This window comes from Hemitrygon akajei, chromosome 8, assembly GCF_048418815.1.
Source record: "Hemitrygon akajei chromosome 8, sHemAka1.3, whole genome shotgun sequence".
NCBI classification, from domain to species: Eukaryota; Metazoa; Chordata; class Chondrichthyes; order Myliobatiformes; family Dasyatidae; genus Hemitrygon; species Hemitrygon akajei.
This window is the reverse complement of record NC_133131.1, coordinates 86,753,752-87,907,184: the sequence shown is the minus strand read 5'-3', so window position 1 is coordinate 87,907,184 and position 1,153,433 is coordinate 86,753,752. Positions and strand designations below refer to the sequence as shown.

Here is a 1,153,433-nt window from a genome sequence, read left to right as displayed (position 1 = left end):
CACTCTACATCATTCACATACCCAACTGAATCACTAAGTGGAATGAGGTTTCAGTATCGGGGAGTTTGGGCTTGGTGAGCATATCCTTTTGGAAAATTTGGAGCACTTTGTGAAGCCAATGTTGGTGGTGTCTCTCCAGTGCCTTTGGTTGACTGAGGGAAAAGGTGTTTGAAAATTGAACCCTCAGACCTAGCACAGTATTTACGGTCTACCAAATAGCCATATAAATCTCTGAGACTTGGAGCATCAAAAATTGGCTCCAAAGACTGCAGTGAACACTGGATTGTGAGTACACCACAATGGCATCAACTGAGTGAGATCTTTGATTTGAATGACAGTCCAGAAAGAGAATGCATGAGGCAGTATTTGAAGACACAGGAAGTCACTGGTTTCAACTAGAATTGCTTTTTGGAAATGTGACCTGCTTTGATAATACGTAACCTGCATTGGTGAAATATAAATTAGAGTGGACCTCTTCAAATTCTGGATAGATAAGAAATTCCAGCATGCATGCTTCTTGTCTCTCTCAACATGCTCTCCTATAATCTACAGTTCATTTGTAGTTTTTTCAGCAAGTGGACTGGTCATTCCAGGGAAATATCCATAGCAGGTGTTTCATCAAGCAGAAATTTAAGTGAATGTTCATTGATAGATAGATAGATAGATAGATAGATACTTTATTCATCCCCATGGGGAAATTCAACTTTTTTTCCAATGTCCCATACACTTGTTGTAGCAAAACTAATGAAGAATCTACAGCTCCCATAGTGGCCTCTTCAGCCACTAAAGAATTGACCAAACTGGAGTGGAGACAAGTAACCTTCAATTCTGAATGAATACCTAGGAAGAAGGGTATGTTAATATACAGGTAGAGACAACTATTTTAAATGGATGAATTCCATGTATTCTCAATACCCAATTTTAATCTACTGGTATATGTTGTAATATAATCTTACACATATGGTGTTGTACTGTTAGTGAATTTCTTACTTTAACTTATTGGCAAATTCTTTATTTGTTATAGTTTTGTTTGTGTAAAACAGGAAATTGGTAAGACCTGCTATAAACATCAGTATTTGAAACTGGAGTAAAGCTATATATGTCCAACTTCAAGGAAATATACTTTGGCTTCTGAAATATTCCATTTTCTGTAGATAGCACAATAAATATGCATGCCAGTTTCCAGTTTCATGAATGAACTCTTCATGATGTTTAACCTTTTTTTAAAGCCAGTTAAAGTTCATGGAAAAAGCTCCACAGGAACAGACAATTTAATACAAGTTAAATTTAGAAACTGGGGGTGGTTGGGGAACGACTGACAGAAATTAATTGAGACGGATATTAATATACTAAGGAGAGTATTCAAGAGTAACTCCTTTATCCAGAGAGTAGTTAGTTTGTTTTATATTCTATCAGAAGAATTAGTTGCGGCAAATAGCAAAATAGCACGAATTTAAAGGAATATACATACATACAAGAAAAATCTTAGAAGGCTGAGATGAAAGCTATGTAAGAGGAGCACCTGGTACATGCAGCCTTGGAGCAATACAGCACGGAAACAGGCCTTTCAGCTCACTGGTCCATGCTGACCGCAGAATCCTCCCTGCTAGTCCCAGTCGCCCGTGCTCAGCCCATAAATCTCCAAACCCTTCCCCACTCTCAACCCATCCAAATGTCTCTTATGTATTGAAATTGAACCTGTCTAGACCACTTCCTTTGGTAGATCATTTCAGATACTTAAACTGTCGAGTTTTAGATAGCATAAAAATACAACTAAGTACTTTATTAATAACACCTTTTCTGTGGAAAATTGTGGTAGACAATCATCACAAACAAGGCGCAAGTGAAGGTGAAGATGACCCGAGGTTTGAGGCATGTGGGTATGATACAAATCGGAGTGAGATCAAGGGGAAGTGGTCAGAGTGGATTGGGATAGAGTCAGAGTGAGTGGAGTGAAGGGGCAGAGGAGTTTCAGAGCCCGAGAACCGATAATGAGTTTGGATCGGTCTGAGTGCTGGGCGCAATTGGAAAGGTCCAGGTACAAAGCATATCAATGTGGCAGGACCCATGTTCTAACGCGGGGGACTATTACTGTGTTTGGGCAATTTAAATGTTGGGCCAGACGGACTGAAAAGGTAGGGTGTTAGACCGGTTCTGCTCGCTGCTCTACAATGTTTACTCCGCTCTCCTTGGCGCTGAGGCTGTGGCCTGCTCCGGCTGCTCCAGGCTTTTGTGTCTGTGAGCTTCACGATGATTTGCCCTGCTATGTTATGACCTGAGGCTGTGGGCCTATTCCGGGATTTGGGTCTATGGACTCACTTTCGTACTGAACGCTGTTGCTTGCTTTTATCGTTCACATAATTTGTGTTTTTTTTCTCTCTTGCTCTCTCTCTCTCTCTCTCTCTCTCTCTCTCTCTGTGCATTGGGTGTTGGTCTTTTTTTCATTGGGTTCCTTCAGGTTTCTTGTTTTGTGGCTGCCTGTAAGCAGACAAATCTCAAAATTGTATAATTTATACATACTTGGATGATAAATATACTTTGAACTTTTATCCTTCGTGTACTGTAAATAAGTTACCCCTATTTTAAATACCCACCCTCTTATTTGTATCTATGTCCTCTAGTTTGGGAGACCCAAACCCTGGGGAAAAGTCGATGACTATCCATACCCTCATGATTTTGAAATCCTCTATAAAGTCACCCCGCCTTTTCCTACCCTCCATGAAATAAGGTCCAGTGGGGTTAACCTCTTCTGCATTCTCTCCGGTTTAACAATTTATTTTCTATGACAGCATGACCAAAACTGAACACTGTACTCCAAATGTGGCATCACTAACAGCTTACATAATGTCCCTATTCCTAATCTCGATGCCTGATTGATGAAGCATGCTAAATTCCTTCTTCACCACTCTGTCTATTTGGACTCTAAGGTCTCTCTATTCCACAACACTCACCAGTGCTTGACCATCCACTGTATAAATTCTACCATGGTTTGATTGCCCAAAATGCATCACCTCACACTTATCTAAATTGAATTCCATTTGCCATTTTTCACCCTATCTCCTTATCTGATCAAGATGTCTTTACAATTCATTGTACCCTGCTTCACTGTCAGCACAATTCAGTATCATCAGCAAACTTGATTAGCAAGTTATTTACATTAATAATGAGCAACGCAGGTCCCAACACAAGCCCCTGGGGCAGCCCACTACCACAAGCCTCCAGTTGGAGAATTGACCTTCAAACATCACCCTGAGCTTCCTATCATTGAGCCAATCTACTTCCACCTTGATAGCTCCACCTGCATCCCATGAGACCGAAGTCGGGCTGAATGGCTTTTGAGATGTGCAATACATTCAACATACACACTTGTTTGTACCGCTATCGCAATAAAATAGTTTAAGGTTCACATTTCGGTAACCCAATCATTCTAGCAGTGACATTTCGTACCCCACACTTAGGCGAATAACTTCTCCATATTCTATATCATCAGCAAGGATTTGTATACAGTTAAGTGAAGTAATGAGAAATCATGAGAGTTCTGCATGTGGCTTTCTATTCACTGCTGTTAAACTGATTGAATTGCCTATGTCTTAAATCAAGTCAAGTCAAGTTTATTGTCATTTCGACCATAGGCTGCTGGTACAGTACACAGTCCTTTCTTCTCTCTTTAGCAAAGGATCCATTCAATTTTGAGTGGGCAACTTTTACCTTGGTACCGCTAAGTTTTATACATGTTGCATTTGACACTTTATTTTTATCCCATCCAACACTATTGTAACCACCTTCACTGTTACATGAGCAGCATCTTCTTTCCTGATAAAATCAACAAAGTATTCATTCATGCTCTCCACTTTCAAGAGGATCTCCTTTATTCACTACACTCCTTTGACTAACTAATGTTCATAAAAGACTTTTCTTTAATATAGACAACCAAATCCTTGAATGCAATGCATAAAAACTGCACTAGACTACAGACCCGCACAAGACCTGTTATGGGAAATTGTTATGGGAAACAGAGAAATGGCAGAAGAATTTAATGAGTACTTTAGATCTGTTTTCATTAAGGAAGACACAAGCAATCTCTCAGATGTATGGATGGGCCAAGGACATAGGGTAACAGAGGAAATGAAACAGATTGACATTAGGAAGGAAACGGTGATGAGAAGACTGATGGGACTGAAGGCTGACAAATCCCCAGGTCCGGATGGTCTGCATCCTAGGGTACTAAAGGAGGTGGCCCTGGAAATTGCGGATGCATTGGTAATCATTTTCCAATGTTCCTTAGATTCAGGATCAGTTCCTGAGGATTGGAGAATGGCTAATGTTATCCCACTTTTTAAGAAAGGAGGGAGGGAGAAAAAAGAGAACTATCGACCTGTCAGCCTGACATCGGTGGTGGGAAAGATGCTAGAGTCCATTATTAAGGATGAAATAGTGGCATATCTAGATAGCAGTGATAGGATTGGGCTGAGCCAGCATGGATTTACCAAGGGTAAATCATGCTTGACTAATCTGTTGGAGTTTTTCGAGGATGTAACCAGGAGGTTAGACGGGGGAGATCCAGTGGATGTAGTGTACCTCGATTTTCAGAAGGCATTTGATAAGGTCCCACATAGGAGATTGGTGGGTAAAATCAAAGCTCATGGCATTGGGGGGAAGACATTGACATGGATAGAAAACTGGTTGACAGATAGAAAGCAAAGGGTAGCGGTGAATGGGCGTTTCTCGGAATGGCAGGTGGTGACTAGTGGGGTGCCACAGGGCTCGGTATTGGGACCACAGCTGTTTACAATTTACGTCAACGATTTGGATGAAGGCATTGAAAATAACATCAGCAAATTTGCTGATGATACTAAGCTGGGTGGCAGTGTGACATGTGATGAGGATGTTAGGAGAATTCAGGGTGAGTTGGATAGGCTGGGTGAGTGGGCAGATACTTGGCAGATGGCGTTTAATGTGAATAAGTGTGAGGTTATCCACTTTGGGAGTAAGAACAGGAAGGCAGATTATTATCTGAACGGTGTAGAGTCAGGTAAGGGAGAAATACAAAGAGATCCAGGAGTCCTTGTTCATCGGTCACTAAAGGTGAATGAGCAAGTGCAGCAGGCAGTGAAGAAGGCTAATGGAATGTTGGCCTTTATTACAAAGGGAATTGAGTACAAGAGCAAGGAAATCCTCTTGCATTTGTACAGAGCCCTGGTGAGACCACACCTGGAGTATTGTGTACAGTTTTGGTCTCCAGGGTTAAGGAAGGACATCCTGGCTGTAGAGGAAGTGCAGCGTAGATTCACGAGGTTAATTCCTGGGATGTCTGGACTGTCTTACGCAGAGAGGTTAGAGAGACTGGGCTTGTACTCGCTGGAATTAAGGAGATTGAGAGGGGATCTGATTGAATCATGTAAGATTATTAAGGGATTGGACAAGATAGAGGCAGGAAATATGTTCCAGATGCTGGGAGAGTCCAGTACCAGAGGGCATGGTTAGAGAACAAGGGGTAGGTTATTTAGGACAGATTTAAGGAAAAACTTCTTCTCCCAGAAAGTTGTGGGGGTCTGGAATGCACTGCCTCGGAAGGTAGTGGAGGCCAATTCTCTGGATGCTTTCAAGAAGGAGCTAAATAGGTATCTTATGGATAGGGGAATCAAGGGATATGGGGACAAGGCAGGAACCGGGTATTGATAGTAGTTGATCAGCCATAATCTCAAAATGGCAGTGCAGGCTCGAAGGGCCGAATGGTCTACTTCTGTACCTATTGTCTATTGTCTATTGACTACATAAAGTGCACAAAACAGTGCAGGGCAGTACAATAATTAATAAAGAAGACAATAGGACATCTTTTGTAGTAAAGATCTTTCCTTGCTTTGCCAGCTCAGGTGCAGGGATTGTGAGTGTTGATGGCAGAGCCTTACCGAAGTCAGGAGAGAAAGTAATAAAGGAACAGATTCAGGCACAGCCAGTCTTTCCGGGTTGCACAGACGTGGTAAGTGTCAGCGCCAGAGGCCTACTGAAGTTTGGAGTTGAGTATATAAGTGCAGACTCCAGTAAAACCAGTCTTTTTTTGGCAGCTCAGGTGAGGGAAGTGAGAGTGTTGGTGTTAAAGGCCTATGGAAATCGGGATAGAAAATACAACAGGAGCAGATTTGGGCAAGGCTGGCCTTTCCGGTCTTCACAGGCATGGTAAGGCTCGGCATCAGAGGCCTAAACTCAGCTGCAAATAAAAGGAAGGGGAGGCTCAAGTGGAGCAGCCATCGTCTGAGTGAGCCAATCATAGAGTGAGAAGACTGTAGCATGAACAGACGGAGGTACAGATAAGAAGAGGTAAGCCTTTTTTTGAGTACAGAGTAGTCAGGATGGAATGCTCGTCCTGTCAGACGTGGGAATTCAGGATACCTGACAGTTTCCCCGATGGCTATGTCTACGGGAAGTGCACCCAGCTTCAGCTCCTGTCTGACCGGGTCAGGGAGTTAGAGGTGGAGCTGGATGTACTTAGGCTGAAGATATTATAGATGAGACTTTTGAAGAGGTGGTCACACCCAGAGTACAGGCTTCCGACAGTAGACTTGTGACCACCAGGAGGGGTTAGGGGATTAAGAAGTCAGTGTAGGATTACCCTGCAGCCATTCCCTTCAGCAATATGTATACCTCTTTAGATACTGCTGGGGGAATGACCCATTGGATCACGGCTGCAGCAGCTAGGCTGGTGGTACTGTGGCCGGCTCTGTGGCACAGCAGGGAACGGTAAAGTCAGGCAGAGCGGTAGTTATAGGAGATTCAGTAGTTAGAGAGACAAAAAGGAGATTCTATGGCCACAAAAGAGACACCCGGATATTGCATTGTCTCCCGGGTGTCTGGGTCCAAGATGTATCGAAGCGGCAGCAGGATATTTTCAAGGGGGAGGGAGAACAGCCAGAGGTTATGGTGCATATTGGCACCAATGACATGGGCAGAAAAGGGGCAGAGGCCGTACACAGTGAGTATATTGAGTTAGGAAAGAGGCTGAAGAGATGGACCTCCTGGTAGTCATCTCCAGGTTTCTCCCAATGCCACAGACTAGTGCAGGTAGGAAAGGGGTGATAGCATGGATGAATGAATGGCTGAGGAGATGATGTAGGGGAACAGGGTTTCAAGTTCTTGGATCACTGGAACCTTTTCTGGGGAAGGGGTGACCTGTACAAGAGGTATGGGTTGTACCTGAACTGGAGGGGAACCAATATCCAGGCCAGGAGTTTTCCTGATGCTATTTGGGAGAGTGTAAAAGAGTTTGCAGGATGCTGAGAACTGGAGCACCAGGTCAGTGAGGGAAGGATTACATCAGAAGATAAAGTCAGGAAAAAGTATTGAAAGACAAAATCAAAATACCAGGTATGATGGGTCAGATCATTTGAAGTGTGCATGTTTTAATGCTAGGGTGATAAACTTAGCGCATAGTACATGAACTATAATGTTGTTACTGAAACTTTGTTGAGAGAGGGGCAGGAATGGGCAATTAATGTTCCAGGTTTTTGATATTTTATGAAAGATAGAGGAGGAGTTAAAAGATGGGATGGAGAGGGAGCGAACCACTATTCAGGGATGATTTCACAGCTGCACTCAGGGGACACATATGGAGGGGTCAGACACTGAGTCCTTTTGGATAGAACTCGGGAATAGGATGGGTGCAATCACACTGGTGCACTTGTACCACAGACCCCCCAAAATATAGCCACTGGGACATTGAGGAACAAATATGTAATCAGATTAAGGAACTGTGTAAAGATAATGGGGTTGTTGTCATGAAGGACTTCAATTTCCGGAATATGAACTGGATCTTCTTAGTGCAAGGGGCTTAAATGGGGCAAAATTTGTTAAGTGTATCCAGTAAGGTTTCTGAAATCAATATGTGGACGCTCCAACAAAAGGAGAGGCCTTACTGGATGTGGTGTTGGGTAATGAGCCTGGCCAGGTGACTAACCTTTCAGTGGATAAATGGTTGGGGAACTGTGACCACAACTTCTTAACTTTCAGGATAGCTGTGGTGAACTAGATATATCTGTCTGGGCTGCTCCTGTGGCTCCTCCCACAGACCCCTGCTGACTGCTCCTGTGGCTCCTCCCACAGACCCCTGTATAAAGGCGACTGTGACCTGTTGCCCTGCCTCATTCCCCAGGATGTAGTGTTGTTCATTCTTCCAGTCAATAAAAGTCGATACCTCGCTTCCTACGTCTCAGCGTGAGTTATTGATGGTGCATCAATAGCTATTGATACGGATGGGTATAGTCTTTGGGGGAGAGTTTAAAATTGGAGTAGGACAAATTATGAGGGTTTAGGCAGAAACTAAGAAGTGTTAATTGGGAACACCTATTCTCTGGCAAGTCCACGTCAAACATGTGGAAGGTGTTTAAAGATAAATTGCACATAATACAGAAAAGTTAAGTTCCATTTTGAAGGAAGGATGGGGATGGAAAGATAAGAGGACCTTGGATATCTAAAGAGGTGATGAATTTAGTCAAGAAGAGAAATGAAAAGTATGTAAAGCTTTGGAATTTAGGATCAAATGAAGCATATGAGGAGTATAAATAAGACAGCAAAGAACTAAAGAAGGAAATTAGGAAAGCCTGGAGGGACCTTGACAAGTAGGATTCAGGTGAACCCCAACACATTCGACACATACATCAAGAGCAAGAGGATAACTCGGGAAAGGGTGGGACCACTCAAGGATAAAGGGGGAACATTTATTTAGATGCAGAGAATGTGATCGAGGCTCTTAATGAGTACTTTACTTCAATATTTACCAAGAGAGAGGATATGAAGAACCAGGAGATCAGTGCTGAGCGTATAAATATGATAAGGCATTTAGAGGGCAAAGAGGAGGAAGTATTGGGTCTCCTAATGAGTATTAAGGTGGATAAGTTCCCTGGACTTTATGGGATTTACCCCTGGTTATTGAAAGAGACAAGAAACGAGATTGCTGGGCCAGTGACCATATCTTCATGTCCTCTCTCGCCACAGGCAAGGTCCCAGAGGACTAGTGAGTGCCTAATGTTGTACCTCTATTCAAGAAGGGATCATGGGAAAATCCTGGGAACTATAGACCCGTGAGTCTCTCATCAGTTGTAGGGAAATTGCTGGAGAAAATTCTTAGGTATAAGATACAGTATATGAGTATTTGAAAACACACGACCTAATTAGGGAGAGCCAGCATGGCTTTGTGTGTGGCAGGACATGCCTAACCAACTTGATTGAGTTTTTTGACAAGGTGACGAGAGAGTGATAAGGGTAAGGCAGAAGATGTTGTCTACATTGATTATAGTAAGGGGTTTGACAAAGTCCCTCATGAAGGCTAATCCAGACGATTAAGATGCATGGGATCCATGGCAAATCGGTTGTTCAGATTCTGAAATGGCTTGTGCATTGAAGGTAGAACATAGTGGTTAAAGGGACTTAATTGAGCTGGAGGTCTGTAATTACTGATATTCCACAGGGATCTGGGACCTTTGCTGTTTCTGATGTATATAAATAAGCTAGGTGAAAATATAGATGGGTGGGTTAGTAAGTTTGTGGATTACACTAGGACTGGTGGATATCAAGTGAAGACTGACAAAAAAATACAGAATGATATAGATCAGTTGTGGAAATGGGCAAAGAAATGGTAAATGGAGTTAAACCCAGATAAATGTGAACTGTTGCAATTTGGCAGGACAAATGCAAGCAGACAGTACACTGCTGAGGGGAAGACCCTTCACACTGTTGCTGAGCATAAAGGTCTTGGGATCCAAGTTCATAGCTCCTTGTAAGTGGTTACACAGGTCGATAAGGTGGTTAAGAAGGCTTATGAACGCATTCTTTTATTAGTCGAGAAATTCAGTTCAAAGGTCAAGAGGTTGAATTGCAACTTCATAAAACTCTGGTTAGGTTACATCTGGAGTATTATATACCGTTCCAGTTGCCCCACTATAGGAAGGATGTCCAGGCATTGGAGAGGGTGCAGAAGACGTTTTCCAGGATGCTGCCTGGTTTAGAGGGCATGTGCTATCATGGGAGGCTAGATCAACTTGAGATGTTTTCTCTGGGGTGCCAGAGGCTAAGGGAAGACTGTTAGAGGTTTACAACAATGAGGGTCATAGATAGAGTAGATAGAGAGTATCTGTTTCCCAGAGTTGAAATGAATAACACCAGAGGGCTTATATTGAAGGTGAAAGGGGGATGTGAGGGGTAAGTTTTTTACTCAGAGAGTGGTGGATGCCTGGAATTCACTGCCTGGTATGGTGTTACAAGGAAGTACATCAGAACCTTTTAAAAGACATTTGGATTGGTAGATGGATTTAAGGAGGATGTCGATAGTAGGGATTAGTGTTGGGTGTATTGATTTGCTTTTTAACTGGTTCAGCACAACATTTTGGGCCAAATAGCCTGTTCCTGTGATGTGCTATTTATGTTCCATGTTCTGTCTCAGAAAGCCTCAACCAAGGGTAGTGTGCATGAAGAACTAACTTGAGCCAGTTCAAACACCAGTTTTGGCTTGAGTTCAACTGTGCTACAGTCCTACTGTCAAATCATGTTGTTATGAGTTAAATGCAATATATTATTTGTATCCCTCCAGCAGAGGAGAGATTATTGCATTTATCAGAATCTGAATCAAGTTTATTATCACCAGCATGTGTTGTGAAATTTGTTAACTTAGCAGCAGCAGTAAAATGCATCACATGATAACATAGAAAGAAAAAAATAAATCAGTTACAGTAAGTATGTATGTATATTAAATGCTGTGGTTGGATTAAAAATAGAGCAAAAACAGAAATAATGCTGTATATAAAAACAAGTGAGGTAGTGTTCATGGGTTCAATGTCCATTTAGGAATCCGATGGCAGAGGGGAAGAAGCTATTCCTGAATCACTAAGTGTGTGCCTTCGGGCTTCTGCATCTCCTTTTTGATGGTGATAATGAGAAGAGGACACGTCCTGGGTGATGGGGTTCCTAAATAATGGACACCAACTTTCTGAGGAACCAGTCCTTGAAGATGACTTGGATACTACAGAGGCTAATGGCCAAGATGGAGCAAGCTAATTTTACAACTCTCTGTAACTTTTTTTTGGTCCTGTGTTCTTTTCCATAGAGGCTGCCTGGTCTGCAGAGTTCCTTCAGCATTTTGTGTGTGTTGCTTGGATTTCCAGTATCTGCAGATTTTCTCTTGTTTAATGAGCAATAGGGAGTGGCTGAACTCAGAAGACAGATAAAAAGGACACAAATTCACAGCAAGCAATTCAATGTCCAGACTGCAGATTTGTTCTTTTACAGAAATGTGACCAGGATTACACCATCTGTTGTTCACAAGCACAGCAAGCCCACCTCCCTTCCTCTTACTGCACTGTAAATTAACTCTGTCTGCTTGTATCGTTGTAAACCCATTCACAGTAGCGTTGGAATCCAGGATTTGCTTGTGTAACCATGTGTCAGTGAAACACATAACACTACATTCCTGATATTCATTCTGTGTCCTCATGACTGTTGCTAGTTCCTCCATTTTAATTGCCAACGATCTTACATTCCCCATAATGATAGATGGGAGATATGGTTTATACCTCCATCTCCTGTTGCGCTGATTTTTACCCAATCTGCAGCCTCAGCATCTCTGTCTCAGCTCGTCTGGAATATTGAGCTTCCGCTGGGCAAACAAAGGCTGTTTCCCAACTGCTAGTAACTGCTCCCTCGTTTACACAATTTTGCCTCCACTACTATTATTAATTGTAATAGTAATGTTATAATTATTCCATTAATATTAATTATAATTATGATGTGCTTCAGTATTTTTATATGTTATTGTTAGGTCTTCTCCAGCTTACATTTATAAGAATCAGGTTTATTTCACCAGCATATGTCATGAAATTTGTTAACTTAGTGGCAGCAGTACATTGCAATACATGATAATATAGTGGAAAAAATAAGTAAGTAAATCAATTACACCAAGTATATATATGCATATTAGATAGTTAAATTTAAAATAGTGCAAAAACAGGAATAATAAAAGTGAGGTAGTGTTCATGGGTTCAATGTCAATGTAGGAATTGTATGGCAGAGGGGAAGAAGCAGTTCCTGAATCGCTGAGTGTGTGCCTTCAGGCTTCTGTACTTCGTTCCTGATGGTAACGATGAGCATATCCTGGGTGAAGGACACCACCTTTCTGAGAATCCGCATCTTGGATACTACGAAGGCTAGTAAAGATGGAGCTGATTAATTTTACAACTCTCTGTAGCTTCTTTTGATCTTGTGCATTAGGCTCCCATACAAGGCAGTGATACAGCCTGTCAGAATGATCTCCACAGTACATTTATCAGAATCAGGTTCTTTATCACCGGCATTGACATGAAATTTGTTAACTTAGCTGCAGCAGTTCAATGCAATACATAATCCAGCAGAGAGAGAGAGAGAGAAAACAATAATAATAATAAATAAACAAGTAAATGAATTATGTATATTGAATAGATTATTAAAAATGTGCAAAAACAGAAATACTGTGTATTAAAAAAAAGTGAGGTAGTGTCCAAATCTTCGATATCCATTTAGGAATCGGATGGCAGAGGGGAAGAAGCTGTTCCTGAATCACTGAGTGTGTGCCTTCAGGCTTCTGTATCTTCTACCTATTGGTAACAGTGAGAAAAGGGCACGCCCTGGGTGCTGGAGGTCTTTAATAATCGACGCTGCCTTTCTGAGACACTGCTCCCTGAAGATGTCCTGGGTACTTTGTATGCTAGTGCCCAAAATGGAGCTGACTAGATTTACAACCTTTTACAGCTTCTTGCGGTCCTGTGCAATAGCCCCTCCATATCAGACAGTGATGCAGCCTATCAGAATGCTCTCCACGGTACAACTATCGAGGTTTTTGAGTGTATTTGCTGACATGCCAAATCTCTTCAAACTCCTAATAAAGTATGGCCACTGTCTCGCCTTCTTTATAACTACATTGATATGTTGGGACCAGGTTAGATCCTCAGAGATCTTGACAATGAGGAACTTGAAGTTGATCACTCTCTCCACTTCTGATCCCTCTATGAGGATTGGTATGTACTCCTTCGTCTCACCCTTCCTGAAGTCCACAATCAGCTCTTCCATCTTACTGGCATTGAGTGCCAGGTTGTTGCTGCGGCACCATTCCACTAGTTGGCGTATCTCACTCCTGTACACCCTCTCGTTACTACCTGAGATTCTACCAACAATGGTTTTATTATCAGCAAGTTTATAGATGGCATTTGAGCTACGCCTAGCCACACAGTTACGTGTATACAGAGAGTAGAGCAGTGGGCTAAGCACACACTCCTGAGGTGTTCCAGTGTTGATCGTCAGTGAGGAGGAGATATTATCACCAATCCGCACAGATTGTGGTTTTCTGGTTAGGAAGTCTAGAATCCAATTGCAGAGGGAGGTACAAAGCCCCTGGTTCTGTAATTTATCTATCAGGACTATGGGAATGCTGGTGTCAAACGAACAACATCCTAACATAGGTTTCCCCGGTCACCTTGTGTTTCTCCCTCCCCTCCCTTCACCTTCTAACTCTGACTCCTCATCTTTTTTTTTCCAGTCCTGCTGAAAGGTCTCAGCCTGAAACAACAACTGTACTCTTTTCCATAGATGCTGCCTGACCTGCTGAGTTCCTCCAGCATTTTGAGTGTGTTGCTTGGATTTCCAGCATCGGCAGATTTTCTCTTGTCCCTGACATAGGTGCTTGTATTGTCCAGGTGATCTAAGGCTGTGTGAAAAGCCATTGAGATTGCGTCTGCCATAGACCTACTGTGGCGATAGGCAAATTGCAGTGGGTCCAGGTTCTTGCTGAGGCAGGAGTTGATTCTAGCTATGACCAACCTCTCAAAGCATTTCATCTCTGTAGATGTGAGTTCTACTGGACAATTGTCATTGAAGCAGCTCACCCTGCTCTTCTTGGGCACTGGTATAGTTGTTGCCTTTTTGAAGCAGGTGGGAACTTCTGACCATAGCAGTGAGATGTTGAAAGTGTCCTTGAATACACCCGTCTGTTGGCTGGCACAAGGTTTCAGAGCCTTACCGGGTAGTCCATCAGGGCCTGCCACCTTGTGCGAGTTCACCCTCCTAACAAACAGCCTGACATCATCCTCCGAGACAGAGATCACAGGGTCACCAGGTGCAGCAACATTATGCTTGGCAACATTACTGAACAATCTCCAGAATTGAAATGTGTCAAATTTTAAATAACATTCCATAAATATTTGATTTAATCATATGAAATTATCACAGACTAATTCTCACACAAAAAAAACATTCCAAATCTTTGCTTGTCTCTCAATAATCCCCTGGCACATACTTTATATTTTCAAAAATGCTTTCTCTTAGAAACAAATACAAAACTTCAGATCTGAATTCAACTGGGTACAGAGTTTCTCCAACGTGTGTAGCACGTTCAAACATAGCCATGTTTAAAGCACTCTGGAATACTTTACAATCAGCCTATCAGGAAGTGAGGCATCGCCATCATTTTATGTGAATTCCTTATCAAGTATTCAGCTAGTTTTAATTCTTCATTGATATACTTAAAGCCTAAGTAGCAGTAAGGCAAAAGCCAGTGTCTTTGCGGCAAATGTTCACGCCAATATTCACTACAGATGAAAGAAATGTAAGCTAGTATTTGAAGCTCAGAGACCTCCCTCACTATTTGGTTTGTACTCTGATAAAGAGATGCTATTGCCATATGAGAAAAATAATTTACTATTACAAGGCTCAAAGGGTATTCTCTCCAAATTGTTATATATCGTTTCGGAGACTTTGGTAAAGCTGATTTTTCTCAATGATCAATTTCTTTTTGAAGTTTTAGTTACTAAATCCATCACTTGTTTGGTGTTGTTAATAAAAATGTTGTTACTCTAAGTAAAGTACTTGTTTAAATATACATATTTAGCAAGTGCAACATGTCACAAAGTTGTTTTTCAAAAGGTTAAAAGAATCAGAAGAACTTTCAAAAGATTTGTTCTGGAACAGCCACCAAATCACCCCAGCTGAAAACTGCATTTCATAATTTGCTAAAGCAGCTACTGACAGTTTCCAGCACTCTTCAGACCAATGTTCTAATCTCATATCCAAAGATGTGGTAGATTGCAAATTTAGATAATCTTCAACTGCAGTTGACAAAGATGTTCCAAGACTGCTGTATTGTCAGGGAGCTATGGATGCCTAATGACAAGTTATTACCTTACAAAATGGTAGTGAACCAAATTATGCCAAATTCAATTGATTTTCACCACCATTTTAGGATTAAATCAGCAGGAAATGACAGTCAATGGCCACTTTATTGGGTACAGGAGGTCCCTAATAAAGTGGCCACTGAGTGTAATTTCAAATTGGAAATCAACTTTTGTGAATATCTGAATCCTATAGTTCTACCACTTTCCTTAAGAACATACATATGTAGCTTTAGGTTTTCATTTAAATGTTTATTGAGGCTGATGTAAAAGAGAGCAAGTCATCTTTTAGCAATCTTAAACAATGACATATCTCACTTCCAGTCATGATAACTTCAAGCAACATTGAATTACATTTACAGCCTTTACCCTCTCATATGGTGAACTAATTCTGCCTTTTAATTCTTTCCTGATTAAAATTCTAGATGCCTTTTATCATACCCATTTAAGTGAACATTGACCATACTGAAGAGCTAAACTTTATGCTGTGATCTGCTGGTCAATAAGTAGCTCCTAGTTCATGACTTCATGACTTTCCCTGATTCAATGTGAAAGGGTTAATCCATTCACTTAGCGGATGTTGGTTATTCTATTAGAGAAGTGGCAAATTGCACCAGGTTTTATCATGAGGGTATGTGCTTCGTGAGCTAAGTTAGGTGGTTGTTCTGAACACAACTGTTACATTTTGTAACTTCAAACTAACTTAATTCAAAGAAAGATATGGGAGTCCAGAAATGCAGGTGTAACTTCGTGTTTTCTTTAAGCAAGATGCACACTATCATGTGGTAGTGTGATGATGTAAGCAATTAACGTGCTTTTGCATATAACCTGTAATGAATTAATTAAATGAATAAGAATGCTTAATCAACCAATATATATATACAAAGTTATTAAAATATTATTGAAATATTAAATACACAACAATAACTGGGCTGAAAAGTCTATACTCCAATTGTATTAAGAAATTAATAGGTAAAATCTGTCCACTTCCATCAATAGCATGTTCACAAGTTGATAAATGAATGTCAAATTTATTACTAGTAGGCAGACATGTGAATAGGCAGGGAATGGAAGGATGCAGACCACATGCAGGTAGATATGCAGTGTAAATTGGCATCATACTCAGAACAGACACTATGGGCCAAACGGCCTGTTTTTCTTCTGTTATGTGTTCCACAGATGCTGCCTGATGTGCTGAGGTTTACTAGCATATTCTTTTTTTGGAACAGAAAGATAAGCCTAGTTATTTGCAAACAACACCCTCAAAAACAGGAGTGTGAAGATCTCTTTAGTTATTTCTGAAACTAAACTTCCAGACAGGGCAAGGGGATAGAACATTTGCTAATTCCATTTTTTTTTCCTGCCCACTTTGATGTGTCTAAGACTTCTATTTGCTTCTGTTCTATTTTTTTTTTTTGGTTTAATAGAGTTGAAAGCCAAGGAAGTCCATGGAATATGAGGAACTAATAAGGAGAGTGTGTTGATAGGCAATTGAACTTTGCTTCAAAGAATACAGAACAAAATACAAGTAGAATTTTTAGAGGACAGAATATTAGCAGAAGGGCTTCTGCCCTCATTTTATTCCTCAACCAAGCCCGTAGAGTAATAGATAATGTTTATGGTGGAAAATATATATAAATTCCTTCTAAAGGAAGATGAGCTCAGAATCAACTGGACTTATTGTTCATTTACAGAGTAAGCATGCTGAAATTGGAAACACATATTTAAAAGGCCCTAGTGGTTTTGTAGTTGAGACTAAAATTAAAACAGAAAAGATGAAAGACTAAACGTCTTCCATGATCTAATGACATGAGCATGCCAAACCTTGAACAATAAGATTCCAGATTATAAATAAAAGTTGTTAGCACATTCACAGCAATGCTTGGTGCTGTAAAACTTCACTAATCTACTGGCAATTGAAAACTCTGATGTTATTTTTTGACAACTTTCTTTGTTTTTGACTTTATTTGCTTGCACCATCTGTGTAAGCCATGGTTGCAGGGTAATTTGTTTGAAGATATACTTCCTTGGCTGCCGCGATGGGCTCTTTGGGGATAGATTCCATGTTTAATAGAACATTTATATTCTTTTGGTGCAGAATTAAACTTGCAGTATAGCAAGTGATTACCATGTCACAAAGCTCAGTTTAAGAGCAACAGAAAATAAAGGCCAGCATTTTAGCAATGACTTGACATGCCAATCCACCTGGCAATGACTCTGGGAGTTCCAAACCTCCGCAAATCCTGTTGCCAAACCGAGTCTCATGGGTTCTGGCACAATGCTTATTTAGCACAAAATGCACTCAGCACTGTAACTGTAATAAGATTGGGTCCTTGAAGACTGCTTACTTAGCAGCCATTAAAAAAATCCCATCATCTGCATCATTGCACTTCATTCAAAGAACATTGCTACCTCACTGGGAAACCCTTAGGTACTAGGCTTGATTCCTGAAACAGGCTCCAAAAATTCCTCAAAACTCTCCTCTAATGACTGCCTGGTAGTTTTGCTTCTATGTTTGGAAAAATTGGGTGCTATTATTTTTGAGGAGTTTATTCTTAATTTCTTAAATTCCATATAAATGTGATTAGAACAATTGTACTGGCATCATAACGCAGTTGCGCTGCTGCAAATGTTTCCATTCACAAATGGATTAATTACATCTTTTTAAACCCTAGGAAAAAGGTAGAAAACAGAGGTAATTATGTGTAAATACACTTGAAAATGATTAAAGCAAAGCAATTATGCATTCTACTTTATACTAGAAGTAAAAATATTTAAATATGTATCGCAATTGAAGGTAAAAATATTTTAGTCAGAGTACAATTGCAACAATGGATCAGGCCTCTTCTGATATTAAATTTTGTGATATTGTTGCATTTTTATATCCCTAAACATATTTCCTTGTTTTTGTGATGACTTGGCTCAAGTGTTCCCTCTGGGAATTAAGAGATAGGCCCTTGGCTGAGCTTGGGCTGGCTTGACTTTGGGAATCACTGGCTCAACTGCATCTCAAAGTAATGAATGGGCAAGAGGCAAAAGTAATATGAGGAAGGAAGCATAGTTGAAACAAACATTTGCTGCAGTGTTGTTTACAAGATGGATAAATGGCGTAGTTTAATTTAGAAAGCTGACTGCCAGGTATCACAGGCTGAGCACCAAGAACATTCCAAAACACCAACACTGTAGGTTAGTTCTTAATGACATTGGTTGATACAGCCATAGATCTGATGATGTTAATAAGTTTACTTAATACTCGGAACCACTATGTAGTGTAGTTTTAACTTATAAAAGGTTAAAAAATCTATTTAATTATAGAACACCACGTTTGATAATTACAGATTATTTTTCAATGTAAATAGGATAAGGGAGTGGAGGAAACATGTCTTGCCAATAATATGTGGTATTTAAAATAAATACTTCAATTATAGATTGGCACCAATCAAGTTTTCATCCATTTTATTTTTTTATCTTTAATACATTTTGCTAAACATTAGAAGCAAAAGATGCAAAATAATTTAAATATTATTCATTAATTTAATAAAAAAGCATTCTTCAATTGGACTCACTGTACTGCATAAAAAGTAATTAGAAAGTTTATTTTGTTGATGTTAAATACACACCACAGAGTCAATTTGCCATTGTAAGGGGCCCCCAATATGACAGTCCATTGAAGTTAATCAAATCCATATCTTCAAAGGCATCTAATACTGTTTATCAACCCTAATGTACAATAGGAATTTACACTGAATGGAAATTCTTTCAACCTCTCCATTTCAAGCATTTTTAAGATATTCTTTAGGCTATTTCTCTAACCCCTTATGTAGCTCTGTGCCATTTTCTTTGATAATTTCCCAATGAAGCATTAGGATAGATATTGTGCCAACCACAAGTTTGCATCATAGAGTCATTGAGTCATACATGGATGGAATGCAGTTTGAATTAATAGCTACCTATTTATAATGCAAGCCATTCATGTCAGTTTTCTCTCGAAGTTATGATGGATAACTTCAAGAAGCAACAAATAATCTGCTGCGTAAACTCAGTGGGTCAAGCAGCATCGATGAGGGGAAAAGAATTCTTGATGTTTCAGCTCAAAACCCTGTATCAGGACTTGATGTCACAGTGGCAATTGGAGGTGAAGAGGTTGAGAAAGGGTAATAGTCCTGGAGGAGGTGTCCAAGAAGAAGGGGATGTTTGGGTAACTTCTAGGACACACCTTGTCTGCAGGGATATTCTTTGCACTGTTAACTCAGTTGGAAATTAAAGATCAAATTACTGCTTTTTTCCAACAGTCTTCCCTCAAGCCTATTCATCATGGCAGTGTTCTGCACTCTGTGTGGAATGTGGACAGTCTGGGAGAGTGCCAGTCTCCCAGGTAAACACAGGAGCACTGCGTTGCACCTCCTGAGAGAACGTATTGATGGCCTCGAACTCATATGGGAAAATGAAAAGGTGATAGACAGGAGTACAGGGTTGCAGGAAACAAGTAACTGGATGACTGTTAGGAGAAGTAGGGGAAATGCACAGCCAGTTCAGAGTAGACCTGTATCCATTTCCCTCAATAATAAGTATACAATTTTAGATACTGCTGAGGGGGATGACCTACTAGGAGTGAGCCATGTTGGCCTGGTCTCTGGCACAGAGTCTAGTGCTGTGGCTCAGGAAAACAGAGAGGTGAAGAGGACTGCAGTATTGTTAGGAGATTCCTTAATCAGAGGAACAGAGACAAGGTTCTGTGGGTGCCATAGAAACACCCAGATGATATGTTGCCTCCGTGGTGTCAGGCTCAGGGCTGTCTCGAAAAGGGTGAATACAGGACTGAAGTACAGTAGTTATATTTAAATGTGCACAATACACAGAATAAGGTCGATGAACTTGTAGCACACTTACAGATTGGCATGTATGATGTTGTAGTCGTCACTGAATCGTGGCTGAAAGAAGACTATGGATGGGAGCTTATTGTCCAAGAATACACATTATATCGAAAGTACAGGCAGCAAGGCAGAGCGGCTGGTGTTGCTCTGTTGGCAAAAAATTAAATCTAATCACTAGAAAGAGGTGACATAGGGTCAGAAGCTGTGGAATCATTGAGGATAGAGCTAAGGAACAGCAAAGGTAAAAACACATTGATGGGAGTTATATACAGACCCCCAAACAGTTGCAAGGATGTAGTCTACAAATTACAACAGGAGATAGAAAATGCATGCCAAAAGGGCAATGTTACAATAGTCATGGGGGATTTCAATATGCAGGTAAATTGGCAAAATCAGGTTTGTGCTAGATTCCAAGAGGGGGGATTTCTACAATGCCAAAGAGATGCTGTTTTTGAGCAGCTCATGGTTGAGCCTATTAGCAGACTGGCTATTCTGGATTGGGTGTTGTGGAATGAAGCAGAATTGATTAGAGAGCTTAATGTAAAAGGAACCTGTGATCATTATACACCATGAATTTTGAGAAGGAAAGCTGAAGTTAGATGTATCAGTATTACAGTGGAGTAAAGGGAATTACAGAGCCATGAGAGAGGATTTGGCCACAATTTATTGGAAAAGAACACTGGCAGGGATGATGGCAGAACAGCAATGGCTGGTATTTCTGGAAGCAATATTGAAGGCACAGGATATATACACCTCCAAGAGGAAGAAGTATTCTAAAGGAAAGATTCCACAACCATGAGTAGCAGAGAAGTTGCAGGCAACATAAAAGAGAGGGCTTAAAATAGAGCAAAAGTTAGTGGGATGTTAGAAGGCTGGGGAAAAAAATCAAATACCAACAGAGTGCAACTAAAATAGTCATTAAGAAAGTAAAGAGGGAATACCAAAGTAAGCTAGTCAATAAGAATAGAGTATACCAGAAGTTTCTTCAGATACACAAAGTGTAAAAGAGAGGCTAGAGTGGATCTCAGACTGCTGGAAAATGATGCTGGAGAGGTAGTAAAGGGTGACAAGGAAATGACAGACGAACTGAATAAGTATTTTGCATCAGTCTTCACTGTGGAAGACACTAGCAGTATGGTGGAAATTCCAGGTGTCAGGGGACATGAAGTGTGTGAAGTTACCAACACTTGAGAGCAGGTTTTTGGGAACCTGAAATGTTAGAAGCTAGATAAGTCACCTAGACCAGATGGTGTACACCCCAGGGTTCTGAAAGAGATGTCTGAAAAGATTGTGGAGGCATTAGTAATGATCTTTGAAGAATCACTAGATTCTGGAATGGTTCTGGAACACTGGAAAATACCACTCTAAAAGAGAGACAGAAGAAAGGAAATTATAGTCCACTGAGGTTAGCCTGACCTCAGTGGCTGGGAAGATGTTGGAGTTGATTGTTAACAATGTGGTTTTGGGGTACTTGGAGGCACATGATAAAATAGGCCATAGTCAGCATAACTTTCTGAAGGAAAAGCCTTGCCTGGCAAACCTATTGGAATTCTTTGAAGAAATAACAGGCAGGATAGACAAAGGAGAATCGGAGGATGTTGTGTATTTGCATTTTCAGAAGGCCATTGACAAGGTTTCACACATAAGGCTGCTCACGTCTTAATAAGCTGGTAAGGAAGGCGGGCTCTGTCGTGGGCAAAGTACTGGAGAGTATAACATCGGTAGCAGAGCGAAGGGCGCTGAGTAGGCTACGGTCTATTATGGAAAACCCTGAACATCCTCTACATAGCACCATCCAGAGACAGAGAAGCAGTTTCAGCGACAGGTTGCTATCAATGCAATGCTCCTCAGACAGGATGAAGAGATCAATACTCCCCAATGCCATTCGGCTTTACAATTCAACCGCCAGGAGTAAGATATGTTAAAGTGCCGGGGTTAGGACTCAATGTATTTAAGTAAACTACTTAAGAACTTTTTAAAAGCTATTATTAATGCTTTTTGAGAGGGTGATTTTAGATGCATATCATATTTTTACTGAGTTAAGTATTGTATGTAATTAGTTTTGCTACAATAAGTGTATGGGACATTGGAAAAAATGTTGAATTTCCCCATGGGGATGAATAAAGTATCTATCTATCTATCTATCTATCTAACAAGCTATGAGTTTGTGGTACTACAGTGAAGATTCTAACATGGATAAAGCAGGGGCTGATAGGCAGGAGGCAAAGAGTGGGAATAAAGGGAGCCTTTTCTGTTTGGCTGCCTGTGGCTAGTAGTGTTCCATTGGGTCTGTGTTGGTACTGAATCTTTTAATGTTATATGTCGATGATTTGGATGATGATTTTGTTGCCAAGTTTGCAGATGATACGAAGATAGGTGGAAAGGCAGGTAGTTTTGAGGAAGTGGAGAGGTTACAGAAGGATTTAGACAGATTAGGAGAATGGGCAAAGAAATGGCGGATGGGATACAGTGTTGGGAAGTGTATGGTCATGCACATTGGTGGAAGAAATTAAAGGTTAGCTATTTTCTAAATGGAGAGAAAATACAAAAAGCTGAGGCACAAAGGGACTTGGGAGTGGATGTGCAGGGTTCCTTACAGATTAAATGGAGAGGAAGGCAAATGTGATGTTATCCTTTATTTCAAGAGGACTAGAATACAAAAGCAAGGATGTAATGTTGAGACTTTATAAAGCACTGGTGGGCCTCAGTTGGAGTATTGTGAGCAATTTTGAGCTCCTTATCTTAGAAAGGATGTGCTGAAACTGGAGAGGGTTTAAAGGAGGTTCATGAAAATAATTCCAGGTTTAAACAGCTTGTCATGTGAAGAGTGTTTGATGGCTCTGGGCCTATACTCACGGGAATTCAAAAGAATGAGGAGTAACCTCATTGAAACCTATTGAATGGAGAAAAGCCTTGATAGAGTGGGTGGTGAGAAGATGCTTTCAATGGCAGGAGGGTGTAAGACCAGAGGACACAGCCTCAGAAAAGAAGGCTTCCCTTTTAGAATGTAGATGATGAGGAATTTCTTTAGCTAGAGAGCAGTGAATCTATGGAATTCATTGTCACAGGCAACTTTAAATTTATGTAAATTTATGTATGTAAATTTAAAGTAGAGCTTGATAGCTTCTTTATTGGTCAGGGCATGAAAGAATACGGTGAGAAGACATGAGATTGGGGCTGAGAGGAAAATTGGATCAGCCATGATGAAATAGTGGAGCAGACTTGATGGGCCAAATGTGCTAATTCTGCTCCTAAATCTTATGATCCCATGGTTTTACGCTTTTAGCTTGTGGGTCATTTCTTATAATGTGAAACCTCTGCTTCCATTTGAATTAGCTGTTTCTGAGAGATGAAAGGCAATAAAAATATAGTTCTTGTGTAAAGGAAATATACCTTAAATTGGAAACACGTTTATTGAAACACTTTAAGCTGACAGTGGGTCTTTCTGCTGGGAAATATAGTAATGTACATGACCCAAAGCCGTTTGTGCCAGTGAGTTGACCTTGTATTCTGTAAGGACTTTTCAATGCAGAGTTTGCAAAATAAATTTTTGTAAGACTGAGTTGGGCTGTAATATGGGGGAGGGATCTGGGTTTGGATGGGGATATTGGTGGCAATTCTCAGAATAGGGCTAACTCAATGAGTGTAAGAAGTATGGGATCAAATGAGTAGATAGAAGGGACAGGGCCAGTGATGGATTTGAAGAACTGGTAGACTGTTGGCAGGAGAATCAAGATTAATATAGATTACTGAAGATAGTTTTGGTGAAGAAGCTGACAGTTGAGGGTGGTTGAACTAGGGAACCAATGTGGATATGGGGTTAGCTGACTGGTGCTTAAGTGTTAAAAAATGATTCGGGCATGAATAGCAGAATGGGGGCAAATGGATTAGCTTGAGGAAGACCTGGATATGTGCATTACTTATGGGAAAATTCTTAATAGAAAATTAAGTGGGACAAACATAATTAGATTCAATGGTATGAACTGCTTGGGCAACTCCCTTTAAGCTCTGTGAATGTATCGCTGTGCAGAGGTGCCCTACAGATGGCAAAGGGGATACGTGTTAGGATAGGAATCTATGGAAATGGAATTTATATGAGGACCCAACTGGAAAGTCCAGACTTAGTCCAATTCATAGTAAGTCCTTTTTTTTTTAACCCATTGTTTTTCTTTTCTTTGAAATTGAATCATGTAACAATCCAATTTCAGGGCAGCAGTTTTCTGTCTTCCAGATCTTAGACGGTATTCCAGTCGCTCCTAAAAATATCAGCTGGAGCAGCTCTAATTCTTTCCTCGAGAGTTCTAAGTTTTACAATAAACAGACTAATGAATGTGTTAAAATAGCACACAAAGGAATTCTAGACGCATATGGCAAAGTGTCTCAACTATTTTTGTAACCTGAAATGTAAACAATAATGACTCTGGTAAGCAGGATGGGGTATGATTTACAACTCTACCCAGCAGGGATTTTGAATTCTCTTCAGATAAAAATGAAACTCCACCTTACTTGGCCAACCAGCAACTACATCAGCATTTTAATAAAGATTATCCTCCAAGAAACAACAGAACATTGCAAACCTGTTCCATTTGGCAGGCCACAGAGGAAACCTTTATTCAATGCAATCATTCAATTTAGTCCACGGAATGCAGCCATTTGATTTGGTATACTTTAGGCCAATCCATCCTCACTATTTGTGAAGTACTGGTCTTCCAAATATTATGACTTAATTAGTATCACAAAATTTAATATTGTTTACACCAAATTTTCATGCACATGCTAGAAACACAAGAATGACACACAATTTACAGAATATGTTTAACCCTACCTTTCCCTTTTGAAAACTGATTAGGCTACTGATCTGCCCTGAAGTTGCTGGAAGCCAAGCAATAATGAGATTTTTGTTAAGTTTTAGAATAAATTGATAAATTTTAGTAGAAAAATGAGGGATATTATTAACTTAATGTTAAAAAAAAATTAACAAAGGAATACGACAGAGAGCTCAGCAAATAGGAACATAATTCTATGAGTGCATCACAAGAGGTTTAGGAAATTGTTATGGTTTTTGGAGTGGGGGACTTACAGATGGTATCAACATGTTGGGGGAGCTAAAAGGTTGAGAAGTGAAAAGTTCCTGATGGGAATAATAGGTTTTCTGTATTTTCTGCAATACATGATAAAGGGTAAATCATGTCTAACAAACTTATGAGAGCCAGGGTTGACAGAAGGGTACCAATAAATATAACAAATTCATAAAAGATATTCAGCAAGATGCTACCCAAAATGTTACTTAACAAGGTAGGAACTCGTGACTGGAAATAGTATATCAGGATGAAAAGACAGGATTTTCAAACTAATGGGCACTGGGGAATAGGAAAGAAAGAATAAGGGGGCAGCTATATAAGATTGAAATGAGGAAGAACTTACTCTCTCCAAATGGGAGTTTTTGAAATTCCTTGTATCAGAAAGCTATGGAAGCTTACTATATTTGAATCTCTACAAAGTTTAAATATGTCATTCTAAAGCTAAGCAAGCTTCTGCATGCAATGGAATAAGCAAACTTTCAAAATGATTTAAATTTTTATGACATATTCAATATCAATTACTGAAAAGGATGTCAATAAAGGCCAAGCAAAAGATAGACCTGTTATTCCTCATTCTGCTTTTTGAGTAAATTGAAATGATTTCCTGTGATACTGATCGTATTTCAAATTAGAACAAATAGTGGTTTAACAGAGTCAATGTACAGTCATTACAACCACTAAGGATAACGAAATTACAAGCAGACAATATGCTTGGGTATTACAGGAAGAGATGAACAAATTAATAGTATGTTGTCAAAATGGAAAATTTGTATTTTGTGCGTGGTATTGAAAGTATCATTTCACTACAGAATTCCCAACTTAATTTCAAACTTAAATTAAAGGAAGCTTTAACCTTGTAGCTACTAAAATTAACATCTGTACATTTCATCTTTAAAACTTAACATCTACAAAATATAATATATTTTTGATAATTTATTTGATTTAGCTAATTTTGCAGTGCAGTTGCCTTATGTATGTCTTTTAGTTCATCAAAATAAATGATTTTATGTCAATATAAATTCAATGAGAAGAAAGAGAAATTCAGAGATGATTGAATATATCCTGTTTTTCGTCTACTTTCAGAGATGAAATATTTTTGTATACTTGAAATGTTATCATATGAAATTATAACTGATTTCTCTTTCCATAGATACTTTACTGATGAGTATTTTCAGTACTTCTTGTGCTTTTTATTTCCAGCATCTGTGGGACTTAGTTTCATATTTCTGTTTAGTCTCTCAGAAACCAAATTTGGTCAGCTGTCTTAACAAATTGATGAAGCTTAAAGATTAGGCACAAAATAACATTTAGAATCTGCTTAAGAGTCAAGACAGGATTCTTTTAATTTCTACATTACATAAAGAGTATAATTAACTTTTGAGCCAAAAAAAATTCTTAATGTAATTCACCAAGCAGTTTACTTCTGGAATCATTAAGATATACTGTAGAGAAATGGGCACTATAGTCCACAACAGCTTTGCTAACTACCATGACTGTCGATACTAATTCCATTTGTCTGAATTAATTCAATATCCCTCTATGCCTTGTTCATTCAAGTACCTAACCAACGTCTTTTAAATGTTCTTAACTGTTCTTGCTTGCACCACCTGCTCTAGGAGCTCATTCCAGATACCAACTACCTACTCTTTGTGAGAAAAGAATTACTCTTTAGTTCTCTTTAAACCTCCTCCCATTCACTTTAAACCTATATCTTTTAGTTTTAAATAACGTTACCATGGGAAATAGATTCCAGATATCTACCATATCAATGCCTGTCATAATTTTGTATACTTTTATCATGTCACCTCTCAGTCTCCAGGGATAACAGATCCAGCCTATCCAGTCTCTCCTTATAATTCAGGCTCTCTAATCCTGGTGACATCCTTGTGACTCTTTTCATTGCTCTACTCAAGTTCAGTTTACTGTCATTCAACTCTAAACATGTATACCACCAAATGAAACAACATTCCCCTGAACCAAGGTGCACAACATAGTATGTATAACACACACACACATAATGCATTAAGTAATATTGTCACAAGTAAACTAACAAATAGTAAGGTGCATATATGATATAAGTTAAAAAGCAAACAGCATAACAGTATATTGTCACATGTACCAAGGTGTTGTGAAAATCTCAACAATCTCTAGCTTAAACATATATTTTGTGTGGAAGGCAATCAGATTTGCACACAACAGTCCAATTGCAACTGAACCAATGTTTAGCAGAACTGTAACATGATGTTCCAACACTTGTACTCAGTGCCTCAGCTTATGAAGGCAAGCATGTTATGTACCTTATTTATCATCCTGTCTACCTGTGTTCAAAGATTCAAAGTACATTTATTATCAACAAGTGTATAAGGAGTAGAACCTTGAGATTTGCTTCATTAACAGGCAGAAGCAAATCAGGGAACCTAAAAGAACCCAATTTAAAAAAGGACCAACCCCAGTACCCACAGAGAAAAAGAAAAAAATACAAATCATGCAAATATTCATTTTCCCATTTCCACTGACATGTTTACTTGACATAAGTTGTTGCTTTGATTCTTTCATATATGCCAGTCATTGGAATGTCAGCAAAGAGGTGCATATTTAGCTTGCTGGTTTGTTGAAGGCAATAACATTTTGTTTTTATTTCAGATTTTTAATATCTGCAGTATTTGGCTTGAGTGCTTATGATGTCACAGCCTCTCCTGAAAAGAAGTGAAGAGACAACTATTAGTACATGAGTTCAGATAGCAATCATTCCTCTCTGGTAACATTAAGGGAATATGGGCCTAAAAATCCAAGAATTTCAAGGAAGAGATGACTAAGGATGCGACCTATTAAATATTCTGCAAATTTCAGTGTATTTCACTGAGAAATTTGGCTTAATTTCACCCTTCCTTGCTAGTTATACCACTTCAGTAAATTCTGAACTATTGAATTATCCCATCAAAGTACTTCTTATTTGACTAATGTAAATGATAACTAGTAGGTATTATCAAAAGGTAATATTCAAAACAACTTGTGAAATGATTGCATTTTGCCTGTTTTCCTTCTACTCCTTGTTATTGTTGCTTTTCATTAGAGTAGCATACTTTGTTGCTGGATCCCTTTGTGAATTGGCATAGGTTATTACCGATGAAATCATTAAACTGAAACTTTGAATGATAACTATTGCATTCCTTTCACTGTCAAATTTTGCAAATTAAATTATATGAAAAAATAGTTAAGGAAGTTCTATTTAACTAAAGGCTAAATGTGCTAACATTGATAAATAGGATTATTGTTAATTGAAAATTACCCTGAAAGTTAATCTTCATCTTGCCTGCTGTTTACTTAGTAAAAATCATTACAATCATTTCAGGAAATGGAGACCAATAGCAACACTGAATTTTGAGACTACTTGTGACACTTTTAGAATCATAGAGTCATAGAAGTGCAGAGCACAGAAACAGGCCCTTCAGCCTATCTAGCCTGTGCTGAACCACTTAAACTGTCCTGTCCCGTTGATATGCACCAGGACCACAAACATCCGTACCCCTCCTATCCATGTACTTGTCCAAACTTCTCTTAAACATTGAAATCAAGCTTGTATACAGCATTTGTGCTGACAGCTCATTCCACACTCTTACAACCTTCTAAATGAAGATTTCCCTCATGTTCATCTTAAACATTTAACCTTTCACTCTTAACCCATGACCTCTAGTTGCAGTCTCACCCAAACTCAGTGGAAAAAAGTCTGTTTGCATTTACTCCATCTATACCCCACACAATTTTGAACACCTTGATCAAATCTCCCCTTAATCTTCTACATTCCAAGGAATAAAGTCCTAACCGATTCAACCTTTCCTTATACACACGTCCTCCAGTGCTGGCAACATCCTTGTAAATTTTCTCTGTACTCTTTCAATCTTATTTACATTATCCTACAGGCAGGTGAACAAATCTGCACACAATATTCAAAATTAGCCCAAATCAATGTCTTACACAACTTTAACATAGCATTCCGTCTCCTGTACTCAGTGCTTTGATTTATGATGACCAATGTGCCAAAACTTTTTTTTTGTTTTACGACCCTATTTACCTGTACCATCACTTCCAATGAATTATGGACCTGTATTCCCAGATCCCTTTGTTCTACCACACTCCTCAATACCCTACCCTTCAATGTGTAAGACCTACCTTGGCTGCTCCTGCCGAAGTGAACACCTCACACTTGGGCCGTGAGGTGGGCCGGCTCAAAATTGACCCGGACCATATTGTGAAGGTATAGAATATGAACAGAGTGCCTGGGTTAAATTCCATTTGTCATTTTTCCAGCTAATCAGATCCTGCTGCAAGGTGCAAGCTCTGATAGACTTTTTTGCTGTCCACAACAACCCCAATCATGGTGTCATCCGCAAATTTGCTACTCCAGTTAACCACATTATCATCCAGATCACTGATATAGTGACGAACATCAATTTTCCTGGTAACTTCCTCAAGGAACGCTCAAGGTTAGACACAATCTATCACACTCAAAGCCATGCTGACTATCCCTAATTAGTCACTGTCTATTCAAATATAACCATATAACCATATAACAATCACAGCACAGAAACAGGCCATTCCGGCCCTCCTAGTCCTTGCCGAACTCTTAATCTCACCTAGTCCCACCTACCTGCACTCAGCCCATAACCCTCCACTCCTTTCCTGTCCATATACCTATCCAATTTTACCTTAAATGACACAACTGAACTGGCCTCTACTACTTATACAGGAAGCTCATTCCACACAGCTATCACTCTCTGAGTAAAGAAATACCCCCTCGTGTTTCCCTTAAACTTTTGCCCCTTAACTCTCAAATCATGTCCTCTCGTTTGAATCTCCCCTACTCTCAATGGAAACAGCCTATTCACGTCAACTCTATCTATCCCTCTGAACATTTTAAATACCTCGATCAAATCCCCCCTCAACCTTCTACGCTCCAATGAATAGAGACCTAACTTGTTCAACCTTTCTCTGTAACTTAAGTGCTGAAACCCAGGTAACATCCTAGTAAATCGTCTCTGCACTCTCTCTAATTTATTGATATCTTTCCTATAATTCGGTGACCAGAACTGTACACAATATTCCAAATTTGGCCTTACCAATGCCTTGTACAATTTTAACATTACATCCCAACTTCTGTACTCAATGCTCTGATTTATAAAGGCCAGCGTTCCAAAAGCCTTCTTCACCACCCTATCTACATGAGACTCCACCTTCAGGGAACTATGCACTGTTATTCCTAGATCTCTCTGTTCCACTGCATTCCTCAATGCCCTACCATTTACACTGTATGTTCTATTTGGATTATTCCTGCCAAAATGTAGAACCTCACACTTCTCAGCATTAAACTCCATCTGCCAACGTTCAGCCCATTCTTCTAACCGGCATAAATCTCCCTGCAAGCTTTGAAAACCCACCTCATTATCCACAACACCTCCTACCTTAGTATCATCAGCATACTTACTAATCCAATTTACCACCCCATCATCCAGATCATTTATGTATATTACAAACAACATTGGGCCCAAAACAGATCCCTGAGGCACCCCGCTAGTCACCGGCCTCCATCCCGATAAACAATTATCCACCACTACTCTCTGGCATCTCCCATCTAGCCACTGATGAATCCAAATACTCTAACCCATAAGACCATAAGACATAGGAACAGAATTAGGCCATTCAGTCCATCAAGTATGCTCCGCCATTTCATCTTGACTGATCCTGGATCTCACTCAACCCCACACGCCTGCCTTCTCGCCATATCCTTTGCTGCCCTGATCGATCAGGAAATGATCAACTTCCACCTTAAATATGCCCATGGACTTGGCCTCCATCGCAGTCTGTGGCAGAGCATTCCACAGATTTACTACTCTCTGGCTAAAAAAAATTGCTCCTTACCTCTGTTCTAAAAGATCCCCCCTCAATTGTGAGGCTGTGCTTCAATTTTTGGATACCCTCACCAGAGGAAACATCCTCTCCACATCCACCCTATCTAGTCCTTTCAACATTCGGTAGGTTTCAATGAGATCCCCCTGCATTCTTCTAAATTCCAGAGAGTACAGGTCCAAAGCTGTCAAATGCTCCTTATATGTTAACAGCTGCATTCCCAGAATCATCCTCGTGAAACTGCTCTGGACACTCTCCAATAACAATACACCTTTTCTGAGATATGGGGCCCAAAACTGTGACAATACTCCAATAGTGGCCTGAATAATTTCTTATAATAGTTCAGCATTATCTACTTACTTTTATATTCTATCCCCCTTGAAATAAATGCCAACAGTGCATTTGACTTCTTTACCATAGACTCAACTTGTAAATTATCCTAGAAGGACTTGCACGAGGACTCCTAAATCCCTCTGCATCTTTGATGTTTGAACCTTCTCCCCATTTAGATAGTAGTCCACACTATTATTCCTTTTACCAAAATGCATTATTATACATTTATACATTTCCCAACACTGTATCCATCTGCCACTTTTTTGCCCATTCTTCCAACTTGTCTAAGTTCGGCTGCAATTACATTGCTTCCTCAGCACTGCCTATCCATCCACCTATCTTTGTATCATCCGCAAACTTTGCCACAAAGCCATCAATTCCATTATCCAAATCGTTGCAAAACAATGTGAAAAGTAGCAGACGAATATTGACCGCTGAGGAACACCACTAGTCACTGGTAGCCAACCAGAACAGGTCCCTTTTATTCCCACTTGCTGCCCCCTGCCTGTCAGCCATTCCACTATCCATGCCAGAATACCTTCGAATACCTTCCAATAACTTTCCCACTGCTGATGTCAGGCTCACTGGTCTATAATTTCCTGGTTATTTTTAGACTCTTTCTTAAACAGCAGAACAACATTAGCTATCCTCTGATCCTCCGATATCTCCGCTGTCACTAAAGATGATATAAATATCTCTACTAGGGCCCCTGCAATTTCTGCACACAGGGTCCGAAGGAACACCTTGTCAGGCACTGAGGATTTACCGAACCTAATTCGCCACAAGACAGCAAACACCTCCTCCTCTGTAGCCTGTATAAGGTCCATTACCTTGCTGCTGCTTTTCCTCACTTCTATAGACGCTGTGTCCATCTCCTGAGTAAATACCGATGCAAAAAATCCATTTAAGATCTCCCCATCTCTTTCAGCTCCATGCACGGATTACCACTTTGATCTTCCAGAAGACCAATTTTGTCCTTTACTCTCCTTTTGTACTTAACGTATCTGTAGAATCCATTCGGATTCTCCTTTGCCTTGCCTGGAAGGGTAGCCCTCCTGATTTCTCTCTTTAAGAGTTGCCTTGCATTTTATACACTGTAAGTACCTCATTTGTTCCTCCCTGCCTATACCTGCTATGCCCCTCCTTTTTTCCTTAACCAGCATCTTATTATCTCTTGAAAACCAAGGTTCACTAAAACTCAAACACGAGAAATTCTGCAGATGCATGAAATCCAAAGCAAGACACACAAAATACCTGAGGAAATCTGCAGGCCAAGCAGCATCTGTGGAAAAGAGTAAAGAGTCGACGTTTCAGGCTGAGACCCTTCAGGACTGGAAAGGAAGGGGAGAAGTCAGAGTAAGAAAGGGAGGGGAGGGGAGGGGAGGAAGCAGTTCAAGGTAGTAGCTGATAGGTGAAACTGGGAGGGGGAGGGGTGAATTAAAGAGCTGGAAGTTTGGTTGGTGAAAGAGAAGAGGCTGGAGGAGGGGGAATCTGACAGGAGAGGGTAGAAGATCATGGAAGAAAGAGAAGGGGAAGGAGCACCAGAGGGAGGTGATGAGCAGGTAAGGAGATAAGGTGAAAGAGGGAATCAGCAATGATGAATGGTGAAGTGGGGTGCTGTGCAATTACTGGAAGTTTGAGAAATCGACAATCGTGCTATCAGGTTGGAGGTGCCAAGCAGCTACACTCAATCCACCAGATCTCCCTGTAACCACTCATTTCACTCCTACTTCTCATTCCCATTTCATCACGTCAGTCCATGCCTTCTTCTTCTGCCATGGTGAGGCCGCACTCAGGTTGGAGGAACATCACCTTATATTCGGAATGGGTAGCATCCAACCTGATGGCACCCGTTATGTTCCATGCATTCTTTACCTTCCAAAATCTGTCTTGTGATAGTTTTCAATTTTTACCACTTAATATAATAATGAAACAGCACATTCCAAAATACAAATAATCATCCAGAGGCCTGTGCTTGACTCTATCTCTACTACCCATAATACTGCTGGTGTTTAGGGCAGCAATGAATTTTCTCCATCTCCGACAATGTTCAGGACTTCGTTCATCATGTCAGTAGTTTGGTTTTCACTGCTGTCAAGTTCTGGGTGGAGACTCAGGAATACTGTGGTACACAGATGTAGAAGAATTCTCCATTGCTGTTTCAATAACAATTTTGTTTTACAGGCAGGGTTGTTAGTCTTGAGTTGAACCCCCGGCCACTCTTTACCTGGCTTCTCCCCTTTGATCTGTTTGGTATGGGTGCCCCTACCAAGAGCCAAAGCATAAAGCCCCAATTCCTGCCAACATAGCTCTCTGGGTCATTGAGACACCCAAGCCTTCAAACCATGACAAGGTTGTGGTCCTGTTGGAGATGAGTTTGATAGACCTTTGGATGTTATCCTCACCTCTATTCCTTGTTTTTTTTCATTTTGAGTGAAATAAAATTAAATCAAATCAAGTTTAATTATTATTCAAGCCATACTTAGATACAGCTGAACAAGATAGCGTTCCACTGGTGTCAAGGTGCAAAACATTCAAAAATAGCAAGCAAGCATTCAAAAACAGCGAGTAACAAATTCAAAGAAGCATATTCACTCGATAAAAAAACTACACACACATATACTAGATATATATTTCTAGTTCAAGACCCTGAGTGACTATGTCCAGTAGCTGATGTTACAGTCTCCCAGCAGTATGAAGACGCATGCAATCTAGCTTGGCATTTCACCACTTGAACAAGAAGGCAGCACCAAAGGGTGAGGAGAGGCCCCGGCAGAGCTCAACCATGCTGTAGTGTTTCCGCATCTCTCACCTGGTTTGCAGCAGCAGGCAAGCCCAAGGCCTAAGGCCTAGTTTTCACTACAACTGAGGCTACATAGCTCCCATGTTGACTGTCCCTCCACCAGGCAGTCTAAGGTAACAGGCCTGCAGCAATTTACATTATCGTCATCCAACAAAGTCTTACCATCACAAGTAAAATGTCTGAGACAATTTCCTAGTTATACTGCACCAATTTTGATGCTTCCAAGTAACAGTTAGCAAAATGGTCTGCAGCCAGGTCAGCTCCTCCAAACCCAAACCGGCTCCACCCAACCGGCTCCTTCGACACCTCAGCTGGCTCCTTCCAGCCTCAGTCGGCCCCCTCAACGCCCCGGCCGGCTCCACTCCTGACACCAGTTCAGCTACGCCAATCAACGAGAAGCTCACTGATGGAGTAGCCCTGCAATATTCTTGTAGCAGAATTGTCTTTGATCCATAAAAACAAATTTTACAAAGGAAAAAGCACCTTTGATTGGCCCCTTCCAAGGGGCCGCTGCATTTGCACGCACTGCCATCTTATCTGAAACCCCTGAGCAGTATTCTAGCGTTTGTTGTGGAATATAATAAATTCATCATGAAAATTCCATAATAATACTTTGAATTAATCTATATGTAAAACAGTTTTCTTCTCATCTGTATAGTTTAATCCTCACCACAGAGCATTTTCTCAATACCACTCAAAAATAGCAGCCTATGTCAAATGCTTAAGGCTGTTGACAAGGCTTGAACTCGTGATCTTCTGCCTCAGAGAAATAGTTGGGTACTGATATTTTTGTTGATTTGATTTAGTAACACCCAGTGTCTGAGTTATTCGACAATTGAATGCATTTCATAATCAAAAGTGAGTTTTTTGCAGCTTTTACATGTCTTCAGGCACCTATCTCAGTTACACATGCTTATAACAAACATGCTATTTTCTGTTATTTGTCATAGCAGACACACATTCAACAATGTTGTTATCACCAAATAAAGAATATGCAAATATATCAGATTACATTTTGCCTGTGTCTGCATTAAAACTACCTTGATAGTGAATTTTGCTTAACAGCAGTAAGAGTTTAAGTGAAGTAGGTCTCATGACTTGCTGGTGAGTTTCATTTAACAGGACTACAAAAGAGGCATTTTTTTTCAAATTGTTAATTGATAGTTGATTGGCTAGTAAGTTAATTAACAGCAGCCACACAGAGTGGCCGTCTTGGAACTGCCATTGTAAGAGTGGGCGACTGTAAGAGTATCGAGTCAAGGTTTTGGTGCAGAGGCTTCTGGGTGAAGAAGTGGAGCTAATGGACTAGATGTGAGGAATGAGAGCAACTCTTTAAAAAAGGGGGTTCAGTGAGAAGACACAGGTCTGATTGGGTAAGATTTCACTTAGTTGTTCTCTTTCATCCTTAATTCAGTATAGGCAGGATGCTAGCTAGGGCAGACGAATGCTCCTACAAGATGTGGGAAGTCAAAGAACCTCACAATCTCCCTAATGATTACCTCTGTGCGAAGTTCACCCATGTGCTGTTCCTGACAGACCAGCTCAAGGAAGTGGCTTCGGATCTGGAGGTACATGCATCATCCAGGAAGCTAAGGGCTTCATAGATAAGATTATACAGAGGTGGTAGTAATAAGTCTGTGTGATGGAGGCTATGTTCTATGTGATGGTGTCCTTAGTTACGGATGCCATCTTTTGAAGATGTCCCCATTGGTGGGAAGGCCCATGGTGGAGCTAGCTGAGTTTACAATCCTCTGCAGCTTTTTCTGATCATATGCAGTTCCCGCTCTATACCAGACAGTGATGCAACTAGTTAGAATGCTCTCCACAGTTCATCTGTAGAAATTTGCTAGAGTATTTGGTTACATACCAACTCTCCTCAAATTCCTAACGAAATATAGCCACTGTTGTGCCTTCTTCATAACTACAGCAATACTATTATGATTGTGGCTCAGACTTAGTTTTTTTTTAAGTTTGTAAGGATGGTTTTGGGGACAAAGAGGGGAGTTAAGGGTCAGATTAGGGTTTTAGTGACAGGCATGTGGAGAAGTTAGAGGTCAAGCCTCCTCTCCGTGTTCAAAGGCCAGCGACATGGACAGGTTACAGAAGATATCCAGAGTTGAAGCCTCCATTCGGTCATTGAAGACCAGCAAAGTGGACGTGGGGATGAAGGATATGTGTGGTTGACAGGCTGTCACAGGTCTGTGCATGTCCATGCTAGCAGGAGATACGAGAGATCGTCAGTCAGCCCGCTCATATTTTGAGCTGCGGAGGACCCTCATTGTCACATTGATAAGGGTACTGATAAAGGCATATAGTATGCTTACTTTTGTTAGTTGACAAATTGAGTTCAAAAGTCGGGAAGTTATGTTGTTTCCTTACAGACCTCTAGTTAGGCCTCATCTGGACTGTTACATTCTCTTCTGATCGTAAGTTATAGGAACAATGTGGTGGATTTGCAGACGGTGCAGAAGAGTTTTACCAGGAATGCTGTAAGACGCAGGAGAGGAATTAGACCACTTGGCCCATTGAGCCTGCTCCTCAATTCCATCATGGCTGATTTATTATCCCTCTCAACCCCATTCTCCTACCTTCTCCCTGTAACCTTCGACACCCGGACAAACCAAGAGCCTGCCAACTTCTGCTTTAATAATCAGTCCTCCGTGGCAATGTATTCCACAGAACACCGCCCTCGAGCTAAAGAAATTCCTTTTCATCTCTGTTCTAAATGGACATTCCTCTATTCTGAGGCTATGCCCTCTGGTCCTGCACTCACCCAATACAGGATACATCCTCTCCACATCCACTCTGTCTAGGTCTTGCAATATTCAACAGGTTTCTATCAGAGCCCTCCTCATTCTTTTAAACTCCAGTGAGTACAGGCCGAGAGCCATCAATTGCTTCTCATACATGAACCCTTTCATTCCTGGAATCACTTGTGAACCTCCTCTGGATCCTTTCCTAGATAACTGATCACAATGCTCCGTGTGGTCTGTGCAATGCTGTATAAAGCCTCATCATTACATCTATGGTCTTCTATTCTAGTTCTCTTCAAAAAATGGTAACAATGCATTTTCCTGACTTACCAGCAACCCAACCTGCAAGTTAATGTTTAAGGAATCTGGCACAAGGACTCCTGTCCTGTTGCATCTCTTATTTTTGAATTTTCTCTCTGTTTAGAAAACAGACTATGCCTTTATTACTTCTTCCAAAGTGCATTTCCTTTCACCATATTCTATCTGCCACTTCTTTGCCCATTCTCTCAACTGAAGTCCTTCTACGGACTACCTGGTTCCTCAATTCTATCTGCCACTCCACTTATCTTTGTATCATCTGAAAAATTGGCCACAAAGCCATCAAATCCGTCAATCAAATTGTTGACATACAACGTGAAAAGAAGCATCCCAATACCAACCTGTGCAGAACACCACTAGTCACTGGAAGCCAGCCAGAATAGGCCCACTTCATTCCCAGTCTTTGCCTCCTGTCAATCAGCCAATCCTCTATCCATGCTAGCATCTTTCCTGTAATACCATAGGTGCTTATCTTGTTAAACAGTCTCATGTGTGGTACCTTGTCAAAGGCCACCTGAAAATCCAAATAAACAACATCCACTGATTCTCCTTTGTCTATCCTGCCTGTTGTTTCCTCAAAGAATTCCACCAGATTTGTCAGGCAAGATTTCCCCTGAGGGAAACCATGCTGACTTTGGCCTACTTTATCATGTGCTTCCAAATATCCCAAAACTTCATCATTAATAAAGGACTCCAACATCTTTCCAACCACTGAAGTCAGGCTAACTGCATTATAATTTCCTTTCTTCAGCCTCCCATCCTTCTTAAAGAGTAGCATGACATTTCCAGCCCTCCGGAATCATTCCAGAATCGAGAGATTCTTGAAAGATTATTAAAATTACCATTACAATCTCTTGAGCTACTTCTTTCAGAACTCTAGAGTGAAGTCTATTAGGTCCAAGTGACTTACTTACCTACAGACCTTTCAGCTTCCCAAGCAATTTCTCCTTAGATATTTCTGAGCCCAATACACTCGAATATCTAACATATTGCTAGTGCTTTCCATTGTGAAAACTGATGCAAAATACTTATTCAGTTTGTCTGCCATTTGCTTGTTCCCCATTACTATCTCTCCAGTGTCTTTTTCCATTGGTCCAATATCGAATCTCGCTTCTCTTTTACCCTTCATATATCTGAAAATCAATGATATACTCTTTTATATTATTGGCTAGCTCACCCTCATATTTCATCTTTTCTCTCTTTATGGTTTTTTTAGTTGCCTTCTGTTGGTTTTTAAAAAGTTTCCCAATCCTCTAACTTTACACTCTTTTATGCCCTCACTTTTGCTTTTATGCTGTCTTTGACTTCCCATGTCAGCTACAGTTGCCTTATCCTCCCTTTAGAATACTTCTTTATCTTTGGGATGTACCTGTTTGGGCCTTCCAAATTGCCTCAAGAAACACCAGCTATTGCTGTTCTGCCATCATTCCTGCGAGTGTCCCTTTCCAATCACTGTTGGTCAGTTCCTCTCTCTTGCTTCTGTAATCCTCTATAATTCTGATACATCTGACTTTATCTTCTCCCTCTCAAGCTACAGGGTGAATTCTATCATATATTATGATAACTCTCTCCTAAGGGCTCCTTTACCTTAAGCTTCCTAATCAAATCTGGTTCATTACACAGCATCAAAATTACCTTTCCTCAAGTGGGCCCAACCACAAGCTGCTTTAAAAAGCTATATTGTAGGCATTGTACAAATTCCCTTTCTTCAGATCCAGCACCAACCTGATCTTCCCAATATACCTGCATATTGAAATCCCCCATGACTATCATAACATTGACCTTATTTCCCATACTTACTATTTCCTGTTGAAATTGGTTTTTGGATTGGTGTCCATGTGACGTGAGACAAACTGGATTTTTTCTCTAGGGCAGTGGAGGCTGAGGGTAGACCAGATAGAGATTTATGAGATTAGGAGGTAAAGATAAAATAGACAGTCTGTATTTTTCCCCAAGGTTAAATATCTGATACAAGAGGGCATGCACTTAAGGTGAGAGAGGATAAGGTCAAAGGTGATGTGCAGTTCAGCTACTTTTATTACACAGTTGTGGGTTGATTGGACAGTGACAGTGATATGAACTAATTTAAGTAAATGCGAACACTATGAACGAGTTTTTGAATAAAAACAATGACACTTTATTATATTTAAAGTGCCATATCAATGGCTGTTGTTGCTGCCTGTAGCATTCTGTTGAATGCATTGAAAATCAAAATATGCAGAATGGTTCTACTTATGAGTGCATTGCAGACTATTTCTGAATTGTGAAAACATTAAATAAAAAGTGACTTCAAGCATATCTGTTTATATTAAACAAAATTATGTTAATGCTTAATGTAATTTATAATTTTTTCATGTACAAACTATTTTCACCCAGTTACAAAGATCTTAGTCAAGTCAAATTCCCATAAAATGTAATCAGGCAAGAAATGCTAAAATTATCTTGTCCATAATTTGTGCATTGTCATGTAAACTCACATTCACTGTTCTCATTAGGATGCTACAGTAGTTGTTAATTGAATTATTGTGTGAAAAGGGCTTTCATAGCTGTAAATCGAGTCTCCAACACTTCTAATCAGCTCTTCTAATCTGTCGATGTTAGGAGGATGAAAAGATTGATTTGCTGAAGCTTATGTTTGTGGAAGCATTGAGACAATGACACAACAGAGGTTGGCAACAACACATCGTGGAGAGCAGACATGTATCATATCCCATCATTCCATGGTAGTCTAAGCTCCAGTCTACTATATTACTTCAGACATGACCTCGGTAAAGTTAAGTTCTGTTGTGTTCGTGACACTTACATAACACAATACATAACTCGTACAAAAGAATGAAGGAATATAGGTTTAGTGCTGGAAAAGAGAGGCCAAGGAAAAAGACGATGCATGATTCTATTAAATAGTGGAGTAAGAAGAGTGGTCTTTTCCTGCTTCCAGTTCTGATGCTCTGAATCATCATTAACTTTAACATAAATATTAACCAGTATTTTATCTGAAATGCTCACATTGTGCTTCACCAATAACCTCCAAAAACAGTGTTATCCAATGTTTTATAAAATAGACTTTGTGTTTAAATAAGAGAAGTTAGAAATGCAAAATCTTGATCAGTTTTGCTGTAAAAACCTAGATTATATACTTGGTCTTTAAAATAATATACTATACTGAATTTCCATAAAGTTTTTAGCACAATTTCAGAACGTCTTTAAATTGTAAAATATTGTCGTATGATCTTGTAATATAAAGATTCCAAATTATCTCTTCAGATTTTCTTCAAACTATCGGGTGCTGTCTACACAAATAAGAACAGCTCTGTGAAACACACTTTTGTAGTAAATTGGCACAATATAGAGATTAACAAAAAAAACTTAATTACTAAGAATTTTATATGTCAGACTGCAGGGACTTGTATAGTTTTGCATGTTGAGTGTGCTGATAACACATTTACCACTTGATTTAGAGCTTGGATATAAAAATATAACTTGCTGTATTACCCTTGCATGCGCACACACACACACACACACACACACACACACACACACACACACACACACACACACACACACACACACACACACACACACACACACACACACACACACACACACACACACACACACACACACACACACACACACACACGAGTTCAGCCTGGTGTCAACAACTTTACAAGGTGCCCTCAACCATGATCATTTGAACTTTCACAAGGCATTCAAAGTAGTTATCTCAAAAGGATTATACAAAAGTAAGGCTTGTTAAATAATCTACTTTCTATTTCAAAGAGTCCAGGTTACAAACAGATTAGCATGTATCCTAGGAGTGTACCCTCAAAGCAAGTCAGACCATTAGTGTATGCTTAATGTTAAATTTTACTTGATAACAAGTCGCATCGGAAAAAAAAGAATTGGGGGTTTTAATTGCTTCATGTGCATCCTAATTGCAGGCAGGCTGCTTCACAAAAGATGCACTGCCAGGAAGAGTGTGACTGCACTTGGCCCTGTCTAATTAATCCTGTGATACAAACCTTCTGGCTTCAATTTTCACTTTTCTGTCTCTTTTTAAAGGTGATAATAAAACTGGAAATTTATGTTGGTTACTGTATGATTCTAACTGTGCCAGATGAACACAAATAAAACCATATGGATGAACAGGATTTCTCCTTGCTTTCTGGCTCTGCTCTCATGTGAGGTTTTGCAAAGGATTTCATACTTGTTGTGTTCTCTAGTAACAAGATGATAGTCAAACGATGTGGAAAAAGGAAGAAAAACTTGACGCTTTTCTGTAACAGCAAATTCCATATGGAGGAGAGCAGGGTGACAATATTGCACTTTGTCTCAAGTTTAGATAAGGTAGAACAGTGACAATGCAGCACTTGTGAAATTATTTAAATAAAATATACACATGCTCTCTAAAAATTGAACCAATGTATCTGTGAATTATGATAGCTTCAGGCTAGCGTCTGACTGAGAGTGCAGCTCTTGTATCCTCAAAGGCTTTGTTTTATAGTATTTCAGAAGAAAGAGCAAAAAGAGTTAAGTAATTAACTTTTCTCTGCTGCGCGTTTTGTGTTCCCATTGTCTTACAGTAAAAAACATGGTCAGTGCTAATGTTGTAAATTCTGAAGCTTCCTTCTGATCAGTTTTGCTCAGTTCAGCACAGGTCAGAGTTTATTGACCCCCTCCTCATCTCTCCTACCCTCCTCCTCTTCTTGGACCCCCCCCCCCCCCCCCCCCCAAGTCTGGTTTCCTGCCTGCTCTGGATCTTTCAATCTTGAATTGCTGATGAGACATCAATTGTCTTGACTTCAGCACTCCTCTCTCCCCCTCAAACCTTACCCCTTCGAAACACACTGCCCTCTACTCTTTCTACACCAATCCCAACCTTGCCATCAAAGGGGGTGCTGATGTAGTGTGGCAGATGGATCTCTACTTTACTGAGGCCAGTGGAAACTCATACATACCTCTTCACACCTACCCCTTGAAGAGGCTCCTTCTGGGAAAATAAAATCCCTCCTAGTCACCTGTCACCTCTCCTTCCTTTCCTTGTTCTGATCTCTTACCTCTTCTCACCTGCCTATCCCCTCTCCCTGGGTCCCCTCCTTCTTCCCTTTCTCCTATGATCCACTCTCCTCTCCTATCTGATTCCTTCCTCTCCAACCCTTTATCTTTCTTACCCACCTGGCTTCACCTATCATCTGTCCTCCTTCCTTGCCCCCACCCACCTTTGTATTCTGGTGTCTTCCCCCTATCTTTCCACAAAGTACACTGCAGATGCTGTGGTCAAATCAAGATGTACAAACAAGCTGGATGAATTCAGCAGGTCGGGCAGCATCCGTTGAAAGAAGCAGTCAACGTTTCCGGTCGAGACCCTTCCCTATCTTTCCAGTCCTGAAGAATTGTCTTGAAACATCAACTGCTTATTCATTTCCATAGATGCTGCCCGAGCTGCTGAGTCCTCCAGCTTTTTGTGTGCAATTCTTTGGATTTCCAGCATCTGGAGCTTTTCTCATGTTTTTGTTAAAATGCATTTCAACTCCAGAAATGTTATTGCTGATACTTCCAGGAAGGATGTGTGCGCAATAAGATAGTAGTGGGGGAATTTGTATGAAGCCCATGTACTACTGAGTGGAATTGATCTCTCACAGGATATGAGATGACTTTGGAAGTCACTTGGGGTGGTTAAGTACTGAGGATGAAATAAGTGGTGCTGCAGTAAACAGTGGTGGTGGAATTGAGGTCTTTAGTTAGAATGAATGCTTGTGGCAGTTCAGTTTTGAGGGTCCGGATGAATTGATCCAATTTCTCCACCACCTGATAGCTAAGCTCTATAAAGGCAAGTAACTGTGGATCTGTCTACTCCATCAATAGCTGGGAATCCCAAGCCCTCTAAAGCATGGCCTAATGCAATTAAACAAATATAACTGTGGCAAAACTGAGGTACAGTGTCCAATAAAGTTATCGGATAAGCTGGCTGTATTTTGAAAGTACTTTAGTCCTCCAGTCAAAAAGCTGGAGGACCTCAGCAAAAGCATCTATGGAGGGGAATAAATAGTCAACATTCAGGGCTGAGAAAGGATCTTGACCCAAAACGTTGACTATTTATTTCCCTCCAAAGATGCTGCCTGACTTGAGTTCCTCCAGAATTTTGTACGTGTTGAAGATTTCCAGCTTCTGCAGAATCTCTTGTGTTTACTCCCACAGTTGTCAATCTTCCTTTTTAAAACTGCAAGTGGTCATGTTAACAGTTGGTTAGAAGCTGGCGTAAAGGTTTTTGAACTTTGTAACAAACTAGTTAATCAAACTATTTCACTGGGTTAAAAACTTCCTCCCTTTCTTCTGTGCTCCAAGTTAAAGGACAATATTTTGTATAAGAGGGCAAATTATTTCTCCTCCTATATGGAACATGTATTACTTTCTTTCCAGCTCCTTGTTTTCTTTTCAAAGAGAAAATTAAATCTAGATAAAAAAATAAAAAACACTTAGTACATATATTTAACTTCGTTGCTGAATCCTGGCTTGATACTAAATTTCAGGATGTGATATACTTTGCATCATATAAAGAAAGTCCATCATCCAATTATCCCAGGCACTGAGTTCAAAGGTCAAGAGGCTATGTTGCAAGTTATGGAACCCTGGTTAGACCACATCTGGAGTGTTGCATACGGATCTGGTCATCCCACTATAGGAATGAGGTTGAGGCTTTGGAAAGGGTGTAGAGAGGTTTACCAGGATGCTGCCTGGATTAAAGGGCATGTGCTATCATGAGGGGCCAGACAAACTTGGGTTGTTTTCTTTGGAGTGGCAGAGACTGATGGCAGATCTTTTAGAGGTTTATAAGATAATGAGAGGAATAGATAGAGCAGACGGGGGTATCTTTTTCCCAGGGTAGAAATGTCTAATACCAGAGGGCATGTATTGAATGTGAGAGGGGGGAGGTTCAATGAGGATGTTAGGGGCAAGCTTTTTACTCAGAGTGGTGGACGGCTGGAATGTGCTGCCTGGTATGACAATTGAGGCAAATACAGTAGAGGCCTTTAAGAGATGTTTAGACAGGTACATGAAGACGGAGGGATTATGGACATTGTGTAGATACATATTGTGGGACAAAGGGCCTGTTCCTGTGCTGTACTGTTCTATGTTCTAATTGATTTTAACTATGTAACATACTATATTATGCATATTCTTGAATTGATATTAGTTGTGCTAAGCAACACCTTCAGCATATGTAGCAATCTTATCTAAAATAGAATTGTGAGCTTACTTCAGTTTATAATATTTATTTCAACCAAATTTTGTAGAAAATACCTTTAATAATTTATCTTAAGAGTAGATAATTTACAGAGCACTTATAAGAAACATAGAAACATAGAAAACCAATAGCACAATACAGGCCCTTCAGCTCACAAATGTTGCACCAAACATGTCCCTACCTTAGAAATTACTAAGCTTACATATAGCCCTCTATTTTACTAAGCTCCATGTACCTAAATAAAAGTTTCTTAAAAGACCCTATCATATCCACCTCCACCACCATTACTGGCAGCCCATTCCACGCACTCACCACTCTCTGAGTAAAAAACTTACCCCTGGCATCTCCTCTATACCTACTCCCCAGCACCTTAAACCTGTGTCCTCTTGTGGCAATCATTTCAGCTCTGGGGAAAAAACCTCTGACTATCCACACGATCAATGCCACTCATCATCTTATACACCTCTATCAGGTCACCTCTCATCTTCCGTCACTCCAAGGAGAAAAGGCCGAGTTCACTCAACCTATTCTCATAAGGCATGCTCCCCAATCCAGGCAACATACTTGTAAATCTCCTCTGCACCCTTTCTATGACTTCCACATCCTTCCTGTAGTGAGGCGACCAGAACTGAGCACAGTACTCCAAGTGGGGTCTGACCAGGGTCCTATATAGCTGCAACATTACCTCTTGGCCCCTAAATTCAATTCCATGATTGATGAAGGCCAATACACCATACACCTTCTTAACCACAGAGTCAATCTGCGCAGCTGCTTTGAACGTCCTATGGACTCAGACCCCAAAATCTTTCTGATCCTCCACACTGCCAAGAGTCTTACCATGAATACTATATGCTGCCATCATATTTGACCTATCAAAATAAACCACTTCACACTTATCTGGGTTGAACTCCATCTGCAACTTCTCAGCCCAGTTTTGCATCCTATCAAAGTCCTGCTGTAACCTCTGACAACCCTTCACACTATCCACAACACCTCCAACCTTTGTGTCATCAAACTTACTAACACATCCCTCCACTTCTTCATCCAGGTCATTTATAAAAATCACGAAGAGTAAGGGTCCCAGAACAAATCCCTGAGGCACACCAGTGGTCACCGACCTCCATGCAGAATATGATCCATCTACAACCACTCTGCCTTCGGTGGGCAAGCCAAATCTGGATCCACAAAGCAATGCCCCCTTGGATCCCATACCTCTTTACTTTCTCAATAAGCCTTGCATGGGGTATCTTATCAAATGCCTTGCTGAAATCTATATATACTACATTTACTGCCCTTCCTTCATCAATGTGTTTAGTCCCATCCTCAAAAAATTCAATCAGTCTCGTAAGGTACCAACTGCCCTTGACAAAGCCATGCTGACTATTCCTAATCATATTATACCTCTCCAAATATTCATAAATCCTGCCTCTGAGGATCTCCTCCATCAACTTACCAACCACTGAAGTAAGACTCACTGGTCTATAATTTCCTGGGCTATCTCTACTCCCTTTCTTGAATAAAGGAACAACATTCGCAACCCTCCAATCCTCTGGAACCTCTCCCATCCCCATTGATGATCCAAAGATCATCGCCAGAGGCTCAGCAATCTCCTCCCTCACCTCGCACGATAGCCTGGGGTACATCTCATCTGGTCCCGGCAACTTATCAAACTTGATGCTTTCCAAAAGCTCCAGCACATCTTCTTTCTTAATATCAACATGCTCAAGCTTTTCAGTCTGCTGAAAGTCATCACTACAATCACCAAGATCCTTTTCCATAATGAATACTGAAGTAAAGTATTCATTAAGTACCTCTGCTATTTCCTCCAGTTCCAAACACACTTTCTCACTGTCACATTTGCTAGGTCCTATTCTTTCACATTTTATCCTCTTTCTCTTCACATGCTTGTAGAATGCCTTGGGTTTTCCTTAATCCTGCCTGCCAAGGCCTTCTCATGGCCCCTTCTAGCTCTCCTAATTTTCTTCTTAAGCTCCTTCCTATTAGCCTTTAAATCTTCTAGATCTTTAACATTACCTAGCTCTCTGAACCTTTTGTGAGCTTTCCTTCTTGACTAGATTTATTACAGCCTTTGAATACCATGGTTCTTGTACTCTACCGTAACTTCCCTGTCTCATTGGAATGCGCCTATACAGAACTCCACACAATCATCCCCTGAATATTTGCCACATTTATTCTGTACTTTTCCCTGAGTACATCTGATTCCAATTTATGCCTCCAATTTCCTGCCTGATAACCTCATAATTCTCCTTACTCCAATTAATCTCTTTTCTAACTTGTCTGTTCCTATCTCTCTCCAATGTTATTGTAAAGGAGACAGAATTATGATCACTATCTCCAAGATGCTCTCCCACTGAAAGATCTGACACCTGACCAGGTTCATTTCCCAATACCAAATCAAGTACAGCCTCTCCTTTTGTAGGCTTATCTACATATTGTGTCAAGAAATCTTCCTGAACACACCTAACAAACTCCACCCCATCTAAACCCCTTGCTCTAGGAAGATGCCAATCGATATTTGGGAAATTAAAATCTTCCATCACGACAACTCTGTTATTATTATACCTTTCCAGGATCTGTTTCCCTATCTGCTCCTCGATATCCTTGTTACTAATGGGCGGCCTATAAAAAACACCCAGTAGAGTTATTGACCCCTTCCTGTTCCTAACCTCCATCCACACAGACTCTGTGGACAATCCCTCCATGACGTCCACCCTTTCTGCAGCTGTGACACTATCTCTGATCAACAGTGCCACACCTGCACCTCTTTTGCCTCCCTCCCTGTCCTTTCTGAAACATCTAAAACCCGGCACTTGAAGTAACCATTCCTGTCCCTGAGCCATCCAAGTCTCTGTAATGGCCACCACATCATATCTCCAAGTACTGATCCATGCTCTAAGCTCATCCGCTTTGTTCACAACACTCCTTGCGTTAAAATAGATACATCTCAAACCTTCGGTCTGAGCGTGTCCCTTCTCTATCCCCTGCCTGTCCTCCCTCTTGCACTATGCACTAAGAAATATGACAACTTTGCTTTATTATGGGAAACATGACAACCTGTGCACAGCAAAATCCTACAAACAGTAACATGATGTTCTGTTTAATGTATTCATTTAAGAAATTGGTAGCCTACTACATCTTTGAGCAATGCCGTGAAATCCCTTGTATCATTCTTGGATGATAAATGCAGCTTCTTTGAAAAGAAAAGTACCCTAAGAATGCCTCATTCCTGAAGTACTACATTAAATACCATCCTATAATATGTGCCCAACTCTGGACTTCTGCTTAAATATATCAATTTTGTACTCAAATGCACTAACAAATAAGATTTTGTTTGCAATGCCTTTTTTCAGTCACTCAGTGAACTAAAATCTGAAACTATTTCCATCTCCCTTCACTAAAACTGTCCATTACAGCATTGGTTAAAAATTCTATGTGGCAGTACAGGTTAAGTATCCCTTATTCGAAATGCCTGGGGCAGGAAGTGCTTTGGATTTTGGAATATACAGGATGCAGTAATAATATAGTTTAGGATCTCCAACTCTGAATTTATGTGCTAATAGGAAGCAGTCTTTGTTTTACACTTCTTCATCGCACATATGTACTTAGCGGTAAAAATTATTACATATCATTAATATAATGAAAATATAATGTCTGCAGGGTAATAACAGCAGCATCGGGAGAATACCTAAATCAGCTGTTGAACAACAACAAACAACGGCAGCCTTTTTGTCTCCACCTACAATGCTGGGTTTTGATTAAAATGTTACATTGCACTGTACTTGTATTTTACCTTTTCTTAGGATTTATGTAAGGTATAAAAACAACCAGGAATGTAGATGTGTTCTGGTGTTAGATTTTCATCAGTGACACTTTAAAAATGTAATGCCTTTCTGTAAAGTATAAGAACAATCAGCATTGTAGACTTTTTCTGCTGTTAGATTTTCATGATCAGCAGATGCTTAAAAAATTTAATGCTGTATCTTTTCTTAAACTTCTGCAACCAGCCTGCTGAATATTCACAATTACCTTCAATTTTCAGTTCGTCGTGATACATCTTTGCTTGCTTCATGATCAGCGAGCGCTAAGCAGCATATGTTTCCTCCGATGCTGACAATACACAATCGAGATATTAATTTTTCACTTTATGCATAGATATTTTCTGTTTTTTCATTAACTTTTGTTTATTGCGTATATATGGACACTTCTCAGAACTGTCTGAGTTGTGCAGATACCTGCATATTGCCTGGTTAGCTTCTCGGCACCTTGTGGAATTTTCCATTTGTGATGTCATGTTAGTGCTCAAAAAAATTTGGATTTCGGAGGACTTTGGAGTTTGGAATTCCTGATAAGGTGTATTCAGCCTGTATTGAAAAGCATCTTTCTAAGATGTTGAATATGGCATTATTTTTCAGTGAATGTTAGATATTTCCTTCAATTTACAAATTCCCTGTATACAAGAAATTGGCACATAACCCTGCCAAAGCATATCATGTACTTTCACTTAATAATGCATTTTAAAGGTTAAGAATGAGCTTCTGTCCCAGTTTGCTGAACAAAAAAATTGCAGAAATCAGCATGCTGTACAGTTTTCTTTCTTTGGTTATTTATTCTCACATTGTTCATTCCTTCCAAGGACCTGTTTTTCAATCCAAATTGATGTATTTATAAGATTAAACCATCAATTTCTGAGCCTTCATAATATTACTCAGCCAACAGGGTGGACAGCTAAGGTCCAAAAGCTCTTTGTTAAAAATGATTGGCAATAGTCAATCACAAAAGCCCAATTAAACTGACCTTGCATTGATCAATGCCATTTTGTAGCCTGTACTTCAATTTGTGCATTTATGATATCAAAAGAGCTTTATTTTTAACCACAGATTTCTTGTCAGTCTCCTTGTATCCTTTCTCTGAAAAACTGAGATAACGTCAACCACATTACCATCATTTCCAATTCTGTTACGTTCTCAAAGAATTTCAATAGATTTTTAGGCATGGCTCGTCTTTTATAAACCCATACTGGTGGTGAATTATTGCCTTTGTTTTTGTTAAATGATGTTGAATTGCTTCCTTTATAAAAGACTTCAATGCTTTTCTTGCTAAAGATGTCAAGTTAATAGCCTATAATTCTTCAATCATATTTTTGACATTTTCAAAATTTGGAACATCATCTGTTTTCCCATCTTCTGTAGTGCTGCTGTATTTAATGAGCTGTAAAAAATTTCAGCCACAGCTCCCCCTACTTCTACCCTCATTTCCTTAAGTACTCTTGGATGCTTTCCATCTGGTCCTGTTTTCTTATGAATATTCAAGTTCCCTATTATTCCATTACTAACCTCTACTTTCTCCATGAACTAGGATGCATCTCTTACAAATCCAACTACCAAGAAAGCATTCTACTTAGAAAGAAAATTGTCTCAAAATATTGATCAAAATTCCTTGCCTTTTAAATTTCATCTTATCATTCACTTTCTTTTTGTCTTAAAAGCACCTCCTTTTCAAAAGAGTTCTCTTTGGATTATTTTTTTCACTGTGTAAATCTAGTTTATTCTTCAGTTTAAATTGTATTCTTACATGAAAATCTACCTTTATTAAGTATTTAATTGGGATATTACAGTATAGTTTGCACCTTCTCTCTTTCTTAGCCCAAAGCTAAAAACAGCCACACCGAGGATTAAAATACCAACATACAAAGGAAATTGGTTAGATCTGGGATCACCGTTGGATTGCTGAGTTGGAGAGGGGGTGAGAGATTCACACAGAAGAGAGGCCCATGAATTTGGGCAAGTGGGAGGGTGGGGGCGAAGAGGCAGAGAAGAGCTGTAGATTTGTACAGAGATGAAATGGGAATCCTGTACTGTCAGTCAGAGTAGATTGGTAGTGGCATATGAGAGAACTGGGGGGCGGGGTGGAGTGTGGGATGGAAGAGGAAGAGGGACGTGTGTTATTGGGTGGACATGGCTGGTTGCAATTAAGTGAATGGTGGAAGAGGAATCATTCGTAAATGAGTTGGAATGACAGTTCAGCTGGCAATATATAGTAGAAGGAGCTTTTGCGCAAGGATGGGGCTTGGTTGACGGTGATTGCCAAATAAGGGTTGGAGATGGGTCATGCGACTGAATGCGAGAGAATTGCAAAGCAAAAGGAATGCTCGTGGGGGGAAGGATCAGAAATTACAGTGCAAGTAATTGATGACTGCCAGTCATGAGTGAATTTCAGCTTTGCTTAAACCTTCACATCCAGTAATAGCGAGGATCTCAGTGGTGAAGTTAAGTAATGGGCTGATTCCAGGATAATCTGACCGCATATCCTCTATTCTTTACCAGTTAAAGTTTTCTCTTGTGGGTCTTAAAAGCTAGGAGCTACTTTCACAATAATACATCTCAACTGGCTTAGTCTGAGCTTCTCTCACCTCTTAGGAAAAAGGAACAATGTGTTTAATTGGTTGTGAACTCAAGTTATTGTGCTGTAGGTGGACATGGTTAAAGACTGGTAGAGCCTTCACAATTAAGTAGAAAACAATCTCTCACAATAGTATTAACTTGAAGAAAATTTGATTTCCTGATTGAAGTGCAGAATTTAGCATTTGAAAGCAATCAGGTGAATAATTATATTTGTACTTGCAGCGTATTAGCTCAGTTCTTCTATACAAGCTCTTTTATTGTATCCATTAACACATTCACATAAGTTTCTATGAATGCTGTTTCAACAAAATATTTGCAGGTTAACGTCTGTGTTAAACTGGAGCAGACAGGAGTTTATGCCAACCAGTTAATGGTGTGCTTAAAAATAGCTCACAGAGGGAATTAAACCCATATGTGATTAAATATGAAAATATGAATCTTCAAACAAATTTCATCAAGATAAAGCCAACAAACCATATGACTTGTCTATGAACCCTCCCTCACAAAACAGATTAATCAAAACACAGACTTCTTTGTAATCTGCCTTGTCATAGTGTGTATCAAGTAACCGATTCATCGTAGTGCATAAATCTCCATGCAGCATACAAAAGGTTTTCCACATACATGCATCAAGTGTAGCCATATATTGGTGTAATTTGGATAAATTTGTTTCTTTCATATATAAGTAGTAAAATACACCAGTGCTCAATCTGGCAGGAGAACCTAGTTTGTGGTCCTGGGAAACTTTCTAACGGCTGATCGTGTTATCTCTGTCACAGAATAAGTCAATGAATTGTATGCACCTTTACATCAATACCACTGTGCCATTCTGTCCCCTGGACTTTGGAGGGAAAGTCATGCCTCAGTTTGCTAAATGCTATTCCATTGGCATACAGTTTATCTGGGGAGAGAACTGACACAAAAAGATAAGGAACATATGCGATTTATTCCGATCTACATAAATATAATTGACCTTAGCCAGGATAAAAAATGAACTTCCAATAATTGTGACAGGTTGTGAGAAAATGGGCAGGAACTCCACTCTTATAGAATCCCATACCTCTCCCTGGCAACCCCATAGGAGACATGTATATACTGTATAAACATCAGGTAGTCAAGTCTGTCTAGGACAATGGATTACCTTTTCTCATAGGCTGCTTTATTGTCCAGGTTCCTGCATGAAACATAGTTGTTTGGACAAATTGTTGAAATAGAGTCAGTATCTGTAAACTTGTAATCAGCCGATGACAAAAGCACAAAAGGAGAGAAGAGAACAGTAAATAAAAAATATGTGTACGTCATGAATTCTATGTATGCAATCACATTAAATGCAAACATATGAATTTTAAATAATATTTCACCTAGATAACGGCAGTAAGATATATGCCTCGTCTATGAATTCTTCTCACAAACAAAACCTCTATCAAGTGTTAGAACTATAGATACCAGTATTAATTCAATCAGCATAATCATACTGAGGGGATACATGATGGTACTATTGTGTTTCAATATTCGGATGCTGCTCCACAGATAGAGTGCCACATTAAACTGTAGCACAGATGAAATGTGGTTTGCAAGCTGAGCATTCAATGTGCATCAATTGAATACTGAGACAGAATTTTGGTGTTGAGCTACTGAGCACTTGTTACACAACATGGGTTTTGCTCCTGTTCTTCACAGACACAATGGTAGAGAGATGTCACCAAAGTAAAGTGAGAACAAAGGAGCTAGTAATGTAATAGGAGCAATTATGTTTTAATAGGATACTGCAATAATATTGTTTTCAAACAGAATGCATAACATTTACATTGTGTCATTAATGAATTCCAAATGTCATGCATAGATCATAACTAAAGAATATTAACATGTAGAAGGAAAATTGAAAACAAGATACCATAAGACTCAAATTGTGAAAGACAGCAGTGATGTAACAAGGAAACCAGGGATTTTGATAGTTCATGCATTGCCTCAATGTCATGTTGAAATAAAAATATGTAAATGCTTGGAAGAGGAGGGGTCAAAGTGGGTGCAAATGGTAGGTTAAAATGGTCTCTCCTCAATTTGGATATCACTGGAAAATCCAAAACTGTACTGTCATTCTTTTCCTCATTTGTGTTATTGAGTTTGGAAGCTCTCCATCAGTCTGAAGCCAAATGATATATCTGACGCTTCCTGATATCAGGAAAAGAACCATCTGCCTGCAAAGAATAATCTGAACTTTCAGCTTGTTTATATTCGTCTGTAACCAAAACATATGAAAAATGTCTATCCATCACAATCAAAGTGAAAAGGAATGTACTCAGTGCCATATACCACTACACACTTTACTTCGAGGCTAATGGAAGTGCACAAAATTTAGTTTACACTTAGAATAGATCAATACAATAGCAGACTATCAGTATGCGCTTTTCACTGTAGGCCAATCCTGGACATTAGAACTGAAAAGAGACTCATTCCTCCTCCCAGCTTGTAAATATAATTTTTCATTCATACTTCCTGTACATTTCATTGAAATCTACCAAATTATGTGATGGGGTTACACAATACAGAAAGCTATTTGCTCCACTGTGTCTAAGATGGCTCTTTGAGAACCCTATTAATTAGTCCCTATTTCTTTCTTTGTGGCTCTACAAATTCATCCTAACCTCATGTTTATTTAATTCCACTCTGCAAGTTATTATGTAGATTTCTTCTTCAATGCATTCTGGAATATAAGTTTATCTCATCGCCATTTGATTTTTAAAGAAAGGGCGACCAGGAAATGGATTTTGTTCCAGAGTGCATGAAGCAAGCAAGTATGCATGAGATGAAGAGACACTTTGCTAGAGACGTGTCAGTTTGCCAAGTGGCTAAATATTGTATTAATGCAAACCCTTGCAGTAGTACTAGCCTCTGAAGGGCTTCGCTTGCTTAGATATATAGAAGCAAAAACTGTCAAAGAGAAAACACAGCACAGAAAACTGTTGAACACGTCTGTTATGGATAACGTTTAGGTCACCATCTGCTGCAGTCAGTACAAAGCAGTTAATTAGAGACATCTTTCCATATGCACATTAGGCTGTAGCACTGTTAATGCTTGAGTACGAGTGTTACAGTTACTGACAGTCTGACCACACAGCCAAAAACTGACATATGTGGTGATTTTGGCTGTGCTTGGGTGTTGTATGTTAGCTTGTGTTAATATTTGTGCAACCAGAGATCATTAAGGTGCCTATCTAAACTTACATGTACAAATCTGAACACAGACTCCTAGCAGAATAAATCAGATAGCCCAAATAACAGAAACTGGGATCACACCAAATGTGTATGGTTGCTTTTCATAACATTACCAATGTGCAGCAAGTGCTGACCCCAGAGCTTATTGGCTTATACCATAGATGTTGAGCGAAGGTAATATCGGCTAATGTAATGGATTATCTGATTGCTGCAGTATAAACAATAGCTATCCAGTGTCTGAATGTTACCGTGGAAGTTCAGGAGTCTATTATGCAACCTCACAGTTCATGACTGTGAATGCTGGTGATCAAAGCAGCTTGCATGATGTCCCATCAATCTAAAAATCTAGTTTTTCACTACACCAACAGGTTAGCAGGGCTCCTGAGGCATATTTTGGAGGAGTATCTCCATGGAACTTGAGCACAGAATCCACATTTGGAATTATAAGGTTCATGATCCAAGCACTCTGACAATGCTTTTATTGTTGCCCATCAGCTGTCAATAGCAAACTGTTGTTTCTCACACAAAGAGGGAGCTTCAACTTATCTTGGCCTCGAGTTCCTCAAGATGAATCTCTGAGATCTTAAAATTCAGAAGAACAGAAAGGGGGAAAGAAGAGCTGGAGTAGGCCACTCTGCCCCTCAAAGAAGTCCTGCCATTCAAAACAATCAAGGCTGCTTTGCCCCAGGCTTCACCTTCCCTTTCCTCACAGTTCTGCATAGCCCTCGAATTCCCAGTCTTTCAAAAATATATTGACTGCCTCTTTAAATGCCTCCAGTGAACTGGCCTCCATAACCTGCCAATGTTCACCACCCTCTGTGAAAAGAAATGCCAAATCATCTCAGTCATGTGCCTCTCATCTTGCATCTAGACCTTTGATCAAGATTTTCCCAATAATGGAAGCAATTCAGTATTTATCCTGTAATACCTATTATGATTTCATAAATTTCAATAATTATTATTAGAAATACTTATACTTCAGATCTTTATCCATGCTGTCATTGCTGGGATAGAACAACAATAAATAAAACATTCAGAAAACCGGCTCCAAAGCAATCTACTGGCAGGATTTGTACATTTTTATGTGCAACTTGGTAAGTTTTATCTTTATTCACTTTGACTTGAAATGTTCATTTTGTGCTGCGTCCTGTTTTAGTTATATGGCAAAATGGGCAATGATATGGTCAGCAAAAGCAGGAAAATGAAAGTGAAACTCTTGTGAATAAGGAACCGAGGTTTAAAAGCAAACAAAAACTGAGGTCATAAGGTTGATGGCCTTTCATCAGAAATGGAAACATGAGAAAACAAGTATATTTAAAGTTTCAGAGAAGGTGAGTGATGGAGAGAAGTGAGGGTATATGATGGAGGCCAAGGTAGTCTGGATATGCTTTTGATGCTCTCTAAGAAAGACTGCTGAATGCATGTTAATTGTAGCTGAACTGTCTAGAGTAGTGTAAATAAATGGAGAGGCTGAAGAGAGCGAGAGAGAGCCAATAATATTAAAGAAGATGCCAAAAGTTTCTTCAGATACATGAAGTTTAAAAGCAAGGTGGGAGTGGATATTGAACTGCCAAAAGTTAATGTTGGTGAGGTAGTAATGGGGGACAATGAAACGGTGGATAAACTGAATAAAGTGTTCACTGTGGAAGACACTGGCAGTATGGTAGGAGTTTCAGATGTCAGGGGTCATGAAGTGTATGAAGTTACCATACCTAGAGAGAAAGTTCTTGAGAAACTGAAAGGTCTAAAAGTAGGTAAATTACCTGGACCAGGAGGTTTACACCCCAGATTTCTGAAAAAGGTGGCTAAAGAGATCGTGGAGGCAATAATAATGAGCTTTCAAGAATCACTAGATTCTGGAATAGTTCAGGAAGACTGGAAAATTATAAATGTCACTCCTTTGTACAAGAAGGGAGCGAGGCAGAAGAAAGGAAACTACAGGTCAGTAAGTCTGACTTAATAGTTGAGAAGATGTTGGAGTTGATTATTAAGGATGAGGTCTCAGGGTACTTGCACATGATAAAATAGGCTGTAGTCAGCATGGTTTCCTCAAGGGAAAATCTTCTCCGACATACCTGTTGGAATTCTTTGAAGAAGCAGCAAGCAGGATAGACATAGGAGAATTGGTTGATGTTGTGTACTTGGAGTTTCAGAGGTCTTTGACAAGTTGCTGCTTAACAAGCTATGAGCCCGTGGTATAACAGGAAAGATTCCAGCATGGATAAGGCAGTGGCTGATTGGCAGGAGGCAAAGAGTAGCAATAAAGGGCTGCTGGTGATTAGTGGTGATCCACAGGGGTCTGTTTTTCCATTATATGTCAATGATCTGGATAATGGAATTGATGGCTTTGTTACAACGTTTGCAGTTAAGAAGATAGACAGAGCGACAGGTAGATTTGAGGAAGTAGAGAGACTACAGAAGAATTTAGACAGATTAGGAGAATGGGCAAAGAAATGGCAGATGAAATACATTGCCAGGAAGTGTATGGTCATGCACTTTGGTAGTAGGATTGAAAGAGTTGACTATTTTCTAAATGGAGAGAAAATACATGAAATTGAAGTGCAAAAGGACTTGGGAGTCCTTGTGCAGGATTCCCTAAAGGTTAATTTGCAGGTTAAGTCTGTGGTGAGGAAGACATTCGATGTTAATATTCATTTCAAGAGGACTAGAATATAACAGCAAGTATGTAATATTGAAAATTTATAAAGGTCTGGTGAGGCCTCACTTGTGTTGTGAACAGGTTTGGGCCCCTTATCTTAGAAAGGATGTGCTGAAACTGGAGAGGCTTCAAAGGAGGTCCATGAAAATGATTTCAGGATTGAGTGGCTTGTCATATGAAGAGAGTTTTGATAGCTCTGGTCTTATATTCACTAGAATAGAGAAGAATGAGGTGTAACCTGATTGAAACCTCTCAAATGGTGAAAGGCCTTGATAAAGTGGATGTGAAGAGGACGTTTCCTATGGTGGGTGAGTCTAACACCAGAGGGCGCAGCCTCAGAATAGAGGGGTGTCCTTTTCAGAAAAGAGATGAGGATGAATTTCTTTAGACAGGTAATAGTGAATCTGTGGAATTTTTTGCCACAAGCAGCTGTGGAGGTCAAGTCTTTATGTATATTTAAAGCAGAGGTTGATAGCTTTTTCATTGGTCAGGACATGAAGGGATATGGGGAAAAGACAGGAGTTTGGGGCTGAGAGGAAAATTGGATCAGCTATGATGAAATGGAGGAGCAGACTCGATGGGCCAAATGGCCTAATTCTGCTCCTATATCTTGTGTCATCAGCAGATCAGCACTGGGATATGGAAATCATTTTCCTTTGCAGAACAGCCTGAGGTGTCAAAGATGACATTTTTTTTAGAACTATAGATCTTCAAAAATTCGCAGATGTTGGATAACTAAAATAAAAAAGAAAGCACTAAGAACATTCAGGAAGTGTTCAGTCCACAAGTTCAATCTTCTAGTTACTTGTCATTTTAATTCTCCATACTTAGCCTACCCTGACGTATATGGTCCCACACTCTGTTTCAATGAATCCCAACAGAAAATGGAGAAACCTAGATGGGCATTTGATGTTCAGTAGGACATGTTGAGCTGAAAACCTGCCCTTGACTGTTTGACTCCATAGCAGTACCTCCCTTTCTATCTGAGTACGTTGCTGTCTGTGGCACACGTTATTGAATACAATAATTTTATGAGTCCTTTTTCCTGTTTGGATCAGAACTGGCTTGGTCTGTTCCAAAGGTATCAATCTGTATAATATTAACGCAGGTTTTTCTTTCTTCATAGTTTTTAATTGCTCCTCACTAATCTATTAACTGAATGTCTCCATTACCATAGTGATCAGCAGGGCAAACTTGGCTTCACCCTTGCAGAGATATTTCCTTTATCTAATACATTTCTTCCCAACCCTCTCTGCAATTTAAAACTAAATTTCTTAATTCTGATGAATTATCTCTGATGTTAAAGATGAACAGATTTTCTCTAACCACAGCTTGCCTAGTGGTCCCAGCACTTTGTTCAAGGATTTCTGAACTTAGGAAATTGCTTTGAATTGGTCATTGGATTGACAATCAAATTAAATTGCTGTTACTTATAAAATTTGCTGATTGTTGGTAAGTTCTTGCTTAGCACTTTATTTGCTACCAATGATCATTCCTTTACATAAAAACATTACACACTAAATAAATAAATTTGAGTGATTGTAGAAAAGTAGCTCTTTTACATTTGGGTATTGATTGTCATTTCAATTGAGAAAAAAACACCAGGTCAAATGACTCAGCAGTAAATGTTAGAGATGAATAACCTTTCATCAATCCTTTCATTAATCTCAAACCTTCCACAGATGCTACTTGATATGGTAAGTGTTTCCAGTATTTATTCCTTTATTTCAAATTTCTAGTTTTGCTGTTAGGCCTTCTGACAATCCTTGTCCTGTCTGTTCTAAGACTGACCATTGAAAATCAATATTTAAGGAATACTTGTGTTCTTCCCCTCCTCCCTTTAGAGATGTAGTTGATCCAATAGAAGAACACTTTTCAATCATTCACCACTTCCTAGCAACAAACTAGCAGATACTCAGCAACAAGCTTAGTTTCTGATGCATTCAGTCTGTCAGCGCCAGCTGGTGTATAATCATAATGTAGATAAAAAGCAAACAATCTTGAGCCAATCAAGATTTGTAATATTTAATCTCTGTTCTCCTACAATTTAAGTAATTTTGGATTGAACACTACTAAATATCCTTTGGTTTTGTTCATAATACAGTTATAAAATAGGCTTATAAGCTCATATCGCAGCTAAGAGTCTGTCTTATCTTACAGAGACAAAATTAGAAATGTTAACAATGCATAGTGATGAAAGTACTACCATATGGGAAAGTATTGGCAGGAACTAGCTCAAGACTGTTAGTGCTTTAGGAAGTACAAATTTGGTCTTGCTTATAGAGCAATACAGCTGTTAAGTGTACCTGGGCATTTGTGTCCTCTGCATTTTGAACAGGGAAGTACAACATTAAGAAGAAAACTGGAACAGCAACTGTAGAACCTAAATTTACAAGTAAGCAGTCAGTTCAAGATAGTGGAGAATTGATATACACACAGGGATTAGAGTCATATATTCTTCCATGGCCTTTACTACTTGGGTGCTGGAGCTAGTATCAATATGGGAACCAATGTACACGTGCATATTTGTGGAGCTAATCACTCCATTCACCATCACATTGGTAAGGGCACTAATGTAAAAAAGCAAGTACCTTTCAAGAAAATTCAAACCATCAGTTCCGTGACCCACTTATTGACCCCTTTCAAAACTTACAGAGCAACAACAAAAAATGTCCTCTCAGAATTATTTAAGGGGATACTGTGCTTTAGACATTACTGGCTGTAAAGTGATTTGAGAGGAACATTTCAAATATTACTCTAGAGGCAAAACAAACACCTTTCTTATTTAGTCAATCCTCAGGCTTTGTGCTTTTGACATAAAATAATTTCTTTGCTATTCACTTGAGTAAAATACTGCAAATACTAAAAATCAGTAATAATAATTATTAATGATTGAAATAATTTTCGGATTAAGGTTCTGTTATCATATAGGTACTGATAATAGATTTGGATTTGGAATGAGCTGGCAGCCAGTCAAGCAACAATCCATGGCATTTTAAGAGAAAATTTTAAAGTGGAGTTAATGATGTTTGCATGAGTTAAGTTAAAAGTTAAAATACAAATTGAAGAGAAAACATTGAAATGGTGAGGAAACGTGATGAAAAGAAAATGCAGCAAATAAAAGAGTAGGTATTTTGGAAGTTAGAGCTGGTATAAAACAAAAGGTATTTAAAGCACTTTATAAACAATGGTAGCATAAGTACTGTCAGCATTCCTGAGCACTGGAACAAAAGAACATCTAGAAATTCTGCACTCAGCTGCTAAACAGAGTCTCCTAATAAAATTGTATATGAAAACTCAAAAGTTCTTTCTTTCCATGGTACCCATAATCCACTAATCTTCCCTATTAATACTCTTGGATGAAAACTTGCCATTCAAAGGGCAGTCATTATTGTGGAATTATACCTCAGTATATTTCAGGCTCTGAAGAAAGCCTAGTACAACATTGAAATTGTTTCTAATGGTACAATGTTTTCAATACGTAACCTAATCACTCCCTAACATTGACATTCACACCGATTTTTAATCATTCCATACAGCTATATCTTTATAAGTTGAAGGTTATAAAGTTCCTTAAACACAATGACTAACAGTATGAATGGAATGCAATGTACAGTATCTTGTAAACTCCAGAGCTACGAGAAAGTCAGTTATGATACTTCAGATCTGACCTGAATCAAGGGGAAAAAAATGTTTGATAAAGAACAATAACTTGTAAAAGTTCTCCATTGTAAATGAGGATTCCAGAACCAAGAGTATGTGTTTGAGAGGAAAAGAAAGGCAATTCCATGGAAAATACTAGGTTCTTCTCTGCATCAATGCAAGTTCAAGTTGAACATTTGCAAAGCTATCTAAAGACATTAAAATTATAAGTATAATGCTAAAACATACCTTTAGTCACAAAAAGAACAATGGCAATTGGTGGCAATCCAATTGAATTTGGACTACTGCGGATTAAGATTATTAATATACCATTGCTAATTATTTTAATGAAAACATTAAACTATTTAAAATAAGCATATTTTCCTCCATCATACACAGTTTTACCTGCCACTGTGCACATACCTGTGCTTTCAACATGACTGCACTAACCTTTTGAAGCTACGTGGATGGCAAAAACCTCAAAGCATTAATTCAGTAATGAGGCACTGGGCAAAATATCCTTGGGCCCAAGCCCCCTAACCACTCTGATGGTTTATGACAAACTTTCACCATTTTTGAATAACTCTTCATTTAAATTTTAAAAAATATATTTTATTTAAAAATACTCAGTTGCATCAGAAATGCGGAGAAAATTTATCACAACTTACTATTTTGATTAAGACAAATGCTTCCGTTAAAATAAAAGGAACTACAGTATGCTAGTTTTGTTAGCTAGGGCTTGAGTAGCTGGCTCCTCTGATCAGTAAGTTACAGTGGTGCCAGAGATCAGATCTGCCTTGCAGGGCATTGCATATTTTGATCCCAAAGCTCAATGACATATATGGACATAGCCATTGGCCTGTCCTCAGTATAATCAGGCCTGTTAAATCTTTCAGTTTTACTGCACAATGTACAGTAATTTTAACAATGAAAGGCTCTCCAGGATAATAAGCGGATAAGTGAACACAAAAGAAGCAGAAAATATAGGAGTAGACCACCAGGCCCTTCAGCCTTGCTCCACCATTTAGGTCATCATGGCTGATCTATGTTGACCTATTTTCCTCTTCTGCTCCAGTCTTCCACACCCCACTATTCTTCAATCTATCAAACATTTATCCATCTGCACTCTAAATACTTCAGGTGATCCAGTATCCAGTAATGAAGGTCAAAATGCAATTTGCAGCCTTAAAACTACCTTTGGATATACTTGCTAGTTTTTTTTGTGATTCATGCACTTGAACACCTAATTTTCTCTGTTCTTTGTTTACTTGTGACTTAATTACAGGATGCTTTGAAAAAATCAACGTAAACAAGCAAAGGGAGCATGGTTTTATGAGCATGAGTAACATCTTGTCAATTTATTGAAGTTCCCTGAAGAAGTAAGTTGTGCTGAGAAGAAAGAAACAACAGATCCACCATACTTGTATTTCCGGAAGGTGTTTTACATTGCACCAGCATGTAATACATTGGTGTAGTCTAAGTTTGGCTGGCTAACAGTAAATGGAATAGCATGCATAAATGGGTCAGCTTGCTACTGTTCACATTGCTGATGCATGACTGTACTGCTAGATCCAGCTCAAGCTGAGTCACTGATATCTCTAATGACATAGCGTTGGTTGGCCTCATCAGCAATGGCAGTGAGATGGCATACAGAGAGGAGCTTGTACAATGGCATGAGCACAACAACAAGAGGCTCAATGTGGACAACATTAAAGAGATGATTGTGGACTTTAGGAAGTTGCACCATGCACATGAACAGATCCTCCGTGGACAGAGTTGGGAGCACCAAGTTCGTAGAAATGCACGTAATGGACAGTCCCTCAACACCATCCTTTTTGTTAAGAAAGCACAGCAGCATTTTCACTTCCTGAGGAAATTGAGTTGAGCAAGGCTTCCCTCTCCCCAGCCCCCTTTCCAACCAATTTTTCAAGAAGCATCATTGAGTGTCCTGACCAGATGCATCACCATATGGTATGCGAATTGCAAGGCAGCTGACTGCAAGACCCTACAACGAATGCTGAGAGGGTTGTCAGGGTCTGTCTTTCACCCATCTGAGTGTTATCAGGAGTGCTGCATATGTAGGGCCCATAACATTGTCAAAGATCCCTCCTATCCATCCTCAATTCTTTGACCATCATCAGGAAGAGGTACTGTAGCATTAAAACAAGGGCCATTAGGATGGGAAACAGCTTTTTCCTGAACTCCACCACCCAGGTCTCAGCACTTATGAAGTGCCTGTAGTGTTATGTTGTTTACTTTTTAACATGTTGTAGATGCACCTTATGCTAAATGTCAGTCTTCTGGAATATATTCTATTATTTGTAATTTATTTGCAGTAGTATTATTTTGTATTTTGTGTGAATTATATATACTGTGTTGTGCACTTTGGTCTGGCACAAAGTTTTTCTTTTGTCATGAGCATATATATAGTTGAATGACAGCAAACTTGAACTTCTGGTTGGCAAATACAATGCATGAGACTTGGCCTCAACTTTGACTTCAAGGAAGGCACTGAAGATATGGTTACCAACTTTGCTCATAACATAGACAGGAAAGTAAATTTTGAAGGAGAGTATAAGTAGACTACAAAGGAAAATACATTTGTAGATACATACAATGGGCAGTCAAAGATCCAGTAAATAATGATATAGAAAATAGTTAACTTTTCCACTTTGACAGGAACAACAACAGGAGTGACAGCTGAGGAGAATTGAATACAAAACTGAGCACAATGCATGTTTTAACAAATTTCCTTCAATAAAGGGACCAATATATTAGAAGAAGAGAAAATCTACAAAGTTAGTACTTGGAATGGATGAGTTGCATTCTGAAGAAAGGTTGGATAGGCTAAGATTGTTTCTTTTGACTGAAGCATTAGAAAACTAGAGGTATTTTGAGAGGGTAGTTTTGGAGAGCTTATTTCTTCATAATTAAATGTTAAGGTTTGCTTACGCAGATGGAGATGAGGTGAATTATTCTTTTCTCTCAGGTTTTGGAATCATTTGAACTCTAGCAATAAAGTCTCTGAATATTTTTAAGGCAGAGGGTGATATATTCTTGATAAGCAAAGTGGTGAAAAGTTATTGCAATGCACAGAATTACAGAGTTAAAGTTACAATCGGATCAGCCATGAGCTTATTACATAGTGCAGTGAGCATGTGGGATCAGGTGGCCTACTAATGCAGCTAACTCATGTTTGTATTGTTATGTTTTGTAACTCCAAACATTAAACAAGTATATGGGAGCCCAAGAAATCTTATGTACTTCATTTTTTACTTTAAACAAGATGCACACATATCATGTGGTAGTGTCATGATGTAAACAATTCACATATTTTTACATATATCCTATATATCCTACTAAGTAATACAACTACTATACTGACATCCACAGCATATTATTTTTTTTAAATTTTCCCAGTCAGACCTAAATATTTAATTGCCGTGAAGGCTTTCATAACCTTGTGGATAATGTCTTTCCTGACAAGGGAGGTCACTCTGCTTGGTAGGTGAGACCTGTGGCTGTGAAAACAATCTCACTTTCTGGGACCTCCTCCATGGTGGTTGTAGCAATGGACTCTGGGATTGCAGAAAATGGCTCTGACAGCGTTGGGCATCTTCCTTCTCCTTCTTCAGACATTTATGCTCAAATGGACTCCTGTTCTTTTGGATTCTGCTTATGAAACCTAAAGTGTTCTGCAATCAACAATAGCTTTGGTACTAAATGTTCCTGCTGATATCAGCAAAGCTCATTTCGGCTGGTTTAGTGGGAACAGTCAAAATTCAAAACAAACTGAATGATTTTAAACCCAACATACTCAGCAAAATTGGTATTTGTTTCTCATTGGTTATTTCACTTGCTTTAAAATATTGCTCAATTAGCTCAGTATACATATTCAAGTTATCTGTTGTGTAATCAAATATGTCTATCATTCCAATATAGCCAGCCTTTTCCATTTCTTTTTTAATTTATGACTATTATCACCAAGTACTAATTGTTTATGAACCCATGAATTTTTCCATTTTCTGCCTTTATTTTTACAAAGAAACTGAACTACCCTGAAGAAAGAAAAATGTGCAATGCTTTTTTTTTAAAAAATTTGATTGTTTCTCCCTGTGTAAGTCTTGCTGTGCTTCAACAGGTAGATGTTCGTCTTGGCTTCATTTTAAAAATACCTCATCACCACTGTTACATTTTGGAACTCCAAAACATTAAACTAATTGAAAGCAAAAAGACAGGAGCCCAGGAAAACTTGAGTACTTCGTTTATCACTTTAAGTGAGATGTGCATCTATCATGTGAGGGCATCATGACATGCAATTCACAGATTTTTAAATATAGCCCTAATGAATTATTTAAACAAATAAAGCATGCTTAATCAGTAGCATATTTACAATATCACTTGTATTATTGAAACATCAAATACAAATGCTTCCGTTCAAATGAAAAAAACTATAGTATGCAGATTTCCCAACATTGTATTCCATCTGCCACTTTTTGCCATTCTTTTAATTTGTCTAAATCCTGCTCTTGTCAACATTACCTTCCCCTCAACCTATCTTCATATCATCTGCAAAATTTGCCACAAAGCCATCAATTCCTGTCAACCATTCTGCTATCCATGCCAGTATCTTCCCTGTAATGCCATGGGATTTTATCTTGTTAAGCAGACTCATTTGTGCCATCTTATCAAACGCCTTCTGAAAATCCAAGTAAATGATATCCACTGCCTCTCCTTTGTCTACCCTGCTTGTTACTTCCTCGAAGAACTCTAACAGATTAGTCAGGCAAGATTTCCCTTTACAGAAAACATGCTGATTTTGACTTACTTTATCATTAGTCTCCAAGTATGTTGAAACCTCATCCTAATAATAGATTCCAACACTTTCCCAACCACTGAGGGTAGGCTCAACTGGCCTATAATTTACGTTCTTTTGCCTTCCTCCCTTCTTAAAGAATGGAGTGACATTTGCAATGTTCCAGTCCTCTAGGACTATGTCAGAATTAAGTGATTCTTAAAAGATCATGACCAATGCATCCATTATTCGTCAGCAACCTCTCTCAGGACGCTGAGGATGTAGTCCATCTGGTCCAGGTGACTTATTCACCTTAAGACCTTTAAATTTGCCTAGCACCTTTTCCTTTCTAATAGCAATGGCACTCACTCTTGCTCCCTGAAACTCACTGACCTCTGACACACTGCTATTGTCTTCCACAGTGAAGACAGATGCAAAGTACCCATTAGGTTCATCCGCCATTTCTTTGTCCCCCATTACTACCTCACCAATATCATTTTCCAGTGGTCCAATATCAACTCTCACCTCCCGTTTACTCTTTATATAACTGAACAAAAAACTTCTGATATCCTACTTTGTATTATTGGCTAGCCTGCTCTCATATTTCATCTTTTCCCTTCGTATAGCCTTTTGTTAGATTTTAAAAGCTTCCCATTCACTTTTGCTACCTTATATGCCTTTTTCTTGGATTTTATGCAGTCCTTAACTTCCTTTGTCAGTCACGGTTGTCTACCCCTGCCATTTGAGAACTTCTTCCTTTGCTGGATATATCTAAACTGTGCCTTGTGAACTATTCCCAGAAACTTCACCAATCTCTGTTCTGTCATCATCCCCACTAGTATCCTCCTCCAATTATCTGGACAAGCTCCTCCCTCATGCTTCTGTGATTCCTTTTATTCCATTGTGATACTGATACATGTGACTTGTGCTTCTCCCCGTCAAATTGCAGTGTGAATTCAATCATCTTTGGATCACTGCCTCCTAAGTGTTCCTTTACGTTAAGCTTTCTAATGAGATCTGGGTTATTACACAATATCCAATCTAAAATAGCCTTTCCACGAGTAGGCTCAAGCACAAGTTGCATTAAAAAAACATCTCGTAGGTATTCAACAAATTTCCTGTCTTGCGGTCCAACACCAGACTGATTTTCCCAATCCCCTTGGATATTGAAGTTCCTCCACTACAATTGTATTACCCTTATTATGTGCTTTTTCTAGCTCCCTTTGCAATCTCAACCCCATATAGGCTACTATTTGGAGGCCTATATATGACTCCCATAATGGTTTTTTCACTCTTGCAATTTCTTAACTCCACTCACAAAGATTCAACATTCTTTGACCCTATGTTACCTCTTTCTAAAGATGTAATGCCATTGCTTATTAACAGAGTCACAGCGCTACCAATGCCTTCCAGCCTAACCTTTTGATACAAGGTATATCCTTTAATATCAAGCTCACAACTCAGACCCTCTTTCAGCCATGACTCAGTGATGTCCACAATCTCTACTCGCGCCACCTTATTGTGAATGATGCACACATTTAAATACAGCATCTGCAGTCCTACATTCTTCGCCCTTTTGAATTTTGCCTCTGTGGTACAACTTAACTCTGCTCTGTCTGCATTTGTACCCATTCATTGGCTTGTCCTTCCTGACATTCATGTTACACCCATCATCTACTTGTAAATCTGATGGCTCATCTTCAGCTCTATCATACTGATTCCCATCTCCCTGCTATTTTAGTTTAACTCACACTCAACAGCTCTAGTAAATCTGCCCACAAGAATATTGGTCCCCCTCGGATTCAAGTGCAACCCATTGCTTTTGTTCAGGTCCCACCTGCCCCAGAAGAGGTCCCAATTATCCAGAAATCTGAAACCCTGCCTCTTGCTCCAATTTTTTAGCCATGCATTTATCTACCCCCTCATTCTATTCCTATCCCCACTGTCATGTAGCATAGGCATCAATCCTGAGCATTTGAACATCTGAGGTCCTGCTTCTCCGCTTCCTTCCTAACTCCTTGGATTCTTTTTTCAGGACCTCTACCTTTTTCTACCTATGTCGTTGGTTCCAATACTTACCACAACTTCTCGCTGCTCACCCTCCTTTTCAGGATGCATTCAGAAACATCACAGACCCTGGCACTTGGGAGGCAAACTACCAACCACGTTTCCTTTTCGCATCCACAGAATCGCCTATTTGTCCCCCTGACTATAGAGTCCCCTATTATGCTGCCATCCTCTTCAGTTCCTTGCCCTAGTGAGCCACAGGGCCAGACTCTGTGCTGCTGCTGCTGCTTCCAGCCGGTATGTCATCCCCCCAGCAGTACTCGAAATGGAGTACTGATTGTTGAGGCGGATGGCCACAGGGGTGCTCTCCACTATCTGATGTTCTCCCTTCCCTTTCATTATGGTATGATACAATGGAGTGCCTTATTAGAGAATGTTTAGAGACTTCGTTATGATTAAACCACATTCACACTGGACTGGAATTTCATATAAGCAAGTTTGGGTCTCTGTCTCAGAAAGACGGTGTTGATCCAGATGTCTCTTTATTCCGGCACCTTCCTCCTTCCCCCATCTTTTCAGTCCTGAAGAAGGGCCTCTGCCTGAAACATCAACTGTTTAGTCATTTCCATAAATGCTACCTGAACTGCTGAGTTCCTCCAGCATTTTGTTTGTGTTGTTCTGGATTCCCAACATTTGCAGAATTTCTCATTTTTATGATCCCAAGGATTATTTGAATTATTCCATTAACTTCATAACTTTTTCTAGTTTATTTAATTTTAAATATTAAACATTGAAGTTCAAGCATAGAGTATATATTTTAACAGAACATATAGAATCTTACCACAAAGCACATGAAGTAGGTCCATACATTTCTATTTAAAATTTATTAATACATTAAATGTATTTTATTACTTATTTCACAACAGGCAAATCTAAATGTTTAATAATTGGTTTTACTAACTATGCCACTTATTTTAGATTCAGTTAGCCTAAGAAAGAGTAAATGGAAATAGAAGCCGTTGAAAAAAAATACAGATTTTAAATAAAGATTACTACAGGGGTCAGAGTATCTCTATAGCCCAAAGATGCATCAACCAGAGAATTTGTGATTATTCTGTTTATTTCAATTTTATTAATCTAGTGAAAGAAGACAGTCCTTTTAAGTGAATGAACTACTTAGATTATAGAGTAGCATCAGAAGCAATCTACCAAACGGACAGTTTTCTTTATGTTACTAACTTGATTCAGCTATGAAATAATGAACAGTCACTTCTGAAGATGCCAACATGACATGCAATGTGCTCTAGTGATCTACAAAATTAAAGATAATCATTTGATATCTAAAGCAGGTAAATAAAAATATAATAAAAGATAATAATGATATGTTTATAAAAATATTTGATTCACTGTTTAATCACAAAACATAAGCTTACAAATTGATTTAGTTGGCAAATTAAAATTCATTTATAAGCCTCCGTGATGAAAGAATATATTAATGTGGTAATGTCCCTTTTGTTACAAGTCATAATAATCTACTTCAGATACAATCAAACCATCATTATTACAAATAGGTTTACATAATTAGACCATTTACATTCCACAATTGCTTCATGTTGCCTCATTGAGCTTAGAATTATAAATAAATTGCTCTTCATTACACATAATTAACCTTTCTGTCAGATTTTTTTATAAATCTGTGGAACAGTCAAATCATTTGATTATATGGGATACTAGGGAGAAAGAGAGAGAGAGAGAGAGTACCTGAAGCAGGCGAATAACACATTAGAGTTTGGGATCAAATCTTAAACTATGAGTGAACTAAAACAGCTTATACTTTTTTAACCTCAAAATTTGACAGTTTGTAATTCTCTGAGGTGGATTTTAACACCCAAAAGTGGACGGTTTTGAGTTTTAGCTGTATCTAGCCAGCCATACTTGTCTCCAATAGCCAATTCTGGTTTTAAGTGCGGTCTATAAAAATGATTTAGGGATAGAGCAACAGTGAGGTTGAAATGTGTAGGGGTTAAGAATGCAGATAATCTGTTACATATCAGCTGGCTGGGCTGACCAGGCCTGAGGTAAAATGGAATCTAATAACGAATAAGCAGAGCTTTAGGTAGAAGGTAAGTTTCTTCAAAACACTGTAAAAGATTCACCAAAGGCAAGGGTTACATCACTAAAAGGAATGTCTAAAAGAGAACAAGGCATCAATTTCCCTTCAAGTAGTGTAGCACTCCTTCAGAATTGGATCATAATAACAACCATTTTTTTTAAATGTTTTAACACAGAATCTTTGACTCAGAGCCAAGAGTACTTCCTGTTGACCCATGACTGAGATCATGGCAAATTCCACTGAATTTTCATGTAACAAAGTTCTAATCTGGGGTGTCCTCCGGAGGGTTATTTTGTGTAATGGCTGAGCTTCTGTCAGACAGGTCCAACTAAACTAGACATGTGTTTCCATTGAAAATCTGTCACCTGTTTACTGTCAGTTCCCAACAGAAAAATACTGATAACTTAACATTAGTCTTCTCACAGTAAAGATTCTAAAGGGGAAAACAAGCAATACTGATGTATCATGACCATTAGTTGTAACACCCCTCAACTTCAAATTAACTTTGATGGACCCAAATGTTGAGAGGCTGGTACATTCAAAGCCTTTTATTTCCACATGCTTCTGAATCAGAGTCAGGTTTGTTAACACCAACATGTGACGTGAAATTTGTTAACTTAGCAGCAGCAGTTCTGTGGTGAACTACATATACCTGTCTGGACATGCCCCTCTGCTGACTGCTCCTGTGGCTCCTCCCACAGACCCCTGTATAAAGGCGATTGGAGGCACTGCTCCTCCCTCAGTCTCCAGGATGTCATGTGATGGTCTCTTGCTGCTGACGGTGCTTTCTCTTCCAGCTAATAAAAGCCTATCTTGACTCACGTCTCCGAGAGTTATTGATGGTGCATCAAGTTCAATGCAATACAGAATTTAAAAAAAAAACAAAATAAAATAATAATAATAATAATAAATAAATAAGCTTGTAACTACAGGTGATATTTCTTCTTGAGAATCTTCTGCTTCCTTTATAAGGAGTTAACTTTGGAATGCAGTGGAATTTGTCCTTCAGATGTTCTAATTTGCAAAAATATACAGAAGTGCAGGAAAGAATCACAAGAGAGAAAGCCATTCTATCCATCAAGTGTTTTACTTCAATAAATCATGGTAGTGTAATGGTTAGCACAACGCTTTACAATACCAGTGAGTGGGGTTTAATTCCTGCATGGCCTGTAAGGAACTGTGTGTTTTTCCTGTGACCGAGTGGATTTCCTCCAGGTGCTCTGGTTTCCTCCCACAGACCGAAGGTTGTTAGGTTAATTGGTCATTGTAAATTGTGCTGTAATTAGATTAGGATTAATTCTGGGGGGGGGGGGGGGAATAGCTGGGCAGCATGGTTTGAAGGGCTGGAAGGGCCTTTTCCGTGCTGTAGCTCAATAAATAAGAAACCAAATCAAATAAGTGAATAGTCATGTACAAATCACATCAATTAATTTGAGATTTATCGAGAAACATCAAAAATTCTGGTTCAAGCAGCGATACAGAACAACCGGTCGTTATACAGTAGAGCTGACAGCACTTTCACCACCTGAAGTGGTCACTCTTCAGTATAGTTGGATCTCTCCCTTAAAAAAATGCGTGCGTGCCAAAATAAATTAAGACACTGAGATGTGCTGGTGTTATCGAGTCCAGAAAGTGTCTACAAGAATGATCCTGGGAATGTAAGGGTTAACATACGAGGAGCATTTTTGGCTCTGAGCCTGTACTTACTAGAGTTCAGAAGAATGAGGGGAAATTTCATTGAAACCTATCGAATATTGAAAGGCCTAGATAGAGTGGATATGGAGAGGATGTTTCCATTAGTGGGAGAGTCTAGAACCAGGGGTATAGTTTCAAAATAGAAGGATGTCCCTTTGGATTAGAGATAAAGAGCAATTTCTTCAGTCAGAGGGTGAAGAATCGGTAGAATACATTGCCATAGATGGCTGTGGAGATCAGGTGACTGGTTATATTTAAAATGAAGGTTGATAGGTTCTTGATAAGTAAAGGGTTCAAAGGCCTAATTCTGCTCCTGTAGTTATGATCTTATTATTTTAAATACACATCTTACTTTTGCTGAGGTGCCCTGTTGTGAAACCAGTCAACCTAGCATCTCAACCATCAGATGAAAAACTGGCAGCAAGGTAGTAATGTGTGATGAGTGCCTTTAAGCAGTGCCGGCCCATTGCTCAGTCGCTGTTTTACTTCAGCTTGATGACTGACATCAATATTTTTATTTTATACTTTCTGTAAAACTAACCAATGAAAGATATCAGTTCCCAATCTTTGCCTCTCATAATTTAATATATGAGAGGCAAAGGTAGAGTGTCCTGAAGAAGAGCCTCGATCTGAAATGTTGACTGTTTATTCTTTTCCATAGATGCTGCTTGACCTGCTGAGTTCCTCAGTTCCTCCAGTGTTTTGTTTGTGTTGCTAAAGATAGAGAGCCAATATCTTTCTCCCAGGGTTGAAATATACCAGAGAGCATGCTTTTAAGGTGAGAGGAGGAAATTTCAAAGGAGATATGTGTGGCTAGATTTTTACAGAGTGGTGGGTGCCTGGAATTTACTGGTAGGGGTGGTGTTGGTGTCAAATATGATAGGGGCATTTAAGAGCATCTTAGGCTCATGAAAATGCAGTGAATGGAATGATATGGACTATGTGCAGGCAGAAAGGATAGGGCACCACTAGCTTAATTAGTTCAACACACCAGCATGGGTTGAAGGGCTTGTTCTTGTGCTTTCCAGTTCTATGTTCTAAATTGCCCTCCAAGAGGACTATAACCTTGTCATAGGCTTGGAGGCCTGCGTCCCTCAATAACCCGGAGAGCTCTGTTGGCTAGCTTCAGGGCCTTGTGCTTTTGGCTCTTGGTAGAGCCACTCATGCCAAACAAGTCAAAGGGTAGAAAGAAGCCAGATTCGGTGTGGTCCACCGGTCTTCAAGGTTCGGGGGTTCAACTAGCAACCTGACTGGTCAAAACACAATTGTTATGGAAACGGCAATGAAGGTTCCTTCTTTATCTGTGTGCAATGGTATGGACAGACAGAGATGGGGGACTTTCATTGCTACCCTAAACACCAGTGATGTAATGGACAGTAAGTAAATTCTAAGTTGCAAATCAGCCCTTTGAGTGTTTATGTTGGGGCTGCCTGTTTCCTTATTTTTCTTGAGCATGGAAGGAGGTCTTTCTCCCAGTAATTTTCCTTGTAACCAAATAGCCATTATCCATATCAGATTCTACCAGTTGTCTACATACTTGGGGCAATTTACAGTGGCTAGTTAACCTACTGAACCACATTTCTTTGGGATGTGAGAGGAAACTGGAGCCCCTGAGGTACCATTGTGAGTAACTGAGGAAACCCCTCACTGCAGGGGAGGAATATGAAAAATTCCACACAAACGGCAGTGCTCAGTCACTGAATGGTGAAATATTAACTGTACTAACTGTGCCACAATGGCTATTCATGTTTGGCTTCACCGGGGTTTTACCACAGTTATTGGTGGCTGTCCATTTTTTGGCTGGAGGATTATGGGATATGTGCATGAAGGCAGGTGAGAGTGGCAGGTGGGGGGAAAGTTGGCATTTGGAGTATAATGTGGGAAAAGATGAAGCTACTGTGCTTGAAAGGAGGAACAAAACAAAGATCATTATTAAAATAAAGGGGACATATAGAAGGCTGCAAAAAAAAAGAGATCTGAGAACCTTGCACACAAGACAAACACTGTCAGTGAACAAGCACTGCAACAAATCGGGAAAGCCTCATCTGCCCCTTCTTTCTTTTTTCTCTCCTCCTGATCCATGTGGCTCCCATCACCATGTCTCTTCTCCCTCCATCACTCTTTCCATTTGCTCATCCTCACACACTTCTCCCACTGAACCCCCTCCCCACATTTATTCTGTGCTCCATTTCTCCTGTGAGATTCCATCATCTTCAGCTACTTCTCCCTTCCACTTATCACCTCCTAGCTTCTGATGGTATTCCCGGTCTTCCCTCCCCCAAATGCCTACCATCCCTCACCTCACTTGAATCCACCTATCACATGACAGTTCTTGCTCCATCCTTATCCTCCACCTATTTATACCAGCTAGCTTTGCTCTTTCTTTCAGTCCAAACACCCTCAACAATGGCTATACAACAATCAAAGATGCTTATCGAGCCATCTCTCACGCATATGTCAGTAAGTCAGACCACCAGGCTGTGCTCCCACTCCTTCAAACAGGAGAATCTGGAACAGAGAATTGTTAGGTGCTGGTCTAAGGAAACAGGTGAGATTCTGTGAGACTGCTTTGAGTCAGTAGCCTGATCCATGTTCGAAGGCTCATCTGCCAGCCGAAATGACCATGTCACGACTATCACGGAATTTTATCAACAGGTGTGTTAAGGACCAAAGAAGACAATCTGAAACCAAGGAGGAACCGGGAGATCCACTCTCTCTGAAGTCTAGGTCTGCAGAATTCAAATCGGGTGACACTGACCCTTTGAAGAAATCAGGACATGACCTATATAAAGTGTTCAACGATGCCAAGAGACAATACAAGTCCCAAACCAAGTCTTGGTCCAATTATCAGCTGCACACTTTGACAGGTTACAAAATAAAGTTGGGTAGCATTGCTGACAATTACTTCCCGATGAGCTTAAAAAATTCTTTTTACATTTTGAATATAAGGGAATGGATATGTCACCACTCACCCTGACAGTCTCCAGTGCACCTGAATCTACAGCCACTGTTGCAGATGTAAGATCAGTCTTCAGGAGGGCAAGCATTGGACCTGGCTGCGTCCTTAGATTCCAAGCATTTAAGCTGGCACGGCTATTTGCAGATATTTTTGACCTCTTGCTACTTCAGACTGTCATTCTCTCTCCTTTAAGAAGACCACTATTATCCTCGTAGTCAAGAAGTACAAGATAGCATGGCCAGTGGCTCTAACATCCACCACCAAGAAAAGTAGTATTTTGAAAGGCTTCTCAATGCACACATCAACTCCAGCTTTTCGGGCAGCCCTGATCATCTGCAATTTGCCTGCTGCCAAAACAGATCTACAGTGGATGCTGTCTCTCTGGCTCTACATTCATGAGTTGGGATATCATTTCACAACAGTGCAGTACATTAGGTAGACCACATTTGCATTACTGTGTATGCTGTGGTAGTAATAGAGAGAGTGCAGAGTGATACACCAGGACGTTGCCTGGAAAGGAGAACTGTAGTGATAAGGAGAAATTGGATAGAGTGGGTTTACTCTCACTTGAATGCAGGGGCTGAGGGTTGGCCTTATAGAGGGACATAAAATTAAGAGGAGCAAAGAACGATAGATAGATTCTTTCTCCCATTGAAAGGAAGCTTAAAACTAGAGCACAGGCTTAAGTTGAGAAGAGTGACATTTAAAGAAGATTTGAGGTGGTTGGTTCTTCACACAGATGACACTTGTTTTATGGAGCAAGAAAGGAGAGGATGATAGAGGCAGATAAACTTAGCGTTAGGAAGATATCTAGAAAAATACTTAGACAGGAAAGGTATAGAGAATACAGATCTAATTCAGGCAAATGGGATTAGCATAGGTAGGCATGACTATCAGAAAGGATGAGGTCCAGTTCAATGCTGTGAGTCTCTGACCGGTTATTAAGGATATCAGTGTCTGATCATACCAGTCACAGTTCCGGGAGGAAATTTAAAGAAGGATAGCCCTGAGGCGATGGTTAGCTAACTCAGAAATGACATTAACAACACCACACGCTGCACCCACAAAGCTAACAGTATTGTGAAGAACCCCATGCACCCCTCACACAAACTTTTCTCCCCCTGCCATCTGGCAAAAGGTACCAAAGCATTCAGGCTCTCACAACCAGACTGTGCAACAGTTTCTTTCCCCAAGCCATCAGACTCCTCAATACCCAGAGCCTGGACTGACACCTTCATCATTTATTATTATGTTGTAATTTGTCCTCTACTGTGCCTATTGTCTTGTTTATTAATTATTGAACTGCCCTGCACTGTTTTGTGCACTTTATGTAGTCCTGTGTAGGTCTGCAGTCTAGTGCAGTTTTTACGTTGTTTTACATAGCCTAGTGTAGCCTAGTGCTGTCTCACATAGCCTAGTGTAGTTTTGTGTTGTTTCATGTAGCACCAGGGTCCTGGAGGAACATTGTTTTGTTTTTACTGTGTACTGTACAAGCAGTTTATGGTCAATATGATAATAAACCTGACTTGACTTCTTGGAGGCAAAACAGGGAGGTCTAATGATCCCCTCCCATCTGCCTGTCACAAACTGCAAACAACTGGATATTCTATCAGTTAACATCTGACTCTCCTCAGCCTTCGAGGTCAGAGAAATCAAGAGATTCACTAACCTTGGATGAGTCATTTAAATGACCGACTCTTATTCTGAGACTGTGATTCCTAATTATAGACACTTCAGAAGGGGGGAGGGGGTTATTCTCACTGCATCCAGTTTTTTGAGAATGTATACGCTTCAGAGAGCTTTCCTTGTAAGTTTCAATTATATCAAGTTTGCTCAATGTGATTGTCTATATTAAAGAAAAATCTTTTATGAACATCAGTTAGTCAAAGGAGTGTAGGTAATAAAGGAGATCATCTTGAAAGTGGAGAGCATGAATGAATACTTTGTTGATTTTATCAGGAAAGAAGATGCTGCTCATGTAACAGTGAAGGTGGTTACAATAGTGTTGGATGGGATAAAAATAAAGTGTTAAATGCGACATGTATAAAACTTAGCGGTATCAAAGTAAAAGTTGCCCACTCAAAATTGAATGGATCCTTTGCTGAAGAGAGAAGAAAGGACTGAAATTGCAAGGAGAGAGGAATAACCCAGAAATTCTAGCCCAGTCGATCGATTTGTCTTTGAAAGTAACAGGAACTAGTGACTAGAGGGGTACCACAAGGCTCAGCAGTGACTAGTCGGGTACCACAAGGCTCAGTGCTGGGACCCCAGTTGTTTACAATATATATTAATGATCTAGACAAGGGAATTAAATGCAGCATCTCCAAGTTTGCGGATGACATGAAGCTGGGCGGCGGTGTTAGCTGTGAGGAGGATGCTAAGAGGATGCAGGGTGACTTGGATCGGTTAGGTGAGTGGGAAAATTCATGGCAGATGCAATTTAATGTGGATAAATGTGAGGCTATCCACTTTGGTTGCAAGAACAGGAAAGCAGATTATTATCTGAACGGTGGCCATTTAGGAAAAGGGGAGACGCAACGAGACCTGGGTGTCATTGTACACCAGTCATTGAAGGTGGGCATGCAGGTACAGCAGGCTGTGAAAAAGGCAAATGGTATGTTGGCATTCATAGCAAAAGGATTTGAGTACAGGAGCAGGGAGGTTCTACTGCAGTTGTACAAGGCCTTGGTGAGACCACACCTAGAGTATTGTGTGCAGTTTTGGTCCCCTAATCTGAGGAAAGACATTCTTGCCATAGAGGGAGTACAAAGAAGGTTCACCAGATTGATTCCTGGGATGGTGGGACTTTCATATGAAGAAAGACTGGATCGACTGGGCTTATACTCACTGGAATTTAGAAGATTGAGGGGGGATCTCATTGAAACGTATAAAATTCTAAAGGGATTGGACAGGCTAGATGCAGGAAGATTGTTTCCGATGTTGGGGAAGTCCAGAACGAGGGGTCACAGTTTAAGGATAAAGGGGAAGCCTTTTAGGACCGAGATGAGGAAAAACTTCTTCACACAGAGAGTGGTGAATCTGTGGAACTCTCTGCCACAGGAAACAGTTGAGGTCGGTTCATTGGCTATATTTAAGAGGAAGTTAGATATGGCCCTTGTGGCTAAAGGGATCAGGGGGTATGGAGAGAAAGCATATACAGGGTTCTGAGTTGGATGATCAGCCATGATCATACTGAATGGCGGTGCAGGCTCGAAGAGCCAAATGGCCTACTCCTGCACCTATTTTCTATGTTTCTATGAAAAAGATTGCCTTTATGCATTAAAACTAATGCAAGTCGGCACAGATGATTTTACACATCTCTAGATAGTCCATTCCTGTAATCACAGCCCTAACAACCAGGAATAGTTTCCCTCCAGTTAGTCAGGATTAAAGCTAATCAAGACTTGAACACTATGAGTTGCAAACTGGAAGTTGAGGTGACTGGTCTATTTTGACTGTCCAAAGATATTCACTTCCTGTTTGCATTATTTTTATCCTATCCAATATTTCTGAACATCCTCCTCTACTGCAGTAGTGGCATTTTCTTTTTTTTAGAGTGAGAATGAAGCAAAGGAGCCCCTTAGTTCCTCATTCAGTTCTCAGCCTTCAAGAGGATCTCCTTTGTTCCTAATTGTCCTCACTGTCCCATTGACTATCTGTTTAATTTTACATGCTCAACGATTATTCTTTTAAAAGAAACACCAACGTAATGAAAGAAGTATCATTATAAAATGCTTCAAGGCTGATTCATAACTACCATAACAATCTGCACAGAATGATTTAAAATAGTCCTAGTAAATGATCATAATAGGTAAAAGTGATCAATCATAGATGTTATCATTCTGAGATATTAAGCTTAAAATCCTGACAGGCATAATATTAGGTTTAGTTATATACTAACATAATTAGAATGTGGATGTGTATCTAACAGCAGATGTTCAAATGGTGGGCACATTACAGAAAACAACTTTCAGGATTTTTAAGGTAATAAATATAGAAAAATCAAAAGGACAACCATATTTGTTGTCATTTTTCAGACCAATTCGTGATTGTTTTATCACCTGTAATTATTGTTCCTGTTGCAATGTTTCCACAGTAAGATGCTTAATGTTATTACCTATTCATGTCATCTTTGAAGTTGTATTAGCATGAGTCAATGGGATGTTTTCTTAACCTACATTGCCGAATGATTGGTATGCAAATAATGCATATTACATTGTAAAATGATCATACTTGTTGAAATGTTAAACATCAGAGCAGGCATATAATTAATGTATTTTTTAATAAACTAAAAAATGTAATTTGTCTCATTTAATGGCTGAGTGTGAAAATGTTTTAAGTGCTCAAAAAATTATCAAGCACAGTAGGGATATGAATATGAATGTATTGGAAAATTGTTGGAGCTGTTGCATTTTCGTAATCTCCAGGACTTTTTTTCAGGCCTGGTGACAGATGGTACGCCACCTGACTCCAATCAGGCTAATGTAAGATTCATTGTGCTTCACAGGAAGTCTAAAGATCAAGCGACACTGCAGAAGGTGAAGCAGCACCTTGACAGCCAGTATCACTGTGTGACACATCTAAGCAGCCAAGTCTTCGGAACCTCCAAAACAACATTGCAGATTAACCCTTTCAATTCCACTGCAACTAATTCACAGAATTTTTTTTTGAAAAATGTCAAAAGCATTAACTGTCTGTTTTTCATTTGGAATATGAAGCTAAAAATAGCAACATTGCACTTTGAATATTGGAGAGATAGAAATGGGTTTTGCTTCACTTCAGAAATCAAAATTCACAAATCTATATTAAAAAGGAAAAGCTTCTCATTTAACATTATATCCAGTTCCTACCTTTAATTTGAGGAAAAAATACAGCAACTTAGCCCAATAGATTAAAATGATTGTGAGATGCATTTTAAATCATTATTTTAATATATTCAAATGATTGTTAATGCATACTTTACAGATAAGTTTATGGTACATATCTGATGATGCAATTTAAAATTAATGAAGAAAAATAAGAAAAATTTAAGCACTTTGCTCAGCTTCTGAAAGGGAAAGGTAGAATATTCTTCAGTACTGCTCAGAAATTCCTTTTATTTTTGAATGATAGATTTGTGATATATTTCATTCTTTTATGATTTTATTTCATATTTCCAGCATCAATAGTTTTCCCATTATCTTGGCACCAAATTATGTAGCTTCAGTTATATCAAGTTATTCCAGGAAATGAAATTATTATATTTGGACATTTGAGAGGAATGTTCAATATTTCTGCAATCTGTAAAATCAACAATTCCTAGGTTTAGAAAGCATATTTTAGTACACAGATGTTATTTATCGTGTTCATCTGAAGTCCACATAATGTTTCCCTGGCTGTATCACTATTACATGCTGTCACATGTTACAATATGGATTGCTTAACTTTTCTACATTAACAATAAAACTACATTAAGCATTTTATGACATTGTCTTTACTGTGATGTATTTTTACAGAATTTCAAAGAAGTTTTATGAAGAAAATCAGTATTTCATTATCAACTATAAAACTGGCAGATAATTAAATGTTGATGTATTTCTATTGAATTGTCATGTAGTATTAAGGCAGTTGGTACCAGTGTCACATGCGGACAACTAATTTTTACGTATATTGGCATGAATATAGTGCACACAATTCTACCATCTAATCAAAAAAAGATAAAGTCTGCAAGGAAATCTTGGCCCTGTAAGCATGGCAAGTACTACACCTGTTCCTATATCGCTTCTCTCACCACCCTTCAAGGGCCCCAAATAGTCCTTCCAGGTGAGGTGAGGTCACTTGTGAGTCAGTCGGGGCATTGAGTGTATCCAGTAGTCTCAGTTTGGCATCCTCTATATCAGTGAGACCCAATGCAGATTGGGGAATTGCATCATCAAGCACCTTTTCTCCATCTGCCATAAAAAGTCGATTTCCTGGAGACCACCCATTTCAATTCAACTTTCTATTCCCATTCTGACATGTCAGTCCATGGCCTCCTCCACTGCCATGATACCACACTCCAGTTGGAGAAGCAGTACCTCATATTCCCTTCAGTTAACTTTGATTTCTCTAATTTCTAGCAGTTTCTCCCCCTCCCCCTCTGTCTTTTTCCATTCCATATTCTCTCATGCCTTCTCTTCTTCTCATCTTCCCATCACCTCACACTCATGCCTCTCTCCTTCCCTTACTTCTATGGTCCATGGTCCTCTTTTATTAGATTCCTCCTTCTCTCCTTTATCTCTTCCACCTGTCACCTCCCTACTGTGAAGCTAATAAAAATTAAAAATTCAGGTGCTGCTAATCTGAAATTAAAACATAAGTTGCTACACCACACTTTCTCAACTCAATATGTTAACACAAGAAGATCTCCAGAAGATAAGAGCAGGAGTAGGGCACCAGGCCCGACATGCCTCCATTGCCCTATAATATGATCATTAGCTGATCTATGCTGACCTCAAATCCTTTTGTGTCACTTGACTATATCTCAATATTTGATCTTTCAAGTAAGTGCTGCACAGATTGGTGCTGGATCTGTTGTTGTTATGCAGGGAACAAAGGGATCTGGGAATACAGGTCCATAATTTATTGAAAGTGGCATCCCTGGTAGACAGGGTGGTAAAGAAAGCTTTTGGCACATTGTCTTTCATAAACCAAAGTACTGAGTACAGGAGATGGGATGTTATGTTGAAGTTGTATAAGAAGTTGGTGAGGCCTAATTTGGAGTATTGTGTGCAGTTTTGGTCACCTACCTACAAAAAAGATGAAAATAAGGTTGAAAGAGTACAAAGAAATTTTACAAGGATGTTGCCTGGACTGGAGAACCTGAGTTATAAGGAAAGATTGAATAATTTAGGATTTTATTCCTTGGAATGTAGAGGATTAAGGGGAGATTTGATAGAGATATACAAAATTATGAATGGTATAGAAAGGGTAAATGCAAGTAGGATGGGGGAAGATGCCAGGTAAAGGGGTGGGGGAAGGAGGAGGAGATTAGCTAGAAGGTGATAGGTGAAGCCATTTGAGTAGGAAAGATAAAACACTGGAGAAGAAGGAATCTGATAGGAGAGGAGAATGAACCATAGGAGGAAGGGAAGGAGGAGTGGATCCAGGGGGAGGTGATAGGCAGGTGAGAAGAGGTAAGAGGCCACAGTCAGGAATAAAAGAAGAGGAGGGGGGGGGGAAGGGAATTTTTTTTATCAGAAGGAGAAATCAATATTCATGCCATTAGGTTGGAGGCTACCCAGATAGAATACAGGGTGTTCTCCTCCAGCCTCAGGGTGGCTTCACCGTGGCACAGGAGAAAACCGTAGACCAACGTGTCAGAAAGGGAATGGGAATCAGAATTAAAATGTTTGGCCACCAGGTATATCTGCTTTTGGTGGATGGTGCAGAGGTGCGGAACAAAGTGACCCCCTAATCTACAACAGGTTTCACCAATATAGAGGAGGCCACATCAGAAGCATTGGACATAATAGATGACCCCAGCAGATTCACCAGTGAAGTGTTGCCTCATCTGGAAGGACTGTTTGGGGTCTGGAATGGAGGTGAGGGAGGAGGTGAATTTGGCTGCTGGCAGGGATAAGTGCCGGGGGAGTGGGGGGGAGGTGGTGTGCAGATGTCGGAGATTAGTGGGGAAGAATGAATGGACAATGGAATCATGGAGGGACTGATCTGCAGAAAGTGGAGAGGAAGAGAGGTAAAGGTATGTTTCATGGTAGGATCCTTTGGCATTGGCGGAAGTTGCAGTGGATGTTGGATGCGGTGGCTCCTGGGGTAATAGATAAGGACATCAGTTTTAAATGAATGCCTCCTTCTTTTGTAGTTATATCCCTGTGTTTGACTCTCCTAAGAGTGAAATTATCTGAAAGTCAACTCTGCCAAACCCCATTAGGACATTTCAAATCTAAGTAATCTCACATTTCATTCTTCTAAATTCCAGCAAATACAGACCCTAACTCTCTATCTTCTAATTCTGTTTCATAGAAAATATCTGATCTGTTAAGTATTTTTAACATTTTCTGTGAAGCTGATGAAGGCAGTTGTTTGTCCTTTGCTGAAATATTATCTGAAGAATGTTCTCTATCTTTGTAATAACATCAGATTGAATTACTTCTTTATCATCTAAAAGGGATAAAATCTTTTCTCCTGCAGAATTTGCTATCACTGAAATTTGTTTTGTTTATACTCAACACAAGTGATCAATGTTCAAAGTTCAAAGTAATTTTAATATTAAAGTACAGATATGTCACCATATAACACTCTGATTCATTTTCTTGCAGTAATTCACAGTAAAACAAGGAAATACCATAGAATCAATGAAAAACTACCCACAAAGACTGACAAACAACCAATATTCTAAAGAAGATAAACTGTGCAATTAGAAAATAAACAAATAACAATAATAATAGGTAAACAAGTAAAATAATAATACAAAGAACACGTATTGTAGAGTCTTTGAAAGTGAGCCTATAGGTTGTATCAGTTCGGTGTTGAGATGAGTGAAGTTGTCCACATTGATTCAGGAGCCTGATAGTTGAAGGGTAATAACTGTTCCTGAGCCTCATGGTATGACACCTAATGCTCCTGTATCTCCTTCCTAATGGTAACAGCAGAAGTCCTTCACATCACATATCCACTTACCCTCCTCCCATGACACAGGTTGCCCTAATCAATGGGTCTTCACATTCTCCCAGTTATGAATGACTGAAAGTACCGTAGGCTCTGTATCAGATATCCACATGGAGACTGAAGGTGCCTGAAAGGAACATTATACATCTCGATATCCTAGGTTTACACATTTCCAAAATAAACATAATTTGCACTCAGTCTCTATAAAAAAATTCCAGTAATCGAAGAACTCTAAATAACTTAGTTATGAAGAGCTAGGTTTTCACCTGTTGATTTCCTCACTGGGAGACTACAGTCTGTGAGGATCAGAAATAACATCTCCTTGCTGAGAATCAACACTGGCACACCTCAAGGATGCGTGCTTAGCCCACCATTCTACTCTCTCTACACCTACGTTTGTGTGGCTAGACACAGCTCAAATGTCGTCTATAAATTAGCTGACTGTTGAAAGCATTTCAATTGGACACAGCAAGGCAAAGAGGAGTGAGTGGTGTCACAACAACAACCTTGCACTCACTCAAAGTCCAAGGAATTGATTGTAGATTTCAGGAAAGGGAAGCTGGGTAAACACACACTAGTCTTCATCAGTGGGTCAACAGTGGAAATGGTGTGCAGTTTCAAATTCCTGGGTGCCAACATTTCTGAAGATCTATCCTGGGCCTAACATATTGATGCAATTACAAAGAAGGCACAACGGTGGCTATATTTCATTTATTTTGAGGAAGACTGTTATGTCATAAAAGACACGTGCAAATTTCTACGGATGTACCAGGGAGAGCATTCTAACTGGTTGCATCAACATCTGGAATGGAGGGCCCACTTCACAGGATCTGTAAAAACTGCAGAAGGTTGTCAACTTAGCCGGTTCCATCATGGACACTCGCCTCTCCAGTATCAAGAACGCCTATAAAAGGTGATGCCTCAATATGCAGCACCCACCATTAAAATCATCCATTACCCAAGACATGCCTTCTTCCCATTGCTACCATCAAGGAGTTATAGGAACCTAAAGACACACACTCAATGTTTCAGGAGCAGCTTCTTCTCCTCCTCCATTAGATTTCTGAATAGACAATGAATCCATGAACACTACATCACTATTTTTCCCTCTACTTTTGCACTAGTTAAGTAATTTAAATATATATATATAATTTATATTAATTTAATTTAAACTATATGACTTAAATTATATTTATTTTGCAATGCACTGCTGCCACAAAACAAATTTCACAACATATACCAGTGATATATAACCTGAATTTGACTCTGATTCTGATTCATAAACCAATTTTTCAGCTGAGTAGACATGGCCTTAATTGGCAAGACTGGACTTGCATAAGGACTGATATCAACGAAAGTCCTTTCTGTAGATTTTTGGCGTGTACATGCAATAAGATTTGCAGGCTGTCTAGAATCATGTTGAAGAAAATGTGTGCTCAGAATCTGCATTGGATGTGGGAAGCATTTCACCAATCAATGCACCATGAAATAGTGTGCTAAGGAGCACTGTTTTCTTGTCTAACTATGGTAAGCCTAGTGCTACTTTCTTCCAATACTTGTGCTCACTATACTGGTAATTAAAGCTACTTTTTGAAATATGCTCATGTAATTAGCTCCTGACAAGTGGGCCTTAGTCAGCTAGTGGTAATACAATCTGCCAAATTCGTTAGGGTAATGAGCAGAAAGGCTTGATGGAAAGAAAGGGGTCCTTTGAGCCAAGGCACTAACAGAATATAAAAATTTCTTTAATGCAGTATTTTAATAGCTTAACAGACCGCTCCTGTTTCATAGCCGGGTTGCACGGAACAGAACCAGTTCAGACAGAATTAGCTCCAGTGCTCAGGCACATCCATTTGGATGTAAATTCCTGAACACCAGAAGCAATGCAAAAGTGGCAGCTGTTTAATTCCAATCCATCTCTGTGCTGCTATGTAAAGGACAAAGATGACAAGAAATAGCTTACGCTTACTATTTTTGCATTTTGGTTCATATGTAGTAGCAAAGCGTTTATAAAAGGTTTAAGGCTTACAAAGGCAAATTCAACCAATTTAAGGTTAAATTTGGAGATCTTATCAATGTAGATTTAAAGATCTATCTTATTTGCAAAGCATACATTACATATCAATGCAAAGTTAATGTCAGTTTTGGAAGTCTTTGAAAAGACTTGGAGCCTCAATTTAATATCAATTTTGTTTTCTGTAGTTAGAACTGCAATTTGTTTTTCTATTCTTGACTCTGAGTATCACTGAAGATCAGATCAATAAAAAATCCCCAAATATTTCTCATGCAGATTAAATAAGGGTAAGTTTAACTCTTTGCTCGAAGACAATTTCAGGGTACTTTCCCCTTTCCCCAATGCTTGGTACTACTGTCTATGTTCATGTGCAAGGAGGAATCATAATGTTAAACTGCATAATGGCTATTTATAATTGGAATCATTTCCCATAAGCTTACGCTAACCCATGCACCTACAATACAAAGGTGAAATGGACACAATTGTTTCAATCACTATTTGTTCAGTCATTTCTCCAAATGGTGGTAATTCTTAAGTTCTCTTCCAAGAACTTCAAAATTTTCATTTTTCCTCACTAGTTTTTCTTTATTCTCTTTCTGAGCTTAATTTTACTCTAATTAATCATATTTCTTTGTTGAACTCTTTTGTTTTCTGAACCAGTGATCTGGAATTGTTGATCCCATTGTCCAGAATGCTGCACCTTTCTCATTGCCCTCGTTGTGCCATTATTACCTCACACTTCCAATGAGATTTTTAAAAATGCCTCACAAAATGTTGATATGCACTGGGGTTATCGTGAGTCATAGATTAATGTACACTGAGGATTGACTCATAGATTGGTCATTTTCAGTTTGCCCACTGTAAACATTAGGGTACTGCAATGTTCATCAGTTTGGCTCAGCTATTTAAAATGTATCATTATTGATTTAAGAAGAAGGTTAAATGTGATGAACTCCAGTTAGTTGATCATCTAAAGCCAAGTGAGTATTTGGGCGTTGAAGAGTGTAAAATGGATAAATCAGTTGACAGGAGCATGGCACCTGGTATATAATGTGGAGAAATGTGATGCTATTGACTTGGAATAAAAATAGAAGGACAGGGTTTTTTTCCAGTACAACAACATTCAGACAGACCTAACTGTTGTGAAATATGAATCAATAAAATTAAACAAGCAGCTACAGCAAGCAATAAAGAAGAAATACAATTGGTTAGATAGAATCACAAATTGTAAGAGTGATGGAAGTTTGCCTTTGGCTTCATAAGAGCTGGAGTATCCATAGCATTAGGATCACCTGAGCTTACTACAACCTTTCTATGATCCTACAATAGCCAGTTCCATTGACTTTGCTGGTCTGTGTAAGTTTCTCAAGCTGCATGACAAGGTTCATTCTGATAGGATGTTTAACCTGTTTGGCAAGTCAAGATTCAAAATAAACACAATTTGCAACCAGGAGGTGTTGAATTTTTCACTCATGTTGAGAATCGTTTTTGAGTTCTCTCTTCCATGTGCTCAGTCATTGAGGCTAATCTAAGATACTGTAGATATTGATAGATTTTTGGAAAGTAAGGGTAGCATATAGGGGAAATGCGAAATGATTACTTTCAGTAAATGGTCTGGCTTGAAACAGATAAACTGCTGTGGTAGTTGAATTCACTTAACTGTAAATTGGTGCTCTGGTGTGAACACACGGTATTCTGAAGGCACAAACTTACAATGTTCCCTTCTTCAGTCAGAGTCAGGCAGTCACTTTCTTGATAATTTCTGCATTCTTTCTTTTCTGTAAACATTCCTTTGCTTAAAATATGTTGCTCATCTGCGAAATGTTGTTGCTACAAATAAAAAGTAAAGAATTCCAACTCACAATGGTAGTTTGAATATAAATATAGACTTAAGCTGGTGAAAGGGTTAATTTAAACATTGATTTTCAGCTCATGCAGATCTTTTGGGAAACAACATATCTTCCAAAATAATAAATCAATCAGGCTTGCTCAATTATCGGTCTCACATTGTGTGAATAAATTCATTTTCCCTTTTGCTGCCCAAGCACGATTCTATTACTGGAGCAGAACTATGTGCAAGTTCGGGCTTTGGCAAAAGTACCGAGGTTGTGAAGCTAAACAACACAAAAGCAGGCATATTGTAATGGTTTCTAAAACATCACAAATGTTTGTATACCCCATAGATGCAGTCTGGTATTATACATTATCAAGATGTGCCTGCAGCTACAATTATTTCTACAAGTCTTCAGCAAAGTATCTCATGCAGTGATTGTGTAATAATAGTTTTCATACTAATTAATGGCCGGGTGTTTGACTTATTGTAGAAAATTAAATGTGCAATTTATTTATTGAAGGCCAGTAGTAAACATGCCCCACACTTATAAAATCATAGAATGATTCAGCACAGGAGGAGTTAATCAGCTGAACATGTCTCTGTATGTTGTACAAAAATTTATTTAATTAGTCCACTCCCCGCTCATTTCTCACAGCCTTTTCATTTTGAGCATTTATCCAATTCCACCGTACATTGTATAGATCTTACTTCACTTACCATTCCATTACATTCAAGATGATTGTGTAAGTTATGGACAGCATAATTTTTACAGTTCGTTCTAGTTTCTTTTTCCCTAACCATTTTTGTTCTGTTCTGAAAAAGTGGAAGCATCAATTCAAACTCCCAAAAGAAGTTCTCACCGAGGGCCTTTTGGAAGGATTCTGTTCGCGTTCAGTGAATCTGTGATCCCCAGCAGAAATATCCCTGTGACAGATAATGCCTGCTGAAAAGAGTGCGGAGCCCACCTTCCTGCTGGGTATGATCAGGATGCAGAGGCAGCTCTCTCAGTGCCCTGCCCAACGAGCCATTCATCATGTTACCATTGTTACAGGCCAGATGATTAATTTGTGAGGAACAGGGTTGTTCAACTGATCGTAGTATGGTCTAATCTCACAAAGCAAAGCAGGGAAATCAGGATGATGTGCCGATTTCTTGCTTTCCAAGTGAACCTGAAAACATTGACACCAATGTAGCACTCCCACCATTCTCTTGCCTGAGGTCAGCCGAGCACCACATGATAACTGAAACCAAGGTTCTTTAAGTTAAAACAACTCAACTCCACATCACACAATCCATCTTCCAAAGAACAATACATTTCACACATATGATAAAAACAAAAGGATAGCTAGGTAGACGGTAGGACTACAGAGGGAATTTAAGCTTGGAGCAACAAGATGTGGTGAGGCACTAAATGAATACTTTGTGTCCAGATTTTCTAAGGAGAAGCACATGAGCATAGTGAGATTAGTATGGGATAAGCTAATACTTTAGGGCATGTTGAGACAAAAAAAGGAGGAGGTATTGCATCTCTTAGAAAATAGATTAAGGCGGGTAAGTCTCCAAGTCTTGATGTGTTTTATTCTAGGTTATTGAGAAGGGCAAGAGGGGAGATTGTTGGGGCCTTAACAGAAATCATTGTACTCTCTCTAGCCATATGTGAGTTTTTAGAGGACTGGAGAATAGCCAACGTTGTTTCTTTGTACAAAAAAGAAAAGGGAGAGAATCTGACAAATTATAGGATGTTGAGCCTTCCATAAGTGGTAGAGTAGTGATAAGAGAGGATTCTTAGGGATAGGATTTATTTGCATTTGGAGAAGCATGGAGTTATTAGGGGCTGTCAGCATGGCTTTGTGACGTACAGTTCATGTCTTATGAAAATGAGGGATTTTTTTTCCTGGAGGTGATGAAGATGATTAGTGAGAGCAGCCCAGTGGATGCTCTCTAAACGGATCTTAGTAAAGCACGAAAGAAGATCCCTCATGGTGGGCTGACCCGGGAAAAACAGGTACATGGAACTCAGAGTGACTTGGTAAATTTGATTCAACATTTACTTGACCACTGATGACAGAGTTCTCTTGGAGGGATGTTTCTCTGACATGAGGTCTATGACCAGTGGTGTTCCACAAGAAAGAGTGCTGGAACATCTATTGTTTGTAATGAATTAGACAAAAACATAGATATATTTATTGAGATACAGCTCAGGATAGATCCGTCTGCTCCTTTGATCTGTGCTACCCAGCAACCCCCAATTTAACCTGAGTCTAACCACAGCACAATTTACAATGACCAATTAGCCTACTAACCGGTATGTCTTTGGATTGTGGGAGAAAACTAGAGCACTTGGAGAAGAGCCACACACTCCACAGGGAAAGCACACAGACTCTTTACGGATGATGTTGGAACTGAACTCAGAACTCTGACACCCCAATTTGTAATAGCATTTGGTATACCGCTACGCAACCATTGTGCCCCAATAGGCTGACAAGTGACATGAAGATTAGTGGAGTTTTGGAAATAATGAAGGATGCATTGGAATATAGCTTGGAAATGTGGACAGAGAACTGGCAGATGGAGTCTAATTCAGACCTGAGTGAGACACTGCATTTTAGGAGGTCAAGTATTGGAAAAGACATACATTAAATTGCAGGACCTACAGTATAGGGGAATTGTTGTATAAGTCCATAGCTCCATGAAGGTGGCAACATAAATAGGCAGGGAGGTGAAGAAGTCACACAGTGACCAAATTCCTGTGAATGAGGGTATTGCATTTAATGGGGAGAAGTTCAGAATCTGCCCTTTCAAAATTTTAACTGCACTTCACTAGCCCATGGCCCAACTGAAATACCACTGGCCCACTTTATCTACTTTCAGGCACAGAGTCAGGCTTTTCCTGAGCTATGATGTCATCATAACATTCCCCTTTATTGTTCTCAGTGTTTGAATTTGGACGTAAAGAATAGGTGATCGACTGTGGCCATTAATCCATAAGGAAAATGGCAGAAGCCAATCAAATTAAAAAGATATGAAGACATTATAGAGTGGAGTATCTGAAATATGGATTAATACCAGCACAAAGCAACCAACAACAGCAAATGTTTTCTTTTTCAAAAGAGGTAATGAAAAAGTACAGGCTCCCTGAATATTTGAAGAGAATACACACTGACAAAGCAAACAAGAATTTGGCTTATTTTCAGTCACTTTGTGAAAACTTCCAGAAACAGAAAATACTTCAAAACATGTTTGCCGGCACTTCACACAAAAACAGTGATGGTTTGCATGCTTCGTACAGCACTTCATTGTTCTTTGCTAAATCTGAAAAGCCTCAGACAACTGAAAAAGAATGGATTCTGCCAGCAATAAGGAAGGTTCTGCATACAGTCTTGCGCAAGTCAGCAGACCAAATAACTAAAGTAATTCTGCTCAGTGACAACTTTGTTCAAAGATGAATATATGAGATGTTTGAGAATGTGGAACACACATGGTGCAACTTACTTAGAGCAACAGAATTTACTCTGCGGCTGGATGAGTCAACTTTGCCAGACAATGAATCTTTGTTTCTTGCCTATTTTCATTTCATAAAAGATGAAAGCATGGTTTAAGAGTTGCAAGGAGACTAGCAACATTTGCTGTGTTGTGAGAGTCAACAACTGTGTTGTTGAGCAACTTTTCAAAGAAAAGGACATTCCTTTCACCATTTTTGCTTTTGCAACAGATCGGCACCATCAATGAAAGGATGTCACTGTGGGATTATCATTTTCTTGAAAAAATTTGCACCCAATATATTTACAACTAAGTGTAATCCACAGACAGCACCTTGTTGTAAAAAAACGTAAGTGATCAACAGTGCAAATCATTAAGTACTGTTATCACAGCGGTAAATAAAATCAAGTCCCATGCTCTCAATTATTGACTATTTCAAGCATTTTGTATAGAGAATGATAACCTGTCGCACACAGAAGTCAGATGGCTTTCAGAAGGAAAATGTCTAAGATTCTTCTATGCGCTTTTTGAAACTCTGATAAAATTCTTTTAAATGCATTCAGTCATCGACTGAAAAATATTTGGCACAACACTACTTATTTGTCAGCTGCCAGTGCCTCAGGACATCAGAGGGTCTGTGAACACTGTGGGTTCCAGCTGCCAGGGTTGTCTACTATTCATTACGGACACCCTTTCAGGGCGAGGCTTCCTGTGTGCTCAAGTGAGAGTGCTGCTATCATCACCTATTGATCAAAAGGCAAAGGGTGACTGATCCTCATTGGAGGCCGCCAATGAAGCAGGATCCAGACTTACAGGACATGATGAGTGATGCTTTACTTCATTGGTCAATGTTACACATGGGACTTCATCCTGTCTAAACTGGCTAGACCTCTGCTCAGAGCTGATTTCCTGTGTGCCCAAGGACTGCTAGTTGATCTTAAGAACTGCCGGCTTGTGAATATCAAGGACTTTGGGTCGTTACCCTGCTCCCCCAGTAAGTTCCCCACAAGGACTCTGTGAAGTGCATGAACCACCGCGTATGAGTTTACTCGTCTGTTGGGGGAATTCCCAAACCTCACCAAGCTCACATTCTCCATTACAGTCACAAAGCATGAGGTCGAGCACTACATTTCTAAACTGCCCGCCGGTCCATGCCCATGTTCATAGAGAGGACCCAGAAACCTGGCAACCATTAAGTCTGAGTTGCCCAACATGGAAAGACTTGAAATTGTATGCCAGTTGAATAGCCCCTGGGCTTCACCCTCCATATGGTCGCTAAGTCCGATAGTGGTTGCTGCCTATGTGGTGAATACTGATACCTTAATAATTCAAGGTTTTTCTGCTCGTTTAACTGGATAATTAATTTTTATCAAAGTCGATCTAGTTAGAGGCTACCATCAAATGCCTGCGTGCTCGGACAACATTCCAAAAACAGCTGTGCTAAACCTGTTTGGCCTTTTTGAGTTTCTGCGCATGCCATTTGAGCTGCTAAATGCAGCACAGACTTCCCAATGGCTCATGGTCTCTGTATTAAAGAACCTAGATTTTCTTTTTGTTTACCTAGATGACATACTTTTCACCAGTGCGTCCAAATTCACACAAGTATCTCATTTCCGCAAACTTTCTGAGCACCTAAGCCAACACGGGTTTAATATTAATCCTGCTAAATGCCAGTTTGGGTTGTCAACCTTTGACTTCCTCAGCCATCACATCTCCGCAGAAGGTACAAGACCCCTTCCATCAAAAGTAATTGCTATTATGGATTTCCTAGCACACCATACTACAAAAAAACTTCAGGAGTTTTTAGGTTTGGTAAATTTCTATCACCGCTTCATTCCATGAGCTGCTGAGCTTATTCTCCCCCTGTACAGTGCGTTTAAAGGCAATACTGCTAATCAAGTGCTTGACACGACCAGGTAGTTGATGATACCAATTGAGTTCTTTACTGGCACACCCATAGACATTACTGCTTAAGCTTCAAACCCTGCTATGGGTGCTGTGTGCGAGCAGTTGGTTGGAGGTGTGCGACAGCCACTCGCCTTCTTCAGACATCAGCTCCATCCCCCCCGAAAGGAAGTACAGCACATTTGACTGTGAGCTTCTTGATCTCTATCTGGCTGTCCGTTGTTTTAATTTCCTTTTCAAGGCTTGCCATTTCACTGTATTCATTGACCAAAGACCCCTTGTGCATACAATGGCCAAAGTATCGGACCTTTGGTCTGCACAGCAGCAATGCCAACTGACGTACATATCCCAGTTCACAAATGATATACTTATCAAGGGGAAAAATAATGCTGTGGCTGATTGAGGCTGAATATATAGGGGTTGACCACACTGGTTCCTGACCCAGAGGACCAGGCTTACAGAACAGAAGTCACAGGCCTGCAGATGACTGATATTAAGTTCGGGGAACCTGGGGTTTCTCTCCTGTCGGGTCGCCCTCACCCTGTTGTGCCCACAAACTGGAGACAGGCTGTTTTCGACGCCATACCTGGCCTCTTGTGTCCCAGCTGGAAGGCCTCACAGAAGCTGGTTACACTAAACTTTGTTTGGTATGGCCTCAAAAAGGTGACTGGACTGCACCCTGTGTGGAGTGCCAGTGGGCAAAAAATAAACTGACTTGTTCAGGTGTCTTTAGCATCTTTTGAGGTCCCTGAGCGATGGTCTGACCATGTCAATGTGGACCTCATTTGCTCTCACCCCCCCCACCGCTCCGCGGTTTCACGCAACTCCTTACTATGGTGGACCATACCATCAGGTGGCCAGAGGTCGTCCCTCTGGTATCGATGGTGGCTGCAATTCCTGACTTGGATGTTCATCAGCACCTGGTCGGTTTGGCACCCCATCTGATATATCCTCTGACTGTGGTCCCCAATTCATTTCAGACCTCTGGGCTGCGGTGGACCTTGGCCTTAAGCTATATGGCACTGCAGTGTATCATCCACAGTCCAATGGCCTATGTGAGTGGTTTCACCGCTCCTTACAGGCTGCTCCGAGGGCTTCCCTTACAGAGAAGTGTTGTCTCGATCGTGTCCAGCGGATCCTGCTGGGGCTCAGAGCTTCTCCATCGTCCATGGCTGAGTTGGTATCCAGGCAGATGTTATGGGTGCCAGGTGATATCATTCCTGATGCTATGATGGCCTGGTCAGCTTTTCAACAGTGTTCCACACTCCTCTGTAAATTCAATTCCTTTTCACCTATCTCTATCTCCCATCATGGCGTACAGTACTCTTGGGTACCTGTTGACCTGCCTTCCACCTCATTTGTTTTCATCCGCCATGATGCACCCCTACATCCCCTTAGGCTCCATTGTGATTGTCCATTCAGTGCTTTGGAATGGGGAGAACAGACTTTTGTCATAGATAAGAGGGGCAAATCTGAACGTATTTCGGTAGATCGCTTTAAGTGACCCAGCAAGATTTGACGTATCCCACTGTCATGCCCCTGGCATTACAACATAACCATGAGTGTGTCGACCCACCACTGGATGAGCCAGAGGCACTTGCGGTTCCTCCACCTGGAACACAGGACCTGAGCCGGGTGGCTCGTCCGAGCTCCAGACAGGCTCACAATGCCAGTTATAATTAAATCTAGGGGGGCCTGTGTAGGGTAACATAATTGGGAGAAATGTACACGATGACAACCACTGACATTGAGTTGCGGTTTCACTTTAAGAGGGTGGTCTGACGTGCTGACTTTATTACGTTAAGAGTTTTAGCATGCTTTTGTGTGTAGGTTTTGGAGTTCAATAAAATGTGTTACAGTTTTCATTAAACAAAAAAAGCTTCACTTAGGTTTATTTGTGAAAATCTGCAAAGTAATTATATCAAAGTCAAATCTGTCATCCTCACATTTCTGACCAAGTTAGGCCTATTTAAATGCAACACTGCCATTGCAACTTTTTCCAATTTTTGAGTCTCTCCGAGTTGGAAGAGAAAGAAAATTACCAGATGATGATCTTTAAGTATCTTGTACCCACCTGAGAGAGCTGCATAAAGACATGTCAGAGAGATTTCAGGATCTTCAGTCAATCCAAATTCCAAATTGGGTAATAAATCTATTCCTGAACATTTGTAATGAAAGAATTAACAGGAAAGATGGAGGATGAACTAATCTCACTACAAAATGATTTTGAGCTGAAGCTGATTCAAAAATTCATAACAAGTCCTTTGGTTGCAGAAAGAAATCCCTGAATGCTGTCTTGCACTGTGGAAAAAGGACAAGATGTTCTTCATTGCCTTTACAACATCATATTTAGTGGAGTGTGCAGTCACTCAATTTCTTTCAAAGCAATAAAGCAAGCTGCAAGTACTAAATGTGGAGATTTGCATTGCTTTCTGAGTTGCATTCTCATGTTGAGAAGATTGTATCACTCAAAGTTTAAATTTCAAAGTCAAATTTATTTTCAGAGTACAAACATGTCATTGTATACAACCCTGAGTTTCTTTTTCTGTGGGCATACTTAGCAAATCTATAGAACAAAAATTGTAAACTGTAAACAAACTGTCCAAATGCAGATATAAATAAATAGCTATAAATATAGTATGAAATAACAAGATGACACAGTCCTTAAATGAGTGTAGCTGTTCCCTTTTGTTCAAGAGCCTGAAGGTTGAAGGGTATTAACTGTTCTTAAATCTGGTTGTGGGAGTGTTGAGACACCTATACCTTCTACCTGATGGCAGCTGTGGGTGGTGAGGATCTTTGATGATTGTAACGTTCTCGCTTGGGTGTAACGGAACCTGAGTTAAACGTCGAGATAAACCGTTGTCAATGAAGACAGAATCACAATAAGATTAACCGTTTACTGTTCACTCTTCCACATTAACGTATGGTGAAAACTGTTGATAAAACAATACAAGATTGGTACAATATTTGTTTCCTTCTAGGTATCACATTTACATCGTGAATACTTGCAAAGGTAAAACTACAATAACTACATTACATTGAAGTGCAGCATACAGTCAGAATCTACCTACACCATTGACTGCTTTAAATACACTTCAACACAAACTATCCCAACTCTTTAACTAATGAAAACATAAACCTTATCGACTGTCGTTACTTTTAATAGAATCAGTGTTAACATTTTAATTCAACATATCGATTATCTCATGACTTACAGCGTTGCTTTCACTGTGTTTCTGGTGCGTAGAGAGAAAACTGCTTGCGCTAAACTGGCACATGTCTGGCCCCCACCCTTGCGTTTATCCCAAACCGGTATTTTCCCACAAGACGCGGCGAAACCGGATGTGACTTCATCACATGCCACGATATATTACAGACAAATGAATTTACTTAAACAATCCTAACTTTAACTAAAAAATGCTAACAAACGAATTACTAAGCGAAAATATTATAAACTAAATAACTGCCATAAAGGCAGCACAATGATGGATGCTGCTTTTCTACAACAACATTTCATGTAGATGTGCTCAATGGTTGGGAGAGCTTTATCCATGACATACTGGGCTGAATCCATTACCTTTTGTAGGATTTTCAGTTCAAAGGCTTTGGTGTTCCCATACGAGGCCGTAATGCAGCCAGTCAGCCACTTTCCACCACACATCTATAGAAGTTTGCCAAGGTTTTCAATGACATGCGGAACCTCCTAAGCCAATCCATCTCATTGAAAGGTGAGAAACCAACAAAGTAGTGAATAGCCAAACTGCTAATATACACTCAAAAATTGTTGATGAAAATTGTTTTTACTGTAATTAAAGAAATATGCTTATTTGCACCTTTAAATAGATTTGAATAATCGTTGCCATTTTTTTGTCATTGTTTTGAATTTGCAGTTCCTAAAGGAAGAGAGGGGTGCTGGGGATGTGGTCTGGGAGCCAAGTGGGGAGTAACCCAAAAAAGTTTGAGAACCACTGCTGTAAACTTTTCCTATCCATTGACCTAATCAAGTACTGTACTTGCCTCAACCTCCCCTCTGGCATCTTGTTCCAAATACATACTGCCCTCTGCATGAATAAATTGCCCCTCAGTTATCTTTTACATATTTCCATCTCACTATAAACATCTGCCCTCTGGTTTTCTGTCTTTGGTTCTTTTTCCTTGAGAAAAAAAAACTGTATGCATCCATCATTCCACTGCCTTTCACAGCTCTGTAAAAGGTCATTCCTCAACGGCCTCCACTTCAGTGAACAAAGCCTCCAAAACTCAGGCCCACAAGTCCTGAAAACATTTTCATCAATGTTCTTGTTGCAGATAGATAAAACTTCGATTAGGACACATTTGGAATATTGTGTGCAGATCAGATCACTTCATGATAGAAGGGATGAGGAGGCTTTGGAGAGGGTACAGAAGAGATTCACCAGCATTTTTCCTGGATTAAAGGTTATTGGCTACAATAAAGATGAACAAATTGACTGTTCTCTCTGGAACATCGGATGCTGAGGAAAGACCTAACAGATGTTCATAAAATTATGAGATAGGGTAGACAGTCAGTCTTTCGTGGTGGAAAGGTCAAATAGCTGGGAGCATAATAGCATAGTGATTAGCATAACGCTTTATAGTACAACCTCCGGCGTTCAATTCTCGCCACTGCCTGCAAGGAGTTTGTACATTCTCCCTGTGACGTGTGGGTTTCCTCAGGGTGCTCCGGTTTCCTCCCACAACCCAAAGGCCCAAAGATTGGGAGATTAATTGGCCATTGTAAATTGTCCCATGATTATGCTAAGAATTTGTTTTTAAACGCGGAGAGTGGTAAGTGCATGGAACACACTGCTAGGGGTGGGAATCAGATACGACTGTGATTTCTGTTGCATTTAGACAGGCAAACAAACATGCAGAGGATGGAGGGGTATGGATCATGTGCACACAGATGTGATTACCGGTAGTTTAATTTGGCATCATGGCACAGACATTGTGGGCTGAAGGAATTGCTTCTTGCTGTACTGTTCAATGTTTTAAATTCTTTTTTTGTAATTTATTTTTTTATTGAAGTTCATCATCAAACAAACATTTCCATAAGATGTATTTCAGACATTGTACATATATATCATATAATCATATATATCACAAATCTCCACAAAGTATTTATCTGAGGTATATTAAACTTGGGATAATTTTACAGACTCAGAAAAAAATAGCTGAGTCATGGACTCCTGTCTAACTAGGGGTTATTCCCTAATAAATAACATTATTCTTAACAATTCACAGGAAACAGTGAATGCTGTAAATTGAATTGGGCTCAGTGAAGTAGAATGGAAAGAAAATCGTTTGCAGCAGCTGAATTGGCTGGCCTTAACTGTGATGGCCCCCACTGTTAAATGGGGCGCAAGTCTCAAAACTTGGAGGCTTCAGTGAGCTGATGTCCGACTCCATTTCACTGATTAAAGTTTCAATTGCTCGCCAATTAAAGTGATGAGAAGATTGAAACATTGAGACGAATGAGGAGGGCAAGCACCGACTGCCTGCCTTCTGATCGCTGGTGGGATCACTGCTGTTGGAAAGGAGAGCCTGTGTGGCCTATTGCTGTGCCCAGAGGGTAGGCCTCCTGGTCTCTCTCTTTCGAGATGTCGGAGGATGTTACCAAGGAATAAATTATGGATTTGGACTATGGACTATCTAGTTTTTTTTCAGTCTTATAGCTTTTATATTCTGTGTTTTTTCACCTGTTCTTGTTTTCCTTGTGCGTGAGAAGGGGGATTTGAGAATTGATGTTCCTGTGGTGTTGCATGTTTTTGTTAGTTTTTTTTGTGCGGGGAGAGAGGGGTTTGGGGGTCAATGTTTCTATCGTGTTTCATGCAGGGGAGGGGTGTTTTGGGGTCGATGTTCTTGTTATGTATCGTGGGGGAAGGGTTTGGGGGTTGATGATTGTGTTGCCATTCTTTTTTGTGCGGTGTGGGGGGGGGTTGCTCTTTCCCTCTGAACTGACTTCCATTGTTTTTATTTGTTTCATGGCTATCTGGGGAAGAAGAATCTCAGAGTTATATACTGCACACATACCTCGATAATAAATGATCCTTTTTAACCTTTTTCGGGGGAGAAATTAGCCTTTGGTCAAACACATAAAAGACATGATGTAACAATAAATAAACGTTGTGTTTGCTTCTCCAATGTTGAGTACAATGTATGTAGCATTTTCAAATCCACTGAAACTGAGCATCTAACTGGTGAAGGATTAATACTGCAATATAAACACACGCTCCCACTTTCAAGATGTGGTGTGAGAACAAATAGGGAAATCTGAAGCAAACAAATAACTCCAAGATAAGATCAATTATTTTAATCAACCAACTAAAATGGATTGGCGCAAGTATTTACACAAGATTGTGCTGATAGCATTAATGTGTGATTTTCTTGCTCGCAGTCCATACTAATATTTAAGCATTTAGTTGGTGTTGTGTGACTTACTGTTCGCCTCTGGTAGAGTTCTTAATGGTGAAGTGCAGACCCTTCTAGTTACCGAGGGAGTTTGCTGCTGTTGTGATTGTGATACACCTTCTGCTGTGCTAGTGCTTGGGAAGAACTGCAAGAGATCTGCAGCATCACTGATCTGCAGACCGCAGCACCGCGGTGATTTCTTTATTGTTGCTGGTGCCTTCAACCATGCTAACTTAAAAACAGTTCTGGTTAAATTTTATTAACATTTTGGCTTTGCTACCAGAGGTGAGAACATATCAGACTTGGTTTATAGCAACATCTATGGTGTATACAAAGTAGTTCCCTTCCCCCAACTCGGATACTCTGACCACTTATCTATTCTGCTAATTCCTGCATACAGGCCACTGATTGAATGAGTCAAACCAGTTCAAAGGGAGATAAAGACCTGGCCGGAAGGAGCAACCACAATGATACAAGACTGTTTTGAAAACATGGACTGGAGCATTTTCTGTGAGGCAGCTACCTATGACCATCGCATTAACATTGATGAATACACAAGATCTATGACTGGCTACATAGAGAAGCACACTGAGGACATCACCGTTATTGAACACATCAATGTGAGGGCAAATCAGAAGCCACGTCTGACAACAGATATCCGGGCCTGGCTGAGAGTGCGGGGTGCTGCTTTCAGATTGGGGGAATAAGGCAGCTCTCGGGTCAGCAAGAGCTGTGCCCTCCCATGCCATCAGGAAGGCAAAACAGGATTATTCACAGAGAATATACAGCCACCTCTGTGACACCAGAGGCACGAGGTGCATTTGGCAGGGGATCCAGACCATAAAGGGCTGCAAGTCAACCATGACAGTGATGCCTCTCTTCCTCATAGACTGTTCAAGAACAATTACTACCCCTCAACCATCAGGCTCTTGAACCAAAGGGGATAACTACACTCATCTGTCCATCCATTGAGATGTTCCCACAACCAATGATCTCACTTTAAGGAATCTTTATGTTGTTATCTTATGATCTCATTATTTATTACTATTTATTTATATTTTCATTTGCAATGTTTTTCTCTTCTGCACTCTGGTTGATCTTTGATTGATCCTCTCATGGCAATTATTCTCTAGATTTGCAGAGAATGCCCACAAGAAAATGCATCTCAGTGTTGTGTAAGGTGGCATATATGTACTTTGAACTTTGAACATCACATGCACAGAACAATATGTTGGCCCCTTTTCCCTGATGAGCAGACAATCTGCCCGGCCACAGCTGGTGTGAGGAAGATCCTAGCCAGGTAAAGCTTAGGGGCCTGATAACATACAACATACCTAGTCAGTGCTGAGGAACTATGCAGTCCAGTTAACAGAGGTTCTAACAGACATCTTCAACATCTCTCTGGAACAGAACACTGTCCCCATAGGCTTCAAGTGGCTTACATCATTCCAGTGCCCAGGAGGGCAACAGTAACCTGCTTAATGACTACTGTATAGTGGCACTGAAGTCAACCATAATGATGTGCTTTGAGCTGCTGGTTATGGATATATATATATATATATCATTATGGATCCATTTTCTATTTTCTAATTATGATTTATAATTTAATTTTTTATTATATTTACTTTGATTTGTACTTCAGGGAGCGCGAAGCGCAGAAACAAATATCACTGTGATGCTTGTACGCTCTAGTATCAATTGTTTGGTGACAATAAAGTATTTGTATTTGTATTAAATCTCATCTCCCTGCTACATTGGACCCTCTCCAGTTTGTTAATCACTCAAATTGGTCTACTGATGATGCCGCAGCCTCTGAACTCCACTCTATTTCGGCCTACCTGAAAAATGGTGCCGCATATGCCAGGATGTTGTTTATCGACTTCAGCTCTGCATTTAATAAGATCATCCCTCAGAAGCTGGTGAGTAAACCATCCTCATTAGGTCTCAACACCTCTCTTTGTAACTGGATCTTGGTTTTCTTGACAGAAGGGCCACCATTAATCCGTGCTGACAGAAACATCTCTAGCTCCATCGTGCTGAGCACCAGCACTCCTCTGGGCTGCATGCTCAGCCCACTGCCGTTCACACTGATGACGCACGACTGCTCTCCTAGATCCAGCTCAAACTGAATCATGATGCAACAGTGGATGGCATCATGTACAGAGAGCAGGTAGAGCAGATGGCAAAATGGTGTGAGCACAACAACTTGAGCCACATGTGGACAAGACCAAAGGGATGATTGTGGACTTGAGAAGGTTCAGGCTGACCACTTCTCACTGCACATACATGGCTCCTCCATGGAGAGAGTTAGGAGCACCAAGTTTCAGGGCGTGCATATAATGGATGATTTCACCTGGTCTCTCAACACTTCCTCTTTGGTCAAGAAAGCAAAGCAACATCTCCACATCCTGAGGATATTGAAGTGAGAAAAGCTCACACCCTCCCCCATTCTAACCAGTTTTTACAGGGGTTCCCACCTGGGGTCCACAGACCTCTTGCTTAATGGTAGTGGTCCATGGCAGAAAAAAGGTTTGACCCCTGCTACAAAGGATTGTGAGGACTGCTGAGAGGATCGTCAGGGGCTTTCTTCTACCTATCAGACATATTTATCTGGAGTGTTGCGTACAAAGGGCCCTCAACGTTAGCCATGGTCCCTCCAATCCAATGCACAATCTCTTTGTCCCTCAACCATTAGGTGGGAGGCACCATAACAGGACACGGACTGTTAGGATGGGAAACAGGTTTTACCTCCAGGCTGTAAGACTACTGAACTCCCCGCCACCACCCAGGTCTCATCATGGATTAAGTGCCAGTAGAATTATACTGCTTACTTGTTCACTTGTATCATAAGTACAATTTACTATTTGTTAATTTATTTGTGGTAATATTACTTTATGTGTTGCGTGTGTGAGTTGTATGTACCGTGCTGAGTACTTTGGTCCGGAGGAAGATTGTTTCGTTTGGCAGTATACATGTGTATGGTTGGATGACAATAAGTAAACTGAACCTGAACCTGAACCTATTAGTCCACTTTAAGTAAGAACAATTTCGCAGCACACCATCCTCTGCAAGTTCACATCACACCTATCAGGCACTGATTCCAATCAATGGTGGAAGCCCCTGTGCAGCTTTGGGACCTTTATCCCATCATCTCTTCTAATACAGAATATCCAGCTCAGACTTATTTCATTGTCATTGGCCTGAAGATCAGAGGGCTGGAGGGGAATTCTGCGGAGCTGAGAGACCCAGGAGACAACCACCCACCAAACATAGTGCAAGAAGTCAGTTTAATACATCACATGTGTTGAGGACCTGAAAAATCCCAGTTAATGCAAGGGTTTCACAAGCTCAGTTTTCTTTTTCATGATCAGTGGAAAAAGCAACAAATCACTCTATCAACAATTACAAGATTCCTCTGACTCATTTACCACTACTCCAAAACACACACCTACACCCTGAGCTCTTCAACTATGAACTATGTATCCTTCAGACAAGTGATAATACACTCATTAACACCCTTCTTTCTCTCTTGCAGGAAGTGCTATGTAGTTAAACAACTGCACCAAATGAGTGACAGGCAACTATGGTGTGTCCACTGGCTTTCGTCCAGTGGTATGTGTCATTACTGACTGCACACCGCTCAGCCCAGTCTCTGTAGTCAGCCTTATCCCTGCTCTAGGAGTTAACAGAGGATCAGTGACCATTGATGCGTGCTCATAATTGGTCCTCTTTTTATCACTCCTTCATCCCATTGTCTCTTCCACTTTATAATATCCAGATGCCTTAACTACACTCTTCTCATCTTATTATATAATAGCTTTTTGGGTATTTCATTGGACTAGTCATTATCAATCAATTTTCTGATAATCCCACTATGACAGCTAGTGTATATAAATAAATTGAATCTGGATTTTAAAACTTCCATTGGTAATGGTGATTATTCAAATATGGAATATATCACTAAAACATATTTGATTCACTAATGGCCCTTATTTTGGCCTTTATGTGACTTCAGACCCATCAATGTTACAGATGCCCAACAATTCTCTGAAACGAACAGGCAAGCAATTCAGGTCCAAGGTAATTAAAAATGGTGTTAAACACCAGCTTTACCTTTAGCATCTACAGTCCATGAAGGAATGAGTTTAAAAAACCTTCCTCTCTATACTCACCATGACCACACTCTCTACTCATCTCATTCAGATACACAAGCCAAAGCAAGACATACAAACAATTGTCGGAACCCAGCAGATCAGACAGCGCCTAAGGAAATGAAAAAAAAAATCGATGTTTCGGGCCAAGACCCTTCCTCAGGACCTCAATAGAAGTGGAAAGACTCCAGAATAAAAAGATGGGGGGAGGGAAAGAGGGATAGCTGGAAGGTGATAGGTGAAGCCAAGTGGGTGGGAAAGGAGAGAAAGGAATCTGATCTGATAGGAAAGTGGTGCATAGGAGAAAGGGAAGGAGGAGGAGAGCCAGGGGGAAGTGATAGGCAGGTGACAAGAAGTAAAAAGCCAAAGTGTGAAATAGAAGCGGGGGGTGGGGGGAGAATTTTTTTATCGGAAGGAGAAATGGATATTCACACCCAAACCAAATATAAGGTGTTGTTCCACCACCCTAAGGGTGCCCACAGCTTAACACAAATACTACAACTATGTTCCCCATACAGTTTGAAGAAAAAAGCACAATGGAGATGCATGTCTTGGTCTAGGTCAGAGAGTGAAGGGCTGGTTTGCAGCTGCAGGTACTTGTTTTGAGCATCTTCTGTGTATTTGGAACTGCACTCAAGAGGCAGGTGGAGGCCTTTTGTCAGTCCCTGGAGCTGCAGAGAACTTCTGTTGCAAGCCTGATTTGTGCCTTGTAATGGCAGAATTCTTTCATATTTTGTTGGTTATGATATGCTTGCGTAACATTTAGAGATGAGCCCTCTACAGCCTCAGATATATTTTTGAAGTTTCAGTAACCAAATGCCCAGTCAAGCTCAGTTTCTGATAAGTGATGTTCCCAATGAATGTGCAATGATTGTCGAATATCAAGTTTAACTGGGACATTTACTACTTGATGGAGGTTGACATTTCCAGGCACCGATGTGGTTAATGTTAAGCTGCTGCTTACAATACCAAATCAGCCATGTAGCAGAAGATTCAGAGAAGTATTCTCTTTGCTGTCACTGCTATAGTGTACTGAGCAAGGTCTGTGTCCTTACAGTGGCCAGACTGGGAAGTATTCCCCATTTTGGAGAATACTGCAGCACTGGACTGGAATGTAAACCCTTTCAATGTTTAGGATGGACAGCCAATTTCAATGATGAGTAGGTGCAGGTTAATATATGAAATCCAGAGTGTCACATGAGCATTGCTTATCACTCCCTAAAGGCTCAGCCAGTCATATTCTGGGCTTCTCCATGTACTTATGAGTGATCCAATATGAAGAGATAATATTCTTTTTCCATGATTAGGCAGCGTCTGTGATATTTCAGACTTGGCAGCATGCTGCCAATTGGGAGACGTGGCATTTGTCAACCCCTTCTGCTTGGAATGATTTAAGAGCTTAGATGTTCAGGGTGACGCTGACCTTCACCTCCCCAGGCAGAGTCGCCCAGGCACAGATGCATGTTGAAACACTGCCTGAAAAATGTGACAGACCTCTGCTATTTCTGCCTCAGACAATTCCCTTCAAGTACATTGCCCCTGATTATATCAAGGTGCGGACACATATCCCAAATAATTCTCTGTCAATGGCCTTCTTAACCCTCTTCCAGGATTTTCCATAAGGGCAGCTATTCCTATGTCCGTGGCCCTTTTCCTTCTATTTCTGCTTGCTCCAGAAGGCTAACTCACAACTAAGAGCCCATTGTTTGAAATTAATGACATTCCTCTCTTAAGTCTCTCAGATGTCTAGAGAGGCTGCAATTCTAAGCTCCACAGTGATGAAGCCCCATGATTTCTGTTCCCCAGAAGACCAGCTAGTAACTAATAATCATTTTGAATACAGAAGGTGCAGGTCTTCCCCTTGCTGTTCAGAGCAGATTTCCTGTTCATAGATTACACTTTGTGGTAATTATGAATCAATTTCACAGAGGATATCTCTATTGGGTATCACACGGGGATTGACATCACTGTGCATGTTCCACTCGCTTCAGGCACGTATGGAACCGTGCAATCAATCCTCTCATCGTACAGTATGTGCTCTATCAGGAACCAATCATATCTAGCAATTGGTTTAACTGCTATTCAATCCATATCCAAAACACTGAATGCACCATTGCATTTCAAGGCTTCAAATTCATAAGCATGATATCCAAAAATTTCTTTCAAAATGACTGCTGTGTGGCTGGACATTTCGTGAAGATATTCTCGACGTAAGTTCAACGGTCATCAGTGACTCATGTACAAACTCCTGTCTGAAAAGTTTAAATTGTAGGTTGTTCCTAATTCCTTTGATATAACTTGACAGACTTCAAATATCACACCATACTTATTGGCCATATGCACATGCAACTTTTTTTGTTGTCAAATCTGCACTAGGCCCTTACAGAGAAAAAGTCTGGCTAGACAATTTTCAACTACATATGACACCAGGAGAGTTTCTGCTTGGAGCTCAGTGGATTAACAAGGACAAAAAGATGCTTGTGAATTGTTCCCTTATCCTTCAGCTTCTGTGCAAACTCAGTAGCATTATTGAAAGATTTGACACAAACCAGAGGAACAGTAAATACTCTAAAGTATGTTTTAAAATTGCTTTTGGAAATAAACCTTTGTAGATATAAGGAAAGTGACAGTATAATTTAATTAACTACAGGTGAAAATTGGATTAGTTACAGCATACAAAGGCATAGTTTAATCATTTTTAAAAATTCTACTAAACCACATTATTATGTATCTTTATCATGGCCTGCTTTTTTTAACAGGAACTTGTACAAAGCCATTAAAAATTTGAAATTCTCGATGACACACCGTGGTTGTTTCTTTGATGCAGCTACTTGTCAAATTTTGTCAGTAAGGATCTACTTCCTGAACAATGTGTTTGAAACCTGTTCATAGAAATGGAACTTCTCTGAATGTAGTGCCCACAGGAAAAGCTAAAGTTGTTTGTGTTAATTTCACAAATCTTGAAAAAAGACAAAGAAATTAAGCAGAATCTCCAGGGATCTGCATTCAAAGAATAATTTCACTATATCTGAAGAATCAGAATAAGGTTTATTATAACAATATATGTCATGAAATCTGTTGTTTTGTGGCAGCAGTACAGTGCAATACATTATAAGCTACTGTTGTGTTTGCTTGCCTATAATTACAGATGAGCCACAAAGCCAGGCAATAGAACTTGCTGAAGTTCAAAATAACCCTTTATTCAGTAACACTATGCCAATCTCAAAACTCAACACAAATTCACACTTCCCAGTATGACTATATAAATGGTTTACCCCAGAACAATTGAGTCATTGATTGGGACGATGACCAATCAGTGACAGTCAGCCTGGGATTTGTTTCAGCTGACCACCAGGTGCTGATTGTTTTGGCTTGCTATAACTCCGCCCCCTTGAAAACGATTACCTAGAGGATTTGAGATGAGTGTTAATTTGGAATGGAACCAGTTTATCCTGACGATTAGTCCTTCTGAGTGGTTGCAGGTAATGACTTCAGAAGTTTCAAAGGTACATTTAATGTTAGAGAAATGTATATAATATACATCCTGAAGTTCTTTTTCTTTGCAACCATCCACGGAAACAGAGGTGTGGCCCCAAAGAATGAATGGCAGTTAACCAGCTCCCCCTCTCAAGCGTAAGGAGCAGCAAAGCAACGATCTCCCCTTCCCCACCAGCAATAAAAGCATCTGCACCCACAACCAAGTGCTCAAGTGTGCAGCAAAGACACAAACCTGCAGAACCTCAAAGACTACTCATTCATCCCAGTATTTGACATACCACAGGCTCTCTTTCTGTCTCTCCCTAATAAGGGAAAAAGAGGTGTCTCCATTTCACAGCGAGAAGGGAGACATGATGAACAACTCACTGGTTTACAATGTTAAATGTGGGTTGTGTCACTTTTTCTGAGCTCGATGCCCAAAGAACTCTGGGCACACAGCCAGCAGCCAGCTCGCTCTTCCGATCTTCCATCTCCCACAACACACCGGATTCCTGCAGAGACACCGACCTTCAGTCTGCCTGTCTCCAGAACCATGATATCCCGGAACTCCAACGTCGAGCTAATCTCTTAGGCTGCATCCTTGGCATACTGAATAACAGCAAGTCGAGAAACTCCGAGAGTGGATCCCATTCCCGCAAAGAACCAAAGTCAGAGTGTAACTCCAGGTCAGGGTCTTCAAAAGAACCCTGAAAGGGAGAAGTAGAGATATTAAAGCTAGAAATAGAGCTGTTTCTAAAGATGCAAGCAAAGGAGTCACCGTTAGGCGCCATTGTCCCCTAAGCTCCACCTACTTTTTTTGTCACGATGTAGCTTGCCTTTGTGCTGGCGCTGGTTGTTGTTCCGATTGTGGCCATTCAAACCCTTCCCGGAGGAGATGAAGGTCCAACTCTGTGCTTGAAGATCTACCCAACAAACTTGTTGATCCTTCAGGAGCATGTGGCCATAATTTGTTGATGTGGCAGTGCCAACGATGTCTGTCTACAATAACATCGTAGAGCACTTTCCCCATTCGTTTGACAATCTGACTTGATACCCAGGGGCAGTGCCCATTGTGATACTGCCTGGCCCACACTGTAGCTCCAGGTTTGAAGGATTTCACACATTGACCAAGGTTGATGTGGCTCTCTTTGTACACCTGAACATCTGCTGTCTCAAATGTTGGACACTGTGGCAGCATCGCACCGACACTGTGCACAATTTTCTTCCCAAAAGTGCTTCAGCGGGAGACATTCCCTAAGGGCCTGGATACGATGTAATTCAATAGGTTTGCAAGACTGTGTTGAGAACCTCAGACGATGCTCCTTCCCCTCTTGATTTCAAAGTGGCCGTTTGAAGGTATCCACAAATCTCTCTGCTTGTCTGTTGGACTGTAGATAGTATGGATAGTTCTACTGTACTGGCAGAATGCAGCAAACTGCTGTGGATTGAATTGAGTAACGTTGTCTAGAAGCAAGCATTTCTGAAATTCCAAAGCATCTGAAGATCTACAGCAGTTGTTGAATGCTAGCATCTGTCATTTGTGACTTCATAGGTAATACTTCTGGCTACTTGGAATAGGTGTCAGCCAGGACAAGGTAGGCACACCCATTGACTGGGAGGGCAAAGTCGATATGTACTCAACTCCAAGGTCTGGATCAGCTCTACTTGGATTCTTTTCTGCCATAGAGCACTGCTTTGCTTATAGATGTGATATCTCCATCTTTACCCAACCAGTACACATAGTTTCTTTCCAGTGCTTGATGCCTGGGTGACCATGGTGGAATTGTTTCAGTTCTTTTGGGTGAAGTATTCATGTAATTGTTATTCTTTCTTCAAACATTTGTCAGGAATCCACACTTGAGAGTGACGAATGATGTCGATAGAAGGGTACATCTTCCTCAACTTTGACTGGCCATCTGTCAATGAGTTATCTAGAGATATGCTGAAGAGGATCTGCAGCTCTTCCTGCTCTGATTTTGTTGACCCTGACTGGAAGACCTTCAGCAGCATCCAATACAACCCAGTGGACTTCACAATTAATTGAAATCACAGCCACAACCGCATCTTTGTTTTCTCTAACCTCTTGTTTCATATGTCTGGAGAGGGCACACACCTGACCAAGTCTGTGTGTTGTTGTGCATTTGATTTCAAAATCATAGGCTAATAACATCATTGCCTACCTTTACAGATGGTTGGCTGTATACACTGAGATAAATTTCCTAGACCTGAAGATGGATAACAATGGCTTGTGATCAGTAAGGAGAGAGAAGCATCTGCCATAAAGTATCTTGTGGAAATTCCTCACAGCAAAGATGATTCCAAAGGCTTCCTTCTCAATTTGTACGTAGTTCCTTTCTGCTGCAGTCACAACAGCTTCTTCAGGACCATCAGGAAAAATATGGGATATGACAGCTGCCACCACATGGTTGGCTGTATCTGTCACAATAAAAATTGGCAATTCTGGATTGAAATGAGTTAAGAGAAGGTCAGATGAAAGTATATTCTTCACCTGATCAAAAACTTCTTGGCATTGTTTAGCATTTGATAAGAAGGGTATTTGGTAGTTCTCTCAGCCGGTGCATTGCTGGGAGAAATGCTGAATAATGACTGATCATGCCCAAAAATGATTGTGATGTGCTGTCATCTGATGGTAGAGGCATTTTCAAAATACCAGTGACCTGACCAATCAAGAATCCATCAACCTCTCCCTTAAACATACATAAAGACATGGCCTCCATATCTGCCTGTGGTAAAGAATTCCACAGATTCATCACTCTCTGGCTAAAGAAATTCCTCCTCATTTCCATTCTGAAAGGACACCCCCTCTATTCTGAGGCTGTGTGCTCTGGTCTTAGTTTCTCCCACCATAGGAAACGAGGTCTCCACATCCACTATATCAAGGCCTTTCACCATTCGATAGGTTTCAATTAGTGAATACAGTCCAGAGCCATCAGACACCTTTCATGGGCCAAGCCATTCAATGCTGGAATCACTTTCATGAATTTCCTTTTAAGGAAACATTAAGCTGCATTTTTCTGCCAGAAGTCATAATCTAAAGTCTTGTAGTATGCTCAAAACTTGGTTCAGGCATTAGCGTAGTTCTGTCTGATCTGGGCTCATCACAATTATGTCATCAAAGTAAGTGACATCACTACCAATACCACACAGCATGGTGTCCATAAGCTGCTGGAGAATTAAAGGACCTGTCTTTACTCCAAAAGGCAGATTGAAGAAGGAAAACACCACCTTATGTGTTGTAATGGTGAGAAGTTCCTATGAATTTTCTGCTACTTTGCCCGGGGTGTAAACTTCAGCCTAGTCCATCTTTGCAAAGTAGCAAACACTATTCAATTTTGTGAAAAGATCTGGTGGTACTGTAATGGGTACAGGTGTACCTGCAGAGCAGCATTGAAACCAGTTGAGAGGTCTGCACACAACCTCACTATACCATTGGCTTTCTTGATAATGACTATAGGAGCTGCCCAATGTGAGCACAGCTTTGAACACACCAGTTTATTGCAGGTGATCTGGCTCTTGCTCCATGGTTGGTAAGGCTGCATATGGCAGCAACCTTTTGGAACAGAAGACTGGCTTTGTGTCTGGATGGAGATGGAGTTCTGCTTGCAGTTTGGTGCAGCAGATACTTACAGCACACCCTGTAAAGGGCAGGCCAAACTTCTAAGTTGGAGTGGATTTGTTTGATTGTAATGGGAAGAGTCATATTGTTGTAAAAGATTACTTTTTAAATTACCCAGAGGTTGCAACACTGCAATCAACATTCAACAAAGCAGTCAATACCTTCCTGAAATCTGTGTTTGTGAGGCATGAGGTAGTATCCGACAATGATCCACAATTTTTGAGCTGTGAATTTGAATCCTTTGCCAATTATAGGGGGTTTCACCACATAACTTCAAGCCCTCAACACCCAAAATCCAATGGCCTAGCAGAGAGTTTGATCAAAGTAGTGAAAAGCCTCATGAAGAAAGCACAATATTGTCAAGAGGATTTCCACAAAAGTCTAATAACTTATAGAGGTGTGCGACCGCAGAACAGCCTTTCACCAGCCCAAATGCATATGCACTAACCTTCCAGCGCATGACAACCTGTTGACACCTAAAGGAGTACACATTGGCTGAAGAGAAAGGGAAAGAAAAACAAAAACGGCATCACGACAAGACTGCGAAAATCATACCAGCCCTGAAGCCTGGAGATCAAGTGCGAAACTAAGATTCCAGCACATGGTCCATGCAAGGACATATACAAGAGGAAGTTGCTCCACATTCCTACTAGATCCAAATAGAGCAAGGAACGCTTCTGGGAAGGAACTGTGTGGATCTACGACCAGAAACTCCAAACCATAGATGTGATATATCACCTGTCAGTACATCTAAGGTGCCAGCAGAAGTGAAAAATAAACTCAGTGATCAGATGTCTTAGAAAGACACTAATATTAATGCAGCAAAGGAAAGCAATACATCTATGGAAACAAATAGCAGACCAAAAAGGATCATCAAACTCAGAGACTGATTGAGAATCTATAAGTGAATAAGGGACTGTATTTGCTTATCACAATTGAACCTAATGTAAATATCTTCATTGGAAAGTATTGTTGTTTCTTGCAGGATGATGAGGTCATGGTATTGTGTTTGTTTTTTTTAAAAGAGGGAAGATGTGTTACTATGTGTGTACATAATAAAGAATATCAGTTCCCAGTGTGTAATGTAGGCAGTTCACTGGAACTGGAAGTGATGTTGGTGAACTGGTCGCACGTGTCGAACTGAAGCTATTTTACTGTAAATAAACATGTGCCAGCATTTGTGTGTGTGTGTGTGTGTGTGTGTGTGTGTGTGTGTGTGTGTGTGTGTGTGTGTATGAGGCTATTGGACATAAAAGTAAATACCTGTAATAAAGTATTCTTCACAGTTGTTCTAATTTCCATGGGAATGATCATTTAAGGAAAACAATTCATTCTTTCAAATCCTTTAATTAAACTTTAGCTGAAATGATGAACAAACATAGTTCCAGGCTTTGAGCCAGTCATGATTCTAATCAAAAGAACACTACTTGAGAAATGGCAAATAACCAAACATACTGTCGGGGTCAAATAGTTCCATGTAAGTATAAATTCTTGTCCACAATGAGAGCACATCAGGACCTGGGCTACATTTCCAGAGATCTATATGTGGGAGATTAGGTAGCTATGATATTCATGATCGAACCAGCGAGTTACCTTGCTCATGCAAAAAAGCTTGAAATTAAACATCCTGGACTGTGGGTCACATTATTCAGTCATAGAATCACATAGCACGGAAACAAGCCCTTCAGCCAAAATTACCATTGCCAACCAAACTGTCTAAGTGAGCTGGCCTATCCGACTGTGCTTGACCCATATCCCTCTAACCCTGTTCTATCCATGTATTTGACCTTAAATGTCTTTTAAACATTGTACTTGTACCCACATCTACCACTTGCTCCTGCAGCTCATTCCACAGGATCTGCAGGAAGATCTTGCTCCTTGATTACCCTTTAATTTTTTTCCCTTTCACCTTAAACCAAATGCCCTCTAGTTCCATAAGACCATTACACGCAGGAGCAGAATTAGGCCTTCCAGCCTATCCAGTCTTCTCTGCCATTTCATTATGGCTGTTTGATTTCCTTCTAAACCCTATTCTCCTGCCTTCTCTCCATACCCTTTCATGCCCTGATTAACAAGAACCTATCAACATCCATTTTAAATGCACCTAATGACTTGGCTTAACAGCCAGCTGAGGCAATGAATTCCACAGATTCACCACCCGCTGGCTAAGAAATCCTAATCTCTGTTCTGAATAGATGTCCCTCTTGTCTGAGGCAGATGAGTTTGTGGCTGCCAAACTGGTGCAGGGGTCAAAGTTTCAAATTTCTGGATCATTGGGTTCCCTTCAGGGGAATGCACAACCTGTAAAAAATGGACTGTTTACGCCTGTATCGGGGGGGGGGGGGGAGGGGGCGGGGGGCAATATCCTCGGACCAGGTCTGCTGGAGCTTTTGGGGAGATTTTAAAATAATTTGGTAGGGGGATGGAAACAAGAATGATAGGGCTGAGGATAGAGCTGTTTACAAGCAGAGGCAGTGTGTAGTGAGTCTGTCAGGAAGGATGTACAGGGAGATGATAGGGCAATATTGCAGTCAGTGGATGAGTTGCGTGTAAAAGGCGACAAAATTAGAAAGGGTATTGAGTACAGGACTGAAGTTATTATATTTGAATGCATGCAGTGCCAGATGTTGTGGGCATCACTGAGTGATACTGAAAGAAGATTATAGTTGGGAGCTTAACATACAAAGATACATATTGTATCAAAAGGTCAGGTAAGTAAGCAAAGGGTGCGGTGTGGCTCTGTTGGTAAAAAATGAAATAAAATCCTTAGGAAGAAGTGATATAGGATTGGAAGATTTAGAATACTTGCGGGCAGAGCTAAGAAACTGCAAGGGTAAAAAGACCCTGATGCACATTATATGCAGGACTTTGAACAGTAGTTAGGATGTGGGCAACAAATTACAGTACAATGGGAGATAGAAAAGGCCCATCAAAAGGGCAATGTTATAAGAGAAATGGGGGAATTTCGATATGCAGGTAGACTGGGAAAATTAGGTTGATGGTGGATCCCAACAGATAGAGTTTGTAGAATACCTACAAGATGGCTTTTTAGAGCAATGTGGTTGAGCTCACTCAGGCATCAGCTACAGTATTTGGGATTTGGTGTCATAATGAACCAGATTTGATTAGTGAGCTTAAGGTAAAGGAACCCTTTGGAAACTGTGGTCTTAAAATAGAATTCACCCTGCAATTTGAGAGGGAGAAGCTAAAGTCAGATGTATCAATATTACAGTGGAATAAAGAGAACTGCTGAGGCATGAGAGGGAAGCTGACCAAAGTTGATTGGAAGGGGACACTAGCAGGGATGACTGCAGAGCAGCAGAGGCTGGAATTTCTGGGAGCAATTTGGAAGAAGCAGGTTACATACATCCCAAAGAAGAAGATGTACTCTAAAGGCAAGTGATACAATTGTGACTGACAAGAGAAGTCAAAGCCAACCTGAAAGCAAAAGAGAGGACATATATTAGAGCAATAATTAGAGGGCTGGAAAACTTAAAAACAACAGAAGGCAATTAAAAAGCCATGGTGGGGGAGGGGGGGAGATGAAATATGAGGGTAAGCGAGCAATGATATCAAAGAAGATACCAAAAATGTACAAGAGAGGTGAGAGAAGATAGCAAACTGCTGGAAATTGACACTGGAGTGGTATTAATGGGGGAATGGGGACAGAGAAATGGTGGATGAATTGAATAAGTATTTTGCATCTGTCTTCACATTAGCATTATAGACAAGGTTCGAGTGTGTCAGGTGGTATAGGTGAGTGCAGTTGCTATTTCTAGGGAGTAGGTGCTTGGGAAACTGAAAGGTCTGAAGGTAAGTAAGTCACCTGGCCAAGTGTTCTGGAAGAGGTAGCCACAGTGATTGTGGAGGCATTAGTAATGGTCTTTCAAGAATAATTTGATTCCGGAGGACTAGAAAATTGCAAATATCACCCCACTCTTCAAAAAGGGAGGAAGACAGAAGAAAGGAAATTCTAGGCCAGTAAGTCTGACCTTTGTGGTTGAGAAAATGTTGGAGTCGATTGTTAAGCAGGATAGACCAAGGAGAGTTGGTGGATATTGTGTACTTCGATTTGCAGGAGGCCATTAAATAAGGTGCCACATGAGGCTGCTTAGCAAGAAAAGTTTATAAGACTGTAAGACATCAGAGCAAAGTTAGGCCATTTAGTCCATCCAGTCTGCTCAGCTATTTCATAATGGCTGATGCATTTTCCCTCTCAACCCCATTCTCCCGAAGTCCCCCTGTAACATTTCACACCTTGACTAATCAAAAACCTATCAACCTCTTCCTTAAAGATACACAATGACCTGGCCAATGAATTTCACAGATTCACCACCCTCTGGCTAAAGAAATTCTTCCTCATCTCATTTCTTAATAGTCATCTCTCTATGCTGAGGCTGTTCCCTCGGGTCCTATACTCCTCTACCACAGGAATCATTCTCTGCACACAAAATATATCTAAGCCTTTCAATATTTGACAGGTGTCAATGTGATCTCCCCTCATTCTTCTGAATTCCAGGGAGTAATGACTCAATTGCTCCTCATACAATAAGCCTTTTATTTCCGTTATCATTCTCCTGAACCTCCTCGGAACCCTCTCCAACGTCAGCAGATCCTTTCTTAAAAAGGCACCCATAATTGCTCACAATACTCCAAGTGAGGCCTTACCATCGTCTTATAAAGCCTTAGCATTTCATCCTTGCTGTCGGGAATCCTGCACAAGGACTCCCAAGTCCACTTGCACCTCAGACTTTTGAATTTTCATCACATTTTAAAAAATAGCCTATGCATTTATTTGTTCTACCAAAGTGCATGATCATACACTTCCCAACACTACATTCTATTTCCACTTCTTTGACCATTCTCCTAATCTGTCTAGGTCCTTCTGTAACTTCCCTGCTTCCTCATCACTACCTGCACTTCCACCTATCTTTGTATTATCGGCAATCTTAGCCACAAAGCCATTAAATTCGTCAAAATATGCAATGTAAAAAGAAACGGTCCCAACTTCAAACCCTGCAGAACACTACTAGTCACTGTTACCTAATCAGAAATGGCTCCCTTTTTTCCCACTTTTTGCCTCCTGCTAATCAGCCAATGTTCTGTCCATGCTAATATCTTTCCTGTAATATCATAATCTCTTATCTTGTTAAGTAGGCTTATGTGTGGCATCTTATCAAATGCCTGAAAATCCAAGATCCACTGATTCAACTTTGTCTCTCCTGCTTGTTATCTCCTCAAGAAATTTTAAGATTGGTCATGTAAGATTTTCCCTTAAGAAAACTACGCTGACTTTGGCCTTTTACACCATGTGCCTCCAAGTAGCACATAACCACATCATTAACAATCAACTCCAACATCTTCCCAAGCACTTAAGTCAGGCAAACTGAGATATAATTTCCTATCTTCTGCCTCTTTACCTTCTTGAAGAGTGGAGTGACATTTGCAAGTTTCCAGTCTTCTGGAACCATGCCAGAGTCAATTGATTCTTGAAAGATTATTCCTAATGCCTCCAATCTATTCAACTATCACTTTTAGATGTTGGGGTGTGGTCTATCTGGTGCAGGTGATTTATCTACCTTCAGACCTTTCAGTTTCCCAAGCACCTTCTGCCCTGTAATTACAACTGCGCTCACTTCTGCCCCTTAAGGAAAATTGGATCAGCCACGATGAAATGGCAGAACAGACTCAATGGGCAAAATGGCCTAATTCTACACCTGTATCTTATGCTCATGGTCTAATGGTCTCGACACTTTTGAACCTCCTGCATGCTGTTAGTGTCTTTCACAGTGAAGGTTAATGCAAAATACTTATTTCGTTCATCCACCATTTCTTTATTCCCCATTACTACCTTTCCATTGGCATATTCCAGTGACCTGATATCCACTGTCACCCCTCTTTTACTCTTTATATATCTGAATATCTTTGCTATTATTAGCTAGCTTACCTTCATATTTCATCTTTTCCCCACTTATGGCTTTTTTAGTTGTCTTCCGCATGTTTTTTAAAAAGTTTCCCAATCATCTAACTTCCCAGTAATTTTTGTTCTCTAATATGCCCTTTCTTTTGCTTTTATGTCAGTTTGGACTTCCCATGTCAGCTGTGATTGCATCATTCTGGCTTTATAATACTTCTTCTTTGGGATGTATCTAGCCTACGGCATCTGATTTGCTCCCAAAGATTCCAATCATTACTGCTCTGCTGCTATCCCTGCTAGGGTCCCCTCCAATCAATTTTGGGCAGCTCCTCTCTCATGCCTCTGTATTTCTATTTACTCCACTGTGATACTGATATATCTAACTTTATCTTCTCCCTCTCAATATTATGATTACTGCATCCTTAGCTTTCCCTTTACCTTAACCTCCCAAAACAAATCCGGTTCATGACGCAACATCCAATCATGAATAGCTGATCAACTCTTGGACTCAACCACAAGCTATCCTGTAGACTGTCTACAAATTCTCTTTCTTGAAATCCAGCACCAACCTAATTTTCCCAATCTACCTGCTTACTGAAACCCCCCATTACTATTATAACATTGCCCTTTTGACGTACCATTTCTACCTCCCATTGTAAATTGTAGCTCACATCCTGGCTACTGTTCAGAGAACTACAGGCCCTTACAGTTTCTCAACTCTCTTCACAAGGATTCTACATCTTCTGGTCCTATATCACCTTTTTCTAAGGATTTGATTTCATTTTTTACCAACAAGGCCAAAGATATTAAGACAATAAGACCATAAGACATAGAAACATAGAAAACCTACAGCACAATACAGGCCCTTCGGCCCACAAAGCTGTGCCGAACATGTCCTTACTTTAGAAATTACCTGGAGTTACCCATAGCCCTCTATTTTTCTATGCTCCATGTATCTATTCAGGAGTCTCTTAAAGAACCCTATCGTATCCGCCTCCACCGTTGTAGCCGACAGCCCATTCCGCACACTCACCACTCTCTGCATAAAGAAACTTACCCCTGACATCTTCTCTGCACCTACTTCCAAGCACCTTAAAACTGTGCCCTCTCGTGCTAGCCATTTCAGCCCTGGGAAAAAGCCTCTGACTATGCACACAATCAATGCCTCTCATCATCCAGGAGGAGAATTAGGTCATTTGGCCAATGGAGTCTGCTCCACCATTCAGTCATGGCAGATCCTTATTTTTGCTCCTCAGCCCCAATACCTAGCTCTCTCCCCATAACCTTTGATGTCATGTCCAGTCAAGAACCTATCAAGCTCTGCTTTAAATATATCCAAAGACCTGGCCAGCACGGCTGCCTGTAGTAATAAATGGCACAAATTCACCACCCTTTGGCAAAAGAAATTCCTCTGCATCTCTGTTTTAAATGGATGCCCCTCTATCCTGAGGCTGGCCCCTTTTGTCCTAGACTTCCTCACCATGGGAAACATCCTTTCCACATCTACTCAGTCTAGGCCTTCCAAATTTGAAAGGTTTCAATGAGATCCCCCTCATCCTTCTAAATTCCAGTGAGTAGTGACCCAGGGCTATCAAACGTTCCTCATATGATAACTCTCTCATTCTCAAAATCATCCTTGTGAACCTCCTCTGATCCCTCTCCAATGCCAGCACATCTTTTCTTAGAAGGGGAGCCCAAAACTATTCATAACACTCAAGATGAAACCTTACCCGTGCCTTATAAAGCCTCAGCATCACATGCTAGCATTCCATACACCTTCCTCACCACCAACTCTACCTGCAGGTTAACTTTAGGGTGTTTGACACAAGGACTCCCAAGTTCCTTTGCATCTCCGATCTTTGGACTGTCTACCCATTTAGAAAATAGTCTACACATTAATTTTGTCTAACAAAGTGAATGACCATGCATTTTTCAACATTGTATTTCATTTGCTACTTTCTTGCCCACAACATCATACCTGCCAATCTCTAACTGTGCTACAAGATCACATCTGCTCTCATCTCATCCTCCCACCATCCCACCAGGGATAGAGTTCATCTTGTCCTCACCTAGCACCCCACCAGCCTCTTTGTCCAACACATAATTCTTCAGAAATTCCACCATCTCCAATGGGATCCCACCACCAAGCACATCTTTCCACCCCACCCCCCACCCAACTGTTTGCTTTCTGCAGTGATTGCTCTCTACGGAAGTCCCTTATCCATTCGTCCCTCCCCACTGATCTCCCACATTCCTCCTGGCACTTACCCTTGCAAGCGGAACAAGTGCTACACCTGTCCCTCACTATCATCCAGGGACCCAAACAGTCCTTCTAGGTGAGGTGATACTTCATCTGTGAGTCTGTTGGGGTTATATACGGTGTTCGGTGCTCCTGGTATGGCCTCCTGTATATGGGTGAGACCCGACATAGATTGGGGACCTTTTCGCTGTGCACCTAAGCTCTGTCTGCCAGAAGAAGCCAGATCTCTCAGTGGCCACTCATTTTAATTCTGATATGTCAATCCATGGCCTCCTCCACTGTTGCGACGAGGCCATGCTCAGGTTGGAGGAACAACATCTTATATTCGGTTTGGGTAGCCTCCAAACTGATGCCATGAACATTGATTTCTCAAACTTCCGGTAATGCCCCTCCTCTTCTTCACTATTCTCCATCCCCTTTTCCCGCTATCACCTTATCTCCTTGCCCGCCATCACCTTCCTCTGGCACTCCTTCCCTCTTTTCTTTCTTCCATGGCCTCTGTCCTCACCTTTTAGATTCCCCCTTTTCCAACCTGTATTTCTTGTACCAATCAACTTCCCAGCTCTTTACTTCACCCCTCCCCCTCACAGTTTCACATATCACTTTGTGTTTCTCCCTTCCCTGCCCCCACTTTTTAAACCTACTCCTCATCTTTTTATCTCCAGTTCTGCTGAAGGGTGTTGGTCCAAAACATCGACTGTACTCTTTTCCATATATGCTGCCTGGCCTACTCAGTTCCTGCAGCATTTTGTGTGTGTTGCTTGGATTTCCAGCATCTGCAAATTTTCTCCTGTCAGTAAATTTGCATTGCTGTTTTAGTCTTTGGAAATGATTTTGTTTGCACTTTGCCTCTGCCAACATGGTGACAAATGCTTCAAAAGGACAATGATAGTCAATTGTAGCCATTGCAAAGGAGATCAGGTCTGCTCTATTTTAAAAGAAGTTGTTATTTGGCTATGGAATGTACCTTTTTACATCGCTCCCCCTTGAAATTGAGCGTACAATGACTCAATTATATATAGGTTGTAGTCAGTGCTTTGCAGGCCCAGCCAGTTTCATGAGCAACAGATCAGAGGCATGTGACAGGGGCATTTGACTTTATGGCCATTTCAAATGGGTCTGTGAATTGATCAATGCACCTGTCCTTAACACCAACTTAACCCTATATGGCAAATGCCTGAGTTGTAATGTCGAGCTCCAATCCCACTCCAGTCCCATTGTCATAAGCTGATATGGCATGCTGGCAGCTTCTAAACAGCTTGAATGTGAATCATGCTCAGTGAAAAATAAGCTGGTGTACAATTAAAAATAAATGACTTGCTATAATAAACTTAATCTAGCCTCATTCCCACATTTCCAATTGATAGAAAAGGTACTTACGTAAACCAAGCATGACTGTCAAAAATGTAGGAAGATCAGAGTTTCCAAAGAACCCTATGGGATTTTAGTCGGGCAAGAATGGAGCTTTTCAACCAGACGTACAAACGAAGAAAATTATCAGGCTCTCCAACTAATTTGAAAATGCCTTCAACAAACTAAGAACAGCAGGACTGTCATACAAGATTTAGTGTTTTTTATTCCATCCTTTGCTTTCCCCTTCCCACAAGACCTGCCCTGGAGGTTGATAGATTACTTTAGGCCACCCATTTTCTCCCAAGTGATTTGCACTCTGACGGCCAATGGCTTTTAAATAAGACCCACTGATTAATATCCACATGACTTCTTGTGTCTGAAGACAGCAAATTAACTCATAAGCGTGGTTTCCCTTTGGAAACTCACTCCAGTTTACAGCTTCCCAAGTCTGCTTAAAATTAAAATGAACATCAGAAAGGTCAACAAAACCAATTGAATCCTATTTTTGGATCACCGGGTTTATGACATTTTGGCATAAATAGTATTTACTGACAAAATACACATCAACTCACAAATCATGTAGCTGACATGTGGGTTGTATTTTCTGTTGCTTACTCTCTTCAAATGAACCTTTTTGGAATAGTTTCCTGCCATGGGAAGGAAAAAGAGAGCTGGAACTGAAGCCATGGGTAAGAGGTACAAGTTCCTGCTCCAGAAACATATTTTCAGAAGTATCTACCATAATGTCAACAAACATGGAGCTAGGAAATTTCTTGGCAATAATCACCAATAATTAAGTTTCCAAAATGTAAAAATCTCTACAGAATGATGACAAAATACATAAGATAAGTAATAATGCCAAACAAAATAAAAAAGGGCTACCAATAGGATTATAATAACAAATATTGTAGCTTTGACATTTGAAGGTGTTCAAATTTGTCTTTTGTTTTGCAAGGGAGGTTACAATTTGCAATCTTATGAGTAGAAAGCTGGTCAAGCATTATTGCATCTTCATGATAGTGTTAATTTTGGAATGTAAATCTGGAAAATACATCTTAATTTATTTATTATTTACAAATTGTATAATAACTCTTGCATCTAAAATAAAGATGAAGGTAATGTAGCTTTATATTCTCCAGGTTATCTTTTTAAACAGTTGGTTCAATGCACTTTTGCAAATAGGTAATATGATTCTCTTGACCATGAATAACAGATGTACAACATTAAAATAACATGGACCCTTCATATGGAGAGTAGTTTATGACTGGTGCCAGGTTTTGACTGTTTCACTGTGCAGCCCACAACAGATAGTACGCTTCATTCTGATCTTCATGCACAAGAGATGCAGATTGTTTCTACAAGAGCAAAGCACCTGAAGGCTCCCTTGCAGCTCCTTAATTCAGAACTAGGAACATTATTGAACTGTGGCTTGGCCACACCTGGAGAATTGCATATAGTTCTGACCACCCCACTATAGGAAGGATGTTGAGACCTTGGAGAGGGTGCAGAAGAGGTTTACCAGGATGTTGCCTGATTTAGAGGGGATGTGCTCTCAAGAGAGGACAGACAAACTTGGGTTATTTTCTCTGGAGCCGCAAAGGCTGAGGGAAGATCTGGTAGAGGTTTATAAGATTATGCGAGGCATAGATGAAGTGGATAGGAAGTATCTTTTTCTCAGGGGAGAAATTTATGATACCAGAGGGCAAGCATTAAATGTGAGAGGGGGTAGGTTCAAAGGGGACGTGAGGAGTATGTATTTTACTCAGAGCGTGGTGGATGCCAGGAATGATAGTAGAGGCAAATGCATTAGAGATTTTTCAGAGATGCTAGATAGGCACATGAATATGAGGAAGATGAGGGATATGTACATTGTGTAGGTGGGAGGGATTAGTTTTTTTTAACTTACTTTTTAGCTGGTTTGGCACAGCATTGTGGGCTGAAGGGCCTGTCCTTTGCTCTACTCTTCTATGTTCTATGTTGGCCCGGTTCACATTCACGCTCTCTCTCATATGAGAGAATCCACGTGCCTGTAGAATTGCCACAAAGTACAGATATAGTTTCAGAAATTACATCAGTTTTCTCACTGCACATTAACCAGGAGTTAACATTAACTTGGAGTTAGCATTTCAGCATAGTGTCCCTTGAATTAAAAACAGAAAATGCTGATCACTGACAAAGGATCTCCAAACTTAAATATTAGCCCTGCTTCTCTTTTCACAAATGTGGCCTGACTTGCATTTTACATTTTGACTTTAGGTTTTCAAAATCTGCAGGTGTTTTCACTTCATCTAATGTTCCTTGAAAACACTTCATACACGGTAAGTCTTCACGAATACTGATCCCAAGGTTCCAAAGCCTGACCTACCTCCTGACGACCATGTGAGGCAGTGAGAGAAGTATTTTGGATCTGCTATCTTTGCAAGGATTTACAGGTTTGTTGCTACACTGGTATCAACACTCTCTGAGTGATACACATTATAGTTCTGGATAACAGAGTCAGAATGTGCTCTCCAGCTTTCTGTAGGATTTCTTGCAAAAATGCCTGGAACATCTTTGAACTTTACTCCTCTGTGGGCTGTAAACTATTATTCCTTAATTCCAAGCACCTCAAATTGATTATTATTCTTAAAATAAATGGATTTTTAAAGTTATAGGATAGGTACTAAATTTATTTGAAAGTAATTTTAGGAAATCAAGCACACTGAGCCTTGTTACCCTTCCTCCACCTCCCCCTGCACCACCTTTAACCTCCACCAGTAAAGTATACAAACATAACCACTTCCTTGCATTATGGCCATTTATCCCATTTCTATAGGTTTTGCAATGATGTAAATTCTCTAAGAACCTGAACGCAGCAATTCCCTTAATACTTTGTTTTGAACAGTTTTTTTTTAGTGTGGCCTTTTAGGTTTTGTTCGAGAGCAGGGAGGGGAGGGTGGGAATTGAATGATTTGCTTCAGAACTCACAGTTATATTAACCATTGGCAAGACAAATACATTACACAGGTTGTTGTTCATCTTATCTCTCTCTGAAAAGACATTGACAGCCATAATGGGGGAAAAAAGCAGGGAAATGACATTAGAATCGACAACTCTGATTGAAGAGATTAGCATTGTCACAGGGTACAATAACTTCAGCGGTACTCTTCAATGCTGTAACGCATACAGCATTAGAGTTTAGAGCACAGAAACAAGCAATTTTGTTCACTGCTATATGTCAGTGTTCATGCTTCATATGAACTTTCTTTCGATCGATTTTCCTAAACATAATAGAAAATGCATCTTTTACTTGGCTTTACTAAATCTGTTGAACTGTTTTAAATGTCTCTGGCTATCAGAGGCCATTGACCACAATGAGCAGTAAAAAGGCCTTCAGGGCAAACTGGAGATCATAGAGCCTGCTACTTGCGGCCCTCGCCCCATGGAATTCAAACCTCCATGTCAATCGGTTGATAAAGGGAAATGCTGCCATTGGGATGGAGTGGAGAGGTGTGTTGGATTGTATGCAGCTCGACATGATTCCTTACTTTACTAGATGTTATGTGGTCCTTTGCAATAATGGACCTATAAGAGTCAGAATTGATTTTGCCTAAGAACAGAGACATCAGATAAGGAAGGCAAATGTAAAGTTAGCATTCTTTTCAAGAGGACTAGAATATAGAACATAGAAATCTACGGTACATTACAGGCCCTTCGGCCCACACAATGTTGTGCCGACCATGTAACCTACTCTAGAAACTGCCTAGAATTTCCCTAGGGTTTAGCCCTCTATTTTTCTAAGCTTCATGTGCCTACCTAAGAGTCTCTTAAAATACCCTGTTCCACGTACCCACCACTCTCTGTGTGAAATCAAGGATGTAATGCTGAAGCTTTATAAGGCATTGGTCAGACCACACAATATTGAGAGCTGTTTTGGGCCTCTTATTCAAGAAAGGATGTGCTTACATTGGGTGAGGTCCAGAGGAAGTTTGTGAAAGTGATCCCATGAATGAAAGGGTTAATGTTTGAGGAGCATTTGATGGCACTGGGGCTGTACTTGTCAGAGTTTGAAAGAATGAGATCTCATTGAATACTGAAAGGCCAAGTTAGAGTGCACCTGGAAAGAATGTTCCCAATAGCAGGGGGATTCTAGGACCAGAAGATACAGCCTCAGAATAGAAGGACGTCCCTTTAGAACAGAGATGAGGAGCTATTTCTTTAGCCACAGGGTTGTGAATGTATGGAATTCATTGTCATGTAAGGCAGTGCAGGCCAAGTCATTGGGTATATTTAAAGTGGAAGTTGATAGGTTGTGGGGAGAAGGGAGAAAATTGGGGTTGAGAGGGGTAATAAATCAGCAATGATAGATTGACAGAGCAGACTCAATGAGATGAATGACCTAATTTTGTTTCTATGTCTTACATGGATGAATAACACAGATTACCGCTGTTTACAACCCTTCCTTGTCCTGCACCTATCATCCACACCCCCATATACCAAATCCTATCGTCCCAATCTTCACCTCCCCCAGCCCCCACCTTCAACCAACTCCCCAGTCATCATGGATTCACCGTCACCACTGAGCAGGTGAGAAGGGCTCTGGGGAAAATTAGACATGGCAAAGCATTGGGACCAGAAAGTGTGAACCCCATGGTCCTGAAGGAGTGTGCTGAGCAGCTGTGTGAACTTCTCCAGGATGTCTGGAAAGGATGCCGACTATGTGGAAAATATCATGTGTGGCCCCAGTACCCAAGAAGTGCCAACTGCAAGTCTTGAATGACTACCGTCCAGAGGCCCTAGCCTCTCACAGCATGAACACTGAGAGAGTCTGGTCCTGGCTCACCACCAATCTCTGGTCAGATCAGCTCTCGATCCCCTAAAGTTTGCCTACCAGGAGCATGTTAGAGATGACAATGCCGTCATCTGCCTGCTGAACAGAGCCTACTCACATTTGGATAAGCAGGGCAGCTCTGTGAAGATCACGATTTCTGATTTTGCAAGTGCCTTCAAACCATAAAGCCCTCATTGCTGGGGGTAAAGCTCCATTCAGTGCAGATTGGCACTTCCATTGTATCCTGCATAATGGACTACCTGACTAGTAGAGCACAGTTTGTGCAACTTTAGAGCTGTGTGTCAGACATGGCTATAGCCAGCACTGGAGCCCCACAGGGGACTGTATTGGCTCCTTCCTGTTTACCCTGTATACCTCGGACTTTAGTTACAATACGGAATCATGTCATCTGTAGAAATTCTCTGATGACTCAGCAATAGTTAAGTGTATAAAGGGAAGTCGGGAGAATGGATACAGGGACTTGATGGTGAACGTTGTCAAATGGTGCAGGCTGAATCGTCTGCAGCCTAACAGCAGTGAAAAAACGAGATGGTGATGGACTTTAGGAAAACTAAGCCTGCACTGCTCCCTGTAACTATTGATGGTGAGGACCTACAAGTACCTGGGGGTGCACCTGGATGACAGACTTGAGTGGAGCACCAACACTGAGGCTGTTTACAAGAAGGGCCAGTGTCACCTCTACTTCCTGAGGAGACTGAGGTCATTTGGAGTATGCAGGTCTTTCCACCACATGTTCTACCAGTTTGCTGCCACTAGTACAGTCTTCTAAATGGTATGTGTGTTGGGGCAATGGCATCAACATGTGTGATGCCAACAGGCTCAATAAGCTGATTAGAAGGGCTGACTCCGTTATAGGAGTTGGACTAGACACACTCATGGCTGTGGTAGAACAAAGGACCCTACATAATATCCTGGCAATTCTGGACAATGTTTCTCACCCTTTGCATGCAGTCTTGACTGAACAGAGGAGAAATTTCAGTAATAGACTAAGACAACTGAGTTGCTCCAAAGGTCACTATATGAGGTCATTCTTACCCTTGGCTCTATAATCAGTCAACCTATAACTGAGGAAGTGATGAGCCCCTCCTGTTAGATTGCTTGAGGTATTTTTTTTTACTATTTCTTACTTCTGTTCTAATATTGGTATATCTGTGCACTTGTAATGCTACTGAGAACTATAATTTTCTCTGGAATCAATAAAGTATCTATCTATTTTATGGTCTTATCTGATTGAAGTAAACATTTAGTTTCTTAATTGTTATTTAACAAATTAATTTGTATTTAATGATCATTTGTTTGATCCAAGTTGGTGTAACTCCCTGCAGAACAAGCACTGACTTTGACCTAAGGAGAGGTGAGGGAAGAATATTATTTATGTGCTGAATAAATATTAAGAAGTTTTTTTTCTGTTAGACTAAGAATCCCTGTGGTATCTGTAACCTCTGGAATTGGAATAGGTTGTTACCTTTGGCATGAGCCAAAATTTTCCATATGTCATTGAATTACAGATATCCGAATATCAGTACAAACATGTTCCCTAAGAACCTGACTGCAGGCTAATCTGCTGATCTCAATTTCAGGCATCGGATTTAAACATTCTGAGAATAACACTTGGTTGGATTTTGTGGATAATTTTGGGTACTTATTGGTATTATTGACTTTTCATAACTCACCCTCATTTGTGGCAAAATATTCATCAGTCTCTTATTTTACTGCAACTTTGTTTAACAAGTTGCACAAAGCTAGTATTTTAACTATTAATTGGCTATTCATATCATCCACTCAATTTCCAAAGATCTGACTTTTATTTTCTACTTTGTTCATTGCTAAAATGTTTCTTCAAATTTAACTTAATACTTAATGCCTTAGAAACTCTTATGTTCACTTTCCTAATCCTTTGCAACTGCTTTCATATGTCCTAGTTCTCACAACTTCTAGTACTGCCCATCTTACAAAATAGTGCTTATAATTTTTTAATGTTCTCAACCATTCTATTCTTTCTGCTATTTTTCTTCATGATCTTATGGAATTTATTTATTTTCAGTTCAATTAATGTAATGTTTCCTTCCAAAGATTTTACTATATTGTCATATTTTTTTTCTAGAATTCACAAGTCCAGTCATTTCCAGTGGATTACGGTTATTGGTTTTTTTTCTTCTGGCCCTTGTCATTTCCAAGAAAATGCTTATACTTTCAAATTCTTATTTTATATCAGAGATGTTGAAATTGACAGTTACATGATGACTTTCTGTTCTTGTTTACTGAAAGAAATCTTCTTGTCTGAATGGTAGTCAATTGTGGTTGACCTCCATGTTATTAACTTCTTCTATATTAATTTTGACTTAACAGTTATTATAATCTGAAGTCTATAAAGAATATGATGCCTGATTAACTCTATCCCATTGTTCATTCATTGTAATATTTTGCAGTACCAAAAGTTATAATTCATAATAATGTAATTCATATGTGATCTGTAACTACTATATTAAACCTACCTTTAATCTTCTGTTCAAGTTATTATAAATCTTGGCCTAAAGCAGGTCTCGAACTCTGGGCAACAAGAAGAGGGGAAGTGCTCTGAAGATCAACTAAAGTGGACTAGGAGCACTGAAAGGTGAGTCATTAGAGATGGGGAAGTGTTGTTCTATTATAACAACATCTATTTACATATCTACCTTTGTAAACACAAGTATAGATAAATAATTTGCAGAAGGATTAACATGGGGGGGGGGGGAACCTGGAGGAGCTAAGCTTTAAAAGATGTTCTACGGAATGAACAAAAGGCAGCTTTGTTTTAGAAGGAACTGCAGAACTCAGGGATTGACAGCTGAAGGTTCATTTGTGTGATTAAATTTAGTAATATTGAGGAGACTAGAAACGGAACATAGAATATTATGATTGGCCTCTCTTCTCACTGCTAAAGTGGGCAGGAGGTACAAAAGCCTGAAGTCCCATACCACCAGGTTCATGAACAGATACTTGCCTACAACCATGAGAATACTTGAACTGACTTGCACAACCCTAATCTTAATTGGCAACAGAACACCACAGACCACCTCTTGCACCACCATGGTTTTGTCTCTGATTGTGTTCTCTTTTGCACTAATAACCAGTTTTGCAATTATTTTTCTTCACTGTCTTCGATAGTTGATGCTTAATTAATTGATTTGCAACTTATGTTCTGTGTTTTGACTGAATCCACGTGCCTATGATGCTGCTCAAGCAAGTTTTGCATTTTACCTCCACCTCCCCATATTCGTGCATATGTTACTAAACTCTGCTTGACATGAGCTAGAATAACCTAGACATCATTAGGACTACTTATAAGATCTAAAATAATTTGAAAATGAATCCAAGAGAATGGGATCAGTTTGGAAAGAAGTCCACAGCAAAGAAAATCTAAAATAATCTCGCAAGCCAAAATTAGGCCTCAAAGCTGATTTCGTATAGTGAAAACTTCACCAAAGTGCTCTGAAATTCACAAAGTAACTCATAAGAAATTAATCATGAATTAAATATAAATAAGTTTAAACCTTTTTATAAAAATTTTAGTTACAACATGGCCACTGAAAAGTTTGCTTCGAAGCATTTCAACAGAAAATGCTGTTTAAGTTACCGAGAGTATAATTGAATAGCTCAGAACAGAAAAGAAAAAAAAGTTAAATGAATTTGAAGTTAAGTATTTCATCTAATTTGAAGCCTATTATAACAACATGAATCCAACAAAACTGGTGCTTGCTAGATGACATTACAAAATATAAATACTCAGAATGCAAGGATGTGATTGTTAATGTGATTCAACTATCTTGGGTAAAATAACCAGATAAAGCTTACATATTGTACAGACAAACTTTGAAACAAAGATTTATTGATGATAGGAAAATGATACAAAATACAATTGAATGGGTGCATTATTTTTTTATTATTAGACATTTCTAATGTTATAAATTTTATTTTGTTTGATAACCAATTTCACACAAAAGACATTTAATCCAAAAAATAAAATTATGGCTATGATTTTAAAAATACAGACATTATTAATGGTTAAATATTTCAATTATTTGATATAAAACCAAAAATAGAATATACCAGCTTAACTTAATTAACTGTCTGAAACTCATTTATGTAACTTTTCATACTGGAAAGTGGATTGACCAATAAATAAATCTATTAGTAAATATAAATGCAAATAAGTTATATTTTTAGGATGATAAAAAAGGGATTTACTTCAAATAGGTTGTACCAAAATTATGATATCATTTACAGCAGCTTCCACTTGTTGACTCAATCTTGTTCAGCTTTGTAAGATAGCGAAGGAGTGATGAATCATCTACATCCTGCCTTTTGAATGAGGCATTTGTCTAGAAATTCATCTCTTTTGATGTTAAATATATCCTGGTGACAATGCATTTTCCTGCAACTGAACTCAATGAAACCAAATTTTGAAATTGGAGGAGAAAGTACATATCTAATTCTCATTGGAGACCAAAAGTGAATTTCATCCCCAAACAAAGGTATCAGTTGTCTATTCAGCTGGATGTAAAAAATTCAGTGATACCAATTGCAAAATATATCTGAGTTTTTGATTTATTATTGTTTCCTCAATTACCACCACTAAAGGTAAAGTTAATTACCGGTAATTTTCCACCTCATTTAGAATGAGTGGGATCTTGCTATCAATATAGCAGTGGGCTCAGCTTTTCAAAGTGAATTTATTGGATGTGAGTTATAGTGAAGCACCTTGAGGATCTGCTAAGATGCTCCATAAATGGAAAACTTTCTTCAATTATACAGTCATAGATACAAAACTCTTGTTGAATTGTCAGGACTGTATGATGCGTACCTTGGATGGAATTTCTTGTGGCATAAGTTTGATGAAATTAGAAAGAATTCAAACCAGCAACTAGCATTTCTATTGTTTTGAAATTCCTCCCACGAGTTCATGAAAGTTATACAAAGTAAGCTTGGCCACCAAGCTTCTGAAAGAATACAGTGATGGAGTGCATTTGTTCCTACAATCAGACAGCACTGATTGTGGGGAATCTGTATTTATATGCACTTAAATGGAGATGTACAGCTCTGCTGGATGTTAGAAAGTGGTAGGTAATAAGCACGTTTTCAATTAGTGCTTAATGGTATTTAACTTTTTGATCTTTTGATTAATCTTTATTAGTTTCTGAGGGTTTCTCTATGTGATTGGCATTTTCTTGAATGGTTTGATTCCATTTACACAGATTGTGCCTCTGTTTTTGCAAGTATATTCTCATTAGAAGAACTATTCAAGTGTGGATGAGTGGCTAAGGTGCCCACCAAGAGTAAATTTGCTGGGTGTCTCTCGCAAATCCTGAGTTGTTATTTTCAGTTCATAAGTGCAATACACATGACTTTATCAGTGTTATTTGCTTTAATCCTTTTCCATACTGTAGCTAGCTCATGTTCATGCCTTTGTATTGACAATAGTACTTGAGACTAGACGAATCTATTCTTATGACATGCTGCTGGAGTTTCATTATTTTTCCATCTTGAGAGTACTTTCAATGTCCTGTCAAAGTAGTGCATTACTATAAATTAATTCACACCTCAGCCACCTGGGGTTTCATTGAGAATGCCAGTTATTTGCACATTGTCTAATAGAACTTTCATTTTGAGTTTGCCTTGAGAAATGGAAAATAGTCCAACAATGACAACCTGAAGTAATGGACCTGTTCAGTATCTAATTTCACAGCTTGCCTAACACATATTCTGTACTATTTGTTGCAATCATTATCACTATACCACCTTTGTCTTTTGTGTTATCATTTTATCCTTTTAAAGTTTTCTTCTGCACAAATTAAGAGAGATCATCTGTCATAAACTACAAGACATTCTTACTTAGAGATTCCTTTGCTCTAATTTTGGAGAATCAAATTTTGTTAAGAGGTAATCTTTCTGAAAAGTTCCAGACTTTGGTTGGTCATGGTTGTGCAGCAGCACTAGGGCCAAATTCTTCCTTGTATTGTAACCAGAACAGGTTCAGATGGTAGCACTGCAATTTTTAATCGGTTGTCAACAGTTTGTCATGCAGCAACAAGAGCAGTCCTTCATCCAGTGAAGACACAATCACCTTAGATGTAGATGGCAGAAACACCCAAAAGGTTGTATGAGGAGAGACTGCAAGGGAGATGAATAGAACACCTTTCATTGATTGAATCCAACACCACACTTCTAAAGCCAAACTCATAAAGAATATGCAAGAATAATTAGTATTCTTTAATATACCATCAATTGATTGAGGCTGTGTTAACTTACACTAATGCACTGGTTATTGATAACACACACAAGCTGGAGATTACTTTGAAGTACATATCTCAGAGTGAGTTGATAGAGCAGATGATTGTGAAGTTTCTTTTGATTATTGGAGGGGTTGGAACCAGTACTGGGGAGAAGGGAAGATCATAATCCCTGGATATCATTATCAGCTGTTCAGGATCAAGAAGAAAAAAAATGTCTTCACGATTACTTGTCATCATTGCAATGCTTGACTCCAGTCTGTCATTAAATCAATGGATGGATGGGTGGGGACCAAGGGGACAGAGGAATGTGTGGATCCACAGAAAAGCAGTGTATTTGTGGAAGCTCACTTGTGTTCATTCTGAATACTGGAGTAGACTGGATGTTTTTACTATCTACTCCTACCCCTGCTTCTTATGTTATATTTTTAGTCCTGAAACTTATGGGGTCTGAATTTATAGCATTAAAGAACTGTATAAACTTACAGCAGATAAGCAGTCAGTTCACGCCTTTGTCAGCTTTTGGCATGAGCACTGAAATATCCCACTGTTCTGCACTCTCCCCATTGTTCTGCACCTTGAAATGTTTATTCATTCATCTGTTAAACAATACTTTCCCTCAATTACTGATAGTAAAGATTGAAGTCTGAAAGTCAAAGTCTGAAGTCAGTGAGCCCAGAGTTGAGATCTGATGTTTGGAACCTGAAGGTGAAAATCCGAAGTTGGTGAGTCCAGAGTTGAGGCCTGATGTTTGTAACCTCTGGGTCTGCAGGTCCAGAAGTCAGAGGCCTGATACCTGTGAGTCTCTGAGTCCATTGGAGATTGAAGAGGTGACCGGTCCTGGGGTTGGAGCCCTGTCTTTGTATGTGAGTGGGTGGGAGAGAGGAAAAGAACTTGTTTTACTCTTCGATGTAGTTTTGTTGTTATTGTTGTTGCTTGTGTTGTTCTGCTGAACGTTGTGGGTATGCCCTGCTGGCACCAGTAGGTGTGGCGACACTTGCGGGCTGCTCTCAGCACATCCTTGGGTTGTGTTGGTTGTTCATGCAAATGACACATGTCACTGTATGTTTCGATGTGCATGTGATAAATAAATTAAACTAAAAAGCTGAATCTGAATCTATGATGAAAAATATCACGCAGAATTCTTGCTCTAAGAACTTTCTACACTTAATTGGTGACCACTTGTCAAAAGCATCTCAATCAAAAGAAAAGTAGAAAAGACCTGCTTTGGATTTTAGACAATAGACAATAGACAATAGGTGCAGAAGTAGACCATTCGGCCCTTCGAACCTGCACCGCCATTTTGAGATCATGGCTGATCAACTACTATCAATACCCGGTTCCTGCCTTGTCCCCATATCCCTTGATTCCCCTATCCATAAGATACCTATCTGGCTCCTTCTTGAAAGCATCCAGAGAATTGGCCTCCACTACCTTCCGAGGCAGTGCATTCCAGACCCCCACAACTCTCTGGGAGAAGAAGTTTCTCCTTAACTCTGTCCTAAATGACCTACCCCTTATTCTCAAACCATGCCCTCTGGTACTGGACTCTCCCAGCATCTGGAACATATTTCCTGCCTCTATCTTGTCCAATCCCTTAATAATCTTATATGTTGCAATCAGATCCCCTCTCAATCTCCTTAATTCCAGCGTGTACAAGCCCAGTCTCTCTAACCTCTCTGCGTAAGACAGTCCAGACATCCCAGGAATTAACCTTGTGAATCTACGCTGCACTTCCTCTACAGCCAGGATGTCCTTCCTTAACCCTGGAGACCAAAACTGTACACAATACTCCAGGTGTGGTCTCACCAGGGCTCTGTACAAATGCAAGAGGATTTCCTTGCTCTTGTACTCAATTCCCTTTGTAATAAAGACCAACATTCCATTAGCCTTCTTCACTGCCTGCTGCACTTGCTCATTCACCTTCAGTGACTGATGAACAAGGACTCCCAGATCTCTTTGTATTTCTATTTGTTTCATAATTCCTTACATTTTAGAAAGTGGCCATTTGGACCATTAAGTTCATGCTAATAGTCAAGAAGCTATCTTATTACCCCAGTTATTGGTATATAATCCACCCAATCACATTAATTCCCCTGCCTCCACCAATCTACACAATAGGAAATTTACAGAAGCCAATAATTTTAATAACCAAACATCTCATGTGGTCAGTATATGAAGATCCAAGTTTCCAAAAAATGTCATTAAATATCTGAATTGCAGAATTTATGTTCAGATCCAGAAGTTAACAGCATATTGGTTGAACATGCTCCATAGTTGAATCGCTGGCTTTTGTACAGTTCCATACTGTCATCATTTGCCCTGTAGCAATATTATTAAGTAATAAAAATTCACTGGCCTGTGACTGGCCAGCTTGGATATATAATTCATTGTGCCTGGCAAGGTGCAGCAAGAGATTATGGGCATCGTTTAAGCTGTGAGCTGAACGACATATCCAATCAAAGATATCTGTTCAGTAGCTTCTACATAATAGACAACAAATTTAAACCCCAGTGAGTGATGTATCCTTTTTGATGCACATATATCTTGAGTCAATCAACAGAAGACAGAGATTTCCACAAAGGCTGAGTGCCCTGAACAAGAAATATATATTAGTCTAGAGAAAGAAAATATTGGAAAACGTCACCAGGACAAGTCGCATCTGTGGAAAGAGAAACAAGGTTAACATTGCAGGTTAATAAAGGTTCTCAATTACAAAACATTAGCAAGGTTTTATGCACAAATGCTGAGTGATTTAAATGAGTATTTCCGGCATTTTCTGAATTGATTTCAGATTTCCAGAATCTGCAGTGTTTTACTTTTGAATATATACCAACAACTTTACAATACATACAGTCTCCATTTTGTCAATGAGAAAATGAAAATCACAAGAATTGTTTTAATGATGAGCATCCATTCAATCTCATTAACCTAAAGCTGCTGCCTCATTGGCTGCTAATTATAGGTCCTAATATTTCCACAACAGGAAAGCATAGCATTTTGTTACCTGTTCAAAAGCCCTGAAGATGCAGCACTGAAAATTCTGAAATAATTTTGTATGCTTCCACCTGGTATGGTGGCTCAGATTGGTAATTTTTTGACCCACAGGTGCAAATTCTGCCCTTGCTGACACAGTGGGAAAATCCTCCAATTCCCCTCCCTACTCCATTGCAGGCTGCCTTCACTAAACAGATGACAGTGGTTTCTGAACAAAAACCACTGTCACTTTTGGATTACAGAGGTTAGTCTTTCCAGCTGAGGAGCAAACCAGGAAGCAGACTATTTTGGATCTGGTATTGTGCACTGAAGACAGGGTTAACTACTCAGTTCACTGTAAAGGATCCTCTGTGCAAGCGTGATCATACATGGTTGGATTACAAATTCGGTTTGAGAGTTAGAAATGTGTGTCTAGTGTCCTAAATTTAAATAAAGGTAACATAAAAGCTGCTGGAGGAACTCAGCAGGTCAGGCAGCAACTATAGAGACAAAGTGATAGTTAATGTCTGGGGTCAAAAATTGCTTCAGGATGATGACCCCATACTTTGACTATCCCTTTGCCTCCTCAAATTTCTGCATGACCTGCTGACTTCCTCCAGCAGCATACATTTGTGCTCCAGGTTCCAGTATCTGCAGTCTCATGTGTCTCTGTGTAAGTAAAGACAATTACAATAGGATGGGACAGAGTCATAGAATTATAGAGTAATGGAGCAATCCAGCCTGGATACAGGTCATTTGGTCTGATGAGTGCATGTCAGCCATGGTGTCCATCCAGCAAGTCCCAGTTTCTTCTTTGGGTCCATACCCCTCTAATCCCTGTATTTACAGTATCCAAGTACTTCTTAAATGATACTATTATACCTGGTTCAAGCATTTCCACTGGCAGATCATTCAAATTAATCACTACCCTCTGCATGAGGATCTTGTTCATCAATTCACTTTTAAATCTTTCCCCTTTTGCCCTAAATTACTAGCCCCTAGTCTTCTTACCTCCTACCCTGGGGAAAAGACTGTTACTGTCCAATTTATCTAATCTTCTCATAATTTTAGACATTTCAATAAGGTCAGTCATCATTACTATACATTCCAAGGATTAAAGACCTAGTCTGGCCAACCTCTCATGATAGTGCAGGCAACATCCTAATAAATCTTCTGCAGCATCCTTGTAAATCTTCCCTGTGTTCTTTCTGGTTTAACCGCATCTTCCTGTAACAGAGGTGATCAAAACTCTACACAGTATTCCAAATGTGGCCTCATCAACAACTTGTACAACTGCAATGTAATTAATGTCTCAATCCCTATTCTGTGCTCTGACTGATGACAGCCAGAGTGCTAAACAGCTTTCTCACCACTCTGTCTACCTGTGACATTACTGTAAATACCTGCAAACACTAAGAAGAAATACTCATTGAAAATCCCACCCACCTCTTGTGGCTCGAAAAATTGGTGGCCTTACTGATCTCTAAGGGTACCTACTCTCTCCCTAGCCACCATTTCACTCTTAATTGCTATAGAAATGCTTGGGATTTTCTTTAATGTTACCTGACAGAGCTATCTTATAGCCTCTCTTTGTTCTCATATCTCCTATTTGATCTCCTGATTTCTCTCTTAAGAGAATTTCTAACCTTTTTATATCATTAAAAGATTCATTCAATCCCAACCACCTAAACCCAATGTATGCTTCCTTCTTTTTCTTGACCAGAGCCTCAATACCTTTCATCAGCCGAAGTTCCCTAACCTTGCCAGGTTTACCCTTCACTATGGTAGCTTATTGGTTAGTGCATTAGCTTTACAGTACCAGCGATCAGCAATTATGAGTTTGTATGTTCACCCCATAAGTGGTAGTCCAGTTTCATCCACATTCTGAAGAACTACGGTTAGGGTTAGTGAGTTGTTGGGCATGCTACGTTGGCGCTGGAGGTGTCGCTACATTTGCAGGCAATTGCAGCACAATTCTCAGACTGTGTTGATAGTTGATGCAAAATGGCGCATTTTTCGATGTACATGTAATAAATAAAGCTAATCTTTAACAGGAACATGCTGTTCTTGGACATTTGATGTCACACTCTTAAAAACCTCAAACTTGCCATTCATTTCTTTCCTTACAAACAGGTTTCGCTAATCGGCCTCTACTAGATCCTGTCTAATTCCCACAAATTACCCCTGTTCCGGTTTGGAACTTAACCTGTGGACCTGCTCTAACCTTTTCCATTGCTATCTTAAAACAAATAGAATTATTTTCACTAGAGCCAAAGTGTTTCTTGATATGACTAAAGTGAATTAGAAAACAGATTATAGTGCAAGAAGTGGGTCACCGGTGACAGGTAACTAAAGAAATATTTCATAACTCTGAGCAAAGGTAAATTCCAATGAGAAAGAAATGCCTGTGAGAGGATGTACAATCTGTTGCTTTCACATTGAAAGAAAAAGCATATGATATTGCAAAAGCTGTTGTAGAGGTCTGAGAGCCTTTAGATTAGACATCATTACCTTCCTTTCTCTTGCCTTCCTTACTCTGGGCAGTCACCTCCTTATGGAACAAGTGGCTATCCCAGATGGTAGTTTTTCCACCAGGTTTCCCCTCAGCAGTCAGTAAAGAATAAAGTAAGAGATGATCAGAGAATGGACTCCTCCAAGCACTGACTGAAATACAACAGACACTGAAATAATTTGGCTATAAGGAAATTCAAATACCTGAGAGAATAAGTATATATAAACATTATTTGTAAAAGCAAACTGGAGATAGTGTAGAGAAGATTCGCCAAGCTGGGGCTTGGATGGGAGGACTTTAGCTACAAGGAGAGATGGAGCAGACTAGGCTTGTTTTCTTGGGCTAAGGGGTGAGCTGATATATGTACATAAAATTATAGACTTTTGCTTTGTGATATGGGTTTGATAACAATATCAAAGACCAGTTGATATAGTTTTAATTTGAGAAAATAGTGGGTTAAAGGAGATCAGAAGAGTAAGATTTATACAAGAGTGGTTGATACCTGCAATGTAGAGGAAGTGGATGAATCAGACACATAAGTATCAAAATAGATGCCATTTACGAACCCCTAAGAGCCAAAGAAATGTGAGCCAATAGAATTCAAAGGTCAACTGAAGGGGTAGCCAATCAGGACCGAGGCAAGCACTCTAAGAGAGAAACAACAACAACTGCGCACTGAGGACTTCACCTCGGCTGGTCATGAAATGTCCGCAAGCCAACTACCGAGCTTGCCGAATGCTGCAACATCAAATGCCTCAACCAGAGCTACCTACATTCACCACTGTCCTATCCAATTACTTTGTCCAAGAGACCCTTAAATAGGCAAGGCATAGAAGGATGCAGTCCTAATGAAGGTAAATGGGATTACTGCCAAGGGGCAAGAACTTTGGCATGGACATGATGGGTTGAAGGTTTGGTGATATCTATCCATCGGTTCTCCTGCTAAAGCTGGTGTGGTTCAGGAGATACTTGGTGAAATTTGGTAATTTCTTCATTATTAAGATATTATTGAAAAGTTGATGACCATTCAATTATTAGATTGGAAACTGCCAGACAACCTCATTTCTTGGTGTACTCAGTGTACTTACTTGTTCATTATTAATGTTGTAATATAAAGATTTTGCCCATAACAATTAGTAAGTCTGAGAGAAGGTCACTTGGGTCACTTGTCTTGAATGACACCCACTCCCCTCCCAGTTTTAAAGCCTAGAATGTTGATAACTAAACACATAAATTTCAGTGTGAATTGATTAAATCTGGAAATACTTAAGGAGCCAGAAACTTCTGCTTTTTCTTGATATGCTTTAAAGAATTAAGAATATATCACTAAAACATAGTAGATTTTTTTTGTCTTTCCATCCAAGGTTCTAAGTCAGCTGATGAGGTATAGTTGGCAGAAACTTTTTATCTCTCACCCAGCCAGTTGGGCAATAAGGGCCAGTTGAAACCAGCTGGATTATATTACCAAATGCCAGGATAAATTTTTACAGATTTCCTGTTTAACACACTGAAGTGTTGGACTGTTTTGGCAATGTGTGAATACTAGTTTGAATTAAGTCCTTGTTCATTCAGTAGTGGAATTTTTAACTCCTCCGTGGCATGACTTTGACTGCATTAACAACCAGGAAAAATGTAATCATTCAAGCCAATCTTACAATATTATAACTGTAGGAACTATTTATACTGTAGAATCATGGATTTATACAGCACTGAAGAAAACCATTTGGTGTATTATTTCTCTGCCAAGTTTATGACACAACTACTCAGTTTAGACACACGTTCTAACATTTACCCCATAACTTACCAAGTGAACCCTCTTCAAAAGTAATACGCTCTACTCGCATGTTTCGAGCAGCAATAAGGAGGCCATGTTGTTTCAGTGGAATGCCGTCAAATAAACATTGACACCATGACATGTAAACAAAATATTAAGGCAGATGAGCAAATTTTGGACCCAGGTATAAGTCTTAAGGGTATCTTATAGGAAGAAAGAGAGAGGGAGGTGGAGAGGAAGGAATTCTATTCCTAGGGCCTTGGCAACTGAGCAAAGAATTTTCTAAATTTGAGGGTTTTCAGGCGGCCTGAATTGAAGGAGTCAATAATCTCAGAGAATTCTAATTCCAGTAGAAATTTCAGAGATAGTGATGGCCGAAGTCATGGAGGAATCAAACGATAGTTCCTGCAGAACAGACTCAATGGGCTGAATGGTCTAATTCTGCTCCTATGGCTTATGGTCTTTCTGAACCACTGAGTTAACTGTACAGGTGAGGGAGGAGAAACCATTGCCGGTGATTATGCATAAAGTTAGGACAAGTAAGAATGGAATCAGGCAACTTTGGTTCCATCCAAACAGGTGATAATTGCAGACTGAAATAGCATTGTTGACCAGATCGATGGCTGTGGAGAAATTGAGAAGACAGACTGGGGTAGATTATCTTTTATCACTAGCTCTCTACTTGGCTTTGGAGTATACGACAGTCTGGTATTTATTGAATACAGCTCTGTGCTCAACTCTGTAGGTTTTTACCAATAAAGAAGCAGAGATGTTTTACGTTTCAGAAAAGCCGTAGCAATTCATTTATTGAAAACCTAAAACTGAATCCAAAGCACATTAAAAAAAACCCTTTATGTAATTGCATTAACATGTCAGAGCAGCTTTTTAAAGTGAACCCCAACTCAATGTCAATGGTTGTGAATTATGTATATTTTCACCGAATACATTACCCATTTCGGCCTCCGGAGAATTCAGGAAAACTGGCATTATGAGCCTGTCTGGAATTTGGATGAGCTGTCCGGTTCGGCTCCTGTGGTGGAAGAACAGCAGGTGACTCTGGCTCATCCAGAGCTGTGTTGACAAGCTCATGGTCACGCAGTGACATCAGGGCCATTGTAGCGGAATCCCTAAAATCTTGGTGTACTGGTTTAAGGCAACCTACAGAAATCCATTCAGGTTCATCCCTCTTATCAATGATAAGAGTCTTTTCTTCCAAAATGTTGACCGGGCCATTGTAAGGGTTCCTAAGGGATGTATGTGAGCATCGAAAACAAACAAGGTAGAATGTAGGCCAACAGGAACTCAGGAGAGCTGTATGGCACGATGGGAGGCAGGAAGAGGTGAATAGGAATTGAATTTACTGAGGAGAGAGGAGCACTACTGAAATGCATATCAAGTGGTTCTGGTGTCAGGAATGCAATCATCTGGCACTCATAACACCTATCTGTATACCAGCACAGCCACAGACGACTGCAGGTTCTCTTTTGGAGTTGTTCTGAGCCTCAGCGGGACCCACGGGAGACGATCATGCCAATACTCATCGATCAGGGGAGCCCTCAGAGCAGCCTTTGAGGATCTGTTCACATAAGCCATTGGACTGTGGATAATACACTGTGGTGTGATGTAGCCTAACACTGAGGTTCTGGACTATCACAGTCCAGAGGACTGATACGCATTGGGGACCACGGTCAGTGAAAATCAGATGGTGTGCCAAACCAAGCAACCCGAAGCACGTCTGTGACCGTCCTCGATGCTAGCGGGACAACTTCTGGCCACTTGGTGGCACGGTCCACCATGGTAAGAAGGTATGTGAAACTGTAGGAGGGGGAGAAGAAGACTAACAAGATCCACATCAGCATGGTCAAACCATCGCTCAGGGACCTCAGAAGGTGCCAATGGCGCCTGAACATGACAGGTAATTTTTGCCTGCTGGCACTCCACACAAACTGCAGTCAAATCTTTTCAGCAACCACATCCTTTCAAAGCCCTTGTCACAGAATCTTTAGAGCAACCAGTTTCTGTGAAGCCTTCCAGCCCACATGCGAGAGGTCATGAATGGAGTCAAAAACAATCCATCACAATGGTGCAAGGGCGAATAGTTGTGAAATCACACAGGAAAGAAAGTTCTGGAACTTAATGTCAGCTATTTGCAGGCCCGTGACTGCTGTTTGGTAAGCCCTGACCTCTGGGTCAGTAACTTTGCTGGCTGCCATGTAAACCCCTCAATGGCTGGCCATGAGAGGCAGTCAGCCACGGCATTGTTTTCCCCATTGATATGTTGCATATCTGTTGTGAACTCTGAAATGTAGGCCAGTTGGTGTTGCTACCATGCAGCCCAAAGGTCTGATATTTTGGCCATCATGTACACAACAGGTTTGTTGTCAATGAACACTGCGAAATGGCAGCCCTCTAGAAGAAATTGAAAATGGCAGACAGCCAGATAGAGAAAGAGAAGCTTATAGTCAAACGTGCTGTACTTCCTTTCGGGAAGGCAGAGCTGGCGGTTAAAGAAGGCAAACAACTGCCACACACCTCCAACCAACTGTTTGTATACAGCACCCACAGCATAGTCTGAAGCATCAGTAGTAATGGCTATGAGTGCACTGGGGAGCGGCATTAGAAAGAGCTCATTTGGTATCATCAAATACCCTGGTCATGTCCACTGGCCAGATAAGCGCTTGATTAGCGATATTGCCTTTAAGTGCACAGGGGGAGCATAAGTTCAGCAGTTTTCAGAAGGAAGTAGTGATTGAAGTTCACCATGCCTAAAACTCCTGTAGCATTTTAGAAGTGCGGAGCACTGGGAAGTTCATAATAGCAGCTACTTTTAATGCCGAGATGTGATGGCTGAGAAAGTCAATGGTTGACAACCCAAACTGGAATTTAGCAGGGTCAACAATCAACCCGTGCAGGCTTAAGTATTCGGAAATTATGCAGAAATGAGATACATGTTCAGATTTGGATGTACTAGCGACAAGTATAACATCCAGTTGAACAAAAAGAAAATCTATGTCATTTAATACAGAGTCCATCAGTTGTTAGAAATTCTATGCTACATTTTTCAGCCCAAGTGGGATGCGCAGAAACTCAAGAAGGCCAAATGGAGTTATAACTGCTGTCTTGGGAATGTCCTCCAAGCACACAGGCACCTGATGGTAGACTTTAGAAGTTTTGGATGTGTAGGACTAGATAATGATCGAGAGTGGTAACATCATTAAGGCATTGGTAATCACTGCATTAGCAGCAACTACTATTGGAATTAGTGACCATGTTGTGGGCTGAAGCCCAGAGGCTATTCGACTGGTGTTTAATGCCAAGTCTTTCCATGTTAGTAAACTCAGCCTTTGTGGTTGTCGGCTTTTCTAGTCCAGTCCACACACACAGACATGGACTGGCGGGCCAGTTGTAGAAATGTGGTGCTTGACCCCATGTTTTGTGACTGTAGTGGAGAATGTGGCTTGGTGAGGTTTGGGAATTCACCCAGCAGTCGAGTAAACTCACATGCAGTGGTGCATGTACTTGACAGAGTCATTGAGGGGAACTTACCAGGGGAGCAGGGGACCAGGGTAACAGCGTAAAGCTTTTGACATCCACAAGCCTGCAGTTCTTAAGACTGACTAATACTCCTTAGGAACACTAGAATTCTGCACTGAGCAGAGGTCTAGCCACTTCAGCCACAACTAAGTCCCATGTGTAACATCGCCCAGTGAAACAGAGCGCCACCTGTCGTGTCTCGTAAATCTGGATCCTGCTTCCCCTGGCGGCCTCCAGTGAGTGTGGTGATATCACGTGCAATGACGTGCCAGTTCCTGATTGGAGAGCACTGAGCATGCGCAGGGTTTGCCAGAATGTATCAGCATGTGGCAGGGTTAAGATGGGTTTGTTTATTTCTGTAGATAAAGGTTCTCTAATTCTTCCAGAAGATGATCCGTTATTGTTAACTCATGGAATGCTTAAACAGATGTTACATAACATGGTGTCAGAAGTGCTTTTGGAAGAATAATTCAGGAGAATCGAGAGTTAAAGATAATCGGGAAAAAAGGAAGAAAAAAGTTTGAACTGTAATCGGTGAAATAGAAGGTTTACAACCCCCACAAAAGTTGCAGCTGACTGGGAATGTAGCTGAGAATCGGAGGATATTCAAGCAACAATTTGAACTGTACTTATCGGCAATCGATTATGAAGAGAAATTGGTAAAAAACCTTTACAGTTAATGAATGAATTAGATGAAGAAAAGAAAAATTGTATTTCATTACAAATGAAAGTGGAAGGAATTAGGAAAGATACAGTCCAAACAGAAGCAGGGAAGCAGATTGCTGAGGAGGATAGCGTGCACTGTTTACCTGAAATTCCAGATTCTAACCAGGAGACATATGAAGAAAAGTTTAAAACAGAAAAGAAGAAGAAAAAGAAGAAGCACCAGAAGTGTCATGGCTGAGATAGTGAAGAGCCAACTTCAGAGTTTCAGTTAGCTGATACAGATTTGTTTATTGGTTAATGTTGTTATTTGTTTTTCCTTTTAAGGAAAAGAAGATGTGGTTCTTCAGAGATTCAGTTAAAGGATGCAAGATGAGACAAACTATGTAAATAATAACAAGGAAACCCAATGAGAGACTGATAGGGACTTGTTGAATTATGTATTTGTTTTGATTAACGTTAATTGTTTTTCTTTTTAAGGAAGGGAAGATGTGGTGATATCACGTGCAATGACAATAGACAATAGACAATAGACAATAGGTGCAGGAGTAGGCCATTTGGCCCTTTGAGCCAGCACCGCCATTCAATGTGATCATGGCTGATCATCCACAATCAGTACCCCGTTCATGGCTTCTCCTCATATCCCTTGACTCCGCTATCTTCAAGAGCTCTATCTAACTCTTTCTTGAAAGCATCCAGAGAATTGGCATCCACTGCCTTGTGGGGCAGAACATTCCACATATCCACCACTCTCTGGGTGAAAAAGTTTTTCCTCAACTCCGTTCTAAATGGCCTACCCCTTATTCTTAAACAATGGCCTCTGGTTCTGGACTCCCCCAACATCAGGAAAATGTTTCCTGCCTCTAGCATGTCCAATCCCTTAATAATCTTATACGTTTCAATCAGATCCCCTCTCATCCTTCTAAATTCCAGTGTATACAAGCCCAGTTGCTCCAATCTTTCAACATGTGACAGTCCGGCCATCCCAGGAATTAACCTTGTGAACCTACACCACACTCCCTCAATAGCAAGAATGTCCTTCCTCTAATTTGGAGACCAAAACTGAGCACAATACTCCAGGTGTGGTCTCACCAGGGCCCTGTACAACTGCAGAAGGACCTCTTTGCTCCTATACTCAACTCTCCTTGTTATGAAGGCCAACATGCCATTAGCTTTCTTCACTGCCTGCTGTATCTGCATGCTTACTTCCAGTGACTGATGAACAAGGACACCTAGATCTCGTTGTACTTCCCCTTTTCCTAACTTGACATCATTCAGATAGTAATCTGCCTTCCTGTTCTTGCCACCAAAGTGGATAACCTGACATTTATGCACATTAAACTGCATCTGCCATGCAACTGCCCACTCACGCAACCTGTCCAAGTCACCCTCCATTCTCCTAATATCCTCCTCATATTTCACACTGCCACCCAGCTTTGTGTCATCTGCAAATTTGCTAATGTTACTTTTAATCGCTCCATCTAAATCATTAATGTATATTGTAAATAGCTGCGGTCCCAGCACCGAGCCTTGCGGTACCCCACTAGTCACTGCCTGCCATTCTGAAAAGGACCCGTTAATCCCTACTTTTTGTTTCCTGTCTGCAACCAATTTTCTATCCACATCAGTACCCTACCCCCAATACCATGTGCTCTAATTTTGCCCACTAATCTCCTATGTCAAATGCTTTCTGAAAGTCCAGGCACACTACATCCACTGGCTCTCCCTTGTCCATTTTCATAGTTACATTCTCAAAAAATTCCAGAAGATTAGTCAAGCATGATCTCCCCTTCATAAATCCATGCTGACTCGGACTGATCCTGTTACTGCTATTCAAATATGCCGCTATTTCATCTTTTATAATTGACTCCAGCATCTTCCCCACCACTGATGTCAGGCTAACTGGTCTATAATTCCCTGCTTCTCTCTCCCTCCTTTCTTAAAAAGTGGGATAACATTAGCTCCCCTCCAATCCTCAGGAACTGATCATGAATCTATAGAGCATTGGAAAATGATTACCAATGCATCCACAATTTCTAGAGCCACCTCCTTAAGTACTCTGGGATGCAGACCATCAGGCCCTGGGGATTTATCTGCCTTCAGTCCCATCAGTCTACCCAACTCCATTTTCTGCCTAATGTGAATTTCCTTCAGTTCCTCTGTTAACCTAGGTCCTCTGGCCACCATTACATCTGGGAGATTGTCTGTGTCGTCCCTAGTGAAGCCGGATCCAAAGTACCTGTTCAACTCATCTGCCATTTCTTTGTTCCCCATAATAAATTCACCCGTTTCTGCCTTCAAGGGCCCAACTTTGGTCTTAACTAACTTTTTCCTCTTCACATACCTAAAGAGGCTTTTACTATCCTCCTTTATATTCTTGGTGAGCTTACCTTCATACCTCATCTTTTCTCCCCATATTGCCTTTTTAGTTATCTTCTGTTGCTCTTTAAAAGTTTCCCAATCCTCAGGCTTCCTGCTCATCTTTGCTGTTATACTTCTTCTCTTTTATTTTTATACTGTCTTTGACTTCCCTTGTCAGCCACAGTCACCCCTACTCCCCTTAGAATTCCTCTTCCTCTTTAGAATGAACTGATCCTGCACCTTCTGTATTATTCCCAGAAATACCTGCCATTGTTGTTCCACCGTCATCCCTGCTAGGGTATCCTTCCAGTCAACTTCGGCTAGTTCCTCCCTCATGGCTCCATAGTCCCCTTTATTCAACTGTAATACTGACACTTCTGATTTTCCCTTCTCCCTCTCAAATTGTAGATTAAAACTTAATCATATTATGATCACTACCTCCCATGGCTCCTTTACCTCGAGTTCCCTTATCAAATCTGGTTTATTACACAACACTAGATCCAGAATTGCTTTCTTCCTGGTAGGCTCCAGTACAAGTTGTTCTAAGAATCCATCTTGGAGGCACTCCACAAACTCCCTTTCTTGGGGTCCAGTACCAACCTGATTTTCCCAGTCTACCTGCATGTTGAAATCCCCCATTACAACCGTAGCATTTCCTTTGCAACATGCTAATTTTAACTCTTGATTCAACTTGCACCCTATATCCAGGCTACTATTTGGGGGCCTGTAGATAACTCCCATTTGGGTCTTTTTGCCCTTACAGTTTCTCAGTTCTATCCATACTGACTCTACATCTCCTGATTCTATGTCACCCCTCGCAAGGGACTGAATTTCATTCCTCACCAACAGAGCAACCCCACCCTTTCTGCCCACCTGTCTGTCCTTTGGATAGGACATATACCCTTGAATATTCATTTCCCAACCCTGTCCTCTTGCAGCCAAGTCTCTGTTATTCCTACAACATCATATTTGCCAATTTCCAACTGAGGCTCAAGCTCATCCACTTTATTTCTTATACTTCATGCATTTATATATAATACTATTAATCCATTACTCCCCTCGCTTCTCACAAAAATCCCTATTGCACTTGGCCATACTCTCCGATCCCTTCCTGAGCTTCCTGCCCCTTTAATTCTGTTGTCTTTCTTAACTTTTCTTATTCTCTCTTTCCCTTTAACTCCATCCTTATATTTCCAGTTCATCTCCTCCCCGCCCCCCCACTTATTAGTTTAGACACACCCGGGTAGCAGTGGCAAACCTGCCTGCCAGAATGCTGGTCCCCCGCCTGTTAAGGTGCAACCCATCTCCTTTGTACAATTCATCCTTACCCCAAAACAGATCCCAGTGCCAGTTCCTGATTGGAAAGCACTGAGCATGCGCGGGGTTTGCCAGAATGTATCAGCATGTGGCAGGGTTAAGATGTGTTTGTTTATTTCTGTAAATAAAGGTTCTCTAATTCTTCCAGAAGATGATTCTTTATTGTTAACCCACGGAATGGTTAAACAGAAGTACCATGACAGTGAGGATTCGTCGCTCTTTGCCTTCTCGTCAATAGACGATGCTGGCAGCACGCTGATGTGAGCACCCATGTCACACAGGAAGCATCGCCCTGAAAGGGTGTTCGTAATGAACAGTGGACATCTCTGGCAGCCGGAACCCATGGTGTCCACGGACCTTTGATGTCCTGATGTGCTGGCACTGTCCACGCTGTAAGGCAGTTGACACTTCCTAGCATTCATACCAAAGGGAGCATGGTAAATGCACAGGTCTAGCTTTGTCTGTTTCGCAGCTGTGGGCGTCCTTACGTTGGGGACTTTGCTTATTCAGGTAGAGAATGGAGGAGGAACGGCTCACCACTACCTAGCTGAGCACAGACTGTCAGCCATTTTAGCAAGCTCCCTTTAGTCCTTCATGGTTGCATCAGCAAGGGATATGTGCATTCGTTCTGTGCATTTGCTGCATGAAGGGTTCTTTAAAAATTAAACAAAGTTGGTAATTTCCCAGGAGGGACAACATGTGGTCTATTAGCTCCAAGGGCTGACCTTCTCCGAGAGCGGGTAAGGAGAGTAACTGCTTGGCTTGCTCAGACTCCAATAGTCCAGAAGTCTCTAAAAGGTGAGCTTTCAATGATGGTTATTTATCGTGTTCAGGCGGGTGTTCAAGCAGACTCACCACTCTCGCAGCCGTGGAGTTACCACATTGTAGAATTTGGTGTTGGTGGTAGAGATTCCTCACAGTGCAAAATGGGCCTCAACTTATACAAATCAAGTGACAGCGTTTTGTGCCCAAAACTCTTGTATGGACAGGGCTGCAGCCTTTTCTGATCTTGGCCATTGGTGTTTCCATACAAGGCCATGATGCAACCAGTCACAATAATCTCCACCATGTACCTATAGAAATGTATCAAAGTTTTAGACGACTTGCCAAGTCTACCCAAAGTTGTAAGAAAGTAGGAGTGCTGTTGTGCCTTTTTTTGTTGTGACATTTATGTACTGATCCCACGAGGAGTTAATACCAAGGAATTTAAAGTTAAAGGAATTTAAAGACCCTCTCTACCTCTAATTTCCAAGCTCATGCTTCTCCAGATTCTTCCTCTTGTAGTCATCAAAAATCAGCTCTTTGGTTTCACAGAGTGAGAGGTTGTTGTTGTGGCACAACTCAACCAGGTTTTTCAATCTCCATCCTATACAACAATTAATCTCTGATTTGATTCGGTGAACATCAGTGGTGTCATCTGTAAACTTAAATACAGCATTGGAGCTGTACTTAGCCTCATAGTCATAGGTATAAAGTGAGTAAAGTGGAGGCCAAACATACAGCTTTGTGTTGCACTTGTGCTGATGGTGAGTGTGGAGGAGATGTTGTTGCTAATCCATACTAAGAGGGTTTTGTAAGTGAAGAAATCAATGATCCATTGGCACAGCGAAGCATTGATGCCCAGGACTTAGATTTTGGTAATAAGTTTTGAGGCGATGGTAGTGTTGAATATTCTGTTATGGCTATTATTCCATAGATTTATTGAGTATACCCACAAGAAAATGAACCTCAGGCTTGTATATGGTGACATATATGTACTTTCATAATAAAATTTACTTAGAACTTAGAACTTTGAATATTGAGCTGGTGAAGTATTTATGCATCTTCATTGTCCACATGTTCCAAAGCTGAGTGAAGATCCAATGATATGGCATCTGCTGTTGACCTGTTGTGATAGTAGGCAGATTGGAATGGACCAAGGTCACTTCACAAATCCGAGTCAATATGCTTCATGACCATACTCTCGGAGCAGCTCATCACAGAGGATGTAGATTTTGGTGTGCCATGAAGGACTAGCAAATTTCTACAGATGTATAGTGAAAAGCATTCTAACTAGTTGCATCACTGCCTGATAAGGAGCCTCCAGTGAGTAGGATTGAAAGAAGATGCAGAGGGTTGTAGACTCAGCCAGTTCTATCCCCATTATCGAGGACCTCATCGAAGGTTGATACCTCAAGAAGGTGGTACCCATCATAAAGGACCTTCACCATTTGGAACATGCCTCTTATCATTACTACCATCAGGGTGGTGGTATAGGAGCCTGAAGACCCACACTCAATGTTTTAGGAACAGTTTCTTCCCTTCTGCCATCAGATTTCTGAATGGTTCATGAACCTATAAACACTTCCTTTCTATTCACCTTTTGCACTGTTTATTTGTTTGTTTGTTTATTTATTTATTATTCATTCATTCATTTCTTTATTTGTGTACTGATTTATTGCACCAATTGAAAGATTATAACATAGTAATTCCTTTGTACTGCTGCCACAGAATGGCAAGTTTCATGACATGTTTATTAATTTTTTTTGCAGAAATACACAGGCCTTTCTGGCCCATGGAGCCGTGCCAGCAACGCAGCAATGTAACCCCAGCCTAATCATGGGACAATTTACAAAGACCAACTAACCTACTAACTGGTATATCTTTGGACTGTGGGAGGAAACCCACACATTCACAGAGACTCCTGACAGAGTACGCCGGAATTGAACTCTGAACTCCAACACCCTGAGCTGCAATAGCGTCGCGTATGCTAGTGACAATAAACCGGATTCTGATTCTGACATATGTTGTCATTTGTGTCCTTGACCGGAACTGCAGTGATACAGCAGCGGGTACATAACCCTGTTGGGAGGGATTGTAGAGAGTTCTGGGAAGAGTTTGAAATTGGGAGGTTATGAAATTTTCAGGCTATTATTCTTAAAGATATATCAAACTATATATAACAAATACACTTCCTTATTTTTGCACTTAATCCCCCATTTAAAAAAGCCAGATGCACCATATAGTTTGTTAACTACCGTGTCAGTTTGCATTTGTGAACGGGAACCCTTGGGCAAGAGCACATCAATGCATATGTGTTCTATACTAATAGGACCTCAAAAGTACGTCACTGATTGAAAATAAAAATGGCAGGTAACGGATAATTATGAGAATGGCGTTCCTAACACAGAGCTTGCATTACAGAAGTGGGAAAAAGGAGGGCAATGGCAAGACATTAGAGCTTATCAAAAAACAAAATGATGGGCTCTATAGAAAACATTGAAACTTCCCACACTAACCAGTAAGAATGAACTGTTTAACTATAAATTATATTTAGCTTCAGACCTTTGAGATACAGAAAAAAAGAGCTAGGAAAAATTAAAAATTTTGTCTGGGAAAAATATGAAAAAAGATTTGTAACTTACTAGCGAACATCGACAGATCATACTCCTCACTGTGACATTATATAGATTATATTGTCACCCCACATTATTCCTGCTAACATTCATCATTTCACAGTTTTTCCACGACAAGCAGCAACCATTATGAAATTAGTCATTTCTTTCATATTGGTAAGTCATTCTGAAAGCTGCCTTCTCCTATAATGTGCCACGTTTTGAATTGTGAAATATCTGGTGATTTATACTTTTAAAATTGCTCATAATTTTGATCCCTGGGCTCATTAAATACATCACTCCAGTTAGAAAAGGATCCATTGACTATCATTCTCTTCCCGCTGTTTTCTTAGATAATTAGACAGCAAAGTCAGTATTGTAAATTTAGTACAATACCCCAGTTTTTCCTCGTCCTTTGATTATAAAAGTAATTATAAAGGAACAATTGATTGAGAGACTTGATAGTAGAGAATCAAAAGGATTCATGCTGGTCTAGGTTAACAGAAATCTAAACTTTAATCTTTAACATTGCATAATATATTATAATGGTTTCAACAAGCAAAGGGACTATGGTAATTAAAGCCCACCAGCTTAAAACCAGGTAATAAACTGCATACAAATGAGTGGTTAGATTTCATGAGGTATCTTTATTCAATAGACTTTTGTGACTTCTCCTGTATCTCCATCCCTTTTACTTAATCCATACTTTTCCAACCTGTTGAACCCACATCCCTCCTACTTAGTTTAAAACCCTATCCACAGCCCTAGCTACATGTTTCACCAGGATCCTGGTCCCAGCACATTTCTGCTGCTGCCCATCCCACTGGAATAGCTCCCTGCTTCCCCAATACTTACAAATTCAAACCCACTTCTCCCACTCCAATCTTTGAGCCAATTTGCCTGTCTCAAGTAAAAATCCAGGCATTATTATCTTTTTGTTTCTGTGTTTTTAACTTAGTCTCTTTTTTAATTTAGGCACCCACATGGATGACAACAACTGGATCTTTCCTCTCCCACTCCAAATTCCTCTGCAGGTCAACGAGATGTTATGAATCCTGGCACCAGGCAGGCAACACAGCCTTCGGGACTCTCGTCCCCTGACAGAGAATTGTGTCTCTACCTTTCACTATACAGTTAGAAGTACATTTTTCTTTTCTCCCCTCCCCCACCATCAAATGGTTTCCTGAACCACAGTGGAATGGGTTGGTTGCTCATCCTTACAGGGAGCAACAATCTCAGACCTGCTGGGCAAGCTCAAGGACTGAGGTTCCTCCAGTACTTACTCTTGGACCCCCTACCTGCCTCACTGGCAGCCACACTCTTTTGTCCCTGGCAACAGATTGAATTTGAAATAGTTCATTTAATAGGTATGGCTGCCTCCTGGAACACAATGTGTAGATAACACTCCCCCTCCCAGATGCATCACAGTGTTTGAAGTTCAGATTTTAAAATCATCAACTTTGAGCCTCAGTTCCTCGAGGAACCAACACTTGCTGTAGATGTGGTCACCAGGAACCAAAATGGGGCCATCCAGCTCCCACATAATGCAGTTAAAACATGTCTCCTGCATCCCTATTTATTTAATTTGTTGTAATTTGGTATTTTTTTTGTTAACTACTATATAAAAACATGCTTACTTGTTCTTACCTGCTACTTACCTACTTCCTTGCCAATGCCTTAGATCTTGAATTGCTCCACTAGCCCAATCACACAATGGGCAACCCAAATGACCTCTGCCTCTTCTTGCCAAAACCTCTTGAGCCAAAGCCTCAGTTCAAAACTCTAATTCTGCCCACTCCAACAATGGCTTCTTCTGGAATGCCGCGCAGATTAAACCTCTCTTCTTTTTATTAGTCTAAATGACACTTGCTGTTTTCAATGGTTCTTGCTCTCACATGGACCACACTTCCACTACATTAAAAGAATAACATCCTGAGGTTGCTATTTGTTGCCATTTTGTCTTGCAAACTAATAAGTGTTCTTGATATTGTTTTGTTATACTTAATGCAAGCATTGTTTTATGGGTGTCTATTCTGACATCCGGTTCAGCCCACAGAAATTTGAAAATTTCATCTCTGTTTCTCAATGGTTCAGATAGAAAAAGGGAACAAGGACCATTTGATTTGGATCACGCCACCGTTATTTTGTTCCTCATCTTTAGGGGATTCAAAAGTCTGAAACAGTGTCTGGACTGTCATTGGTTTACATTCAGCAGAAGGCATATTAATGCATTTGGAGAAGTAATCCGATTACTTCTCCACATTCAAATCCCATAACCATTGATTGTATTTCAATGTGGTGAGATAATGTTAGATTGTAAGGCTTAAAAGACAGTGAACCAAACATGCACACCATTTAACTTTTGATTTCATGGATATGCAAAATTTTTCCAGCAGTGTGAAGATCTCATTTTCAGGTTATTAATGATATCCTGTCAAGCATTCGTCAATAATTCTGATTCTGTTTTCATTTTTTGTCATAGGGTCTTGAGGGGAGGTGAGTCTCCATCATTGGCTTTTATTGATCAAGTTAATAGTCTGAGACATCTGGAACAGTGGACTGCCAAACTGCACACACATTTACACTTTCAACATAATGTGCCTATCTAACAACATGATGAAAGGAGAAAAAGCACATCAGGATCTTATTGGTAGGCACTCTCAGATTGAGTAAAACTATTGCTGATCCCATGACCATTTTCCTGCATGCTGTTGCACTGGGGTCTGGTCATTCTGCAATCAATTAAGATAGTTTATTACAAAATTACCTTTAAACACTGAGGGATATTGTGACATGCCTGTTCGGCTAATAATTGGTGCGGAAAAATTCATCCCTATTGTCCCTGAATTGCATTTAGTTATTACTTTCATGTGGTCATATTGCTGGTGATAGGGATTGTTGCATTTGATGGTTCTAGAGAAGATGCGGTGACTCCAACAGGGAAGGGCTCTCTCATTCCGTGCAACCTAGTTGTCATAAAAAAACCTGAACAGCTGAATTTCTTGGCAGTATTTCAGTTGTTCAGCTCTTCCCTGTACAAATCCTGAAATAATCTCTTTAAATGTTCAACAGCCTTACACCAGTCATTTTTTAAAAGCATTCTAGAGGACATTAATGCAAGTCTTCATTTGCTTATTTTGTTCTGTAAGACTTGATTATCTCTAAAAGCAGCAATATCAGAGATAAACAGATAAATTTCTTCCTACAGACACTTGATATCAATCATTGAACTGTGCATCTAAGCCTTCAAAGTTACATTCATGAAACTAAAAGCTAAAATTGTAATTTAAAAGAATAAGGATATACAAATAGGCTTTCATCTTCTTCTGAAAGGTGAAAGGATAAGTACAATTTTTGATTTCATTGAGGGTTCTCTACGAAACATTGACTTATCTCTTCAGATATTGATGGATCTGCTTTATTCCATCATTGTTTACACATTTTAACTCTCTAAATCAGTGGAACAGAAAACTGGTGACTTAAGAGTTCTCAGTCAAGTTATAGATTGAGGTAATGTCTGTCATGCTTACATATGTGTTATTCATTCATCACAACGGGGTAAGAGAGTTAATATGCTCCATGTGCTGTTTTGTGTAAGTGTGATGTTTAAGAAAACTTCCTCATCCTGTACCTTTACTTAATTATGTGGAACTGACCTCATCTCATAATGTCAGTCATTAGACCATCAAAAAAAAAAGCAGCAGCAATATATTATTCTGATGCCATCCCACCCCACCCCCCCCCCAGGCTGTTCTGCCATTAAATAAAGTTCAAAGTACATTTATTATCAAAATTTGTATAAATTATACAACCTTGCAATTTGTCTCCTTACAGGCAGCCACAAAACAAGAAACCCAAAAGAACCCATGAAAAAATTACCAGCAAACTCCCAAAGTACAGAGAGAAAAAAACACAAATCATGCAAACAATAAAAGTAAGCAAACAGCATTCAGAATGAAAGTGAGTCCATAGACATGAGGCGTGGAACAGCCGAAGCAGGACCTCAGCCTCAGTTCATCACACAGCGAAGCAAAGTGGCTTTGAGATTGCAGACATGAAGCTCAGAGCAGCAGGCCCACAGTCTCAGCCTCAAGGTAGCAGAGGGTGGTATATACATTACGGAACAGCCAGCAGAACCAACCTGGCCCTCACCTCCGATCCCAGCACCCTGCCCTTTCAATCCATTTGGCTCGTCCACACACCAGGTTGTCTCTTACTTTAGGAACTTTGCCCTGTCACTTCAGTATGCTCTGGACCTGACTCCACCTGTATCCGACCTTTCCAAATCGGCCAGGCGCTTAAATTAATTCAACCTCACTTACGGTTTAGGCGGACAGGCTGTGAGATTCCTCTCCTCTGACTTTTCTCAGCTTCACATGCCCTGACTCCATCTCGGCTATGTCTCGACCACACTCCAACCACTTCTCCTCAAATAAGCCTCGACCTCACTCCAACTTTGCAGTCGAACATAGAACACAATGTTGTGCCGACCCTCAAACCCTGCCTCCCATATAACTCCCCACCTTAAATTCCTCCATACACCTGTCTAGTAGTCTCTTAAACTTCACTAGTGTATCTGCCTCCACACTGACTCAGGCAGTGCATTCCACGCACCAACCACTCTCTGAGTAAAAAACCTTCCTCTAATATCCCCCTTGAACTTCCCACCCCTTACCTTAAAGCCTTGTCCTCTTGTACTGAGCAGTGGCGCCCTGGGGAAGAGGCACTGGCTATCCACTCTATCTATTCCTCTTAATACACCTCTACACCTCTATCATGTCTCCTCTCATCCTCCTTCTCTCCAAAGAGTAAAGCCCTAGCTCCCTTAATCTCTGATCATAATCCATACTCTCTAAACCAGGCAGCATCCTGGTAAATCTCCTCTTTACCCTTTCCAATGCTTCCATTTCCTTCCTATAGTGAGGCAACCAGAACTGGACACAGTACTCCAACTGTGGCCTAACTAGAGTTTTATAGAGCTGCATCATTGCATCGTGTCTCTTAAACTCTATCCCTCAAGTTATGAAAGCTAACACCCCATAAGCTTTCTTAACTACCCTATCTACCTGTGAGGCAACTTTCAGGGATCTGTGGACATGCACCCCCAGATCCCTCTGCTCCTCCACACTACCAAGTATCCTGCCATTTACTTTGTACTCTGCCTTGGAGTTTGTCCTTCCAAAGTGTACCACCTCACACTTCTCCAGTTGAACTCCATCTGCCACTTACACCTCACACATTGCACCCTTACACCTCAGTCCTCAAATCAGCCTTGCCTTCGCTCACCTCTTCATTGTTTGCTGAGATCATCTACCACAATTTTCCATAGAAAAAGTGTTATTAATAAAGTATTCAGTCATATTTCTTGATTTTGAACCACCAGTAAGCTGTCACCTTTCTTCAGTAGCACCATGTTAAACCTGAAGTCATGTTAGGTTTCATTGACTTATGCACAAGGACAGCCAAACCCCTGGGCATATCAACATTTAAAGTGAGTGAAAATCTGACTTATTTGTTGGTTCTGATTTTAAAGGGTTTTCCCAATGAAAGGTGGAAAATGCCTCACCAGAAGCAAAATGACAAATAGCAACCTCCCAGGACATGGTATTAGAAGAAGGGTCATTGAAATGGTGGACCCTCTTCAAGTAAAGGTATATCACTACACAAATCTATGTACGCATTTATAGTTACTTAGAGATACAGCATGGAATCGGCCCTTCAGGATCTTCAAGCTATGCTGCTAGCAACCCCTGATTTAACTCTAACTTAACCAGAGATCAATTAACAATGACTAATTAACCTACTAACCGTCTTTGGACTGTGGAAGGAAACCAGAGCACCTGGAGGAATCCCTTACATTCCATGGGGAGGAAGATGCCAGGATTGAACTCCGAAGTCTGATTACCCGAGCTGTAATAGCATGTGCTAATTATTACGTTACCATGGCATTGCACATAAGTACATATAAAAGCTGCAGAAAGTATAGGTAGTCTTCCAATCTGGGAGAAAATCCTGTATTCAGGTGAAAATTACAACTACTGGCTTCACAGTTCCCAAGATTGAGTGGACAAAGTTATTAACAGAGTTGCTCTAGAACTTATTATGAAAATAATTCATATCCATATTACAGAAAAGAGAGAAAAAAAGAAGTAAACAGATCACTTTGGCAACTGTTCTCTGACATCTGGGAATTCTGTAACATCAGTAGAAATACTGAGAAAATTGCAGAACCAGAAATTCACACCATTTTTTTAAGGATTTCTGTTTTTTTTGCAGAATTTCTACCTTTAAAACATGGGCATTCCCACATTCTTGCACTTCACTGCATTTGACTATCGTTTAAATTATCCTCTAGCTCGAGAGAAGTAGCAGATTGAAACAACAAATATTTGACTAACACAGAGTTCCTGCATAAGTAGCCACTTATGTTAGTTCAGACTTGTAAATTTAAGCAGGGTTCCTCACTGTGCTTTTAGAGGCCCACCAGAAAGATGGGGACAGGAGGACACTAAGATGTCTAATTTTGATCACATGAATTTGTCCTCTGCTATTATGATTTATCAGGTTGACAATCGACCTGAATGAATGAAATTGTATGATACAATCTTTAACTCTTTGCCCATCATCAGTCCATTTCTATGAGCTATTGAGAGTGGTGTTTTCTATTTGAAATAATAACAAAAGAATACTTCCAAAAAGCACCAGGAATTTGGAATCCAGTTATCAGTTTTCAATGACAAATGTTATGGGCAGCACATTGCCAATATTCAGAATAACTGTAGAACAACAGCATCTTGTGAATGTTAATCCAACTCAAACAAATTCAAATCTCTACCTTTGGCTGCTATTACGATTTCTTTCCACAGATAGTTTACACACAATTCCGTAGAGAAATAAGCCTTATCAACTTTCATGGAATAAAAAAGGAGGACTGTCTGGCATACTTAGCATAATGGTGTAATCAAGCTGCTCACACAGTATTGCTCATCAAAAGCTGTCAACATTAGTTTAGGTAATACTTTAAACTTTGCTTGATTTATAGCAGAACCTTCTTTGTGAAATATCATGTGTAAATTTATGCTATCTCTATCCAGACAGAGTGCAATATCAAGCATGAATAATAAAAACCAAAAAAAAACTACCACGTCCTCAATCAGCATCAATGGGGAGAGTTTTCATCAGGATGATCATCTATCTAAAATGCTGAATTTGCTTCTTTCTCCTTCTCTTCAGTTTTTGCCTGAATTTCTGATTGCAAAATTTTCTGTTCTTTTATTATTTCTGATTTTGAGCATTGAAAGTATTTTGCTTTTAGGTAAATGGGGTGCAGACCTTCCATCACATTTTAATGTAAGGGTACCAGAACCTCTATCATGTTGCTTTATACAATCGCTTTAAAATCAGGACTAGACTGCTGGGAGTCATCAGCACTCTCTACCCTGAGATAAATTGTACTTCCATATACATAACACACTTTATCATTAAGGACCCAAGAAGGCATCAAGAAGATTTGATTGGCATCAGCAAAATTGTGACATAAATATTGGCTTGAGAAGTTATGCGGGCCTTAAATGCAGGAGCAACCGTTGCCACAGGATGATGGCCTATTCTGGCATATATTCAAGCGCCAGTGACCCACCCCAACCAAGCTTTTGATAGTCTTTCCTTTCTTTAGGGATTAGAGGCAAACAATACTGTATCTTCAGTGCCTTTTGGCATCATAGATCCATGATACACATTCCCATCATTTAGCTGGTCAAACCTGTCCCAAACAGGCCTCATAATTACAAGCAAGTATATAGAGTCATAGAGTCATAGAGCTATGCAGAGTGGAAGCAAAACCTTTGACTCAGTGTGATTGTACTGACCAAGATGCCTAACTGAGCTGGTCCCATTTGCCTGTCAGATCCTTTCTCCATCTTTTCCTCTCACTCTAAGTCTATGCCCTCTGAAAATGGAAACCCATGTACCTGAGGAAAGACTTTGCCTATTCTCTTTATCTGTGCCACTTATGATTTTATAAACTTCTGTAAGGTCACTCCTCAGCCTCCAACACTCTAGAGAAAGAAGGAATACAGAGACATATTTCTTATTTTATATATGGCTGGTTTTCAAACTGCAGGAGGCCAGAGAATCTTAATATTTCTGCTGACATAGACTTGCACCTAAGACATTCATTAACCCATGGATTTGATCTAGATTGGTGTAAGAGAAAGGCATTAATCCATCATAGAGCAAAAATTTCTCAGACAATATATTTCTAAGTCATTGAAAGTTCCAGCTACATCCTATGTAGATATACACTACAGCCACCCGGCACCATTGGTGGAAGGGCAGATAAAATAGCTAGCTGGGGATTAGGACAGGAAGGAACCTATGATATTGATTGTACATTAATTGTATGCTCCCATTGCACAGCTTAGACTCTTATACTTCAAGTGGAATTTGGGATGAATTTGGGTACCTTTTGGTACCAACTGGATGATTGAAGGGACATCACGTTCAATGACCCATGCCACTTCCTGTTTTTTAAAACAGATTTTCCTTGATAGCTCCTTCTAAGTCTAATGCTCTGAAATTCTGACTATTTATTGACCTGGTCAGCTCATCTAACCAGTTGCAGCTGGGCTGGGGCACAAAACTCACAGCAAACAACTGTACAGCAACCAAAAGTGTTTTATTAAAAAAAAAATAGCAAAAAAAACAGCAAAAAAATTCTGATAAAAGAAGGGCTTTTACTATTAAAAATTAAAGTGTGTTGTGTCGAGTAATGCATATATAAAGAGTAAATGAGAAATAATCAATCACCAATCTGCAATCATTTTATCTGAGGCTGTTCATTTGCTTGAGGTTTTCTTTCAGTTTTTCTAAATTTGTCTTCTTAAATTTGTATCCCAGATATGTGTCAGTTTACAAAACTTTACTTAAACTAAAAGATGCCATTTAAAAATAGTTGATAATTAGAAGACATTTTCAACACATGAATGTAGATTATAAAATGAACACTTGAATTAGTTATTACACAGTATAATGTCATAATCCTCATGGAGGGATCAGAAGTGGAGAGAGTGAGCAGTTCCAAGTTCCTGGGTGTCAAGATCTCTGAGGATCGAATCTGGTCCCAACATATCGATGCAGTTATAAAGAAGGCAAGACAGTGACTATAATTCATTAGGAGTTTGAGGAGATTTGGTATATCAACAAAAATGCTCAAAAATTCTATAGGTGTACTGTGGAGAGCATTCTGACAGGCTGCATAATTGTCTGATATGGGGGGGGGGGGGGCGGCAGTGGTGGGGAAGCTACTGCACAGGACTGAAGGAAGCTGCAAAGGGGCGTAAATTTAGTCGGCTCCATCTTTGGTACTAGCCTACAAAGTACCCAGAACATCTTCAAGGGCCGGTGTCTCAGAAAGGCAGCATCTATTATTAATGAACCCAGCACCCAGGGCTTTTCTCACTGTTACCATCAGATAGGGGGTACAGAAGTCAGAAGGCACACACTCAGCGATTCAGGAACAGCTTCTTCCCCTCTGCCATCCAATTCCTAAATGGACATTGAACCTGTGGACACTACCTCACAATTTCAATATATGTTATTTCTGTTTTTGCATGATTTTTAATCTATTCAATATACATATATGTAATTTATTTATTTATTATTTACTTATTCTTCTAGTTAATATATTGCATTGAACTGCTGCTGCTAAGTTAACAAATTTCACGTCACATGCCGGTGATAATAAACCTGATTCTGATTCTGATTCTGATTTTAGTTAGGATCAGGTTTATTATAACTCTCGTATGATAATGTGAAACTTGTTTTACAGCAGCAGTACATTGCAAAATATAATTAGAAAAAACTATTAATTACAATAAGATATATCTTTTAATTAAATCAAATAAATAGTGCAAAAAGAGTGAAAAAAGCAAACAAATATTGAGGTAGTGTACGTGGGTTCAATGTCCATTCAGAAATGTGATGGCAGAAGGGAAAAAGCTGTTCCTAAAATGTTGAGTGTGTGTCTTCAGGATCCTGTACCTCCTCCGAGGGCAGCTCGGAGGTGTCAGTGTTGCAGTTGAACAAGGGAAACTATGGAGCCATGAGGGAGGAGCTGGCCAAAGTTGACTGGACGGATATCCTAGCAGAAAAGACAGTGAAACAGCAATGGCAGGTATTCTTAGGAATAATGCACAAGGTGCAAAATCAGTTCATCCCCCGGAGAAGGAAGGATTCAAAAGGGGGAAAGGGGCCACAGTGGTTGACAAAGGAAGTCAGAGATTGCATAGCATTAAAAAAAAGGAAGTATGACAGAGCTAAGGTGAGTGGGAGGACAGATGATTGGGAAGTTTTTAAGGAACAACAGAACTTAACCAAAAAGGCAATACGGGGAGAAAAAAATGAGGTACGAACGCAAGCTAGCCAGGAATATAAAGGAGAATAGCAAAAGCTTTTTTAGGTATGTGAAGAGAAAGAAGATAGTTAAGAACAATGGTGGGCCCTTGAAGAATGAATTGGGTGAAATTGTTATGGGAAACAGAGAAATGGCAGAAGAATTTAATAAGTACTTTAGATCTGTCTTCACTAAGGAAGACACAAGCACTCTCCCAGATGTATGGATGGGCCAAGGACATAGGGTAACAGAGGAAATGAAACAGATTGACATTACGAAGGAAACGGTGATGAGTAGACTGATGGGACTGAAGGCTGACAAATCCCCAGGTCCAGATGGTTTGCATCCTAGGGTACTAAAAGAGGTGGCCCTGGAAATTGCGGATGCATTGGTAATCATTTTCCAATGTTCCTTAGACTCAGGATCAGTTCCTGAGGATTGGAGAATGGCTAATGTTATCCCACTTTTTTAAAAAGGAGGGAGGGAGAAAACAGAGAACTATCGACCTGTCAGCCTGACATCGGTGGTGGGGAAGATGCTAGAGCCCATTATTAAGGATGAAATAGTGGCATATCTAGATAGCAGTGATAGGATTGGGCCGAGCCAGCATGGATTTACCAAGGGTAAATCATGCTTGACTAATCTGTTGGAGTTTTTTGAGGATGTAACCAGGAAGTTAGACGGGATGTAGTGTACCTCGATTTTCAGAAGGCATTTGATAAGGTCCCACATAGGAGATTGGTGGGTAAAATCAGAGCTCATGGCATTGGGGGGAAGACATTGACATGGATAGAAAACTGGTTGGCAGATAGAAAGCAAAGGGTAGCGGTGAATGGGTGTTTCTCGGAATGGCAGGTGGTGACTAGTGGGGTGCCACAGGGCTCGGTATTGGGACCACAGCTGTTTACGATTTACATCAACAATTTAGATGAAGGCATTGAGAATAATATCAGCAAATTTGCTGATGATACTAAGCTGGGTGGCAGTGGGACATGTGATGAGGATGTTAGGAGAATTCAGGGTGACGTGGATCGGCTGGGTGAGTGGGCAGATACTTGGCAGATGACGTTTAATGTGAATAAGTGTGAGGTTATCCACTTTGGGAGTAAGAACAGGAAGGCAGATTATTATCTGAACGGTGTAGAGTTAGGTAAGGGAGGAATACAAAGAGATCTAGGAGTCCTTGTTCATCAGTCACTGAAGGTGAATGAGCAAGTGCAGTAGGCAGTGAAGAAGGCTAATGGAATGTTGGCCTTTATTACAAAGGGAATTGAGTACAAGAGCAAGGAAATCCTCTTGCATTTGTACAGAGCCCTGGTGAGACCACACCTGGAGTATTGTGTACAGTTTTGGTCTCCAGGGTTAAGGAAGGACATCCTGGTTGTAGAGGAAGTGCAGCGTAGATTCACGAGGTTAATTCCTGGGATGTCTGGACTGTCTTACGCAGAGAGGTTAGAGAGACTGGGCTTGTACACGCTGGAATTAAGGAGATTGAGAGGGGATCTGATTGAAACATATAAGATTATTAAGGGATTGGACAAGATAGAGGCAGGAAATATGTTCCAGATGCTGGGAGAGTCCAGTACCAGAGGGCATGGTTTGAGAATAAGGGGTAGGTCATTTAGGACAGAGTTAAGGAAAAACTTCTTCTCCCAGAGAGTTGTGTGGGTCTGGATTGCACTGCCTCAGAAGGTAGTGGAGGCCAATTCTCTGGATGCTTTCAAGAAGGAGCTAGATAGGTATCTTATGGATAGGGGAATCAAGGGATATGGGGACAAGGCAGGAACCGGGTATTGATAGTAGATGATCAGCCATGATCTCAAAATGGCAGTGCAGGCTCAAAGGGCCGAATGGTCTACTTCTGCACCTATTGTCTATTGTCTATTTTCTATAATGATAGATGCCACCTTTTTGAGGCATTGCCTTTTGAAGATGTCCTTGATGTTGATGAGGCTAGTGCCCATAATGGAACTGGCTGAATTTGCAACTTTCTTCAGCTTTTACTGATCTTTTGCCATCACCCCTGCATACCAGATAGTGATTCAACCAGTTAGAATGTTCCCCATGGGACACATAGAAATTTTGCATGTTTCTGGCGTTACACAAAATCTCCTCAAGCTCCTAATAAAACATAGCCACTGTCATGCCTTCTTGTAATTCCAACAATATGTTGGGCCCAGGACAGATCTTTAGAGATATTGATACCTAATGATGTTGAATGCAAGGATGTTGTGGCACTACTCATACAGCTGATCTATCACCATCTGAAATTCTGCCAGCAACAGACCATAAGAGCTTAAGACATAGGAACAGATTTGGGCCATTCAGCCCACTGAGTCTGCTCTACCATTCCAATATAGCTATTTATTATCCCTCTAAACACAATTCTCCTGCCTTCTTCTTGTAATATTTCATGCCTAAACTAATCAAGAACCTATAAACATTCATATTAAATATACCCAATGACTTGGTCTCCACAGACATCTGTGGCAATGAATTCCATAGATTCACTATCCTTTGGCTAAAGAAATTCCTTCTCATGTCCATTCTAAATGGACGTCCCTCTATTCTGAGCCTGTTACCTCTGGTCCTTAGACTCCCCAACTATAGGAAGCATCCTCTTCATATCCACTCTATCCAGGTCTTTCAATATTCAATGGGTTTCAATGAGATCCCCCCTCATTCTTCCAAATTCAAATGAGTACAGGTCCAGACCCATTAAATGATCTTCATACACTAATCCTATCATTCCTTAAATCATTCTTTTGAACCTCCTCTGGACCCTCTCCAATGCCAGTACAAATTTTCTTAAATAAGGGTCCCAAAACTGCTCATAATACAAGTGTAATCTGAGGAATGCCTCATAAAGCCTCAGCATTGCTTTTAGACCATAAGACATAGGAGCAGAATTAGGCCATTCAGTCCATCAAGTCTGTTCTGCCATTCCATTATGGCTGATCCTGGATCCCACTCAACCCTATATTCCAGTCCTTTTGAATTATAACATTGCATTAGCCTTCTTACCACTGACTCAGCCTGCAAGGTAACCTTTGGGAAATCCTGCACACAAACTCCCAAGTCCTTTTGCACCTCTAATTTTTCAATTTTCTCCCTGTTTAGAAAATAGCCTACACCTTTATTCCTTCTACCAAAGTGCACGCCCATACACTTCTCTACACTCTATTCCATCAATTCCATCATCTAAGTCATTGACATATAACATGAAAAAAGCAGTTCCAATACCCACCCCTGTGGAAAACCACTAGTCACCAGCAACCAACCAAAAATGGACCCCTTTAATTCGACTCTTTGCCTTCTGCCTGTCAGCCAATCTTCTGTCCATGCTGGTATCTTTCCTGCAATACCATGTGCTGCACCTTGGCAAATAGCTTCTGAAAATCCAAGTAAACAACATCCACTGACTTTTCTTTGTCTATCCTGCCTGTTATTTGCTCAAGGAATTCCAAATTATTTGTCAGGCAAGATTTCCCCTTAAGGAAATTATGTTGACATTTGCCTGCTTTATAATGCGCCTTCAAGTATCCCAAAACTTCATCCTAAAAAATAGACTCCAATATATTTCCAACCACTGAAGTCAGTCTAACTGATAATAAGCTGATAAGGAAGGCGGGCTCTGTCGTGGGCAAAGTACTGGAGAGTTTAACATCGGTAGCTGAGCGAAGGGCGCTGAGTAGGCTACGGTCAATTATGGAAAACCCTGAACATCCTCTACATAGCACCATCCAGAGACAGAGAAGCAGTTTCAGCGACAGGTTACTGTCGATGCAATGCTCCTCAGACAGGATGAAGAGGTCAATACTCCCCAATGCCATTAGGCTTTACAATTCAACTGCCAGGACTTAAGAACTTTTTTTTTTTTTAAAGCTATTATTAATGCTTTTTGAGTTAGTGATTTAGATGCATATCATATTATTACTGAGTTAAGTATTGTATGTAAGGGGTTTTTGCTACAACAAGTGTATGGGACATTGGAAAAAATGTTGAATTTCCCCATGGGGATGAATAAAGTATCTATCTATCTATCTATCTATCTATCTATCTAACTGGCCTTTTGCCTCTTCTTCTTAAAGAAGTCCTCCAGAATCATTTCAGAATCTAGTGATTCTTGATAGATTAATACTAATGCCTCCACAATCTCTTCAACACCCTGGCGTGTAGACCAGCTAGTACAGGTGAGATCTACCTTCATCTTCCTAAACACCTTCTCATTTGTAGTAGCAGCTACACTCATTTCAGCCCCCTGACACTCTTGAACTTCTGGCATACAGCTAATGTCTTCCACAGTGAAGACTGATACAAAATACTTATTAAGTTCATCTGCTATTTCTTTGCCTCTCAATGCTACCTCTCTGGTGTCATTTCCCAGTGGTCCGATATCCACTAACACACATTTTTTATTCTTAATATACCTGAAAATATTTTTGGTATCTTCTTTTCTATTGTTGGCCTTCATATTTACTCTTTTCTTTCCTTATGACTTTTTAAGTTCCCTGCTGTTGTTTTTTTTTAATGCTTCCCAATCCTTTAACTTCCCACTAATTTTTGCTATATTATGTGTCCTCTCTTTTGCTTTTATATTGTCGTTGACTTCTCTTGTCAGCTCATCCTCCCTTTAGAATAGTTCTGAATTTTTGAGATGTATCTATCTGTTGTGTATGTAATATTTCAGTAATATTTGAGTAATATTGTAAATATATTGTTTGATGATGTATTCTTTGATGTTTGTGTAATCATTGCAGATTATATATAAAAGTACATAAATGGCATACATCATCACATCACTAGGCAATATACGTGCCTAGCTTAAAAGTAAAAATGAACGTACTCAAGTTTATCTTCTAGACTCTCTATTTTTTTCCTTCTGATTAGTTCAATGATTTGAAGTTACAAATCATAACAGTGGTGATAAGATATTTTAAAAATGAACCCGATCCAACTATTTACCTTTGGAATTGCAGGGAGACATTCAAGTTTATAAAACAGCACAACATAGTGTGTGTGCCACTTCAAATAAGGGAGAAAGAAATAGGTTAATTTTTTTAAAAAACAGAAAAAGGAAGAACTCATGGGTTCATAAGCAATGAGTATCGGGTGATAATAATAATTTAAAAAAGAGCAAAAGTGGCTGGCTGCATGGGAAAGATTAACGCATTTGATAACACAAAAGATAACTCAAAAATGTCTATGGAACAGATTCAGCAGTATTTTAAATCAAATGGATTAGCCAATAAGAAACAAGTGTCAGTTTTGCTGAGTGCATTGGATTATAAAGGCATACGGTTTGCTTCAACCAAACCAGCAGAAATAAGCTTAGCTGATATCGTGAAAGTAATGCAGGAACATTTAGAACCAAAACTATTGTTGATTGCTGAATGCTTTAGGTTTCATAAGCAGAATCAAAAGGAAGAGAAGTCCATTTCAGTATACATGGCTGAATTGAAGAAGCTGTCTGAATTTTGCCAATTCAATGATGGGCCTAATACTGCATTGGGAAATTGGTTAATTTGTGGAATCTTTCAAGAAAGTGTTCAAAACTGGCACCTAACCTAAACGTATGCACAACTTACATGTAAAAGAGCACTTGAAATTGCTGTATAAATGGGAACAGCAGACTGAAATGCAATTAAATTGAAGTCAGAATGAAAGTGAGTGTGAACAAAATTGTAACATTTAAACAGAAGCTCTGCTACCATAGTGGCAGGGGTTCACATACACCAGAGTAATGCAAATTTAAAGGAGAATCTTGGAGAAAATGCAACAAAGTAGGATACATACAAAGGGCATGTTGGACAGACATTAGTAAATGGACAGCACAGGGCAGAGAAAAAGCTGAAAAGTCAAGTTGCAATTTCAAAAAGAGCACTAATATGCATGTTGATGATGAAAAACATGATGATGTTTTGTACAACCTGAACAAAACGGAACAATTACACCTGAACCCAAAGGGCTCCAATATTCTTGCAGGCAGGTGTAATAGAGCTGTTAGGGAGGGTTTAAACAAATTTGACAAGGGGATGGGAACTGGAGTGATAGGGCTGAGGAAGGGGAAAAGAAATAAATCAAAGATAACATGCAACGGAGATGATAGAAAGGACAGGCAGGAGATGAGGCACAATCACAGCCAGTGGGATGAGTTACAGGACAAAAAGGCATGGTGCAGTTAAAACAACAACAAATACTAGACTGAAAGTGTTATAAGCAACATAAGAAATAAAATGGACAATCTTGAAATTCAGCTACAGACTGGCAAGTACGACGTTATGGCTATCTCTGAAACTTGGCTAAAGGATGACTGTCATTGAGAGCCGAACGTCCAAGGATATACGGTGTATCAGAAACATACATTAGTAGGCAGAGGGGGTGGTGTGGCCCTGTGTATAAGAAATAATATTAAATCATTAAAAAGAGATGACATAGGATTGGAAGGTGTAGAGTCTTTATGGTTTGTGTTAAGAACTGGCACGGGTAAAATACCCTAATGGTAGTTGTATTCAGGCCTCCAGACAACAGCAGGATGTGGATTACAAATTACAGCAGGAGATAGAAAAGGCATGTCAGAAGGGCAATGCCATGATAATCGTTTGGGATTTTAACATGAAAGTGGATTGGGAAAACTAGGTCAGTACTGGACCTTGAGAGAGAGAATTTGTAGAATGTCTATATGATGGCTTTTTAGAACAGCTTGTTGTTGAGCCCAGTAGGGGATCGGTTGTGCTGGATTAGATGTTGTGCAATGATCCAGAAGTGATAGGAGAGCTTAAGGTTAAGGAATCCTTAGGGAACAGTGATCACAATATGATTGAATTCACTTTGAAATTTGAGAAGGAGAAACTAAATTCTAAAGTGTCAGTTTTTTAGTAGAATGAAGGAAATTACAATGGCATGAGAGGGGAAGTGGCCAAAGTTGACTGGAAAGGGACACTAGCAGGAAGGACAGCAGAGCAGCAATGGCTGGAGCTTCTTCAAAAAATGAAGGAAGTGCAAGACAGATATATTTCAAATAAGAAGAAATTTTCAAATGGACGAAAGACAGTACCGTGGCTGACAAGTGAAGTCAGAGCCAAAGTAAAAGCAAAAGATAGGGCATACAAGGAAGCCAAAGCTAGTGGGAAGATAGAAGATTGGGAAGCTTTTAAAAACTTGCAGAAAAAAACAAAGAAGGAAAAGATGAATGATGAAAGGAAGCTGCCGACTAATATCAAAGAAGATACTCGAAGCTTTTTAACGTATATAAAGGGTAAATGAGAGTTGAGGGTAGATAGGACCAATAGAAAATGATGCTGGAAATGTTGTCATGAGAGGCAGAGGAACTGAATGCATACTTAGATTCAGTCTTCATAGTGGAAGATGTCTGCAGTATACCAGACATTCAAGAGAGTCAGGGAAGTGAAGTATGTGCAGTGAAAATTACGACTGAGAAGGTGCTCAGGAAGCTTAAAGGTCTGAGGGTGAATAAATCTCCTGAACCTGATGGAATGCACCTTTGAGTTCTGAAGGAAGTAGCTGGAGAGACTGCAGAGACATTAACAATTATCCTTCAAGAATCGATATATTCTGGCATTGTATCTGATGACTAGAAAATTCCAAGTGTTACTCTGCTATCTAAGAAGGATGGGAGGCACCAGAAAGAAAACTATAGACCTATTAGTCTGACATCAGTGGTTGGGAAGTGTTGGAATCGATTGTTAGGGATGAGATTATGAAGTACCTGGAGGCACCTGACAAGATAGGCCAAAGCCAGTATGGTTTCCTGAAAGGAAAATCCTACCTTACTAACCTACTGCAATTTTTCGAGGACATTGCAAGCAGGGAAGACAATGGAGATGCAGTGGATGTGGTGAATTCGGATTTTCAGAAGGTTTTTGACAAGACGCCGCACATGAGGGTACTTAGGAAGATCAGAGCCCATGGAATTACAGGGAAGTTACTAGCATGGGTGGTGCATTGGCTATCAGCAGAAAACAGAGAATAGAAATAAAGGGATCCTATTCTGGCTGGCTACCAGTGGAATTCCACAGGGGTCGGTGTTGGGACCAATGCTTTTTCCGATGTATGTCAATGATTTGGACAATGGGATTAATGGATTTGTGGCTAAATTTGCCAATTATATAAAGATAGGTGTTGAGGAAACAGAGAGCCTTCAGAGAGACTTAGATAGTTAGGGGAATGGGCAAAGAAGTGACAAATTAAATACAATGTTATAAAGTGTATGGTCATGCACTTTGGTGGAAGAAATAAATGGCCATACTATTATTTAGATGAGGAGAGAATTCAAAATGCAGAGAAGCAAAGGGACTTGGGAGTCCTTGTGCAAGATACTCTAAAGGTTAACCTCCAGGTTGAGTTGGTTGTGAAGAAGGCAAATGTAATGTTGGCATTCATTTCTAGAGGTATAGAATATAAGGGCAGGGATGAGTTGTTGAAGCTCCATAAGGTAGTCATGAGACCACACTTGGAGTATTGTGTGAAGTTTTGGGCTCCTTATTTTAGAAAGGATATACTGACAGTGGAGAGGGTTCAGAGAAGATTCACGAGAATGATTCCAGGAATGAAAGGACCACCATATAGGGAATGACTAGCAGCTTTTGGGCTGTATTCCCCGAAGTTCAGGAGAATGAGGGAGGATCTCATAGAAACATTCTGAATGTTAAAAGGCCTGAACAGATTAGAAATGGCAAAGCTATTTGCCATGGTAGCGCTAGGACAAGAGGGAACAACTTCAGGATTGAAGGGCGTCCATTCAAAACAGAGATACGTAGAAATTACTTTAGTCAAAGGGTGTTAAATGTGTGGAATCTGTTGCCATGAGCAGCTGTGGAGGCCAAGTCACTGAGTGTATTAAGGCAGAGATAGATTGGTTCTTGATTGGCCAGGGCATCAAAGGGTATGGGGAGAAGGCAGGGGAGTGAGGATGACTGGAAGAACTGGATCAGCCCATGACAGAATGGTGGAGCAGACTCAATGGGCTGAATGGCCTACTTCTGTTCCTATACCTTATGGCCTTTTGGTGTTATGGTCTTAAAAATCTGATGAGAGTGATGCAAGACTATGTGGCCTTGAGAGTTACAATGTGAAAACTAACAACGCACAACCGATATGGCTTATACCAGAATTGAACAGCAAATTAATTAAAATGGACTTGGACATTGGCTCGACTGGTTCAGTCATTCCACAAAATGAGTTTTAATGTCATTTAAAAGATATTGAACTGAAGCCTGCAGATATCCAACTAAGAACTTCTACTGGAGAAAAGTTAACTCCTCTGGGAATGACATTTGTAACAGAGAAATACCATAAGCAACAAGCCACATTGGCCTTGCATGTGGTAAAAACATAATGACCAGCATTGTGGAGTCATGAGTGGCTGAGACAACTACAACTTGACTGGAGATCCATCCACTATTTGTATCCACTGTAATTGTGTCAACAGAAAGCAAATTAAGAAAGGTACTGGATGATGCCACAACGGTCTCCATGCTAAACACCGTGAACAATTGCCCAACACAGGGCAAACAGGTATTGGTGCCAACATCGGTGCTGCTGGTTGGAAAGCATATTCGACAAAGAATGGCCTATACTGTTCAGAGGAATATGAAAGTGACAAAAGCAGTGGCCCAACTCAAACAGTCAGCAACATATCTCACATACTAATCAGGCAGTTGCTTGCAAAGTTTGGCTTGGTTTGAGCTGGAAGAGAGTTCAAGGAGCTGCAGGAAAGTTGCAAGCATTCAGCTTTCGTGAGTAAAAAAGATTCAGAATCTATTCTGCCTGTGTTAAGGTTATTGCATTATCTTCAAGTGGGAGACAGAAAGCTGCTTGTAAAAGTAGACGCAAAGACCAAAGCCCAGCTCAATGAATGGTAGAAAAAAAAGAAAGGAATCGATTCAGATATGAAAACAGAAGATTCATCAGATGATTTTGTGGATGAGGAAACCAAGAGGAGAGATCAGATCATAAAGATCACATTAGAAGAATTAATAATACTCCGGTGAACTAAGTGCATCTTCCCAAGATCATGATGAACGTCCTTGAAAGAGAAAGATGACATAAGTGTTATGGAAATGGAAGAGGATAAACGAGACTTAATTTCTTGAGAAATTAGCTAATTCAGAGATACAATCAAGAAACTGGAAATATCTAAAGAAAGGCAAGAAAAAGAAAGGCAAAATGTTGAAAAGGAGAGAAGAGAGAAAGAGTGTGAGTGAGAAAGAGAAATGCGTGAAAGAGAGAAGGAACATGAGAAAGAAAAAGAGTGTGAACGAGAGTGTGAGCAGAATCAGGACCATGAGTGAGAACGTGATATGGATCAGGAGAGAAGCAAGGATTGAAATAGATCTAGAGAGAACAGCCAAGAAAAGGAGAAGGTGTTAAGAGTAGTCAGAACCACTTCATGCAGTCCCAGACTCAACTCCTACAACCCCCACAGGGGAGGACCCAGAAACTGAGATGGTTTTCACAGCCACAAGTCTCATCTGCAAAACAGAGTGACCTCTCTTGTCAGGAAAAATGTTATCCCCCAACAGTAAGAAAGCCTCCACTGTGATTAAAACTTTAGGCCTGAATGGGACAAATTAAAATTTGCTATGCTGTGTAAGTCTATATAGTATACAGTATATATAGGTTTAGATGCATTCAATATTGAGTTAGCTTATAGTTTAGCAGGGAGGGGTGTTATGTATTTAATATTTCAGTAATATTTGAGTAATATTATAAATACTGTATATTGTGTGATTAAGCATTCTTTGTTGTTCACATTATGCATTGCGGGTTATACGTAAAAATATGTCAATTGCATATATCATCACACCACTCACATGATATATGCCTGTGCCTTGACTGGAAGTAACAACAAACGTACACACATTTGCCTTCTGGACTCACTGTATTTTCCTTGCAATTAGTTCAATGTTTGGAGTTACAAAACAAAACACAATCCTGAACTTTCTGAAATACTCCCAGAAACTCCAACCATTTCTAGTCTGCTGCCATCCCTGCTAGTGTTTCTTCATCATCCCTGCTAGTGGACACATTGGCTAGAGTAACAATGGCTGGTGTTTCTGGGGGAAGTTTAGAAGGTGCATATGAAAGATACATCCCAAAGTTGCAGGGATATTCTGAAGGGAGTGTGAAACAACCATAGATGACAAAGGGTGTCAAAAACAGCATAAAAGCAAAAGGGAGGGCATATAATTTAGCAAAAATTAGTGACAAGGTAAAAGATTGGGAAGCTTGTAAAAACCAACGGAAGGCCACAAAATAACCCATAAAGAGAGAAAAGATCAAACATGGAGGTAAGCTAGCCAATAATATAAAAGAGGAAACAGAAAGTTTTTCAGATATAAAAAGTGAAATGAGAGTTGGTATTGGATCGCTGGAAAATAATGCTGGAGAGATAATAATGGGGGACAAAGAAATAGCAGAGAAACTTAACAAATATTTTGCATTAGTCTTCAGTGTGGAAAACACCAGCAGAAATGTGAGTGTGCCAGAGAACAAAGGGGAGTGTTGTTGTTATACCAAGGAGAATCTGCTTGAAAGCAGGAAAATCTGAAGCTATCACCTGGATCAGATGGACTGCACTCCAGGGTTCTGAAAGAGGTAGCTGAAGGTTGTGGAGGTATTAGTAATGATCTTACAAAAAACACTAGATTCTGGAATGTTTCTTGAGAACAAGAAATCCGCAAATGTCACTCCACTTTTTAAAAAGGGACAGAGGCAGAAAAAGATAATATGCCAGTTAACCTGACTTCAGTGTCTGGAATCCTTTATTTAGAGTTAGGTTTCAGGATACTCAGAGTTACATGATAAAGTAGGCCAAAGTCAGCTTGGTTTTCTAAAGGGGAAATCTTGCCTGACAAATCTTTTGGAATTATTTGAGGAAATAATAGTCTGGATAGGGGAGTCAGTGGATATTGTTTATTTAGATTTTCAGAAGGCCTTTGACAAGGTGCTGCATATGAGGTTACCTAACAAAATAAGAGCCCATGGCAGTGTGGGAAAGGTACTGGAATGGATAGAAGGTTGGCTGACTGGCAGAAGACAAAGAGTGGGAATAGAAGGGGCCAATTCTGGTTGGCTTTTGGTGATTGGTGGTGTGCTTAGGGATTGGTGTTGAAACCACTTCTTTCCATTTGTATGCCAATGATTTATTAAAGGAATTGATGGCTTTGTGGCCAGTTTGCAGACAAGATGAAGGTAAGTGTAAAGGCTTGTAATGTTGAGGAAGCAGAGTGTCTGCAGAAAGAGTTGCAGATATTGGGGAATGGGGAAAGAAGTGTCAAATGGCATATAATTTCAGGACGTGGCCAATCCTGCACTTTGGTAGAAGAAACAAAAGCATGGACTAGTTTGTAAATGGGGAGAAAATTAAGAAATCAGAGGTGCAGAGGGACTTCGGAGTCCTCATGTAGGATTTCCTTAGGCTGAATCGGTGATAATGAAAGGTTAGCATTCATTTTGAAACTATTAGAATACAAAAACAACTATGTGATACTGCAACTTTATAAGGCATTTGTCAGACCATACTTGAAGTATTGTGAGCAGTTTTGGGTCCTTTATCTAAGAAATGTTGTGCTGCGGTTGGAGAGGGTCCAGAAGAGGTTCATGAGAATGATCTCAGGAAAGAATAGGTAATTATATGAAGAACATTTGATGATTCTGGTCCTTTACCTGTTGGAGTTTAGAGAGTGAAGGGGAATGTCTTTGAAACTTATCAAATATTGAAAAGTCAGGATAGAGTGGATGTAGAGATGTTTCCTTTACTGAGGGAGTCTAGGACCAGAGGACATAGCCTCAGAATAGAGAGACATCCATTTAGGACAGAGATGAGGAAAAATTTATTTTGCCAAAGGGTGGTTAATCTATGAATTTCATTGCCACAGGCTGCTGTACAGACCAGTCATTGGGTATATTTACAGTGGAGGTTGGTAGGTTCTTAATTTATTAATATGTCAAAAGTCACAGGGCGAAGGCAGGATAATAGGGTTGAGAGGGAAAATAAATCAGTCATGATGTAATGGAAAAACAGATGGTGAGCCGAATGGCCTAATTTTGCTCCTAGGTCTTGTTGTCTTTTTATGGTCTTCCAATAAACTTTGACTGGCTCATGTCTCTGTAATTCTCTTTCCAACACTGTAATTCTGATATATCCAACTTTGCTTCTTCCACACAAACTGCAACATGAATTCTATCATATTTGATCACTGACTCTTAAGGGTTCTTTTATGTTAAGCTCCCTAATCAAATCTGGTGATTTACACAATACCTAATCAAGAATCGCCTTTACCTTAGTGGGCTCAACCATAAACTGCTATAAAAAGCTGCCTTTCAGGCATTCTACAAATTCCATCTCTTGGGATCCTGCACCAACCTATTTTCCCAAACTACTTCCATATTGGAATCCCTCTTGACTATTGTAACATTACTCTTCTTGCATGTTTTTCCTATCTCTCTTTGTAACTTGTACCCCACATCCTAGCTACTGTTTAGAGGCCTGTGTATAGACCCTACCAGGGTCATCTTAGCCTTGCAGTTTCTTAACTCTATCCACACAGATTCTACATCTTCCAATCCTATGTCACCTCCTTCTGAGAATTTGATTTCATTTTTTAAGCAACAGAGCCACCGCAGCCCCTCTGTTAATCTGCTTTAAATGTTGATAAAATGTGTATTCTTGGGTGCTAAGCTCCTAATTATGATCTTCTGTCAGCCATGACTCAGTGATGCCCACAATATAGAGTCAGTGAATCATAGAAAGCTCCAGCACAAAAACAGGTCCTTCATCCCATCTAGTCAATGCCAAACCATTTAAAATACCTATTCATCTGCACCCAGACCATAGCCCTCCATACCCCTACTATACATATACCTATCCAAACCTCTCTTAAATGTTGAAACCGAAATCACAACCACCACTTGTGCTGGCAGCTTGTTCCACTCTCTTACTACCCTCTGAGTGAATAAGTTTTCCCTCAGGTTTCCCTTAAACTTTTTACCTTTTACCCTTAACCCATGATCTCTAATTATAGTTTCACTCAACCTCAGTGGATAAAGCCTGCTTGCATTTACCCTATCTATACCCACCATATTTTGTATACATCTATCAAATCTCTCCTCAATCTTCTACAGTCTAAGAAATAAACTCTCAACCTATTCAATCTTTCCATATAACTCAGGGCCTCCAGTCCCAGCAATACCCTTGTAAATACTTCCTGTATTTTTTCAATCTTCTTTACATCTTTCTTGTAGGTAGGTGACTAAATCTGCACACAATACTCCAAATTAGTCCTTACTTTTGGCTCCACATATGGATTACCATTCTGATCTTCCAGAAGACCAATTTTGTCCTTTTGCTCTTAACATATCTGTAGAATCCTTTAGGATTCTCCTTCATCTTGTCTGCTAGGGCAACCTCATGCCTTCTTTTAGCCTTCCTGATTTTTTTCTTAAGTGTTCTCTTGCAATTCCTATGTTCTCATTTGTTTCTACCAGCCATGTAATTCCATTTTATCTTAACCGTGGCCTCAATATCTCTCAAAAACCATGGTTCCATAAAACTTTTATCCTTGTCTTTTATTCTGACAGGCATATACAAGCTTTGTACTCTCAAAATTTCACCTTTGAAGGCCTCCCACTTACCAAGTACACCTTTGCCAGAGAACGGCCTGTCCCAATCCACACTTGCCAGATCCTTTCTGAGGCCATCAAAATTGGCTTTTCTCCAATTTAGAATCTCAACTCAAGGAACAGACCTTTCCTTTCCAAAATTACCTTGAAACTAATGGCATTGTGATCACTAGATGCAAAGAGTTCCCTGCAAAATATTCTCTCACCTCACCTACCTTGTTTCCTTATAAGAGATCAAGTATTGCACATTCTCCCATATGCACTAATTAAGGAAACTTTCCTGACAACATTTGACAAACTCTATCCCATCTAGTCCTTTTATAGTATTGGAGACCCAGTCAATAGTAGGAAAGCTAAAAAATCCATATCACAACTTTATGTTTCTTGGAACAGTCTGTAGTGTCTCTACAAATTTGTTCCTCTAAATCAGGGGTTCCCAACCTACGGTCCACAGGCCCCTCAGTTAATGGTAGGGGTCTATGACATAAAAAATTAGGAACCCCTACTCTAAATCCTGCAGATCATGTTAGTAAGGCTATAATATAGCTCTATTCACATGGTCATACCTTTCTTGATCCTCAGTTCCACTCATAAAGCTTCACTAGACAAGTTCTCCAGTCTGTCCTGATTGAGCACTGCCTTGACATTTTCCCTGACTAGTAACCCCACCACTCCCCTCCCCCTTTAATCCCTTCAGCTCTATCAATAGACAATAGACAATAGGTGCAGAAGTAGACCATTCGGCCCCTCGAGCCTGCACCGCCATTTTGAGATCATGGCTGATCAATTACCATCAATACCCGGTTCCTGCCTTGTCCCCATATCCCTTGATTCCCCTATCCATAAGATACCTATCTAGCTCCTTCTTGAAAGCATCCAGAGAATTGGCCTCCACTACCTTCCGAGGCAGTGCATTCCACACCCCCACAACTCTCTGGGAGAAGAAGTTTTGCCTTAACTCTGTCCTAAATGACCTACTTCATATTTTCAAACGATGCCCTCTGGTACTGGACTCTCCCAGCATCTGGAACATATTTCCTGCCTCTATCTTGTCCAATCCCTTAATAATCTTATATGTTGCAATCAGATCCCCTCTCCATCTCCTTAATTCCAGCGTGTACAAGCCCAGTCTCTCTAACCTCTCTGAGTAAGACAGCCAGACATCCCAGGAATTAACCTCGTGAATCTACACTGCACTTCCTCTACAGCCAAGATGTCCTTCCTTAACCCTGGAGACCAAAACTGTACACAATACTCCAGGTGTGGTCTCACCAGGGCTCTGTACAAATGCAAGAGGATTTCCTTGCTCTTGTACTCAATTCCCTTTGTAATAAAGGCCAACATTCCATTAGCCTTCTTCACTGCCTGCTGCACTTGCTCATTCACCTTCAGTGACTGATGAACAAGGACTCCGAGATCTCTTTGTATTTCTCCCTTACCCAACCCTACACCGTTCAGATAGTAATCTGCCTTCTTGTTCTTACTCCCAAAGTGGATAACCTCACACTTATTCACATTAAACGCCATGTGCCAAGTATCTGCCCACTCACCCAGCCTATCCAAGTCACCCTGAATTCTCCTAACATCCTCATCACATGTCACACTGCCACCCAGCTTAGTATCATCAGCAAATTTGCTGATGTTATTCTCAATGCCTTCATCCAAATCGTTAACGTAAATGGTAAACAGCTGTGGTCCCAATACCGAGCCCTGTGGCACCCCACTAGTCACCACCTGCCATTCCGAGAAACACCCATTCACCGCTACCCTTTGCTTTCTATCTGCCAACCAGTTTTCTATCCATGTCAATGCCTTCCCCCTGATGCCCTGAGCTTTGATTTTACCCACCAATCTTCTATGTGGGACCTATCACATCAGAAACAATGGTAGCTCAGAATATTGAGCTACCTGTCCTGCCATTCCTGCTACCAAGTCTCTCTAATGGCTACAATATCATAACTCCATGTGTGATCCATGCCCTGAACTCATCTTTCTTTCCTACAACATGTCTGGCATTGAAATATATGAAGGTCAGAACATTAGCTGCACCATGCTCAACCTTTTGATTCCTGACTTTGTCTGAGCTCTTCAATATCCATCTCCACACCCACTCTACTTGACACTATTTGTTATAGCGCTCTGGTTCCCATCCCCCTGCTATCCTAGTTTAAAACTCAGCCCCCCCCCCCCACTTGCAGTACTAGCAAACCTTCCTGCTAGGATTCCATTTCAGGTGCAACCCATCTCTTCTGTACAGGTCCCACCCTCTCTGGAAGAGAGCCCAATGATCCAAAAATCTGAAGCCCTGCCTCCTTCACCACGTGCTAAAATGTATGACCTTCCTATTTCAAGCTTCACTAGTATGAGGCATGGGTAGCAATCCTGATATCACAACCTTCGAGGTCTTTTTCTTTAACTTAGCACTTAACTCGTTGAACTCACTTTGTGGAACCTCGTTACTCTTCCTACCTATGTCAACAGGACCTATATGGATCGTGACCTCTGGCTGCTCACCCTCCCACTTAAGAATGCTGAGCACTCAGTCTGAGATGTCCCTGACCCTGGCACCAAGGAGGCAACATACCATCTGGTAATCTTGTTCTCATCCACAGAGCTTCCTCTAACTAACTCACGAATTGCCAGTCACCGCAGCTCGCCTCTTCTCCCCCCTTCCCTTCTTAGGCACAGAGCCAAACTCAGTGCCAGAGACCTGACCACTGTGAATTTCCTCTGTTAGGTCAACCCCCCCTAACTGTATCCAATGTGATATACTTGTTGCTAAGGGGCATGTCCATAATGGTGCTCTGCACTGGCTGTTTAATCCCTTTCCTCTTCCTGACTGTCATCCACTCTCCTGTGTCCTGCGGCTTGGGTATAACTACCCTCTATATGTCTTATCTATCACCCCTTCATCCTCCCTTTCTGTCTTGCTGACATTGAATGCTATGCACTGATAGTGACCGATACTAAATTTCTGATCATGTATTGCCTATTTACTTTCTCAAGGCTGCGTGCCTAGACCCCTACTTTACTCTTCTCTTTATACAGTACACATATGATTGTGCAGCTACACAAACATGAGAACATCTGCAGGTACTGGAAATCCAAGCAACACGCACAAAATGCTGAAGGAACTCAGCAGGCCAGGCAGCATCTATGGAAAAGAGTAAACAATTGATGTTTCAGGCCAAGACCCTTCATCAGGACCAAAACATTGACCATTTACTCTTTTCCATAGTTGCTGCCTGGCCTCCTGAGTTCCTCCAGCATCTTCTGTGTATGACTGCGTAGTCGGCGCAGTTCCAATGCCATCTTCAAATTCGCTGATGACATTACATTTATTCGATGAATCACAGATGGCGATGAATCAGGTAACTGGAGCGAGATGGGTCACCTAGTTAAGTGGAGACTCAAAAGCAACTTCTCACTTAATTTCAGTAAAACTAAAGAGTTTCTTGAGGAGGAAAGATGGCGATCATGTGCATTATATTGGGGGGGTTGGCAGTGGATAGAGTCAGCAGCTTTAGAATTGTGGGCTTAATATATCAGATGATGTGACCTGGGCCCAGCACACAGATGCAATCATATGGAAAGTGCACCAGCATGTTTGCTTTCTTGGGAGGTTAAGGAGGTTCGGCTTATTATCGCTGCTGAACGTATTTAGTCTGGTTGCACCCTGGTCAGGTATGGCATTTCAAATGCGCAGGAGCATAAGAAGCTGCAGAGAGTGGGGGACTCTATCCAATTTATCACAGGCACATCCCTCCCACCCTTGGTAGCATCCATTGGAATTGCTGTCTCAAGAAGACAGCATCATCATCAAAGATCTCCACTGTCCAGGCCATGCCATCTCCTTGCAGCTACAGATACCATCAGACAGGGGGAACAGAACCTGAAGTTGCACATGACCAGGTTTCCATTCAACTGTTCACCTCTTGAACCAACCGACAAAATTCTAATCCTGGCTGTTTAGCAACACTATGATTATTTTGATCACTAAAATCAACTTTTTTCCCCCAGTAATATTCTTTCTTGTAAAAAATGTATATTATTTATATTAATGGTCTTATTGTGAGGTTTTCTTCTATGCTGCTATGTGCCTGTGATGCTGTTATAACAAGTTTTTCATCACACCTGTGTATATGTGTACTTGGTCATATGACAATAAACTCAAATTTGACTTTGAATTAGGTGTTTCTGTGCAGAGGGGAAGAGGCATCATGGTACATAAATAAGGAACTGCAGCAAGTTTCATTATGGATAATTTCAGTGAAAACAAGCAAAATGCGAACCTTATTACAACCCTCCTGATTTAAATTCCCATCAATGTTTACATTCTCATATAAAAGTCCCCATTCTGTTTAGAGATTATGAAGTTATATAATCTCTCTCTATATAATGTGTTAATATGTAAATATTTTAACATTAAGTGTTGATAGCAAACAAGTGTGACTCTTTATGTGATGTCTTAAGGCACTCTGTTGGTAGTTAGCCAATGACGCATTGTTTTAAAATAATAGGCAGTAATTCGAAAGCCTTGCACCAGCAATCTACTCCATAGCTGGCCTGTAGAATCAGGACTTCTTCAACGCTGGGTTCCAATCCAAAAAAACTTAAAAGGTTTTAATGTCTGTATTTTGCACTGTACACATTGGTTACTGGTTCATGAATTGTGGCTTCATGGAATCCAACCTTAAATGTGCTTATATGTATCGAGCAAAGAGAAGGTTATTCATCCAATTAAACTGCTGCTTGGCAAATCCCCTAATCATTAATCACAGCAATCATTTACACAAAGTTATAAAGATGAACTTCATACTGAGCTACATAAATCTTGCTGCATGGTAAAAACTCCAACTACTACAGCATTTATTAGTTGAATATGATTCATTTCTTTTTTTTTGCTTCTGACCCTAGACCCTAGCCAGCTCTCTGTGTACTGCCAAGTCTGTCTCTATTAAGGCAAGTAATAGTGGTCTTGAACTCTATCCATCATCTAGGGCTGGAGTGTTTCTGGCACCTTGGCAGCAACTGCATTTGCTTAAAGCTTATTTAGAGAAAAAACATTCCAAAAAGATGAGAGGGTAATGCTGAGCAGATGATGGTCATAATGTGCAGAAACAGGCCCTTATTCCCTCCAGGTCTGCACCAATAGAGTATAAGACATAAGAACAGAAATAGGCCATTCAGCCCATTGACTGCTCCACCATTCCATCAAACATCCATTTATACTAATTCTGTTTTATTCTTCCTACATGCCCATGAACTTCCTGCATATTCTATCGCTCAGCTACCCACCAGGAGCAATTTATAGTAACCAGCTAACCTAACAGACAACATAGCTTAGTGTTGTGGGAAGGATCCGGAACACCAGGATGAAAGCAATGCCATCACAGGAAGAATATACAAGTTCCACACAGGTATTCCCAAGGGTCATAGCGTCATAGAGCACATAAAAAAGACAGGACCTTTGGCCCTTCTGGTCCGTGGCAAACTTATCCTGCCTAGTCTCATTGATCTGTAGCGGTACCATAGCCCTCCAAGTTCCTCTCATCCATGTTCTTATCTAAACTTCTCTTAAATTTTGCAATTGAACCTTCATCCATCACTTCCACTGGCAACTTTCCTGGACAGGTTAGTATCGAGCTAAGAGGCAACAGTTCTGCTGGCTGTTTTATTGTTCCACTCCAGAGGGTGAGCCAAAATCCAAAGTAGGGAGAACTGTTTAGAAATGTATTCAAAAAGCTTACCAGATAATATGCTTAATAAAGTTCCAAAAGAAAAAGCAGGAATAACTCCTGTCAGAATGGGAGAGAGTCAAGCCAGGGTTTACTGATGGAGATAGTTTTTCAGTTGCAGCAAAACCAGTTTGAAAGCTAAGATGAAGATGGCAGAACCTGTCTGCCTGCCAATGGTCAAAGCCTCAGTCCCGCCCACTAGCTCAAGGATGATGACAGAAGGAGCTGTGGACAGACCTTCAAATTAGAAGCTTTATAATGAAATGCCTACATGGAAGGAAGTCATAAAATTAATTCTAGATTTTATTGAAGTGATGGAGAAGGGTTTCTGTTATGGAAGGAGGTAGGTGTGTGGGGTATGCATTGTTAAAAATAATACTTTGTAATTGGTATTAATAAAGTCAGACCTGGCTTAAACTATTATCATCTTTTGTTGTCATGTACACAATTTTGTCCTGATTACTATCAGTTTTTGGTCATATACTTGGTTTTAACAAATATACTGTACTTCCATTGCGTTGAACAAGGCTGTAATGTATTTTACTGGCAACTGAAGTAATATGTGAAGTACAATGCTAGATAATAGCACATAGTGCTGTTAACACTTGTGAAATTGTTATTATTGATTAGAAACCAAAACATACCCAGACTTCAAGCCAAACAATGAAATGACACTACAGATAGATCCCAGGAAAACTGTCCTCAATGCTAAAAGTAACAGATGAAAACTAAACCAAATATATGGATAGATAAATTGCCAGAATATTTTCTTTTGAATTACATATTTCACCATTCATTAGGAATTGAACAGAGTTTATTAAGCTATTACATTTTTTTCTTCAACACTCAAAAAAACCCCAAAAAAAGCAATACAAGAAGTCCATGAACCTTCAAATCACTCATGCCTTAGCTGAGGAAAATCAAATGACATTGTGATTTACATTAATTTTAATGCTACTTTGTGGCCGTATAAAGCCAAACATACATGATAAATACAAAATTACAAAAATTTAGAAAATTTTTCAGAAACAGAAAAAATACTGTCCATCATTTACAGATGTCCCTCAACATTGTCTTTTTTTTTGCTACATTAGATTTCCAGATGGCCATCTTCAGGCAGATGCGGTGTTTGCTTTTGTCTCCGGGCTCCTCAACACAATACGGGTTCACCTGTCACAAAGCTGGAGAAGCAGGGATTCAAGATGCTCTGTATAACATAGGGAGAACCTGCAAGGATAACGCTCTAAGATCTTAAAAGTTTTTTTTTTCTGTGTGAATGTCTTAAAATTTCATAATAAATATGCTTAACAGAAAAAGTGGACTAGGTAAGTTCACACAAGTCTTATTAAACTTTGTTTGTCAGACTGCTTTGGAATGTACATTATTGGTTGCAGGAATTTACATGAAGTTTGGGAAATTTTGGGTCTAATTGTATTTTACAATAATTGTTTACAATAATTCACAGAGCACTGAAATGTAATGTAAAAGGTGGCTATTCTTTTAACAAGTTTAGACATGTATACATATGGCAATTGTGCTTTGGAAATTAAATATATTAATTTATAACTAGGATTGTGAACCAAATCTCCACATATATGCAGGTTATGATTTTTTTTCTCTGACAGATTGTTAAGTGAATCATTTTAGCAGGTTATTTAATGAAGTAAATTGGAGATACAAAATGCCAACTCCCTTTCTAAGGCCCAAAACCTGCCTTGCATTGATTCTGTAAGATTTCTGTTGCAAATGACTACTTGATACTAATTTTGCATGTCCATATTCTTTCTAACTTGAGAAGTCATCACAACTAAGTTGTCCTCATCTTCATCTGCTGTCCATGCAATACCCAGGTCAAAGAGCTCATTGGTGTGCAAAACTGATGCAACAATACTGAGAATTAACCACTAAAAACTCAGCAGAATGGGATTAAAGCTGAGCAGAATAGGTTCAGATCTGCCATGTTCTTTCCTTTATGCACTAATCTAAAATTCTTGTCATTATTCATTTTCTCACTTGATAATGTGAGGAATACCAATGCTACGCATCCACTGAGTGTATCAAATAATCAGAGAAGTCACTACATTCTGTACATGCAAAATAATCTCCTTAATTCCAATCACAATACTTAATTCTATATTTAGAGATATGACTGCCATTTGGAGCTACATGTTATGCAAATACACAATACAATAAATCATGGATCTAGAGGTGCCAAACACTGCCTTGACCTTGCTGGAACAAAAATGAAGAGGGACCCTGTAAATATCAATGAAAAATAAGGGTACAACTTGATTATACGGTCCAAATCTGAACTCTATCAGCACTTGTTCCCTGTGAACCAGGCATGATTGCACTTGATGAGAATTAACAGGAATACAATTCAGAAATGAATTGGAAAGAGCAAAGCAACAGATTTGCCATTATATCAATATCCTGAAGTTACAATGTGGAAATATAGAAAAAGGTTGAAGATCACCCTGTTTATATTTATTTCATATACAAGAAGAGTGGTTGCAAAGTGGTCTGTCAACTACAACATTTAATTAGAGCCATTTCACTTCTGTTGCGTTTGTTGATTCTTGAAATAATTTATAATTACTCAATGCTTCAATGAGATTATAATTTGACCTCATTTTGAGTATGGAGTTTCTTTGGAGGGATGTGGTGGATAACAAGAAAGAAATGTGCTTCTCTTTACATACTTAGATCTATTTCAGCAATGCCAGGTTTATGTGGATGAACATTTGTTCTGCCTAAATTACCCAACCATAATTTTCATCTGGTTATTTCACAGGAGGAAGGGGGCAGGGCCATGGAACAGATGGGTGGGATTAATTGGATAATTCTTTCAAATAACTTTTCTCTGCAGTATAGTTCTATTACTCTTTTGAATATATCAGTAAAATAAATAACGGTAGCCGAGCAATGTTGTGATCAAGGAGTGCATTCTACATGAGTGTAGTCATACTGATCTGAGATAACAGATGAAAGGTTTTGACCATCACCGCGCTTTTTACTTCCCAGATACTGAACATTTTGCAATAGGTTATCAAATTACACATTAAGTTCTGTTGATATACAGAAATAGAAGGATATATGGGTTTTACAAGTAGGAAAACCCTGCAAACTGGGCCAAGTAGAACTGAACTAATGAAGTCCCAGTGCTCAGCAGCCCAGAGAACCGTATGAGATTGAGATTTAAAAACATTAGCAAAATAACAGAAAAATCATTGTCCACTGGTGATCAGAATAAAAACACAATTGAAGCATTAAAATTATTATATGTAATCTATATTTTCCTTTTTTATTTTATCCATGTGTAATCATTTCATCACTATTGGGAATTTTTAAGGATTTCTCTGCATCTTGTGATTGTCTTCCCCAGATTAATTTTCACATATTATGAGGGCTTGATAGTATTCGATTCCTGGACTGAATGACTTGATTGAAAGCAGGTTCTTAAGTATTTTTTAAAAAGCTTACAAAATAACCCAGAGTGCATTTTCAGATGACAGTAATGTTAAGAATATTAATGAAGTGTACACAAATTTTGTTAAAGTTTGTTATGACTTCTTTTGATATTGAAAGGAAATGCAACATAATCCAAAATAATGCCCACTCATTTATATAGATGGTGTAATTGCAAGCAGGCTTTCCCACTGTGTTTGGGTGAGACAAGAACTAGAGATCATGCGTTAAGAATGAAAGGTGAAATGTTTAAGGGGAACATGAGGGGGAACTTCCTCACTCAGAAGGTGGTGAGAGTGTAGAATGAGCTGCCAGCAGAACTGGCAGATGCAGGTTTGATTTCAACATTTAAGAGAAATTTGGATGAGGGTTAAAATCTGGATATAGGTCAAAGGGACTAGGCAGATTAATAGTTCAGCACAGACTAGATGGGCCAAAGGGCCTGTTTATGTGTTGTGGCATTCTATGACTCTATAGCACCTGAAGTATTTTTTAGTAGTGCAGAATAGTTAATTACATTATAGTGCGCATGTTACTTCAATAAACATTATTGACTGAAGAAAATATTTAAGCTTGAGGAAAGTGGGCAAACGTTACCAATTCAGTGAGTAAAACAGAAACTTAATCAGCGCTTTGCTTTTGTTACTCTGGGAACAATCATACGCAGTGCATACTTTGTCTTAATATGGATCACCCTTCACATACACAGCTTCTGCCATCTGAACACAGAAGAGCATGGCATGGCAGCCTCAATGTACATTAAACAAATAAAATCCAGTCACGTCCATTTGCTTTAATTGTGATTTGATGAACGAGCTTCAATTTCTGATGAACGAGCTTCAATTTCTGATGAAATATTGTGCTTAACAGGGTTACTAACAAAAGCAGTGAAATAAGGCTGAACAATATTTGAGTAGGAAAGATTAATTCATTCACATCCAAATCCAGTTAACCAGTTTAATATCAGTGCTGAGGCTACTCTTTGGGCTGCAGATATGAATATCTAAGGACTAAATACTGATACTGCTCAATGTAATGTCAAAGCTCATGCATCCTGGTAACCCACTTTAAAAATTATTAGCGAACTATAAAAATGTCTTATTCTCTATTGACATGGATATCACAATATGGTACTTGAATGTGCAGATCTGAAGACTGAAATGAGTGCAAATGAAATGTTGCCACTGACAGGCCACATTAGGTAACATTTCCCTTGATCTAGAAATCTTTAAGCTTAAAAAAAACCTTCAGCAAGTTGTAGGTGGGTAACCTTTTCCCAATTTCTAAAGCACACAGTTGCTCATGGTATAACTACAGCATAAGCTACATCATAGGCAGTAAATGTTTAAGTTGACTATTTGTCCTGAAATGCTACCTGTACAGCAATGCTTCAAATTGCTTTATTAGACCCTGCGTTTGAAAGAATTTACAGAAAAGGAGACTGCAGTACAAGCATATTCTAGTATTCATATATTTTAACAAATATGACACAGGAGTAAAATGTTTGACTGTATATTAATGTGTACCCTGACAAAAAGTACTATATATCTACTTAGATATAGATTTTTTTAAAGAGTGACAGCTGTGTTAACACAGCAATATTAGATATGCAGTTTCTTTTATTACTGATATCAGCAGAGTTTTTGAAAGTTTGACTTGGTAAGTTTTTATCTGATAGGAAAGCAAAATTCTTAAGACAGCATCAATCAAACCACTTAAATATCTGCAACTTCCAATCATCCCATTCCCCCCCTCTTTCCCGCCAAATAAAAGGCAAAAACAAAAAAAAACACTGCCCACCCTTTCCCACCCTGAAAAAAAAACAAGTAGAGCTCGAACGAGTCTTTTCATAAAGTGCACTGTCCCTGGTAATGGACCATGGGGTTAATGCGACAGAAACTGTGGACCCATTCCTTAACGTCAGAGATGCTGAAGAAACAAAGTAAATCCAGACTGGGTCACGGCTTACAGAGGAAAACAACAGAGAAAAAAGAAAAACGAAGTGACTGCCCCAAAAAGGTTGTGTCAGTACACATAGGCTTCATTGTATGGATGGGGATTGCAACAGCCACTATCTTGTATGTACGCCATGTTCTCATCAAAATGGGATAGAGGGACAGTATCCTCTTCATTGATGTGACGCTCCATGTCAGTTTTCAGTACAGGCCTCTGGTTGTCTGGGAAAGCCATGGAGAAAAGCGCTTCAGGGTCACAGACAAATTTGTACACATATCTTTCTCCAGCAACCTAAAAAGAACAAAGAAAACAATTCCCATAAAGTCCAGATCTTCAAAGCATTAACAGAATCTTTAAACTGAAATAACAAAATATGAAATTGCTGTCTGATTCCTGAGTGCTTTAATTTTGGAAATTTTATTATTTAAAAACTTACAATCATACTTTAAAAATGAGTTCTATAAAGTTATGGGAACTTATTTCAACATTTTCAACAGGACAGCTATGTTTTATCAACACCTCTATTAACCAATTTGTTTCTTGTTTAAAATTGTTTTGCTTGTTGAAGAATATCTATTCCAAATAAAAATCTTAGCCTGATCATCTATTAAAAAGTTGGGTCAAGAAGGGACGTTTATTGTTCATTTTTACTTTCATCAATGCTGCCTCATGGGGCACACCAGCTAATTCACTGTTTTTTTTTTAATGTAAGGAGGTCTCTAACTGCCTTTTCATCTCTGAGACAATCAATTCAGACTGATGAAATCTAATTTTTTTGTCACTGACTGCAAGATATTTTGAAATAATTCTAATCGATACAAATTCAGGGTGGAAATATAACCTCTGTAGGTAGATGCAAACAGGGAATTAACAGCTGGTATTCTCTGGAATATGATGGTGTTAAATGCCAACTCCTTTGCTTGCATCTGCAGAAACAGCTCTATTTCTATCTTTAATATCTCGATGTTTTTCCCTTTCAGGGTTCTTTTGAAGACCTTGACCTGGACTTACACGCTGACTTCGGTTCTTTTCAGGGAAGGGACCTGCTTTCGGGGATTCATGATTGGCCATTATTCAACATGCCAAGGATGTGGCCTATGAGCTTAGCTCACCTTCGGAGGTCCAAGATCTCGTGGCCCTGGAGATGGCCAGATCGAAGGTCAGTATCCCGGCAGGAAATTGGTGTGTCGAGGGAGTTGGAAGTTCTCTGGCTGTGTGCCCAAAGGTCTCAGATCTTTGGGCACAGAGCTTGGAAAAAGCAATACAACTTACTTTTAACATGGTTTATGAGTGAGTTGTTTGCTATGTCTCGCTGTGAAATGGACAACCCTCTTTTTCCCTTAACAGGAAGAGAGAGAGTGAGCCGGTGGTATGTCAAATACTAGGCGAATGAGTAGTCTTTGGGGTACTGCAAGTCTGTGTCTTTTCTGCACGCTTGAGTGCTCAGTGGTGGGTGCTGATGCTTTTTTTTGCTGGTGGAGGAGAGGAGTCGTTGCTTTTCTGCTGCTTATGCGTGGGGGGGAGGGGGACCTGGGGGGGCTTTGGGGTTCTAACATTTAACTGTCTTTCATTCTTTGGGGGCACTCCTCTATTTTTGTGGATGGTTGCAAAGAAAAAGCATTTCAGGATGTATATCATACACATTTCTCTGATATTAAGTGTACCTTTGAAACCTTTGGCATACCATAAGAGGTTGTGAAAAACAATGACATGTGGAGAAATTATTAATCATCGAACATAGAATAGTAGATCACAGGAAAAAGCCCTTCTGTTATGTTGACATAGATGCCAGTTTAAAGAATAAGCAAGCCTGCCTACACAATGTCCATACAGGTCTTTGTAACTTATACACTCTAATCCAGGCAACATCCTGGTGAGCCCCTTCTGCACTCTTTTGAAAGCTTCCGCAAGTTTCCTATAATGCAGTAACCACAAAACTACAAATGCAGCCAGAAATTCCTTCCTTTGTCCTTGAATTGTCCTACTCTGTTCCTTGTTGCCCTCTTGCTTTTTATGTATGTGAAAGTGCTTTTGAATTTTCCTTAATCTGGCTAGGCACAGATATAAGGAATCCTAGCCCTTTTTACCTCTCTTAATTTCCTCTTCCTTCCTGCTTCCCTTATATAGCTCAAGGGCTTGTCTGATTTCAGCTTCCAAAACCTTTAGATGCATCCTTTCCCTTTTTGACTCCGTTTGCAACTTCTCTTATCATTTAATGTTCCTGAACTTTGACTCGCTGGTCTTTAAACAACTCTGATACGTCATATATATGTTTATACCCAGTAACAGCAGTTGCCAGAATAATCTTCCTAGCTCTGAACTAGAGAAGTTGTAATTAGCTTTTCCCTAATTTACCATATTCCTCCCAAGGTCTAGACTCATCTTTATCCATAACATTCTGACAACTTATGGAATTATGATCATCCTTCCATCAATGCACTCCCATCAAAAATTAAACATTACTATAAGTTCATACTTGAGTGAGACATATTTTGTATTTACTTTAAGTCAGAAATATAAATGTTTATTTTTTGAATGCATTTGCAAAGCAACCCTGTTCTATTTTTCAGCAAAGACATCTCACTTAACAAGCAACGAAACAAATTATAGTAATAATGGAGCTATTCTTTGAAAAATCAATACTTCACTTACTGATTTCTATGGGGTCTCATTATGTTTTTTGGTCAATACGTCCAACCCACTTTTAGAAACAGCAAAGTTAATTGTTAGTCAATCTTCTAGAGTTAAACCAGCAATGTCATTCGAACTGGAGTGAAAGAACAACTTCCAGATCTGAAAATGGGAAACAGAAACAGAAAACGCTGGACCCACTCAGCAGGCCAAGCTGTATTGGTGGGGGGAGAAATGAAGCTGGCACTTCAGGCGAAGGACCCTTCACCATGAGTGGAAATCTGAGAAAGCAAGCATGAAAAGGAAAGGTACTGGAGAACAGAGGGAACATTTGAGATAGGATGCAAACCAACGCTAACAAGGTTACAATTATTTATAGTAAAAGCAGATGGAGTCAGAAAGAACAAAAAAAAAAGTCATGGAGAGAAACCCTTTAACCTGCCCCCAAAACAAAACAAGTATTAATGAAATTGCTAGTTTCAATACTGAGGATCAATAGTCCTTGTAAAATACTTACTCCCAAGGGGAATATTACAGTGAATACAAAAATGTATTTTCTAAATAAGTTAAATGAATTATTCTTCAATGTGCTTGTGGAATGTCTATTGTCATTTCATTCAAATCTATAAAAATCTTTTTGTGATATCTGTTCAGACAACATGACACTACTATAGGTGAACATTGTCAAAGAGTCACAGTGTCATAAAATTAACAGCACAGAAATGGGCCCTTTGGCCCATCACATTCATGCCAAATGTTTTGTCCACGTAAACTAATCCTATTTGTTTGTATGAGGTCCATATCTGTCTGAGCAACCCCTATTCAAGTACCTGTCTAAAAGTCTGTTAAATGCAGTAATTGCACTTGACTTTACTAAGTTCTCTGGCACCACGTTCAGGAAAGCAAACACCTTTGCGTGAAAAAAAATCCCAACAAATCCCATATAAAGTTTCTTCCTCTCGCTTTGTTTTTGATGCATATTTACACAGGGTCTAAATTAATGCTTCAATACCCAGGCTTACATTTTATTTGAAAATTCTGGATAGAAATTTACCTTCAGATTATTTTAATGAAGTTAGCTTTGCAAAAAATGGTTAGATTATTGAACAGATTATTAAACGATTGCTATTGACATTCCATGGGGCAGAACAGTAGCACAGCAGATAACACAATGGCTTTACAGTGCCAGCAATTGCTGATCAAGGTTCGATTCCCATCGCCGTCTATAAGGAGTTTGCACATTCTTTCTGTGACCGTGTGTGAGTTTCCTTCAGGCGCTCCAGTATCTTCCCACATTCTGAAGATGTACGGTTAGGGTTAGTGAGTTGTGGACATGTTATGTTGGCGTCAGAAGCGTAGCAACATATCACAAAATATGATGCAAATGATATGCAGTTCGCTGTATTGCAGTTGATGTACAGCTGACAAATAAAGCTAATCTTCCACAACCTCAACACGTTTAAATTGAACTGAATAAGAGGAGGTACAACATGGTACATGCAACTTAATGTATACTATATTGCTGCCATGGTGATTTATCCACCAGCAATATGACAAATCTTAAATTACAAACATAGAAGATATAATTGGATGATCAGCTCCAAAAATTAACCTGGTTATGCAATGATTAGGTACTATGGCAACAACTTCCTTTCTCTAAGAGTTTGCCAGATTGCTTAACTAAAATAGGCAAAACTTTCAAACTGCATATTCATTGGCCAAAGTGTTACACTACTCAAATTTTGGGACTTCATTGTTAAATTTCAGTGAATGATGGCATGCTTCATAAATGGAAAGGCACCATAGATCAACCTAATTCTGTCTTTGATTTCTAATATGCAGGTTTCCAACACTGATGGCTACAAAAAAGGAATGCAAGTCTGGCTTAGTTAATCAAACCTTCATCATTATTTCTGTCTGATCCAGCTAATGACCACCATGATTAACTGAACTATTAATGAATATAAGAGTATGAAAAGGTAATTCAAACTGAGATTACTGGCTACTATTTCACTGAGAACATTCCCAACTGAGAATATTTTTTCAGGCAAAAAAAAATAGACATCAAAGTAATTTGGGCTCCTGGGACTAGTTTTCTTCATTTAAAGAATGCTATATTTTACTTGCAAGTTAGATTTGGATGGTGTCTGAATAATGTTTGAAGAAATGACCAGAGAAATTACTCATGCTTCTTGCTTACTTTTTGCATGATGCCTTTTTCATAGTAGTAGCGCAGCGAACGGCTCAACTTGTCATAGTTCATAGCAGGTCGGTTCTTCTGGATTCCCCAACGCCGTGCCACCTAGGACAAAAAAGCATACCAGAGCACACGTTTCAATAACTGCAAAGTAATATTCCATGCCAATGACAGTGTCTCATGTTACTCAATATCCATTTCTCATTTAACTGAAGGAGCAAACAGAACCTTTCTGTTACCTTAGCATTAAATGTGAAAAGTAGTTATAAAGAGTGCAAGACAACAGCTATACTTTATTAGGAGTTTGATGAGATTTGGCATGGCAACAAATACATTTGAAAACTTCTACAGTTTTACTGTGGAGAGCATTCTGACAGGTTGCATCACTGTCTGGTATGGAGGTTGCACAAGGTTGTAAATCTAATCAGCTCCGTCTTGGGTATTAGCCTACAAAGTACCCAGGACATCTTCAGGGAGCGGTGTCTCAAAAGGGCGGTGTCCATTATTAAGGACCTCCAGCACCCAGGGCATGCCCTTTTCTCATTTTTACCATCAGGTAGGTGGTACAGAAGCCTGAAGGAACACACTCAGCAATTCAGGAACAGCTTCTTCCCCTCTGCCATCCGATTCTTAAATGGACAATGAATCTTTGGACATTACCTCACTTTTTAAAAAATATACAGTATTTCTGTTTTTGCATGTTTTAAAAAAAATCTATTCAATATACATAATTGATTTACTTGTTTTTTGTTATTACTATAGTTTTTATTTTTTTCATTATAATTTTTTCTCTCTGCTAGATTAAGTATTGCATTGAATTGCTGCTGCTAAATTTAAAAAAATATTCATGTCACATGCCGATGATAATAAACCAGATTCTGATTCTGATTCCAGAGGATACCTGTGTAAGCAATTGGACTGATGAATGTAAACAATGCACCAAAACTAATCATCTGCTACCTGGCCTGATGTAATCATTAAAGACAATGAGGAAAATAATCTAATTGTCCAAATGACCACCCATATATCAAAAGTACACAAATTTCACTTAAATTGTGAGAAATAAAATAAACTATACCTGCAATTATATTTAAGGTTTGAATCAAATTCACACATAATTCTTTAATTTATTTTGTTGAACTAATGAGTTATATTCAACAAAATTTGTTCCTCCATTAGCAGTATAGCTTCACCCAGTTCTAGCTTCTCCATAATCCTCCGTTTCTCCTCATCTGTGAAAATCCTTTTATGAAAATCCAACTCTTTGATTGCACTTTGCATCATGCCTCTGAATACCTCCTTTGGCTCTTTTCTCTGCCTTCACAATGAAGCCATTTGCATCACATTTCAACCAGAAGTGCCATCCAAATTCAAGTTGCTGCTACTATCATCTTTTATAATAAAGTAGAAGAAGCATCACTGACTCTGACTAACTCACCCTTTTCTCCATGGTATTGGATACAGAGGCAAAATATAACATTTTCAATGAAATTAAGATTTGAACAGACAATGATCGAACAGAAATTCCAGCCTTCTTTCCTTAGCGCTGATAAGCTTCAGACATAACACTGAGCACATCTACAAGGAGTGTTGACACAAGAAAGCAGCAAGCATCATCTTGGACCCCATCATCCAGCCCATGCTGTCCTCTCATTGCTGCCATTGGCAGGAGGTACAGGAGCCTTAGGTCCCACACAACTAGGTTCTGCAACAGTTATTGCCCTTTAACCATCAGCTCCTGAACCAGCATAGGTAATTTCACTCACCTCAACACTGAACTGATTTCACAACCTATGTTCTTAATTTCAAGGACTCAGTAACACATGTTCTCAATATTATTTATTACATAGTTATTTATTATTATTATTTTGGTATTTGCACAGTTTTTCCTTCTTGTGCACTTTGGTTGTTTATCTATCTTTGTGTGTAGTTTTTCATTAATTCTATTGCGCTTCTTTGTACCTACTATGAATGTCCATAAGAAAATGGATCTCATGGTAGCGTCTGATGACAAATGCATACAAGTTTACTTTGAACTTGAACTTTGAGCATTGAAGTTATAAGGAGAGATTCAACAGGCAAGGACATTACTCCTTGGAGTACAGGAGACAATGTGGTTGCTTTATAGAGGGGCATAGATGGGGTGAATGCACTCAGTCTTTTTGTTCCAGGGAAGGGAAACCAAAAACTAGGAGACATAGGTTTAAACCTTTTTGGGAAAATTTTAAACGGGATCTGATGGGCAACCTCCTCATGCAGTGAGTGCTATGTATATGGGACAAGCTGCCAGAGAAAGTAGTTGATGCAGATACATAAAAAAAAGCATTTGGACAGAGCATGGATAGGAGGGGATGAGAGGAATATGGGTCAAATGCGGGCAAATGGGACTAGCTTAGGTGGACATCTTGGTTGGCATGGATGAGCTGGGCCCAAAGGCCTGTCTCTGTGCTGTGTTACCTATGATTTATTACCAAGCACAGTGACATCCATCCTCTAATATGCTGTTGAGACATGTATTACTTTAAGCTGGCATCAGAACGCACTGGAGAAGTACATGGAAATTTTCTCTTCAAAATCTAAATGTACTTGAAGGTTAAACGAACAAGCGTTAGCTTCCCCTTCAAGTCAAAAAATCTCCCTAATTGAGTCTTTGATGACTCACAACCAACATTGGTAAGTGAACCACATTATCTGCATCGCAAGCCAAAAACCCACATTAATTATCCATACTATGAGTTTCATCAAAGGAAGAGATCCTTCAGAAGGCAAAGAAAATTGTGCTGAAAGCTTCAAGAATATTCTAAACTCACCTTCAGCACAATACAACATCTTTATCAACTGCTGAGAATCCAAAATCGATGATGGAAAAGAGCATCTGGGAAGTCAGTGGCCATCTTGAGTGTCCAAGAGGGAAGCACACAGAGGCCAAGCACACATGACAAAATATCTACTCAGCTCACACACCTTAAGCTTCACCTGCCCCTGCAGCAAAGCCTGCAGATTCCACAAAGGTCTATTCAGCCACCTACAGAACTGGAGTGCAAGTAAGTCATCCTTGACTCTGAGTTTACAACCCATTTTTCTGATGGTTAAGTCACTTAAGCTGCAATATAGAAGAAAAACTAACCAAAAATCCACAACACAGAAACGGACCACCTGGTCCAATAGGTCCCATCATCCTTCTTTTAACTAAATTAGTATATTCTATTTCTCTTTTCTCTCATGTACATGTCTAGCTTCCTCTGAACTACATCTGCACCATTTGTTGCAACTACTCCTTGCATTAGCCAGTTTTGCATTCGAACTATGTCAGGGTTTGAAAGTTTCTCTTAAACTACTTATTCAATTAATTGGAGACTGCCTTACATTTATAACACCTATTGATGCCCTGCTTCTACATCCAGGAAGCATAATTTCTACGTTTAACTTAGATGCAAGTTGAAAGGAAAACTCACAAGTAATAAAATTGAGTGTAGGCTATATTCAGACCACAAACTAGATCATAACGTTTCTATCGATGCAATGCTCCTCAGACAGGATGAAGAGGTCAATACTCCCCAATGCCATTAGGCTTTGCAATTCTACTGCCAGGACTTAAGCACTTTTTAAAAGCTATTATTAATGCTTTTTGAGATAGTGATTTAGATGCATATCATATTTTTTACTGAGTTAGTATTGTATGTAATTAGTTTTGCTACAACAAGTGTATGGGACATTGGAAAAAAGTTGAATTTCCCCATGGGGATGAATAAAGTATCTATCTATCTATCTAATACCCTGTTAATATCACATCTTAGTGAAATAACTAACACTGTATTTGTATGATGCTTTACTTGTATTTAAATTCTAAAAGTATGTGGAACTAACATGGCAATTTAAGCACTGTAGCTTTAAGATTAACTAAGAAGAGCTATGATAAATTAATATATTCATTATCTGTATATCATGCATTGTACAGTATGTCGCATACATACTTCAAATCAATTGACAGAAATGTAAATTTAAGGTGCCTCTCAGCCATTCTTTTGGTAAACAGGAAGAAAACTAGTTCATGAATATACATGATTTAAAAGTATCTACCTGCCAGATACTGGAATGCAGTAATATCATACAGTTGATGTTCCTAGGCAAAATAGTGTTCCTCTTCACATTTTATGAATTGATAGCTGTTAAGTAGAACTGCCACCTTTGATCTTGGCTGAAGTCATTAAGAATTCTTTGACAGTTCCCAACTGCCAGTGCAGATATTCTCCAAAACTGGCCAGGGAAGGAAGGGACAACCTTCCCAAGGGCTAGTCTGGGCATGTTCCCTGCGTGCTTATTTGCAAAAGAAAATTCTCATATTGCAGTAACATACCAACAACAATTCAGTTCAAAACAAGCTAAACCCACTCTGAAGGCATTTTGAATAACATCTTTGACTGGGATTAAAAACCAGGGAGAACCAGACTGCTTAGAACAACAAGGCGCGGAAAAGGGCATCCATATAAAATAATCTGTCTGACTACACACTTAAACTTAAGACACTCATATAGAAAGTGTTTCTTTTATTTCCTTTTAGTTTCTTCTGACTTCTATGGAATTATTCCAAAGATGTGAACATAGCATGTGAGTGAATGTTTCATTTATGAGAACAAAAGCACTACTTATCCCAAATGATGCAAGCAAATGAATGGAACGTTTTCACAAATCAAACATTGTTTTTTTAAAAAAAGGCCACTTGCTGCTCCATTTTAGCTGTAAAACTTTTAGGAATGCATTGTTTAGACAAGAATGAAATTACTTTATTGAAAAATCCACTGTTGCACTGACTTTTAGTCAAGCTACTCTTCTTTCACAAAAAAAAAAGCAGTAACCAGCCTTAAAGATTTATTGCTCAAATTGGAGCCTTCAAATGCTGTACCATTCTCTATCTGCTTCAATGGTTTCTCTTTTTATGTGGTTCCCTACGTTCACAATTATAACACTTCTGATGGTTGTACTGTGAAAGCCTTAGCAGGGTGGATGTGCTCGATAACATGTGAAACTTTTTGCATAAGCCTGATTATAATATAGAGAGGCATTTTGCAAATTCCAAATCAGATTCAATGCAAATTTTCACAGATGTCTTGTTTGAAGTGGGAAGGTGAAGCCATGATTCTGATTGAACTGAACAAAATTCAGAATTGGCCTGAATATTTACCTGAAATAATCTCTGACACAGTGCTGTTATGTTACAACAAGAGATTTTCGGATCCGGGTCAGATAAGTGTAAGGACACAACTCTAATTATCCACTTAGAACTACAAAACTTTATTTATTAGGACAGAATAGCAAATATTAAAACACTTATCTAGGTGTGTGCAAGCCCCTCTCACCTCCACTCTGCCTGATAGACAATAGACAATAGGTGCAGAAGTAGACCATTCAGCCCTTCGAGCCTCGATCATGGCTGATCATCTACTATCAATACCCGGTTCCTGCCTTGTCCCCATATCCCTTGATTCCCCTATCCATAAGATACCTATCTAGCTCCTTCTTGAAAGCATCCAGAGAATTGGCCTCCATTACCTTCCGAGGCAGTGCATTCCAGACCCCCACAACTCTCTGGGAGAAGAAGTTTTTCCTTAACTCTGTCCTAAATGACCTACCCCTTATTCTCAAACCATGCCCTCTGGTACTGGACTCTCCCAGCATCTGGAACATATTTCCTGCCTCTATCTTGTCCAATCCCTTAATAATCTTACATGTTTCAATCAGATCCCCTCTCAATCTCCTTAATTCAAGCGTGTACAAGCCCAGTCTCTCTAACCTCTCTGCGTAAGACAGTCCAGAAATCCCAGGAATTAACCTCGTGAATCTACGCTGCACTTCCTCTACAGCCAGGATGTCCTTCCTTAACCCCGGAGACCAAAACTGAACACAATACTCCAGGTGTGGTCTCACCAGGGCTCTGTACAGATGCAAATGGGGATCTGCAACATTGTTAATGAACAGCCTGTCGGTGAGACCCTGATAAACCACCCCCAAGACCCCCAACTGCTCTACATTGATACCTTTGATACCTTTCCCTCTGATATCAAATGCTGCACTAAGTGGACCAGATCATAGCACCAGCTCAAACCACCAAAACAGAAGCAATTCCTTGTCAACACTTTTCACGAATCCCACTCTCTGTTCACCTAACTTTCATGTTCCCATGGTTATATTCCCATACTAGTAATCAAAGCTCCTGCAGCCATTTCTGTTACATTTCTGCCATGTGCAGTAGTTCGCTGATGACACGGCCATAGTGGGGTGTGTCAGGAATGGACAGGAGGAAGAGTATAGGAAACTGATACAGGACTTAGTGATATGGTGCAACTCAAACTACCTGCGTCTCAATATCACCAAGACCAAGGAGATGGTGGTGGACTTTAGGAGATCTAGGCCTCATATGGAGCCAGTGATCATTAATGGAGAATGTGTGGAGCAGGTTAAGACCTACAAGTATCTGAGAGTACAGTTAGACGAGAAGCTAGACTGGACTGCCAACACAGATGCCTTGTGCAGGAAGGCACAGAGTTGACTGTACTTCCTTAGAAGGTTGGCGTCATTCAATGTTTGTAGTGAGATGCTGAAGATGTTCTATAGGTCAGTTGTGGAGAGCGCCCTCTTCTTTGTGGTGGCGTGTTGGGGAAGCAGCATTAAGAAGAGGGACGCCTCACGTCTTAATAAGCTGGTAAGGAAGGCGGGCTCTGTCGTGGGCAAAGTACTGGAGAGTATAACATTGGTAGCAGAGCGAAGGGGGCTGAGTAGGCTACGGTCAATTATGGAAAACCCTGAACATCCTCTACATAGCACCATCCAGAGACAGAGAAGCAGTTTCAGCGACAGGTTGCTATCGATGCAATGCTCCTCAGACAGGATGAAGAGATCAATACTCCCCAATGCCATTCGGCTTTACAATTCAACCGCCGGGAGTAAGATATGTTAAAGTGCCGGGGTTAGGACTCAATGTATTTAAGTAAACTACTTAAGAACTTTTTAAAAGCTATTATTAATGCTTTTTGAGAGGGTGATTTTAGATGCATATCATATTTTTACTGAGTTAAGTATTGTATGTAATTAGTTTTGCTACAATAAGTGTATGGGACATTGGAAAAAATGTTGAATTTCCCCATGGGGATGAATAAAGTATCTATCTATCTATCTATCTATCTATCTAAATCCACAGTGGTGAGACATTTGACAAGCACAAAGATTAACCCTTTACAAGTGTTAAACAATAAAATATCGATTAGAACCCTGAAGCCTTCTCCTCATCATATCCTTGCACCATCTGTGCTTGCTGGTCTTGTTAAAAATCAGAATAATAACACTAGATGAGACTAACTTTTCAAATCCATGATTTGCATGGAGAACTGTATCTGCAGGTAGAATGCACTGAAAATTTCAGGAGTTAATTTTCAGATTAATTTTAAATGGATAGTTAGAATAGCAAACACAATGTACAGCAAAATTCATAGGTGTGGAAATTTTCACAAGATTTTTGCAGGACAACAGCAGAATTTGGGTGATATGAAATAATGCAAAAAGTTTACAGAATTTTAAATACTCAATTACATTCATAAATGGTTTATGCTGGATGTTTTTGCAATGTTGCATACTGTTTTCTTTACTCATTCAGAGGATGTGGACTTTGCTGGCAAGTTTAACATTTACTGTCTATCCATAATGGTTCCTGGAGCGAGGAAGCAGCTAAGACAGGGTCTGGAATCATAAAAAGGTCAGACCCAGTATGAACAGCATATTTCCCTCTTTGAAGAATATTAATGAACCAGGTAGTTTCACAGTCATTATTATAGAGTAAAGCTCATTATTCCAGATATATTGATTTGTTCAAATTTAAATTCTCCAGCTGATTTGAATGATTCAGTCCTGGATCAATGATCTCTGATAGTAGTTTAGCAACTCAACCACTATGTTACTAGCTTTTGACAAAATTCCATCCTCCATAAGTAGTTGGGACCACAAAACCTCTCTGTGCCCTGTACAGTCTGCCACATCACTTAGTGTCAAGCAAACGAGCTAAATCATGATAGTTGACATCCATAATGAATGAATTATTTGATGAACTATCAAAATTTTGAGTTAATAATAAAGTTGCACAATTAGAGATCCAATACAGTTTCAATCCAAATATATTAATTACAAAAGAAAATGATCTAAAAGGCTTTAAATATGAATCACCTGTGGTTCACAAAAATCAACAAAAGACTATTAATTAACTTAGTTTTTAGGTTTTTCCATTCTGGTGCTTGCACTATAAGCTTTGGCCTTTTACTATAATTTCTCAATTAAAAATTTATAATTGGGATAAATCTGACAATGTTAATCTGCCCATTCTTAAACCAATCAGAACAGTTCTATTCTCATTCAGTTGCATCTCTAAAGCAACACAGAAAATGTCTTTGCCATCCTAACCAATCTGAGTGAATCCTGCCTGTTCTTTGGTTCACTCTTGGAAGACATTGCACTAGACATGTCCATGTCAACATACTCTGAAATCTCTTTTAAAAGCCGCCAATTCAACCCAATGAAGGCAATGATAATGATTAGTAAAAAAAAATGGAAAGAGGGACAGTGATTTAAATAGCTTTTACCCTTTGCCATCTACCATTAATCAACTTATATATTCCATGACAAAGGAGGACAGCATTTGGCAAATCCAATCCATACTATTCCCGTTACCTCATTCTATCTTGGTAACCAATTCACTCTTACAAACTGAAAACTAAAACTCCCCTTTGCTCAATCCTATTGCTTTTTACACAAGCTTCAGTGAGTTTCTGTTAACTGCTAAATTCACTCAACATATTAATGTAAAACAGGTTGAATTTTAAAAATGTCCAAAAGGAAGGCAAAGCTACGTGCTTGAAGAAAATATTATCACATGCTTCATCAATGCATTTCTCTCTACTATAACTCCGGGAGTGGAAATATTTGGTGAAGACGCAACGATTCCACAACATTTACAAGACCTCAAGTAAATCCAAGTTCTGACTCAGCAACAGGCAGATAGAATTCAACACTTAACAAATGAAAGCCAATGACTGCTTCAACAGAGAGAAAAATACTACTTTCTTATAAGTTTTAACAGTAGAGTCATTAGCACATCTTGTCATCAATAACTTATTCTGTTTAGGAAGTCACTATTCTTCAGCAGATTAAGTGGATCAGGCATATCATATTGATGAGCAAATTACAAACTACTCTGTTATGACAGACTCAGCCAATGATGCCACGATCCTTTGCCTTTTCACTCTCCATTCACATGCACGACTTCAGGAAGCTCAGTAATCTGGAGTTTGATGTAGCCTATCACATCAGGATGTTGCAGCCTATTATTAAGGGTTATTTTTACAATGCACAATAATAATTATTTATTATTCGGTATTGTCTATCAGTATAAAATAAAATGGCAGAAAATTCATGGTTACATCATCAACTAATTCACACCACCTTGACTCAGATGGGCACTGCTAATCTGGCATTGCAGCTGTGTTGCTGACATTCCTTACCCAGTTATACTGTGTAGCTGGTGCCCCATCACCACCGGCAGTGCCTAAACCACCCAGTCAGGCCAACATGGGAGGTTCAATAAATGTGGCCGTGGCAGAATCAACCACACTCTGAAAACAAATTTTAAAAAATTCTTCTGGAGCATAAAGTAAATCTGCCACAGGAGTGTTTGGGACCTGACCATAAAACAAATGTTCATCGTGTTGATTTACCAAATAAAAGAGGATTCGACAGCCAACTAAAAATATACAGTCGGTTGCAAGTTTTTCAGGAAATAATACTTGCTATTCTGTGGTTGAAAGTAGTGTGTGACTCAAAAAATAAATGTGCCTGTACTTATGTGCTGATTTTCACAAACTTAGGATATCCTACAGTGCCAGATTTATTTAAACTGCTACTGAGGTTGCTAGATAGGTGGATAGGGGTGGTAAAGACCATAAGACCATAAGACATAGGAGCAGAATCAGGCCATTTGTCCCATCGAGTCTTCTCCGCCATCCTTTTATTCCTTCCGCAGCTCACTCACCAGTCTTCTCCTCATAACCGTTGATGCCATGTCCAATCAAGAACCTATCAAGCTCTGCCTTAAATACAATGAATGACCAGCCCTCCACAGCTGCTTGTGGTAACACCCTCAGGCTAAAGAAATTTCTCTGTATCTCTGCTTTAAACGGAGGCTGTGCCCTCTTATCCTAGACTTCCCCCACCATGGGAAACATCCTTCCCACATTTACTCTGTCTAAGCCTTTCAACATTCAAAAATTTTCAGTGAGATCCCCCTTCATTTTTCTAAATTCTAGAAAGTATGAACCCAGAGCTATCAAACGTTTCTCATATGATAACCCTTCCATTCCCTGAATCATCCTTGTGAACCTCCTCTGAACCCTCTCCGATGCCAGCACATCTTTGCTTTGATGAGTAGCCCAAAACTGTTCACAATACTCAAGATGAGGCCTTACCAGTGCCTTATAAAGCCTCAGCATCACATCCCTGCTCTGTATTCTAGACCTCTTGAAATGAATGCTAAAATTGCATTTGTTTTCCTCTCCACCGACTCTACCTGCAAATTAACCTTTAGGCTGTTCTGCACAAGGACTCCAAAGTCCTTTTGCATTTCAGATTTTTGGATTCTCTCCCCATTTAGAAAATAGTCTGCATATTTATTTCTACTACCAAAGTGCATGACCATGCATTTTCCAACATTGTATTTCATTTGCCACTTGCTTGCCCATTCTCGAATCTAACTCCTACCTACATCCTACCTGTTCCCTCAACACTACCTGCCCCTCCACCAATCTTCGTATCATCTGCAAACTTGGCAAAAATTCATCTATTCCATCATCTAAATTATTGATATACAGCATAAAAAGAAACGGTCCCAACACCAATCCCTGTGGAACACCACTAGTCACTGGCAGAAAACCAGAAAAAAGATCCTTTTATTCCCATTCACTGCCTCCTACCAAACAGCCAATGGTCTAATCACATCAGTAAGTTTCTGGTAATACCATGGGCTCTTAAGTTGGTAAGCAGCCTCGTATGTGGCACATTGTCAGTCATTCTGAAAGTCCAAATATACAACATCCACCTTATCTTTCCTATATGTAATCTTGTGGCAACCCAATCACTAGCACACTCGAACCGGCTGACAATTAGCCAGAGCCAGAGACAAAGGTAGATAGCCTCAAGGAGTTTCAGTTACGTGCCTCTCGAAGTATCGAGTGGGGGAGACAGGCTTTAAAGCAAGACTGTGTTTTTGAAATAAACTTATTCTGTGGTTGCAGTTTATCGACTCCGTGTCGTAATTTCAGCGCTGCGCGTAGCACCCCGCTACATTGGTGACCCCGACGGTCCAAACGTTTTTTTTGGACCGGAGATGGCAGACGCTGCGTTTGTTAACGCGGTTTCCTTGAAGCTGCCAAGCTTCTGGACGCTACAACCTCACCTATGGTTTCAGCAAGCAGAAGCCCAATTCCATGTTCGGCAAATAACCTCAGAGGACACCCGTTACTACTACGTGGTGAGCTCCCTCGACCAGGACACAGCGGCCCAGGTAGCGGAGTTCGTACTGTCTCCCCCGGCAGACAGCAAGTACACGGCATTCAAAGCCCTGCTCATAGGGACTTTCGGGCTCTCCCGCCGCGAGCGAGCTGCCCGTTTACTGCACCTGGATGGCTTGGGAGACAGGCCTCCATCAGCTTTAATGAATGAGATGTTGTCTCTGGCCGACGGTCACACACCCTGCCTCATGTTTGAGCAGGCTTTCCTGGAGCAGCTGCCCGAGGACATACGCCTGCTGCTGTCCGACGCGGATTTCAGCGACCCCCGGAAGGTGGCGGCCCGGGCGGACTTGCTGTGGAACGCCAAGAAGGTGAGTGGGGCATCCATCGCACAGATCAACAGGCCACGCTCCCAGCAGCAAACCAGTCCAGGCCCGGCTGCAGAGCCCGCTAAACCCAGAGGCCGGGGTGTGGAGCCCAACGAGCACTGGTGTTTCTACCACCAGCGGTGGGGCACAGAAGCCCGCCGTTGCCACCCGCCCTGCCAGTTCCCGGACGCCCTGCCAGTTCCCGGGAAACGCCAGGGCCAGCCGTCGGGATAGCCTCCTGTATGTCTGGGACAAACAGTCGGGACGCCGGTTTTTGGTCGACACCGGTGCCGAGATCAGCGTCTGACCTCCGACGAGTTACGACACCCGCAGCAGGGCGCCGGGTCCCCCCCTACGAGCCGCGAATGGCAGCACTATAACGACTTATGGCACTCGTCCGGTGCAGTTACGGTTCGACTCCAGCCAGTTCACGTGGGACTTCACACTGGCCGCCGTAGCCCAACTGCTTCTGGGTGCGGATTTCTTGCGGGCTCACAGCCTACTGGTCGACCTGCCCAGGAAGAGACTGGTTCACGCCGAGACCTTTCAGACATTCCCCCTGGGTGCAGCCCAGTTGCCAGCCCCTCACCTCGGCTCCATCACGCTGTCTGACAACGACTTCACCAGGGTCCTGGCGGATTTCCCATCGGTTCTGGCACCGCAGTTCACGGCAGCCATGCCCCGACACGGTGTACAGCACCAGATCCTGACCCAGGGACCACCCCTCCATGCCCGCGCTCGGCGGCTTCCCCCGGACAAGCTCCGACTGGCGAAGGAGGAGTTCAAGCGGATGGAGGAATTGGGGATCATTCGGCGGTCCGACAGCCCATGGGCCTCTCCCCTGCACATGGTGCCCAAGGCGACAGGGGGCTGGAGACCGTGCAGCGACTACCGCAGGCTGAACGAGGCTACAACACCGGACCGCTACCCTGTGCCGCACATTCAGGACTTTGCAGCAAACCTGCACGGCGCGCGGATCTTCTCCAAGGTAGACCTCATCCGCGGATACCATCAAATCCCGATGCATCCGGACGATGTCCCCAAAACGGCTCTCATCACCCCGTTCAGCCTTTTTGAGTTCCTCCACATGCCGTTCGGCCTGAAGAATGCCGCACAGACGTTCCAGCGGTTGATGGACGCGGTGGGACGCGACCTGGACTTCGCATTCATCTACTTGGACGACATCCTCATAGCCAGCAGCAGTCGTCAGGAGCATCTGTCCCACCTCCAACAACTCTTTGCCCGGCTGAGTGACTACGGTCTAACGATCAACCTGGCCAAATGCCAGTTCGGGCTCAACACCATTGACTTCCTGGGCCACAGGATTACCACAGACGGGGCAACCCCTCTGCCCGTTAAGGTAGATGCGGTCCACCATTTCCCCCGACCCACCACGGTCAAAGGCCTCCAGGAATTCGTAGGTATGGTCAATTTCTACCACCGCTTCCTCCCTTCAGCTGCCCGGATCATGCGCCCCCTGTTCGCCTTGCTGTCCGGTCCGGGCAAGGATATTACCTGGGATGAGGTGTCCGCCGCCGCTTTCATTCAAACGAAGGAGGCCTTGGCGAATGCCACAATGCTAGTGCACCCCAGAATGGACGTCCCTACCGCCCTCACGGTGGACGCATCTAACACGGCAGTCGGTGGGGTACTGGAGCAGCTAATCGCGGGCCGCTGGCAACCCCTGGCGTTTTTCAGCAAACACCTGCGGCCACCCGAGCTCAAATACAGTGCTTTCGACCGGGAACTGTTGGCGCTATACCTGGCAATCCGGCATTTCAGGTACTTCTTAGAAGGTAGGCCCTTCACCGCGTTCACGGACCACAAACCGCTTACCTTTACATTCACAAAGGTGTCCAATCCCTGGTCGTCCCGCCAGCAGCGCCATCTGTCCTACATCTCTGAATACACGATGGACGTCCGGCACGTCTCGGGTAAGGACAATGTCGTGGCGGATGCGCTCTCTCGCCCTAACATTCACGCCCTTTCCCAAGGGGTAGACTTTGAGGCACTGGCTGAGGCACAGCTGGCAGATGAGGAGATCCCGTGTTACAGAACCGCAGTCTCCGGTTTGCAGCTCCAGGACCTCCCCGTAGGCCCAGGTGAGAGGACCCTACTCTGTGACGTCGCCACCGGCCAGCCCCGTCCCGTCGTCCCGGCACCTTGGCGACGACGCGTTTTCGACTCCATTCATAACTTGGCCCACCCCTCCATCCGCACTACCGTCCGGATGGTCTCCAGCAGGTTCGTTTGGCACGGACTCCGCAAGCAGGTCTGTGAATGGGCCAGAACGTGCATGCACTGCCAGACGGCCAAGGTGCAGCGACACACCAAGGCCCCGCCGCAGCAGTTCCACCCCACCCACCGGCGTTTCGACCACATTCATGTGGATATCGTGGGCCCCCTGCCAGTGTCGCGTGGGGCGCGGCACCTCCTCACTATCGTGGACAGGTTCACAAGATGGCCAGAGGCGGTCCCACTCACCGACACCACCTCCGAATCTTGCGCCCGGGCGCTGATCGCCACCTGGGTTTCCCGCTTTGGTGTCCCGGCCCACATTACCTCCGACAGAGGCGCCCAGTTCACCTCCAGCCTGTGGTCAGCGATGGCCAACCTGTTGGGGACTCAGCTGCACCACACCACTGCCTACCACCCACAGTCGAACGGACTGGTGGAGCGTTTCCACCGCCACCTGAAGTCGGCTCTCATGGCCCGCCTGCGAGGAGCTAACTGGGTGGACGAGCTTCCCTGGGTTCTACTCGGCGTCCGCACGGCGCCCAAAGACGATCTGCACGCTTCGTCGGCCGAGTTGGTGTACGGCGCGCCCCTGGTCGTTCCCGGGGAGTTCATACCAGCCCCAAGGGGGCGAGAGGAAGAACCCGCAGCGGTCCTGGGCAGACTACGCGAGAGACTCGGTGCCCTGGCCCCCATACCCACTTCGCAGCATGGGCAGCACCCGACCTGCGTACCCAAAGATCTGCGGAACTGTAAGTTTGTGTTTGTACGCCGGGGCGGGCATCGGCCACCGCTGCAACGGCCCTACGAGGGGCTGTTTACGGTGATCAGAAACGACGGGTCCACGTTCGTGCTGGACGTTGGGGGGAGAGAGGAGGTTTTCACGGTGGACCGACTCAAACCGGCCCATGTGGACTTGGCGCAACCGGTCGAGTTTCCGGCACCGCAGCGCAGAGGCCGACCTCCCAAACAGGGCCCGGCCCAGACTGTGGACATTGGGGGGTCTACCGCCGGTTCTGGGGGGGGGGGGGGGTTATGTAGCGACCCAATCACTAGCACACTCGAACCGGCTGACAATTAGCCAGAGCCAGAGACAAAGGTAGATAGCCTCAAGGAGTTTCAGTTACGTGCCTCTCGAAGTATCGAGTGGGGGAGACAGGCTTTAAAGCAAGACTGTGTTTTTGAAATAAACTTATTCTGTGGTTGCAATTTATCGACTCCGTGTCGTAATTTCAGCGCTGCGCGTAGCACCCCGCTACAATCTCTTCAAAGAATTTCAATAGGTTCATCTGGCAAGATTTTCCTTTAAGGAAACCATGCTGACTTTGTCTTGCCTTATCCTGTGTCACCAAGTACTCCATAATTTCATTCTTAACAACTGACTCCAAAATCTTCCCAACCACTGAGGTCAGGCTAACTGGTCTATAATTTCCTTTCTGCTGCCTTCCTCGTTTCTTAAAGAATGGAGTGACATTTGCAATTTTCCAGTCCTCTGGCATCATGCCAGCATCCAATAATTTTTGAAAGATCATTACTAATACCTCTACAATCTCTACCATCAGCTATTTAAGAATCTTAGGGTGCAGTTCATCTGGTCCGGATGACATGTACCTTTGGGTCTTTCAGCTTTTTGTGCACCTTCTCCCTTATAATAGTAACTGCACTCACTTCTCTTCCCTCACACCCTTAAACACCTGGCACACTGCTAGTATATTCCACAGTGAAGACTGATGCAAAATACTCATTTAATTCTTCTGCCATCTTCTTGTCTGCTGTTATTATTTCTCTGGCCTCATTTTCTAGCGGCCCTATATCCACTCTCATTTCTCCTTTATTTTTTACATATTTGAAGAAGCTTTTATTATCAACTTTGATATTGTTTGCTAGCTTGCTTTCAGATTTCATCTTTTCCCTCCTAATTATTCTTTTAATTGCTCTCTGTAGGGTTTTAAAAGCTTCCCAATTCTCTGACTTCCCACTAATTTTTGCTTTGTTGTATGCCCTCTTTTTTGCTTTTATCTTAGCTTTGACTTCGTTTGTCAAGACATGGCTGTAATATTTTGCCATTTGAGTATTTCTTTGTTTTTGCAATACATCTATCCTGCACCTTCCTTATTTTTCCTAGAAACTCATGGCTAAAGAAGCCATTCAAGATGCCTGCGTTTATTGGCTGGGACTTTGAGTAAAAAAGTTTATGTTGCAGAGATATAAAAGCTGGGTTCTGCACCTGGAGAATTGTGTGCAGCTTTGATCACCAGGCGGTAGGAAAGATATGGAGCCTTTGAAGAGGCTGCAGAAGAGGAAAACCAGGATGTTGCCTGGACGGAGTATAACAGAGTTTGGACAAACTTCGATTGTTTTCTGTGTAGTATCTGATGCTGAGGGGCGACTTGATACAAATATTTAAAATTATGAATGGAATAGGTAGCGTAGTAAGCTGGTGTCATTTTCCAGGATGGAAATGTCAAATATTAAAGGGTACAGCTTCAAAGTGAGAGTTTTAGGAGGTGGGAGAAGTTTAAAGGAAATTTGTGAGGCAGTGTTTTTGCATAGTTTGGTAACTACCTGGTTCATGCTGCCAGGGGAGGTGGTGGAAGCAGTTATGTGAGACATGTCGAACCAACATTTGGACACATGAACAGGCAGAGAATAGAAGAACAGTCAACATGTACAGGGAATTGGGATTATATCAATTTGGCATCATGGTTGTGCACCAAAGGCTCTGTTCCTGCATTGTACAGTTCTATATATTTACTTTTCTATGTTAGGTAAAGCACCTTTTCAATATACTGTATATGAAAAAATAGCATATAGCATTCTGTCCCCAACATCTCAAAGCATGCAAGTCAAAGTGCCCTGTCCTCCTGCTCCTTCCATATTCCAGGCTTCACTGGATGCTTCCCAACATTGCAGCCAGTCTGCACTGGAGAACAGAGAAAGGGTAAGCTATCATTTGCCACAAGCACCCTCAACATGTCATTTTCATTCAGCTAAGGCTTAAAGTCTCAGGCCTTTAGAGTTATACTGAAAAATGTATGTTCAAATGCAGAGTGAAACCAATTCCTAGATAAGTAGTCAGCCTTCTGGACAGTTGTATTGCTTGAACCAGAAAGGACCTTTTTTGAAGGGAGCCTCAAGCTGAATATTCAATTTTTACTTCATTCTCACCTCACCACCCCATCCCAGACCCTACTGCTGATGTCATTAGCAGGCATCCTGCTCCTTGTCACTCTTGTTGCAGATGGTATGTAAACTCACCTCCTCTGGCTCAATGAGTTTGAACTCCATGCCACGGCCTGTCCAGGCAATAAAGTGCGAGTTTGCTGGATCATCCAGCAGAGCCACTAGGAACTGCCAGAGCTGGAGGGAGCCTCTGCGCTGGTAAGTAGGTCCTTCCCGGTATATGCCTGGCTCCTGCTTGATGTCACCTGTAGAAGCAATAGCCACCATTGATACAACAATAACATGAAGCAGACAAAATTTATTTTGGTCAGAATTCAGGAAAGGCCAGCACATTGTCATTGCTCATAAACCCTTTTATTACCATGACATTTTCAACATTCTCTTGAGCAGGTTTCCGCATTACCTATATACCTGAATTCATCCACCTTCATCCTAACTTACTCCTTTATCCATGGATTTTGTACTTGCTGACTGACATTCACTCTGAGTTCTCAGCACAGGTTTCAAATCAGACCACGGTGTTTCACACTTACTTCTTGCTTATTTCATCCTCACATGTTACAACCTGTCAAGATTTCCCAACTCTTCTAATGTTTCCTTCTTAAGTACAAAATCATAAGAATAGGCCATTCAGACCGTCAAGTCAATGGAAGCTCTTAATAGTACAAATGATTCAAACCCATTCCGCAAAGAATTCTCCTTCAAATATGTAACCAAATCCCCTTAATTGGCCCTGATTGATTCTCTTTCCATTAAAGCTAAAATCAATGTTTTCAGATCATAAATACACAACATCAAAAAAAAAACTACAGATTCCTTTGTAACTTTTGATCAAAATTTTGAATCTGCATCTCCTGGATTTTAATCCATTGGTTGATGGGGCAGCTTCTTTCTATTCATTCTATCTAATCCAGTCATAATTTGGTACACCTCCATCACATCCTCTCAACCTTCTCTAATCCAAGGAGAACAATCCCAGTTTCTCCAGTCTAACTTTATTCATGTAATTTTACTAATAAATCAGTTATTTTATATAAAGGTTGGGCATAAGATCTGCAGAACAACACATGCTTGCTCTATGTGCTGCTCATTGGCAAGATAATGATATTCACTTTGCTCCCTTCGAATGGAAAGCAGATGTCATGGAGCCGAATTTTGTGGGCAAGAAATCTAGTGTCATCTAAAATGGACTTGTTCCAAGATCTGAAGTTACACTGTGAAACTGAAGTACAAATGCTTAATCACACACATTCACTTAAAACTTCCCTCTCTGCTACATGAGAAGATTAATCCTTATATAGGTTAGTGGAAGAAGTAATTTTGGATGAACGTACCAACTGTTTATAGATCCCATCCCATGATGCCTGGGAGTTTAAAGCAAACTTGCTACACTTAGAATTCAGCTGGAAGTTGCAAAATAGATCTCAATATCAAAGTTAAGATGCTGCCGTGTTCCCATCAGGTTCCACTTAGTTTGATTTTTAAAAAAATACTTTCACTTAGTACCTCATTGTCCAAGTTTAATGTTTTTTTTAATTTCACATCTTGTATTTGGAGCTCAATGAATAGCAATAGTGCAATGGTTTAAAAAGTTAATTTAACCCTATTGAATATATTGGCCATGAATATAAAAGTTTTGCTTTTATTGTTTTGTATGTATTTTTAAAATTATGAATAAAGTTTATTTTTGATATAAATAAAGAATAAACCAAAGAAGTCTGGTGAAGAGCAGGACACCTCCTGGTCACATCCATGAGGTGCACATCTACATCAGCTGCAAGATCAGAAATGGATGCACTTTGGGCTGCTTTAAACACACTAATTTTTCAGTGTGAGGTACTGCGAACAATTGAAACTGCAGCATAGTTCAGGACTATGAAACTTTGTGCAGCAGCCGCAAACCACTCCCTGAGAGAATCCACAATTTAAGGCCACCACTATGCTGCACACTGAAGACCTACATCAAATCCTGTCCAACCCATTGCTCTTTGAGTGCATGCAAAATTAAAAATGATCTCGTGCTGATATAATGGGAATCTTGTACATACGTGGAATTATATATACTGTATATAAAAAATATTATATAGCAATCTGTCCCCAAGAGCCCAAGGCATTGAAGCCAAAGTGCCCTGACTTTCCATGTTCCAGGCTTAACTGGACAGTTCCCAACATTGCAGTGTGTCCACATTGGAAAACAGAGAAGGTGCTTCATTTGTCACAAACACTGTCAACATGTCACATTTGTTCAACTAAGGCTTAAAGTCTCAGGCTATTAGTGATAGCCTCGCCGATAAAAGTATGTTCAAATGCAGAGAGAAACCAATTCCTAGTTAACTAGTCAGCTCTCCATTCTGGACAGCTGTATTGCCTGAATTAGGAAGGACCTTTTCAAAGGGAGCCACAACCTGAATGTTCCGTTTTCACCATTCCCGCCTCATCACCCCATCCCAGACCCTACTGCTGGAATTATTCAATTTGTACAGTGTATGGTGACATATGCATATATTATATCACATACAGATGAATCTTATGTTGTAACCATTTGGGTAAAGGAAATTCTCCTTTACAAAATTCACAAATCACTTCAGAAAATTTGCGAATAAAATTCACACTCGCAGAATTTATGAGAAAAGTAGTAAAGAAATAGAGGGGTCAACTGTATTGCCAGTTTTATAAATAAAAAAATAAAAGTATAACTTCTGAAAAGAAACAACAACTATCTTAAAAAGAAGAATGTTTCATGTGATAGAAAAGATGAGGTGATTCAGATATTCTTCTACTGACAGCTTTTGGAACTTCTGCATTGCCTGTACACTGAGGGAGTGCAGATGACATTGAAAGCCAGCAAAATGCTCAGCAGAGCCAGTGACATCGAGATCCTGCCAATGTTAACAGCAGGACCTCATTATCCTTTCTGTTCCATTTCCCACCTGGCAGCCAGCCAAATCAACAGCCCAGCTCGTGGTGTGGATGGATCTCCAGCTGTAGCAGGCTGTAACTGGGGACATCTGTAGATGATCCCCTGACAGAGGGAAAAGGTTGCTGTAGGAAAGAGGACAGTAGTTAATTGGTGGGGAGTCATCAATTTGCCTAGGACAGAGGAAGGGAAAGGATGAAGACTTTGTGCTTTATCTTGATCCATAAGGATTATTGTGAAATGATTTTCTCTAAGCACCCCCTTCCCATTGTTTTCTCAAGACTTAAATTACCTGACTGACCTCCACACTATTGAATGGCTTGGGACCCTTTGCTCTGTTAAAGGTAGAATTGTTACTGCCATTCTTCGCTATCTTAGAAAGGGGAATTGGGCACCTAATTCTTTTACAGTAATGATTCTATGTATTTAATCCAGTTCCCGACTCCCCTCCTTGCATGGATTTATTGTGTTTCTAAGAATACTTGATAATTTGATGAAAGGGTTACATACCAAACCACTTAGTGATCCTTTTCGATCAAAATACTGACTGACCTGATGTATACTCCCTCATTTCTTGCTTATATTTCTTTCATATCTAGGTAGAATTCTCCCATGCCTAATGTTACCTTAGAAGACCTATCATTTTTATCTCCTTAATATGTTATTTTCCATGAACTAGACTGTTAAATAGTAATATTGACAAGAAAATGTCTAAATGAACATGTCTACAGTTATGTGAAACTAGTTGAAGAAATTTTTTTTGGAGGGGGGCATAAATTGGGCAACAACAGACAGGTCAATCATTACCCATCAAGTACCAATTTGCCTTCTTGTGAAGGCTCATTCCATAATAGAAATGATTGTCATTTGAAAGTTGTTTGATCAAAACAGGATTCTAGTAAGTTAGTCACGAGGAGCATATAATATTTCAGAAATGATAGATGTTTGTAGAAGATATGAAATATTTTAGCTATAATGCTAAAGACCTTCTAATCACAATTGGAATTCCCATATGCTGAATCTTTATTTGCTCTTAACTAATAGTGTGGGCCTTTTCCTGGAGAATAAACATGTCATTCACAAAGACCAGCCACTGCATTTTGCATTTCTGCTGAAATTGTTTTTATTAGTGAGGGGAAAGGCAATGGGCCAAAATTGAATATTTGAAAACAAATATTCACTCTTAAATTATCTGATAATTTGCAAGTTTATATCAAGATTGCACAATAATTTCATTCTTGTTATAACTGTTAATATCACATTTCCTCCAAATAAATGTTTTAACCCTCTATCTCACCATTGCCTTGATTCCCTTCCTCCACATTGCTTTGATCTCTTACATCTAACACTAGTCTCTTCCACAGTTCTTCTTGAATCTTTCCAATAGGCTCTTGTATCTGCCTTAGCAATGAAATACATCGAAGCCAAATCTTACTTTTATGTATTATCTTCTCCAGTTGTTTTAACATAGTCAAGAACATCTTTTGTCAAGTAAGTTCATCTTGCCTAGTTCATCCTCTTTTTAAAAAAATCTAAATTTTGGATCAGCCTTTTACTGATTCCAACTTTCTTACTTTGGATTCATATTCAATTTTCCTTATGTCTCCCAGATGCATTTGGAAGATTTATTTCCTGTGAAAGTGCATAATGCATCAATGTAGTGCTACTGACAGATTAAAAACATCACGAGCAGCTATAGCTTCTCCTTCAGCAAGTATCAATGTCATTTCAAATCATGACTCAACAATCATGTGCCCTTTGATCAATTGGATCTCTAACAATAGAAGTTTGGAAACATGCTGCTGAAAGGATTAATTGTGTGTAGGTGAAAGCATTGGGATAGAAGGGCAACAACAGATGCAAAATGCAAAAGGAAATGAATAATTTCTCTCTCTTAAAATCACAAGATGTGTACGTAATATCATGTGAAATGTGCTTAGTTAGAATGATGCAAGACCATAAGACATAGGAACAGAATTAGGCATTCGGCCATCTAGTCTGTTTTCCCCATCTCACTGTGGTGATTTATTATCCCTCTCGACCCCATTTATTCTACTTAGTAATACAGTGCAGAATAGGACCTTTCAGTTCTTTGAGTCACACCAGCCAGCAACCCCCGACAACCCTGATTTAACCCTAACCTAATCATGGGACAATTTATAATGACCAATTAACCTATGCGGTATGTCTTTGCACAGTAGGAGAAAACTAGAGCACCTGGAAAAAACCCATACATTTGACCAGGAGGACATTAAGAGACTTCTTACAGAGAATGATGGGATTGAACTCCAAATTCCAATGCCTCAAGCTGTATTAACAACATACACTGTATACACTGGAGCTTAGAAAGATGAGAGGGGATCTGATTGAAACATATCAGATTATTAAGGGATTGGACATGCTAGAGGCAGGAAACATGTTCTTGATGTTGGGGGAGTCCAGAACCAGAGGCCACTGTTTAAGAATAAGGGGTAGAACATTTAGAATGGAGTTAAGGAAAAACTTTTCACCCAGAGAGTTGTGGATCTGTGGAATGCTCTGCCTCAGAAGGCAGTGGCGGCCAGTTCTCTGGATGTTTTCAAGAAAGAGTTAGATAGAGCTTTTAAAGATAGAGGAGTCAAGGGATATGAGGAGAAGGCAGGAACGGGATACTGATTGTGGATGATCAGCCATGATCACAGTGAATGGCGGTGCTGGCTCGAAGGGCTGAATGGCCTACTCTTGCACCTATTGTTTACTAACCACTAAGCATTCTCCTGCCTTCTCCCCATAACCTTTGAGGCTCTCACTAATCAAGAAACTATAAACCTCCACATTAAATATATCCACTGATTGGCCTCCATAGCTGTCTGCGGTAATGAATTCCAAACTCACCACCCTGTTTAAAGAAATTCCTCTTCTCTGTTCTCTAAAGGGACACGCTTGTATTCTGAGGCTGTGGCACTTTGCCCTAGAGTTCCCCAATATTGGAAACATCCTTTCCCAATCTATTCTATCTGGGTTTTTCAATATTCAATAGGTTTCAATTAGATTCCCCACCCCCACCCCCATTCTGCTAAACCCCAGTGAGTACAGGCCAGGAGCCATCAAACTCTCCTCATACATTAAACCTTTCATTCCTGGGATCAATCTCATGAACTTCCTCTGGGCACTCTCCAATGCCAGCACATTCTTTCTTAGATAATGGGCTCAAAAGTGTTCATAGTACTCCAAGTGTGGTCAGACCAATGCATTATGATGCCTTAGCATTACATCCTTCCTTTTATATTCAAGTTCTCTTGAAATGAATGCTAACATTGCATTTGCCTTCCCCTTCCTTACCAATGAATTAACCTGTAAGTTAAGCTTTAGTAAATCTTGCAAGAAACCTCCCAAGTCCCTTTGCACCTCTGATTTCTGAATTTGCCCCCCACTTAGAAAATAGTCTACACATTTAATCCTTCTGCAAAATTACATGACCATACACTTCCCAACACTATATTCCATCTGCTTTTCCTTAAATCCTTCTGCAGATTACCTGCTTCCTCAACACTACTGACCCTTTCACCTACCTTTGTATTGTCTGCAGTCTTGGCCACAAAGCATTCAATCAATTCAGTCATTCAAATAATTGACATATAATGTGAAAAGAAGTGATCACTATACCAACCCCTGCAGAATATCACTCTTTGCCTCGTGCCAGTCAGCCTATCTTCTATCCATGCTAATATCTTTCCAGTCATACCATGGGCTTTTATCTGTTTAGCAGCCTCATGTGTGGCATCTTGTCAAAGGCTTCTGAAAATCCAAGTAAACAATACCTATTGACTCTCCTTTGCCTATCCAACCTGTTATTTCTTCAAAGAAATACAACTGATTTGTGAAGCAAGATTTCCCCTTAAGGAAACCATGTAGACTTTGGTGCATTCTATCATGTGGCTCCAAGTACCCTGAAACCTCAACATATTACAACTTATGATGGATACCAAATTAAGGCATGATGTGCCTTTGAGCATCTTCACTTTGTCTGCTATAAAAGACAAGATCTCTCAGTGGCTACCTATTTCAATTCACATTTCATTCGTACTCTGACACGCCTGTCTGTGGCCTTTTCTAATGCCACCTTGAGGACAAACTTAGTTTGGAGGAGCAACACCACATATTAATCTGGGTAGCCTGCAATTTGATAGTATGAATATCAACTTCACTAACTAACTCCTAGTAATCATTCCCCTTTCCCTATTCTCTCTTCCATTCTCCATCATGGTTACCGTTACCCTCTCTTCCCTTCTCTTGTCCTCATCTGCCTGTCACCACCATCTCCTCCTTCTACGATCCACTGTCCTCTGCTATTAGATTCTTTCTTCAGTTCTTTACTTCTTCTACCTAAGACCTCCCATCTTCTTACTTCATCCCCACTCCCCTACCCATCTACCTCATTCATATGGTCTCACCTATCACCAGCCAGCTTCCCCACCGCCCACCCACCTTCTTATTCTGACTTCTCTCCTCTTCCTTTCCAGTCGTGATGAAGGACCTTGGCCTGAAATGTCAACTCTTTATTCCTCTCCATAGATGCTGCCTTGTTTGTTGAGCTCCTCCAGCATTTTATGTGTGTTGCTCCAGATTTCCAGCATCTGCAGAACCTTTTTGTATTTATAATTGCATGTTCAATTGCATGTGATGTCTACTAAATTTAAATTCTTGTACTTACATACGGCACTGATTCTTCAAATAAGGTGGTCAAATAACAATGAAAAGGCTATTTGTTACAGGAATTCCTTCAGTTTTACATCTGATTTGTTTTAGTTTCAAGTATCACATAACCAAATTCTTGCAAATGGACAACAAAGGATATAATTTTACCTATAAAAAGTAAGCATAGCATTCAGACTTCTGATACATAATTACATCTGGTAATCTGATCAACTGAATCTAAAAGGAAATCTTCCGTGTCCCCCCATTCAAGTGAACATCATCCACATTTCCTCAATTCAGTGAATGTTTTCATGAACTATTCCCTCTCAACAGCATTAGCAACTCAAAAATACCAACATCATACATATTGTACTCTCACAACACTGTAGCCTCATGCATACTGTATCACCATGTAAATAAATATTATTGCTGGGAAGTTCCTCAGATGGGCCTCCTGACTGACAACTGTAAATATAGTCAGGGGTTATTGGAGATAAGTTACTCTAGTGTCTCTCTGAACTTCCACTAATCTTTAGCTAAATCCAGGTGAGATTCATAGCACATTTTGGATTACATAAAGTAATTTTGGATAAAATGTCTTCCAGTTTTTAAACATAACTCAAATTTTCCTGGGATGTGGAAATTCATCCTAATACAAACACAAAGAAAGAAAGAAAGAATGCAGATGCTGGAATCTGGAGGAAAGAGTGAGCTACTGGAAAAATTCAGCAGATAATGCAAAGAAATGGACTATCGATGTTTCGGGTCGGGATCCTTCACATTGAGTTCCTCTACCAGCTTTTTCATTGCAATTTAAGCCCATTTTGGTTTGTAGAAATATCTGCCCACCCCAAACAATAAATCCTATTTTTCACATGGTAAAGTGTTAAAATTAAGGGTAGATTGACTTACTGTCAAACTTTTCAGGAACTACACAGGTGTCATCATAAAAGTGTCTAGGACCTTTTTCATACATGCAACCTGTGGGTATAAGGAAAGAGACAATTAACAAAAGCTCACATTAGGATTAGTCTCCTTTCTGAGCAATATCCCTTTGATTCACTATTTGAAACAAGACAGGTTAATTCTCCTGGGCAGCCCTCTTGTTATCCCAGCCTCTTATGAGAATTATGCATCATTTGCAATTAGAAATCCATTTTTAAAGGCATTCTGCCATTAGTTTTGGTGACATAGATGACAGTCGGCTAAATAACTGTAAAGTGATATCAATTTACAGGGATTGGGTGCAATGTGTAACCTGGAGAGTGCATTCTTCTATGTAGCTCCTCTTTCCATGAAGGCAAACATGATGGCATACTCCATGTTAAAAGCATTTTATTATCAAACACTCTCTGACAAGAGTAGAAATCATTAAATGCACAAGTTGATGGATATTCCCTTGCAAGTCCTTCACAGATTACAACCATGGCAGTCCAGTATTGTGTTTCTGAAGACATATAATAGAGCCAATTCTCCATGACTTCCCCCACTCCACTTCAAATGCACGCCCAGCAAAACCCAACTCAACAAGTTAGTGAGTGAATAAAACACTTGCGTAAAATGGCAATAACTTTATGTGATACTGAAAGTAGAATGTTACAAAACAATGAAAGAGACCAAACTCCTGCCATTACACTAACCCTCATCAAAAGGGCTGATCAGTACTCTGTTAAAGTAAACTGAAAATTGTTCTGTGCTATGTAGGAACATCAAGACTTCCTCTAAGTAAACAGGACATTTTAGAAAACGTTGAGATTGCAAAATATTTATTTTATTGCAATGTTTACATTCTTGAAGTACTTGCATGGCCCGCATTTAAAATATACATTTACCAGACATGCACAGAAAGAACAAATTTTTTTAAAAGAACAATCATTTAAGAACTAAAAATACACTATTATTTCCTTCTAGATGAAATATTGAGTTTCAGGGACAATGTTTTGACTTTAACTTTCCTGTTGACAACAGATTTCTTGACTCCATTGCAATCAAAGAAATAAACAATCCTGAAGGAGGCAATTTAAAGTTACAAAGTATTGTAAACTCACTTTAAGGATGCAAGTGATTAGGAATGCTTCATTTGAGTGGAAGACTGTATTTGTTGACTTCCGGGATAAATAACAATTCCATTATTTGTTGCAAATTTTGTCATGACAAATATACAAATTTTGAAAAAAAGGTCAACTTACTGTTAATGACACTAAAGTGACCATCACTACTTAAAGTATAATGTTAGATAGAGACAAATACACAAGCACAGAAATAGACTATGAGGCCCATCAAGCCTGTCCTGTCATTAAGTGGGATCATGATTGATCTGCCTCAGACCTCTTCTGTGTCACCGTGTGATCCTCAATTCCAAATTCCTTCAAAAGGTTAGCCACCTCCTCTTAAGATCCATTCTCCAAAACTTCAAAGATTTATCCATCTCTGAGAGAAGAAATTCCTACGCACCTCAGTTTGAGGCAACCACTTCCTGTCTTGCAATTCTGCCCCTTGTTTAAGACTCTCCCATTATTGGAATCATCATAATATATACCTTGTCATGCCCCCTTGGGAACTTTTCTGTATTAATAAGAATATGCCTTCTTTTCAGAACCCTAAAAAATATAGATCTAACATTGTTAGCCAATGGTCATTATCATTCCTCATCTCAATTACTAGCCAACTGAATTTCTTCTGGATTACCTCCATCGTGAGTAAGATCTTTCTTAAATAAGGAGAGCAAAGCTGTGCACAATGCTCAGATCACCAACACCTTGTATAGGGTAAATACCTATACAAACTCCAAGTTTATACAGGACAAATATTTCACAGTAATGTTATAAATAAAAGGGAGCATGAATTTTTAATTTAGCCCTAATATCAAATGCGGCTCAAAGAATTTAAAACCACAACTCTCCTTTTAGGTTGGGGCTATGTTCCACAGTCACTGTTCTTTGAGGGAATATGAGGTGACTGGATACTTTCCTGGTTGGAGTCCTGAAATGGGTGGTCACAGCCCTGAGTGGAAGCCTGAGGTGAGCGGTTCCTGTCTGCTGTGGATCTTTGGTTTGGACAGTCAACAATTGATAAATCTGCTGTTTTACAACAAGCATCAACGAATCATGCAGTAATCTGCATATGCAAAATTACTGATGGTACAAAGGACATCTGTAAGCATTGAGTATGAATACTTAAAAAGAACACTTAGATAGGCTTATTGGAATTAAACATGTGTTTCTGAGAATGGATGTTTTACAACATTGCGGGCATTTTAATAAAGTAGTCGCCTAAGTAGTGACATTCTTCCTCTCCGTGCCTTGTGGCGCATTGGGCGGCAAAGCCGTTTCTTTAGCCATCTTTGTCTGTGTTTTACGAGGCCAAGTTGTTAGTTCGACGCTCAACCCAGCACAGATGGAAAGCGTGCAAGGAGCCAACGGGATTCAAACCCAGGACCACTCACCTCGAAGTTCACTGTGGATGCCACTGCACCACTGGCTGGCAAATTGTGCCTTAAGGCCACCATGACTTGCAACCAATCATATCTGTAACAACCCACTAACAGATCAGCCTTAAGCCTACTTGATAGTAATCCAGAGTTGTTTCATTAATTGATTTTGCCCTCACACAGGAAGATGATCACCCCGAGATCAACAAATTTTCGGGGATGAAAATGTGACAAAAAGTCTCAAAGCCAAAATGAAAAGGCAAGAAAGCCTGGAAAGTAATGAGCAGGCTTAATTAAAGAAGACCTTCATAATTTAAAAGCATCTTAATTAAAGACAATTTAATTTTCTTCACCAAATCATAGCAATGAGTAATGTTCTAACCATACACTAGTATAAAGAATAAAACATCACTGCACATGCATAGCTGTAAACACAGAAATCCAAAAGCAGCTATCAGTGTTTTGCCTCAGTTACTATCATCTAATAGCACTTATATCCACTATACTGAAATGTTTTGAAAGGTTGGTGATGAAAAATATCAACTCCTGCCTGAGAAGTGATTCCGCTCCAACTTGCCTACCATCACTATAGGTCAACAACAGGTGCCATTTCATCGACTTTTCAGTCAACACTGGAACATCTGGAAGCGAAGATGATTACTTCAGGATGCTCTTTAATGACTACAGCTCACCATTCAATACTATCATCCTCTCAAAATTAATCAATAAGCTTCAAGACCTTGGCCTCAATGCTTCCTTGTGCAATTGGATCCTCAGTGTCCTCGCTTGCAGAACCCAGTCAGTTCAGATTGGCAAAAACATCTACTCCACAATCCCCATCAGCACAGGTACACCACAAGGCTGTCTGCTTAGCCTACTCTCCACTAGCTCTATACTTAAAACTAAGGCTAAGTACAGCTCCAATGCCATATTTAAGTTTGCAAACAATCCTACTGTGGTGGGCTGAATCAAAGGTGGTGATGGATTCGCACATAGGAGGGAGAATGAAAATCTAGCCACATCAATAAAAACCTCTCACTCAATGTCAGCAATACCAAGGAGCTGGTTATTCGGGTGGGAGAAACCGGAGGTCCATGAGCCAGACCTCATTGGGGGGATCAGAGGTGGAGAGGGTCAGCAACTTTAATTTTCTCAGTATTATCATTTCAGAGGATCTGCTAATAGTGCTTAAGAACAATTATGAAGGAAGCATAACAGCGCCTCTACTTCCTCAAAAGTTTATGAAGATCCGGCATGACATCTAAAACTCTGACATACTTCAAACTTATAGATGTGTGCTATAGAGTACATTGACCGGTTGCATCACGGCCTGGTATTGAAACACCAAAGCCCTTAGACAGGAAATCATACAAAGATAGTGGACACAGCCTAGTCCATCACAAGTAAAGCCCTCCTCACCATTGAGCGATTCTGCACAGAGTGCTGTCATAGGAAGGCAGCCTCCATCATCCAGTGCCTGCACCATCCAGGTCATGCTCTTTCTTCACTGCTGCCATCAGGAAGGTGGTACAGGAGTCTCAGGACTCCCACCACCAGGTTTGGAAACAGTTACTGCCCTTCTTTTGAACCAGAGTGGAAAACTTCACTCACCCCATCACTGAAATGCTCCTACAACCTATGGACTCACTTTCAAGGATTCTTCATTTCATATTATTGGGATTTATTGTTTATTTAGTGTTATTATTATTAATATTACTATTTTATTTTTGCTTTTGCATTTGTATAGTTTGTTGTCTTTTACATATTGGTTGTCTGTCCGTTGTGTTGGGTATGGTCTTTCATTGATTCAATTGTGTTTCTTGGACTTACTGTGTTTGCCTGCAAGAAAATGTATCTCAGAGTTGGATATGGTGACATGTATATACTTAGATAATAAATTTACTTTGAACTTTTCTGAACTTCCACAGGATGCACTTTTTATCTTCTTTGGCTTATTGACTAGAAATCAATTAACTGAAGAGAACTTCTATTATATACAAGATATTTTTACTGCAGTACTCTCAAAAACCTCCATGTTTTCTTAAAATATTTATGAAGGTCTAACCTTGTATGATTGTTTAACAATCTCCTTTGGGTGAGTAAAACTGACTTTCTTGCTGAGAAACCTCACTGCCAGTCATGCTGGTAAAAGGTTACTGCTGGAGTCTTGAAGCAGTGCTTGTTTCCTTTGTGATATCCACTGGTAACTGCACAGTGCATTATCTGAACAGTATGAAGCTTGCAATTTAAACTAGCATTTCTTATTTGCAGGAGGCTGCCTCCTACAAAATAAGTCTTAGCGTTTTTTTCTTATCTAATTGCAAACTTGGAAAAAGCAGGAAAGCCTTCCATTTTCTAAATAATCTCTCTTCTACCTTTTAATTAAACAGTAACGATGTGGACAAACAGCTTGTCCATCATAAACACACTCTTCAGGCAAGCTGACAAATACACAACAGCTTGGATGAACCTCAGGTCTAAACTTGGTCAACTTTATCAATAATCTCAGGTGGGACATTTGAGATTTCAAGCTCACTAGGACGACGCATGGTGCAGAGTGCCGGACTGATCGTCAACTGGTCAGATCTGTCCTCACACTACACATTGCTCCATTGTATCGCATGAAGCCAAAAGTCATTATGCAGTCTTTTAGCATTAGAAAACAAGCAAACTGAACATTGTCAGCAACTTGCAACCAGCCTCAATGACAAGCTAACATCCCATGGACCCTTCACTGAAAGCACAACACAAAAGTGGGACTTGTTTAAAATTGTGGTGCTGGAATCAACTTCATAACCCCGACACCTGGAATCTCCACATAATGCTAGTGTCTTCCACAGTGAAGAATATTGCAAAATACTTATTCAGCTTGTCCGCAACATTGATGATTTGGAAGAGGGGACTGAGTATAGCATAGCATAGCAACATTTGCTGATTTCACTAAACTGAGTGGAAAAGCAAATTGTACAGAGGATGTAGAGAATCTGCAGAGGGCTATAGATAGGTTGAGTGGGCCAACGTCTGGCATATGGAATACAATGTTGGTAACTGCGAGATCATCCACTTTGGAAAGAATAATAGAAGAGCAGATTATTATTTAAATGGTGAAAGACTGCAGCATGCTGTTGTGCAGAGGGACTTGGGAGTGCTTGTTCATGAATCGCAAAAAGTTGGCTTGCAGGTACAACAGGTTATTAAGAAGGCAAACGGAATGTTGACCTTCATTGCTGGAGGGATTGAATTCAAGAGCAGGGAGGTCATGCTGCAACTATACAGGGTACTGGTGAGGCCACACCTGGAGTACTGTGTGCAGTTCTGGTCTCCATACTTGAGGAAGGATATACTGGCTTTGGAGGCCCTCAGGACTATTGTAACATTGTCCTTTTGACATGCATGTTCTATCTCCTGTTGTAGTTTGTAGAACACTTCCTTACTACTATTTGAAGGTCTATATACAAATCCCATCAAGGTCCTTTCACCCTTGCAGTTCCTTAGTTCCTTAGTTCTATCCATAATGATTCAACATCTTCCAACTCTATGTCACCTCTTTCTAATGATTTGATTTCATTTTTTACCAGCAGAACAATGCCACCCCCTTTGCCTTCCTGCCTTTCCTTTTAATACAATGTGTATCTTTGGACGTTAAGCTCCCAGCTATAATCTTCATTCAGCCATGATTCCGTGATGCCCACAACATCACAGCTGCCAATCTGCAACTATGCTGCATGTTCATCTACATCATTCCGTATATTGCACACATTCAAATATAACACCTCCAGTCCTGAATTCACCCTTTCCGATTTTGTTTGCCTTTTGCATTGCAACTCATCCTGTCAACTGCATTTTCCCCTATCAACTGCCTCTCCTCACTACACATTGCCTGTTTTTAAACCAGCTATCTCATCTTCAACACTATCATCTCCCTTTACTACGATACTTCTTGCATTGAAATATAGGTAGCTCAGGACACTAGTCACACCATGCTCAACCTTTTGATTCTTAATTTTGTCTGAAGTCTTACCAACATCTCCCTCCACAATCTCTCCAATAACTGTTCCGGCACTCAGGTTCCCATCCCCCTGCAACTCCAGTTTAAACACCACCATGCAGTACTAACAGACCTTCCCGCTAGGATATTGATTCCCCTCCAGTTCAGGTGCAAAATGTCTCTTCTGTACAGGTCCCACCGTCCCTGGAAGAGTGCCCAATGAACCAAAACGTTAATGCTCTCCTTTCTAGACCAACTCCTTAGCCATGTATTAAACTGTGTAAGCTTTCTAGTTCTGGCCTCAAGTAGCAATCCTGAGATCACAACTCACGAAGTCCTGCCCTTTAACTTAGCACCTAACTCTTTGAATTCCCTATGCAGAACCTCATTACAGGACTGGTTCCTTAATATTGTTATAGCCAGGGGTGGTAATGGGGATAAGCTCCCACTACTTATTAAATGCTCCGAATTGTGTGCATCTCAAATAGCCTCTGACAACCAAGTCCAGCTCCTGGCCTCATGTATTGCTCAGCAGCTAAGTCCAGTGGAAGCTTTTCTACGAGTAGGAGAAGGGGCAAAGGCTGGTTACTGGAACCTTAAAACCCATTGCTTCAGGCAGATGGGACTCATCAGCCATGGTTGGCAGCTCATCTAGGAGAAGAAAAAATCTGATCTCAAACCTTCGTTACCTTGGGGCTATACCGAATCATGAGGAAGGCTTTGTGAGTAAACCCTGAGGAAAAATCCAGAGTTGAAGTCCCTGGTGAGACCACAAATGGAGTATTGTCTTCAGTTTTGGTCTCTAAATTTGAGGAAGGACATTCTTGCTATTGAGGGAGTGCAGTGTAGGTTCACGAGGTTGATTCCCGGGATGGCGGGACTATCATATGTTGAAAGATTGGAGTGACTGGGCTTGTATATACTGGAATTTAGAAGGATGAGAGAGGATCTGATTGAAACATATAAGATTATTAAGGGATTGGACACGCTAGAGGCAGGAAACATGTTCCCAATGTTGGGGGGAGTCCAGAACCAAAGGCCACAGTTTAATAATAAGGGGTAGGCCATTTAGAATGGAGTTCAGGAAAAACTTTTTCACCCAGAGAGTTGTGGATCTATGGAATGCTTTGCCTCAGAATGCAGTGGAGGCCAATTCTCTGGATGCTATCAAGAAAGAGTTAGACAGAGCTCTTAAAGATAGCGGAGTCAAGGGATATGGTGAGAAGGCAGGAACAGGGTACTGATTATGGAAGATCAGCCATGATAACATTGTATGGCGGTGCTGGCTCGAAGGGCCGAATGGCTTACTCCTGCACCTATTGTCTAAGGTTGAGTTCAACTCTGACTTGCAACCCTCACAATGCCGCTGGTGCCAAGCTGTATTGGTCTCTGCTGTTTCTTTGGATTCATCATTTGCATAGAGAGGGGGAGCTTGCTACACGAGCAACAGCTTGTTCTCTGTATGGCTTGCATGCTGGCTTGTGTATCATGTAGACAATTGGTAAACAACCTTCATGGTCAACCCCAAGCAATGGAGGGCCTCAATCACAGGACAATTTACAATGACCAATTAACCTACTAACTGGTATGTCTTTGGACTGTGGGAGGAAACCAGAGCACCTGGATGAAACCCACACGCACATGGAAAGGAACATACAAACTTGCTTACAGAAAACACTGAAATTGATCTCCGAATTCCTGATGCCCCAAGCTTTAATAGCATCGCACTAAAGGTTATGTGGACGGAATCCCCACCTAGATATTCAAGTCAGCAGGTCCAGTTGCAATCAAAATCTTCCACAGTATTCTTACGAGTATCTGGGAAGAAAACATGTCTAAAGACTTCAAGGATGCCAAGATCGTCCCACTCATCAAAAAACAAGGGAAACAAAGCTGACCGTGGCAACTACCAGGCAGGTCCTGGCCCAAATAATCCTCAACCAGCTAATCACAGTGTATCAGAAGAGAACCTCCGTGAGATGCTGTGTGGTTTTTGCTCAGTTGGCAGCACTATTGACATTGTTTTTGCTGTTTGTCCGGTTCAGGAAAAGTGCATTGAAGAAAATTTGAACTTCTATGCCATTTTCATAAATCTAAGCAAAGCATTTGATACGGTCAGTACAGAAGCCTTGTGGATGGCAGTGTCAAGCTGGGATTCTCTCGCAGGTTCATTAACCTCACTCGCCTTTTTCATGACAAGAAGACTGGCCTTGTCCTGTCAAACAGAGCCATTCAACATTTCAAACAGTATTAAACAAGGGTGTGTATTGGCCTCTGTGCTTTTTAACCTATTCATCACATTCATTCTGAACCATGCTGTCTGGGACCCTGAAGATTGTGTGTTTCTGAAGTACAGGCTTGATGGAATCACTCTTTGACCAGCATTGCCTGAATACCAAGATGAAGACGATAGAGAGGCTCATCCTTGAAGTGCTTTATATTGATGACTGCACCCAATGGCCCACACAGAACCTGATCTCCAATTCTTTGTCATCAGGTTTGCAAAGGCCTTTCATCTCTTTGGCCTCACCATCAGCCTGGGAAAGTCAGAAGTCCTATTTCACTCTGCTTCTGGATCTGCCAATGTCCCTCCTTCCATCACCATTGAGGGAACAAAACTGAATGTGGAGTTCAGATACCTTGGCATCATCATCTCTGATGTTGGCTCCCTGGACAAGGAAAATCAATGCCAGGATTTACAAAGTCAGCCAGAACCTTGGTCACCTGCACTCACATGTGTTGAACCAGCCCAATGTTCATCTATTCACAAAGCTCAAGGTGTACAATGCCATCTGTTACGAATGAGGAGCAACTCTGATGGGCAGAAGGGTGCAAAGTCGCCCCCCCCCCTTTTGAGAATCGCAAAATCGCTATTATTTCGGGTCTGATACCAAGGAAATGAGAGAGATAAACAGCTCATGTCAGTTAATGAGAGAGAGACAACACAGAGATACACAAAAGTGGAATGTCTCCTCCTAACAAAAGCGGAACGGAACCACTGATTACTGCTATTGTCTCTTGGAGAAGGAATTGTGTATTAAGTACTGTTCTATTCATTGAAACCCCTCAGGGGGCAACCAGAGCAGTCTGGTTGATGGGTTGCATCATCCCAACCTGATTGACACCGGAGACCCCGTGAGTGGGGATAAAAGTAAGGTCTGGGGAACACCCCTCAGACGCACCAGGAGAGACGCTACGAGACCGGTGGGGACTTGTGTGTGTGTCCACCCTTGCCTGGGTGACGAGTCCACCACGGAACGGTCTAGCTAAAGGACGGAGGGTTCATACATGAATGGCCACAACAACAACGCATCGACGAATCAAGATCGTAAAAGGAAAGTCAGCAAGTCAATAGCTGTTACTGCTTTCTCTCGCTCTCTCTCTCTCCAACAATTGCAACACCGTGATCAACAACTACCGCAGCCTGCATGAACTGAACTGAACTTTATATTTCCATTGACAATTCATTATCCCCTAGACAACGATAGAGCTTATTTCTTATTGATTATTATTATACCCGCACTTTTAGGTTTAGTATTGATGACGTATATTATCTGTATATTTGCATTGATATTATCTTTGTGTATTTTTACTAATAAATACCGTTAAAAATAGTATCATCAGACTTCAACGGATACTCCTATCTTTGCTGGTAAGACACCCAGTTACGGGGTTCATAACACATCACTGCTAGCAGTCCCCTTTACGGCTGTGAAACATGGACTATTTACAGAAGACAGCTCAGAGAAACAGAGCACTTCTACATTTTCACCCAGACGTTCATTGGCAGAAACAAGCCACAAATCTGGAAGTCCTCAAAAGATCAGAGACCACAGCATCGAGGGCATGGTGAGCAAGCTGGGCAAGAGGAAGCAAGGTAGGCTACGCAAAAGGTTCAAAGGTTGTGTGAAACCTAACTTCGCATATGCTGGACTTACTCCAAAGCAGCTGGAACATGCAATCAAGATGGGCTGGATGCGGTGCCTTGCTAAAACTTGCCCAGGACAACTTTGAGGAGAGGTGTCATGCAAACCCATTGACTGTCCAAGACCGATGAAAAGTTGCAGCAGCAATCGCTGCAGGTGACTCAGAACAGTGCCCCTGCCCTCTCAGCAAACAAGTTTACTGCTCAGGACTTGGAACCTACAGCCACCTTCAGGTCCATAACAGATGAGCTGCACAAGAACAACTGTCATCATCGGACATGATGAACGACCATCAATGACATAGACATGAGGCACCTCAACACACATGCTAGGAACCTCCCCCACTCTCTCCATTTCAGGGTCAGAGATTAATGGTAAGCTGAAGAAGACTCTAAAATTAAAAAAATAAGCATTTTTAAACCATTGAATCTTTGGACCACGGTACTTGAGCCAAAGACTTTTGAAGATAATAGCTAGCAAAGCAGCTCCCGTGGCCTGCAGGTGTCCTATTTCAAGATAGTAAAGAAGAGCTGGGTGGATATGAGCTGTACTAGCAACTCACACTGAGTATAAGCAGATTTGCTTCTGTTCAGCAACTTGTCAGGAAAAATCAGACTTGAAGATACTGAGGCAGAGCAAACTGAGTTCTCTCGCAAAGCTCCTGAGACTTGGTTTGAATTTTGACCTTCCTGTGCGGAGTTTGCACACTTCCCCCCGCAACAGCATTGGCTTCTTCAGGTTCTGTAGTTTCTTCCCAACAATGTGCAGGTTAGTAGTTTGATAGTCTACTGCAAATTGCCTCTTGTGTATGAGAGAATGGTAGAAGCTGGAGGGAGTTGATAAGAATGTGAGGAGAGTAAGAATGGTGTCAGTGTAGGGTTTGTGTAAGTGATTGTTGGATAGGTCAGTGAAAACTTGGTGCACCAAAGGGGCCTGTTCCCATGCTGTACGTCTCTGGCTGTATTAGCTTCATTTCTGTAAAGCTGGCATCAGAGTTTAATTAGCCAATTTCTGAGATCATATGCTTTTTTAAAAAACGAAATGTGCATTCGTAAGTTGCTAACCTATTCTCCGACTTGTAAGCCTGATCTGAAGGCTGCTGAGTGAAAGTGTGCAGGTAGCTATATCCAGGTCTGCATTACCACATGCCTGCTGACTGACGTCCTCAGGGGAGAGCTGGTAAAATTAATTTGAAATAGTACAGCAGTTTGCACCAGGAAACAGACTCGAGTCAAATTGAACAGAAAATGATTTTATAACTGAATTAGATGTTATCTATCATAGTCAGATCAATCCATCATACACAATCTACAGTAGAATGCTGGCAAGCTTGTCAAAGAGCTTGTCACCGGAGTACAGATTGCATGTGGAACTATGAGCAGCAAATCTCTTCTATCAGAATGAAATGACAATTCAAAGGTTAGCTCCTTGTCCTGCAGCTACCTTAAACCAATGTGCATTGTGCGGTCATTGCCTGAGCTGCGATGGCAGGGCAAAATGGAGGAAATTATCCTTCAGGTGGTTCCCAAAAACCAGCTAGTAATTTCAGCACCACCTGAGATGCAGATTGGGCATGAAATGGGAAGTTGGAGGAAGGGTGGGAGCTGGGTGTGCAGAGTCACGGTGTGGGGGTGATAGGGCAGTGGGACTGGTTTCTTCCCAACAACTCCTGCCTCTTTTCAATTTAAAAGGCACAACATGGAGGGGCAGAATAGTTACCTTTGCTTCTTAGAAAAATTTTGTGGCTAAAACACAGAGATAGACAGCAAAATATTTGAGGGAAAAGCAGTAAAAGACCACCAGGGAGGAAAGGGGCAGAAGATTTCCAACCTCACAACAGCAACAAGACAGTTAGAAGTGTCAGAGAAAGTGTAAGTTGCAGCACCTTACCTCCAGCTGAGGCCTAGGAATTTAGAGAAGAATAAATTAACGGAAAGCAGGAAGTGCTGAAAACATTCAGCAGATCCAAGTAAGATCTATGGAATTATAGTGTTAATGTTTCAGATCAATAACCCTTGCTCGGAGTAACTGTTAACTCTGTTTCACTATCCACTAATGCTGCCTAACTTGTTGAGTAGTTCCAGCACTTTTGTATCTTTTTTGTTCTGGATTTCCAAAATCTGCAGCTTTTTAAAAAATATTCTTTACTGAACTGGAATGGTGGGACTGGGAAGTCTGTGGGCCTCTTGATATGATAAGAGAAGATAAAATTATTTATAAAAATGTAAGAAGAATGTTTAATTCTTGCTGGTTTATTCTAAACATATCATTGCATCAGTTAGCACAGTGTTTCACTTCAGAAGCTCTCTAGTTTCAGTGGACATGGAGCACTATACACAGCCACTGCTACAATGTTTCCTAGCAAACTTAAGGCGGGATTAAATTCTGCCATGTTGTTTCTCTCAAGGTCGTCACATTGTTTATGAAGATATAACCCCAATTTATGTAGAGTTGAAGAGGACAGGGAGATTGTTGATAGGGGAGGGAACCCAGAAAAGCCAAGAGACATGGAGAGTACTGATGAATAAATCATCAGGTGATAGGACACCAGAACCAGGGACCACTGGGGCAAATGGAAAAAATTGCAGGGCAGAAGTGTCAAGTTGTACAAGAAATGGAGAGCAATGAAGGCCTGAAGATTGGGTATGGGTCAGCAAGATATTTATCTGCTGCAACCTTCAGATCCTGACTGCATTTTCCTGTTGGGTTTCTCAAGCCAAGATGGTCACAGTTAAATTTGAACCTAGCACCAGTCGGACATGAGGAATAGTTTTGTGCATCACAACAAGAAGCCCTGCCTTCTTTGGATGTAACAGATAAACCTTAAAATCTGCCATTTAGTAAATGACAAAAAATTCATATGTAAGTGACTGGGGACATATTCTGTGATTTTAATGCTTAACTCTCTTTTCCACTGACCATCTCTCATGGGATGCAGGAGTAACAGGGTCATGAGCTGGTACTGCTGGGAGAGTAACATTAACATTACCTTCACTCCAAATCTCCATTAATCAGGTCAAAATGTTTATGAGATCTTATATAGAAAAGGTGTGACATTTTTTAATCTTGGTTCAATTCAGTTTTGTTGTTTCTTTTTGCTGGTGTTAGTTGGAATTTTCAGTAAAGAGGAATTTCAGTCAAAAAGTGCAACTGTTATTAACTTCTCTAACATAATTAAACTGAAATTCAAAATAATGACAATACATTCATAATTGAAATAAAATTTAATCACTATGCATCATCAGTCCATCCCACAGACAGATGTTTAATGGTGTATATGCAAACTTTCAAACACATAGCTGGCAAAAAAAGATGGAAGTGAAAATTCTGCTTTGAAAGCCACAGTACTATACCCAGAAGGGGAAAAAAATCAAACAGACCTACAGAATTTTTTGAGGGAAAAATGCATGCCCCTAATGAGTTTAATGACCACAATTTAAACAACAGTCTGTTATGGTCTGACCTTTCTGTCCTTGGCTAAAGCATTCAGATACAAAGAGAAGCAGCTGAGTCCTGCCATTGTAAATCTATATCTAATGTACTTTTCCCCTATTGGAGAAGGCCATGGGTTGGTTCTTTGTACACAATTATATGCATAACTCTTAAACCACCAGTGTGCTTCAGGACCCACACCACCAGCTGCAGGAACAGTTATTACATCTCAGCCAACAGGTTTCCGAACCAGTGGGGATAGCTTCAGCTGCCCATCATTGAACTGATCCCACAACCTATGGACACTCTTTCAGGTACTCTTCATCTCATAATCTCAATATATATTGCTTAATATTATTAATATTATTTCCTTTGTTTTGCAGATTGATGTCCTTTGCACATCGGTTGCTTGCTCGTCCTGTTGTGTGTGATCTTTCATTGATACGATTGTGTTCTTGGAATTACTGAATTTGCCTGCACGAAAATGAATCTCAGGTGTGTATATGGTGACATATATGTACATTAATAATAAATTGACTTTGAACTTTGCTGTTGACAAGTTTGTCTATAGTCGTTGAATACAGTTGGTTTCTTGTGATATTTGCATGTCTGGTAATGAATGATATTATGCAACATCAGCTCATAAAACTCAAACTATTAATTCAAAGGTAAAATATGGCAGATAGTGGAAATCTGAAGAAAAACAGTAAACACTTGAGATTTAGGCTGGTCAAGCAACATCGGTACAAAGAGAACCAGATACTGATGCTTCTTCAAAACTAGGAAAAGTTGAAACTAAACATGCTTAATATTGATAAGGAGATTAATTAGGAAATGTTTTATATTGATTAGGACAACAGAGCGATGGTCACACGAGGCACAGGAGCAACTGCGGGATTGCTTCTAGTCAGTGGACTGGGCCATGTCCAAGGATTCACCGAGGAATCTGAATGAATATATCATGGTTGTAATGGACTTTATTCGAGTGTGTCTCTACAAACTCATTCAGTCTTCTCCAATCTGAAGCTGTGGATGAACCATGAGATCTGAAATCTGCTGAGAGCTTGATTGGAGGCATTCAAGTGTGCTGAACAAAAAAGTTAGAAGAAATCCAAGTACAATCTCCGGAAAGCCATCTTACAGGTGAAGTGGCAATTCTAGGCTAAACTTGAATTGGTGAAGGATGTTCCACAATTGTGGCAGGACCTGAATGCTATCACCTCTTATAAAGTTAAATCAAGTGACATAGGTTACAACAGAGCATCGCTTCCAGATGAGCTGAATGACTTCTATGCTCACTTTCACCAACAAAACAAACAAACTGTCACAAACTCTCATATCCCCCAATAATCCTATGATTTCAGTCTCTGAAGACAATGTGTGAGCAGCCTTCTGGAGGATGATCCGATGAAAAGCACTCGGCCCAGACTGGGAACCTGGCTGAATACTAAAGACCTGTGCTGATCAACTACTCAGTGGTTTACTGGGATCATTAACCTCTCACTTTGACAGTGTGTGGTACTCACCTGTTTCTATCAGACTTCTATTATACTGGTGCCAAAGAAGAACGTGGTGACCTACCTCAATAACTATTGCTCAGCCGCACTTACATCTACAGTAATGAAGTGTTTTGAGAGATTGGTAATGAAAGATATTAGCTTCTGCATGAGAATCAACTTAATGCCATCATCCCCTTAAAACTAATCAATAAGCTCCAAACCTTGGCCTCAATATCTCCTAGTGCAATGGGAACCTCAATTTCCTCACGCAGACCCCAGTCAGTTTCAATTGGCAAAAACATCTCCTTCGCAATCTCCATCTGCACAGGTGCACCACAAGGCTGTGTGCTTTCCCCCCACTCTACTCATTTTACACTTATGAATGTGTGGCTAAGCACAGCTCCAATGCTATATTCAAGTTTGCTGATGACACCACTATTGTAGGCAAATTAAAGGTGTGATAAATCAGCATATAGGAGGGAGATTGAAAATCTAGCTGAGTGGTTCTTATTCAATGTCAGCAAAACCAAGGAGGTGATTATAGACTTCCGGAGAAGGAAACCAGAGGTCCATAAGCCAGCCGTCACTGGACAATCAGAGATGGGGAGGGTCAGCAACTTTAAATTCATAGCTGCTATTATCTCAGAGGACCTGTCCTGGATCTAGCACACAAGTGCAATTACAAAGAATGCACAGCGGAGTTTCTACTTCCTGAGGATTGTGGAGATTTGGCATGCCATCTAAAACATTGTCAAACTTCTATAGATGTGTAGTATGAACACTAAATGCACCACAATAAGTGGGAAGAGATACAAGTGAGTTGCATCTTCATCTGGAAGGAACATTGGAGGCTCTGGACAACAGGGATGGAGGAGATAAAAGGTTAGGGGTTGCATTGCCTGTGATTTCATTTGGTGGTGCCATGAGAAAGGTGATGGATATTGGTGGAGCAGTGAATAGTAATCTTCAAGAGAGAAGTGAGATGTGATGTCTGGTGATAGCATGTTTGAAATTATGGAGGATGATTTGTGGAATATGGATGCTGGTGAGTAAACAATGAAGACAAAGGAACCTATGACTGAAAAATTGCAGGAAATGAAATCGATGTAGCTGGAAAACCCATCAATGATCATAGAGGCGAAAGCATGATTGAGGAAAAAAAAGACACATCAGAAGCATTGGCATAGAAGGTGGTGATACAAAAACTAAGAGAAGCATTGTGGGAGGGAGTGTAGACAAAACTAACAGTAGCAATCTATGGGCATGTAATGGCCACTGGTTACTGACATTCCTCATGACATGGAGTGAGAGGATTCAAGAAAGAAAAGTAGAGGTGTGGAGGAACTTGAGATGGACTATGGAAATTGGAGGCAAACTCTAACTCATTTATCTGGAATTATTCCTCTTTGCTGAAAAATAAGGCATTTAAAACTGGTTATTCCTTCTGCTCAAATACTTGAGAAAAACAAGTCATCTTATGCACACTGCACAGCACACTGGTATCTCACCATTTCAATTCAGGGATTTTTTTAATATAAAAGTCTATCTTCCTCCAATTTCAGAAATTTAAGGATACTAAAATACATTAAGTTCAATGAAATAAAGCATTGTTATATTATTTATGCTTTATTTATGACTAGCACAGAGACTGCAAGTACAATTAAATTTCAAAAACCATCTCCACAAATGATTATCCAATAAAAGAAATAACAAGGTTAATTTGGAACATCAATGTCATTCTGAACTTCATCGAAGTAATGGCCAACCTAATAACATTACTTCTAATTAAATTGCCAGCCTCTCCATTTTGACCAGATCTAATAAAAATCAAACAAATGCCACTTAACATTTACAGTAATAAATTACACTAACTGCTACACTCAGGGCACTTCAGTTTGCACAAAAGAGCATGCCAGTCCTTTCAGAATGACAATGGGGTAACATTTCAATTCAACCTCCATAGTACCCTCAGTGAACAGCTGCAGTTATCATTGCTCTCAGTACTAATGGGCACGAAACAGCCTTGATCTAACTTGGTAATGAGTTACTGTATTAGAACACCAAGTTCAAGATTTGTGATGAACCATGGGTTTTCAACTAATTCAAAACATTTGAACTACAATTGTACTAACCCCTTAACTTTGTACTATCAAATTCAGATGACAGCAACGCAGAAGCAACATGCCAAGTGATTTTATAATCTATGTTGACTGGCTTGGATGAGGGCCCAGAATGGCCATCTCATTTATCTTAATGTGTCCCTGTGCTGCATTGAGTTTTCAAAAAATATCCTCTGTGTATTCAAAGGTAGAGTGACTGACTAGGAACAAAACATAGAACAGTACAACACAGTACAGGCCCTTCAATACATGGTGTTGTGCCATCCTTTTAACCTACACCAAAAATCAATCTAACTCTTCTCTCCCACATGTACCTCTATCTTTCTTTCATCCACATTCCTTTTCATCTTGTGTACCTCTATCTAGTCACCTCTCACTCTCCTTTCACTTTATAAAGAAGTCTTAGATCGCTCAACTTTTCCTTGTAAGAATTTCTCTCTAAATCCAAGCAGTATCCTAGTGAATGTCCTCTACACACTCTTTAAAGCTTCCACATCCTTTCTACAAGGAGGGGACCAGAAATGAACACAATATTCCAAGTGTGGTCCATCTAGTTTTATAGAGCTTCAAAATTACCTCAATGCTCTTGAACCCAATCCCCAACTACACACCATACACCTTCTTAACCACTCTATCAATTTATGTGGCAATCTTAAGGAATCTATGGACATGAACTCCAAGAGCCAGCTGTTTCTTCACACTGCTAGAATCCTACCATTAAACTTATACTCTGTCCTTAAATTTGTCCTTCCAAAGTGTATTATTTCACTCCTTTCTGGATTGAACTCCATTTGCTACTTCTCAGCCCAGCTCTGCATTCTGTCAATCTCCCCAAGTTACCTAGAACAACCGAATAAATTATCTGCAACACCATCAGCCTGTGCCATCTGCATTGAAATTTTCAATATATATTTCTGCAGACATTAGAAAAAAGACATCGCTCAATTGTCGAAGATGCTTCACACGAATAAACAAATTAGGAACAGAAGTAAGCCACTTGGCATCTCGAACTTACTCTACCATTCAATGAGGCAATAGCTGATCTGATGACTAATGTTTGAACATCCTAGTAAGTGCTGAAGGACTGAATGTGCAGCATAGAAGAGAATTCGGTCATTGGTGAACTATTAAAAAGACTTAATCTGAAAATAATGCATGAGGATATGGCCTGATTTAATGCTTTATTTACAATGTTTCAGCTCCTGCTGTTCTACCCATCCCCACCCCGATAAACAATCATGGGTAATTGTCTCTCTTGACAGGGCCATATGTGAACCAGATCACACATCTCAGAATAGATCACTAGCTTGTGCTTAAATAATGAAGATTCACTTAAAATTTCATAATTGCAAAGTAGAAAAACAATCAGATTTTTGTGTCCTGATTTCCCTGCAAGAAATGAGGCTCTCTGCAAGCTGGCAATTGGTAGGAAGTTAGAAAGTGGTGGTGAGAGATTGAAAACAGTTTATTGAAACGAGTGACTTAATTCACAATAATCACACAAACATATTTGCGCCCATTTATAGAACAATGCAAGATTGCTCAGCCATTGAAAGGAGATAGAAAGAAAACTTTAGAGGAAGACAGAAAAAAAGATTATCTTTAATTTGTCAAGGCCAAGCAGAAAGAGAACACAGATGTAACAGGTTTCAGACCATTTTTGAAACGTTTGGTGTAAAACAGTGTTCTGATCTGAATATTATTACAACACAATACTCAGGTTTATATTTGGATTACAGGATTCAGAATCAGAATCAGGTTTAATATTGCAGTAATATTAAATATTACTGGCGTGAAATTTGTTGATTTGTGGTAGCAGTGCATTGCAAAACAAAATAAAAGCTAAAGAGTATTGATAGATACATACACACATGATACATATATATATATATACATACATACATACACACACACATACACTAGTGTTCATTGGCTCATTGTTCAGTCATAAATCTGATGTCAGAGGGGATGAAGCTATTCCTGAAATGCTGGGTGTCTTTAGGCTCCTGTGCCTTCTCCGATGAGAAGAGGACATGTCCTGCGTGATGGGGGTCCTTAATAATAGATGCCGCCTTGAAACTGTTCATCGTTTCCAATTCTGATCCCTCTTTGAAGACTGGTGTGTCTTCCCTTGACTTCCCTTTCTTAAGTCCACAATAAATTCCTTGACCTTACTGAAATTGAGTGCAAGATTGTTGTCGCGACACCAACCAACTGATCTTTCTAACTCCTGGTCATTTCCTAGCCACAATCTGAAATTTTGCCAGAAACAGTTGTCATCAGCAAATTTAATAGATGGCATTAGAACTGGGCCTAGCCACACAATTGTGGGTGTAGAAAGAGTAGAGCAGTGGGCTAAGCACGTATCCTTGAGGTGTACCAGTGTAGATTGTCGGCGAGAAGGAGATGTTATTTCTGATCCACACAGACTGTGGTTTCACAGTGAGGAAGTCAAGGATCCAATTGCAGATGGAGGCATAGAGGCCCAGATTTTGAAGCCTATTGATTAAAACTGAGGGTATGATTGTGTTGAACACTGACCTGTAATCAATAAATTGCAGCCTGGCATAGGTATCACTATTGTCCAGGTGATCCCAGACTGATAGTACAGCCAGTAAAATTGCATCCGCTGTAGACCTATTGTGGCAATAGACAAATGGCAGTGGGTCCTGATCTTTACTTAGGCGGGAGTTAGTTCTAGCCATGACCAACCTCTTAAAGCACTTCATCACAGTAGATGTGTGTACCACTGAGTGACAGTGGTTGAGACAGCTCACCCTGTTCTTCATGGGCAAAGGTACGATTGTCGCCCTTTTGAAGCAGATGAGAGATCGAAGATATCCTTGAATACTCCTGACAATTGGTTGGCACATGTTTTCAGAGCCTGACACCTTGCAAGTGTTCTCCCTCTTAAAAGATGTTCTTACTTTGGCCTCCAAGACAGAGATCACAGTGTCACCAGATCCTGCAGGGATTTGCACAGGTGTAGTTTAATTCTTTCTTTCAAAGTGTGTATAAAAAGCATTGAGCTCATCTGGGAATGAAGCATCACAGTGATTCATGGTTAGGTTTCGCTTATAGGGAAAAAATGTCCTGCAATCCCTGCCAGAGCTGAAAGGCATCCAATTCCATCTCTGAACTCAATCACAATGATGTTCTCACCCTTAAAATTATCTTGTGTAGATTGTACCTGAACTCCTTGTATAGTTCTGGATCACTGGTCTTGAATGCCACAGACCTGGCCCTCAGCAGATTACGATTCTCTTGATTCATCCACGGCTTTCGGTTTGTTCTCGAAGACACACTCATCTCAAAGATGAATCCCTAAGATGAGTCCAATACATATACTCAAAGCAGTCCTGTAAGCACTCCTCCAGCTCCCTTGACCACACCTCTTTAGTCCTCATCATTGGTGCTACAGTCTTTGCCTATGTGATGGGAGTAAAAGTACAGCTAGATAATCAGACTTTCCAAAGAGCGGGTGTGGGTGACACAGTAAACAATCTTGATGATTGTATAACAATGGTCATATGTGTTGGGCCCTCTGGGTCCACAGGTAATATGTTGGTGGTAGTTGTTCAGAGACTTCTTCAAGCTGGCCTGGATGAAATCTCCTGCAATGATGGGGAAGACATCAGCGTGTGTGGTTTTAACCCTGTTAATTACTGTACATTGCTCAGCTCCTCCAGTACCTGTCTGAGATTGGCCTGAAGTGGTATGTACAATGCTACAAGGATGATGATGGAAAACTCTCTCAGCAGATAGCATGGATGACATTTGGCCGCTAGATGTTCTATGTAGGTTGGGTGAGTTAGACTCATTACAGGAAAGAGCACCAATCAGAATTCCATTCTAACCCACGTAAATTGTCGCTGATGAAATGAGAGAATATGTGGCATGAGAGAACTGCGCCATTTGTACACCACAATGATTTAGTCATAAAACATACTCCACTTCCTCTTCCTTTAGAAGACTGAACTGTCCTGTCACTGTGGTGAATGATGAAGCCATCAAGCTGCAGCACTGAATCTGATATTGCTGGTGTGAGCCATGTTTTCGTAAAGCAGAATACACAACAGTCCCTGATGTCCACCTAGTACAGTAATCGGGCTCTAAGGTCTTCAGTTTTATTTTCCAGAGACTGTTAATTTGCCAGCAGGATAGTCAGGAGTGGAAGTCTAAAGTCCCTGTGTTTCAATCATATGTGTAAACTGGCGCAGTGTCTCTGCTTCCTTTTTCTTAAAGGCAAAATTCACTCATGACCTGAGTCTGCCATCCGAGGTTCATCAGTTCTGATGCTCCTTACTGAAGTAACTGTTGTTGTGACTGTGGATTTCAGCTGCCATAGTCCTAAATGGGAAAATTTGATTATTCCCATTGGAGCTGCATGCAAAAAGTCACCACTTAACAGAGCCATCTTACTGGAAATGTAACCAGATAAATGATTCATTTACATTTATCCAAGTATTGGTCAGGCAAAAGTAGACATCCATTACCAGATGTACACTCATTGACCTCAAAGAGCATTCAGTTCACAGTCTCTAATGCACAATGAATTATCATTCCAAATAATTGTGGTAGAAACCAAAATGGTTGTAAGTGAGAGAAAAGCTTCATGGTTTTGTGCTCCATCTCCAACTCAGTTAAGAGTAATCTTGGTTTTCAGTAGCTAATACACTTCCAGACCATCAAACAATTATTTTTGCCTCTCTGGTATAAATCATCATGATAACCTTGCTACTACCAGCACAGCCATTGGCCATGTTCCCTGCACTAACTTTACTTTGCGTCTCCATTTCCCACTGTGGGACAACCCATTACAGGAAAGAGCACCGATCAGCATTCCATTCTAACCCACGTAAATTGTCACTGATGAAATGAGGGAATATGTGGCAGCAGTTACTCGGCACAGACAGACAAGTATGATTTTGAAGTCTGAGTGGATTATTTTTTTCTTGGATACACAAGCCAATGACGTGAATGGGATGCCACATAATACCCGAAGTTCAAATGGCATATTGAAACCCAAAATGTTGATGAGTGTTCAAACCAGCTTTAAGTAATAAAGCATATTTATAATGCATTATTTCAGCTGTAATTCTGCAAATCCAAAGTTTTCATAGAGTCATAGAAAAGTACAGCACAGAAACAGACTCTTTGGCCCATCTAGTCCATGTCAAACCATTTAAACCGCTTACTCCCATCGACCTGTGAACCATAGCCCTCTCTACCCCTGCCATCCATGTACCTGTGCAATATTGAGCATGGGTCCCAGCACTTAATGTGAAAACTCATACTGCAGACATTGCTGAGCAGAATGTATGCTGGAAAGTTTCATCTCGATATCAAGTGTGCTCAGACCTCCTCTCCACACCCCTTCACGCCCCATTTCTGCGGGACTTCCATGCCGCCAGCAAGCAGCCATGTCTCAAGGGTTTTATTAGGGAAATAGTGCTTTCAGACAGAATGTGACTGCAGCTTAAAGGAGAGTAGTTTGCAAAAATTCCATAATCCTTTCATGCATTTCTAAGTTGGAAGACTACACTTACTTCTAAAGTTAATAGAAATCTATTGTGCAGCATTAAAGAAGTGCTCTGCATCCTTATTCACTGAGTAGAAGTGCACAGAGGATAGTGAGATCAGGGAGGGGTATGTCGATATTCTGAGGTATTTTGATATCAAAAAGGAGATGTTGAGGCTCTTGAAGAACTTTAAAGTGGTATATCACCAGAGTGTGATGGTATCTATCCCAGGTTGTTCTTTTATTTAAGAGAAGCAACAGAGACAAAACAAGATATTATAGACCAGTGTTAGCCCATAAGGAAATTATTGGAGAAGATTCTTAGGGATAGGATGTATTAGCATCAGCAAAAGCCAAGGCTTTTGATAGACATTCAGAATGACTTTGTGCAGAAGAGTCATGTCTTACAAACTTCACTGAGTTTTTAGAGGAGGTGACAAAAATTATTGGTAAGAGCAGGGCAGTGTATAGTGCAAACATAGACCTTGGTAAAGCTTTCATCAAGTCCTTTACAGTAACCTCATCCAGAAGATGAAAGAACATGGGATCTATGGACACTTGGTAGATTGAAATCAAGATTGGCTTGGCCATAGAAGACAGAAGGGTGAATTCTGAATGGTTTGTGAACCCATGAACCACGACCTCACTATTTTCCTCTTTTTTTAAACTATTTTTAAAATTTTCCTTATTGTAACTTACAGAAACTTTTTTTTGTATTGCACTGTACTGATGCTGCAAAACAACAGATTTCACCACAGATGTCAGTGAAATAAACCTGATTTTGATTCTGGCTGGAGATGTGTGGCCAGTGGTGTTCCATATGGGGAAAGGGCAGAAGAGGTTCACCAGGATGTTGCTTGGATTAAAGGTTATTAGTAACAAGGGAAGATTGGACAAACTAGGATTCTTTTCTCTGGAGTGTCAGAGGCTGAGGGAAGACCATAAGATATAGCAGAATTAGGCCATTTGGTTCACTGAATCGACTCCACCATTCCAACATAGCTGGTCCATTTCCCTCAGCCTCAATCTTATGCTTTCTCCCCGTATTCCTTCATGTCCTCACTAATCAGGAATTTATCAACCTCTGCCTTAAATATACCCAATGATTTGGCCTCCACAGTCGCTGTGGCAAAAAATACCACAGATTCTCCAATCCCTGGCAAAATAAATTCCTCTTCACCTTTGTTCTAAGTGGACATCCCTTTATTCTGAGGCTGTGTCCACTGGTCTTAGACTCCCCCACCATAGGAAACATCCTCTCCAAATCTATTCAATCAAAGCCATTCAACATTCGGTAGGTTGCGATAAAATCCTCTCTCATTCTTTTGAATTCCAGAGAGCCATCAAATTCTCCTCATATGATAAATCTTTCAATCCCTCAATGGTTTTCTTTAGCCTCCTTTGAACCCTCTCTAATGTAAGCACATCCTTCCTGATAGAAGATTATGAAATTATGAGAGTCATAGATGGGTAGAATCTGTCTTCCAGGGTAGAAACAGCAGAAAGCCAAGGACTTAGCTTTAAGGTGAGAGGGACTGGTTTAAAGGGATGTGTAGGGCAGTTTTTTTCTATTTACATAGGGAGAGGTATGCGCCTGGAATGCACTGTCAAGGGTGCTAGTGAAACTGTAGCAGTAGTGGCATTCAAGAGGCTTGCAGACAGGCACATGAATATTCAGGGCTGAAAGTATATGGATTACTTGCTGGCAGATGAAATGAGCAGAAGCACTCTGCTCCCGTGTTGTACTATGTGCTGCTCTGTGCAATGTTCTATGTTATTTCATTTCTGGTGATGGAAATATTTACATTTGTTTAACATACATTTAACCCTGACAATCAGGTAAGAGTTATATGAGGAAGCTTGCTATCAGTTCTGCAGTTCAATTTCCATTGATGCATTCTTGATCTGCCAATGTGACACAATCCATTGAAAATCTCACTGAAACAGCATAAATACTGCTTATGTACTGTATTCTTCCATGCTTTAAGCTGATTTCATGCAAAAGTTACAGATAATTAAAAGCACTCTTGCAGAACTTAACCTTGACATTCATAGAGAACACATGTGATTTTGTTTTGAATAACAAATCAAAGGTCATTTTGCTGATACTCATTTGTTAATGATCTGCAATTCAGGTTCATTTCCATGTTATAAATAACCAGAATCCAGGCCAATGCCACCTCTACCTTGGGATCTGAAGGGAGACAATGACAATATCGAGCCATTTTATCCTTCTGTGAACTTCAAGCCTCAGCCTCTCCCATTGGTTGTAACTCTTCACAGTTAGAAATCAAAGGCAAGCTGAAACCATATGTTAACAAACCATTTTCACAGAACCATATGTGTAATATCTGCTGATGCATGTTCTGATGTTGATTTTGCTTGAACAATATTTTTCTGACTTCAGTGAAAGTGGCAGAATTAACAGAATTAATATCTGAGAGGTTATGTCCCCAGTGCACCCTCCAGCACACTATTCAGAACTAACAGAAATTCACCCCGTTAGACAGGTAAATTGATATTTTATTCCATTTTGTAATTTGGGAACAGCAGTGCTACTAGCAGTACATAATTTATTTAATTTCTATGTACTAACTCTACCGATAATCATAGCCACACAGCCAAAATTGCTAAGATATTTATGTAAATGGAAATCAGATCAGTGAATGTTGCAAGTGTGTTGTTTATGTGTCACTCCTAGTGAAAAATTAGAATGTTCATTGAGTTTTTTTCCCAGAAAATAGTATCCAAAAGAGACCAATCTAAGTAAGAAGTTGCATTTAATAAATGCCATTCAGAGGCTGCAGGCCTACTTTGGAAGGTCAGTATTTGTTGTCCACGTTCAGCTGCCCTGAGGTGACGAGTTGTCTCACTTTGGTAAACCTTTGCTGCGTTCCTTGTGGTGCAAGTACATGGTTAGGTAGAAGACCAGATCTGACCACTGTGCTCCCTGAGACCATATATAATTGCAGATAAGAGAAGCAAGCAAAAAGGTAACGAGCAGAAGAGTAAGGTTTATTAGGTACCAAAGTGGCAATCTTTGCAAGGAGCTAGAAGATGTTGGTGAGGCTTTAAATGCATAGTTCTCATATGTATTTGTAATGGAGAAGGATGCTATAGCTGGAGAATTCAGGCAAGGGAACTGTGGAATTGAGAAAGAAGTGGCATTAGATGTCTTAGCAGGCTTGATAAATCCAGGGCCTTATGTGATGTATCCCAGGCTGCTGTAGGAGGCAGGAGAGGAAACTTCAAGGGCTCTAACAGAAATTATTAAATCTTCTTTGGTTACCTAAGATGTGCCAAATGACTTTGAGATAGCAAGACACCTTTATTCATTAAGTTCAGCAGGGTTAGAGCTAGGTAATTACAGGCCATGAAGTTAATTATCAGTGGAATTATTGAAAAAAAAGACCTGATTAACCCTCAGTTGGAAGGCAGAGATTGATCAGCGATAGTCAGCATGGGTTTGTTAGAGAGAGATCCTGTCTGAATAATTTGTTTGAATTTTTCCAAAGGGACTCGGTCTGTGGATGAGGCTAGAGCATTCACTGTAATCTAAATCGATTTCTTTAGGTTCTTTGGCAAGGTTCCACAATGGAGACTGGTTCTAAAGAGAGAGCCAGTGAAATGCTGGCAATTGGCAAATTGGATACACAATAGGTCAGGTAATTGGAGACAGATTTATGGTTAACTTCTGCTTCTGTTATTGGAATCTTTTAACCAATAACATCCCAGAGGGATCGATGCTGGGACCTTTGAAGGTTGTTATATCCATTTACAATCTGGTTGTAAATATAGGAGGTATGTTTAACAAGTCTGCAGATGACATGAAGATTGATGGTGTAATAGGCATAATAGTCTTTCAGCTACAAGGTGAAACTATTGAATTGGTAAAATGTGTTGAGAAATGTACATGGAATTTAATCTTGAAAAAAAATGCTATTTCAGGACCATATATATTATATGCACTGAATGATAGGACCTTAGGAAGTACCAAGTAACAGAAGAAGAGGGACCTTGACTCAGTGACCAATTTATTAGGTACCCCCGTTCATTAATGCAAATATCTATCAGCCGATGATGTGGCAGCAACTCAAGGCATGCAGACATGATCCAGAGGTTCAGCTGTTGTTCAGAGCAAACATCAGAATGGGGAAGAAATGTGATCTAAGTGACTTTGAACATGGAATAATTGTTTGTGCCAGATTGCTTTGAGTATCTCAGAAACTGCTGATCTCCTGAGATTATCATGCACAACAGTCTTTAGAGTTTACAGAGAATGGTGTGAAAAGCAACAAAAAAACAGTGAGCGGCAGTTCTGTGGGCAGAAGTGCTATGTTAATGAGGAAGGTCAGGAGAATGTCCAGACTGGTTCAAAATGACAGGAAAATGCCAAAGGCTCATAACCAAGTGGTGTACAGAAGAGCATCTCTAAATACACAGCACATCAAATATTGAAGTGGACGGGGTACAGCAGCAGAAGACCACTTTATGAGGCCACTCCTATGCAGCCACTGAGTACAGATGCCCAAGGATTCCTGAAGGGAAGAGCTCTGGTTGGTAAGTTGGATAAGAAAGAATATGAGCACAGAAGATAAGAGCTTTGAGAGGACACTGGATAGGCTGAGTTTGTTCCTTTTTGAGGAGGGAAAGCTGACGGTTGAACTGACTGAGGTATACAAAATCACAAACGTCATAGATAGGGGAGATGGTGGGAAACTTACCCCAATAGCAGTAGTATCTGTAACCAGCAGGCATGTGTTTAAAATAAAGGATGGGAGCCTTAGAGGGAAGTTGAGGAAGAATTTTTTGAATCTGGATAGTGGTTGAAACCTGGAGTATGTTGAATGACAGAGTAGGTGAGGGCAGGTACTCTCACAAGATGATTAGATGAGCATTTGGAATGTCATGGCATAGATGGCTACAGGCAAATAGGATACTTAGGGTCTGCAAAGTCAGAATGGGCTGAAGGACTACTGTTTCCTGGCTGTGAGTCTATGACTATCCTTACCCTTTTATTTGCATCCCTTTACAATAAAGGTAAATCTGCTATTTGCCTTTCTAAACTTGTTGTTCTACCTGCATGGTTACTTTCACTGTGTACACGTGCATGCATTTCCATGGACGTGTCTTTTTTAACTCACTTTCTTGTTTTTTTGCAGTCTATCTTCTCTCTCTCTCTCCACTGCTTAACATAATTCATATATTTTATATTGTGATGTGTTGTCTATACCTACGTGCCTGTGATTTTGCTGTAATCAAGTTTCCCATTGTACCATACCTTAGCATACTTGTGCGTATGATAATAAACTCAACTTTCAAATCTCTTACTATTGTTTCTTTCAGTTAGTCCTGATGAAGGGTCTCGGCCCAAAGCGTTGACTGTGCTTCTTCGTACAGATGCTGCCTGGCCTGCTGCGTTCCACCAGCATTTTGTGTGTGTTGCTTGAACTTCCAGCATCTGCAGATTTCCTTGTGTTTGCGAACTCAACTTGACTAACAGTTCCCATTAAATACCATTCTTCAATTCCTCACCATTAAAAAAAAATCTCTGCTTTTCTATTTCCTATACCAAAGTGTATAGTTTCATTTCTCCCACACAATATTCCAACTTCTTTGGTCTCGACCCAAAACACTGACTATCTATTCATTTCCATAAATGCTGCCTGACCTACTGAATTTCTCCAGCATTTTGTGTGTGTTGCATTGGATTTCTGGCATCTGAAGACTTTTGTGTTTGTGCTTGTCTTCAACCATTCACTTTGTCCTTTCATATCCCCTTGAAGGATCTCTGCATCTTCCTCACAAATCAGTTGTACATAATCAACAAACTTTAATACTTTATACCTACCCCTCTTCACCACTATTCCCCCCCCCCCCCCAAACCCTGTTCCATCAGAACCATTCACAAAGATTTCAAAAAGCTGGGCCAAACACCAGTCCTTATAGTACCCCACGGTCCTTGCCTCCTAACTCAACGATCACAAGATAACCAGAGTGCAGCAGAGAGAACGACAGCTCCTGTTCCAGTGACTCTGGTTCAATCCTGGCCTCCAGTGCTACCTGTATCGAATTTCCATGTTCTCCCTGTGATTATGTTGCCCATGGCTGCTCTGGTTTCCCATTTAACAACTTGTTGTTTGTGCATTAATTCTCTCTTGTTAATTCTCATAGGAGAATTAGAGTGGAGTTGAAGAGTATGTGAGAGAGAACAAATGACAGAAAGATGAGGCATGGGTCTGCATTCTGCCATAAACAATAAGCCAAATTACCTCCTCCATTATCATAAAAAAATACCATTATTGTTGATTTTATTCTCTACTCCACTATTCTTTATTTATTCTACCAGTTACAATTCAAGAATCTCTAACATACTTCTGGAATATGATTTCCCTTTCAAAGTTCTTATTATCTTGCCCATTGTTACAATTTTCCAGCTGCTCTGTTACCAATTTTTAAATAATAATAGTCCAACTTCCCTTCTATTGAAATTAAACTACCACACTGGTAGTTCTTTCATTTTGTCTCTTGTATTTTTTAAAAATTGAAGTTTTACATTTAAGACCTTCTAACCTCTGGGAACAATTCTAAGCTCTATAGAACTTTAGAAGGCATGAGCCAGTGTGTTCAATATCTCCATAGTGACCTCCTTGAAAACCTATTCAGGATGTTAGTTCTGGGAATTTATTAGCTTTCAAACCTATTACTATCATTTTACGAATGCCAACTTCTTTCAGATCCTCCATCTCTCTGGACCTGTTATGTTCCACTGTTGCTGTGAGGGCTTTTGTTTCTTCCCCCCCCCCCCCCCCCCACAATTTCCTTCTCTGAAGCCACAAATGGGTTTCTGTGCAAATGTCCTGTACGCAATGTAATTTCATTTGTCTCTGTCTGTAAGAGACCATATTAGCTTTTGCTAATTTTTCCTTTTTGCACAGTTCTGTATATTAGCTAAAACAGGAAAGTGGTTGGGGAACAAGTATGAGTGCTTAGCTTTGTACTAGCTCAGTAGTGTTAAGTGCACTTTGGTAACTGGTAAGGCACAATATACAGTACTGTGCAAAATTCTTAGGCATCCTAGCTATCTATATGTACCTAAGATTGCTGCACAGTATTGTGTCTAAGCTTTTTCCACTCTTAAGGTGGACTTCAATTCAACTTTTAAGCTCCTTTTCCAAAATCTGCCAGGTCTGAGTGATATCACATCATAATAAGTCTATACTTTGGAGACTGCCAGTGTTGTATCCAACTTGGGGGTAGGTTTGTTAAAGAAGGATTAGGGTATATAACAGTCAAACTTATGGCTGAAAGGGACTTTCTGCAAAATGCAGGCTCCTCAGCTTCCCGCCCAGCTCTGTGCATCAAGAAACCTTTGGCATGCACTATTCACATCTGATGCAGTACACATACATAAAATTATTTTCTACATTCACAAAATCAAAATAAGGAACTTCCACACTGATAGAGATATTTCTTGCTGAAACTGTACTTTCTTAGTGACTTACACTTTACAGATGATGTCAGAATTGAACTTCAAACTCCAACACCCCGAGCTGTAATAGCGTCGCACTAACCACTACACTACTGTGATGACCAATATTTCAATTACTTCATTGATTTGAACAAAGGAATAAAATAAAATTATTGAAGCAAATATATAGGAATAATATGATTGAAATAGTAGGTCATTGTAACTTCCCTCATATTGAGTAGTACTGCTAAGGGATAAGCTGGAGCAGAATTTGTTAAGTGGCCCACGATGGTTTGCCTAAGCAATATGTAGATGGACCTACGAGAGAAGGGGCAGCACTTGATCTCCTCTTAGGAAATGGGGCTGGTCAAGTGGCTGGTATGTCAGTGAAGGAACACTTTAGGATCAATAACCATAATCCTATTAGTTTTAAAATAGTATTGAAAAAGACAGGATACGACCTCCAAACGTAATAGAGGTATATATGTAAAAATTACAAGGGACTGGATTGCCACAGTGTTTTCCCAGGGTTAGGGAATCAAGGGAATGGTGCTGTAGGCAGTGAAAAAGGTTTTCAAGAAGTAGAGTGGGATCTTGATCAGATGGGAAAGCAGGCTGAGGAATGGCAGAGATTAATTTAGATAAGTACATCTTGAAGTGTTAAACCAGAGTAGAACTTGATGGTAAGACCCTGGAGAGTGTTGCAGCGCGGAGAGAATTAGGGGTACAATTTCATAATTCCCCCAAAGGTGGCATCACAGGTAGACAGCGTTGTGAAAAAAAGCTTTTGTTACCCTGGTATTCACCCATCAAATCACTGAGTATAGAAATTGAGATGCAATGTTGCAATTGTACAAGATATGAGTCAGGCTGCATTTGGAGGATTGTGTTTTAGTCACTCTCTTGTAGGAAAGATGTTACTAATCGGGGAAGTGTAGAAAGGACTGAAGTATATGTTGCCAGGACTTGAGGAACTGGTTTTAAAGGAAGAGTTTAGGCAGGCTAGAACTTTATTCCTTGGAGCATAGGAGATGAAAGGGTGATTGTATAGAAATGTAAAATATCATGAGGGGCATAGATAGGAAGAAAGTGCACAGCATTTTTCCCAGGGTTGGGAAATCAAGAACCAGTGGATATAGGTTTAAAGTGAGAGGGGAGAGATTTAATAGGAACCTGGGTGGCAACTTCTTCACAAAGATGGTGGTACGTATATGCAATGAGTTGTCAGAGGACGTGATTGGGGCAGGTAAGATAACAACATTTAAGAGGCATTTGTACAGGCACATGAACAGGAACAGTTTGAGGGATATGGGCCAAAGGTGGACAAAGGGGACTAGCTTAGATAGCTATATTGATTGCCATGGATGAGCTGGGCTGAAAGGCCTGTTTCAATGCTGTGAGACTCCGACATTTGAACAGGCATGAGAGTACAGAACAATTAGATGGATGTGTGTCAGACACAGTCAAATGGGAGTAGTTTAGATGGGCGTTTTGGTCAGGATGGACAACTGCTTCTGTTTTGTAAGATTCTATAGCATTGGCACAGGTACGTGCATAGAAAATATTTTAAGGGACCTAGGCCAAAAGTAGGCAAAAAGGAATAATTTAGGTGTGCATCACAGTCTGAATGGACTAGCTAGGCCAAAAGGCCTGTTTTATGTTGTATAATTCAGTGGCTAAAATGATATGTCAGAATTTAGTAATGATACTAAAACTGGTATAGTGGAGAACTGATGAAGAATGAAACAATCAGTGAAATGATACAGATAGGCAAGACCGTGGTCTACTGCAGAGAGAAACATGAAACAGTACTAGGGGGAAAACTAGTATCTTAGATGCATACAAATTTAGGGCAAGTTCAGATGGGCTAAACACAGAGCTCGTCATTCAGAGCACACCGATTCAAAAATAATGGACATTAGATTTAAAATCATGAGCACAATTAAAACACAACTAAAACTAAGTTGGATCGTGACACCAAATTAAATTCTAATGTTGATATGTAATCTGTGCATATATAATTTACACTTTCTTTAGTTGTACCTCAGAATGTCTGATTAGTCTGAATCAGCTCATTACTTTATCTTTTCCATTGGAATCAAGACTCTTACTTTTTGTTTTGGCCTCAATTTTATTTGAACTGTATTTGGAATGTATACAATTCAAACAAAATAAAAGCTTCCAAAATTTTGTGTTGAATAGAATTTTTATAGTTAGCTTCATTTTGTAGCAACATATCCAGTTGATTAACCAGCTGTGTGAATGAACCAGCTTAAATCCTTTGTTACACATCCTTCATCTCCTTTTCCTTCATCTATCTGGCCATCATAACATTATGACTTTTCTACATACATTTCTACTTTCTAGTTATACACCAGCAAAGATCACTACGCCCTAGCATACCATATCAGCTAATATATCCACTTAATCTATAAGCTTTCAGCCCATCAAGTCTCTCTGCACCGGCAAATATACACTGGCAATCAGCACAAAATTTCCTTCACTCCACTAATCACCTCAACCATTAGGATACCAGGAAGCTTCAATTCACCAATTTGTTTTACAGCTCATTTTATGAGAAAATTATTTTACAGGGTTCTTTACTGCAAATTTTTTCTGTTTATAAATGATTGATCATCTCTAAATTGCTATTCAATAATTTTGCAGTTGTTTAGAAATCATCGGTAAAAACGACAACTTTGACTTTTATGTTAGGTCTTACAAAATACAGTGAGGTTTTGTATTCCCCCACAGAAATGATAGGTAAGTAGGCCTGTCTAGCTGATGTATCTAAAATTCAGGACTTAGAAACTGCATTGTGACCTTGTAAATGAATTATCTGCATTACCATGTGAGGCTACGCGTGTTCCCTCCACATAACTTGCATCAGGAACTTGAAGCTTATCAACAATGATGTGAAGCTGGAAGTAGTATTTTGAATGGAATTCAGACCATCCAGTTTTTGTTATCTCTGCACAATGTGAATGGGACATCCTCATTCACTGGACTTCAACTGTGCACACAAGCAGAGTACTGGTGTCATTTTACTCTGGGCATGCCTGCCTCCGTAATGTCCGTATCAAGTAATCTGGCAAAGGAAGCAGCTGCTAAAATTGTACACCCTGCCCTGTCTAACTGGGAATTCTAGTCTTTCCTTTCCTCCATTTTCTGAATGAAACTTAATGCTCACTCGCTCCATTCATGCTCGAGCTTGGCTTATATGCTGAGGCCCCAAGGGGATAGATTGAATCAATCACTCCTGAGTAAAGATGATGGGATTGGTCTAATGTGGACTTCTGCCTTCCATTACTAGCTTAGGAAGACAGCCAAAACCCATTTGACCTCGTTATACTGTAATAGGAGAATAAATCCGGATTATACTGTTGACATAGCTGAACTCAGAATGCTGCTGAATGCAGCTGTAACTGTGACTTATAATCATTTAAACTGAAAATATATGTTTGTACTCATCAGTCTTAAGGGTAGACCACAGAAATAAATTATCTAATGTATTGAGTTATAAAGCCCTTCTCAGCACTGCAACATTGCATTCCTAAGGGGAAAAAAATAGTCCTTTCAGGAAACAAAATGTAAAATTAATTTATGTTTGAAGTCCAATTCGTGTTAAACATTGAGAACAAATACTGGGACCTATTCTTTTTCTCAATAGAACCCTGTGCATTTACAATATACATATACTGTACTCTGCTAAAGTGGGATCACTTCTAAATGTGACTGTGACTTCCTTGATTTGCACACAAAGATTTGATTTGCCACCACACCTAAAATAATTGCTGGCAACTCAAATTTAGAGTTCTTCGTGAATTTATTGCATACCGCAGTGGACTGACCAGCATTGTTTTAAAAACCGAGATTTTATTCAAGGATATGACCATTTTGTGGAAAGAATTAAATAGTGAGTGAGTGAGTGAGTGAGTGAATTTCATTAAGCTTGTCATTCTCCTGTCAGTGATGGGAAATGGAGAAGACTGGGGAAAGGCGAGGTCAGATGGCACACCAGGAAAGAGCCAAATGTGGGTGCGTCAGTATGTTATGCCCAGAGGAAATTTCCATTCAGGTTACTGAGGGGCTCCTAACAGTTCCAGTGAGCCCTAAATAGGAAAATACACATCTGGATAGAGGGTTGTCAAGACCCTTGGTTAACATAGGGAAACGAATGTAGGGGGAGCTATCAAGTTAAGAGAAGTGAAACTAAGTATGTAATTGCTGCAGGATGCCAGCTGCTGACTATAGGATCAATCATAGGCAGACTGCATTGGCAGGGAGTAGCAATCAATGAAAAATATTAGATCAATGACTGGAGATCATGAATCTCGTGGGTGAATCAAATTAAGCAAAGAACAAATTTCTATCAAATTGTGCATCTATGAGAAATCTTGAGCATTTAAAATATTCATTTATAAAGTACCTGTTTCTATACAAAACAGTGAGACTCAAGATTTCAACAAAATATTGATGTTCCAATCTATATTCTCGCTTGTCTTTAAACAATTATTTTGTACCAATGAAATGATAATGATAATGAAAACTTTGTGCACCAATGTCCAAAATTAATCATGTTCATATTAGTTCAGTAGAAGCACAGTCTTCTCTGAATCAGAAAAAAAAGGAGCCTTCTCTGTGGTAGGAGGTATGGGATTGAGGAAAATTTGGCTGTGTGAATTCAAAACTGACTTGCCCATTGAATCAGAATCAAGTTTAATATCACAGCATATGTCAAGTAATTTGTTATTTTCTGGCAGCAGTGCATTGCAATACAAAGGAATTAAAATTATAAATTACAATAAAAGTATATTAAAATAAATTAGATAAGTAGTGCAAAAAGAGAGGGAAAAAATTATGAGTTAGTGTTCATGGGCTCATTGACCATTCAGAACTCAGATGGCGGAGGGGAAGAAGCTGTTCCTGAAATGTTAAATGTATGCCCTCAGGCTCCTGTACCACCTCCTTGATTGTAGCAGTGAGAAGAGGGCATGTGCTGTGTGATGGGCATCCTTAAAGATGGATGCCACCCTCTTGAAGGTGTCCTGGATGCTGGGAAAGCTGGTGCTCATGATGGAGCTGACTGAGTTTACAAATTTCTGCAGCTTTTTCCCCAATACCTTGCAGTGGCCCTTCCATACCAGACAGTGATGCAACCAGTTAAAATGCTCTGTACCAACAAATCTGTAGAAATTTGTAAGTGTCTTTGGTGACGTACCAATTCTTGGCAAATTCCTAAAGAACTATAGCTGATATTGTGCTTTCTTTGAAATTACATTAATATGTTAGGGCCAGGATAGATCCAAAGAGATGTTGACACCCAGGAACCTGAAACTACTCACCCTTTCCATGGAAGGAAAATGATGGTTGCAGATGAGGCATATTCTACCTGGAGGTTTGTGACTAGTGGTGTTCCACAAAGGTCTGTTCTGGGACCCCTGCCCTTTGTGACTTTTATAAATGACTTGGATATGTAAGTGTAAAGGTGGGTTAATAAGATTGCAAATGATATAAAGGTTGATGGAGTTTGGGATAGTGTAGATGGCTGTCGTAGGTTAAAATGGGACATTGACAGGTTGCACAGCTTTGCTGAGAAGTGTCAGATGCAGTTTAACCCTAAAAAGTGTTAAGTGATTCACACTGGAAGGTTGAATTTGAGGCAGAATATAGGATTAATGGCATGACTCTTAACAGTGTGCAGGGACAGAGGGATCATCGGGGAACACGTCCATAGATCCTTCAAAGTTGCCACACAAGTTGATAGGGTGAAAGGCGTCTGATGCATTACTGTTCATTAATTAGGATATTGAGTTCAAGAGCCATGAGATAATGTTGTTCTATCAAACCCTGGTTAGATCACACTTGGAATATTGTGTTCAGTTCTGGTCGACTCATTATAGGAAGGATGTGGAAGCTTTAGAGAGTGCAGAGGAAACTTACCAGGACACTGTCTGGATTAGAGAGCATATCTAACGGAGATAGGCTGAGCAAGCTAGAGCAAAGGAAGATGAGAGGCAACCCAAAGGAAGTGTACAAAAGGATAAGAGGCATAGATCAATTGGATAGCAAGAGACAATTTCCCAGGGCAGAAATAGCTAATACCATGGGGCATAATTTTAAAGCAATTGGAGCGAGGTACAATGGGGTTGTCAGAAGGGAGTTCTTTACACAGAGAGTGGTCGGTGCATTGAAAAAAGTTTAACAGTGGTGGCAGAGGCAGATATATGAAGAACGTTTGCAAAACTCTTTGACGGGTAGATGAATGACAGAAAAATGGGGGCTATGTAAATGGGAAGGATTAAATTGACAACTCCTTTGCTTTCAACTTCGGAACCAGCTCTATTTCTATCTTTAATATCTCTTTGTTACTTTTCAGGGTTCTTTTGAAGACCCTGACCTGGGGTTACATGTTGACTTTGGTTCTTTGTGGGCCTCACGACCGACCACTTTTCAATATGCCAAGGACGCGGCCTGAAAGACTAGTGTGCTTTCAGGGTGCCAGATTTTCGTGGTTCCAGACACGGACAGACTCGAGGATGGTGTGTTGTGGGAGATGGAAGATCGTAAACAGCGAGCTGGCTGCTGCCTGTGTGCTCAGAGACCCAAGTTCTTTGGGCACAGAGCTCGGAAAAAGCAGCGCAACAGACTTTTAACACCATAAATCAGCGAGTAGTTTTGTTATGTCACCCTTCTCGCTGTGAAATGGGGACACCTCTTTTTCCCCTTTCAGGGAGACAGAGAGCCTGTGGTATGTTGAATTACTGGGTGAACGAGTAGTCTTTGGGGTAGTGCAAGTCTGTGTCTTTATTGATGCTTTGCTGCACGTTTGAGAGCTCGGTGCAGGGTGCCGATGCTTTTTTGCTGGTGGGGGGGGGGTCATTGCCTTGCTGCTGCTTATGCGTGGGAGGGGGGAGCTGGGGGGGGCTTTGGGGTTCTAACATTTAACTGTCATTCATTCTTTGGGACACTCCTCTGTTTCTGTGGATGTTTGTGAAGAAAAAGAATTTCAGGATGTATATTGTATACATTAAATGTACCTATTGTAATGTACACAAGATATTAAGAGGAAAAGACAGAGTGGACAGCCAGCGCCTCTTCCCCAGGGCACCACTGCTCAGTACAAGAGGACATGGCTTTAAGGTAAGGGGAGGGAAGTTCAAGGGGGATATTAGAAGTTTTTTTTACTCACAGAGTGATTGGTGCGTGGAATGCATTGCCCGAGTCAGTGGTGGAGGCAGATACACTAGTGAAATTTAAGAGACTACTAGACAGGTATATGGGGGAATTTAAGGTGGGGGGTTATATGGGAGGCAGGGTTTGAAGGTCAGCACAACATTGTGGGCCAAAGGGAGTGTACTGTGCTATAATGTTCGATGTTCTTCACTCCAAGGGCTTGAGCACATAACTTAAAGTAACATATCAGCAGAGTATTCAGGCAGTGTTGTATTGTCAGAGCCAATGTCAGCCAAAGGTCATTTACCATTTAAAGATGAAGTGCAATGCTGGAACCTATAAATATGGTTATAATTCATTCGTAACCAATGCAGATGTATGCACCTTGGTTACATTACCCTGCGCTATAAGTGACTGCACTTCTAAAACCTAAAAAGAACATAACAGACATAAGTGGGAATAGACCATTCAGCCTATTGTGCCCGCACTGTCTTTCAAATAGATCATAGCTGATCATTTGCCTCAGGACCAAACCCTTTCACTAACCCCCTATTTCTTACTTCTCTCAACAAAATATATTCAATTTATCTTGAATACACTCAGCAAATGAATCTCTACAGCCCTCCCGAGTATAGAATTCCAGGTTATTATCCACCGGGTGACACGTCTTCTGAACTCAGTCCTGAAAATATTTTGAAAGGAACCCCTGATTCTCAATACTCCAACCAAGGAAACATTGTTTCGATATATGCCCTGTTAAAATACTAAACATTCTATATCTTCCATAGTTCAGTGACAGTGAAGTACGTTTTTACAAGTCTTATAGTAACAAATGCAAATTAAACCTTAATGTTCACCTTTAAAACCAGAGTTTAACAGACAAAATGGGAGCAACTTGGGTTCACTTCCCACCATTGCCTGTAAGGAGTTTGTACGTTCTCCCCGTGACCGTGTACATTTTCTCCAGGTTCTCCGGTTTCCTCTCACAATCCAAGGATGTAATGGTTAGTAGGTTAATTGGTCATTGCAAATTATCCCATGATTAGGCCCAGATTAAATCAGGGGATTGCTGTGTGGCAAGGCTTTAAGGACCAGAAGGGCCTATTCTGTGCTGTAACTCAATAAATAAGTAAAAACTTCAAATCCACATAGCAGCAGTTTATTTTTATAAACTGCTGAGGCCTGTCAGCTTCCTATGACTAGTATTCTGTGTTAACAATAGAGAAGAACAACATGTTGTATGATTCAAGGATGTTGCAAGAGTTATGTGTCACTGTTCACTTTATTTCAGACCTTTAATATGTGATAAGCTGATCAATGGAAGGTTATTTACATACTGTACATTAATACCTCCAGGTTTCATTTAAAAATATAAGCTACAATGCCAAAAGGGCAAACTAAATCCTTTTTGGGGATCTTGTATCGTTCATTGCATTGAGGTGTTGTTCTTTAAGCAAATATTAACATAAAGATGAAGGATTGAGAGAAAGTAGCTCAGACTAAGACCTCCCTCTAACAGCACCACAACAATGGACAAAGCAAATAACCTTGGTAATGAATGGTTTTATCTTTAATAACCACAATTTCTCTGACCATTTTCACACAGGCAGAGGTGGAAATGTGAGCCCAAAGCACTTTTCTAATGCTAACACATCAGATAATGGATTCAGGCTGAGGCTCCACTGGGATTGAAAATGACTGGTAGCAGTCCCTTCAGTGTAATTGTAGAAGCCAGTTATTCAATAAACTCCAGCTGAAAACATCTCGCTTCATTGCTGCTGTTAGTTTGGATTCTGTTTTGTGCATTTGTACCTCAACCACACTAACCTGAATCATATGCATAATCCCGCGGCTCCTGCTTAATCATCATGGGCTGCGGAAAACTCTGGTTCGTTGGACCACTAATCATAGTGGCATGTTCGTAGACTGGATCATGGTATTCCTGTTTGAACCCCTGAGGGGGAAAGGGGATGTTGGGCTCAGACAACTGCCTCTGGTACATGGGACGACCTTCCCTGGGCAGTCCATGAGGAGGTGGGAATGAATGGCATGGCTCGGAGAGCTGACGCCGGAATCTGCAAGTGACATAAAACAGGAAAGATCAGTGAAAACTAAACTAAACTTTTATCATATTCCTCAGCAATCAAGCTTTCTTTACACTGTCAAAAATGAGCATTTGTATGAGTTACCCAGCATGTTAAACAACATTAGATGTAAGCTGGAAGTAAGATCAAGGGATAAAGTGATGAGACTCTTAAAGAAACAGAAGGGAATAATTAGATGTACTTTGACTGAAGCTGATTAGATGGACAAACAACCTTCTGCTCACAGAAATTTTGCTTCAATACTTAGTACACGAATACAATAAGCACTCAGAAGTGAACTGAAAGGCAACACAGTGTCATCACATATGGATGGGAAAAATACATACTTTGCAGAGTTCACATTGAGACAACTGCCTAGATGACAATAATCACAAGGAAACTGAAGCCATTAGGGAGTAGATAACCAAGAGTTTGCTCTCCCAGCAAGGAGTTTTTCACTGTAAGAGAGCTTAATGGGTATCTAGAAAAGCTACCTTTACAGTGTTAAGAACAGATACCATTGAATCATTCTAGGCTGTGATATATTTTTGCAGGTTGACCCAAGTTAAAACCAATAGCAGTTTTGCCTTGTAAAAACATAGCAGCATGTGAACTCTTTGGTTAGGTTAGTGTCTTGCAGACAGTTTCGCATATCCATTACCCATTTATATACAAGAGAATTAGTGCTAATAATAATGAACATAGAGCCATATATTTTAATAATGGAGACGAGGGAGTGAATTTGCTAATGATCTGAAAAGACTGATGAAAAGGCTTGGATCAGGATACAGCACAAATCAGGCAAGAATAAATTAGTTGTCCATTGCAAGACAAACTTGACTTCCATATCATTGAACTCAATGAAAAAGAAAATTCTAGTAGTGTAAAGCCATTATATTTGTCTGTGTTATATTACTGCCCAAGGCCTGTAGTTATTTCTGGCTGTATTCCCAACCAGTTTTGTATCCATGCACTGAGAACAACTTTCAGTGCAGAATGGAACCAATATATATATATATATATATATATATGATCAAACTTCTGCAAGAAGCCCAGTAATTAACATATAATTTTTGTTTGTTGCTAATTTAGGTTTTACCACGTTTTAGAGGGCAGTCATTGATAGAAAGAGGAAACTCTTTTGACAGCTAAGTAAACATACAAAAGGTCCAAGTGTACTTGCTAACCTAGGATCCATTGGGTAGGTGTTCTCTGGAATGGGCTGGGTGGCAGGAAGATGAGCTGGAAAACTTCTGTCCGGTTTGGGAGTAGCTGCAGGATTAGGTGACCCATGGTGCAAGGGGGACACTGGTGTGCTGGATGGGGTTGGCGGGTTAGAGGGTTTCAATCCAGCAGGCGGCTTCTGGTCGTAGGCACTGAAAGAAACAGAAGCAAGCCCACAAATGTAACAAGAGATAATTGGGCAAAATGCATTTCTCACTGCACTGTCAGCTAATAAATTTGATCTTGCTTTTGGCATTAGATTAGCTGTAGTGAAAAGGATCTAAATAATTTCCTTAAGAAACACACACAAAATGCTGGAGAAACTCAGCAAGTCAGGCAGCAGCTATGGAAATGGATAAACAGTCAACATTTCGGGCTGAGACCCTTCTTAAGGACTGGTGAAAATGAGGCAATCAGGGCCAGGGAATTGAAAGTTGCTGAGGAGTGGCAGAGTGGAGATACATCTTTACCAAAGGAGGGGGAAGGCTCTTCTTCCCTCCCCTACCCTGCAAGCCACCCTTGGGCAAAGTGTAGCACCTGCTTAGCCCCTGATCAGGGTCACATGAAGCCACGGGAGCAGGTGGTGCATATCACAAGTTCCGGCTATACGATCACTGATGCCAGACAGACAGTCTCTGAAGAGTATTGATAATGGCTGGGGCCACCTATTTTGTAAAGAGTCTGCTCAGAAGAAGGCAATGGCACTTCTGTAGAAAAATTTTGCCATCCCTTACTTCCAGCTTCTTTCGGTTAAGGTTTATATTTTTTTTAATGTGTAAGCATATTATAGTTCAGGTAGTTGGCAATGTACCTTATTTTTATAAATACAGCTCTGTGGTGATGAAAGTTCTGATTAACTTTTTTATATATCGTAAGGTTGGCTTGGAGTTGGGTAGTGACTAACTATATGATTCTACTATGGGTGCTTTTTCTTAATTGTTATGAACTATACTTTTCATACATTTGTTTTGCACTGTATAAACCTTTTCGTTTACTGTTTTTGCTTGTTTTGTCGCATTATAAAAACTCATAAAAAAATTAATTAAAAAAAGCGAAACATTTTGCTAAGAGCTATCATGGTCCCAGATACTTGTCACAAGGTGGAACAGTCCCTTGATTTTCATAAAATAACTAATAGTGAGAATAAAAGCTACAGATGCTGGAAATCAAAAGCATAAAGGGAATTCTGGAAGTGTTGAGCACGTCAGGCTGCAGCAGTGTATAGAGAAGCAGAAGACCATTCTGCGGTGGGGCCTGATGAGTGGTCTCCTGAAGAATCTTCAAACTGAAATGTTAATTCTCTTTCTCCTTCCAGAGCTGCTGCCTAACCTGCTGAATATTTCCAGCATTTGTATTTTTTTATTCCTGAGGGAGGACCTGCTGTTTCATTCACGTGCTGGTACATTTTAGGCACAAAAGATAAAAGCACAATAGTGTTCTCCTGGAGTAAAGGACTGGCATTATGGCTCTGCTTTGATGTATAAAGTGAGCATGCTGATGTTCTGAAATATCTTGATTTACGGAGACAATCAGGGAATTCTCTGTATCAATATTCATTCAAGAAAAGAAAGAAAGGCTATTTTTTTTTGCTGATACCAGTTTAAAACATTGAGATCTGTTCATTTTTGACTGTAATATCAGTGCTTTGCTGGGAATTTAACACCTAGATTTACTAAGGGCTTCCTGGTACAAGACAAGACAAAACCCACAACACCAATCCGGGGAAATTACTGCACTGGCCTGCATTATCTAAAAGAGTCAGGAATTCACTCGCAGCTACAATTCCTAAATTTCAACGTGAAATTCCAACTCTTATTTTTCTTTCCACTAATGCAGCCTGACCTGCCGAGTGTTTTCAGCATTATTTATTTCCAGGTTCTGCAGTTTCTTTAATTCTCAGGGATTTGTTCTTCCAACTTCAAATAAAGAATAATGCTCTTCTGTTAAAAAATGGGTTAACCTGGAGTGGAACAACTTTGTGCACAATTCTGGATGGGAGACAGGAAATTAGTTTTCAGAGGGATTTTCTTTCTCCTCAACTTCCTTTTTGTTACCAAATGGCCAACCTACCCAAGTGGCATTGTCAGTAGTACAACATGCAAAAGTCTTCCACAGTGAAATTTTCAACTGTGTTGATCTGTAAAATTACAGTTCTCACTCAAACTGCCGACAGGATTAACAAACATCTTGCAGTTTGTGACACACTGCGGCAATAGGGAGGGTCCAGACGCCATACTCAAATGAAAGGACATCAGCTTTTTTCCCTTCAGTCCACATATGTGGACAGAGCAGTCACTTGCCTGCATCACAGGGTCCCACATAGTTCGGGCATTCGTAGTTGAGCATATCATAGAACCATAAAAATCTACAGCACATTACAGGCCCTTCGGCCCACAATGTTGGGCTGACCATGTAACCTACTCCAGAAACTGTCTAAAATTAACCTACTGCATAGCCCTCTATTTTTCTAAACTCCATGTACCTAAGGGTCTCTTAGAAGACCTTATTGTGTCCACCTCTACCATCATTGCTGGCAGTACATTCCACAGACCAACCACTCTCTGCGTAAAATAGCTTACCTTTGACATCCCCCTTGTACCTATTTCTGAGCACTTTAAAACTATGCCCCCTTATGTTAGCCATTTCAGCCCTGGGAAAAAGCCTCTGGTTATCCATGCGATCAATGCCTCTCATTATCTTATATACTTCCATCAGGTCACCTCTAATCCTCTGTCACTCCAAGTTCACTCAAACTATTCTCATAAGGCATGCTCTCCAATCTAGGCAACATCCTTGTAAATCTCCTCTGCACTCTCTCTATAGTAACCACATCCTTCCTGTAGTGAAGCAACCAGAACTGAACACAGTACTCCAAGAGGGGTCTAACTAAGGTCTTATATAGCTGTAACATTACCTCACTGCTCTTGAACTCAGTCCCACAGTTGATGAAGGATAACACACCATATGCCTTCATAATAACAGTCACCTGCACAGCAGCTTTGAGTGTCCTATGGACACAAACCCCAAGATCTCACTGATTCTCCACACCTCCAAGCGTCTTACCACTAATATTATATTCCGTCTTCAAATTTGACCTACCGAGTTGAACCACTTCACACTTATCTTGGTTGAACACCATCTGCCACAAAGATCTGACTTTCTGGCAGAAAAAGATGATTGCAGGCTCAAAGGATTTTCAAAGAGCATCCTTCCTGCAGGCACCAATCTTCAACAACCTCTCCAAGTCCCTTCAGTCCAAAGGAAACACTTTCCAAATCACCTCTCATTATTTAGTTGCAACTCTCCCCTGTGGCTGGAAGAGGGCTGCTTATATGCTGTGGCATTTCTCTGCAGAGACAGCATCTGCTGGGCTACACACGGAGAAGTGAAAGAACACACAGCATATCAGTAAGGAAGATCACATTGAAGCCGACAATGTTAAATTTAATGCAGTGTTTTTCAGGGAAAGTTAACAGTGCTGTTCTGTGAGGAACACAAGTTCAGTCTCTTTAGGTGATTGTCACAAGCTGCAATGGGATAAATCGCAATGCCGTTGTAACATCTAAAAAAAATTCTCTTGGCCCTAATCTTTTACACCCAACCAAACAAATCAAGCAATACCCAGCCTAGCTACATTGCTTCCAAGCAGCATTCAAAATATTGAATATTAATTAAATATTAGAAATTGTAATCTTATGAGAGAAATAGGGATGGAATGAACTAAGAACTAAGAGCACAAATGTAAAGTGAATGTACTGTGCAGGACAAATAAAACTCGACTTAACCCATAAATGTGACAGGGAGGCAACAATTCACCTTTACTTCATCTACTTCAGATCGCTTTAACTAAACACATAGAAGCCAACCATGAAAGTGACTTTGTAACATATGAGGCAAAACTATAATCAGAGGTTGCATATCGTACTCCCGTTCCCCCCACAAATTCCACCCCACCCTTCCCCAGTCAAATACAGTGGTGAACACACTGGGTTAACAACGGAAGAAATGCAAGTGCAGTTTTAAAACAAGTCTGCGTTAAATGCATTGATATGAGCAATTTCTGCTGCTTAAAGCCTAGATATAAATAATCATGGAACATTTGAAAGAGGACATTCGGCCCACTCTACATGCTAACCAAATAAGAGCCATCCAGCCTGATGTGTTTTCGAGCACTCAATCTATAGCTTTGCAGGTTCTAATACCTCTAGTACATCTGCAAATTTTTAAGCGATGACAGTTTCTGCCTCTACCTCATTTTTAGGCTGTGAATTCCTAACCCCTACCACGCTCTGGGTAAAAACCTCTTCCTGTTCTCCCGTCTGACCTTTCTATGGATTACTTTCAAGCTGTACCCTTACATTATGCTCCTTCAGAAAGGAAGTAACAACTGGAGCATAGAACAATACAGGTAATTCAACCTACTTGTATTAATGTTTTAACCTACACTAAGATCAATCTAACCTTTCCCTCTTATATAATCTTCTATTTTTTTTAGTATCATTTGCCTATCTAAGACTCACTTACAATGACCCTCATGTTTCTGCCTTTACCACCACTTCCAGCAGCAGTTTCAGGCACTCATCACTCTCTGTAAAAACTTACCCATGACGTGCCTCCCTATTCTTTCCTTAATTTTATGACCCCCCCTCGTGTTAGCCATTTTTACGAAAGAAACATATTGGCCATTGGAAGAATAAGTCATATATTAATAACTGGGAATACCAGTGAACTCATCTTACCTGACATTATACAGGCACTTTTCCCCATAGCTGAACTTGAAAGGTTGCTCGTGGCTGCAGGCAGTGCTCAGCTCAGAACAGGGACTCTGTGGTTCCTTCTTGATTTTTAGAGAGAGGCCATGAAAAGCCACTGAAATGAAGTGGGAGAAACAGAATGAGAAAGAGCGTCTTGGCAGATCGATACAAAGAGATCCAAAAGAGTATCTTTGCTCTCTATCTTGCCATCACTCAGGCTTTGTGCTGGTTACTTTAAGGTGTTGTTGACAAACACTGTTTGATTCGTTTGGATCCCATTGAAGCCTTCAAATGGAGGCTTTTAACTAGGCACGATAAGCCAGTGGTGATATACAAGACAGTGATAGCTAAGTATAACAGCTCACTCATTGAGGATTACAAATTAGTGAACAACGAGACAAACAAATATTCACAAAGATGCAATGTTAAACAGTTAAGGTGCATAGCAAAATAGTTTATTTTTCCTGAGATTTATTTTTTTATACAAACAACTACTGCCAGAAGTCTCTTTGCAAAATATTTATAATAAATACTTAAATAGTCATAATTTTACAATCCTTATTGCACAACAAGTAAAGTGTGTATACTTGGAATGATAACAGACCAGTTAAATAAATGGTTTTGCTTCAGTGTGCCTTTTAACATTCATAGAATACTTAGATGCATGGAGAAGGGGAGCTTGCTACGTGGGCAACAGCCCGCTCTCCATATCGCACTGCATATTTGGACAACTAGGACATAATAACCATGGTCAACTCTGACCAATGGAGGCCTCAGGACTAAAAAAGCACTGTTGTTTGTAATTGATCTAATCTTACATATGCAACAATGTTATATAAAGATCTTGATGTATGTCAGAGTATGATGCAAATCTCTACATTTATAAATATGTGCATAAAACAATTCGGTATTGACTGAGGTCAGAGCTCTCAGATTCCATGTTGAGAAAGCACTAATATGGGCACTCACAAGAGAAGCCAAAAAAAGTGTTCATTTAAAATTGTAGCGCTAAATCTTCATCAGGGGTAACACTCTGTCCTCGAAACCAAACAAACAGCATCTTAAGATTTCCAACAATTTTTTCAGCAATTCAAACCCTCTGATGTAAACTATGATGTGGGGAGAGAAATGACTATACAATATTTGGAATAGTCAAAAACAGCATCCTTTTCTGTAGCATTTCAAAGGTAGAAAAATTATCGCAAGGCATTGCACTGCAGCATTTCAAACAAAACAAATTGGGAAAATGCCATAAATTTGGTTAAAAGAGCATGAGGAGGGAAGAGACATGGTGAGACGGAGAAATTTAACAAGTCTAGTACATACCGCAGTTGATTTTCTGGCTGCAACTAGGTTAATGAAAATGAAGGCAAGTACGTACAGCTTCACCCTACACTATGGTGATGGGAGATTGTGTGCTGCCATTGGATTTGCTGACTGCAACGTTCTAAACTCAAATTAAAACCTTAAACCCTATCAGGTACCCTCACTAAAGGGAGGTTATACAGCAACTACCCAATCTTCAAAAGCTCGTTCACTTCTGTTTATTCTCCACGGTGAGTCGTGAGCCAATACCCACAATCCCAGTAGTTAGTCCCTTCTCAAAACTAAGGAGAAGATACTTCCAGCTAACAAAGTAGTGTAAACAGTTCATTTATTTACAGTGATACACATTTAAATCTAAACAACATCTTTAAAACAGATTTAAAATTCAGATGATTTCTATCTAAAAGATTTCCAAATTACAAACCAACTTCTGGAACAAAGGATTTCCATAGCACAGTTACGATTCCTATGAGAAGTCATACCCACAAACTGTAGACGAACTAGTCATCCATTGCAGAAATCAAAGGCAGAGGAATGGATTATAATTCACCCTGTGTTTCTGTCATAATTCTTGTTGTTTGACCATTCGTAATAAGCCTGGGCTGCTCTCTGCATTTATACTGTTTCTCTGCCCTTGGTGACTTCACTACTGTGATATTTTTTCATATACCTTTTAACACAAGTGGTCTAAAAACTTCTGGAGGTAGAGACCCAGATAGCCACAATTAATGCTGTGAAGATGACTCCCTGAATACACAAACCTTCCAACTATTAACACACCAGCTATTTGATATACAAAGTGATAATATCGATCTGGTCTGTAAGATGGAACTAAATAATTTAGCTACGATGGTCATGTTTATAGTTTGAAACAAGCCAAATTAACAGATCCCATTGTCTTACACACACTTCTTGAACAGTTAGGCCAGGAGCTGTGGGACCAGCAATCCTGTGCTGGAGACAATGCTTGTTTGCAAAGCTACATTTTTTAACTTCAGACTGATTACTGCTTGCCAGTTTCATTAAGAACTGATGACTGGCTCCTGTTTACAAGTAGCTAAGCAAAGAATATTGGATAAATTTTAATTTATTTAAAACAACACCGATCTTTAGAAATGTCAGCTGCTGTATTTAGAAAACTGAGCTGGTCTAAAAAGATTAAAAATGGTTCCTGGCCCTGGACAATGAATATCCATCACAATTGGAAGATGATATTGCAGTTGGGAAGGCTGATCTAAGTCACAAAGATATAGGGTGACTTTCCTCTTAACATTTTCAGTCATTAAAGTGAATTTATATCATATCTGCTTCCACCATCAATCCTGACAGTCTGTTCCAGGGACCTGTCTGTGTAAAAAGACAAATGTGTAGAAGACAGCCCACACATCTCCTTTGAACTTTCCTCCTCCCATTTTAAAGCTATAAATATTTGCCATTTCTACCTAGGAGAAAAGCTTCTGCCCAGCTACCCAATCGATGCCTTTAATAATTTTATAGAACTCTATCAGATCTCCACTCTGCCTCTGATGTTGCAGAGAAAATAACCCAAGTTTGTCCAGCCTCACCTTCTAGCTAATATTCTCCTATCCTGGCAAACACCTCTGCACCCACTCCAAAGTCTTCATATCCTTCCTATAATGTGGCAAGCAGAACTCCACACAATATTCCAACAAATATGTTGTATTTGTTAATTGTAGTGATGACTTGTACTTGGTGATTGCAGTGATGACTTGCAGCCGACTGAAATGCTTGAGCATGCAGGTATTAAGAAAGAGGATGTGCTGGAGCTTTCAGAAAGCATCAAGTTGGATAAGTCACCAGGACTGGATGAAATGTATCCCAGGCTACTGTGGGAGGCGAGTGAGGAAATTGCCGAGCCTCTGGCGATGATCTTTGCATCATCAATGGGGATGGAAGAGGTTCCCAAGGATTGGAGGGTTGCAGATGTTGTTCCTTTATTCAAGAAAGGGAGTAGAGATAGCCCAGGAAATTATAGACCAGTGAACCTTATTTCAGTGGTTGGTAAGTTGATGGAGAAGATCCTGAGAGGCAGAGTTTATGGAAAATTGGAGAGGTATAATATGATTAGGAATAGTCAGCATGGCTTTGTCAAATGCAGGTCGTGCCTTACGAACCTGATTGAATTTTTCAGGATGTAACTAAACATATTGATGAAGGAAGAGCAGTAGATATAGTGTATATGAATTTCAGCAAGGTATTTGATAAGGTACCCCATGTAAGGCTTATTGAGAAAGTAAGGAGGCATGGGATCCAAGGGAACATTGCTTTGTGGATCCAGAACTGGCTAACCCACAGAAGGCAAAGAGTGGTTATAGACGGTCATATTCTGCATGGAGGTTGGTGACCAGTGGTGTGCCTCAGGGATCTGTTCTGGGACCTTTACTCTTCGTGATTTTTAAGGAAGTCCTGGATGAGGAAGTGGAAGTTTGGATTAGTAAGTTTGCTGATGACACAAAGGTTGGAGGTTTTGTGGATAGTGTGGAGAGCTGTCATAGGGTACAGCAGGACATTGATAGGATGGAAAGCTGGGCTGAGAAGTGGCAGATGGGGTTCAACCCAGATAAGTGTGAAGTGGTTCATTTTGGTAGGTCAAATATGATGGCAGAATATAGTATTAATGGTAAGATTCTTGGCAGTGTGGAGGATCAGAGGGATCTTAGGGTCCGAGTCCATAGGACGCTCAAAACAGCTGAGCAGGTTGACTCAGTGGTTAAGAAGGCATACGATGTATTGGCCTTCATCAATCGTGGAATTGAATTTCGGAGCCGAGAGGTAATTTTGGAGCTATATAGGACCCTGGTCAGACCACACTTGAAGTACTGAGCTCAGATCTAGTCGCATCACTGCTGGAAGGATGTGGAAACCATAGAAAGGGTGCAGAGGAGATTTACAAGGATGTTGCCTGGCTCGGCCTTTTCTCCTTGGAATGACGGAGGATGAGAGGTGACCTGATAGAGGTGTATAAGATTATGAGAGGCATTGATCGTGTGGATAGTCAGAGGCTTTTACCCAGGGCTGAAATGGTTGCCACAAGAGGACACAGGTTTAAGGTAACACACACAAAATGCTGGTGGAACGCAGCAGGCCAGACAGCATCTATAGGGAGAAGCGCTGTCGACGTCTCGGCCCGAAACGTCGACAGCACTTCTCCCTATAGATGCTGCCTGGCCTGCTGCGTTCCACCAGCATATTATGTGTGTTGATTGAATTTTCAGCATCTGCAGATTTCCTCATGTTTGCCTGACAGGTTTAAGGTGCTGGTGAGTAGGTACAGAGGAGGTGTCAAGGCTAAGTTTTTTTACGTAGAGAGTGGCGAGTGCGTGGAATGGGCTGCCGACAACTGTGGTGGAGGCGGATTCAATAGGGTCTTTTAAGAGACTTTTGAATATGTACGTGGAGCTTAGAAAAACAGAGGGCTATGGGTAAGCCTAGTAATTTCTAAGGGACATGTTCGGCACAACTTTGTGGGCTGTAGGTCCTGTATTGTGCTGAAGGTTTTCTATGTTTCTAAATATGGGACAAACATTATTTTTAAATTCAGCTGTGAATTGACATCCTAAGTTTTATACTCATCCTTCAACCCAAGCTATTAGCATCTGCTACTCAAATGATGCCATATCATTTGTTTTACCAAAGGTTCACCAATCCACACTCCTGTTCTGCATCTTCTGCAAAAGCCTTTTTAGAATTCTGTTGCTTTGATTTCATTCTTCACCAACTCCACTTGAACTGTATCCTAGCCTCTCATTTTTGTATTGGTCCTCAGTTCTTTACCATATTTGAATACCTCATCCTCAATGCAAGTTCCTTCAAGCCTCACCCATTGTAACCCCTTCTGGCCATTCAACACTCCCCCCTCCTCCCAACAACCAGCTGTACGCTTTGTGCATTTTGACCTTCTTTCACTATGACATTAGTGCAATTTTGAGGCATGCACTGGATCTCCTTAAACCCTCCTGCCCCTTTCTCATTCTTTAAGACTGCCAAAGTCCAGCCTTTGACCAAGCTTTGGCAATAATTGTGGAATATTTTCTTTTGCTCATAAAGCATTCTTTTCACATCATGTCACAATTAAGAAGTACAAGATAGGAACATTTTATAAACAAACACATGATGTTGTCTCTCCTCATACATTTCAGTTAGAAAACACAAGAATTCCCACAGTAAACCACAGAGCCATAGAATTTTTAAAAAAAGCTGTTTAGCAGTGACAGGTGGATAAATAGTTGACTCACTAGCACAGTCATCCCTAATGACAGAAACACTGCAGGTTACAGAGCATCACATCATGAAAACAAACACGTTTGTTGCACCATCCTTCAGGGGTTAAAATAAATGGCTGCTTCAAGGTTACATTATGTAGCATGATACAGGCAGGGATCTCTAAAGCATACCCACATGAATGCAGGATATTAATTTACATAATTTACTTTACCTTCCCACATATACTCAGTATAACAAGAGGCTGTTAAGTACTAAATTATTCCTGATCGAATTAAAATCATCTGAAGTCACGATCAACACTAATTAAGTTACTTCTTTTCTCAACACAGAAACATCCCATCATTTAGGACCAGATTTTTCTTCAGTTTGCATCCCATTGCTGCAAGTTAACAGGTAAGACAGAACTAAACTGAACAGGCAAAAATGACTGCATTATGGAGCTAGTAGCACCCACAGCCAAAAAGACGTGTGTTTTGAAAGTTCAATGTAGCTTGGATGAATAAATTATAACTAATAATTTTAGACAGATCACCTCGACAAAACAAATTACTAATCATGTGACTAGTTCAATCAATATCAAAAAGACTATAAACAATTAGGAATAGATAAACCACTTTTTCTTGTGTATCCACTGTAAAGCTGCCTTTATGTCAAGTTGGAGACATTTTGTTTTGTTTCTATTCACTGTAACAGATGTCCGCATCTTTGGTAAAATGAGGAAACAAGACAAAAAAAAAAGGCAGATTCAAAGTGATGAAACACGTTACATCGGTTAGTTAGTCAGATATGCATACAAAGTACATTGATAAAAAGACTTCAATTCAAATAAGAAATTAATAAAAGTGGGATCACTGAACATTCCTACATTTCATGGGAACTAGTATTCAGAAAAAGTCAGGAAGGTTAATTCATAAAATTACAGACTGGACAGGAAATAATTAACTCATTTACTAATTTTTACTACAGATTAGAGATGTTGGAATAACCTAATATGCTCAAATTCAAAGTGTTTCTCTTTCAACCTAAATTCCTATTTGAGCGCCACAAAATCTTATTTTCTATTTGTAAGCTTGAAACTTTAATATCCAACTTGACGAGGTAGCATTGGGTCCTTGAAAATAAGTGAGTCAACGATTCTGATAGAAAAGCTCACTTCTCCTCATTGAGTTGGGTTCTGGTTGATTCAGCAGCTGAGTCTTCTCCACTCTGAACAATACTTTGGGTTTTTAACTCTGCTTCTTGTCATTTTTTTTTGGTATTGCAAAGCTCAAAAGTTCCTTGCTCTTACATTCCTGCAGTAACAACTCTCCCACACAGGGAACGGTTTGGTCCTAGCTCCTGACCACATTGGTAAGATGCCTCACTTTGGTCCCATGAGATCTCCAGTGTAAGGAATCATCTTCTCCCCAGAAAGAAATAATCACAGAAGAAATACGTGAGAAAACAGGGAATGAAAAGTGAAAGGGAATTAAAGAAAATGAATGAGAGAATAAACGCTGAAAGCAAGAACAAATAGTAAAAAAAATGAGGTTATTTTTTCAGGTTTAAGAACAGGTATGCTACTTACAACAGAGGAAAAAGAGCAATGAGATTTGTAAATGAAGTTTCCAAAACCACAAACTCAGAATTATAAAGCATAAACTCATTCCATCTTGTCAGTACTAGCTCTTTAAAATCTTCACCAATGATATCCAGTGTTTAGTTCGTTGTCCCTTATTTCACCAAATTTGTCATCACACATGCTGATTTCTTTCCAAAATCTACCCAAAGGTTCAAAGTCAATTTATTATCAAAGTATGTCTATAGTATACAACCTTATGATTCATCCCCCCGCAAGCAACCACAAACAGAAAAGGAACAGCATGGAACCTGTTAAAAGAAAAAATCAAACATCCAATGCACAAAAAAAAAATCATGCAAACAGCAACCAAAAAACTCACAGAACATTAAACATTGGACTCCAGAGTCCCTGAAAATGATCCAGGAGTGACTGCCACCATGTCACATCAGTTTAGTGCTTGTCGATGACTGCAGGCCTCAGCCGCAGAACCAGATCTGCACCAAAGTGTCTTGATCAAATCAGAATAAGGTGTATTATCACTGGCGTGTGTTGTGAAATTTGTTAACTTAGCAGCAGCGGATCAATGTGATATATGATAATATAGAAAGAAAAAAGAAAAACAAATGTAAATCAATTACAGTAAATGCAATATATAAATACAAAATAAATTAAAATAGTCAAAAACAGAATAGATATTTGAAGAAGTGAACAAATAGCAAAAAAAAAAGAGTAGCCAGAAACACATGGAACATGAACCAAAGCGTTCTCCAGTCCTCCAAGAGTGAGTACCAGAGTGCGTTCAGCAATGAGGACGTTAAATATCTAAATGCAGATTCTCCCGTAAATGAGTCCAACAGCCACATACTGCGCTGCCAAAGCAATCGAAACCAAGACTCCTGCACCTCCCTATGACAGTAGTGAGAGGGAGACCGGTCAAATGCTGGTGGACAGTGCTGAACACCTGCTCTCAGCTTCATCAATTTCAATCTCGCTCAGCGTTTTAATTGGTGAATAATGGAGCTGGCCATGGGTTCGCGTTCTGCAATTAGGAAATGACGGCTGCACACTATGCTCTCAACCTCAGGAAGTTTCTCAGGAGATAGCAAAAGCGCAAAAGCACTCAGTCAGCCCAAAAATACATCATCAAAATGGAAATTACAGACTGCAATTGATTGCAGTTCAAGAAGCATAAAGGAAGAAGAAAAGGTAGTTTCTGTAGGATATTGCTGTTGGTCGCTAGCACCACATTCAGATATTAACAAACTCTGTAAAAAGTTAAAAAAGGACAAGATATATATACACACACACACACACACACCAAAGATCTCAAACTTGCTGTTAACAATAAGTTTAATGATAATTCTCCCTCCATATCCTTGCCACCACTGCTATTGCCATTTGAAAAAAATAACTCGTGTTATGAAAAAAAACTGTACAATTTATCCTCTATCATCATAATAATGATAGCAGAGTTCAATAGTATTGAGAGTAATTTTTGTGAAGCACAAATTCATTGGAACAAATTATGAAAAATCACTCATGGTTAATTTATAATACTCTTTCCCGCAGTTAAATTAAAATAACAGGTTAAAATACAATTTAATCCATCTGCATAATTTGTAATAATAATATGTGGAAGTCTTGACTTGCCCCACATGGCCCATCACTCCTGTACAGCACAGTAAATTTCCCTTGGAGTAAATTTCCGGAAGGACAAAAATATACAAGCCCGCATTATCAATGCTTTGACCTACAAGCTACCCTTGTGCTTACTTTGACACCACTAGAATTACTCTTCATCTAGCAACTATCTAGTTCTTTTTTAAATTAATAAAAATATTAAGAAAGTAGTGTTAGAAAATTGTGGACATATTGACAATAATATTTTGATGCACTTTGTAAATGGGGCAGGTGCCAGAGGACTGGAGAATGACAAATGCTACTCTATTGTTCAAGTAAGGGGGTAAGGATAGGCCTAGTATCTGTAGGCCAGTCTTCCCTTACTGGTCAGAAAATTTCAAAACATTGATTCATTGCAGGATTAATATTCACCATGAAAAGAGGATTAATTAAGGCAAGCCAGAATATATTTGTTAAAAGCAAATAATGATGTATAAATCTGATAGATTTTTGATGAGCCAATGGAATGGGATGATTTTGTGGTCATGGATTCCCAGAAGAGTTTTAATAAGGTGCCATGTATCAAGTTTATCAGCAAAGTTGAAACACCTAGTATAAAAGGGACATTAATAGCATGTACAGTATATGAAGTTGACTAAGTGATGGTCAACAAACTGTGTGATAATTGTGGGTTCTCAGACTAAAAGACAAGTTGTGGCAAAACAAATCCTGTTCTCAAATGCTGAGGAATACTTTGTTTCAATGTGATCCTCTCGTTCTTGTAAATCCTAGTGAATGTGGGCCTAGTTGATCCGGTCTCTCCCCACGTGATGGTACGACCATCCCATGAATCAATCTAGTGCACAATTGCTACGTTCCCTCTATGCAAAATGTATTGTTTTTTTGGTAAGGAGATGAAAACTGGACACACTATTCCATGCTTCATTTACCATTGCCCCGTTTATTGTTGTAAGACACCAATGTTCCTGTATTTAAAACCTCTTGCAACACAGACAGGACTTTCTTACCTCTAGTTCACCCTGCCTGAGTTGAGTTGCATTCATAAAAGTCAGTTCGGATCCACTGGAACACAAGGTTACATGGAAGCCCAAACTAGAATAATCTTTTGAAGTGAAACCCGGTGTATCAACAGGATCTGCTGTGCAGCAAGACCATACATGTATGGAGTCTGAACAGAATCTGTTCATGAAAAGGCTGACACGTCCATGTATCATGTTTTATTTTTAAAATAGCCATGTCCCACTTGACATTTTGAAACTATAGTTTCCCTGGAGCCAGCACAAGTGAAAGAATCCTGAAGATGGGGGTTAAGTTCAGTATGATTCTCATGTTCTGAAGGCAAATTTGTCTTCTCTTCTGGACATATAGAAAGGCACAAAACTGGGCAATTCAGCAGAAGCAATACTAAAGGAATTCAAAATTGATCCTATTGTCCAGTGGAATAGAATTGCACCTTTGTCTTCAGGCTGATATGACTACTGTATTTGTCCATCTATAAGGACAGGTGCTACTCCAAAATCACAACAGTAGGACAAGTCTTGTGTCACTGCAAGGAACTGGTATGGGATTGCCTCTGAATTATAGCTCAAGATAGAATATGCATACACCTCATTTCCCTTGGCATCATGAATTTGTGGTCTAGATTTGTTTTCTTCATTTCTTAATGGCTCCTTCCAATTTTTAATAAAATTATTATTTGTTAATAGGAGCAGAAGTCATAAATTTGCTAGGTATTTGCGAACCTTCTATTGCATCTCCTATTCAAATGTCTATTCATTGGCACACATACCATGGATTTCTTCTTCAATTAAGCCTGGATTATTTTAAAATGAAACGGGAACTATGAAAGATCAGCAAAGATTAAATAAGTATAATAAGAAAAACTGGAAATAGCAGGTGGAAAGAGTTCAAAAATTATGCAAAAGAATTGTGGTCGATAAGAAGTATCTCCTTAAACTAAAGCAAATGCAATGTTTCCGTAAATCATCTGTCCATTGTGTTCTATGTATAACATGTCAAATATTTGACTAGTATTCCATCTGTCCATGGCTGTAGAGAAATTTAATAGCTCTTAATTAACATCTTCCAATTCTTTATTTTCTATTTTGTAAAATATTAATGATAATTTACTGGGTTGAAGAAGCAAGGATTTTATGAACAATTTTTCACACCCTTGGGAGTTAAAACAGAAGAGTTTCATCTTCAAGCTGTGTGCTGCTGTTGTGGCACCATATGACTAGACTGAATGCCCAAAGAAAACTGTAGGCTTCATTTCATGGAGATGACCCAAAGAAACGTGCCAATATCTCAAATAAAAGTAAATATTTAATTTTACTGTTTGTGGCAGTGTAGGAACAGCAAATATGCCTGAAATAAAGCCACAGAGAAACATGAAATTCTAATACAAACTGAAAAGATTAATGCTTGGTGATAACTTAAAGGTCTTATAAAGGAAAAACAAACCTAAAATAATAATAACCATTGACATAGAAGATCGATGTCTGTACAAACAATTTGAAAGCCAAGATAATTCAGTAATAAAGAGTCAGTGTTCAGTCATCCTTTTCACACTCATGGATATAAATAATCTATTTCATCCACTGTCTGTAACATTGTCAGCATCATAAAAACATCCAAACAGTATTTATTTAAGAATAATCATTCAATCACTTTTTAGAATTTGTATTTCCTTTACAGGACATTAAAATAGGTGCTGAAGAGCCACTTCAAACTTCAAATTGTCTTGGCTCTTTACACATTATGGAAGGTGGTAATGGCTTAGAATTTCCATCACATTTGGTGCAATCAATCAGTTGCATTTAATTGTTAGTGTGGCACACTAGTACACTTTGGTCTGTCTATTTTCTTCAAGCATGTTATAATTTTGATTTACTATGTATAGTGCATACGAGAATGGCTCAATAAAACTTTTCTCTGTTCTTTTGATGTTTCAGAAAACTAATTCACATCATTTGGAACAATGTTGCTATTTTATAAATATTGGACAACTTGTAAACTGTGGAAGTGGATTTCTGTTGGAACGTCTGGAAACTAGTTTTAGGGTTATTTTTGATTATCTGTCAAAATTCAAAGTTCTGGTTACATTTCTTAGACCAACAATACAGATGAACATTTGAGAAAATTATTTTAATATGAAAATGGTAAATGGTAAACTGATTTATTATTCTCTGATGTACCAAAGTACAATGAAAAACGTACCCTGTATACTATCGATTGTGATAGTATTGCATTTGCTGACCACAATGCTCTGAACTCAAATGAAAACCTTACGCTGCATCTGATGATATAAATAGCCATGAGTACTCTCACTAAAAGGAGATTATACTATAACTGCTCAATCGTCAAAGAGTAGTTTAATTCCTTGTTTGTTCTCCATGGTGAGTTTAAGCACCAATGCCCATTATTTGTGTTGAGCCCCTCCCACAAAGGAGGAGATACTTCCAGCTAGCAAAGTTGTTTAAACACGGTTCATTTATTTTCAGTGATACACACTTAAATCCAACAACATTCTTGAAGCACATTTAAAACTCACAGGATTTCTGTCTCATAAAAGATTTCCAAATTACAAAACATTTCTAAAACGCAAAGCATCCTTAAAGCAAAAAGCACAAAGCATAAAGGATTTCTAAAATGGAAGTACAATTTCAATAAACTAATAAGTCATACCAAAGATGCAGACAAACAAATAATCTGCCGCAGGAATTGAAGCTAAAGGAGTGGATTCTAGTTCATCCTGCCATACTTCAAAGTGTCCTGGTGTTCCTTACTCCATTCCTAATAACCCTGAAATGTTCGCTACGTTTATATCTTTTTTTCTACTACTTGTGTGACTTCAGACGCATTAGAAAATTTCCTCAGAAACCCTTTTAATACAAACGGTCTAAAAGCATTTTTGGGGATACAGTGCTCAGCCACCTCCACTTAATACTGCAAAGTAAACTTCCTTTGAGTACATAAACCTTCCAACTATAAATACATCAGTTATTGATCTGCTAAATGTTTGTATCCATCTGATCAGCAAGCTTCCTTGAACTAAGCAATTTAAGAGTCAGACTGTCTGTTTGAAACAAGCCAAGTTAAACAACCCATTTTCTTGGACTGCATCTTGAGCAGTAATAAAGAAGGTGTAGTAACTTATTACAGACAGTGTTTGTGCTATAAATGGTGGTTGTTTGCTAAGCTATGATTTTAACTTCAAGCTGATTACTGCTTTCCATTTAGAAATTAAGAACTGAAGATTGACTCCCATTTATGACCAGAAGTTAAACAAACTCTTAGTTGGAAGGTTACTTACAACTGTTTGTGATCTTACAAGTGACAGTTGTTGTGTTTAAAAAGCTGAGATTAGCAAAACATGAGACCACTGTACCAGGAGAGTGGATACCCATAACACAATATAGATCAATTCTGCATTGAGGCAGGATAAGGTAAAACAGTAACTGATTGCAGGATAAAAAGTTACAGTACAGATAGACAGCAGGATGCAACATCAGAAAGAGGTAGATTGTGAAGTCAAGATTCCATCTTATCATACCAGGGAATCATTCAATAGTTCTATAACAGCGGGATAGAAGCTGTCCTTGAGCCTAGTGGTGCATACTTTCGGGCTTTTGCCTGGCGGGGGTGGTGGTGGTGGTAAAGAGAGAATATCTACGTTGAGTGGAAGCTTTGATTATGCTCCCTGCTTTACTGAAGCAGCAAGTAATAGTAGAGACTGAGGAGAGGAGGCTGGTTTCCGTGACGTACTGAGCTATGTTCACAGCTCTGTAGTTTCTTCCCATCATAGACGGAGCAGTTACCATATCAAGATAGAATGCTTTTTATGGTGCACTAATAAAAAATCAAAATTAGTGATGGTCACAGGAGACATGTCAAATTTCTTTAGATTCTTAAGAAACCTAACATACTCATGAGCTTCTTTGGCCATGGTATTCATACTATTAAACCAGGACAGACTATTAGTGATAACATTTATATAAAGAAGTCCGAGACAAAAATGTCATTTTTTGCAATGTGCAACTATTGTAAGGAAATAGCAAAAATATTCAAGAAGAAAAGAGGTATGTTTATAGACAAAGCACTAAAAAAACTCACACGTCCCTCTGTGTTTCATTTCTTTAGAGGAACTAAAGCTGTAGGAAGCCCTACATCAAGTCTCAGCTCTGCTTCATGAATACAAAGTTATTATCCTCATCTCCAAATGACTATCTAGTTTTGACTTTTCCTTTTGCAGTCTCCTAGCCTAAATGACTTTGTGCATCTCCATCTTTGGGTTCCTGTACAGTGAGATTTTTGGGATGAAGAATTATCTTCCTCAAACCAATTCCTGTCCATAAGACCCACCTTCACTCCATTTCTCCTTGAGCCTTCTAAAATCTGCTTAAAACCATTGATTTTTAGGGCTTCTAACCAAATTGTAGTGGCTTCAAAGCCACTCATGTTTGTTTCTAAATACAGCTCCTTGTCATTTTTCCTGATCACAGCATCATAAGCAAAGACTAATTCTTGCTGAAGAAATTGCTGTAATGTGTTTGTTGGTAATGAGAGAAACATACAATGCTGAATCCCACCAATACCACCAGTCATGAATAGATACATTAGCACATTACATGGGAAAGTTCAAAGCAACCAGATTTTTCAGTTCTTCGGGGAAAAGTGACAAAAACATAATCTACAAACTAGACTATGAACAAAACTCAGTACATGTTGAAAACTCTCACCCTGAGCTGCCAGGATGTATCTTTGACATGGCCAGCTTTCCCAAAATCAAAGTAAGTGGAAAAGGAAAGTACCGTGCAGTTCTGCCACATCATAGGATTATTCAAAGCAAGTGATGAAGTTGCCTAGCATCTGAACCATGCGTTCACAAACTTCAAGAACTCCCATTCCTTCTTTGGTTAAGTGGTCAGTGAAATTGACTGTGCAGCAGGCTAATTCTTGCTTCCAAGGAAGCGGCACAGTATCATTGTATTTAAGACAATCTCCTAAGGTTAATTAAAATGGAAGAAGCAAGCTTAAAGGATGGCTTCTCAGACACCAATCCTACCCTATTTTCTGGTGAATAATGATTCTTAGTAGCCACAGTCTAAAGTTGGATAAACACAATGCAAGTAACTCTCTACATTCTGGCAGTAGAAAGCTAGAGTTATTTAGAAGCTGATGGCTGAAAAACTAAATATGTCAATATTCTTTAGTTAAATTTCCTGCAACACTTGACTTTGGAAATTTAACCTCTGATTACATCTGATTTAATTTTTCAGGATGAATGGAAATTTGAGTCTACGAATATTATATATACCTCTAGCATTCATTCTGAAAGAACAATTAATGACTTTTATTCACATTATATTTGTGGAACAATTACAATTTTATTCTAACAATATTATTATAGTAGTAGAGCTGCCAATGTTTCATTCTTCTTTTGATGGATTTGGATTTGTAGACCACGATGTTCTAAACTCAAAGACCTTAAACCTATTGGACATAAAACAACATGAGCACTCTTGATAAATCAAGAATTCGCAACCCTTTGATGCCATGAGGCCCTACTAATAACTGAGGAGTCCATGAACCTTAGGTTGGGAATCCCTGCGGTGAAGGGAGATTATACAGAAACCACCCTATCTTCAAAGACCAGTTCACTATCCAGTTTTTTCTCCATGGTGAGTTTAGCTGCCAAAAGAAAGGTTCTATTTTATAAAACATTTCCAAATAATAAATCATTTCTAAACCAAAAAGGATTTCCAGAACGTAGGTATGACTCCTACAAACTAAAAGATATACCAATAGTGCAGACAAACAAGTCATCCTTTGCTGAAACCAAAGCCAGAGGAATGGATTCTAGTCTCCCCAACTTCCCATCATTCTTCTTGATGTTCTTCAACCACTCCAAATAAGCCTGAACTGCTCTTGACATTTACACTCTTTCTCTACCATTTGGGTGATTTCACACAGATGTAATATTTCCTCAGACACCCTTTTAACACAAATTGTCTATAAAAGCATTTTGGAGATAGAGATCACAGTTTAATGTTCATAAATCACAATTCATACCGTAAAACTAACTTCCTGGAATACATAAACGTTCCAACTATGAGCACATCAGTTATTTGATGTGCTAAACGATATAATCCATCTGGAATGCAGGATTCCCTGAACTAAGCAACTTAGAGTCAGCTTGTCTGTTTGAAATAAGCCAAGTGAAGCAACCCATTGTTTCATACTGACCACATCCGCGCAACAACAAACCAGGTGTAACAGACTAGATCTTACCTCTTGCATATCTACTATCTACAGAACTTGTTTGCAAAGCTGTTCTAGAGACAGAATTGCTTTAACTTCAAGCTGATTACTGTTTGCTATTTACATTTTAAGAACAGAAAACTTGCTCCCATTTATGTTCAGAAGTCAAACAACTGTTAATTAGAAATTAACTTACAATTGTTCGTGATCTTACAAGTGAAAGCTGTTGAGTTTAGAAACCAAGATTAGCAAACAACAAAGAGGCCTTCTGGCCCAAGGTGAATATTCATCACATACACTATCAAATGGAATTTCAGATTTTTTTTTCTAGACCTACAATTGACTTTTGACTCAATTTACAATGATATATTAGGTCCAGTGGGTGAGGTTTTGATTTCCTTTACTCATAATCCCATCAACCCTCTACTTTTGTTTCCAATTCTATGATTCTAAAAGAATTATAGAATTATCATAATGAAGAAAGAGCCCATTCTACCCATTAAGACAATGCTACCCCCAGCTGAGCATTCTCATTTGTGCCACAAGTGCACATTCTCTCTTGAACGCTACGATGAATTCTGTTTCTATCATCCTTACAGGCAGTGAGAGTCAACTCATAATAACCCCTTAAAAATAAGCTTTTTCCTCACCTGTAATATCCTTTGCCAAAGTTTTAAACTTAAGCCCTTGGATCTCTGAAACTTATCCTGTGTCTACGATCTCTATAAAATTTAGTTTCAATCTTCACAAAAAATGCTGGAGGCAATAGGCCAGGCAGCACCCATGTTAAAGAGCAAACATTTGATGTTTCAGGCCAAGACCCTTCATCAGGACTGAGAAAACAAAGGTGAGAATTCAGAATAAGAAGGTGGGCATAGTGGAGGAAGAAATACAAGGTGGTAGGTGATAGGTGAAACTGGGAGGGGGAGAAGAATGAAGTAAAGAGCTGGTAAGTTGATTGGTGAAAGAGATAAAAGGATGGAGAAGGGGAAACTGATAGGAGAGGACAGAAGACCATGGAAGAAAGGGGAGGGTTTTCTTTTCCATGGGTGCAGTCTGGCCTGCTGAGCTCCTCCAGCATTTTATGTGTGTTGCTTTGTTTCCGAGCATCTGCAGATTGTTTTGTTGTCAGTTTCACTCTTCTTTGTTTTAAAAAGAATCCTGGCTTCTTCATTCCAACCTTGTAGCTGGCATCACTCATTCCTGATGCGATTCAAGTAAATCTTTTAAAAAGTTCAAAGTAATTACATTTTGAAAGTAAGTATATATGTCTACTTTGAGATTCATTCTCTTGCAGGCATTTACAGGAAATCAAAGAAACAAAAACATTTATTAAAAAACTACACATATTCAAAGACGGTCAAGCAACCAATATGGAAAAGACAAATTGTGCAAATACTGACAATATAAATTTGTAAATAATTAATACTGAGTGCACAAGTTGTAGAGTATTTGAAAGTGAGTCTATAGGTTGCGGAGTCAGTTCAGAGTTGAGGTAAGTGAAGTTATCCACCCTAGTTCAGGAGCCTGATGGTTGTAGGTTATTAACTGTTCTTGAATCTGTGTGTGGGACCCAAGGCTCCGGTATTGTACCACCTTTCCCATGGTGGTAGCAAGAGAACCTGGCCTGGATGAAGGGGCTCAAAGGAAATTTGATGGATGGAGATCCTGGTCTTGATGATGGATGTGGCTTTCTTGTGGCATTGCTCCTTGTAGATGTGCTCATGGTGGGAAGTTCTTGGCTGTGATGCACTGGGCTGTATCCACCACTTTTTGGGGTTTCCCTATCAGGCTGTAAGGATAATCTCAAATGTGCATCTATAGAAGTTTGTCAGACTTTTAGATGACATGCCGGATCTACACAAATGTCGAAGAAAGTAGGGATGCTGTTGTGCCTTCTTTGTGATAGCACTTATATGCTGGTCCCAGAACAGATTCTCTGATATGAATTTAAACTTACTGACACTCTCAACACCTGAAGAGTTGTTCATGGACCTCTGGCTTCTTCTTCCTGTAGTCAATAATCAGCCCTTCAGTTTTGCTGACATTGGATGAGGTTTTGAGGTACCATTAAACAAGATATTCAATCTCCCCCCATATGCTGATTCTTCACCACCTTTGATTTGGCCAACAACAGTGCCTTTTTGGGGTGCCTTCACATCCTTTCTAAAATGTAGTAACCTGAACTGAATGCACTGCTTTAGTGGTGATCTAACTGATTTTTTTAAAAAAGATTCAACATAACTCTTTGCCTTATTTATGAATTCACAATCCCAGTCATATTAAACCTTCTCCCAAAATGCTTTAATTGCCTATTTCAAATATGTATGCATATGTATTACCAGGAGTATATGTTCATATTGGTGTTGATCAAAGGTCAGTATTTTCCTAAGTTATGCAGCTCATGTTTTTCACCTCCTAATCTCAGTTTGTCACACACACTTTACCAGATCGGCATAGGTTACCACAGAGAAGGGTTGTAATCCAAAAGTGTGCAGATCCACTGCAGACATCATACTTGACATTTTGCTATCTTGGCCAAACAGCAACTCATATCAGAGGAAGAAAGGCAACAACACACACAAAATGCTGGAGGAACTCAGCAGGCCAGGCAGCATCTATGGAAAAGAGTACAGTCAACATTTCGAGCTGAGACCCTTTGGCAGGAATTTTCCATAGATGCTACATGGCCTACTGAGTTTCTCCAGCATTGTGTGCATTTTGCTTGGATTTCCAGTATCTGCAGAAAGGCAACAAAATAGTTTCAAAATACAATTATTAGGGTACATCATTGTGAACAGTTTTCTTTAAGAAAAAAAAGATCACAATGTTAAAAACATTCATAATTCCTTACTTAACCCACTCCAGTACCCAATATAGAGTCTTTGCATCACAATAAAAAACTAGGCCCTAATTTGTTTCATATTTGCTTATTATATCATTGAGAATAACCTTGGATCTGGACTCTGGTTGGCAGGATGAAACCTGAATAGACTTACAGTTCATTATGAATATAACACTAGTGTTCTGGCCTCTGAAGTCGCAGTTTGTTTTTCTATGTAGCTCACTTCCTGTACACAAGCTGTTGTTTGTATCATTTCCTGTGCAGGTTTGTATTGATTCAATTTGAAACTCTTGGTGTCAAAACACACATCTCCATCCTCTTTATTTGCCCCTGACACAACAATATTTGTGAGCCTTAAATTTTTGCTAATAATGGTAAATATTTAGTGGATATATTTTGAAGAAAATATTATGTTTGTTGCTTATCGTTATTAGATATCATTGTGCCTCAAATTTACTTTCGTTTATGTGGCATTGTTATGGAATATTACACACAAGTATAACAATGGTTAACACTAATTGCGAGAATAATCAAGAGTATTAGTACATTCAGGTGTGTGGCAATTCTGCATTATATTTAATATGTATTTTACTTAACATTCTGCATTTTCACAAGTAAAAGATTTCATTAAAAATCTTGAAGAAAGCTTCCATCTCAGGTGATTTTTAAGAAGTTGCTTAAGTTACTGCATAACTTTGAAGATATGCCCAGCGAGGGCAGTAGGGTGAAAAGATAACTCTTCAGATGTATCGCCTACAGGCAGCAGATGAATCAAGAACATAGAAACATAGAAAACCTACAGCACAATACAAGCCCTTCGGCCCACAAAGCTGTGCCGAACACGTCCTTACCTTAGAACGACCTAGGCTTACCCATAGCCTTCTATTTTTCTAAGCTCCATGTACCTATCCTGGAGACTCTTAAAAGACCCTATCGTATCTGCCTCCACCACCGCCACCCCACTCAACCTATTCTCATAAGGCATGCTCCCTAATCCAGGCAACCACAGATCTGAAAACCATAGATGATAATGTTGGCTTCTGATCTGAGCAACGTTGGTCAGCAAGACCTGGAAGTCAGATCAGAATGCTGCTCATTTATTGCATCTTCATGATGCTCGAATGAAATGACAATTAGCACAGAGAATGCATGAGCTTGTTCCAAAGTGAAGCAGAAAGAATGGGAGCAGCATATGCTAAGCGCAAAGTTGAGATGCAAATAGAGAAAGAACGTATTGACAGAGAAAGCTTGTATAGACATGCAGAAATAAAGTATAGACATGGTGGGAGTGCATGTAGAGGTTACATTAAGTACGCTCAAAGAGGAGCATAAAGTTGAGGCTGCCCCAGCAGAGGCAATGGGGTATGAAGCAGTGTAGGACTTGGACAGTACTGAGTACATAACCAGAATTTGTCATGCTTTGCTGTCTGCAGCTTACTAAAGAATATGCCCAAATGCATTTTGGCTACAAGAAAATAGTCAGCACTCCAGCTCTACAAGGCGAAACGGTCCACTCCATACAGCCAACATGTTTTTCACATAGTCCAGGTATTGACAAAGAAGGTCTGCAGCAGCAAAGACCCACAACACCCACTTCTGCAGTTCTACCATGTCAAAGACCTCAGTCAAGAGTTGCTACTGATGCCAATCCCATCTGCACAGACATGGACATACTGAACATCCAACCATCCCAAGAAACACATTTGGCAAACAAGTTTCCACAACACTCTCATTCAGGAGCTGGAGGTATATTAGATTTGGCTTGGTATCTGGCTCGTCGAGACCTAATCACAGCAGGACTAAAAGTGTTTGACAACCAGTCTGCCATGCGTCTGTCCTGGAAGTCAAGCTTTTGGAAGGACCCTGTCTCAAACTTGCAAAGAACTATACCTTCTCTGTAAGTACCTATTTGGAAACCGTCCTTCATCAGCTGTGGCAATCTATGGCCTTAAGAGGATAGTTAGAGGGAGAGAAGGAATGTGGGACTGAAGCATGGAGGTACATAGAAAGACATTTCTACTTTGATGATGGTCTGAAATGCAGAAGAAGCAGTCAGCGTGCTGAAAGTAGTGCTAGACATGTGGGCACAGTCTAATCTTAGATTGCATTAGATCACATCCAACAGTGATGAGGTCATGCAATGCTTCCCATCTGAAAATCTGGCCAGCGTCTACAGACCTTGAACAGGACTCCCCTCCTGTGCAGTATAGTCTGGGCCTCGGATGGAGCCTCATTACCCTACTTTCCACGTCACCGATACTGAAAGACCCTTTATGCATCATGGTGTGCTATTGACTATCAACATCCTAGATGACCCTCTTGGATTTACTCCTTCAGTCAGCATCTGGGATGTTCATGTTAACAGAGTTAGTTGACCTTGGACACTTGCAGCTGGGATGTCCCACTCCCTAACAAAATCATGAGCACTGTGGCAGTAGTGTTCTTCCCTTCAGGATCTTAAAGGCTTGAAAATCCCAAGAACCTACACAACAAATCCGCTATCTGGAGCTCAAAAGAAAAGAGGGCTGAATCTTCTCTGATGCATCAACAAAGGTATTGCTGCTGTTGCATTTCTGAAGGTCCCAGACGCTGCTGGATATAGTGAAGTTTGATTCATCCTGAGCAAGGTAAAGCTTGCTTCCAAACCAGATCTCACCATTCCAAGGCTTAAGCTCGGTGCTGTTGTTCTAATATTTGAGATGGCAGAGATGATAACTGAAGAGCTGGACACAGAACCAGATGACATCAAGTTCTTTCCTGACAGCAAAGTTGTGTTCAATTACATACTTAGTTAAATAAGGAGATTCTGTGCTTATGTACATAATAGGATCTAAGGCATCAGGCATTCAACTCAGAAGAGCCAATGGAACTATGTACCTACTGATCTCAACCTGGCTGAAAATGATGCAAGAGGTCTCCAAGCTAATCAACTCACTCTCTCCTCATGGTTAGCTGGCTCAGCATTTCTTGCTGATCCCCAGTAGGAACATCACAAAAGCTGGCAATTTCAAAGCGTAGCAAGACAGTTTTTGAGACCAGTCTCTGAGACCGACCTTCTTTTGTCAGAAACTTAATGAAATGCTCATTTGATTTTTAGTTTCAGTAGTTAATTATGACATCCCGTGGATGTCAGGTGGGGAGTGTTCTGGTCTCTAGAGGCACAATGTCACAACCACGGATTCGGCAGCGCATCAGATTCGGCAATTGCGCTCGAGAATATGCACATGTCAGCTAATTATTGTTTCATTGTGATAGTATTTAACTCCATTCATTCCATTGCAGTTTTTGTCAAGACTTGGACATGGACATTTGGTCTGAGAAAATAGACTGTCGAGGCAACTGAATCTGAAGACTAGCGGTATTTGTTTTATGTTTAGTTGTTCTTTTCAGCCACAGAGTAGGGTTTGTTTTTCATTTGAGAGTTTTAGATATCGGCCCTGTTTTGCCCTAGTGTTTATTGTTCTGTTTCTTGTAACACCGTTTGTATTAATGTCTGTGAACTATCGACCCAGGTCAGTGTCTCTCACTCCGCTCTTGGGCCATGTCCGAGTGACACGCAGATCATTTTGTATGTACATCACTTCCTATACACAAGCTGCTTTTGTATCATTTCCTATGCGGGTCAGTTTTGATTTGATCTGAAGTACATGGTGGAAAGATGCACATCTCAATCCTCTCTTTTTTGCCCTTGAAACAGCAATATCTGTGAGTCTTAGATTTTTATTAGTTAATGTAAACATTTAGTAGATGTATTTTGAAGTGAGTATTATGTTTATCCTTTATCATTATTGAGATAACATTATGCCACATATTTACTCTTGTCTACTTGGCATTGTTATGGAGTATTGCATATGTGTATGACGTTGGTTAACACCAATTGCAAGACTCATCAACAGTATTAATATATTCAGGCATGCAGCAATTCTGTATTAAATTTCATACATATTTTACTTAGCATTCTTCAGTTCCACAAGTAAGAGATTTCATTAAAAATCCTGAAGAAAGCTTCTGTCTTTGTTTAACTTGCTGCATAGCTTTGTTACAGAATGCGAGGGTAGCGGACGAAGATCAAAATGGTCAATGCTGAGAAATGAGACAGCCGCTAAAATCAAACTTAAGTTCCTGAAAAGAATTGAGTAAATTTCAGGTTCTTGGAATCAGATTTCCCTGCCGAATAGAGCAGGGATTCAATCGTACCCATCTGCCGATCATAATTCACCTATCTGTGTGTGCGTTTTAACCCTCACTAACAATGATAGAATTCACTGCATTGATTCAGATTAGTCAATAAATAAATAGAAGAGAAAACAAATGCTGAGACTTAGATTTTTATCCAAGTCTTTAAATAGAACCTATCAGAAAATATTATTCAGAAAGATGAAGGGAAATATATATAAGTATTTATCCTGGCACAGAGATTAACACATCCTTTTCTTGCTATGGGTACAAATAAAAACAATTCCATCAGGAGGGAAGAAAATACTCGAGCTCATCAGTCAGTCAATGAATTTTCCTATGTAGAAATCTCCTCCTTTGTGCTAATTCCATGCAGCCCTGTATTTCCGAGGCTATCAAAATATTATCAATTTCCTCTTTATATACTCCCATTGATCTAGTCTCTGCAACCTTTAAGTGAATCCATCCAAACAAATCACACAGCTATGTCCCTTCATTTGCGATTTTCTCACAAAGGAAATATCTTGACAACTATAAAGTCACTACCTCACAATCCTATGCTACAATCAGATCACAGCTCATTCTTCTAAACCCCAAAGAAAATACATCTAATTTCTTTAGTTGCCTTCGACAGGACAGTCCTCTCGTCCTCCAGGAAAGTACTGGAGTGTAATTGTTAAGAGGGTTCCTGAATCAGGAGGGAGTTGCTGATTTACTCTTATCTAATGAATCTGTTCTGGACAATGTCCAATGCCAAGGCATCCTTTCTTATGGTGGCCCCACCAGTACTCTGTACAACTGTACTAACACTTTCCCTTTCTAAACTCTAACCTTTCTCCACTTAGATAATAGTCTGCTTTTTGATTCCTTTTACCAAAATGCATGATCTTGTGCACGTTAGATTATGTTTATCAATTGTTCACTTACTCAAACTATGTACATCCATGGGCAAATTCCTTTTATCCTTATTTCAGCATATCCTCCCACTTATTTTCATGCCATCCCTAAACCATACATACAAGCTGTAAATAGTTGAGGGCAAGAACTCACTCCTGGAGCCCGAAATAATTATTTCAATGGGTTTCAATAGCTGCATTTAATGTCTGAGAAATTTATATAATATACATCTTGAAATTCTTTTTCTTCACCGACATCCACAAAGACAGAGCAGTGCCCCAAAGAATGAATGGCAGTTAAAATTTTAGAATCCCAAAGCACCCCCCAACTCCCCCCTTCCATGCACAAGCAGCAGCAAGACAACGACCCCCCCTCCCCAACAGCAAAAAACATCAGCACCCTCCACCGAGCACTCAAGCATGCAGCAAAACATCACTTCAACTGACTTCTGAGCAATAATCAATTTTTAATCCATTGTAACCCAGGTTAATTAAACCCAAAGATGTCATGTTTGAAGCTCCACCTGTACAGGGATGAAAACGAGGTTTACCAACTTTCAAAAAAAAAAAGAACTTGGAAAAAAAAATCTATGCGGGAACAAGGCGTTGCTGACGCAGGCAGACAAGCGAGAGAAATGCAGCAAACTATCAGAAACTAAAGATATAAACTGTAAAAAGTGGAATTAGAAGTAAGTATCTCTCCCCTACTTACTTGAAAATCTCAGGGTGAAACCCTTGGAGGAGAGACGATAGCGATAAAAAGATCTATTGAAGTTACGGCTATAACAAGCAGCAGCTATAACGAGACAGTATCGGCAGAACGAGTGTCCAAAATCTCTACTGTGTAACTGGAAATTAGTTCTGTTAAATCATTCTAAGGGATTTGATCAGGTATTCTTTTTCGTATTACTTTGTGAATCGACTTTACGTGGATGATCAACTATTTCATTCAATGAACTAAGAAACAAATGGCGAGCCAACCAGTATCGAAGAACCAGCACGGGTACAAAATCTTTCATGATGTAGAGGATTTAATATGGTTGGATGTACAAGTTTATTTTCATTCGAAGGATCTAAATTTGATTTTTTTGAAAAAAAACTGATTATTTTTGCAAAGACTTTGATTGAGATTTACTTTGTTTAAAAGTTGTGATGTTGGAAATTTGTCATGAAAGGAGTTAAGCTGTATAGATATATTTTTGAAATTTGAATTCGAATTTGTAGATTTACTAAATGGAACTGAAACTTAAGCATAATACTTAAGAATAGGAACTCAATTAGTTTTTAATTAACAACGGATAAATAAAAAGGAAAGGTTAGTCTGTAAACCTTTAAATAGGGAATAACGCTAAATCTAATTAGTTGGAGAAATTGAAGTAACAAAGGTTATTCTAATGAATTTCACTGACTCCAACTGAAAAGGAGTTTGGTTTCCGTTTGATGTCTGAGATTTGGAACCTAAACGGAATGTTGGAATTTTGAATTGTTCTTACTCATGTAAATACTTTGTATATATTCTTATTTTTTTATAAACAAAACTTACCTCCTGAAGTGTGTGTTTTCTATTCACTGCCTCCTTTCAATACTTAGAGCTACCTAGACCTAATGTGGTGCTCATAAAGAGTGTGGCGACCAGTCACACAAGACCAGTGCTACACAGGTGTTACACCATGATAACATACTTCCCTCAATAACATGAGCTCTTATTGCCTTCTGAAGATGCAAGTACACCACATTCAGAGCTTCCCCCTTCACTGACTCGGGGAGAAGGCAGGAGAATGGGTTTGAGAGGTATATTCAATCAGCCATGGTGGAATGGTGGAGCAGACTCGATGACCCAGGTGTCCTAATTCTGCTCTGATGTCTTATGGTCTCATGGACTCTGCTTGTCATGGGAATGTACAGCACTGAAACAGTCTGGTCAGTCTAGTCCATGATGAACCATTTAAGCTTCCTACTCCCATCAGCTTACACCAGGCCCTCCATACCCATACCATCCATGTACCGATCCAAACTTCTCTTAAATGTTGAAATTGAGCTTGCATGCACCTCTCGTGCTAGCAGCTCATTCCACATGCTCATGACCTCAAAGAACTCTACTAAGTTTGACCAATATGATTTACCTTACATAAAACCAAGATGACTTGCCTTCATTAAACTTCTGGAAATGACTAGCTACTTCCTCCTTGATTAAAGATTCCAGCATCTTGCTCAGTAACGTATGTTAAGCTTATACACCTATAAATATTCACCTTTTGTCTTTCTCACTTGTGGGACAATGGAGTCACATTTGTGGTTTTTCATTTCTTGGTAACTTCTTTGAACTCACTTGAGTTTTTGATAATGGTTCCATTATCTCTACAACCTACTCCTTTAAAATGTGTGTTGCTGGGTTACTTGGCCACCAAAAATTGCTCCTAGTATGAGAGTTAGTGATGAGAATTTAAAAAGGGATTAATATAGCATTAGTGTAAATGGGTGGTCAACATTTCCGGCCGAAACCCTTCATCAGGATGGTTTACTCTTTTCCATCAATGCTGCCTGACCTGCTGAGCTCCTCCAGCACTGTGTGTTTTGCTTGCATTTCCAGCAATGCAGATTTTCTCTTGTTTGTGATTGGAATACTATTTATGCCATCAACTACCTTTTCGGGCTACAATGCTGCAATATGTACGTTCAGATAAAGCGCTTTTGCACTTTTTATTTATTTGGGTCTACTTTCTTCCACACATTTTTGCTTTTATTTGCTGCCCCTACTTGTCACACTTTGATTGTAATTTACCCCTGCATCACCACTCTCTTACTTCTCTTTGATTTATTAAATTTTCCGTGAACAGAAACCCTCATCCCCGACAGCACTAAACCCAACTGCACACAAGTGAGTCAGCATCTTCAAGGAGATGCAAAAGCTGGAAGTGGAGGGTGGCAGAGAGGGGAAGATAACAAATTCCCAGCTGCTGTTTGGGTTTCCAGTCAAGGATTCACTGATCTATCGGCAGGCTGGTGCCTATTTAAGATAGCGTGATAAGGAGAAATCTCAGGATTGAATCAGAAATATTGGAAAGGGAAGGATAAAAGAAAATTGGATACTTCATAGCACATGTTCTACATTTAACTTCCTAAAAGTGGTCTACACCTTTAAATACTTTTTTTAAAAACTTAATCATGGCACTGTTTATCTCAAACATTCTTTGATGAAGTCATCAGATAAACTTCATCTGGAATAAACACTTGATCTTTTGAGAAGTTTTATTTAGATAAAGAAATCAGACCATCAACAAGAGGTTAGAGCGCTGCCAGGGAATGTAAATTGCACTAGACACAAAGGTAAAATGAAACTGGAGAAAAGTAATAGAGAATAAAAGCAATTTACCGTAGATTCCGGACTACAGAGCGCACCTGATTAAAAGCCGCTGGCTCTAATTTTAGAAAGAAAATCCATTTTTTACTTGTACAGGCCGCACCGGATTTTCGGCCGCAGGTGTCCCACGTTGTAATATGAGATATTTACACAGAAAGATATTACACGTGAGGATTTTTTAACTTTTAATTAAATCCATATGGTAACATAAACAAATACATATTGCAAATGCTTTTTTTCGAACCGTGCCTGTAACGCGGCTACTTTTAAATATACGTTGCGTATACTTTTTTACTGAACAACATTCCAATATCTCCTAACGACTGGTAAAAAATATATATACTGCAGCCTACCAGGAAAAGTTATTGATCGCCTTTAACTTAAAAGCAGCGTTTGCTCAGATCTAATGCCGCTCCGCCGCTCGCCCCCCGCCGTCCCGTTTATCGCAAACGGCATTTTTCCCACAAGACGCGGCGAAACCGGGTGTGACGTCATAGCATCCCGCGATGTAGTACAGAAAACAAATATAGTTAAAACACTTCTAACTTTAACTAGAAAACGAATTACTAAGCGAAAATATTATAAACTAAATAACTGCCATAAAGGCAGCACAATGCTTTTCTTCGAGTGTTTTCCATGTTGATGAGGGTGAGTACAAATGACTGATTTACAATAATTTAATTGTGAAAGTGCGCTTGATTTATCGTACAATTTCATTAGACCTCTTGTGAACTACTCATCAATTTTATTGGTCTACTGTTACGAGGCAAAATGTTTTTGGCGGCATGAAAAAAAATCATGCATTAGCCGCTCCGTATTAAAGGCCGCAGTGTTCAAAGCTGTTCAAAATGTGGGAAAAAAGTAGCGGCTTATAATCCGACATCTACGGTAATTAATTTCAGTTGACATGATTGTTTTAATAAATTTGATAATCTCATTCAATCATAGTGCAGAAATATGCTCCTATCTATACTAATCCTCTTTACCAGCACACCACAAATCAAAGCTCAAAGTTCATTTATTATCACTGTATACTTTATACAACATTGATATTTGTCTCCTTACAGGCAGCCAGAAAACGAAGAAACCCAATAGAACCCATTTTTAAAAAAGAGCATTAAACACCTAATGTGCAAAGGGAGAACAAAAACGAATCAAGTAAACAATATAAGTTAGCAAATAGCATTGAAATGATTGTCCAGATACTTCGTAAATGTGGCAAGAGTACCTACCTCCACAAGTGCTATTGTGCTCTAGATAACAACCTCCATCAGGGTGAAAATAATTCTTCCTCACATCCCCTCTAAACCTTTTACTCCTCACCTTAAACTTCTGCCCACTGATTCAGACATCATGCCATGGGAAAATGTTACTTCCTACCTATTATTTTTGCGCCTCATATAATTAACTTATTTAGTGATACAGCGCCAAGTGGACTCTTTGACCTATGCCAAAAAATGCAATTAACCCTGACATATTCACAGGCCAATTTATAATGAATAATTAACCTACCTGGTACCTCATTGGACTGTGGGAGGAAACCAGAGCACTAGGGAAAACACATGCTTTCCACGAGGAGAAGGTGCAGAGACTCCTTACAGAATGACACTGGAATTGAACTCCAAACTCCAAAATTCCCTGAGCTGTAATATCATCATGCTAACTGCTATGCTACATTGACACCCCTGCTAAGGATATTTAATACACACTTAGCAGGTTCCCCTTCAGCATCTACTCAACAGCAAACAAAAACCAGTTCTATCCCCTATCTCCTCCTAAATGACATGTCCCATTTCAGACAACGTCCTGGTGAATCTCCTCTGCATGCTGTTCCTCTGATAGTCTGGTGGCCATTACTACATACAGTTCTAATCAATGTTTTATACTGTTGTACCAATAGCTTCTTGCTATTACATATTCCTTTAAGTGAGGGTAACAATCTAAGTGGGGAAATGGATGATCAACATTTAGGGTCAAGTAGCATAGCCTGCTCCATTGAGTTACTCCGTGTTGCTCCATTTTCCAGCATCTGCTGTCCCTCATTTCTCCATCTAATTGGCTGCTTTCACCACCCTATCTCTGTGAATTTCCACCCTCAAGGACCTGGGGACTTGTTCATGAGGTCCCTTTAATCACCAACACTCCCTCAGCTCTTTCAGTTATGGTGTAAATCCTATCCTTATTTGACACCCATAATTCATCACCGCCTTCTTGCCAAGATTAAGTTTCCATTTCCCATTGCTTTGCCCAATTTACCAGCTGATCAAGATCATAATGAAGCTTAAAGCTGCTTCTGACTATCATCAACACCACTAATTGCACCATTGTTCAAATTTCTATCCAGACTATCTTAAAATAGTCCACCACGATGGAGAAATGATGCTCATCTCCCAATATTCAGCTATTTAAACTTCAATAGTAGCAAATAAATACAAAGATGAATATGACTGGTAAAAATATTCTTACATGCAATTTATATGATCACCATGATGGTTTTCTCCAATATGTAATTTTTTTTTTACACTTTTCACAATTTATATGCTTTATTTTGACATGTTGCATGAAAAAAATCATAGGATACATGTTTGCACCTATAATCTTCTCTAAATTAAGAGAAAAGACAGGCACTATCAAAGCCAAGCTACCCATCTGTAAATAGAACCAGAAATCTGGGGACTTATGACCAAAATAATAACTGTCATGGATTGATATTTTTCTTAATTCAAAACAGAATAAAAGAGTTTGAAAATAAGAAGTCTAGTTTGGGGAAGGTTGTGGTGGATTACTGAGCATGTGCAGTGTGGGGGAAGAGGCTGGTGGTCAGTGGTGGAGCTTGCCACAAGTGTAAGTGAAAATATTCAAAAAGTGAGTCAACATATATGCAAAGCTTCTAATAGCATGTTCAAAAACATTAGGCCATTATGTTTGGGGAAAGGAGGGGAGAGAATATAAAGAGATACATTAAACAAGCTCCGAAATCACATGACAGTCCATTTGCTCACCAACAGCTATGGAAGGCAATGCAATGAGGGCACAACAAAAAATAATTGGTTTGAACCAGCCTTACATTTATTTGGACTAGCTCTGTGATAGAGATAATGCTGACATCCAAGTCTAGGACAATGTTTTGTTAAACTGGAAGCCTGCTAAGAATCTGCTTACACTGAATCAGGTTCCTAAATAGCACTAAGTGTACTGTGATAGCACTTATTGATTAATGATGTGTACAATCATTTCCTTCAGAATCCACAGACTAATGATGCAGATTTATAAAAGAAAAGGGACATTATGTTCCAGGTATTTACAATAGCTTCAACATAGTAGTAAAACATAGAAACATAGAAAATAGGTGCAGGAGTAGGCCATTCAGTATGATCATGGCTGATCATCCAACTCAGAACCCTCTACCTGTTTTCTCTCCATACCCCCTGATCCCTGTAGCCACAAGGGCCATATCTAACTTCCTCTTAAATATAGCCAATGAACCAGACTCAACTGTTTCCTGTGGCAGAGAGTTCCACAGATTCACCACTCTCTGTGTGAAGAAGTTTCTCCTCATCCCTGTCCTAAAAGGCTTCCCCTTTATTCTTAAACTGTGACTCCTCGTTCTGGACTTCCCCAACATCGGAAACAATCTTCCTGCATCTAGCCTGTCCAATCCCTTTAGAATTTTATACGTTTCAATAAGATCCCCCCTCAATCTTCTAAATTCCAGTGAGTATAAGCCTAGTCGATCTAGTCTTTCTTCATATGAAAATCCTGCCATCCTAGGAATCAATCTGGTCAACCTTCTCTGTACTCCCTCTATGGCAAGAATGTCTTTCAGATTAGGGGACCAAAACTGCACACAATATTCCAGGTGCGGTCTCACCAAGGCCTTGTACAACTGCAGTAGAACCTCCCTGCTCCTGTACTCAAATCCTTTTGCTATGAATGCCAACATAGCATTTGCTTTTTTCACCGCCTGCTGTACCTGTATGCCCACCTTCAATGACTGGTGTACAATGACACCCAGGTCTCGTTGCATCTCCCCTTTTCCTAATCGGCCACCGTTCAGATAATAATCTGTTTTCCTGTTCTTGCAACCAAAGTGTATAGCCTCACATTTAACCACATTAAATTGCATCTGCCATGAATTTGCCCACTCACCTAACCAATCCAAGTCACCCTGCATCTTCTTAGCATCCTCCTCACAGCTAACTCTGCCGCCCAGCTTCATGTCATCTGCAAACTTGGAGATGCTGCATTTAATTCCCTCATATAAATCATTAATATATATTGTAAACAACTGGGGTCCCAGCACTGAGCCTTGCTGTACCCCACTAGTCACTGCCTGCCATTCTGAAAAGGTCCCGTTTACTCCCACTCTTTGCTTCCTGTCTGCCAACCAATTCTCTATCCACATCAATACCATACCCCCAATACTGTGTGCTTTAAGTTTGCACACTAATCTCCCGTGTGGGACCTTTTAAAAGCCTTTTGAAAATCTAAATATACCACATCCACTGGTTCTCCCCTATCCACTCTACTAGTTACATCTTCAAAAAATTCAATAAGATTCTTCAGACATGATTTTCCTTTCACAAATCCATGCTGACTTTGTCCGATGATTTCACCTCTTTCCAAATGTGCTGTTATCACATCTTTGATAACCGACTCTAGCATTTTCCCCACCACCAATGTCAGACTAACCGGTCTATAATTCCCCGGTTTCTCTCTCCCTCCTTTTTTAAAAAGTGGGGTTACATTAGCCACCCTCCAATCCTCAGGAACTAATCCAGAATCTAAGGAGTTTTGAAAAATTATCACTAATGCATCCACTATTTCTTGGGCTACTTCCTTAAGCACTCTGGGATGCAGACCATCTGGCCCTGGGGATTTATCTGCCTTTAACCCCTTCAATTTACCTAACACCACTTCCCTACTAACATGTATTTCCCTCAGTTCCTCTATCTCACTAGACCCTCGGTCCCTTACTATTTCCGGAAGATTATTTATGTCCTCCTTAGTGAAGACAGAACCAAAGTAGTTATTCAATTGGTCTGCCATGTCTTTGTTCCCTATGATCAATTCACCTGTTTCTGACTGTAAAGGACCTACATTTGTCTTGACCAATCTTTTTCTTTTCACGTATCTATAAAAACTTTTACAGTCAGTTTTTATGTTCCCTACCAGCTTTCTCTCATAATCTTTTTTCCCTTTCCTAATTAAGCCCTTTGTCCTCCTCTGCTGGTCTTTGAATTTCTCCCAGTCCTCAGGTGTGCCACTTTTTTTTTGCTAATTTATATGTTTCTTCTTTGGACTTGATACTATCCCTAATTTCCCTTGTCAGCCACGGGTGCACTACCTGCCCTGGTTTATTCTTTTGCCAAATTGGGATGAACAATTGTTGTAGTTCATCCATGCGATCTTTAAATGCTTGCCATTGCATATCCACCGTCAACCCTTTAAGTATCATTTGCCAGTCTATCTTAGCTAATTCACGTCTCATACCTTCAAAGTTACCCTTCTTTAAGTTCAGAACCTTTGTTTCTGAATTAACTATGTCACTCTCCATCTTAATGAAGAATTCCACCATATAATGGTCACTCTTACCCAAGGGGCCTCGCACGACAAGATTGCTAACTAACCCTTCCTCATTGCTCAATACCCAATCTAGAATGGCCTGCTCTCTAGTTGGTTCCTCGACATGTTGGTTCAGAAAACCATCCTGCATACATTCCAAGAAATCCTCTTCCTCAGCACCCTTACCAATTTGGTTCACCCAATCTATATGTAGATTGAAGTCACCCATTATAACTACTGTTCCTTTATTGCACGCATTTCTAATTTTCTGTTTAATGCCATCCCCAATCTCACTACTACTGTTAGGTGGCCTGTACACAATTCCACCAGCGTTTTCTGCCCCTTAGTGTTTGCAGTTCTACCCATATCGATTCCACATCCTCCAGGCTAATGTCCTTCCTTTCTATTGCGTTAATCTCCTCTCTAACCAGCAATGCTACCCCACCTCCTTTTCTTTCCTGTCTATCCCTCCTGAATATTGAATATCCCTGGATGTTGAGCGCCCATCCTTGGTCACCCTGGATCTATGTCTCTGTGATCCCAACTATATCATATTCATTAATAACTATCTGCACATGCAATTCATCCACCTTGTTACGAATGCTCTTCGCATTGACACAAAAAACCTTCAGGCTTGTTTTTACAACACTCTTAGCCCTTATACAATTATGTTAAAAAGTGGCTCTTTTTGCTTTTTGCCCTGGATTTGCCTGCCTGCCACTTTTACTTTTCACCTTACTACTTTTTGCTTCTACCCTCATTTTACACCCCTCTGTCTCTCTGCACTTGTTCCCATCCCCCTGCCACATTAGTTTAAAGCCTCCTGAACAGCAGTAGCAAATGTTCCCCCTAGGACATTGGTTCCAGTCCAGCCCAGGTGCAGACCGTCCTGTTTATACCGGTCCCACCTCCCCAGAACTGGTTCCAATGCCCCAGAAATTTCAATCCCTCCCCCTTGCACCATTTTTCAAGCCACGTATTCATCTGAAATATCCTCCTATTTCTACTCTGACTAGCACGTGGCACTGGTAGTAATCCAGAGATTATTACCTTTGTGGTCCTACTTTTTAGTTTATCTCCTAACTCCCTAAATTCACCTTGTAGGACCTCATCCCGTTTTTTTACCTAAATCGTTGGTACCTATGTGCACCACGACCACTGGCTGTTCACCCTCCCATTCCAGAATGTCCTGCAACTGCTCAGAGACATCCTTGACCCTTGCACCAGGGAGGCAACATACCATCCTGGAGTCTCGTTTGTGGCTGCAGAAACGCCTATCTATTCCCCTTACAATCAAATCCCCCTATCACTATAGCTCTCCCACTCCTTTTCCTTCCCTCCTGTGCTGCAGAGCCACCCATGGTGCAATGAACTCAGCTGCTGCTGCCTTCCCCTGATGAGACATCTCCCCCAACAGTATCCAAAACAGTATAACTGCTTAGGAGGGAGATGACCTCAGGGGACTCCTGCACTACCTGCCTACTGCTACGCTGTCTAGTGGCCACCCCTTCCCTTTCTGCCTGTGTAGCCTTTACCTGCGGTGTGGCCAACTCACTGAACTTGCTATTCACGACTTTTTCAGCATCGCGGATGCTCCAGTATGAATCCAGTCGCAGCTCCAGACGCTCAATGCGCTCTGCCAGAAGCTGCAGTTGGACACACTTCCTGCACACATAGTCGTCAGGGACACTGGAAGTATCCCTGACTTCCCACATGCTGCAGGATGAACAAACCACGGGGCCGATCTCAGCTGCCATGACCTACCCAATACTTGCCTCAACTTTTGAAACTTTCTCCTTTGAAAGGAACTTACCCGGCCTTACCTCACTTGGAGTGAAGTTCGTCCTCAGCCTCTTCTCGTCAAAGCCTCAAATCTCCACTCCTTCACTGGCCCACTCACTCACTGGCTGCTTTCCACAGGCCGCTCCACTTGAGGTAACCCTCTATTTATTTGTTTGAGCTTTTCAAGCTGCCTGGTCACCTGACCTCAATTGCCCAATCAGCTGCTTTCTGCTGAGTCTGAGCTATTCAAATCTTGATTGTCTAATCAACGACTTTCTGCTGAGCTATTCAAATCTTGATTGACTTGATTGCACAGTCCAACTGCCAAAACTGCCAGAATCTCTTGAGTCAAAGCTCCACTCCTTCACTGGCCCACTCACTCACTGGCCGCTTTCCACAGTAGTGTTCCAAAATAGTGTTTAAAAATGGATATAATTTCATTCACTCTTTCATTTTGCACTCTGAAGTGTGAAAACTACTAGCAACTACATTTTAGTATGTTTACACCTTAATTTTTCAATTATTTAAAGGGTACACTGTTATACATAGAATTATGTTTTATACAAGATAAATATGCCAAAACAATTGCACAAATGCTTGATTTTGACAGCTGACAATAACACACCAGTCAAGAATCATCACTACTTGTCAATTTAGGGAAGCATAATTCAAGATGCATTAAATTTACATCTGTCATTGCAAATCATTTGTTAAGTTATTAAAACATATTCTAGAAAAATATAATATATGCAAATACATTTACATCTGTCATTAAAAATTTCATCTCTTTATAAAGACTAATTCACAAAATATGCCGCCTTTGAAAATCAAATCAATGTAAGGATTGTCACTAAAAGGATTGCACTCCTCATTTGCAACGCCTACTTCTGAAATGGTTTTCAAAGAACTCATTTGAACTTGTCCCTTTCCTTTTGGCAATGTTCACTAGTCCTAATAATCACCTTGCAAACCACAAGTGATGAATGAAATTACTGACTGGATGTTGGAGTTCTCGTGGATTTTCAATAGGCAATGCTTTGCTCTCGCTGTTTGGGCTTCAGTGTAAGGCTTAGAGTTGCTCTAAGACCCAAGGTAACCTGCAGGACTAGTCACCAAGCTTGCACCTGCAAAGTTATTTCTTCTGTTCAATGAATAATTGTAAATCAGAAATCCACCTTTCCTGTTTTCTTAGGAGTCCTCTACATCTAATTCAAAATAAGTGCCAGAAGCCGACGACAGGCCCATTCCAAGATTTAAAAAAATGTGCTCAGCCGCTTTACATATATTTTCTCGGATCAGTGCAGTAGTAAGCACTTGAGATACATCACAGGCTTTCAATAGCTCCTTTCCAGTACATTTACCCCAGCTAAGTACTCCCCAAAACCCATTACTAATAGGTCTAATCTCAGCTATCAGCTCAGCAGTCTTTTACAGAGCCATTAAGAAAACTCACTTGGTGAGTGGCTGAAAAAGCTATGACAGTACAGCAGAATCACTTAACTGCAATTAGCATGCCACCGAAATGAATTTAAGGACTATGTGTTTTACTTGCTCTCCTCATATGGTATTTGTTTTGAGTATTCTGTTACAAGCCATGAATGAAGAACAAATAAAATTTCCTTTATCCCCATTTTTTTTAAATCTTCTGTCATGCACCCAACAACAACCTGCAAAAGGTACTAACAATCCTCTAATGCCCCATCCTCTAATCCTGTAAAGGAGATTTTCATTGAATATTCAGCTCAGTGTGGCCTGGCCCCCCAACTGCAAATCCAGATTTGAATCACTGTTATTGCTGAGTCTAAATCAACAGTTTAGGTTGCCAACCTTAGCAGTATGGTGCACAGTTTGGACTGGTATACTGGTATCATCCAAAGACACAAGTTTGAATCCAACCAATGCAATCGAGGAGTTTAAAATCAGTTAATTAAACAAACCTAGAATACTGACCTAACATGAATTCTCCAGCTTCCAGAAGCAACCAACGTATTCAATCACCCATAACCTACGATACACCAAATTTCAAAGATGTACTATGAAGAGCATTCTGACATTGTCTGATATGGAGGCACCAATACACAGGATCAGAAAAAGCAACAGAGGGTGTAGACTCAGTCAGCTTCATCATGGACACTAGCTTCACCATCATCGAGGACATCTTCAAAAGGAGATGCCTCAAGAAGGCGGCATCCATCCTGGAGGACTCTCAGCATCCAGGACATGCCCTCTTCTCATAACTACCATCAGGGAGGAAGTACAGGAGCCTGAAGAAGCACACAAAACATTTTCTGAACAGTCTCTTCCCCTCTGCCATCAGATTTCTGAGCAGTCCATGAATCTATGAACTCTACCTCACCATTTTGCTTCACTTTGCACTACTTACTTATTTTATATATTCTTATTATGACTTAAGTGTTTTTCTTAAACATATTGCTCTTTACTGCTGCTACAAAACAACAGATTTCACAACTTGTGTCAGTGATAATGAACCTGATTCTGATTCCAACAGGATCAAGTAAGTTTTAATGTGAAAGAGAAAAGATTTAAAGGACATCCAGTCCTGAAGAAGGACCTCAGCCCGGACCATTGACCGTTTGTTCATTTCCATAGCAGCTGCCTGACCTGCTGTGTATGTTGCTTAAGATTTAAAGAGCAATAGGTAGTTGGAACAAGCTACCAGAGGAGGTGGCAGACACAGGTTCCAATGACAATATTTTAGAAATATTTGGATCGGAAAGGTTTAGAGGGTAATAGGTCATGTGCTGGTGGATGAAATTAGCATGGATAGGCATCTTAGATGGATGGCATGGATAAGTTGGGCCAAAGAACATGTTTTATGTTCTACAATTTTATTAATTTGTCTATCGATATAAATCTAAGAGCTATAGTACTTCCAAATCTGGATGTGGAGATTGTAAGGGAAATGTCTTGATCAATAATCAAACTCAGGTTGCTGGGTTAAAAGTCTGACACTTGACTATTGCATCACTGAGGATTGCGAGTGAACCCAAATGCAGAAACCAACTCAAAAATGCAGTAATCCAAGATCTTGATGCACAAATAAGATCCAAAAATTGCAGAGAGAGAGAGAGAGAGAGAGAGAGACACACACACACACACACACACACACACACACACACACACACACACACACACACACACACACACACACACACACACACACACACACACACACACTCCCCTCCCCTCCCCTCCCCTCCCCTCCCCTCAAAAAATACCAGAGGCTCTTGCTGCTTACAAGTTCACACTTTAAGACTGAGCAAAATAAAGTACAGGAAGTAGGGTTTAAATATACATATGATAATTGGGAACACATGCAGTCAATGATCAATAACAAGACAGTCCAATCAGTTCTGAAAAAACACCCTTAGGGAATTATATCTGCCCCTGCTGGCCAACCCCGGAATAGACCGGAGTCGTAACAGAAATAGACAACATCTGTAGTCTATTACATTAGACCTTACATTCTAAACTTAGCCATCGCTATCAGTTCCAACATAGATATAGAGTTGACTTTAACCCAACAAGTGAGAAATTTCCCAGGTACAATCTCCAAAAAAAGGTGGGATAAATCCGTTTTGCACATTATACCCATTTTAGTTCACATTCAGTCAACAAAATATGAGGAAGTATTTTTGTTAGTAGTCTTATCAAGTGGCACTTACCTGATCACCAGTGGTGAGTTTGAATTCCACCAGGGCAGAAAGACTGAATTTAAGATGAGGCAATTTCATTGAAGGTGACTCAGAGAACCATTGTTAACTTTAAGTCAAAAGGAACTGGGCAAAATTTTCCACAAGCTGGAGTCATACCCCACACAATGGCAGAGGGCAGCATTAAATATTTTGAGGGAAATACAAAATAATGTCTTTTCTTATTTGTAAGTTGCATATATTTAGGTAAACATCAAGAAACATAAGGAAGACATTAAAGAATTTAAAGGAGTCAATGTATATGAGGATATATGCAAAATATTAAGCTGAGTGTGATCTGTGGGGCAAACTTAAATAAACAGATGGCGTACTCTTCCTCCTAACCTTTCTGTTCTTTTATATTATTATAGCTGTTGCTGGCAGAGGCAAATCCCATCAGTTCCTGAACATTGCTGCAGGAGTTCATTTGGCCATTCTCCTGGGTCAAGCTTCCTTCAGTTGTTTCATCACAACCTTTCTTCCCTCATATGATCAAAAGTGGTAATGCCAATTCTTGAATTCACAGTGTTAGCGTCACTGGGAAAATCACATAGAAGAAAGTGTCCTATGTTTAATGCAGCAAGGTCTGGGTCACATTCAAATCAACTGGAAAATGAACAAATACTCTTTGCAGAGCACATTAAATAAGCAACTGCAACAAGAGAAGCTCTAATTGCCTACTGTTGATATTCAACAGCATTATCAGTCAATATTCTGGATGTCACCCATTAACCAATGATTTGAATACACAGATAGCCACAAGGGAAAACCAGAGACTAGATAACCTACAGCAAATGACTCCCTAAAGCATTTTTGTCCATATGACACACATGAGACTGGAAATCTTACAACTGACAACATGTATGCAACTCCAACTATCACCCAAAATGCCTGCTTAATTGACAGCCATTCCACATTCAATCTCTTCACCATGGCTCCAGTCTGCACCAGCTATTAAACAATCTGGCAATTTACCAAATCTGTTCAGCCAGCACTTTTCATACCCACAAGTTCTACCTCTTAGAAGAAGGACAAGAGAAGCGGGTACAGGGGAATATATCACACAACACCCTTATATTAATATATTCCTATTCTTTCATTATTATTGCATCTGAATTTGGCAACACTCTACCTAACAGAAATTTCACCATAAGATCCCAACAGTTTAGGAAGGCAGCCCACCATTACTTTCTCAAGAGCAAAAGGAAAACTGGCTTTTCATGAATGCCATGAATAAATGCCAGAAAGTGATCCTGAAAAATGGCCAAGAGTTTCATCTGAGAGTGCCATATTTTTTTGACCAGCATAGATAACCAACTTTGTACTAGAAATCTGAGCTCAGCTGCCAATCTGAAGTTACCAAGTTTGAAGAGGATCAGCATTCCAGCTTAACATGCTCTTCAATTTAAGATCATATCTTACATAACGCAACAAATGACTAATTACAGAATCTTGAAATTGAATGCAGAAGACTGACAATTCATCAAAATTTCCCCACTGATGAATCGCTTAACTCTAGTGATCGTCTGAGGTCACTTTAGGAATTCTATCCATTGTTTTCACTGAATCAGAATCAGGTTTAATATCACTGTTGTCTTTGCAGCAGCAGTACAATGTGATGTATAATAATAGAAAAAATTCTGAATTACAGTAAGTGCATATATACTAAATAGTTAAATTAAATATGCAGGTGCAAAAGTAAAAGTTTTAAAAAGTAGTGAGGTATTGTTCATGGGTTCAATGTCCATTCAGAAATTGGATGGCAGAGAGGAAGAAGCTGTTCCTTAATCGCTGAGCGTGTGCCTTCAGGGTTCTGTACCTCCTTTCCGATGGTAGCAAAGAGGACAATGAATGACCTGGGTCGTTAATAATGGACACCGCCTTTTTGAGGCATCGCTCCTTGAAGATATCCTGGATACACACGACTAAGTCGTCTTGCAAATCCTGAACCTTTCTATGCTTATTTAAACTATGTACAAAAAAATGTTGAAATATGCTCAATCCTGACCTCTGCTTCCGTCTGTGCAGGGGTTGCATATTTTTCCCTGTAATCACATGGATTTTCTCTGGATGCCCAATTTTAGTTCCATCCTCAATGTGGCATGGAACTAAAGCTGAAACTGAGGATATAATGAGATTAGCGTAAATGATTATTCATGGTTGATACATTCTCGATGGACCAAGGAGCCTGTTCTATGTACACTATGTCTCAAAGTATAGTTCATCACAAATTTAGTTAGCCAAACATGAATACAAAAGTTGGAATTATACTTCAAAATAAAGACCAGTTTTTCATCACCTTGATTATTCCTTATCACTGTTAGAAGTGACATTAGACACGACTACCTTGGATATAATTCTTATACATTTGTAGAATAATCAAACTTCATTAAGAAAGACTGAAAAACGCTATAGTTCTTCTCCAGTGTACATGACTAATAAACTCTTCTCGAGCTTCCAGCTGGGAACAGTCATTAATTATAACCGATATTTCAATGACAAACTCTGCTATCTTCATCAGAGAAGAAATACTGAGATAGGGCTCTGGCCTATCACTTGTGAAATCTGGGATTTATTCTAGTTGAATCTTCTTAAAAGGTAGTCCCCTTGCTCATTACACCACAACACATCAGGTACATAGCAGTTCAATATAAGAGTAATCCAACTAGTCCCAATCCTCTACTCTTTCCCCATAACCCAATAAATTCTCTGCTTTAGATGCTCGGCCCTCTAGATTCTGAATATCGCAAATGTATTTTTCTCTGTTAGTATCATTCCAAACCTTAACCAGTCACCATGTAAAGAATATTTTCTTCACATTGCTTTCGAACCTTTTGCCAATCATTTCTATTTATACTCCCTAGTTCTTAGCCTCCCTCAGCTTGAAAACAAATTCCTCGACCTACTGGCCATCAATTACCTATCAATATTAATCCCACTTCCTGACATTTGGTCCTCTGTGCCATGCTATTGTATGCATTCATCTAAATGCTTCTTAAACATCGCCAAGTAGTGCAGATTTCAATTACCCTCTGAGTGAAAAAAAACTCTTCCAATCCCTTCTAAATTTGTTTCCTCTTCCCTAAAATCTTTGTCCTCTAGTCATAAATATCTCTGTTAAGGGAAATTTTTTCTAGTGTATCTCTGCCCTCATTATCTTGTACAGCTCATTCAGATCCCGCTCACTTTCTTCATGCTGAGGAAAATAAATTCAGCCTATCCAGTTTCTCCCTATAGCTGATACTCTATCCCTAGCAACATCCTTGTGCATCTCTCGTCAATCACATGCAAGGTTCAAAATATGTTTATTATCAAGGTATGTATGCAGTATACAACTCTGAGATTCACCTTCTCCGGACAGCCACGTAACAAAAAAAAAACATGAAAGCTATTCAAAAAAAAACATCAACCCCCAATGCACAAAAAAACACGCAAAAGACAACAAGAAGAACATCAACCCCATGTGCAAAAAAATCATGCAAACACAACAAGAACTCCAAACACCCCCCATATATAAAAAACAAATCAGGCAAATGGCAACAATAACATCAAGCACCCCCCACGTGCAAAAATTAAACCGCACAAACAGCAAGAAGAATATCAATGCCCCCCCACGCCTGCAAAAAAGAACAAACAAATCTTCTTTAAGTGTGCTGAACAGAACTGTATATAGTACTCCACCTGTGCCCAAACATGGTCTATGTATTTTTTAACTATAATCTCCCTGCTCTGATTGGTTACACCTCAATTTAAGACATGTCTTTTGCATGTTTTAATAATCATCTACTTATGCTGTCACCTTTAGCCTTTCTTAGACATGTCCCCCTAAATCACTCTTTTCTTTATGAAGATGAAGGTCTGAGACGTAAGGTAATTCATGACTTAGAATGCACTTTCTTTCTTCTGGAAGGGGACATTTATCTGATTACCGTAACTGTGATCCCAAGGTCTGTTTCCTAAGCTGTATACACAATATATGTTCATCTGCATGAACGCAATACAGCTGGGTTCAGAACAGTCAAATTTTGCACAGTGGCACCCTTTTGTACCAAGAAACTCTACACCTTCAAAACTAAACAACTATAGCCAAGTGGCACTGATGCCAATCCATATGAGGTGCTTTGAACAGCTTTAAAATCTCCATTCCTGTCACACTGGAAACTCACCAACATTCTTACTGACAGAACCCCTCTACGACAGTTGCCATAGCACTTGCAATGCACCTGGCCCTGACACACCTAGAAAACTTAAGTCAAAATGCTGTTTCTGGATTTCAGGTCGGTATTGAACACTACTCTTCCACAGATCTCTGTGAGCAAACTCCTACTCCTCAGCCTAAATACACCACTGTACAACTGGGTGTTGGACTTCCTAACCAATAGACCACAGATAATCAGGATGTACAACCGCTCCTCCCTACTGATCATCCTCAACACGGGTGTCCCCCAGGGCTGTGTGCTGAGCCCACTGCTGTACACTCTGCTCACACGTCACTGCATGGCCAGACACCTGAGCAATCACATTTTCAAGTTAGCTGATGACCAGTAGTGGTGGAGCTCATCACCGTCAATGATGAGATGGCTTGGTGCCAGACAAATAACCTCTTCCCTAATGTCAACAAGGTCAACAAGACAAATGAGATGGTTGTTGAATTCAAGAGAACTCACACACCACTCAAGCTCCTCTATACTTTAGCAGCATAACAGTAGAAACTGCGAGCAGCTTCAAACTCCTGCGAATGAAAATCTCACAAAACATCTCATGGTCCTGGAATATATCCTGCACAATCAAGAAATCTCACCAACACCTCGACTTACTGAGAACGCTGACGTGATCTGGAGCATACACAACAATATTAACAACCTTCTACAAACACGTCGTAGAGAGGGTCCTAACATGTTGCATCACTGCACAGCACTAAAGGGAGGTGGCTACCTGAAATCATCATGTCAATATTGACGAATATGCAGAATCGGTGACAGGCTGCGTAGGATAATGTATTGAAGATATTACCATGATTAAACATTACACTGCCAGAGCAAACCAGCAAGCATAGCTGACTGCAGAGGTCTGTGCACTGCTTAGGGATTGGGATGCTGCCTTCAGATTGGAAGGAAGGATGACACTAAGGTCAGCAAGAGCTGCACTCTCACATGCCAAGGAAGGAGGGATAATTATATCTGAGGAAGAATGGACAACAATATGGAGATATCAATGGAAGTGTACCAATTCACAGAAATGGAGGGAGTTTGGATGGAAAAACTTGATAAGATATTTTATTACACCCTCTCAGAAATCCCATTATGATAGTAACCTCCCTGTTTGCTGGAGAAATTGTGGAAATCAAAATGCAAATCATCATCATATTTTTTGGGACTGCCCTGTTATCAAAAACTATTGGAGGGGGCTACACAATGCCCTGCAAGACATCTTTAAATGTGAAATACCCTTGGAGAGTAAGACCATATATTTTGGATATATACCTCAAGAATGGTTGAAAAGAGATAAATATTTAATGAATATACTGCTGGTGGCTGGTAAAAAGACTCTTACTAGGAAATGGTTATCACAGGAGAGCCCAACTTTAAATACATGGATGGAAATTACAATGGTTACAAAAGATAACAGCATCTGTTAATCATAAGCTGGAACAATTTGATTCATACCGGGAAAAATGGTTTAACTGCATGATGCCTCATAGGCCCGATTTTATTCTCACAAATCAATGAATCTGTTGTAAAAAAAAAATCACTCCCTACTTGTACATAATTCTTTCCTTTTGCTTGTTTTTTCTTTCCACTCTTTTCTATAAGTGTATACCCCAGATAAATACTTGGTGGAGATTTTGTGATATATATGATTATATGATATATATGTAGAATGTCTGAAATACATCTTATGGAAATGTTTGTTCGATGAACTTCAATAAAAAAATAAATTACAAAAAAAAAGAGAAAAAAAAGAAAGGCAAAGCACACAGAAAATCCACAGACACCTTTGTGACACCAGGGACATGCAGCACATGTGGCAGGGTATTCAAACCACAACCAATTGCAAGTCCAGCCTGCACATCAGCAACAACAACACTACTCTTCCTGGTAGCCTGAGTGCTTTCTGAATACGATTTGAGCAATTGAATGATGTGACATCAAAGAAAGCCCCCTCTTTTCCTGAGGAAAAGGGACCCTGTCTGACCACAGCCGAAGTGAGGAGGAGCCTAGCCAGGGTAAAACCACGCAAAGCTGCAGGGCTGGACAACATAACTGAGGATAGCAATTCTGAACTTTGTCCATTTACCTCTGCTGGAAGTTCACGTGTGTAGATGTTGGATAATCCAGCTGTACGAATTATATTAGACAGGTAGCTTGCTCATGGATAATGTTATGGCTCATACATTTTACATAAAACTGATTCTCCGAGGAACCCCTCCAGTACAGAGTAACTTCTTTTAGGAGAATTGCTGGATGGGGAGGTGGGTGTGGGTAAGGAAATCGGTGAGAAGTAGCATAAATTGTATTTACTGGCATTTCAAACTTTATAATTGCATTCTTTTAAGGCTTTCTCTATGTTGTAATGTTGAAAAGTATAAAAGTTTACAAATCAGACAACTTTAATTAGTCAAAAAACTGCAAATAGTTCTGGCTACAGTGTGGACTCAGCACTTTTTGCTTTGCTTCAGCACAGTAATTATAGGCAAAGATGGAACAAACAGTGTATTCATATTTCACAACTGACTTTAATATTTCCCACTTTCTAAAGAACGCAAGCTTACAGATACATGAAAATGTGGCAAATATAGTGGAAACTCACATTTACTATATTAATTTTATTTCATGCTGATTGAAAAGTAGTGGATCATTTACAAATGTTACACTATCACTGGATAAAGTAAGAGTTTAGCCACTGGGATTGACTGTTTCATTTGTAAGCTTGTTTTTGGTAATATAACCAAAGTGTACAAGTTACACATGACTTTAATCATGAGACACAGCTCGGCAGTAAGCCAGCTGCCACAACAGCAGGAGCCATCTCTGCTAAGAGATTAGTAATACTGGAGACTGAAAACTCTGATGTAATTTTTCTTTTGTAAGAGTCTTTAAGTATATTCCCGGTTTAAACTTTGGTAGAATGGGTTAACAAAAAAGAAGTATTTTCTATCATCAAAACTAGATGGAACCTTGTTGAATGAGAGACGAGGTTATGCGATGAGTTTCATCGGACCTAATTGCTCCAAGGTAGCTTTCCAACATCTTAGCAATCTGGTGATGTAGTTTAAAACAAAAGCAAACTCCAGAGCTACAATCACAGTGCTGAAGCATTTCAAAGTGCTTTTCAAAGAGGTTTAACTTAACATCACTCCATCTGCTTTTCACTGGAGAATGGGTGAACTTATTGATTAACTCCTTAACTTTCCAAGCCAGTATTATTAGCCTGTTGGTTGCAGCACAGCAGCACTAACTTACAGAAGTTTGTGTGCAAGCTAGCTGTGATTGGTGCGTCTAAAAAGGACAAATGAATGGATGAAATTCATGAAAAAGAGGTCATCAAAAAAAATAGTATTATACTGAAAGACTGTCAACACAGTAATTGACCATTATGCAGGCTGTCACAAACAGCTCTGCATTATAGCCATTCTGCTAATGTCAATGCACCATAAAGAATCTGCAGCACACACTTAGATTTGGAAAAATGGTCTGCATATTTGCAAAAGATTAATTCATAAGAAGGTAAAAAAAGGACCAATTACAAGCTTAAAAGTCTTTAGTGCCAATGTCTTATCCGCATAACCAATGTTCACTAATAAGAAAAAAAAACCCTTGATATTGGCCTAAAATAACTCCACATGTTGATGTTATTTATTTTAAAAGGCCATTTTATTTTCAAATATTTCTGATGTATATACAATAATCAGTTTTCAACACAATACTGAGGGAATAAACCAGAGTGTAATTCAGTGGATTCCGGGACACATCAGAACCAGTACATTTTGGCCCCATTAAGTGGCTGCCCCAGTTAGCCAAAGTTTTATGGAAATACTAAAAAAGTATAAAAAAGACAACCTACCATTTTCCAGAGTAAGAAATTATACACTTAAATGAAACACAGAGCAAATTAGAACACTACCTGTAATGGTTAATAATTCCAACACATAAAACTAATTGAAAGAAAAATAAGGGTGCCTGAGAAAAATGAGAAACACTGAGAAAAATGAAGCATGTAAGCTTCATTTTTACTTTGAGCAAGGAGCACACTGATGACTTGGTGGCATGATGATGTATACCATTCATGCACTTTTCCATATACCTATAATGAATTATTTAAACAAACAATGAATGCTTAATAAAACAATAAATATACAATATTTCTCAAATATTTCTGAAATATTAAAATCACAGGACTACCGTGTTATAATACTACACAATAAAATTGTGTATTAGTTCCTAATAGATAGCGACAAAGGAATTAATCCTGTGTATGTTGCCATATTCTTTTGATTGACTGTAAATGAACAAAATAAGCACAGACACCTAGTGCAGATAATGGACTGCCTTCATACAATGCTCTCAGTGATTGCATCCTCCAAGTCTTCATTCTCATCGTAATATTCAGAATGTTGCTGATAGCTTCAAATGTTTCATTGTTCCTAATTTGTTGAAGTAGTGAAATCATTTCATTTTCATTCCCGGCCATTTCTGACATCTCCAAGCCTCAATGCTTGAAACCACAGTGAGTAAAACAGTTCTGAATTGTTTTACTGCTTGTTCCTCACCAACTATCACTGACAAAAATCATTGCTTTTTGCACACAAACACACATAACTGACCCTATTTAAAAACTGTTTGCTCAAAGCACAAAGTAATATCTAGTGGCCACACAAGTGTGTGTATGCAACTGATGCTAGTTAGAAACTGTTTGGCAACCATCTTCTGTTCTGATTAAGCTGAATAGTGTCCCAATTAAATGAAGGGAATCCTGGCTATTTACTTGATTTGCTTTTCACTTTTAAGAGTTTTCTCAAATAAGTGGTTGCCCTGATTAACTGATGACCCAATCAATAGGAATCCACTGTATAATTATTCTTCTGAACCTCTAAAACCAACAATATAAAGCTATGCCTGTGTTATATCCACGTGGATAACTAAAGCAGAATTTTTGTCATGTATTCATATTTAAATTTATCATCAGTTTAAATTCACCTTTATATCAAGGCCAGCAACACAAGAATTTTTGTAATAATGTTTTTCCCAGATTTACGGATTTTTAAAAAAAACTCGGTAGTTTCATCTATCTAATCTAGGTTTAAAATACCCATTAGAACATATATTTTTATAATGTTACGAAAAATAAACATCATTCCTATTTTGAAAGGTCTTGAGACTTTTAGAAGGATTATATCGGAGGATTAATCAATTAGGTTTACAAGGCATACAAAGATGGTATTTTGTAAATGGGATGATTGGTGACTGCTTGGAGTTTCAGTAACTGTCTCCATCTCTATTATATGGAGGATTTATCAGAGCTTAATGGACTGGCTTCAGTTGAAGTTCCTGGGGTGGTTCAGTTTCATGTAACCGGCTCATGGCAAGCCAAAGACAGGTCTTAACAACTGAAACTGCTGTGTCACATTGAGAGTCCAAAAGGAAACTGGGCTTCATTCCAAGTTGTCTGCTTAGATTCTAAAGATATTTCTGATATTTTAATTCTTCATCAGTTCCAAACCCAAACTCAGCATGATTGTGGCAGCAACATTCAGACAGGAGAGGGGACAATTCACTCTGACAATCTTATTCATAAAGACTACAGAGGCTACAGTTAGATTATTAAATAAGTTTAGATTTACCATGCAATAAGCCTTTTGCGAATGATTAAATTATTTTTTCTCCCATTAATGAATCAAATTAGATTCTTTATCTCCTTTTAGAAACAAACGATCAAACGCCAACATGCAGAAATGGAATTTAAAAGGTTCACTACTCAACGAAAGAGTTTCTGTGCTTTTATCTTCTCCTTTTTTTCATACAATACACTGTTCCGCCAGAAACCTCAAAATAATAGGTACTGTATGCAAAGGCACCAAGCTCCAGGGACTGAGATACAAACCTGGCCTGGGGTACAATTTATGTGGCGTTTACACATTCTTTCTGCTGTCTGCTTTCCTTTGGGTGCTCTGCTTCTTCCCACGTTCCAAAGATATACAGGTGGGGGGAGGGGTTGGGATGGAATTAGCTACTTAATTCAACCCTTGCGGTAGATCAATATAGTGAATCAGCTGGGCATCTTAGTGAGAATAAGTTCCAGAACTACTGAGAAATAAAAAAGGAAGGAAAATGGGATCACTTGGCTGGGAGACAGCATGATCTTGATAGGCCTAATGGTCTCCTTCTATAGCATAATAAGCAAGTAAACACAGAAATAATTCTTCCTCAGTAAGTGCAATTCTCATATCTATTTTACTAGAAAACTTGGAGTTCAAACCTGGATCTTTGATCATACTTACTTTTCAGATTCTAATTTATAAAATATATGATTGTGTAGATACGCAGAAATCCTGTTTTAAAACTCTGTAGACAGTTCTGGTTCCCAAGCATTCTGGAAGTGATGAGGTAACTCCATGTAATTCACTTTTTTTAATGGAATCAAAGAGCTGCTCCAGCACAGGAGGAAGACATTCAGCCCATCAAATTCAATCCAATCAGTGTTCTGATGAAGGGTCGCGGCCCAAAATGTCAACTGTTCACTCCTTTCCATAGATGCTGCCTGGCCTGCTGAGTCTCTCGAGCATTGTGTATGTGTTGCTTGGATTTCCAGCATCTGCAAATGTTCTCTCGTTTGTGATTGAGCTCCACATCCTCAGCTTTTTGCCATAGTCTAGCAAAATATCCTATCTCAACTGCCCATCTGTGCCCTCTTGAAATCAAGACACAAGACAAATATTTTGCTGGAGGAACTCAGCAGGTCGAACAGCAATTGTGGAGGCAGAAGAGAGGTCGTGGTTTCAGTTTCCTCTAGCAGCCTTTTTTTCATTGGTTCCTTGTTGAATGCCTTAATTGATTTTTGTGCCACCCCAAGAGCATAACCACTCTCTGTAGAAAGCACTTTCTTCACAATCCTTAAACTAACTTCTTATTATAAGAACTGTGGATTTCTTAACTGCTAAAAAGAAGCATCGAAGATGTGGTACTCCGATCTTTCTATTCTTTCAAATAAAATATTCTCTTTTATAATATGTTATAAATAGCAAGCTATCACTAGGTAGCAAGAAAGACTTGCGATTTTACAGCTTCATGTCACAGCATAGTAGCCACAGCCCCTTAGAACAGACTGGTGACCATCTGGTAAAACAATGGGGCTTGACCCACTCATGTACTGCCTCATGTTTTCACAGTCATGTTTTGATATTAAATGACAAGTGAAATTGCTGAGTAATATTTAAAGCGAATAGATGAAAATAACTAATACCAAGAATTAGAGGCTATAGGGGTCTCTTATCTGTACTTTATGAAGCATTTTCCATTTTGTATCTAAAAAAAAGCAGTATTGGCTACATTTCTGATACAAAAAAGTCCACAGATTTATTTTAGTACAGTGTGTTATTTGTAAACCTGAATCCAGTAAATATTCAACCAGTGTAAGATGGTTTGCTGCATTGTCCAGTGGATGCAATCTCACAGCTCAATTACTTTTGAAGAAAATCTGACAGATCTGGATCTGTAATGATTTAACTAATGTGATCCAAGTTGCAGTGGGATGCTACAAATGGTCCCAGAAAGCCTTTGCTAGAAAGGAAATGCATCTGCTGAAATTGACTTTCTTCATCAATTTTCCAGGACCTTCAAAGCGCAGAGTGTGGCAAAATCTCAATCAGAGATGAGCCTGATTCCCTCCATTTTGAAACAGAAGAATGGACATCTGTCACTCGCTGCCTGCACTCACATGGAGAACAGTAGAGTGTGGTGAGTTGGGGAGTAAGAAGCCAAGAGACTTAACAAATGGTACAAGTAAACTGGATCTCTTCCTTAAACAACCTCAGCATTCTTTAAAAAGCTACAACAGCACTGAACTGTTAACAGGTTTACTGTCAGAGCGATTTGCCAAACTAGTTTTTCGACATCTGTCACTGCATTAGAAATCCACATTTCAATAGTGAAGGAAAGGCTGTTGTGAGAAAAAGCAGACGCTCTTTAAAACAAAACAATGACGAGATGAGGTTAGACATACATATTTATGAACAATTACAAAGATATCAGTAGACATGGGAGTTCATGTAGAAATTTGCACAATGTCTGAACTAGCCACCCCCTTTTGATCCCACAACTCTCCTGATCACAGTTCAGTGAAAAAGGTCACCTTGATTTGAACAAAGATTACTATATAGCAACACAGAACCATTGCACACAATGACAGTAGAATCAGTCTTGCAAATAAGATATTACAACAACTTCTAAAGGAAAACAATTTATCCTAAAATGTCTTCTATCACAAGCAGCTGATTTGGCAATTCCTGCAGGTGCTAACTTGCCCAAATTTACAATACAGAGCAGCTAAAGCAACATTTTCACTCTGTCCAGTGCAAAAGGCAGGGTATCCCAATGGTTACCATTTCAAATCTACTTCCTTTTCATTCTGTCATGTCTACCCATGGCCTCCTCTACTGCCACGGTGAGGCTACTCTCAGGCTGCAGGAGCAACACTCATATTCTATCTGGGTAGCCAACTTAATGGTATCGATATCTATTTCTGCAACTTCTGGTAATTACCTCCACTTTTCCTTCTTCTCTCTTTCTCCCTTTCCTTTTCAGTTACTATCATACCCCTTCTTTTCTATCTGCTCATCATCTCCCCCGGTTCCTCTCTTCCTTCTCCTTCTTCCATGGTCTACTGACCTCTCCTATCAGAAACCTTCTTCGTCCCTTCACCTCCCAGTTTCTACATTCCCCCCCTTCCCTGCCCACCCACCTACCCCTCACCTGGTTTCTCCTATTACCTGCCAGTTTGTAAGCCTTTCCATCCTCCCAGCTTCTTATTCTGGCTTCTGCCTCCTTCCTTTCCAGTTTTGATGAAGGGGCTCAGCCTGAAACATCAACTGTTTATTCCCCTCTGCAGATGCTGCCTGACTTGCTGAGTTCCTCCAGCATTTTGTCTGAGTTGCTCAAGATTTCCAGAACCTGCAGAATCTCTTGTGTTCAGGATACAGTACACATGAATCAGAGCAGCCTGCTTGCCATTGTTTGAAAGGAAATTGCGAAAATGACTTCAAAGCACAATACATATTAAAATCTTCTGTATAAACGTTCAGGGGAATTTTCTATTTAAGATTGGCATCAGCACCCTCAGAGTTAACCATGTACTAAATAAAAGAAAATCAAATGAATTCAATGGAACAAAACTGAAACGGGACATAGTCCAGCAAAGTTCTAATATATGTATGTATTTATTTACTTATTTAGAGATACAATGTGGTAACTGGCCCTTCCAGCTCAATTACCCCTATGTGACCAATTAATCTACTAACACATACGCTTTTGGACTGTGAAAGGAAACTGGAGCACCTGGAGAAAACCTATGCAGTCATGGAGAGAACGAGTTAATCCCTTTCAGGAAGTGGCAGAATTGAACCCAGGTCACTAGCTGTGCTAACTACTACACTATCGTGCCACCCCACAATATCTATCAATGGGGACCGGTTGCATCCTCTCAGTTAGCAGCATTAATGAAAACTAATTGTTCCACTGCTCGGAAAAGTTTGTGAGGGTCAAAACAAAACTAAACAACATAGCATTTATGTTGTTTCAACTTTCTTGGCTATATGAATTTAATGAATTACACCAACCAACATTTTGGGATATTTCTGATTTAAAATCTATGTAAATATAGAAGTTTTATTCTCAGAAATTAACTGCAGAGCTGCCCTAACCAGGCAATGTAGTTCTCTTTTATAAGATTCTAAATGTACAGGTGGCTCCCGTTTTTCGAACTTTCACTTTACACGGGCAGCTCGCTGTTACAAAAGACCTACATTAGTACCTGTTCTCACTAACCAAAGAGGATTTTCGCTTTTACGAGACAAGACGCCTGCTTTATACGTGTATTTACCCTGAAAAAGACTACCATGACCGTGGAGCCTTGTGTGGTCAGTTGTGTGCGCATGCGTGTACGTGCATATGCGTGTATGTGTGTACGCATGTACGTACATATGCGTGTACATCGTAGGCGTGTACATGCCAATTTCTTTTCTCCAAATCGATTTTGGCTTGCTGTCTCCCCGATTTTGATAAGTGAAACTACACCGTAATACAATATTTCTACTTTATATAGGCTGTATATTTATAATATCATTCCTGCTTTTACCGTATGTTCATGTTATTTTAGGTTTTATGTGTTATTTAGTACGATTTGGTAGGTTATGTTTTGGGTCTGGGAACGCTCAAAAAAATTTCACATATAAATTAATGATAATCGCTTCTTTGCTTTATGCCATTTTGGCTTACAAATGGTTTCATAGGAACGCTCTACCTTCGGATAGTGAGGGAAACCTTTAATAATCTTACTTATTTATTCATTGAGATACAGTGTGGAATAGGCTCTGTGGCCCTTCCAGCCACACTGCCCAGCAACCCCCCAATTTAATTCCTAAAAGTTACAATGACGAATTAACCTATGTCTTTGGACTGTGGGAGGAAACCAAAGCATTTGGAGGAAACCCACACAGTCATTGGGAGAACATGCAAAGTCCTTACAGGCAGTGGTGGGAATTGAACCCTTGTCCCCTGTACTGTAAAGTGTTGTGCTAACCACTATGCTACCGTTCCACCCTAGCTTAATTAAATTCTTATATCCCAATGTTCTTCAGTGAGAACATGAAATTTAACAACACTACTTTACCCCCCTGCTATCTCAAAGAAAGGGTCAGTGACAATGTTGACCCATTTTCTCCTTCCCTAGCTGAGATACCAAAAATGTATACATGAATGGTGTAACACAACAAGAAAGTTTGGAGTGGTTGCTTTCCTGACAATCCTGATTGAGGTTACTTGGTGGTTGGCTCTTCTTATTGCCAGAAAACAATATGCTGTTGAATACTTCATCAACAAGGAAGGAGGCATCCGTGATGCATTTATATGAGTATTGTATTAGTAAGTAGCTCCTTGGTGATTAGAGAAGGTCAAAACAGGACATTAGGCACCAGAAGACACCAACAGTGAATGAGTGGATAAGCAAGGTAACTGCAGACCAGTCAGCCTTATGTCGAGGATAGAGTAATAATCAGAACAAAATACTGAGGAATGGAATTTGAAACTGATTATGGTTTCAGCAGGTCAGCAGGTTTTGCGTGGCAGAAACCGGTCTTAATTACCTGATTGAGATGGTTAAGGAGGTAACAAAGGCAAATGATGAATGCAGTGGTGGTAATATGTTGTCAATATGGACCTTAGTGAAGAATTTGACAAGGTCCTACATTGTAGGTTATTCCACAAAGTTAAGGCACGCAGGATCTAATGCAAGTTGACTAATTCAGTTCAGAATTGGCTTAGTGAACGGAGACAGCTGAGAAGGCAGTGGCAGAAAAAATGTTTTATTTTTGTTTGCTTGGAAGTCAAAGACTAAATATTACTGCAGGCATCAGTGCAGGGAGTTATGCTGTTTCTGACATCGTTATCGACTTAGATGTGAATGTAGGAAGAATGACTTGTAAGGTTGCAGATGGCAGGAAAATGAGTGGATATCTGGATAGCCATAGAAGGCCGTCTAAGGATACAACAGGATATAGATCAGAGGGAAAATTGTTTAGATCACTGACAGATGTATTTTAGGGAGTCAAGTAGAGGTATAGCATGTAAAGTAATTGGAAAAACACTAAGAAAAGTTAACGAACAGGAAGACCTTGTCGTCGAAGTCCACAGTTCGCTGAAGTGGCAACACAGGTTGCTAGGATGGTGAAGAAGGCATATGATCTGCTTGCCTTCTGGGGCAGTTGGGGGAACTATGTTTGCAACTTTACATAACACTGGCCTGGCTACACTTGCATCATAATGCAGTACTGGCTGCTGCATGAGAAGAAGGATATGTTTGAGTGTTAAGAGTGCAGAGGAGTTTCAACAGGATGTGGCCTGGATTCAGGAAGAGATTAGATTACTGTTGTTTTGCAGGTAGGAGACTACGGGATGATTTGACAGAATTATATATATATTTGTATAATATAGGGCAGATAGAACTATGACTTCTTCCCATTAAGAAGAGAGGAAGAGTTTTAGTGGTAATTTTTAACACAAAGAGTAGTTGATGTCTAAACAAGAGGAGGGTACAATTACTATATTTAAGAACTATTTAGACAGATATGATAGGCAACAGGGGATATAGTCGTAATGTTGGCAAAATGTGATTAGTGTAGTTCGGTGTAAAGGTTGGTAAGTGTGTGATGAATCCATTTTTTTGTGCTGTATGACTCTGACACTAATGTCACTCATAGCATCAATGACACAAAAATAGAGCCAGCTCCTCAGTATCTCTGATGTGGTTTACTGTATTGTCAATACTAAAAGCCATGCAATTCACCATCAGCATGCTGGCTACCAGGGCAACGATGCCTGGTTTTACTTGTTATCAGAAGACCACTAATATTGGACCACTGCTCAGTACACAAAAAGCTTTAAATCCACAGAATTTTAACTTGACCAAGAAGAAATATGATTAAATGATGAGGTAGTGCTGTTAACCAGCAAAGAGAAATGTCACCTCAGTTTGCACACTCAGCCCTCACTTTGGTTTATGTGCATCAAGCGGCACATCTATTTCTTTAAACAATTCTTTCATGTCGATACTAACACATGAATGCAAATGAGTTTCAATGGCACACAACGTAACTAATACATTCCTTCCAGTAATATCAGCATGGCTAAATATTACACAACTAATCAAAGTGAGTAACTTATAGCACTTAACATTGATCCAATGGCAACAGGCCTAAAAAAGTTAATGGTATGAGCTTGCACTATTGCTAAGGTTTTTCACCAAGTCTCCAAATACCTGGTATACAGCATGTTCGGCAATATGCAGTGAACACAAGCACATAAAATACTCCATCTGCAGTTGGTCAGTAATTTTCAAATTACCCTGGATGTTTGGGAGGCCATCCCCTAACCCTTTTCGATTCCTGGCAAACTTCCAGATCCTCCATCCTAACTTCTGAAAGATGGTGTCAGCTACTTGAAGGAAACCATCAATCACTGCAGAAAAATCTGAAATCTGATGACTTTGTGGGTGCCAGTTTGAAAGCACACACTGAAAGTGATAATATGTGGATTGTTCATGTTAATCAACAGTAATGTCTTTCTATCGCCGTGAATGCCCAACCTTTTCAATAGAGCATGCAATGAATTCATGTTACTGTAACAAGAGTTGGCTCAAGCAGACGAAGCTGCATGCAATTGGTTCCCCATCTGTCTTCAGTCCAGAGAACATATGAATGACAGATCTCTCTCTGTCTAACACCTTGATCCAGTTGGTATTTCCTAAAGCTGCCTGCAGCCACAACAGCCTCATTCATAACATGGATCCTAGCTTTGTCCTAGCTTTGTTGATGTCACACAGACAGGGAAAGAACACTTCACTACACCAAACCACCCCACGTACCCCCACACAACACACACAAACGCGGCACCTCACCACAAAGCAGAACACTATTCAAATTAAAAAGAATCACTAAAAATTAAGTTGTATTCCACTTACAATTTTCAGACTGGAAATCTGGCACAAACTGTTCATCATTGTCAGGGACCTGAGCTGTTGGGGAAAAAAAAGAAAATCTGTGAAAATACTGAATGTGAACATATTTAAATGAAACGGCAGCTCAGAATAACCCAGTCTTGGCTTTTCAGTGATATGCAACACATTCAACATGGGGAAAGTAATCGCTGCAAAACGATAGCAATCCCAAAACTAAAAAACTACCAATAAACTAAATCAACCCAACCATTAACATTTCTATAGAAGATACAGGATTTTTACTTTGCTCTATTACCTTGAGTAGAGACTATTCTTTGCATGTTTAATAATCTTCAAACCACTGAGTTGGCAGGATACAGGGTTCCATGGTTGAGTTTCTGAAATGCACCAATCCACAACAGGAAAGCCTTTCACTGATATTTTCCACCACAACAAGTCTTTCCAATTGGGATTGTGTGAAGGACAATTTTGTTTTATTCCTGGATTTTCATTAACAAAAAGTCAATGAATAGCATTTTCAACCTTAAACAAATAGGACAGTGATGAAATGGAGAAAAAAAATAACCATTAATGAACCTCAAAGCTGTAACTCAGAGCTTTAATTTTCAATATCACGGTTCTAATGAAATATGAATACATAAGAATCTCTCCATTACCCCACTCCAACTTCAATCAGACACCTTTTGTTTTTTGCCCAATACCAAGTAACCACAATGTGGGATATAAAAGCCCTACTATACTCAAACCCTATTCCTGCCCTGCTGTTCAAGCATCAGTTTTATTTCAGGTTTTTTTGTACTACTGATTTTGAACTACTAATTTTAAAATGTATATTTGGTTTGTATGAAAACTAAAATCTTGCCCAAGAAATTTGGGAAAGAATAATTCACAATATGAAAATGGTGCAAAGTGCAAACATGCACACACACACACACACACACACACACACACACACACGCGCACACACACGCGCGCGCAGGTACACAGGAAAATTCATTTGGAGTACACTTGAAACAATTTTTTGACTAACGCGCAATTGATTTGATGTCCTGCTTAGTTTTCATGTGTAAATAACTAAGCACTCTATTATGAGTTTAACTGATCAGTCCTGTGAGTTCACCTATGCCATTCAGATTGGGAAAACCTCAGGAACAATTTATTGTCTTTGCAAGCTTAATGAAATCAGTTGATAAAATGGTCTGGGATCTCCAATTAGTTCAATACCATGAATTGAAGGAATAAAAACGGGTCAGGTTTCTGCTCTTCAACGTTATCCGGACTCATGCATGGATAGAGTTTTAACTGAAAAACACTGGAGTTGAATTGCCGATATATGCTCACTAGTAGACTTTACCAATGAGATAATCAGAGAATGACTGCTGTATTTGAATCCATAGCCTGGGAAAGAGTTTATAGCTTTGGTCATGAGATGTGAGGAGAAAATACTAATCAGAGAAGTAAATACATAAGAGTGAAATTTTGACCAACCAGGCAATTTACTATTTGTAACTAAAACTGCAGAAGCTGGAATTCTGAAATAAAGACTGTAAACCGTGGAAATACTAAGCAGCATGTCAGGAGTATAGCTAAGTGGAATGGCTGGCAGGGACAAGGCTGACAGGAGGACCTGTTTCTGTGCAGTATGACTATATGATTACTACTTAAGCTGCATTTTCTACAACTGCTCTGCAAGATGGGAAATCTGGCCGACTGTTAACTCATATCGGGAAACTGGGTGCGATCTGTGCTGATATCTTTGACCCTTTATATGAATAAGATTCTCCAACTCTGAAAAGAGGTCCTGATAGGCTAGCTTGCCTGGTGGCCACTGAAGTTGCAAAATTAACAATGCATAATTTTATAATTAACTGAGAAACTGAGAACCATTCTCTTCATTGTTTTGTTGCCTATTACTAAAAACAAATTCTTCCAAGAATAACAATTTTTGTATTTTTCTGAAGATCGAGCACAGCCTAATATTACAATAAATGTCAGGTATTAGAGAATCCCTCAAAATGAATGTTTGCTTTGGTGGATCAGTGATTTCCCACAAACATCACTGCTAACCGACGCTAGACATGTAAAAACTGCACAAAATATATTTCTGTCTTTGGGACCAGCAGAATCTCAACAACAAAGACAAAATTTAGATATGGTTTAAAATTAATTTTAGCTTTAAAGTGAGATTTGCTTTACTCTGATGTAAGGGACTATGAGGTTTTTTTCTCTCAAACACTTAAAATGACGGAGACTTTGAGGTGAAAAGAGGAAGTCAGCACACTCCACTACCAATCTTTCTCCACAATAATGAACCCAACTGACAGATTCACACAGGCATGAAAATATAAATGTAAAAATATTATGTCATAATGAAGGCATTAATTTCTGTGATTAAACACAGGGATCCAGTTCCTCATTTATAGTCACTGCACAACAAAACCAACAGCAACGAAACATCTGGAAGGACACCCTTCTCCCTAAACAGAAGTCTGAGATAAAATGAATGCCAAAATACATTTATACCTGTCGTAGTTAATGGTAACAAGCTCTCAGTGTCTTTCTATGTCAATAATAACAATGTTCAGGGTACAGCAAGGCTCTTTGTAAGCTGCTCTCTAAACATGCCTCAGCGCAAAACCAGAACACTGCTTCAGTTCCAAAATTGTGATATTTCCCTTTGGAACGAGCCACTCTGGCAGATTTTTCCACATGATGAACAATTTCACAAGTTTGTGAAAATTATGAGCATAATTTTCCTGAGGGTGTCAATTCCACAAAAACTCAATTGGTCTGTAACTTTTAGAAACATCACTAACTAAAACACTTGCTGTTTCTCTCTCCACAAGTGCTGCATGACCTACTGTGTACCTCAAGCATTTTGTGTTTTGAATTCAGAATTCCATCTGCTGCAGCACTTTGCTTGAAGACTGTCATTACTGCCATTTCGACTGTCGCTGTTTAGTTTCAGGAGATGCAACTAAAAAAACTAATACCAGAACAAATCCTAAAACGTGTCAATAAACTGAAACTTGCCTATAGCAATTAAGATTAGGCAGCTGATTAAACTGGGATTAGTGACACGGCACCAAACCTGGGTGACACGTATGGCAAAAGTAATCAGGATACAGATGCGCGTCATTTATAAAAGCGGGGTTCAACAAAAGATGGAAGCAGTGTGGAATATCGGGTTACACAATAAATAAACTTAATACAAATACACGCACGAAATGTTGGAGGAACTCAACGGGTCAGGCAGCATCTATGGAGAGGAGTAAACAGTCCACGGTTCGGGTTGAGAACCGTGATCAGGACAATGTGAATATACTGTTTTGACGTGAGCGAGCATTTCCTCATTCTCGCTCCTGTCGCAAACCAAACAACGCCAATAGATACTGTCAAAACGCACGACTCAGCTATGAAAACAAACTGCTCAACACAACACAAAGTGGTTCCTGTGTACCTAATAAATTAAATATAGCTACACGCGTTTTTTTTCTAAACTCAAAGCAGTATCCTTACATTACAAACTAATAATCCGTGCGCAACAGAAAGGAATCAACTGGGATACTTTTCAATAGAAAGTAGAGAGAAAAAAAATTTACTTTTTGGTCATTTCAATTTTAATGCTCTTCAAAATGCTTGACGGATGATGGGATACTCGAGCACACTTTGGTTACTCTCTATCTGTTTCCAGTTCGCCCAGTCCCCAATCATTCTCCCCATTCTGTTCATCAACTTCAACTGCAGCACAAACAATGCTTTGGCAAAGCGCGCTATCATTACAGATTGGAATGGCGATAATCCAGCTGTACAGTTATTTTGCAAATACGCTGAAGAGGTAGCTGAATAGTGAAATGTCCAATACTTTATAAATCAGTGATCGTTTAGATCAGATTTTCGAGACAAATCGTAACTAGCAAAAATATTGCCAAAGCAAACCGAACATTTGGCAGAGCTTTGATATGATAACAAAACCATTTTTGTCTCAAGAACCCGCACACTTTAATGTGCTCCACACAACTTAACAACTGGGCTTCTTGACTACTCTTTGCTTACATACAATAGATCGGTATCACCAGCGTTCACCTACACGGCGCACAAATCTAGAGCAAAAATAACTTTAGGGAAAAAACATATTCACTGTATTTCAGCAAAACAATGCACGCTATTAATTAATTTCATATCCACTTATGATGTTTAAAACGGAGTTGATGACACACTGAAATGCACTTTTCTGCTACAGTTCATATTCGCATATCATTGTTAATTAACTTACAAACATCTTGTGTTTTATACGATCATCACAGAAAATTACTTACTGCTAACACAAAACAGCTAAGTAAGTTTAAGAAGCCTTCCACCCAAGAGTCAATTTCTTTTCAGTGAAATTGCCATTTTAAGTATCTCGGAGACTTTTGAACACTTGGTCATCCCACACAGCCCAATGAAAATGCAGGGAATGTCTATTCCTCCTATCCTTTTGGCGCTCAGTCATTTCAATCAGCCGACTCAAATGCTATCGAACTTCTCAAAGGCTGCTCAGAATCTTTCAGTAAAAAAATTAAACTTTTTTAAAAAGTCATCATTGTCCTAAAGGTGCCAGGGAACTGTTATTCCCCATATAGTTTTGTAGAGACAGCAGTCTACATGTCCCAACAGGGGGAAATACAGAACTGTAACGCAGCAGGCTTGCAAATACTGGGTAATGGGTTAAGATATCTTTTCAACGAAAATCAATTACTACTCTTTAGTACTTTAACCTGTTCTCTTCTATTCACTACTGTGTTTGCTAATCTTCATTTGTGTTTACAAGAATGGTAACGACCTGCATTGCATTTAGTGCCCAGATTCGCAAATTACGATCAAACTTTAGTCATTTAAATGACACAACCAGGGTAATTAAGAAATTCAAACAGAACGAAGCACACTTGTGTAAACGTCTTCTGCACTGTAATTAAGTATCGAAATTGCTGACTAAAAATCATAATGACATAAAGGGTGATAAAGAGAACTGTATTTTATGACCTAAGTTCCTACAAATATTCTGGGGTCAACTATTTATTATAACGAACCTCTTTAACATTAGAAATAACCTCATACCTATTTCTAAATAAAACTGAAAATTATTCATAATGCAAACTGATACAATTTAAAACAAACAATAGTTATTTGAAATTAATTTTGGTGCTAAATTAAGGCTATTTTATATTAACAACAACATGTTTTAAGTATATATGCAATCTAAAGTTATAAGTATCGAAACCGTCCGAGTTTCGGATTTTTTCTTGTCTCCCAAATAAATATAACAGATCTAAAATATACTAGCTACAAACCTAAACTTTTGTGCTGTGAGCAAGCTGGATAAAAGACACTTGCACTCAGATCCTGAAGCATCCCGTCGCGATGAATCGAGGAATATAAACACTTTTTGCCATCAGAAAACAACACCTAAAGAACATCAAAGCTCGTTTTTGGCACCATCGGAGCTCAGATGCAGCTTAGTGTCTTAATAATTCACGCTTAAAAAAATCTCCGGCAGCAATGAAGATTGATCAAGTAAGATCATCGCCAGTCAAAACTAAATTGTGCTTTCAAACTTAAGTCTAGCTGTCTGGGCGGCTGCAGATCTTCTCCCAAAAGCAGATGTGATTGTATACTGGAAGCAATTTCTCCTGGTAATCTGTGATGACACTGGGAAGATCAGCCCTGTGTTCCCCAAGGCAGACTAATCACAGTCTATAATGTATGCATGACACATGAGGTGGCTCTTTTTGAGCTCAATTAATTGGGTTTCACGTTAGGAACGCAACTTTCAGGCGTCGCAATTGTATTTTCTACATTTTTATTCTATCTCGCAAGGATGAGACAGATTCTTACCTTCTGCGAGCCACGTTTCCTGCAGCTGGCTCAAATCCTGGAAGAGTTCTGCAGATACAGAAAGAATGAAAAATGTCAGGTCATTGTTAAAGATGTAATAGTCGATCTGAAATCAAGTCAACCGAAAACACGTGAAATGGATTTATTAATAACCTTGTGCTAACATTCAATACGATGGAACAGTATCTCCTTATAATGCTGTAAACTTGGATGAGAATCTTAAACAGCGATATTGATAAGATCTAAGTTTCATGCGTCGGATGTTAAACAGCTCTTGTTCACCACTGCCTAGATTTAGAAGTAAAATTTCACGCGACTGTCTTTTAAGTTGAAATTGGACCTATAATATTATGATCTGACCGCAACAACAGGAGGTTAAACGGCCAGAGAGGATGGCGCGATTTATTCAATTAGTTTTATCAGTAATGCGCGATCTCCATGGTTTAAAACAGTAACATTCCCAAGCACAACAAATAGTGCGAAGTTAACTGGGCAGACTGTAAAGACCGAAAAACTTGGTATAAAATATAAGTCTTCAGCGGAATTACAGTAATAACCTATCCCACAGGAGACTGAATATATAAACTGTGGTGCATTTGTTTGACAGTAAACGTGAGACGTGAATTTGTAAACTTATCCACAAATACTCGTGGTAGAGGAAATGTCAATTTATGTTTTGAGATATTTCTAACATAAATAACGGCTTGGGGCGCTATAAAGTAGATATTTAATTTTGAAAAAAAAAGTTACCTTCTGAATCTTGAGCTAAATCAGTGTCAATGAGTTTCCTTTTCCTTTCATTAGTTGTCCTTTCGCTACATTTTCCTCCATGCGGTTTCTTCAGAAAACAAAATGTTTGTTAAATCATAGAGCTACATTCTTACTGAACAAAGTATAGAACACACCTCGCAGATACTCAAGAGCTGAGATGCAAAACAAAATGTCACGAGCAGCCCGCTGGCTTTGACCAGTATCTGCACATTCGGGAGCGTAATGTAGAAACAAAACCAAAGGAAAACTTGATTCCAGACCACCACGTGGACATGTTTTCTTTTTCAACTATTTGTGGCAAACTATTCCGTCAATTCGTATTTAGCAGTCATGCCAATATTGTGTGGGATTTCAAAACAACTAACGATGTTATTAAAATATTCGGGGGGGGGGGGAGGCGGGATTGGTGTTTTGTGCGATAATGTTAGACAGCAATGGTGCTAAGGGAAATGTAGTTCTACGCTTGTCATGCACAGTCAATAAGCAGTGATTTCTCTGCTAGTACTTGCAACAGGATGGCCTGGTTTACAAACAGCGAACAACTGTTTTTTTTAACCACACTTCGCTGAAGCTTTTGCCTACTTCTGCGGTGTTCCTGATGTTTCATAATGATGACAATTTATGGCATGGTCCAGTTGAGGTACGACGTAGGGACTTGAGATATGCTTCCCCATATCTGGTGAAAGATAGGGAAGGGAGAGTGGGGAGGGAAGGCAATCTTGAAGATTTCTCCTATTTTAAGCGTGTTATTTTTTTTTATCCCCATTAGTGTTTTTGGCTGTTATAAACATTAAATGAGGTGCAACTGAGGTTACGTTCATAAAACTGTATTTTTAAAATCACGTACGTTTGTCAAGTTTTTACAAATCCACTTGTCAGTTCACTTACAGGAGTCACCATGTAAGGCACTTGCTGGTCGTAGTATCCGTCCATTCCGTGGCTCATCGCAAACTCTTAGCTGGCTTTATTCTTCAGCATTTAGATAGACTGTGTCTTGACGGACTCGATCAGCCTACAATGACAGACAAGATGGCCAAAGAAAAATCCTGAATGGACCGGCTGAACTTGCTTAACTAATTAGCCTGCAGCGCACCATTCACAAAAAAATCTCAGACTACCGCCCCAACCTGTTCCAGAGAGATAGCGATCGGCCTGAAAACATGGACAAACTGCACGGAATTTAGCGGCGTGGGGGGAGGTTTGGAAGACGACACAAATACGCGCACAAAACAGATAAACTGATCCCATCCCAGCACTTCGGAAATATCTGTAAATGTGCGTTCGCATCGATAGGGTTTTTAGACCAGGGTAATATACAGTAAACAGGTAATGGCGATAATCATGGGGTTCCAAAATGTGGTCTTTATATGCAGATAACGGGGCCAGATGGAGAGCGTTTTATTATTATTGTTATTTCTGCAAAGCTGTATCACGCAATGCTCTCGGCTTGCAAAAGTTGAACAGGGTCTCACCTGAATGGGTGTAGCGCGGTCGCCTATAAATATTCCCGTCAGATTTGGTAAATAGCATGAATTAGTTGATGTAAGTCCTTTCAAGACAGCCCAGACCTATGATTGTGCTCAATTCACTCGTTTTTCCTTTGCTTCTCCTCCAGGGGCCTCCAGTGTTTTCTCACGGATCTCTCTCATTGGTCGCCTGTCTATTTCATCGGCTCCAATTTCCAGCCGTCAATCACTCACTCCTCTACTTGATTAAAGATACAGGCTTACTTTCTCAAAGACTAACCTAGTTTTAACGCCTCTATAAATGGAGGAGGGGGTAAAGGGATTTAATTAGTTTGTACAAATCGCATACAATTTTAAACATGACTGCCTTGGAAAGAGAAGACGGAAATCTAAATCGTCATTTAAATCAAGTTGCTGAGTCCGAGATTGTAACCAATCACAGCTTCCTCTCAGCACAAAGTCCAGATTCAAATCAGTGCGAGAGAAATGTGCACTTGTTTTGTGGACACATAAAACTGACTACATAATTTCTGCCGAACAACATCCACCCTTTATTCAAGTTATCCTTGCCTGCCTTAAAGCGCCTCCGTGTTGACTGATATGATTCGCTACTTCTATACCACGAATCACTCTTTTTTAAAATTGCAAAAAAAGGAACTAAAGCTGAAGAATGCATCAACTGCATCATTTCTACCCTTGTCTAATCGTGTTTACTGCTTTAAAAAGTCATAAAACCTCAGGCAGTCGTGACGCATAGCTGCATAGTTGCAGATGTTTATTTTAAAACATATATCTTGTTTTTCTCTGAGAAACTAAAGAGTGTATGTTGAAACATTTCCTTTGAAAAGAGAGTCTTTGGTTCTAGAAATACAAAGTGAGTTAAAAGTTCTGTGGCTGAGCGTTTTAAACTTCATAAAATGCCCCAATCTCTTTCCCACTGTTTCTTTAATATAATCTGAGCAACAGTTTTCAAGCTATCTAATCAGGCAGGAAGAATGGTTCCCGCAGCAACGGGGGGTGGCGCTTTGTGCATGACCAGACAGATTTGCATGGCTTTGGCGAGTTAACCAATGGTGCGGGCTGCTTTTCAGCTGATTGATTTGTTTATTCATAGAGCAACAGTTACCCTCCAGGCGAAAGACTGGGAGAACGAAAGAGAGGGGGGGAGTAAAAAGAGTCCTTTCAAAGTAAGGGGGGGGGGGGGGGATAAAAAGTCAGCAAAACCAGACCGCAAGAAATGATGGGGGAGGGAAAGTTCATTCACGAAAAAAACAGGCACAGCCAACGACTGAGAGAAAGCGTGGGGGAGGGAAAGTTCATTCACAAAAAAGGTCAAATTCAGCGAGCCGCAAGAGACCAAGAGGAAGGAGTTCATTCACAAAAAAAAGAATCTGGAACTTTGATCGAGGGGGAGAGTTCATTCACAAAAGAAGTGGTGTATTGAACAAAGCAAGAGCGTATATCAGACAAAAGTTATCAAGAAGCTTGAGAATAAAATATCAAGAAGAAAATGATAAGGGAGAAAATATTTAAAATACGCGATTAGGAATTTTACTTTGGAATTAAACACAGTGAGAAAAACTTGAGAAGTGTTAAGACAGAATACCAATCACTTACACGGACATTATTGTCTACCAGTCATCTAAACACATCCTATCAAGTCATTATAATCACAAGTTCTGCAGCATTATTTAAAGCGCAAATGTTTCTTTTTGCTTCACTCCCAACCCCCCATTCCTATCGAAAGCGACCGGTTTCTGTCATCGAGGGTTCATTTTGAATGCGCGTGCACGAGCCAGAGATCCAGCGGAGTCCTGGCTCCGGACACTTTCTCCAGAATCCGCGGCGCTTTGCCACTCCCGCCCATGAGCCGTGTGCACGTGTACGGTGTGGGCTTCATGTTGGCAGATGGGGAGTCTGCAGAGTCGTAAATCAGCTAGCTTCTAGACTTTGTACCAAATAGGAGGTTGGTATCTTTGGATTGTCATCGGATGTCTAAAGAATCTGCTCGGCAGAGCCCCTTATTGCACAAAACCTGGTGACATCTCTGTCGGATTCAAATTAACGTGGCATGATATACAGCCTAATTGCACACTTCAGTGTCTTGGGACTTGAAATGTAAATCTATGTAATCATCAAAGAAGAGTTTAATCTGGACCAGTCACTAGCAGAAACAAAAGAAAATCAGGAGAACTTAACTGTGTCTTATTTTAGATGCAAATTGCTTTCTCATCCATTGCTTACTCATATTTCTTCATATTGTTGTTGGCATACTTCTGTTATTTTTCTCCCTGAGGGTGGGAAGAAATGGATTAGTGTCTGATGAAATGGACACACACACACACACACACACACACACACACACACACACACACACACACACACACACACACACACACACACACACACACACACACACACACACACACACACAACTATACAAGTCAACATTTCACTTTTGTTTTTGGAGAAGACTGGTTAATGAACCGGGCAGATTCACTATTTTGCTTTCTGTGTTTGCAATACCCCTACCCTGTTTCTGTTATTTTACAACTAAACCTTGCTTTGTAAATTAGATGTGGGGAAGGTGCAAGGGGAAGAGTTCAAACCAATCAAGTGGACCTCATTAAAGCAGGAGAAACAGATTTTAAGTTTGAAAATAAAAACTTGGGATTTCTGACACTGCTGTACCCAAAGTACAGAGAGATTGTACAGAGAGATGGTGAAAGAGAAAAGAATAAGACATCAAATGAAGAGAAACTGAGTTATAGTATCTTTGAAAGGGCTAGCTTTTATGGATGCAGATGTTTCAGCTGGAGATAGCAGTGTGATTGCTGAAAAATTTTAAGTTACTTAATGCTTTAATTTAAAATAAAATGGTATATTTATCCTCTAGTTCTCAAATGCCAGATTTGAGGGACGACATAGAAATCCAAGATTAAATAAGGTGTCAATTACAACTTATGTCAATATATATTTTTCTTATCGAGTGAAGTCGCTTTTTATTGTCATTTCGACCATAAACTGCTTGTACAGCACACAGTAAAAACAAAACAACGTTCCTCCAGAACCCTGGTGCTACATGAAACAACACAAAAGTACACTAGACTATGTGAGACAACTCAAGGCTACACTAGACTACATAAAACAACACAAAAACTACATTAGACTACAGACCTACACAGGACTACATAAAGTGCACAAAACAGTGCAGGGCAGTACAATAATTAATTAATTAATTAATAATAAACAAGGCAACAGGCACAGTAGAGGACAAATTTCAATATAATAATAAATTATGTAGATGTCAGTCTAGACTCTGGGTATTGAGGAGTCTGATGGCTTGGGAGAAGAAACTGTTACACAGTCTGATCGTGAGAGCCCGAATGCTTCGGTACCTTTTGCCAGATGGCAGGAGGGAGAAGAGTTTGAGGGGTGCGAGGGTCCTTCACAATGTTGTTAGCTTTGTGGATGTAGCGTGTGGTGTAAATGTCTGTAATGGCGGGAAGAGAGACCCCGATGATCTTCTCAGCTGAGCTCACTATCCGCTGCAGAGTCTTGCGATCCGAGATGGTGCAACTCCCAAACTAGGCAGTGATGCAGCTGCTCAGGATGCCCTCAATACATACTGATGCATCAAAGTATTTGATGAATGAGAGAATATTCATTTTTATATATGTTCTTTGTGTGTCCTCTCATTCTTTCTTCACTTTTCATTACTCACTTTCTTCACTTCACATTATTTGCCATCTAGTTCCATGAGTAGTTTTCAAGGGTCAAACCAAAGCGTCTCTGACACACACCTGTCTCACACCTGTGGACGCTAGTGAATCCCCAGCCCACAAATTGTGTTAAATGGGGAAGGGACATTTAGAATGGCACTGGGGGCAGACAGAAGCCCTGCATAAAGAGTTGACTGCATCACTGCCAGTGTGTTTATTAGGAGCATTTCCAGGTGCAGGTCAATGGGACTAGGCAGCATGGATGAGGTGGGCCAAAGGACCTGTTTTTGTGCTGTAGTATTCTGTGACTTTATGACTCTATTTCCACACCAGCCATGGTGGTCTGTAATTCCTACACTGACCTCAGAAGGCACCTTAAAGTTCACAAAAAAAAAGAGTAGAAGGTAGTTACCCCAATCTCCAGTAACCACTGAGAAGTTTTATTGCTTCTCAGGTGAATATTAATTAGGTCTTTCCTGTCTCATTTGCAATCACCTTCATTCCCTGTGTAAGAAAATTGTTGTTTGATATGGTGGAGAGAAAAGGTAATCATTCAATGCGGCAAAAACATGACCCTAGAGGTTCCGTTCTCACAATGGTTACTGTTATTGGTTACCTTCTCCTTCCATGTGTTGCCCAACCTCCATGTTTGGCTGTCATCAACTCTAAAAGAAAGCAAATTGAATGTTAGACTCCCTCTTTCTGCCTGCATCTTATTTATTTATTCATTCATTGAGATAGAGTGCAGAATAGGCCCTCAGGATCCTTTTGAGCCACTCCACCCAGCAACCCACCTATTTAAAGCTAGCCTAATCACAGAAGGGCCTATTAACCTACTAACTGGTATGTTTTTGGACTGTGTGAGGAAACTGGAGTACCCAGAGGAAATCCTTGTGGTCATGGGGAGAACGCACAAACTCCTTACAGATAACGGCGGGAATTGAATCCCGGTCGCTGGTACAGTAATGCATTATGCTAACCATGATGCTAGCATGCCACTTGCAGGAGTTAGACATTAAAATCTGTTTCACAGGTGTAGACAATTAATAATGACAATTTTTAATACCAAATAGGGTAGTTTATTGGCTTTTAAACTGTCACTACTTTTTCTTATGGAAAATTGAACATTAGCACAATCAAATATATGACCTTTTACTTTTTATCTGACTTCAGTCTCTCCTATCGCAAACTAATGGAGGGAGAATGATGGCTCTGAATAAAACTTCTATTATTGCACAAGCTGAGAGGTTTTTTTTTGCAATAATGCAGGTGATAACATTGAATGGAGCCTAAGAGCTGAAGGAGCACTTTTATTTCTGTGGGAAGGGTATTTGTGAATAGTGACTTCATTTGACCATTCCAGTAATTATTCCAGTCCATGAGTGGAGGAACCTGGTATCTCAGCTTGGTATCACAGGAATAAGAGCTAAAAATCTTGAGTGAAAGAAATTAGAAGATAGGAAGAGACATACTATCACACTGGATGGAGAAATGCTGTTTCTCAACTTTTAACTTTCCTAAAAATAAATTTAGAGCTGAATATTTTTCTCTTCTGTGGAGGAACGGCTGATTATACTGACAGGAACTAGATTTGGGGCTGTCAACATAACCAGATCATACTTTTGTTAATGAAATTGAAGTATCTTTATTGTCATTGCATAGTACAATTTGTCATGCAACAATACAGTGAAAATGAGTTTGCAACTCTCGTACTCAATGCTATAAAACAACAAATAAAATAAATAAACAATAAATAAAATCAAGTAACCAGCCAGTACAAGCAATGTCTCGCAGTACAAAAGCGCAACTCAGATACATGACAGCCATAAAACCAGTATTAAAAGTAGCAATATAACTAAATTATGGATGATGCTTGATTGATTGGTTCAGAGCAATTATAGCTCTGGGAAAAAAGCTATTTTTCAGTCTGGAAGTGTGGGCATAGAAAATATTATAACGTCTGCCAGATGGAAGAAGTTCAAACAGATGATTGCATGGGTGTGTATTGTCCTTACAGATGCTTGTAGCTTTCCTTAGGCAGCGTGAGCTGTAGGTGTCCTCCAGGGCAGGGAGCTGACCTTCTGTGCACTAGAGAAGACCCGCTGAAGTGCTTTCCTATCAGCTGATCAGCTGCCGTACAAGTGAGATACCACACAGAGATGTAGTGTGTTAAGATACTCTCTATGGTGCAGAAGGTCACCAGCATCTGTTCAGGTAGACCAGCCTTCTTCAGCGTCCTGAGGAAAAACAAGCGTTGCTGTGCTTTCTTAACTATTGTTGTGGTGTTAGTGGACCATGTAAGGTCTTCTGAGATGTGTATTCCCAGAAACCTAAAACTGGACACTCTCTCCACTACGTCTCCATTAATGTACTTGTCATCCCGTGACTTTCCAAAGTTGATAATTAGCTCCTTAGTCTTTGCTGTATTAAGAGACAGGTTATTCTTTGAGCACCAGCTCACTAAGTTCTGTATCTCTGCTCTGTACACTGATTCGTCTCTGTTGGAGATCAACGTGATCGCTGTTAAGTCGTCTGCGAATTTGATGATGGTATTGGTGTATGCAGGTACACAGTCATAAGTGAAGAGGAAGTAGAGTATGGGACTCAGTACACAACCTTGTGGTGTACCAGTGTTCAGGATAGTAGTGGAGGACAGGTGAGGGCCCAGTCTCACTGCCTGTGAATGCTCTGACAAGAAATTCAGGACCCAGTTGCAGAGTGATGAGCTGAGGCCTATCTGGTGGAGTTTGGAGATGAGCTTACTGGGGATGACAGTATTAAAAGCAGTGCTATAATCAACAAACAACATCCTCACACATGTGGCCTTTCCCTCCAGATGTGTCAGGACAGTGTGACGAGCTGATGAGATGGCATCCTGTGCGGACCTGTTTGCTTTATAGGCAAACTGGTGTGAGTCTATTGTAGCAGGGATAGTGACTTTAATGTGGGAGAGGACCAATCTCTCAAAGCACTTTATCCAACGTATAATCCTCCGTAACTTCCGCCACCTCCTACGTGATCCCACCACCAACCACATCTTCCCCTCTCCTCCCCACTCTCGGCTTTCCTCAGGGATCGCTCCCTATGCAACTCCCTTGTCCATTCATCCCCCCCATCCCTCCCCACGGACCTCCCTCCGGGCACTCATCCCTGCAAATGGAAGAAGTGCTCCACCTTCCCTCACCACCATCCCAGGCCCCAGACAGTCCTTTCAGGTGAGGCACCACTTCACCTGCGAGTCAACTGGGGTGATATCCTGTATCTGGTGCTCCTGATGTGGCCATTTATACATTGGGGAGACCCACCGCAGACTGGGAGACCGTTTCGCCGAACACTGGCGCTCAGTCCTCCAACAGTGGCAGGATCTCCCTGTGGCCACACACTTCAATTCCACAGACCACTCCCACTCCGACATGTCTGTCCATGGCCTCCTCTATCATCAAGATGAGGCCACACGCAGGTTGATGAAGCAATACCTTATCTCCCACCTAGGTAGCCTCCTTCCTGCCGGCATGAACATCCAACTCACTGACCTCCGTTGATACCCCTGCCCCCCACCCTTACCCCCATCCCTATCTACTATTTTAGTCTGGTTCTCTTTCTCTCTCTTTTCCCCCCTCACTATAATCTCTCCCCCCAGCCCTACCTTTCTTTCTCTTTTATTTCCCATAATTCTCCACCTTCCCCCTAGCCCATTTTCCTCCAGCCTATCACTTCCCAGCTCTCTACTTTATCCTTCCCCCCACTTCTTATCCCCCCCTCGACCATCCCATGTTACTTCACTCCTGATGAAGGGTTTTGGCCCGAAACGTTGTTATTACCTCCTCCCATAGATGCTGTCTAGCCTGCTGAGTTCTGCCAGCATTTTGTGTTTTTTGTTTCTCAAAGCACTTCATTATTTTTGGTGTGAGGGCAACCAGACAATAGTCATTCAAATTGTTGATGTTTGTTTTCTTCGGGACAGGCACTATGATGGCTTACTTCAGGCAGTTGGGGACCATTGCCTGAGATAGAGACAGATGGAAAATTCCCGTAAATACATCAGCCAGTTGTTCAGCACAGTCTTTAAGTACCCGTCCTGGAACTCCATCTGGGCCTGCAGCTTTTCGTGGATTGACCCTCTGCAGCGTGCACTGTACATCATGTGTGCACAGTGTAAGAGCCTGTTCATCCTCTATGGCCGGATTCTTGCACTCCTCACATTGTTGTTAATTTCAAACTGGACTAAGAAGCTGTTGAGTTCTTTGGCCAGTGTGACATCACTGTGGGGGCAGACAGGGTTACTCTTGTGGTCAGTAATAGCCCTGATGCCTTGCCACATGCTCCGATTGTTAGCACTGTTAAAGTGGCCCTCTACCCGTTGCCTGTGGATGTCTTTGGCCTTATTTTATGCCTTTTTTCAGGTTTGACCTGGTAACACTATATGCTGAGGCATCACCAGATTTAAAGGCATTATTGCATGCTGTTTAAAGATTTTGTACCTCTTTATTCATCCACGGTTTCTGGTTTGGGAATATCTTTATTTTCTTGTCTACTGGAGCTTACTTACATTGGTGCTGGCCTTTGGATCTCAACAGAACAGTACCTTGGCTTGAAAATATATTAATCAGAACATAATTTTAATGTTCAAACTGAAGGAGCTCCTTCCTTTTTTGTGGAACTGTTAAAGGCAGTCATTTGCAACACTTTGTAGTAAGTCTCCAATAGTGTGCAAAGCGCTGAGGAGAATGACAGTTCAGGAGACGATTGTATCGACACGAGGCAAACAATCCAACTCCTGGGATAATGCCAGGCATTTCCTTATTTTATGCCCTGCTGACCAACTTATGGCAATTTTTCCAGGTGCTTTGGGGTGGGGTGGGGTTTGCAGCCCCACAACACATAAAAAATAATAGTCTGCTAGTGTGTTTCAATGCCCTTGACTGAGTTCCCATAGGATCAGCAGTGGTGTAATGTGGTAGGTGCAGTCTAGGAGTAAGTACCAGATCGAATTTTTCCAAGCCACTGAAAGTAATAATCATACTTTCAGGTGATCCCAGTACATAATAAAAGCAGCACATCTCTTTGAATTATTCAAAAATAAATATGGAAACTTGAGTGTAAGTTCTGTAAGTAATGGGAGTGGCATATTCTTGTTACAATGTAATGGAAATCAGGAACAGTTATTACCCTATAACCTTTAGGCTCCTGAAACAGTGTAAATAACTTCACTCACCTCAACTCTGAACTGATACCGCAACCTCTGAACTCACTATCAAGGACTGTAAAACTTGTGGTATCAGTACTATTTATTTACTTACTTAATTTTTCATTTTTTGCACATTGGTTGTCTTTCGTTGACTCTGTTGTTCTTCTCTGATCTACTGTGAATGCCAGGGGTAATGAAAACAAAGTTGAGGTTAGATATTAGAAAGTATTTCGTACCACAGTCAGATCACTAGCCAGAAAGAAATTGTGTGGAAAGGTAGCTAATGCTGCGGTACTGTGAGAAAAATATTTTAAAATTCGTTCTTTGTTCTTTTCTGACTCTGCAGCAAAGATGTCCATGAAGGAGCACTGTACGTGTGTTAAAGTTTGTTAGAAATAATTTTATTAGAGTTATATAAGGAATAAAATACAGAAAGAATGAAAAATGGTTAATAAAGAAGAAGTGATAAAATAAAACTGATCAACCAGGCACTAAGTTACACAACACAATATACTGCCCCCTCTCTCTGTCCCTCTCTCACTCACTCTCTCTCTCTTTCTCACTCCCTCAACACTTGTAACAACCCTGCCCAAGAGAATATTTCCCCTTTGCAGAAAGAAAGCTGTAATTTTTATATTCTTCCAGACCCTTTACTCTAATACTTTCCCAGACAAACATGTTTTCCACCATTTTCTACTCTCAAGGATGCAGAGGGTAGTCACACTAAGTTCTCAAAACATTGCTATGGATTGGTTCCCTTGTACGTTTCACAGCAACACCATTTTGTCTTACAAACTTCCATTTTGTGTTACACATTTTAGCATATGCCAGGGAGATATCAATTTAACTCTTTCCTTATGGATACTGGACATTAAATAGTGTCAAGAAAAGGTAACATGATTGAAATTCTATGAGAAATAGATCAAATTTATCAAATCACATTCCATCTGGAGCCACAGTACCTTGTGGAAAATTGTGGGGTTTTCTATCAGCTGGAATTAAAGGCTTGAAAACTATGGCAGTGTGCCCAGGCTCTTATTATGCACTCTTAGTGGATGACATCCCTGCTGAGAGGATACATCTATAAAATGGACCAAACCTCAAACAGGTAAAGCAGCTTTTCTGTCTGAACCTATCTTGCAAATATTCCTTTTCGTCAGTACTTTTAAGCAGATTGAAAGGATTATTGTTCACAATTCTCAAGTGGCTTCGCGGTATAAAGTGAGGACACAATACTACAATTTCTTAAAATCTCACTTGGTGGTGTTCATTATGTACGTTACCCTCTACATGTTTCAGTGCCCTGTTAATTCTGGCAATCCCAACTGTAATCGCTGCACCTGCGGTGACAAATGCTTTAAGCTCTTAGACTGGAGAGTTGTGGAATTCCCTTTAAACTCTCAAATTCTTTTCTCCTCAAAACCTACCTCTCTCACTAAGATTTTTGCCACCTACATAGGTGGCTCCATGTCAAAGTAGACTTTGATAACAGTCCAACAAAGTACCATGGGATGTTTTGCCATGTTAACCATGTGATAGAAATGGAAGTTAGTTATGTTCCTGTTTTTCCTACATTATGAAAGTATGCATTTTTTGATGTTTCCAGCTGTTACATGGCACTACACAATTCTGACTGTTAGCATTGCGAGTGAGAAGATTAAAACATTCTGCTTGGTTTGTACATCACCAGCAGCTTAAAGGGGCATGTCGTTCTGTGACCCACATAACTTGTCACTTTCAGTCGTTCTTCTCGGTTTGGATACCCTGATTTGATGTTTGTTCCTGCTCCTTTTATCTGTTGTTGCTTGCCTCTGTATTAAGTGTCATCTACTTTCATTGGCGAGTGCCTAAACCACTCAGTATGATTGCTTTTTCCACGCTCTGCTTTTCAGTAAGATGCAGTAAATAGAAAGTGCTCACAGAATGTGCAGCTCATTCCTTATCTGAAAAGAGAAAAATTATTTCACTTTGTGTATTTAATCTCTAGTCCCAGTGCTTCACCTCATGCAATAGCAGTTTAATTTAACAGCATAAACTCTATTTTAGCCATGCCTGGACTCTGCAGATGACGTATAAGTAAGATCTCAGTCAGGGTCCTTATTCTGATGAGTGACAGATGTTACTTCAACGAATTTATTTATAATAACTTCTGTTTTAATGCAGGAGATTCCAGAGAAGAAGGCCCAAAGACAAAGAATACTAACAACACACAAGTTAGCAGAGTGTTGCTGCTTCTGCTGGGAAGATTCTGAGGTATAGGATCTACACTCGTCTGGAAAAAACAAGACTTATTAGGTAGAGTTAACATGTTTTATATTTTTCCAACTGTGGGGTGTGTCTTACAAACTTGATTTAACTTTTTGAGGAGGTGAAAAAGAAGATTCAGGGTGGAGCACTGGATGTACGTATATGTGGACTTTTGTAATCTTTTTGATAAAGTCCCACAGGGTTGTCTGATTCAGAAGATTGGTGTACATGGAATTCATAGAGACTTGGTAGATAGGGTCTACCACATCTTGGCCCACAGAAGACAAAGTGTAGTGGCAGAGGGGTGTTAATCTGACTGCAGGCCTGTGACCCTCAGTGTTCCACAATATATCACAAAAAAACAGAGGTCCCAGCACTGATTATTAGCCTACCTTGTTGTGCAAATCATATACATGACAACATAAAAAATGGCAAAATTGTGGATAGTGAGGAATGTGGGCAAAGAAACGGCAGATGGTATTACACTTTGGGAAGTCAAATGCAGGAGGAATGTACGCCGCAGATAGTAAGCCCCTTAGAAGCAATGATGTTCAGGGAGATCTTTGAGTGCAAGTCTGTATCTCCCTGAAAATGCAACACAAATGGATGGAATGGTAATTGTGCTATACTCAAACTTCCTTTCATTGGATGGGATGTTTTGTATAAAATTAGGGAAGTCATGTTGCAGCTGCATAAAAGGCCACATAAAAAGTGAGTATTGTTCATTTCTGGTTGCTGCATTTCAGGGAAAATGTGGAAGTAGTGGAAAGTGAGCAAAAGGCATTCATGAGAATATCACTTGGATTAGAGAGTATTAGCTACAAAGAGAGGTTAGACAAACAGATTGTTTTCTCTGCAGCATCAGAGGCTAAGTGATGGAAGTACATATAATCATAAGAAGTATGGACAGGGTTTGGAAGTTAGGATCAAAAGGAACACATAAGTGTTGTAAGGAAGGCAGAAAAGCACTAAAAAGGGGAATTAGGAAAGTAGGAGGGGGCTGTGAAAAGTCCTTGGCAAGTAGGACTAAGGTGAATCCCAAAGCATTCTATACAGACGTCATGACACAGAGGATAACTGGGGAGAGGGTGGGACCACTCAAGGATAAAGGGGGAACATTTGCTTGGATGTGGAGAATGTGAGTGAGGTGCTTAATGAGTATATTACTTCAGTATTTACTAAGGAAAATGATATGGAGGGTCAGGAGATCAGTACTGAGTGCATAAATACGTCAGGGCATCTAGAGGTCAAGGAAGAGGAAGTGTGGGTCTCTTAATGAGTATTAAGGTGGATAAGTCTCCAGGGTCTGATGGGATTTACCCCAGGTTATTGAGGGAGGCAAGAGACGAGATTGCTGGGCCCATGACCAGTATCTTCGTGTCCTCTCTAGCCACAGGCAAGGTCCCAGAGGATTGGCGAGTGGCTAATGTTGTACCTCTATTTAAGAGGGGAACAAGGGAAAAAGCAGCAAACTTATAGACTGGTGAGTCTCATGTCAGTTGCAGGGAAATGGTTGGACAAAATTCTTAGGGATAGGATCTTTAAGGATTTAGAAACCCATGGCCTAACTAAGGAGAACCAGCCTGGCTTTGTGTGTGGCAGGACTTGCTTTACCCAGCCTGATTGAGTTTTTTGGCAAGGAGAGAGAGATAGATGAAGGTATGTCAGTCGAAGTTGTCTATATGGATTTTAGTAAGGCATTTAACAACGTCCCTCATGGAAGGCTAATCCAGAAGATTAAGATGCATGGGGTCCACAGCAAGTTGGCTGTTTGGATTCAGAACTGGCTTGCTCATAGAAGATAAAGGGTACTGGTTGAAGGGAATTATTCGAGTTGGATGTCTGTAATTAGTGATGTTCTGCAGGGATCTGTGCTGGTACATCTGCAGTCTGTGATGTACATAAATGAGCTAAATCAAAATGTAGATAGGTGGATGATACCAAGATTGGTGGAATTATGGACAGTGTAGAAGACTGGCAAATAATACGGCATGATATAGATCAGTTGTTGCTATGGGCAGAGGAATGGCAGATGAAGTTTAACCCAGATAAATGTGAGGTGCTGCACCTTGGTAGGCAAATGCAAGGAGACAGCACACTGTTAAGGACAAGATCCTTAACAGTGTTGCTGAGCAGAGAGATCTTGGGGTCCAAGTTCATAGCTCCAAGAAAGTGGCTACACAGGTCGATAGGTGTGTAAGAAGGCTTATGGAATGCTTGCTTTTATTAGTCAAGGCATTGTTTTCAAAAGTCAAGAGGTTAAGTTGCAACTTTTTAAAACTCTGGTTTAGACCACATCTGGGGTATTGCATACAGTTCTGGGTGCCCAACTATAGGAAGGATATTGAGGCCTTGCAGAGGGTGCAGAAGAGGTTTACCAGGATACTGCCTGGTTTAAAGGACATGTGCTATCATGAGAGTCTGGAGAAAATTGGGTTGTTTTCTTTGGAGTGGAGGAGGCTAAGGGGAAATCTGAGAGGTTTCTGTGATTATGAGAGGCATAGCTTGGGTAGACAGGGAGTATCTTTTTTCCCAGGGTAGAAATGTCCAATACCAGAGGGCACGCATTGAAGGTGAGAGGGGGTAGGTTCAAAGGGGATGTGAGGGTTAAGTTTTTTACTCAGGAAGTGGTGGATGCCTGGAATGCGCTGCCTGGTATGATGGTAGAAGCAAGTACTGTTGAGGCTTTTAAGAGACGTGAATGTGAGGAGGATGGAGAGATATAGACATTTTGTAGGTAGGAGGGATTAAATTTTGGGGGGTTTTGATTTACTTTTTAGCTGGTTTGGCACAATATTGTGGACTGAACTATCTGTTCCTGTGTTGTACTGTTCTATGTTGTTAGTGTGATTTTTTTCCCCAGAATGAAAAAGTCAAATAGTAGAGGACGTAGCTTTAAGGTGAGAGAGGGAGAAAGTTTAAAGATTTTTGAAGTAAGTTTTTGGCACAGAAAGTGGGAGAAGTCTGGGACACACTGCGAGAAGGTAGTGGAAGGAGATACAATAGTAATGCTTAAGAGGCATTTGGACAGACAAAACAACAATAGAGGGTTACATAAATGTGCAGGCAGATAGGATAGTTAAATTAGCAGGTGGCACAAACATCTTTAGCCAAAGAGACATTCCTGGTTTGAGCTGTTTTGTGCTTTAAACTCCTGGTATTCCCTACCATGTAAGAACACAGGAGAAAAACCTTCCCAATGGAACTAAGAATAAAGAAGTATCATACATACCTGGACAATGATTTTTCTAAAATAAATAAAATCAATGCAATAGAAAAATCCCATCAAAATTCTGTTCATGCTCCAAATAGCTGTAGATTTTAAATACCAAAGCAAAGTATTTCTCCTGTGCACAAGAGATTCTGCAGATGCCAGAAATCCCGAGTAACACAAAATGCTGGAGGATCTCAACACGTCAAGCAACATCTATGGAGAAGAATAAATTGCTGATGTTTCAGTCTGGATGAAGGGTCTTGTCCCAAAATGGTGACTCTTTTTTCCTCTCCATGGATGCTGTTGAGTTCCTCCAGCGTGTTGTGTGTTTTTCTCCTGCGGTTTCTTCTTGTGCTTGTGATCAACGCAGCTTGACTCCGATTCCATGACTACAAGTGGTAAAATTCATTCCATTTAGAAGCGTTTCTCTGTCCTAAATGGCCCTGTTGACTTTCAGCCCTGATTTTAAAACAGATCTTCTACATGTGCAGAAATTCACCAATTCGCTGCTTAGTAAAGGCTACTGATTATGTTTCTTATTTGCCTAAAATATAATACTACTTCCTCCTTGTGCAATGCATCCCACTTATTTTCTTGAATAACAGATTATTAAGATTTGGAGACTTCTAGTGCCTGAGGGATCTGCTGGAATCTGACCAGTTAGTGTTGTAAAGTACAGTAGTATGCTTTCAGATATGTGTGCTGCCAGGACATTCCTGCTGATTAGAGAAATGGTTTACTGTATTATCCAGAGACAATTGAAAAGAATGAACTGGATCTGGTGGGTAAGGTTAGGGGAAATCTCAAGAGGTTCTATAGCTATGTTAAGAGGAAAAAGTTGGCGACAGAGAGAGTAGGTCACCTTAGAGATCAGCAGTGCCACTATGAGTTGAGCCATACGTGATGCATGGGACTTAAACAACTATTTCTCCTCTGTTAACTGAGGAGAACATTATTATTTCTCAAGAGCTGAGGGGAAACAAGTGAAGATGTTTTTGGGGACATTCTTAATACCAAAAATACGTGTTTGCAGCCTTACAGCTTCAGTAAGGTGGATAAATCCCCAGGGCCTGACCAAGTACATTCTCAAACCTTATGGGAGGCTAGGGAAGAAATTGCGGAGGCCCGCATGAAGAGATTTGTTTCATCATTAGCCACTGGCAAAATTCCCAAAATCTGGAAAGTGGCTGATGGTGTTCCATTGTTTCAGCTTGGCAAGGAGAAACCAGGGAACTACATATTGATCAGCCTGACACCATTGGTGGGGAAGTTACTAGAGGGAATTCTGAGGGGCAGGATATTCCAGCATTTGGATGGAGAGAGTCTGATCAGGAGGAGTCAGTATAGCTTTGTTTGTGGAAAGTTGTCAGTCACAAAATCTTTTGAAGAGTAACCAAAAATGTAGATGAGCGTAGGGCACTGAATGTTGTCCATTTGACTTAGTAAGGCCTTTGACAAGGTTCTGCATGTTAACCTGGTCTGAAAGGTTATGTCCCATGGACTCCAGGGAGAGCTTGTTAAGTGAATTCAAAATTGCCTTAGAGGTACGAAGCAGAGGGTGGTGGTTGATGGTTGTTTCTCAAATGGATGCCTGTGATCAGTGTTTGGACTCTCGTATATTACTATTATATAAATTATTTGGATGTGAATGCACAAGGCTTGATCAGTAAACTTACAGATGATGCAACATTGTTGATGTTGTTGATAGTGAAAGTTATTGTGGATTATAGGGAGATCTTGATCATTTAGGGAAATGACCTGAGTGGCAAATTTATTTCAATACAGTTAATGTGATGCATTCTGGAAAATCAAGGCAGCATAGAACTTGTACTATGAATGATGGGCCAGTAGGGAGTGTAATGTAACAGAGCAACTTATGAATATAGTGCATCACTTGTTGAAAGTGGCATCACAGGTAAGCAGAGTGGTGGACGCAGCATTTAGCACGCTGGCCTTCCACAGTCAATGAATCGATTTGTGAAATTATGTTGCAGTTGTATAAGTCATTAGGGAATCCGCACTAATGACTTAAGCAACTAAAATGTGGCATAGTTAAACTGCAGAGAACCAGCGTGGTGAACACCATGGTTAATGTGGACTTATTGAGCAAAGACTTGTATCTGTGCTGTACTGCTCTGTGGCTCTAATTACTGTCTCTGGTCCACATTTTAATTGGTTTCAATAATCTATTACATGCATTGGAGCTGTATAGCAATGTGGAGAACTGATTTTGAAGACAGTTGCAAGTTCATCAATGACAAATATAGGTTAAAACCCTGACTTACATAGAAACAGAAAAGCTACAGCACAATACAGGCCCTTCAGCCCACAAGGTTGTGCCGAACATGTCCCTACCCTAGAAATTACTAGGCTTACCTATAGCTCTCTATTTTTCTAAGCTCCATGTACCGATATGCCAGATGGTACAATTGAAAACCTTCAGAAGGAGCATGTTTGGCAATATTATTCAGACTAAGATATGTAGTGCAATGTCACTGTGCTTTTAAACACAAAGGAAATATATATTATGTCCTGTTGGTGACTGATACCTACGGTCTAGAATTTCAATGATTTTTTAAAAAGATGATATGCAACCCATTCCTACCCAGCAATATAAATACTGTTCTTGAATGCACAGAGGAAAGAGAAGGGGCTTTTGTTATGTTAAACTTGGACAGTGCATGCTGGACTTTAACTTCTGTTTTTTTAGCTCCTTGGCACTTGCGGACAAATTGATGAGCTAAATAAAATAAGATTCCAATAATCCAGCATCCAGTTGTGTGGAAAACTTTGCGTACCATGCAGTTAGTCTCAACATGAGCGGAAAGACAGATTCTGTGTAGGGTTTGCAGACGAGTCCAGAGCTGTTTACGGTGTAGGCTGTATATGTGGGTACAGCTCACTTCAGAGTCCAGAACATCAGAGGTCTGGAACATGTTTAAGCATGAGCTAAATTCTGGAGGGCTGGAATGTTTCTCGCTCCTTTTAAACTCACCAGATTCACCAGGAAATTTATTATACAATTGTGCAACGTGTCATTTTTTTTTAAGTGAAACAAAAATGTGCTAAAAAGAGTAACATTCAAATGAATGGAAAATTGGGCTCCTCCTAAGTCCCAAGGTTGCTGGATTATCAAAGTTTTTTTGCAACCAGTTACTTATTTATTATGGTTGCACAAATTGTAACCTATTAACCGGCATATTTATATTTCTTTAATGTCTTACAGTGTAACTAATTAGAGATGAATACACCTTAACTGCCAAAGATCTGCAGTGGTATGTTAAGATTTTCCCAAGATGAAATTTTCCATTCCTAATCATTTTAAGGATTTATAATAAAACATTAGCTAGCTCATTATTTTGGAAAATCATTGTCAAAAATGTGTAAAAAAATCAACTTTTTATTTGCAAGAATAAGTAATACTTACTAATTAGAAATTACTGTACAAAGGCAAGCAATCCCACAAGGATGCAGAACCGATGCAAGCAAATGGTATTGGTATTAGTATAGATAGAACAAAGTTTGGCTCAGACCATGATGGGCCAAAGGGCCTGTTTCTGAGCAATACAACTCTGACTCATGGTGAGACAACATTAAAATTCACAAGGCTGGGCATGGCAAAAAAAGTGACACTATGTTGTTTCTCTAAAAGCTATCTACCAGACTTTCTCATTTTGAAAAGTTGGAGACAAATACCCACCAGTTTATGGCGGATTGCAAATCGTGTTTTTCCAGTGGGCAAAGAGCCAATGCCGTCAGAGATTTTCATCCAGCTGCACAATATTTCTTATCAACATGCCTTACTACTTGCAAAACATCCCATGCTGTTTGTCATAGAAATGAAAAGGTAATTGATGTGTTTATTCATAAGTGCCTAGTTATGACTCCATTTTTCCTGCAGGCTAAACTGGGAATTCCATTCACAAAACTTCACCACAAAGTATAACTTGGATTAGACTGAGACAGGGTGGAGTCTTTTGCCTGCACTATAAACAATGAGGTAAACTTTCTGGTGTTCATTCATAAATGCCTTTCAATACTTAAAGGCAAAGTCTAACTTCAGGTAGTCAGGAAAGAATGTGATGTTCTGCAAAAGAGTGTGAGAAAGGCTTGCAACCTGGGAAATACAATTCTTAAAGTATTATTGAATAATCTTATGCATTGGAAGTCAAATTTATATAAACTTACAGTATGTCTACTGCTATATTACATGTGCTATGTGTGACTTGAGCTGTGTTTGGATATGACTGCTGGTACTGTGTTTTGTACCTTAGCCCTGGAGGAATGATGTTTTGTTTGACTGTATTCATTGGTATTCATGTATGATAATTAAACTTGAACTTATTGTTTTTAATTGAACCAAATACTGAAAAAAATCAAACAGTTTTAAATACTTTGATATTGCATTGCTGAATTAGTTTTCTGCAGATTTTATCTGTGTAATTCACAATTTGGAAAAAAAACAAATTTGTGATAATGATCTTCTAGTGGCAATTAATATTTAGGAGCCATTTTCCCACAAACTGTTTCAGACTTGAGGCATAGGTATGAAATATCAGGACAGAGGTTGTATTGGGTATAATGCTCAAATATATGTTCATATAAGCATAAATAATGGATTGCATGCAGTTTCAAAGCAATTGTCAGCAAATGGAATATAGTATGTGTTAATGGCATGAATAAATAATAGGCAATAACTTGCCAGACCAATGAAATCCAACAATACTTAACCTTGTTTCTTGTCCGTGCAATCTTACTGATGTTTTATATTGTTAGTTACTAGAAGTGGGAACTGATAATGTTATGTTGATATTAACTGAGAATTTGAGATTCAAATTAACAGGGCAGGTCAACTGTATATCTCCTTAACCAATAAGAGAGAATAAAAAATTATAATAAATGGCATGAAATACTGAGCAGGAAATGCAAATTCTCAGAAACTCAACAGGTATTTGCATATTTATTGTCTCAGCGATATTATTATTCCAATAGTATTGACTTTTGATAAATTTAACTGTGCGGTTACATAGAAAACATCAAGCCCAAAGTTTCTTCAGCAAGTTTAGCCATGTGAATTTCCATTAAAAGGTGGATGTAAAAAGATAATATTTTCTCAAAGTTCATAGAGGACCAGTGTTCTTGGGGTTGCAACTAGTAATTGGTTTATTATTTTGAAACACACTGATATAACATGAAAGCCTTTGTTTTGCTTGCTGCTCAGATAGATCATTTCACATTCAGGTATGTACATTGAGGTAGTACAAAGCAAAAAGTGATGACAGGATATAGTGTGACATTTACAGAGAAAGGGTATTGTGGGTAGACAGCTGAGATACAAGAATCAGGTAAGTGCAAAGTCATCCACTTTGGAAGTTAAAATGGAAGATCAGATTATTATTTAAATGGCAAAAGTAAAATTGTAGTATGCCGCTGTGCAGAGGGACTTGGGATTGCTTGTGCATTAATGGCAAAAGGTTGGTTTGCAGGTGCAGCAGGCTATCAAGGAGGCAAATGGAATGTTGGCTTTCATTGCTAGAGGGATTGAATTTAAGAGCAGGCAGGTCATGCCACAAATGTACAGGATACTGGTGAGGCCACATCTGGAGTACTGTGTGTGGTTCTGGTCTCTTTACTTAAGGAAGGATATACTGGCTTTGGAGGTGGTGCAGAGGAGGTTCACCATGTTGATTCCAAAGATGAGGGGGTTAGACTACGAGGTGAGATTGCGTCACCTGGAACTGTACTCACTGGAGTTCAGAAGGATGAGAGGAGATTTGATAGAAATATACAAGATTATGAAAAGGATAGATAAGCTAGAGACGGGAAATTTGCTTCCACTGGTAGATGTGACTAGAACTAGGGAACATAGATTTGGGTGAGTACATTTGAGATGAAGATAGGGAAGAACTGTTGATTCTGTGGAATTGTCTGCCCAATGCAGCAGTGGAGGCTACCTCAGTAAATATATTTGTCCTATTTGGATAGATTTTTGCATAGTAGGTGAATTTATGGTTATGGGGAACAGGCAGGTAGGTGGAAATGAGTTAATAGTTAGATTAGACATGATCTTATTGAATGGCGGAGCAGGCTTGACGGTCCAGATGAACTACTCCTGCTCCTATTCCTTATGTTCTGATGTTTAAGGGCCATGGCAAGATAGATTGTGAGGTCAACCTGACCAGATTTTGGAACTGCTTAATAGTTTTACAACAGCAGGAAAAAAGCAGTTTTTCTGCTTGGCGGTACATTTTTCAAGCTTTGTCATCTGCTGATCAATAGAAGGGGAGAGAAGAGAGAATGGCCAGGGTGGGAGGGATGTTTGATTATGTTTGGTGTTTGATCATGCTCACTATTTTCTTGTCGCAGCAGGAAGTTTAGACAGAGTCAGTAGAGGGGAGGCTGGTATTCATGATAGACTGGTTGTAACTTATTGTAACTTATTGTAACTTATTCACAACTTATTGTAACTTCTTATGGTCTTGGGCCAAGCAGCTGCCATACCAAGATGTGATGCATCCCAGTAGGATACTCTCTATTGTGCATTTATGAAAAAAATGGTGAGGGTCATTGTCACCATGTATATCCTCCTAAATTTCTTTTATCCATGTACCTATCTAGATGGTTCTTGAATTTTACTAATTTCCTGCTTCAACCACTATTTGTAGCTGCTAATTTCAAACTGCCCTTTGCTTGATGAAGCTGCCTCAGATGTCCTTCTTAAATCTCTCGCTTTCGATCTTAAACCTATGCTTGTTTTTTGCACTCCATCCTAGAGAAAAAGACTGTGTTTTCACCCTGCCTAACTCTCTCATGATCTTATATATCTCTCAGGTTACCTCTTGATATCCTACATTCTCGGGAATGAAATCCTAATCAATACTACCACTGCTTGTAATTCAGGCCACCCAAGTCTAGTGAAGTGGTTAACACAACTATTTACAGTACAGGAAACGTGGGTGGGTGAATTGGTCGTTGTTAATTGTCCTGTGATTAGGCTAGGATTAAATCAGGGGATTGTTTGGCAGTGTGGCTCAAAGGGGCAGAAGGCCGAGTTCCACACACTGTATCTCAATAAATAAATTCAAAAAGTAAAACATTCTGGTAAAAAAATGTCTGTACTCTTTCTAGTTGAACAACATCTTTCCTATATCTCAGTACCCTGATTGGCGAAGGCCAACATGCCAAACACGATCCTATCTACCTGTGATTCTGCTTTCCGTGAACTATTCACTTGCGATTTTAGATCCCTCTGTTCCATAACACTCCCTAGGGCCCTATCATTCACCACACAAATCCTAGCCTGGTTTATCTCCCAAAATGCAACATCTCACATATACCTGGATAGAAAGCTATTTTCCAGTCCTCAGACCATATATCGAGCTGACCAAGATCACCCTGTAATTTTTCATTGCTGTTTACATGATCTACAATGCCATCTATTTTGGAATCATCCACAAGCTAAGGAATCATACCTTGTATATTTAGCATAGCATAGCATTACACTGGTCATAGGCCTCCTGTCCAAGAAACAGCCCTCAAACATCTCCTTCTACTTCCTACCACTGAGTCCATTATGAATCCAATCCACCATCTCCTCCTGGATCCCACACAATCTAACCTTCCAGATTAGCCTGCCATGAGGCACCTTTTCAGCAGCATGCTAACATCCGTATGGATAACATCTACCGCACTGCCCTCGTCTACCCTCTCAGTTACTTCCTCAAAGAACTCTAAAAGATTTGTTAAACAATACTTCCCATACACAAAGCCATGGAGACAATCCCAAATCAGACCTTGTCTCTACAAATGTTGGTAGATCTTGTTCCATTGATGTCAGACACCTATAGTTTCCTCATTTGTTTTTGCTTCCATTTTTAAACAATTGAGTGACATTAGCTGCCCTCTGGAAATCACCTCTGCCCAGGGAAGAAACAAAAATCTATGAAAGGGCCTCCACAATTTTTTCTCTAGCTTGTCACAGGGTCTAAGAATGCACTACGTCAGGCCCTGGGGACTTATCCACCCTAGTACACTTTAAGGCCTCCAATACATTTTTTCCAATCATATGTGGTCCAGATCAGCACCATTCATTTCCCCCATTTCAATGTCTTCCGTCATTTTCTCCATAGTAAAAGCTGAAGAGAAATACTCATTAAACTATCACCGATTTCATTTATATTCACTCACAGATAACCATGCTAATCTTTGACCATAAGACCATAAGGTACAGGAGTAGTATTAGGCCATTTGGCCCATTGACTCTGCTCTGCTATTTCATCATGGCTGATCCATTTTTCCTCTCAGCCTCATCTCCTGCCATCTCCCTGTATCCCTTTATGCCTGACCAATCAAAAATCTGTCAACCCCTGCCATAAATATTCATCAAGACTTGGCTTCCAGTGCTGCTTGTGGCAAATAATTCCACAGACTCTCCACCCTCTGGCTAAAGAAATTCCTCTTCATCTCCATTCTGAAAGGATGCCCCTCCATCCTGAGGTTATGTCCTCTGGTCTTAGACTCTCCCACCATAGGAAACATCCTCTCCACACCCACTCCATCAAGGCCTTTCACCATTTGATAGGTTTTAATGAGGTCATCCCTCATTAAGGAGGGCCTATTCTCCCCCAACCACTCTTTTACTCTTAATATACCTATAGAATCTGGGATTTTGCCTCACTTGGTCTGCCAGATTCTTCTCACATCCTCTCTAAAGTTGGCAAGTGATGCTCTTGTTCTGAATTTTTCATGTACAGTGTACATCTTGCTTTTTTGTTAACCAAAGCCTCACTATCTCTCATCAACCAGGGTTCCTGAAACCTGCCAACATTGCCTTTTCCCCTAACAGGACCACATATGCCCTGAACGCTTGACATACACTTTTAAAGGCCTCTTACTTAACAGATGTGCTGGATCTGCTGATACTGATCCAGAGATTCTTCAAAAGTCAAGATAGAGGCATAAACCTTAGTGGTTATAGTCATTTTATTAAATATTACAAGAACAAAGAACAAACAAAGAAAAGTGAAACAAAGAAAAAGAAGGCACAGTTGTTTTTACGCTCAGACTAGGGAAAGCACATTCCAATGTTAATAATTAACCTATAAAATAGCTAACTTTAAGTAGAGTGACACCTGCTGCAGAAAAACTCAGAAGCTTCAAGCAAAATACAGGATCAATTGTCCCACTATCACTGAACAATCTGACGTATCTAGGTACTATATAAAGAAATATAGGAAAAGTAAACTCCAGGATAAGTACGAGAAAAATAACAATTCTACACCCTAATCCAACAGCCGCTGCTTTTTCTGCAAGCAATCTCACCCAATCAACTACTGCAAGATCCTCCCTAACGGCTCCAAAATTTGCTCTGCCTCATTTCAAGACCTTAGCCTTCTCCATAACTATTTTAAAATTAATAGAATTACAACCAAAGGTCTCACCAATAGACTCCTTGCCACTGGCTCTACCTCCCCAGTGGTGGGGGCCTGTGTTTCCATCTCTCTAGTAGTTTCCTCTATATATTGATCACGGAAGCTTTCTTGGAAACATTTCACTAATTTCAAACCATTCAAGGTGTTTACACTATGGCTGGCCTAGCCAATATTAGGGAAGTTGGAATCTCCCACTTATCCTACTCTATTATGTTTACAACTAGTTACAATCTTAACCTATCTGCTCTGTCATTGCAGCTGACTACTGGGGGGAGAGCGGGGTGTCTAGAATACCTCCTCATAAGATCATCCTTTTTTTCTTTAAGAACCTTAAAGGCAAGTTCTACCTGTAAGGTCATACTGGATGATCCTCCCAGAGTATCCTCTTTAATCACCATTGTTATGTCCTTCATTAAGAAGGCAACTTTTATAGTCTTTTAACATCTTTGGACTATTTTTATGTCCCATGGTCTGTTTTTTTTATTAATTATGCTATTGTTTGCACTGTTGTAACTATGTGGTTTTGTGCAGGTCTTGTAGCTTTAGTTTTTGGTCTTGTTTTGTCTGGTGGATTTGGAGCTCCTTTCCAGGGAACGCGCTAAGATGGTAGCGCGATATTAATATGTGGCAGCCTCTCCGGACTCTGGATTGGGGATTGCCAACCATTATGTGGATTTTCTGGTGTAGTCTGTTTTGTCATATGCTTTTGTGATATCATTCTGGAGGAACGTTGTCTCATTTTTTAACTGCATTACATTTGTGGTTTCTAAATGACAATAAACTGAATCTGAATCTGAACTCCCCCTCCTCTCTTACCTGCACCAGTATTATAGTTGTAGCATTTATGCATTGAACATTGAGCTACCAGTCCTGCCCTTCTCTCAGCTATGTTTCTGTTATCTCTGAATGAGGGGAGTTCTCATAGGATCAGCATGTGAATAACAATATTTTCACCATTACACTAACAACAAATTGTGGTCTAATATTTTAAATAATTTATTAGGAACATGTCTAGGCAGTGATATCTTACCCTCATGTGTAGGAGGAGAAATACTTCTATTTGCCTTTGGACAGACAAGGAGTATTCATTTTTGTTTTATTTCTGACATTCAAACTGAATAATGGTCAGGGTCATTAGTACAGCAATGTGGTATTGAATTTGGACTACTAAAATAAATAGTTGATACTTAAAGTTATGCAGTTACTAGCAAAGAAAGAAACTGAATCTAAATGCACACCATATGTCCTGAAAAGAGCAGATAGCAAAATACCCTATTGTGCATTTAGAGGAATTGCTTCTTTCAATTTGAGCCAATGTTATTAATTTCCAAAGGTCTAAACTGTTTAATTGCTGAAGAGCCAAGCTTTTAGATTTATTCTAGACCTTTCTATAAGTTTTTAATATAAATGCTCCTATCGATGGTAAATTTATTTCCTTAAAAGCCTACTCATGTTAATTCTGAAGGTTCGGTGCTGGGACCGCAGCTGTTTACAATATACATTAATGATTTAGATGAAGGGATTAAAAGTAACATTAGCAAATTTGCTGATGACACAAAGCTGGGTGGCAGTGTGAAATGTCAGGAGGATGTTATGAGAATGCAGGGTGACTTGGACAGGTTGGGTGAGTGGGCAAATGCATGGCAGATGCAGTTTAATGTGGATAAATGTGAGGTTATCCACTTTGGTGGCAAGAACAGGAAGGCAGATTACTATCTAAATGGAGTCAAGTTAGGAAAAGGGGAAGTACAACAAGATCTAGGTGTTCTTGTACATCAGTCAATGAAAGCAAGCATGCAGGTACAGCAGGCAGTGAAGAAAGCTAATGGCATGCTGGCTTTTATAACAAGAGGAATTGAGTATAGGAGTAAAGAGGTCCTTCTGCAGCTGTACAGGGCCCTGGTGAGACCACACCTGGAGTATTGTGTGCAGTTTTGGTCTCCAAATTTGAGGAAGGACATTCTTGCTATTGAGGGAGTGCAGCATAGGTTCACAAGGTTAATTCCCGGAATGGCGGGACTGTCATATGTTGAAAGACTGGAGCGACTGGGCTTGTATACACTGGAATTTAGAAGGATGAGAGGGGATCTGATTGAAACATATAAGATTATTAAGGGATTGGACACACTGGAGGCAGGAAGCATGTTCCCGCTGATGGGTGAGTCCAGAACTAGAGGCCACAGTTTAAGAATAAGGGGTAGGCCATTTAGAACAGAGATGCGGAAAAACTTTTTCACCCAGAGAGTGGTGGATATGTGGAATGCTCTGCCCCAGAAGGCAGTGGAGGCCAAGTCTCTGGATGCATTCAAGAGAGAGTTAGATAGAGCTCTTATAGATAGCGGGGTCAAGGGATATGGGGAGAGGGCAGGAACGGGGTACTGACTGTGTATGATCAGCCATGATCACAGTGAATGGCGGTGCTGGTTAGAAGGGCCGAATGGCCGACTACTGCACCTACTGTCTATTGTCTACTGTCTATTGAAGGGCATTGCAATCAGATAATGTTCTTCACTAGATAAACTTGCAGTATTAAATGAATAAACACAGCCCAGGATATTTTCGCATCACTAAAAGTCACATTTTGATTTCTAATGGCTCCTGTCTTTTGTCACTGCTGGTCTTCCTCCTTTTCCTCCTCCAACAATTATATGCTACTTTTGGTGACAGTATCTGAAATCATAGTATCAGCTCTCATATATATTGATTCCAAAGCTATTGCTTGATGACCCGGAAGTCACTCTGATGTTGGTTTGGATGAATGGCCCAGCTGAATGGAGATAAATTTAAGATCATCCTTCTCACTCAATCTGAGCTCCATTTTCCTGTCCCTTCAGTTTCATCAGTTGTGTTGCTTGTGACTTTGATCAAATTACAATTTCAGCCACATCTTGCATATCTTATTCAATTTTTAGTTATCTTTTCTTTCTCTTGCGCATTGAGTGCTGTTCTTTACATTTAATTTAATTCCTTTTTCTTCAATTGGTTTCTTTCAGGTTTCTTGCTTTATGGCTACCTGTGAGCAATCAGATCTCAAGGTTGTATAATTTATACATTCTCTGATAATAAATGAATCTTGAATCTTCAATTTAGCTCTGTGATTGAGATTTCTTTCTTCTAATGTAAATATTACTAAGTTGTGTCCATAATTTTGAATCTCTGATCTATCATTATCTTGTGCCTCAACTTGTTGAAAGCTCTCTTCTGAAGCCTCCCAAACCTTAATACATTGCAAATTGTGTATCTGCCTGCATCAATCTCCATAGCACCTCATACACATTAACTAATGCTCCATGACCGGTGTTGGTGGCTCACTGTGGCTCTTCAGTTTAGTTTTGATACCTTCATACTCTTCATTTTAAATCTAGTTTAATTCTAATAATATTTTTTCATCTTAAAATCAATGTTCATATCCTTTTGCTTCTCCAATGTAGCTGGAATTCATTCCTCTCTGCCTTCTGTGCTTTCCCATTCAATGTTGACTGCATTATATCCCTAACTACATTTGGCCCAGGGCTAGTAAACAGTTTGTCTCATTTTGCTCTTAACTCTCTTAATTAGCATTAACCTTTTAAGGCACAAGAAAATAACTTTTTTTTAGTCATCGGGAAGCTTTGCAGTGACTCTTGCGCCGGTAGGCTGCCTTCATACTCGGAAGTGTTAGAGGAAACTCTGACAGGTGCAGGAGCATTTATTACTCACTTGCCTATTAAATGCACTATGATCATAAGCCTTCACTTTCAGAATGTGTGTTGCAGTCCCAGATCCACAAGCTAAGGTCTCAACTTTGAATTAAACTAAAGCTGTAAACAATATGCTGGAAGAACTCAGGAGGTGGAGCAGCATCTGTGGAGTCCTGATGCAGGGTCTTGACCCAACACATCGACAGTTCCTTTCCTCCCATAGATATAGCTGGAACTATTAAGTCCCTCAGGGAAATTGCTTGGTGCATGTACAATCTCTTGTGTTTCCATCAGCTAGAACTTGCTAGATTTGAAGGGAGAGTAGGTTAAAATGGATTGAGAAATTAGATTAACGAGTATGGTGGTACATAAGCAGAAGCAAACACTTAAGAAACACTTCATAATTATCAGCAAAGGTACACATAATTGAGAAATAACAATCCACCCCTGACTAGCAAATAAGTTTGTGTTAAAATTAATGAAATGGCAGTAGGTCCGAGGATCAGGAGAAGTTGAGTGATGAATAAAGGTTAACTAAAAGGAATTAATATAAAGGTAATATTGGAGCATATTAGCAAGGAATATGGAAACAGATTCAGTAAAATTTTGTCCAGAAAGGAAGTGAGTAGCAAAAATAAATAGTTTATTTTATCAAGAGATCAAGGGAATGAAAAGGCAGTGGTAGAAATTCAGCATAGAAATAAGCCTTTTAGCCCACCAAGTCTGAACTGAACATCAAGTACCTATTTATCTGAAGCTTACCCAGCCTACCTTATTCTCCCCACAAACTCCCTCAGATTCAACCACTTACAACATACATGGGTCTATTTATAATGGACAACTGTCCTGTCACCACCCATTATTTTTTGGCATGTGGGAGGAAACTGGAGTGTTTAATACCCATTCCGTAGTATTTGGGAACATCCCAGTGGTTTGGAAAACTGCATGTATACTGCCAATATTCAAGAAAAAGGGGAAAGACAAAACAAAGCTACAAACCAATTAAATTAACAAAAGTCATTAGAAAAGTGTTGGAATTTATTATTAAGGACCTGGTAACATAACAGTTAGAGAATCATAATACAATTAGACAGAATCAAGATGATAATATTAAAAGGAAGCTATGTTTGATAAATGTAGTTGAGTTCTTTGAGAATATAGAACTAGGAGGGAACAAATGGATGGAGTATATTTGGATTTTCAAAGGCCATTCAGTACGGTGCCAGGTGGAATGTTACTGCACAAGAAAACAGCTCACAATATTGGGGTTAAGCAGGAAGTCATCACAGTGATTAGGCTATTGCAAAAGGAATTGGACATAGTAAATAGGCCACATTCAGGATGGCAAGCAGTAACTACTGGGTACTACTGGGATTGGTGCTGGGGCAAAGGAAAGGTATCAGGTGTATTGTGTAAAATATTTATTGTAATATAAGGACAGAAAGTCTGTAAAAGGATAAAAAGTGAGTGGGCAAAGTGAAGAGAGAGGAAATATAATGCAAGGAGTTGTGAGGTTATTCACGTCTGGCATTTGAGATAATATTATGCATATGTTCAGAGAAATTTTGGTGTCCTTGTATAAGAAGCAAAATGTTAGTATTCAGTATACTCTATATATTCAAGGTTGAGGTAGAATTTTAGAGTTATGAGTAATGAAAGTTTGCGTGAGGAGTTGTGATGGGGTTCAGGTTAATGATGATCTTGTTGAAAAGTAAAGATTTTGTTTCTTCAATGGATCTTTTACCAGTAACCTACTCCACAAAGCGGGCTCCAACTTTTTTCAGCAAGGCCTTGCACAGCAGATAGTCCTCTAAATGTCATCAGCTAGTAGAGCTAGCACTGTGATTTTATAAATTCACATTTTATGGCATCCACTACCAGGAATGCATGTTGCAAACTCATTTGGAAGAGAAATCCAATTAATGTATGGATTTAAAAAAATTTATGACCTTGCATTTTTCCATATTATATTCCATGTCCTATATTGTCACTCGTTCACTTAGCCTTATGTTCTAGCTCATTATTTATTCTGCAAGTTACAACCTTAAGAAACTAACACATTTTTGTTAAATCCAATCCCAAACAGGAGAAAATCTGCAGATGCTGGAAATCCAAGCAACACACAAAATGCTGGAGGAAATCAGAGTTCTAGCATTTTGTGTATGTGACATTTCTGTCAAGTATGATGTTCCTTTCATAAGTCCATGTCCAATTCTATTATTATTTCCCACATCCTTAAGAAAAGATTCCAGCAATTCCTCTACTACTGAGCTCAGGCTAATTGCTACATTGCTGTTCTCTCTCCATCCCTTTTTAAATAGCTGAGTTACATTTGCTTCTTTCCACTGACTGGAACTTGCAGAATTTTGGATAATATTAGTTTATTGTTACCACATGAAACAAGATACAGTGAAGAGCATTGTTTTATGTGCCGTACATAATTACACCGAGTTAGTAAAAAGAAAATAAGACATAGAATATAGTATTGTAGTTAAAGAGAAAGCATAGTGCAGGTAGCCCAGTGCAAGGACCATGATGAGATAGATTGGAAGAATGTGTCTTTAGTGAATAAAGTTCAGTAGATATTGTATGTATGATACCATCTGCGACACAATTCATCAGAAGTCGGGTCTTTATCTTTAAAGTACTTGCACTAAAATATCGCAATGGATTGTTTCTACATCTGCTGAACAGCCCTGTTCTTTTAACGAATAATGTCTATTTCTTTCAAAATCAAAGTGGTATAGCAGATTTTTCTTAAGAGGAGGTGGAAGATTGTCTGAAACATCAGGAAATTAAGGGTTCTGTGAAACAGGCACAGAAGAGGAACGTTTGATGGCTCTAGGCTTGTATTCACTGTAATTCAGAAGAATGAGGTGGATCTCATTGAAACCTGTCAAATGTTGAAAGGCATCAATAGAGTGGATGTGGAGAGGATGTTTCCTTTTGTGCAGGAGTCTAAGACCAGAGGACACAGCCTCAGAATAGAGGGATGTCATTTAGAACAGAGATAAGGAGGTATTTCTTTAGCCGAAGAGTGGTGAATCTGTGGAATTCGTTGTCACAGGTAGCTGTGAAGGCCAAGGCATTCAGTATATTTAAGACAGAAGTTGATAGATTCTTGATTAGTCAGGGCACGAAGAGATACAGGGAGAAGGCAGGAGATTGGGGATGAGAGGGAAATGGTCAGACACAATGAATTGGCAGAACAGACTCAATGGGCCAAATGGCCTAATTCTGCTCCTATATCTTATAGTCTTATGTTCTTAAAAGGTTGAGGACAGAGAGCGATCATACAAAGTGTTGAAGTAGATTTGAGGAGTCAGATAGCTTGCTTCTTCTGCTACTGTCTTGAATTCTTATGGGTGACTTTGAGGAACTAGAACTTTAAAAAGAAATAATTCCAGTAGTTTCGTCAGTGTAGTTACTGAGATTAACTTCTCTAAAATACAGATATACTTTAATTTATATTTTCTATCTGTACTTGTATCTCTGGTTAAATTGTCCAGGACCCTGGGCACCAGCCCAATAACTTAACCTTAGTTGCCTAAATGCAACTTAATGACAATAATCCACAAAACCATTGTAAGACAAGTTAGTTCTCAGCTGCATATCTTACTGCTTTTCCTCTTCTTGACTAAAAATGTAAAAACATTACGTTTCCTTAGGGCAAACACGAGGAAATCTGCAGATGCTGGAAATTCAAGCAACACACACAAAATGCTGGTGGAACACAGCAGGCCAGGCAGCATCTATAGGAAGAAGCACTGTCAACGTTTCGGACCGAGACCCTTCGTCAGGACTAACTGAAAGAAAAGGTAGTAAGAGAGTTGAAAGTAGGAGGGGGAGGGGTAAATCCAAAATGATAGGAGAAGACAGGAGGGGGTGGGGTGAAGCTAAGAGCTGGAAAGGTGATTGGCGAAAGTGATACAGAGCTGGAGAAGGGAAAGGATCATGGGACGGGAAACCTAGGGAGAAAGAAAGGGGGAGGGGGGAAGCACCAGAGGGAGATGGAGATCAGGCAAAGAGTGATGGGTAGAGAGAGAAAAAAAGGAGGGGGAAAATAAATAAATCAGGGATGGGTTAAGAAGAAGATTCCATGTCCCATTTCACACATTTTAATTCCACGTCCCATTCCCATTCTAATATGTCTATCCATGGCCTCCTCGACTGACAAGATGAAGCCACACTCAGGTTGGAGGAACAACACCTTATATTCCGTCTGGGTAGCCTCCAACCTGATGGTATGAACATTGACTTCTCTAACTTCTGTTAATGCCCCTCCTCCCCTTCTTACCCCATCCCTGATTTATATATTTTTCCCCCTCCTTTTTTTCTCTCTCTGCCCCTCTCACAATCACTGCTTGCCTGTTCTCCATCTCCCTCTGGTGCTCCCATCCCCCTTTCTTCCTCCCTAGGCCTCCCATCCCATGATCCTTTCCCTTCTCCAGCTCTGTATCCCTTTTGCCAATCACTTTTCCAGCTTTCGGATTTCCCCCTCCCCCTCCCCCTCCTACTTTCAAATCTCTTACTATCTTTTCTTTCAGGTAGTCCTGATGAAGGGTCTCGGCCTGAAACGTCGACAATGCTTCTTCCTATAAATGCTGCCTGGCCTACTGTGTTCCACCAGCATTTTGTGTTACGTTTCCTTAGGGGTTGCTTCTTTTTCTTCTCAGGCCTACTATTGATAATTCTGGTTAATATTTCTGTTGGTCCATCCCCAAGTTAGCATCAATATTGCCAGCTTGGCATTGTGGGTTTAGATTTTGCAGTTTGCATGATAACGTGCAGAAAATGCTGGAGGAACTCAGCAGGTCAAGCAGCATCTATAGAGAGGAATAAACAGTCAATGTTTCAGGCTGAGACACTTCCTCGGGACTGAAAAGGAAGGGGAAAGAAGCCAGAATATGGAGGTGGGGGAGGGGATAGACCCACAATACCAAGCTGACAATATTCATGCTAACTTGGGGATGGACCAACAGAAATATTAACCATAATTACCAATAGTGGGTGATAGTTGAAGCCAGGTGAGGGGAAGGTGGGTGGTGGAGGAGGGGGGATGAAGTATTAAGCTGGGTGGTGATAGTAGATATTCATTTCCTAGGGCCCAAGAGGCTTATTGCTAACCTCAGCTTTCTACTACAGCAACATAACCTTTACAAAGGGTTGCTTGCGACTAGGTTAAACTTCTAATACCGGTAGATATTCCTTGCTCAGCTTCTTGTTGTAAACAAGAATCAGTCTTCATTCTTAATGCAAATTGCAAGCAGTAACATGTTTGAAGTGAAAAGTTCACCTAGGCTGGCTGCTAAGAGATGTGGTTTGCAAAGTGATGTGACCATAAGACTTCTTGTCTGCATTAGACAAATGCAAGACAATTGGGCTATGTTCATTGGCCGACATTAAACTAGGCAACTACAGCTAATTGATTTGCACAGTTTTCCTTAGAAGCTTTTAGAATATTTGTGTAAATGACTTAGTCCCAGCAAAGTTAACTGGAAAACATCACATATAGATGATATTTTCTCATAGCAAAACAGTATATATAAATGAGAAAGCACAGAGAACTGTTAGGAATGAGAAGGAGAATGACAGAAAGACGGAGTGACAGAAAGAACAACTAGAATTCATTCCTCAGCCTTCAGTTTACAATAGATGACTCATTCATCTGTAAGTCATTGGTATGTTCTTCTAGTTCGTAAGAACTGTACCTGTGTTTGGAAATCCTTTGTAGTTTGTAAATATTTTGTAATTTGGAAATCTTTTATGTCAGAAATCCTCTGTGAGTTTTAAGTGTGTGTTAAGTATTTATTTAAATTTAAATGTTTATCATTAAAACCGAAATAAACTGAGTTCAAACTAGTTCACTAGCAGGAAGCATCTCCTCCTTGGTATGGAGGGGGCTGGGCCCCACAACTCCATCAGTGGGTATTGGCAGCTAGACCTCGCCACAAAGGCTAGACAGGGAAATAAACTAGTCCTTAAAGAGTGGGTGGATACAGTTTAACTCATAGATAGCCATATCAGATCGGGTTTAAATCTTCTTTTGAGTTTAGGTGTTTACAGATAGGGAACACAAAGCTTTCAGAGTAGAAAAGAAGAAATCTGATAGGGAAGGAGAGTGGACCATGGGAGAAAGGGAAGAAGGTGCAACACCAGAGGAGGTGATAGGCAGCTGAGGAGAAGGCAAAGGGTGAGAGAGAAGCCAGAACAGAGAGTGGAAAAGGAGGGAAGCTGGAGGGGGTAGAAATTACCAGAAGATAGAGACATTGATGGAGGGATAGCTTCAGATATATGTGCCAATGGGCTCTCTTCCAGGACATTTGGGGCTGATAGATATTAGTAAATTGGTTTATTGTTGTCACATGTACCGAAGTATTGTGAAAATCCTGTCCTGCATTATATTTTCATGGATCAATTCATAACAACAACGGATTGAAGTAGTACAAGGTAAAACCGTAACAGTGCAGAATAGTACTACAATTACAGAGAAAGTGCACTGTGGGTGGACAGGTGCAAAGTCATAGTGTGGCAAATTGAGGTCAAGAGTTTATCCTAAGATACTAGGGAAATGTTGAATAGTCTTATTATGACAGAATATAAGCTTTCTTGGTTGTATGCACTTTCAGGCTTTTGTATCTTCTGCACAGTGGGAGAGGTAAGAAAGAGAATGACTGGGGTGGACAGGTCTTGACTATGCTTGCTGCTTTACTGAGGCAGCAAGTGAAGGCTGTTTTCCATGATGTGATGTGCTATGTCCAGAATTCTCTGCAGTTTCTTGTTGTCATGGGCCAAGCAGTTGCCATTCCAAGGCATGATGCACCTGAATAGCATGCTTTCTAAGGTGCATTGATAAAAATAGGTGTGGTTGAACCGGGATGTGCTATTAGTAGTGCTCACTGTTCTGTTGACTTCAGCACTGCAAATATAAGCAGGAAATTCTGCACTTTCTACCCCACCACACTAACCCATCATTATTTGATATATGGCCCACTACAGTGGTATCATCTGCAAACGAGTAGATGGGGTTAGAGCAGAATCTGGGCATGCAGTCATAAGTGTGCAGGGTGTAGAGCTGGGGGCCAAAAATGCAGTCTTGTGGGACACCAGTGCTGAGGGTAATCATGACAGTGATATTTGCTGTATATCCTTTTTGATTACAGGCCTTTGGTCAGGAGTTCAAGGGTTCAATTGCAAAGGGAGGTGCTAGGTCCTAGATCTAAGAATTTGGAGATTAGTTTGCATTGAATTATAGTATTGATGGTGGGCTGTAGTCTAATGTTCATGCCTTTATTGTCCAGATACTCCAGAGATATGTGTAGGGCCAGGCAGGACAATGGCATCTGCCATAGACCTGTTTTAGCAGTAGGCGAATTGCAGCAGATTGAGATTGTCTAAAAAGCTAGAATTAATGTGTGTTATGACCAGCCTCCCGAAACACATAGTGATAGTGGATTTCAGGGCCATTGGACACATTACTTTGTTTTCCTTAGGTACTAGGGTGACAGTAGACTTCCTAAAGCTGGTGAGAACCTCAGAATGAAACGGAGTATTCGTAATGTCTGAAAATACCCCACCAGCTGACTTACACAACATTTGAAGACATGTCTAGGTCACTATCTGGGCCACATGCTTTCTACAGGTTCATGCTTTGGAAGAATGATTATACGTCCGTAATAATGATGGTGGGTTCAGGTGCCATTAGTGATTGTCAGGGTGGATGGCGAAATGACAAACCCCTTCAGTTTGAAACGTGCACAGAATGCATTAAGTTCATTGGGAAGGGATGGGATATTGTCTGTGATGCTGCCCCACTTCATTTCATAGACCCTGATGATATGTAAACCCTGCCATAACTGATAGCTGGTCTTATGTCCACAGTGGTGAACTGTGGGTTCAGGTGCATTGGATGCTTTTAGAGAGGGTGGTGATATTCCAATCCCCTTCTGTTCAAAGCATGCATATAATGGATTAGGCTCACTGGAAAAGCTATTGTCAACAATAGCTGCAAGGTCGCAGTCTGATTTTAGCTTCCAAATCTTGATTCCTTTTCCTTCCTGACTAAGTTTAGAACCACTTGGGTAACCGAAGGTTCCCTTACCTTACCACTGTTGTCTTTCCTCCTTATTGTATATGCCAATCCTGAATTCTCATCAGCTGGTTGTAATCAGATGTGGATTTGCCCAGCTGCAGTAGCTCCTAACCAGTTTCCCTATCTCTTGTCTTAACCTGCTCTAATTTAATACCTTCCTTCAAGGCCCAATTTTATCCTTCCTCATAACTACCGGTATCTTAAAACTTAATAAGCTGTGGTCACTCGACCCAAAATTATCACGATCACTGTCAGGTCCATCACCTGACCTGGCACCTTTTCCACGACCAGGTCCACAACCAAGTTCTCTTCTCAAGTTGGACATCCCACATACTGTTTCAAGAGCCCCTCTTGGATGCACTGAAGAAATCCTGCCCCATCTAAGTTTCTTGAGTTAAGAAGTTCCAAAAAAAAACTAGGGAAGTTAAAGATCTCACTATGACAACCCTGTTGTTTCTGCATCTTTCCATAATCTGCATGCCTGTTCCTCCACCTCTCAAGGGCTACTGGTGAGGCTATAGTATAATCCCATCAGAGTAACTGCATCATTCTTATTTCTGAGAACCACTCCAACTGTCTTGTAGATGAGCTCTCCAGTATATTATCTCTGAGTACAGTGGCGGCATTCTCCCTTATTAGTGGTGTAATCAATACCTCCACCTCTTTTACCTTCCCACTATTACATCTAAAACAACAAAATCCAAGAATGTTGAGCTGCTAGTCTTGTACCTCATGAAACCAGATCTCTAATGATGACAACGATAATCCAATACACTGATCCAGACTCGGACTTTATCCTCTTTACCGTGTAAAAATAAACACAGAGAGTGGTGGGTGCATGGAATGCACTGTCGGCAGCAGCGGACACAATAAGGTCTTTTAAGATCCTCTTAGATAGGTACATGGAGCTTAGAAATATAGAGGGCTATGAGCTAGGGAAATTCTAGGCAGTTTCTAGAGTAGGTTACATGGTCGGCTGAAGAGCCTGTAATGTGCTGTAGGTTTCTGTGTTCTATGTTCTAAACACATTTCAGTCGAACAGTCTCATCATGTTTATTAGCCTGACTTTGCTTTTCTTCCTTTCAGTCCTACAATTCGTATCATCATTCTTACCCTCAACCTGACACCTGTTGTTCTATTGTCATGTTTCCTTCTTCCTACCACTTCAGTTTAAACCCTCCTGTCTAATACTGCCAATCTCCTAGTGAAGATGTTGGTTCAACTCCAGTTTAGATGTTAACTGTCTTGTTTGTACAGGTGCCACTGACCTAATGACCCATAAATCTGAAGCCTTGCCTCCTGCACCAATTCCTTAGCCACATATTGAACTGCACTATGTATCTATTTCTCACCTCACTCACATGTGGTATGGGTAGTAATCCTGAGTTTACAACCTTCAAAGTCCTTTTTCACTTTCTATCAAGTTTCCAAAAACTAGCTCCCTAAATTGCTGGGGCCATGACTAGGTTTTTTGTATCTGTTCTAGCCATAGATGAGATTCTGGATATTAGCCAATGTTAGTCTTTTATTTAAGAAGGAAAATAGGGACAGTTCAGGAAATTAGCAGCTGGTCAGACTCACACAGTGGTCAGGAAGCTATGGGAGAATATTCTTAGGATTCTTGCATTCGGCTAATTAAGGACAGTTGGTATGGCATTTTGCAGGGCAGATCATGTCTTACAAGACTTGAGTTTTTTGAAGATGATTGAAATAGAGCAATACATTTTGTCTATGTGGACTTTGGCAAGGTGTTTGAGAAGGTCTCACATTGTTCCTCAAGAAGGTTAGGATGCACGGGATCCACGGTGAATTTAGAAACACTGGGAAGTCTGCAGATGCTGGAAATCCAAAGAGGATCTCAGCATCTCAGGAAAAGAGTAAACAGTTTGTTTTGGACCGAGACCACTCATCAGGTCCCTTCATTCTGAGTTAGGGACTCGGCCTGAAACATCGACTGTGACTGTGCCTTCTGGTCCTAGACTCTCACACTATTGGAAACAACCTCTCCATATCTGCTCTTTCATTTTTCTGGGAAGTCCTATCCAATAGCACTATGAGAGTACAGTCACCAGTAAGATGCAAGGTGGTTCTAACTACCTTCTTAAGGGCAATTAGGGTATCAGTCAGTCTTTACTTGTGTGAATATTGAAGGTGTTTGAGTGGAAGGTGACCTTGATTTTATCAATGTAAAAATTCCTGTGCTATTTTAAACTATGACACTGCACTGAAACTTACTTCAAATGGCATTTGATTAATTTCTTATGGATGTAAATAATTATATTACTCTCTAACGTTTTTTTAAAATCTGAGTTATTTTCTGCAAAACCAAATTTCCTCTTTTGTTACCAGTTTTCTCTAACTTCAGTAATTATTCCCTTTCTCCCTTCTCTCTTTTCCATTCTCCATTCTGATTACCCGCTCATCGCTTCTCTTCTCAACTGCCCATCAGCTCCCTCCAGTTCCCCTCCTCCCCTTTATTTTATGATCCACTGTCCTCTCCTATTAGATTCCTCCTTCTTTAGCCCTTCAGAACATAGAACTGCCTGCCTATATATTGTGTTGGGAATCCGTCCTAGGCACACCAAACAAATTCCCCCTCTTCTAAACCCTTTGCACTAAGGAGGTGCCAATCAATGTTAGGGAAGTTGAAGTCACTCATGACAACAGCATTGTAATTATGCATTTTTCCAAAATCTGCCTCCTGATATACACCTTAGTATCTCTATTGCTATATGGGGGGGGGGGGGGGGGGAGAGGGTTGGCAGACTACAAAATACTCCCCATAGAGTGATTGCTCCCTTCTGATTCTAACTTCCATCCACACTAATTCAGTAGACAAACCCTCCACGATAGTCTCCCTTTATGCATTTGAGATTCTATCCCTGATTATCAATGCCACTGCCCTCACCTCTTTTTCCTCCCTCCTTGTCCCTTTTGAAACATCTAAACCCTGGAACATCTAGACTTTCCCTCTTACACTTATCATCTCCCAGCTTCTTACTTCAATCCCTGTCCTCCCACCTCATTCTGGCTTCTACCTCCTTCTTTTCGAGTCCTGATGAAAGGTCTCAGCCCAGCATGTCAACTAATGGATGCCGTCTGACTTGCTGAGTTCCTCCAGCAGTTTCTGCGTGTTTCTTTGTTTACTATGACTATTGGCTCTTTTCAAAGAAAATTTCTACTTTTTCAGAAAATGGTAATTATTTATGGCAATAAGCATTGATTGGTTATTTGGTATTAGGGCTTCAGGGTGATTCTAGCTGAGACCAGCCCTGCTGTCTTTGATTTATTGACATGTACAGTTCTTTCAGGGATATTTGGAATTGTGTATGTGAACTCCAACCCTGATACAGATTCAAAGGCTAACCCTTAAAAATAATACCCCTCTCTTTATACCCCTGTGCCTCAAATGAGGATTCAAAATCAACCTAATGGGAAAAATGTTTTATTTGTTCAGCCTTTGCTTTTTTTCCAAAGTGACAGTACACCAATGTACTACAAAGCAGAGCTATTGAATTGTACAAATTAGAGCATACACAGATTCTTTATTTCAAAAGACAGTTGTTATCAGTAATAGACTGCATGCTGACAATACGGTACAGTGTTATGTCTTTGATCCTCACTGTCCACACTTTTTGCTGCAGGAAAACAAGTAGTGTTAAACCTAGATGCACCGTTGACTCTGAGATCACATTAGATGGATTTTTTACACGGCCTAGATACCCATTGTGCATTACATCAGTGCTGAGTCAGAAACCCTCGTCCGTGGGGGAGGTCTCTTGCCACGCACCTTGTAGACGGTCAAGTCATAGCAGATTGCCATTTTGTGGGACATCACAGCATGTGCAATAAATCCCATGTCACATCATTTCAAGAACCAAGGGAGTAGAGGGGCTGGGAGAGTTGCTCATCTTTGAACTTGTGAAAGTGATGCTCAGGGCTGTTCCTGGGCTGTTTTTGTCGAACTCTGGGCAATGTCTTCCTTAGGAAACAATTATTGTCATTCGTGGCATTGTTTCCTTTTTTTCTGTTGGTTCACAATGACAATTACATTGGGGTAAGATGTCAGCTAATTGATAAAGGTCCTGTAGCTATTAGATATCACTATCAAAGGCTGTAGTATTATGGATGAGGAGTGATGTCACCAGAAAACATTCATAACCATTGCTGCGAGTTTTGGTTTGCAAATCTTTCATGTTGATCTTCAAACTTTTCTTATTATTATGTATACACAATGAAGCAAAAAGGAATCATGTAGAACATGGGGATAATGATTTTGTAAATATTTTGATTTACATTTTTTTCTAAATTTGAATGATGAAAATAATGGGGAAAGGTAAGAGATATCTGAGCATTAAAAAAACAGTGAACGGTTATGCAATATTTATGTGTAAAGGATGTAAGCGGTCATAGTTCACAGAAAGGACAGCTCACAAATAGAGCTAAAGCGTTCATTCTATCTGTACCACCACCTTTCAATAAAACACACAAGTCTTGCATTATGTAATTAAAATAAAAGGCATCATCAAAATACTTCTAGGAAAATGGTTAGTTTTTCTTAATGATATTATGATTACACAAAACTGAGCTGCAATGCAGATACCTTGCAGAACAATTCCATTTGTATAAACACAAGAGAATCTGCAGGTGCCAGAAACCCAGAGTAACACACACAAAATGCCGGAGGAATACAGCAGGTCAGGCAGCATCCATGGAGATGAATAAACTGTCGACTTTCTGGGCTGAAACCACTCATCAGGGCTTGAAAGGAGTGGGAGAGAAGCCAAAATAAGGAAGCAGGGGGAGGGGAAGGAGTACAAGCTAGAAGGTGATAGGTAAAGCAGGTGGGTGGGGGAGGGATGGATAAAGAAAGAAGATGGAGGTGACGGTGGAAAAGGGAAAGGACTGGTGAAGAAGGAATCTGATAGGAGGGGAGAGTGGACCATGGGAAAAAAAGAGATGAGGGAGGAGCACTAGGGGAGAGCTGGTAGGCAGGTGAGAAGAAGAGAAGAGGTAACAGGGGCTAGGGTAGAGAAAATTGAAGAAGAGGAAAGGGGGAGGGGGAACTTACCAGAGGTTGGAGAAACCACTGTTCATGCTATCAAGTTGGAGGCTACCCAGGCAGAATAGGAAGCATTGCTCCTTCAACCTGAGTGTGGCCTTATCGTCGCTGTAGAGGACACCATGGACCAACATTTTGGAATGAAAATGGGGATTGGAATTAAAATGGCTGGCCAGTGGGAAATCCGGCTTTTTGCAGATGGAGTGAAGCTGTTCGACAATATGTTCCCCCAATCTACTACGGGTCACTCCAATGTAAAGGAGGCTGCATCATGGTTAGATTAGATAACCCCAATAGATTCGCAGGTAAAGTACTGCCTCACCTGAAGTACTGCTTGGGGCCCTGAATGGAGACGAGGAAGGATGTGAATGGGTAGGTGTAGCACTTCTTCCACTTGCAGGATTATAAGTGCTGGGAGGGAGATTAGTAGGGACAAACGAATAGATAAGGGAGAATCTTTAGTCAGGGAGTGGTGAATCTGTGGAATTCATTGCCACAAGCAGCTGTGGAGGCCAAGTCATTGAGTACATTTAAGGGAGAGGTTGATAGATTCTTGATTTGTCAGGGCATAAAGGGTTACAAGAAGACAGGAGATTGGGTCTGGAGGGAAATGGATCAGCCATGATAAAATGGCAGACCAGACCTGATGGACCAAATGGCCTAATTCTGCTCCTCTAGCTTATGGTCTTATGGAATTCTGGAGGGAATGATCTCTGCGGAAAGTGAAGAGCGATGGTGGGTGGTGGGGGGAGGGAGTAAAGAAATGTTTGGTGGTAGGATCCCGTTGAAGATGGTGTAAGTTGTGGAGAATGATGTGTTGGATGTGGAAGCTCATGAGTGGTAACTGAGGACAAGAGGAACTCGATCCTTGTTAAGGCAGCAGGAAGATGGGTGAGGGCAGATGTTCAGGAAATGGAGGAGGTGCAGGTGAGAGCAGCACCAATGGTGACGGAAGGGAAACCCCATTCTTTGAAGGAGGACAATAATGGAAAAGAAAGCCTCATGTTGGAAACAGATATGGTGAAAATGAAGAAACTAAGAAAAGGAAATGGCATTTTTACAGGAGACAGGATGGGAAAATTTATAGTCAAGATAACTGTGGAAACGTTAGGCTCATAAAGGATATCAGTAGACAATTTGTCTCCAGTGATGCAGACAGAGTAATTGTGAAAGTGAAGAGAGGTTGGCCTGGTTTCTGACACCACAAAAAAATGATCATCTTAAATAATATAGAATAACTTCTTACAGTTCAAATTTTTGTGTTTTGGTTGAAGGATATATCCAGGCATTGCTTATCTTCATTGTCTACCATCTTTGATATAGTAAAATAAGTTCTGAATAGAGCTTTACATAAATCTTTTTTTAACAAGGCATTGATCCAAACTACACAGCAATGTGATCTATTGCATTACTTGGTATTTAACCAAGGTGAAAGTGTTTGTTTCTCAAATGCAGTTCAACAGTATCCTTCAGAGTAAGAAAAAAATATTTCATCCAGCATTTTCGTTGGTATTAATTGCCCTCTATTTAACATTGAAACATTAATAGAAAGATGTCCTGTATGGGCTTTATGCGTTCTCTGCTTTTACTGTCCTGCATTGGTAACCTTAGTTGTAGGGTGTTGCTCAAATGTCAGATTTATTAAAATTGGCAATCATACCCACATTGTTGGGGAAATAGTTGCTTATGCCCTGCAGATAAAGGTGGACAGACATCAACACTGTGTTATAGAGAGATAACAATGGTTATAGTGCACTGAGGAAACTTTACTGCATGCTTAGTAAGTCTTTATTACTTTTTATTCCTGGCAGAGACTAGAAACAAATATCACATACAAAAGGGACATAAACGTATACAAATCAGTCGCACTGAACTTATAGCAATAAGTAAGTGCTTTGTGATGAAGCCCGTAACAGAAGAAAATATCAACTGAGTGGATTGGTTAGTATTGTCTTTTCACCTGGAACTTATTCTGGAATCCAATTCAAGCTGTTAACATAAAATAGGTGATTACTGATCAGGGGTCTCTAGCAAGGGACTCACTTGCAAAAAACATTAGTTGATAATCTCAAAGGTCTGCAACTCCTGATTTTTCATCCATCCAAACCAGTGGTGAAAAATTGAGGGCTAAGAACTTCTGATTCCCCATTGATACTCTCACCGGGAACTGCTTTTCATTTGAAATACCTGATCAAGTCTGTTCTTTTTGACAGCTGTTAGAAATAAAGCCACAGAATCCAATTTGTACATGATCATGTCCAGAAATGCTTTACTCGCAAAGAGGATGAAAACTTGGGATCATGTGTGCTCCCAAATAGTGCAATGATTTATTAACTGGGTTTGATTACATAATAGGAATTTGGAAATATTAAGACACCCTCTATTGCTTGAACTTCTATTGTTATAATGTCCTGGTTTGTGCTTGCATCTTTTTAACTGAGAACAAAACAACCTATGATAATTCAAATTTCCTGACTTCACATACCAGGTATTTCCAGTACCTAGTATAAGTTTAACTGTGCAATTATGTAGAAAAACCTTCACTGGATTATAGCTGTTTACATTTGATGAATATTTACAGTGGACAAAAAGAATGAGAGAGCGAGAGAAATCTTAATTGTTCAGCAGCCAATTAATAGAATGCTGTCAGAATATTATGGCTTCCTGCCTTCTATGTTAAGATGCAGTGGTCAGGCAATGGAGAGTGTATCTTGTTGCACCTTGGCCTTATCTCTCCACCCTTTCACCTTAGCAGATGGAATGTCAGGAGGCTTGGAAGCTGAACTGATGGAGTTGAAGGAAAGTGAATTTAGGGCAGTCTGGATTTTTCCTGACAATTAAGCTCATTTGCTTCACTTAATCCAACAAGCATAATACAGAGGATTCTGGTTAACTGGGATACATCGGGACCAGTACACCCAACTAAAGCTACTTTGAAACTGTTCGCTCTTAGCACGGTGTGTTTCTAACAAGTGTATGCGGCTGACACTAGTTAGAAACTTGTTGGCAACTGTCCCCTGTCCCAGTTAAGCAGCAGAGTGTCCCAAGAATCTGATCTATTTTCTCAATTAGTTTTTGTCCTTTAAGAGATGTCAAATAAGCGATTGCCCTGATTAACCGATGGCCCAATTAACCAGATTCCACTGTATATGAATCATTTTTGCTCATATTTGGCTGTATATTTTTTATGGCTGTACAAAGGTGATTTCTTTTTTGCTTTAGAGTACAATAACGATGAAACTTGACAAAGGGTCCAAATGCCAGGTAAATGTGCGCTCATCTCGATATAACTATTTGATTTTCTGTGTGAGAGAACAAGCAACAATCTTCTATAGCTAGGTATGTAAAAATAGTGATGATGTCTGATTTGAACTCAAATGCCAATTGTGTGCCAACTGTCTGTATAATACCTTAAATATCAAAACATTAAATTTGTATTAAATCATTTGTAACTGATCACATCTACAAAGACATATTTAAATATTTGCTTATCTTTTTTGTCCCAGTAAAACACTTTTGGCAGTAAATCCTATCATTGGCAACTGTACATTTTGTTTTAAGAATTTACTTTTCAAATGTTGGGCAAGAACAAATGCAAACACTCAATAATTTGTGGAAACATAATAGAAGCTGGCCAATGATGTGACTGGTTAATCTGGGATGAAATAACTGATATTGCTCACAGTATCATTATTGACATTATAAATTTAGTTACAGTTTATTGTAGGAATTGAATGTTGACCCATTTGCCTAAGATTTTAAAAAAACCTAAACACCTGAATTTTCCAAATTAAAACTTTCTGTATCAGTTTCATCTCTGTCATTGATTTGTAGGTAGAAATATAACCTTCCTATTCAACAAAATCTCCTCTTAAGTTACTAATTAATGGATCTTGAGTGAATAATTCGATTAATCATAATGTGATCATAAAGTTATTTCTATTTAGTTGAATATGGTTCAATTTTTCAGTTATATGTAAATCTGTTATATATTATATGTGTTCTATATTATATATTAGACAAAGTAAATATTCTAGGGATTCTGGGCCACAACACTAATAGTATATTCTATTTTAAAACAAAGTTGTTAATATATAGCTTGATAGTTTAAAGTATCTATTTAAATTGTTACACATGAAAACACTTGACTTGGGATTTTCCACTGGTTTTCAGGTTTTTTCCACATTTCAGTTCCAAATTATGACTAAACTGAATGTTTTGTGCCAAAACTGTGTGCTCTGGGGTGAAATGAAACTGAAATGCAGCTTTCCACTGCAGTTAACTGGCATCTGCAGAACTTCTGCATTGTGCTAGCAGATTCCTTTTGGATTTTAAAGGGGTAATGCACATTACATCAAATTTCCTATTAACCAGTGGGGAAGCATTCCTGGTATATTTCCAATGCAATAATATCCATAGATTTCTGATTAGAACATTTATTTAGATTACCTGAGTCAAATTATCTTCAATTGTTTTTAAGGAAGCATAAATTATTTTTGCTTTTAACTTTTAATAATGTTAAGGTTTTGCAACTTTTTTAATAGTGCATGTGTGTTTACTAATGTCATTCCCAATTTTAGTGCGAGCCTAGGAGTCAAGGCCCTACCAATTATCCAAAGTCATAGACATCAGTGAATCATTGTACTGACACTTGCCATTCTCCTGGCAGTGGTCACGTGCAGAAGGATGTACCTGTGTCTACACTAGACAAGGCAGTGAGGAGTTGCACCATTCAGTGGATAATTTGGGCCAATAAACTAGGATAAAAAGGTAATTCGTCTCTGAATTCCAACTGTTATTTGCAAATCATAGACTTTGCTCTCATCCCTGTTTTCTGTTTTTAACTTCTGTGCGTCAGCTAAATAAAACAAAGCAAGCAGAGCTTGCTCTAACCCCACAACCCTCAATCTGTCTTCACAACTGTACAAACAACACCAAAACATTGTGGAAATAGATGAACTAATGCTTAACCACAGCATCACACTTGCGTTGGTTGTCCCCTGTGATACTTCTCTGCTCCTTTGTTGAATGCTGTAATTCACACGGGATTACGGACTCTACAAGTGTTATAATTTCCTTTGTTTCATCTAAGTATCCACTCTTCCTGTGTGAATCTTGACAATTACTTGATGGACAGATAATGTTGATTTTCGCATCTCAGGCTCAATTTTGTGATCCATCTATTTATAGGTTGTGATCAATCAAAAGAATCAAAACACAGAAGATGTTGGTGGAACTCAGCAAGTCAGTAGTTAAGGAGGGGAATAAACAGTCAATATTTTAGGCCTAGACCCTTTATCTGGCCAGAATAAGAAGGTGGGTAGGGAAGGGAAAGGAGTACACACCGGAAGGTGATAGGTGAGACCAGGTGAGGGGGGAAGGTGGATGGGTGGAGGCGGTGGGATGAAGTAAGAAGGTGGGAGGTGATAGGAGGAAGAGGTAAGGGCTGAAAAGTTGGAATCTAATAGGAGTGGACAGCCGACCATGGAAGAAATGGAAGGAGGGGAAATGGAGGGAGGTGATGGGCAGATGACTAGAAGAGAAGGGGTGAGAGGGTAACCAGGATGGGGAATGGGAAAGAGAGAAGGGGTGGTAGGGAAAGAAATTTCTCTGGAGGTCAGAGAAATCTTAATTTTCATGCCATCAAGCTAGAGACTATCCAGACAAATTTGAAGTGTTGCTCTTCCAAACTGGGTTTGGGTTAGGGTTAGTAAAGGAGGCCATGGGCAGACATGTCAGACTGGGAATGAGAAGTTGAATTGAAATGAGTAGCTACAGGGAGATTTTGCTCTCACCTGCTGAACTATTCCCTCCCTTCCTCCACCTTATTCTGACTTCTGCCCCCTTCCATTCAGTCCTGAGGAAGGATTTTGGCCTGAAATGTTGACTGTTTATTCGCCTCTGTAAACGCTGCCTGACCTGCTGAGTTCCTCCAGCAATGTGCGTGTGTTGTTCAAGATTTCTAGCATCTGCAGAATTTTTTTCTGTTAGCAATCCCAAGTATAGTCTTTCCACTGTCACTTCAGCTGACATGATCTGTTTTGTATTCAGACTTCTATGCAGAAGACCATAAAACTATAAGATATAGGAGCAGAATTAGGCCATTTGGCCCATTGAGCCAGCTCTGCCATTCCATCATGCCTGATTTATTGTTCCTCTCAATGCTGTTCTTCTGTCTTCTCCCTGCAATCTTTGACATCTTGACTAACCAAGAACTTATCAATCTCTGCTTTAAATATACTCAATGGCTTATCCTCAAAAGCATCTGTGGCAATGATTTTCACAGATTCACCAACATTTGGCTAAAGAAGTTCCTTCTAATCTCTATTCTAAAAGGACATCCCTCTGTCCTGAGGCTGTGCCCTCGGGTCCTAAACTCACTCACTGGAGGAAACATACTCTCTTATATCTACTCTGTCTAGGCCCTTCAATATACGATAGCTTTCAATGAGATTCCCCCTCATGCTTCTAAACTCCAGTGAGTACAGGACCAGAGCCATGAAAAGCTCCTCATATGTTAACACTTTAATTCGCAGAATCATACTCATGAACCTCTGGAGTCTCTCCAAAGCCAGCATATCTTTTCTTAGATAAGGTGGCCAAAGCTGCTCACAATATTCCAATGCCTTTAAAGCCACAGCATCATATCCTTGCTCTGACGTTCTAGTCCTCTCAAAATTAATGCTAACATTTTGTTTGCCTTCCTTACCACCAGCTCAATCTACAAATTAACCTTTAGCGAATTCTGCACAAGGGCTCCCAAGACCTTTTGCACCTCTGATTTTTGAATTTTATCCCCATTTAGAAAAGAGTTGATGCTTTTATTCAAAGTTCAATATTCAAAGTAAATTTTATTATCTGTATATATATGTCACCACATATAACTGTGAGATTCATTTTTCTGTGGGAATACTCAGCAAATCTATATAGTAAATATAACGGGATCAATGACCTTCTACTAAAGTGCATGACCGTACACTTCCCCACACTTAATTCCATTTGCCACTTCTTTGCTCATTCTCCCAATCCATCCAAGTCCTTTTGCAGACTCCCTGCTTCTTTAACACTACCTGCCCATCCAGCTATCTTTGCCCATCCATTTTCAAACTTGGCCATAAATCCATCAATTCCGTTATCCAAATCATATTACATGAAAAAAAGTCCCAATACCGACCCCTGCAAAAACCACTTGTCACCATCATCCAACCAGAAAAGGCCTCTTTATTCTGATTCTTTGCCTCCTGCCAATCAGCAAATTTTCTATCCATACTCCTATCTTTCCTGTATTACAATGGGCTCTTGTTCATCAGCTTCATGCGCAGCAGCTTATAAAAGGCCTTTTGAAAATCTAACTAAACCATATCCACTAACATGCCTCTGTCTATCCTGATTTCCCTTTAAGGAAACTATACTGGCTTTGGCCTGCTTTATCAAGTGCCTCCACATATCCCGAAACCAAGAGAGAGGAACAAGCTGATGCTGACTGATTTAAGTGCCGGACTAGATTGAAAAGGTCAACGTATTGGAACTAGAGGCGAGAAATGGTCAATGTTCAGCTCCCTGCTCGGTGAGCTTTACTCGTCTCTGCGCTGAACTGTGAGGGTGTGGCTTGCAACTAAACGGGCTGTGATGTTGGCTGGCTTTATGGCTGTGAACTCACTTTCATGAACTTTTAGTTCTGAATATTATTTGCTTACTTTTCACTGTTTCCATGATGTGTTCTTATTTTTGCACATTGGGTGTTTGATGGTCTTTTTTAATGGGTTCTATTGGATTTCTTTGTTTAGTGGCTGCCTGTAAAGAGAGAAATCTCAAAGTTGTTTACTATATATATACTTTGCTAATAAGTGTACTTTGAACCTCATCCTTAATGATAGACTCCAACATCTTTTTAACCACTGAATTCAGGCTAACTAGCCTATAATGTCCTTTCTTCTGCATCCCTCCCTTCTTAAAATTTGGAATTTTCCAGTCCTCTGGAACCATTCCAGAATCTAGAGGTTCTTGAAATATTATCACTAATGCCTCTGCAATCTTTTCAGCCTCCTCTTTCAGAACTCTGGGGTGTAGTCCATCTGATTCAGGTGATTAAACTACCTTTAAACCTTTCAGCCTCCCAAGCACCTTCTCCTTAGTAATGGCAACTACACTCACTTCTGCCCCTGATACTCTCGAATTTCTGGCATACTTCTAGTGTCTTCTACAGTGAGGTCTGACACAAAATATTTATTAATTTCATCCATCATTTCTTTGTAGCCTGTTACTACCTCTCCAGTGAAATTTTCCAGTGGTTTAATATCCACTCATGCCTCTCTTTTACTCTTTATATACCTGAAAAGAAACTGTTGGTATCGACCTTGATATTTTTGGCTAGCTTACCTTCATTTTTCATCTTTTCTCTCTGTATGCTTTTTTAGTTGCCTTCTGTTAGTTTTTTAAAACCATCCTAATCCTTTAACTTACCACTAACTTTTGCTCTATTATTTGCACTCTCTTTTACTTCTATGTGGTCTTTGATTTCCCTTGTCAGCAGAGGTTGCTTCATCCTTACTTTAGAATATTTCTTCATCTTTGTGATTTATCTGTCCTGTACCTTCCGAAATGCCCCCCAAAACTCCAGCCATTGCTGTTCTGCTGTCATCCCTGCTAGTGTTCCCTTCCAATCAACTTTGGCCAGTTCCTCTCTCATGCCCCTTTAATTCCCTTTATTCCACTGTATTACTGATACATCTGACTTTAGCTTCTCCCTCTCAAACTGCAGTGTGAATTCTGTCATATTATGATCACTGTCACCCAAGGGTACCTTTACCTTAGGGTCTCTAATCGATTCTGGTTCATTGCACAACACGCAATCCAAAATAGTGGGCTCAAACACAAGCTGCTCTAAAAATTCATCTTGTAGACAAATTCCCTCTCTCAGGATTCCCCAATTTACCCGCATATTGAAATGTCTCATGACTGCTGTAACTTTGCCCTTATAACATGCCTTTTCTATTTCCTGTTGAAATTTATGCCCCATATCCTATTTACTGTTCAGGAGCTTGTATATAACACCCATCAGGGCTTTTTTACACTTGCAGTTTCTTAACTCCATCCATAAGGATTCTATATCTTCCAATCCTATGTCACCTCTTTCTAAGAGCCACCCTATCCCCTCTGCCTACTTGCCTGTCCTTTCAATACAAGTTGTATCCTTGGGTGTTAAACTCTCGACTTTGATCTTCTTTCAGCCATGAATCAGTGATGCCCACAACATCATACCTGACACTCTAAATAAGATCATCTATCTTATTCCATATAGAGCGTGCATTCAAATCTTCAGTCCTGTACTCATCACCCTTTTCGATTTTGCCCCCTTGTTACACTTCACCTCATCCCACTGACTGTAATTTTGCCCTATCATCTCCCTGTCTATCCTCACAGTCTCACTATACTGCATTGATTTGTATACCAACTGCCCCAGCCACAGCTCTATCACTCCAGTTCCCATTCCCCTGCCAACTTAGTTTAAACCCACCCGCAGCAAACCTGCCTGCAGAGATATTGGTCCCCCTCATTGGACTGAGTTTAACCACCTGATCATATTTCTCTTTACAATTTGATGAAAAATAATATGTGTTTGCAGTGTTGATTTCTACCAGGCATACAATCAAGTACTGACTTGCATCAGTTTGACTGCTTAGTGCGTAGTCTGGTATGCCCAACGCTAGTAATGTTCCATCTGTCATTTAAATGACTCTGTTCTTAAAAGAGGATCCACAGATGTCTGCAGATTAAGGTAAGATCTCCTGTACTGCCAGCACATTCAACAAACTGCCTCACGTTGAAGAAGCAGCCTTGTGACGAGGTAACTCCAAATCAAAATTTATCTTTTGGCCAACCAGAACAACTAAAGTGTGTTTCCTTTTAGAAAACAAGGGAACAAACATTATAAGCAAAGTGTTGAAATCCTCCAGTCTCTGGAATTGCTCTCAGCATTTTTGAAATATTATTTTCAAGATTCAAGAGTGTTTAATGTCATTTCCTGTAGACAAATGTAAGGAGAATGAAATAATTGTTACTCTGAATCCGATGCAGCACAAAAAATACACAAAAGGATAAAGAACACAATAATAACGCTAAAACAACACAATACTCATAAGTACATCAGATTGCAGATTTACATAGATTGATTGTATGTCCATAAAGTGACACTAGGCTGCACATAGGGAAACTGACGGAAAATAATAAAGTAGTGGTGGAGTTAGTGGATGGAGTTGTTGATCACTCTTACTGCTTGGGGAAAGTAACCATTTCTGAGTCTGATAGTCCTGGCATGGATGCTACATATCCTCCTCCCTGATGGGAACGGGGCAAACGGTCCATGAGCAGGATGTGTAGGATTCTTCTTGATGTTACTGGCCCTTTCCTGGCACCTTTCTAAATATATTGTATGTACTGTATTTGATGGCAGGTAGGCTGGTGCCAGTGATGCTTTGGGTAGTTATGACAACCCGTTGTAGAGCCTTCCTGGTTGCTGCAGTGTGGTTTCCGTACAAAGCAGTGATGCAGTTTGTTAAGGTGCCCTCTCCTGTGCATCTGTAGAATGATGAGAGAACGGATCTGCAACTTCCAACTCTCTTCACCCTCCGGAGAAAGTACAGGTTTTGGTGAGCTTCTTCACTGCGTAAGCTAACTTCATTATGGCACAAAATCACCTCATGGTTACGGTAAGCATCAAATTACCTGATAATCCTTGGGATGACAGAATGCCAACCTATTTATGTCCACACTAGCTTTAAAAACATATTTTTACACTACCACTGTCCAATATAGATCACAGAGATCTAAGCAAAAATTGAGATATTCTGAATTTCCCTCTGTGATACTGAAAAATGTGGATGTAAATAGCATTGTCTGTGACTGCATTGAAGGGAATCCCGCAGAACAGAAGGGCTGCTCCCACAGGCAGCTGAAGGACCAGATACCACAAAGATACAAGCACCAAATCAGCCGCTGTTGGTGCTTTGAGGATAATTGAATAAACCCCTCATTGTGTTGCTGGAAAGTCTAACCCATCAGCAATGTTGCAGCTGAAATGAATGGTGGAATGTTCTGATAAGAATATGCTGAGGTGTCAAATTGTGTAGGATGTTTTGTCTGGTTAATACCGGGCATGTAGAAGAAAAAGAATTTTGAAAATTGGCCATGGGCAGGATATTAAATGTGCAATTGTGCTGTTTCATTTAGCAAGCAAACATGCTGAGATTAAAATAAAGCATTTTAAAAACACCATATTGAATGTTAAAATATCACAATGTCACTATAACATACTTAGAATGGCAATTTGCATATAGTAACATGCAAAAAAATATATACAAAATCTTACAAGTCATTTTAAACTCTTCTGCTATCTTGGTTAAGACATTCCAATTGCAGCAGTGATCTTGCTATTTCCTTAGGAGATGATGTAATGAATCACAAAGTATTATAGGGCAGAATTAACCTATTCAATCTATAGTACTGATTTTTTGAACTAGTCTCCATCCCATTATAAATTTTGCCTTTGCAAGCATATGCAATATCAAATTTCCTTTTGAAAGTTATCTCTGAATCTGCTTTCATCACCCATATGGATGCTTGCCATATAGAAAGAAAACAAATTTATAAGTTCAAGTTCATTGTCATCTGATTGTACAGCCAAGCGAAACAATGTTCCTCCGGACCATGGTGCGCCCACACAAAATATATCACACACAGCACAGAAACCAAAATATTATCCAATAAGTTAATAAAATATAATTCAAAATGCAAGTGATAAAGCTGGTAAAAAGTACAGCAAGCAGCTCACTGCCCTAGTGACGAGACCTCGGTAGTGGCAGAGAATACACTAGTCTCCCAGCCTGAGGGAAGAAGCTGTTACCCAGTCTGACAGTCCTAGTGCTGATGCTTCAGCACCTCCATCCTGATGGTAATGGGTCAAGGACGTTGTGGGATGGGTGGTAGGGATCCTCAACAATGCTTTATGCCCTTTGTCTACAATGTTCTTGATAAATGTCACAAACAGGGGGAAGGTGATCCCAGTGATCCTCTCTGAAGTTTTTCCTGTTCTCTGTAGCGGTCTGATGCCCTGCAGCTTCCATACCACACCATGATGCAGCCAGACACAACACTTTCAATGGTGCTCTTGGAGAAAGTTGTTAGAGTGGGATCAGGGAGCCTTGCACACCTCAGTCTCCCCAGAAAGTATAGATACTGCTGTGCCTTCTTGACTAGTGAGGAAGTGTTGTGAGTCCAGGTTTGATCATGTGTTATGTGCACACCAAGGAACTTTGAGCAATTCACTCTCTTTATGACAAAGCCATTGATGTTCAATGGAGAGTGGTCGACCTGTGCTTTCCTGAAGTCTACAATCAACTCTTTTGTCTTGTCCATGTTGAGACTCAGGTTGTTGTTCTCACACCATTTGACATGCCCCTCTACCTCCTCTCTGTATGCTGACTCATCATTGTTGATGATGAGGCCAACTTATGTGCAGTAGTATCATCAGCGAACCTGATGATGCAGTTTGAGCTGAATCTGGCAGTGCAACCATGAGTCAGCAGTGGACTGAGCACACAACTCGGCGGGGGGGGGGGGGGCACTAATGCTCAGTGTGATAGAGCTTGAGATGTCACTGTGAACTTGGAATCACTGGGGTCTTTCTGTCAAGACGTCCATGATCCAGTAACAGAGAGGGGTGTTGAGTCCCAATGAGGGCAGTTTACCCATATCCATACCCATAATGTTAAAACGCCGAGCTGAAGCCAATGAACAACATCCTGGTGTATGAGGCATCATTTCCTAGGTGGGACAAGATAGAGTGGAGGGCCAAGGTAATGACATCATCAGTGCACCAGTTTGAGCAGTAGGTGAACTGGAAAGGTTCCAATATAGCTGGAAGGTGGGATGTTATATGCTCCATTACTAGCTACTCAAAACACTTCATTATTGTTGAGGCTAGTGCCACTGGGTAGTAATCATTTAGGCCAGTTTCCATCGCTCTCTTAGGCACTGGAATGATGGTCGCTGCCTTGAAGCCTGCAGGGACAGTGAACAGAGAGATATTAAAGATGTCTATTATGACCTCTGTCAGCTGGGCCACACAGTCCCTCAGGACATGACCTGCTATGCCTCCCTGAACATGCTGTAGTCCATGCTTTTGAAATATCCTGCAAAGCTGAGGTAGCACATTTCGACAGGTCCTGATATCCCTGGGAGCTAGTTTAACCAGTTGGCTCTATGCGGGATTAGCAAAATGGATACGTGGTCTGAGTATCCAAGGTGAGGATGAGGGTAGTCTTGTAGGCTCCACATACGTTGGTGTAAACCAGGTCCATAAGACATAGGAGCAGATTTAGACCATTTGGCCCATCAACACTGTTCCATCTTTTCATCATGGCTGATCCATTTCCCTCTCAGCACCATTTTTCTGCCAGTAACCTTTCATGCCCTGACTAATCAAGAACCATTGAGCCTCCATCTCAAATATACCCAATCCTGGTCTCCACAGCCACCTGTGGCAATAAATTCCACAGATTTTCCACCTTCAGGCTAAAAAAATTGCTCCTCATCTCCATTCTAAATGGATGTCCCTCTGTTCTGAGGCTGTGCTCTCTGATGCTTGATTCCTCCACCATCCTCTCCATATCCACTCTATCTAGGCCTTTCAACATTCAATAGGTTTCATTGAGATTCCGCCCACCCCCCCCCCCCCCCCATTCTTCTAAATTCCAGTGAGTACATTCCCAGAGCCATCAGTCATTCCTCATGCAATAAGATATTCTCTCCACTGATTGTAAAGTTGACGTGCTGGTAGATCTTCGGCAGGACTGTCCTTAAGTTGGCATTTTTGAAGTCAGCAGCATCAATGAAGACACCGTTGAAGTTGTTGGCGTTGAGGTTGCATATTACATTGTAGAGCTCCTACCTTGCTTCCCAGCACTTACACAGGGTGGGACGTAAGCAGCAAATAATCATGATGGCAGTGAACTCCCTCGGTATGTAGCAGGGTCTGCACTTCACTATTAAAAACTCTGTCTGCGTTGAGCTGTGCGCTACCTACTAAGGTATTCAGACGCCAGTTCTTATCGATGTAGACACACAGACGTCCTCCATGGGTCTTTCCAGAGGTCGCAGCAGTTCTGTCCACCTGACAGGAGATTGGGCCGTCCAGCTGGATGGTTGAGTGTGCAATGGTGTCCAGACAAAGCTGAATATTCCAATTATAATTTTAGCTAAGTAAATGTATGAGTACTAATCATAAGCTGCATTTTGTGTACCAAGATCATTCTCAATCAGTGCTGCTTTTATATGGAAATGGGGAGAACAGCACGCAGAGCAGACCTGACTATTTAGCATTTATTCTGTCATATTAGGCCTGCTTAATTTACCCATAACAGAAGTCATTGAGTGTTTCCCGACTGTTAGTCAAACATTTTTTTTTGTAAAAGACTGCTTTTGCATAAATCCATAAGCCACGTGTGCAAAAACGGGCACTTGCAGCAGCGGCAGTGCATGCTAGTGGGCACTGTTACGCCGGCACCGCGGATTACCCATGCCGCAGTAAATCTTCATGAGGGCCATGAAGACAGTTTCAATGGAATCTGCTTTATTTTGCTGCTGAAGTTGGGCATTTGAACAGGCTGTGGATACGGTGATCTTGAAGCAGAAAATCAAGCCTGATGTTGCATCTTTCTCTCAAGCTTTCATCTCTCAGTCCCTGCCCCAGCTTGTTTCCCACAGTATATCATTCTTGAATACCCACCTCAGTTGACTGTAACCTCATCTCAGCAGCTGATCCTTCAAACCCCATATTTTATTCCACCGAATCCTTTTTTTTTCTACACTTGCTCCACCATGCTAGAAAATAAAGTTTTATTTGGTGTCAGACATGAAAAACCCATACTACTCCATGTAATGCCAAATCAGAACTCTGTGGCTGCAGGCTGTATCAAACACACAGTCTGGCCTTCATGCATGACCTGTTTAATATGCTTTTCAGAGCAAAAGAGATTTTGGGGCCAAGGTTTCTGTCCCTAATCTGACTATCATTGTTGGTTTGGTAAATTGAATTGGTTTCTCAGCTGCTGTACTAAATCAAGGGACAACCAAAAGAATGTAGCCGAATGAAATGGTTTTCTACTCCTGAAGAATCACTTGGTCTAGCTCAGGGTACTTAACAAAAGTCTGGCAGGAAACTGGGGTTCCTTGTAAAGTTGGCCACTTGAAAAGATCTTATGGGCAATATTCTGAGTATGTCCTACAGCCCTGGAGTGTAAGACACTGCGAACATAACACAAAGATCCATTTATTACCTGAATTGCAGAATCTTACAGCCTCTTCACCCTTGACTTCTTGTGAACCCTTCTGCTGAATGGTATTTTGTGTGGGAAACATCAAGTACAGAATCACTAGCAGAGAATTTAGCTGCATTGCCAGATTTTTTATGTTGTGTAGACAATTTCAATCATTTGCAACAGCATTTGAGCAAATTGGTAGGAGAAATAAAGGAGAACCTACCACCCAAGTCTCCAGCCCCTCTGAAAGTTGCTTTTGAAGCAATTTGTCAGAACTCTCATGAAAAGCTGAGATCTGACAAACTGCTTCAAAAGAACTTCCCATCTTATTTTGTACATCTAATAATAGGATTGAAATACTGCTGCATTATACCAGTAATAGGTTTTCTGATACATTCTGTACAAAATTCTTGAGTTATTAAAGAAATTGTTAACATTTTAGTTTCAATAGAGGACAAGGAACTCCCTATAAATGTTTCTAATGTGACACAACCGCTCTTAAAATGGGTTTGTTCTGTATTAAAGTTTAATATATTTAATTGCTGTCACTTTAGCCTTCTGTCCTAATGACAGGAAAGCTTTTGCAAAGGAAATAACTCTGAGGCAAAAATCGTCTCCCCAACACTTGCCAAAAGGTTAAAGCTGGGAGGGTGAATCTGCTGTAGAAGATAAATGCTTGTCATCTGTATGCCACAGACCAACGGCACACATTCCAGCAAAAATTTCATGATTTAATTCTTACATTCAATCATATGAATGACAACTGTGCAAATAAATGACCTACAGTAATTTAGTTTGGGGAAGGGGGTTGTTTTGCCTTTGCATTAAGGGAAAACCTCACCTGCTAATGGTGCCTAATGCAATTTTGGTTATCTATTACCCGATTTTCTGAATATGATCGTAAGTGGCCAGGACGACTATGGATCAGGTAAAATCAGATTTTCAGTATGTGCTTTCATGGCAAGATTCCAGCAGAGAGAGAGGGCAACTTTTTCATAATTCCTTGTTCTCACTTGAAGAGAAAAATGCACGTAGTTTTTTTTTCTTTCTTGTATCTTTAACTCCTAGTCCTCTTGATGATTGAAGAAACAAAGCCACTCTTGGGAGGTGGAGCCCTCAGCATCGGGGCTTGGTTCTTGTGATTTATTGTAATCTGTGAAAAACAGAAATAGAGGGAGGAAGGAGATTGAATGAGTTTAAAATTAATATTGGAGCTGTTTTATAAAATCATCATAATAATAGATTGACTAGAATATATATTGGATTACTCAAATGATTCACCAATCAGAAAAATAGGATTCTTAATTGCAGTCTTTTTAGTTATGCCAAATGTTCTCTTCCTTATATGGGTTTTGGTAATTAATCAGGATTTTTGACTGCAATTGGCACTTTTGAATTACACAGTTAAGTAGTAGATTTTTGATAAAATATTGGAGAAATTATTGCATTGTATGCCATTTATAATTTTTTGTTATAATGCTACAGACTGCAAGTTACTTTGGGATTAATGCATTTACTCTAGTAGTTCTGCCCAATACAATCTGTGAAGGAGTGTCTTGCACAGTCAATATTGACACAATCAAAAAGAACAAAATATCTTTCATATTTTGTTCTTCTTGATTGTGTCAATATTTTAACCGAGAAAGGAATCAATCCCACTCACTCTGTTATTGTTTTTAAACAGATTTCAGTATTAATCACATGAATACATAGTTTTCAGAGCGTTAACTTTTAATCTATAAAACAGCTATACTTAGCAACCACAATGTGACTGGATGTTTTGCCAGCTGGGAAAATGGTTGATCTGTTTCTTCCAGATGTTCAGCTGGTCATTATTATAACAAGTTGGCCTGGAACTTTAGAAGACTAGCCACCTTTCAGACTAGCCTCTGAAAGGGACTAGAGTCATAGGAACATAGAGATCTACAGCACATTACAGGCCTTTCGGTCCACAATGTTGTGCTGACCATGTAACCTACTCTAGAAACTGTCTAAAAAGTGTCCCTTCACTTTTTCGTATTTCCATCTTATTACATATGAGCCCTTTTTTGGCCAGTTGTTAAAATATTGGTCTTCATTAACTATCTTGGAATAATGGTTGCAATTTGTTCCTTTTCATATTTTTTTCTTTCAAAGTACAGCTACTTCAGCTTATTATATAATAATTAGCCATTACGCTGGCAGGTCCACTGAATGTCAAATGGACTTCCTACCTTTTATTAAACTGGTAACATTTCTGTGGAACTGATACTCATTTCATTTTTAAAAATTTTAGTTAATGCAGATGGTGCTTTCTGGGGAAAAAATCTTAGATGATAACTTCCATTTATTTTCAAGGACAGTTGCATCAAAATGTACTAAATGTAATCGTATTATATCACTGCAATCAGAAGTAATGAACGTCAACTCTACTTGGAACATAGCAATTAAAGTATTCTTTCACAACGTTAGACTAGGGACATTATTGTGTCATTGCAATTCTATAACCTGCTATGAAAATGACAGAAATGCAAAATTAAAATAAATGATTAATGGTATTTTTCCATGTTTTGTACTAATAGGTATCCCTGAGCCTTGAAATTAATAGACCTGTCAAGCTTCAGGTTGTTATAGATGGAGTGCTGAACAAAAATGGAAATTAAATATTCTTCAGACACTGCGACACGACACTTCTGAATATTTTAAATTTAATTACTAGTTACTGAATTTTTATCTTTTATCACTAATTTAATTGATACAAATTAATTAGAATTTTGTCAGTTATTTCTCGTTTTGAAATGTGCTTATTTGTCCAGAGTGTTAAAGCACACAGTGTAAATTAGTTGTCAATAATTTTGTAAACAACTATTAAGAGAATTAATAGTAGAACTACCTTCCTCTCCTTTGGTGCTTTCGTTGGAATATGGAATTCCTTTAGGTGTTTTCATTGATTAGTGTAATCACTGTACTGTGTTATCTAAATGTTTATTTAAACTAGTGGTCATTTTAGAACAAATTCAAAATTTGAAGCAATGCACACCAAGTTGACTGGTTTATGTCAGGCTATGTATGTAACTCAATGACAGCTTCACTTACAACTTGACTGGGCATTCACCGGGTGGCTTCTTTTGAAGATTTTGGGAAACAGAAAATCATCAAGTTTTTGCCAGGCTGCTTATGTCCTCTTTACCACCTTTCACTGCAACCTTTCCACTTTTAAAGGGTCACAATCATCTTTAGGACTGATTAGCTAGCTGGTGATATGCTTCTATACTGCCAAAAATTCTCTCCAACTTGTAACCCAAGAATTTTAGATCAATGCAAGAATATAAAATTAATCAACTCTGACTAAATCCTTTGATAAATTAGTCATCTAAATTAGAATATCAAAATTTTGGACTGAAATCAATTAGCTTTATTTGAAAGGTCTAAGTTAGTGATCTCGGAATAAAATCACAGTTTCTCAAAGTTGATCTAAAAGCTAGTTACATACAAATATCTGCCTGTGCACAACATGCAGATTCACCCAAAAACAGTGCAGTACTAATCCTTGACAACAAGGTTTTGATTTATAGGCAGGCCAATCTTCCTCGGCTGTAATTTTTACAGTAGTTAGGAGATTTTAGATTTATACCACATACTAGTTCAAAAAGTTGTAGTTCTCTGAGATTGAAAATAAGCCTCTATCTTATCACATGAACAAGTAATACCTCTTGCATCTACATATCCTGTTACGTTTAGTTTCATATTCCAGACATGCTTGAGACACCACAGATGAAGTGTTAACAACTGAATGTTATGAAATTATGTTCTGACTGCTGATGGTCGTTCTAGGATGGTACGTTGAGAGGCATCACTAAAATTAAATTTCTATGGTCATTTTTTCTTTGCAGGATTTGCAAGAATAATGTGTTCAAGTGTCCACGTTAGTCATAATGAATTTGCAGCCACTATAATGTGAAATTTTCCTACTGAACTGTCAACACAGATGCATTTTTCACTATCTAAAGGGCTGTATAATGGGTTGTATTTAATTAAAGATAGACCTAAAATTGCACATTGTGTTTGTAGAGTTACAGAAATAAATCACAATTTTTGGAGGCTTTATTTTGAATGTTCTGCAAGGACCACTAACAAGGTGTTGTATTTGTAGGATATCCAGTTCATGCTGGGATGTGAATTTTGTGATCAATGATCTGAAATTGGAATCCTACGCAGCATTAGCATGGTTCCTCCATTGCTAATTTTAATTTCCTGACTAAGTTATTTTCATCTGCAAAACTGCTGGCAGTGTGTTGAATTCCTGCCCCATTATCTCTCAGTTCATTTATACTATAAAGATTTTTCCATCCCTAATGAGAGGTAGTTTATCTTTGCCCACAAGTAATCAGACATCATTTCATATTTAATCTGTAGCTTGGATTAGCTCACCCTCATCTTGCCATCATTGACTGCCTCATATTAAAGAATTGTGAAATGAAAGTAAGGGTTTATTTACAGTATATCTTGCACTGTCTTATCAAATCAATGAACCATACTGATGAAGAAATCTTAAATCTGAGCAATATTTGTGAAACAGTATAATGAGCTTCAGTGTACAAACAGAAAAGTGGACAAATTCATACAATAACAGTATAATAGATGGCCTTATTCAGATTGAATAGGAAGATAAAAGTTGAAAAATAAAACTCAAAGCCACAATGGAAATTGCAGATGATTGATAAGCTATTAAACTAACATAACTCCAAAAGAAAATGAATCAAGCTTTGCAGTTCCATGAAATAATAAGGAGAATGGATCAAGTTGGAAACATAAAAATGATACTACTTAGGGAGTTATTAACAGAAAAGGGAAACAGTACAAGGTTTCTGAATTCTAAAGGCTTGTGTAGAACCCCAACAGGTTTATGGGATAATAAAATCCATTAACAAGTAGATATACATGGTGTAAGAAGAACTATACATTTAGAAATCAAGAATTTAAGGTGAATAATATAAGCCAATCTTATATTCTGTAATTTCTTTCCCATCTGAGAAACATCATTTAACATCTTATTTCAGTAACTAAGTAAGTTATATGCTGATATTTTAAGATTTTTTCTTTCCTTGATTTCACATCAGGTTTTACCTGTTGAGCTTTTTTCACAACATGATCACAGCCAGAAAAGCCAGACAGCAATGAATATGGCAAAGGCTTTGCAATTAGTCAACGTGCCAGCAGCACCATGGAAGACACATTTTAGAACTCATTGCCCTAAGCTACTTGTTCCAGTATAGTTATAATACTGGCACCTAAGAACAATGCTCAGGGATCCCCTATACATAAAAGGCAGGACAAATGCAATCCAGTTCATTTCTAACTAATCAATCTACTTTCACAAGTTAATGGTGTGGTTAAAAAGCTGTATGGTGTGTTGACCTTGTGTTGGGGGACTGAGTTCAAGAGCTGTTGAGTAATATTGCAGCTCTAAAAAACTTGGTTAGACCACACTTGCAATTTTGTGTTCAGTTCTGGTTGCCTCATTAGATGAAAGATATGGAAGCTCTAGAGAGGGTGCAGAGGAGATTTACCAGGATGCTGCCTGGATTAGAGAGTGTGTCTTATGAGGATAGGTTGAGTGAGCTAGGGATTTTCTCTTTGGAGTGAAGGAAAATGAGTGGTAAATTGACAAAAGTATACAAGTTGATAAGAACAGATAGTTTAAGTGGACGGATAGAGACTTTTTCCCATGGCAGGAATGGCTGATATAATGAGGGCATAATTTGAAGGTGACTGGAGGAAAGTATATGGGGAGGTCTGAGGTAAGTTTGATTTAAATACACAGAGAGTGGCAGGTGTATGGAACATGTTGCCAGGAGTGGTGTTAGAGACAGATACATTAGGGACATTAAAGAAATTCTTAGATAGGCACATGGATGCTAGAAAAATAGAGAGCTTTGCAAGAGGGAAGGATTAGATTGATCTTAGAGTATACAGGTTTAATAAGGCAGCTCTGTGATGGTATAGGGTTTCCTGTTGGTAAAGCCGTAAACTCAAAAGAAGATTTTAAGCTACATCTGATATAGATGTCTACAGGTATCCTCACTAAAAGGAGGTTATACTGTATCCACCTACTCTGTCTAGTCTCTATGATGCCAATACCCACTGCACGAATGGTGGCTTCTCCCTCCCTACCAGGGAGGAGATACTTCTAGCTAACAAAGTAGTTATTTTATTTTTTAATTATACACATTTAAATTTAGACACCTAATTCTTAACACAGATTTAACACTCACAGTCAATATCAGATTTATAAAAGTTTTCCAAATTACAAAACATCTACAAACTACAAAGGATTTCCAAACACAGGTACAATTCTTACGAACTAAAGGAAAATACCAATGAGTTGCAGATGAATGAATCATCTGTCACAGAAACTGAAGGTTGAGGAATGAATTCTAGTTCTTTTTGCCATCTCGCTACCCTGTCATTCTTCTGTCATTTCTAAGAACCCCTAATGCTTTCTAATATTTATACAAGATGATATATTCTACATGTGATGTTTTCCAGATACGAATAAACTCTTCTCGGGCTTCCAACTGGGTACAGGTATCAATTCTAACTGACATTTCAATGACAAACTCTGCCATCTTCATCAGGGATGATGCCTTGGCATGTCTAGTCTGGTGATATTTATACCCCCATCATCCGTCCCTCCTGGTTGGCTAGTCCTCATCCAATCAGCTTTCTGCTCTCCCACCTTGTTTACAATCAAGTTCCAGTTCTTAATTAGACCTTTGTATTTGTTAAAATTCTTTTCCTCAAGTTTTATTTCAATGGCTTCCTTTACCAAGTGGTCCCAAAAGCCATCGGCACAGCACAGTAGATTCGTGCTGTTGAAATCAATCCCATGGCCATTGCAAATGCAGTGTTCTGCTACCGCCAGTTTCTCTGTGTATCCCAGACGGATACACCTCCTGTGCTCCTTGATGCAGGTTTCCACCGTGTGTCTCATCTGGCAGATATGTGCTGCTCTGCATTCACAGGGAATCCTGTAAATGCCAGTCATCCTGTGTCCCAGGTCATCTTAACCCGCATAAGCTGTGATTTGAACTTCTTTATAAGCTTGTGGATGGCATTAATCCAGTATGTCTTCAGAAACCTGGCAATCATTCCAGAAACTGTGGAAATATAGGAAAGACAGGCCGGAGTGATGGTTTCCTGGTTTTTCTATTGGGCCTTTAAAGGGCACAATTAATTTCCCTCAGCTTGTAGCTATTTTGTAGGAACATCAGGCATAATCATCTTATTTCCTTCTGGATGTTCTAATATGACAGCAACTGAACGATAGCCTCAGACATGCTGTCTATCAGAAACCCACATAGACTCATACAGCACCTCAACAAGAACAGCCACCATCATGCTTTCCAATGCACAGTGGTTCTTTCTACTTTGATTAACCGTGAGAAAACTATTTTGGACCTGGAGAGTCTCCATGAGGAAATGAGGTGTTTACAGGTTTCCCTGTGAATCTGGAGTAGTGAACATTGGCCAGACAGGATGCAAAGTGGAAACCCACACCAAGGAGCACAGAAGGTATATCTGTTTGGGTTACTCAGAGAAATTGACAGTAGCAGAACATTGCATTGCATAGGATTGACTTAGCACAAATCTACTGTGCCTTACTGATGGCCTTTGGGACTGCTCGGTGAGGGAAGCCATTAAAAGAAAACTAGAGGAAATGAACTCTAACAGAGATGAAGTTCTTGCTCTAAGTAAGAACTGGAGTTCAATTGTAAATAAGGTGGGACAGTGGAAGTATGATTGGATGAGGACTAACCAATCAGGAGGGATGGACAACAGGGGTATAAATACCACCAGACTAGATGTGCTCTGGCATCATCCCTGATAAAGATGGCAGAGTTTGTCATCAAAACTTCAGTTAAAATCAGTACCAGTACCGGGCTGGGAGCCCGAGAAGAGTTTATTCATCATAAATGCTTGGAAAGCACTAGATCCTATTTCCATATACCTTTGCTGTGACAAAGTAACTCATACAGATATTCTTAAAACCTTCTGGTGACATTGGTCCCAGACATCCACAATTAATGCTTTGAAGGCTGACCTTGGAGTATATAAACATCCTTATTTGTAACCATGTTTGATACGTTAAGTGACATAATGCTATTGTCTTGCGCTTAGCTGATGTAGAGAACTTCTTGGTCACAAACAAGAGAAAAATCTGCAGATGCTGGAAAACCAACCAACATACTCAAAATGCAGGAGGAACTCAGCAAACCAGGCAGCATCTATGGAAAAAGAGTACATAGTCAACGTTTCAAGCCGTGACCCCTCCCAATGAAGGGTCTCAGCTCGAAACATCGACTGTTCACTCATTTCCATAGATGCTTCTTTGGCTGCTGAGTTCCTCCAGCATTTTGTGTGAATTTCTTGGTTGCTTCATTTTGCAAAGCAGAATTCTCAGCAGGCAGGTGCCTGCTGTGGGCTATCAGCCTGTATTATGTAACACTGCTTGCAGAGCTGTCTAGCCAACTTCAAACTGATCGTTGCTTATAATGTACATTAAAAACTGGAGACTGGTTCTTGTTTATAACAAAAAGCTGAGAAAAGAACACTTGTTAAAAGTTCAACTTTGGAACCAACAACTCTGACCCTTTGGAAAGGCCATGCCACTGTGCAAGAAAGCTGAGGTTAGCAATAAACCTTTCAGATCCTGGAAGTGAATATCCATCACAGCACACCATCATGGGCAGAAGGGCCTGTACTGTGCTCTAATGTTCTATATTATAAAGGGAAAATTCAAATTCTTGTTCTCCCATGCTAGCTCATCATGGCCCTTGCACTTTGTCTCTCTGCACTGCACTTTTTATGCAAGTGTAAGGACTTAAGAACTTTTTAAAAGCTATTATTAATGCTTTTTGAGATAGTGATTTAGATGCATATCATATTTTTTTACTGAGTTAAGTATTGTATGTAATTAGTTTTGCTACAACAAGTGTATGGGACATTGGAAAAAAAGTTGAATTTCCCCATGGGGATGAATAAAGTATCTATCTATCTATCTATCTATCTATTCTGCATCTGTGTTTTTTCTAATCACCTCAGTGTAGTAGTATGGTATGCAGAACAACTATTTTGCTATCAAATTCTTTGAATCTTGCTACATGTAATGTTAGTAAAACAATAGCAATAAAGGATGGTAGTTTACCTCATGTCACACTTCAAATTACTCAGATACTACATCTAAAAATACAATTTCTGGAAACATATCTGCCTGACTTGCATTTGAACTACCTTGCACATAAAAGGAAGCTACATTAACATATGAATGAGAAATTAGTTGAAGGACTGCGGTGCAGGCTCGAAGGGCCGAATGGTCTACTTCTGCACCTATTGTCTATTGACTGGTAAATAGAGCTGGACACATAGTGTGAGAGGAGGCTCATATGGACATAAACACTAGAATCTGTAGTTGGGTCGAATGGCCCATTTTTGCAGCATTTATTTAATGAAATTCCATGCAATTAATTCTAAGCACTTGTAGAGTCTTCCCAACTAGCACTGAGCCTCCTTCCTTAGTGGTGTCAGCAAAGTGACATTCCTACATCACTCTGCTGGATAATTTGAGAAGTTTCTGCTGATCTGCCTGCTGCTAGTTATTCATAGGAATTATCGGGATTATCTTCAGCTGCAGATTTGATGTCACTTTCTGGCTGTGGTCGAGTTATTTGACAGCTCCTGGGCAGCTTTTATTTTTTCTTTATGGAGAACCCATAGTGAAAATGATAGTTTAAAGTTAACACAAAGTGTGTAGTTCTTCAGTTGTATAATTGATCTCCTTCATGTTTGGAAGTATGTACATTTAGTTGGTGGTTTTGTAATAGGCTTGTAACTGTACCTGGACATTTGTAATTTTTAAAATATAAACCAAGTTGGAGAGGGTTTGGGAGATACAAAACCTTCAGTTGCTTCTTCCTTTGATGGTCATAGCTGATGAATTTATACACATCTTGACAATTAATATCACCTTTTCCAAGCCAGTTTCATCAGTAAGTTTACTGTTGATTGCAGAAATCTATACAAACTTTTCTGCATGCTGGTATCAACTGTGGTACGTGTGGTACAGATACAGGTAAAAATCAGAATATCTTTGCCCAATCTGATTAGAGTCCTGAGCCACCAAAGCCAGCTGTGGCAACAATTATTTAAACTTTTTAGTCACATCCAGCAATATTAAAATGAGCTGATTCTGTGATATTTGGTTGAAGTCCTTAGGAGAATTCATGGTTTAAATTTGTAAGGTCAAAGCACATATAGGAAGATGGCTAAAGTATGCTAGGAGAAAATGAGCAAAAAATCTATATGAATGCACTTCATTGAAAAGTATTATTTTCTTCTATATTAAAAATAATATAATTGTGAAACAAAGTAATGAATGAGGTATCACTCAAGGTCATTAATCCATTCAGAAGTCAAATTAGGGATGGAAGTAGAAATAGGAATTAATTTATCTTGCTTAATTTTTCACATTATGGGATTGGTGAAAGAGTGGATAATTATTAGAAGTGGAAGTTAAAAGGAAGGCAATAGCCCACTTGCAAGAGACACAAGAATCTGTGCAGATGCTGGAAATCTTGAGCAGTACCCACTAAAAGCTGGAGGAACTCAGCAGGTCCGGAGGATAAACAGTTGACTTTTTGGGCTGAAACCCTTTATTACTGATGAAGGACTTGGCCCAAAACTTCAGTACTTCATTTCCCTCCATAGATGCTGCCTGGCCTGCTGAGTTTCCTCCAGCATTTTCTGTGTGCATCCTGTAAATTGTATGGAAACACAATTACTCAACCTTTTCCCATTGGTTTCCAAACTCTTGGAAAAGAAAAAAAAATTTCAAAAGGTCAAGGAAGCAGTAATCTGTTTAAAAGAATGAAATAGGAGTAAGCCAGGAAAGATAAGTGGCAGTGTTTTTTTTCCAATAAGTCACCAATGTTCCTAATTGGAGATGATATTTTCTCATTTCAAATAATTTTTGTGTTCTCGGTTATTTTCTGTTTCTTTCCTTGGGAGCGGCAGAGGCTGAGGGGAGATCTGACGGAGGTTTAAAGATTAGGAGACTCATAAATAAAGTAGACAGGGAGTATCTTTTTTCCTTGGGTAGAAATGTCTAACACCAGAGAGCATGCATTGAAGGTGAGAGAGGGTAGGCTCAAAGACGATGTGCGGGGTAAGTTTTTTTACTCAGAGAGTGGTGGATGCCTTGAATGTGCTGCCTATTATGGTGGTAGAAGCAAGTACTTTTGAGGCTTTTAAGAGATGTTTAAATAGGCACATGAATGCGAGGAAGATGGAGAGATACAGAAATTGTGTAGACAGGAGAAATTAGATTTTGTTTTTTTAAATTTACTTTTTAGCTAGTTTGGCACAACACTGTGGATCAGAGGCCCTGTTCCTGTGTTGTACCGCTCTGTTCTATTAACCTGGGTCAATCAGGATTTTGGCAAAACAACGTTATTTTCTGAAGAACTAACAGGAAATTCAGTTTGTGTAGATATTCAAAGTGAGACATATGACCAAGATATGAAGCTGTGATCAACACAAAGGAAATATAATGCCCTCTATTCACTGTGCTGAAATGTGTTATTATCAATGATAAGATTGTTTGAAGGCAGGTATCTGTGGAGATATCTCAGTGTAAGCAGCACAAAATTTTAAATCAGATTCAACAGACAAAATGAATGCTGAAGAAGAAAAGCCAGAGGACGTTTGTTGAGGAAAGCAGAATGGATCAAGGTGTAATTTGGAATGATAAGACCTGCAACCCCCTATGTTGGACCATTGACATTCATGACAGGGGTAACTATCATAATCCATCAGTTAGCTACTGTCAAGGCAAAGATGTCAATGAAGTCAACCACAGTAAGCTCATGGATGACAAGGGCTTCATTCTGAACTGGATGATGTTCTGGGGAGGAGGCTTTGCGAGCGATATAGCTTCAGTCCTGGCAGGGTTCATTTGGACAAGAAGGTGGTTGATAAGAACAGTACCTAGTAGGCAAGCTTGGTAGGGAGATAAGAATGATTATGAGATAGGGCAATCAGAAGATAGTAGTGACTGGTTCCTTGGGGCACATTTTGGAGGTTGCCAGAAGAGACAGAGTGAATCCCATTGCTTAATAGGAAGAACTTTGCATCTGGTGATCATAATGCCATTAGTTTCAAAGTAAATATGGAAAAAGATATGTCTGGTGCATGGGTTGAAATTCTAAATTGGAGAAAGGCCAATTTGATGGCATCAGAAAGAATCTGATAAGGAAAAATGGAAGATCAGATTATTTTTTAAATGGTAAAAGATTGCAACATGCTGCCGTGCAGAGGGATTTGGGAGTGCTTGTGCGTGAATCGCTAAAGGTTGGTTTGCAGGTGCAGCAGGCTATCAAGAAGGCAAATGGAATGTTAGCATTCATTGCTAGAGGGATTGAACTTAAGAGCAGGGAGCTTATACTGCAACTGTACAGGGTACTGGTGAGGCTGCATCTGGAGTACTATGTGCAGTTCTGGTCTCCATACTTGAGGAAGGATATACTGGCTTTGGAGGCAGTGCAGAGGGGGTTCACCGGGTTGATTCCAGGGATGAGGGGGTTAGACTATGAGGAGAGATAGAGTCGCCTGGAACTGTGCTCACTGGAATTCAGATGGATGAGAAGAGATCTTTCTGAAACATATAACATTATGAAAAGGAAAGATAAGATAGAGGCAGGAAAGTAGTTTCCACTGGTAGGTGAAACTACAACTAGGGGACATAGCCTCAAGATTTGATAGAGTAAATTTAAGATGCAGATAAGGAGGAACTGTTTTTCCCAAAGAATGATGATTCTCTGGAATTCTCTGCTCAATGAAGCAGGGGAAGCTACCTAAGGAAATATATGTAAGACCTAGTTGGATAGATTCTTGCATAGTAGGGGAATTAAGAGTTATGGGGGAAAGGCAGCAGGTAGGTGGGGATGAGTCCATGGTCAGATCAGCCATGATCTTATTGAATGGTAGAGCAGGCTCAATGGGCCAGATGGCCTACTCCTGCTCCTATTTCTTATGTAAGTATCCATGGGACAGGTTGATTTCTGGCAAAGGTGTACTTAGTAGTTGGGAGGTCTTCTAAAGTGAAATTTTGAGAGTACAAAACGTGTACAGTATGTGTCTTTTAGAATAAAACGTAAAGAGAACAGGTTTAGAGAACAACACGAGTGAATCTGCAGACGCTGGAAATAAATAAAAACACAAAATGCTGGCAGAACTCAGCAGGCCAGACAACATCTGTGGGAGGAGGGAGTGACGACGTGTCAGGCCGAAATCCTTCATCACCCTCCTGATGAAGGGTTTCGGCCCGAAACGTCGTCACTACCTCCTCCCATAGATGCTGTCTGGCCTGCTGAGTTCTGCCAGCATTTTGTGTTTTTAGGTTTAGAGAGCCTTGATTTTCAAGAAATATTGAGGCCCTGGTTAAGAACAAAAATGAGGTTCATTGGAGGCACAGGCAAGTAGGAAAAAACGAGGAACTTGAGGATTATAAGAATTGCAAAAAAAAAGAAATGCACTTAGGAAAGAAATCAGGAGGGCTAAAAGAAGGCATGAGGCTGCTCTAGCAAACAAGGTGAAGGAGAATATTAAGGGATTCTACAGAAATATTAAGAGCATAAGAATTGCAAGGGACATAATTGGTCATCTGGAAGATCAGAATGGTAATCTAGGCCAAAAAAAGATGGGGAGGATCTTTATTAGATTTTTGCATCAGTATTTACTCAAGAAATTGACACAGATTCTATAGAAATGAGGCAAAGCAGCATTGAGGTCACAGACCCTCTATAGATTACAGAGGAGGTGGTGTTTGCTGTCTTGAGGCATATTAGGGTGGATAAATCCCCAGAGCCTGACATGGTGTTCCCTCAATCTTTTGGGATGCAAGTACAGAAATTGCAGGGGCCCTGCAGAGATATTTAAATCATCCTTAGTGACAGGTAAGGTACAGGAAGACTGGAGGATAGCTAATGTTCCATTGTTTAAGAAAGGTTCTAAAAATAAATCAAGAACTTATTGGCCGGTGAGCCTGACAGCAGTAGTAGGAAAGATATTCTAAGGGACTGGATTTATGAGTATTTGGATAGACATGGACTGATTAGGGGGCTTTATATGTGGTAGGTTGTGTCTAACCAATCCTATGGAGTTTTTCGAGGAAGTTACCAGAAAGGTTGATGAAGACAAGGCAGTGGATGTTGTCTACAGGGACTTTAGCAAGGCATTTGACATGGTCCTGCTTGGGAGGCTGGTCAAGAAGGTTCAATGACTCAGCATTCAAGATGAGGTAGTCAATTAGATTAGGTATTGGCACTGTGGGTGAAGCCAGTTAGTAGTAGTAGATAGTTGCCTCTCTGTCTGGAGGAGGTATTAGTGAGGTGTAGCAGGGATCAGTGCTGAGTTTGTTGTTGTTTGTTATTTATGTCAATGATCTGGATGACAATGTGGCTAACTGGATAGGCAAATTTGCAGATGCCACCAAGACTGGGGATATAGTAGACAGTAAGGAAGATTGAATTCATTGAATGTGATGTCACAGATGTAAATAAGGTTGAAAAAGTACAAAGCAAGTTTACAAGGATGTTGCCAGCAATTGAGGAGCTTAGTCATAAGGATAGATTGAAGAGTTTGGGACTTCATTGCTTGGAATGTAGAAGAGTGAAGGGAGATTTGTTAGTTATTGAGGGTATAGGTAGGATAAATGCAAGCAGGATTTTTCCATTGAGGTTGGGTGGGACTATGACTCTCTTATGGGTTAATGGTGACAGGTGTAAAGTTTAAGGGGAACATGAGGGAAAATTTCTTCACTCAGAGGGTCGTGGGAGTGTGGAATGAGCTGCATGTGGAAGTGGTGCATGCAAGCTCAATTTGAACATTTAAGAGATGTTTGGATAAGTACATGGATGGTAGGGATATGGAGAACTATGGTCCAGGTGCAGGTTGATGGAAGTAGGCAGTGTAATGGCTTCTTTGTAATGCTTCACTGCTAAGGGAAATGTAATGGCTTCTCTGTAATGTTCACTGCTGAGGTAACGGTTTCTCTGTAGCAGAAATGTTTGGGTTATGGCTGGAGACAACAGGACTGTGGTATGCATGCTAGCCAATTGGAGATTGTTGCTTTGTCTTGTGTATCTAGAAGGATGTTTTTTCACGGTCTTTTGTTGAGGAGAGATAAAGAGGGAAGATGTGTGTGGAGCGAGCTGATAGACCACCGGACCGAGTGGACTGAGATCTGAGGGTCTGAATATCGGTGACGCTCGGAGGAGACCAATGGTGGAAGAATGACTACTGAGTGGGCTCCAATGTGAACTTACGACTTTTCCTTGAACTGGGCCCTTTTTAAAATTTTCATTACTAACCCTATATTCAGATTAAGATTCATAAAAGTTCAATCATTTAATTGCAAATGGTGTACTGTCTGATATTTTGCGTTGTGGCTTTGTAACTGGGCGATACATTACACAGCATCCACACAAACGTGATTTCTCAGCTTGGTGGGGCCAAAGGCTGTTTCCCTAGATGAACACGAGCTGGGCGAGTCTGAGGGTTACAGCAGTTTAAATGGCTGGGCAGGGACTAGATGGGCCTAAGGGCCTGCTTCTGTGTTGTGCTTTTCTATGATCAACAGTGACAATGAAATAGAAAGGCTGATGAATACTAAATGGTAGGAGTGACAAACTGAATTCCAAAGAATCTGAGAGAGCGTTTAAATGAAGACAAAAGGAGAGATGGGCCTGCAAGGGAAAATTAGTATAAAAAAATATAAAGCACTAGAAGTGGAAAGAGTAATGATATGGTGGGGTGTGCAGGCAGATGTACACAAGGAAAACCCATCATTTTGGTCTTGTAATGTATGCATTCTTAGGATGCATATGTAACTAGAGAATAAGGTAAGAGCTTGAAAAGGTAACAGGAATGGTCATTAAAGGTGACTAATAAGAAGGTGAGAAATAGTCATAGTCAGAGTGCCATACAGGATGAAAAAAGGCCCTTCAGCCCAACTGGTCCATGAGATCCAAGATACCCATCTAAGGTAGTCCTATTTGTCCACATTTGGCCTAGATTTCAAGCAGGCTATTTCCACTGAGTTTAACCAGAGGTCATGGGTTATGGTTGGAAGGTGAAAATTTTAAGGGGAACATGAGGGGAAACATCTTCACTCAGAGGGTGGTGAGTGTGTGGAATGAACTTCCCGCACAAGTTGTGCATGAAAACTCAATTTCAAAGTTTTAAGAGTGGTTTGGATAGGTACATAGATGGTAGGGCTATGGAGGGCTATGGTCGATGGAAGTAGACAGGTTAAATGTTTTGGCATGGACTAGATGGGCCACAGGGCCTGTTTCTGCGATGTATTTTTTTATGAATCACTCAATCTTTCCTATCCATGTACTTCTCTAAGTGCCTCTTTAATGTTGTTAATGTACTTGCCTCAACCACTTCATATGTAGATTACTATTTTTGGGGGTAAAAGTTGCCTCTCAGATTCCTATGAAATCTCTCTCCATCACCTTAAACTTATGTCGCTAGTTCTTGATTCCACAACATTGGAAAAAAAAACTGTGTCCATTCACACTATGTCCCTCATGATTTAATGCACCTCCATAAAATCACCCCTCATTCTCCTATGCTCCAACGAATGAAGCCCCGGTCATTATATAAGACAGTTCAACCAGTTTCATATTTGAGACATAGAATACATGGACAAAACACATGACAAAAAAAAAGCAGAAGAAGGCCCAGTAGATAAGATAGTGGCTGAACTGTTCTTTAGTTTCAATCTTGTAAGCTGATCCCCATAACCTTCAATTCCCCTTTCTTCAAAAAATACCTATCTCAGCCTTGAGAATGCATCACAGGTGCCTGTGGAAGAGAATTCTCGAGATTTACAACTCTCTGAAAGAAGAAATTCCTCCTTAACTGAATCTTATATGGAAACTTCTACTCCTGAAAAGAAGTGCTCTCTCCCACAATTCTATATTGCTCCACCAAGAAAATGTCCAACAAGTGCCCACTTCATCAAAATCATTTTTCATTTTTCCTCTTATTTTTCTCTAAATTCCTGACCTTCTCTGTGCCATTATACTCAATAATTTCTTGTAGAACAATACCCTCATCAGAGGAGTCAATCAAGTGAAGCTATGTTGCACTACGTTTACACAAGTATATCCTTCCTCAACAACACACACACACACACACACACACACACACACACACACACACACACACACACACACACACACACACACACACACACACACACACACACACACACACACACACACACACACACACACACACACACACACACACAATGCTGGAGGAACTTAGCAGGTCAGGCGACACTAGAATCTGAAGGATCCTGATGAAGGGCCTTGTCCAAAAATGTCGACTGTTCATTCATTCCCATAGATGTTACCTGACCTGCTGAGTTCCTGCAGCATTCCATGTGTATTGCTTTGGATTTCCACCATCTGCTGAATCTTTCGTGTTTAAGTATAGGGATCAAAAGTGCAGGCAATATTCGAGGAGGAACCTCAGCAAATCAGTTGGAGCAAGATTTCCATTCTCTTGTAGGGTTACGACTAAAGAAAGTTAGACCAGAAAATCATGACAAAACAGGCAAGAATTAACTTTGGCCACATCGGGAATATTGTAGATAACTTTATATCTTAGGAAAGATACAAATATTTTTTTAACAAATGATACAGATAAAGCCAAAAATAAGGGACTACTGTCATTGAGAGAATCTTGAGATATTAGAACTTTTTCTATTGGTGTTGAAGTATGGGGTGATCTGATAAGAGATCTTCAAAACAAGATAGCACAGCTGTGATAAGTTGTTTCCACTGCTTGTTAAAATAGTTACATCAGGGCACATTTTCAAAATACTTTCTTAAAGAATTCCAAGGAAGGCTAATAATAATCTATGAAAATGGGGGATTAAATAACGACTTCTCTCTGACAAAGTACTGAGGAAGAAGGGTCACTCAGAAATTTGCTTTGTAAGGAATTACCTGCTTTAAAAAGGCATTATTTAAAGGAATAAATGAAGAGGCAGAGTGAATTTAACTGGAGAGAAAAGAAAACAATTAGTTACAATTTGGGATCCAAGATACTGCCTTGTAAGCTGATATGTATCAACTCTGAATATTTGTTGCCTGAGTATTTTCCGGTCAGTTCCTGTTATGATGTTTTTTGTTTCCTATCTTTTCTCCCCCCTGACCTGCAGTGCCTTTTAATGTTTTGAGCTTGGTATTGCAGGAGAAATAGAAAGTGCACAGGGAGAGACAAAGGATCAAGACTTGGTGACTGGCTTCCTGCAACATAGCTGTCGATTGACAACTAGGGAATAGCCCAGAAGATGATCAGCATCAGTTGGTAAGTGGTCTCTCTCTTGGACAGCTGTCAAGTGATGCAGGAGAACTGAGGAGGACAGGATGAAAAGAAGCTGACAAGGGGCTAACAGGGTAGGAAAGGAGTGAAGGGGAATGAGCTAGCGGGAGAGTAACCGAGGAGGGAGAGGACTGACGAAAACAATTAAGGGAAGTAAAGTAAAGATAGGAAGACTAAAGAGAGAGACAATATCAGGTTAATGTTTGTGAGGAGGAGTTTTTAAGGAAAAATGTGTGGACAGCGTCCAGGTCATTATATGCATTTGTCATAGAGTCTTACACCATTAAAATTGTGTCTTTGGCCATAAATGCCAAGCATCAAACTTTCATTTACATAAATCTAATTCTTCCTCTTGCATTTCCACCAACACCCCATCCCTAATCCCACAACCTGACAACTCTGGGTACAATATATAGCAGCAAATTAACCTACCAATCTGCTTGACTTTGGCACATGGGAGGAAACTAGAACACACAAGGAAAATCCAAATGGTCACAGAAAGACCATGCAAATCGTACAGACAGCACACAGTATTAGAGTCAAACCTGAGACCATGGAGCCGCAAGGCAGCAACACCACCCACAGAGTCTACGTAATGTAGGTTAAGTCCTTGTAGTAGGGCCTACTCCTGAATTATCTTTCCCAGCATGTTAGTGCAGTTATAAGCATAACACTTTATAATGCTGGTAATTGGACGAACAGGGTTCAACTACCACCACTGCACTTTCATCCCCATAACTGTGTGGGTATCCTCCCATATTCCAAGGACATATGGGAGAAGGTTAGTAATTGTTGGCATTGGAAATATAGTGACACTTGTAGCTGCCCTAGCACCTCCTCAGATTGTCTTGGTTGTTGATGCAAATGATGCATTTCCCTGTACGTTTGATGTACACATGACAAGGAAAACTAATCTTTATCTTTAATAATGCTAATCCATTGGACAAAAACACATTCCATCAAGACTGTGAGGTAACCGGTGCACGATGGTGACTGCTTTGTGAAAAGAATTCATGTCCAGGCTTTTTGCACATTCCAAAAATAGAGTGAAAGCAACACATCTTCAGTGACAGGGGACTGCCAAAGAGAAGTGGTAGCTTCCCTAAGGGGGAATTTAGCAATATTGAAACCTTCACATTACTGTTGAAAAATTTCTGAATTTAGAAAGAGTTTCTGGGCTATTTCCAGAATTCCAATTTTGAGTCTTGCTCACTGGCAAACATATATCTATCCCAAGTAAGGTGGGTTTACTTTCCCTTTAAGTAATCTTCAAAAGCCTCAAGCTCTGCAATTGGAGCAAAAGGGCAGCTTCAGTGTCCCACCAGTCAGCTGAGGTCCTTCTGAGTAACGGTAGTAAACATGCTTACAGCCAAGATTTTTAAAAAATCAACTCTGTCATTCTACCTTATTATTGGACAAGAGCAATTATTCTGGGTGTTATTATCAAAAATACTTGCTATCCTGCTTCCTTAGGGACTGTGTTAAGGAACTGGAGCTGCACTTTGATGACCCTTGGCACATACAGGAAACTGAGGAGATGATAGACAAGAGCTACAGGAAACACAAAATGCTGGCAGAACTCAGCAGGCCAGACAGCATCTATGGGAGGAGGTAATAATGACTTTTTGGGCCGAAACCCTTCATCAGGAGTGAAGTAACATGGGATGGTCGAGGGGGGATAAAAAGTGGGGGGAGGGATAAAGTAGAGAGCTGGGAAGTGATAGGCTGGAGGGAAATGGGCTAGGGGGAAGGTGGAGAATTATGGGAAATAAAAGAGAAAGAAAGGTAGGGTTAGGGGGAGAGATTATAGTGAGGTGGGAAAAAGAGAGAGAAAGAGAACCAGACTAAAATAGTAGATAGGGATGGGGGTAAGAGTGGGGGGCAGGGGTATCAACGGTCAGTGAGTTGGATGTTCATGCCGGCAGGAAAGAGGCTACCTAGGCGGGAGATAAGGTATTTCTCCATCGACTTGCGTGTGGCCTCATCTTGATGGTAGAGGAGGCCATGGACAGACATATCGGAGTGGGAGTGGTCTGTGGAATTGAAGTGTGTGGCCACAGGGAAATCCCACCATTGCTGGAGGACCGAGTGCTGGTGTTCGGCGAAACGGTCTCCCAGTCTGCGGCGGGTCTCCCCAATGTATAAATGGCCACATCGGGAGCACCGGATACAGTATATCACCCCAGCTGACTCGCAGGTGAAGTGGTGCCTCACCTGAAAGGACTGTCTGGGGCCTGGGGTGGTGGTGAGGGAAGAAGTGTGGGGGCAGGTGTAGCACTTCTTCCGTTTGCAGGGATGAGTGCCCGGAGGGAGGCTGGTGGGGATGGATGGGGGGGGATGAATGGACAAGGGAGTCACGTAGGGAGCAATCCCTGCGGAAAGCTGAGAGTGGGGGGGAGGGGAAGATGTGGTTGGTGGTGGGATCATGTAGGAGGTGGCGGAAGTTACGGAGGTGGTCACCCCCTAAGTTGCAGGAGGCAGGCGCCTGGGTGACTGTCAGGGCAGGGAAAGAGAATTACAACCAGTGCAGAGAACCGCTGTGACCATTCACCTCAATAATGTCTACCACTTTGGATGCTGTTGTGGGAAACAATTACCGGGGCTGGGGGGGGGGGGGGGGTAGGGGACAGTGTTATAGCTTACCAATATACAGGAAGATTGGAACATTTTGGTTGGTGCAGAACTGCAAGAGAGGGAATTTGTAGAATGCTTCCAAGATGCTTTTTTTTTAGAACAGGTTGTGGTTGACTCCACTGGGGTAGTGACAATTCTGAATTGGGTGTTATATAATGACACAGATTTGATTAGGGTGCTTAAGGTAAATGAATCCTTAGAAGGCAGTGATTATAATGTGATGTAATTCACCCTGCAGTTTAAGAAGGAGAAGTTAAATCAGATGTATTAGTATTAGAATGGAGTAAAAGGAATTACAGAGGCATGAGAGAGGAGCTGGCCAAATTTGATTGCAAGGGGACACCAGAAGGGATAATGGTAGAACAGAAATAGCTGATATTTCTGGGGTAATAGTGAAAGAAGTATTCTAAAGGAAGAATGAGGCAACTGTGGCTGACAAAGGAAGTTAAAAACAACATAAACTTGAAAGGGGGGCATATAACAAAAATTCATAGCAGAATATTAAGCAACTTTTAAAAACCAACAGAAGGCACATAAAAAGCAAAACAGAGAGAAAAGATGAAATATAAAGGTAAGTCAGCCAATAATCCAAAAGAGAATACAGAAAGGTCTTCCAGATATCAGGGCAATGGGACTGAGAGGGATAATTAATCAGCCATGATGGAATGATGGCGCAGACTCGATGGGCCAAATGGCCTAATTCTGCTCCTATGTCTGATGGTGTTAAGGTCTTTATGATTTTGTGCAGTAGAGTTTAACATTTAGTATTCAACGGAGATTGGAATATAGGATATACTGTATGTGTGCGGTGGGGGGTGTGGTGGAGGGGTGCACAGCCCGGTAGCATAGCAATTAGCAAACTGCTAATACAGCACCAGCAGTAAGATTAGTGTTTGATTCCTGCCGCTGTCTGTAAGGATTTTGTATATTCACCTGTTACCATGTGGGTTTCCTCCAGGTGCTCTGATTTCCTCCCACATTCCAAGGATGTACGGTTAAGGTTAATGAGGTGTTGGCCCGTGAAACGTGGTGACCAGTGATCTTCACTGATTTAATGCAAAACAATGCATTTCACTTAGTATTGAAATATATGAGGAAAATAAAGCCAATTTTTATAAGTGGTTATCATTTTGCTTCTCATTTTAAAAAAATCATTTAATAATTCCACAGTAATGAAAACATTCCTAATTTTAAGGGACTCACAATATCTGATAATAAGATCTATATATTAAGTATCCATGGAATTGTCACACTGTTTTGAATCGCCTCTACAATCCTATACTTAGACAGTATTCTGGATACTGTAAGTATTTTGAAAATGAAGTTCAGAGTTAATAAGTTGAAATATTCCACAGAATATTAGAAGTTATACACTTTGCAATTAAAATGTTTTTCTTTCAGTGAATATTAAAACAAATATACTAATATGACCTAATTTAAATTTATTTGTCCACTGTGTACATTTTGTAGTAATTAAAACTATGTGTATGTTAATACTGTGTTTGAATTATACAGTGAAGAGACAGCTGGACAGTGACAGTAACCTATTTTGCAAACTGAGTGAAGCCTTTCCATTGAATTGTGGAGGCTACTCCAAAACATGGGCAGGTCCTTTGGAATATTTAATGGAATGGGATCATTACCCCAAAAAATCATTTATGAGGATGTCTTAAACTCCATACATGCAATTACCAAATTCCTGTGAATATCCATACTCTATTTCCCAGCGATAAATAATTGAGAATAAGTTTAAAATATTAATTTTCAGAATTTTGCAGAATTCGTTTTGTGTGTGGGTTAATGTGCATTCTCAGTCCCACTGTTCACACTTTGTTTACTTTCAGTTGATTCATCCGAGGTTTATTTTTCCTGTACAGATATATAATTTGTACACATCCCTTTCCTGGGTAAAATGTAAACACTGGAAATATACTGTACACAGTCTTTTAAAAACATCAGTTACAACCCTCGCTCTGCCCAAATATTGGTAATTACTAAGATGCAGTATTCATTGGCACTCCACCATTTTCTTTTTAAATTTGACTTTATAATGGTTTACATTAGTCAACTGCAATTTTTTTTCTGACAGGGAAGGTAAATTGTTAAATAAATCAGAAAATTTGAACTCTAAATTTCTCATAGCTTTTAACTTATGTCTATTTAATAAGGACATCATTTAGTTTAAATATGTGTCTATATTGCTGATGTTCCTTGTCCATTAAAGATTATAAGCTGCTGATAAATCAAATGGATTGAAAGCATAGATCAAAACAGTATAGACGGCAACAGGCAAAAACAGGTCAATTGGCCTGATGTGCCTCTTTTGGCTTTTTGGTGCAACAATCCCATTTCTTTAGCCTCCTCCACATCTGTACATGATTTCCTTTGATGTATTGTTCTTCTAAATTTAGAAAAACATTTCCTCATATCTCCTCTGGTTAGTTTGCCAATCTCTTTAAATCCTATCCCCTTAGTTATGGAATCAGCAGTTACTGGAAACAGTTTCATCTTATTTGCTCCTACCATTCATGAGTTCGAACATCATTACCAAGTCTCTTCTTAACCTTCTCTGTTGTAAGAACACCTGCAGCATCTCTAGAGGTATAACCTAAGCCCCTCATCAAGAACTACTTATTGCTGCTTTCATCAAGGAACGGTCAAATAAAAATATCTTTAAGTGGCAAATTATGATGTACACAGTGTGTCCCACCTGCACTCAAAGTCAGAAGTTTAAGAACATTAAGCTTACTCTGGATATAGGACAATAGATACATACCGTAGGTAGCAACAGAAACTGAATTCTAACTTCAAAGCAAATTTATTAAAGTACATACTGTATATGTCACCGTAAATTACTTGAGATTTTTTTATGGACATTCACAGTGGATACAAATAAACACAATAGAACCAATGAAAAACTATATACAAAGACTGACAACCAATGTGCAAAAAGACAAAATAATAATAATAATAATAATAATAAATAAATAAGCAAGAAATAATATGATGAATATGAGTTATAGTGAGTACATAGGTTGTGGAATTAGTTCAATCAGTTCAGTATTGGGGTGAGTAAAGTTATCCACTCTGGCTCAAGCGCTTGATTGGTGAGGGTGTGGGACTTAAGTCTCCTGCAGCTCCTTCCTGACAGCAGCAGTGAGAAAAAGCATGGCCTGGATGTTGGCAGTCCTTGAAGATGGATACCGCTTTCCTGTGACAGGGCTCCTTGTAGATATCCTCATTGGTGGGGAGGGCTTTACCTGTGATGGACTGGGCTGTATCCAGTAATATCTGCAGGCTTTTCTATTAAAGGGCATTGGTGTTCCCATACCAGGCTGTGATGCAACCAGTCAGTATACTCTCCACTGTGCATCTATAGAAGTTGCTCAAAGTTTTAGATGACAAAGGTTTAGTTTTAAACTCCTAAGAAAGTAGAAGCACTGCAATGCCTTCTTTTGAATGTGCTTGATTAGTTTATCAAAGGCCTTCTGGAAGTCCAAATATACAACATCCACAGCATCCCCTTTATCTATCCTACGTGTAATCTCATCAAAGAATTGCAAGAGGTGTGTCAGGCAGAATTTTCCCTGAAGGAAACCATGCTGACTTTGTACTATCTTGTCCTGCATCACCAAGTACTCCATTATCTCCTCCTTAACAATTGACTCTAACATCTTCCCAACCACTGAGGTCAGGCTGACTGGTCAATAATTTCCTTTCTGCTGCTTCCCTACTTTCTTAAAGTGTGGAGTGACATCTGCAATTTTTCAGTTTTCTGAAAGATCATTTTTGAAAGATCATTTCTAATGCCACCACAATCGCTAGTGCTACCTCTTTCAGAACCCTAGGGTGCAGTTTCTTCTGGTCCGGGTAACGTATGTACCTCTAGGTCTTTTAGCTTTTTGAACACCTTCTCTCTTGTAATAGTAACTGGACCCACTTCTCTTCCTTCACACACTACAACATCAAGCATACTGCTAGTGTCTTCCACCGTGAAGACTGATGCAAAATACTCATTTAGTTCATCAGCCATCACCTTGTCCCCCATTATTATTTCTCCTGCCTCTTTTTCTAGCGGTCCTATATCCACTCCCATATTTCTTTTATTTTTAACATACTTGAAAAAGCTTTTACTATCCACTTTGATATTATTTGCTAGCTTGCTTTCATATTTTGTCTTTTCCTTTCTAATGATTTTTTAGTTTCTCTCTGTAGGTTTTAAAAAACTTTGCAGTCCTCTATTTTCCCACTATTTTTTGCTTTGTTGTATGCACCTTCTTTTGCTTTTACAATACTTTTGACTTCCCTTGTTAGCCATGGTTGTACTATTTTACCATTTGAGTATTTCCTCATTTTTTGGAATACATATGCCCTGCATCTTCCTTATTTTTTTCCCCAGAAACTCACACCACTGCTGCTCTGCTGTCATCACTGCCAACAGCTCCTTCCAATTTACTTTGGCCAACTCCTCTCTCATACCACTGTGATTTCCCTTTCTCCACTGAAATACTGTTACATGAGACTTTACTTTCTCCCTATCAAATTTTAAGTTGAGCTCGGTCATATTGTGATCACTGGTTCCTAACGGTTCTTTTACCTTAAGCTCCCTAATTGCCTCCAGTTCATTACATAACATCCAATCCAGTATAGCTGATCCCCTAGTAGGTTCAACAAAAACTGCTTTAAAAAGCCATCTCTTAGGCATTCAACAAACCCAACCTCTTAAGATCCATTACCAACCTGATTTTCCCAATCGACCTGCATGTTAAAATCTCCCATGACTATCATAGCATTGCCCTTTTGACTCGCCTTTTCTTTTTCCCATTTTAATCTGTGGTCCACCTCCCAGCTACTGTTGAGAGGGCTGTATATAACTGCCATCAACGTCCTTTTACCCTTGCAGTTTAAATCAACCCACAAGGATACAACATCTTCTGATACTATGTCACATCTTTCTACTGATTTGATGCCATTCTTTACCAGTGGAGCCAGACTACCCCCTCTGCCTACCTTCCTATCCCTCCAACATAGTGGGTTACCTTGGACATTCAGCTCCCGACTATAACCATCCTTCTGCTATGATTCAGTGATGGCCACGACATCGTACCTGGCCATCTTCAATCGTGCAACAAGATCATTCACCTTGTTTCTTATACTGCACAAATTTAGATACAACACCTTGAGTACTGCATTTGTTATCCTTCCTGATTCTGTACCCCTAATGTTTTAATTCTCAGCCTGTTGGCTGCAGCTAAGTCTTATCACCTGCCTGCCTTTCCTGACAGTCTGACTGCATGCTATCTTTACTTTGTTACCATCTGCCCTATCCTGAGTCCCTTCACTCTAGTTCCCACCGCCCTCCCCCCCCCACCCCCGCCAAATTAGTTTAAACATCCGCAACAGCTCTAACAAACCTGCCAGTTAGAATATTGGTCCCTCTCAGTTTCATATGCAACCCCTCACTTTTGAACAGGTCATACCTCCCCCAGAAGAGATCCTAATGATCAAAGAACCCGAAGCCCTGCTCTGTGCACCAGCTTTTCATCCACACATTTATCTGCCAAAACATACTGTTTCCATGTACCAAGAAATCTAGCTGCTCCCCCTCTATCTCCAAAAGACATCAGACAAAGTCAGGAATCACAAGGTTTAGTACGATGGGACTAATTTTCTGAATTGCATATATTTCAATGCAAGAAGCATTGTAGGAAAGGCAGATAAGCTCAGGGCATGGATCAACACATGGAATTATGATATTGTAGCCATGAGTGGGACTTGGTTGCAGCAGGGCAAGGCTGGCAGCTCAATATTCTGGGGTCCCTTTGTTTTAGATGTGACAGAATGGAAGGGTTTAAATGGGGAGGTGTGGAAGTACATGTCAGGGAAAATGTCACAGCAGTGCTCAGTCAGGACAGACTGGAGAACTCATCTAATGAGGTGTTATGGATGGAACTGAGGAATAAAAGAAAGGTGTGATAATGCTAATAGGGCTATACTATATTCCACCCAAGAGTCTGCGGGATTTTTAAGAACAGATTGTAGAGAGGTATAAACTGTTGCAAGAAACTTAAGGTTGTCATAATTGGTGATTTTATCTTTCCACATATGACTGGGATTCCCATACTGTAAAAGGACTAAATGGGATAGAGTTTGTTGAATATGCTCAGGAAAGTTTCCTTAATCTTTCACTCCTATATGGGAATGAGAAAAGTCTGTGTAGAGGAACACTTTGCATCTAGTGATCATAATGTCATTAGTTTAAAGGGAATTGTGGAAAAAATTAGGTCTGGTCCTTGGGTTGAGATTTTAAATTGGAGAAAGGCCAATTTTGATGATCTCAGACAGGATCTGGCAAGTGTGGACTGGGATAGGCTGTTTTCTGGCAAAGTTGTACCTGATAAGTGGGAGGTTCTCAAAAGTGAAATTGTGAGAGTGCAAAACTTGTATGTACCTGTCAGAATAAAATAAAACAAGGATAAATAGATTAAAGAGCCTTAGTTTGTGAGAGATATTGTGGCCCTGGTTAAGAAAAGAAAGGAGGTGCATAGCAGGTGTAATGTCCTGATTAACATTACTGCTGCTATGTTGTAGTTATTTCATTTAAGCAGTTTTCTGCAAAATTAGTGAGTCCTGCTGGTAGAATGTTTTGGTTTCAGCTAAATATACAAAACCTTGTTGTTCAATTTAGGATTATTGTGTCAGCCAATCAGGATGGTGAGGTTTGGAGGAAGTTCCAGAGGGAGCAGGGCGGAGGGAGTTTTGTGACGGACAGCAGTATGGTTTGGGGACTTTTGGAGGAGCTGCAGAGTAGGACAGAAGGGAAGATGCCACAGAATGCCATTGGAAGGAGAGTCCGCAATGCAAGAAGTGCCTTGTGCTGATGAATGGCTCCAAGGAGGAAGGGTAGTACTCCTGAGAGAGTGAGCCAGTTTGCTCGACATGATCCTTGAGAGGAGTTCGAAAATGTGGCATGTGTTTTTCACACAGACCATGGGTTCAGCGTGTGAGTAAGAGATACACTCTAAAACACCCTGCTTTGGAAGAGATGAGCACCAATGGCTATGTATGCATTGGCCTGATTTAACCATAATGGGCCCTTTTCTTTTTCCTGTTAAATGTTCAATAAAGATGAAATTGGTAAGGATACTTTTTTTAAATAATTTTATGCAGTGTACAATCTGTTACTTTGTGTTGACTGACAATTCTGCATGGGCTGTATTTACACAACATTAGCTCAAACTGAGGATTCTTTAATTGGAACATCACACAATTCCTATTTGGTTGAACCCCAAATCATACTGATCCTGGACAAATATTGTTTATGAAAGGTCGCCCTCTCACCATTGAGTCACGTAGCTGTTAGCCAAGTTAGCAATCAAGCCAAGTTTGCATAGGCAGGTAGCAACAAACTAAGTACTTGAGGAGTATAAGAAATGCAAGAGGACACTTAATAAAGAAATCAAGAGGACTAAAAGTATGCACAAAGTTTTTCTCGCAGTTAAGGTAAAGGAATATATTAAGGGCTTCCACCGATAAATTAGGAGCAAAAGGATTGCAAGGAATACAATTGGCCCTCTGAAAGATTAGAATGGTAATCTACATATAGAGCCAAAAGAGATGGGGGAGATCTTAAATTGATTTTTTGCATCGGTATTTACTCGGGAGATGCACACAGAGTATATAGAAGTGAGTCAAAGTCATGACACATTTACAGATTCAAGAGGTAAAGGAATTTGCAGGCTTGAGTCTAATTAGGCTGTGCCTCAGGGATCTGTTCTGGGACCCCTTCTCTTCATGATGACCTGGATGAGGAAGTGGAGGGTTGTGTTAGTAAATTTGCTGATGACACAAAAGTTGGGGGTTTTGTGGATAGTGCGGAGGGCTGTCAAAGGTTACAGCGGGATATTGATAGGATGCAAAACTGGACTGAAGAGTGGCAGATGGAGTTTAACCCAGATAAGTCTGAGGTGGTTCATTTTGGTAGGGTAAATATGATGACAGAATATAGTATTAATGGTGAGACTCTTGGCAGTGTGGAGGACCAGAGGGATCTTGAGGTCCGAGTCCATAGGACACTCAAAGCAACTGCGCAGGTTGACTGTGTGGTTAAGAAGGCATACGGTGTATTGGCCTTCATCAGTCGTAGGATTGAGTTCAAGAGCTGAGAGGTAATGTTACAGCTGTATGGGACCCTAGTCAAACCCCACTTGGAGTACTGTGCTCAGTTCTGGTCGCATCACCACGGAAAAGATGTGAAAGCTATAGAAAGGGTGCAGAGGAGATTTACAAGGATGTTGCCTGGATTGGGGAGCATGCCTTATGGAATAGGTTGAGTGAACTCAGCCTTTTCTCCTTGGAGCGACAGAGGATGAGAAGTGACTTGATGGCGGTGTATAAAATGATGGGAAGCATTGATTGTGTGGATAGTCAGAGGCTTTTTCCCAGGGCTGAAATGGCTAACACAAGAAGGCACAGTTTTAAGGTGCTTGGAAGTAGGTACTGAGGAGATGTCAGGGGTAAGTTTTTTTACACAGAGAGTGGTGAGTGCTTGAAATGGGCTGCCGGTGACGATGGTGGAGGCGGATACAATAGGGTCTTTTAAGAGACTCTTGGATAGGTACATGGAGCTTAGAAAAATAGAGGGCCGTGGATAACCTTAGATAATTTCTAAAGTAAGTACATGTTCGGCACAGCATTGTGGGCTGAGGGGCCTGTACTGTGCTGTAAGTTTTCTATGTTTCTATGACAAATCCCTGACAAGGTGTTCCTTTGGACCCAGTGGGAGGAAAGTACAAAACTTGCTTGAGCCTTAGCAGACCGAGATATTTAAAGCATCAATAGCGATCCATGAGGATTGGACGATTGCTGATGTTGGTTGTTCCACTGTTTAAAAAAGGCTCTAAGAATAAATCAGGAAATTATAGGCTGCTGAGCCTGATGTCAGTAGTGGGAACGTTATTGGAAGGTATTCTAAGGGACCGGATATATTAGTATTTGAATAGGCAGGGAATGATTAGGGATGGTCAGCATAGCTTTGTGCATGGTAGCTCATGTCTATCTAGTCTTACAGAGTTTTTTGAGGAAGTTACCAGGAAAACTGATGAAAGCAAGGCAGTGGGTGTTGTCCATATTGACTTCAGCATGGCATTTGGCAAGGTCCTGCATGGGAGTTTGGTCAAGAAAGATTAATTGCTTGGCATTAAGATGAGGTGGTAAATTGGATTAGACATTGTCTTTGTGGGGGAAGTCAGTTGTAGATGGTTACCTCTCTGACTAGAGATCTGTGACTGGTGGAGTGCCACAAGGATCGGTACTGGGTCCACTGTTTTTGTCATTCGATAGCGAAGATCTAGATGATAATTTTGTTAACTGGATAAGCAAATTTGTGGATGACACAAAGTTTGGGTTTATAGTGGACAGTGAGGAAGACTATCAAAGCTTGCAGAGGTATTTGCATCAGCTGGAAAAATGGGCTGAAAAAATGGAGGATGAAATTTACTGCAGACTTGTGCAACGTTTTGCACTTTGGGAGGACCAACCAGGGTAGGTCTTACACAGTGAACTGAAGGGCACTGAGTAGTGTGATAGAACAAAGGGATTTGGAAATACAGGTACATACCATAGATGCCGGATTATAAGCCGCTACTTTTTTCCCACGCTTTGAACAGCTTTGAACACTGCTGCCTTTACTACAGTGCGGCTAATGCATGGTTTTTTTTCATGCCGCCAAAAACATTTTGCCTCGTAACAGTAGACCAATAAAATTGATGAGTAGTTCACAGAGGTCCAATGAAATTGTACGATAAATCAAGCGCACTTTCACAATTAAATTATTGTAAATCAGTCATTTGTACTCACCCTCATCAACATGGAAAACACTCGAAGAAAAGCATTGTGCTGCCTTTATGGTAGTTATTTAGTTTATAATATTTTCGCTTAGTAATTCATTTGTTAGTATTTTCTAGTTAAAGTTAGAAGTGTTTTAAGTATATTTGTTTTCTGTATTACATCCCGGGATGCTATGACGTCACATCCGGTTTCGCTGCATCTTGTGGGAAAATACCGGTTTGCGATAAACGGAAAGGTGGGGGCGAGCGCATTAGACCCGCGCGAGAATGCTGCTTTTAAGTTAAAGGCGATCAATAACTTTTCCTGGTAGGCTGCAGTATATATTTTTTTACCAGTCGTTAGGAGATATTGGAATGTTGTTCGTGCACTGTTCAGTAAAAAAGTATACGCAACGTAATTTGTGTGTTACCGATACGTATGTATATTTAAAAGTAGCCGTGTTACAGGCACGGTTCGAAAAAAAGCATTTGTAATATGTATTTGTTTATGTTACCATACGGATTTAATTAAAAGTTAAAAAATCCTCACGTGTAATATCTTTCTGTGTAAATATCTCATATTACAACGTGGGACACCTGCGGCTTAAAATCCGGTGCGGCTTGTACAAGTACAAAATTGATTTTCTTTCTAAAATTAGAGCCTGCGGCTTTTAATCAGGTGCCCTCTGTAGTACGGAATCTACGGTAATTTGTTGCAAGTGGCATCACAGGTAGATAGGGTCGTAACAAAAGCTATTGGCTCATTGGCCTTCATAGATCAAAGTATTGAATACAGGAGTTGGGATGTTATGTTACATTAGTGAGGCCTAACGCTGAGCAGTTTAGTCACCTACCTTCAGAAAAAATGTAAATAAATTGATAGACTATACAGAATTTAGAAGGACTTTGCTGGGACTGGAGGATCTGAGTTATTAGGAAAGATTGAATAGGTAATAACTTTATTCTCTAGAACATAGAAGATTGAGGGGAGATTTGATAGAGGTATACAAATTATGAAGGGTATCGATAGGGTGGTGTCAAAATGGTTGTTGTGATATGTCCAGGGTGGTAGCGTAGCGGGTAGTACTTGTCGGTCTTACTTTCAGCTGCCACCACTGGCTAGCAGTCTTGTGAAAAGGAGAGCTGAATGTGTAAGTCTCTCCCTGCCAGTACACAGCTTCTATGACAGCAAGCCTCATGTAGTGCCTCCATGTGGGAACTGAACTCCTTGCAGACTCAGGCTGAACTACAGAGGACAGGCAGGAGGTCTGGCCCCTGCACACATAGCAAGCAGGCCTGCCGGTGTGTGGACATGCTCTGGTGCTCATGAACCAGATCCCCAGCTATGGGTGTATAACTCCACTGCCTTGTGGGCAGCCTTGGGAGAGACAAAGCTACGGGAAGCCGTTCCAAGTGGAGGTCGGTATGTGCATGGCACCCATTCCCCTGAGGGTCAGAGTGTGAGAGCGGAATCTGTTCTGAGCGTGTGTGTGTGTGTGTGCAGCCCTTTCTAATGATAGTGAATGTCTATGGGACCCAATGCCAGTGAGGGAAGGTCAGTGTGTGTCAGTCTCGTTCACTGTGAGGGTCAATGTATCTGTATCGCAATGGAATAAAGGGAATTACAGAGGCATGAGAGGGGAGCTTGCCCAGGTGAATTAGAGAAGGTTCAAACATGAGGTGCAGAGGGACTTAAAGAGTCCTTGTGCAAGACTCCCAGAAAGTTAATTCACAGGTTGAGTCTGTGGTAAAGAAGGCAAATGCAATGTTGGCATTTATTGCAAGGGGAATAGAACATAAAAGCAAGGAGATAATGCTGAGCCTTTATAAACACTAGTCGTGCCACACTTAGAGTATTCTCAACAGTTCTGGGCCCTATATCTCAGAAAGGATGTTCTGCATTGGAGAGAGTCCAGAGGAGGTTTACAAGGATGATTCCGGGAATGAAAGAGTTAACAGTTGAGGAGCGCTTGGCAGCTTTGGGCCCGTACTCACTGGAATTTAGAACAATGTGGTGGGGGATCTCATTGAGACCTACCAAATGTTGAAAGAACTAGATAGGGTGAACGTGGAGTGGATGTTTCCTGTGGTGGGGGTATCCAGAACTAGAGGGCACAGCCTCAGAATTGAGGGGCGACCTTTTAGAACAGAGGTAAGAAGGATTTTTTTTAATCCAGAGAGTAGTAAATCTGTGGAATGCTCTGTCACAGACTGCAGTGGAGGCCAAGTCCATGGGTATACATAAGGTGGAAGTTGATCGTTCCCTGATCGGTCAGGGCTTCAAAGGATATGGCGAGAAGGCAGTTATATGGGATTGAGTAGGATCTGGTTTGAGCCATGATGGAATGGTGGAGCAGACTCGATAAGCTGCATAGCCTAATTCTGCTCTTATGTCTTCAAGTCTTACGGTCTAATGTTCAATTTCTAATATTTTGTGAAATTGCCCAGTCAGTGATTTGCTTGAAGTTACAATTCTTCAGTGCTTGTTGGGAGCACAAATGTAAAGTCACTTTGTTAAATGTATTTGCTTCATTTACATGATACAAATTTAGCTCGAGGATCCAATGAAGCCACCACAAAGCAAACAAAAAACACAGTATTTATAATGCATTTCACATTCTCAGGGCATACTAAATCACTTTCCAGCCAACGCATTACTATTGACATGTAGTCACTGTTGTTATGTAAACAAAAGCAAATGCCAATTTGCATACAGCAAGATGTTAAATAACTGATCTGTATGTGTTTGTGCAGACTAAAGGACAATTAATTGAGCAGGATACCCAGAAACAAAACCTTGCTCTTCTTAAAACATTGCTGTTGGATGGCAAGGAAATGGGTATTGGAAGGAGACTGTGGGGGTGTGAAGAAAGAACAAACAATCTGCCCTGTGTTGTGCTGCTTCATTTTGATTTGGAGATCAATGAATTTTAACAGGGAACAATGAGCTAATTCATTTATGGGGAGCCATTTTAAACATTGGTCACCGCAGAGTTTTATGTAGAACTGGAGTTTCTTTGGAATGTAAACACATACACAATGATCTTTTTGAGTACCAGGCATTCAGTATTTGGTACTTTAAATTGTTTTTATGGTAACTTTAGTAATGAAATCCATCAGATAAAGGTTAGATAAGTTATTACGTAGATTTTGCATCCAATTACAGGCAGATATGAGTATACTAGTAAGTATCCCTGTGATCAATAATTTCAGCCAAATAGACCTGATAAAACAAAAAGGTGAAGGTGACTTTACCCAGGATGAATAGATGTCAAATCTATAAATGTCAGCATGGTTTCTTTAAGGGGAAATCTTGTCTGACAAATCTGTAGGAATTCTTTGAGGAAATAATCATTAGGATTGACAATATAGAGTCTGTGCTGTTGTTCACTTGGATTTTTGGAAGGCCGTTGACAAGATGCTGCACATGAGGCTGCTAAACAAATTACGAGCCCATGGTATTACAGGAAAGATAGTAGCTTGGACAGACAATTAGCTGACTAGCAGAAAGCAAAGAGGGACCTTTCCTGTTTAGATGCCAGTGACTAGTGCTGTTCTGTAGGCGTTGGTGCTGTTTCCACTATTTTGCATGTTATATGCTAATGATGCGAAGATGGAATTGATGACCTTTTGGCCAGGTTTGTGGATGGTATAGATAGGTAGAGGGCTGGTAGTCTTGAGGAAGCAGGGAGTCTGCTAAAGGACTTGGACAGATTAAGAGGATGGGGAAAGAAGTGACAGATGATTACAAATGCGGAGACGTATATAGTCATGCATTTTGGTAGAAGGAATAAAAGCATAGACTATTTTCTAAATGGGAGTGCAGGGTGGGAAGTTCAAGGGGGATATTAGAGGAAGGTTTTTTAATCAGAGAGTGGTTGGTGTGTGGAATGCACTGCCTGAGTCTGTAGTGGAGGCAGATATACCAGTAAAATTTAAGAGACTACTAGACTGGTATATGGAGGAATTTAAGGTGGGGGGATATATGGGAGGCAGGGTTTAAGGGTCAGCACAACATTGTGGGTCGAAGGGCCAGCACTGAGCTGTACTATTCTATGTTTAATGTTCTATTCCCTATAAGTTAACTTGCTGGTTGAGTTGGTGGTAAGGAAAGCGAATTCAATGTTGGCATTCATTTCGAGAGGGCTGGAATATAAATGCAAGGATGTAATGCCAAGGATTTAAAAGGCATTAGTCAGGCTGCATTTGAAGTATTGTAAGCAGTTTCAGGCTTCATATGTGCTAGCACTGGAGAGGGTCCAGTGCAGGTCTATGAAAATAATCCCAGAAGTGAAAGGTTTAACATACGAGGAGTGTTTGATTGCTCTGGGCCTGTACATACTGGAGTTCCCCTGAAAACTACTTCTGCATTAAGTGCATTGAGCTGCAGCTCCTTAGAAACCATGTTAAGGAACTGGAGCAGTAGCTTGTTGTCCTTTGGCTCATATGGGAGAATGGGGAGGTGACAGATAGGAACTACATGGAGGTAGTCACCCCTAAATTGCAGGAGGCTGGTACCTGGGTCACTGTCAGGAGAAGAACAGGGAATAGGCAGCTAGTGGAGAGCATCCCTGTGGCTATTCCCCTCAATAATATGTATACTGTTGGAGATGGGGGGGGGGGGGGGAACAACTGCTAAGGAAAAGCTACAATGACCTCAACTCTGGCACTGAGTCTGGCTTTGTCATTGAGAAGGGAAGAGGGGAGAAAAGGAATACAGGAGTGATAGGGGATTCCATAATTAGAGGAGCAGACAGCAGATTCTGTGAGCATGAAAGAGACACCCGCATGGTATGTTGCCTCCCAGATGCCAGGTTCAGGAACGTCTCGAATCAGATCCACAGCATTCTAAAGGTGAACAGGTGGAAGTCATGGTAGATATTGATATGAATGATAGAATGTAAAGAAAAGAAATTTCTGAAGAGAGAATATAGGAAGTTAAGCAGAAAGATGAAAAGCAGTACCTTCAGGGTAGTAATGTATGGATTCCAGGTTGTGCCATGCACAAGTGAGGGTAAGAATAGGATGATATGGCAGATGAATGCTTGGCTGAAGAATTTATGCAGAGTGCGATGTTTCAGATCTTTGGGATCCCTCTGGGAAAGGTATGACCCGTACAAAAGGAGTGGGCTACACCTAAACCTGAAGGGGACCAATATCCTTGCAGGCAGGTTTGCTAGAGCTGTTGGGCAGGGGTTGGAGAACTGAAGTGATAGGGCTAAGGATGGGCCAGTTGGTATATAAATAGATGCAGTGTGTAGTCAGGCTGTGAGGAAGGACAGGCAGATGACAGGGCAAAACTGCAGTCAGTTGGATGAGTTAAAGTGTAATAGGGGGCCAAAATCAAAAGGGGTGAGGAAAATAGGACTGGAGGTGTTATATTTGGATGCACACAGTATACAGAATAAGGCAGATGATCGTGTAGCACAGAGATTGTGGGGTGTAGGTATCTCCAAGTCATGGCTGATAAAAGATAAAGTAGGGATCTGAACATCCAAGGATACATATTGTATCGAAAGGACAGGCAGATAGGCATTGTGGGTGGGTGACTCTAATGGAAAAAAAATGAAATCAAATCCTTAGGAAGAGGTGACATATGATTGGAAGATGTAGAGGCATTGTGGCTTCAGTTAAGAAACAGCAAGTGCAAAAGATCCTGATGGGAGTTATATACAGAACTCCGAACAGTAGTCAGGATATGGGCTACAAATTTCAATGGGAGACAGAAAAGGCATGTCAAAAGGGCAATGTTATGATAGAGTTGGGGGATGTCAATATGCAGACAGATTGGGAAATTCCAGTTTGTGCTGGATCATACGAGAGGGAATTTGTAGAATACATATCAGATAGCTTCTTAAAGCAGCTTGTGGCTTAACCCGATAAGGGAATGGTAGTTCTGGATTGGGTGTTATGTCATGACCCAGATTTGTTTAGGAAGCCTAACAGAAAGGAACCTTTAGGAGGCAGTGATCATAATAGGATAGAATTCACACTGCAGTTTGAGAGGAAGAAGATAAAGTCAGATGTATTAGTATTACAGTGGAGTAAAGAGAATTTTAGAGGCATGAGAGAGAAGTCGAAGTTGATTGGAAGGGGACACTAGCTGGGATGATGGTAGAACAGCAATGACAGGCATCTCTGGGAGACATTCAGATGGTACAGGAAAGATACATTTCAAAGAAAAATAAGTATTCTAAAGGGAGGACTAGGCAACTATGACTGACAAGGGAAGTCAAAGACAGCATAAAAGCAAACAAGAGTGAATATAATATAGCAAGAATTAGTGGTAAGGTAGAGGATTGGGTAGATTTTAAAAATTAACAGAAAGCAACTAAAAGCCACAAAGAGAGAAAAGATGAAATATGAAGGAAGCTAGCCAATAATATAAAAGGGAATAAAAAAGATTTTCCAGATATACAGTACAAAGAGTAAAAGAGACATGATAGTGGATATTGGACTGCTGGAAAATGACGCTGGACAGGTAGTCATGGGGTAAAAGGAAATGGCAGATGAGCTTAAGTGTTTTGCATCAGGTTTCACTGTGGAAGACACTAGCAGAATTCTAGAAATGTGAGAGTGTCAGGGGGCAGAAGTGAGTATTACTAAGAAGTCTGAAGGTAGATAAGTAACCTGGACCAGATGGACTACACCCTAGGGTTTTGAAAGAGGTGGCTGAAGAGATTGGGGAGGCATTTGTAATGATCTTTTGAGAATCATGACATTCTGAAATGGTTCCAGAAGACTGGAAAATTGCAAATGTCACTACATTCTTTAAGATGGGAGGCAGGCAGAAGAAAGGATATTAGAAGCTATTTAGCCTGACTTTAGTGGTTGTAAAAATGTCTATTATTAAGAATGAGGCTTTGGGGTGCTTGGGGGGACATGATAAAATACGCCAAATTCTGCATGTTTTTTTAAAAAGGGGAAATCTTGCCTGACAAATCTGTTGGAATTCTTTGAAGAAATAACAGGCAAGATAGACCAAGGAGAGTCAGTGGATGTTGTTCATTTGGGTTTTCAGAAGGACTTTGACAAGGTGCTGCACATGAAGCTACTTAACAAAATGAGAGCTCATGATATTATGGGAAAGGTAGTAGAATGGATAGGTGATTGGATGACTGTCAGGAGGCAAAAAATGGGAATAAAGGGGGCCTTTTCTGGTGGCTGCCAGTGACTAGTGGTGTGCGGCAGGGGTTGTATTTGGACCACTTTTTTGATGTTATAAGTCATTGAAATAGATGAAGGAATTGATGGCTTTGTGGCCAAGTTTGCAGATGATATGAAGATAGATGGAAGGGAAGGTAGTGTTGAGGAAGTAGGTTGTCTTTAGAAGCATTTAGACAGATTGGGGGAATAGGTAAGGAAGTGGCAGATGGAATACAATGTATGCATTGTCATGTATTTAGGCAGAAATATTAAAGGTGTAGACTATTTTGTAAATGAGGAGAAATTTTGAACTTCAGAGGTGCAGAGGGTCTTGGGAGGCCTTGTTCAGAATTCCGTAAAGATTAACTTGCAGATTTAATTGGTGGTAAGGAAGGCCAATACAATGTTGGCATTTATTTCCAGAGAACTAGAGCAAGAATGTGATACTGAGGCTTTATAAGACATCAGTCAGTATTGTGAGAAATTTTGGGTCCCTTATCTAAGAAAGGATGTCATGGCATTGGAGAAAGTTTAGAGCAGGCTCATTAGAATGATCTCAGGAAAGAAAGTGTTAATATTTGAGGAGTGTTTGAAAGCTCTGGACCTGTACTCACTTGAGTTTAAAAGAATGAAGGGCGATCTCATTGGAATGTGTCAAACATTGAAATTTTGGATAGTGTGGATGTGGATTCGAAATTTCTTGTATTTGGGGAATAGCCTCAGAATTGAGGGTCATCTGTTTAGAACAAAGATGACAAAAATTTTCTTTAACCAGTGGGTACAGCCTCAGAATTAAAGGATGTTCATTTGGACAGAGATAAGGAAAATTTTCTTTAGCCAGAGGGTGGTAAATCTGTGGAACTCTTTACCACACATAGCTGTGCAGGTCAGGTCAATGGGTATTTTTAAGGTGGAGGTTTATAGGTTCCTGATTAATCAGGGCATCAAAGGTTACATGGAGAGGACAAGACAATGGGGTTGAGAGGCATAATAAATCAGCGATGATGGAATGGCAGAGCAGATTCCATGCAACGAATGACCTAATTCTGCTCCTAGGTCTTAAGGCCTTAATGATAGATTCTTAATTAGTAAATGCTTCAAAGGTTATGGGGAGAAGACAAGAAAATGGGTTTGGAGGGAAAATAAATTAGCCACATTCGAATGGTGGGCCAATTTCAATGGGTCAAATGTTTATTTCTGCTCCTGTCTTGTGGTCTTATTGACTGTATCAACTTAAGTGTTATCTAATATTAGTAACTTAGTTTTCCCATTTCATCTTAATTTATATTAACCCAAGACTAGATACTTAAAACCAGCAAATAATTGATGCTGAATACTCCTTTGTAATTTATTATGCAATCTGTTTCCACCACAAGTACCACCTTTTAATTTCTCCTCTTTCTTTAGACTCATTTGCCAATAATCTGAAATACTTACTGTAATTCGTATTATATGCAATTTCTATTTTAAGCAGTTCAGAAATGAATGCAAATCAAAACCCAGAATATTATTGCATCATTTGTTAATATCCATCTCAGCTACAGCCAACACTAAGACCCATCAATTCGAGTTGTCAGGACGTACAACTGTTCTTATTGATCTTTTGGCCTAAATCCAAGCCCCAGGTTAGTAGATAATACATGGTAGTATTTAGCACAGATGTCTAATAGCTAATTTTGGATGAATACAAAGGATATTATTTTCTGCTTTGTCTTGTAAAGGATATAACTTACTCATTTCTGATTGGAAGAATATCTACCTCATGTTGATAAATTATTCTCAAACATGTCATGTTATTTTGCACATGCGCAAGTGTGTTCCAACTTTCAGTGGACCCTGGTGTGCTCCATGTGAATACCTTACATAATCTGGCAGCATGACTAAAGTCATCCTCATCAATATGCCATGCTCTCAGTAGTAAGTTACATATAATTAAGCCAACAAAAACAAGATTAAACAATATGCTCCAATATTTTAGAGATCTGAGGCTCACTGTATTTCATCAGTTAATTCATAAGCAAATTATAATCAGAGACCAAAGCAAATTTCAGACATCTTATTCAGTTTGGTTGATATGTTTATATTAGCTTTCCTTTGCAATTGTTACTTTGAACTATGAAAAACAACCCTGGTGTTAGCATATATTGGTGTTATTTTAATTTAGAATTTACAAGAATTATTATTCAAATAGAACACATTATTTACAAATCTATCAAGATGCAGCTGGTCTACCCAGGGAACAGTGCTTTGATGCTGAATAATTCCGCCGTATTACTTCAATGTATATTTCATCTTTTTAGTCTTAATTATATGCATAAGACAAAAGACTTAGGAGCACAATTAGGCCATTCGACCCATCGAGTCTGCTCCACCATTCCATCATTGATGAATTATTATTTGTCACAACCTTCTCCTACTTTTATTTCACACAGTATTTTTCCCTCAAATCTCTTAAAGAGTTTTTGATGTAGTAAAAGCAGAACAAAATAATTAAATAAATTAGGATACAAATGAAGTTTGCAACTCACTGGTTACAAATGTCTAATCTTTATCATGGATGTACAATCCCACTACTTTTAATCTCACTTTGAGAGTTTGGAAGCCCGCGTTACTCCTCGCCACCAACACGTTCATTTGCCTGACTGAACTTATTATCATGTACATCGCAGATCCTTCAGCACAGGATGTCTCTGCAGGTTTTGACACCAAATTAAACAAATTCCATCTGCTTGCGCATGATTCATATCACTCTACTCTGCATGCTCATATGCCTGCCGAAATGCCCCTTAAAAGTTGTGATCATATGAACTTGCACCACTACCCCAACAACCCATTCCAGGCATGTGTCACCCACCCTGTGTAAAAACATTTGCCTCACACATCTCCTTTACACTTTTCTCTCTCATCATACTGTATGTTCTCCAGTACTTGATTTTTCAATGGTGGGAGAATGGCTCTGACTATTCAGTCTATCTATGCTTCTCATTATTTTATATACTTCTATCAAGTCTGCACTTGGCTTCCAATACTCCAGAGAAAACATTGCAAGTTTGCCAAATCTCCTTATAGCTGATGTTCTCTAATCCAGGCACCATCCTGGTGAAACTCTACTGCACCTTCTCCAAAGCCTTCACACTCTTTTTATAACAGGGTAATCAGAATGGAATGCATACGCCAAATGTGGCCTCACCAAAGTTTTATACAGTTACGTCACGTCTTCTCAACTTTTATACTCAGTAGCCCAACTGATGAAGGCACACTTTGTGATGCAGTATACCTTTACCTCCCTATCTATTTGTTTTGCTACTTTCGAAAACCAATGGACTTGCACTCTAAAATCCTTCTGCACATCAATGCTCCTAAATATCCTGCTATTTACCGTAGGCTTCCCCCTCATATTTGACCTCCCAAAGTAGCACACCTCACACTCTGTCTAACATTTCTCTGTCCATATTTTCAGCTTTTCTTTACTTTTCTGTATGGTTTCCTAACCTCTTCTCTGTCCGCAGCTCCATAAATGTTTGTACTGGCTGCAAAACTACTAACCATCCACATTGTTTATCTAAATTATTTACGTATCTCACAAACAACAGTGGTCCCAGCACTGATCTCTGTAACACCATCGGTCATAGACCTCTAGTCAGAGAAACATTCCTGTTTCTAATTACAAACCCCATTTCCAGAAAAGTTGGGATATTTTCCAAAATGCAATAAAAACAAAAATCTGTGATATGTTAATTCACGTGAACCTTTATTTAACTGACAAAACTACAAAGAAAAGATTTTCAATAGTTTTACTGACCAACTTAATTGTATTTTGTAAATATACACAAATTTAGAATTTGATGGCTGCAACACACTCAACAAAAGTTGGGACAGAGTTAAAATAAGATTGAAAAGTGTGCAGAATATTCAAGTAACACCGGTTTGGAAGACTTCACATTAAGCAGGCTAATTGGTAGCAGGTGAGGTATCATGACTGGGTATAAAAGTAGCGTCCATCAAAGGCTCAGTCTTTGCAAGCAAGGATGGGTCGTGGCTCACCCCTTTGTGCCAAACTTTGTGAGAGAATTGTTAGTTCAAAAGGAACATTTCCCAACACAAGACTGCAGAGAATTTAGGTCTTTCAACATCTACAGTACATAATATTGTGAAAAGATTCAGAGAATTCAGAGACATCACAGTGCATAAAGGGCAAGGTCGGAAACCACTGTTGAATGCGCGTGATCTTCGAGCCCTCAGGCGGCACTGCCTAAGAAACCGTCATGCTACTGTGACAATTATAGCCACCTGGGCTCGGGAGTACTTCGGAAAACCATTGTCACTTAACACAGTCCGTTGCTGCATCCAGAAATGCAACTTGAAACTGTATTACGCAAGGAGGAAGCCATACATCAACTCTATGCAGAAACACCGGCGAGTTCTCTGGGCCCGAGCTCATCTCAGATAGTCCGAAAGACTGTGGAACCATGTGCTGTGGTCAGATGAGTCCACATTTCAGCTAGTTTTCGGAAAAAACGGGCGTCGAGTTCTCTGTGCCAAAGATGAAAACGACCATCCTGATTGTTATCAGCAAAAGGTGCAAAAGCCAGCATCTGTGATGGTATGGGGGTGCATCAGTGCCCGCGGCATGGGTGAGTTTCATGTATGTGAAGGTACCATTGACTCTGAGGTGTATATTAGGATTTTAGAGAGACATATGTTGCCATCAAGGCGACGTCTCTTCCCGGGACGTCCATGCTTATTTCAGCAGGACAATGCCAGACCACATTCTGCGCAGGCTACAACAGCGTGGCTTTGTAGACACAGAGTGCGTGTGCTTGACTGGCCTGCTGCCAGTCCAGATCTATCTCCTATTGAAAATGTATGGCGCATCATGAAGAGGAGAATCAGACAACGGAGACCACGGACTGTTGAGCAGCTGAAAGTCTTATATCAAGCAAGAATGGACAAAATTTCCAATTGCAAATCTACTACAATTAGTATCCTCAGTTCCAAAACGATTAAAAAGTGTTATTAAAAGGAAAGGTGCTGAAACACAATGGTAAACATGCCTCTGTCCCAACTTTATGAGTGTGTTGCAGCCATCAAATTCTAAATTTGTGTATATTTACAAAATACAATTAAGTTGGTCAGTAAAACTATTGAAAATCTTTTCTTTGTACTTTTGTCAATTAAATAAAGTTTCACGTGAATTAACATATCACAGATTTTTGTTTTTATTGCATTTTGGAAAATATCCCAACTTTTCTGGAAATGGGGTTTGTACTAATTTCTAAATGCTAAGTTGGAATCCATTTACCATGAATCACATGTTTCTTAATCATCTGGATATACCTACCATGAGAGATCTTGTTAAATGTCATACTAACGTCCATTTAGAAAACATCCACTGCTCTAGACCCATTAATCATCTGTTCTCTCCATAAAATATCCAATCAAGTTAGTAACGTATGATTTATCCTGCACGAAGCCATACGGATTATCCCTAATAAACCCATGCTTTTACAAATCTGAGTAATCCTCTCTTACAGCTTTTCTACAACGGATGTAAAGTTTACTAGATTATAATTTGCTAGATTATTCCTATTGCCCTTAAACAAAGGAACAACTTTAGTTATTCTCCTATCCTCTAGGACCTTGCCTCACCTTGAAGAATGCCTCCTTCAACTCCACTCACTTTCTATATATCTGAGATATATGGATCTCATATGGGCCCTTGTCCTTTTGTGGATTGCATAGAAAAGTCTTTAATTCAGTCCTTGGCTCCTTCTCTCAATTTTTTCTTCCAATTTGTTGACTGCTGTATTGGTGCTCCTTCATTACATTTCCTGAAAATTTCCACCTTGCTTTTACCTTCTATCTTTGATTCTTTCTGTTTCTGGATCTCAGGGACCAAGCTCGTGTTAAACATCAACCCAAAATGCCAGCAATTCCTTTCGCCATACAGATACTGCTTGACCTGTTAAGTTCCCCCAGCAGTATATCCATTACGAGTCTTCAGACTCCCATAGCTATTTCCACTATTCTACCAGTTTTTCCAACGCTGTTGTAGTTACTCCATTGACAAGGATTTCTCCAAAATGTCTTCCCTCTTCCTAAACCATGGCTCCTGTCTACCATAGTTTACAGAGTCCTTGACTACATCTCATCTAGTTCTCCACATCTCTGCTTTCATTTTTTCTCCTGAACACCTCCACCACCTTCCACCACAGTAGACTTTGTATTCAACAGATCATCCTCTACAATTTTCACTTTCTTCCACACATCCTTCACCAGACATACCTTCCCTTTTCCAGTTTAGCAATTTAAAGGAATTATTCCCTTCATGATTCTCTGGTGTACTCTTTCATTCCCTGTTGTCGCACCCATTCTTACAGTATTTTCCCATAGCACTGCAAACAACATCGGTCATTTTACCTCTTACATTCCAACTACATAGGGGCCCATCCTCTAAATCATGCTGACTATTGGGTGGTCTATAATATAATCACATTAACATGGTCATCCCTTTCTTATTCCTCAGTTCCACCCATATAGCCTTGGTAGACGAGCTCTCCAGTCTGTCCTGTCTCAATATTGCCAGGACTGGTGGGGGGGGGGGGGGGGTGGGTGAATGTGTGAATTCAATACCACAGATAGCTATGGAAGCCAAGTTACTGAGTATAATTAAAGCAAAGTGTGATAGATTCTTAATTAGTAAGGGTGTCAAAGGTTTTGAGGAGAAATAAGGAAAATGGTGTTGAGAGGGATAATAAATCAGCCATGATGGAATGGCAGAGCAGACTCGATGTGCCAGATGGACTAATTCAGCTGTTCAGTCTTATGGCCAAACAATCCTCCTGAGTGAGATGGGAATTAATTTGAATTTCCTTCAGTCTAGTCTACTGCATTTGGTATTTACAACGTGGTCTCCTCTACACTGAGGACATGAATTGGATGACCAATATGCAGAGCAACAACATTCAGTTCAAAGAGGCAACTTAAAACTTCATACCAAAGCTGCTAATTTTATATAATTTATTTGAGATTAGAACACAGTGCAATACAGCACAGTACTGATCCAACGGCCAATCCAAAGCTTTTTCCTACATAGCCCAGAATCCTGCATGTTTCTTGTATCCTTTTACCACCCCTGGTGGTGTAATCCAGGCATCTACCACTCTTTATGTAGAAATTTACCTCTGACATCTCCCTTATATGTTCCTCCACTTACCTTAAACAAATGTCCTCTGATATTGACCTCTGCCAGCCGGGAAGCAGAAAATGGCTGTTCTCTCTATCTAAGCCTCTCATCCTCCTTTACTCCTGTAGCCCTCTCATCGGGCTCGTATATGAACTTGGCTCATTAGCCGGCTCTGCTAACAACCTCTCATAAACAATATACGTTTAGGGTCAGTATGATTTGGGGTTCAACCACACAGGAACATCGTGATGTTCCGATTAAAGAAATCTCAATTTGGGAGAATTTTGTGTAAATGCTGCCCATGCACAATTATTGGTTGGCAAGAAATAACAGATCCTACATCACATAAAATTATAAAGGAAGTACATTTATAAATTTCACCTTTATCAAACAGTTAATAGAAAAAAAGAGAAAAAAAGGACCCATTACAGTTAAACCAGTCCAATGTGCACAGAATGGCGCTCATACTGGAGGCAGCTTTTACTCCCGCACTGGACCCACAGTCTGCATGAAAGCACACACCACGTTCTGAACATCCCTTGAAGTGCAACTTGCTTTCTCAGGAGTATTAGCCCTTCCTCCTTGGAGGCATTTATTTGCACAAAGCACTTCTTGCAACAAGGACTCTCCTTCCAATGGCATTCTGCAGCATTGTCACTTATGCCCCGCTCACCGCTCCTGGACCAGACTACTGTCCTTCAGAGAACTATTCTCCGCAGCTCTTTAGAACTTTCTCTCACATCGCATAAACCTGATTGGCCGACTCACATTTCTATGTTGGACAGTGTGTATCTTCATCTTCAGCCAAAGCCAAAACACACTTCCCAGCATGGCACACTGTTTTTACAGAAAGCTGCTAATATAAACTAACGCACAGCATTGCAGTAGAAATCTTAACCACGGTATTACACTCCAAAGAGAAAAGCCCTAGCTCACTTAACTTTTTATCATAGATTGGCACAAGTATACCAAAGTGTGGCTGGCAATACAAAATTAAGCAGCATTGCAAACTGAGTTGTGCAAATTACAACGGACAACAGTTACTCCTAGGCAAAGCATGATTAGATAAGAAACTAATTATGTAGTAGTGAGAAGGGAAGTGGAAGCAGGTCTCTACCTGGTATAAAGGGTTATTTGCCTTTTGTCTTTGCATGGGTGACTAAATTGAGGACACAAGAGGGAACAATAAAACAGATGTAATATCATTGTTCAGCTCTTGTGTAAGTGATCTCAAGATCTTGAGTATCTTTGATGGGGATGCCTTCTGAAGCAGTCTGCAAGATTGGAACAAAATACATTTCAAGAAGGAACATTGAAGAAATTGGAAACAGCAATGCAGAAATGACCACTGTAGAGCTCTGTGAGAATGACAAATTGTCAAAGTGAGCATCAGCATTTAAGTCCTTGAGCAGTATTTATGTTCAAGCTGTGAGTTAGTGTAATGAAAAACAAGCTAGAACAGTAAGTTAAATGTACAGTCATTAGTGATTAATTGAATGTCTCTACACTTGAAGTGATTTGAGTACTAAAACTGAGCAGTACTAGACTTCGTCTGAGTGCCTCTTGGTTTCCTGTTGAAACTGCAAAGAAGCAAAAAGGTCAAGGTGGCATGAAAGTCAGCAGTTGAAATATTCTTCTCCAGATTCTCTCCTAGATCAAGTTAAACATTACAATATAGAACAATCAACTCACAATTAAAACTTTTAGTTTTATCATCATTAGTTTAGTCTTATCATCAACTAGTCCCACTAATGTAATATCATGTCCTGGGATGCTTCACATGAATGAAAATAATAAAAATCCCTCTGAGACAAATAAGATGACATTTGAACAGAAAATTGCAGTACAGCTTTATGAAGGAGATTGGCTTTATGGATCAAACTAAACAAGGCAGGGAGAATGATATAGGATTAAGCTGGTCACATAATGGTCAGCTGAGATGGAGTGGGCTAGAGGGTCATTTTCTGAACTATGTGACTCCATGAAACTATGACAGGAGAAGAACATCAGCCAAATAAAATCAAAAAAGTGGAAAAAGCCAGAAATTGAGTTAGGTGATGGGCAGGGAGAGGGGTTTGTGTGAAAGCAGAGTCAATGGAAGAATTGGAACAGAAGAATGAAAGGTTTGATTTAAAGCTGGAATGCAGAGCCAGCAGTATCACTGCAGGGAGAAGCAGAGTTAACATATCAGGTGCGATCTCGCACACTGACAAGGCATTTTCACCCACAGAACTGCCACTCACTGGATGCTTTTAGTGTTTTTGCACCATTCTCTGTAAACTCCAGACACTGTTATGTGCAAAGATTCCAGTAGATTAGCAGTTTATGAGATACTCAAATCACCTTCCAAGCAGATGTGGTTAGCAGCTCACCTAGATGAAGGAAAACTCTAATCTCAAACTTCCACTGCCTTGCAGCAATACCCGCTCATGGGGAAGGGTTTGGGAGTAAACCCCTGAGGAAAAATCTGGAGTTGTAGTCCCTAATACAGTTCTACATTGAGGTCAATGCTTTCTGGCAACTCCTTCAATGCTATTGGTGCCAGATTGTATCGGTCTCTGCTGTTCCTTTGGATTTGTTAGTTGCGTGGAGAAGGGAAGGCCTATTGCATGGGAAACAACTTGATCTCCACATCATACTACCCTGGTTTGCTCACTGACTGACAATGCTGCATCAACGATGTAGACATCTGTAACGCAACATTCACATTTGACTCCGACCAACGAAAGGCTTCGAACCACCCTGTCTGGCATCAACAATCATTCCATGGTCAAAGTCATTTAGATCACATTTCTTCTTTATTCTGATGTTTGATTTGAACATCTGAACTTCTCGACAATGTCTGCACGACTTTATGCATTGAGTTGCTCTCTCAAAAATGTCTGATTAAATATTTGCATTAACGAGCAGGTGTACAGATGTACATAATAATGTGGCCACTGAGTGTATAATCCATAATATCATAAGCCTCTGTAATCAGAAGATCCTAAGTGAAACATGATCATGGCTATTTCAGACACATGGGTCATGTTGGTACATCAATATCACTTTTGTAATGGATGTATGATAAGAAATGTCATTCCTTTAACATTATAACATTAATCATTGCTAGAGAAACAGACTGATCAATTTGGTCACTTCTGGAATAACCATGTTTTACAGGAACTGTGATGAATACAAATTTCTGAAGTAAAGTTTGGTCTTATCTTTAATATTCGGGCTCCCATGTTATCAACCAACCTCCAACACCAATCCCATGATTTGTCCACTAGCCCAGCAGTCTGACCATATCTATTTTGACTACACAGTTCTCTCCCCAGTCCAGTGATTACTCTTCTTTAACAAGGTAAACTGCTGCCATTTTCCACAGCAGGGAATACACAGCAGCACTGTCCATAATGCATCTCTCCTTTTGGAATACCATAGTGCTCTTTGTCCTTGGAACACATCTGAAGCACAGAGCAAGGTTATTGCATAGAAAACTAGAGATCCAGCACTGGAAAATGGAGTCTGTATAGACAGGCACTTGATTGCTGGCACTAACACAAGGGGCCGAAAGGTCTGCTTTCAATCTCTACGACAAATGCAAAGGACCCTGCATCACCAATAACCCATGAATGTGTAAATAAATATATTAAATAAGTAAACATTTTTATAAATAATAAATACAATGCAAGTAAATAAATGTGAATGGTTTAAATATTTACCAGTGACTTGAAAAGATAAAGTAAAATCTCCAGAATTCTGAAAAGGTAAACATTGAATAACATTGGCAGAGCATGGAGCAAAGGTTGAAGAATGATTTGATGTAAAAGGTTACCAAAACATAAAGCAAATGATTCTAAATTTTATTTAGATAAATATTAGAACACAGTTTACAATTAAATTTCAGAAATACCAGAAAAACTATGAAAATATGGAGAAAGATTAGAAAATAGCATTAAAGAAGATAATTCAATTGCATTAAGATTTCAACTCAATAGAAACAGGTGACTCCTCTGTGTTGTAAAATCATTGAATCTGAACCGTGAGAAGATGTAGCTCACTTAGGTTCACCAACTGAATTTGCATCGATTTGCAGCAGTATGGTGTTTTATGCAGAGGCCAATCTAGGATCGGGATTGATTGGAAAGAACAAATTAAAATGAGGCAGCAATGAATGAAACTGCCTTTGTTGGAATGGAAAGAGTTAAAGTGGGAATTTTGAGGCTTTAGCTCTTCGAGGCTTCAGCAAAGAGCTTGAAGCCTAAGAGAGGAGAGACTTGAGCAAGAGAAGGAGAAAAAGCTGCAGGTAGTTTTTTTCCCCCTTTTTATTTATTGCTTTCCTTCTTTACATTTGCACAGTTAGAGCAGTGGGGATGCCAGGCAGGACAGTTGAATGCTTTTCTTGCAGGACGTGGGAAGGCAGGGAGTCATCAAGTGTCCCTGATGACTTCACCTGCAAGAAGCGCATCCAGCTGCAGTTTCTAACACTCTGGATGAACTCTGGATCACTCAGGAGGCCGAGGGGGTCATTAATGGGATATATAGAGAGGAAGTTACACCCAAGGCGCAGGCACCAGAGACTGGGTGACAGTCAGAAAGGGGAAAGGACTTAAACAGCCAGTGCATAGTACCCTTATGGCTATTCTCTTCAACAAAAGATTGGGGGGGGGGGGGGTGGATGGCCTAGCAGAGGAAAGCCACAGCAATGAGGTTTCTGGCACTGAGCCTGGCTCTGTGACTCCGAAGGGTAGGGGGGAGAAGACGCAAGCTATGGTGATAGGGGATTTGGTAGTTAGGGGAACAGAAAGGAGATTCTGTAGACGAGAACAAGATTCTTGGATGGCATGTTGCCTCCCAAGTGCCAGGATCCAAGATCTACAACGTGATTTCAGGGAGTTGGGTGCTAGGTTAAAGGGCAGGACATCCAGGGTTGTGATCTCAGGATTGCCACCCGCACCATGTGCTAGTCAGGCTAGATATAGGAAGATCATACAGTTTAACATGTAGCTTAGGAGTTGACATAGGAGGGAGGGCATCAAACTTCTGGATCACTGGGTTCTCTTCCAGGGAAGGTGGGACCTGTAGAGAAGAGTCGCTTTGCACCTGAACTGGAGTGGGACCAATATCTTAGTGGGAAAGTTTGCCAGTGCTGTACGGTAGGGTTTAAGCTAGAGTTGCACGGGGATGGGAACCAAAGTGCCAGAACAACAAATGGAGAGGTTATAGAGGCAGATGTTGTTAAGACCGCAGAGAAATTCAAGAATTAAAAAGGTTGAGCATGGTGTGACTAACGTCCTGAGCTGCATATATTACAATCCAAGAAGTATTGTAGGAAAGGCAGACGAGTTCAGGGCGTGGATCAACACATGGAATTATGATATTGTAGCCATGAGTGGGACTTGGTTGCAGGAGGGGCAGGACTGGCAGCTCAATATTCTGGGGTTCTGCTGTTTTGGACGCAACAGAGCAGGATGGGTTAAAGAGGAGGGGTGGCATTACTAGTCAGGAAAATGTCACAGCAGTGTTCATTCAGGACAGACTGGAGAACTTGTATAGTGAGGCTTTATAGGTTGAAAACCTATTTATTATAGACAACCCAACAGTCCGTGGGATTTAGATGAACAAATTTGCAGAGAGATTGCAGACTGTTGCAAGAAACATAAGGTTGTGATAGTAGGTGATTTTAGCTTTCCACATATTGGCTGGGTCTCCCATGCTGTAAGTGGACGGGATGGGAGAGAGTTTGTCAAATGTATTCAGGAAATTTTCCTTAAAGTACATAGAAATCCTAATGACAGAGAGTGCTACTATTAGGGAATGAGACAGGCCAGGTGACAAAAGTTTGTATAGGGGAACACCTTATATCTAGTGATTATAATGCCAACTAGTTTCAAGATAAATTTGAAAAAAGATATGTCTGGTCCCTAGGTTCAGATTCTAAATTGGAGAAAGCTAATTTTGATGATATCAGAAAGTATCTGGCAAATGTGAACTGGGACAGGATGTTTTCAGGCAAACATTATTCTTGGTAAGTGAGAAACCTTCAAAAATGAAATTTTGAGAGTACAAAGCTTGTATGTGCTTGTCAGAATAAAAGGTAAAGATAACAGGTGGAGCGAACCTTGGATTTCAAGAGATACTGAGGCCCTCATTAAGAAAAAAGAGGAAGTGCATAGCAGGTATAGGCAGGTAGGAACAAGTGAGGTATTTATGGAGTATAAGAAATACAAGAAAACACTTAAGAAAGAAATCAGGAGGGCTAAAAGAAGGCATGAGATTGCCCTAGCAGACAAAGTGAAGGAGCAAAAGGATTACAAGGAACAAAATTAGTCTTCTGGAAGACGAGAATGTTCTCTCCGACCCTATGGGAGGCAAGTGCAGAAATTGTAGGGGCCCTAGCAGCAATATTTAAATCATCCTTAGTGACAGCTGAGGTACTGGAGGATTGCAGGATCACTATTGTTGTTCTACTGTTTAAGAAATGCTCTAAAAATAAACCAGGAAATTATAGGCTGGTGAGCCTGACATCAGCCATGGGAAGTTAATGGAAGGTATTCTAAGGGACTGGATTTATAAGTATTTGGATATACATGGACTGATTAGTGACAGTCAGCATGGTTTTGTAAAAAATAGGTCATGTCTAACCAAACTTTTTTGATAAATTTACCAGGAAAGATGATGAAGGAAAGACATTGGATGTTTTCTACATGGGCTTTAGCGAGAGATTTGACAAGGTCCCGCATGGGGGGCGGGTTGGTCAAGAAGGTTCAGTCACTTGCCATTCAAGATGAGGTAGTAAATTGGATGAGGCATTGGCTTTGAGGGAGAAGCCAGAGAGTGGAAGTGGAGGGTTGCCTATTTGTGACTGGTGGAGTGCCACAGGGATCTGTGATGTGTCCATTGGTGTTCGTCATTTATAATAATGATCTGGATGATAATGAGGCTAACAGGATCAGCAAATTTGTGGATGACACCAAGTTAGGGTGAGTAGTGGACAGTGAGAAAGACTATCAGAACTTGAAGTGGGCTCCGGACCACCTGGAAAAATGGGTGAAAAATGGCAGGTGGAATTTAATGCAGCCAAGTGTGAGGTGTGGCACTTTGGGAGGACAAATCAGGGTAGAACTTAAACAGTGAATGGCAGGGCACTGAGGAGTGGGGGGAATAATGGGATCTTGGAATACTGGGCTATAATTAATTGAAAATGGCAGCACAGGTAGATAGGGTCGAAACAAAAGTTCTTGCACACTGGCCTTCATGTATTACAGTACTGTGTGGAGGAGATAGGATGTTAAGTTGAAGTTGTATAAGACATTGGTGAGGCCTAATCTGGAGGACGGTTTGCAGTGTGGGTCACCTACCTACAGGAAAGGTGTAAGAAAGATTGAAAACGTACAGAGAAAATGTACAAGGATGTTGCAGGGACAGGAGGATCTGAGTTAATAAGGAAAGATTGACTATGTTAGGACTTTATTCCTTGGAACATAGCAGATTGAGCGGAGATTTGATAGAGGTATAGAAAATGATGAGGTGTATAGATAGGGTAAATGCAAGCAGGCTTTTTCTACAGAGGTTGGGTAGGACTACACCTAGAAGTCATGGGTTAGGTGTGACAGGTGAAAGGTTTAAGGGGAATATGAGGGGAAACTTCTTCACTAAGATGGTCATGAGCATGTGGGATGGGCTGCCAGCATAAGTGATGCATACAAGTTCGATTTCAACACTTAAGAGAGGTTTGGATAAGTACATGGATTTTAGGAGTATGGAGGGCTAAGGTTTGGGTGCAGGTCAATGGGAGTAGACAGTTCATATGGTTTAGCAAGGACTGGATGGACCAAATGGCCTGCTTCTGTGCTGTATTTTTCTAAGACTTTATGATTCTATATAATAATCATTGTCATTTCCTCAGAGTCAATTTTTCTGACTTATGGTGAATGCAAGGACTGATAGAGAAATGCAGTCATGTATGAGTAAAATTAAAACATATTAAATAACTCTAAATGATTTAACTCTTATGCTTTAAAATTGTAGTCATCATTCTGAATTGCCTGAAATTACATCAAATTACATCTCTTTTATTTAAAAGAGACTTGGGTTGATAAAGCCATTTTCAATTCTGTGAAATCGCAACTTTATTCACAAAATACGTTTTGGCTTGAAGTCATTGGTTCTAAGTGATGCAGGAGACTCAATGGCTCCGAGCAAAGAAGTCACTGATAAAATAAGTCAGATGCTCCACTTGTCTGGTTCATTCAATTTTTCTCAAATTTCTGTTGTGTCAACAGAGAATGTAGTCAAAGAAATCCTGCTAACCCTTGGCTATTTCCACCACTCAAATTAAAGTTTTTAAAAGTGATCTGCTTACATGGGCTGAGAAATTTTAAAAGTGGATGATCACATGAGACTCATTAATGTTAATGGCTTGTTCAAACTGCAGCTGAGGGTCTGCAATACCTGTCCCTGGGAATTCACTAACCAAATAATTAAAGGATCCTAATAAAGAAATAGTGTGATTTATTTAACATTTATTAAAAAGGTAACAATTGGGTTGAGTGTTCCTATTGCAATATCAGATTAAAGTCAAAGCAAGATTATGAACTCTTTTATTAGAAATTACATCTACTGCTGTGAACAACAGCAGATCACTTGGGACCACACAGGATGAGATTTTGACTACTACATGAGTTGGACTGATTATCAGATTTTGATCTGAATAGAGGGGGGAATACAAATTTGATTTGTAGGAGATTCCCAGTCAGGACCCAAGGGAAGAGTCCTAATTTCCTAGGCTTTTTGGTCCAAATTCCTCTTTTCATCGTTATGGCTTGGTGAGGATGAGAATTGGATAGGAACTAGAAACATGTACAACAGCTTTTTGCATGTGACTTCGTACTGAAATTGCAGATAGGCGTCAATAATATCAGTGATTCCTAAACTGCAGAGTAAATAGTGTATCTTTCTAGTCAACCTCAGAACAGTAGATTAAGCTTGCAAACTGAAGCAAGTCGTCAGAGCTGGGAGCGTAAATTACACTAGCCATTTTCATATCTATATTCTAATTATTCTTTATTTCAACTCATAAGTTTAAAAATTAACCAAATGTTTTTACCCTTCTGTGCTTACTAACAAGGCTGGATGGACAAATCCCGTAAACTGAATTTCTTGCATTTAATATTAACAGCAAACTTTTCAAGCATCTACCATATATTCCCTAAATATGATTTCAAAAGTTAATAAACATTGCTGTGGAGTACAGAAAGGAAGATTGTTTTTCTGCAGATTGATAAAGACTCTTAAAATGAGAAAGATAGAATTCTCAGTAGTGGATTGACAAGAAAGGGGTGATGTTGTAAATTATATCAACAAATCTTTAGAATGACATAAGAAATATGGGCAGTAATGGACTCTACACTCATTTAAATATCAGGAACTGCAGATGCCGGAAATCTGAAATAAAGGCAGAAGATAATGGAAGCACTCAAAAGGTCAAGGGAAAGAGAAAACCTCAAGTTTGTTTTCAGTTGCAGAATAGGTGGGGGTGGGGTGTGATAGATCGAACCAAATAAATAATTTTGATATGGTGAATCCACATGGATCAATGGAACAGTAGTAAGCACATTATTCTTTTTTGTGCAATATTGTGAAAGTCAAAGTCGAGTTTATTGTCATATGCACAAGTGCATGTATGTGTATTAATAATGATGATTAATTTCCAATAATCCAGATTTGGATGAAACTACCTGCAAAGGGAAGATAAACAGATGATCTTGAAAGGGAAATGAATTACATAGTTGTAAGGAAAGGCAGGCTAGATGGAGTTATTGGGAGATACTTTCACAGGGTTGAGACAAGTACGATGGCTCAAATAGCTTCTTTCCGTGTTGTACCCTGGGATTATTCCATGGAAAAGGTGCCTCCTGTCATAGTGTCTGCTGGGGGCAGTGATCACCCCAAATTGTTTTCATGGGAGATCTATCCTAAACCACTGGTCAAATAGTGCTAATGTTGAAACAGTTTCATACACAGACTGTGTACTCAGTGAGTTGTTCTTCCTCTCCATCTACACTTCCCCCTCCCTCTCCCTCTTCCCCCTCTACTCTCTTTCCCCATCTCTCAATCTCTCCTCTCTCATTGGTGATTGAGAGATTGTTGCTGATTCTTGGGTCACAGAACGTGGAAAAAAAACTGCGCAACACATTTTTAATGTTGTAGATCGGCAAATTGTTTCTCACTGAGAAAGGGGACATCTCTTTTTCCATTTATTAGGGAGAGAGAGAGAGAGAGCCTGTAGCAGGTTGAATTGTTGGGTGAACGATTAGTTTTTGTTGCACTGCAGATCATGGTTTTTAATTGGCTTTCTATTGCCTGCTTGGTGGGTGGAGGGTGTTGATGCTTTTTTGTGGAAGCGGATGGGGTGGGGGATTGTGTTTACGCTGCTGTTGATTCTGTGTGGGAGGGGGAGTGGGGAAGGGCTTTGGGGTTCTAACATTTTGACTGTCACTCATTCTTTAAGGCTTTCTTTTGTTTTTATGGACGTCTGCAAAGAAAAAAAATTCACGATGTATATTGTAGACATTTCTCTGATATTAAATGGAACAGTTGAATAGAGTTGTATATAATTCATCACTACAGATAGAGAAAGAGTTTATGATGGATTTAATTCTTATTGAAGGTCAACAGAGAGGTAAGAATGATTGATCGATATTTAAGGTACTGATGCTCATCTTGCTGCATCAAAAATCACTCCTATACCTACAATTTACTTGCTTTTGAATTGCCACAGATTTTCTCTTTAAAAAAACTCTGTCAAAACCAATCTACATCTTCTGCTGTGCAGAGTACCCGGTAATTGAAATAAGGTCCTACAACCATATATGATTTCTAGCTAGGGCATTGGCAGTGTAGTGTCTGACTCATGTGAACAACAAGTGAAATTCACCCTGAAAATGTCATTTCATAACCTGAAAATCTGAGTCTATTTTCATTTTATAATTTACTTTGAGGACAAAATTGCAGGAAAAAAGTCATAAGAAATATATTAATAATTAAATTTTTCAACAGAGTAGATAAATTTTAAGTGTAGAAGAGCCAAGTATTGGAAGAATGAATTCAGGAAAACATGCTGAAATCTGATCATTCTAAAACTGACAGTAAATTGGAAACATTTTGACAAGGAATTCAGTCAGTCAAGGATGAAGGACAAGTTAAGAAACAAATTGAACAATTGTTTAAATATCAGGAGAAAATCTTTACTTAACCTTTGTAATGTTGCTTTAACCAGCTGCTTAGTTTCACTTTGACATGTTTTTTTCTGCAATAACAACTCTTCAGCTAGTCATTTCCAGGAGCATAAGAACAGGAATGAATCATTTAGTCTGGTCCATGTAACTTAACCAATAGCTTAATTCCCTTAATTCAATGAGTCCTATTGGATAGAAGTATATTATAAACTGCATTACTAAAATTTCCACTGAATTTTCACAAGTTGACAATCGGCTATATGGGTATGTAGGAGACATGTTGCCATGGAGCTGCAAGTTCAATCCTCCATCTATGCTACTTCTTATTGGGAACAGTTTCATATGTCCACATTTGGTCCATATCCCGCTAAACCTTTCCTATCCACGGAACCGTCCAAGTGTCTTTTAACATTTATAACTGTACCTGCCTCTACCACTTCCTATGGCACTTCATTCCACCACCCTCTATTTGGAAAAATGTGCTCCCTCAGGTCCCTTTTAAACCTCTCCCCTCTCACCTTAAACAAGTGTCCTATTAGTATTTGAAATTGTGCAGGGTGGCAATAATCACACCTCGCTATACAAAGACCATAGTTCAAAGTGAAATTTTAATTGCTTTTGGCATTGTACAGAGCACTTCTGCTTATATCTTGCATGAAGATGGGCAGAAAGATCTCCAAAAATGAAATGTTATTTTATCTGAAATACCATTGGTCCACTTAGGTACTAATGACATGAACATGACATGTGACAAAGTTATGTATAGCAAGTTCAGGGAGTTGGATGCTGTGTTAAAGGACAGGACCTCCAAGGTTGTGACCTCAGAATTGCTACCCATGCCATGTGTTTGTGAGGCTCAAACTAGGAAGATTATACAGTTTAATACGTGGCTAAGGTGTTGGTGAAGGATGGAGGGCATATAAGATTTTTGGATCATCGGGCTCTTTTCATCTGCAGCTTAATGTGAAAAGACTAAGGAGCTGGTGGTGGACCTGAGGAGGGCTAAGGCACCGGTGACCCCTGTTTCCATCCAAGGGGTCAGTGTGGACATGGTGGAGGATTACAAATACCTGTGGATACGAATTGACAATAAACTGGACTGGTCAAAGAACACTGAGGCTGTCTACAAGAAGGGTCAGAGCCATCTCTACTTCCTGAGGAGACTGAGGTCCTTTAACATCTGCCGGACGATGCTGAGGATGTTCTACAAGTCTGTGGTGGCCAGTGCTATCATGTTTGCAGTTATGTGCTGGGGCAGCAGGTTGAGGGTAGCAGACACCAATAGAATCAACAAACTCATTCGTAAGGCCAATGATGTTGTGGGGGTGGAACTGGACTTTCTGACGGTGGTGTCTGAAAAGAGGATGCTGTCCAAGTTGCATGCCATCTTGGACAATGTCTCCCATCCACTCCATAATGTACTGGTTAGGCACAGGAGTACATTCAGCCAGAGACTCATTCCACCGAGATGCAACACTGAGCGTCACAGAAAGTCATTCCTGCCTGTGGCCATCAAACTTTACAACTCCTCCCTCGAAGTGTAAGACACCCTGAGCCAATAGGCTGGCCCTGGACTAATTTCCACTTGGCATAATTTACCTATTATTGAATTATTTATGGTTTTATATTGCTGTATTTCTACATTGTTCTTGTTTGGTGCGACTGTAACAAAACCCAATTTCCCTCGGGATCAATAAAGTATGTCTGTCTGTTTTCCAGGGAAGGTGGAACCTATACAGAAGGGACGCTTTGCACCTGAACTGGAGGGGGACTAATAGCCTGGCAGGAAGGTTTGTTAATGCTGCATGATGGGGTTTAGAAAACTAGAGTTGCAGGGGGATGGGAACCAGAGTGCCAGGATAATTAGTGAAGAGCTTTTAGAGGAAGATGTTGGTGAGACCTCAGTCAAAGTTAGGACTCAAAAGGTTGGTCATGGTGCGACCAGTGTCCTGAGCTGCCTATATTTCAATGCAAAAAGTATCGTCGGAAAGGCGGATAATAGTGATGAAAATGAAGGTTTACAGAGGCAACGTGTAGTGAGGAGAGGCAGTTGATAGGGGAAAATTGCAGAGAACAGGATGAATTGCAACATAATTGCAACATAAAATCAAAAATGGTAAATACAGGACTGAATGTGTTGCATCTAAATGTGCGCAATATATGGAATAAGATAGATGGACTTGCAGCACCGTTGTAGATTGGAAGGTATGATGTTGCAGGCATCACAGAATCATGGCTGACAGGTAATGTCTGGGAGTTTTATGTCCAAGGATACACAGTGTATCGAAAGGACAGGCAGGAAGGCAGAGGAGGCAGTGTTGCTCCGTGGGTAAAAAATAAATCAAATCATTACAAAGAGGTAACATAAGGTCAGAAGGTGGTGAATAATTGCGGACAGAGCTAAGGAACTGCAAGGGTGAAAAGACCCCAACAGGAGTTGTACACAGAACACCAAACAGTAGTAAGGATGTGGTCTGCAAATTATAATGGGAGATAGGATGTGCATGCCAAAAGGGCAATGAAATAATAGTCATTGGGGACTTCAATATGCATGTAGATTGGGAAAATCAGGTTGATGCTGGATTACAGAAGGGGGGATTTCTTGAGTGCTTACGAGTTGGCTTTTTAGAGCAGCTTATGGTTGAATCCACTTGGGAGACCAGCAATTCTGGATTGGGTGTTGGGTAATGAACTAGAATTGATTAGAGAGCTTAAGGTAAAAGCACCTATAGGAGAAATGATCAAAAATGTGATTGAATTCACCCTGAAATTTGAAAAGGAGTAGCTAAAGTCAAATATGTCAGAATTACAGTGGATTAAAGGGAGTTATGGAGGGAGAAGTTGGCTAGAATTAATTGGAAAAGAACACTGGGAAGGATGATGCATAGCAGCAACTGCTGAAATTTCTGAATCAATTTGGAAGGCGCAGGATATATATATCCCAAAGAGGAAGGAACATTCTGAAGGAAAGTTGACACAACCATGGCTAACAAGAGGTCAAGGCCAACATAAAAACCAAAGAGAGGGCACATAATAGAGCAAAAATTAGAGGATTGAGAAGCTTTTAAAAACCAACAGAAGGCAACTAAAAAAGACACGAAGAAGATAAAGATGGAATACAAAAGTAAGCTAGCCAATAATATCAAAGAGGATACCAAAAGTTTCTTCAGATAGATAAGGTAAAAATGGGAGGTGAGAGTGAATATTCGACCACTGGAAAATGATGCTGGAGAGGGAGGAATGGGGAACAAAAAATGGCAGACAAACTAAATAAGCATTTTGCATCAGTCTTCACTGTGGAAGACACCAGCTGTATGGTGGATGTTCCAAGTGACAGGGGCATGAAATGTGTGAAGTTACAACAGCTAGAGAGAAAGTTCTTGGGAAACTGAAATGTCTGAAGGTGGATAAGTCACCTGGACTAGATGGTATACACCCCAGAGTTCTGAAAAAGGTAGCTGAAGAGGTTGTGGAAGCAGTAATGATCTTTCAAGAATTACTAGATTCTGGAATGGTTCTAGAAGACTGGAAAACTTCAAATTTCACTCCACTCTTCAAGAAGGGAATGGAGCAGAAGAAATGAAATTATAGGCCAGCTAGTATACGCCAGTGATTGGGAAGATGTTGGAGACGATTATTAAGGATGAGGTCTCAAGGTACTTGGAGGCACATGATAAAATAGGCTGTAGTCAGTATGGTTTCCTCAAGGGAAAATCTTGCTTGACAAATCTGTTGGAATTCTTTGAAAAAATAACAAGCAGGATAGACAAAGGAGAATCAGTTGATGTTATATACTTGGATTTTCAGAAGGCCTTTGACAAAGTGCCACACGAGGCTTCTTAACAAGCTGCAAGCCCATGATATTACAGGGAAAATTCTAACATGGATAAAGCAGTGGCTGATTAGTAGGAGGCAAAGAGTGATGATAAAGGGATCCTTTTCTGGCTGACTGCTAGTGACTAGTGGTGTTCCACAGGGATCTGTGTCAGTACTGATTCTTTTGATGTCAATGATTTTGATGATAGAATTCACTGCTTTGTTACAATGTTTGCAGACAATATGAAGATAGGGGCAGGTAGTTTTGAGGAAGTGGAAAGGCTACAAAGGACTCGGGTTAGGAGAATGGCAAATAAATGGCAGATGGAATATAGTGTTGGGAAGTGTATGGTCATTTACTTTGGTAGAAGAAATGAAAGCGTAGACTACTTTTGAATTGGAGAGAAAATATAAAAATTTGAGGTGCATAAGGACTTGGGGACCCTTGTACAAGATTCCCTAAAGGTTAATTTGCAGTTTGTGTCTGTGGTGAGGAAGGCAAATGCAATATTAGCATTCGTTTCAAGAGGACTAGGATATAAAAGCAAGGATGTAATATTGAGACTTTGTAAAGCATTGGTCAGGCTTCACTTGGAGTATTGTGAGCAGTTTTGGGCCCCTTATCTTAGAAAGGGTGTGTTGAAACTGCAGAGGGCTCAAAGTAGCTTCACAAAAATTGATTCCACAATTGATGGCTTGTCATATGAAGAGCATTTGATAGCTCTAGGCCTGTTATTCCCTGGAATTCAGAAGAATGAGGGGTGATTTCATTGAAAACCTCTTGAACAGTGAAAAGCCTTGAAAGAGTGGATGTGGAGAGAATGTTTTCTATGGTGGGAGAGTCCAAGACCAGAACACTCAGTCTCAGAATAAAGGGGCGTCCATTTAGAATGGAGATAAGGAGGAATTTCTTTAGCCAGAGAGCAGTGAATCTATGGAATTTGTTGCCACAGGCAGCTGTAAAGGCCAAATCTTCATGTATATATAAGGCAGAGTTTAGTAAGCTTCTTTTTGGTCAGGGCATGAAGGGATAGGGGGAGAAGGCAGAGGATGAGCTGTGAGGAAAATTCGATCAGCCATGATGAAGTGGCAGAGCAGACTCAATGGGCCAAATAGACTAATTCTGATCCCAGATCTTATGGTCTCAAATAACTCATGTCTTCTAGACCTGACAATATTTGTGAATCTTTTTCGTACCCTCTTATTACATCCTTCTTCTGCTATGGTGTTCAGAACTGCACATAATATTCCAGATGTGGTCTCACCACTATTGCTGGCAGAATCTTATATGGCAATGAGAAGACATACAGGAATGAGAAAGATCAGCTTGTTGAATTGTTTTGCAACAACCTCGCACTCAACATCAGCAAGACCAAGGAACTGACTGTGATCTTCAGGAATGGGAAGTCAGGAGAATACTGAGGTACCCATTATTGAAAGGATGAGCAGTTTCAATTTCCTGCATGTCAACAATCTTGGAGAACCTATCCAAGGCTGGATACATTGATGATATCCTGAAGAAGGCACACTAGTGCGGCTCTGCTTCAGTAGGAATTTGAGGAGATTCAGTATGTCATCAAAGACTCTAATAAATTTTTGCACTTATACAGTGGAGAGTGTTTTGGCTGATTGCTTTACTGCCTAGTATGGAGGGTGCAATGCACAGGATCTCAAAAGGCTGCAGAAGGTTATAGAGTCAGCCAACTCCATCATGGCACAATCCACCCCTACATCTTCAAGAGACAGTGACTCAAGAAGGTAGCATCAATCACTAAGACCCACACCATCTGGGACATGCCCTCTCCTTATTACTATTATCAGGGAGGAGGTACTTGAGACCTACTCAATGATTCAGGAAGAACTCCTGTGACTTTACAACTTTTATGGAACCAATCATTTACAGTAGGAAAGAGAAGAAAGGATTCTAGAGAAACAAAGTTTGAGATGTGGGTGTACATCAGCCATGAATTGTGAAACAGATACAAGGGAAGTCATGTTTGACAAATTTGTTGGAGTTCTTTGAGGACATAACATATAGGGTAGATAAAGGGGAACCAGTGGATGTGGTGTATTTGGACTTCCAAAAGGCATTTGACAAGGTGCCACACCAAAGATTATTACTTAAAGTAAAAAATCATGGGATTGGGGATAATATTCTGGCATGGGTGGAGGATTGGCTTTCTAACAGAAAACAGAGAGTTGGGATAAATGGTTTATTCTCACACTGGCAGTTGGTGACTAGTGGTGTTCCGCAGGGGTCGGTGTTGGGATCCCAACTCTTTACAATCTATATTAATGATTTGGAGAAAGGGACTAAGTGCAACATATCGAAGTTTGCTGATGACACAAAGATGGGAGGGAGTGTAATGAGTGCGGAGGACATTGAAACCCTGCAGGGGGACATAGATAGGCTGAGTGATTGGGCAGACATTTGGCAGATGAAACATAATACTGACAAGTGTGAGGTCTTGCACTTTGGCAGGAAAAATAATAGAGCAAGTTATTATCTAAATGGAGAGAAACTGGAAAGTGCTTATGTGCAAAGGGATCTGGGGTTCCTGGTGCAGGAAACACAAAAAGTTAGTATGCAAGTGCAGCAGGTGGTCAAGTAGGCCAATGGAATGCTGGCTTTTATTGCTAGGGGGATGGAGTATAAGAACAGGGAGGTCTTACTGCAGTTGTACCGGGTATTGGTGAGACCACACCTGGAGTACTGCGTGCAGTTCTGGTGTCCATATTTAAGAAAGAACATACTGGCTCTAGAGGCAGTGCAGAGAAGGTTCACTAGGTTAATTCCGGGGATGGGTGGGTTGATGTATGATGAGAGGTTGAGTAGATTGGGACTCTACTCATTGGAGTTCCGAAGAATGAGAGGCGATCTTATTGAAACATATAAGATTGTGAAGGGGCTTGATCGGGTGGATGCGGGGAGAATGGTCCCAATGATGGGTGAAACTAGGACTAGGGGGCATAATCTTAAAATAAGGGGATGCCGTTCCAGGACTGAGATGCAGAGAAATTTCTTCACTCAGAGGGTAGTGGGGCTGTGGAATTTACTGCCCCAGAGAGCTGTGGAAGCTACTACACTCAATAAATTCAAAACGGAGATAGACATTTTCCTGGATAAAAATGGCATTAGGGGATACGGTGAGCGAGCAGGTAAGTGGACATGAGGCTAGGTTTAGATCAGCCATGTGATCTCCTGGACCAGTTTTCGATAGCCTGGATGGGTCGGAGAGGAATTTTCCAGATTTTTTCTCCTCAATTGGCAACTCGTTTTTTTTTCCCCGGGTTATCACATGGGTTTGGGCGGGATGAATAATAAAATAAAATGGGTGGCATGGTGCCCTGTTGGTTGGCACTGTTGCCTTTGTGGGATTCGGTGAAAACTAGAGTTAAGATTGGATCAGCCATGATCTTGTTGAATGGCGGAGCAGGCTTGAGGGGCCGATTGGCCTACTCCTGCTCCTATCTCTCACGTTCTAAGAGTTAGAAAGACCAACTTCGTTTCCCATGCTATGAGATGAAAATGTCCTTATTGTCTTCCTGGTCTAATGAATGTCACTGCCAGGCCATAGGTGTTCATTTGGCTGTGAAGACTGCTGGTTTGTCTTTTCAAGATTGTTTCATCAATATTGCATTGCTGTTTGTAACACATTGAAGTTCCCAAATTGTCTGCCACACTTTTTACTTTACAGCAATCCCTTTAATTAATTGCAAGTGCTCTGGAGAAGCCTCAAATTATAAGAAGTCCAAAGAAGAGAGAAAAAAAACTGTGTAACACTGTGTTTTTCTACATGATAGGTCAATTGGGGATTATCCTTCCAAATTCTGTTTAGCTATTTTTAATAATTGCAATAGTTCAAGTATAACTAGGGACTGGTTTGATTCTCAAACTCTGTATGAAAGTACTATCTTTCCTTTGTTGTTTATTCATAGAAAACCAGTATTGAATAAAAAATACTTGCACATATGGAGCATCAAAACACTGAAATGTTTCAAAGCATTTTACATAATGAATTGCTTTGGGAGTGTTGTATTTGTGTTGACTGTTGTGTTCGTGATATGAATTAAAATAATTGAAATTAGAATTATTATTTATCAGTCATCCATATAGCCAAAAGCTATCACAATTTACCTGCTTGTCTCCAAGTCAAATACTTAAATGTTTAAAATCTTCTGCCCTTTCCAATAAACTTAACCTTTTTCTTATTCCACCATGTCATTTGACGGATAGTCAAGTGTGAAGCTTTCTCTGTAAATACGCAGAATTGCAACAGCTCTGTTTGTACTGCTAGGACTTGCAATACAAAAAACTCAAATTATGTCTAAGATTTAGACAGAATGTAGATTTTGCTACAGTCACATAAATTGAAAAATTCTGTAGTTATAGGGAAAACAACTGAAACCAGCATTTAAAAACAATTAATGCCCAAAAAGATTTGGAAGCTCAAACATTCTCTTCTGAAGAATTCTAGCTGTGAGCTGAAGTTTACCTCCTCATGGAGTCCAGTAAAGGAGAATGAATTTGCTACAATCCCCCAACACAATCCTTGCAGAGAACTTTAACTAAGGTAGTTAAAGTGAGTTCATTCATCTCAATGGAGACGAATGGCTCCAAGGGATATGGGTGTACGTGTTTGAAATTAATGGGTAATGATTTGAATTGTGTAAAATGTTTTGCAGTATAATAATTTAATTTTAATCTTTACAATGTTGCGAAGATTATTTTTATTTGTTTTATTACTTTTTGTATGGTTTTTGAATGCCTGGGCAGAACTATGTAAACTCATACTTCAACATCTTCATTTAAAAATAAATTTTTGCATTACTTTAGGTACTATTATTGAGAGCACAGCACAGAAACAGATGGTTTACTACATCCATGCCTACTCTTTTGACCATCTACCCTAATCCCATTTGTCTGTAATTGCTCTACATCCTTTTATGCCTTGCCTATTTAAGAGCCTGTCTGACATTTTTTCTTCTATGCATAAATTTTACGAACAACATGTCCTTACCGTGCAAGGTGTTTGCATCCAAGGTTCTCCATCAATTTGCATCGGTAGGAACTTGCTGGTTCTGAAAAACAAAGGAACAGATGTAAAACAACAGCAAAAATCTTTCAGTGTCTTTATATATTGCCTCTGATTTTACGTGATTACTATATTTATGCCATGGAGAGATTGTTCACAATGCATTGATACACTGTATTTGTCCAGTTTTGTGATTACTGCTCATTATTATTACCCATATAAGCTATAGATTTGCATTAGCAGATAGGTAGTAAGACCGTAAGACCATTACAGAAAGGAGCAAAATTAAGACATACAGCCCACCGCACCTGCTCTGCTACTTCCTTATAGCTGATCCATTTCTCTCTGAACTCCATTTTCTTCCTTCTCCCCGTAACCTTTTACACCCTGACTAGTCAAGAACCTATCAACCTCTGCCTTAAGTGCACCCAGTGAGTTGGCCTCCACTGCTGCCTGTGGCATTGAATTCCACAGATTCACCACCCTCTGGCTATTAAAAAAAAATCCTCCTCATTTATATTCTAAACTGATGTCCCTCTATTTTGAGGCTGTGACCTCTGGTCTGAGACTCCTCCACTGAAGGAAACATCCTCTTTGTATCCTCTCTCTCTCTAGGCCTTTTGATATTTGATAGTTTCAATGAGATTCCCCCTCATTCTTCTAAATTCCATTGAGTAAATGCCCAGAGCAATCTATCGCTCCTTATACAATAAGACTTTCATTCCTGGAATCATTCTTATGAACCACCTCTGAAACTCTCTCCAATGTCAGCAAATCCTTTCTTAAATAAGGGGCTTAAAACGACTCACAATTCTCCAAGTGAGGCCTCACCAGTGTCTTACTTTTATGTTCTAGAAATGAATGCTAACATTTCTTTCACCACTGATTCAACCTGCAAATTAACCTTTAGGGGATCCTGCATGAGGACTCCCAAATCCCGTTGTACCTTGGATTTTTAAATTTTCTCCCCATTCAGATCTATGCTTTTATTCCTTCTACAAAGTGCATGAACATAGACTTCCCTACATTGCCCATTCTCCTAATCTGTCTAAGTCCTTCTGCAGCCTCTCTGCTTCCTCAACACTTCCTGCCAATCCACCTATCTATGTATCATCTACAAACTGGGCTACAAAGCCATCAATTTCATCATCCAAATCATTGACATACAACATAAAAAGAAGCAGTACCCACACAAATCCCTACGGAACGCCACTAGTCATGATCAGCCAATCCAATCCAAAAAGGATTCCTTTATTTCCACCCTTCACCTCCTGCCAATCAGCCAATACTCTATCCATGCAGGTATCTTTCTGTATTACCCTAGGCTCTTATCATATACGGCATCTTGTCAAAAGCCTTATGAAAATCCAAGTACAGAACATCTGTCTTTGTCAATACTGATTGTTATTTCTTCAAATAATTTCAACAGATTCGTCAGGCAAGATTTTCTCTTAAGGAAACCATGCTGACTTTGGCTTATCTTGTCATGTGCCTCCAAGTATCCTGAAACTATATCCTTAAGAATCGACTCCAACATCTTTCCAACCATTGAGGTCAGGCTAACTGGCTTTTAATTTCCTTTCTTTTGCCTTCCTCTCTTCTTGAAGAGTGGAGGGACATTTGCAATTTTCCAGTCCTCTGGAACCATGCCAGAATCTACTTGTTCTTTAAAGATCATTTCCTCTGCCTCCACAATCCCTTCAGCTATCTCTTTCAGAACCTGGGGTGTAGCAGATCAGGTCCAGGTGACTTATGTACCTTCAGGCCTTTCAGTTTCCCAAGTACCATCGCCATAGTAATAGCAACTACACTCACTTTTGCCCCTCGACACGCTCGAACATCCAGCATACTGCAAGTGTCTTCTACAGCGAAGATTGATGCAAAATACTTATTCTGTTCATCCTTCATTTCCTTATCCACCATTACTATCTCTCCAGTGTAATTTTTCAGGAGTCCAATATCTACTCTCACCTCTCTTTTACTCTTTATATACCTGAAAATGCTTTAGGAATCATTTTTGATATCATTGGCTAGCTTACCTTCATATTTCATCTTGTCCCCCTTATGTTTTTTTTTCAGTTACCTTTGTTTTTTTTAAAAATCCCCAGACCTCTAACTTCCTACCATTTTTTGTTTTATTATATGCTTTTGTTTTTGCTTTTATATTGACTTTGGCTTCCCTTGTCAGCCAGAGTTGCATCATCTTACCTTTAGAATACTTGCTCTTCCTTGGGATGCACCTACCCTGAACCTTCCAAATTGCTCCCAGAAACTCCAGCCATTGCTCCTCTGCCATCATCCCTGCTAGTGTCCCCTTCCCGTCAACTCATGCCTCTGTAATTTCCTTTTCTCCTCAGTAACACAGACATATTTGACTTTAGCATCTCACTCTCAAATTGCAAGATGAATTCTATATGATTACTGTTTCCACAGGGTGATACCTTCCCCAGATGTGAAGCCAATGGTCCAGAAATCTGAAATCTGATCCTTGTACCAGTTCCTCAGCCACATTATCCTATTCTTGCCCTCACTGGTGTGTAGCACAGGCAGCTATCCAGAGGTTACTACTCTGGGGATCCTGCTTTTCAGTTTTTAATGTGAATATTTAGAAGGCAGTTTAAATTTGAAGAGGTAATCAGAATCAGAGCTTTATCTCACTGAAGAATATCCTATGGCCATTGCAAATGCAATGTTCTGCTATCGCCTGGCTTCTCTCTATTTCTGCAGTCTCTGGAAGGATTACCAGGATCCTGAAAAAATACCAGATTAATATCATCCACAAACCCATAAGGAAGCTCAAATAGCAGCTTAAGTCAGTCAAAGATGACCTGGGACTCAAGTCGTCTGGTGTTTTAAAGAGTCTCTGTGAATGTGGAGCAGGATATATTGGCCAGAAGGGGTGCACGGTGGAAACCCACATCAAGGAGCACAGGAGGTTTATCCATTTGGGTTACCTGGTGAAATTGGTGGTTGCAGAACATTGCATTTGCAATGCCCATAGGATTGACTTAGATGGCACAAAACTACTGTGCTATGCCATTGGGCTTTGGGACTGCCTGGTGAAGGAAGCTACTGAAATAAAACTAGAGGAAAAGAATTTTAACAAAGATGAAGGTCTCACTCTAAGTAAGAACTGGAATTCAAATGTAAACAAGGTGGGACAGCTGAAACCTGATTGGATGAGGACTAACCAATTAAGAGAGACAGATGACAGGGATATAAATACCTCTGGACCAGGCATGCCTAGGCATCATCACTGATGAAGGTGGCAGAGTCTGTCATTGAAAAGTCAGTAATAATCGATACCTGTACCTGGCTGGAAGCCCGAGAGGAGTTTATCCAACAGCTACTGTATATCTCTAGATACTCCAAAGTTTCTCTGCCATAAGCAAAGTATAGGTCAGTAGTGTAATGGAAAACCCTCTGCTGGCCTGAATGACAACAACTCATAAGAACCTCAACACTATCCAGAACAAAGCGGTTTGATTGTGGTACATTCGCCCCTCTAAACATTCATTCCCTCCACCATCAGCACACAGTGGAAATGGTAGGTACTATCTACAGAAGATACAGCATAAAAATACACAATAGACAATAGGTGCAGAAGTAGACCATTCGGCCTTTTGAGCCTGCACCGCCATTTTGAGATCATGGCTGATCAATTACTATCAATACCTGGTTCCTGCCTTGTCCCCATATCCCTTGATTCCCCTATCCATAAGATACCTATCTAGCTCCTTCTTGAAAGCATCCAGAGAATTGGCTTCCACTACCTTCCGAGGCAGTGCATTCCAGACCCCCACAACTCTCTGGGAGAAGAAGTTTTTCCTTAACTCTGTCCTAAATGACCTACCCCTTATTCTCAAACCATGCCCTCTGGTACTGGACTCTCTCAGCATCTGGAACACATTTCCTGCCTCTATCTTGTCCAATCCCTTAATAATCTTATATGTTTCAATCAGATCCCCTCTCAATCTCCTTAATTTCAGCGTGTACAAACCCAGTCTCTCTAACCTCTCTGCGTAAGACAGTCCAGACATCCCAGGAATTAGCCTCGTGAATCTACGCTGCACTTCCTCTACAGCCAGGATGTCCTTCCTTAACCCTGGAGACCAAAATTGTACACAATACTCCAGGTGTGGTCTCACCAGGGCTCTGTACAAATGCAAGAGGATTTCCTTGCTCTTGTACTCAATTCCCTTTGTAATAAAGGCCAACATTTCATTAGCCTTCCTCACTGCCTGCTGCACTTGCTCATTCACCTTCAGTGACTGATGAACAAGGCCTGATAACTGGCCTGCTATTCAGATAACTGAGGCAAGTAATGCAGTATCTTCTGTAGATTGTACATACCATTTCTACTGAATAACTTAATTACTGACAACAGAATAACTCAATAACTGGGCCGCACAGTAGCATGGTGCTTAGCACAACTCATTTCAGTACCAGTGACGTGGGTTCAATTCCTGTCACTGCCTGTAAGGAGTTTGAACGTTCTCCCCATGAGAGTGTGGGTTTCCTCTGGGTGCTCTGGTTTCCTCCCACAGTTTATAGATATACTGGTTGGTAGGTTAATTGGCCATTGTAAATTGTCCCATGATTAAGTTCGGATTAAATTGGGGGATTGTTGTGCAGCACTGCTTAAAGAACTGAAAGGGCCTATTCTGTGCTGTATCTCAATAAATAATTTTTAAAAACACCTCCAAGACCCTTGAGCTTTACCATAAAAAAGAACTAGGGAAACAGGAACCACCTGAAGATTTTACATAAATTCTCAATTCACATACCTTTGCTGACTCCGTTTTTCATCAGAGCTAGATCTAAATTCTGGAACAAGAAGGATTATAGCAGTCCAAGAAGGTGGCTCATTAAGAACAATGAAGGAAGTGCCAACTTGCCAGTGGTGCGCAGACTCACAAGAAAGTACAAGAAATCAATAAAGCTTGTTTTCTGGTTTTGCATTGTAATGCCCAGAGTCAGAAAATCTCCATGTAAAGATCCCTAATATGCAGCCAGTTATTAAATATAAATTAAACCTCTGAAGATGCTAAAAAGATCCAAATATTTGGATTAAAAATCTCTTCTAAATATTGCATTGAAAAAGTATTCCAAATACTTAAAAGACACATACACACAAATGAAAAGGCAATTTTAAAGTTATTTTACCCCAAAAGTTTCTAATATGGACCAAAGATCACAGATTTTTCATTTTAATATTTTTGCATTAATTCTGGGCTTTAATGAGCCTGAGGCAGGAATGGGAATAATAAGCAGTATAAAAAATTCAGAAGACTTCATAATTGTTGCCAGAAATAACTTGGCAAGGCTGGTTCTCTCAGTTGAACATACCCGCTGTCTGATGCATAGGATGACTAAATCAGCATTCATCAGGTAGCCACAGACTACAGCTTATCATTGCTGGATTTATAACTACAGATTTACTTGAAAAAAGTCTGATGCAATTTGATATGTCAGCATTTAATCTTAGTGCTGCATTATAACATCAAACCATTTGCCCTGCCATACCTTGTAGGACCTTTGAAATTGATTGAATCGTACCTGAGAGTTACCAAGGAGCACTGTGCCAGCCTTTTCCCTGCACTTTTCAACCCAGTGTAGATCTGTCCCATTTCCATGGCCCCCTCCAAGCCGATTACTTCAAGTAACTGGTCACTTATATCTGAAAAGTAAGTAGGAAATTGCATAATCCAGGAGTGAAATAGTAATTGTAATAGGTCATAATTCAATCCAGTCAAGTTTTTCTCCTGGTACCCACTCTATGTCCAATCCTCACTGCAAAAACATTTCACAGATTAATTGCACTTCAGTAATCCTTTTAGTTGTTTTAGCTATACAGTCATGGAACAATCAGCTCTTGTAACTGACAAATAGCTGGAATTAAATTCCAATTTTGCCATTAGACAGTACTTTTCAAGTTAAGAAATACAAAATTGTTTTGAGCCCAAATAAATCCTGAGACCATCAATTCAGTTAATTCAGAGATACACTCTGAAGTATTGCTTTGCCTTTTTTTCAGTCCAAATTCATAGAAGCTGATAACTTGCCATTGACTCTACTGGAAACACATAGCACATAACCTAATTGAAAATGTCTGGTTAGATTTTCAAAGTTTGGTTGTTTAATCTACAGTGTTTTTTTCTGCACCATAAAATACCAGTGGAAAACATTTCCCTACCTCTGATCTCAATTGTTATGGATGCTAAGAATCATCGTAAATGGTAAATGAGATCTAGAGCACATATTGAACATGTCCAGGAAAGGACATAGTTGACATGGTTAGTAAGTTTGTAAGTAATACCAAAACTGGTAGTAGAATGGACTGCTGTGGAAACTAGATCAAATGGGAAAGTCTGCCAAAGAATTGCAGATGGAATTGAACTTCGACAAGTGCAAGGTGTTGCACTTAGTAAGTTAAACATGAATTACACAGTAAATGATAGAACCTTGTAGAATATTCCAGAACATAGAGACCTAGCGATCCAGGTATATTGTATTCTAAAGCCAGGATGATGCAACCGCGTCTGACAAGGAGAGTCAAAGCCAACATAAAAGTGAAAGAGTGGGCACAAAATAGAGCAAATATTAGTGGGAAGATAGTGAGAAGCTTTTAAAACCAACAGAAGGCAACTAAAAAGCCATAAGGATGGAGAAGATGAAATGTGAAGGTAACCTAGCCAAAGAGGATACAAAAAGCTTTTTCAGACTTATAACGAGTAAGGAAGAGGTGAGAGTAGATACCAGATAGCTGAAAAATGATGTAGGGAGGTAGTAATGGGGGACAAGGAAATAGCAGATGAACTATTTTGCATCAGTCTTTACTGTGGAAGACACTAGCAGTGTGCTGGATGTTTCAGAGTGTCAGGGGCAGATTTAAGTGCAAATAAGATCATTAGGGAGAAGATGCTTGGGAAGCTGAAAGGTCTGAAGGTAGGTAAGTCACTTGGACCAGATGGACTACACCCGAGGGTTCTGAAAGAGGTAGCTGAAGAGGATGTGGAGGAATTAATAATGATCGTTCAGGAATCACTAGATTTTAACACAGTTCTAGAGGATTAGAAAATTGTAAATGTCACTCCACTCTTCAAGAAGGGAAGGAGGCAGTAGAAAGGAAACTATAGGCCAGTTAGCCTGACCTCTGTGGTAGGGAAGATGTTGAAGTCGATTGTTAAGGATGAGGTGTCAGGGTACTTGGAGGCTCATGATAAAATAGGCCAAAGTCAGCATGGTTTCCTTTGGGGAAAATCTTGCTTGATAAATCTGTGGGAATTTTTTGAGGAAAGAACAAGCAAGATAGACAAAGGAGATTTGATGGATAGTGTGTACTTGGCTTTTCAAAAGGCTTTTGACAAGGTGCTGCACATTAAGTTGCTTAACACGATGACAACCTATTGTATTACAAAAAAGATACTAGCATAGATAAGAGCATCTGCTGATTGGCATGATGCAAAGTGGGAATAAAGGGGTTCTTTTCTGGATGGCTACTGATGCTCCACAGGGGACGGTTTTGGATCCATTTCTTTTCACCTTGATTGTCAATGATTTGGATGATGTAGTGTTTTAAATGTACAAGTCACTGGAGAGACCACGGTGGAGTATTATATACAGTTAAGTCACTCATGTCCTAGGTAGGATGTTACTGGACTGGAGAGCCTGAGTTATGACTAGCAGCTGGATGGACTGGGACTTTGTTGCATGGATCATAAGAGGTTGGTAAATACCTCATAGAAGTACATAAATCAGGAGAACAGTTACAGTAGTATTCCCAGAGTAGAGAAATGTAAAGCCAAATGGCACAGATTGAAGGTGAGTGGAATGATTAGTTCCTCATTCAGTTTTCTGTCTTTAAGAGCATCTTCTCTTTTCCTGAGTAAGGAGATAGAGAGCTCAGATAGATCACAACCTGACCCGTAGAACTAAATAGTTGCCACTGGCTTATGGATGGAGAGAAGTGTACATGCTCCTGTTTACATTAACGACGCTGAGGTTGAGAGGGTTGACAGCTTTATGTTCCTCGGACTGAACCCCATCAATAGCCTGTCCTGGTCCTATCACCGATACACCATGGATAAGAAAATTCACCAACACCTCTACTTCCTCAGGAGGCTAAACAAACTTGGCAAGTCTAGACTGACAATCATCATTTTTTTTATTAATACTCCATGGAATGCATCCTATCTGGATGCAATACACTAGGTATGGCAACTGCTCAGCCTGTGATCATAAGAAACCGCAGGGAGTTATCCACACATCTCAGCACATCATGGAAACCAGCCTCCCCTCGACAGCCTCGAAGATTAATTCTCGCTGCCTCAGTAAAGCAGCCAGAATACGCAATGATCCCACCTACCCTGGACATTCTTCTCTTCTCCCCTTTTCCCTTGGGACGAAGATACAAAAGCCTGAAATCATGTACCACCAGGCTCAAGAACGGCTTCTGCCCATTGCTATAAATTATTAAGTAATTCCCTTGTATAAGATTAACAGTCTACCTTGTTATGATCTTGCACCATATTGTTTACCTGCATTCGTTACACTTTACTCTGTTTTCTGTTATTGTTTTATCTTGTGCTACCAGAATGCACTTTGTAATGAATTGATCTGTATGAACAGTATGCAAGCCAGGTTTTTCACTGTACCTTTGTACATGGGACATTAATAAACCAATTCCAATTCTAACTTGAAGAATGAGTTATTTATAGAATGGTGGGATACTTACAGAATCATCAAAAGTACAACCAGAAATGAATTTTGCTATAGCTAAGATGTTCAACATGTCTTTTGGATGCATGTATAGCTCAAGATTTTAGAATAAGCACCTTATTATTTATTATTTAGAATAAGCGCCCAGGATCCTCTTCAGTCTGCATATAAGGAGAAGGTGGGAGTGGAGGATGCTATCACGTATTTGCTGCACAAATCACTCTCTCACCTAGAGGGGGTCAGTTGTGCTGTGAGGATTACATTCCTTGACTTCTCTAGTGCCTTTAACACCATCCAGCCCAAGATCTTAAGGCACAAACTAACGGAGATGGGAGTAGACTCTCACATGGTGGATTGGATAGTGGACTACTTGACAGATAGACCTCAGTATGTGCGGTTGGGAAACTGTAGGTCTGACACGGTGGTCAGCAGCACAGGGGCGCCGCAGGGAACCGTACTCTCTCCGGTCCTGTTCACCCTGTACACATCAGACTTCCAATATAACTCAGAGTCCTGCCATGTGCAGAAGTTCGCTGATGACACGGCCATAGTGGGGTGTGTCAGGAATGGACAGGAGGAGGAGTATAGGAAACTGATACAGGACTTTGTGATATGGTGCAACTCAAACTACCTGCGTCTCAATATCACCAAGACCAAGGAGATGGTGGTGGACTTTAGGAGGTCTAGGCCTCATATGGAGCCAGTGATCATTAATGGAGAACGTGTGGAGCAGGTTAAGACCTACAAGTATCTGGGAGTACAGTTAGACGAGAAGCTTGACTGGACTGCCAACACAGATGCCTTGTGCAGGAAGGCACAGAGTCGAATGTACTTCCTAAGAAGGTTGGCGTCATTCAATGTCTGCAGTGAGATGCTGAAGATGTTCTATAGGTCAGTTGTGGAGAGCGCCTTCTTCTTTGTGGTGGCGTGTTGGGGAGGAAGCATTAAGAAGAGGGACGCCTCACGTCTTAATAAGCTGGTAAGGAAGGCGGGCTCTGTCGTGGGCAAAGGACTGGAGAGTTTAACATCGGTAGCTGAGCGAAGGGCGCTGAGTAGGCTACGGTCAATTATGGATAACTCTGAACATCCTCTACATAGCACCATCCAGAGACAGAGAAGCAGTTTCAGTGACAGGTTACTATCGATGCAATGCTCCTCAGACAGGATGAAGAGGTCAATACTCCCCAATGCCATTAGGCTTTACAATTCTACCTCCAGGACTTGAGAACTTTTTAAAAGCTATTAATGCTTTTTGAGACGGTGATTTAGATGCATATCATATTTTTTTTTACTGAGTTAAGTATTGTATGTAATTAGTTTTGCTACAGCAAGTGTATGGGACATTGGAAAAAAGTTGAATTTCCCCATGGGGATGAATAAAGTATTTATCTATCTATCTATCTATTGTCCTTTCAAATGAATAAGCAATAATTAGCAAAGTTGAAAACTATGGCATTTAATGGTAAAAGATTTTTTTAAATGATTTAATTTGTTTGTTTGTTTATTTATTTATTGGAATACAGAGTTGAATAGGCCCTTCCAGCCCTTTGAATCACACTGCTTAGCAAGCCCCAAATTAACGCTAGCCTCATCGCAGGACAATTTACAATGACCAATAAACCTACCAACTGGTACGTCGTCTTTGGACTGTGGGATGAAACCGGACCACCCGGATGAAACCCATACAGTCATGGGGTGAATATAAAAACTCCTTACAGACAGTAGCGGGAATTGAACCCAGGTCGCTGGTATTGTAAAGCATTGTGCTAACCATTACGTTACCATGCCGCCCAATTTTGTTGCATCTCCAATAAACATTGGACTCTTCAGACTATTTTAATTCCCTAATAACAAAGCTGGGATCAGTATCAGTTCAATATCTAAGTGAAAATGAATTTATTAAATATGTGCCTTTTGTCCTTATTTAATAAATTCATTATCTTAAATTGTACTTAAAAAGCACCAAAATATGTCATTGTGTTCTCTTAGAAGCTATTCTAAGCTTCTTTAATATTGGGTTAGTGCCATGCTAATGTGTCAGCTCTCAGCACACAGCTATCTCTAGATACACCAAGGCCAGCACATTTTAAAGTTTGCACTTTCATTTGGCTTGGTAAGTGTGTCAGTTCCCAAAGCAAAAGTTTAATACTGCAGGAACGATCCCAAAATAAACATCTATTTTGCTTTTCTTGACAGGTAAACAACTTATTTTACTTGCTGTGGGAAGCCTGTGACCCATAAAAGTGAATGTGGAAATATAGACAGTTAAATGTTCTAACTGGCTAGATTTCTACATGCTTTAATTCAGCCAGTTAAAAATAATCTGGTTTTGTCCGTGATCTAGAATGAAGCCTTATTCAGTATTCTGTTAGAATCACAATAGAAGAATCCTTGCTGAGAGCCTGTCAATAACATTTGCTCTCAATAATGAACAACTTAGCACAGCAACAGGAAGTATCAACGTTAGAAGGCTGGGAAACTGGAAATAAAATAAACCGTAAAACCTGATCTGCAAAACTAGCCAAGGTGGACATACAACTCATGTTATAAAATATAGAGCCTCCAGAAGACTCAAGAACAGACTTGAACTTGTGCCGACATATGGAAAGAAAACCTGCTGGAAAGTACTGTGGGACTGAACTGATGTTCATCAACAAAAGCTAACAAGTAGGCATTTCCAAACCAACAGGATCGATAGTTTATACTCTTTATCACTGTCTAGCAGTCCCAGGTGAAAAGGAACTCTTTTTTGTGTGTTACAACTTCTTATTGTGTTGCAAATACATGTATTACTCCACTTCTTTACTAATTTCCTTTTCTCCCCATTGATGAAATTCACATTCATTGTTATAATCTCTATTGTTTGCTTGTTTTTCACTTCATGTTTATTTAATTTCCCTTGTTTTTCTTGTTTTTTCTTTTTTCTGTTGGATCCAACCTTTGCAGGGTCTAAACAAATGCTAGCAGTGGTTGCAAATTCTCATGATCAACAGTGAAGGACAACTAGGCTAAAGGCATCTTGGGCAACAGTGCTAACCAGCACAAGACAATTTATAATCGATCTTACACCCCATACAGCTATTTTTTTCAATAAACCTAGATATGGAGCTGGAAATAAATAAATCCTGGTGAATCAAAAGAACAACTATTTTCAACTACTGGAAAGAATATTAGAATTATTCCAGCAACAATAGTCATGTAAAAATAAAGGCGAATCAGAACCAGGTTTAGTATCATTGGCATATGTGTGAAATTTGTTGTTTTGCAGTAAGCAGTACATTGTAATACATAATAATAAAAACTATAAGTTACAAAAAGAAAGATATTTTAAAAATTAATTTAAATAAGTAGTGCAAAAAGAGAGGGAAAAAAGGGAAACATGTAATGAGATCTTGCACATGGGTTCATTGCTTACTCAGAAATCTGATGGCGAAGAGGAATAAGCTGTTCTGAAAACGTTGAGTGTGTGTCATCACCTGTACCTCCTCCTTGATGGTAGTAATGAAAAGAGAGCATAGCCTGGATGATGGGGGTTCTTAATGATGGATGCCACCTTTTTGAGGCATTGCCTTTTGAAGATGTCCTTGATGCCGGGGAGGCTAGTGCCCATGATGGAGATGGCAGAGATTCCATGCTGTGCAGTGGCCCCTCCATACCAGATGGTGATGCACTCAGTTAGAAAGCTCTCCATGGCACATCTGTAGAAATTTGCTAGACTTTTGGGTGACATTCTGTCTCCTCAAATCCCTAACAAAATACAGCCATTGTCATGCCTTCTTTATAATTACATCAATATGTTGGGCCCAGGATAGACTTTCAGAGATGTTGATATCCAGGAACTTGAAACTGCTCAAAGTATTCACCGCTGATCAGGACTGGCACGTGTTCCTGAAGTCCGCAATCAACTTCTTGCTCTTGCTTATGCTGAGTGCAAATTGTTGCACCAAGAACCATGGACATCTGTATGTCATCATCTGCAGTGCATATCTGTACAAGTGTACATAGCTCATGGTTTGTTATGTTTTCTTGCTATAGAAATGAGCTATGGACCTCTGTAAAGCCTATATTTTAAATGGGTCTTTAATGTATTCCCAGGCAGCTTATTCCTCATTTCATTCCAGTCTTGATGAAGGGTCTCAGCTCCAAACAATAACTCTTTATTACTCTCCACAGGTGCTGCTTGACCTTCTGAGTTTCTCCAGTATTTTGTGTGTGTTACTCCAGATTTTCAGCAATTTACTTCTGCGCATAATTACAAATGTAGTTTTGTGAGATATTTGACAGACTGTGATCGAGTTGAGATTTTGCAAGAAAAGTGCAATTACTTTGCTTGTAAAATTTGCGGACAGTGGAGAATGGATGGGGATTTGTGTGAATAGAATTAAAATACCATTGAGAAGTGTGTTGTTTTCTATGACAATCCATGAGAAGTTATGCTATTCTTCATTGTGTTTTTTTTCATTTACACTGACGTTAAAAAATTGTATAAAAAGCTGCAATTGTATAAGAAGTGGCATAATAGGACGTACAGCAATCAATAGAACAAGCTTCCAATTTGCCATCATCATCTTACTATGTCATCAAAATTAAAATACCCAGTGTGAAAACAATAATGAGAAGAATATGGCATGGGCATGATAGGTTTGGTTGCATTTTAGAACCTGCAGCATTTGGAAAACCAATGTGAATATTGAACTGAGCATCTGTTTCCCGTGATATTTTTCATCCTCTTTCTATCCACCTCACTGATAGTTATAAAGGTAAGTAGATGTTCTAATTAACATTAATAAACACAGGTCATAATTGAAGCTCTCAAAATTCAAATAACATTCTAATTAAGAAACAATAGCAAACCATGAGCTATGAGCACTTGTACAGACATGCACAGCAGATGTTTACACTGTGCTTTCCATGAAATGTGTACCTCACATGTTGTGGTATTGAAGATTTGGGCAATTCTATTCTACAAACCCCATTTCCAGAAAAGTTGGAATATTTTCCAAAATGCAATAAGAACAAAAATCTGTGATATGTTAATTCAGGTGAACCTTTATTTAACTGACAAAAGTACAAAGAAAAGATTTTCAATAGTTTTACTGACCAATTTAATTGTATTTTGTAAATATACACAAATTTAGAATTTGATGGCTGCAACACACTCAACAAAAGATGGGACAGAGGCATGTTTACCATTGTGTTACATCACCTTTCCTTTTAATAACACTTTTTAATTGTTTTGGAACTGAGGATACAAATTATAGTAGATTTGCAATTGGAAATTTTGTCCATTCTTGCTTGATATAAGACTTTCAGCTGCTCAACAGTCCGTGGTCTCCGTTGTCTGATTCTCCTCTTCATGATGCGCCATACATTTTCAATAGGAGATAGATCTGGACTGGCAGCAGGCCAGTCAAGCACACGCACTCTGTGTCTACAAAGCCATGCTGTTGTAGCCCGTGCAGAATGTGGTCTGGCATTGTCCTGCTGAAATAAGCATGGACGTCCCGGGAAGAGACGTCGCCTTGATGGCAACATATGTCTCTCTAAAATCCTAATATACACCTCAGAGTCAATGGTACCTTCACATACATGCAACTCACCCATGCCGCGGGCACTGATGCACCCCCATACCATCACAGGTGCTGGCTTTTGCACTTTTCGCTGATAACAATCAGGATGGTTGTTTTCATCTTTGGCACGGAGAACTCGATGCACGTTTTTTCCGAAAACTAGCTGAAATGTGGACTCATCTGACCACAGCACACTGTTCCACAGTCTTTCTGTCCATCTGATATGAGCTCGGGCCCAGACAACTCACCGGCGTTTCTGCATAGAGTTGATGTATGGCTTCCTCCTTGCGTAATACAGTTTCAAGTTGCATTTCTGGATGCAGCGACGGACTGCGTTAAGTGACAATGGTTTTCCGAAGTACTCCCGAGCCCAGGTGGCTATAATTGTCACAGTAGCATGACTGTTTCTTAGGCAGTGCCGCCTGAGGGCTCGAAGATCATGCGCATTCAACAGTGGTTTCCGACCTTGCCCTTTACGCACTGAGATGTCTCTGAATCTTTTCACAATATTATGTACTGTAGTTGTTGAAAGACCTAAATTCTCTGCAATCTTGCGTTGGGAAATGTTCCTTTTGAACTGACTAACACTTCTCTCACAAAGTTTGGCACAAAGGGGTGAGCCACGACCCATCCTTGCTTGCAAAGACTGAGCCTTTGATGGATGCTACTTTTATACCCAGTCATGATACCTCACCTGCTACCAATTAGCCTGCTTAATGTGGAGTCTTCCAAACTGGTGTTACTTGAATATTCTGTGCACTTTTCAATCTTATTTTAACTCTGTCCCAACTTTTGTTGAGTGTGTTGCAGCCATCAAATTCTAAATTTGTGTATATTTACAAAATACAATTAAGTTGGTCAGTAAAACTATTGAAAATCTTTTCTTTGTACTTTTGTCAGTTAAATAAAGGTTCACGTGAATTAAGATATCACAGATTTTTGTTTTTATTGCATTTTGGAAAATATCCCTACTTTTCTGGAAATGGGGTTTGTAATACAATTATAACACTTGCACCAACTCAAAACTGTGGAAACTTGCCAGATACAGTCTGTCTGGAGAAAGCAGAATGGATCCTATCCAGCTAACTGCCATCTAAACATGAAATGATTGCATGAGATCCTCTGAGCACTATCCTAGGCCCAACTATCTTCAGCTGTTTCTTTAACAATTTTCATTTTATCATCAGTGAAGATATATCACTGATAATTGCACAGTATCCAAATTTCATTTGCAACTTCTCAGCAAATGCAACAGTGCCCATCTTGACCTGGACAGCATTCAGAGACAGACTAGGTAGGCGAGTAACATTTGTATTAGCAAGGTGTAAGACAATCACCATCTTCAATCACTCAGAGAGAGTCTAATCATCTTCCACTCAATCAGTGATATGAAATGCATTACCATCGTCGTCTTGTGGATCAACGTTAACTAGAAATACAGCTAGACCATCCACACAGATACATTTGCTGCAGGATCAGATCAGAAGCTAGTTATCCTGCTGAAAATGACTCACTTCCAATTTTTCCGAAGTTTTTCTGCTTTCTGTGAGGTACAGACCAACAGTATAATGGGATTCTTTCACTTGCCTCCACCAGTACTCAAGAAGATTGGCACCATCCAGGATGATGCAGCCCACCGTCCCAAATATTCAGTCACCCCATTGTTCAAAGTTCAAATTTCAAAGTTATTTTATCAAGCTATATGTATGTCACCATATTTTTACACACAAATATAATAAATACAGAAAAACACAATAGAATCAATGAAAATCTCTACACAAAGACAAATAACCAATGTGCAAAAGGCAGCAAATTGTGCAAAAGCAAAAGCAAAATAATAATTATAGATAAATAAGTAATAAAAATATTGAGAACAGGAGTTGTAGAGTCTTTGAAAGTGAGTCCATAGTTTGTGGAATCAGTTGGAATCCCAGTGTTGGGGTGAGTGATGATATCCACTCTGGTTCGGAAGCCTAATGGTTGTGGGGTAATAACTGTTCCTGAGACTGGAAGCTTGGGAACTGAGGCATCTGAACCTCCTTCCTGAAGGCAAATCATGGGCTGCGGTGTGTACCACCCATAAAACATGTCTCGTTGCTAGATTTCCAGAAAACTGTTTTGTTCTTACTCTTCATCATGGAGTGGAAACTTTTTTTTCCATCATACATGGCCTAAAAATATGTTGGACTATTGGAAAAACCCACCTGGTTCACTCATACTAGCCTTACCAACAATGCAAGGATCAAGAGAATGAATAATAAAAAGAAATTACAAGGTGAAATTCTTGGAATATGTACAACTTTCACGAATTTCACACATTGAAGCATGGTAAACAACCCAGTGCTGAGATGTATTTCACTTGCTGACACACAGGATGGCAAGATGTTGGCCAAATGCCTGTTACTGTACATCTGCTCCTCCAATGTGTAATGTATGAAGAATACTTCTGAGCTTATTTTACAAGATGAGGGTTACATTAGGGAAAACCTAAGGTAAAAGAGTGCTGAAGAATTAATTTTTCTTTTAAGAACTCCTTGGCCATTCTTGCATTTGATTTTAAAAGTTACAAAAAAATGAAACAAGGCCAATTCCCTTTGATCGAAAAACTGCCCTGCATTATTACTAGAGTTTATGGTGATGTGTGAGAATTCTTAGCTTACTACACACTGTTTTGATTTGAGATGTAGATTTTTCCAAATGTGAGCCTTGTAGATAGCGCTAAGTGCCACCAGCTCTTAAGAATCTTGCATGTTGGATTCTTACTTGTCTATAGCCAATGGAAATCAAGACTCATGAGAGGGATGGTCAGCTATCAGCTGATTTAGGGAGAAGTGTTAATTCTGTAGTCCACTTCTGAACAGCACGGATTTAAAACAAGACTTTTATTGAAGTCAACATCACTTCATGTGAATATCTCAAAAAATCACCCACATTCCTTTGTATTTCATGTGTATTTAGGTAAGAAAATTTAAATAACAGTAGCATAGGATGCTCATACTGTGATTATGCAAAAATCCAAATAACTATCTGAAATAGTCCGATCTCTGTGATTGGCAAGATTATAGAGTTGATAATCAAAGAGGAATTAACCAGTCAGTTAGGAAAGATGAACATAATTAAATCAAGTGTACATAGTTCTATGAAAAGGTAAAACATATTTGACAGATTTTCCTTAGGTATTTGACAATATTACAGGAAGAGTTGATAGAGGGGAATCTGTAGTCCATTTAGATATTCAAAAGGCATTTGACAAGATGCCACATAAGAGCTGGCAAATAAATTAAGTACAAGGAATTGGAGGAAGTGTGCTTGTATGGATTGCAAACTGGCTGTCACACAGAAAATCACGAGTTAGAATAAATAAATCCTTTTTAAGAAGGAGGGATGTAACTATTGCAAAAACTTCAGGACTCTTGCCCCTCAAATGTTGGAGTAACTAGTGGAGTTTCTCAAGGTTCTTGCCCCACAGCAAAGGGAACAAAATATAAAATTTCCAAGATCGTCAATGATATGAAAAGAGATGGAAATGCAGGTTGTCATGAGGACATTATCATTCTTCAACAGGAATTAGACAGATTGAGGAAATAAGCTCATTATGAGTCCTGCCGAAGGGTTTTGGCACAAAACGTCAAGATGCTGCCTGGCCTGCTGAGTTCCTCCAGCATTCTGTGTGTTGCTCTGGTTTCCAGCATCTGTAGATATTCTCTTGTTTGTGATTTATTCCATGGAGTTTAGAAGAATTAAAGGTGCCCTTACTCAGATCTTGACAAAGTAGATATTGAGATGTTTTCACTAGTGGGTGGGTCCCAACTAGGGTAAAAGCTACAAAACAAAGGTGTGTAGAGATTTATTCTCTCAGAAGGTAGTAAATCTCTGGAATTCTCTGCCATAAGGCATAGGAAGAGAATTAGGCCATTCAGCCCATCAAGTCTTCTCCTCCATTCCATTATGGCAGATTTATTATTCCTTTTAACTTCATTCTAAGTAATGTGAAGGATTAATTGACTTCTGCCATGCTGGACATCAACTGGCCTAGTAGAAGGATGCAGCAGCTTTTTCCCCATTGGTTTCCTTGTATGCCAGGGCACTGGCGTCCAGTTCCAGGTGCCTCAGGGGGTTGTAAGAATAGCAAGTACAAGAGACTGGCAGGCTTTCCTTTGTCTCCAGGAGCTCATCGTCATACTGAGGTCGTGACCAGTGCTGAAGAGCTATTGGGAAAGAATGCTGCAGATATAGGAAGGCCCACGTGCACACTTGGCTAAGTATCTGTTGAACACTAAATTTTGTAGTTGTGCAACTTGGGGAGACTTAATGAAGTACCTGTTAAGCTTGAAGTGTCACTGAATGTGTAGTGTAATTGTTTCTGAATTTTAAGGGGACTTTGATGCATGGTCAAATGTTTTACTGTTTGTAAATAAATGATTAATGTGCTGATTCATAATCAGTATCTCCTTTCTCACTTGTCAAACCTGTGAGCCTGTTTCCTCATAACACCTTTTCTCCCGTCTTCTCTCTGTAACCTTTGACAATGTTACTAATCAAGAACCTATTAAAGTCCACTTTCAATTTACCCAATGGCCTGGCATCCACTGCTATCTGCGGCAATGAACTCCACAGTTTCACCACTCAATGGCTAAAGAAATCCTCTTCATGTCTATTCTAAAGTAACATCACTCTGAGACTGTGCTCTCTGGGCCTTTAATCTCAGAATCAGGTTTATTATTACTGGCATGTGACGTGAAATTTGTTAACTCAGCAGCAGCAGTTCAATGCAATACGTAATCTGGGAGAGAGAAAAAATAAAAATAGTAATAATACATAAACAAGTAAATCAATTACTTATATTGAATAGATTAAAAAACATGCAAAAACAGAAATACTGTATATTTAAAAAAGTGAGGTAGTGTCCAAAGATTCAATATTCATTTAGGAATCGGATGGCAGAGTGGAAGAAGCTGTTCCTAAATCTCTGAGTGTCTGCCTTCAGGCCTCTGTACCTCCTACCTAATGGTAACAGTGAGAAAAGGGCACGCCCTGGGTGCTGGGGGTCCTTAATAAGGAACGCTGTCTTTCTGAGACACCACTCCCTAAATATGTCCTGGGAACTTTGCAGGCTAGTACCCAAGATGGAGCTGGCTAGATATACAAACTTCTGCAGCTTCTTTTGGTCCTGTGCAGCCATCAAATGCCTTATGCACTAACCCCAGTCCCTTTGCATCTCTCGTGTCTGAACATTCTCCCATTTACAAAAGTCTACGCCTTTATGCCTTCTATCAAATTGCATGACCATACAGTTCCCTACACTATATTCTTCCTGCCACCTCTTTGCCCAATCTCCTGCAGACTCTCTGCTTCCTCAAAACTAGTTGTCCCTCGACATAGCTTTGTATCATCTGCAACTTGGCCATAAATCCATTAATTTCATCATCCAAATCATTGACATATAACTTGAAAAGAAGCAGTCCCTATACTGACCCATGCAGAACATTACTAGCCCCCAGCAACCAACCAGAAAAGGCAACCTTTTATTCTTACTCTTTGCCTCCAGCCAGTCAGCCAATCTTTTATCTATGCTAGTTTCTTTCCTGCAAACTATGGGCTTTTAATTTGTTTAGAAGCCTCATGTGTGGCACCTTGTCAATGACCTTCTGAAAATTCAAGAAAACAACATCCACCAACTTTACTTTGTCTATCCTACATGTTATTTCCTCAAAAAATGCCAATAGATTTGTCTAGCAAGATTTCCTCTGAAGGCGACATTGGCCTATTTTATCACGTGCCTCCAAGTACACTGAAACCTCATCCTTAATAATGGACTCCAACATCTTACTAATCACTGTAGTCCGGCTAACTGGCCTATAATTTCATGTATTTTGCCTCCCTCCTTTCTGAAAGTGTGAAGTGACATTTGAAAATTTCCCATCCTCTGGAGCCATTCCAGAATCTGGTGATTCACTACTAATGCCTTCACAATCTGTTCAGCTACCTCTTTCAGAACCCTGGTGTAAAGTCCGGGTGACTTATCTACCCTCAGACCTTTCAGCTTCCCAAGTGCCATAATAGTAACCGCACCCACTTTTGCTCCTTGACATTACTGGATTTCTGGCGAACTACTGGCGTCTTCTATAATAAAGACCGATGCAAAATTCTCCACCGTTTCATTGTCCGCCTTTACTACCTCTCCAATGTCATTTTCCAGTAGTCCAATATCCACTCTTGCCTGTCTTTTACTCTTTATTTCTGTGACAAAACATTAAGCCTTTATATTATTGGCCAGATTACATTCATATTTCTTCTTTCCGCTTCTTGTTTTTTTCTAAATTGCCGTTTGATGGTTTTTAAAAGCTTTCCAATCTTTTATCTTCCCACTAATCCTTGCTATATTTTGCTTTCATGCTGCCTTTGACTTCCTTGTTCCTGGGGGGATCATGAGATATATTTAAGGTGCAGATAAATAAATATCAGAAAAATTACAGAGTTGAGAGACACATGAAACCAGCACAAAGTAAGTGTTGAGGGGGGCACAGATCCACCATAAACATACTGATGGCAAGGCAGGACAAGGTGGCCCGGAGGCCTATTCCTGCTGCTAATTTTTTTTTAACGTTCTTGCAATGCATAAATATTTCATTGTGGTCATGTAAGTTACAATTGCATTGAGCTTTTAACAACTTGCAGAATGAAACTCAGAAGGACATTGGAAGGAAAGGATGAATTATGAGAGGAAGCTGGCGACTAATATCAAAAAATAAAAGCTTTTAGGGTAAAAGAGAGTTGAGGGTAGATATATAACCAATAGAAAATGATGCTGCAGATATTGTAATGAGAGACGCAGAGATGGCAGAGGAAATGAATGTGTTTTTGCGTCAGTCTTCACAGTGGAAGACGTCTGCAGTATACCGGACATTCAAGAGTGTCAGGGAAGTGAGTTCGTGCAGTGAAAATTACGACTGAGAAGGTGCTCAGGAAGCTTAATGGTCTGAGGGTGGATAAATCTCCTGGACCTGATGGAAAGCACCCTCACGTTCTGAAGGAAGTAGCTGGAGAAATTGTGGAGGCATTAACGATGATCTTTCAAGAATCGATAGATCCTGGCATTGTACCGGATGACTGGAAAATTGCAAATGTTACTCTGCTATTTAAGAAGGGTGGGAGGCAGCAGAAAGGAAACTGTAGACCTGTTAGCCTGACATCAGTGGTTAGGAAATTGTTGGAATCGATTGTTAGGGATAAGATTACAGAGTACCTGGAGGCACCTGACAAGATAGGCCAAAGCCAGTATGGTTTCCTGAAAGGAAAATCCTGCCTGACAAACATATTGCAATTCTTTGAGGAAATTACAAGCAGGGTAGACAAAGGAGATGTAGTAGATGTGGTGTACTTGGATTTTCAGAAGGCCTTTGACAAAGTGCCGCACATGAGGAAGATAAGAACCCATGGAATTACAGGGAAGTTACTAGCATGGGTGTAATATTGGCTGATCTGCAGCAAACAGAGAGTGGGAACAAAAGGATCCTATTCTGGCTGTCTGCCAGTTACCAGCAGAGTTCCATAGGGGTCGGTGTTGGGGCCACTGCTTATTACAATGTACGTCAATGATTTGGGCTACGGTATTAATGGATTTGTGGCTAAATTTGCCAATGATACAAAGATAGGTGGAGGGGCAGGTAGTGTTGAGGAAACAGAGAGCCTGCAGAGGGACTTAGATGGTTCAGAGGGATGGGAAAAGAAGTGGCAAATGAAATACAGTGTTGGAAAGTGTACGGTCATGCACTTTGGTGGAAGAAATAAATGGGCAGACTATTATTTAGATGGGGAGAGAATTGAAAATGCAGAGATGCAAAGGGACTTGGGAGTCCTTGTGCAAGATACCCTAAAAGTTAACCTCCAGGTTGAGTCGGTGGTGAAGAAGGTGAATGAAATGTTGGCATTCATTTCTAGAGGTATTGAATATAAGAGGAGGGATGTGATGTTGAGGCTCCATAAGGCACTTGTGAGAGCACACTTGGAGTATTGTGTGCAGCTTTGGGCTCCTTATTTTAGAAAGGATATACTGACATTGGAGAGGGTTCAGAGAAGATTCATGAGAATGATTCCAGGAATGAAAGGGAATCTCATAGAAACATTCTGAATGTTAAAAGGCCTGAACAGATTAGATATGGCAAAGTTATTTCCCACGGTAGGGGATTCTAGGACAAGAGGGCACAACTTCAGGACTGAAGGGCATCTTTTACAACTGAGATGCGGAGAAATTACTTTAGTCAGAGGGTGGTAAATCTGTGGAATTTGTTGCCACCAGAGGCTGTGGAGGCCAAGTCATTGGGTGTATTTAAGGCAGAGATAGATAGGTTCTTGATTGGCCAGGGCATCAAGGGGTATTGGGAGAAGGCAGGGGAGTGGGGATGACTGAAAGAATTGGATCAGCCCATGATTGAATGGTGGAGCAGGTTGGATGGGCCGAATGGCCTACTTTTGTTCCTATGTCTTATGTTCTTATACTTAAGACTGTAACTGAATTGAAGGATGAATATCAAATAATTTGAATATGACAAACAAATTACAGAAATTAAATGACTCGCTATTATTTGGAGCAATTGCAAAGATCAGTGGAAGTGAAGGTCAGAGATCCTGGTACTGGCCAATAGGAAGACCAGAGATCCCAGGACAGGCTGAAAGAAGGACTCGATACTCTGGCAGTAGTAGTGCTGGTGACCTTCCAAAATGCAGTGCCCGCAATTGAGTTAATTTGGCCCTTTGCAGCACACTCCTAATATTGTAGATTCTGCAATATTACAATTCTAACTGGGCGTAGATCACACAAAATCCAAACAAGAATAAATATTGGTCCTTTTCACTTTGCCTTTTTAGACGCTTTAGTTTACATTCAGATATGGCTTATCTAAATTACGAGCTGCAGAGTCCTGTACTTCTCATGTTTCCTTATTAACAGAAATTTTGCTGCACTGCATGGAAGAAAAGCACAGGAGGTTGGAGGTTTCCTGAGAAGTGTTGCCATATGGCAAACATATTGGCTCTACCAAGGAAATCGACCTTCCCCATTGTCTCCTGGCAACATCCAAGGCATAGTATGTGTCGGACACTCTCTTTTGCATTGAATCCAGCTGGCCCCAGCACTTCTGATTATGAAGAAAATAAAAAGCAGAAAAAACAGTGATCCTAATTATGGTGGCTGAAATTACCATGAGGATCCAGTATTTTAACCTACATAACTTTGGTAAAATTCAACCCTCGGTTTTATTTCCCCATGTGGCAATACTTTCAAATGTTCACAAGGTCAATAGCTGCACACATTCCATTCATGGTTAATATTAAAATCAGATCTGAAAATAAACACTTATTTCACAAATATATTCTTACGACACAGTTTCATGCCTGAAAGTGGATACTAATAATTAGTTGAAGGAAATCTGCATTCCAAAATAAAAAGAATCTTTATATTATGCTCTCTGTATGTCTATTGAAAGGAAAAAAAGTCATCAGGACCTCAACAATTCTCAAAATAAGTTGAAAGAAACACAGAAAATAATACGAAATCTCCCTTCTCTGCATGTTCACAATGTGCCTGCTGTGTATCAGTAAGATAAGGCTTTGAAGGGTGGTTGTTTCTTTTTCCTCCCTCTGCTTATTTTCAATGTGAATTAGCTTGCAGACTGTGTGGGAATGTGTACATAGTACACAGCCACTCCTGCCTTTTCTATAAACCCTGCCACTTCACGTTTCTCTTCACATTACTGCAGGCTGTAAACAAGGCCTGACCTCATGAATGAGTGCTGATGTCAGCAAATTATGAATGGCACTCACTGAGCGGCTGACCTGTCATGCTCAGCCCTCATGATTGGATGCAATTACCAGGGAGACACCATGTTCATTTCCACTTTAAATTTAGAAAGCCTTTGCACAGGACTGCAATCAGTTCAGAAATCATTTTGGTGCAATAGGCATGATTGAACTTGTTTTGGCCTCTACGGATCTAGATGTTAAAGATCAGCATTGATTTTATTGGCTTCTTTAGTCTGAACCTGCTAGCTACATAATGTGCTCTTTCACAGATTCTTTCCCCTTTTATACTTGTTGCAAGATTCAAGTACACAAATAGTCAAACAAGATCAATTTCTCCTGCAAGCATCAAAAGATTTTCATGGAATTGCTTTCAAAAAAATTGTTCAGTCTTTGAGCTGAGGTAAAATATAATGGTGCAGAAATTATACTGTACATTGTGATGTAGTTCAATATAAAATCCTTTAACCTAAGATTTGCCTTCCGGGTCCTATGAACATCTGACGCACTAACATAGGGAAGTGCATCAAGATCCACAGAAATGTCCCAGGATGTGTATCAGCTGGATGCCACTCTGTGATTTCCGTGCACACATGTCTGACAGCAGATGATGTGAGTCATTCAGGTATCACAGTACCTGTGAGGCCTGTTTTTCTTTTAAGATAGAAAGACCTACTTAAGCATTGAATTTGGCACTGATAGCCCATATCAGATACTTCTCCATCTAGTTAAAATACCTACCCCTCACACACATCTTCATGATCCTTCAGCCCTAATTCATGCTAGACACAACCCCAATCCATTCTAATCCAAATACAACCTAATCCTACAGTCCCTCCCAAGTCCTAACTTCAAAGTTACTATCTACTCATGAAAACTCTCCATTTTTCTCATATCCCACTTATAATCTGAGACTTGCTCTCCTACACTCACTTCACAATGGTCCAATCTACAAAATACCTTGAACCTTTCTCAGAAGTTTGTGGCAGTAAGAGTTGTGTATTTAATATTTCAGTAATACTTGTGTAATATTGTAATATGTTGTTTAGTTAAGCATTTTTTGTTTTCACAATGTATTATGAGATATATGTACTGTAAAAGTATGTAAATTGCAAACATCATCATGCCACCACGCTTAAGGTAAAAGACAAAGTTAGACTTGCTTTTCCAGCTCTTTTGTTTTCTTTTCAATTAGCTTTTATGCTTTAGACTTACAACACATAGCAGAAGGCTCCTATTGGCAATCTTGCACCCATATTTATCATACCAAACAGACACTGAAGCAGTTCTAGACCAGGGAATTTAAGGTGAGAGAGGGAAAGTTAAAAGGAGGTGTGTGTATGGGAAGTTTTTCGTCCCCAACACATTGTGTAGCAGGTATTTGGAAGAGGCTGCCAAAAATTGTTCAGATACATAAGTAGCAATTAGATGCTTTTAGATAAACGCATAAGTATGCAAGAAATTAGGGAAATGTGTCATGGGCAGACAGAATACTTTTAGTTTAATTTAACATCATGTTCAGTATAGATGTTGTGGGCAAAGGGCTTGTTCCTGTGCTTCTCATAAAATTTTAAATCTCAACCTGAGGTTCACTCTCCCAACTTTTTAAAATAGCTTTTGTCATCTGGACAGTCTAATGATATTATCTCACAAAATGCACAGCGTTTTGAATTTTCTATTTACATTGCTGAGCAAACTTTACCATAAAAACCCATGTGCCCCTCTGATCTCTTGCTGGATGTAACTCTAAAATGGAAGGTGTTAACATTGTCAGAAAGTTAAAAAAAGATACTCTCAATTACTACTGAAGAAATATAAAGCATCTACTGACCCTTGGTCCAACTTTCAGCAATCATCTGAGATGCTTTCCTTCCTTCAAAATAGTTTCAACATTTACCTTGGCAAGCTAACAATTCTGTTAAGGATTGCTTGATAGCTTATACAAAAAGGTAGAGGTCATTACAAAAAGAGAAGTGTATATCAGCAAGTCTCAGGGCATACTGTATGATGGTCATTTGCAAACAGTGACTTCTATTATTTACTGGGATGATTAATCAGTCCTTTTTATCCAATGGTATGATTATTTATCATTCCTAATATAAAACAGATCCAGGTTATAAAAATCTCTGCTGAACATATGTAATAGGTAAAGCATACTGCTAAAAGTGGCACTTTTTTTTCGTTGCTGTATTAATTTCTACCTTTTTCTGAGGTGACTGATACACAGCATGATATAATTACTTTCTCAGTAATGGGACCTGAGCCTGGATGTTAATGCATCTCCTTCCTCCTCTTCTCTCACACCTGTTAAAATAATGCTTCCTGCCTATATTTGCATGTGGTCCACTCCTCTTCTTTTCTCTGCCTTCTCAATCACCATTGTAGGATATAATCTGGCAAGTAATATCGACTACAAATCCATGGGTTCCCACTGGTCCCTCAACTACAGTTTCTCTCACCAATTTGCTGTCAGGCCTCGACGCCCTTCTCTCGGTTTCTTCTACATCTGTATTGCATCTGTTCCAATGATGCCACCTTCCACACCAAAACTTTCAATTTATTTTCCTTTACTTTCAATTAACAGGCCTTCAATTATATCCATGTTATTCCTTGCATCTCCATTCTCTCCACACCTGCAATCACCATAGCAATTTAGCCCTCCAACTTTCACATTACCAGATTTCCAAAAGCACCTCAGCCAACACCCCTCTCTTCCCTTTTCTTCATTCTGAGGAGAATGTTCCGAGCAGGATATGCTGGTTCAATCCCTCCTTCAATCCCCAAATTTTCTGCATGTTAAGATATTGTTTATCTTTGACTATTCCCAGTTCTGCTTAAACGTCACTCACCTGAAACATTGAGTTTGTTTCTCTGTCCATAGATGCTACTTGACATGTTTGGCATTACTGTCCATTGTTTTGCTTTTACTTCACACTTCTGAAATCAACACTATTTTACATTTATATCTGCTCTGGACCATATGCATTCAGATACATGCAACTGGCAGTATTTGATTCAAGACACAGATCAAGAGCTGATTATTTACCGCACTAGGCCAGCTGCAGAGAATCAGAATCAGGTTTATTATCACCAGCATGTGACATGAAATTTGTTAACTTAGCAGCAGTAATTCAATGCAATACATAATCTAGCCGAGAGAGGGAAAAAATAAATGAAATAAAACATAATAAATAAACAAGTAAATCAATTACGTGTATTGAATAGATTTTTAGAAATGTGCAAAAGCAGAAATACTGTATATTAAAAAAAAGTGAGGTAGTGCCCAAAGCTTCAATGTCCATTTAGGAATTGGATGGCAGAGGGGAAGAAGCTGTTCCTGAATCACTGAGTATGTGCCTTCAGGCTTCTGTACCTCCTACCTCATGGTAACAATGAGAAAAGGGCATGCTGGATGTCCTTAATAATGGACGCTGCCTTTCTGAGACACTGCTCCCTAAAGATGTCCCTAAAGAAAGCAATGTGCCACTTTTCAATATAGCCACTAATCATTATTTTTATTTATTTTATTTTATTGAGATCCAACATGGAACAGGCTCTTCTGACACTTCAAGCCGTGCTGCCCAGCAACCATCAATTTAACCCTAGGGCAATTTACAACGACCAATTAGCCTTCTAACCGATATGTCTTTGGACTGTTGGAGGAAACCCACACCGTAACCAGGGGAGCATACAAACTCCTTACAGACAGCAGCAGGAATTGAACCTAGGTTGTTGGTACTGTAAAGTGTTGTGCTTATCACTATACCACTGTGCTACTCCACAAGGGCCTGCTCTAAGCTATAACTGAATGTCTCAGATTTTCCAACATTACTCTTGGGGAGGCAGCAGATGGAGGATGCACCTCTGAAAAAATAATGAATCAATCATTGTCCAGGTAATTTTCTCACTTTTAAGGTCATAGTAGTAAAAGATGTCCGTCTTGTGAGCCTATTAGTAATACTGATGCATGTTCCATGTGACTTTATGGCTCTTTCAAATAATGGTCAGAAAACTAAGGGCTGTTAAGTCTTATTTTGGAATGACAAAGATGTATTCTTAGCATATAAGTTTCTCTATCAGGAGCAAGCTTACCCTCTCTTATTACACTGGTCAACAATTATTTTTCAAAAGTATTGCTTCCTCAGAATTTTTTTTGTTTATGATAGACCAATGGAAGCTGAACACAAATATAATTTCTGATGACTTGTATCGCATAGGAATTTGGAGAAACAAAAAATTAACTTATTGAATATAAAGTGTTTAATTACATAATGGTGCTGATGCTTTGCAATAGTTCAACTAAGCTAAAAATGTTTTGACGATGATTTTCATTTGTACTCAGTGTCTGAGCCTTCTTACTTAAGTGTCCAACAATAATCAGCCTGCACTGATGGATTCCAGATGTTCTGGTACCGTTTCTGCATGACCACAATGTCCTGGTGAAACCTTTCACCCCTGACATGGCCAGGAACTGCAGGGAAGAGGTCTAAATGGGAATACAGAAAATTAATCTTTAGTGACATGTTGCACTTCATAGTTTTGTATGCTTGAAGCGTGTTGTCACCAGCTGCACGTGGTTTGCTGCTTTGTAGTTGCTAAGAAATTTTCAACAACATCCTTGAATGCCTTCCATGCGATTTTCTCCAGTCCAACTAGAAGTTCTTCAACTTGGCCATTAAATTGACCAGTTTGATTTATGGACCAGCAGAAATGCCCTCCTTAATCTTGGCATCAGTTAGTCTGGGAAATACCTGTCTCAAATATTGAAATCCATCAAGGAAATTTATAGCTTTTCTAAAACCTGTCCTGCCACGCAGTATCTGCCCTGCCTGAACATGCTCAGACATGCCTTGACAAGATAGAAAACTTTTCAGCTTACATTGTGTACTTTGTGAGTAATATTTTAATTGACTTGAATTATGAAATGAAATAACAAATATAGGTGATTAAAGAAAATTGTGTTAGGGAAATGTCATGGTGGTTTTCATGACCAGCAGCCCGAAATCCATAAGATATACTCAAAAGTATTGTAACCATATAAAAATCACAGCACGGAAACAGGCCATCTCGGCCCTTCTAGTCCATGCCAAACACTTACACTCACCTAATCCCACCGATCTGCACTCAGCCCATAACCCTCCATTCCTTTCCTGTCCATATACCTATCCAATTTTACTTTTCAATGACAATATTGAACCTGCCTCTACCACTTCTTCTGGAAGCTCGTTCCACACAGCTACCACTCTCTGAGTAAAGAAGCTCCCCCTCGTGTTACCCCTAAACTTTTGCCCCCAACTCTCAACTCATGTCCTCTTGTTTGAATCTCCCCCACTCTCAATGGAAAAAGCCTATCAAGGTCAACTCTATCTATCCCCCTCATAATTTTAAATACCTCTATCAAGTCCCCCCTCAACCTTCTACGCTCCAAAGAATAAAGACCTAACTTGTTCAACCTTTCTCTGTAACTTAGGTGCTGAAACCCAGATAACATCCTGGTAAATCTTCTCTGTACTCTCTCTATTTTGTTGACATCTTTCCTATAATTTGGTGATCAGAGCTGTACACGATACTCCAAATTCGGCCTTACCAATGCATTGTACAATTTTAACATTACATCCCAACTCTTATACTCAATGCTCTGATTTATAAAGGCCAACATACCAAAAATTTTCTTCACCACCCTATCCACATGAGATTCCACCTTCAGGGAACTATGTACCATTATTCCTAGATCAGGAAGCAAAATCTTTGTTGTCCAGTGTTACTTGTTTGTCTCTGCATGGGGTACCACTCTTCTTAGAGCTAGCTTTTAGTTTAGATGATATCTGAGACAAAGCAGGATGTTGCGATAGTGATGAAGAACTATTTCCACTATTTCTGCCATGGCAATTGACTTGAGTTTTCTGGTGAGACTTCCTGAAATAAAGGAATGTAAGTGGCTCATCCCTAGATACCACATCAATATTCACACAAGTGGAAAATAAACAGCTTAAAAATCAAATTTGAAATTAAAAGAAAATCGAGACCTGTTACAAGTTGAGAATCTGAATAGCACACATCAAATGAAGAAAACTGTATGCATAAGGTAATGTTAATTTCAGTCGCAACACCTGCAGCTTGGGAAACAAATGATCTAGTTTGTTTTCCATTTTAAGTCTTCAAAATAGAAATTGTTGTACATCGTTAATCTCTAATGTACTTTATTTTTGGTGACTATGCCAACCATTCCTTTTGAATCCCCCAAGTAAGGACACTGATTCTCTGAATGTCAAACCATTATTGTAATGGCATTTCTAGGTTTTCCTGTTTCTAATGAATGTCTTTTTTATTATTGCAGCTGCTCACATTGGAACACTAACCCAAATGTCTGCCTTTAGCACACCACTGGCCAGCATCCAGAACTCTAGCAGCGCGTGCATACTGCCCACATTGTATTTGTTTTGTACCACTGAAAACGTGCTGGGGGTATATGCACAGGGGTGACTGCAAGCTAACTGTAGTCCTGTATGCCAGGATATGGTGAATTTCAGTTCATTCATGATCAGCAGCTGATCCAAATGAAAGGGCTGTGCTATAAAGAGATCTTGTCATCATGGATTTCTGGCCCGCAAGGAAAGCTTTCTTTCCATGGAAGTACTATGCTTGAAAGTGTTCAAAAAGTGTCTTCATTGTAAAAGTTGCAGCAGATGCAAATTCCCTGCTCCATTTTAATTCTCTAGACTATTTGACTATTATTATGCCGACAATGCCCTTTTTAATTGGTGCAAAGTAACTTTGAGACTTGTTACACATTTGATTAAACTTTGGCTCTTTTTACCCTTATGAGGAATGAACATAGGTCAGGGTTTCAGATGTAGAATCTCTCTCTGCAGTGAAGAGTTTTCATTTTTATTAAGCAAAGGAATGGAATCCAAAGAAATTGCAAAGAAAAACTTAAATACGTCCCTTATTTTCACTGTATGTCCGCAGCAGTGAAATGAGGAAGAATTACACTATCAGTAAATAAAATGTGGTTTGGAGTTGATTCTCAAATTCGAATGAGAAATTAGTTATTGTGTATATATGCTTTTGTGCGTGGATAGATTTATCATGCATTCTGTAATGTTAATCACTAGATGAGAGGTTATACTGAACTGCCTGCACCATGCATTTGGTAACAAATTTCGAGGCATTTCAAATTGATGGCAGAGTGCTTTTAACATCAAATCATAGAAATGGTGCAAAGTAGTTTCATTCACTACCATTGTTAGGAAGTTGTTATGTAAATCTGGAGTAAAGTCCTGACCTACCTCTGGAAAAAGCGGTGATGATCGTTTAGAATGATAGAATCATAAACCAATACAGCACAAACGCAGGCCCTTTAGCCCAACTAATCCCTGCTGACCATGGTGTCCACACAGCCAGTCCCAATTTTCCGCATTTGGTCCATATTCCTCTGTCTCACCCCTCCATGTATCTATCCAAGTGCTTGCTATTTATTTAGTTTATATTATTTAGAGATAACCATAGCAACAGGCCCTTCCAGCCCAGTGAGCCCATGTCACTCAATTACACACATGGAATGCAGGAACACCCGGAGGACACCCACAAAGCCATGGAGTAAACGGAACATTTCCTTACAGGCTGAGGTGAGAGTTAAACCCAGCTTGCTGGTATTGTAATAGCTTTACACTAACCGCGCTGCCCACCAACTGATACTACTGTACTATGAAACGATGCTATTGTACCTCACTTGACCACTTCCTCTGGCAGTCCATTCCGTAACTCATTTCTCCAGCTACGGCATAAATGCAATCTGAAGCAGAGTTAGAAAAAGTGCATAGATCTGAAGAAATGTGTTAACTGTGATGAAAGGAGACAAGCTAATAAAAATCAAACATAAAGGTAATTGCAAAAGATTTAAAAAATCTATTTTTTGGAAATCCATGGAATAATAAAACAGAAATTCATACTAAATATATTTTTAAAATAGATAACTACAGAATGTGCTTGAAACTAAAATCAATCAAGTTTAACCAAAAGGCTGGGCAGACTAGATGAGCTGAATGGCCCAATTCTGCTCTTACGTCTTATGACCAGATTTTATACAAAATGTCAAACAATGGGTTCAAATGTGAGAGTTCTTTAAAGAGCCCAAATAAGCTCAATGGACAGTGTGCTGCATAATTCAATGATTAAAATTGTACACAAAATGGCTGTAAGTTTCATACATAATGTTAATATTAAATATGATACCATTTGGAGAAATCAAGTATGTTTCTCAGTCATGGATAAATCTCTTTCAATAGAAATACCTGCTACTCAAATATTCCAATATGGCTTCTTAATATACATTTCATTAGCGGTACAGTCGCAGTTGAATAGGCAGAGGAGGCCTCACGCAAGTCTGGGAGAGAGATTTCAAAAAAAGAGCTTTTTCGGGAGTTCAACTTTTTTGGCAGCTCAGTCACAGTTGAATCGATGGAAGAGGCCTCAGCAAGAACAGGCTTGTGTGAAGTATGTATCTGGTGAGTTTCTTATTCTTCTTTCCTCTTTTTCTTCATTCTTTGTGGGTGCATCGTTTGAACACTGCGAATGGCTCCAGGGGCTATGTCGTGTTCTTTGTGAGAGATGTGGGAACTCTGGGAGACACCCAGCCTCCCTGGTAACCACATCTGCACCAGGTGCACCGAGCTGCAGCTCCTCAGAGAATGTGTTCAGGAGCTGGAGTTGCAGCTTGATGACCTCCAGCTCATGTGGGAGATGATAGAGCTGCAGGGAGGTAGTCACCCATCAGTTACACGAGGCAGGTAAATGGGTGACTGTCAGGACAGGGAAGAGAAATGCACGGACAGTCCAGACTATCCATGTGGCTGTTCCCCTCAATAATAGGCATACCATTTTGCATACTGTTGGGGGGATGACTTCATGGGGTGGGGGCTCAGCAACCGGGTCTCTGGCACTGAGTCTGGTGATCTGGCTCAAAAGGGAAGGGGGGAAAGAAGGACTGCAGAATTGATAGGGAATTCCATAGTTCGAAGTCAATTTATTACCAACCTGTGCATATATGTCGCCATATACAACACTGAGATTCATTTTCTTGTGGGCATACTCAATAAATCCGTAATAGAATAATAACCATAATAGAATCCATGAAAAGCCACACCAACCTGGGTGGTCAACCAGTGTGCAAAAGACAACAAACTGTAAATACAAAAAGAAAGAAATAATAAGAAAACATAAATAAGCAACAAATATCCAAAACATGAGATGAAGAGTCCCTGAAAGTGAGTCCATTGGTTGTGGGAACATTTCAATGGCAATGAAGCCCCACTGTCATCTATGTCACATCATTTACCTTTATAAGAGGTGACTGTATTCAAGCCCTGCCACAATTGTTGAGCAGCTTCCGTAAGCAAACTTCCGTCACCTGCCCTGTCTTATTCCCTAAAGGCAGATCAAATATTGCACACTCTTCACTGGGACTTTGATGCACTGATTAAGGAAACTTTCGGGAACAGATCTGACAAACTCCTTTTACAGAACGAGATTCCCAGTCAATATGTGGGAAGTTAAAATCACCTACTATCACAACCTTCTGTTTCTTGCAGCAATCTGAAATCTCTCTACAAATTTGTCCCTCTATATCCCAGAGCCTGTTCAGTGGTCTGTAAGCTAGCCCCATTATCATGGTCATGCCTTCCTTAATCCTCAGTTCCACCCTTAAAGCCTCACTAGACAAGTTCTCCAATCTGTACTGACTGAGCACTGTAGTGACACTCTCCCTAATTAGTAACGCCACCTCTCCCCCTCTATCATGTCTAAAACAATGGAATTCCAGAATCCTGAGCTGCCAATCAAGACTCACTAATACCTACAATATCATAATTCCAAGTTTGATTCATGCTCTGAGCTTATCTCCCTTTCCTACAGTATTGAAATATATGCAACTCATAATAGTATTCACACCATGCCTGACTTTATCTGTGGTCTGAACAACATCTGTCTCCACAACCACTCCACTATCTGTTCTGGTACTTTGGTTCCCATCCCCTGCAACTCTAGCCTCCTCCTGTGCAGACTTCCCACTAGAATATTTGTTCCCTTTCAGTTCAATGAAAACTGTCTCATCTGTACAGGTCCCATCTTCCCTGCAAGTGAACCCACTGATCCAAAAATGTAAAGCCCTTCCTCCTGCACCAATTCATTAGGCATGTATTAAACAGTATAATTCTTCCTATTTCTGGCCTCACTAGCATGTGGCATGGGTAGCAATCCTGAGATCACAATCCAGGAGCTTCTGCCCTTTAACTTAGCACCTAACTTCCTGAACTCACTTTGCAGAACCTTGTCCCTCTTCTGACGCATGTCATTGGTACCAAAATGGTCCACGACTTCTGGCTGCTCGCCCTCCCACTTAAGAATGCTGAGGACTCGATCTGAGAATTGCTGGACCCTGGCACCCAGGAGGCAACATACTATCCGGGAATCTCATTCTTGTTCACAGAAACTTCTTTCTGTTCCCCTAACTAATGAATCACCCATCACCAAAAGTCACCTCTTCTCTGCCCTTCCCTTCTGAGTCACAGAGGCAAACTCAGTGCCAGTGACCTGACTGCTGTCACTTTCCTCTGCTAGGTCATCCCCTGAAGCAGTATCCAAACTGTTGAGGGGCTTGGCCTTAGAGGTACTCTGCACTGGCACCCAGTTTACTGTGTCCTGCACCTTGGTTGTAACTACCTCTCTATATGCCCTGTCTATCACCCCTTCATCCTCCCAAATGATCTGGAGTTCACCCAGTTCCAGTTCCAGCTCCAACTCCTTAACGTGGAGTGTTAGAAGTTGCAGCTGGATGCACTTCTTGCAGGTGAAGTCATCAGGGACACCTGAGGACACGCTGTATTTCTACATCCCATAAAGTGAGCAATGAACTATCTTGCCTGGCCTTTCTACTGCTCTAACTGTGCCACTATAAAGGAAACAATCTACTACAGATTTTCACTTTCTCTCAATCAACCCTCTCCTTACTAACTTATCAAACAGCCAAACCTAAAATCTCCAGATCCCCAGTCTAACACTGTCCACTCCTACAATAGTCACTCTGCTTGCCTCTGCCTTATTTTTATTTACCCTTGTTAGTGAATTTCTAACTCTGATTGGCCACTGTTCAAATGCTGAAACTCCTGCGAAGAGCTGAGCTTTAATCCACACTCAAGGCCTGTGTGAATCACTTCTTTGCTCGCCTCCGATCTCTGACTGGCCCCTGTTCAAATGGTAAAACTCCTGTGAAGCATTGCTCTTTAATGCACATTCGCTTACCTGTGTGAATCAGCTCTTGCTCCTGCTCTCTGACTGGCCTCTATTCAAATGCCAAAACTCTCACTAAGTGTTGCTTGTTAATGAACACTCGGCAACCTGTGAACATGGCCCAGTCCAACTACCTGAAGCAATCCCCGAGCCGCTCATCTGCCCCCCATGATCTAGCTCCGAGCCTCTGTCTGTACATAGATAGGAGAAAGACAGCCAAGTGATTAGATTTACTGAAATGCGGTTTAGGCACGGAACAGTAAATATTCCTTATCTTAGTGTAACAGTGGTCTACTGCGTCGGACTTCTGGTGCTGCTGGTTATATGATGATGGCAATTGGACAGGGTTTTCTTCAAGCAAGCCTGGTTGAAGTCACTGACTATGATTTGAAATGTGTCGGGACGGATGGCTTCTTGTTTGGAGTTGGCATCATACAGTATCTTAAGTGATTGAATACAGTCAGCCACTGGTGGTACGTAAATGGCACTCAGCATTATGGAGGAGAACTCCCTAGGTAAATAGAATGGATGGTATTTGACCGTTAGGTATTCAAGGACAGGGGACCATGAGCTGCAACCTCAGAGCACCACCGAGAGTTTATCAAGAAACACACATCTCCACCATTTGCCTTTTCCGAACCAGCAGTCCGGTCCACTCTGTGAATCAAAAAGCCTACAGGTCTGATCAGCGTATCTGGCATGCTAGGATTAAGCCATATCTCATTCAAACATAGAACACAACAATCAGCATATTAAATTAGAGGAGTATACCAGAAAATTCTATGGACGCGATAGAGGCTCCCGGATGGTATGTTGCTTCCCAGGTGCCAGAAACAGGGTTGTCTCATATTGGGTCCATAGTATTCTAAAGGGGGAGGGGAAGCAGTCAGATTTCTTGGTACATATTGGCATCAATGACACAGGTAGGAAAAGCAAAGAGGTCCTGAAGTGAGAATTTAAGGAGCTAGGTAAAAAGCTGAAAAGCAAGACCTCCAGGATTACTGCCTGTGCCACTCATCAGTGAGGGTAAGATTAGGATGACTTGGCAGATGAATGCATGGCTGATAAACTGGTGAGGAGGCGGGGTTTCAAATTACTAGCTCATTGAGCTCTCCCCTGGGGAAGTTACAACCTGTACAAAAGGGATGGGTTACACCGGAACTCAAGGAGGACCAGTATATTTGCAGGAAGGTTAGCTAGAGTTGTTTGTGAGGGTTTTAAATAATTTGGCAGGGGGTTAGGAACCAGAATGATAAGGCTGAGGATAGGGCCATTGGTTTACAAGCAGAGGCAATGTAGTGAGACTGTTAGGAAGGACAGGCGGATGAGAGGGCAAAATTGCCGTTAGTGGGTTGAACTGCAGTGTAAAAGCATGACAAAACTGAATAGAGGACTGAAGGTATGATATTTGAATGCCCGCAGTATAAAGAATAAGATAGATGATCTTGTAGCACAGCTAGACATTGGCAGGTATGATAATATGAGCAATACTGAGTCATAGATGAAAGAAGAATTTCATTGGAAGCTTAACATCCAAGGATGCACATTGTATCGAAAGGACAGTCAAGTAGGGAGAGGGGGAATTATGGCTCTGTTGGTAAAAGAAAATCAAATCCTTAGAAAGAGATGACATAGTATCAGAAGATACAGAGTCCTTGTGGGTAGAATTAAGAAACTGCAAGGTAAAAAGACTCTGATGGGAGATATTTACAGGCCTCCAAACAGTAGATTGGATGTGGCTACAAATTACAACAGGAGATAGAAGAAGCATGTCAATAGGGAAATGTTACAAAAGTCATGGGATATTTCAATATGCAGGTAGATTGGGAAAATTAGGTTGGTGTTGGATCTCAAGAGAGGTATCTTGTAGAATGCCTACGAGATTGCTTTTTAGAGTAGGTTGTAGCTAAAGCCACTAGGGGATCAGCTATTCTGGATTGGGTGCTGTGTAATGAATTGGATTTGATAAGGGAGCTTAAGGTAAAAGAACTCTTAGGTTAAAGTGATCAGAATATAATAGGATTCACCCTGAAATTTGAGAGGGAGAAGCTAAAGTCAGATCTATCAGTATCACAGTGAAATAAAGGGAATTCCAGAGGTATGAGTGAGGAGCTGGCCAAAGATGATTGGAAGGGGATGCTCGCATGGCGAAATAGCAGTGGCTGCAGTTTCTGCCGGCAATTGGGGAGGCACAGGATAGGTACACCCTAAAGGGGAAGTATTCTAAAGGTAGGAAGGCGTAACTGTGGCTGCAAAAGAAGTCAAATCAAACGTAAAAGAGAGGGCATATAACAGTGCAAAATTAGTGGGAAGGTAGAGGACTGGGAAACCAACAGAAGACAACTAAATAAAGCCGTAAGGGTGGGAAAAAATGAAATATGAAGTTAAGCTAATCAAAAATATCAAAGGTGATACGGAAAGTTTTTCACATATACAAAGAGTGAAGGGGAGCTGAGAGTAGATATTAGACTATTGAAAAATGACACTTAAGAGGTAGTAATGGGAGACAAGGAAATGCCAGACAAACTGAATAAGTATTTTGCATCATTCTCGCTGGAAGTTTGGAAATCTCAGGGGCCAGAAGTGAAGGCAGTTTCTACCACTAGGGAGAAGGTGCTTGGGAAGCTCTAAGGTCTGAAGGTAGATAAGTCAGCTGGACAAGATGGACTACACCCCAGGATTTTGAAAGAGGTGGTTGAAGAGATTATGGAGGCATTGATACTGATCTTTCAAAAATTAATAGATTCAGGCAGGGTTCTGGAGGACTGGAAAATTGCAAATATCACTCCATACTTCAAGAAGGGAGGGAGGCAGAGAAGTGACAGTATAGCCTGATCTCTGGTAGGGAAGATGTTGGAGTCAATTGTTACGGATGTGGTTTCAGGGTACTTGGAGCCATAGTCTGTGTGGTTTCTTTAAGAGGAAATCTTGTCTGACAAATCTGTTGTAATTATTTGAGGAAATAACAAGCAGGACAGATAAAGGAGAATTGGTAGATGTTGTGTACTGGATTTTCAGAAGGCCTTTCACAAGGTGCTGCACATGAGGCTGCTTAACAAGATAATAGCCCATGGTATTGAAGGGAAGATTTTAGCATGGCTAGAGGATTGGCTGATTAGCAGGAAGTTAAGAGTGGGAGTAAAGGGAGCTTTTCTGGTTGGCTGCTAGTGACTAGTGGTGTTCTGCAGGGGTCAGCGTTAGAACTGTTTTATGTTGTATGTCAATGATTTGGATAACAGAATTGATGGCTTTCAGGCCAAGTTTGCAGATGACACAAGATAGGTAGAGGGGTCAGGTAGAGTTCAGGAAGCAGAGAGACTATAGAAAGAGTTAGACAGATTAAGAGAATAGGCAAAGAAATAGTGGATGGAATACAGCATCGGGAAGTGCGTGGTCATGCACTTTGGTAGAAGGAATAAAAGTATATACTATTTCCTAAATGGGGAGAAAATTCAAAAATCTGAAGAGCAAAGGGACTTAGGAGTCCTCATTCAGGATTCCTTAAAGGTTAATTTGTAGGTTGAGTCAGTGGTGAGGAAGGTAAATGCAATGTTGACATCAGTTTCCAGAGGACTGGGCTATAAAAGCAAGGATGTAAAGCTGAAGCTTTAGAAGGTTCTGGTGAGGCCCTACTTGGAGTATCGTGAGCAGTTTTGGGCCTCTTATCTAAGAAAAGATGTGCTGACATTGGAGAGGGTACAGAGGAGTCTCACAGAGTGATTCAGGGAGTGAATGACTATTGTATGAGGAGTGATTGATGGCTCTGGGCCTGTATACTTGCTAGAATTTAGGAGAATCAGATGGGGGGATCTCACTGAAACCTGTCCAATGTTGAAAGGCCTAGATAGAGTGGATGTGGAGAGGATGCCTTATAGTGGGGGAGTCTGAGGTCACAGCCTCAGAATAGATGGATGTCCATTTAGAATTGAGATGTAAAGGAATTTGTTTAGCAGGAGGGTGGTGAATCTGTGGAATTTGTTGCCACAGACAGCTGTGGTGGTCAGTTCATTGGGTGTATTTAAGGCAGAGGCTGATAGGTTGCTGATTAGTCGGGGCATGAAAGGTTATAGGGAGAAGGCAGGGGAATGGGGTTGAGAGGAATAATAAATTACCCATGATGAAATGGTGGAACAGATTCGATGGGTAGAATGGCCTAATTCTGCTCCTATGTCTTATAGCCTTATAGTTATCTGAGTACACTTTATTAAACAATCTTAATGGCTGGCATTCCATAACCTGCTATGCCAATATAACATAACTGGCTATCTTTAACTCCATATTGAATTATTAGTGATTCGGTTTTAAAGATGTTTACATTTTAGAATTCTTGTTGAGTACTATCTAGATGCTAACTATTAATTTCACTCTCATAAGGAAATGAAGAAATGTAGTAAAAGATTGCAAAACATAACTTGTTCATGATGATTCATCAGTTTATTCCAGTTACACTACACTATGTGAAATTGCCAGCACGAGAGGATTACAACAACATCTGTGATTTTGTTAATCACAGTTCAGATAATATTCCAACAACCTGCAGGTTTTATTGAATAAAGTCTAAATGAGTACTTATTGGCTTACAAAGCCATAATTACTGCTTAGCAGGATCCCAAATCTTAAGAAAAAAAACTAATTTAAAGTACGTGAATATGAATTACCTAAGTTAGAACTTAGGGAATTCAGCAGAGAACTGCATTGATCAATTTTAATATTAAAGTATCATATTTTATTGTTAATATTTATTTATTATCTTTCTGATTTTACCTTAATTTAATGATGGTTATAACATTTATTTCAGGCTCTGTAATATTAGCTAAAAGAGTGATTTCTATCTTTTGAGTTGCTGATCTTGAAAATTACATAAATTGACTTGTCAAATAGCTGATGAAATTGTGGTACCCCACTAGTTAAACCCTTCAAACTAAAAAAAGTTTGATTTATTCCAACTCCTCGCTTTCTGTCTGATAAGTGGTTCTCAGTCCATGTCAAAACATTACTCTCAATTGCATGTGCTCTAATCTTGTTAAGCAACTTCCTGCACAAGGACCTTACAATACCTTTCAGAAAGCTCTCTGAAGGTCCAAAACCATCACACCCATTAGTTCCTGCTAACTGTGCTACAGATTCATACAGGGAATAAAAGCACCAAGCAGCATCTACTTAGACAAATCCTTTGTTCCTTTCTTCTCTTCACATTCCCATCAAAAGTCCTAAATTTGACCACCCATCTACACACTAGAAACATTTTACATTTAACAACTGAACAATGGCTCCTGGAACTGTGAGATAGCAGTTCTACACACTGCATTACTGTAACACCCCTTTTCTATTCTATTAATCACATCCTCAAAAAACTCCAGAAGTTTAGTCAGAAGATTTCCCTTTCATGGATCCATGGTGACTGCCCAGTTCCACTACTTTTCTCATGACGTTATGTAATTATTTCTTTCATTACAGGAAGTTAAAGCAGAATCATGGTATAAATATTATATCACAGCTCCAGCAACACAATCATAACCTTGGTTTCTATTTGCGTGGAGTCGGCACATTTTCTCGATGACCATACAAGTTTCTCCCAGATGCCTTGGCTTCCTCTACATCCCACGGACATGCTCGTTGGTAACACGATTGGCTATGATTTACTTAGAGTAGTCTGGGTGGCAGAAAACCAGGGCGGGAGGAAGTTAATGGAATTCAGAGATTATATATTACTTAATAAACAGCATGTTAATTAATATGTTATGGTGGTGTCTTAAGGTTGTGATAGCTGGGAATGGGGGGTAATAGGGTATTAGGGATAAGACCTATTAAATGCCCCCAAAAGCATGCATCTCAAATAGCCTTTGATAACCAAGTCCAGCTTCTGGCTTTTATATGTGGCTTAGCTACTAAGCAGTGACTACTGATAAGAGAAGGGGCAAAGGCGGTTGCTGGCACCTTAAAACCAGTCGCTTTGAGCAGATGGCGCTCAACAGTCATAGTGGGCAGCTCATTTAGGAGAACAAAAACTCTGATCTCAAGCCTCTGCTGCCTGGTGGCTACACCCACACATGGCGAAAGTTTTGGGAGTAAACCTCGTGATGAGAGACCTAGGTGAGGATGGTTAGGACCCAATTGCTGGAGTATCCAAGGCTTGAATCAAGACTGAAATGAAGACTGGGTTCTTAACTAGACACTAGATGAAAATCCAACTTAGAGCTGATGATTGAGCACCAAATCTCAGTTCAGATGCTCTTTAAATATTAAAATACTGGCACAAAAACATGGCTACCAATTAGTGAGCCGGGCCTGAAGCTTTAAGGGGGCCATGCCAGCTGTCAATATTCCAGAGAGTCGAAGCATCTAAACCCTGGAGGCTGGCACAGATGGGTGCACATTATAACAGGACCCGCTCCCCAGTGGCTGACTCCTGATGGCCTTGGCTGCTCAGAGAGACAATGACAGTAGTCCTCGGTGAGAGCTGCATCCAAGATTTCCCTCTCAGGAACACAGCACCGTTCCTGAGGTCCAAATCCTTCCCAGTCCACAAGGAACTCCCGCACACCACATTCAGTTTGTGAATTCATTTCATGGTGAAGAACTGTTCCTCATCGACAAAACTGGGTGACAGCAGGGGTGATGCTGTGGGTCTAAGGAGCTGGTGCTTACACGTTTTAATTTAGAGATGTGTAAAGTGGGATTGGTCTTCAGGCTCTTGGGGAGCTGCAAGGCGTAAGCCACCGGGTTTACTTCCTAGGGAACTTTGAAGGGTCCAAAGAACTTGGGTGCCAATTTCCTAGACTCCACCCGGAGAGACAAAACCTGAGTAGACAGCCAGATCTGTTGCGCAAGCTGCAAACCTGGTCACTGTCTTTTCCTGCAGTTCGTCTTGATTTCAGCCTTCTGGGTAGAGGCCAAAAAAATCTCCCTTGCCCTAATCTATTTCTCCTTGCAGCGTCGGACGAGATCCTCAGCTGCAGGGACCGTAACCTCAGCCTCCTGCTCATGGAGGAGTGTCAGAGAATACCACTCATCTGATTTTACGGATGCCAGGCATCTTAGGGTTCATTCCGTATCCTGATTCACCCGCTTCATCTGGCCTTTGGACTGCAGATGAAATGCAGAGGAAAGACTCACAGTTGCCCCAATCAGTGACAGAATGTACTCCGAAAATGTGATGTGAATTGAGGACTGCAATCTGACACAATGTCGACTGGAAATCCATGGATCCTGAAGACCTGGTGCAGGACAATTTTGTCTGTGTCCACTACAGAAGGTAGTTTATCCAAAGCTATTAATTTGCAGGACTTCAAAATATGATCTACTATTACCCTGATGACAACACTGCATCCATTCCAATGCCTGAGCTGTCAACCTCCACGATGAAGCAAAGGTTCTGGTTAGCTGCGACCACATGGGAGCTGTCATTAACCGCTGTTTAAGCCCTGCAAAGGTAACCTCTGCTTTGGTAATCCAAAAGAAAGGGCCTGTGGACCTCTTGGTTAGTGCTGTCAGCAGGGCCGCTACTGAGATGAAGTTCCCAGTGAAAGTTTGCAAATCCCAGGAATTGTTGGACTTGTTTCACATTTGATGGTTGTGGCCAATCTCTGAAACTTCAGATCACCATTAGAGATAATAAAACCCAAAAAATAAAATGGTGGTTTCGTGAAATTTTGAATCCTCTGGCTTGACATAAAATCTATGATCAAGAAGCCTCTTTAAGACATATCTGACATGGGTGGTGGGCTCCTCCTCGGATTTCAAAAAAATTAGGATGTTCAGTAGGCAAAGGTGTACTTATGGAGAGCACGTTGTTAATAAAGGCCTGGAAAACAGCTGGGCCGTTTCGCTAGGCCAAAGGGTATGAGCAGGTCCTCTCTGTGCCCTGTCAAAAGCAGAGTTCCACTCATCATTCTCCATTAGGTGAACCAGACTGTATGCAATACCCAAGTCTAGCTTTGAGAATACTCTTGCACCTTGGACAATCTCGATGGCAGAGTTCATGAGTGGAAGGGGGTATCGATTCATGGCTATTCAGCCTTATATAATCAATGCATGACTGTGGACATCCATCCTTTTGCTTATGAAGAAGAGGCCTAAGCCGGCTGGTGAGGTGAAGGGCCGAATGAATTCAATGGCAAGAGCCTCCATAGCGTTTTTCTCTGGACCTGAGAGCATGTATAACCGACCCTGTGGGGGACAGGTACACAGCCATAGGGTTGGAGCAGAGGAGAAGTTGAGGCCTTTCCCATGCTGAAGACCTCCTCCAAATCCTTGTAGACAGACGGGATTTCAACCAGCCTGGGTGTTGCAATTACCATCGAACCTTTCTCTGAGGATGACTCCTGAGGGTCCTTAGGTAGTGAGGGTGATTCGGCAGACCTCAGAGTCTTCTCCATAGTTTCACTAGTTGAAACAGAAGCCAAATCAGAGTCCAAATCTTCATCCTTATCCTCAGACATTGGCAGCAAGGTACTACAAATAGTCTTTGGACTGGGCTATGTAGGTATACATTTTGGAGCTTTTCCCTTAGACAGGACCTGACGATTGGATCCCTTAGGCTTGGCTGGAGCCAGTTCGTCTGCCCTTGGAGACAGGACTGGGTCTTTCCGAAGGCCCCAGGTTACTCCAAACAAAAATCTGCTTCCTCATAGTTTGCTGGTCTCAGGAGAGTGTGGGAGTTGGAGCACCAAGCCAAAAACATTCCTGTGCAACTACTGGATGAGGCAATGATCCTCCCTACCTTGCGGGTAACGGAAGGGTTATGCTGAGACAGCCAAGGGTGCCTGAGTATCAGGGTATGTGAGGATAATTGATACAGAAACAAATGTTCCCTGTATGTTCCTCTGTCTTCATCTGCAAACTCAAGAACAAGGAGCCAATTATTGACCTCCGGAGGGGGAAACCAGAGCTCCATGAGCCAGTTGTCATTGCGGGGATCAGACGTGAAGAGGGTCAACAACTTTAAATTCCTTTGTGCTCTCATTTCAGAGGATTTGTCCTGGGACCAGCACATAAGTTCCATTACGAAGAAAGCACAACAGCGCCTCTAATTTCTTAGAAGTTTGCAAACTTCTATAGATCTGTGGTGGAGACTATATTGACTGGCCGCAGCATGGCCTCATATGGGAACGCAGATGCCCTTGGACGGGAGAGCTTACTTAAAGAAATTATATGGTCCAGTAAAGTCCTCTCCACCATTGAGCACATTTACATGGACCTTTGTCACAGGAAAGCAGAATCCATTATCATTGACTGCCATCATTCAAGCCATGCTCTCTTCTTGCTGCTGTCCTTAGAGAGAAGGTACAGGAACCTCAGGACTGAAACCATCAGGTTCAGGAACAGTTGTTGCTCCTTAACCATCAGGCTCTTGAACCAGAGGGAATAACTTCACTCAACACACCACTGAACTGTTCCCACAACTATGAACTTATTTTCAAGGACTCTTCATCTCTTGTTCTCGATACTTATCGCTTATTTATTATTGTATCTCATTTTTTATTCTCTGCTGAAGCTGGTAAAATCTGAGGTACGGGCATTGGCAAGCATATTCATTTCTCAAATGCTCGGAGCTTCCAGATTATCCAAGTGATGTTTAATATTTTCGCTTTCTGGAGATCCACATAAATATTGTGTAGGCCTAATTGTTTAATGCTATTGTGTAGTGTCTTTGGGATGATACCAAAGATAGATATTACTATTGGGGCAATTACTATTGTTCATGTTCCAGAGTCTTCAATTCCCTCTATTAATTCTGCATATCTCTGGTGTTTTTCACTTATTGAATTCTGTATGCTGGGTGTGTTTGGGCTATATCTATTAAGTAAGTTGTTCTTACTTGCTTATCCTGTAATGTTATATCTGGATTGCCCCATCTGTAATAATGTATCGTAATATAATTTGTAGGACCCTGACTCTAAAAGTGGATCAGGCTTATATTTATAGTAAAGCATGGTGTCTTAAAGCCGGGTTTTGGAGAATGCTGTTTGCCACATAATTGGGTCTGCCTCAGTAATCAGATTGAGATAAACTGCTGCAGGATCCTGCAATGTGCTAGATTGTTTCTGGTTTCTCTTGGCATTTTCTGCATTTATTGCCTTGAATTTGATTATCCTTTATTGTACATTTTTGATAACTTTTTGTGTTAGCCACCTGGTCGTGTATTTCCTCTGTTTCTGGGAAGAGGTCTCCAGCTCTGAGCCAGGCATTTGGCGCTTCCTTGTCAACATCTAGTCTGGTTAGATCTTGGGGATTTCTTCAATGAAGGGCCATGCTTCTCCATTGGTTAAATTTTACTTCTGTAATGATAATTTCTTCATTTATATGGGTTATGCTTATTTGTTATTATTGTTTTTTTTCTTTTTGTATTTATACAGTTTTTTATCTTTTGCATAATGGATTGGGGAAGTCGGTCTTTGATTCTATTCGTTTTCTTGTATTTACTGTGAATACCCACAAGAAAATGTAATGATAGTCATGGGAGATTTTAACATTCAGGTACACTGGGAAAATCAGGTTGGTAATGGATCACAAGAGGATGAATTTGTTAAATGCCTATGAGATGACTTTTTAGAGCAGTTTGTCATTGAACCTACTAAGGGATCAGCCATACTGGATCATGTAATGAACTGGGGATGATTTTGGAGTTTAAGGTAAAGGAAACCTTTTTTGGAGACAGTGATCACAATATGATTAAGTTCAACTTGAAATTTGATAGAAAGAAAGTCTGACATATAAGTACTTCAGTGGAGTAAAGGAAATTACAGTGGTATGAGAGAGAAGTTGGCCAAAGTAAATTGGTAGAGGATACTGGCAGGGATGACAGCAGAGTAGCAATGGTGTGAGTTTCTAAGGGAAATGAGGAAGGTGGAGGATAAGTTTATTCCAAAAACAAAGAAATACTCAAATGGCAAAATAGTACAACTGTGGCTGACAAGGGAAGGCAAAGTGAATGTAAAAGCAAAAGAGAGGGTATACAACAAAGCAAAAATCAGTGGAAAGATAGAGCCTTGGGAAGCTTTAAAAGACCTGCAGAAAGGAATTAAAAGAATTAGTAGGAGGGAAAAGATGAAATATAAAAGAAAGCCAGCAAACAATATCAAGGCAGATAGAAAAAGCTTTTTAATGATATAAAAATAAAAGCGAGATGAGAGTAGATACAAGACCACTAGAAAATGAGGCTGGAGAAATAATAATGGGGGACAAGGAGATGGCAGATGAACTAAAAGAGTATTTTGCATCAGTCTTTACTGTGGAAGGCACTAGTAGAATGCCACGTGTTGAATGGTGTGAGGGAAGAGAAGTGAATGCAGTTACTATTACAAGGGAGAAGGAGCTCAAAAAGCTGAAAGACCTAAAGGTGCGTAAGTCACCCTGACCAGATGAACTGCATTCTAGAGTAGACGTTGTGAAAGCATTAGTAATTATCTTTCAAGAATCACTGGACTCTGACGTGGTTCTGGAGGACTGGGAAATTGCAAATGTCACTTCATTCTTTAAGAAGGGAGGGAGGCAGCAGTCTATAAGGAAATTATAGACTGGTTCCCCTGACCTCGGTGGATGGAAAGATGTTGAAGTCAATTGTTAAGGATGAGGCTATGGATATTTGTTGACACAGGACAAAGATAGGACAAAGTCAGCATGGTTTCCTTAAGGGAAAATCTTGCCTGACGAACCTGTTGGAATTGTTTGAGGAAATTATAAGTTAGATAGATAAAGGGGGTGCAGTGCATGTTGCTTATTTGGATTTTCAAAAGGGCTTTGACAAGGTGTCACACATGAGGCTACTTAACAAGTTAGAGCCCATGGTATTACAGAAAGGTTTCTGACATAGAGCATTAGCTGATTGGTAGAAGGCAGCACAGCAAGTGGGAATAATAGGATCCTTTTCTGGTTGGCTGCTAGTTAGTAGTATAATTCCGCAGGGGTCAGTGTTGGGACCACTTATTTTTATGCTATATGTCAATGATTTAGATGATGGAACAGATGGCTTTGTTGCCAGGTTTGCAATTGATATGAAGATTGGTGGAGAGGCAGGTAGTGTTGAGGAAACAGGAAGCCTACAGAAGGACTTAGACAGGTTAGGAGAATAGGCAGGAAAGTGGCAATTGAAATACAATGTTGGAAAATGCATGTTGTTGCACTTTGGTAGAAGAAATAAATGTACAGACTATTTTCTAAACAGGGAGAAAATCCAGAAATCTGAGATGTAAAGAGATTTGGGGGTCCTTGTGCAGAACACCATAAAGGTTAACTTGCAGGTAGAGTCAGTGGTGAGGAAGGCAAATGCAATGTTAGCATTCATTTCAAGAGGTCTAGAATATAAGAGCAGGGATCTGATGCTGAGGCTTTATAAGACACTGGTGATGCCTCACCTCGAGTACTGTGAACAGTCTTGGGCTCCTTATCAAAGAAAAGATGTGCTTCATTGGAGAGAATTCAGAGGAGGTTCACAAGGATGATTCCAGGAACGAAAGGGTCATCATATGAGGAACGTTTGATGGCTCTGGGTCTGTACTCACTGGAATTAAGAAGGATGAGGGGGGATCTCATTGAAACCTTTCGAATGTTGAAAGGCCTAGACAGAGTAGACATGGAAGGGATGTTTCCTATGGTAGGGAGTCAAGGACAAGAGAGCATAGAGAACAGAGTGGTGACCATTTAAAACAGAGATGCAGAGAAATTTCTTTAGCCAGAGGGTGGTGAATTTGTGGAATTTGTTACCATAGGCAGCTGTGGAGGCCAGATTGTTGGGTGTACTTAAGGCAGAGGTTGGTAGGTTATTGATTGGCCATGGCATCTAAGGTTATGGGCAGAAGGCTGGGGAGTGGGGCTGAGGAGGGAAAAAAAGGATCAGCCATGATTGAATGGTAGAGCAGACTCGATGGGCCAAATGCCCTAATTCTGCTCCTATGTCTTATGGTCTAAAATGAATCTCAGGGTTTTGTATTTTGTCATATAATTTACTTTGAACTTTGCTATGTTGTAAGAGATTTGAAAAATATGAGGAAGAGTGAATGGGCAGATCAAGTTTCCTGAACATATAATAACATGGAAAACTAGGCTGTACAAAGAACATTGAGCCTTTACCAGGTCAGGTGAATAGACAGTGTGGGAAAGTGGTGTATAATGTGTGAAAATGCGAGGATGTTCCTTTTAGCAGGAAGAATAGCAATTTCAATGTGAGAAGCACGAAGGAAAGTTGTAGTTTGGAAATCTTGACCTACAAAGACAAAAAATAATCATGAAGGCATAGCAAGCATATAAGCGGACAATCTCTGTGTTGGCATTTATTGGAAGGAAATCAAGCACAAGAAAGGGAATTCTTGACCAACTTGCATAACTTTGGTGAGTCTACACTCAGATTAATTTGAGTAGATGTGAAAACCAACTCCCTATCCCCTGCCCCAAGGAAAGGAGTATACTTGTCTGGAGCATGGAAGTACAGGATTAATTCTTCTGAATAGGGTGATTGTCCATATGGAGTGGTCATAAGACCATTCTCATTTGAGTTCAGAAAAATACATGAGTTTATTGGACAAACATGATTGAGAGAAATTGACGCAGCAAATACCGAGAGATTCTGACTTAACACAGATATTTCAACACACATCACAAAACAGTCCCTTTACTTACTGATCATCAAGCTCCCCCATGTAGAATCCTATACTAATTCCATTTTATTCTTCCCACCTTCCCATCTACTCCCCAGGTTCAACCAGCGATCAGTTAACATAGAATTTGGGATGTGATCACAGGAAAAAAGTTCACACAAGTAACACCAGAGATAATGATTGAACTGGATCTTGAGAGCTCTGAGGTAACAGCTCTACAAACATTGCTATTCTGCTGGCCAAGCTGTGCAACTGTACCACCTGCTATCAGCAAATTTTCATCCAGCGATAAAAGTTAAAATCATCCCAATTAAGCTTCAAAATTATGACAATTTGTTCCAGTATGAGGTCCCACTGGATCAGATGCAATATTTATTATGACTAATTTGTGGCATCCCCTATTTTCTGTCCATTGATTTTATCAATGAGCAAGTTGCTCAATACATGAATTTTGTGCATAAACCATTGAACCAATTCCTTGTCCTACATCCAGTTTCGCAAAACTTTTCAGCAGAATCAACATTTACACCTAAAACTGCAAAACAAGTTTTTCTCATATGAATGAACAATACTTTTAAGTAAAGTTGCTGGGAAGAACATTTCTGCTAACATAAATATGTATTTTGATTTCTGCTGACTTGTGCATCTGAGTTGGTCCTCACTGAAGTCCATTAAAAAAAAATCTATTCTAATTCTCACTCGTATTTTTAGTTTTTTTTTTAAATCACTTCCCAAGTAATGATTATGGCAACAATAATGATAATAGCTCAAGGCCATTATATATTACTTTTTATTTTTTTACACAAGCAATCATTAGTCAACTTGTCAAGACCGTTTTCCTTTTAAAAAATAGAGAACAGAATCTTTCAGGGGTCCATGGAAGAAATATTTGCTGTCATGAGGAAATTCAATGCATTGGCAGATATGTGAAAACTAGCAGCCACACTAGTTGTCAAATGAAATCAGCAAAGCCAGGTCTTTGCTGTATTTCTACAACTCCATCATTTTTACATCACACAATATGTCAATGGGGGTCCCCTGCCAAACACATTTGATCAAATGGCAGCAGCACTAACTCATGACTGTGTGTTACAGCAGAGGTATGAGGAATTCTTCAGCTCATTCTAAATTCATTTGTGGAACTTGTGTAGAGGTGCAGAGGGACTTAGGAGTCCTTGTGCCAGACCCCCATAAAGCTAATTTACAGGTTGAGTCTGTGGTAAAGTTGGCATTTATTGCAAGGAGAATAGAATATAAAAGCAAGGAGTTAATGCTGAGCCTTTATAAGACACTAGTCAGGCTGCACTTGGAGTATTGTCAACAGTTTTGGGCCCCATATCTCAGAAAGGATGTGCTGTCATTGGAGAGGGTCCAGAGGAGGTTCACAAGGATGATTCTGGGAATGAAAGGGTTAACATACGAGGAGCTTCTGGCAGCTTTGGGCCTGGAATAGCCGCAATTTAGAAGAATGTGTGGGGATCTCATTGAGACCTACCAAATATTGAAAGGACTTGGTCGGGTGGATTTAGAGGATATTTCCTATGGTGAGGGTATCCAGAACTAGATGGTACAGCCTCAAAATTGAGGGGTGACCTTTTTGAACAGAGATAAGGAGGAATTTTCTAGCCAGAGAGTAGAGAATCTGAGGAATGCTCTGCCACAGACTCCGGTGGAGGCCAAGTCCATGTGATTATTTAAGTTGATATTTTCCTGATCGGTCAAGACATCAATGGATATGGCGAGAAGGCAGGTGTATGGGGTTGAGTGAGATCCGGGATCAGCCATGATGGACTAATTCTGCTCCTATGTCTTATGATCTTCAGTCCTGTCTACTGAATTACCAGAGCATATTCTACAACTTCTGTTACATACATGATCAAAAAAATCAAGAAAAATGATTTTTTCTTGTTTCTTTCTGGTAAGGTTATTTAGCTTAGGAAATACTTACTCACTGATCCATGAGTCAGTGAAGAGGGCCTTTTCCACGTAATCTTAGTAGCCGAATATAACTACAACCCCACCTCACCAACCTCCTTGGGCAACAACACCCTGTAAATAAAAGTGCACTCCAGTGTGAGACACTCACACATACTTCCGTTTGGGATGGTGCATTTACTAATCACAAGAAGGTACTTTGAAGGTGTCTGAAATCTTCTGGAACAATTGTGTATTCTTCTTTTCATGTCCCTTATGCTGATTCCTCCCTTGATGCAGAGGGAATGGCCAAATTGTGTGAGGTTGGGATTGCCTTATGCTCCGTAACTCTGCACTGCTTTTTGTCAGCTTTTTGGTACTCATACAAAGAAAGCAAGCTGGTGGCATTTAAATGATGCAATTTAAACTTATTTATTTAGTGATATAGCATGGAACAGAGTCTTCCACCCCTATGAGTTGCAACACTCAGCTTCCCACCTATTTAACCCCAGACTAATCACGGGACAATTTACAATGACCAATTAACCTACCAAGCAGTACGTCTTTGGATGTTGGGAGGAAACTGGACACCTGGAGGAAACCCACACATACCCAGGACTTAAAATAACCAGGGCTTGCCTTTTTTCCAGCAGTGAGTATTGAACTGATCAAACTCAGTCATGAAAACCAATCTCCCTACAGACAGCATTAGCATCTCTGTCTCAATGCTTATAGTAAAGCATTCATAGAAACATAGAAAATAGGTGCAGGAGTAGGCCATTCAGCCCTTCGAGCCTGCACCACCATTCAGTATGATCATGGCTGATCATCCAACTCAGAACCTTGTACCAGCTTTCTCTCCATACCCCCTGATCCCTTTAGCCACAAGGGCCATATCTAATTTCCTCTTAAATATAGCCAATGAACCGGCCTCAACTGTTTCCTGTGGCAGAGAATTCCACAGATTCACCACTCTCTGTGTGAAGAAGTTTTTCCTCATCTCGGTCCTAAAAGGCTTCCCCTTTATCCTTAAACTGTGACCCCTCGTTCTGGACTTCCCCAACATCGGAAACAATCTTCCTGCATCTAGTCTGCCCAATCCCTTTAGAATTTTATACTTTTCAATAAGATCCCCCCTCAATCTTCTAAATTCCAGTGAGTATAAGGCCTAGTCGATCCAGTCTTTCTTCATATGAAAGTCCTGCCATCCCAGGAATCAATCTGGTGAACCTTCTCTGTACTCCCTCTATGGCAAGAATGTCTCTCCTCAGATTAGGGGACCAAAACTGCACACAATATTCTAGGTGCGATCTCACCAAGGCCTTGTAAAACTGCAGTAGAACCTCCCTGCTCCTGTACTCAAATCCTTTTGCTATGAATGCCAACATACCATTTGCCTTTTTCACCGCCTGCTGTACCTGCATGTCCACCTTCAATGACTGGTGTACAATGACACCCAGGTCTCGTTGCACCTCCCCTTTTCCTAATCAGCCACCATTCAGATAATAATCTGGTTTCCTGTTCTTGCAACCAAAGTGGATAACCTCATTTGTCCACATTAAATTGCATCTGCCATGAATTTGCCCACTCACCTAACCTATCCAAGTCACCCTGCATCCTCTTAGCATCCTCCTCGCATCCTCCTCACAGCTAACACCGCCACCCAGCTTTGTGTCATCCATATTTATCATCCATTCAGTTGTCCACCTTCATTCTTCTTGCTATAATCCCGAGTCAGCAATCACCTCTCAGATATTCAGTAAGCTTTGACAGTAAAGTTTCTCATGAATTTGAAATGCTGAATAAGTTGCCTCACTGACAAAAAATTCTAACACTGTTTCACTTGGCTGTATCCATGGGTATTCATGTATGGTAGCTTAAGTTTCGCTTGTTAACAGGTAGTGGGAATAATCTCCCACTACCTATTAAATGCTCTCAATGGCATACATCTGAAATAGCCTCTGACAACCAAATCCAACTCCTGGCCTTCATGTGTGGCTCAGCCACTAAGCCCAGAGGAACCGTTTCTACTGACAGGAGAAGTGGCAAAGGCAGGATACTGGCTCCTTAAAACCAGTTGCTCTGTGCAGATGGGGCTTATCAGCTCATTTAGGAGAAGGAAAACTCTGTTCGCAAACCTCCGCTGCATTGTGGCTATACCGATTCATGGGGAGGGCTTCAGGAGTAAACACCAAGGAAAAATCCAGAGCTTAAGCCCCTAAGGCAGTCCAATGTTGAGTTCAATGCTGACTAGCAACTCCTGCGATGCCATTGGTGCAAAACTGTATCAGACTCTGCCGGTCCTTTGGATTCATCAGCCGTGTAGAGAGCGTAAGCCCGCTACATGGGGAACAGCAGTACATATTGTACTGCTCTGGGTTTGGTATCACATAGACAGTTAGGATGAAATATCCGTGGTCAATCCTGACCAACAGAGGGCCTCATTTATGGTTGAGTGACAATGAAACTGGAACTGGAATTTGAAATGCTTTTTATAGGTCCATATGGAAGTATACACCAGTAATAGTCATGATCTTGAAGACAGGAATAGATGCATGGCGCTATGCAGAAACATTAACATTGTATCTTCTGTAGATCACGCTACAGAATCTGATCCATACCAGCAGTTCTGACATTCACAGGTGCAGATTAGCCTGCACTGACATTGCTATTTATACGGTTCATTTACTCTCCTCCCTCCATGCTGTCATCTATCAGCGCAACAAAACTTTCTAGCTCCACTATATCATTTCCACTGTCTGGTATTTAGCACCAGTTACAGCTCTTTACTGTCAGCAGATTTCAGATTTAAATCTTCTTAAAGAAGAGAATTGGAGTTTCCTTGAAAATTCGATTTTGTGAAAACAAGAACTTCTGAGAATATTTACGAGTCCTTTTCAAAAGCTGAAGGCAAAATGTTGGGTGATTTAGTCCAGTGTGAGTGATTAAGAAGTCAAGAATACACCAGCTAAACTAAAACTTGTTTTCACCCGTGATTTGATTTTCTCTTGTTACCCAAAGATTGCATGAAATGTTCACTGCTTTTATGTTTTCTATTTTGAACATGTTCTCAGACAACTGAAACTTTGCCAATTTCTGATGCATAACATTTGGAAATATCTGAAAAATCATCTTGTATGCAAACTACAAAATATGATTTTGCTTAAATATGCAATTTAAAAACATCAGCTACAACTTGCACTTTTGCCTCTCAATTTTTGGCTTCATTGATTACAATGGATCCAAACATGAATGCTACCTTATGAGTATTAACAACCCTAAGGCAAACTTCTATTCAATTCCTCAGTAACTGGAGGAATAAAAAGTATCATAGAAACATCGAAAACCTACAACCCTTCGGCCCACAAAGTTGTGCCAAACTCATCACTGTATCGTCATTGCAAAATATTTAAAGCCAAGAAAATTTCAGAATTCCAGAAATCTCACTCAGCATTTAAAAGAGAGAAAATGTGGATCATTTTTATTATATTTTGTTTTGCAGGGGATCTCTGGGAAATCTTTCCAGATGCTGAGAGACCTGGTTTATATTTCCTTTATTTTCACTGTTGAGTGTACGGTGAATAATTTGAAACAACACTTCACTATCAACACTGTCACACCTTCTGTTGTAGCAAAAGCAGTTTTCTGCTCAGGGACATCTAGGTGGAGAGCACAGCATGATGTCCAGACAGCATAATGGCGACCTTGATACACACTCACCCACTGTGTAGATGAGATTACTCTTTAATGGTTATGATTTGCTATAAAAGGAGTTGTGAAAAGATTTGGGTTGCACTTATCTGGTCTCCACAATTGATACTTTTATCCCTTTTCCTAGTATCATCAACTAGGACTAATGATTGATGGGATGGATCAAACATCTGGTCGTGCTCTCTCAATTCAATTGCGGTGGTTTCCCTAGCTACAAGAAGAACTCTTACAGAAGCCGAGCCAAATTGGTCATTTGCTTCTACAAACATTCAGGCACTGAGCTTGATAAGCTTACTGAATCTACAATACCTCTACTATCCTGCTTAGACTCTTTTACCAGATGAAGGGATGGAGAATCTTTTTTATTTGCTTATGCTAAACACAAAAAAGAGAACTGACTACAGTTTGCATTCAGTGACTGATGTTCAATCTTATTAAATTCCACAGAACCAAATACTGAGAGGTGAACAGAGCCAGGTATCAAGTTGCAGGTGCATGATACATTAGAGGCCAAAAATATGTTTCCTCCTGGAAGTTTAATTCAAACTTTGTGTCTTTCAGGTATGACAAAAGAATCTGCAACTGCCTAAGTGTTTAAAGGTTTGTCAGCTAAGAAAGCCTGCAAGCTACCATAATAATTTCAATTAGTCTCCCTGTTGGTCATTGCTATATTCAGATTCACATTCATGATTTATCACATGTACATCAAAATATACAGTGAAATGTGTTGTTTGCATTAACACCCAGCACATTAGTCCCCCTTTGGTCCAGGTGCAAACCATCCCTTCTGTACAGGTCCCACCTTCCTTGGAAGAATGCCCAATCATCCAAAAATTTTATGCCGTCCCTCCTTAGCCACATATTAAACTGTGTAATCTTCCTAGTTCACTAACATGTGGCATGGGTAGCAATCCTAAGATCATAATTGTAGAAGTTCTGCCCTTTAACTTAGCACCTAACTCCCTGAACTCCCCATGCAGAAACCCGTCACTCGTCCTAGCCACATCATTGGTACCTATATGGACCACGACTTCTGGCTTAATAATGCTGAGGATTTGATCTGAGATATCCTAGACCCCAGCACCTGGAGGCAGCATACCATCCGGGAATTTCGTACTCGCCCACAGAACCTCCTGTCCATTCCCCTAACTAACAAATCCCCTACCACCCCAGTATACCTTTTCTGCCACGCCCTCCCCTTCCTCTCTGAGTCACAGAGGCAGAGTCAGTGCCAGAGACCCAACCTCTTTGACTTTCCTCTGTTAGGTCATGCACCCCTCCAACAGTTTCCAAGTGATATACCTGTTGTTGAAGGAGATGGCCAGAGGGGTACTCTGCCCAGGCTCACTAACCTCCTTTCCCTTCCTGACTGTCACCCAGTTTCCTTTGTCCTGCACCTTAGGTGTAACTACCTCTCTATATGTTTTATCTATCATCCCTTCAGCCTCCTGAATGAGCCGGAGTATATCCAGTTCCAGCTCCAACTCCTTAACACATTTGGTTAGAAACTGCAGCTGGATGCACTTCTTGTAGTTATAGTTGTCAGGGACTCTGGAGGTCTCCCTACCTTCCCACATCCCGCAAGAGGAGCATCTCACTATCCTGCCTGTCATCCCTACTGAGCATATATAAAGAAGAGAAACAAAAACTTGAGCTTTTCTTCCTTTGCTTTCCCTGAGTAAAGCCTCTCTTTGCTGAAGCCTGAAGAGCTAAAGACCATCACTCTGTCTCTGTAACCTCAGACGACGGCCGCTGCGTTTATCCCTGTCTTCCTTTAATTTGCTTGTCTTTACTATTCAACCCCAAATGCCGATTGACCACCGGTCAAAGTTCTATTACGCTGGCACATACCGCTCCTGCCTTTTATCCTCAGACAGTAGACGTGATTGAAGTCCCCTTCTCTCCAAATAACCTGTACATCTGGAATGGCTGCTGGTCAAAGCTCTTTTCTGTTAAGTTGTTAACATTTGGGACATTCTGATAAGTTGTTATCATTTGGGACATTATTTGAATATTAATATTGCCACAGATTCTTCCAGGTTGAAGAAGAGGGCGGGGAACATCATAAAGGACTCCTCCCATCCTGCACACAGACTGTTTGATCTGCTTCCGTCTGGTAGGCGCTTCAGATCCCTCCAGACTAAGACTAATAGGCATTGGAGAAATTTTTTCCCTACTGCGGTCACTTTGCTGAACAGTTATCTGCCGGTTAACTGTCGGCTAACTATTACTTGGATTGCACTACCTGTATGTATAATCTATATTTTCATTTATATTTATCATTATTATTGTTATGAGTAGAGAGACAACATCTGCCGGAAGTAAATTCCTTGTATGTGCATAGGTACTTGGCGATTAAAGTCTGATTCTGATTCTGATATAATTGTCCTATTATGAAAATAGGCCGGCTGGTGGCGTAGTGGCCTCAGCAGTGAACTTCAGAGCGAGAGGGTTAGCAACTCGACCTCATTAAAAAAAACACCTGGAGAGGGATGGGCTCTGCCAGGTTTCAGATGCCCAAGACACGCCGAACGATGAGCAATCACCAAAAAGATCGGTGCAAAAAGCTTGTCATGACGGCACTCCGACAACTCCACCAGGAGTTAGTTAAGGGCGCGCGCACACACGCACACACACACACACATTATGAAAATACAACATAAGAACGGGATACAGGTGCTGTGTTAATCTCTTCCTGTGAACGATACATGACATTCAATAGAAACTTTGAAATCAGTATCTGGCATCTTCCAAGGCTCAAGGTGGTGTGGATGCACATATATGCAAACTTAGGCTTTGACTACATGTGTTAGTTTCGATGAATAAAAACAAGATCATGCTTTCACAAATCTTTATGTAACAAACTGAAATATCAAGAGCAGCAGAGAATACAGTATCAAAGCAACAGAAAGCTTAAACCTAATTTATAATCATGCATTTTACAACCATTAATAGAACTTAAATTACCTTCATAGAATAACAGGTTTGAAATCTAAGTGTGATCTGATGATCAGAGGAAATAGACAACAGGTTTCATTTGGTGCTTCAAATATGGAGATTTTGATCCACAAAAAAAAATACTAATATGTCAAAAACTCCAGAGAAGCACTTCAATTTTAAAAAAACTTACTGGATTGACTTTAGACTTTTGATATTGATTTTATGGCTTTCCATGTATTTTGTTTACAGAATACCTTTGGTATATCGAAGAAACAAAGCAAAAGGTCTGAAAATACATCAGAATTCATCCCGCATAAATACCTTCTTAAAGGATTAAATAGCAATTTTTTTGTGAATACTACCACTGAAAAATATCTTAGCATGTTGCATGAATAAGAAAATCTAATCTGTGGATCTATTTATATTCAGTATCTTATGTTGTCACAATTAACTTGATAAATTTCCTAGACAACTTCCTACCTTGAACACAGTATTTCAGCTCCTTGGCATCGATCACAGTTCGCTTTTCTGGCACCTTTTTGCTGGTTCGGTGATAACTGCGGCGTTTTTTGCTCTCTCCCCACAGGTTCGATCCACCATGAATGCTCGGTATATTCAAAACAGCTATGCCTTCTAGGGGCATATTGCTCAGGTCCAGTAGAATTCCATCACACTACAGGGAAGAATCACAACAAGAATAAGACAACTACTTTAGTTGAATCAAGAAAACTACCACATGCAATTTTAACTATTAATGTTAGTATAGTCCACTCAATAGTCATGTGCACAGGGATCAGTGAACATTGTAATCATCCATTTAATGTTGCATTAGATACCAAGGTTAGAAACTTGTGCTCTGTTGTATGTGACAGCTTGCAACATAAAAAGATATGTGCACATTGAACTCCACTTCTAAAATTTAACTGAAAAGGCCTAGAGCCAATCATTTTTGTAGCTGGCATCTGCATCTTGCAATATCCGGGTTCAAAGGTTGATTCTCAAAGTAGGGCACCTTCCTAGATCGAACAGTAGGTATCTTTCCAGACTGAAGCCAAAAACAAAATGGAGAAACTTCCATCTTCTAAGGAAAACTTTAGACATATCAACTCTCACCACCATCGCATGTGAAGGCTCCGAGGCTATTTTCAGAGGCCTACTGGGAATTTATAGGTGATAAGCCATCCCAAGTTTGATCCTGGAGGAGCAGGAGGTGTAAGATGCATTCATTTCATACCACATGCTGAAATTTAAATCAACATTTAGAAAGGAAATAATTCCTTTGGAATGGTTTTGGCGCAGAATTCCTGCTCCCTCAGGCAATCCATCAGAATGGTGCCATTCAAGAATCAGGGCTTCTGATCTCTTGAAGTGCGGTGAATTGCAATTGTTCCTGAATTAATTTGTTCATTTCTGAACCTCGATAACTATACTTAAAGGTAACACGCTGTGTTTAATCTGCGTGAAGGGTAATCCTTCTAAATAGAAGATCCACAGGGGTGCTTAAATTTCCCCTGGCTTTCTGCTGAGGAGCTGAGGGCAGCTGGAGCCAAGAAGGACAGGTGCAGACAGCAGCATTTCATCATCATCAAAATCACACTCAATACAGTGACCGAATGTTAAAGATTAAGAAAAAAAAAGGATTTCTGTGACATTCAATTGAGAGAAGATAAATTTGATAGTTTTAATTGCCTGGGAGTCAATCTTTGTCTGAAACAGGTTATCATTAAAATTTAATTGTTGCCTCAAAAGAACACATTTCTGTACGTATACATATAGGGCTCCTGAATTATGTAGGAAGCTTGAGGAATTTTTATCAAAAGTTAACATACTGAACTGCATTTTTGGCTTCTTCCGCTAGGAATTACTCAATAGAACAGAGTGTCCTTCTGCAACAATACGTATAAAAATATTTCATTTTGGTTTTCAAGAAATTAAAATCTATAAGGTTCTTTAACATTTGTGTAATTTACTCCACGAAAATTCTTCCCATGTAGTAAAACTATAAACTTCTCTTTTGTTTTTACCGTGCATTATGAGTGAAAATATATATTTGAAATTTTGAATAGATTTTGAAGACCTTGTTTGAAGAGCATATTGAATCATTCAAAATGAATCACAAATATAAAATGCATTAGAAACTTAGAAAACCTACAGCACAATACAGGTCCTTTGACCCACAAAGTCGTGCTGAACATGTCCCTACCATTGAAATTACTAGACTTCTCCATAGCCCTCTAATTTTCTAAGCTCCATGTACCTATCCAAAAGTCTCTTATAAGATCCTATTGTATCCGCCTCCACCACCATTGCCGGCAGCCCATTCCACACACTCATCACTCTCTGAGTAAAAAACTTACTTCTGACACCTCCTCAGTACCTACTCCCCAGCACCTTAAACCTGTGTCCTCTTGTGGCAGCCATTTAAACCCTGGGGAAAACAGCCTCTGACTATCTACATGATCAATGATTCTCATCATCTTATACACGTCTATCAGGTCACCTCTCATTCTTCGTTGCTCCAAGGAGAAAAGGCCGAGTTCACTCAACCTGTTCTCATAAGGCATGTTCCCCAATCCAGGTAACATCCTTGTAAATCTCCTCTGCACCCTTTCTACAGTTTCCATGTCCTTCCTGTAGTGAGGCGACCAGAACTGAACATAGTACTCCAAGTGGGATCTGACCAGGGTCCTATATAGCTGCAACATTACCTCTCGGTTCCTAAATTCAATTCCACGATTAATGAAGGCCAATACACCATATGCCTTCTTAACCACAGTGTCAACCTGAGCAGCTGCTTTGAGCGTCCTACGGACTCAGACCCCAAGATCCCTCTGATCCTCCACACTGCTAAGAGTCTTACCATTAATACTATATTCTGCCATCATATTTGACCTACCAAAATGAACAACTTCACAGTTACCTGGGTTGAACTCCATCTGCCACTTCTCAGCCCAGTTTTGCATCCTATCAATGTCCCGCTGTAACCTCTGACAGCCCTCCGCACTATCCACAACACCTCCAACCTTTGTGTCATCAGCAAACTTACTAACCCATCCCTCCACTTCCTCATCTAGGTCATTTATAAAAATCACGAAGATTAAGGGTCCCAGAACAGATCCCTGAGGCATACCACTGGTCACTGATTTCCGTGCAGAATAGAACCGTCTACAACCACTCTTTGCCTTCTGTGGGTCAGCCAATTCTGGATCCACAGAGGGTCCACTTGGATCCCATGCCTCCCTACTTTCTCAGTAAGCCTTGCATGGGGTACCTTATCAATTGCCTTGCTGAAGTCCATATTCACTACATCTACTGCTCTACCTTCATCAATGTGTTTAGTCACATCCTCAAAAAATTCAATCAGGCTCGTAAGGCACGACCTGCCCTTGACAAAGCCATGTTGACTATTCCTAATCATATTATACCTCTCCAAATATTCACAAATACTGCCTCTCAAGATCTTCTCCATCAACTTACCAACCACTGAAATTAGCCTCACTGGTCTATAATTTCCTGAGCTATCTCTACTCCCTTTCTTGAATAAAGGAACAACATCTGCAAACCTCCAATCCCCCGGAACCTCTCCCGTCCCTATTGATGATTCACAGATCATTGCCAGAGGCTCAGCAATCTCCTCCCTCGCCTCCCACAGTAGCCTGGGGTATATCTCATCCGGTCCTGGTGACTTATCTGACTTGATGCTTTTCAAAAGCTCCAGCACATCCTCTTTCTTAATATCTACATGCTCAAGCTTTTCAGTCTGCTGCAAATCATCACATCACCAAGATCCTCTTCCATAGAGAATACTGAAGAAAAGTATTCATTAAGTACCTCTGCTATTTCCTCCAGTTCCTTACACACTTTTCCACTGTTAAATCTGATAGGTCCAATTCTTTCACGTCTTATCCACCTGCTCTTCACATACTTTTAGAATGCCTTGGAGTTTTCCTTAATTCTGCCCGCCAAGGCCTTCTCATGGCCCCTACTGGCTCTCCTAATTTCCTTCTTAAGCTCCTTCCTGTTAGCCTTATAATCTTGTAGATCTGTAACATTACTTAGCTCTCTGAACCTTTTGTAAGCTTTTCTTTTATTCTTGACTAGATTTATTACAGCTTTTGTACACCACGGTTCCTATACCCTACCATAACTTTCCTGTCTCAGTGGAACGTACATATACAGAGCTCTACACAAATATCCCCTGAATATTTGCCACATTTTTTCTGTAATTTTCCTTGAGAACTTCTGTTTCCAATTTAATCCTCCAATTTCCTGCCTGGTAGCCTCATAATTCCCCTTACTCCAATTAAATGCTTTTCTAACTTGTCTGTTCCTATCTCTCTCCAATGTTATTGTAAAGGAGATCGAATTATGATCACTATCTCCAAAATGCTCTCCCACTGAGAGATCTGACACCTGACCAGGTTCATTTCCCAATACCAAATCAAGTACAGCCTCTCCTCTTGTAGGCTTACCTACATACTGTGTTAAGAAACCTTCCTGAACACACCTAACAAACTCCACCCCATCTAAACCCCTCGCTCTAGGGAGATGCCGATCAATATTTGGGAAATTAAAACCTCTCATCACGACAACTCTGTTATTATTACACCTTTCCAGGATCTGTTTCCCTATCTGCTCCTTGATATCCTTGGTACTATTAGGCGGCCTATAAAAAACACCCAGTAAAGTTTATTGACCCCTTCCTGTTCCTAACCTCCACCTACAGAGACTCTGTAGACAATACCTCTATGACGTCCACCTTTTCTGCAGCCGTATCTATCTCTAATCACAGTGCCACGCCCCCACCTCTTTTGCTTCCCTTCCCGTCCTTTCTGAAACATCTAAAACCTGGCACTTGAAGTAACCATTCCTGTCCCTGACCCATCCGAGTCTCTGTAATGGCCACCACATCATAGCTCTAAGTACTGATCCACACTCTAAGCTCATCCACTTTGTTCACAATACTCCTTGCGTTAAAATAGACACATCTCAAACCTTCGGTCTGAGTGCGTCCGTTCTCTATCACCTGCCTATCCTCCTTCACACACCGTCTCCAGGTTTTCTCTATTTGTGAACCAACCGCCTCTTCCCCAGTCTCTTCAGTTCGGTTCCCATCCCCCAACAATTCTAGTTTAAACTCTCCCCAGTAGCCTTAGCAAACCTCCCTGCCAGGATATTGGTCCCCCCTGGGATTCAAGTACCACCCATCCTTTTTGTACAGCTCACACTGCCCCAAAAGATGTCCCAATGATCCAGAAATCTGAATCCCTGGCCCCTGCTCTAATCCCTCAGCCACGTATTTATCCTCCACCTCATTCTATTCCTATTCTCAATGTCACATGGCACAGGCAGTAATCCAGAGGTTACTACCTTGGTGGTCCTGCTTCTCAACTTCCTTCCTAACTCTCTGTAGTCTTTTTTCAGGACCTTCTCCCTTTTCCTACCTATGTCATTGGTACCAATATGTACCACGACCTCTGGCTCTTCTCCCTCCCACTGCAGGATATCTTGGACGCGATCTGAAACATCCCGGACTCTGGCACCTGAGAGGCAAACTACCATCCGAGTTTCTTTCCTGCATCCACAGAATCGCCTAACTATAGAGTCCCCTATCACTGCTGCCATCCTCTTCCTTTCCCTACCCTTCTGAGCCTTCTTATTTGTAAAATAAAGCAAATGGAATGACCAGTATACAATTTATGAAACAAGTTCAGTTTAATATGCTGTTAAAGTTAATTTTTGGTGTAAAGAATGATTCACGTAGCATGACTTTGGTCTGATCCCTTGTTAGACTACAATAGATTTGAGGACACCTACTCCAAGCAGATTGGAAGATTCTGCTGAAGAACATGTCCCTACTCGTAGTGTTTTAGAGGACAGATAAGTGACATCAGCAGACAGTAACTCATTTAATTGAGGATCAAGGCTATGGCATTTAGGAGATCTTAGTGACAATAAAATGAATACTGATAATATGATCATGCCACAGTTTGTCACTTGAGGGATTCAACTATAAAAGTTGTAAGCAGTGTTGATAAGTACTCTGGCAGCCTCAAGATGATGGAGTTTATATAGAGCTGGCACAGGGTGGAAGAAATGGTGGGGGTTTAGAGTTAAGTGCTACTGAAGTGAAAATTGTAAGAGAATACCTTCAAAACTGATAGAAAATAGAGAAGGTGGAAGTAACCCTAATGTTGTTAATTTCCAGTCATGTAAAGGGGAATATAAAGGAGGCACAGATGTACTGCTCAGCTACTGAAGGAAGGGCTGTTGATACAGGTCACAGGAAGAAGCAACGGGGGACAACATTCTGGAATGAAAGTATATCATCAATGGCCATTGTCACATGAGTGAAATCAGCAAAATTGACCAGCTGGCAGGTAATCGTTCTCATGCATACAAAATATAGAAAATTTGGCAAAAAAAAAAGGCAAACTTCCACCTGCTTTGCTGTGGCTGCAGGGGTCCATCACGGACGAGTGGCAGAAGGAAGTTGAAGCACTATGATTTCAAACTGCCTTTGGCAAAGTCCCTGATTGTATCACACAGGCGTTACACCTACTCGACTTGTGGCAAGGCACATCGACCCTTTTACATTCAGCCTAGAAACATCTGGTTAAAATTAAATTGTCTGGAAGGAAAATGCAATGGTGCAAACATTATGGAAAGACCCTGTGTGCATTTTTTCTAATGTTTTATGTTTTAACTATCTTTATAAATATAAGATTTAGGTTTCCAATAGGAGTCACATTTTGTGAATTTCAATTCTGTAAGGTTTATTCACATGCAGCTCTATTTCTTTTTCTACTTTTTCTAATTATCATTTGCAAACTAAGCCCCTTCACCTTACTTTTGGACTACGAAGGTATAATCGTCTAGTTTAAGGAGTTATTCTAAGCATTAAATGATAAGAATAAAACAACGAAGAGATTAGTGAAGAACAATGCTAATTATCTTTCAGTCCACACCAGCACAAGTGGAACCAATCTATCATTTCTAATACCATAATTAATCTCCTTTTTCTGCCAAGGGTAAAGATTTTATCATAATGAATCAGGCTTAATGAAAAGCAAAAGCAAGCAATGGCTAGCAAAATGCATTATGCATGATGTGCAAAGCAGTGTTCAAAAATTACATCAAGTAATGATAATTGTGAGAGAGAGGTAATGGTCAATATACTAATCCTGGAGATTGTATATCATAGAATTGTTATACACTTTGGTATATCAGTTCGAGTTTGTAATTCTTTGCATCAGAAACAACACAATTTCATTCAAACAGAAGGAAACTATCAAGAAATACAGGGCCAGTCTCTACTTGGATGTAATAAGGGAAATGGATACTAAAGTCACAATGGTCAATTTTTTCCCATTAAACATTTCAGGATTAGCAGGTTAAAGACAAGATAAATAAAATCCAGGAAGGTTGAAAAAAGACTGATGATTCACTGACAGAAATTTACACCAATGCACAAAGACCGGATTTAGAACCTAACATCAAGAGTTTGTAGTATTACTTCATTTTTCATGTCCTCAGATTTTTGAAAATGTATAAAAGCCAAAACAATTATGCTCTTCTATTCTTCTAAACATATATCTGTGGGATGTGGACATCCCTGACAAGAGCTCAGACTGAATGAACTGTTTTCTTAGTGAAGGTACTCAGTGTTACTTTTGGGCTGGATGTTCTCAGCACAAATAAATGAAAAGTGATATACTTTCAAGTCAGGGTGCTGAGCAATTTAGAGAAATTCCTTCAGATGGTGTGAACTTACCTGTTATCTGCAGACCTTGTCCTTGTGGCTGGTAGCTGTTGTGATTTTCAGGAGAGCTAGCAAAGGTATTTTTATAGCTGTATCATTTAGCTAATTGCTGCATGCATTTTGAGGACAGTGTGTATGGAAGTCGCAGTATAGTAATGAATGATGCTAGGGCTGGTGTTTGGTGTTCAAATCAAGGCGCTTTCCTTTTTAACCTCTTTGATGTTGTACCTCCTGAGTGGTGTTTGAGCTGCACTCATTGAAGCAAGTGAATACCGGTAGTATTCTCTCACACTCCTGACCTGTGCTTTGCAGATAGTAGAAAGACAGTAGGACATCATGAGTTGAGTCACTCAACACCTGGCCACAGATCTGCTCTTAAAGCCTCATTCAGTCTTTTTACAGTTCTGTAAAATATTTATCACTCTCTCTCTCTCTGTTGGAACAACATTATCATTATCATAGAATTTTACAGTGCATGAGGGAGTCATTTAGCCTATGCTTAGGTATGCAGTGGCCTCTGGTAAATGAACTGTCTGAAATATATATATATATATATATGTACAATGTAACTTTACTATTAAGTAGCAGGAACAATAAAAGTCAATTGCCCATGGGGAATTCCCAGAAAGCAGCTGTAACATTATATAATTTACAGGCTGAATTAAAATAATTTGATCTTTTACTTGGAAGAAATGTCAAATAGTAGGGGGTCTATTGCAAAATATGATGCACACCACTTGAATTCCAACTAATTCATGTCAGTCACATCTTTATACATACTAAAGTGTGCTTCATACAAGATATGATAAATAAACAGTCTAGTACTCCCAATGGTTAATTTAAAAGGTATTTTCTAAATGAAGTAAGGTAACTTGAATAAAAAAGGGAGAGTTGTGTGAGATAGAAGTTGCTGGGGAGGGCTTCTATTAACACCCAATATCGAACTCAGCAGGTAATTTACTGCTGTAATTACTTGACTAAGCTCTGGCTTCTCACCGTCTACTTACTGGATTATAAAAAAAGCTAAAGTACATCACTACATTTTTAAAGTTCAAGAAGCAGAATTATTTGTATAACCTTTATTAAGAACATATTGGAAATATATAAATTCATTTCTGTCAAAGCCTGGATTGCCTTCCCTAGATTTCCCTTTGACCCCATCTATAGAATTTCTTGATGACAATTTGTTGTTGGTTGCTGCAGGCATTTTTCCTTCTACTGATAAGGAATAACACTGGATTATAGTTCTCGTTCCTTTCCTACTTCTGCCACTCTAAAGTGATAATAAATGTTGAAACGGTTTCATTTGTTGTGTGGTTCCATAAATCATATTTGAAATCTATTTAAAGTGTTGAACTCAGCAGTTTCTGATGGCACCTGAAAAGTAACTAAGCTAATCCTGTGAGGCTTTCCTCAGCAATCTAAAATAAAACACAACTTTGAAAAAGAAATTAATTCAAAAAGAATATACAGGAAAACAAATTCGGAATGAATTCTACCAAAGCTCTTCCTGATGGTGGTAGAGTAGATTTATTTCTTTGGGCTTGGAAATAAATTTGGCAGTACAGATAAAAATCGTGCCAAAAGGGTCAGCCTTTATACTAGAGGCTACTGACTTTTGGGCTAGTCACATTAATTTAGAAGAAAATTAGACATATGACCCTTCATACCTGACTTTCTTCATGTGCTTCATTGAGATAATTATATTGCACAAAGCATAAAATCTGCCATAGTGCAGTTATGGAAATATTTGGGATTAGGTGCATTTTTAAATGATTTTAAAATGCACAATATTCTATAAAATAAGTAAGTCTTTCTGGGACTAACAAGAATATTGTGCCAATATGTTGTTGAGTCCACTAATTTAAATAGTCAGAATGTGTCTTTGAGCTTTTAAATTAACTATTATTAACTCATTTCTCTTGTCATGATGCTGCTTGACCAGTTGATTATTTCAGCATTTTATTTGTTATATTGAATAAAATTCACAATAACTTTGGAATTGGACTAGAAGGGAGAAATAGAAAGGAGTTAAAGAAGCAACAATTTAACAACAGTTAAAGTCCAACAAATACTTTGTAAATATACAGAGATTTGGTGAGTCAATAAGCTATAAAACCCTATATGCGTGTAAGAAGAGCAGCCAAGTAAATTAACTGCAACTTTGACCTTTCCTGCAATTATTTTATCTATGTGTCATTCCTTCATCTATTAAGTGGAACCTGACAGTTGTACTGGTTTTAGTAGAAGAACACCAGATAATGTATTACATCTCAGACTGAACACCAAACCAGAAAATGCGAGAAATGGCAGGGGTCACAATAAAGTTCAATCTATCTTCAATATTTACATCCTCCTCTTGGTCTGAAGTCAAAAGAAATTTTGACATAAATGGTTTATTGGTAATAATTTGTGTAATGTTGGAATCACTTACAAGAAAAAGCTTAATACAAGTGAATGGTCAGATTTGGCACTTCTTTGGAAGGTGTAGAACCACAAAGAATCTACATTACAAAAGATCTCCTCTCAGCCAATCATGTTTGAGCTGATGAAGAAAGAGCGAAGCAAACATATATTCTCAACTTCCAGTACTTGGTGGGTAGTCTTGTATATCATAGTTCTGAAAGGACACGTTTTCATGCAGTCAGATTCTTTTTTTTTAATACATTTTTTTTGAATTTTCAAACAGGTTACAGAAAGAAAAAAAATTATCAACCCTTCCCCCAACCCCTCCCCCCTAGCATATCCCTATAGAAAAAAAAGAGAAGAAAAAAGAAAGAAAGAAAAAAGAAAGAAAGAAAAGAATGCCTGGATATCGGAAGATCCCCACATGCTCCATGGAGTTCATAATAGCTTTAATATGTATATTTATTTCTTTCCCCAGATAACCAATAATTTTATCTTCGGAGCACCTATATATTTAATCCTATCTTTTGTAAATAAGAGCGCCAAATTTTCAGAAATATTTCATATTTATCTCTTAAATTGTAAGTAATTTTTTCATGTGGAATGCAGCTAAAAATTTCATTCTTCCAACGATCTATACTTAAGTATGAATCTGATTTCCAAATAACTGCAATAGCCTTTTTGGCTACTGCCAATGCAATTTTTATGAATTCTTTCTGATATTTATTCAATTTAGATTTCGCTTTTATCCCTTCAATATCGCTTAGTAAAAATAATGTTGGATTATGTGAAAGTTGTATTCCAATAATTTGTTCCAGTAAAACTTTTAAATTTGTCCAAAAAGGTTGAATTTTAAAACAAGACCAAGTAGAGTGTAAAAAAGTACCAATTTCTTGATTACATCGGAAGCATTGATCAGATAAATTTGGGTTTAATTTATTTATTTTTTGTGGTGTAGTATATAATTGATGTAAAAAATTATATTGCACATTTGTTGTATTTGTCATACTGTCAAGACATAGTCTTGACCAATCTGTTTCTTCAATTTTAATATTCAAATCAGTTTCCCATTTTTGTCTTGACATGAATTCCTTGTTTAATTGCCTGCTTTTGAATCAAACTATACATACAAGAAATACATTTTTCAATTTTTCCTTTTTGAATTAAAGTTTCTATTTCATTAGGTTTCGGCAATAACATTGTTTGACCCAATTTATCTCTTAAATAAGCCCTTAATTGGAAATAACAAAAAAGACTGTTGTTTGATATTTTATATTTATTCTTTAATTGATCAAATGACATTAATATACCTCCTTCAAAACAATCTCCTATATATCTAATCCCTTTTTGAAACCAGTTGTGTGAAAGTTGGTTATCCATTGTAAAAGGAATAAGTTTATTTTGAATTAAAGGTCTCTTTGCTAATAGAGATTTCTTTATCTCATCATCAACATTTATCTTATTCCATAAATCAATCAAATGTTTTAATATAGGAGATTCTTTCTTTTCCCGTATCCATTTAGATTCCCACTTATAAATAAAATTTTCTGGTATATTTTCTCCTATTTTATCTAGTTCTATTCTAATCCATGTTTATCTTCATCAAAAAAAAGATGCAATAAATCTAAGTTGATTTGCTTTATAATAATTTTTAAAGTTTGGAAATTGTAACCCTCCTGGGTCAAATTTCCATGTCAATTTTTCCAACAATATTCTTGACATCTTACCTTTCCAAAGGAACTTCCTCACACATTTATTTAACTCTTGAAAAAACTTCTGCGATAATTGTATTGGTAGTGTTTGGAATAAATATTGTAATCTAGGGAATACATTCATTTTTACAGCATTTACTCTGCCTACTAATGTTATTGGTAATATCATCCATTTATCAAGGTCTTCTTGAATTTTAAATTGAAATTCTACCCCTTACTAAAGGAGATTATAGTCAATGTCAATTAATAACTCAATTTAGATGGCCCATAAATGGTATAAAATATTTAGGTATAAGAGTTGGTAATGATATAAAGAATTTATATAAATTAAATTATTTACCATTATTGGAAAAAAATGCAGTCAGATTCTGGTCCTTAACATCCTCTGAATGAAAAATATTTTTTTAAACTTTGTTTTAAACTGCCTCCCAACTACTTCAAATCAATAATGCTGGTTTTGATCTCTCAGGGAAGAAAATTTTTATTTCTTTGGCCCTCCTCATTGTCACCCTTTAAGTTTCCCTCAGTCTCTTCTGTTGCAAGACTTATTCAATGTTACCACATAGCTCTACTTTTCCAGTCCTGACAACACCTTTGCAGATCTCCTCTCTACTTTCCCTGGTGTAATTACCCCTTACTTCAATACAATGACTAGAATTGCAAATAATTATTTAGCTATGACCTAACCATTGCGACATAGCTTCCCTAATCTATGTTCTAATTAATAAATGAAAGCATTCTGTGACTTGTTAACCACAATACCTACCTGTTAAACTGTCCTTAAAGATCTGTGGATACACTGTCATTGTTTGTCTACACATTTCAGTATCCTCTTACTTATTGTTTATTCACTCACATTGCTGTAGCTTCACAAATGTTTTCTTGCATTTTACAGCATTTAAAAATTTACTGTCCAATTGACTGATCCATATACAGTATGTTTTTCTATAGGTCTTGAGCTTTCCATCTGACTGTCAGTCATATAGGCAGTTATTGTAACATCTGCGAATTTCCATAAAACCTGCACAATTCACATCAAACACAATGTCATTCTTAAGCTGCCTTGCTACCTCTTTAAAGAATTCATTCAGATTACCCAAACTAGACATTCCCTCCATAACTGGTTTCCCCTGATTAATCCATGCCTTTCTAAGTAGCTTGTAATGGATTCCCAGAACTTGCTCACAACCAAACGTAAATTAATTGGCTTCTAATTACCAAGTAAAATGAAATGCCGGAAGAACTCAGCCAGTCAAATAGCATCTGTTGAAAGAGGAAGTAGTCAACATTTTGGATCAATAACACTTCCTCTAGCCTCTAGTTATTTGGTTCAACTCGTCCTTGCTTTTTAACCAACTTGTTACTTGACCTATCTTACTTTGGTACCACAGTAACTAAATTGAAAAAAAATATAGATAAGGACTCTACGAATTCTTCCCTGATTCTTTTAATGAATTGGGATAAATGTAATCATGGGAACTGTTAAGTATGCATTAAGAACTTTTATTTATATCCATGAAGGCATATCCATCATGGGGAGAAGGCAAGAGAATGGGGTTGAGAGGGATAATAAATCAGCCATGATGGAAAGGTGGAGCAGACTCGATGGGGTGAATGATCTCGTTTTACTCCAAATTCTGATCGTCTTAGGGCCTAAATCCACTGTCTCCACACACAGGTTAACTTTCAGGTTCCTCAGACCTTAATGATTTCTAAGTTTTTTTCGCACTTTAAAGCAGCTTTGGATTATTTTTGATTTTCATACATTCATTTTGGTTGCCTAGTATCATTAGGCAATTTCAGTTTAGGCAGTTTCAATTTAGGCAGTTTCAATTTTACTCATACACTTTCTATGCTCCTCCAGGTGTTTTATTGTATAAATTTCCTGGTGCTTGCCACAGTCTTCTTTATTTGCGTTATTCTATCCTGTATGCCCTTGAAGAGGTGTATTTGGGAATCTCACTCTTTTTTTAATAGGAATAGATTACCATGAACTTCTTACATTTTTATCATCAAGCCCTTTGCATGCAAGTGTTGAAGTAATTGTCATGACTGACAATGAAATAAAATAAAATAACTGAAATAACTAAATTAACTGGGCCCAGGACACACACACTTATGACTCAAACACACTTGTTATTCACTTGTGTACAAGGAGAACAGCATGGGCCCCTGGCACCCACACTGTTCTGAAGTCTGAACAGAAAAGAGAATTTTATACAGATTTGGCTTATCATTTATGGATATTGATTATTCTAAATTGTATATGTTTGAATTCCTTACTTGCACAATCATTCGCCATTCACAATAGAGCTGTTAAAGTCAATTGAAAGTTCAAGTAGACAGCTGATGATATTTTGAAGTTAGTAAAGACAAGTTAATTGTTGGGTATGTTTCACATCCTTCTATTTCTCATCTGTCTCTGGCACCTCCTATTGTATAAAAGGATGCTATGTTTTATGAAAAATTTTCTGGAGAAGTCTCACTCATCTGGTTTGAGTAGATCCTGCCACCATCTATCTGGTTTGTTGTCATCAGAGTTGTCTTTGGCAGTCTCTCTTCAAAGGTCTTGCTTGACTACAACTGCTCTGGGCTATCTTTGCCTTACAGCAACTTCCACACTCTCTCCCTGTTGTCCTGTAGAGGACAACATAAATTTCAATAGCAAAGAGTCTCTGGAACTCTGTGACAGTTTCATCAGGGGTGATGGCTGCTGTATTATGATAGAGGCAGCTGTTCTGTGGGCTAACATCCCACAGAATAATCTCAGGCAAGAGACTATAAGGAATACGACAACTAACAAGAATACATTGCCCACTGTACAGTGGAATCACCCTAATCTTCAAACAAACTGTGACGTCAGCTGTAGGCTCCCCAAGGTGAGGATGAAGCTTGGGTAGCTCTTTCTCAGTCACCTTTACCTTATTGGCTTCTACCTGGATGTGCACAGCCAAATTGGTGATATTCTGAGACATAACAGAGATGTACATGCAACACTCTTGGCCAATGATAGCACAAGCACCTCCCCTTGTGGCCAACAAAATTCCAATGCTAATCAATTTTGAAAAGTTCAGATTGCCATTATTTCAGCAGTGGTGACATTGATGGCTCGTCTCGTATCATGTACAGTAATGCTAAGGCACCACTGTGCTCATCATATACATGTTTCACCAGCTGTCAGTTATGAAGTTAGCTGAGGCCCTCCATTGGTCAGGGTAGACCATGGAAGCTGTGTCCCACCTGTCTACGTGATATGCAATCTTATATGCAAACCAGGGCAGTAGGATATGGAGAGCAGGCTGAAGTTAGTGTTCTGAAAAAGTAAGTGTTGGTCCCCTATACCAGAAATGAATACCTTTATAACAAAAGCCAGGGAAAAATACAGCATCTGCAAATGATCTTGCTGTTGATTAGCAATTCTGCACTGACCGGAGATAGAATATTGTAAGTATTCTTTGTGCTTGCAAGATTACTTCCACCAAATGCATTACTAATTGAATGCATTTTATACAGGGCTTCTTGCCATGGATTAAGAATGAAATATGTATAAAAAAGACTGTATTCAGTTTAATTCTCTCAATCACCCCATATAATTGCTTTCTGATATTATCACATGATATAAATACCATTAATGTTAAGAAAATCCCTTAAATGTACCAGAAATATTGGCTGTATTTATGCAGGCTTTTTTTTTACCAAATATATCATACCAAGCTAATTCATCGCGAACCAGCAGCAGATTCCGTTTACCAGTGAATTTCCTGTAGCTTCTCTAAAGCCTGGTGCAATTCCAATGTAAATGGTGAAAAAAATTAAATAAATCCATATAAGATGAAAGAGAAGACTGCATCAGCCCCAAAATATGTTCAGTACAATCAGACCTCTGGATTCTGAATTAAAATGATTATTCACTGGAATTACACACCAAATAATACTGCATATTCCTCTAAGTAACTAATCACCTGTGGAAAGTGATGCACCATCAATAACTCTCCGAGACGTGAGGCGAGATATAGGCTTTTATTGGCTGGAAGAAAGAACAAGCAGCAATTGACCACCACACTACATCCTGGAGACTGAGGCTGGGCTCAGTCTCCAATCGCCTTTATACCAGGGTCTGTGGGAGGAGCCACAGGAGCAGGTATATGTAGTTCACCACAGAAAGGTTAGGGAGAGTTAGTCTCAAACCATTGCTACTAAATAGCTATTCATCTTACCTCTATCTCTACATATTCATGTAATCTCTTGCATGTAGCAGAGAATGTTTCAGATGTCCCAAATTCAAAATACCAGAATTTGTTCTTCATTCTACAAGGAAAGGATACAATATATCATTTCTCAAAACTATTTTTTAGGAAGTAATCATAGATCAGAAACAAATTGATAATTAGTCATTACACTCAGTAGCCACTTTATTAAGTACATCTGCTCATTAATGCAAATATCTAATAAACCAATCATGTGGCAGCATCAGAATGGACAAAAGTATGCAGACATAGTCAAGAGGTTCAGTTTTTGTTCAGACCAAATGTCAGAATGGGGAAGAAATATGATCCAAGTGACTTTGACCATGGAATGTTTGTTGATGCCGTATAGGTGGTTTGAGTATCTTAGAAACTGGGACTTTCACTCACATCAGTCTCTAGAGTTTACAGAGAATGGTGCATGAAAAAAAATCGGAGAGCAGCAGTTCCATGGGTGAAAATGCTTTGTTAATGAGAGAGAATGGCTAGACTGGTTCAGGCTGACAGGAAGGTGGCAGTAACTCGAATAACCATGGGTTACAACAGTGGTATGCAGAAGAGCATCTCTGAACATTGAACCTTGAAGTAGATGGGAAGAGCAGCAGAAGATAACAAACATACACTCAGTGGCCACCTTATTAGGTACAGGAGATAGATATCTATATGAGACGGTTATTTCGCCTTTTTCATCAATGTTGCTTCAGAAAGACCTATCAAACCTAATCCTACTTTCCAAGTTCTGCACTATAGCCTTGCAGTTACTTCATTTTAAATGGTTATGTAGGATAGCAAGCTACATCTGGAACAGCCAACCAGTCCACGCTGGTGATTATAATACTTTGTCCTTTTCTCCTCTAAATTTACCAGCATACCTTCTTTTCCCCTCCTCTCTCATTTGCTTAAACAAGCTCTCCCAAGTTGAACCAGGTCACTTCAATCATTCCCCATAGCAGTCAGTTCCTCAACATCACTGCTCTTTGGTAAAGAAGTTTCTTTTTGATCAGTATTTTTATTGGTGGGCTCTGATTATGTCCCCCATACCCCAAACAAATGCATTTTTTTTCTGTATCACTTCAATCAAAACCCTTCAGAATTTTAGGTCCCCCTTCAGCCTCAATTGGATACACATCAGATACATTTTAAACAGGATAAGAGATTCTGCTTCCATCATTCAAGAAGTTCTAAAGAAAAACTATAGTAAGCAAGCTTTGTAAGGGACCATGGATGCCACCTTTGTATTTTAAACATAACCACATATACAGGCTAAATGTATTTTAAATACCTTCTATAAATTACAAAATGTAACTTTCATATCTCTAACATATTTTTGTCCCACATATGTGTGTTTATGTACCTTTTTTGTAAATTGAGATACTTTCAAATCATCATCTTAATTGAAAACATTATATTAATTAACTCTTGACAGTGCTGAAAATTTACATCATACAAAATCTGCTAAGGAAGAGAGGGAAAATACAGATGAAAGTCAATAACAGAAGTAGCTGCTGATTTTTTAAAAGTTGTTTGGTAAACTTTGCAGCAGTATTCAGAGATTAACTTTTAAGTCCCCAGAAATCTCACAAGAAGCAAATGAGAAGTCTTTCCATTATTGTCTACTGTAACAGTTGGACAAAAGTTAACTTTCTGTCCAAGTGAAGCAATAGTTTGTTTACCTATCACTCTTTTAGATCCTCCTTTTCTTTTTCATACTGTATGTCCTATTATTAAACTAATATTTTCCCGTAACAGCTTTGTGCTACTGACTTTCAGGAGATCCAAACACATGCCAACATTTCCTTTCTAGGATCTTGCCAAAGTTTTCATATCACCCCATTTTCAGCTATTTAAATAATTAGTTTGTTGCTTTGTGTTGTCTAAAACTGTTACTGAAAACACTGGGTATTTTGTAAGTTCTTGCAGCAAACTGACCATATAGATTATCGCTATTTCTAGACAAATTTCTGGCTACATTTAGCTGGTAGGCATGGGTTGCTTTTAGCTCCTAGAGTTTTGTAGACTTGAAGGAGTAATAATAAGTTAGCAGATATGCTCAATTCACTGTTAAATGTTTGACTGATTGATATTGTACATTTTCAGCTCTTCATGTTACAGATTAGACTTGTCATCAGTCCAGTTTTATAGGGTGGTAGCATTCTATTTAACCTTTGAGTACTATTGTAGTGCGTGTTTCATTAACTGGGCAAACATTCAGTCACACTAAAATAGTTCAAGGAGAAACAAATTTGACAACGTTGATATTGTTGATTTGGAATAAATAGGATAGTTTAAGTTGTTTTTTTTTCACATTTTCACATTAAGTTAGCTGATCTTCAGGATTTTGTTTCCTGATGCATTTGTCTGGATAGAATCAGATTTGTCAGTCACCTCTCTTCAGAAGAATGGCTATTCTCTCCATTTGTATCAGAAATGTCCATTTCCGCCAAACATTCATCTATGATATGAACTCCACTTTTCCCTCTATTAATATAGGCCATCCTGCTGGGCATGTACCATAGCCATACCATTAGCAAAATATTACACGAAAAACCACACTGCCACATTAACTCATTTAGTCATACCTTCTCAGAGACATTCCCTTTACTGTTTCTATCCCTCCTTGTTCTCTCTGCTGCTTCAAACTAAACTGATTTTGTTTTTTCCCTAGTTCTGATGAAGGGTCTTAGACCTGAAATCTGAACTCTATTTCTCTTTCGTAGATGTTGCCTGAACTGTTGAGCGCTCCCAGCATTTTTCATTATTTAAGAAGCCCTTTATGTGACGAATTTGTTTTTTTACATCGTCTACTGTTCGTGCTCCTTGCAAAACCATCACAATTAAATACACAAGGGATTGTGAAAAAGCTGAAATCTTGATAAACACACACAAAATGCTGGAGGAACTCAGCAGGCTAAACAACACCTAGAGAAGGGAATAGACAGACCGAGACCCTTGATCCATTGTAATTTGTTTTTTTAGAGTTGATGCTAACCCATAATTTGCCTGGGGGGCCTCAATGTCCATCACAAAGAAAGGCTTAGTAGCATCACCACTAATCAAGTTGTCCTTAATCACTGGAATTCAGAAGAAGGAGGGGTGACCTCATTGAAACCTATCGAATGGTGAAAGGCCTTGATGGAGTGGATGTGGAGAAGTTGTTTCCTATGGTGGGAGAGTCTAAGACCAGAGGACACAGTCTCAGAATAGAAGGGTATCCTTTTAGCAGAGATCAGGAGAAGTTTCTTTAGCCAGAGGGTGGTGAATCTGTGGAATCTTTTGCCACAGGCAGCTGTGGAGTCCAAGTCTTTATGTATATTTAAGGCAGAGGTTGATAGATTTTTGATTGGTCAGGGCACGAAAGGATACAGGGGAAAGGCAAGGAGGTCAGGGCTGAGAGGACAATAGATCAGCCATGATGAAATGTCAGAGCCGACTTGATGGGCCAAATGGCCTAGTTCTGCTCCTATATCTTATGGTCTTCTGGGCTTATTCTAACTGGATGTAGCTGTCAGACGAAGGTTTTATAAGGAGGGATGTTAGAACTGATAAGCCTGAAACAACTCCACCCAATCTGTGACAGGTTTCTGTAGGAGAAACCAGACCTACAGAACTTAGTTCTTCTGCAGACAAGCAGTTTCCGTTGGATTATGCAGCACTACCACTTGTTACATGGGATGCATTTAGAATAGAGCTTAATTGAAAAGTTACAACTGAAAATCTGTAAGGAACTTAGAAGGAAATTTTTTGATCCAAAATGATAATTTTGTTTTTCTTTCCACAGTTGCTACCTGACCTGCTCAATATGTCCAACATTTTCTATAATTCCTTCCTGATGGTAATAATAAGAAGAGAGCATGTACTGGAAGGGTTGTGCCCATGATGGACCTGGCTGAGCCTACAGCATGCTGTAATACTGTGCACTGGAGCTTCAATGCCAATGCTCTCCACTGCACAGCAATAGAAATTTGCAAGATTCTTTGGTGACATACCAAACCTCCTCAAACTCTGTATGAAGCAGAATCACTGGTATTACGATCAGAGAAATCCACCAGGTTCAATGGAGAATAAAGGTCAGTATAATGTGTACCAAAATATGTAGTAACCCATGACACTATGTCATTAGACCAACACAAAATAAACAACGGGAGCAATATGCTACAGACAAAACTAAGTGATCCTACAACAAACAAATCAGGCTAAAGTTCTTTAATCACCCTATAGCCAGTTCTAAATTGAGATGAAGAATAAAACTTAATCTGGAAAGCGGGCTCCATCACTAATCTCAATGATGAAGTAGCCCTTCACAACCTCAATGATGAAGCAACTCTTCACTTAAGACTAAAAGTCAAAATGGAGGCAGTTAAAAATACCTCTGGCCTGAAGTGCTGGGTGCATAATCTATCAATGCTTCCTTCCAAAGTCACCACCATCGCAGAAGTCATCCTTTATGGAATTTGATTCATTTCACAAGAAATCGAGACGTAATTGAGAGTCCTTAATAGAGAAAGAACTAATAACATCCTATGTGCAGTGCTGACAGCTAATGTTCCAAAACCAGCAGGTCCTCTGTCAAAACAATTCCATAACAGCTACAATGTTAACATATCTCCATTAAAATAAAATCTTACCCATGTATGGAAAAACCTGTGCAAATCCAGTCCAAATAAGTATTGACACCTCAATCTGATCATCAGCATGGTGATGCAGGATATAATTGACAGTATTTATCTATAACCTGTTTAGCAATGTTCAATACGTGTTCTGCCAGGACCAGGTGATTTTATTTTAAAGGATATAATTCCATTGATGAGGGGCAGATCACTGCTTTTGACATCAGGAAAGTATTTAATCAAAGTGTAGCATCAAGGAGCCTGAGTAACACTGTAGATACCAGCAACTATGGGAAAACACTTGATTACCTCATCATTGGTATTCTGTAGAATTAAGAAACTACAAGGATAAAAAAGACCCTATTGGGAGTTATATAGAGTCCTCCAAACAGTACCAGGAAATGGTCTACAAATTACAACAGGAAATAGGAAAGGAATGTAAAAATCTGGTTGGTGCTGGCAGAATGCGTACAAGATGACTTTTTAGAGCAGCTTGTGTTTGAGCCTAGTAGGGGAATGGCAATTCTAGACTGGGTGTTATTTAATGACCTGGATTTGATTAGGATGCTGATGGTAAAGGAACCTTTAGGAGGCCGTGATCATAACATGATAGAATTCAACCTGCAGTTTGAGAACTAGAACCTAAAAAAGATATATCAGTATTACAGTGGCATGAAAAAGGAGCTGACCAAAGTTGATTGGAAGTGAACACAAGCAGGGGTGACAGCAGAACAGCAATTGTTGGCGTTTCAGGGGGAAATTCAGAAGGCACAGGAAAGGTACATCCCAATGGTTTAGAAGTATTATAAGTATTCTAAAGGAAAGATGAGGCAACCGTGGCTGACAAGGGGAGTCAAGGACAGTATAAAAGCAAAATAGAGAGCATATAATATAGCAAAGATTAGTGGTAAGGTTGAGGTTGGGGATGCTTTTAAAAATGAGAGGCAACTAAATCGGTCATGAGGAGAGAACTTAAGAATATAAGAACATAAGAAATTGGAGCAGGAGTAGGCCATCTGGCCCATTGAGCCTGCTCTGCCATTCTATAAGATCATGGCTGATCAGGTCATAGACTCATCTCCACCTACCTGCCTTTTCCCCATAACCCTTAATTCCCACACTATGCAAAACTCTATCCAACTTTGTCTTAAATATATTTACTGAGGTCGCCTCTACTACTTCATTGGGCAGAGAATTCCACAGATTCACCACTCTCTGGGAAAGCAGTTCTTCCTCATCTCCATCCTAAATCTACTCCCACGAACTGAGGCTATGTCCCCTAGTTCTAGTCCCACTTACCAGTGGAAACAACTTTCCTGCCTCTATCTTATCTATCCTTTTCATAATTTTATATGTTTCTATAAGATCTCCTCTCATTCTTCTGAATTCCAAAAAATACAGTTCTAGGCAATCCCTCTTCATAGTCTAACCCCCTCATCTCAGAAATCAACCTGGTGAACGTCGTCTGCAGCACCTCCAGAGCAAATATATCCTTCCTCAAGTAAGGAGACCAGAACTGCACGCAGTACTCCAGGTTTCTCTTCACCAGTACCCTATACAGTTACAGAATAACCTCCCTGCTCTTAACTTCAATCCCTCTAGCAATGAAGGTCAATAACCCATTTGCCTTCTTGATAGCCTGCTGCACCTGCAAACCAACCTTTTGCGATTCATGCACAAGCACTCCAAGTCCTTTTGTACAGCAGCATGTTGCAATTTTTTACCATTTAAATAATAATCTGCTTCCATCGTGGATGACCTCACATTTACCAACATTGAACTCCATCTGCCAGACCCTTGCCCACTCACTTAACCTATCTATATCTCTCTGTAGACTCTCTGTATCTTCTGCTCAAATTGCTATTCCACTCAATCTAGCATCATCAGCAAACTTAGTCTGTATAGTATTTTGTGTTAGTCTTCACTGTGGAAGACACAAGGAGAATGCCAGAATTATGAGAGTGTCAGGGGGCAGAAGTGAGTGCAGTTGCTATTACTAAGGAGAGGATGCTTAGGAAGCTGAAAAGTCCAAAGTTAGAAAAGTTACCTGGACCAGATGGACTACACCCCAGGGTTCTGAAGGAGATAGCTGAAGAAATTGTGTAGGTATTTGTATTGATCTTTCAAGAATCACTAGATTCTGGAATGTTTCTGGAGCAGTAGAAAATTGCAAATGTCAATCTACTCGTTAAGAAGGGAGGGAGGTGGAGGAAAGAAAATTATAGTCTAGTTAGCCTGACTTTAGTGGTTGGATAGATGTTAGAGTCTATTATTAACAATGACATTTCTGGATACTTCAGAATAAAGTCAGCATGGTTTTGAAAGGGGAAATCTTGCTTGACAAATCTGTCTGAATTCTTTGATGAGATAACAGGCAGGATAGACAAAGGAGAGCCAGTGGATGTTGTTTGTTCGGATTTGCAGAAGGCCTCGGACAAGGTGCTGCACATGAGGCTGCTTAACAAAATAAGAGCCCTTGGTATAATAAGAAAGGTATTAGCATGGATAGAAGATTGGCTGACTGGCAGGAGGCTAACAGTGGGAATAAAGGGGTCTTGTCTGGATGGCTGCCAATGACTAGTAGTGTGCTGCAGAATTTGCTGCTGAGACGGCTTCTTTTCACATGTCAATGATTTATATGAAGGAATTGAGGGCTTTGCAGCCAAACTTGTGTATGATATGAAGATAGGTGAAAGGGCAGGTAGGGTTGAATAAGCACAATGTGTGAAGGGAGACTTAGATAGATTGGGAAAATGGACAGAGAAGTGGCAGATGGAATATAATGTAAGGAAGAACATTGTCGTGCCCTTGGCAGAAAGAAAAAGTTGTGGACTATTTTGTAAATGGTAAGAAAAATGGCGTTAAGAAGGATAATAAATCAGTCATGATGGAATGGTGGAGCAGACTTGATCAGCAGAATGACCTAATTCTGCTTTTAAGTCTTATGCTCTGAAACTGTCGATGATACAGTATGTCAGGGGTAAGATTTTTACATAGAGAGTGGTGAGTGTGTGGAATGGGCTGCTGGCGATGGTGGTGGAGGCAGATATGATAGGATCTTTTAAGAGACCCCTGGACAAGTACATGGAGCTTAGAAAAATAGAGGTCTATGGGTAACCGTAGGTAATTTCTAAGGACATGTTCAGCACAGCTTTGTGGGTCTAAGGGGCTGTATTGTGCTGCAGGTTTTCTATGTTTCTATACCTTGCTCACTATGCTGACGACCAGTCTCAAATACCAATAACTGTTTGGATTGGATTTGCTCATCTTTCTCTGTATATCGGCAAGTTCAGTAACAAATGTGACCTCGTTATTTAAGATATTTGGGAGAGAATTAAACACATGGACAATGAATGCCTGTTAGAGGAAAATTCTAGTGTCAATAATGAAAGAAGTATGAACAGGATATCACAAAAATTTGGTGGATTTATTAAAGAAAAAATCACATTTGCCTAACCTGATGGAATTTTTGAGGATGTGACTAATATAATTGATAAGAGGGAACTGGTGGATATGACGTAATTAGAGTTTTGAAAGGTTGGATGGTCTACATGGAGAAGATTAATCAGTATGATTCTATCAGAAAGAATTAGGAATAATCAGTCATTCATTGAGAATTAGTTATTGGAGAGAAAACAAGAGTAGAAGTTAGATAGATAGATAGATAGATAGATACTTTATTCATCCCCATGGGGAAATTCAACTTTTTTCCAATGTCCCATACACTTGCTGTAGCAAAACTAATTACATACAATACTTAACTCAGTAAAAAAATATGATATGCATCTAAATCACCGTCTCAAAAAGCATTAATAGCTTTTAAAAAGTTCTTAAGTCCTGGAGGTAGAATTGTAAAGCCTAATGGCATTGGGGAGTATTGACCTCTTCATCCTGTCTGAGGAGCATTGCATTGATAGTAACCTGTCACTGAAACTGCTTCTCTGTCTCTGGATGGTGCTATGTAGAGGATGTTCAGAGTTATCCATAATTGACCGTAGCCTACTCAGCGCCCTTCGCTCAGCTACCGATGTTAAACTCTCCAGTCCTTTGCCCACGACAGAGCCCGCCTTCCTTACCAGCTTATTAAGACGTGAGGCGTCCCTCTTCTTAATGCTTCCTCCCCAACATGCCACCACAAAGAAGAGGGCGCTCTCCACAACTGACCTATAGTTAATACCTTTTGTTCTCTGGTTTACAGGCAGTGACTGATATTTCCTGCATGATCAATGCTTTGAGCCCACAAGAAGTTGCCTGAGGAGACCAAATATCACATTTCTAAGTTGGATGGTGAGACCAATCTACAGGAGGTGAGTGTGAAGTGAGTGTAAAGGGGGGTTCAAGGGTAGAGGGACAAGATAAATGAGTAGGAGAGGAAATATGAAATAGAAAAATATGAGGTCATCCAATCTGGTTTGCTGAACAGGAAAACCATAATATTTCTTTATTGGCAATAGATTGGGTAGTGTGATGTTCAAATGGACTTGAATGTCACTGGAAATTACCATACCAGTGTAACAAATGATTAGAATGGCAAATGATATGTTAGCCTTTATTATGAAAAGGTCTGAATGCAGGAGAAAAAGCAATCTAAATACAATTATATAGAGCTTCAGTGAGAACACATCTGGACTATTGTGTACTGTTTTGGTTCTTTACCTAAAAAAGTATGTACTTAGCATAGAGATAGGGCAGTGATGCTTCAGTAGACTGTTTCCAGGGATATATGAGGCAGGATTGAGTAGTTTGAGACAGTGTTTTCTCATTATCTCATTAAACCTACAAATTCTTGACAGACTAACGGCAGGAACATATTGTGGGCATCTAATAATTGAAGCACAGTGTCAGATTAAGAAGCAAACCAGTTAGAACAGAGACAAGGAGAAAATAATTCCTGACACAGTGTATGATAAGCATGTTATTGCGTGGAGGGGAGGAGAGGAGAGAGGATGGCTGGTATTGAGAAAATGAAAACAATAATATTTCATGCATTTTGAATTCTACCTTTAATTGTGTGATGCTTCTTTTGTAATATAGGTACTTGTAACATTGCAGAGGCTTACTGGTGTAATACGAAGTTTTACTTCCTTTAAGAGAAAAAGTGATATGGTGCTAAAGCCTAGATCTTTCGATGTTGTTGGTAGTCCGGGGTCATGCTGATGAACTGCTAATGAGATAAGTACTATGAGCACAAATTCATAGTATCTATGCCAAAACAGCAATTATTACAATTCGTATGAATGTATTGTAAACACTCTTCATAGAAGCATAGAACGTAGAACAGTACAGCACAGAAACAGGCCCTTTGGCCCATGATGTTGAGCTGAACCGATTAAAATAATTACACTTAATTAAACTAATCCCTTCTGCTTGTTCATGGTTCATATCCCTCCATTTACATTTTCTTGTACCTATCAAAGAACCTCTTAAATCTTATTAATATATCTACAGTACTTCCACTACCATCTCTGGCAGTACATTCCATGCCCCGTCACTCTGTGCAAGAGAACTGTCCTACACAACTACTTTGAACTGTCCCCCTCAAACCTTAAATTCCTGCCCTAGAGCAGAGGAACTTCAAGTCTAGGGAAAAGTTTACCTATGCGTCGCAATTTTATAATCTTCTAACCAGACTCTTCTTAGCCTTGACTGCTCCAAACTCTCTGTTAACATATGCCCTTTAATCCAGTCAGCATTCCGTAAACATTTTCTGCACCCTATCCAAATCCTCCACATCCTTCCTGTAATGGGGCAAACAGAAATGAATGCGATATTCCAGGTTTTGCAACATAACTTACTGCTTTTGAACACAGTGCCTCGACTAATACAGTCAAGCATAATATAGGTCTGCTTCACCACCCTATTAACTTCAGGGGAGCATAGTGGTGAAATTTGCAACACACACAAAACGCTGGAGGAACTCAGCAGGCCAGGCTCGATATGAGTTATCTGTCATTTCAGGCATATCCAATAACAAATTCAAATTTGAGATAAACAGATTTAAATTTCTGTATTTATATCTCAATAACTAGATTCTATTGAATAGTCTTTAACGAGAAAAGGTTTTCCAGGTAGAAAATTAGGCCTGAACAATAATGTAGCCATGTGAGTTCAGGAAGAATCTACCGCAGTCTGACTTGCACGTAGTGTCGAGGAGACCAAGTTACTTGGGGACTTATAAGAATCTCTTGTTAAAAAATGTTGCATGACAATGCATAATCACAAAATCAGTCTTCTACTGTACCCTCAACATCTTGAACTGAGATGAGGGAAAACCTCTTCAACCAAAGGTTTGTGAATTTTGTATTCTCAACTACTCAAAGCAGTGAATGCTCAGTCATGGAGTATGTTCAAACCTCAAATCAAGGTCCTTTAGAACAGTAGGAGATTATATTTCTGGCTGGATTGTTGCTGTACAACCTCCAAGAGGACCATAATCTTGTCGTGGTTTGGAGGCTTGCGTGCCTCTATGATCCAGAGTGCTATGTTGGCTGGAATCAAGGCTTTATGCTTTGGCTCTTGGCAGGGTCACCCATGCCAAACAGGTCAAAGGGTATAATCCATCGGTCTGCCAGATTCGGGGGCTCAATTCAGGATTAACCACCCTGATTGGTAAAACAAAATTGTTACAGAAACAGCAATGAAGAATCCTATATCTGAGGGTGACAGTATTCCACCTAGGGTTTGTATGACTGACAGTAGTGAAAACTGACTGGAAGCTACTGACATGATGAAGGAAGCCCTGAACACCACTGAGACGAAGGGCCTTCATTACTGCTCTGAACAGTAATGGCGCAACAGGCAGTAAGTAAGTAATGTTTCTGTACAAATTCAAACATGACAAATCAGTGAAGCAATCTGGTCAGGCTACTTGACCTATAACTATTTCTATTTTTTAATGAAACCTAGACTATGCGAAGTTCTGTACTTGGTTCACCCTTGCCTTTCTGGTAAGATGAGTTGAATTAGCACATCTTGTATGAAAAATTTAACTGATTACAAGCTGACCATTCAGGAGAAAGTTGAATTAATGTCGCTACAATACTGGAAAAGTGTTGCCAAGTTAAAACAGTGAGGATATTTTAAAAAGCAAAAGTACCTTACAACATCCCTCAAATACTATGGCCTTCTCTACACCAGAGACAGACTTCTGACAAGTTCTACACTAGCACAATGAGGATCTACGTGAGGAGGAAGCCGCAGTTCCTAGAGGTGGTGCAAACCACACTTCAACCAGACATCGTACTGTGGTCCACCAAAGACAGGAAAATCATTCTGGTGGAGCTCACAGTACCATGGGAGGAAGGATGCAAGGAGGCTCATGAGAGGAAGGCTCTGAAGCCACCAGTTCTTAGTCCAGGAGTGCAGGGACGGAGGATGGCAGGCGTGGCTATTCCCCGTGGAGATCGGTTGTAGAGGGTTCCCGTCAAGGTCGGCATGAAGATTGCTCTCTGTACAGGGCATTGATGAAAAGAGCAAGAACCAAGCAGCTTGCAGGATTGGGGAGGAAGCAGAAAGAGCCTCCTGCTGGATATGGAGCAGGCGAGAGGAGTTGATGGGCAGTGACTTGACCACCACTGCTGATCTGCCAACTGGAGAACATAGTGATTAAGGTCGAAACACTCTGTGAAGGTTGGGCACTACTTGATGACATCTGCTCCTGGCCAAAGGCAATGGTTACCTTATCAGGTGATTGTAGAGAGCACCCCAGTATATGATGCAAGCAACAACACAGAGGTGTCTCAGTGATATGAAACACATTTTGTCGAGTAGGTCCAAGCATTAATATTTATGCCAGCAACATCATAAGTGAAACATCTCATAAGACCATTTGAAGGAAGAACAGAGGAGTTTTTATTTATTTAAAGGTACAGCACAGTAACAGGCCCTTCTGGCCTAACTAGCCTGCACTACCCATGTGACTTATTAACTTACTAATCCAAATGTTTTTGGAAGGTGTGAGGAAACTGGAGCACCTGGAAAAATGCCAAGCAGTTAGATGGAGAATGTACAAACTCCTTACACACAGCAGCAGTATTGAATCCAGATTGCTGGCTCTGTAGCAGTATTACAATAAATGTTATCCCTGATATCTCGGGAAGTTGTATCCCCCTTACTTATCATCACAAAAAAATGGCCTGATTAATATTGGAACAACATTTAAAGAGATTTTCATCAACAGATTTGGAACTATGAATCCTACATTACAACAATGGCCATGGCCTCAAGAACGACTTCCTTGGTTATAAAAAGCTGCATATCATTCCTTATTCTTTGAAAGGGACTTTCACACAGGCCATATTTTTTCTCTCTGTGTCAGGGGACAACCAGTTTAAGCAAAAGCATCAAGTCAGCAAAATGTTCCAAGACTGCCACACTATACACTGCAACTTGAACCAAATCTTAGAGAATCCGATCAGCAACAAGAGGAAATCTACCAGCAATTAAATTGCAAATAATGGATTGTTTCTTAAAAGAAAAGAGATGTCCTTCTTTTAGTGGGTAGTGAATCTCTGAAATTCTCTGCCTTTGTGGTTGGTAAGGGGCAGATGGTTCGATATGTTTAAGCTGGGGATAAATAAGTATTTGAAAGATCAAGGAGCTGAGGATTAAGGGGAACTGGCGTAGAGGAAGAGTTGAGGCAAGGTTTGGTCAGCTGCAGTCATATAGAATGGTGCTACAGACTTGAAGGGCTTAAGGGTCGATTTCTCTTATACAGAATTCTTATGTTTCTTGTGTTCCTGCTACAGCATACAGTAGGTATTAAGCTGTGTAATAATTAAAGGGAAGTATTAGCGAGAACACTTAGTTCCAGAGTGTGGTTCAGCATCACCGGTGCCAAACTAATATTGCATATTAATTGGTTTCACAATTTGCTTTTTCTGTGTGGTTCTGATTGGGTTTCATTGCATGCACAATAACACAATACATTTGGATTTTCACAAGATAAGAGCTCATGTGCTATATTGAGGAATGGCTAACGAACTAACAGCAAGCAATGTGTAGAGTCATCTTTTAGATGGAAAACCTGTAATCAATGTCATGCATGTCACTTGCCTCAACACTGAACTAACTCCACAAACTACACACTCCCTTTCAAGAACTCTGCAATTTATGTTTTTAGTACTACTTAATTAGTTTTTTTTTTATTATTTGCACAATCTCTCTTCATTTGCACGTTGGTTGTTTGTCAGTCTTTGTTAATGTATAGTCTTTCATAAACTCTATCTATTCTTTAATTTTCCTGTAAACATCTGAAAGAAAATGAATTTCAAGGTAGTATATGGTGACATATATGTACTTTGATAATAAACTTATTTTACTTTGACTTTGAGGAATCAGTGATGGGACAAAGGCTGATTACAAATTATATTAACAATTCATAGGACGTAAACAAATGTATTGTAGGTACAATGGTGGATGATACAAAAGCAGGGAAGGCAACTGTGAGGAGAATGCAGACAGTTTATAGAGAAATATTGATAAATGATGCAAATGGGAAATAGTTTAAGTATATTAACATAGATTACTATTTAAATGGCAAAAGACTGCAGAAAATGGTATCATAAATGAATTTGGCTGTGTTTGAACATGATCATAGAAAGTTAGCATATGATGTCGAAGGTAAGGAAGATAACTGGAAATACAAGTGGAATGCTGCCTTTTACTTCAAAGTGATTTGAATATAAACATGGAGAAGTCTTACTATAGCAGTAGAACACACCAGTGGGATTACATGTAGAGGATACTCTTTCAGGTTTTAAGAAAATATTCAGTGGGTTCCAGTGAATTGGGACATATCAAGTCCAGTACATTTTGGCCCAATTAAGCAGCTGTAGTTTTTTGGAAATAGTTAAAAAGATATATAAAAAAAGACCAACTACTATTTAAGTGAGAAACACATTAAGTATTTAAATGAAATCTAGAACAAATTAGAACACTACCAATACAGTATTATAAAACTGTGTATTAGTTCCTAAAAGTTATTGATGGAAGAATTCACCCAGGTACACTGCTGTGTTCTTGTGATTGACTGTAATGAACAAAATCAGTGGAGATAACGGACTGCCTTTATACAGGGCATCCTCCAAATCTTCATTTTCATTGTAACATTCAAGGTGACTGTCAATACCCTCAAATTCTTTGTAGTTCCTAACTTGTTGAAATAGTGAAATCATTTCATTTTCATTTCCGGCTGTTTCTGGCATTTCCAAGCCTGAATGCTAGAAGCAGCAATGAGCAAATTAGTTCCGAATTGTCTTACTGATTATTTATTGCCAACTATAAGTAACAAAGATCACTGGTTTTTGAACACAAGCACACACAGCTAATGCTATTTAAAAACTGTTAAGCATGGTGTAGTGTCTAATGTCCATGCAATTGCACATCACTGATGCTAGTTAGAAACTGCTCAGTAAATCTCCTGTCCCAATTAAGCAGCACAGAGCCAAAATAAATGAAAGGAATCCCAGCTATTTTCTCAATTAGCTTTTGTTCTTTAAGATCTATCTCGTATAAGCAGCTGCTCCAATTAAGCAATGGCTGAATTAACCGGAATGACAGAATAGGCAAATTGTGATTAACTGGTATATTATGATCTACCCTGATAATGTTCTGAGAGGGAAGTTTGAACTGGTTGGGTAAAACTTATTAGGGGTTTGAAGAATGAGGGGTAATCTTATTGGAGCATAAAGTTCTTAGACGGTGTAACAGGATAAATGATGGAAGAATGTCTTGCCTCCTGCATGAGTCTAGGAGAAGACCCATTGGTCTCAGAATTAGGATGTATCCATTTAAGGCTGGGATTAGGGGGAATTTCTTCTTTCAAACAGATACATGCCATTGAAATTCCTTCCCTCTGAAAGTTACAGAGGTTAAGCCCTTTAATATGTTGAAATCTATGATGGAAAGACTTAGATTTGTAAGGGAGTCAAGATTGTGGGGTACATAGACAAAATGCTAGAGGTCAGGCAGCATCCATGGAAATGCTCTCAGGATGAGGCTTTTCATTGCGGAACTAAAGAATGGATATTTACCTGGACAATACCCCTTCCCACCCTGTCACTTGTAAAAATGCTGTCCCCTTCTCTCTCCGGATGCCTCTCAGGATGAGGCTTTTCACTCCAGAACTAATGACCACACAGCTACCTGGACTATACCCCTTCCCATCCCGTCACTTGTAAAAATGCCATCCGCTTCTCTCCATTCCTCCAGCTCCATCGCATCTGCTCTCAGGCTGAAGCTTTTCATTCCAGAACTAATGAGATGTCCTCCTTTTTCAAAGGGGCTTTTCTTCCTCCACCATCAATGCTGCCACCCCAACAGGGATAGTGAACCTCTTGTCCTCACCTACCACCCTATCAGCCACTTAATTCTCCATAACATCCGCCATCTCCAACGGGATCCCACCACCAAGCACATCTTTCCCTCTCCCCACCCCCCACTTGCCGCAGAGATCGCTCCTTACATGAATCCTTTGTCCGTGTGAGAAGACGCAAGATGCCAGAGTGGGGAATAAAAGAAGAGGGGTGGTGGAGGGAAATGTTGACTGTTTACTCTTTTCCATAGATGCTGCCTGGCCTTTTGAATTCCTCCAGCATTTTGTGCGTATTTCTAGCATCTGCGAATTTCTTGTTTCTTATCCATGGAAGTGAACAAACAGTTGGCACCTCAGGCCATGACCCTTCTTCAAGATTGGACAGGAAGACACCTGAATAAAAAGGTTGGGGGGGGGGGTGTGGAAGGAGGTTAGCGGGAAGGTGATAGGTGAAGCTGGATGGGTGGGAAAGGTAAAGGGCTGGAGAGGAAGGAGGGGCACCATGGGGAGGTGATAAGTAGGTGAGAAAAGGTAAGAGGCAAGAGTGGGTAATAGAGGAAGAGGGGAAGGGGAGATAATTTATTTTACTGGAAGGAGAAATCGACCGATGCTTCAGAACGGTAATGGGAATCGGAATTAAAATGATTGGGCACTGGGAAGCTCTGGTGATGGCAGGTGGAGCGGAGGTGCTCGGTGAAGTGGTCCCCTTACTTACAACATGTCTCACAAACATAGAGGAGGCTGCATTGGGAGCACCAGGCACAATAGACAAGCCCAGAAGACCCACAGGTGAAGTGTTGCCTAACCTGGAAGGCCTCTTTAGAGCCCTGAATAAGGGAGGAGGTGAATGGGCAGGTGTAGCAAGTTGGTTGTTTGCAGGGATAAGTGCCGGGAGGGAGAACACTGGAAAAGTAGACTGAAGGATGCTTTTGAACGGCAGGACAAATGGATGCTAAATATCCTAGTCCTGTTTCTGTTTCCGATGATTCACAGCTGGTGGCAATGTAGGTGACTGATAACTTTTGGGGACCCAAGCAGCAATCACAGTGCCCAAACAATTGACTCGACTGACCTGATCTTTAACTATCAACTTCAATTAAATACTTACTCTTTTTTATCCTCTTGTGACAGTTAAATCCATAAAAAATACCCATTGAAAAGAGATAAACACCTCAGATATTAATTGCTGGATATTCAATAATCTTTTCCAAGAGGAAAATTTGGATTAAGCTGTAGGAAGTCGGAACAAATATACTGCAATTGGCATTAGTTCAACTCACTCCAGCTGAAAAGAAAAATGTGATCTTTCATGTACCATTAGCCCTGCACTAATTATTGTCATTGGGCCATCAGAGCTTGCTTATGATGTCTGTGGTTGACAGAACACTGAGACACCCTGACAAGGCCAGCCCCTTGATGCTTTTTTTTTCATTATTGGCATCAGCTCATCTTCCAGTTACTTATGTATATTACAGGCTTCATTGCCTCAATGACCATATATGGAGCATTGCACAATTACTGCTGTCAGAGAAATTAATTTATTTCTGTTTGATTTCACAAACCAGCTGTTTCATAGCAAATATCTCATAATCAACAGAGTCAGTGAACTTCTGCTTGAACCTTCTGAGCGCTCACTACTGAAGCTATTTGAAAAAGTTACATCTGAAAACAAATAAATGGAAACATGTCAATATACCATGAAGAAATATTAAATATTTACAAGATATGTGCTGCTGAATTTGATACACCTAGTAATCTACTGGCCAACAAATTATTTTAATTATGATGAAATCAAAACTGGGCATCAGACAGACAGATAGACATACTTTATTGATCCCGAGGGAAATTGGGTTTCGTTACAGTTGCACCAACCAAGAATAGTGTAGAGATATAGCAATATAAAACCATAAATAATTAAATAATAATAATAATAGTAGTAAGTAAATTATGACAAGTGGAAGTAAGTCCAGGACCAGCCTATTGGCTCAGGGTGTCTGACACCCCGAGGGAGGAGTTGTAAAGTTTGATGGCCACAGGCAGGAATGACTTCCTATGACGCTCAGTGTTACATCTCGGTGGAATGAGACTCTGGCTGAACGTACTCCTGTGCCTAACCAGTACATTATGGAGTGGATGGGAGACATTTTCCAAGATGGCATGCAACTTGGACAGCATCCTCTTTTCAGTCTCCACTGTCAGAGAGTTCAGTTCCACCCCCACAACATCACTGGCCTTATGAATGAGTTTGTTAATTCTGTTGGTGTCTGCTACCCTCAGCCTGCCCAGCACACAACAGCACACATGATAGCACTGGCCACCACAGACTCGTAGAACATCCTCAGCATCGTCCAGCAGATGTTAAAGGACCTCAGTCTCCTCAGGAAGTGGAGACGGCTCTGACCCTTCTTGTAGACAGCCTCAGTGTTCTTTGACCAGTCCAGTTTATTGTCAATTCGTATCCCCAGGTATTTGTAAACTTCCACCATGTCTACACTGACCCCTTGGATGGAAACAGGGGTCACCGGTGCCTTAGCCCTCCTCAGGTCCACCACCAGCTCCTTAGACTTTTTCAGATTAAGCTGCAGATGATTCTGCTCACAACATGTGACAAAGTTTCCCACCGTAGCCCTGTACTCAGCCTCATCTCCCTTGCTGATGCATCCAACTATGGCAGAGTCATCAGAAAACTTCTGAAGATTCTGCTATAAAACTTCTGCTATACAGCTTGCTAAAAAATTTGGGTAGGTGTAAGCATACAGTGATCTGAAACTGCCAATTATTAAAGTCACCCTCAACAGTAAATCAATCTTTAGAATTATTTCTTTTTGGTTTATAGAAAGCATGGCAGCACCTCTACTTCTTTAGTAGCTTACAGAGATTTGACATGATACAGTATCTAAAACTTCGGCAAACTTCTATAGATTTGTAGTGGAGAGTATATTAACTGGCTGTATCACAGCCCAGTATAGAAACATCAATGCTCTTGAACAGAAAATCCTACAAGAAGTGGCGGATACTGCCAAGTCCATCACAGGTAATGTGAGCAACTAGAAAAAATCCCTGTTACTGATCCAAAAAGATTAAATCAACAAATCAAGAATATCACTGGTAAAAAGCTCCTCTGTTCTTCAGGTGGATGTTTGAAAGCAAAGGACGGAAAAAGATGAGATTATGAACAGGTGGACTGAGTATATTCAGGAATCATTTGAAGATGATCGAGGTGAAAAACCAGGAATTAAGAAGAACATTAAAGGTCCAAATATGTTAAAATCAGAAGTTCATAATGCAATAAATAAGATGAAGAAAGAAAAGGCAGCAGGTCCTGATGAATTAGTAACAGAACAAATTATCGCCCTTGAAGATTATGGAATTGAGCAAAATGTAAATTATTATTATATTTTTTGGGACTGCCCTGTTATCAAAACCTATTGGAGGGGGATACATAATGCCCTACAAGACATCTTTAAATATGAAATACCCTTGGAAAGTAAGACCATATATTTTGGATATATACCTCAAGAATGTTTAAAAAGAGATAAATATTTAATGAATATACTGTTGGTGGCTGGTAAAAAGACTCTTACTAGGAAATGGTTATCACAGGAGACCCCAACCTTAAATGCATGGATGGAAATTACAATGGACATTTACAAAATGGAGAAGATAACAGCATCTGTTAATCATAAGCTGGAACAATTTGATTCATACCGGGAAAAATGGTTTAACTACATAATGTCTCATCGGCCTGATTTTATTCTCACAAATCAATGAATCTGCTGTAAAAAAAATCATTCCCTACTTGTACATAGTTCTTTCCTTTTGCTTGTTTTTTCTTTCCACTCTTTTCTATAAGTGTATACCTCAGAGAAATACTTTGTGGAGATTTGTGATATATATGATTATATGATATATATGTAGAATGTCTGAAATACATCTTATGGAAATGTTTGTTTGAAAATGAACTTCAATAAAAAAATAAAATACAAAAAAAAAGAAAAACTTACTGATTTAATGACATTTATGAGACTGGAATAATACCAGAAGAGATGAAAAAATCAGTATTTATCACTCTTCCTAAGAAACCTGGAGCAATAGAACATGAATTACATGGGGCCATAAGTTTCATGAGTCATATCACCAAGATACTTCTACGAACTTTGATGACAAGAGCTAAAGGTAAGATACAAGCTGAAATAGGTAAAGAACAATGTGGTTTTGTGAAAGATAAAGGTACAAGAAACATGATATTGATATTAAGGATACTATCAGAACGAGCTAGTCAAGTGCAAAAAGATTTGTTTGTTTGTTTCATCAACTACACAAAAGCATTTGATAAAGTGAAGTACAATAAGTTATTTGAAATATTATGGGAAACTCTAGATCTAGATTCAAAAGACTTCCGCCTAATCAGATATCTGTACTGGGAACAAACTGCTACTCTAAGAATAGATGGAGAAGTGAGTCAGTTTATGAAAATCAAGAGAGGCGTTAGACAAGGTGTGTTTTCTCCCCTGATTTGTTTAATGTGTACAGTGAAACAATATTACAAAAAATAAGAGACATCTTGGGAATCAAAGTTGGTCATGAAAACATCAATAATTTCAGATATGTGGATGACACTGTGTTAATTGCAAGTATGGAGGAAGAACTACAAAACTGAATTGATACAGTATAGTTGTTGACAAAAGTGCAAAAATGGGTCTATCTATCACTTGCAAGAAGATAGAATGTATGGTGATATCCAAAAAGAAGGAGAATCCTATCTGCAGGCTGAGAATAAACGGGGAAGACATAAAACAAGTACAGAACTTTTGCTACTTAGGAAGCTGGGTGACATCAGATGGCAGGTGCGACATGGACATCAAAAGAAGAATAGGGATGGCAAAAGACACCTTTATGAGAATGAAGATTATACTGATCAACACTAAACTAGGCATGACAACCTGCCTCAGAGTACTGAAATGTTACGTTTATCCAGTTATGTTATATGCCTTCAGGATGCTCAGCAATGTATGGAGGTCCCAACAGTACAACATCAAGACCAAGCTAAAACTGTATCAGAGCTGTGTTCTTTCTACCCTCCTCTATGGATCAGGATGCTGAAGAATGACAGGAAGCAACCTCACTAAGTTGTCAGTCTTCCACACAAAGAACCTGAGAAGCATCTTAAGAATATTCTGGCTAAACATAATCTCAAATGACGAACTACTTGCTCAATGCCATCAAGAGAGCATTGAAACCATCCTCATGAGAAGGAACAACACACACAAAATGCTGGTGGAACACAGCAGGCCAGGCAGCATCTATAGGAGCACTGTCGACGTTTCGGGCCGAGACCCTTCGTCAGGACTAAGCGAAAGGAAAGATAGTAAGAGATTTGAAAGCAGTGGGGGGAGGGGGAAATGCTAAATGATAGGAGAAGACCGGAGGGGGTGGGATGAAGCTAAGAGCTGGAAAGGTGATTGGTGAAAGTGATACAGAGCTGGAGAAGGGAAAGGTTCATGGGATGGGAGGCCTCGGGAGAAAGAAAGGGGGGGGGGAGCACCAGAGGGAAATGGAGAACAGGCAAACAACTAAATATGTCAGGGATGGGGTAAGAAGGGGAGGAGGGACATTAACAGAAGTTAGAGAAGTCAATGTTCATGCCATCAGGTTGGAGGCTACCCAGCCGGTATGTAAGGTGTTGTTCCTCTAACCTGAGTTTGGATTCATTTTGACAGTAGAGGAGGCCATGGATAGACATATCAGAATGGGAATGGGATGTGGAATTAAAATGTGTGGCCACTGGGAGATCCTGCTTTTTCTGGCAGACCGAGCGTAGGTGTTCGGCGAAACGGTCTCCCAGTCTGCGTCGGGTCTCACCATTATATAAAAGGCCACACCGGGAGCACTGGATGCAGTATACCACACCAGCCGACTCACAGGTGAAGTGTCGCCTCACCTGGAAGGAATGGTGGTGAGGGAGGAAGTGTAAGGGCAGGTGTAGCACTTGTTCCGTTTACAAGGATAAGTGCCAGGAGGGAGATCGGTGGGAAGGGATGGGGGGGGGGGGGACGAGTGGAGAAGGGAGTCGCGTATGGAGCGATCCCTGCGTATAGCAGGTGGGGGGGGGAGGGAGGGAAAGATGTGCTTGGTAGTGGGATCCCGTTGGAGGTGGACCTTTATTGCTTCCCTACATGCCAGTAGGCATAACAGGCAGTAAGTAAGTATATGGTTCAGAATGTTGGATGATATCTAGTAACATGAGGAAACGAATTGAAGCAGCAGAGATGTGTTTTTTGAGGAAGATACAAAGAATATCATCAGTGAAACAAATATCTAATGAGGATGTCATGAACAGAGCAAGAACAAAAAGAGAAATAATGTGCGAGATCATGAAAAGGCAACGTGACTTCATTGGAAATGTGATTAGGAAAGAGGAGTTAGAACGCACAGTAATTATGGGAAAGATTGAAGGGAAGAAAGCGAGAGGAAGGCAAAGACAAATGATGATGGAGACAGCAGCCAAAGAACTGGAAATAAATACCAATGAATTGATCCACTTGACCCGAAACAGGAGTGTGTGGGCCATGGCAGTCAAAACTCAAACTGGGCATGGCACCTGATGATGATTATATGTACTGCACATTACCATCTTGATAGCACAATGTAATTATGAAAGAAAAAGACCAATAGGACTATTACAAATCATCCATTCTATTTGACCCAAAAGTCCCCCCACCATAGTTGAAAATATTTCTTTCCATTTACTCTTTGCTTCTTTTTATTGTTCTATTCAGATGCTCCCTGCATCTACTTAGTATGGAAAACTTTGTCATATTATCCCCGATTTGCTTTAATTTACTTTGAACCGATGCCATGAATCATATTTTTCAGTTTTCATGTACTAAAAACTCTCAAACACAAAATTTCAATTTTAAAGCTACAATCTTTCCTCACAATTCAAATCTTTGCCATTTTGTGACTGTTTTCTGTACAATTCCCAGTATTTAAATAACTCCTTTATATCTAGGCATGAGAAAAAGGACATTAAAGACATGCCTCGACTCCACACTGAACATTCTGATGGAGCTAGAGATGAAAACCACAGGAAAGAGGGATTATACAAATAACTTTAAGAACATCAAGCAAGAAATTGTAACATAAGAGCAACATACAATAAGGCTAATTGACGTTAAGTGAGTCACAAACAAAAACAAAATACTTGAGGTAAATGAAGTCTGTTATTGTGAAAGCAACTGTAATGAAAAGCAAATAAGGCTGAGTACACAGTCAAATAGCAATAAATACAACCAGTCCCCGTGCTAGAGTTTTAAAATTAGAATCTGTTATAATGCAAAATCATGCCATTCATCATATTGTACACATGGTGGGTTTTATTTAGCAAAATCCAATTTGCCCCATTTCTCATCTCTGTGTCCGCACCTTGAAAAAATATTACCTTAAAATCAAGAACCCTAGAATGGCACATGAGCCTTAAGCTAAATAAATGAAGGCTATCAGACAATATAGGTAAATCATAGACAAGGCTGTAAAAGAAGGGTTCCCAATCAGGGGTCCATGGATCCCTCAGTTAATGGTAGAAGCCTATGGCATTAAAAAGGTTGGGAACCCCTGCTGTAAAAGCTTCAAGTTTTACAGTGCAAATGCTGAGTTAGCACTGAATGCGAGGTTAAAAAGCACAGAAGATACAAAAATATCATTTATCTTTAAGAAATATTTGTAAACCCAGACTGAACAGGAATAACCACCAGAATATCCAGATTAGAAAAAAAGTATTTTGAATGCTGAACTCTTGCAGGATTTCAAGAGAACATAACATGTTACAGAGCAAGAGCAGGTGATCTGGAAAAGTAAATCCACTCCCAAAAGTGTTGACTGTAGAAATTCTGAATAAACACTACAAAAGGAGGAGGAATGGCTTGTTGTGACTGTTAGGTCATTCAGTACAATCTTGGCTGACCCAGTCTTGGCCTTAACGCCACTTGCCCACTCTCTCTCCTTACCCATACATCTGTTTACTTCCACCTTAAGCATGCTCAGAAAATGTTCCGCCTCAGATATCTGGGGTAAAGAACTCTGAAGTTTTAAAATCATCAGGCGAAGAAATCCCACGTCTCTAACTAAATTTGAGTTCCGACAGGACACCAACAAATATCACTCAACCTATTTAAAACAGAATAATATATTGTGATAGAAAGACAAGTGCATTAGAGGCATGAACCACTGCAGAAAAATTAGCTTTTCTCATCTTTACACTTAGCTTTCTTAATAAACTACAGAAACCCAGCCTTATTGAGGTGGTACCAGCTTGCTAGTCTTTGTAGTTACAAACTGTCTTTGATGCTGTCATGAAAAAGAAGACCATTGATCTTTTTCGACACTTAATGCATCCTTCAGCATGATTTACTGCCTTATTTCCACACTAATTTCTCCTCTATCATAGGTGATAAATATCACATACGTATAAATAGTTTTCTTTAAACATTATAGTTTACTGATTGGAATTTTGCATTGTGTCTATAATAGAATACATATAAACGATCAGTATAGTAGCAAATATTGCTAGTCATTGATATGGATTTCAATGCAATCTGCTAAGGCTACAGTTAGTTCAATAAGATGGGAGGTTTTCTTTCACAGTCATTCAGCAGGATGAAATTTTCCCCATCTTCAGAAATATGCTGCAAATGATTAAAGCACATCACTTCCTGGTTGCTATTAAATAAATGTGGTGAAATAAATTTCACTAGCTAAGGTTCTGATGTGAACACAGTCCAAATTTAATTTGCTTAGTAAACTTGTGCACCACTAAATTACTTATTATATAATAATGTTTTGATTCCTCAGTGCAAACGAGGAATGACACTGTTGTTCTAAAATCTGGCATTGGAAGGGCCTTTGCAACAGTAAGACAGGTACACTTGCAATGTTTGGTTTGGCTGATGTCACCAGTGAGAGGTGCTATTCACTTTCAAGTTGGGGGTCTCAGAACAGAATCTGTAAGCTGCCAACAGTGAAAATATATTTACAGAAATCTCAGCAGGATGGGCTTTCACTTAAGAGAAGTGAAAGACAGAAGCCGCAAAGAGCAAGAAGAACATTACAGAAGATTTTTTATTTTGCTCCACCAAGGCCCAATAAAAATCACACTCAATGCACAAAATCTTATTTAAAAAATGATTTCCACAGAAGTTCTTTTATGATTTGGCCATTCAATATCTGAGCACCATATGTTTTGGTTTCTGAACATACCTGAACAGCAAAATCTGTCCACATAGATGAACACCAAATCTATATTGAGCCCTGGGACCCCATCCAAATAGATTAATACAAGCCCTGCATGTTTTGAGTGGAAGGGTGTGCTGCTGTATTTGAAACATGCTTGAAAATTGAGCTGGTCAGATTCTGGGGAGCCAATGCAGAGCAGATCATTTGAAACTAAGCAGTAAATATTTCTTTAAGTGCTAAATGAGATTGGCAGGGTTGTCAACCCACAAACTTGAATAATAGTCTTAAGGATTAAATATTTTTTGTAAGAAGATCACCTACAGAGCAAGGTTCAACAGCAGGCTGGATGTTGCAGTTAGAACAACCTCTACCACAGTGTCCTCAAAACTGGAGAGCTGATTGTTGACTAGGAAGGGGAAGGAGGACAAATATGCACCAACCTAAACTGGGTGGATCAGAAATTCAGAGATTAAGCAGCCTTAAATTCCTGAGCAGACTTCCACATTCATATCAGACTTAGCCTGAGCTCAGCACATAGATGCAATCAGATGGAAAGCATGCCAGTGTATTTACTTTCTTTGGAGATTAAGACAGTTCAGCTTGTCACTGAACACCTCCTGTCAAGATGGCACCTGTGAACAATGTTCCTTCAGTTGACATCTTCTGGATAGATTCGGAAACCATATATTTCACTTCTTTTATGTTTAATTTTTGTTTTGGATGTGATTCTGGAACTGTTGGAGATCGTTTGTGTGTTCCAGCACTCTGCAGTCTCTGAGAGAATTCTGAAAGGCAGAAGCAGTGTGTGCGATCCTCATGGCGGGCAGGGCACTAGCCAATGTTTGACTCCATATTGCCGATTAAAGCTTCCATTGTTCGATGATTGTCATGACGAGGGAAACTGAAACATCGAGGCGAATGTGGAAGGTGAGGGCTGGCTGTCTGTTTTTCGATCGCTCTGCTACAAGAGAGGGAGGGCCTCCTGCTGTGCCTGGAGAACTTTACCCAGCTTTTCTGCATTTTGGATATGGATTTAAGACTATAGAATCTTTTCAGTCTTATAGTTGTTTTTACTTTGTGTTTTTTGCCCGATTTTTCTCTTTTTTTGTGCAGGGAGTGGGATTTGGGGGTGGGGGCCAATGTGCCTGCTAGTTTCTGTTCATTTTTTGTGCAGGGAGGGGAGATTTGTGGGTTGATGTACCTACTCCATTTTTGTTAGTATTTTTGTGCAGGGAGGGGAGATTTGGGGGTTGATGTAGCTGCTCCATTTTTGTTAGTATTTTTGTGCAGGGAGGGGGGATCTTGTGGGTTGATGATTGTTCTGCCTTTCTTTTCTTTCTTGGTTTCATGGATGCCTGGAGAAGAAGAATTTCAGAGTTGTATGCTTTGATAATAAATAAACCTTTCAACCTTTGAACTTCAAGAAACTTCTACAGAAGTAGTGTTGAAAGTGTCCTGAATGGTTGCATCATGGTCCACTATGGCAATTCAAATGGGCACGAATGTATAAAGCTACAGAGAGTAGTGACTCTGCCAAATACATGACAGCCACATCTCTCCCCATCACTGGTAATATCTATAGGAGGCACAGCCTCAAGACGACAATACTCATCATTAAAAGTCCCCGCTATTAAGGATCCTTGTAGCTACCATTGGGCAGAAGGTACAGAAGTCTGACATCCCACACCACCAGGTTCAAGGACAGTTACTTCCCTTCAACCATTCAGTTCTTGAATTGACCAGCACAACCCTAATCACTGGAGTTTAGCAACACAATGACCACTTTGATCACTTTGCACTAAGATGGACTTTGTTTATTTTTTGTCCTAATTGAGCGCTTTCTGGCAAACATTGTGTTTAATTTATGCTTTTCTTGCGAATGCTGCTTATATGATGCTACATACTTGTTATGCTGCTGTAAGTAAGTTTTACATTGCACCTGTGCATACGAAAATAAATTCAACATTTTGACATTTGTTTTTGAAAGCCATGGCAGGTGTATAACTTTGAACTACATTCCCGTATAGTTCAATAAATAAAGGTTCACTGAATGTAGTACTGACTACAGAACAGTGGGGAAAACACTAATGATTTACATTGTTTGGAATTATACAGGACATCGATGGCATTATTTTGCATGCTCTTAGAATAAATAAGTAAACTTGCATCAAGCTCCAATAAGCTTTTGAAGCCACTCTAGTCATAATCCTATTATGACTGCATTGCTGGTTGCATAATGATGAAGAGGATAGAATAAAACAAGAAATTTTAGCACAGGAAGAGATCATTTGTCTGTTCTTCATCAACACTGAATTTGGATCCTTCAACCATAGATTACAATTTTGTTTTTTCATTTTCTATCTGTTGCCCCATATGTGTCTTTATGAAATAATTATACAGAATCTATTTGTATATTATAATAATTTTATCATTACTCCTTGCTTTGGGTAAAGCATTTTACATTCCAATAATTCGTTATTTAATAAATCTTTATATTCAATCTTATATGTTGAGTTTACCTTGTGTTTAAGTTCTCTTACTCTCTCTTTAACTACCAATAGTAATTAAGTACTACTATTTGTCATAGTTCTAAGGTCTTCTAAGATCCTCAGTATATCCTCTATTGCTTTCTCAGTAACTTTCTTCTGCATTCTTGTGCAATACCCAAGGTATTCTGGCTCCATGACTGGGCCAGTCTGAATTCTAATGCCACTTAGCACCAACATTCTCACACCCAGCATCAAAATTGGAATTGTACACAGGCAGCCCAGAAATGATTCTACCGGTTAAGTATTATCTGATGTCTGCCAAGCTGTCTAAAGAAACATTTACAAAGCTTAGAAATTTTCAAAACTGTATTGAAGGCTTTGCATGCCATCAATATTATACAATTGTAAAATTATACAATTAAAAAAGTAATCTAATTTATTCAATTATTTTGGTATCTTGAATCAACTCTTAAATTTTCTCTGCACACTCACACACACCATGAAATGAATACAGACACACTCTCTCTGCTAGGACTAACCTAGCACAGAGAGATCCATAGATTTGCCAGTGGTGCGTGATCACTGAAATCCATGAGAAATGGAACATTGGAGCGCACTTGGGAAAACAGCACAGGGCTACTGATCACACATTTGGAACTTGACATTCATGCGGAAAATCTGAAGATGATCATGGCTGGATGGAGATCTGCACAGGCCATAGGGACTTACAATTCCCAACCACTTCCTTCTATTCCTTAATATTCTTAGTTCCCTTACTATTCAACTAAGAAGAGACAATAACAAAGTATATCTTGTTCAATGCTCCAATAAGTAGGTAATGGAAAAACTGTTCATTATTTCTACCATAAATTTCAACCTTGAGCATCTTAATGAACAAAAGATAATTTATGGCTATTTTCTGTTGGCTACAAAAAGTTGAAACATAGTTCTTGCATCTTTTATAATCATTTTGAAATTTCAGCTGAGAGTCTCAGATGCATGCTGGAGGCCAGGGATCACTGTTTCAGTAATCCATGAGTTTAGAGCTAAAGGCTGTGCTGTCACACTGAAGGTAAAGGTGTACTTCATCAGTGATACCTGCCTTTGTTAAGAAATGGCTCTGAAAACATAGAATCAGAATTTCAGAATCAGGTTCATTTTCATTGACGTATGTCATGAAATTTGTTGCTTTGTGACAGCAGTGCAGGGAAGGATAAATAAAAATATTATTATGTTATAATAAAGAAATTAAATAAATAGTAAAAGAGGAGAATAATGAGGTAGCGTTTATAAGTACATGGATCGTTCAGAAATTTGACGATGGATGGGAAGCAACTGTTCCTAAAATGTTGGTTGTACACCTTCAGGCTCCTGTACCTCTTCCCTGATGATAGTAATGAGAAGGCAGCATGTCCTGGATGGTGAAGGTACTTAATTACGGATTTTTCACTGCCTTTTGACTTGACTGGGATTGATTCACCAGTATTCCCATTTGTTAATGTCATGACTTGCACACCATCACAAATCTTCAGGCCTGACGAAGGGTCTCGGCCCGAAATGTCGACAGCGCTTCTCCCTATAGATGCTGCCTGGCCTGCTGCATTCCACCAGCATTTTGTGTGTGTTTCTTGAATTTCCAGCATCTGCAGATTTCCTCGTGTTTGCCCATCACAATCAAATGTAAGTTAAGGAGGTGAACATTTGACTGGTAGCTGAATTTAAAACTTCTGTGAAAAAGGCCTCATTTGGTGATTGGTGTTGCTTCCTGCACCTTTTTTAGAGTTGCAATAGACTTCAGTGGTAAAAGGACAGTCAACCTGAATCTTCACTACCATTACTAACAACTCCATCATGATATTTCCATTGTTGACGTCTTCTCATCTTTTTACAGCATACTGAAATGATTGTTTACCCACAACAATTTAGTTCACTTCCCAGTCATCATCTTTTCACCACCTCTTTCTACAGCAATTTCTTGCCTGACCACAGAAGATGAAATGGCATTTTAGAATATTCAGTTTCCTGCTCACCGTGCCATTTTTGCTATATTTCAATATTTTCAACAAAAATTTGAATGGGTAATTCTTCCCTTTCCATTTGGAATACCTGCTCCAGAACAACTTCTGTCTTACACATCACGTCCACAAGACCATAGGACATAGGAACAGAATTAAGTCATTCATCCCATCAAGTCAGCTCCACCATTCCATCAAGGCTGATTTATTATCCTCTCAAATTCATTCTCCTGCCTTCTCCTTTGATGCCCTTACTAATCAAGAAACTATCAACGTCCATTTTAAATGTACCCAATGACTTGGCCTCCACAGCCATCTGTGGCAATGAATTCCATAGATTCACCACCCTCTGGATAAACAAACTCCTCCTCATCTCTGTTCTAAAGGGATGTCCTTGTATTCTGAGGCTGTGGCCTCTGGTCATAGACTTCCCCAATATAGTAATGTCATCAATCATTTCATTTGTCCTACCTTCAGGATTTCTTGCATTTTCTTCCTATTCCCACCTCCCTCTCTGCACCTTTACTGCAAGATCAAGGACCAGGGACCCTGAAAGAAATGGTTCACTTTCTCATAGGAGTCAACCCTCTAAGCAGACATCATCAATGGAAGTCACTAGTACCTTCAGTGTCCCATAGAGTTGTAGTACAACATTTGGCGCAAAACACATGGTCTACTGCACAGCACAGATTCCTGCCTTCCAACATGCTTCTGAGGCACTTAATGTACGTATCATGATTACCAGTGCTATAAAAAATATTTTTCTGAACACTCATGCCATTGCGAATAACACGTGTGGTTAAACCTTCCAACCTTCTGATGTGGCAGATCTGCCCTTCACTTGTCATGAATGGAAACACTGACAGGTGTTGTGAAATATGGAAGCATTAGTCTACTTATTTGCAACTGCCCTGACACATAGATAAAGAATTTACATAATTTACATAAGAATTTACATGTGCAGGATAGTTTTTTGCAACAATACATAGAAGTACCGACTAGAGATGGGGCAGTGTTGGATCTCCTGTTAGGGAATGCGATAGGTCAGCTGACAGATGTATGTGTTGGGGAGCACTTCGGGTCCAGTGATCACAATAGCATTAGCTTCAATATAATTATGGAGAAGGACAGGACTGGACCTAGAGTTGAGATTTTTGATTGGAGAAAGGCTAACTTTGAGGAGATGCAAAGGGAATTAGAGAGAGTGGATTGGGTCAAGTTGTTTTATGGGAAGGATGTAATAGAGAAATGGAGGTCATTTAAGGGTGAAATCATGAGGGTACAGAATCTTTATGTTGCTGTTAGGTTGAAAGGAAAGGTTAAAGGTTTGAAAGTGCCATGGTTTTCAAGGGATATTAGAAACTTGGTTCAGAAAAAGAGGGATGTCTACAATAGATATAGGCAGCATGGAGTAAAGGAATTGCTCGAGGAATATAAAGAATGTAAAAGGAATCTTAAGAAAGAGATTAGAAAAGTTAAAAGAAGATACGAGTTTGGTTTGGCAAATAAGGTGGAAGTAAATCCGAAAGGTTTCTACAGTTATATTAAAAGCAAGAGGATAGTGAGGGATAAAATTGGTCCCTTAGAGAATCAGGGTGGTCAGCTATGTGTGGAGCCGAGGGAGATGGGAGAGATTTTGAACGATTTCTTCTCTTCGGTATTCACTAAGGAGAAGGTGTAAGGTGTGGGAAACAAGTAAAGAAGTTATGGAACCTATGACAATTAAAGAGGTGGAAGTACTGGCGCTTTTAAGAAATTTAAAAGTGGATAAATCTCCGGGTCCTGACAGGATATTCCCCAGGACCTTAAGGGAAGTTTGTGTAGAGATAGCAGGAGCTCTGACGGCGATCTTTCAGATGTCATTAGAAACGGGGATTGTGCTGGAGGATTGGCGTATTGCTCATGTGGTTCCATTGTTTAAAAAGGGTTCTAGAAGTAAGCCTAGCAATTATAGACCTGTCAGTTTGACATCAGTGGTGGGTAAATTAATGGAAAGTATTCTTAGAGATAGTATTTATAATTATCTGGATAGACAGGATCTGATTAGGAGTAGCCAGCATGGATTTGTGCGTGGAAGGTCATGTTTGACAAACCTTATTGAATTTTTTGAAGAAGTTACGAGGAATGTTGACGAGGGTAAGGCAGTGGATGTAGTCTATATGGACTTCAGCAAGGCCTTTGACAAAGTTTCACATGGAAGGTTAGTTAAGAAGGTTCAGTCGTTAGGTATTAATGCTGGAGTAATAAAATGGATTCAACAGTGGCTAGATGGGAGATGCCAGAGAGTAGTGGTGGATAATTGTTTATCGGGATGGAGGCCGGTGACTAGTGGGGTGCCTCAGGGATCTGTTTTGGGCCCAATGTTGTTTGTAATATACATAAATGATCTGGATGATGGGGTGGTAAATGATAATGATGATGGGTTGTGGATAATGAGGTGGGTTTTCAAAGCTTGCAGGGAGATTTATGCCGGTTAGAAGAATGGGCTGAACGTTGGCAGATGGAGTTTAATGCTGAGAAGTGTGAGGTTCTACATTTTGGCAGGAATAATCCAAATAGAACATACAGGGTGAATGGTAGGGCATTGAGGAATGCAGTGGAACAGAGAGATCTAGGAATAACAGTGCATAGTTCCCTGAAGGTGGAGTCTCATGTAGATAGGGTGGTGAAAAAGGCTTTTGGAATGCTGGCCTTTATAAATCAGAGCATTGAGTACAGAAGTTGGGATGTAATGTTAAAATTGTACAAGGCATTGGTAAGGCCAAATTTGGAATATTGTGTACAGTTCTGGTCACCGAATTATAGGAAAGATATCAATAAATTAGAGAGAGTGCAGAGACGATTTACTAGGATGTTACCTGGGTTTCAGCACTTAAGTTACAGAGAAAGGTTGAACAAGTTAGGTCTCTATTCATTGGAGCGTAGAAGGTTGAGGGGGGATTTGATCGAGGTATTTAAAATTTTGAGAGGGATAGATAGAGTTGACGTGAATAGGCTGTTTCCATTGAGAGTAGGGGAGATTCAAACGAGAGGACATGATTTGAGAGTTAGGGGGCAAAAGTTTAAGGGAAACACGAGGGGGTATTTCTTTACTCAGAGAGTGATAGCTGTGTGGAATGAGCTTCCTGTAGAAGTAGTAGAGGCCAGTTCAGTTGTGTCATTTAAGGTAAAATTGGATAGGTATATGGACAGAAAAGGAGTGGAGGGTTATGGGCTGAGTACGGGTAGGTGGGACTAGGTGAGATTAAGAGTTCGGCATGGACTAGGAGGGCCGAAATGGCCTGTTTCCGTGCTGTGATCGTTATACGATTATATGATTATAAACGCAAATATGGTGGTCATAAACAAACCAGTTATTCTCTGGAATTAACACCATCACCATTATTGAGTCACTTCAGCCCGCAAAGAATTTTAAAAAGATCTCCAGAACATTTACACCAAAATTGTTCAAAGTTCATTCTAGGTACAGTATCTGCAACAGCTGACCTTTTTCACAGGGGGTCACTCTAGATTACATACAACAGATTTTCTCCATTGAATCATTGCTAAGAAGAGCAAACATTGCAGAATGTACTGATAATATTCTCTTTTAAATGGATGATTCAATTAGTACAGCAATTAATTTTACTGTCTGTATGTAGTAAACATTAGCCCCTCTTACTCATGATTATAAATTAAATTTAGAGTTTGAGGCCTGGTAGTGTAGAGGTTAACACAACGCTTTACAGTACCAATGACCCGGGGTGATCTCCCGCCGCTGTCTGTAAGGAGATTGTACATTCTCCCTGTGACCGCATGCGTTTCCTCTGGGTGCTTTGGTTCCCTCCCGCAGTCCAAAAACATACCAGTTGGTAGATTAATTGGTTATTGTAAATGGCCTTGTGATTAGACCAGGGTTAAATCCGGGGTTGCTGGGTGGCATGGCTCAAAGGACCGGAAGAATCTATTCCATGGGGTATCACAATAAATAAATAAATGAATAAATAAGATCCTTCAACCAAGCAACTAAAGAATCAAGCCAACATTTGCTTCAAATTTGATTTTAGTAAGTAAGTCATTTCTGATTTACTTTTTCCCTTCTAATCTTTACTTTACTTTCTCCTTCTACTCAAGAAAAAGCCCAGCTATTCTACAAAAGCAGCTTCCAATGCAAATTTCAGGAGCTGCACAAAGTAGGATGTCTTTAGACATACTATGTCTCTCTAAGGGCTCACTCAATTTCCTGCCATGGCCTCCGATTTGAGTCCCCTGATGCTCCACGTGTGACCCTGGACGCCATGTGTTTATTAAAGAGTCAGCTGTGGAACGTTGCTCGGCTTCATCCGAATCCACAGAAAGCCTGTTTCTGGCAATGGTGAGCGGGACCTCAGGCAGTTACCCAGACAATCTGCTTTCCTTAACCAATCTCGTAGATACCAAATACAGCTGCAAGATTTCTCATAGAAATGTAATTGGTTTGTGCCCACTTCTAAGTAAGTTCCTGAGGAGTTGTTCCTGTCCTAGATTTATTCCTCCATATCCTGGATTATTTTGTACATTGGAACAGATTATCCAAAACATCTGTGAATGAGCAAGTGACAAACTTTAGTTAAAATGGCATTACTGATTTGTGACTTTCATTGCAAGGCACCAAGCAAATGCAAGGAACATTTCTATGTTTTAGTTCTTCATAAGCTAAGAACTTAGCCGAGCCACAGTCAAAATGATATTGTAAATAGCATCAGTGCTGATACCACTTATTATCATTACAGCCAATATCATTGCCTACAAGGACATTGTGATGGATTATTGCCATGCAAATGATTGGTAAAGATAGTCAGATCTTTAAATGTCCCTTTTGCTAGCAACCACAAAGTGGCTGCATAGAATGTTTTCCCTTATGATATGTGGCAGAGCACTGAAGTGACAGAGAATGAGGATCTTCTGTGTACTTACCACATTATCATCTGACCTGACAGAGTGCCACTCTACAAATGTCCCTGCATGACTGCACTTACTGAATAATCAGCGAGGAATTGAAGGCAGCACGTTGAACTGAGACGATAAAATAAAAAGACTGTAAACATTGATAGACCAAACAATAGCTATTTTGCAAACATCTTGAGCAAAGCAAAATTAGGCTGGCAGATGTTGTGTGCTATACATCAATGTCAGAACAGAGCCCCTTTAATTCACGGCTCATTGACAAACATCAAATGGCTTTGATCTTTTTTTTATAGCAACTGTCATGTAATAGACATTTTCTCAATAAAGGAGTTCAATTGCAGCTGGTAAGGGTTAAAGTTGGAAATGCCAAACTCACAATATGCTCAGGGTAAAATTAATTTTTCAATGGTTGTTGATTGACCGAATTTTGATGCAAAAGAAATTGATTCCTGAATAAATTGTTTTGGAAAAGTTATTTCCTAATGGAACTGTACTTTTCTGCCGTGGTCCAGTATGAATGCCAGTAAGTATTCCAATAAACCGGACAATAAGAATGGGATCCACTGAAGGATCTGCAATGCAAGAGCATTGCATTTCTTGGTTTTGTTTGTTCTCCCCATAACATCTCATTTCTGACAACTGGACATTTTAATTTGCCCAATGCCTTTGAAGGATCAAAAGTGAAACAGGTTTTTCTTTTCTTCTAAATGAACAACATTATGTTGAATACATATTTTGATATTAATCCTAATGATGTACCCATGCAACAGGGCCCGGGTCCTTGAGTGAGGAATGACCAGACTTTTGGACGATTTATGCAGGGTCAGATGGATTGAAAAGTCAGGGTGCCTTGAACAGAGGTGAGTGTTGAGCCGGTTCTGCTCTGTGACGTTAGCTTCACTCTTAGTTGCACTGAGGCAGAGGCTGTGGGTCTGATTCAGCTGCTCGGAGCTTCGAGTCTATGGAGTCACTTGTTCTGAATGCTGTTTGCTTGCTTTTATTGTTTGCACAATTTGTTTTTTTTTAATCTCTCTCTGCACATTGGGTGTTTGTTGGTCTTTTTTATTGAGCACTTTTGGGTTTCTTGTTTTGTGGCTGCCTGCAAGGAGACGAATCTCAAGGTTGTATAATGTATACATAGTTTGATAATGAATGTACTTTGAACTTTGAACAAATATGTTAGCCGCTGCAAGACCAACTTGCGACACAATCTCTCGGATATTCTTGCAACACTGCAATGGTCCTGGGTAATACTTAACTTCTGTTGAAATTGTTTCCACAAAATGACTGCACACTTACCCAATATCTACAAATTGTTTTTGTTGAGTCATTTCTGGAATAATTTAAACTGTAAGGTGTTACTATATGGAACAAAAACTGTTTCACAAAAGGTATTTATATTTAAATCCCTATTGAAGGCCCACATGCATCAACTTAGGATGTAAAGAAAGGTAGACATGTACATTCAAAATAGTCAGTTAGAAAAATGCTTGATTTCAGATAGTTCTCATAGAATGTACGGTAAGTGATCACAAATGAGATAACCAACCTCAGACAGCAATAAAATCCATTTTAGCTTAGTCAAAATAATTTACTTCAAATTATCTGACAATTTAAATGTTCTTTTTTGCACTAAATCCTCATATTTCTTTGTCATTTGAATTGCACATTCCAATTATTTGATAATTTAAATTTTGATTTTATGTAAGTATAAAGCTGAAGCAGGATTTCTCTCCATATTTTTCATTAGGTAGATTTTTCAAGTCAAAATATTTTGGCATGTATTTAAAAATACACATATATGAGAGATAGACAGAAGCATGGAGAGGGAGAGGGGGAGAGAGAATGAGGAGAGAGAGAGAGGCAGACACATAAAGGAGACTGAGCGGTAGAGACAAAGACAAGGGAGAGTATAAATGCAAATTATGATATTAAGAAGTGAGACCATTTTGTCTTTTCCCGGATTCACTTGCTGATATTCTTGGAATGTATACAAATAACAATTAATGATTTACAATAAACATAAGAATTATTGAGCTTACTTAATGATGGTATTGACTTGCTTCAGTATTTTTTATACCATCTGGAGGCAGAACAGGTTTTAGAAATGTTTGAAAGACTTGGTTTCAAATATTTCCTGGCCTCTGGCAATGAAAACAATTATTAGAGCAGACCCTTAGGTTCACTTCAAAATGGTGATCCATCTGAACCAGCCATAGTAGAGGGAGTTTGTACCCATCCAGTCACCACCTACAGAATAAATGCAGGAAGGAGGTAAGTGTAGTGGCCCAGAACCCAGAATCGATAGATGATAGCAGCCCCTCACCTCACAAAAACTATAAAAAGAAATGCATCTTTTACAGAGATGTCAGCAGTGATCCTCTTAAGCATATGAAATGCCATCCAATCAAACCCAACTCTGCCATTTCTATTTGAAAGTTTCAAATGTGAATAAATAGTTGGTGTGGGCCATGAATTTGATATTTTACCCCAGAGGCATTGAACATTGGTTTAGAGCCTTTGCTTGAAGCTAAATGAGATGGGCAAATGGGTACACAATTCCCAGCTGAGATCTTTGAGATTTTGATTATGTGACAGCCCATCACAGGGCACCCAATCAGTTGATATATGCCAACTTTGAACAAACAATGCAGCATTTGGTGCACAAGGGCAGATAAAGCTTGAAATCTGTATCATTAGCTGTCAGTTTGGGATAACTACTGTCAACTGAATTTCTCTGAGAGTTTGGAAGTCGCCTTTGAATAGATGGAAGGAAGTGTTTCAGTGTGACATATGATCATATGGACATGCTTGGTATTCAAGCTTGTGTGTTGGCACAACCCACATCTGCAAAATAACCTGCTTCCGGATTTTCTGCAATAATACCCATGTGACCTTTGTTCATGGAGATCCTTGGACAAGCATGACAATTGACAACTCATTCTTAGACAGACTGTCAATTACTCTCCACCTGCTTTTCACAACACACACACACACACACACACACCTTTTACAAAGTTAAATTGATAATTTTATTTCAAATAAAGAGAGCTCAATTTGCAACTCAGACTGTCAGCACTTTAAATCTAGTGTGAGTTTATAATTGTTCAGTTCTAGAAAATTTAATGCAATCTATTTTTGTTTTTGTTTGAAATTTAAACTCATAAAAATCCCCATTGGAATGGTGAACTATGCAAAGTAATTGCCCAGGAGAGTGTGATATCAAAATGCAAAAATGCCATTACACATGCATTTATCAAATGCAATGTAGTGGCATTGTGAAATCTTGTTTGAGCGTATTTTATTTTTTCACAAAATATAGGATGAATTCAAAACAGGTACCATCCAAAGTTCCACAAACTATCCACACTGTGATCGGCAAAGAAATGGAAGGTCCACTTGAAAGTGTCATCAAGCAACCCTTATAAATAAACTGCTCATTGATACCTATTGTGGAGTCTACAAGGACCACTCCACTCCAACATCATCACAACTTCAGCCTCAACACGGGCCAAGAAGCTGGATTGCAAAGGCGATATGAAAACGACTCCCCATGGTGTCAAAGTTAGAACTGGACTGAGTGTGGCATCAGTCAAGGTGTCCTTTGCTGTCAATCATCTCCCAGGCATCTAGCATCTCCAACACTAAAGGACCTACATACTCACTAGTTACATCACCACCAGGAAGCTCCCTAGGGGCGGCATGGCAGTGTAGAGGTTAGCACAGTGCCTTCCAGTTCCAGCAGCCTGGGTTCAATTCCTGACGCTGCCAGTAACGAGTTTTTATGTTCTCCCTGTGACCACATAGGTTTCCTCCAGGTGCACCAGTTTCTTCCCACAATCCAAAGATGTACTGGTTAGGAGGTTAATTGGTTATTGTAAATTGTCCTGTGATTAGGCTAGGGTTAAAACGCCGGTTGCTGGGTTGTGTGGTTTGAAAAGCTGGAAGGGTCTATTCCACACTGTATCTCAATAGGTAACAACTTCCAAGAAACCAGAAAGCACTACCAATCAGTCACAAACAAAAACATGGTGGCATGTACCGTGGTTCCTGTTATAGACAAGATATTCGTTGACAAGTGACCATTGAAAGGCAAATGTTAGGAGCAGGGTGAAATACCCTTCATTTGCCTGCAACTGTGCAGCCCTAACAGATCACAAGAAGCTCAACACTACCCAGGGCCATGTAAGCATGCACCAGGCAGAATGCAACATCTGTAAAACACATTGAATTACTTGCCGAGGCTACTCTAACAGCACCTCCCCAACCACAACCTGGGCAAAGGGTGTTAAACACAAGGAAATGCTCTTCTTCAACATCCTGCCTTGTAAATAAATCTCTGTTCTTCATTGTCGCTGCAACCAAATCCAGGGAACTTTATTCCCAACCATACAGTAGGAGTATTATCTGCAGAAGGGCAAAAGTCATTCCAAAGACCACTATCATTTCTAGGACAATAAATGCTGGCCTTGCCATTGCTGCACAGATACCCAGGTGTAATAAATTAAAAAATGATGATGTTGGATTCACTCAAAGAGAATTCAGTAACCTGTTGCTTCTGAAAAAGAATTTTTTACTTGATTGATGATCATTTTTTAAAGATTGTTTTGTTAAGTCTACTAATGTTTCATTAACTGCCTAATATCTAGTAAAACTTCATTAAGCAGATTACATCTATAGAAATTTAAAATGATCGTAGAACTAAGGCAAAAATATGCAAGTGAAGCGACAATCCAATCCGACATAGGTGACTTAGTGTAGACTTGAGTGAAGAGGGATCACTGCATTAGAAAAAGGGAAAAAGTATTAAATATTCACCAGACATTGCTGATAATGTAATACACCTTAGCGTAAAAAGACCAATGCATTAAAAGCTTGGTTTAAAAAAAAAGGGTACAAAACCGTGCATTAAATTGAGATCCTGCTGTGGCAGAGGCTGGGCCACAGGTGATATTTCAATGAATTACACTCATAAGTGGCCATGAATTATAGATGACAGCTTAGTTAGAGAAATTATTTTATCTCAAATTAGGACCAAGCAATTAGGCAACTAGAGGCGTTGTATCCCGCAGCAGTGTGAAAGCTAGTGCGGCAGGCTGGGTTGGGTCATATGACATGTCCTTTGAAGAAGCAGATAATTAAGCTAAGTATCTCTTAATGTTCTGGTTTCCCTCTGTCTTTTTGAAAGGTTAAAACAGTATATTTTAAAGAATGGGAGTTAGCAAAAAAAGTAATAGCATACCAGGTTTTGAGACTGAATAAATGTAGCCTGTCTGCATGAATTTTCATTTCCAGCTAATTGCAATTTTTGCCAAATTCATAAAATGTGATTTTATTCAGATGTGTTTTTAATAAGACAGCACAAAGGTGTTGGAGAATTGAGCCTGAACATTCCTATCAATTTTGTCAATGTTCAAAAAGCAGGCAAGGCAAGTAAAAAGACTCTCTGCATGTACCAATGATTTAGTATACTTTCTCAGTGATACCAGTTTCAGTACCAAACTGCTACCAGCTGAAACTCACATGGAACTGACAGATTAGAATTATTCTGCCCAGTCCTCATTAGGCTTGGCCCCTGTAAAACTGCATCCTTTTTGCTCTCTTGGATATTTTATTAACCAAGAAAGATCTGTTCTACCTGGACACTTCATTCTATAATATTTTGAGCTGTAGTTACCAAAGAAATAGAAGCCTAATCCTCAACACTTGTTTAAATGGAATTTGCATGACTTCACATTCATTAACATAAAGCCGAGTCCATCTTTCAAACCATCTGGAAATCTGTTACTACTGAACAAGTCGCACTTATTTTGCTGACTGATTTATATTATCAACAGATCTAGTACCCTTCAAGGAAAGTCTGCAATGCATGAACTGTGTACATGCATCTCCTTTACAAACAACAAATGTTTATTATAGGCCTGGGATCTGTCACTATGGTGTTTCAGTATGGAGTGACATAAAAAGCCTTCACTTTCAGCAAGAAATGGTCTGAATCAAATCAGTAACTGTGTACATTACCAGGAGCTTTGATAGTCTTTCAAAACTGATCTCTTTTTTTCAGATTCCAAAATCCAATCGTCTCTTTTGCATAATATTGGTTGGATGCTTTGGAACAGCAGCAATTAAAACTAACCATGTTCCCTATCACAATCCACAAACAACAGCTTTGTGATTTTACTTAAATTTGTGAAGGTCTGAATATTCTTTAAAGTTTTAACAGTATTCTAATCCTTTAGAATGATTTCTGGCCAAGTTAATAGGCAAATATTAAATTTGTTGACAATTTTATGGATGAGCTACTCGTGTCAATCCCATACAATACTCCAAGTTTGCCAAGAATTCCCTGCAATTTCTCATTGGGAGGTTTGCTAGATGAAGGGTTAAACATATATATTCCCCAAAAAACAGCCACGACTGTAAGCTTATCACTGACTAAGAAATCCAGATCATTGTGGACTTCAAAGTTCCTCGTCCTGCTTGGTCTTGGTAGTGTAAACCCTTGTCAATGACTTTTACTGTGATTTCATTAAATCAAATCATCTTTGCAAAACATCAGATCTTAGCAAAAGGACACCACTGAGCAAATGCAAATGTAACACATACTGTATCAAGGGAAGGATACAAGCCTCAGAACTACTGTTCAGAAATTAATATTAATCTACAAATGTTCAATATGTCTGTCCAAATTCCTGTCACTATTGGTTTACAAGTTATTTTAAACAGTTTAATGAGATTGTAAAAATAGCAAAAGGAAGCATGCTGTAATATAATCTTAAGCATGGATATCTCATTCTCTTTGCATCTCTGATTGTGATTGTGATTACCCAGGGTAATCATGCAGTGTTCCTATTTCTCAGCAATCTCACATTGCCACAGTCTGACTGCTAGTTGAGAGATTCAGCAAATACATAGATTTATTTGATAACTTATAAATAACCCACAACTGTAGCTTCATGCAATTGTGAAATCATTGCAAATTTGTGTTGAGGATAGTAGGTTTGCTTTGGGATTGGTGAGGATATGGACGGCTTGTTTGGCAAATTTTGGGTTAGTTTGTAGCACCAAAATTCATTCCTTGCAAATTTTTCCATGGAATCTCACTGGTCTAAGGCTCTGTGTTTATTAAGCATGCACAATGGAGTAAACCCCAGTGGCATTGACTTATCATTGGATTATCACAAGCACCAAGTTTAGCCGTGTCACTGTTGAAGATGACTGAAGAAACGTTGCTGCCCAGACCAGCTCCTCTGGGAACCTAGGTACATAACACTAAGCTCAAGAAAATATCAGTTCAAATACTGAATGAACCATTAAAAATAACATTTTGAAAGATGAACCAGAGAGACTAAAGCAATCTGATAAATGAGCACAAAAAAGTAGTACTTCAAACAAGATTAAATTGAAACTAAAACATCTTCTTAAGCCATGTAAGGCAAAAGATACTCTTTTAAATATATTGTGTAAAAATTACAAGGTTATATTTATTTGAAGCTGTTAGAAATAGCTGAAAATTATGAGTTTGCAACAAGCAGCCAGAAGCAATGAGTCAACTAGTGACTACACTGTTTCCATTTATGATCTTATTTATGTTGCAGTTTTTAAGTCTTTTTAGATTGTGCCTTACACAATAGGTTGTTATCCATTTGAATCTATAATGTATTTGATGCTGCATGTAAAATTGCTGTAGTGATGGAAAGAGAATTGAAGAATAGTTTCCACCATCGCACCTTGTAATAATTGCAGTCCTCGAGAGAGCTAAAACAGAGCCCAAGGTAATTAAGCCAAATCCACAGCGTACTGGTGAGTTCACTCATTTTACTCACTGTTAACCAAATTAGAAAAGTTGAAGTCCACACTTTGATAACCTGCAGATCCAAGGTTAAGCCACACCACAAAGCAATTTGAAGCTAACCTTTTACAGACTTTTGGACTTTCAGAGACCGAGTGAGCCAAACCGTTGCTCTCCTTAACCTGCACTGGTGATGCTAAGCCATCAGAGCTAATGATCCACATTCTATCTCTCCTGGGAAATTACCATCCTTGTTTTATTTTTAAAGAATTCTTCAAGCAGCCTGATCAAGTTCACATAGCCCTCACTAATGCACCCATGAAGGATTATTGCTAAAATGCCTGACAGTCTACATTCAGCGAGGCAGTAGTGCATCATTCCTCCTACTTTCTCTGACTTAATAAGCTGAGTCAGAAAGACCCCCACTATAAGGACGTCTGCAGCTGCAAAGCAGACAATGCTGGGTCTGTGTTTTTATCCCGCTTGCTTCGGTACAAACATTACGAAGTACCAACTGCCTTACAGGTTTGACAGCGCCAACACATTGGGCTATCAGAAGTCTGTGACCACTATGGGTTCCAGCTGCCAGGGTTGTCTACTATTCACTACTGACACCCTTTCAGGCCGACGTTTCCTGGGTGACTTGGGTGTTCAAGTGAATATGCTGCCAGCATTGCCTATTCATGAGAAGGATGAAATCTCACTGTAGGTCATGTACAGCAGCAGGATCCAGACCTATGGGACATGACGGGTGATGCTCTCTTCCAGTGGATGACATTACACATGGGACTTCGTCCTGGCTGAAGTGGCTAGACCTCTGCTCCGTGCAGATTTCCTGTGTGCCCAAGGACTATGAGTCAATCTTAAGAACTGCTGGCTTATGGATGTCAAGAAGCTTCGGTTGTTACCCTGCTCCCCCAGTAAATTCCTCACAACAAATCTATCAAGCACATCCACCACCACATCTCAGTTTGCTTGACTGCTGGGTAAATTCTCAAGCCCACGTTCTCCACTACTGTCAAAAAACATGGAGTCGCCCACCATATTTCTACAACTAGCCCGCCAGTCCATGCCCGTGCATGCAGAATGGACCTAGAAAGGCTGGCAGCAATGAAGGCAGAGTTTGCCAACAGGAACGACTTGTATTGTACACTTGGTCACATAGTCCCTAGGATTTGCCCTTCCATATGGTCACTAGGTCCAATTGTGGTTGCTGCCCAAGTGGCACTTACCAGTGCCTTAACGAGGCCACACTCCTGATTGTTACCTGGTCCCATAGATCCAGGAGTTTTCAGCACATTTACCTGGAAAGTTAATTTTTTCCAAAGTTAATCTAGTTAGGGGCTACAATCAGGTACCAGGGTGCTCAGAGGCCATTTTAAAAACAACTGTGATAATCCCATTTGGACTTTTTGAGTTTCTGCATATGATGTTTGGGCTAAAAAAATGCAGCACGGACTTTCCAGCAGCTGCTGGACTCTGTAGTAAAACACTTAGATTTTCTTTTTGTTTACCTGGATAGATAGATAGATAGATAGATACTTTATTCATGCCCATGGGGAAATTCAACATTTTTCCAATGTCCCATACACTTATTGTATCAAAAACTAATTACATACAATACTTAACTCAGTATAAATATGATATGCATCTAAAATCACCCTCTCAAAAAAAGCATTAATAAATAGCTTTTAAAAAGTTCTTAAATAGTTTACTAAAATACATTGAGTGGTAACTTAAGCTCAGTCCTAACCCTGGCACTTTAACATATCTTACCCCTGGTGGTTGAATTGTAAAGCCGAATGGCATTGGGGAGTATTGATCTCTTCATCCTGTCTGAGGAGCATTGCACCGATAGCAACCTGCCGCTGAAGCTGCTTCTCTGTCTCTGGATGACATGCTTGTCACCAGTGTGTCCAAATCTGAACATATATCTCATCTCCAAACACTTTTCAAGTGCTTAAGTCAATGCAAGCCATTGACTTTCTGGGCTACCTCATCACCACAGAAGGTGCAAATCTCCTCCCATCAAAAGTAGCTACTAATATGGATTTCCCACCACCACCACCACTACTAAAAAACTACAGGAGTTTTTAGGTGGTAAATTTCTACCACCATTTCATTCCATGAGCTGCTGAACTTATGCTTCCTCTGTATAGAGTGCTTAAAGGCAATATCCCTAATCAATATCCCTTTTTTGTGGGTGGAGCTTAGGAGGATGATGACTCCTAATGGCAACTCTTTTGCTTGCATCTTTGGAAACACCTTTTTGTCTACCTTTGATATCTCTTTTTTCCTCTTTCAAGGTTGTTTGGAAGATACATGCTGACTTCAGTTCTTTGCAGAAATGGGACCTGCTCTCAGGGCCTCACAACCGGCCACCTTTTGACATGCCAAGGACGTCTCCTGGAAGACCAGCACGCCTTCAGGGTGCCAGATTTTTGTGGCTCTGGAGCCGGGCTGATTCAAGGCCAGAACTGCTGTCTGATGTGTTGTGGGAGTACACGGAAGATCAAAAGCAGTGATCTGGCTGCTGGCTGTGTGCCCAGGGACCCGAGTCCTTCGGGCACAAAGCTTGGAAAAAGCAATGCAACAGACTATTAACACAATAAATCAACCAGTTTTGTAATGTCTCCCCTCGCACTGTGAAATGGGGACACCTCTTTTTCCCTTATTAGGGAGAGAGAGAGAGCCTGTGGTATGTCAAATATTGGGTGAAATGGTAGTCTTTGGGGCACTCTAAGTCTGTGTCTTTATTATTGCTTTGCTGCACGCTTAAGTGCATGGTGGGGGTGCCAATGCTTTTTTGCTGGTGGGGGAAGGGGGTCATTACTTTGCTGGGGGGAGTTGGGTGGGTGGCTTTGGGGTTCTAACATTTAACCATCATTTATTCTTTTGGGCATTCCTCTGTTTTTGTGGATGTTTAGGAAGAAAAAGAATTTCAGGATGTATATTCTATACATTTTGCCATTTCACAGCATTACACCCTCCTCAATAAATCCATTGCTTCTCAGCTATTCCTACCTCCCATCACGGCGTACAGCACTCTTGGATTCCTGTTGACCTACCTTCACCCTTGCTTGTCTTTGCTGTACACCAACGTCCCCTTAGGCCCCCTTACAATGGCCTGTTCCATATTTTAAAACAGTAAGAAAAGACTTTTATCATACATAAGAAGGGCAAACCTGAAGGTATTTCAATAGATCACCTTAAACTGACCCATCAAGATTTGGAGGTTTCCACTACCATACTCCTGCCATCACAACATGACCATGAGCATGTCAACACACCTCCGGCCAAGCCAGAGGCCTGTGCTGTTTCTCTAATGATACTGGGCCTGAGACCCAAGCTGGGTGGCTTGTCGGGGGTTCTGGACAAAATTACAATGCTGATTTTAGTGAATTCTGAGGAGTTCTGTGTAGCATAATATATTTGGCAAAAATCTACGTAATTCACAACCACCAACATTGAGTTGATGACAAAATTATGTGAAGTACTTTTAGCACGCATTGTGTTCAGATTTTGGTGTTCATGAAATGAATTGCTACATTTTTTTCTTTAAAAAAAATCTCTGCCATTTTATTTGTGAAAACCTACAATGTGCCCATTTGAGTTTCAAGTCTTTGGTGACTTCCACAATGTTGATGGATTTGATGAAGGCAAGGCCAGTGAATATTAATGGTACAGGCAGTCCCCAGGTTACATAAGGGTTTTGTTCCTGGAAGTTGTCCAGAAGTCGATTTCTCTGTGTCGTTAATGCCTGTTTTCCATATTGTAGCCTATATTGTATTTCTTGACCTACACTTGCATTTCATTGAATAATCACCATAACACTATCCATAATTACATTAATGGAATGTATATTGATTGCATTCATTACTAAATAAAATTAAGCATTCTAGCTTACTTACTATCTTGAAAAGTACTTAAAAAAATATATGGGAGTATTTGCATAAAGTCTGACTTTTGCAAATCAGGTCATCTGTAATGCAAGGAACCTCTGTAGCTGTTCAGAATATCTCGTTTGTGACAACTACTGCCCTGAAACTTCACTGGTGCAAGTACTAGATGCCACATCAGCACATTTGTTAATATCATCCTGAACTTGTATTCAAGTTAAAGCTGATTTATGCTACATCAAGTTCTAATGGTAGTACACTTATAAACTAAGTGATGGATGATGAGCAAGAGATCATTCAGCAGCCTAAGAAATTAGCTAATTTGTAGAGGAATTCCATATGCCTAGTCTGAGGTTGTTCATTGTCATCCATTGACAGGACTGAGTCACAAACCTAGAGGTCCTGGAGAGAGCAGGTCCCTGAGTGTTGAGACCATGATTGTAACAGCACAGCTTCGATGGACAGGGCTTGGCAAACACATGAAGGATTTCTGAATCCTCAAGCAGCTACTATATGCTGGGCAAGAGGACTCGAGGCAGACCTCATAAGAGGTTCAAAGGCTGCAGAAAAGCTACCATTGTGCACGCCGGACTGTACCAAAACAGCTGGAACAGAGTGCATCAGGGTCCTGGAGGAATGTTGTTTCAATTTTATTGTGTACTGTACCAGCAGTTTATGGTCAAAATGACAATAAACTTTACTTGAATTGACTTGACAAGACTGGAGTGGCTGGCAAGCCTCAGTTAGAACCACTCACAACAACCTGGTGGAGAGACGCCGTGAGTACTAATTGCTGCCCAACAAAGACTGAAAGCATTAGCAGCAGCGTCACTTCCAGATCTAGGGTAGTTTTCATGTCCTTATTGTGGACGCCTATGTCATTCATTACTTGGACTCAGCAGCCATTCATGAACACGCAACTGCACAAACCTAACTGATGTGACAGAAAACTAATCAATCAATCAATTACACATAAGTCAGCAAGAATACACTTTCAATGAATTTTGAAGTCAAGAAATTCTACTGGTTTTTTATGAGGAAAATCAATTCCTTTTGTAATAAGTCATAAACCACTAGTAGTGACATTGGGTCCTTAAACAGCAGTATCTGTTATGATGGCACCAAGGGTGCTGGGATGGGACTTGTTAAACCTGGTCTGCAAAGTCTTTCCTTTAACTGATACAAAATCACAGACTGGATTCAATGCTGCTGTGAGTCATGAGAAAGACCTTGAAAGTAGAAACAGAATTTGAACACAGCAAGCATATTAAACAGTTCAATGATCATTGCGATGAGTAAACATGAAAGTTGGTGTGCATTAACTGGCATCATCATTGGCAATACCCACTACTTTGTAAGAGAAGATTTCATACCTAACAGTTTGAAAGTAATTGCAAAAATCTTTGTTTGCATAGTAACCTTGAATCCCGAATAAGCAAATACAATATTTGTCTAAATTGTAGGGATAACTCACTGAATTCTCTTTTGCAATTGTGGTCATGCCCTACTAGACTTTATCAAAGAACTTTCATAAGCTTCTGTGGAAAAAGGAATGAGAAACTCATAGTAGTGCTCACCAAAGTTGGATCGACAAGAAGCCCAAAGTTCAAGTGTCACAACTGAATGTTCTATGGATGAGTTTGGGTATATGCCATGGCTTAGCTAAAGAGTTGACTTCTGCCTCAATTTAGATCAACTTTACAAAGTTTATTAAATGAAATGTTCTTGAAATATGTGAAACATGGTTTGACCATTTTATTTTTTGCATTATTAGAGAATGATATTGCACTGCTCCTGATGAAGAAGTGATTGAAAATATTCTTGAAACTTGTTTAAATACACTCAGCTTCCTGAGAACAACTGACCCATGGAGCTATGAATATCATTTATGACAGCTATTAAAAAGAATGTGGTTTCAAGCAAACCACATTTTGAGCTTTCCTAGAAGTCATTTACACAAAAGCTATCTTGTTGATTTTGGTGACTGAATCCAAACTGTTCACCTAGACCAAATGATCAGTGGCTGATGTGAGCCACACATTAAGAAGTTGTGTGCAGGCGAGATCCAATTCAGAATGCAGCAATTCAAGTACCAAATCCAAACAAGTCTGACAAAGAAACAAAACTTCTCTTGAATTCAAAAGTGGCTTTCTCACCAAACTCTGTAAGGAGATCAAGAAGACAGAGAAACTAGTTTTAAATAAGAGTTAAATGTTAAAAATGAAAATAAAGATCTGCAGAAGTCGGAAGTCTAAATGGAGGACAGAAACTTGCAGATATCAAAATATGAGGTAGCATCTGTGGAAACGAAAAACGGTTATGCTTCAGGTCAAAATCTCTTCACCAGAACTCGAGAAATGAGAAATGAATTTAGAGTGGAGGGAGAGAAGGAATGGATAGAAAAAAGGATGTATCACTCATAGGGTGAAGTCAGGGACTCCTAGTGTTTATGGAAACACCTGCATAATAGATCAATGACAGAAGCTGGTGAGATAGAGATAGAGATAAAGATAGAGGGAGAGCGAGAGCGAGAGAGAGAGAGGGGGTATATTGATAAGTTACATGTATCACCTTGACACTTTTAAAAATACGATAATTATATAAGTTATCAAAAAGCATTGATCTGCTATTCTCTTTCTTTCTATGCTTTCTATATTTATGTGTGTGTACATATTGTGATGCAAGTTGTGCACCAGTTTGTTACCAATGTAACATCAATCTGGAACACTCATCCAAGCTGTTTAAAATCTCCGAGTTTAAATGTGTTGTACTTCAAAGTAACTACTAACTCTATGGATATATTGAATGTATGTTTGACTGTATCTAAATGTCTATTTTGTTAGTATTTGTACAATGATGTGCTTTTGATATTATTTATATTCTATATTAATTATCAGTGATAATATATATTTAGCACACAGATTCGCCATTTTGCTTCAGTATTCACCAGTGAAAAGGACAATGGCAATTGTGGGGATGACTTAAAGTGGACTGAAACACTTGAGTATACAGACATTAAGAAAGAGGATATGCTGGAGGTTTTGAAAGGTATTAAGTTGGATAAATCACCGGGACCAGATGAGATGTACCCTAGGCTACTGTGGGAAACAAGGGAGGAGATTGCTTAGCCTCTGACAATGATCTTTGCATTATCAGTAGGGATGGGTGAAGTACTGGAGGATTGAAAGGTTGAAAACATTGTTCCCTTGTTCAAGAAAAGGAGTAGAGATAACTCAGGAAATTATAGACCAGTGAGTCTTACTTCAGTGGTTGGCAAGTTGTTGGAGAAGATCCTGAGAGGCAGATTTATGAGCATTTGGAGAGACATAATCTCATTGGGGATAGTCAGCATGGCTTTGTCAAGGGACGGTCATGCCTTATGAATTCTTTGAGGATGTAACAAGACACTTTGATGAAGGTAGAGCAGAGGATGTAGTGTATATGGATTTCAGTAAGGCATTTGAAAAGGTTCCCCATGTGAGGCTCATTCAGAAAGTAATGAGGCATGGGATCCTGGAGACCTTGCCTTGTGGATCCAGAATTGGCTCGACCACGGAAGGCTAAGAGTGGCGGTGAACGGTTTGTATTCTGCATGGAGTACAGTGACCAGTGATGTTCCACAGGGATCTGTTTTGCGACCCCTCCTCTTTGTGACTTTATAAATGAGTTCAAGTGCCATGCGGTAATGTGACAGCTATGTAAGACCTTAGTTAGACCCCACTTGGAGTACTGTGTTCAGTTCTGGTCACCTCATTACAGGAAGGATGTGGATGCTATGGAGAGAGTGCAAAGGAGATTTCTGAAGCTGTTGGATTGGAGGGCATGCCTTATGAGAATAGAATGAGTGAACTTGACCTTTTCTCCTTGGAGTAATAGAGGATGAGAGGTGACCTGATAGAGGTGTATAAGATGATGAAAGACATTGATTATGCGAATAGTCAGAGGCTTTTTCCCAGGACTGAAATGGCTAACACAAGGGGCATAGTTTTAAAGTGCTTGGAAGTAGGTACAAGGTGGATGTCAGAGGTAAGTTTTTCACACAGAGAATGATAGGTATAAGGAATGCACTATCTGTGAAGGTGGTAGAGACAGTTACGATGGGGTCTTTTAAGAGACTCTTAGATAGGTACTTGGAGCTTAGAAAAATAGAGGTCCATGTGTTAGGGAAATCCTAGACAACTTCTAGAGTAGGTTACATGGTCAGTACAACGTTGTGGGCCAAATGGCCTGTAATATGCCATAGATTTTCTATGTTCTGGAAACATCTGACCTATCATATCTATGACAGACTTTACAGTGTGTCAAACAGAAATTGCCAAATAGCCATAGATAGGCAATGGCAAAGTAGTTTAGACCACACGCCTACTTTTAAAGGAATATAGCTTAAACTCTTACAATACAGATAAATGCTGTTCATCTGTACCTACACAGAACAGCCCATTGGCAAAGTAAAGTCATCACAATTAGATAACATCTAATTTACTTCTTATGACAATATTTTATTTACAGATGTATAAGGTGAACATCCATATACATGTGCTGTACAAAAAGGAGAACTGCATGCTCAGTGACTGCATATATTACCCATGAGAATAATTACAGACAACCTGGAAATGCATTCAGGCTGCTTGGTGAGGATACACTGGGGCGCTCATCCACAGAGGCAATCTGGATGGAGCTCAGAAACAGATAGGTGCAATTTTGCTGATGGGGCTGCGAGTGGATTTGTAGGGTGGGGGTGGGGGGAGGAATGTAATCTATGGTCATCTGTCAAGCAGTTGGATTGGGGGGGGGGGTGTGTGAATTGATGACTAGAAAAGGGTCAGATGGTTGATGGATGAGTGGAGCAGGTCAAATGATTGTCACAAGCTGCTAAGAGATTGAATGGAATTCAGTGTGTATAGAGAGATGGAGCATCTGGATGGAGAGGAAAGAAGTCAATAATGCAGGATTCCCAACACTTTTTAGGCCATGGGGCAATACCATTAAGCAAGAGATCCATGGATCCCAGAGACTCATTCCACCGAGATGTAATACTGAGCGTCATAGGAAGTCATTCCTACCTGTGGCCATCAAACTTTACAACTCCCCCCTAGGAGTGTCAGACACCCTGAGCCAATAGGCTGGTCCTGGACTTATTTCCACTGGGCATGATTAACTTATTATTATTTAATTATTTATGGTTTTATATTGCTATATTTCTTCACTATTCTTGGTTGGTGCGGCTGTAACAAAACCCAATTTCCCTCGGGATCAATAAAGTATGTTTGTCTGTAAGGAAGCACTCTGAAAGCCTAATTCTGCAGAGATTCATTGTAAATGGTGTGGACTACTTTAATGAAAATGAAAATCCAGTAACTAACCTTTGGAAGGGGTCAACCTGAATGCCTTGAGCGTTCACACTATCTAAGCCCCTAAATTTACTTCTCAATTGACCTCTCACAGAACTTGAATTATGCACTATACTTAAAAATGATGATTCAGAATTTGGTTTCCAGAAATGTAACTATATCTCAGGACAATGAAGAAGAAAAGAATGCATTGTGAAAAATAAAACACTTAAGAGTCTGACTGCCCACCGTCAATGAGGCTTATAAAATGTGGTAGATTATTATTCTGAGATTGAAAGTAAATTTGTAGAAGATAGGTTTGTATCATATTTGAACATCATTTCAAATAGCTTCAGCAACACACATTCCAGTAAGTTCAAGTTCAATTGTCATTCAACCATACATGAATAACCATGAATACAGCCAAACAAAACAGTGTTACTCTGGGGCCAAGGTGCAAAACACAATACCAACATTCACACATATCACAAGGCACATCTATCACACACACAGTGTATGTGCATACACACATACACACACACACACACACACACACACACACACACACACACACGGTGATTGATGAGTTTGTAGCCTAGGGTAAAAGGAGAAGAGTTATTAACATAAAACTTACTGCATTGTCGCTCAAAGAGTTGAAGTGCATGTGCATGTAACGAGAGCGTCTTGGACCTCCAGGTGAGTTATACAGCTCTCGTTACATGCACGTGCAGTTCAACTCTTTAAGTGAAAATATAGAAAGTTTGAAGTTAATAACTCATCTCCTTCTACCTTAGGCCACAAACGTATCAATCACCCCATGCTGTGGATCACTTCTGGAGGTCCAAAACGCTGACTTCTACAAAGAAGGGATCCACATGCTCCAAGACCACTGGACTATAACCATATAACAATTACAGCATGGAAACAGGCCATCTCGGCCCTTCTAGTCCATGCCGAATGCTTACTCTCACCTAATCCCACTGACCCACACTCAGCCCATAACCCGCCATTCCTTTCCTGTCCATATACCTATCCAATTTTGCTTTAAATGACAATACCGAACCTGCCTCTACCACTTCTACTGGAAGCTCATTCCATACAGCTACCAATCTCTGAGTAAAGAAATTCTCCCTCATGTTACCCTTAAACTTTTGCCCCCTAAGTCTCAACTCATGTTTGAATCTCCCCTACTCTCAATGGAAAAAGCCTATCCACATCAACTCTATCTATCCCCCTCATAATTTTAAATACCTCTATCAAATCCCCCTTCAACCTTCTACGCTCCAAAGAATAAAGACCTAACTTGTTCAATCTTTCCCTGTAACTTAGGTGCAGAAACCCAGGTAACATTCTAGTAAATCTTCTCTGTATTCTCTCTATTTTGTTGACATCTTTCCTATAATTTGGTGACCAGACTGTACACAATACTCCAAATTCGGCCTTGCCAATGCCTCGTACAATTTTAATATTACATCACAACTCCTATACTCAATGCTCTGATTTATAAAGGTCAACATACCAAAAGCTTTCTTCACCATCCTATCTACATGAGATTCCACCTTCAGGGAACTATGCACCATTATTCCTAGATCACTCTGTTTTACTGCATTCTTCAATGCCCTACCATTTACCATGTTATGTCCTATTTGGACTATTCCTACCAAAAGGTAGCACCTCACACTTAACAGCATTAAACTCCATCTGCCATCACTCAGCCCACTCTTCTAACTGGCCTAACTCTCTTTGCAAACTTTCAAAACCTACCGTAGATTCCGGACTACAGAGCTCACCAGATTAAAAGCCGTAGGCTCTAATTTTAGAAGTAAAATCAATTTTTTAATTGTAAAGGCCACACCGGATTTTAGGCCGCACCGCTACTTTTAAATATACATACGTATCGGTAACACAAATTACGTTGCATATACTTTTTTACTGAACAGCACGAACAACATTCCAATATCTCCTAGCGACTGGTAAAAATATATATACTGCAGCCTACCAGGAAAAGTTATTGATCGACTTTAACTTAAAAGCAGCGTTTTCGCTCGGGTCTAATCGGGTCTGACGTGCTTGCGCAATGCGATCGGGTCTAATCGGGTCTGACGCGCTTGTGCATTGCGATCGGGTCTAATCAGGTCTGACGCGCTTGCGCAATGCGATCGGGTCTAATCGGGTCTGACGCGCTTGCGCATTGCGATCGGGTCTAATCGGGTCTGATGCGCTTGCGCAATGCGATCGGGTCTAATCGGGTCTGACGCGCTTGCGCAATGCAATCGGGTCTAATCGGGTCTGACGGGCTCGGGTCTTGCTTTTCTTCGAGTATTTTCCATGTTGATGAGGGTGAGTACAAATGACTGATTTACAATAATTTAATTCTGAAAGTGCGCTTGATTTATCGTACAATTTCATTGGACCTCTGTGAACTACTCATCAATTTTATTGGTCTACTGTTACGAGGCAAAATGTTTACGAGGCACCATGAAAAAAAACCATGTATTAGCCGCTCTGGATTATAGGCCGCAGAGTTCAAAGCTGTTCAAAATGTGGGAAAAAAGTAGCGGCTTATAATCCGGAATCTACGGTACTTCATTATCCACAACGCCACCTACCTTAGTATCATCTGCATACTTACTAAGTGTGTAAATGTAGGAAAAATAAATGTGCTAGGTTTTCTAAAATTGACTCCTTCTACCTTAGGCCACGAACTTATAAATCACCCCTCGTATATACACAAGTAAATATATAATCACACACAAAAGATACATATAGCCCCATAACAATAAGGTGTCATTTGTTATTTTATGAGTCAGATACATAGAACATTATTATAATAGGAACTATCAGCACCAATACAATTCATAAATTATTACTCTCCTTACATTTCAAAGTAATTCATCATCAGGACATTCCATTCTTGATCAAGCTCCACTAACATCTTCTGACTAAATTATCTTTCCTATTCTTCCAGAAATTAATAGATAGAAGATAGAGGGAGTCTGTTGTTGGGAGGTGATCATATCTTCCATATATACCTTGGTATGATCATTTAAACTTAGGCGTGGGAAAAGAAATTGTCCCTGAAAGAAGAATCTCAAGACCCATCCCGTGAAAAACAAAAAAGGTCAGGGTACACTTATACTGATGGAATGAAAATTCAATCTTGTTGAATTCAGAGATGCCCCTATAAAATAGATATTGTACCCACAGCCAAATGGAAGTCTTATGTGCAGAGCTAGATTTGATGATAATAGGATTATATAAAAAATGGATTGCTGCAGACTGTTATAGTATTGAAAAAATAGTTAATCTAGTAAGATAGAAAATGGAGCAACTGGTTGCCAAGGCTAAAAGGAGAGATAGCACAATGCAGGAACTTGAGACAGAATCTGTGACCAGCTTGAAGTGTGCAGCAGACCCTTCCTGGCCACACAATGCTTAATGGAGAAATTCTGTTGCATCATCACCTGGACAGGGTGGTGGGTAAACTTAGTGCTATGCCTAGTATTAGTGGTAACTGTTGATGCACATGGAAGACAGCAAAGTAACTGCAGAGAATAAACAAGCTGTGGTTGTTTGTCAGGTGGATGCCATTAAGTGTAATCTGCAAACTTGTCCCACAATTTTTGCTCATTAATGCCAAGTGATCTTACAAACTGAGATATCAGTAACTTCTCAACAAGATACCAAGCCAGGATGCAATCCACATGATGCAAGATGTAATGAGTTTTGCCCCAGTCATATATTCCAAAGACTTCTGGTTGGATGTATGACATAAACACAAGGAAGTCTGCAGATGCTGGAAATCCAAAGCAACACACACAAAATTCTGGAAGAACTCAGCAGGTCAGGCAGCATCTATAGAAGTGAATAGACAGTTGACTGTCTATTAATTTCCCTAGATGCTGCTTGACCTGCTGAGATCCTTCAGCATTTTGTGTGAATACTCACCATAGTTAGCCTTTTAGTTTCTCTGCTAAAATGGAAGGTGAATATCTACAGCAAAATCATTATGTAAATATCATCCCAAAAGGCTCTAAAGAGGATGGTGGCAAGCTATCTTTTCAACCAATTTAAGGGACAGGAACATATTGTGTATGTCTGTTCTGGTATTCAGCAGGGGGAAAAAAGTTAAAGTAGTGGTCATACATATCAGTTAGTCTTTTTGACCCTAACAGCACACTTTCATCTTGATCGCAATGCTGCTAGATATTGTTACAGACAAGGTGAGTTTGTTTGATATTGACTAATCTCTGGACTGCTGTTGGGCAGAAAACTGAGGGTGACTGACAAGGAAGTATGTAGTTGGCTGTGTGGAGTTTGTTTGCTTCTTGCATGTCTTTCTTCACCTTAATCATAAATATTGTACCAAAGTGTTTTATATCAAAAATATCACAATATTAAATTACCAACAGAAAAATTGTTGAGTTCAGAAATATTAATAAAATATACTTGTAATTAATTGCTCAGTAAAAAGAAATTGCATTCCATACAACAATATTTTTTATGTTTGTGTCTTTATACTGTTTCTATTTTGAACAAACATGTTGAAAAAAATGTTTTTATATTAAGCTTAAGACCTTAACAAGCCTGAGCATCAAACAGTTATAGGCACCTCAGCGCAGTAAAAAATAAGCAAACTGGGGAAAAAAGCATTGCTTGGTTCTCAACATCAAACATATATTTCACCTGATGTCAGGATAAAGAATACAGCCTTGTGCAAATGGCCTTTTCCTCACATCCTTAAACTGCAGGTTACCTGTTTATCAAAAAATAAATCTGAAGTATGTAAATAACCACCTATTTATAGAGCAAGTTTCTTCTACCTCCTGTCTCTCCACTGCACTCCCTTTACAGATCGCAGAAAAGATCAGAAGAACTCTTAGTTTTAAAGTTTGCAATAGCAAATAAAGTTACAAAGTACATTAAAACCATGCTGTGAACATCAGCAGATGTTGGCTTCACAGATCATTTGAAGCTACAGTTTGCTGCTCCTTTATTTCATAAAACATGATGAACATCTCCACAGACATCAGAGACATAAACTAATATTTAAAGATTTATCATGAGATTTCCACATCTTGAAAGGCTTATTTTGGGCTTTCATGCTTACTTTGACTAATCTTGAGAAGGGAACTAATACTTCTTCCTGAAAGATTGACAGCAAATGGCAGTATTTGAAAACATCAAATAATATTCAATTTTCATATATTTTGTCCTCTCTTCAATTCTAAAAATGGAAAGTATTTTATGGACTACTTAATATATTTAAAAAATCAGCTGATTGGGTTCAAGACTTAAATGCATCTGAATAAACAAACCGGTTGTTTATCATTGGAGAAAACCTAATTTTCAGGAAGATCTAACAAAGTGAAAAATAGTTACATCTGAAATACTTCCGTCATGTTCCTGCAGCTCTTATATTTCATTTTATATCAGGATGTAAGATTACCTTGCTAAAACATTCCTCAGCATTAAGAAATTATCTGGTCAACACTACAATAGTTTTTGAGAATTTGCTGTCATCAAATTGGTGAAACAGTTGTTACATTCCAAAACCAGCTTTACTCCAAAATGTACTTTACTGACTGTAAATTATTTGTGAATGCTCTAAGGTTTTGGAAAAATATTATAAAAATTTGAATTGAGTTGAATTGAATTGACTTTACTTCTTACATCCTTCACATAGAAAATGGCAGATCTTTCTGTTTAGTACCCAGAGCCTGAGTGAGAGAAACCAGAAATTATCCAGGATTGGACATTGCACCAGCTTATATTACACTGTTGCTGCTATCTATAAAATGGCCAAAGCGCTGTTATGATACTAACTTAATAGGTTCTGAAACTCCATGGATGACAAATACGATCCCATTGATTCTTTACCGTGGATTTCTATGAAAATGGAACTCAGTGATAGGTTAATGTTTCACTGAGGTTTCTACTGAGCTTCTGTTAGGTAGATTGAAAGACTAGTCCTTCTGGTCAGCATGGTGCTGGCAGAGAATGATTCTATGGGCAACGTCTTTCAGATAGCAAATCTTCCCAATTATTTCACTTGTTCTATGCCTTCTGCTTGTCTTGTTTGTGTTACAGAAACTGATGGTGCCTGTGACGTACAGTTTGGAACTCGATCGAAGGAGCCAGCACTATGCTGTGTCTAGAGAGTTGCCTCGTTGAGATTAGACATGGGAAGGGGTCGAAAAGGTCAGAGACACAAGCTAACTTGTGGAAAAGACCAGAGATGAGGTGCAGGGTCATGAACAACTCCATCTCAAAGCGGTGAGGGAAGTTGAAACTTCAAGGTGAATGAGAAGTGGGGGTCAGCAATGGCTCCCAACAGAGATGATCAGCAGCCAGATCAGTGGTTTCAGTCCTGGATCAGTGCATTCGACATTAGGACCTGGGTTGGTAGTTACTCTTTATGGAAGGCCTGAGTTCATGCTACTGCTCTCCTTGTATGCAGACGAAAATATGTTTCCCATATTCTGTGATTTATGTGATTATTAGACTTTATATTGGTTACATTCAGTTTCTTGGTGTTTTCTTTCTGGTGGACGAAAGGCAGGAGGGTGATCTGCTAATTTATTTTGTGTATAAGAGGGAGATTGGGGTTTGATGCGACTGTCACCTTTCCTAGTTTTGAAATAAGGGATGGTGTACAAATGAAAGTTATTTAATAATTCTATTCCTTTGTCTGACCTGTTTTCACATTATTAAAACTTTGCTTTATCCTGAAACTCAGAAGATATAGGGTCATAAAGGGTGGTTAAGTAATACAGCAGGGAAAGAGACCTTCAGCCCAACTTATCTCTGCTGACCAAGATGTCTTTTTGATCTAGCCTTACTTACCCACATTTGGCCCATATCCCTCTGAACTGTTCTGATTCACGTACCTGCCTTGTCTTGTTGGCTGGTTGGAGAACCGGGGGAGCTGGCAGGCACAAGGGGGAGAATTGTCACAGGGAAATAAGAGCTGGAAAGTGGTGGATGGGAATTTTCTGACTGCAGGTACGGACTGAATGGGCTGTCATCAGAAATATAAACACAATGGATAACCTCTAGACCCTATGCACTCCCTTTCCAATTTGGTACACACAGAATTCACAGAGAGGTAATTTTAAGAAGAAAATACTCACATTACCTACAAACATGTTGAATTGATATCCATGTCCTAAAACACTGAAACCCTTGTTCTGATTCCATAAACCCCTGAGTGTCAGGCCTGTACAGTCAGGTAGTTTTCAATCTCCATCCAACTAATAGAAATCACCTACCACTCATTTGCAACTCATCACCTGCAGCCTATTTAAACCCAGCTTTCATCCACAGTCCTTGTTCACCCATTGAACCAGCCAGTCAATCCTAGCCTCTAGTGATCCTGTTGCCTGTTGGGTTTGGTATTTGTTCTCTCTTGTTTTGTGGTCCCTTGTGGCTTGTTATTTTTGTAGTCTATTACTGAGGCTATTGATCATCACTGAATTGTCTCTGCTGCTCTGCTTTTGGGTTAAGCTTCCTCTACTTTTCCTGACAGGATAGGTGAACCATCGATTGACTCAGCTTGCTTAAAATGAAGTCGTCTGTTGACATGAGCACATGACTCAGAAGAAGCAGGAAACCATTGACCATCTGCTCACAATTCTCGTTCAATTGTCCATCTCAATACAGCAACCCCCGGACAGTCAGCCTCCTCCCTTGGAGCCGTGGATTCCAATGCCCTGATGGAGCCCCAACCTGATGTCACAACTTCCTACCCCAGTGTGTCTTACAATTTCTGTATTCTATATAGGCCAAGATTTTCTTTGTCAACTCTCTCCTGACTGGGTGAGCTCTGACCTGAGCCACTGCTAACTGGGACAATAAAAACCACCATTTGCATTAATTATAAGGAATTCACTGCTGAGATGCACTGGGTTTTCATCCATCCAGAAAATGGGAGGAAGGCAGTGGATTGGCTACTTTGCCTGCGTCAAGACTCACGCTTGGTGCTGAATTACAGCCTGGAATTCAGGACCCTCGCGGTGGAGTGCAGGTGGAATACGTAAGAGTTATTAGCCCATTACCATCGTGGCCTCTCAGAGCATTTGAAAAATGAGTTGTCTACCTGGGAGATGCCCACTGACCTTAAATGCCTCTTACCAAGCTGCCTCTCCATTTCCTGACCCTGAGATAGGATTTCCCCATATTATGTTTTAGAAGCTGACTCTTAATGTGGAACTCTTAGGCTGGTCCAAGATCAATATCACCCTTCCCTCCTACACAACACATAACCCTCAGTATTTCTTACATCTACGTGCCTATCTAAGAGTCTCTTAAATGTCCGCAATGTATCAGTCTCCACCATCACCCCTGACAGTGCACTCCAGGCTCCTATCACTTCTGTGTATGCACTAAAAAAAAACCTCTGATATCTCCCCTAATCTTTTTACCCATTCACCTTGAAAGTATGTCCACTGATATTGGCCATTGCCATCTTGTGAAAAAGTTGCTTGCTGTCTTTTCATTTTATATAGCTCTATCAAGTCACATCTCATCCTAACTCACTCAAACGAGAAAAGTCCTAGTTCACTCAATCTTTGCTCATAAGACACGTCTGATCCAGGCTGCAACTTAGTGAATCTCCTCTGCACCCTCTCTAATGCTTCCACATCTTTCTTATGATAAGGTGATCAGTACTTATTCTGATCGGGCAGTTGGCCAGGATCTTCACGGACATTTTCAATCTGTCCCTGGCCCAGGCAGTTGTCCCCACAAGCTACAAGATTGCCACCATCGTGCCAGTGCCGAAGCATTCCACTGTCACGGGCCTGAATGACTTCCGCCCAGTTGCACTCACCCCCATCATTGCAAAGTGCTTTGAGAGACTGGTTCTATCACATCTGAAATCCCGTCTGCCCACTACCCTGCACCCCCATCAATTTGCCTATCGCACCAACAGATCAACAGAGGACGCCATCTCCATGGCACTTAACTCTTCCCTGATCCACTTGGACAGCCCCAACTCTTACATCAGAATGCTATTCATTGACTTTAGTTCGGCATTCAATACTGTGACCCCCTCCAAGCTGATTGCCCAACTTTGCCAGCTTGGTATCAGCGCATCTCTCTGCAATTGGACCTTGGACTTTCTGACTAACAGACCCCAATCTGTTAAGTTAGACAACCTCTGCTCCTCCACTCTCACCCTGTACACTGGCGTGCCTCAAGGCTGTGTGCTGAGCCCTCTTCTGTACTCCCTTTTCACCTATGACTGCGTTCCTCTACATGGTTCTCACTCCATAATCAAGTTCACAGATGACAGCATGGTGATTGGCCTGATCAGAGGGGATGACAAGATGGTCTACAGGGACGAGGTCCAGCACCTGGCCGCATGGTGTGCTGACAACAACCTGGCCCTTAACACCCAGGAAACCAAGGAAACCATTGTGGACTTCAGGCATGCTAGGAGCCACACTCTCATCCCCATCTACATCAATGGGGCTGTAGTGGAGCGTGTATCAAGCTTCAAGTTCCTTGGTATCCACATTTCTGAGGATCTCACCTGGTCCCTGAACTCCCCCATCCTGACCAAAAAGGCGAAATAGCGCCTTTATTTCCTGCAGTGCATCAAGAAAGCTCACCTCTGTCCCAGGATACTAACGGACTTTTACCTCTGTACCATTGAGAGCATACTCACCAACTGCATCTCAGTGTGGTATGGGCAATTGTCCAGTATCAGACCACAAAGCACTCCAGCGGGTGGTGAAAACTGCCCAGCAGATTATCGGCACCCAATTGCACACCTTTGAGAACATCTACCATAAACGCTGCCTGGGCAGGGCGAAAAGCATTATGAAGGATGCATCTCACCCTAACCATGGACTTTTTAACTCTCCTCCCAACTGGTAAGCGCTACAGGAGCCTCCGCTCCCACACCAGCAGACACAAGACGAGCTTCTTCCCAGAGGCTGTGACCCTGCTGAACCTCACATCACAGTGCTAAGCTGTATTGCACCCATATTGTACTGTCTCAGTACTTTTATATTTGTGTGCTGCAGCACTTACTTGTTATTCACAGTTACTTTGTAAATAACACTATTCTTTGCATTTCTGGTTAGATGCTAACTGCATTTCATTGGCTTTGTGTCTGTACTCGCACAATGACAATAAAGTTGAATCTAATCTAATCTAAAAGAACTGAACACAATACTTAAATATGGTCTAACCAGAATCTTATAGAGTTGCAACATTACCTTGCAGCTTTTGAACTCATTTCCCTAACTAATAAAACCCAACACACCATACACCTTCTTAACCACCCTATCAATTTACATGGCAACCATGAGGTATCTATTCATTTTACAACAAAATCCTTCTGTTCCTCAACACTGTTAAGAATCCAGTCAACGTTTTACCCTGCCTCCGTTTATCTTCCAAAGTGTATCACTTCACACTTTGGCAAATTTAACTCTATCCACCATTTTTTAGCCAAGCTCTGCATCTTGTCAATGTCCTTTTGTAATCTATGACAGTGTAGCATGCATTGCGGTTTTCCTTAGTTCTACTCACTGAGGCCTACTCATGTCCCCTTCTAGCTCTTTCAAGTCCTCTTAAGCTGCGTCCTGGCTATTGTAATTCTCAGGAGCATTGTCAGATCTTTGCTTTCAAAACGTCATCCTCTTGACTAACTGTTCCACCTCTCTCACCAACCCTACCATCCTGTCTCTGTCTCAGTGGGATAAACCAATCCAGAACCCCATGCAATGGCTCCCTAAATTTTCCGGTTTAAGATGGAGCTACTTACTGGTTTGAGCGACAACTTGCTGGTGACAAATGAAACAAAAAAAAAGCAACTATATACTTTGTTATTCACACTTTTTCTGGGAAATGATCTCTGCAAACAGTGGCCTATGGCTTCTCTGTTGAAGTTGAGTGGAATTGCCTGTACAATCTGGCATTTTTGTGGTGTGACTGGACTCTCACTGGTGGAGGGCGGTTGCAGCATGTCTGGGCTGGAGATATCGGAGCAGACTTTGAAGCAATTCAATGTAGTGGAGCCGAGACGGGGCAAGGAAAGATCCAAGGTTTGATTGACTTAAGAGCCAAGCCAAATTGCAAAGGTCAGGTACTGGCCTTATCAAGCCAATGGAGCTTGAGAGTGAGGAATAACGAGGTTTGTACAACCTAAGCACCGGGCCAGTTTGAAATGGTTGAGGTGCCGAGGTAGGAGGTGAGAAATGGGCCAGTTCAGCTCACTGCTCCTTGGGGCCTGCTCAGCTCTGTGCTGGACTGAGGCCTTCTTTTCTTTAATATATATTTTTATTAAATTTTTAAGAGAATTGTATACAATGAATAGAATAATAGAATAATGAAAATTAATATTAACCCTTCCCCCCTTACATCCCTATCTAAAAAAAAGAAAAAAGAAAAAAAGAAGAAAGAAGGATTGCCTGGATATCGGAGGATCCCCACATGCTCCATGGAGTTCAAAATAACTTTAGTATACCGTAGATTTCGCACTACAGAGCGCACCTGATTAAAAGCCGCTGGCTCTAATTTTAGAAAGAAAATCAATTTTGTACTTGTACAAGCTGCACCAAATTTTAGGCCGCAGGTGTCCCACGTTGTAATATGAGATATTTACACAGAAAGATATTACACGTGAGGATTTTTTAACTTTTAATTAAATCCGTATGGTAACATAAACAAATACATATTGCAAATGCTTTTTTTCGAACCGTGCCTCTAACACAGCTACTTTTAAATATACATACGTATCGGTAACACACAAATTACGTTGCGTATACTTTTTTACTGAACAGTGCACGAACAACATTCCAATATCTCCTAACGACGTAAAAAAAAATATACTGCAGCCTACCAAGAAAAGTTATTGATCGCCTTTAACTTAAAAGCAGCGTTTTCGCTCGGGTAATGTGCTCGGCTAATGTGCTCCCCCCCTCCTTCCCGTTTATCGCAAACCGGTATTTCCCACAAGACGCGGCGAAACCGGATGTGATGTCATAGTATCCCGGGATGTACAGAAAACAAATAGATAGATAGATACTTTATTCAACTAGAAAATACTAACAAATGAATTACTAAGTGAAAATATTATAAACTAAATAACTACCATAAAGGCAGCACAATGCTTTTCTTCGAGTGTTTTCCATGTTGATGAGGGTGAATACAAATGACTGATTTACAATAATTTAATTGTGAAAGTGCGCTTGATTTATCGTACAATTTCATTGGACCTCTGTGAACTACTCATCAATTTTATTGGTCTACTGTTACGAGGCAAAATGTTTTTGGCGGCATGAAAAAAAATCATGCATTAGCCGCACCGTAGTAAAGGCCGCAGTGTTCAAAGCTGTTCAAAGCGTGGGAAAAAAGTAGCGGCTTATAATCCAACATCTACGGTATATCTTTATTTTTTCCCCAAATAACTAATAATTTTATCTTCAAAGGACCTATATATTTAATCCTATCTTTTGTAGATAGGGGTGCCAAATTTTCAAAAATATATCATATTCATTTCTTAAATTATAAGTAATTTTTTCAAGTGGAATGCAGCCATATATTTCATTATTCCAATGGTCCAAGTTAAGTATGAATCTGATTTCCAAGTAACTGCAATAGCTTTTTTGGCTACTGACAATGCAATTTTTATAATTTTTTTCTGATATTTATTCATTTTAGGTTTCGGTATTATCCCTTCAATATCACCTAACAGGAGTAATGTTGGGTTATGTGGAAGTTGTATTCCAATAATTTGTTCCTGTAAAAGTCTTAGATTTATCCAAAAAGGTTGAATTTTAAAACAAGACCAAGTAGAGTGTAGAAAAGTACCAATTTCTTGATTACATCGGAAAAATTGGTCAGATAAATTTGGGTTTAATCTATTTATTTTTTGTGGTGTAATATATAACTGATGTAAAAATTGTATTGTACTAATCTAAGTCAGACATTTATTGTATTTGTCATACCATCAAGACATAGTCTTGACCAATTTTTTTCATCAATTTTAATATTCAAATCAGTTTCCCATTTTTGTCTTGACTTATGAATTCCTGGTTTAATTGTCTGTTTTTGAATCAAATTATACATAGAAGATGTAAATTTTTTAATTTTTCCTTTTTGAATTAAAGTTTCTATTTCATTAGGTTTTGGCATTAACATTGTTTGACCCAGTTTATCTCTTAAATAGGCCTTTAATTGAAAATAACAGAAAACAGTGTTATTTGATATTTTATATTTACTTTAATTGATCAAACGACATCAATGTACCTCCTTCAAAGCAGTCACCTATATATCTGATCCCTTTTTGAAACCAGTTATATGAAAGTTGATTATCCATTGTAAAAGGAATAAGTCTATTTTGAATTAGGGTTCTCTTTGCTAATAAAGATTTCTTTATCTCATCATCCACATTTACCTTATTCCATAAATCGATCACATGTTTTAATACAAGAGATTTTTTCTTTTCCCGTATCCATTTGGGTTCCCATTTATATATAAAACCTTCTGGTATATTTTCTTCTATCTTATCCAACTCTATTCTAATCCATGCCGGTTTTTCTTCATCAAAAAAAGATGCAATAAATCTAAGTTGATTTGCTTTATAATAATTCTTAAAATTTGGGAGTTGTAACCCTCCTAGGTCAAATTTACATGTCCATTTTTCCAACGATATTCTTGACATCTTACCTTTCAAAAGAAACTTCCTCACATATTTATTCAACTCTTGAAAAAACTTCTGGGACAGTTGTATTGGTAATGTTTGGAATAAATATTGTAATCTAGGAAATATATTCATTTTTACAGCATTAACTCTACCTACTAATAGACTGAGGCCTTCTGAGTGAGCTTCTGTGGACATCTGAGTTGGTTGCAGTGATGGCTAGTGTTGTGAACTTCAGTTCTGAATACTTTTATTAATTTTATTGTTTACACGATTTGTTTTTTCTCTCTGCACGTTGGGTGTGTGACAGTCTTCCTTCGTTTTTAATAGGTTCTATTGGAGTTCTTTTTTTTCATGGCTGCCTGTAAGGAGATAAATCTCAAGGTTGTATAATGTATACATTGTTGTTCATTGTTGGCGCATCAGCGGCAACCTTGCCATTTCTTTAGCATATGTGTCTGTTTTTTATGAGGTTGAGCTGATAGCTCTATGCTCAACCCAGCATAGATGGAAAGCGTACAAGGTGGCGGCCAGATTCAAACCTGGGACCACTTACCTCGAAGTTCGCTATGACTGCCACTACATTGCCAGCCAGTAAAAGTGTACTTTTTTGTATAATAAATATACTTTTGAACTTTGAACAACCAGTCAATTTAACAATGTTGAAGTCGCCCATAACAAAAACCTTGTTATTTCTTCACCTTTCCAAAATCTCCCTCTTGATCTATTATTCAGGGTCTCTGTTGCTATGGGGGAGGGGTGCTATACAATACTCCCAATAGAGTGATTTCTCCCTTCCTGTTTCTGACTTCCATCCACACTAACTCAGTAGACAATCCCTCCATGATTTCCTCCCTTTCTGCAAAGTGAGACTATCCTCAATTAGCAATGCCACATTCCATCCCCTATATTTCACACCCTAAGCTATTTGAAACATCTAAATCCTGGAACATTAAGCAGCCATTTCTGCCCTTGCAACAGCTGAGTCTCTGTTTGCTTCCCTTCCCTTTAAGATACAACTTATTCTCATCTTGGATGGAGCATTATGTTTATGATTGCACTGGGATGGAGTGTTTCAGTTAAGCGGTGATACTGGAGAGGCTCAACCTGTGGTTGTGGAGTAGAATGGTTAAAAGGGTCATTGATTGAGGTATATAAAATCACCAGGGGTATAGATAAGGTAGATTGCAAGAAACATTTCCATTTATCCAAGGCAAATGAAACTCGAGGACAAAAATTTGGGGTAATGATGCAGAAGAGTTTCAGTGGGAATCTGAGAAAACATTTTTTATGTAAAATGTGATGTGTGCCTAGAACGCATTTTCTGAAAGAGTGGTGGCAGCATTTCAGAGATGTCTAAGAGAACACTTGAATCCTCTGGGGTACAGAATGCTAAAAGATGTCTATCCATCAGTTCAGATGTGGTAGGCTGAATAGACAATAGGTGCAGGAGTAGGCCATTCAGCCCTTCAAGGCCAGCACCACCATTCACTGTGATCATGGCTGATCATCCACAATCAGTACCCTGACCCTGCCTTCTCCCCATATCCCTTGACTATGCTATTTTTAAGAGCTCTATCTAACTCTTTCTTGAAAGCATCCAGAGAATTGGCCTCCACTGTCTTCTGAGGCAGAGCATTCCACAGATCCATAGCCCATTTCCATGCCTCTATATCTCTATAAGTCTATGAAGGTAACACACACTTTCCCATACCTGGTAAATCTAAATATGATGTTCATTAATTATAAAAAGGCCAACAGGAAGAAGCAATAATCTTTCTTTGGATGCCAGTCAGAGAATAGACACTAATCTGATTCTACAACCTAATTCAAATTGGGGTACTACGCCTACAGTCAGCTTGTGCAGTGAAAACGCTCCAAGATCACAGTAAAGCGTTTAGATTTCCAATACTATAAAAAAAGAACAGCTGTCATTAAATTAATTCCACAGGCCCCGTAACTCAACAGGATTTCCTTGGCGGGTGAATGATGCAAAATCAAGAGAAAAAGCTGCAAAGAAGAGAAAATCTTCAGATTCAGGAAACCCAAAGCAAAAGCACAAAATGCTGGAGGAACTCAGCACATCAGGCAGCACCTATTGAAAAAGACTAAGCAGTCAACGTTTCGGGCTGGTACCCTTCATCAGTCCTGAGTCCTGATGAAGGGTCTCAGCCTGAAACATCAACTGTTTACTCTTTTCTAGAGATGCTACCTGGTCTGCTGAGCTCCTCAAGCATTTTGTGTATGTGACAATTTACATTGCTTTCTAATGGATTCCACAAATCCAAATATTCTGTTAACCTTCTGTCTTATTCCAAGCTACTTTGCAAATTTCATTGAAGGCTGAAGATAAATATGCCTGCTATGCCTCTGTTCATCAAAGCATAAATATATTGGGGTCTTTTCTCTAGATTTCCAGGAAACAGTTTATCTTTTATTGAAATACATATCTGCATTTCAAGGTAAGTATTGAAAGGATGATTTTTTTTTTATAGTTTTGCATATATTTTGTTTCAAAGTTTGCATAATTTATATTTCAGAATCTACATTCAAGTCCACAATAGTATTTTTCTCCTTTCTATCTCAGGCTTCCCCTTTGATTTTTGCTTACTTCTTCAGATTAACCCTAAATCTCCATTCCCTTTTCTGCCAGATACATATAACTACTCCAATTCTCTTTCATCTTCCTTTCCAAGCATGAATCAAAATATCAGTATTTTGTCTTTTATGGAGTGTGAGAGGCATGCAGGAGGATTAGAAAGCAAAATTAAATAATCTAGATTAAATACTCAAGATTTCTGAAAGCAAACAAATTATTTGGACCTACAGAAAATACAGATCTTGAAACCCCTCAATGTAAAAAACTTCTGGCTTAAGATGGTGCTCCCAAATGCATTTGTCAGCTCACTGGTTGTTCAAAAGGCTAGAAATGTGACTAAAACATGAATAATAACACCTTTACTGAAGTAAATTATCACCACAAACAATGAAAGGCAAGTGAAGGCGAAGCAAATTCGAGGGATGAACCATGCTAGTATGCTACCGAATTGACGCAGTTGGAGTGAGCCACTCAAAGAGGAGAGGTCGAGGCAAAGGGATTCCGATGCCCGTACAACTGCCCCGGGTGCGTGTTTGGATCACTCTGGGCACTATGGAGATTTGGAGAAATCAGTAGCAGCTTCGGGCTGGTGGGGGGGGGGGGGTGAAATCTGGGCCTAGAGCGAGTTGCTAGGCAGTGTGTTCTAGGCCCGGTGCCTTTTGCTGCAGCAGTGCCTGGGTCTTAGTGCAAGGTACAATATGTTGTTTGGACAATTTAAATGATATACTGGAAAGACAGGGTATTGGGATCAGAGGCAAGAACCAATTTTGCTCGCTCTCCGGCAATATTTACTCCTCTCTCCATGGCGCTGAAGCTATGAAGAATGCCCTTGGCTGCTGTGCTCCATGCCTGTTAATATGATGGACTGATACCAAGGCTCGGGCCTATTCTGGGCTGCTATGGATTCAGATCTAAGGATTCTTTTTGGTTCGGAATGTTGCTGCTCACTTCTATTGTTTGCATGATTTGTATTTTTTTCCCCTTTCTCTGCGTATCAAGCATTGGTTTTATATTATTTTTTTTATTTGGTTCTTTTGGGTTTCTTGCTTTATGGCTGCCTGTCAGCAAACAAATCTCAAGGTTGTATAACTTATACATTCTTTTATAATAAATAACTTTGAATCCTTTGAATTAAATCAGTTCTGTTTATGTGTGCTGAAAGATTTAGACATAGGTTTGTTCAGGTTTTTGTAAGGCAGTTCTGTCTCTTGTTCCTTTGTGATAACAAATACAAAGCGATTAACGCCTTCTACAAGGACTATAGTTCATTGCAGGCAAATTGCATATCCAATACAGAGATCGAATGAATGCTAGTAGCAAGGAGAGGATTGAAACTAAAATTATTGGAAATACCTCCATGGATTGTAGCAGGATAACTAACCTCATCACAAACCAAGTGCTCATTCAGCAGTGGGACACAATCTGGCCAGAGTGGGTATGAGGAAGACAGAGACATTTGTGAAAATACACCTCAAATGGAACTTAGAGTCACTGCAGCTCACAAGTTGTAGGAAGCTGGAAAAGCCTCACCTGAAGCCAGCCAATAGATCTGGGGATGAGGGGCCGTCTGGGGTGGGGCTAGAATTGATCCCGGTACTAACTGAGTTCAAATACCTTTGTATTTGCACAAACAAAGATTACCTCAAGATCATTTCTTGTCCTTTCCTTGAGCAGCCATCACCCTTCCTTTTGAGACTCAGAGATTTAGGCCACTGTCCTTCTGTTGTGAATGGGGACGACAGGATGGCTCACATGCACTCGGAAGTAATAATATGCTCCTCCCTGCCAAGTTATGGGATATATGCAATGTTCCCCCCTCTTTCAAATGCTACTTCTTTGAATTCAAAGTTGTACACTGATGCTGTATAGATATTCACTTGTTTGATGCTTTATATTTGGAAATAGATGAAGATGACTTTAAATTTTTTAATGTTTCTGTGCAGTAAAATAATTTGCATGTTTACTTCAGAGGGGAAAAGTCAATAAAATAAAGAAGGCAATGATAAAGAACTAGAATAACTATAATTGATGCAATTACATAATTAATGTACTGAGAATTTGTAGCAAAGCTCATCTCTGACTTGCAGGTGAGCTGCACTACAAAATAATATTGAAATAATGCTGCCAAGATTCCCTACGTGCTAGCATTTAGTAAATCACAGTTCTGCTTCTCCTGCATATTGAAAGAAAAAAATATCAAAATTAAATGAACTATTGAATAAAATATCAATAAAATAATATTCCAGAAATGCTGAGTAAGTTGTTGACTTAATGGCATCAATCACAGTGGTTCTGCGAAACAAAAGTGAGTATCTTTCTTGACCAAACTGAGAATTACAGTGCAAACAATAGGATAGTTCCTTTCAACAATTTCAAGAATGGATCAGTAGCATAAAGTACATAGTTACTGGCAGGACCCTTATGAAAATTGACTGCTCCGCTCTCAATGCATGACTCTGTAGCTAGGCTCAGCTCAAGTGCCTTCGAAGTTGCATCGATGACACAATTATTGTTGGCAGAATTTCAGCTGGTGACTTCTGGAAGGGAAAGTTGGGAAAACACTCACCAGTCCCCATCAAAACAAAGTCAGTCGTAGAAAGGGTGAGCAACTTCAAGTTCCTGGGCTTCAACATCTCAGAGGATCTATCCAGGGCCAAACATATTGATGCATTTACGAAGAAGGCACGAGTGCTGATATGACACATGAATATGCAGAGAAGAGGGATATGGACGATGTGCAGGCAGAAATTATTATTTAATTAGGCATCATTAGTATAATTAATTTAGCACAAGATCACAGACTTAAGGGCCTGGTACTTGTGTTTGTACTGCTCTGTGTTTGAGAATAACAATGCATCAGAGTTATTTCAATAAAATATTTTTTAATCTTACCTCACAAATGGACGATGATTTCAAACAAATGTTACAAATAATGCTTTATCAGTTCCTCTATTTAAATAAAAACAAAACTTTCTTTTTATTTTAGTGGAGTTGCTTGCAAAAGTGAAAAAAAATAGGAGACTGAATTTAATCCAGCTACTTGAATGCAAATAGTACAGGGGAATTTGCATTGTAACCCAAACTCTTTCTTACTCTCTCCACTATTTTACACCTGAAGATTTACATGAAAGGCCACTCAACTCAGAAGAACAGGAGCCCAATCTCATACCAACATGTGACATTTTTGGCAGACACTCACACGGTCTTGAAGCCTCCAGCTGTACCTGGTGGCAGCAGAGTTCCCAAATTCCAGAGGAACAATGAATAATTAAATTCTATCATTTTGAAGGACTCTGTTGTGGACCCAGAAGATTAAGGTTATTCTCTTGCACTGGCAGGGAACAGCTGCAACCTGATTCTCTGTGAATTTTTATTACCTCTGACAACAGCAACATTCTTCCAACTGTCTTCAAGTATGTCAGCATTTAGTCCTGCAGATGAAGCCTGGGATTTAAAAGCTCTTGTACATAATGCTCCAAGGGAGTACAAATTGCCCACACCTATTCATTCATCTCCACCCCTAAAACCAAATGAGGGATTTAACATTTGTAGTTCAATTTCCAACATATTTTTGTTTCTCTCTCACATATTTATACAAATACCTGACCAATTTAAAAAGGTTCAAATCTTTTGCTAAGTTTATGAATGAACATGCCTTGTGGAGGCACCTATTGGAAGACCACAATCGGAAACCGTGAGTACTTTCCGATCCAGTGAATTTTATAAATCATGATGAGTTCAATTCACAATTTCCTGGCATGTTGCTGGCAGAAGAGGTTCTCTGATGGAGGGGGGAAGGGTGATAGTGGACCTTAAGTGCTTAAACCTTTGAATCCTTTTCATGGTACCCTTAGTCTCCCATTTGGCCTTGCTTAAATGAATAACTGACAGACTCATTTAAGCAGCTATTATCTTCCAAAGCACTTGACATGGGCAAAGCTCTCATTATCTAGATCCTGATCCAAAGACTCAGAAAATCTGTGAATCTGTGCTAATCACTGGCAGGTCAACCTAATCATTCCTATATAGTTGTAGTAACATGGCTATTTTCATCATTTAGTTTAATTGCAGTAATAAAATGACTTTTGACATTTCAAGGCTTATTACTGCCTTATTAAGGTTTGCTTTATTCTGCAGCACATAGCAAAAGCTGAAAACTTAAAAAGAGTTTATGGGAGATGGTCAGCTTATTTCAAGCTGTTTTAGGGAGGGCATTAGGTAGGGAAAGATTATGTGCATTTACATACCTATGTTTTAACTAGAGGTGGGAGTGGAAGGCCCTGAAATTGTAAATTCTGGGCTTCATCTAAATGCTGGCAGTCCACTTCCTACTTATGGCCTATCTGTTAGATGAGTCTTGCTCTTCTTGGATTGGACAGTAAGACTCCAGTCAGTTGATCTATCAGGTCTCGAGCCTGATTTTCAGTCAGCCTAATGGAAAAGTACAACACTTTCCTCACTCAGCCTGAGTTACACACAGTGTGATTTGGTGTTCTGAATAGCATAAAATGCTTGAGGCAAGGCCGCATTTCTGCTTGATCATAGTCTTGCTTATCTATCTCAAATGCTTGGCTTATTTAGATCAATAAACTGTACATGTGTCCAAAACAAGCCAAACCAATTTGAAATCTACTCTACTATTTCTCTTGATTTTTGATCAGTCACACCAACTACAGTACTTCCAGGTTACTGATAAGACCATAGTCCATATGACCATAAGATGTAGGAGGAGAATTAGACTACTTGGCCCACTGGATCTGCTCTGTAGGCTCATTTAATATCTGTCCAACCCCTTTCTCCTGTCTTCTTCTCACAACTTTTGACACTCCTACTGATCAAGAACCTATAAACTCTGCTTTAAATATACATGCAACACACACACAAAATGCTGGAGGAACTCAGCAGGCCAGGCAGCCTATAAAGAGTACAGTCGATGTTTTGTGCCTGAGACCTTTCAGCAGGACTGGAGAAACAAAGATGAGGAGTAGATTTAAAAGGTTGGGGGAGGGGGAGGAAGAAAAATAACCTTTTAAATTTACTCCTCATTTTTTCTTTTTGTCCAGTCCTGCTGAAGGGTCTCAGCCTGAAATGTCGATTGTACTCTTTTCCATTGATGCTGCCTGGCCTGCTGAGTTCCTCTAGCAGTTTGTGTGTGTTGCTTGTATTTCCAGCATCTGCAGAATTTCTCTTATTTGTTTTTAAATATACATAACGACTTGGCTCCACAACTGTCTGTAGCAATGAATTCCATAGATTTACCAACATCTAACTAAACAAATCCTCCTCACCTCTGTCCTAAAGAGACATCCTTCTCTTCTGAGGCTGTGCCCTCAGGTTCTAGACTCCCTTGCTATAGGAAACATCATCTCCACATCCACACTATCTGGACTTTTCAATATTTGATAGTATTCAAAGTGATCCCACATCATTCTTCTAAACTGCAGCGAGTGCAGGCCCAGAACCATAAAACACTCCTCAGAAGTTAACCATTTCATTCCTGGAATCATTCCCATTAAGCTCCTTCTATGCCCGCACATCCATTCTTAGATAAACGGCTCAAAATTGCTCACAATACTCTGAGTGAGGCCTCACCAGTGTCTTGTAAAGCCTTGGCATGACATCCTTGCTTTTATATTATAGTGCTCTCAAAATGAATGCTAGCATTTTATTTGCCTTCCTTACCACCAACTCAATCCTGCGCAAAGACTTCCAAGTCCCCTTGCACCTCTGATTTAGGAATTTTTCTCCATTTAGAAGATATTCCATGCCTTTATTCCTTCTATCAAAGTGCATGACCATAAACTTCCTTACACTATATTTCATCTGCCACATTTTCACCCATTCTCCTAATCTGTCTAGATCCTTCTGCAGATTCCCTATTTCTGCAACACTTTGTGCCACTCCAACTATTTTTGTTTTATTTGCAAACTTGCCAAGAAGCAATCAATTCTGTCATCCAAATCATTAACATATACTGTGTAAAGAAGCGGACCCCACACTGACCCCTGTTCATCGCCTCTAGTCACTGGCAGTTGACCAGAAAAGCCTCCCTTTATTCCTATTCTTCGCCTCTTGCCACTCAACCGATTTTCGATCCATGTTAATATCTTTCCTGTAATATCACAGGTTCTTACTTTGTTTATTATCCTCATGTGTGGCACCTTGTCAAAGGGCTCTGAAAATCCAAGTAAACAATATCCACTGACTCTCGTTTGTCTATCCTGTCTGTTATTTCTTCAAAGAATTCCAACAGACTTGTCAGGCAAGATCTCTCCTTAAGGAAACCATTTTGACTTTGGCCTATTTTATCATGAGCCTCCAAGTACCCTGAATCCTCATCCTTAATAATGTACTCCAATATCTTCTCAACCACTGATGTCAGGCTAACTGGCCTTTAGTTTCCCATCTTTTGCCTCCCTCCCTTCTTAAAGACTGTAGTGACATTTGCAATTTTCCAGTCCTCCGTAAACCTCTGAGAATCTAATGATTCTCAAATCAAGATCACTATCTCTTAAATTACCTCTTTCAAAACTCTGGGGTTTAGTCCATCTGATTAAGGGGACTCATTTAACTTCAGACCTTTCAGCTTCCCAAGCATCTTTTCCTTATTAACAGCAACTAAACACAATTCTACTCCCAGACATTATCAAACTTCTAGCATACTGCTAGTGTCTTCCACAGTGCAGACAGACACAAAGTCTTTATTTAGTTAATCCACCATTTCTTTGTCCCCCATTACAATATTCCCTGCATCATTTTCCAGTGGTCAGATATTAATCCTCACCTCTCTTTTACTCTACATACCTGAAAAAAAAAACTTCTGGTATCCTCTTTTATACTAGTGGCCAACTTACCTTCATAGTTCAGCTTTTGTTTCTTTCTTGCTTTTTTTTAGTTCCCTTCTGTTAGTTTTTACAAGCTTCCCAATCCTCTAGCTTCACAATAATTTTTGCTATATTGTATGCTCCCTCTTTTGCTTTTAAGTTGTCTTTTAACTTCCCTCAATAGCCATGCTTGCCTTATCAATGTGGATAATGTGGAGGTTTTAGCACATGAGCTGGCCAGGTATTTTGCATTTTCCTTAGCACAAGAGTTTAACACCAGCACAACATTGCATTCCTTAGACGACTCCTTCTGTATAAGAGCAATGGCTCAATTATTAAGAATTATATCAAGTATGAACAAGGATTGTTTTAGGGATTTATCTAATGGAATTTAGATAGTGACTGCCTCCTCATTATTGGTGAGACCTGTCGTAAATAATTTAATTCTTTAACCTATTTATACAATGTGGTCAGTGTGATACTAATTCCTATAAACTGCGTGTTAAGTCAAGTCAAGTCACTTTTATTGTCATTTAGACCATAACTGCTGGTACAGTACATAGTAAAAATGAGACAACTTTTTTCAGGACCATGGTGTTACATGACACAGTACAAAAACTAGACTGAACTATGTAAAAAACAACACAGAGAAAGCTACACTAGACTACAGACCTACACAGGACTGCATAAAGTACACAAAAACATACAATATGTAAGAACATACAATATGTAAAGGAAGTTTTGTAAAGATTCTGAAGAGACCAGTATCTGAAAATCTTGCGGACCTATGGAAGGGAGCTTCATTTTCACAATAAAAAATCCTACTAATTTCTGAATTACTACTCCACTATTTATTCAAAAGAGTATTTCATATAGTGAAATGATTCACAAAGGTTATTTGAAGCATGACTGATGTTAAGTGCAAGAAGATGGCTAGAAAATGAAAGGAATACAGTGCAGTGAGGTACACAACTGGGCTGAAGCACACACATTTATACACATTTCACTATCGAGAGAAGATTAAAAATAATATTGCACTAAGCTTGAGGACAATCACTTAAAAATTAATTTGGGAAACTCCAAGAAAAACTATGTTGTGCATTTGAAGATTGATTAAGCCTGGAGGAGAGCAATATTGCTTCTCAAAGTACAATTATTATTGAAGTATGTTTAGATTATACAACCTTGAGATTTGTCTCCTTACAGGCAGCCACAAAATTTAAAAAACCAGAAGAATCCAAGAAAATACCAACAAATGCCCAATGTTCAGGGAGAGAGAAAAAAAACAACTAATTTTTCAACCAATAACAGTTACAAATAGCAGTCAGAAGGAGAAGGTACTCCTATAATAATTTCCATCTCTGCCAATCTGAAAAATGACAGGACAAACCTTACTATATCATCTCTGTTCTGGGAACTTTATAACTGAAGATCCCATTGTTCATGGGACCACATTCCTAAATTGCTGACTGATATGACAATCAGATATTCAAGAAGTGGAAGATTTTGGACTGCCAATTAAGATCAGACCTCCATCACTGACGGAATGCAATATCTCCTTCATTCACATTGGGGCAGCATATAATAGTGTAACACTATTATAATGCCAGTGACTGAGGTTTGACTCACTTGCTCTCTTTAAGGAGATTGTACATTCTCCTTGTGACAGCATTTGTTTCCTCTGGGTGCTCCAGTTTCCTCCCAGGTTCCGAAGATGGAACAGGTTAAAAGGATAAGCAGGTTCAGCAATTCACCAAAAACTCTTTAAATATCTTATTGAAAGTATCCTGACTGTTTGCATCAGTCTGCCACAACAACTTGAATGTGCAGGAACATAAGAAAATGCAGAGAGTCTCTATGACACAAGGCATCCCTCCCTACCATCAGTAGGAGGCACTGCCTCAATAAGGCAACATCAATCATTAAAGACCCTCACTATCTGGGCCATGTCATTTTCTTGCAGTCACTTTTGGCAAGAGCTACAGTAGCCTAAAGTCCCATAACACTAGGTTAAGAAGAGCTGCTTTCCTTCAAACAACCTGCACACCCCAAATCACTACCTCAGTATGACCACTTTGCACTAAAATTATTTGTTTTCTTTGAACTGTATTTTCTAGGGAGCCATGGGATCCAAGGGGACATTGCTTTGTGGACCCAGAACAGGTTTACCCACAGTAGGCAAAGAGTGGTTGTAGATGGGTCACATTCTGCATGGAGGTTGGTTACCAGTGGAGTGACTCAAGGATCTGTTCTGGGACCCTTACTCTTCGTGATTTTTATAAATTACTTGGATGAGGTGCGTTAGTAAGTTTGCTGATGACACAAAGGTTGGAGATGTTGTGGGTAGTGTGGAGGGCTGTCAGAGATTACAGCAGGACATTGATAGGATGCAAAACTGGGCTGAGAAGTGGCAGATGGAGTTCAACCTAGATAAGTGTGAGGTGGCTCATTTTGGTAGGTCAAATATGATGGCAAAATATAGTATTAATGATAAGACTCTTGGCAGTGTGGAGGATCAGAGGGATCTTGGGGTCCGAGTCTATAGGACACTCAAAGCAGCTGTGCAGGTTGATTCTGTGGTTAAGACGGCGTACAGTGTATTGGCCTTCATCAATCGTGGATTTGAATTTAGGAGCTGAGAGGTAATGTTGCAGCTATATAGGACCCTGGTCAGACCCCACTTGGAGTACTGTGCTCAGTTCTGGTCACCTCACTACAGGAAGGATGTGGAAGCCATAGAAAGGGTGCAGAGGAGATTTACAAGGATGTTGCCTGGATTGGGGAGCATGCCTTATGAGAATAGGTGAACTTGGCCTTTTCTCCTTGGAGCGGCGGAGGATGAGAGGTGACCTGATAGTGATGTACAAGATGATAAGAGGTATTGATCATGTAGATAGTCAGAGGCTTTATCCCAGGGCTGAAATGGTTGCCACAAGAAGTCACAGATTTAAGGTGCTGGGGAATAAGTACAGAGATGTCATGGGTAAGTTTTTTACTCAGAGTGATGAGTGCATGGAATGGGCTGCCGGCAACAGTGGTGGGGACGGATATGATAGGGTCTTTCACAAGACTTGGATAGGTACATGGAGCTTAGAAAAATAGAGGGCTATCGGTAAGCCTAGTAACTTCTAAGGGTAGGGACATGTTCGGCACAACTTTGTGGGCCGAAGGGCCTGTATTGCGCTGCTTGTTCTCTTTGTTTTTATATTTTAAAATAGTTTTTTCCTAGCAAATGTAATGCAGCCTGTCTGTGAAGCAGCTGTAAGATTTTTGCCATTGCACCTGTGCACACATGTACGTGAGTAGATGATAATAAATTTGACTTTGACTTTAAAATGTTTGCATTTTCACATTGCTTTTCACCTGTTTCAGGCAGGTGAGTTTTTCACCCATCTCCAAACATTTTAAATGTAGCATTGGATATGTATGCCATCGGTTGCCAGGAGTCCTAGCAATTACGCTGTCCTTTCCTCCCTTGCTGAATTCAAATTCCTGATGGTTCAAATTTAAAAATTCAAAATAAATTTATTATCAAAGTTCGTGTATGTCACCATGGTTCCTTAAGGTTGTTTTAGCCAGGAGTTAAATGCTCCTAATGGGATGCGACTCAAATAGCCTCTGACAACCAAATCCAACTCCTAGCTTGCACGTGTGGCTTAGCTACTAAGCCTGGCAGAACATTTTCTACCGAAAGGACAAGGGGCAAAGGTGGACTACTAGTGCCTTAAAACCAGTCGCTTCAGGCATATGGGGTTCATCAGTTGGCAGCTCATCTAGGAGAAGGAAAACTCTGATCTCAAACCACCGCTGTCTTGCAGCTATACCCACTCATGGGGAGGGTTTTGGGAGTAAACCCTGAAGGGAAAATCTGGAGCTGGAGTCCGTAAGACAGTCCTATGTTGAGTTCAATGCTGACTGGCAACTCCTGTGATGCTGCTGCCAAACAGTATCGGTCCCTGCCTTTCCTTTGGGTTTATCAGACGTGTAGAGAGGGAGAGTTTGCTCCATGGACAACAGCTTGCTCTCCATATTGTACTGCCCTGGCTTGTATATCTAGACATCTAGGACACAACATCCATGGTTGATCTTGACCGATGGAGGCCTCAGATATGTCACATACAACCCTGAGATTCATTTTCCTTCAGGCATACTCAATAAATCTATAATAGAAAAATAACCATAATAGAATCAATGAAAGACCACACCAAAAGAGCATTCAACCAGTGTGAAAAAGACAATAAATTGGGCAAGTATTAAAATAAATGGGAGTAATAATGATAAATAAATATTCAATAGATATTGAGAAACTGAGAAAGTGAGTCCATTGGTTGTGAGAACATTTCAATGATGGGGCAAGTGATGTTATCCCCTTTGGTTCAAGAGCCTGATGGTTGGAGAGCAGTAACTGTTCCTGACCCAGGTGGTGTGAGTACTGAACCTCCAGTACCTTCTTCCTGATGGCAGCAGTGAGAATAGAGCATGGCCTGGATGGTGGAGTTCCTTGATGATGGATGTTGCTTCCCTCTGACAACGCTCTGTATACAAGTGCTCAATGGTGCAGAGGGCTTTACACTGATGGACTGGGCTATATCCACGAGTTTTTGTAGAACTTCCTGTTCCAAGGGCTACCATTAAGGTTTGAAATTGGTGTCCCGAGTATTGGAGAAAAATACCAATAATCTGTCCTATTCAGGACTTTACAGCATTGGCATATTTTCTGAAGTATGAATGTTATTTTAATTTCCCACACAATTGTAATGATAAGCTTTCCAGTTGACAAGTAAGCTTAAAGAGAGCTTAGAAAACAGAACATCAGAAAGCCCAAATCCATAACTTGAATACACTTCACAGAAAAGAACTGAAGAACAGAAACATACCTATTGATTTGTTCCTCCTGCTGCATATCCACACATTCACATGTGCAGAGTTTCAGTTTTACTCATACCCTTTCCAAGATCCACTGCTTCAGGCCAGTAACCCTCCTGCCTCTATTGTTAGGATTGATGTAATGTGTTTGCAATGCTTTAACTTTAATGTTGATACAGCAATTCCATTTTCCTCTGTTCAATGACATCATGTACTTTCATTTTAGTGGATCAGTAATTCTGTATGTCCTTCTATTGGCATCTTCACTAAGGTTCCACAGTACTTCCTTTTTTTATTTTCCGATGTTTAACTGACAAATGTTGCTAAGATTATTAAATCATTTTCAGAACAATGAAATTCATCAACAAGAGTGCTTTGGTGACATCAACACAGACTGTGGTGGTTGAGCTCTGAAGGTCATATCCGTCGAATTACGAGAGAGCAAACACAAGGGAGGAGCTCATCCCTGCCCTACTCTTTGTTGCAGAACCATTTACTGTGGCTTTTCCTTTAGCACTTCACAAATCAACCTTTCATCTCAGTTTCTGAGATGCCAGTTTAGACGTATCATGGAACCCAATGGGGCAACAGCAACATCCATATTCCACCCCTCCCCACCCCGCCCCATAACTTGCAGGTTCCCCTGCACAAACCAGGCCATTCTGACTTGAAAGTATAATTCTGAGTCCGTCCTCTGTAGCATTTTGGGAGTACCTTCCTCAGATAATTCTTTACTACCTTTGCAAAAATATTCTGAACAGACAATTACTGGCATACTCTTATTGCTCTGTCCCTGTTACTGATAACAAGGCATTTTGGAAGCTTATAAGATCACAAGTTACAAAACAGGTCAACTTTTATAAAGCAACACACGCAAAATGCTGGAGAAACTCAACAGGTCAGACAGCATCAATGGGAATTAATAAACAGTCAATGTTTTGGACTGGAAAGGAAGGGGGAAAGACAGAAGAAGAAAATGTTGAGGGGAGAGGAAGGAGACAAGCTGGAAGGAGATAAGTGATGCCAGATGGGTGGGAAAGGTCAAGGGCTAGAGAAGAGGGAATCTGATAAGAGGGGACAGTGGACCACAGGAGAAAGTGAAGGTGAAAGAGGCCCAGGGAAAAGTAATAGGTAGGTGAGAAGTGAAAGGTCAGAGAGGGGAATGGGGCGGGGGGGGTGGGGGAGGGATTGGTGGAAAGATTTATTCACCAGAGTCAGTAACAGATATTTATGCCAGCAGGTTGGAAGCTACCCAGATGGAATACAGGTTGTTGCTCCTCCACATTGAGGGTGACCTCATCTTGGCACAGGGAATGGGAATTGAAATTAAAATGTTTGGCCACTGGGAAGTTCCTCTTGTGGCAGATGGAGTGGAGGTGTTCGACAAAGTGGACCCCAATTTACAATGGGTCTCACCAATGCAAAGGAGGCCACAATCAGGAGTACCAGACACAATAGATGGCCTCAGCAGATTTGCAGGTGAAGTGTTGCCTCATCTGGGAGGACTGTTTGGGGCCCTGAATGGAGGTGAGGGCGGAAGTGTATGGGCAGGTGTAGCACTTAAGTCACTTTAAGGGAAAAGTGCAGGGAGGGAGATTAGTGGGGAGGGACAAATGGAAAAGGGAATCGATCCCTGTGGAAAACGGAGAGAGGTGAAGAGGTAAAGATAGGTTTAATGGTGCAATCCCTTTGGAGATGGTGGAAGTTGCAGAGGATAAAGTGTTGGAGGCAGAGGCTGATGGGGTGGTAGGTAAGGACAAGAGGAATTCTATCACTGTTAAGGCAGCGGGAAGATGGGCTGAGCATGTTTGGCAAATGAAGGAGATGCAGGTAAGGGCAACATCAATATTAGAGGGAGGGAAACACCGTTCTTTGAAGGAGGACATACCTGATGATCTGGAATGGGAAGCTGTGTCTTGGAGACAGATGTGGTGGAGGCAAAGAAACTGAGAAAAGAGAGTAACTTTTGTAAATATAGTAGATTCTGGTTAATGGGATATCGGTTAATTGGGGCCACCGCTTATTTGGGACAACTCTTAAAGAACAAAAACAAATCAAGAAAATTGCTGAATTCCCTTAATCTATACGGGATGCTATAAAGCTTAATTGAGGCAGGAAACTGTTGCCAAACATATTTTAACTAGTATCAGTCAAGTGCATGTCGTGTGGCCATTACACGAAGCTTAGAGCAAACTGATTTTAAATAGCATGACTTGATAGTTTCTTTTCAAAAAGCAGCGATTTTTGTCACTGGTAGTCAGCGAGTAATAAACAGCAAGACATTTCGGAACTTTTGCTCACTGTAGTTTCAAGCAGTCAGGCTTGGAGATGCCAGAAACGGCTGGGAGTGAAAATTAAATGATTTCACTACTTCAACAAGTTAGAAGCTACAAAGAATTTGAAGGTATCGACAATCATCTCAAATGTTACAATGAAAATGTAGATTTAGAGAATGTAATCATCGAAAGCACTATTTGAAAGCAGTCCACTACTCTACACTAGGTGTCTTCACTGATATTGCTCATTTACAGTCAATCAAAAGAACATGTCTGTGTACACTGAATGAATCCTTCCTTCAATAACTATGAGGAACTAATATACAGTTTTATAGTACCGTAGTAGCTTTGCTTATATTCTAATTCATTCCGTATTTTATTTAAATACATAATTTGGTACTCAATTAAACAGCAGTTTGCTCTTTTTTATACCTTTTTAAGTATTTATATGAAAGTTTGGCTAATTGGGGCAGCCACTTAACAGGGCCAAAATATACTGGTCCTGGTGTGTCTCAGTTAACTGGAATCCACTGTATTTCTAGCCTTAGTAAGAAATAGGCAAATGTGATGGGGGGGGGGGGGGGATTGTTTGGTCCAGGTAAAGCAGCCAAATTTGGACTTCTGATGAAATTTAAAGTCATGCAAAAACTGCAGATAACATCATGAAATATATTAATGTTGTCTTTTAAGTGAATTTTGCATGAATCTTTTGGGGAGGGAGACAAACATTTTCATAGTGATGCATACATTTGCTAATGCTCACTTTCAGGTGTATTGGGGTTCTGGAATATTACCATGTGGCAGAAAATTCTTGTTCATACTTGGGCCATGGCATCTGTCATTCTCGGGCAAACTTACTGCCATGAAGTGGGATGGATGTGCCGACAAATAGACCAACAACTGGACACCCCCCAAGCCGAGGCTACACAACAAGCAGTAAGCCAGAGATTTGAGCCTCACTGGTTGTCACAGCCATCTTGCTGATGCATCTGTCTGTTTGTGCATTGTTCCAGCCCAGGAGCAAGGATCCCATGATCCAGGAGCCGGTTTCCAATGGAAGAATGCATCTGGTACAGTGGACAACTGAGCAGTGTGGAGGTGACAAGTAATGTCAGGACAGAAGAAGATCTCTTCCATTATTATTCATTCAGCTGCCAGTGTCTTTTGTGTTCCCACAAGAAACTCACATATCAGGATAAATTAATATGGGGCATATTTCCCCATCTATAAGATAATTCTGAAGTAAATAGGCAGTGGAGTGGCAATCAAGAAAAACAATTGGAATACTTTCCAGATCTACTTACTCTACACCAAAGATTGACTTTTTTTTTTAAAAAAAGCAGTAAGTAGCAGGTGTCAAAGCTTGCCCACTAACTACTCCACTCTCTGATACTGAATTGCAGAAAGTCTTCTGTGATGTACTCTAGGTTCTAAAGACTCCACATCTGGTTGGGTCAGTGACCAAGGATGTCTGAAAAATCACCATACTCAGTGTAGGTTTGGAAATGTGATATCTTTGAAGTTGTTCCCAAAGTATGCCCTTATTCTGATTTTGCATCCAAATAAATGGCAGGATGAGATGCAATTCCTTACAACCAAATGTTAATTGAACTGAACTTTTACTACACGTAACCATCAACTCTATGAAAGATGGAACACCATTTTAATAGTTAAGAAAACAATTCATAAACTAAGAAGTATACCTTTGAAGTAAAAATTAAAGTATCTTCAAACACAATGTATCATTTCTGTCTGACCTCTAATTAAGCTGGAAAATCTATGAATAAAATGCAATTGTTCTACTTCAGGTACTGAGCATAACTGAAACAAAGAACCTGTCAGCTTGACATCAGTGGAGGGAAAAAAAGACTGGATACTATTGACCCTAGCAAAAGGACTGCAGCAAGCAGATAGATCTGGAAATAATGTTGTTGCATTGGTACAATGTGTGCAGGAGCACTTCGGTTAAATTTCATAAAACGCTAATGATATGGGAGGTCACTGAACACAATTTTCACTTTCTTATCTTGTCAGCCAGGCCTTCCTGCTGTTCAGTTAATGACATTCTGTAATTTGACAACCAATTATGTTCAAACCTGTTTATTACTTTTAGATTTCTTACTGTCAGGTCACCAAGGATGATTGGGGGTTGGAAAGAGAGGAAATTCTCAAATAATGATTAAAAGTGACCATGAATCATTTTAAGAATGATGTAAGTGCCTCAACTTTCTTAGGCCCAAAAATCAATCGACCTTAGGGGAGCATAAAATGTGCAGCAGGAACAAAAGTGTGACCAAGCACTTGGCTTTGGAGCTGAGGACAAAATTCCCTGTTTAAGCAGGGTAAAAGTACAGCAGGATATTGTTAGTACTGGAAATTTTTTTTGCCATGAATTCAGGCACATCAATGGCAATAGGGTTTCGGAGCATCTGGAATGGACATCTGACAGCAAAATGAAAAGACATTGTTCTACAAGACTAGCAATCAGCAAATGTAAAAGAGAGTCATATTCTTCTTTCATCCTGCCATTAGCAAATGGGAAAGAGATTGCATATCGTGTCAAAAAACACAGTCCAAAGCCATATTGGTTAGTAGGTTAATTGGTCATTGTAAATTGTCTTGTTATTAGGCTAGGGCAGGGTTTCCCGACCTGTTTTTGTGCCAAGGATCCCTACAATTAACTGAGGGGTCCATGGACCCCTGGACTAGGGTTACCATGGTAGCATAGCAGGTAGCGTAATGTTATTACAGCTGGGGATGTCCTGGAGATTGGAGTTCAGTTCTGGCACTGTTACGTAAGGAGACTCTGTACGTCTTCCCTGTGGACTATGTGGGTTTTTCTCTGGGTCCCTCTGGGTTCCTCGCACAGTCCAAATTCTGCAGGGCAGGTTAATTGGTCATTGTAAATTGTCCTGTGTTTAGGTTTGGGTTAATTGGTTTTCTCAAGGGTTGCAAGGAATAGGAAGAGCTTACTCTGAGGAAGGGAGAAAGGAGGGGGGGGGGGGAGGAAGGAAGGAAGGAGGACTGGTGGAAAGGATGAAAATCAGAAGGCACAGATTTAACATGAGTGACAGAAGAGTTAATGCTCAGAAGAAGAAAATAATTTTTAAACAGCAAATGTCTAGCATCTGGAATTAAATGCCTTATAGGATGGTGGGGATCAATTGAGTTAAACCTTTTAAAATAACCTTTGATCTATATCTTTAAATGAAAAAAGGGTCTTGGCTTCAGAAAAAAGGTGTGGACATTGGAAATACAATAGTGCTCTTACAGAGGGCTGACATGGACATAGGGCTGAATTCCCCCCCTTCCATGTTGTCAACCTTCAATCTATGAAAACAGATTACCTAATGATGGTCACATTGTGCTTCACTGGTGCTTGCTACATGCAAATTATTTTCTATGTTTTCAACAACACCACAGTGACTAACATTCAAAAGACTTCTTTTTGTTTGTAAAGCATTTTGAAGTATCCCAAAGATGTAAAAGGCACATTTTAAGTATGTCAGTGTTTTAAGAACCTTTGTGTTCCTTGCGGTAAGGATACCAAGCCAGCTGGACAAAGTTTAGCCCAGTGGTCAGTGACTTAGGAATCAGCGAGGACTTCATTAAGTAAAACTTGCTATTGCACTCCTTCTGACCACTGTCGTTTGCAATTGTTATGAATGTGCAGCAACTCTGAGGGGCCGAAGGGTACAAAGTCGCCCCCTCCTTTTTGAGAATCGCAAGATCACTATTAATTCAGGTTTGGGACCCAGGAAATGAGAGAGAGACACGCAGAATCCACAAGGTTTGGAATGTGTCCTGGCCTCAGCGAAACAAAGCCTCTGATAACGGCCATTGTCTCTTGGAGACGGAATTATGTATTGAGTACTGTACTATTCATTGAAGCCCCTCAGGGGATGACCAGAGTGGGCTGGTTGAAGGATTGCATCATCCCAACCTGATTGACATTTGAGACCCCGTGAGTAAGGATAAAAGAGGGTCTGGGGAACAACCCCTTTAGACGCGCCAGGAGAAACGCTAGAAATCCCGTGACAGCGTTTAATAGCGACAGCCGGTGGGGGCTCGTGGTCGTCCTTCCCTTGCCTGGGTTGGCGGGCTCACCACGGAAGAACAGCTTTAGCTAAAGGAGAGGCCACAAGTGAACGGCCATGACAACGAGACTCCTGACGGATCGAAATCATAAAAGGAAAAGCCGGCAAGTTTTTCTCCCAAAACTCTCTCTATCTCCAACCATTGCAACCCAGCGGTCCCCAAAGGCTGCAGCCTGCATGAACTGAGTGAACTTTATATTTCCATCGGACAATACATTATCCCCTAGACAACGATAGAGCTTATTTCTTATTGATTATTATTATACCCACACTTTTAGATTTAGTATTAACGACGTATATTATCTGTATATTTGCATTGATATTATTTTTGTGTATTTTTACTAATAAATACTGTTAAAAATATTATCATCAGACTTCAATGGACCTCTCTATCTTTGCTGGTAAGTGACCCAGTTACGGGGTTCGTAACACAATCTCCCCAGGCATATCCCTCTACCCCTTTAGTGTTCACCTGAAGCTATATCTAATGCCACAGGTGGGCCAAAATTTGTACATACAGTGGAACAAGCAGCCTGTAGAGCTATGGCAGGCATTGGAAGCTTGCCCAGGTTATTTTCTTGAAGCCCAAGGGCCTACCATTGTGGGCACATGATGAAATACATCAGCTGTCTTCATGCCAAATTAGGTTGCCAATTTTCTAACCCATCAACATTTGGGATGATAAACATGATGGATTCATGCATGTGTGGATATGCCAGCCAATCAGATAAACACTGTTTACTATTTTGATGACTATTATATTAATGAAAGAACAAAGATTGAAGATGAAGATGTTGCATTCTTTCCCGAGTCCTTTTCATCTTAAATTGTCTAGCATCTGCTTTAAAATTAACTTGATAGAGATTAAAAGATTTAAAAACCTGATTGAAATACTTTCCCTTAGGGTGCTAAAATTAGCTAGAACTCCACATCCAGTTTGGCAGTCTCTGAAGAATAATAAATTGCCACCTACTTTCTCTCAACATAATGTCTCAACTGAAATCTGCCCTGTCTGATTGCATTAGCAACCTAAAGAGAGAACTGAGCATGCACCAGATGGAAAATTTACCATAGATGTGTAATAGGCATAATGCAATTTGATATGCCTGGGACCAGCCAGAGAGATCGATTAGTCCTTTGCAATCCTAAGTTCCTGACATCATCTGCATAAGAGAACCACTTAGAAAACTACCATGCTGTTTTCTGTATCTCAATTCGATGTAATAGTTTGCTAATTTGCATCAAATTTAGAAAGGTTGATGGAAAACATTGACAATGATTAAGCATGTTGCCCATAAGATGATGTATTTACTAAAGGGAAATATATAACGGAGGATGATTTTTCACCTTTCATTCATGGTTTGACCAACCCACATATCTGTCTGGAAAATTCAATACTCAAGTGGCTTCGTCATAAATTTTTAAAAATGCAATATAGTTCCACTAATTAAAACCTGGATTAAGTCAAATGAGTCAAAACAGGTCATGTGTGCTGGGAGAAAAATAGGCGTGATCCTGCATTTTCCTGAGTAGTGTCAGCAAGGCATGTTGCATTGGTCAGGAAATTTAGAGCTTCCACATCAACAGGAAGGTCTCGCGTTATTTGGTATTACTTGCTATTTCCTAGCTTTGCTCCTCAACACAGATAAAATCCCAACACTAATGGTGAGACGAGGCACATGGAGAGGACTAGCAGAAAAGAAAATTCTAGTCAGTTTTACATTCTATTGAACTATTTGAGATTAGATTAATGTATTTCATTTTTTTTCTAGTTTTTGAAACTGTTGGCTGTTAATTACTCTTGAAAGAATTGAAAACTCTGAAATTGCAGCAAAAGTGCTAGGTCATTCACAAACAATGAGGATCATTGAATCTGGTAAGCCTGAGGGTAAGTAGTTATTAAAGTCTCCTGGTGCGCAGGCTTCCCATTTAGAGATGTATAAGGTTACTGAGCGGGTTAGTTCTGACTTTATTCAGGAAATTACTTTTAGAAGACCAAGAATGTGTAACAATAAGAATGGTAGTGATGAAAGGTTAATGATAAAGGCGCTAGATTGAAAAAGGGCAAAAAAAAAAATTCAGATCCCAAATTAACTAGGCATGACATTCAAATGAGGTTGTAATTGTGCAGTGGAAAAGTAAGATGCAGATGATGCAAAGTTCAGCTCAGCAATTTTTTATTGGTGCCATGGATACTGACTTGGTAATTGATACACAGTTGCACAATGCTAATTTGATACGAGCATTATGAAATTGGGGCTCGGTGCTTCAAATGATGGCCTCCTTAACAGGCATTAAGCAACAGGAAGGACCCCCTCTCTGTTAACATTAACTAAAGTAATGATCATCCACTTGAACACTGGCAATTTTTTTTCTGCTGCCAAGATCCAAGACAATTCTTGAATTATTTTAAATCATTGAAGTATAAACGTGGGCATAAGACTCCAAATAGTGTGAACTACAGGAGTGCTGTAGGAATCACGGGTGCTTGGCTGGCATCACTAAATATCTTGAGGCTACTTTGCTTGCTTCTCCAGCTCTCATTCCCATCACCTTTTCAGCATGTGTTGAGAGGTCCTGCCAGAGATATTGGCTGTTTCTCTTCCTCCTCCACCAATGCCTGCAATGCACTATTGAAAACCTATGAAGACCTCTCTGCTCATGTGGCAATATACTTGCTTATCTTTTGCCTTAACTGAACTTCTAGAGTCATTGCCAGCATCGATTGAAGACATTGCAGACTTCCACTTTAAGGAATGCACACTAATCTTGGTTAGTAGAGGTTAGATCTAAATGATACAAGCCAATGCTGAAAATGCCTCACCATGCGAGGTGATAAAAACAGTGCAGTTAGCCAAAATCATTGTGAGTGGCTTAAACAGGTGCAATAAGATGGACATTTTAATTCTATACCAAGAAGTGAAAAGTAGCGTAAATGCACATTCATAAATTTGTGATATTGATAATATTCCTGCCATGTTTGCTAATTATACCATTTAAACAGTAATTGTAATTTGAAATTACATCACTGGCCCTTAAGTGACTTGGAATATCTTGAGGTTATGAAACAACTGATAATACATGTCAATGTGTCCTTCTGACATATATGGAAAGCTTATCAACTGGTTATTATAGTCGTCCCTTTTGTACAGGTCATACCTTCCCCCAGGAGAAATCCCAATGTTCCAGAAATATGAAACCCTGGCACCTGCACCAATTCCTCAGCCATTCATGTGGCAAATCATCCCATTCTAACCCTCACTGGTTCGTGGCATAGACAGCAATCCAGAGATTACGACCCCAGAGGTGCTGCTTTTCAGCTTTTTACCTAATTCTCTATATTCTGTCTTCAGGACTGCCTCCCTTTCCCTACCTGTGTCATTGGTACCAGTATGTTCCATGATTTCTGGCTGCTCACCTTCACACTTTAAAATGCTGTGGACACGATCCAAGACATCCCTGATCCTAGCACCTGGGAGGCAAAGTACTATCAGGGTGTCTCTTTCACACCCACAGAATCTCTTGTCTGGTCCTCTAACTATAGAATCCACTATCACTATTACACACCTCTTCCCCCCCCCCCCTTCCCTTCTGAGCCATAGAGAAAGACTCAGTACCACAGATCCGGTTGCGGCAGCTTCTACCACAGCACAATCATCCCATCCAACAGTATCCAAAGTGCTATACTCATTATTGGGGGGAATGGCTGCAGGGTTACTCTGCAATGGCTGCTTATGCCTTTTCCCCCTCCTGACAGTCACCCAGGTACCTGCCTCCTGTAACTTAGGGGTGCCAACCTCCCTGATTCTACCATCTCCTCATCCTTCCACATGAGCTGAATGTCATTGAGGTGCGGCTTCATTTCCCTCACAAGGTCTCCAAGGAGCGGCAGCTCAATGCACCATGAAGATGTAGTTATCAGGGAGTCTCGAGGTCTCTCAGTGTTTTTGCAACAATTACAGAAAGCATACCTCTAACTCTGGAGCCATTGTAACTGCTGTAGTCATGTAATAACAGACAAAGAAAGAGAAACAAAACAACTTACTATAAACTTACTTAAAATCGCTGCTTCTGCTTGCTCAGGCCTGTTCTCACCAAAGCTTTTTGAGCCAAAGTCTCCCACTCCAACAATGGCTGCTCCATTTGCACCACCTTTCTTTTATTGGCTCAAATAGAACTCCATCTCAACGGCTTTGATCTTTTTAAAAGGCTCCACCTTTCAACAATGTCTCTCTCTTGTTCTCTACTTCAAGTTATGATTAAAGATATTATAAGCAGAAGTTCTGATTCTCAGCTCTCCAAATTTGCTAAGTTTATCGCTTTAGGAATAAAAGTGATGCAGGGTTAACTGTTAAGAGTTAATAAATTTTTCCACATCAATGATATGTGTGTTAAATGAACTTCAGTGACAAGTCTTGGGGGAAAAAAAAGTGAATTCACTGTTCAGAACTGTTGAACAATAAATGGACATGGCAACCATTAAGAGACAAGCCAACCGAACAACTCCATTTACTATAAAATGGATAATCAGTTCCACAGCAGGACGTGGAAGCTGCGATTTTAAAATTCTGTCCCTCAATATGCTGGCAGATTAATCTTGAATCATTGCTGTTTAATTCCCATTAGGATCAAATGTAATGTGAAATTGAATATTTAGAGCAAAGTGTTTCTTTCAGTGATGCTGATTGCATTATTTACATGAATGACCTGGAGTGGGAACGAAATATAAAGTTTCCAAGTTTGTCAATGATACAAAAATAGCCAGAAGGACATGCTGTGATGAGAACATTGTGCAATGAGCGATAGATAGATTGAATGACTCGGTGAAATATCTCTGAAGGAAGTTTAATATGGGAATGTATGTCGTCAGGTACTCTGATAATAGGAATCAAAAAACAGGTTATTTTCTAAATGGAGAGAGACTGCAAATGAGCAAAATTCAGAGGAAGCAATACGTACAATGCTGAAAAAAAGAGAATGGGTCAGGCTGCATCTCTGAAAGGAAATGGTCACTCAATAATTCAGGTTGAAACCTTTCATTAGGACCGGAAAGAAAGTGTGGAGAAGCCGGAATAAAAAGATATGGGGTGGGAGATGGGGGAAGGGGTGAGCAAGAGATGGCAAGGGATCAGTGAACATGGGTGAGAGGAGGATGATAGGCAGGTGAGGGAAGGGGAGTGTGAGAAGCTGGGAGGTAATGGGGGAAGTGATACAGGACTGAAGAAGAGGATGGTGGGCCATGGAATAAGGGGAATGAGGTGAGGAGGAGAACTGAATGGAGAAATGTGTGGGCAATGGGCAGATGGAGTGGGAGAGAAAGATGAAAGAGAAGGGGCGAAGGGGACAGTGACCTTAAGGAAAAGAAAGGGGGTGGCAGGTGGGCGGAGAAGTGTAGTTACCAGAAATTAGAAAAATCTCTGCTTATTTCATCAGCTTGAGGATTACCAAAATGGAATATGAGATGCTGCTTCTCTAATCTGCACCTATTCTCATTCTAACAGTGGAGAACACCATGTTTAGACATGTCAGTGTGGGTGTGGAAAGTGGAATTGACTGCCCTTACTGTAAGGATAACATCAGCCTTTTTAAATTCTGGTGGAAAGCTTGGAGGTGGAAGATGTGTTGCATACCTAGAAAACTAATATGAGAGAGCATAGATAATAGGTTACAGGCAGTCCCTGGGTTACGAACGAGTTCCGTTCCTGAGTCTGTCTTTAAGTAGGATTTATATGTAAGTCGGAACAAGTACATCCAGTATTATTTAGCGTCAGTTAGTCAAACGTTTGCCTTAGTATATAGTATATATTTTACCTTTCTATGCATATAGAACATTTAAGAAACGTATGTACTCCAATAATTAAACCACTGCATTGCTTAGTAATAATTGTAGCTTTCATCGGGGCAGGGCCTTTCACATTCTCCATTATTCTCACTTTATCACTTATCCTTTAAAATTGTTCTGATCTTTGGCCGACTGTAGCCTAATGACTGATGATGTTTCGCCTCTTTCCAAATGCTTTATTATTTCTACTTTATTTTCAATCATGATCGCTTCCTGTCAACGGAACAGAAACACTGCGGGTGGTGGGTCCCGACCTCCGCCGGCTCCTGACCTCCGCTGGGTCCTAAGGACCACCACTCTGAATTCCCTGGGTTCTAAAGTCCACCACACTGAGACAGGTTAAATGGGACAAGTGGGGGCTGTGCTGGGTTTGGGTATTTGATCCTCCACAATATTCCACGTGGAAATTTAAACTGGAGGAGGCATTTTTTTTTTTAATGAGGTCGAGTTGCGAGCTTGACATCAACCCTGCACAGATGTTACGGGAGTCACTGGATCGACATCAACCTGGCACGGGAGTGGTCTGTCACTGGATCGAACTCGGGAACCTCCGTTCTCGAGCTCGGCGCTGATCTCACTGCGCCACCAGCCGACTGGAATGGGGGGGGGGGGGGCAGGGTCAGGGTGAATTTTGCTAAGAAAAATTTAAGCCAAATACAAAGTTACACACTCAACACAGCGTCAACTGCAATGACCTAAAATGGCGGACAACGCCACGATCCAACTTAAAATGGTGGACAGTGTCGTGATCCGACTTAAAATGGCAGACGGCGTTGAGATTTGACTTAAAATGATGGACGGTGTTCTCCTTCCTCGTTTCGTAAGTACGAGTTGTCCTTAAGTCAGACATTCGTAACTCGGGGACTACTGATTTTTACACATCAGTCACACCTGCTTATATATATTTCTGTTCATTTATATTAAGTACAACATACACCTTTTTTGATTATCACAACTAATCACAGAATAAACATAATGATTCATGATATCACTGTTTAGGGTGGATCATTACTGTGACAATATTGTAACAAAAAGTCTAAATTGACCTACCGACTGTTGAACTTCTCAGGATGTTTCTCCCGCATGATATGGAATCTGTGGGCTATTGAGGCATCCTGAAAGAAAATTAAGGGAGAAATTAAGCAATCATATTTTAGTTTAATTTATCTGAAATTTAATATTTTCAAAGCAAATTGGGCAGAATATAAAATGGGTTGTTGGTTTGTTATTGCCTACTTTGAGCTAACATGCAAAACAAATTGCTGTCCTGTATATATAATCTTTGAATGGCTCAGTAAACATCTGCGTAAATTAATGTTCCATCTTTGCACTTTGTTTAACCCAAGTATAAATGTAACAGCTCTGCCAGAGTTCCAGACACCAAGTTTGTACTCTTGCAATGGTGCAGTACGAATAGAAAAGACACAATTATTATATCCATTCCTTTCATAAGTATAGTATCATTGCAGAAAACTGAACTCTGTAGTTCAAAGACACAGGTTTCTTTTTCAAAGGTATTTTACCATTTGCATTCAGTTCATCTTCAAATAAAAGCTTGGGTGCTTTGCAGATATTACATCGAACATGGGGCACTTATTGATGTCAATGGGCTAAAATAATGCTCTGAATTCCTTCCTATTTCAACATCAACTCCATGAAAACACTCTAAACTGCAAGCATCTACTCTTGTTTCTTATCAGATGTACAAGTCAGGACATGTACTGCAAATTCTGACAGATAGTTAAAAGAATTTTCAGATTAAAGCACAATTTTATGGCTCGATTTGTTACAGAGCATTCCTATATAAAGATCAAAATTGAGGGCAGAGGAGAACATACCCACTGTTGCGGGTGTTCAGCAGGTCTAATTCCTATTGACTTGTCTTTGTGATTTTTTTTACCAATTGTCAAGATCTTCAGCTGTGATGCTGTTACTTGCTGGATAATTACAATTCAATGTCATTCATCTGGTCAGTGTCTAATCCCCTTTCACATCCTTCAAGTGGAAGATAATAGTCTCAGCTTTTTGCCTTCTGTGGCCACTTTTCTGATGAGCTATAAGTAGAGATCTTGATATGTGAAGTGATTTGGCATCTCTGACCAATATAATTTGAGATCCATTTTCTCGCATTGAGAGTAATCTTTGCCTATGTAAAAGAAACTGGGTTTAGCAGATTTATTCTTTGTCCAGTTTCCTCCGCCTGACAAACTTCCAAACTCAAGGATGGTAATGCATTGAAGAAGAAAGCCCTTAACTCCGAGTGGAGTCATCGGGATGCCATCGTAACAGCATTTTTTTTAGCAGGCTTTCTTAATTTTAGGAGGCCGAGTTGCTAGCTCGATGCTCAACCCAGCACGGATGGAAAACATGCAAGGGAGCCGGCTGGATTCGAACTCAGGGGCCTTCGCTCCGAAATCGGACACTGATACCACTGCACCACTAGCTGGCTATGGTAATGCATTAGATGGGCAAAATCAGCCTCCTCAATGTCTAATATGTGCTATGATTTCTTTGATGACGAATTAAGTTTAAGCAACGTTTCTTTAAAAAATGTCACAACGAGTTTAAATAAAGATTTCGTGTTCATACACATTAGCAGAATGAGTCGGGTGAGAATACTCTGCTGACTTTGAACGCCAGTAATAAGTCAGGATCTATGCTCAACTATTTTCATGTACAATCTTTTGATATTTAGTAGCAAAAACACACATACTGTCAAAGTAGAAAGGAAATTTAATCAATATGTTTTTACTCCTTCCAACTTCACATTTTTTTAACCTTCCTGAAGAAAATCAAACATTTTTCCTCCACCAACTCCCAAGCAGATAACCATTGGTGATAACGTGTAGGTAAACTTCAACCACGCAATTGAAACCTATAATCCAAGCCATAAAGCAGAAGAAATGTTCCATGTTATGAAAGAATAGGTAACATTAAGCCGGTGGCCTAAACAAAGAATTCTGGATGAGTGGTATGAAGCTTCAAGAAATGTTTCTCTTTGAAAAACATGTTATTATTTGTATCAATCATATCTGAAACCATTTTGGAACTCTATGGTATTACATATATGAGTGAAATTGCATCAACATAATTAGTTAAGTGAAGTCAAGCTGTGAATTATGTACAGTATTTGCATCTGATCATAGGCCTCAGTTCCTATTGCAAATTTTGTCCAGCCTTCTCTTATGCATACATGAAATTGGAACAGTTAAGAAACATTTTGTTTTTTCAGCTAATAGACGTTTTCAGTCTCATCACCGACAGTTCATTTATTTTACACTTCCCTCTTCTACCTTCTCTTCCACTGAAAATTAATTTGCATTTCTCTATAACCCAGTTCCAAGAGCCAAACACCCAAAATGCTTACCGTTCCTTTTTTTCCAAGGAAGAGTTTTCCCAGCATTTTCTGTATCTGTTGCAGACTTCCAGTTTTAATTTTGATATTCAAAGGTATATCCCTTTTTTCTCCCCTTTTCAGTGGAATTTAAACTTCAGTCTTATTGCAATATTCAATAGCAGAAAGCAATGGCAAGAGCAACAGATATTGTTAGATCCTGGTAATGTAAATAGGAGTAACTAATACAGATTGTTGTTGGGATCATTGGAATTCTTAATGTTCTGGACAGGTATAAAAGGGCTCATTGCCAAAATTTACAGATGACATTAAAAAAAGAAAACTGTAAAGAAAAAAGATGGAAATGATAAAGATAGATTAATGGAAAGGGCAGCTTAATAATTAAATCAACTTAATACATGGAGATGTGAAAAGGATACATGAGGCTATCGAAGATTAAAATTTTGGAGTTCAAGAACAGAGAGGATTAAGTAAAACCTGAAAGTATGACAGAGTTATGCAAGTATAACAGATAAAAATTATATTAAATATTCACATCAATGTGTATCTAATGATGAAATTACTAATAATAAGATTAAAATGAATTCTGCACTGCAACTAATAATCTTATGTAATGACAGCAAATTTAATGTATTCTTCCTTGTTCTAGTTAACTGACTGGTCCAGTTGTATTTCAGGTTATTGGTAATCCGCAGCACACTACTAGGAGAGAATTCAGCAATACTACTGCCATCAATGCCTGGGGAAGTGGCTAGGTTCTCTGTTGTCAGTGTTAGCATCTATGAATGATGAGGCACAAATACTGCTTCATGCCTAGCAGGCCATACTTGATCTTTGTCCAGGTTTTGTTCCAGTGGACATAGATTACTTCATGATTTAAAGAGTTGTGAATAAAATAGAACACTGCAATTATCAGCAAACTGATTCCCTTTTGACCTTAGCACTGATGAAGCAGTTGAAGTTGAATGGACATAAGGTACCTCTCTTCCGGGAGTTCCAGCACTGATGTCATGGAGATGACATGACTGACATCTTTCCACTCCTCCCACTCTGCCACCTCAAAATAATATCAACTTTGATCAGCTGTGCTTTGTATGACTCCTGTCAGTTTTCACCCTTGATTCCCAATGGCTTAACTCAATGAAATGTTGATATGGTATCAAAGACAAACACACTCACATTAATTTTTGTATCAGCTCATAGTGAAGTAAGGCTGAAACAAGACTTTGAGTTAAATGGTCCTGATCAGATCGAACATTAAAAGAGGAGAACAAGTACTACTTGATCACATGCTAGCTAGTACCTTCCAACTGTCTGCGGAAGATGGAGCATAGACTAATGAACCTATAATTGGTTGGATTGGTTTGATTTGTTCTTTGTGGGGGGAAACATAACAGAACACGTTTCTACATTGCCAGGCGGAAGATAGTTGTACTGAAATATGGCTAGTCCTGGAGCACAAATATTCAATTCTATAGAGATGGCTGTGGATTTACCATGTTACCACTACCTTTTACGTGTGCCTGCTCCTGCCACTTATTGAATTGTAATTTATCTTCTCATTGCTGGGTTCAATAGGATAATAGGTAATGCCAATTCCTGAAGTTATAGATTGTGGTGGAGTACAGTTTTGTTGCTGCTGAATCCTGCAGCAGGTGTTTAGTTGTCATGCAGATGTTTCGTTTGTGCTGACAGATCAGCATCGACTCTGAATAAGACTGTCACATTAAATTAAGAGTTTCCTGGGTGCAAAGAAGAGAGTAGATCACCCTAAGAATTGTGTGGGCAGTCAGTTCTATCAGTCCTACCATGGGCAAATACATCCAGAGCAGCTGGATCACTCCAGACAAGACCAAGCAGGTTGCTCCCTCATGCTAATTCACCACGTGCCCCTAACCAGTGGGTCAGTAATGCTGTTCAGGGCCAGCTCAGTCCTATCCATTCCTTCCACTACATTCTCTGCAATTAAAATCACCTTATTTATTTCTCTTTTCTAATTGTGAAAGAATATCTTGAACCTGAAACATAAAATGTTTCCCTTTCCAAAGAGGGAGAAGGTCTGTCCCACAGCTATCCAACTCCAATTGGTTTCACCTATGAACTACTATATACTGTCCTACACCACTCCCCAACCCACTTCTATCAGTCTATCATCTTCTCCCCATCTGGTTCCCACGAACTATCTGTTTCTATGTACTGGCAATCTTTCCTGTTCCCTCCAAATCCTGGTAGAGTCTTGATCTGAAACATTGACCTACACCATTTCTCTATATAGATGCTGTTTGACCTCCAAAGTTCTCTTTCTATAGACACTGCATGACCCGATGAGTTTTAAAAAAAAACCTTCAGTTTTTTGTTTATTATTTCATATTTCAAGATTGATGATTATGATTTGACACTAAGTTTCTTATTTATTTCCAATTACAACGCTGACTTCCCTAATCAGGATCTGCTCAGAGTTAGAGATGGGTAAAATTCCAATCATCGGTTCACTTTGTTGTGTGGTACTAGTTACGCTTTGTTTCCATTTTTAGGACAATAAGATGATGAAATCTGAAACTAATTGATTAAACTGTTTTGATTAGTACTCTTAAGATGGTAGCCATGACTTATTACTTCTCCATACAAGAAATGCTATTTGGTAATAATTTATTCTAAACAGCAGGTGAGTTTTTGTGCTCTATCTATTCTCACTAGGAACTTACAGTAGTTAACACCACTAGGAATGCATTTTCAGGAACCGTGGAATTAGTGATAATAGGTGCTCCAGATAGTCTATTCATTAAAACAAAAATGAATAGCCAGAAAATCAAAATCTTACTCAGATTCTGCAATGATACCTTGAAACAAAAAGAAAGACTTGATATTGCTCAAGTCTAACAAGACTGTGTTACCTGATGTAAAACATCAGTAAATGATTTTGTTTTCCTTTCCTTGAGCAATGCAGACCTTTATGCTCTGGGAGCCAACATCTGAAAATAGGACACATTACTGGCCTGTATTTACTGTTTCTAAATAGGACATTCTGTTTTATTTGAGGGTAGATAAATATATCAGAAAGAATATAGTGAAGAAATAGTCTGAAGGGTTGAGTATGTGAGATTATTGGAAATATTTAAAGGTATTTTTTTAAACATTGGTGATTCCAAGGCGATGGGAAACTGACGTAGGAGAACAGATAAGACCCGAAGTAGATCAGTCATAATCACACTGCATGGCAAGGAAGATTTGACTGTCTGAGTGGCCTTTTCCTGCTCATGTTTCTTTATGTTATTTTGGATTTTCATACTGTTGTTACTTCTAATTCCTAGTGTTTATATCCCAGCAACAAACAAACTTTCCCCAATTCTACATCACTGAAATTTGACAGTGCAGCAGCTAGCACCAATCTCCTTCCATTTTACTGCTATTAATTGTCAGGTATTTCCTCTTTTCTACATTAGATGCTTTACCTGAGAAGATATTTAATCATCTAGTAATTTCAGTAAGCAATTTATGTCAGAGTAACACAAGATTAATGACCTTTCCTACAGAGAAAATATTTCTGTGTTTACAACATGATATTAAAGCTCATTGGGCAAACGTTCATGTATTTAACCTGTACAGTAATCCAGTACACTACTCATCCAAAATTAATTCAAAAATTATGGATGTTTTATTGTGATGATAAGGAAAAAAACATGATTTGGGAGATCTTATAGGACCTGATCTCAGATCAATTATTTTGAAATGCAAAGTTCAGTAGAGATGAGACTATACTACTAAAAATCAAACCATTGTTTCCCAGGAAGTCAACTTAATTTCATCCACAGTTCTCCAAATTCATAATTGCTAGGTGACACACGATCCACTAAAACCTCCTCCCTAAATTAGGGAGTAATTCCATAAACACATTGTTTCAGGTGAGTCCTATTCAATGGAACCAACCCCTTTCTACTCTGACACTTTACTCCTCTCCATAATTTATGCCTGAAATCTTTGTGCTGCCATTCCCTTTGAGCCTTTGAGACTTTGTCAGCCCCTTCCATCATAATCTCAACCACCTGTGTAAACTTATTCTCACAATGAACAACTTCTCCTGGAAATCTTCTGATTTCCTCCTAATAAAAAGGTTATTGTGGGAATCTTTGTAGGTATAAGCAACATTTTGTAATTCATATGCTCTTTTCTTTATTTCAGACCTTCACGAACCCCCCTCCTTACTTCTTCCTGTGGTATGTTCATGACTATATTATTACTGCTTCCTTCTCTCACACCGAACAAGAAAATGGAATTACCTTTGCATTCAATTTCAAAACCTTCTCTCACCTTCATGTCCCCAACTTCCCTTTATGTTATTGCTCTCCCCATCTCCAGGTTACGAGATGAACTTACAGTAAACATTCACAAACTATTTCTTAGAGCAAAATGCCGTCACTTGGTTCGTACAAGCAGAAGCTCAATTCACGCTTTGAAAAATCTCCACTGACAACACAAAATATTTCTATACGGTAGCGTCGCTCGGAAAATCCATGGCTGCGAGAGAGGTGAGTCTGCTTGAACACCCACCTGAACTCGATAAATACTGATTGCTAAAAATACACTTTTTACAGACTTTTGGTCCATCAGAGTCTGAGGCCGCCAAACCCTTGCTCTCCCTGCTCAACCTCGGCACTGTTAAGTCTTTGGAGCTAATGGACCACATGCTGTCTCTCCTGGGAAATCACCATCTTTGTTTTATTTTTAAAGAACTCTTCATGAAGCAAATTCCTGATCAAGTTTGTATAGCCCTCTCTAATGCACCCATGATGGACAGCGGGGAGCTTGCGAGAATGCCTGATAGTCTACACTCAGCTAGGCAGAGATGCATCATTCCTCCTCCTTTCTCTACCTCGATAAGCCCAGTCAGCAAGGCACCTAACATAAGGATGCCCGCAGCTGCAAAACAGACAATGCCAGACCTGTGCTCTTACCAAGCTTGCTTTGGTAGGAACGTTAGGAGGTGCCGACTACCTTGCAGCTTTGACAGTGCCTGTGCATCAAGACATCGGAGGTCTGTGAACTCTGTGGGCTCCAGTTGCCAGAGTTGCCTACTGGACACCCTTTCAGGGCGAGGCTTCCTGTGTGACATGGGTGTTCAAGTGAGTGTGCTGCCAGCATCGCCTATTGAATATAAGACAAAGAATGACAACCTTCACTGGAGGCCACCAATGGCAGCAGGATCCAGACTTCGGGACATGACGGGTGACACTCTGTTTCACTGGGTGCTGTTACACATGGGATCTCGTCCTGGCTAAAGTGGCCAGATCTCTGCTCAGTGCAGAGCTTTGGCACAAGGACTGTTGGTTGATCTTACGAACTGCTGACTTGTGGATATCAAGGACTTTGGGTCGTTATCCTGCTCCCTCAGTAAGTTCCCCATGACAACTCTGTCAGATGCATGCACCGCTGCATATGAGTTTGCTCGACTGCTAGGCAAATTCCCAAACCTCACCAAGCCCACATTCTCGCTGAAAATCATAAAACATGGGGTCGAGCACCACACTTCCACAACTAGCCCACCAGTCTGTGCCCACTGGACCCAGAAAAGAAGGCAATCACGAAGGCTGAGCTTGCCAACATGGAATGACTTGGCATTGTACGCTGGTCGAATAGCCCCAGGGCTTCGCCCCTCCATATGGTCCCTAAATCTGATGGTGGTTGTCAACCATGTGGCAATTACCAACAAGATAATGAGATCACCACCACCAATCACTACCTGGTCCCACACATTAAGACTTTTCAGCACATTTAGCTGGAAAGTCAATTTTTTCCAAAGTCAATTTAGTTAGGGGCTACCATCAGTTACCTGTGTGCTCAAAGGACATTCCCAAAATAGCTGTGATAACTCCATATGGCATCTTAGACTTTTTGCACATGCCATTTAGTTGAAATATGCAGCAATTTAGTTGAAATTTTCCAACGGCTGACTAACTCTGTTTTAAAAGACTTCGATTTTCTTTTTGTTTACCTGGATGACAAACTCAGGGCCAGTGTATACAAATACGAACACGTAACCTATCTCTGCACGCTTTTCGAGCATTTAGGACAACACAGGTTGATTATTAACCCTGTTAAATGCCAGTTTGGGTTGTCAACCATGCACTTTCTCAGTCATTGCATCTCCATAGAAGATGCAAAATTCTTCCATCAAAAGTAGCCAGTATTATGGATTTTCCATCAGCCTGCATGACTAAAAAACTACAAGAATTTTTAGACATGGTAAATTTCTATCATTGCTTCATACTGTAAGCTGCTGAACGTACTCTCCCCCTGTATAGTGCATTTAAAGACAACACCCCTAATCATGTACTTGACTGGTCAGCGGATACGACCAGGGCATTTACTGATACCAAACATGCTCTTTCTAATGCAATCCTACTGGTGCAGCCACTCCCCAATGCACCCATGGCTATTACTTCTAATGCGTCAGACTATGGTGTGGGTGCTGTGCACGAAAAGTAGGTTGGAGGCATGTGCCAGCCACTTGCCTCCTTCAGCTGGCAGCTTCATCCCCCCGAAAGGAAGTACAACACATTTGACCGTGAGCTTCTCAGTCTCTATCTGGCTGTCCGCCATTTTAGTTTTCTTCTAAAGGGCCACCATTTCACAAAGTTCACTGACCATAATCCCCTTGTGCATGTGATGGTAAAAATATCAAACCCTTGCATGGCTACAATGCCACTTAGCCTACATATCAGAGATCACAACTGATATACAACATATCAAGGGGAAAAATTCTTCTTCTTCTTCTGATTGATTTTCATGGCCAGCCTTTGGGGTTGTATGCTTAGGGGTTGACTATGCCGGCATGGCAGCCAACCAAGCTAATGACCCAGAGGTCCAGGCTTGCTGAAAAGCAGTCACGGGCCTGCGGTTGGCTGACATTGAGTTTGGGGAAGCAGGGGTTTCTCTCCTGTCCGATGTCTCAATTGGTCTCCCTCGCCCCTTTGTGTCCGCATACTGGAGGTGGACTGCTTCTGACTTCATACACGGCCTCTCGCATCTGGGCTGGAAGTCCTCACAGTAACTGGTTGCACTTAAAGAAAGGACGTGTGTCATTGTACTGCAGCCTGTGTGGAGTGCCAGCAGGCAAAGTAACTGTTATGGCACCTTTTGAGGTCCCAGTGTGATGGTTTAACCATGCCAATATAGACTTGATGGTCTTCTTCCCTCTACCGTGTTTTCACACACCTCCTTATCATGGTGGACCGCACCACCAGGTCACCAGAGGTCGTCCGTCTAGGTTCAACGACAGCCGCATTGTGGCTCAGATGTTCATCAGTACCTGGGTTGCTCAATTTGGCACTCCATCTGATATTGACTCTGACTGCTGTCCCCAATTTATATTAGATGCCCAGAACCTTGGCATTAAGCTACATCACACCACAGTGTATCACCTGCAGTCCAGTGGCCTATGTGAGTGGTTTCCACTGCTCCAAGGACTTCACTGACTGATGTGTGTTGACATGATCGTCTCCCATGGGTCCTGCATGGGCTCAGAATTCTTCCAAAAGAGGACCTGCAGTTGTCTGCGGCTGAGTTGGTATACAGACAGCTGTTATGTTTGCCAGGTGATTTCATTCCTGACACCACAACCTCCTGGTCAGCTTCTCAACAGTTTCCACCCTCCTCAGTAAATTCAATTCCTTTTCACGTATTCCTACCTCCCATCATGGTATACATGATGTGTATGAGTGACTGTTGACATTGGTTCCACCTCGTTTGTTTTTATCCGCCATGATGCACACCAACGTTCGCTCAGGCCCACTTACATGGGCCCGTTCCGTGTTTTGGAATGTGGAGAAAAGACTCATCGTAGATAAGAGGGGTAAACCTGAATGTATTTCAGTAGGTTGGCTTAAACCGGTCCACCAAGATTTGTAGGATTCCGTTACCATGTCCCTTCCTTCACGACATGACCATGAGTGCGTCAACACAGCTCTGGATGAGCCAGAGGAACCCGCTGCTCCTCCGCCCATGGAACACAGGACCTAAGCCAGGCTGGGCAGGCTCACAATGCTGGTGAATTCTTGGGCAGGGTCTGTGTAGGGTAACATAATTGGTGTAAATGTACATAATTCACAACCATTGCCATTAAGTTGGGGTTTCACTTCAAGAAGCTGCTCTGACATGATGACATAATTATGTAAAGGACCTTTAGTGCACTTTGGATTCAGTTTTAGGTTTTCAATAAATAAATTGCTACAGCCTTTCTGCAACATAAAGTGCCTCCACTGTTTTATTTGCAAAACCTTACAATAGAAGACAGACAAGTAGAAAGTGTTCCACTTGTGTTAAGGTAGGGCAAGACTCGAAAAGTAAATGAGAAGACCCTGCTGAGTATTATAGAACAGGTCACAAGTATCTAGTTTCCTGAAAATGGCAACACAGGTGGACAGGGTAAAGAAAAAGATGTCTTGCATACTTACCTTCATTGGTCTGTGCATTGAGCATTTGGGGAGACACAAGACACAGCCCTGATTCAAGGATTCACCATGAAATATTGACATTTTCCATCCTCCCACAGAAGATGCTTGACCCACTGAATTTTTCAAGCAGTTTGTTAGTTGCAGTGAGTACAGGGGTTGGGGGAAGGGGGTGATATTACAAATGTACAAATAGTGCTGAAAGCACAAAAGGAGTATTGCGTGAATTTCTGGTCACCCAGTATTAGGGAATCTGTAATTAAGATGGAAGGGGTGCAGAAAAGATTCATAAAGATGTTGCAAGAACTGGAGGGTTTGAATTATAAGGAGAGATTGGGTGTTTTTACCTTGGAGCATAGGAGGTTGAGGGGGTGACCTTAAATGCCTGAAATAAGCATGTCTCAGGGAAGAGTAGCTGCGCTTGATATTTCTTGTTCAGGTGCTCTGTTGATTATTAAGGCAGCCTAACTTGTTAAAGGGAGCTAATAATGTGTAACTGAGAACTACAGAGCAGCAAGAATGATTTAGCAGGTTTAATTTTTCAAAGCAAAAATTTCACATTTCTTCTAATGAACTCTTTTACATTTGCATAATTGAACTTGAAGTAGAATAGACACTTCATATGATTTAAATACTCCACAGAATTAATGTTAAAAATATACAGTAACTGCAAAAAGCACTCTTAAATATTAATCACATAGAACAAAATGTGTTGGTTAGGACCATTAGCACTAAGAATGAGATCAAAGAGACAGTAAACAAAAGTACTACATTAGGTGACATAGCAGGTACTAATGCAAACTGATAATGCATTGAATATACTCAACAGAATATCTTATTGTTCTCTTATCATTACTGTATAAGAGCAGTGAACATATTAGTTGTATTGAAGTGAAAACAAAAATAGGTTGGAAATAAGCTTTACATTTACACACAGGGACTTGTGCTCATATTATCTAGTGACTGTATGTGCAATTGTAACTATTTCGTTGTGTGCTGTATATTACTGTATGCATTGTGTTTTGTACCTTGGTCCTGGAGGAACACTGTTTCGTTTAGCCGTATGCATGAATATAGTTCAATGACAGTTGAACTTTATTTTTACATTCATCACGCAGAATGAAATGCCAGACAACATACTTAAAGCACACGCTTATGAATACAAACCCCGTGCAATGAACTAATTGATCATCTCCCTTTGTTGTCCGTTATGATAGTTGAGTTGACACCCTACAGCTATTTATGTTCTGAGAATGTAGGAATCCTGGCTATACCACTGAATATCTGCTCTCCAGAGCCTGACCAAGTTGCTCTATTACATCTACCCACAATGTGCAAAATTGCCTCAATATGACTTGTTTACAAGAAAAGATAAATCCAGCCCAACCAGTTTGTTAATCATCTGTGAATTGATGATGGTATGGAGTGTCATTCACCCATGCCTGGTTTGGATTTTAATAGGGTCACTGTTACTAAGGGACAGATCTCATCACAACATCAGTCCAAATATGGATCAATGAACTTAATTATACAGAGGTGAAAATAACGATCCTCGACATCAAAGCAGCATTTGGTGATCAATAACATCAAATAGCACTGTAAATTTGAAGTCAATGCACATTAATGGAGAAGTACTCCAAACCCCCTGGAGTCATAACTCTCACAAAGGTAGATAGCCATGGCTATTGGAGGTCAATCACCTCAACCCTAGGCATCACTGATGAAATTTCCAAGGCAATTTCTTATGCCCAATCATCTTCAACTGCTTCATCGATAACCTTCCTTCCACCCTAAATCCACATATGGATATTACACAATGTCCTCAGCAAATGAAGCAGTGCATGCCAGCATATCAGACTCAGGCATGTGCTGATAAGTGGCAAGCAACATTCAAGCCACATAGTACCAGGTAATGGCCATCCATCCCCACCATGACAGAGTTTAACCATCTGCCTTTGAAAATCAAAGGCATTGCCGTCACCAGAATAATCAGCATCAATATCCTGCAGAGCACTTTCCACTTGATATTCAATTGCACCAGACACAAAGGTGGATAAATTGTTCATTGTATGCTCTTTGAGCTAATAGAATGAAACAATTTTGGTGACATTTGTTGACATGTCAGAAGCTTCCTCATTTTTCTTTAACAATACAGATGTGTTTTTAGAATCTTGCAAGATGGCAGTTGGGATTTCTGGTCAATGTCTCAACTGAAAAATATTACTTTTAACAATGCAGCATTCACTGGTGGTCACTAAATGCAGCTATCTTATAACCTAACCTCTGGACCTTCATGCATCATACACAGTCACAGCTGACATTACTTCATTATAAAACAACTGTAAAGGCCTACTGAAAAAGGCTTTGAGATTTTAGGGAGCAGAGCACAGCCGGCAGCTGCTACTACAGCTCTTCCCAATTGAAGAATCCTTCCTCAGGCAAAAATTCATGTAGCTGGAGATGCATAAATCACTTACTTGTGAGAGTGAAACTGGCTGCCGTAGATGGTAAGAAAATGAGCCAGAAGTAAACTAGTTTAACAAGCTGAGGTATATGAGCTGAAATGCATCAGTCATTCATTGAATCACATTATTCCAGGTGGAAAAGCACAGGTGCTTAAATATTTGTTAAGTTAACAGATTCTTTCCCAATGACCTGAAAAATGTAACTGACTTTACAGATCAGTTCTGCAAAGACTCTTTTGCACCCTTCCTTGTAGCAAACGGAATTTTATTTAAAGAATGAATTAAATTAAATAAAACCTTTTGTTAAGGTGAAGATTCATTAAGTAAACAAACAATCTGCTAGGCTCATTCATTCAGGTGCCCTGCCATTTGGTGTGGGCGATCATGTCTCTCCATCCATCACGGTCCCTGACCCTCCGAATTGTAGTTGTTGCCTCCCCTGTTTCTAACCGTGATGTTAATCCATCTCTCATTTTCATTCTCTGACTGCCTCTGCTTCTTTTTCCTTCCAGCTTTTCAGTTGTAACTAAATGTTCTAATGTCTCTGTTTGCATGATGTGTCTAAAGAATTTTGATTGCTGTTTTCTGATTTTTTTTAAAGTAATGTACGTTTTGTTTTTGTTCTCTGCAGAACTTCTTATCCTGTCCGTATATGATATGCATAGCATTCTTCTGAGGAACCACATCTCTATTGCATTGATTCTTCTTTCCATTGCATTTGTGATGGTCCATGACTCGCAGCCATACATTAACATAGGAAGAATGTAGCAGCTGAGAGGTCTAAGGTGGATGTCAATTGCTATTTTCTTGTTTGTTAGGATGTTTCTCATTTCTGTAAATGCTGTTCTTGCCATTGCTATTCTTGCTTTTATGTCTGTTTTGCATTTGCCATCAGATGTTACCCATCATCCAAGGTACTTGAAGTTGTGAACTTGTTTCAGGATTTCATTTCCCAATACGATCCTACAGTTTGGGATATCAGGTTTCTTTGATATTACCATTACTTTAGTTTTCTTTTTATTTAAGATTAGGCCAAGTCTTTCGCTCTCTGTGTTGATGGTCGATACTAGTTTGTGTAAATTTACTTCACTATCAGTACTCTATCATCCACATAGCAGAGTTTGTTGATATTGTATCCTCCTATACTTATTCCAGGTAGGTCTTGTATGGTTCTCATGATGCTTTCACTGTACAGGGAGAACAGGTCTGGTGATCGAACAAAACCCTGTCTGACTCCTCACTTTATTGGCTGATATTCACCAATCTCGTTGTCTATCCGTATGGCTGCACTTTGTTGCTAGAAGAGATTCCTGATTATTCTTAGATCTTTTTCATCAATATTAATATCTTTAAGCATTTTCATGATGACTTGGTGTTTCACTGTGTCAAAGGCTTTTGTGTAGTATAGGTCAGAAACAGAAGTATAGGTCTTGTTGTACTTCTATTGACCTTTCGATAATATTCCTGAGAACATAAGTGGCGTTTGATGTTCCCTTGCCTTCGACAAAGCCACACTGTTCTTCACTGATCTCTGGTTTAATTTGGTTTCTTATTCTGAGCATGATGATTCTAAGTAGAATTTTTGTCAGGTGGCTCATAAACTAATTGTAACTGTTAGGTTAGAGGAACACAATTGTTTGAGAAGAGACATTGTTGATGCTTCAGGTCAAACCTTACATCAGGACGGAGACTAGAGAGAAGTGGAGTGAATGAATTCATGAAGTAAATGCTTGCTAACCAGAGGTAGACCTTTACTGGGCACACAAGGGTGAAGTTCTACCACTTCTCCTGTGCACTCTTTCAGAACTGATTATTTGGTAGACAGTTTCTCCTGCCATGCAGAGAAAGCTGTGCCTTCCACGACTCCTCTGTATCTATCTGTGCTATTATCCAAAAGTGATGGCTCTCATTAATAATTAAATCCATCCAAACAATTTCAACATTGAAAGAAAAAAGGACAGAAACTGAGAGATTTTCAATTTCTTTAAATTATACCAAAAATGCATTTCTGATGCATACACACAGTTATTGCTAATGGGTTTGAGGTGTGGTAATAATGATTATTTATGGCCTCCCATGAGTTACTGTCAATACAGTAACTGAACATACATGGCCCAGTATGTAACATTTCAGCTCAGAATTGAGCAACAGCAACACATGGCCTTAAGTAATTCAATTTTCTTGATGAAAAGAATGTGGACTTCCGTGTGCCTTATTGGGATTGAGCTCTACAAATAGTTCAATACTTGCCAAACCAAACGACAGAGCAATCTGCTTTGGAACCTTGCTTTTTCAACTCAACTATTCCAAGCTAAAGGACTCTTTCCAAATTTGATAAATGGCCATGGTAAATCTTTTAAAATAATTTTGATAGTGTTTCTACCTGATTAAAATACAAATATACACTTTCTTAAAAAATTAGAAATTTTAAAAGCACTGTTCTTTAAGCAGACCATTTAAGATGCTGGTTTCAAATTTCTCTGACATTACTTAATGGCCAGTTTAAAATTATTTACATATGGTCTCATCCAAATTTCCTCCTTAGGGACATGTGCCGCATGAATTTAATAACAGGCCAAAATTGACCAATCATGGTACTTGCTCACTATTAATCATTTTCACACTTTTTGGCACTCAATGAACTGCATAATTACCGTTCCTTCTTTTTGGGCAAAGAAGTAGATATTCTGGAAGGAAATTAGACCATCACCTCATCACTCTAGTTGACAAGTTCCAGTTAAGATAAGAAGCTGCGTTGGCAACTACAGTACAGCCTATCATTTAAGTTTGTTGGAAGACCACCTGAACATTGCTTAGCCAGCACATTAACGAAGGATTAGAAGCATACGTCTTTGGATGGAGGACTAGGAGTACACACTTGGAATACAATGGAAAAATTTAAACTCCAAGTACTGCAGCCTTTTTTGCAGCATAGGTTACAATGGGACATTATAAAGTATTCCAAATGTTATCACTAAAGATAAAAGAAGTCTTTTGCAGACAAGATAAAAATACTCTAAGTAGCTACTTCCTTTCAGCACCTGGGTGGGTTAAGTCTAAGAGCATTGTGGAAAGTTTACTTCTCACATAACATTTTATAACTCATAGTAAATAATGTAACAAAAGACTTATTTTGCTCAAAAGTCACTGATACCATCGAACTTCTGGGTGAGAGCAAGGCTCAGTTACCTGGCTCCTTGGTAATCACTATTGCTGTCATTCCACTTGCAAGAGGAGGTCACAACTGTGAATATTGCTTTGCAATAGATGAATCTGGTCAGTGATGCTTTTCATAGCATATATTATCCTTCTGACAACACGAAATTGTTGCTGAAATTTATGTAACTATGCACAAAAGGTTTGACTTCTTTTACCAAGGAACACAATTTGCTTATCATTTAAGTAGTTTTGTGTCCTCTGTGTTCAGTATGAGTGGTGTTTTCTCAACATTGGCCCACTAACAGTAAATTCAGATGAAGCTTGGGCAATAAATACATTTTCCCATGTTTTAGTATGGTCTTCGCAAATGCTACTGGAGCAATGAGCAACAGAACAAAAAAGATTAGGGAGCAGAGCTAATGGCATGTGTAAAATAATCGGAGGAGGAAAGATTATTTTTCGGCCACTAATGGTGAATGCCTGAATGGAAAATGTTGTTTCTTTTATCATCACTGACTACAAAGTACATAGAGGGAAGAACAAGTAGTGGCCAATATCACAATACCCATTCAGCACACATTTCTTCCCCACTATCCCTCTGGGTATCAATGGAATTGCTGATCAAGGACTAGAAATATTATTCTTCATGATGAACTTATCTGGAATTTACACAGTCCCCCGAGACAGTCAAAGTTTGAGTACAGATAAACATCAACAGAATTCAAACAAATAAGGAATTGTCAGATTAGAAATGAGATATAGAGAGACAGATCAAGAAGACATCATTAAGCACGGAAATGGAGCAAAACATAAAGATAACATATGACACGAAAGAAATTTTCTATCCACTGGTAATTTGGTTCACTAAAATTATGCAGGAGCTCATGTATAAGCTCAAATAAGTTTAACAAATGTTTTACTAAGATTTAATTGAAAGGCAATAATTTTAGAAGCATTTAGCTTAAAGTGTTATTTTAAAATCTATTAGATTTCAAATCATTTATTTTTATAGTCAAGTTTAAAGGGATATTATAATTACAAAAAATTAAAATTCTTATCTTAAATATATATTCCACTGAAGTGCATGATCATTTGAAAGCAAGTTTACCGTTACATTTGGAAAGCATCTGCTGATTCATGTTTCTCCCCTCAAAATTAAGGTTTGTCAAATGCTTATTTTTCAAAGACAATGCCTCTTTAAATGTGCATGCTGTGTTGACAAAAAACATTCACATGACATGGCAATCAGACAATGCCTCCCATTTTCTGGAGGGTGGTCTAACATTGATGACAATAATGAGCATGAAGTTTATCTTAGATTTCACGCACCACTGTCCAATTGAGCAGTTGACATTCACTTCATAGCAGAAACAGACACTACGTGCTAAAAGCCATGACAAATGTGCACCTTCTCCCACATTACTGTCCATCTCATGGGCAATTAACTGCATCACAGAAAATGTGACTGGGTAATGTGTGACTATCATGTACGAGTCTTAAATAGATTTAAAAAGGGAAACAAAAATAGGCCCTTTGATTTTTTTCTGTCCTGTAATTGTATTTAGCTTATACCCATTCTCACATTTTAAATTGGACTGTTATTAAAAACATAGACTAATTTGATCAGCCACTTTATCTATCATCTTTAGGTTGCATAACTTATCCCCCAAGCATTTATCTTTCTAAAAAGAAAGAAGCATGCATCAAATTATGACCTTATTTCCTCAAATGATTTCTGAGAGCTTCAAAATCAATGAATTCTTTTTTTAGAAAAGGGACTCGATTTGCATTTGAAGATATTCTTACAAACAGAAAGCAAATGAAATAACCAGAACATTTCTTCATGGCTGGGTTACAGAAGAGAAGTTGCCTTTAGCAGCAGGAGAATGTCTTGCAATCTTTCAAATGGGATAATGCAATGCTTTGTGTCAACGTGAGCAGATGGATATGCTCTCAGTTTAACGATGCTGCTGAAAGATGACACATTGGACAATGTAGGACTGCCTTAATTATAGACAAAAGTAGAAGCCTCTGTTCTCTTGTAGAGCTTGAATTCAAATGAGGACTGCAAAGTTGAGCGTTTTATGTAGAATGAGCAGTGCTGAGATGAGCCATTCAGCCCAGTTAATGCAGACCTGTTTGCACAGTTCATTTATCATTCTTCTTCATCTAACCCTGGATTCCGCTCTCCCTCTTGTGCATATCATTAAATACATCAATCATACCTGTGAGTTTTAATCGCTCTTTGCTTTTTCTGGGTTATATGGCTTACTTTAGTGACCACCTTGTATTGGTAGCATTTGACTTTGTAATTCCTACGAAAATGGGGGCCTTTAAAATACTACTTTTTTAATGAAGTAAATAGGGTCATCCAATAACACATTATGCCAAAATGATCCTGAAGATTAGATTTTCCTACGAAAACAACTTCTCTCCCAACAGCTTTTTCAGTGACCAATCAAAAGGAAAAAAAGTGTTATAAATTTTTATGGAGTGCAGTTTCCATAATCACGGACACTAAAGCATTTTATAGCCAAAAATATTCACTTACAGTGCTCCTGTGTTACCAGGGTGTTGGAAGTATTGTGTTCCTGGAAGACCATTAGTACCACAGTTTTTGTAATTAGTGTGATCCCGTTTCTCTTTAAGGTTGTCACAGCCAGGAATGTGGGGGGAGGGGGAGAGTACTGGGGATAAACTCCTATTACCTATTAACTACTCCCAATGGCATGCATCTTAAATAGCCTCTGACAACCAAGTTTAGCTCCTGTCCTTCATGTGTGGCTTAGCTACTAAACCCAGCAGAACCATTTCTACTGCCAGGAGAGGGCATAAGTTCAGTTACTGGTGCCTTAAAACTGGTCACTTCGGGCAAATGGTGCTCATCAGTTATGTTTAACAGCCTAGCTTGGAGAAGGGAAACTGTCTTTAAACATCTGCTGCCTTGCAGCTGTATCCACTCATGGGGAGGACTTTGGGAGTAAACCCGAAGGGAAAAGTATGGAGCTGGAGTCCCTATGTTGAGTTCAATACTGACTGGCAACTCCTGCAACACTGCGGGATGGGCAACACTTTGCTCTCCATATTGTACTGTCCCGGCTTGTCTACTGTTTTTCATATCAACTTCAACACCTAAGACACAACAACCATGGTCAACTCAGACAAGTTATGAGCTGAGATGCATCCCTCAACAATAATGCCCTTACAGGTGCATGGTCTATAGGCAAGAGAACTCTCATTGCATAATTGGCAGAAGACAAAGGGCTGCTGTTTTAATTAATAGAAATATTACATTGTTTGATAAAGTAGTGTTGTAAAAATATCAATAGAAGGGATGCCCCTGTTAGTTTCTAAAGCAAATCCCTTCAATGACCTCCAGTTGCTCACCAACGTTCTTACTTGTTATCCTTGGGAAACTAGTTTGGTTCTCTGTTTACACTTAGTTCTTATCTTTTCTTTTATATATATATATATATATATATATATCGTAAGTGTGAATTTTATTCCATTTCTCAAAATTTTTGTTTGTGATTTGTAAATTTCTTAAGGGCAGATTGCTATTCCTTGAATTACCATGACACAGAGGTGTACTGTTCTATAGCAGACAATCTGTGAATAGCAAGATTTCATGTCAGTATGATAAATTACCAAACAATCAGTTTCAGCATTGTCTAGCAAAAGAAAGGACTCCCCTGTACTTTCAATAATGCTGAGTGATTCTTTACTACCTCAGGAGAAATGGCAGATCTAAGAGTGAAGCTGTCCTTCAGTCCTGAACTGAGTATCAGTCTAGGTTCAGTGCTCAAGTCAATGGACTGGGCCTTGAATGTACAACCTACTGAGTGACATAACTGAGTCAAAGCTGACATATAAAAAGAGTTACATCACTGGCAGACATTGTACATAAATATCATTCTGAAGGACATTAATTCTACATGTTACTGTCTTATTTCTTTAGCTGGATGCAGCCTCACATCTGTTAATTACATAAATCCACAGTGTTGGCACCAGGTTGCCAGGCAATGATAGGGATTCAGTTTAGGATACAGACAATAGTATTACAACCGTATTTCATGTCTTTCATTACTCTTCTCTTGCATCCGAATGTTTCAAATTACCCCTTAAAATCTCATCACCATCACTGAAGGTGATAATTCTTAACTCAGTTTGATTTTAAAGTTTTGTGAATGCACAGGAAGGCGAAACAAAGACTGATCAAATGTTACTACTACACATATCTAGAATAATAATTATATGCAGAACAATACCCAGCATTTCTCCTTTAGTAAGATGGCAGCAAACTAATTGAGATGGTCACTCCACAGTCTTTCTTCCGGAGGAGGGATTCTTCCATCTTCACTATGCCCTGACCACTTGTTTTGGAGCAAACCACGGCTGCGAACTTTCAACCTTCATTTCAGCTCCATGAATGGATACTACTTCCCCTCCTGTTATCTGTAGGTTCGACTGAAATTTGTGCTCTGTTTTCACTCAGCCTTTTTTCCCTACTCATTCTATGTGCAAAATATTCCAGTACACTTGTTGCTGTGCCCTTCTTAGAGATATTACACAAAAGGAGCTAAAAAATTATTCAGCTGTACATATAATCATCATAAATTCTGTTTAATAAGGATCACATATTACTGATTGTTTTGAAGCTTATGAGTGAACAACTTAAGAGACCAAATATAGTGGCTTACAGCTCTCACAGCTAAACAACACATCTGTTGTCAGAGTGTGTAATGCCTTTATTTTCTCAGCAATTCAACAGCTTTTGTTTTTCTTTATGTCACCCAATTGATCATTTATCTGACAGACATAACTAGATGCCTTGAAGCACCTGTCATAGTAAAGTGTGACAAGTGGCACAGTTGTTACAACATCACTAATGGTTACTCAAGGCATATTGCACCCGTATTTCACCAGGTGGGTGAAGCAAAGTGCAACTGAAACTGAATGAATAAACTCTTTAATTGTTACTTGGATTTGTAGCTGGAAATGGCTATCATGTAATATTGAGGAATTGTTCACACCCATTTATGACAGATTGAGGTGATTAATTTTCTTCAGAATTCTCTATAAATTCTCTTTATCAAAGAGTGATGGAAACAGAGTCTTTGATGGATAGATTAGCAAGTGAATGAAATATTACAGGAGTAGAAAGGGGATGCTAAGTTGGAGTTACATCGACATCAGCCATTATCTTTTTAAACACCAGAACAGTTCTGAGAAACAGAGAAGTCTATTTCTACTGCTAATTCATAATTTTGTAATACTAATGAATGTTTATGAGTATTATGCTACCCTCCATTAAACTATGATCTGATATCTGTAGTAGTCTGTTTTTAATCATCCAACCCTTGCAAATCTGTTCGGGGTTTACAGCAAAATAAATGTATTCACACATTTGAATCACATAACCTCGCTGCTGAGTTTTAATAAAAGTAAAGCTGGTTGTTGATATGTGCAGAGAGTGACAAAGGTGGTGAACACACATCAAGAGCTTTAATCAGATGATCCAAAGATGTTTACAGGCAAATACAAACCAACAGCTGCCACAAAACATGCAGGTTGTCCTACTTTGTTTATCCTGAGTTTAAGGAAGAATGGACAGAACTGAGCTTTGAAAGACACATTCACCTCAACAATCTCGCTGACCCTGATAAACACTAATTTTATATCATTCGCAGGATCCAAAAATATTTCAAAATTCCACTGCTGTATAAAATAATAAAGGAATCTTAATTTTAGTATATTCATAATATTTCTTAAATTGTCGCTTCTAAATTATTCACCCCAAAAAAACCTTAAGCCATTTTCCCCCCTCTGTTAACTTTAAGTTTGCATCATAAGGTCACCTTGCAACACTCACATGGAAAATGAGAATAAGTTAACTTTTCTCAACTATATTTATCACTTTGTTTTTTTAGTATCAGTATCTTCTTCATGGTTTCATGTTTCATCTCTTCATGTACCTCCAAAGGGTTGACACTTTTTCAGGATATGCTAACTCAAAATGCTTAAGATTATTCTAGATCTCTTTTGTATTTATTACAGTAATGTAACCTTTATCATGTGTGTTCAGTTGAGCTCTTGTAATTGACACTCATTCCAGTACTTTATTTTAGGATGAATTGTATTTGCACAAATAATCCCTATACAGGCTATCTTTTCTCTATGCATACTTTATATTTCTGGTTCCCTGGAGTGGCTTAACAAGTTGGAATACTGTTGAAGTGCACTGATGTAACTTGGAAATTGCAGGCGATAAATTGCACACAATAACTATACACTGTTACGCCTGTGCCCAACTCTGAGGGGTCGAAGGGTCCCAAAGCAGCCCCCTCCTTTTTGAGAATCGCAAGATCGCTATTAATTCAGGTCAGCAGACTCAGGAAATGAGAGAGAAACGTTTGGAATGTCTTGGCCCCTCGGTGATACAAAACTACGGGAAACGGCCATTGTCTCTTGGAGACCGAATTGTGTATTGAGTACTGTGCTTCGTGGAAGCCCTCAGGCAACGTGGGCTGGTTGGGGGATGGCATCATTCCACCCTGATTGACATCTGAGACCCCGTGAGTGGGGATAAAAGAGGGTCTGTGGGAACAGCCCCTCAGACGTACCAGAAGAAACGCTAGAAATCCTGTAACAGCGTAGTAGCAAAAGCCGGTGGAAAGCCACGTGCGTCCTTTTCCATTTGCCTCAGAATTGGTGGGCCTTGCCACAGAAGAACGGCTTTAGCTAACCACAAAGGAGAAATCAGCCCCAACGACTCTCGAAGGATTGACATCATAAAAGGAATGGGCAAGTTTTAATCTCTCTCTCTTGACTCCAACCAAAGACTGCAGCCGGCAGCTTGAATGAACTTGAGTGACTTTTATATTTCCATCGGACAATACATTATCCCCTAGACAACGACAGAGTTATTTCTTATTGATTATTATTATACCCGCGCATTTAGATTTAGTATTGACGACGTATATTATCTATATGGTTGCATTGATATTATTTTTGTGTATTTTTATCAATAAATACTGTTAAAAATAGTACCATCAGACTTCAACGGACCTCTCTATCTTTGCTGGTAAGTGACCCAGTTACGGGGTACGTAACAACACTAATAAATGGCCAATTAATTAATATTTTTAGTGCGATTTCGTGGGGGAGTCATGTTGATCACCATTTGGAGAAATGTTCTGGGTATGTTGATTTGTAGCAGGCACAAGAGATTTTCTTTCTATGTACACTGAGGTGGAAGAACAGGCTTGTATTTAGCATCTCTACAAGTAAATGGCACATTTGGCATTGCAATAGTCTACGGTAAGTAGGCTACACTGGATACAGTCCAGATTTTGTGTTCTACTCTCCAAAATGGGACTTCCAATCTTTTTTTTTTTGAATCAGAAGCACAATTGGTAATATTAAAAACTTTAAAATGTCAGTAAGGTGGGTCAGCGGATCTGATTGTTTACTCCTGGGATGAAAGGAAACATCCCGTAATGTTTGATCGGGAAAACAACTCATTATTTCATTGTCCCAATAATCATACATTTAAATCCTGTTCTTTTCCTACCTGCATACATACAGAGGCTAAAGAGCAAAGCTCAGGAGATTAGGACAACAAAGAGCAGAGGAGTGCCTATGAGATTACTTTGAGTCTGTGGACTGGGCATTGTTCAGGGACTCATCAATGGAACTGAATGAGTACACCATGGTTGTCATGGACGTTATTAAAACAGTTGTAGATGAGTGTGAACTAGAAGCCCTGGGTGAACAATCCACAATCTGTTGCGGACCACATGAGAAGCATTCAACTTTAGTGACCAAGAAACCTACAAGAAGTATAGGCATGGTATCCAGAAAACCATCTCACAGGCGAAGTGGCAATTCTAAACTAAACTTGAATCAACAAAGGATGCTCGACAGTTGTGGCAGGACTTCAATACTATCACCTCCTACAAATTTACATCAAACGACATAAGCGAGAACAGGGCTTCATTTCCAGGTGAGCTCTATGACTTCTACACTCCTCTTGACCATCAAAGCATAGAAGAACCATCACAATCTCCCATAACCCGCGATGATCCTGTGATTCCAGTCTCTGATGCCAACATGCAAGCAGCCTTCAGGAGGGTGAACACATGAAAAACACCCAGCCCAGATGGGATACCTGGCTAAGTACTAAAGACCGGTGCTGATCAACCTGCTGGAGTGTTCACTGAGATTTTTAACCTTTCACCTTGGCAGTCTGAGATACCCACCTGCTTCAAGCAGGTTTCAATTATACCAGTGCCTAAGAAGAACCTGGTAACCTGCCTCAGTGACTATCATCCAGTAGCACTTACATCCAATGTGATGAAGTGTTTTCAGAGATTAGTGATGACAGGTATCAACTCCTGTCTGAAAAGTGATTTGAATCAGCTCCAATTTGTCTTCCAGAGCAACAGTCCATAATAGATGACTTCTCAATGGCTCTTCGCTCAACCTCAGAACATCTGGACAGCAAAGATGCATAACATTTTCCTACCACAAAGGTTTGCTAGTATTGCACAGTTGAAGGGGGGAGGGGGGGTTGGGTGTTTAGATTAGAGTTGCAGGGGAATGGGAACCAGAGTGCCAGAAAAGATAGTGGAGTAGTTTTGGAGATATGTTATTTATACATCCGACAAGGTCAGAAATCAAAAGGAAGAGCATGGTGAGATGAACGTTCTGAGTTGAGTATATTTCAATACAAGCAGTATTGCAGGAAAAGCAAATAAGCTCAGGGCATGGATCAACACATGAAATTATGATACTGTAGCCATTATTGAAACTTGGTTGTAGAAGGGGCAGGAATGACAGCTTATAATTACAGGTTTCTGTTGATTTAGATGTGATAGAGTGAGAGGGATTAAAGGAGGGGGGGCTAGTGCTACGAATCAGGGTAATTGTCATGACAGTGCTCAGTCAGGACAGACTGGGGAGAGGGTTACTCAGGCTACATGGGTTGAACTGAGGAATAAGAAAGGTTAATAGGGCTATATTATAGACCACCCAACAGTCTGCAGGACTCAGAGGAAGAAGTTTGCAAAGAGAATGCAAGAAACATAAGGTTATTATAGTAGGCGATTTTAACTTTCCACATATTGACTGGGACTACCATGCTGTAAAAGGACTGGGTGGGATAGAGTTTGTTAAATGTGTTTGGGAAAGTTTCCATAATGAATACATAGAAGTGCCAATGAGAGAGTGTGTGATACCCGATCTATTAGGGAATGAGGCAGGGCAGGTGACAGAAGGCTTGGCAGGGAATACTTTGCATCTAGCGATCATAATGCAATTTTTCCAAGGTAATTATGGAAAATGATTGGTCTGGTCCTCAGGTTCAGATTCTAAATTGGAGAAATGCCAATTCTGGTGGCATCAGAAAGGGTCTCACAAGTGTGGATTGTGACAGGATATTTTCTGGCAAAGGTGTACTTAGTAAGTGGAAGGCTTTCAAAGGTGAAATATTGAAAGTACAAAGCTTATATGTGGCTATCAGAATAAAAGGTCTATAATATAGCCCTATTAACCTTTCTTATTCCTCAGTTCAACCCATGTAGCCTGAGTAACCCTCTCCCCAGTCTGTCCTGACTGAGCACTGTCATAACATGTTCAGAAAACTTTGGTGTTTGAGAGATATTAAGGCCCTAGTTAAGAAAAGAATAGGTGTATTTCAGGGATAGGCAGGGAGGATCAAACCAGGAAATTGAAGAGTATAAGAAACCCAAGAGAACACTTAAAAAAGAAATCAGGAGGGCTAAAAGGAGGTATGAGGTTGCCCTAGCAGACAATGTCATGGAGAATTCAAAAGGTTTCTACAGATATATCGAGAGGAACAGGATTGCAAAGGACAAAATTGGTCGTCTGAAAGATCGGAATGGCAATCTAAGCATGAAGCCAAAAGAGATGGAGGAGATCTTAAAATGATATTTTTGTATCTCTATTTATTCAGGAGATGGACACAGAGTCTATAGAAGTGAGGCAAAGTAGCAGCAAGGCAAGGACCATATACAAATTTCAAACGAGGTGGTATTTGCTGCCTTGAGGAAAATTAGAGTCGACAAATCCCTAGAGATGTGCTCCCTTAGACCCTGAGGGAGGCAAGTGCAGAGATTATAGGAGCCCTAGCAGAGATATTTAAATCATCCTTAGTGACAGATGAGGTACCGGAACATGGGAGGGTAGCTAATGTTGATCTGTTGTTTAAAAAAGGCTCTAAGAATAAATCAGGAATTTATAGGCCAGTGATACTTAAATTAGCAGTAGGAAAATTAATGGAAGCTATTCAAAGTGACTGGATCTATAAGTATTTGGATAGGCAAGGACTGTTTAGGAATTTTCAGCATGGTTTTGTGCATGGTAGGTGACGTCTAAGAAATTTTATAGAGTTTTTCAAGGACATTACCAAAAGTTGATGAAGACAAAGCAATCAATGTTGTCTACATGAACTTCAACAAGGCATTTGACAGGTCCTGCATGGAAGGTTGGTCAAGGAGCTTGATCACTCAGTATTCAAGATCAGGTAATAAATTGGATTAAATATTGGGTTTGTGGGGGAAGCCTGAAAGTGGTAGAAGATTGTTGCCTCTCTGACTGGAGGCCTATGACTAGTGGAATGCCACAAGGATTAGTGCTGGGTCCTTTGTTGTTTGTTAGCCATTTCAGTAACCTGGATGATAATATGGTTAACTGGATCAGTAAGCTTACAGAAGATAGCAAGATTGGGGGTGTAGTGTACTGCAAAGGAAACTTTCAAACCTCGTAGCAGGATCAGGACCAGCTGGAAAAATGGCCAATGGAGTTCAGTGAAGACTAGTGGGAGACCAATCAGGGTAGTTTTTACACCATGAGCAGTAAGCCACTGAGGAGTGCTGAGTTTTCTGTTGTTTGTCATCTCTATCAACGATCTGGATGATCATGTGGTTAGCTGGATCAGCCAATTTATGGATGACACCAAGAATGGGCAGTGAGGAAGGTTATCATGGCTTGCAGTGGGATCTGGACCATACGGAAAAATGGGCAGAAAGCTGGCAGGTGGAATTTAATGCAGGCAAGTGTGAGGTGTTGCACTTTGGTGGGACCAGCCAGTGACACAGTGAACGGTAGGGTACTGAGGAGTGTGGTAGAACAAAGGGATCTAGGAATACAGATCCATATTTTAATGGAAGTGGTGTTGCAGGTAGATAGGTTCTTAAAGAAAGCTTCTGGCACATTAGACTTCATAGACTGAAGTACTGAGTACAGGAGTTGTGATGTTAAATTGAAGTCATTTAAGATGTAGGTAAGGCATAATTTGGAGTATTGTGTGCAGTTTTGTTCACATGTCTACAGGAAAGATACAAATACGATTAAAAGAGTGCAGAGAAAATTTACAAGGGTGTTGCTAGGACTGAAGGAACTGAGTTATAAGGAAAGATTGAATAACTTAGAATTTTTTTTCCTTGAACATAGAAGATTAAAGGGAGATTTAAGGGAAATGTCACTCCACTCTTCAAGAAGGGAGAGAGGCAGATAAAAGGAAACTTGATCTGATCTCAGTGGTTGGGAAGATGTTGGAGTCGATTATTAAAGATGAGGTCTCTGGTTACTTGAAGGCATATGATTGAAAAGGCCATAGTCAGCATGGTTTCTTCAAGCGAAAATCTTGCCTGACAAATCTGTTGGAATTTTTTGAAGAAATATCAAGCAGAATAGACAAAGTAGAATTGGTTGATGTTGTACATTTAGATTTTCAGAAGGGTTTTGATAAAATGCCCCACATAAGGCTACTTAACAATCTGCGAGCCTGTGGTATTACAGGAAAGATTCTAGCATGGATAAAGCAGTGGCTGATTGGCAGGAGGCATTGAGTGGGAATAAAGGGAGTCCTTTCTACCTGGCTGCCAGTGACTAGTGGTGTTCCACAGGGGTCTGTGTTGGGACCAGTTCTTTCTATATTATACTTCAATGATTGGATGATGGAATTGACAGCTTTGTTGCAAAGTTTGCAGACCATATGAAGTTAGACAGAGGGGCAGGTAGTTTTGAGGAAGCAGAGAGGATACAGAAGGGCTTAGATTAGGACAATAGGCAAAGAAATGGCAGATAGAATACAGTGTTGGGAAGTGTATGGTCATGCACTTTGGTAGAAGAAATGAAAGAGTTGACTATTTTCTAAATGGAAAGAAAATATTAAAAAAAACTGAGGTGCAAAGGGACTTGGGAGTCCTTGTGCAGGATTCCCTAAAGGTTAATTTGCAGCTTGAGTCTGTGGTGAGGAAGCTAAATAGAATGTTAGCATTCATTTCAAGAGGACTAGATTATACAAACAAGGATGTAATGTTGAGGCATGATAAAGCACAGGCGAGGCCTCAGTTAGAATACTGTAAGTAGTTTTGGGCCCTTTATCTGAGAAAGGACATGCTGAAGCTGGAGAGGTTCACGCAGATGATTTCAGAATTGAACGGTTTGTCATATGAACAGCACTTGATAGCTCTGGGCCTGTATTCACTGGAATTCAGAAAAATGAGGGGTGGCCTCATCGAAACCTATCAAATGGTGAAAGGCCTTGATAGAAAGGATGTGGAGAGGATGTTTCCTGTGGTGGGAGAGTCTAAGACCAGAGAATACAGCCTCAGAATTGAAAGGTGATCTTTTAGTATAGAGTTGAGGAGGATTTTTTTTTAGCCAGAGAGTTGTGAATCTGTGGAATTCATTGCCACAGGCAGTTGTGGAGGCCAAATCTTTATGTATATTTAAGGCAGAGGTTGATAGATTCTTGATTGGGCAAGGTATGAAGGGATGTGGGGAAAAGGCAGGAGATTGTAGCTAAGAGGAAACTTGGATCAACCATGATGAAATGGGAGAGCAGACTTGATGGGCCAAATGGCCTAATTCTGCCCCTATATCTTGTGGTATTATGATTTGTGGGGAACATGAGGAGAAAGATTTTCACTCAAAGGGTGGTGAGAGTCTGGAATGTGGTAGATTAAATTGTTTGGCACAGACTAGATGGGCCAAATGGCCTATTTCTGTGCTGTAGTTTGCTAAGACTCAACGACTATGACATCAGGATGTTTTTTTTAAATTGACTACAGCTCAGTATTCAATACTATCATGCCCTCAAAACTAATCAATAAGCTCCAAGATCTTGGCTTCAATACCTCCTTGTGCAATTGAATCCTTGACTTCCTCACTTGCAGACCCCAGTTGGTTCAGATTGGCAACTACATCTCCTCCACAATCTCCATCAGCGCAGGTACACACCAAGCAGTGTGCATAACCCTGTCTTCTGCTCACTTTACACTTATGACTGTGTAGTTAAGCACAGCTCCAATGTCATATTCAAGTTTGCTGATGACACCTCTGTTGTAGGTCGAATCAAGGGTGGTGATGAATGACCATATAGGAGGGAGGTTGAAAATCTGGCTGGGTGGTGCCATAACAACCACCTCTTACTCAGGGCCAGCAAGACCTGATTATTGACTTCAGGAGAAGGAAACCAAAGGTCTGTAAGTCTGTCCTCATTGGAGGATCAGAGTTGGAGAGGGCAAGAAACTCTAAATCATCAGTGTTATTATGTCAGAGGACCTTTCCTGGGCCCAGCATGCAAAAGCAATTACAAAGAAAGCCTGGCAGTGCCTCTACCTCCTTGGCAGTTTATAAAGATTCGGCATGACATCTAAAACTTTGACAAACCTCGATGGGTGTGTAGTGGAAAGTATATTGACTGGTTACATCACAACCTGGTATGGAAACACCAAGCCCTTAAATGGAAAATTCTACAGAAAGTAGTAGATATGGCCCAGTCCATCACAGGTAAACCCCTCTCCACCATTCAGCACATCTCCATGAAAAACACTGCTGCAGGAAAGCAGCATTTCATCATCATCAGAGACTCCCACCACCCAGGACATGCTCTCTTCCCACTGCTACCATCAAGAAGGTGGTACAGGAGCCTCAGGACTCATACCATCAGGTTCAGGAACAGTTATTACCCCTCAACCTTCAGGATCTTGAACACAAATGGATAACTTTATTCTCCCATCTTTCAAACGTTCTCACAACCTGTGACTCACTTTCAATAACACTTCATCTCATGTTCTCAAGATACATATTGTTTATTTATTATTATTTATTTGTGCATTTGCACAGTTTGCTGTTTTTTGCACACTGGTTGAATGCCCAAGTTGATGGGGTCTTTCAATGATTCTTTCATGGTTATTATTCTATCTTGGATTTATAGAGTACACCCACAAGAAAATGAATCTCAGGGTTGTACGTGTTGACATACTTTGATAATACAATTATAAATTTGAAACCACAAACCTAGCCAAATTTAAGTAATAAAAAACAATTTCAGCCTTGACTTTGGTGTTGACAGCTTTTAGTGTTTGAACCACAAACAAGAAAAATTACCAATGTAAGATGCAGAGGAACTGACCTGTTCTCTCCTAATCCCTTCTCCCAAAGAACAGTAATGTGAAGAAGTTTTAATGTCAGTATATTGAATGAAATAGGATAAACTGGGCACAATCTTGTCCACTGTTCCTACTAATTGTAGGCACCCTATATAATGCATTTAAGCCCCATTTCTCACTTCACATTAGCTGCTGTCTCCCTAATAATTGGTTACAAATTTGTAAACATTATCTTATTTCAGCGTCAACAATAAATTGTTGCCTATATTTTCCTTAGCAACCACACAGCTCTTCTTAATCACTACTTGGCAACACAGCTTCAAAGCTTTATGTCCGGCTGTGTTATCCATTGGTTGCCATAGCAGGTGTTTATTTTTGAAGACAATAAAAAGAAACTACTGCTACATTCCACTATTTGATTTAATGCCAAATATTACGTCTCATTATTTGATTTTGAATCTCATGCTACAGTTCTCTATTTGATGTATACTGCAGTATTACTGAGGTACTGAAAAAGGATTTTGTTTTTCTAGTATGCTGGTATAGTTTGATTTAGGTTATTGGGGTTCATTATTCCTACTTATATTAATGTTATTATATTTCATAGTTTAGTGAGCCAAATTCCTTTCTGTAATGAGAGCCATGTTTCTAGATTTCCCCCATGTTTTTCCAATTCTGATTTAACTCGGTGCTTTGTCTCATTTTAGTGTGCTTTGCCACAGCTAAGGTAGTACTTCATTATTTTTTATTCTGTTCTCTTTTTGGGTGATAACTTTTGTTCTATATACCTCAACATTTTCTGCTTGATACAATTTAACTTCTAATTTAATGAATTGGGAAGTTACCTCTACAGAATCTGTTTGATATTAATAGAACTAGAATGTAAACCTGAAATAGGCAGTCCAAGCTCTAAAGCTTCACTTGAAAATTCCTTCTGGTTACTGCAAAACACATGGACAATAACTGAATCATCATGTCCAGATTTAATATCAATTTATAATGTATTGTTACTGCCAGTCATCATAACATCCGTAGTACATAAATGGGCAAGGTGTCAGGGTCGGAGGCGAGGGAGGGTCTGGCTCGGCTCGCTGCTCCAAGACGTTTGCTCATCTCTGTGCTGGATTGAGGCTGTAGCCTGCAACTAATGGACTTTTGGATTGGCTGCAGTAATGCCTGGCTTTGTGAACTTCAGTTCTGAACACCGTTTTCTTGCTTTTATTGTTAGGATATTTTGACTTTATTTTTTCTTTCTCTGCACACTGGGTATTTGACAGTCTTCTTTTCTTTTGGGTTTCTTTATTTTGTAGCTGCCTGTAAGGAGATGAATCTCAAGGTTGTACAAAGCACACATGTTTTTATAATAAATATACTTTGAACAATATTCATGTAATATTAAACATAGGCTTTGCTGAATGATATTATTAGATAACAACTACATTAATTACTAAAGGTAGATCTGTTTTGAATAACTAATTTTTGAATTTATGGATTGGATTGTGCTTCATTTTGGCACTGCATTAAGTATGAAAACTATCCTCCAGTGGCAAGTTCATCTTGACTTCCATCTCTAAATGCTACAGTGCAGAAGCTTTGGAGGTCAGATGCCACTTTGTGTTTGGCCCATAGTTTTAAGTCAGTCACATATTGCATATGCGGTATGACTTCATTCACTTGAACTTGCATTGAGGGAGATCAGAGGAGGCTCACAAGAGTGATTCCTGAAATGAAGGAGTTAACATATGAGGAGCAATTGATGGCTCCGGACCTGTACCCCCTGGAATGCAGGAGAATGAGGGGGTGAGTGTGCAGCCCAGCTGACAGAGGTACTGATGGATATATTCAGCATCTCTCTGAAACAGTCCATTGCCCCCTCAATTTTCAAGGTGGCAACCATCATTCAAGTGCCAAAGAAGGAGACAGTAATCTGCCTAAATGACTAATGTCCTGAGGCATTAACATCAACCATTATGAAATGCCATGAGCAGCTAGGCATGGTGTGCATTAAAGCCCTTCTCCTAGCTACATTGGATCCTTTCCAGTTCACTCATCACTCGTTGATCAACTGATGATGCCATTGCCTCTGCCCTCCAGCCTGTCCTGCCCCATCTGGAAAATGGGGTCTTACCTGCCAGGTTGCTACTTACAGACTTCATTCTGATATTTAACACCATTACACCCCATAAACTGGTGGGGAAACTGCCCTTGCTGGGTCTCAACACCTCCCTCTTTAACTGGATTCTGGACTTCTTAACAGTAAGGCCGTCCATGTGGGCAGCAACGTCTCTAATTCCATTACGCTGAGCACTGGCCCTCACCAGGGCTCTGTGCTCAGCCCACTGCTGTTCACACCACATGTCCGTGTCGCAGGATTCAGCTCAAACTGGATCATTAAGTTTGCGAATGACACAGCAGTGGCTGGCCTCATCAACAGCGATGATGAGTCGGAGTAGGGAGAGAAAGTAGAGTGGCTGGTGGACTGGTATGAGAAGAACAACCTAAGTCTGAACATCGAGAAAACCAAGGAAATTATTGTGGACTTTAGGACGGTGCAAATAAACCATATATGGCTCCTCCATAGAGAGAGTTAAGTGCACAAGTTAGTTCCAGGGATTTCACATCATGGATGACCTCACCTGGTGCCTCTCTCAACATCATATCCCTGAATAAGGCAGCACTGCAGTGCCCCCACCTCCCCCCTCCACTACCGCACCCCACACCCTAACTGAATTTTACAAGAGAACCATCTGTGTCCTGACCAGCTACATCTCCATCTGGTAGTGGAACAGTAGAGCATCAGAGAATGGCCGAGAGGATCATAGGGGTCTCCCTACTATCCATCAGGGACATTTATCATGAGTGCAGGGCAAATCGAAGATCCTACCCATCTGTCCAGCATCCTCTTCAACATTCTACCATCAGACAGGAGACTCCAATGCATAAAAACAAGAATGGTCAGAATGGAAAACAGCTTTTTCCCCTCAGGTCATTAGGCTTCTGAACTCCCTGCCGCATTGCATTCAAAGTATTACGGGATAATATGTTCTGTACCCTATACTATTTAATTTATGCACTTTACTTGGTTTATCTGTGGGTAATTTACTTGTAGACTTAATTCTTACATTCCCTAAGTTATTGTGTGGTATATGTGTATAATATGTACTACTGTGCTTCACACCCTGGTCTGGAGAAACATTGTCTCGTTTGGCGGTTTACATTTATATAGTTAAATAGCAATAAACTTGACTTGAGAAACACACACAAAATGCTGGTGGAACGCAGCAGGCCAGGCAGCATCTATAGGAAGAAGCACTGACTTGAACTTGATCTCATTGAAACCCTTCGAACATTGAAAGGCCCCAACAGAGTGGATGTGGAGAGGATGCTTCCTATGGTGGGGGAGTCTGGGACCGACCAGAGGGCACAGCCTCAGAATGGAGGGAAGCCTATGTAGAGTGGAGATGAAGAGGAATTTCTTTAGCCAGAGGGTGGTGAATCTGTGGAATTCATTGCCACAGGTGGCTGTGGAGGCCAAGACATTTGGTATATTTAAAGCTGAGGTTGATGGTTCTTGATTAATCAGGGCATGAAAGGTTATGGGGAGAAGACAGGAGATGGCGGCTGAGAGGGAAATGGATCAGCTGTGATAAAATGGCTGAACAGACTTGATGGGCTAATGGCTTAATTCTGCTCCTATATCTTATGGTCTAATTGACAAATACAAAACTGTAATTAAAGCCATTTGCCTCTTTACATCTGAGAAATGAAAGTGAAATCACAAACAATATATTCTGTTCTATAGTTCCCTGTATCAATGCATTAGTATTAGTTGACTGGATAAATCAGATCTATGTGAGAACTTAGAGCATGGCTTGCACTCATATTACCTTCAGGGGGCTTTTTCAAATACAAATCAGCAGTTAAGTAACAGCAACCTAGAAATTGTACAGTGCATGAAACATGCTCTGGAATCACTCTGTGAGAGGAGTCTTAGTCAAAATTGACTTTCATCGTACACAATATGCAACGAACATTGACAGCACTATTCATCCACCTTTCATGCTGCAGGATGTATCAATGTAAATTTGGAAGTCACACAAAAAGGACTAATTTACTGGTGGCATAAATCATGAATTCACAAAGTTCTGGCACACTTACCAGAAGTAATAATGCAGTGCTGGGTAAGTTGATGTGTTATGCCAGGCCCAACACGGGATGGGCCACCCTGCTTCTGTAACACTTATTTCGACAGAATGATGCCAGAGATGGAGACTTGATTGGTGCAATCCCAAGTCCCTGGCATCTCAGTCTCCATCAAAAGAAGGCAGCCTCAGGTTTCAATAACAGATTCTTTCTCAGTGCCATCAAGTTCTTGAACCTCTCTGCATAACCCTAATTCTACCTTGGACTATATTTCCCTCAACCTGTACTAATATTATTACATATATTTTTGTTTAGTTTGTCAAGTTTGTACAAGTTATGCTAATTTACATTTCTATAACTGTGTTTATTATGCTTATGATACTAGCTGTTGCAAAACAAACATGGCATTGATAGGTATGTTTGTGTGTATGCCCGTGACAATAAATTTGAAATTGAGGCTGGAACTTAAATTTGTGTGCAATGTGCCAAAAAAAAATCAGCATATCAATGCTTTGGAACACAATTAATCATTATTTTCTCTGATGGATTCTCCAACAAATTATGGAGAACTTTAACAGTTCATTTCCTTTATTTAGACCCTACATTCCTGGTCATCTAAGTCACAAATCTAATATGCAATACTGTAGTTGCAATGTCATTTTGTGCTGCATATTGATTGATGTGACCTTGCATGCCTGGTGTATCTTGTATAGTATACATGAGCACCAAGCATACATTGACAGAAACTTCTACAATGCAACAGGCACATCAGCAACTTACTGACCACAATTTACTACCAATTAAGCACCTCAATTCAAATCATGATGCCCTCAAAAAAACCAGAATTTCTAGACCATTAGTGAAGAGTTCATTCCCATACACTAACATTTTGGTCAAGACCCCTATACTGAGCACAAGTATTATTTTGAAATGAACACATTAGTCTAAGTGACATTGGGTTAACTTTAACATACCAGGGTGGCATATCAATCAACTTTGACATACACAGCTTTATTACATGTTACGGAGAGGAAAAAATATAAGCATTGTAGTGAAGAATGACAGATTTGCTTTATTTATGGCTCCTCAAGGCTTCTATTCCAATTCATATCTAGCCAGGGTGCTCAGAGTTGAAAGACAGAATATAGGAAAGGTAAGCTATTGTCTGGAATATTGATCTGGGAGCATATTCAGATCACATTAAAGCAGAAGGGGAGCTTAAATTAATTTGGAGTAGATGTACTGTAAATAGGAGAAATATTTTACCTCAATATAATAGAGCTCTTGCCAAGGAGAACTATTTAGTTTCCTTCATCTTTATACGCTTTGAAACCCTTTGTTATCTGTTCTGAAATCAGCAAGGTTACTACTATTATTTCTAAAATTATGTCCCCGTCTTTCATAAAGGCACTATATAATCCATGTTCTATTATAGATTCAAATTTATATAAATCTCCCAGGTTTCTTTAGAACATAAGAAATAGGAGAAGGTTAGCCTATCTGGCTCGTCCAGCCTGCTCCACCATTCAATAAGATCATGGCTGAACTGACCGTGGATTAATCTCCACCTCCCTACCTATTCCCCATAACCCTTAATTCCCCTACTATCCAAAAATCTATCCAACCTTGTCTTAAATATATTTACTGAGGTAGCCTTCATTGCTTCATTGGGCAGAGAATTCTACGCAGATTCACCATTCTTTTATTTATTAAAACTGTATTTTAGAAACTTTATCTGTTCTAACTCACCATGCAATTCTTCCCAAACTCAGAACCTCAAATCTGTTTCCTCATTCTTCTGAATGTCACTGCCACATTTTCAAAACTCCTGTCACAACATTCCCAAACTCTAGAGATACTTATCTGCGATTTCACCCTCATCTCCAACATCTACTCTTCCTTCTTGTCAATTATCTTTGCTTTATCTATATATGCCTAGCACCATTTCAAACTTTTCTCCTGTTCTTTATCTTCTTTTCATTCCTTCTGCATTTAAAACTTAGCCTTCTATATTTTGCAACCAACCCTTCAACCTTGATGGATTTGAAACAGTATCTTGGGATTAACTGAACTTTACTTTGTGCCCATTGCAGATAATTATGGGCAATAACGTTGCCCGTAATAATGGGCAATAATTATGGGCAATAATGTTGGTTGGTGCCCTTTTCTGCCACCTCTGATAATGCTAGAAGCATAATACCACTCTTGATGTGGCTGAATGGTCTGTACTGATGAATGTACAGTGGGTCTGTAGACCTGCACATTTTACTGAACTTGTTTTATCAACAGTATCCCACAACTGTAATACAGTCCTCTTCATGGAGAATTTCAAATATATTTTTGCATTATTTTCAGTGCTAAGCAGTGGAAAATGCATTGTGGCATAACAAGTCTCAGAAGCTCTTCAATTTACTTGTTGGATAGTGAATACATTTTCATCTCATTCTTCTTTAATGCCAGTCATTAACCAAAGTTTAAAGATAATCAAACATTTATATAACTAGGCTTGGAAGGCTGAGTATCCAATTAATTATAAGATTGGATAGTAGAAATATCTCAAATGCAAAATAAATCCAGAAATTATCTACCCAATATCTTATTAGGATTTGCTTAATATACCATTTTCACCAATTTTCAGTAAGAGGCCTTCTGAATGCTTAATTTTAAAATGATACCTGGCCCTAATCAATGAAAGTTAAAGAGTTGAGAATGCTTTTCAAAAAGATGCTATTAAGAATTTTATTCTTACTTAGAACCTAGAGCAGGGGTTCCCAACCTGGGGCGCCTGCGAGATGGAATTTCGGGGGTGCGACCAAGAGTGGCTCGTGTGCTTGAGTGACAAGTCACGAGTCATCACTCAGCCAGCTGCCAGTGTGCCTTGAGAAGTGGTAGTAACGTTTGTCCCAAGCACACTCCAGTCTCCCGCTGCCCAAGTCAGCGTTGAGGATTCTCAGTGTTACCTGGGAGTTACACCTCAGAGTTGAGGATTCTCATCAGTGTTACCTGGGAGTTACACCTCAGAGTTGAGGAGTCTCATCAATTTACTGTTTACAATTTTTTCTGAATAAATTAGAATATTATATTAATAGATTCTAATTATATTTGCTCAATTTATATTTGCATTTTATGCACTGAGTTAAAAGCTTATTTTTTTAAGTTCAATTTGTTCACCCGCAGTATTGTATGTAGTTCAATTTGTGGTTCAAAAATTAGAAAATAAACTTCTTCATCTTCAAATGTGATATTACTTTTGTAGGGGGTGCGAACATTAATCAAACATTTCCTAGGGGTGTGGGGCATAGAAAAGGTTGGGAACCACTGACCTAGAGCGTCTTTAGTACTAAACCATCAGGTTAAACATGACTTTATGATTTCATCTATAACATGAAAACTGTAAAATATTTATGGAAGATATGGAGGTAGTATAATATTCCAAGTTAAAAAATTTGACAGAGTCCATCACTTCAGCTAAGTCACAGACAAAGTAGATTTATTATCATAGTGCATATGCAGTATGTCACCATATACTATCCTGAGATTCATTTTCTCGCAGGCATCTGCACAAAAATAAAGAAATGCAAGAGAGCTTTTGAAAAACTCTACATAAGCAAAGACTGAAAAACAACCAGAGTAAAAGACAAATTGTGCAAATAAATAAATAAATAAATAAATAAATACTGAGAATACATGTTGCAGATTGTTACAAACAGCAGTTGTAAATCAAGAGCCTTCTAATGAATGAAGGTTAATGCAGTTCTAAAGATTATAAAACTGAATCAACAAATAAAGCAGATTAAATTGGAAATGATTATATTATTACCCGAGGAATAGAGTATATGAATATAAGTTTACAAATAAGTAACTTTAATTGATTACATAAAATGCATAAAAGTGGATTACTGAGATTCGTGTTCCTATTGACCATCGGAACTGCCAGTTACAGGCTTGCAGCTCCTTCTTACTCAAACCTCTGACTGATTTTATCATTGCAGTAATGCATAATCTGAATATTTCCATTCACTAATTAGATGCTGTTTCACAGGCTCCCTTGTTTCAATTGTGCTTTTGAACTTATTATCTCCTTTGTGTATAGGACCTTGCCAACTCCAAAGTCTTGAATGAATAATAGTAAAGCTTATATGGTCTAGGAGGGAATCAGAAGTCAGAATAGGAATACTAAACTAAGGAATAAAGACCAATCTTGGCCTAACAAGCAAACAAAAATCTAAAACTTTTAACTTTCATACAGAAGATGACCTACAATATATTTTCCCCAAACAACTTCAAAACAAATAAAAATGTTGTACATTCAGGGAGCATTTTCTTATTCCCCTTCCATCATTTTAGCAATGATTCATTCAGTAACAATGCTCTCCTGCAGCTACAAGTATTTTGCTTGGACTTGGTATGTATCCTTTTAAGAGCTGGATTCACAGGATGTACCTGCTGGGTCAAATGTTCACAGCTTAGACGAAGTGTATTGCCAGGAAACACTGTACATTATAAAGGAAACATGACAAAGATGCATTGTTCAAGTTTTTGATATTTATCTTCACATGACTTCCACAGAGAGCATCAGGGTACAATATAATCCCATTAAGAGGTAATTATACAACCTCTAGGTGAAAATCTCTTTTGAGCTTCAAAGAAGGTCCCATGATTAACAGAATTTTTGGAGAAATATCTATTATTCTCCCTCCACCAGATATTATCCAATAAAGGAGGTGGGAATTTCCAAAGTGAACCTTATGTCCAGTTTATTTTCTCTCAGGTTTTAGAAAAGGTAGAAGGAAAAGCTGGGCAGTAATGATTCGTGAATAGAAGTAAATAACAACTTTTTTTAAAAAATCAACCAAGCACCATTTCAAGACTTAAATTGAATGTTTGTTTATCTACAACAATAGGTATAAAAGCTTATCGTTTGAGCTAACTCACAAATTTAAAATTAAATTGTTGTGAAATTAAAATCACTTGTATGTAATTCTACACCAAGTTTAGATGCAAGTGAAATCTTTGAACAAGCAGGATTATTCAGTTTTGTTCCTCTAGTTTATCCCTGTGCAGGAAATGAGAAAGGTTTATGCAGGAAGGTATAATATCAAGTTGACGTATCGATCTTGATTGTAATATTTAAACCGATGTGTTTGATTTTTAAGAGTCTGGATTGATGTCATGCAGAGCCTGCCAATGTCTTTTCTTTTTATTTTGTGGAGATACAGCTCTTTAAACCACACCACACAGCAACCCCCGATTTTAATCCTAGCCTAATCACAGGATAATTTACAATGCCCAATTAACCTACCAACCGGCATGTCTTGGGTTGTGGGAGGAAACTGGAACACCTGGAGGAAACCCAGTCACGGGGAGAATGTACAAACTTCTTACCAGCTGTGGCAGGACCAAGGCCAATAAGAAAGCCTTGACAGCAAAATCCTATACTGAGCAGCAGCAAATTTAGAAGAAATGAATTAATGCCATTAACTTCAGATTTATTCAAGGAATGCGGAACACAAACGGACCACCTGCTTAAATAGTGTTCATACTGCACACAAGATAGGAATGAAGACTTCCTCAAACATGAAAACAGCATTAATGTTAAATCTGCAAGCCAGTTTGCTCATAAGTGCACTTTGTTATGAAATTCCCAGACATAACAACCCAGTTATTTAACCTTCTATAATAGTTAAGCAAACATGTGTATCGACAACAAGGTATCTCCTCAAAATCTGTTACAAATACAAACTTTTGTTGAAGTCAATATAAGTTTGCACAGAGCATAAAAACTGGTGGGGAAATGTGGTATTGGAATAGAGGATTACCCATGATTGTGTGGTAAAGCAAGTTCCTCGGGCTGAATAACCTATAACTGCTTTTGTCCCACCCTTCTACAGGGCTGCTGGGTTGTTTCTGTTTTCCTCTACACCTGAAGCTAGCCAATGATAGAAAATCTTTTATGTAAACACTACCACCTTAATGGGGACCACAGCTCCAAACAGATATGATCTATAACAACTGTATTTATGTGTAAATCATCCTGGTATATCTCTCTGGAGAAGACGTGTCTGTCCAGTTATCTAGCTCAGTCCCATTCCAGTCACTCAAAATCTGGATTCATGCAGTTGCGTTTTATCAGTGCAAACATGAAACTGTCATAAATACTTGTTATAATTTTACATGAAGTTTTCCACTGTTTAAAAACTTGCTCTAATAATCAATAGTTTCAGATGAATAGGTCATGTTTAAATAGATTATATAAGGTTTTCTGTAGAAATGAGAAATATTCAGGGTTGAGTTTTGCTCTGCATCAAGGGCATTTTTGAATGCATTCTTAGAATACTAAACAGAAAGAATTTTAGCATGCATCTATGGTAGATCTATTGATGGCTCTTATTGGCCCCAAAAGGCATTTAACTATGTCAGTAAGATTTATGAACTGTCAGTCTTTTTAATCTGATGACATTGGAAAGTCTCAGCACAAAAGGGCAATGATCGCTTTTTTTAAAAGCAACAAAATAGTGCTGTATTCATTGCAGCTTAACAGGAATCTAACTTAATCAAAGGAACCTGCCACATACTGGCCTTCAAAATGCAGCACAATAAACTTTTCATTGTTTACTTTAAAAATATTAGCTATGGTTGAATGTGTGAGGCTGTGAGGTGCCACTTTTTCAAAAGACTTTTCATTTTTCATAAGTTAATCAGAATATTAGAAATTGCAGGAAAGCCAAATAAAGGGCATTTCCTTCACTACTCTGTGGGTCAATTTTAATTCCGTTATTGCACTTCCTCCACATTAAGCTCAGTTTTCCAGGTTATTGCCCAATCATTCCTCCTGTCAGAATTACAATGCCCTCATCACAACTTAACCACCTGGATCGCCAGAAAACTTGGGAGTCTTAAATTTCATTCCCCTCCCCAAGAAAGCACTGTCTGTAAACAAGAAACAGCCATCCCAATGCATTTCAACTTACAGGTGGTGACTTATCTAGGCCTGTTTGAAGAAAACCCTGTCCAATTATATCCAAAATACAACCCGTAGCACCAGAGGTCCAAAAACACTAGACCACTGCTAGTGTTTGCAGTGTTATTCCTTACCTAGACCGCATTTTGGCAAGTCAGATCATTTGGCTGTAGTCCTTCTATCTGTATACAGACAGAGCCTAAAAGGCAAGGCTCCAGAGATCAAGACAACTAAGATGCAGTTGTGGGAGACAGCAGAATGGTTACAAGATTGCTTTGAGTCAATGGACTGGGCCGTGTTCAAGCACTCATCTGAAGATCTGAATGACAACACCAATGTTGTAACAGATTTCATTATAACAACTGTAGATGAGTGTGTCCCCCACAAAATCATACAGAGTCTTCCCCAATCAGAAGCCCCGGATGAACCATGAAATCTGGAATTTGCTGATGGCCAGATTAGACGCATTCAAGTCTGGATATCAAAAATGCTACAAGAGGTACAAGTACGATCTTCAGAAAGCCATAACATGGGCGAAGTAGAGATTCTGAACTAAAATGGAATGAACGAGGAATACTCAACAGCTGTAGCAGAGTTTGAATGCCATAACCTCCTAAAAAGTTAAATCAAGCAACATGCGGGCAAGCAGAGCTTTGCTTCCAGATAAGGTCAATGCTTTCAACGTTCACTTTGACCATCAGACTTGGAGGAGCCATCGTGCTCCCCCACATCTCCTGATGATGCTTTGGTCTCAGCGTCTGAAGATGTCATGTGGACTGCCTTCAAGAGGGTAAACCAAAGGAAAGCATCTGGTCCAGACAGGGTATCTGGCTGAGTACTGAAGACCCATGCTGACCAATTGGCTGGTTTGTTCACAGATAGCTTGAGCCTCTCACTTCAGCAGTATGTGGTACCAACTTGCTTCAATCATACCGTTGCCCAAGTAGAGTGTGGTTATCTGCCTCAATGACTATCACCCAGTGGCACTTGCATCCACAGTGATGAAGTGTTTTGAGAGGCTGGTGGTGAAACACATCAGCTCCTGCCTGTGTGGTGACTTGGATCTGCTCCAGTTTGCCTACTGGAGTGACAAGTCCACAGCAGATGCCATTACATTCACTCTTTACACATCTGGAACATCTGGACAGTGAAGGTGCATATATCAGGGTGTTCGTTATTGATTACAGCTCAGCAATTAATACTTTCATCCCCTCAAACTAATCAGTAAACTCCAAGACAAGGGCCGCAATAGCTCCTTGTGTAATTGGATCCTGGATTTCCTCACTTGCAGACCCCACGCAGTTTGAAGAGGCAAGAGCATCTCCTGCACAATCTTTATCAACACAGGTGCACCACAGGGCTGCGTGCTTAGCCCCCTGCTTCACCCACTTTACATCTATGACTGTGGCTAAGTATAGCTCCAACACTATATACAAGTTTGCTGATGACACCACTATTGCGGGCCACATCAAGGGTGGTGATGAATCAGCATGCAGGAGGGCGATTGAAAATTTGGCTGAGTGGTGTCATAATAACAACCTCTCAATCACTGTCAATAAGACCAAGGAACTGACTGTAAGCTTCAGAAGAAAACCAGAGGTCCATGAGGCAGTTCTCATCTGAGGATCAGAGGACGACAGACTCAAAGAACTTGTCCTGGACCTGGCATACAAATGTAATTGCAAAGAAAGCACAAAAGTGACTCTACATCCTTAGGAGTCTGTGGAGATTCAACATGACATCAGAAACTTTAATGGACTTCTATAGATGTATAGTGGAGAGTGCATTAACTGGCTGCTGGTATGAGAACACCAATTGCTTTGAACAGACAATCCTAAAAAGGTAGTGAATTCCACCCAGTATGTCATGGGTAAGGAACATATCTCCATGATACACTGTCATAGAAAAGCAGCATTCAACATCAAAGATCCCCACCACCCAGACCATACACTTTTCTCACTGCTGCCTTCAGGTAGAAGGTACAAGAGACTCAAGACTTGCACCACCAGGTTCAAGAACAGTTACTACCCCACAACCATCAGGCTCAGGAACAAAAGAGGATAATTACACTCATCTATTGAGTTACTCCCACAAACAGTGATTTTACTTTAATGACTATTTATCTTGTTATTTCATGCTCTCGCTATTTATTGCGATTTATTTACAAAGTGTATATTTGAATTTGCACAGTTGTAGTTTCAAAGCCCCACTTGATCTTTCATTTATCCTAATATAGTCACTATTCTATAGATTTGCTAAGGAAAAAGAATCTCAGGGTTGTATGTGGTAACATTTAAGTACCCTGATAATAAAAGCTACTTTGAAGATATTAATTTAAACAGTAAACATTTCAGGGCCATAAACTCCATTAGTTACATCCCTCCAGCCTAAAAAGGATGCATTTATTCCAACTCTTTCATTTCTATGTGACAGCCAGCTTACAATCCATGCTAACCCACTTCCTCCAATACCTTGGGTTCTCAATTTATGTAGCAGCCTCTTAATAGGCACCATGTCCAATACCTTTTGGAAATCTAAATACAGTATATCTACTGACTTCTCTGTAACAACTCTCCCTGTCACAGTGTCAAAGAATTGTAACACTAATAACAGATGACCAGTGCTCACTATCATTTTATTTTACAAATGTAAATATTCCCATAAACATACACACACACTGTTGAAGAGGGGGGTGTTAATGCACTTTGAATTCTGTAATTGTCCCTTTTACCTTCCTCACTACATTTGAAATCTTTAGTCTTTTTGATTTTTTTTCAATGACAGCTCCTTGGTTTTATACTGAATTCACAAGTTTAGAAGTATATTACAACAGACTGAAAAGACTGGGTGTCGGTTGGGACAAGAGCCAATTTTGCTTATCTGGGATGGTCATCTCCATGGCTCAGAGGCTATGAAGACTACTCCGTCTGCTGTGCTACGTGCCATTAATATGATTAGCTGATAAGTGAGGCTTTGGACCTACTCAGGGCTGTGTTGTGTTTTGAATCTGAGGACTCAATTTTGTTTTGAAATGCTGCTGCTGTTTGCCTCAACTGTTTGAATGCTCTTTATTTTCTTTCTCTATTATTTTTACTTTGATTCCGTTTCTATTTTTTTCCTCTTTAATTTGATTATTTCGGGTTTCTTGCATTGTAGCTACCTGTGAGCAAGCAAATCTCAAGGTCGTATAATTTATAAATTCTTTGATAACAAATGAATCTTGAATCTTCCTGGTTCAGGTAGAGCTGTTCATCAAGGATGGTTGAGTAAATTGGTAAATGTGAAGGCAGATACAGGAAAATGTGAATAAATATGAGGTTATCCACTTTGATGGCAGATTCTAACTGAATGGCAAATAGTTGAGAAAGTGAGAAATGCTTAGAGAACTTGGCATCCTCATGAAAGTTAACATACAAATGCCTAAGGTGGCAAATAGTTTGTACATTGTTCCTCATAGTTTGGGTACTTGCAGCACAGGGGAAGAAGTGCAATTGTAAATCACAAAACTGCAGTTATATTGAGCCTTGGTTTAAATTACTGATTTATTTTGATGAAGCTCAAGAACATGCTTATTTTTAGTCTCATTCAATCAGTCACGACATGTCATTGCTGCACAATAACACAGATATGTATGGCATAAGGAATTTAGGTTCCATAGGTGATGGACTCAGCTGAGCAACTCCATATGAAGTGGGAGGGAAAGAGTGAGAGTGATAAGGAAGAGAGATGTAACAAATAAAAGCCATCTTACCTTTTAATTCCCTATTTTTATAGACACCTTATGAAGTCAGCTTTAATTTGAAGGAATTGTATATGATCTAGAATAAAGATATACTTGAAAAAGGGATTTTAATCACTTTTTAATAGAACAAACTTCCTTCTGAAATCTATGTATCCATCTTACTAGATATACCATAAACAGCATTTCCAAGTTGGATAGTAATTCATCCCTTTTATAGTGCTGAAGAAATACATGAAATGCCTATCACACATTGTAAGCATCTTCCCCACACCTATCATCAGCATCATTAAGTTTTACACATTTCTCTCCACACTCAGAAATCAATCTGGAAACTTATTGATCGTCACTGTCACATTACTTATTTACTTTACCAGAACAAAGTCATCAAATCAAATCCACAAACCATGAGGAATAACTGCAACTAATCTCCAGAGTAGTTACTTTTAGATATATCAGGGATGGGACAAGATGCTGAGTGATCTGTTGTTATATAATTGCCCATAAGCAAATTAACACAATGACTCTGAATTTATATAACTAACTCACTGACTTGACCTGGAAATAAGTAATTTGACCTTATAAACCAAGCCACAGATCATCATTACAATTGTCTTCAAGGCACAAAGATATACTTACAGTGGATGAAGTGAAATGCCCCAACAAGTGCATTAAATACTCAAGCTCTTCACAGGTATATTTTCAACAATACAATCATTCTCTTCTCTTGGGTTAATTTTTAGTTGCCAGTAAATATTAATTTTATATAAAAATTACAATAGTTTTGTTTTGCTGCTGAATTAAACAGTTCTGTCGCATTTTTCTACATAATATTGATTAATATTTTGTGTTCTTATAAGGACGCACCTCTGTAAGCATTGTATCATATGAGCAATCGCCCGCCTACATCATTGCAACAAGTTTATTTATTGCATCCTGATGGTGCAAGATTTTTTTAATTTAATAAAATATCCTTATGGTTAATTTGAATCACCAACATTTTTCCAGATCTTGGATGAGATAGTTAGAGATACTCTTCCAAAACCTTCACTTGTTTTGTATCAGTTCATGGGTGCACAGTGGTAGAAAACAGAGAAAAAAATCAACCCCTACTGACACCCATTCATTATTTTTGTTCATGATTCATTTGCTTTCTGGTAAACATTGCCATTATTTACCAGTATAACATGGCTGGGCAAATTATAAATTCACTGCAATATCGGAGTAGATTGTCTGTCATATATACCACCATTTTTGCTTCACTAGACATAGAAATTATAGTCTAAAGATACATCTTTTTTTTAAAAAAGTAAATAAGATGGAATGCTCATGGAGAAAATAGCAAATCAGCATATCTGATCATAAATGGTACTATCAATTGGGAACATTTATGCATTCTTATTAAATGTACGTCAGAAGTTGCAAAACTGTGCTGTATATTTCCTTCATTTTATTAAATGCCTATTGTTTATAGAGTAGCCATGTAGAGAACTTTTGCCTATAATTTTTTTCTGGCTATGAGACAATTATCTGACACAAATGAGGAGCATCAAACTGTTATTTTAATGTATACATTCAGATATTTTCAACTAGTTAACATCTCTGCCATATTCAATTACTATGTTAACACTTCTTTTAAACTAGCAGTGTTAGACTAATCACTCTTTAACAGCTGCACACACAAATGTGGCAAGCACATGTTTGCTAATATCACTAATTGTCATTGTAAGGCTGTTACGTTTGTTCTATTTTTGAATTTCAGATTGTGTAAAATAGTAAGTGTATGCTTCCTAATATAAACTTTGGCCTCTTTCCACTCTATCCAGAGAGAAGCCGGCCTACATCAGTTAAATACATTCTATTTCTCATGGTGCAAAGCTTGCCTGTGATAAAGTATTTGCTGTCAGTCACAGTATGATTCATGGAAAGTTTTACAAAAGTGCCACACCTATAACTCATCTTCTGGTATGTAGGAAATGAGATGCTCGGTGCCAAAGTGGATTCTAGAGGCTTTGCAAAAAGTTACATATCGCCCAAGTATCAAACCTCGTTAATCAAAATTTAGTTGAAAGAGTTGAGCAGTAGTAACTCTACTTGCTCATCTGAACCCAGTCAGGTGGGCAGTTAAATATTCTGCATTACCTGATAGATAACCAGCTGGATTCCACTTTCCTCTATTTTAATATATGATGGAAACCAACATGTTCCTAATTTGTTAATGAAGATTCAATGGCAACTAATACCTTGAATACAAGTTTTAACTTTCAGGAACAGTTTTGGTTTCCTTGCTTGGCAAAGATGTATAAGTAGATCAGAAAGCAGAAGAGGTGCTCCAGCTATGATCTCTACCTTCTTTAGTGGATTAGCAGGATAAACTAAATTATCATCACTCCTAGGACTCTTGACACAGTAACATGAACTGTCCAAAATTTACCATCCAGCATACTGTTCTCAATACACATGTAACTGGAACCTCAGTGACTTTCCAAGGCAGTTATTACTTTGTGCCCTTTCTACCAAACTGGCTAGAGATGAAAACAGAGGCTGTTAGCACCCAGAATCTCCTTCTAGATTTTATTCTGCTTTTCCTGGTTTGATTGTCAGTACCAGTGGAAAACAGAGCAGGGTCATACATTGTTTGGTCTCTGCCCATTTGTAGATACAGTCATAATAACATAGCAAGTTCAGTAACCCAGTTTCTCACCACATCTACCATACCTACCCAAGAGCTTGCATACAATTAGACAGCAGCTTGCTGTACAACTTCATTTAATTTAGGCCTCAGGTCCAGACTTCCTGAGGGGAAAAGTAACGTCAGGTGTAGCCTTTTTTTTTTACACAAGAAGAAAGGAATACAGAATAAAGTCAGAGAAGGGGGCAGAAACAAATATTTTCTCTTAAGTGGGGCACAGCCAGCAAAATTTGGGAACTTCTGATCCTGACTAACTCTAAAGCCAATAATAAAACATTGTTGAAAGTGATACACCATGAAAGGAACCTAGCCACTTTTACTCATTATATAACTTGATTATGTTTATTTCCTCATGAAACTGGAACTTTAATAAATGAAGAGCAATTTTTGGGAGCATGTACAGAAGAATTTTACCGAGTATTTATTACTAATACTACCCTATTGAGTTCATTCCCACACAACTCGCTTGATATGCAGGCCACACAGCCAATCCACCCCGAACAAAATTGCACAAAAGAGTAATAAGAAAAAGGAGTGAATGGTTCTACTGGATATGATTTTCACAGGAAATTTAAAATGATAAACAAAATAAGTTGAAAAATGCATGCAATTGTAAGTGTGAAGACATTTTTTTAATCTTCAAAAGATTATCATTGCTCTCTCAAGAGCCAAGGAACAGTTCCAAATGAGGTTTGAGGCGAAATTGGATGTATGTCAACTCTGGCAGGGTTTGCAGGCCATTACTTCCTACAAAGCAAAAGCTAACATCATGAATGGCAATGATGCTTCACTCCCAGATGAGCTCAATGGCTTTTATGCTCACTTTGAAAGGGAGAATAAAACCACAGCTATGAGGATCCCTGCAGCCTCTGGTGACCCTGTGATCTCTGTCTCAGAGGCCAATATCAGGCTGTCTTTCAAGAGGTGAAACCTCACAAAGCGACAGACCCCAATAGCGAAGCTGGTAGGACTCTGAATTCCCCTGCCAACCAACTGGCAGAAATGTTCAAAGACATTTCCAATTTCTCATTGCTATGATCAGAAGTTCCCACCTGCTTCAAAAGAGCAACAATTATACCAGTGGTTAAGAACAGTAGCGACAGCTGCCTTAATGACTACCATCCAGTAGCACTCACATCTACGGTGAAGTGCTTTGAGAGGAAGATTATGGCTGGAATCAACTCTTGCCTCAGCAACGATATGGACTCACTGCAATTTGCCTGTTGCCACAATAGATCTAAGACAGATGCAATCTCATTGACTCTTCATGCAGCTTTGGATCACATGGACAATACAGATACCTATGTCAGGATGCTGTTCATTGACTACAGCTCAGCGTTTAACGTAATCATTACCGCAGCTCTGATCAAAAAGCTCCAAAAGCTGTTCTTTCATACCTCCCTCTACAGCTGGACCTCGACTCCCTTACCAGAAGACCACAATCTGTGCAGATCTCCACTTTGCTGACAATCAACTCTAGCGTACCCCAAGCATGTGTGCTTAGCCCACTGCTCTACTCTCTCCACATCCAGAGGCATAGGCATAGCTCAGATGCCATCTGCAAATTTGCTGATGACTATTGTTGTCTGAATTTCAGATGGTGATGAGAGGGTGTACAGGAGTGAAACATATCAGCTAGATGAGTGGCATTGCAGCAGCAATCTTGCACTCAATGTCTGTAAGACTAAAGAACAGATTGTGGACTTCAGAAAGGGTGAGGCAAGAGAACTCATACCAATCCTCATAGAGGGATCAGAAGTGGAAAGAGTGAGCAATTTCAGGTTCCTGGGTATCACTATCTCTGAGGCTCTAACCTGGGTCCAACATATTGATGCAGCTTCAAAGAAGGGCTACACACACTCTTACTGTCATTCACAGTTTGTTTTTTCTCTACTATGTTTTGCGATGCACTGTTGCTGCAAAGATATCTAATTTCACAATATATGCCGGTGATATTAAAACTGATCCTGATTCTGATTCTGCTTTTAAAAATGCTCCTTTTACATAATTAAATAAAATTGCTGGCTATAATATCTACATAATTCTGAAGTACTTATTTCAGACAATGGCATCATTTCAAGATTGGAGTCACTGAGAGGTGTCATGCTGCAATTACAGTAATCAGTTCTTACCGCTTAAACAATAAAGTCTGTTGGCTTTAATGATAGTTCAAACAATTACTTCTCACTGACTTGCTCACACAAGTCAGCTGTCATTTTACATCCCAATTTCAAGCATTTTGACCATTAAGTGACTTTAATGTCCTTCCTATTTGGAATTACAGAGCCACAAAGTAATGCCACACAGAAACAGATCCTTCAGCCCAGTTCATTCATGCTAATCAAGTTGTCTACCTATGCAAAAACAAAAGAAATGTTTAAAAATATGTAAATAAATTCAATACTGGTTTGAGTTGCAGATAGAATACAGGAGCATTGGACAATGCACAAAAGATAAACTCGAGGAAAGTCATACAACCATAAGACATTGGAGCAGAATTAGGCCATTTGGCCCATCAGGTCTGCTGCCCCATTCCATCATGGCTGATTTACTATCCTCTCATTCCCATTTTCCTGCCTTCTCCTTGTAAATTTGACACTCTTACTAATCAAGAACCTGTCAAGATTGGCTTTAAATATGCCCCACATGATTCATCTGTTGTCGGTCCCCAACCAACACATCCTCCACTCTCCCCTCCTACTCCTCCTCACAGCCCCTCACCCTGCTCTCGTGACTACACCCCTCCCTCACCTGAAACCACCATGGTGGGCTTCACAGCTGAACAGGTGAGAAGACAGCTGAAACGTCTCCATCCAAGCAAGGCTGCAGGCCCGGATGGTGTCAGCCCCAGGGTGCTCAAAGCCTGTGCCTCCCAGCTATGTGGAGTACTTCACCATGTCTTTAACCTGATCCTGAGTCTCCAGAGAGTTCCTGTGATGTGGAAGACATCCTGCCTCGTTCCTGTACAAAAGACGCCACGCCCCAGTGGCTCCAATGACTACAGACCGGTGGCATTGACCTCCCACATCATGAAGACCCTGGAGAGACTTGTTCTAGAGCAGCTCCGGCCTATGGTTAAGCCACACTTAGACCCCCTCCAGTTCACCTATCAGTCCCGAATAGGAGTGGAGGATGCCATCGTCTACCTGCTGAACCATGTCTACGCCCACCTGGACAAGCTGGCGAGCACTGTAAGGGTCATGTTTTTTGACTTCTCCAGTGCGTTCAACACCATCCGCCCTGCTCTGCTGGGTGAGAAGCTGACAGTGATGTAGGTGGATGCTTCCCTGGTGTTATGGATTATTGATTACCTGACTGGTAGACCACAGTACGTGCGCTTGCAACACTGTGTGTCAGACAGAGTGGTCAGCAGCACTGGGGCTCCACAGGGGACTGTCCTGTCTCCCTTTCTCTTCACCATCTACACCTCGGACTTCAACTACAACACAGAGTCTTGCCATCTTCAGAAGTTTTCTGATGACTCTGCCATAGTTGGATGCATCAGCAAGGGAGATGAGGCTGAGTACAGGGCTACAGTGGGAAACTTTATCACATGGTGTGAGCAGAATCATCTGCAGCTTAATGTGAAAAAGACTAAGGAGCTGGTGGTGGACCTGAGGAGGGCTAAGGCACTAGTGACCCCTGTTTCCATCCAACGGGTCAGTGTGGACATGGTGGAGGATTACAAATACTTGGGGATACGAATGGACTGGTCAAAGAACACTGAGGCTGTCTACAAGAAGGGTCAGAGCCATCCCTATTTCCTGAGGAGACTGAGGTCCTTTAACATCTGCCGGACGATGCTGAAGATGTTCTACGAGGCTGTGGTGGCCAGTGCTATCATGTTTGCTGTTGTGTGCTGGGGCAGCAGGCTGAGGGTAGCAGACATCAACAGAATCAACAAACTCATTCGTAAGGCCAGTGATGTTGTAGGGGTGGAACTGTAGTCTCTGACAGTGGTGTCTGAAAAGAGGATGTTGTCCAAGTTGCATGCCCTCTTGGACAATGACTCCCATCCACTCCATAATGTACTGGTTGGGCACAGGAGTACATTCAGCCAGAGACTCATTCCACCGAGATGCAACACTGAGCATCATAGGAAGTCATTCCTACCTGTGGCCATCAAACTTTACAACTCCTCCCTCAGAGTATCAGACACTCTGAGCCAATAGGCTGGTCCTGGACTTATTTCCACTTGGCATGATTAACTTATTTTATTTAATTATTTATGGTTTTATATTGCTATATTCCTTCTCTATTCTTGGTTGGTGCGGCTGTAACGAAACCCAATTTCCCTCAGGATCAATAAAGTATGTCTGTCTGCCTGTCTGTCAATGACTTGGCTCTCAAGAAATTCCTCCTCATTTCTGTTCTAAAGGAAAGTCCTTGTATTCTGAGACTGTGTCTGCTTCTCTGAGACTCCCCCAGTATAGGAAACATCCTCTGTATGCCCACTCTATATAGGCCTTTCAATATTCAATAGGTTCAAATCCCTTTTCATTCTTCTAACTCCAGCAAGTACAGCCTAGAGCCAAAGGACATGCCTCATATGTTAATCCTTTCATTCCCGAGATCATTCTTGTGAAACTTCTCTGGACCTTCTCCAATGCCAGCCGTTCTACTTGTAGATATGAGGCCCAAAACTGCTCAGAATACCCCTAGTGCAGTCTGTACAATGCTTTAAACAGCCGCAGCATTACATCCTTGTTTTTATATTCTAATGCTCTCAAAATAAATGTGGTCATTGCACTTGCCTTCTTTATTACTGACTCAACCTGAAAGTTAACATTTTGGGAAACCTGCACGAGGCTTCCAAGTCCCTTTAAACTTCTGATTTCTGAATTTGCTTACCATTATTTTTTCTACCAAAGTGTATGAACAAACACTTCCCTAAGTTATATTCCATCTGCTACTTCTTTGCCCATTCTCCAAATCCGTCCAAGTCCTTCTGCAGAGTCCCTGCTCCCTGAACGCTAACTGCCCCTCTATCTATCTTTGTATCATCCACAAAGTTGGCCATAAAGCCATCAATTCCATCATCCAGATCATTGACATATAAATGAAAAGATATGGTCCCAACACCAACCCTTGCTATACACCACTAGTCACTGACTGACAACCAGTAAAGACATCTTTTATTCCCACTCTTTGCCTTCTGCCAGTCAGCCAAACTACTACATATGCTGGTATCTTTCCTGTAATCCTGTCTTATCTTGTTCAGTAGCCTCAAGTGTGACACTTTGTCAAAGGCCTTCTGAAAATTGAAATAAACAACATCCACTGACTTGCCTTTGTCTATTCTGCCTGTCATTTCCTCAAAGAATTCCAACAGATTTGTCTGGCATGTTTTCCTCTATGCTGACTTCAGCCTATTTTATCATGTGCCTCCAAATAACCTGAAATCTCTTCCTTAATAATGGTCTCCAACATCTTCCCAAACATTGAAGTCATGCTAAATGACTTATAATTTCTTGTTTTTTGCCTCCCTCCCTTCTTAAAAATCTGAGTGACATTTGCAATTTTCCAGTCCTCCAGAACCATTCCAGAATTTAGTGATTCTTGAAAGATCAATTTTAATGCTCCCACAATCTCCTCAGCTACCTTTTTCAGAACTCTGGATTGTTTTCCAATCCAATGGGTTCCCATTAATTTGTGCTATAGTATATACCATCTCTTTTGCCTTTATGCTGTTCTTGACTTCACCTGTTATAGTTGCCTCATCCTCGCTTTAGAATGCTACTTCTTCTTTGTGATAAATCTATCATGTAATTTCTGATTTGCTCCCAGAAACTCCAGCCATTGCTGTTCTACCATCATCCCTGCTAGTGTCCATTTCCAATCAACTTTAGACAGCTCCTCTCTCATGTCTCTGTAAGGCAAAGGAACGGTTACAGGATTGCCCAGAGTCAGTGCACTGGGCTGTGTTCATGCACTCATCTGAAGATCTGAATGACTACTCCAAGGCTGTAACAGATTTTATTAAAGCAGTTGATGAGGAGTACGTCCCTGCAAAATTGCGCAGGGTTTACCCTAATCAAAAGCCCTGAATGAACCATGAAATCTGGAATTTGGGGCATTTAAATCTGGAGATCAAGAATGCAACAGGTGCTGGAAAGCCATCTCACAGGCAAAGTGGAGATTCCAGACTAGACTGGAATCACTGAGGAAAGCTCGATAGCCGTGGCAGGGTTTGAAAGCCATAACCTCGTAGCAACATGGGGGACAGCAGAGCTTTGCTTCCAGATGAGCACAATGTCATCTATGTTCACTTTGACTACCAGAACAGGGAGGAACCAACATGCACCCCACATCTCCCAATGATCCTTTGGTCTCTGTACCTGAACATGACATGCAGGCTATTTTCAAGAGAGTGAATCCAATGAAAGCATCCAGTCCAGACAGAGTACCTAGTCACGTACTGAAGAATTGTGCAGACCAACTTTTCATAAATTTTGCTCAACTAAAACATATTTAATTTCAAGATGATTTCTAGTTTGCACAATAATTTCTCCCACTTCATTACCCACTTGTCCGCAACATAACCACTCCAACCATGTACATGTAACATTGGATCTTTTTTCTGAATAAATAAATGAAAAGTATAATATTTTTGAGTTATTCATTTTTAAAATATCTACTTTTAGGACATGTGAAGTTCTGATCACATTTTAGGTCATACTTATGCAGAAACAGAGAAAATTCTACCACCACTGTATGAGTATTGCTTTAGATTTTCAACATCTGCAGAATTTCTCATGTTTTTAATATAATGTGTGCCTTGAATGTTAGGCTCCCAACTGTGATCTTTTTCAGCCATGATTCGGTAATACCCCCAATGTCATGCTTGCACTAACAAGATCGTAATACCTTATTCTGTACCCTGTGTGCATTCAAATATAACACATTCAATGCTGTATTTATCACCCTTTCAATGTTTGCCTCTTGTTGTTGCTGTTCAGTCATTAAGTCAAGTCTGACCCTTGGCGACCGTGGGATCCATAGGGTTTTTGTGGCAAGATGCCAGGCTTTTCTTCTGCCCAGGCTAAGACCCGGCTGGATTTGAACACAAGACCACCTGCCTTGAAGTCCAGTGCTGATGCCACTACACCACCAGCCAGCACAAGTTACCACAAGGTAAATCTTTATCACTTTCTAAACGTCTTGTCTTTTTATTTACTTTGGAGACTGTTGCAACCTCTCCTGCATTCTCCTTCCATTTTAATTTGTCCTCATTTTTCTGAGCTGTTGAACCTACCCTATTGATATTCTTTAAAAGCCCTATCCATAGCACCTAGGGTGACGAGGAGGAGATAAATCTCTACCAAAGGTGGTGCAAAGCACTCCTTCCCTCCTCTAGCCTGCAGGTCAGCCTTGGGCAAGGTGTAGCACCTGGCTTACCACCGCCCCACCCCCCAGTCAGGGTCATGTGAAGCCATGGGAGCAGGTGGTGGATGGACATATGAGCAACTGGTGCATTTCACAACTCCTGGTTATGTAACCATTGACACAAGTCAGACACTGCCCAGAGGAAGACAATGGCAAACCACTTATGCAAAAAAATTTCCAAGAACAATCGTGTTCATGGGACCTTGATTGTGTACTTCATACAATATGGGACAGGAGGTTCTGTGAGCAAGAACAAGACTCCCGGGTGGTATGTTGCCTCCCGGGTGCCAGGGTCTGGGATATCTTGGATCAAGTACTCAGCATTCTTAAATGGAAAGGTGAACAGGCAGAGGTCATGGACCATGTAGAATTGATTAGAGAGCCTGAAGTTTAAAAAAAAACCCTTTGGGGAAAGTGATCATACTATAATTGAATTCACCCTGAAATTTGAGAAGAAGCTAAAGTCAGAGGTATCAGTATTACAGTGGAGTGAAGGGAAGTACAGAGACATGAGAAAGGAGTTGACCCGAATTCATTGGAACACTGGCAGGGATGATGGCAGAGCAGCAATCGCTGGAATTTCTGGAAGCAATTCAGAAGGCACTGCATATATACATCCCAAAGAGGAAGAAGTCTTCTAAAGGAAAGATGACACAACCAAGGCTAACAAAGAAAGTCAAAGCTACACATAAAAGCCAAAGAGACGGTATATAATAGAGCAAAACCTGTTACAGGATTGGGAAGCTTTTAAAAACCAACACAAAGGCAACTAAAGAAGTCATTAAGGTAAAGATGGAATACAAAAGTAAGCTCACCAATAATATTAAAGTGTATACCAAAAGTTTCTTCAGATATATAAAGTGTAAAGCAGAGGTAAGAGTGGATATTAGATCGCAGGTAAATGAAGCTGGAAAGGTAGTAAAGGGGGGACAAAAAATGGCAGATGAACTGAATAAGTATGTTGCATCAGTCTTCACTGTGGAAGACATTAGCAATGTGGTGGAAGTTCTAGGTATCAGGGGATGTAAAGTTACCGTAACTAGACAGAAGGTTCCTGAGAAGCCAAAAGGCCTGAGGGTAGATCAGTCACCTGGACCACCTACACCCCTGCATTCTGAAAGAGGTGGCTAAAGAGATCATGGAGGCATGACTAATGATTTTTCAACAATCACTAGATTCTGGAATGCTTCTGGAAGACAGGAAAATTGCAAATGTCGCTCAACTCTTCAAGAAGGGAGAGAGGCAGAGAAAGGAAGCTAGAGGCTACTTAGTCTGACCTCAGTGATTAGAAAGATGTTGGAATCGATTACAAAGGATGAGGTCTCAAGTTACTTGGAGGCAGATGACAAAATAGGCCATAGTCAGCATGGTTTCCTCAAGGGAAAATCTTGCCTGACAACTCTGTTAGAATTCTTTGAAGAAATAACAAGCAGGATAAACAAAGGAGAATCACTTGATGTTGTGTACTTGGATTTTCAGAAGGCCTTTGACAAGGTGCCATGTGAGGTTGCTTAACAAGCCCATGGTATTACATGGATAAAGCAGTGGCTGTTTGGCAGGAGGCAAAGAGCAGGAATAAAGGGAGCCTTTTATAGCTAGCTGAGAGTAACTAGTGTTGTTCCACAGGGGTCTGTGTTGGTACTGATTCTTTTTTACATTATATGCCAATGATTTGGTTGATGAAATTGATGACTTTATTGAAAAGCTTGCAGATGATATGAAGATAGGTGGAGAGGCAGGTAGATTTGAGGAATTAGAGAGAATTAGGAAGGACAGATTAGAAGAAAGGCAAAGAAATGACAGGTGGAATACAATGGAATGTGTATGGTCATGCACTTTGGTAGAAGAAATGAAAGAGTTGACTTTTGTCTAAATGGAGAGAAAGCACAAAATAAACCCCAAGTTATTTGTCATAGGAAGAGCATTTCATGGCTTTGGGGCTATATTCAGTAGATTTCAGAAGAACAAGGGGTGATTCTCATTGAAACCTATCATATGGTGAAAGATCTTGATAGAGCGAATGTGGAAGGGATGTTTCCTATAATGGGAAAGTCTATGACCAGAAGACACAGCCTTAGAATAAAGGGACGTATTTTTAGAATGAAGATCAGAAGAAATTTCTTTAGTCAGTGAGTGGTGAATCTGTGGAATTCATTGCCAGAGACAGCTAAGGAGGTCAAGTCTTTATGTCCACTTAAGGCCGAGGTTGATAGTTTCTTGATTGGTCAGTACATGAAGGGATACAGGGAGAAGGCAGGATATTGAGGCTGAGAGGAAAATTAGATTAGTCATGATGAAATGGTGGAGCAGAATTGATGGGCCAAATTGCCTAATTCTGCTCCTATATCATATGGTCAATGGTCTTACAATGATAGTGATGATCCATAGTCCCTAATTTTATGACTTGCCTGGACCCAGATCACAGCATGGTTCTATTGAGCCTGTCCCATTAGAACAGCTCCCCTCATTCCTCATTACTGGTGCCAATGTCCCACAAATTCAAAACGACTTCTCCCACTTCAACCTCTGAGCCATGCATATAGCTCCCTGATTGTATTTTAACTTTTGCTCAGGTAACAATCTAGAGATTGCCTTTTTTGTTTTGCATTTTAGTTTAGCACCTAGCTACTCCAATCCCTCACTAGGTCCTCTTTCCTCATTCTTCACACATCATTGGTACTCATATGGACCATGCCAACTGGATCTTTTCCCTCTCACTCCAAATTCCTCTGCAGGTCAGATAAGATGTCCTGCACCCAGGCACCAGGCAAACAACACAGCCTTTGTGACTCTTGACCCTTGTGACAGAGAATTGTGTCTATTCTCTTGCTTATATTATCCCCAATCACAACTACATTTCTCTTTTCTTACCCATCTTGAATGGCTTTCTGGACCACGGTTCAATTGCTCATCCTTCCTATAGCCTCCACTCTCATCCTCACAGAGAGCAACAATATCAGAACTGTTGGGCAAGTTCAAAGGCTGAGGCTCCTCCTGCAATACCTCTGATATCTTCCTGCCTCATTCACAGTCACACCCTCTTTTCCCTAGCCACAGGCCATATTTGAAATAATTACTTTAAGTTTGACTCCCTCTTAAAATACAGAATCCAGATAACTTTGCCCCTCCCCGATGCACAGTGTTTGGAGCTCTGATTCCACGTCACCAACTTTGCGACTGAGCTCCTTGAATAACTAACATTTGCTGCAGATGTGGTCACCAGAAATGGCAGTGGGGTCTACCAGCTCCCAAAAATGCAGTTACAACACGTCACCTGATGGTTGCACCCCTATTTTATTTAATTTTGGTATGATTTGGTATCTTTTAGTTATATAAAACCAATATTGTGTATAATGAAAAAATTCATACCTGCTCTCACCTGCTACTCACTAGTGCATCTGCCTCTTTTCACTGAAAGCCTCTTGACCCAAAGCCTCAGTTCTCCACTCTAACACTGCCCACTCCAACAATGACCGCTCCGCTTAAACTGCACTCCTTTTTATTGGCTCAAGTGAAAGTCACTCCCAATGAAACTCACTGTTTTAATGTCTTCTGCTAAGCACAGATCCCGCTTGTTCACTCACTACTTCCAATTATGATTCACTCCCAAAAAGATTTTGTTGTTTTTATGGCTCCCAGTCAGCACAGATCAAGCTTTGATTTCAGCAAAATTTGTGCAGTGGATAACTGTGATTCAGGCTTTGCCTCTATCCATGTTGAAAATCTCTTATTCTTCATCCCTTTCTGTTTCTATAATTGCCCAGATATTTCAGCTGTTATAGGCTAATCAGGCAAGACTGGATATACTTTTATCTTCCTCATTTTTTCTCTAATCCTGAACTGCTTGGCAAATTTGGCAGACATTCTTAATTTTGTTTTCTTTTGATGGAATGCTTATGATCCATTTTACTTGGCAGATAGAAATGGGACTTATTTTTATGCAAAAACAAAGCCAAAATGCCTTCTGAATGTATATATTTATCGATTAGAAAGAAAACATGTATATGAGTTTGTTTGTCAATTTTCAGTCTCTCAGAAAATTCCCCAGCGCTGCACCTCTCTACCACCATCATATCACAGCAAAAGACCTGTTCTGCAAGGGTTTTGAGTCCAGTTCTGGCTAGGTTACATTTGTGGAGTGGGAACAGCTGCAGAGGAAATCCCAGTTGGTGGTGTAATTCAATGCATACTGAAAGAGGATGACACCATTCCAAGTATTAGAAATATTTTAAGACAACATCATCGCATAATGGCACAGCAGGTAGTGCTAGTGAGTCCCAGCTTCAGCAACTGCAATCAATCCTGACCTTGAGTACTGTCTTGTGTCATGTTTGCTTGTTGTATCTGCAATTGCAGAGACTGTAAGGAAATCTGAATTCCTTCAAGACACGTACTTGTCCTCCAAAATACTTCTACACCAGCACCTATTTTAATAATCCATTTGTTAACCTATAGAAGTAAAATGTTAGCAAAATTATATTAGAGTAGTCATCTCAGATTTGCCAGAACCATGTTTAAAACTTGTTTTAAATTCAGAAGTGCAAAATCCATATGTTCTCGAATAGTTTGATAAGGTAATAAAGGTGGTGATTCCGATACTGCACACCTGAATAAGCATTAAAACCTTCTCATCCTGTTAAGTACCAGCTGGTGATCTTACTGGTTTCTTGGGGAAAACAGCATGGTTAAAGTTTAGGTGTTTCTCAAAGGATGGTGTACATCTTGGGACACAGCAAAGTTTCATTCTGCACTTAAAACTGTCTTACAATCTGAGATCTCCAAACAGTAAACTTTATCCTGTCACAGCACATCCTCATGTACAGGCTATTTATTGAAATTTCTAACACAAACAGTCTGAACTGCAGACTTCCTGTCCCTTGTGGCACCTACAATGAAAGCTCTTTAACTCTTTCCACAAGAGAGTCTCTATTCAGGAGTATTACAGAGAAACAATGATACAATTAACAGCTCATTGCTTTAAACAATTTAGATTATCACTTCCATTACAAAACTGGTAGTAACACAGAATATGATTTCAATTTTCAGTTGCTTAGAGGACTGAAGAGAAAGCACAGTGAAGTTCCCCAGGAGTTAGCTTCCTTATGCTTCTGATGCTTTCTCTCTTACAAGTGAATGTTCCTGCCAAAGTCATTTTCAATACAGCAAACATTTTTTAAAAAGTTCACCAGGGTTTACAGCTTGATTGAATGTGGACAGATTCCATTCTTGCTACATCTAGCAACATTGCTGACAAAATAGGATGTCTTTAGGTTCTTCTAGGTGGCAAAGCTGAAAAATTCATTCTCAAACTCAAATCTAGACCAACTGCTCCATTCTTGCTACGCTAATTTTCTACAGTTTAAATTTGACAAGAATTACTTCTAATCTACTTTTGGTCTTTGAGAGCATTGAGCAAGTACTTTGGCAGCAGAAAACACAAGAGACCTGAGATGCTGGTATCTGGAGCACAAAACTCACCGGCTGAGCATCGATTGAGACAAGGAGTATGACCCTGCATCAGGGATAGGAGTGGATAGGGAAAATAAGCCACAAAAAGCATTGCGAGGGAGGGGATAAGGGCTGGCAGGTGATAGGTGAGACAAAAGGGAAAACATACAAAATAAAAATGTCAGCATAGCTTGACAAACATGGTTACATTGACCACATCCTGTGAAATTACACACCCTTGTCTTCACCCTCTAACTGCTTACAAGCAAAACAGTTTGCAACTTTGAAATGAAGCTGAAAACCCAGGTCCAAGATGTCAGCAGCCCCACAGCAGTCAACAAATCCATAGTGCTAGTCAACCCAATGTTCATTCATTCTTAAGTGCTACGTATCAATCAGGCATTTGTAAGATGGGAAGACCTGTAGTTTAAACACCTTTCCTCAATCCAAGCTATTTTAAAAATCTTTGTTATTGCAACCCAATAATCATGCAAATTATTTGGAACAGTATGCACCCAATAACGTGACGAAGACAGATATTTTTGAGTGAGCTTCATGAACATTCCTGAAGTGTATTTGTCGAAAAATCCCTTAAAAAGAGATAAAGTATTAACTATTATCTTCCAGATAAATCTCAGTTTAATTGCTCATGTAAATCTGTCATCAGAACTGGTTAACCCAGTGTGAGCATACCCTTTACATCAGCTGGTACAGTGCACATCCGGAGTTCAGCTACTGTTTCATAATTGCACTCCTTGCAGCTGCAACTACACACATTTATCGTCGCAACAAATGAGCAGCTGTGGGCTTTTCTTCTCCAGGAGTGACTGACCAAATTGTGCATGATCCTTCTGCCAGCTGACATCAGCTGGTAGCATCATTCCATGAAATCTGGAGTTGTGTCTTTAAAATAATTGACAAGCATCCATGCTAAGGCACTCTACTTCCCTTCATAACACAATATGCTTTAACTGTAAGCCTGACGTCTTAAACATCAAATCATGGTTGAAATGGACCTACAGTGGGCTTCTCTCATGTGGCAGCTGAAGGCTAATAGAGATCTTGCCATGAAATACCGAAAAGATCCAATCCACTAGAGTCCAGAAGGAATTCTAACAGAATACAGATAGCAATGCATGAGCACAAGGAAAAGGAGCAGGAGAGGACCAGTTGTCCCCAAAGCCTGCCTCAGCATTCAATATGATCATGCCTCATCTGTATCTTTGTCTTCTTCTATCATCTGTGTGGGTATCTTGAAAGGATGGATGAGAAGCCTCAAGAATGGCTTCTACCGGAATGCTGAACACATTTCTGGAGGTGCTGCTATGTTCTGGGACTCTTAATTCTATCTCTCTCAATTTCATATAGCCAGAAACACAAAATTCTGTATATATCTACATTGATCGAGCCTCTACAATGCTCTGGGGTAGATAATTCCAGAGACCTATTACCATCTGTGGGGGTGGGGGGGGGGGGTTCCTCTGCATTTCAGTTTTACTGCCACCTTACCTTTTAACTACATTCCCTTGCTTGAGAATCTACTATGCCCCATAGGATCTGATATGGATCGAATCTCAAATATGCTTCCATGTAAGCAAAGAAATGTGAGCACATGCACAAAAGTCAGTGCAATAGGGAGTGAATAATATTTAAAAGTTTTAAGCTATTTCACTTGCACTGTCACCTATTCAGTCAGATAGCTGAAATCTTTATATACTGTATATTCACACTGTCAAAGTGAGCGTAGAGATAAAAAAGATATCTGCAAATGTTGGAAATGTGGGAAATAATGGAAATGGTAGATATTTGGGCAGCATCCTAAAGAAAATGAAATGTGAGTGCTTCAAGTATGACCCTTTAGAATGAAGATAATAACATCATAGCATATCAGGTGTAAATTGATCTTCAGTAACCCATCTCTGTTATAATTAGGGTCTGAGAACATACCAGTGCTACCTGCGACATGTAAATTGTGAAATCAGTCTTGACCTTCAAAAGGAACAGCTTTTCCTGATACTTGACCTTTATCCATTACATATCCAATTTCTTTAGCACCCATGATAAGTCACAGGAGTCAACTTGCATATGTTTTACCATGGAGATTTTTTTTTAAAACTGTGCAGAAAATTTTAAAATCTAAAATAAAAATTAAGACTAAAAGTGTAAGAATAGCTCAAGAGTTAATATCTTACACATCTGCCTAGCTTCCCAGGGAGATGAGAGTGCAGCTACTGTTTCAATGTCTGTGATTTTCAGTCATTATCCTTTTGTTCCTGCTTCCATTAACAGCCCTCACACATAGAAGCCGTGAAATGATTTTCATTTGGAGCAACAAATAGCACAATGCTTAAGAAAAGACAACTTTCTGATGTTGAATGTCATGTAGTGGCTGGAAAGAATTTCTTTTAAAATTGTATTGATTTATATCTTTGCATAAAAGTCCAATTCAAAGTGTGAACATAAAGAACTATCTTAGCAGATTCAACAATGGCATTATCTAAAAGCTAATGTACTCCCATCAAATGTTTCTTTCTGTTATGTTAAAGCAGAGAATAACCAAAAAAAAGAGCAAAACAAGGCTTGATATGGGTTGATTAACTATTTATAGAAAAGAATCACCAACAGTAAAATCTACCTTTAGGTTAAATTATCAAGATGGACATAATATTTCAAAGGCACTTTAAAAAATTGAATATAATCAATATAATTATATTCAAAAACTCAAGAATGATTTAGCAATACAGCGTAATGTCTAAAATATATATAAAGGTAAAAGCCTTCCAGCAGTGAATATGGTTTTGGATTACACTAGACAAATTTTATCAAAAGTGTTGCTTCCTCAGAATTTTTTTTTGTTAATAAAACATTTATATGACATAGGAATTTGGAGAAACAAGAAATTAACTTTTATTAATTTTTATTGAATATAATGCATTTAATTACATGACAGTGCTGATGTTTTGCTAAAGCTAAAAATATTTTGTTGATTTTTATTTATACTCTGTGTTTGAGGCTCTTTGCTTTAAGTGCCTTACAATAATTAGGCACCACTAATGGATTTGAGTTGCCCTGAAACTGTTTCTGCATGACCACAATATCCCGGTGAAACCTTTCACCATGCTCGTCACTGACATGGCCAAGATTTGCAGGGAAGACGTCTAAATGGGAATGCAAAAATGAATCTTTAGTGACATGTTGCACTTCATCATTTTATATGCTTGAAGCATGTTGTCAACCAGCTGCAAGTAGTTCAGTGCACTGTAGTTGCCAAGAAATTTTTCAAGAACATCCTTAAATGCCTTCCATTTGATTTTCTTCAGTATCACTAGAAGTTCTTCAGATTGCCTGTCACTAGTGACCAGTTTGATTTGTGAAGCAACAAATTTAACCTTGGCATCAGTTATTCTGAGAAATATCTATCTGAAATATTGAAATCCTTCATGGAAATGCATAGCCTTCTAAAACCTGTCCTGTCATGCAGCCTTTGTCCTGCCTGAACATGCGCAGGCATGCCTGGACAAGACAGAAAACATTTCAGCTTCCATTGTGGGCAACATTTTAATTGACTTGAATTATGAATTGAAATAACAAATATGGGAACTTTCAAATAAATGATGCATGATAGAGAAATCTCATGCAGATTTTCATGATCAGCACTTAAAATCCCTAAGATACACCCAAAGATATTCAGGAAGCAAAATCTTTGTTGAATATTGTGAATATATTATCAAGAGAAACTGCTCAGTCTTGCAACGCATTTCTCACGATTTAACTATTTTTAAATAATCCAGTATTTGAGTTGGAATATGTAGGAATTTATTTTTTTAAAGATTAAAAGTTAAGCAACTAAAAAAGGGTAAATTAAAGTAAAATCACAATATAGGATTTCCCCAGAGCAAATGAGGAAGAAATTTTCTTAAAGGAGTGTTTGGATAAACTTGGATTGCTTTCAAAGGAGTGGTGGAAACTGAGGGAGACTGGAGAGGAGTTTATAAAATTATGAGAGGCATGGACAGCAAAGGTAGTTACTCTTATATTTTCTGAGGTGGAAATGTTAAATACTAGATGGCATGGCTTTAACGTGAGAGTGGAAATGTTTAAAGGAGATGTGCAAGGCAAATGTTTTTTGTTACACACAGATAATAGCCGGTGTCTTAACATGCTGCCATGGGGAGGGGGTGATGGAACAAATAAGACAGTGCTATTTAAGGGGTCTTTAAATATCCGCATGAACATGCAGGGAATGGAGGGATATCAATCCTGTGCAGGCAAATATGATTGGTTTAATTAAGCATTCTAGTCAGCACACACATCATGGGCCAAATGGCCTATATCTGTATTGCCATGAAATACCATAATATATTTAATGGAGTAAATTATGGATTTAAATTCCATCAGGTAAGGAATAGCACTTACTTGTATAAACAATTTTAACTACCGATGATCATAACTTCCTAGAACTGCAGGATTCTTGTTTCACTAATTGCAAAATAGGCTTAATTTGTCATATTAAACTGAAAAAAATGATTTTGACCCTTTGAGAACCCAATTTTATGACTATATTTACATTATCAATTTAAGTTGACAAAGACTGCATGGAATACATTCTTCACTTATTCAACTGCCCATTGAAATTAGATAAATAGTAACACCACCAGCCCCCACATCACAATGGATGAGGAAATTACTGACTGCCAGATGAACTAGAAGGTAACAACGGCCTTAAACTCTAAAACATATTTAAGATTGTTAGATGTTACAATTAGGAACTGGAGGTGCAAATTCCTGGTTAAGTGCAAATATGATGAGGGCAGGATCATCTGTAGACCTGCTTGCAGAACTTATCGAACCAATGGAAGAACACACACATAATGGTGAAGTGACTGTCAGAGTAGTTTTGCAAAGGTAGAATTCAGTTTGGCTTAATGTTTTTTATTAGGGAAATGTGTGTATCAGAAACGTGGTGAAATTGTAAAAGGAAGTTTTAGAAAATATACAGAAGGGAACTGATACCCTAGGAGGTAAGTTTGTGAACTGGGATTTCATATGTTGAACTTCACTCACCGGAAGAATATTTCAGAAATTAACGTCAATATGAGCATCCAAACAACAATTGATAGGAAAAACCTGAACAGAAATTACTAAGACCTCTGATATATGCTCTCAAATATCCAGCCCCTTGCAGGATAGTGAATGCATGTGATAATTTATTTATTTTTTTAATTTTATTTTGAGATATAGCATAGTAATGGTCCTTCTGACATCAGTCTGCACAACCCAATTAAACCCATATGACCAATTAGCTTACAAATCCAGAACCTTTGGAACATGCAGGGAAGCTGGAGCACTCATAGGAAAGCCTCACAGTTTCCTCCAAGGAGAAATGTACAAACCCTTACAGACTCAGAGTTGAACCTGTGTCTCTGGTGCTATAATGGCATTATGCTAACCGCCATGCTACTGTGCCACCCATTATCTTTTATTTCATAAAACAGCTCTCTCCTCACCTGCCTAACTGCCTTGAATATACTCTTAACCAAGAAAATTTAGTGCATAGCACAACATTTAGATGAGGATTTCTGATAACCTATCTGAAAGTAGTGATCACTCTGCACCTAAAACACAGTTCACAAAGTCCATGTTCTTTTCTTCTGAGTTCTCTGTGCTTGTAACATGTTAACCCATAGAAATAAACTGCCTACAAAGTGCCATTCAATGTATGCAATACAGTTCTACAAATGCATTGGTCCATACATTGTCAGTGGTTAGCAGTCCATATTGGTGCCCAAGAGCAAGGAGAATGCCTTTATGCCCAATAGCACTCATGTCTACTGTGATTGCACTTTGACAGGTTGGTCATGGAAAGAATTAACACATAACTGTGCAATGATCTGCAATTTGTCCACTGCCACAACAGGTCTACAGCAGACGCAATCTCCACTCAGCTTTGGAGCATCTGTTCAACATCAAAAATATATCAGGCTATACTTTATAGATTCAGTTCACATTCTGCACCATTATCTCCTCGGTGCTCATCAACAAGCTTCAGCAGTTTGGTCTGGTCTCTTGACCTCCCTCTGCAATTGATCCTTGGCTTCTTTATTGGGCCACCACTGTCAATGCAAAGAGGTAACATTTCCCCCTTGACAATGAATGAAGGAGCACCTCAAGATTGTGTGCTTAGTCCACCACTCTATTCACACATATGACTGTGTGGCTACACACAGCTCAAATGCCATCAATAAGTTCATCAAAGACAATACTGTCACTGGCAAAAGCACAGATGATGATGAGGTGGTGTACAGGAGAGAGATAGATTGGTTGTTTGAATGGTAGCACAACAATGACCTCACACTCAACAGCAGTAAGACAAAGGGAATGACTGTCGACTTCAGGAAGGGGAAGACAGGGAGAATACAAACCAATCCCCAATGAAGGGTCAGTAATGAAAAAGGATGAGCAGATTTAAGTTCCTGGGGTGTCTCCAAAGGGATGTGTGCTTAGCCTCCTGCTCTTCTTGCTTTACAGTTATGAATACATGGCTAAGTATAGCTCCAACACCTTATTCAAGTTTGCTGATGACACCACTGTTGTGAGCCATAATACAGGTGGTGATGAATCAGCATTCAGGAGGGAAATTGAAAGTGTGGTGCCAAAACAACAGAACAAGACCAAACAGCAAATTGTAGACCAGGAGAGGGAAACCAGAGGTTCACGAGCCAGTCCTTATCAGAGGATCTGAGGTGGAGAATGTCAGTAACTTCAAGTACCGAGGTGTTACTCTCTCAGAGGACCTGTCACGTAAATGTAATTGCCACAAAAAAAGCACAATAGCGCTTCTACTTCCTTTGAAGCTTGCAGAGATTCAGCATGGCATCAAAAACTTTGACAAACCTTCTATAGGTGTGTAGTGGAAAGTGTACTGACTGGCTACATTATGGCCTGGTATGGGAACATCAGTGCCTTTGAATGGAAAATTCTACAAAAAGTAATGGACTCGGCCCAGTATATCATGGATAAAGCTCTCCCAACCAATGAGCATATCTACATGAAATGCTGTCACAGGTAAGCAGCAATGATCACCAAAGATCTCACCACCCAGGTCATATTCTATTCTCACTGCTGCCATCAGGCAGAGAGGTACAAGGGTCTCAGGACTTGACACCACCAGGTTCAAGAACAGTTACTACCTCACAACTATTAGGCTCTTGAACAAAAGAGAATAATTACACTCATCTACTAAGACGTTCCCACCACCAATGATCCCACCTTAAAGACTCTTTTATCTTGTTATTTCATGCTCTCATTATGTTGCATTGCAACATTTTGTTGTCTTCTATGCTCTTGTTCTATCATTGTTCCTGTTTATATTTACTCTTTTATAGATTTGGTAAGTATGCATACAGGAAAAATAAACATGTATGTACTCCGATAATAAATTTTATATTGAACCTTTGAGCCTCGGTCAACATCACAGAGGATCAGTCCTGGGCCTAACACATTGATGCAATCACAGCAATAGTTTAACTTCATTAAGAGTTTAAGGAGATTTGATATATCACTCAGGACTTTTGCAGATTTCTACCGCTGTGCAGTGAAAAGCATTCTGACAGCCTGGAATGGAGACTCCAATGCATAAGATTGGAAGAGGTTGCGAAAGGGTTTCAGACAAAGCCAGCTCCATCACAGGGACAACGCTCCCCACCATTGTCATCATCATCTAGGTGGTGCCTCAAGAATGCAGATTCCATCATTAAGGATCCTTACCATCCAGGACATGCCCTCTTCTCTTTACTACCACAAGGAGAAGCTACAGAAGCGTGAAGAGCCAATCAATATTTTAGGGAAAGATTCTTCTCCTGTGCTATGAGATTCCTAAATGGTCCATGAATCCATGAACACTACCACATTATTCCCCTTTTATACCATTTATTTATTTCTGTAATCCACAGTTAGCTTTATGTCTTGCACTGTACTGCGGCCACAAAATAACAAATTTCAACATTATATCTCAGTGACAATTGATCCTGATTCCAATCTTAAAAGGTCCAGTTTGAGGAGTTCAGTCTGGGAAATCCGTTGCTGGGAAGTGGCTTCACAGAAGTTTAAGCCAAGCAAAAATTACTTTTCTTTTTCAACTAATTACAACAGCTTGCTCTACAAAATATGATGCTCTAACCTGTCCTAACACTTCAGGTCCCATTCCCAACCCTGAACCAGTAATTGACACCATGATTGTCTACACAGCCTCTATCCTCTACTCAGCATTTTCCTCTCTATCCCCACAAGTTCCCCACCATCAACACAAGATCCATAAGTGAACTCCACATACTGTACTCAGTTCACTCCTGATTGGTGAAGGAAGCAACTCAGGGTTAGTTAACTTCAAAAAGAGTTAGAGAATCGCTTTATTTGTCACATGTACTTCAACCAAATACTAAGCGAGAGCACAAGAAGAGAGCTACCTTTTCAGTCAGTTTCACACTCAAGATTAAAAAACTTAGAACTTTACGACAGTTTTTCAGAGCTGGACTGCGACCAATCACTGAGCGGGATTCATTAGGAAGGACGAATAAAAATAAAGCAGGCACAAGCGAAGCTGCCGTTGTTGTGAGTGGGCCAGTGTTTGGAGTGGCTTTGCCTGATCGGGTTTGGCTGAGGTAAGTATCTGGTAAGTTTCTTTTTAATTCTTCATTCTGCTTCTGTTAGGGCATAGTAATGCAGTGAGAATAATTTCGGGGCAGTGTTTTGTTCTCTGTGCGGGATGCGGGAATTCTGGGAGACCTCCAGTCTTGCAGTTATCACATCTACACCAGATGCACTGAGCTGCAGCTCCACAGAGAAAATAGTAAAGAACTGAGGTTACAGCTTGATGAACTTTGGTTTATATGGGAGAATGAAGAGGTGACAGACAGACACTACAGGGAGGAGGCAGGTAACTGGGTGATTGTCAGGAGAAGGAAGGGAAATGGACAACCAGTGCAGAGTACCCCTCTGCTTGTTCCCCTCAATGGTAAGTATACCACTTTGGAAACTACTGAGGGGATGACCTAGTGGGGGGAGCTGCAGTGACTACATCTCTGGCACTGATTCCAGTACTGTGGCTCAGAAGAGAAGAGAGGTGAAGAAGACTGCAGTGGTAATAGGAGATTCCATAGTCAGAGTAACAGAGATGAGATTCTGTAAGTGCAATAGAGACACCAAGATGGTATATTACCTCCCAGGTGCCAGGGACAGGGATATTTCAGATTGGGCCCATGGCATTCTCAAGGCAGGACAGCCAGAAATCTTTGTACATATTGGCACCAATGACATTGGTAGAAAAGGTGAAGAGGTCTTGCAGAGAGATTTTAGGGAGTTAGGTAGAAAGCTGCAAACCAGGACCTCCAGGGTAATATTCTCTGGACTGCTGCCCATGCTATCTGTGAATGAGGGTAAGAATAGGAAAATTTGCAGACGAATGTGTGGCTGAGGAACTGGTGATGGGGGCAGAGGTTCAGATTTATGGATCACTGGGATCTCTTCAAGGGAAGGTACGACCTGTACAAAGGGACGGGTTACAGGTGAACCAGAGAGGGACCAATATCCCTGCAGGCAGGTTTGCTAGAGCTGTTCAGGAGGATTTAAACTAACCCACGCAAAATGCTGGCAATCGCAGCAGGCCAGGCAACATCTATAGGGAGAAGCACTGTCAACGGTCTCAGCCCAAAATGTCGACAGTGCTTCTCCCTATAGATGCTGCCTGGCCTGCTGTGTTCCACCAGCATTTTGTGTGTGTTGCTTGAATTTCCAGCATCTGCAGATTTCCTCGTGAGGATTTAAACTAATTTGGCAGGGGGGTAGGAACAAGTCAGAAAGTGCTGAGGATGGAGTAGTTGCTTTACAAACAGAGGCAGCGTGTAGTGAGACTGCTGGAGAGGCTCATGATTTGGCAAAATGGCAGTCAACAGGATGAGTTGCAATGTAAAAGACAGACAAAATCAAAGATGAATACAGGACTGTAGTACGCAGTAGATGGAATAAGGTAGATGAACTTGTACGGCAGTTACAAGTTGGCTTGTATGACGTTGTGGGCATCACTGAATCATGGCTGAAAGAAGATTATAACTGGGAGCCTAACATTCAAGGATACACAGTGTATTGAAAGGACAGGCAGGTAGACAGAGCGGAAGACATGGCTCTGTTGGTAAAAAATTAAATCAAGTCATTAGAAAGAGGTGATATAGGGAAGGACAGTGTTGAGTCGTTGAGGATAGAGCTAAGGAACTGCAAGGGTAAGAAGACCCTGATGGGAGTTGTATACCTAATCAAACAGTAGTGAAGATCAAGTCTATAAATTACGACAGGAGATACAAAGTGCATGTCAAACTGCAATGTTACAATCGTCATTAGGGATTTCAATACACAAGTAGATTCAGAAGATCAGGCTGGTATTGAATCCCAAGTGGGCTAATTTCTAGAATGCCAATGAGATAGCTTTTTAGAGCAGCTTGTGATTGAGCCCACTAGGGGATCAGCATTCTGGATTAGGTGTTGTGCAATGAACTGGAATTGATTAGAGAGCTTAATTTAAAGGTACACTTAGGGGCTAGTGATCATAATATGATAGAAGTCACCTTGCAATTTGAGAAGGAAAAGCTAAAGTTAGATGCATCAGTATTACAGTGGAGTAAAGGGAATTACAGAGACATGAGAGAGGAGTTGGCCAGAATTGATTGGAAAAGAACACTGGCAAGGATGATGGCAGAAGAGTATTGGTTGCAATTTCAAGGAGGAATTCAGAAGGCACAGGATATATACATCCTAAAGAAATAGTATTCTAAAGGTAGGATGGCACCACTGTGACTGTCAAGAAAAAGTCAGAGCACAGCATGAAAATCAAAGAGAGGGCATATAATAGAACAAAAAATAGTGGGAAATTGAAGGATTGGGAAGGTTTTAAAACCCAACAGAAGGCAACTGAAATAAGTCACAAAGGAGGAAAGATGGAATACAGAGGTAAGCTAGCCAATAATATTAAAGGGCATACCAAAAGTTTCTTCAGATACATAATATGTAAAAGAGATGCAAGAGTAGATATTGGATAGCTGGAAAATGATGCTGGAGAGGTAGTAATGGGGGACAAGGAAATGGCAGATGAACTGAATAAGTATTTTGCATTAGTCTTCAATGTGAAAGGCACAGTGTGCATAAGGTGAATATTCTTTCTGGGTAGCCTCTAACCAGCATGAACAACAATTTCTCAAACTACCAGTAATGCCTCCTTCCTACCCTTCACCATTCCCCATTCACATTTTCCTGCTTCACCTTGTCTCTCTGCCTCCCCATCACCTCCCTCTGGTGCTCTTCTGCCTTTTCTTTCATCCATTGCCCTCTGTTCTTTACTATTGGACTCCTCCTTCTCCAGCCTTGTATCTCTTTCACCAATCAACTTCCCAACACTTTACTTCATCCCACTCCCTCCCAGTTTCACCTAGCACATATTTTTCTCTCACCCCTCCCCACACATTTTAAATCTACTCATCTTTTTTTTTTGTCCAGCCCTGCCGAAGGAACTTGGCCTGAAACATCGACTACTTTTTCTACATAGATGCTGCCTGGCCTACTGACTTCCTCCAGCATTTTGTGTGTGTTGCTTGGATTTACAGCATCTGCAGATTTCCTCTTGTTTGGGAATAAAGGGAGCCTTTTCTGATTGGCTGCCAGGGACTCGTGGTGTTGCATAAGGCTCTGTGTTGGGACCACTTCCTTTTATGTTATATTTCAATCATTTGGATGACAGAATTGATGGCTTTGTGGCCAAGTTTGTGGATGATAGGGCCAAGTAGTTTTGAGGAAGCAGAGAGGCTACAGAAGGACTTAGACAGATTAGGAGAATGGGCAAACAGTTGACAGATGGAATGCAGTGCCAGGAAACGTATGATCATGCACTTTGGTAGAAGTCCTTGTGCATGATTCCCTAAAAATTAACTTGCAGATTGTTTCAGTGGTGAGGAAGACAAATGCGACTCTAGCATCTTTTTCAAGAGGACTTGAATATAAGAGCAAAGATGTAATGTTGAGGCTTTATAAAGCACTGCTGTGGCGTCATTTGGAATAGTATGAGCAGTTCTGGGGGCTTATCTAAGAAAGGATGTGCTGACGTTGGAGAGGGTTCAAAGAATGTTTACAAAAATGATTCCAGGACTGAAAAGCTCGTCATATGAGGAGTGCTTGATGGCTCTGGGCTTCTACTCACTGGACTTCAGAAGAATGAGGGGTGAAACTTATCACATGTTGAAAGGCCTCAATAGAGTAGTTGCGGAAAGGATGTTTCCTGTGGTGGGGGAGTCTTAGACCTGAGGACACAGACCAGGAATAGAGGAGTGTCCTTTTAGAATGGAGATGAAGAGGAGCTTCTTTAGCCAAGGAAAGCTGATTCTATGGAATTTAATGCCACAGGTGGCTGTGGAGGCCAACTCATTCAGTACAGTTAAGGCAGAGGTTGACAGATTCTTGATTAGTCAGGGCATAAAAGGATATGGTGAAGTGTCAGGAGATTGACGAAATGGTGCATCAGACTCAGTGGGCTAAATGGCCTAATTCTGCTCCTATATCTTATGGACATATGGAAATATACAGTGAAAACTATTATTTGCTCAACATCCAACATAGTCTGAATTCATGCTCTGGGAAGCCCACAAGAAAGACACAGAAATATGGCCTCCTAAACTGGATGATTTGGTTTAAGTTGTTCATAGACAGTAGGCACAAAACAATATGTTTCCCTACGATTGCAGGCTTCATTGAGGGATCAGTAGTAGAAAAGGTGAGCAGCTTCGGCTGGGCAACAACATCGTAGAGGATCTATATTGGGCCCAACACATTGATGCAATCGTGAAGGTGGCATATCAGTGGCACGACTTCATTTGGAGTTTGAGGAACTCAGAAACAATCCAAATTATAGCACGCTATGTCAAGATCACTTCAATTAATGATCCTGTTCTGTTTTCATTTCAAAGCAAATCACCCGCTAGTCAACCTTGATTGGCAATGAAATAAGGAGAACACCAAGATTTTCCCGTAATGTACTCAATTATGGTATTTCAGTAGCTACCACTTGTGATATGGATTGGCATCATGAGTACACTTTTGTACATGTTTCTTGCAGGTTGGCAAAAAGCAAGGAGGTGCCTTTCTCCTGATACATAGTGACAGAGAGATTGATGCAGAATGGACCATGTGAAGGTGAGAGCTGAATTTTTAAAAATACTTTTAGGCACTACTGTCTTTCATTGACTCCTATGGTAAGGGGAGTCAATTACATTTGTAATAGAATGTAATCCCCTTCTTAAAAGCAGAAAGTAGCTGAAATGCTCAGTAGATCAGGCACCATGTGATGAAAGAAAAAAGAGTTAATGTTTCAGGTCAATGACCAAATTATGATGAGGAGTTTTTGAACTGAAATGTTAACTCTCTTCCACTTTACACTGATGCATAGTGTTTACAGCATTTTTTAATCTCTCAGGATTTGCAGTATTCACAAGACCTTGTCAGGTCATTTTCAAGCCAAAATCAGCCACCACCACGAAGGCAGTACAAACTACTGCGAACATGGTCCATGTTATTTTCTTGGTATAATGGTGGGAGCAAGCAATCTGCCTCTTGTGGTTCATGTGCAAAGAGGTCTCAGTGAATTTCAAAACAGAATCTTTGCACTGCAACTGGTTAAGACAATTGCATGGACAATTAGACAGATGTTCACCAAAGGCAGGCACATGGATAATGTTCATTTTGGTGAAAGCAATGTGGTCCAGGAATCACAGAAGACATTGCAAAGGTGATTAGTATACAATTCAAGTATGTGAAGTTTCCTGAGCTCTACAAGCATGACTTTCAAACATGCTCAATACCCATCTAAGCTTGGTGTACTTGAAGGCATTGAGTTTGTTGATAGGCCTGGAGTATACAGAGACACTGAAAACATGGTTAAAATATGCTCAACTTGTCAGGATTCTAGGCCCTTAACTCCAATTCAGACAAAAAGTTGCTCTAAACTGGCCATTTTGACAACCATATAACCATGTAAAAATTACAGCATGGAAACAGGCCATCTTGGCCCTTCTAGTCCATGCCAAACACTTACTTTCACCTAGTCCCACCTACCTGCACTCAGCCTATAACCCTCCATTCCTTTCCTGTCTATATACCTTTCCTGTCTATATACCTATCCAATTTTTTTTTTAAATGATAAAAATCGTACCTGCCTCTACCACTTCTACTGGAAGCTCTTTCCACACAGCTACCACTCTCTGAGTAAAGAAGTTCCCTCTTGTGTTACCCTTAAACTTTTGCCCCTTTACTCTCAACTCATGTCCTTTTGTTTGAATCTCCCCTACTCTCAATGGAAAAAAGCCTATCCACGTCAACTCTATCTATCCCCCTCATAATTTTAAATCCCATTTCTAATGACACTTGAAATATTTCTGTCAGAGCCTCTTCTATTTCTACACTAACTTCCCTCAAGGTCCTAGAGAATATCCTGCCAGGACCCAGAGACTTATCCACTTTTATATTCTTTAAAAGCGCCAGTACTTCCTCTTTTTTAATCATCATAGTTTCCATAACGACCCTACTTGTTTCCCTTACCTTACACAATTCAATATCCTTCTCCTTAGTGAAAACCGAAGAAAAGAAATTGTTCAAAATCTCCCCCATCTCTTTTGGCTCCGCACATAGCTGTCCACTCTGATTCTCTAAGGGACCAATTTTATCCCTCACTATCCTTTTGCTATTAATATAACTGTAGAAACCCTTTGGATTTATTTTCACCTTACTTGCCAAAGCAAACTCATATCTTCTTTTAGCCTTTCTAATTTCTTTCTTAAGATCCTTTTTACATTCTTTATATTCATTAAGCACCTCATTTACTCCATGCTGCCTATATTCATTGTAGATCTCTCTCTTTTTCCGAGCCAAATTTGCAATATCCCTTGAAATCCATGGTTCTCTCAAACTTTTAACCTTTCCTTTCAACCTAACAGAAACATACAGATTCTGTACCCTCAAAATTTCACTTTTAAATGACCTCCATTTCTCTATTACATCCTTCCCATAAAACAAATTGTCCCAATCCATTCCTTCTAAATCCTTTCGCATCTCCTCAAAGTTAGCCTTTCTCCAGTCAAAAATCTCAACCCTGGGTCCAGACCTATCCTTCTCCATAATTATATTGAAACTAATGGCATTGTGATCACTGGACCCAAAGTGCTCACCAACACATACCTCCGTCACCTGACCTATCTCTTTCCCTAACAGGAGATCCAACACTGCCCCTTCTCTAATTGGTACCTCTATGTATTGCAGCAAAAAACTACCTTGCACATATTTTACAAACCCCAAACCATCCAGCCCTTTTACAGAATGGGCTTCCCAGTCTATGTGTGGAAAATTAAAATCTTCCACAATCACAACCTTGTGCTTACTACAAATATCTGCTATCTCCTTACAAATTTGCTCCTCCAATTCTCGCTCCCCATTAGGTCGTCTATAATACACCCCTATAAGTGTTACTACACCTTTCCCATTCCTTAATTCCACCCAAATAGCCTCTCTAGATGAGCCCTCTAATCTATCCTGCCAGAGCACCGCTGTAATATTTTCTCTGACAAGCAATGCAACACCTCCCCCTCTTGTCCCTCTGATTCTATCACACCTGAAGCAATGAAAGCCAGGGATTCCAGGAAAAACCACCAGATGGAAATAGACAAAATGCTCATATTAGCAGTCTTCTTCATATGGTTAGAATTTAAACAGTGGTAATCTGCAATACAAACGATGTGGCCATTGCTAAGTTACACCCAATCATCAAACAATAGGCTACAATTCCACTCTTGCTCAGAGTCATAGAATAATGCAGAGATACAGGCTCTCTGCCCACTATATCCATGGACATCAAGTGTGCTACACTAATCCCATCTATCAGCAGTTGTTCCATAGACTTCTATGCCAAGTTGATTCAAATGTTTGTACAGATACCTCTAAAATATTGTGATTCCAACCACTCCCATGGTAAAAATGTTCTTCCTCACATCTTCTCTAAACTTCATTCTCCATGTCCTAAACCTATACCCTCTGGGTTAGATATCTCTACTACGGTGTATCGCCTTATTGAGTACCCCATTGGCTTCTCCACATTGAAGAAGGTAAACGCAGATGATCCAGTCTTTCCTCATAGCTGAAAGGCAATGTTCCTCTGCATTCTCTCCACTGTAATCATGTCTTTTGAATGATGTGGTAACCACAAATGCATCCACTCCAGCTATAGCCTAGCTTAGCCAATGTTTAAGGTTGAATCTGGTGATATTGATCCAGTGGGTTTTTTTTAGAACTGGGCAGTTATGGCCATTTAATTAAATGCTACAAGAACAAAAAACAAAGATTGTCTCACGCTCAGACTAGAGATAACATTCCAGTGATAACAACGGAACAGCCAGATTCAAGTGGTGTGACACCTGCTGCAGTAAAATTAAGAAACTTCTAGAAAATACAGAATCAGTTATACCCACAATTACTAGAACATACAGTCGGCCCTCCTTACCCGCGAATTCAACCAACCGCAAATCATGAAAACCCGGAAGTGCTCTTCCAGAACTTGTTGTTCGAGCATGTACAGACTATTTTTTCTTGTCATTATTCCCTAAACAATGCAGTATAACAACTATTTTACATAGCATTTACATTGCATTAGGTATTATAAATAATCTAGAGATGATTTAAAGTATACAGGAGGATGTGTGTGGGTTATTGTGGATCGGGATTGAAAAAAATCGTAAGTTTTCTTACTAAGTCAGTCAGAACAGGTACATCCGGTATTATTTAGCGTCAGTTAGTCAAACATTTGCATTTGTATATAGTATATATTTTACCTTTCTATGCATATAAAATACTTAAGAACATATGTTTCAGCGCCGGGCTCGGGAAGTTCTCAAGTTCAATCTAATGATAGATTGCTATCGCGGGCGCTCTCCACCGTGCCGGGTTGATGTGGAGGATCAAAAACCCAAAACCCAAAAATTAAACCACTGCTTTGCTTAGTAATCGTTGTAGCTTTCATCGGGGCACAGCCTTTCTCACTTTATCCTTTAAAATTGCTCTGATTGTTGACCAACGTAGCCTAATGTTTTTCCAATGACCGATGGCGTTTCACCTCTTTCCGATCGCTTTATTATTTCCACTTTATTTTCAATCGTTATCATGATTATTTTCGTGAACAGAAACACTGTGGATTCAGATCTTTGCCGCTGGGTCCTAATGTCCACCGCACTGAGACAGGTAAAATTAGGTCTTAGGTTCCGCTAGATCCTAAGATCCATCGCATTGATACAGGTTGAATAAGGAACTTGAGCATCCGTGAATTTTGGTATCTGTGAGGGGTCCCGGAACCAATCCCTCGAGGATAAGGAGGGCCGACTGTATACTGAACAATTATACATATATAGGTGATTATATAAAGCTACATGTAAGAATAGGAAAGTTAAACTACATGAAAAATACTAGAAAATAACAATTCTACACCCTAATCTGACATATTATTTTTTATAACATTCCTTGTCTTATATATAAATGTTTCAGTTAATTGTGGTAATTCAGTTAATTAACCTTGTTTGCCTTCTTCACTGCCATTATCAGGGATCCCTGGACTTCTACATTGTGGTCTCTGTTCTTTCATAATTTCCATCGCCCAACCATTCATTATGTATGTCCTTTCATCATTAATTCCATAAGACAATAAGACATAGGAGCTGAATTAGGCTGTTTGAGTCTGCTCTGCCATTCAATCATAGCTCAGGTTTGATTTAAGAACTGCTAAAAGAGCCCTTACAATGTATTGCGAAACACCCAAATATAGTGTTGAAGGGTCTCAGCCCAAATTGTCAATTGTTTATGTCCACAGTTGCTGCCTGTCCTACTGAGTTCCTCCAATATTTTGTTTGTGTTGCTTTGGATTTCTAGCATCTGCAGACTTTCTTGTGTTTGTGAACACCTACGTATATCAGTCACAATTTAGACATAATCTTTGCTTCATATACTTCATTGTTACCACTATTTTTATTCACAAATAATTGCAATGAATTGAGTCAGATAACATCAAAGCAACTGTTTTCTATCATCTCTGTAAGTACTAGTCTTGTACAGAGGAAATCGTCAATTTAGATAAAAACCATACTGAATTCAGATATGAATAACAACATCATTGTGTTAATATTAAAATAATGACTTTCAATGCATGGACTACTTCATTTTTCCCAGTAACAATGTGATAATGTGTTCATTAATGCCTCTATGGTTGAAATCCTTTAGTGGGATAACATAACCATCTCCAAAACACCCTGCTAATAGCAGCTGTTACTAGTAAAATTAAATTAAGTCATCCCATGAACTTTGACATGTACATGATAACAATAAGGCTGAACAGCTGTTAACTCATTGAAAGATTCAGAAGGCAATTTGTTCTTTCAGTTTACAATGTTGCCTCAGTATGGCTGCTTCCTTTTTACTATGTCTCCACCTTCATTAATCTCCTTGGGACAACAGGGCATTTTAATTGGGTTAATTAATTTTACCCAAAAGCCAAAAGAAACTTCAGGCTGCTAAGTAAGAAAAAGTAGAATATTTCAGTCCCAACTCCTGCCTTCCCCTCCTTTATCACATTAAATTCTCATACACATATGCACAGTCCTAAGTACAACAGACTGAATCTGCACACAGTGCCAAACTGGTTTGGTGAATCTGCACACAGCCCAACACAAAATGAATCCACACACAATCCCACAGGCAGGGTGGATAACACACACTCATACACACTCCACAGGAAAAAGAACATGTGGGAAGTTCTGTGGAAAAATAGAACAGTAACAGGCAGATGGAAAGATAAATATGCACATGCAAAGGCACAAGATAAACCAGCAGATATACAAATGCCTGCTGACAGAAAATCAGCTGGTTGTACATGTGCTTATACACACACACACACACACACACACACACACACACACACACACACACACTCATGCATTGAGGAAAGTGACAACTACATGGGAGAAAACAGTGCTAAGATTTAAATTGTACACATCAAAATAATCTACAGTCAAACAAATTTTAGATTTAGACAGAGCTGTAAATGTTTGAAAGCAGACAGGCACCCCTGTCTGAAATGATCCTCAAGTAACACCCAGGAGAAATCTATGGGGTTACAAATAGCATGTTTCATTGGAAAAGAAAACATCGGAGATTGTTCGAGAGAAGAATCAATTACTCTTATGAATTCTAGCATATGGTCCAGCTGGCTTAGGAAAATATAATTCATTAACTAAGTAAGGAGATGTTAGCAGCCATCTAATGTTTTCATTACAAGGATAATCTGCTTCGTTTCAGGAAATGTGCAGACCAGATCTGGTTTAAATGCTTTTATTTGAATGACATTAAGGAATGCACATGTTATTATAAAAATAGTGATTTAATGGGAATGGCTTTTATATCTGCTTTGGAAACAGCTCTCAACTTCATAAAAGATAATTGTGGTTAACTGTTGTAAAGGATGTACCCCAGACTTAACTAAATTATCTTGAATTCCAATCAAAAGTTGCACATAACTGAAGAAACTTTTCCCTAGTTCAATCATTTGTGCACAAAATTGCATGAAACACTAATGATTAAGACATAATGTAAAGATATAGCAAACTATAAACACCATGCAACATGTTAAAGAAACATTGCACAATTTACTGTATATGGATGCCTCAAGCAGAGAATGTATGAATAGAAATACACCACTACGCTGGCTACCCATTGTACCCCCTTGCTGATGTTTACCACCACTGAAGTTAATGAAAAGATTTTGCAAAACTACAGTCTATGAACTATCTGCAAGTTTATACGACAAGATTAAAATTTTTTAAAAAAAAACAAGCATGTTTATCTTTGCCAAACCAAAAGTCACAAGTAAATTTTATTATCAAAGTACATATACCTGTATGTCACCATATAAAACCCTGAGATTAATTTATTTTCTTGCAGGCATACTCGGCAAAACTATAGAATAGTAACTATAACAGGATCAATGAAAGATTAACCAGAGTACAGAAAACAACAAACTGCAAATGCAAATATAAATAAATAGCAATAATTAACAAGACCATGAGATAGTGAAATAAAGGATGCTTAACATGAGATCATTGGTTGTGGGAACATCTCAATGGATGGGCAAATGAGTGTAGTTATCCCCTTTTGTTCAAGAGACTGATAGTTGAGGGGTAGTAATTGTTCTTGAGCCTGGTGGTGTGTCCCCTGATGGCAGCAGCAAGGAGAGACCATGGCATGGGTAGTGAGGCTTATGATGATGTATGCTGGTTTCCTATAACAGCATTTCATGTAGAGGTGATCACTGATAAGTAGGGCTTAACCTGTAATGTACTGAATCCACTACCTTTTGTAGGATTTTCTGTTCAAAGGCATTGGTGTTTCTATACCAGGCCATGATACAGCCAATCAATACACAACTATCAAGGTTTCCTAAAGTTTTAGATGTCAAGCTGAATTTCCACAAACTCCTAAGGAAGTGGAAGCGCTGTTGTGCATCCTTTGCAATTGCACTTATGTGCTGGGCCCTGGACAGTCCTCTGAAATACTAATGGCAAGGAATTTAATGTTGCTGACCCTCCCCACCTCTGATCCTCCAATGAGGTCTGACTCATGGACCTCTAATTTCCCTCTCCTGAAGTCCAATGTGGGAATAGAAACTCATCTATTGTATTCCCTTGCTGATGATTAGCACCAGCAAAGTCAATGGAAAGAATTTGCAAATCTATGAAAAACACATGCTTCTATTTGCCAAACAAAGAGTGAACATGAAAGCAGCATCAGATGTAATTGGCCTCATTACCTTTAAACATACAGTATATAAAGATTGTGTACAACACAAAATAATTATGATTCCATAAGTGAATCAGCTTTCTGGTGATCCCTAGTTTCTGACTATTCTTTTGTAAAGTAAGCATCTAACCCTGGCAAAACCTTCCCCATAGGCTCTCACTTAAACGCCGGATTCTAAATTTGTTTTTTCTACGATTAACAAAAAATATATTCAAAAGTACGAAGATAAGGGCAGTATCTTAGAGCAGAACTTAAAACAGAAAATGCTGGGGAAATTGTCAGGACAGGCAGCATCCATGGAAAGGAAACTATTAATGTTTCCAATTTAAGACCATTCATCAGAACTCATCTGAGAAAAGAAGTTTTCAAGAAATTGGCCAAGAATTCACAGTCAGCATTAATGTGATGGTTTGAGTTAAGTCAATCAATAGCTCAGAAATGACAATCATGCTGAAATCATATCATTGACTTCAATCATTGTCAAACACTACAGACTCTGAATGTTTACAAGTGATGTTGGCATGGTTAGTAATTTTTTAGATTTGGTGGTGAAGAAGGTTATCTAAAATTTCAACAGGATCTAAATTAACTGGGAAAGTAGGTCAAAGAATGGCAGTTAAATTTAATTTGGAAAAGTGCAATACTTTGTATTTTGGGAATTTAAACTGGGGCAGGATTGTCCTAGTTTTCCAGCATCAGCAGTTTTATTTTGATATAATAAACAAGCTCTATACGAACTCAATGGAATAGATTGCATGTATGGATGCACTGGGCTTTGCTTTGAACTCATGGTATTTGCTGTCAAGGAATCAAGATAAAGTTTCTGCAACTGATATTGCCTGCAGAAAGGATTTTTTTCAAGGTGGCAGAACAAATTAAACAGAAAACTTTCTTGGGGAAGCTCAAACATGAATCTCAGTCGAAAGAGCTGAAGTGATCATACTTCTATTTCCTAGGCAGGGCTAACATAAGATCAAGTTGAGTTTAATGAGTAAATTAAATAGAGAGTAGGAAAAATTGCAGTGTTATTTTTGAAAACATGTTAGATTTAGAGGGAGTTGCATGGGTCTTAGTTGTGATAAGAAACATAACAGAGGCAGGAGTTGGCTAGTTAAACTCCCTCCTCTCTCTATGTTTTCTTAATGAATTGAGGTAATAAATTCCAAAAATTCATTACACTCTTATGAAAAATAATCATTACATCTCAGTCCAGAATGATCAATTCCTCAGTATCAGATCACACACCAGCCCAGGAAAATATCATGCCTCATTTACCCTGTAAAGTCCTATGAAAATTTTCTTTTTATCAATGAGATCACCTCTCATCCTTGTAAACTCCAAAGGTAAGCAGGTTAATAACGTGAATGATTTATGATGCTATTTTTATTATATATTATATAGATACAAAGAAAGTAAGGTTAAACCAACAATTTTTGAAATTGTTTTTTATCATCAATTATTACAGCCTGGAGGTTGGCAAGCTGAGGAGTGGTAGTGGGGACAAGCTCCCACTACCTAATAATGCTCCTCACGGCATGCACCTCAAATAGCCTCTGACGACCAAGTCCAACTCCTGGCCTTCTCGTGTGGCTTAGCCTCTAAGCCCGGCGGAACTGTTTCTGCTGACAGGAGAAGGGGTGAAGGCGAGTCCTGGTGCCTTAAAACCAGTGCTTTGGGTAGATAGAGCACGTCAGCCTGGGAAGGCAGTCCATCTAAGAGAGGAAAAACTCTGATTTCAAACCTCTGCTGCCCTGCGGCCATACCCACTCATGGGAAGGGCTTTGGGAGTAAACCCTGAGGACAAATCAGGAGCTGGAGTCTCTAAGGCAGTCCAACATTGCCTTCAACCTCGTTCTGGCAACTCCTGTGATGACACAGGTGCCAAGCTGTATCGGCCCTTGCCCTTCCCTTGGACAACATCTGTGTCGTGGAGAGAGGAGACTTGCTGCTTGGGCAACTGCTGGTCTCCCGTACAAGCCTGCCCAGGCCTCAGCCCTGGAAACCATTCCAGGTGCAGATCCATGGTCTTGCGAGACTAATGGATGCCACTATTACAGCCTTAATTGTTTTGTAAACAATGTTGTCGATGAAGATCTTTCTGAACAGTCAATCTACACTATGAATATACAAAGTAGAACATAGGTTTGAGCAGGACAGTGACAGTGATTACTGATGTCTCCTCACATCACTTAACTCATTGTGAATACTGGCCCAAAGTATAAATGAGACTACTACTGCTCACCATTGCTTATACCTGACGTGGCTTTGCAGTAACAGGCAAGCACAGGTGTACGAATAGACACCAACTTCCTCGACATGGGAATTCTTCAACACATGAAAGACTACAGGTGCTGTAACTCCAGAGTAATACACAACAGTTGCTAGAAGAGCTCATTGAGACAGGCAACATCTATGGAAGGAAATGAACAGTCGATGTTTCTGGCCAAGACTCTTCATCGTGTCTGGGAAGGATAAAGGCAGAAACCGAATAAAAGAGTAGGGGGAGTGCAGGAGCACAAGCTAGCAGGTGATATGTAAGTTCAGGTGAGAGGGGACTGATAAGCAGATATGGGGAGGAAGCAGCTGTATTCACCTATCACCCATTAGCTCATGCTCTTGCCTCTCCTCTTACCCTTCTCTTCTGGCTTCTACCCTTTTCCTTTCCAGTCATGATGGAGGGTCTCAGACCGAAATGTCAAGTGTTCATTCCCTCCACAGATGCCGAGTTTCTCTACCATTCTTAGTGTATTACTGAGTTCTCAAGATTTGATCTGAAATGTATTTCTCTGTTGTAACATCATACAAATGGCATCTTGCTTCCTCTTTTCTGATTAAAATACATTGATATGTGGCTTTGTGTTGTATTTGCATGGTAAACATCAACTGCTTAGAAAAACAGAGAGCTACGGGTAACCCTAGGTAATTTCTGAGGTAGGGACATGTTCGGCACAGCTTTGTGGGCTGAAGGGCCTGTATTGTGCTGTAGGTTTTCTATGTTTAATCTTAGCACAGGAGGTTCAGATTCGCCCATGTTGTACTTCTAGATATACAGGCTTTTTGATGTTGTCACATAATAAGGGAAATATCAATGCCAAAGCTACCAACAAAATAATGCACTTTATTGAAGGCAGGCATTTCAACTCCTAGCAGTAGCTGGTAAAACTGTGTATGAAACATCATACATCATGGTACACTCTTAGAAGTGCATTACTACTCATAAATACTATAATGTCATAGGCATTATTATTTTTTATCAAGTACCTCTCGACTACAAAGACTATTACTAGTGGGTCTCAAACTTTTAAGATTTGTTCATTGTTAGGGAATTTTAAAACATTAAATTTAAAATGTAAATACTTATTTTTGTTTTAGTTTCTAGTTTCTCTTTCGAGCAAGAATTTGCAGTTAGCTGAGATCTACCTGAACATATCAGACATGATTCAGATCCATCTACTTAAGGTTCTTCAGCAGGAATGCGTGGCCCTGATCTGGGTTAAATCTTTTCATCAAGGTCCTGCACAATGACAGGACTTGACTTGCTATGTGATCACATGGGGAACAAGCACAACCCCCCCAAAAAAAAAATGATCAGTGCACTTTGACAGTGGCTTCTGGCACTCAAAGCTGTCAAAATCGCTAAGAATGATCTGACTTATAAATATACTCAAAAACTATTAAAAGCTGTTAAACAATTTAAATATAAAATTAATATAATACAGAAAGTTCCTGAATCATTTTAAGAACTTAAGTACTCAATTTCAACAAAAATATCTGGTGTTATTTGCCTCAGTCTCTTACAGCCATTCAATTCACAGGAAGCAGAAGTTGCACTGGAGCAACAGAGTTCATACGGAAAACAATTGCAACCAGCTGACTACAACTTGGGAATTTCACCTGCAAACCGGCTGGGGTTGTCTGTGATACAGTCTTCTCTACATAGGTGAGAGAAGTCATAAATTGGGAGAGCACTTCTACCAAAAGCAGAAGTTCCCAATGGCCAAACATTTAAATTCAGATTCCCATTCCGACATGTCAGTCCATGGCCTCTCCTTGAGCCACAATGGGGACACCCTCACAGTGGAGGAGCTCCATCTGGGTAGCCTTTGACTTGATGACAGGAATATCGATTTCTCCTTCCAGTAAATAAACTTCCCCCCACCTCCCTCTTCTTCTATTCCCCATTCTGGCCTCACAGTTCTTCTCACCTGCCTATCTCCTCTCCCTCGGTCCCCTCCTGCTTCCTTTTCTCCTATGGTCCATCAAATTCCTTCTTCTCCAGCCCTTTATATTTCCAACCCACCTGGTGTCACCATCAAATTCTATCTATCCTCCTTCCCCTCCTACTCCACCTTTTTATTCTGGTGTCCTCTGTCTGTTTTTCAGTCTTGAAGAAAGATCCTGAACTGAAACATTGACTGTTTGTTCATGTCCATAGAGGTTGCCTTACCTTCTGAGTTCCTTCAGCATTTTGTGTGTTACTTGGGAACTTGTTCATGCCACTGACAATAGCATGGAGAAAGGATCAGCAGATATGCAGGCAAAAAGTGGGCTTTTCATTACACTTGCTACATTTCCTCCACTGTGCTTGAGGTGATCATTTCATAACCCTTCAACATGATGCATTAAGACACACATTGGTATGTGTGTTCTGTACTGTTATCAGCTAACAGCTGACAATTGTTCTGTGAAGAATTTTAATAATGCAAGAATGTCTGTTTCATAGCAGACATCATACAACCGTCCAGCAATGACTGGCTCAAATATATGAGGAGTAAGTGGTCAAAATAGTTATTTAAAGCTGGATCATCTTGCCAGAGTAAAATCACAAGGCTTTTCCCCTCATGTAAATCATTGTCATTGGACACCATGATAAAAAATTATGTATCAAGAGTTTGATTGCTACAGATTATCTGCAAGAAAATCAGTGCAGACATATGCAATAAAACTCAAATAACCTGGACCCTCAGGACTTTGGTGTTACTGAGCTACTATTTTTTCTGGACTGTTGGTTATTTACTCCTATTTATATTTCCGCAGATGTTGCAGAATACCGTAGTGGATTTTCCACTGAATCAAGCAAGTTCAAAGGGAGAGGGCTAGAAGGAAGTTTAAAAAGATCATGGAAATGGGGCCCAGTTAAATTAAAAAGGGGCAAGAGATCAGAACCTGAGCCTGATGTGAAACCACCTTGATTACTAAACAGTCCAGTTGTGGATTATTGGAGTTTAACTCAAGATCTCTGATCTTTCTGGCGAAAATCAGAAAATCGCCATTCATATTTTGCAGATGAGATTCCCTGCAATAGAACATATTCAGAAATCATCAAATCTCTACTCCTTTATTGTCACGGGAGTGTGGAGCCACCTCTCTACCTACAAGACTATTGCACATATTAATCATGCTTCCAGAATTCAATTCTGAATTTACCCCTTTTACAATTCATGCTACTTTTCAAGATGTTGTGGATTAGGCGTTAGATTTAATTTACATTACCCGTTTCAGTATTTCAATTTCTACACTTCAATGACACATCACCATTTTCTCTATTTCTCATGGTTATAATAATCTCTCATTTTCCTTCTCATTTCTGACCAGTCTTTGTTCCATGACAGTATTCCAAATAGCAAGGTGGGAGGAGGGTTGGTGAATCTCCACAGTGTTGTGGCTTCGATCAACATCACAAGAACAGATTAACCAGTCATTAGTTCATTGTTGTTTGCAGAAGCTTGCTGTGCATAAATTAGCTCAATCTTTAAAAAATCACTCAGTCTTTACAATATTCTCTTTCTCTGGTTTTGGTTATAAATCCCAGCCTTTAATTGATCAACGGGTCTGAAACTCGAACCACAAAAGGTGAGACAGATGTTATAGTTGGTGCCATTAAGTAAGAATCAGTCTAATTTGTCATTAGAGTTATATGTTATTCCTTTTCTGGCCTTTATGTGTGCGTAGGCAAAGAACATTCTCCAGAAACCTTGGTTTGAACTATTTTCTCCTCAAGTATGCTCTTGATTCTGCAGCTTTTGGTGCTTGTCTTGAGGGTATCAGTGAGTAGAGTAGGGCGAGTGGGGCAGTATGGAAGTGTAGTAGTTAGCACAATGCTTTACTGTCCCAGCAACCTGAGTGCAATTCCCACCACCATCCGTAAGGAGTTTGTATGTTCTCCCTGTGACCAATGCTCCCTCTAGCTATAGTGACCACTGTGTGCAAAAATCTTGAGCTGTGCAGTTTTTTGTCCAGTGACAACAACATGTGTACATTGAGTTGCTGAGTCAATAATTTCTTTCTGCAAAAACAGTATAAATAAGCCAGTTCTAAAATCTGCAGTCAGATCATTGCAACTTTCACGTTGTCAATACTGTCTGCATCAGAAACAGAAAAAGAATGTGACTGTATATGATCATGAGATAGACTTAACATGCCAACAGGGGCGACAACCTTTTGTGTGCAGTTTAAATTCTTTTATGCGCAAATAGCAGAAGATATGTACACACATGGGTTCTCTCTGGGTTCTCCAATTTCCTGCCACAGTCCAAAGACATACCGGTTAGTAAGACTATAAGACAAAGGAGCTGAAGTCGGCCATTCGGCCCATCGAGTCTGCTCTGCCATTTTATCATGAGCTGATCCATTCTTCCATTTAGTCCCACTCCCCCACCTTCTCACCGTAACCATTGATACCCTGGCTATTCAGATACCTATCAATCTCTGATAGTAGGTTAATTGGTCATTGTAAATTGTCCCACGATTGGGCTAGTGTTAAATCAGATGCTGCTGGGTCGTATGGCTTGAAGGGCCAAAGGGTCTACTCAACGCTGTAACTCAATTAATTAATAAATAAAATAAATAAAAAATAACAATTTAGAGCATAGATAACAAATTTCGCAACATAATCTGGTGATATTAAATCTATTTCTGATTCTGATTAATACAGCATCCACTCCATTTTAAATGGTACTGGATAGTCAAGGCCTTAGCTCTGATGATATTGGCCTTTGAGTGGACACCAGCATTAGTATGAAGAACGTGCTGGTGTTCCCTGATTCTCAGGTGCTTTCACCCAAATCTTACATTTTGGCAATGAACTAAAGTAATCTCTTGCTATAATTAGACACCTGACATTTATTCTTTTTTTCCTCTGTATTAATCATTGCTTTAATCATGCACTATGGACTAAACAATATCACAAATGAAATCGGTCCAATGGAGATCACGTTCAACTACTAATATGCAAATTAAAAAGCAGAAGCTCAAACTGAAGGGATTATATCAGATCATTGTTCCAAACCTATACTTCAATCAGCTTAAAAACAAAATAAACCCCAAAGTTTATAGAATATTCTAACTCCATGGATTTTTGTCAGTCACATGGAAGGTCTATAGTTTACATGTGCTCCAAGAAAATTTTTCAATTTGTTAAATTGCTTTTCATAAGGTAGAAAATTACCAGGGAAATTGCAGGAGATCACATGATCTGCTAAGTTGCATCAAATATTATCTGAGATTTGTAATATTATTGCACTGATGTCCAACTTAGTAATCAAGCTCATGGTTAGGAACTTCAAAACATCTGTGCTTTTCATATTCAGATCACGTCATCAAATTTATTCCAGATTCATCGATCAAACAGTGCAGAACCAAGGATCTACTGAGAATGGGATTTTTTTTAAGAAGTCACACCGGATAGAACCGAAATATGACAAATTCCTTAGGCCAAATAAGATAATCAGAATCAGTTCTATTATCACCGGCATGTGACGTGAAATTTGTTAACTCAGCAGTAGCTGTTCAATGCAATGCATAATCTAGCAGAGAGAGAAAAAATAAATAAATTAAATAAAACATAATAAACAAGTAAATCAATTACATATATTGAATAGATTTTTAAAAATGTGCAAAAACAGAAATACTGTATATTAATAAAAGTGAGATAGTGTTCAAAGCTTCAATGTCCATTTAGGAATCGGATGGCAGAGGGGAAGACGCTGTTCCTGAATCACTGAGTATGTTACTTTGGGCTTCTGCACCTCCAAACTTGAAGGTAACAGTGAGAAAAGGGCATGTCCTGGGTGCTAGAGGTCCTTAATAATGGAAATCTTAAGAGAGCTGTTGTAGACAGAATGAATGCTTCATTTTTGATGCTCCAGAGAGGTTGTTCAGAAATCTATCTATTGATTGAGATGGAGTGCAGAACAGGTTCTTCCAGCCTTTGAACCATGCCTCCCAGCATCCCACCTATTTAACCCTAGCCTAATTGCAGTCAATTTACAATGGACAGTTAAGTTACTAACTGGTATGTCTTTGGACTGTGGGAGTAAACTGGAGCAACCAGAGGAAACCCATGTGGTCACAGGGAGAAGAGAAACTCCTTAAAGGCAGTGGTGGGAATTGAACCTGGGTTTCTGGTATTGCCAAGAAGCATAAGATACACAGTGAAAGCTACAGCTGTAATTATACAATCTGACATGGAAGATCAAATGTTTGTATCAGACCTTCTCAATTTTTCACCTGCAGTGAAATTAATGAAGGTTTCTTCTAAGACTTTATATAAGATGTCATAAGTTTTAAACACATAGGCTATTGAATTATAATATGGATCCGAAGGTAATCATACTCAAAGTCAGAGGTACAGCCAATATGTATGTACCTCAGATATCAAGTTACCCAAATGAGATATAAACAATTAATTAATTTTTTGGTGGCAAAGGGGGAAAAAAAATCAGCTAGGAGACTGGGAAAGTTCCTCAGACAGTTTTTCCAAATAGTATCATAATATCTTTGACTTCCACCTTATTTGGTGGATGCTGAGACTAATCAACGGTATAACCTGGCATCATCAGGCATTCCGGGTCTTTCAATAGCAGACACTCTCGCCCAGGTGACCTAGCTGGGGTTGGTCAGGCCCTGGCTAGTGTCCTGGCAGCATTGGTCCACAGATCACACTTCTTGATCCACAGCCATCTGAGGGCACACTCAGCTACCTCTGTGCTGGGCCTGATGGCTCTTTTCTTTGCAGCCCCCGTAATGCCAAGGAGAGAGTAGGTTCTGCACAGCGAGCAGCCAGCAAAACCTCTACACCCCAACTCTATAGACTTGAATCGAGCCTCCACCCCTGTATCAGGTACTGCTCTACTGGCTCCTGATATTTGGCTTTCTTAAATACAAATGCCTCCTCACTCAGGCCTTCCCAAGGAACTGTCAGTTCTACCATGACCACCTGCTTTGAGGATTCTGACAGAACAACCATCGTCAGGCCTCAGTGATGTTGATGCATTGAAATCAGGGAACTTCACTTGCTTGCCCAGATTGACTTCCAGTTGCCAGGCAGATGCCATGGTGAGCAAGCCTGCTTGTGATCTGGGCTCAGGCGTGGTTGGTCTCCAGCTTTGACAAAAGCTATGGGCTTTCTGGGTTGGCGGAGGTGCCTCCTGTTGTTAATGACTGAGGAGATACTATCCTCATTTGGCAGATGACATTTCAATGCAACACTCTGTTTCAATTCTCAACAATATGCTTAGATGATGCCTACAACAACCAACATGCTCCTAGCACTCCACTGATCTGTAAGCCTGGAATATACACTTGAGTTTTGGGATAGTGTATGAAACCATCTGCTACTGACTCAGATAGGAGTGTTGTCACTGATCAAAACTGTCATTCGGCTTAAAATGTATACAGAAAATAACGTATTAATGAAGAAAGAAAGCCATCTCTCTATATAATGACATGTCTCCGTTCTTTGTCCGCATTATGTTTTCTAAAATAATCACAACCAAAATTACTGTTTCAGAAACATCTGTCTGTAATGCAAGAGATAGGAGGTTATTTGAATAAATCTGATTGAGGAATTATGAGTCAAGAGGACATAAAATACCAATGATATGGAAAAAAACCATATTGAAACATTTGTTATTCAGTATAAATTGCATCAAAAGTCTAAATGGTTGAAACCTGATTCTCTGACTGGAAGCCTGTGACTCATGTGATGCTACAGAGGTCAGTGTTAGGATGAACCTCTGTTATTTATGTAAATGATTTGAATGCGAATGTGCTCAGCATGATTAGCAAGTGTGCTGATGATACTAAATGTGGGGATCTTGTTGACCGAATTGCAAAGAGACCTTGATCAGTTAGGGAGATGGGCTGAGGATAGCAAATGGATTTTAACTTAGATATGTGTGAGATGATGGGGGCGGGGGGTAGGACTTAAACAGAGAATGACAGGGCACTGACTAAAAACAGAGAGCCCTGGGAATACAAGTGCATAGTTTGCTGAAAGTGGCAATGAAAATTGACAGGATGGAGAAGAAGTCATTCAGCATACTGACCTTCGTCAGTCAGGGCATCGAGTTCAGGAGTACCAACGTTATGTTGAAGTTATGTAACTGCGACTAAGGACAACATCCAGTGCACACTCAGCAAAGCTAGAAATGTCTTCAGATCAATGAGCAACATATGGGGATCAACCAGCTACAGTGTCCACACCAAGGTGAAGCTGTAGCACAGCTGTGTTCTGTCCACACTCTTGTACAGGTCAGAATGCTGGCACGTCAGAGAATGGCCTTGCTAAGCTGTCATCATTCCACACCATGAGACTCCAGAAGATCCACAGATATTTCTGGCTAAGATCTCCAACCATGCCGTGCTCCTTCAGTATCACCATGAAGACATGGCCACAATCATCATTAGCAAGTGTTGGGGATGGATTGAGCATCTGATGAGAAGAAAGGACAACACCATCATCAAGACAGCACTCTATCGAAGCCCTGAGGGGCGGAGGAAAGGCAGGAGATCAAAGACAACTTGGCACTGTACCGTAGAGGCAGAAATGAGGATCCTGAACCACACCTGGAGCACAAGAAGATGGCCAAGGACAGACAGAGATGGAGGACCTTCATTGCTGCCCTAAAGCAGCGTAAGAAGCAGTAACTAACTAACTATACAGGTTGTTGGTGAAACTGCTCTTGGAATATAATTTTGGTCATCAGGTTATAGGAGAAACACTGTCAAGCTGCAGACGGTGCAGAAGAGATTTATGAGGATGTTGCCTGGAATAGCAGGCCCGAGCTACAGGAAGAGATTGGCCATCATGGATTTTTATTCCTTAGAGCATAGAATAAGAGGTGATTTCATAGAAGTTAATAAAATCATGAGGGGTATGGATAAGGTAGCTATAGTCTTTTCACCAGGGTCGGGGAGTCTAAAACTAGAGGGCACAGATAGAAGAGGGGAGAATTTTCAAAGAGATCTGAACGATAAGTTCATTACACAGAAGGAGGTGGGTAGATAGAATAAGCTGCCAGAGGTTGTGGGTACAATTGCAACGTTAAAATGGCATTTGGATACATACATGGAGAGGAGAGCTTTGAGGGTTATAGGCAAATGAACGGAGTAGGGAGGAAGCGGAGGTCAGTATTGATCAGCTGGGCCAAAGGGCCTGTTTCCATGCTGTTTTACACCATGACTGAATCCTCATCTAGTATCCAAGACTCCTTCGAGGAGCAGTGCCTCAGAAAAGCGACTTCCATCACCAAGAACCCCCATCCCCCAGGACGAGCCTCTTCTCAGTGCACCCATCAGGAAGGAGGCACAGAAGCCTAAGGAACATACTCAGATTCAGGAACAGCCTCTTCCCATCTGCCATCCGATTCCTAAATGGACATTGAACCCATAAACACTACCTCACCCTTTTTAAAAAATAACTGTTTTTGCATTACTAATCTTAATTTAACTGTTTAATATACATATACAGAATATACATGCCGCAATTCAGTTTTTTTCTATATTAATCACGTACTGCATTGTACTGCTGCTGCAAAGTTAACAAATTTGATGACATATGCTGATGATATTAAACCTGACATCAATTCTGTAGAAGAATCATGTACACTCCCTTAATCAGTATACAGCATGAATTGCAATACAGTAAAGTATTACAAAGCTACAAAAAACTGAAACAATAAGGTGTGTGTGTGTCTAATATAATGTTAAAACATGCATACAAGTATGAGAAAGGAAAGCAGAATGATTCAATAATTTGAAATGTTTACAAGGGAATTATCAAACAGTTAAGTGCTTAATGTGCTGTTAACAATGATACAAGTGAAAAACAATAAGTAAAGGAATTTTACCTGGTATCATTTTCAGTTTATACAGAGATACATACAATCGGCTGAGTGTGACAATTAAAAATACCTCCAAGATATTCAGACTGTCTCAAATCCTGCTTTCACTGCATCCCAACATTCAACTTGCCATATGCAGTTTACTAACATCCAAAGCAACACACACAAAATGCTGGAGGGACTCAGCAGGTCGGACATCATCTACGGAAATGAATAAACATGATATTCATAATAACCGACTGTTTATTCATTTCTATAGATGCTGCCTGACCTGCTGAGTTCCTCCAGCATTTTATGCGTTGCTTTGGATTTCCATCATCTGCAGATTTTCTCTTATTGTAAACACTACATTTCAAGAATTATGTATATGCTCTTACATTTTTTTTCCTCTTTCTATGTATGTTTCCTTCAGACAGATGAGTTGTGATTAACAAACGCTTACAGTTTGAATGAATAAAGATATTCCCTAAGTTCTCTCTGCTTTTCCCCCTTGTTGGCGATTACTTGCTTGTCTAAATCTCATTGACCTTAACTGTTAGCTATCTTTCTCTGCATGGGTGCTGCCCAACTTCCTGGCAAAATACTACATTTTCTGTTCTTTTTTTCAGTCTCAGATTTCCAGTATTTGCACGTGATCTTTTAGCCACCCCCACCATCCTGTCACCGATCCTGAAATGCTGTGACATAGTTATGGCATTATATAAAAGATTATGAAAATTGAAAAATTATAAATAGCCAGTCTGATAAAGAGTCATTGACAATGAAGCATTAATTCAATTTCATTCACTGACTATCTCTGGCATTTTCTGATTTTTTAAAAAAATTGAAGCCTTTATTTAAGAACCCTGGGCAACATTTCAAAGAAACAAGAATAATTTCCAAATAAAGCAACAGAAGAAATATAATCCATTGTTCCAAATACTGATCTCCAAAGCACTGCACCAGATTTTCTGAAGTGATTTCAAACTGCCCTTTAGATACAGGGCAATAGGCAGATGTTTCACTCTTTTAGGAGCACATGATCCCAAAGAAATCAATATAGGAATACAACCAAGCTACAATAGCCTCATTCAAGCTCAATTGTAGCAAGAGGGCTTTTGGATGAGAAGCATTTCACTGTTAGGTGATGTTTACTTTCTTAGGTATCCGCAGAACATTTGTACAATTGCTGTATTTTCCATTAAATGTTTATGTTGTATATGATGGTAAAGCACTTTTGTATTCAGCATTAACAATACATGCATCATGCAATCTATGAAATAAAATAATGCCATTAAGTGCATATAATAACAAAAGTTATTTATGAGTTCACACTTACTATTTTGCTTTGAGAAATCTAGGGCATGCTCTGACAGATTCAACCCAACAAACCAAAAAAAAAACTCCATTATATCATTCCAATCTTAGCTGGTTTGTGTAATTAGAATGCAGATTTGCAGAATTTCATATTAACAGATTACAAGCCTGGGCCTATATTACAAATTACATTTGTCCCTTAAGGTGAAGAAAGCCCACCTCCAGCCAATCTTCCAAGTGTGCATAGACAGATGCAGCAGGTTTCAAACTTTGCAAATTTATATTCAATGCACCTTATTCCATGTAAACTTTGACTTTGTATTGAATGCTTGATTTACACTTTCATCATGCTAAATTGATGGTGGTAGTTGGAGAAGGGGGGGGGGCGAGTAGATGGAGGACTCTGACATAAAATTATTCAATTATATTCATTGTTCTGGATCAGACAAATTGTATTCATAACTCAAAGCACAGCACTGAAAGTGATGAATGGGGCTTCTTTTTAACTAATGCTGATTAAACAGAAATACAACTGTAGGCGGCCAGGTAAAAGTTTGAACTCTAAAATTAGCTGCACTGTCATTTGTGAATCATTCAAATCCAGCTTGAGAATATTTTTCAGTGGGTGGCCTCCTACTCTCCCCACAGTGACTGAAATACAGGGCTGATTGAAATTAGTTACTTACTATTTGCAGTGGTATTGGGGATTGGTATCAGGAACTTTGGCAGTTGCACATCAAATAGGTTTAGCGCCAACTTGGCAATGAGCCTTTGGCTTCAAGCAACAGATTGTGCTGACCTGCTGCTAACTTAACAGATTTGTATTTGGCTTGCAATGCAAATGGAAATTTCCACCAGGATCAACATGATTCATTTTGCTCCAGATTTCTCCCATTATAGATGACTCTCTGCTTTAAGAATACAGCAAGACCACCAGAGGAATATTGAAAAGAAAGGATACCTGTCTTTAAAGGCATGATGTTATTTTAAGGGAGAAATTTGTTACGACATTCAAAGTAATACAGCAGGCTACTGCATTCTTCTTTGACTGCACAGAGAACCAAAACTGGGGTCAAGAATGGCCTCCCATATTCCTTGTGAAGATATATGTAAATGTCCGCACCATCTGCCACAAGTAGGACTTCCTTGTGACCAAATATTTTAATTCCCATTCCAACACGTTGATCTATGGCCTACTCTTGTGCCAAGATAAGGCCACCTTCAATTTGGAGAAGCAACACCTTATATTCCATTAGGGTACCCTCCAACCTGATGGAATGAATAAGAACTTCTCCTTCTGTTGAAGATATTTTCCTCTTCCCACTTCCTCTATTCCCTGCTCTGAAGTTTAACTTCTCCTCATTTGCCTATTACTTCCTCTGGGTCTCCTCTGCCTTCCCTTTCTCTTCTGGTCCACCATGCTCTCCTATTAGATTCTTTCTTTTCCAGCCCTTGACCCTTCCCACTCACCTTGCTTCACCCATCATCTTCCAGCTAGCCTCTTTTCCCTCTCCCTAGCTTTTTATTCTGGTATCTTTCTCATTCATTCATAATCCTGAGAAAGGGTCTCAGCCCGAAAGATTGACTGTTTACCCTTTTCCATAAATGCTGCATGTCCTGCTGAGTCCCTTCAGCGTTTTGCATGTGTTGCCATGTAAAATTTGTAGTTCACCGACAGGGAAGGGAGACCTTTGGTTCAATAAACCTGTAACAGCCCTTTGTAAGAACTAAATAGCCTATTTTGCCCCATATCGTCAACTGTAAATTAAGCAATAAAAAAACCCCACAAGGTTTTCATTGCATTTGTGCATATGACAATAAACTGGTCTTTGTAACAAATTTGAGATTATTTTTGAAAATCACTGCTTTCAATATAATCCACAGAGCCTGCTTTGTTCCTGTTTCAAATTTGCCTTCTACATCTTCGGTTTGTTCCTTTTTAATTTCTGATAATGCAGTGCAGGTTTATCATGAGCCAACTGCCAATGGTCAATGCGTGAACATTAAATTCACATGCAAGTTAGTTATAAACTAAAAATGCATCAAGTCTTAGAGAAAAAAAAACAAGATCTCCTGCAATAGTTAAGCCTGGCTTGCGCCAAGCTCAATATAATATTCTGGAAATAGTTTACAGTAGATCCATTGCAAATTAATGTTCATTTTCTTAAGAATCAAAACAGCCTGAAATAAATAAATAAACAAACAAACAGAGAACCAATCTCTTGTTGTTTAATGATTCCTAGGCCTCTGTTTCTTGAAGTGAGAATCTAATGGAAGAAGTAGAACTAAGTCACAAGCAATAGCATTTTTATGATTTGATTTATCAATCACAAACTGTTGTGCTGACAAAGCAAACATAAATGTTAGATTACAGATGTAATAGTCTGTAAAACTGTAGATTTACACTGGTCCTGCAGGTGCAGAATTATTTTTCCAGAGTTACTTCGAGTGATCAATGTATTCAGTTGCATAAATTCCCAGAGACTACTTGAGATCGAAAGAACAATGACTAAACCAAACCAAGTGTTTTAAGTCCAAAATGTAACCTATGCCATTATCAAAAGAAGTTTTAAGTTTAATAAATATCATTTACAGACTAAAATAAAAAGTCAACAGCAACTTTCAAAGAATCAGGTTGATTATCACTGATATATATTGTGAATATGTCACGAAGCATTGTGAAGTAAGTAGTCCTCCTCTCTGTTTCTGAGGTAAAGAAATTTGGCAAACAAACAGGGTGTTAGTATTAGGAGGAATGTGCTTCAATGTGGTGAGATGCTCCTTCAAGATGAAACTACTCAACATTCTGAAAAGCCTATATTGAGGTCTAGGTGCCACTCGTAGCAGAGCAGACAGTGGTGGCCCAGTGATAATCAGGTTACGCTGGGTTGAAAGTTGGAGCTGTCAAGGAGAAAGCTTGTACAACTGCAAGAGAGGTGGAGGTGGAGCTCATATTAGGCCAAAGAACTTGATCAATGTAACTACAAAGACGGGATGGAGATGTTGGTCAGAATACAACAAAGCAATTAGCATTTGGGAATTAGCCTTGGTGAGAGGGTCTGAGAAGGAGCATAGCCACAGCATAAGAGAGGACATCTAGCTGATCACTGGAGACTGAACGCGGCTCAGAATGTGAACGAAGGAGAGTAGGATGTGGAGGTGGGGGAATGGGGGTAGATTGAGAGCAGCAATTTGAATTGCAGTTTTGTTTTCAGCTGTATCTGTAACTTATGCCCATAGCAAACCTTTACAACTAGGTATTTAATGCTGGGCATGCAACTATTTTGCAGTTTTGCTTATAGCAATTTTAAAGTGGGAGATTTGCAATAATTCAGTTCCTTGTATATACGTCATAGATTCATAAAGGCTGGGATTAGGTCCTACACACCACTGATTTTGTGTTATCCATCAAGCATTTATTTATATTCACCCTATACTGTACCCATTTGCTGGCTTCTCATGAGGAAAAACAGTGCAGTTAATCTATTTTTCAATACCAAAAGACAGACTCAGTCCAGCATCCTACACAAACTCAGCAGTTGCTATTTGTCTCTAATCAGAGGTATCGATGACAATGAAAGAACAATAAGTAGATCACTTAATCCTGCTGGGTAGACATCCAGTTAAGTCTCAATACCCCGCTTCATCAGAAAGGCAATTATGACTGTTATACTTATATTATCAGAGTGAAAGGCACTTCATCCCAAAAGAAGTGTAGCTAATGTATCACAAGACTTCAGTAAACCCACGCTAGAATCAGCAACAGAAGGAAGTTAACTCATTCTGTGCTTGAATATCACTTAGTTAAACAGACACTGCTAGGAAGTCATTAAATTCTGATGGAATAACACAATATATTGTAAGCTCTACTTTGAAATCAGCCTGAGTGCACAAAGATCAGTGGTTGGTTGATTTTCAACTTAGGAAATGATCCTGAAGCAGAAGCTGATGTCTAATAACAATACTGCAGCCATGGAGAAATTTATAGGTTACACACTCACAGTGTGAAATAGTTTCTCTCTAATTTCAGCTTCCTCACTATCATTGCTCTTCCATAGTAAATAGGAATTGCACAGTATCAGAAGAAAAAACCCATTTGTTGCATTAATGTTGCAGAGTCATACAACCTGGAAAATGGCCTTTTGATGTATCAACCATATGTGCCAACATCAATCATCTATCTTCCGATCAAGACGGCACCAGCGAAAAATGCTTCCTCAGATGACATCTTCCTGCTAAAGAATCTTGCGCTTTCCCAGTCTATATCATGAATAAACTCTTCTCCGGTACAGGTACAGTTATTGATGATGTTTCAATGACAAACTCCGCCATCTTCCTCAGGGACGAAGATAGCAGAGTTTGTCATCGAAACATCATCAACTCCTGTACCTGGCTGGAAGCCCGAGAAGAGTTTATTCATCTTCCAGATAGTCCACAAAACTATCTATTTCACTGTTACATCTTCTTTTTCTTTTAAATGTGTTTCTGGTACTGTTAGAGCCTGTAATTTAGCTTGTAGATTGATTGAGTGATCTAGCGCTTTGCTATCTCTGAGAAAATTCCAGGAGGAGAGCAACCTCAAGGTGAAGAAGCTTAGAGACTGGGTGCAAGCCCACGATTACTCCACTTCTTGCTGAATAAAGCATCAAGGAAGAGTGAAACATCAAGGCGAATGCCAAGAGCCAGCGAGTGTTCAGCACCGACTACCTGCCTCTTGCTTGCTGCTCCCGAGGGAAGGTGTCTGTGTGTGACGGATTCCTTGCTCGCTGCTCCTGAAGGAAGCTGTTTATGTGTGATGGATCTCTCAATCACTGCTGCTGAGGGAAAGTGTTTGTGTGTGATGGGTCTCAAACTCACTGTTCCAGAGGGATGACCTTTTTGCTCAAGTGGTCCCTCTCTTCGATGCTGTCACCGAAGTTCTGTGATTTATGGATTGGACTGTGGACTCCAGTTCAAATTCAGTTCAAAAATGTGGACTCTGTAGTTCAAATTGGACTCTTTCAGTTTCATGTTTTTATATTCTCTGTTTTCGCCCATTCTTCTTATTGCTGCTTGGCGCTATTTGTTAGGTTTATTTGAGTAGGGAGGTTGGGTTTTCGGGTTTAATGTTCTTGCCGTTTGCATGATTTGTTTTGTTGTATGTGGGGGAGGAGGGGTGGTTTGAAGTTCTAGTTGCCATTGGCGCAATTTCCCCCCCCCCCCCCCACTCGGGGGGGGGAGTGGTTGGTGATCATGTTGCCATTTTGAGAGATTTGGTTCTTTTCTGTGAATGGGAGGGCTGATGTTTTTCTTTAAATGGTTTTCATGGTTTTCTTGTTCTGTGGCTATCTGGAGAAGACGTACCTCAGAGTTGTATACTGCATACATTCTTTGATAATAAATGTACCTTTGAACTCTAGCCTACACTCAACCCTTGTTTTCATAGCACATTCCTGTCCCAACACTCTACCACTCATTTACCAACTTAGTCAATTAGCCAACCAATTCATACGTCACTGGGAAATGTGACAAAACCTGAGCACCCCAAGATGCCTCAAAAAGTCAGGGGGAGTACATGCAAACTCCAGAGGCCGGTTGGCCGGAATAAACCCAGGTTAGCAGCTCTACGACCAACATCACTGCATGATACAGTTGCTGTGATTATCAGAAATAGAAATTCTGCTGAAATATGAACTAAGTGAGTGCTGTGTACTTTGAAGATACGTTTGAATGTTTATGGTAGGTTTGGATGAGAAATAGAGAGTGTGAAGTAGGGAAGCTGAACATTGAGCACACAAATGAACACCAGTTCCCAGCAAGGTGATGCTCTGAAAACCCTATGACAAGCTCAAGTGGAAAAGCTGAACCAGGAGTGTCAGATCTCAGACAAGCTCCACACCCTGGTAGATGATGTGGTGTCAGTTGCCCCAGATGAAGCAGTAAGTTCTCACATCCAAAGGAAAGTCTGCAACATAGAGATATTGGACCCATCTTTTGTGAAGCACTCCCTGTTAAGAACTGTTCTTTTACGCCAGTCCTTCTGTCTTTCACTAAAGTTTGCTTTGTCATTCATGCTGTTTCACGCTCACTGCACAGTTGCAACTGTAAAGTCAAGCACATGTTGCCCACTGACTAATACCATTGCAATGCGGCAGCACATATGGGGATGGAGTGCCCTAAAATTGCTCATCTAGAGAAGTGTCAGTTGCATCTTGCAATTCATTTCCAGCTTCAAATCAATTATAAAACACAAATTAAGTCCAAACTTACGTCAGAATTTTTAGACCATAAACCCTTGCAAGAATTTTCAACATGCTTTACTGTACACAAAATCAAAACTCATCTTCAATTAAGACACAAGGAAATTCAATTTCTATTCTGGACTGAAAACAGAATCCTCAAACGATCCTTCTTTTCTGGGTTAGGTGCCTCCGAGATAAACTAATCCAGCACTTGTTGAAATCACTAACCAGATGGTGGCACTATGGCTGAATCTTGAATCTGTTGGCTAAAGGATGCCACAATAAATTCTGTCCTTCAGTAAGATGAAAGTCAAAGCAATTCCATACATTGGGAGCTGCTGTGCCATTTTTCCAAAAGGGGAAACAATTCTGCCTGAATTGCACAGAGCCTCTCTAGCATACTTTGATTCAATGTTAGTCACAGAAGGATTAATAAATGGCAATGTTACATAAGGAGATGTTAGAAACTGCAAACTCCTTCATGAATATAGGTACCTTCCTGTATTTAAAAAAAAACTTAAATGAGTCTTCACCTCCTGTGTGAAAACACTCACGGATAGAAATGTATCCTCAGTTATTGGAGGTTAATGAGTTGGGTTGTGCTGTGCCAAGCCCACTGTCTGGAATTGTTTGCCACGGTGTCTATATGAGCAGGGCTGGATATGGAGGGTTGATCTTACTGCCTCCACTTTGGATCAAAGAAAATGATTGAGAGAGACAATTACTTAAAAAAAATCACAGAAATGCTAAAATATAACACTGTAAATAATCTTACAATCTGTCAATTAAAAAACTAATAAAATAAGTGAAGTCTCCAACCCCTGCATAAGACCTGACAAATATCAAAAAAATTCAGAGATAAAAACAAAGTGCTGCAAACACTCAACATCTGTGGAAAGTGCAATAAATGGACTGACAAAAGGTATTAGACCTGAACTGTTAACTCTGTTACTCCTTCTACAGATACTGCCTGACCTGCTGAGAGTTTGCAGTAACTTCTGTTCTTATTGCACACATTCTGTGTGGCACAGAGGAATCCCAGCAATACAGGCCACCACTGGATCCCACAAGCGGGTAACCAGCACAGCATTTTAACACATGCAGCCACGCATGGAAGGCCGAGTCTGAAACCGTCAACCCCCAGCAATAAATTTTGTCCTGGCGGGTAAAAACACAGCTTACTCTAGGAATTCATTTTCAACGAAGAAACTAAACTTCATTCATGATCTGCATTATATATGCTTTAAAATGTATGTATATTGATGTAAACAGTGCAGAACAGATTTCTGTTTTTTTTATATAGATAATGTGGGTTGGGTAAGGCTGGATTAGAAAATCAGAAGACAAAATACTCAGACTGCCAAAACTCAAATAAAATCTGGTAAGATGATCAAGCAGAGGACAGATGGGGTGGCACAGTGGCGTAGTGGTTAGCACAACGCTTTACAGTACCAGCAATCTGGGTTCAATTCCCACTGCTGCCTGTATGGGGTTTGCACATTCTCCCTGTGACCATGTGGGTTTCCTCCAGGTGCTTCGGTTCCCTCCCAGAGTCCAGAAACAGACCGGTCAGTAGGTTAATTTGTCATTGTAAATTGTCCCGTGATTAGGCTGGAGTTAAATCGGAGGTTGCTGGGCGCTGTGTCTCAAAGGGCCAGAAGGGCCCTTTATAGTGAAAATATTCCTGTTGTGCCTTAGATATGAGATGCCTTGAATTACTTGAAAGTAGCATTGTAAAAATGCCCCACACATCTGTTCATTAATGTGAATGATTTTTACTTTGCGATTATTCACTGAATTATTCAAAGTTTTGTCAGTTTTGGATGGCGGCAGCATTGCAAGGAGCCAAGAGGAACATAAATGCTGTGACGATATGAACAGTGGAATCATTCCTTGCTAATAGAACTGATGCAAACTGAATTATAAAGTCAGTCATACAGCAAGGCAACAAGCCATTCAGCCCATCTAGTTCATGCCAACAGTAGGACCCCATTCACCATAGCCCTGAATGCCCAGGTGATTCAACTGCTCATCTGGACACCCCTTAAATCTGATGTCCTAGTGTTCACCAAGTTGCTTTCAACTTAGTGTATATCGAGGATGTCACCCCAACTGGTGAGAAATGTCTGCAAGCTAATTGCCTACCTCAGTAAACACTGGCACATCAAACACTTCAACCTGACCTACCAATATTCACCCTCATCCTAAACCCTGTAAATCTGTTCCACCATTTCTCTGGCTCAGCATTCTAGGTACTCACCACTCTATGATGAGTAAGCCCCACCCCCCAGATCCCTCCAAGTCTCTCGCCCTTTACTCCAAGTACAAAAGAACACTGTTTTCCTGTTTCATAATTATTACTGAAAAAGTCTTTATGCACAATCTCCGAATGCACGTACACTTTGACGAGACTGGCAGGTTGATAACAATCCATTACAAGTTATAATGTGTGCAACATATTCCTGTCATTAATTTATTATCTAAATCTGAGGGCTGATTATTAATGTCAAAAAATGCCCACAATTATTTTATTCAATTGCTACTTCAAACACAAGTAATGCAGTATTTAACAGTAGAGAACAAATATCTCACGCAAGTTAATATAATCATAAAATGACAAGGGTTTAGTAAGATGTGACAATTTACTATCCTTCATGTAACAACTCTGGAGAACTTAAACAGAAAAACTTAAGTATAAATATAGATGCAGGACCACTTTTTTAGTTAGACCTGTACACTTACACGTTAATGCAAATATATAATCAGCTAATCATATGGTAACAATTCAATACATAAAAGCATGCAGACATGGTCAAGAGGTTCAGTTGCTATTTAGACCAAACATCAGAATAGGGAAGAAATGTGATCTAATTGACTTTGACCATGGAATAATTGCTGATGCCAGATGGGGTAGTTTGAGTATCTCAGGAACTGTATATCTCTTGGGATTTTCATGCTCTAGAGTTTACAAAGAATAGCACAAAAAGATAATCTAGTGAGTGGAACTCAGTTGGTAAAAATGCCTTGTTAATGAAAGAGGTCAGAGGAGAATAGCCAGACTGGTTCAAACTGACAGGAGTGACAGTAACTCAAATAAGAACTCAGAACATGCAACACTTTGTACCTTAAGTGGATGGACTACAGCAGCAGAAGACCATGAACATACACCCAGTGGCCACTTTATTAGGTAAAGGAGGTAGTAGTCACAGAGTGCATGTTTGCTTTGTTTTTAATTTAGAAAATAAACATACCCTGGTACTTGAATCTCTTGATACTATTACTTCATAACTATATTATGTAAGAATACAAACAAATAGCAGGAGTAAGCTTCAGATCCTTCAAGTTCCCCCCTCCAATACAAAATACCTCTGTAACTCCGTTTTAAAAGACCGACCCCTTATCTTGTAGTTTTGTCCCCTTTTCCAACTTTCCTGACTGGTGAAATTATTCCAGCATTTACCATCAGAAGCCCCTTCTAGATCATAGATGACTGAATAGGGTCTCCTGTCATTCTCGCAACCTCTAAAGGAATACAGGCCAAATCTAGTTAGGCTATTAGGGCAATCCTCACATCTCAGGAATTAGCCTGGTGAATCTCCTTTGGACTGGATCTTATTTCTTTTCCCACAGAAGGGTACCAAAACTGCAAGCATTATCGCAGGTGAAGTTTCACTAAAATGCTAACGAAACTTTCCGATCTTTAAAGTCTAAGACGTTTTCATGAAGAACAAAATGCATCTTGCCGTCACTGCTTGTTTGACCTGCCTGCTAGGTTTTTGTGATTCACACACGAGAACAGTGATATTCCTCTGTACTTCACTTGCAGCTCCTTTCATCTGAATAATAATCTGCCTTTTCAAAAAAAATTTCCTTACCAAAATGAATGATTTCACTCTTGCCCACATTAAATTCCATTTTCTAGTCTTTAGCCTACTCATTTAACCTACCTATATTTTGTCACAGTATCACAGTGTCCTTATCATAACATGCTCTTTCTGCTATTTTTGGATCATTGGCAAAATTGAAAACCCTGCATGCTGTTCCTCCCTCTAAATTACTGTAAATAGTGAACAACTGGGGCCAAGTACTGAACCCTGCAGTTCTCCACTTGTTACCTCCTGCCCTTCTGAAAAAGACCCAGTTATTCCAGCTCTGTTTTTCATGAGGCAGGCAGTTTTTGATCCATTTTGCACACTTCCACTGCACTCTGGTGTTCCAGCCTTCTATGTGGTTCCTTCTCAAAAACCTTTTTAAGAAACCTAAATACACTACAGTATGTCTACAGGTTCCTCTCTATGAACTCTTATTCTTTGAGGATGTAACAGGGAGAGTAAGTTTGCCAAACATTATTTAACCATTCTGACTACGTTTAATTATGTTCAGCTTTTCTAAATTATCTCCTTTTTGGTTACTGGCTTTAACATATTGCAATAATGCACATTAATAAAGGAAATCACATTAGCAATATATGTGGCTGCTATAGTGGAAGTCCTGAAGATTTCAATGAAACAATATGTTCTGAAACCTACAAATAACAATGCCATTATAAAATTATCCACAGGGGTAATAATGTATTTCACGGACTTACCACTCCAATAGAGAAGTAGTTGTTGATAATGTTATAAGGCACGGGGTCTCCCTTTTCTTCTTTGTTATTGGGAATCACCTCAATTTTCCATCTGTCCAGCATGACCACTGTGCAGTTCTCAATGTCTTTGACAATTTTCATCAGACTCTCACCTTCATAACCTTATAAGGTAACAACAAAATAACCAGTCATATTGCTGAAACTGCTTAAGTGTGGCCAAACAACAGGAGTAGTATACAGCATGTGGTTAAAATAAACACATAATAGAACGAAAAGATACATTTAGAAACACTCCCAATGCATTTTTCACTTACTGTCAAACCAGGTATGTTTCTACAGAGCTGTTCAATACACCAGTTAACAAAAATAATGTGAACTAGGTTGTGTGGAATAGTGGAACTTATTCAGCCATTCCTTCACATTAACTCAGACCAGTTCTGGATCCAAACTCTGCTTTCTCTGTATCACTGACCATTCATTGGATTTTGCAGTCAAGTGCGTACAGAAAGAAATGGATAAGAAATTAAAAATCAGATACTGCCAGCCCATGAGTAACCGACCAACCTTCTGGCATGCATTTCCATTCTAGATGCATCCAATCATTACATTCAAAATTATCTCAATTGAGCCACGCTTTAAAAAGAACTAATTATAAAAAAGTGACATGAAAATGCAAAATCATTAGACTAAAGAAATGATGCACTCGATTTGCATAAAATGTTAGTGCAGATCATAGCATGGTGAATAAAGCATCTGTAAACTCTGTCATTACCCAATGAGACTGGCAGTAACATTTAGTTATAGACTGTATGTGGAAGTCCCCAAGTTACCATCAGTGACCCTACCTTTGTAGGCCAACCTGTTGCAACTTTCACCAACATAATCACACTGTTAGCAAATTCATAGACATTCTTTAAGTTTGACACAAAGTGATCCTGCTACAAAATATATTGACAATCCCACACAAACTAAATTCAGTTGTCCTATGTTACGACATTTAACATTCCCCAACAATTAATAAGCACTTTTCTGACTTTAAAAAAAAGAAAACCATATATTAATTCAGTTTCTATCCATATCTATCAGTACATATCTATTTATTTAATGCTGTACACAACATGTAAATGTTAATTAACAATTGCTTCTTGGTGTTCTTTCTGAAAGGTCACCAAGTCACCAACAATATTATAGCGGACACTGGTCAGAATTCCTCTTGAATTTTAACAGAAAGTAAAGGGTGTTTAAGCTGCAAAGACTTTCAGAGGGATCTTCTCATTTTCTAATAGATCTGTGTGGCAGACTTTTATAAGGACAGTGGGAAGCACAACCCTGATGCACCATCAATAACTCACGCTGAGACTTGGGAAGCGAGATATCGGCTTTTATTGACTGGAAGAATAAACAACACTACATCCTGGGGAAAATGAGGGAGAGCAGCAGCCCACAGTCGCCTTTATACAGGGGTCTGTGGGAGGAGCCACAGGAGCAGTCAGACAGGTATATCTAGTTCATCACAAACCCTTTCACTATTGACCAATAATTGTGAGCTATTTTGTAACATGGTGGCTATACCCTGCAGCTCAAGTCACGAATTTTATTTTTTTCCCCACACTTCGAGAACTACCTTGCATCAGAATTCAATTCTGAATACACAGCTTTGTACTCAAACTTTGGAAAACAATTGGTCAAATTTGTATTTTGTGTTTGGAAAATTCTGCTTTGTGTTGACTTTAACTTTGATATATTAAACATGACGCTGCTACTTATTTAGCTACTTCTTTACACGTAAAGGGATACTGCTTCAGATTTGGATAAAAACTGAAACTAGTAACAAAATACCCTCAAATTTGTTCTGGTTTCCAAATTGATTTGTCTATCTCAGGTTTCCAAACAGCATGAGTCAATGCTGAGAACTGACGAATCCTTTGTCTTGCAATTAAAATTCCTTGATGTAATTCAGGATGGTAATTTGACACTGCTTAAATAATGTAATTGACTTAATCAAAAGATTCAAATACTTTTTCTGTATTTACTTATTTTAAGTAACTAAGGTTTACTTTAAATAGTGCTCAAAAGAAATTCTATAGTCCGTTGGTTTCAGGATCTTCACAGAGCTGCAAAAACATTACAACATTTTAACCAACACAAAAGATCATGCAATATTAATTTGTGCCTAAGCTATCCTAACATTGAAATTCTGTCGTCTATTGAGCTCACTTGGCCAATTGTACAATCTAAAAGCCCAAACCAAAAGTTTTAACAATGACTGAAAATAATTCAATGGAAACTTCCGTCCTTACCTCCTCCTGATCTAAGACACCGAGCCAAGTCGTTGCCTGTTCCAAGTGGAAGAACTGCCACCGGAGGATGTTGAGGCAAATTTGCCTTGTCTGTAAGTAAAATAAATAAATATTTTAAAGCTTGTTAAGTAACAATTTTAAATTTTCTGTAAAAATGAACCAAAGAAAGTATTTTGGGATAGATAATGTTCCCCATTTGTTGAGAGTGTCGCATGTACATCTATGCATTACTCAGCTACTGGAAAATGGAACCAGATTAACAAAGGGACTGTCAAAGCAATGTCACTACAATGCACATTTGCTGCCCATGGCAGAACTTTTCCGGATTTAACCTGAATCATGAAATTTTATAGAGTAATATAGCAGAGATATAGACCCTAAAGGCCAATGTCGGTGCCAAAAAGATCCTTCCTCAGCTATTCCTGTTTGCCTACATTTGGCCTTATGGAAACTTTTCCTATCAATGCACCTGGCCAAATTGCTTTTAAGTATTATAATTACACCCATCTCTACCAATTACTCTGTTAGCTCTTTCTATATAACTACCACCTGTGTGTGGAAAATCTCTCCACCAAATCCCTTGAAATATTTTCCCCTCTCAACTTAAGCATTTGCTTCCAGATTTAGTCTCCCCATCCTGGGAAAAAGATTATCACTATCCACCTCATCCATGCCTCAATATCCTTCATGATTTTATTAACCTTGATTAGGGCAACCTTCAGCCTAAAGGAAGATTAAGAGGGAATCCGAGGAAAAATAGTCCTCGTCTCCCCACAGCCCTATCCTGCATTACTTCACACTTGCTTAAATTCCATTGGCCATTCCTTTACCTTTTTCATTGATCAAGATCCTATTGTAATCTTAGAAAACCTTTTGTCACAATCCACCACATTGGTGTCATCCACAAACTTACGAATCATGCTACTTACATTATCATCTAAATTGTTAATATACGGTATATCACAAACTACAAGGAACACAGCACTAATCCCCGCGGACACCATTGGTCACAGGCTGATAACCTTAAAAACAATTCTTGACTATGACACTCCTCCTTTCACCTCCAATCCAATTTTGTATCTGATTAGCTACCTCAACCTGGATTCCCTGTGATCTCACTTTCAGGAGCAGCCTACAATGAGGGACTTGGTCAAAATCCTTGTTAGGGTCCATATAGATAACTTCTGCTATCAACACAACCTTCTTTGTCATCTTTTCAGAAAACCCAATGAAATTCGTGAGGCTTGATTCCCCTTACACAAATCCATGCTGACTATCCGCATCAACCCTTGCCTTTCCAAATGCCGATAGCACAAACATCAGACACAGCATTTACTATGTTGAGGATTCCCCCCCCCCCATTTGAAAGTGGCATTGAAATATTAATTTTGATTTGATTCAGCACTGGGATATTACTGTTGGCAGAAAAGAGTAACAGTCAACCACAACTATGTTTAATCTGTCTTCTCAGCTGCATGCTTATGATGGCAGATTTCATCCAATTAAAAAGGTTTTCCAGTCTAACAAATGGGCAGAAAGAGAAGGGGGTAAAATTCAGTGCAATAAATACACCAAAATACTCTGTGAATGAAAAACACTAAATAGACTTTCATAAAATAATTAAGTTTTTCAAACAAAAACAACTGAATAATGAAATGAAGACTCCTGACTTGATCACTACAGTGTTTAAATTTTAAAAAAATCAGGCTGGAATGTGATGAGATAGGATTCATGCTGTCAATTAACTTCTTATACTTAATCTAATCTTGCGTAATAAAATATTTTAGCTGTTAATATTTTTTAATTGTAGTGCTTCAGGGTCAGAGCTTTCCACTCAATGACCTAGTGCTGCAAAAGGTTAAGTATTGTGAAAGATGATGTTATCCCCACAATATTTCACCCAAGATTTCAGAGGTATGTATTGAAATGGTTGAACTGCAACTGCTCTTGAGTACACCCTGTACAGAAGCATAAGTGAAAAGGACTGGCACATTCTTGGACTGTGGTCTCGGACTTTCCTCAAACTTCACGTTAGCAGCACCCAAAATGGGCAGAGGTTTGAGTAACACAGATGATACCAAGACTGTCCATGGACGTATTTAGACTATGGGAATTGTCAAGATCACATACACAAAAAAAAAATCATCTAGGCAGTAACATACTGTATTGTATAGGTCTGAGATCAAAAAGGACCTTTCAATTTTACTTTGGGGATTTTAGTCAAATGGAGTCATTTCTCATTAGAGCTTCATATGCGAAAGTGAGTCAAAGTGACTTTAATCAGTTATTGCCCATTGCCTACAAATAGGCATCTCTAGCAGGGATAACTGGACAGCTATTGTGGCTGGATAGCTGTTAAGCTAATTATGCTATCCCATGCACAGGGACACTGAAGCCAATTTTAATTCCCTTGCTGTGACATCAGATAAGATTTGTTTAATTGGCACAGGCCATGATCAAACCTGGGTCCTATTTAGTTGACATGGCTCAGTTACTCTTTGAGAAAACTGCCCAATTAGTTAGAAGAATTAATCAGTTCTACACAATTGTGTATGCATGAATTCACAAATACACATGGTTGCATTGATAATTTTTATGTTGCAGAGCATCTGGCCCTTTCTGTGTTGGGGATGTGAATGAATTCCGGCTGCCTTGCTTGTGACTGAATGGATTATTACTGTGTTGGAAAATTCTTATTTGTTTCAATGTTTTACTTGCATCATCACCAAGACAACCTGGAGCAGTGTATTTAATATTTATAGCATGGAAGCATTACAACTCAATAAGAGAGTTTTTGCTTTTGATGGAGCATTCTTTAACCAGATCATTTGTTTCCCAGCCTCCAATAAATATTCATACTCTTAAGTAAAATGTTTAAAATCAAATGAAGGGAACAAAAAGTGCATATTTAAATGGCAAACTTGTGAGATATTGAGTGGAAAGTTGTTGGTAGTGAAACTGAAATGTGCATTGGGGCGTGGCAGTGGAAAGGGAGCAAGTGAAATTATAAACTATGCACCAATGGAAAATGGTGAATGTCCAAGAGTACAAAAAACATAAGAGCATTGCTCCACTATTGAATAAACTGTTTTGTTTTATCTGAATGTTTGGAGCTCCTTCAAAAAGAATTACAGCTTATTTTCACTATTTGAAATTTACTATATCCCAAATTAATCCTTTTTTTTCCAAAAGCAGTGGAAGAACTGACCATGTGAGAGTCTTCATGGAGAATCAGTTCACTAGATAGCTGCAAGCTTGCCTTGATCTTTGGTGTTTTCAGTTTTATTTCAGGTTTCCAATTGCGGGTACAGTTCTGGGGCTTACAGTAACTCAGTAACTCACAACCTTACCTATGCAATCGAGGATCCATCCTACTGTTCCATCTCCACCACAAGCCAGAAGTCTAAAGTCAGGAACATCTCTGAAAAAATTTAACCTAAATGAAAAAAAAACAGATTGTAACAAGTCTATCCTTAACGAAAAAAATGCAGCTGCTGGAAAGGGGAAAACACTCCGTATGCCGAGAATTTTCTGCTTAATTTCCAGCTTTTAACTGAATGTTTCCTTCATAATGAGATGTTCAGTAATTTCCACAATAGGACTAACACTAAAAGATTTATTACTAAGAGTCTCAATTACAAAATTGTTTAGCCTTTCTTACACTCAGTGGCCATTTTATTAGATACACCTGCACACATGCTCGTTAATACAAATATCAAATCAGCCAATCACGTGGCAACAACTCAATGCATAAAAGAATGGCAGAGATGGTCAAGAGATTCAGTTGTTGTTTAGCCCAAACATTTAGAATTGGGAAGAAATGTGATCTAAGTGAGCTTCATCATGGAATGAATGTTGGTGCCAGACAAGGTGGTTTCAATACCTCAGAATCTGCTGATCTCCTGGGATTTTCATGCACAACTGTCTCTAGTGTTTATAGAGAATGTTGCACAAAGCAAAGGACATCCCGTGAGAGGCAGTTCTGACAGCAAAAAACTTGATAATAAGAGGGATCAGAGGAGAAAGGCCAAACTGGTAAAAGCTGACAGGAAGGAGTCAGTAACTCAAATAACCATGCATTACAACAGCGGTGGGAAGAAGAGCATCTCTGAGCCTACAACATGTCAAACAACAATAAATATCACCAATATAGACATGCCTCGGTATCATCCATGATGAAGATGGCAGTTTGTGTCACCAAAACGTCAGTTATAATTGATACCTGTACCCGGTTGGAAGCCTGAGAAGAATTTATTTGTCGTATACACTGGGAAAGCAGTAGATCTTTTTTCACAATAACGCTTATCCCAAATACTGATTCTAAAACTATAAATATTAGTGCTATAGTAAATTCCCATCAATCCTCGAGTTGAGAGAATCCTACTATGGTCCCTCACAAGTCATATTCCTTATCCTGGCAAATATATGAGGAAGAATGCAAATCCACATTTCTACTGTGGTCAGTAAGGTTTTGACTTATGGTTTTGAATTCAGTAGCTCTCTGCAGAACCCTTTAAATACATTTTGCCTTCCAATAGATGCTTAAAAAAAACATTATACACTTTTACACATTTCAATGGCTAGGCCTATAGAACTATGCATTCCCTAATGTATTATCCTTAGCCTCCTTTAGAAGCTCATAATTTAAATCATCATTCCATTTCATAATAGAATTTTCCTAAAAAGAGTTAGATGACGGATGATTTAGCATTAGAATATTCAGTCTCTAGCTCTCCTATAATTTAGTTATCAAAAACTTTCTCTTTTTATTTTAGTTATAAGTTTACCACAGAAATAATAAAGTGAATAAAATAAAGTGCATTTTACATTAAATTTGTACTTTATCTTCAAATGCAAATGTCTTTAAACTGTCGTTTCCAGAGAAAGAGTTTTTTTAATTTTAATATATTGCATCCCCCATTCAATTGTGAATAGCTGTACTTTAAACTTTTGACATTGAAGCACGATTCATATATCAAAGTTTAGCATTTTGATGTAGTTAACAGCTGAATCAATTCTGAGTGATATCCTGATTTTGCTGAGAGAAAAAATGGTCTATCAAAATTTAGCATTTTCTTTAATACAAGATCTCAGATAATTTGAAATCTTGCAGTTTCCATGTGGGATTATAATTTAATACTGATGATGGAAAGTGGCAGCACGATTGAAATATAGTACAGCATCAGTAGAATTCAAACAGAATCAAATAGCTTTGTAAATCATAATTTCAGTTTTGTATAATGAATAGTTTCTCTTGCTACAGCCAATGGCAGTATTTGATCAGCTATCAACTATAAAATGCCTTTATAAGCAATAACCTGCATTTACACAACATCTTTAAACATAGCAAAAAATTCCAAGGCACTTTACAGAAACATTTTCAAACAAATACTTCTTTTGAACAGAGAAACCCCAATCCCCTATCTAGAACTATGAACAATCAAGACTTGATGTCTACTGGTAAGTCTCCAGCGAGTTTCAAACATCTTGTTTCAAAGTTATAATTTGCAGTTGGAGACTTGCTGCAAGTTGGAACTGTAGAGGGAAAGCTGCCAACTGAATTTCATGGCACTCAGGGAATGGGTAACATCGTTGCCAACTGCCACACAGCTCCACTGTTAGGAGTGTTGAAATATTTAAATACAAGATCCTCACTCCTGACTTCAGCCAACCTCCTGCTGTTAATTTAAAACTATAATATTCCATTTAAATGGCAATTCCTCCGCTGAACCTAAAACTTAAATTGACGCTCATGCAGCTCCTCTATCTTCTGAACAGCCATCATCTCCATACATCAAATCTTGAGTGATAAATTGCTAGTTAGAACAAATGACTAGTCAGAACTGTGGTTTGTTCCAACCGGTTCAAATTAGTGCCGTTTTGCTATACTTGTTCCATCTGGTGCTACAAACTCATTACATTTTATTTTTATCCCAATTTTTTTATGAAGTTATGAAATGTGAACTGCAGTCAGAAAAGTCTATACTGCAAAGAACAAAACTTTAAAAATTGGCTTTTCCATACATCATACCAAAAAATAATAATAAAACAAAAACATCTCAGATGGTCTGCTTAGAGCTCAGCAGAATTACCACCTGGTCTACTTTATTAAAGAGCCCTTACAGACACAGCATACAAGGAACCTTGAATAAATATAACCTGAGGAGAAAATATTTGCATTTTTTAAAAATCGATTGCCTTTTCAAAGCAGGAGACTTTGAAGAAGTGCCTCAAGGAGAACAATTTTACATCCATTAGAAATAATGGAATTCCCAGTTTCTGGAATAAGGTGATTCTAGGAGTCATGGTCAAGGGAAATTTGAATCTTCAGCAGGTGTGATACATGTTTTTGCCTGATACACCTGCCTAACATTTCAATGGGCAAGTCAAACAAAACTGCATGAATAGTGTGTAAACAATGAAAATTTACACCCTGCAGAAAAAAATATGCGGAGACCATAGAATTTGCAGAAGCTATAGCTAAAATGGGCAGACATACAATAACAGTTCCAAAAAAGTATGCACAGATTCAGTGCTGATCTACCTTAGGTTCTGCTTCAGATTTTCGATTTTGTGTTTTATATTCTGCGTTTTTCGCTTGTGTTTTTGTTGACTTTTGCACATTTTTTTGTGTGTGGGGAGGGGGTTTGATATTTTTTTTTGAATGAGTTCCATGGTTTTCTTTGGTTTATGGCTGTCTGTGGCAAAGGGATGACTCGAGGTTGTATGCTTCATACATACCTTGATAATAAATGCACTTTAAATCTTTGAATGATAACACAAGTAAAGGCATTAGAGCTGAAGGAAGATGAAATTAGTAAATGGATAAATCTTTACACATTTAAAATAACGTAAAGACCTCAGAATGATTGTCAAGAATCAAAACTTCAGGGAGAGTTTCAAGGTACGGGGAGATTATGACAAAGTTCAATTACACCCCCAAATTAAACCTACAGTCAAAATAATTTGCCTACAATTGTATCACAACCAATTAATCTTCAGACCACTGCACTGATTATATTAATCAAGCTGGGCCTTATTTTTAGTCCTTATGAAATCGGCTGGACCATGTGAAGGTTTCAAAGACAGATCATCCATTTCAATATATGAATACTGGGTCAGTTAGTTGACACCAGCTGCATGAGGTTTTGGGCTGGGAGAGGGAGGCAGAGAAACAGGACACTTACCTAAGAAACACGGGCATAACTTAGAACTGAAAACAGGCATGGTGTTTCAGAAGAATCAGAATCAGGTTTATTATCACTGACTTACAGTACCTATAAAAAGTATACAACCCCCCCTCCCCTTTTTTTTCTTTCTCTCTCTGCCCATCACTTTGCCATCTCCGTCTGGTGCTCCCCTCCTCCTTTCTTTCTCCCTTGGCCTCCCGTCCCATGATCCTTTCCCTTCTCCAGCTCTGTATCCCTTTTGCCAATCACCTTTCCAGCTCTTAGCTTCACCCAACCCCCTCCGGTCTTCTCCTATCATTTTGCATTTTCCCCTCCCCCTCCTACTTTCAAATCTCTTACTATCTTTCCTTTCAGTTAGTCCTGACGAAGGGTCTCGGCCCGAAACGTCGACAGCGCTTCTCCCTATAGATGCTGCCTGGCCTGCTGTGTTCCACCAGCATTTTGTGTGTATTGCTTGAATTTCCAGCATCTGCAGATTTCCTTGTGTTTGCCTTTTATATTCAACCCCTTGGAAGTTCTCATATTTCATTGTTTTAAAACATTGAATCACAGTGGATTTAATTTGGCTTTTTTTGACACTGATCAAAAGAGGCTATTTCATATCAAAGTGAAAATACATCTCTACAAAAGTTATCTAAATTAATTACAGATCTACTACACAAAATAATTAATTGCATAAGTATTCACCCCCTTTAATATGACACACCAAATCATCAATGGTGCAGCCAATTGGTTTTAGAAATCACATAATTACCGGTAGTTAAATAGTGCTCTGTTTTTGCAGTCAAGGTGTTTCAATTGATTCGGGTAAAAATACATCTGTATCTGGAAAGTCTAACTGCTGATGAGTCAGTATCCTGTTAAAAAATACACCACAAAGACAAAAGAACACTTGAAGCAATTCCCTGAAAAGATTTTTGAAAAGACAAGTCAGGAGATAGATACAAAGAAATTTCCAAGTCACTAAATATCACTTGGAGTACAATGAAGTCACGATCAAGAAATGGAAAGAATATGGCACAGCTGTAAATCTGCCCAGAGTAGCCCATCCTCAAAAACTGAGTGACTGTGCAAGAATTGGGACTTGTGTGAGAGTTTATGACATCTCTGTAGGAGTTACAAGCTTCAGTGGCTGAGATGGGAGAGACTGCGCATCTCCCTGGGATGAGAGACTCCCTGAACATCCCAACCCCCCTCTCCCTCCTGAGACCTCCCACTCTTTACCCTCCTCTGACCCCAGCCCCAACCTTTGCTATGTCTTCACCATCCCCTCTGACCTTCCCCTCTCTGAGGCAGAGCGTTCTGTGCTTAGGAAAGACTCACTTTTGTCCCCCTCCGTCCACACCTCAGTGAGTTCCGTGGCCGGCATGACACTGAACTCTTCTTCTGTCGCTTACGTCTCTGAGCCTACTACTTTAACAAGGATTCCCCTCCCCCTATTGATGACCCCTTCTCCCGTCTTCAACCCTCCTCCTCCTCCTGGACACCCCCACCAGGCCTTCTACCTGCACTCGATCTTTTCATCTCCAACTGTCGCCGAGAAATCAACGGTCTCAACTTCACCACTCCTCTCTCCTGTTCCAACCTCACTCCCTCCGAACACACTGCCCTCCACTCTCTCTGCACTAATCCTAACCTCACCATCAAACCCACAGACAAAGGTGGTGCCGTAGTGGTCTGGTGGACTGACCTCTACCTCAGTGAGGCCAAACGGCAGCTCTCTGACACCTCCTCTTACTTACCCCTGGAACAGGACCCCACCAAAAAACATCAAACCATTGTCTCCCGTACCATCACTGCCCTTATCAACTCTGGAGACCTTCCATCCTCAGCCAAAAAACTCATAATTCCCACACCCCGCACTGCTCGATTTTACCTCCTCCCAAGATCCACAAGCCTGACTGTCCTGGTAGGCCTATAGTTTCGGCCTGCTCCTGTCCCACCGAACTTGTATCTGCCTACCTCGACTCCATTTTGTCACCCATAGTTCAGTCCCTCCCTACCTACATCCGGGATACATCTCATGCCCTCCACCTCTTCAATAATTTCCAGTTCCCGGGTCCCGACCGCTTCATTTTCACAATGTATGTCCAATCCTTATACACTTCAATTCCCCATCCAGAAGGCCTCAAATCCCTCCACTACTTTCTGGACAATAGACCTCACCAGTTCCCCAACACCACCACACTCCTCAGGTTGGCAGAACTGGTACTCACACTTAATAACTTCTCTTTCGGCTCTTCCCACTTTCTCCAGACCAAGGGTGTAGCTATGGGCACTCGCATGGGCCCCAGCTATGCCTGCCTCTTCATGGGTTATATGGAACAGTCTATGCTCCAAACCTATACTGGTACTGCTTCCCAACTTTTCCTTCGATACATTGATGACTACATTGGTGCTGCTTCCTGCACCCATGCTGAGCTCGTCAATTTCATTGACTTTGCCTCTAACTTTCACCCAGCCCTCAAATTCACTTGGTCCATCTCGGACACTTCTCTCCCCTTTCTCGATCTCTCGGTCTCCATCTCTGGAGACAGACTGTCCACTGACATCTTCTATAAACCCACTGACTCCTATAACTACCTTGATTATACCTCTTCCCACCTTGCCAAATGCAAAAATTCTATTCCCTATTCCCAGTTCCTCTGTCTCTGCCGCATCTGCTCCAAGGATGAGGCTTTCCGTTCTAGGATATCCCAAATGTCCTCTTTCTTTAAGAATCGTGCTTTCCCTTCTGCCGTCATCAATGATGCCCTCACCCGCATCTCCTCCATTTCCCGTCATCAATGATGCCCTCACCCGCATCTCCTCCATTTCCCGCTCTTCAGCCCTCACCCCATCCTCCCGTCACCACAACAGGGACCGTGTTCCCCTTGTCCTCACCTATCACCCCACCAGCCTCTGGATCCAGCATATTATCCTCCGCAACTTCTGCCACCTTCAACAGGACACCACCACTAAGGACATCTTTCCCTCTCTATCCCTCTCTGCTTTTCGCAGGGATCGTTCCCTCCACGACTGCCTGGTCCACACGTCCCTCCCCACAGATCTTCCACCTGCTACTTATCCCTGCAAGTGTAAGTGCTACACCTGTCTCTACACCTCATCTCTTACCACCATTCAGCGCCCCAAACAGTCCTTCCAGGTGAGGCAACACTTCACTTGTGAGTCTGTTGGGGTCATCTATTGCATCCGGTGCTCCCGGTGCGGCCTTCTCTACATCGGCGAGACCCTACGCAGATTGGGGGACCGCTTCGTCGAGCACCTACGCTCCGTCTACCACAACAGACAGGATCTCCCGGTTGCCACCCACTTCAACTCTGTTTCACATTCCCATTCGGATATGTCCACACATGGCCTCCTCTACTGCCATGATGAGGCCAAACTCAGGTTGGAGGAGCAACATCTCATACACCGTCTGGGTAGTCTCCAGCCCCTTGGTATGAACATCGAATTCTCCAACTTCCGGTAATTCCCTCCCCTTCCCTTCCCCCATCCCACCTTCACTCTGTCTCCTCTTCTAGCTGCCTATCACCTCTCATGACTCTGCCTTCTCCTACTACCCATGGTGCTTTCCCCTTAGATTCCTTCTTCACCTCTCCTGCCTATTCCCTCCCTGCTTCCCCTCCCCCATCCGTTGATCTTTCCTCTGATTGGTTTTCCACCCTCCCACCACCTTCTTTATAGGGCCCCTGCCCCCTCCTTCTTTAGTCCTGACAAAGGGTCTTGACCTGAAACGTTGACTGCTTCTTTCAACGGATGCTGCCCGACCTGCTGAGTTCATCCAGTTTTTTTGTACGTCTTGATTTGACCACAGCATCTGCAGTGTACTTTGTGTTTACTGCGCATACAACTGTTGCCTGGGTGCTTCACCAGTCACAGCTTTATGGGAGAGAGGCAAAGGGAAAGCCACTGTTGAAAAAAACTCACATAAAATCGCAGCCAGGAGGCATGTGGGAGTCTCTGAAGTCAGCTGGAAGAAAGTTCTATGGTCTAATGAAACCAAAATTGAACTTTTTGGCCATCAGACTAAATGCTATGTTGCAGAAGCCAAACAACACATAATCAAAAACACATCATCCCTACCGTGAAGCATAGTGGTGGCTGCATCACGCATTGGGGATACTTTACTAAAGAAGGCCTTGAAAGGCTTGTGAAGTAGAGAGTAAAATGAATGCAGCAAAATACAGGAAAATCCTGGAGGAAAACTTGATGCAGTCTACAAGAGAACTGTGGCTTGGGAGAAGATTTGTTTTCCAGCAAGACAATCACCCCATGCATAAAGCCAAAGCTACACAGGAATGGCTTAAAAACAACTAAGTTAATGTCCTGGAGTGGCCAAATCAGAGAACAGACATCAATCCAATTAAGGATTTGTGGCTGGACTTGAAAAGAGCTGTTCACTCATGATCCCCATGAAATCTGACAGAGCTTGAGCAGTTTTGTAAAGGAACTTGAGGAAAAATTGCAATGTCCAGATGTGCAAAGCTGATAGAGACCTATCCACACAGACTCAAGGCTGTAATTGCTGCCAAAGGTGCAGCTACTAAATACTGATGTGAAGAGGGTGAGTAATTATGCAATCCATTATTTTGTGTTTAATAATTGTAATAAATTAAAACCAATTTGCAGAAATTTTATTTTCACTGACACAAAAGAGTCTTTCAGTGTCAAAAAAGCCAGAGTAAATTCACTGTGATTCAATGTTGTAAAACAATAAAACATGAAAACTTCCAAGGGGAGTGAATCCATTTTACAGGAACTGTAAATAGTATTAAATTTGTCATTTTGCAGTACTGTAACAAGTACTATAAATTACAAAATAAATACATAGTGCACAAAATAAAGGAATAGTGAGATACTGTTCATGAGATCATAGACCATTCAGGAATTTGATGGCAGAGAGAAAGAAGCTTTTCCTAAATCATTGAGTGTGAGTCTTCAGAGGTCCTGTACCTTCTCCTGATGATATAAAGTAGAAGGCAGGTCCCTTCGAGGTGGATGTTGCCTTCTTAGGGCACTGCATCTTGCAGATATCCTTGAAATGGGGAGGAAGGATAGGGCTGGATGACCCTACATCCATCTGCAGCCTCTTTTGATCCTGCACGTTGGAGTCTCCATAGCAGGCTGTGATGTATTAAATCAGAATGCTCTCCATTATACATCCATAGAAATTTGTAAGACACTTTGGTGACATCATTAGGGACCCACACCACCTTGGTTATGCTCTAGTATTCCTTCTTCCTGATGGTAGAAGGTACAGGAACCTCAGGACTCCTACCACCAGGTTCAGGAACAGTTATTACATCTCAACCATCAGGCTCTTGAACCTAAGGGGATAACTACACTCAGCCTTCACTTGCCCCATCATTGAAATGTTCCCACAACCTATGGATACACTTTCAAGGACTCTTCAGCTCATGTTCTCAATATTTATTGCTTATTTATTTACCGTTTGTATTATTACTATTTCTTTCTTTTTGAATTTACCCAGTTTGTGGTCTTTTGCACACTGGTTGAATGCCCAAGTTGGTGCTGTCCTTCACTGATTATATTATAGGTACATCGAATATGCCCACAACAAATTGAATTTCAGGGTTGTATATGGTGACTTATATGTACTTTGATAATGAATTAATTAAACTAAGCCACAGATAAAGTGCCAAAGAAGTGGTTCACAGCAAGTCTGCTTCCATTATTTAAGAAGTGGGGCAGGAATAAGTCAGGTAATTAAAGACCTGTGAGTCTAACTTCAGTGGTAGGGAAATTATTGAAAAGAATTCTTCAGGAGGATTTTCTGCACTTGGAAAGGGAGGCCTGATTCAAAGAAAATCAGTGTAACTAGTACTTAGATAAGAAAGGGAGAGAGGGTTAAGGACAAGTGCAGGCAAATGGGATTAGTGTAGATAGATGCTACCGTCCACATGAAAAAAGAGGGTCAGAAGGGCTCTTTTCTGTGCTTGTGTTTCTCTGATTCTCGTAGTTTATCATGTAAGGATGCAGCACACATCCTGACCAATCTGAGTGAATATTTCAAAGAGTTAACAAACTGCAATGATAAGAGCTGGGATGTGTCATCATGGCAACACACACAAAAATGTTGGAGGAACTCAGCAGGGCAGGCAACATCTATGGAAAATGAGTACAGCCGACATTTTGTGTATGTTGCTTGGATTTTCAACATCTGCAGATTTTCTCTTCTATGCATCATCACGGACTTGGACTTCTGTGAAGCCTCTGACAAGATCCCACGTACATGCCTGAGAAGTGAGAGTATATGAAACATAAGGCAAGTTGGAAAACTGGACCCAAAATTGCCTTTGTGATGGAAAGCAGAGAATAATAGAGGAGGTTATTTTCTTATGTCATTATAGGTCTGTGATCAGCAACATTCACACAGTTATCAGTGCTGGGACCCTTATTGTTTGTTGCATATAATAACGATTTGGAATAAAATGTAGGAGATACGATCAGTGAGTGTTCACATGACACAGAATTGATAGTAGTATTGCTGGCAGTGATGATAGTTAGATGCTACAGGATGCTACTGATCAGTTGGTAAGACAGGCAGAACACATGAGAGGTGGAATTTGACCCTTATCACTACAAGCTGATAAACTTTGGGAGGACTAATAATTGCAAAGAGTTGTGGACACAGCTCAGCACGTCAAGTAAACCAGATTCCCCACCAAAAATTCTGACTGTCCTTCTCACTGCCTCAGTGAAGCAGCCAGCATTATCAAAGACACTGCCCCATCTTTCACCCCTCCCATCAGGCGGAAGATACAAAACCCTGAAAGCACGTATCACCTCTTTCAAGGGCAGCTTCTATCCAGCTGGCACAACACTTGAATACTCTTCTCGTATATTAAGGTGGATTCTTAACTAAAAATCAAACTTGTGGCCTTGCCTCTTATTGACTACCTGCACTGCACATTCTCTGTAAATGTAACATTACATTCTGCTTTCTGTTATTGATTTATCCTGTTCTACCTTAATGCACTGTTGTAGTGAAATGGCCTGTATGAATGGTAAGCAAAATTAGAAGGCACTGTATCTCAATAACAATAATAAACAATTTACCAATTTACATACAGAATGAGCGGCAGTTCCTTTGGTAGGACTGCCGAAGAAAGTGACTTTGATGTACAAGTTCAAGGATTCCCGAAGATGGCAAAAGAGTTATATAAGATGGTGAAGGTGGCATATGGAATGCTTTCATTTATTAACCAGGTTACAAAATGTTGGTTAGGATATGCCTGGAATACACTATAGAAAAAACATGATTGCACTGGAGAGAGTGCAGAGGAAATTCACCAGGATATCATCTGGATTGGAGTATTTCACATTTTAGGAGAGAATTGATAGGCAGGATTGTTTTCTTTGGAGAGGGAGAGATTGAGGGATAATTGATAAAATTTCGCTAAATTATTAGAAACATAGATAGGGTGCACAAGTAAGAAATATTTCTTCAAAGGAGGGGTATTCAAAAGTAGAGTGTTCAGATTTAGTGTAGGGATAAGAGTTTAGAGGGAACTGGAGGAAAAACTTACTTCACTCAGTGGGTGGTTGGAATCTGGAATGTTTAATCTGAGTGGCATTTGGGGCAGGTATTCTCATGATATTGAAGAAGTATCTAGTCAGCTTGAATTGCTATGGTATAGGACTCTGTGGGCCATGTGCTGGTGATCGTGGTTGGCTTAGATGGGTTTTTGATGATTGCCATCTATGTGGTGGACTAAAGAGCTTTGGTCCCGTGTTGTGTGTCTCGGTACCTCATATGTAAGCAGTCTCGTCCAGTCTACTCCAAAAGAAAGGGTTTAAAACACTTTTTTTCCAACTTTAGAACAAAGCCATCTTTTAATTAGTGTTTCTTATTCACAATCCCAACAGTCAGATACAAATACAAACTGCCCTGTCACATTATGATGCAGTTATTTTATACAGAATCCACTTTGGAGGGTGTTTTATTATTTACATTCTGACACAATCCACCCCCCATGATCAGAGAACTCATAAGAATATAAGAAAGCAGGAAAAGGGCTTGATCATCCCCCACCTCCAACTTCAATACCAGGGCATAATTTTTCTACCATCTTTCAACAGCAATCGACATCCTTGTAAATCAAACCTATTTTAATCCCTCCCCCCTGAATGCACTCAATAACTTTACCAGCACAGATCAAGGTAAATAATGCCAAAGATTCAAAACTCTGACAGAAGAAATCTCTCCTTTTTTCTGAAATTGGAATTACCTAATTCAGAAATATGTACACTAGCTCTGGATACCTCACAAGGAATACACCTGGCTGCATCTGCATTGCTGAAGCTCCTCAAAATCTTGTACGATTATAAAAAAAACTCTCATTCTTCTAAACTAAAATGAAAATATAGATCCAATCTGCTCAACCTCATGGTAAATCAATGTCTTCATTAGGTGAAACAACCTTCTTTGATTGTTACTACTTTTAGATATGTCTCCTTTGGGGAAATATGAAGATCAACAACATACACAGCCCTCATCAGTGCCTGCGGAATTGCATCAACATTTCCCTATTTTTATTCTTCAAACCCCTTGTAATAAAGACCAGTATTTAATTAGCCTTCCTAATTATTTGCTAACCTACACGTCAATCCTTTTGTGCTTCATGCATTAGGAACCCGAGATCCCTTTGTACAACAATATTTAGTAGGCTTACAATGTTTAAATCATAACGTGCTTTTGCATTCAGGCTTCTGAAGTGAAAAACCTCATTATTTTCTCATTGTGCTCTATTGTCAATTCCTGATAAACCCACACCCCCTGAAAATCAGCAGAAATCACCAATAAATGGCACTATTATTTGTAATTATGTTAATAATATTACCATTTCTGTGCTCTTTTAGTCCACCTTGTGCTGGACTCTCTCATTCACAGAAAGGGAATTGTTGCCTCACCAGTGCAGGTGAAGAACCAGGTGCCCTATACTAGGAGTTCCCAGCACAGGAGCATGATTCAGCCAGCATTGGTGTGAAAAGGGTGCGCTGCAGCTGCTTGTGGTGAACTACATATACCTGGCTGGACACGCCCCCACTGCTGACTGCTCCTGTGGCTCCTCCCACTGACCGTGGCTCCTCCCACTGACCCCGGTATAAAGGCGATTGGGGCCTGAGCCCTGCCCTCAGTCTCCAGGATGTAGTATGGTGGTCAATTGTTGCTTGTTCTTTCTTCCAGTCAATAAAAGCCTATATCTCGCCTCACGTCTCAGAGAGTTATTGATGGTGCATCACTGCTTCTGCAAGTCAGCAGGGAAACATCAAGGTCAATGCTCCCCCTACAACAGGGCAGGCACCAGATATCCAAGTCGTGCAAGGTTTTTCCATGCACTCGTTCCGTGTAATGCTTTCAACATTGAAGCTGCTGTTGCGAATGTTCAGTGAAATCATGACTTCATTGATTTCAATAGACTGCAGCTTGTTTAGTGGATCCTTCACTAATTTAACAATTAAAAATACCATTCCCTTCTGCTGATTACCAACCCCAAATCTTTCACCATTGTACCATGATATTCAACAACTAGCAATGTGTTTGGATCAGTAGTTTTTACTGCTAGCCCTTCTCAAAATAGATTCTTGTAGAACTTTGAGTGGAAAAATATATCTTAAAATTGATTTACTTCCAAAATGAAATGCTCACAGACTATCCTTGTTCCTAATGATGTTTCTAAACATGCATTCTCTTCTAGTTTACCAGAGTTTCAAAACTTGCAGAAAGTATTATCTGTCTTTTTCTTGTTGGAAAAACATTGTGGGTCACTCTAATATACTGATTCTGAAAGTGGCTTTAGAAACAAGAAATTCAAATATGACATATACAAACGAATTGTCATGCATCCTTGGGTAAATGATAGTATCAGTTTCAGCTATCATTGCTGAGGTGTGGCATGTTCTCACAATGGTCAGCATATAGATCTGCACAAGGTTTGTAGCCTATTCTTAAAAATGTGAACCCACAAGACAAGAAACAGTTGCCACTGATGAACAGAGAGAGCTGGAAGAATGCCTCCAAGGAATCAGAGAGACCTGGACAAGCTGAAAGACAGCAACCACAGGACCCTATAGAAGTTTCAAGGTTACAGGCATGTATGCTTGTCCTGAGAAGGGTCTTGATATGAAACAGTGACTCTTTATTCTTTTCCATAGATGCTGCCTGACCTGCTGAGTTCCTCCAGCATTTTGTGTGTGTTAATCGGGATTTCCAGCAACTGCATAACCTCTTTTATTTAGCCACGTGCACCTGGTAGGAATTCCATGTGAAGACCTTAGGGTGGTCTCTAAATGCCTACATTTGTTCGTAGAGCACGTAAATGCTCCTATATCTGTTTAGTCTCATCCCGTGGGAGGAGGGAAAAGTGGATGAAGTCTCCTCTCCTTCAGAATAAAGTTTGGGTAGAATGCTATGAAATGTTGCAAAGATCAGCTGAAAGTGACATTGGCTTTAACTACCCACATCCATCAAACCATACCTGTGAAGTTGCATTTGATGTCTCAGAGATGGTCAGACATAAGAAGACAGTGCAATTGTGTAAATGGTATACAAACTTTGTAAATTCAAGGGGAAAGGATCAATAAAATCAAGCTTTAATGTTGTAGATAACAGTTGTCATGTTTCAGGTTCATAACCCTAATGCAGATGAATAATATGTGTAACACTAATCTTAACATCATTTAGGGGAGTTTCACAAAAGTTGAATTGAAATAATGATACTACTTAATTGAAAATGGCAATTTCCTGATATGTGATAAAAGTTTGAGATAATTGACAGAAATTACCTTACTCTGGGTTAAACTATTTTTGCAAACAACTGTAGTGTTAAGTTTTCCCCAGCTCTGTGAAAATGAATTTCTAGCCCCTAGTACTGCAATGGTAAGTCATCTGAAAAAAAAAGATCAATCCTTCTAAACTATCTGATTTTTTATTTATTCCCGCAAAAGGACTTAGGTGCCAATATGGCATCTCGGTATAAGATAAAACTTCCATCAGTCTTGGAGATTATATTAATTACACGTACTGTAAATCTGACTAATTGCTTCAGCGTGTATAAACTGAAGGGAGTAATTAAATACAACTTTTGTCACCAGTTCAAATCCCCTTCATCCCTCTAAAGAGTTTAAGCTGATTTACTTTCCATTATTCACTCAGAGGCTACATTGTGAGATCCAGCATTACTGGAGTAAAAACAGCACCCACATTCTATTTTCTCTGTTTGCGTTGAAGCTTTGATGCAAGGAGAAGGCACTGGGGAGCAGGATGTTAATTTGTTTCTTTGGAGATTATTTTTACCATGTGCATTTTGATGTTTGAACAGGGAGGTTGAGATTTCTCTCACAGCATTTCTGAAAGTTCAGTCAGTTTTCTGCTGAGTGCGTCTTTCACTTTCTATACCCAAGAAAGATTAGCAAACCTCTGTTTGTTACACTATCATCACTGTCATAAGGATTTCCAACATGAAACATGTTAGCTATAATTGTGTTGTATTAATATTCATTTCATGATTTTTTAGGGGTCAGAGACTGCAGTAGATAAAACTATGGCAGTATGAAACAATTGGAAAGTCTCCAAAGGTGCAATGAGGCAAGGTTTGCTAAGATACGAATAGGTTTCTGAATTAAAGCTTTGGGTTTTGCAAACAAGTTGGTATAGCATAGTTGGGGCCAATTTTTAGTCTCCTCCATTCTGAAATTCAACTGATGTTAACCACTTTACCTTTCACGATTTTGAATAAAACAAGGTTTCTATATTTAAAAGGCTTTGGCAAAATATGAAGTTAGAAGAATGATCTTCAAAATTTACTTTTATGAATTGAATAAGCAATGATTAAAATTACTTATGAAATGTTTCAGTTATCTACCAGTAACTTAAAGCAGTATCATAATGCATTAATTAAACTTTGCAGGACACCTGTAACAGAAGAGATACATTCCTTCCAAAGGAAAATCAGACTGAAATGGTTCCCCTTAGAATGACCCAAAATTCAGCCAATGAAGCAATTCTAAACTCCAGTACCTATTTGCATAAAATCAAATAGACATCAGTAATGTTTATGTGATCTCACTTCAGGCTATTAATCTACTTCAGTATTTTTGACTAAATGGTAGATGTTAACCTGGTCTTTTGAAGAATTCCCTGATCACTGCAAGAACTTCCCTGCTCTTAGAAACATTCATGTTCAGTTGAGGTTGGAGAAAGCTCTGGTTAAATCTAGATCTGCTTTTATTGTACTTCAAGTATGTATCCTTAGCCCACTGCTCTACTCGTTTTACGCTCATAGTGATGTGGCTAGGCACCCCTCAAACATTATCTATAGATTTTCCAATGATACCATCATTGTCAATAAAATCTCAGAGGTATACAAAAGTAAGATAACTCACCTGGTGAGTAGTGTCACAACAACAACCTTGCATTCAACATCAGCAAGATTGTGGGAATTGATTGTGGGCTTCAGGAAAGGGAATTTAGGAGATTACAGTCCAGTCCTCATTGAGGGGTCGGAAACGGATAGGGTGAGCAGCTTCAAGTTCCTGGGGTTCAACATCTAAGTGGATCAATCCTGGGTCCAATGTGTCGATGCAATTATGAATGTGTGGCTCTTCATCATTGGGAGTTTGAAGTGAATTGGTATGTCAACAAAGTCTCTTACAAATTTCTATAAGTTGTACAGTGGAGAGCAATCTGACTGGTTCCATCACAAACTGATATGGAATGCACAGGGTCACAATAGGCTGCAGAAAGTTGTAAACTCAAGCAGCTCCACTAAGGGCAAATCACTGCCAACTATTGAGGACGCCTCAAGAGCTGGTGCACCAAAAAGCTGGCATTCATCACTAAGGACCCTGGCCATCTGGAACATGCCCTCTTCTCATTACTACCATTGGGAAGGAGGCACAAGACCCTGAAGATCCACACTCGCTGATTCAGAAATTTCTTCCCTCCTCTATCAGTTTTCTAAATGGTCCACAACTTTACTATTTTTTTTGCCCAACTTATTCATTGTATTTCTTATGCCTGCACTGTACTAGTGCTGCAAAACAACAGATTTATATATAACCAGCCTTTGTGGAGAGAATGATGTTTTGTTGCTTTTCAAATAACCTTAGCAAACTATTGTATTGCATCCAACTGATTATACATGTTGAAGTCACAGTGCACAGTAGAGAGAAGGGTATATCAGTAAAAAGGGAAATGTCCAGTCTGAAGTTTAATAAAAAGTTAACACAGTTAAAGGTGTATTTTGTACTTGTGAAGTACAAAGCCAAATTTTGAGAATATCTGAACATTTTATTTTCAGAGTCTATTTAGAAGGATCAGAATCAGGTTTAATATCACCAGCATATGTTGTGAAATTTGTTGTCTTTGCAGCAGCAGTTCAAAGCAATGCATAATAATAATAGAATAAAATCTATGAATTACAGTAAGTATAGTTAAATATGTAGTGGAAAATAGAAATTAAAAAGTAGTGAGGTAGTGTTCCTTGGTTCAATGTACATTCAGAAATCAGATGGCAGAGGGGAAGAAGCTGTTTCTGAATCATTGGGTGTGTGCCTTCAGGCTTCTTTACCTCCTTCCTGATGGTAGTAATGAGAACAAGGCATGACCTGGGTGATGGAGGTCCTTAATGATGGACGCTGCCTTTTTGAGGTTACACTCCTCAAAGGTGTCCTGGATACTACGGAGGTTAGTGTCCATGATGGAGCTTACAACTCCATCAAGTTGTAAGCTCCAAGTTAACAACTATCTGCAGCTTACTTTGATCCTGTGCAGTACCACTACCCACCAATACTGGACCACCGTACATCTGTAGAATTTTGTGAGTGTTTAAAGGATGTGGATGAAGAAAGACACAGTCATGAGAGAGGTGGGGGAGTTGGAGGAGTTGTGTCTTTGATTAGCAATCCCATCGCAGCAATACTTAGGATGGCAACCTATACTGAAAACCTGCATATGGAACCTTGAAGTATGTAAAGCTGGATTCATCACTGTGGTCCAAGCAAGTGTATCCTAGGACTTTGTCAAGATCCCAAATGGTAGTGTGGTCCAGAAAATGAGATTAAATGCAATCCAAAGTGAGCTAGTCAACTGGATACAAGACTGGCTTGGTGGAAAGAGTCCAATGGTGGTGATGGAGGGCTTTTTCAGGATGGAGACCTGTGTCCAGTAGTGTGCTGCAGAGATCAGCACTGTGCTTCACTTTTAAGTTAAAGTTCAAGTTTCACTTGTCATTCAATTATACATGAATACCCATGAATACAGCCAAACAAAAGAGTATAACAGGATATATTAATGATTTGGATGAGATAATAAGTATCTGAATTTGTAGGTTTGTGGATGACACCAAAATTAGTGTGCAATGAGTGGTTAAGAAGGTTGTTTAAGGTCACAACAGCTATGACTCTGAGAGAAAGGAAGAACAAATCACAGGCATTAAAAGCAGACATGTCAGACCATTCAATGGCTGTTCTAGCCAAAATGACAGGAAATTGACAAAACATCATGAGGTAAGTGAAAGAAGGGTTAGTCTGTGCCACTCTGTGGTGCAATTGTTCAGTACAGTATTGGGTTGAGCCAAGTTAGAGATGACAGTTGACCATTATCACTTTGGATGTGGTAAGTGTTGTGTCTCCTAGAGTCTCATTACAGTACAGCTGAAGATATCTTTGTTGGCCAGAAAGAACCAGTCTACAAATCAGTGAATTTGAATGAGCCAAGGATAGTGGAAGTAGCCAGACCAATTGTCTTTTTTCTTGTCATGAGGATGAAGCAATGGAGACTGCCATTTTGTGAAGCTGCTCTGTATCTTCCATCTTGTGGACTGATATAGCTTCGCTAAATCAGTGTTAAAAGTAGAAACAATGATGCACCAGGTAATCTGCTGGACTAGAGATAATTTCCAAATAAGAAGTCATTTATGAGGTGTTCTTTGGTATAACATGCATGTTTGTGAATATGGGGTCTCTGTCTGCCCTGAGTGATTGTGCTGGTTGCTGACTTACAAGTAAAGGCAATAAATTACCAGTAGTCACTTGTGAAAGAGGGCAATAAATGGATACTAGCTTGGACCAGGGCCAATAAAAAGGTGACATAGGTAAGTCAGATGACCTAAAGCCAAAGAGATTGAAATGGAACATTTAACCTGATAAGAAGGGATTAAAAGAAAGAAGCTTCAAATGCAACATAGCAACAATTCTCTGGAGACCAGGCATCATGGATGTGGAGGACCCCAAATCACAATATGGACTACTTTCCTGGGTATGATCTTTTCTATTTTTTTGACTGTTCATGGAGGATTGGGGAAACTCAATAGATCTGTACACAGAAATTCGGTTGTGTAAATTCACGTGCTTTTTAGTTTGAGACAAAATGGTACCTGTCAGTAAATACAGATTCTCTCTGAGCCTAACAGACCATTATTATTAAGGGGTAATTCTTGTATCACCAGTTGTTAGATGTACATGATGTCTTCTGGTCAAGAATATTTTGAAGAATACTGCAAATTAAACAAGGCAAGTCATTGGAACCTTGGCATAGCATTTTGTGATTCAAGTAGAGACATAGTCATGGAGAAGTACAGCACATAAACAGGCTCCTTGGCCTATCTAGTCTATGCAGATACTATTTAAACTGCCTGCTCCATTTACCTGCATCAGGACATTGCCCTCCATACCTCGATCATCCATGTACCTATCCAAACTTCTTTTAAACATTAAAGTCAATCTTGAATGCACCACATGTGCCGGCATCTCATTCCACACTCTCACAACCCTCTGAGTGAAGAGGTTTCCTCTCATGTTCCCCTTAAACTTTTCACCTTTTAGCCCTTAATCCATGATCTCTGGTTATTGTCCCATCCAACTTCAGTGGAAAAAGCCTGCTTCCATTTACCCTAGCCATACCCCACATGATTTTGTATACCTACATCAAATCTCCTCTCAATCTTCTACATCCTAAGAAATAAAGTCCCAACCTATTCAATCTTTCCTTATAACTCAGGCTCTCCAGAGCCGGCAATATCCTTGTAAATTTTCTCTGTATTCTTTCAACCTTGTTTACATCTTTCCTGAAAGCAGGTAACCAAAATTGAACACAGTATGCCAAATTAGGCCTCACAGATATATTATTCAGCTTCAACATAACTTCTCCTATATTCAATACATTGATTTATGAAGTCCAATGTGCCAAAAGGTCTCTTTACGACCCTATCTATCTGTGATGACACTTGCAACTGGTATTGGGGGGGGGGGGGGGGTACTACTGCACAGAACCGAAAGAAGTTGCAGAAGGTTGTAAATCAAATCAGCTCCATCTTGGGCACTAGCCTACAAAGTTCCCAGGACATCTTTAGGGAGTGATGACTCAGAAAAGCAGTGTCCATTATTAAGGACATCCAGTCCTCAGGGCATGCCTTTTTCTCACTGTTACCATCAGGTAGGAGATACAGAAGCCTGAAGGCGCACACTCAGCAATTCAGGAACAGCTTCTTCCCCTCTGCCATTCAATTCCTAAATGGATATTGAAGCTTTGGACACTACCTCACTTTTTTTTAATATACGGTATTTCTGTTTTTGCACATTTTTAAAAATCTATTCAATATACATTATTGATTTACTTGCTTATTTATTATTAAGTTGTATTTTATTTTTTTTCTCTCCCTCTGCTAGATTATGTATTGCATTGAACTGCTGCTGCTAATTTAACAAATTTCACATCACATGCTGGTGATAATAAACCTGATTCTGATTCTGAATTATGGACCTGTATTCCCAGATTCCTTTGTTCTACTGCAGTCCTCAGTGCCCTACCGTTCACTGGTTGGTCCTACCAAAATGCAAAACCTCACACTTGTCTCCATTAAATTCCATCTGCCATTTTTCAGCCCATTTTTCCAGCTGAAGTACTTCTGTGGAAGCTTCAAACAATGCAATCAAATATTGTGCTTACCTTACCACAAGTGTACAGTCACTTCTTTATATGGCAAGAAGAAATTTTCACCCATATTACTAAAGCTTGCTTCATAATGTTGGATGACCATAGTCAACCACCAGCAACTTTGGGGTATTTTTGGAATTCTGCTAAATATTTATTTAACTTAAGGATTATCAAATCATTAAAGTCCAGAATTGAAGCAATGAAAGGGAGAGACGGGTGAACATATGACAACATAGGAATGATATATAGGGAGAAATATAACTAGCAACTGGTCAAATTGGAAGCACAATGTGCAGGTTTGTGTGCTTGATGGGGTTTAAACTTTGACTAGTAGTGCGGATGAAGCAAGAATGTGCTGCTGTACTGTCATCATTAAGTATGATAAAGAGGTGTCCTGCACATCCCAAAGGAAACAATCATCAAAGTCTTCAAATCATAAAATGTCAGCTAGAGATTTAATTCCATTCATGAAACAGGAAAAAAATATCACTATCGACAAGGGCAACCTGTCACAACCACAGATTCAGCAGCGCAGCAGATACTGCAATTGCGCTCACGAGTATGTACATGTCAGCTAATTATTATTTCATTGTGATGGTATTTAACTTCATTCTTTGTGTGATTGAGCCTTGCTGTCACTACATTTGGATATGGCCCAAGTGCGGAGAGAGAGAGAGAGACACTGAAGCAGGTCGATAGTTCACAGACTTTAATGCGAACAGAGTTAGAGGGAAAGGAAAACAATAAACTCCAGGCCAAACAGGGCCGTTAACTAAAACTCTCAAATGGAAAACAAAGTCAACACAACACTGTTGCTGAAAGGAATAACTAAATATAAAATTAATATCACTAGTCTTCAGGATCAGTTAACTCAACGGTCTCAGGCAACACCGAATGCAAGCAGGCAGCGAAACATTACCGTGCTTTGCTCAAGTCTTGACAAGCGCAATGATGAAAAGAAAGGAGTTAAATACCATCACAATGAAATAATAATTAGCTGACGTATGCATATTCATGAGCACAATTGCCGTATCTGCTGCATTGCCAAATCCCTGGCTGTGACACAACCATGTATTTTAGTTGAAACTTATCTGGCTAATAAATGTCCTTCAGGGAATATGATCTGCCATGTTAGCCCATGACCAACATATCCAGTGAAGGGACAACAAAACACTCTCTCTCATAAATGGTAATAAGCTTGCAAACTTAATTTTCAATAAAATGAAATGTGGGTACGTTGAATTGTTTGTGATCCTTGTAGACATATTTCTGTGACACCCTAATAATGATGACAATAATCAGAACAGGATACAATTTAAAATCAATGGCCAATCCTCGGTAGAAAAGTGATCACTACAAGAATCACCTATATTTCTGTAATGTGTTAATGCTGCACATTAATTAACATCTATTTCTGTAAAAATATTACTGATGCACATATGGGAATGCAACTGTTCACACAAATAGTTATTTTTCGCACTTCTCTTGCCATCCAATCAAAGTTCAAAGAGAAAGCCAGCAGAATGATCAAGGACTAAGCAGAATATCCAGACTTTTTCTGATTCTCTCAGTTTTGCAGAATATTTGGCTATGTCACTTGTTGAGAGTTAACAGATGCAACAGACTTGCATAGAAGCTAAAGTTATTTTCATGAACAGTGCTGTTCTCTGAGAGTTTAAATTTTAAAATTTCCATTTTTGCTATGATGCCATTTGCCTCCCATCTGGATCTTTGTTTTGAACTCAGTTCACTTGTAATGCATATTAATCTGCTTTGCTAGCTATTGGTCATTGGTGGAAATCCAACAAAATATCACTGTCTCTTGGAGAAAAAGAATGGAAATGTCAGATTGAAATAGTAAGTTGTTTTGTGTGGGAAATGTTATGGAATATTCCCAACACAATGCACCCAAGCTAAATGTTACTGCAGAAATGTATTACTCTTCACCAACAATATTTATAGAGAAGAGAAAGTTTTGCAGATTTTATTTCATTCTTTCTATTTCTTGGATCTCTGTAAGCAAAAAAAAAAACTATAGCTTTTCTGAATGCTGAGGACTTTATTACTTGCTCCTCATGGAACCTCTGGTCAGACAAGATCAGAATGTTGACCAGATGATCTGTTTCTCTGGGGCACCCTTCTGACATTGGCCTCATTTTATGATATGACATCCATGCTTTTATATTCAACAACATGGCCAATGGAGGTTAGCATCCAGTATACCTTTGTCACCACCTCATTCACCTGTGCTGTGACCTTCAGTGATCTTTTGGGTAGGGAGGAGGGAAAGATGACAGACCAAGGTCTTTCCATTTGATTAACATTTTATATTTGCTGCAGGTAGAAGCACCATGCATGTCACCCTTTAGATAAATTCTAAAATCTCTCAGATAGCTTGAACCTGGAAGCATTGTATGATGTGAGAGTCATACAGTCAGTCAGTGCAAAGATGTTCAGTCCATTTAAAAATTCTGGACCCCACCAACCTCCAATTCCACTGACTTTCCCTGCTATTTATTCAGGATGACATTACACGTGTCTAGCCCTGAGGTTTTGGGTGACTGCTTCACTAAGCTTTCAAACCCCCTGCAGACATTTTTAATAAAGCCAATTCCAATTTTACCCCGTGGACTCCATATTTCTTGACCTCAGTTTTGCTTGTTGATCTTCCTTGCTCCACTGTGCATGTAAACTTTAACTTATCTACAAACACCACCCATATCCTACCCCAGACTGCCTCAGCCTCTTTTTTCCATCTGTTTCACCATACATTGAATAGTGAAGGATTTTTATAATTCCGTCCACAGCATCACCTACCCTATCTTGACAAGGTTTTCCAACTTTACGTGTCAGTGCACAGTTGTATTCTTCTGCAAACTCATACGCTATAAATCCTTTAAGAGACTAGGCCAATCCCTTTAGAGCCCCCGTTTCTCTCATAATTAAGTAAAGTATCCCCAAAACCTCATCTTTCAAGCCTTCAATCACGTCGACTATTTTTATTCTATTGCTGCCTTACTCCCACTCAAATACTATACTGTGAAACACTTTATTGTGTTTAATTTAACATTATATCCCAATACAAACACTAATTTCTGTGAACATGCTTTTTTTTTCTTCACTGGACTCTGCTCGCAACATATTAAAACTACGCCTCTTTTTTAATGAAAGATAGTTCAGAAGCAGTACAATTGTTCACTGTAGTTTTGTTTATGATTTACAGGAAGGAGTCTCTACGGTTGAAGAGAAAGTCAGACGTTTAAGATATAATACTGTTGTTTGTGAATTAGGAAACAGATGTGTCTGGTAATCTTGCCTCAGGCTGACTGCAATCTTGTAATGTTTCTGTAAGGGTAAGATTTATCAGCTTGTACATCCCACCCTGCTGGGAACACAGGGTATCATAACAAACTGCACAGCGCATAATTCATACAAGAACGTTATTCACTATTTGTCTTCAACATTAATGAAACTTGTCAACTCCCAAGATAACAAAAGTTTCAATGCAGATTTAAGAGACTTCAGTGTGTTTCAGTATCACAAAAACCGAAGTAGATTTTCATTATCTTATTGGAGCAAAATATTAATAAAACATATTGCATCTTACTTATTTTAAGGTGATATTAGTAAAATTGTTTTACATACCTTATAATATATAACAGCAGAATTTTACAGTGTACAATTCCGGATGCATTTCAGTCTTCAGAGAAGTTAATATGTGTCATGATGCCCTTCCAAATAGCTTTGATATCATGGTTCATTTATTAAGTTATACTTGATAATTGAGCTTTAAAATCAGGATTAAATCTGTAAACATGAACTATTTTCTATGGGTTACGTTAGTGCTTCCTATGAGATCGGAAAATGATTTGTACCTAAATTTATAAACAGCTTACATCCTTAATGTTCAACATAAATATTATTAAAAACATGAATTTGGTAACCTTTTCATATTTTCAATCTGTATGTGATATTTCTAATTCCGGTTTTCCCGTTGTACTTACCCTGGCATTGGCCCACTGCCACCAAGACTGTAAACCTGGCGAGGATTCAGCAAAAACTGGAATTTTCTGAAGATTCTATGAAAAGATTAGAAAATAAATTATCCATTAGTTAAAACAACCTGTTTTATGTTAGAATTTTATGTCAGTTTCCTAGAAGAGTTTATTTGATAAAGCATAAAGGAATCTTTATAGACAAAGTAATATATGTGAATTCATCATTTAATATTAACGAAGAAGTGATCTGTATTGTTACTGTAATCATTTTAGTTTTAATGATGATTTATAATGAAGGTCTTTTCCAGGAGGGTGCTTGGGTCAAGCTCGTACTGGTGTCACACCTAATTAATGTCCCCAGGTAGTGCTTTTACAGAAATGTGAGTTGAAACAGTGCACAAGTCACGGGGGAAGATAAATAGAGGCACTTGTAGGGGATATTAACTAGACACGACACTTATACCAGGTCATATGTTTTCTATTCTTTATTTTCACTGAACAATTAATGAGTGACAATTTCAATCATGTAATGCTTAGTATTTCATTGAAGTTAGGCACAATTAAAAAGGAGAATTTCCCAAAATTATTTTGTTGCATTGGTCTTATAAGATTTATTTTTCAAAATTAGTATTTAAATCTGATCACTCAATCTTAAGTTCCAGAAAATAAACTGCTGAAAGAACTCAGTGTGTCAGGAAGCAAAGGGATAGTGTCTATTACATTATATTATATCTGCAGGGGATGGATAAGCCCTTAAAGATACACTAAATTTATCAAAAGTGCACTCAGTATCAGACATTTTTAAATCAAAATTTTGCAATTTTATACATTGCAAAACAACCAACGTTACAATTCTCAGATGCATTTTAAGAATATTAAGCTGTCATACTCCTTTGCAGGCGGTTGTTGGGGGTAATATTTTAAGCATTACCTTATAGAATAACCAGGAAATGGAGGAATATAGCATAAGCTTTATGAAGAACTACATTAATATTCATAAGCATCATGCAGTTCCAGTAAATTCAGGAAAAGTTGTAGTAAACATTCCTTCTATATAATGACTTTACGTCACCAGCTAAAGCATAATAACGATGACCTCAAACTACCTTGGCTTGTGACATTATACCAAGAGGTGCCCTGTTGAGATACACTGCCAGTATTTGTGAATGGTCACGATAGACATAGGGCGCCAGGCAGGAGCTAACACCAGGCTGGAAACAGACGATTCTCAACAGACATTCTGCCATAAAATTTATGCCATCTCCTACTTTGTACTAGGCCACTCCCCTCTCCTGCTGGATCACATTTGCCTCTGTCTACTATGTGCTGGGTCTAATTGGGCCAATTACTCATAAAATTATTTTTGGAAGTCTTTGGAGGTCCAGTGCATTTACCTCCCTGAAGTATGAACTACAAAGACCACTCCAATTTTGTGGTGACCATCATGCTATTACTCATATGTTGCAGAAATGTTAAGCTTCTTTGCAGGATGGGCAAGAGCAAATAGTTGCTTTGGAGAATGCCAACTCTTCGTTCACTACAACACACACAAAATGCTGGTGGAACGCAGCAGGCCAGGCAGCATCTATAGGAAGAAGTACAGTCGACGTTTACTGTAACGTCGACTGTACTTCTTCCTATAAATGCTGCCTGGCCTGCTGCGTTCCACCAGCATTTTGTGTGTGTTGTTTGAATTTCCAGCAACTGCATATTTCCTAGTGTTTGCGTTTTTCTTCCTTCACTATTTGGAATTACATTTTAAGAGGCAGAGAGTGACAGTGCCCTGGTCTAGGCATTTTGAAGTTTCTGAAGCAATGGCGACTCACTTAAACTAGGTCTCTGACATTTTCCAAGGAGGTCCACTCATACCCCAGATTGGAAATACAGTAAGCATGATCAATTTCAGACGACTAACAATGTTTTTATCGTGTTTATTAGTGATTACTATTTGAGTTGGATACTGACTAATCTTATATTTATACTTAAAATTATTGCATTATAATACATCCATAATTATGTGGGTTTATCATTAGTTTTCCCCAATTAGAACTGTTGTTTAATTTCTCACCATGAACAACATTCTGCTGTTTTCATTTTTCATAACTCAATGAGACACAAAAGCAGAGGCTCACCTTTCTCCTTGTTTCCCACCACTTTTAGGATTGACGAACACCAGAAGAGGGTGTGTGCCTGGAACTGGCGTTATCTGGGAAAAAATATCCACACCATGCAATTCAATCATCATCAACAAAGTTTCATTTACATATTACCTACCTCACTTGATTTTAAGAGTTTGAATCCTATTGCTACTACATTTGACAGGCCACCAAAGGAACTGACTGGTCCTGTAAAACTCTCCCCTCTCCTCCTTGACCTCCCCAAAATACAACAGATGGAAGCGATACCCTAGTATAGTGCCGCTTCCACAGGATGCACTGATATTGTTAAATAACTTCCAAATTCGTCACTACCTGATGAAACAGTGTAATTTTTTATGTTCAGAAACAAATTAAATTGACAACTTTAAATAAAGTATTCAAGGTTTTTACAAACAATTCAACATTGCAATAGGAGACATTTTATTTGCAAATTAAGTTTCTTCATTTTCAGAATGTTTCAAAATTTATGCAAGAAGAAGTTAGTGGGATTCTATAAATTATTGTCCTCAAAAGCAGTTTTTTAAAAATTACCAGCCTTTTTCACCCCTTTCTAGCAAAACATCCACCAAGTGTATTTATCCAATAAAATAACAGGGATGAATATGAAGAAAAATCAAAAGGTAGCTGTGCAATTATGTCCCTTCACTTTCAACTATTTCTTGAGATTGTAGAAGAAAGAAGATAGCAGTTTATATTGTGGGTAGCCATAGCAAGGTAAAAACATTATGAAAGCCCATCAGATCCTTTTTTCACTACTGGTATAAATGGCTTCCCACACTTCCAGGCCCCATTTATTCCCTGCTCAAACTATCTGTTTGTATCAAGTGCTGAACTGATGAACGTTCTGTCCTTAAGGGGACTGCTGGATTTGGAGAGATGAAGTGGAAACCTTTCTTGGAGTAAAGGAAACAATACCCCCATTCCCTTACCCTTTGTGACATCCACAAGGCCCAGACTGCTGGCTGACTCTCACTATTTCATTGCAAATTAGTCACTGCCCACAAAGTTCACAAAACTGACCATTAACTATCCCTTTAGCACCAAGAGCTAAAAACAACTCCATTAAGCAGGAACATGCGTAAGAGGCTCTACACAAAGTTTGATTTCTTTTTGGTGTAAATTTCACAATGACTGCTGCAAATTTGGAAGTAGATAAACATTTAATATCACAATCGCATTTCATATTTTTCAAGTTTCCGAATGGCATAGAAGGTCATTCAGCATATTGAGTCAATCCTGGCTCTCAGACCAGCTCTATCAATCCTATTTCCCCACTTACTTCCTTTGTCCATCAGCTTCACCCTGATTCTCCTGCCATATTTCAGGGTAACCTACCAACAAGCATAGCTTTGAGATGAAGGAGAAAACTGGAGCTCGCAGGAAAACCCATGCAGTCACAGAAGGATGCCACTTAGACAGCACCTGGAGTCAGAACTGAACACGGATCATTGAATCCAAGAGGCACCAGCACTATCTGTTCTGCACAGTGCTATGGAAGATGAGTCAATGTATCATGGTAAAGATGAAACATTTGAGAAACCTACAGTGAGGAAACATTAGATTTCACTTCAGGCATATGATTTATACTTCTGGACAGGAGCTCTCTATCCTACTCATGAACTGTTTTGAAAGCAATTCTTTCACCAAATTTTCCATGGACTTACCAACTTTTACAGTTAATTAAGTAGCTTATTAAATTGAAAGTAAATCTCCGATTATTAAGTGCCTTTATCATAATTGGCACAGTGGCATTTGGCACCGTGCTCTTATTTAATTTTAACACCCACACATTCCAAAAAGCAAATGCCATGAATCACCAGTGTATTTTATGTAACACCCATTGGCTTTGGAAACATTGCACCCCAAATTCCAAAGTAATGCCCTACATTTTCATATTACTCTCGTATAAAGTAGTCATAAACTTCCCTTGAGTATTCGTCATATTTTTCTTTCCATGATCACACTGCTGTCCTTTTCAGAGCATTAACTATGTGCCATTGGAGCACAGAATGACAGAGATGAAGTACCTAACTACCTCAGTATGAAGTCTCGATGGAATCAGGTAAATTAATGAGACTCATCCAAAGGTTATGTATGATCTATTACTTCCTCTAATTATAAATAATAATCCTGATCATTATGCTGGTTAGCTATAAAGAACTAAGATAAATGTGCTTAACTATGATTAATAGACATCAATGAATTGCAGTCTTTTTCGTTGCCATGGTATCTCTAGAGTGCACCGTAGTTATTCGTTTTTGTTTCTTTTCTCCTCTGATACAAGCATTAATTCTTTGGGAAGTAAATATGAATTTGCTTTGCAAATCAGTTTTAGACTTCAGTAGTACTTAACTCTTTGGAATGGTGCTCTTAGAGGATTGGTAGGGTACTTTAAAACACCTGAACAGACATGTGAGCCCTGCAATTAAAGAAATTATTTCCTGAGTAACACCAAAAGAAATATATAATGTTATTTCTAGCACTAGGAGTAAAGTCCTTTCTGACAGCTGGAAGCCTTAATTTAATGGTGTGTCATATTGGAACACCTTTATCAACCATCCCACAGTTGGCAGCTGACTCTGAAACCCGAGGGCAAACAGCTTGGCAAATGGTATTTATTTTACTGGATCTGAAACTGATCACTAAATTGTTGCATTAACCAGGACTACCCTCTTTCTGGTGGTTCATGTTGAAAAGCATTGCTTATTACATCAAATGCCGCATTCATTCATTGCGTTTCGAGAATGAACTACGATGACTGAAAGACATCGAGATGAAAGAAATAAGCCAGTAATTTATCGTACCATCAATCAAAATGAACACTCATTCCAGCAAGTGCCAGCGAGCGGCACCAGAACAAAGTCAAAGGCTTATGATGCTTCTACTAAGAATGAATAGAAGACTTTTTCAAATATTACTCCTGCAACCCTTCCCCTTCTCTTTTCCTCTTCTGAAGTTGAAAACTCACACTGGGTTACATTTCTTAAGGTGCTAGTCTCCCCTTCTGCTGTGCCAAAGTGACCGTGCTTGTGTCAGTCTGGATTGCTATTATTGGCCACCCATTGGAAGCAGGTCCTGGCTCCACATCTTGTCAAAACTGTACATGGACTTTGAGGCCCCAAGTGCCACCTAGGCACTAAGGGTTCAGACGTACATAGATTTTAAATAGAGGTTCAATATTTCTAATACAAGAACAAAACTCAAAGAAATAATAAGATAAGACATTGACAAATACAATCCAGAGGTTGTTGGCAAGATGGAGAGTAGACTGTGCGCTTTTATTAACAAAGTTGTTGACAATCAGAATTTAATTACATTTAATTTATTTGGCATGTACCTTAGATTATTCAGATGAAAGTGCAAGGGTCTTTTTCATTACAGGAGACAACTAATTTTTTGTGATTGTTCCATGTACTCACAGAAGTGGAAAATTTCCAGTCAGTCTAGTAAACAATTTGGCATACAGCAAGGGAGTTGCTATTCACAACTCGTCCATTTGAGTGACAGAAATAATTAATGTTCTAATTACCTGCCTTTTGAAAAGAATCTGGCTCATCTTCAATGGAACAAGCTTAATGAACAGGCCGTTTTGATCAGGTATGTCAAAACCTGGCTTGAAGCAATGCACACACACAGTGTGCTAGTCCTATCCAGAAATCCTTTGCTTCTATTGTTTCACTCGAGATTACGTGCTCAGGCACTGACAGCCTTCTGTTTGTGGTAGCCTTGACATGGTTAATAAAGTCTCAACAATAGTGCAGCATGGTAGGATAATGGTTAGTACAACACCTTATAGTACCAGCAACTCAGGTTCAATTCCTGCTGCTGCCTGTAAGGACCTTTTACATTCTTCCCATGACTGGGAGGGTTTCCTCTGGGTGCTCCAGTTTCCTTCTGCTGTCCAAAGAGACATACCAGTTGGTAGGTTAATCAGTCATTGTAAATTCTCCCGTGATTAAGCTAGGATTAAATCAGGGGAATTGCTGGATGGTGCAGCTCAGGGGGTGGGAAGGGCCTATTCTGCACTGCATCTCAATAAAATTAAAATAACTGAGACCTGGAAAAGGATTCACTGACTTGAGACACTGTTATTTCAGTTTTACAACCACTCTAGGTGATTATAAGACCATAAAACCATAAGATACAGGAGCAGAAGTAGGGCATTCGGCCCATTGAGTCTGCTCCACCATTCAATCATGGGCTGATTCAATTCTTCCAGTCATCCCCACTCCCTTGCTTTTACCCCATATCCTTTGATGTCCTGGATAGTCAAGAACCTGTCTATCTCTGCCATAAATACACGCAGTGACTTGGCCTCCACAGCCGCTTGTGGCAACAAATTCCACAGATTTACCACGTTCTGACTAAAGTAATTTCTCCGCATCTCAGTTCTAAATGGACGAACTTATATCCTGAGGTTGTGCCCTCTTGTCCAAGACTCCCCTACCATGGGAAATAACTTTGTCATATCTAATCTGTTCAGGCCTTTTAACATTCAGAATGTTTCTATGAGATACACCTCATTCTACTGAGCTCCAGGGAATACAGCCCAAGAGCTACAGACGTTCTTCATACAGTAACCCTTTCATTCCTGGAATCATTCTTGTGAATCTTCTCTGAACCCTCTCCAGTGTCAGTATATCCTTTCTAAAATAAGAAGCCCAAAACTGTACACAATACTCCAAGTGTGGTCTCACGAGTGCCCTATAGAGCTTCAACATCACATCCCTGCTGTTATATTCTATACTTGCAGAAATGAATGCCAACATTGTATTCACCTTCTTCACAACCAAGGCAACCTAGAGGTTAACCTTCAGGGTATCTTGCACAAGGACTCCCAAGTACCTTTGCATCTCTGCATTTTGAATTCTCTCCACATCTGAATAATAGTCTGTCCATTTATTTCTTCCACCAAAGTGCATGACCATACACTTTCCAACACTGTATTTCATTTGCCACTTCTTTGCCCATTTCCCTAAACCATCTAAATCTCTCTGCAGGATCTCTGTTTCCTCAACACTACCCACTCCTCCACTTATCTTTGTATCATTGGCAAATTTAGTCACAAATCCATTAATACCATAGTCCAAATCATTGATATACATTGTAAAAAGCAGCGATCCCAACACCATCCCCTGTGGAACTCAACTGGTAACTGGCAGCCAGCCAGACTAGGATCCCTTTATTCCCACCCTCTGTTTTCTGCCAACCAGTCAATGCTTCACCCACGCTAGTAACTTCCCTGTAATTCCATCTTGCTAAGCAGCCTCACATGCGGCACCTTATCAAAGGCCTTCTGAAAATACTAATACACCACGTCTACTGCACCTCCTTTGTCTACCCTGATTGTAATTTCCTCAAAAAACTGCAGTAGGGTAGTCAGGCAGGATTTTCCTTTCAACGAACCATGCTGGCTTTGTGATTATGTTAAACACACACGGTGTTGCAAATTATTTCTGTTTCCTAATAATGAAACAATGTGCAGATTGATAGTTTGTTATTGATTGGTACAGTCTAACATATTGGATTTTCAGCCTTTCAGGATGAACAGTGATATGTGCTAGACAACTTATATAACTTCTAGAGTAAAAATAAATCTTTGGTGCAAGAGTGATTACTCTCATATATGCACATGGCACATGTATTGGAAAGAGTACTCGCTCTAGCTATGCAATCATTCTGCCAAAAGAATTGATCAATATTAATCTTCAGGGCTATTGCACACTTGAATGTAACAGATGGCTTTTTGCACTAATCATTATGCCAGTAGGCAACTTACCATTCAGAGGGCAAAAAAATCTGATAGGACAACAGGATCTTAAGAACAACCACTCAGAAGGAAGGCAAACCGTGATAATTGGGAAGAAAGTACATTACTTGATACAACAAAGCATAACTCAAAGCCCCTAATTCAGACACAGTGATGGTATTAGTAGAAAAAACAGAGACATATCAAGGATCTCTTTCCCCACTTCAGCTGATAAATGTCCCAAAAAGTTAGCCAATAGCAATACAGAAAGAGATGGAACAATGCCAGTAGCATAAACCATAAAGAGAGAAATTTAAGGAAGGATTAGAAACTCTACTGTACAGCTGACAGTTTTTGTGTGGTTCACGGTAATTTAGATACAGAAAATTGATTAGTCGGAACTATTGTTAGACAGGCAAATACCATTACTTTCTTATCTGCACGTTCAGTACTTGTTCAGGGGACAACTGGACCCACAAGGTGATACCAACTGACAAGCAGAAAATGATAGATGTCCCTGCTGTAATAGTGTATCACACATGCACAAAGAAGGCACTGGTCATCAAAAACTGAGGCTGCTTGAGGTCTGCCTGGCTGTGATTAGAAGGTCTGTTTGATCTTGAACTGGGTGTGAGGGAACAAGCCAGTGAAGCAAGAACATAGAACAGATAACAATACTGCAGTGGATAGGCCATTTGCCCATGATGTTGTGCTGAACGTAATGCCAATTTATAACAAATGTATTCATCTTGCATGTCATCCATTCCCCCTACCCTTTATTTTCAGGTTTCTATCTAAAAGCCTCTTAAAATCCATCAAACAGTCTGCTTCCACATCTATGCCTGGTACCCTGTTTCAGGCACCTGTCACCCTCAGCATAAAAGTAAACTTGTCCCTCACGTCGCTTTTTTACTCCCTCCTCTAACCTTAAAAACATGTCCTCTGCTGCTTGATATTTCTATCCTGGGGAAAAGTTTCTGATAGTCTACCCTATCTACATTCCTCATAATTTAAAAAAAACTCCATCACTCCTCAGCCTCTGACACTCTAGGGAGAAAAACTCAAATTTGTCCAAACTTTCCTTGTAGTTCCTACCCTTTAATCCAGGCATTATCCTGGTAAATCTCTTCTGTAACCTCGGCACTGTTTTCACATTCTTCCTATAATGGGATGGCCAGAACTACAGATAATACTCTAAATGTGATCAGACTAAAATTTTATGCAGTTGCAGCACGACTTCCTTACTCTTATAGTCAAAACCCTGGCTATATGCCTTCTTCAGCAATTTATTCACTTGAGCAGCCACTTCCAGTGAATTATCAGAATCAGAATCAGACTTTAATCGCCAAGTACCTGTGCACATACAAGGAATTTACTTCCGGTAGATGTTGTCTCTCTGCTCATAACAATAATAATGATAAATATAAATGAAAATATAGATTATACATACAGGTAGTGCAATCCAAGTAAAATATAGATTATACATACAGGTGGTGTAATCCAAGTAAAATATAGATTATACATTCAGGTAGTGTAATCCAAGTATGGACATGAACCTCAGGATCCCTTTGTGCCTCAATGCTACTTCTCCTTTCATTTGACCTCCCAAAGTGCAAGACCTCCCACTTAAATTTCACCTGGCACTTCCCTGCCCAAATCTGTAACTGGTTTATATTCTGCTATTTTCCTTAATAGTCCTTTACAACATTCATAACTTCATTAGTTGTTATCTGCCAAATTGCTATTGCACATTGTTGGATCCAAGTGTTTAATTCCTAGATTAGACTGTTTAATTGTTATTTTCTTTGCAGTTTGACAATTAATTATCTGATCGTATTTTAAATACTTTTTGTATGTTATGCTAGTTTAATATGCCTCCAGTGATTATACAATGTATAACTCTGGAAAGCTCTGGAAGCTTCTTTGTTCTGTTTTAAATAAATAAGTGTGTTCTCCTTGGTTAACTTGGTACTGCAGTAGTCAAATAAGTATTCATAGTCTCTTATCTCTAAATTTGAATGGAATTTTCCTTATCTCAATAGTATAAGAATAGTTGTTTTATGCTAGGCACCATTTTTAACTTCTCTCTCTCTTACCACTTTCTGTTTCAATATCTCTTTGTTCTATCAACTCTTAATAAAACAATCATGAAGCAACAAGTTTCATGCCTCTTTCTTGACTTCGAAAAGATCAGTGGATTATAACATCAGAATCTGACAAGTGGCGTAATTGGCAGGATTTCCGGGTTTGGAACTTGGAGAAATCGTCCAGTCGAAGTAGAATGTTTAGCGCTGCATATGTTCCGAATCGTTGTTCAAAATTAGTTTGGGTTGGGAGTTAGGAGTGAGGAGCTACTATCTGTAAAAAAAAAGCAACACAACCCCGTAGAGCCACGTGCAAAACCAAGAGCGCGTAGATTAAATACACAAGCCGGTAGAGCATCAAAATTTAAATTCATGCAAACAGTGAAGCATGGATAAAATGATAATGGATTTGTGCAGTCCAGTGGAGAACGTGAGAAAAACTTAAACAAATGCAAGCTAGCAGTGTTTGGGAGAAAATGATTAAGTTCAGGTTGCAGGACAACCTGTTAAAATTCTGAGATTGCAGTCAAAGCAATAAAAGATATTATGAAGTAAGAATGAATCAAAGCAATGGCCAAAGTCATGAAATGAACTACAGAATCTCCATTTACATGTGAGCAGATAACTGAGGGTTTGAGCTCCTACTTGAATAAAACATTCTGGTTTGATGAAGTTAATGAGAAAATCCAGAAGAATGATACCATCAATCTTGGAACTAATGACACTTGGCTTCTAGATGATATTATGAAAGTATAGGATAAGACCCAAGAAATGGCTGCTACTGATTTAGATTGAAGAACACATGGTTGGTTTGATCAAATGTGTGAGTGGTTGAAAGAGCTAACAGTTGAGGAAAGTCTTACTAATCGAAAGAAACATGAAGCTTTTGATAAGCTACAAAAACAGCATGATAGAGACAGTAAAAAGTCCAATGAGCAAATCTTTGCATTAACCAGACAAGTGAAAAAACATATTAAAATTGATGTGCATTGCAGAGTTTCAAAGCAAACTCAATGTATGAAAGCACAGCCATGACTTCAAGTGGACGTTTGCCAAAAGAATTACAGCTCACATTGAACAGTCTCCCTATACAGCGCCACCATCCAAACTTCAGAGATTTACAGTTTACATTTGACTGACACTGAGAGAGTATTAGCTGAACTCCAAAGAATTACAGGATGGACATGATATGGACTCTACAGCCACCCCTAGTGACTTAAGTGAGAATGGCAGTGATGAATTAATAAGTTTTACAGCTATGTCACAGCTTACTCCAATAAAGACCAAAGGAGTGAAGACACAGGGGAATGAAAATAAAACCATTGCTAATTAATGTACTGAAAAGCTAGTGGCAGATCCATCAACTATTACTCAACCACTGAAGGAGAGTAAGTACTCGGACAACCTGTGACTCCTAATGAAGAACAACTGAAAGTGCTTCAAACTTTAACGGTGACATTATGTACTGCACCTGCATTAAGAGTCCCAGATACAGGTAAGCCATTTACCATGCATGTCAACAAAAAACACATGATGGTCGCCCCAATTGTGAATTCTGTGTTACCGACAAACAAGCGTTCAATATATTCGAGATGTGCAGGCTCAGGGCTCTCCACAGGAAAAGTGGTTCTGGATGGAAGATGGTGGGAAGTTACATAATGATGGAGTATGGAGATATGACAATAGATATAGAATTGTGGCCCCAACTATTCTGATTCCTTATCTGACACATTGAAGTACAAAAGATAATTGATAGATCCTCGTATTGGTAGTGGAATCCAAAACTCAGGGCACAAAGTCGACAAGCATTTGAAAGATGTATAACATGCCAGAAAACGAATCCTGGAGCAAAGGATAAGCTACCTAATTAAGTGCTCCTGCCCCACCTGGCCCATTTTTACACTTACAAGTGGAGCACAGTTCTTTACCAAAGTATCAGGGATACTCAGTCCAGTGGTAACAGTGGACACGTTTTCAAGTTGGGTGGAAACTACTCCAGCAGTGAAAACCACTGTCACTCATACAGCAAAAATTCTGATCAAAGACTACATTCCGAGATGAGGATTGCCACGTCACATTGACTCTGACCAAGGGTCACATGACCCACCCTGTACGACTGAGGCAAAGATTGCAATCACAGGTGAATTATTACTAGTCCCTGTACTCCAAGCAGCAGGACAGAATTATCAGCCCAGGTAGAATGAACAGGGAGTTACAGAGATGTGCACGGGATGATACCCTAAGCACAAGAGCAGGAGCTGGAACAACCAGAGTGTGAGAATGAATTCTCACTCAGGTGAAAGGGAGATTTTAACCAGATGCGGATGATAAGGGCTTTGACATGAACTAAAAGCCACTTTCTCTTCACCAGGCATTGTTCAAAGTGACGAACAGCCTGGAAAGGAGATCATAAAAACACAAGATTCTCAAATGCTGGAAATCCAGAGCAACACATACAAAAAGCTGGAGGCACCTAGCAGGTCAGGCAGCATATATGGGAAGGAATAAACAGTCAACTCTTCAGGTGGAGCCTGTTCATTAGTACTGGAATGGAAGGGGAAAGAAGCCAGAATAAAAAGGTTGGGGGAAAGAGAAGGACTACAAGTTAGAAGGTAATAACTGAAGCCAGGTGGGTGGGGGCAGGCATGAAATGAGAAGCTGGGAGGTGATAGTTGGAGAGAGTAGAGAGCTGAAGAAGATGGAAACAGAAAGGAGACAGAACCATGCAAGAAAGGGAAGGAGGAGGGGCATCAGGGGGAAGTGATAGGCAGATGAGGTGAGGAGAAGAGGTAACAAGGGAGCTAGAGAGGGGAATGGAAGAAGAGGGAAGGGAGAAGGGAAAAAATTACCAGAATTTAGAGGAATTGATGTTCATGCCATCAAGTTGGAGGTTACTGTAATGGAATATGAGGTGTTGCTCCTCCCGCCTAAGATTAGCCTTATCGTATTCATCATAGCAGTAGAGGAGCATGTCAGAATGGGAAGGGGGATTGGAATTAAAATGATTGACCGCTTGGATATCCTGCTTGTTACAGATGGAGGGAAGCTGCTTGGCAAAGTGGCCCCCAATCTACATCAGGAGGTCCATTGCACCATTGCAGAGGAGGTCACATTGGGAGCACCAGATTCTGTAGGCAGCCCCAAAAGATCTGCTGGTGAATTGTTGCCTCACCTGGAAGTACTGTTTGGGGTTTTGAATAGAGGGTGAGGGAGGAGATGAGTGAGCAGGTGAAACACTTCTTCCAGTTGTATGGTAAGTGCCTGGAGGGATGAATGGACAAGGGATTCACAGAGGGAGTGGTCACTGCAGAAAGGGGAAAGTGGAGGAAAGTAGATAAAGGCATGTTTGGTGGTAGGTTCCATTCAACATGGTGAACTTTGTGAAAAAGGATGTGCTGGATGTGGAGGCCAATGGGGTGGTAGGTAAGGGCAAAGGAACTCTATCCCCGTTAAGGCCGCAGGAAAATGGGGTGAGCTGGATGGCTGGGAAGTGGAGGAGATGTGGTAAGGGTAGCATCAATCAGACCCATCTTGTATTCTGACTGATGCCAGTATTGCTACCCAATCAACAACTATATCATCAAGAAGAACTTAAATATATAAAAGACACCAAAGATCATAAACTTTCCACAGAAAGTATCAAAAAATGACATAAGAATGAAGACGACAAATTAGGAAGGGTGATGATAAACTTATTCAAAGAGGAGGTTTGACAGAGCCTACTGAAGAATGAAAAAGAGAGATTGATGGCAGACATTCCGGGTCTTTAAGGCTCAGGCCTTGGCCTCCAAATGAGGAGAGCAGGCAGTGGGAAAGTGGCGAAGATATAGAAACATGGAAAACCTACAGCACAATACAGGCCTTTCAGCCCACAGAGTTGTGCCGAGCATGTCCCTACTTTCGAAATTACTGGGGTTACCCAGAGCCCTCTATTTTTCTAAGCTCCATGTACCTATCCAAAAGTCTCATAAAAGATCTTATCGTATCCGCCTCCACCACTGTTGCCGGCAGCCCATTCCACACACTCACCACTCTCTGAGTAAAAAACATGACACCTGACATCTCCTTTGTACCTACTCCCAAGCACCTTAAACCTGTGTCCTCTTGTGGCAGCTATTTCAGCCCCAGGAAAAAGCCTCTGACTATCCACATGATCAATGACTCTCATCATCTTATACACTAAAAGACACTCCCTTTTTGGAACAGCTGTTGTCCAGAGCACCCAGAGGAGACACACATGGTTGCAGGAAAAACAAACAAACTCCACAAAGATAGCACTGCTTGCTTGAATTGAATCTGGGTCACCGTAGCTGGGAGACAGAGCTCCTTTGCCAAAAATGACCAGCTAAGTTGAAATCAGTTCATTCAAGGCAGGCTGAGTATGCTGGGGGCTTTCCTTGACTTTTTAGTTCCACTTTACCAAATACATTTACCAAATTGGACATCACAGAAGAATGCTGTATTGTTTATTTTGAAAATATTATTATTAAGCAATTGTTCACAGATAGAGCCTACTTTGCCCCATCTGAATTAATATGCGTCAGAAATTAATCAAATCAATAAAAGCAGTCTTGGGGGTTATTAGTATCAATTGAAAAGATTATCTTTGAGCTAATGATACACTGTTTTGAACTTAACTAGAATCTTTGGGAGCTAAATTGAGACAGGTGGAACATATTATTTAAGGTGCTACCTATGCAAATGAGAATCAGCTTTGAAGTCCACATTAAATGCATATAATTTGTATGGATGCTACACAAAATATTATCTTAGTAAAGTAAGTTTCAAAGAATTAGCTATCAGAAACTGTTAACACAAGAAGAACTAACATGGTCATGCAAATTGATGGCCATATTCTATTTTTATTCTATATTCCAAATTTTTCCTAACACAGCCAAGCATAAAATGAAAAATCTAATCACTCTTATCCACAACTAGTATTATTTAAAGTGATCTCAAACCACTTACATCTTTAATTTCTTACTTGTTTCTAAATTGTCACACTATTATTGGTCCTGGATGAGCAGAAATTTTCTCAGAAAATATTACAAAGACTGAAACTGTCAATAATCCCTGTCACCAACTTTGCGGTGTCAATAACAATGTTGCAAATTCACGTGCAACACAATGAACAGAGTATGCATTGCAAATGCCATTGCTGTTGCATATCCTGATTAAATTCTAATATTTCTGGATTGCTGTTCTAATATCACTCACAGTTTGCCAATAAGAGAATTCTAGCAGGTGATATGAAAAGCAGCTTCATTTGACTTGACTGCATTTTTAACCAACCTTGTTCAAGATTCCAGCCTGAGGGTATAATTATTTTTGTGTGTATTGACATGCCCTCCTATTGTTTTAAATGAGGGAACAGTAATGGAGTGAATCTACAGTGCAAATTACTGTTAACTTCCATCAGCACTTCCATAATTATCCATCGCAATGTCAGACTATGCCCTGCTGAATGGTAGATTACAGACCAGGACCCTACCTAACAGTAAAAGCTATTCTGTGAAGCTTTTTAACAAAAGTCTGAATGTTTTTCTGCTTGTCAATATTGCAAAGTAAAGTTCCACTGCTGTTCCGTGGTGTCAAAGTACATGAAAAATAACCAAAGTCGTTGTTAAGTAGAACTTGAAAAAGCCCCTACGAAGTTTATTACCCTGAATGCCTAGGAAAGAAGCAACACACACAAAATGCTGGTGGGGCCAGGCAGCATCTAAAGGAAGAAGTAGAGTCCACGTTTCGGGCCAAGACCCTTTGTCAGGACTAACTGAAAGAAGATATAGTAAGAGATTTGAAAGTGGGAAGGGGAGGGGGAGATCTGAAATGATAGAAGACAGGAGGGGGAGGGATGAAGCTAAGGGCTGGAAAGTTGGCCACATATTTTAATTCCACGTCCCATTCCCATTCTGATATGTCAATCCATGGCCTCCTCTACTGTCAAGGTGAAGCCACACTCAGGTTAGAAGAACAACACCTTATATTCCGTCTGGGTAGCCTCCAACCTGATGGCATGAACATTGATTTCTCTAACTTCCGTTAATGCCCCTCCTCCCCTTCTTATCCCTTTCACTTATTTATTTATTTATTTATTCATTCATTCATTCCCCTTTTTTCTCTCTCTGTCCCTCTCACAATCACTCCTTGCCTGTTCTCCACCTCGCCCTTCTCCAGCCCTGTATCCCTTTTGCCAATCAGCTTTCCAGCTCTTAGCTTCATCCCTCCCCCTCCTGTCTTCTCCTATCATTTTGGATCTCCCCTTCCCCCTCTCACTTTCAAATCTCTTACTATCTCTTCTTTCAGTTAGCCTTGACAAAGGGTCTCGGCCCGAAACGTCGACTGTACTTCTTCCTGTTGATGCTGCCTGGCCTGCTGTGTTCCACCAACATTTTGTGTTCGTTGCTTGAATTTCCAGCATCTGCAGGTTATCTCGTGGTCATGACTTGGAAAGAAGTATCCTTTACAGAAACTGGAGACCACATTGAAGATAAAAAAAAAAGTAATATGGCCCCAAAACAGTGCTCTGCAATTTAAAAAGAAATTATGAATTTGTTCTTACCTGATCTGATCTCAGTCTGGCCATTATATTTCTGTCAGTGTTCCTCATAATTTTTATTCCCTATACACCAAAAATATGTCTATCTCAACATGAATATATTCAATGAATTGGCATCTGCAGCTCTCTAGGGAAGAGAATTAAAAATTCAGAGTAAAATAAAATCTCATTTCCAATTTAAAGGGATAACTCCATTATTCTGAAATGATGTTTCCTATTCTAGGTTTTCTCACAATTGTAAACATCCTATCAGCATCCAGCATATCAACATCCTTCAAAATATTAGATGCTTTGATAAGCTCACCCTATTCTTCTAAACTATCATGTATGGACAAAATCTTGCTCAGACTCTCTGCAAGAAATTACCTCTTCATCCCAGAAAAGCAACCCAGTAAATTTTCTCTGAATCATCTCAACAACACTTATATCCATTGTTTAGTAAGTTTCACCAATGACTAACACAAATTTATCAAAGTATTGCCACAATCCTGATTGATAAGTTACAGAACCTGTACCTCTGTACTTTGTTCTACAAATGGATCCTCGATTTTCTAACTGGAAGACCACAATGTGTGCAAATTGGTTATAATATCTTCTCCTCACTGATTATCAACAATGGTGCACCTCAGGGTGTGTGCTTAGCCCACTGCTTTACTCTCTATATACCTATATACATAACTGTGTGGCTAAGCATAGCTCAAATACCATCTATAAATTTGCTGATGATACAACCATTGTTGGTAGAATCTCAGATGGTGACGAGAGGGCATACAGGAGTAGATATACCAACTAGTGGAGTGCTGTCACAGCAACAACCTTGCACTCAGTGTCAGTAAGATGAAAGAGCTGATTGTGGACTTCAAGAAGGGTAAGACAAAGGAACACGTATCAATCCTCATAGAGGGATCAGAAGTGGAGAGAGTAAGCAGTTTCAAGTTCCTGGGTGTCAAGATCTCTGAGGAGCTAACCTGGTCCCAACATATTGATGCAGCTATAAAGAAGGCAAGACAGCGACTATACTTCATTAGGAGCTTGAAGAGATATGGTGTGTTGAGAAAAACACTCAAAAGCTACTATAGATGTACTGTGGAGTGCATTCTGATAGGCTGCATCACTGACTTGTATAAGACATAAATTTAGTTAGCTCCATCCTGGGTATAAGCTTACAAAGTACCCAGGACATCTTCAAGGAACAGTGTCTCAGAAAGGTAGCATCCATTATTAAGGATCCCCCACACCCAGGGTGTGCCCTTTTCTCACTGTTACCATCAGGTAGGAGGTACAGAAGCTTGAAGGCACACACTCAGTGATTCAGGAACAGATTCTTCCCCTCTGCCATCTGATTTCTAAATGGACATTGAACCCATCAACACTACCTCACCTTTTTAATATATATTATTTGTTTCTGCATGATTTTTCATCTATTTAATATACATACACTGTAATTAATTTACTTATCTATTTATTTTTACTTTTTTTTCTTCTATATTATGTATCACATTGAACTGCTGCTGCTAAGTTAACAAATTTCATGAAACATACCAATGATAATAAATCTGATTCTGATTCTGACCTCTCTAACTTTGGAATCCACCTCTCTTTGCAAGAAAGACCAACCGTTGATGTGCCTTCCTGGTAACCTTGTGACTTTGTCTGTTTCACCAATGACCAGGTGCTGTGTCTCACCATGGCCGATGTGACGAAAACTCTATGCAGGTTCAACCCACGGAAGGCTGCTGGACCAGACAATATTCCTGGTAGAGTGCTCAGAGGATGTGCAGACCAGCTGGCAGATGTTCTCACTGACATCTTCAACATCTCCAAGCAGCACTGTCATCTCAATGTACTTCAAGGCCGCCACCATTGTCTCCATGCCGAAGAAGTCTTCAGTGTCCTGCCTCAATGACTACCGTCCCGTTGCACTCACATCCATCATTATGAAGTGTTTCGAGAGGCTCATCATGAGGCATATCGACCCTGCTACCCCACTCACTGGACCCCTTGCAGTTTGCATATTGTCCCAACCGCTCAACAGACGACACCATCGCCACCACCCTCCACCTGGCCCTCACCCACCTGGACAAAAAAGACACGTATGCTCGAATGCTGTTCATAGATTTCAGTTCAGCATTCAACACAATCATTCCTCAGCACCTGACTGGAAAGCTGAAACTGCTGGGTCTGAACACCTCCCTCTGCAACTGGATCCTAGACTTCCTGACTGGGAGACCTCAGTCAGTCCGGATTGGGAGCAGCATCTCCAATACCATCACACTGAGCACAGGGGCCCCCCCAGGGCTGTGTGCTCAGTCCACTGCTGTTCACTCTGCTGCCCACGACTGTACAGCTCGAATCACATCATCAAGTTCGCCGATGACATGACCGTGGTGGGTCCCATCAGCAAGAACGATGAGTTAGCATACAGAGAGGAGATGCAGCAGCTAACGGACTGGTGCAGAGCCAACAAACTGTCTCTGAATGTAAACAAAACAAAAGAGATGGTTGTTGACTTCAGGAGAGCACGGAATGATCACTCTCCACTGAACATTGATGGTTCCTCGGTAGAGATCGTTAAGAGCATCAAATTTCTTGGGTGTTCACCTAGCGGAGGATCTCACCTGGTCCCTCAACACCAGCTCCATAGCAAAGAAAGCTCAGCAGCATCTCTACTTTCTGTGAAGGCTGAGAAAAGTCCATCTCCCACCCCCCATCCTCATCACATTCTACAGAGGTTGTATTGAGAGCATCCTGAGCAACTGCATTACTGCCCGGTTTGGGAATTGCACCATCTCGGATTGCAAGACTCTGCAGTGGATAGTGAGGTCAGCTGAGAAGATTATCATGGTCTCTCTTCCTGCCATTACAGACATTTACACCACACGCTGCACCCGCAAAGCAAACAGCATTGGGAAGGACCCCAAGCACCCCTCATACAAACTCTTCTCCCCCCTGCCATCTGGCAAAAGCTACCAAAGCATTCAGGCTCTCACGACCAGACTGTGTAACAGTTTCTTCCCCCAAGCCATCAGACTCCTCAATACCCAGAGTCTAGGCTGACATCTACATTATTTATTATTATGTTGAAATTTGTCCTCTACTGTGCCTATTGTCTTGTTTGTTAATTATTTATTTATTTATTAATTATTGTACTGCCCTACACTGTTTTGTGCACTTTATGTAGTCCTGTGTATGTCTGTAGTCTAGTGTAGCCTTGAGTTGTCTCACTTAGTCTAGTGTAGTTTTGTGTTGTTTCATGTAGCACCATGGTCCTGGAGGAATGTTGTTTCATTTTTACTGTGTACTGTACCAGCAGGTTATGGTCAAAATGACAATAAAAAGTGACTTGACTTGACTTGACTGGACTTTGAGATTACCCAAGCCACTATGAAACTCAGCAGTTTGTTATCTCTCTTTCTTTTGTCCCATCACCATTTTATTACAGTATTGTAAGCCATTTTTCTAATGTGACACCATAATTAAACTTCTTAGTTAAACTACAGATGGATCATGCTTCTTGTAGGGTCTGTTTCTCAAATAAATACATCTTATAGGAGAATTCATAATTCCCATCTTAAAATATCTAAATACTCTGTATATGATATCTCTCATTTTATTCTTTTATTTTGTAGTTTTCCTTGGAAAGATTGCCTTTACAATTACCTTTCCTTTTAAGACACTAGTTTTATACCTAAATTTCTCACTCTCAAATTGAATATGAAATTCTATCATATCATCCTCTTTCCCAGAGAATCCTAAGATAACCTAAAATAATCTATTCTCTGGTTGCCTTGACAAGAAACTGTCCAAGTAAATGTTATGAACTTGTTTTCAAAGCATCTGTATCTTTGCAAGTTGATTGGCCAAATCTACTGGGGTGGAACAGGCTCTGGGCCTTCAGCTACCTGGGTTCAATCCTGATTTCTGGTGATGTCTATGTGAAGTTTGCACGTCTATTCTGCGACTGTAACTTTTCCCCACAGCTCCAGTTTTCTCCCAAAGACTTGCTGCTTGGTGAGCTGATTGACCAGTCTACATTAGCCTTGAGTGATGATGGAAATGTAAAGAGAATAAAATGAATTCCGTGCACAATTTCATAAATGGGTGCTTGATTGTTGGTTGAGTCTTATTCAATCAAAGGGCATATTTATAAGCTATGATTTCAGATCAAGATTGCTGCAGTACATAATATTGCAATATTGCTTGCAAATCCTTTGTGAATTATACTTTTTCTTAAGGCTGGGAACACAATATTCCAGGGTACTTATCATAAGAATATGCAGAAGTGTAAAAGAAAATGTGCTGACTCTGTTAACAGAACATGTGATTAGCATGGTAGGAAGAAATCATTTTGGCTCAGAAGATTCTATGTTGCTCTATATTAAGGAGCCCCATTGACTTCTGTCTCTTCAATTTCTTATCCGTATCCAAACTCATTCAGTATCTGGACTTCCCAATGGCCTTGCACTTTCTCTTCAACTTTTTGAATTTTCCCCTCCAGTGATCCTTCCCTCCCACTACAACAGTATATTGCATTCTCATGAGGGCATCAAGAACACCTCCCATTTGAACTGATCCTGTTCAAGATCATGAACTGGCATTGTTGAAAGATTGCACTTTCCAAGTTTTTGCCTTCTTTTATATCCAGAAGCAATAGAATGACGATTTTCCAGATTGTTGATAACGCACCTGCAAACCCTGCCCATCAACAGTGACAGAGTTAGCTCGTTGTATCTTGGTGCGCTCCTCTGACTTCTTTGTTTGCAAGGAATTGTCGTCTCTTCTTTTCACAGTTGTTTGCCTATCCTGGAATTCAAACAAAATGGAAACTTTAGTTAAGCTCTCATTTCTCAAAAACATAATAACATATTCTAAGAGATCGTATTTACACATGGCATCGCCTACCATCATTTTAGCAAAAGTTGCAGTTTTTCAACCAAAATGATGGCAAACGATCAGAACAAAACCTTAATAACTATTTAGTCCAATAATGTCCAACCAGGAGCCAGGTCTGTTGTCCTATGGTTTCTTTAACATCAATGAAAAATTTTACAAATTTCATGACATATGCCGGTGGTATTAAATCTGATTCTGATTCTGAAGATGTTTCTGATACACAAGATGGGAACTGAGAACCGTAGGAAGGAGTCCTCTATATATTCAAATTATTCTAAACCATACTCACATTCTTGTTGTTACTAACAGAACATAACTCATTTGTATAAATAACGGCACTGGAAACACCTTTCGTTTCTCTGTATGTTTAGGCTCTGTATGATAGGTCCCAAATTATCATCTCCCTGAACACTAACTTGTGGACATTATGGCAGGTCTGACAGGCCTCTGTACCAACATTTTCAGGACATTTCCAAGACCAACTGCCTGAAATTCCAGAGCTTATTCATTACTACCCCGGATGTGTGTGTGTGCTGGTGGGTGGGGATTGTGAATCAAGGATGCCCGCTCTATGCAAGAGCCAATTCACAACATTCAGAAAACAAAATGCACCATCTTTAAGAGTCTAAAATGGCTCACTATTTTGGCCTAAAGTGTAAAGCCTAACTCCAGTCTGCACCTTTTGACACTGGGTATTTAGGGTCCATATAACAACATAGAAGGAAGCTACTCAGTCCATTGAAGCCACACTGGTTTCCAGCAGAATAATCCCATCAGTCTAGGGTAAATTTTACAGTATATAAGAAACTTGTCCGCACACCTTCAGGATGTGTGAGAAAATTAGAGCATCTGGGGTAAACCCATGTAGTCACAAATTCTGAACTGACAGCGCCTGCATTCAGAATCAAACATGGATCCCTGTAGAAAAAGTCAGTAAAATTTACGGCTGTACATTTCTAAGTGCATAATAGTTTAGAAAATACGAACTCCTATTAACAGTACTTGAGTTGATAGTACTTGAATCCTGCTAAAGGGTCTCGCCCGAAATGTCGGCTGCACTCTTCCATAGATGCTGCCTGGCCTGCTGAGTTCTTCCAGCATTTTGCTTCGAATTCCAGCATCTGAAGAGTTCCTCTTGTTTGTGATTGAGTTGTTAACATCTTTGTTCAAGGATGCAAGTTCACATTTTGCCATGGAGAGCTGAGCTTAATTAATGTATGGTAATGATCCACTTCAAGCATTGAAGCAACACTGTCAGAACTATTGACCTCAGATGGGATGTTTAAGCTGAGGCCCTGTTTTTGCCCTTTTAGCTGGCTGCAAAATATAGTAAGCCACAAATTTGAAGAGGAAAATGTGAACTATCCGCAGTGTCCTGTCCGATGTTTATTTGTAAACCATCATAATTATCACTTATTTGTAGGAGCTTAATGTGTGCAAATTCTCTGCTGTATTATTTTAAAGTCACTATACTTCAAGAAAACTTAACCAACTGTAACAAAAATTTAACAGAACTTATAGCCTTACTTTCCAAGTTTGGGAATTTGCATTTATCTTATAAAAGTGGTCCTTCAACCAGCTGATAATGTATTTGAATCCAACCACACCAAGCTATGAATTTGCATGAATTCTGAGTGGGCTAGATTTGGCAAAACCACAAGGAGGATTTAACTTCAAATTTTAGCCTAACATTCATGAAACATGAAACTCTTGTCTGGACAAGATAACTGGATCCAGCCAGAAATTGCAAACATGTTACTGTTTAGCTAAGCCCCATATTGTTGTTAGTTTGGGACCAACATCTAAATGATATGTAAGATTACTTATGAAAGACAAAATTTTATCCTAACCTTTAATTAAATCCAGGATAATCATTTGCAATACCCAATATTCTGATCTGAGACTCAACAGGCTCAGACTTTACAAAACCTATGATTTCTTTAGCAGAAACTTCAAACAAAATAATTCAGCAGCTACTTATTCTCTCTTTGTTTGCTATCTTTGGCCAGGCCTATGAAAACTATTAGTACTGCCTAGTTGAAATGTACCAGTTCACCACACACAATCCAAAAGTCAAATTTCACTTAAAATTAATTAAATCCTTCCTTTTAAACACAAACAAGCATATTACTAGTTTAAGTTTTGATTTAGTTGTGATGGGCAGAGCTACAATGGTGCTAGGCAGCGACTCCTTTGAACTCATCTGCAGAAACAGCTGAATTTCTGCATTTAATGTCTCTCATTTTCCTTTACATGGTGGATGGGTTCTGTCAAAGAACCAGACTTAGAGTTACACTCAGTTCTTTGTAGCAATGGGACCCACTCCTGGGGCTCGCCAACCGTCCATTTTTTGATATCCCAATGATGTGAACTAGATGAGTGCGCCTTGGAGGTTCCAAGGATTTGCGGTCCTGTGGACAAGCTGATTCTATGCTTGCTCTCTCTCTCCCCCTCCCTTCCTCCATCCCTCCCCCTCTCCCCCCCCCCCCCCCCCCCCATATCTCTCTCTCTCTCTCTCTCTCTCTCTCTCTCGTATAGGAGCTGGAGGACTCGAGATAAAAAAGCTGACTTCAGCACCGTAAATCAGCAAGATTTTTTTTGTCTTGTTAGTCTCTCCACTCACACTGTGATACCTATCTGTCCGTTCATTAGGGAGAGAGAGAGCCGTGGTATGTTGCATTGTCAGGTGAATGGTTGTTTTTTATTGTACTGCAGGTCATGGTCTTTCGTGGCGGCTTTGCTTTTGCTTGCTTGGGGGGTGAAGGGTGGTGAGGCTTTTTTGCTGAAATAAGTAGGGGAAGGGTTGATGCTCTGCTGCTGCTTGTGCATGCAGGGGTAGGGGGCTTTCGGATTCTAAAATATTTACTATCGCCCACTCATTGGGGCACTCTTCTGTTTTCATGGATGTCTGTGAAGAACAAGAATTTCAGGTTGCATATCTCTGATATTAAATGGAACTACTGAATAACACAAAAGATAATATCCATCCAAAATCAACTTACTTAGAAGCAGTATTAAGGCTGCATCACAATATTATGCTCCACCTTACTGTTGATATGTATCTTTGTGTGTTTTTAAATACAAAACATTCATGTATCAGAAATCAGGCAGTTTCTCAGTCTGCCTTCAATAAGGTATCAGACAAAAATGTTACATAAAGAACAATATGAATATCAAGAACCCCTGGTTTATGCCATAGCACCATTTTTATTATTTATTCATTTTTCAGGATGAGAGTATGACTAGAAATGACAGCATTTGTTGTCCATTTCTAAGTACCTTTGAGAAGTTGGAAATGAGCCTTCTTCATGAAATGTTGCAGTCTGTAAGGTGAGGATATCCCCACAACGTAGTTATATCTATTCTGAGTGCTGATGAAGGAATGACGATTCATTTCCAAGTCAAAATGGTGTACACTTTAAAGGGAAACTTCATATGGTGATCATCCTATGTGCCTGCTGTCCTTGCTCTTTTTGTTGATATGGTTCATAAATTTAGCATGTTTTCCTGGAGTGCAACTGCAATTCATTTTGTACATGGTCAATATTACAGCTATATTGCTTTACCGATTGATGAAATGCCACGCATCAGATAGTGTTGAGCTTCTCATACAGTGATGATGCACTCTTTCAGGAAAGCACAGAATACTTTATCACTCACCTAATAGATATTGTTGTTCTTCTAAGTTTATTGATGACACTAGGCTAAGCAAACTGCAATTATGGAGAAGTATGGAGGCTTCAAGAAAATATAGACAACATTGGTGAGTAGGCAGATGATATATAATGCAGAAACATGTGAGGCCATCTACTTTTATGCACAAAGTAGAAAACCAGGTCATTTTATAAATGATTAGAAATTGAGTAAAAGTGGCATAGATGTGATTGTGTAGCCTAAATGCATGTAAAACAGGTGAATATCCATTATGAGGAGAGTACTGAATAATGAACTATGGAAGTTTTATTGCAATTGTATGGGACTTGATGAGACTCTACCTGCAGTTTTGATTTCCTTCCCTAATAAATGACTTACTTATCACAGAGGCAGCAGTGCAGCACAGATTCAACGGAGAGTGATCCATGCATGATAATTTGCCATATGAGGAGATAGAGTATAGAGTAGACTGGTACAATGTTCTTTAAAGCTTAGAACAATGAGAGGTAATCTCAGTGAAATGTACAATCTTACAGGATGTGACAGGATGGATGCAAAGGGAGGAACAATGTTTCCAATTGCCAAGGCATCTAGCAAGCTTCCAAAAGAAGACCATTTGGTACAGAGATGGGAATGTTCTTCACACAGAGAGTGGTGAATCTTTGGAATGTCTACACCGGAGGGCTGCAGAGCATCCGTCATTGCATTCATTTAGAACAGAGATTGATAGATTTCTGGGAATTACAGGATATGAGGATAGTGGAGGAAAGAGTGTTGATATAAATCATCCTTGATCTTGATGAATTGGCAGAGTGGGTTTTAAAGGCCAAATGGCCTACTCACTGGATTTCCTCCCAATCCACATGCTTTCATTTTGACGTAAATTAATTAGTCATGATTCATGCTGCACCACTGTTCTGACTTTATCTTTACACTTGTATCTAGTTTGACTAATAACCTATTGCTCATTATTCTGCATCATCAATGCAATATAATGTTTTCAGTTAAGTCTTTTAACTGACTTTTCTTTTCAACCACTCGTTATTTCAGATTTTTCTTATTTTGTTATGTTAAAATACATTGATCGGTGCTTACAACAATTTTCTCTGCTTCCGTTCCAGTTCCCAATTCCAGCCAACACAGGAGGAAGAATTTCTGCCTTCAGAGAGTGATCAATTCTGCAAGCTAAGGGCTGTAGAGACTCACTTATTGGGTTCATTCAAAATAAGGATGAATAGATTTCCAGATATTAAAGTAATGAAGGGTTATATGGATAAAGCGTGAAAATGCTTTAAGGTGGAAGATCAGTCATGATTCTCACACCATGCAGAGTAGGTTTGAAGAGACAGACATTCTTTTCTCTTATTTTATTATGGTAGGAAGTCTTGAAGATTGTGAGGAGGCAGATTACCTTCTCTTTAGTTACAGTTTCCAGACTACAAAATATATTTGACTTCATTTGCTTTGTCGTTAGTCTCATTGATCTCAAAACAAACCTATCATTTTCAACCCTGAAGCAAGACATTTGAAATTGTGTAAAATCTCACATTTGAGCTGGTAATTCAGAGAAATTACCAGCTCAACACAGAAGTGCAGAGTTCTACAGATACTGAATATAATTACTGAAGACAGTGAAGATAGAATTAAGAATAAAGGGAGGAGAGACCACAAAAATCAATAATTAGAATGGAAAATGGAAAAGATAGTTTTAAGACAAAATTTTGTATCAATCAAAATGCAACCAAACTCTGATAACCTACTCTCCAACTGTTCAGCTATTCCAAAGACTCAGCATCTGGCTCAATATGTACTATAACCCATTACCTTTTTATACACTATAAGGCCCTGATTCCCACACTCTCTTTCACTCACCAATGCCAAGTTTTCCTTTTTTTTTTACTCACTGGGATCTCAGTTGCCATGCTTCTTTGAAACACATCCAGTTCCACTACATTCACTTCCTTAAAACTGTCCCGACTCTGACTCAGCATTCAACACCATTCTGTTTTGTAACTCCAGAAGTTAATCAAAAGTGAAAAAAAACATAGGAGCCCAGAGATATCTCTAATACATTTCATTTTTAATTTAGTTAGTCACACACGTTACATGGTGTCATGACATATGCTATGCACATATTTTTACATATAACCCATAATGAAAAATGTAAACAAAAAATGCTTAATCAAACAATATAATTACAATATTACTCAAGTATTACTGAACTATTAAATATGCTATAGTCCTCCTTGCTTAGCTGTAAGCTCTAAGTCAATAAAGAGTGCATCTCAACTCAAAATCCAATGTATTGCTCTTTAGGAAAAATTGGATCAGCCTTATTGAGCCCAATAGCCTAATTTTGCTCCTACGTCTTCTAGCCTTATGGAATGTAATGCGAAAGCTATGGGATGTTCACTTCCATAAGACATGACTGCACTGATACTATAATACGAAGCATTACAGGCAAGCTTCACTGGACACTGTGGATCATAATGTGTGAGTACAGTGTCTGCCATGACCACTTCCTTTGTCTTTGGTAAACTACATCACACTTCGTTGTCCATTGCCATTGTCTCTCGAACTATAGTCATAATTTCATGAGGTGCAGCAGAGTAGTCAGATTTGTCAGGAACCTGTTATAGTAATTGACAAATCCAGAACAAGAACCGCAACTGTGACATATCCTTTGGCCTTGAGGCATCTACCGCTGCTTGAATTTTCTCAGCACACTTGTGTTGATGCCGTGACCACAGTAAGTGATGCTTGGTTTAAAGAATTCCATCTGTCTCAGTTATGTCTACATTGCTGAACAGTTTTCATCCTCTACCCGGGGCAAAGGGAATTGATCTACTTTCAATGCTGGGTTGACGGTGACCCTAATTTCACCGCAGATCCTGACAGACTCATCCTTCTTGGCTACTGGGATAACTGGTGTTGCCCATAGCTCCATTCAAACTTAAAAAAGTTTCCTCAACCATCATGCGACCTAGCTCACTAGCTACTTTATCATGGATGGTATAAGGAACTGGAAGGGCTTTGTAAAACTTGGGTGTGGCATTTTCATTTAACACTGTTTTATTGTTAATATGTTTAGGTCTTCCAGTTCCATCCTTGAATACTGCCGTGGCGTAATTGATTATATTTTTTAATTCTCTTTCAGTTTACTCTATTGCAGTGGATATGGCATGCAAATGGTGGATGGATGTCCAATCAAGTTGTAATTGTCTCAGCCAATTGTGGTGCCGCAATGCTTGCCTTCCTGCTTTTACCCCATACAAGCCCAATATGGCTTGTTAGTTGCTGTATTTCACAGCTACGGACCTCATTCCCACAGGAGTTATCTTTTCTTCAGCTGAATATCTTCAGGCTTTAGTTCAGTATCTTTGAAATGCCACTCAAGCTCATTTTGTGGAATTATTGAAATAGCCAAGCCAGAGTCCTATTCTATTTCAATAAATATAACATTCACTTCTGGTGTAAGCCATATTGCTTGGCTCCTGTTAGTTTTCACATTGTGGATCTCAAGGCTACCCTATCTTGCGTCACTCTCAACAGATTTTTTTTAATATCAAAAACATGCAGATTAGTGCTAGTTTTGAAACTGCAACTGGACTTTTTATCTTTTTTCTCTTCCCTGTGCATTCCATTTATTTTTCTCTGCATGACATGCTCTTTTTATCTGTCCTATTTTGTTGTATTTTCTGCACACTTTTTCTTTAAACTTCCATTGGTCTGGTTTATGTGAGCCACTGCAACAACAATAACACAATTTGATTGTCCAGACAAGTTTCTGTTTAGACATTGCAATTTTGTTCATGCTGACTTTCATTCCTGACTGCAACTCAATTGCATCTTAATCAGCTGTTTCCATCAATACAGCAATCTCAACTGTTCTCTTAAATGCAAGTTGTGCTTCAGTTAGCAGCTATTTTTGAATGCTTTCTTCTAAGATTCCACAAACTAAATGACCTGTCAGTGCATGCATCATTGAACTGAGAATGCTCAGACTATTTCTCCAATCCGGGCATACATCCTGAAATAGACCCCTTTTGATTCTGCTTATGAAACCAAAAGCATTCTGCAATCAACAATGGCTTTAATTCTACATGTTCCTGCATTACTTTCACAATATTAGCAAAATAGCACGGTTCATTTTGGCTGGTTTGGTTGGAGCAGTTAAACACCTAAGCAAATTGAATGCTATTTCACCAATCGCACACTACAAAACTGGTACTTGTTTCTCATTGGCTATTTTATTTGCTTTCAAATACTGCTCAATTTGTGCAACTAAATAAATTATACTTGTATTTATTTATTCTTAATATCACCCAGTATTCAATGTTTATGAACCCTTGAATTTGGTGTTTTCTTCCTCTTTTTTTTAACTCAATCTTCTTTCCAATGAAAAAAAACATGCTGTGCTTTTTTAAGACTCAAATGTCTGTTTCTCCCCTTCAAAGAAAAAAACATACTGTGCTTTTTTTAAAACTCAAAAATCTCATTGCACTTCAACAGGTAAGTTATCGTCTCAGGTTCATTTTAAAACTTACTTTTCACCACTGTTATGTTTTGTATCTCCAGAAACTTATTGAAAGAAAATCACGGGAGCCCATGGGTAACTTGCGAATGAGATGTTTTTACCTTAGTAAGGCATGCACATATGACATGGTGGCATAATGACATATGTCATTCGACAATATATTTACAATATTACTCAAATATTAAAAACAGAACAAACACCATTATCACCTCAGTACTAATCAACAAACTCTTAAATCTGGGCCTCTGTATCTCTATCTGCAACTGGATCTTCAACTTCCTTATTAGGAAACCGTTGTCAGTGTGGATCAGGAATAACATCGCCAATTACTGATTATCGTGGGCACCACTGTGGCATAGCAGTTATTGTGACACTATTACAGCTCGGGGCATCAGAGGTCAGAGTATAATTTCGATGTCATCTGTAAGGAGTATGTATGTCCTCCCCATGAAGTATGTGGGTTTTCTCTGTGTGATCCTGTTTCTTCCCATAGTGCAAAGGCATGCCAGTTAGTAGGTTAATTGTTCATTGTAAATTTCCTGTGATTACGCTAGGGTTAAACCAGGGCTTGCTGGGCAGTGCGGCACAAAGGGCCTGAGGGGTCTATTTTGTGCTATATCTCTAAACATCTCCTCCTCATCGACCATCAATACGGTCACACTAGTGCTTAGCCCACTGCTCTACTCTTTCCACACTCATGACTGTGTAGCTGGGGACAGCTCCAAAGGCATCTATAAATTTGCAGATGATATCACCGTTGCTGGCAGAATCTTAGAAGGTGACAAGGAAGCACTCAAGAGTGAAATAGATTTGAAAAACTGCAATATTGGTATCTCGGGCTGGCTATTTGGAAGCTTGGTTGATCGTTGAGCCTGGCAAAATGTTTGCAGAGGTTTCAGCTCCAATCAAGAAGCCATCATTAGTGTGTAGTTGAGGTGTTGTCTCCTCAGAATGCCAGCATATATACTCTTCTGGGCTCCAAATGCATATTGATTAGATGTTGTGATCTGGTTGGCTGGTCCAAAACACTATGAACAGTTTAGCAGAAGATTCTGATTGGCTAGCTTTGAGGGAGGTCCACTGGAAGGGTTTGCTTTTCCATCCAGACCCTAAGATTACTGGTCAATTATAGACGTCACTCTTCAGGAAAGCACCCCACACCAGTCAAATTCTGAACTTCAATAGCAATCACCCGTAGTGTCATAAACAAAGCTGTGTGAAGACCTTCTTCTTGAACAAGTCAAGTTGAATTTGAAAGCACACTAGAGGATCTAATTCTCCGGGAATTGAGGAGATTTGGCATGTCACCAAAGATTTGCAAATTGCTATAGATGCATGGTGGAGAGCATTCTGACTGGTTGCAACACTGTCTGGTATGGAGGCTCCAATGCCCAGGATCACAAGAGGCTACAGAAACTAACCCAGCTCAATCTGGGGCACCATCTCTCCCACCAGCAAGGACATATTCAAGAGGCAGTACCTCAGGAAGGTAGCATCCATCATTAAGGACTTTCACCACCCAGAATGTTTCCTTCTCATCAGGGAGGACGTAGAGGAGCCTGAAGATACACACTCAACATTTTAGGAACAGCTCTTCCACTCCTCCATCAGATTTCTGAATGATTCATGAACATTACATTGTTAGTTGCTTTTTGCATATTTACTTATTGCTGTGACTTATAGTAATTTTTATGTCCTGCACTGTACAACAACACATGTTCATGATAATAAATCTAATTCTGATTTTGGTTCCCGTGCTTCCTTTGCACTTACCAGGTTCACTGGAAAATGTATTATTCTGCTGTGTAACATCTTAAAGAAGTTGATTAAGGTGGTTAGGAGTAATAATAACAATATTATCCAGACCATGTTGGATTAAGGGAATTTTATCATAAATGAATTGAAAGGTTCGGTCTTGTAGACGTTGAAGTTTGAAACAAAATTGAATTTTGCCCTATTTCAAATCTTTTCAAGTGAATAGAAATCCTTAATAAAAATTATAGTTTAATGTTCAGTACAAAGGCTGATTCATAACTTGGTTCATCTAATTTCTATCAAATTCAGTTTAACTCTCTGCTCTTTCCCACAGAATGAATTCCGAGGAATTGCTCTCCTCCTTCCCACAACTGATCCTGCCTTGACCAGAACAGGCAAGCCTTCAGTTCCAGCACAAGTGTCCAATTCGTGAAAATTATAGATGTAGATGCTGGACATCTAATATAAATAAAACATAAATACAGCAGATTTGTCATGTTTAGTTTGGTTTTCTTTCAAGTCTTTTTTAATCCTCTGCAATGGGATAGTGCTAGAATTAACAAAACTTATTTTTACCAACAGTCATATTTGCCCGACATTATGAATACAGAGTATAATGTATTGGAACCAGAAACTCTAAATTGTTCAAGAACCAATTAGATATTTTCATGAATGATCTAGACAGACTGTATCAATTAACCTTGTGTTATCAGTTATAGAAACTGCGAGTAATATACGTATCAAGAATTCAGCCAGTCAGACAGCATGTAGCTCCTGAGATATAATAAAACATATTTTAAATTTGCATCTAAACATTACTCTAACAAAATTAACACAAATGCTCTATTTTTGTCATTTGACAAATTACAACAGTAACCTTTTAATTTAAATGTTTTATTCAGTGTCAAAATAAAATTGGACGCTCCCAAAAATGATTTCATTTGAAAGAAGACAAAAGGAGACAAGAAATCTGTTCCTTAAAATATAGTAGATATTATTACTTTGTTATAGTCATATCTAATGCATGTGGGAAATGGGACTCTGGCCTGAGAGTTCTTTTAAATACAGATTTGGGGAATCAATGATTTTTGGGTTTCATGTCTGAAATGAATGCATCATAGAGAGTCAATGGAGCCCAAGAAAAATCATTGTGTCTTCCCTAAGAGGAGTAAACATAAAAGAACGTGTAGTAGATTTTCGTTGCCGGGGCGTTGCCCACTTCTGGGAATGTATTGCAAGTGTACAGAGCAATATTGCATAATCCCAATTCGTGACTGTCAGCCATTCACATTAATAGATGATAGAGAATTCATATAGGCATGACTAGTTTTTACTTGTTTTTCTTGTGCGGGGAGGGTGGATTTGAGGGTTGATGACCATGCTGCCTTTCTTTTCTTTCTTGGTTTCATGGCTATCCGGAGAAGAAGAATTTTGGAGTTGCATACTTTGATAATAGATGAACTTTGCTAAGCTTTAGAATTGAGCTTTACTAACCATTGACATCAATGGCTAAAAGAAACAAGTCTAGTGTATTGAACCCTCAATGACTGTTCTGTTTGTGTGAACGTAGGTGTATTAAACCATTCCAGCAATAAGATGGAGGTGTAGTCAAACTTGAATTTTTCAGTTGTCTCATTTTTTGTGTGTGAGAATCACCACAAACATGTCAGTGCTGGTTGTTGTTCACTGATGAAGCTGCTTTGTTTTGATTAACACTTCTTCGTTGCTCCTCATCATTGCTTTTCAGGAATTAAGACAAGTACATTTATCATCCTCCCATTATATCATTTTAAATACTGATATTAGAAGTATTTAAGTGTTAATAATTCAGGCATAATTCAGTTGCAAATTAAATTGGGGACTTTTCAATTGACAGTGACTCAAGTCAGGTTACCTGTCTAAAATTTAGACCCTTGTTTTCATTTTTACCTACTATTCAGATGAAATGGAAAAGAAAGAAAATGCCATTTACATGCTTTACATTTCTTTTCAAATAACAGATGCAAAGAATGCAATTACATTGTACCTTTCTGATACTCTTCACAGCACATTACACTCAAAGTAACTTTGAAGTGTGGGAAAAAGTAAGACGTTTATGACAAGTGACATATTGTTTCTTCAACAGGTTTATAAGAGGCACATTCAAAACAAAACCTCACAGGTTTGATAAAGCTTTAGGTGGCATTGTATTGCTTTGAAATTGTAGCCATTGAAACAAAAAGAATGAGTGCTACCTCTAAAGAAAACCTTGCATTTCTTGACTTGTGTTCGAGTCATGTATCCCTGTGTGGTTAAGAGTCATTGAATCACTGCCAGTCATACTCATTAGGATTTATGATTAGGTGTCTCCAATTGTTAATTAAGTCCAACCAACAGCACCAGCAGATAATGGTTACTTTCTTTTTAGTGTATAATTACAATATAATTACCCACAGGATATCAGAACGATACAAAACCTTTTCACTAAATGTGCCCTCATTAGAAATCAACTTATAACGCACAATTATTCAGTCAGCCTGAATTAATTGAAACATTATTCCATTAATGGATGTAACATTAAGTACCAAGGCCTGGTAATTTCTGTGCAGATTGGGTTTCATGTGCAGCAAAACCTGCTTATTATCATAATGTTTTACAGCCTAAACCCACTCATTATCATTGAATTCCAAAACACCACTCCATTCCCTATTCATTTCTGTATAATTTATCATGTTTCAGGTCATAATATGGCATAATGTCACTGATCATATTATTTAGGTTACAACATCTCAACCAGTCATAATTAACCCATGTTAAATGTATAAACATCTCTGAACCATCTCACACCTCAACCTTGTAAACGACCTCTGTTTTCTACTATATTTTGCAGGGGGCTATTGGCAAGTATTTTCTTTTTCTTTTCCTCTTCTGTAAGAATACATCTACAAAACCACATCTGAAAGTATAATGGATCCCGATTAATTGGGTCACAGCGGGACCAATACATTTTGGCCCAATTAGCTGAAGTTTCATGGAAATAGTTAAAAAGGTTTAAAAAAAGACAAACTAATGTTTAACTGAGTAACAACTTATGTACTTAAATGAAATGCAGAACAAATGAGAACACTATTAAAAATACTACAGTACTATAAAAACTATAAAGTTCTATAAAACTGTGTATTAGTTCCCAATTGTTATTGCTGGAGGAGTCCATTCAGTGTACACTGATGTCTTCTTTAAATTGACTAAATGAACAAGATCAGTGCAGACAACGAGTGCTGATTAGTGGTTTACATCAAACACTGCTTTCAAAGGTTGCATCCTCCAAATCTTAATTTCCATTGTAACATTCAAGATGATTGTTGATACCTTCAAATTTTCATAGTTTCTATTGTGTTTAAGTAGTGAAATCATTGTACTTTCCCCTCAGCGGTTTTTGGCATCTCAACGATTGAAAGCTTAAAACAGCGGTGAGCAAAACAGCTCTGAATTGTCTTACTGTTTATTACTCACCAACCATCAGTGACACTATCACTGCTTTTTGAACACAAGCATGCAAGTAAGACTTCTTAAAAACTGTTCGTTCTAAGCACGGTGTAGCATCTAACGGCCACACAACGTGCATGCAACTTACAATAGTTAGAAACTGCTTGGTAACAGTCTCCAGCCCCAATTAAGTGGTTTGAGCCAAATAAACAAAGGGAATCCTGGCTATATTCTCAACTTGTTTTAATTCTTTAAGAGTTGTCCCAAATAAGCAGATGGCCCAGTTAACCAATGGCCCAATTAACCTGAATCCACTGTATATCTAGAAGTTTAGCCAGCCACTACGAAACACTGCCGTATAATCATCAGTACCATCTTGAACCCTTCAACCACTCACCCCAACTTGGAACTGATTCCACAACCTACGGATTCACTTTCAAGGACTTTACAATTCATGTTCTCAGTATGGTTCATTTATTGATTATTTTTACACCTTGTCTTCTTTACACATTGGTAGTTAGTCTTTGTATGTAGTTTTTCATTGCTTTTATTGTAGTTCTCTGTTCTACTGTGAACGCCCACAAGAAAATTAATCTCAGGATTGTATATGGTGACATATTAATGCTTTGATAAAATCTGAAATTAAAAATTTAAAATTTACTTTGAAATTTGAAGTGCTTATAGAAAAGGACCCTCTGGCTCTTCAGCAGAATTATATTAATTATGTGAGAGCCTGTACGCTAAGCTGCAACCTATCAGTCCATGGTTTGGTCATACTTTAGTTATATTCGTACGGAGCCTCTCCAACAGCAAGCTTCGTGTAGTGCCTCCTCATTGGCAACACACGGAAACTGAACTCCTTTCAAACTCAGGATGAACTATTGAGGACTGGGAAGCCGTCTTGCCCTGCACAAGTAGCACGCAGGCTCACCAGTGTGTGGACACACCCTGGTGCTTGTGAACCAGATCCCCAGCTATGGGGAAATAGCCCCACTGCTTCGTGGGCAGCCTCTGAAGAGACGAAGGTGTAAACCCAGGCAGCTAATCCAGAGTGGATACTCTAAGGTGGCTTGATGCCATCGATCATCCTTCTGGCTCTTCCTGCAGACAAGTTGGTGACAAACCTATTGCTTCATAAGCTTTTGTTTTGACTCCACTGGTGAGGCCGACAGGGGGATCTTGATGACTGGGTATCTCAGACTCTCCCAGGCTTGCGATGATGGTGATCATCACTCATTATGCTTCAAGAAGATATTGAGGCTTTGACATGAAGAGCTTTATCCCCACTGCTCTCAGACCAATCACCTCTTTCACATCACCTGGTGGTGCTGTTGCCACAATCTTATATTCTTAACTTTAACTCTCTTTGTTACTCTGTTATTGTCACTTTTGCATTTCTTTGGATTTGAACTTTAAATCTTGCACCATTCTAGTATTGTACACATTTATAGTTGTAGTTACTACTTACCACATATTCTGCTTACTCTGTAAGTTTCATATGAGCAAGGACCTTCACTGCACCTTGGTTTATAAGCTAAACTAATATGGTTAATAAAAACCAGGCCTTGTTTTAAGAGTAGGACATTAAGTCCAAGTGCTGTCATGCTAGCCACAATCACCAAACTCAATCCAGACCAAAAAACTGATCTATGATCAGCGGTCTCTATCCACTTTATTTGGCTAATACATGCCAGATCTTTGATCTCATCAGAGTTTCTAGATCAACCACACATACACGATCAATATTTTCAAAAACCTCGTTCATTGCTTCATTACTGAATTTGAGGATATATGAAATTCAGGCTCCAGATCCTATTTTCTCCGACATAACAAAGTGTTTATCCTCTTTCCTTTCAAAAATGAACAGATCAGCATGGCTTGGCATCGCCTTTCTGAAAACAAATAGAAATAAACTATTCCAAATTTGCTCTGTATCTATGTGAACTAAAGCATAAATATCAAATGTTAATTCCTCTACTTGCAATGTTTCATCTGCGTGTCATGGATACCTTTTTGCTAAACTCAGCTTTCTGGTGCAGCAGAAATAACTGTTCAAAGTTCAATATGTTTACAGTTAATTTGTAACATATTATGTAGCCATCCCCTGAGAAACAATACTGGCAAGGCTCAGGAAGCCTACTGTTGACTTAATTGAGTCTGCAACCTAATCAGAAGAAACAACATTGTCTGTTAACCATAGGCTCCATCCATCTGATTTGATCAATGCAGTTGTGAAAAACATGCATGGAGATGAGGTCAACATGAAATGACTGCCAAAACATATATAAATATTGTGGCGAGCATTTGGAAGCTTGTTAACAACTGTTTTATTGTGATGGCACCACAACCCAGAGAGTGAGCCCAACCACTCTCATATAGATGGGGGAGGTGACCATCACGCACCCCAATTACAGTTAGGGTGACCCACAAATACACAAGTGAAGAACTGTATAACCCAAGCTAAAATGTAGCAATAAATGAACTGGAACTTCCCACCATAATCCCACAAAAGCAAGAAGAATAAACAGTATAGGTCATTAGAAATTCAGGAGTGGGCTGGCGACCATGCCCCTACCTAGAGCGTCACACATCTCCCCACCCGAGGGGTCAGCTGTCCCTGGCAACGTCAGAGTCCATAAAAATAAGTCCAGACGTCCTGGTGGGCATTGACGCTGCTGCCTGTTTGTGAGGTAAGAGGCAGGGTACCTGGAATCTCCCTTCCTTCAGCCTTGCTGGGTTAGTGGTGGCCAAGGGCTGACACAGTGCCAGCTGGTCCCAGTGCAGCACAACTGCCTCCCACTGCTCAGGCAACAGCATCCGATATACCACATCAGAGATGCGGTCAAGCACCTTTCCCAGCTCCTTCCAGTGGCTTCCAAGCCTGGGGGATAGTTCCTTTTTTTCCGGGAGTCTTTGCAACTCCAAACTAGCCGGCCCCCACCAGCCCGCGCACCGACCGCAGTACCGTGGCGTGGAGCACCGCGGGACCACCAGCTGCAAGAGCAACCCGTCGCGCACCTCCACCATTCCCCACTGCGAGTATAGGGCTTTGGTCTCTGGATCCAGGGTGAAGATCTTTGCCCACTCCGGTCGTTGTCCCACACTCAGCCTTTCCCTTACCCAGGCCAGCACAGAGTCGCTCACCTGCTCACTGGCTGCTCGTGGTCCATTGTGGGGAGGTCGTCGCTGGCTGTCACCTAAAGCCCCATCACTGTCACTTGCCCATGTTTCAGCTGTGTTGTGTTGGGCAGCTGCCGGGTGTGCTGCAGTGCTGCAGGCTGCTGTGAAACTGGTGGTGGTTGCTGCCCCCGCTGGGACCACTTCCTCGAGCTGCCCTGCCGGAGAGCCACAGACTGTTGTCCTTGACACATCCGCACGGGCCCCCCAGTGGGACAGCAGGTCCAGGCCAAGGAAGCAGGACTCTCGGATGTCGGCGAGCCATACCTCGTTCTCCACTGTGTTTTCCCCACTGTGATGCGCAGCCTCTTCTTCCCTTGCATCGCCGCACAGTCACCAGTGACCGTAGCCAGTTGGATGCTGTCATTGTCCACCCAGGCGAGGAAGGCTGGTCCGTGTTGGGGAGGACGCCTGGGCGGATGATGCTGATGGTTGACCCCGTGTCCACCAATGCACGGCATCTGATGCCAGCCACCACGCAGTCCACATATAAGCCCTACTCTTCACCCTAATCGTCCACCGGCAGGGGCAAAACGGAGGGGTTTTGCTGGAGGACTCGGCTGGTGTGCTGCCCGCTCGGAGTTTCCCGATGGCTGCTCTGAGCTGTTGTGTGGTGCCAGTGTGGGACATTCCCAGGCCGAATTACCTGCCTCACCGCACTGGTAGCAGAGATCGTTTTGTGGCCCCTATTGGGCCGGCGCGGTGTTAGTCAGACCAGTATCACAGGCTCCTCCTTGTCAGTTTCCTCCTCATCCTCGGTGACACAAGCCCGGGCTCACTGCGTACAGGGTGATGCTGGAATGCCTTGGGAGGCTAAAATTGCTTCTGCCCTCTCCACCTCGTCCAGTGATGATGGCGACGTCAGGCTAACATGCTGCCGAAAGCGTTCCATCGACAGCGCCTTTACAAATGCATGGAAGGCAAGCTCTCCCTGGGCCGCGGGAGGGAACTGGGGGTAGCCACGCCCAGCACAGTGGCGGAGATCTGCTTCAAGTGCTCCCAAGTTTTCTCCCATATGGCGCTGTCTGCTGCCCAGTTCTTCCCTCAATGCTTCTGCCCACAGCCTCTGTTCGAAACACCGCTCCAGTGCCACTACGAGGGCCCTATAGTCATGCTGCTCCACCGGCATTAGGTCCAGGAGGGCCTGCAGGGCATCTCCCTCCAGTGCCAGAGCAAGGAGTACCACCATTGACTTGAGCCAGGTAAGGCTCCAGGAGACTGGTACCGTTGTATCTGGGGAGCTTCAGGATAGACCTTGAGGTGCAAATCACTGAGGCCCTTTGATCTTCCTCTTGCTCCAGCATTGTTTGCCAGGTGCACATCCTCCCATGGCTACGGCCTCTTGGGCTCCCCGGTGCGGGTCGCTACGGAGGCAAGCGATGTGCTCTGCTCTGTCTCCCAGGTGAGGGAGCCTGGATACGCTCGCTCCGTCGGGGCTCCCTGGTGCACAGTGCTCCGTTCCCAGGTCCTCCCTTCGGGTCTCGGTTTCATGAGCCCTGCCTGTGGGTGTGGGGGCAGCATACTGCTCAGTCTCTCGTCTTATTCCCTGGGTCTTAAAGCACTCTATCTGACGCCGTAGCTCTTCAATCTCGTCATCAATCTCCCATCCCACTCCTGACACCAATGCTGTGAGCATTTGGTCCGTAATGACAGACAAGGAAGCTCATTAAACTCAACAACCGTTTTACTGTGATAGACACAAAACAGACCAGGCACATGACCCAGAGAGAGAACGCAACCAGTCTCACACAGATGGGGGACGTGACCATCACACATCCCGGCTACAGTCAGGGTGACCCACAAATACACAAGCAAATAACAGTATAACCCAAGCTAAAATATAACAGTACATGAACTGGAACTTCCCACCATAATCCCACAAAAGCATTTTAACACAAGAACAATAAACAGTACTAGTCATTAGAAATGCAGAGGTGGGCTGTCGACCACGTCTCCGCCCCCAGAGCATCACAATATCATAAGATGCTAAGGGTGGGGAGAAATTACAGATTCAAGATTCAGGATTTAAAACTGTTTAAAATTTCAACTGTTTAACCTTACTGCTTGGGGAAAGTAACTGTTTTAAGTCTCGCGGACCTGGTGTGGATGCTACGTGGCCCCCTCCCTGACAGTGGGAATGGACAGGCAGTCCATGAGTAGGGTGGGTAAGATGTTTCTATGATACTGCCGGTCTTTTTCCAGCACATTTCTGTAATTATGTCCTTGATGGGGGAGAGACTGCTGCCCGTGATGCATTAGGCACTTTTAACTACCTGTTATACCTGTGGGCACACTCCTTGTCGGATTCCACATAGGCAACGTGGCTGCAGGTTAGGGATACAAGTGCGTTTAAGGAAACAGGGTTTTGAACTCCCAATACTGACTATCTTGCTGGCAAACATGCAGTCTCTGGTGAATACAATCGATGACCTCAGAGCTAGAGTGCTGAAACAGAGGGATATTAGGACTGTGTTTCACACAATCCTGGTTAACCCCTTCTGTACCGGAAGCAGCGATTCAGATCAATGGGTTGACTATACACCGTCAGAATAGATCTATAGAGTCTCTCAAAAGCAGAGGTGAAGGAATATGCCTCATAATCAACTCTTCTTGGTGCACAAATATATCAGTGCTGTTCCAATTCTGCTCACCAGACCTGGAATATCTTGCAATTAAATGCTGTCCATTTTACCAACCACAGGAGATTTCCATGATCATTTTGGTAGTGGATTATATTCCATCTCAGGCCAATGTCAATCAGGCTTTAGATGATCTGAGCAATGATCAACATGCATGAAACAGCGCACCCTAATGCGCATCATAAGTCTGGGGGATTTTAACCAGACAAGTCTGAAAAAAATCACTAAACAATTACCATCAAAACAGATCACTTGCAATACCAGAGGAAACAACATATTGGACCATTGTTACACCACCATCAAGAATGCCTACCATGCTATTCCATGGCCTCACCAGGAAGTCTGATCACCTGGCTGTACTTCTACTCCCTGAGTATAAGCAGAGAATAAACACTGCAGCAGCAGCAGTGAGGACCAAGAAGGTATGGACAAGGGAAGCACAGGAGTGCCTACAAGACTGCTTTGAATCAGTGAACTGGACTGTATTCAGGGATTCATCTTCGAACCTGGATGAGTATGCTGCAGTTGTTACCGACTTCATTAAAGCCTGTGTGGATGCGTGCGTGCCTACAAAGACTTGCTGTATATTCCAACACCAAAAGTTTTGGATGAACCAGGAGGTATGTCGTTTGTTGAAGGCTAAATCTGTGGCATTCAAGTCTCGCAGCCAGGACTGTACCAGAAAACCAGGTATGACTTGCAGAGAGCTATTTCAAAGGTAGAGAGACAATTTCGAATGAGGTGGGAGGCGACACTGTATGCACAACAACTCTGGAAGGGTTTGGAAGACATTACTTCCTACAAAGTGAAACCCAATAGCATGAATAGCAGCTCTGCTTCACTACCAGATGAACTCAATGCCTTCTATGCACGCTTTGAAAGGGAGAATATAACTACAGCCGTGAAGATCCCTGCTGCACCCGGTGACCTTGTGATCTCCGTCTCAGAGGCTGATGTTAGACTGTCTTTAAAGAGGGTGAACTCTCGCACGGTGGAAGGTCCCGATGGAGTACCTGGTAAAGCTCTGAAAACTTGTGCCAACCAATTGGCGGGAGTATTCAAGGACATTTTCAACCTCTCGCTGCTACAGGTGGAAGATCCCACTTGCTTCAAAAAGGCAACAATTCTACCAGTGCCTAAGAATAGTAATGTGAGCTGCCTTATTGACTATTGCCCAGTAGCACTCACTTCTACAGTGATGAAATGCTTTGAGAGGCTGAACTCTTGCTTCAGCAAGGAAATGGATCCACTGCAATTTGCTTATCGCCACAACAGGTCAATGGCAGATGCAATCTCAATGACTCTTCACAAGTTTAAGACCTGGACAATACAAACACCCATGTCAGGATGCTGTTCATCGACTATAGCTCAGCATTCAACACCATCATTCTCACACGGACCTCCGTACCTCCCTCTGCAATTGGATTCTTGGCTTCCTAACTGGAAGACCACAACCTGTGTGGATTGGTGATAATATCTCCTCCTCGCTGACGATCAACATTGGTGCATCTCAGGGGTATCTGCTTAGCCCACTGCTCTACTTTCTCTATACCCATGATTGTGTGGGTGGGCATACCTCAAATATCATCAATAAATTTGCTGATGCTACAGCATCATTGGTAGAATCTCAGAAGGAGATGAGAGGGTGTGCAGGAGCGAGATATACCAACTGGTGGAGTGGTGTCGCAGCAACAACTTTCCACTCAACGTCAGTAAGATGAAGGAGCTGATTGTGGACATCAGGAAGGGTAAGATGAAGGAACACATACCAATACTCATAGAGGGATCAGAAGTGGACAGAGTGAGCATTTTCAAGTTTCTGGGAGTCAAGGTCTCTGAGGAAACTAACCTGGTCTCTACATATCGATGTAATTATAAAGAAGGCAAGACAGCAATTATACTTCATTAGAAGTTTGAAGAGATTTAGTATGTCAACAAAAACACTCAAAAACTTCTACCAATGTACCGTGGAGAGCATTCGGACAGGCTGCATCACTGTCTGGTATGTGGGTGGGGGTTACTGCACATGACCAAAAGAAGCTGCAGAGGGTCATAAATTTAGTCAGCTCCAGCTTGGGTACTACAAAGTACCCATAACGTTTTCAAGGAGTGGTGTCTCAGAGAGGCAGTGTCCATTATTAAAGACCTCCTGCACCCAGGACATGCCCTTTGCTCATTGTTACCATCAGGCAGGAGGCACAAAAGCCTGAAGGCACATAATCAGTGATTCAGGAACAGCTTCTTCCCCTCTGCCATCCAATTCCTAAATGGACATTGAACCCATGAACACTACTTCACTTTTTTATTATACATTATTTGTTTTGCAAGATTTTTAATCTATTCAAGGTACATATGCTGAAGTTGATTGATTGACTGCTGCTGCTAAGTTAACAAATTTCACTACACATACTGGTGATAATAGATCTGATTCTGATAAGCCTTCCTCTTTACTACAGTACAGTTTCTGTACCATGCAGTGATGTAGCACATTAGGATGCTCACTAATGTGCATCTGTAAAAAGTCCATAAGACCATAACACATAGGAGCAGAATTAGGCCATTCAGTCCATCAAGTCCACTTCACCATTCTATCATGGCTGATCGCAGATCCTATTCAACCCCATACACCTGCCCTCTCACCATATTCCTTGATGCTCCGACAATCAGGAAGCTATCAACTTCTACTTTAAATATGCCAACAGATTTGGCCTCCACCACAGTCTGTGGCAGAACATTCCACAGATTCACCACTCTTTAGAAAAAAAATCCTTACTTTTGTTCTAAAAGGTCGCCACTCAATTTTGATTGCATGCCCTCTATTTCTGGATAAGCCCACCAGAGAAAACATCCTCTTCACATCCACCTGATCTAGTCCTTTCTACATTTGATACGTTGCAATGAGATCTTCATGCATTCTTCTAAATCCAGTGAGTACAGGCCCAAAGCTGCCAAATGCTCCTCATATGTTAACCCCGTCATTCCTGGAATCATCCTGTGAACCTCCTCTGGACTCTCTCCAATGACCACACATGCTTTCTGAGGTAATGGGCCCAAAACTGCTGAGAATACTCCAAGTGTGGCGTGACTAGTGTCTCATAAAGCTTCAGCATTATCTCCTTGGTTTTTTATTCTATTCCCCTTGAAATAAATGCCAACATTACATTTGCCTTCTTTATCACAGACTCAAACTGTGTATTAAATTATTAACCTTCTGGGAGTCTTGCATGAGGGCTCCTAAGTCTCTCTGTACCTCAGATCTTTGAACCTTCTCCCCATTTAGATAATAGAGTTAATGATGTATTTTTATCAAAATACATCATAATGCATTTCCCAAATCTGTATTCCATCTAGAAAACGTGTTTGCCCATTCTTCTAATTTGTCTAAGTCCTGCTGCAATCACATTGCTTCCTCAGCACTACCTACCCCTCTACCTATCTTCGTATCATCTGCAAACATTGCTACAAAGTCATCTATTCCACTATCTAAATCACTGACAAACAGTGTAAAAAGCAACGGTCCCAATACTGACCCCTGAGAAACACCACTAGTCACTGGCAGCCAAATGGAAAAGGCCCTGATAACACCATGGGATTTTATCTTGTTAACCAGCCTCATGTGAGACACCTTATTAAATGCCTTCTGAAAATCCAAGTAAATGACATCCACTGCCTCTCCTTTGTCCACCCTGTTTGTTAATTCCTTGAAGAATAGCAACAGATTTGTCAGGAAAGATTTCCCTTCAGAGAGACCATGCTGACTTTGACTTATTTTATTACTAGTCTCCAAGTACCCCAACACATTCCCAACCACTGAGGTTAGGCCAACTGGCCTATAATTTCCTCGCTTCTTAAAGAGTGGAGTGTATTTTGCAGATTTCCAAACCTCCAGGACCATGCCAGAATGAAGAGATTCTTTAAAGATCATGTCCAATGCATCCACTATCTCTTCAACAACCTTTTTCGAGACTCTGGGATGTAGTCTATATCGTCCAGGTGACTTATCCACCTTTCAGATTGCCTAGCACTTTTTCCTTTGTAATAGCAATGGCACTCACTCCTGCTCCCTGACACTCACAGACCTCTAGCACACAGCTGGTGTCTTCCACAGTAAAGGCTGAAGCAACATACTTATTAAGTTCATCTGCTTTTTTTGGTCTCCTATTGCTACCTCACCAGCATCATTTCCAGTGGTCCAATATTAACTATCACCTCCTCTTTATTCTTTATATTAATGAAAAAGCTTCAAATATCATGCTCGATGTTATTGACTAGTTTTCCCTCATATTTCATCTTTTCTCTTCATATAGCTTTTTTAGCTGCCTTTTGTTGGATTCTAAAAACTACCCAATCATCAGTCATCCATCTTCCCACTCACTTTTGCTACCTTATATGCCCTTTCCTTGTCTTTTAACTTCCCGTTAAAGACTTTAACCAGTCCTTAACTTCCCTTGTCAGCCATGATTACCTAGCCCTGTCATTTGAGAACTTCTTCTTCTGTGTGACATTACTATCCCGCACCTTGTGAACTATTCCCAGAAAATTCAGCCACCTCTGTTCTGCCGTCATCCCCACCAGTATACCCCTCCAATCTATCTGCGCAAGTCTTGAGTATTAATGTGCATAGTCCAGCTCTTTTCATCCTCCTCAGAAAGTAGAGACAGTAGATGTTGCCTGGTTTGGGGAACAAGTCATATGAAGCAAGGTTAGCAGAGCTGGGACTTTTCTCTTTGGAGCGTAGAAGAATGAGAGGGGACTTGATAGAGGTCTACAAGATTATGAGAGGCATAGATAGGGTGGATAGTCAGTACCCGTTTCCCAAGGCACCAACAGCAAACACCAGAGGGCATATGTACAAAATTAAGGGAGGGAAGTTTAGGGGAGGCATCAGGGGTAAGTTTTTAAAATTTTTTTTTAAATTTTTTTTAAAAACACACAGAGGGTTGTGAGTGCCTGGAATGACTTGCCAGGGATTGTGGTGGAGGCTAAAACATTAGGGGTATTTAAGAGCCGTTCCTGAACTTGATGCTGTAGGACTTGCAGCTCCTGTACTTCCTTCCTGATGGCAGCAGTGAGAAGAGAACATGGCCTGGATGGTGGGGATCCTTGACGATGGATGCTGCTTTTGGTGGACAGTGCTCCGAGTAAGTGTGCTCAATGGGGTAAGCTTTACCCGTGATAGACTGGGCTGTATCCACTACTTTTTATAAGCTTTTCCTTCAAGCGCAGTGGTATTTCCATACCAGGCAGTGACGCATTCAGTCAATATACACTCCACCACACATCTACAAAAGATTGTGAAAGTTTTAGATGTCATGCTGAAACTTCACAAACTCATAAGGAAGTAGAGGTGCTGCCATGCTTTCTTCGAAAGTACACTTCTGTGCTGGGACCAGGACAAGCTCTCCAAAATGATAACAGTGAGGAATTAAAACTTGTTGACCCTTTCCTCCTCAGAATCCCCAATGAGGACTGGCTCACGGACCACTGGTTTCCTCACCCTGAAGTCAATAATCAGCTCTATCCTGATGACATTGACTGAGAGGCATTTATTGTGACAGCACTCAGCCAGATTTCCAGTTTCCCTCCCATATGCTGTTTTGTCTCCATCTTTGATTTGGCCATTGACAGAGGTGTCGTGTTGTAACAGTAGGAAAACTGGATCAGATCCAAGTCGCTTTTCAGGAGAGAGTTGATATGTTGCATCACCAACCTTTCAAAAGCACTTAATCACAGATGATGTAAGTGCTGTTGAATAATAGTCATCGAAGCAGGCTACTATGTTCTTCTTAGGCACTGGTATAATTGACGTGTGCATGAGGCAGGTAGATACCTCACCTGCTGAAGCCAGAGCTTACAGATATCAGTAAACAGTCCAGTCAGTTGAGTAACACAGGTCTTTAGTGCTCAGCTAGGCAACCCATCTGGGCCGGATGTTTTCCATGGTTCACCGTCCTGAAGTATGCCCTCATGTCAGCCTCAGAGACTGAAGTCGCAGGATCATTGGGGGCTGTGGGAGTTTGCAAAGCTACCTCCATGTTTTGATGGTCAAAGTGAACGTAAAAAAGGCAGTGAGCTCATCGGGAAGTGGAGCCTTCTTTTCACCTATGTACAGTGCACTTACTGTAACTCACAGTCTTTTAATATTATGTATTGCATTGTATTGCCTCCACAAAAACAACAAACTTCATGCCATATGCTGGTGATATTAAACCTGATTCTGTATCTTCTCATGCTTCAATGGACTAACATCCTTTCTAAAGTATGGCTCTCAGGAATGGACGCAATGCTCCAACCATGGAAAAGTGGCGTTTTATATAAAAATCCTAAACTAACTGCAGATGCTAGAAATATGAAAGAGAAAGAGAAACTGCTGGTAAAATTTTAGTAGGTCATGTTGCATCTGTGGAAGGAAGAACACAAGGTCTGTGACCCACTGTCAAAACTGAGAAGCTGAAGCAGAGTTTCAGTGTTGTATATACATTCTGCCATACCATACCTAGTTTCTTACAATCATTCCCAGGATCTACAGTAAACATGCTTCTTACCTGTTTTGCTACATGTTCTAGATACAATTCAGAATTTGCCCCTGAAGATGTGTGCGTCGTTCCTTGAGTGCATCTATACCACCAATATTGTACTATATCATGTGGGTCAAGATTTTAATTCAGCCAAGTTTCTCTTGGTTGGAAACATATACAGCATCTTAGTTTGAACATTGATTTTATTCTCAGATAATCTCTCAGGCTTGAAGTTGACCTACTTCCACTCCAATTTTGTAGATTATGAATTGACTGCTGAGGATGGATCAGGTGGTCGGTTAACGGCTAGTTTGTGAAGTGGTGTATTCTTTCCACCAGTTACACTGGGCTTCTGTGTGTTCCTGATAAATGTACTTGAGATTCTCAATACCATCTTGAATGTACCTAGTCCACTTGAAGCAGCCATGGAACAGAGAATGTTAAGAGTCACCAAAAATGTTATCATGGAGGCATTGAGTAGATTCCATAAATCTTTTCATCTATCCTAAGTGGTAATCTCTTCACATGTCACAAATGTGAGAACAATTTCAGTTTTACTGTGGCACAGCCAATAGAGCTGCTCTAGAAAACACAGCTTCATCCTGACCTCTGATAACGCATGCATCAACTTTGTAATTTCTCAGGAAGTCAGGCAATCTGGCCTGTCTGGCATAACAATACTGGGGACGTTGGCCTAAAAGAGGACACTGACATTGGTTTACGTATCCTTCTAATTAATTTGGAGAATTGTATAAAGAGAACAATGATGATATCCTTCTAGAGTCTTGGTGCGCATACAAAAACACATATATGGCAGAGATAATTCCTGCTCAACATATTACCTGTTTTATCTCAACTCTATAGACTCAGTATTCAAAATCCATTTCCTCAAACATCCAGTGGCCATGTAGGTGCATTAAATGTAGTGGTAAGTTCCACTGTTTGACTTTGCTGAGGAAGAGGCAACCCAAGAAGTGGTCCAGATCTCACCGTGAAACATTTTGCTAAAAATGCATTATACAGCTTGGATGCAGGGGAGGTTATTTCTCACAGAAGAATGAGAAAGATTAAGATAATGATCAGGACAATGATGCTACCTTGTTTAACACTGGTCTTTACTTAGGTTGTTTCTGCAATAGACTCTTTGATTAGGAGTCTGGCTTGCATGTCTTCATACTGAACATCAGATGGAGACAAGCTCCTCTGAGCCACTGAATTTGAGGATAGTCCCTCCCTACGATGGAGTTTATTAGTGAGCTCTACCCCACCTATGAAACACTCCTGCCCCAAGTATAAGTCATCCTTCCCACTTCAGCTCAACTAAGCCCTTCTATTTGCTCTAAAGGCGACATTTTAGAATTCTTTTTCCATTGTAATGAGCTTAACACATTTAATCAGTCGGGTTTGCTGAACATTTCGTTCACTAGTGTTTTAATCTTTGAATTTAATATGCTTAAAGTTATTAGATAAATTATTGCATAACCCTGAAATCTTTGTTCATGCATACATATTGCAGTAAATCATTTTTTAAAGATTCTTCTGTCTAAAGTGTTTCTATTCCTCCAAAACAAATTACAACTAACTCCTATTTATTTATTGCTTCCCTCTACTTTAATCTTATGTAGACATTTTTTAAGATGCTCTGAATCCCCATCGAACATGAGCCACTGCAAGTGCTGCATTAGTACACTAATTCAGAGCTGCCAATACAGTTACAGAAAGCAGATGGAGGCTAAAGCCATCAAGGGAAGTTTAGTCCAACTGAAGAACAATAACGAAACAGAGTAGTGAGAATTAATACATAGAAGTCAATGTCCAGCAAGTTGAAAGAATGTATAAAAGAAATAGAAGAATGAATGCTAAAATATCAGGTCAGTGAATGAAAATATGAAGCCGGTAATAGTGCTCACTGAACTTAAGTGTAACCATAGTGATAATATCGACAGCATAATGTCATTTGTGGTACTGATTAAATATTGCACCATAGTGATGAGTGCCAAATGCATAGAGCAATAATGGAAAATTGTTATTTTCTATTGTAACGCAAAAAGAAAAATAACCTAATGCCACTTTTCAACATACACCAAACTTTGTGAAATGATTTGCCAGGGTCACTGCTCAGAACAGAATCCACATTAGTACATAACTGGTGGAGATAAAAAAAAACAGCATTCTACACCCTCTGAAAGCTCTATTAAAATTAAAGGATGAAGGAACAAATGAAAAGATAGAAAAGGGCAGGTGGGAGAAAAAGGAATGAAGAAAGCAGTGAGGATAACAACTCATGAACTTCAGCATTATCTGGTATTTTTTTAACCACACTCTTCTTTACAAAGTGTTTTTGTTAGTGCTTTTGGAAAGGTTTAAAGAGTGTCAAGGGAATGGGATAAAGAATAAATGTATAGTTGGCCAGGATGTGCAAAAAAGTAGTGAAGAAAACTTAAGTCAATCCAGTAGACAGAGCAGACAAGGCTGTTTTAAGGCGCATGTGGAACACAAGACTAAATTGCAGATACTTTAATGCACGGCGTTTGATGAGCAAGGCACATGAATTTAGAATGAGTTCAGCACATAAGTTATTTTTTTTAAATCACAGAAACAAGATTATACTGAAGGAAGACTAATAAATATACCCTGTGGGAGAACCAATGTGGAAGGAACATATACAATGAATAGTAGGACACTAGGATTACCAAAGAAGGGAGCACAGGTAGACAAGTTGTTAAAAAAAGGCATGTGGGTTACATACATTCATCTGCTGGGGAACTGAGTTAAAAAGGAAAGAAATGACAATACAACTCTATGAAATGTTGTTTTGGAGTATTGTGTACAGTTCTGGGGATCTGATGGAAATGTACAAAATTATAAGTAGTATAGATAGATTTGGATATATAGTAAAGGTATAGATGGGTTCTCGATAGCATAGTTGGCAGAATGGGTTGCTTCTGTGCTTTGTGACTCACGTTTTAGTGGAAATTATGCAAAACAGGCTAATGATTCTTTCTGCTAGTTCTCTCCTAAATTGTACAGATATCTTTTTGCTGACCAAACTAGAGGATAATGCAGACAATTGACTTCCTGCCCACTTCTTTACAAGTAGAAAGTATGTCATAATATTGCAGCAAGATTCATGCTGACATTCATGGCTTTTCTGATAAGTGCTCTCAGCAGAGCTGGGGGTGCATCAAACGAAGTTCTTCAGAGGGAACAAATCAGCCTGGTTAGGTGTTATCCCAGGAAACACAAAAGTGAAACCTCTATTCTACCGTGATTGTAGATTACACTCAGCAATTTACCTGTTCTGAGCAGTACATCTAGCCAGAGGCTGCATTTAGTAATGGGCAGATCTCTCAATCTAGCTGGATATTCCCATCACTAATTTTAAAAATGGTTATCAGAAAATATTATTAAACTGGCACTTTAAATTAATGCCAAATAGCTGAACATAGATTATAACGTAACAAAGGATTCAAATTAAAATGGTTGGATAAGCCTCAAACTACATTCAATGTTTATAAAAGAGATTTTGACCAGACATCCTACAGTGACTTCAAATACAACACAAGAAAAATGGAAGTAATTTGAAAGTGAACCGTTATAACTCTAATATATTTTATTATCATGTTAAGAAAATTTAGTGGTTCATTGAGACTATTTTTTATATTTTAATATTGCTATTGGAATGAATCATAGTTCTCTGTAATTTTTGTTGCTTTGGGTTTAGGGTTGATTCTCAGGATATGTGTTGAATTGTGTGTGACGGATATTTACAGGCCAGGGCTGAAAGGGGATTTTTGCCAAGCTCAGCTTTCTAACATAGCAGCTGACACTTGTCAAGATCAAAGAGTTATTTTTGAGTAAGTTAAAATTCCAACCAATATTCTTTGTTTAGCTTCTTGTGGTAAACAGGATCCAGTCTTCAATTCTTAGTGTAAATGGCAAGCAATAATCAGTCAAAATTTAAAAGGACAGCTTTGGAAATAAACAGCACTGTCTATAGAGCACAGATGGCTGGCATAGAGCATGAGGTGGATTGCTCAAGAGATGCAGTGTAAGACAATGAGGTTGTGTTAATTGGCCTGTATCAAACCGGACAACGTTGGTTAAGCTATTTAGTTCAAGGAAGTTTGGCAGACCAAATTAATACTTATCACTTAGCTCATCAAAAAGCTGATCTAACAATAGTTGGATGATCTGTGTACTCAGAGAGTCAGCATTCACAGCATTCATTTTGGGTTTCTAGGATATCTGAATTCTTTCATTCAAAAACTGGAAAAATAACACATGCGTATGAAGTCACCTAATTGCAAAAAAATCAGCATTAATGTTTGAAAGCTTGTTAGGAATGGTCATGGAACAGCAAGAAGAATGACAGAAATGATTAGAATCCATTCCTCTGCCTTTGATATCTGCGACAGATTATTCATTCATTTGCAACTTACTGGTATGACTTTTTACCTCAGGAATTTTATCCGTGTTTTGGAAATGCCTTGCTTGGGCATTATTTGTAATTTGAAAAGCTTTTATAAGATACAAAACTGATGTGTATTTAATATTTGAGTAATGTTGTAAATATATTGTTTGATTAAGCATTCTTGTTAGTTTAAATAATTCATTATGGGTATATGTAAAAATAAGTGAACTGCATGTGTCATGATGCTACAATGCCACACATGCGCACCTCAATTAAAGTAAAAACAAACATATACTCATTTATCTCCTGGCTCTCTTGTGTTTCTTTCAAATAACTTTATGTTTTGTTGTTTCAAAACACAACAGTGGCAATGAGGTATTCTTAAAATGAACTCAAGACAAGTAACTACTTGTTGAAATGCAGTGAGATATTCAAGCTTTTTTAAAGTACAGCAAGAAATAGTCAAGTTAGAAAAATGTGCAGTGCATTTTTTTCTTTGGAGCAGCAGGTTTTCTTCACAAAATGAAAGATGATTGAGTAAAACAAAAGACAGAAACCAGAAGAGTTCAAGGGTTCATAAGCTGATCAAAGTTCAAAGTAAATTTATTATCAAGTGTTACCATATACAGTACAACCCTGAGATTCAGTTTCTTGTGGGCATATGCAATAAATCCATAACAGAATAATAGACATAAGAAAGCAAAAGTCACAAATTGTGCAAGTACAAAAATATATAAATAATAAAAAAATAAATAAATGATAAATATTGATAACATACGAAGAGTTCTTGAAAGTGAGTCCAAATGTTGTGGAAACATTTCACTGATGGGGCTAGTGAAGTTGAGCGTTGTCCCATTTGGTTCAAAAGCCTGATGCTTGAGGGGTAATATGTATTCCTGCACCTGGTGGTATGAGTCCTGAGGCTCCTGTTATTTCTTTCTGGTGTCAGCAGAGAGAAGAGAGCATGTCCTGGGTGGCAGGGTCTCTGGTGATGGATGGTGTTTTACTGTGATAACATTTTGTGTAGCTGGGTTCAATGGTGGGGAGGGTTTACCCATGATGAACTGGGTGGTATCTACTATTTTTTGTTGCTTTCCTATTCAAGGGAACTGGGGTATACATACCAGGCTATGATGCAGCCAGTCAATATACTTTCCACTACACGTCTATAGAAGTTTATCAAAGGTTTAGATGTCATGCCGAGTGTTCACAAGCTCCTAAGGAAGTAGAGGCACTGTGGTGCTTTCTTTGTAATTGCACATGTGTTGGACCCAGGACAGACCTTCCAAAATAATAACACAGTTAATACTGAGTAATAAGAATCATGAAAAAAAGCAGAAATGTCCAACTACATCAGAAAGGTTAATGTGTTTGATTGCTCAATGGACAACTCATGTATACTGAGCTAATTGAGCAATATATTGAAGCAAATGAAAAAGCCAATGAGAAGCGAGTGCCAATCTTGCTGAGTGCATTTAGCTTTAAAAGCATACAGTTTGCTTAGAAACTTAACTGCTCCAAGAAAGCTGGCCAAAATGAGCTTTGCTGATACCGTGAAAATAAAACAGGTACATTTCGAACCGAAGCCATTGTTGATTGCAGAATGCTTTAAGTTTCATCAGTGGAATCAAAAGGAAGGGGATTAGCTGAATTGAATGAATTATCTGAGCACTGTCAGTTACAGATGGACTTAATGATGCACTGAAAAACAATCAGTATGGGTCCTAACTGAAGCACAGCTTACACTTAAAGAGCAGTTGAAATTGCAGTATCAATTTAAACAGCGGACAGAGGTGCAATTAGGTTGTCGTCAGGAATGAAAGTATGTGTAAACGACATCGTAAGATCGAAACAGAAACTAGCCGAACAAACTTACAGAAAATGCAATAAAGTAAGACATGTATAAAGAGTATGTCAAGCAGACAAAAATAAATGGACCGCACTGGGAAGATAAAAAGATAAAACAAAGTCAAGTTTCAGTTTCAAAAGAACACTAATCTGCATGCTGTTGATGAAAAATCTGATAATGATGAGACTGGGTAGCCTTAAGGTTTACAATGTGAAAACTAGCAATAGACAAGCAATATGGTTTTCACCAGAACAGAATTGGAGACTGGCTTGGCTATTTCAAACATTCCATACATTGGGTTTAAATGTCATTTCAAAGATATTGAACTGAAGCCTGCAGATATCCAATTAACAAGTTATACTGGTGAAAAGATAACTCCTGTGGGAAAGACATTTGTAACAGTGAAATACTATAATCAACAAGCTACATTGGGCTTGTATCTTCTTTAAAAAATAAGGTCAGCATTGTGGGGGTTGTAATTGGCTGAGGGAACTACAACTTAATTGAAGATTCATCCACTATTTGTATGCCACACCCCCTGTAATAGAGTCAACTGAAAGTGAATTAAGAAAGGTTCTGGATGATGCTACAAATGTCTCCATGCTGTACACCATGAACCATTGCCCAGCAGAGGACAAACTGGTGTTGGTGCCAACCACAGTGCCTGCGGTTGGAAAGCATATTGGACCAAAGAAGGAACATGCTGTTGAGAGGAATATGAAAGTGACAACAGCGGGCCAACTACAACAGTTTTTGTAGGCAACATACCTGAGAAAGCTTCTGATATGTTAATCAGGCAGTTACTTGCAAAATCTGGCTTGGTTTTAAGCTGGAAGAGAGTTCAAAAAGCTTCAGGAACGTTGCAAGTATTCAATTTTTTTAAGTATAAAGAACCAGAAACACAGAACACAGAATTCTGTGTGCTTTAAGATTATTGCATGAGAATTAATAAGAGAATACGCTAATGAAATAAATGCACCTTCCCAAGATCAAGATGAACATCCTTGAAAGAAGAAAAAGACAAAAGTGCTAGGAAGAGGATAACCAAGACTTAATTTCCAAAGAAATTAGCAAATTCAGAGATACTCACAAGGAACTAGAAGAAGAAAAAGGAAGGCAAGAAAAAAACCCAGAAGAAAAAGCAAGGATCAATGTAGATCCAGAGAAAAGAGCTGAGAAAAGGAGAAGAAAGATGTCCAGAGTTGTAAGAACCTCTTCCTGCAGTCTCGGAGTCAACTCCTACAACCACCACAGAGGAGGCCCCAGAAACCAAGATTGTTTTCACAGCCACAAGTCTGACCTGCCAATCAGAGTGACACCCCAGCCCCCCCACCACCCATCAGGAAAGACGTTGTCCCACAAGAGTAAGAAAGCCTCCACAGCAATCATGTTTTCAGGCCTGACTGGGACAATTTAAAAACTTTACTATGCTGTGGATGTCTGTATAGAAGTTGTATTTTATAGTATATTGTGTGTATATTTGAGATGAATATGAATTGGACAGGTTGGGTGAGTGGGCAAATGTATGGCAGATGCAGTTTAATGTGGATAAATGTGAGGTTATCCACTTTGGTGGCAAGAACAGGAAGGCAGATTACTATCTAAATGGAGTCAAGTTAGGAAAAGGGGAAGTACAACAAGATCTAGGTGTTCTTGTACATCAGTCAATGAAAGCAAGCATGCAGATACAGCAGGCAGTGAAGAAAGCTAATGGCATGCTGGCCTTTATAACAAGAGGAATTGAGTGTAGGAGTAAAGAGGTCCTTCTGCAGCTGTACAGGGCCCTGGTGAGACCCCACCTGGAGTATTGTGTGCAGTTTTGGTCTCCAAATTTGAGGAAGGACATTCTTGCTATTGAGGGAGTGCAGCGTAAGTTCACAAGGTTAATTCCCGGAATGGCGGGACTGACATATGTTGAAAGATTGGAGCGACTGGGCTTGTATACACTGGAATTTAGAAGGATGAGAGGGGATCTGATTGAAACATATAAGATTATTAAGGGATTGGACACACTGGAGGCAGGAAGCTTGTTCCCGCTGATGGGTGAGTCCAGAACTAGAGGCCACAGTTTAAGAATAAGGGGTAGGCTATTTAGAACAGAGATGCGGAAAAACTTTTTCACCCAGAGAGTGGTGGATATGTGGAATGCTCTGCCCCAGAAGGCAGCGGAGGCCAAGTCTCTGGATGCATTCAAGAGAGAGTTAGATAGAGCTCTTATAGATAGCGGGGTCAAGGGATATGGGGAGAGGGCAGGAACGGGGTACTGATAGTGTATGATCAGCCATGATCACAGTGAATGGTGGTGCTGGCTAGAAGGGCCAAATGGCCTACTCCTGCACCTACTGTCTATTGTCTATAATACTATGTATAGATATATATAAATGACTAGTGAGCAAAACATTACATATATTAGCTGAGGTGCATTCTATATTGAGTTGGACTTTAGAGCAAAGCAGGGAGGAGTATTGCGTATTTAATATTTCAGTAATATTCTTATGATATTGTTTGATTAATGTTCTTGTTTATTTAAATAATCCGCTACAGGTTATATGCAAAAATATGTAAATTGATACATCACGATGCTACCACGTCAGATACTTGCGCCTTGCTTAAACTAAAAACAAACTTAGACATGCTTCCCCAGCTCTTTTGTTTTCCTTTCAATTAGTTTCTATACATTGCAATTACATAACATAACAAAAATCCCTGTGAGTTTTAAATACGTTTCAAGAATTTAAATGTGTATCACTAAAAATAAATGAACAATGTATAAATTTCTTTGTTAGCGGGAAACATCTCCTCCTTGGTGGGGGGGGGGGTTCATACTGCTTAATTAGTGTGCATTGGCAGCTAAACTTACTGTGGATGTTAAATAGGGAAGTGAACCAGCATTTGAAGAATAGGTAGCTACAATATAACTTCCCTTTAGTGGGGGTACTCGCAGCTATCCATATCAGATAGGCTTAAATCTTTGTTTGATTTTTGAACTTTGCAGCCAGCAAACTCAATACCATCTCATGTGCAGTAAGTTAACACTATAATTGAGTCAACCTCTGGGGTAGAAATATGAATCCTGAGTAGATGCTGACAAAATTCACAGTTGTGAGTTTTAAAGGAAGAAGAGAAGATATTTGTGAATGCTGGCCAGTTTTGCTGGCCAAAATCTGAAGAAATGAGATGGCTAAAAGAGAAGACATTTTCCAATACCACAGCTTCTTTTTTTACACACCTTCAGAATAAAGGTTAATTTAACCAGTGATGAAAAAGTGTTAGAATAAAAATATAAGCTAAAGCTAAATTTAACTATTATGTTGCACTAATGAATTCAAACTAGTGAGTAATGAATTAGTTGCCAAGCTAGATTCTAATGAAAAGATAAAGTTGTATGAATTAGGACTAATATATTACATCAGAATCAAGAAACTGGAAGGGGATGAATTCAAAATATTAGACCACAAGATACAGAGGCAGGAGTTGGTCATCTGATCCCTCAGGGCTGGTCTGCCATTCATCATGGCTAACGTTTAAAGCTTAATTCCCTTAATAATTAAAAGCCTATCAATCTCTGGTCCAAATGAATGTAATGACTGAGACTCCATGGCTTACTGGAGCATATGTCAGATTTTTGTGAAAAAGCACTTCATGACACAAGGACCATCCACTTAAAAAAACAAAAATATCCTTCCCCACTCCCATCCCATCCCCGGAGCATAGCATCAGTATTCCACATTTCATCCAATGCTCCAAAGAGTTTTCCCATGCATAAAACATAGGAGAGTGTAGAGAACATATGCCTAAATTCCCAAGGTGCATCCTAATGAATAGAACATCATACAGGTAATTCAGACTATTGCCCCAGTGTAATCCTGGAGTATATTACCGCCTTAAATACAACTCTCATTTGTAAGCTTGGAATCAATGAACTTACCTGATTACTGTCTGTTTATATTGAAAACTAACTCACCGTTCGGCATTAAGGTACAAGTCTTCACTATGTAAATGAAATTAATTGCAGGATACTGTAGCGTTGTGCTTAATTTAGTGAACACCCAGCTAAAGATGAAAGTTTTAAACCCATCGTGACATCAGGAAAATGTGAATTCATAAAACTGAATAAAACTTTGAATTTAAAATAAAAGGATCTAGTCTCATGAAAGCCGAAACTGGGTTTTTTTAAAATCCATCTGGTGCACTAGTAACTTTGGAGTAGGGAATCGGCCAGCCCCACTGAATGTAGTATCTGTATTTCTCCAGACCGACCAACATGATTGACTCATCACTGGTTCTGTAATTCCGAGGTGATTAGAGATGAGCAACAAATGCTGGCATGGTCCACAACATCTACATACTGCGAACAGATACATCACAAATGATCAAGCTTGTGAGCCAGCAAGTAACCTGGCTGTTTGCTAAAATGTAGACAAGAAAATCTACCATGCTTGGCTGATTTTAGAACATCAGGTGACTTACCAATACAATGGGGCAAATCGAAGCTGGGGGTAAGATATGATCTTTCAGTGGCCCAAAGTCACATTCAGGTTTCATGTGGGATGCACACTTGTTGTGCAGCTGTGAAAAAAATAAGGTCATATTCAGGTAAAGGTAGAATACTTGGAAACAATCTGACTTTTATTTTAGAATAGGAGATAAGTAATATAAATCTAGAAAATGACTTTATTATTTTAGTAAAAATGTTGTCCATGATAATCATCCGTTCAACAGTAATTGAATTAAATTGCAACACAAAGTCCATTTGCATGTGTGGAAGCTTACAAAGATAGTTACATATGAACATACAAATCACGAAATGGAGTATGTGATTCGGCCTGTCAGACCTGCTCTGCCATTAAATCAGATTATCGATAACCTGATAATATCAATTCCACATTCATCTTGTGGTAACTCCTCCCCACTCTCTTGCTTATCTGACAACCATCTACTTTCGCTTTAAAAATATTTGGACAAATTTTTCTAAAAGAATAATGCTCAGAGGAAAATTTTTGCCTCATCTGAACTAAATAAGTGACTCCTCATCTTTAAACAGTGACCCTCAATTCTAGATCTTTCCACAAAAGGCAACACCGAATCAAGATCTTTCAGGATCTTACCTCTAAACTTCAACAGATACAAGCTTTGCTTTTTGAACCTTTCCTCATAAGATCGCCTATTCCAAATATTAGTCTATTAAACTCTCCCTGAACTGCATTCAATGTTTTAGGACATTTCTTAATTGAGGATACCAGTACTATGTAGAGTGACCTGGATGTATGTCTTCTCACAAATATCCTATAAATCTGAAACACATCCTCACTACTCTTGCATCCATTCCTGTTGCAGAAAAAAACCAATTATATTCTTTCAGTTTTACTGATTACTTGCATTTTGCAAATCATTCATTAGGACATATACATCCTTCTGGTTTCCACTTTGCCTTTAAGTCAGCAGCAAATTTAACAACCATACAAATTTAGGACACTGAAATAGACCATTCAGACTGTTGGGTAATGCAGGCTCTCAAAATATATCTTCCATCAGTGCCATTAACCCCACACTATTTTCTCCACAGTCCTACAACATATTGGCTAGCAGATAGTGCAATGCTATTACAGCTCAGGACATTCTGGAGTTCAGAGTTCAATTCCTGTGCCATTCTGTAAGGAGCTTCTGTATGTCCTCCACATGGAATACATGGGTTTTCCCTAGAGTCCTCCCACTGTCCTGAGATGTACTAGGTAGGTTAAGTTCTCACCGTGAATTGTCCCGTGATTAGATGACTAATCAGCAGCATGGTCTTGGTCATAGCAAGGACTAGGCCTTTCATCGCAGTGTTGCCTATTTGCACCTACCTAGGAGAGAGGCGCTGGAGTTGGTGCATTCGACTGGAGTGCCAGAGGTGAAGTGGTGTGATGCATAGGTTGGAGTCACTGTCCCCTCCAGTGTTCGCTCAGCAGAAGACAAGATGTATTGCGTTTGACTGCAGACTGCTACAGCATTCATGGACTCAGGGACTTGGACTATTTTTGCGTGTCTGACTGTACTTCACTGCTATATGTGCCTTGTGCCGTGAATGACTGCAGGTACAGTGTTTTGCACTTTGGCCCCAGAGGAATGATGTTTCAGTTGGCTGTATTCAAGGGTATTCATGTATGGTTGAATGACATTTAAACTTGAATTTGCTCTTTGAAATGGAACTTGTTAGGGTTAATTAGCGTAGGCATGGTTGCTGGGGCATCATGGCTCGAAGTGCTGGAGGGGCCAATTAATAACAAATATTTTTTCACATGCCCATCAACTCCCCTTTAAATCATTGATGACATATCGTCACTAAGGGATAATTTATAGTGGTCATTTCACCCAGCAGTTTGTCTTTCTAAAATGGGAGGAAACAAGCATCCAACAGAAACCCAAGTGGTCACAGGGAGAAAATGCAAACTTCGCACTGATGTTATCTGCAATTGCTGTCAAACCTATGTCCATGAAGTTATGATGTTGCAGCTTTGATGTCTTCATCCATGCCAGTTCTATCAGTTGTTAAAAGCTGTGGCTCCAACAGTGATCCTGATGGTACGCTGCTTATTAATCTTGCCTACTTGCTGATAGCCCATTTATGCCTATCCTCTTGTTTCTGCTGGCCAACTAGAATTCCATCCATACCAGTCTGTTTCCTGAAACACAGACATGGTACCTTCCAGCAAAGATAAAGATTGGGAAGAGACCCAAGAAACTTCTACACTATTATCATCTTGAAACGGCACACTAACGCAAACTGAAGTAGGTTTCCACCAATATTGCTTGTAGGGCTTTTGTCACAAATACGTCAACAAGTTTGTGGTCTGCATATGCAGATAACTTGTTCTAAAACAAGCCAAAACAACAAAGCACATGCAGAGGACCCCATCATGATTAACGTCGATAGACTTTGGTGAAGTTTCCAAGTTTTGGTCTTGTCACCTGCATTTTGCAGGCTCCTTGCATTCTTTCCATTTGAGGAGATTGGTTTGAAAATGCACTTTCAAAAACTAGGGTAATTAAAATTGAATACAGGACACAGAAAAGGCACACAGTTAATTTCTAATTAAGTTACTTAGTTTATACTGCATTGAGGCTTTGACATTCAGCATAGAGGCTTCCTTGTTTAGTTGGTTAGAGCTAACAACAAAAATCACAAAAAGGTTCTTTGACGCAACCAGTGGCTACACTTCTCTTATTATTCACATTATCCAGCACTTAGTCCATAGCCTTCTATGCTTAAGTGATGTATGTGTGAATCTCGATAATTATTAAATACTGTCAGTAATCAAAGCAGTGAATTCTAAGTATTTCCACAGTCTCTGGGAAAGGAAAAGCACCATTATATTCCCCATGAATCTCTTCCTCCATGTCCGAAACATATATCCCTAGTTTTACCTACCTCTGATATGGGGAAAGTTTCCTGTATTCTATTGAGATCCCTCATAATTTTACATACCTGAATCATGATTTCTCTTAACTTCCTTTGCTCTGGCAGAAAGTAACCAGCCTTTCAAGTCTCTGCTCAAAACTGAACTATTCCATTCCAGGCAACACTTGGTGAATCTCATCTGCACCTTTTTTGCGGCTATCATATCTTTCCTGTACCTTGGTACCAGAAGTCTCTCTTCAAAATTCAAAGTGCATTTATTATCAAAGTATGCATACTATATACAACCTTACAGACAGCCACAAAACACAGAAACCCAATAGAACCCATTTAAAAAGACCATCAAACTTTAAATGTGCAGAAAGAAAGCAATTCGTGCACACAATAAAAATAAGCAAATAACATTCAGAACTGAAGTTCATGAAAGTGAGTCCACAGCAACAAAGACAGTCATTGCTGATCCAGGAACCCATTAATATCAGGCCACAGCCTCAGTTCAGTACAGAGATGAGTAAACCTTGTGAGCAATGAGCTGAACACCAGCCCATCTCTCTCATCCAGCATTGACACCCTGACTTTTCCAACCTGACCAGGTGCTTAAATCGACCAAACAGTGGGCTTAGCACTGTCAATGATCCCTCCCAATCGTCCAACAATTTCTTTGACCCATTACCACCAGGCAGACTGTACCGCAGCATTAAGACAAAAATAGTTAGGATGGGAAACAGCCTCCTCTTCCAGGCTGTAAGATGATTCTAGTCTCTGCCACCACCCAGGTCTCATCATGTATGAAGCAGAAGCACTAGGAGCACTGTTTACTTTTTAATTTGTGTCATAAATGCACCTTATTAAATGTTAATTTATTTGCAGTAATATTACTGTATGCGTTGTGAGTTATATGTATTGTGTTGTGCACCTTGGTCTGGAGGATCATTGATTTGTTTCACGGTATACATCTGTACGGTTGAGTGACAATAAACTGAACTTGAACTTTCCATATTCCAGCTGAGCTCTGACCAGAGTTGAATAAAGTTGGAACATAACCTTCCTACTTCTTTCATGCTAATGAAAGCTAGCATCCCATAAGTCCTCCTAACCATGTTGTCTGCCTGTATTTCCACTTTCAAGAACTTCTACTCTGAGGTCTCTCTGCTCCTCAGTGTTGTCTAAGGCCCTAAGTGTTAACTGTTTCTCCTTTCATAGATGTTACCAGGCTTCCATGCTTCTCATTTCATCGCCCCTTCCCTACTCACCTAGCTTCCTCCTCACCTGGCTTCAAATATCACTCCTTGCACACCTTCTCCTTCCCCACCTTCTCAGTCTGGCATCTTCCTCCTTCTTTTCCAGTCCTGATGAATGGTCTCAGCTTAAAATATCTTCTTTTTGTTCCTCTCCATAGATGCTGCCTGACCTGTTGATCTCCTCCAGCATTCTGTATGTGTTACCAGACCAGTTGTGTGTTTCCAGATTTTTGTGTTTTATTTCAGATTTCCAATGATTTGTATTTTTGTAAGCAAATCAACACATCATTGTTTTTCTGGTTGAAAGGAAGAAATGAAAGACTGGATTTGTCAGCTTCTTTGAACCTCTAAGACACACTGGTTAAAAGCAAAGAAAATGTAGAATAGATCATAAAACTGTAAATTATAGGAGCAGAATTAGACAATTTGGCCCATCGTGTCTGTTCTGCCATTTCATCATGGCTGATCCAATTTTCCTCTCAGCCCCAGTCTCCTGCCTTCTATCCATATCCCTTCATGCCCTGACCAATCAAGAATCTGTCAGCCTCTGCCTTAAATATACATAAAGACCTGAACAGCAGCCTGTGGCAACGAATTCAATGGATTCGCCAATGTGGCTTAAGAATCCCCTCCTCATCTCCGTTCTAAAGGGACGCACCTCTTCTTCAAGGCTGTGTGCTCTGGCCTTAGACTCTCCAACAATAGGAAACAACCTCTCCATATCCACTCTATCAAGGCTTTTCACCGTTTGATAGGTTTCAATGAGGTCACCTCATTCGTCTGAATTCAAGTGAATACAGGCCCAGAGTCATCAATCGCTCTTCATAACGTCAAGCCATTCAATCCTGAAATCATTTTCATGAATATCCTTTGAACCCTCTCCAGTTTCAGCATGTCATTTTTAAGGGGCTCAAACCTGCTCACAATACTCCAAAATAGACCTCACCAGTGCTTTATAAAGTTTCAACATTATATCCTTGCTTTTATATTCTAGCCCTATTGAAATGGATGCTAACATTGCAATTGTCTTTCTCACCTTAGACTCAACTTGCAAATTAACCTTTATGGCATCCTGCACACGGACTCCCAAGTCCTTTTGTACTTCAGTTTTTTTTGTATTTTCTCTCCATTTAGAAAATAGCTGAACTTTTCCATTTCTTCTACAAAAGCATATGATCAAACACTTCCCAACACTTCCATCTGTCACTTTCTTGCCCATTCTCCTGTTATGTCTAAGTTCTTCTGTAGCCTCTCTACTTGCTCAAAACTACCTGCTTCTCCACCTATCTTCATACCGTCTGCAAACTTTGCAACAAAGCCATCAATCCCATTACCCAAATCAATGACATACAAGGTAAAAAAAAAATCAGTCCCAACACAGACCCCTGTGGAACACCACTAGTCACTGGCAACCAGCCAGAAAAGGTACCCTTTATTCCCACTTGTTGCCTCCTGCCAATCAGCCACTGCTTTAGCCATGCCAGAATCTTTCCTGTAATACCATGGGCTCATAGCTTGTCAAACAGCCTCATGTGTAGTATCTTGTCAAAGGCCTTCTGAAAATGCAAATGCACAACGTCAACCAATTATCTTTTGTCTACCCTGCTTGTTATTTCTTCAAATAATTCCAACAGATCTGTCAGGCATGATGTTCCCTTAATGAAACCATGCTGACTGTGGCCTATTTTATCATGCGTCTCCCAGTATCCTGAGGCCTCATCCTTAATGATTGATTTCAACATCTTCTCAACCACTGAGGTCAGACCAACTGGCCTACAGTTTCCTTTCTTCTGCTTCTCTCCCTTCTTGAAGAGTGGAGTGACATTTACAATTTTCCAAAACCATCCTGGAATCTAGAGATTCTTTAAAGATCATTACTAACGCTTCCATAATCTCTTCAGCCACCCCTTTCAGAACCCTGGGGTGTACACCATCTGGCTGAGGTGACTTATCTACCTTTAGACCTTTCATTTTTCCAAGAACCTTCTCTCTATTTATGGTTCCAGACACCTGGAACTTCCACCATACTGCTAGACTGATGCAAAATAATTACAGTTTGCCTGCCATTTTGTTGTTGCCCATTACTACCTCTCCAGCATCATTTCCGGTGGTCCAATATCCACTCTTGCCTCTCTTTTACATTTTATGTATCTGAAGAAACTTTTGGTATCCTCTTTAATATTATTGGCTATCTTACTTTCGTATTCCATATTTACCTTTTTAAGTTGCCTTCCGTTGATATTTGAAAACTTCCCAATCCTTTAACTTCCTACTAATTTTTGTTCTATTATGTGCCCTCTCTTTGGCTTTTATGTTGGCTTGGACTTCTCTTGTTAGCCACAGTTGGGTCATCTTTCCTTCAGAATACTTCTTCCTCTTTGGGATGTATATATCCTGTGCCTTCCAAATTGCTTCCAGACATTCCAGCTATTTCAGCTCTGCCCTCATTCCTGCTGGTGTTCTTTTTCAATCAATTTTGGCCATCTCCTCTCTTATGCTTCTGTAATTCCCTTTACTCCACTGCAAAACTGATACATCTGACTTTACTTCTTCTCAAATTTCAAGTTAAATTCAATCATATTTTGATCACCTGCTCCTAAGGGTTGTTTTACCTTAGAACAGATTTGTTATTTGGAGATCCTTGAGAACTGTTTCCATTTATGTTTTGTGGGCTCAAGGGTGATGAATGAATCTTCCTCAGATAGGGCTGAAAGCGTCTAGTGGGATGGGGTGAAGTAATTTGTGAGGTAACGCTTTGCCTGTGCAGGGTGTTTGAGTACAGATATACTCAAGGCTCTCATTCCATTCTGAATGTTCCTCACCAATTCTGGGTGGTCTTGGGGCAGAGATTCCCAGCAGTAGTCAAATATAATAAAAGACTAGGAGACTCCTTGGAAGGTAGACAGATGGATGTAAAGTTGCTAGAACAACAGGAGAAGAAGACCTGCATAGATAGACGGTGGTAAGTTAAATTAGGGTAGGACATACACAGTGAATGGTCAGATCTTGGAGATTACTGTGAAACAGAGAGACTTTACAGTACAAGTAAGGATAGGGGAATTAAAGGTTATGGGGAAAAGACAGGTAGGTGGAGATGAATCCATGGCCAGGTCAGTCATGATCTTTTTGAATGGCGGAGCAGGCTCAACAGGCCAGTTGGCCTACTCCTGCTCCTATTTCTTATGTTTTTATGTAAGTACATATTTTGCTAAAAACAGTATCCAGGAAACTAAACTGGTGAAGAAAGTGTTTGGCAGACTGCCCTTCATCAGTCAGGGCACTGAAATTAGGAGTTGGGATGTTATGTTACAGTTGTACAAGATGTTGGAGAGACTGCTCTTGGAGTACCATGTAGAGTTTTGGTCATCGTGATATAGGGAAAAAAAAACATCTTTACATAGGAAAGAGTGCAAAGAAGATTTAAAAGGTCTTAAGGCTCTGATGTGGAGAGGTTAGACAGATTAGAATGTTATTCCTTGAAGCATAGCAGATTGAGGGGTGATTTTGTCAAGTTGAATTAAATCATAACGGGTATCACTGGGGTGAATGGAATGCACTTACTCCTAGCAAAAGAAACCTAAAAGCTAGAGGAAAAGAAAGAGGATACCGGTTTAAGGGGAGAGATGAAAGAAGGGGCAATGCTTTCACACAGACAATAGTGCAGAAAATGGAATGAGCTATCAGAAATTGTGGTAGGGACATGTAAGATAACAATCAAAACATATCTGGATAAGTGCATGAATTGGGGGGAGGGCAGGGTTGTATTATAGGGATATGGACCAAATGTAAGCGATTGGGATTAGCCTGGTAAACACCATGGTTGGCAAGGGTGAGTTGGGTCAAAGGGTCTGTTTCCTGCTGCATTACTCTATGAATCTATGTTGCAAAAGATAAGAATCCTAAAATGAAGACCTTCTGGATGAAGGGAGTGAGGAAACGTTGGAGGAGAGAGTTACAAAATTTTTAAAAAGCTGAAACACGGAGAATGGAACTGTACTGTGTTCGAAAAGGGGAGATACACTTAAATGATTGGATAAAAGGTTTGGATTCAAAATCAATCATTGCTCATTTACCAGTTGATAATATTGCTATATCACTTTATACACACAGATTACACTTTCAATTACCAAATCATATGTCTTGAAATGTAGTTCTGCTTTTAGTAGGCAGTAAGTAACATGAACAAGTGCTCACCCAAAGCCAGTTTTCAATGAGCTGTGAATTTTTGCTGCTTCATTTCATCAGACAATCTCAAGCAGTGGCAATGGACTGCCCCTAGTGGTGAAATGCATGCAATCATGTGAACTCTAATTTCTCTCCAACAAAACTGAACTTCATGATGAGAAGATCAAAACACATGCATTTCTCTTTTGTAGAAGACTACATATTCAATATTGTTGAATTTATATTGCAAAGTGATGCATCTGATAACATCAATTTTTTGTTATCAAATAATATGAAGTGTACTATTTCTTGAATTAGGTCTTTGCAAAGGAAAGCCACTGACTCACCTTTCAAATAATGGCGCAGGCAGCAATTAATTTTGAAGTGTGTTAACAGTCACTTTCTAGTCAGGCACAACAGCCAGTTTGTGGTCGGTAGATTCAAGCAGAGAGCAATGAGATCAATTTTCTATTAATCTGTTTTTGCTGGTGTTGGTTGCTGGATAAATGTGCATTCGGATGCCAGGAGAACTGATGACAGATTTTTTTTACATCCACCTGACAAGGCAGATGGAGACTTAACTCAATGTCTCATCTGCCAGACAGCATATCTGCCGAGGCAGCTTTTCACTGAAGTGCCAGACAAAATTAGTGTATTTGCTTAACAACTGTTAATGCTGCTAGCTCTTGTATAATTTCTTGATCTGGAAGAAGTTAGTACTTTTGAAAGAAATGCTTTTTTAAATACCGTTAATTTATTGCTGAAGAACTGGGAATATGTCATTATAGCATATGTCTCAAGTTCCATCAGACTCGATTTCCAAAGAATGCCACTACTGCACTGGTGTGCCATTTTCCCTTCCCCAAAGCCACTGTGCTTCAGCCTGCAGGAGTGGCATTGTAATTAGCACCAGTACAGTGCTGCATGTCCAGGTAAACCAGCAGCAGGAATGAAAGGGAGCAGTAGGATTAGAACCGATTTCAGTGAGGGGCCTCATGTTCAACAGGGAGATTTCTATACATCATCTCAATTAGATTTCAGGTCCCTGCTCTGGGATGGAAAAATTGCAGCTAAACCCACCATTCTAAGTACCGTAGGTTCTTTGGAGAACTACATGTATAAAGTGCATTTGAGAATAGCTCGCAAGGGTTTACTTGAAACACTTTTAAGATGCAATAGTCATTACATAAATTTGCAAAAGCACAAAAAGATCCCCTGCACAGTATGAAATCAAGAATCTGATGTGTGATAAAACTATGTGGTATTGGAAATATATACTTTGTCACCTTAAACAGGATTCCACTGTCAGGCACAACTTCCTTTTCCATTGCTTTTCAGCATTCCATTATACTAGAAACACAACTACAATATAGACATCCACAGCATAGTAAATTTATAATAGTCCCATTCAAGCCTAAAGATTTAATCACTGTGGATGATGTTTAATTTTGTGGGATAACATCTTTCCTAACAAGGATGGGGAGGTGGGCGAAAGTCACTCTGCTTGGCAGGTGAGCCTTGTGGATGTGAAATAATCTCCGGTTCTGGGGCCTCCTCCATGGTGGTTGTAGGAGTTCATGCTGAGACTGCAGGAAGTGGCTCTGACAGCTTTGGATACCTTTCTTCTCTAACAAGTGGCTCTGTTCTCCTCAACCGATCGATGTGTTGTCTCTGGATGACATCGGGTGTAATCTCCACTGTGTCGGAGAGTGGCCCAGTTCTATCCTTAATCTTTCCAAGTGCCCACTTTTGATTACCTCTGTAGTGCCTCATCAGGACTGCCCGTCCAGGACTGAAACATCAAACCACTTTATTTGAGGAGCTCTCAATTTGTCTCAGCTTTTTGTCCTGAGATTGGGTTTGGGGAGATTCTAGTGTGAGTGTGAGGGATGACCAGGAACAGCGGAGCTGGTAAGTTGCTGGTTATGGTGTCTGCTGCACTGCAATACAAAGAAGGAAATTGGTGAGCTTCTAATTCAGTGTCTGTGTAGTGTGATCTGCTGGCATTGCTTGCAGTGTGTTCTTTAGAATCTGAGCAAACATTTCTGGAAGCCATTTGTAGCTGGGTGGTATGGTGCAGATGTAAACTAGCTTATTCCATTCATTTTCAGGAATGACTACTGTTCTGAAACAAACTGTGGTCCATTGTCACTGACTAAGTGTTCTCAAACACCAGTTCTTTAGAAGAGCCCTCTCAACACATCAGCAATGTGTAAGGCTGCAGTGGAGGCTATTGGGAACATTTCCAGCCACTTTGTAGCTGCATCCACTACTACCAAGAAATTTGTGCTGGTGAATGGTCCATCAAAATCCACATGAATCCTCTGCTAGGGTGAAGAGGCACCATTCTTGGCATCTCTGGACATGTTGTCATCCCAACCAGTGCAAGGTAAGCTGCTGGATCTGCTACTCTATCCCAGGCCACCAGACAAAGCTTCGAACCAACACTTTCATGCCGAGATGACCAGTACTTAGCTCCACCAACACTTCAGCTCTCAGCATGGATGGTATAACAACTTTCATTCTGCACATAAGTCAACCCCCATCAAGGGCAAGTTCATCCTGGTGCTGATAAAAATGGGGGAGCTGGAACTTCAGCAGCACATTCCAGCCATTTTTGGTGGCCATGTGTATACCTGAGATGGTGTGGGTCTTTTCTGGTTTCCCTTTGGATCATCTCTGCTGTAAAGGGGAGTCTTTCAATTTGTGTTGGGGACAATATGTCAAGAAGAGGTGTCCTTTTTTAGTAAATTTTCTCAGTATTTCATTTCCTAAGGCTAAATGGGATAATTCATCAGCATCTCCATGATTGGTGATAGTCTTGAATTCAGTGTTGTAATTGTGTCCTCCAAGAATCAGCCAATCTCTGCATTCATGCTGCTGCTATTAATGGAACATCCTTCTGTGGATTACAATTGGACACCCAAGGTTGATGGCCATTAATGAAGATAAATTCTCTCTAATACAATTACCGGTTGAAACATTTTACACCCCAAACCAGACTCAAGGCCTCTCTGTCAATCCATGTGTAATTTTTCTCTGAAGTGGCAAGGGAAATGATGCAAAGGCTATGGGGTATTCAGTTCCATGACTCATAACATGAGACTTGACTGTCCATATACCATATGGCAAGGTGTCACAGACAATCTTCACTGACATAATTACTGCCTGTTACACCACTGGCGTTTAGGGCACCAATAAAGGACTTCCATCTGTGTGGTGTTCAGGGCTTCCTTCATTTTGTCAGTAGCTTCCTCTCAGTTTTCACTACTGTCAATCACGCAAGACCCAGCTGGAGACTCAGGAATACCGTTACAGTCAGATGTAGAAGAGTTGTTCTTTGCTGTTTCCAGCAGTTTACCAGTCAAGGCTGTTTGCTCTGTACTGAACTCCCAACCTGGAGGGCAGGTGGACCACTCTTAGTCCGGCACGTTTGACATGTTTGGCATGGGCGACTTTACCATGCCAAAACATAAAGCCCTGCTTCCAGCCAATGTAGCTCTCTGGGTCAACGAGCCATAGAAGCCCCAAAACCCAATGACAAGGTGGTCCTCTTGGAGGCTTCACTGGACTATGTAGATCATAATGTCTTATGTCACCATTTCCTTTGTCTTTTGGAAAGCCTCCTCACATTGCTTTGTCCATTGCCATTTCTTCCTGATCTGTAGTTCAAGGGATATAGTAATTGACAAATCCTAAAAAATAATGCAACTTTGACATGTTCTTTGGCCTTGGGCATCCATCACTGCTTAAAGTTTCACAGCACACTTGTGTATTGCTTGTGCCACAATCGCATGACCACAGAAAGTGACGCTTGGTTTAAAGAATTCACTCTTGTTGAATCATGCTCTGAGCCCATAGACTTTTTAACACTGTCTTGAGATTTTGAAAATGTTCCTTATCATTTTCATCCATAACAATGAAGTCGTCCAGTTAACTCAAAGTGCCTGGCAGCCCTAGAGCAACTGGTCCATAGTTTTCTGCCAGAATGCAGGTGCAGACGCCACTCCAAAAATGACCCTGCAATAAAGCCCTTTGTGAGTGTTTATGGTGAAAAACACTTTGGACTCTTCTTCCATTTCCATCTTGTAGGTAGGCCTCAGGTAAGTCCACTTTGCTCAAGTATTTCTTTCCAGAAAGATTTGCAAAGGTATCTTCCATCCTTAGCTGAGTGTATTGATCAAGGTTCAGTACTGGGTTGTTGGTGACCTTAAAATGACCAGAGATCCTGACAGACCCATTCTTCTTGGCTACTGGGACTTCCGGCATTATACATGAGTTCCAGGCAACCTTTGAAAGAATTCCTTCTGCCTTTACGTGACCTATGTAGCTCACTAGCTTCTTTATCATGGTTGGTATAAGGAACCTGATGGGCTTTGTAAAACATGGGTGTGGTGCTTTCATTTAACACTATTTAATCCTTGATATATTTCTGTTTTCCAATGCCATCCTTGAACACTGCTGTGGCATCACCCAGCACTTCCCTTAATTTGATTTCTGTTGTCTCTATTGCAGGGAATGTGACATGCAAATGGTGGACGGATCTCCAATCACGATGCATTGTCTCAGCCAATCACGCCCCCACAATTCTATCCTTCCTGTTTTATCATACACTAACTCAACGTAGTTTATTGGTTGTTGTATTTCACTGTTTAAAAAGTGTTATCTTTTCTCTAGTATAATTTCTTAGTTAGTTATCTGCAGACTTCAGTTTAGTATCTTTGAAATGCCATTGAAAATCATGTCGTGGAATGACTAAGACAGCCAGACAAGTGTCCAATTCCATTTTAATTAATTTGCCATTCAGTTCTACTGTAAGCCATCATGAGTGAATCTGCAGATGCTGGAAATAAATAAAAACACAAAATGGTGGCAGAACTCAGCAGGCCAGACAGCATCTATGGGAGGAGGTAGTGACGACGTTTCGGGCCGAGACCCTTCATCAGGAGGGAGGTAGTGATGACGTTTCGGGCCGAAACCCTTCATACTGTAAGCCATACTGTTTTTCTCTTCTTAGTTGCCACATTGTAAATCTCACTCTCATTATCAGATCTTTCATCAACAGCGTGCACTTTAGCGCTGCTTTTTGAAATTGTGCTTGGCTTTCTATATTTTTCTATTATCTGTGCAGTCCATTTACTTGCATCTGCCTGACATGCTCTTTGTACGCGTCCTACTTTGTTGCATTTTCTGCAAGTTTTGCCTTTAAACTTGCATTTGTCTGGTGTACAGTGATGCTAGGAAGTTTGTGAACCCCGTATAATTTTCTCTATTTCTACATAAATATGACCTAAAATGTGATCAGATCTTCACAGAAGTCCTAAAACTAGATATAAAGAACCCAATTAAATAAATAACACAAAAAGCATTATACTCGTTCATTGATATATTGAGAAAAATGATCCAATATTACGTGTATTTGTTGGAAAAAAACCTTTGCTTTCAGTAACTGGTGTGACCCCCCCCTTGTACAGCAATGACTTCAGCCAAACATTTCCATTAACTGTTGATCAGTCCTGCACATTGGCTAAGAGGAATTTTAGGCCATTGCTCATTACAAAATTGCTTTAATTCTGCAATGTTAGTGGGCTTCCTTGCATGAACTGCTTACTTCAGGTCTTTTCACAACATTTCTATAGTTTAGTCTGCAGATAACTAAGAAATTATACTAGAGAAAAGATAACACTTTTTAAACAGTGAAATACAACAACCAATAAACTACGTTGAGTTAAAACACCAATGACCTTCTTTTTAAACCATTCTGTTGTTGATTTACTTTTATCTTTCAGGTCATTGTCTTGGTGCATTATCTAACTTCATTAAGCCACATTCTCCTGTAAAATGCCTTGATACAATTTTGAATTCATTGTTCCCTCAATAACTGCAAGCTGTCCAGGCCCTAAGGCAGCAAAGCAGCCCCAAACCATGTTGCTCTTTCCACCATGCTTCACAGCTGGGATGAGGTTTTGGTGTTGGTGTGCAGTGCCCTTTTCCCTTCAAACATGGCAAGGTGCATTTCTGCCAAAAAGTTCAACTTTTGTCTCTTCTGTCCACAGGGCATTGTCCCAGAAGCATTGCAGAACATCCAGGTGGTCTTTTGCAAACTTGAAACATGCAGCAATGGTTTTTTTTTGGAGAGCAATTGTTTCCTCCATGGTGTCCTTCCATGAACGCCATTCTTGTTCAGTGTTTTTCTTATACTGTAGTGCACACATAAATAGAAACTTTAGCAAGTTCTGGAGATTTCTGCAGGTATTTTGCTGTTGCCCTTGAGTTCTTTTTCATCTTGTTCAGCGTTGCATATTGTGCTCCTGCTGTGATCTTTGCATGACGCCCACTCCTAAACAGAAAAACAACAGTACTGAGTTTGTAGATAATTTCTCTTACTGTGGACTGGTGACACTCAGGTCTTTAGAAATGATTTTCGATTCTTTTCCAGCTTTATGAATCTCTGCAATTCTTCTTCTTATACGGTGCTCTGACAGTTGTTTTGATTGAGGCATGGTGCACATAAACCGATCTTTCATGAGAAGTATAGGCTCTGTCAGTAACCTGACTCTTGTATCATTTTTATAGGGTAGGGCACCTCTACAACTCACACATCCTATCTTCATTTTCATTCATTTTTTCATTTTCAATCTTTTTTATTGATTTTCCAACAAAGTAAAAAAATACAAATCAGAGGAGAATTTTTAGCAAACACATAGTACAAAAAAAACGTAGAAACAGCAAAGAAAATACTGTCAAGGTCACTTAAATATAATGTTAAGCTGTTGTATATAGTATATAAGAAACCACAACTCCTCTTAACAAATCGTAAAGAAAAAAAGATTGGAAATTTTATTAATAAAGAGAAAAAAACCCCGCTAAACTAACCTAAAAATAATTGGGCAGTCCACTTGAGGATAAAATTAGAAAAAAAAAGAAAAAAGAGAACATCCTTCTAGTCATCTCCGAACCTTCGCAGATAAGGAAATTTTTTTCCTTAAAAAAAGAGAAAAAAATAATTAAATCATATGAAAATATTGAATAAAGGGTCACCAGACTTGCTCAAAGTTAAAAGATGTGTCAAACGTCCGGCTTCTAATTTTCTCCAATCACACATCCTATCTTATCTCATTAATAGGAACAGGTGACTCCAAATAGCTTTCATAGAAGGCATTACCCCAGCGGTGCACATACATTTTCCAACAAATATATGTAATATTGAATCATTTTTCTCAATAAATAAATGATCAAATATAATGTTTTTGTGTTATTATTTAATTGGGGTCTATTTTACTAGTTTTAGAACTTATGTGAAGATCTGATCACATTTTAGGTCATATTTATGCAGAAATATTAGGTTATATTTATGCAGAAATTCTACAAGTTTCACAAACCTTCTAGCACCACTGTATGTGAGCCCCTGCTGCAACAGTAACACAATTTATTTGGCCAGGCAGGTTTCTGGTTAGTTGCTGCAATTTTGTTCATGCTCACTTTCATTCCTGACTACAACTCAATTGTGTCTCTGTCTGCAGTTTCCATTGATACAGCAATTTCAACTGCAGTTTTAAATGTAAGCTGTGGTTCATTAGGAGCTATTTTTGAATGCTTTCTTGTGAGATTCCACAAACTAAATGATATCTCTGTGCATCATTAAGCCCATCACTGAACTGATAATGCTTAGACAATCTCTTCAATTCAGCCACCTATGCTGAAATGGACTCCCCTTCCTTTTGATTCCGCTATAAAATCCAAAATACTCTGCGATCAACAATGGTTTTGTTTCTAAATGTTCCTGCATTACTATCATGATATCAGCAAAGCTCATTCTGACTGGTTTGGCTGGAGCAGTCAAACATCGAAACAAACTGTATGCTTTCCCACCTATTGCAAAGTGTAACATTGACACTTGCTTTTTATTAGCTATTTCAATTGCTTCAAAATACTGATCAATTTGTTCAGTATACATTATCCAGTTACCTATTGTGCAATCGAATGTATCCAATGCAGGCAGCCACCTGCTTTTTAAAAATATTATTATTAATATCGAGTACTCGCTGATTATTAACCCATGAATTTTGTCTGTTTTCTGCCTTTTTTTTACTCGACCATCTCTCTCAGCTTCTGAAGAAGAAAACTTGCTATGTTTTTTTTTATAAACTCAACTGTCTCGCTGCATTTCAACAGGTAAGTTGTCATCTCAAGTTTGAGTTAAATCTTACTCTCACCACTGTTGTGTTTTGTAACTCCAAAACATAAAGCTAACTGGATCCTGAACCAGTGTGGATAACTTCACTCACCTCAACTCTAAACTGACTCACTTTCAGGGATTCTACAATTCATGTTGTCAGTATTATTTATGTATATTTTCATAAATTCTATTGCATTTTTTATTTTCTGTAAAAATCTGAAAGGAATATATGGTGACATATAAAACCTTAGGTAATAAATTATCTTTTATTTTAATTTTGACATTCGTACCTAACTCAACCCAGAACTGAGCTGCTGGTATATATCGCTCCATCATGAAGATTGCAATCTTCTACCTTTGTTACATCTTCTACCTCCACTCCTCTTCACCTATTTGTCACTGAAATTCTCATTGCTGCCTTTATCATTTGTTTACTCAGTTGCCCCAGTCTTCCATGGTAATCCTCTATTTTCCACATACAAACATCAGCATATCCAAAATCTACTGGCTCCTGGTTTTGTCATGCCACCAAATTCCATTTGTATTAAAATATCTCATGATCTAGTCTCTTTTATAACAGTTAACTTCTTTGGCCTAATATCACATCTTCAACCATCAAATTCCTTTCCTGTATATTTTGTTTCTTTCTTCTCTTTACCCACTCACTGCTGGTGGCTATAACTTCACCTATCCAAATTTCCACATCAAGGCCATCTCCACGTTGTCCTCTCCCTTTAAGATCCTATTGCTCGGACATGAATGCTTCATCCTACATTATGAGCTAAAATCCTGAGGTGGGCTTCAAACTTCTGATGTTTAGGTTTGGTTACAGTTGGCACATGCAAAAACAAAACTGTACATATGCACCTATTGGTACCGTGCTGCTAAACTATGCATAGAAATAAACTAAACCAATTGTCACATTTAATCACATGCCCATTAAAAGTTATGAAAATCTCTATTTCCAGACAAGGGCTTCAATTTTAATACTTCAAATCCTTAGGTATCCTGCCAGTTCTTTTGAGTAATATAATTGCACTAAGGCTGTCAAAGCAAGTCTCCAGTGTCAAGTTCTGGATGAATAAATCTTTCTTGCAACCACATAATCCACAAAACGAACCTCAGATGAACAATTAAAGCTCTGAAGACACTGCACTGAGGAGTTGCTGTTTCACATTAGCATGCAATCTCAGATTAATTACATATTGTACATGATGCAGATGATATTCCAATGCTATATTTCATTGTTAGATAGAAGTACCCTTTTATTAAGCACCCTTCTCTTTGAAAGCACAGACCTTTAATGGTTGAATTTTTAAAAGTCCTTGTTAATCTTCATGTTCATCATTTAGAATTTACTTAGCATTTCTAAAACCAGCCCATTAAAATATTTTAAAAGTTTTAACTTTTTGTTTTGGAAATGTAGTAAAATGAAACAGAAGTATCAAAATAGAACAGCATTTTGAGGCAGCTGGATTTAGTTGTAGTTTTTTGCTACTGTGTTCTTGATCTGAGCTGTGCGACAATGGACCATAACCAGACAGAACCCAGCTGTTTCTTTACTAAACGTTAACCAGCAAGGAATACATTTATATAATCACTGAAGTTTACTTGCAGACAGTTTAGATTTAAAATGTGTTGGCAAAAGCTCAGAAGTAAATGACTTCAGATTATGTGCTCTGTAGAAACAGGGTGTCAAAATGCAATGAACTTGACAGCATTTGTGGAGACAGAAACAGAATTAAAGTTCCAGGTCAGTGACATTGCATTGTCAAAAAATGTCATCCTTCTCAATCTGTAATCTGCTGAGGGTCAGATCAGAGGCATTCGGGTCTGGTGACCCAAAAAGTTACAAGAGGTCTAGGTACGATCTCCAGAAAGCCCTCTCATGGGCGAAGTGGCAATTCCAGACTGAACAATTCAACCAAGGATGCTTAATAGTTGTGGCAGGGCTTGAATGGTATCAGCACTAATGAAGTTAAACCAAGCGACACAGGGCTTCACTTCCAGATGAGTTCAATGCCTTCTATGCTCGCTTTGACTGTCAAAACAAGGAGGAACCATCCTAAGTTTCCACAGTCCCCGATGACATGTGAGCAGCCTTCAAGGAGGGTGAACCCGTAAAAAGCATAGAGCCCAGATGAGGTACCTCGCCAGAATGGTTCACTGAGATCTTCCACATCTTACTTCAACAGTCTGAGGTACCCACCTATGTCAAGCGGACTTCACTCATACTAGTGCCTAAGAAGAACGTGGTAACCTGCCTCAATGACTATTGTCCCGTAGCAATTATATCCACGGTAATGAAGTGTTTTGAGAGGTTAGTGAAGAAAAATACCAAGTCCTGCCTGAGAAGTAACTTGGATCTGCTACTGAAGCAATAGGTCCACAGCAGATGCCATCTCAGTGGCTCTTCATTCAACCCTGGGACATCTACCTAGCAAATATGTATACACCAGGATGCTCTGTATCAACTGCATCTCGACATTCTATACCATCACTCCCTCAAAACTAATCATAAGTTCAAGACCTTAGCCTCAATACATCCTTGTGCAATTGGATCCTTGATTTCCTCACTTGAAGACCCTAGTCAGATTGGGTTGACAATAAATATCTTCTCCACAATCTCCATCATTTTAGATCAGGGGTGTCAAACTCATTTTAGGTCACGGGCTGGATTGAGCAAAATGCAGCTTCATGCGGGCCGGATCAGTCGGACGCGTGCGAACGCAGCTTTCGTTGCCTACGTTTTCTCAGCCTGCTCTCATGTGTCTCAGTCTCTGCTATAACTACAAAGTGTTTCACTTTACAAATTCCGTTTCTTATGAAGAAGACTGCCGAGCAAGACTGCCGAATAAACACTAAAAACCCTGAAAAGCTGGTACCTGAATAAACTCAACATTAGCCATATCATACGCCATAGGCGCTTCGATTACTGGGGCCTGCTTTAATAGTAATTAGATATTATCTCGCGGGCCAAAGATAATTCCACCAGCCCGCGGGCCTTGAGTTTGACATATATGTTTTAGATGCACCACAAGGCTGTGTGCTTAGGCCCCTGCTCTGCTCACTTTGCACTTATGATTGTGTGGTTAAGCACAGCTCCCATGCCATAGTCAAGTTTGTTGATGACGCCACTGTCACAGCAATGAAAAGTGGTGATGTTATCAGCAGATAGGAGGGAGATTGAAAATTTGGCTAAGTGCTGTCATAATGTCAGTAAGAACAAGAAACTGATTATTGACATCAGAAGGAAGAAACCAAAGGTCCATGAACAGTGCACATCTACACAAAGCATTACGGAATCCATCATCAGGGACCCCCACCATCCAGGTAATGCTGTCTTCTCACTGTTGCCATTGAGAAGAAGGTGCAGGAGCCGCAGGACTCACACCACCAGGTTCAGGAACAGTTGTTACCTCTCAACCATCAGGCTCCTGAAACAATGGGGTAGGTTCACTCAACTTCATTGAAAGGTGTTATGGATTTAATGACTATGCCCACAGGAAAGTGAACCTCGGGGTTGTATATGGTGACACATATGTACATTGATAAAAAAAATTATGTTGAACTTTGAACCTTAAGTGTTAACTCTGTTTCTGTCCACAGATAATGCTAGACCTTGTGAATATTTACAGCACCTTCAGTTTCAGTGAACAATTTACGTTATACAAGCCTGCATTTTTAGAAATGATAATTATTGATTCCATCTACTTCCGGAAAACACAACCTCCCAACAAGGTACAAATCAATTGTGACGTACAAAACTTAAATTATTACATATGTGGGTCGTTCAAGACATTATCATAGAGCTGTAGAGCCCAGAAGCAGATGCTTCAACACATTTCATTGTATGCTTCGATTTACATGTGACAAATAAAACAAATCTTTATCTTTAATGCTTTGGCCCACCACACACATACAGATATTTTTGCCGATGTACATTATACCCATTCCTGTTTAGGTCCATTTCCTTCTATACTGGCCTAATTAAATTTCTGTCTACATGGTGACCCAGTATCTTCCTGCAGCTTTCAATGCTGTTCCTCACTGTTAACTACTTTGGGATTCACTATCATAAATATATTTTGAATATTTTAAATATATTTTAAATGATGGAAATTTTATTTCCTTAAAGATTTACTTTTACTACTTGAAAGATTTATGAAGAAAATCCATATGGATTACAGTAAATGCACCACATTCTTCAACACTCCTTGTTACCACCATAAAAGTTTCAATTAATTGAGTCATACTTAGTAAACTCAAGCTGATTTCTCATGATTAACCTATGTCTTTTTAAATGATGATTTATATTGTTCTTAAGAATTCTTAAAATAATTTACCCAGCAACAATATCCTGACTGGTTGATAAGTATTTGTTCAATCCTTTTCACTCTTTTCAAATATATTGGCAGTTTTTCAGTTTTCTGCATCACAACTAAAGCTAATGATAGTTATTGCTCAATATTGCCAAAAGTGCCCATAAAATCTTGCATATAAACCATATAGTTTCAACTTTTTGGCTGAAGCTTTGGGGCTTCTCTCAATCAGTTTTACCAAAGAAGGTATGAAAAGAGGTATAAAAAGTATTAGAAGAGCATTGAAACACACACACACACACACACACACACACACACACACACACACACACACACACACACACACACACACACACACACACACACACACACACACACACACACACACACACACACACACACACACACACACACACACCTTACTTTGCTCAATAATATCCAAGTTCCCTAATATTTGCAAGTTATCCTTTCAAAGTATGTATATTCTGTACAAAAGGAAATACAAAGCAAAATAGCCACATTAAGCTTCACCAAAGTCTGCAGGTTACTAAGCAACAAAATGCAGAGCCAATATGGTTGAACATGCACATCCTCTTTGTTGGAAAAAGGTTTGGAAACAAATCTCTGAATCACACACCAGGCTCACTGGCCAAGAGAAACACTGTAATTTTAAATAATTAATACTTGTCTTTAGAGTATTAATAATTATTGCCAATATTACCTCACATGAAAAATAAAGAGGTCTGTAGTCAGAAAAACAGACTCTAATTGATTCTTAAATACAGCCTGCTTTCATTAAATAACTAGGCTGAGAGAAGAGGTTTTTTTTACAAATTAGATTAAAAACAAAGTCTAAAATCAAGTGCCTGACCCCTAACAGGAGTGATAAATTTTATGCAGAAAAGTTCACTTACCACAGGTAACTTAGCAACAGGAAATTAAATCCCAAATAGGGTTAATTTACCAAGGAGTCCAAGGCCTCATTGTAGTGCAATTCAGTGGCACTGTAATCTCATACATTTGTCACACTAATTCCCAACCCCAATGGTGAGGCTACTTGTATGCTAATTAATGCTCACCAGGCAATACAACATTAAATCAACGTACCTCAATGAGCCATTGAAATTCAATGATAAATAGCAGCTCTGTAACTTGACAGCATGCAGACTTAGCAATAAAATTATCAAATTCTTACATTAAAGTAAAGCATGATGGACTGTGGGAAGTGTGCCGAGCTCTTTGGGATATGGAAGAAATCAGATGCTAATTCCAGTTTCATTAAACAGCAGGCTCTCAGTTTCATCCTTCAGTCCTGCAGTGCACTAAACTAACTTAGATTTTTTATGAGTGATGAACAAGCCAGCCAGTCATTTTGCCTGGACCCAACTTCAATTTCCATTTGGTAACTGGCACAGTAAATAACGAACTCTCAAAGAACTCAAAACGGTCGCATGCTCTTTTGAGCACCAGATGCCGTTTGGGAGAGATGATGGGCAGACATTATATAGAAAAATGACGTGGGCCTTGTGTCTTTGCAACACAGAAATAAACACTGCACTGTAAATACCACATGCCGGAATTTCTGTTGGTTGAGTGGGTCCATAGCTGCTCCACCCCAACACTAGTACTAATAAATCCAGCCACTGTGAGATCCTAATATCAGACTTTAGGCATGACATTTAGCATTTAGTAAATGCCAGTTACGAGCAAACACAAAACGTAAAGCATTTGCCTGTTTGAACAAGGATTACAACTTAATTTGAGACCAGATATGAAAATGTTCTTTTATAATGACATTCATTTCCAAAGATGAGAATTTTAAACAAGACTTTCTTCATTGTGACATTAGTTCAAGATACTTATCCGGGGTGAGGTAATACACTGTTCTGAACTACTCTTTGTTACAGAGGTTGGGTCTCTGATCAAACCCTGTCTGCTTTCCACAAAAGAGAAATACAAAAAGCTTGCTACCCAACCCTTATCTCATTTTGCTTATTTCAGATAAATACTCGCAGAAAAGTAAAGAGCAGACCGTTTCCTGCCCTGCTTAAGATTTGCGCTCAGAAGTCATGAGAGAGAAATCAACAAGGTTGAATCAACAAAGGATTCTCGACAGTTCTGGCGAGGCTTGAATGCTGTCATCTTTTATAAAGTTAAATCAAGAGACAAAGACGACAGCAGGGCTTCGCTTCCAAGTGGGCTCAATGCCTTCTATGCTCACATTCGCCATGAAAACATGGAGGAACCATCACGAACTCCCACAGCCCCCGATGAACCTATGATTTCAGTCTTTGAGGCCTACATGCAATTAGCCTTCTGGAGGGAGAACCCACTTAAAGCCCACATGGGGCACTGGCCAAGTACTAAAGATCTGTGCTGATCAACCGGCTGGAGTGTTCACTGAAATCTTCAATCTCTCAGTTTGTCAGTCAGAGGTATCCACTTGCCTCAAGTGGATTTCACATACTGGTGCCGAAGAAGAGTATAGTAACCTCCCTCAATGGCTATTATCCAGTTGCAGTTACATCCACAGTGATGAAGTGTTTTGAGAGGTTGGTAACATATCAACTTGTGCCTGAGAAGACTCGGATCCACCCCAATTTGCCTACCGGAGCAACAGGTCCACAGCAGATGTCATCTCATTGGCTCCTCACTCAACCTCTGGAATATCCAGACACCAACGATGCATGCATCAGGATGCCCTTTATCGACTACAGCTCAGCATTCAATACCATCACCCTCTCAAAATTAATCAATAACCTTCAAGACCTTGGCCTCAATACCTCCTTGTGCAATTGGATCCACAATTCCCTCACTTGGACACCAGTCAGTTCAGGTTGGCAACAATATTTTCTCCACAATCTCCATCAGCATAGGTGCAGCAAAAGGTTGTGTGCTTAAACCCCTGCACTCTTGCTTTACACTTATGACTGTGTGGCTAAGTACTGCACCAATGTCATATTCAAGTTGACTACCAACACCACTCTCTTGGCTGAATCAAAGGTGGTGAATCCGCACATAGGAGGGAGATTGAAGATCTGGTTCAGTGGTGCCACAACAACAACCTCTTACTCAATGTCAGCAAGACAAAGGAGCTGATTGTTGACTTCAGAAGGAGGAAACCAGAGGTTCATGAGCCAATCCTCATTGGAGGTTCAGAGGTGGAAAGAATCAGCAACTTTAAATTTTTCAGTGTTAACATTTCAGAGGACCTGTCCTCAGCCTAGCACGTAAGTGCGATACAGAGAAAGCACAGCAGCACCTCTACTTCCTTAGGAGTTTGCAAAGATTCAGCATGACATTTAAAACTTTGACAAACTTCTATAGATGTGTAGTGGAGAGTATACTGACTGGCTGCAGCACAGCCTGGTATGGAAACATCAGTGCCCTTGAATGGTAAATCTTACACAAATTAGTAGATACCACCCAGTCCATCACATGTAGGGCTTTCCTCACCATGGAGCACATCTACATGAAATACTGCTGCATGAAAGCAGCATCCATCTTCAGGGACCCCTCCACCCAGGTCATGCTCTCTTCTCACTGCTGCTGTCAGGAAGAAGGTTCAGGAGCCTCAGGACTCACACCACCAGGTTCAGGAACAGATATTACCCACCACTCCCCCCCCCCCCCCACCACCAACCATCAGGCTCCAGCCAAAGGGGATAACGACACTCAACTTCACTTACCACATCATTGAAATATTCCTACAACCTATAGTCTCACTTTCAAAGACTCTTCATTACATGTGCTCAAAAGTTTTTGCTTATTTATTTATTTATTTATTTATTTGTTATTACTATTGCTTTCTCACTGAATTTGCACAGTTTTTGTCTTTTGCACACTGAATACCTACGATAGTGTGATCTTTCATTGATTTGATTATTGTTATTATTCTATTGTTGATTTACTGAGAATGCCCACAAAGAAATGAATCTCAGAGTCATATTTGGTGACATATACAGTATGTACTTTGATAATAAATTTACTTTTAACTTTGAACTTTGAGAGGAGAATCAATTTTAAAATAGGCTGCCTTTCAGTCCAATCGTCTTTCTGATGGTCTAATGCTTTGTCTTTAATTATCATATAACTCCCACTGCTGGCAGGATTTCTGACTTGGACCTCCTGGCTTCACCAGCTTTCTGTTTGCACCATCGTGCTGATCATTCTTTGCGTCTGAAAACTTATTTCTTGACCACTGATGATAGCCAAAACAAACTTCACCTAACATCCACACACAGACATTTTTCAGAAGTGAATTTGACAAAGAAGTAACAGAAAAAGTCGTTCAGTCCTTTGAGTCTGCTCTACCATTCAACAACACAATGTTCTTCCTCCATCCCCATATTCCTTAATTCTTTTGATATCCAGAAATCTATAGATCCAATTCAAAAAAAAGATTCACCACCATGTGAGTGAGGAATTTTGTTCTGGCTTCAATCCGAGACAAACAACCCCTTAGTTGAACCTGGGAACTCAAAGGTTTTGACTCACCTGCCAGGGGAATACCCTTCATAACACCTAATGTGTCAAGGCTGCTTATGAATTTTGATTCTTTCAACGGGGTCACCTTTCATTCTTCTGAACTCTGAAGAATACAGACTAACGTTTCTTGACTTTAACTAATACAGAAATCATGCCATCCCGAGAACAATTTTGATAAATCTTTGCTGCACTCCTACTATAGCAAAAAAAAATCTATCTTTTTTTTAAGCAAAACTCTACTCTATACTCCAGTTGCATTCTGAACTGGCAGCGTCCCCTTCTGAGGAAACAGGCATTATGTGGAATGCTACCAATATTCTTAATCAGGATAGGAAAAGCAGTTCCAAAACAAGGCATAATTCAAGAATGTTAAGTATATTCAAGGCTGAGATTGATAGCTTTTTAGGACACTATGGGGTTTGCATGGGAAAGCAAATTTATTTACAATATTACTCTAAAGAAACTTAATGCTCCTTTGAGACCTGACCTCCTATTTCACAGATGATTTTATAAACCCACAAGTGTGGACTTTCCTTTCGGGTTGAGGACAATGTATACGACAATGACATTTTCTGCAATTGATTGTAAAGCACCAAATGAAGCCAAATCACTGGAACTTAAGTCGAAAATCAGGGAGTTAAAAAGGCCCTTGGTAAGTAGCATTAAAGATAATTCCAAGGCATTTCATACATATTATAAAAACAGAGAAGAGGGTGAAACTACTGAAGGACAAAGGACAGAATTTATGGCTGGAGCTGGGGGAAATGGGAAAAGCACTAAATGATTACTTCATCTCGGTATTTGTCAAGGGGGAGGTCATGGAGTATAGAAAGCACAGTGAGCAGAACGTTGATATTCTTGGGCATGATAGTATCAATAAGTAGGAAGTGTTGTTTTCTGAAGAACTTTGAGGTAGATAAGTGAACAAGACCTGAAGGGATCTATCCCGGGTGATTGAAAGATTGCTAGAGCCTTGACAAGAATCTACATATCCTCATTAGCCACTGGTGAGCTCCCAGAGAATAGGAAAATAGCCAATATTGCTTTTCCATTTAAGAAGGGCAGTAGAACCAGGAAATTGCTCCATACTGTTGCACTGATGTATTGGTGTCCCCCATCACTGAGAATGGGAAAATTTGTGAACCCTACTTCTAAGTGGGTTGTTAAATTCTTCACCACTATTTATAACTGGATGTAACAGAGATTAGACTCAGATAAGGTTCATGGGATTAATTGCTGGAATAAGTGATTATCTAATGAGGACAGGATGAACATATATTTTCTGGATTGAGTGGAAGAGTGACAAGGGACCATTGAAATATATAAAATCCTAACAGGTTGGATGTGAAGAAGCTATTTCAAAGAATGCAGGAAACCGAGTACCTGAATATGTTTAAGATTTGGTTAGACAGGTACAGTAGTTAATGAGCAAGAGGATAAAAGGTTACCATGGGTAAACAGGAATGCTGAGTGATGCTTAGGTTATAGTCACTTCAGCCACAATCTTATTAAATGTTGGAGCAGACTTAAAAAATAAAGTGACCTATTCCTGCTCATAATTCGCTAATACTGAGTGTATTAAATGATTATGCTTGTTACCAAACTGAAACTATGCATGGTGCCAATGTCTAAGAACTAAAATTGATTTTGCTATGCAAAAAAATAATAGCTGGTCAGATGTAATGAATGGTAAAACTTAAATAGATGGACACTAAACTCTAAATTAGGAACAATCTTGATTTAATAAAGATTCATAATCTGTTCCATTTATTAAGTATCCCATTTATACAGGTGATCAATCAGCAACAAAAGGAAGTATTTTTGACACAAGAACTAGATCATGGTATGAAAACATATTGAAATTATTATGCTACAGATGATCATGTCTTCATTATACTATAAAGAGAGCCACGTGTGCAGCTCTGAAGGTGGAGAATGTCATAAATGCTATGCATGAGACATTATTTCCTTTAGTTCAGATTCACAGAATCCTAGCATCGTTAGCTTCAAAATTACCCTGAGATGGGCAAAAGCCAATGGCCAAAAGTAATCTGGAGGAACTGCCTGCCATCTTTACCCACATTGCAACTTCACATTGAGATTACACTTTAATTTAAGAAGATGCTTGGAGGTGGTTATACTTCCTCAAGAGGAAGATGAGTGATGAAGGGACTAAAATATTTAGTTTGGTTTTGGCCAGAAAAGTCAATTGTACTTTTTTCCATAGATGCTGCCTGGCCTGCTGAGTTCCTCCAGCATTTTGTGTGTGTTGCTTGGATTTCCAGCATCTGCAAATTTTCTCTTGTTTGTGATTAGAGTAGGCACAAAATTAATTCAACCAAACTTTAGTATTGTCATCTACACAATCATCATTTTCCTGCTTAACAGTGATGACCCCAACCTGATTAATCCAATCTCCTTGGTCATGGAACCAGAGAATACTACAGTACAGATACAGACCCTTCAGCCCTCTCAGTCTATTCTGACCCAAGATTATAATTAGTCCCATTTACGTGCACCTAGACCATATTTCACTGAAAATATTTCATCCCCATATCTATCCAATGTCTCTTAAATGTTACAATTAAATCCACATCTTTCACTTCAACTGGCAGCTTGTTCCACAATCGCATTGCCACTAAGTGAAGTAGTACCCTTTCATATTCTTTTTGAGTATTTCATCCTTCACCCCAAACCTATGGCCTCTAGTGCTATTCCCACCCAACCTGAGGGGAAACACATGCCTGCATTCACCCTATCAACACCCCTCATAATTTTGTATAGCTCTGTAAGATCTCCTCTCTTTCACATGTGCTCCAAGGAATAAGGTCCTAACCTATTCAATCTTTTGTCATAACTCAATGTTCTCAAATCCTGACAACATCCTTGTAAATTTTCTCAGCACTTCTTCAAGCTTATTGATATCTTTCCTGTTGACAGGTGACCAGAACTGTAGGCCATACTCCAAATCCAGCCTCCAATATCTTGTACAATGTCAACATTACATCTCAACTCCCTTACTCAGTGCCCTTATTAATGAAAGCCAATGTGCTGAAGGTTCTCTATACTACCCTATCTACCTGCAATGCCATTTTCAAGGAAATGGAGATCAGTATTCCCAGGTCCCTTTATTCTACCCACACCTTAGAGCCCTACCTATTAACCATGTAAGTCTTACCCTAGTTTGTCCTCCCAAAGTGCAATACCTCACACTTCTCTGCATTAAATTCCAGCTGCCTTTTTTTTAAAAAGCACTTTTTCCCAGTTGGTCCAGGTCCCACTGCAAATGTTGATAGCCTTCCTGGCTCTTGAGTAGAAACAGGTTTAGTATCACTGGCATACATCGTGAAACAATGCCCTGAATCCTGGGGCCATTCGCAAACTGGCTGATCCAGATGATAAGCAAAACAGGCCCAGCCTAATTCTTGCAGCACACCACTAGTTACAAGCTTCTAGTCAGAGAGACAACCATCTATGTACTACTACATTCTGGCTCTCCCATTAAGACAACATCAGATCTAACTGGCTACATCATCCTCAATGCCAAGTGATTGAAACTTCTGGAGCAACCTCCCATGTGGGACTTCATCAAAGACCTTGCTGAAGTCCATGATGACAACATCTGTTGCCTTTCCTTCATCAACCTTCCTGGTAACCTCTTCAAAATACTCTTATAAGATTGGTTAGATATGACATATCACACACAAAGTAATGTTGACTATCCCTAACCAGCCCAGTCTATCCAAATGCTTATTTAGCAAGTCCCTTAGAACACCTTCCAATAATTTATGCACAGTTGGCAGCTGCTTCACAGGCCTATAATTTCCCGGTTTATTTTCAGAACTTTTCTTGAACAACGGAACAAAATTAGCTATCCTTAAGTCCTCCAGCACTTCACCCATATGTAAGTACATTTTAAATATCTGTCAGGACCCCTGCAATTTCTGTATTAGCCTCCCAAAATATCCGAGGTGACACCTCATCAGTACTAGGAAGTTAACTATCCTAATCCACCTTGAAACAAACAGCACCTCCTTCTCTGTAAAGTGGATCTGATCTATGACACCACTAATCTTTTGCCTCAGCTCTATAACCTCTGTGTCTATCTCCCCAATGAATACACAGATGCAAAAATTCATTTACAAACTCCCCTTTTTCTTTCTGCTCCATGCTAGATAACCACGCTAATCTTCAGAAGGACAAATTTTATGCCTTTTGCTCTTACTATATCCAAGATATCCTTGGAATACTCCTTAACCTTTTATTGCCAGACCAACATCATGTCTACTTCCAGCCTGCATGCTTTCCCTTTTAACTGATCTCTTGCATTTTTTATACTCATCAGACATTTCATTTGATCTTAACAGCCAATACATGATATGCACCACTTTCTTGCAGCCTTTTAGTTTTGTGAGAATATTATCTGAATATTGAAGATGACAACTTCATCTCTTCTCCAACGTGTGTGCATGCATCCACTTCTGGATCAAGGTTGTAAAGTGATCAGTAATTGAGACATTCTTGCAGAACATGAACTAAGCTTCAATGAGCAAATTATTATCGTGTGTCACTATTGATTACGTCTCCATCACTCTGGTAATGATTAGAAGGAATCTAATAAAGCAGAACTGGCTGAATTAGATCAGTCTTGCATTTTTGTAAATTGAACATATGTGGCGAATTGTCAGCTAGCTAATGACTTCAGTCCTGCATGAGAAATTCCTGCAAACAGGTCTGCCAAATATTTGTACACGGATCTTTAGCATTCTATTTGTAGTATTAACTAGCACCAAAACTCTTATATTTGGTGGATTCTGCCACCTTATCATTTGTAGAGTGAATTAACAAGCAACAAACAATCAGCAGGAGGAACTCAATAGGTCAAGCAGCATCTGTGGAGGAAAGGAATTGTAACATTTTGGGTCAAAACTTGTAAAAGGACTGAGTGAATTAAATTGGCTAGCCCATGGGAAAGTGGATCCTTCGGGAAATATTGAGGAAACATATACTGTGCACATTCAGCAAAGAACACTGACCACCACTGAAATTGAGACCTATCGTCTGTACAGACAATCTAGCCTTCAACGTGGTTGGAATGGAAATATCAAAATGTTCATCTCCTTGTCCACCGCCATTTTCAACACAGAGCTTTACCTTGATATCTACTCTGTTCCTGTGAAGCACTGTTCTCTGTTCTCTGCTTCCAGTTTTAAAATTACACCATCAGAGTAATGAAACTTGTGTTTAGCACTAATAGGCTGAATGTTGGAATTTAATGCACATAATTATGCACAAATTATTTCTGCACCATCTCCACAGGAATATATTCATTGTTTGCTCTCATGCTAGTGTTGCAAATGTATTTTGCTTAAAGGTTGATCTGTACTAACCTACCCACAACTTGATACTTGTTGGGTGATGCAAGGTGGGGGGGAGGGGGTGTTCTGTCAGTTCTACAAACATAGCTTCATATTTCGAGAAATAATTACTCTGGCTCATTTGTCTCCCTTATTCTCCTCTTTCACTCAAAGCTGATAAATACGTACACTGATGTTAACTTGCTCTGTTCAGCTTTGAGTGAAAGAGGAGAATCATCAGGGTGTTAGGCAACTCCAGTGGTTATTCAGCATTCTGTTGAGTGTGCTACCCTCATGCAACTGCCAGCATTTAGTCACTGACTAAACTCCCAGAGCAGATTGGCTGCTTATTCTCATGATATTGGAATGTATATAATACAGAATACAAATAAATTATACAACAGATAAAGATGAAAGAAGCATTTAGATCGCATGACAGAGTGAAAAAGAAAACAGAGAACCTATTTGGGATCAGTATTCATAAACTAGATAGATATGTTCATTATTAAAAACATGCTGCAAAATTACCTTCCCAATACAGGGGAGATATTTAGTATTTACAAGTAATAAATTCACAACTTACTTGAGCAAACATAATATTATGATTCACAGCAACTAAAATTGACTTTTTTTCATATCTGAAGCATAATATTAAACTATAGTCATCATTTCATTCCACAATATCAATAAGACAGTAGTCTCATTTAGTGGAAATTACATCGACAGTAGTTCAAATTAGTTCTGATTGAATTAACATGGATAGCTACTTTAAACCGTGTTCCACAATATTGGTATCAAATAGATTTAAATGCATGAAAATCCTCTTCCGATATTGTAGCAAAGTCATTAACATTGCTTAAACAAGTGGAGCTATTTGCTATCAGCATTGCATGATTCAGTTTTAACTAACATATATAGCCACGTCAAAGCAGAATTAAATTTGTATGTGGTAGCAAATTTGCTTCCAAATCAGAATTTGAATTAATTATATGACATTATATTACATAACATTACAGAGTACAATGCTGCAATATGAGATTTTGCTGCGTATTCACATTCAAAATAGGGCAACCTAGAAAGGAAGTTTCTCTGTTGGGATGTCCTTTATAAGTATGGCTAGCATTCAATATCTGCGGATTGCTACAGCTGCAAATACTTACAGTGATTTGACACCATACACAATGAAGGCCTGTAAGACCCTGATAACACTTGATGGTTTTATGGCATTTGTTACATTTCTTTGGACAGTTTCCTTCCACCCAGAAGTGATGCATTACCTAAAGGAAGCAAATATGTACTGTAATTTGTTTAGAAAATACATTTGGTCTATAATGTAAATCCAATGCAATTCACAGATAAGTAAAAGGGCAGCTCACAGTTGCATTCTTTTTTGACTTGACATAGGTGTTGATGCAGGAGGGAAGAGCTCTGGACACACAGCGTTCATGTACAGTGTACTTGCAGACTACAAAATTAAAAACATAGGTCAATAAAATTAACATGACCTTTCAAACGTAAGGCAAGACAATTAAAAGTGCCATCATATTTTCATTATATAATTGACATCTAATCTCTGTCAGTGCCCGAAGAGAAAATATTAAGCATGGATGTTTACTTCCAGTGCACTTCAGAAAGAATCTTTAGCTAATATGTTGCTATTAATATTTACAGCTGAAAAAAGTAGAAAGGAGTCATCATTTAACTAGCTTGAATCCACCCACCATTCAGCATCTCCTGACTGATCTATTACCGAACTCTATTTGTTTGCTTTGTTTCTATTTACCTTAAAATGCTCCTGACTGGTAAAAATTTAATGACCTGTTTTTTACTAAATGTTTTTTAATATCTATTATCTTAATTATATCAGACTTCATAGAAAGAAACATTTCTTAGTTTCTCTTTTGAATGGTTCAGCTTTAATTTCACAATGACCAAGATTTGCGAACAAACAGTGAAGGCTTCAGCAATCATCGTCTCAATTCTGTTTAAAATCCCAGCTTCTCAATCAAAGAAGAGGCCTTTACACATTAAATGTCAGGGAATATAACCCTGGTTTATACATTGGCTAGCATAGTATATCAATAGAATGCTGACAGGACTCTATTGAATAGGAGTTGTACGCCTTCCAGTAACAAATCATTTCTAAGCTATGCTCTCTAAAAGTGTACAATATTCCAAGAACAACCTTTAAATTTTACTATTTTATAATTAAAGAAAAAAAAATCCTCCCATTTTACATTCAGGTCCTCCAGATTTTATTCCTCTAGATATCATTCCATCAGACTTAGTGTACACAGAGTTTTAAATCTTCGTACTTCTTCTATCTTATATTTTTATACCATTTAAAACATACTCAGTTCTATTCCTTTTTTGGTTCAAAATGGATGACTTCATAGTTACATGCACTAAAATTTATCAACCACAACTTTGCCTGTTAGCCATAAATCAATGTCGCTTTATAATTCAATGCTCCCATCTGTGCTATTTACTGTGTCACCAATCTGTGTCATTGCAAACTTGAATTTATGGGCCACTATTGTTTTTTTTTCAAAGCCATTAATAAATATTGAGAACTGTTGAAGCCACAGATTCCAATTATGCTCTGGGTACCACTGATTCATCATCATTATGATGTGCTGTGTCGTAAGACATCAGTAATCATGGTCTCATGACGATTGCTCTTGGCAAATTTTTTTTACAGGAGTGGTTTGCCATTGCTGCCTTCTGAGCAGTGTCTTTACTTTACAAGATGTGTGACCCCAGCCATTATCAATACTCTTCAGAGATTGTCTGACTGGCATCAGTGGTCACAGAACCAAGATATGTGATTTGCACCAGCTGCTCCCATAGTTTCGTGTGACCACAATCGGGGGGCTTTACAGATACTACACCTTGCCCAAGGGTGACTATTTTAATTCCCTCTCTTTTTGTACATAGCTGGCCACTGGTGTCATGGCATCCTCACCAGAATTCGCACCCGGGTTCGTATCAGGCCGGCCGGCGCCTTGCACATGCTGAGTTGAGCGTCGAGCTAGCAACTCAGCCTTGTAAAAACAGACCAAAACACTAAAGAAACAGCTAGATTGCCACAAGGCATGGAAAGGAACAACAACTTCTTGTACATAAATAAATCACATTCAAGGTTTCCAAAAAAGGAAAACCTCAGAATTGAGAGGTTTTTAAAATTTTAAGAATAAAACATGTTATTTTCTTGCCTACATCTTTAACCTGTACTGAAACCCCATGAATTTCCCATTATTGAAATGATAGTAATTTCTCAATGCTCAAAACCACTCACAACAATGTTAGTTAACTTCAGTTTTTGATTTATTAGTTCCTTTGAAATGCCGATTAAACTATCTATTTACTGCAATATGAAAAATAGCAATTATTCAACAGGTCTTTATTTTCATTTGCAGTACTTCAGCATCTGCTGACACTTTTCTGACATTCACCAGAGTAATCACATGATCACTTAATTTTCTCCACATGTATATATAGTTTTGATAATGTTATTCAGATTTACTACTTAGAAACTCACTAGAGAAAAACTGAATGAAAATGTGCTCACTACACTACCAGAGGAATCAGCCAGATGAGGCACATCAAGCATAAAAATAAGACAGCAATACACACAAAATACTGAAGGAAAGGAACTCAACAGGCCAGGCAGCATCTATGGAAAAGAGTAAACTGTTTTCCTTTTTCGGGCCAAGACCTTTCTTTAGAACCCTTAATCAAATAAGAGAGATTTATTTTAAATAGTGAATGAAAATATTCCAGGCTTTACCAGTTGGTCAAATCAATTAACCAAATATGGGTATAATAATGAGGGTAAATTGGTCCAGTGAAATTACTTTTTAAAAAATTGCTCAGGTATAATTTGCACTCTGTCATAAAATATCACCCAGAAATAACAAGAGAATGAAAATGATGTGCCGGAGGATTGGCGTATTGCTCATGTGGTTCCATTGTTTAAAAAGGGTTCTAGAAGTAAGCCTGGCAATTATAGACCTGTCAGTTTGACATCAGTGGTGGGTAAATTAATGGAAAGTATTCTTAGAGATAGTATTTATAATTATCTGGATAGACAGGATCTGATTAGGAGTAGCCAGCATGGATTTGTGCGTGGAAGGTCATGTTTGACAAACCTTATTGAATTTTTTGAAGTAGTTACGAGGAAAGTTGACGAGGGTAAGGCAGTGGATGTAGTCTATATGGACTTCAGCAAGGCCTTTGACAAAGTTCCACATGGAAGGTTAGTTAAGAAGGTTCAGTCGTTAGGTATTAATGCTGGAGTAATAAAATGGATTCAACAGTGGCTAGATGGGAGATGCCAGAGAGTAGTGGTGGATAATTGTTTATCGGGATGGAGGCCGGTGACTAGCGGGGTGCCTCAGGGATCTGTTTTGGGCCCAATGGTGTTTGTAATATACATAAATGATCTGGATGATGGGGTGGTAAATTGGATTAGTAAGTATGCTGATGATACTAAGGTAGGAGGTGTTGTGGATACTGAGGTGGGTTTTCAAAGCTTGCAGGGAGATTTATGCCGGTTAGAAGAATGGGCTGAACGTTGGCAGATGGAGTTTAATGCTGAGAAGTGTGAGGTTCTACATTTTGGCAGGAATAATCCAAATAGAACATACAGGGTAAATGGTAGGGCATTAAGGAATGCAGTGGAACAGAGAGATCTAGGAATAACAGTGCATAGTTCCCTGAAGGTGGAGTCTCATGTAGATAGGGTGGTGAAGAAGGCTTTTGGAACGCTGGCCTTTATAAATCAGAGCATTGAGTACAGAAGTTGGGATGTAATGTTAAAATTGTACAAGGCATTGGTAAGGCCAAATTTGGAATATTGTGTACAGTTCTGGTCACCGAATTATAGGAAAGATATCAATAAATTAGAGAGAGTGCAGAGACGATTTAATAGGATGTTACCTGGGTTTCAGCACTTAAGTTACAGAGAAAGGTTGAACAAGTTAGGTCTCTATTCATTGGAGCGTAGAAGGTTGAGGGGGGATTTGATCGAGGTATTTAAAATGTTGAGAGGGATAGATAGAGTTGACGTGAATAGGCTGTTTCCATTGAGAGTAGGGGAGATTCAAACGAGAGGACATGATTTGAGAGTTAGGGGGCAAAAGTTTAAGGGGAACACGAGGGGGTATTTCTTTACTCAGAGAGTGATAGCTGTGTGGAATGAGCTTCCTGTAGAAGTAGTAGAGGCCAGTTCAGTTGAGTCATTTAAGGTAAAATTGGATAGGTATATGGACAGGAAAGGAGTGGAGGGTTATGGGCTGAGTGCAGGTAGGTGGGACTAGGTGAGATTAAGAGTTCGGCACGGACTAGGAGTGCCGGAATGGCCTGTTTCCGTGCTGTGATTGTTATATGGTTATATGGTTATATATAAAGAATCACTCTTCAGCACAGGCAATCTGAATTTTCAAAAGTGTGTGATAAGAAATTAACTACATTCTGATTTAAACTTCATTCCAGTTTATGCAATTCAGGTAAGTTGGATTCTTTACTCTTCAAAATAATTTTCTCTCATACAGGCTGTAACATAATAAAAAATGACTAAATATAAAATACAGTAGTCTATTAATTTATTTACAAGCTATCATACATTTGATCTGAGGCATATTATAGCCGACTTCTAATGAAGATTCTACATTTATAATTTCAAAATATTTTTGCTTATGTACAATTTGTCTGCATTATTTAGATTGTTTAATTAAAATGATGCTTTGGTCAGTTTTTAGTGCATGTGATGTGTTGTATATTAAATCTTGTAAAAATATTAGATGGAAGTCTAAATAATTCCAAGTGACACTAACTCTTTCTAAGCTCGCAGCGTGTAAGGTGTCTATACAAGTTAAACACTGTAGGTTTGTTAAATGTTTGCTAACAGCAGCTGGATTATTTTTGTTCTCAGGCACTAGTACTGGAGAGTTTAACATCGGTAGCTGAGCGAAGGGCGCTGAGTAGGCTACGGTCAATTATGGATAACTCCGAACATCCTCTACATAGCACCATCCAGAGACAGAGAAGCAGTTTCAGTGACAGGTTACTATCGATGCAATGCTCCTCAGACAGGATGAAGAGGTCAATACTCCCCAATGCCATTCGGCTTTACAATTCTACCGCCAGGACTTAAGAACTTTTTAAAAGCTATTATTAATGCTTTTTGAGATAGTGATTTAGATGCATATCATATTTTTTTACTGAGTTAAGTATTGTATGTAATTAGTTTTGCTACAACAAGTGTATGGGACATTGGAAAAAAAAGTTGAATTTCCCCATGGGGATGAATAAAGTATCTATCTATCTATCTATCTAGTGGCATGAGAACAAAAGACCAAAGAGTTCGTCTGTCTCTGTGTGTCTCTTGATGCTTGTGGATTGCATCCCTGCTCATTGAGGCACCTTTCACTCAGTTCATCCAGACCGAGGGATCACCATCAGTGTCCAGGGCTGACCCAGGGTATTTTCATGTGTCGGAATTTGGAGTTCCCCGACGGCAACTTTTTTTTTGATATCCCAAGGACGCAGCCTAGAAGATGAGCGTGGCTCTGAGGCTGCAATGCTTTGTGACCCTGTGGATGAACTGACTATAGGCCGGTGCCACCAACCGAAGAGTTGCAGGAGAAAGCAGAATGTTGTGAACAGAGGTCTCTGTTGGAGGTGTCGGGCAAATTGGCACAATGCTCTCTCTCCTTTGTTGCTGGGAGAGATTTTGTTGCCGATTCTCGAGTTGGGAGAACTTGGAAAAAAAATGCGACGTGGCAGACTTGAACACTGTAAATCAGAGATGGTTTTTTTGGACTTGTTAGTCTCCCCTCTCACTGTGTGACAGCCTTCTATCTCTTTATTAGGGAGGGAGGGAGAGACTGAAGTATGTTGAATTGTCAGGTGAATGATTAGATTTTGTTGTACTGCAGATCATGGTCTTTATTAGGGGCTTTGCTTGGTGGGTGGAGGGTGCTGAGACTTTTTTGCTGCAATAAGTGGGGGAGAGGAAGGTCATTGCTTTGCTGCTACTTGTGTGTGGGAGTGGGGAACAGCAGGGCTTTTGGGTTCTAATGCTTTTACTGTCACTCATTCTTTGGGGCACCCTTCTGTTTCCATGGATGTCTGTGAAGAACAAGAATTTCTGGTTGCATAACGTATACATTCTCTGATAGTAAATGGAACAATTGAACTATTGAACAGTGACAATCAAGTTCCCTGATGACAGCAACAATCAAGTGGAGACTAAAAATCATAAGCCCTGACATTTCTGTGAAAATCTTTGTAACTTACTATGTAGTATTTAGAGAGGTTTATTTCTGCTTTCCATTTTATGATAATAAATTAGGCTAAAGTTACTTTGTTCTGCTTGTACGCTTACTAACACATCTCCTGGACGTTTGAATAGTTTGGGTCTTTTGGTTCTGATTGAACCAGCCCATTACAGTGCAATAAAAAATTCAGATCAGGCAGTATCTGTGCAGGCAGAGGGATGGTTGACATTTCAGCACTGTACAAGGACTGGGAGAGTCAAGGAAAGATAGTTATTATAAAGATGCAAAATGGAAGGGTGAGAGAGGAGTCGGGAGGTGAGAGATGGGTCCAGGAAAGGTGGGTGCTGATGGGAGGTAGGTGGGGATCGGAGAGGTGGAGCTGAGACACAAGGACTGGTGTGTGAAGGGTAGAGCCAGATAGAGCGGGGGGGGGGGGGGGGAAGGAAAGGTGGAGGTAGAGGCAGAAGCAGAGAGGAGATGGTAAGTAGAGATACGAGAGGCTGCAGATCTGATAAGTAAGGAAGGTGATGTATTGCCAGATAAGGCAGGGGTGATGGACAGATGGAAGCATTTGGGAAAACGGCTAGGAGTCTCAGTTGGCTAAGTATCTGGGTGATAGGGAGATAGAACCACATGGGGGAGGGGAATAAATCTGGATAGTGGGCAGTGAGGGGATGATGGGAGCACAGGTTGGAGAAAGGGAGGTAAAAGAACGGGAATGGATCAGGAGAGAGCAAGGAACATGAGGGTGGGGGTGCGCAACTGAAATTCAGTGTTCATTCCAATCGTTTGTACACTGCTCAGGCAGAATATGGGGTGCTGTCCTTCCAGGACTCTTTCAGGTAGTAGAGAAAGTTGAGGATGGTCAGGATGGTGTGGGAATGGGAAAAGGGAACTGAAATGGCATGCAGCCAGGGACTTTGGATAGCCATTGTGCTTTGCAAAATAGTTGCCCAACGTTTTGGTCAGGTTGATGTAAACGAGACGACACTGAAATTTCAAAATAGATCAGGCAAGGTAGGAGGATGTTAATCTTTGCCTGACTGGAAGGGTTGTTTAGTGGTGAGGGAGGTGTAGGGACATGGATTTCATCTCCAACAGTCACAAGGAAAGAGTCAAAGCATGAAGAGATGGGGGTGGGGAAGGATGGCAGAGAAAGTCATTGCTGTAGAGCCCAGAGAGGGGTGGGAAGGGAAGATGTGACCAATGTTGGCAAAATGTTGCAACTGACAAAAAAAGATTAAGGAAACAGAGGATGAGAGGGTGAGAGGTGAGAATCAAGGGAACTCCAACTCTGTTCTGTCTGTGAGGCAGGAGTAGGACGAGGGTGCTCAGAGGTGGAGAAAGAGAGAAAGGGAAGGGTAAAGGAGGGGGAGAGAGAAAATGGGGAGAATGAGCGAAAGGACGACTGAAAGACATATGTGAGAGAGTGAGAGAAGGGAAAGAGAGAAAAGAGAGGTAAAGGGGAAAGTGAGAGACAGTGAGAGAAAGGGGTGAAAGGGCAGAGAAAGAGGAGAATGAAATGTTGTAGAGGAGGGCAAGGGGTGGAGAGGAAGAGGAGGAGGTCAGTACACATGGTGGGCAGGGGTGATGAGTCCAGAGGAGGCAATTGCACAGTAGGGAAAAGATTGGTGGGGCGGTACAGAGAGGGTGGGGAGGGGCAGAGAGTGCAGGGAGGGACAGAGAGCGCAGGGGGCAGAGTACGGGGGACAGAGAGTGTGGGGGGGGGGGGCAAAGAGCACCAGATGGGCAGAGAGTACCGGGGACAGACGATGTGGTCGGTGGGCCTGAGTGCACAGTGGGGCATTGAGGGCTGGAAAGAGGGACGGAGGGTGAGGCAGGGAGGGGGGGGGAGAGAGAGAGATGGGGAGAGGAAGAAATGGGGGAGAGAGAGATGGTGGAGAAAGATAGGGAATGAGATGGGAGAGAGAAACGGTGAGAGGGAAGAGATGAGGGAACTGGAGAAGGGATGGAGAGCAAAAGGAGTGGAAAAGTGGGGAGAACGAGAAGGGTAAATAGGAGAGGTGTGGCAAGAGAGATAGCAAGCAAAGGGTGATGAAAGAGGGGTGGAGTGAGTGAGGGGTGGAATGTGAAAGGGAGGAATGAGAGGGGGCAGGAGTGAGAAAGGAGGAGCGGGAGACGGACAGAATGGTAGAGGGGAGGAGTGTGAGAGGGGAGGAAAGAGAGATGGGAGAGTGAGAGAGGGGATGAGTTGGGGAGAATGATGAGATGAGAGAAACGGCGAGAGATGGGGAGAGAGAGTGGTAGAGAAAGGGTGATAAAAAAGCAGGGAGCAAGAGCAGTGGGTGTTGAGAGAGGCAGGGAGGGACAAGGGGAGTCATACGAGGGGACAAATGCTAATGAGACGGGGAGGAGTGAGAGATCAGGAGAGACGGGGAGAAAGAAGGGGGAAGGGGATATGGGATTGTGGGGGAGAGATGGGAAGGAGAGAGAGTGGCAGGGAGATACAGGGGTAGTGACAGACAGGGAGAGGAATGGGGAAGATGGGAGGAAATACAAGGTGGGATAGCGGTAGGGGTAAGAGGTGGGGGTTAGAAAGCAGGACGAGAAATGGGAGAGAGAAAGTTGGGGCAAGATGGGGAGAGACTGGGTAAGGACGGGGTGACAGAAAGCTGGTGAGAGATGGAGGGAGTGGATAAAAGCGAATATTGATAACTGATCATTTCTCTTTGTTACTCTCTCACCCACTTGTCGCTCTCCATTGATCTCCTTCCTAGCCTTATCCCTGCAAGCGAAACATGTGCTACACCTGCCCCTACTCCTCCTCCCTCACCAGCATTCAGGGCTCCAAACAGTCCTTCCACGTGAGGCGACACTTCACCTGGGAACTTGCTGGGGTCACCTGTTGTATTCGATGTTCCCAGTGGGCCTCCTCGACATTATCCTGATGGAGCTTGAGGGACCGCTTTGTCAAGTGTTCCCCACAAAAGGCATCATTTCACAGTGCCCATCCATTTTAATTCTACTTCCCAATCCCATTCTGACATATCAGTCTATGGCCTCCTCCACATTCAGACTGAGGTCATTCTCATGCTAAAGGAGCAACACCTCATATCCTGTCTGGGTAGCCACCATAACCTTTTCTGGATAGAAAAACATCAATTTCTCTCACCTTCGGTAATTTCTCCCCCCCCCCCCCCCTCAATCTTCTTCCATTCTCCATTCTGGTTCCTCTTCTTTTCTCACCTACCCATCACTCCATCTGGTGCCCTTCTCCTTCCCTTTCTCCCATGGTGAACTCTCCCCTCCAATCAGATTCCTTCTTCTTCAGCACTTTAGCTCTTCCACCTATCACCTCCCAACTTCATCACCCCTCCCCCACCCACCCACATTCCCCTCACCTGTTCTCACCTCACACCTGCCGGCTTGTACTCTCCTCCCACCACCTTTCTTATTCTAGGTCCTTCCTCTTTCCTTTCCAGTCCTGACAGAGGGCCTCAGCCCAAAATGTTGACTGCTTATTCTTCTCCATAGATGCTGCCTGATTTGTTGTGTTTCATTGTGTGTGTTGTTTTTGAGTATGTTTAATACATTATCTAGTTTTATAATGCAACCAAGTAATGATATGGCTATGAAACTCATGGTCCATCTTTCAATTCATCTCAAAACTCACAGGAACAGCAGAGGCCTTGCTTGCCAAAACCAATCAGCATGTTCAAGCATAGATTGCAGTAGGCAGGTTTGTTGAAGTGTTTCAGTCTCCAAACGTGTTGACCATCATCTTTCACATTCTGCCAAGGAAGAACAATCAGTAATCCAGATTAAGCTACCATTTACAAATAAATATATTCATTTAATTCATCTTACCATTTATTACAATCACTTTGAAAGGAGATTGCAGATAGCTGCTGCAGGAATAAAGGGAACTTTAACTTCTTTCATATTGACAGATTATCATAAAACCAAGAAATTGGATGGGGCAGAATTTTTTAATAATGTCTGTGAAAGTTTTCACAAGCGATCAGCAGATGGCTCTCATGGAGTCATAGACTTTAGCAAGGCCTTTGATGAGGTCTCACATGGTAGGTTTGTGTGGAAGGTTGGATCATATGTGACCTGGAATGAACTAACAAATTGGCTAGGTGCTAGGATGTAAAAGGTGGAGACAGACTAGTTTTGAACAAAACATACAATAAATAGAAGCTATGAACATTACTTGATTTTTCCAGTATCCCTCTCTGCGTTTCCTCACTCACTTATATTCAGAAAAGCAGATATTTAGACTTGAATGTTCACTGCTTTACTGTGCCTCTGCCGGTTATTATTTCTGATGGCATAATACAACATGGAAACAATCGTAGGTGTTTCCCTCAAGTGGGACTCAAGGAGTCACAGGGTAATCTAGTCAGCTGCATACCATTAGTTTGATTAAATCATCAGTGATATTTGCCACTAAGACCATAAGAAATAGGAGAAGAATTAGGCCATTTGGCCCATCAAATTTTCTCTGCCATTTCATCATGGCTGATCCATTTTTCTTTTCACCCCTAGTCGCCTACCTTCCTCCCAATCCCTTCATGCTCTTAATAATCAAGAAGCTATCAACCTCTGCCTTAAATATACATAAAGTCTTTGCTTCCACAGCTGCCTGTAGCAATGAATTCCACAGATTCACCACTCTCTGGCTAAAGAAACTCCTCCTCATCTCCATTCTAAAAGGGCACCCTTCTTTCCTGAGGCTGTGTCCTCTGGTCTTAGACTCTCCCATTATGGAAATCATCCTTTTCACATCTACTCTATCAAGGCCTTTCACCATTTGACAGGTTTCAATGAGGTCACCCCTCATTTTTCTGATTTCCAGTCAATGCAGCCCAGAGTCATCAAACCCTCTTCATATGATAAGCCATTCAATCCTGGAATAATTTTTGTGAACCTCCTTTGAACTCTCTCCAGTTTCAGCACATCCTTTCCAAAGTAAGGGGCACAGAAATGCTCTCAAAACTCCAAGTGAGGTCTCACCAGTGCTTTATAAAGTCTCAACATTACATCATTGTTTTTATATTCTAGTCCTCTTGAAATGGATGCTAACATTGCATTTGTCTTCCTCACCACAGACTGAACCCGCAAATTAAACTTCAGGGAATCCTAAAGGACTCCAAAATTCCAATGCACCTCAGTTTTTTTTTGTATTTTCTCTCCACTTAGAAAATAGTCAACCCTTTCATTTCTACCAAACTGCACGTCTATACACTTCCCAACACTGAATTCCATATGCCACTTCTTTGCCCATTCTCCTAATCTGTCTAAGTCTTTCTGGAGCGGCGCTCTTTCCTCAAAACTACTTGCCCATCCACCTATCTCCGTATCATTTACAAACTTTGCAACAAATCAATTAATTCTATCATCCAAATCATTGACATATAATATAAAAAAGATCAGTAAAAAGACAAATGTGTTCCATTAGGATTAAAATAGTCATAATAAGCTTTTATAACAGAATGCAGACAAACAATAAATTTGTAAACACTTCACCAATCTTTGTTCTTTGCTGATCATTCACCAAGCACTATGTTGAATAGGAATATACATTTTTTTATGCTAAGGCAGAAAAGGTATCTAATTAAATGAGAAAAAGGATCTATTGTTTGGGAATTTACCAACAATAATAGGCTGAAATGACCTAACCTAGAGTGACCTAGGTTATTATCTAAATTAAGCAAGTTATTATCTAAATGGAGAGTAACTGGAAAGTGCTTCTGTGCAAAGGGATCTGGGGGTCCTGGTGCAGGAAACACAAAAAGTTAGTATGCAAGTGCAGCAGGTGGTCAAGAAGGCCAATGGAATGCTGGCTTTTATTGCTAGGGGAATGGAGTTTAAGAACAGGGAGTTCTTACTGCAATTGTACCGGGTATTGGTGAGACCACACCTGGAGTACTGCGTGCAGTTCTGGTGTCCATATTTAAGAAAAGACATACTGGCTCTTGAGGCAGTGCAGAGAAGGTTCACTAGGTTAATTCCGGGGATGGGTGGGTTGATGTATGATGACAGGTTGAGTAGATTGGGACTCTACTCATTGGAGTTCCGAAGAATGAGAGGCGATCTTATTGAAACACATAAGATTGTGAAGGGGCTTGATCGGGTGGATGCGGGGAGAATGTTCCTAATGATGGGTGAAACTAGGACTAGGGGGCATAATCTTAAAATAAGGGGATGCCGTTCCAGGACTGAGATGCAGAGAAATTTCTTCACTCAGAGGGTAGTGGGGCTGTGGAATTTACTGCCCTAGAGAGCTGTGGAAGCTACTACACTCAATAAATTCAAAACGGAGATAGACATTTTCCTGGATAAAAATGGCATTAGGGGATACGGTGAGCGAGCAGGTAAGTTGACATGAGGCTAGGTTTAGATCAGCCATGTGATCTCCTGGACCAGTTTTCGATAGCCTGGATGGGTCGGAGAGGAATTTTCCAGATTTTTTCTCCTCAATTGGCAACTCGGTTTTTTTTCCCCGGGTGATCACATGGGTTTGGGCGGGATGAATAATAAAATAAAATGGGCGGCATGGTGCCCTGTTGGTTGGCACTGTTGCCTTGTGGGATTTGGTGAAAACTAGAGTTTAGATTGGATCAGCCATGATCTTGTTGAATGGCGGAGCAGGCTTGACCTACTCCTACTCCTGCTCCTATCTCTTATGTTCTTATGACCTAGAACTTGTGTCCTAGTAAACTTTCTATTTGATTCTTCCATTTTCCTTTTCAGAAAATATCCACCTTCCACTTGACACTGTTCCGTCACTGCATTAGTGAGAGTGGCAGCTTAGGAGTCACACACATTATCTAAATCCCTCAATGCTCCTTGAAGTAACTTGCTGGTGTTTCAATCTATCACTTAGGGCTTGCCATTTTTGCATGTGCCACCCATTTTTACTAGAAATACTTGCTATGTCCGTCAAATAACATCTACCACAGGAATTATTTGCAAAGTAACTGCTCAATCTATGATTTCAATCTAGGTGTAACTTCTGAAAATCAAAAAAGTTGGAAAATTGAAATAAAGACAAGTGCTGAAACACTTAATGGGCAGCATCAGTGGCAAACGGAACAGATAACATTTCAAGGCCAAAGCCACTCGTCAGAAGTGGGAAAGAAAGCTGTTCTTCTGACCACAGACGCTACCTGCCTTGGTGAATATTTCCAACAAGTTCTAGTTTTTCATGTTACACTTTCTGGAGAGTTTACTAAGTGCATATTCTCTTTCTAGAAGTTATAAAGTTCCTCAGATTAGACCCTATATTGGTTCCTTAAGCAGATGTTGTTGATTCATCAATCAGCTGCTTGCGCCTCATTAAAGTGCTGTCGCTTGCATGTTGAGATTTTAGTCATAATGTCTAAAGGAGACAGTTGGCTAAGTGAGGTCACCCCTTTCCCTTCTAAATATGTTGGTTACTTTTCTATTTAACTTTAAATTAAATTCTATCCAATAATTGCGGATTAGTTTCTTCTCCCCGGCGTCAGATTTTCAAATGAATATTACCTCATACTTTGCTCTCTTTTTGCACTAGTTATTTAATTATTAATTATTGGAACATTTTTTAGTTTTCAGTTTTGTGGCTTTTTGGATTGCATTGAATGCTGCTGCAAAACAACAAGTTTCATGACATTTGTCAGTGATAATAAATGTGATTCTGTTAAACGGCAAAGTTGGAAGTTCACTTTACAGCAAAGTATCGAGTGTAAACACATTTTCAGAATCGGAATCAGGTTTGATATCACCAGCATGTGTCGTGAAACTTGTTAACCTAGTGGCAGCAGTACAATGCAACACATGACAAATATAGAAAAAAAAAATGAATAAATAAATAAATAAGTTACAGCTGTAACACCTTGGGAAAGGTTTCACTGCTAATGTAATGGTCTTTCTATAGAAGCAGTGTTTGAGTTATGGTGAGAGATAATGGGTGTTTTGGAACATGAACTGGGTCCTTTGTTCGGTGGAAGATGAAGAGAGAAGATGCTGGACAGAATCGGTCGTAGGAATGATCCATCATGATTTGATGGAACCGGGGACCAAGATCGACTGCGGATTGGTGAACTGAGCTCCAACTGGTGTTCATTTGACTGTTAAATTATAATGGGCCCTTTCTGTTTTTTTCTTTCTTTTCTTTACTAACCCTTTAGTGAAAATTCATAAATATAATTCCGTTAATTGTATGCAGCGTGCTATCTGTTGTTTCTTGGCACTGAGTTGTAACAGGATTGCAAATCACACAGCACCCACACAAACCAGGGTTTGAGGTGGGAGGATCGTCTCAATCTCACGGTTTGGCAGGACCAGAGTGTGTCTTCCCTAGAGTTACGCAGCCAAAGAAACCAGCGGAGTTTCACAGTAAGTGTATACATGTATATCAAATAGTTAAAATAATAATAGTGCAAAAACAGAAATAAAAAAAGTGAGGTAGTGTTCATGGATTCCAATGTCTATTTCGAAATTCGGATGGCAGAGGGGAAGAAGCTGTTCCTGAATCACTGAGTGTGTGCCTTCAGGCTTCTGTACTTCGTTCCTGATGGGAACAATGAGAAGAGGGCATATTCTGGATGATGGGGTCCTTAATAACAGATGCTGCCTTTCTAATGGCACTCTGCCTTGAAGATGTCTTGGATATTACAGAGGCAAGTACCCATAATGAAGCTGACTAATTTTACAATATGCTGTAGATTCTGAAATGTTTTAACTTTAAATACTGAATGGATTCTTCAGTCTTTGTTTAGTCATAAATTCTGCTATCCCTAAGAAAACATAAGCAAAATAATGCTAACATTGGACAAATGAAACAAAACAAAATACAAGAAACAATCTATGGGACAGGCAGTAGTGGTGAAGAGTAGCAGAGTCAATGCTTCAATCAGATGATATTAGGTCTGTACTTTTGAACTTAATTCTGATTTTTAGAATATTCACATTCATTGTGAAAGTTGCTCTGTTTTTCTGCTATCATAACAGCAGAGCATTTGTAACATATTTTGAACATCTTCAGAAAATTACGTGTTCATGGACCTCTCTGAATGAGATTAGATTAGATTAGAATAGATTAGCTTTATTTGTCACATGTGCATTGAAGCATCCAGTGAACTGCATGATTTGCTTCAATGACGAACACAATCCGGCAGCCCACTAGATAGGTATCCCTTCCATAAGCATCCAATCCCTCCACCATCAATGAACAGTTGCAGCAGTGTGTACTATCTACAACACACCAAAGCTCCTAAGGCAGCACCTTCCAGACTGATGACCACTACCATCTAGAAGGACGAGAACAGCAGATACCTGGGAACACCATCACATGGAAACCCCCCTCCAGGTCACTTACCATCCTGACTTGGAAACATATCGCCATTCCTTCATTGTCGTAGGGACAAAATCTCTGAATACCCTCCCTAACAGTATTGTGGGTTTATCTACACCTCAGAGGCTGCAGCAGTTCAAGAAGGCAGCTCATCACCACCTTCTCAAGGGCAACTAGGGATGGGCAATAAATGCTGGCTTAGTTGGCAACGCCCACAACCCATAAATTAATAAATAAAAAACCTGAATTTCTGTTCATAGAGGAATCTTGCACTCTGAAGAAACAGAAGATATTGAGTTACTGTGTAGGACAAAATCCATAACCTTCTGAGCATGTAGCAAGGCAGAGGCAAGAGAGTGCTCCCCTGGTGTGCAATTGTTCCTTCATCTGTCTGTACACACTAATGCTTTATCACTTCTGCTTTTTAAGCAAACATGGATAGCTGATTACCTTCAACCACACAATTAGACCCTTATATACAACAGCACCATACAGTGTGTTTGGTAACATTTCATCTGTGACAACTAGTTTGTCCATATGGATGTATAAAATGAGAAGGAAGAGACCCTCACCACCACACCCACCCGCAGCCTGTGCATAGATAAACTGATCTGTTTCTATTCAAGTCACTTTCCATCACCCGCCAAAGTGTTTACCAACTTTCTGATCAAGAATTCTTCTAACTCACCCTTAAAAAATGGCAAAGGTCTGGTTCCAACACCATTTAAGGAAGAGGTTTACAAATATTGATGACCCGGTGAAATGTGTTCCTTGCCCCATCAAATGGTGATGAACTCAGCCATACAGAAATACGAGTCAATGGATCACAGGTAGCAAAAGATGTGCAACAATTTGTGTCACTACCGTTGTACCAGGAGGTAACAGTACTTGTGGTGAAAAATATTTCATTAGCTTCCCATAGAGCCTTAAGTACGCATTATAGCAAGGACCAAATTCTCCAGGCTGTTATGTATTCACATATACTTTGACTCTTACATGCTTCTGTCAGTCTTCCCTCTGTGTTACGTACTGAACATTATGTGAGAGGGCATTTTGGGTAGATGAATTACAAGGAAAATAAACAGTAACATACATGTCCCTCACTTCTCTGTCTCTTGTGTGTTATTCATGGTCACCTGGCTTCCCAGTACCACAAACATAATATCTGACGATGAGGTGACAAGTCCTCACGCGATATTTATTGTTTTGTTCCCTTTGCTAAGAAAAGTCCGCGTGCAACACTGGTGATGTACCTCTGTGCAACGTGGGTGAGCTTATGAGGAGACGGTTGAAGTCTTCAAGGAACACTATTCACTACAACTGTGTATTGCGGAGTGGTTTAGGTTGAATGAAAGGAATCAAGAGGAAGGTGAGTCTATTTCACAGTTTGTGGCAGTGCTGAAGCAGCTGTTTGCACACTGATTTTGGACAGTCACTGAAAGGCATGTAATGTGATAAACTCTTACAGTGTGCATAGTGAAGCACTTCAGAAACATTCGTTTACAGAAGACAGACTAATATTACAGAAGACAATTGAGATTAGTACATCCAGGAGGTGGCAGCTAAAGAAGCACAGCTATTAAGTGCAACTTCCCAAGTTCATAAAGTTTCTATGACTTTTAGAATGAGACACATTGGCAATCAATGTTATCATTGTGGCAAAACTGGGCATTCAACAAAAGAATGCTGGTATAAGGATTTAGATTGCCGAAATTTGACGAAAAAGGACATACTAAACATGCCTATAAAGGTAAAAAGACACTGTCAATGAAAAACACTGTAATAAAGAAAAAATGACTTTTTAAAAAAACAAAGAAATGCGAACAAGATGGAGCATACTGACGATAGACTAGGTGGCTCTCACTCTGTGGTTGAAGAGGCTTTGTGTGTTTTATCTATTTCAGGACACAAAGATGGCTATTGGATGACCATGTGGTTGGATGGTGACCCTGTTGAGGACTCAGGTAGACACAGATGCTGTAGAATCACTGGTGTCAGAGACAGTTCACAAGAAGAAATTGCAGCATCTCCCCCCCCCCCCCAGAAAGGGCAAAGTTGACTCTAAAGACTTCCACTGGTGAGGTTGATCCAGTGAGGGGAGTTGTACATGATACAGTGGAGATTAACAAACAGAGAGAGAGAAAATTCCACCGCACATTTTTAAAGATAGTTATCCAGCACTTCTGCGCCGATCATGTTTGGAGCATAGATCAAACTCAATTGGAATGAACTGTACTTGATTGCAGGAGCACTGGTCTGTAAGAGGTGTTGGAGAAGTATTCAATGGAGAACTAGACCATACGAAGGCTGTTAAGCCTGGGAACTTACTGAAGCTTTAGAGGCAGCTGCTGAGCCTCAGCAGCAGCATGGATAAAATAGAATGGATTGAAGAAGAAGATCAATTAAATGATACAATAAAAATGTGTGGCATGAAGAAATCATTTAGATGATACCAAGAAAAGCGTCTAAAAATCAAAGGGTACACATATGCAAAGCAGAGACAAGCAGGCCTCCTCAAAAACATATGACAGTGAAGGCATCTGGGAAAAGTGGCATGAATCCTTGCATCCCCATTCTGGCCAGAGTTGGCCACCGGATGAACAACAAAGAAGTATGCTTCAGATTTGGAGACAGCAGTTCTCAATTGAAGAACTGCAGATCCACAAGAGAGAATAAAGACCATAAAGCCATAAGACATAGATGCAGAATTAGGCCATTTAGCCCATCGAGGCTGCTAAACCATTTCATCATGACTGATCCATATTTCTTCTCAGTCCAATCTCTGGCTTTTCCTTATATCCCTTCAAGCCCTGACCAATTAAGAATATATCAATCTTGGCCTCTGCAGCTGTTTATGGCAACAAATTCCATAGATCCACCACTCTCTGGCTAAAGAAATTCCTCATCATCTCCATTCTAAAAGGATTCCCCTCTATTCTGAGTCTTAGACACTCCCACCAATGGAAACATCCTGTCCACATCCACTTAACAAGGTCTTTCACCATTCGATAGATTTCAATTAGGTCACCCGTCATTCTTCTGAATTCTGATGAATACATGATCAAGGCCATCAAATATTTTTCATATGTCAAGCTGTTCAATCCTGTAATCATTTTTTGTGATTCTCATTTGAATCCTCTTCAGTTTTAGCATATCCTTTCTAAGCGTTCCAAAACTGCTCACAATACTCCAATTGAGGCCTCACCAGAGCTTTCTAAGTCTCATCATTATATCCTTGCTTTTATATTCTAGTCCTCTAGAAATGATGCATGCCTCACCACGTGTAAATTAACCTTTAGAGAATCTTGCACAAGCATTGCCCAGTCCCCTTGCACATCAGCTTTTTTAAATTTTCTCTCCATTTAGAAAATGGCCAACCGTTTCAAATGACCATACACTTCCTGACATGGTATTCCATCTACCACTTCTTGATGTTATACTCAATCCTCAGCACTGAAAGTTTGGTGGTGGTTGTCATGTGACTAATACCTCCAATAGTCAATTTGGAAGTCCATTGGAAAATAAAAGGAATGAAATTATTCATGGATTGGATTGCCAGCAGGGAAGTGGAATTGGGTGCATAATAACATCAAGAACCTTTGTTCGGGTTGGAGAGACAAAGAATTATGTGACTGAGATGCTGGGGAAGGAAATGAATGACACCACAAGGAAATGCACTTTATGGGAGTTTGCGGTGATGACAAATGCATTTTTGATTAGCGGAGATGATGTGATTCCTATACTAAAGAGTCCTGCCTAAACTTTGACTTCATTGAATTCTTCAACATGGACAAAACTGCCAGTCCTTAATCAGTAAGGTCATTTGTCACCCATCACCTGTGCTTTCTGGGGTGCCCCCTACTGACAATGCAGTAGCCAAGCCAAGACTTAGACATAACCACCAAGAGACAAAATGACCTTAGCGTCATCCCCAGGTTGTCAGTACCCTCACAGGAACTGAAAGCCTGCAGACAGATTGAATGTTTAGTTTAGTGACTAACCGTCAGCACATGGGGCAGAATAATCCCCAGGGTTATGTCTGGGAATAGAGGCAGTCTACCACTTTCTTTAGATTAGAAAAAAGGTTTTCTGTTTGTGGTTGAATTTAATAATTATTCCATTGAATGTTAATAGTTCAGCAGCTGTTCTATGTATGGGAAGGGAGAGAAACCTTTAAAATTAGGGGGGAGGGATATGTTATGATTTCATGTATGTTTTGACCATAACAGATTGCTTTAGAACTTCCCTATACGTTACAGACTGAGGGTAATGTGAGAGAGTATTCCGGGTAGATGATTTACAGGTAAATAAACAGCAATACATTTGTTCCTCACCTCTCCAACTCTCATATGTGATACCAGGCTTCCCAGAACTACAAACAATGCCACAAAACGTAAGGCAAATAAGATCTTTCTTTCAGCTACTAACATACTATGCAAGGCTTGTTCCTAACCAGGCTAGCCTGCTGAAACTACTTCATGAGCTTTTAAATAAATGAACATAACTGGCAGCAGACAGATCACTGTGAAGAAGCTTTTAAAACTGTCAAAACAACTTTGTCACAATCTGAAGCACTCACACACTTCAACCCATCATTGCCCATTCAGTTGGCCTGCGATGCATCACCCTATGGTGAGGGGGCAGTTATCTCACACATCATGATCTCCGGTGAAGTGCATCCAATTGCTTTTGCATCAAGGATATTAAGCAAGGCAAAATGCCACTATGCCCAGATTGAACGGAAAACACTTGCAATTGTCTTTGGAGTTAAGAAAATCCATCAATTCCTCTTCGGTTGACGACTTACACTCCTGTCAGATCAGCACCTCTTGACATCAACTTTTGGTCTACATGTGGCATGTGACCTTTCCTTCCCTGGCTGCAAGTCAAATGCAACATTGGGCTCTCTTACTATCTGTATATTAGTGCAATATAAAGTACAGGAAGTCCGAGCACAATTCAAATGCTGATGGTCTATCCAGACTTCTCTGTTACAGCTCCACAGTCATCCCTGACAGAGATCTTTTACTTCAAGGAAATACCTACAGCTCCAATAACTGTAGTGCAAATCCGAAAGGACACACATGCTGACCCAGTTCTATCTAAAATGGTGGACATGGTAACTCATGAATGGAAAGGAGACCTAACTATAGAATTGAAACCTTACCAGGCTCGATGGAAGGAGCTCACAGACCAATCAGGATGACTACCATGGGGCTATTGTGTTGTCATTTCTCCACTGTTAAGAAAGCTGCAGGAGGAACACAGCAGCATAGTGTGCTTGAAGGAAATTTCACTCAATCAGGCTGGGATGTAACCATTAAAGAGCAGGCCAAAGCATGGCCACATTTTCAGCAAGTGAGAAATGTTGCTCAACTTACTCCTTTGCATCCATGGGAATAACCTGAAGAATTATGGCAGAGGATCCACATAGATTTTGCAGGACCTGTAGCAGTCCGCATGTTCTTGGTCATAGTGGACAGACGCAACAAATGGCCTGAGGTTGCCATCATGAACAGCACAACATCTGAAAATGCACTGAAGGGCTACATTTCATCTTTAGCTCTTTTGGGCTTCCTCAACAGCTTGTAAGTGACAATGGTCCACAACTCCTGACTGAAGAGTTCAAGGCATTTATGGAAGCAAATGGTATTCAGCACATAAAGTCAGCACCATATTATCCAGCCACTAATGGCCTTGCTGAATGATTCATACAAACAATGAAAGAAGCCCTTGAGACTTCACTGGGAAATGGATCCCTCAACCAGCATCCTAGCACTTTCTTGCTGACATAGGGCTTTAAGGTAAGGGGAGGGAAGTTCAAGGGGGATATTAGAGGAAGGCTTTTAGTCAGAGAGTGGTTGGTGCATGGAATGCACTGCCTGAGTCAGTGGTGGAGGCAGATACACTAGTGAAGTTTAAGAGACTACTAGACAGATATATGGAGGAATTTAAGGGGGGGGGGGTTATATGGGAGGCAGGGTTTGAGGATCGGCACAAAATTGTGGGCCAAAGGGCATGTAATGTGCTGTACTATTCTATATTCTATGTTCTATACCACAGCATACCTCACACCACGACCAATTGCAGTTATGAAAAGACAACTTCATACCTGGCTTGATCTGCTTATACCCCAAACACAAAACAGGCAGAAAACCCAAGCAGAGAGATGTGCTAAAGTGCAGTACAGAAGTTTCACAGCTGGTGAGAAAGTACTTGCCCGGAACTATATCTCTAGAACAAAGTAGATACCTGTGATGGTGATGGCACAAACTGGTCCTGTGTTATACATAATGGAAACCAGTAACCACAACACCCAGAGAGGGCATGTTGATCAGCTATTGCCTCCTTCTGAGGCGACGGAAAACCAACACAAACTGACCAAACCAAATCCATTGTAGAATTGGGACAGGATTCTGAGACAATGACTGCGAGATCAGATGACACAGCCAGTGTTTCCTCCAACACCTCTGCTTTCTGAGGCACCCCCTACTGACAATGCTTACCCAAGCCAAGATCTAGACATACATCACCAAGAGATAAAATGACTTTGGCCTCATCTTTGGGTTGCCAGTACCCTCACAGGAAGAGATGGGCTCCAGGCAGATTGACTCTCTAGTTTAGTGACTAGCCCGCAGCACCCGAGCAGGATAATCTCCAGGGTTATTGCAGGGAAAAGAGGCAGTCTACCCTCTTTCCTCAGTTTAGAGAAAAAATGTTTATTTGTTGATCATTGAATTTGATGATTATTCCTTTGAATGAAAAAAGATCTAGTGTTTTTCTGGCGTATATTACGAATAAACTCTCCTTGGGCGTCAAGCCATGTGCAGGTATCGATTATGAGCAATTTTTCAATGACAAACTCTGCCATCTTCTTCAGGAATGATCCCTGGGCAAGTTTAGTCTGGTGGTATTTATAACCCCACATTCTGTCCCTCCTGATTGGTTAGTCTTCATCTAATCAGGTGTCCACTCACCCAACTTGTTTACAATTGAATTCCAGTTCTTACTTAGAGCGAGGCCTTCATCTTTGTTAAAATTCTTTTCCTCTAGTTTTATTTCAATGGATTTCTTTACCAGGTGGTCCCAAAAGCCATTGGTGTGGCACAGTAGTTTTGTGCAGTCAAAGTCAATCCTATGGCCATTGCAGGGTTATCCAGAGAAATCGGTGTAGCAGAGCATTGCATTCACAATGACCATAGGATTGACCTCAACAGCACAAAACTGGTGTGCCATGCCAATGACTTTTGGGACACAAAGTGGGAGAGTTGAAACCTGATTGGATGAGGACTGATGGAATACAACAACATAAGTCTTGCCCAGGCATCATTGCTGAAGAAGACGGCAGAGATTGTCATCGAAATGTCGGTTATTATTGATACCTGTCCCCGGCTGGAAGCCCAAGAAGAGTTCACACCGTTGAATGTTGATAGATCAGCAGTTGGTCTGGGGATGGGAAGGGGAAGAAACTTTTAAAATACGGGATGATGGATATGTTGTGTATTCATGAATCAGTATTACACTGGAGGGAACTGCATTACAGAGGCATGAGAGAGGAGTTGTCCAGAATGGATTGGAAAAAATCTCACTGACAGGTATGATGGCAGAGCAGCAATGGCTGGGAAACAATTTGAAAGGCACAGGATATATACATCCCAAAGATTAAGAAGCATTCTAAGGAAAGATGATACAACTGTGGCTAACAAGAGAAGTCAAAGCCAACATAAAAGCCAAAGAGGGCATATAATAGAGCAAAAATTAGTGGTAAGTTAGAGGATTGGGAAGCTTCTAAAACCCAACAGAAAACAACAAAAAAATAATTACATTAAAGATGGAATGTGACTCTAAGCCAGCCAATAATATTAAAGAGGATGCCAAAAGTTTCTTCAGATACATGAAGTGTAAATGAGAGGTGAGAGTGGATATCGAACCACTGAAAAACGATGCTGGAGAGGTAGTAATGAGGGCAATGAAATGACGGATGAACTGAATAAGTATTTGGCATCAGTCTTCACTGTGGAAGACACTAACAGTATAATTGTAATTCCAGGTGTCAGGGGTCATGAAGTAGGTGAAGTTACCATAACTAAAGAGAAGGTTCTTGGGAAACTGGAAGTCTGAAGGTTAAATAAGTCACCTCGATCAGATGGTGTACATCCCAGAGTTCTGAAAGAGGTGGCTGAAGAGATTTTGGAGGCATTAGTAATGATCTTTCAAGAATCACTAGATTCGGGAATGATTCCAGAAGACAGGAAAATTGCGAATGTCATGCCACTCATCAAAAAGGGAGAGAAGCAAAAGAAGGGAAACTATATGCCGTTAATCTGACTTCAGTGGTTGGGAAGATGTTGGATTCAATTATTAAGTATGAGGTCTCAGTGTACTTGGAGGCACATGATAAACTAGGCTGTAGTCAGCATGATTGCCTCAAAGGAACATCTTGCCTGGCAAATTAGTTGAAATTGTTTGAAGAAATAACAAGCAGGATAGACAAAGGAGAATCAGTTGATGTTGTGCACTTGGATTTTCAGAAGGCCTTTGACAAAGTGCCACACATGAGGCTGGCTAACAAGCTATGAGCCATAGCATTACACAAAAGATTCTAGCATGGATAAAGCAGTGGATGTCTGGCAGGAGGCAAAGAGTTGGAATAAAGGGAGCCTTTCTTGGTTGGCTGCCAGTGACTCATGATGTTCCACGGGGGTCTGTGTAGGGATCGATTCTTTTAACATTATATGTCAATGATTTGGATGACGGAATTGATGCTTTTGTTGCAAAGTTTGCAGACAATATGAAAATATGTGAAGAGGCAGGTGGTTTTGAGGAAATAGAGAAGTACAGAAGGACTTAGACAGATGAGGACAACGGGCAAAAAAGGCAGATGGAATATAATGTTGGGAAGTATATTGTCATGCACTTTGGAAGAAGAAATGAAAGGGTTGACTATTTATTAAATGGAGAGAAAATACAAGAAAAAGGAGGTACAAAGGGACTTGGGGAATTCTTGTGCAGGATTCCCAAAAGGTTAATTTGCAGGTTAAGTCTGTGGTGATGAAATGTTAGCATTCATTTCAAGATGACTAGAATATAAAAGCAAGGATGTAATGTTGAGACTTTAACAGCACTCTTAAAGCTACTCTCGGAGTATTGTGGGCAGTTTTGGGCCCCTTATCTTGGAAAGGCTATGCTGAAACTGGACAGGGTTCAAAGGAGTTTCACGAAAATGATTGCATGATTGAATGGCTTCTCATATGAACAGCATTTGACTGTATTCATTGGAATTCAGAAGAACGAGGGGTGAGCTTATTGAAGCCTATCAAATGGCTTTGATAGGGTGGATATGGAGAGGACGTTTCCTATGGTGGGAGAGTTTAAGACCAGAGGACACAGCCTTAGAACAGAAGGGCGTCTTTTAGAAATCAGATGAGGAGGGATTTCTTTAGTCCAAGCGTGATGAAACTGTGAAATTGTTTGCCACAGGTAGCTGTGGAGGCCAAGTGTTTATGTATACTTAAGACAAAGGTTAATAGATCCTTGATTTATCAGGGCATGGAGGGATACTGGGAGAAGGCAGGAGATTGGGACTGAGATGGCCAAATGGCATAATTCTGCTCATATATCTTATGGTCTTCAGTATGTTTTGACCCTTACGGGTTGCTGTAAGGCTTCCCTGTATGTTACGTTCTGAACATAACAGGATCTGGGTAGATGAGTTACAAGCAAAATAAACAACATCATGTTTGTTCCTCACCTCTCTGTCTTCATGTGTGTTATTCACAGCCACCCACTTTCCCAGTACAACAAACATAACACAAATAATACATGGCAATCCACTAACAGGTGTGGTGCTCAGCTATTTCTGAAGGCAATAAGAAAAAAGTTGTCTGAAACTCATTTAATGTTGTAAAGGGTTACACTTTGTGTTTATCGAATGGCTTACCACCATTGCCTTGAGTGTACGTGAACTGGCTGCAGGATCTTTGATTACTACTATGGGAAGATAACCATGAAATACAACTATGGGAACAACTGTGGGAACATGAAAGTTAGGTGAACACGGGGGTGGGGCTCATGAAAAGTGGTGACAAGGGATGATTGGTTCTGATTTAGTTGTTTGAGTTGATGCTGTGTATTGGTCTACTTTACTGCAGGATTTATCAGTCAAAAGGGTATCAAACTAGAGCGGTCGGGGGGCTGAGAGGAGTTCTTCAGGGCCTCCCTAATGGGTGGGTGTTGAACAGTGCCACAGATCAAGTGGGAGGAGTGCTGGAGTAAGAGGGGTGTGCACATACCTAGATTTTAATGTTTGCTCTGGTCTGTCCTAGTAAACGTAGTTATGTAGTTCAAAGCAGATAATTGTAGTTTGTGTCTTTCTGTCTATCTGAGCTGAATCTGAGTACCTTTTGATGTAACAACCTTCCAGGTTAGAGAATTCCTGTGTTCATCACCCTCTGCAAGAAGTTCCTACATACCTCAATTTTAGCTTGGAACCATGCCTCCTCATTCAAGTCTTTTCAACTAGAGGAAACACCTCAACATCTGCCCTATAATGGCACCCTTAGAATCTTCCATCTTCAGTAAGCATATAATTAATGTCTGTAGTTTCCAAAGAATACCAGTCCAAATTCTTTAGCCATTAATACCAGGATACCTTTGTATCCTGATATTTAATCACATGAATCTCTTCTGGATTGCCTTCATTGATAATATATCCATACCTATATTGACAGTATATTCAGGACACCGGGTGTGATTACACTATTAACATGAACAATTTTAGTAATAATTTTCTAAGTTTAAATTTCATGCCCCTTGTCTTAAAGACCAGGATAAATTTTGACTTAATTATGTGTTGAACATGCAACTATTTGTTTTTGTTGAGTGTATAAAAATATCTCAATCCCTTTGTATTCCATTAAAATGCAGTCTTTCTCCATTTAGATAGTGGTCTGTTTTTTTTTATCCTTTATAACAAGATGCCTGATCTCACTCATTCCTATATTAAACTCCATTTGCCAAGTATGTGGGGAAAATGAAATATGGCATTTATGTGAGTCCGTTGTAAGTGGGTGGTTGAACTCTATAGGCTGAAAATCGTGTCTCTGTGCAATATTACTCTGTAATTCAACGCTAATTCTGAAATTATGATTCTGGAATTCCTATCAATATTTTGCTGGAGATTACAAATATCCACATAATTGCATGCTTTTCCATCTATTTATGTACCATTTTCAAACTTGGGTACCAAGCACACTCAGCTAAGTCATTAATGTAAATTATACATAATTGATGTCTAAGAACTGATCTTATATTCTACAAGCTTGAAAAAAAAATCTATTTTTGAAACTATCTTCAATGTGATGATGAATTTTCTGTTCATTTTAACATGCAGTCTATCTCCTACACAGCGCTTAACCTTTTGCTACAGTCTTTTATGTGGCACCTCGTGAAATGCCTTCTGGAAATCCAAATCCACTACATCGACAGGTTCCCCTCTTCTGCCTCTGCCTGGTACTTCCTTGAAGATCTCCAGCAGGTTTGTCAAATTGATTTTCCTTTCATAAAACCTGACTCTGTTTGGTTGCACTAAGATTCAATTAATATCTAGCAATTTTTTGTTGATAATAGATTCCAAAATTCTGTCAATGCAGTTTGAGGAGGCAACAATTTAAGTTCCACGCAAAGGGCAAATAAGATTCTCAGAACCCACACATCCAAAGTTTTAGAATGTCAAGATTGTGAATGTTTATAAATGTCTCTAAGTAAAATGAATTAAAAAAGAAATAAATCATAAAACACTATTAAACAATTTAAACAAAACAAAAATAATGAAATAAAAACACATAATTTACCTTTCTATTTATCTTTCTCTCAGCTATTCCTTTCTATCCCATAAATGGACTTGCTAGACTTATACTAAATCTAATGTGCTGTAGGTACCTTAGTGAACAGATAAAAATGACTTCTTCATCCACACTTATGATTTTCTATGCTGAATATACCTCACACTCCATAGCCTCTTGAGCAGTAACCTTCTATGTCAATTTATCAAATGTCTTTTGGAAATCTAAAAACATAAGATTTATTGTTTATATTGATCTATTCTGTTAATCACATCCTTAATCAAATTGTAGTAAATTTGACAATCAAGAATTTTCTTTTAATAAACCTATCTAGTCATTTTACCATCGCAAACTGTTCTGTTAATCACTTCTTCAATAATAGATTCCAGAAGTTTTCTAATAAACTAAGTTACTGTTGCTGCTCTGTAATTTCGTTTTCCCTCTATCCTCTGTTAAACATACACTTGCAGTTTTCCAATCTACTGGAATATTTCCAGAATCCTGAAAATGTGCAAGATTGCAACTAAAGCATCAACTGTGAAGATAGACACTTCTTTCCACACCAGAGAATGCAGACCACTAGGACCAGGGGATTTGTTGACCTTTAGTCCCATTCATTTGTCTCATATTTGGTCTCCAGTGATATTAATTATTTTAGGCTTCTCACTTTTCTTGCCCCTGGCTACCCATCATTTTTGGTGTGTCAGGTTTTCTAACAGTGAAATCAGATATAACCTATTCCTTATTAATTAATCATTACTATTAATTTTATTGTTTTAGTTTCTAAAAGACTAGTATTTATTTCTCCTGCTCCCTTTGTTACATAATTATGGAAACCCTTGCAATGTATCTATATTCTTGCTGGTTTACTCTATAAATTTACAACTTTTCTTCTGTCTAATATCATCCTTAATTTTAGTTAGCCATGCATGGCTTCTTTATTTCTTCAGTGGAATTTATATTAATTGAGAATTATGAAATATTTATTTAAAAATCTGCAAAATTAATCTCAGTTAATTCACTTTAATACTTGCATAATTGGCTCTATTCACATTTTAGATCTGGTTACATATTCAGTCACTTTCAAACAGAAGTGAAAGTCTGTGATAGACACACCTTCTGTTGTAATTCTTCACAGCAGTACACAATCCTTTATAGCTAATCAACCCTGTCTCAGTACTTATTACCAGATATAAAATAACTGCTTCCTTGGGTGGGTTCACATTGTAAACTTTAAGAAAGAAGTCTCAAGTTTAGTCAATAAATGTGCATATTCATTTTTCTAATTGATATGAAAATAGAAGTTTCCTCAACTGAGCCATCCAAACTATTTCGTTTACAGTCCTTAATACAGTCCAGATAGTTAATTCGACAGGACATGAATGCACTATGAGTGAACCTTGTACTACTTCCTCCCCTCCTTCCATCTTCCTACTCTGACATCTCCTCTTTCTTTCTAGTCCTGATGAAGGGTCTCGGCCCAAAACATCAGCTGTTTACTCTTTTCCACAGATGCAGCCTGGCCTGCTGAGTTCCTCCAGCATTTTACGTGTGTCACTATGAGTGAAGTCCATGATCTTCTTCCCGACTGCTGAGGCTGGTAACATACGGAATTACATACCTCTCTCGGCTTTTAGCTACAAGTTTAACTCCCTGGACTGTCTGACCAATGCCAAGTTGCACATAGTTCAGCTGGCAATGTTGTAATTATTATTTTAATGGTTTTACTTGTTACTGTAGGTTCCACATCTATATCTGCCTTCTGCAAGAAGTACTTTCCCCTTCTACAGCATTGCTGGTTTTTATATAATTTACAAAAAAATTTCCTCTCAACCCTCCTCCCAACCAATGCACTTGGCCTCCATCTCCAAGATCCCCGTGCCTCATATCCATGGCAATGTGTCACAGATACACAGAACAGCATCTGTGGAACATTTCTTTCCATACATCTGTTGTGATAGAAAATAACTGGTTCTTTGAGACTCAACAGTAGAGGCCTGGACACACACAGTTTTAATAATAAGGAATTTATTTACAAGGGGAAGTCGGGTCAACACAAGCAACTACAATACACAGAAAGCGGTGTAGGGACAGGGTACAGTTACACATACAAAGAACAAGGGAAAAGTACTACGACAGCTATCCCCCTTGACCTTGGATAGCTGCGGCTCCCTTACCAGGACAAACGATTATCCTTCCCAAACATAAATCAATGCACTTACCTTCAATGAGGTGGTCTGTAAGAGAGAGCAAGCCGGGCACATGTCTCACCTTTTATAGCATGGGGCTGGCCGCGATAATCCAATTAAGGTGGCCAATAATTTAGGTGTGCATTGATTAGTTGGGAGGGACCAAATGTTGATTGGCATGTGGTGTGTCCTCCGACCAGCCAGGTGGCAGTGCGTCTGTCACTTGGCCAGTATCTCTGGATATGACATCCCACTCCATTCTGGTTCTTGTTCATCCGTGCAGGTTGCAAGATTCTAAATCTGTTGGGCAAGGCCCTCCATACCACGTACTACCCTGATGCATATCCATGCAGGCTCATGCCTAAGCCTTGACTAAATATGAAGTGCTTCTCAACCTTGGTGGAGTAACTGATCCTTGAACATTGAAAGGAATGTGTAGAGAGATGAATGAAAACCAGCTTCAGTATCCCTGGTTTACAACAGGTACACCTAGGTGCTCCTTGGAATGAAGTTGGAAAGTGAACAGGATCATCTCATTTCTGGATCACTCTTCACCCACTTTCATTTGAAAAGCTCACTCATGAAACATCAATGCTTGGGCAAATCACCAGAAAAGAACTGGTACTGTAAAAATCATACACAGACAATGGCATCAGTGGAAAACAGCAGGAATGCTAAAATACCAAATCAGGTGTATTTCTTTCCATATGAATACTGGCTCAGGAATTAAGATTACTTGTGCAGATTTGTGACTCACCGTTTCCAGGCCCAAGAGAACCAGGAGAGGGATTGTAGTCATTCCTCCCTGAATCCATTCTTCCAGAGACACTGTACCATCACGATCATAATCTATCTCTTCCATCATCTCCTGAAGAATCTACCACAAAATATAAAAATCCTTTAAGAGCATAATCAGATCACTTGTCACAACAAATATCTGCCTGACTGAAGTGTTGGGATTTTGATATCCCTGCCTGTTTATGCTTACATATTAAAAGTATGCAAGTAGCAACAGAGATTTGAACTGAAGCTGTTCTGATTAATTTGTTTCACATATGAATTTTGACCAAAATACTGAAAGTGTGATAAACAAATTATTGGAGCTTGTTTCTTTTAAAGCAGTTTCACGTATTGGGCACTGTTACTGAGTATGTGCAGATGAGGAAGAATGCATTCATCATATCAAAATCTGCAGTCACATTTGTAGATATTGCTTCATTTGTCTGCTCCATTCTTGTGGCCCAGATGGATTGGGGCTCCATATGAGGTCTGGTGCTCACTCCAAGAATCAGATTTGGAATCTACATAATGAAATAGTTAAAAAGTTGGAAATATCTCAGAAAATGTGTAGCTTGAGTGGGTGATAGTTGGGTTGAGTTGTTCTCCGACCTTGTCAATCCATTTGCAAATATTTTGTCACCATGTGAGGAGACATCAGGGCACTGTTCACTGGGGGTGTGTCCCCCAATCTTTGACCTTTCTGTTCTTATCAGTCAGCTGATTGGCCATCATTACAGAAACTCAATTGTGACGTAGGGAGGGAGTCTCATCTCTGATTTGGTGCATGGTGAACTCTGTACGTTGAGGTCTGGAATTTTTCCCACATTGGCTTATAAATAGGATCGCGGTCTACATGTCTACTTAAAGAATTGTTCATGGAACACCATGCTTCTAGGAGCTCTCTTGCATGCTGTGTATTTGCTTGCGCCATGACTTTCACTGATGCCCGGTCGAATTTGTGCCCCTCTTGATCTTCATGGGTGGAGACAAGGGAGAGTTGGTCATGCCACTTCACAGCCAGTTAATGTTCATGGATACTTTTGGACAGTTTTCTCCCCATCTGACCAATGTAATATTTGCTGCAGTCCCTGCATTGTATTTTGTAGACCTCATTGGTCTTGTCCAATATCTTGGTTTGTTCTTTTGGTCTGCAGAGTACTCTTCTCAATGTTGCTGTTGGCTTATGTGTAACCAAATTTCTATGTTCTTTAGAGCAGTTGGGCCATCACTTCTGAGATATTCCAAATGTATGGAAGGACAACCCATTTGATCACTTCTTGTTTGGTGCATTGTTGACCTCGTAGGCATCTTCACACAGAGTTCACCACGCAGCGAATCAAAGACGAAACCGCCTTCCTACGTCACAATTGAGTTTCTGTAAGGACGACCAATCAGCTGATTGATAAATATACAAAGGTCTAGCCTTTGGAGGGCACTCCACAAATGAACAATGCAGAAACGATGTCTCCTCTTATGATGATGAAATGTCTGCGAATGGATTGTAAAGTTTGGAGAACAATTCAACCCAGCCGATGAAAAAGTTAAAAAAAAAAGACACTCCCTACTGCCAACACACAGGTAAAGAGTGTGCAAAAATGGAGACCCATTGGCACAATGGCACAGCCACTGCCACAGAGCTTTGAATACACAGGTTCAATTCTACCCTCTGATGCTCTGATGTTGTTGTATGGAGTTTGCATATTCTGCCTGTAACGAAGTGGAGTTCCTCTGAGAGCTTTGACTTCCTCCCACATCCTAGACACAGGAGTTGGTAGGTTAATAAACCACGGTAAATGGCCTCCTGATATGTTGGTGAATGGTAGAATTGGTGTGGGGGGGGGGGGGTGGTGTCAAAGGGAAAACAAGGACAATATAAATAGTGGGCAGTGCAGACTTGGCAACCTGAAATGTCCATTTCTTTGCAGTGTGACATTATGAGTCTGAAACAAAAACAATTAAGATATGGTGAAGGGAAACAGATGAAGAAATGAAGAAGTAACCTTATGGATACAATGCTGCTGGGTCCAACCAGCCTGCTGGTACAATCAAATCGATACTGAGTTGATCTACTCACTAAATTATATTTCAAATATTTGCAGAACACAAAAAATGACTCTGGCAAAACTGTATACAATTCTCCACATGTCAATCTTATTAACACTTGTCTCCAGAAATTAGCAATATTACACAGCCTTTCTTTCTTTCCAGCTTTTTCCACAGAGTTAAGCTTTTCTACATTAACTTATGATAAAATTATTATTCTTTTTCATTCTTTTTACACGGCACAATTATTCTACTCTGATCTAAGTGGTAGGTGTTCTGTGTAAATTACCATTTTTAAAGGCTGTATCACATTATATAGTTATAGGGAAATAGGCTACCTAGTCATTTTATTTGTACAAGATTGGATTTGTGTTTGTGCTTCATCTGGGAGGGAAAGAAGATTTAATTTAAACTCAAATGATGATGAACAGACTCCACTTGGTACTCTGAAATGAAGAAAGTGAAGGACGCTACTTGATTTCCATTATTTCCCCTTATTTACTTTAGAGTCCCAGTTGACAATTTTCATCCTATGGAAATATGCTGAGTGGAGCCCACTAGCAGTTTCACACAAACACCAATTCCATTTGAAGCACTTAGTAAAGCCAACCTGTTGCTGATGAGCTCCACAAACACTTTAATTTTCAGTCATGTCATTTGACTATGAAATATTTAGAAAAAAACGATTGTTCAGTTTAAGTAACTGAGGCAGCATTTGTTATATGAATGGTAATTACTGTCTGACTGAACAAGTGACAAGACACTTTACTACAACATACCAATATTTCAAAGAACTATTTGTCAGTTAAATTACCAAATAATTAGTTAATTTATGAGATACTGACATAACAGATGAATTTAACACTATTATGTTAATTTCTGTAACAAAATAGGATGGGATTTTCTTAATTGAAATACCTTAACTGGACCCAAAAATGGAGCAGAGATAAGGTTTTACAATAGGAAGCAGGAAAATAAAGAGAACCAGAGACAATTTATAATTCCTAAAGTTATTAAATTAAAAAATAAGTTCATCACCTGGATTCCCCCACCTGTATTTTTATCCAAAGTTTGAAATCTGTGTCTCCTCATCCTTAAGCTATCTATTTCTGGAAAAAGCTTCATGTAAGCACACAAATTAAGGCCAGTTATTCAACCACTCAATCCTGCATGCTAGTGAAGAAGATCAAGGCTGATCTGAACACATTTCCATTTATCTTTGGTAACCATTCAACCTCTTGATCAGAATTTATCTATTTCTAGTTTCTGCTTCCACTGGTTTCTGGTTTCTGCCCTTCCAGGTATTAGTTTGGTCACCTTTCTCTTGCATAGATGGTTTGATTCAATCAGGAGATCAATACAGTACAATACTCCAAGATCCTCCATCTAAGCCAGTGGTTCCCAGCCTGAGGTCTATGGACTCGTTAGTTAATGATAAGGCTCCATGGCATAAGAAAGTTTGAAAACCTCTGATCTAAGCTAACATTAGTCATGATTTTCTGCACTTCTATCAAATCCCTTCTCAAATTTCTTTGCTTCCAGGAGAATAAATTTAGCTTCTCCAATCTCATTTTATACCTGAAATTCATTATCTCTGGAGCCTTTATTGTAATAATTCACAAGGCACTTCACAAGAATAATGTCAGATGAAATTTGCCAACAAGTCAGATAAAGTGACATTTATGAATTTATTTAGAGATACGGTGTGGAATAGGCCCTTTCGGCCCTTCGAGCCTCACCACACAGCAAACCCCGACTATCCCCGATTTAATCCTAACCCAGGAGAACTGTGGGAGAAAATCAGAGTACCAAGAGAAAACCCACACATTCCATGAAGAAAACATACAAACTCCTTACTGAGGATGCTGGGACTAAACTCTGAACTCTAACACCCTGAGCTGTAATAGCATTACATAAGACGAAAGGATTTTTTGGATGTGTTAGTGGAAAAGAAGTACAAAGGTGATAAGAATTGTAGGAGTGATGGTTGTGTATTTGAGTAATATTGAAAATACACTGTTTTGATAAAGCATTCTTTGTTGTCTGCATAATGCATTGTGGGTTATATGTAAATGGCACGTGTCATTATCTCACCATGTCATATGTGCGCATTTCACTCAAAGTAAAAAGCAAAGTTAGACTCATATTCCTGGCTCCCTTCTTCTCCTTTCATTTAGTTTGAAGGACGACAAAGAAGTTTTAAATGCACCTGAGATGTCTACCTACATGTGAAGAGCAGCAATGTGTTCAAGTTCAGTAAGAAAACAGTGCAGCACATGCTTCTTTGGAAAGAGGGGAAGGCTTTTCAGTTTAAAAGAAGGCAGGAAACGGTCAAATTCATGGGTTCATAAGAAGTGAGTACCGAGTGATAAGAATCAGAAATATAAAAAAAGCAGAAATAGCTGGCTACATCAGGAAGATAGACGGATTCAATTGCACAAGAGAAAACTAGATTTTGTATACTGAACAGATTGAGCAGCATTTTAAAGTAAATGAAACAGCCAATGAGAATCAAGTACCAATTCTGCTGAGTGCATTGTATTTAAAGGCATAGTTTGCTTACAAATTTGCTTCAGCCAAACCAGCCGAAATGGGCTTTGCTGATATAATGAAAGAAATGCAGGAACATTTAGAACCCAAACTGTTGTTGGTTGCAGAATGCTTTAGATTTCATAAGCACAATCAAATGGAAGGGGAGTACATTTCAGTGTACGTGGCTAAATTGAAGTAATTGAATATTGTTAGTTCAATGATGGGTTTATTGATGCACTGAGAGATCATTTAATTTGTGGAATCTTACAAGAAAGCATTCAAAAGTGGCTCTGAACTGAAACACTGACATGTACAAGAACATTTGAAATCGCTGTTTCAACGGGAACAGCAGACAGAGACACAACTTGCAGTCAGGAATGAAAATGAGTGTGAGCAGAATTGTAACATCCAAACAGAAAAATGGCTGGCCAGACAAATTATGTTACCATTCTGGCAGGGGCTCCTATACACCAGACCAGTGCAGATTTAAAGGTGAAACTGGCAGAAAATGCAACAAAGTGGGACACATATAAAGAGCACGTCAGGTAGCCAAAAATAAGTGGACTGTACAGGGAAGAGAAAAAGATGAAAATGCAAGTTCAAAAAGAGCACTAATCTGCATGTTCTTGATGAAAAATTGGATAATGATGAGAATGACGCAGACTGTGTAGCCTTGAGATTTATCATGTGAAAACTAACTGCAGACAAGCAATATGGCTTATAACAGAAGTTAACTGCAATTTAATTTAAATGGATTCAGTCATTTCACAAAATGAGTTTTAATGGCATTTCAAAGGTACTAAACTGAAGCCTGCAGATATCCAACTAACAGCTTATACTGGAGAAAAGATAACTCCACTGTTACAAAAAATGACATTTGTAACAGTAAAATACAACAACCAACAAGCCAAACTGGGCTTGTATGTGATAAAAACAGGAGGGCCAGCATTGTGTGGGCATGATTAACTCAGACAACTCCATCTTACTTGGAGATTCATCCAACATTTGCATGTCACATCCCCTGTAATAGAGTCAATTGAATACAAATTAAGACAGATACGATGATGACACAACTGTCTCCATTGCTATACACCATGAACTGCTGCCCAGCAGACAGAAAACTGGGGTTTGTGTCAACCTCTGTGCCTTTGGTTGGAAAGCATATTGGATCAAGGAAGGTCATTGCTGCTCAGAGGGATCATGTAAGTGACAAAAGCAGTGGTCCAACTACAGAACTTTTTTGTCGGCAACATATCCGAGAAAGCTTCTGATATGTTAATCAGGCAGTTACTTGTGACATATGGCTTAGTTTTAAGCTGGAAGAGAATTTAAGAAGCTCCAAGAAAGTTGCAAGCATTTGACTTTTGCGAGTATAAAGAACCAGAATCTGCTCTGCATACATTAAGGTTATTGCATGAACTTCACTTGAGAAACAAAAAGCTGCTTGTAAAAGTAAATGCAAAGACCAAAGCCCAGCTTGTTGAATGGAAGGCCAAAATGTAAAGAAGTCAATGGATTTACGAAAACAGGATTTGTTAAATGATGTTGTGAATGAAGAAACCAAGCGGAGAGATCAGATCGTAAAGGGAACAATGGAAGGATTAATAAGAGAATACTCCAGTTAACTAAATGCACTTGCCCAAGATCAATACACACATTCTAGAAAGAAGGAAAAGAAAGAGGGGAGTGACAAAAGTGCTTTCGAAATGAAAGAGAATAAACAAGCCATAATTTCCTAAGAAATCAGAAAATTCAGAGACAGTCACAAGAAACCAGGTAAAGAAAAAGGAAGGCGAGAAAAAGCAAGACAAGTTGAAAAGGAGAGAAGAGGTAGAAAGAAAGATTATGAATGAGAAAAAGGAAGGTGGGAAAGAGAGCAGGAAGATAAGAAAGAATAAGAGCAGGATAAAGAGACCTTAAATAAGTCAGGACCGAAGAGAAGCAAGGACTGATGTAGATCCAGGAAGAAAAGCCAAGAAAAGGAGAAGGAAGGTGTCCAGAGAGTAAAGGAGCTGCAGATGCTACATCAATTCCTTATAACCACTATGGAGGAGTCTCCAGAATCTAAGATTGTTTCACAACCATAAGCCTCACCTGCCAAGCAGAGTGATTCCCCTTATCAGGACGGATGTTATCCCACAAGAACAAGACAGCCTCCAAAATGATTAAATCTTTAGGCTTAAATGGGTCAATTTAAAAGTTATTACGCTGTGGATGTCTGTATAATAGTAGTATTATATAGTATATTGTGTATGCAGTTGAGATGTTGAGTTAGAATTAATCGCTAAGCAGTGAGGAGAGGAGTGTTGTGTATTTAATATTTCAGTTATATTTGAGTAATACTGTAAATATATTGTTTGATTAAGCATTCTTTGTTGATTACATAATGCATTGTGAGTTATATGTAAAAGTATGTAAATGGCACACATCATAGCGCCACCATGTCATATGTGCAAGCTTCACTTAAAGTAAAATTCAAGTTAGACTCGCATTCCTCGCTTCTTTTTGTTCCTTTCAATTTGTTTAATGTTTTGGAGTTACAGAACATAACAATGGAAGACCAAGGGGTCAGAAATAGAGGAGTGCAACAATCTTAGAGGGTTATGGCCTCGAGAGGCTCCAGAGATTGATTACAGCCAATACTGGATCTGACAACAAAGCTGATAAATGTAAGGACTAGAACAGGAGTCAATGAAGATCAGTGAGCACATAAGTTGGGTGAACTGGCTAAGTTAGTGTAACTGACACAGAGTTTAGATTACTTTGAGGTTAAAAGGAACACACAGCAAGAGAGAAATAAAGAAATAAAGAAGTAATGGCATGGAATAACAGGATAAAGTTAATTTATAGACTTTATTTGAATCATTAATGGTATTTGAATAAATCTGGCATGACTAGTATATAGTGTCCACAAAAAGACTACAAATTGTGTATATTTCAGAATGTAATTAAGAACCATTCACTCTCGTGGACCTGGAGTCAAATCTAGGGCATGTTGGGTAAAGATGACAGATTGTCTTTGTTGAAGAACATTTGTGAAGTGAAAAGATTTTCATGACAATTCAGGAATTCCATGCTCCTTATTACCGATACCAGATTTTTATTCCAGATTTAGTCAATTACACTCAGTGCCACTTTAATAGGTGCCTCCTGATTAATTATTTACATTATCAAACAGGTGTACAGGTCCACCTGATAAAGTGGCTGCTGAGTAAGCTTTTCCCTAAGTACGGTGATGGGCTTTAAGCAAGCCTCCAGATCAATCGTCCAGGGCACCAGATTATTGTTCCATTATCTAAACCGCAATGCTGTTGTGCTACTCTGACATGTAATTTTCATTCCTGGTGCCATTTTGGGTTTTAATATGTCTTTCTGATTATAAAAGGGATTAGGATAGATGGGCAAAACAATTGGAATGTACATAGTGGACTAAAGGTACACTGTCTTTATTAGAAAAATTCCTTTTATCATGATAATCTAAACTGGCCTCTTAAATCATAAAAATATATAGTGCAATCTCACAACCCTATTTACACTAAAATTAAATAATGTGACTGCTTACCATTACTAATATCATTAAAAAATTATTATGACCATTGCGTTTCAATATGCAGAATTATGTGCCCTATTTATCATGAAGAGGCATTGATCTGAAATGTTAACTTCTGTTTCCCTCTCCATGGAATAAACAGCAATTGTAGAGTATTTTATACATTCTCTGTTTTTACTTTAGATTTTCAGCATTTGCTACATTTTTCTTTTGGATTTTATGCCCTAGTTGATCTTTTCACCTGGAGTTCATGTCATATTAATTGCCAACAATCTTTTGATTATCCATTCCCCTTCTACTCTTGCTTTAGAATATTTAACTTTAATCCCCATTAGTCTAATGAGGAAAGAATATGTATGTATTTTTAGGCAATGCTTGATCCTTATGTAATGAGCAGGTAACAGGCCTCCTTAAGGTAGAAAAGCATCATTTAATTTCTAATTAAACTCATTAACCAAGGTTAAAATTCAGCTCATTGCAGCACCTTCAATTTGACTAAGAGACTGCATTGCTATCAAATCAAAATGGTGCAAAAAATTTAAATTTAAAAATTTCTATTTCTTTTGACGATGTCTCTGACAGATTTGATTTCGGAACTATTCTAACTTAAACCTGCAGCTTGAACTTCTATTGTCACTTGCCCCATAAGTTTACTGGTAGCAAACACCTGAAGCCTAGTGGTTAATCATAATCTCAATTAATATTCAGAGAATGTGCACTTGGGATCTATCAAGCTTGGAATGCACACCCTCAGGCTGGAGACCCCTTAATAGAGTTCTGCTCTGCACCACTAAAAGATGTGCAAGGTGTGAAGGCACATTGTAGTTATTTAAATTCTAATTTTCTTCTATAAATAATAAATTAAAATGCTAAATTATGAATCATTGGAAGATATCAGAAGAGGAGGGGAAAAAAAGCCATTGTAAACTGCTCGCTTAGAAAATTAAGGAAATAATGTATGGTTAAATTGGATGATAATTTCAACCAACAGATTGTTTTCTTCTAAATAGTCAAATATTAGAGGTGAACAATATCACTCTGTATATCTGGAGTAAAGGTATTGAAACAATGAGTACTTAAACAATGTTACGTAAGAAAATGGGTTTAACAGCAACACGCACACAATTCATATTTTCAATTCTCCTGAGTCAACCCCACCTCACTCATGTAAACTGATCATAAATTAGTTCCAACATCAGGTCAGGTGGGAGTTCAATGGTTTATTATTTATAAATAATGTGTAAATCACTGTTTTATACATGATGCACCATCAATAACTCACGCCGAGACTTAGGTAGTGAGATATCGGCTTTTATTGACTGAAGAACAACACTACATCCTGGGGAAAATGAGGGAGAGCAGCAGGCCACAGTCGCCTTTATACAGGGGTCTGTGGGAGGAGCCACAGGGGTAGTCAGCAGGGTCTTGGGAGGAGCCACAGGAGCAGTCAGACAGGTATATCTAGTTCACCACAATACATTATACACTTTTAATATAAATATTGAACAATAGAAAATTTCCCTCTGTAATATGGATAGATGTTCCCAAGATGCTGACAACACCACTGCTTTTCAACTGCTGGGAAAAACAACTATATTTCTTTCTTTCTACTGATCCGTCCCTCACATCCTTAACTTGTTCCTTCCTCTTTCTGAGAAAATACTTCATAAAATTAGTAAAGACGCAGGTGAGTATTCAACCTATTGAGTCCACCCTGATTTTATATACAATAATCTATTCAGTCCCAATCACCTTCTCTTTCTGTCCAAATGCCCTGCCTTTTCCTTTATAGCTTGCAAATTATTTTCCTTCAAATACCCTTTTAAATGGATACATTAATTGTGTTCTCATTACCTCATAGAGTGGGTGTGTAGAGGATGTTTCCTAGGGTGGTTGAGTCTAAAACCAGAGGACACAGACTTCAAAAAGGGGGACAGCCATTTAGAATGGAGATGAATTTCTTTAGCCAGACAGTTGTGAATCTGAGGTATATGTTGTCACAGGTGACTGTGGAGGCAAAGTCATTGGGTATATTTAAGGCAGAGGTTGATGGATTCTTGATTGGTCAGGTATGAAGGGATACGGGGAGAAGGCAGGAGGTTGGGGCTGAGACAGAAAATGGATCAGCCATGATGTAATGGCAGAGCAGACTCGATGGGCCAAGTGGTCCAATTCTGCTCCTATATCTTTTGTCTAAATGCAGTGAGCTGTATTTTGTCAACCCTTTCCTGTCTCAGTGCATCATTTGCTCTTCAATGTGTGCCACCCTCACCCTGTTTATGAATCATCTCCTAACCAAATAAATCTTATATTATTTTATTTCAGTTATCCGATTAAAGACAGTCATGATCTTATACATTCGCAGTAAACGTATTCTTAAACACCTTTAGTCCAAGTGGGACAACTCAAGTTTCTCTAGTATAAATATGTCATTCCTCTTACTTCTCCTCTCTGGAGCCTTTACATTCTCCATAGTGATGGACAGAATTGTACAGTAATTGTAGCCCAAAATTTTACAAAGACCCAACATGCCCTCCCTGCTGAAAATCAAGAATCTGAAGATGCTGGGAATCTGAAATTTAAAAAAAAGAAAGTACTGGAAAACCTTTGCAACTTAAGCAGCATGAATGATTTAACATTTCATATCTGATGAAGGAGTCAGACCTAAAATGATAACTATTTCACTTTGCACAGATGCTGCCTGACCTGCTGAGTGTTTTCAGCACTTTCTATTTTTATAGGCACCCTGCTTTTGTGATCTATTTCTCTATTAACAAATCCCAGAATTCCGTGTTTTTCTGATTGATCTCTCAGCAAGACTTGCCAATTTCAGTGTTAACTTCTGCTATTGCCCCAGTAGACCCTTCATCTAGTTCAGCTAGTTGAGTTGTATTGCAGCAACAACTTTACACTCAATGTCAGTAAGACCAAAGAACAGATTGTGGACTTCAGAAAGGGTAAGGCCAACACTCATCCTCATACAGTGGAAAGGATGAGCAATTTCAAGTTCCTGGGTATCAACATCTCTGAGGATCTGTCCTGGGCCCAGCATATTGATGCAGCTACAAAGAAGGCACACCAGCGGCTTTATTTCATTGGGACTGAGGAGATTTGGTATCTCACCACAGACACTCACAGATTTCTACAGATGTACTGTGGGGAACATTCTGTCTGGCTGCATCACCATCTGGGAGGTGGGGGGCTACTGTACAGGATCAAAACAAGGTGCAGAGAGTTGTAAACCTGGTCAGCTCCATCACTGCAATTAGTCTCCATAGTATCCAGGGCACCTTCTAGGAGCAATGCCTCAGAGAGGCAGCATCCATCATTAACAACCCCCATCACCCAGCACTTGCCCTGTTCTCATTGCTACCATCAGGATGGAGGTACAGAAGCCTGAAGGCACACACTCAATGATTCAGGAACAGCTTCTTCCCCTCTGCCATCTGTTTTCTGAATGGTCATTGAACCCATGAACACTACTTCACTACTTTTTTTATTTGTTATTTTTGCATCACTTATTTAACTATTTAATATATATTCTTACTCTATTTCACATTTTTTCTCTCTCTTATTATGCATTGCATTGTACTGCTGCTGCAAAGACAACAAATACCGCAACATATTAATTCAGATTCTGATTTAAACAAGTGTAAATCGAGGATTTATTCTGTTATACTGCACCGTTCTGTGGCAAACTACTTCACAGATTTATTTAGAATCACCTCTGCTGAGCATCTTGGGAACATCTATCCAGATTACTGAGAGAGATTTTCCCCTTCAATATTGAAATTAAAATCCTAAAATGTATAAAACAATGATTTGCAAATCCTATGTAAATAAATAATTGAAATCTTGTCTTCCCTGAGGTTGGGATGAGTTCATAAAGAATCTACATGAGTGGAGAGGAGTAGATTAAGAAGCACAGAACAGATGAATTTGTTCAATCTTCTTTTCTTACATAACTGTGTTTAACTACTGATTTTTAAGTGCTGCTATTCCAGATATAGAAATAGTGCCATTATTCTGCTTCAATATTTGACTCTTTAGAGTAAATCATTTTGCATGTGGGTTTATAGCTCTGACATGAAATATTTTAAGATTATTCACAGATTATATGGTGCTTCAAAAATGTGTAAATGACAATTAGTTATCAAAACTAAAAGCTTAATCAACTTAGCTATGAAGCAAGTAATAGATTATACAAAATGTTCATGAATTGCACTGTTATCATTACTAAATATCTTACAATAGATGGTGAAAAGGATGATAGACACAAAATGAGACATCAAGAGATTATCACATAAAATCTCAAACAAGAGAAAATCTGCAGGTGCGGGAAACCCAAGCAACACACACAAAATGCAAGAGGAACCCAGCAGGCCAGGTAGCATCTATGTAAAAGAGTTACCAATCGACATTTCGGGCCGAGACCCTTCATCTGGGCTCAGCCCAAAACATCGACTTTTTGCTCTTTTCCACATATCCTTGCCTGCTGAGTTACTCCAGCATTATGTGTGTATTGATCACATAAAATCTACTTACTTTCCACAAACCACTCCCAACCCAGCTCCAGACAACACTGACAGCCATCACATTAACTCTGTATTTTTTGACAGGTAATATTAAGCTTAACTTTACATTACTTAGGCCATTCAACAACATGAAACAGCCACAATTAACATATAGATCTCATTTTGCAAATTCTCCCAAGTTCACCCTTTGTGGCCCTTTGATTTGCAGTTCTGGCAGAGGAATTTTTACTGCTTCTTTGAGAATCAGAGACTGTTGAAATATGTTTAAATAATTAGAAAATAAATAACAAAATAGCAAAGTGGCAGATTTATTGATAAACATCCTGCTTCATAAATTGCTTGACATGTCAGCCAATATACTGAGAGTCATTTCTCTTTGAACAGAGGAAGAGATGCAGATAATTTTCCTCATGTTGCTGCTGCATACCAATGTTATTTTAGGAATGCTATTGGCATAATTTCAGAATTTAATTTTATTTTCAAATCCTTATGTATTTTTAAGAATTGAAGATTTTTTAATGAATTCTATAGTGAGTTTAAATCTAAACCATGATACAAATGGATTCTAGTCATTCTTAGCTCTTAAACTGGTCAGTTACATAGAAATCAGTAGTAGCATATTAAGATGAATCAGGTTATCAAATTAAACCAAATTCTTATACTAGAGCAGAACAAATCCAAAAATGACACCAGTGAAATTCACCATTAAGTAAAATACTAGGTTTTTAGATTTTATATAAATGCTCAAGAGAAGAATATTTTGTTTTCTGGAGATACTAAACCCCATCTGCTAAACTGTCCTGGAACTAAATCTTTTGCTGAACAAAAATGTAAATGCTGGTTCAAAAATATTTCACTTCTAAATAATTTTTCCCTAATTTGATTCACAAACATAAGTTAAAGAATTGCTTTCTACTGCATACATACATGTTTGCACACATTGAATGTTTAATGGAATAAAAGCATACTTCTATAAAAGTCATAATTTCTCTTGCAGTGAAATAAATCAACCCCATTCAAGTAATAATCAAAAGTAGTTTCCTTTTGGGAGAATAGGATGCAAATTGAAAGTTAATCTGAAAATTATTCAGCTCAGAACGTGCTTGGATATTTCACCTAGTTCTATAGTAAAATTAATGAGATCTTGGAGTCAACTGGCCAGTGATCGTTTTTGTTCGAACATAGCAGAAAAAGGAATCAAAGTTGAAAAAGGTGACAAAAAGGTAAAGCAAAGTTATAGTACCCTGTTGTTAAACCAACATTGCTTGCTGACATCACTGATCGATCCCCAATTTGTCCATAGTGCATTGCCATGAAATGATCTGAAGACATCAAGTTCAAGTTCAAATGCAAGTTTACTTATCATTCAATCATACATGAATGTAGCCAAATGAAACAGCGTTCCTCCGGGTCCAAGATGCAAACACACATTACCAGCAGTGCACAGCACATAGCAAAGAGTATGATTATGGTAAGGTTATGATTACATAGAAAAAAAAGTACAGTCACAAGAATGAAATAATATAGCCCAAATCCCTGTGTGGTATTAGTAAATTGATGGTGTTGTCCTGGTCTAGCTTGTGAACATCAGAGGGCATTGCCAAGTGAATACTCGAGAGCAGCACTGCCTCAGCATGACCTCTCCGGGTGACTGCCACAGGCAACCTCGCAGCCTCAGCCAAAGCCAAGTCTTCACCTTAACTGAGGCAACGCAGTTCCCCCACTGTTGGTCACACCAATGAACCAGTGTACCGGGTTTGCAGTATTCCATCATTGCTGCTAATTTTGCAATGGATCTATTGCACAGTGGAACAGCATCTGAACAGAAAGTCATGTCCATGTACTTGCAGAATTATTTATACTTCAACTAATTACATAGAGAATTATAGATGACTGAGAGTAGTTTAGACCAAATTAACTGGATATCAGATGGCTGCTGTAAACTGAGCAAATGAATTGTTTGCAACTAATGAACCGAGATTATTTTTTCTTTAAATTATTTAATTATTTTTTTCCTAATCTATTTTATCTGCATTTTTAGTCCAGGACACCTGGAGAGCTGAGAGAGGTGTAATGACAGGTGGGTTGTGCTTTTGAAAGGGGGAAATAGGTCAAAGAGTTCATTCAGCTGAGAGCTGCTTTTGTGATTGCACACAGCAATCGTGCATCAAAACCTTGACGTGTCACTGCATTTGATTAAGAGCCATGGCATCAATAAGATTTATTACAAAATTACTGTAAAATTCTATTTCTAGAATATAGTATGTTGTGTTACTAAACATATCCCCTCACTTTTTCTGATGAAAACCTGTATTTCTACCAATAGAAAACTGAAATGTCTAACTCATCAAGTATCAATGTGTCAATAATTATTCTTTAGGGACAATTGAATTACCCTGGGCCAAGCTTGCTCAGCAAGTGACTGATTATTTTCAATACAGCTCCATGCCTGTGCACTCATTATTTAATATTAGCATTCAAGTTCAAGTTTATAGTTATATATATATACAACCAAACAAAAACGAATCACTGTTCCTCCGGACATTAGTGCACCCACACAACATATATCAAAAACAGCACATAAACCAACATATTGTGCTATAAATTAATAAAATATAATTCAAAATGCATGTAGTAAAGCACAGCACAGGTAAACAGAAAACAGTAAACAGCTCTCGGTAGTCATCAGTCTCACAGCCCGGGGGAAGAATCTGTTACTCAGTCTGGCAGTCATAGTCCTGATGCTGTTGTACCTCTCTCCTGATGGTGGTGGGTCAAAGAGATTTGGGATGGGTAGTAGGATCCTCAACCGTGCGTTGAGCCTGCATCTACAACGCACCCAATAAATATCAGAAATAGTGGGGAGGGAGACCCCGATAATCCTCTTGGCAGTTCTTACTGTCCTCTGTAGGGACTCGCAATCTGATGCTTTGCAGCTTCCGGGCCACACAATGACGCAGCCAGACAGGACACTCTCAATGGTGCGCCTGGGGAAAGTTGTTAGAGTAGGGCAGGGAGCCTTGCACTCCACAATCCCCTCAGAAAGTGTGGATGTTGCTGTATCATCTTGACTAGTGAGAAGGTGTTGTAAATCCAGATTAGATCGTCTGATATCTGCACACCAAGGAACTTCATGCTCTTCATTCTCTCCATGGCAGAGCCATCGATGTGCACTGGAGAGTGTTTAACCTGTGCCTTCCTGAAGTCCACAATCATCTCTTTTGTCTTATTCACGTTGAGACTTGAGTTGTTGTTCTCACACCATTTGACAGGCCTCTCTGTATGCCGAACCATCGTTTTGCTAATGAGGCCAGCAACTGCTGTATCATCAGTAAACTTGATGATACAGATTGAGTTGAATCTGGCAATGCAGCTGTGAGTCGACAGCGTGAGCAGCAACGGATAGATCACAGACCCTGGTGGGCTCCAATGCTCAGCGTGATGGAGCTGCCAAATCAGACTGACTGGGGTATTTCTATCAGAAGTCCAAGATCCAGTTATAGGGAGGGGTGTTGAGTCCCAATGAGGACAGCTTACTTGCCAGCCTCTGAGGGATGATTATGTAAAATACTGAGCTGAAGTCGATGAACAACATCCTGGTATATGAGGCATCATTTACTTGGTGGAACAGGACAGAGTGGAGGGCAGAGGCTATGGCATCATCACTGCACTAGTTTGAGTGGTAGGCGGACTGGGATGGGTCTAATGTAGCTGGAGGTAGGATTTTGTATGATCTATTACCAGCTGCTCAAAGCACTTCACGTTTGTTGGAGTCAGTGCCACAGGGTGGTAATTATTTAGGTCAGTTACCGTTGCTCTCTTGGGCACTGGAAAGATGATGGCTGCCTTGAAGTCTGCAGGGACAGTGGTCTATTTCAGAGAGATATTAAAGATGTCAGGTAACACCTCTGTTAGCTGGGCTGTAGATTCCCTGAGTATCTGACCAAGAATGTAGTCTGGCCCTGCAGCTTCTCATGTGTATACCCTTGCTAAGGTCTTCTTCACCTCAGCTGCGACCAGACAGGGAACCTGTTCCTCGGGAAGAGAGGGGGCTTTCTTCAATGTCACTTTATCCAAGTCGTTCATAGAAAGCATTTAGCCTATCCAAAAGGGAGGCATCACTGTGGTTGACGCACAGGGTTGACTTGTAATCGGTTGTGGTTTGTATACCCTGCCACGTGTACTGCATGTCCCTGGTGTCACAAAGGTGTCTGTGAATTTTCTGTACATACTCACACTTTATCTTCATTAGACTTCAATGTCCAGGAACATTTCCCAGGAAAACAAACAGAGCTATATTAAAAAAAAATAAATGCACAACCATAGAGACCTTCCTGAAATGAAACCCTTTGATCATTAAATATTGATCATCAAACAAAGATTTTAACATTCCCAATCCCAGCCACCCAGTGTTCTTATAGCACCACCAAGTGAGTGATAATGGAAGTTACATACAGTTTTGAGCTCTGTCACATCCCATTGTAGATACTCTGCAACGTGCATCATTTGATTGATGATCTGGTCAAGTTCCTATTGAACAAAGAACATTTTTATTTTTTTCCTCCCATGCAATAAGATTTTGAGCAACATTTCTATTAACACAATTGTTTACCTTTTCTAATATACTTCAGACAAAAATTGTATTAATATTAATATTGGAATGTTCTTCTGCCTTGTATTTCTTCAAACCACTATGACATAAAGGGCATTAAACATGTTTAAAATAATATAAATACCAACCATGCATTGTCATCAGCTCCAGACCCTTTCTTTAAAACTAAAATCTTTTATCTGGATAGTCATGCACATAACACTGAGCTACATAAAAATGTATTTGACTGTTTGAAACTATTGTCTTGCTAAAGCTGTCCTAAACTCTCACTCCATTGTCATGCAAACTGTCCACCCAGGGGTGCCATACTGCTTGTACCACAGAACAAAAGGAAACTTCTGAAATGTCAGTCCAAATACTGGAAGCTTGGCAAAAGAGGAAATGCATCTGCATTGCTCTGGTGCACACACAGCAGCAGCTGGGGTAGCTAGCCTTAATAAAATGTGACCTTTAGTTTGATTGCCCGTGTGTGGGAAAAAAAAATGCACATCAGGGCTAATTTGAAAACCAGTTGGCAATATGCAGGTGATTTGGTGAGCCAAATTTTAGAGGACTATCGACAGCAAATGTTGATAATGGCTCCATCTGCTGGAACACACAAAGTGACACTTAATTTAGAGACCTTGAACAAAGCATCAACCAACCAGCACTAGCCACTACTGACCTTTCCCCCCAGTGCTCCTCCCTCCCAATAAGCAATCATAACAACGATTGTCAACAAGGGAAATTATTTCTTATTCATTTCTCCTTTTCATGAACAGTTTTGGATCAGCAAGAACAAGACGATGTGTGTAGAAGGACAGCTCATCTTGAACAGGGAGAACACGACGTGTACATACTCTAATAAATGCCATGGTGGAACATTAACTGCTTCTCTTTCTATGCTGTCCAACCTGGTACATTTCCAGCATTCTCTGTTTTACTTCAGGTTTCCAGCTTCTGTAAAATTTTCTCTTTCTCCTGGGTTCTCTCCTAGGGCAGGGTTTCACTAAAGTTCCACATAACTCTGGATTTTTTCTAATTTGGCTTCCCTCTCACACATTTCCCTCAGTAAGCAGTATTTGATCATTTTTGAACTTTGCTTCTTCCCCAAAATGCACCCTTTCCCATCCCATAACTGAGGTGGTGGCTGAGCCTCATTGTATTTGCTGCAATGCAACTTTCTAAGTCTGAAAATGATAGGCTCAAGTTTCGAAAGAGTGTCCATTCAGATTTTGAGATTATCAGCTGAGCAGTCAAGTGTGAAAAGTGCCATTGCTGCATGCTGAATAACAAAAACCTACTAATGTATGGCCTTGAATTATCTGAAGATTCAGAATGGACGTCCTTTCAATCAATATATGCCGAGGAATTTGGTCACTGGTCCTCTGTCTCGTGATAGATGCCAATGCAATGTAACACATTTTCAGGGGAATCCAATACAAGCTCTTTCTATCACCCACAATGAGGCAAAATTTGGTTATTTGTTTCACATCAAAGGATTTTCTTGGAAAGAGTGGTCATAGCAATGGCATTCCATTTGAGGATGAGAACCTTTAATCTAGAACTAATATTAAAGCAATTACAAAAAGAGGTGGGTCTGGATAAAATGTACTTCAGAAAATAGTTTAAAAGTAGAATGTCATACAATTAAGAAAGTAATTCATAATCAAGAAATCGAGACTCTATTTCAAGAATCTGTGAACAACTAAGAAAGTTAAGGGAGGTAAATAAGATTGGGGAAATACTGAAGGGAAATAGAACTGAAACAAATATTTCCAGTAGTCTGCTGTGATCCCTACCCTAACCAAAGCAGCTGTCTTGCAATATCTTCATGGCTTTGGGGCACACATCGCTGTCAATTTGCACAATAGAAGGTTATGCTTTTGAACATATTGAAGAGCTACAAAATGGAAAACTGATGGATAATAATCAAAGTACCTTGAAAGAGTAAACTTTACAACATAGATAAAAAGAATTGCTTTGGGGTGACAGAGAACAAAACACAACATAGATATCTGAAAATAATGAGAAGTGGTAGGCAGGGATGATTGACTAGAAGGATGCCAAACATAAGTGATTATGTAAGCACATGGCGTGTGCAATAAAATGCACGTGGATGTATGGATTTCAAAAGTTTTTAAAGTATTTGAAACATATTGATAAAAAACCTACATATCATCTAAAGTGTGCCACAATACATATGACTGATGATCAGTAAATCTGCATCAATACTGCCTGCTGGGAGAATTCCCTTCTCTTCCTTAAATAACAGCACAGATATGCAATGTTACTTTGATAATATCTCATTTAAAAGTCACAATAACTCTCCCAAGACTTTACATAAAGACCACAAGTTTTAGGCAATAGTTAGTCTAAGATTTCTGCAGAAATACTCATCCAAACTGCAGCTACCAATTTATTGTTGTGCATATATGCAGACCTGTATTGTTCTAAATTTAAGTGACTGTGGGACGTAGATGTGACTAACAATACCAAAATTTGTTGTCTGTCCATAATTGTCCATGAACTCCAGAAGGATTTAAGTATCAACTACACTGAAGTGAAGTCATATGTCCTCAAAGAGACTGAAAACACCAGATTTACTTCCCTGGAGAATTTTATACAATTCATGATTTCATGGAAATTAATATTGCTGATGCTACCTTGTTCTAATTCCAGAAACTATGTGATTACTTACATTTAAATTCCCAAGCTGTCATTCCAGTACTCTAACTCATTACTGTGAATCAAGTGTCCAAGCCTCTGGATACAAATCCTATAACTTCACCACTACACTACCATATACACTTAAACCAGCAGAAAATTATACGCCAGTCGTCTTTACCTGTGTATTTTACCTGAAATATGAAAAAAGTACATATTTCCCCCAATGCTTTTTTTCTCTTTATCAAATTATTTTAGATTAGAAGATCAGGGTAATAACAAGTTTTCACCAAGAATTTTACATATAGAACAGTACAGCACAGTACAGGCCCTTCAGCCCACAATGTTGTGCCGACCCTCAAACCCTCCCTCCCATATAACCCCCCCCCCACCTTAAATTCCTCCATATACCTGTCTAGTAGTCTCTTGAACTTCACTAGTGTATCTACCTCCACCACTGACTCAGGCAGTGCATTCCACGCACCAACCACTCTCTGACTGAAAAACCTTCCTCTAATATCCCCCTTGAACTTCCCTCCCCTTACCTTAAAGCCATGTCCTCTTGTACTGAGCAGTGGTGCCCTGGGGAAGAGGTGCTGGCTGTCCACTCTGTCTATTCCTCTTAATATCTTGTACACCTCTATGATGTCTCCTCTCATCATCCTTCTCTCCAAAGAGTAAAGCCCTAGCTCCCTTAATCTCTGATCATAATCCATACTCTCTAAACCAGGCAGTATCCTGGTAAATCTCCTCTGTACCCTTTCCAATACTTCCACATCCTTCCTATACTGAAGCGACCAGAACTGGACACAGTACTCCAAATGTGGCCTAACTAGAGTTTTATAGAGCTGCATCATTACATCGCATCTCTTAAACTCTATCCCTTGACTTATGAAAGCTAACACCCCATAAGCTTTCTTAACTACCCTATCTACCTGTGAGGCAACTTTCAGGGATCTGTGGACGTGTACCCCCAGATCCCTCTGCTCCTCCACACTACCAAGTATCCTGCCATTTACTTTATACTCTGCCTTGGAGTTTTATGCCAAAAATGGTGACAAAACAACAACTTGTTGCTAGTGACCAGCAAAGAACAGAAATGACCAACTAAAGATGAAGAGGCTTTTGATGGTTAATGACTCAGGATGCTTATATGTCAAGGTCACAATGCATTATGGTTAACAAAAAATTATTTGGAAAAGAAGCTACGGCAAAGGTTGCGCAGACTATCTGATTATGTGTAATGGACTTCCTTCTCAGCTGTTTGGTATGCTTCCATTCCATACAGTTGCTATTTTCTGCCTGGAAGGTGAGAAACGAAGGTTCAACAGGTAGATACCCTGAATGGACATACCGACAAGTGAATAAACATTGGAGTATAGGTCTTTCATATAGGTCTTATTGTAAATTGGAGTTTTCTATGTATTGCACGCTGCACTGCTGCCACAAAACAACACATCTCCTGACATACGTCAGTGATAATGAGCCTGTTGCTGATTCTGAAGTGTTGAGAAGAATGAGAGGGATCCTTAGTGAAGCTCATTAAATTGCAATTAATGAGCAGATTGGATGCATGATGTTCCTGATGAAAGGAGTCCAGGCTAGGTGGGCGGGGTGGAGCATATGCAAAGGAGCCTAAGAATACAGTCCAGATCATTTGGGACATGATGTGAAAAAATGTCTTCATTCAAAAACTGAAGAACCTGTGGAGTTCTACACCACAGAAAACAGACAAGATCAAATTATTATACTTATTCAAAGTGTTAATGGCAAAAGAGACTAAGAGATATTGAAGGGAACAGGATCAGAGTCCGGCGTTTGGGTAATCAACTATGATTTTGTTGAATCTGAAGTGGTGAGTGAGAGAGACAGACATGTGGCTGAGTGGGACCATTTGAAAAGATCAAGTCTTGTCGAGAGTGAGTCATAATTTGAAATACTGAATGAAAGAGAAACATCATTGCAGTGTGGGAGCTATTTGAAAAGCACAAGCCTCATTGGATTGTTGTTTTACTTGAGCCAATAAAAAGAAGGGAGGTGTAAGCGCAGCGGCCACTGTTGGAGCGGGAGGCTTTGGCTCAACAGGCTTCAACAGCAACAGGCTTGGGCAAGCACAGGCAGAGGTTCCAAGTAAGTTTCTTGTAAGTTTTTTTTCTCTTCCTTTGTTTATTAGTGCTTAGCTACTGCACTGAGAATTGGTTAATAGTGGTATGTTCTTTGAGTGAGATAATTACATCGGCATGAAGGGCATTGAGTTGCAGTACCTTAAAGACTGTGCTAAGTTTCTGGAACTGCATCTCTGGAGCTGACCTTTGTGTCTTTCAAGAGAATGACCAAGTGTTGGATAGCAGCTACAGGGAGGTAGCCTCTACTAAAATGCTGGTGGAACGCAGCAGGCCAGGCAGCATCTATAGGAAGAAATACAGTTGGTGTTTTGGGTCGAGACCCTTCGTCAGGACTAACTGAAAGGAAAGATAGTAGGAGATTTGAAAGTAGGAGGGGGAGAGGGAAATCCAAAATGATAGGAGAAGACAGGAGGGGGAGGGGTGAAGCTAAGAGCTGGAAAGGTAATTGGCAAAAGGGATACAGAGCTGGAGAAGGGAAATGATCATGGGACGGGAGGCCTAGGGAGAAAGAAAGGGGGAGGGGAGCACCAGAGGGAGATGGAGAACAGGCAAGGAGTGATTGTGAGAGGGGCAGAGAGAGAAAAAACAAGGAGGGGGGAATAAATAAATAAATAAGGGATGGGGTAAGAAGGGAAGGAGGAGCATTAATGGAAGTTAGAGAAATCGATGTTCATGTCATCAGGTTGGAGGCTACCCAGACGGAATATAAGGTGTTGTTCCTCCAACCTGAGTGTGGCTTCATCTTGACAGTAGAGGAGGCCATGGATAGACATATCAGAATGGAAATGGGACGTGGAATTAAAATGTGTGGCCACTGGGATATCCTGCTTTATCTGGCGGACAGAGCGTAGGTGTTCAGTGAAACGGTCTCCCAGTCTCTCCCATTTCACGCACATCTGCTCTCACCCCAACCGCCCGCCACCCTACTCGGGATAGGGTTCCCCTTGTCCTCACCTACCACCCCACCTGCCTCCGGGTCCAATATATAATTCCCCATAATTTCCGCCACCTCCAACGGGATCCCACTACCAAGCACATCTTTCCCTCCTCCCCCCTTTCTGCTTTCCACAGGGATCGCTCCCTACATGACTCCCTTGTCCACTCGTCCCCCCCACCCCCCCATCCCTTCCCACCGATCTCCCTCCTGGCACTTATCCTTGTAAGTGGAACAAGTGCTACACCTGCCCTTACACTTCCTCCCTCACCACCATTCAGGGCCCCAGATAGTCCTTCCAGGTGAGGCGACACTTCACCTGTGAGTCGGCTGGTGTGGTATACTGTGTCCGGTGCTCCCGGTGTGGCCTTTTATATATTGGTGAGACCTGACGCAGACTGGGAGACCGTTTCGCTGAACACCTACGCTCTGTCCGCCAGAGAAAGCAGGATCTCCCAGTGGCCACACATTTTAATTCCACGTCCCATTTCCATTCTGATATGTCTATCCATGGCCTCCTCTACTGTCAAGATGAAGCCACACTCAGGTTGGAGGAACAACACCTTATATTCCGTCTGGGTAGCCTCCAACCTGATGACATGAACATCGATTTCTCTAACTTCCATTAATGCTCCTCCTTCCCTTCTTACCCCATCCCTTATTTATTTATTTATTCCCCCCTCCTTGTTTTTTCTCTCTCTGCCCCTCTCACAATCACTCCTTGCCTGTTCTCCATCTCCCTCTGGTGCTCCCCTCCCCCTTTCTTTCTCCCTAGGCCTCCCGTCCCATGATCATTTCCCTTCTCCAGCTCTGTATCCCTTTTGCCAATCACCTTTCCAGCTCTTAGCTTCACCCCTCCCCCTCCGGTCCTCTCCTATCATTTCGCACTTCCCCCTCCCCCTCCTACCTTCAAATCTCTTACTATCTTTTCTTTCAGTTAGTCCTGATGAAGGGTCTCGGCCCGAGATGTCAACAGTGCTTCTTCCTATAGATGCTGCCTGGCCTGCTGTGTTCCACCAGCATTTTGTGTGTGTTGCTTGAATTTCTTGCATCTGCAGATTTCTTTGTGTTTGCATAGTCACTCCTAGTTTGCAGAAAGAAGGTACTTGGCTGACTGTCAGCAGAGGGAAAGGGGGCCTTGCAGGCAGCTCGTGCAGATTACTCCTCAATAATAAGGATACTGCTCTGGATACTGACCAACCAGGGGAAGTGGCAGCGACTGAGTCTCTGGCACTGAGTCTGGCTTTCTGGCTCAGAAAAGGAATGCAGTATTGATAAGGGGTTCTATAGTTAGAGAAGCAGACAGGAGATTATCTGGATGTGAAAGAGACACCCCAATGGTATTTTATTTCCCAGGTGCCGGGGTCAGGGAGACCTCAGATTGAGTCCGCAGCGTTCTAAAAGAGGAGAATGAGCAGCCAGAGGTTGTGATGTATATTAGTACCAACAATGTGGGTAGGAAAAAAGAGGACGTCCTGAAGAAAGAATATAAGGAATTAGGTAGAAAGTTGAAAAGCAGGACTTCCTTAGATTGCTGCCTGTGCCACGCATCAGTGAGAGTAAGAAAAGGATGTTTTGGCAGATGAATGTGTAGCTGAGGAATTGGTGCAAGGGGGAGGGTTTCAGGTTTCAGGATCATTAGGATCTCTTCTGGTGAAGGTATGACATGTATAAAAAGGGCAAGTTGCACTTGAATCAGAAAAGGACCGATATCTTTGCAGGCAGGTTTGCTAGACCTGTTGGGGAGGGTTTAAACTAATTTGGCAGAGGGGTGGCAACCAGAGTGATTAGGCAGAGGATGGGTCAGTTGGTTTGCAAGTCGACGTGACTGTGAGGATGGACAGGCAGAAGACAGGGCAAAACTGCTGTCAATGGGATGAGTTGAACCGTACAATAGGGGCAAAATCAAAAATGGTGATGAATACAGGATGGAAGATGTTATCTTTGAAGTCACGCAGTATAAGGAATAAGGTAGGTGATCGTGTAGCACAATTAGAGATTGGCAGGTATGACGATATAGGCATTACTGAGTCATGGCTGAAAGAAGATCAGAGTTGGGAAATTATCATTCAAGATATACATTGTATCAAAAGGACAGGCATGTAGGCAGAGTGGGTGAGGCGGCTCTATTGGTAAAAAAAAATCCTCAGAAAGAGGTAACATAGGATCAGAAGATGTAGAATTCTTGTGGGTAAAGAGACCCTGATGGAGTTATATAGAGGCCTCTGAACAGTAGCCAGGGCGTGGGATACAAATTACAATGGGAGATAACAAAGGAATGCAAAAAAGGCAATGTTACAAACATCATGGGGGATTTCAATATGCAGGTAGATTGAGGAAATCAGGATGGTGCTATATCCCAAGAGAGAGAATTTGTGGAATGCTTACAGATGAATTTTTTGTGTAGATTGTGGTTAAAGCCACTAGGGAATCAACTATTCTTGATTGGTATTGTGTAATGAACCAGATTTGATTAGGGAGCTTAGGGTAAAGGAATCCTTAGGAGACGGTGATCATAATATGATAGAATTCATCCTGCAGTTTGAGAGGTAAAGATAAAGTCAGGTATATCAGTATTACAATGGAGTAAAAGGAACTGCAGAGGCATGAGAGAACAGCTGGCCAACGTTGACTGAAAGGGGACACTATCAGGGATAACGGCAGAACAGCAATGGCTAGAGTTTCTGAGGCAATCAGAAGTCTGGGATAAATACATCCCAGAGAAGAAGTTGTTTTCTAAAGGATGGATGAGGCAACCATGGCTGACAAGGGAAGTCAAAGAGAGCATAAAAGGAAAAGAGAGGACATAAATATAGCAGGAGTTTGTGGAAGTGGAGTATTCAGAAGCATTTAAAAACCACCAGAAGGCAACTAAAAAGCCTTAAGGAGATAACATATTAAAAATGGAGGTAAACTAGCCAATAATATCAAAGAAAATACCCAAAAAAAGTGCAGATTTATAAAGCATAAAAGAGGGTTGAGAGTAGCTATCAGACCACTGGAGAGGTAGTAACGTGTGACAAAGAAATGACAGACAAACTTAAGTATTTTGCATTAGTTTTCACTGTGGAGGACACTAGCAGTATACCAGCAATTCTAGAGTGAGTGTAGTTGTGATGATTGAGGAGAAGGTGCTTCAGAAGCTGAAAGGTTTGAAGGTAGGTGAGTCATCTGAACCAGAAGGACTACACTCCAGGGTTCTGAAAGAGGTACGTGGTTGAAGAGATAGTGAAGGTACTAGTAATTTCAAGAATCACTAGATTCTGGAATGGATCCAGAGGACTGGAAAAATGCAAATGTCCCCCCACTTTTTAAAAAAAGAGGGAGGCAGAAGAAAGGAAATTATAAACCAGTTATCCTGTCTTCAGTGGTTGGGAAGTTGTTGGAGTCCATTACTACGGATGAGATTTCAGGGTACTTGGAGGCACATGATGAAACGGCCCGAAGTCTGCATGGTGTCCTTATATGGAAATCTTGCCTGACAAATCTGTTGAAATTCTTTGAGAAAATAACAGTCTGTATAAACAAAGGAAAGTCAGTGGATGTTGTTTACTTGGATTTTCAGAAGGTCTTTGACAAAGTGCCGCACATGAGGCTGCTTAACCAGATAAGAGCCCATGTTATTACCGGAAAGATACTAGCATGGAGATTCAGATTGGATACTGGCAGGAGGTAAAGAGTGGGAAAAAGGGGCCTTTGCTGGATGACTGACAGTGACTAGTAGCGTTCCACAGGGGCCATGGTGGGAGTGCTTCTTTTCATGCTATATGCCAGTGATTTGGATGGAATTGATAGCTTTGTGGCCAAGTTTGCAGACAATACAAAGATAGGTGGAGGGACAGGTAGTGTTGAGGAAAGAGGGAATCTACAGAAGGACTTAGACAGGTGGAGAGAAAAGTCAAAGAAGTGGCAGATGGAATATAATGTAGGGAAGTGTACGGTCATGCAACCCTCGTGCAGGATTCCCTAAAGGGTAACTTGTGGGTTGAGTCAGTGGTAAGGAAGGCAAATGCAATGTTAGCGTTCATGATGAGTGAGGTAGGATATAAGAGCAAGTTTGTAATGCTGAGGCTTTGTGAGGCATAGGTCAGACTGCACCTGGAGTATTATGAGCAGATTTGGGACCCTTATCTCAGAAAAGGTTTGCTGGCATTGGAGAGAGTCCAGAGGAGGCTCAGGAGAATGATTCCGAGAATAAAAGGGTTAACATATGAGAAGCATTTGATGGCTCTGGGCCTGTGCTCACTGGAGTTTGGAAGAATGAGGCGGAATCTCATTGAAACCTATCGAGTATTGAAAGGCCTAGATAGAGTGGATGTGGAGAGCATTACTTGCATATATCATTATAACAGAGATAAGGAGGAACTTCTTTAGCCAGAGGGTGGTGAAGCTGCGGAATTCATTACCACAGATGGCTGTGCAGGCAAGTCACTGAGTATATTTAGAGCGGATGGTGATAAGTTCTTGATTAGTCAGGGTGTCAAATTTTACTGAAAGAAGGCAGGAAATGGTTTTGAGAGGGATAATACATCAGTCATGATGGAATGGCGGAGCAGACTGATGGTCAAATGGCTTAAATCTTATGTCTTATGCTCTTGCGGTCTTCTAAATGGAAGGAGCTGGCCGGAAGGGCAGAATGTCCCCACATTATTTTTATGTTAATGCTGAGCAATATAGTGTAGAAGCATTGATTATGGAAATATTTAGTTTCATTTTGAAATTAAGTAAATTTGAAATTTTTGATTTGCTAAGTAAGTTGCTACTACATTTTTTGTTCCTTAAAAATAAGTTTTAACAATCAATCATGTATTGTTAAAACTTAGATAATAATGGATAAAACAAGGAAGAAGATTTTGTTCATTTTTGTGTCAGAAAATGCAACATCTTTCTATGGCCATATTGAATGACAATAATGTCTTGTTTTTACTGAGTTCACCAACAAACCACTGTAGATTAATGCCAATATTGTACTGTGGTTATGTTAACGAACCAGTATCAGTGGCCAGGACTATAGACCAAGAGACATGAATTCAAAATCTTCTACAGCTACTGAATTAAATAAATTTGTCCTAAAATGGTAATCACTTGCTATTGTTATAATCTACTCTGAAAATAAAGCATGCAGGTAGGCCTGTATTGTGTATCAATAGCAAAATACAATGAATAAAATTTTAGCGATCACCAGGGCTCTAGAGATCTTACCGAGCTATCTAGCGACCCATTTCCATCAGTGTCATAAAGACGAAACATGACTAAAAGGGAAAATAAAAAGAAATCATTCATCTTTGAAAAGCATCCCTAACATATCAATAAAACCTTATCAAAAAAGGAGTCGATCCCATACAAAACATTCCCATTTACAAATAATTTCTCATTTACTTAGAGCTCTACTAACAGGAATGAATCTCAATAGATTCAATAATAGATTCAGAATATCAATAGACTCAGCAGATGCATATTAAGCTAATCTTACAATAATTTCCACACAGGCTATTTCAGGTTTGATATTAAATTACTTCATATATTAAAATAAACCAGGATTTAAAATGTAGGAGTAGGCTATCTTGGTTTTGATAGGGCATTACTAATCAGTTAGCTCATTACTATTTCCTTCAGAAAAAAATAAAATTTAATTAACTGATATTTTTACAATTGTGAGGCAAATTAACAAAGTAGATGCAAAGAACATGCATCTTCTTTGGGGAAGATCCAAAACTTGGGCCTCTTTTAAGTCCAAACAGGAATTCAGGAGGAACCGCCCTTCTTAGTGACAATAAACTGTGGAACCAGTAACAAAAATGTTGTGGTGAATAGTAAAAACACATTTAAAGCCAAGAGAGAAAATACCCTAGCCTAGAGGGAGAGGGATAAAAGCAGTCAAATGTGAGAAATTAATAAATAGAGTTAAAGGTTAAAGGATACGCACATGCAGCATTAATAGCAGCATAAACCATAAAATATATTTGTGTGATGCAATTCCATGAATAAAACTATCAGGATAAAAAATGTTTGAATGTGTAATTTTGCCTTATGGGGATAGGATGAGGGGCAGGGAGAGGGGAAGAGGGAAAACAGCTTATTTAGCCCCCTACATTGGGGAAAGGTGTAGGCCAGCTATACCATGGACAGTGAGTCTAGGCAGCAGAACAAGCCTTGCTTTTTATATATTAGCACCTAATGAAGTGTGGGCTTAAAACAAAGTTTAATTTTCCTGTCAAATTCACAAAAATAGCAACATCAGCTAGCAATCGACAAAAGCACAACTTGTCAAGAGGCAATTGTATTTATAATAAATACAGCGACTGCTGGAAAATGATGATTTGCTGATGGAGTTTTCAGGTTCCACAAAAAATGTAATTAATGCATATTCTTCCACCACAGTACCATATTTTACTTCTTGTTTTTGCAATAATTCTTGATATGATACTAACAGTGTATCACATTCACATATGCTGTGCTCTATATTTCTCATGAAATCTGAAGGCTGGTCTGTATTTTGAATATCATAAAAACGGGGAGCAGCGGTATGTTTATTGAATGCAGATGTAGAGCACTCACCAAATAGCTCTGGTTAGTGGGATGACCTGTTGGTATTAGAAAGCAATGAAGTTCCCAATGTCCACAACAATTCAATTGCACTTGCACAACTAAATGCACAAAATGATGGTGTCCCCATACCAAGAAAAAACACTCGCTTATTATTGAAATAAAGATATAACTGGGGAAATCAAGTCGATTCTTCATGTATATTTTTAGGAATATCATGCTTATTCATGTTATGGATTCTAGCTAACTTGTTACCAATAGACAAAATAAGACACTTTGAAACCACAATCTAGATATCAGTTAGGTCCCAACATGAATTATGTTAAGGGATTAAGAGAGTATTATGGAAGTGCTGACACAGCCTAGTGTGAACAAATACAAATATAATATTAGAATTATAAGGTCTACAGTCTTAATGTATGGAAAAGATATAATCTTACTTAAGTGTATCCTATTAAAAATATTCATGACAGAATTATTATGAATTGCTTTCCATTTGATTTTCTGAATGCAAACAGATCTCCAAATAATCACTTGATTTGTATTTCAGAAATAAAATATTGAACATTTAAAATCCAGAAACATTAAAACCTTTGACTGCCAGTTAGTGACAGAATACTGCAACATTAGCAGCAGACCTCCAGCAGGGGGTGCTCTATCTCTCTGCATTCTCTGCAGTTCTCTCTGGGACAATGGTAAGTATGTGTAAGAAAAAGGTAGATTCCTTTTGATAAAATTGCATTAAAATATTACCAACAGATATAACAGAATTTCACAGTAACTCATTCAGTTACAAATTCACGAGTAAATTATAATCAGATATAATTAGAGCCTTTTCCAAAATATTCAAGATTTACCTTTGGGAAAGGTTAATTTGAAAACTTACTTGAAAGTTTTAGGACAGCTGGTCACAACAGCATGATGCAGTAACTAGCTGCTTTAAGGTTACGGTTCCATACCGCAGTAGGATCTGCAGTCCAGAGACATCTATCTACCTGATGCAAGATATCAGTGGCTGTGGGACTGTTCCATAAAACAGTACAACACAGGAACAGGTCCTTCAGTCTACAACATATGCCAAATTAAACTAATTCTCTGTTGCCTGTGCCTGGTCCATATCCCTGCATTTCCTGTATATTCATGTGTCTATCTAAAAGCCTCTTAAATGCCATTGTCATTTATAGTAGAAATGATTCTATCACTCCCACCAGCAGCCTGTTCCTGGTGCCCACTGCTCTCTGTGTAAAAAAAAAACTATTGCCCCAGCCAACTCCCATAAGAACAAAGAACTCTCCCTGCAAGCCTGTTCCACCGCAGCTGATCCTCCACCTTACACTATTTTTTCGTTCTACCCTCATAATACCTGAATCCTTTAAAGTCCAGAATCTGTTTTGAATGAATACCACAGCTGACCCACCACATATAGAGACTTCTAATGGTTCACTACCTTCTCCTCATCTCAGTCCTGAATAGCCAATTCATTACTCAAACTGTACCCCTGGTCCTGAACTCACAGCTAGAGTAAAAATTGTCCCTGTAGTTACCTGTTGTGCTTGATCAATTTTCTAAGTTAAAAAGAGATCTTTTATTCTGCCCTAATGGCTTCATAGTCCTTCATGGACTCCCTGAAGCATAAAACAATGGCTCAGATCATGCTGATAGCAAGCCAGCAGTTCAAACAGAATGTCATGAACAAGCACATAGTTGCACGTACAAATGTGTTGCATCTGGTTTGCCCCTGGATTTCATTTCAAGACCATTCCTCAGTCTCCTCAACCCCTGCAACCTGAGTAAGGAAACATTATCTAAACATTGAGAAATCACAAAGCTTTGAAATGCAGAGGGATATGGGTGTCCCACTGCAAGATTTGCAAAAGTCTTTTGTGCAAGAACAGCAATGTTGTTCAGGAAAGTTGATAGAACATTATTTTTTGCTGGAGAACTGAATATGAAAATAGTAAGGTTATGCTTCAGTTATTTCTTGGGACTGCATCTGAGGCACTATATACAATGTGAATCTCTTTTATTTTCAGTTAGTATGTCAAAATATTGTGAGTACTTTAAGTTCATAAAAGGTTTACTAGATTAATACATGGAATATGCCTGTTCCCCGAAGGAGGAAAGGCTGGACAAAGTAGCTTTGTAAACACTGGAGTTCGGAGAATGAGAGGCATATCAATTGAAACATGCAAGATCCTAAGGGCCTTAAGGGTGTTAATGGAGTGGATGTGGAAAGAGTGTTTCCTCTTGTGGGAGAATCTAGAATTAGTGATGACTATTTAATAATAAAGGGGTTACCCACTGAAGACGGAGATGAGGTGAAAGCTTTTTCTCTCTTGGAATTTCACAAGTCTTTGGACTTTCCTTCCTGAAAAGATACTGAAAGCCAAGTCTCTGAATCTTTTAACACAGAGATAGATAATTTTTTGATAAACAAGTGGGTGAAAAGTTACTGTGGTAAACTGGAAAAGAGTTGAGATTACAATCAGATCAGATATAACTTTATTAAGTGACAGAATAGGTTTGAGGGACTAAATAGCCTGCTCCTGCTCTTAATTCATATATTGGTGTGGCGTAGAATACCATTTCCCTTCTTTGATCCTGTGCTTCCAATTAGTTTGAATATCCAATAAAAGTTGCCTTGAAATTATAGAATAGCATTACTGAGGCCAACATTTAGCTATTCAATTCTCGCTGTGAAGTTCTTTAAAAAGTTCCCAGTAACATCACAAATTTTATGTGGTGGGTTTAACATTCTGATATGCTAATGCTCACAAGGCTTTAATCACACAAACACTTAATCTGGAATCCCTAAGTACCTTTGAGAGTGAAAAATGGAGGGTTCACAAGTAGCCAATTGATGAAAACTTCCAGGACATGGCACTCCTTCATTTTTCTTTTTCTGTCCATTAACAATTTTTTAAACAATAATCTCCTGGGTCTTTTTTAAATGGTTATTTTAACCATCACTTACCAAGTGCAGATGTCTAACGTATCTACAGTCCTGATTAAGACAAGTAGTTGTTCCTCATTCTGAGTCACAATTTCTCCAATGAGTAGAGAGGCACCCATGCTTGTTCTTTGCAATAAAGTTCAAAGGATTTTGTGATGGATTAGGTGGCGATACTGGCCCCTCCCATCAATAACCATTTTTGAAACCTAACTTTGCAATTGGTTGGAGGTACACTACATTCACACTGTTAAGTGTTTTTTTTTTGCTTTTGGTATCAAGCACTCTGGAGTCAGTTCACTGTCTTGATTCCTACATTATATCACCACAACCATGCATATTTTATATTGACTGATTAAAAATATAGAATGATAGCTTAAATAGAAGTAAAATAATTCATCTCATTTGAGTGGTAAATTGATGTTTAGCTCTGTTTAGCTTATTACACTATATTTCATTAAATGTTTTTTCTTTTCAATCAACCTGATATGTCCACTCTTTTCATGGCCCCACAGCAGACATACAAAACTAGCAAAACAGCCATTCTTCATTACTTACAGTCAATTTTAAAATGTGTATTTGCAATGGGACATCTTGGACACAACACATATCAGGCTATCTCTGGTTTTTGGCATGTCAGTTTCTCTCCATTAAAACCAACAGGTCAAGTTAACCGATTTTATCTTCATGTGGTAATGTTTAGGACTGCAGCCAAAGTATGCACAGCTGTGGATTTCCTAAACTGTCATTCCAATTGCCCTTCTGACTGTCATTAGCCGAATCAAAGGTGGTGACGAATCAGCATATAGGAAAGAGATCAAAAATCTGTCTGAGTGGTGTCACAACAACAACCTCTCACTCAATGTCAGCAAGATAAAGGAGCTGGTTATTGACTACAGGAGGAGGAAACCAGAGGTCAATGAGCCAGTCCTCATCAGGGGATCAGAGGCGGAGGGGGTCAGCAGCTTTAAATTCCTCAGTGTTATCACTTCAGAGGATCTGTCCTGGGTCCAGCATGTAACTGCCATTACAAAGAAGGCACCACAGAACTTCTACTTACTTAGAAGTTTTCACAAATTTGGCATGTCATCTAAGACTTTGAAAAACTTCTATCGATGTGTGGTGGAGTGTATATTAACTGGTTGCATCATGGCCTGGTGTGGAAACACCAATGCCTTTAAATAGTAAACCCTACAAACAGTAGTGGATACTATATGGGTAAAGCCCGCCCCACCATTGAACATATCTACATGGAGCACTGTCACAGGAAAGCAGTATCAATCATCAAGTACCCATACTGTCCAGTTCATGCTTTCTTCTTGCTGCTCCTATAAGGAAGGAGGTACAGGAGGCTCAGGACTCACACCAACAGGTTCAGAAATGGTTAATGCCGCTCAGCCATCAGGTCTTGAACCAGAGGAAAACTTTACTCACCCAATCACTGAACTAATCCCACAACTTATGGACCCATTTTCAAGGACTCATCATCTCACTTTCTCGATTTCTCACTTATTGCTTATTTATTTATTATTACAATTATATTTTTATTTTTCTCAGCTCAAGCTGGTAAAACCTGAGATACGGGTATGGCCCAGGATGATCATTTCTCAATTTCTAGGAATTTTCAGATTATCTATTGGTGTTTAGTATTGTGGCTTTCTGGAGAATTACTTAAATATTGTTGTTAATGCTAATAACTTAATGCTATTGAATAGTGACTTTGCGATGATACCAGTTGTAGATAAAACTATTGGGACAATGTATATCCTGTTCATTTTCCTTAGTCTTTCAATTTCCTCTTTTAATTCAGCATATTTCTGTTGTTTTCACTTACTGATTTCTGTATGTTATCTGTGTTGGAATGGTTATATCCATTAAGTAAGTTGTTCTTGCTTGTCTATTATCCTGTAATATTATATCCGGATGGTTATTATGGATTGTCCTATGTGTAATAGTCATGATATAGTTTGTCAAACTCTAAAACTGGATCAGGCTTGTATTTATAGTAGGTTTGGTGTCTTTTATGAGTTTGTATTTTAAAGCAATATTTTGGTGAATAACATCTGCCACTTGATTTTGCCTGTGTTAAGTAATCAGATTGAGTTAAATTGCTGCAGGATCCTGTAATGTCTTGGATGTTTCAGGCTTCTCTTGGCATTTTCTGATTTTCTACATTTAGCACCTTGAATTTGTTGGTCTTTTATTATGTATTTTTGATCATTTTTGGTGCTAACCACCTGGCCCTGTATTGCCTCAAGGAATCCTTCTGTTTCTGAGAAGAGGTCTCCAACTCCGACCCAGGCATTCAATGCTTCCTTGTTGACAATGTAGTCCACTCAGATCATGGGGATGGTTTCCATGGAGGGTCATGCATCCTACAGGACATCTCCATTGGTTAACCTTTGCTTCTGTAGTGATATTTTCTTCATTCTTCTGGATTGTGTTTTCATTTAAGTTTAGTGGTGTGTACTTCTTATCAGAATTGCATATGCTCACACGGAGTAGGGAATCCTGTTTTCATTGATGAAATTATAGCTTTAGAAATTAAACTGACTCCTGTGTAATTTTTTTAATGTCTGTTATTCCTCTTCCTCCTTCTGTCCTAGGCAATGTTAAGTGTGTTCGAGTGTGCACAGTGTTTTCTAAAATTGTCATTTTGTTTCTTATTTATCTTTGTAAATTTTCCAGATCTGTTTCGGACCAAGATATTATGCCAAAAGAATACACTAATATGGGTACATCAAAAGTGTTTAATGCCTTCGTTACAATTTTACTATTGATTTTCACCACACTATGAAGTAGTTTCTTTGCAAGTTGATATCCCAGATATGATATGTTTCATATTTTTCCATCGCTTGTATTTTATCATGTTGCTCTGTTCATATCCTACTAGTTCTATTGCACCTTTCTTTCCATTTAATGTTCTACACTTAGCTAATCCAAAATTCATGTTTATACCTTTAGAAAATAGTTATACTATTTGAATTAAATGCTTTAGCTTGACTGATGAAGGAGGAGTGTATAATTTTAAATTGTCTACGTATAAAAGGGGTGTCAAGGTATAATCATTTAGCTGTCTCTGATTTGATAAACTATTTTCATCTGATTCAGTAAATTAGACAGCAGTTTTAAAGCTAGACAAAACCAAAGTGGGCTTAGACAGTCACCATGAAAAATGCCTCGGTTTATTTTGATAATGGTGGTTGTTCTTTTTTTGATTGTTAATAGATAGGGTGATTATGGTACACCAATGCTTCATCAGGTGTTTAAGGAATTTCACAAGTATTGGGTATAGTTTATATATATTGAGAACTTCTATTAAACATGAGTGTGGGATAGAATCAAATGCTTTTTAGTGATCAATGTAAAATAAAAGATTTTTGCTTTTCCGCCTGGCTTGATTTAGAATTACAGAATCTAGTATCAGTTGTACCTTACATCCTTTCACACACTAATGGCATCTTTTCTGCACTTCTGTAAGTATATTGTGGTTAGCTAAGTGAGTGGTGATTAGGTGTGAGACACATCATGTTACAATTTTATACATAGTTTGTAAACAAGTAATAGGACAATATTTTGATGGATCTTTTGTGATTTCTCCTTTAGGTAAGAGATATGTTTTACCTTCTGTCAGAAGTTTGGCACTTCTTCAGGATTTATAAGGAAGTAGTTGATATGGTTTAATAGATATGAATGAAGGCAAGTAATTTTTTATACCAATAATTATGAATATCATCATTGCCAGTACTTTTCCAGTTGTGGGTATCTTTTATAACGGCTTTTAGTATATCCATTGTAAATTAAGGTGTTTGCATATCTTCAATTGTTTGAGTGTGTCCTTTCCCTCTAATTCAGCTTGCTTCTTGATGGTGCGTCACCCTGTTTGACCAGATAGTAGACCAAAAGTTAATTACCTCTGTGGTTGTTGGTAATTCTGTGCTAAGGTTGTTGATAATTTGGTGCATTGAACTTAGGTTCAATGTCCTGTATAAATTTTTTTCATTGTTCCTGAGTTGATAATTCTGTTTTCTTCATCTGGCACATTTCATTGATTTATTTAGCCTGGTTTTATATGCAGCAAGCTTTTGTTTTAGTGTATCTATAAATTCTACAGTGCTTTTGTTGGGTTTATCATACATTGTAGCATCTTATATTCCCTTAACTTTTGTTTTAACTTTCTTGCTTGGGTTAGCCATCTTATACTCCATTCGACAGGCTACTTCTTTTGTTTCTTAATCTCTTCTGCCATTTAGGTGTTCTTATTTAATTACTCAGTTTTGACTTTCTGTTACTGGGTTTCTCTGCTTATGAGCCATTGCATTGCACTGCTGTTACTATTGTTGTTAATAATTTTTTTCTTTCTGTATTTGCACAGTTTGTTGTCCTTTGTGCATTGTTGTTTGCCCGTCCGTCCTGTTGGGTGCAGCCTTCATTGATTTGACCATGTTTCTTGTATTTACTGTGAACTCCCACAAGAAAATAATGCAATTTGATAATAACTTTACTTTTGACTTTTGAGTTTACCTGTGAATTGAGCAGGATGACTTAGAATAAATATCTGCATTTTTCAATGCTGGCTTAGCAAAGCAGGTGGGAAAATTACAGGTAATTTTACTTGTTTGATTAGCTTCCATTCTTATTATGTTATTTAATCTAATTAAATAATTTTCCTCTTTTAAAATATTATGATAAAGTCAGACATTCGCAAACATACAAAATCTGTGACAGCTTTTTTATATAGTAGTTCCTTAGGTCCTGATCTCATCAGACACTGCTCCTCCTCCTAAGCTGAGCAGAAACTGAAATGGTCCTGTGCATGTAGATTTTGTTACCACAGAGCTGGAAATTTATTTTATATAATGTTAATATAATTTTGAAATTATGTTAATATAGTTCTGAAATTATGCTAATATTATGTGTGAAATACCCTATAATTATGTGTTGATGAATATAATCCATAAATTATCTGAATAATAAAGTACCACAACCTTTATTTTGAAGCATTTTAGAGCTCAAGAGATTTACATTATCTGTGTTTCAAGTTACAACACTGTTACAAATTGTAACACAAACATAGAAGGCAGAAGCCCTTCATTAATAATCTGCCAGTCCACTGAACACCGACACCATCTAGTCAAAACACTTCACTTTTGCCATTGTGCCTGCCAGCCAGTTTGACTGCCGAACATTGTTTACTTGTGTTGTGAGTTGTGGTTTTTGTTTGCTTAATGTGCACATTACAAAAAAATACCATTTCAAGTTTTCAGATCGTGTAAACATTTCTTGCTCAGATCAACAGTTGGTTCATGTAGTTATATAAACAAATAGTGGGAACATTGTCAGTAGTCAAAAGAATGCCATGAACACCTTGCCAATCAGCTCACAACTAGCTTTGCTGAGAAAATTCAGAGAGATGACCTGCTCCCAGGAGTGAGTGCACATGGCAAGCCTCTCTATGAAAGTTATGGGACATGAAAAGTTAACAGGTTGAGAACAATTAACTATATACTAAACTTCCCGACAAACATTACACAGTCAAATCTCCATGTAGTCTCAAGCATTCATGAAGTTATTTTTATATATTTGAATGAGAAAAATTGGAACTATATTTGCTTGAAGTAAACCTAAATTTGAAATTCTTCAAGTAGCCATTTCCCTTAAAACTCTGGCCCACATTTCCAAACTTTTCTGGGCCACCGTCCCCTTGGCTCCCAGACCACATCACTAGCTCCCCCTCCCTTTCCCACCATTACATAAAAACTATTAACAACTTTGATCTATGGTGCACAGTGAAAGAAAATAGGAACTGCAAATACAAAGTAGTGACAAATAATTGCAAAAATTATTATTATTATAAAAATTTAAATGTATTTAAATCTACAAATAAAAATATTTATTTAATTACAGTATATACTATTTTCATCAACAATTCTAGAGAATACATTAATCCAACTGTTCACTACTTCATTGCTTTTTCATTTTTCAATGTAATGGATGGGCTTGGTGCAGTGATATCAGCTTCTCAACACCTGGCTAAATGAAATTCAGGAGTCTCTGATCCATGTTTTCAGGAATTTGCGGACTGTTTTTTTGCTGATAAAGAATTGGGTGACTGCACTGAAACCGCGCTCCACTAAGTATAATGTTGGAAATGCAATAAAGAACATATTGACCTTTTTCCACAGTGCATGATAGTGTGCAGAGATTTATTTCTGCAACCAAAAGTTTTGATATGACTTTTTGAACCTCACCTTCAGCTCAAAGCCAGTTTGCAGAGAGATCAGTTCTTCCTCCATCCTTCCTGTTAATTCCTCATTACTAATGTTCAGTTCATTACCCAATCTGGAATTTGAATCAGGAGAAGATCTTGAAATCTCTTTTACACATCTTGATGCAACACACCCAAGTGGGTACAGGATACTTGAAGATCATCACCTGATATTCCTTCTTTCTCTTCTAACTCAGAGAGGCTCAGAAATTGGAAAAGGTCATGAGTGCCAATGTTGCACTTAAATAAGTTTAACTCGGTCAGGAACGTGGAGTCGACTGATTTGATTTTGATGATTTTCACTTCATTTCCTTGCAATTGTTATGCCTAATATTCTTGAGTTGATAGCTGAATGAAGCATTCAAGTCTTCAAAAAGGATCCGTGAATTACACAGTGAATGGTAAATATGTTAGGTACAGATTCTCTCAAGAAAGTAATAACCCCACAGTGGCGTCTTGTCATTGACGGTGCTCCATCTGTTGCACAAGCAAGAATGTTGGTCAGTAGAATTGTCCTCGTCTTTGAAAAATTGCTAAAAGAAATCAAAATATTGACTTCCCCTTTGAATCTGTTTCTAGTCCCCTTGCAAATAACAGCAATGGAACCACACTTACGTCTTTTATGAAGTGAACATATTCAAGAAGCAAAGATTTGTTGCCTGGCAAAATTGTCTCATCAAACTGCAGAGCAAATTCTGTTGTTCTAAGTATGTTGTCCAATATGTCTTCCACATCCTCAGACATTTCACCTATTTGTCTTTGAACAGAGCTGTTGCTGAGCAGAATTTACTTCTATTAATTGGTCTGTTAACTTATGCAAAACCATACTCAGAACCTCCCTTACTGCTGGGAGAATTAATTCTTCTCCAATTGTATGGGGTTTTCCAGATATAGCAATGCGCAATGAAATGTTATATAAAGCATGCAAACCATCACTGTTTTGAAACATGTTTTGAAATGTTTTATGTTTCTGAAAGTTTTCACGAAGTGACTGAAAAATAAATCAGTTCTTGTTTACTTTATCAGAGTGTATTTTCTTCAAATGTTCAAGGAGCATTCAAAAGGGCAGATTATGAACTTCACTCCATTGAACGGCATAACCGAATTCACAAGAACTGAGTCTCCGCGTGATTATGGGAATCATAATAACTAACAGTGTAATACAGTAGTGAATAGCAATAATGTATGGGCCAGGCATGGAAATAACATGATTTCCTCAGTTCAGATTCCTCATGATATGCCAAATACATAAGTTTTTCAACAACTATAATGCTCTTCGAGCAACATCTAAGAGAATAGTGGGTTAGCATGAGATGACGTGATTACGTGATCATTGTAATCAATTATCACTGATGATCAAATACTTACTATAAGTAGTTCATTTTAAAAATTAAACTCGGGGTCTCTCAGCTTCCCTCTGCACGACTGAATGCCCTTCCCCCCCACCGCCCCTATATCTTTATCACCTTTGTAGAAACTCAAACTGCCCCAGGGGTGTGATATAACCTATTTAGGGAACCACTAGTTTAGATTATCAAAGGTGATATGAATGGCAGCCACACACAAGTCAGAATACATAGATTCTAGTACTTATTTTTTTTTAAATAACAGTAGCCTCAAGCATTGTCAGCTTTTCAGAGATAATAACAGACACTGAGGAGCAGTCATTGACTTGGGAAATCACAGGCCCTCTGTTACAACTCACAGATTTACATAGCTGCAAATTTAAGAAATCTGAAGTCATCCATTATAATGAATGCATTTTTTTTTACCATTAGACATTCACTGGGTTGAAGTTGTGAGTAATCGAGGCTCTCTGATCATGAGGATTTCATGTTTAAGGCACGATGCTATCTTATTGTAGTTGAGGGGATTGGGATGTTATAATGGGCCTTAACTTCAAAGTTCACAGTAAATTTATTGTCAAAGTACATATGTCAGCACATACAACCCTGAGATTCATTTTCTTACAGATATACTCAATAAGTCCACAATGGAATAATAGCTATAATAGAATCAATGAGAGACTGCACCAACTTGGGCATTCAACCAGTGTTCAAAAGACAATAAACTGGGCAAATGCAAAAATAAAGAAATAATTAAAAAAATAAATAAGCGATAAATATCAAGAACATGAGATAAAGAATCCCTGAAGGTGAGTCCATAAGTTGTGGGAACATCTCAATGATGAGGCAAGAGAAGTTGAGGGAAGTTAACCCCTTTGGTTCCAAAGCCTGATCATCCATTTTCAGTGTCAAATTATTCTTGTTGTAAATTTGCACAAAAATAGAATAGAGGCAGGATTACAAAGGTCTGAAGGGGCAAAAAGCCTAACGATTCTTCAAATCCACGCACTGCCAACAGCACATGGACAACTTACAAGAGGGAAACTGATATAGCTATGGACCAACTTACATTTGTGAGGAGAGGAACTCTTTAGAAGAGCTAGTGATGGAAGGAAACTCAAGCAAATAGATTTCTGTAAAGTCCTTCACATATTTCAGGCAATGCTGGAATAGATCCCTCTTTTGAAGCCCCACATGTAATAAGCAGTGTTTGAATCAATATCATTTTAAGCCTATTATAACTGACTAAACAACTGAGTTTAAGTTAAAAATTGTATGTAGAGTGGCAATAGACTTGCCGACTTTTCTTTGACACCTCAACTCCAGTGGACTTGAAATGGCAATCCCATTCACACCTCTGTTGATGTAATGAAAGAAACTCTAAAACTTTCAACTGTTCTAGTGCAGATATAGTAGTAGCTTACATACATTCTAACTTGTCCTCAGGCCGACCTCCTTCCAGTAATGACAAGTAGCAAACTATGTCCTTCAGCTGAACCACATCTGGTCCATGAATGCTGGCAATGGAAGATGATACAGAAGGAGATGACATTTCTTGAATATTCTGCAGCTCATTCTTTGTTTCAGAGCCTAGGAAGGAAAATGAAACATATTTTCAAGCAGGAGTTGTATTTTTTTAACTTCACAAATTCACAAGGGACAAGAAATTGTGAATATTTTTTAAGACCATAAAAGTTGCCAGTTCATAATAACTCTCAAAAAATGTGCATTTCAAATGTTGTTTCGAAAAGATCAACAAATCTGATTCTGTAAGGCTAAGATTACAGAAGTGAAACACTGATAGAACAGCATTCATTTTCCTTGTTTATTTTCCTGTCCTTTTACTGTTATTTCCATTTCATATATCCTGCATTCCTCAACTGCTTTCAATTTTGAGACAAACCAGTATTTGATGAGATGGCCGTCGATGCAGGTTTTTTTTTTACATTTTCACTAATAGCAAATACTTACCCATTACTTTAGTATTTTTTTTCTCAACAACTCCAGGTCAATTTCCACAAAATAAAATCTTAGATAATGGTTCAAGTATTATTAAATTCATTGTAAAATATATTTGGAACATCATTTAATGTATAGAATTTTAGGAGACATTCCATGATTTGTACAGTGACATTATTTCATCTAATATTTTTCATAGTTTTAACTGAATTCATGGATCCTGTACTGAATGCATGATATGTATACTATATAGATATGTATATAGTATATATAATGATATGTATACTATGATAAATTAATTTTTAAAAAATGAGCAAGAACACTTTGTTTTGTGAAATGTAACATAAAACAACTGCAAAGATCGGAGCATTCACACATAAAGTGGTCAGGTCACTATTCAGTAGAGTATAGTACAGAGCAGTCCACTATAGAAAGAGGAGTAAAAAGCTAAAATTAAGACTTTTAGCATATGATACAGATTGCCCAGGGAAATTCAGCAATGGAAATCTAGCAAGTTGAGGAAAGAGATGACCAGATACCATTAAGCTTATTTCAAATGAAACTTCAGGCTGCCAGAAGGCTTCACAACAAACCTTCTTTCACATTATTAGCTGCTGTTTTTATGCTGAAGTTGAACTAGCATTTCTCACAAGTTTTAAGATTGCGTCCGATAGTGATTCTGCCTTTTGTGAAAATAAGGATGACACTTTTCTAGTCTGCAGAGGGCTGGTTCGGCTCAGTCAGTGTGGCTACTTAGCTAGGAATGTTCTTGTTTTCTCACAAACTGTTTACAACGGACTGGTATCTCTGAGGAACCATGAGAACCTATAAGATCCACAAGATGGGATTCTCCCATGCCACCTTTCTGAAGATCATCTGGGAGGGAGGCCCAGAGCAAAATGAGCTTTTTAGTTGTAAATTATATCAAGAGGTGCATAATTCCTGCCTGAAGAACAACAAACAGCTAAGCACACACCAATGCTAAATGAGCAACGAAAGAAATCACAATTCCAGAATTTTCACAAAACTGAATTGAAAGTAGATACAGTGACTATAAAAAAAGTCACCCCCTCCTTGAAGTTTGCATTCTTTTTTTGTTTACGACATTGAATCACAGTGGATTTAATTTGGCTTTTTTGACACTGATCAACAGAAAATGACTCTTCTGTGTCAAAGTCAAAACAAAACTCTACAAAGTGATCTAAATTAATTACAACTACAAAACACAAAATAATTGTTTGCATAAATACTCATTCCCTTTAATATGGCACAACAAATCATCACTGGCTTTAGAAGTCACATAATTAGTTAACTAGAGATCACCTGTGTGCAGTCAAGGTGTTTCAATTGATTGTAGTAAGATACACCTGTATCTGGATGGTTCAACTGCTGGTGATTCAGTATCCTGCCAGAAACTACACCATGAGGACAAAAGAACACTCCAAGCATCTTCTTGAAAAAAGTTATTGAAAAGCACAAGTCAGGAGATGGATACAAGAAAATTTCCAAGTCACTGAATATCCCCAAAGTCAATCATCAAGAAATGGAAAGAACATGGCACAGCTGTAAATCTGCCAAAAGAAGGTCGTCCTCAAATCTGAGTGACCATGTAAGAAGGGGACTAAAGAGGGAGGCAACCAAGAGACCTATGACAATTTTGGAGGAGTTACAAAATTCGGTGTCTGAGAAGGGAGAGCCTGCGCATACAACTGTCACCCAGGTGCTTCACCAGTTGCAGCTTTATGGGAGAGCGGCAAAGGGAAAGCCACTGTTGAAAAAAGCCTCCCATGAAATCTCAGCTAGAGTTTGTGAGAAGGCATGTGAGATACTCTGAAGTCAGGTGGAAGAAGGTACTATGTTCTGATGAAACCAAAATATTGAGCGTTTGGTCATCAGGCTAAACACTATGTTGGGCATAAGCCAAACACCATATATCATCGAAAACTTACCAACCCTACCATGAAGTATGGTAGTGGCTGCATCCTGCTCTGGGAATGCTTCATTGAAGCAGGCTCTGGAAGGCTTGTGAAGGTAAAAGTAATGCAGCAAAATGAAGGGAAATCCTGGAGGAAAACCTGATGCAGTCTGCAAGAGACTGTGACTTGGGAGAAGATTTGTTTTCCAGCACGACAATGATCCCAAGAATAAAGCTGAAGCTACACAGAAAAGGCTTAGAAACAACAAAGTTAATGTCCTGGAGTGGCCAAGTCAGAGTCCAGACCTCAATCCAATTGAGAATTTGTGGCTGGAATTGAAAAGGGCTGTTCACTCACAATCCCCAGTTTTGTAAAGAAGAATGGGGGAAAATTGCAGTGTCCAGATGTGCGAAACTGATAGAGACCTATCCACACAGACTCAAAGCTATAATTGCTGCCCAAGGTGCATCTATTAAATACTGACTTGAAGGGGATGAGTAATAATGCAATCAATTATTTTGTGTTTAATTATTGTAATAAATTTGGACCAATTTGTAGAAATTGTGTTCAATTTGACATGTAAGAGTCTTTTCTGTTGATCAGTGTGAAAAAGCCAATTAAAACCCACTGTAATTCAATGTTGTAAAACAATAAAACATGAAAACTTCCAAGGGTGGGTGGGTACTTCTTATAGGCACTGTATATAGGCAAATAGGCAATGAAGTAATTAAAAACTTTAACACATCAGAAACACTTAAAGCTAACTAAATGCGCATTAGGTCAAAAATTAGTTGAATACAAGTCAATCTTGCCTCTTTCCTTCCATTAAAATATGTGAAGTCTGTAAGGGAGTATTCTGGAGTTATGTGAATACAGCAGATATTCAAGCAAAAACTAGTCTACAGTTCTTCATGTGCATTGTAAATTGCAAGCAGTAAATTGAAGTTAAAAACATGCCCTTGCACTGTCTGTGGAGCACATGTTGACCGTCAGACTAAGAGATATGGTTTACAGGATGGTTATCTTGAGATGTTTGTATATACATCAAGCAAACATAAGACAATGGGGTTGTGTTAATTGGCCTGCATCAAACCAGGCAACATGGCTAAATTATCTGCACCATTGGACTTGAGTCCAAGCTGGCAGACCAGGATGATGTTGTCACATAGCATATTAAACATGGTCACAGGTGTATTGTAGTTGCAATCAATAGTTGATCTATTGTGGATCCAGACAATCAACCTACGCAAACATTCTTGGACATCTGGCTCTCTATCTTAAGTTTATAGAATATGTGTCAATTAGTTTGTCCTAGTGGTGTTTGAACATTCAGATGTGTCTCCCACTGTAGATAAATAATTCAAAGAAAGCACTGTCAACCCAAAATATTGAAGTAAATGATGCCATTGTAACTACTGAAATTGACCTTTGAACTTAAAAATGCATCACATTTTTATACACTTGAGTTTGACTAACTCCACCTGAGTGCCTCCAGAATGATAGCTGCTTGTTGTGCTGAATAAAGACGTCTACATCACCAGCTTCAGTGTCTCTTCAGTGACTTTGATCTTCATAACAAAAGTGTCAATGTTTTGATTTGGGTGTGCCCTGATACAGGGGACACAAGAGAAAAAGATGCTGCAGCTTGGAGTGAACTATAAACTGTTGAATGTCAGCAGGTCAAATAAGAGTCAAGGAAATGGTCAAAATCTTGGGTGATGTCCTGATGCAGGCCATAACCTGAAAAGTCAACAATCCCTTTAGATAGATACTTTATTGATCCCAAAGGAAATTACAGTGTCACGGTAGCATTACAAGTGCACAGATATACAAATACTCAAATATTAGAGAAGTAAGAAAGAATATAAACTAAGTTAGCTCAGCCAAGAGGAGGGGTTCATCACTTCCCCTGCTATAGGTTGACTCATTACAGAGCTTAATGGCTGAGGGTAGGAATGACCTCATATAGCACCCTTTGAAGGAGAGCTGTTGGCTTAGTCTATTATTGAAAGTGCTCCTCTATTCAGCCAAGGTGGCATGCAGAGGGTGAGAAACATTGTCCTCAATTGACAGGATTTTCTATAGGGTCCTTTGTTCTACCACAGACTCTACTATGTCCAGTTTGACTCCTATAACAGAGCCAGCCTTTCTAATCAGTTTATTGAGTCTGCTGGCACCACCCATGTGCTCCAACACAGTACCACATAGAAGACTGTATACATAGAAGACTCATTCCACTGAGATACAACACTGAGCGTCATAGGAAGTTATTCCTACCTGTGGCCATCAAACTTCAGAACTCCTCCCTCGGAGTGTCAGACACCCTGAGCCAATAGGCTGGTCCTGGACTTACTTCCACTTGGCATGATTAACTTAATATTATTTAATTATTTATGGTTTTATATTGCTATATTTCTTCAGTATTCTTGGTTGGTGCGGCTGTAACGAAACCCAATTTCCCTCGGGATCAATGAAGTATGTCTGTCTGTCTGTACTGGCGACAACAGACCAGTAGAATATGTGAAGGAGAGACCTGCAAACTCTAAAGGCACTTCTTGTACACAGTTTCTGTGTTGGTGCTCCACTCAAGTCTGCCATCAAGATGCATCCCCAGGTACCTGTAGGTCCTCACCACATCCACATCCTCACCATTGATAGTAACAGGGCAGAGCAGGCTTAGTCTTCCTGAAGTCCATCACCATCTCCTTTGTCTTAATGATGTTGAGTAGAGATGATTCAACTTGCACCATTTGACAAAGTGCCCTGTATTCATCCTCCCATTCCCCCTTTACACACATAACTATTGCTGAATCATCAGATAATTTCTGCAGACGATGCGACTCAGTGCTGTATCTTAAGTCTGAGGTATACAGTGCAAACAGGAAGGGAGCCAATACCGTCTCCTGTGAGGCACAGTGCTACTTATAGCCATGTCTGCCACACAGCTCTGAAGCCACACAAACTGTGGTCTGTCAGTCAGGCAGTCCATTATCCAGGTTACAATGGAAGTGCCAACTGCGTTGAATAGAGCTTTTCCTTCAACAGTGAGGGCTGTTTTGTACTGAAGACACATGAGAAATTTAAAAACACTATCTTCACATTGCTGTTGTGCTTATCCAAATGGAAGTAGGCTCCTCTGTTCAGCAGGCGGATGCCAGCATCGTCGACTCCAATGTGCTCCTGGTGAGCAAACTGCAAAGGATCATGGGCTGAACTAACCAGGGGTCAGAGGTGAGTCAGGACCAGCCTCTCTTGGGTCTTCATGATGTGTGAGGTCGGGATCACTGAACGGTAATCATTCAAGACTTTCGGTTGACCCTTCTTGTGCGTTGGGACCACACATGACTTCCATACAGTCAGGACCCTTTCCAGGCTGAGACTCAGATTAAAAATGCACTAGAGAACTCCGCACAGCTGCTCAGCACACTCTTTCAGGACACTGGGGTTCACACCATCCAGTCCCAATGCTTTTGCCATGTCTGAGTTTCCCCAGAGCCCTTCTCACCTGCTCAGTAGTGAGGGCGAGTCCATGATGACTGGGCAGTTGGTAGAGGGGGGCCTGTGGAAGATGAAGATGGGAGACGATAGCAGTTGGTGTGTGGGGGTGTGGATGGTAGATACAGGTCAAGGAGGGGTGTAGACAGTGGTAGCCTGTGTTGTTCATCCACATGTTGAACTGGAGGAGGGGAGGCATTTGTGTGAAGGGAGCATTGGGTGTCTCAGCACCTGGACTGGTGTCCTGAGGGCGGTGTGAACAAGAGGGAAATTGTCAAATCTGTTGAAGAATTGTTTAACTCAAATATGAGACAATCTGCAGATGCTAGAAATCCAAGCAACACACACACAAATTGCCTGAGGAACTCAGCAGGTCTGGTGAAGAAAGCTTTTGGTATGCCGGCCTTTATAAATCTGAGTATTGAGTTTAGGAGTTGGGATGTAATGTTAGAATTGTACAAGGCATTGGTGAGGCCAAATTTGGAGTACTGTGGTCACCGAATTATAGGAAAGATGTCAACAAAATAGAGTACAGAGGAGATTTACTAGAATGTTACCTGGGTTTCAGCACCTAAGTTACAGAGAACGGTTGAACAAGTTAGGTCTTTATTCTTTGGAGCGTAGAAGGTTGAGGGGGGACTTGATAGAGGTATTTAAAATTATGAGGGGGATAAATAGAGTTGACGTGGATAGGCTTTTTCCATTGAGTGTCAGAAAGATTCAAACAAGAGGACATGATTTGAGAGTTAGGGGGCAAAAGTTTAGGGGTAACACGAGGGGGAACTTCTTTACTCAGAGTGGAAGCTGTGTGGAACGAGTTTCCAGTAGAAGAGGTAGAGGCAGGTTCGATTCTGTCATTTAAAAAAAATTGGATAGGTATATGGGCAGGAAAGGAATGGAGGGTTATGGGCTGAGTGCAGGTAGGTGGGAGTAGGTGAGAGTAAGCATTTGGCACGGACTAGAAGGGCCAAGATGGCCTGTTTCCGTGCTGTAATTGTTATATGTTATATGGTCTTGATGAAGGGTCTCGGCCCAAAACATCGACTGTGCTCTTTTCTATAGATGCTGCCTGGTCTGCCGAGTTCCTCCAGCATTTTGTGTGAGTCCCTTTCTCTCCACAGTTCAAGTTTATTGTCATTCAACTGTACACATTTCGCCAAATGAAACAACATTCCTCTGGACCAACATGCACAACATAGTACATACAACTCACACAGAATAAATAAAATCATATTGCCAGGAATAATTTAACAATTAATAAGCTGCATTTATGACCCTATTTAAAAGTAAATAGTATAATGCTACAGGTGCTTTATACATGGTGAAACCTGGGAGGTGGCAGGGAGTTCAGTAGTCTCATGGCCTGGGGGAAAGAGACTGTTTCCTATTCTGACAGTTCCTGTCATATTGCTACGGTATCTCCTGCCTGATAGTAGGGGGATCAAAGAAATTTTTGGACAGATGGGAGAGATCATTGACAATGCTAAGGGCCCTGCATATGCAGTGCTCCTGAAAAACATCTCTGATGGGTAGAAGAGAGACCTCAGTGATCCTTTTGGCAGTCCTCTGTGGCCAGATGCCTTCAAGTCCCTTACCAGACGGTGATATAGCTGGTATGGACACTCCCAGTGATGCTCCTGTAAAAATTTGTTTGAACTGGTGGGGGTGGGGGTGGGACCGAGCCACACTTGACTTAATCTCCTCAGGATGTTGCTCTGCATTCTTGACCAAAGAGGTGGTGTTGAAGGACCAGGGAGTTCTGTTACATGCACTCCCAAATATTTGGTGCTCCAAGCTGTGTCCATGGAGGAGCTGTGCAGTGAAGAATGGTCAATTTGCACATTCATGTGCACAATCATTTCTTTAGTCTTGTCTACAATGAGGCTTAAGTTGTGCTGGCACCATTCTACCAGCTGTTGTACCTCTTTTCCGTATGCTGTCTTGTCATCACTGTTGATGAGTCCCACCATTATTGTATCATCAGCGAACTTGATGATATGGTTTGAACTGGACCTAACGGTACAGTCAGGTATCAGCAGTGGCTTCAGCACACAGCCCTGGGGAGTGGGGGGCACCGGTGCCTATCTTCATCTTCATCTTCATCAAGATGAAGCTCCATCTTCATGGAGCTAAATATGTTGCGGCCAGCACCAACTGACTGTGGTTTTTCTGTCAAGAAGTCGAAGCTGAAGGTACAGAGAGAGATGTTGACACCCAACGAAGATGGTTTTCCCACCAGCTTCTGATGGATGATCATCTTAAATGCCGAGATGTAGTCAATAAGCATCATCCTGGCGTATGAGGTTCCTGTTTCCAGGTGGGTCAGCATGGATAGAGGGAAGAGGCATCATTAGTGGGCAGAGTTGAGTGATAAGTGAATTGGAAAGGGTAAAGTGAATCAGGAAGATGGGAGTTTATGCAATCAATAACCAGTTGTTTGAAGCACTTCATTGTTGTTGAGGCAGGCTACCATCACACTTAGGTGGGATGATGGTGGCTGCCCTGAAGCCTGCAGGGGTAGTAGACTGTTCCAGAGAGATGCTGAAGATGTCCTGTAGAACTTCTGTTAACTGGGCTGCATAGTCCCTCAGCACCTGACTTGCTACGTTAACTGGCCCCATACCCAGCACCCAGGGCATGCCCTTTTCTCACTGTTACCATCAGGTAGGAGATACCTTCTACCCATCAGAAACCTGAAGGCACACACTCAGTGATTCAGCAACAGCTTCTTCCCCTTTGCCATCCTAAATGGACATTGAATTTTTGGACACTACCTCACATTTTTTTTTAATATACAGTATTTCTGTTTTTGTATGTTTTTAAAATCTATTCAATATCTACATAATTGATTTACTTGTTTACTTATTATTCTTAGTTTATTTTTTTTCTCTGCTAGATTATGTTTTGCATTGAACTGCTGCTGCTAAGTTAACAAATTTCATGTCACATGCTGGTGATAATAAACCTGATTCTGATTCTGCGCTTTACATGGGTTGACCCTGGCTAGGGGTCTTGCTCACATCAGCGAGTCAGAGTGCCTGCTTCTTGGTGGGAAGGTGGGGAGCTTCACTCACGGGCACATCATTCTGTGCAACAAACCATGAATAAAACACACTCAACCTAACAGGAAAAGAGGCATCGCAGTTGCTGAAGCACAGGGTGGATGTGTAGTCCCTTATGGTCTGAAATCCCTGCTACATGTGCCTGATGTCTCTGGTGTCACAGTAATGGCTGTATATTCTCTGAATAATCACGTTTTGCCTTCCTGCTGGCACGGGAAAGCACAGCTCTTGCTGATATGAAAGCCATTTTATGCTCTAATCTGAAAGCAGCAGCCCGATCTCTCAGCCATGCCCAGACCTCAGCTGTCAATAGCTGCCTTTCAGCTGGGCACAGATTCCTCCTGACCTGCTGAATTCTTCCAGCAGTTTATTTTACTTGTCACAGATTCAAAGGACAGATTTCTTTGCATACCAGCAGGAAACTACAGGAATTTACTTTTCCATCATGAAATCCACAAGCAGCCCATTGTCAGTGCACAGTCAAGCAATCATCAGCAATCAGCTGTGAGGAAGTTCAGAAGCTCTAGGCTCCCATTAATGTGTGTTGCATTCCCAAGCTTCCTCACAGGAATGGAACAAACTTCCAGCATTTCACAACAAAAGCTTGGCTAATATTTGAGTCTGATGATCATTACATTGGTAATTTAAAATAACCGGATAAATTCATTGAACTGGCCAGTAGAACATAAGTGGCAAACAGCAAAACATGTTTAAAACAGGACAAAATAAGAATGGCTGCCTGATTAAGAGAAAGCTTTCAATTCTTAACCTGGGTAGAGAATCAGTCTACCAATTGAAATGCTCAAAATAGATCAGTGTTGGGTTCTCAACAACTTGCAGATAATAAAATGGGGAATCATGTAAATGCGTTCCTTTGTTTCACATTTCCCCGTTTGTATTTCCAATCAACATGCAAGGTCCCTGAGGAGTGGACAATACAAACACCTATGTCATGATGCTGTTGGTTGATTGTAGCTCAGCATTTAACACCATAATTCCCCAGCCCTGATCGCTAAGCTACAGAACCTGGGCCTCTGTATCTCCCTCTGCAATGGAATCAACTTCCTAACCAAAAGATCACAATCTGTGCAGATTGGTGATAATATCTTCTCCTTGCTGACAATCAACAGTGGTGAACCTCAGGGATGTGTGCTTAGCCCCCTGCTTTATTCTCTATATACCCATGGCTGTGCAGCTAGGTATAGCTCAAACGCCATCTATAAATTTGCTGATCATTGTTGGTAGGATCTCAGATGAAGATGAGGAACTTGCAGGAGTGAGATATACCAGTGAGTTGAGTGGTATTGAGCAACAACCATGCACTCAACGTCAGTGAGACGAAACAGCTGATTGTGGACTTCGGGAAGGGTAAGATGAGGGAACACAAAGCAGTCCTCCTAGAGGAAGCAGAAATGGAGACAGAGAGCAATTTGAAGTTCCTGGGCATCAAGATTTCTGAGGATCTAACTTAGTCACAACATACTGATGCAACTATAAAGGAGGCAAGGCAGCAGTTATGTTTCATTAGGAGTTTGAAGAGATTTGGTTTGTCGCCTAAAACACTTGAATACTTCTACAGATGTACCATGGAGAGCATTCTGACAGGCGGTATCACTGTCTGCATGGGGGGGTGGGGGCACTACTGCACAGGACCAAAAGAAGCTACAGAAAGTGAAATTAGTCAGCTCCATCATAGGTACTAGCCTCCATAGTATCCAAAACATCTTCAAGGAGTGGTGCCTCAGAAAGGCAGAGTCCATTATTAAGGACCCCCATCTCCCAGGGCAAGCCCTTTTCTCACTGTTACCGTCAGGAAGGAGGTACAGAAGCCTGAAGGCACACACTCAGCGATTCAGGAACAGCTTCTTCTCTGCTGCCATTGCATTCCTAAATGGACTGAATCTATGAGAAGCACCTCTTTTTAAAAACATATATTACTTCTGTTTTTGCATTATTTTATTATTTAAAAAAGGAACGAGGGATTACCCTGGAAACAATAGACCAGTGAGACTCAAATTACTGATAGGAAAGCCTCTGGAGAGATTTCTTAGGAATAGGATTTTTTGAGCATTCAGAAAACCATGGCCTGATTAGGGAGAGCCAGCATAGCTTTGTGCAGGGCAAGTAGTGTCTTGCAAACTTGATTGAGGTTTTAGACAAGGTGATGAGGATGATTGATGAAGATAGTGCTGGGGATGTTGTCTACATGGATTTTAGTAAGGTGTTTCACAAGGTCACTCATGGGAGACTCATCCAGAATATTAAGAAGTGTGGGATCAATGGTGAAATGGATTCAACACTGGCTCGCCCATAGAAAACAGAGGATAGTGGTTGAAGGGACTTATTCTAGCTGGAGGTCTGGGATTAGTGGTGTTCCACAGGGATCTGTACTGGGACCTCTGCTGTTGAGATGTATACAAATGACCTGGATGCAAATGCAGATGGTTGAGGTAGTAAGTTTGCAGATGATACAAAGATTAGTGGTGTTGTGTTTAGCACAGAAGACTAGCTAAAAATACAGCAGGATACAGATCAGTTATAGATTATACATGGAGAAATAACAGATGGAGTTAGACCCAGCCAAATATGAAATGTTTGCACCTTGGTGGGTCAGATGCAAAGAGACACTACACTGTTAAGGTCAAGATCCTTAACAGTGTTTATGAGCCAGGGGACCTCGGGGTCCAAGATCATAGGTCCCTGAAAGTGGTTACACAGGTTGGTAAGGTGGTTAAGGAGGCATATGAAACGTTTGCCATGACTAGTCGAAGTATTGAGTTCAAAAAGATAGGAAGTTATGTTGCAGCTTTTTAAAACTCTAGTTAGGCCACATCCAGAGTAATCCATACAGTTCTGGTTGCCACATTATAGGGAGGGTGTCAAGGCTTTGGAGAGGATGTAGAAGAGGTTTACTAGGATGTTGTGTGGACTAGAGGTCATCTGCTATAATCCAGAGGCTAGACAAACTTGGGTTGTTTTCTCTGGAGCAGTGGAGGCTGAGGGAAGATCTGACAAAGGTTTAAGATTTTCAGAGGCATAGATAGAGTAAACAGGGAGCACCTTTCTCAAAGGTTTGAACTGTCTAATACCAGTGGCTATACACTTAAGGTGAGAGGGGATAATTTCAAAGGGGATGTGAGTTAAAGTTCCGAATTGCCATTGCTCCTACCTGTATCACTAAAGTTTTGTTTTGCATTGGTTAATAGAATCTTAATTATTCACACACAAAGGCTCATTGTTCATTTTTAAAATAAATTCATGCTATGTCATATGGTCTAGTCAGCTGAAAAAGTTTCATCTGTACCATGAGTGCTTTAAAGGTTCAAATTTTATTGTCATTCAACCACACATGAACACCCATGAATACAGCCAACTGAAGCAGCATATCTCTGAGACCAAGGTGCAAAATATATTACTAAGAGTCATCTACAACACAAGGCACATATGGCACATATATAATAGCAGTAAAATACAAATAACAGAGAAAAAAACTGGCCCAAATCCCTGACTTTATGAACGCTGCAGTAGTCTGCAGCAGAATACAACACAGCATATCTTCTGCCCAGCAAACACTGGGGCATTGGGGCAGCACCAAACTGAGTAACTCCCACAGCCCTTAGTGACCTGTGATTTCAGACTCTGAGGTAGACATGAGAGCATTCTTCAGGAGGGCAAACCCAGAGAAAGCAACCGACCCAGGTGGGGTACATGGCCGAGTAATAAAGATCTGTGCTGATCAACTGGTTGGAGCATTAATGATATCTTCACCCTCTCCCTTTGGCAGTCTGAAGTACCTGCCTACAATTAGGCTTAAATTATACTGGTGCCCAAGAAGAACATGGTAACCTGCCTCAATATCTATTGCCCAGTTATCCTTACAACCACAGAGATGAAGTGTTTTGAGACCTTGGTGATGAAACACATCAGCTTCTAACTGAGAAGAGTCTTGGATTCAATCCAATTTCTCTACCATCACAACAGGTCAAGAGCAATACCATTTCATTGGCTCATCACTCAACCCTGGAATATCTGGAAAGTGAAGATGCATGCATCAAGATGCTCTTCATTGACTACAGTTCTGCATTCAGTACTATTATCCCCTTAAAGCTAATCAATAAGCTCCTAAGACCTAGGCCTCAATACCTCCTTGGCAACTGGATACTCTTATTTTCTCACTTGGAGACACCAGTCAGTTCTGGTTGGCAACATCTCCTCCACAATCACCATCAGCACAGGTGACCTCAAGGCTATGTGCTTAGCCCCCTGCTCTACTCATTTTATACTTATGACTGAGATGCTAAGGAGAGCTCCAATGACATATTTACGTTGGCTGACGACACCACTGTTGTTGGCCAGATCAACGGCGGTGATGAATCAGCATAGAGGAGGAAGATTGAAAATCTGGCTGAGTGGTGCTACAATAACAATCTCTCACTCAGTCAGCAAAACCAAAGAGCTGATTACTGACTTCAGGAGGAAGAAACTGGAGGTCCACGAGCAAGTCCTCATTGCAGGATCAGAAGTGAAGAGGGTCAGCAACTTTAAATTCCTCAGTGTTAACATTTCAGAGGATCTGTCCTTGGTCCAGGAGTCAAGTGCTATTAAAAAGAAAGTACAGCAGCACCTCTACTTTCTTAGAAGTTTGTGCAGATTCAGCATTTCATCTAAATCTGACAAATTTCCATAGATATGTGATGGAGATTACGGTTGTCACATGGCCTGGTATGGAAACACCAAAGCCCTTAAAAAGAAAAGCCTACAGAATGTAGTGAATACAGCCTAGTCCCTCACAGGTAAAGGCTTCCCGTCCACTGAGCCCATCTACATGGAGCGCTCTAGCAGGAAAATAGCATCCATCATTAAGGACCCCCATCATCCAGGCCATGCTCTCTTCTCACTGCTGCCATCAGGAAGACGGTTTAGGAGCCTCAGGACTCACCCCCCCAGGTTCAGGAACATTTATTTCCCAACAACAATCAGGCTATTGAATCAGAGGGAATAACTCCACTGAACTTCAACACAGAACTTAACATAACCTATGGATTCACTTTTGAAGACTCTTCAATGCTTATTTATTTAATACTTTTTAATAATTTTTTTGTATTTGCACGGTTTGTTGTCTTTTGCACATTGGTTGTTTGTCCGTCTTGTTGTGTGAAGTCTTTCACTGTTTCTGTTGTGTTTCCTTGTATTTACCGCAAATGCCCACAAAAATACCGAATCTCAGGGTTGCAGATATAAACGTTGATAATGAATTTCCTTTGAACTTTGGTTACCAAATTTTTATTTTGCAACAAATTTGAAATATCATTTCTTGTGTATCTGTGTTAGTTAGTTATAGGATAGTTTTTATTGAACTTCCTTTCAATAAAGGTTATCAGAAATGTAATCATTTTCTAAACACCAAAATGATTATAAATCCTATCCAGTTTGCATCACATACCATACTTCTTCCAGGTCCTGCATACACATGATATGGTAATGTACAGAAACATCTTGACAGCTAAATTGGCACCCACCAACATTCAATGCATGCTGAGACACACTTCATTTAAAATTCATTGACACATGGGTGAGCCATAAACAGCACAGTACACTGATGCCAAAGCAAGTTTTCACAATGCATATGTATTCACAATGTACATGTACATAAATTAGAAGAGACCTGGCTTCTTGATCCACTGCCATGGTAATCAATGACTTCTGCAAGACATTTTGGATTTTAACAGCACTCCCACATCTCACCCCATCTCTGCTGAACCCTAGCCCGACTTGACCAACTTCACAATTTCTAAGTGAAATGTTTTTCCAGATCTCTTCTCACTTCCCATCGGCAATAACGTTGGGGAATCTAAGAAGAGAAAGTGCTTGCAGTTGCTCCAGAGTTTACATCCCAGCAAGACCATTGTGTCAGCTTGTTTGTATAGCCAGCGTGCTGTGTGATTAATGAAGATGGAACATATCCTCCCTTCCCAAATCTGCTAAAACTGCAGCTGAGTAAACACCTTTCTGTTGATTCTACACAGTCTGGTCCACACTAGAAGCTGCAGGTAGCTGGGAACATTGCAGTAAACTGGATTGCCTTCAACTTTAAGGAAACAAGATAGGGAAGAACTCCATTTAAAAAAAAAACTAAATACCACATTAAATCTCTGTCATTCAAACTGACTCCCTGTTCCCTTTTGGGATCACACAGGGCAATGTGGACACAATCTGGGAACATACATTATTATCCCATGAGGGCTGGTAGAATTGACAACAGGGTTGTGTAGACATTAATTACCACAACAGACAACTCCCCATCTCACTTTCTATGGTACAGACTAAAGATCTATGGTATTGGGGTATGGGGGACGTTCTGGCACAAATGCCATCATTAACAATTAGACGTTGCAGCTGATGAACTTTCAGCTCAAGGGGAAATCTGGATGACTGGCCCTTATTAAAATTCCTTTACGGGGAAACATTACCCATACCTAAATGCCATTAGAATTGTGGTAAGCTACCCTTGTGATCCACTGCATGACTTCTGGCAAGGTATGTCCAGAGCACTTTCAGATGAGGAGCTCAAGGATATAGATTCATTGATGATAAAAAAATTGCAATATGCACCTGGTGGCCACTTTATTAGGTACAACTGCTCACTACTGTAAATATCTAATCAGCCAATCTTGTGGCACCATATCAATGCATGAAAGCATGCAGACATGGTCATGAGGTTCAGTTGTTGTTCAGACCAAACATCAGAATGGTTAAGAAATGTGATCTCAGTGACTGTGACCATGGAATGTTTGTTGGAGCCAGACAGGGTGGTTTGAGTATCTCAGAAACTGCTAATATCCTGGGAATTTCATGTACAAGAGTCTCTAATGTTTACTGAAAATGGTATAAAAGACAAAAAAAACATTTAGTGAGTGGCAGATCTGTGGATGAAAACACTTTGTTAATGAGAGAGTTCAGAGGAGAGTGGCCAGATTGGGTCAAACAGGAAGACAGCAAAAACTCAGATAACCATATATTACAGCAGTGGCGTTCAGAAGAGCATCTCTCAATGCATAATACATCCAACTTTAATATGGACAAGCTTCAGCAGCAGAAGTCTATGAACATACACTCAATGGCCACTTTATTAGGTACAGGAAGTACCTAATAAAGTGGCCACTGGGTGTATAACAAATTGGGGTAACTTGAACCTTTGAGGGGCATTCTCCAGGTGGTGGTACATCCATGCACCCTTTGCCCTTGCCCTCGTTAATGGTACAGAGTGTAGGTTTAGGAAACCACAGTGGAGTGGCGTTGGAGAATGATTGCAGTGAATTTTGCTGATGGCACACACTACAGCCATGATACGCCAGTGGTAATAGGAATGAATGTTTAGGGTGGTGGATGGGAATTAGTCAAGTTAATGACTTTGTCTCAGGTGATGCTGAACTTTGTGTGCCGTTGAGCTCAATGTCAGTAAAACCAAAGAACTGCTTGTGGACTTCAGGAAGGGCAAGACACGGGAACACAAACTAATCCTCAGAGGGACCAGAAGCAGAGAGAGTGAGCAATTTCAAGTTCCTGGGTGTCAATAGCACTAAGGATCTAACCTGGTCCCAGCATATCAATGCAGCAATAAAGAAAGCAAGACATCAGGAGTTTGAGGAGGTTTGGCTTGTCACCTACAACACTTGAAAACTTCTACAGATGTCTCTTGGAGAGCATTCTGACTAGCTACATCACTGTCTGGTATGGGGGAGACACTTCTTCACAGGATTGAAGTAAGATGAAGAGAGTTGTAAAATTAGTCATCTCCATCATGGGTACTAGCCTCCATAGTATCCAGGACATCTTCAAGGAGCAGTGCCTCAGAAAGCCAGCATCCATCATTAAGGACCTCCAGCACCTAGGATATACACGTTTCTCATTGTTACATCAGGTAGGAGGTACAGAAGCTTGAAGGCACACACTCAGCGATTCAGGAATAGCTTCTTCCCCTCTGCCATCTGATTTCTAACTGGACATTGAACCCATGAATACTACCTCATTTTTTTTTTAATTTCTGTTTTTGCACCACTTATACAGGTCCACAATCCCATATTCGAAATCCTTGGGGCCAGTTGCATTTCTGAATTCAGAATCTTTTGGATTTCAGAATCTCTCTCCTTATTGGTTCCAGGACCCCCTGCGGATACCAAAAAACACGTATGCTCAAGTCCCTTATTTAACCTGTCTCAGTGTGGGTGGACTTTAGGACCTGGCGGAGCTCCAGATTTATGCACATCCTCCTGTATACTTTAAATCATCTCTAGATTACTTATAATACCTGATACAATGTAAATACTATGTAAATAGTTACTATACTGTATTGTTTAGGGAATAATGACAAGAAAAATATGTTATTTCCAACTAAAACATTCAATAAAACATAAAAATATACAGCTTCAAACGAACCAAATCAAACACATGGTAAATGACTTATTGGAATAAATGTAGAACGTCACTGTCACTATAAAACTTCAGAAACTTGTCTTTCTGTTTCTTTAAATCATATACAGTGGTAGTTCCGACACCATATTCTTCAGTCAGATGCCACACAGACACACCACGATCAAGCTTCTGAAATAACTCCACTTTCTGTGTTATTGATAATGATAGATGTTTCCTTCTCTTTCTCTCATTGCTACCCATAGGGGTATCTACAGCCCTTTTTGACATTTTCACAGTGAAATTAAACACAAAGTCAACAGTTAACACAAAATATCAGTGAACAGCAAATGCACGTGTAACCAGTACGAGCGCTGAGCCACAACTGATGTCTGGCGGCCTCTGCTAGTGCTGCCACGTCACACCTGAGTGACGTCAGCTGTTGGCGAAAAAAACTTCGGTTTTCGGAGCTTTTTGGATTTCAGAATTTTGGATAAGGGATTGTGGACTGTATTAATTATATTAATCTAGCTACTTAATATATATATCTACGGTAATTCAGGTTTGTTTTCTATGTTTGTCATGTTCACAAATTCCACAATATGTGTGGTGATATTAAACCTGATTCTGATTCAAACAGTAAAGTGAAGAATATGGCTAAATGCTGCTGACATTTGTTTTGTAGGTTTCAGAACAGGGGAACAGGGGAAATCCACCCACTCTGGCCTCCTTTCGATCATCAGTAGCAATGAAAGAATCATTGCTCGTGCTATCAATCAGCAGTTTCTCATCAATAAACTTACTATAGATCCTCAGGTTAAGCTTTTGCCATTACTTCAGATCCAATTCTCTTTTTATGCTTCAACAAAATGAACTCCAGGGGTGACCTGACATCAATGCAACTATTAACTGAACCCAGTACCTGAAGAGCCCTGATAAAATTGAAGTCATTATGAGTAACCCAAGTGGAGCGAGCCTAATCCCAAATTCAGAAGTGATAATGTTTCCTGATACTATGCTGTATCCAGTTTTGATAAGACCAACTATCTCCACATACAACAAGATTCAGGAAATATGTAGGCTAGAGTTATGAAAAGGTAGTATTTATACTGCACAATTGCCAGGCACTCACTATTTTCAAAAAAAATGGCAGCCTAATGTCTCTCCTTAGGATTCTGATCCTCAAAATTACATTGTTATTGATCAGAAACACAGCAGAGCCAGGTACATAAATGCCACAAATTTTAAAGAAGGTCAGAGTATTAATTCTGCTTTAATAGCTCACCTTTCTAAATGGCAAGTAACATACTGCCTGGATAAATACAGATAATTTACATTTAAGTGAAATGTATTACAGGACAGTCTGATTGATTAGCAGTCTATTCAGTGCCTTAGGCATAAACTTCCTCTATTCTGGATGCTTTGGTGGCCTTACATATTGTCCATGGACTCCATTTTAGGAACCGACAGAGCCTTTTTAACAGCAGCTGAGAAAAACACCTTGAAGGACTGGGACAATAAAGACAGAGCAGTAACATCCCCTGAAAGTCACAATTTTTCTCATGTATACTTGATCAAATAATCATCCTTCCTTCCTCAGCTATGAGCTGATATTCGGAAATTTCCTTCCAGATTTAATTTGGAAGAAACCTTGTGCAATGTAAACTGCACCCAAAAGGGCAATAAAGATGAGCAACAAATACTGGTTATTTGTGATGTCTAGATATATGTGATAAAAATTTAGAAAACAATCGATTCCACGATCTCTTTAGTGACAGAAAAAAAACCATATTCCAGCTCTTTTTTGATGTTTCAATGCACGAGTGACCAATAAAGGTATTGTCTAAATTCATTAAACAGAGAAAGCTGAGGTGGGAGCTGGAAATACTTGAACATAGCTTGCTCTAGTCATGAACTTTCTCGGCATCCAGTTGAAAGGTGCTGTTGGAAATTTTCAATGCATGAAATTGCTTGCTGATTCTTGAAGGAAATTACACACATTATTTAAAGAGTTAAATAATGAAAACACAGCAACTTCTATTAACTTGGAGAAATTACAGAACTACAATAGTACTCTTCTGACAATCCTGATGCAGGAAGGTTACTGCAGCCCATAAATTAACAGCTTATTAAATGAAAGTAAAAACATATATTAATATATATCAATAATAAAATATTCAATGAGTGTAGGACTATTAGTTGTTTATTGATATTATGTGGTAAGCACACTTTTCAACAAGAATGGTCATAATTAAGAAATGTACATGACTCACAGTTGGTCCATGGTTATACTTTTCCATATAGAGATAAAACATAAAGATTAATATTTTAAGAAATGGAATTGAAACTAGCCAATAAGTTGTCATATTGCTGTAATTATGGTTAAAGAATTTTCAGCCTATCCTAGAAACCCACTGTCACAAAGAATGGAATCAACACAGTACGAAATTGAACCTAAAGACAAATTGGTCTACCTATAAGCCTAGAATAAAACACCTGATATGATCCCCAGGACATCAAAATGACAGATAGCCATCTCTCACATGTACAGTTTAGGCAACAAGTTTGCTGACCTCTGATTGATCATCTTGGATTCTGTGAATTGGAGTAAGAGCCAAGCTTCAGGAGTAGAATACAGAACTAAGTTCACAAAACAATTATTTTTCTAATTTCAGCCCCCAAATTTGATCTTCTTCAAAAAAGACACAAACTCAGAGTGATTTTTTCCTTATCTAACTTCTATAACTCAACTACGTAAAACCAATCCACAAGGTTTACAACGTGGACAAAATGGCATCGGTCCCAAAATGGACCCTTGTTCAGTTTACAACAGCTGGCTTTATAAAATATATACTTCCAACCAAACAATAGAACTTTGGTGCTATCAGAAACAGTATGAAAGCTTAGGGCACATAATCACTCTGCAAATTGCAGCACTTCTTGAACAAGTCATGTTCACCCTACCATGGTACAACATTTCCATATATTAAATCAACCTCTCAGATCCATATGCAAAACTTACAACAAAAACTTGACATAGCTGATCCCACCACATCTGTTCCACTTTCCTAATCCATTGCCTGCACCTTGCAAGGCACTTTTTCTAACTGCAGGAAACACAGCTATAGCATATCCTCTTTATATCACAACATTGACCTGTTCTATAAATAACCATTGGAGGCCCAATAGCTTTATAATCTGTACTTCTTTGGCTATTTTACTAACACAGAGTAGGTAAACTACTAAATGAATGTTGATGGCTTCCAAAATCCTTCCTCTCTGTTGTACAGCAAGATTGGTGAATTGCTTGTATGTCCCTACATAGTTATTCCGACATCAAGCCCTGGTTGGGCTTTTTTTGCAGCTGCTCACTATTTGGTGAAACCAAAGCCATTGCTTCCAGCATCTGCTGCACACACCAGTCATATTCTCAGGATGAACTAGACAACCCAGGGGAATTTGTAATCCAAAACAGATGGCTTAAGGTCAAATAGGAAGTGAAAATGTTTTCATTTCAAATAAGATCCTTATGTGACTTGAAGTCACCCTCCAGCTTAATGAATATGTAAGAAATAATCCAATCTCACAGAAAGGTTTGGCCATTGAAATCAGTCAGGGAAACTGCTTGCCTCCCTCAACAAGCTTTCTGTTGTAAAGCTATTATTATCCAAATGCCCCTTGACTCAAAAAACCTGAAGGTAAGTGCACATTGCATAATGCAAGTGCTTTGGTAGCAGTTCTCGAAGCTAGATATAGCAGGGGCATTTCCTGTATAGTCAAAATTGTCTCCAAATGCCCAATCATTCAACATCTCAGAATCAGAATCTGGTTTTATAAATTAAGTTATATATGGCAGAAAGGAAGAAGTTGTCATTGTCTTAAGGCTCTTTCCTGATGATAGCAATAACAGTCATGTCCTTGGTGGTGGGGAGGTTATTGTTCATAATGGAAGTGGATGAGTTTACAACCCTCTGTTGCTTTATCCAAACCTGTGCAATGGCCCCTCCATACCAGACGGTGATGCAACCAGCTAGAATACTCCACAGTATATCTGTAGGAATTTGCTAACATACCAAGGCTCCACAAATACTTTAGCAAATATAGCCGCTGTTGTGCCTTCTTTGTAATTTAGATCACTCTGATCTAGAGTTTCTGAACATTTATTAATCCCTTTACCTCATCATCAGAAACAAACCTTTTGTCACATCAGTACAGCATTATAGAACAAAGTCAGAAATAATTGATTTGAAGCGTTGATCTGGTTTCTCCCTCCACAGACAGTGCCTAACTACTGTCCTCTTCAATTCCATACTGTATACTTCATTGTAGTGTTTTGTTAAGTGTTCTCTATGCTGGTTTGAAGAGCTATAACGTGTGGGATTGTACTGGGATCAGGAGTTGCATTCCACAATTTTACAGTCTTTGTTAATGACTGTGGAAGATATTGAAACCAGTGCCTAAGTTTTATGACAATGGAAGTCAAGTGGAAGAATAAGCTATGAAGACACAAAATGTAGATAGAAAAAAAAAGAGATATATTAAATAACATAGAAAATCTCTGCAAGCCATTATAGAACTGAGAGAGAAGCAAGAGTTAACACTACTGGTTCAATGATTGCTGGGTACTTCAGAATTCCAGCATTTGCAGTCTTTCAACATTTTGGTCTGAGGTCCTTCTTTAGGACCTGAAAAAGGGGCTTGGACTGAAAAGAAGACTATTTATTCATTTCCACAGATGCTGCCTGACCTGCTGAGTTCCTCTAGCATTTTGTGTGTTGCTCTGGATTTCCAGTATCTCCAGACTTCCTTGTCTCTATGATCAGTAGTCTTTTTCTTTCAAAAATACCGAACGACTAGACAAGAATGTGGAACTATATGTAGAGAAAGAAAAATAATTCTCTTTGGAAAGATAAAAAAAGATTGGGAACTAGGAAATGAACAGCAATCAGAAAGGCAAATAATGTTACACTTTGTTGGAAGATAAATGGAATAAAAGGTAATTTATGTGTTAATTTAATTTAATTAATGTTTTAATTAAAACATAATTTAAACAATTACAGAGAAGTGTACATATTGAGTCTTTCTGAGATCACGCCTTGACTCTCATGCTAATATTTTTACAATAAATGACTCATTTGACTTGCAGGAAGGGCAACAAAAAAATTCACTGGACTGACTCTTGCAATGAGGGAGTTACTGTACTTTGTAAGGAAAAGCTGACAGTTTGCTGAGCGGACCAGGTCTCTTTTCCCCAGATGCTGGAGAAAGTGAAAAGTAATCTCATTCAAACACGTGGGTGTCTGGAAAGGCTTGACAGGTGAATGATTAGGGAATGCTTTTCTTGAGACTGTGGAATCTTGAGCTTAGGGCTAGAGTGACTGAAGGAGGTCTTGACCTTCACTCAAAGGAAAACGTATCTTCAAAATTCTGTGTGCCAGAGGGCTATGGTTGCTCATTCAAGGAATATATAATACAAAACAAAAAGCAACTGATATTTGAATGCAAAGAGAATCTATGGGGATAATACAGGAAAAGAGATGATCAGCTATGACCTAACTTAATGGTTGTACAGACAGGAAGATCTGAAAGGCCCATTCTTCCTTTTATTTCTTATGATCCATCACCCTTTTCTTTAAAGAAATGTCTCTTAACTTCTCCTCTTTCAGCAATTATCATAAACTAGTTCCTCAGCTGGACTGCCCAACCTAAGGGAAAATATTCTTTTTCTCTCACCCTATTAAATTTCTTTGGAAATGCAGAACAATGGAAATAGCCAACAGAGCCTCATGTTTCCCCTTGGTAACTTTACCATTCAAGCCACTGTTCAGGCTTTCTGAAAACAGAAATACAGTGTACATATTGATTCAGAGGCCCCTACTGCTTACCCCCTGCACTGAGCGAAGGACTGCTGGAGTTTCTCGCCTGTGATGAAGGTCTTGGAATAGATGATTTGTTCTTGAATGACAGGAACAGATGCCGACAGAAGTCATCAGACAGCTCAGCTTCCAAGAATGTCTTCATAAACAGTTTGAAACCTTCAAAGTCTATTGACTAGAGATAAAATAAACAACAGTCACTCTCAGAGAAAATAACAAAAATACTAGAAAATAGCTTTAATTTAAAATTAAGGCCTCTATAACTCCAGTTGAAATATAAAGTTTTATTTATAGTATATGTTTCAATGTGGAACACTTCTCTTCATTAGTTGCAATCTTTCTTGATTGTCATATTTTATAATGTGATGAATATTACAATTTTTATATCAAAAGCTAGTCTAGTATTTGCCATTCTTTAAATAAAGTTAAGCTTTAAATCATGCAGGTTACAGAATATATCCAGAAAACAGTAATATCATTTTCTTTAACAAATGTTTCAGTTGTACATTGTCCATTTCTTTATCACATAACTCAGCCAAAGATCTGATCAACTCATGACTACCTTATTCCAAATTACTTAAAAATGTAGTGGAGTTCTTTGATGCATAATCACCTACAAATAGTGCACAAAGGGCAATTAGAAATAGCTCCATACTACATTACATGTACCAATGAAGTTGTAGATTTCAATCAATTATTCTGTATATGCACTATCTCAGAAGAATGATTTCTGAAGTTTAATTTAAGGATCAACATATCAACACTCGGCCATGAAGGCTGAGGGTTTAGAGAGATACTTTTGTACCCTTATATTTATGGAACATTGCAAAGATGATTACAACATAATTAAGCACTTCCATTTTTATGTTCAGAAATATTCAAAGAAAAACAGATATGGTTGATTTCAAGCTCCTTTAGACATCTTGAGAATTGGATGTACAAAGCTAAAACTAGGAGGACATTAAATTCCGAGGATGTCTCATACCATTCCAATTTGTGATAGGACGGCAATAAATAACAAAGGTAAGCAGAAGCTACACCAGAAAGATGCCTTAAATTTGATCCAAAACTAATAAAGCTCAACTTCTTAGCATTATAGTTGCCTGATGCCTTTATACTGTTCTTTACCAGATTCAAAACCCAGGACACAAAAGCAATCTTTCACCATTTCAATAGTTTTTATTTGACGAGAGCAATTCATTGCCTTCAGACCAACAGGAAAGCTGAACACGACACATGACTTTGTGGCCAGACTTTGAATTTTCATTGAATACTCTACATGAGATCCTACTCATTTCTCATCTCACTTCACAATTCAGTGACTGGTTGCCACATTATTAGAAGCATGTGGAGGCTTTGGAGAGGGTGCATGGGTAGTTCACCAGGATTTTGCCTGGACTGGAGTACATTAGCTATAAGGTTGGTGAAAATTTGGATTGTTTTATCTTGAGAATTGGAAGTTGCCTGACAAATTAATAGAAATATATAAAAATATGAGAGGCATAAATAAGGTAGTTAATCAGGAGTCATCCTCCCCCAGCCCCCAGAAGGTTAAAATGGCAAATATTACAAGGCATAGTTTTAAAATAAGAATGGGGAAGTTTAAAGAAGATACTGGATATGAGGCAAGTTCTTTTGAATGTTAAGATCCTGGAAAACACTGACAGAGTCATTAGTGAAAAAAGATACAACACCAGTATTTAAGATACATTTAGATAGGCATGTGAACAGGCAGGAAATGAAAGGATATAAACTGTGTGCAGACAGATGAGGTTAATTTAATTTGGCATTATGGTAAGCATAAACACCATAGGCTGAAGGGACTGTATGTGGGCTGTGCTGTTGTATGTTCTATGACTTAAACATTAATATTATGGAAAACATCCAACCTGGTATCATCTATAAAAACATGAAACATTGTACAATATACCATCTGCAGAATCCATAGATGATTAGGTTTAGTACCGACTAAAGTCAGATGGAGAGTTGAGTGTGTGGGCTCTGGAGCTGCGGAATGCCTAACAAGCATTTGAGCAAAGTACTAGAGGTCAAGTAAGGATTATACCTATCAATTGTCACTCACGCTCACAGTCTCAGAAAATCAGCTGAACTAGAGAAAGTTAGACATCTTCAGCATTTCTAGGAAAATTACATTAAATAATTTGTAATGTATGCCTTTAATTCAAATCGATTATTTAGAAAAGCACACTTTAAATAGAATTGCATGTCTTCAAGCATAGGTCATTCTGCAACTCATCAATTTGTGGGAAGATCTGTGAAATATTCAATCTCTTTAGGACCAGGGACAGTAATGAGCAGCTCAAACAATCTAATTTTCCATTTGCCAATCATGTTTTGAGCCCAGCAAACAACACAAGGGGTAAATAAGTTGCAGTTTATTACATGTCTTTGAACTCAATACCTGTAATACCCAGTTCATTTAACACAATAGCCTAGACTATGAGTTTTAATTCCATATTCACCCTGTGCCAAAGACTGTTAATACATCACACAGTCAAGTATATAATTGGGCTTAGTTTACAGCAAAATAACTTCCTGACATTCACATCAAAGCATGCACACAATTAGCCTGAAGCAAAGCTATTTGAAATACCATCAACTTTTACATAGGATCACGTTTCAAATATTCAGATTAAGGTCTGGGAGAGAGTAGAACATTTGGCCCACTCCAACAAAGCATCAGCATGATAATTAAATGCATTCTTCTAAGCAAGATACCAATGCTCTTTGAGTCTATTTCCATTAAAAATCCGCAAATGGTTAGTTATGGAAAACATGAAGTGGAATGCAAGGAAAAAACTTTGTGCTGCCTCTACACTTACGTGATCACTGAATGTGGGCAACCATTCATGGCACAGCATATTGACTTAATTCTCAGCAGAAGAGATACTGTTGTGTATAACTACTTAAAATGGACCTGCAATCGCAATGGGTTTGTCAATAGCCCTTCAAAGCCTCATGAGCAGCACCACAGATCGAATGCAAGTTGCGCTGCAGTAATAGGGACCCTGCACATGCCTAGATAAATATTTTAATGCTTGATCTGTTCTATCCCAACAGACAGTTTTGTAGTTCTAAGCAGATAATTGGTGTTTGTATCTTCCAGTCTCATCAAGTCAGATCCAAGAATCTATTGTTTTAATTAAACATTTTGGCATAGTCAAAGGATCTAGCAGATGCAATAGAAAGCAAAAATGTTTAGAGTAAGAAGGAAGACCCCTTCTGCAAAGAATACTGAGTACCAGGATGGACTGATGTCTCCATGGGGTTTGGAGATTGGCCAGTTTGCTGGCTGATCATGTTGTGTTGGTGGATTGCATCAACAAGCTGGATCCTCGAGGATTAAAGATGAGACGCCATCTATCGTCTGTACTAAAGGGGTTAGGGTTTCCAAACAAGAGGGAGAGCCAGAGGGAGATTTTTAGCTGCTAGTGCTCATCTTAAACTAGCAACACAAGACAATCTCTTGGAAAGAGGAGCAAATAGGGGATCTTAAATGTGAGGTGGAGGTATTGAATCAACAGGGCATTAGCATGGCAAAGGCCACCCAGTCGGCACAGACCTGGGCTAAGGTGATGGAGGGAAAGAGGGTCATGATCACCTGCTGCCTGGCCAAAGTCCAGCAGCAGGAAGTGGCATGGGGGGCTAATTGGCAACCAGACCTAGTGAATGTCCGGGCTATCCAATGATGTGGATAGCTGGGATGAGGATATTTGGTTTGATGGTGAGAATCAGGATGAGAGGGTGGAAAGCTGCACTCTTCCCCATGCTCCCCAGCCCTAGAAAGCACGGCCATTTAAGGTGTCCACGTCCACCGAACTGTGGTCTGATGATGATAGATTTTAGACAAATGAATAAGCACATCTTGCCCTTCACAGCAGCTGTAGTGGCCATTTCATGGAACACAGGAGGTAGGGAGGGGAAGCATTAGCATGCTGTAGTGGATTTGGCCAACACTTTCTTTTCCATTCTCTGATCGCCAGGTTCCAAGACCAGTTTGCCTTTACCTGAGAAGGCAGGTAGTATACCTTTCGTCATCTTCCACAGGGATTTTTGTAGAGCCCGACCTTGAGCCATGACATTATAGCTCGAGGCTGACAAGGGATCTCACTCAATCCAAACATCTCAGTGTCCCATATAATGCAGAGGCCCTTGGAGAGGATAGTGGGGGAGGTACTGGACAAGGTGGTTACCTCCCTGAGGGAGAGGAGATGGTCTATTAATCTCAACAAGATCTAAGGCCCTAGCCAGAATGTTTTGTTCCTGGCAATACAACAGCATTCTGGACATGGCAAAATACTCAATGGTCCCCAACTCTAAAGAGAAGACCCAGTGGTATTAGGGGCTACTTAATAATGATTCTGGTGTGTGCCGCACGGCCAAGTGGTTAGGGAGTTCGGCTAGCGACCTGGAAGTCATGAGTTCGAGCCAAGCCGAGGCAGTGTGTGTGTCCTTGAGCAAGGCACTCAACCACACAATGCTCCAGTCTACCCAGCTGAAAAATGGGTACAGGCAAAAAAAAATGCTGGGCGTGAACCTCGTAACAGACTGGCGTCCTATCCGGGGGGTGGGGGGGGGGGCGTCTCCTACTCTCAGTCGCTTCACGCCACAGAAACCGGCATAAGCACCAGCCTGATGAGCCACGAAGGCTCGGGACAGGACTTTGACTTTGAATAATGATACTGAGATGATATCAGGTATCCCAGAAAAAAAAGACCTATTTGGGTTCCCGACCAGCAAGCCACCTTTGAGACTGACAAACCAGCTGTTGAACTGGCCCATTTCACCTATACAATGGGGCAAATACCTTGAGGGGAAAAAAAACGTGTGGTTCACCATTGTCTCCATCTATCGGCAGAAAATGGAGGAAGGCCACTGCCCACCACCCTAGAATGGGGCAAGTAGTAACAGTCGAGGGGGAAGGAAGATCCTGCCAACTAAGAGAACTCATGGCTGTGACCATGCCCCTACGTGAGGTCACAGGGTGGGTGTGAATATACACCAGCTCATGGGTTGCGGAGAATGAGATGACCGTATGGATGCCCCAATGGCATGGGGAAAACTGGGAGATACATGCATGGTTTCTTTGGAGGCTATCCGATTGGGAAAACTGGGCGTCAGTGTTGGCAGATCACTGTCTACCATGTAGATGCCCACACTTCTCGTGACACGGAGGAGGAGGCAAAAAGCATTGCTGTTGACAGAACTGCTCAGATAGTGACAACCATGGCGTCACCAGAGGGTTGTTTGGCCCTATGGGCACATCAGAAGAGTAGGATTCTAGGGGTATGTTAGGGAGTACTCTAGCATTAAATATCAGGCAGAATATAGCAGATATTGATTCAAACTAGAACCGAGCTTCAGTTGTTAATGTAAATGTAAAGATGTTCAGGAAGCTTGCAATTAGCCTTCAGGTTTTATTGTAAATTACAAGCAATAAACTAAAGTTAAAAGCCCACCGACTAAGATATTTTTTTGCAAAATGGTGACCATGAGACATATGCATATACATGAGTCAAACGTTAAGAAAATTGGATTGTGTTAATTAGCCTGTGTCAAACCAGGCAACATGGGCCAAGTTATTTGCACCACTGCGACTTGAGTTCAAGCTGGCAGACCAGCATGATGTTGCCACTCAGCTTATCAAACATGGTTACAGGTAGAGACAATCAATAGTTTGTGTACTTATGATACCTGTGTACATGGAGACAACCCTGACAACATTAATCTTGGGTGTCTGGCTCTCCGGCGTCATAAGTCTTTAAGAATATTTCTGCTAATTATTTTCTCCCAAAAGCATTTGAACCTTCGGAGATGCCTTATCGATTACTATGTGCTTTCACAAAGGAACCATTTGTCAACCCAAAGTATTGAAGTAAACAATGTCATTGTAACTACTGAAATTGTATTGCAACACCTACTGTTGGTTTTGATCTCAAGAGTATAAAAATGTGATGTGCCTTTGGGTTTGTGAGCCTCTACCCAGAGTGTCTCCAGAATGATGCCTGCTTGTTGTGCTGAATAAAGACTTGGTTTTCACGATGTTCAATGTCTCTCCAGTGACTTTATTCACAGTCACAGTAGGGTGGAAGGAGTAAGGAAATGGGCTGAGCCCTGAGGGGTAGCACTCAGGTGTGATAAAGCCAAAGCAGCAGTGAATTGTCCAATATGCCTGCAGGTGAAGACAAGGGGATTGCCAGAGAGAAAACCAGAGGGGTATGAGGGCTGACCAGAATTGACAAGTGGACAACATTGGGCTTTTACCTATGTATTATAAAATGAGATGTGTTGATTATGGTGGATGGTTACTTCAAGGTGCTGATGGCAGTGCCCTGTAGCCATGCTAATCCGGAGCATACAATTGAGGGTCTGCAACTTTAATCCTCCATGTGTGGAATCCTCTGGAAATACAGTCAGATGATGGCTCACATTTTGCAGGAGCCAAGGTACAAGATTTGGCCGCAGAGTCCAGGATACTGTGTGGTTAGTTCACATTCCCTACTACCCACATGCTGAAGGGTGGATCGAGCAGATGAAACGGGCTGCTGAAACAGCAGAATAAGTTGCAAACACCAACTTGCATCCAGTTGGGTGTCCTACAACAGGCAGTGGACAACTTGAATTCCAGAGCTGCAGGGCAGGAGGGGTCCCCATTGTCCTGACGTTTGGCAGTGACTGACCCTCAAAAGATAGAATTGGAAGAAAAGTGGAGGAAGGTAAGGGAAGGAGGGTGATGTCCTGGGAATAGAAACAGTAAGTAAGGCAGGTGCTATCAGAGACTCAGAAAAGAGAGAAGTAACATGGACAAGACAGAGACAGCAAATATCGATGATCTGTAGAAAAACAAAAGAACGATAAACAGAGCTTTAAAAAGGAACATAAAAATAAACATGCATAGGCCATCAAAATAAAGGTAATTGGGGATGTCATTTTCCTCTTAACAATACTGCACCTGAAAACGTGGGCAGAAGCTGCATGAGGAATGGTTGCTTAGGCAAAACCATCTATTACATTGAAATGTTCTCCATGTCTACATTCAATTAAGTGACAGAATGGACAGTATGTGTGATAGGATCTAACCATCATTTTTAATAAATCTATTAACTTGGAACTATTTATAATTAAAGAAATCTTCACTTTTAACAGAAATTTCCAATTTTTGATAAAAAGATGAAACCATTAAATCTGAAGGAAGTAAACTGCCAGTTTGTGTCTTCAGCATTTGATTTCTCCTTTTAGGGTTTCGTTACTTGGACCTTTCCTCCAATACAAGTAAAAACAGAAGCCACAAATAATTCTGGCATCTTCCCTCTTCCTTTCCAGCCCTGATGAAAGGTCTCAGCCCGAAATATCAACTGTATTTTTTTAGTAGATGCTGTGCGTCCTGCTGAGTTCCTGCAGAATTTTGTATGAAAAGTCACAAATATTCCATTCCATCAATGTGTGCAAGTAATTTTTACATTTGTTTTTTTTTAAAGAAGTATGAAACATTTGCAAATTTATGAAATCTATGGATCTTCAAGTCAGAAAAGGGATAAGGAAAATACTGATCCTCTATGACAATTTTTGTCTTTCTCTTGCCTCCTGTAGGTATCGACAATTGATTGTGCTAGAACTTCCACTAGTCCTGATTGTGTGCATTGACAAACACACTGATGAGTCCTGACTGAGAACGTGCAGTCTATTTCACTGAAAGTGATTTCACCCTTTGTTCAAAGTTGAAAGCTAGCAAAGACAATTGGACAACCATCAAAACAGCAGTCTCCAGCCACTATAAAGCAAAAATGTTTAAATGCTGGCTACTTATTCTAATAGACCAAAAGGTTAACTCTCCTTCTCCATAGTAGTCTGTCTGACTGAACATTTCCAACATTCTCTCTTTATACCCAATCAATTTTCTCCCCCAGACACACTTCAGTAATGTTTGAACACAGTCAGGAATTGAGCCTGGTGTTTTACCATTATACTCTGTAAGCCATCAGTATTGAAGTTGACTACAATAATTTTAATTCCTTAATTTTTACTCTACACAAACACATCCAATGGTGTTCATGCCCAAGTAAAGGTCCCAGCTGTTCTCACACCATTCCTTCATCATAAAGCACAGTACATTCTTGAGTATGTAACACTTACTTGACTGAGAATATCTTCCTTCTGAATAGCAGATCAGGGAAAAAGAGGAAGTAATATGTTAGTGCAGGTGATGATATTTAAAGTATTTAAACAAGAATAGACTGAAAGAGCATTAGACTTCGACACATTTAAAATATAAATTGAGGTCTTTGACTATAAAAAACTGTTAAAAAGAGATTAATAACCAATTTGATACAAATAATGTAAATGTGAACCATACAGTATCTTTCATGACTCTAATATATTTCAATTACCTTTATAACCAATTAACTTTATTTTTATGTAGCCACTATTGTAACATCAAATGGCAGCCACCTCATACATAACAAACAACACTTTGATGCTGACTAGATTAGCTGTGTTAGTAAAGTTGATTGGGTTATAAATGTTGGCCAACAGATTGACCCCTTGTTCTTCCTTAAAATTACACCATTTATTTTAATGTCTGTCAGAATGAATAGGGAAATGGTCTGGAAATTTAAAAAAAAAGTCATTTAATAGTTTTGCATAGGAACTGATCATTCAGTCTAGGATAACTGGTCATGATTCCTTTGAATGTCAGAGGCAACATAAGGCCGATTTCTACAAACATTTCTGATGCCTCAGTTTAACATCTTACCCTAAAAATGACAGACTGCAATGGAATATCATCTTGTGTTCGGGACTCAGGTCTTCAAACCAATATTTAAACAATGGTCTTCAATCTGATCAGTCAATTATATCAGCAGGCCGCACAAGAGACTCCACTGGCATTGAGTCCCACTTACATAAATGCCTTGGTTCCAGAATGCAAACCTAGATTTGACCTAAAACACATTCCCAAAAAACTTTGAAATCTCATATTTCAGAATGAGTTGCAACAGAAGAAAAATCTTTAAATCCATACGTATTGGTTCACATTGTCTTTTAATTTAGACGTTTGTAAATTGCACAGCAACTGATGTAATAAACTGCTGTGATTTATAAATATACAAACTCTTTTTCCCACCTAGAACACTAAACAATTCTGAACTGAAAACCTTTTCACACCTAGAACACTTAGCAACTCTGAACTGCATCATTATTATATCCAAAAAATGTTATCACTTGTGCATTTTATAAAAATTGCTCCCAAGAATCAGCCAAAGTTTGCCTTCAAATTCATTTTATGGCTGCTTTTGGACAAGTCTGATCAATATCTCATCTCCAATTAACCACCTTTTCTCATTTCCCTCATAACCATTACTGAACAAAATCTATCAAAGTTTATTTATTATCAAAGTGTTTATACAATTGTGAAAAAATCTCCTTACAGGCAGCCACAAAACAAAGAAACCCAGTAGAATCCATTTAAAAAGGAAACCTGTCAGACACCAATGTGCAGAAAAAAATACAAATCACACAATCAAGAAACGTAAGCCAATAACATTCAAAACTGAAGTTTGCAAAAGCAAGTCCACAGCCACGAAGCCAGCCATCAATGCAGCCAATCCAGGAACCCATTAGTTGCAGGCCACAGCTTCAGTTCAGCGCAGAGACAGGTAAACGTTGTGGAGCAGCAAGCTGAACAAAGGCCCAACACTTTCCTCCAGCTGCGGCACCTTGACCTTTTCAATCTGGCCTGACGCTTAAATCAGCCAAACCTTGGGTTGTTCCTCTCTCTTGAATCCAGGCCCTGCCGCTTCAATACACTCTTGAGCCCAGGCCCCGCTGCTTCGACTTGGCCCATACCTGACCTTTCCAATCTGGCCCGGTGCTTAAATCTCACTCTTCATAATTCTTAATTAGAGTCTAAGAATAATCCAGCATGGAAAAGGCCACTCAGCCCAATGGATCAATACAGAACACAGCATCCTCCTTGCTTGTTCCGGTTGCCTGCATTCTTCCCTCGACCCTCCAACCCCCTTCCCTTCATGTACTCATCCAAATGTCTCTTAAATGTTGCAATTGTACCTGCCTCGACCACTTTTTCTAGCATGTAATCCCAGGTGCTCACTACCTTCTGTGTGAAGTTACCTCACTGATCTCTTAAATATCTCCCCTCTTGACCTGTATCTGTGCCCCCTAGTTTTGGGGAAAAAACTATGACCATCCACCTCATCCATGACCCTTATGATTTTATGAACTTCTAAGAAGTCACGTCTTATTATCCTGTACTAAAGGAATAAAGATCCAGCATGGCCAACTTCTCCCTCTAACTTACCACCTCTAGTCCAAGCAGCATCCTCAAATCTCTTCTTCACCCTCTGCAGCTTGACAATGTCTTTCCTATAATGGTGTGACCAAAACTGTGCACTAGACTCCAATTATGGTCTCACCAACAACTTGTATAACTGCAGCAACATGTCCCTATTCTTCAGCTCACTTCCCTATCTGATGCAAGCAGCATGCTGAAGACCTTCCCCACCTTGTCTACTTATGCAGCCACTTTCAGTGAACTGTGACCTTGTACTCCAGGTCCTTCCATTCCACCATCATCAAGACCCCACCCCACCAAGTTCAGTATCAGCAAACTTGCTAATTATGACTTGCACATTCACATCCAAATCATTTACAATAAATAATGAATAAGTGGTCCCAACACTGACCCTTAGGGTACCCCACTAGTCACAGGCCACATCAAAGGATCGACCATCAAACTCAGTTTCCTATCAGAGTTATTTGAGTCCACTTCACTATCTTCTCCTAAATTCTATACAAACTAATCTTCCAGACTAGACTTTTTTCGAAGGCCTTACTAAAATCCACATAGACAATACCCATTGCCCTACCTTCATCCATACCCTGAGTTAACTCTGAAAAACTCCTAAAGATTTGTCATACATGGCCTCACATGCACAAAACCATGCCTAATGTTCCAAGACAGTTGCATAGTGGTTAGTGCGCTGTCCAGTGTAAGCAGCCACGACTGGGGTTCAATTCCCGCCTCTGTAAGGAGATTGGATCTTTATCCTTCGACCGTGTGAGTTTCCTCTGGATGCTCCAGTTCCAGCAAAGATTAAGGTTAGTAAATTTTGGGTATGCTATGTTGGTGCAAGAAGCATGGTGATACTCACAGGCTGCCACAGCACAATTCTTAGATCGTGTTGGTCACCGACAGAAACAACACATTTCAGTGTATGTTTTGAAGTACATGCAACAAAGAAAACCAATCTAATCTGGTCAGGTCTTGACTATCCAAGTAATGGTAAACCTTGTCCCTCAGATTCCCTGATAAATCCATCTCATCCTTCTTTCTGCCCTCCTGATATCCCTTTTAAGTCTGCTCTTTCGGATATTATCTTGTATCCACCTGCTTAAAATCATTTACCTGTACGCTTCCTTCTTCCTGAACAGAGCCTCCATATCAAGGTTTCCTGAAGCTTCACGTCAACAGGAACATACTGCCCCAGGACTCTTGATATGACCCTTTTAAAAGCCTCCTCCTTGCCAACTGTTCCTTTGTCTTCATATAGTCACTCAGGCAACTCAAGCTAGATCCTGGCTAATCACAACTCTTCTCCAGTTCCCAACTTATACCTGAGGATCTGCTCTTTCTTTTTTTGTAACTATTTTTAAAACTAATAGAATTGTCATCACTAGACACAAAATGCATCCCAACTGCCACTTCAGTTACTTGACCTGCCTTGTTCCCCAACAAGTGTTGCAATGGAGCGTAGGGAGACGACCCAAGTGCAGGACACAGGCATGGAAGCTTGACACGGAGACAGATTTGAACTTGACTCAGACAAGGAGCCGGGACTCGGAACGTGACTCAGACACTGAGCCGGGACTTGGACTTGACTCGGACACGGAGCCAGGAACTGGAACATGGAGCCGGGAACTGTAACACGGATTCGGAGCCTGGACTTGGACTTGACTAACAGCCAACAAAACAAAATGACACACAGCTCACATCCCGGCTCGGAGCAGTGGCAAAACAGCCGGACCCACTCAACTGGACACGAGATGACGAAAACAAACAACAACGAACAAAACGTATTTTGACACAGAGAAATTCATGAAGATGGTCCCTTATTCTTGGCGGCTCGGAAGATTCATCGCCGCCCTGGCTACGGTGACTAACCAGCCACTTGACTCGAAGCAGGAACAGCAGATGACAGGTTCTTGACTCGACCCCGGAACTGCGACCGGCAGGCTCTCGACTCGACTCATTCTCGGCAGCCCAGAATGAGCACAGCCGCACTGGCTATGGTGACGAACCAGCAGCGAATAGATGAAAGCCGCAGTCTTTATGCTGCCAGTTCGAATGAGGATCAGGTGCTCTAATCAAGGAGCCCAGTGGAACACGGAGAAAAGGAAATTAATGGAAATGAGTAGTTAATGGACCAGACCATGACAACAGGAGATCCAGTATTACTCTGCCTAAGTAGGTTTTTCTAAATTTTGCACAAAGAAATTATCTTGAACTCACCACACAAATTCTGCCCTATCCAGGCCTTTCATACCTTAGGTAGTGCAGCTGATAGATGAAAAATTACAGCAGGCCATTGTTTTGCAATACAATTAATTACAAATTCATGGCTCTCAACATAGAAATATTATTTAATCCACCACCAGTGCTCAGCCTGAGGGTTGGTTTATTGAGAGATAATCACCTTATTGGTCAGAATGATGAAGAAATCCAAAAATAAATTCATTCGAGATTGCAAAGTAGGAAATTGATCCATTACCTTTAGGAATCTGAATTACCAGAATATGACAGGTGTGAAAAACTTTTTTTGGGGATTATTTGAGAATAATCAAGGAATAGGGAAGCAGGGAAAAGAGAGATAAGTGATGCATATTGGGAACAGTGATAAGGCCAGGACAGACACCACAAGTATATTGAAGAACAGATGGACCTCAGAGAACATCTACTGAATCAGCGAAGACAGAAATACCAATAGGCAATGTGGTTGGGAAGTCATATGGGATACAAATCTTCATTAGTTGAGTCAATGAATACAGAATTAGGGAGATTATGCTCAGCTGGAGTACTATGTGAAGTTTTTGCTGCCATGTTTTAAGGATGATGTGATAGCACTGGAGAGGGTCCAGAAGAGATTCAATAGGATGTTGCCTGAAATGGAGCAGCTTGGTTATGAAGAGAATTTATAGAACCCAAGTCTTTTCTCTTAGAATGGAGAAAGGCATGACTGAGGTGTATAAAATTTGGAGTTTATAGATAGGGTAGACTGCAGGAAACTTTTCTCCATGTCGGAAATAGATCAAATTTGAGGACATTAAATCTACCTAAAATATATTTAGGTAAGGGGGAAGAAATTTTGAGGGAATATGAGAGATGTAGATTCAGAACTGTACAGCACAGAAACAGGCTTTTTGGGCCATTATGTTTGTCTTACTCAACCTACATTAATTCCATATTTCTCTGTGGTCTGATCGTTCAAGGACCTATCCAGTTTCAACTTCAATATTGTTACTATTTCTGCCTCGACCTCCTGCTCTAGCTGTTAATTCCAAATATCAACTACAACTCTGAGAAATATTTACCCCTCAGGTCTCTGTGGTTTTAAAAAAATTTATTCTCCCTTTCTCATCTTAAACTTATGTCCTGAGTCCTGATGTAATCTTCGTCAAAAACATCAACCTTCACTCTGCCTCCACAGCCACAGCCTGATCCATTAAATTAATTCAGCAGTTTGTTTTGGGTTTTTCTTTTACTCCTCATCAAAGCTTCTGTAGTCCTTTGTGTTCTCTATACCCTGAAGTTTTAGACTCACCCATCATGGGAAACAGACACTGGCAATCAATTTGATTTATGTCGCTCAAAATGTCATCTAACTCTATCATATCACCTCTCAATCTTCTGTACTTCAGGATAAACAGACCTAGCTTATCCAATCTCTCCTAATCTAACCAACACCCTTGTGAATTGCTTCTGCACCATCTCTAACTCAGACATGTCCTTCTTGTACTGACGTAACACTCCCAGTGCAGCCTAATCAATGCTATGAACAACTGTAACATGATGTCCCAACTTTCAAATTCACTGCCTCAGCCAACAAAAACAAGCATGGCATGCTCCTTCTTCACTCTGTCTACCTGGGTTCCTACTTTCAGGGAACTATGTGTCACAACCACGGATTCAGCAGCGCAGCAGATTAGGCAATTGCGCTCGTGAATATGTACGTGTCAGCTAATTATTATTTAACTCCATTCATTCTGTCATAGTATTTCAGAGGGTCTAAATGAGATCACTGGGCACAAAGAAAAGGCTGGGAATATCAATAACTGTAGCGCTTCTCTTCCTGACGAACTTAACATATTCTACACAAGATTCGAACAGAAGAGGAGCGTCCCGCCCCCTCCAGATGAACCAGACCTGGTGGCATCAAGATTCATCATCACTGAGGAAGACATTAGCAGAGCCTTCCTGAAGATAAATCCAAGGAAGGCAACGGGCCTAGATGGCGTCCCGGGATGGGTTCTCCGAGCCTGTGCAAGCAAGCTAGCTGGAGTGTTTGCTGACATCCTCAACTGCTCCCTGCTTCAGTCTAAGATCCCTCGTATTTTAAGAAGGCAACGATAATCCCGGTGCCGAAGAAGAGCAAGGTGGCATGCCTGAATGACTACCGACCTGTGGCTCTAACATCAATTGCTATGAAGTGTTTCGAGCGATTGGTTATGGCACACATCAACCATAACCTACTGGTCAACCTCGATGCTTTGCAATTCGCCTACCAGAGCAACAGCTCAACGGCAGATGCCATCTCTCTGGCACTACATTCCTCCTTAGAACACCTGGAGAATAAAGACGCATATGTAAGGCTCCTTTTCATCGACTACAGCTCTGCCTTTAATACCATCATTCCAAATAAACTGATTCCTAAGCTCTGGAACCTGGGACTTAGCACTCAGATCTGCAGCTGGATCTTCAACTTCCTCACAGACAGGACCCAGGCTGTAAAGGTAGGAAACAAGCTCTCCTCTACAATCACTCTGAGCACTGGTGCCCCACAAGGCTGTGTACTCAGCCCCCTGCTGTACTCACTGTACACCCATGATTGTGTAGCCAAGTTTCCATTGAACTCAATGTACAAGTTTGCTGATGACACCACAATTGTAGGCCATATCTTGGGTAATGATGAGTCTGAGTACAGAGAGGAAATTAAGAACCTGGTGGCATGGTGCGAAGACAATAACCTATCCCTCAACGTCAGCAAGACGAAGGAATTGGTTGTTGACTTCAGAAGGAGTAGCAGACTGCACAACCCCATCTACATCGGTGGTGCACAGGTGGAACAGGTCAAAAGCTTTAAGTTCCTCGGGGTGAATATCACAAATGACCTGACTTGGTCTAACCAAGCAGAATCCACTGCCAAGAAGGCCCACCAGCGCCTATACTTCCTGAGAAAGCTGAAGAAATTTGGCCTGTCCCCTAAAACCCTCACTAATTTTTATAGGTGACCTGACTTGCACTACCTTACTTTCCCTTTTCTATTTTCTAATTATGATTTATAATTTAAATTTTTATTATATTTACTTCGATTTGTACTTCAGGGAGCACGAAGCGCAGAACCAAATATCGCTGTGATGATTGTTCGGTCTAGTATAAATTGTTTGGTGACAATAAAGTAAAGACTTGAACCCAGGACAGGACACAGAAACACTTCTCTTCCTGCATTCTGCCTTGCCTGAGAAATTGGACTCTTGAGTCAACTGAATCTGAGGACTAGCGATATTTGTTTAATCCTTAGTTGTTGTTTTCAGCTGAAATGTAGCCTTTGTTTTCCATTTGAGTGTTCTACCCTGTTTGCCCTAGTGTTTATTGTTTTCTTTCCTTTTAATACTGTTCACATTAAAGTCTGTGATCTATCGACCTGCTTCAGTGCCTCTCACTCCGCACTCGGGCCATGTCCGACCCATCGGGTAACCCTATGCACTTGTATGCACTCCCATTGCTGTCTCTAAGGAATTGGCATAGTTCTCCCTGTGACCATGTGGGTTTCTTCCACATGCTCTGGTTTCCTTCTACATTTCAAAGACAATGGTAAATTGGTCACATGGGTGTAATTGGGTGGTGCGGGTTTGTTGGTCCAGAAGGACCTTTTTCCGTGCTGCATCTTTAAATTGAGTACAGAAATAACTCAAAGTCTTTCCATTCAACAACACTTTCCAGGGCTCTGCCATTCACAATGCATGTCCTGCCCTAGTTAAACTTTACAAAAGATATCACTTTGCCTATTTGAGTTAAATGCCATCTGTCTTAGACAATATTCTTCACGGTTTACTGTCCCACGATCTCCAAACTTACTGATCTACATTCTCATCTAAATCGTTAATATCTATGACAAACAGAGGATCCTTGAGGTACACCACTGATCAGAAGCCTTCAGTAAAATGCGTCATTTGTGGTGACAACCAACACACCCAAGGTTGTGCTGGGGACCACTGACATATGTCACTATATATTCTGCTGCTAACACAGCATGTCCACAATGCTCAGCAGAACAACACAGAACACAATAATCAACAAAACATCAACAGCAGAGCAAACTGTTCCTTCCTCCCACACTGTTTTAACCCCAGGGCATGCCATCTTCTCCAGCCTCCGGCTGACTCAGATTTGTACCTGGGCTTGCAAACATTGAGCTCTAACTTCCCCAGCAGACTCAGATTTGCAAACTTGGATCCTCATCCCACTACCAAGCCAATTTTGTTCTCAATTTACCAGCTTGCCTTGGATTCCAAGTGTTCTACCTTCCAGACCAGCCAAGTATGTGGAACCTTGCTGAAGTCCATGTAGGCAATGTCATTCACCCTCCCTGCCCTTGTCAATTCGCTTGGACACCTCTTCCATAAATTAATCAAGCAAATCCAAGAAAAATTATTATCTACGAACAAAGTAATTTTAAGACAGACCTAAAATGCTGTTAAATCAGTGCTGGTTCAAGCCAGATTTTGCATTTAGCAATATGTAAATGAGTTTACGAGATCATGTACAAATTAACCTGGAACCATAGAATGCAACAAGGCAGGAGGCCCATGTATTTGGCAAACTGACTTTAACAAGCTGATAAAAGTGATGATCTGCCCATGTGTTGGGAACATTATATATTTCGTATTAAATTTCAATAAGTTTGCAGTTGGATTGGTAAGGTGCACTGCTGTAGGCTAATATCTATTTGATCATCAGTTCATTCTTCTGCTCAAAAGGCAGAACACATGTGAATCTTTCCCCATTAAGTAAGCACAAAAATATTATTTTCACCTCCTGAGCGAAGTAGAGGCATTGGTGAGCTTTCTTGCCTACGGCACCTACGTGGTTGGACTAGGAGAGGTTATTGGTGATGTTCACTCCGAGGAATTTGAAGTTTTCAACCCTCTCAACCTCAACAATGTTGATGAATAGCAGAATGTGTACAGACCCACTTCCTGAATAATTACGACATCTGAAACTGCTCAAGATACCAGTTACTGATTGGCAATGTCTCATTCAAAGACTCACTTGCCCTGACTTTGTTATCTTTAATCAGCTTCATCCCATCTAGTCTGATATATTACCCCCAATTTTAATGAAAAGCACCTATGTGGCACTTTATCAGATGCCTTCAGGAAATCTACATTCACTACATCCACTGTTGTTTTTGTCCACCATCATTATACGTTCAAATATCTCAAATTGGCCCAAAATAATTTTCCTTTTAAATGCAACCTTGTTGATTCTGTATGATTGAATTATAAATTTCTAATTATCCTGTCATTACCTCCTGAATAGTTGATTCCAGCATTTCCCAATGACAGAAATTCAACTAACTGATCTATAATTTCCTGCTTTTTGTCTCATTACAGTTTTGAATGGTAGCATCAATTTGCAGTTTTCCAGTCACTGGTAGCTCAAAAGAAATGGTAGATTACAATCAACAAATCCACCATTGCAGCAGCCACTTCTTTAAGACTTTATAATGCAGATCAAGATACTTAGCTTTCAGTTCCATTTCTTTGCCTGCAACTTTTTTTGCAGTGACAGATTGTTCTTCAAGTTTCTTCCTGCCTTCATTATCTATTATTATTGAGATATGTTTAGTGTTTCTACGACAGAAGCTGTTCCAAAACAACTCAGAATCTCTACCACCTTCTAACAACATTTCTAAATAGTGATTCTCTAGTGCCATCTACTAAGTGACCAATGTTTACTTTAGCTCTGTGGTCCCCAAAGCAAGCTATATCACCTCCAAAGGGGCAGTGGGAGTTTCAAAGGGGGCAATAAAGATAAAAGGTGTAGTGGATGTTTGCTTACTAGCGAGGGGGCAGCTGCGGGGGGGGGGGGGGTTGCAAACTTAATTTGAGCAAAGAATGACTTATTATAAGCATTTGATCCACAGTGCCACATAATTGATTAAAGTAATCACATAATTACTTCACTTCCTGTTCTCTTTGCTTGTTACAGTTGTTGAAAAGCAATGTGGTACTTCCGTATTTGGCAAATCATCAGAGAGATATGAAACACTCTGGTTTCTTCGGCTGTGTGAGTGTAGGGAAGACAATACCGGCCCCGCCAAACGCGTTAGATTGAGGTGTGAGCCCCTACCACTCCAAATTCACTGCTTATGTAATTTGCCACCCTATTACAAATTAATACCATGAAATAACAGAAGAATCCTATTTGTGAATCTTAACTAAAGGATTAGAAAAGAATAACAAAAAGAAAAAGGGCCCATTCTAATTAAACAGTCAAATGTACACAAGTTGGAGCTCATCTTGAACTTCTCTGTCAGTCATACATTGGGCCCTCAGTTAACATGAAAGCATACTTCTGCGGGCATACTTAGCAAATCTATAAAACAACTGCAAGCAGGATCTGTAAACTGTAAATATCAGAACTGTAAACTAAACAAACTGTGCGAATGCAGATAATAAGTAAATAATGAGCATGAAATAACAAGATAAAAAAAGGTCCTTAAATGAGTGCAGTTATCTTTTGTTCAAGAGCCTGATGGTTGAGGGGTAGTAACTGTTCTTGAACCTAGTGGTGTGGGCCCTGAAGCACCTGATGGCAGCTGCAAGCAAAGAGCGTGGCCTGGGTGGTTATGATCTTTGATGATGGGTGCTGCTTTTCTATGGCAATGTTTCATGTACGTAGATGTGCTCAGTGGTTGGGAAGGTTTTACCTGAGATGTATTGGGCTGGATCCACTACCTTTTGTAGAATTTTCCACTCAAAGGCACTGGTGTTCCCATACCAAGCCTTAATGCAGCCAATCAGCACACTTGCCACTACACACCTATAGAAGTTTGTCAAGGTTTTTGGTGACTTGCTGAATCTTCACAAACTGTTGAGGAAATTGTCACAGTCCCGACCGTTAATTCCCCATTTTCTCTTAGGCTACATCCACACTACACTGGATAAATCCGTCACCAAAGCTTTTTCTCTTCGTTTTTACCCTCCGTCCACACTAAAACGTCGTTTTCATCTCCCAAAACCAGAGCTTTTCAGAAACGCTCTCCAGGGTGTGTAATTTCAAAAACGCCGCTCGGGCAGATCAGTGTGGACGGGGTAACTGAAGAAATCTGAAAACACTGTCATGACAGATGGTGACAGCAGCTCCCCATTTCATTGTTTTCTTGAACGTAACCAAACAATTTCAGAACTGACGGCAATGAGACTGAAGCCAGATGAGTTAGAAATGTAATCACCAAATACTTTGACCCATATCTTACTGAATAAATAAGTATACTCACTTTGCTCTGTTTGCTGTCCTTGCTTGTATGAAGGTGGTTTACCTATTTATGCAAGTACTTCTCTGACAATGGATGTGTAACAGCCTAATGTAACATTGTATGGAAATACAAGATAACACTGATGCAGACATGTTTTATACGTTAAACAAGGGGCTTTATTAATGCAACAGAGTTCGTCAGTTTTTCAATGTTCGTCATCAGCCGGGTCATGCTGTTCGTGAACTCCCTGTCGGTTGCTTCCATACGCTCCAGTGTTTGTTTCTTTTTAGTTTTAAGTCCTCTTGCACAAGAGCCAACAGCTGCCCGTCGTTTAAGTTTTTCTAGTCTGTAACTGAACAAACACGCAACAAGTCTTTCACGGCGAGATTCAACACCAAACATGTCGCTTGTTTTCAGTAGATGTGCCCTGCGCATGCGCAGTAGGAGGAGATTCCCCGAAATATCCGTTTCAATGTGGAGAGAGATATTTTTTAAAACACGTATTGTGAACGCCTATCATTTTTATGCGAAACCAGCATTTTCAAAATTATCCTGTCTCGTTTGGACGTAGCCTTAATTCCCTTCGATGGCTACACACCTGGTTCTCATCAAGACCTGCAGCATAAAATCCCCAGCATTGCATCCACTCATTGCCAGATTATTGTTTTAGCCAGTGTGGTAATTAATGTTCCTGGCCACTTAGGATTGTAAATTCTAAGTTTTACTTCAGTACCGAGGGTTACCTGTGTAACTCCGTCTCTCCGTATCAAGAAAAGTATTGTCTTGATGCACCATCAATAACTCTAGGAGACTGGAAGTGAACGATAGGCTTTTATTAACAGCGAGAAAGGGACCACAACCATGTCGAGACTGAGGGAGGAGCAGTGTCCCCAATCACCTTTATACAGGGGTCTGTGGGAGGAGACACAGGAGCAGTCAGCGGGGGCGGGGGGGGGGTGTCCAGACAGACAGGTATACATAGTTTACCACATTCACCCCTCCTTTGTTTTAAAAGAGAGTCCCCATGGGGCAAAGTTTCTGACAAGTATATTTACCGAAGTTTCTCACAAGTATATTTACATGTCGAGTCTATCAGGCGGCCGAGTCCGTCGCTGCGATCTACGTAGTACCGGTGGTGATTGCACCGGTGATGGTGGTTGTGCTGACTCCGGCCTGACTGGAGGTGCCAGCCCATTAGGCATCAGTAACCCCTCATGTGTGTGCGTGGCACCCGGTACGGGAGTGTCTGGAGGAGTCGGTGTAAGGCTTGACGTGCACGGTGTCTCATGGGTAGGTGTCTCGTGGGTATATACATCGGTGGGTACGGGGTTCATAGTCACCATGGAGTGTTCAGGGTAGGGGTCTGGGGCTCCTGCGGGCGCCAGGGCGCGGATGGACACCGTGTCCTCCCGCCCATCAGGTAAGATCACGTAGGCATACTGAGGGTTCGCATGAAGTAGGTGAACCCTTTCGACCATCGGAGAGTATTTATTGCTCCTTGCATGTTTCCAGAGCAGCACTGGCCCTGGGGACGTCAGCCAAGCTGGTATCGTGGTCCCAGTGGTCGACTTCCTGGGAAAAGAGTCGCACATGAGGGGTGGCATTGGTGGACGTGCATAACAGGGAGCGGATGGAGTGGAGTGCCTCGGGGAGAACCTCCTGCCAGCGAGAGACCAGCAGTCCCTTTGACTTGAGGGCTAAGAGTGTGGCCTTCTACACTGTGGCATTCTCCCTCTCCACCTGTCCATTCCCCCCGGGGATTATAGCTCGTGGTCCTACTAGTAGCAATACCCCTAGCCAGCAGGTATTGGCGCAACTCGTCACTCATAAACGAGGACCCTCTATCACTGTGGATATAGTAGGGATACCCGAACAGAGTGAAGACGGATGTGGCAGTGGTATCGGGGCAGGGGATGGCAAAGGGGAACCCCGAGTACTTGTCGATTATGTTAAGAAAGTAGACATTGCGGTCGGTGGAGGGAAGGGGGCTCTTAAAGTCTACACTCAGTCGCTCAAAGGGGCGGGTGGCCTTTGCTGGACGGTAGAAGTGCGGTTTGCACTCAGCGCAGACTCGGCAGTCCCTGGTCATCATCCTGATCTCCTCGAGGGAGTAAGGCAGGTTCCGGGCTTTCATGAAGTGGAAAAGCCGGGTGACCCCCGGGTGGCAAAGATCCGCATGGAGGGCGTATAGCCGGTCGAGCTGTGTGCTGGCACATGCTCCCCAGGATAGGGCATCGGGGGGCTCATTGAGCCTTCCAGGCTGGTACAGGATGTCATAGTTGTAGGTGGAGAGTTCGATTCTCCACCTCAAAATTTTATCATTTTTGATTTTGCCCCGCTGTTGGTTGCTAAACATGAACGCAACTGAGCGCTGGTCGGTCAGCAAGGTGAACTTTTTGCTGGCGAGATAGTGCCTCCAGTGCCTAATAGCTTCCACTATGGCCTGGGCTTCTTTCTCCACCGCGGAGTGCCGAATTTCAGGGCCTTGAAAGGTACAAGAAAAGAAGGCTAACGGCCTTCCTGCCTGATTGAGGGTAGCAACCAGTGCAAAGTCGGAGGCGTCACTCTCTACTTGGAAGGGAATGGTCTCATCCACTGCATGCATTGCTACTTTGGCAATGTCCCCTTTAATGCGGCTGAAGGCTGTGCGGGCCTCGGCTGTGAGGGGAAATGCGGTGGACTTGACCAGGGGGCGGGCCTTGTCTGCGTAATGAGGGACCCACTGGGCGTAATAGGAAAAGAAGCCCAGGCACCTTTTGAGGGCCCTGAGGGTATTGGGAAGAGGGAGTTCCAACAGGGGGTGCATACGGTCAGGATCAGGGCCAATGACCCCGTTCTCCAGGACGTACACAAGGACAGCAAGTCAGGTGGTTCCGAACACACACTTGTCCCTGTTATAGGTAAGGTTAAAAGCTTTGGCTGCTTGGAAAAATTGTTGGAGGTTGGTGTTGTGATCCTGCCAGTCGTGACCGCAGATGGTGATGATATCCAGGTATGGGAACGTGGCCTTCAGTTGGCACTGGTCCACCATCCGGTCCATTTCCCGCTGGAAGACAGAGACGCCATTCGTGACACCGAAGGGAACGCGCAGGAAGTGATAGAGCCTGCCGCCCACCTTGAAGGCGGTGTAGGGGCGGTCCTCCGGGCGGATGGGGAGCTGATGGTAAGCGGATTTTAGGTCTATGGTCGAGTACACCTTGTACTGAGCTATCTGGTTGACCATATCTGCGATGCGGGGTAGGGGGTACGCGTCAAGCTGCGTGAACCTATTGATGGTCTGGCTATAGTCCACGACCATCCTATTTTTCTGTCCGTTCTGAACAACAACCACCTGGGCCCTCCAAGGGCTAGTGCTTGGCTCAGTGATCCCCTCCCCGAGCAGCCGCTGCACCTCCGACTTAATGAAGGCCCTGTCCCCCACGCTGTACCTCCTGCTTTTAGTTGCCACAGGTTTACAGTTGGGGGTCAGGTTGGCGAATAGCAGTGGGGGAGGGATCTTGAGGGTGGAGAGGCTGCAGGTGGTGTCCGTAGTGTGGCTGTAGGCATGGTGTTGGGTGGGATGTGCAGGTCGGTGTGTGTGTGTGTGGTTGGTAGCGGGGTATTTGACGAATTCCCACAGAACTGGGGATTTCTGACAGTGATTGGTGGGAGGGGCCCGTCATACTCCATTGTCACGCTTTTCAGGTGGTTCTGGAAGTTGAGCCCCAATAGCACAGGGGCACACAGCTGAGGCACGACCAGTAACGCAAAGTCCCGATATTCTGTGCCCTGCACCACCAGTGTTGCTACACAACCCCCCCAGATGTCTGTGGAATGCGATCCAGAAGCCATGGTGACCTTCTGGCTTACCGGCCGTGTCACGAGTCCGCAGCGTTGCACCGTGTCCAGGTGAATAAAACTCTCAGTGCTGCCTGTGTCAAACAGGCAGCTAGTCCTGCGCCCCTCCACCAGGATGCCCATCATTGACCTTGCGAGCTGGTGTGGAGCGCTTTGGTCAAGGGTCACGGAGGCCAGGGTTAAATCGCCGTCTTGGTGCCCGGTAAGCACCCATGGATCGGAGGCGGGGCAAGGTGGCTCCGACAAAGATGGCCGCCCCCATGCCTCGCACGCAGCGGGCAGGCAAGATGGCGGCAACCCCCATGCCTCGCACGCGGCGGGCAGGCAAGATGGCAGCAACCAAGATGGCGACCCCCATGCCTCACACGCAGCGCTGCTCGTCCCCGCTCGCAATTTGGACTTACAGGCCTTGGTGAAGTGGCCCTTCTTTCCGCAGCTGGAGCAGGTAGTTTCTCAGGCCGGGCAGCGTTTTTGGGGGTGCTTTTCGAGTCCGCAGAAGTAACACTGCGCGGACTTGCGACTGGCAGCAGCCGCGGTCGATTCACCAGCTGGTTGCGGGGACTTCACGGACTCACGACCGGCAGCATCCGAGGTCGATTCGCCGGCGGGTTGCGGGGTCTGCGGTGTCCACAAGGCCGGCAGGAGATCGCACGCCTGGACAGCGTCAGCGTTGTGCAGAGCAGCCTCCAGCATGTCAGCCAGCTTGATCGCCGAATGTAAGTTAAGATCGGCATGTCCCAGCAGCCGCTGGCGCACATACACTGACCTGATCCCCGTAATGAAGGTGTCTCTTACCAGGAGCTCCACATGCTGTTCCGCCATCTGTCCCCTGCAGTCGCAGGCCCGCACGAGTGTCTGTAGGACCCGGACAAACTCAGCGCTCGACTCTCCGACCCACTGCTGTCGTGTCGATAAGCGATGTCTTGCGTAGACGGTGTTCACCGGCCGCAGGTATCGTCTTTTGAGGGTGTCCAGTGCCCCTTGGTAGGTCAGCAGGTCCCTGATCAGGGAGTAGACCCGTGGACTGACCCTGGAGAGGAGAACTCTGTGCATCGTGGCAGGCTCAGTCACTCGAATCTCCTCAAGGTACGATTCGAAGCATGCAAGCCAGAGTTCAAAAGCGATGCCAGCTTCGGGAGATTGAGGGTCAATATCCAATCTGTCAGGTTGTAAAATTCGTTCAGTGTTTTAAATCGCTGTTAATAAAACTGATGCACCATCAATAACTCTAGGAGACTGGAAGTGAACGATAGGCTTTTATTAACAGTGAAAAAGGGTCCACGACCATGTCGAGACTGAGGGAGGAGCAGTGCCCCCAATCACCTTATACAGGGGTCTGTGGGAGGAGCCACAGGTGCAGTCAGCTGGGGGGGGGGGGGCATGTCCAAACAGGTATACATAGTTTACCACATGTCTACCACTTGCCTTTCTATGCTCAGTGTCAAGATAAGTTCTGCCTACCTCCTGCTTTCCTGTTCACCCTCCTGTTTGCCTTTCAGCTTCAGCCACTCTCACACCCTCATCTGCATCCTAACTCAATCTCCGTGCCAATTTCCTGCATTGGGTTTGCCCCATTCCTTGCAACAGAAATAGAGCTGCTGTTGGGCTTTCTTGGTTAACGTATTTATATAATGGGTCCAGGATAGGTTTCCTGAGATAGTGACACCCAGGAATTTAAAGTTACTGAACCTCACCACCTCTGATGCTCCGATGATTACTGGTTCATGGACCTCTGGTTTCCCTCTCCTGAACTCTACTATCGGCTCCTTGGTTTTGTTGACATTGAGTGAGAGGTTGTTGTTATTACACCACTCAGCCAGATTTTCAGTCTCCCTCCTGCATGCTGATTCATCACCAACTTTGATACAACCCACAACAGTGGTGTCATCAGCAAACTTGTATATGGTGTTGGAGCTGTACTTGCCCACACAGTCATAGATGCAAAGTGAGTAGAAAAGTGTGATCTGAAATATGAATTTATACCAACACCAAGCAACCAACAGCAGCCAATGTGTCTGTTGTGTGAAAAGTCTTTTTTCCAAATGAGGCAATGAAACCATCCAAACTCCTTAAACATTTGAAGAACATACACTCTGATAAAGCAAACAAAAACTTGGCTTATTTTCAGTCAGTTTGTGCAAAACTTTCAGAAACTGACACACACTTCAGAACATATTTGCCAGCACATCACAACAAAGCAGTGATGGTTTGCATGCTCCATACATAATTTCATTCCTCGTTGCTAAATCTGCAAAGCCATATATTAAGGGAGGCTCAGAGTATGGTTTTGCTTAAGTCACCAGACCAAAACAATTCCACTCAGCAACAACTCTGTTCTATGACAAATTGAAGAAATGTTTGAGAATGTGGAAGACATTGTGCAACATACTTTTGAATAACAGAATTTTCTCTGCAGTTGGATGCATCAATTTTGCCAAGCAATGGATCTTTGCTTCTTGGCTATGTTCACTTCAAAAGAGATGAAAGCATGGCTTGAGAGTTGTTATTTCTAAGGGGGTTAGAAGCAGATACTTTGGGTTGCTGGGCAATTTTTCAAAGAGAAGGATATTCTACTCATCAACATTCTTGCTTGTGCAACAGATTTGACACTACCAAAGACAAGACACCACCATGTGGTAATGACTTTAAAAAAAAAGCATTATTTACCACTCACAGACAATATTTTGTTGCAGAAAAACCAAAGTAATCAGCTACATAAATAATTAAATACCATTATCAGTGGTAAACTAAATCACCCCCCATATGCTCAATTCTCAACTACTTCGAGAGCTTTGCATTGAGAATGACGAGGTTTGAAAGCTTGCTGTTACACATAGAAGTTGGGTGGCCCTTAAAAGGAAACAGCTCAAGACTATTTTACATGTTTTCTGAAACTGATAATCAGATTTAGCAGAGCACGGTTTCAGTGCAGTACCTCAAATTCTTTAAAAGCAACAAAACATACTGCAAATTACTTAATGTAGGGATCTAAAACTCCTTCTGAGTAACATTCAGCCTGATGTTGAGAAGCCAATTTCACTGCTCCAAGCCCATACATCTCATTGCAAGAAAAAAAGCAATGAAGTGGTGAATAGTTGGACTGCTAATGTACACTCTAAAATTGTTGATGAAAATAGTTTTTACTGTAATTAAACAATTTCATTTGTAACTTTAAATAGCCTTGGATATTTCTGCAATTGAATTTGCAGTTCTTATTTTCTTTCACTGTACATCGTATATCAAAATTGTTAATAGTTTTTATGTAATGGCCAGAACAGGATAGGGGAGCACTGGGGCTGTGGTCTGGGGACCAAGCAGGCAGTAATCCAAAATTATTTGGAAACCATTATTTTTAGCTGCTCTGTTTGTTTTTATATGCCCTTGGAAACACTCACTTTTTAAAAATTATTTGCAAGCTTACTTTAATAGTCCATCTTTAACCTCTTGATGATTTTGAATCTTTTCTGGCTTCCAATTCCAATCCTCTGATGGTTCCAAAGTCTTTCCCAATGTTGTATATCTTTCATTTTTATACAAACCGTTAATCCCTTCAGCCACAAAAGTTGCATCTTCACAGTATAGTTCTGCCTTCTCAATGAAATATACTTTTGCTGAGATTTGAAATATCCTCCCAAACATCTGCCACTGGTAGCCCAGAGTTGTAATTGTTAATCCATTATTTTCTGTCCACTTTTGCCAATTTCAGTGTTACAACATTTCAACTGCCTTTATTAAAATTTTGGATAGTAGCTTCCAAGGCAAGTTTTTCATCACTAGCTTCATTTGAAATTGTACTGTGTGATCATCACTCTTTCTGAGGACACAAATAATTAATATGGTCAGGACCGGACCTAAAATAGCCTGTTCAACCTTTAATTTCTTCAATCTATTGTTCTGAGACACTACCATCATTACATTCTGTGAAATCATGCCTAGCAAGGATGGTAAACCTATAGCAGGTATGGCCAAGATGGCACATGTAAAAACAAATTATGACACACAGCACGCAGTCCTACCCTTCAATTCTTTAAACCCCACATAGAACAAAAAAATATAGAATGATTATCTTTACTACCAAAAGAAGCAGAAACATGAGGAAAGATAGTTTGTTTTACGGTGGCCTGGTGCCAGCTAGGTGTTTGCAAGAACATAAAGCCCACTGACACTGGAGCATAGTTACGCCATTCAGCCCATTGAGTCTGCTCTGCCATTCCTTCATGGCCGATATTGGATCCCACACAACCCCATACATCTGCCTTCTTACCATATCTTTGATGCCCTGACCAATCAGGAAACTATCATCCTTTGAGATATGGGTCCCAACACTGTTGACGATACTCCAAACGCGGTCTGACTAGTGTCTTATAAGGCCTCAGCATTATCTCTGTTTTATGTTCTATTCCTCCTGAAATGATTGCCAACATCGCATTTGCCTTCTTTACCACAGACTCAACCTGTAAATTAACCTTCTGGGAGTCCGGCACAAGGACTCTGAAGTCCCTTTGCACCTCTCATATTTGAATTTACACCTTTGAGAAAATAGTCCATACTTTTGTAATATATTTCCCAACACTGTATTCCATCTGCCACTTTTTTGCTCATTCTTGCAATTTGTCCAAGTCCTACTGCAAACACACTGCTTCCTCAGTATTACCTACCCATCCACCTGTCATCTGCAGACTTTGCTACTAAGCCATTAATTCCATTATCCAAATCACTGACAAACAATGTGAAAAGCTGCGGTTCCATACTGACACATCAGGAACACCACTACTCACTGGCAGCCAACCAGCCAACCTTTATTCCCACTCGCAACCTCCAATCACATCAGCCATTCCTCTATCCATGCCAGTATCTTTCCTATAACACCATGGGATTTTATCTTGTTAAGCAGCCTCATGTGTGGCACCTTATCAAATGCCTTCTGAGAATCCAAGTAATGACATCCACTGCCTCAGCATTGTCCACTCTGCTTGTTACTTCCTCAAAGAACTCTAACAGATTTGTCAGGCAAGATTTCCCTTTCCAGAAACCATGCTGACTATGATTTATTTCATCATTACTCTCCAAATAACCCAAAGCCTTATCCTTAGTAATGGAATCCAACACTTTCCCAACCACTATGGTTAGGCTAACTGGTTTATAATTTCCTTTCTTTTGCCGTACTCCCTTCTTAAAAAGTGGAGTGACATTTGCAATCTTCCAGTCCTCCGGGACCCTACCAGAATCAGATGATTCTTGAAAGATCATAACCAATGCATCCGTTACCTCTTCAGCAACCTCTTTCAGAACTCTGTGTTTAAATTCATCTGACCCATGTAACTTATGCACCTTAAGACCTTTCAATTTGCCTAGGACTTTTATCTTTGTAATAGCAATGGCACTCACTACTGCTCCCTGACACTCATGGACCTCTGACACACTGATAATGTCTTCAACAGTGAAGACAGATGCAAAGGCCTTATTAAGTTAGCTGCCAATTCTTTGACTCCCATTACTACCTCACCAGCATCATTTTCCAGTGGTCCAATATCAACTTCCACCTCCCATTTACTCTTTATATAACTGAAAAAACTTTGTATCCTCCTTTATATTACTGGCTAATCTTGTCAGCAGGTTCGGATATGGCCCAAGTGTCGAGTGAGAGACACTGAAGCAGGTTGATAGCTCACAAAACTTTAATGTTTTTACACTGTTTATATAAGTTGGTCAAGCCTGATGATGGTAACACCCTCTCTTCTGACTTCTGGTACAGCAGCAATAAACAATTTTCCTCAGACTAAATGAAGATAAACGGAAATACTTTTAGCTGATCCTAAACCCAAAAGATTCCTCAGACTAAATGAAGATAAACTGAATACTAACTGATAAAAAGCCATAAGATGGGAAAAGATGAAATATGAAGGCTGAGTTGTCACAACCACGGATTCAGCAGAGCAGTAGATACAGCAATTGCGCTTGTGAATTTGCATGTGTCAGCTAATTATTATTTAATCGTGATAGTACTTAACTCCATACTTGTCGTTGTAGTGCTTGTCAAGACTTGGACAGAGCACAGCAACTCTTCGCTTTTGCTTGCATCGGCCTTGCCTGAGAAATTGGACTGTCGAGTCGACTGACTCTGAAGACTAGCAGTAGTCATTTAATAATTAGATGTTCTTTTCACCCACAGTGTAAGCTTCGTTTCCAGTTTGAGAGTTTTAGTTAATGGCCCTGTTTGACCTAGCGTTTATTATTAACACTGTTAATCTTGTATGCTCTACCTCATCACAATATACTAGTTATCATCACCTTGTCAATATCTCATAGTACTGTCATTTCCTTTCTCTACACCTCCAGTCAAGAAAGTTTAATAATTATGTGTACCCTTAATATTTTAGCCTAACATTTTGTCTAACAACTTCACATCCTCAGATTGTCACAAATTGTTCCATAGTCAACTAATTAATTCAGTCACTCTTATAATGCAGTTAAATTATTAAAATAGATTCTTCAGAGCTGCTCGTACATTGCAGACAAAAACTTGGCAAAAGGGGCAGAGATCTCATTTATATTTGCAAAGTCCAGTTCAGAATCCTGAGCATATAATGGACTAAGACTGATAACATTTTTCCCTCATCTCCTCTCATATTTATTGCTAAAGTGTAGATTTTCATTTATACTTAATGTATTGTATAATATGGCTTTGATAGATTGGTGCACCAGACACTGCTGATTAATTAAGAGTTAGTACCTTCAAGAAAGGATGTCCTTTTGATACCTCTATCTCAATTGCTGACACAAGCAGCAACTCAGAACTGTACCACAATAGCACTGAGTTTGGGACATTGCATCTTGGGGATGTAGCATGCAGTGGAATCATGCAAAGCAAATAGATGGAGAACTCTAGATTCAGCAGTAACAAAGACAGGGTGCTGGATATGTGGGTGAGTTTGAATAATACAAGCAAATTTCACAAGTAATGGCAAGCAATACGACTGAAAAAGGATCTAGTGCTTTCCCAGCAGATACGAGTCTTTTCTCAGGCTTCCAGCTGGGTTCAGGTATCGATTCTAACCAACATTTCAATGACAAACTCTGCCATCTTCAACAAGGATGCCTAGTCCGTTGGTATTTATACCTCTGTACTCCGTCCCTCCTGATTGGTTAGTCCTCATCCAATCAGGTTTCCGCTCTCCCACCTTGCTTACACTCGAATTCCAGTTCTCAACTTAAAAGTGAGACCTTTGACTCTGTTCTAGACTCTAGAGGAAAATTCTTTTCCTCTAGCTTTATTTCAATGGTTTCCTTCACCAGGCGGTCCAAACCCATTTGTGCCATCAAAGTCAATCCTACGGCCTTTGCCAATGTAATGCTCTGCTGCCGATTTCTCTAATTACCGAAATGGATACACCCCTGTACTTCTTGAGGCGGGTTTCCATGGCTCCCAATGTAGAGTGGCTCCTTCTACATTGCTTAACCATGCAAAAACTATTTCAGACACAGAGAGTCTCCACAAAGAAATAAGATGATTTTGCACATCATTCCTACAGAATGGCTACAAGGTGAAGGAAATCAATCAGGCCCTTAAAAGGGCTGACAGAAAAACTAGGAAACCTAACAATGAGGAGGAACCCGTTGCTACTGCCTGTCTTCTCTATATTTCCATGGTTTCTGGAAGGATCACCAGAATCCTGAAGAAATACAGGATTAATACCATCCACAAACCCATAAGGAAGCTAAAAATTGCAGCTTATGCGTGTCAAAGATAACCTGGGACTCAGGACAGTTGGCATTTACAGGATTACCTGTGACTGCAGAGCAGCGTAAATAAGCCAGAAAGAGCACATGATGAAAACCCATATCAAGGAGCACAGGAGGTGTATCCATTTTGGTTACTCAGGAAATCAGCAGAACATTGTATTTGCAATGGCCATAGGATTGACTTTGATAGCACAAAACTACTGTGCTCTGCCAGTGGTTTTTAGGACCACCTGGTGAAGGAAACCACTGAAGTAAAACTAGAGGAAAAGAATTTTAACAAAGACGACGGTCTTGTTTTAAGTAAGAACTGGAATTCGATTGTAAACAAGGTGGGACAGTGGAAAACCTGATTGGATATGGACTAATCAATCAGAAGGGCCAGGTGATGGGGGTAAATACACCAACAGGCTAGACATGCCCAGGCATCATCCCTGACGAAGGTTGCAGAGTTTGTCATTGAAATGTTGGCTAGAATTGATCGCTGTACCCCGCTGGAAGCCGGAGAAGAGTTCATGATTGAAATCATGGATGAGAGCACAAAATGAGAAATTGGGGAGGTATGTGAGAAGACTAAAACCAAAGAAGAATTGGTAAATTTGCAGCACCATGATAGGAGGACATATTTTAAACCCCAAAGGTGCATTTTACTTTCGCACTGTCAAAGACAATTTCCAGACCATTTAGATCAGGTATTGCAGGATTGCTTGGTATAATAATGGACTGATAAGAAAATGTAAGCACAACTATTTGATACATTCAAGGAAATAAGTAGAATAATTGCCAGTTTAAAGGCAATTCTGTAGTGCAACAGGAAATATGCTAACATAAGTGGCATGGAGGTACTATCTTTTTCATGTGGAATGCACATATACGGCGTAAGTTGTTTCAGGGAAACATGATGGTTACATGAATGCACAATACTGAATAGCTGTAGGTCATTTAATTGCTTCTTATGGATGTTATGAGAACCACCTAACCTCAGCATGCCTGTTCAAAAGTGCAAGCACAGGCCAGGCAGTTTGATTCTAGTTGTGAGGAGGTTTAATGGAATAATCATCACAGAAGCTATGAACAGATACTTGTAGAATTCAATTTAACATAGGAGAGCTAACACACAGTTGCTAAAGGAAAAATAGGCTCAATGAAACTCATGAGATGACATAAAAAGGTGAAGAACATACACTCCAAATCATCTGCATGACTTTGAGATAACTTGAGTAAGTCCTAGGCATAAGATTTGCTACTATCGAAGTAGTGGTCAGTAGCACCATGGACAGAATTGGGCTTCAAGACAAAAAGCAGAGAGTAATGGTAAATACAGTGGACTCTGGTTAATTGGGAGACATTGGGATGGTACATTTTGGCTCAATTAAACAGCTGACCCAAGTAGCCAAAGTTTCATGGAAATAGTTTAAAAGGTATAAAAAGACAAATGGAATATCAAATTACATAGCTAAATGAATTACAGAACAAGTGATCACACTACCAACACTACTGCAGTACTATAAAACTGTTTTGGTTCCTAATACTTATTGGTAGACACATTCACTACTGTAAATGAGCAAAATCAGCACAAAGATATAGGGCAGATAGACTGCCTTCATACAATGCTATCAATGATTGCGTCCTCTAAATCTGCCTTTCTTTGTAACATTCAAAATGATTGTCAATGCCTTCAAATTTTTCATTGTTTCTAACTTGAAGTGAAATTTTTCATTTTCACTCCCAGCCATTTCTGGCATCTCCAAGCCCAAATTTGAAAACACTTTGAACAAAATAGTTCAGAATTATCAGTGATGAAAAAAAAACACTGCCACTCTTTGAACACAAGCACCTGCAACTGATGCTGTTCAGCAACCGTTCACTTGAAGCAGTGCTATGTCTAAGGGCCTTGAACATGCACCCAAATTTTGCTAGTTAGAAACTGTTCAGCAACTGTATCCTGCCCAAATTAAATGGCATAATGTCCCAAATAAACAAAAAGAATCCCTGCTGTTTTGCACTTCGAGAGCTATCCCAAATAAGTGGCTGCCCTGATTAACCGCTGGCCCAATTAATCGGAATCAACTGTATTTGTTCTTCAGATCAAAGGGTAGTGGACGATAGGTTCATTGGGAATCAGTTATGGTACAATTTGACAATGATTTATATTAATGGCTTAAAAATGGGTACTCAGTAGAACTTCCAAGATTGTAGATGATAGAATACTTGGAAGTATGATTAACAATAAGGCTAGCAATAGATTGTGAAGAAATATACAGTATTTTGTCAGAACGAATAAGAAATTACATTGATTAAATGACAGTTCTGATGGATGCAGAAAAGTACAAATGTTTAAAATAAAATCAACGCACATGTTACAAAATGTAGAGAACCACAAGTTTCATAAATGTTGCTTAGAATATGTTGCATAGATGTTGCTTAGAATATGAATGCAGACATGTCATGTTGAAAATGAACAAAACAATTTACTGATCCTGTTCTTGTTACCAGTCTCTTGGAAAGATATGAAGATTCCTATTAAGATTTCTTAGAATGGGGTGAGGGGGATCTGGGGATGAGGAACACAAGAACACAATAAGTCATCTGGCCCATCAAGTCTGCTCCGCTATTCAATAAGACCATGGCTGATCTGGCCCTGAACTCATCTCCACCAATCTGCCTTTTCCCCATAACCCTTAGTTCTCCTACTATGCCAAAATATATCCAACAAGGTCTTAAGTATATTTACTATGGTAGCCTCCACTGCTTCATTGGGTGGAGAATTCCACAGATTCACCACTCTCTGGGAAAAGCAGTTCCTCCTCATCTCCATCCTAAATATACTCCCCCGAATCTTGAAGCTATGTCACCTAGTTCTAGTCTTATCTACCATCATCATCTCAACTATAAAAGGACATCCTTTTATTTCTGAGGCTGGTCCCAGACTCTCCCAACAAGGACACAAGCTTTCTATACCCACTCTATCCAGGCCTTTCAGTTGTTAATAAATTACAATGAGATTTCCCCCCACCCACCCTTATCCTTCTAAATTCCAGTGAGTACAGGTTGAGAGCCAACAAACTTCCGTCTTGTGTTAACCCTTTCATCCTCAGGAACATTCTACTAACCTACTTGTACCCTCTCCAATGCCAGCACATCCTTTCTTAAATATGGGATCCAAAACTGCTTACTATATTCCATATGTGGTCTTACCAACACCATAGAAAACCTCAGCATTACATCTTTGCGTTCATATTGCAGTCCTCCGTGAAATGAATGCTAACATTCAATTTGCCTTCCTTACTATCAACTCAAACTGTAAGTTAACATTTAGGGAATTCTACACTAGGATTCCCAAGACTCTTTGCACCCCCAATCTCTGAATTTGTTCCCTGTTTAGAAATGTATGCCTTTATTCCTTCTACCAAAGTGCATGACCATATATTTCCCTATGCTGTCTGTATCCCATCCTGCCACTGATTTGCCTATCCTCCCAACTTGTCCAAGTTCTCTGGAAGATTCCCCACCTTCTCAACAGTACTTACCTCTCCACCTATTTTGTATCACCTAGAAATTTAGCCAGCAGGTCATCATGTCCTTCATCCAGACCATTAACCTATAGAAAAATGGTGGATCCAACACCAACCCCTGCTGAACACTACTGGTCACCAGCAGCAAATCACAAAAGGCTCCTTTATACAAACTCTTTGCTTTCTGCCAGTCAGCTAGTCTTATATCTTTGCCAATTCTTTCCTCTAAGACATGGGCTCCTTGTCAAAGGACTTCTGAAAATCCAAGTTAACAACATCCTCTGACTTGCCTTTATTTATCATGTCTGTTACTTTGTCAAAGAATTCCACATTGATCTTTGGACCATGCATTTAACCAGCTCATCTTATTGACCTGGTGTCAATTTGCACCTAGTTCATATAGTAATCCAGATATTTTTACCCTTTTGGTATTGCTCTTTCGTTTGAGTCCTAGCTGCTCAATTTCCCTCACAAGAACTTATTTCTTTGTTCTATCCACATCATTGGTAACCAATTAAACTACAACCACTGGTTCTCTCTCCTCCCACTCTAAATTACTCCACAGATCAGATCAGAAGTCCTAATCAAGGGCACCAAGCAGGAAACACAAACTTCAGGACTCTTGGTCTTTGTGACAGAGATCTGTGTCTGTTCCCCTCCTCTTGAATGATTCCCTGAACCACAGCGCTATGGTTAGGTTGCTCAATTTTCCTACAGCATGCACGGAGAGCAAGAATCTTAGGCTTGCTAGACAAGCTCAAGGGCTAAGGCGTCTCTAGCAGTACCTGTTGGATGCCTCTACTGGTCTCACTTGCAGTCATACCCTCTTACCCTGACCACAGATGGAATTTCAAGCAGGTTAACTCATGGGTCTGACAACCTCACAAAATACAGCAAACAGGAGCATTTCCCCCGCCTGATGTGCTGCAGTGTTTGAAGCTCAGATTGCAGGTCATCAGCTTTGAGCCTAAGCTCTTGAGCAACCAATACTTGCTGTAGATGTAATAACCAGGAATCACAAAGGGGTCCACCAGCTCTCATACCATGCAGCTACAACACATCACTTGATCCTGCATCCCTAGTTTATTCAGTTAGTTGTAATTTTGTACCTTTTTATTTAACTACTATAAAAACCTTAACTGTTCTTATCTTGTACTCATTTGTGCCTCCTTCTTGAAGCAACATGAGCCAATGTCTCAGCTCCCCACTCTCACAATGACCACTTCAGAATGCCCCTTTGCTTTAACCTGTCTTCCTTTTATGGGCTGATTTGCTGCACACTCAGTCAATCAGACACAACTTTAAAGAGGTGTACAAAATTGTAGCTTGGTGAGAGAGGGGAAGTAAAGGGAAAGTGTTCACATCATTCATAGACCACAGCTCAGTTTTATGTTTCGGGGAAAAAAAAACAAGCTTCATGAAAAGTGAATTAATCAATGGTCTCAACACAGAATTGGATAGACACAATAGTAAGAATAATTCACAGACTATAAGGATAGTGCGCATGAATGGGATTGGCAAATTTGTCCAATTTGGAGTTGGTGTGACTCAATGGCTTCCACTTGTAACAATCTGGAGGATCCAAGGGATCTTGGGGTCCGAGTCCATAGGACGCTCAAAGCAGCTGCGCAGGTTGAATCTGTGGTTAAGGTGTATTGGCCTCCATCAATCATGGAATTGAATTTAGGAGCCGAGAGGTAGTGTTGCAGCTATATAGGACCCTGGTCAGACCCCACTTGGAGTACTGTGCTCACTTCCAGTCGCCTCTCTACAGGAAGGATGTGGAAGCCATAGAAACGGTGCAGAGGAGATTTGCAAGGATGTTACCTGGATTGGGGAGCATGCCTTATGAGAATAGGTTGATTGAACTCGGCCTTTTCTCCTTGGAGCGACGGAGGATGAGAGGTGACCTGATAGAGGTATATAAGATGATGAGAGGCATTGATCGTGTGGATAGTCAGAGGCTTTTTCCCAGGGCTGAAACGTTTGCAACAAGAGGATGTAGGTTTAAGGTGCTGGGGAGTAAGTACAGAGGAGATTTCAGGGTAAGTTTTTTACTCAGAGAGTGGTGAGTGCGTGGAATGGGCTGCCAGCAACTGTGGTGGAGGCGGATACAATAGGGTCTTTTAAGAGACTTAAAAGACCCTATCTTTTCTAAGGTACATGGAGCTTAGAAAAATAGTAATTTCTAAGGTAGGGACATGTTCAGCTCAACTTTGTGGGCTGAAGGGCCTGTATTGTGCTGTAGATTTTCTATGTTTTTAATTCTGTAGTTCCACCAGGGCTGTATTGAGTTGGTGTGGAGTGGAAGTTTCCATTCGTAGGAGAGTCTAGGATCTAAGGGTGCAACCTCAGAAAATGTCATTCTCCCGCCATACTGAGCTGAGATTAAATTTATTCAGCCAGAGGTTGGTGAATATGTCGAATTCATGGTGGAGATTAAAACACTGGGTGGATTTAAGGCTGAGATCGATAGGTTATTGACTGCTGAGGGGGGTTGAAAGTTACGGGAGAAGGCAGGAGAATGGGATTGAGGAAAAGAAAAATCAGCCGTGATTGAATGGCAAAGCAGACTCACTAGGCCAAATGGTCTAATTCTTCTTCTATTTCTTATGGTTTAAGGTGAATTTAATTATGAGACATTGGATTCTGAAACACTTCCAATAGTCCCAGCATTTTAAAAGTGGGGTATTGATAGGAGGTAGTGACATATTTTTACATTTAATTTGTCTAAACAGAGAGAGAAACATAATCGTGGGTTTATAAAAATATAGTTGTCAGGAAATTGATCAATAGTTGATAAATTAAATAGACCACATTGTAGGGTGTACTGTCATCTGTCACCAAAATTTATTCAAATGACTTCAATAGAATGAATTACAGAGGTGGAGTGCACTGCAGTTACTGCAAATGAAAGCCCAAAGACAAATGTTGGCACATTATCAGAATTCCAAATAACCATTCCCTTTACTCTTTCCTTGCATGTTATGACCTAAACCCTTGAATAAAGTTAACTTGAACTTAGCAAGGTTCAATCATCGTACAGGTCTTGAAGCACTGGTTTCTCAACAACTGATGCTTTTAATTAAGTGGACTTGAAGGTGCAGAAGAGAAAATACCAACTAATATTAAAAACCAGTGACAATGAAAGAACATTGATATTGCCCTTATGGTACTTATATCTACTTTTGTGAATAGAGATTGCATCAATGAAGTTGCAACAATTCTGCATAAAGTATGGTCGATAAAATTAACAATTAAGAATAAATGCAAACTGGGGCAAATGTATACAGATATAATTTTTAGCTCTCACATTCGTTTCAAGATATCTGCCAGTTTATAATCGAGTACCAAAGAAAATGCCATGGACACTACTGATTTACAAATTCTTTCTGTATAAATGAACCAGTGTCAATTATCCACTTAGGCTTACATTTGATACCAGTACCGGGAAGAATAGTTTCATCCATGTCTTCAAAGTGGCCAAAAGAATCATTCAAAGGTTTGAACATTTATTTTTTATCATAGTATACAACTATGAAATTCTTCTTCTGGCCATTTTGAATTCATGGATGAAACTATTCTTTCTGATACTGATATCAATTGTATTAAATTAAAACAAAAATACTTGTTAAAATGGTGAAAAAACAATCCAATCTATCTCACAATCTGCAGATTCAAACAAACATCATTGCATGTAATAAATGGAACTGAAGAAATATGGACTACCTGCTCAGGGTTGTATTTTACAAGCACACCAGCACCATGGAATTCTTCGAGAACATCGTTAAGCTTCTTTGTAGAGTCTTAAAAGAAAGAAAAATATTTTAGATGGCAAGAGCTTTTTCCTAGCAAAAAATCAGATGAATTTGTCACTGGTCAGCATTGATGGGTTTTCATCATATTTTATGTCCTAATATCCTAGGGTACTCGAACAATAAAATGAGAAAGCTAGCTGGATAAACAAAAATAAACTTGCACTGAACAAGATCAGCCTCTTGATCAGCATGGGATTGGAAATACACATAATAAGATTCAAAATGTAAGAAAGTGGGTCCTTTGAAAAGAAAATATTCCTTTGATACCTGCTGTTAAAGAGATCATTTGATATGATAAATATATTTACTGCTGCATTTTAAAAAGGTTCTCCTCCTGATCAAGCAAACATATTTTGAACATGGTTCTCTTTTTTTTTTAAACTAAACAATATATTTTATCATCCCCATAGTCATCCAGATTTGTTGACCACACAAGGCATGACAAAAGTACAATTTGAAAAGAGTAATAGCAAATTATATAGGGATATGGGAATTTATTAACAGACGTGATTAATTGCAAGTGTCTGGATGTAGAATACCCAGGGCTGAATGAATGGTGGTCTGGATGTTTTCTGGTGTGTCAAGGAAGAAGTTCCGAGGATTTGTAGGTTCTCTTGTTTTCATTGTCCACCTGAACAAAATATTTGCAAAGGAATTCCCAGAATACAAGTGGCCTATGACAAATGGTAAATGGCATTGTTTTCTCCCAAAAGAGGCAATGAACCATTTCTGTTAAGACTACATAGAAGGGGCATCAATAAAGTGAGAGCTGTTTCAGTTCTGAAAGTTTCCAAAGGAATACTTCCAGCCTCACATCATTCAAAATTCACCGTAATAGTTTAATATATTAGAAATTGTGGCAAAGAAGACAGCTTCAGTTATAAGCAGATCAGGCTTATTGGATCACTGAAATCATTTACATTCCCACTGGGAATAAAAAAAAACTTCACTTCAACACATACAGTATACTTTGAAGTTAAAAGACCATAGATTCAAAGAGCTAATTTTGCATCTCTCTACAGATGCAGTCTGATGTGGATACACATTCCCAGATTTTGTATTCATCAGAACTGCAGTAAATATTAATTTCTATGAACATTTGCACAATAGTGAACTTTGAGTGCAATATCTATACGAGACAAGAACTTCAAATAGATGTTTGTACAGCATTTCAACCATCACCACTGTTGCGAAAATAACTTTTTCTCAAGACTGAGCCAGTTTAAATTCACAGTAATAGTTGATACTAAGTGTAGATGTAAATCTTTCCATTAATTTATAATTATGTGTGCCCTGAGCCAAACATACCAATTTTAAACACCTTTTAATATTTTATTTTCTTATTCATCAGAGGACAATGATTGTTTTTTTTCCCCGAAAAATCAATTTGACTGTTGAAATTGTATCATTCATTAACTAAATGCAATAGTAGCTTCTGGTCAATGCTTATATGACTAATTTAAATTTTACACTGAAAAAAGTTTGGATTCATCAAACCATAATGTTAACTCAGAAAAAAATTCATCAGCCCCATGCACTACCCTTTGAAAAAGCTGCATAAGTCAGCATTGCAGCTGATCTTCCTGAAAGTCGAGATGCGTAACTGGAATTGCTGAAACCTGGGAAAGAAACGACTATCCAGAGAACGGGGTGGTAGAGTTAGACATCCAACGGGAATAACAAGGCTACTAGTGACCTCCCAGAAGATTTAAATGGCTTCACCTCAAGAACAGAAGTGTGTTCGACTGTTACTTCCAAGCTGACCATTTTAACGTCTACTGTAATGGGGATTCCCGTGGATATAACTAATGATGTATGGCAGTAAGTAATGCGCAAACAAGCATGCGTTCCTCTGCCTGACCCATTCCTCCATTTTTCGAGTATATATGCAGTCGTGCATGAGAAGAGCAGCGTCAAGGAAATTTATACAATTACTATCACCACTGCAGCTCAAATGACTACTGACTGTGAGAATCCAAACCGTCTTCCAGAGAATCAAATAACAAGCGACGGAGGAAAGCGGAATGTACGTAGATCACTATGAACTTATTAACTAGGGAGCAGACAGAATGGGCATCATGCACATTCCAATTTGCTTTTCTCATACAGAACTGTGCAAAAGTCTTTGGCATATCCTTTAAATATAGCTAGGGTGTCTAAGACTTCTGCAGAGTACTGTAGTAATGTTATATATTGCAGTGTACTGCCCCCACAAAAAAAAGTACAAATTTCATGACATATGTGAGTGATGATAAACCTGCTTCTGATCTGGGGCTCTATTGTGGACTGAGAGTGGGAAGGGGATGAGGAGAGTGGAATCGTGGTTGGGAAAAGAGGAAGGGAGAGGGGAGGAGGACGGAAGCATCGGACAGACATTCTGTAAAGATCACTAAACCAGTATTTTGGAATAAATGCCTGGTGTTTCAGGGATGGCTGTGTTTGTACCTATGCCACCCCCTGCCCCTGGCACTCCTCTGCCAGCTGTCCCACAGCCCACCTGCTCCACCCTCGCCATTCCCAACATCCTTTGCTCCCACCAGATTTACAATCTCACTCTGTGCTCAAAGTTGACAAGTACAATACTGTGCAAAGTTCTAAGTCACCCTAGATAGACTTTTACATAGTACTGTATTATACCTCATCCAACAATTTCTGCTATTTGCATTTACTCTTCTGAACACTAGATGGGGCAATGAACAAGCAACTACTTTCAAAACAAGTAACAAAAATATCTCTAATTCAAGATAAGAGGTTCATTTGTCACTGATAACAGGCCTTCTAGTATTTCTCCTATTATATAGAAATGATAAACACCGACTTGTTTCTTTCAATAGCTCCTGATATTTGTAACTCATCGGGAGTGAAAAACCCCCCCTTTGACAGAGTTACATGCTTCTAAGTTGCATATGTTAAACAGCTTCCAATCATTTTTGTTTTTGCTAAAAAATAAGTATTAGTGAATTACATGTGGGACAAACAATTGGTAGATTGAAACAGGAGTTGTCCCAATTCCCACAGTAATATCAATGGAAGATCCATGGAAATAAACTAAATGAAATAAAGGGTTTTGAACCATGTTTTCCAAGAGATCCTACTGATTTAATGATGAACGGCCTAGAAAAGAGTGTCAGCATTTCTAGATGTCTATGCCTTACTCATTTCAGTAGTACAAAGCTGCTTCCTGAAAGTAAAAATGCTTTATTAAACTTCTTGCTTTTCTTTTCAAATCTTTTTATTATTATTATTCAAAAATAGCACAAGTACATCGAAGTAACAACACTTACAATGCCTCAAAAAAGAAATTATCTTAAAGATTGAAAAATTTTGTGAATGAAAAAAAACCCTACTAAGCAACTTCTTGCTTTTAAAAACAAATTTCTTCTTACCAAGTTAGTGTGTGATATCCATCTCAGAGGTTGATGTTAGGCTGTCTTTAAAGAGAGTGAACCCTCAAAAGGCAGAGGGTCCAGGTAGAGTACCTGGTAAGGCCCTGAAAACCTGTGCCAACCAAGTAGTGGGAGTATTCAAGGACACTTTCAACCTCTCACTGCTACAGGTGGAAGTTCCCACTTGCTTCAAAAAGGCAACAATTATATCAGTGCCTAAGAAGAATAATGTGGGCTGCTTAATGACTATCTCCCAGTAGCACTCACATCAACAGTGATGAAATGCTTTGAGAGGTTGGTCATGACTAGTCTGAACTCTTGCCTCAGCAAGGACCTGGACCCATTGTAATTTGCCTATCGCCACAATAGGACAATGGCAGATGCAATCTCAATGGTTTTCCACATGGCTTAGAACACGTGGACAACACAAACACGTACATCAAGATGTTGTCCATCGACTATAGCTCAGTATTGAATACCATCATTCTCACAATCCTGATTGAGATGTTGAAAAACCTGGGCCTCTGTACCTCAGTCTGCAATTGGATCCTTGACTTCCCAACCAGAAGACCACAATCTGTGTGAATTGGTGATAACATATCCTCCTCGCTGACAATCAACACTGGTGCACCTCAGGGGTGTGTGCTTATCCCAAGCTCTACTCTCTATATACACATGACTGTGTGACTAGGCATAGCCCAAATACCATCTATAAATTTGCTGACGATACAACCATTGTTGGTAGAATCTCAGGTGGTGACAAGAGGGCGTACAGGAGTGAGATATGCCAACTAGCAGAGTGGTGCCGCAGCAACAACCTGGCACTTAAGATCAGTGGAAGACGAAGCTGATTGTGGACTTCAGGAAGGGTAAGACAAAGGAACACATACCAATCCTCATAAAGGGATCAGAAATGGACAGAGTGAGCAGCTTCAAGTTCCTGGGTGTCAAGATCTCTGGGGATCTAACCTGGTCCCAACATATCAATCTAGTTATAAAGAAGGCAAGGCAGTGGCTATATTTTATTAGGAGTTCGAAGAGATTTGGCATGTCAACAAATACACTCAAAATCTTCTATAGTTGTACCATGGAGAGCATTCTGACAGGCTGCATCACCGTCTGGTATAGAGGGGCTACTGTACAGGATCGAAAGAAGCTGCAGAAGGTTGTTAATCTAGTCAGCTACATTTTGGGTACTAGCCTACAAAGTACCCAGGACATCTTCAGGGAGCAGTGTCTCAGAAAGGCAACATCCATTATTAAGGACCTCCAGCACCCAGGGCATGTTCTTTTCTCACTGTTACCATCAGGTAGGAGGTACAGAAGCCTGAAGGCACACACTCACTGATTCAGGAACAGCTTCTTCCCCTCTGCCATCCGATTCCTAAATGAACATTGAATCTTTGGACACAACCTCACTTTTTTTTTAAGACACTTATGCCAAAATTCTGTACATTGATTTCAGTTCACCGTTCAATACCATCATCCCGCAGAGACTAGTGGAGAAACTGTCGCTGCTTGGCCTTAACACTGCCATGAGTCACTGGATTCTGGATTTCTTGACAGAGAGGCCACTGTCAGTCCGTGTTGGCAGGAACACCTCTGACTCCATCATACTGAGCACTGGATCCCCACAAGGCTGTGTGCTTAGCCCACTGCTGTTTACACTGCTAACACGTGACTGTGCAGCCAGATTCAAGGAGAACCTGATCATTAAATTTGCTGATGATACCACGGTGGTGGGGCTCATCAGCAAAAATGATGAAACAATGTACAGGGAGGAGGTCAAACACCTAGAGAGCTGGTGCAGTGACAACAACTTAATGCTTAATGTCACCAAAACCAAGGAGATGATCGTCGATTTCAGACGGTCTCAGCCTGAGCACACACCCCTCAGCATCAGCGGCTCCACAGTGGAGAGAGTGGAAAACATCAAGTTCCTTGAGGTGCAGATCTCGGACAATCTCACCTGGTCCAGGAACACCACTGGGATTGTGAAACGGGCCCAGCAGAGATTGCACTTTTTGAGGAAACTTAAACAAGCATCACTGCCCACTAACATCTTAACTACATTCTACAGAGGCATGGTTGAGAGTGTGCTGACCTTTTGCATCACAGCCTGGTACTCCAGCTGCAGAGCTGCCGACAAAAAAGCCTTGCAGAGGGTGGTTAGGGGAGCAGAGAAGGTTATTGGGGTCTCCCTACCTTCTGTCCAAGACCTCTTTCAGAGTCGATGCCTCCAGAAGACACGGTACATCGTTAAAGACCCTTCACACCCTCTCCATGAACTGTTTGTTCTTCTGCCATCAGGTAAACGTTACAGGAGCATCAAAACTAAAACCACAAGGCTACTAAACAGCTTCCTCCCACAGGCAGTCAGACTGCTAAATACCTGCTCTACCTGACTCTGCTTTGGACACTTATAACTTGCACTGGACACTTATAACCTGTTTTTAACTGACATGCGGCTGTTGTGTTTTACTATTTATTGTTATGTTTATTATTTAGTGTTGCATTTGTTATGTTATGATTGCACTGCTCCTGGGAAACGCTGTCTCATTCTGCCCTGCAGAGCTGATGTACGGTTAGAATGAAAATAAAGTTTTTGAATCTTGAATCTGTACAGTATTTCTGTTGTTGTACATTTTTTAACCTATTAAATATATGTAATTGATTTACTTGCTTATTTATTATTATTATTTTATTTATTATTTTTTCTCTCTCTGCTAGATTATGTATTGCATTGAACTGCTGCTGCTAAGTTAACAAATTTCACGTCACATTCCAGTGATAATAAACCTGATTCTGATTCCATTATCAAAGAAAACATCATCAGTTATTATCTCAGCAGTATCAAATCCAAGAGTGTGAGCAATTAATTAGTATTGTTGGAATGGCACAATTCTTGCAACAGTCAATATATCAGTAATAAATAATACTAAGGTACCCTGACTACTTTTTTTATTAGTTATTCATTGCAATTTAACATCCAAATCACAGTCACATTCTTTCATGCTCAATTAGAACAGTTGATGGCTCTAAGTTTGTACTCAATAGCGTTCAGAAGGAAAGGGGGGGGGGGGAAGTGTTTGGGATCTCATTGAAACTTACTGAACACTGAAAGGCCTGGACAGAGAGGACATGGAGAGAATGTCAGATTCAGAATGAGTATCAGAATCAGGTTTACTGACACCAGTATGTGTCATGAAATTTGTTAACTTTTCCATTAGATGATGAATCAAGAATCTGAGAACATAGCCCCGGAATAAATGAGCGTCCCTTTAGAACTGAGATGTGAAGGAATTTCTTCAGCCAGAGAATGGTGAATCTGTGGAAATCATTGTTACAGAGGCCTCTAGAGGTCAAATCATTAGGTGTAATTAAGGGAGAGATTGACAGGTTCTTGATGGGTAAGATGGGAGAATGAAATTGAGAGAAAAAAACAGCCATAATTGAATGATGAACAGACTCAATGGGCCAAATGGCCTAATTCTGCTCCAAAACATTTTGGTCTTAAGGATACCAATGTTTACAACCCTGTTAAAAAGAAATTCATACAGATCAATTTTACAGTTTTCTACTGATTCAAGTAGAAGAAAGTACACATTTGAAACATTTCTGGAGGTAGCTTTGTGTACACAATTGAAAATTCTGCTCGCAATTCCATTTTAAATGCTCACTGGCAAGAAAGCTTTAAAGTTCTTAGTAGGCGTAAGTTATTGAATGCACTTTTATAATATTTTTAAGTACCTAATAAAGTCAAGATTTACAATGTGCCATGATAAAGTACTGAAACATAAATATCAAAACAATGCTTTCTGATGTTGCCAAAAAATATCAGATTACAATGCTGTGTCAATTGCATAGTTTTTAAGTTGGCATTGGAACAGGTTTCATAACATCCTTCTGTTAGTATATTAATTAGAACATTAACAAAGAATGTGGATATAATTCAAGCTTTTTTTTCCCCAAACAAAAGCTGCTTTGGTACCTAGGGAAGTACAGTCTGGTTTTGCTTCATTGATCAAGGATACAGCAGCAGAAAGAGCTATTAATCATCATTACTTTAGACTTAAAACCAAATACCGTAGCTTCCTTAGGCTGAGAAAGCATTTAACTTAAAAATACTTTAATCTTTTGTGTAAAAGGCAATAATTTTGCATTTCTCCCATAATCAGCTTTCATCAGTCTAGAATTTACATGTAAGTAATAGAATTAAACACTCACAGCATTATTAAAGTGCAAGTGACTTGTAGAGAGAAAGAGATGCAATTGCCACACACTGCATTTTACCAGCAAACTCAACAGTATGCTGAACTTACTCACATTTGCTGAAGATCAAGGAAGTGTTCATGGGCGCTAGCTATGCTTTTATTACTAGCTATGTAGAATTCCTTGTTCCAAAGTTTTTCTGGAACACCCTTCCAACTTTTTCACTGCTAATATCAATGACATCATCAGTGCAGCTTTCCTATACTTATGTAGCAAAATGAGTTACTGAGCATCGGAAGATACCTATTTCAGCAAACTCTGTCACTGAGAAAACTTGTAATGCTAAACAGCTCACCTGAGGCCAAAATGTAATAATATTTATGTACTGTACTTCCAAACCTTGCACTGACCTTAGTTTACACATCTTTTAAATTATTAAATAATTTTGCTTAAAAAAATGAATTCCCACAGCATGGGTTCTATAAATACTGATTCAGTTTTCCCAATGAGGTAGATTTCACCTATTGTGTCAGTTTCCCCATAAAATAGTTGGCATTCAACAGAAATGATTAAAAATTCGATTAAAAATTATTCTTGATGTTATTTTTAAAAGTCATAACTAAAGATCAATAATGTAACTCAGATAGAATCAAACCATCTGATAAATATATTAAAAGTCAAACGATAACCTGAAGCCCAGAATGCACTGTTTCTTTATAAAGAAATCTATATATAGAGCATTGCATGTTGTGTAGTCTCAAATTTTTGAAATCCCATCATTCAAATTTATGATTACCCTCCTGAACATGTGCAAAAGTTGAGATTTTGGCTCATAAGCCAACTGAAAATTGGAGTTACCAGAACTTAATTTGTGGGTTTGGAATTTATTGTTATTGTGGATGAATAAAGTTCTAGTGTATACACATGCATTCTCAAGCCAAAGTTTAATAGATAACATATATTAATTTAACCACAAGGGTACTAAAAATATTCCCACATATCAATGTTACAAACCCTGCAACTGAGGAGGATTAATTATTTGACAGCAACTGGAAAGAAGGTAATGTTTTTTCTGCTCAATTTCAATTTGTCAGCATCTGTGGAAAATTCAGGTTTAACCTAATTGCTCTTGGACAGCAGTGAATGGGGGAAACCATGAATCAGTTAGATACAAAATCAATAACACTTATGACAGCCATTTCTGGCACTACACATGCAATTATAAGGACTACAGGGACTTATTGATAACTATTATCCAGCTATTGGGCATGGTTAACAGATCTGTGCCAGAGCAAGTAAGAGATCTAAGAGGCTGGATGAGCTTGCTGAAAAGTAGGTAGCTCAAGTATGTACAGGCTGCTCATCACTTTTACTAAATTCATGCAATGTCACAGTAGAAAAGCATGGCATTTAGTCTCTTGGTACTTTTATTTCCTGCTAATATCTTGGTTTATTCCTTTCTTTGCATGTAATTATTTAGCCAATATTCGATTTGAACTCTGAATGGGATCTCAATGTTTCACTATAAGAACTGCATGCTTGTTACATTTTAGTCAACGGTATTCATGCTTTGTCTAGTGCAATTTTGTGGGAATAACAATAAGATTTTCTGGTGTAGTCTGTTTTGTCATATTTTTATCATTTTGTCTCATTTTTTAACTGCATTGCATTTGAGGTTTCTAAATGACAATAACCTGAATCTGAATCTGAAGATGTGGCAGGAAAAAAAAGCCATTGGATGGTGATTGCTACATAGCTGAGGATTTATGATGAAATGTGGCCTCCAGAAGCTTCTATTACCAAACTTAAACTTCTGCTTTCTCCCTTCCTGACCACCAGATTTGCTGTCCATCTGCTATCATGGCACACATGAACTTCATCTTCCCAGACAAACTCAGTCCAATGCAATTCACCTACTGCCAAAGCAGATTCACAGCGAACAGCATCTCCCTGCCCTACACTCATCTCTGGAGAATCTGGATAGTGAAGACACCTATATTAGGCTACTTTTTACTATTTAACTATGCTAAACTCTAAACAAGTTCTTCTTGAAACTCTTTGACTGACCTGGAACACAACATGGGCTACTACTACTACTACATTCCTCCATATTATCACCTCACCCACTCTCTACTAACACTCATCTCCATCTCAGGCATCCATCTACCTCAATTCTTCCTCTCTCTGACCACTCCTGCGTGCTATTCTCAAGGGCTAGAGATGCCCTTGTCCAAAATTCATATCCTATTTCCTACCCTCCTCGGAATCTTCTTTCTGATAACCTTCAGATGCTGTAACTCAATTTATTTTCATTTTTGAAGGAATATCAAATCAGAAAGAAAAAAAAGTGCTAATAATTTGCCTGTGTTTCCCTTTATCCCTGACTGACAAGGAACGAGAACAGGAATAGATCACATCACCCCTCAAACAGACTGTTCATTCAGTAAAGACCTACCTGATCTAGTACCTCAAATCAAGTTAGTGGTGAAACATATATTGAGAAATGTTAAACTTTAACATTGCATAATGCTATGAAGTAAATAAATTAATTAATAAAAACTATTGGCCATCTTTATTTTCAACAACATTTTAATTACTGAAAAAGAAACAGTAGATAAAAATAAAATTTTCAGCATTATTTTAAACGATTTATGATGTGTTTTGTCATACTTAGCTCAAATTGGAAATCACCAACACTGTCAGCAGCAGTGGTGAATTAACATCCTACTGTCTCTTGGCAACAGGTAGAATTTTTTTCCCTTCTGTGAAACTAATGGCTACTCAGCTAAATATGCCACAAGTGCTTTCATGCTGAAGAAGTTATTGCAGCTTATTGTAAGATTGAATAACAAATTGTATGTTTTATCTGCAGCTACTTGTGTACTTTCTGTACTGCTGGTGCAAATTGGGAATTGGAATTGGTTTATGATTGTTTTATGTACAGTGAAATGCTTTTCTTGCAAACTTTTTGTACCTATCAATTCATCATATAGTGCATTGAGGTAATGCAAGGGAAAATAACAGAATGCAGAATAAAGTGTTATAGTTGCAGAGAAAGACCAGTGCTGGCAGGCAATACAGTTCACAATCATAACATGGTAGATTGTCAAAAGTCTACCTTTGTGTAGTAGGGAACCATTCAAATAATCTTATGACAGTGGGGCAGAAACTGTGCTTGAACTTAGTGGTACATGTTCAGGCTTTTGTACCTTCTGCATGATGGGAGTGGGAAGAACAACTGTGGTGTGTAGTGTATTTAATATTTGAGTAATATTGTAAATATATTGTTTGATTTTGAGGCTTATATGTATTGGTTATATGTAAGAACTATGTGAATGGCATACGTCATTACACCAACACGTCTTATTAGATCACCTCACTAATGAAAAACTAAGTAGACAAGTTATATCGGGCTCCTGTGTTTTTTTTATTAGTTTCAGGAGTTACTGAAGAATAAGTGTTAAAACAAACCCGAGACAATTACCTACAAGTTGAAAAGCAGCAAGGTGATCAAGTTAAGGTACAGCACATGTTTCTTCACAAGGGGAGAGAGACAGTCGAGTTAAAAATAAGGCAGAAAATGGATGAAATTCACACTTAATAAACTGTGAGTACTAGGTGGTAATACAAATAAATAAATAAAAATCAGAAATGACTGGCTACATCAGAAAGAGATGCATTCAATTGCAAAACAGCTAACTGGATGGTGTATATTGAGTGAATTGTGCAGTATTTTGAAGCAAATGAAATAGCCAATGAAAAGTGGATGCCAGAGTGAAAATGAAAAGGGAGTGCAATAGCTGCAAAAGCACACAGTTTGCTTCAAAGTTTAACTGCTCCAACCAAACCAGCCAAAATGAATTTTTCAGACATCATGAACATAATGCAGGAACATTTAAATACACGACCATTGTTCAATGCAGAATGCCTTAGGTTTCATAAGCAAAATCAAAAGGAAGGGAAGTCTATTTCAACTTATGTGGCTGAATTGAAGAAATTGTCTGAGCATTTTCAGATCAGTAATGGGCTTAATGATGCATTGAGAGATCGTTTAATTTGTGGAATCTTTCAAGAAAGCATTGCTCTGGACTGAAGCATGACTCACATTCAAAAGAAGAGTTAAAATTGTTGTTTCAATGAAAACAGCAGCCAGAGACACAATGGATTTGCAGTCAGGAATGAAAGTGAACAGGAACAAAATTGCAATGACTAAACAGAAACCTCACTGCCAAACAAATTGTGTAATCATTGTGGCATAGGCCTATAAACAGCCCACCAATGCAGGTTTAAAGGCAAAGTGTGCAGAAAAGGCAACAAAGTAGGACACATACAAAGAGCATGGCAGGTAGACAAAAATAAGTGGTCTGCACAGGGAAGAGAAAGAGCTAAAAAGTCAAATTGCAGTTTCAAGAAGAACACTAATCTGCATGTTGCTGATGAAATTTCTGATAATGATGAGAGTGACACAGGACTGAGTATCCTTGAGACTAACAAGAGACAAGCAACATAGCTTACACCAGAAGTGAACACCAAATTAATTAAAATGGAACTGGACACTGACTCAGCTGTTTCAGTCATTCCACAAAATGAGTTTGAACATCATTTCAAAGATACTGAACTGAAGCCTGCAGATGTGGGAATGACATTTGTAGCAGTGAAATATAACAACCAACAAGCTACATTGAGCTTGTATGTAGTAAAAACAGGAAGGCCCGCATTGCAGGGTCCTGATTGGCTGAGGCAACTACAACTCGATTGGAGATCCAGCCACTATTTTGCATGCCACGTCCCCTGAAATAGAGTCAACTGAAAGCAAGTTAAGGAAGGTACTGGATGATGCCACATCAGTGCTCAAGGAAGGCATTGGAAAACTCAAACATATCTGTGGTAAACTACATATACCTGTCTGGACACGCCCCCACTGCTGACTGCTCCTGCGGCTCCTCCCACTGACCGTGGCTCCTCCCACAGACCCCGGTACAAAGGCGATTGGGGCCTGAGCCCTGCCCTCATTCTCCAGGATGTAGCATGGTGGTCAATTGCTGCTTGTTCTTTCTTCCAGTCAATAAAAGCCGATATCTCGCCTCCCGTCTCAGAGAGTTATTGATGGTGCATCAATATCAAGGATAAAATAGTGTTAAATGAAAATGCCACACCCAAGTTTTACAAAGCCTGCTTGGATCCTTATACCATCTGTGATAAAGTAGACGACAATGAGCGTGAACGCATGAATGCTGAAGAAATTCTTTCAGAGACCAAAGTGCTTCTCACCATAAACTCTCACAAAGGGCTTTATCACTATAATAAGTTTATTCTTGAAGTGGCATCTGCACCTGCACTTTGCTAGAAAGATATACAGCAGGTGCTGCAAGATTGCCCAGGTACTCAGCGTTACCTTGATGACATCATTGTTACCAGAAAGGATGACAAAGAACATCTCCAAAATCTCAAGACGGTGTTCAAAAGATTAAAAGGTTATGAGCTCAAAGCATGATGTAACAAGTGTGAGTTCTTTAAACTATGCATCACTTATTGTGGTCACACTATTCACACACAAGCATTACATAAGTGTGCTGAGAAAATTCAAGCAGTGGTGGATGTCCCAAGGTCAAACGATGTGTCACAGATGAGGTCCTTTTTTTTAGGATTTGTTAATTACTATAATAGGTTCATGCCAAACCTGGCTACTGTGCTTCACCCCTTGAACTTATTACTACAGGTCAGAAAGAAATGCCAATGGACAAAGCAGTGGAAGGTGGCTTTCCAATAGGCAAAGGAAACGGTGAATTCAAACACCGTACTCACACATTATGATGCACATTGTCCTGTGAAGCTTGCCTGTGATGCCTCACCTTACAGTGTATGTGCAGTCATCACATGTTATGAGTGATGCAAAATGAATACACCATAGCCTTTGCATCATGTTTCCTTACTGCTACAAGAAAAACTAAGCACAGATTGACAGGAAGGCAATGAGTCTGGTGTGTGATATAAAACATTTCAACCAGTGTCTGTATGGGCGAGAGTTTACCCTCATTACATGGTTCTAACTCCATAATCAAGTTTGCAGACAACACCACGGTGGTTGGACTGATCAGAGGGGATGATGAGATGGCCTACAGGGACGAGTCCCAGCACCAGGGCACGTGGTATGCCAGCAATAACCTGGTCCTTAACACCCAGAAGACCAAGGAGGTCATTGTGGACTTCAGGCATGCTAGGAGCCACACTCACATCCCCATCTACATCAATGGAGCTGTAATGGAGCATGTATCAAGCTTAAAATTCCTTCGCGTCCATATTTTCGAGGATCTCACCTGGACTCTTCCATCCTGATCATAAAGGCACAACAGCGCCTTTATTTCCTGCGGAGTATCAAGAAAGCTCACTTCTGTCCCAGGATACTGACGGACTTTTACCACTGTACCATTGAGAGCATACTCACCAACTGCATCTCAGTGTGGTATGGCAATTGTCTCGTATCGGACCGCAAAGCCCTCCAGCGTGTGGTGAAAACTGCCCAGCAGATTATCAGCACCCAATTGCCCACCATTGAGAACTTCTACTGTAAACGCTGCCAGGGCAGGGCGAAAAGTATTATGAAGAATGCATCTCACCCTAACCATGGACTTCTTACTCTCCTCCCATCTGGTAGGCGCTACAGGAGCCTCCGCTCCCACACCAGCAGGTACAGGAAGAGCTTCTTCCCTGAGGCTGTGACCCTGCTGAACCTCACATCACAGCACTGAGCAGCATTGTACTGTCTCAGTACTTCTGTATTTGTGAGCTGTAGTACTTACTTTTTATTCACAGTTATTTTGTAAATAACACTATTCTTTGCATTTCTGGTTAGATGATAACTGCATTTCATTGGCTTGTATCTGTACTCAGCACAACAACAATAAAGTTGAATTTAATCTAATCTAAATCTAATCATTACTGATCATCAACCACTAGTGTCATTTTCAATGCACAAAAGGGAGTTCTACTAACAGCCACAGCATAAAGGCAGAGATGGGCTTTGTTTCTTAGTGGGCACAAATAGAAGATTAAATTCTAGAGGACAACTAATCATGGAAACGCTAATGGATTGCCTTGTTTACCCTTGGAAAAAGAAATATCTGAAAAAGTTACAAAAGACGACACTCCTTTTGACGTATTCTCAATGCAAATTCAAAGCCTCCTTTGAGATGTCACAAAGGGAAAACTAGAAAACACCCCACACTGTTTCAGGACTACATGGCCACCCATAATGACTGGAATGTGTAGGAGAATTTCCAATACTCCCAGTTTTACCAGCACCGGAATGAACTTGTCCTTGATGGGAGTTGCCTTATTTAAGGACTGACAGTTGTACCATCCAATCTGAAAGCTAAAGAGTTGCAGGAGCTGCATGCCAATCATCTAGGCATGGTCTAAATGAAAGCATTGCTTGAAGTGTTATCTGGTGGCCTGGGATAGATCAGCAGATCGAGCACCTTGCCATGTACTGTTCAGGATGCTAACACATCCTGAAGTTGCCAAGCACAGCACCTCTCTATCCATGGGAATGGCCTTCATTGCCCTGGCAGAGGATTCATGTGGATTTTGCCAGACCACTCGTGCTCAAATTTCTTGTTAGTAGTGGATGCAGCTACTAAGTGGCCAGAAGTGTTCCCAATAGTCTCCACTGCAGCTTCACACTCGGTTGATATGCTGAGAAGCCTCTTCTCAAGAACTGGTGTTCCAGAGCACTTAGTCAGTGATGATGGGCCAGTTTGTTGCAAAATAGTTTGCTATTACTAAAAATCAATGGAATAAGACATATTACACCTGCACTGTACCACCCTGCTACAAATGACTTCACAGAAAGGTCTGTCCAGAATCTAAAGAATGCACTATGAACACACTTCACTAACATTGAATCAGAAGCAGCCCAATTTCCTCTTTGCATATGCAGCAGACTCCACAGCCAACAAATCACCAGCTATGCTGTTCCAGGGTTGTGCTTTGTCCTCACGCTTTCATCTCCTCAAACCCAATCTCGGAATGAGTATGCAGGACGAACAGCTGAGACAAATCAAGGGCTCTTCAAATAAGGAGGTTTGATGTTTCACTCGAGGACAAGCAGTCCTGGTGAGAGACTACAGCAGTGATCAAAAGTGTGTACTTGTAAAGATTAAAGGCAGATCTGGACCACTCTCTTACACAGTGTAAGTTGTGTCTGATGTCCTCTGAAAATAACACGCTAATCTTCACATTATTCCACAAGAGTAAGAAGTCCTTCACAACAGTTAAATCTTCAGTCCTGAATAGGACAATTTAAAATTTACTGTGCTGTGGATGTTAATATAGCAGTTGTATTTGTGTGTGTGTGTGTGTGTGTGTGTGTGTGTGTGTGTGTGTGTGTGTGTGTGTGTGTGTGTGTGTGTGTGTGTGTGTGTGTGTGTGTGTGTGTGTGTGTGTGTGTGTGTGTGTGTGTGTGTGTGTTCTTTGTTTACATAATTCATTACAGATTATATGTATAAACTATGTAAATGACATCCATCATTAAACTACTACATCATATGCGAGTACATCACTAAAAAGGAATTAAGTAGAGCCTTATCCCAGCTCCTGTGTTTTTCTCTCGATTTGTTTCTGATGTTACAAATGGTGGAGTTGGGGTCTTTGATTATTGCTTGCTGCTTTCCTGTGGCAACGAGGAGTAGGGACAGGGTCTGTGGCAGGGAGACTAGTTTCCATGATGTGCTGAGATGCATCCACAGTTCCATGGAATTTCTTGCTGTCATGGGCAGAGCAGTTGCCAAGCCATGGTGCCTCTGTATACCTGTATATTTCATTAAAATACAGAGAACAATTGCAACCCTAGCTTGCACGTTGACAGTTCAACAGCAATCACACTTTGTTCATACTCCTTGGAGAATGCCTGTCCATTATACCCATACTCTCCAATCATTCAACCAATTTCCCACCATCTTTCATAGCTTACAGTCATCTCAGTTAAATCACTTCTTCTATCGCAGTTGACCATCAAGCTCAGTGGTATATTCTGGGCAGATTTTCCTGGTGTGCCCAACGTCACTAGCAAGACAAGCCCTGGAAACGCAGATTCAGGGGCACTGGTCATGGGAGAGACATTGTTGATGGTGCAGATGCTGAGGTCTTCCTATACTCTCTGGTTCTGGTAACTCTGTCCCATTGGCTCTCTTCAGATTTGATACAGGCCCTTTTGGTCAAAGCACACCAGCCTATTCTGTGCTGGGAATGAGACTCCAGTCCTCTGGCAGGAGCACCATTGTGACTAAAGTCCTGTGCTGCTCAGTACCTTTCCCTTGGACCTGCCTCTCTGAGTAAACCACGTCAACAGTCCTGCAGCATGATCTGAATCCACACCGGGCCTCTAGTGGTCTTTTACTGAGACAGAACTAATCTGTTCATTGAACAAGAGTCTTCTCAGCAATGGATCAATGGAAGATACCTTCATCGTTGCCACAGTCTTGGGGTAGCCGTTTTTAAGAGTACAGCAAGAAGACCATCTTTGCTCAATACCCTGCCAGAGCTGGTCTGATTTCTTGCTTTCTCATCCTTGTTCAAGGGTGGGAACTGGTCACATTCATCGAGAAATGGTTTCTGCGGAATCACGTTCACCATCACCATCTTAAGAATGGTGAGTTTGTTCTCAGCACACAAGGTCATTATGATCAGCTTACTGCTGTCCGTCTTTCTGAACCTATCACACCTTCCCAGCTCTCATTGTCACTTCCAACTCTGATGTTGAAATTGTCAAGCACTGTCAGCTTGTGGCTTGCAGGAGCAGACTTCACAAAGCTGTGAAAGTTTCATAGAATGCTGCCGGTTAAAATGATATTCTGACTGGGCAAGAATGGTGGATCTAACACCATATATACTGTCCCCATTTTCAAGTTAACAATTCCAGATAAAAGTACAGCCTCCCTCCCACAGGGTCGCAGATTAATCCTTCATCAATGAATTGCATGTCACTGAGGGCCACAAAATTCATCCCATATCAAGTTATCTTGGGTCGAAAGCCAGCATCATGCCACAATGAAATAGGTCTCGTTGACCTTGACATACATCCTAACCCTAATACGCTCAAATCCAGAGGAACTTGAGAAAGCAATTAATTGATGATGTTTTGTGTTGAAGCAGCATCTATGGGAGGAAACAAATTGTCAATGTTTCTACCTAAAACATCAACACTTCCTTTCCTCCACAGATGTTGCTCAACTCGATGAGGCCCTACAGCAGAGTTTTTGTTACTCCAGATTCCAGCATATGGAGCCTCCTGTGCCTCCAGTTTCTGGTCCTTTCCCTTGCAAGGGTAGGCAGTGCTTTCCTTCAAAAGGGCAGCTGAACCGTTTTTTGAAATGAGTTTAAAGAGGGATGTAGCAGCAAAACTAAACCAAAACTAATCTGCCAATAGCCTGTAGCCCCTGTAGAGTTGTTATACTTGCATGATGCGCTCATGGCTCCAGTGATTGCTTCAAAAGTTAAACCCTTTATCCCTGTTCAGATGAGCCCTACACATGCCATTGTGCACTGCTGGACTGCCCTTCTATTGCTGAATCATTCTACAGATTTCATACCCCACCCCCCTCCAAAACAGCCTTTGCATGCTGGGATAAGCAAATCCCTACATCGTCGAGGGCTCAAAACTCATTGGACTTAGCTGGCTTATCAAAACTGTTTCCCGGGGTGTGTTTGCTGTCAATGCAAACAGCTTCTTGGAGCTGCACAGGAAAGCGGAGTAGCAGGCAGGGATCTGCGGGGCATGAGCAGCTCTGACAAGCGTATTGCCGAGGTACTAGCGTAGGCATACACCCCTTTATGCCTAGTATTTTATTGGATATCTTTTGGACGTACTTATAAATAGCATAGATTAAAATTAGCAAATTTTTCTAAAATTCCATCAGACATGGACTATATTTAAATTCCTGCTGACTTCCTCTCTGATCAGCTGAAAGCTTTCAAAGCGTTCAGCTGCTCTGTCTATAATTATAGACCAGCGACTTCCTGACAACAATCGTTAAGCTAACTGGTCTTAAATAATTTGTAGGTTATAAGAATCAAGAATACATTCAGAGTCCCTCTGAGCTTGCTTGTAACAACTTGACTCACTTCCTCCCTCCTATGAACTTCCTCTTCAGCTTCTCTCTTTACTGGCCCCTTCCTACTCAATCGACTTCCAATACCCACTACCCACTCTGCCATTTCCCATGACCCCCAACCAACAATCTTTTCAGTTGCCAATAATCAACTCCTATGGCACCCAGCTGCTGCTTTCATCCAGAGCCTGCAAGGATGTGATCTCCTGGTGATCCTCAACATGATTATAGCCGGAGTACCACGATTGCCACAGTAAGTAATTGCAACGGAATAGATGCACCAGGATGTTAAGTAACAAACACTCAGCTGGCGGGACTCAGTTGGTCCAGCGGCAACTGTAGGTAGTGGGAGGAAGAAAATGAATAAAGACTCAGGAGACTTTCCCTCAGGAGGAAAACTGTGGAGTGGAAGGGAGGAGGGGAGTTGTCTGATAAAGATATTCCAAATTGTGAACAATCAAAGCTTTCCCACGGCAGGATCTAAAATCAGAAGGCAAAAGTAAGGAGTATGAGATTTCGAAAGAAGTTAGGCAAGAATGCTTTCTCACCCAGTGATTAGAATCTGGAACACCCTCTTTGAGGGGTGGTAAAGACAGAAATTCTCACAACACTTTGTAAGCACTGAGACCAACTCCTGAATCGCCAAGTGAGATGAAGTGGGATTGGTACAGAGAGGTAACGTAATAGTCAGCATGGGCCAGACAACTGGTTTGTCCTCTGTCTAATTCTCCGGCTCAGGAACCTAAGCTTTGCCAAAGTTCTGGTACTTCTCAGCCATTGTTGCAATGCTCATACACTCCCATCCCTTCAGTATTTTCGTAACTCACGGCAGGTGTTATTGCCAGGAGGAACAGTGAAAGCTAGGCCATCATTAATCATCGTCTAATAAGAAACGTAAATGTTAGTTTTATGCTAAGTACCTTGAGGACACCTTATTCCATCAGTGATGAACAATACGGAGTTAAGTGATAGTGCATTATAAATTACAGAGATTGGCTTTTTGTATTATACTTTAAAATTGTGTCTGTATGAAAGTAAGGATGCAAATCTGCTTCAGTTATGTGAATATCAATAAAAAACTATCGTACTGATTTGCATGGTCTTGTAAAAATTTAAGAGATTAGCAATTAACATAGCAACCTCATACACAGCTCAGCCCAATGATTAATTTGACCTATCCTCTGCCATGACAAAAGAAACAAATGAGCTTGAACTGATTGTTTAATAGCAGCCAACATGCAGATGTTATGTGTCACTGTCAACCACTTCAATTTTATATACAATTCTTGATATGCCTGCATGTTATGGCACAAACCATTTTATAGCTAATCTGTGATTCCCATTAAAAGGATAATTCAAAATAGTTCTTCTGTTGCATGATCCTTCTTACTGCACTTAGTTTTCAAGCTGAATCTGAAATGCTATTTGGAGGTAGCAAGGGACACATAGCATTCACAACATCAAGGTGTCAAGGAATGAGGATAACCATTTTATTTAATTGAATGCATCTAGGATAAAGGTGTCATATTCCCAGCAGAGCTTTCATGAAATTTGACTTTAACAAGTTGCCTTCTGTCCAAGTTGTTTAAAAAAACTGTATCAAATCTTCAAATTATCTTTAAAGTTAACTTGATTCCGACATCTTACTCAGTTCAAATTAAAAACAATATTGTGAATTGATTCATTTCATTCTATTGTCTTAAACTTATAATGCTCATATAGAATCATACATCCTGTCCCTTCACTGGTCTCCCCTACACTAGTCTAACAGTGCCTCATACTCAACCCTCTGAACTCATATTTTATCCACTCTTCTGTCTCCTCTACTGTCAAGATGAAGCCACACTCAGGTTGGAAGAACAACATCTTATATACCGTCTGGGTAGCCTCCAACCTGATGGCATGAACATTGACTTCTCTAACTTCCGTTAATGCCCCTCCTCCCCTTCTTACACCATCCTTGATATATTTAGTTCTTTTCCCCCCTCCACTTTTTTTTCTCTCTCTCTGCCCATCACTCTGTCTGCCTGTCTCTCTGCCTGTTCTCCATCTCCCTCTGGTGCTCTCCTCCCCCTTTCTTTCTCCCTAGGCCTCCCGTCCCATGAACCCTTCCCTTCTCCAGCTCTGTATCCTTTTGCCAATCACCTTTCCAGCTTTCAGCTTCACCCCACCCCCTCCTGTCTTCTCCTATCATTTCGCATTTCACCCTCCCCCTCCTACTTTCAACTCTCTTAGTATCTTTCCTTTCAGTTAGTCCTGACGAAGGGTCTCAGCCCGAACCGTCGACAGTGCTTCTCTCTATAGATGCTGCCTGGCCTGCTGTGTTCCACTTGCATTTTGCGCGTGTTGCTTTTATCCACTCTTGACAGTTCTCAGAGAGTCTAATTCTGATCTCTTGAATAGAAAGCAGGACCTCAGCCTACTCCTACATTAAGCATTCATCTCTCGCAGCTGGATTACCACGTGTAGTTGTGAAGCACTACATTCAAGCTGGACACAGGAAAGAATTAGGTAATTTACTGAGAAGCTTCAAAATGAAACACATACTACAACCATAAGGATGTGACTCTCTCATTTGTTGAGAAATTCAAATAGAAATATATTTAAGTAATTAGATTATGCTCATGTAAAAGTCAGTGTTTTTTAATATAAAGAAAGGCTTGCACAATAAGGACACCTAAAAATTGAAAAGAAGCTAATTTAGAAAGAACATAATAAACCATTTCCTAGAAGGCTAGTTGACTTCTGGAACTGTCTACTAAAGATAGCTATGTGAAAACTAGATTTGATATCCATAGATTCAAACTGGACAAGTTTATTTAAATAGTCACTAACTGCAACTGCGAAGACAAAAGGAAAGTGAGCTCTTTTTTTACATCTTTTGAGGCTTTATCACTACTTTTCGGTGATGTTAGCTAATTGTTATCTGAACGACTAAATGAAAGTGTGGATTTATTTGGTTAATTTGTCAAAAAGGTTAGAACAGTAACATTCTTTAGAAATAGGAAACACTAAATGCCAACAGAGTAAAGGAAAAAAACATGACTTTATTCTTTAAGAGAACATGGAACCAGAATAGGACTGACAGTGATCTAAAATAGATTCCTGACAGTGTTGCATTTAAAGTACAGCTGTGAATGAATGGAAGTTGCAAGTACCTCATCTTGTTTTCTAGGATATTAAAGCCTCTATTTGTAAAGCCATCATCTTCCATGTCGAAGCATTGTGTCATTGTGGCAGGAAAAATGTTTGGAGATGGGTCTTCAGAGATGAGTTTTAAGCTATTTTAAATGTCCTATTTGAAATTATTGCAATAGTCTTTATTTACTGATTTTTAAATTACATTAATAAGGGAATATACTTCTGTGAAGATTTCTTTCAGCTTTCAATGCAAATTCAAATTGCTGAGCCAACAACATAATAATTTAAAGAGATTCTTCCTTTGTGACATGGATAATTATTGAGTACTGTGAATAACTAATTGTTACAGCATTCAGGTATTTTGACTTCCCTCCTCATCTCCATTTTCATCCCTCTTATAAGTAACTGCATTGTACAGAACTGATCCCTGTAAATTAGTATGCGGCAGCATGCAAAAATGCCCTCAAGTCATTTTCATATTCAGAAGTCATTGATTTAATCTGCAGTGAAGTGCAGATGAGGTATTGCGTAACTAAAATACTCTGAGGATCTTTTGGGTGCTAGCTATAAACAGAACAGACTGCTCAGTCAAAGAATGAAGAACCATGTAAAGCTCTGGACTTGGTGGCAAACAATTGTGTGTCATTTTAAAGTGCATAGCAAAAAACAGAACACAATGTTTATACCTGTGGTATGAGAGAACATTTATAAAATTAATTTAATGAACATGAATTCTTTTATGAATTCTGGGTATTTACAATGGGAAATAACTGCAGAATAAAGAGCTACTTCAGGGGCTGAATTGTATGTACTTGTTAAATTAGAATTGTAACATACCTGGAAACAAAATCAAAAAACTGCTTTTGAGAAGATGTAAAACTGGGAGCATCCTGCGATCCATGAAGGGATTAGTTAGGGAAAAGAGAAAACACATCCAAACCAAGTGACGAATTTTATCAGAAGGCAAATCCAGAACTATGAGGAGAGAAGATAAATTCTGATGCCTTGCCTGTCACTAATCTATCTGTAATCACTTTGCCTGTTCTGATTATTCAATTAATATTCTCACTTGAAAGCCCAAGCCAGCAACCACTGCTCATCTCATTAAAATTGCTTCACTTAAATGCTTTTTCCTCCTTCACATGTGCCTTGTTAATTTACATATTTTGCCATACCTGCATCTTCTGCCATTCCTAATTTTCCCTCAAGAATGTGGCCTTGAACATTTCTTGATCATTATTGTCTAGAGTGAATATTTGAACAGTGCTGTTGAGTAAGGAGTTCCAGCAACTGGATCCAGCAAAGATGAAAAATATTTATATATTTTCAAGAGACATCTGAATGCATCTTGGAGCAGATTTGCAGGTGGAGTTCCAATGTCGTCTTCATCCTTCTTGGAAATGGATGTCATTGAATTGGGACTTGCTGTTGAAGAAGCCTTAATCAACTTTGACAATGACATTGTAAAACTTGCACATTTTAGCCACAATGGTAACAAGAGCAAATAGAGTGAAGCATTTGTTACTTAATTATAAAAAAGAAATTGCCTTAAATTCTCTCAAAGCAATTTTTTGAACTGCAATTTATTTTAGTTAAATAAATAATGGATAAAGTACACTTTTATATAGATAATATAGTGCCTACAAAAAGTATCCTCACCCCTTGGAAGTTTTCATGTTTTATGGTCTTACAACATTGAATCACAGTGGATTTAATTTCGCTTTTATTGACACTGATCAACCGAAAAAGACTTTTTCATATCAAACTGAAATCAGAACTCTACAATGTGATCTAAATTAACTACAAATATAAAATACAAAATAATTGATTGCTTAAGTATTCAACCCCTTTAATATGACACATCAAATTATCACTGGTGCAGCCAATTGGTTTTAGAAGTCACATAATTAGTTAAATGGAGATTTGCTTTTGAATCCTATGTGCAGTCAAGGTGTTTCAATTGATTGTGGTAGACATACATCTGTATCTGGAAGGACCAACTACTGATGAGTCAGTATCCTGGCAAAAACTACACTATGAAGACAAAAGAACACTCTGAGCAACTTTGCGAAAAGGTTGTAACACTGGAAGATCATAAGATATAGGAGCAAAATAAGGCCATTTGGCCCATCGAGTCTGCACCACCTTTTCAACACAGCTGATACAATTTTCCTCTCAGCCGCAATCTTCTGCTATCTCCCCGTATCCCTTCATGCCCTGAAAAATCAATCTATCAACGTCTGCCTTAAATATACATAAAGACTTGGCCTCCACAGCTGTCTGTGGCAAAGAATTCTACAGATTCAGCAGAAATTCCTCATCATCTCCATTCTAAAAGGATGTCCATTATTCTGAGGCTGTCTTCTGGTGTTAGACTCTCTGACCACAGGAAGTGTCCTCTCCACATCCACTCTATCAAGGCTATTCACCATCTCATTGGTTTCAATGAGGTCACCCCTCATAAAGGCCCAGATCCGTCAGATGCCTCTTCATACGATTAGCCATTTAATCATGGAAACATTTTCGTGAATCTCCTTTGAACCCTCTCCAGTTTCAACATATCCTTTCTATGACAAAGGGTCCAAGCCTAATCTTTCCAGAATCTAATGATTCTTGACAGATCATTACTAATGCCTCCACAATCTCCTCAGCCACCTCTTTCAGAAACCTGGAGTGTACACCATCTGGTCCATGTAATTTATCTACATTCAGACCTTCCAGTGTCTTAAGAACCTTCTCTCTAGTTATGGTAACTTCATATACTTCATGTCCCCTGACACCTGGAACTTCCACAATATTGGTAGTGTCTTTCACAGTGAAGACTGATGCAAAATACATATTCAGTTTTTCCACCATTTCATTGTCCCCCATTACTACCTCTCCAGCATCATTTTCCAGTGATCCAATATCAACGCTTGCCTCTCTTTTATGCTTTATGTATGTGAAGAAACTTTTGGTATCCAGAAGTTTTATTGCTACTATTGAAAAGCACAAGTCGGGAGATGGGAACAAGAACATTTTTAAGTCACTGAATATCTGTTGGAGTACAGTTAAGTCAATCATCAAGAAATGGAAAGAATAAAACACAGCTGTAAATCTGCCTAGAGCAGGCTGTCCTCAAAAACTGAATGACTGTGCAAGAAGGGGACAACTGAGAGGGGCCATCAAGAGAGCTATGGCAACTCTGTAGGAGTTACAAGCTTCAACAGCTGAGATAGGGGAGATTACGCATACAACTGTTGCCCGGGTGCTTCACCAGTCGCAGCTTTATGGGAGAGTGGCAAAGAGAAAGCCACTATTGAAAGAAACTCACATGAAATCTCAGCTAGAGTTTGCCAGAAGGTATGTGGGAGACTCTGAAGTCAGCTGGAAGAAGGTTCTATGATCTGATGAAACTAAAATTGAGCTTATGTGCCATCAGACAGCACATATCAAAAACACATCACCCCTACCGTAAAACATGGTGGTGGCTGCATCATGCTGTGGGGATGCTTCACTGCAGCGGGCTCTGGAAAGCTTGTGAAGGTAGGGATAGCAAATCAGACAGGTAAAAGACAATTATTGTAGATTGCCAAAAATAGCTAGAGCTAAGTTACAAGGCTATTACTGAGAAACAATATCCTAATGTGATCTTTTTTCAATATCTAGTTAACTGTTCCAACCAAGATATCGCCAGCAAACAATGATTCCTTGAGTGACATCATCCAGATACCCCTTTAATTATTTCACTTACTCTACATCTTCTGCTCATTCTTTTTTGTCTCAATTGTGTTACACGAAGTGTTGGAGCCTGTGACATGCAGTTTGGAAATCAATCCACTGACATAGCACTCTGCTGTGTCCGGACAGCTGTCTCATAGAGAAGACCAGAGATGGGGACCCGTAGACAACTGAGAACATGAGCTGACTTGTGGAAAAGACCAGAGACCAGCAGGGTCATGAAAGACTCCATCTTGAAGTGTTGAGGAAGACTGAAGCATCGAGATGAATGCAGAGGATGTCAGCATTGGCTCTCAACAGGGGCCACAAGGTTAGTAGTCTGGCTGCCAGCATTCGCATTCAGACCTGACATGGCAGTCGCTCGTCATGGAAGGACAGAACTTGTGCAACCGCTCTACTTAAGAGCTGATGGAAGGATGTTTTCAATATACTAAGATTCATGTGATTATTGGACTGTACTTTCTATTGATCTCCTTCAGTTTTCATTATTTTTCTTTCTTGTTGCTGATGGGCAGGTGGGCAATATGTTACTTTTTATGCGAGGGAGAAGTTGGGGCTTTGGTGTCTGACGTTTGATATTTTGTTGGTTTTTTCTGTATGGGCAAATCAGTTAGTTTGTGTGTATGAAAGAGGGGTAGGGGTTTTGATGTTATTGTCACTGTTCTTCTCTGCAAGGAAGAGGCTGGGGATTTGATGTTATCATTGCCGTGCTTTTTTCAGGATTTGATGTTATGATTTGAATTTGAAAGTATAGTCACTGCATTGGTTGCAAGGAAGGAGGTGGAGGGTTTGGGGTTGGCAAGAGGTGGAGGGTTTGGGGTTGACAAGAGGTGGAGGGTTTGGATTGGCAAGAGGTGGAGGGTTTGGGGTTGTTTCTTTTTCTTTTTCATGTCAGTAGGGGGATCTAATGACTTTCTTCTCGACAACTCCTATGGTTTTTCTGTATTTCTTGGCTATTTGGAGAAGACGAATATTAGAGTTGTATAGCATATGCATACATTGACAAAAATGAACCTTTTAATTTTGATTGAAATGAACCTTTTTCTTGTTCACACTTCTTAAATTTTCAGCACAAACAATGAAGAGGCAAGCAAATTTGAGGGATGAGCCATGCTGATGTGCGCAAAATCGACACAGATGGAGGTGGAGTGAGCAGTGAAGTCGAGGCAGCAGAGTTCCAATGCCTGTCCAACTAACTGTGAGGTCGGATCACTCTACATGCCAAGCTAATCTGGAGAGGCTGAGAATGGCTTCGGGCTGTATGGCATGGTCTAGGTTTAGAGCGAATCACTGGGCAGCACGGTCTAGACCTAGAGTGTTTCACTGCAGTGGGGCCTGGATCCTAATGTGAGGCACGATCCACTATTTGGAGAATTTAAATGCCAGTCAAGGTAGACTGAAAAGGCAGTGTGCTGGGACCAGATGCAAGAGTCAGACCAATTTTGCTTGCTCTCCTCTCCATGACGCTGACTTGATGCTGAGAGACTTTTCTGGCTGCTGTGCTTCGTGTCTGCAGGAGTTTCGGTGACTGCCCACTAATATGAGGAACTGAGGCTGAGGCATGGGCCTACTCCAGCCTGCTCCAGGGATTCTGATCTAAGGACTCATTCTGGTTCCGAATGCTGTTGCCTGCTTCTATTGTTTGCATGATTTGTGTATTTTTTCTCTGCACATTGGGTGTTGGTCTTTATTTTTTCTCCGAGGTTTCTTGCTTTGTGTTTGCCTGTAAGCAGACAAACCTCAAGGATGTATCATTTATACATCAGGCCTGCAGAAATACAATGCCAAATGTTGTATAGATACAGATCTACCTAGACAGCAGAAGGTAAAATGATGTCAGGGCTTCCTAAAGCATCATCAAAAACATTCCCAAAGCAGTCAGAGAAGGAAGCGAGGCAAGGAGGAAAAAAAAATCCCCTCCTTCAAATCTTCTGCAAAATGCAAAAATGCTGGGTTTTCTTTCAGAATGCTGACTAATATATTGATCTATATATTAATCTTGAATTAGCACCAAAAGGACTTTTGACTTGTTCATTGCTATTTGTAATTTTTTGTTATTTTGCTTAAATAGTAACAATGATTGTACATCAAAAATAATTCTGTGTCATTCTGAGATAGGCTGAAAGTATGGCATGCTATACAAATATCCCTGCTTTTAAAACCATTTGCTTCGGGCAGATGGGGTTCCTTAGTCATGATTGGCAGCTCATCGAGGAGAAGGAAAACTCTCATCTCAAACTTCCATTAAAATGCAGCTATACCCACTCATGAGAAAGGCTTAGGGAGTAAACCCTGAGGAAAACATCTGGAGCTGGAGTCCCTAAGGCAGTCCGACGTGGAGTTCAATGGTGACTGGAAACTCCTGCAAAGCTGTTGGTACCAAATTGAATCAGTCTTTGCCATTCTTTTGGGTTCATCAGATGCATGGAGAGGGGGAGCTTGCTACATGGGCAACAGCTTGCTCTCCATATTGTACTGCCCAGGCTTGCGTATCTACACAGCGAGGATGCAATAATCATGGTCAACTCTGACTGACAGAGGCCCTCATTTTTAACTAATTTATTATACCTTTCATTCATCTAATTTTAACCTGCTGACCAAAATGCAATTAACATACTTACAGTCAAGACCAGTGATGGAACATAAAAGTTCCATTTCATAATATGAAAGAAATCCTGCCTCTAACACAAAATACCAGGTTACACAAGCGGTTCCGCAAATGCTGAAAATCTTGAGCAACACACACAAAATGCTGGAGAAACTCAGCAGGACAGCCAGCGTCAATGGAGGGAAATAAACAGTCGACATTTCAGTTCTAATGACTGGTCTTGGCCCAAAACATCAGCTGCATAAATATCTGGTGCCTTGCTTATTTTATCTTATGCCATTATAAGCTTTCCCTTGTGTTTGGGAACTTGATGAGATAATAAAAATTGTTTCAAATGTAGGATTAGTGTAAATGGGAGGTTGATAGCATAGACTTGATTGATCAAATGGCTCACTTCTGAACTGAGTGACTCTCAGGTGAGAAAGGAATAAGAGATGGGCTAAGTGAGATATAAACACTGTCATGGGCTGCTTCAGTAGAGAATCTACTGTATATAATGAATTATATACAATGACAGTAACTCACTCATTCCTCTCTGTCTTGAACTTAAAGAAGTTCACTATAAATTTACTGGCATAGCGGCCGGAATAAATTCTATAATCCCAAGAGTATTTTTAAAAGTGTGTGAAATATAACACATCAAATGTAAATCAGCAGTACGATATTAAATATCAATTAAGCAGCCAGAGTAAACATGCAGCATGTAAAAGAAGCAGAACAGCTGCTTTTCAGCAGCAAAGGGATGGCTGACTGCCTTTGAGGAACAATGTTGATTCATTGGGCAATTGCAGGATTACCCTCGAAAAAAATATAAATCATAGTGTCTAATAGTTAAGCCAGGAAGCAAAAAAGAAAGGGAGCCAGTAGGATCCATTGCCAAAACTTAAAAGGTTAGTCAACCAACAAAAGCCATGTGAATAAGAAAGAATGCTAGGTACTGTGGGAGAACAGCTTTATGGATTAGAGCTTGCAATGAAAGAAAGGAACACAAATCAAAAGGTGAAATACATAATCCCAACTGGAAATGGCAAGGTTATGACCACTGATGCCTTGGTAATTTCCCTGCCTGGCCCTGCTGTAATGTTGTGACCAGCAGCAAAGCTTTGATTAATAGCTCAGTACTTACAGGACAGGATCAGAGAGGTCTGTGTCAGTTTGGATTTACTGCTCTGATACAACATTGACAGTGGGTAGGTAGCATGTCCATGTACTGTACTGTTACAATTTTACCAAGTGTACTCCACAAGTATATTCCAAGCCTATTGCATAGCATTAAGAAATGCATAATGGAAGGCAAACTTCACTGTACTTTAAGTTACACTCATTTTGTTTTTCAGGCTGAGGGTTTCTAGTGATCAGAAGAGCATAGTAACAAAAATCTCACTCACTATAGTTATGGTTATGCAAGATTACAGGGGAATCTTGACCAGTTAGGTATCAGTGCTGAAGATTGGCAAATGGCTTTCTATCCAGATAAATGTAAGGTATTGCAGTTTGGGAGATCAAACCAGCACAGACTTATACAGTGAATGGTAGGTTCCTAGGGAGTATTATGGAACATAGGGGCCTATAAGTTCACTGAAAGCAGCATCACAGTTAGGTAAGATGTAGGTGCCATTGGTGCACGGATCTTCCTCAGTCACGGCAATTTATAGGAGAGTAGGGAAGTTATGTTGCAGCTATATAAGACATCGGTGAGGCTGCGCTTGGAGTACTGTGTACAGTTCTAGTTGTCCTGTTATAAGAAAGATGTTATTCCACTAGGAAGATTTACCAGGATATTGCCTGGACTTGAGGGTTTGAGTTACAAGGTGAGGTTGTGTAGACTAGGACTTCATTCTTGCAATATCAGAGATTGAGAGATGGCCTGACATAGGTCATAATGGGTGCAGGCAGGGTGAAAGGACAGACTTTTTTTGGGGGAGGGGGTCGGGTGATAAAAACAAGAGCACATAGGTTTAAGATCAGAGGCAAGAAATTTAAAGTGGGCATCAGGGTGAGCTTCTCCAGCTTCGTCATACAAAAGATGGTGCACATGTGGAATGAGCTGCCGGAAACAGTGGTGGATCTGGGCACATCTGCAACATTTTAAATGCATCTGGATAAGTACATGAGGTTTAGAATGCTGTGGGCCAAATGTGAACCAATTTGGATGAGCTAGCTGGGCAACACGGTTAGCATGAGCAAGCTGAGCCAAAGTGCTTGCTTCCATGCTGTGTAACTCTGCCGTGCTGCAGAGGAATCCAAATTTCCGGAAGCCAATCAGCACATTATTTTAGTAGACTTGTAGAAATAGGATGGTATGTACCTGTCCTATTAAAATGGAAGAATAAAGCCAGATGAGAAGCTAGTGCCGAGGCTTGAAAGCTTACTGGACCAGTTGGAGCTATGAGAATAAGATGGGAGGTTTAACATTGTGATGAGTCAGGCTGATAGATTACAGCTGACAAATATGGTAACTGGCCAAGTAGCCCATTAATACACAATCACAAACTTGGTGAAGATTTTCATACCATTCTCTCCATCCTCACAAAACAACTTGCTGTACAGACAGATAGACATACTTTATTGATCCCGAGGGAAATTGGGTAAATTTCCATTCCTCCTGTGCAGTGCTGCCAGTATCTCACAGGCTGTCTTACCGCTCTCTCTATTCCTCCCACATACCTGCTTTAAGATTCTCACTGGGAAGAAGACTAAAATAATTCCACACAAAATGCTGGAGGAACTCAGCGGGTCAGGCAGCATCTAGGGAAAGGAAAAAGCAGTTGACGTTTCAGGCCGAGACCTTCGGACGTTGCTTTGGATATCCAGCATCTGCAGACTTCCCCAAATGAAATTGTGAACAGAAAACTAAATGAAAGTTACTCTGGAATACAAAGCGAAAAGTAAGTACAGTCTATGAGGACAGAACTATATCACATGGTATTGTCTAACCTAATGATAGAGTCATGAAACAATACAGCACAGAAGCAGGCACTGTACCCCAGCTGGTCCATGCCAGTCCAGTTACCCGTGTCCAACCACAACCTACAAGTTCCTCCCCTCTATCTACTTCAAATGGTGCAATTTTATCTGTCTCAGTCACTTCCTCTAGTAGCCTAGTCCAGGTGCTCACTACCCACTGTGTAAATCAGTTATCTTTCTGAACTCTCTTAAATATCTCCCCCTCTTGTCCTGTATCCGTGCCCTCTAGTTTTGGACTCCCCAATCCTGGGAAAAAGACTGTGACAGAACATCTTATCCCTCATTTTTTTTATGACCTCCTATGAAGTCACCTCTAATTCTCCTATGCTCCAAAGGAATAAAGATGCAGCACGGTCAACTACACCCTGTAAACTCAGGCTGTGTAGTCCAGGTGGAGTCCACATAAATCTCTTCTTCACCACTCCAGCTTGACATTGTCTTTCCTGTAACCAAGTGAACAAAACTGTACCCAATACTCCAAGTGAGTTCTCCCGAATGGCTTATAAATGCAACAGAATGTCCCTACTCCAGATCGCGATATCCTGACTGATGAAGGCCAGCATGCAAAATGCCTTTGACACCACCCTGCTTATTTGCGTAGCCACTTTAAGCAAACTATAGACGTGTACTCTTAGCTCCCAGAGCCATTCACTGTAAAGGTCTTACACTGGTGTGAACTGTCCAAAATGCATCACCTCACACTTACCTAAGTTAAGAACCATTTGCCATTCCCCAGCCTATCTTCCTAACTGATCAAAGATTTTTTAAATTCAGTCTCACAGGGTTTCAGTGGATACATCAGTACTCTTGTCTGGTTTACACTAGTTTAGAAGGTTCATAGCTTTATGTAGTGTTGAAGGGAGCCATATGGCCCACTGAATCCATGCCAGCTCTCAGAGCAATCCAATTAATTCCATTCCTGCACTGAGTTCCTTGTATCCATTCCCTAAAACTTGCCTGCCAACTACATTCCAATTTTCTTACCACCCACCTACACTTGCAATGATTTACCACAATCAGTTAACTTACCAGCATCTTTGGGATGCGGGAAGACACCAGAACACTCAATGAAAACCCAGGCAGTCACAGGGAGAATGTGAAAATTTCACATATACATCATGTGGTCAGGATTAAACCCAGTTCGTTGGAATGCAGGACACCAGCACAACCAGCTGCAGAATTGTGCACCACATGATGCCATCCTGTGCTGCTGCTAAAGCCAACAAGTATATGTGGAAGATGGTACTGCTTCTTCAGATAGCGGCACAAGCACACTCATCTGCTGCTCCCCTTTAATCCCTACACAGTCGGCAAAATGATGAATGGAAATGTTGTGTTTGTGATCGTGTGCAATCTGAGAGCTGCAATCTGCAACAAATCCAATGCAGAGCTTTGTACATCAACGTTCCTTCTGCAAATGCATTGTATGATTGCAGTAAAGCAGCTTGTTATTTTTGTACACTTCTGCCACTGAGGTAGCTGCTGGAAGACAGTCAAGACTAAACATAAGACTATATATTTAATACGTTGGAGCCAAGAATCACTGATCAGACAAATATCATGATTTCATTTTGAAATTATGGAAGAGCTAAAACTGCATTGTGTGTACTATATATGTTGGCTAGGGAGTTCCTTTGAGCAGCTCCAATTCTGCTGCACCTCCAGTAAAAGTACAGTGGTGAGTGGGAAGTGTTCCAATAAATTTCTTGTCCGTCGGTCTTTAAAAGGCACAGACGCTTCATTCATCTGAAGTAATGTGATCTGAGATGTGGATGGAAAAAAATTCTTCACAATTTCAGGCTGATGTTCCACTCAGAGAAAGACAAAATGTACACAGCATTATTACTGAATTTCCCTTATACATTTTCTCTAAAGAAGGAGTCCTGTCCAAAATCGAATCATCCTTACCACTGCTACTGGGTTGTCTTTTACTGAGCTTTGTAACCATTAGGGCCCCTTTCCCCTCTGGGAACTCATTATGGAAGGACTGTGCAGCACACAACACACTGTTACAAATCTTCAATATTCTGGCAAGAATGATACAGAACATTTCCAGCTTACCCAAGCCTCTGAAACCTGGTTTCCAAGCATTAACAATATGCTCCATAATTTCCCAGACACACAAGTGGATTTTGTTAAACTGATGTTCCATTCAGCTACAGAGTGACCTTTGATGGCTAGATTTTAAATAGGGCACCTTTGACCCAAGAGAAACTTCCAGATCAGAGCCATGTGATAATGGATCAGTTAAAGCATTGTGGGCATTTCCAGAGTAGTGAGCACTTCATTTGCTAGTTGTATACAAACTGAAAAACCGGAATACAACAAGAAAGCCAACTGTACCCAAGTCTTTTCACCTTTGTAATTTTGTGACTTTTCACTGCTCTGTATTGCTGCTGCTAATTATAAAGGAGCTAATTTACGATTGCTTAAAAACCGGACATAAAAACACTCTCACCAGCCAATATTGAGATAATAGGCTAATTCCCTTGTTATTCGGACTTGTTGTTAACACAGAATACAGAAGTGAATAAAACTAAATTTATGGACACTCAATAATTTGTGTCAAATTTCACTAGGTATATTTTCATGAGAGATTAGATTACTTAGCTTTTATTGGAAGAAATTGTTATTTGCTCTAAAATATCTTGTTTACGCTATTTAATCTCATCTGTTTCCATTTCCCACATTCTAAGTATCCTCCAGATACTTACTGTAAGTTTTATTCAGAATCTTCTATTAGATTTGTATCTGGTTTTATGTCAGCTATCTTAACTTATAGAATCAGCCTGTATCTAAATAAATCAGTAAGTGAACATGTGAGAGCTCTACAGAATTTAAAAATGAAGAAAAAGGGAGAGAGGAAATTTAGAAATATAGATTAAAAAAAGGAGCAACAGTAGGCTATTCCTTTAAGACTGCCCCATCATTTAATGAAATCACAGGAACACTTGTGTCAGTACCACATTTCTGCTCATTCCCAAATGTACTGGTGGCTTTTGCACAAAGATAATTATTTCCTTCCTCTGTAATTTTAACAACTTGGCTTTGAAAGCCTATTGCAATTATGAATTCTGCAGGTTCACCATTCTCTGAGTAAAAAAAATCCCGTATTCTCAGTCCTATATTTTTTGTACCATAACTGAAGACTGTGTCCCGTGTTCTGGATATCCAACCAAAGTAAGCATCCTTCCATATCATGTCTATCTAACACTGTCAAAATTTGGAAGCTCCAATTAGGTACCCACAAATTTTTCTGCAGCTTACTGGATACAGGTCAACTTAATCTCTTCTCAAACAACAGTTCCACTAACTCAGGAACCAGTCTGATGAGGAGGGAGACAGAAATTCTGTCTGAGTGGCACCACAGCAACAACTACTTACTCAATGTCAGCAAGACCAAGAAGCTAATTATGGACTTCAGGAGAAGAGAAGCAGAAGTCAATGAGCCAGTTCTCATTGGAAAATCAAAGGTGGAAAGGGACAGCAACTTTAAATTCCTAGGTGATATTATTTAAGAGCATCTGCACTGGCCTAGCACATAAGTGCAATTGCAAAGAAAACATGGCAGCACCTCTACTTCCTTAGGAGTCTGCAGAGATTCGGTGTGACATCTAAAACTTTGACAAACTGCTACAGATATGTGGAGGGGAGTATATTGACTGGCTCCATCACCACACTGTATGGAAACACCAATACCCTTGAAGGGAGAGTCCTGCATAATGTAATGTATATGGCCCAGTCCATCTGGGGTAAAGCTCTCCCCACCATTAAGCACATCCACACAAATCATTGTTGCAGGAAAGCAGCATCCATTATCAGTTACCAGGACCTCTGGTTCTCTTCTGCTGAAGTTACCGCCACCAGGTCATGCTCTCTTCTCACTGCTGCCATCAGGAAGAAGGTATAGGAGTCTCAGGATTCACACCACCTGGCTCAGGAAGAGTCAATACCCTTCAACCTGCAGGCTCTTGAACAAAGGGGATAACTTCATTCAACTTCACTTGCCCCATCAGTGAAATGTTCCCACAACCTATGGACTCACTTTCAAAGACTTTTCATCTCGTGTTCTCAATATTAATTGCTCATTTATTTCTTATTATTATTTCTTTCTTGTTGTACTTGCACAGTTTGTTGTCTTTTGCACACTGGTTGGTGTGATTTTTCATTGATTCTATTATGGTCATTATTCTATTATGGATTTATTGAGTATGTCTGCAAGAAAATGAATCTCGGTTGTTTATGGTGACATATATGTACTTTGAAAATAAATTTACCTTGAACTTTGAACTTAATCCAAGATCATAGATGCAGCTACAAAGAATGCAAGACAGCATCTATACTTCATTAGCAGTTTGAAGAGATTTGGTATGTCAAAAAATACACTCAAAAACTTCTTTAGATGTACCGTGGAGATCATTCTGAGAAGCTGCATCACTGTCTGGTATGAGGAAGCTACTGCAAAGGACCAAAAGAGGCTGCAGAAGGTTGTAAGTGTAGTCAGCTCCATCTTAGGTACTAGCCTACAAAGTACCCAGGACATCTTCAAGGAGCAGTGTCTCAGAAAGGTAGCATCCATTATTAAAGAACCCCAGCACCTAGGGCATGGCCTTTTCTCACTGTTAACCATCAGGTAGGAGGTACAGAAACCTGAAGGCACACACTCAGCAATTCAGGAACAGCTTCTTCCCCTCTGCCATCTGATTCCTAAATGGACATTGATCCCGTGAACACTACCTCACTTTTTAAAAATATGTTATTTCTGTTTTTGCATGATTTTTAATTTACTCATTATGTTTACTGTAATTTAAAAAAAAATTCTTCTTCTATATTATGTATTGCATTGAACTGCTGCTGCTAAGTTAACAAATTTCATGACAAATGCTGGTGATAATAAACCTGATTCTGATTCTGTTAGATGAGGAAACCATGACAGCACATTCTATTCCAGGTGTTATCTAAACCCTATAAAAATTGTAAGACAATCATCCTGGTATACTCAAATGCTCCTGTGAGGGCGATCAACATATCAACTTGACTGTTTGCTCCATCTGCATATTCGAGTTCACTGCAAATCTCTCTGCACATTAACACTTCCCAATCTAGCAACCTTCGAACAATATCCAGACTCTCTGTTTTCCTGGATAACTTTGGTAGGAATAAACTAAAGAATCAGATATGGAAACTGCACCAAAAGAAGTGCAAGAGTAAGGGAGAATGGAGAAATGAATTACAGTGAGAGACATACCTACCACAATATATGATAACATAGAGGAGATGAAGCAAGAAAGAGTTACAAAACAGATCAAAGCATTTTTCTGAATAAATTCAAATGTATGTCATTTAGGATTACTCATTTTAATCAGGCTATCAATAAAACTATGAAAAATTATGTTAACATAATTCATATTGCAGTGATCCAAATAAATTACTTCAAAAGTAAAATCAACAATCTGTTGGTTTATTGACATATATTTATCTAAAAATAGTACAACTCAGTAGAATAAATCATAACACTTAAATTTTCTTATCAGCAATTGATCAACTTTATTTGCTCTCTGATCCTATACACATTACTGAGAGATTGGTGTCAATAGCATTAGTTACATTTCTAGTTTAAATATCCCATCCAATACAGCTACCTGATTTCTAATAAATTTCTATTTCCATGTTAAACATTTTTTCTGTAATTTAACTGGCATCCACAATTGCTACATCTTCTTTAATGCAATTATTAGAAATAATAGTCTATCTGGGTGGCAGGGTGGAGATGCATCACTACCAAAGGAGGTGTAAGGTGCTCCTTCCATCTGCTAGCCTGCAGTCACCCTTGGATAAAGTGTAGCACCTGTTTATCCCCTCCGATCAAGGTCACATGAAGCCTTGCAAGCAGGTGATGGATGGTCATAGGAGCAGCTGATGCATATTGCAAGTCGTAGTTATGCGACCACTGACAACAGGCAATCTCTGAAGAGTATTGATAATGGCTGGGGTCACCCATCTTATAAAGACACTGCCCAGAAGAAGGCAAAGACAAACCACCTCTGCAGAAAATTCGACAAGAACAGTCATGCTCAAAAGACCATGATTGCCCATGCCATACGGCACGGCACATAATGGTGATGATGAGTAGGCTGTCCAAAAATTTATTGGACAGGGACTGGTGAAAAAGAATCCAGACACTACAAACCCAATTTATGTTCTAATTTTCATCTCTGATTCACTGTGACATTTTCTCTGCCCAATTTTTCCTAGTATAGCTACAAGATCTTGCAATGAATCTATAAGATAATTCATGTCAAAATCAAGATAAATCAAGTAGGCAGAGGAGGAGGAGTAGCTCTGCTGGTAAAAAGTGACAACTAATCTTTAGAAAGAAGTGAAACAGGATCGGAAGATGTAGAATCCTTGTGGGTAGAATTAAGAAAATGGAAGAATAAGAAGATTTTGATGGGAGTTAGCTACAAGCCTTCGTAAAGTAGTCAGGATTTTGTCTATCAATCACAGCAGGAGATAGAAAAATCATGTCAAAAATGCAATGTTATATTAGTCATGGAAGGCATCCATATGCATACAGAAGAAGAAGAATAGCCCCTTACTCGACAGTGGAGTTATCGGGACACCGTCTTTTTGATGGTGTTTCCGTAGCAAGCTATTCTTGTTTTTACGAGGCCAAGTTGCCAGCTCAGCACTCAACCCAACTTGGATTCAAACTCAGGAACCTTCGCTCCGGAGTCCGGCGCTGATATTATTGCACCACCAAGTGGAACACATGTGCATATAGATTGGGAAAATCAAGTTGCTGTTGGATCCTGAGAGAGAGAGTGAGAGAGAAAGTTTAAGAAATGCCTCCGAGATGGCTTTTTGCGGCAGGTTATGGCTGAGCAGAGAAAATTATGGAGGTTTCAGCAAGGAGCTGGCCAAAGTTGACTGGAAGGGAACACTACTAGGGATGACGTCAAGAGCAGCAATGGCAGGAGTTTCTGGAAACAAATCAGAAGGTGCAGGATAGATACATCCCAAAGAGAAATATGTATTATAAAGGCAAGAAGATGCAACCATGGCTGACAAGAGAAGTCAAAGCCAACATAGATGCAAAAGGGAGGTATATAATAAAGTCAAAATTAGTGAGAAGTTACAGGATTGGGAAATTTTTAAAAAACAACAGAAAACTAATAAAAACATAAGGCGGTGAAAAGATTAAGTACGAAGGTAAGGTAGCCAATAATATCAAAGAGGAAGCCAAAAAGATTTTCAGACATGTAAAGAGTAAAACAGCAGCAAGAGTAGAAATCGGACAGTTAGAAAATGATGCTGGAGAGTTAGAAACAGGGAAAGTAAATGGTGAAAGAATGGTGTAAATATATTGCATCAGTCTCTACTGTGGAAGATATTAGTGGTATGCTGTACATTTGAGAGTGACAAGGGGCAGAAGTGAGTGCAGTCACTAGTTCTCGGGAGATGGTGCTTGGGAAACTGAAATGTCTATAGATAGATTAGTCACCTGGACCTGATGGGCCACACCCCTAGATTCTGAAAGAGGTAGCTAAAGAGATTATGGAGGACTTCATAATAATCTTTCAAGAATCATTAGATTTTGCCCTGGTTTCAGAGGACTGGAAAATTGCAAATGTCACTCCATTCTTCAAAGAAGGGAGGCAGAAGAAAGGAAATTATAGGCCAGTTAGTCTGACCTTAGTGATTGGGAAGATGTTGGAGTCGATTGTTAAGGTTGTGGTTTCGGGGTAATTGGAGGCACATGATAAAATAGGCCAAAGTCAACATTGTTTCTTTAAGGGAAAATCTATCCTGACAAATTAGTTGGAATTCTTCAAAGAAATAACAAGCAGGATAGACAAAGGTTAAATGGTGGTTACTGTGTACCTGGATTTTCAGGAGGACTTTGACAAGGTGCCACAGAAAGTATAAGGCTGCTAAACAAAATAACAATGCAGGGTATTAGAGGAAAGATAGTAGCGTGGATAGAGAGTTGGCTGATCGACAGGAGGTAAAAAGTAAGAATAAAGGGATCCTTTTCAGCTTGGCTGCCAGTGGCTACTGGTGTTCCACAGGGGTTTATGAGGGCACCACTTCTTTTTATGCTGTATGCCAATTATATGATAATGAAATTGGTGGCTCTGTGGGCAAATTTGCAGATGATACAAACAAAGATGGAGGAACAAGTAGCATTGAGGAAGCAGGGAGGCTGAACAAGACTAACTGCATATAAGCAGCAACTGAAAGCTTTGGGCTGTACTCACTGGAATTTAGGAATAACGAAGGGGGATCCCATTGAAACCCGTCGAATGTTGAAAGGCCTCGATAGAATGGATGTAGAGGATGTTTCCTTTGGTGGGGTGTCTAGGTCTGGAGGCCTCAAAATAGTGGGAGATGCATTTAGAATAGAGTTGAGGAGGAATTTCTTTAGTCAGAGGGTGGTGAACCTGTGGAATTCGCTGTCACAGGTGGCTGTGTAGGCCAAGTAACTGGGTGCTTTAAAGGCAGAGGTCGATAGGTTCTTGATTAGTCAGGGCATGAAAAGTTATGGGAAGAGGGCAAGCACATGGGGTTGAGAGGGAAATGATAAAATGGCGGAGCAGATTTGAAGGGCTGATTGACCTAAATTCTGTTCCTATGTCTTAAGGTCTTGTCTTTTTTTCCCTTTTGTTGTGCACTTGTAAAACATGTCTTTTTCCAGTTGCGATCAAAGTTCATAAAGCTGAAAAATAATCACTGGTCTAAACTACTTAAACTGCCAATGAGTATGAGTTTCTGCTTTTATTGCATAATAGCAACATTGACAATCATTTGCCAGTATTTGAAAATTAATAACATTCACAAATTGAATGTACTCTTTATTTATGTGTTGGAAATGATCAGGTGAAAGCAAACTTCTCATGAGCAATACATTTAAAACCATGCACTGCCTAGTGGATTTTTGATTCCTGGCTCCACAATGGAATCTATACAGTGGGATATTTCAGTAAACCGAATTTTTTAATGAATCTCTCCCCTCTCACTGCACAGCTGATTAATTCTATGTTGATGTTCTATATGCAAGAACACAATATTTGAATTAGCTTTCTTGTAAAAACAGAATATTGGACTGCAACAAAGTGTTAAATCAAACTGTGTAAAAACTTATAAAACTCAACATCTGCTGAATTTACTATGGAATTATTTTGATGGCAGCCTTGTGACCTCAAGGGTTAATAATCCTGTGTCCACCACCACACAACTATACATTTGCATTCAACTGCTGATACTAAGTACACTATTAAAGATGTCACAAAGAGGCCAAAGATAAATCCCACAGCAAGGGACAGAAATATAAAATTGAAATATGATTTAATAATTAACATTATCCAGGGATAAGACGATTTTAGAAATAAATGCGTAATTGACTTTAGCACCAAGCATAGAATGATGGAAATAGAACCACAGATAAAAATATTCAGTGCAAGCAAATGTTTCCATATCGCTCTATTTTTCCATTGCTTCTCCACACAGCAAGCTCAAGGCATCACTTCAGTAAGAATCACACTTGCCCTGAATCACAGAAACACATCTAGTGAAAATGAAAGTGGAATGTGCACAGTTGACATCAAACTAAATGTGCTAATGTTGCATTTAACTATTTTTGAAAATACTTCTCTGCATAATTTATTTTATTCTAGCACTTTTATTAAGAATTCGCCATTTGTCAAATTTGTTAAAATATCAGTTGGAATTTTAGGAGACACAGTAAAGTAAGGAAGTTGGGAAATAACCCAACTTTGTAAAGTTAAGGCAAAAGATTGCTAAAATGTCTACACTTAATAGTGTTGATGAGCAGAGGGATCTTGGGGTCTAAGTTTATAGCTCCCTGAAAGTGGCTACACAAGTTGATAGGTTGGCTAAGAAGGCTTATGGAAGACCTTTATTAATTGAGGCATTGGATTCAAATGTCAGGAAAACTCTAGTTAGGCTGCATCTAGGGTATTGCATACCTCTGTTGTCACCCCACTATAGGAAAGATTTTGAGGCCTCGGAGAGGGTGCAGAAGAGGTTTACCGGGTTGCTGCCTGGATTAGAGGGCATCCACTATAACAAGAGGTTGGGCAAACTTGGGTTGTTTTCTCTGGAGCGGTGAAGGCTGAAAGGAAATTATAAGATGATGAGATGCACAAAGTAAACAGACGGTATCTTCTTCCCAGGGTTGAAATGCCTAATACAAGAGAACATGCATTTAAGGAGAGCAGGTAATTTCAAAGGAGATACAGGAGGCAAGTTTTTTTTTACACAGAGAATGGTGGATGCCAAGAATGGTGGTGATAGGGCCAGATAAATTAGGGATATTTAAGAGATGTTTAGATAGGCAAATGAATGTGAGGGAAATGGAGCCTGGGGTGGTGATAGGGCCAGATAAATTAGGGATATTTAAGAGATGTTTAGATAGGCAGATGAATGTGAGGGAAATGGAGCCATGAATATTGTGTAGACAGAAGTGATTAGTTTAATTGCCATTTGATTTATAGTTTAATTGGTTTGGCACTACATTGTGGGCCAAAGGGCCTTGTCCCATACTCTATGTTCAAAAAATGAATATAAAAATATTTTTGTCCAGTTGGACTACAAACACTAAGTGGAGTGGAGTGGAAGATTTCTAAATCAATTACATTTCAACTTCATAGGCGAGTCGACAAGGCATAAAATTAAACACAAATAAAACTGCTGTAATTTCACAGGGAAAACCACAATAAAAATATGCAGTGTGCATTAAACCCAAATGATTAGTGAGGTAGTCCTAATTCTACGTGCCTCTCGGATATTCATCATTCCTTTAATTATCTAACCACCACATTCAAGAAATTGGTGTATTTTCCGCTTCAGCTATAGTTAGTGTAGTTACAACTCTCCATGAAATTTCATCAAAAAATTAACTCAAAATATGCCAGCATACCTTGTGAGCTCAGTGTTCTTCAAACTCAACTTGCTACATTGTACAGAGCTGTAAGGTTACTTAACAGTAATTGATTGTGTATGTACATGATCTTATACCCATCCTCAGTTCACTAAATATTTCAGAATATTACACCCCTTCTCATTCCAGCAAGCACCTTGAAAATCCTATCTCACCTCTCCCCTTCTCCACTCCATGCTGGCCACCTCCCCTCTTCACTCGTAGTCCTGATATAGGGTGTCGATCCTCTGCGTTTCTCCCGCAGATTGTTTCTTGCTTAAGATTCCAGCATCTCAGATTCAGATTCAGATTCAGATTAATTGCATATCAATTGTACATCAAAACATACATTAGTGGTGACAACCAAAACAACCTCAGGATGTGCTGGGGACAGGCCGCAAATGTTGCCACATGATCCTGTGCCAGGATAGCAAGTCCACAATGTTCGGCAGAACAACACAAGCAATGAAGCAACAGCAAAACAAGCCCCTTTCCCCCTTTTCGCCCACCTGTTCACACATAAAGATAGGCCCTCCATGCCAGGACAGAGTCCTTGACCCAACGTTCTCAAAATCACAGACATTGGGCCGTGTTGTTCCTCCAACCTGGCGGTGGCCTCATCACAACAGTAGAGGAGGCCATGGATTGACATATCGGAATGGGAGTGGGAAGTGGAATTAAAATGGGTGGCCACTTTGAGGTCCTGCTTCTTCTGGTGGGCAGAGCATAGATGCTCAGTGAAGCAGTCTCCCAACCTACACCAGGAGCGCTAGACGTAGTATGTGACCCCAACAGACGCATAAGTGAAGTGTCACCTCACCTGGAAGGACTGTTGGTGGCCCTGAATGATAGTAAGGGAGGAGGCTTAGGGGCAAGTGTAGCACTTGTTCTGCTAGCAAGGATAAGTGCCAGGACAGAGTTCAGTGGGGAAGGGAGGGAACGATCCTTGCAGAAAGCAGGAAATGGTGAGGAGGGAAAGATGTGCTTGGTGGTGGGTTCCCCGTTGGAGGTGGCAAAAGGTTTAGAGAATTATGTGCTGGATGCGGAAGCTGGTGGTGTGTTAATTGATGACAAGAGGAACCCTATCCCTGGTAGGGTGACAGGAGGATGGGGTAAGTGCAAACATTGCTGTAAATGGAAGAGATGTGGTTGAAGGCAGCATTGATGGTGGAGGAAGGGAAGTGCCTTTTCTTGAAGCAGGAGGACATCTTTGTTCTAAAATGAAAAGCCTCATCCTGATAGCAGTTGTGGCAGAGAGGAGAGGATGGCCTTTTTTCAAGTAACAGGGTATAGTCCAGGTAGCTGTGAAAATCCATGTGTTTATAATAAACATCAGTAGATAGGCTGTCTCCAAATTGTGAAAGGTGTCACAGAAAGAGTAAACAGTGCGGCTGTGCTGTGGTAAAGAGGGCCAAGGTACACACTTTAGACAAGTATTTACCACCATGTGTATGTGTCATGTCTGTTTTGTCCTGGAACTGTGTGCGCTCAGTTTAGATATGTATCTGTAACCAAGTGGAACTCCTAGGGTTTACTGAATATTTAGTGTCTGTCTTGTCCCGTAAATAGATATTTAATCTGGTTACCAGTAGTGAGTCTCTTCTATCCCCACTGAGCGAACCCGCAGACCTGATTTCACACAACAACAGGGATCGCTGGCCTTCGACCATGAGCAGCAGTCCAACTCCAATACCAGCTCCTGCTCCTGATTCCTCATTAACTGCTCCTTACGCTAACTCACCCTCATCCATATCCCTAAACATTTCCTTAACCTCTAACTCCCTGCACTATAACCAAAATCATCCCTACAATTTAAAAAAAGCCACAACCACAATGGATATGCACCTTAGCACCATTTTGATCTGATATCTGACATTTTGATCTATAGTCACTTATATTTCCAGAATACACTCTTGCCATATCAGGAACTATAAATTGCAAATAATTTGGAATGATTGAAACAACTATTGACTTAATATAGCAAAACCCAGCAGAAATAAAAAAAAGTCTGATTATTGGATCATGGAAGATTTTCAGCATAAATTTAGCTGTACCAGTTTTTAAAATGATACAAATGAAGACAAGGGCTGGATATTTTCTCCACACAAAGAAATGAGCATAACATGGATTTAGGTGTACTCAGCACATGCTGTAAACTATACAAAATGTGACACATTACGAGACGCTCCCAACAGCGCCATCTTCCAGGATTTAGTCGCTCTTACACCCTGGAGTACGGATACAGGATGGTCCCGCTAACTGGTAATTATGTTTTGGGCATCAACTGAGTATTTAAGGAACACCTGGACTAAGGCCCAGTGCTCAATTGTAAGCCCTGCCAATGATTTTGTCCAGCATTTGTTTTGAGCTCAGTTCTCGCTCCATTTGATACCGCATCTTGATCCTTCCTTTGGATTTTCCAGCATTTCGGTCCAAGCCAATCTTGTCAAGGATTCTTGTCACGGTACAATTGAGCCAACATGGATCCAGTGTGGTATCAGAGCTCTGGCCAGCCACAATGAGAATATTTCAAGACAGAACTCAGAGTTACACAACCTCCAGGTCGTCCTGTGCCAACTATTGCAGGGAGGAAGCCAAAGTTGTTCGTGTGAGGCTGTCGATCACTCTGTGGAGCTGGTCCATCTTTCAACCCCAGAAAGATGTGATGGTAACCCGGGTTCTTGCCGCGGATTCCTTGTACAATGCTCATTAGTATTTGAAATCCAACTGTCCAGGTTCCCTTCAGAGTGTGGAAAGGTGGCCTTCATTATCTGTCTCTGACTGCAAGAGCCCTGGCCTGGGCCACTGCATATTGGGAATGTGGGTCAGAGATTTGCTCAGGTTTGGAGGAATTCTTGGCCACCATGAAGAAGGTGTTTCATTGCCCCGCTGGGTCCAGCCAAGCCATAGAATGCTGGATGATGATTCAACTGGGGGACTACACAAACAAATTTCGAACCTTGGCCCAGCAAAGTGAAATAGGGAGGCCTTGTCCACGCTATACCACCAAGGACTCCAAGGTGAACTGAAGGCTGCCCTTGCCTCAGGAGAACCAGCAGAGGACTGAGAGGTTCTGACAACCAGTCCATCCATCTCAACAATTGTCTGTCAGAGTGAAAGTGAGACCACTTCAGGAGATCGTAGAAAGCCAGTCCATGCCTAGACCCTAAACATCAGTTCAACTCCCCAGCCTCGGACCATAACCAGGCCACCGCCTGCTCAAGATCCAGCTGACCCCATTCAGGTCGATTGCACTGGACACTCTGCCGATGAGAGGTCCTGGTGCCAGAGTCAAGGTCGCTGCTATTACTGCAGGGAAGCAGGCCACCTGTGGGCTGAATGTCCATAGCTACAGCCACCTGGAGAACTGCTAAGACCATCCAGTGTCAGGAGGAATGTGACAGTAGCAACCACTACACGGATTCTGGTTTCGTGCTAAAGACAGAGTTCACCTGCTGTAAGAATTTGAGGCAGATAAAGGCTGCAGGTAATTTTCTGGATTTAGGAACTGCCTATTGGTTGGACATACTGCTATGAGAGTTAAGTCAGCCCATGCCCACAAGTGTCTTGGACAGCCGCCCGCTAGGTTCTGGGCAGATCCTGCAATGGGCTCTGGTCTTGCAGATGAGGATTGAGGATCATGTGGAAGACATTAATTTCTACATCATTGACTAACCACTCATACCCTGGATCCTTGGGTACCCTAGTCTATCCCAGCACAACTCTTCCGTGAGTTGGAGGGAGGGGAGAATCATTGCTTGGTCCAGTTATTGTAAAAAGGGTTTGTTTGCAGCCTACTATGCAAGGTAACCTGAGGCTTTCTGGAGACCTAGTCCTGCCCTGAAGTACAGACAAGCCAATCCTGGCCACAGGACTGTGCATATTCTGACCCTTTCTAGTCGGAACCACACAGAAACTAAAGAGAGTGAATCTCCGGTTCAGGAGAAGACCAAAGAGATGCCCAAGCAGTCAGGAAAACCTGCAGTTAAGCCTAAGAAATCCAGCCACCATGTCTCGAGGAAAGGAAAGACTCCTGTACACTGAGCCATGAAGCCTATTCCCAAGGTAAAGTGGGGAGGGGTCAAGGACCATCTGTAACACCTCACTGCCGTCACCTGAGGTTACAGACAGGGATTTGGATGCTGATTTGGAAACTGTTTCTGCGAATTAGATTTGTGAACCAAGGGAGGGAACTATGGGGTCTGTTAATCATCTCTGCCATTTAAGAAGCCTCAGGAATCGTCCTTGAAGGAAGTTCTGGAGGAGGTTGCAACAGCCAGTCTGGTCAAGATCCCTTCCGGCTGTAAGGATTGGAGGAAGTCTTTAACAAGGTAGGGGCCCCGACTGTTCCACCATGCCAAGCCTATGACTGTGCCATAGACCTACTGCCCAGTTCCTGTCTTCCACAGGGTCAGTTGTACCCACTCTCAGGCCCAGAGAGAAGCGCAATAGAAGAGTGTATAAAGGAGGCTCTTGCCACGGGCTTCGTTTGGCCCTCCATCTCACACACCGGTGCAGGCCATGCATTAACTTTAGGGGATTAAACCACATCACGGCCAAGAACCACTACCTCCTTCCACTCATGAATACGGCCTTCGAGATGCTCCATGGAGGAAGAACGTTCGCAAAATTAGACCTACAGAGTGAATACAACCTGCTCCATATCAGGGATAGTGATCAGTGGAAGACAACATTCAATACACCTGCATTCATGTTGCTATGAGCACCTGGTTATGCATTTCAGCCTTGGGAATGCTTAGCCGTGTTCCAGGCATTTATAAACTGTGCTCCAGTGTACTCTCAAAAAGCATTTCTTCTACTTGGATAATGTCCTGATCTTCTCAAAGTTCATGGAGGAGCACACTGTTCACATCAGCGATATTTTAAAGAGGCTTCTAGACCATGGACTTCATGTCAAGTTAGAAAGATCAAATTTCTTGTGACGACAGTTTCATTTCTGGGTTTCATCATCAAGATGGCAAGCCGAAAATGGACCCTACCAAGACCCAGGCAGTCAGAGACTGGCCACCACCTTCACTACCAGTGTCAAACAAATTCAATGATTCCTGGGGTTTGTAAACACTTCTACCAGAAGTTCATCAGGAACTGCAGCTTGGCGGCAGCTCCACTGACAATGTTAACTCAGAAACCCACAGGTCCTTTTGTCTGGACTACTGAAGCGGAGGCTGCTTTTGCAGAGCTTAACCAGTGGTTCACAACAGCTCCCATCTTGGTTTCTCCTAATCTTCATCATGCAAGTGGATGCCTCCATCATCAGAATGGGTGCTGTCTTATCTCAGTGATTACCTTAGGACAGTAAACTGCACCATGCACATCCTTCACCAGGTGGCTATCCCCAGCAGACATGAACTACGACATCAGGAATTGAGAGCTTCTTCCAGTTAAGTTAGCATTGGTGTCACTGGCTAGAGGAGGCCACAAACCCTTTTATTAGTTGGACTGACCACCAGAACCTGGCTTATTTTCAGGAGGCCAAGAGCCTGAATTCCATGCAAGCCAGACGTCTTTGTTCTTTGACCCATTTGATTTCTTCCTGACCTATCAACGGGGGTCAAAGAACCAGAAGCCAGATGCCCTGTCCCATCAGTTTGACGAACAGGAATGAGAGGAGCAGCCTGCCACCATTTACCTCAAGCCAGGATAGTCGCACTAATTTATTGGGGAATGGATACTCTTGTTTGCGAGGCCAAAGGGCAAGGGGAGATTACTAAGAACGGTCTCCCAGGTCGGCTGTTCATCCCAAGTCCAGTCTGGCCCCAGTTACTCCAAAGAGAACATTCGTCGAGAATAACTGCCCATCCAGGGATTGACAGGACCCTCGCGCTCATCAAGAGGAGGTACTGGTGGCCTGAATGACAAAGGAAATTTGGCAGTACGTGCAGGCATGCCCAGAACATGGAGCTCCGTACCCAATCTCAGGGGCTCCTCTACCCCTACCTATTCCAGAAAGACCATGGACGCGTGTCTCCATGAATTTTGTCGCACATCTACCACCATCCAAGAGGAAGATGGCCATTATTGTAATTGTCAACTGCTTTAGAAGGCCTGCAAGTTTATTGCCTTGGAGAAACTACCATTTACAGCAGAGACAGCCAAAATTGTCCTAAACCAGGTCTACAGGATCCATGGATTCATGGAGGACATTGTCTCAGATTGTGATCCACAATTCGCTTTATATTTTTGGAGGGAATTCTATAAACTGATAGGTGCAACAGCAAGCCTTTCCTCTGGGTTTCACCTGCAGTCCAATGGCCAAATGGAGCAGACCAACCTAGATTTAGACTGTACTTTAAGATGCCTGGCCTCAGAAAGACCTGATGAATGCTGCAGCCATTTGGTGTGGGAAGAGGTCACCTCTGCAGCATTCAGCACACGAGATGTCACCGTTCAAGCGCCAGTTTGCTTTTCCTCCAGCTTTCTGGAACAACAGACTGAAGTTGGTGTCCCTGCAGCTGAAGATCTCGTTCAACGCTACAAGCAAAAATGGATTAGGACAGAAGAGATTTTGCTGGCCCTGATCCTGAAGGTGGAGACCAAGGTGAAGATAAGGACTCGCTTTACTACTTGGGCAACAGGTCTGGCGGTCCACTCATGATTTGCCTCTCTGAGTGGAATCTAGAAATTTAGCACCTCAGTTCATTGGACCCTTCAAATTCCTAAGGAAAGTAACCCTGTGGCTTACACCTTTCAGTTCCCCAAGACCATAAAGATCAATTTCACCTTCTACATCTCTAAATGAAAACTTGTCTGCACCAGCCCCTTACCCAAACCCCATCACCACCCAGGTTTATCTACGGGGAACAGGTCTTCATGGTGAGAACACTTTTGGACACACTACTGGGGCTTTCAGCAATACCTTGTGGACTGGGAAGGATTTGAACCTAAGGAGAAGTGCTGGGTGCCTGAAAGAGACATCTTGGATCCAGTTGTCATCCATGATTACCATCATCACATTTCTGAGCCAAGGCTGTCAGGAGTCAGCCATAGGGAAGGTGGTCCTGTAACGAGGTGCTCCCAACTGCACCAGCTTCCGGGATTTAGATACTCTTACTCCCTGGAATACAGTGAGCTGGCAGAGCCCCTTTAAGGGTTCAGGATGGTCCTGATAATTGGTAAACATGTTTTTGGTGCCAAGAATTGAGTATTTAAGGAACACCTGCATTGAGGTTCGGTGTTCAATCCTAATTCCTACTAGTGATTTTGTCTAGTGTTTTATTTTGTGCTCAGTTCAAAACCATGTCTTGATCTTTGCTTCAGATACTCCAGCATTTGGGTCCAAGCCATCCTCAGCAAGGACTTTCGTCACAGCATATTTCTTAAGGCCTTGGCATAACATCATAAAATTTCTGGAGCTGTATTATCAAGAAGGCCTTAATAAGGTTTTCTTAATACCAGTTTCTACTGCAAATAATGGGGATGAACTGGCTGACCTTCTGTTGAATGTAGTAGTCTAACCATCAGATGATTGGACATTCCACTTTATGGGCATATTACTGGTCAGCAGTAGTGGACACATAGGGCAAGAAGGGTCAATGAGATCGGCATCCAACATGCCCCAATACTTATACAAGGATATACAGATTTGAGGCTCACTTTCCTGAAAAGACACCATTTTATTTCTTCATCACATTAAAACACAAGAGAATAGCTAACATTACTCCCCTTGAGAACGAAGCTGGAGAATTAAATAAGGAAATAAGCAAAATCAATATTTTGCATCAGTTTTGATAATGGAGAACACTGCAAATTATCCCTAATATCACAGTCAAGTTCAATAGTATGGAAAGACTCTTAACAATTATCATGGGGAACAAGATTTTGGAAAAAAAACTAATAGGATTCAAGATAGGCAAATCACCAGGTCCTGGTAAGTCTGCAACTAAGTTTCTTGAATGAAGTAGTCACAAAGAGTTGTGGCACTGAATGAAGTTTTCAAACGAATAAGAATACCACAAATATGACACTATTGTTCCAGAAAGGAAGAAGACAAAAAAAAAAACAGGTGACTATGTTGTGAGCCGAACATCTGTTGTTGACAAGATGCTAAAGACAGTATCAAAATAGAAATAGCTAGTCATTCAGAGAAGCTTAATGTGATCAAACCAAGTCAACATACTTTTATGGAAGCAACACCTTGCATTCCATCTGGGTAATCTCCATCCTGGTGGCATAAACACAGATTTTTTGAACTTCCAGTAATGCCCCACCCCTTCAGCAATTCCCATTCCCATTTCCCTCTCTTACCTTGTCTCCTTACCTGCCCATTACCTCCCTCTGGTCCTCCTCCCTCTTCCCTTTCTTCCATGTCCTTCTGTCCTCTCCGATCAGATACCTCCTTCCACAGCCCTTTATATTTTTCACCAATTGACTTCCCAGCTCTTTACATCATTCACTCCCCCCTCCCGGTTTCACCTATCACCTTGTGTTTCTCTCTCTCCCCTCCCCCCACCTTCTTACTCTGACTTTTTTTCCCAGTCCTGATGAAGGATCTTGGACTGAAACATACACTGTACTTCTTTGCAACACACACAAAATGCTGGTGGAACGCAGCAGGCCAGGCAGCATCTATAGGGAGAAGCACTGTCGACATTTCCAGCCGAGACCCTTCGACAGGACTAACTGAAAGAAAAGATAGTAAGAGATTTGAAAGTAGGAGGGAGAGGGGGAAATGTGAAATGATAGGAGAACACCTTCTTTCCATAGATGCTGTCACATTTGACAATCAAAGATGGAACAATAGAGGAAAAACTGTGGATAAGAGTGTATTTTGGTTTTCAGAAGGCATTTGACAAGGTGCCACATAAAAGACAAGTACTTGGCATATAAGAGGGAGTATGTTATCATGTAAGGTCAGTTCTTACACAGACAACAAAACCAGAATAACATGTCTTCACTTGGCTAGAAGTATGTCCCCTATAGAGTGCACTTAAGATCAGTTCTTGGCTCTCAATTACTTATAATTTATATTAACAGCCTGAAGAAGGGGTCAGAGTCTAAGGTATCCAAGTTTGTTGATGACATGAAATTAGGTGTGAGGGCATGTTGCAAGAAGGACCCTGCAGCAAAGTATTGATAAACTGAGATAGGCTGGGGAAAATGTAATATAAATAGGAAAGTCTAAGCTTATGTCCACTTAAGAGATATCCAAGAGATTATTATATTACTACAAGAAAATGTCAGATGAATGTACAAAGGAGCTGAGATACTCTTGTACCTGAATCACAAATATTGCTAAGCAAATACCACAAGTGGATGAGGAAGCAAAAGGCATATTGGTCTGTATTGAAGGAAGGCTACAACTGAGAAAAAAGGAGATTATTGTTACAACTGAACAGGGTACTGGCAAGGTCATACCTGGAGTATTGTGTAAAGCTTTGGTCTTCTTATTTCAGAAAAAAAATGTACTGGTGTTAGGATGTAGTTTAAAAGAGATTCACAAGGGTAATTCCTAATATGTGAATGTTGCTGCATCGCAAGCAGTTAAAGAAATTAAAAATGAGAATATCTGCAGATGCTGGAAATGCTGGAAGCAACACATGCAAAATGCTGGAAGAACTCAGCAGATCAGGCAACATCTATGGAAATGATTAATCAACTGACGTTTCTTGCATACTCTCTTGTATGGGAGAAGTTAGTGCTCATTGTCAGGAAAGCATTTATCATTTCTAATGGTTACATTTAATGTTTGTTATTGTTTAGCCAGGCTTCAGAAGATTTAGATAAAATTCCTTACAGTGTTCGTGATGATGGAGTCCAGGTAAGATCAATTTTATAACTTTTTATGCTGATTCTGGTATTAATTGACGTTAGTAGAATCTGCAGCTACTGTATGCAACACGATATTAAATGCAAAGATTGATACTGACCACATAACCACAATAACAAATCACACTTACTGGGCCCCTTGTAGCTAACTTTCTCTATCGGATTTATTTCTTTTAGATATTTAACCTTAGCACTTAAGATTAAGGTGACTGTATCATTCACCACCTCAAGGCTCATGCCATGCTGTATGAATATTTTTTTGTTACATTTTAATAATCTGAATTCTTTGATAGAAAATGTATGTTTCTGAAATATGAATTGTATCGCAAGGTGTAAACTTTGAAGAATGGAGAAGCAAGGACACAATAATAGAATTCCTCTACAGAAGAATCTCGGATTCAGGGAACAATGGCACTGTAAAAGATTTGGCTTACTTCAATTTATTACTTGTTTTATCCCTTCCATCTTTCAGCTACATCTTGCATTCTTAGATTTATAATTTTCATTCACTTATTGCAGGAACTCTTAATTCTGATACTACTGTTTATAGGAGCCTGTTGTGTAGAAATAGACTGCTTTATCATTCATATTACTAGCAACTGCAATTTATAAGTATTTCTCTCTGGAATGACTAAAAGCTAATATAAAGAAAAAATAAGAGCTTTTTTTTTTACGTATTGGGATCACAATGAGGGAAGTAAAGAATTGACATGCACGATTGAACAGCCCAAGCCCCATCCCACACTCCTCTAAATCTGTTCATGGGGAAGGAAACAATTTCAAAATGTGGTCTATTTAGGAACTGCAGCAATATATTTAACCACCCAAGTATCACCTCTTTAACTTTAATTTGGCTCCTTATTCCTCGCTCTGTTGATGCAGTCTGCTCTTCTGAGTAGAACGTCAATAGCACAGAACAGTACAAAACTGGAACAGTTTTGGCCTTTGGCCCATCATGTTAAAGGCTTTAGGTAAGCAGTTGAACTGGAAATTTAATGCTTACTTAAAGTAATCCCATTTTCCTGCTTATAACCTATATCCCTCCATTTCCTGCAGGTTTATGTGTCTTTCATGCCTCTTAAACATGGCTATCATATTTGCTTTCATCACCACCACTGGCAGCACATTCCAAACACCAACCACTCTGCATAAAAAAACTGCCCAGCAGATCGCCTTTGAAATTTTCCCTTCTCTTATTTTTACCCCTGTGAGAAAAGGCTATGATGTGCATCATTCATATCCAAAATCACAATTAGAATCAGGTTTATTATCATTAACATGTGTGGTAATTTTTTTTGCTTTGCAGCAGCAGTTCAATGCAAAGCACAAGATTTTCGATAAATTATATATAGTACATACAGTACAGTGCAAAGGTCTTGGGTAGGTGTAAAAATTTCTGTAAAATTAATATGCTTTCAAAAATAGTGAAATTAAAAGTTTATAAATATCAAAAAAAAACTATAAAGAGCACCATCCAGAGACAGAGAAGCAGTTTCAGTGACAGGTTGCTATCGATGCAATGCTCCTCAGACAGGATGAAGAGATCAATACTCCCCAATGCCATTCGGCTTTACAATTCAACCGCCAGGAGTAAGATATGTTAAAGTGCCGGGGTTAGGACTCAATGTATTTAAGTAAACTACTTAAGAACTTTTTAAAAGCTATTTATTAATGCTTTTTGAGAGGGTGATTTTAGATGCATATCATATTTTTACTGAGTTATGTATTGTATGTAATTAGTTTTGCTACAATAAGTGTATGGGACATTGGAAAAAATGTTGAATTTCCCCATGGGGATGAATAAAGTATCTATCTATCTATCTATCTAAACAGTAAAAAAAACTAAATCAGCTCTATATTTGGTGTAACCACCTTTTGCTTTTTGCAATGGCATCAGTTCTCTTAGGTACACTGTTGTGCAGTTCTATAAGAAAATCATCTGGTAGGTTGTTCCAAGCATCTTGGAGAACTTGCCACAGTTCTTCTGCAGACTTCGGCTGCCTACCATGCTTCTGTCTCTCCAGCCTCGATGATGTTGAAATCATGCCAACTGTGGAGGCCATGCCATCTAAATCCATGTAAAAAATCTCACATGCACAGTACTGTATATATGACAAACAAGAGAAAATCTGCAGATGCTGGAAATGAAAGTAATTAACACAAAATGCTGGAGGAACTCAACAGGCCAGGCAAGGAGTAAACAATCAAGGTTTTGGGCTGAGTCCCTTCATCAGAACTGGGAGGAAGAGATGAGAAGTCAGAGTAAGGAGATGGGGGGGGGGGGGGGAAAGAGAGGAAAGAAGTACAAGGTTGTAGGTGATAGATGAATCCGGAGAGCGGGAGGGGTGAAGTAAAGAACTAGGAAGTCGATTGCTGAAAGAGATGGCGGTCTGGAGAAAAGGGAGTCTGGAAAGAGAGGACAGAAGGCCATGGAAAAAGAAAGGGAAGAGGGATGGACACTAGAGGAAGGTGATGGGAAGGTAAGGAGATAAGGGTGAGAGAGGGAAATGGAATGGGGAATGGTGGGGGGGGGGTGGGGGGTTGGCATTTACCACAAGTTCAAATAATGGATGTTCATGCCTTCAGGTTGGAGGCTATCCGGATGGGAAAAAAGGTGTTGCTCCTCCAACTTGAGTGTGGCAGTAGAGGACATAATATGTATATATTGTCTAATCTTTCTTTTTGCACTACTTTGGAGGGTTAATGGCACTTAGCGTCAACTCCTTTGCTTGCATCTTCAAAATCAGCTCCATTTCCACCTTTAGTATCTTTATTTTTCCCTTTCAGGGTTCTTTTGAAGACCCTGACCTGGAGTTACACACAGGCTGTGGTTCTTTGCGGGAATGGGAACCATACTTGGGGTTCCACAACTGGCAGTTATTCGACATGCCAAGGGTTTGGTCTGATAGTCTTGATTGTGTTTGGAAGCCTAAGATCTCGGGGTTCTGGAGATGGGCGAATCAAGGGTTGGAGTCACAGCAGGAGACTCATGTGTTATTGGGGAGGCCGGAAAATCTATCGCTGTGGGCCCAAAGTCCCGAGGTCTTTGCGATCTTCGGAGACAGAGCTCGTAAAAAGCGAAAAAATGAACCTTTTAGCATTGTAAAGCAGCAGGTTGTTGTTATGTCTCCCGCTCGCTGTGAAAATGGAGGGACACCTCCCTCTCCCTTGCTAGGGAGAGAGAGAACCTGTGGTATGTCGGATGAAATGCAAAGCCTTTTTGGTAACTTTGGTCCATGTCTTTGCTATTGCTTAGCACACACTTGGGCTCAGTGATGGTACCGATGCACTTTTTTTTGCTGGTGGTGGGAAGGGGGATTGTTACTTGCTGCCGCTTACGCGTGGGAGCTGGGGGGGGGGACTTTGGGGTTCTCACGTTTAACTGTCGTTTATTCTTTGGGGCACTTCTCTGTTTTCATGAATGTTTGCAAAGAAAAAGTGTTTCATAATATATATTGTATATATTTCTCTGACATTAAATTGGACCTTTGAACCTACACTCAATGGCCACTTTATTAGGTATATCTCTGCCCCTGACATCAATGCAAATATCTAATCAGCCAATCATGAGGCAGGCAACTCAATGCATAAAGGCATACAGACATAGTCAAGAGGTTCAGATATTGTTCAGACCAAGCATCAAAATGGGGAAAAATGTGACCTAAGTGACTTTGACCATGGAATGATTGCTGGTGCCAGACGGGTTGGTTTGAGCATCTCAAAAACTGCTAATTTCCTGGGATTTTCACACACAAGAGTCTCTAAGGTTTAGAGAATGGTGCGAAAAGCAAACAGTACCCAGTGAGTGGCAGTTCTGTGGGTGAAAATGCTTCATTAATGAGGGAGGTCAGGGGAGAATGGTCAGACTGGTTCGAGTTGATAGAAAAGCAACAGTAACTCAAATAACCATGCATTTTTCAATGGTTTGCAGAAGAGCATCTCTGAATCACAACACACTGAACCTTTGAATTGGATGAGCTACAGCAACAGAAGACAATGAACATACACTCAGTGGTCATTTTATTATTGAAGAGGTACCACCTATGTAGCCACAGAGTGTATACAAGTTAAATAATTATTGCAAAGAGAAAGCAAAAATAGTGAGGTACTGTTCATGGGTTCATTGTCTGTTCAGAAATCTGAGTGATAGAAGCTATTCTTAAAAGGTTGTCTGTGTGTCTTCAGGCATGCCTGGGGTGGCGGGGGTTCTTAATGATGGATGTCACCTTTTTGGGACATCACTTTTTGAAGACATCCTCAATGGCAGTGAGGCTAGTGCCCATGATGGAGCTGGCTAAGTTTACAACCTTCTGCAGCTTTTTCCGATCCTGTGTAGTGGACCCTCCATACCAGACAGTGACGCAACTAGATGGAATGCTCTCCACGGTACATAATTTTATCAGATCTCCCCTCAGCTTCTGATGCACCATCAATAACTCTCGGAGATGTGAGTTAAGGTAGGCTTTTATTGGCTGGAAGAAAGCACAAGCAGCAAGCAACCACCACACAACATCCTGGAGACTGAGGCCGGGGCTGTGCCTCCTATCGCCCTTATACCGGGGTCCATGGGAGAAGCCACGGTCTGTGGGAGGAGCCACAGGAGCAGTCAGCAGGGGGGGCTTGTCCAGACAGGTATATGTAGTTCACCACAGCTTCTGACACTCTAGAGAAAACAATCCCAGTTTTTCCACCTCTCCTTATAGTTTATACACTCTAATCCAGGCAGCATCCTGGTGAAACTCTTCTGCACCTTCCTCCACATCCTTCCTGTAATGAAGCAACGAGAACTGCACACAATATTCAAAATGAGTCTAATCAAAGTTATAAATAGCTGCAACATTACTTCCTGACTTTTATACTTGATAATGAAGATGAGCATGCCATACCCCTTTCTTTACCACACTATCTGCTTATGTTGCCACTTTCATGGAGTGATGAACTTCGACCCCAAAATCCTTCTATACATCAATATTGTGAAAGGTCTTGTTATTTACTGTATAGTTTCCACTTGCATTTTATTTCACAAGTGTAAGATAAATAATTATTGCAAATGGAGAGCAAAAATAGTGAGGTACTGTTTCTGAATTCATTGTTCAGAAATCTGATGGCAGTAGGGTAGAAACTATTCTTAAAAATGTTTGCTGTGTGTTTTCAGGCATGTCCAGCGAAAGGTGGGGGTCCTTAATGGTGGATCTCACACTTCCCCAGATTACATTCCATCTGCTATTTCTCCACCCATATCTGCAGCCGATCCTAGAGTATCGTTTGACAAACATCCTCTCGATTAAAATCTCCACTAACATTTGTATCATCTGCAAACTTACTACTCAATCTATAAACATTTTTGTCAAAGTCATTTATATATCTCATAAGCAACAAAGGTTCCAGCACTGACCTTTGTCAAACACTGTTGGTCACAAACTTCCAGCTAGAATAGTACCTCATCACTATCCTCTGTCTCCTATGATCAAGTCATAGTTAAAGGCATTTTAATAATTTTAGTAACTCTAAGTTTTTTTTAAAAGTAGTTATTGAAAGTTAACCATCAATATCTTTATATACTTAAAACTTATTTGTCCATTCTCTAACTTGCTCAATTGGGAACTACTAGGAAATGACAAAAGTTGGAAATATCCTTGAGTGTTTTCAGCTGCTGGGGAAGCCCCCTATTGGTCAGGGTTGACCATAGATGTTGCATCCTCGCGGTCTATGTTAAGTCGATTTACAAGCCAGTACACAAGTCAGGGCAATATGATATGGAGCCCATGCAGAGGCTCCCCTTCTCCATGCAGCTGATGAATCCAATGGAAAAACAGAGATCAATCCATTTTGGCACCAGCTTCATCGTAGGACTTACCAGTCAGCATTGTACTCATTGGCTGGCCTATGGACTCCAGTTCTGGATTTTTCCCACAGGGTTTACTCATGAAGCCTTCCCCCAGAGCGGGGATCGCTGCAAGGCAGCAGAGAGTTGAGATCAGTTTTCCTCCTGGATGAGCTGCCAAGCACAGTCAATGAGACCCATCTGCCTGAGTTGCCAAGTCTGTTCATTAAAGAAGGCTGTATTGTTTTCACCAAGCACTATCCCTTCTGACTGCACTTTATGCCAATCCATTTCCTATAGTGAAGCTGTTGCTAAGGTCCTCATCAATTGTTTCTTTCCAATGATGGAAAAGCCACTCCCACTGCCACTTCCAAAGCCACTGTGTGGATTTGGAGAAGGAAGTCTGAGAATCGGAACGGGAGTGCTGCGGGAACCATTTTGATCTTTTCTTCTCATCGGGGTTAAGGGAGGCAGGACTGCGCAGGCGTATGACGTCGGGCAGTGAAGCATGAAGATTTAAAATAATACAGCCTTATACAGCGGGCAGCGGAGTGAGCCGGGAGCAGAGTGAAGGCTTAAGGGCTTGGGCTCAACGAACGATGCAAGGCAGGTTTAGTTTTCGATTTTTCCTGTTATTTGAGGAAAGGGGGAATTATGAGTGTGATTGTTCTCGGTGTCGGATGTGGGATGTCCTGGAGTCTCCGAGCCTCCCAGACGTCCATATCTGCGCCAGGTGTGCCAAGCTGCAGCTCCTAAGGGACCGTGTTAGGGAACTGGAGCTGCAGCTCGATGACCTTCGTCTGGTCAGGGAGAGTGAGGAGTTGATGGAGAGGAGTTAGAGGCAGGTGGTCACACCAGGGCCACGGGAGGCAGACAAGTGGGTCACAGTTCAGAGAGGGAAGGGGAAGAGTCAGGTACTAGAGAGTACCCCAGTGGCTGTACCCCTTGACAATAAGTACTCCTGTTTGAGAACTGTTGAGGGGGACAGCCTACCTGGGGGAAGCGGCAGTGGCCATGTCTCTGGCACAGAGTCTGGCCCTGTGCTCAGAAGGGTAGGGAAAGGAAGAGAAAGGCAGTAGTAATAGGGGACTCGATAGTTAGGGGGTCAGATAGGCAATTCTGTGGATGCAGTCAGGAGACTCAGATGGTAGTTTGCCTCCCTGGTGCCAGGGTCCAAAATGTTTCTGATCATGTCCAAGATATCCTGAAGTGGGAGGGTGAGGAGCCAGAGGTCGTGGTATATATAGGTACCAATGACATAGGTAGGAAAAGGGAAGAGGTCCTGAAAGGAGAATATAGGGAGTTAGGAAGGCAGTTGAGAAGAAGGACTGCAAAGGTAGTAATCTCAGGATTACTGCCTGTGCTACGCGACAGTGAGAGTAGGAATGGAATGAGGTGGAGGATAAATGCTTGGCTGAGGGATTGGAGCAAGGGGCAGGGATTCAAGTTTCTGGATCATTGGGACCTCTTTTGGGGCAGGTGTGACCTGTACAAAAAGGACGGGTTGCACTTGAATCCTAGGGGGGCGATTATCCTGGCAGGGAGATTTGCTAAGGCTACTGGGGAGACTTTAAACTAGATTGGTTGAGGGGTGGGAATCAAATTGAAGAGACTAGGAGATAGGGTCAGTTCACAAATAGAGAAAGGTTGTAGACAGTGTGTGAGGGAGGATAGGCAGGTGATAGAGAAGGGGAGAGCTCAGACTGAAGATGTAGGGGAGAAGGAAGAAAAAGAAGACAGTAAAGTTATTTGCACTGTTAGTGATAAACAGAGAGTAAGAGGTGGAGAATTTCTTAAATGCATTTATTATAATGCTAGGAGCATTGTAAGAAAGGTGGATGAGCTTTGACCATGGATTAATACCTGGAAATATGATGTTGTAGCTATTAGTGTAACATGGTTGCAGGAGGGGTGTGATTGGCAATTAATTATTCCTGGATTTCATTCTTTCAGGTGTGATAGAATCAGTGGGGCAAGAGGGGGAGGTGTTGCATTGCTTGTCAGAGAAAATATTACAGCGCTGCTTTGGCAGGATAGATTAGAGGGCTCGTCTAGGGTGACTATTTGGGTGGAATTGAGGAATGGGAAAGGTGTAGTAACACTTATACGGTGTATTAATGGGGAGCGAGAATTGGAGGAGCAAATTTGTAAGGAGATTGCAGATATTTGTAGTAAGCACAAGGTTGTGATTGTGGGAGATTTTAATTTTCCACACATAGACTGGGAAGCCCATTATGTAAAAGGGCTGGATGGTTTGGAGTTTGTAAAATGTGTGCAGGATAGTTTTTTTACAGCAATACATAGAGGTACCAACTAGAGAAGGGGCAGTGTTGGATCTTCTGTTAGGGAATGAGATGGGTCAGGTGATGGAGGTATGTGTTGGGGAGCACATCGGGTCCAGTGATCACAATGCCATTAGTTTCAATATAATTATGGAGAAGGATAGGTCTGGACCCAGGGTTGAGATTTTTGATGACAGAAAGGCTAACTTTGAGGAGATGTGGAAGGATATAGAAGGAGTGGATTGGGATAATTCGTTTTATGGGAAGGATGTAATAGAGCAATGGAGGTCATTTAAAGGTGAAAATTTGAGGGTACAGGATCTCTATGTTCCTGTTAGGTTGAAAGGAAAGGTTAAGAGTTTGAGAGAGCCATGGTTTTCAAGTGTAATTGGAAACTTGGTTCAGAAAAAGAGAGAGATCTTCAATAAATATAGGCAGCATGGAGTAAATGAGGTGCTCGAGGAATATAAAGAATGTAAAAAGAATCTTAAGAAAGAAATTAGATAAGCTAAAAGATATGAGGTTGTTTTAGCAAGTAGGGTGAAAATAAATCCAAAGGGTTTCTACAGTTATATTAATAGCAAAAGGATAGTGAGGGATAAAATTGGTCCCTTAGCAAATCAGAATGGACAGCTATCCGTGGAGCCAAAAGAGATGGGGTAGATTTTGAACAATTTCTTTTCTTCGGTATTCACTAAGGAGAAGGATATTGAATTGTGTAAGGTAAGCAAAACAAGTAGGGTCGTTATGGAAACTACGAGGATTAAAGAAGAGGAAGTACTGACGCTTTTAAAGAATATAAAAGTGGATAAGTCTCCGGGTCCTAACAGGATATTCCCTAGGATCTTGAGGGAAGTTAGTGTAGAAATAGCAGGGGCTCTGACAGAAATATTTCAAATGTCATTAGAAACAGAGGATTGGCATATTGCTTATCTGGTTCCATTGTTTAAAAAGGGTTCTAAGAGTAAACCTAGCAATTATCGGCCTGTAAGTTTGACGTCAGTGGTGGGTAAATTAATGGAAAGTATTCTTAGAGATGGTATATATAATTATCTGGATAGACAGGGATTAGGAACAGTCAACATGGATTTGTGTGTGGAAGGTCATGTTTGACAAATCTTTTTGAATTTTTTGAAATGGTTACTAGGAAAGTTGATGAGGGTAAAGCAGTGGATGTTGTCTATATGGACTTCGGTAAGGCCTTTGACAAGGTTCCACATGGAAGGTTAGTTAGGAAGGTTCAATTGTTGGGTATTAATATTGAAATAGTAAAATGGATTCAACAGTGGCTGGATGGGAGATGCCAGGGAGTAGTGGTGGATAACTGTTTGTCAGGTTGGAGGCCGGTGACAAGTGGTGTGCCTCAGGGATTTGTACTGGGTCCAATGTTGTTTATCATATACATTAATGATCTGGATGATGGGGTGGTAAATTGGAGTAGTAAGTGTGCAGATGATACTAAGATAGGTGGTGTTGTGGATAATGAAGTACAAATTTAGGCCAGTTAGAAGAGTGGGCTGAAAGATGGCAGATAGAGTTTAATGATGATAAGTGTGAGGTGCTACATTTTGATAGGACTAACCAAAATAGGACATACTTGGTAAATGGTAGGGCATTGAAGAATGCAGTAGAACAGAGTGATCTAGGAATAATGGTGCATAGTTCCCTGAAGGTGGAATCTCATGTGGATAGGGTGGTGAAGAAAGTTTTTGGTTTGCTGGCCTTTATAAATCAGAGCATTGAGTATAAGAGTTGGGATGTAATGTTAAAATTGTACAAGGCATTGGTGAGGCCAAATTTGGAGCATTGTGTACAGTTCTGGTCACCGAATTATAGGAAAGATGTCAGCAAAATAGAAAGAGTACAGAGGAGATTTACTAGAATGTTACCTGGGTTTCAGCACCTAAGTTACAGAGAACGGTTGAACAAGTTAGGTCTTTATTCTTTGGAGCGTAGAAGGTTGAGGGGGGACTTGATAGAGGTATTTAAAATTAGGAGGGGGATAGATAGAGCTGACATGGATAGGCTTTTTCCATTGAGAGTAGGGGAGATTCAAACAAGAGGACACGAGTTGAGATTTAGGGGGCAAAAATATAGGGGTAACACGAGCGGGAACTTCTTTACTCAGAGTGGTAGCTGTGTGGAACGAGTTTCCAGTAGAAGAGGTAGAGGCAGGTTCGGTATTGTCATTTAAATTAAAATTGGATAGGTATATGGACCGGAAAGGAATGGAGGGTTATGGGTTGAGTGCAGGTCGGTGGGACTAGGTGAGAGTAAGCTTTCGGCGCGGATTAGAAGGGCCGAGATGGCCTGTTTCCGTGCTGTAATTGTTATATGTTATATGGATTCTGTCCACCCAGGGAAACAGTGGACATTATATTCATTGTGTGAAAACTCCCAGAAAACAGCAACCACTGAATGTGGCCTTTACTTACCTCGCCAAAACATTTGATTTCATCAATCATGAGGGACTGTGGAGCGCCATCCTCAAGTTCAACTGCCCACTAAAACTTGTTTCTACCTTACATTTGTTCCATGATGGCATGTAAGCCATGAATCCAGCCAACAGAGTTCCAGCAAAGCAAGCCTCAGTGAGGTACACAATGCTGCACATTGCGCTGACTCTTGTCCTAATCCTTCTCAACTCGAATGTTGCATCTCACCACCAAAACATTACTGTGAGAGGAGCTGGATTTGACTGCTAAGTTAGCTTACAGAGACTACACTTCTGAAACTCAATGATCAGGTTGCAGTATACATTCAACAGCAATGTTTGAATACGCTCGAAGACTAAATTCCAAATAATTGTTGACTCATTTACTGAATCAAATGAGTGTCATCTGTGTTCAACGTTCACAAGGTAAATGACCTCTACCAACCAGCCTCCACTGCCCTCTAGCAATAATGATTTACTACATGATTTACTACAAAGGAAAAGCTTTTTCAAATCCAGCCACAAATTATCAATTGCACTGAGAGGTCTGGATGTTGACCAGGCCACTCCAGGACATTAACCTTGTTGTTCTTAAGGTATCCCTGCTTAACTTTGACTTTATGCTTGGGGTCATTGTCTTGCCGGAAAACAAACCTCCCAAGTTGCAGTTCTCATGCAGACTGCATCAGGTTTTCCTCCAGGACATCCCTGTATTATGCTGCATTCACTTTACCCTTTACCTCCACAGGCCTTACAGGGCCTGCTGCAGTAAAGCATCCCACAGCATGATGCAGCCACCAACATGTTTCACAATAGGGAAGGTGTGTTTTTGATGATGCGCGATGTTTGGCTTACGCAAAACATAGCGTTTAGTCTGGTGGCCAAAAAGCTCAAATATGGTTTCACCAGACCATAGAACTTTCTTCCAGCTGACTTCAGAATCTCCCACATGCCTTCTGGCAAGCTCTAGCTGAGATCTCATGTGAAGTTTTTTTCAACATTGGCCTTCTCTTTGCCAGTCTCCCCATAAAGCTGCCATTGCTGAAGCACCCGGGCAGCAGTTGCTGTATGTACAGTCTCTCTCATCTCAGCCACTGAAGCCTGTTACTTCTCCAGATTTCTCATAGGTCTCATTGTGGCCTCGCTTTCAAAGGTATATTTAATGTCAGAGAAATGTTTACAATATACGTCCTGAAATGCTTTTTCTTCGCAACCATCCACGAAAACAGAGGTGTCCCCAAAGAATGAATAACAGTTAAGTGTTAGAACCCCAAAGTCTCCCCCAGCTCCCTTTCTTCCCGTGCGTAATCAGCAGCAAGCGACAGTCCCCCTTCCCCCCCACCAGCAAAAATAAAGCATCGGCACCCGCCACTGAGCACTCAAGCATGAGCAAAGATACAGACTTGCAATAACCCAAAGACTATTAGTTTACCCGGTATTGGACATGCCATAGGCTCTCCCTCTCTCCCTAAAAAGGGAGAAAGAGATGTTTCCATTTCATACCAAGAGGGGAGACATAACAAACTACTCATTGATTTACAATGTTAAAGATTAGTTCCCTGCTTGCACGGTCATTCAGTTTTTGAGGACAGCCTGATATAGGCATTCCGTCTATTTCTTGATGATTGACTTTACAGTAATCCAAGGGATATTCAATGACTTGAAATTTTCTTGCATCCATCTCTTGACTTGTGTTTTTCAATTAACATTTTCTTGGAGTATTCCTTTGTCTTCAGGGAATAGATTTTGCCAAGATACTGACTCACGATCAATTGGACCTTCCAGACACAGGTGTAATTTTACAACAATAATTTGATACACCTTGACTGCACACAAGTCTTCAAAAACAGATCTCCATTTAACTAATTATGTGATGTCTAAAACCAATTGGTTGCACCAGTGATGATTTTGTGTGTCATATTAAGGGGGGGGGGGGGTGAATACTTAGGCAATCAATTTAATTTGTGTTTTATATTTGTAATTAATTTTGATCACTTTGTAGAGATCTGTTTGCACTTCGCCACAAATGTATCTTTTTCTGTTGATCTGTGTCAAAAAAGCCAATTAAGTCCACAGTAATTCAATGTCGTAGAACAATAAAATGTGAAAACTTCCGGGGGGGGGGGGGGGGGGTGAATACTTTTTATAGGCACTGTACACATATGTATACTATATATTACAACTGGAATATAGACATCCACAGCATAGTAAATTTCAAATTGTCCCATTCAGGCCTGAAGATTTAATTGCTGTGGAGGATTTTTATTCTTGTGACAAGGGGGATCACTGTGTGGCAGGTGAGACTTGTGGCTCTGAAACAATCTCAGGTTCTGGAGCCTCCTCCATGGTGTTTGTAGGGGTTAACTCTGGGGCTGCAAAAAGTCTTTCTGACAGCTCTGTCCACCTTTCTTCTCTAACATTTGACTCTGCTCTCCTCGACTGATTGATGTGCCTTCTCCAGATGAAATTAGACACAATCTCCTGTGTAGGAGAGTGGTCTAGTTCCATGCTTAATCTTTCCTAGTACCCACCTTATTCACCCCTGTAGTACCTCATCAGGACTGCTTGTCCAGGGGTGAAACATCAAACCTCCTTGTATGAGCAGCTCTCAATTTGTCTCAGCTGTTTGTCCTGCATACTTCTTTTGAGATTGGGTTTGAGCAGATCCCAGCGTAAACTCAGGAACAACCCAGGAACAGCAATAGCTGGTGAATTGTTGATTGTGGAATGTGCTGCAATACAATCTACAAGGAGGAAATGGGCAAGCTTCTAATTCAGTGTAGTGTGTTCTCCTGACATTACTTGCAAAACATTCTTTAGACTCTGGGCAAACCATGTGTAGCTGGGTGGTATGGAATAGTTGTAATATGTCTAATTCTGTTCATTTTCAGGAATATGACTAGAACTGTTCTGCAACAAACTGTGATCCATTGTCACTGAATAAGTGTTCTGGAACACTAGTCCTTGAAGAGGCTTCTCAACACATAAACAGAGTGTGAGGCTGCAGTGGAGGCTATTGGAAACACTTCCGGCCACTTTGTAGCTGCATCCACTACTACCAAGAAATTTGTGCCGGTGAATGGTCTGACAAAATCCACATGAATCCTCTGCCAGAGCAAAGCAGGCCACTCTCAGAGATGAAGAGTTGCTGCTCTTATCGTCTTCTGGATGCGTTGGCAACCTGAAGAGCACATGGCAAGCTGCTCGATCTGCTGATCTACTCCAGGCCACCAGACAAAGCTATGAGCCAATGCTTTCATTTTGCCCACACTCAGATAACCGTCATGTAGTTTCTCCAACAGCCCAGTCCGCCAAACAAAATGCCCTCCCCAGTACTGAGTACATCTACAAGGAGTGCTGCAACAAGGAAGCAGCGTCCGTCTTCAAGGCCCCCACCATCCAGGCTGTGTTATCTTCTCACTGCTGCCATCAAGGAGGAGGTACAGTAGTCTCAGGTTCCACACCTCAGGTTCAGGAACAGTTATCACCCTTCAGCCAAGAGGTTCCTGAATCAGCATGGATAACTTGACTCACCTCAACACTGAACTGATTACTCAACCCAACTTATGGACTCACTTTTAAGGACTCTACAACTCATGTTCTCAGTATTATTTATTTACTGATTTAATATTATTATTATTTGTCTTTTTTGTATTTGCACAACATTTTTCTCTTGCACAGTTTTTTTTGTCCTTGTTGGTGCATAATTTTTCATTGATTCTATTGTATTTCTTCTACTCTGAATGCCTGCAGAATGAATCTCAGGGTAGCATATGGTGACAAATCCGTACTTTGATAATAAATTAACTTTCAACTTTGAAAAAGTTTACTTCAGTACAAAGCCTGTAAGTCTGCATAGGCAGCTCGTAGGAATACAGGGTTGCATAGTGACTCTTTGCAAGTTGCTCTCTGCAGAAATTTGTTAGGGTAGAATGGCAGATGTGGCAGCAAACTGGACTAGCCATTAGAATCAGATAAAATAATGGACATATTATTTCAAAAATGTGAATGAGGAAAGAGAGAGGTACATGATTAATTAATAGTTTGTGCATAAAATACATGAAAACATTTACTGAGCAAGTATATTCTTTTACTTTTGACATTCAACTGAATTTCTAGTTGCTTTATAAAAACAGAATGCTGGAAGAGCTCTGAGGGTCAAAGTTCATAGTAAAATTTATTAACAGAGTACCTACATGTCACCACATACAATACTGAGATTCTTTTGCTGCAGTCATACTTAGTAAATCTATAAAACTAACTATAAACTGTAAACATCAGGAACTATAAACTGTAAACAATCTGTGCAAATGCAAATATAAATAAATAGCAATAAATAATAAGCATGACATTACAATATATCAGAGTCCTTAAATGAGTGTAGCTATCCATTTTTGTCAAAGAGCCTGATTGTTGAAGGGTAGTAACTGTTCTTGAACCCGATGGTGTGACTCCTGACTCACCTGTACCTTCTACCCGATGGCAACAGTGAGAAAAGAGCACGGTGAGGATCTTTGATAATGGATGCTCCATTTTTACGGCAACATTTCATGTTGACATGCTCAGTGGTTTTGAGGGTTTTACCCGTGATGCACTGGCCAAATCCACTACCTTTTGTAGGATTTTCCGCTCAAAGGCATTGATGGTCCCATACCAGGCTGTAATGCAGCCAACCAGCACACTTTCCACCAAACATCTATAGAGGTTTACCAAGTTTCTCGATGACATGCCGAACCTCCGCAGACTCCTGAGGAAGAAGGGACGCTTTTGTGCTTTCTTCGCAATATATTTATATGATGGGTCCTCTGAGATAGTGACACCCAGAAATTTAAGATTACTGACCCTCTCCCCCTCTGATCCTCCGATGATTACTGGCTCATGGACCTGTCTTGGTGAACTGGCATCTATGGAGGAAATGATGCAAGTCAATATTCAGGGTCAAGACTCTGCATCGCCTTTTCCCTCCGTAGATGTTAACTGACCCGATGCAGAGTTTTAACCTGAAGAGATGTGCAATATCCTTTAGTTCAAACGATTCTGATAGACCCACTGAGATCCAGTGGTATTGTGTTTTGCTTCCCTTTTCCAGCGTCTGCAGTCTCTTTAGTCTCTATATACTTTATACTTTGTGAAGAATCATCCTCAGCATCCCGAGGAATTACCTCTCACCCAGCATTGTTAAAAGGAGCTTATTCAATCATCAATGAGTTCTAGTTCAGGGGAGTTCACGTGCCATTTCCAACATTACCAGATTGCTTAGATTTCAAACATACCTTTAAATGACGTAAACATTTGCATGTCCTACAAGAGATGTGAGAAGCACAACATCAATGTTTGTCATCATTTCTTTTCTCAATGTGACAACAACAAGGATAAAGGAAAATGAAGGAAATAGGAGGAAAAAGGTGCTGGAAAGTTTCTGTTTGATCTTTTTTGGTGATTGAATATAATCTAAAAGATTATCTTAATTTTTACCTATATTATGGAATATCTGCCTTTTGTGTATATGAACCCTGCCTCAGCCAGAAATAACCTCAGTCTTCTAATATGAACACTACGAATTAATGCCCAAAAGCAATCAATATTCACTACCATTATCCCCCAAAACTTACAACAACTTTGATTTTTATGCATATACAAAGGTGGAAATTTCTATCAACTATTTGCAGAAGTGTCAGCAGTGAAGATGGACTCCTAAAGCATGGGAGGAAGCACCCAGGAGAAATTCTCAACAATGAGGTTTCATACAGTGGAGAATTTTTTACTGATCCAAAATATTATCACAATGTTCTTATCTCAATTTGGGCATAAAGCTCTCAATAGAAGTCTTGTAATTTATGCAATACAGTGTTTTAATTAGTTTTTTGAGCCTTTAAACTTTATAAATAAAATGCTTATGTTCTGTGATAGTGAAAAATTTTATAAATGAATATTTGCAAACGTCTCATATACTGTAGTATGAGTGATTTTAAAAGATTTAAGTTTTTGACCTCAACTGTTAAGTATATAGCTTGACCTAATGTCAATTTCTTAATTACTTAAGTTTGCCGATGATTCAGAAATAGATAGAAGGCTATGTTGTGATAAGGACTTTGTGATTCTGCAAGGGAATATAGACTGGTTGAATGACTGTGTGAAAACCTGGGAAAGGGAGCTTCATTGGATATGGATGATATGGATAAGATCATGCATTTTGGTTAGATGAATTACAAGGTGGATTATTACGTGAATGGAGAGGAGCTAGCAATGAATCCAGTTCACACTGCCATCTGGACTTTCCTGAGATCTTGGTGATTTAACATGTGCCAATGTTGCCTCCAAGGTAATCTTTACAGTATGCGGTGTACTTACACCCAAGCTTGCCCCGGTAAAGGGTCACATCAGCATGGGTTGCACGGTAGCCTGTAGCTGTCTTGGTAGCACACAGATTAGTGTAACGCTATAACAATGCAAACGATCTGGGTTCTATTCTGCCATTGCGTGTAATGAGTTTGTACAGTAACTTCTCGCCATGACCTCATAGATCTCCTATGGGTGCACAGGTTTCCTCTCATATCCCAAAGCCATGCAGGCTTGTAGATTAATTGCTCTTATGGGTATAATTGGGTGGCATGGGCTCAAAGAGTTGTTACGTGCTTTATCTCTAAATCTAGAACCTACATCGAAAGTGAGGGAACAAGAGGCAGTATCTTGATTCAGGCAATCTCCTGTGCCTTGTCCTTTGATTGATGAGATGCATGTATTGTGATACTATCAAAATAAAATCACATAAAACACAATACTTTTAATACAAACCAACCCAATTAGGAAGTACTTCTAGCATCCAATCACTATGCTAGGATTGTTGCTGCAAAGCAACTCCAGGTGCTCTCTCCATCTGCAGTGAGAGATCCTAAAGTTATCCAATGCCCCAAGCATTTTCCTATCTTACTGGACACTCCAGATTAAACCAAAAAATCCTGTATTTATAATCTCAAAATCCACAACATTCAATTAGTACATTCAAATATATGCATCTAATTTCCCATGGTTATTGTTTGATGATTCATTGTAGTTTGCAAAGTATTTCTGATTTTTTTTTGCCATGTATGTTTGTACACAAGCTCTGAATTTTATTGTTTTTTGCCATTGCAAGAGTTCCTCAAGTGCACAGCCATATTGTCATTCTTTCCCTTAATATTTAAGTTCAAGCCTTCTGCAGATGTTATTCCTACATCCATTTGTTTTCTGAATTGTGTTAATATTTAATAAACTGAGAGTTTCACTTGTCATGCATTTCGTTACCCTGCAGGCTCATTTAAGTATTTTGCTGCAAAAAAAAAGCATCTTTGGAAATACCTGTCAGGATGCTGTTTATTGACCACAGCTCAGTGCTTAACACCATCATTCCTACAGCTCTGATCGAAAAGCTCCAAAATCTGGGCTTCCATTCCTTCCTCTGCAACTGGATCCTCAAATTCCAAACTGGAAGACCACAATCTGCATGGATCGAAAATAATATCTCTATCTCACTGACCATCAACACTGGAGCACATCAGAGATGTGTGTTAGCCCACTGCTCTATTCTCTCTATGCCCATGTCTTTGCAGCTAGGAACAGCTCAAATGGAATCTTTAACTTTGCCGATGATACAACTATTGTTGGCAGAATTTCAGATGGAGATGAGAGGGCGTCCAGGAGCAATATATATCAGCCAGTAGAGTGGTATTGCAGTCCCAAAACAACCTTGCACTCAATGTAAGACGAGAGAACTGATTGTAGACTTCAAGAAGGGTAAGTTGAGGGAACACACACCAGTCCTCAGAGAGGGATTAGAAGTGGAAAGAGTGGGTTTCTGAGTGTCAATATCTCTGAGGATCTATCCCTGGGCTAAACATTTTGATGCAGCTACAAAGAAGGCATAACAGTAGCTATATTTCATTAGGAGTTTCAGGAGATTTGGTATGTCACCAAAGACACTTGAAACGTTTTACAGATGTAATGTGGAGAGCATTCTAACTGACTGCATCACTGTCTGGTATGGGGGGTGGGGTGGGGGGAGTGCACAGAATCGAAATAAGCTGTACAGAGTTGTAAACTTAGTCAGCTCTATCATGGGCACTAGCCTCTGTAGTATCCAGGATATCTTCAAGAAGAGATGCCTCAAAAAGGCGGCATCCATCATTAAGAACCTCCATCGCTCAGGACATGCCTTGCTCACATTGCTATCTTCAGGAAGGAGGTACCGAAGCAAGAAGACACACACTCAACATTTCAGGAATAGCTTCTTTCCTCTGTCATCCGATTTCTGAATGGACATTGAATCCGTTAACACTACCTCACTACATTTTTATTTTTATTTTTGCAATACGTATTTAACTATTTTATATCCCTACTGTATTTCACATTTTTTCTATTATAATGTATTGCATTGTACTGCTGCCACAAAGACAACTAATGTTACAACATATGCCGGTGATTTTAAACCTGATTCTGAGCTGTTTTGTATTGTATTGCTAGTAGTTTATGAAAGGCACTCTTCATCGTACAGGACATTACATCTCTTTTCAGTCACAGTAGTCAACAGTTGACCCTGGGAGGCACTCTTTTTGTTTCTCAGTACATCTCTATTCAAAGAAGACTAAGTGTGAGTCAGTAATTTTGGAGCAAGCAAACAATCATTGTTCCCTGGGAATCAATGTGTACTGGATTAAGTTAACTTTTCCCTGTTCCTTGGCAGGTATTTGCTGCATTCTTGACCTATTCACAGACCCATGCATGGAAACAAACTGAAGTCATCCAAAAAGACCTTTTCTCACTGTTGCATGCTGCTGGACTGATGTGTTCACATTTCTAAAGTATTCTCATTTCCAAGGATTGTATATGTACAATGGAGGATTTGAAGATCAAATGTGGTCCTTTTCACCAGATTTGCTGCACAATTTTTCCTTTCTAAAGCCCATGTTTGCAAGATGTTGGGGGAGATACTTTCATGAGAATGATAAAATACCATTCCTCATTGTATATTCACTGAGAGCATGCAAAGCTCAATACAGCATCAATGTCAATCATTTTCTGAGTCTCACTATTGTAATGCTCTTGATCAGCTGTAGCACTATGCTAGGATTCTGAAGTCACGCAGCCAGCCACCAATTCTGAAAGCATTCTCAGCAAAGTCCAAGATGTTGTGCTGCTTATGGAAATACGTGAATTTGTTGGTGGGTTTATTTCTTAACTGTTTAGATGCGGTCTAATAGGATATTTTCTCTGGCTCCACAATGTTACCACCTGCTCCTGGGCAAAGCTGTTCATTCCAACATGGTCGCTGGCACAGAGTTCTCTGGAAGCTCTCAGCACTTCAGCATGACTAAGCTCAGTTTCGGACCTGTCCGACAGACTTTAAAATGCTTTTGACAGGCAACGTGACCTGATCCTGGGATCACCATTTGTGAAAACTGTCAGATGTTACTGATTGTGAGCATCTTTGACATTCACAGTCAGTAACAATCGAGCTGATTCAAATGTTAGAGGTTCATTTTTACAGTAAGCATGTTGATAGCACAACCACCCATAAAATAATCAATTAAAACTTGGAAACTAGCTTTAGTAAATAAAGAAAATCTACTTATCCTTTTCCCAGAATGAATCAGAATTACAATCAGGTTTATTATCAGTAACATACGTATATCCCGTTTGTTTTGCTGCAATGGTACAGTGCAAAGACATAGAAATTGATGCAACTTACAATAAACAGATATGTAAATAGCAAAAGGGGAATGTGTTCATAGACCATTCGGAAATCTGATAGCAGAGAGGGAACAGATTTCCCCTATTCATCTGAATACAACCTGTTGTTTTTGCAACAAGTTGAACACAGCAGAGACTTAACCATCTACCAAACCAACCTGAGAGCTAATAATCCTGTAGAAGTTCATCCTCAACAATTTGATTCCTTGAAGGATCTAATGCTGCAGGACAGAAGCAAACTGGTAGTCAATCAGTAAGGTGGAAGTCATCACCTTTAAACAAGACCCTCACCAGTGTTGGGGAGTGGCACATCTGCTGGGATACTGGGCAAATATTGACATATTGACCATGTGTTGGAATGTCACATTCTCATTGACATTTCCACAAATATTTCACTGCAATGGCTTTAGCAAATTTGTCCCCTATCTTCAGTTTGATATTTGATTTTGCTTGCATGTTACAGAGATGAGATTTTTTCTATTTTTTAATGGGCACTGTCAACAGAAGATGTAGTACTTGAATGATGGCTAAGAGCTGAAACTCAACTTTGAGTTTTTGAAGGAATTGAACAGCTTCATTTGGAGTTAAATAATGAAGTCCAGGGTAGAAGAAAAGCTGTTTCTGCTTCTGAGAACATGCAAAAAAAAAAATCAGGAATAACAAATTATAATATTACCAATCATGTGCTTCTCTGTGCTTTTCCTAAACTAAACTAGTTCTGTGCATCTAAATTTCATATCAATCTGAGTCCTAAGTGAATAAATCACATGTGCAACCACCATTACTGATACTTGACAGCAACCAGAGCATTCTTTTACCTGATAGTCTTCTTCATCTCTAAAACATTGCTGAAACTCTGAGATGAGTGAAGTGGAGAGTCAAGCACTCTACAGTCTCTGCTAACTGTGTTGCGAAAGCAAAAAGGTGTAAGATTTGAGCTTTAAAAGAGGAATAGAATGAATCATCTTTTTTGGAACATAGAATTATCCCTATAACCTTATTAAGTTATTAAGGTATCTGCAGGGAAAATGTCTTCTGTTCTCTAAATCTTAACTAAATCTCATTAGTATTTTACTGTTACCTTCCAGTTAGGCATTCAGAGCCAATGTGAATGATTTGCTTATCAGTATTATTTATACCTTTCAATATTTTAAAGTTCTAGGATGTTTTTGAAGACATTCAGGCTGCTTGTTATTTGTTATGTAATACCCTGTTGTCAGAATTTTCACTACTGCACTATTTTGATGTCTTTGGAATGCATCAACATTTTTTGGAATCAGAATCATAATCAGGTTTCTTACATACTGCATATATTCTTTGGCAGCACCATTACAGTGCAATAAGTAAAAATTACTATAAATTATAATAAGAATATATAAAAAGAAATAAATAGTGCAGAAAGAGCAACATAGTGAGGAAGTGTTCAGGGGTACATAGATTGTTCAGAAATCTGATGGCAGAAGGGTAGACTCTGTTCCTAAAACATTGAGTGTGTGTCTTCAGACTTCCATACCACTTCCCTGATGGTAGACATGAGAAGAGGGCATGTCCCGAATGGTGAGGGTCCTTTATGTTGAATTTCACATTCTTGAGGCATTGCCTTTTGAAGATGTCCACAAAGGTGGGGAGGCTAGTGCCCGTGATGAGCTGGCTGAGCTTACAACCATCTGAGCTTTTTCCAATATCTTGTGCACTGGAGCTCCATAACAGGCGGTAATGAAACCAGGCAGAATGCTCTCAACCATACATCTGTAGAAATTTGCTAGTCTTTGATGATGTGCCAAGTCTCCTCAAATGCCTAATGAATTATAGCCTTTGACATGCTTCCTTCATAATTGCAACAACATGTTTTGCCCAGGATAGATCTTCTGAGATGTTGACTACCAGGAACTTGAAGCTGCTCAGCCCTTCCACTGCTGATCCCTCAATAAGCACTGGTGTTTGTTCTCCCAATTTCCCCTTCTGAAATCTATAATCAATTCTTGATCTTACTGACATTGAGTGCAAGGTTGTTATTGTGATGCCGATCGACATTACCCCTCTACGTCAACACATCACCTCCTGCCAACAAAAGTGGTGTCTCTGGGAAATTTATAGATGGCGTTTGTGCTGTGCCTAGCCAGACAACTGTGAAATTAGAGAGATTAGAGCAATATGGTAAGTTTGCATATTTGAGCTATCACTGTGCTGATAGTCAGTGAGGAGATGTTATTTCCGATCCACACTGACTCTGATCCCCTAGTGATGAAGTCAAGCAACCAACTGCAGAGGGTGGTACAGAGTCCCAGGATTTGAAGCTTTTTGATTATTCCTGAGGTGATGATGGTGTTGAATGCTGAGCTGTAATCAATAAACAGCAGCCTGATATAGGTATTGCCGTTGTCCAGGTGATCCAAGGCCGAGTGGAGAGCCAGTGAAAGTGCGTCCACTGTAGTCCTGTTGTGGCAGAAGGCAAATTGCAGTGGGTCCAGGTCCTTGCTCAGACAGGAGTTAATGTCAGCTATGACCAACCTCTCAAAGGACTTCATCACAGTACATGTAAGTGCTACCGTGCAATAGTCGATGAGGCAGCTCACACTGATCAGAAATAATCAAAAAGCTTCAAATCCTGGGACTCTGTACCTCCCTCTGCAGTTGGTTGCTTGACTTCATCACACTAGAGGCCACAGTTTAAGAATAAGGGGTAGGCCATTTAGAACAGAGATGCGGAAAAACTTTTTCACCCAGAGAGTGGTGGATATGTGGAATGCTCTGCCCCAGAAGGCAGTGGAGACCAAGTCTCTGGATGCATTCAAGAGAGAATTAGATAGAGCTCTTATAGATAGCGGGGTCAAGGGATATGGGGAGAGGGCAGGAACGGGGTACTGATCGTGTATGATCAGCCATGATCACAGTGAATGGTGGTGCTGGTTAGAAGGGCCAAATGGCCTACTCCTGCACCTACTGTCTATTGTCTATTGATTTTCTTGGCCTGATGCCTTTTTGAAGCAGGTGGGAAACTCTGACTGCAGCAGTGAGAGACTGAAGATATCCTTAAACACTCCCACCAGTTGGTTGACACAGGTTTTCAGTGCCCTACCAGATACACCATCAGGGTCTGACACCTTGCGAGGGCTCACCCCTTTGAAAGATGTTCTGACGTCAGCCTCCAAGCCAAAGCTCACAGGGTCAGTAGATATTGCAGGGATTTGTACAGATGGACTTTTATTCTCCCTTTCAAAGTGTGGATAAAAGTGTTGAGCCCGTCTGGGAGTGGGACAGTACAACCGTTCATGATCTTAGATGTCCTTGAACACTCCCACCAGTTCCACACTATTATCATCAGGACCCAATGCATTACAAGGGTTCACAGTCTTGAAAGATGTTCTAACGTCAGCCTCCAAGGCAGAGATCACAGGGTCATCAGATGCTGCAGGGATTCACACAGGTGTAATATTTTTTCTCCCTTTCAAATCATGTATAAAAGGTGTTGAGCTCATTGGGAATGCAGAACACCCAAAATAGAAATTTAATGAAGTGATCTAAATTTATCTTATCTTAAATTATACAGGGACGTACGATCTAGATTGCATTATAATCAAATATCTTTGAGAAACAATCTAGCGTTTGATGAAGCAACATACACAAAATGCTGGTGGAACTCCGCAGCCAGGCAGCATCTATAGAAAAGTGTACAGTCGACGTTTCAGGCCAAGACCCTTCAGCAACACCCCTCTCCAGTCCTGCTGAAGGGTCTCAGCTCAAAACATCGATTGTACTCTTTTCCATTGATACTGCCTGGCCTGCCAAGTTCCTCCAGCATTTTGTGTGTGTTGCTTGGATTTCCAGTATCTGCAAATTTTCTCTTGTTAAGAGTTTGACAAATTCTATTAGTAACAATTTCGTACTGCCTTGATTCTTCCTGAATGACCCATTATCACTTGCACTGAGATATTCACACACCAGAAGTCTTATGATTATCTTGTGAATTAGTTTATGGACCATTGGAGTTAATGTTTAGTTGTAGTAAAGAAACCAGTCTTAATTTATGAATAGTGCCAGCAGTTATAATAAAATTGTTCATTTCAAGGCTGAAATTGTCACAGTGGTCAGTAGGACAGTTTAATGGATTGGTACATTTCTGCGGTTGGATATAGGACCAATACATTGTGTGCAGGCTGCAGAATCATTGCACCAGCTACAGTCAATAAGCATAAACAACAGGGGACCACCAACTCCACCTCATAATTCTAAACAACACACAAAATGCTGCAGGAACTCAGCATGCCAGGCAACACTTATGAAAAAAAAAGTACAGTTGACGTTTTGGGCCAAGACCCTTCAGCTGTACTCTTTTCCACAGATGCTGCCTGGCCTGCTGAGTCCTTCCAGCATTTTGTGTGTGTTGCTTGGGTTTCCAGCATCCATAGATTTTCTCTTGTTCATAATTCTGAAGTAGATTTTACTTCCACTCAAAGTTTTGAGGTAAAATTGAGTTTACTCTACCCTGCTGTTACAATTCAGACAAAGAAACTGTACCTATGAAAACAAGAACGTCATAATTTCTTGATAAATATTGGGCACAGATTAAACCATCTTTACTGTCACATCTCTTGCAGTAAATATACGATGGTGGAAAAGTTCTTCTACTTATTTGTAATGAAACTACATCTTTTATATTCCTATACAAACGTTGTTAAGAATTGAAGAGGAAAAGCTAGAAACACTGGCATATGTGAGCAGAAAAGGTCAATCCCGTTTAGCCTTTGGTTGAACCTGTATTGTCATGGCATGTTGTATCTTTACTCCTCCCAGTTGCCTTGGCTCCAGAGATCCAAACAACATTTATCAGCATAAATATTGTGATCTCTGATTTTAAACTATTAATTGCATCCATTTCATTCAAGAATGGCTTGCCTCTGATGTTAAGGTTCTGCTCCAAAATAGATGATCTTCCTCTGAGTTGCATTCAAATACACATACCACAACTTTTTCTACTCACTTAATCTGTCAATGCCACTTTATAATTTTAGTTCTCAATAAACATCATTTAATGTGCCACTATTTTTGCTCCCATCAGCAATCAAGCATGTAGGCTTTCTCATATTATCAGAGTTGATAATAAATACAGAAAGAAACACAAACTTTTTTTATTGATATTGCACACTTCAAATCCCTTCAGAACATGCAAAAAGCACTTCATAGCCAAGAATTGTTTTAAGAATTGTTTTCACTGTAGTAATCTAGGAATCATGAAACACGAGAAATCCTGCAGATGTTGGAAATCCGAAACAACACACACACACAAAATGCTAGAGAAACTCAGCAAGTTAGGCACCATTTGTGGAAATGAAAAGATAGTCGACATTTCGGGCTGAGACCCTTCATTAGGACTGAGAGAAAAGGGGAAGATGCCAGAATTAAAAGGTGGGGGAAGAGGAAGGAGCCAAGATGGAAGGTCATCGGTAATATGTAATGGGGTGGGAAAGGTCAAGGTTTGGAGAAGATGGAATCTGATAGGAGAAGGGACTGGACCACTGGAGAAACAATAGGAGGAGGGGACCCATGGGGAAGTAATAGGTAGGTGAGAAGAAGTAAAAGGTCAGGGTGGTGAATAGAAGAAGGGAGTGGTGGGTGGAATTGTTTATCAGAAGCAGAATTCAATAGTCATGCCATCAGATTGGAGGCTACACAGATGGAATATAAGGTGTTGCTCCTCCACCCTGAGGATTGCCTCATCTTGGCACAAAAAGTGTTCTGACATGTCGGAATTAAAATGTTTGGTCACCAGGAAGTCCTGTTTGCGATGGATGGAGCAGGGATACACAATGAAGCAATTTACGATGGGTCTCACCAACGTAGAGCTCTCTGCATCGGGAGCACCGCGCACAATAGACGACCACAGCAGATTCACAGCTGAAGTGTTAGATCACCTGTTTGTGGCCCTGAATCCAGGTGAGGGAGGAGGTGTATGGGCAGATGTAACACTTAGGCCACTTGCAGAGACAAGTGCCAGGAGGAAGATTAGTGGGGAGGGACAAATGGACAAGGAGGTCGTGGAGGGGGCAATCCCTGTGGAAAGTGGAGAGACAAGGGAAGGTAAAAATATGTTTAGTGGTGGGATCCTTTGGGAGAAGGTGGAAATTGCAGAAGAAGATGTGTTGAATGTGGACGCTAATGGATGGTAGTTAAGGACAAGAGGAAATGTATCATATTAAGATGACAGGAAGATGGGTGATTGGGGATGTCTGGGAAATGGAGGAGATATGGGTGAGGGTTTGGAGGGAGGAAAACCCCGTTCTTTAAAGAAGGAAGACATCTCTGATATCCTGGAATGGAACATCACCCTAGACTCCTATCCCACCCCCATCTTTTTATTCAGGCATCTTCTCCCTTCCTTCTCAGTCATGAAGAGGGGTCTCAGCCTCAAATGTCAACTGTCTACTAATTTCCATAGATGCTACATGACCTGCTGAGTTCCTCCAGCATTTTGTTCTGTTGCTTAGGAATCATGGAAGTTGATTAACTTGGAGCAATATCCTACAGACAGCAATAACAAGATTGGCTGCATTAAGACTGAGAATTGAAGGATAGATAATTCACCAGAATCAAGAAAACATTAAAAAGAAAATAAAACCTGGAAATCTGACGTAAAAATAGAAAGCACTGGAAATTTGGTTGGGAGTGGCACAGAGGCTGTTACGATTTCAGGTATATTATTGGATCAGGAAACATTATCTCAGTTCTTATTTTCCCAAAAGCTGAGTATTGTGCTGAGTATGATGTGCTGAGTATTTCCACCATGCTCTACATCTACATTAAGGAAAAGAAACATGCTCTTTGAAATTGTGAAGAGGGTTGTTTGACATCCAAATGAGTAAGCGGATACCTGTTCTCTCTAAAGACAACATTTGTAACAATACAACATTCCCTCCGTACTTAAGGTGATGACAGTGGAATTGTGTGCTCATCGCTGGATTCAGAGATGATCTCATGAAGTACTAACAGCCAACACATAACCAATCGGAGCTCCACCACAGGTACTCACACCAGTTCAAACGTATACTGATTATCCCTACTGCTAACCACCAATTTATTTCCTGCTGGCAATTAAACACTCCCACAGAGCAGATGCACATGAAGTAGCAGATAATGGAGTCTGAATCATTGCTTTAAATAACAAACAACATTTAATGGCAGTGGTGCAATGGTTAAATTATCAGATTAGTAATCCAGAGTCAAATTCCTCTAAATGGTGGAAGTAAAATTTAAAGTCAATTGTTGATCTAGAATTGGAGGAAAAATATAGTCATTAGTAATGATGGCCACAAAAACTTGTGTTGATGCAAAAGTTCAACTAGTTCACCAATATCTTCATGAAAAGAGATCGCCCTTCCTTATACAGTTCCACCATCTTAGAAAAGGATCTTATGACTAAACACATCTTTACCTCCTCCGCCCCCACATCCTCGCTTTCTGCAGGGATCACTCCCTGTGATTTATCCCCGCAAATGTCTAAGTGCTACACCCACCCATTCACCTCCTCCATTACTTCCATTTAGGGCCCAAAAAAAGTGATTCCAGGTGAGATAGCAATTCACCTGCAAATCTGCTGATGTCGTCTATTATATCCGGTGGTCCCAATACAGTCTCCTTTACATTGATGAGACCCACCATAAATTGGAGGACCACTTCACCAAGCATCTGCACACCATCCTTCAAAAGCGGAAAGCTTCCCAGTGGGCAAATATTTTAATTCCAGTTCTCATTCCCATTTCAACATGTCGATCCATGGTCTCCTCAGTATGGAGGAGCAACACCTTATATTTGTCTGGGTAGCCTCCAACCTGATGGCATATCCAGTTAAAAAAAACTCGTTCTTCTATTCCCCACTCTGGCCTTTAAACTCTTCTTACCCGATTCTCACTTCCCTTTGGGTCCCCTCCCCCTTCCCTATCTTCAATGGTCCATTCTCCTTTCCCATCAGATTCCTTCTTCTCCAGAAGTTTACCTTTCCCGCCCACCTATCACCTTCCAGCTAGCATCCTTCCCCCACCTTTTTTATTCTGGTATCTTTCCCCTTTGTTTCCAGTCCTGAAGAAGAGCTTCAGCCTGAAATGGCGACTATTTATTCATTTCCATATACGGTGCCTGACCTGCTGAGTTCCTCAAGCATTTTATGTGTGTTGTTTTGGATTTCCAGCATCTGCAGAATTTCTTGTGTTTACAGTCTGACCTCAGTATGTTTCCAGACCCACCCAGGTAACTGGCTCTTAAAATGCTCTCTACACTCAGCTGAAGGGCATTTAAGAATAAGCAGTATATACTCAACTTATCAGAGTGCCCAATACCCTAAACCACAAAATTCTCATTAAAAATGTACAATTAAATTTTTGCTTCTGTTTAGGTGAATACTGCAGTCAGTCAGAGCAGCTGACAACTTCTCATATAATACACTCAGAGGTCACTACTCCTGTAGCTAATGAAGTGGCCACAGAGCGTACCTTCATGGTCGGCTGCTGCTGTAGCTCATCCACTTCAAGGTCCAACATGCTGTGAATTCAGAGATGCTCTTCTGCACACCACTGATGTAGCACATGGCTATTTAAGTTACTGTCACCTTCCTGTCAGCTTGAATCTGCCTGACCTCTTTCATTGACAAGGCATTTTCACCCACTGAACTGCACACTCGGGTTTTTTTTTGCACCATTCCCTATGAACTCTAGAGACTGTTGCACATGAAAATCCCAGGAGATCAGCAGTTTGTGAGATACTCAAACCACCCTGCCTGTCACCAACAATCAAAGTCATTTAAGATCATATTTCTTCCCCATTCTGATGTTTGGTCCAAATAGCAACTGAACCTCTTGACCATGTCCGCATGCTTTGATGCATTATACTGCTGCCGCGTGATCAGCTGATAGCTATTTGTTTTAACAGGCAGGTGTACAGGTGTAATAAAGTGGCCACCGTGTTTAAATATCCTGTTGCCCACAAGAGCAATAAAAACATGTGAACACCACTACCTGGAAGTTGTCCTTCAAACACCATGTCATTCTGACTTGGAAATGCATTGCTGTTCCTTCACCTTTGCTGGAATACTCTCTCACAGCACTGTGAATACCACACCTGAAGACAGCTTAACACCAAATCACTGAGTTGCTGTCACGATTGGCTGATTAGATGCTTGCATTAACAAGCAGGTGTACAGGTGTACCTAATAAAGTGGCCACTGAGTGTACATTTGTTTCTACTCTTGCCTTGCTCTACAAACTGCTGTCCCTCAGGTTTCCTGTTTGAGAGAACTCTATTCAGGGAAAGATGCAGCCTGTGTCTTCCATTGAGTTCAAAGGCCCTAAACTGGTAGGTGTTCTAGTGTAAGTATTCTATCTCGTGCTTCTGATTACAGAGGCCAAAATAAAGACTGAAACCCAAATTAGAAGGATCAGTGAGAGCTCTCAGCTCTACTGGAATTAAATTAACAGAACACTAGAAGCTTGCCTTTTACAAAACACAACATGCATAAATCTTAAATAACAGAAAATAATGCCGACCAAAGCTGTTTCTTTGGGCAATTGCGTTTTAAATAATTCTGATCCATAACGTCGCAGCATGACATTACATAACAGGTACCGAAATCAACCAAGCTCTACATCCGAAAGCTAGTTACAATTTAGAGGCGCCACAGAAGTACGATTCTCAATGGGCGACCCTTCAAAGCGCGAATAATTTAATGCAGTTTGTCCTCTGGTTCCATATCGACCTAGGATACGAATAATGCCTTTCATTTCTTCAGTGGAATAGACAAACAAATCGACAGTGACCTTTTTTTTAAATGGTCCCTCTTCAGTCAACAGCCTGGGACCAGCCTTGATGTGGTACTAGCGCAAAGCACATGACGCAAAGTCGAAGGATGAGAGCAAACAGGGAGCAATTAAGTAGGTGTTCGGGGCTCAGAAATCAGCATCTAAACAATGCTGTATTTGAAATGCAGCCGGAGAAATCACAACGTTTCTGTCTTATTTGCAAAATGGATTATTTGTCGTGCTCATAAAAGGAAAAGCGCTAATCTTACATTCAATTTAAAATGGAACATTATACTTTAAAATCACAGTGCAATATAACAGCTCCCATTAGTCCATATAACACTGCGATTTGTTGTGCAGTATTGTATTAATCTTTAATGTATTTCTAATGCACGCAACGGTACATTAAACCTGGCGCCGCTTTAGTTCAGCAACAGCATCTGAAACAGCGGCATTTTCAGAGAAACTAAATTATTTGACAAATTCTTTAACACTTACACTGGGCGTACTTCTGTAGCTGAGAGAATTCTGCTGGGCTGAGAGTAATCCACTTTTCCTGGTTAGTCATGGTGGTCTTCGAACTCATTTCCTTGGCATGCCAAGTCCGCTTCTGGACGGATTCAACGACCGCTGGGTGGGATTCCCACTCTACAGCAAGCACATTAGGCTTCAGAGGTTTTTGTATTTCTTAGCTGACTTGGAGAGGCTACGTCTGCGCGAAGCGGCAGCAGAAGCTACTGCTGGTGTAAGCGCCTCCAGATCGAACTGCTGCAAATATCTGGAAATAGACAAAAGCAAGCAGCGGTGATGCGTTTGTTCATTAGATCAGAACTTGTTTCAGCAGATAGCTAGTGAACGTGCACTTCTGGTGACTCCAGTTTTAAATTCCCAAAAAATCATTACGAACCATTTTGCGTTTTTGATGTATTGTCATAAATCATCTTATCGATTATTTTATAGCCGGTTGCAGAACGAGAACTTGGATAGAGTTCTCTGTAATCCTCTGCACGTGTCAAGTACGTCATAGGTTTCTTGCCCAGGGGAGGAAAGCTTATTATTACTCAGTCCACTTAATCTAATTATTCCATAACTTTCATAGAATATAAAACAGTACAGCACAATACAACATAGGAACAGGCCGTTTGACCAAAGATTTCTGTGTCAACCTTAATGCCAGTTTAAACCAATCCCATCTACCTGCAAGTGCCCTCTATCCCTTCAATCCTGGTCAAAACAAAACCTTAAAGGTTCCTGGTTTCCTCTATTATCATGTCCCTTTGCAACCCATTCCAGGCACCCTATGCTATCTATGTAAATAAAACACATCACTTTTAAAATTACAATTTTTTTTTTACCATAAATCTATGTCCCCTAGAGTTTAGCAATTCCATCCAGAGAAAACTATTCTGTCTACTGCATCTATACCACAAATGATTTTATACACTTCTGTAGGCTGCTTCTCAGCCTCCAAAGTTCCGCAGAAAACAGCATCTGCTCATAGTTAATACTCTAAAATTCAGGCAAGATCTCAGTGAACGTATTCTGCACCATCTCCAACACTTCCACATCTTTCTTGTAATCCAGAACCCAAACTCAAACAATTCTCCAAATGTAGTTCAAAGATGTTTTACACATCTACAGTAACATTTTGCCTCAACACCCTGACATTCAGCACATCTTTTGTGCCCTATATACTTGTGTTGCCACTTTCAGAGAGCTATGGACTTACACCCCAAGATCACTCCACACACCAGTGCTCCAAATGATCATGTCATTTTCTGCTGTGTACTCTTTGAAACCATGCTATTAATTTTTAATTAAGATAAAAAATAAGACTTTGTCCTTTGAACTGTATTTTCTCAAGACTCCTGGCCTGCAACAGATGGTGAATGATTGAACTTTCAATATCCCACGCCCAGCCAAACACCATCAGCAAGGACAGAACCCTTTAGCTTTCCCCTTGGGCCCTTAAAAAAGGTATCCTGACTGATTAGGTAGGAGAATGGACATTGGAAATAATCAACAGTTCTTGATTATCTCATTTGCTGTGATATTTATTTTTACCCACAAGGCAAATATTAAAATCAGTCCATTCCAAAGCATATTGGAATAAAATACTCTGGTTGCACATTATGGTTGAGTTAATTATAACAGATTACTTTGAAAAGTGGCCACATTCCTTTCAGAGAGTGGATCAGTTAAATGTTCTTTCTAGAGCTCTAGGAGTATATTACTTGGAGGTGGAGTTCAGGATCAGTAGCAAAAAGATCATGGATTCTCTTCATAGCTTTGGAAATGCAATTACTTTACCCTAATATAATCATTAAAAATTAAGCAACATTAACTTCCTACAAAGTGAGATAGGGTAGCATAAGTGGTTATAACCCTTCACTCCCAGATGAGTTCAATACCTTTTATGCATGCTTTGATAGGGAGAACTATGACACACCCACAGAGCCCTTAGATCTCTGGTTACCTTGTTATTTCAGTCTCTGAGGCCAACATCTTTCAAGAGAATAAATTTATGGAAGTCTCTGGTCCAGAAGGTAACCCTGGCCAAGTACTAAAGGTGTGGATCAACTGGTTGGAGTATTCACAGACATATTTAACCTCACACTTCCGTGGTCAGAGGTTCCCACCTGCTTCAAAATGTTATCTATTGTACCAGTGCCCAAGAAGGTGTGGTGACCTTCCTCAGTGATTATCATCTCTGGTATTGCTTACATCAACTATAATGTAGTGTTTTAAAAGATTGTTTAAGGTGCAAATCAGCTCCTGCTTCAGAGACGACCAGGATCCATTCCTATTTGCCTACTACCAGAGCAGATCAACAGCAGATGCAATTTATATGACTCTACACCTGCACTGTGTCAAATGGATAACAGGAGTTCCTACGTTAGGCTGCTGTCCATTGCCTACAGGTCAGCATTCAACACAATGTTGCCATACAAACGCATTAACAAGCTTGAAGACCTGGGCCCTTGTACCTTCCACTGTGATGGAAAATGACTTCCTCATCAGTAGATCTCATTCAATGTGGACTGGTAATAAGTGTCCCTTGAGGCCTGAGGTGATTAGGGAGCTAGAGGTAATGGAACCCCTTGGAAGTAGTGATCATAATATGATCGAGTTCAGTTTCAAATTTGAAAAGGAGAAGCTGGTATCAGGTGTATCAATATTTCAGTGGAACAAAGGAAATTACAGTGGTATGAGAGAGGAACTGGCCCAAGTTGATTGGAAAAGTAAGCTAAATGAAGGGACAATAGAGCAGAATTGGATGAAATTCCTACAAGAAATAAGGAAAGTGCTGGAAAAATATATTCCAAGAAAAAAGAAAATCATAAAAGGAAAAATGACACAAATGTGGCTAACGAGAGAAGTTAAGGCTAAAATAAAAACAAAAGAGGCAGCGTACAAGGAAGCAAAAATTTGTGGGAAAACTGAGGACTGGACGAATTTTAAAAATTTACAGAAGGAAACTAAGAAAGTCATTAGGAAAGAAAAGATAAATTATGAAAGGAAATTGGCAATTAACATAAAAAAGGACACTAAGAGTTTTTATAAAAATATATTAAGAGTAAAAGAGTGACACGGGTAGATATAGGACCTATTGAAAAGGATGCTGGAGAAATTATAATGGGTAACAAAGAGATGGCAGAGGAACTAAATGAGTATTTTGCATCAGTCTTCACAGTGGAAAACATTAGCAACATACCTGATAGCAGGAGGTCTCAGGGAATAGAATTAGGTACAGTCAAGACTACTAGAGAGAAAGTGCTTGAGAAGCTAAATGGACTAAGGACAGATAAATCTCCTGGACCGGATGAAGTGCATCCATGGGTTCTGAAGGAAGTGGCTTTGGAGATTGTGGAGGCATTGGAAATAATCTTCCAGGAATCAATAGAATCTAGGACGGTTCCGGAGGGCTGGAAGGTCGCAAATGTAGTTCTGCTGTTTAAGAAAGGGGGGAAGCAGCAAAAAGAAAATTACAGATCTATTAGTCTGACATCGGTAGTTGGAAAGTTATTGGAGTTGATCCTCAAGGATGAGGTTATGAATTACCTTGAGGTGCATGACAAAATAGGCCCAAGCCAGCATGGTTTCATGAAGGGAAGATCCTGCCTCACCAACGTATTGGAATTTTTTGAGGTAATCTCGAATAAGATTGACAAGGGAGAGGCTGCGGATGTTGTGTATTTGGATTTCCAAAAGGCCTTTGATAAGGTGCCACATAAGAGGCTGCTTAATAAGATGAGGGCCCATGGAATTACAGGAAAGATATTGGAATGGGTGGAGCATTGGCTGATAGGCAGAAAGCAAAGAGTGGAAATACAGTGATCCTATTCTGGTTGGTTGCCGGTTACTAGCGGTGTTCCGCAGGGGTCGGTGTTGGGGCCTCTTCTTTTCACACTGTATATCGATGATTTAGATTATGGATTAAATGGTTTTGTGGCTAAGTTTGTGGATGACACCAAGATAGGTGGAGGAGCAGGAAGTGTTGAAGAAACGGAAAGGTTGCAGAGAGACTTGGTCATTTAGGAGAGTAGGCAAAGAAATGGCAGATGAGATACAATGTTGAGAAATGTACAGTTGTATATTTTGGAAGAAGAAACAATCGGGCAGATTATTATTTAGATAGGGAGAAAATTCAAAAATCTGAAGTGCAAAGGGACTTGGGGGTCCTAGTGCAGGATACCCTAAAGGTTAACCACCAGGTTGGTTCGGCAGTAAGGAACGCGAATGCTATGTTGGCATTCATTTCAAGAGGAATAGTGTATAAGAGTAAGGAGGTGTTGATGAGGCTCTATGGGGCACTGGTGAGACCCCATTTGGAATACTGTGCGCAGTTTTGGGCCCCCTATCTTAGAAAGGATGTGCTGATGTTGGAGAGAGTTCAGAGAAGATTCACAAGGATGATTCCTGGAATGCAGGGACTAACATATGAAGAGCATTTGTTGGCTCTTGGATTGTATTCAATAGAGTATAGAAGAATGAGAGGGGATCTCATAAAAACATTTCAAATGTTGAAAGGGTTGGACAGAGTAGATGTGGATAGGCTGTTTCCCATGGTGGGTGAGTCCAGGACAAGAGGTCACAGTCTTAGAATTAGAGGGTACCCATTTAAAACAGAAATGAGGAGAAACTTTTTTAGCCAGAGGGTCATGGATTTATGGAATTCGTTGCCACATATAGCTATGGAGGCTCAATCATTGGTGCTTTTAAGGAGGAGATTGACAGGTATCTAATTAATCAGGGTATCAAGGGATATGGGAAAAAAGCCGGAGATTGGAAATAGACGGGAGAATAATTTAGCTCATGGTGGAGTGGCAGAGCAGACTCGATGGGCCGAATGACCTACTTCTGCTCCTTTGTCTTGTGATCTTGTGAGGCTGCATGCTTAGTCCCCTGCTCTATTTTCCATACACAGAACTATATGGCTATGCACAACCTCAATGCCATCTTCAAATTTGCAATTAACACTACATTTTTTGAACGATTCACCAGTGACAATGGGTCAACTTAGCAAAGCAACATAAGTCACCTAGTTGAGTGGCACCACAAGAACAACCTCTCATTCAGTGTCAGTTGACTGTTGACTTCAGGAAAAGGAAGGAGGGCAAATACATACCATTTTATATTGTAGTGATCCCCAACTACCGGACCATGTCCCAGTACTGCTCCACGGCCCGGTGGTTGGGGACCACTGCTATATTGGAAAATCAACAACAGTCAGCAGCCTTAAATTACATACCAAATGACCTCAGCACAAATAGATGCAGTCATAAGAAAGACACTGGCATGCTTTCCTTAGGAGTTTAAGGGCACTTGGCTTGTCACCAAATGTTTTAACAAGATGTACTATTGAAAACATCCACACAAGTTGCAACAGTTCCTGGGACAGCAATTGAAATGCACAGGAATGTAGGAAGTTGCAGAGAGTGATGAACTCTGTCCAATATATCATCAATGCATCCTTCTTCACGGTTCATATTTTCTACAGGAGGCACTGTCTCAAAAAGGCAAAATCTGCCATCAAAGGCCCCTTCCATTCAACTCATGACATCTTTTTGCAGCAATCATGAGCCAGAGGCTTGAAGTCCCATGCTATTAGGTTCAGGAACCATTACTTTCCTTCAACTGTTTGTTCCTTGAACAAATCAGCAAACACTAATCAATACAGTTTGGCAGGGAGATGGGGACCAGAGTGATTGATCAGAGCATGAAGCAATTGATATAAAAGTTAGACACAGCATGTAGAGACACTGTGAGGAAGGATAAGTAACAGAGAGGGTTAATTGCAGTCAGTTGGATGTGATGAAATGTGTACATTTTAATGCAGGAAGTATCAGGAACAAAGCTACAACATCATAGCCATTACAGAGACTTGGCTCTCACAAAGGCAAGAATGGCCGCTGGATATTCTGGGGTTTGGATGTTTCAAGAGGGACAGAGAGACAGAGTCAGTGGTAGGGTGAGCATTGGTAATCAGGGAGAGTATCAGAGCTGCAGAAAGGGAGGACATCACAGAGTGATCAGCTACTGAATCAGTGTGGTGTAAATTAGAAAAAGAAGCACACAATCACTCTGTTGGGAGTACTCTAAAAATCCTCAAACAGGTACAGAGACACTGAGGAGCAGATCAGGAGGTAGGAGTAGGTGAATGAGTTTATTAGGTGTGTTCAGGAAGGATTCCAAATACTTTATTTAGGCAAGCTGACTAAAGGAGAGGCCACACTGGATCTGTTACAAGACAATGAACCTGGTCAGGTTTCAGAACTCTCAGTGGGTGAGCAACTTGGAGACACTGATCACAACTCCCTGATCTTTACCACAGCCCAGGAAAGGGAAAGGAGAAGGTAGTATTGAATAATATTTAATTGGGTGAGAGCAAAATATGATGCAATGGAAGGACCTGGGAGTATAAATTAGGAACAGATGTCCTCAGGAAAACACACAACAGAAATGTAGAGTTTGTTCAGGGAGAACTTGCATGGGCTTCTGGATAAGGTTGTCCAGGGAAAGGATAGAAGGGTGAAGCAACCACAGTTGATAACACATGGTTGAAATGTAGTCAAAAGGAAGAAAAGTAACATACTTAAGCTTTAGGAAGCAAGGATCAGACAGGGCTCTTGAGAGTTACAAGATAGCCAGAAAGGAGCTTAAGAATGGTCTTAGGCGAGCTAGAAGCAGATCTAAGAACACCCTGGCACGTAGGATTAAGGAAAACACCAAAGCAGCCTACATGTACATGAAGAACAGGAGGATGACTAGACTGGGAGTAGGTCTGAAGTGGATACGGTCAAGTCCAGCATAAATAAAGCCCTCCCCTCCACTGAGCACATCTGCATGGAGCGCTGTCACAGGAAGCAGCATCTATCATCAAGGATTCCCACCACCCAGGTCATGCTCTCTTCTCACTGCTGTCATCAGGAAGAAGGTACAGGAGCCTCAGGACTCACAATATGAGGTTCAGGAACTGTTATTACTTCTCAACTATCAGGCCCTTGAACTAGTGGGAATAACTTCACTCAACTTCACTTTCCTCATCATTGAATTCTTACCACAAACTACGGACTCCCTTTCAAGGACTCTTCATCTCATATTCTCAATGGTTATTGCTTATTTATTTATTAGTTTTTATCTTTTGCATTTGCACAGTTTGTTGCTTTTTGCACAGTAGTAGTTTGTCCCCCCCAATCAGGTTTGGTCTTTAATTGATTCTGTTATGGTTCTTGGATTTACTGAATATGCTCACAAGTAAGCAAATTTCAGGGTAATATATGGTGTCATATATGTAGCTTGATAATAAATTTACTTTGTACATTGAACTTTGACTGACCAGGGATAAAAGAGGAAACATGTCTGGAACTGGAGGAAGTAGAGGGGTTCCTTAATAACTACTTTATTTCAGTATTCACTAGTAAGAGGAACATGGACAAATGTGAGGACTGTGTAAAACAGGCTGATGTGCTGACACATGTTGACATTAAGAAAGAGGCTGTGCATGAACTTTTTGAAAACATTATGGTTGATCGATTGCTAAATTCTCGGGGCCAGAATACCTCAGGTCCCTACAGTATGTAAGGGAAGTGATTGCTACACTTCCAGTGATGTTCATTACATCCTCACTGGGCACAGGCATAGCACCAGAAGATTGCTCAAGAATGGTAATAGGGATCGTTCTGGGAATTACAGACCAGTGAGTCTTACTGCACTGTGCAAAGGATTCTTAAAGATAGAATTTACAAGCATTTTGAGAAGCATAGACTGATCAAGGATAGTCAGTAAGGCTTTCTAAGGGTCAGGCCATGCCCTATCAGCCTAAATGAATACTTTTTAATAAGAGATAGATGATTGGCTGACTAGCATAGAAGAAAGTAAAGAGTGGGAATAAAGAAGTCCTTTTCTGGAGGATTGAGTTCAAGAGCCACAAGGTAATGATGCAGCTCTATAAAATTCTGCTGGACCCCACTTAGAATATTGAGCTCAGTCCTGGTTACCTCCTTATAGGAAGGATGCAACCAGAAGAGAGTGTAGAGGTGATTTATCAGGATGCTGCCTGGATTAGACAGCATGTATCCTGAGTGTATGTTGAGCCATCTAGTGCTTTCCACTTTGGAGGCAACAAGGATAAGAGGTGACACACACATAATGCTGGAGATACACAGCAGGCCAAGCAGCATCTATGGAAAAGAGTCGATCTTTTGGGCCAAAACCCTTTGGCAGAACTGGAGAAAAATTTCAGAGAAAATTATAATTCTCCAAAGCTTCCACCATCTCCAACGGGAAACCACCACCAAGCACACCTTTCCCTTTCCCCCACTTTCTGTTTTCCACAGGGATTGGTTCCTACACAAGTTCCTTGTCCATTTGTCCCTCCCCACTGATCTCTCTCCTGGCACTTATCTTTGGAAGCAGAACAAGTGCTACACCTGCCCTTACACCTCCTCCCTCACCACCATTCAGGGCCCTAAACAGTCCTTCCAGGTGAGGCAACACTTCACCTGTGAGTCTCTTGGAGTCATATACTGTGTTCGGTGCTCCTAGTGTGGCTTCTTGTATATTAGTGAGACTCAACGTAGATTGGGAGACTGCTTCACCGAGCACCCATGATCTGTCCAGCAGTAAAAAACAGGATCTTCCAGTGGCCACCCATATTGATTCCATTTCCCATTCCCATTCCAATATGTCTATCCATGGCCTCCTCCACTCTTATGATGAGACCACACTTAGGTTGAGGGACAGCACCTTATATTACATCTGGGTAGCCTCCAACCTGATGGCATGAACATTGGTGACTTGAACTGCTGGTAATGCCCCACACAACACCCCTCCCTGCCTCTCCTTCACCATTTCCCTCTCTCCTTATCTCCTTGCACACCCATCACCTCCCTCTGGTGCCCCTCCCCCCTATTCTTTCTTGCATGGCCTTCTCTCTCTTCTCTCTCTGCTACCTGGCCTGCTGAGTTCCTCCAGCATTTTGTGTGTGTTGTTTGGACTTCCAGCATCTGCAGATTTTCTCTTGTTTGTGGAAAGATTAGCGGTGACTTGATATAGGTGTATAAGGAGATAAGAGGCATTGAGCGAGTGGAAAGCCAGACTTTTCTCAGGGTAGAAAAGGCTAATATCAGTTGGCATCATTTTAAGGTGATTGGAAGAAAGTGATTAGAGGTAATTTCAGAGGGATTCAGGTATATTAATGATATTTAAGAGACTCTTAGATAGGCAAATAGATGACAAAGAAATGGAGAGCTATGTGGGACAGAAGGGTTAGATTGAACTTAGAGTAGGTTAAGATATCAGCTCAACATCTTGGGCCAAATACCCTGTACTGTGGTGTACTACTCTATGTTGTACAATGTTCTAAGTGTGGTACCTTTATTCAAGGAGAGCAATAGGGATAAGTCAGGTAATTATAGGCTGACAGGATAACCTTATTGGTAAGAAAATTGTTGGAGTAAAGTTATGAAGGATTCAATTAACTTGCACTGAGAGAGGTGGGGATTGATTAGAGGTTAGCAATGCTTTAAGGAGCAGTCTGTCAGACCAATTTGATTGATGTGTTTTCCTTTAAAGGGAGATGACAGTTATGCTGAAGGGGGTAATGTGGTTGATGCAGTCCACATTGACTTCAGTAAGGCATTTGATTAGGTCCCACATGATAGACTGGTCCAAAACTTAAGACCCTGTGCAATCCAGGATAATTCGACAAATTGAATGGTGACAGGAAACAGAAGGTAGTGGGCAAGGGTTGCATTTCCTGATGTACCTGATGGATTGGTGCTGGGACATTACATTTCTTTATATATAGTATATTAATGATGTGGATATAAGTGGCTTGATTGGTAAATCACCAAAGACACAAATACTAGAGGTGGTGTGGTAATTCAGCTACAGAACAAAATTGATCAGTTAGTAAGATGGGCAGAGAAATGACAAGTTGAATTTGACCTTGAAAAATACATTGTGTTAAATTTCAGGAAGACAAATGAAGACCTTAGGGACTATTGAGTAACAGAGGGAATTTGGTGTAGGTGTCTAGAAATCCCAGAGGCAGGTGCTTAAGGAGGCATTTAGGATACAGACTGTCAATAGCTAGAGCATAGAATATATATTAGAGTAAGGAGGCTATGTTACAACTTCCTAAAACATTCATTAGACCGCTGATAGAAATATTGAGGCAGACCAAATCCCCATAATCTAAGAAAGGTATGATAGCACTACAAAAGATACTCACCAAGATATTGCCTAGAATGGAGTATTTCAGTTATGGACAGAGTCTGGATAATCTGCTTTTATTTCACTTTGAGTGGTGAAGATTGATGGATGACTTGATTTATGTTTACAAAATCATGAGGATTGTAGGTAAGATGGATAATAAGAAACCTCTCCTCTTAGTGAAGATATCTATTATCAGAGGGGACAGGTTTTAGGGACAGGATTTTTAGAGCAGGAGTTCCCAATCTTTCCTATGCCATGGCCCAATACCATTAAGCAAGGGGCTCATGGACCCCAGGTTGGGAAGCTATGGTTTAGAGGGAATTTGGGGGTTTTCTTCACCCAGAAGGTAATCCTTTGTACTATCATAGCATAGAAGACTATAGTCAAAGTGCTCACAAACATCATTAGATAGCCAGCGGAGATACAATGAAGAACTAAAATACCTGCTTCCTTGCCTTATTATGCTGTCTATGTAACAGAAGATATAGAGTTTAAAAGAGCCAAAAGTTTGGTGGAATATTAGTGAGCACAATAAATAAAATTGTGTTTAGAGTCATAGTGTCACACATAATGGAAACAGGACCATTGGCCCAAAGTACCCATGCAAACTATGTTACCTAGCAAGCTAGTCCCATCTACCCATATTTGGCCCCTAGCTATTCTCTTCAATCCACATCCTTACCTAGATGGCTTTTAAATGTTGCTAATGTGCCTGCTTCAACCACTATTTTTAGCAGCTAATTTCAAATATGCACTGCTGTTTGCTTGATGAAGATGCCTTTGATGTCCCTTTTTAAATCTCTCTCCTCTGATCTTAAATCTATGCCTCTTGTTTTTAGCAGCTCCACCCTGAGAAAAATAGTATGTTATCACCCTCTGTCTAGCTCCAGGGAATAGAGTCCTAGTCTACACAACATTTCCTTATAACTTGGGTCCCCAAGTCAATGCAACATCCTGGTAAATCTTTTCTATACTCTTTCTAGTTTAATTACATATTTCTTATAAAAAAGTAACCAGAACTGTACACAAAATCCCTAGTGTAACCACATCAACATCTTATATAACTGCAACGTAACTTCACAACTTAATGCCCTGACTTGGTGAAGGCCTTCCTCATGAACTTATCTACCAGTTACACCGCTTTCAGCAAACTGTACGCTTGCAGTCCCAAGTCCCTCTGTTCCATAACACATCCCAGGACCTTAAATTCACTGTATAACTCTGGTTTGACCAAAATGCAATACTTACACATTTATCTCGATTGAATGCAATTTGCCAATTCTCTGACCTTATATCAAGATCCCACTGTAATTTTTCATGACCTTCTACACCATCAACAACAACTATTTTAGTATCATTGGCAAATCTACTATCTGATGCCTTGTACATTTCCATCCAAGTAATTCATATAAATTATAAAATCAAACGTTGCAATACTGACTCCTATGGCACACCAATAGAAACAGGCCTCCATTCTGAGAAATAATCCTTGATCATGACCTTTGCTTCCTTCCAGTTGACTGATTATGAATCTGAATAGCTATCTCACCCTGTGATCTAACCTTCCAGGCTAGCCTGCCACAAGGGGCATTGTCAAATGCCTTGACAATGTCCATTGCCCTATACTCATCTATACTCTTGGTTGCCTCATTGAAAATCTTAAGAGAATTTTCAGATATGACTTCCCCTGCTCAAAACTGTTTGATTGTTTCCTGTCTCTCCAAATATCAGTGGATCCTATCCCTCAGAAACCCCTCCACAAATTATCACCACTGTTGTCAAATTCACTAGCCTGTAGCTTCCTGGTTTATTTTTGCTACCTTTTTCAAACCTTCTCCAGTCCTCTGGATCTCACCTGTGGCCAGAGATGAAGCAAAAATATAGAGGCTCCAAAGGCCTCTAAAATTTCTTCTCTAGTTTCCCTCATGGTTAGAGAATGCACTACATTAGGTCCTGTGGATTTATCCACCTTAATACACTTCAAAGCACCCAAAACACCTCCTCTCAGGTAAGTCATATGTCTTCCATCAAAACTCACTTCTCCCATTTCCTTAAAGTCCATCTTTTTCTGCACTGTAAAAACTGAAGAGAAACATGCATTAAAAATCTTACACATTTCCTTTGGTTCCACTCACAGATTCACTGATTTTTAAGGGTCCTATTTTCTCCCTAGTAACCTTTTTACTTTTAAAATACTGATGGAACCTCTTAAGGAGTTTTGCCTCTCCTTGCCTATCCTATCCTTCTCATATCCTCATTTTATCCTCTAACGTTCTGTGAACCTTGACATCACATTTTAAAAGGTCTCCCCCTTGGCAGACACTCTTTTCAAGTGTATCCTGCTCTTATAGTCATCAAGAGATTCGCTAGTTCACAATTCCTTGGGGGCAGTGTATGCTTCCCTCTTTTTCTTAACCAAAGCCTCAAAATCTCTCATCAGCCTGCTGAATTTCTGAAACCTGCCATCCATTCCCTTCAGCTTGACAGGAACATGCATGCCCTGAACCTTTCACATCCCATTTTAGAAGGCCTCCCGCTTGGCAGCCACTCCTTTCCCTGCAAAAAATTGTATTCATCACTGCAGAATCCAGCCTAATAGCTCCAAAGTTTGTTCTACCCCAGTTCAGGACTTTAACCCATGAAATGGTCATATCCTTCTCCAGAACTAATTTAAAACCAATAGAATTATGGTCATTGGACCCAAAGTGCTCACCAGCAGATATTTCTGCTACTTGCCCAAAATCTTTTCCCAGCAGCATATCCAGTGTTGCCCCCTGTCTAGTAGTTCCCTCTATATATGGATAAAGAAAGCTTTCTTGGAGACATTTCACAAATTCCATGCTATCCAAGCCTTTTACACTATGGTTGGCTCACCCAGTATAAGGGAAGTTCAAATCTCCCATTAATATTACCCTATTATATTTACAACCAGCTGTAATCTCTATATATATTCCCCTCCAATTCCCAGTGACTATTGGGAACAAGATACAATCCCATCAGAGTGACCATTCAGTTCTTGTTTCTAACTTATACCCATATGGCCCCAATGGATGAGCTCCCAAGGGCATCCTTTCTAATGTCCATTGATATATTTTCTTTCATCAAGAAGGTCACTACCCTTCCTCTCTTGCCTGCCCATCTGTCATGCCTGTTGTGTCCGTATCCCAGAACTTTGATCTGGAGGTCCTGCTCTTCCTTTAGCCATAGTTCTGTTATGTCTACAATATCCTAGTTCAGAGTCAATCCATGCCAAGTTCATCCACTTTACTTGTCAAACCACTTGTACTGAAATAAATGCAGTTTAAACTAAGTCTTTTCTCTCCCTTTACTCTGCTCCTGCCTAGATTGATGACTAAATTGTCTCTCATTAACCTCCAATTTAAATCATGTTATTCCATTAGCAACTATTATTACCAAATATTCTCAGAACAATCACAATTCTTCCCAGTATCCAAAATTTTAAAACAGCTTTTAATTTTGTGTGTATTTTTGCATCATCATTTTGAAACATCTTGCATTTCATCAGCTTTATCATTGTGTGGTGCACTTCTAGTCATTTTGTAAGATTTCTAAAGGATCCTGTAAGTGAGAAGAGTGCAAATTCTGGGATCCATTATCTAACAAAAGCCTTGTGCACTATTTCTGGCATTGCTTGATTTCAAATCAGGTTGAGTGCAGAGAGTCATTGCTTGCAGCAACTGGATTTATATGCCATTTAGAAACAACTTTTATAGACATTCAACATTTCACACATAGTTATTTAATTTAAAGAGAAAATACTTATTGTGCCATAGTAGAGACACGAAAGTGAAAAGGAGAGAAAATGAAATTGGTTTAGTAGCATGTTTAAAGAGTCTTTAGTACTATTTCAGGACCGAAATCAGTTCATTGATTATTGAATACAATGTCTTACAGTAGAATGCAACGTAGTTCATTTTTTTATTTTAAGATTTGAGGAAAATCATAGGTTACAATTTGGGAAGGATCCATGAATCCCAAATGTACTGTTAAGATTTTGAAAATACAAGAGAGACTACAGATGCTGGAAATCTAGAGCAACACACACAAATCCCTCCAATAGATTTTGTCTAGCCTGCTGAATTCCTCCAGCATTGTGTATGTGTTGCTTAAGATTTTGAAGTGTCTTTAACATTTATAGATATAAATCCATGACAAGCCAGAGTACATGGTCGTGAGACCTGTACTTTGCCCCATAGCATTGATATTAATGGTAGATAACACCATCTGCAAACCATGATTCTTGCATATTAGGATAATTGAATTCTAACACTTTGCAAAAATCTTGGTGCATACCAACATTGGAATCTTGGACTTGGCATATTACTGCATGGGCCTTGGATTACTAAGAGTCAGTGGGAATGTTGCATTTCCTCAAGGAAATTTTGGGCACATTCTTAAAAATTTTCCTTTGTCTTGCTATTAATCTCTTCCCATGGGAGAGCTTAGAATAGATTGGCAGTATCAGAGTCTAGTGTTGGCAAAACCTAATATATATTGCACATAATTTCAAGATTATATTTATTACACATTACTAGTTGCTTTGTCTAAGTGACATGTCCCTTAAGTATGAATGCTTATATCCCAGATGAATATAATTTTTTATATTATATTACAGAGTAAGTTCACTTTAGGTGAGCCAACCTATCAATGCAGAACATGTTAAGAGCTAAATACTCGCAAATCATACAGTGTACAATAAATTTTAAAGATAATTTCATGCTATTGCTAATCTAAGAAGTGAAAACAATTTTGCAACTTGCCGAGGCACTGCTTACCAAGGTCTGCTGTAGCTAACGTTCAAGCTTCTCATTCACCTCACATAGCTTCTCTTTGTAAGAAGAAAGCAAAAAAAACTGCAGTTCACTGAATAAACTGCACTTACATTAGGTTTTACTATATTTGATAATAGATCAGATAGCAAATTAGAATTTGCTACATTGGATTAAGGTATTTATTTTTGGCTTTTGCAATACATCCTGAACATGATCTTATGAAATAATTGCCCAATTCTGCTCTGATTTTGTGAGATTCATATTTCAGTTTGACCAGCACTGTATTTGCTTTCCTACCTATATTTTGCTGCAGATTTTTCTTACAGGGTTCAATTATATTTGCCTTTTTTAAAGAAAAAAAGTCACACATTTATTATGATTATTATTATGATTATTATTTTTATATTTAGATCCACCACTCACCCATTTATTATGATGATGATAATGATTATTATTATTATTTGTATATTTAGATCCACCACTTCTGGCTCACGTTTAACTGTCATTCATTCTTTGGGTCACTTCTCTGTTTTCATGGATGTTTGCGAAGAAAAAGCATTTCAGGATGTATATTGTATACATTTCTCTGATGTCACATTTGACCTTTGAACCTTTGATATTAATAACTCGGTAAAGGAGTTTTGAGATCGGGGATGTGGTGGATAATAAAATTCCTTCATGTTTCATGTTAAAAAACAAAATGCCATGGATTTTTTGCCCTTAGTTCATAAGTTTAGTATTCTACAGGATCTTGACAGGGTGAATGTGGAGAGGTTCTGGAACAATAGATCACTATTGAAAAGTAAGGGTCATCCATTTAACCAGGGATGAGCCAATTTCATTTCCATCAGGGTTGCAAACCTTTAGTCTCTAATTCAAGTCTCTTACTAAATGCAGTCAAAACAAACTTCTTGAATATGTTTAAGCAATAGGTGCATAGAATTGTGAAAAGCAAGGAAATGAAAGGTTAACAGATGTGGTCGGGAATGCAGAATTGAAGGTACAATCCAATCAGCCACTATCCTACTAGTGGAACAAGAGGCCTATTCATACTACTAGATCCAGAATGTGTTTTCAACAGAATCACAGCAGGGTCTATCGTACTGCCCAAAGATCAGAGTTTATAATAATAACCAATGATTTTCTAATTGGCTTAGTTTTATCTGATGTAAGCTATTTCTCAACTACTTGTTAGAATTATTCTACTCGCTGTTGAGCATGCAATTCTGTGGTCCTGCATGCTGTTAGAGGTTATGAGATGACTACAGGGACAGTGTGATAAGCTTCTGAACCAGCATTGTCTTCTTAACCAGAAATTCAGTCTTTTTTATGAATAAAATGACAGAGCTTGCCAACTCTCAGTTTTCATTAAGATGAACTGCCTAATTATTCTCAGTTAATCAAAATTTCATAAAAGTTCATAATAAAACCTTCAGAGTGGTAATAGCAGAGTGGAGCATTGCTGATGTTTAAATAGGGAGGAAAAGATAAGCTAAGCAATTGCAGACAAGTCCAGGTCAGACAATTCTTGGGAGTCTACTATAATGTACAATATCATCTATCATGTAGCAATACTAAGGTTAAACAGGGGCAATCAGAATTGATGATTAAGCCTTGTCTGAATAATAATTTGAACTTTCTGAAGAAGAAATGTATATTCATTTAGGCAATGCATCAGATGTAGTCCCCATGGATTTTAGTATTGTAAAGATCCAACAGCGAGTTTGAGAGGGATAAGTAAAAGCCCATGAGATCCAATCAAGAGCAGCAATTTAGTTCCAAATTCTTCTCAGTGCCGAACAACAGAATGTAATGGTAGATGGATAAGAGTAGGGTTTCATAGGACTTGGTACCTTCCATTTTGTAACCTATATTGCTGAATTAGGCTCATATGTGGGAGAATGATAAAGCTTTTGTGTGAAAGAAAAATGGGGGTGTAGTTTGCAATAAGGAAGGAAGCCTTAGAATGGACTAAGTCATAGATGGCCTAGGCAGTATGGAGAACTGTATAGGATTCGGGAAGGTGCAACAAGACAAGGGAAGAATATAAAGTGGGTGACAATTCTCACTTAGTAGAGGGTTAAAGCAAGGGGTGTGAATTTCAAGTAATTGGTTGAAGATTAGAATGGAGATAAATAAAAGAATCACCCAGAAGGAATCTTAGTCTGAACGAATGGTGGAGGCAGAAATCCTAAACACATTTGAACATTACTTGGCGACGTATTTAAGAAGCCATACTTTGGGGACATTGTGCTGGAAAATTGGATTAGGCTACATAGCCCTTATGACAAGTGGCCCAAATGCTATCCTTCCATTTCCTAAACGTTCATGGTTTATAGTTCAATGTCTTGTTGTCCCCTTGAAAGTTTCTGGATTATGGCTATTGCTTTGCCGTCTACAATAAAATGAGGCTGAGTGCAACAATTGAAGTTAATTCGAAAGAATTTATAGTGCACAGGTTCAATATTGAAAGAAAATGGAGATTTTTCTAAATCCAAAATTAAATTTGTGTGGGTGCTGGAAGCATGCAGTACAGTTTGACATTTAGAATTTGAATAACTTTTCAATAAGAGACTAATTTCAAAAACAAATGCCACTTTAAAAGACTTACCATAACTTAGAGAGAAAAATACTAATTAGAATACTGTAGGAAGGAGTTTCTGCACGGCAAACCTGTGCCAGTATTAGCTCTAAAACTGCAGTTATCAAAAGTGGTTGCTTTTTCACAATCTGTTATTTTCACACACCCACATGCATAATTTCTTTTAGATAAATTTGAATAGATTTTTTAAATCATATTGGTACTTCATTATGAAGTTATTGCTGACATGGCCAGCATTTATTGTCCATTCCAAATTGTCCATTTGAAGGTGGTAATGAGCCAGCATGTTGAACCATTACCTTAATACCAGAAGGCCATAAAATATAGGAGCAGAATTAGGCCATTTGGCCCATCAAGTCTACTCCACCATTTCATCATGGCTGATCCATTTCCTTCTTAGCCCCAATCTCCCACCTTCTCCCCATATCCCTTCATGCCCTGACTAATCAAGAATCAATCAACTTCTACCTTAAATATACCAAATGACTTGGCATCCACTGCCACCTGAGGCAACAAATTCCATAGATTCACCACTCTGTGGCTAAAGAAATTCCCCCTCATCTCCATTCAAAATGGACATTCCTCTAACCTGAGGCTGTGTCCTGAGGTCTTAGACTCCCCCAACATAGGAAACATCCTCTCCAAATCTACTTTATATGGGCCTTCTAACATTATAGCCCCTTCTGTTGAAGGCACTCATACAATGTCAGGGACGGAGCTGCAGAATTTCGACCAAGAGATGACGAAGAAACTACAATATATTTCTGAGCCAGATTCCAGCATAATTTCAAAGTTCAGAGTTAAATTTATTATTGAAGTAAGTATATGTCACCATATCATACACTGAAAATCATTTTCTTGCATGCATTGACAGCATAACAAAGAAATCAATAATAGAATCATTGAAAAACTACATACAAAGACTGACAAACAATCAATGTGCGAAAGAAGACAAAGTGTTCAAATAAAAGATAGAAAAATAATAAATAACTACCAGGAATATGAATTGTAGAGTCCTTGAAAGTGAGACCTTAGGTTGTAGAATGAGTTCAGTGCTGAGGCAAGTGAAGTTATCAACACTTGTTTAGGACGCTGATGGTAGAAGGATAGTAACTGTTCCTGACCCTGGTGATATGGGATCTAAGACTCCTGTACTTCCTTCCTGGTGGTAGCCAGGAGAGCATGGCCTGGAAGGTGTGTGTCCTTCATGATGGAAGGTGATTTCTTGTGTCAGTCTGCTTGTAGATGTGCTCAATGATGGGGAGGGCTTTTCCTATGATCTACCATTTTTTTGTAGGCTTTTCCATAAATGGGCATTGGTGTTTCAAAACTAGCCCCTGATGCAAACAGTCAGGATACTCTCCACTGTACATCAAGAGAAATTTGTCAAAGTTTTACTTGACTCTGAATCTGTGCAAACTTCAAAGAAAGTAGAGGCGCAGCCATGCCTTCTTTGAAATGGTACCTACATGCTGGTCCCAGGACAGATTCTCAGTGATGATAACATCAAGGAATTTAAAGTTACTGACCTCTTCCATCTACAGTCCCTTAATGAAGACTCTCTCATGGACCTCTGGTTTCCTCCTCCTGTAAACAATAATTAGCTCCTTGGTCTTGCTGACACTGAGTGAGAGGTTATTGCTGTGGCCTCATTCAACCAGATTTTCAGTCTCTCTCCTATATACTGATTCATTACCAGTTTCGATTCAGTCAAAAACAGTGGTATCATTAGCAAACTTAAATGTGGTATTGGAGCTGTAAGTCTCAGTCATATGTATAAAGTGAATTGAGCAGGTGGCTAAACACACAGTTTTGTGGTGCACCTGTGTGCATGGTGATTGTAGAAGAAATTTCGTTGCTAATCTATATTGACTGAGGTGAGACTTGTAAGTATGGAAATTGAGGATCCAGTGGCACAAGAAGGTATGGAGGCCTAGATCTTGGAGCTTATTAATAAGTTTGAAGCGGATGATAGTTTTGAATGCAGAGCTGTTAGCTAATGAAGAGCATCCTGCTTTATGCATCTTCACTGTCCAAATGTTTCAGAGCTGTGTAAGGAGCCAGTGAAATGGCATCTCCTGTTGATCTGCTGTGACGATCGGCAAATTGGAGCGAATCAAGGTCACTCCTCAAGAGGAGTGAACCCGTCCAATTCTATGTTCGGGGAAGCTGTAGAGGATACCTAATTAAATATATTTAAGACATAGTTAGGTTTTTTTGATAACACATAGTTAGATATTTTATTGAAGAGCAGAGGAATTAATGGTTTGGGGGAAATAGCAGGCTGGTGGATTCCTGGCCACATCAGCCATGATCTTATTAAATGATGTGGCAGGATCCCTGGGCCAGATGGCCTACTCCCGTTCCCATGTCTTCATTTCTTATGTTCAACAGGATCCAAAATCCAATTAACATCAAAGTCAGTTGTACATCTTTTAAAAAGAGGGAAACAAATATACTTCAAAGTAATTGGAAACACTGAAGTGAAAGGATTTAAAAGTGATGTGTATTTGAATGGCCACTATTTTGATAGCTTTGGAATTAAAATAAATTGATATTGCAAATGCTTGCCACCCTAAGTATATTTGTGTGAAAATTGTAAAACATATTGGCAGGATGTCTCTTTTCACCTGGATAAGCAAAACAAATTGGCAGTTTAACACCTAAGAGACATTTTGTACAATTGTATTCTTGGTCCTATTCCATTGAAACAAACACTTAGCAAAGCTTCAGGGAGTTACAGATGCATCCCTGTTCTTATTTTCTGATTTTTTTTTCTATTTTATTACTTTAACTCTTACTGTACCTACGAGGGTATGTTATTAAACCTGACCATGAAATGGAAGATCACAGGGAAGAATTACAAGATACTCAAGAAGAGAAGATCAGAAACATGCAAAATTCTGCAGCTCCTAGAAATCTGAAGCAGCACGCACAAACGGCTGGAGGAACTCAGCAGATCAGGCAGCATCTATTGGGCTGAGAACCTTCCTCAGGACTGAAAAGGAAGGGAGTAGATGCCAAAATAAAATCATGGGGAGGGGGGAGGGAGGCCAGCTAGAAGGTGATAGCTGAAGCAGGTGGGCGGGGAAGGTAACAAGCTAGAAAGAAAGGAATCCGATAGGAGATGAGAGTGAACTATATGAGAAAGAGAAGGAGGAGGAGACCCAGGAGGAGGTTATAGGCAGGTGAAAAGAGGTAATAGGGTTGATAAATTGATATTCATGCCATCACTTTGGAGGCTATCCAAAAGGAACATAGGGTGTTGCTCCTTCACTCTGAGTGTGGCACAAGAGGAGGCCATGGACCGACATGGCGGAATGGGAATTAAAATGTTTGGCCACTGGGAAGTTCCACTTTTAAGATATGAAGGAGAGGTGCTTGATGGACTGGTCCCCCAATTTATGAGGAGGCCGCCTCAGGAGCACCTGGCACAATAGACAACCAAACATCTCATGCCAATGACAACGTGACAGCAGGAAAAAAAAAGTATGTGTTCCTGGGGAACAGCTATGAGGTACTTACTACTAATGAGGATAAGTACAAGGAGACTGGCAGAGTATGACAGAGACCCTAGAGGAAGTGATGACAAATTATTTCCTCATTCCTTGTAAAGAACTGGATCTCCACCACACATTGCTCTTCGAAGTCTTCAAATATGGCACACTTCTCAAATATATACTCATCTCATACAACTTTATGCTTCATTGTCTAATCAGATTCTTATTCCATGACACAATTGAAAGAGTGTTGAATTTGCAAAGTCGCCAAAGGACATCCTGTAATTACAATCTTGGGCATTGTTCATCCTCAAACAATATTTAGTATTTGACATGATTGAGCACATTGCTCCTTCACAGCCTCTCCACATAGTTCAATTTGAATAATTCCATTCTAAGCTATCAAGTCATCGCAGGAAAATTATCTTAACTGGCTATGATTTTCATCTACGTCTTTGTGTCATTCAATCAGAGGCCTCAAGAATCTATCCTTAATCTAGTCTTACTCCATGTGTACATACCGCTGGTCAGGACCAACAGTCAGATAAATTACAATTTTCAGTTTGTGCCAATGCCACCCAATTCTACTTCTGCACAGTCCCTCTCAGTCACTCATTAAGATCCAGTGACTAAGTTCAATCCTGACTTCTGGTGCTGAGTGTGACCACAAGTTCTTCCTGCATGCTCCCACCTTCCGAAGATATGGAGGTTGGTAGGTAAGTTAGTCACTGTTTATTATCCCTAGTACAGGTGTTTGTAAAATACTCAGCGTGGAGCATCAGGTTAATGTTAAAGGGAAGTGAAAGGTGGAATGGAATTGATCTGGCCTCCTCCTCAGTCATGGTGAAATATGAGAAACTGGAAATGACAAATCTGATTTGCTATGTGGGTCTTCTAGAATTCAATATTAAATGAACAGAGGATATCATTGCCTTCAGCCCACAGCACAAATTTAAGTTCCTTGCACTTTTTTGTGATTTGTCACATTGACATTTTTGCGGTCAAATGCAACTGACTCAAACTCAATATCCTAATTGGCCTTGGACTAAGATCTATAATTTAGACCATTGCTGTCTCTGCCTCAGCAAATCTGCTCCTGAAACTCTCATAGATGCATTTATTTTCAACATTCTCTTTATTTTGAGCACTCTTATTCCATCAGATATACATTTCAGATGGCTGAAAACTGTTACACTAAGTTTCTTTCAGCCTTCAAGACTGCAGTTACAGACCTACATTAACTTCCAGTCAGCCTGTGCACAAATCCCTCTGAGGCAACAACCATCCACTCCGTTAAATCTTTTTGCTCTAAAATCCTTAGAACTCTGCATTCTGAGCTCTCACAAAATCCAGTTTTCTCATTCCTTTCTCTTAAATTCTCCAAATCTCCATCTCCCCTCCTGTAAGACATTCTTCCAGAAGACTTAGCTCTTTGGCCCAATATCTCCATTGAGTTTCAGTTAATTTGGATATCAAGTGATTTTGTTGGAAATGACCAATATGTTGTGCAAGTGTATGATTAGTACTTACCTAATGCAACAGATAGAGAGGTTGATTAGACTAGAGCAGTTTTTATATTCCTCCAGTTGTTATTCCTATGAAAATGGAGCTTGCAGAGGCATGAAAACAAAGCTCCATTTTTAGAGGAACATACTGTAGAACAAAAACTGGTACACCACAGGAACAGTCACTTTGGCTCACAATGTTGAAATAATAAGTAATCAAATGCCCAACTAAAGTAATCCCTTCTACCTACACTGTGTTTATATCTTTCCATTTTCTGCTCATTTATGCATCTATCTGAGATCTTCTTGAAAGCCTGTCATATTTGTCTCCACTGCCACTCCTGGGAGAACATTCCAGGTACTCACCACGCTCTGTGCAAAAAAAAAACATTGCCCTGCACATTGCTTTTGAACTTGCCCCTTCTCACCTTAAAAAAAAAGCACTCTGACATTAGATAAGCAATACAAAACAAATTAGAGTCCAGAGGAGGTTCACAAGAATATCCAGAAATGAAAGCGTCAATGTATGAGGAGAGTCTGATGGCTCTGGGCCTGTACTCACTGGAGTTTAGAAGAATGAGGGGGAATCCCATTGAAACATATCAAATATTGAAAGGCCTAGGTAGAATGGAAGTGAAGATGACTTTTCCTATAGTGGACAATCAAGAATACAAGGATGATCCTTTAGAGCAAGAATCAAGAGAAATTTCTTCTGCCATGGAAGATGAATCTGTGGAATTCATTGCTGTATGTGGCTGTGAAGGTCAATTCATTGGGTATATTTAAAGCAGAGATGATTAGTTCATGATTAGTAAGGGCTTCAAAGGTAAAGGGGAGAATGCAGACCCTGAAGACCCTGGAGAGACTTGTTCTAGAGCAGCTCCAGCCTATGGTTCAGCCACACTTAGACACCCTCCAGTTTGCCTACCAGCCTTGAATAGAATTGAGGATGCCATCGTCTACCTGCTGAACCATGTCTACACCCACCTGGAGATGCCGACGAGCACTGTGAGGGTCATGTTTTTTGATTGGTCCAGTGCGTTCAACACCATCTGCCCTACTCTGCTGGGTGAGAAACTGACAGTGATACAGGTGGATGCTTCCCTGGTGTCATGGATTATTGATTACCTGACTGGCAGACCACAGTACGTGCGCTTACAACACTGTGTGTCAGACAGAGTGGTCACCAGCACTGGGGCTCCACAGGGGCATGTCCTGTCTCCCTTTCTCTTCACCATCTACACCTCGGACTTCAACTACAACACAGAGTCTTGCCATCTTCAGAAGTTTTCTAATGACTCTGCCATAGTTGGATGCATCAGCAAGGGAGATGAGGCTGAGTACAGGGCTACGGTGGGAAACTTTGTCATACGGTGTGAGCAGAATCATCTGCAGTTTAATGTGAAAAAGACTACAGAGCTGGTGGTGGACCTGAGGAGGGCTAAGGCACCTGTGACCCCTGTTTCCATCCAAGGGGTCAGTGTGGACATGGTGGAGGATTACAAATACCTGGAGATATGAATTAACAATAAACTGGACTGGTCAAAGAACACTGAGTCTGTCTACAAGAAGGGTCAGAGCCATCTCTATTTCCTGAGGAGACTGAGGTCCTTTAACATCTGCCGGACGATGCTGAGGATGTTCTACGAGTCTGTGGTGGCCAGTGCTATCATGTTTGCTGTTGTGTGCTGGGGCAGCAGGCTGAGGGTAGCAGACACCAACAGAATCAACAAACTCATGCGTAAGGCCAGTGATGTTGTGGGGGTGGAACTGGACTCTCTGACGGTGGTGTCTGAAAAGAGGATGCTGTCCAAGTTGCATGCCATCTTGGACAATGTCCCTCATCCACTCCATAATGTACTGGTTAGGCACAGGAGTACATTCAGCCAGAGACTCATTCCACCGAGATGCAACACTGAGCATCATAGGAAGTCATTCCTGCCTATGGTCATCAAACTTTACAACTCCTCCTTCGGCGTGTCAGACACCCTGAGCCAATAGGTTGGTCCTGGGCTTATTTCCACTTTGAACAATTTACTTATTATTATTTAATTATTTATGGTTTTATATTGCTATATTTCTACACCATTTTTGGTTGGTGTGACTGTAACAAAACCCAATTTCCCTCGGGATCAATAAAGTATGTCTGTCTGTCCGTCTGTAGGTTAAAACGGATAATAATGGATTTGTGGAGCAGACTCAATGGGCCAAATGGCCTAATTCTATTCCTATTTCTGATAGTCTTATGGACAATGAAATAAAACAAGCTCTGGTACACAGGCTTTCTTCTTCAGAAGCATATTGGCAAAAATAATAATAAAACTATTTCACTGCTGTTGGGTTTGGTAATAAGCTTGCCGTGGTCAGTTATAAAATTGATTTACAATATACTGTTCACTTTGTTATTATCAAAAATGTATATGTAATATTCAATCCTTTTTGTAGAACATGGCTGAAACAACATTTACATGCCATAGCACAGTTGAAGAATGCAGCAATGAATTACAGTTATATAATTTATTTACATGATCATTTTCATTTTATTTTCTAAATTCATTCACCAATTCACTTATCTTGTCCTGCTGATATTTAAAAGTTTAGCAAACAAAAAAGCATTTTACATATAATAACCCATTAATGAATTGATTTTGTAAGTTGTTTCTTTGCAGTCAGTAATGTTAACTCTGGAAAGCATAACTCAACAGTGGCCAAGGGTATCAACAATTAATTGGGCTGAATTCATACCCAGTAGAAGAAATGAGTATCTGGCATCCATTAATACAAATGTTGTTTGTTTCCCTACACAACCTGTATAGGTTAATTTAAGAGTCTAATTTTTCTGGAAAGATTAAGTTGATCTTTGAAAGAACAAGCAGAGCATTAATTTCTTTTGAGCACAGCTATTTGGTTTTGGTTTTCAAATCATCATCTCCATCTCTAAAACTGCTCTGTCTTGATGTTTACTTGGCCCCATTCAGCCAATTTGCAGTCACAGCAAGGGAGTCAAATTTTATTCAAGTGCTTGTCAGAATCAGAATCAAGTTTAATATTGTTTGCATATGTTGTAAAATTTGTTGTTTTGTAGCAGTTGCACATTGTAATACACAATAATAAAACTATAAATTACAATAAGCATATATATAAAAAAAGAAAATTAAATTAGATGAGTAGTACAAAAGGAGAGGGAAAAGTACTCAGGTAGTGTTCGGGGTTCAGTGTCTATTCATCATTCTGATGGCAGAGAGGGTGAAGCTGTTCCTGAAATGTTGAGAGAAAGTCTTCAAGCTCCTGCACCTCCTCTTCGATACTAGCAATGGTCTTGGGTGATGGGAGTCCTCAATGATCGATGCTGCCTTTTTGAGACATCGACTTTTGAAGGCATCCTTGATGCTGGGGAGGCTAGTGCCGATGATGGAGCTGGCAGTCTTTACAACTTTCTGCGGCTTCTTTCAATCCTTTCTGTGGCTGCTCCATACCAGATGGTGATGCAATAGGTTAGAATGCTCACTATGGTACATCTGTAGAAAGTTGCAAGGATCTCTGGAGACATACCAATTCTCCATAAACTCCTAATAAAATATAACTGCTGTTGTGCCTTTTTTCGTAATTCCATCAATATGTTGGGCTCAGGAATAGATCCTCAGAGATGTTGTCGCGCAGGAAATTGAAACTGCTCACTCTTCTCATTTCTGACACTTCAATGAGGACTGGTGTGTGTTCCCTCGATTTTCCCTTCCTGAAGTCCACAATCAATTCTTTGATCTTACTGATATTGAGTGCAAGGTAGTTGTTGCAATGCCACTCAATCAGCTGATGTATCTATCTCCTTATCCCCAACTGAAATTCTGCCAACAGTAGTTAAATCATCTACAAATTTATAGGCATTTGAGCTGTGCCTAGCCATATATTCTTGGGAGAATAGAGAGTAGAGCAGTTGGCTAAGCACACATCCTTGAGGTGCACCAGTGTTGATTATCAGCGAGGAGGAGATGTTATTTCTGATCTGCATTATCTGTGATCTCCTGGTGAGGAACTTGAGAATCCAGAGGGAAGTACAGTGGCCCAGGTTTTGGAACTTGGTAATTAGAACTAAGGGTATGATTTTGTTGAACACTGAGCTGTAATCAATAAACATCAGCCTGATATAGATATTGCTATTGTCCTGATGACCCAAGGCCAAGTTCAGAGCCAGTGAGATTGCATCTGCTGTAGACCTGTTGTAGTGATAGGCAAATTGCAGGGGTCCAGATCCTTGCTTAAGCAGGAGTTGATTCTACCCATGACCAATCTCTCTAAGCACTTCATCAGAGTAGATGAGAGTGACACTGGGCGATAGTCGTTGAGGCAGCTCAGCCTCTCCTTCTAGGGCACTAGTATGAGTGTTGCCCTTTCGAAGCAGGTAGGAACATCCGACTGCAGTAGTGAGAGACTGAAGATGTCTTTGAGGCACTCCCACCAGTTGGTTGACACAGGTTTTCAGAGTCCTACCAGGTACATCATCAAAGTCTGATGCCTTAAGAGAGTTCATCCTCTTAAAAGATTTTCTGATGTCAGCCTCTCAGACAGGGATCCCATGGTCACCAGATGATGCAGGGATTCACATTCTGTAAGTTTACTTTTATTCACCCTTTCAAAACATGCATTAAAGGCATTGAGCTCATCTGGGAGTAAAGCATCACAGAATTCATGATGATAGATTTCACTTTGTAGGAAGTGATGGCCTGCAAACCCTGGCAGTGCTGACATGCATACAATTTCATCTCTAACCTCAATCAGAATTGTTTTATTGCCCTTAAAATAGCCTTCCAATGGTTGTATCTGGACTTCTTGTATATTTCTGGATCACTGGTTTTGAATACCACAGATTTAGCCCTCAGCAGACTACTAATCCCTGGTTCTTCCACAGCTTTTGGTTTGGGTATGTTCTCAAAGGCACACACTCATTCCCACAGGTCTTAATGAAGTTGGTGACAACTGTGGTGTATTAATTCATATTCGAAGATGAGTCCCTGAATATTGTCTAGTCCACTGACTCAGTCCTGTAAGTGCTCCTCTACTTTCCTTGACCATACCTTCTTGGTCTTCACCACTGATGTTGCAGTCTTTAATCTCTGCCTACACGCTGGGAGTAACAGTACAGCCAGGTGATCAGATTTCCCAAAAGGTGGGCATGGGATGGCACTGTAAGCATTCTTGATTGTGCCATTACAGTAGTCATGCGTGTTGGCTCCTCTGGTTCCACAGGTGATATGTTGTTGGTAGTTGTTCAGGGACTTCTTCAAGCTGACCTGGTTGAAATCTCCTGCAATGATGGGGAAGACAGCAGAGTGCACAGTTTTGTCCCTGCCGATTACCTCCAGTGCCTGCCTGACATTGGCCGGAAGTGGAATGTACACCACCACCAGGATGATGATGGAAAACTCCCTCGGCAGATAAAATGCATGCCATTTGATCTCTTGCTGTTTCAGATCAGTTGAGCAGGGCTGAGACAGTACTGCCACATCAGTGCTTTTCAGGACAAAAATAATTCTTAAATCCTAATATGAACCAGTATTTATTCATTGAAAAAGAGGGTGTTCCAAGTGCTTGCTCACTCATGTGTGAAAGTATAAAAACAGAACAACAAAACTCCGCAGCAAAATTGAGTCTAAAAAGAAACTACCTTAGTTTTGGAATTTGCTGCAGTCGTTATTTTGGCCACACACAGTTGAAATAGAAATGTTCATTGCCAGTATACAGTAGGTAGGTCAGGTGCAAGATAGCGTGACCCACTACAAAGTTGGAGCATTCTACTTCATTTCTGAAGTTATTCCTTTACCCACTGAGTAATGCTCCAAATCTCAGCAGAGAGATGAACCCACCAATGAGAGTGAAGGATCAAGAGGTACAAAAAAAAAGTGATGTAAAATCCTGAACAAAGGTCATCCAGCCCAAAATATTTAGTGAGATTCTTTCAGGCAATGCAGTTCCAGACATTTTGAGTGTCTCCAGCAATTGATGTCATAGATGTATCTCTCCTTTGTGCCAGATCTATGTTCGGCACACAAATTTTCAGGTGGTTTATTCTGTCACACTAAATATTGAAGAACATGATTTGAATATGGTCATCCACATTAATAGATATGAGTATGTTCATCATTCATTGAGGAATGAATTACCTTATATTATCTGTCTGTCTGTAATGGATGATAAGCAATAATTCTTGCACAAATGTGCCCCCCCCCCCCCAAAAACTGATTTTTTTAAAAATTCAGTTCTTAATGACATTTTCTTCTTCCTTTGGAATCAGAACATTTTGACAATATTTACAGAGAATCAAAAGCAGATGACAGCACAGCACCACATAGAGGAAATGAAAAGACATCAGAACTTAACAGAACTCCATCGAACAGGGAATTATAGTTCAGGTTACTGAAGCAGCTGCTTGTAAAATGCTTCAATAGAACATTATGTGGGAATAGATGTTCACCAGCTGTCAAAGTCAAAGTAAATTTATTGTCAAAGTACGTACATGCTACTATACATCATACAGTACCTTGAGATTCATTTTCTTGCAGGGAAATAAAGAAATACAATAGAATTTATGGAAAAACTATACATAAACTAAGACTGACAGCCAATGTGCACAAGAAAACAAATTCTGCAAAAAAAACATAGTACTGTGTACATACTCCTTTAAAGAGTGTCTGTAGGTTCTGAGGTCAGTTTTGTGTGAGTGAAGTTATCCATGCAGGTTCAGGACCTGATGGTTGTAAGGTATTACCTGCTCCTGAACCTAATGGTGTGGGGTCTAAGACACCCGTACCTGCTGCCTGATGGTGGTAGCAAGAAGAGAGCTTAGCCTGGATGGTGGAGGTCCTTGATAAAGAAAACTTCTTTCTTGTGACAGTGCTCAATGTAGGTGTGCGATATCCACACCAGGAATATCGGACTCAAAAAGAGTTACTTCCCCCAAGCCATCAGGCTGATCAGCACCTCCTTCCACCCATTAACCCATCCAACCATATGCCCCACCACTACTACTTCATTATTTCCTGTCCCATTCACTTTATGTGCAGATACTCTTGTTCTAAGGTCATTTCATGTACATACAATCAGTCTATGTATATATGTTAATTTTTTGTATTTATATTTATTGTGTTTTTATTATTTCTTTTACTTATTGCACTTTTTATGCTGCATCAGATCTGGGAGTAACAATCATTTCATTTTCCTTTACACTTGTGTAATCAGAATCAGGTTTAATATCACCAGCATATGTCATGAAATTTGATAAATTTGCGGCAGCAGTACAATGCAATACATGATAAAATAGAAAAAAAACCTGAATTACAGTCAGTAAATACAGTTACTAGAAAAGGTTTGTGAACCCTATGCAATTACCAAGTTTTCTGCATTAATTACTCATAAAATGTGATCTGATCTTCATCTAAGTCACAGTAATAGACAAACATGATAAGCTAATAGAACATGAACAATTGTGCTTTGCATGACTTTTTTGAATATATTGTTTAATCATTCACAGTCCAGGCTGGATAAAGTATGTGAACCCTTGAATTTAATAACTCGTATAGCAGCAATAACCTCAACCAAATATTTCCTGTAGCTCTGACCAGACTTGCACAACAGTGAGGAGGAATTTTAGACTATTCTTCCATACAGAACTGTTTCAGTTCATCAGCATTTCTGGGATAACTTGTATGAACAGCCTTCTTCAGGTCATGTCACAGCATCTCAATTGGGTTAATGTCTGGACTCTGACTTGGCCATTCCAAAACATGAATTTTCTTCTTTTTAAACCATTCTGTTGTTGACTTACTCCTGTGTTTCAGATCTCTGTTTGTTGCATCATCCAATTTCTATTATGCTTCAGGTGACAGAATGCTACCCTGACATTCTCCTGTAAAATTTGGAATTCATTGTTCCCTCAACGATCACAAGATGTCCAGGCCCTAAGGCAGCAAAGCAGCTCCAAACCATGATGCTCCTTCCACCATGCTTCATTAGTTGGAATGAGGTTTTGGTGTTGGTGTACATTGCCCCTTTTCCTCCAAACATAGCAGTGTGCCTTTCTGCCAAAAAAAGTTCACCTTTTGTCTCATCTGTCCATAGAACATTGTCCCAGAAGTGCTGTGGAACATCCAAATGGACTTTGAGATGTGCAGCAGTGTTTTATTTTGGAGAGCAGTGGTTTCCTCCAAGATGTCCTTTAATGAACACCATTTTTGTTCAGTGTTTTTCTTATAGTCGACACATGAACAGAGTGTTCAGCAAGTTCTAGAAATTTCTACAGGTATTTTGCTCTTACCCTTGGGTCCTTTTTCACCTCCTCCAGCATTATATATTCTTAACTTGGTGTGAGCCTTGCAGGATACCCACTCCTAAGGAGAAATGCAACAGTAATGAATTTCCCCCATTTGTAGACAATTTCTCTTACTGTGGACCGACGAAAAGTCAGGTCTTTAGAAATACTTCTGTAGCCTTCTCCAGCTTCATGCATCTCTACAATTCTTCTAATGTTCTCTGAAAGTTGTCTTGATCGAGGCATGACGCACTTAAACAGTGAAAAAAGCAATCTCTGTCAATAACCTGACTTTGTGTGCCTTTTTTATAGGACAGGGCACCTCTACAACCCACACCTCCAATCTCTTCTCAATGATTGGAACACCTGAATCCAAATAGCATTTGTGGAAAGCATTACCGCAGAGGTCCACATACTTTTTTGAACCTGGACTGTGATTGTTTAGATAGTGTACTCAGTAATAATGAGAAGAAGTAAAATTGTTGGTGTGGTATTAGTTTAGGCAGATTGTAATTGTCTATTATTGTGACTTATCTGGTCAGACGTGGGAAACCAGGCAATAGGTTCACTGTCCACCGGATGACAGAGGGGAAATAGCTGTTCCTGAATTGTTGAGTGTGTGCCTTCAGGCTTCTGTACCTCCTTCCTGACGGTAAGCATGAGAAGAGGGCAAGTGCTGGGTGATAGAGGTCCTTAATGATGGACACTGCCTTTTAGAGGCACTGTTCCTTGAAGATGTCCTGGATACTACACAGACTAGTATGCATAATGGAGCAGACTATTTTTACAACTCTCTGAAGCCTACCCCAATCCTGTGCAGTAGCTCCCACCCCCCATTCCAGCCAGTTAGAATGCTCTCCACAGTACGTCTGTGTTCCTCAAACTCCTGATGAAGTATAGCTGCTGTCTTGCCTTCTTTACAGCTGCATCAATATGTTGGGACAAGGTTAGGTCCTCAGAGATATTAACACCCAGGAACTTGAAACTGCTCACTCTCTCCACTTCTGATCCCTCAATGAGGGCTGGTGTGTGCTCCCTCATTTTACCCTTTCTGAAATCCACAATCAGTTCTTTGATCTTATTGATGTTGAGTGAAATGTTGTTGCTGTGGCACCACTCAACTATCTGGTATATTTCACTCCTGATGTGCAGAAAAGAGCTAGATAGATTTGCAGCCTGGAATGAAAGCTACAAAAGCAAGTATGAATAAAGGTACACAAATTTTGCATTAAAAGTTAAAAGGAAGAAAACAGAAATCTGAAATAAAAATCACAAAATTCTGGATGTGCACAATCAACAAAGGAGAGCAAATACAATGGGTTTATCTTTTCAACTGGCTCCAAAAAGACCTATTACAAAAAGATTAAAAAGAGGGAAAGAAAGGGAAGGGAATAAGTGATCAACAAAGAATCCAATGGCGTTGCTTAGATGCCTTGCAAACTGCTTCATGGCAACCATTAGTAGAAAATTTGCCAAGACAATGTAGGTATTCTAAAATTGGTAAATGATTTGCAAATGGTGTGAAGGGGCCCATGGAGGCAAAGGCACCGGAAGATAAATAACCTGTGTACAACACATATTAGAATCATAAATCATGAGCTGAGTGAACGTATCCATATTACTGGTTCAGACTTGAGACATCTATCAATGCCTTACAATCTTCTCTGTGATCTCAGCAAGTCAGAATAAATAAAATTTATTTGGGGAGTTCTTCTTTGGAGTGCCTTCTAGCCGTCTGGAGTCATTAATTTTGCCTTTCATTTCCACTTTCATGTGTCTTAGTGTGAAATTAGCCCATAATAATGACATGAGAAATCAGCAACATTTCCTATACCAATTTTCTTCTCTATTGACTTTAGTGAAAGGAAACATTGGGACACAGAAGCAGGGAAACAATTTGCTATAAAAATGTTTTCACATAATTCAGAGTAGAAAAAGTTGGGTCTGACTAGCAAACTCACCCATTATTCATGATATCATAGTGCATTTCTAATAATCCTGAATTCCAATTCATTTCAGGAACCTGTTTAATTCTTTCATGAAATACATCATGATTTCTTTTTCCATTGTGCATGGTAGCAAATGAAGGTGAAGGCAGCAGGATCAGCTAATAATAATGGTAAGTAAGATTCTATGTACTTTTCCTGTGGTCACGAGGTTTGAGGCCTCAGCCAGCACAGGGACATAAATAAATTATGTTAACAATAAATCTCCTCTGACTTAAGTGTCACCTTATATTGCTCTTGCACAATTATACAAATGTGCCACCACTTTCGCTGCCCTGCACTTTCACAACTCTAATCTGGTGCCTGCCATCTCAGATATAGCCAAGACCTATTGGCAGTGATTGAAGAAGAAAAAATGGAGCAGCAAGAGGGTTCTGATGATGATCACACACTGTTTCTTGATTTCATATTTGTAGCTATTTGTTCAGAAACCAACACTATATATATCTTAGAGGAACGTTTAAAGGTGGGATCTAAATGCGGTAGGACACCAGGCAAAAGTGACTTAAGACTAGGCCAGGATCAGATAGCTGTGGTTCCAGTTTCACATAGAGGTGATTCAAATGCCTACTTCGATATACTGCATCAATGCACTTGTAATGCTACTGTGAAACCGTAATTTCCTTTGGGATGAATAAAGTATCTATCTATGTTGTATATCCACTATTCCTGCCTGTATTTGTGCTCATCTGAAAACCACTTTTAACACTGATATTGTATTTGCTTCAATCACTTGCCCTGGTAGTGCATTCCAGGTACCTACCACTGTGTGCAAAGAAAAACTTGCCACTAAACTTTAATCTTCTCACCTTAAAACTATGCCCTCTGGTATTTGTCATTTCTAGCCTGGGGGAGGATTCTGACCATCTGCCCTATCTATGCCTCTCAATTTCATAGATTTCCATTAGGTTTCCATTCAGCCTCCAATGCTTCACAGCAAGCCATCATCGTTAGTGCAATCTCTCTTTATGCTAATTCTCTTTCATCTGGGCAGCACCTAATCTCTGCCTTCTGCACCCTCTCCAAAGGGTTTATGTCCTTCCTTTGATACAGTGATCAGAACTGCACACAATACTCCAAATGCAGCTGAAATAAAGTTTTATGCAGTTGCAACATGATTCCCAAACTTTTAACCTCATTGTCCAAACCGGTAAAGGCAAGCATGCCATTGGCATTATTTGCCATCTTAACTACTTATGTTGCCCACTTGCAGAGAGCTATGGACTTGTTCTATATATTATCCGTCCATACCTCAATGTTCCTATGGGTGCAATTAATTACTGTATGCTTTTCTTTTTCATTCGACCTCCCAAAGTGCAGCATCTCATACTCGCCCAGATTTCACTCTATCTGCACACATTTCCAACTGATCTTTATCCCGCTGCATCCTTTGATAACCTTCCGCATTACTCACCGCTCCACCAAAATTTCAGTCATTTGCAAAACTTCTTTTAATCAGCCCATTTACATTTTTGTCCAAATCACAAACAACAGAAGTCCCATTGGAACATTATTGGTCACAGACCTCCAGTCTGAATAACACTCCACCATTACCCTCTGTATTCTATGGCCAAGCCAGTTTTGAATCCAGTCTACCAAGTCACCTTGCGTCTCGTGTGACTTAATTGTCTGGAACAGCCTATCTGTCGAATGCTTAACTGAAGTCCACGTAGACAACTTCCATTGCCCTACCCTCATTAATCATCTTTGTCACCTCCTCAACAATTCAATAAAGTTTGTAAAATATGACCTCCCCACTCAGAGCAATGTTGAATTCCCTAGTAAGTCCATGCTTTTCCAGATGAGAATAAACCTTGTCCCCAATGGGACAGATGGGATTAGTCTGAGACCCCACGCAAAATCAAAGGGCCATATAGCTTCCGAACTTGTGAGAACATGAGAAAGAAAAACTATTTGAAAACTATTTAAACTACTTACAATAACTAGATACATACTTGAACTAAATAAAGTAGAACATTTGCCTTTATTTAGTGCTGCATGTATACTCAAATACAACTTGGTATTTATAGTCATAAGTTGTTTTTAATTCCAAATGCTGTGTTAAACAAAGGCAAAATCAGAAAGAGAAAGTGCACTAGATATGATGTCTGTGAGTCAATCACATGCAGTGTTTGGAAGCTTAAATGATCCAAAAGAAACTAGCACTGAAAGGAAATTCAACAGTTCTGTTTATTATTAGGTAGGCAATAAGAAAATATCCTCCATGGATGGTCCCAGTCCTGACTGCGAAAGTTGGAGGGTTGGGCATAGGGTTAGCAACCCCATCCCAGAAAAGCCTAGAGCTACAGGAGCTCCGAAGACCTCATCCTTAGGAATAGAAAGATCTTAAAATGGATTTACACCCGGAAACAGTATGAATGACTGGCCCAGGGCAGAGGACTCTGATGAGCTGCTGTCATCAACATGCCCCAGTAGAAAAAATAGGCATAAAAAAGAGGAGAAAAAAAGGTGGAAATGTAAAATTAACTGCAGAGAGCGGTAGGGAAAGATATTCAGTAGTTAACCACATTTATAAATAGGAAAAACGACCAACAGAAGAGTAAAGAGAATGGGAAAGGAAAGAATAGATAGTTATTCATTCAAGAAGAAACAAAAGCAAACAAATATCCTGCACTCCATTGGAGAAAATGAATGGAATCAGGAGGAAGAGAATGACTGACTAATAAGAATTTAAAACATTACAAAGAGAGAATAAATTGCCTTGTCCCATCTGTAATCTTGCACTTGATTGTGTCACAAAAATCAACGTATAGAAAAGGATGTGAAAGGATTCAGTCACTAAATCTTGAGAGCTCAAGGACCCATGATTTAAAAGTAAATTCTATGTTATTGCTGCTGATTTTTCTCCAATGTGGTACCTTTGATTTGAACTACACTTCTTACTGGACAGTGAGGTTGTGCACCCATTACTGTATAATATTATGCTAATTTTTGCACTTCCATTTCATCAGTGTGAACTTGAAAATCTTCTAAATCTTGTAATCTTTGATTTGTAAATCTTTTACATCATAAGGTAATTTATTTTTTATCCTTTCTTCTCTTCTAATGGTTGTATATCTGTGCAATTGTAATGCTACTGTGACACTGTAATTTCCTTTGGGATCAACAAAGTACCTAGGCAATAAAGTATCTATCCATCTATCTATCTATCTATCTACAGAATTAACTTCATGAAGTGAAGGCCATTGGCATTCCTTCTTCGGCAACAAAGGTAAAGGAACAAGTAGTGACAAAGTTAGTTTTGAATGGGAGTGTGATTACCCCACAGGGAAAAAGAATCATTAACAACAGAAAACTGAGGGAGGAATGAGTGATCAGCAATAAAGTGGAGGAGAAGCTAAGGGATCAAGTTTTGGGATGCAGAAGAATAACATACACAAAATGCTGGAGGAACTCAGCAGGTCAGACTGCGTCTGTGGAGAGAAATAAACAGATAATGTTTCATGCAAGTACTTTCATCAAGGTAGAGAGGAGATTGGAAGGGCAAGGTGATTGCATAAGTCATGGTGGAGAAAGGCAAAATAAAAAGGCTTTAAGAAAGACGTACTGCATAAAATGATAGGAGAAACAGAGAGAACATTATGGAGATAAATGGGCAATAGTCTTGATATTAGAAACAAACACGAGTTGCCGTTGGATCAGGGGAGAAGGTCAAACAGGTTATAAGCAAGAAGTCATACATAATATAGCAACAAAACACTAAAAAAACTAGCAGCAATGCCCGATTTCAACAAGATAGCCTCGGACTCCGCCTTGCTACCTGTTTACTTAAACATCTCACCAACTCCCCACGATAAAGATTGCAACATCGCTTGTTGAGAGCTTTACTTCATTTCTAAAATCACAGCTACAGAACTCCTAAAATAATGCAAGGAAGACATCAGCATTTGGGCAATGACAAGCACAAGTACTGGTGAACAATTATATCATTTGCCACCAAGTACATCTGCTTATTTTTGAAGAATTATTTGTAAGGTTTTTTGAGATTTTGTGATCAGCAGGTATTCACATGATGTGGAAATACTTGTACTTTGCTTGCTTGGAGCAGCATGGGTTTTGTGCACTGATAAAATGCCTGGAAGATGAAATTTCAAGATGATTTTTGCATCAAGATAAAGATGATCAAAGATAATTAAAAATCATGAAATTAATTAACTGATATCACTGAACTAGAATATATTTCAAAATTTGTTATGTTACTGAGATGAGTTGAGATATAATTTGAAAATTTTAATTGGACCTCAACTCCAACACTACTTCTTAGAAAGAAGGAAATAGTACAAAGACCGTGACTACTGTGGCAAATGTTACCACATTTCTGTCCTCCTTTCCCATATGCAAGAATTTTGATATATCAGCTTCCAGGCACTTCCCTCAAATGTGTTCTAAAAGAATACAGAATACAATATCTGAAAGGTCAACAACACAATAATTAAACTTGCAGGTAATTTAATGCAGCTAGAAAAATCAATGTGAGATTTCACATTTCACTACTGTAATCAGCTTCTTGGCTAAATTGTTATTCATAGCTTCAATGCCTTCATACTCAAGATTCATCAACAGTTTCTTATCCATCAATTGAGTGCCTCAGATGAAGGGAATATTTTCAGTAAGTTTCCAGCAAAGAGATGTTTTAAATCATTTATTTTATTTGTGTTTTTATATTTTCTGGGAATGAAAATTTTATAAAGAGGGAATGTTTTTTTGTGATGGAAGATGAGAAAGGGAAGTAAGTGTGAAGGCGTTGTTGAGATGCGGAAGGGTAAGTCAGTTTTATTTAAAGACTAAGCATGAAAATTGGTAAAATGGTTTATTATTATTGTCACATGTACCAAGGTATAGTAAAAATATTGTCATGAGTGCTTTGTATGCAGATCATTACAACAGTGTACTGAATTTGCTCAAGGGAAAACAATAACAATGCAGAATAAAGTGTTGAGTTACAAAGAAGTGTGGTGTACATGGACAATAAGATGGAAGGTTATAACAAGATAGACTGTGAGGTCAAACATCCATCTTATCATACTCGGGGAATATTCAGTATTCTGATGATATGTGCTTTGAGGCTTTCGTATCTTCTGCCCAACAGGAGGTGGGAGAAGAGAAAATGTCTTAGGCTTTGGTTAGTGAGAGCTGTAGACAGAATCCACAGAAGGGAGATTGGTTTCCATGACATGCTGAACTACGTCCACAATTCTCTGCAGTTTCTTGTGGTCTCCGTCAGAGCAGCTGCCAGACCAAACCATGATACATCCAAATAAGATACTTTCTTCAGTGTAATGGTAAAAATTGGTGAGGGTCAAAGTGAAAGTGCCAAATTTTCTTTAGCCTCCTGAAGAAGTAGAGGCACTTGTCAACTTTCTTAGTTGAGGCATCTATGTGTTTGAACCAGGACAGACTATTGGTGATATTCACTCCAACAAACATGAAGCTTTCAACCCTTTGAACCTTGATCTGTTGATGTAAACAGGAGTTCATTCATGCACTGCCCCTTTTCCTGAAGTCAATCGCCAGCTATTTTGCTGACATTGCTGTTGTTATGACACCATTGCACCACACACTCTCTCCCGCTTTTTCTTGTACTACGATTCATCATTATTTCAGATTCAGCCCATTATGTTGGTATCATCTGCAAACTTGTTGATGGAGTTCGAGGAAGTATGGTCATACAATCAAAAGTACACAGCCTTGAGGGGCACCAGTGTTTAGAATAATCATGTCAGAAATATTGCAACTATCCTTTCTGATTACAGTCCTTTGGCCAGGAAGTCAAGGATCCAGTTGCAAAGGGAGGTGTTGAGTCCTAGGTCAAGGAGTTTGGAGATGAGTTCACTTGGAATTATAATTTTGAAGATGGAGCTGTAGTCAATAAACAATAATCTGCCATAGATGCCTCTACTTACCAGATGCTCCAAAGATGAGTGTAGGGCAAGGGGGAGAGGCAGGAGGTGAACTACAGTGGGTTGAAGTTGTTTGGGTTGTCCTGGAATTAATGTATGCCAACTTCTCAAAGTACTTCATAATGGTGGATATCAGAGCCATGGGGCTGAAATCATGAAAACATGCAACCATCATGTTCACAACTTGTGCCCAGCTCCATCATGGGTACAACTTTCCCCACAACTGACATCTTCAAAAGGTGTTGCCTGAAGTAGGCAGCATCCATGATTAAGAATCCTCAAGATCTGGATCATGCCCTCTTCTCATTACTACCATCAGGGTGGTGGTAGAGGAGACTGAAGACCACACTCAATGTTTTAGGAACAATTTCTTCCCTCTGCCATTAGACTTCCCAATGGTCCATGAACATAAAACCTCACTATTAGTCTTTTGCACAATTTATTATTGTAACTTATGCTTTTTCATGTTCTGTACTGTGCTGCTTCCATTAAAACAGCAAATTTCATGATATATGTCTGTGATAATAAACCTGATTCTCATTCGTAAGGCAGGTGGGAACCTCAGATTGAAGAAAGGAGAGGTTAAAAGAGCCTGCAAGTACCCCACCCAGCTGACCTGTACCAGATCTAAGGACCCAGCCAGAAACACCATCCAGACACAATGGTTGTACAGGTTCACTCGCTGGAAGACGCACCTTATGTCTGCAACAATGACTGTTGAACAGATGCTTTGGCGACTGCCAGATGTCTGATGACGTTCCAGCCACTTTCTGCTTGCGCTGTCATTCTTTTTGATGTCCTTCAACCACTTCTAATAAGCCTGAACTGATCTCTACATGTATACTCTTTTTTACCACTTGGTGACTTCACACTTATTTGCTATTTCCTCAGATACCCTTTTAACACAAATGCATTTTGAAGACATTAATCTCATTTTATATTCACAGTTCACAATTAATGATGTAAAGCTAATTTCCTTGAGTACATAAACCCAACTATAAACATGTCAGTTATTTGATAAGCAAGATGATATTATCTATTTCATCTGCAAGCCTCTTTGAACTAAATAACTTAGAGTCAGCTTAACTGTTTAAAAGAAGCCAAATTAAACAACCCATTGTGTTACACTTTATCTTGAATGGTAATAAACTACATGTAGTGAGCTAAATCTTACTTCTCACAAATATAGAGTCTGCCATCTACAGAGCTTGTTTGCAAAGCTGCTCTATAGACAGTACTTGTTTAACTTCAAACTGATTACTGCTTGCCATGTACATTTTAAAAATGGAAGACCAACTTCCATATATTTCTGGAAGTCAAACAACTGTTAGTTTGAAGTTTACTTACAAGTTTTCATGATCTCACAAGTGGCAGCTGTTGTGTTTAGAAAGCAAGATTAGCAAACAGCCAAGAGGCCTTCTGGCCAGGAGGGAATATCCATCCCATCCTCCTATTGCTAAGCCAAGATTTCTAGCCCAGCTTCTTCCTACGGATATTAGCTTCAAGATCAGGACACCATTACTCCTCTATCCATTCCAGTAAATTAACGGTGCAAGAAAAGCTCTCTACAATCCAATGCTCAAAACACTCTGTTGAGTACTTCTCAGTGTAGGGGTTTCTGTGTGATATCCTCATTTGAGTATTCACTTCCTTAATCTCAGCTTCACACATTTCCCAAACCTCAGAGTATTATCACCTTTATCATTTTCCATAACCAACTGATAACAATGCATTAATGCCCATATAATAAGCAAAGTTCCCTACACGTACCAACTATTGTTCTGAGCATGAAATTTTTAAACAACCTGAAAACTGTGTGGCACTTTACATGTTTTTTTTCGTTTAATATTTTTTAATTTAATAATTCTTATTAGATTATGATTTTTTTCAAAGATTACTTACCAAAAACATCAGAATCTCGAACTTTCACATCAAACAAACACAAACCACAACTCACAACATAAGTAAATGACATCAGACAGTCAAAACAATTGACAGGCACAATGCCAAGAGTAAAGTGTTTTGACTAGACTGCATCGGCATCAGAGGACCGGTGATTTATGAACTTCCATTCTGTGTATATTGTTACAATTTGTAACAGTGCTGAAACTTGAAACACTGACAATGTAAATATATTGAAGCTCTAAAATGTTTCAAAATAAAGGCTGTGTTGTGTTTATTATTTAGAAAATACATGGATTATAGTTATTAACATAATTAATTACAGGGTATTTCACAATGATATTAACATAGATTTCAAAATTATATTAGCATAATTTTGAAATTATATTAAAATCATATAAAATAAAATTCCAGCTGTGCGGCAACAAAGGCAATATGCGTGGGAGCATTTCAGTTACTGCTCAGCTTAGAGGAAACAGTGATTATAAATCCTTATCAGTCCATCTTCAAGATCTTCTTCCCCACAAACAGTTCTTGCCATTTTCTTGATGCAAGTTCAAACCATTGTCTCGTTTGCAATTAGTTCAGCTGGTAGTGTCTTTCAATGAGCTCAAGATGTTCATTTCTTTCACACAAGTGTTTGCATTGCTCTCAATGTGGTGCATGACTTTATTCAGGTTTCCTGAAAACAATTCTTGTAAACAAGTTACTGACTGCGTATTGCTGTCTTCTTTTACCTAAGGATTAGTAATCTCTCATTTAGTTATAGAAATTTATATCTGTCAGTTACATGATTTCACAATATAATAATGTATGCAAAAATTAAACATATACAAAAGTAAGGAAGAGCATAGTTCTCTTGTTGAGGATTCTGTCTATATCCTTAATTCTAAGCTCCCAGAAAAAGAATTGTCACAACATAAGAGATAGTTATGAACCTCCCAAGGAAGTAAACACTCATTGGTATGCTGTTCTTAACATTCTAATACCAAGCATACAATCTCCATTCTATCCCTCTAGGTTCAGTCCCTTCCCACCTACCTCCACAACGCATGCTCTCAATCTCCTCACTAACTTTTTCATTTGCACCATGGATTTCCAGTCCTGATACACTTTCAACCCCCACCAAGAAGGCCTTAAAGCTTTTTGCCTCTTTCTCAGTAAAAGAACCAACCAGTTCCCCTCCTCCTGGCAGAACTTATCCTCAACAATTTTTCCTTTGCCTCCTCCTAATCTCTCCAGATTTGAGGGGTAGCCATGGTACCCACATGGGTCCCAGCTCTGCCTGCCCCTTTTTGTTGGCTACATAGAACAGTACATGTTCCACATCTTCCCCAGTAATGCTTCCCAACACTTCCTCCACTACATTGACAACTGCATTGGTGGTACTTCATACACTCATGCTGATCTCATCAATTTCATCAACTTTACTTCCAACTTCCACCCTGCCTTTACATTCACAGTCCATTTCTGCCACCTCCCTCTCCTTCCCCTGTCTCTCTGTCTCCATCTCCAGAGACAAACTGTCGACTGACATCTTTTATAAACCTACTGATTCCCATGGTTATCTTGATTTTTCCTCTTCCAACCTTGCCTCCTGTAAAAAATGCTATTCCCTTTTCACAGTTCCTTACCAAGATGCCAGGAGATGTTCTTCTTCAAAGAACAGGGTTTTCCTTCCTCCACCATTGATACTGCCCTCATCCGCACCTCCTCCATTTCCCATACATTTGCGATCATCCCACTTTCCCACTGCTTCAGCAGTGATCGAGTTCCTTTTGTCCTTACCCACCACGCTATGAGCCTCTGTCTCCAACACATCACTCTCCACAACTTTTGCGATCTCCAAAGGAACCCTAACATCAAACATATCTTTACCTCCTCCCTTCTGCTTTCCACAGGGATCACTCACTCTGTGATTCCCTTGTCCATTCATCCCTGCCCACTAATCTCCCTCCCGGCACTTACCCCTGCAACAGCGAAAATGCTACTTGTGCCCATTCACCTCCTCCCTCACTTCCAAAAGAGTCCTTCCAGATGAGGCAACACTTCACCTGTGAATCTGCTGGGGTTGTCTATTGTGTCTGGTGATCCTGATGTGGCCTCCTCTACAATGGTGAGACTCATCATAAATGGAGGACCGCATTGTCGAACATCTCCACTTTTTCTGCCAAATGTGGAACTTCTGGTGGCCTAACATTTTAATTCTGAATCCCATTACCATTCCAACCAGTCAGTTCATGGCCTCCTTTTATGCCATGATGAGACCACTGTCAGGGTAGAGCAGCAATACCTTATATTCCATCTGGGTAGCCTCCAATATGATGGTATGAATATCGATTTCTCCTTCTGGGAATTTTATTTTCCCTCACCCTCTCCTTTTCTTCTGTTCCGCACTTTGGCAATTAACATCTTCTCACCTGTCTATCACCTCCCTCCAGGTGCCTCCTCCTAACCTTTCTCCTATTGTCCATTCTTCTCTCTTATCGATTCCTTTCTCTCCAGCCCTTTATCCTTCCCACCCACATGACTTCACCTATCACCTTCTAGCTAACCTCTTTCCCATCTTATTGATTCTGGACTCTGAGTATAATTGTTTAGGACTTCCCTCTTTACTTGTTAGAGATCAGGTCTAACTGATAAGAATGAACACATCTTCACTTTTGTGTTTTCCCAGAGAACTTTAGCTGAGCAAGGCTACTCAGTCTGTTTTTATCAGATTGTGGGATTTTATCAACCAAATATACAATCTATTCTTGTAACATTAAGCATAACATGAATAACAGTATTGACTGGGCTAGTGGTCCTACTTGTCGCATTGTAGGAGTACCACATATGTAATATATACTTATACCCAAATAGTAAATAAACCACGTTCAGATAGTTTTACCTGATGACAATATAATGCTTAGTTAACTTTAGAGGCCATAAGATTACATCTCTTTTTCTGAAGAAATCACAACAGAATATGTTTCAGTAATGGCTTCTTCCCCTCCGCCATCAGATTTCTCAATGGACAATGAACACTACGTTAGTATTTTCTTTGCTCTCTTTTTGCACTATTCACTTAATTTAACATTATATATTTCTTTTCATAATTTATAGTTTTTTTTATTATTTTATAATGCAATGCACTGCTCCCGCACAACAAATTTCACAACATATGCCAATAATATTAAACCTGATTCTGAACTATGTATAGTGGATTCCAGTTAATTAGGACTCATTGGGATCAGTACATTTTGACCCAATTAAGCAGCTGCCCCAACTAGACAAAGTTTCATGGAAATAGTTAAAAAGGCACAAAAAGACAAACTACCATTTAACTGAGTAACAAATTATATATTTAAAATGAAATACAGAACAAATTAGAGCACTGCTAATTACTACTACATTACGATAAAATTGTGTATTAGTTCCTAATAGTTATAACAGATGTATTCATATAATTTATATTAAACTTTTCCTTTGATTGACTGAAAATGATTAAAATCAACATAGGCACCTAGTGCAGATAATGGACTGCCTTCATACAATGCTTCCAATGATTGCATCCTCCAAAGCGTCATTTGCATTGTATCATTCAAGGTGATTTTTGATACCTTCAAATTCTTCATAATTCCTGATTTGTTGAAGTAGAGAGATCATTTCATTTTTACTTCTGGCCATCTCTGGCATCTCCAAGCCTGAATGCTTGAAGCTGCAGTGAGAAAATTAGTTCTGAATTGTCTTACTTCTTATTTCTTCCCAACTATCAGGGACAAAAATCATTGCTTTTGAACTCAAACACACAAAACTGATGCTATTTAAAAAGTGTTCACTCTAAATACGTTGTAGTGCCCAACGGCCATGCAAGTGCATGCAACGAATGCTAATTAGAGATTGTTCATCAACAGTCTCCTGTCCCAATTAAGCGGCATAGTATCCCAATTAAATTAAAGGAAACCTGGCAATTTTCTCAATTAGTTTTGTCCTTTTAGAGTTGAACCAAACAAGTGGCTGCCCTGATTAGTTAATGGCCTAAATAACTGGAATCCATTGTATATATAAAAAGCTACCCATGTTAGATAGTTAATATGAAAAATCTAAATAGGTAAGCAAAAAAAAATGTTTGTTAACTCATCTTTCCATGGGCTTATGTTAATAAACCAATTATTCACCACAGACACGTCCCAACCTATGCTCAAGATGAGACGAGAAACATGGATACCTATACACAAGATTAGTAATCAGGACTGAGAGAAGATGAGCAAGGATAACTGGATCATGGTAGTCCCTGCTCTTCACTTTTCCAGGGTTGTGGATGAAATGGAGGAATAGGTAAAGAGGTGAGTACGAGGCAAGCGATAGCAAAGCAGTCATACAAGAGGTAACTCATAATAACAAGGTCAGCTACGGGAGTTCATGAAGTCTTAGGAGAGGAAACATAATACAAAAAGCAGGAAGTCACCAAACCTCCATCCTTGCATGATTCAACAGTTCAGGAAAAAAAGAGCTCTAAATACAATAATTCCTATGGCTCAAGGAATCAGCCATCAGAAAACTGCAAAAAAAACTTCAACACAATTTAAGGTAGTGCCAATCCACCTGGAAACTGTATTCACACTTGCAGAAGCCTAATTTGAAACAACTGGAAACATCTTAGCTATTGTTCTACTCCTATTATCTCTACTTCCTAATGTATTTGGCATAACATTTAAAACTTTAACAAACTTTTATAGAGGTGTGGTGGAGAATATATTGACTGGTTGCATCACAGCCCCATATTGAAACACCAATGCCCTTGAACGGAAAATCCTGCAAAAAGTATTGGATCTGGCCGAGTTCATCACTAGTAACCATTGAGCACAGTTACATGGAGCAGTGTTGAAGAAAAGCAGCATCCATTATCAGGGACCTCCCACCACCCAGGACTTGTTTTCTTCTCACCACTACCATCAAGAAGGTACAGAAGCCTCAGGATTCACACCACCAGGTTCAGGAAAAGTTATAACCCTTCACTAATCAGGCTCTTGAACCAGAGGAAATAGCTTCACTCAACTTCACTTGCCTCATCATTGAACAGTTCCCACAAACTATGGACTCACTTTCAAGGACTCTTCATTTCATGTTCTCAATTTTTAAAAATGATTTATTATTGTTATTACTATTATTATTATCATAATCATTATTTCTTCTTATTTTCTCTTTCTTTTTGTATTTGCATTTTGTTGTCTTTTGCACACTAGTTGTTTGCTCTGTTGGTGCAGACTTTCATTAATTCTATCATGGTTCTTGGACTTATTGAGTATGCCCACAAGCAAATGAATCCCACGTTTATGTATGGTGACATATATGTACTTCTATAATAAATTTACTTTGAACTACTCTTTCATCTAGAGCATTAAGCCAGTCAGGGGCTGAGTATAAGTGTGAAAAAGAAACCTGTGAAAGAAGGTGCCTCGCTTATCTGATTGTGTCTGTTCAGTGACTCACAGAATGTATAGAGAAATATTCATTTAACTTAACTAAGTTTCTTCTACCAATTGTTGACAAATATCAAGTGCTCCTAAAATATTCTTTGCATCCAAAAATTGAACTTGTACTCTGTCTTGAGATACACAACATAGATTAAATTGCTCCAAGAGTCACTTCCTCTATAAACTTTTATAAGTGTATGATCCCCTGATAGCAGTATGTCTGAACAACTTTCCTCATTAGCAATTGCAACCTTCCAAGGGAATCAAGGATCACATCAGAGCTATTATGAGACTGGGTACTGTCAAGGCACGGCTGTACAGTCAGTTTTACTTTAACATTTTTTTCAATGATGAGAGTTGTTTGGGACCAAATTGTGCTTTTTTTTCCTTTGCCTGTTGATGATAACACCATGTGACTGAATACACAGCAATAATGAAGGCTTGTCTGAATATGTAACATTGTCTATTTAGGAGTAATGTTATCTGTGTAAGCCCGATATTTAGGATTATCAATTAGTCTCCAACAGTAAAGTTTGTCATAGGCTTGTTTCCCTGTTTTTCCACTTATAGTCAAAGTCTATCTGAAATACTATTGAATTCATAAAGATTCTGAATAATTCAATAAATGTTTCAATATGTGCTGTTAATATCAAAGAAGTGTATATAACATACATCCTGAAATTCTTTTTCTTCGCAAACATCCATGAAAACAGGCATGCCCCAAAGAGCGAATGGCAGTTACATGTTAGAACCCCAAAGCCCTCCCAACTCCCCTCCCACACATAAGCAGCAGCAAAGCAACAAAAAAATCCCCCTCCCCCACCAGCAAAAAAAACATCGGCAGCCCCTCCCCACCAAGCCATCAAGCGTGCAGCAAAGCATCAATAAAGACACAGATTTGCAGTACCCTAAAGATCACTCATTGATCCGGTAATTAGACATACCACAGGCTCTCTCCCTCTCTCTAATAAGGGAAAAAGAGGTGTCCCCATAGCAGTGGGGGAGACTGTGACAGATATTTCAGTTCAGTGAAGGAATGGGAAGTGAAATTAAAAAGGCTGTCCCTCAGGAGATTATGGTTCTTTGTGGCAGATGGAGTGAAGGTGTTCAATGTAGTGCCCCTCCCACCCCCACAACCTGTGTCAGGTCTCACTGATGTACAGGAGGCTGCACCAGAGTGCCAGATGCCATAAATAATCTGCTGCCTCACCTGGAGGGACTATTTGGGACCTTGAGTAGTGGTGAGGGAGGAGGTATAGCCACATGCGTAACACTTAGCACAGTTGTAGGGATAAGTGCCCGGAGGGGGATATCAGGGGGGAGGGAGAAGCGGAAAAGGGATTCATGGAGAGAGCGATCGCTACAGACAGCAGAGGTGGAAGAGAAGGGTAGATGTGCTGGTGGTGGGATCCATTGGAGATGGTGGAATTTGAACAAAAAGATGCACTAGATTTGAAGGCTCAAGGAGTGATAAGATAGGACAAGTTGAGCCCTATCACTGTTACATCTTGAGTCCAGGGAATGGGGTGAGGTCTGACATATGGCAAGTGGAGGAGATGTGGGTGAGGGCTGAATTGATAGCAGTCTGAAAAGAGGACACCTTAGATATTCTGGACTGAAAAGCCTCATCATGAGAACAAATGCAGAGTGGACAGAGGAAATAGCAATTTCTTCGGACCAAAGGAGTAGCCATGACCCCCCAGCTAAGCCAGCATTTTGTTAGCTACATAGAACGATCTGTGTTCAAAACCTAGACGGTTAATACTCTTTCTCTGCTACGTTTATGGCTGTATTGGTGTTTCATTTACTTTGCCACCATCTTCCACCTTGTCCTCAGATTTGCTTGGCCCATGATTTTCCACTTCTTTGATCTGTCTGTCTCCAGAGACAGCTTATCCACCAACATCATTTACAAACCCACAGACTCCGACAGTTACTTTAACTACACCTCTTCCCACCCTATCATTTGCAAGAACCTGTTTCGCAGATGAGAAGAAAAACACCTCATGTTCCATCAATGCAGTCTTTAACCTGATGGCATCAACATCTATTTCTCTACTATTCCCCCTTGCCCTTTCTTATTCCCCTGCCCCACCCTCACAACAACGTACCCGTCACCCATACCTTTTTTCCCGATGAAGGATCTCCGTTTGAAAAGTCAGCTGTCCATTTTTCTCCATAGATGCTGCCCAACACATTGGGTTTCTCCAACTGTGTGTGTTGCCCCAGATTTCCAGTATCTGCGGGCTTGTGTCTATGTTCAATATGGTGGTGTGACCTTATTTTAATTTCTGTTTCTTTCATTCAGAGGCAATATTTTATGGTGAGAGACAAGCAGTGCAAGAGCAAAGACCAATCCGTAAATAGCTATAAAACTATTAAAATGTGGAAGCTTGCTTTCAATTCAATTGAACCCAGAACTGTTGCCATTTTTTTTAAGGAGGCGAATACACTGCTTTGAACTCAATGGCTTCTCAGACTATTTGGTTAGAAATTGACCACAGCCATGTGTGTCTGAAGTCACATGTATGTCACACCAGGCAAGAAAAATCATGGTTATCATGAAACAAATTGATTATCTCAGATTTGCTGTAATGGGATTAAATTTCCTCCAGATTAATCATCCAGGCCTCTGAAAACCAATAGATTAATTTAATCATTGTGCAGCCATGCCATTGCGAGTTACTGATTTAGATTTGGGCACCATGTCTTAGAAATATATGATAGGTTTGGAAGTGGTAGAGTTCTTTGTGTACCAGAGCAACATATTGGTTTCATAGGTCCTAGTTCATAAATTTGGTTTGCACTTCCTTGCTTAGAAGGTTAGAGCACCTTTAACCATGGCATTTGAAATGTTAATGAAGTTCATACAATCTCAACAGCACACAATGGCATTCAGTCTACGAAGGCAGAATTGGCTTCTGTTAAGCAATATGATCATTCACATATCCTGTAGTCTTGCAGCTTATTTCCCCTCTAGTGGCTGAACAATTCCCTTTCAAATGCCCTGTTCGATCATGTTTATACCATTCATGCAGACAACAAGTTCTAAATCCTACATTTAGAAGTGTTACGAACCCCGTAACTTGGTCACTTAACAGCAAAGATAGAGAGGTCCGTTGAAGTCTGATGGTACTATTTTTAACAGTATTTATTAGTAAAAATACACAAAAATAATATCAATGCAAACATACAGATAATATACGTCATCGATACTAAATCTACAAGTGCGGGTATAATAATAATCAATAAGAAATAAGCTCTATCGTTGTCTAGGGGATAATGAATTGTCCAATGGAAATGTACAGTTCACTGTAGTTCCACAAGCTGCCGTTTTTTGGTTGTCGCTGTGTTGCACTTTGTTGGAGAGAGAGAGAAATAGGAATAGAATGGGAACAGTTACCGCTACAGGTTTTCCAACCTTTATGATTTCGATCCGTCAGGAGTCCCGTTGGTGTGGCCGTTCACTTGTGGCCTCTCCTTTAGCTAAGCCATTCTTCCGTGGTAAGCCCGCCAATCCCAGGCAAGGGAAAGGACGCACATGAGCCCCCACCAGCTGTCGCTATTAAACGCTATCACGGGATTTCTAGCATTTCTCCTGGTGCGTCTAAAGGGGTTGTTCCCCAGACCCTCTTTTATCCTTACTCACAGGGTCTCAGATGTCAATCAGGTTGGGATGATGCAATCCCTCAACCAGCCCACTCTGGTCATCCCCTGAGGGGCTTCAATGAATAGTACAGTACTCAATACACAATTCCGTCTCCAAGAGACAATGGCCATTATCAGAGGCTTTGTTTCACTGAGGCCAGGACACATTCCAAACTTTGGGGATTCTGTATGTCTCTCTCTCATTTCCTGGGTCCCAGACCCGAATTAATAGCGATCTTGCGATTCTCAAAAAGGAGGGGGCGACTTTGTACCCTTCGGCCCCTCAGAGTTGTGGCACATTCGTAACACCCCCTTCCTTCAAAGATTTTTACCATCGGTAAAAATGAATTAATACAGAGTCTTACAGGATTTTAGAATCTAACACAATACAAAAGAGTTTTTTTTCACTACAGAGTAATACAGTTATACATTCAATTCAGCATCTAAACAGTTAGCGATTACATTGTCACTTCCTTTAATATCCTAACATCTTGTACCTTAATAAATTCCTGTAGCATTAGACTCCAATTTAATAACCACCTATTTTTATTCCTTTTCTTCAGCAAACGAAAACTAAAGAGTTGTGATCTTAGCTTATTTGTATACTACAAAAGTTCATGCAAATACTAACCTTTATTTTATTTTCAAACTTAACAGTCAATCTTCCATGGGGTTGTCTTTATTATTCACATACTTTGTCGAAATCCCTTAAAACCGGATCCTGTTATATAAAATGGCATCCCATCAACCCTCGCCCCTTTTCCAGTTAACTCCCACGTGGTTAACTTGTATACTAGTGTGGAATAAGCTTTTGCATGCTCCTTTCATAGGAGTTATTTTATCAACAATGTGTTCCAAACTTAGACCATTTTCCGAATTTCCACACAATTCTTTAATTTTAAGCAAGTTGCTAGTTTTCTCTTCAGGACCCTTCATGCTATTAGTTTTCAGTTTAAACTCTTGGTCCAAACAGCATTTCAACTTCTGCCTCTTCACAGCACTCTTTTGAATAGCAATAGCGTGTGAGGCACCTTTACATTCCAAACCAACCTGTAATTGATTCGCAGGCACCGTGTTACCAAGCCATTGTCTCTGCAGCCTGGTTGCTGCTTCTGACATCAATCCAGACTTTAAATTTTCTTCATTCAATTTAGGAACTACACTTTTCCCTTTTCCTTCAATAATAATATTCACCTCACCACCTTTTATCACCTCACTAACTTTTAACACACCTTCGAGCACAAACAACTGGAAATTCTCACTTCCCACTATTACCAAGGTTAACCCTTTCTTCACTGAACCAAGTCCATCTGACCCACAAGGACTGCATTCCTTTTCAACTGAATCAAATACCTCAGAATTTTTCTGAGCACCATTACTAGGTTCAGTACCACGTGCATCCACATCTTGCACACACTCAAATGGGACATCTGCCTCTTACAGGCTTTCAATACCCGTACCCTTTTCAAATTCTAAATTCCCCTGATCCTCCCAGTTACTCTCTGGGCAACTCCCTTCCAGAGTAAACTCAACCCCGTGGGCTGAAACAACCTCATCTGCCAACCCAGCAGACTTCTTCAAGGTAATGGCATCCTTTTCATCTAGGATTGCCCTCATTTCATTATCGGGAACACCTTTAGAATTTTCAACTTCTTCAAACAATTCTGCCAAACCAGACAGATCATCCATGTCCAACCCTGGACCTTTTAACAGCCTTATCTGCTTCTCATCTTTACCCCGTGCCTCTATAAATTTCCTCCTGGCTAAGGGAAGGTCTACCTCCTTTCCCTTACTCTCTTTCACTTTCCTATTCTTCATTTTACCACCCTCTAAACCCTCTTGGTACAGGGTCGGTAAAAATGTCTCGGCCAAATCGATACTGGCCGGATTTAAACTGGTCTCATTCTCAGCTGCCTTTCTCAACATGCTGCGAGTGATCGCGCATGCGGGGTAGATCTTGGAATCTAGGGGCGGGACCTCAACACTTACAGGCTTGCTCGTCAGCTCCATGGCCGACCAAACATCACCCCCTGCTAAATCGTTACCCAGAAGGATGTCTACGTCAGTTCTCCGGAATTCTGATCGCACCCCTATTTCAACTGGTCCAGATACCAGCTCACAATTTATAATGATCCTATGCAAGGGCACCGCTTCTGTCCCTTTTCCTATGCCTCTCAAAGCTACCTCTCCAGTCTTGCGACGAAAATCTAGTATCTTACTGCTAATCAATGACAGCTCCGCTCCCGTGTCTCTCCAGATCCGCACTGGAACTGGTGTGTCTCCCTCTCTCACAGACACGGTTCCTTCTGAAATACATTTCTCAGACCTCTCTCGTATTCTGTCTACCTGGGGCTTTCTCGTCGATTTACTGATCACCACAACACATCCTGTAGGGACTGCTGCTTTCCATTTTCCTACCTCCTTCCTCGGAGCAAGGCACTTAGATGCAATATGACCCACCTTTCCACAATTAAAACAGGTCAAGCCAGGACCTCTCTTGCCGTCTTGCCTTTCCTCCTCCTTAATTTTACCGCTAGCTCCCGGCGGGATCTCTGCCTCAGCCGGCAGGCTTTCTCTACCATTCCCACGGTCTCTCTGGTAACTTTTATTCGAGAAAAACTTTGTCTTGTGGGTTAGGGCATATTCATCTGCGAATCTAGCAAATTCGGAGATGGACTTATTCGGCTTCTCATTCAAATACATCCGGATATCATCCGAAACACAATCTTTAAATTCCTCAATCAGAATTAACTCTCTGAGATGCCAAAAATCTTCTTCCACCATTTCTGCTGCATACCAATGATCCAAGAGCACACCCTTCTCATAGGCAAACTCAGCATACATCTGATTCCACCCTTTCTTTAAATTTCTGAACTTTTGTCTATAGGCCTCCGGTACCAATTTGTAGGTCCAAAAAATGGCCTCCTTTACTTTCTCATAATTCTCAGACTCCGCCTCCTCCATGGACAACACCGCATATGCCTGTTGTGCCTTCCCTTTTAACACACTTTGTAACAATGCCACCCACTGATCTTTGGGCCACTTCTGACTCACTGCCACCTTTTCAAAATGCAAGAAATAACTGTCAACATCCGTCTCCTCGAACGGAGGTACTAACCTAAACTCCCTACTAACATTAAATCTCTCCTCTCGGTCTGGCCCTTGAGCTCTTCGCTCTTGCCTTAACTTCTCCATGTCCAAGTCATGTTGCCTCTGTTTCTCCTTCTCCCTATACTCTCTCTCCTTCTCGGCTCTCTCCTTCTCTTTTTCAGCTGCTTCCAGCTGTTTTAACTGAATTTCATGCTCCCTTTCAGCTCTTTCCTGCTCCCTCTTCACCTCTAACTCCTTTAGCTGGAGTGCATACTCTCTTTGCTTGTCAGCTCTTTCTTTTTCCTTTTCGGCCCTTTCTTTTTCCTTTTCGGCTGCTTCCAGCTGCTTTAACTTAATTTCATGTTCCAACCTTAATTTCTCCAGCTCAAACTGAGCCGTCCCACTAGCTGGTGCCTTTTCAGGGATATTTTCCAATACCTCAGCTGAAAACACATTCTTCACAATATAATACTGAGTTATGGCCCTCCGCACCTCCCGCTTTTTCATCGACAACCTCACCTCTGCGAGGTTTAGTCCCTTCACAATATTTATCAAGTCTGACTTTGTGGCCGCCTCTAGCGCCTCCAGAGTCGGGTTTTCTATAAATTCATCCACGTCCATCTTTGCTGGTTTCCTGTCTGGCTACCCGCATAACCAGATCCACGTTTGGACTTACAAGCCTGATTCACTGGCCCTCTAATTTGGTATCAAATCTCGAGACGAGGCCCCCACTTTGTTATGAACCCCGTAACTGGGTCACTTACCAGCAAAGATAGAGAGGTCTGTTGAAGTCTGATGGTACTATTTTTAACAGTATTTATTAGTAAAAGTACACAAAAATAATATCAATGCAAACATACAGATAATATACGTCATCAATACTAAATCTACAAGTTCGGGTATAATAATAATCAATAAGAAATAAGCTCTATCGTTGTCTAGGGGATAATGAATTGTCCAATGGCAATGTACAGTTCACTGCAGTTCCACAAGCTGCCGTCTTTTGGTTGTCGCTGTGTTGCACTTTGTTGGAGAGAGAGAGAAATAGGAACAGAATGGGAACAGTTACCGCTACAGGTTTTCCAACCTTTATGATTTCGATCCGTCAGGAGTCCCGTTGGTGTGGCCGTTCACTTGTGGCCTCTCCTTTAGCTAAGCCATTCTTCCGTGGTAAGCCTGCCAATCCCAGGCAAGGGAAGGACGCACACGAGCCCCCACCAGCTGTCGCTATTAAACGCTGTCACGGGATTTCTAGCATTTCTCCTGGTGCGTCTAAAGGGGTTGTTCCCCAGACCCTCTTTTATCCTTACTCACAGGGTCTCAGATGTCAATCAGGTTGGGATGATGCAATCCCTCAACCAGCCCACTCTGGTCATCCCCTGAGGGGCTTCAATGAATAGTACAGTACTCAATACACAATTCCGTCTCCAAGAGACAATGGCCGTTATCAGTGGTTTTGTTTCGCTGAGGCCAGGACACATTCCAAACTTTGGGGATTCTGCATGTCTCTCTCTCATTTCCTGGGTCCCAGACCCGAATTAATAGCGATCTTGCGATTCTCGAAAAGGAGGGGGCGACTTTGTACCCTTTGGCCCCTCAGAGTTGTGGCACATTCGTAACAGAAGCATTTCCTCATCTTCTCATTGTATATCTTGCTTACTCCTTTCCATCTGTACTCCTCCTCTTTTCAAGTATCTACTAGTAGGAAGGAGAGCCCTCTACTTAGCATGCCTACCTAGTCATGTCCTTGTATAAACCTTCCAGATATTCTCTTCATACTTTTTGCTTCAACAAAATCAATCACGACTTCTCTACCTTGATGTTGAAACATATCTTACATCTCTTGAACCACCAGAGTAAATATTTTGCTCATCTTCTCTTGTATCTTCACATTTTCCCCAAGGTGTGTTGATTAGAACTGGATCTAAAACTCCTGTCACGATACAGCAAGTTTTAAGGTTCAGCATAACAACCTTGTACTTGCTCTTCAGACATCTAATTCATAAACCTGAGCATTCCACATGCCTCTGCATAGTCGCTCAACATATTTATACACACATATGCATGCGTGGGTGCTTACATACATACTCAAACACATACAGATCATTTAGTCTGTATATTGTATTGTTCATTCTGTCAAAATATAACACTTCAACTTTTTCATTAATATTTAATCATCCATTTGTGCATCCTACTTGCCTATCTAGGTCCATTTTGACTACTCACAGTTTATAATATATCCAAATATTGGTGTTACCTGCAAAAAAAATCCTGTCAGCTGCACTTTTACAAAAAGTGACCTGTTAACCAATGTTCAACCTGGTAAATCACAGTTTATTATAATTCTGTTTTCTGTCCTTGAATCATACTTTTTTAAATTCATGCTGACTCAAAAGGTTTCAATTTTGGTTAAAAAAAAGTAAGTGGAACATTCTCTAGTGCCATTTGAAAATCTAAGTAAACACTGAGGTTTAAAAAATGCATTTCAATTATTTCATTAGAAAATTCATTCAGGTTAATCAAACATGATTTGATTTTAACACAACTTTGTTGATCTTCTTTAAACAAAGAATGGCATTCATTCATTGGTTATAGATTTAATGCCTGGTTAAAGATTTCAAAAGCTACCCTGCAACTGATTGTGATTAGCCTACTACTGAGAGGCCATATTATTATACAATGAAGTCATATTTGTCATGTAAGTATCCCCAATCCCTGATAATATTCTGCTAAGTATCTCACTGCCACTTCACTACAGGTGTTCCCTCACCTTGTCCTGTGGTCAGGTAAACAGATCTTCCTGGTGGACAGGTTAGTAAAAGAATACTTATTTACTTATGTTAATACCCTGGAAGGGATGGATATATATATATTCTTCATTGATATTCCCATTCATGGAAAATTTATTCTTCATTGATAATCCAGGTTTTGCATCTAGTTCTGTCATGTTCCATGCACTAAAAAAAAATTCCAACAACTGTCCTCAGCAACACACATTAAGATCTTCTCGTGTGCTTTTAGACATAGAACAACTACCGTAGATGTCGGATTATAAGCCGCTACTTTTTTCCCACATTTTGAACAGCTTTGAACACTGTGGCCTTTACTACGGTGTGGCTAATGCATGAGTTTTTTTCATGCCGCCAAAAACATTTTGCCTCGTAACAGTAGACCAATAAAATTGATGAGTAGTTCACAGAGGTCCAATGAAATTGTACGATAAATCAAGCGCACTTTCACAATTAAATTATTGTAAATCAGTCATTTGTACTCACCCTCATCAACATGGAAAACACTCGAAGAAAAGCATTGTGCTGCCTTTATGGCAGTTATTTAGTTTATAATATTTTCGCTTAGTAATTCATTTGTTAGTCATTTCTAGTTAAAGTTAGAAGTGTTTTAACTATATTTGTTTTCTGTACTACATCCCGGGATGCTATGACGTCACACCCGGTTTCGCCGCGTCTTGTGGGAAATACCGGTTTGCGATAAACGGGAAGGTGGGGGCGAGCGGCATTAGATCTGAGCAAACGCTGCTTTTAAGTTAAAGGCGATCAATAACTTTTCCTGGTAGGCTGCAGTATATATATTTTTTACCAGTCGTTAGGAGATATTGGAATGTTGTTCAGTAAAAAAGTATACGCAACGTAATTTGTGTGTTACCGATACGTATGTATATTTAAAAGTAGCCGCGTTACAGGCACGGTTCGAAAAAAAGCATTTGCAATATGTATTTGTTTATGTTACCATATGGATTTAATTAAAAGTTAAAAAATCCTCATGTGTAATATCTTTCTGTGTAAATATCTCATATTACAACGTGGGACACCTGCGGCCGAAAATCCGGTGCGGCCTAAAATCCGGTGCGGCTTGTACAAGTACAAAATTGATTTTCTTTCTAAAATTAGAGCCAGCGGCTTTTAATCAGGTGCGCTCTGTAGTACGAAATCTACGGTACATCTGTTAACTGTCCTTGAGGTTCTACCTTACCTCTTGCTACTGATAATTCATTCTTCAGATAAGCACTCAGAGTGTTTTCTACAGGCGCATCACAGCCTGTACTGTAATATCTCTTTTTTTTTTAGCTCTAAGAAAGCCATCTTCTCATGTCCTCAGAAGAAATAACCTGTTTCCTCAAACCAGTGTTTCATTCTGGAGCACCATTTATCAGAAACGTGGCTGATAGTCTCATTGTGCGTTCCAGGCATTTTGACAGTTCTCAATCTTACCTAACTAAAGGTTTTCATGCAGGATGAATACATTCACACGTTGAGTGTGTTTAAGATCACCTCCTCACAAAGTTGCAATTCATTGAAATTCTCTGACTCTTTACCACATTTCTTGGAGAGGTCCCCTTACCTATCATTTGTCTACTTTTCCTCAATGAAAAGCATGGAAATAATCTCAGTACACATATCACTACACATGCCATTGACCCACTGAGTCTTTGCCAGCTCTTAGAACAATTCCATCAATCCCATTTAGATCAAAAGACCGTAAGATGTAGGAGTTGAATTAGGCCATTTGGCCCATCAAGTTTGCCTGCTACTTCATCATGGCTGACCCAATTTTCCTCTTAGCAGCAAACTCCTGCTTTCTCCCTATATCCCTTCATGCCCTGATCAGTCAGGAATCTATCAACCTCTGCCTTAAATATACATGAAGAATTGTCCTCCACAGCTGTTTGTGGCAAATAATTCTCTGGCTAAAGAAGTTCCTCCTCATCTCCATTCTAAAAGGACGCCCCTCTATTCTGAGGCTGTGTCCTCCGGTCTTAGACTCTCCCGCCATAGGAAACATCCACTCCACATCCACTCTATCAAGGCCTTTTGCCATTCGACAGGCTTCAATTAGGTCACCCCTCATTCTTCTAAATTCTCGTCAATTCAGACCTAGAGGCATCAAACGCTCTTCATATGACAAGGCATTCAAACCTGGTATCATTTTTGTGAAACTCCTTTGAACCTTCTCCAATTTCAGCACAACCTTTCTAACATAAGGGATCCAAAACTGCTCACAATATTCCAAGTTAGGCCTCACCAGTGTTTTATAAAGTCTCAACATTATATCCTTGCTTTTATATTCTAGTCCTCTTGAAATGAATACAAACATCATATTTGCCTTCCTCACCACAGACTCAACCTGCAAATTAAGACCATAAAACCATAAGACATAGGAGCAGAATTAGGCCACTCAGCCCATCAAGTCAGTTCCACCATAACATCATGGCTGATCCCGAATCCCATTCAACCCCATACATCTGGCTTCTCACCATATTCTTTGACGTCCTGACCAACCAGGAAACAATCAGCTTCCACCTTAAATAGACACAAGGACTTGGCCTACACAGTAGTCTGTGGCAGAGCATTCCTCAGATTCAGGAGAATGGGGATCTCATAGAAACATTCCGAATGTTAAAAGGCCTGAACAGATTGGATATGGCAAAGTTATTTCCCACAGTAGGGGGGGGGGGGGGTCTAGGACAAGAGGGTATGACTTCAGGATTGAAGGACGTCCTTTTAGAACTGAGATGCAGAGAAATTACTTTAGTCAGAGGGTGGTAAATCTGTGATTTGTTGCCACGAGCAGCTGTGGAGGCCAAGCCACTGGGTGTATTTAAGGCAGAGATAGATAGGTTCTTGATTAGCCAGGGCATCAAAGGGTATGGGGTGAATGCAGGGGGAGGGGTGGGGGTGACTGGAAGAATTGTATCAACCCATGATTGAATGGCAGAGCAGACTCGATGAGCCGAATAGACTACTTCTGCTCCTATATCTTATGGTCTAAGTTTTTCTCTATTACATGTCCTCCCTTTGGTTTTTATGTAGGCTTTAACTTATTTTATTAACCTCATTTGTGTCATCTTGCCTTTATAATACTTCTTCCTCTTTGAGATGTAAATATCCTGAGCCTTCTGAATTGCTTCCAGAAATTCCAGCCAATGCCATCATCCTCACCAGTGTTCTTCTGCAATCATTCTGGCCGACTCCTCTCCCATGCCTCTGTAATTACCTTTACTCCACTGTAATACTGATACATCTGACTTAAGCCTCTTCTTCTCAAATTCAAGTTGAATTCGACCATATAGTGATGACTTTCCTCTAAGGATTCTTTTACCTTAAGCTCTCTGATGAATTCTGGTTCATTGCACAACACCCAATCCAGAATAGCTGATTCCCTAATTGACTCAACCACAAGCTGCTCTAAAAGGCCATCACATAGGCATTCTAAAAATTCCCTCTCTTGAAATCAGCACCAACCCAACTTTCCCAATCTACCTGCATACTGAAATCCCCTTGACTATGGTAACATTGCCCTTTTGGCATGCATTTTCTATCTCCCATTGTAATTTGTAGCCCACATCCATACTACTGTTTGGAGGTCTGTATACAACTCCCATCAGGGTCTTTTTACCCTTGCAGTTCCTTAGCTCTATCCACAATGATTCAACACCTTCCAACCCTATGTTGCCTCTTCCTAAAGATTTGATTTCGTTATTTACCAACAGACCAACCCTGTCTGCCTTCCTACCTGTTCTTTAGATACAATGTGTATCCTTGGACATTAAGCTCTGAGCTATACCTGTATTCAACACTTCATTATGCCCATAAATGTCCCACTGATTTTCTTACTACACACCTCCAGGAGCAAACAATATTAGCCAACTATCAGCATGCCTTTGGGCTTTGAAGTATTGGCACTAACCCATGCTCAGAACATGAGGAAAATTAATACACACATGAAAGCCAAAATAACCTGAAAAATACACATTGCAGGTATATGATTTTGCCAATTGTTTAATTTTTATTTCCACATTTAGTATGAGCTGATTAGTATTCCATTTGTGAGAACTATTCCTCACTAATATATTCCTAGCAGACTGAATTGATTTTTTTGTTATTAGGTCATATTTTGATAGTACATTTCTTGCAGACTAAATAGATGTTTTGCATCTGGTTGTGTATTTGTTTCACACATAATAGTGTTCCAGCTCATCACATGTTTGGTCTCCTGATCACTGTAATCATCAAGCTGGCAAGAATCCTGCTTAAATACGTTATCTTTAGTGAGCATCATCTTAATTGACCATCATGCTCCGAGCCTCCAACCTTATACCATGTTCACGGAGTTAAACATTATTGTTGTTTCAATAAATATTTAAACAGTTTCAAAACAGTAACAATATTTAAAACGCCAGTACATATTAGAAATCTTTTTACATAAGCTTGTGCAGTGTACTTAGAACATCATTTCTTGGATAACACGGTGGTACAGCTGGTGTCTCACAGCTTCATTTACCTGGATTCAACCCTGGTTGCTGTCCAAGTGGAATTTACACATTGTTTTCCAGCCCCCCCATTTTTGAGTCAAGTCCCAATAACATGCACGTTGGTAGTTTGGGAGGTGATGGGTTTTGGGTGGGTGGGGCTGTAGTTGATGGGAGTATGTGAGAATGGGCTACAGGGAGTTATCAGTGGGAAATGGGATTTTTCTGCGATCTGCCCTAGATTTGAGTAGCCAAAGTTGTCTCCTTCTATAAGTCAACATGAACCCAATTTACTATCTAGCTTCCTTCACTCAGGAACACATTTCTGTGACCTAGAAACAGTTAGCTAACTTAGGTTTTTTACTTTCTGTAAATTCAACACAAGCAAAATATCAAATACACATTCAAACGAATTGATTTACCTGCATCGACAAGCTTCAGTTCTGGTGAAGAGAAAAAAAATGTACTTCTTTTAAATAAAATCCTATCTTTTCCATTTACCGCTTACTTTTTCAACTACACTGGCTCTCTTAACTACAAATGTGGTGCAAACATTTAAATTTTCCTTAAGCCTTTCCCCCACTGTATGTCAACATGTGTACACATTGCCACTCAGGACTGAGTTTGCTTCTTGCAACATTTCCATTCCATCATGCAAATAGAAATTGGTACAGTACAGCACAGTGCGGGCCCATCGACCCACAATGTTGTGCCAACATTTTAACCTACTCTAAGATCAATCTAAACCTTCCCTTCCCCCATTGCCTTCCACTAATTTTCATTCATGTGCTTAAGAGTCTCTTAAAAGTCACTAACCTTCTGGATTCTACCACCACCCCCGGCAGCACACTTTGTGAACTTATCACTGTCTATGCAAAAAAAACACTTCGTCTGATGTTCCCTCTAGACTTTAATGCAATTTACTTAATATTATGCTCTATTGTATTAATCTTTTCCACCCTGGGGGAAAATATTCTGGCTGTCCACATTGTTTATGCCTCTTTTCATCTTGTATACCTTGATCAATTCACCTCTCTTCCTCCCTCACTCCAAGGAGAAAAGCCCTAAACTCATTAACCTATATACAAAAGGCATGCTCTCTAATCCAAGCAGCATCCAGACAAATCTTATCTGCATCCTCTCTAAAGCTTCCACCTTCTTCCTCTAATGAGGCAACCAGAACTGAACATGATACTTAACACAATAAAGTGTGGTCAAACCAGAGTTTCATAGCATTCTTTCATAAAAGCCAATAAAACATACACCTTCTTAACAACACTATCAACCCGCATGGCAATTTTAAGGGATCTATAGACATAGACCCCATGATCCTTCTGCTCTTCCACACTGCTAAGAATCCTGCCATTAACCCTGTACTATGCCTTCAAATTCAACCTTCAAAAGTGTATCACTTCACACTTTACTTAATTGAATTCCATCTGTAATTTCTCAGCCCAATTTTGCATCCTATCAATATCATGTTACAATGTACACCAACCTTCCATAGCACTGCCAACCTTCATGTCATCTGCAGACTTACTGACCCACCCTTCTACTTCTCAGCTATTTATAAAAATCCCAAAGAGCAGGGGATCCAGAACAGATCCCTGCAGAACACTACTAGTCACCAACCAACAAGCAGAATAGAAGCCAATAAACTATACTACTACCACCCTCTGCTTTCTGTGGGAAAGCCAGTTCTGAATCCATGCAGCCATGTTTCCTGGGATCACATGCTTTCTGACTTTCTGAATGAGCAACATGGGGAACCTTGTTAGACTCTTTACTAAAATGTGTATGCTCCACATACACTACTCAATTTTGGTAAATTTGATTTGCCATTGCCTCAAAGACCATAGGACTGTAAGATATAGACATATAGATTCACAAGGTTAATTCCTGGGATGTCCGGACTGTCTTATGCAGAGAGGTTAGAGAGACTGGGCTTGTACACGCTGGAATTAAGGAGATTGAGAGGGGATCTGATTGCAACATATAAGATTATTAAGGGATTGGACAAGATAGAGGCAGGAAATATGTTCCAGATGTTGGGAGAATCCAGTACCAGAGGGCATGGTTTGAGAATAAGGGGTAGGTCATTTAGGACAGAGTTAAGGAAAAACTTCTTCTCCCAGAGTTGTGGGGGTCTGGAATGCACTGCCTCGGAAGGCAGTGGAGGCCAATTCTCTGGATGCTTTCAAGAAGGAGCTAGATAGGTATCTTATGGATAGGGGAATCAAGGGATATGGGGACAAGGCAGGAACCAAGTATTGATGGTAGATGATCAGCCATGATCTCAGAATGGCGGTGCAGGCTCAAAGGGCCGAATGGTCTACTTCTGCACCTATTGTCTATATAGGAGCAGAATCAGGCCCTTTGGCTCAAAGTCAGATCTGCCATTTATTCACAGTTGATTTATTTTCCCTCTCAACCCCATTCTCCTGCCTTCTTATAATTTTTGATGCCTTTACTAGTCAAGAAACTTTCAAATGCTGCTTTAAGTGTACCCAATGGTTTGGTCTCCACTGCCTTCTGTGGCAATGAATTAAATTGATTTGTTACCTTCTGTCTAAAGAAATTCCTCATCTGTTCTGAAAGGACATCCTTCTATTCTGAATGGGTGTTCTCTTGTCCTCAGCTCAGAGCATCCCACTAATGGAAACATCTACTCTATGTATGTACACTTCCACTAGGTCCCCCCTCGTTCTTCAGCAAGTACAGGCTCAAAGCCATCAAATGCTCCTCAGACATTAACCCTTTCATTCTCGTAGAACTCCCCCGGACCTTCTCTAATGTCAGCACATCTTTTTCTTAGATAAGGGGCACAAAACTGCTCAAAATGCTCTAAGTTCAGTCTGGTCAATGCTTTATAAAGCCTCGGCATTACATCCTTGTTTTTATATTCGACTCATCTCCAAATGAATGCTAATATTGCATTTGTTTTTGTTACCACTGACTCAACCTGCAAGCAATCCTTTAGGGAATCCGGCACGAGGACACCGAAGTCCCTTTACACTTCCGATTTCTGAATTTGTTTCCACCTTTAGAAGTCTTTAATAAAGTGTGTGACCACAAACACCCTGACACTGTATTCCATCTGCCGCTTCTTTGCCATCCTACTTCCCCAAAGCTACCAGGATTTCCACCTATCTTTGTGCTGTTCACAAACCTAGCCACAAAGCCATTAATTTTGTCATCCAGATCATTAATTTATAATGTGAAAAGTAGTGGACCTAACACCGACTCCTGTGGAACACCAGTAGTCTGCAGAAAAGGTCCCCTTATTCCCACTCTTTCCCTTCTACCCATCAGTCAATTTTCTCTCCTTGATGGAAAAGGATTAAATTAGGCTTGTGAGGCACAGCCTGCCCCTAAAAAACCATACTGACTATTATTAATTTGATTATGCTTCTTCAAATGTTTGTAAATCCTGTCTTTAACAACCCTCTCCAGCAGTTTTCCCAGCACTGACATAAGACCCATTGGTGCATAATTCCCAGAATTATCCCTATAACTTTCTTGAACAAAGGAATAACATGTGCCTCCAATCTTCAGGCACTACTACTATGGCCAGTGGGGATGCAAATATCATCAACACCCCTGTAGTTATCTTCCCTTGCTTCTCATTACAACCTGAGGCACATCCTGTCTGGCCTCAGGGACTTATCTATATTAATGTTCTTCAAAATTTCCAGCACATCATCTTTCCAGCACACCAACTATTCCAGCACATCATCTTGTTCTATGCACACCTCATATTCATCAAAGTCCCTCCCACTGGTGAATGCTGAAGCAAAGCATTCATTAAGGACCTCCCTACCTCCTCCATCTCCATGTACATGACCCCTTTATCCCTAACTGGTCCTACCTTCATTCTAGTCATCTTCCTATTCTTCACATCTTTGTAGAATGCTTTGTTTTTTTTTCTTAAATCGACTTGCCAAAGCCTTTGTGCTCCCTTCTGGCTCTCCCAAGTCCATTCTTAAGCTCCTTCCTGACTACCTTGTAACTCTCAAAAGTCTGCCTGATCCCTCTTCCTAAGCCTTAAGTATGCTTCTTTCTTGCTCTTGATTTGATGTTCCATATTTCTTGTCATCTATGATTCCTTCATGCTATCCCAATGGGCCAAACCTATCCAGAACTCCATGCAAGTTCTCCCAAAGCAGCCTCCACATTTCCGATGTGCATTCTCTGGTGCATCTGTTTCCAGTTTATACTCCCAAGTCCTCTGCCAATTAAATCTTTTCCTTTACTTGCTGCTCAGACCCCTGTCCAAAGCTATGTTAAAGGTCAAGGAGTTGTGTCACACATAAAAAAAATGCAATTTCAAGCATAATCTGTCTAGTGCAAGAGATCTACTGACTAAAACATCCCATTGTTTTATGTATCTTTGCTCCTTTCATTTGCTGAATACAAATTAAATGCTTAGATTTCAAACACCTGTTATCTTGAGCAATATGACACAAAGAAGTCAAGATTTATTTACCAGACAGTGCTCAAAAAACAATAGAATCAGTTGGTTGCAAACTGAAGGTTTGTGACAATATTCCTTTAATTTTTTGTCCAATATCACAGCAGAATGAACATACACAAAAGCAAACTAATCAGAGAGTCCCTGCTGGAAGAAGAAATGCAGCTTATGCATGTGATTTTCTCTCTACCATGGGTCTTTCTTGATGCTCACTTTGATAAGTCATTGCTCATTTAATTTTAATTGGCTGCTCTTTATAAACTAACAGTTTTTCATTCAGCTTTGATTACTTTTTGAATTTCAAATTTTGAATTTTAACATAGTGAAATCATTTGACTGGATAAGTGTGGAGTGACTGTTTTCTCTGGTGAAGAACAACAAATGGCTTTGGTCATAAAATTTGAATTCAGCCTTTCAGGAAGAAAATGGTGAAGCCATTTGTTCAATTCATGTAGAATCTGCATTTGTATCCTTGGGCTGTCTGTCATAAGGCAGCACAGTTCAAGAATGTTCTCCTGCTATGAGGTGAACTTTGGGCCAGAGCAGTTACTTCATTGACCACACACCCCCGTCTTCCCATCCCCCACCCACTATACCCAATCCAAAAACAAGAACAAGGTGGAATTCCACCAGAAATGTATTCTGACATCCACACTGCTGATGCTTGTTCTCGAGCACAATCTTAACTTCAGAGTGCAAGCATTTGCTCATAGCAGTCAAATGAAAATACTCATTTTGCTGCAGAATTTTCCAGAATATATTTAGAAACATAGAAAACCTCCAACACAATACAGGACCTTCAGCCCACAAAGTTGTACTGAGCATGTCCCTACCTTAGAAATTACTAGGCTTACCTATAGCCTTCCATTTTACTAAGCTCCATGTACCTACCTAAAAGCCTCTTAAAAGACCCTATCATATCCGCCTCCACCACCGTTGCCGGCAGCCCATTCCACGCACTCACCACTCTCTGAGCAAAAACTTACCCCTGACATCTCCTCTGTACCTACTCCCCAGCACCTTAAACCTGTGCCCTCTTGTGGCAACCATTTCAGCCCTGGGAAAAAGCCTCTGACTATCCACACAATCAATGCCTCGCATCATCTTGTACACCTCTATTGGGTCACCTCTCATCCTCCTTCGCTCCAAGGAGAAAAGGCAGTGTTCACTCAACCTATTCTCATAAGGCATGCTCCCCAATCCAGGCAACATCCTAGTACATGTCCTCTGCACCCTTTCTATGGTTTCCACATCCTTCCTGTATTGAGGCGACCAGAACTGAGCACAGTACTCCAAGTGGGGTCTGACCAGGATCCTATATAGCTGCAACCAGTATTTAATCAGTAAGCTTGCCTTCAAAAAGCTAAACTTACTGTATCCAGTGCGTGTAGGAAGACAACAAATATTTCACTCCATTTTGCTCAGAAATTATACTGATATTCTTTTCTGAAATGTGATATGTGCAGATTCATGTGTAGTTTAGCCTATAAAGCTGGAAGATTAATTCTTCATTTTGACTGGGGTAAAATACAAATTAAATTACTACAAAATGTGAATTGTGTGATTCCACTAAAATGTCTACTGGTTCCAACTGAATGTTGTATTAAACATTTTAAAAGCTATTCCAGTTTACAGATGCTGCATTATTATCATCCATGTACAGTACCATGTTTATTAAACATTATAATTACTGGGGACCCATTTAGTCTCTCAGCAATTTTTTCTTCTCATTTATTTATATGCTGAGTACCATGTTGTAATATTAAACAGGATTTGCTTTCCTTTATAAAGCAATACATGACTTTTACATAACAAGTGATAAAAATACTTAACAGGATTATTGCGATTTGAAACAGAATATTGAACAGTACAGCACTCTAACGGGCCTTTCAGCCCACGGAGCTTGTGATGGGCATGATGTCAAGTGAAACTATTCTCTTCTGCCATATTCCTCTATTGCCAACGTATCCATGTGTCTATCTAAAAGCCTTGTGAATGCGACAATCATATCTGCTTCCCCTACCACTGCTAGTGCTGATCACTCTGTGCAAAAAGAACATACCTCCATTAAGCATTACCCCTCATCTTAAAGCTACACTCTCTGGTATTGAAGATCCTCATCTTGAGAAAAATTTTTTGGTGATCTGCTCTCTTAACGCCTCTCAATTTTATCAGGTTTCCCCTTATCCTCCAGCAGTCCTGAGAAAACAATCTAAGTCTGCCAGTCCTGATGATGGAGATTGGCCTGAAGCATTGACTGTTTACTCCCCTTCACAGATACTACCTGACCTGCTAAGTTCCTCCAGCATTTTGTGTGCTTTGCTCCTGATTTGTTGAAACTCTCCCTATAGCCAATATTAATAAGGATTGAGTACCCCTTATTCCAAATGCTTGGTGCCAGAAGTGCTTCAGATTTGTTTTGATTCTTTTATATATAATGAGATAGCTTGGGATAACCATCATTCTGACTCAGAATTTTTGTGCTGCTGGTCAACAGTCTTTGTCTTATACTTGTTCATCACATATATATACACTTTACAGTAAAAATGATTACATACCATTAAGGTAATGAAAATATAATGTCCGCAGGGTAACAGAAGCAGCATTGGGAGAATACCTGAATCAGCTGTTGAACAACAGCAGGAGTTCAGTCTCCACCTACAATGCCGTGTTTTGATTAAATGGCTACAGTGCACTGTATTTGTATTGTACTTTTCTTTTGGTTTTTAAATATAACATTTAAATACAGATAAATGGAATGAAAACATTTTATTTTCAAACACAATAATGACAATGGAGATTAAATTCAGCCTTTATGCAAAAATAATATGTTCTATAATTACCAGAAAAGCATGATGATCTTTGCTAACAAAAGAAGATAAACACAGCACCAAACACAACAACTATATCATTTCTGAGAGACCTGAGGGAGGGGTACATCATTGTTAACATCATTGCATTTGAGGGACCTGGAAGCAAATACTCTTAGGATGAGGAAGCATTGTGCTGGTTGACTTCTTAAAAAAAAAAAGAAGAGTTTCTTGCAATGTGATCAGCCTCATTAACAAGGGTTTCTGTTGTTGAAATGTTTATTTTTATAAACTGACGTGATTTCTTGTTCTGTTACGAATGCGTGCTGTTCTAGCTCTTCAGTGAGTCCATCACAAACTTTCACCATTTAATCTATGAGCACCTTTTCTTCTGTGTTAACAAAATCATCCTCATCTTCACTATTCTCATCATGATCACCTTGGTTCAGAACCGTTTCAACTATTTCACCATCGATCATTGAAAGAATGCTGATGACTCATTAACAATGTTAGGAACTTCTTCAATATCCACTTCCTCCAGCTTTATAAGACTCAAAGCATCACTTTTACATATTTTCTCACTTGACATACATAATCACTTTGTTCATCATCATCAAAAACAGCTGTAGTCTAGAGGTTGTGTCAGGCATGTACAAGTGTGACTTCAGTTGCTGTGTTTCATCTATTGGCAGCTGCATACAAGGCATCCTTAAGGCTAGACTCCTTTTGGAAACCTTCCACACCTATGCCCCTGTTCATGCTTTTCAAGAAACTGCCTTTTATTTAATCTTCAGTGATCTCAGAGACCCTTGGTCACAGGGCTGAATTAATGAAGTCACATTTGGAGGGAAGTGCATGACATTAACATTATTTTTGATGAGATCTTCAGCTGGAGGATGAGCAGAACAGTAGTCAAAGAATATTCAAAATCTTGTGGTTGTCATCCCTGCAATGGGGATGAGGCATTGGTGCAAAATGTTTGTGAAACCAATCATAAGAGACACCCCTGGTGATCCATTCCCTTTTGTTAACATAATAAAGACTGGTAAGGTATTCACACCTTTAGAATGAGGATACATGATTTTGCCTACCATGGCATTGCTTACATTTATGCATGCCTGCTGTATTAGCATATCCCAGCACAGTTATTCTGTCCTTGGCATCCTTAATTATCAGTTGTAGTCAGTGTCTTCCTGGGGCAATACAACCAGAACAGTGATATCTCATCTGCATTGTAGGCTCGTTCTGCTGTTAGATGTTCAAGAGCTACTATCGTGGCAAACTCAATGAATTTCTCTGCTGATTCATAATCAGTAGATATTTTATCACCACAAAATTTTAAAAATTAATGCCATGACTTTTCTTAAAGTTCTGCAACCAGCCTGCTGAATATTCACAATTACTTTCAATTTTCAGTTTGCCAAGATGGATCTTTGCTTGTTTCATCGGGGGGGGGGGGGGCTTTGGGGTTCTAACATTTAACTGTCATTCATTCTTTGGGGCACGCCTCTGTTTTTGTGGATGTTTGCGAAGAAAAGGAATTTCAGGATGAATATTGTATATACTCTGACATTAAAAGTACTTATTGAAACCATTAAGCAGCTTATGTTTACTCTGATGCTGATGAATCCACTCTTTCAATACACGATCAAGATCTTAATTTCACTTTGTGCAGTGTTTTTCTATTTTTCATTAACTTGTGTTCATCATTTTCAGTATAGAACTTTAACAGTTTGTCCTTCTGTTTCTTCAGGTCATAGATGGTGGTTGTTTCAACAGTAAACTCCTCTGTCAGGTGCTTCACACTTATACCACTGTCAGGTTTTTCCAACAGATTGACTGTGTTTTAGGTAAACAGAAATGCTTCCTCTTTCTCCTTTCACTATTACCCATAGGAGTAACTGCAGGACTTTTTGACGTTTTCAACAATAACTTCACAGCACAGAGCAGAGAATAAGCATAATACACATGGTAATGACTGTAAGTAATGCATGAAGGTCTGGCGACAATGACTGCTGAAAATGGGTTTGCACTAACAGAGACCCCTCATGGTATGTGAGGTTACTTCAGAACTGTCTGTGGTGTGCAGAGACCTGCACATTGCCTCAGAACCTCCCCAGCTCCTTGTGGAATTTTCCATTTGTGACATCATGTCAGCACTTTAAAAAATTTCAGATTCCAGAGATTTTCAGATTTTAGATTTTTGGATGAGGGGTACTCAACCTACAAAGTATAATAGGTTATGGGAGAAGACAGAAGAATGGGCTTGAAGGGGAAAATAAATCAGCATGATCGAATGGTGGAGCAGAACTAATGGACCAAATAGATTAGTTCTGCTCCTAGGTCTTATGGTCTAATCTGGTATCACCCTGGTACAACTCTTTTGAAACCTTTTCAAATCATCACATCATTCCTGTAACGGGGAGAGCAGAACGATTTGACTATTATATCCTACACTCGGACCAATGAAGGTAAGTATGCATTCTTTACCCATCTATTTTCTTGTGTCACCAATTTCAGAGATGCATGGATCTGGACCCCAAAGTCCTTATGTACATCAGTGCTGTTAAGGTTCTGCCTTTAAACGTATGCTTTCCCTTTGCATTTGTCCCCCAAGTGCAACATCTCACAAACTCCATATGCCATTTGTCCATTCATATCTTTAAGTGATCTTTACCAAGGGAATCTTTTGACAACCTTCATGTCCAAATCTCCACCATTTCTTGTGTCATCTACATATTTACTAACCAAACCATTTACATTTTCATTCGTTATTTAAATATATCAGAAACAATGTATTTCCCAGCATGAATCACTGAAGTTCTGCTAGTCATGATCCACCAGTGAGAATAAGTCCCACCAAACATTACCCTGTTTTCTAAGTGCATGCCAATTCTGAATCAATGATCATTTCACTACGGATTTTATGCATTGTGAAGTTCCAGATCAACCTATTATTAGGGTCATATTTCAAACCCCTTAAAGTATGTGTAGACAACATCCACTGGCTTTGCTTCAATTACCTTTATCACCACCTCAAAAAAAAATTTCAATCATGTTTGCAAGACATAACCTGCCCCACGCAAAGCCACACTGACTACCTAATTAGCCCATGTGAACAAATCCTATTTTGGTCTAGGTGAGATTCTTCAGAAGTTCACTAACCATTGATTCAATTAAAATTTGGCACAGAAGTCCTACTGTGCTGAAAGTTAGTTGATTTGAGCGCCTTAGTTGATCCCAGCAGAGGGGCAGCTGAGGCATTTGATGTCAGTGCTCCTGAATAGGTTAATGAGACAAGCAGATCTAATTCACGATGAGACCAATGATCTGGTGGTTAGATAGAAAAGTTTAAATGAGGAACTGGCAATAGGTGGTTAATTGATGCTGAGGGGAAGGAGCTAAAAGTAAGCCTGAAGACAAATTAAAACATGAGAGATTGAATAACAAATTAAACCATGGGAAGAAATAAATAGCCAGTTTAGATGGCTAGAGAAGAGGAATTTTAAATGAGAGTGAATATTAAAGTGAGAACTACTATTAAGCTGTCTACACAGCAATACATACAATGCTGTAAGAAAACAGGGAAACTGGAGTCAATAATATACTGGGAGGAACCCAAATACAATAAGATTTGGAAAGACTTGCTTCAAAAATATATCATGACCACAATTAAATTTTGCTAGGTATAACAAATTTAACAAAGGCAGAGGAGGATAAAGATATTAAGAATAGTCATAACTATTAGGGATTGGGATGGGAGTCATTTGTAAGATAAAAATAGAGCTAGAAATAGTTCTGCACTGGAGAAGGCTTATGAAACCCACAATGCACAGTGGGAGTCAACATGTTCTGTGCTGAAGCATCCGTCTGCAATATTTCAATCTGCAAAAAATTTTAGGTGTTTCTTACAACTGAACAGGACTTGCACACTCCACATTCTCAGGGACTTTATTCTGAAGCTAACTGTTGAACTGTTTTTGTATTTGCTTCCAGTGATTGTGGATCTTGATGGAGAGGTGACAGGAGTGTTGGATCTTTCGCTTGGGGGAGGGAAGATGTAAACAAAAGCTTGGGAATGGTGATGATCAACTGTGTCATCGGTTAGCTCTGATCAGGTTCACAAAGTGACAAATCAGAAAGTGAAGGGATAGGACTTCGAGCAGTGACTGACTGTGCGGATGGGCCATATTACACAATATTGAAGGGAAGGAACAATTAAAGGGCTGGACAGGATGTTAGTCTAATGGGCTGTATTGTCCTGGACTATAATGAACTTCATGAGGTTTGTTTTTTGGAAGAGACACCCATCTGGGGAAGTGACGATCATTCACAGATTTCATTTTGCAGGTGGTGGGAGGGCTTTTCATTGTCAGCTATGTATAATTCATTACATGCAGAGCAAATGAAATGACTTGAACAGAGGGTTCTGGGATGATGCTACCTCAGGAGAAAGGTCAGACGGACTATCGATTGAGCACTCAGGCTAATCATGATCGTGGATGTTTCGTCTTTGACATGGTTGAGGATATTCCTGAAACACATTCCTCCCATTCACTGCACAATCATCCATCATGGTTCATTACTAGAAATGCACTGGGACTACCCAGCTTTAATCTGATTTATTAGGAGTGGGATTGGTCAATCCAGCTGTTGCTTGATGTTTAATGCACATGCAGCCCTGCGTAGGAATTTTACCAGGGCTGTTCTCACTTTTAATGCTTTCACCATGTCCTTCTACAGTCCTCACAGAAACAGAATTTACTAAGTAGTGAGGAATATGCCAAGCTACAAAGTTATAGGTTGTGTTGGTATACATTCCTGCTGATGAGGATGGTTTGCAGCACCTTTGGAGATGCAAAATCTATTCCTTGTCTGTTCCATATTGTTTCCAAAACAATCACAAGGTGTCTTCTCTCAAATGATAGGACAGATAGATGCATCTGCAACCGGTAGATTAATGAAATCAAGTCAAGGAGCTTATCCTTGTGTTAGTTCACCCGTTACATGTCAGAGGCACAGTCTGACAGTTGTCATTCTGCTACCCAACCACAATACATTCTATGCCTTTCTCTCTCTGAACGTTTTTCCAAGTGGTATTCAACACAATGAAACTTTGATTCACCAGCTGAAGTACAAGCATAGAAGGTCAGTTTACAGGCATCTTGAACACTTCACTCATCTAGACTGCTGTTTCCACATGCCTCAAATCTGCCACCATTATCCCTGCACTAAAGAACTCTACAGCTTCATATTTAAATGACTACAACCCGGTGGCACTGACACCAATCATCATGAAGTGCTGTGAACGGCTGGTAATGTCATACATCAAAAACCACATTCCTGCCACACTGGACACTCATAAATATGCTTACCGACAGAACTGCTCCACAAAAGATGCCACAGCATCTGTCACACATCTAGCTCTGACAAACCTAGAAAACAAGGACATATGTCAGAATGTTGTTTCTGGAGTTCACCTTAGCATTCAACACTATTACCCCACAGATGTCGAAGAGCCAACTCCTATTCCTTACTCTAAGCACACCACTGTGTGACTTAACCAACAGACCTCAGACTGTCAGGATGCAAAAAGGTTCCTCCCTGCCCAACATCCTCAACACAGTTGCCCCCATCTTCGGGGCTGTGTGCTGAGCCTGTTGCTGTACACTCTGCTCACACATGATTGCACAGCCAAACACTCGAGACATCACATTGTCAAATTCACCAATGGCACGGTAGTGGTGGGGTTCATAGCCAACGATGAGACAGCCTACAGAGAGGAAGTGCAAGAGCTCGAATTCCAGGCAAATAAATGCTTCCGCAATATCAACAAGACAAAGGAGATGGTTGTTGACTTCAGGAAACCTCGCACCACTCACCCTCCTTTTCATATCAGCAGCACAGCAGTGGAAACTGCAAGCAGTTCGAACAACCCCTCATGGTCCCAGGACACATCCTCCACAAGTCAGAAAATCTCAACAATAGCTGTACTTTCTGAGGAGGCTGAAAAGAGCTGGACTATGCACCTCAATACTTACGACCTTCTACAGGTGCGCAGTGCAGAGCATCCTAACATGCTGCATCACGTTTTAGTTTGGAAAGTGCACTGCGCCAGACAGGAGGGCTCTACAATGAGTAGCTAGAACTGCCCAGCACATCACTGGCACACTCTTACCCACCATCAAGGACACGCATACAGAAAGGTGCTGTTAAAATGCCAGCAAGATCACGAAGAGTCCCACCCGTCCCTGAGTTAGAACTGTTTATCCCACTCTCATCAGAGGAGCCTACACAGTATCCAAGCCAGGAACACTGGACTCAGAAAACAGCTACTGCCCGCGAGCTATCAGGCTGATCAACACCCGTATACATTAACCCACCTCACTAATCCCACCTCCACTATATCCATATCAGCCACTCCTCTCCATGGCCCCTCAGCACCCTCCATCCACCACCTCCCCCATACACTCACTTGACACATACACTCCACACCTCAACCCTACACTGACACAGTCACTGTCCTACTAGGTTTACTGATATCCTGTAGAAGAGCTCCTCATGCAGAGAGTCACTATGTTATTGTGTCATTTCCTGTAGGAGTCAGCATTACTTTATGTACAGTACATGCCAGTCTGTGTATATAAAATAATCTTATGTATGTAGGCCACACCCAGTTACTTGTACATTGTGTTTTGCAGGACTGCTTTTATATTTATTGTATTTTAATTGTGTTCTTTATAGTTATTGTGTTTTATTATGCTGCACTGGGTCTAGAGAAGTAGTCATTTCAATCTCCTTTGTATTTGTGTACTGAAGAATGACAATGCATAGTAAAAAAATCTTTAAGTTTTACATGATCCGCCAACAAGTTTTTAACTTCACATCCTCAAGGTGTAGAGTTAATACTCTGATGGCTACTTCCTTCTATCAGTAAGCCAGAATGCCACCATCTCAGGCAAGGCAGGAGAAGCCTGGAAACTATTTATGTGGGAAGATGCGACCGATATGACCACGATGAGCTGCTGCTTAACCCATTGGTGAGGTAGTTCTTCTAATTTAGTCAACAATCTGAAACTGGTCACGAGGAGAATTCTACAAGATTGTCTGGGAGGGAGTGACCCTGTCGATGTGTTGCTGGTCTGATTCTCTCTTTAGAACATTGCAGCTGTGATATAACTGAACTGCCTGTTAAGTCATATCAAAAGTAGTAAATACACTAGGATTAAATAGTCAGTACATAAGTTCTAAACTTATACATGGATCAAACCAGCTAAAGATGGCAAATGTCCTCCCCTGAAGAACGTTTTTGAGCCAAATGGATTTTGAGACAATCCGATAGTCTTGTGGTCACCTGATACTTGGATTCGTGTTACAAGACAAAAGCATGTTAAGTCATCAAATTGAATTGAACTGCATTTCAATCAGGGTGGATTTTGAGCGTGCATCCTTGCCTTGTCAACCATTTTTGATATGTAGTGTTGTAGTTTAACTATTTAACCACCAGTGTCATCCCCGACCCCTTGTTAGGATAGTTGTATGTTGGGAGGAGAGTTTGCCTGTAGCTGCCCTGAAGCACTCTTCATACTTATTTTTAAAGGCTGTGGTTTGGGATGTGAAGAATAACTAGCAATTATAATGGCAAGAGTTTCTATTTGTGGATGGAGTAAATGTTTATGGTGATAAACAGATTAGAGAAGTTAAAAAGGCAATTAAGTTGGCAAAGTACAACAACAAAATTAAGTTTGATTTACATTCCTTAACAGCAAAATATTCTCTAAAGAGAAGTGAAGACAGGAACAGCATCACTAACTAAAATAATAAAAATCACTGACAGCAACAATAAAATCCCAAAAATAAAACCCTATTACTTTGTTTCATTATTTACCAATGAGTCAGATCACATGGAAGTAGCCTCTGATGATGACAGTAGAATTGATAACAATTAAAATTGAAAGGTCATGAATATTACGCAAATAATCAGTTTACAAAAATGATTTCCTTTTATGACAAAGAAATCCGCAGAAAACTTCGTTGTAACTCTGGAGAGAGACAGAAATATGGTTCTCACTACAATAGAGGACGTTAGTAAAGAAGCAATGAAGTACAGAAAATTAGTTATATATAGTTAAATCAGGTGGGAGAAACGTAATACAAATGCCAAAGGACTGATCTGGCTGCTTTTTGCATTTCTGGTTGCACATACTTCATTCAGTTACTTCCTTTCTTTGATGACAGTTATGCTATTTATAATGTAATGCATAAAACACAAGATTCCAGGTTGGATCCAGCCATATTGCGTTCCAAACAAACAAGATTTCTAGGAAAAAAAAGATTCTTATGTTTGTATAAAGGAGATTTAAAAAGAGATCTTGCAGTAAGGAGAATGTAACTACTGAAGTTGTTTCTAACACCCTTTCAGGCAAAGCGTTGAAGATCGAAGTTCAAAGTACACTGATTATTAAAGTATGTATACATTATACAACCTTGAAATTCTCCTCTTGCAGGTAGCCACAAAACAGAAACATCAAAGGAACTCATTAAGAAAAACAACCGTCAAACGCCCAATGTACAGAGAAACAAATCACTCAAACAATCAAAGTAAGCAAATTGCTTCTGAACTGAAGTTTTACGAAAGGCACGAAGCCAGACATTAGCCAGAGCTTATCACAAAGTTCAGTAAGATCACACCAATGCACCAGATAACACAATCAATTGTTTTCAGATCTTCTTTAGCTCTGCTCGGATTCTATTCCTTCTAACTTTATGTAATACTTTGTACCAAATTAGCAATAAAAATAAGCAGATTAATGAACTCCCAGCCTTCCAGAACAACCACTGTGGTTTCAGCTCATACAAAGTAATATTTAATAAAATATTGAAAGCTATATTTCACTTCCAAACAGGATTCAGAATGTACAGGTACAAAATATTATGGTTCATGGCTGAATTCTACTTATATTGCCAAACAGTCGAGCAATAATAAATCAAAAAAATCAAAATTAAAATGCAGGTACTAAAAACTTGAAATTTGAAAAGATAGAAAATGCTGGAAGCATGCAGCAAGTTGGGCAGCTTCTGTGCAAAGAGAAACAGCTAAGAATTCAGCTCAAGGATCTTTAATCAGAATAGTTCCGAAGGATTTCTGACCTAAAATTACAGTTTATCTCTTTCACAACTGATGTCACCTGACTTCAGAGCATTTCCACCATTTTCTGATTTTATTTACACTTCAGTACACTAATTTTGAAACTTGCACTTTAGCCCCGTTCTCTGTGCTGCCCCACTATCATCAGGGCATTTTTGTAATTGTGTTTAAGAGCAATTGTATCAATGCCCTGCTGATGATGGCAGCAGCACAGAGAATGGGCAAAATGGTAGCATAGGAGTTAGTATAACGTTATTGTCAACGACCCGGGTTCAGTTCAATCGCTGTTTGTACATGCTGCCTCTGATGATGTGGCTTTCCTCTGGGTCCTCCAGTGTTAAATTTTAAAAACAAGTTATTGACATTAAGCACCATCATTGAACATTTATTTTAAATGACAGGCTGCACATACCTTCAATATTATCCTAAAGTGAAAAACTTATTAAATGATACACCAAGCATCTCTAGATTAAGGAGTTTACTGGAAAGGGGTACAACCCACCTACCTCGAAACTATGCTTCATTTGCATCAGAAGAACATCCCGATTTCACCATCAAAGCATGATACACAACAAGTTTTCTTTCAAATAGATGCAGCAATGCTGTCAAAGCTTGCAGCCAGAGAACCAATGGTGTACTAAAGATGAACTGTGGGTGTGTAATTATGCCCCTCAGTGATGACGTCAGGCTCAGGCTCCACAAGCGTATAATAAACGCATTTGATTGATGTCATGAGCTAAAACACTTACAGGAAAAATCTTGGGTTACAGCTGAGCCAAATGCATGATTATTCTTCAGTATCTATGCATCTGCTCTGCCTTTTAAACTTATTGGTCATAATCATTAAACATTTTCTGAAATGATTGACTTAACAATGATTCAAAATAATCACTTGCTTCAAAGGCATGGAGCTTTAGAAAATTAACCAGAAATAAACATTATACAAGACAATAGATAAAGATCTCATTTATAAGCTATCTGGTAATATAGAAGAGACTGCCACTCCTGAACAGCAGTTACATTTTGCTTATTTCTTCAGTGCAGAGCTCAGTACAGATTGAACAAGAAAGTAATTGCACCTTCATGTAAACAAGATATTGGTTCAGGGTCCTGTAAAATTATTACCCCAGGAATGTTATAAACAGCATGATCTTTACATGTAGGAATAATACCTCTGTACCCGAGGAAAGGGACAAATAGGGAAGTGGGAATAATTCAGATGGGATTGAAAAAGGACAAAAATGTACAAGTGTTTTAAAAAAAAAAGAAATAAGATTTTTTTTTCAAAATGAGAGCAATTATGCAATTCAACTCCTTATACAGAAAGAATTTTAACAAATAAGCCATATAAGCTGCTGTAGCTGCTGCAGAAATACGGGCAGAATATATGATTGGAAGCCAAATATCTCAATGGCAAAAAAATTTGATAAAGATAGATGGAAATTGACAAATGCTACAATAAAACTGAGGAGATTTTGGAAGGGCAACTGTTAGCAAAAGATGAAACACATTGCTGGGAGTTGTCCACAGAACTATCAACAACAAGGCGACTGATGTATAAAGAATCAGGAAAATATTCTGGGGAAAAAATAGCTTTACAGGGGCATTTAAATTTTTTCCATCTGTACAAAGCAAAGCAGACTTGGCAGAGCAAGGCAATGCAGTAATTAAAAACAGATATTTGAGCGACACAGCTTCATATTTACAGGGAATTGAAGAGCAGTATCAGAAACAATATGACATGCATTAATTTATAACTTCAAATGATATTGTCCAATTTTAGCAGCACCAGGAAATGATTATTATTTTTTCTCATTAGTTAGTCAATTTGAAAAGTTTTTAAGCCTGATCTGATGAGACAACCACACAAGCATTGGGTCATAGAACATGAGACATGGGAACAGAATTCGTCCATTTGGCCCATTGAGTCTGCTCCACCAATCAATCATGCCTGATACTTTTATCCCCCTCCTCAGCTCCACTCCCCTGCGATCTTTAAAGTTGTGGCCAATCAAGAACCTATCAATCTCTATCTGAAATATACCCAACGACTTGGCCGCCACAGCTACGTGTGGTAAAAAATTCCACAAATTCACTACCCTCTGGCTAAAGAAATTTCTCTGTATCTCTGTTTTAAATGTATGCCCCTCTATCCTGAGACTGTGGCCTCTTGTCCTAGACACTCCCCACCCAACATGGGAAACATCTTTTCCACATCTTCTCCGTCTAGTCCTTTCAATATTCAAAAGGTTTCAATGAGATCCCCCCCCCCCCCACCATCCTTCTTGATTCCAGTGATTACAGGCCTAGAGCCATCAAATGTTCCTCATATTATAAACCTTTCATTCTATTGAATTGAATTGACTTTATTAATTACATCCTTCATATACATGAGGAGTAAAAATCTTTATGTTATGTCTCTGTCTAAATGTGCAATTTATAGTAAGTTGTAATAAATAGTATATAGAATAGGACAGACAATATATTGTACCAGCGTGAATTACTCAGTCTGATGGCCTGGTGGAAGAAGCTGTTCTGGAGCTTGTTGGTCCTGGTTTTTATGCTGCGGTACCATTTCCCTGATGGTCGCAGCTGGAACAGTTTATGGTTTGGGTGACCTAGGTCCCCAATGAACCTTCAAGCCCCCTTTTTTTTTTCTTTTTTTTTTTTTACACGTGCTGGGCCATCCACACCACTCTCTGCAGAGTCCTGCGATTGAGGGAAGTACAGTTCCCATATCAGGCAGTGATGGAGCCAGTCAGGATGCTCTCAATTGTGCCCCTGTAGAAAGTTATTAGGACTTGGGTGCCGTCTGGTGTGAAAGAGGCACTGTTGTTTTTCTCCACCACACAGCCGGTATGAACAGATCTTCGGTGTGTGTATGCCAAGAAGCTTAAAGCTGTTCACCCTCTGATGCACCATCAATAACTCACTCTGAGACGCAAGAAGCGAGGTATCGGCTTTTATTGACTGGAAGAATGAACAACACTACATCCTGGAGAATGAGGCCGGGCATCAGGCCTCAATCGCCTTTATACAGGGGTCTGTGGGAGGAGCCACAGAAGCAGTCAGCAGGGGTCTGTGGGAGGAGCCACAGGAGCAGTCAGCAGGGGTCTGTGGGAGGAGCCACAGGAGCAGTCCAGACAGGTATATGTAGTTCACCACAACCTCTCAACCCCAGATATATTGATGTCAATAGGATTAGCCTGTAGTCCATGATCAGCTCCTTTGTTTTTGCGACATTGAGGGAGAAGTTGTTTTCTTGACACCACTGTCAGGGTGATGACTTCTTTGTAGGCGGCCTTGACAATATTCGAGATTAGGCCAATCAATGTAGTATAATCAGCAAATTTAAATAGCAGATTGGAACTGTGGGTGGTGACACAGTCACAGGTATACGGAGAGTGAAGGAGGGGGCTTAGAACACAGACCTGAGGGGCTCCTCTGCTGAGGGTGGGAGTAGCAGAGGTGACAGGGCCCGCTCTTACAAACTGCTGGCGATCTGACAGGAAGTCCAGGATCCAGCTGCAGAAGGTAGGGTGAAGGCTGAGGCCTCTGAGCTTCTTGTCGAGCCTGGAGGGAATGATGGTGTTGAATGCTGAACTGTAGCCCAAGAACAACATTCGCACATAAGCATCCCTCTTCTTCAGATACACAAGGATGGTATGTAGAGCTGTGGCTATTGGGTCATCTGTCAATCAGTTGTGTCAGTAGGTGAATTGGAAGGGGTCTAGTGTGGCTGGTAGCACACTGCAGATTCCCGGAATCATCCTTGTGAAAATCCTCTGAACTCTCTCCAAAGCCAAAACATTTTTTCTTAGATAAGGAGCCCAGGACTGTTCACAATACTCAAAATGAGGCCACACCAGTGCCTTATAAAGCCTCAGCATCACATCTCTGCTCTTATACTCTAGACCTCTTGAAATGAATGCTCATGTTGCATTTGCTTTCCTCTCCACCAACTCTACCTTTTGGTAGGAATATTGCAGTGCTACATTTTGGTAGGACTAATCAAAATAGAACATACGTGGTAAATAGTAGGGCATTGAAGAATGCTGTAGAACAGAGTGATCTAGGAATAATGGTGCATAGTTCCCTGAAGGTGGAATCTCATGTGGATTGGGTGGCAAAGAAAGCTTTTGGTTTGCTGGCCTTTATAGATCAGAGCATTGAGTATAAGAGTTGGGATGTAATGTTCAAATTGTACAAGGCATTGGTGAGGCCAAATTTGGAGTATTGTGTACAGTTCTGGTCACCGCATTATAGGAAAGATGTCAACAAAATAGAGAGAGTACAGAGGAAATTTACTTGAACATTACCTGGGTTTCAGCTCCTAAGTTACAGGGAAAGGTTGAACAAGTTAGGTCTTTATTCTTTGGAGCATAGAAGGTTGAGGGGGGACTTGATAGAGGTATTTAAAATTATGAGGGGGTTAGATAGAGTTGATGTGGATAGGCTTTTTCCATTCAGAGTAGGGGAGATTCAAACAAAAGGACAGGATTTGAAAGTTAGGGGGCAAATGTCTAGGGGTAACACGAGGGGGAACTTCTTTACTCAGAGAGTGGTAGCTGTGTGGAACAAGCTTCCAGTAGAAGTGGTAGAGGCAGGTTCGGTATTGTCATTTAAAGTAAAATTGGATAGGTATATGGACAGGAAAGGAATGGAGGGTTATGGGCTGAGTGCAGGTCGGTTGGACTAAGTGAGAGTAAACATTCAGCATGGACTCAAGATGGCCTGTTTCCATGCTGTAATTGTTATATAGAACACTACAGCACAGTACCGGCCCTTCAGCCCTCCATGATGTGCCAACCCATATAATCCTTAAAAAAGTACTAAACCCACACTACCCCATAACCCTCCATTTTTCATTCATCCATGGACCTGTCCAAAAGGATCTTAAATACTCCTAATGTTTTAGTCTTTACCACCATCCCTGGCAAGTCATTCCAGGCACTCACAACCATCTGTGTAAAAAAAAAAAACTTACCTCTGATGTCTCCCCTAAATTTCCTCCCTTAATTTTGTACATATGCCCTCTGGTGTTTGCTATTGGTGCCCTGGGAAACAAATCCTGACTATCCACCCTATCTATGCCTCTCATAATCTTATAGACCTCTATCAAGTCCCCTCTCATTCTTCTATGCTCCAAAGAGAAAAGTCCCAGCTCCGCTAACCTTGCTTCATATGACTTGTTCTCCAAACCAGGCAACAACCTGGTAAATCTCCTCTGCATCCTCTCCATAGCTTCCACATCCTTCCTATAATGAGGTGACCAGAACTGAACATAATACTCTAAGTGCAGTCTCACCAGAGATTTGTAGAGTTGCAACATGATCTCTCTACTCTTTAACTCAGTCCCCCGTTAATGAAGCCTAGCATCCCATAGGCCTTCTTAACTACCCTATCAACCTGCACAGCGACCTTGAGGGATGTATGGATTTGAACTCCAATGTCCCTTTGTTCATCCACACACTTAAGTAATTGACCATTAATCCTGTACTCAGTCTTCTTGTTTGTCCTTCCAAAATGTATCACCTCACACTTATCCGGATTGAACTCCATCTGCCATTTTTCTGCCCAGCTCTGCAGCCTGTCTATATCCTCTTGTAACCTTCGACAACCTACGGCTCCAACCACAACTCCTCCAATCTTCGTTTCATCTGCAAACTTATGGTTATATACCTGAAAGTTAACCTTTAGGGTGTTCTGTAAAAGAACTCCCAAGTCCCTTTGCATCTCAGATTTTTGGATTTTCTCCATTTAGAAAATAAAATGCACATTTATTTCTTCTATCAAAGTGCATGACCATGCATTTCCGACATTGTATTTCATTTGCCACTTACTTGCCATCCTCATAATTTGACCAAGTCTTTCTGCAGCCTACCTGTTTCCTCAACACTACCTGCCCATTCACCAATCATTGTATCATCTGCAAACTTGGCAACAAAGCTATCTATTCCATCATCTAAATCATTGATATACCATATAACAAGAAGCAGTCCCAACACTGAACCCTGTGGAACACCACTAGTCACTAGCAGCCAACTAGAAAGTGATCCCTTTATTCCCCACTTGTTGCCTCCTACCAATCAGCCAATGCTCTAACCATGCCAGTAACTGTCCCGTAATACCATGGGCTCTTAACTTAGTATGCAGACTCATGTGTGGCACCTTGTCAAAGGCCTTTGAAAGTCCAAATATACAACATGCACTGCATCCCCTTTGTCTATTCTACTTGTAATCTCCTCAAGGAATTCCAACATGTTCATCAGGCAAGATTTTCCCTTAAGAAAATTATGCTCCTTTGTCCTGTCTTGACACCAGTTACTCCATAACCTCATCCTTAACAATTGACTCCAACATTTTCCGCCAAACACTGAGGCCAGGCTAACTGGTCTATAATTTCCTTTCTTAAAGGGTGAAATGACATTTGCAAGCTTCCAGTCCTCTGGAACCAAGCCAGAGTCCAATGATTTTTGAAATATTACTAATACCTCCACAATGTCTAACACTACCTCTTTCAGAACCCAAGGGTACAGTTCATCTGATCCTGGTGACCTATATGCCCTCAGGTCTTTCTTTCAGCTTTTTGAGCACCTTCTCCTTTGCAGTAGTAACTGCACTTTCTTCACTTCTCTTTCCTCACGCACTTCAACATCAGGTACACTACTAGTGTTTTCCACAGTGAAGACTGATGCAAAATACTCATTTAGTTCATCTGCCATCTCCTTGTCCCCCATTACTATTTCTCCTCATTTTTAGTGGTTCTATATCCATTCTCATCTCTCTCTTATTTTTAAAAGATACCCGAAGAAGCTTTTACTATCCACTTGATATTGTTTGCTAGCTTGCTTTCATATTTCATCTTCTCCCTCCTAATAATTCTGTCAGGGCACTGAAGTAGGGATCCAATCACAGACCCAGTACTGTGCACACAGTGATATTAGCTGAATAACAAATCACAAGGTGCAAACAAATTCGGTGTTCGAGCAGAGATCAAAACATCCAGAGAAATCCAAAAACCAGAATCTGGAAAGAGGCAGAGTCAATATTCATATGGACAAAGTACAGATACAAATGCCAGGAAGGCTCAGGAAAACTCACTGGCACAATCTGGCAACAAGCAGGTGAAAACACAGGATTGAAATACACTGAGCAATAAACAGAGAGGCAGACGATAGGTGGAGCACAATGAGACACTGGTGGCAGCAATACAGGTAATAATGAGAAACAGATGAGAGACAGAGTACTCAGTAATACAGGGACAGGAGCACATGGCAATACAAAACCACAGACTGACAGCTATGGGGAAACACACAAAAGACAGTTCAACTGGAGGCACTGACAATTTTTTTTAGTTGCTTTCTGTAAATTTTTTTTTAAAAGCTTCCCAATCCTCCATCTTCCCACTAATTTTTGCTTTATTGTATAACCACTCTTGCTTTTTACATTAACTTAGACTTCCCTTGTCAGCCATGGTTGTACTATTTTGCCATTTGTGTATTTCTTTTAACAAAAATAGAGTTCTATAGTACAGAAACAGGGTCTTCAGCCCAAAGTGTTTCACGGATCCAATCAAATTAGTATTCGAATGGCTAACTAAACTAATCTCTGCTGCCTATAGAGGGGCGGAGCTACGAAGGAACTTGGCAGCGACTCCTTCAAGCTCATCTGCAGAAACAGCTGAATTTCTACCTTTAATGTCTCTCTTTTTCCTTTTCAAGGTGGATGGGGTCCTGTCAAAGACACTGACCTAGAGCTGCACTCGGACTTTAGTCCTTTGCGGTGGTGGGACCTGCTCCTGGGGATCACAACCGGTTGTTGTTGCCACCGAATGATGTATTGCGGGAGAAAACGAAACACCGGGATCAGTGGATTCATTTTCATTCTCTCTCTCCTCCTCTCCCTCTTCCCTCTCACACTGGCAGAGAGTTTGTTGCTGACTCTCAGGTTGGAGAAGCCGTGGGGAAAAAAAAAGTGACTCGCCGGACATTTTCATCCTAAATCAGCGAGTTGTTTTGTGTATCTCTCCCATCTCATTGTGAAGAGGTGACAACTCTATGTTCCTTTATTAGAGATTAGTTTTTGTTCTACTGCAGATCATGGCCTTTCTTGTGGTCTTTGCTGTCACTTGCTTGGTGGGCGTAGGGTGCTGATGCTTTTTTTTGCTGAAGTGGGGGAGGAGAGGGTCAGTGCTTTGCTGCTGCTTGTGCGTGGAGGAAGTGGGGGGTTGGGTTTCTAATGTTTTTACAGTCACTTATTCTTTGAAACACTCTTCTGATTTCATGGATGTCTGAGAAGAACAGGAATTTCAGCTTGTATATTGTTAAATGGAGCTATTGAACTTCACAATATCCATTTTTTTCTATTTTCCTCTCATTCATCTGCCTACCTAAACGTCTCTTAAAAGTCCCTAATATTTCTGCCTTGACCACCATTTCAGGTAACATATTCCAGGTAACCCACCACTCCCTTAAAAAAAAAATTACCCCTCACTCCTCCTTTGAAATTACTTTCTCTCAAATTAAATGCATGCCCTCTGGTATCAGACATTTCAACCCTGGGAAAACAATACCCTAACTACCCTAACTATGCCTCCAAATATCTTATAAGCCTTTATCTCAGGGTTTCTGAACGGGTTTCAGCTGAACCCTTAGGCTCCATGACAGGTCACTCGGGACTAGGCCAGTGATCGTGATAAAAATACTGTTTTCTGAACTTCGCACAATGCAGGCGTTGGCAGTGGTGGGCAGTTACTGAGCAGCCCTGTTGGCAATCTCATTACAAGTCTCTCAGCCCAGTATGGCAGTGTTCAGTAGGACTGCTTATTTGGTTGTGTCCATTGTCAGTTTTTGACGTGAGATAGAGGAGAACATTGATAATTGGTGAGCGCTCTATTGCATGGAGGGGAGGATGGTAGGCTGATGAGCATGAAGTGCATTTTTCAAATATTGAATGGACTCGCCCATTTTATATATTTTTAATCCTGTGTTTTGCAGACATGTCTGATGGTCCAATGTGGCAATTTTTGAATTACGGTCTTCTGAGCCATTTCACTGCACTACACAAAAAAAGTCCATTTTTGCAATGAAAGCTACTTATCAATAAGTTTTCCATGGACTGGTGATCCAGGCTGTCCTGTCCCACTGTGACAAAAAATGTACAAATGCAGCAATGGCCCCAGCAAAATTGAAAAGAAACTCAACTACAAATCACAGCCATATGACACATAAAAATGCTGATTATTTTAAATGGCTATTGCAATCTCAAAACAAACAGAGCACAGCTTTTGTTAACAAAGTCACAGACAGTAAAAAGATCCCAGTAGCAAGTTATTCAGTAGCAGAACTTATTACCCAGAAAAGGAAAAGTCACACGGTTGGTGAGAACCTAATAATGACAGCATTGAAATTATAGGGAATAAAATACTAGAACAAGATGCAGTATGAGAAATTGAAAATGGTTCACATTCAATAATGATTATGGCTGGTTCTTCACTTATGAAGATCAGGAGGGAAGAAGTCTTCAAGAGCAAATGCATGATCGTTGGTGACTGTAGAGGCCAATTCTGGATCTGCAGATTCTGGAGCAGTAAGGACACGGGAACAGCTGGGATGTGAGTGCTTGTGTATTAGGATCCTTCCTGTATCTCTTCTCTTCAGCAGTCACTCTTCTGGATTCCTCAAAATTCTTGACTGCGCCATTGATCAGTGTTCTCCAGTTGTTTCTGTTACAAGCCAGCTACTGCCACTCATTGACCTCAATATATGCCTGATAGAGCTGCTGCTTATGTTAGTCTTTGGGCCTCCTGCACAGGGCACCATGATCTTTCTTGCCCTGAGGGAGTTCTCTGTAGAGTACTGCTTTTGGTAACATGGAGTTGTCCATGTGAGGCACGTGGCCCAGACTGAGCAGTAAAGTGGCTTCAATGCTTGGAGGTGGAGTCTTCTCCAGGACCTCGATGTTGATTTTGCAGAGTGCTTTTAAGATGAAGAATGACCGCAGAAACTAGCCTTAGCAGACATCCTTCACCATATGAACCAGTTGAACAAGTCTTTGCAAGGCCCTGGAGAAAATGTTTTGACTTCAAGTTATGGAGGGCGGAGCTTAGTCACGACGGCAGTAAATGGCGACTCCTTTGCTTGCATCTCTGGAAACAGCTCTACTTCTGTCTTTGATATCTCTATTTTTCTCTTTCAGGGTTCTTTTTGAAGACCCTGACCTGGAGTTACACACTGACTTCAGTTCTTCGCGGAAGTGGGACCCGCTCTCGGGTTTTCAAGACTGGCTGTTAGTCGACATGCCAAGGACGTGGCCTAAGAAGTCAGCTCACCTTCAGAGGGCCGAGATCTCGTGGCTCTGGAGACAGGCGGTTTGAAGGTTGGTTTCCTGGCAGGAGATCAGTGTGGCGTGGGAATTGGAAGATCTACGGCTGTCTGCCCAGAGGCCTGAGGTCTTTGGGCAAGAGCTCAGAAAAATTGACACAATGGACTTTTAACATCTCAAACCAATGAGTTGTTTGTTATGTCTCCCCACTCACTGAAACGGAGACATCTCTTTCTCCCTTATTAGGGAGAGAGTGAGCCTGTGATATGTCGAATACCGGGTGAACAAGTAGTCTTTGGGGTACTGCAAGTCTGTGTCTTTGTTGTTGCTTTGCTGCATGCTTGAGTGCTCGGTGGTGGGTGCCAATGCTGTCTTTGCTGGTGGAGGTAGGGGGATTGTTGCTTGCTGCTGCTTACACATGGGAGGGAGTGGAGCTGGGAGGGACTTTGGGGTTCTAACATTTAACTGTCATTTATTCTTTGGGGGTACTCCTCTGTTTTCGTGGATGGTTGCAAAGAGAAAGCATTTCAGGATTAAATGTACCTTTGAAAATTCTTGACTTTAAAAGGAAACTGAGTCTTTGGAAAAATCATTTTACAAAAGGAAGTCTTGAAATGTTTCCACTGCTGCTTGGGCTTGAGAGTGAGGAGTGGTATCAGAACATCTCAAATCTTTTTAAAAACCACCTGGAAGAACTGCAGAACAAAGTTGAACAGCATTCTTCCTCCCTTTCAACACGTGTATGACTGGGTGAGGGACCCTTTCTCTGAATCTTCTGTTCAGCCTGAGAACATGACTTTGAGAGAAGAGGAAGAACTTTGTACGATGCTGTCTGATCATGCGCTCAAGATGAGATTTACTGACTTGCCCTGGTCAAGTTTGGGATCCCTGTGAAAGAACAATATCCTACCACTCATAGGAAAACAATGAACATTTGGCTGCAGTTTTCAACTTCTTACATGTGCGAGCAAGCTTTTTCTTGTTCAACAAGCATCAAGAGCAAGGATAGAGATCACCTCATTTCAGTTGAACGTGAAATCAGTGCATGCTTATCTCAAGTTTGACATAAAATTGAGTATTTGCAGCAAAAAAAAACAAACAAGCAAGCACAGGTTTCACATTCTAGGCCCATATTTGTGCCTGATCATGTCACTTAGTAAGAAATGTTTTTCAAAGTCTTGTATAAAATTGTGTCTTGGGCTATATTTTCATTCATATTGCTTTGGCTTTTGGATTTTACTAACATTACTATTCAACATTGTCAATAAATTTTCACGTTGTAAATAACATTAATTGAAATCAATTTACAACCTTTGTGTAAATTAAATCTACTGAGCACACCTTTATTAAAATTAAATCCTATTTTGGCTTAAGCCAGTTATTTAACAAATTTATTATGTCTGCATTATGAGTGTTTAAAATTTATGAAAGGGAAAGAAAGAGATTAATTTCAAAAACGGTAAGCTAAGCTTAACTACCCGTTTCTTTTCAGGAAATGTTGGCTAAAAATTCATTCTCTACTCAAAAGAGCATTGATAATTACTTTTAGATTATTATAAATACAACTTACTGATCATGCAAACATACTGTGAGCTGTAGATATGTTTTTATGCAGAGGCTACCTGTGACCTGAAAATTATTTTATTTCCACCAGGGCAAAAAGGCTGCTCTATCTGATCTCCCCTTAGCCTCCATTGCTTCAGAGAAAACAACCCAAGTTTGTCCAATCTCTTGAAAGAGCACAACTCCTTATCCAGGACCATTCTGAGCCCTGGCGAAGGGTCTCGACCCGAAACATTGACTGCTTCTTTCAACGGATGCTGCCCAACCTGCTGAGTTCATCCAGCTTTTTTGTACATCTTGATTTGATCACAGCATCTGCAGTGTACTTTGTGTTTACCATTCTGATAAACCTCTTCTACGTCCTCTCCAATGCCTTAATGCCCTTCGTATAATGTGACAGCCAGAACTGTATGCAATTTGGCCTAACTAGAGTTTTTAAAAACTTACAGCTTAACTTCCTGACTTTTGATTTCAATATCTCAACTAATAAAGGAAGCATGTCATATGCCTTCTTAACCAGCCTATCAACATGCGTAGCCACTTTCAGGGAGCAATGAACTTGGACTCCAAGACCCCTCTGCTCATCAACGTTGCCAAGGGTCTTGACCAACAGTGTACTGTCTCTTCACATTTGACCAAAGGTGAAACACTTCATATTTGGATAGAATCTGTCATTTCTCTGTCCATATCTGCAACTGATCTATAATCACTGTATTCTTTGCCAGTCTTCTACACAATCCACACCACCAATCTTCATGTCAATTGCAAACATATTAACCAACCCATCTGCAATTTCTTCGAGATCACTTCGAGAAACACCAGGGATGGAGTACACATCTCTACTGTACTAAACTTCACAAATCACAGACCTCCAGCAAGAATAAATCCTTTTGACCAGTATCCTCTGTTTTCTATGGGCAAGCCAAAAGAGAATCCAAACTTCCAATTCACCATTCATCCCATGCAACTCAATCTTCTAGATGAGCCTGAAATGAGGACCTTGTCAAACACCTTATTAAAATTCATGTAGGCAACACTCATAATGATGACCAATCAATTGATTGTTAAATATATAAAAGCCAAGCATTCAAAGGACACATCACAAGTGTACAGTGCACTGATGATGATTCCTCATATGGTGACACCAAACTATTGCAAATGGATTACCAAGATCGGAGAACAACTCAACCAACAACCACCTGAGCCACATTTATTTTCATCCACAGTTCTACCTTCATCAATCACCCTTGGCACCTTGTCAAAAAACTTTATCAAGTTAGTAAGACATGACTTGCCCCATACGAAACCATGCTGGCCCTCCCTAATTTGGTCATTGTTTTCCAAACACTCATAAATCCTATCCTTAAGAATTCTCTCCAGTAACTTCCTTACCATTGATGTGAGGCTCACCAGTCCATAGTTCCTTGATTATCCCTGGTTCCTTTCTTGAATAATGGAATCAAGTTATCTACTCACCAGTTCTCCAGAACCTTTCTGTGGCTAGAGAGGATGATGGTAAAGAGGACTTCCCATTTAAAATGGCACTACAGAAGTTGGGTGACAGCTTATTTGTGGTTAATAAGGCAAGAAATACAACTAAATGCTTTATTAATAACACTTTTTTGTGGTAAGTTGTGGATGGATATGGAGTTGAAGCAAGCAAGTCAGAGAGGAGTTCTGGAGACCATCCACCTAAACTGGGAGTGAGGTTGGATCAAGCTAAACACTTGGGTGATTTGAAAAGGTTGAGAATGGCCTTGGGCTGGGTGGAAGGGTCTAGGCCCAAAGCGTATCACTGCAGTGAGGCCCAGATTCTAGGGTGGGAGATGACCCAGTGTTTAGACAATTTAAACGCCAGCCCAGACAGACTGAAAAGGTTGTATAATTTATACTTCCTTTGTTTATAAATGTACTTTGAATCTTTGAAGATATTGGTCAAGGCCCTAGCAATCTCTTCCCTTGCCTCTTTCAATAACCTGGGGGTATATCCCATCAGGACCTTTATTAAACAGCGCATTTATTTGGAAAAGGACATACTGTAGGTGGCATGAGTGGCAAGTTCATGGAGGAGGAAGACTCTGAAGGGACACAAAATACAAAAAGGTTTCTGAATGCCTACACTTTGAGGAAAGCTTTCAAATAGACTAATTTTCCTGAAAGAAATGTAAGTGGAGGTTCTGCTGCTTGAGGATGGGAGTATTGGTGGCTTCACTCAAGTACGAATGCATTTTTGTAAACTATGTCTTTTTAATGCAAGTGACCAAAGGTCCTCTAATAACTTATACTTTTCAGTCTTAAAAAATATGGGGGAGAAAATCACCTTTTCTATTTTTAATCAGTTGCATTAGGTGTATGTTTGCTCATCATTTAACCCATTTTTATCCATTTGCCACTTCAAGCCCCTGCTTAAGCTTAATTTTCTATTATCACATTGTTTTTGAATTACTGATATTTTAAACATGTTATGCTCCTCTTTTTGCTTGCCATTTTCAAATGACATTTAGTCTCCATCTCCATTGTGATTATTGTAAACGAAAAACCATTGGAACAAACAGAAAATCAAATGGTATCACTGGGAAGAGAGAAAGAATCAGTGTCTTGAATTAAAGGGCCTTTCATTTGGACTGGAAAATTGCGAACAGGTGTGTTTTTAAGTTGCAGAGAGGAGGATGGATGGGAAAAATAGAATATCTGTGAAATTGCCTTGAGCTCCTTGGAGCAATGAAGGCTGAAATCAGAGTGAGTATGGTATGGAAAGTGATGAAATACTGGGAGACTGAACAGAGACAGTTTCAAACACATTATGGTTTTTCCACATTACAGTTCATAAAGCAAACTTGAATTCCATAGCTAAGATGATGGGATTTGAAATCAATCTCTGGTTGTTAGCCTTAGCCTACCAGTCCAAAAATTTAAAGACTACACTATTACCGTATATTAAACACTTCTTTGCAGATTCAACTTTTGGAATTCATTCTCATATGCCTTGGTCACTTCTTTTCAAAACTTCCAAAAATTTGCATTGATTAAATCTAAAGCCATAGCTTGTGAGAAGTGTAGAGGAACCTTGTGTATATCCACAAATCCTTAAAAAGTAGCTGGCACGTCCAAACAGGTGGTAGAAAAGGAATTTTAATTTTTTTTTAGTACCCAAGACATGGAAAAGAAGATCAAGGAAGTTATCCAAGAACTTGCTATAACACCAGCTAGATCACACCTCAAGTACTGTATATAGAAATATCTGCAGGAGGGTGGCGAGAAGGCTAAGGGACTTTGGGCAATTTGTGCCATGCTTCAGGAAAGTGTTGAGAATTTGAATCTTTTGAAGACGCTGAATTCAGGTTGTGGGTTGTGAGAAAGAAAACACATATGTGATAGTGAGGAGTTGGCGTCTGGCTATCCAAGAAAAAAATGCATCTAAAGCCTAACTTTCACAATACTGCCATACAACAGAGGATCCTTGAAGGTCTTTCATTTGCTGTCAGAACCTTTTAGAATAATGATATATACTAGTTTGCTTCAACAAATATATATGAAACTTCATAGTGGTCTTACTTCTCTGTGGATTGTCACCTTGTCGTGGTGGAGAAGCTTGTGTGGTCCTGAGATCCCGAGAGCAATGCAGTCTGGAGCTATGCTCCTGGTAGGGTCACCCATGGCAGTAAGGTCGAGGGTGAGGTCCCTGACAGAGAACAATCCAACCAAGACCTCAACAGTGGAACAGGTGGACAAAGTTACTTCGAACTCAACGGCTGTGAAGGTGGATGAAGGCTGCAACAAATCCATCAGCTCCAATCGTCATGGTTTCCATGCCATTGGAATCAGTTGGTTGATTTGTGAAGTATCGTGTGCTTCTTGGAGTGCAACATCAAGTACACATTAAACAAATACACGCATAGATGTCTTCACTCTGTGGGCCACAACTTAAATAGATCAACAGAACAAAGACCATCATCCTCAACCGAGAGATAGCCACCACCACGACGTGGTCTTATATACAATGAGCTACATATGTAAACATACAATTATTTGAAGCTATTTCTTTACACCCAACATGTTGAAGTAAACAATTGTAACTCCTGAAACTATTTCCCCTCTGATCTATCTACAATCAGTGTGCGCTTTATTAGATAACTCCTGTACCAAATAAAGTGGCCTCTGAGTGCATATTCATGGGCTATCCATGTCAATATATTATATGTTCAGAGATGCTCTTCTACACACCATTGAGGTAGCACATTGTTATTTGAGTTACTGTCATTTTCCTGTCAACTTGAGTCAGTCTGGCCATTCTCTTCTGACCTTTCTCATTGACAAAGCATTTGCACCCACAAAACTGCCACTCACTGGATGTTTTTTTTTGTTTTTCACACCATGCTCTATAAACGCCAGACACTGTTGTGTGTGAAAATCCCAAGGAGTCAGCAGTTACTGAGATGCTCAAACATCCCTGTCTAGCACCTAGGTCACATTTCTTCCCCATTCTGATATTTGGTCAGAACAACAACGGAATCTCTTGATCATGTCTGCATATTTTGATGCATTGAGTTGCTGCCACATGATTAGCTGTTTAGATTTTTGCATTAGCAAGCAGGTATACATACAGCAGTACCTAATAAAGTGGCCACTGGATGTACATGTCCGGTTCCCAACAGGAGCAATAACAGCATGGAAGCACCATTACTTGGCAGTTGTCCTCTAAGCCACACACCATTCTGATTTGGAAAAGTATTGCTGTTCCCTCACCTTTGCCAGAACGCTGTCTAACAGCACCGAGTACCCACACCTGAAGTCAGCTTACTACCGCCTCTTGAAGGGCTAATAGTGATGGGCAATTTAATGTTCATTCAGCGTGCAAAGCCAACATTTCTTCATTGAATATAAAAAAAATTGTTCATCTGCGGATCCCACCCATTAGTCTAAGGTTTGGATAGACAAGCAGTTCAACTTCTTAGTTGCAAAAAATTCAACTATCTACAGCTCATGAGGTAAATTTATCAGAAAGTTCTGAACAACTGCAAATACTATAACAAATGCTTACCTGTTCCTATTCTGTACAAGTTTAATGCAACATATATAACTCTTTCAGGAGTAAACAATCCTTTATATTAACCTGAGAAATTCTGCAGATGCTGGAAAACCAAAGCAACACACACAAAATTCTGAAGGAGCCAAGTAGGTCAGGCAGCATCTGTGGACATGATCAAACAGTCTATGCTTTGAGCTGAGAACCTTCTGCAGGGCTGGATAGGAAGGGGCAAGACAACAGAATAAAAAGATGGGGGAGTGGAAGGAGGAGAGGTAGAAGGTGACAAGTGAATGCAGATGGATAGGAAAGGTAAAGGACTAGAGAGGAAGGAGTTTGATAGGAGAGGTGAGGGGACCATAGAAGAGAAAGGAAGAAGGAACCCAGGGCGGAGTGATAGGTAGGTCAGAAGGGGTAAGAGACCCAAGTGGGAAATAGAAGAGGGGAGGGGGAAGGATTTTTTTTAAACCGGAAATAAGAATATCGATTTTTCCTATCAGGTTTGAGGCTACCCAGATGGAATATAAAATATTGCTCCTCCACTGAGGGTGGCCTCATCATGACAGAAGAGGAGGCCATGGACCAACATGTCAGAACAGGAATGGGAACGGGAATTAAAATGTTTCGCCACCGGCAAGTTCTGTTTTTGGTGAATGAGCGGGAGTGCTTGATGAAGCAGTCCCCCAATTCACGATGAGTCTCACTAATGTAGAGATGACCATATCAGGAGCACTGGACACAATAGACGACCTCAGCAGATTCACAGATGAAGTGTTGCCTCACCTGGAGGGACTGTTTGGGGTCCTGAATGAAGGTGATGGAGGAGGTGAATAGGCAGGTGTGGCGATGAGGCCATTTGCAGGGATAAGTTGCAGGAGGGAGATTTGTGGGGAAGGACAAATAGACTAGAGAATCATGGAGGGAGCAATTCTTGTGGAAAATGAGTGGGGGGGGGAATAAAGATCTGTTTGGTGGTGGGATCGCTTAAGTGGTGGCAGAAGCTGTGGAGAATGATGTGCTGGACATGGAGGCTTGTAGGTAAGGAAGAGAGGAACTCTTATCACTGTTCGATATTTCTAGTCCCATCAACCACCTTGAGTAGTCGCTGCAATCCACACACACACACGATGCATTCTGCACCAGTACCAAGATGGCAGACCATCAGAAAGAAAGGGCTCATTTAAAACAGAGCAGCTGCTGCTGGATAGGTCACAAAACATATACCTGGCGATGTATCTTTTATCCCTTTCCTGAATGGGTAAGCATACGTCATACTGAATTGGTCCAGAGCAAGAGTTCCCTCACCACATACACTGTAGACGATCAGACAGGTAGCATTTCACCAACCTCTGATGCAAATGAGAGCATATGATGACCACCAGCCACAAGTAATGGCAAACAAAATGAAACTAAATTTTCAGAGACTTTCATGTTGCTGCCCATCTCACCGCCACGTCTATAAAAATCATAATAAGCAGAATTCAGCAGCTTAACTAATCAATAACATACAATGCAATATTCAATCACTCACCCTTGTACTTTATCTTCAAGTGATAAATTGTGGATTTTCTCCCAGGGATTATGGCATATTGTGGTCTTCCAGTAATGTACACCAACCACTCCAAGGTTCAATGAGTTATGCATTCAGAGATGCTCTTCAGAACACCAATATTGCAATGTGAGGTTACTCTTACGAGCTCGAACCAGTCTGACCATTATCTGCTAGCAAGGCATTTTCACCCACAGAATTTCCACTCATTGGATGAGTTTTCATTTTTCACACCATTCTCTTTAAACTCTAGAGCAGGAATACCCAACCTTTTTTATGCTATGGACCGCTACCACTATCTCAGGGGTCTGTGGACCCTAGGGTGGGAACTCCAGCTCTAGAGACTGTTGTGCAATACTCAACCCACCCCATCTGGCACCAACAATCATATCATGGTCAAATTCACTTAGATCACATTTCTTTCTCATTCTGATATTTGTTCTGTACAGCAACCAGAACGCTTGACAATATCTGTATGTTTTTATGGGTTAAGTTACTGCCACATGATTGACTGATTAGATATTTACATTAATGAGGTGTAAAGGTGTACCTGATAAAGTGGCCACAGAATGTAAATCAGAATCAGTGACCAGAAGTCATTCCAGAATCTAGCTCCATGTTCATCCAATATTCAGATACCGAGCATCAGTGGATGACAGACAGGAGGGATGCCAAGGGCAAAGAAGGGAGGCAGTAAGCAACTGAGTTGTAAAGTCAGTTGTGTTTAGTAAAGTCAATGTGTTTAATAAAGTCACATTTCCTTCGTGGCCACATCCATCAGGCTTTCTAGAGCAGAGAGTAAACCTGCAATCATAGTGTCTTGTTTGGTTTTTGCAAGATCAGTTCACTGTAAAAGTCATTAGGGGATATTTTTAAATCCTGAAAAATAACATCTAAATGATAATCCTTGCTACATCATAATAGTGCTTCAAAAATACTTTATGGCTTTTACTTACTAAAGTATCCTGAATTCATGTGGTCTGTATAAAGGATGGCAAGGGACAAAATTGGTCTTCTGGAGGATCAGAATGGTAATCCATGTGTGGAGCCAGAAGAGATGGGGGAAATCTTAAATAATATTTTTCCATCTGTATTTATTCAGGAGATGGACAGAGTCTATAGAAGTGAAGCAAAGTGGCATCAACTTCATGGACCCTATACAGATTACAGAGTGGGTTTTTGCTGTCCTGAGGCAACTTGGGGTGCATAAATCCCCAGGGCCTGACAAGGTGTTCCCGCGGACCTTGTGGGAGGCAAGTGCAGAAATTGCCAGGGCCCTAGCAAAGGTATTTGAAATCATCCTTAGTGACAGGTGAGGTACCAGAGGATTGGAAGACAGACAATGTTGTTCCATTGTTCAAAAAAAGTCTCTAAAGATAAACCAGAAAAGTTTTGGTCAGTGAGCCTGATATCAATAGTGTGCAAGTTATTGGAAGTTATTCTGAGGGACTGGATATCTATGCAGTTGAAAGGACATGGATTGAGGATGGTCCACATGTTTTTGTGTGTGGTAGGTCATGTCTAACCAATCTTATAGAGTTTTTTTGAGGAAGTTACCAGAAAAGTTGATGAAGGTAGTGGATGTTGTCTACATGGACTTTAGTAAGGCATTTAACACAGTCCCCCATGGTAGATTTGTTAAGAAGGTTCAGTTGCTCCGTATGCAAGTTGAGGTAGTAAACTGGATTAGATATTGGCTATGTAGAATAAGCCAAAGAGTGGTAATGGGTGGTTTCCTCCCTGACTGGAGGCCTGTGACTACTGGAGTGCCGTGGGGATCGGTGCTGGGTCCGTTGTTGTTTGTCATCTATATCAATGATCTGGATCAGCAAATTTGGGGATGACATCAAGATTTGGGGCATAGTGGACAATGAAAAAGGCTAACATGGCTTGCAGAGGGATCTGGACCAGCAGGAGAAATGGTCAGAAGAATGGCAGATGAGGTTTAATTCAGACAAATGCGAGGTGTTGCACATTGGTATGACCAGCCAGGGTAGGTCTTACACAGTGAATGGTAGGGCACTGAGGAGTGCAGTAGAACAAAGGAATTGGGTCCATAATCCATTGAAAGTGGTGTCACAGGTAGATAGGGCCGTAAAGAAAGCTTTTGGCAGATTGGCCTATATAAATAAAAATATTGAGTACAGGAAATAGGATGTTACTGTATTTTGAAGTTATACAAGACATTGGTAAGACCTAATTTGGAGTATTGTGTGCAGTTTTGGTCACATGTCTACAGGAAAGATGTAATTGAGGTTGAAAGAGTGCATAGAGAATTTCCAAGCTCGTTGCCAGGACTGGAGGACCCGAGTTATAAGGAAAGATGAATAGGTTACAACTTTAATTGAGAAGAGATTTGAAAGAGGTATACATAATTGAGAGGTAT

At 40.1% G+C, this 1,153,433-nt stretch overlaps 2 protein-coding genes and 1 long non-coding RNA gene across 6 annotated transcripts; all 3 read right to left on the bottom strand.

Annotated features, from left to right (window-relative positions):
* Positions 1–26,592: 26,592 nt before the first annotated feature.
* Positions 26,593–52,120, bottom strand: LOC140731442 (uncharacterized). Its single transcript, XR_012099826.1, has 4 exons — positions 52,055–52,120; positions 48,539–48,619; positions 39,046–39,126; positions 26,593–27,830 (listed from the first exon to the last, which is right to left on the bottom strand). It is a non-coding gene; the product is annotated as an uncharacterized lncRNA (long non-coding RNA).
* Positions 52,121–180,289: 128,169 nt separating this feature from the next.
* On the bottom strand, positions 180,290–325,978 carry etv1 (ETS variant transcription factor 1). Of its 3 annotated transcripts, XM_073054138.1 has the most exons (12): positions 325,512–325,968; positions 324,928–325,051; positions 324,019–324,106; positions 323,269–323,316; positions 317,395–317,448; positions 261,279–261,408; positions 256,503–256,691; positions 255,059–255,306; positions 215,581–215,649; positions 207,150–207,319; positions 189,749–189,850; positions 180,290–185,208 (listed from the first exon to the last, which is right to left on the bottom strand). In XM_073054138.1, the coding sequence occupies exons 2-12, from the start codon at positions 324,982–324,984 to the stop codon at positions 184,987–184,989; spliced, it is 1,377 nt and encodes a 458-aa protein (XP_072910239.1). In that variant the 5' UTR covers positions 324,985–325,051; positions 325,512–325,968; the 3' UTR covers positions 180,290–184,986. The 3 variants fall into 3 exon arrangements, with proteins under 3 accessions (XP_072910239.1, XP_072910240.1, XP_072910241.1); XM_073054139.1 differs by lacking the exon at positions 317,395–317,448 and having other exon boundaries at positions 325,512–325,978; XM_073054140.1 differs by lacking the exon at positions 256,503–256,691 and having other exon boundaries at positions 325,512–325,972.
* A 38,530-nt stretch (positions 325,979–364,508) lies between these two features.
* dgkb (diacylglycerol kinase, beta) lies at positions 364,509–1,133,208 on the bottom strand. 2 transcript variants are annotated; one of them, XM_073054135.1, is made up of 26 exons: positions 1,133,090–1,133,208; positions 1,055,936–1,056,215; positions 973,428–973,504; positions 942,965–942,985; positions 934,820–934,985; positions 911,522–911,683; positions 898,186–898,235; positions 887,121–887,195; positions 869,983–870,102; positions 849,524–849,641; positions 839,983–840,071; positions 839,767–839,883; positions 807,927–808,025; positions 771,242–771,358; positions 752,137–752,210; positions 750,011–750,085; positions 725,204–725,289; positions 721,854–721,943; positions 719,554–719,714; positions 613,243–613,307; positions 520,402–520,492; positions 504,785–504,977; positions 452,329–452,449; positions 446,755–446,815; positions 382,472–382,611; positions 364,509–379,200 (listed from the first exon to the last, which is right to left on the bottom strand). In XM_073054135.1, the coding sequence occupies exons 2-25, from the start codon at positions 1,056,021–1,056,023 to the stop codon at positions 382,516–382,518; spliced, it is 2,412 nt and encodes an 803-aa protein (XP_072910236.1). In that variant the 5' UTR covers positions 1,056,024–1,056,215; positions 1,133,090–1,133,208; the 3' UTR covers positions 364,509–379,200; positions 382,472–382,515. The 2 variants fall into 2 exon arrangements, with proteins under 2 accessions (XP_072910236.1, XP_072910237.1); XM_073054136.1 differs by lacking the exons at positions 364,509–379,200; positions 839,767–839,883 and having other exon boundaries at positions 379,892–382,611.
* Positions 1,133,209–1,153,433: the final 20,225 nt, after the last annotated feature.

Coding starts and splice junctions, on each gene's coding strand:
- etv1 (XM_073054138.1), bottom strand. CDS start 324,984: ATGAGCCACGGAATGGACGGATACTACGACCAGCAAGTGCCTTACATG. Junction 323,317..324,018: donor TTTAGCTCAAGATTCAGAAG/GTAACTTTTTTT, acceptor CTGTATCTGCAG/AACTCTTCCAGGATTTGAGC. Junction 207,320..215,580: donor AGTTCCTGAAAAGTTTGACA/GTAAGTCAATCT, acceptor TTGCTTCTACAG/GTGACATCAAGCAGGAGCCA.
- dgkb (XM_073054135.1), bottom strand. CDS start 1,056,023: ATGAGTTCGAAGACCACCATGACTAACCAGGAAAAGTGGATTACTCTC. Junction 752,211..771,241: donor TTGATGGGCAGGGTTTGCAG/GTGCGTTATCAA, acceptor ATTTTTTCCCAG/ATAACGCCAGTTCCAGGCAC. Junction 504,978..520,401: donor ATGAATATGTAGAGATAGAG/GTAAGATGAATA, acceptor TCTTCCCTGTAG/TGTGATGGAATTCTACTGGA.